This window comes from Drosophila ficusphila, unplaced genomic scaffold, assembly GCF_018152265.1.
Source record: "Drosophila ficusphila isolate 14025-0441.05 unplaced genomic scaffold, ASM1815226v1 contig_414, whole genome shotgun sequence".
Classification (NCBI taxonomy): Eukaryota; Metazoa; Arthropoda; class Insecta; order Diptera; family Drosophilidae; genus Drosophila; species Drosophila ficusphila.
In genome coordinates this window covers 16,352,607-17,175,576 of record NW_025064328.1, presented here as the reverse complement: position 1 = coordinate 17,175,576, position 822,970 = coordinate 16,352,607, and the positions used below count along the sequence as shown (strand labels likewise).

General features: G+C 43.6%; 133 protein-coding genes, 1 long non-coding RNA gene and 12 other non-coding genes across 179 annotated transcripts; 67 read left to right on the top strand and 79 right to left on the bottom strand.

Moving 5' to 3' along the window:
* Positions 1-19,808: 19,808 nt before the first annotated feature.
* Positions 19,809-77,223, bottom strand: LOC108093907 (potassium voltage-gated channel subfamily H member 8). Its single transcript, XM_017194272.2, is given in 19 exon segments — positions 19,809-21,153; positions 21,155-22,527; positions 22,530-22,812; positions 24,704-24,828; positions 25,377-25,530; positions 27,827-27,922; positions 31,252-31,332; positions 31,844-31,962; positions 32,468-32,647; positions 33,696-33,897; positions 37,514-37,677; positions 38,268-38,496; positions 38,983-39,242; positions 43,973-44,110; positions 46,425-46,544; positions 46,725-46,835; positions 50,098-50,226; positions 76,140-76,268; positions 77,184-77,223. Coding segments are annotated over 17 exon segments (3,843 nt in total). The 5' UTR covers positions 50,174-50,226; positions 76,140-76,268; positions 77,184-77,223; the 3' UTR covers positions 19,809-21,021.
* On the bottom strand, positions 53,311-53,829 carry LOC108093608. Its single transcript, XM_017193735.2, has one exon. The coding sequence runs from the start codon at positions 53,827-53,829 to the stop codon at positions 53,311-53,313; it is 519 nt and encodes a 172-aa protein (XP_017049224.2).
* LOC108093609 lies at positions 54,571-55,232 on the top strand. Its single transcript, XM_017193736.1, has 2 exons — positions 54,571-54,660; positions 54,720-55,232. Exons 1-2 carry the CDS (start codon positions 54,571-54,573, stop codon positions 55,230-55,232), a joined length of 603 nt encoding a protein of 200 aa, XP_017049225.1.
* Positions 59,507-62,501, top strand: LOC108093909 (phenoloxidase 2). Its single transcript, XM_017194275.1, has 6 exons — positions 59,507-59,912; positions 59,974-60,109; positions 60,190-60,684; positions 60,814-61,447; positions 61,786-62,038; positions 62,116-62,501. The coding sequence occupies exons 1-6, from the start codon at positions 59,557-59,559 to the stop codon at positions 62,312-62,314; spliced, it is 2,073 nt and encodes a 690-aa protein (XP_017049764.1). The 5' UTR covers positions 59,507-59,556; the 3' UTR covers positions 62,315-62,501.
* On the top strand, positions 68,558-70,421 carry LOC108093910. Its single transcript, XM_017194276.2, has 2 exons — positions 68,558-69,319; positions 69,384-70,421. The coding sequence occupies exons 1-2, from the start codon at positions 68,603-68,605 to the stop codon at positions 70,305-70,307; spliced, it is 1,641 nt and encodes a 546-aa protein (XP_017049765.1). The 5' UTR covers positions 68,558-68,602; the 3' UTR covers positions 70,308-70,421.
* LOC108093610 lies at positions 70,541-73,067 on the top strand. Its single transcript, XM_043208004.1, has 2 exons — positions 70,541-70,546; positions 70,719-73,067. Exons 1-2 carry the CDS (start codon positions 70,541-70,543, stop codon positions 72,420-72,422), a joined length of 1,710 nt encoding a protein of 569 aa, XP_043063939.1. The 3' UTR covers positions 72,423-73,067.
* On the top strand, positions 72,485-73,786 carry LOC122320047. Its single transcript, XM_043208003.1, has 3 exons — positions 72,485-72,549; positions 72,771-72,823; positions 72,905-73,786. Exons 1-3 carry the CDS (start codon positions 72,485-72,487, stop codon positions 73,678-73,680), a joined length of 894 nt encoding a protein of 297 aa, XP_043063938.1. The 3' UTR covers positions 73,681-73,786.
* A 2,126-nt stretch (positions 77,224-79,349) lies between the features above and the next one.
* On the top strand, positions 79,350-85,128 carry LOC108094002 (acidic leucine-rich nuclear phosphoprotein 32 family member A). 2 transcript variants are annotated; one of them, XM_017194427.2, is made up of 7 exons: positions 79,350-79,478; positions 79,704-80,042; positions 82,449-82,825; positions 82,886-82,965; positions 83,150-83,455; positions 83,744-83,992; positions 84,060-85,128. In XM_017194427.2, exons 2-7 carry the CDS (start codon positions 79,995-79,997, stop codon positions 84,101-84,103), a joined length of 1,104 nt encoding a protein of 367 aa, XP_017049916.1. In that variant the 5' UTR covers positions 79,350-79,478; positions 79,704-79,994; the 3' UTR covers positions 84,104-85,128. The 2 variants fall into 2 exon arrangements, with proteins under 2 accessions (XP_017049916.1, XP_017049915.1); XM_017194426.2 differs by lacking the exon at positions 83,150-83,455 and having other exon boundaries at positions 79,355-79,478.
* A 195-nt stretch (positions 85,129-85,323) lies between these two features.
* Positions 85,324-89,730, top strand: LOC108094003 (protein three rows). Its single transcript, XM_017194428.2, is given in 4 exon segments — positions 85,324-85,733; positions 85,789-86,778; positions 86,842-89,410; positions 89,413-89,730. Coding segments are annotated over 4 exon segments (4,134 nt in total). The 5' UTR covers positions 85,324-85,412; the 3' UTR covers positions 89,667-89,730.
* Positions 89,721-90,438, bottom strand: LOC108094004 (MORN repeat-containing protein 3). The gene is made up of 2 exons (XM_017194430.2): positions 90,030-90,438; positions 89,721-89,908 (listed from the first exon to the last, which is right to left on the bottom strand). The coding sequence occupies exons 1-2, from the start codon at positions 90,436-90,438 to the stop codon at positions 89,721-89,723; spliced, it is 597 nt and encodes a 198-aa protein (XP_017049919.1).
* A 222-nt stretch (positions 90,439-90,660) lies between these two features.
* Positions 90,661-108,069, bottom strand: LOC108093847 (calcium release-activated calcium channel protein 1). Of its 3 annotated transcripts, XM_017194182.2 has the most exons (5): positions 107,652-108,069; positions 107,109-107,334; positions 100,104-100,503; positions 93,725-93,880; positions 90,661-92,027 (listed from the first exon to the last, which is right to left on the bottom strand). In XM_017194182.2, the coding sequence occupies exons 3-5, from the start codon at positions 100,458-100,460 to the stop codon at positions 91,491-91,493; spliced, it is 1,050 nt and encodes a 349-aa protein (XP_017049671.1). In that variant the 5' UTR covers positions 100,461-100,503; positions 107,109-107,334; positions 107,652-108,069; the 3' UTR covers positions 90,661-91,490. The 3 variants fall into 3 exon arrangements, with proteins under 3 accessions (XP_017049671.1, XP_017049672.1, XP_017049670.1); XM_017194183.2 differs by lacking the exon at positions 107,109-107,334; XM_017194181.2 differs by lacking the exons at positions 100,104-100,503; positions 107,109-107,334; positions 107,652-108,069 and having other exon boundaries at positions 93,725-96,406.
* LOC108093849 (putative trypsin-6) lies at positions 97,248-99,877 on the bottom strand. The gene is made up of 2 exons (XM_017194184.2): positions 97,815-99,877; positions 97,248-97,745 (listed from the first exon to the last, which is right to left on the bottom strand). The coding sequence occupies exons 1-2, from the start codon at positions 98,301-98,303 to the stop codon at positions 97,374-97,376; spliced, it is 861 nt and encodes a 286-aa protein (XP_017049673.1). The 5' UTR covers positions 98,304-99,877; the 3' UTR covers positions 97,248-97,373.
* Positions 102,837-104,593, bottom strand: LOC108093850. Its single transcript, XM_017194185.2, has one exon. The coding sequence runs from the start codon at positions 103,809-103,811 to the stop codon at positions 103,053-103,055; it is 759 nt and encodes a 252-aa protein (XP_017049674.1). The 5' UTR covers positions 103,812-104,593; the 3' UTR covers positions 102,837-103,052.
* A 787-nt stretch (positions 108,070-108,856) lies between the features above and the next one.
* LOC108093825 (protein grainyhead) lies at positions 108,857-151,429 on the bottom strand. The gene is given in 17 exon segments (XM_017194145.2): positions 108,857-110,698; positions 110,946-111,010; positions 111,691-111,886; positions 112,094-112,218; positions 112,312-112,491; positions 116,035-116,133; positions 117,408-117,464; positions 120,190-120,284; positions 120,869-120,980; positions 123,119-123,281; positions 123,777-124,000; positions 124,429-124,866; positions 124,868-125,029; positions 125,111-125,293; positions 130,998-131,406; positions 143,401-145,097; positions 150,152-151,429. Coding segments are annotated over 16 exon segments (3,930 nt in total). The 5' UTR covers positions 144,696-145,097; positions 150,152-151,429; the 3' UTR covers positions 108,857-110,571.
* A 2,686-nt stretch (positions 151,430-154,115) lies between these two features.
* LOC108093943 (regulator of G-protein signaling 17) lies at positions 154,116-160,227 on the bottom strand. The gene is made up of 7 exons (XM_017194329.2): positions 158,553-160,227; positions 157,759-158,059; positions 157,566-157,574; positions 156,010-156,087; positions 155,885-155,946; positions 155,535-155,823; positions 154,116-155,475 (listed from the first exon to the last, which is right to left on the bottom strand). Exons 2-7 carry the CDS (start codon positions 158,049-158,051, stop codon positions 155,391-155,393), a joined length of 816 nt encoding a protein of 271 aa, XP_017049818.1. The 5' UTR covers positions 158,052-158,059; positions 158,553-160,227; the 3' UTR covers positions 154,116-155,390.
* A 423-nt stretch (positions 160,228-160,650) lies between these two features.
* On the bottom strand, positions 160,651-163,405 carry LOC108093942 (ribosome biogenesis protein BOP1 homolog). Its single transcript, XM_017194327.2, is given in 6 exon segments — positions 160,651-160,890; positions 160,951-161,246; positions 161,316-161,803; positions 161,865-162,948; positions 162,951-163,190; positions 163,258-163,405. Coding segments are annotated over 6 exon segments (2,361 nt in total). The 5' UTR covers positions 163,357-163,405; the 3' UTR covers positions 160,651-160,736.
* Positions 163,406-163,711: 306 nt separating this feature from the next.
* On the top strand, positions 163,712-164,715 carry LOC108094025 (ubiquitin-conjugating enzyme E2-18 kDa). Its single transcript, XM_017194455.2, has one exon. It carries the CDS (start codon positions 164,012-164,014, stop codon positions 164,474-164,476), a length of 465 nt encoding a protein of 154 aa, XP_017049944.1. The 5' UTR covers positions 163,712-164,011; the 3' UTR covers positions 164,477-164,715.
* Positions 164,658-166,973, bottom strand: LOC108094024 (cap-specific mRNA (nucleoside-2'-O-)-methyltransferase 2). The gene is made up of 3 exons (XM_017194454.2): positions 166,870-166,973; positions 166,379-166,813; positions 164,658-166,325 (listed from the first exon to the last, which is right to left on the bottom strand). Exons 1-3 carry the CDS (start codon positions 166,894-166,896, stop codon positions 164,706-164,708), a joined length of 2,082 nt encoding a protein of 693 aa, XP_017049943.1. The 5' UTR covers positions 166,897-166,973; the 3' UTR covers positions 164,658-164,705.
* Positions 166,974-169,704: 2,731 nt separating this feature from the next.
* LOC108093894 (anaphase-promoting complex subunit 13) lies at positions 169,705-170,454 on the top strand. The gene is made up of 3 exons (XM_017194250.2): positions 169,705-169,850; positions 170,133-170,279; positions 170,341-170,454. The coding sequence occupies exons 1-3, from the start codon at positions 169,839-169,841 to the stop codon at positions 170,422-170,424; spliced, it is 243 nt and encodes an 80-aa protein (XP_017049739.1). The 5' UTR covers positions 169,705-169,838; the 3' UTR covers positions 170,425-170,454.
* A 58-nt stretch (positions 170,455-170,512) lies between these two features.
* Positions 170,513-176,913, top strand: LOC108093891 (putative 1-phosphatidylinositol 3-phosphate 5-kinase). Its single transcript, XM_017194248.1, has 7 exons — positions 170,513-171,019; positions 171,580-173,839; positions 173,900-175,906; positions 175,968-176,130; positions 176,196-176,353; positions 176,414-176,575; positions 176,635-176,913. The coding sequence occupies exons 1-7, from the start codon at positions 170,513-170,515 to the stop codon at positions 176,820-176,822; spliced, it is 5,445 nt and encodes a 1,814-aa protein (XP_017049737.1). The 3' UTR covers positions 176,823-176,913.
* A 99-nt stretch (positions 176,914-177,012) lies between these two features.
* Positions 177,013-181,911, top strand: LOC108093893. Its single transcript, XM_017194249.2, has 3 exons — positions 177,013-177,822; positions 179,714-180,094; positions 180,474-181,911. Exons 1-3 carry the CDS (start codon positions 177,788-177,790, stop codon positions 181,849-181,851), a joined length of 1,794 nt encoding a protein of 597 aa, XP_017049738.1. The 5' UTR covers positions 177,013-177,787; the 3' UTR covers positions 181,852-181,911.
* A 293-nt stretch (positions 181,912-182,204) lies between these two features.
* LOC108093899 lies at positions 182,205-184,359 on the top strand. Its single transcript, XM_017194259.2, has 3 exons — positions 182,205-182,627; positions 182,686-182,891; positions 182,951-184,359. Exons 1-3 carry the CDS (start codon positions 182,281-182,283, stop codon positions 184,333-184,335), a joined length of 1,938 nt encoding a protein of 645 aa, XP_017049748.1. The 5' UTR covers positions 182,205-182,280; the 3' UTR covers positions 184,336-184,359.
* A 9-nt stretch (positions 184,360-184,368) lies between these two features.
* Positions 184,369-185,025, top strand: LOC108093903. Its single transcript, XM_017194262.2, has 2 exons — positions 184,369-184,556; positions 184,615-185,025. Exons 1-2 carry the CDS (start codon positions 184,451-184,453, stop codon positions 184,911-184,913), a joined length of 405 nt encoding a protein of 134 aa, XP_017049751.1. The 5' UTR covers positions 184,369-184,450; the 3' UTR covers positions 184,914-185,025.
* A 196-nt stretch (positions 185,026-185,221) lies between these two features.
* Positions 185,222-187,640, top strand: LOC108093900 (dolichyl-diphosphooligosaccharide--protein glycosyltransferase subunit 2). The gene is made up of 4 exons (XM_017194260.1): positions 185,222-185,366; positions 185,531-185,769; positions 185,832-187,113; positions 187,171-187,640. Exons 1-4 carry the CDS (start codon positions 185,354-185,356, stop codon positions 187,539-187,541), a joined length of 1,905 nt encoding a protein of 634 aa, XP_017049749.1. The 5' UTR covers positions 185,222-185,353; the 3' UTR covers positions 187,542-187,640.
* Positions 187,641-187,768: 128 nt separating this feature from the next.
* Positions 187,769-191,634, bottom strand: LOC108093898 (probable peroxisomal acyl-coenzyme A oxidase 1). Its single transcript, XM_017194258.2, has 8 exons — positions 190,874-191,634; positions 189,924-190,083; positions 189,571-189,863; positions 189,214-189,509; positions 188,537-189,153; positions 188,371-188,476; positions 188,159-188,311; positions 187,769-188,103 (listed from the first exon to the last, which is right to left on the bottom strand). The coding sequence occupies exons 1-8, from the start codon at positions 190,995-190,997 to the stop codon at positions 187,843-187,845; spliced, it is 2,010 nt and encodes a 669-aa protein (XP_017049747.1). The 5' UTR covers positions 190,998-191,634; the 3' UTR covers positions 187,769-187,842.
* A 119-nt stretch (positions 191,635-191,753) lies between these two features.
* LOC108093902 (neurogenic differentiation factor 1) lies at positions 191,754-194,531 on the bottom strand. The gene is made up of 3 exons (XM_017194261.1): positions 194,283-194,531; positions 193,777-194,135; positions 191,754-192,250 (listed from the first exon to the last, which is right to left on the bottom strand). Exons 1-3 carry the CDS (start codon positions 194,356-194,358, stop codon positions 191,951-191,953), a joined length of 735 nt encoding a protein of 244 aa, XP_017049750.1. The 5' UTR covers positions 194,359-194,531; the 3' UTR covers positions 191,754-191,950.
* Positions 194,532-194,707: 176 nt separating this feature from the next.
* On the top strand, positions 194,708-198,384 carry LOC108094069 (sarcosine dehydrogenase, mitochondrial). The gene is made up of 4 exons (XM_017194510.2): positions 194,708-195,064; positions 195,186-197,015; positions 197,076-197,218; positions 197,323-198,384. The coding sequence occupies exons 2-4, from the start codon at positions 195,447-195,449 to the stop codon at positions 198,284-198,286; spliced, it is 2,676 nt and encodes an 891-aa protein (XP_017049999.1). The 5' UTR covers positions 194,708-195,064; positions 195,186-195,446; the 3' UTR covers positions 198,287-198,384.
* Positions 198,385-198,618: 234 nt separating this feature from the next.
* Positions 198,619-201,442, bottom strand: LOC108094075 (sodium-independent sulfate anion transporter). Its single transcript, XM_017194516.1, has 9 exons — positions 201,311-201,442; positions 200,725-201,024; positions 200,442-200,666; positions 200,262-200,377; positions 199,777-200,080; positions 199,416-199,718; positions 199,208-199,353; positions 198,973-199,143; positions 198,619-198,912 (listed from the first exon to the last, which is right to left on the bottom strand). The coding sequence occupies exons 1-9, from the start codon at positions 201,324-201,326 to the stop codon at positions 198,706-198,708; spliced, it is 1,788 nt and encodes a 595-aa protein (XP_017050005.1). The 5' UTR covers positions 201,327-201,442; the 3' UTR covers positions 198,619-198,705.
* A 179-nt stretch (positions 201,443-201,621) lies between these two features.
* LOC108093648 (WD repeat-containing protein 5) lies at positions 201,622-202,946 on the bottom strand. The gene is made up of 2 exons (XM_017193806.2): positions 202,870-202,946; positions 201,622-202,817 (listed from the first exon to the last, which is right to left on the bottom strand). The coding sequence occupies exon 2, from the start codon at positions 202,806-202,808 to the stop codon at positions 201,711-201,713; it is 1,098 nt and encodes a 365-aa protein (XP_017049295.1). The 5' UTR covers positions 202,809-202,817; positions 202,870-202,946; the 3' UTR covers positions 201,622-201,710.
* Positions 202,947-203,763: 817 nt separating this feature from the next.
* LOC108094048 (kinesin-like protein subito) lies at positions 203,764-206,003 on the top strand. Its single transcript, XM_017194482.2, has 3 exons — positions 203,764-204,410; positions 204,472-205,670; positions 205,738-206,003. Exons 1-3 carry the CDS (start codon positions 203,870-203,872, stop codon positions 205,885-205,887), a joined length of 1,890 nt encoding a protein of 629 aa, XP_017049971.1. The 5' UTR covers positions 203,764-203,869; the 3' UTR covers positions 205,888-206,003.
* LOC108093611 lies at positions 206,004-207,749 on the bottom strand. Its single transcript, XM_017193738.1, has one exon. It carries the CDS (start codon positions 207,747-207,749, stop codon positions 206,004-206,006), a length of 1,746 nt encoding a protein of 581 aa, XP_017049227.1.
* A 126-nt stretch (positions 207,750-207,875) lies between these two features.
* On the bottom strand, positions 207,876-211,968 carry LOC108094015 (syndetin). Its single transcript, XM_017194442.2, has 10 exons — positions 211,839-211,968; positions 211,527-211,745; positions 211,149-211,466; positions 210,233-211,090; positions 209,834-210,165; positions 209,615-209,780; positions 209,447-209,557; positions 209,067-209,390; positions 208,900-209,012; positions 207,876-208,840 (listed from the first exon to the last, which is right to left on the bottom strand). The coding sequence occupies exons 1-10, from the start codon at positions 211,902-211,904 to the stop codon at positions 208,447-208,449; spliced, it is 2,901 nt and encodes a 966-aa protein (XP_017049931.1). The 5' UTR covers positions 211,905-211,968; the 3' UTR covers positions 207,876-208,446.
* Positions 211,969-212,456: 488 nt separating this feature from the next.
* Positions 212,457-214,282, top strand: LOC108094016 (phosphatidylinositol N-acetylglucosaminyltransferase subunit A). The gene is given in 4 exon segments (XM_017194443.2): positions 212,457-212,693; positions 212,761-213,244; positions 213,299-213,382; positions 213,385-214,282. Coding segments are annotated over 4 exon segments (1,437 nt in total). The 5' UTR covers positions 212,457-212,591; the 3' UTR covers positions 214,152-214,282.
* Positions 214,283-214,287: 5 nt separating this feature from the next.
* Positions 214,288-215,583, top strand: LOC108094017 (stomatin). Of its 3 annotated transcripts, XM_017194446.2 has the most exons (4): positions 214,288-214,405; positions 214,474-214,748; positions 214,815-214,990; positions 215,046-215,583. In XM_017194446.2, the coding sequence occupies exons 1-4, from the start codon at positions 214,300-214,302 to the stop codon at positions 215,308-215,310; spliced, it is 822 nt and encodes a 273-aa protein (XP_017049935.1). In that variant the 5' UTR covers positions 214,288-214,299; the 3' UTR covers positions 215,311-215,583. The 3 variants fall into 3 exon arrangements, with proteins under 3 accessions (XP_017049935.1, XP_017049934.1, XP_017049936.1); XM_017194445.2 differs by having other exon boundaries at positions 214,474-214,990; XM_017194447.2 differs by having other exon boundaries at positions 214,291-214,405; positions 214,575-214,990.
* Positions 215,584-216,120: 537 nt separating this feature from the next.
* LOC108093997 (hyccin) lies at positions 216,121-218,979 on the top strand. Its single transcript, XM_017194417.2, has 3 exons — positions 216,121-216,296; positions 216,363-217,065; positions 217,122-218,979. Exons 2-3 carry the CDS (start codon positions 216,392-216,394, stop codon positions 218,080-218,082), a joined length of 1,635 nt encoding a protein of 544 aa, XP_017049906.1. The 5' UTR covers positions 216,121-216,296; positions 216,363-216,391; the 3' UTR covers positions 218,083-218,979.
* LOC108093998 (tRNA N(3)-methylcytidine methyltransferase METTL6) lies at positions 218,868-220,118 on the bottom strand. The gene is made up of 2 exons (XM_017194418.2): positions 219,900-220,118; positions 218,868-219,838 (listed from the first exon to the last, which is right to left on the bottom strand). The coding sequence occupies exons 1-2, from the start codon at positions 219,900-219,902 to the stop codon at positions 218,990-218,992; spliced, it is 852 nt and encodes a 283-aa protein (XP_017049907.1). The 5' UTR covers positions 219,903-220,118; the 3' UTR covers positions 218,868-218,989.
* A 236-nt stretch (positions 220,119-220,354) lies between these two features.
* LOC108093999 lies at positions 220,355-224,598 on the bottom strand. 2 transcript variants are annotated; one of them, XM_017194419.2, is made up of 7 exons: positions 224,438-224,598; positions 224,288-224,385; positions 222,207-222,484; positions 221,200-221,874; positions 221,068-221,145; positions 220,764-221,019; positions 220,355-220,708 (listed from the first exon to the last, which is right to left on the bottom strand). In XM_017194419.2, the coding sequence occupies exons 3-7, from the start codon at positions 222,385-222,387 to the stop codon at positions 220,555-220,557; spliced, it is 1,344 nt and encodes a 447-aa protein (XP_017049908.1). In that variant the 5' UTR covers positions 222,388-222,484; positions 224,288-224,385; positions 224,438-224,598; the 3' UTR covers positions 220,355-220,554. The 2 variants fall into 2 exon arrangements, with proteins under 2 accessions (XP_017049908.1, XP_017049911.1); XM_017194422.2 differs by having other exon boundaries at positions 220,764-220,998; positions 224,288-224,598.
* A 290-nt stretch (positions 224,599-224,888) lies between these two features.
* LOC108094000 (ataxin-10) lies at positions 224,889-226,643 on the bottom strand. Its single transcript, XM_017194423.1, has 3 exons — positions 226,596-226,643; positions 225,461-226,541; positions 224,889-225,368 (listed from the first exon to the last, which is right to left on the bottom strand). Exons 1-3 carry the CDS (start codon positions 226,605-226,607, stop codon positions 225,202-225,204), a joined length of 1,260 nt encoding a protein of 419 aa, XP_017049912.1. The 5' UTR covers positions 226,608-226,643; the 3' UTR covers positions 224,889-225,201.
* Positions 226,644-226,697: 54 nt separating this feature from the next.
* On the top strand, positions 226,698-228,514 carry LOC108094020. The gene is made up of 3 exons (XM_017194450.2): positions 226,698-227,851; positions 227,910-228,046; positions 228,098-228,514. Exons 1-3 carry the CDS (start codon positions 226,829-226,831, stop codon positions 228,156-228,158), a joined length of 1,221 nt encoding a protein of 406 aa, XP_017049939.1. The 5' UTR covers positions 226,698-226,828; the 3' UTR covers positions 228,159-228,514.
* Positions 228,391-230,101, bottom strand: LOC108094021 (SH3 domain-containing protein Dlish). The gene is made up of 3 exons (XM_017194451.1): positions 229,991-230,101; positions 229,632-229,755; positions 228,391-229,573 (listed from the first exon to the last, which is right to left on the bottom strand). Exons 1-3 carry the CDS (start codon positions 230,034-230,036, stop codon positions 228,679-228,681), a joined length of 1,065 nt encoding a protein of 354 aa, XP_017049940.1. The 5' UTR covers positions 230,037-230,101; the 3' UTR covers positions 228,391-228,678.
* A 269-nt stretch (positions 230,102-230,370) lies between these two features.
* LOC108094022 lies at positions 230,371-231,177 on the bottom strand. The gene has a single exon (XM_017194453.2). The coding sequence runs from the start codon at positions 231,064-231,066 to the stop codon at positions 230,473-230,475; it is 594 nt and encodes a 197-aa protein (XP_017049942.1). The 5' UTR covers positions 231,067-231,177; the 3' UTR covers positions 230,371-230,472.
* Positions 231,178-233,712: 2,535 nt separating this feature from the next.
* LOC108093836 (protein FAM13A) lies at positions 233,713-249,225 on the top strand. 2 transcript variants are annotated; one of them, XM_017194168.2, is made up of 4 exons: positions 233,713-233,843; positions 236,044-237,960; positions 245,422-247,122; positions 248,284-249,225. In XM_017194168.2, exons 3-4 carry the CDS (start codon positions 245,428-245,430, stop codon positions 248,992-248,994), a joined length of 2,406 nt encoding a protein of 801 aa, XP_017049657.1. In that variant the 5' UTR covers positions 233,713-233,843; positions 236,044-237,960; positions 245,422-245,427; the 3' UTR covers positions 248,995-249,225. The 2 variants fall into 2 exon arrangements, with proteins under 2 accessions (XP_017049657.1, XP_017049656.1); XM_017194167.2 differs by lacking the exons at positions 233,713-233,843; positions 236,044-237,960 and adding an exon at positions 244,314-244,837.
* Positions 249,226-250,139: 914 nt separating this feature from the next.
* On the bottom strand, positions 250,140-255,959 carry LOC108093837. Of its 7 annotated transcripts, none has more exons than XR_001771519.1 (18): positions 255,864-255,959; positions 255,577-255,675; positions 255,185-255,229; positions 254,938-254,996; positions 254,691-254,743; positions 254,454-254,492; positions 253,528-253,583; positions 253,286-253,339; positions 252,287-252,352; positions 252,069-252,114; positions 251,855-251,903; positions 251,623-251,675; positions 251,375-251,440; positions 251,133-251,200; positions 250,904-250,952; positions 250,667-250,726; positions 250,412-250,472; positions 250,140-250,236 (listed from the first exon to the last, which is right to left on the bottom strand). It is a non-coding gene; the product is annotated as an uncharacterized LOC108093837 (long non-coding RNA). The 7 variants fall into 7 exon arrangements; XR_001771520.1 differs by having other exon boundaries at positions 253,528-253,578; XR_001771518.1 differs by lacking the exon at positions 254,454-254,492.
* On the bottom strand, positions 250,543-250,628 carry LOC122320186. The gene has a single exon (XR_006245533.1). It is a non-coding gene; the product is annotated as a small nucleolar RNA R38 (small nucleolar RNA).
* Positions 251,504-251,587, bottom strand: LOC122320187. The gene has a single exon (XR_006245534.1). It is a non-coding gene; the product is annotated as a small nucleolar RNA R38 (small nucleolar RNA).
* LOC122320188 lies at positions 251,737-251,820 on the bottom strand. Its single transcript, XR_006245535.1, has one exon. It is a non-coding gene; the product is annotated as a small nucleolar RNA R38 (small nucleolar RNA).
* Positions 255,960-256,296: 337 nt separating the features above from the next.
* LOC108093914 (cytoplasmic phosphatidylinositol transfer protein 1) lies at positions 256,297-258,986 on the top strand. Its single transcript, XM_017194282.2, has 7 exons — positions 256,297-256,454; positions 256,524-256,672; positions 256,739-256,827; positions 257,872-257,879; positions 257,936-258,007; positions 258,062-258,191; positions 258,252-258,986. Exons 1-7 carry the CDS (start codon positions 256,404-256,406, stop codon positions 258,584-258,586), a joined length of 834 nt encoding a protein of 277 aa, XP_017049771.1. The 5' UTR covers positions 256,297-256,403; the 3' UTR covers positions 258,587-258,986.
* Positions 258,987-259,085: 99 nt separating this feature from the next.
* Positions 259,086-264,288, top strand: LOC108093913 (protein singed wings 2). 2 transcript variants are annotated; one of them, XM_017194280.2, is made up of 5 exons: positions 259,086-259,735; positions 261,935-262,138; positions 262,298-262,781; positions 262,844-263,023; positions 263,121-264,288. In XM_017194280.2, the coding sequence occupies exons 1-5, from the start codon at positions 259,668-259,670 to the stop codon at positions 263,667-263,669; spliced, it is 1,485 nt and encodes a 494-aa protein (XP_017049769.1). In that variant the 5' UTR covers positions 259,086-259,667; the 3' UTR covers positions 263,670-264,288. The 2 variants fall into 2 exon arrangements, with proteins under 2 accessions (XP_017049769.1, XP_017049770.1); XM_017194281.1 differs by lacking the exon at positions 259,086-259,735 and having other exon boundaries at positions 262,116-262,152.
* LOC108093912 lies at positions 263,711-270,997 on the bottom strand. Of its 2 annotated transcripts, none has more exons than XM_017194279.2 (7): positions 270,852-270,997; positions 267,262-267,496; positions 266,972-267,205; positions 266,822-266,916; positions 265,228-266,758; positions 264,932-265,164; positions 263,711-264,873 (listed from the first exon to the last, which is right to left on the bottom strand). In XM_017194279.2, the coding sequence occupies exons 1-7, from the start codon at positions 270,860-270,862 to the stop codon at positions 264,705-264,707; spliced, it is 2,508 nt and encodes an 835-aa protein (XP_017049768.1). In that variant the 5' UTR covers positions 270,863-270,997; the 3' UTR covers positions 263,711-264,704. The 2 variants fall into 2 exon arrangements, with proteins under 2 accessions (XP_017049768.1, XP_017049767.1); XM_017194278.2 differs by lacking the exon at positions 270,852-270,997 and adding an exon at positions 267,611-267,710.
* Positions 268,292-268,892, bottom strand: LOC108093916. Its single transcript, XM_017194284.1, has 3 exons — positions 268,808-268,892; positions 268,629-268,753; positions 268,292-268,573 (listed from the first exon to the last, which is right to left on the bottom strand). Exons 1-3 carry the CDS (start codon positions 268,829-268,831, stop codon positions 268,351-268,353), a joined length of 372 nt encoding a protein of 123 aa, XP_017049773.1. The 5' UTR covers positions 268,832-268,892; the 3' UTR covers positions 268,292-268,350.
* LOC108093915 lies at positions 269,127-270,139 on the bottom strand. Its single transcript, XM_017194283.2, has 3 exons — positions 269,755-270,139; positions 269,571-269,692; positions 269,127-269,510 (listed from the first exon to the last, which is right to left on the bottom strand). The coding sequence occupies exons 1-3, from the start codon at positions 269,773-269,775 to the stop codon at positions 269,267-269,269; spliced, it is 387 nt and encodes a 128-aa protein (XP_017049772.1). The 5' UTR covers positions 269,776-270,139; the 3' UTR covers positions 269,127-269,266.
* A 102-nt stretch (positions 270,998-271,099) lies between the features above and the next one.
* LOC108093924 (semaphorin-1A) lies at positions 271,100-281,699 on the top strand. The gene is given in 8 exon segments (XM_017194293.2): positions 271,100-271,191; positions 275,646-276,170; positions 276,534-276,627; positions 277,880-278,114; positions 278,116-278,563; positions 278,681-279,691; positions 279,754-279,946; positions 280,008-281,699. Coding segments are annotated over 7 exon segments (2,346 nt in total). The 5' UTR covers positions 271,100-271,191; positions 275,646-276,004; the 3' UTR covers positions 280,207-281,699.
* Positions 281,700-281,934: 235 nt separating this feature from the next.
* Positions 281,935-283,273, top strand: LOC108093886 (complement component 1 Q subcomponent-binding protein, mitochondrial). Its single transcript, XM_017194242.2, has 3 exons — positions 281,935-282,244; positions 282,368-282,712; positions 282,776-283,273. The coding sequence occupies exons 1-3, from the start codon at positions 282,040-282,042 to the stop codon at positions 283,015-283,017; spliced, it is 792 nt and encodes a 263-aa protein (XP_017049731.1). The 5' UTR covers positions 281,935-282,039; the 3' UTR covers positions 283,018-283,273.
* A 77-nt stretch (positions 283,274-283,350) lies between these two features.
* LOC122320054 lies at positions 283,351-283,672 on the bottom strand. Its single transcript, XM_043208042.1, has one exon. It carries the CDS (start codon positions 283,533-283,535, stop codon positions 283,410-283,412), a length of 126 nt encoding a protein of 41 aa, XP_043063977.1. The 5' UTR covers positions 283,536-283,672; the 3' UTR covers positions 283,351-283,409.
* A 110-nt stretch (positions 283,673-283,782) lies between these two features.
* LOC108093887 (TP53-regulated inhibitor of apoptosis 1) lies at positions 283,783-284,565 on the bottom strand. Its single transcript, XM_017194243.2, has 2 exons — positions 284,300-284,565; positions 283,783-284,246 (listed from the first exon to the last, which is right to left on the bottom strand). Exons 1-2 carry the CDS (start codon positions 284,444-284,446, stop codon positions 284,127-284,129), a joined length of 267 nt encoding a protein of 88 aa, XP_017049732.1. The 5' UTR covers positions 284,447-284,565; the 3' UTR covers positions 283,783-284,126.
* A 50-nt stretch (positions 284,566-284,615) lies between these two features.
* Positions 284,616-285,312, bottom strand: LOC108093888 (TP53-regulated inhibitor of apoptosis 1). Its single transcript, XM_017194244.2, has 2 exons — positions 285,054-285,312; positions 284,616-285,001 (listed from the first exon to the last, which is right to left on the bottom strand). The coding sequence occupies exons 1-2, from the start codon at positions 285,198-285,200 to the stop codon at positions 284,882-284,884; spliced, it is 267 nt and encodes an 88-aa protein (XP_017049733.1). The 5' UTR covers positions 285,201-285,312; the 3' UTR covers positions 284,616-284,881.
* Positions 285,313-285,488: 176 nt separating this feature from the next.
* On the bottom strand, positions 285,489-289,014 carry LOC108093885 (eukaryotic translation initiation factor 3 subunit C). Its single transcript, XM_017194241.1, has 3 exons — positions 288,880-289,014; positions 288,531-288,658; positions 285,489-288,455 (listed from the first exon to the last, which is right to left on the bottom strand). Exons 2-3 carry the CDS (start codon positions 288,621-288,623, stop codon positions 285,816-285,818), a joined length of 2,733 nt encoding a protein of 910 aa, XP_017049730.1. The 5' UTR covers positions 288,624-288,658; positions 288,880-289,014; the 3' UTR covers positions 285,489-285,815.
* A 555-nt stretch (positions 289,015-289,569) lies between these two features.
* On the top strand, positions 289,570-307,306 carry LOC108094076 (neuropeptide CCHamide-1 receptor). Its single transcript, XM_017194517.1, is given in 10 exon segments — positions 289,570-289,903; positions 299,915-300,410; positions 302,749-302,975; positions 303,067-303,170; positions 303,226-303,435; positions 304,271-304,374; positions 304,995-305,132; positions 306,225-306,371; positions 306,451-306,511; positions 306,513-307,306. Coding segments are annotated over 9 exon segments (1,506 nt in total). The 5' UTR covers positions 289,570-289,903; positions 299,915-300,045; the 3' UTR covers positions 306,663-307,306.
* An 8,410-nt stretch (positions 307,307-315,716) lies between these two features.
* LOC108093807 (flocculation protein FLO11) lies at positions 315,717-352,800 on the top strand. 3 transcript variants are annotated; one of them, XM_017194120.1, is made up of 9 exons: positions 315,717-315,788; positions 317,273-317,612; positions 341,072-341,307; positions 345,842-346,126; positions 347,915-351,022; positions 351,124-351,439; positions 351,498-351,628; positions 351,693-351,860; positions 351,934-352,800. In XM_017194120.1, exons 2-9 carry the CDS (start codon positions 317,522-317,524, stop codon positions 352,282-352,284), a joined length of 4,686 nt encoding a protein of 1,561 aa, XP_017049609.1. In that variant the 5' UTR covers positions 315,717-315,788; positions 317,273-317,521; the 3' UTR covers positions 352,285-352,800. The 3 variants fall into 3 exon arrangements, with proteins under 3 accessions (XP_017049609.1, XP_017049607.1, XP_017049608.1); XM_017194118.1 differs by having other exon boundaries at positions 315,731-315,844; XM_017194119.1 differs by lacking the exon at positions 315,717-315,788 and adding an exon at positions 315,882-316,609.
* LOC108093808 (uncharacterized protein DDB_G0271670) lies at positions 320,429-325,758 on the top strand. Of its 2 annotated transcripts, none has more exons than XM_017194122.2 (3): positions 320,429-321,581; positions 321,808-322,315; positions 325,482-325,758. In XM_017194122.2, the coding sequence occupies exons 1-2, from the start codon at positions 320,529-320,531 to the stop codon at positions 322,300-322,302; spliced, it is 1,548 nt and encodes a 515-aa protein (XP_017049611.2). In that variant the 5' UTR covers positions 320,429-320,528; the 3' UTR covers positions 322,303-322,315; positions 325,482-325,758. The 2 variants fall into 2 exon arrangements, with proteins under 2 accessions (XP_017049611.2, XP_017049610.2); XM_017194121.2 differs by having other exon boundaries at positions 320,431-321,581; positions 321,805-322,315.
* LOC108093810 lies at positions 337,969-338,681 on the top strand. Its single transcript, XM_017194123.2, has one exon. The coding sequence runs from the start codon at positions 338,084-338,086 to the stop codon at positions 338,597-338,599; it is 516 nt and encodes a 171-aa protein (XP_017049612.2). The 5' UTR covers positions 337,969-338,083; the 3' UTR covers positions 338,600-338,681.
* A 48-nt stretch (positions 352,801-352,848) lies between the features above and the next one.
* Trnaf-gaa lies at positions 352,849-352,921 on the bottom strand. The gene has a single exon. It is a non-coding gene; the product is annotated as a tRNA-Phe (tRNA).
* A 330-nt stretch (positions 352,922-353,251) lies between these two features.
* On the top strand, positions 353,252-353,324 carry Trnaf-gaa. Its single transcript has one exon. It is a non-coding gene; the product is annotated as a tRNA-Phe (tRNA).
* Positions 353,325-353,579: 255 nt separating this feature from the next.
* Positions 353,580-365,378, bottom strand: LOC108093858 (E3 ubiquitin-protein ligase Smurf1). Its single transcript, XM_017194198.1, has 8 exons — positions 364,845-365,378; positions 364,306-364,682; positions 364,201-364,239; positions 357,878-358,114; positions 355,601-357,815; positions 355,341-355,540; positions 355,117-355,280; positions 353,580-355,031 (listed from the first exon to the last, which is right to left on the bottom strand). The coding sequence occupies exons 2-8, from the start codon at positions 364,358-364,360 to the stop codon at positions 354,747-354,749; spliced, it is 3,195 nt and encodes a 1,064-aa protein (XP_017049687.1). The 5' UTR covers positions 364,361-364,682; positions 364,845-365,378; the 3' UTR covers positions 353,580-354,746.
* On the top strand, positions 358,133-358,661 carry LOC108093860. Its single transcript, XM_017194200.2, has one exon. The coding sequence runs from the start codon at positions 358,440-358,442 to the stop codon at positions 358,659-358,661; it is 222 nt and encodes a 73-aa protein (XP_017049689.1). The 5' UTR covers positions 358,133-358,439.
* On the top strand, positions 358,782-359,018 carry LOC108093861. The gene has a single exon (XM_017194201.1). It carries the CDS (start codon positions 358,803-358,805, stop codon positions 358,968-358,970), a length of 168 nt encoding a protein of 55 aa, XP_017049690.1. The 5' UTR covers positions 358,782-358,802; the 3' UTR covers positions 358,971-359,018.
* On the bottom strand, positions 360,752-363,103 carry LOC108093859 (NADH dehydrogenase [ubiquinone] flavoprotein 1, mitochondrial). Its single transcript, XM_017194199.2, has one exon. The coding sequence runs from the start codon at positions 362,918-362,920 to the stop codon at positions 360,782-360,784; it is 2,139 nt and encodes a 712-aa protein (XP_017049688.1). The 5' UTR covers positions 362,921-363,103; the 3' UTR covers positions 360,752-360,781.
* Positions 365,379-365,508: 130 nt separating the features above from the next.
* On the top strand, positions 365,509-366,266 carry LOC108094073. The gene is made up of 2 exons (XM_017194514.2): positions 365,509-366,060; positions 366,116-366,266. Exons 1-2 carry the CDS (start codon positions 365,671-365,673, stop codon positions 366,191-366,193), a joined length of 468 nt encoding a protein of 155 aa, XP_017050003.1. The 5' UTR covers positions 365,509-365,670; the 3' UTR covers positions 366,194-366,266.
* On the bottom strand, positions 366,191-367,126 carry LOC108094072 (methylosome subunit pICln). Its single transcript, XM_017194513.2, has 2 exons — positions 366,934-367,126; positions 366,191-366,845 (listed from the first exon to the last, which is right to left on the bottom strand). The coding sequence occupies exons 1-2, from the start codon at positions 367,050-367,052 to the stop codon at positions 366,317-366,319; spliced, it is 648 nt and encodes a 215-aa protein (XP_017050002.1). The 5' UTR covers positions 367,053-367,126; the 3' UTR covers positions 366,191-366,316.
* A 362-nt stretch (positions 367,127-367,488) lies between these two features.
* LOC108094037 (rho GTPase-activating protein 21) lies at positions 367,489-371,742 on the top strand. Its single transcript, XM_017194470.1, has 7 exons — positions 367,489-367,966; positions 368,020-368,252; positions 368,308-369,108; positions 369,352-369,518; positions 369,603-370,595; positions 370,757-371,064; positions 371,128-371,742. Exons 1-7 carry the CDS (start codon positions 367,830-367,832, stop codon positions 371,483-371,485), a joined length of 2,997 nt encoding a protein of 998 aa, XP_017049959.1. The 5' UTR covers positions 367,489-367,829; the 3' UTR covers positions 371,486-371,742.
* Positions 371,743-371,998: 256 nt separating this feature from the next.
* LOC108093642 (protein PET100 homolog, mitochondrial) lies at positions 371,999-372,498 on the top strand. The gene has a single exon (XM_017193801.2). The coding sequence runs from the start codon at positions 372,111-372,113 to the stop codon at positions 372,354-372,356; it is 246 nt and encodes an 81-aa protein (XP_017049290.1). The 5' UTR covers positions 371,999-372,110; the 3' UTR covers positions 372,357-372,498.
* A 1,673-nt stretch (positions 372,499-374,171) lies between these two features.
* On the top strand, positions 374,172-376,096 carry LOC108094064 (facilitated trehalose transporter Tret1-2 homolog). The gene is made up of 2 exons (XM_017194505.2): positions 374,172-374,944; positions 375,295-376,096. The coding sequence occupies exons 1-2, from the start codon at positions 374,243-374,245 to the stop codon at positions 375,988-375,990; spliced, it is 1,398 nt and encodes a 465-aa protein (XP_017049994.1). The 5' UTR covers positions 374,172-374,242; the 3' UTR covers positions 375,991-376,096.
* Positions 376,097-376,680: 584 nt separating this feature from the next.
* On the top strand, positions 376,681-383,550 carry LOC108093946 (endoribonuclease Dicer). Its single transcript, XM_017194342.2, has 8 exons — positions 376,681-377,078; positions 377,141-377,271; positions 377,349-377,526; positions 378,004-378,314; positions 378,370-379,072; positions 379,173-379,730; positions 379,787-379,961; positions 380,023-383,550. Exons 1-8 carry the CDS (start codon positions 377,046-377,048, stop codon positions 383,121-383,123), a joined length of 5,190 nt encoding a protein of 1,729 aa, XP_017049831.1. The 5' UTR covers positions 376,681-377,045; the 3' UTR covers positions 383,124-383,550.
* Positions 383,551-383,853: 303 nt separating this feature from the next.
* On the bottom strand, positions 383,854-385,079 carry LOC108093947 (ras-related protein Rab-4B). Its single transcript, XM_017194343.2, has 4 exons — positions 384,814-385,079; positions 384,664-384,744; positions 384,264-384,596; positions 383,854-384,200 (listed from the first exon to the last, which is right to left on the bottom strand). The coding sequence occupies exons 1-4, from the start codon at positions 384,827-384,829 to the stop codon at positions 383,989-383,991; spliced, it is 642 nt and encodes a 213-aa protein (XP_017049832.1). The 5' UTR covers positions 384,830-385,079; the 3' UTR covers positions 383,854-383,988.
* A 240-nt stretch (positions 385,080-385,319) lies between these two features.
* On the bottom strand, positions 385,320-385,769 carry LOC108094013. Its single transcript, XM_017194440.2, has 2 exons — positions 385,556-385,769; positions 385,320-385,491 (listed from the first exon to the last, which is right to left on the bottom strand). The coding sequence occupies exons 1-2, from the start codon at positions 385,664-385,666 to the stop codon at positions 385,393-385,395; spliced, it is 210 nt and encodes a 69-aa protein (XP_017049929.1). The 5' UTR covers positions 385,667-385,769; the 3' UTR covers positions 385,320-385,392.
* Positions 385,770-385,789: 20 nt separating this feature from the next.
* Positions 385,790-386,263, top strand: LOC108094014 (cytochrome b-c1 complex subunit 10). The gene is made up of 2 exons (XM_017194441.2): positions 385,790-385,925; positions 386,044-386,263. The coding sequence occupies exons 1-2, from the start codon at positions 385,873-385,875 to the stop codon at positions 386,162-386,164; spliced, it is 174 nt and encodes a 57-aa protein (XP_017049930.1). The 5' UTR covers positions 385,790-385,872; the 3' UTR covers positions 386,165-386,263.
* Positions 386,248-389,934, bottom strand: LOC108094012 (E3 ubiquitin-protein ligase SH3RF1). The gene is given in 8 exon segments (XM_017194439.2): positions 386,248-386,733; positions 386,794-387,087; positions 387,150-387,329; positions 387,393-389,022; positions 389,172-389,204; positions 389,207-389,279; positions 389,342-389,575; positions 389,917-389,934. Coding segments are annotated over 7 exon segments (2,499 nt in total). The 5' UTR covers positions 389,456-389,575; positions 389,917-389,934; the 3' UTR covers positions 386,248-386,558.
* A 137-nt stretch (positions 389,935-390,071) lies between these two features.
* Positions 390,072-392,657, top strand: LOC108093968 (nucleolar GTP-binding protein 2). Its single transcript, XM_017194374.2, is given in 4 exon segments — positions 390,072-390,212; positions 390,214-390,399; positions 390,700-391,378; positions 391,439-392,657. Coding segments are annotated over 4 exon segments (2,025 nt in total). The 5' UTR covers positions 390,072-390,188; the 3' UTR covers positions 392,575-392,657.
* On the bottom strand, positions 392,579-393,540 carry LOC108093969 (PSME3-interacting protein). Its single transcript, XM_017194375.2, has 3 exons — positions 393,331-393,540; positions 393,110-393,270; positions 392,579-393,047 (listed from the first exon to the last, which is right to left on the bottom strand). The coding sequence occupies exons 1-3, from the start codon at positions 393,524-393,526 to the stop codon at positions 392,655-392,657; spliced, it is 750 nt and encodes a 249-aa protein (XP_017049864.1). The 5' UTR covers positions 393,527-393,540; the 3' UTR covers positions 392,579-392,654.
* An 80-nt stretch (positions 393,541-393,620) lies between these two features.
* On the bottom strand, positions 393,621-394,007 carry LOC122320109. Its single transcript, XM_043208227.1, has one exon. It carries the CDS (start codon positions 394,005-394,007, stop codon positions 393,714-393,716), a length of 294 nt encoding a protein of 97 aa, XP_043064162.1. The 3' UTR covers positions 393,621-393,713.
* A 56-nt stretch (positions 394,008-394,063) lies between these two features.
* Positions 394,064-394,824, bottom strand: LOC108093970 (guanine nucleotide-binding protein subunit gamma-1). The gene has a single exon (XM_017194376.1). The coding sequence runs from the start codon at positions 394,628-394,630 to the stop codon at positions 394,430-394,432; it is 201 nt and encodes a 66-aa protein (XP_017049865.1). The 5' UTR covers positions 394,631-394,824; the 3' UTR covers positions 394,064-394,429.
* Positions 394,825-395,111: 287 nt separating this feature from the next.
* On the bottom strand, positions 395,112-401,887 carry LOC108093650 (kinesin-like protein KIF12). Of its 4 annotated transcripts, XM_017193808.1 has the most exons (8): positions 401,415-401,887; positions 398,313-398,487; positions 398,032-398,259; positions 397,833-397,973; positions 397,351-397,492; positions 396,287-397,127; positions 395,195-395,512; positions 395,112-395,139 (listed from the first exon to the last, which is right to left on the bottom strand). In XM_017193808.1, exons 1-8 carry the CDS (start codon positions 401,723-401,725, stop codon positions 395,127-395,129), a joined length of 2,169 nt encoding a protein of 722 aa, XP_017049297.1. In that variant the 5' UTR covers positions 401,726-401,887; the 3' UTR covers positions 395,112-395,126. The 4 variants fall into 4 exon arrangements, with proteins under 4 accessions (XP_017049297.1, XP_017049301.1, XP_017049300.1 ...); XM_017193811.1 differs by lacking the exon at positions 395,112-395,139 and having other exon boundaries at positions 395,333-395,456; XM_017193810.1 differs by lacking the exons at positions 395,112-395,139; positions 395,195-395,512 and adding an exon at positions 396,063-396,163.
* Positions 401,888-402,716: 829 nt separating this feature from the next.
* Positions 402,717-411,094, bottom strand: LOC108093863. The gene is given in 5 exon segments (XM_017194203.2): positions 402,717-404,386; positions 404,388-407,529; positions 407,586-409,890; positions 409,979-410,046; positions 410,387-411,094. Coding segments are annotated over 3 exon segments (6,498 nt in total). The 5' UTR covers positions 409,873-409,890; positions 409,979-410,046; positions 410,387-411,094; the 3' UTR covers positions 402,717-403,317.
* A 213-nt stretch (positions 411,095-411,307) lies between these two features.
* Positions 411,308-412,447, top strand: LOC108093865 (60S ribosomal protein L18a). The gene is made up of 2 exons (XM_017194205.1): positions 411,308-411,438; positions 411,866-412,447. The coding sequence occupies exons 1-2, from the start codon at positions 411,421-411,423 to the stop codon at positions 412,379-412,381; spliced, it is 534 nt and encodes a 177-aa protein (XP_017049694.1). The 5' UTR covers positions 411,308-411,420; the 3' UTR covers positions 412,382-412,447.
* LOC108093864 (peptidyl-prolyl cis-trans isomerase E) lies at positions 412,444-413,610 on the bottom strand. The gene is made up of 4 exons (XM_017194204.2): positions 413,338-413,610; positions 412,895-413,278; positions 412,667-412,839; positions 412,444-412,607 (listed from the first exon to the last, which is right to left on the bottom strand). The coding sequence occupies exons 1-4, from the start codon at positions 413,536-413,538 to the stop codon at positions 412,463-412,465; spliced, it is 903 nt and encodes a 300-aa protein (XP_017049693.1). The 5' UTR covers positions 413,539-413,610; the 3' UTR covers positions 412,444-412,462.
* Positions 413,611-413,883: 273 nt separating this feature from the next.
* On the bottom strand, positions 413,884-414,569 carry LOC108093731 (serine palmitoyltransferase small subunit B). The gene is made up of 2 exons (XM_017193986.2): positions 414,326-414,569; positions 413,884-414,109 (listed from the first exon to the last, which is right to left on the bottom strand). The coding sequence occupies exons 1-2, from the start codon at positions 414,456-414,458 to the stop codon at positions 413,928-413,930; spliced, it is 315 nt and encodes a 104-aa protein (XP_017049475.1). The 5' UTR covers positions 414,459-414,569; the 3' UTR covers positions 413,884-413,927.
* A 128-nt stretch (positions 414,570-414,697) lies between these two features.
* On the bottom strand, positions 414,698-419,554 carry LOC108093729 (coiled-coil and C2 domain-containing protein 2A). The gene is made up of 7 exons (XM_017193983.2): positions 417,978-419,554; positions 416,981-417,926; positions 416,450-416,733; positions 415,676-416,398; positions 415,378-415,616; positions 415,193-415,316; positions 414,698-414,976 (listed from the first exon to the last, which is right to left on the bottom strand). The coding sequence occupies exons 1-7, from the start codon at positions 419,478-419,480 to the stop codon at positions 414,785-414,787; spliced, it is 4,011 nt and encodes a 1,336-aa protein (XP_017049472.1). The 5' UTR covers positions 419,481-419,554; the 3' UTR covers positions 414,698-414,784.
* Positions 419,555-419,629: 75 nt separating this feature from the next.
* LOC108093730 (eukaryotic translation initiation factor 3 subunit B) lies at positions 419,630-422,505 on the bottom strand. The gene is made up of 4 exons (XM_017193985.2): positions 422,303-422,505; positions 421,872-422,187; positions 420,261-421,813; positions 419,630-420,073 (listed from the first exon to the last, which is right to left on the bottom strand). The coding sequence occupies exons 1-4, from the start codon at positions 422,415-422,417 to the stop codon at positions 419,985-419,987; spliced, it is 2,073 nt and encodes a 690-aa protein (XP_017049474.2). The 5' UTR covers positions 422,418-422,505; the 3' UTR covers positions 419,630-419,984.
* A 188-nt stretch (positions 422,506-422,693) lies between these two features.
* Positions 422,694-438,538, top strand: LOC108093727 (patronin). The gene is given in 24 exon segments (XM_017193950.2): positions 422,694-422,884; positions 423,502-423,729; positions 426,385-426,696; positions 426,766-426,854; positions 426,914-427,049; positions 427,107-427,357; positions 427,417-427,517; positions 428,462-428,614; positions 429,444-429,551; positions 429,783-430,013; positions 430,276-430,338; positions 430,538-430,820; positions 430,915-431,287; positions 431,355-431,456; positions 431,711-431,857; positions 432,351-433,079; positions 433,081-434,313; positions 434,377-434,575; positions 434,807-434,881; positions 435,119-435,190; positions 435,708-435,815; positions 436,808-436,882; positions 437,887-438,169; positions 438,234-438,538. Coding segments are annotated over 23 exon segments (5,298 nt in total). The 5' UTR covers positions 422,694-422,884; positions 423,502-423,699; the 3' UTR covers positions 438,379-438,538.
* A 2,891-nt stretch (positions 438,539-441,429) lies between these two features.
* On the bottom strand, positions 441,430-442,256 carry LOC108093992 (U3 small nucleolar ribonucleoprotein protein IMP3). The gene is made up of 3 exons (XM_017194403.2): positions 442,044-442,256; positions 441,771-441,982; positions 441,430-441,712 (listed from the first exon to the last, which is right to left on the bottom strand). Exons 1-3 carry the CDS (start codon positions 442,178-442,180, stop codon positions 441,516-441,518), a joined length of 546 nt encoding a protein of 181 aa, XP_017049892.1. The 5' UTR covers positions 442,181-442,256; the 3' UTR covers positions 441,430-441,515.
* Positions 442,257-442,278: 22 nt separating this feature from the next.
* LOC108093990 (anaphase-promoting complex subunit 10) lies at positions 442,279-443,182 on the top strand. Its single transcript, XM_017194402.2, has 2 exons — positions 442,279-442,495; positions 442,552-443,182. The coding sequence occupies exons 1-2, from the start codon at positions 442,357-442,359 to the stop codon at positions 442,998-443,000; spliced, it is 588 nt and encodes a 195-aa protein (XP_017049891.1). The 5' UTR covers positions 442,279-442,356; the 3' UTR covers positions 443,001-443,182.
* LOC108093989 (ras-GEF domain-containing family member 1B) lies at positions 443,014-446,223 on the bottom strand. Its single transcript, XM_017194401.2, has 6 exons — positions 446,040-446,223; positions 444,934-445,867; positions 444,142-444,879; positions 443,941-444,084; positions 443,681-443,886; positions 443,014-443,621 (listed from the first exon to the last, which is right to left on the bottom strand). Exons 2-6 carry the CDS (start codon positions 445,723-445,725, stop codon positions 443,372-443,374), a joined length of 2,130 nt encoding a protein of 709 aa, XP_017049890.1. The 5' UTR covers positions 445,726-445,867; positions 446,040-446,223; the 3' UTR covers positions 443,014-443,371.
* Positions 446,224-446,538: 315 nt separating this feature from the next.
* LOC108094060 (procathepsin L) lies at positions 446,539-448,306 on the bottom strand. Its single transcript, XM_017194500.2, has 4 exons — positions 448,249-448,306; positions 447,805-448,053; positions 447,537-447,745; positions 446,539-447,383 (listed from the first exon to the last, which is right to left on the bottom strand). Exons 2-4 carry the CDS (start codon positions 448,045-448,047, stop codon positions 446,678-446,680), a joined length of 1,158 nt encoding a protein of 385 aa, XP_017049989.1. The 5' UTR covers positions 448,048-448,053; positions 448,249-448,306; the 3' UTR covers positions 446,539-446,677.
* Positions 448,307-449,705: 1,399 nt separating this feature from the next.
* LOC108093693 lies at positions 449,706-450,003 on the bottom strand. Its single transcript, XM_017193872.1, has 2 exons — positions 449,908-450,003; positions 449,706-449,843 (listed from the first exon to the last, which is right to left on the bottom strand). Exons 1-2 carry the CDS (start codon positions 450,001-450,003, stop codon positions 449,706-449,708), a joined length of 234 nt encoding a protein of 77 aa, XP_017049361.1.
* A 1,481-nt stretch (positions 450,004-451,484) lies between these two features.
* Positions 451,485-457,747, bottom strand: LOC108094051. Of its 3 annotated transcripts, none has more exons than XM_017194487.2 (4): positions 457,152-457,747; positions 454,080-454,455; positions 453,812-453,961; positions 451,485-452,740 (listed from the first exon to the last, which is right to left on the bottom strand). In XM_017194487.2, the coding sequence occupies exons 1-4, from the start codon at positions 457,201-457,203 to the stop codon at positions 451,834-451,836; spliced, it is 1,485 nt and encodes a 494-aa protein (XP_017049976.1). In that variant the 5' UTR covers positions 457,204-457,747; the 3' UTR covers positions 451,485-451,833. The 3 variants fall into 3 exon arrangements, with proteins under 3 accessions (XP_017049976.1, XP_017049975.1, XP_017049977.1); XM_017194486.2 differs by having other exon boundaries at positions 453,812-453,964; positions 457,152-457,745; XM_017194488.1 differs by lacking the exons at positions 453,812-453,961; positions 454,080-454,455; positions 457,152-457,747 and adding an exon at positions 453,360-453,805.
* A 7,043-nt stretch (positions 457,748-464,790) lies between these two features.
* LOC108093651 (protein 5NUC) lies at positions 464,791-466,885 on the bottom strand. Its single transcript, XM_043208202.1, has 6 exons — positions 466,643-466,885; positions 466,440-466,581; positions 466,130-466,386; positions 465,793-466,069; positions 465,432-465,734; positions 464,791-465,380 (listed from the first exon to the last, which is right to left on the bottom strand). The coding sequence occupies exons 1-6, from the start codon at positions 466,846-466,848 to the stop codon at positions 464,811-464,813; spliced, it is 1,755 nt and encodes a 584-aa protein (XP_043064137.1). The 5' UTR covers positions 466,849-466,885; the 3' UTR covers positions 464,791-464,810.
* Positions 466,886-467,373: 488 nt separating this feature from the next.
* LOC108094059 (protein 5NUC) lies at positions 467,374-471,870 on the bottom strand. 2 transcript variants are annotated; one of them, XM_017194498.2, is made up of 7 exons: positions 471,688-471,870; positions 469,430-469,653; positions 469,222-469,372; positions 468,904-469,160; positions 468,560-468,836; positions 468,122-468,422; positions 467,374-468,063 (listed from the first exon to the last, which is right to left on the bottom strand). In XM_017194498.2, the coding sequence occupies exons 1-7, from the start codon at positions 471,694-471,696 to the stop codon at positions 467,516-467,518; spliced, it is 1,767 nt and encodes a 588-aa protein (XP_017049987.1). In that variant the 5' UTR covers positions 471,697-471,870; the 3' UTR covers positions 467,374-467,515. The 2 variants fall into 2 exon arrangements, with proteins under 2 accessions (XP_017049987.1, XP_017049988.1); XM_017194499.1 differs by lacking the exon at positions 471,688-471,870 and adding an exon at positions 471,198-471,242.
* A 724-nt stretch (positions 471,871-472,594) lies between these two features.
* LOC108093612 (prostasin) lies at positions 472,595-474,503 on the top strand. The gene is made up of 7 exons (XM_017193739.1): positions 472,595-472,799; positions 472,849-472,894; positions 472,990-473,135; positions 473,195-473,713; positions 473,776-473,824; positions 473,884-473,996; positions 474,055-474,503. Exons 1-7 carry the CDS (start codon positions 472,595-472,597, stop codon positions 474,450-474,452), a joined length of 1,476 nt encoding a protein of 491 aa, XP_017049228.1. The 3' UTR covers positions 474,453-474,503.
* On the bottom strand, positions 474,488-477,807 carry LOC108094049 (protein 5NUC). Of its 2 annotated transcripts, none has more exons than XM_017194484.1 (7): positions 477,739-477,807; positions 476,641-476,883; positions 476,433-476,583; positions 476,111-476,367; positions 475,755-476,049; positions 475,270-475,567; positions 474,488-475,204 (listed from the first exon to the last, which is right to left on the bottom strand). In XM_017194484.1, exons 2-7 carry the CDS (start codon positions 476,874-476,876, stop codon positions 474,642-474,644), a joined length of 1,800 nt encoding a protein of 599 aa, XP_017049973.1. In that variant the 5' UTR covers positions 476,877-476,883; positions 477,739-477,807; the 3' UTR covers positions 474,488-474,641. The 2 variants fall into 2 exon arrangements, with proteins under 2 accessions (XP_017049973.1, XP_017049972.1); XM_017194483.2 differs by lacking the exon at positions 477,739-477,807 and adding an exon at positions 477,284-477,307.
* Positions 477,808-480,495: 2,688 nt separating this feature from the next.
* LOC108093673 lies at positions 480,496-481,414 on the top strand. The gene has a single exon (XM_017193852.1). The coding sequence runs from the start codon at positions 480,636-480,638 to the stop codon at positions 481,179-481,181; it is 546 nt and encodes a 181-aa protein (XP_017049341.1). The 5' UTR covers positions 480,496-480,635; the 3' UTR covers positions 481,182-481,414.
* A 1,795-nt stretch (positions 481,415-483,209) lies between these two features.
* Positions 483,210-487,034, bottom strand: LOC108094026 (branchpoint-bridging protein). Its single transcript, XM_017194456.1, is given in 9 exon segments — positions 483,210-483,522; positions 483,799-484,112; positions 484,170-484,468; positions 484,529-484,740; positions 484,796-484,897; positions 484,967-485,418; positions 485,482-485,606; positions 485,677-485,985; positions 486,946-487,034. Coding segments are annotated over 8 exon segments (1,842 nt in total). The 5' UTR covers positions 485,954-485,985; positions 486,946-487,034; the 3' UTR covers positions 483,210-483,461.
* Positions 487,035-487,372: 338 nt separating this feature from the next.
* LOC108093842 lies at positions 487,373-491,148 on the top strand. The gene is made up of 4 exons (XM_017194172.2): positions 487,373-487,760; positions 487,825-488,471; positions 488,529-489,447; positions 489,512-491,148. The coding sequence occupies exons 1-4, from the start codon at positions 487,475-487,477 to the stop codon at positions 490,102-490,104; spliced, it is 2,445 nt and encodes an 814-aa protein (XP_017049661.1). The 5' UTR covers positions 487,373-487,474; the 3' UTR covers positions 490,105-491,148.
* Positions 490,706-498,411, bottom strand: LOC108093843 (ecdysone-induced protein 74EF). 3 transcript variants are annotated; one of them, XM_017194174.2, is made up of 2 exons: positions 498,183-498,411; positions 490,706-494,443 (listed from the first exon to the last, which is right to left on the bottom strand). In XM_017194174.2, exon 2 carries the CDS (start codon positions 493,788-493,790, stop codon positions 492,234-492,236), a length of 1,557 nt encoding a protein of 518 aa, XP_017049663.1. In that variant the 5' UTR covers positions 493,791-494,443; positions 498,183-498,411; the 3' UTR covers positions 490,706-492,233. The 3 variants fall into 3 exon arrangements, with proteins under 3 accessions (XP_017049663.1, XP_017049665.1, XP_017049664.1); XM_017194176.2 differs by lacking the exon at positions 498,183-498,411 and adding an exon at positions 497,892-497,911; XM_017194175.2 differs by lacking the exon at positions 498,183-498,411 and adding an exon at positions 497,435-497,856.
* A 312-nt stretch (positions 498,412-498,723) lies between these two features.
* LOC108093875 (dynein light chain roadblock-type 2) lies at positions 498,724-499,425 on the bottom strand. The gene is made up of 3 exons (XM_017194217.2): positions 499,303-499,425; positions 499,159-499,237; positions 498,724-499,071 (listed from the first exon to the last, which is right to left on the bottom strand). Exons 1-3 carry the CDS (start codon positions 499,303-499,305, stop codon positions 498,860-498,862), a joined length of 294 nt encoding a protein of 97 aa, XP_017049706.1. The 5' UTR covers positions 499,306-499,425; the 3' UTR covers positions 498,724-498,859.
* Positions 499,426-499,543: 118 nt separating this feature from the next.
* Positions 499,544-500,680, top strand: LOC108093874 (dynein light chain roadblock-type 1). The gene is made up of 2 exons (XM_017194216.2): positions 499,544-499,906; positions 499,966-500,680. The coding sequence occupies exons 1-2, from the start codon at positions 499,883-499,885 to the stop codon at positions 500,278-500,280; spliced, it is 339 nt and encodes a 112-aa protein (XP_017049705.1). The 5' UTR covers positions 499,544-499,882; the 3' UTR covers positions 500,281-500,680.
* On the bottom strand, positions 500,372-501,201 carry LOC108093873. The gene is made up of 4 exons (XM_017194215.2): positions 501,084-501,201; positions 500,954-500,999; positions 500,769-500,902; positions 500,372-500,712 (listed from the first exon to the last, which is right to left on the bottom strand). The coding sequence occupies exons 1-4, from the start codon at positions 501,151-501,153 to the stop codon at positions 500,372-500,374; spliced, it is 591 nt and encodes a 196-aa protein (XP_017049704.1). The 5' UTR covers positions 501,154-501,201.
* A 1,754-nt stretch (positions 501,202-502,955) lies between these two features.
* LOC108093869 (myotubularin-related protein 14) lies at positions 502,956-516,578 on the top strand. The gene is given in 7 exon segments (XM_017194211.2): positions 502,956-503,514; positions 513,735-514,585; positions 514,653-515,125; positions 515,128-515,290; positions 515,350-515,493; positions 515,553-515,915; positions 516,029-516,578. Coding segments are annotated over 7 exon segments (2,247 nt in total). The 5' UTR covers positions 502,956-503,397; the 3' UTR covers positions 516,165-516,578.
* Positions 504,780-507,258, bottom strand: LOC108093871 (glucose-induced degradation protein 8 homolog). Of its 2 annotated transcripts, XM_017194213.2 has the most exons (4): positions 506,980-507,258; positions 506,832-506,908; positions 506,004-506,134; positions 504,781-505,951 (listed from the first exon to the last, which is right to left on the bottom strand). In XM_017194213.2, exons 3-4 carry the CDS (start codon positions 506,104-506,106, stop codon positions 505,341-505,343), a joined length of 714 nt encoding a protein of 237 aa, XP_017049702.1. In that variant the 5' UTR covers positions 506,107-506,134; positions 506,832-506,908; positions 506,980-507,258; the 3' UTR covers positions 504,781-505,340. The 2 variants fall into 2 exon arrangements, with proteins under 2 accessions (XP_017049703.1, XP_017049702.1); XM_017194214.2 differs by lacking the exons at positions 506,832-506,908; positions 506,980-507,258 and adding an exon at positions 506,417-506,437 and having other exon boundaries at positions 504,780-505,951.
* LOC108093870 lies at positions 516,501-517,700 on the bottom strand. Its single transcript, XM_017194212.1, has one exon. The coding sequence runs from the start codon at positions 517,546-517,548 to the stop codon at positions 516,592-516,594; it is 957 nt and encodes a 318-aa protein (XP_017049701.1). The 5' UTR covers positions 517,549-517,700; the 3' UTR covers positions 516,501-516,591.
* Positions 517,701-517,787: 87 nt separating this feature from the next.
* Positions 517,788-519,393, top strand: LOC108094028 (actin-like protein 6B). Its single transcript, XM_017194459.2, has 3 exons — positions 517,788-518,087; positions 518,150-518,992; positions 519,051-519,393. The coding sequence occupies exons 1-3, from the start codon at positions 517,889-517,891 to the stop codon at positions 519,284-519,286; spliced, it is 1,278 nt and encodes a 425-aa protein (XP_017049948.1). The 5' UTR covers positions 517,788-517,888; the 3' UTR covers positions 519,287-519,393.
* LOC108094029 (S-methyl-5'-thioadenosine phosphorylase) lies at positions 519,394-520,756 on the bottom strand. The gene is made up of 3 exons (XM_017194460.2): positions 520,609-520,756; positions 519,762-520,541; positions 519,394-519,704 (listed from the first exon to the last, which is right to left on the bottom strand). The coding sequence occupies exons 1-3, from the start codon at positions 520,657-520,659 to the stop codon at positions 519,642-519,644; spliced, it is 894 nt and encodes a 297-aa protein (XP_017049949.2). The 5' UTR covers positions 520,660-520,756; the 3' UTR covers positions 519,394-519,641.
* A 404-nt stretch (positions 520,757-521,160) lies between these two features.
* LOC108093781 (threonylcarbamoyladenosine tRNA methylthiotransferase) lies at positions 521,161-522,992 on the top strand. Its single transcript, XM_017194060.2, is given in 3 exon segments — positions 521,161-522,242; positions 522,297-522,741; positions 522,744-522,992. Coding segments are annotated over 3 exon segments (1,656 nt in total). The 5' UTR covers positions 521,161-521,252; the 3' UTR covers positions 522,965-522,992.
* Positions 522,986-528,439, bottom strand: LOC108093780 (uridine-cytidine kinase-like 1). Of its 4 annotated transcripts, XM_017194056.2 has the most exons (8): positions 528,252-528,439; positions 526,955-527,406; positions 524,696-524,997; positions 524,532-524,638; positions 524,162-524,469; positions 523,919-524,105; positions 523,266-523,859; positions 522,986-523,203 (listed from the first exon to the last, which is right to left on the bottom strand). In XM_017194056.2, the coding sequence occupies exons 2-8, from the start codon at positions 527,182-527,184 to the stop codon at positions 523,087-523,089; spliced, it is 1,845 nt and encodes a 614-aa protein (XP_017049545.1). In that variant the 5' UTR covers positions 527,185-527,406; positions 528,252-528,439; the 3' UTR covers positions 522,986-523,086. The 4 variants fall into 4 exon arrangements, with proteins under 4 accessions (XP_017049545.1, XP_017049546.1, XP_017049544.1 ...); XM_017194057.2 differs by lacking the exon at positions 526,955-527,406 and having other exon boundaries at positions 528,252-528,437; XM_017194055.2 differs by lacking the exon at positions 528,252-528,439 and having other exon boundaries at positions 526,955-527,499.
* A 367-nt stretch (positions 528,440-528,806) lies between these two features.
* LOC108093779 lies at positions 528,807-534,476 on the top strand. The gene is made up of 3 exons (XM_017194054.2): positions 528,807-529,010; positions 529,206-529,369; positions 529,428-534,476. Exons 1-3 carry the CDS (start codon positions 528,953-528,955, stop codon positions 533,871-533,873), a joined length of 4,668 nt encoding a protein of 1,555 aa, XP_017049543.1. The 5' UTR covers positions 528,807-528,952; the 3' UTR covers positions 533,874-534,476.
* A 125-nt stretch (positions 534,477-534,601) lies between these two features.
* LOC108093782 (proteasome subunit alpha type-5) lies at positions 534,602-535,647 on the bottom strand. The gene is made up of 3 exons (XM_017194061.1): positions 535,529-535,647; positions 535,329-535,467; positions 534,602-535,269 (listed from the first exon to the last, which is right to left on the bottom strand). Exons 2-3 carry the CDS (start codon positions 535,459-535,461, stop codon positions 534,665-534,667), a joined length of 738 nt encoding a protein of 245 aa, XP_017049550.1. The 5' UTR covers positions 535,462-535,467; positions 535,529-535,647; the 3' UTR covers positions 534,602-534,664.
* A 2,786-nt stretch (positions 535,648-538,433) lies between these two features.
* LOC108093641 (zinc finger protein 512B) lies at positions 538,434-541,332 on the top strand. Of its 2 annotated transcripts, none has more exons than XM_017193800.1 (4): positions 538,434-538,537; positions 538,638-538,880; positions 540,035-540,322; positions 540,591-541,332. In XM_017193800.1, exons 1-4 carry the CDS (start codon positions 538,529-538,531, stop codon positions 540,861-540,863), a joined length of 813 nt encoding a protein of 270 aa, XP_017049289.1. In that variant the 5' UTR covers positions 538,434-538,528; the 3' UTR covers positions 540,864-541,332. The 2 variants fall into 2 exon arrangements, with proteins under 2 accessions (XP_017049289.1, XP_017049288.1); XM_017193799.1 differs by having other exon boundaries at positions 540,035-540,514.
* An 871-nt stretch (positions 541,333-542,203) lies between these two features.
* Positions 542,204-544,373, top strand: LOC108093616. The gene is made up of 4 exons (XM_017193752.2): positions 542,204-542,359; positions 542,532-542,679; positions 542,846-543,616; positions 543,669-544,373. Exons 1-4 carry the CDS (start codon positions 542,261-542,263, stop codon positions 544,175-544,177), a joined length of 1,527 nt encoding a protein of 508 aa, XP_017049241.1. The 5' UTR covers positions 542,204-542,260; the 3' UTR covers positions 544,178-544,373.
* Positions 544,374-544,495: 122 nt separating this feature from the next.
* LOC108093617 (Na(+)/H(+) exchange regulatory cofactor NHE-RF1) lies at positions 544,496-556,221 on the bottom strand. The gene is made up of 2 exons (XM_017193753.2): positions 555,800-556,221; positions 544,496-545,787 (listed from the first exon to the last, which is right to left on the bottom strand). Exon 2 carries the CDS (start codon positions 545,777-545,779, stop codon positions 544,886-544,888), a length of 894 nt encoding a protein of 297 aa, XP_017049242.1. The 5' UTR covers positions 545,780-545,787; positions 555,800-556,221; the 3' UTR covers positions 544,496-544,885.
* Positions 556,222-558,807: 2,586 nt separating this feature from the next.
* Positions 558,808-558,879, bottom strand: Trnaa-ugc. The gene has a single exon. It is a non-coding gene; the product is annotated as a tRNA-Ala (tRNA).
* A 266-nt stretch (positions 558,880-559,145) lies between these two features.
* On the top strand, positions 559,146-559,217 carry Trnaa-ugc. The gene has a single exon. It is a non-coding gene; the product is annotated as a tRNA-Ala (tRNA).
* Positions 559,218-560,049: 832 nt separating this feature from the next.
* Positions 560,050-560,121, top strand: Trnaa-ugc. The gene has a single exon. It is a non-coding gene; the product is annotated as a tRNA-Ala (tRNA).
* Positions 560,122-579,421: 19,300 nt separating this feature from the next.
* LOC122320098 (myb-like protein AA) lies at positions 579,422-588,568 on the bottom strand. The gene is given in 4 exon segments (XM_043208174.1): positions 579,422-580,664; positions 580,666-581,189; positions 581,833-581,917; positions 583,925-588,568. Coding segments are annotated over 4 exon segments (1,158 nt in total). The 5' UTR covers positions 584,027-588,568; the 3' UTR covers positions 579,422-580,217.
* Positions 588,569-589,041: 473 nt separating this feature from the next.
* Positions 589,042-733,832, bottom strand: LOC108093614 (AF4/FMR2 family member lilli). The gene is given in 9 exon segments (XM_017193743.2): positions 589,042-591,932; positions 591,935-593,021; positions 595,398-595,646; positions 600,455-600,519; positions 600,522-600,687; positions 602,552-602,734; positions 603,735-603,905; positions 682,869-683,520; positions 733,811-733,832. Coding segments are annotated over 8 exon segments (3,030 nt in total). The 5' UTR covers positions 683,058-683,520; positions 733,811-733,832; the 3' UTR covers positions 589,042-591,012.
* On the top strand, positions 700,238-700,982 carry LOC108093619. Of its 2 annotated transcripts, none has more exons than XM_043208175.1 (2): positions 700,238-700,417; positions 700,493-700,982. In XM_043208175.1, the coding sequence occupies exons 1-2, from the start codon at positions 700,367-700,369 to the stop codon at positions 700,802-700,804; spliced, it is 363 nt and encodes a 120-aa protein (XP_043064110.1). In that variant the 5' UTR covers positions 700,238-700,366; the 3' UTR covers positions 700,805-700,982. The 2 variants fall into 2 exon arrangements, with proteins under 2 accessions (XP_043064110.1, XP_017049245.1); XM_017193756.2 differs by having other exon boundaries at positions 700,246-700,417; positions 700,472-700,982.
* LOC108093621 lies at positions 702,321-702,806 on the bottom strand. The gene is made up of 2 exons (XM_017193758.2): positions 702,662-702,806; positions 702,321-702,606 (listed from the first exon to the last, which is right to left on the bottom strand). The coding sequence occupies exons 1-2, from the start codon at positions 702,776-702,778 to the stop codon at positions 702,370-702,372; spliced, it is 354 nt and encodes a 117-aa protein (XP_017049247.1). The 5' UTR covers positions 702,779-702,806; the 3' UTR covers positions 702,321-702,369.
* LOC108093618 lies at positions 711,031-711,913 on the top strand. Its single transcript, XM_017193754.1, has 2 exons — positions 711,031-711,152; positions 711,218-711,913. The coding sequence occupies exon 2, from the start codon at positions 711,224-711,226 to the stop codon at positions 711,653-711,655; it is 432 nt and encodes a 143-aa protein (XP_017049243.1). The 5' UTR covers positions 711,031-711,152; positions 711,218-711,223; the 3' UTR covers positions 711,656-711,913.
* On the top strand, positions 712,108-712,743 carry LOC108093620. Its single transcript, XM_017193757.2, has 2 exons — positions 712,108-712,171; positions 712,227-712,743. Exon 2 carries the CDS (start codon positions 712,231-712,233, stop codon positions 712,594-712,596), a length of 366 nt encoding a protein of 121 aa, XP_017049246.1. The 5' UTR covers positions 712,108-712,171; positions 712,227-712,230; the 3' UTR covers positions 712,597-712,743.
* Positions 733,833-756,119: 22,287 nt separating the features above from the next.
* On the bottom strand, positions 756,120-757,791 carry LOC108093640 (importin-13). Its single transcript, XM_017193797.2, has one exon. It carries the CDS (start codon positions 757,648-757,650, stop codon positions 756,331-756,333), a length of 1,320 nt encoding a protein of 439 aa, XP_017049286.1. The 5' UTR covers positions 757,651-757,791; the 3' UTR covers positions 756,120-756,330.
* A 20,866-nt stretch (positions 757,792-778,657) lies between these two features.
* LOC108093669 (skin secretory protein xP2) lies at positions 778,658-779,790 on the top strand. The gene is made up of 2 exons (XM_017193847.1): positions 778,658-778,723; positions 778,793-779,790. The coding sequence occupies exons 1-2, from the start codon at positions 778,721-778,723 to the stop codon at positions 779,696-779,698; spliced, it is 909 nt and encodes a 302-aa protein (XP_017049336.1). The 5' UTR covers positions 778,658-778,720; the 3' UTR covers positions 779,699-779,790.
* Positions 779,791-784,462: 4,672 nt separating this feature from the next.
* Positions 784,463-785,227, top strand: LOC108093670 (skin secretory protein xP2). Its single transcript, XM_017193848.1, has 2 exons — positions 784,463-784,521; positions 784,583-785,227. Exons 1-2 carry the CDS (start codon positions 784,519-784,521, stop codon positions 785,153-785,155), a joined length of 576 nt encoding a protein of 191 aa, XP_017049337.1. The 5' UTR covers positions 784,463-784,518; the 3' UTR covers positions 785,156-785,227.
* A 1,149-nt stretch (positions 785,228-786,376) lies between these two features.
* LOC108093671 (extensin) lies at positions 786,377-787,013 on the top strand. Its single transcript, XM_017193850.2, is given in 4 exon segments — positions 786,377-786,411; positions 786,498-786,668; positions 786,670-786,807; positions 786,809-787,013. Coding segments are annotated over 4 exon segments (444 nt in total). The 5' UTR covers positions 786,377-786,408; the 3' UTR covers positions 786,941-787,013.
* Positions 787,014-787,166: 153 nt separating this feature from the next.
* On the top strand, positions 787,167-788,338 carry LOC108093646 (palmitoyltransferase ZDHHC15B). The gene has a single exon (XM_017193805.1). It carries the CDS (start codon positions 787,245-787,247, stop codon positions 788,265-788,267), a length of 1,023 nt encoding a protein of 340 aa, XP_017049294.1. The 5' UTR covers positions 787,167-787,244; the 3' UTR covers positions 788,268-788,338.
* Positions 788,339-790,270: 1,932 nt separating this feature from the next.
* LOC108093689 (CASP-like protein 4A1) lies at positions 790,271-790,943 on the bottom strand. The gene is made up of 2 exons (XM_017193868.2): positions 790,870-790,943; positions 790,271-790,786 (listed from the first exon to the last, which is right to left on the bottom strand). The coding sequence occupies exons 1-2, from the start codon at positions 790,870-790,872 to the stop codon at positions 790,484-790,486; spliced, it is 306 nt and encodes a 101-aa protein (XP_017049357.1). The 5' UTR covers positions 790,873-790,943; the 3' UTR covers positions 790,271-790,483.
* A 3,405-nt stretch (positions 790,944-794,348) lies between these two features.
* Positions 794,349-794,557, bottom strand: LOC122320185. Its single transcript, XR_006245532.1, has one exon. It is a non-coding gene; the product is annotated as a small nucleolar RNA U3 (small nucleolar RNA).
* A 196-nt stretch (positions 794,558-794,753) lies between these two features.
* Positions 794,754-794,835, bottom strand: Trnal-aag. Its single transcript has one exon. It is a non-coding gene; the product is annotated as a tRNA-Leu (tRNA).
* Positions 794,836-796,082: 1,247 nt separating this feature from the next.
* On the top strand, positions 796,083-796,164 carry Trnal-aag. The gene has a single exon. It is a non-coding gene; the product is annotated as a tRNA-Leu (tRNA).
* Positions 796,165-796,394: 230 nt separating this feature from the next.
* Positions 796,395-796,603, top strand: LOC122320184. The gene has a single exon (XR_006245531.1). It is a non-coding gene; the product is annotated as a small nucleolar RNA U3 (small nucleolar RNA).
* Positions 796,604-799,265: 2,662 nt separating this feature from the next.
* On the top strand, positions 799,266-799,713 carry LOC108094068. Its single transcript, XM_017194509.2, has one exon. The coding sequence runs from the start codon at positions 799,319-799,321 to the stop codon at positions 799,511-799,513; it is 195 nt and encodes a 64-aa protein (XP_017049998.1). The 5' UTR covers positions 799,266-799,318; the 3' UTR covers positions 799,514-799,713.
* Positions 799,714-799,840: 127 nt separating this feature from the next.
* LOC108094067 lies at positions 799,841-800,447 on the top strand. Its single transcript, XM_017194508.2, has one exon. It carries the CDS (start codon positions 800,023-800,025, stop codon positions 800,278-800,280), a length of 258 nt encoding a protein of 85 aa, XP_017049997.1. The 5' UTR covers positions 799,841-800,022; the 3' UTR covers positions 800,281-800,447.
* Positions 800,448-803,080: 2,633 nt separating this feature from the next.
* Positions 803,081-804,828, bottom strand: LOC108094044 (glutenin, high molecular weight subunit PW212). The gene is made up of 2 exons (XM_017194477.2): positions 804,655-804,828; positions 803,081-804,393 (listed from the first exon to the last, which is right to left on the bottom strand). Exons 1-2 carry the CDS (start codon positions 804,768-804,770, stop codon positions 803,187-803,189), a joined length of 1,323 nt encoding a protein of 440 aa, XP_017049966.1. The 5' UTR covers positions 804,771-804,828; the 3' UTR covers positions 803,081-803,186.
* A 313-nt stretch (positions 804,829-805,141) lies between these two features.
* Positions 805,142-805,601, bottom strand: LOC108094045. Its single transcript, XM_017194478.2, has one exon. The coding sequence runs from the start codon at positions 805,563-805,565 to the stop codon at positions 805,191-805,193; it is 375 nt and encodes a 124-aa protein (XP_017049967.1). The 5' UTR covers positions 805,566-805,601; the 3' UTR covers positions 805,142-805,190.
* Positions 805,602-805,917: 316 nt separating this feature from the next.
* On the bottom strand, positions 805,918-806,688 carry LOC108093649. The gene has a single exon (XM_017193807.2). It carries the CDS (start codon positions 806,602-806,604, stop codon positions 806,008-806,010), a length of 597 nt encoding a protein of 198 aa, XP_017049296.1. The 5' UTR covers positions 806,605-806,688; the 3' UTR covers positions 805,918-806,007.
* A 1,345-nt stretch (positions 806,689-808,033) lies between these two features.
* On the top strand, positions 808,034-808,300 carry LOC122320046. The gene has a single exon (XM_043208002.1). The coding sequence runs from the start codon at positions 808,034-808,036 to the stop codon at positions 808,298-808,300; it is 267 nt and encodes an 88-aa protein (XP_043063937.1).
* A 1,013-nt stretch (positions 808,301-809,313) lies between these two features.
* Positions 809,314-810,811, bottom strand: LOC108093676 (chitin deacetylase 8). The gene is made up of 3 exons (XM_017193855.1): positions 810,590-810,811; positions 809,740-810,464; positions 809,314-809,563 (listed from the first exon to the last, which is right to left on the bottom strand). Exons 1-3 carry the CDS (start codon positions 810,809-810,811, stop codon positions 809,314-809,316), a joined length of 1,197 nt encoding a protein of 398 aa, XP_017049344.1.
* Positions 810,812-812,620: 1,809 nt separating this feature from the next.
* LOC108093666 lies at positions 812,621-813,296 on the top strand. Its single transcript, XM_017193845.2, has one exon. The coding sequence runs from the start codon at positions 812,711-812,713 to the stop codon at positions 813,182-813,184; it is 474 nt and encodes a 157-aa protein (XP_017049334.1). The 5' UTR covers positions 812,621-812,710; the 3' UTR covers positions 813,185-813,296.
* A 4,207-nt stretch (positions 813,297-817,503) lies between these two features.
* On the bottom strand, positions 817,504-819,160 carry LOC108094031 (alpha-amylase B-like). Its single transcript, XM_017194462.1, has 2 exons — positions 818,961-819,160; positions 817,504-818,900 (listed from the first exon to the last, which is right to left on the bottom strand). The coding sequence occupies exons 1-2, from the start codon at positions 819,135-819,137 to the stop codon at positions 817,593-817,595; spliced, it is 1,485 nt and encodes a 494-aa protein (XP_017049951.1). The 5' UTR covers positions 819,138-819,160; the 3' UTR covers positions 817,504-817,592.
* Between the last annotated feature and the right edge of the window lie 3,810 nt (positions 819,161-822,970).

The window sequence follows — 822,970 nt, the reverse complement described above, 5'->3', positions numbered from 1 at the left end:
TTTCATTTTCCGATGGTCGAAATTTTTACCCCTGATCATGTCAGATGTTTCCAAGTTTTGGCAAAACAATCCCTAATTTTAAAGGCCCACAGCCTATAACTTTTCCAATTTTAGTCCGATTCCAAAGTGGCACACCTTTAAATGATTGCAATCGCATCCTGAAAGAAAATGAATTCAAATTTTTCCATTTTGCGATGGTCGATATTTTGACCCCCTTGCATGTCCGATTTTTCTATGTTTTTAATGTTTTGCGCAATAGTTACTCTTTGTCATCAAAATCTGATCCTTGCACAGACGTATGCAAACAAAAACTAATTAAACCGAATGTCAAAATTCATATGATTCGAAACCACAGAAACAAAGCTTTTTAAATATAATTCTATTTAATGGTTTGTTTACTTTCAATTTCGGATATTTTATTTGATCAAGCTAATGAAAAATGGTTATTTAAAATTAAGGTTTAAAAATTATTTCTAGCTTTGTTACAGTGCACCGACTCACACTCACGTCGCAGCTTCCTTTTTCATTATTGCTTTTGTTGGAGTTAGTGTTGTTCTCCCATTTGCTGTTGTTGCCGCTGTCGGCGATGTTGTCGCTGTCGCTGCTGTAGCTCTCATTGCTTTTGTTGTTGTTGTTGCTGCTTCTGTTGTTGCTGTTGTTGTTGTTGCTGTCGTCGTCATCATAGTCGTCGTCCATGTTGCCGTGTTTGTTACTTATAGTATAGACTCCCTCTTCTTTGTTGCTGCAGTTTGTTTAGTTTTGTGCAAAAGTTTTCAGCTGCGCTTGGTTGGCTTCATAAATTTTTAAATAATCAGCAAACGGATGCCACGTACGCTGCGCGGAGTGGTAGAAAAATCAAAGGGGCTTGCTGAACCTGGGGGATGCCAAAGTTGGTTAGTTGTGAATCGGGCTTTAAGGGGCCGCTTTAAAAGTCAACAAGACGGTCAACAAGTCTGCTGCTAAAGAATTCAATATGGCCTTTGATTTGCTTGTCGACAACAACAATGATTGCTGTTTGTGTTAGTCGACGTAATTTAACGAAACAACGTTGTTTGTTGTCAAAGGTATTTGCCTGCGACTCTGGCTCTCCCAATAAACAAACGTGGGGCGAACGCTTGACGCCAAGATAATCACATATCACGTATACGCATCGTACGCCACAAACACTCGCACACAGAGAAGAGCATCCGGCGCTTGTTTGCCAGCAGGCAATAAAAGCACACGTAACAAAATGATAATAAAAACCAACGAATGTGAGTATCTGCGTGACATAAGACAAAACCCGAATCCGAATTCTAATTTTCCAGCAACTGGGGCATTTTGTTGTCGCAGAACCAGATCCAGATCCAGAATCCCGAAGCTACATATTTATACACAGTGCCATATGTTGTTTGTCTGCCGGCTAGGTGACGCATCGTTGGGCAAATACCGCCCAAGCTCACGGGGAAATCTCATCCGCCGTGTGTGCCCGCCTGTCTGGCTATAAATTTGTTTTTGGTCGCGTCTGCTGCAAATGAGAATCGAACGCTAATTGATATTTCCATGCTACAGAAAGTCAACAGGTCAAAGGTTGAATCGATGTGTTCAGAAATAAGAAAATCAAAGCTCTAAGATAGACATTTCATAACAGTAATATCTTGCAAAAAAAAGAAATGCGGGTTAAAGTACTGGTTCCTTAAAATGATTATTACTTAACAAAAATTGTTTTTATTAATTGCTCCATAAAAATTAAATTGTATATAAATTAAAAGATACAATAATATTGTATATCGAAAAGATATAAATTCATTTCCCGTTTAAACACTAAATTAACTTTTGCAGTTCGACCCCAAAACCAATTTACACTAAAAATGTGCAACAAAAAGTGATTTAATCTGCATGCGACCAATTGTCCACATAAATAAAACGCTTAAATGCAACGCTGACAATGCATAAAGCATTGTTTAAATAAATGTGACAAACACTTTTTGCATATACGGATTTTGAAATCTTTTTTCAGTAGAGCTTAACTCGCACGAGTGTCAACATAAGTCAAACAAAAAGGCAGCGACAGTCGGAAAAAACAGGGCAAACAATTGTCAGCGCATTAACCCATGGCCAGGAGTCAGGAAGCTGTTCAGGAGTACTTTTAAGCCATTCCTTAATTAAAGTGCAATGACCGAGTTGCAAATAAACATGGGGCGTAGGTGGTAAAAGAAGGAGCAGAACTTTCCCCAAAGCAAGTTGGCTCAAAGGGTTCTTCATACTTTGCTCATTAGTGTCACATTCAGAGACAAGGAAGCATTTGCAGCGCACTCGAATGAATTACAGAGACGAGGGAGTCACCTAGAAGACCGAAAAATGACTTTAAGAAGCTCCAAGAATGATTCATTACCGTTTTAAATCTTTTCAATCCTGGTTTATTGTCTTGTTGTATTTTGCTGAGCCACCTAATGTTTCCATTATGCTGAGTACTTGATGAACACATTTCCCAATTAGCACAATTACCAGCTGTGGTCGAGCTCCGAGTCGAACGGCGGGTCAATTGGATTGACCATGAACCCAGATGCTTTTGGCTGGGGTCGCCGCCTCCTTGGTGTTGATATGCGTTGAAATCACAATTAAGCAATTTCTCACCTGTTTGGCACAGACACCGCAGGCTTTCGCAGCTCGAGAGCCGGAACAATGCCTAATGACTTAATGAACGTCAGACAAGGATAGCACCCTCTCCTCCCCCTGTTTCTACCCTCTCCACCACAGTGGGCAGACCCGGATCCGAGTCCAAATGTAAAGACAAGTCTGGTTTGCGGCCGGAGTGGAAATGTCAGGGTTGTCAAGGATGTCTGTGTGCCTTTCCAGGCCGCAGCATTAACTTAATGCCCGGCCAAAGACATGACATCCCAAGCTCCGGTTCAGCTCTCTCTTCTTCTGCTGGCGATCTTGCGGTGGACAAGGCCGAACTACTAAAAGCACTTTGTCCCAGTCACCGGGCCACCCACTCCAGACCACCCACTCCGACCCACCAGCCAAACCCACCCGCCGCTAAACAAAGCAAACAGCAGCCACAACTACGGCAAACTACGGCAGCTAAAACAATGGAACAATGGGCTTTTAGAGGCAGCCACAGGACATAAAGGTGAGACATAAAGCAAAAGACGCGGGAACAATAAGGGAAATTAACCGAATCTCGGAACTCTCTTCTGTGCCAATTGCTCTACCTTTTGATAGCAGTTTCTAAGATTAAAATGTAGTGCCTAATGTTAAAATGTTGCAATTAAGAATGGTATCTAACAATTTAAGCAAACTCATTCAGAATTTAATAAAGTTAAATACTATTTCTTTGGAAATTCCTTTTAATGTAAAATATTTATTTATTTATTAACATTTGCATTTTTTTATGTGCTCCTATAACTTCTTTAGACTAAACGACCCCTTGCAATACCATGAAAATCAGTAACAACAACAGGTGTGAGAGAGGACCTAGAAATGCTAATGCCGCGCCGCTCCTCCTTGGCCAACTCCAGTTTCCCTGGTCAGCAACAACAATAACAACAAAGGAGGCTGCGTGGCGTGTAATGAGCATGTCCTTGAAATACAATATGTCTGCATAAATTACCGTTATGCGGCCACGCATTATTGTTGGCGAGCTGAAACTGTCACCTGCCCGCAGGTGAAAGGAACAGGATTTTCCGCCTCTCAGGTGTCATGGTGTTGAACGGAGTGAGGCCGTTTGAGCCGGGTTTAAATTAAGAAAAGTCTTTAATGAGAACTAATACCAGTAATTACTTTGACCAAAACAAAGGAAACTTCTTTTACTTGAGAAAAACTTCTACCAGTTAAAGTTAGTACCCCGAGAGACCTGGCCAAAGGAATTTATCGCGGGGTTTAAAGAGCCAAGTTCAGAAGGCCAGAAAAAACGAAATCGTAAATCATTCAGAAGGAAAACTTTTGCTGTGTGTCTCTCCAGACAAACTGGGAATTCCCTGTCTGACTGAAAAAGATTTAAGGCCTTATTCCAGTAAAAGGTCACGAGCGCGTAGGGGAGGGTGGTCCCATACCGACCCCCTAAAAGGCAAAGGCGATAAAGGTGAGAAAAATCAATTTTTCAGTTCAGTTCAAAAATTTACTATGTAGAGGGATCAGTTTACTATACATCTAAATGATTAGTAAGTGCGTAGGTGCTTTGAAGCGTTAGATATTCAGGCAAATATAAAACTCTACTTTTTGGTCGTACTCAAAAGTAGTGGTCCGAAACCGACCCCCTATTTCTTAACAGAAAAATTTAATAACATAAAATAGAATTTAATGATTTTGGCGTTTATAAAGAAATATATTGAAGGTTCTTTCCAGAAAATAAAAATTAATGTATGAAATAAAGGGCACTGTAGTCAATTGATGAAGTCTGAGTTGTCCTCTTTCTCATAGTAAGTTTTCGCGTTGTTTTCGCGTTGTTTTTCGAGAGCCGCTCGTTGATGACTGTCTCTTCGCTTTCTTCTGATCTTTTTGCTGTTTCTGTTACTTTTCTTTACTGAATCTTGTTTACTTTTTCATATTTTCCCTCAAAAATACTCTATGACATATTAAGCTGCCAATAAATGGGGGTCGGTTTCGGACCATCACCTAGCGGTCGGTTTCGGACCACCACGACCTTTTCTGATTAACTGCTCGGCATTAACTAAAGACGCAAAGAGCGATGTAATTCTAATTATGTGAGTGAAAGCTAGGACTATCAACGATCAGAAAAATTTACTCTCCGATTTTTATGCAGAGAAAAAAAATTTAAGCTCAAGTTCAGTAAAGCTCAAAAATAAATGTCACAGGCGTTGAAACAAAACAAACGGAAAAATTGCAGTGAAACAAAATAAGTCAAAGTGGCTATCTATCTCCAAAATGTCTGTGTTATAACAGCTTTTCACTGAAGTTACCGACAATTCGGCTAGCATCGCCATCTCTGAGAAACATGGGGGGGTCGGTATGGTACGACCGGTCGGTATGGGACCACCCTCCCCTAAGTCAAATATGAAGACTCCCCTTTGTGGCCATAAAAAAGTTTACCTAATAGGTAAACTTGCAAAGAAATCTAGCAAAAGAATTTGTTCAATCTCTAAAATATTACATTTTATGTGAAAAATCTTTAAAATTTGTATATATATCAATATTTAGCTATCGCATTAGCCCTATTAATGTCAGTTGGCCAAAAGTGGACCTTCATCAATTATCGACGCAATCACTCAACAATCAATTGATATTGCCAATATAGTAAATGGAAATGAAAAATCTTTTTCAGCGATTCTTTATGCCATTGACAAGGCGCTGAGAAGCCTTAAAAATTGATTCGTTTTCCCTTACGAGTTTCTCCGTTATTTTTTCGCTTTTACAACTTATTTTTTCTTGGCACTACTTCAAGTTTTTCCCTTGGGGCCCCTTTTTTCCAAGGGGCAAGCGCGGCTCATTGAAATGGGTGATAATTCACCATTGATTGCACTTTGTCGCCAAAGTTTTGTGTGCCGTTGACAACTTTGGCCAACTGCAGTTTGGCCTCTGGTTCACCTCGCTTTCGCCTATTTTCATATTGTGATGTTTTCTGCCCTCCGGTTTGACCCCTTCATGTTTTCTTTCTGGGGCTCTTGGCCGCTGGCTAGAAAAGCAATTAGTTGAGATTTTGCCACTTTCCTTCGGCTTAGACGACTGGACATCAGATTGCAGGAATGATCTAGAAGGAGCCGGACGAGGAGTTACTCGTTGTCACTTGCAGTTGCCAACTTCATCAATTTCCCTTAAGCCCTGCCAAACTTAACGATGGCGGCAAGTCCTTCCGATTGGCAGCAGCGCGAGTGGCGGAGGCAACGTTGCGTATACGTAACTTCTGCTCGGCTGCGCAAAGTTCGGCGTATGAGAAATGCTCGTTTGTTGCCATTATTTGACCCGCTTGCATACAATTTGAGACGCACACACACACTTGGCCTCAAGACAGGCAGCCGTGCATGGCGGCCACTTGAATTGCAATGCACCAATTACGAGGGCCCAAACCGGCTTGCAGCTTGCAGCATGCAGCATGCAGCTTGCCGCTCCTCGGCACCGAAGCATAACTAATCTTTTGAGATTTCCAATTAAAAGTAAAACAAGCAGCGACCTCAGCAGCAGCAGCAGCAGCAGCAGCAGAAGCAGCCGCCACAGCACTGGGAAATGGAAATCGCAGGACGACCTGCTAAGAAGGCTAAAACGGAGCCGGGGAGACGATGCCTTGCGGGCGGGGCAAAGTGTTTCATACATTTTACGTGCAAAGTGTCTGAATTAACAAGGACGACAAAGTCGTGGGGGCGGGCTGTGCAGGCAACTTTATAATTATGTTAAGCATGTTGCAGCAATCTTACAATGTTGCAGCTTATTTCCAGAGCCCTGCCAGGAGGCCATAAGGCCATGAGGCACGTCAAAGACGCGGCGCAGTCCATTTAATAGGCAGCCGGCAGATGTCTTGGGAATGCAGCCCACCAAATGGATGTACAGTGAAGCTCAGAGGCTAATAGTAGCCCAAGACAATTAAAGAATAAATATTTTTTAAGTTTAATTTTTATTTCTTACTGAATAAATAAATTCAAAACATAAAATCTAAATTGTGTGTCGCCTTGCAGTACTACCTATTAAATAATTAAATATATTATATGTGAATATTTAAAATTAATTTTTTTTAAATGCTTTTTATTAAAACTTAAATTCGGTGAAAAAAATACTCGCTTGGGAAGCTCTACTGTACTCGTACTTACCTGGCGATGAAACTTAAGCCGAGTTTGCAATTCGACTTTGGCGCTTTAAGTTTTTAGGGGTTTACGCTTTCACAGCCAGCATGAAAACAGCTCGGGCTACCCACTTTCCTTTTATGAAAATTACTTTCACGTCAGTCATATGCACTCGGGCACCCGGTGCGTATGAGTAACTTAATTAGAAAACTTTCGCCCAACCGATAGGCGCACACACAAAACGAACGGGATCCTGGAAGTAGGGCTCCAAGTTTATGACCGCTCGTGTGCAAGGCTGCAAAAGGATGTTCAACGGGAGCTGAAAATATGAGGATGTCGGCAAGTGCATCGGCAGCTATTTATGCTCCGGAATCAGGATTCTGGTCGGGCCTAAAGGGCCGTTCTTTGTCCAGTCCTGGATGCCAAAGTCTCTTTGAGGATAAATTACTTCTGAACTCTTGCTGTGATGGCCATCGCCATGCACTCGTTCAGCTTCTCACTTTTGGCGACATACGATGGCAATCACTGGATCGATTGCAGCAGACTTAAGTGGGCTATAATGTTGCTGGGGGATTTAATGCAGCAGCAACTTTAAAACTGAGGAGGGAAATATCATCTATAAATATTCAGGAACCGGTGTATGAAAACGTTATCATACAAAAGCATATATTTTACAAACACATCGAACATAAAAAAGCACCTTCCTCTGAATCGTATAATTTACCGACCCACCCATCGCATACCTGAAATGAATCGCCAATCGTATTCAACCCATTTGTTAATTTGGCATCGACCAAATGCTTAATAGCCCGCCTGGTGAAAAGTGACTCGAATTTGTAAGCTCTTCCCATTTCCGAGGCCCCAGCAAATCCCCAGCAATCACTCAGAACTCGGACACACACGAGGACCCATTTGGGTATGGGTGTATGGCTATATATACTTCTGGTATCGTACGTTATAGTACAAAATCAGTCATGCCAAAAGGGCGAGCGTTTTGCGCTATGCTCCGTGAAATGCCAAAACAAATAAATAAACAAACGCCAGAAACAATAACAAATGGCAACAACAAAAACAGCGGGGAAGCTAGTGCTTGAAGAACGTTTAACTCAAATCGATTTCAGAGCTTTAAAAAAAAATTGAGGGATGGAAAGTGGAAAGTGGAGAGCGGAGAAAGGAGAGAGAAAAGAGGAAAGGTCCCCGAAAACTAGAAATCAAAAAAGAGCGAAAAATAAAACAACACAAATCCAATGAACAAACAAATGTGGAATCAAGCAAAACATTGGCGTTGGTCACACCCACCCACACAAGCACCCCGCCCACACACACATATGCACAGGCACAGGGGCACACACAAACACCAACAAACACAGACATACACATGGACATATGTGGCCGAGCTGGACAGTTGAAAAGCTTTTACAGTTACAGCTGTGCGCACGCTGCGTTCATTTTTTATTAGAAACAAACATCGGTTGACGCTATTGGAAAATGGTGAACATATTTGTCCCTGGACGGCAATTATTGTTATCGTTATTGGCATCGCTCCGAAAAGGTCCGGGGAACCGGGGGGGATAACGGGGAAATGGGTGGAGGGGCAGTCGGAATTTATTTGGGATCCGAGTGCAGCATGCGAAAAGGGAAAAGCCAAACTGGCAGGCGATGCTTGGTCAGCTACCTAAACTCATTTGCCAGCTGTCCAAAAAGAGGGCCAAAAGCTGCAATTTAAAATGGCCAAGCGGCGGTGCAAAGGGAGATAGCAAAGTCTACGGGGCCAGCTACATCTTCATAGGCCCAAAAAGAAAAGCAAACGAGATCTGGTTTTACACTTTGAGAACAAAAACTCAACGTCAAAAGGATTTTTGTCCTTTTCCAAAAACAGATTTCTAATAATTATTTATTAATCCAATTAATAAACTCACCCCTTTTATAATATTTTGAAATATTTTTTAATAGGTCAATGCTTTCCAATATTTTTCCCAGTGTAGATATAACCGCATATGGTTCCGCAGTTTCCCTTTGCGGGTTTTTGGCCTTTGTTTCACCTTTTTTCGGTCAGGGACTCGTAGAATATTTAAGGTGTCGCCGACTTACTCGATTAGAGTTAACCGTAAGGACTTTTTGTCTGGACGAACCCCTCGCATTAGAGAGAGCGATCCCGGGATTCGATTTTCAATACCAAGGTTGCGGTTGCCACGCCCCCCTAACTACCACCTCCCCGATTCGCCCCCTTGTTTCGCATAGTTTTTCCTTGTCTTTTTCGACTTTTGTTGTTGGTCTTGCGTTGTCCCATTGTTGTTTCTGCAAATTGTGCGGTCTGTTGTCTCTGTTGGCCCACGCCAAGATATCAGAAGCCAGCCAGACGAACCAGGAGATGGCAGGAGATAGCAGTCGGAGCTCCAGATGAGGGCAAAGGGAAAACAGCGGTGCGTGTGTTTGCCTCCGGCCGCCCAGATTTTCTAATCAGTTTTGTAATTGTTTCGGCCTGGTTCTTGCAATGTTATAACCAAAGTTCTAGGGTCAACTGGGGGCTCGCCTGCTTAACCCCTGGCTGCCAGACGCACTCCCAAGTTTCCCATTGTCCAGGCCCGTTTATTTATTATTCCTGTTTGTGCCTCTAATTTGCCTTCGCTTTGTGGCGGCGAGCTTTCATTTCCATCGAGTAAAAGTATTTTCCCACCACAACAGTGTTTTCACTGATGAATTTTTGAATATGCCCTGGGAAACTCGGAATTACCATTGAATTGTTAAAGAGTTGCGTTTCGGTTGTTAGAAAACAAATAATTTATACATAGCCATGATGGGTAAAAAGCCACTTTTAAAAGGCAATAGCTTTGTTGCACTTGACCCCATTGGATGCAAGTGACACTTTTAAAAATTAATAGAAGAGTACACTTAAATAAATGCTGAAAGCAGTAAATTAAAAATCTAATCCTAGTTTTGCTGTTTGAATTTCTTTTATAGCTAAGCAAAATTCTGTTGTACAACAGTTTTAGCTTTTATGAATAAAGCCGTATTTTTATTGAACTAATACAATAAAGAATTTATTTTGGCATTATAAGTCACACCTTTCTAAACGCTATTGAATTTCAATATTGCTGAGAGTGGCATTAAATGCTTTTATGTATTTAATAACTATTTATTATGAAAATGTTCATCATTTTAAACACTTTTAAACAGCAATGCGTGTTATTAAAGGTTTAAAGTTGTACGGGAAAATAATTCAATTAAAGAAATAATATTACATTTTGTTTACCCTTCTCTATCCTTGTTGCCAGTACTTTTTTTGAAAAACCATCGAGCTCCTCAAAGCGCGAACAAAAACAGAATTCATTACTTAGCAATTAGACTGTTCGCAGTGCAGACGGCTTTAATGAGGCCGCCTCCTCGAATGTTTATTTATGTTTTATTTTCGGCACCGAACTTGAAAAAGAAAACAAACTGCAGCAAAGGGCGAAAGAGCTGAAAAATAAAAAATGATGCGGGCAATATGCGTCTTTAATTAAGGTCGAAGCGGCACCGCTTTTATGTCTGTCTTTGAGATTAATGGCCAAGGGCTGTGGGGGAAACCAGGACGATTTGATAAATAAGTGGGCCCTGCTGCAGCGCTCCGCTTTTTTGCATATTGGCATTCCCTTTTGGCCGCCTGCCTTTTTGCCGGCATTCGTTAATTGCCGAAGGACGAGCGTGTAATTGCGCCAATCCTGACACAGCCGCCGAACGGGAAAACACAAACGGAAAATAAATAAATTTAATTTTGTATGCAACCAAAGGGCGCGCAGCGCACTGCCTTTCAATTCCGAAGGTCGATCTCATTTTTATTTCAAGGGATATGCAAAGGATCCCCCAGATCCTGAGCCCGAACAGGATTTAAAATGTTTGTACATTTTGTACATTGTACATTTTCATGGCAATGAATTTTTACGCCTTTTGCGTGCCTCCTCCGCTCCATTGGAAGACCCCTTTGGCTGGTGGCACATTAAAAATTACATCGCATTACGAAAATTAACCTCAGACTTAGCAACGCCTTTTATTACCGAACAACATGTAAACGTTGCTCGGGGATTTTTAATTCCTTGCCGCCCTCCATAACCTTTGATGTGGCCCAGAGCCCTGAATGTTAATGCGACAACAGCCGCGATTTTTAATTCCTGCAGCTTCGCCCTTCCGCCCGACATCCTTCATAATTTATGCCGTCCCGAACTCGGTTTAAAAACTGTTTACTTTCCGGACACTTACAGCCACAATTGCCACCGCTGACGGCCAATGGCTGAAATGTTGACTTTCGCCGGCGTATTTGTTTAATTTGAACTTGGCGCTTAATCACATTAGTGTCTCCCAGCACCGGGCATCGATTTATTTAAGCTGCTGAAATTTATTTTAATTGACACGTGGCCAGAGCAATCATCGCACAAATCCGCTGCACGGGTGGCCTCCGAGTGTGGGCGGAAAAAGGTCGCTTCTCTGGGCCAAAGAGCGTGAAAAGTGATTTCGGTGGGGCAGTAATTGAATGAATCGGTTAGGATTCTATTATGGAACGGTTTGTCAACCGGGAAAGTGTGGACACATCGAAAATGGGTGAGAACCGAATATGCCATGCGTAAAAGACGGTTATGAAAAGGTTCAAAAAGAAAAGTGAGATTACCCAAAGCTTAACTGTTAAACAAATTTGAATGAAAACTAACTTTACAACTTATAAAAAAATATTAAAGAGTAAGTACTTAAGAAATTTTTTAAATTATAAATTAAATCCAATATTTAGCATTTAATTAGCTTTCGTTGAAAGTTTCTATGAAAACATTGATCGAATTCAATTGTAAGTTATTACTTTTGAAGCCCTAAAAGCTCGCCTTGAAATGCATGGCTAATTATGCAGGCAGTCCACCACATTGAGTGGAATGTTCCGGCCAATAAATTATTCCCTTAACCGCGCTAGAATAATTGCAAATGGATGGCAATGAAATGGTTTCGATAGCTCCCTGGCCTTCTGATCCCGGAGGGCCCACGTCATTAAATCGCATTCAGTGGCCACCGCAGTAAGTCGCCCGCACCGCACCACCCCCACTCCCTCCTACTTTTCCGCCCCTCCGATGCCGCAGCACAGTTTGTCACTTTAGCTAAAATGCCTCAGGGCTTTCCATTCGAACGGAGCAAAGCGGAGCCAGCAGAAAGGGCACAGGGCAGAGCCAACCTAAGCTGCCAAAGAGTTATGCTATTACATTTCTCAACGTGTTTTTCCAGAGCTCCTTTTTTCGCTGTGTTTTCCCCAACAGCTGCCACTTCAATTACATAAAATTCACATTATTGGGCGGCAGCGCATTCGAGGCGAGACGGCGCAAAAGAGTTTTTAAATTAGAGGCCAGCGGCGGCTAGTGGTGTTACCGTATCTGTAGCTCTGTATCTGTGTATCTGCGTATCTGTGTATCTGGATCTTCCTCCATTGCGGGACATTGCGGTGCCGGAGGTCAGATTGATGGCCTGACACCAGCCGGAAACATTTCGGGACAGCGGTGCTCCCCCAGTGAGCGGCGCAGATACGGGGATGGATCCACCTCATCCCGGAGATTCCGGGCCAGATTCATCAGCCAAGCGTTGCCAAATGAATGCCAGAGGCCAAAGCAATCGACAACGAAGCAAACAACAGAAACAACCAGCGAAGTAAAGAGTAAAAAAGAAAGAAAACAATTCTAATTCTGATTTTAATTCTAAGTCTGAATACTCTATCATCCATCAAATAAAATTGGTACAGAAATGATAGGTGTATTTGATTGGGTCAAGTAAAAAGTAAATTTAGAAAACAATAGAGTATTTAAACAGAAAACTCAATTGTAGGATTTTTTACTTGAATCCAAATTATAATAACAATACATATTATCAAAATAATCAACTTAAGCAATTTAATATTTTATAGTTTAATATTTACCTTTTTAGTAACCTTTTTTCACTAAAAGCCTGTTGAAATGCTGTTACCTTCAGGAAGGGCATGCTAACAGAATAAAAACAAAGCCAAACAAACAAAAATTGAGCAGAAACAAAAAGCTGGGCGAAAACAAAGCCGCTTCTAATTTACATGGACCCGCGGACCTGGACCAGGACTTAGGTCCTAACCGGACTCGAACTCAAATGCGAGCCCAAACTCAGACCCGGATCTAAAGGACCTGGACCCGCACCCAAACAATTCATTTAAAGTTGCGACGCTTTTCGCGCATTTAACGTTAAAATTTAATGCCCGCCACTCGGGCGGCAGTTAGAATGGGAAAGAGGGAGCTCAATTCGGTAAATAAAGCAGACACGAAAAGAATAAAAAAGTCGCTTAGTGGGTGGGGAAGGTCCAAAAAAAAGGGTACATTATTTTTTTGTTTGGGGGACGGAGCACACAAAAACAATTAAATCAGAATGTCTGCTAAGCTGCGTTGAAAATTGTTTGCCAGAAATTGGGAATATTTTGGTTTGCCGTCGGCCGTTTTTATTGCTTTCGGGCACAAAGCAAGTTCGAAACGGGAAAGTATGTTTAAGTTTAAGGAAAACCCATTCCGGACAATTAGGCGCAATTTGCATGATAAACGTGCCATCAAGTCAAGCCACAAAGAGCATGTTTAAGTGCCGCATATGCGAGTGTGTGTGCAGTCAAAGAAAATTTCTCAAACACTTTGAAAAAGAAGGCTCTTTGAAGAAAAACAAAAATGTAGCAACAATAATATAATACAATAACATCAGATCTGAGAAATTCGTTTCTTTGAACCATTTTGTTTAGTTTAAAAACTGTTTTCCAAGCTGTACAAAATATAGAATAATGTATTTATCATTCACTTACTTGTTTTTGAAAAGCTTAGTTGCTGCTGTATATTTTAAAAAGCGTAACTTAATTAAAGCAGTTCAATAACTTTTTGAACAATCTTTTTTTATTCAAGTTCCCGTATGGAAATTAATTCAAACACTTTTCATGATTTTTTCTCTGTACCAGTGTGAATTGGTGTGTGTGTGTGTGGAGCAACAAAAGTTCGCCAAGTCCTGGCTGAGGAAATCTTTTTGTGTGTGCTTCCACTTAAACGCTTTCGAATGAAGTTTCACGCGTAAAAGTCATAAATAAAAAGACAGCCAACATGCACGACACTCACTCTTTGGATGTGGGTGGAAAAGGGGGAGGGGAACAGAAAGGAGTAGGGGGTTCCCCGCAGAGGCAGTATTTGTGTGCGTCTAACAAATCTGTAGAACAACGCCCAAAGCCATAACGAATACTGTCAGCCACGCGTTGGCATATGAAAAACTCATTTAACTCATAAATTATGCACTAAACAAGAAAGGAAGCTAGCTTCGGCAAGCCGAAGCTTATATACCCTTGCAGTTACTAAATATGCCGAACAAAATACATAAAAGCTAAAGAGCATCGAAGCTATGAGGATTTTTCTATTAATTTTCCATATTGTTCATATGACAGCTATATAATATAGTCGTCCGATTTTAATGAAATTTAATTTGTAACTCAAGACTCATTAGAAAACTCTATATTCCAAAAATCATTATTGTCTTCGGCTTGCCGAAGCTTATATACCCTTGCAGTTACTAAATATGCCGAACAAAATACATAAAAGCTAAAGAGCATCGAAGCTATGAGGATTTTTCTATTAATTTTCCATATTGTTCATATGACAGCTATATGATATAGTCGTCCGATTTTAATGAAATTTGCTTTGTAACTCAAGACTCATTAGAAAACTCTATATTCCAAAAATCATTATTGTCTGATGAAAAACAACGAGGTTATAATTATATTTCCGTTATTTCTATATAGATTTTTCGATCTTTCCTATGGCAGCTCTATGATATAGTACTCCGATTTTTATGAAATTTTTTTCTCAACTTAAGAGTATTTAAAAAACTTTATGTTCCAAAAATCATGCTCGTGGCATTAAAAACAACGACATTATAATTTTTTTTCCATTATTTATATATATATTTTTTGATCTCTCCTATGGCAGCTATATGATAGAGTTATCCGATTTTGATAAAATTTAATCCGAAATTCAATAGCAGTTAGAAAACGCCATCTGGAAGGAGTCAAGTCGATCTGATCAAAAACAACGGTGTAAACATTTTTTATTTCATTCTCTTGTATGGGAGCTATCCGATATAGTCGCCCGATCCGGCTCGTTCCGACATATATACTGCGTGCAACAACTACACAACTTTTGGGAAAGTTTCAGCGAGATAGCTTTAAAACTGAGAGACTAGTTTACATAGAAACCGACAGGAGGACAGGCAGACAGACGGACAGACGGACAGACGGACAGACGGACAGACGGACAGACGGACAGACGTACATACATATTTCGATTCAGATGGTGATGCTGATCAAGAATATATATACTTTATGGGGTCTGAGGTGTCTCCTTCACTGCGTTGCAAACTTCTGACTGAAATTATAATACCCTTTGCTCTGCAAGGGTATAAAAACAAATAACTCATCATTTTTATGCGCTCGTCGAAGTTGGCGAACTCCGAGGAATGTGTGTGCGGGTGTGTGAATGGTTGTGGGAATGGGTGTGGCTTGCATTGCGGGTGACACTTGCCCCATAAATACACTCGTGCAAAAATGTTGCTCGACAAAGTCGTAAAACAGGGCGAGCGAAAACTTTGAGACAAGCAATAAAATCCTTGCCCCAAGGATAGCGAACTTTAAGTGCCGGCAACTCCTCCTCACAAGGTCGCAGCGACAACTAAACGTTTCGTAATTGAAAACTGTAATTTCGAGTACTTACAGTTGGCAGACAAGCCCAAGCAGCCCCAAAAAAGTGGGTGTCTGTCCTCCAAGAACATCTCTCCAATTTCCCTGTAACCTGTTAAACATATGGCTGAAGCAGAACTGGAGAATCTTTCAACTTTTTATTACTACAGCCGGAAACTTGATACGTCGCTAGTTCGCAAACTTTGACATTTACAGATTTCGTACTTACAATTTTCTTGCTGAATTTTCATTTGGCTATCAAGTGCCACAAAAGCTTTTGTAAGGTGTAAATTACAGGTTGAAAGTGCAGGATTTATAAGTTTATTTTTTAAAATTCAAAGTTGAAGTACGAAAATTCTTACAATATACATAGATATTTTATGAAATAATATTAAATGCAATTTGTACATAATAATAAATCTTTGATAAATCTATGTTAATACCACCGTACGTATGCGAGGCAGCATTTTTGTAAATAAAAGATGAGAGTCTTTCTGCGAGTAATTTTAATTTATTACCCATTCTGGCAAACGAATATTTTGTCTTGGATGTAAGAGGCGATAATCGGGCTGCGAATAATAAATGTATGTGTTCGCATGTAGATCTTGGCCGCTTTGCTTTACATATCTGGGCATTAATATAAGCACACTCGAACACATATCTTGGGGCGGCCATTTAGCAGTATTTAAAATTTATGACTTGACTATTAAGTGCGTATTAACTGAATGCTTTGTGCATGCCATAAACTTCGGCCCCCGCCGAATAATGCCGACGGGGGAGTGGCATTTTCCACATGACAAAGAGCTTAAAGGGCAACTTTTTTCGCTTTTATAAAAATTGTTACCACTCTCGTACAGTCACTCATTTCCTTCCCGCCTCTCTCCCTCGGATTTCATCGTGTATGTGGCAAAAAGTTTCCGTAAAGTTTCACAAAAGTTGGTTGGTCGAAAAAAAGTGGAGTTGAGTGGAACTTGCTTTCTTTGTTACCTGTATGGCAATTGAGGAGATTTTTTCGCAATGAATGAGTGTCGGGGTTGCGAAGGATGCAACTGGAGCGGAATTGCATTAGCTAATCAAACGCTGTCCACTTGTCAACGTGGCCAGGACGCTCGAATGAGCCGGGTGTCGCTTTGCTGCCTTGCTAATTACTCCCCTGAATCCTTTTAATACGATTACGGCCCTGCTTTCCCCCGCTTTTCCTCCGCTTTTTCCCGGGAGTGCGGTCAGCTCTGTGTAATGAACCGCACATTAGGGCCATTGCCTCTCGGCCATCGGGAAACGGGCAACGGGAATCGGGAATCGGGATCTGGGATCCGGGCATCGGCAATCGACAGTCGACTGTCGACAGTCGCCGTCCGATAGACGACGGCTATCGGAAGTCTCGGCTGACTTACTGACCTTTCCTTCCAACGCGCTTAAAGTGCACCGCAGGCTCCTTTACACTGCAGAGAAAACAATTTGTGTCGATTGAAAAGTTACTTATTCAATTTTAAATCAACAGAAGTGCTACTTTTTAAAATCTTCTTAGAAATTACAAACATTACATTAGAAATTACAACATGAAACACAACTTACTTTTTAATTTAAATATTTCTAAATTATATGTTTAATCAGATGTTTATGTTATGAAGACAATATACGACAAATATTTATACACAAGGGGGTTTTTTTTGAGTGTTGCCATTGAACAAGGAGTTGCATGATGACTGCAGCTCTGTCGGCGTGCAGTTCAATTGAATTTCAGTACGAAACTTGCAGCCTCCTTCCGCCCACCTTGCACCCACCCACCCACACACACACACATACACACACCCACTTACTTGCCGCACACCGACGGATATTCATTTCTTTTATTTGGTGCAAAACTTTTCACCCAGCCCCCTTTTTGCCGTGGCCCGTGGCTTGTTGTGCCGCTCCATCGATTGCGTTTGGTAATTTGCTTTATGTTCGTTTGCTTTGGCCCTTTTACTTAAAATAAATTAGAAATTATTGGAGCATTTGGATGCTCTGGCTTCGGCTTCGGCCTCGGGCTGCAAGGAGTTTTCGATTGATTTCGAATTTCGGTCATAAATATATAATCGGCTTGCGAGCGATTGGTTGGCGAGTGAAACTTGCCTCGTAAATAAACTTAGAACAGTTGGGAGTGGTGAAAGTCTCTTATGTCGTTTAGTTTACTTCGTTTTTCGAATAAATATTTAATACTTAAATACTTATAAATTTCATCATTTTAATTGTCCGTATCAGTAAACGATTGCAGAAATTCTCGAAAAATGTGGTAACAATTGGTTCAAGCAAGGATGTGTTAAAGTATATGAAAACTCAAGGATCTTAAAGTAAAGCGCTGCAGGGAAGGAATTCTGTGAACTTACCAAGTAAAGTATCTTTGTGGCAATCCCATGGTTTTGTTCCTATTTTCCCTTGTCCATTTGAAGTTTTCATTCAAGCTGGTGGATTCAGATATATTCAAGGAAAACCAAGGGAGGTTCAATTAAATTTGGGAGATGCTGCACAACTTTTTGCAGCACAATTAAGCAGGAGGAGGAACATCCACAAGTGCAAGCTCGTATTGTTTTTAGCAGAACTGGAGCAGAAATTACTACACGCTTATGACTGGTCCTCCTCAGTCTGCAGATGTGTGGAGTATCTGTATCTGTGCGCAATCAATAGCCATTGTTGGGCTTGTGTTGCTAACTGGCATCATGAATGTCGTCAGTTTCTGGACCAAAGTAGCGCACGACCGTTCGAATGGCCGAAAATTTGCGAATTCAAAATCAGGGTGCATGCATGGGGCCATTTGTATTTGCGTAATTAAGAGGATGGCCACGCCCCCTAACCCTTTCTCCCTCCCTCCCCGCTGTTCATCTAATTGCCCCCGCTGCCTGCGATCCTAATTAAAACAATATACACTCGGTGCACGTTGGGAATTTCAGGCAGTGCCAATGATTCCAATCGGGCAATTTAAGCGCATCTTATTAAGCGACAACTCCTAAGCCAAAGACCTCTCCCCTCCCAGAACCCTTGTAAAGTTTCGGGGAAAACTTTTCCCTACTTTTATGCTCTTTTATGGATGCCCACTGAAGCATTTGTGCCATTGCGACCGCAATAACAGTGAAAAAATAGGAGTAGTTAGCTTAATTTCTTTGCTCGAGTAGTTTTTCTTGTCGGTCAACGCAAAAAAAAAAAACCAAAACTAAAACTAAAACAGAAAATGAGACTGTGAAAACACACCGCAATGAGTTTGATAATAGTTTCAAGTTATTAACATTCATTTTTTCCTCTTTTATTCTTCGGCTTCCCAACTTTCCCGATGCGCAAAACCGTTTCTATCAGCGAAAATGTTTGCTAAAGTTCTGAAATAAATTATTTTTGTGATAATGGCTGCATTAATGAGGCTCTGAGCTAATTAGAACCCCTCCGCCAATGCTAAAAATAATTTCTTCTGTGCACTTTTGGCATATGATAATTATATTTCAAAGCTAATCAACCTGATTTTGGGGTTTTAAGTATGTTTTTAAAAGCTTCTTTTTAAATGGATTTTAGTGAAAGGAAAAACCGAAATTTCGGTTGCAAAATGGGGGTTGGATCCTAAGCTTTCGAATGGATTCTAAAAGGATATGAAAGCTTTGGGGCGGTTCTCCAAAAGTTTTGAAGCTTTAGGAAAAAGACTATTATGGCAAAAATAGGGAAACATAGACTGTGAAAGTTCCAATAGCTTTATGGGAGGATGTGATAGGAAAAAGCTTGAACAAACATATTTACTCATAAAACCATTTTATAAATGGCCCTAAACAGAGTTTTGTGATAAATGTATACATCTTACCAAGCTTTTACCTACAGATGTAAAACTTTATTTTACACTGCTTGTAAAATAGACTTTCTACAACGGCTATAGATTTGCACTTAAAAAAAAAGAAAGTAAGTTATGAAAAAACAAGTCCTTTATAAATATTTCCTTAAATGGATATTATATTGCTCGGCACTCGGCAACTGATTTTCACCCTCTTCTTACAGATATTAACCCATACAACCAATAATCCGAAATAAAGGTATGAACCCAATTGAAGGCTAAATATGTGCCCAATTTAATGCGCTTATCTCAGCCGGAAGCAGCTGGAGGAGTTATGCATAGAGAAGCCAAAACGAGGGCTTTAATACCCCGATTGACATACGAACTTGGCACACAATAAACTTGGCAATCAGGTTACCGGATTACGGTAGAGAACCGATACCAAACGACCAATTGAATTAAGCGCATTAAGGCTGTGCCAGTCATGTCAGAGGAAAAACCACGCAGTCATCGGGCGGAGTTGGAAAATCAAAGATGGCAAGTGAGGGAAAACGCAAATCCACCAGAAAGAGACCACCTTCGGTTAATTTGTCACATCAAGTTTATTGTTTATTGAAATATCGGATATCCTTTTATGCTTAAGATGTATAACTACACATATAATACATACAGGTATATATAGTCTCGGTAACATTAAGTTAAAACATTTAAAAACGTTTATTAGGTTCCCAATTGGATAATTCCGCTTACGTTATGGCTAAAACATGTATCCGTCTAAACACATATAAAACCTATGCACTTATTTCATAGGATGCTTACATCAAAGATAGAATGAAGCTCAAGTCTTTATAGTTTTTGGGGAGCAAATATACACATACCACATATTCTATATACACTCAGGATATATGGGGATGTCGGAAATTTACACAGCTTACAGTTGATTATTTTTTAGACAACTAACCAACACGGAATCAAGACAGAGAACTGAGAAGGCAACTGCCTCTTTTCCCTCGCTTGGAATCACAAATTACTTTATCCAAATGCTCGAGGGCTCACTTTTGAAGTGGAACCCCGTCCATTCGATATATGTAGCACACGATTGTCGATTATCTTAGGTAATAATCTAGGATACCTCACATCCCAGTGACTAGAGTGAATGTACAGCTTAAATGTCTACAAATCTGTTGAATCCCCGATCCTGTCATTGAGCTTGCCTAACTATGCTTAAAATCCAGATCTTAACTAACTCTCTGTTCCTTCCTGCTTTTAAATCTCGATAAAGGCTTCTGACTACCCAGAACTGAAGACCTTGCCCCATTCCGCACTATTATCCCACAGAACCTCAGGCTGATTCAACTTAATTAACGTTTCACCAATTTGTTAAGTGTCAATGATATTTTGTTACTCCGTTGCCAGGCAAGATACTCTTCTGTATCTTTTATCGGAGGCATCCGAGCTTTGTACTTCCGCTGACATATGTTTTGTGTATTCTGAGTGGGTACATCCTTGCTGATTTGTTAGGAAAATATACATTTATCTCACTACAGCAGCTGAGCCGTACAGAAATACTCCTCGGCTCGTTTGATTTCTGCGACTGCTCTGATATGCTCTTCAATATGTGTGGGTGTCTTCGATTAATCTACGGGGCAACAGATGAACAACCAAACTCACGTGTGCGTGTGTGTGTGTGTGTGTGTATCTTAGAGATATTAAATGTACAAGCGTCTTTGTGTTTCAGTATTAATTAGGACATAAATCACGCACGGCGGTTAGCATGTAAGCGACTCCCGGGCTCCCTACTTGCCACTCGGATCGCGGAGGGAGCGGGTGGAGGGCAGTCCGCGCATCCCCTTCTCCAGCTTGTCGGCGTCCCCGGCCGAGAAGCGGAAATTCATGGCCTGTCCCTGACCCTGGATCGGGTTCACCCCCCAGCAGGACGGGCCTCGAGTTCCTCCGCGGTCCCAGCAGCTCCACGCTCTCCTCCTCGTCGCCGCCGTAGGTGACTCCTGCCACAGGGAGCGGCGTCTTCGCCGGGGGCGAGTACTCGGCGGTGGCCTCGGAGAGCCTGCGGTACTCGCCGCTCCGCGAGTGCTGCAGCTTCCAGGAGGCCCGCCGCGTCGTGGCCACACTGGCCACGCTCTGGCTGCTGCTGCTGCAGTGCACCGAGGCGTTGGTGGTGGTCAGGTTCCCGGTGCTCTGCGACACCAAGCAGTTGTTCGAGCTGGAGCTGCTGCTCGACAGGCTGGAGTTGCTGCCACTCGTGCTCTTGCGGATGCTCCGCTTCGAGGATCTCGCTTCCTGAGCAGCAGGTGCCACCTCCGCCGGGAGCATGGATGCCTGTGGATGCTCCTCGGGACTCAACAGGGCATCCGTACTCTTGCAGCAGCTGTGGTGACTGGCGGAGTGCTTCATCGTCCAGCGGAAGTCGTTGGAGTTCTCGTCGTCGAGCGGCGGGTAAATGCGACCAGGAGTTTGGGCCGCCGAGGAGGTGATCAGGCGCTCCTTGGAGCTGGCCAGGTTGGGATCCGCCGGGGAGACGCACTCGTCTATCGTGTTCAAGGGGGAGATCTGCAGGGTCTGCTTCTGCTGCAGTAGATCCATTTCGTTCTTGATGGCCGGCTCGATGCCCAGGAGTCCCAGAACCAGGCGGGGATTGGCCAGGACGAAGCGTTCAAAGGTGGGGAAGTCGATGCGGTAGAAGTCCGTCTGACAGCTCCTGCTGGTCGTGCTCTTCTTGGGCTCCACGGGGGAAGCCGCCTTCGAGCTGGCCGCATTGCTCGTGGGCAGCTGGACATCCCTGCCCCAAACCTCCGGAGGATGCGAGGAGCAGCGTTGAATGGCCGCCATCTCGGCTGCCCCCAGAACTCCGCCCATGATCCCGTGATCCACTGAATCCCCCGCCCTCGTGGCTGCCACTCCACTGATGTTGGGAATGGATCTCGCCGGGGGAAACTTCAGGGAAGTGTGGGAAGCCATCGCATTCGAGGTGAAGGTCATCTCCTGGAGAGCGCTGATGGCGTTGCGCACCTCGGCGCTCAGCTGGGCCACATCCTGGTGCAGAGTGGAGACCTGGGAGTCTAGTCGCTCCAGCGAGGGCCTCTTGCCCGCCGACTGCTGCTCCTCCTCCAGGGGCTCCGGTTCCTCGAAGGATCCGCGATCCAGGCTGCAGGCAGCATTCAGAGGAGTCCTGTGCCGCTTGTTGGTTTCCCTCAGGGTGATCAGGGATCTTCCTCGCTGGTGCAACCGCTGGTTCCTCGGACTTCCCATCCCCAAGAGCGGAGAACGTGCCGCGTGCAGGGGGAGTTACTCAGGTTGTGCAGTGGGGAGGCGCCACTCGGTGGTCCTCCGCCGTTTTCCTTCTCCGCCTTTTCCTCGGCCTCCTCGCGGTTTTCATCGTCCTCGCTGATGCTGGGCAGGGGGAAGGAGGGTCCGATGTCCGAGTCCTGGTTCTCGTAGCCCTCCCTCAGGTTGCAGGTGAGATCGTGCTGGATGTCGTTGGCAAACTGCTGCTGGTACTCCGGATAGAGACGCAGCACCTCCACCAGGCCGCCCATGTGGATGCACTTGAGATCGCAGTAGGTGAGCGCCTGGAAAGAGGGGGAGTCGAGTGGAAGAAAAGGAAAGCACATATGAGAAATCAAAAGACGTGGCAAGTGAGTCAGAGGTCGTTTTGGCGCTAAGCGATTATGCACTTTAGGCGGGGGCGTGGCAGCAGGCGTTTGCGCCCCATAAACAACATGGAAAAGCTTAAACATCCTGTAAGCGGAGCCACGGTAGCTTAGGATAGACTAGAGTTGTGTAAACCCTTCTTGGTAAAATAATAGCTTCATTTCCTTTTCAGACATGGATTTATTCGTAACCCAACTCAACCAATTCACAGGATTATTCCAAAAAAAAAATAAAAAACTTAAGTGGGAAAAAATACCTCGAATAAACGAATTAAACTTTAATATTTGAAATTTTCTAACTTATCCCCTTAAATACAGGATAGCCCTTCGTCGATTTCTGGACCTTTGGACTGGCACTCCTGGCAATGTTGACGCCTTGGCGTCTTCCTTACATACTCGAGTGCGCCATCTTGGCGTTTACACACTCCGCACACCCACGACGGCAAACACAAACACACACACGCACACACACACACCGACAAACAGCGGAGGGGCAACGCCTTAAGTATCACTCATACGACCCGTTTGCCGCGTTGTTTACCGAAGTGGCGCTGCAAGGAGGCAGCGCGCGAGGCGGCAGCTGCTCGCAATGTCTGCACTTTATTCCGCCACGGCAGACATGCAAATAAACACGAGATAAAAGCAAAAGCAAAAGGTAAAGGCAAACACAGGCCCTAAAACACCAACAACACCAACGAAGGCGCCTGACAAAGGAGGACCTTAAACAAGATTTTCGCAGGGAAAAACTATGCATAAATTAAGCGCATTCCTCAACTAATTAAGCGACAATAAAATTGGAAATTCCCAGCTTAATTATTGCCACCCGCAGGCGCGCAGGGGGAGTGGCCTCCAATTGCCAGACAAGAGTTTATGGCAATTAATTAGGCGTGAAGCTTTTGAAACCTGAACCGCCCCGAGATTATTGCCATAATTAGTAAGAGTAAACGAGTAATCGCAGACTCCGAGTGTACGAAAACCCTTAGACACTCAAGCCCCATTGACTTTCTGCTAAAAGAAAAACAAAAAAGAACGCCCCGCATTTCGGGGGAAATTCAAACTGCTGTGCACTCATCTTGAAAACCTTGGGTCCTTCCCCTCGAAACCACTGGCCCTGCGAGGAATGAGATAAAGTTTACGACAAACCGCCTGAAATTGCAACCTGCTTAATCCTTAAAGAGCCCCAGACTATGATAAAAATACAATTAAAGCGGCGGAAGGAGGAAGAGAGTGGGTCCCCACATGTCCTTGGCTCAAGCGGCAATTAAGCTGTTTTATTTGAGCATTTACCCCGAGTTGGGGAGAATCAAATGCAACACAGCCACAGGTTTCCTTGAAATGGATGGTATTTAAAAGTGGAAAATCTGTTCTGCTCTAGGTGTATTTTCCGTACAAAATAATACTCAGGAAATGAGGAGGCAAAAAAATAATTATTTTTAAAATTTTTCCCAATTAAATTAAATCCCATTTCATCACCATTTCACTGTTTAAGGCATAAATCTACATTTAACAACCAAAAATCAAATTAAGCCTTTGAGAGGAGCTCGCATTCACTACTCAAAGGTGGTATTTATCTGCATCTCATTGAAAATTGGAATCCTCTTGGCCAGAGTCCACTCAGAGCTCCCCCCCGCTGACTGCCCAACAGCCTCTGAATGCATTCCATTCACGTTCACCCTCGAGCACCGGAGACCAGAGGCTGGTGTAAAAATAAATTCTATTTAATTACTGCACACCCCACTCTATGAGCTCGATGGGGAAGTGGATTTAAATGGGCGGAGGGGAGAGGAGGAAGGGGGGGCGTGGGCCTTACCTTAATGTCGCTGCTGCTGCGGACGACAACATCCTGGCCAGCACTGTTGGTGGTGGCGGTCATCTGGCCGTTGCTGGTGGCCACCAGGTGCACGTTGATGTCGGAGCCCACGAGGTCGCCCTTACCTGTTGAGAACACCAGAGTCGAGAATGAGAATGAGGCACGAGATGCGAGTGGAAAGTGGAAAGTGGCAAGTGGTAAGCGAAAAGTAGCAATTGGCGGGAAAAGGTCAGCACTACACAGAATCAATGAGCATAAAAATAGAGCCTGGCATTTGTCTGGGCCAAGTAGTAGACTTGATGGCCCTGCTCAAGTTGATGACACTGCCTGCCATGAATGAATAAACAAGCAGCGGACTCACTGCCTTACTGTCTTGGCCAGAGTGTAAATGGAATCCAGGAGCGAATGAACTGAGTTCGGCGGGTTCAATACTCGCTACAAGTCGGAACATAAACAAAATGAAAATTTGACAGTCGATAAATGAAAATCAACAGCAATTCACAATACAAGCACGCGCACAAAAATGTATTTATAATTTGCAAAAAACTCTACACAGAAACAAGAAAATATTGATACAATTTGACAGTCAAAACAAAGAGACAATAAAAATTTATTGAGTTTGATTAAAACGTTTTTAATAACGACGTATAGTAAATCTCCCGATTTGACTCACCCAAAATGGCGACCACCATGTCGTCCTTGATCACCTCCATGGATCCGTTGCACAGATAGTAAATGTAGTTGAGGGCGTCGCCTTTGTGGATCAGATACTCCCCGGGTGCACAGAAGTTGGTCTTTATGTGCAGGGACAAAAGTTTCAGGCAGCCCTGCAACAGAAAAACAGAAAAACGTGTAACAAATCGAGGTTCAAGCAAATGCGATTCTGGTTTAGTCAGGAATTGTTCTTCTCGGTCAGAGGCATTTAGCATTTAGCTCGGTCGCGTTTTATTTGCGCAATGAAACAAAACGGCAACAGCTGGAGCTGCGTGTCCTTGCCCCGGAATGTGTCCTGCGGTTCAGGACCCCCCCACCCCCCTGCCACCCCATTTGCACCCCCTTTGGGACTGAACACCCACGCCATCGGCCACGAAAAGTGGCTTAAAGCGCGCTTATAACTGTTGAGTGGTTTTTGTTTGCGTTACTTTGCCTTTCTGAATAAGCTTTATTAATGTTTGCAGTCCGCCTTTGTCATTCAGCCTCAGTATTTCTCTTTTTTTCGAGTTCTGCCCGGTCATTCGGTCGTTCAATTCGTTTTGTTTGTTTGCCAACTTAGCTCGAGTTGCATTTTATTAGGTGGGATCTCCTCGAGGTCCTTTCGCCAAATTCGACCGCAATCGCATTACCACATTGTGTGCCCATCATTGAAATATGGGTTCGTAAAAATCAGCAAAACGATATTTATTGGTTGATTTACATGCAGTAATTTGCTCATTCTTTTGCTAATAATGGAATGAAGTATAACCTTTGTTTTCTTTTGTTTAGGAGAGTTACAATCCTATTATTTTTCTTGTGTTTCTTTGTTTCGATAATAAAGTACAATAATTCCTGCATCGGCAGAATAATAACAGTGTTTAACAAACATTGTTTGTTTTTTCCATTGTGTGTAATAAAAACAGGGATTGTTATGTTTGCGTTGCTAAGTTTTTATTTAAATTCCTTTTTCTATTTTCAGTTGAAGCGGTTTCCATATAAACGTTTGGAATTTTCAGCTTTGATCTGAAGGGGTAACATTCCTTCTTTTCGTGTATGCTAACAGTTTGATTGAAAATATCTCCGTTCAGACAATTTTCGTTTTTCCACCAATACCGCAAAAAAAAATCCAAACATCTTTATCAGCTGTTGTATCAATTGTTTTCATTTATTTTGATGCACTGGGTCATGGAACTTTGGAGCCCAAAAGCAGTTGAACCGTAGATGAGAAATCAATTACTGCACAATCTCTAGTTTAAGCCAGGCGGCTTTTACCCAAATGATTTCCATCGGAGACCCGCACAAGTACAGTGGGCCCCCATTAAAGCTCTTGGCGGCTGACAAGGGTATTGACATTGGGCATCGAAAACTACTCGACCACACACACACTTTGCCACTGCATTCGGGGGGATCTTTGCGTACAACTTTGCTGTTGGCCAAAAACCTTTTTCATGCTCCACTTCAGTCGAACGAATGGAACTTGGCCCACAGCGCAGAGTCAAAGAACCTGCCACAGTTAGATGGCTCGGAAACTTTACCTGTGGAAATGGTTTTATTCAGGGGGAAAAAACTAGTGTATCTGCATATCTTACAGATAAAAGTTTGGTCAAAGGCATGTTAAAATGTAAAAATTATACTAAATGTACATTTTCTAGATCAGCGTTGTCATCTCAAGCTGCATCTTTATATAAATATATTCAAAATATTTAGAAAATTCCACAAAAATAAGACTTAAACAATACTTGTGATTGGATGATTAAAACTCCAAAAATCTTTGGTATTTAGTTAAAGTATTTGAATGGAATAAATTTAAATTAATGCGAAAACTTTTCACAATTTCTTTCAGTTCACCCCTCCTAAGAATCCTAGGCTAAGCCCTCGTCTGTACAACAAAGCTCTCCTAAACATCGTGTGTGTGCTTCTGTGTGTTCGTATGCGGTTGTTTGGTTGTGTTTGGGCTTCTGTGCGACAAAGGACAAACCGAACGAAGCCCAAAAAACGTTTCAGTTAAGCCCGCAGTTAACTTTTGACTGCTCGCCTGGCCTTCATCTTCTCTTTTTACCTGACCCCCACCTGTTGACCCACCTTTTACCCCACCTCAAAGGATTCCCTGTCGCATTGCTGCTGATTATTTTGCCATCGCAGCCATTTCGTTCCATTTGTCTGAAGCTGAATCGCTTTCAAAGCGACATACACTTCGACCCCTGAAAAAGACCATTCAAAGGGGTACACTTGGAAAAATTTAGCAAAGTAAAACTTTAGGTACAACTAAGGGGATATTAAATAACCATAAAAATGTATCCCCATTTTACTAAATACCTCTGTCTTAGAACCAATCAAATTACATATAATTATAAATAAAAGGATCCGTGAAGGCTAGTAGTTATTGCACTTTTAAGGTAAACTTTTGGCTGAGTGTAGGATCAAACTCACCTGGGAGGCCGCTTCAAATATCGGCAGCTGTAATATTTCACGATGTAGATGCATGGAAACGTCGCCACGCAGCTCCTCGGGAAATTCGCGTAGCGTCTGAAAGTAGAAGGAAAGCCGGGAAAAAGGTAAGTCAAAGATGAGTGGAGCGACAAGCATAAGCACCCACACACACGCACACGCACACGCACACGCATCCACGCATACACGCGTAAGTGAGAAGAGAAAGTGGAATATACACGTGGAAATTGAATCGCCTGAAAATTGTGAGGCATTATTTTACTCGAGCACAGGAAAAATGTTTCAGCTTATCTGGTCTTGCTTGTTTTCCAACAGCAATGTAAAATACAAAGTGGAAAAGGGGCAGCAGGTGGGAAACAAACAGGAGATATCCTGTAAATATGGGACCATTACTATTTTATTTTTTTCATTTTAAAGCAGGGAGTAACTCTTCCTCTTCGACTTATCATATATTAACCAGACAATAAAAATCGATGAGATATGCGAATCCTTTAATGTAAATGCCTGCTGAGAGGATCTTTCTTGACGTCCTCTTACCTCCTGCCAGGGTATAATTATATTTTTGTTTTACCCCCCGCATTTTCAATTCTATTTGCTTTTTTCTTGGGCTCGTTTCAAGTGTATTGGATGGGAATTGTCGGTGTTTCGGGATTAACATGGAAATTGAGGGGGAATTTGCATGTAGCTTGTTTACATCCCCGCCCACTCATTGTTCAGACGTTCGCCTCTATAGTTATCCACGTGTATATATTTTCCAGGGGTTTCGAGGGCTGATTACACTCGAGTGCTGTTCATATGCTCGAAAAACGCGGAAATTCATTTGCCAACTGGACCGCAAGTGATACTGCGAAATCTGAATTCGTGGTTGTAGGTAAATATTTCGTGAATCTGCTTATAGTGAAATCAACTTAATTGCTTAAATAGTTGGTCAACTTTGTTTGAATGTTTGTGTATGCACATTAATGAAGGCCAACAGCAACTAAATCAAATTCAGGCCGGCCAGGGCTTAATTAAAAATTCACAACAAATGCCAGCGCAAAGTTCAAATATTTTTGGCCAAAAGAGATGTCAGCCAAACCCAATTCCATTTCAGCACTATTCGTGTGGTCGGAAAACAAACAACTGTGTTCATAACAATAGTTTCTGAAACTATGAAAAAATAGTTCCAATTATTTACGTTTTTTTTTTTGAAGAAGTATTTTTTTTGCTAAAATAAATGCTTATAACTCAATTTATACTTCTAGTTTGGAAAGTATCAACTACTACTAATATACTTTACTATGCTGTAAACATTTATTATTGGATAACAAAGGGTGCTTTGCTAACCAAGCGGAACTAAACATGGAAATATGTTGAAAGTTTTCCTGGGTTTTGTATGACTCTTGTTGCTCTTTTTGTATTCCTTTTTTCATGCTTCCCAAAGGGCAATTCCCAAAGAATTGTTATTTATTTCCATTCTGTCTCTGCTTTCCGTTCGCTGTGCACTGAAGTGTAAAATATTTTACATTAATTGCGCACACACTGGCCAGAAGTCCAAGTTAAAGTGGGTGGTGTTTTTTTTTTTTTGTCGGTCCGGACTGAACTTGAAATTTTCTCTGGCGAGGCCAACATCGTTTGGCTTTTAGAGGGAAACTTCGACATTTTGCCAGTTAATTTTCATGCGCAATAAATTAACAATTTAATTTAGTGCCAGCACGTCAGTGCCCCGTTATTCCACCCAATTTCGGTGCTATAATTTGTGTGGCATCGACAGGTTGTGTGCGTATGGGTGTGTATGTGCCTGTCTATACTTCATGTTCGGTCTGTAATTTAATTAAATTCCATTAAAGTGTTGTCGAAATTCCCGAGCACCGTCACTCGAAATTTAAGGAGAGACAACAGGTTTGCGATTGCAATTTAAATTCTACAACCATTTGCTTGGTTTTCATAGAACTGAAGCGAAACTGGGCTTCCATCTTTGAAACGATTCCAAGATGGCAAACCCTTTAAACTTTGTAATTGCATCTTTGCTATAACTGCATTTAAAATTTTAAATTTCCCGATGGTCGAATGCCCATATATTTGTCATTTAATTCTAGAGGCTTCTTTGAGCTGTGTAGAATTCCAGTGGGCCGACTAGACCTAAAGGCCATTTAATTAAAGTCCACAACGCGAAAGCCATTTAACAACATCCTGCTCGCGGAGATAAAAGTTGCTTTTTATTTGAAGAGGTTTTAATTAACACTATTAAAGGAGAGCGCGGGGCGGAAAGTTGTTTGCCTGGCTTTTTGCTAATAGCAATTAGCGGGTGGAATCGCTGCTCTTTCGACTGGCCTGCACTTCCATGCATTTTATTGTGCTGCAAGTTGGGAAAACAAAGTGTACCTCGCCCACCTGACCGGCAGGGAAAAGTTTGAACGAGTTAAAGTTCAAGCTGCAGAGTATCCCCAATGATTGATTTCCCTGTACCAACAATCGGCTATTTCCATGCAGTTGCAGAAAAGTTTCCCCATCAAGTTCGGAATTATAGTGCTACACTTTCAAAGCCGATAAAAATAAACAAGAAACAAAGGCTCCGGTGTGCGATGAAACCCGCAAAAGACAACTCACAGCAAAATTAGCAACAGAGCCAACCAGGAAAAGCTGGGAAACTTAATGCAGTTGACAGCTCCGACCCAGAAGAAGAAAAGGTACACAACTGGCATGTCTTGCTCTCTGCTCGACTTAATATAATTGTGAAAAATTTTAATTAAAATTTAGATTCCGCCCGGGGCCACACACAGAAGGAAAAACAATGAAAGGCAAGAGGAAAATTCAGTCATCCAGCCACCCGCTCTCACATATAATTTCGATATTTAATTTTAACTTTTGTACGAGTGGCAGTGCGGTTGAAATACCAGAACACGGATGACCAATCAAAGGTGGGCCACACATTTGGCATTTGACCCGCAGCAAATCAATAAGTCACCTGTCCATGTAAAGTGCAGCATGTCAACCCCACGGACATTTGCTTAATTAAGGGCTCAGACGTTTATCGGAGAGGAAAAGCCGCAGGCACTAACGATTTCGATTCTGATTTTGATTCGTAAGTGAAGTTTGACTGTTTGACTGAAGTCAGTCAAGTCGAATCCAGCGATAGACTGCTGCGTCGACAACTTTTCCAATCACTTTTGTGGGAGAGATGGCCAAAAATGTACAGAGAAATGAATAGTTTCACAAAAAAAAATAATTAGTTTGCTCGACACTAAGAATATTACCAAAAAGTTATTTTTCTGTTTGATACTTACAAAGTTTCACTCAGAGTAAAGTTAAGTTATAAACTACAGACTGATAGATTTTCCCCAGTGTATTACACCCTAAATGATTTATGACACACACTCAATCAAAAAGTGATGCCCCAAGGGGCACAGCTCCCACTCGATGCTCACCTCGTATATGTCGATGCCATGGCTGAGTGACCAGGACGTCTGGAAGTAGTCCTCGATGCGCTGCTTCAGCTCCTTGGGCATCTGTAATGAGGAGATCATAAATTATAATTGCATTCGCTCTGGCCCAGCTTGTTCGCTTTTCCCTTTTGCCATCTTAGCGTTTAATGAGCTGCGATGTGCGCCGCTTTCGCTTCGTTTGCATGCATTTCGCGGTTGAGAGCCGCACAAATGCGCTTAATTGTGCAGTGCATTGCGCATTGCGTATGCGACGTGGGTGCAGCTCATTGCGTATACGCCGCGTGCCCTGCCTAATGGAGCGACCCTAAGGTTTGCCCCATCAACAGGTTGCCAACTGCCAACAGGGCGACCGGGATGCTTCGGACTTTGCTGGAATCAGCATTCCACAACCTTGGGCCACCGCTTCCGTTCCATTTTCCATTTTCCATTTCCTGCCCAGCGTGGCGTGGCATATGGAAAGTGTGCGCTGCATTCTAATAAAAACCATCGAGTGGCACTTCTCGGGGTCCCTTTTGCAAGGGGTTCATTTATTTCCCGCAAATCTCAATCGCATCCCCCATCGAACCATACTCACATTGTGCAGGGCCACGAAGTCCTTTAGATCGCGCCATTTGCTCTCGTAAAGCGAGCGACGCGAATACATCCTCTGGATGATGGCAGTCACGTTACCGAAGACCACGGCGTGCATAAGAGCTGGGTAATGAAATGGATACGATATATCATTAAGCCTCGAATGGGTTGCCCAAAAACGTAATAACAGTTATGAAGGCAGTTCGTGCGGTTATTGCCTAGGCAGAAGTTTTTCCGCTGCTGAGTAAGCCCATAATTCAAAGCTCATTTCCTGCTTTTGATGTCGTAATTTTATAAGAAACGGGGGGGTTTTCAATGGTTAATTGAATTGAAAACATAATGGATAGATTTTTCTATTAGGCATTCTTATGGTTTTAAATCAACTTCTTGAATTGTAGCATTGAAAACTTTCCATTAAAATCTCTACAACTTATGCACATATTTTAAAGATTAAATTATGATTTAGCGTAAATCCCTATCTACTTAGGAAAAATCTTGATTAAACTTTTTTCTTTGTGTTATAGGAATGCCTTCCCCGAATACTTAGCAGTTTTGGCATTGAACTTGTTTAAGTATACTTGCCCTATTTTGTAACGTTATTTAGGACTTAAAACACTTGGGTACCCACCGCCAATGAGCATCATGATGATGGTGAAGACCTTTTCGGCCGTGGTATTCGCCGAAACGTTGCCAAATCCCACGGAAGTGAGACTGGTGAAGGTGAAGTAGAGGGCCGTGGAATACGTTTCCGCCGTGGTCAAAATGGCCACCGAAGCGTTTTTCCTCTCCGCCAGAAGCTGCAACCAACCTGTGAAGAATACTTGAGGCATTTAATACGACGGGAAGACAGAGAGAGCAGAGAGCAGAGAACAGAGAACAGAGAAGAAAACTTGTTTAGTACGGCGTTTAATTACAATTTGCGGGCCAAACAAATTGGGCTTATCAAATTGACAATGACTGGGCCTAACTTTCTCGTTTGTTAAATTCCAGTTTGTCAGTCTGTCAGTTGGCAGCTCGTACCAAAATCCGGCAAAAACAGTTTTCCCCGGACCGGAAACGTCAGGCGAAACTTTTCGTGTCAGTCAAGCTTGGAAGATTTTCCCAGCCCTTGATTAAGTGCCAGAAAATATCATAACTGGCGAAACTTTTTCGCCACGGAAATATACTGTATATATGTATTTATTTTCCACTGATGATTTGATTCGATTTGATGCAATGTGCGCTAATCCGTAACCAAACTTTAAACCTTGGTTAACACAATATTCATTAACCACACGTGTATTGGGTGGTTGAGGTGGTTTGGGTGGTTTTGGGTAGCTTGGTTTGTTCGGGTGCCTGATTTCGGTGGTCCAAGTGGTGTAGATTCGCAGGACTGCGGCCCAAGGGAGGCGAAATATTCTGTTAGCATTCGACGATGGCCTGCCCTTCACTGTTGACTAACCAACTAACCAAATTACCTTTGGCACACACCCTCGAAACTCAGTCAGATGCACACAGTTGTGGTCGAAATAATAGCGGTAAACGTCATAAATTTACGGTCGACTAATTGAGTGTCCGTATAAAATTTATTAGTTCTCGAATATAATTAAGCACTGTTTTTGAAGCTTTGTTGAAAGGGTAGCTCTTTGCAACAATTAAAACCATTTGTTGTTCCATTTAAGAAACAAGTAAATAAAAAAAATATATGAATTTATTTATTAAAAGTATAGTATATAATTTAAACGGGTTTTATTGAACTATATATGTAGATATAACTATACCCCATTTAGCAGATTTGATTGACCTATTGTTTTGACTCCATTTGTGGCTGTAACTGTAGCCATGCAGGAGTTGCGGCAGAGGGGACACATACTCACCGATGTTGCTCTCGGGGAACCACTCGTACTCCTTGACCGCTATCACATACCAGATGCAGGCCAGCCAATGGGCGGCCAGCGTGAAGGAGAACATCAGGAGCGTCAGAATCATGGCCGTGTGCTGCGAGTATCGATCAATTTTTTGCAACAGGCGAGCGAGCCGCAGCAGACGCGTCAATTTCACAAGATGGATGTGTGATTCCTGGGCGGGAATAAATGATAAAAAAATATACATATTGCCAAACGACCCACTCAAGGTTGTTAAAATTCGAGCGAAAAGTGGCGAGGTGCCACGCCCATTTCGCGTTTCGCACTGCCCATTAGTTTGCTTTCTGTTTCCGTATCCGCTTTTCCCTCGGTTCGCCATTTTGAATTTTTTCCCCACCCAGTTTTCAGGGCATTCAAAAGTACGATTTTGTTGCCTACTTTCCAGGGCATCTCAATTTTTGTTATGTGCATTGTTCCCGGCCAAGGAAACACACTAAAAAATCACAAAATTGACAACTTCCCAGAGCCCGCATGGTCGCGTTAAAAAAAAGGGACGAAATCAGGAGAAAGGATGTCATCAAAAAATAAAAAGATGAAGTGGAGGATAAACAGGAGGTGGGTAAAAAGTCTAATGCAAACATAAACAAGCTTATCGAAGAGCCTGACCCCTGACCCCTGGCCCGGGTGAGGAGCTTAAGTAAATTGAAGGCTAATGCCGTCGTTTAACCTCAGATGAACATTTTTTTTAGATGAACATTTTTGTTTCCCTTTTGTGATTGCCGCTGACGAAGCGTCGTCTTAAAAACGGCCTCAAGGTGCACAGAAAAATAAGAATGAGCGGAAATTACAGTTGTGGTTGGCTAGATGGGATAAAAATAAAATATTAAAACAGATTTAAGACCGAAAATAAGTATTTCAAATCTGATTAGAATATCTATACAATTGTATAAGCCAACAAACAAAAAGATCTTTCATATGGTTACAGTTTTTGGGAATTCTGGAAAACTCAATAGGAGCTGCATCGGAAAAAAAATCTTGATGAAAAGACAACAGAGTATTGAAAAAAGAGGTGAGCAGGATTCGCAAACAGTTTAGCTTAGGCATTTACGCAGCGCTTCAATAGACAGACAGCAACGGCCTCGCTTTTTCTCTTTCATTTGCAGTCTATACGCAACAACAGCGCGCCTACAGTGCGTTTCGAAATTGTAAGTAAACCAAACCATAGTAAATTGAAAAAAATATATATAGAAAATAATATACAGAATTAAAAGCATATTAATTCTGTGGTGTTTTATTTTCCAGTGCAACGCTTCAGCAACAATTTGTTCAACACGAAAACCATTTCAAACTTAATTAATTTTTAATTACACCGAACTACTGTTAAGGAACGCACTGTGTAAATGCGTGGGTTTTATGTCTGCGTGGGAGACAAAGGCTGAATGAAACAACATCAAGGCGAATTGTAATTCACGTTGCAATTTGTGCTGCGCTTTCACTTTCATACTCGGCTTTCCACTTCCATGCTCTCCCAGCCACGCCCCCACTTCCGCCGCCTAAACACCGCCCCTTCCTTTGCTAAAGTTTCGCGCTGCCTCACGCTCCCATTGTTTACTTTTCACTTTGTGTGAGCAGCAACAGCGGCATCATCATCGAGGCAGCAACAACATCCTTGCAACAGCTTGGCGCCAAGGAGGCAACTTCCTCAGCCAACTCCCCTGGATTTTTTTCCAGTGACTAACTGCCTTTTTGGGGTCTCAAAGATAATTAAAACTTTGAAATAAACTAAATACGCAAAAGTTTCAAGTGCATTAGCACAAATTGTATGCAAAGCAAGCGAGCGAGCACAAAACAAATATCAAAGTGTATAAAAATGTAAAAGTTTAAGCCCCAAATACATTCATAAATGACTTCTGGCCAACTTTGCGTTGCTCTGGTGAGTGTCACAAATTTTTACAATTAGAGAACATTAAAGTTTTATCGAAACTTTTTGTGTCAGCAGCTTAGCACACGCCTCTGATTTGGCAAAAAAAAAAAGAAACTTTTTATGCCTGCCCGTGAACGTGGCTATATTTCCTGGAGCGGAAGTCACGGAAAGTGGGGGTGAAAAGGCGCTTTTATTTGATCAGTGTATCCAGCGGAAGTTGGCCAAGAAACAGCAAAGAATAAGCCGCAGTATGATGACGGAGCGCTAAAAGAAAATCAATGAAACATGCGTTCGAGCGAAATTCAGCTCAAATGATAATCCCACAGGGGAATGTCGGTAAATTATATCACCAGTAGCTATGAAAAATGTTGCTCATGCAAACATCAAGAAACCAATAAAATATCGGTTATTGTTTGTCAGGTAATTCCACAATAAATAAGACATTAAATTTATGCTTGTTTAACAAATGTTGAAAATGTATGTGAAGGAGTAAGAATTACTAATACAAGAAGCATAACAAGAAGCTTGAATATTATTGTGAAGTAAAATTAAAGTGATACATGGAAGAGTTTCCATAAATATATTTAATAATTGACAACATTGAGCTGCTTCATTTTCACACAGCCAACCTTGAGTTTAGTGAGCGGCAATCAAGAAAATGTTATTGCAAAATGCTTTTATGAATCTCGCTTAGTAAAGCCCTACTGTAATGGCATTTGATAGTGCGCCCAGGAGGAAATCCTTGGACTGTCAATAAAGGCGGCGACAGCGTTCTCCACTTGGCGCAATCAGTGCGCTGACCACTTTACAGGAGGAGGAAGTTGGCCGGAGGGAGAGCCCGGCGAGCCGAGTGAAAGCTGAATGCTGGAGAGCCGCTCGAAAGCAGCGTCTTTGTCCTGCGAAGACCGCTCGAGGGTCCTCTTGGCTCAGAACCACCGGACGGTGGCCAATGTCATCATAACTGCACTTGAGGCTTTAAGCTCCAGTCTCCGGACACACTTTTTGGGCTTTAAAAATGCTGCTGAATGCCGCTCTAGCTGCACATTTGGGTCACAGCCTTGCTGACGGACGCCTGCTTAGCTCATAATTAAAACGCGGACCAGCCGGAACACTCTGCCGGGTGTTCTTTGGCCAATGTAATCGGCTTAATGAGCGTCAACTGCTCTCCAAAGGGGTCAAGTGCTGGGCGGCTTCTTTGTGCCAAAGCTGTCTGAAACTGCCAGCTTAAAGGGAATTCACATGAAATTTCGGCTTGCAGACTGACAGATTTACTAAGCAAAGTACTACTTATTCGAAATAATTTGTTTGCGCAAACAAGATACAGAAGTGGCCTCACTAAAAAAAAAATTATCTCAAGTAAACAATTTTAATGATGCTTTTCTCCTAATGGTTATAAAAACAATATATATTTTTCCCTTCCAAAAGCAATCTTCTTTCAAAGCGCAGCTTAAAATTTCGCACATTACAAACCTTAAAACCCAACCAAAGTAAATTTAATTGTGAATTTTCAGCCCCAACAGCACATTTATATATATAATCCGATTAAGTGGCCCGACGCAAAACTGTGAACTTTGAATATGCATTATGCATGCGGCCAAAATAGTTTTATGCAAATCTCTTAAGGCCATTTACCACTTGAAATTCTGGTCCATGAATGATTAATGCCAAGCCCCAGAGAATAAGCGTATGGGGACTTAACAAATTGGACCGGCAATTTGCTGGAAATTTTACACAAATCAGTTTGGACTAATGGTAATGTAGCTATTCACGGGGCAAAGGTAATACATCATTCCTTCTTTTCCGCAAATGAAGACGAACCGAGGGCGGAATGCAAATCTGGGCTTAATAATTCAGGGCTTGTTGGGTAAATTTATGCAATCGTCGGCTGCGGATAACGATTACTCACCTCGCCGTCGTACAAGTCGGAGGCGTACAGGTGATCAAAGGGCAGGGCGGCCAGAAGGTCCAGGGCGAACCATCCTCGGAAGTAATTGATGGCAATCTGCTTCGAATTGGAGACGACCTCGCCCTTCCGCGACACAAAGGTGGTGCGGAAGTTGAGCAGAATATCTGCAATAAAACGGCAATAAAGGCAAGCGGTGAAACAATGTTTACAATGCCCGCAACGAGACAAATTCAATTCCCATCCTCCATCTTCATGACCCATCCCCAATCCCCTATCCCCAACCCCCTATCCCCATCCCTTCCAACCGAAGACAATGATGATGATTGTGGCAACGACTCCCACAGGTGGCCCATAAAGGGGACGCCAATTGATGACCTTCTTGCGGAGGGATGGGGTTTCAGCTCGTGCTGTGGTCAAGTTATTATAAATAACTTTGGTTTTAAAGAGGGTATATATCATATTTTAAAACGGTACGTTCGATACATAGAACTCTATTGAAAGTATTAAATTATTTTATAAATAATTATTTTTAGCTTTTTTAATAGTTACAAAATGGAATTTTATTATTTATTAGGTGTTTTTTGAAACCGAGGTATTACTTTTGTTCGAACCCAAAATAATTTATTCATTTCAGCAAACCCATTTTATTAATGGCTTTGTAACGGTCTCTGCTATTAGTTTTTATATTGAATGAATGTAACTTTTAGCCTAGAAAAAAACGATTGCTTTTTCATTGCTGGAGCAACCCACTCACCCACAATGAAGAGCGCCTCCACAATCACATCCGACACCATTGTCTGGCGATCCGCCTTGGCGAACGCGGCGTTGTAGGGCACCATTAGGGCCACGTAGAAGGTGGCCACCAGAATCACCCAGTCCCAGATGCCCTTGAACACCCCGTAATGGGGCAGAATCAAGCGTGACTTTTTTATCGACTGTGTTTTGTACTCCGGAAACGGCGCCTCCGTTGAATGCATAAAATTCTACAAAAAGAGATTAAGGGGAAATAGCGTTAAATGAAATCCTGCGCAAACATGAAAAGTGAATTAAATGAATTGAACCTTTTCAGCGATTAGTTGCCACCCGTTTTTAATCACATTAGTTTTTGTTTTGGAAATTCACCTGAAGTTTCAGGAATAGGCACGACATTTACACAGACTAATTGATTTCTGCTGTTTCGAAACTATTTTACTGTCAAGAATAATTAAAATACTGTATAAAATAAAAAAATTGCACAATATTTTGAATTAAAATTTGTGTTCTATTTTTACTGCTATGCATTTACTCTGCGAGGGTAAACGCAGAGCACTTTAAAATCTCGGGTAAAATTTTTAATTCAACTTGACGTGGGGCAACGTGTTTGTAACCTGCGTTGGTGGAGCGGCTGATGGACGTTGGCGGCTTCTCCCACTCAAATTGTGGCCAGCAGCGCCCACTCGCATTTCGGGACCTCCGGCTGTCATACTCACATTTCCCAGCTTCAACTTGGTTTTGACGCCACCCTTTTCCGGCTTGTAGTGGCCGGAGAGCTGGTAGAGGACCGCTCGACTGCGCCGGCGGCCCATGTTGCAGCCGGCGGGGACGTCCAGGTTGTTGCCCTCCCCCGCTTCCGCGTCGCCCTCGCTGGCCGCCGGTCCGCCCAGGCCTGGCAGTCCGCCCAGGCCCAGCATTCCGGCATTCGAGCCAGCCCGGAACCGCGCCCCCAGAAGGGCAGCTGTAAGGGCAAAAACTTACAGAGTCGCAACAAAAAAAGCGCAAACAAAATCAGGCATTTTGGGCGGGAAATTACGGAATGGGTGGGGTTTTTTCGTTTTTTTTTTCGGTTCGTAATTACAATGATTTACCGGAACGGTGGTTTTTTTTTTTGAGTAGAAAGAGCACAAAGAGAAAGAACACATAGAATTTTACACATAAGACATTGTGAATTAATTGGCATGGTTATTTTATACGAATTGGTTTTTTAGTTCAAGCTTTTCTTATTTAAAACGAGTTCATTTTGCTTTTAAATTTGTTTTTTAAAGCGTCACTAAATTGTGGGGTGCGTGTGTATGTGTGTGCACTCCCTCAGTGGCCACCTCTCCTCGGTAAAATTGTTCCTGAAATTTTGTCGACTTTCCGACAAGTTAAATAAAGCTTTCCCTCTTAAACGCTTGGCTCCATGTATTATTTTTGCTGAGTTTTGTACGAGCAGCTTAGTTTGGGGAAAGATGAAAACTCAACTTGTACAGATGGTGTTGGCTTTCGTGTATTAGTAAGACAAAGTTTCCTTTTTAAACGCTTGCTTTTCTTTATTATTTGAGATGAGATTTGAGAAAGTTTTAAATGGCAATGACACATTTTCAGTGACTAAATTTTCTTGTGTCTGAATTTATTTTATTACTGCTCATAAAAAATTTAAACCAATCAGGAAAACTATGAAATCTTACAGAAAAAGGACTTTTGCTTCCCACCAGAATTTATTTATAACTCACCGATATTAAAACCTGACTCCCGCAAACAATTAATAATCCCCCTCGATGACTGACAAATATTGGCCAAGCCTAGGCCAAGCCAACAAATCAGGGGAATAAACATCATATTTCACAGGCGCACAAACAGAACTCGATAAGATTTCCCACCCACGAAATTCACCGAATTTGGCACCGAAAAAAGCCTATTAAATCGAGCTTAATTCTATTTGTGTGTGGTGTCTCAAAAGGACGAGCATGCTATAAATAACAATTAGCTGGATGGTGAAAAATGGACCCAAAATGAATCTGATACGTTTCCCAACCCAGCGTGTACTAATTATGAGGAAAAAAGGAACGCAAAATTATGCAAATAGCCGCCAAGAAAGTGAAAGAGGGGAAGTCCCCACTCTAATTTGTCTGTTTTTCCTGTTTTCATTTCATTTAATTTCTTTTATGCGGCACAACCAATTTTTTGACCGAAATATGATTTCAATTTTAAGACCCGCCACAACCCACGTTAAGTCCGGTCTGACTTCGGTGCTGTCATACCAAAATGCCAATTAAGCCGGGCCGTCACCTCACTATATATACGATACGTATATATCCGTAACCGAGCAACAGCCGTCGAATCGAAAAAAAGGTCTGTGGAAAAAATTAAAGATAAAAAAGCGTCTCAGTTTACGCTCCATGCATACACAAATGTTTTTTATGCGAGAGTTTGGAGCTCGAGTCAAAAAAAGGTGGAATTCTTTAACAAAATATGCACAACTCTCTCGGATCCGAAGGGAAAACTCACCGACGGCAGGGAAATCTCACTGACAGGCCTAATGATGTGTGAAACGATGGTCATCATCGCATAACTGTCACAATGCGATAACGATAACGATTATGAGCAGATGATGGCGAGGATAATTTCGTTTCGAGTCCGCCTCATCAAAATGCGCTCTATCACAAATTTTGAACAGCGCTCGCCTAATTACCTTGCCCCCCACACAACTTTCCCCCTCCCTCCCCCTCCGCATTTTCCTTGCGGCCTTTGTCACGGCATTAATTTCCCATTGACGTGGATCGGCACTCGAATTTTCCAGCCAGCTTGATTCGAGCTGGAAATTGGGTTAGCCAAGGTTGGTTGGCTCCAACTCGAACTTAATTTCATTTGCATAAATTAACAAAAATTGAATCAGGCCGGGCTACTGCTTTGGTTTTAGTGTGGATTAATTCGATATAAGCTGCATTTCATCCGCCTGGTTTCTGGCATCGTTTCCTTGTCTCGCACTCAATGGCCAAGTTAATGAAATTCATTACCGAATGTCGCCCGTCACGCAAATGTGGGTCTATCTAACACAATTACTTCATGTAAGCCCTCAGCAGCAGCAGGCGAGAAGCACTTGTTGCAAGTACAATCGGTATTTGTTGCACTTGCAATCTCAGCATGTAACGTGCAACATCTGTCGACAGTTGGTGTGAATTTCAATTCCCTGTCAAGGGTTTCTGTTTTGGGTATGCTGAGTGGAAGCTACTTTTCTAAAATATATTTAAGTCATTTATAAACATTTATTACTTATTTTAAATCCCGAAATATTAATTTAAAAATGTTGTAGTGTTTAAAACAATATTTTTATCCTGGCACATAGTTTTGCAATTTCTGTAACATTTTAATAACTTTAAAAAATGCAAAATAACTTTTTCAAATACCAAATACCGTTTAAAGCTCGTAACATTCGATCACCTAATTCTCAAGTGAGTCATGATTTAAGGTCCCATCAATACCATCAGCACTAAATAATTTACAGCTTCACCGCCAGGTTGTCCTAAGGGCAGCAGGACCTTGGCATCCTGACACTCGAAGAGCAGACAGTGCAGCAAATCCTCTTAGGATTCTGCTGGTCGAACTTCAAGTGGCTTCTGCCTGGTTTGCATGGCTCGTAAATCTGCAGGCCAACATACGGCGAACATACTAGTAGAGACAGACGGCAACAACAGATGAATAACGATGGTAATAAAGCTGCAAATGAAAAGGTCAGGGGGCGGGGCTGCTGTTTTTTATCCCTGCATTAGCAGAATTCCTCGGCGACACATGCGATGCGATCCGAGTGAAAGCAGGCAGAGTGAAAGTGCCTGGATAAGTTGTGCTGCTGTCAGAACTCTTTGAGTGGTGCATCAATATTTCAGCATCCTTTGGGATTGCGGAGAGCACACGTGTGCCGGTGTGTCCAACTTTTTGTCTGATTAATCCGGTGAATTAGACAGAGAGCATACTTGATGCGGCTCAACTGGAAAAGAACTCCAAACAACTGCCAACGAGGACAATAAGGCCATTTGCCACGGGTTAATTAAGGTAAATGCGTTGAATGAACTCCGGTGAACACTCGAGGCCAATAGAAAAGTTTAACTCATCCCAACGAAAATACAAATATAGTAATAATTATCCTTACGACTTCACTCGCTCTTTTAAGTACGATTTCAGCCGCTCATCGACCAGATTATCGCCACAAATCAGCGCTGCCGTGGCGAAAACTGCGCTTGAAAGACGAGATTTAAATTAACGTTGAAATATGGTACGCATACATCCAGTTGTCAGGGACACACAACCCCCTCCCCCGGCAGAAAAGGGGGTAACGGGTGGGGAGTCGACAAAGGACTCAAAGGAGCGACCGCAGCCAGCCGGAGAACCTTCCTTCCTTCCCGGGAACTTAACCCAAAACTCTCTTGCTGCCAGGGACAAGCAAAACCAAAAGTTCCACAGAACTTTATAGGAATATTTCTGGGCCAGAGTTGAGGTGACATGCTGACGCAGCTCGAAAAAAAGGTAGCCGTAACTTTTTAACGGCTGCTGGCTGCAGAATACTCTGCCCTACGATTTATCGCCTTAAACAAAGATCTTAAGCCGCTAAAAAGCTGAATAGCAAAGACTTGGAAGATATAAAAACATCTTAGTTGGCAAAAGGGAATGAAGGAGGTCTCTTTAAAAATAGTTTTACAAAAATATTATCCTTTAAGTTCATAGGCTTTAACAGCCATAAATAATTAAGTTGCTTTTTTAATTATAGAAAAATTTTCTTGGGTGGTAATTATTATATTATTATTCTTCAGTTAATATTAGCAAAAATTAAACTAAATAATTCTTAGCTGTTGTTTACCAAATATCAATCTTTGTTTTTGCACAAACCAACAAATACCCTGAATATATTCCGCATATCCTATCCCTAGTTTTTCTTGACCCTCTCATTTTCACAGGGTATATTAGGGAATGTTTACCCAAGGATCTGCCGCCAGTGGCGGATACAGGGGGGGGGCGATAGGGGCGATCGCCCCCCCTCAGCTTCTGAAAAAAGGTGCTTCACTGGCGTGAACTTCGGAAACCTGCGTGTTACAGCGTGTCGCCAGTCCTTCCTTGCCCTACTTCTTCCCTTGTCTATCGCTCCTCCTAAGACTAACTAGCCTAGCATTGCTACATACGCATTCCGAAATCAGTATTCACATCGAGAGAGTTATAGAAAAGTTTTTAAAAAGAGGGAAAAGAATAATGGAATTCGCCATTTACATTAAAATTAATTAATTTATTTGTACAGAGTGTTTTGAATAAAACTGCGTATAATTTTTGATTATTTGCCACCTGCTACTTGCATTGTTTAAAAAAAAATTTTGATCGCCCCCCCCCAGGCAGATACCTGTATCCGCCCCTGTCTGCCGCAGACACATTTGGGTTATGTCACAATATTTCAGCAGTTTTTAGGGTGCGGTGGCTAGCCAATTCCCAATATTTGGCAATCTCACCTGATCTGAGGGAATGCATCAGTGTGTGTGTGTGTGTGGGCGTGCTTGTGTGTAAGTGCTTATTAATTCATTATTTAGGGGACTCAGCGGTTTTTGAGTGAGTGTGTATATCAGTGGGCGATTGTGGTTATTTTGTGCACGCTTGGATTTTGGCGGTCGGTTGTTAGCTAGTGCATTATTTATGCCAGTTGCTTATTTATGGCGGGCACTGTGGGAGCGGGTGTATACTTACCGCTATCACATTCCTCGTTCACATTCATCTCCAGCATTTTGGTGTGCGTGATGTCCTTGTGGGAGGCCAAAAAGAGCACCACATCCCGCTTCTCGTTCTTGATGGGCACGATGTCGAACAAGCACCAAAACGGGGCACCTGCAACGAGATTTCTCTTTAAGGGGTTATATACCTTTTTTATTTTCAAAAAATCGAAAATTTTTTTATTGTTTTATCTTAAAGAACAACTCTTTGAGAATATTTTCCCAAATTTTCATAGAGATTCGAGCAGTAGAAAAAAAGTTACAGCGCTCCTAACCGCGCGCCTCGTAGCGGCTAGAACCGGAACTTGAAACTTTAAACGCGAATATCTCGAAATGGTGTTTCTTGAAAAATGACTTTGCGGTGATAACGATTGCCGGAAAACTACTAAGCCGATTTACTTCAAATTTTTTTTTAAATGTTCGTAATGAAATTGTCTTGTGCTTGAACGATCGACTTTTCACGCAAAAATTTTTTTTTCGCCGAAATTAATTTTTTAGTGAAATTTCTAGAGACCAAAAAGCTCATTTTTAGCATAAAACGTTCCCGTATGCATAAAAAAATAAAAAAATTTTAAATCGTTCGTTCAAGCACAAGATATTACTCTAAACTAATGAAATTTTTTTACTTTTATGGTTTCAATTGACCGGTTCGACCAGGAGCGTTATCACCGCAAGGCTCTAAAAAAAAAAAAGCCTCTAAGGGAAACAGCCACCCCTTAAAAACTATTTGATATTTTTCCTCGAAATTTTGCACAAACATAGTTAATAAAGGGTACTATCAAAAAATTAAAACACCCGTGTAATTAAATAATTGCTACATACCTAAAAAAAAATCCGAACTTTCCTCTTTTTTTCGACAAAGAAGGTATATAACCCCTTAATCAGCGGCATCGACAACGACTTTCCACGACATCGCGCATACGCCATGTGGATCGCGGTCGCTTGGCTCAATATTCGGCATGGCACAAATTTTAATTTGCGGCTGCATAATTGAAACCTCATCAAAGAAACCTCGAGCATCGATAGCAGCGGGAAAATAGAGTCTAGCTGAGCTGCGACTCAGTATTTAATAGCTTGTTAAACGCTCAAAAAACGCGGCAATTTATATGGCTAGAAATTGATAAATAAATTGCATGGCAATTCAATTAGACCGCAATTATTGTCCTGGCCTGCATTTTAATTATCTCCCGCTAATTACAAAGCCTGCCCGAGGTCAACCGGATCCAGTTCACCCCAAGTATGCCGCAGCCAGTGCATAATTAATAAAACATAGACCGGCACACACGAGAACAGAAGGCCTAAAGGCAGGAAAACGGGTGGCATACACTCGGAAAAAGTAAACTATCATCAAACTCAAATTACCCCCATATTAAACAATTTAATATAATGTGAATTTAAGAGCTCCTTATTAAATGTAACCACAAATCAGATCTCCTTTTTGTTCTTTCCAGTCTAACAGATGTATTTTCCCCAGTGTACGCACATTATCTTCGGCGTGTCTGCCAGTGGGTTAAAACTTTTAAACGCTTCGCTAATTAGAAAACTTGCACTCACAGCTGATGGATCTATCCATCTTGGCCTTATCTCTGCGCCGGCTTTGTCTTGATTAATCGTGACCTCATTAGGGCTACAAAATACCGCGGCCTGGACGTGCGAAAATGTTAAGAGCACAATTTATTGTACGCCCAGCATGTCAACGAGCCGTGGCAAAATGTGGGTGTATCGATGGGTGGGGATGTGGGGGATGTCCTTGCGGGACTCGAACATGAACATGAACCCCCCGAGGACCTCAGGAAACTAGTTCAAGTCTGTCGCGTTTAACTCAATCAAGAGAGTGCCCCACCACCACGAAAACAAGGCGACAGCCACTGACTTCAATTATAAGTCAATGGTGGTTACTCTCGGTTTCTGTGGCTCTCGGCTCTCGGAAAACTCTGCAGGTGCGACCGCAATTGATTGGCAACTTTTCACTCTTGTTATGGTAGTTTTCACGACTTTTGTCATCCGACGAGCAGCCGTAGAAAAGCAATAATACACCCGCATGTGAACAAGGGAAGCTCAACTTGGAATTGAATGACAATAGAGAAGTTATGCTGAGTAAATCATTGTGTGATAGGGGCTTTGGGAAAATTTTCCAATATTGTTGTTCTTGGGCTCAGAAGCAAGGATTACCAGGCAACAGCGAGGAGTTAATGGAAACTACCAAAGTTGTGAGTTGTATTCAAACCATATTTCCTAGACCCTTTGCCCTTTTCAGCCACTTCAACTAAGTTTTATCATGTGACCATCGGCGCAACCACAAGCCCAGGGTTAATTTCCTTTTGGCACCTCGCACCCCATTTTCGTGAAAATTTTTAATTAAAAAGGAGGCAGAAACAAAACAATTTTCACAGCATTCCCGCACATCGTAATTTGGACAGAGGACCTACCTTCCTTCTTGTAGAAAATAACCTCCAGCTTCAGTTCCATCTTATTGGAGAGGCTTTTCTCGATTTGCTGCTTGTGCTCCTCCTTCGTATCCGGTCCGTAAAGGAAATGACATGAGCAGCCTGTTTCGTGTTGGTGTTCGTGTTCGCCGGAATTCGCGTTTCCCCGGAGTTTGCGTTTGCCAGAGTTTACCAGAATTTGCGTTTGCAAGTTGGCAATTGAATAAAACGACAGAGTACAATACATTCAAATGAGTATTCGAGTGTTAAATAAGTTGAGTCCGTCGGACGGTTCGTCCTTACCCTTTTGCATAATTTGCGCGCGTGAATATCCTGTCAAATCCACGAACCCATCCGAGCAATAAACAATTGGATTGCCATTTGCCTGCGCATTGCCGAGCACAAAGTTCGAGTCTGAAAGTGGAGGAGAAAAGTTGGATGAGCTGGGGAAAACCGGAGCAACAATGGGAAAATGTAGTTGGGCTGGAGGGAAATGGAAATGCGGATGGGTGATGCTGAAGGATGATGTTCAGCTGCTTTTCATTTGCCATGAAATATTGTCCGGGCAAACAACGGTAATAAGACACAAGTCCTGCTGTGTGTCCTTTTCTCGACAAAACAAGAGAGATGGGCTGTCGCCTTAAAATTCACATTTTTCTATATTGCCAGAAATATGTAAATTCGCTTGAACATCAACCAAATCAACTTTAAATTTATTTGTATTTGTACACGTTGCTTAGAGTCAGTATGTTGCCATAACCATTTTGTCCTCACATTATTTTCCCAACAATGAATTCTTTTTCAATGAACTATAAAATGAAAACCTATCCAAAGTGCCCTTCAAAAACAAATTCGCCCTATGACAATAGATTTTATTTTATTGCAATCCCTCTCGCATTTATCATTTTTGGTATTAACAAAGCTATATTGTCATGAATTTAACCTTTCCTTTTTTTATGGCTTTGCCACTCGCACTTGACCTTCATGTCTGGGACATGCTGGGAATAATTTTTATTATTTGTGCAAGCGTAGAAGTAAACAAAAATCTCAGCAGCGCTTAATTAAATTTTCCGGCGAGCTCACTGCAGGAAATGAAATTTTTCGTGCCCTTTGGGTGGCTCCGAATACGATTTTTTGGCTTTGCTCCTGGGAAAATCCTGGGAAATCCAGCCAAGGAATAGTTCCCTGGATTTGCGCTGAGTGCGTTTATTAATAGAATTTCCAAAGAACACAATTCAATAAGAGCCAGCTTCACTTCGCTTTATTTACCTTTTCAATGCAATTTCATAAATAGAAATCCTACCCACTCCCGCATCCTTGCAAACACATCCCTTCCTGTATGTAAGGCCCTGTGAAAAGGACGAAGAGAGCGTAATTGCCGACACAATGGACAGATTACATGCAAGGATACATACACATGTGGAGAAGGATATGTCGATGTGGATGCGGATGTAGATGTGGATGTAGATGGAACAAATTGAATTGAAAGACAAGCTCAGAATGAAAACTCATACGATACACAATAAAGTTAATCTGCATGTGCCTTTTGTACAACAATAACAGCAAGTCAGAAATGTTCTAGAGATGAAAAGTAACTGCAATAATGCCATTTATTAGCAATCAAGGCCATTTTGTCGCTGGAAGCTCCGGGAAGGTGCCATTCAATTGTTTGCATTCGCTCTCCATTACTAATTGTTGTTTCCTCTTAACGAGGAAACCGTAAACTGGTTGTTAAATAATGCATTTTGCAGCCACCGCAATAACCAACAAATTAAAAGCAAATTTACTTAATGTGTGGCATCATCAATAAAAACTTCGGGAAAGTGCTGTGGTCGCATTAAGAATTAAGTGCACGTGGGGGAAAATCGAATTTAATTGTTTGCACTTCAATTAGTTGCCTTCATAAAACACAAATGAAGCATCAGTAGTTGGTTTTCTTTATTATTAGTGTTCAATTAAAAGTCAACAAGTACAAATAATGTAAATGAAAAAGTAAACCGTTTTTAGTAATTAATTGGCTGCAAACAACAACTCCATCAAGTTGAAGTTGGTCATGTCAACTGAACAAAGAGAATACAGAATATAGGATATCCAGTTTTAAATGCACATTTCTTGTAAGCCTGAGGGGCATGTTTTCATACTCGATTAACTATAAAACTAACAATTAGTGAATATAAATAGTTGGTACACATTTCCCACATCCCGGCTTGTAATAAATACGTAACACAGTTTTGGCAGCCGGAAGGAAAATCTCTTGCAGGATACTTTTGTTTGAGTTATTTGGTTGCTGCCGGCGACAGCGACATCCACACGCCCAACTGACTGACTCCGGCTCATTTAATATGCTTATTTTATTATTTATGCCTCGTAAAACCTTTTTAATCCCCCTGCCGGCTGAGCATTTCGCTTCGTGTTCAGAGTTTGTGACAACTCGTAAAGACAATTATCGCTCCCTATGTCTTTCTGTGTGCGAAATGAAACAATTAATTTATATGATGGGGGACTGACATGTTTTCTCGGGGAAGGAGCCTAGCAATGTCGGCACATGTGGGTCCTGTCAACAATTGCCAGTGGCGAAAGGAAACATCTAGTTGAGCCGGATTTCCCTGGACTTAAAACAAAATAGGACTCTGATTAAGGACAAACCAATCGATTGGAAAAAGTCAACAAGCCAGGGAAATAAACCTCTTAAAAAATAACAAAAAGAAGGAGAAAGAGAATGAAGAAATAAGATGTCATCACAGACAGTTAATAAAATACATGCATACTATTTGAGTAATTTTTAATATTTTTGAAACCTTTAAAGACATCTCAGGGCTCTCACTCTTGGATTAATGAAGAAATAAAATGTGTTTTTCCGTCACGGATTATTACATTTGAGTACGAAAAAAACTCAAAGAAATCTCCTTGGTAACCCAACAAGGCGCAGTTTAATTTACTGTAAAACATTTTCTCCCAAAGGAAAATATTTTTAAGGTTTCCAAAGGTCTTTTGTGTACTGCTTTTCGCGTAAAAGTAAAGAGAAAGTGGGCTGGTACACACAGCAGCACATAGTTTTAATTTCCCAGCACACGGTCCGCATTTTGCATGTTGGATGGGCTGATTTTCAATATGGACAAGGCTTCCCCACTCGCACACCTAAGTATATATAATATGTACATATAGAACAGCGATTCGTGACCGGTCGGCAGTTGTCCCTACGCACCAGCACTTAACTGACGTCTCCCTCTGAGTCCCTGATGTTTCGAATTTGGAAAAATTCACAAACAAAAGAAAATAAACTTTACACATTGCAATAAAAAATAGAAAAAAGACTTGAAAAATATTTTAAAGTTATAAAATTATAAATGTTATACATTTTTTGTATTATTTTAATACTACTTTCATTATTCCCTATTTTTTACGTACTTATGTTTTTAATTTATTTCTAGCAGTAAAATATTTTTTGCAGTGCTCAAATGAAATCTCTTATGCGTACTTTTTTATGAGTTGGCCAAAACGATGCCGGCATTTGGCTTATGCTTTTGCAAGCCCCAGTCAAGACTCTCAATAAAAAGTGTCATAAATATTACATTAAAAAATCATATGGAGCCCGGACTCGGACTGCTGGGGAATCGCTTGGCATTAGATTCGGCATTAGCATGAGCTTCAGCTGGAGCTCGGGCATTTCACTTACGGGTGCCATCGAACCGAGTGGCGATTGTGTCCAGGAATGTGTTCTGGGGCGCTAGCAGCCCCTTGCGGGCTGGCATGGGAATGGTGGGGCCGGTGCGCCTCTTGAAGCGCTCCTTGGGGCGTGGCAATGCTGCAAGTAGAAGGAGGAGAGCGACTTTATTTTTACTGCCGTTTTTCATGATTTTCGGTTTTTCGGTAATTCTAATAATGGGGATTTCAAACGCTCCATTCATTTTATTTTATTTCTGCATATGAACAAAGCAATCAAAATTAGGCGATTTAATTTCAATTACTTCCATTTTATTTTCGCATAGCAATCAAATTAGATTTAACAATAGGAATCCCCAAAAACCTAATTAAATATAAACTGTTTTTGTTACCAATAACTATGAATAAAAGCGCTTGAATTTATGATTGCATTTCATGGGAATAATATTATAATTAAACACATTTTATTCAAAATGAATTGAAATGTATTTTGTTACTAGCAGGAAGAAATTACAAATTTGTTTAAATTAGATATTAATTTTTTAACCGTGTTATATTTTTTTCACTATAAGTTCACATTTAACAACTTCCACTGTTTTTATTTTAATTGGCTTTTTTCGATTTATACCCATTGCATTGTGTGCTCTTCGACGGGCTTCCATTTGTTTTTATTTTTCAGCCAGCAGAGCGTTGATATGAAAATATTTGTATGCCAATACTTTTTCATTCAGCTCGTCGAACAATGGAAATCGAACTTAAATGGAAAACATTGCGAATCCATTTAACACACTCGCGTTTCCCGCTCAACAGCTCGAGTGCGTCGAGGTGTGTACATCAAAATCGACTGTTTTTTGCCGTTGATAGGCGTAATTTGTTTTTGCCCGCAGGTGCTGGCAGCGTTAATTTTCAGCAAAAAGACGAGCGGTCAAACGCCACCAACAAATAACCGCAGCAGCGACAGCTGTTGGGGCTTTCCACCAGGGAAAGCTGGCAAAAAGCCGAATTCTGATAAGAGTTCGACGTCACAAGCGAAATGTTGATATCGCAAATGCTAAAGGTCGAAGAACATACGCTTGCCCAGCGTTATTCTCCAGTTAGAAAAATGTTAAAGAATTTATTTTTAGCAAATCCTCTTTAGATTGTAAATTTAAAATTTAAATTATTATTACACATAGGTTCGAATTTAATTGATTTCCAAAATCCCCCATTAAAATACACACAAGCCAAGACCAAAGCCCTGAATTCCTGAAAATTACCAATCCACCGAAATTAATTAAACAACATAGTTCAGTGAGCAGCAAAAGATAAATTTCGAAACACCCTAACAACACGGTTTATTATCCGCTTTTGATAGCAAGTCCGACACAGAGATAAGGTTTAAACCTCATTGCAACCAGAAATCCCTTCAGCGCTCCGAACAGTTCGCTTAGATATCGAATGCAATTCTGATTAATATGCCATTACAAGAGGGCCTGTGACTGATGCAAAACCACTCACCACCCACTGGAAAGGCGGAAAATGCACACAGAACACACGCACACACACACACACACAGACACACTCGGGTTGCTCGATGGATTGTACCGCAAAATTTTCATTTCCAACATTTCCGGCAACCAGCAGGTGGCAGGCTGCATATGATTTCTCCGATCTGGTAAACCCCAACATATGTATATACATACATATACACACGCACGCAAACATGCGGCGGCATCTGCAATTGTTTGTATGTGTGCGTGTGAGTGCAATTTCCGTTTCCGCCTTATTCCACATGATTAGGCTGATGATACTTGGGCTTTTCCTTCTCCATGCCTCTCAACATGAGTTTTTCCTCTGGCGAAAAAAGGGACTTATTTCTTTCAGAGACGCTACGTGGTGCTTAAAGTTATTTTTGCATGAAATAATCAATGAAAGTATTGGTTGTGGGGGCAAAATCAAAGCTCAAAGTGAATTTTCAATTTCATAAATGTGCATAGCGCGCATCCATTCAGCCAACAACTATTCAAAACGAAAATAACCTTGTATGTGTGGTATTTCAATCCAACGAAAACGTGTAAACAAAGTTGAAAGCTCGCTGAGAGGAAAAACTGGTCATTGTTATAATATTTTTTATAACATTGTAAAGCAGATAGCAATTATAAATGGTTCTTTAATTTTTTGCCTTGTTCATTTCGGTTTTTGCTGGAAAGTTATCTTTGAAATGCAGATAAACACACAAAGTTGAAATAACAAAGGCTTAACAAATTACATAAATACAAACAACATAAGCAAACTGCATAAGCTTTTTGCAGATATTTAAATTGCAGATGATAAATATGAGTTTTAGTTTAGATAAAACTTTTATCTAATTTCACCACAAATGTATGAAAATTAAATGAAAAGCCTTCCAAGAAACACTTATAACCTTTCAATGGAAAATCTTGTTATCGTAGACATCCATTTCTGTTTGAAAATTCCATGAAAAAGGTATAAATAAATAGACTACTTCCTGGCCACCTTGCAGATATGTGAAAGGACCTTCCTGGCAGAAAGGAAATTATCTTTAAAGGAGATTAACAACGAGGAACGAAGGCAAACACCCCCGGGACTAAATCCTTGGCCAACATCTGGGAATTCCCTCACGCCGAAAGTCCGGCGTTCATTTAAGCAAATTTGGCTCATTCAGAAGCACAGCTAGCTAATAACCACGTTAAGGCGAAATCGCCTTGTAAGAGAGCGAAACGAGTTCGGAATTTTTAATTCCGCCTGCCGCATGTGGCGTTCCTGTTTTTTTTCGCAGAACAGAACTGCAGACTCCCGGAAAAGCGGCACGTGCTCCATAAAAAACTGCGTGGAAATCCGGCTTTCGGGGCAGCAGGAAGGCACGAAAAGCGAAAATATGCTTTTCTGGCCAGCCCACACACACACTTGGCTGACCAATAAAGGAAGAGGCAGTGGAACTCAGGAGGAAACTCAATTGCCCCAATTTTATTCATCCCATTTGCCACCTGCCCACATGGTTTACATGAAGAAACAATTTCGGGAAAAAAAACTTTAAGAATCAGTTCAAAAATGTTCAACAATAAAATTGAAAAAGGAATTTAGGCTGCACTTATTTGAAAGCTGCTTTATTTAAGAAATATTTACATATAACAAACACTATATTTTTTGGAGATAACAGATTTTAATAACAAATATTCTGGTAGTGCACTTTGAAAGGCAAAAAGTAAAATGAAACCACTCTTTTTTAAAGGGTAAGCCACCTATTAATCTTCGCCAGCACCTTTTTTATGGCTTTTTTGCGCTGCACCCTGCTCTGGATAATTCCGCGGATCACCTTCTGGTGATTCACCACGAGGTCGAACCACAGGTTCATGTCCGTCTCAAAGCTAAAGGCCGGCATGGCAGCCATATCCGAACGGAATCCCCGGATATAGTAGTTCACATCCTTGGGCCAGGGACATCGCTTGGGAATATTGCTGAACCGATCCATGTGCATGCGGCCCAGTTGGATGAAGGCGATCTGGTTCTTATTGGACAGCAAGCTGCATCCATCGATTCCCGAGAGATTGAACAGGGTGAAATCGTCGCCCATACGTCGCGGCAAAACAATCCTCATGTTCACAAAGAACTTGACCACGGGTCTTTGGAATTGCAACTCGATGTTGAAGGTTGGCCTCTTGACACTCTTACTCAAACCACATTTGAGGTGCGACAGCATCTTCTCCGGATCCTCACTGAAGCAGGTGCAATTTGTAAACACCATGTCAAAGTTGGACTGAAAGCACATAATTTTAAAACGCACTTTCCGTATTTTATAGCATAAAAATCACCTTTGCCTTCGTGTAATAAACGCTGGCAAAAACAAACAGCGTTAACAAAGTGAGCTTGGTGTACATAATGTTACAAGCGACTCGTAAATTCTGAATAAAAATATTATTATTTGCCCTGCTTAATTACGAGCGGCTCATTTGTACAGGTTGTAATCCATTTGACTAATTACTCTTATTTATAATCTCTCTATCTTTATAATAAGCTCGTTTTTTTTTTTTTGACTGAAGCGTTAATTGACTAAGGGATTACTGGTGATTATAGCGCAACGACGTTAATGATCTGATTACAAAACTAAATTACATATTAGTTTTGTTTAAACTGGTGACGCCGGAATTAAATTACAAATGCAGCTTGAATGCTGGATTTGGCTTCTCCTACATAATTTAGACGTAAAGACTTTGTCCTTTGCAGGCGTACATTTTCGGTTAATTATCGGGTAGATTTTCTAATTGTTGTTATAACAAAACAAGCAAATGAGCTTATACAGCTCAATAAACGCATCCAGTCGACTGTGTTTAAGTCTAGATTTGCCGCACTATTATAGTCTGATTGTTATTCCGGCATTAGTCACGCATCAGGAATTAATGGTCTCGAATTTTCCATTTAGACAATGCATTTGTAGCCAGACTCCAGTAGGATTGCATAATTTGTGGGGCTTTGTTCGAGTCTGCAAATGAAGGAGATGAAACCGAAGACATTGGGCGTGTTGATTATCATTTTCCTCTGCCTGCTTCTTAATTGGAAATCGGAGGCCGAGGCAAAGGTGCGTATGAGTGATGCACTGTTTGAAAATTGCCTCCACAGCATGTTTCGATTTCCCAGAACAATTTCGAGCTGCAGACAGACAATTTTACATGCAGTAGCGAGGATGTGGGCTCCAGGATACTCAATGAGTACAATTGTGGCATAAGCAAGGGTTCCAAGCGGCGCACGTGGCACATGGAGTTCACGCTGAAGCAACCGATTGCCGAGCACGAGTTCTTCATGAAAATCATCCTGCCGCGAAGGAGACCTTTGACGGACTTCGTCCTGTTGAATGTGACCACCGATGGCTGCCAGTTGCTGGCCAACCGCAATCAAGTGCCCCTCATGCGTTTGGGCCGCAACCTGATGGAGCGCTTCAGCAACTTTCCCAAGCAGTGTCCTTTCAAAGCCAACTTCTCCTACTACATCAGGGGATTCCGCCTGGACCTGAACGCCATCCCCGCCGTGGACATGGAGACCCCTGTCAACATCGAGCTGAGCTATCGGAACAAGCAGCAGGGACTCCGCTGGATCTCCGGCTATTTGGTGGCTCGGGTTCAGCGAATCGGGGAGAAGAAGCGCCCCAAGTAGAAATTCTGATTAATATCGATTTATAATCCAGAAAGGGAAACACAATATTATATAACTTCCTAAATCAAATCAATTAACAATCCTTAGGTAGTTTTATTCAAGGAATTGCAACCCTTTTTAATATAAGGGAGTTCTTAGCTTTAAAAGCACTCTAATATTTTTCCTAGTCTGTTTAAATTTCCAAATTGAGATTGACAACTTTTGGCCTAAACAAAAGTACCTTCCTCAAGCTCACATTAAATAAATGTGCGAATGACAAATTTGCAGAGGTGAGCATATGGCTGCGGAGTTAATATTGCAGAAAATCATCTGCCACCCGTCCAAAAGTCTGTCTCTTTCCCGCCGCCTGTCTCCGTCTCTTTCTCAGTCCATTTTTCCATGACAGTTCAACCAGATGATGTTGCTCCCGTTGTTACAGTTGTTGCTGCTGTTGGTGTTGCTGTTGCTACCTTTCCATTCACGGCAATTCTTTCCATGTCATTCCACAAATGTTGTTCAATTACCTGCGCTCAGACAGCGGCAGACCATTTATACACTGAGAATAATAAGCCTGAGTAAAAGCTTAAGTCCCCATACTATGAACTACAAAAAGTGCAACTTCTTTTTAGTAGATTTTTTCAATTTAAATATTTTACAATGATTGTTGTATAAATTATTATATTTGCACAATAATTCTATAAAGGAATAAAATACATTTTTCTATAAACTATTTTCTCTTTAGTTATTTCCAGTTTGGATAGCGAATCATTGTGGCGGCAACTGGTTGGGTTTGTTTGTATTCGAGTCTGTTCGACTGGCATTTGGCGAGACACGAGCCCAACCAGCTGCCACAATTTGGCATTTGACAGATGACGAGGCGGTGGGAAACTAATAACCCACTTCTCCCGCCCTCACCTGTCTGGGAAAAAGGCGAAATGAAGTGGGAAATGCGACATTGTCGTCAGTTGATGATTTGTTACAGTTGCCTAGTGGAACAGTTGCCTAGTGGAACAGTTGCCGGTAAATGTAACTGAATGGACTTCCGACGGCCATGTGTTGCATTTGCCACAGGGAAAGGACCACAAAAAGTGTCAACAGCAAAAAGACGGGTAATGGACAAAGTGCCAAGAGAAGTTACTATAACAAATCAACATACGAACACCCTTTAAATCAGCTTTAAAGCATTCAAGATTTAAGTAGCCTTCACATATTTTAAATTGAAGAACACTTTTCAGTTTAAACAACGATTTATTTTAATTAAAACGACCGTTATTCAAGCAATTATTAACTCTACCTTTTATCTTTAAATGGATAGCCTTCAACTTCAAAACCAGACTACATAAAAACAATTTTTCATCTAGCTTCCTTCACTAAATTTCCTTTAATATTGATTATTTTTCTTCCTTTTCTTTATTGTCCTGCGGACATAATTCATTCGCACCCTTCTCTATTCTCTGCTGCTCCTTCGCGTTCCTTTATTTTCCCCACAATCCTCCATTTTCCCGATCAGCTGGACTGCCTTTCAGGACTGAATTTTAATTAGATGTCAGGGATTTGCATGCATGTGTGTCTCATTACATTGGAGTTAAGCAAAGTCGCCTGTCACTTGATTTGATGGCCAAGGGAAAGCTGCTGCCAACATTGATTTTGGCCAGAACCCTTCTCTGATGCGGTCCCAAACCAATTAAGGCCAACTGTTAATTGGCCAAGTTGCAGCTGCCATTTGTCTTTGGAATGGCCTCTGGTTAGTTTGCGAAACTTTATCGTCACTTTCTCAAAACGTCCTCAAATGTCAAACTTGATTGGGAACATTTAAATGATTAAATAATAAATAACATGGAATGCACACTTTAAAGTTGAAAACAGTATTTTAAGCTCTAAAAAGAAAATGTATTCATGGAATACTAAAGGAATAAGTTATGTACCATAAACTGCAAGATACATTTGCCAAGAATTTTCAAAAAAATATTATCAACTACGTTCTTAGAAAGAATTGATTTTGGAAACATAAAAGTAAAGCTTATATCTACAAAATTCCGAGAATAAAAAGCAATAAAAACTCGCTACTTTATTTCCGATAAAGGAAACAAAGGCGACTTAATTTCAACACCCTTTTCGACCCGCTTCACTGTCTATAATATAAACACCCGCCCACATTAACAGAGCTGATAAGTTGCAAACAGATTAGGGCCATGAAATTTTAATCAGTTTCATGCCCAAGTGGGCAAACAATTGAAAGCGAAGCCACCTCGAAGTTTTGATAAAACTCTGCCACAAATTCCTGTGGCTGCCCCACAACTAATGAATAGTTTAGCAAGCTTTTGGGGAAGCGTGTGTTCTTGAAGCTCGCCGCAGAGTGCTTAAGCTGAAATCTAAAATGAAAACCAACGGATAATTAACGCAGCCCCACAATCCTTTTTATGGCCCAGACTTTCGGCCGTAATGGCACACAGGGAAAGTGCTTTGCACCTTTTACAAAGTTGCGTGGTTTTTAAGACTTGTTGGCAAAAGTTTTTGGGATTTTTTCGCCGGTGAGTGCAAACTTTTCACGTGTCCTGGCGAAGTGCCTTTGCTTGCGCCTTTCTTGGCTTAAATTCAATTCGCACTGCCAAGTTCAACAAATTAAATCTGGAGACTCCCTAAGACTCGCACACACACGCCGACACTTTATAATTAATTAAAGCAAGTTTGTCTTTCGGCCAGGAATCTGGAGCACATTTGCCATGGCTGTCGTTGAATATTCAATGAAAAATGACAGGGATAAATATTTGCGTGGAGCAAGCGGAAAAGTCAAGTGTTTTCCTGGGAAGAGTCGACTTGGATCTACTCTGGAAACGAAATTTGTTTACTCATATTTAGAAATATAATACTTAGTTAACAAAACATTTTACAAAACAATTTCCAAAAAACAAAGTCATAAGTTTTATAAATATTTAAAATGAATACGAGAGGAATTAACATTTTAATAAAAGGTTTATTCTTTTATTGTTTTATGGAACTCAAAATTCTTGTTATTTGTAATTTGAATTCTGGGAATTCTTCTCTTCCTAAATGTAATCCCATAAAATTGGATAAATGTAAAACTGTGTAGCATGCCCCGCATAAATGAGGGTGTCTTGCAAGCAAGTCGAGCTGGGCAAACAAACCCGGGCATAAAAAGTCATTTTCATGTTGTAATGGCCAAAGTGCAGAAATTGTGAAAATTCATCTTTTCAATTTCACCCCGCCCGTCCGCACTTTTATGCAAACTTGCTCTGTCGTTTTTGTTGCTGTCAATTTCACAGATTAATGCGCACACATTTCGACGCCAAAGTCGGCAGCAACATTTATTATTGACAATGGCCAAAAGTTCTGCCATTCGCTTTGCGTTTCGGCCAACATCCTTCTTCTGGCCAGACGGCGAAGCGACAAAAATTGATTTACAGTATAGATATTTTAATCATCAAAGCTCTTGGCTGTTAGTTCTTAGTTACAGCCTCTATCCGCCCCGAAATCAAATTTATGGGCCACGTCGAAGGAAGAGAAGTCTGCTCCAAACACAATTTATGGCCACCCATCGGGGGGCGGTGGGTGCTAAAAGGAGGCGTGGTCGCCTGTTGAGTGAGTTTTCGGTGTTATTTCTATGCGAATAAGAAGCTTTTCCGGTGCCCTTGGGGCTGTTTACTTTTGAGGAGTTGTATTCCGCATGGTCGCAAAAAGGCTTTCCTGGTACTTTCTAACAAAGACTTCGAAACTCAACTTGAGGGCTCTTCCCGGAATTAATAACTTGGCAAAACCATAAAACAATTGATTGGAAATGGCTCTTTGAACAAAAACAAAAAGCAGTTCAACCTATGAAACATTTTGGTCTTATTTAAAACCTATTCAAACTGTAGAAACATTGAAAATAATCATTCTTTTTTCTCAATTATAGAAAGCAATTTCAATTGAATTTCATAAAAAACTGAAATGTTTTTATCTGCAGAAAAAGTACTCGACGCCTGAAGGTATATTTATCTACAAAAATGAGTTTTTGTTGAAAAAATATTTGTCTTGCTTTTTCAGAAACTGCGGTTTACTTATCAAACTGCGGCTTTATAAATCTTGTGGCATTGCAATTTTCCAAAACGGAACCAAGCGAGTCAAAGGTTTTTTTAAGCCTTATCAGTAAAACCACTTTCTTTGCTTCTGTGAGAAAAAAAGGCTCGTCCGATGCAGTTTGTGGTTAGAACTTGTATATTATATTTTGCATAGTATTTCGCAGATAGTGCGGCCTATAAAATGCTTTCGTTTCGCTGGCAAAACTACAGTTCTCCAACAGGCGTTGTTCAGTGAAGTGAGAAGTTGAATTCCATAGAAAGAAGCCATGACCAACACGGACCTGAAAGCCTTGGAGCTCCTGTTCCAGCGTCCTCTGGAACCGGCCTTCACCACCAGGGACGCGGGCAAAACCGTGCTGGAACTGCCCGACAGCTTCTACACGGATCGCTATCGCAATGAAACCGAGGAGGTGGGCAACCGATTCTCCAAGGACGTGGATTTAAAGATCCCTGTCCAGGAACTGGCCAGCGTTCCCAATCTGGACTTCACCAAGAAGCTGGGTCCCAAGGCGCAGTTCTCCCTGTTCAACAATCGCCATCAGGAGATCGCCAGCCAGCTGATCTCCCTGTTTTTGGGTGCTCCCAATCTCAGGCAGTTTGTTTCGCTCTCCGTTTACACCAAGTGGGTATTGAGTTATTTAAATTGGCTTTTAGTTCGCAATTGGGTAAATGATTTCTCTTAGGGATCGCGTGAATCCCGTGCTGTTCCAGTACGCCTACGCCGTGGCCGTTGCCCATCGTCCAGATACGCGACAGGTGCCCATCACCAACATTTCCCAGGTCTTTCCAGGCAACTTTGTGGAGCCCTCCGTCTTTCGCGTAAGTCTTTATCATTTTTATATTTTTATTACAAATTTAGCTACTCAGTAACCACCTTCTTAACTTTATCCCAATCACAGGATGCCCGCCAGGAGGCCTCTGTTATTGGAGAGAGCGGCGCTCGTGTGAACTTGGAGGTTCCACGGAACTACACCGCTTCGGACCGCGAGGACGAACAGCGGTTGGCTTACTTCCGGGAGGACATCGGCGTGAACAGCCACCACTGGCACTGGCATCTGGTGTACCCCACCCAAGGACCCGCGGAGGTGGTCAACAAGGATCGCCGCGGAGAGCTCTTCTACTACATGCACCACCAGATCCTGGCCCGCTACAATGTGGAGCGGTTCTGCAACAACCTGAAGAAGGTGCAGCCGCTGAACAACCTCCGTGTTGGAATCCCCGAGGGCTACTTCCCCAAGATCCTCTCCAGCACGAACAACCGCACCTATCCTGGCCGGGTTACCAATCAGATGCTGAGGGACGTGGAGCGCGACACCGGAAATATCGAAATCGCCGAGGTGGAGAGATGGCGCGATCGCGTCCTGGCTGCCATCGATCAAGGATACGTCGAGGATGTGAGTTTACAAGGCTTTAGAAAAGAATTCTTACTAGAAAAGTGTTTACTTTAAATTTCCCTGAATTCGCTAAACTACTTAAGATAGATAATTACTAACTCCTCTATTTAAAATCTCTTCGATCCCCAGCCTTCTGGCAACCGCACGCAATTGGACGATGTCCGCGGCATCGATATTCTGGGCAACATGATTGAGGCATCCCCATCGCTCTCCATCAACCGGAACTTCTACGGCAACCTGCACAACGAGGGGCACAACATCATCTCGTACGCCCACGATCCCGATTACCGCCACTTGGAGGAGTTCGGCGTGATGGGCGATGTGACCACGGCGATGAGGGATCCCGTCTTCTACAGGTGGCACGGATTCATCGACTCGATTTTCAACAAGTTCAAGACCCTCTTGCCGCCCTACAACTCCGAGCAGCTGAACTTCGATGGCGTGCAAGTGGATTACATCGAGGCCAAGATTGGCAAGTCCAGCACCAAGCCCAACACTCTGCTGACCTACTGGCAGAAGTCCTCTGCCGATTTGGCAGCTGGCCTGGACTTCGGACCCGCCGCCGACGGCAACATCTATGCCTCGTTCACCCATCTGCAGAACGCCCCCTTCACCTACACCTTCAACGTGACGAACAACGGAGCCAAGCGCTCGGGAACCTGCCGCATCTTCATCTGCCCCAAAACCGATGAGCGCAACCAGCCACTTCGTCTCGAGGATCAGCGACTCATGGCCATCGAAATGGACAAGTTCACAGTGGATTGTGAGTACAAGTTACCTATTTAAATAACTTTAGCTAAGCTATACCTGTGTAGTTTTCCTCTTCTCAAAAAAAGAGTAGGTAAATTATCCAACAAACCTTTGAACTCATTTAATTTCACTATACTATCTTTGCTCCAAAAACAAACTAACCCTTTTAACCAATCCCAACTTATTTATGAAACCTAGACATCCTACAGAATTTCTGAGTTTTCCTTTGGGCAATTTTCTACTGTGCAAGAACCTTTCGTTCGCACAGTCAATTATAATTAACTGGAGATTTGGGCACCCCACCCCGGAAGTTCCTATATTACTTATTAGCATTATTTAATTAATCCCCAGTGGTGCCCGGCGTGAACACGATTCGCAGGCAGTCGACGGAGTCCTCGGTGGCCATTCCGTTCGAGCGCTCGTTCCGGGCAGTTGGAGCGGACTACCAGCCGAAGGCCGCCGACGAGCTGGCCCGCTTCCAGTTCTGCGGCTGCGGATGGCCGCAGCATCTGCTGCTTCCAAAGGGAAAGCCGGAGGGCATGGTCTTCGACCTGTTCGTCATGATTTCCGACTACTCGCAGGACTCCGTTCAGCAGCCCAACACGTGAGTGGTATTAACTCGGTTTCCCATCATTTCCGCCTGACCTTCCTTCCCTCCTTCCCTTGGCCATCGCCCATTAGACCCAATGACGCCTGCAGCACGGCTTACTCGTTCTGCGGCCTGAAGGACAAACTGTATCCCGACCGACGCACCATGGGATTCCCCTTCGACAGGCAGCTGCCCAATGCCAATCTCACCGAGCTGGTCGGCGCCTTCGGCAACATGGCCAAAACCGATTTGAGGATTGTCTTCAACGATCGAGTGGTTGACAAGTCCTAGGTGAAGGATGAAATCATTTGGGCCGAATTTAAGGATCAAACCGAACGCACTTGAAACGGACTAACTCTTGGAACTTCGAACTCTGCACCTCTATATATATCTACATACATTTCGGCCTCTCAATTTGGTGTTTCATCGGGTTAAATTAAAATTACTAGAAATAAATACGTTATTAGCCAGCATAAAACTTTGTAAGACATACTTTATATTTTGTAGTAAGGGAAAAAAAGTATTCCATTTTCAATTTCCTGCACAAAACCTTTCGGGAAGATCAAGACAGAAAATTTACTAGATTTTTATTTATTACTTTTTCCAAGGCAGCTTTATATAGCGAACGCAGCAAAAACAGATACGATAAATATTTACTGATATAAGAAATCCCGGTCTGGAAATATTTGCTTTCCAAATATTTGCTCTACCTTATTGAATATTATTTATGCCAAAGATATACAGACATCCACGGCCGCAGATGGGCGTTTATTTGTCGTAGACAGCCACGCCCCCCGAATGGGCGAGCTAATCCTATTAGACTTCAAAGCGGTTTGCTCGACAAACTTGGCGACTGCCCATGTCCAAAAGGCCTTGACTTTCCGCCCACCGCCAGTATCGGGTAAAACGGGGGAAAATAGGAAAAGATCCTGGCAACAGCCAGCGAAAACGCTGCACGTGTTGCGCTTATTAATTTTCGGCATTTACCGGCTCGAGCACTTTAATTAGACCGCCACTGGATGCGGATGAAGTTCTGGAGTTCGGATTAGGAAAGACAACAGCTGCAGCTAACAAATTGATTTTTAATAGATTTTTATGACTCCTTCGCAGGGCGCTTAATGATGGCCTCATATCGCGCCACATGGCGTATACGTGATGAAATTGAGTTTCCCACTGCAATCAGCAAAGACATTTGCAATCGCTAATTGGGTTGATTTGCGAAAAAGAATAGGAGCCTCAAGTCTATGACTCATTAAAAGAAAGCATCAAGAGACACATGTGTGACTAAAATCCAACGCACTTATTAAAATCAAAATTTAAATGAGAACAAGCTGACGCTTAAAGCGCAAACTTTTCCCATGGCGAAAGATAAATAAAACGGCAACATTTTACATTATCTCTGGCTTTAAACCGAGTTCAATGCGCCCGTACAAAGCCCATTCAGAAAGTTGGGGCTAATGTTGACAAGCTACGGCTAAGCAATTTAATCTCTTTTGTTGCCTCGAACCGGGCTTTTTATTTCTTTTCAGAGTTGCATATTTTATGACCGTATTTTTGTGTCTACTGCAACTGGTGTAAACTTTCGCCGAGGATTCAAATTAAATTACACCAGAACGGTCAATTTGTGTGCTACCCTAACGAAAAGCGAAGGCGTTTCGGCTCTGAGAGGATTTAAGTAAATATCCCCGAGGAAGGCTAAAACACGTTTGAGGTAATAATAGTTGAAAGGAAGCAAAAGCGACCGAACGAGAGTATTTCTTGGCTGTTGGCTGCCCCACAGCTTTTTTATCACTTCTTCCTTTTTCAATCATTAGACCTGGCCACAGGACATTTCCACTCACTTCCTTCGCATTTATTTATGTGGGTAAATTGTAGAAAATTAAAAAATAGACAAAAATACGGAGCAAGGCAAAAAGTTGCCAAGTCCCTTTAATTTATTTTGGTAGCTGCGGGGCAAAAATTGTGGTTTTTTCTGGGGGAGGCGAAAAGCTGCCACTTTGGCATAACTTTGGCCTTAGCTCTGGGTCCTTTTCCCTATATGCTGCTCAAGGGACTTCGCCTGTTTGCCGTTCTCTGTTTGTTGTTATTGTTGCCATTAATGTAGCTGACTTTTCCCCGTTCTGGCTTTGCACTGTGGTCCGGCTTGTATGGGGAGAGCGGCCAAAAATACTTCTAGTTGAGGTAGGGACTTGAAACTTTGCAGAAAATTTTTGTATATTTATCCTAAAATAATATGTAAAAATCAGCCAGATCGGGCAACTATATCATATAGCTGCCATATGAACAATCGGTCTGATATTCAGTTTTTATATGCAAAATTGAGACAAAACAATTTTTAATTATGGCAGAACCATGTAATAATACTTTATGAACCGATGCAGGAAGGTAGTACCACGGATATTTAATGATAAGTAGTTTTGCTGTTTCTAATGCACACTCTCCGAATTTTGCAGAATTTATATTGTAGCCTGATGAAATCGCTTGCAAAATTGTTGAGCATCTTATTATTAAGTTCTCTTCAACACCTGTTATAATAGCAGACATATCAGGATTATTAAAAAATGCCCTGGCAGTATTGCCATCGTTAGAATTTCCGCTTCCGCCTGCTTTAGGCTAGGTTACCTTTTTGTATTTTGCAAGCCGCACGGCACCTTACGGCACTTGAACTAAACTTTCTTATATTCTTAAAATGCTTAAGAATATTATACAAAAAAGATTTGTGAATGCCAAAGAGTGCCATCACAACTAAAACTCTAACCAAACACAGAAAAGACAAACTAAGAACGTTCACAATTATGTACTAAATACAACAATGATTTACACAACACACAACAAATACTACATATACTTTTTATTGTAAAAAGAAAGTTAATACCTTTCTTTAAAATATTAATCACTTCCATGGCACAAACGCTTGTTTTAAAAATGTTTAACAAGTTTTTTGCGGAGAGCTTCACTTGCACGTTGCTTACGCTGCAGTACATAATGAATATCATGCTATCTCTTTCGATGCTATTCTTGAAGCGGACAGACGGTGCAAAACAAAAAGATGAATTAATTCAAATAGCTAGACCAATTATAAATAAGAATTGGTAAATTTAAAGTTAAAATTTGGACTTTGGTTTTTTTATTTTGGGCCTACGGGCTGGACCACTGTGCTTTGGGGTTTTGAAAAAATATTTGCTTGGGTACTTGGCATATTAGCATACTTTTCTACACCCGCACGTATGCAATAATTGTAAATCATGGGTTTTCAAAAAGTTTGCCGCTTATTAGGTAGGGAAATCCCTCAGAAAGCGTATGAAATTAGCCGACGGACAAATGCATAATCTCCCAAGTCAACAATATTTGTTTACTGCATTCGATCTGCGCAATTGATTGCTTAATTTCTGTAAAATTTCCATTCAATCAAATGTGAAGCCCATTAAAAATTCAATCAGACGTGAATGAAAAGCAGCCAGTCAAATTCACGCACATGCCACATTCAATTCTGTTTACTGACCTTGCCCCAATGCACTTTCTATTACATTGTGCATATGTGTCTGATCTTTGGGGCGAAGAAGAGATCTGCATCGCATAAACTTCAAACAGCCCGAGTAAAAATAGATCAACTTCAACGCATTCTCACACGTTTCTATCCAAATTTGGACTTAAAAAATATTTCTATACATCTTAAACCTTTTCTTTCGATATCAAAAGCTGATGGTTGATATGTTCCTTTCATTGTAATCATTTTATTTGATTTTTTTGTCGACTGTACAAATAAATGTTGTAAAGGGAACCAAGCCTAATAATGCTTGCCTTGTGCCAACGAAATAATAAATGAAATAATCCAGCTGCTCTGCACAAAACCAAGACCAGTGACTGGATAAATATTATTCAGTGAAGGAGCTTGAACTTTTCATGTGTGTACTTACAACAATGGCCAAGTTAATAGCTTCAAAAACATAGAACAATGGCAGTTTTTGTTTATTATGTTAATTGTGCTTTGCTATATTTTAGCTTAATTAAATATGCAGAAAGGTAAACATTTCGCCTAATTAGCTTACGTTTTGCATATGTCGTAACCTAATATCGTGATCTCTGCTGTGTGCCAAACAAACATATGGATGTGTTTGCCTTGGCTGACGTGCATGAAATCCGATATTGATTTGGACCTGGGGTTCCTTTCCGCGAATATCGCAACCCCACCACAATGCGAGTGACAGAGCACTGGGAAGTGAGTGCTCCTATTATAATAGAAAATCATCATTACTGCCGCATTGCCCATCGAATCCGATTGCGATTCTGATTCCGATTCGCATGCGGATTGCGATGGGAAAGGTCCCGAGTCCTGAAGCATGCTAATTGTTTGCAATTATGCTTTGAGCCGACTTCTCTTTGAAATGGAAACGAAATTGGCAGCGGGAAATCAGGAGCGGCAGCACTTGAGTGCATTAAAATGCTGGAATATTTCCCAGCGATTGCCCGCCGTTTTCAAGGGGAATTAGGTTAACCGCAGGAAATTCATGTTTAATTGAAATGCCATAAGATTTTCCACCATATCTGGATAATTGGAAAGCCGCAGAGTGGAGAGTTATTTAACAATTAATTATCAGACACTCATCGCTTGCTAATAGAGTTTTAAGTGCTTAATTAATATTTTTAAAACATTTATTTTAATGCTATGATATGCCCAAATTGTTGTAAATTTTCATCACGAATAAAATGGGTCACCTTTTCTCCCATGAATTTCCGAAATTACATTTAAATGTAGGATCCTGCTCCCTATTGCCTACTAAAAACAATTCAATTGAATTTAATGCCTGATTATAGGATTATTTGAAGCCTTTGAAATAATAATGGTGGGTCTCGCTGTTAATTTGCTATATATTTTTGGAATGTTTATCTGCCACGCGCTGGCTGGCCAGTATTTACCTTTCTCCCGGCAAGGTAATATTTAAATTAATTGCCAATAAACCGTCACTCAACATCTCAACTTGCGCCAGCGACTTTGACAGTCCGTCGGGGCAAAAACTGTGTTAATTTTCTAACTTCTGCCGCTTTGTTTATGGACCCATTGCCATTGGCTTCAACAAATCACTTTTATCTGCCCCCTTGCCGCCGTCAAATTCAGGTGGTAGTACAACAACCGACAGCTGTGTTATTTTAGCGTTCAATGCGATCGATCCCCTGGAAATTTATGTTTTATGCACAAACACACACCGTGCAGGCAAGTAAATAAACAGGCGGCTGCAACGCTGTTTGTTTTGCCAAAAAATTAACACAAATAACAGCTTAAACGATAAGGCGCTGCTAAAAGCTATTAACTGTGATGTCAGAGAGCCACATGTGCAGCCAATCGCATTTGAAGAACACTTAGAGAAAAGGCGATTGGATTCGATCACCTACCTATAGAAAATATATATATTTAAGTTTTAATGGATTAAGTGCAAAACATTTTTTTTTTAGTGTCAGCTATCCAGAAAGTGCTTCTTTTAAGATCCCATATGATCACAACCATAACTGTGTCGAAACTTGAACTTGGCAAGGGTTCTCGGATCTTTTATATTCAGTCATAAAGTAATTATTAACACGTGTGTTGCTGTAAGTTTATTGCCTTTTTCTTTAAACAAGATGATAATTACGAGATGAGAGGTGCTAAGTATAGAAAATGGGGCAATAACCTCTGGAATTTTCAATTATTTATTTACTAATCCTTAAAGTGTGTATAGCTAAAATAAATACAAGTAGGGGAAGTTAAAATTGTACTACTTTGTACCGCTTCGAGGAATTTACAAACCATTTGTCTTGAGACCCGGGAGCCAAATGAATATTTACAGCAAATTAAGTTTGTCGCCTCCAATTTGTTAAGTACGAAAATATTCATTTCCTCGCACCTTGATACTTGCCCCAGTTGGCCAAAGGAACGCGGTTGGAATTGCGGCTTCCCTGAGGCATTTTAAGGCTTTGTAGCCGGCACAATGTGCATAGAATTGCGATTCAAGGCAGGGACAGACAACAATTATTCTTATTCTCATTGCGAATGTGGGCGGCGCACATGGGAAGCGCTCTTGGGAAATGGGAAATGGGAAAACAAAACGGAAGGCTGCGTCGCCAGCATCTGCATTATAAAGTTTTAGCGGAACAAAAAGGAGGAAAGTGAATATTTTAATTTGGCTAGAGTGCAGTCCATATGTAGAAACGAAATACAATATAATAAGCTTTGACATTGTCTCCTCAACTGAATTACCTTGTTCCTAGATTAAAGTTTCTATGGGTTCTCTAGTTTCTTTGTGGTAGTCTGTGAGATTTCCCATTGTTTTCTTTTAACAGAATAAGGCACTCGTCCCTTAGCAAAGTTACTATTTGTTCTCTCATATATTTTTTTTTAATTTTATAATCTTATGAAGATTTAATCACCCAATAAATGTTAAGCTAACTTCTGAGTCACCGATGAATTCATCAAGGTCTTAATCGTCAAATGATTTTTAGGATTCAAATGCTTAGAGTCATAAATCAAAACGTATAAAATTAGTACTTGAAATTCGACGTTATAACAAATTATTATCGTACTAAAGTCTTAAGTCTAAAGTCATAATGAGTCTTAGGCGAAGTGTTGCCAAATTGGCAAGTGAAGGTTTATGGAAATTTTCACCCAACTTAGGTCCATACTTCAACGCTCATCTCCCATGGCATCCACTTCTTCATAACTCAACCAATTTTTGTAAGAACTTGGGATCAAGCAATCAGAGCAAGAACTACCGGAAATTTTTAGAAGACCCCGAGCTGCCGAAATTGATAAAGCTTTACCAGCAAGTGTGTCGGGGCTGTCATAAGAAACCTACCGATTATACCAAGCTTAAAAAAACTGAGTTAGATAACCCACCAAAGTCATTCTGGAAAACAAACATAGAATTGAGCCGTAGTTCCAGTCATCATAGAAAACATTCAAGATTGGATTTGAACAATCCAGCCGAGAAAACCCGCCAAAAAGCCCATTCTCCAGAAACTACCACAAAAACGAAAAAAACAGACATGAGTCGTAGTTCCAGTCATCATAGAAAACATTCAAGATTGGATTTGAACAATCCAGCCGAGAAAATCCGTCAAAAAGCCCATACTCCAGAAACTACCACAAAAACGAAGAAACGCGTAAAACACCAACCCAAAAATAAGAAAAATAATAGCAGCAAACAGAAATCCTTAAAAATATCAAGGCCCAGAATCACGAAACATAAGCTCCCAAAATCATTCTTATACAAACAAAAATCGGACTCAGAGGATCGTGTTTCACAAGAGCTAAAACTTGGGAAGGTGAGAATGTCACATCCTTTACAGCTAAAATTAGACCCAATCACCTTTTTTACATAAAACTCAGAAGTATCAAATCGGATTACGTTTTTTTGGATCGGATTTCAGTTTTAAATTTATCCGGAGACCTCGAGAGAAATCTTTGCCTGATCACGACACTGCGAATGAAGATGATAACCAAAAAGGCATTCCAGATACACATAAGCAGCTCATTGAAAAACAAAGTTCAATTTTTCGGTCTTTCAGCGGTGTACCAATTGGCTTTCCAATTACGGAGAGCGAATACACACTATCTTGGCTCCCAAGGGCGAATCTAGTTAATGTGAATTCACATATCGTTGACAGTTACCACTTCGCTCCTATCGACATTAATGAGTACAAAGATGATTTTCTTTCCCAGCATTCCTTGGAACCTGAGGCTTTTGAAAGGCGCTGGCCCAAAGTTCCTTGGCCAACACCTCTTAAGCCCAAGCCAAGGAAAGCTGAGAAAGATAATCTCCAACGTGCAACAAAAAAGATAGCCAAGAAAGTGTTTAATGATAAGAATTTCAAAGCTGCAAAGCCATATAAATACCATTTGTTAAGGTTCCAAATCTACAAGAGGATTTGCAGGAAATCAAGAAGATCGAAGACCTCTCAAACTAACGAAAAACATAATGGTTGTGAGCTGTGTAATTTTTGTCGACCGATCAGACAGCCCGACGAACCATTTATAATTGAAATGAAAAAACGGGAGGAACGCGAAGAACTGAAGCGTTATTACCTAAGGATGCACAGAAAGAGCCAGGAATCCTGCACCTCCAGGATTTCCGTCCCTGAACAGTGCATTCAGTCTTCGGAAAACAGGAAAAGTTGCAGTTCCACACTTGAGAGGATGCGCCACCAATTGGAGCAGTGCCAAACTCTGCTGAACCTTTGTGACCGTCTTGTGGAGGCTCGGTTGCTTTATTCTAGGACATTCCAGGACGCACAAAACACCTCGAAAACATAACAATTAATTCATATGTGTACACACATCTCAAGTTTTTTACCATTTGACCAAGATATTTCTTTAAGTGACATATTTGTTGTCTAAAATATAAGAAATAAATACATTTAAAAAACATTATTTTCTTTCTTTCGGGTGCATTGGTGTTTCATAAGGGAAATTATTTAAATATACTTATAAACCCTGCTATTTCATGGCAAATTCCACAAAGATACTGAAATCGAAGTTACCTTTGCATGAATGTAATTCTTATTAAATAATCTTAAAACCTAGCTTGTGCCTTCAGCAGAATTAAAGAGATCGCCGCCCCCTTAATCCAAACAAAGTGTCAAGCAAGTAAGCCAAATCAACACGTTAGTTGTTTAAAAACCTTACAGATCAAACATAAAAATTGCAAGTAGTAAAATTTTATAGATCGGCCTAACGATGAACATTTTGAAGAAGAGCCGTGTGCTGAATCAAAATTGTTTGCGGGACAAGGTGAAGGAGCTGTCGCCACTTCTGCGCAACTTGGACTGGCCTCTCAGCAGGGACTCGGTTTTCCGGGCCTCCTGGAACTATTATGCCAGCGGCTGTCAGGAGCGCCTCTCGAACACTCGCAGGCGCATCGAACAGAACGCTAGAATAATGGCTTCGGATAGAAGGCCCAAAGGTCCACTTCCTGCTGACCTGAAGCTGCCTTTCGACGAGAGCCAATTGCCGCCTGGAGCAGATTTGGATGAGCAAATCTACCGGGAATTGGTTTCCTGTTTTCAGAATGCAGAAGGCCCTCGATCCGTAAAAAGAACTCCCTTAAAGCGACCCAAAGTCTACAAATCTTGCGATATGGGAAAGTTTTCCACTCCGGAACAGTGGTTTTCCTGGAAACGTGAGGAGCGGGAAGTGGACGAGGTATTGCAAAAATCGAAGGATCCCTATGTAAAAGAGGAATTGTCCAAAAAGCTACAACATCTACAACAAAAGCTAACCCAACGACGTCCTTTGGTTGTACTGCCAAAACCAAAAGAAGATAAGTTACCAGAAAATGATAAGGTGTCCAAAAAAGTTAAGTCACGAAAAAAGTTCAAAGTTGAACCCAAGGCTTCTAGGCAGCTTTCCAAGGAAGCAGTGTTCCAGGGGAAAACATCAGATAAATTAGGATCCACTTATTCAAAATCTAAGACAAACGTTTCAAAACTACAACCTACGAAATTAGCAAAGAAGTATAAGGTCCCTTCAGATTTAAGGAAAACTTCCAAAAAGATAGGGGAAAAAATAAGTAAAACCTACACTAATGCTCCATTAAGGCATCAGAAATCTTCAAGCTTCTCATTGAAAGGGAAAAGTTCTTTACTTTCGAACAGATCGAGTAACTTTTCAGAATTACGTAGGGTTTCTCACATTAGTGAGACTTTAAATAGACTGATAGCCAAACATCCAAGTCTGGAAAGTGTCATGAGCTCTAAACCGATGAAGTTAAGTTCCAAGTCAAAACATATAGAAAAAACAGATGAAAGTACCTTACGAAAAGAAAAATTAAATATTAATAGAGATAAATACAAGAGAAATCCAAACCAAAAGAAAACCAAATATTCGACAGAAAACCACAAAAGAAATTCCTTATCACTATCACAATTTTCCCAAAATTCTGACATTAAAATGTGGAACGAAAATAAAAAAAATAAAAAGATCGGAAGAAAAGAAAAATTATCCGAAATGCCGTTAAGTGAAAACAATTTAACTTTGCCCAAGACTTCGGATGGCGATCGAATATCAAAGGAGCCGATAATGAAATTTGTTTCCACACCAAAGTCTTCCCTTATTTATCCGCCCAAATTAGAACCATATATTCACGAAATTTTAAAGGCAACAAATCCATACGACGGCTCTCATTTGCAATTTAAAGAGGATCAAATCGCAAACTCTGATAACGAAAAGGATAAAGGACAGGAACAAATAAACCCCAATGTTCAAGAAACTTTGGAAGAAACCTCTGTTTTTGGTAGTGTAGGGAGAAAATCAGACAAATTTGGCTGGCAATTCAAAAGGCATAAAATCGCTAGCTCGGATAATGCCAAGGAGAAAGGCCGGAAAAAAAAACTCATATATTCGAAAAATTTCGGAAGCAAAATCTGTTAGCGAGCCCCTAATTTTTGGATTTCACAGGCAATTGGAAAAGGATCAAATCGCAAGCTCGGATAATGCTAAGGATGAAGGTCGGAAAGAGGAAATCCCACATATTCAAGAAACTTTGGAAAGAACATCTGTAAGAACACCCTCATTCTTGGACAGTATAATGAGTAAACAAGACGAACTTCACTGGCAATTGAGAAGGGATCAAAACGCAAAATTGTACAATGACAACAAAAAAAGCCAGGAAAGCATAAACCAATTTATTCAACAAATTTTGAAAGGAAAATTTTTAAGCGATCCTTCACTTTCGGATAAACTTAGAAGTAATTACGACTTCTTTAGCTGGCCATTCAGAAAAGATCAAAACGCAAAAACGGACGATGATAAGGATAAAAACCAGAAAGTCCGTAAGAGCGATGTCTCTAGGGACACTCATCGTGGAAGGCCAAATACAAATTTAAAAAATACTGTTTTCGTGAGACCAACAGGCAAGAACAAGATTACATTTTTGAAAAAGCCGCTTTATGAAAAAGTCAATAAGTCAAATGATATCGATTCGGTTGTAATTAATACAAATGATTACCGCCGGGACTCGGAACCTAATGTTCTCAAGCAGCAAGAGCCGGATCTTACTGACTCTGAACCGCGAACACCTCTTGAACAAATTAATAGAAATGATTACCGCTGGGAATCGGAATTTAATTTTCACAAGAAGCTAGATCCGCAATTTTCTGACTATGATCTGCGCACATCTCTTGAAGTGAAACCTCTCGTCATTTCTCAGCACATATCCAACTTTATGAAGGAATACGGCTCGGTATTAAGTTTCTACCAATTATATCCAGAGTTATTCAAGAGCAATGAGCTGGAGAGGTCATTTATCGAGGCTGCCACCGAAAAGGAAAAGCCGAAGGCAACCAGGAAATCAAGGAAACCCAAGGCTAAGAAAGCCAAGAAAGTGGATGGCTTGCCATCCAAGAGCTGCAAGAACGCCTGCTCCCTGTGCAACTGCCTCAAAAAGAAGCAATCCGAAATGCCGGCTTACATGCAACGGATGCAGCAGCAGCGCCAGCGACTGGAACTGAAGACCTACTACACCCAGAAGTTCCTGAAGTTGCAGCGGGAGCAAAACCCGGATCCCCAGGAAAGGAAGAGAGTCTGCACCCGCGAGGTCCTCGTCAGATGCTACGAAACCCTGCATCTTTGCCAGGAGATTCTGGAACACAGGAGGGAAAACCCATGCGAAGGATGTAAACATGAATAGCTAGCGAAAAGAATCACACGAATACCATTTTCAGGACCTTAAAAACCTAATTCTAAAACAACGAATTCTCAGATGGATGAAAAATAAAAAGACAAACATTTTAAAATTCTGTTTTAATACACCTTGCCTCTTGTACATTTCATTGTATTCCTGTTTTTCGGAATCTTCATACATTTTCACACTTTATTAATCGTATTTTAAACAAATTTTATTGACGCCTTGCCACATTTTCACAAAATCAAAAATATTGCCTAGTAAAAACAAGAAACAGCAAATCGAAAGAAAAATAACCATTTCAAAAAGCAGTTCATTCGGCTGACTTTTACGCGGCCCTTAAAGATCGCCACTCATGAGGCATAAACTTTATTAGAATTAACAATTCCGGCTAAAACTGTTTCGCATGCATCCTTTTCCGCAAAATTTATTCCGATGCGAACAACAGCTGAGTGAAAATAATAATGTGCCATAAAATTCCAGTTTTTTACACCCGACCCAATTCCCATTCCGAGCGCATAAATGTCAATGCCAACGCAACTAAAATCTGCCCCCCATCCTTCGTCCTCTGAATTGTGCAGCCCACGTGGGCTCATCTCCCCCGTTCGCGAACTCTTCAGAACAAGTGCAGCTACGAAACCCGGGGGAAAATAAAAACAACAAAAAACTAGGGAAAAATCAAAGTGAAAAAGCAACAAAACTCGGTCGAGGGCTTTAGATAGTAAAAAACTTTTATATGGGATTTTTGGCCGGAACGCGGGGCGTTTCAAGTTGTTTTTTCTAGTTTATTAATTTTTATGCTAATTTACTACGCTACACTAAAATCACTGAAATTTTTCTTTTATACTGAAGCCTGAGGGGAAGCTCTTTAAATTAGTTGTACAATGTACATGTTTTGGTGATAAAGATTTGAATGGATAAAGGCATTTTAAACACAATGTTAAGACTTGGAATTGAAATGATTTGATTTGAATAAAATGGATAGCAGAACTTTTATTTTTGGCAAATTTTTGGAAAAAATTATGTTGTTACCCTTTATAAAAAATTCAGTTTTTGCTCATCTTGAAAAAAAGAATGAACATTTTAAGTATATAAATAAGTAAGTTTTTTAAAGTATTATTTCAATAAAAGGTGTTAAGCTTACAGCTTTAACAAATTACTGACGCAAAAACTGCACTGCAGACAAGGTAATCTGCACGCTTTACTGTAGCGCTTTACATGAATTAAGGACGGTCAACCGCTTTTAAATTATTTTATTTGCATTAATTGCGGAGCGTGAGGAAGTGCTGAATCACCCGAACCAAGCACCGCGAAGTATGCAGCGCTGGAATGCAAACACGTCCAGGTGAGGCCAGGTGTCAAGGTGCTAAAATGCGTTGGAGCAGCTGCGGCTGATGCCCGGGGCATTGAGCGCCGTACAATCCGGACGGAGGATGTGGCGGAAGTCCAAATGAAAAAGGAAAAAACGTTAAAGGAAAATGTGCGCTGGTTTATGTTTGCTGCTCGTCGTTGGTGGCCTCATAATTGCCCCTAAGTGGCTTAAGTTATTAAAACCAATTAAGCAAGTCCTCAGCCGAAGGAGGAATTTCTGTGTAATTGCAACCGAAATGTGATTAAAAAACGAAATGCATACAAATGTAATTGGAAAATTGTCTAATTAGCTCGGCATGGCAAGTTAACAAGTTGATCCATCAGCTAATTAAACTTTTTAGATTAAAAGCCAACCTTCTACTCAATCTTGGCGGAAGTTGTAGTTCCTTTAGTTTGAAAGTTCAGAGATTTACACAAAGACTAAAACGCTTCCAACTTTAGGGCGAAATCTCCTTAAGACGGATGGTAATTCACGCTTGGCCGAGTGCACTGAATAAGTTTTGAAGTTTCTGGTAAAAAGGATAACACGAAATTTAAGTTTGTAAGTGTAAACAGAATAACGGTCGGAATTAGTTTCAATGTTTGCCAAGTCCTTTTCCCCCGTTAATTTTATAATAATGAATGAATCGAAAATAATTGCATAGCTTGTGCTTTTGCTTTTAGGTAATTTTCATGATTTCATAATTTAAGTTTAACTCAGTTCACGTTTGGCAAAAAAACACTGAAGAGCCCCAATTTAACTCTATTCCGAGAAGCATTCAACCGAAATGCTTTTTGTTGTTAAGAATATGCTTGATAAATTTCTATATTTACCCATAAATACCTTTATATTTCGGTACACCACATTCAGTCCATATTCATTTTCGTTCTACCAGAAATTCTACGAAAAAACCGCTTTAATAGGAAAAATCAAACGAAAATCCGTTCACCACACACGTTAACATAATTATGGAACACGCTCACAGAGGCCCAATCAATCATACGCAGCGTGAGCCGCTCGACATTTTCGGGGGGCCAGACACGATAATCACACACAAAAACCTTTGAAATGCAAATCAGGGGAATCATCCGAAAAATCATACATATGTACCCACCTTTTTTTTGGAGGAGCGGGTAATTTTTTGTCTGCCCGGCCGTCGATTGCCGATGTTTGTTGCTGGTTGTTGGTTGCCAGTTGCCTGTTGCTGGTTGTTCTATGCTGTTATCAAATCAATTCAGCAGAACTTTATTTGCAGGAAAGCCCGAAAAAATAAAGGAAGGAAAACATCAGGCAGGGAGTGAGAAAAACCAAAGAGAAATGCGTGAACGTAACGAAATTCCTTTTTGGGCGCGTGTCAAAATTGATGTCGAATTGCGAATATGTTCTCCACGGAGAGCAACAGTTTGGAAACTTCTCGAGTTTAATTTCACATAATATGAAACAAGCTTGTCTTCTTAACTACAAACAACAAAAATTAATGCAAGGAACGTGTTAAAAAACCAAAAAAAAAAAGTTTGCTTTCCGAGCAAATTTAATTCGGAGTCAAGCCTCTTCAATTAATGTTAAAAAACACAACATCTTTAAACTGTTTTTTTTTTCAGTGTTACGGTTACATTTACACAGATACACAGTCTACGATTGTGTGTGGATTACATATGGTAATTTCCTTGGGATTCGCACGGTTTTTTATTTGTGTTTGGGCGTGCGGGTCAGATTATAATCGTATTTTTCAATTTGAATAAAATTAGCGAAGATTTTTCATTTCTCCTCTGTTGTATTTGGCTTAGAATTTATGGTAGTCGCTTAAACACTTTTCTTTGAGGGAACACATGTGTTGAATAGCCGAATTTTCGCTTTAATAAACATGTGCCAAATATTAAATCAACTATATGTACGCCAGTTTATAATTTGATTACTTTTATAATTTATGTCCTCATATTTCACTGTTTGAAATTTGAATTTGCACTTTTCACTTGCAACATTGTTGCTGGCAACTTTCGCGCGTCTGCACTTGAACTAGTTTCCCGTTACAAGCGTATTCAATTTTCCTCCATTTTCCCCAAACACACAGACGCACACAAACGGAGAGCAGGGGATATAAATCCACTGATAAGAGTTTCGCCTGGATTGAATAGAATTCCGGATCCATCCGCTATACCTTTCGCCACGTCCGACTTTCGAAGCCACTCAACAGCAACTGTTGCAAACATCGAAAAGGCAACTTGTGGCTGCTGCTTTCCGCCTCTGCCGACGTCGCAGCATCTCATTTTCCCGAGCTTTCCCGAGAGCTTTTCCTCGCACCACGGCAAACTGTTGATTGGTCTTCTGGATGTGCAAATGTGTGTGAGTGTTTCGGCCAGGAAGAGAGCACAAAGAGAGTCTATCTCGGTTGGCATCTCAGCGCTTTACTTAGTTAATTAGTACCCATTCAGACGGCAGTAAACAGTAGTTAGACTCTGTTTATGGGCCTTAAAATAAGTCATTAAGACTGGAATTAATAAATGCACAGGAATAGAAGAGGTAAATACGGCAGTGGTTATTAATTTGAAGTGGAACTACTAATGGGACTACGGAAATCAAATATTTATTAATTTAAATTAATTATTAGCAGATAGTGCAGTTATCGAAAGTATAGGAATTGAAATGAGGAATTCTTTAGGAGAAACTCCAATTATTCAATGACAAGAACTTTCCTAAAAAATAAATACTTTATATAGTTTTTCCCAATTAATATAAGTGCATTTATTTAAATGACCTTGCAGAAGATTGAGTACAATATTTTATTAATAGATACACACCCACATACTCACGACAAATTTGTTTTCAGTTCTGTTTATTCGTTTCTACCACAAAGCCATTAAAGCCGATGTTTACCAAAGCAACAGTTACCAATGTTAACGGCACACAAATACACACTTTTTGCGGCAAATGGGAAAGCTCCCTGCGGCACTTCCTCCTATTTGGGGACCGCAAATAGATGGCACACTCGCAGAATTAACGCTCTTTTAATAGATTAGACCCCCCAGGCAGCTGTTCAGGGGCACTTCGATGGTGCAACCGATGATGCCGCTCAAGGACCTCTGCACCCGATCCGCAGATAATGGCACCCGGGGGTCCTGACCGCCACCCACTGCTGGTTCCCACCTTTTTATTACTATCCCCAAGTGGAGCGAGGACACACGTTTGGCAAATTTGCGCAGGCGGAAGGACGAACACCTGACTAATTGATACGCTAGAGAAGGCACGAAGAAAAATTATAGTTAAGTAAGAATTTATGTGAATATATAATACACATATTTATTTAAATATAACACATTTACTATTTATTTAAGTATAAACTTATATAATTTTACACAAATATGGGCACATCTCATATAAAATGGATATATGTATGTAGGTACTTGAGATGTTCGCTAACTTCTTGTGAAAACCCCGGAAATAATGAATTTTCTTATATTTTCTTTTTGTGTAAGATTGACTTCAGTAATTTTCCTCCTTTGATACAGTAAAAACAATTACCAGGATACCTGTGTGTGTTTTTTGTGGGTGGGCATTAAGCTCACATTAAAATTATCAGGATTGAAGAGCGCTGAAATAAACGAGCCGTGGAAATCAAATTGAGTCGCTTACTTCATTTGAGGCTGTGCCAAGTTCAGGGACACGAAGGGAAGTTCGCGTCCTTGCGGCCATCTTGCAAAGTCCTGTGTGTAAGTATGTGTATATATGTTTGTGTTGGGAAAAGCTAACTTTGCCATGTCAACGCGAGGTTAACTTTTAACTTCCTTCAGTGGCGTTCGTTGACTCCGAGGAATATAATAGCCAACCTAAAGCTGTTTAGTGCTGTTTTGCCGCACATTTTGCAGGGCTAATTAAGGCGACCGTCCTTCGCAACGGTAATCCTATATATTCTCGATCCGGCGACCCCGCTCGGCAGCTTCGCATTTCCCCTGCTTGCACGCGCCTCTGATTATGCCGCATTATTGCGAGCAGCGTCATTTTGCGCGCTAATAATTAAGGGGATTCTGGGTGGGCTTCGCTCGTGTCCTTTGCCGTCTGCTAATAAAATAACACTAAAAGCAGCTAGAATGCAATTCTTAAATTTAAGCAAATATTGAAGTACCCAAGGTTATAGACTGTTGGGCAAGTAAACTGTGTGTATTAATACCTAAATTAACTTATAATATAAAATATAAAAATATGATCCTAGAATTTGAATTTGGCGGCTAAATACCGAAGAGTGTGTATTTACTAAAGGTGAGCTGTGTTCACGCCGGGTTTGGTTGGTATCTTTGCTAGTTAAAAAGGGTGTTCTGAATAGGTCAGGTGGGTGCACACGCTAACATGAGATAGTTATCGATAGTTCCCATGCCATTTTGCCAGCTCTAGCGTTTGCTTTGGTTGAAAATACAATTAAAAATTGATTTCGAAGTATTTAAATATTCAGCATCGCCAGGTGAGTGCGTGTGAGCCAAATTAACCTCCCTTTCTGCCGGAAAAAGTGATAAACCTAGAGTTTACCGCCGAATTGAAGGCTTAAAGTCGTTTTGAAAAGGCGCGTCATGTGCTGGAATCGAGGGAAATGCGTTACAATGCAGTCGCAGTTGGCGGATGCAGTTGTGATTTCAAATACCTATCAGTAACTAACAGCATTTTCATTACCCTCCGTTTTTCATTTTAGCCATAAAAATCTGCAAAAAACGAGCGGTGGCGGCATCGAAAATACCGAAAGAAGCAGAAAAAGAAAAATTTGCAAGGCTGCGTCTGTGTGAGTGAGCGTGTGCGAGCGCGCCCGTGTGTGTTTGTGTGTACGAGTCTTTTTTTTGCCTTTGGTGCGTGCGCTGTTATTCGTAGGGAGCCCGAGCCCACCAACAAATAAGTAGAAGGAAAACACACAAAAACAAGAAAACTGCAAGGAATAATAACCCAAGAGCGACCACCCAAAAATACACAACAAACAAGTGCCGTTGCAATGGAGAAGAGAATAGAGCTGGAGCGTCGCGCACGCAAAGTAAATCAGGTAAGAAAAACGCGCCATAAAACTTAAATTAAAACCTAAATTAAACGCAGTGTTTGTGTGCGAGTGCATCATGTAAATCTAGTTTATGTGTTGACGCCATATAAAAGAGAGCAATGGAAGAAGAAGCAGCCGAGCGGCATCAACAAGAAAAGAACAAAAAAAAAATTGATCGCCATAAGCAAATTCTACACATGCCTTTGTATGCGTGTGTGTATGTATGTGACGCCAGTGTTGCCATGTGCGCGCATTTTGCGCCTTGCCCGCTGTTCAGTGCTATAAGATTCAGATTTACCAGTCATTCAACCAGCATTGCATATTATCATTCAAAGGGGATTGATTTTACATCACTCCCTGCCAAATTGTAAAGATCATATTTGTCAAAAGAGCGTTAGCACCTGAAATTCAATAATCTCTACAGCTGGCAATGCTGCCTGACTTCTTGTTCTCGCCTTTTTCCTGCGTTGTTGTTGTTTCTGCCGGCCTTCAATTGTGACAAACACGGCAACATGTGTTTGTGTGTGCGCGTGTGTTTGCTGCATGTTGTAATTTCAGGTTATTTGATACCAAAATGTATCTATAACAACATTATAGCGCGCGCATCATCCGCACAAACACACGCGTATCACGCACAAAAGATACACATGCATGCCGTAAGAAAACTTATGCACAAAATAATCGACACATAGCATACATATATTGACTGCGCAGTCATAATACTTTTATGCTCCCCCACCCACTGTCTATCCGGCAATCCCGCTATACCCCCTCTCCCTCTCGCCAATGTGTTTACCTGCACGCTCTCTCCATAGCTAACTCTTGCCATCTCGCTTCAGCCCAGTGGGGGCTGCAGCGCGAAAGAAATGCAAGTGAAAAGACAAAGCCGCTGATTAATAAACATGCGCTCTGAATGGCCAGCCTACTCAATCTCAATCAGCGGTCACCCAGCCGCCCAACGAAGCACCCACCCATCGCCACCCACCACATACAATGCACCGCACAACGCCAACAAAAAAAACATTAACGCATACACACTCATTTGCGACTAAGTCAAAACCAAAAGCAGTGTGCATTCATTCTCGCTCATTTGTTCAGATACAGTAGCCTTTCTCTAACACAAGCTGATTTGATATTACTTTAGCACACCATTTTGTATCTCGGCCTGGCCATTCCTCTAGTCTTGTTTGTATATTTTTTTACTTCGTTGTCAATTTTATCGAAATGCCCTTAAAAACCACACTATACAATTTGACCACATAGCAGAACACAAAACCACAACTTTAGACGGCTTCAATTTTAAATCCCCCTCAAAAAATAGCTTCGAAAAAAATATAAGAAACAAAATTATAATATGAAGCTTTGTTTTTCCATAGATTTTTTTTATAACTTTATACAAATTTTTTTAATTAAGTCAAGTTCCCTTTTAAAGTAGAAAACTTTTTAAAGTTAAACTACGTTCATGAATAAATTTAGGTTTGCTTAGTTCCGTAAAATGTTTTTGCTGTTAACGTTTTCTTCTAATTTCTTTAAATCCTAGACTCTTGTTTACATTTTAAGTTCGAGAATATCCCCTGTAGCCACATAACTGTTCTTCGGCTAGACAGGGACAGACGGACTCTGAAGGCACCCATCTTGTTTCTTTGTTGTTGGGTCGACGCGACATATTGATAATTGGGTAATCTGAATTGAACTTGCACAGCCTCAAATAAGGCAAATGTGTACATTTGTTCATTTTGTAGCTTATCATGCTACTCTATAACCCCCATCCCCCACCCACTTTTCGCAGACAGGCGCAACAACTAACTACGTCACGGTCAAACATGCTGTTGTTGTGGCTGCCGGCTTGTTTTCTATCTGCCTCCCACCCCCATCAATTCCTTTTTGCCCGTCATTCTTCTCTTTGCGCATTCTGCTTTGTGCCGAGGCACACGCACACATACACGCTCTGGCACACACAGTCACATTTTGGGGTTACATAAACGCGCGTTGGCACTTTTTTCCTCGGCCTGCATTAAAAAAATGCGCAATTCGGCTATTGGACAGCAGCATTAATAGTTTACCAAGACGTTTGTCGTTGCGCCAAATTCGTTATTTTGCATGCAATGTCGATTTTCCATTTCAACAAAAAAATTCTCAGCGTTTGATCGATTTTTGCGTATGTATTGTTCTCCATTTTTTTTCTGCTCGCTTTGCGTCAATTTCTTACACCAGTGTGACCAAATCATAGCCTACAAATTTTCCATTGGTCTTTGGCACAATATACCTAAAAACACCACTTGATCGAACTCCGTCGATATGGCCTATCGATAACTTTATTAAATTCAAAAAAAATTAAATACTAGTTGATTTTTAAAAATAAATTAAATGATTTTAAGTCTTTATTCTTATTATGTCACTTTTTTATCCCAGATCACAGAACTGAATCTGGACAATTGCCGAAGTACAAGCATTGTTGGCCTTACAGACGAATACACCGCCCTGGAATCGCTTAGCTTGATTAATGTGGGCCTCACCACACTCAAAGGTTTCCCCAAGCTTCCCAATTTGAAGAAGTTGGAGCTGTCCGACAACCGCATTTCGAGCGGCCTAAACTATCTGACCACCAGCCCCAAACTGCAATATTTGAACTTGTCCGGTAACAAGATCAAAGACCTGGAGACTCTAAAGCCCCTGGAGGAGTTTAAGAATCTGGATGTGCTTGACCTGTTTAATAACGATGCCACTCAGGTGGATAATTATCGCGAGAAGATCTTTAAGATGCTTCCGTCGTTAAGCTTCCTTGATGGGTGAGTTTTCTTTTCTTATTAAAAAAAAGTAGAAAGATTAAATATCTTCTTTTGTTTCAGTTTTGACTGTAACGACGAGGAAGCGCAATCTGATGGCGATGATGATGATGAGGTCAACGGCAACGACTCCGAGGAGGAAGGTGTGTATTTCAATGGGTATCATCGCTTACACAATCTGCAGAATCGAATGATCTTATATTGGTTGTACCACCATTTAAAGCTCACTGTCCGTCTGCTTAAACACTTAAGTCGTTTTCCGTGGCTCACGCTTACTAAATATCACAAAAAAGGAACTTTTCAACCCAAGCTTCTGTCGCCTTTCAGATAAGCGCAGTGCCTTCTGTTTGAATGGGTTAGAAATCGATTTAGACGAGCTCGAGGCATTGGAGCAGCGGGTCAAGGCGAAAAAGATTTTGCAGGACAAACCGCCTCCAAAGTCGGATGACAATGAAGTAGACGAATTAGATGAGTATCTAAAAGAGTTGCAGTTGAGGGAATCCACATCTGCCGCCACCGCTGAGCAATCTGTGATAACGGCGACCCAACAGTCTCCTAACAATTCCAGCATAAATTTTGCTATCCTGCTTTACTGGTTCCTTGCCATTTTAAATCTGGCCAATGCCACATATTGTAAGCATGGCGTTTCTGAACAGGTTTTCAGTCAACGTCGAACTTCTCTAACTCGAAACAGCACAACTATTTGTTACTCTGTATGACCCGCCCTTAAATTTCTTTAGATATAAAAAAAAATTCGAGTTAAGGAAGTTTGAAATGTAGGCCAAGTTGTAGAATCGCTTAAAAACAAATTACTACAGTCTTGGCATTTTAAAATACCGATACTTAAAACTTTTTAAAGTCGATTTAGGGAAGTTCGAGTTATAGACTTGAGATAAAACCTTTTTTCAATTTCTTTTTCAGTTTCCGGTGATGATGACGACGAAGAGGGTGACAGCGATGATAGTGACGAGGAGGACAATGGCGAGGTGTCCCTATCGGAGGTGTACAACGACGATTTGGAGGAGGACAACTCCGATTGGGAAGGCGAGGGCGAAGGCGGCGAGGACGACGAGGATGAGGATTCCGATATTGATGATGCCGATGGTGATGCAAACGAATCGGCTGCATCGGTAAATGCCAAGAACGATAAGGATGTCGAGAAGGCAGGAGGTGGGTTACGCTTTACTACTGTAGTTGATCAGAATTCCCTAACTGAAGTTTCGTGTTCCATTTTCAGATGAATCGCATGCCCGGGGCAAGAAGAGAAAGCATGATGGTTAAACCTTTGATCTGTCGCTGTATCGTCTTTGTACGTTATAAATTTAAATATACACCCACACACACACACACAAAACCAACACAGCCACACACATCATATTTTGATAGAAAAAAGATTAACCCTTTAGGAAGCCCACAATTTGTTTCTCTATAATGTAAGCTAAAGAAAATGAAAAAAAAAAAACTATTAAGAACCCAAAACAACAAACACAGCAGAAAAAGGCGGAGTAAAATGAACGTAATAATCAAACAAAGCAAAGCAAAAGAAAAGAAAAGAAATGATATGTTTAAGCGAAAAACACGAAGAGGAATACAAGAGAAACCAAGCAAGCAACCAAGAAAACGAAACCGCATTACTATAGCCTCATCCGAACCCAAGTTCCAGTTTTAACACCTTCGTCCGCCGGATTTGCAATATGAAATCCGCTTTACATTGTAAAATTCATTAACCCTGTACGATTTTATAGCCATCTGATGATAAATTTCAACATAGAAATGCTTTCGGACATTGTTCAACTTTTTATTTGTACAACTGCGGCTTTGTCAAAGTTTCACGTGAAAACGATCACACAATTACTGCTAAGAACTTTTAACTAACTCTTAAGTCATTCCTTCTTTAAATACGCATAAGTTAAGCGAAATCCAACTTCATTCACTTTCTGCGCAAGGTGATTGATCTACCCACATTTTCATTGTTACCCACCTCCCCGACATATAAACTTTATCCGCGTCTCTCTTTAAGCGTAATGCCTCCATCACTGAGCATCCCAAATTGTTTTCCTTTATGTACTTTTAAGCAAGACTTTTTACCACATACCGAATGTTTCCACTTATTCAACGGCAGTAGAATTGTTTCATTGAAAGTGGCGAGTAAATCTTATCCACAAACAGTTTTAGACAAGATTTTTCGTTTAATAAACAAGTAAGCAACCATTATGATTAATGAAGGACCCGCGTTTATTTAACGAGATGAGATGTGTCAGTACCAGCCCATTGAAACTGAAATACATAAACTAAATCATTTTAAATCTGATTGTTTTTGGGAGGAAATAAATTTTGTTGGTTGTTCTACAAATAAATACTTATTTTAGCCTTCTTTTTGAATCTCGATTAATTTGCGCAATATCGATTGAAATAATGTATATTTTATGGGGATAGTGATAAGTAAAATACCAGATACCGATACTATCGGAACCCCTTTACCCACCTCTAGCATACACAGTCACACTGGATCTCAAAATCTGGCGCTAAGCAACTTAAAAAGGAAGCGTCATAGTTAAATTAGTCAAATGTCTTATTTCCATCTGACAAAATGTCTAACGATATAGCTACTCTTTTAAAAGGCAACCGATTGGATGTGGAAACAGCCTGCAAAACTGTGGAGTCTAAATTTCAGGATATTGCAAGAGGATCTTGTCGAGGTGACGATGCATCCTATGCATTGAGATTCGATCTGAGTGTGCTGCGTCATATTTGCTTGGCTTTAAAAGATAATCTATACCAGAATGCCGATCTATACTGCGATATAGTGGCTGTTATGCTGCCACATGCAACACCCTACGAAGAGAAGCCCAGTTTATGGGAGTCCCACTTAGTCAGTTTGCGTTACATTCATCATGGCTTGTGGCAGCAGGTTTGTGTGCTCACAAATTCAAATTGGCACCTTTTAAGCATTATTTTGTTTTTAGCGATCCCTGAAAGCCTGCCAGAAGCTGTACAACCTCATTCGATCGCAACCCTGCCGCCTGCAAGCGGACACGGACCATAAAATATACTTGGACATACACTTGACCCACTTCAATGGCTTGCATTTGGAACTGCAGAAGCAAAACCTTCCCTTGGAGGCCACAAACCAACTGTGCCATTCTCTAGAGGCCCTGGGTGAACTCTTTGAGGCCATGAGGCAAAGAAAAATTACCGAAAATGGAAAACTTTTGGTGAAACTTAACGAGAACTTGTTTGGCAAAAGAGGCAGAACTTTCTTAAAAACCCTTAGCTTTCTGCCCTTGGAAAGTTTGTCTAAGATGTTTAACTCGCTGCTTAAGCTCCTGGCCAGCAGTTCTACTTCGGACTTGGCCGATCTATATCCTGAGTACCTGAGTTTTACCTTGGCCCTCGTGCAAATCGATACACTGGGCCCTCACGCAAACCAGCAACTATCACTGCAGCTGTTACGCATGTGCAAGGAGTTATATCGCCAGGAAACCAACCTAAGCTACGCACTGCAGCTGATCTACTACTATATCAAGTTAATCTACGTACGGGAGCCCACAGCCGACTTCAAACGCACCTATACAGATTTGTCGCGGAAGTTTCAGAGCTTTTTCGAGCACAAAGGAGCAGCTCATGCCAAGGAGCAATGGCTAACAGACCTTCTAGTGGCAAGTCAACGGCTGCAGGTTCTTATACATCAAAGTGGCAGTAAATCCCAGTCGCCTTTCCAGTTCTTCTGGCAGCAAATGGAGGGTGAGGGCAGTCCAGAGGCATATACAGCGCATTTTCAGCTGCTGCATAGCTGCGGTATTTTGTCGGCGAATGTGACAAGGAGTCCCCTGGGCGTCAGTTGCTCAAATGAGGCCTGCAAGAGCTTAAGAAGGCATTGCATTCTGGCATTTGGCTTGTGCGCACTGGATGCCTACATAAACTGGGAACCGTTGCAGGAGCAAAAGAGAGACAGGGTACGTTCTTAAACTGATTTAAATGTTAAGAAAGAACTAATTTATTTCCTCTTCCTGATTCAGAGCCCGCACAAACCACTGATTGCAATAGTCAGCTACTCAATGGACGTGGTTAAGACGATGAAGTGTCTGGGTCCCACAAGCGTGGAGGTCATCAAGCTCGTTCGCCAGCTGGTACATGTAGCAGATAAGGTGTCCTGTCCGGAGCAAATGTCCCTGCTATTGCCTCTATTGGAACCACTGCAGAAGTTGCGGGCTCTGATTGATGGAAAGGAAATGAATAGCCTTCTGCGTCGTCTTTTTAAGGCCAGCTTCCACTGCAAAGATCCCAACATGGCCGGCCAGCTGCAAGCCAGTTATTTGGCCTCGCTCACGAACCCCGCCCGACTACGTTCGCAGATCTGTTTGCATTACCACAATCAGGAAAAGGAAGGCAAGGAGATCAGCAAGTGCGTCTACGAGTGGCACGAGTCCTGTCCACTGCCCAACCCTCTAACTCCTGCCCAGAAGAAACAGCTCTACGACACGGATTTCTTTGCTGTGCTCCACTACTTGAGGGGCTCATCTTCTACGCATAAGCAGTCGCTTATCCGTTGCCGATTAAGTAATTACCACCTGGTTCTCTTGGCCAGGCAAATGCGCAACGATGCCTGCATTCTAAAGGAGTGTCAGAAGATTCGCTCGGAGTTAAAGAAACAGAGTTCGCTCAGCCGAATGGATTACTTGTTCTTGGGCCATGCAAGTGTAGGATTAATGTTGGACGCACTGGAGGCTCAAAAAACAAAGTTTTCCTCGAAAGAGATGACTGAAACATTTCTTGAAGAGTTGCTCCTCAGGCAGAATTTAACACAGATTAACGTCCAGCGGGAGCAGCGCTTAGTTAATTTAGCCAGTGAAGCTATTTGCGCTTTTAGTTACTTCTTTCACCAGGCAGATCAAGAGCCTCTAAGCATTGAGGAAACTCCCATTGATTGGGAGGCTTTGATTGACGACGGTGTTGCCGCTGCCATGGCTCTTTCCAGCATGGGCTATCGATCCGAAGAGGACGACGCCTGGCTGCTGCTCCTTAGGATAGGACGTCTGCTGGAAGATAGGTTTACCTACCTTCGGGCTCTAAACCATTTCCTGTCGCAGAATGAGGTTCACGCTAGATTGCAACTTAATCTCTCGGAGGAAGTGGAGTGGGCGGAGGAAATGCTGGATGATTTGTGGCCACAGCTGCAGGCAGGGAGATTTTTCAAGCGTCAGCAAACAACGGTGATGCTCTGCTTTTGTCACCTGGCCAGTTATTATGCCAGAATGGGTTGCATGAGCCACGCCCAGTTGCTTTTGCTGCAAGTGGAGCAGCTTCGCGGAGAGTTTCCCGAGCGAGTGGGAAAGAGTGATATCGTTTTGATCACCCTGCAAACAGTGCGTTTCAGACTGGACTACCAGCAAAAGAAGCCAAAGAGTCGCCGGATGCTGACGCCTCTGCGACAGCTGGACACTCTTCTGGACAACGTTCGGAATTTCTGCAACCTTTCTAGCTTGGACGGTGGCTCACTGCAACTGCTGCTCTCCACTCTCGTCAGAGAAAGCACAGAGTGTTCAGCAAATAGATTGAGCGAACGCCTGGCCTTCTCCAACATCGTGCTCCATTTGGTCCTCCAATCTGGCTTGGCCTTAAGGGCCATCGAGATATTTCTTGCCTGGCTGTGGACCAATCTGCAGATGGAAAACTTCGACAAGGCACAGTCGAAGCTGCGACTCATCGAACACTGCTTGAACATCACACCTTTGACACCCAAGGAAGTTTCCCTGGAAAAGGAAGTGGTTAAGGATCCTGCCGTTATCGACCTAACCAGCAACATGCATCTCCTTCAGCTGGTGGAGCCTATCAGAAAGCAGCAGCAACTAAATGTGAACTCTCCGAAGCTGCTCGTCGCGCGTCCGAATAGTCCCAGCTCCCAAGTTACATTGGATCGTTACTTGAGCCTAGATGATGCGCCTCCTACTCTTCGCGAGAGCTCGCAGCTTCAGTGCCTCTATTTTATTATGGGCTGTCTCCATGCGCGTCTTCGTTTCCTTCAGAGGAATAGCGAACAGCTAGACGAGTTCTATGAAAGGTCAGAGAATTGGCTGCAGAAAACACCAGAGATGAGTGCCTCAATGGGCTCCATGTGGCAGATGCAGCAGCTCTATCACCTCAATTATCTTCGCTTTAGGCGAAAGCATTCAGAGGCTATATCAACGGCTCAACTGGGTCTTAAAGTGCAGCTGCAAGCGGTGGACATTAATTACTCCTACAATTTTATGGCCCAGCTAAAGACGGCACAACTAGAGCTAAATCCCGCGGGCAAGGAGAAACCGGTGCCGAAAACTCTTCGTCGGGCACTGGTTTTTAATCAATCTCCAGAAAACAAGAGCCGCGCAGCAGCAGGATCCGCATCTGCAGTCAAGGAAAGGGTTGCCAAAGTGAAACAGTCCGCCAAAAAGGCACCAAGGTTCAGAATTTACGAGGAGCTCGAGCTTCGACCGCCGAGTGCTGCTAGCAACAGTAGCGGAGGAAGCGGTACTGAGAACACTCCACCCTCGGATCACGTGGACTTCAATACCTGCCAGCCCATCGAGATAAGCGACGATGACGATTCACCCCCGAGCCCCTTAAACCTTCCAAATCAAAGCCCAGGGAGAAACCAAAGGCCAAAGCGACGACGAAAGTCAAAGATTTGGACACCAGTTTGGAAGCAGTGGCCGTAAGTGCGAGGAGCACCAGAGCAAGGATACGCCAGCCGGAGGAAACACCAAAGACAGCGCCGCTTTCATCCAGAAGACCCAGGCGACAGCTGTCGGAACAGCAGGCGTCGGAAACGAAAACCATCAACACACGCAGACGAAACCGGGAATGATTAGCATAAGTAAAAAGTTATTTTCTATTCAAATAAATAAATATAAACTATTTGTTACAAGATAGCTGCTGCGGTAGAATACTTGTGTTCATATCCTTTTAGCAGGGGCATTAACGATGTCTTGCAGACGCCCTGGCTCCAGAAGCCTCGCTGAATTCGTTGACCGTCGTTGCCGTGGTGGAAAACACCCGTTCCTGACTTGCAGCCACCTTCAAATTGGCCTACATACCGATTTCCATTCGCTGTCCATTCAAAGTTCGGTTTGAATTAGAGATTAAGTATAAAGAAGTTTATAGAAATTAAATATTCAATTATATGAAATCAAAAAGTTAAAGAAAGGTATGTAGTTACTTCACCGCCTACCTGTAAAGAGGACACCTCTGCCGTGCATCCGGTCGAGCAGCCACTCCCCCACATAGATTCCTCCATCAGCCTGCCACAGGATACCCTGACCACTGCGCTGGTCGGCTAGCCACTGGCCAAAGTAAACGGAACCGTCGGGATAGAACTGCTTCCCCTCGCCCTTCCGCTTGTCCTGCTGCCACTCGCCCACGTAGATGCGTTGTATCCGGCCACCGGGCTCCTTCCTTCGCAGAGTTCCGTGGCCATGCCGCTGCCCCATCTCCCAGTGACCCTCGTAGACCAAACCGCTCCCAGAGCGCTTCACCCCGTACCCATGGGGCTGCATGCCCCACCACTTGCCCTGGTACCTGCCACCGGGATACCTTTGGCAGCGCACTCCGGAACCGTATCCGTTCGACGGGCACGACATGTCTCCTCCGGTGACTGAAACACTTCTGAGCGGGTCTGTCACATGCGGCGGTGCCATGTGGTGTCTTGGGTGGACGAAGCCAAGTCTTTGTGGGCGGCGTGCGTGCGGTGTCGCTTTTCTAATCAACCCCGAACAGCATGTCTTGCCACCATTTGACTTCCTCCAGCGACGGCACGCAAACTTAAGGAGGCCAAAGACATCGCCGTAATAGAAAATCGTTTGTTCCGGTTAAGTATATGTGGAAGAATCGTTTAATCAGTCGTATAAATTACAGCGCTACTTAGCTTACATTCAATAAGATCGAAAATAGACCGGCCAAAATAAACTAGTATATATATCTCTTCTGATTAAAAATGATCTATATCAAAACTTTTGACCGTAATACAGTTAAGTTGTTTCCTAATACTTGTTTATTAGATATGAATTGGCTTGTATTTAAAGCACTACAGTACGAATATTTTATATACCTCTGAATTATATGTATTATTAGTCCAGTATCATTTGTGAAATTAAACTCCGACACCATTTATAGAAAAGTCATTTAATCGTAAATTATATAGTATAAATTACAGCGCGTTCTCGCTTACATAATTGGCCTAACATTAAATTAGGGGCTAAGACAATTGAGGTGTGTCCAAAGAATTCCTAAACGATAAACGGGAAGACTGCCAAAGAATTTTCCAAAAAAATACGGCATACAGTTTAAAATACACGCAATAAATATATATAACAAATATAAGCTAATTTTTGAGGAATATTCGTCGAACGTGATCGTCCGAGTTATTGCTTTAATTAGGGTCTTTCATCACTGTCTATATCCATGCCTAGTAATTGCCGTACAAAATAATGAACTACAGCACTCCGTCCACACGCAATACAGAATACAGTTCGCGTATATACTCGTACTCGTATAGTAAAAATCTACTGCCTCCGCTTATCACAATTTGCATCCACTACAAATTTAAAATATGTGTTTCACTTAAATAGTCTGAGGCTTGCCCTGAGCCGCAATGTCTTTTTCGTTTGATCCACGCGTGGATCGCCAAAAAGCGCTACACAATATCCCCGGAGGCGCCGTAGTTCATGCCGTTGTTCCGGATGTTGTTGTGGTGCTCCAGGTGGTCCTGCTCCATCTGCTCCTTGAGCATCTCCAGCTCCCGGATGCCCGACACGGTCACCTCGTACTTGTGCGACACGAGGGAGCGGTAGAAGTGGATGGCGAAGGCCATGAAGATGATCATCACCGGGATGAGGACCACGCAGGCTGACCACGCCGCCGGCGGACTGATGTCGTAGAACTTCACCCAGCAGAGTATGGCTATCTCCAGCAGGAACAGGATCAGACCCAGCAGCGTGGAGAAGGCCCACGCCGTCTCGATGTACCAGTGGAGGCGCTCGTGCGGCGACTCGTGGACCAGGGAAATACTGTGCAGATTACACACCGTCTCGATGTTCGGCAGGATGCAGGTGCTGATCATCAGGGCCAGCATGTGCACCGCCACCAGCATCGTGGTGCAGATGGCGAAGGCGATCAGCATGCCCGGCGGCACCTTTGTGTCGCTGTCCAATTGCACCTCCACCATCGCCACCTATAAAGGGATCGGAAAAGAAGGGAAGGGAAATCAATCATTAATGATATTCTATTCACTTAGGGAAGTATCGAAACGATGCCCCGGCATTTCCTCCATTATTATTAGCCGTTTCTCGCGAGAAAATTTGGCAGCTAAGCAAAAGTGCTCTTATATTATATGGGCTGAATGGACTAAATTATCTGATCCGCCTCTAATCCCCTGGCTCCCCTGCTGCTACATTTTATGTGTACATGTGGAATGCATAACAAGCAGACTGTCCGAATAATAGACCTGTAAATACCTCTTCACTTAATTAACTGCGAGCATAAATCAAATAGTGCATACGAAATCTGCAATACTCAATTCGTGAATACTCAACTGTAGAAAGACAAGCCCATTAAGTTTGTTGAAATAATTGTTTATACTTCACATACAAATTAAAATGGATATTTGCCAACCATATATTGTAGTTGGGAAATTTCTAATATGACGAACTGAAACAATTGTGGGATTCTGGCATTAAATACTTTAATAGAGCTGGGAACAGTCATGATCTTTCTGCATGCATGTTTTCCCTTTATTTATTTCCCTATTCAGTTAATTTCATTCTCTAATTGATAAATGATTATTATTTAATTGTTTAAAGAGCCTAATATACCCCTTATTAATGGGCACCGAACACATGTGAAGAGCAAACAGCTAACAGACTTGTTTGGCCAACACAAAGGTAGTGGGAATAAAATCAAAACTATTTTGTTGGCCCTCAATTTGTCGCTGCCGGCATCGAAAATAATTATGTTGGTAAGGCATAGATGAAAGTGCAGGCTAATTAGTAATATATGCATTTGAACATGTGTGGTTATCCCTGTCGTGATTTAAATTACTTGAATGGGACACCGCGAGATGGGAAATCATTCGAACGGAACAAACAACATATTGCATTTCGATGCCAGATTTGTCAAGTGGAACATTTTATTGATACTATAAAAATACTTTATAAAGGTAGTGTATGCACTCTTCGTGGTGGCAAATTCATGTCTATGCTGATCAACACATACGCTATAGCCAAATAAAAAGATTTTGGCTTGTGGCAGAACTTTTGACCCTGTACATTAAGTTGGGTTAATGTTTGTATGCACTCCGACGGGTTTAGATATTGTACCAAAATCTAAGGCCAGAAATAAATGAAATTTTAAGCTGGGAAACGGTAATGCTCAATAAACGTCTAATACTCAGAATTCTTTATAGGTTCATTATACAATGCATTTTAAGTGCCTTTAAAAAGCTGTTGAGTCAAATCACTATTTTGGGCAAATGGAATTCCAAATACCGTTGTATTCATTTTTATATTCCAAAGATTTAGAGTACATATTGCCGTATAGACAAAGCTGATTTAAATGATTACATTTTTTTTATTTAAACAGACGCTATCAGTAAACAATGCTATTGAGATGTTATATGGGGATAGCTTTATATTGCTTCAGATAGAAAAGTTCTATAAAAACAAAGGATTTTTAAAGCGTTGTAGACAACTGATCATAAATACTAGTTCTTCAGTTTCTAAGAATTTAATAATCAATTTCAATGTAATTCTCTCAACTCTAATTTCTATATTAATATGATTTTATGATTTAGTTATTCCCCGGAGTATCTACGAGTATACATCTCTTCATCGCTATGACTTATCCTTAATTGTACAGTGATCAAACACTCACCATGGCGAATCCGGAGAGCAGGGCGGACGTCTTGCTGGAGGCCTTTAGCTTGGCCCGACTCAGCTGCAGCTTCCGCCAGGAGAGGTAGGTGGGCGAGTGGAGGTCCTCGCCGGACTGCGACATGCTGCTGCTGCCGGTGCGGTGGTGTCCTCGCGGCTGAAAGCGGTAGGATTGGTTCTGTTGGTACGTGCGCAACTGAAAGGGCGGCGGCTGGGCCGCGAATGGGGACGATGCTATGGAGGCGAAGGGTGCGAGTGGTGCTAGTGGTGCTAGTGGCGCTAGTGGGGCTACTGCCGAAGCTGCCGCCGCCGAAGCTGCTGCCGCTGAAGCCGCGAATGCTGGCGAGCCGTCTCGCTGCTGCGCAGTGAAGCGTCTCGCTTGCGGCGAATTCGAATTGAACTGGCTGTGATAGAGGTACCGCGACGAGCCGACGAAATTGCTCGCTCTCAGATTGCCCAGATTGTGAGCGGCGGGCACCTGGTGCAGCTGCTGCAGGTGGAGGGGCTGGCCGGAGGCGGGGTGGGCGTGTCCGAGGTTCCCTATATGCGGCCGCATATAGTCGCCGCCGTAGTCGCCGGTTGCCGCTGTGGCTGTGGCTGTAGCCGCCGCCGTGTAGGCATCCACACTGGCCGCCAATCTGGCAGTGGCATGCAGAGCGCTCGCCAAGGCCGAAGGTGGCTGCCGAGTCCCCAAGCGGCTGTTCGGCAGCTGATGTTGCTGTTGCTGTTGCTGCTGCTGCTGCAGGTGATGGTGCATCGCCGCCTGGCTGCGCCTCGAGCTGGGGAGAACGTCGAGGGTCTCACTGCTCGCCGTCCGCTCGGTGGACGTCTCGAAGGAGCCCTGCCGGTGGCTCAGCATCAGGCTGCTCTGACTTAAGTTGGCCCGGGCGAAGCGCAGGTTGCTCAGCCCCGCGGCCGGCAGCAGGTGCTCCTCCTCGTGCTCCTCCGCCGGTGATTGGGACTTTTCCTGCTCCTCGGCCTTCATTGTCTTCTGTCTGCGTGGCGGCCTTAGAGGTATCTGCTCCTCCGACTTGATCTCGCCCTCTTCAAAAGGTGGCATCGGCTACTGGCCAAGCTCTAAACTCTGTTTTCTGATCTGTCCGATCAGTTGGTATCAGTCTGTTAACTTTTTTTGGCTTTATAGCTTATTCTCTGCAGTTAGTGCTTAAAACTTGTCCAAGAATCCTGATCTATAAAGTTTCAGCTTGTCGTTAGCTATACAAGATCATAGAATTTCAATAGTAGTTGGCGAGGACAATCAAAGCAGCTCTAACCGCTTTCAATTTTGAATTTTGCCACACAAGATCTACAAAATATTCCTTTAACAGTCTGATCGGTTTCCTTATGTGGGTTTAAATATACAGCTTACTTTAATGTCAGTTCTTAAGCTGTTCCAAAAGGTCAAAAGTGAGACCAACAATTTAAGGGGCTCTCGGAATACCGTTCAACTTTATGTGCTCCGCAAGTTGACCGAACCGATCGGCTGATTTCCAATGTCTGGCGTATATTAATAAATAAAAATATTCCATCGGGTCATAAAGGTCTCATGTTGGTTATCGACAACGCCCTGCCTCAATTATGTGGCACTTAGAACAATTCAATTTGATGTTCGCTGCACTGGATTCGCAGTAGCTATTATTATTATTCACTTCTCAACTGTTTGGACCTAGGGTTAAGGATTTTATTGCTTTTCTCTCTGGGCTCTTGGGAATATTAAATTTATTGGCACCTTTTACAGTTTTTGGATCTTTAGAATATGAATTGTTATTACTTTCGATTGGCGACTGTTCATCGTTCTTAAATTCTCCGAAGTCGGAATATAACTTATCAACTCGTCACTGAACTCAGGGTTTAGTGCTATCGTTGGTTTTACTTAGTTTTAAACATATGTTTTATTAGCCTTCACACTTCAGAGCATGACTCAACTATGGAGCTGAATTCTTTAGCTTTCTGCAGCACCAAGTGTATCTCAATTCGCAGAACGTGGAACCAATGTACTTGGACTCCGAGTAATCTCAGTTCTAGAGTTCGTTCGCCACTTGTCACTGTAATCTCGTTGATTTTCCGCTGTTTTTCGAGGGGCTTATTTCATTAGGTTCCGTTTCACTTGGATGATTTTGCAATGCTTCCCATTGATGATGCTGAATGATTTCGCTGGCTGTTATTGTTTTTATTTTTTGCACATGACAATTGATCAACAATTACCCACATAGGCACACACACGCACGGTGAAAATTTCTCGCCTCTCTCTTCGCCGCACTCTCTTTTTTCATTCTTTTGTGTGCGTTATAATATTTACTTTTTATTTATAAACACATTTTATGGGTATGGGACTTATAAAATGTAAAATACATGTGTCAATAAAACGGTTTCAGCAGACACTTGTTGCCGACTTAAGTTCTTTTGTATTTTTTTTCGATGTGGCCAAGGCCAAGAGTCGTACTCTAAAGAGTGCTGCACCCAAAAAAAAGGTGGAAAACCAAAGCGGAAAGCAGCAAAAAATCACGGATGCTGGCGACGACACTTCCGCAAAAAAGCCACGCAAGAAATTGAATCGAAAAGTAATTCTTGCCTTCTCGCCACGAGTTTGATTCAGGTGCGCGGTGCACATTTATTTCGATTTCATTTCTGCGTCCGCGTTTCGCTTTTCGCGCTTCTTGTTCCTTCGGCGATGGCAAGTTAACAACTAACTGACTGATACGGCTCTGCCAGCAGAGCGGCCAAGCTGAGCGGTAAGCACCGGCGGTGCGGCGGCGGCACAGCGGTAGCTGAGCGGCAGCGACGACGAATATTTAAATTCGACAATCAATTCGAGCGGTGCGGCCTGCGATGACACAAAAAACAACAACAGCTACTATAATGGCAATCGAACTATTACAGTACAACTTCTACAAAACGAACTACGGATTGAAGAGAACAAATTAGAAATATATCAAGGGTTAGCTCTTCTTGTCAGAAACATGAACTTCAAATTGGTTAGCTAAGAAATAATATTTACAAGTGAATGTTGAACAAATCCTGCGTCGAATTCAAACATGCCAACAGAATATACATTTTAGTTTTTAAATTCATTCAACTAATGTTTTGGTTAGCTAAGTCGCACCGTACAGAAAAGCCATTTGAATGAAAGCGTTTAAAGAGAGAGTGAGCGAGAAATAGAAACGGAAAGAGAACTATCTACCAGACAGGTGAAGAACCAGAAGAGGCGAAATCGAAACTACAGGAAAACAAACAGTAACAGGGGAAAAGGGGGTGAAGAGAGAGTTGCGAGGACAAAGGGGGAGGAAGAGGGGGTGGCGTCTGGCGCTGCTTTTGGCAATCGATCAGTGATCATAGACCGATGAATGGGGAAGACAGTCGGGTGATTAAACACACGCACATACGACACACAGTGGCACAGCGAAGACCCTGAACTTAAACTAGTGATTCAAGATCCGATCAACAGATAGACAACCACTTAAACCACCAGGGACACAATCCTCCGCGCGTTTAAGAAAACCACATCATAGATCAATACTCTCTGGTTTAAAGATGTGTAGGAGGATTCTTTTTTTATTTCGATCATAATTGGAGTTTTCAAGCTTTTTTATATAGAGTGACTCACATTCAAAATGTGATATTTTTCAAGGAAATTGTGTCATGAAATCTTGTTACTTCAACTGCTCTAATAGCCAACCAAAACAAGCTGTCCAAAACCAGTTTAGCATAAGGGCTAAAACGATTAAATCTCGTTTTGACTTTCTTTGCGAGTGTGCCGCACTCAAAGTGCTCTCAATGAAGTCTCGGTGATGGTAAATGCTGGAGTATACCAATATGTTCTGATCTTCGCAATGGTGGGACTTGCCCGCCACACCGTAAATATAGTGACCACAATAAAGCGGGCTTCCCATGTCCATCTGGCACATGTTGCCCCTGCCTGAATAACTTCCCATGCAGATGCATTTACTGCAGTACTCCTTGCAAGCAGTCGTCGAGGACCTCTGCGATTTCAGCTGGAGAAGCTCGTTAACATAGGGTCCGTTCTGGAGGCAAGATACGAGATTATCTTGTTCGAAAAGTACTTAATCAGAACATCATTGAACATCACTCACATAATATATTCTGCCCCATCCGACAGTTTGGCAAAGCCACGTGGAGTTCATCTCGTTATGCGGCAAGTGCACGGCGAACCTGTCACCGGTAACGGCCCGATTCAGCTTCAACATGGCCAAGTTGGAGCACCCTACATCGGATTCCGTGTCCAGCACCACCTCATCCACCTTAAAGATGTTGCGAGGCGGCGGCTTCATTAATCGCCTTTGTGCAAAGACTACAACCCTCAAGTTCCTTCGGCTGGTGGCCTGATTTGGTGTGCTCTTCGGCAAGGTGCTCACACAGCAGCCGGTGGTCAGGACCCACCGGGTGGCCACGATGGAGCCGACGCAAAAGTGATTGTCGCCCCAGCTGCGGATGTGCCTGGTCGTCCTGATCGACACCACATTCTGGTGGTATCTTCTTCCTACCGTAATGGCCGTTTCATGACCCTTGACACTTGAATGAGCAACATAAGAGAGGAGCCACAGGAAGAGGAGGCACTGCATCCCCAGTGAGATGTAGCACTGTGTCTCGATGTTTTTCGATCATTAAAGTGGGCAAATTAATCAACTTAATTTCCAAAGTATACTCGATACGAAAGTAATGAGATTCAATTCATATTTGTATAGCAAATCAGGTTTTAAAAATTCTTACTAACCAAAATCGAGCAATGTATTAATGAATCAACTTTCTAATGTGGGTTACCTAAAATTGAATATATGTACTCAAATATTTGCAAAAGACAAGTTAATAAATAAGCTTGCAACAACTTCAGCAAACAGAAACAGTTCAATAAAATCAATTTCGTTCTCCTTTAAATTCAATTGTTCCACTAAAAACCACAATTTTTGAGATATGACGATATTTTCGAGAACGAAAGTGCCTCGTTTTTCTGGCTTACACAAATACAAATCTGGTTAATGTTAATATTAACTTGAGCTGTCAAATGCAACGAGTTTTCTTGGGCTCTCCAGCCGCCTGACTTCCTTCAGAATAAATACAAAGTGTAACCACTTCAAAAATGTGAATATAAATAAGCCCAGCAGATAAAGCAGAACAAAAATCGGAAGGTGTCAGCTGGCGGTTGGTGTTTAATTTCCCCTCCGAACCGAGGCGAAATACGTATGCAAACACACACCTGGATTTCAGAGGCGCCGACCAAGGAGCACCTCATTTCTTGAGTGCTCGTGGGTGGGTGCGTGTTTTTATTATCACCGGCGAAAAGAAAAGCAAATAAGGCAGACCCGATAAGCAAAGCGAACGACTCTTGGAGCCAATTAGACGCCGGTTCTACGATATTTCCATGACCATTTACAATTTCATTGTCAGTGCTGTTCGCCAAAAACACTGTTCAATAATTCAGCAGGTTCCACAGGTAACTCCGTCATACCTGGGGTGTGTATGTGTGTGCGTTGTGTGTATTTTCGAATGTCGGTGCGATCTTGTTCGACTTGAAACTTAGGCCTTGTTTGTTTGTCAGATTTAGTGGCTCGATTGAGCGGGCGCATTCAGCAGGGAATAGCGAAATTTAGATATGAAATACGTTATTTACGATGGGACTACAATGACAAGAAATGAGATTTATTTATTGGCACTTTCGGTACAAATAGTATTCGCTTTAAAATACTTTTTTATGAACACTTTTCTTTATCAGTTTTTTTCCGACAGAAAAGTTTTTATCTTTGAAAACAATTTCTTTGAATTTTAGCAATTTGCTAATTGCCAAACCATCCAGAAAATAACATTTGCTACTGGGACAGAAAATGTCACTAGAGTTGTACAACAAATTCGTTGATGTTTGCAGGTTATATCGTTTTTAGACACCTAAATATAGCTGCAGCTAAATTATGTAGAATGTACAAATTGAATTTGGCAGCCCACTCAACAAATGTCATTGTTCTTTCCTCGCTTTATTTTGATTGGGAAACTTACTAATTGTAATCACATCAAAAAAAAAAATAACAACATATACAATTTTGTAGAATTAATATATACGCCTAATGCTTTTGACTATAAGAAATCTGTAGTACCCCTAAAAACTTTTATGCCACACTATTATTTTACCTATCATAAGTTCCCTTGATAAATGGAACTTAAAAACTAAATCACGACTTGAATAGACCAAAACTGTGATTTATCTGCTGAATGCGCCCACTGCCAACGCGTAAGAGAGAGTGGGGATGAGAGAGAGGTTACGAGAGAGTGGCTTCCATAGCATCGCTTTTTAAGTGCGGGTGGGAAAGAGACGGGACGAGAGGGAAGATCGAAGAGACAGAGATCGGGAATTGATTTGTTATTGGACTTACCTTAGCCTGGTTTTGAGATGGAGGAGGCGGTGGTGGGAACTGCAGCAGCGAGTTGCTGATGCTGGAACGTTGGAATCCGGCGCTGTTGTTGCTATTGCTGCCGCTTCCAGTGGGACTGTTGCTGTGATGCGGATGGGGGTGGGGGTGCAGCGGGAATTGCTGCTGGAACTGGTGTCCGGTGGCCACGGAGGTGGCTGCTGCAACGGCGGCGGCCACAACGTGCTGGAAGTGATGCTGCTGCTGGTTTCCAGTGACGGTCACTGCTGAACTCCTTGCCAACCTCTGAACAGAGGAGGTAAGCGGCGATTTCGATGGCGTCTCTAGGCCTCCAGTGTTAGCCGTGGTCCACACAGACATTTTGGCCCAGAATGTGCGAATTCTTCTGCGTTTTTAAGTACTTCTGCCATGGTGCACGGAAATATACAAGCAAATAAAAAGAGAGCAACGGTTGAGTTAGCAACGACACAACGAAAGCAGTGAGGTGCAAATTAAGTACGATCGGCGAGGTTTGAAAGTAAACTAAACAAAAAACAAATTAATTCAACAGCATTTCGTTGCTTTACTTCTGCCCAGCGATAAAAAATTGCCTAACGCCTGACGCTAACTTATCGATCTATCGATTTCCTCAGTGGTGGGACGCCAGCCGTCAGCTGTTACGTTTATGTTTTTACGCAAAAGGCGCCAAATATGAAGATGTTTTTAACCGGGAGGGCTTTAGTCAGAAACTTTGAATTGGTTCTCTCCCAGGTCAGTAGATTTCTATTTACTATTTGCCAAAGTGCCAAGACGCCAACGTAGGCCAATTAATCAAACGCCCACCCACAGTCATTTGAATTAATCAAATTGTTTGCAGTGCTTTACGCCCTGACACACATTTTAATTTGCCAATGGCTGCCTTTTGGTCTTTTTCGAATTCATTCTGATTCAGAGAGCCCTCTTTTTGATTTGGTTTGCTAATTTTCTTTCACATTCTTCCGGCGTGGGCACAAATATTTTATTCTTGGTCAGCGTATGTAAATATATACATACAAACATACATATGGACATTGCATCTGTCGCTCTTTTGTTGTCTGCCTTGAACTTGCAAATTTCCAATGGGTGTGAGGAGTGCAGCGATTGTTTCTAGCATAACTGTGCTATTCGCCCTCCCTTTCAGTTGTCTAATATTCACACCCACACTTTCGCAAGTGTTTGGCAATGGCTTTCTTCGCTTTTCTTTCGCTGTTTTCCTTTGTCTGTGCTATTGCTTTGCTTTGTTTGGGAATTAATTTACATCCCATCGATAGATAAAGCGAGTCATGTGCCGATGAACAGACCTAGAACCGTTATCTATTGGATATGCCCAAACCCCGCGAGCACTCACGTATTTGCATAGCAACAGTCGTGATCAAAGTAATAAGTTCTTTAAGATATAACATGTAGTAAGCTCTTGCCAAAATACTTTCATAATTCAAGAATCACGACGACTCAAAAGTTAACTCGATCAATCCACAGCATACCTTTTAAACGCTCATAATATCATTATTTGATTAAAACAATCAATGACAGAAAGTATTTTTAGCTGTAAGTAAAGAGGCTACTAAATTTGTTTATAGTTGAAGATATCTATGGTCTACGATCTAATGTTCTACCCGCTGCTGTTAGTGGACGTATTAGAATTTCCTTGTGGGCCGTGCGTCGCCTTCAAGGTGTTACAAATGTGCGCAAATGCCATTATCGGTTATCAGGCGGCTATACAATATTTGTTTGGCAACCAAACAAACGGGTCGGGGGGTTAGGGCCCAATAACTATAATATTTTTGCATGCCCTGCTTCCGTGGCGAGCACGACTTGGACTTGGGTCGTGAATGTAAACAATTGCGGGCAATTGAAATCAATAAGCGATCCGAGTGCCGCAGACGTTGTAATCCCTTCTGGGTCTCTCAATTCCAAGCTCTACTCGATATGTGTTTTTTATTATTATTTTCTTTGCTTGGGGCATGCGACAAAGATGCCAAGTCACTGGCTATTAATAAAACTTCGCTCAGAAATCAACATTCGATAAGAAGAAAAAAACAAACAATGCAAACACCATGAATGTGTGTCTGTGGGCTTCGGGGAGTACATATGTACATATATGTAAATATGTACTTATATCGCAAATGAATTTGTTCAACTACAACATATGTACATAAACAATCAGCCCATTTGACAGTGACGCAGATTTCTAAAATCGGATTCAAACTGGAGAAACAGCGAATTCTTGGAAGCGACTTCAAACACTCAAAACTCTTAAATTCTTATCGAGCATTTTCTTTATCTGAAAAGTAACTCGTTTTATACACAATGCTTGAAACGCTTAAAGGTTTTAATGATTGCTAATTATATAACTCTTAAAAGCTCTTTTCGAACAAAACACTTTATAACTTTTGACCTGCTACAAAGTCCCTTTTAATTAAACTTCAGCTATTGCGTTTTACAGTTGAGATGGAAACTTCTGGTTTCTCCTAAAGATCTTAAATAAATAATTCCCGAATTTTAAGCAACTGCTTATAATTAATATAAGAAAATATATACATTTTCAGCAGAGTCACATCTTGTAAAATCGGTAAGCTAAAAATGTTGTTTTGTTTTGTAAACATCTGTTGAACCATAATATCTGCATTTTTATGCAAATTTGGGCTTTTAAACCTGCTTCTTTAGAATAAAAGCACCTCATTAGTCACCCATAAATAGCCCAAAAAAGTCAGCCAATTAACATAAAATATCATATTTAATTCATACTTAAAAAGAGTTGACAATAGTTGGCGAAAACAATATAGTAAGTAATACAGATGCACAGCTAGGAGCTAAGTACGCGGCACTTTTAAGGACTAATGGACAAGACAAGACGATCGATCACAAGGATCACAAGGCAACAACTGGCGCTACAGTGTGTCCTCTATTTGGCTGACTAACTTCAGTTCGACCCTATTGGATGGTGGGCTTGATGGAGCCCATGGAGTTCTTGCGATGATGGTTGACCTCGAACCGCTTCATGATGCTGGCCACAATGGACGAGGGCGGCATGTCCGGATTTCCGGTCAGCCCTCTGTAGCCCAGAACACTCGAGTCGGCCAGGGATCGGGCCAAAGTCAGTCTTTGCACGAAGGCATCGGTATCGATGCCGGGTACCTGGGAGGGTTTGAGGAACCGCCGCGGAATGCGGGACAGCATGTCCTCGGAGCTCAGGGGTCCGAAGCCCAGGTTGATGAGTATGGCCTCGGGATCGGGTTTCCGCGCCTCCAGCAGACTGTCCACACTGGAGTACCGACTCGAGTCGGACTGCACGGACACGGAGCTGTCTCTGAGGAGCAGGCTGCTGAACCTCTGCTGCCTCTGCGCCTGGGGACTCAATTCGGGCGCTGTGCTGCAGGACTCGAAGGACTCCTCGTGGCGCAGGCAGCGGGAACTCGTGGCGGAAATGTGACGCAGGGGCATGGCGACGACGGGCGATAACTGCTCCACATCCGGGTCGGCGTTCTCCTCCAGATCGGCGGCGTACTCCATGTCGTCGGCGTCCACGGCGGACGACTGCCGCTGGAGCTTTCTGCGCCTGCGCAGCGGCTTGCTGGGCGGAAAGTGGGCGCTGGGCAGGTGGTCGCTGCTGCCCGCCAGCTGCTCGGCGGTACAATCGACCTTGGCCCCCGTCCGGCCCTCGAAATTGCTGCAGCTGTGCGAACGCTCCATGGCGTTTTGTGTAATAGATGTTGCACAGATACTCAGATACTCAGATACTCGGATCTGTATCTAGTGTTTAGTATCTTGAATGACTTTTCTGTGGTCACGGCTGCTCGGGTTACAAGCAAACGTCGCCTCGCGATCTCGATTCAAGCTCAGCTTTTGGACATATTTGGTAATGGCCAGAATCAGGGCCTTTAAATTTCAATTTCAATTTCAAATGCGCGTGCGTGTGTGCGTGTGTGCGCGTGTGTGTTCAATAACAAAAGCGACAACAATTTGTGTTATTTGTTATTTGGTTAATTTGTTGTTGTTTTTCGCAAGCGCCTTTTCGGTGGAAACGTGTTTTTCTATATTCCGCGCGTTTCTGTTAATTTGTTGTTCGCATTTGCCGTATTTGTGTGTTTGTCTGTTTTTGTTTATTTTTTCGCTCGGTGTGGTGTGCTGGAGATGCGGAGTGTTAATCAGCCGGAGAGCTTCTGACCCCGGATTTGGATTTGGAACGATCGAGTGCGAGTGCGAGTGCGAGTGTTTTCACGATCGCTTGACATTGATATTGGTAATGGGAAGTGTAACGAACGGCTTTCTGGACCAGCTTTGTTTGCCCAATATTGTTGGTATTTATTCGCGTCTTAAGTACACAAGTGTGGTCATTCACAGAGTTCGACTCGAAGTTCAGTTCGAGTTTGGAATATATAATTGTCGTATTATTATTTATATTTTTGCCCGTGGCTTTCTCTTTGCGCTTCGCTGGGCGTCCGCTTCGCAACGAGTGATCTTCAAAACTGAAACTGAAATCACAAGCCCCAAACGAAACGCCCCAAGCACGATCGGAGCTTTTACGCCGGAGAAAAAGAGTAAAAAAAAAGAGAGAGAGAGAGAGGGAGAGGTAAAGTGAAATCAGAGCCGAGGAAATTGGGGAGCGAAAGAGTAGTATCGCGATCGGACTGAGCTGGAATTACTTTGCGACCCCACGACAATTTCCTCGGGCGCAACGCCAATCTATTAAGAAGTTGTGATTCTCCACTCCCCAGAATTCCCACATCTCCCCACGCAACACCGTCGGGGAAAAACCTTCGCTCGCCTTCGTATCTCCTCGATAAAAAGCAACACTTTAATATTATTGACACGTTCCGGGGCTCTGGGACCGATTTCATTCCGTTTATTGGGCCTTTCGCATTGCCCTTATTTGCTTAATGAAATGTGTACTTTTTACGGCTTAAACGGTCCATTGTTAAACAATTTGGGCATCATAAAGATCTATCTAACTGCAGCAGGAAGATTTCGGGCTAATTGTAAATGGGGATCAGGCTTTACGATCGCGTAAGCAATGGGAACTTTTGATCTTAGCCCTGTTTGTTTAACTTAAGGCCACTCTCGCCCAGATTCGCATGCAGATGCGGAAGAGTCACGCAGATGGAAAACACAAACAGGGGAAATTGTTTAAACCAGTTAATAAGTGGCGCGGGAAAAGCTCTCAGGTAAAAGCTTTCGGCTCAAACAGCTGTGACTGCCGGTTGCCCTAACCAATTCAGAGCGATTCGATCTCCGCCTGGAGGCGAGCATTTCTTTCAGCACTGCGAGAATCTAAAATAAGATCGGAGCTTCAAATGTCAATCTTTAAAAAGATTGCTCTGAATTTCAATAGGGTAAATAAGGGAAAGATAGAGATATTAATGTTACCTTAATCTGATTTTGACCTGATCATTTGCTTAGTTTTTAATGATTTAATAACACAAGTTGTTAGCTGTGAACGAAACGACTTTATCTTGCCTAATAAACATTTCAATCTGTGATGACTTTCTTGATTAAAATTTAATTGTTTAAGGTGCTTTAGCTTCAACCTCAGTTTCTCCCTTTGTATTCATACTTGACACGCTTAGGAGCCTATCTTATTTAAATTCATAATTACGCCTTTAAATTAAGGCATAACTTGTTTAACACAAATAAAAGGATTACTTAGTGTCTTTAAGTAGATTTTCTCCCGGTGCACCCGCCGCCTTTCCCAACCTCAACTTCAGACGCTTGTAATTCATACTTGACACGTTCTGGCCACTGACTTGCTGAGCTGCGTAATTGTATCTCGGAATCTCTGGATCACGAGAACAGTGGCAGCAACCTCAAGCCCCTCAAGCCAAAGGTTCTGTCAACAGATCTTCCCCCGACTGACAAAGGTCCAAGTGTATCGGCTGGCAAATGTACTCAGACTCATACTCATACTCATTCCATACTCGGAGCATGCAAGCACTGTATAACCAGCGCAAATTTACACAATTCTTCAAAAATTGACTCGGGCTATCAAGGCCAGACGGAATGGAGCAGCCATAAATCTGCGTTCCGCGATCGTACAACGAATATTCTAATGAAGCCAAGTAAATTTGATAAATTCAATTAAAGGTGAGCAGGGGGATGTCATAATCACGCCGAGCAATTAACTCTCGACCGACGTCGATGATGCTATAAGCAGTCATCAATTGAGCAACTGGGATCTAATGAAGGTTCCAATGCGATCGGGCGATTGGAGTGGGAGGTTTCGGACTGAAGTTCGCATCTGACTAGGAAACGGGGAAATACCAATGCCGTCTTTGTTCTTGGCTAACACGATCAGCATGATATGGCGGTTAATTCAGATAAGAGAAAGGGCAGATTTCTCGACCCTGATCCTGGGCGCTGACAATTATTTCTGGCTAAATAATGAGGCACAATAAATTACTTAATTTTCCCAGAACATCTAGATTTGTGAGTTATGCAAGCGATATTAAACACGAAAGTTAAGCGAACCCAATACGAATAACAGTAATTATAGTGACACAATGATGGCGTGTCTAGGGTTAACCTGTGACTCAACAGGGCGTACACTGAGAGAAGAATTTATGTTGGTTTATTTGCAACAAAAGAACCATTTATATTCCATTTATTCTTATTTATTATTATTATTATTATTTCAATTGACACTGAAGATAGCATGTTATTTATATACGTTTACTACTTTTTTCTGGGTTTAGAAGACTAGTTTCGTGCAGTGTAGAGGCCCTGATCCAGAATCACCCAAAACCGTTAGGTTCGATTCAATCAATGGCTCACGCGCCCTTTTCAATTGATAGTAATTGGCAGTTATTCTACGGTTGTAATGTATACAAGCGAAAGTGTAAATTGCAATTGAAATTTCAGCATTGTCAAGTAGTTTGAGTGCAACTTGGAATTGCAAATGACCGACCGACAGGAGAAGGGAAGTTCCAGTTGGAAATGGATATTGGATATGGGAATGCGAATGGGAATGGGAATCCAGAATTGGGAGCTGCTCACCTGTATTTCTTCCCGTTGAGCGCACTATCTTACTTTTTATCCGTTTTTAAAGGCGCAACGAAACAAGTTGCCGTTTTTTGCTCGTTGCCGCTTCTAGGTTTTATAAGCACGTGTTTGGGTTGGCGACTTTTCCGGCTTCCAGCTAATGCACTTTCTATGCCATCACATCATAACATTCACAGTCGAACTTCCATAAAAGGCACAAGCATTTGTCACAGCCAAACAACTTAATTTCAAGAATCAAGAATTTATGTTTTTATACATTGACAAATAAAATAAACATCATTATAAACTAATATATAAAGATTACGTTTTTTTATTTACTTTAGTCAAAAGATTGTTTGGCGCTTAGAAGACCACAACAAAAACATTTCATTTTAGAGATACAATATCTGAACATTTAAGATAAGATTATCTTTGACGTAAGATCTATGTTTTGTAGGTGGTATGGAAACAATTTATAATAAAAATTGAATTTTCATTTGTAGTAAGATTTTATATTTGACTTATATAAGCTCTTCTGTACTTTCTAAAAGGGCTTACATTCTGCAGCAGCCACCCACAACCGGAGCGAATCGTTTTGAATTTTGAACTGAGGAAGGTGAATGGTTTTCCATCCGACGAATGGTTGTCACTCTCTGGGAGCTCTTCATGCGGTTTTTCTTCGCCGCAGGCCACGTTATCTGCGGATCATCCGCGAGCTCCTTTTTTATCTTGTCACTGATTATAATTATTTTAGTGTAGTCAACTGTCGGCCAAATATTTGCACATTGTTTGTTGTGCAAATGAAATGCTTCAGACCCACGAACAAACAGTTACGATGCTTAGAAATATGCACAGAAAAAGGAACACAAAAGTCGAAACGGGGGAAAAAAGGAAAATAAAAAATGCAAGAAGCCCGCGAAGCACAACAGAAAATAAAAATACAAGATAAATACGGCGGCAGCGAGCACACACGTTCGCTTTTCTGCGAGCTCCGAATGAATGAAAAGTTTGCTGCCAACGCAAAGATAAATAAATACCGATGCCTCTGCCGGAAAGCGCAGCAGCAGCGACGTCGACGCCGGCAGCGGCGGCATTGCACATTTTGTTGCTGGCCCAGGTATTTTGCCGTTAGATTCTTGGTGTTTTCGAAAAGCTAACCAGCCGGTTTTTCAGATAGTTTTGTAAAATGTCAAATGTGTATGAATATTGTAAAGATATTTTTACACGCGCAGGTATGCTACACGCTTCTGCATGTGTATCTACATGTACATGTAGAATATAAGTAAATTGTTGGATTTTATACCCTTGCAGGGCACTTGAAAGCCTATAACTTATCTTTATAATGTCCGATTTTGGATTGGTATACCTCAAAATGCTTGTGACAAAGTCACCTAAGAAACTGCATCATTAGTTTGGTTCCGATGTTCCGATGATGTTACCCCTTGTCAAAAATCCGAAAAGTGGATTTTTCGGCAAATTTGTCCTTTCTTGTTAAAGCTGTATTTTTCATCAAGTCCCTTTGGCAAAAACAGCTTATTTACTTTTTGTTCTTTATTTAAATGTTGTGTATTCATTATAATTATATTGTACAATTTGTTTTATTTGCTTGTTTGTCTCTTTTTATAATTTCTCAAGTTGGACATGCACTTCTCACACGATGGAGTGTCACTTTTTCTCAGTTGCATTTTCACGTTTTTTTTGTGGTTTTTTCGCTTTTCTATTTTTCGCGGAATTGTTTTCCAACAGTAACAAAAAATAAATTATTGGCTTTTAAAATATATGTGTATGTTTTGTGTATACAATATATAGAAAGAGCGTAGAACTTAAGGGTTACGATAACTAAACGTAAAGAATTATAACATGCCGGCAAGATTTTCGATTCATCATCATCATTCCATATCCTCTGATATCTTATCTCTTCTCAATTCATATCATAATATTGTGTAATCTGAATAGTACATTTAGAACTAGGGCTAAAATTAAAAACAAATTGTGATGTACAACACCGGAAATGTCAAATGGAAAATGGTTTTCCCCCTCGCAAAAGCGTTAAGGGACAAAAGGCGAAGGACAAGAAGAGCATTATTAAGGGGCGAGGGGGTAGAAGTTAAGGGGGATTACAATTAATAAACAATTAATAATAATATTGAGCATTGAACTCGTACTGTTCAAAATTGTAGCAATCGATGCGGAGTATTCGTAGTTTCAAGCAAAACTCGCGGAGAAGCTTCTGCTTGAATTCAAATAACATTGTACACAAAACATTTCGTTAATTAAATTAAACTGTTAATTATGGCAAACAAAGATTGTAAACGCATTCGAGCTATGCGATGGTTATCCCTATATCATATATATCTGTGTCTATATTCATACGAATGTTGCGATCTTTTCTGGTGCTACAGTTGATTATCGATTCTTGATTTAATAATTGTTTAGTTTTGAATCAACTTTCTCGGCTGATTATTGTTCTTTAGATATTTTTTTGTTTTTCAACAAATGCACACAAATGTTTTTAAAGTTGTCTTTTTTTTTCGATTTTGTTTTTGCCTTAGCTTGGACTTAATTAAGATTTTTATCAACATGTTTTATTGCAGAGTGTTCTTATCTCTAGGTGTATATCTAGATGTAAGGATTAATTACTTCGAGAGGGTTTCTACCAATTTTCTCGTTCGTCAAGGTTTTCCTTTCATTTTTTTGTGTACAGAGATCCTAATTATACATAACAGATAGGGTTGTGTGGGTGTGTGTGTGTGTGTGTTTGGGGAAGGGTAACGAGTTAGTTTTGAAACAGAAATATAGAACAAACGATTTGTGTTTTGTGTGGGTTTTTCAAAAATAATTTTAGAATTTATATTCAACAAGTAAAACGCTTAAGCCGAACATACAAAATGATTACAATAGATAGGCTACGTCTAGATGTCGTGTAGAGCTAATGCTTCCGTTAGATACACCTAAAAGATAGATTCTGTAACTCTTACTAGCCCTGGACCTAAGGTCTTAGCATTAGCAGGGGAGCGGAGACGAGACTTATTCCTACTGGACAGACACTGTTGCACTCCGCACATATATACTCGTTCACGAAGCGATATATGGGCATAAATACACGGTACGATTACGGTTACGATTACGATTACGTTAAGGATTAGGATTAGGGCTTACGATTAGGGCCTATAGACATAGCGAGAATGTAAAATTTGATCAAGCAATTTTCGATAATCTCATTGTTGCTAAGTAACTAATCCGAATTTAAAGTACATATCATTTTACATAAGTATTGTGGTTAGCATTTACTTCCGCAGCAACTCAACTCGGGTTTGTGTGTGTTCGAATCGCCCGACTTGATTTTGGGGTCCCATTACAATTACAACTACGATATTAGACTTAGGCTCTATTGAAAATGGCTTATTGAAACAACTTGTTGTGTCCGTGTTTTGTGTATTTTGAGTGTGGGAATGGGGAGCTACCCGTGTTGCCAGTGCTACTGGTTCGGCAGCTCCGTTAGCGTCACATCGTACAGGTCGTCCTCGATCTGTTGCACCTCCAGCAGGAAGATGTCCTCGTTGCAGTAGAACGATATCATGTCATCGTCAATTTTCGCAGTAATCCTGCAATGAGAATGCGGGTAATTATCGTTAGTTTTCCGATTGTTATTTACTATCGATAAATCAGTAGTACACCCATGCAAAAAGTTAGCACACGAAGTGAGTTAAAGTTTCTATTTTAGTCTATGCCATAATGATGTGAGGGGAAGGATGCATCCTGGTGGTGTATATCTTTCTGTGTGGGTGTATCTGTGTTTCTCTAGCTCACGAATCACGAATCTGTTAAACTTGCTTAGCTCTGCTTACTTACCCCTTCTTGTTTGTGCGATAAATGTTATTTATGCTCGTTGTTGAGATTTTGTATTTGTTTTCAATCTGCAATTGAGAAACGAGAGAAATATGATGTTTTGTCTGTTTTGTTGTTTCTGTTGCGGCTAAAATATTTCTCTTATAACTCGCTGGTTTTTCTTTGTGTAATTTTGTTCATTTCTGTGGTCAGCCAATCTATATACTATATATTTTTTTTTAGATTTTTGGGTTTTTCAATGTGTTCGCTGCCTCTACTCGTATCGTAAATTTTTTTGTGCTTTTGTGTGTGCGGAGTGTGTACGGAGAACAGATTTTTAGCAGGTGGTTCAGTGTATATACACGTGTACGAGCATATATACCTTGGATGAGATTTGATTATGAAATGGTTCGTAATTAGTTCCAACTACAGGTTACAAATTATCGAATTGCTTCGGGTGAGTAACGATTTATATTTAGCGTTTGAGATGTGGCTGATTTTTTAGTTGAGTTCACTTATGCTTTAGTCTTAGTCGATTAACGAATTGATTTTAGAGATTTTAGACATTTTGGCGCTTCGATTGTTTGATTTCTTTTCAGCGGATCCAATTAGACCAAAATGAACAAAATTACAGAAAAGGTGGTTAACCATTAGAACGAGTTTGGTTTGAATTGTTTTAGATTTTGGGACTGGGATTGGGTTTTTCTCATTTGGGGTTGCCTTTTGGCTTTTGAGTTTTAAGTGGGAGTTGGGGTTGGCGTGTGCTTACCGCATTCAGCAGGCCGATCGTGGTGGGCGGCACTACGTGAAGGGGCGTGTAGACCTCCTCGTTCTCCTGCCGCACGTACAACATCACGCGCTCCGAAGTGGGCGGGGTCATCCTGCCGCGCTTCATCGGCGGACCAAAGTCGGTCAGGGGTGTGCTGCTCAGCATGTTCTGGTCCAGTATGTGGTCCTTCTTATCGCTATATAAGATAATATAGAGTTAGGGAAAAAAGGGAACAAAATAGAAAGAAAATTATAGTTAGTTTGAATGTCGTTCTGGGGTTCCTGCACTCAGAAAATGAACTATGAATTCGGATTGGAAAGGATTTCTTATTCATATTATTTCTTGTGCCATTTATCCGAGTGCAGGCTATATCTTCTTGAATGGATGGACGATTTTTACTCACGTCTGCATGTCGGGCGGAAAGTGGTTGTGGAACTTGAGCGTCGGCGTGGCCACCTTCTGGCCGTGGAGCAGGAACGGGGAGGCTCCCTTCAGGTCCGGCGAGTCAGTCTCGTGGCCGTAGAAGCTCTGCAAGGACGAGTGCGAGTTGGAGTTGGAGTTGCCGTTGCTCAGGGGGTTGAATGTCAATCCGGAGCCAGCGCCAATGCCCGGCTGACCTACCTTCTCCATGTCCTCGGCGGGCGAGAACAGCACCGGCGGCTTGGCGAAGTCCTGCATGCCGTAGAACTCGGACCGATCCGTCACCGGATGGTACAGCTCGTCCAGCTTCTTTCTGCCCGTGGCGGTCATCTTTCGCTTGGCTGCCCGCCGCTCCTCGTCGCGCGTCTTTCGCTCCGCTCCCTAAAAAAACAGTTGGGAATTATAAGGATTTCAAAAAATACAATAAGAGTGCTGTAAAATAAAAAAGGTAAGCAATGTTTTCTAAGAAACTCTTTTAGGAGTATCCAAGTTTTAAGTAAATTTTATTATAAGGAAATAAAAATGCACTTTGGTACTTTAAAAACCACTAAATAAAGGAATGTTTTTGTATGAATCTTAATGGCATTCAATTTCAAATTAAAGAAAATTGAAATGCAGCTTAAGATCATTAAAGACACTAACTAATAGTGCGGACCATTAAACCCCATCGTTTTGGGACATTTTCAGATACCGCTTTTTTCGAGGCAGAAGCTTTGGAATTTCGAGTGCGTTGAAGACGCTTCCAGGTGGATTGCGAAAGTCCCACTCCCCCTTCTTTCCCCTCCCCCTTCCCGCCACTGCCACAATTCCCACTGCGCAGGCGCACAGGTGCAGCGGGGCCAGCGTGTAATTAGCAATCAATCAAATGCACGGATGCCACCTTTTTTGATATTTCTTTACTTATTAATTAAATTCATGTATGGCTGGCAGTGCCATAAGCTGCCTCGCCGCCGCTCGTTGCAGTTGCAAAAATCGCAGCCAGAAACGAGGAAAAAACTAAAAAAAAAAAAACAACAAAATACAGAGAAGTGAAGGAAAAATCAAAATAGCGAAAGAGAGAAACGAGTTTCTCGCCTGGGGAGCTGCGATGTCGCGCAGAGACAAAGCCGCCACCGCAGTGGATTTCTCAGCTGGAGTCTGCTGCGACTGCCACTTTTGGCAAAATGGTCTACACCGTTAGGGTCAGAGCCAAAAACGAAAAAAAAAATAGACAACGGAAAAAAATTACACAAAAAAAATGGGGAAAAATTATTATAAAATACTTAGAGATGCAGCATAAATATGCATACATAATAAATAATCTGGCGGCGCCTCGAACCATGCAAGAAAAGACTTTGTCTGGGCCAGCTGCCCACCTGCTTGTTGCCTGATTGCACACACACACACACACAGGCGCACGAGGCGCAGATCACACGGATGGCCATATAATATATAGTCTGTTGGCTACTTTGTCCGCCGGTGATTGCTAGTTTGCGTGTGCAGGCAGATGCAGCATGCAGCACTGCTGTTGTTGCTGTTGTTGCTGCTGCTGTTGCACTTTGCATTTGTAATTAAAAATCAGCAATTGAGCGATGGAAGGCAGGTGACTAAAGGGGTTTTACCAGGGGAGGGGCAAGTTGAAGGGGAAGGGGATGGGAGATACAACAGCAGCAGCACAGGAAGTGATATGTTGCAGCAATCTTCTGTTGCTGCTGCTGTTGCTGCCGCTTCTTGTGGCTCCATATTATGCAAGGATATCTGCGGGAACTACCTGCTCCTTAACCCACTACTGCCCCAACCCCTTGCCTCCTTGCCACCGCCCATTAACCCGAGTTCTTGTGCTTATCACAAGCATTTTAGCCTAGAGCCATGCATTCGATGTACATCAGGCATCCCAGCAAATGCGTGTGTCTGTACCTGTATGTATGTGTGTGTGTGTGTGTGTGTGTGGCATGTAAATAACTGTATTTTATTACTTTTATTTTATCTCGGCAGAAATATCGCCAAACTGGCAACTTGCAACCAGCTAAGGCGACGGCGTCTCGAATCGCCCAATGCGGTCAATGCTCGCCGCAGTCCAATACCTCTTTTATTTTCCCCTCCCCTCCCCTCCCCTCAGCTTCTTGCCCCACCGGAGCCTTCTCCTCGCCTCGCTTCTTCTTCTTTTCTCTTTTGGGAGTCTGTTAATCGACTTCAAAGTATGACGGAGATGGAGACGGAGGACACCCGACGACCAAGTGGGCAGCCACTTTTCGAGGAGGCGGGAGCCACATTACCATTAGCATTAACGTTAGCTAAATTCTATAATGATTCTGTGCTGATGGCGCAGAGAATTTCTCAAAGACTTAATCAGGAGGAAAAGCGGAAAATTCAGTTACAGAAACATGTGCTATAAAGTTAACTCCTGATCCTGATAAAAAGTTATGGATAAGCGGTTTCACCACTTGTAAATTGTTCTGGGGAAAGAGAAGACAATTAAATTGTGAAAACTTGTAAGCATTGATTTCCATTCAACTTGCTGTACAAGATGAGAACTTTAGTAATTACGGAACAACCCATAAAAATACCAGAGTTACTTAAGTTATTTAGCCCACTAATTTTCTTCGTTTTGGGGGAAAGTACCGCTCTGCACAACTCCAAAGATCCGAAAGGAGAGAAGAAACCAAAATGACAGTTATCCCGCAAGACAAAGCCTCCCAAAAGGTTTCCTTCCTTCAACATTGTGAGCATGCGGCAGAATTTCTCGTAATTTTGTATCTTTTTGGCCCTGCCCCCGGGGCGAACTTAAAGATTCATAATTGGCGACTGTGGCCCAGAGGTGCCAAACGACGCAACTGCAACTGAAACTGCAATTGCAGTGAAATCAAAATTTCTGAAATCCCAAAACATACAGAGAAAATAAAAGGGAGACCGGGGCGAAACCAAAATAACGTGGTACGCGAAATTTAATTGATACATTTACCGATAAACACACGCTGGCCAGCAAAAAGGGCCGGCCCCAAAATGTGAAATATAAGCCCGGCGCGATAGCGATATGGCCATGGTTACAGATCGCTGGATCGCTGGATCGGTGGTTTGGTGGTTCGGTGGATCGGTGGCTTGTAAAGGGTACAGGGCCTCCGTACAATAAAAGCCATGTCCAAACGGAGGCCCAGGGACGAGGATGTGTGTAATGATATGAGAAAATTAAATTGGAAATCCACGAAATGATTTATTAATAAACCCCATCAAGCGAAAAAGTGAAGGGTTCGCATAAAGGCGAACCCACAGATACGAAAACAAGGGCATCGAAAGGATGTGCGGTGTGTGCAAGTATGTGTGTGTGTGTTTGTGTATTTGTATGTTTGTATATGCTTGTTGGCCATTTACTTTTGGACGCGTTACGCTTTCCACTAAAGGCCAAGCTGCCTGACTGACGGACAGGCACTGCCGGTGCCCCCAATTCGATAAAAGCTGCAGCCACATCCGAAGGAGAAGCGGCAGCAACAAGTGGCAGATACACAGTGCACTGGGAAACTAAGTTTTAATTTGCTATAAAATATTTTATAATAATCTTTTCATAGTTCCAATTTATATAGCATACATTTTGACAGCTTTCGAAGTGATTTTAGAATAAGAAATAAATTAATAAAAAAACCTTTTGTTGAAATAAACTATTTCAATTTCAATTTCCTAACTTGTTCATTATTGTGCTAAAGTAGTTTTGAATTTCGTTATGATTTTTATTGAAAAACCTAGTGATTATTTTGATCACGTTGTTGATCTTTTTCTGACCGTGTAATGCAAACGAAGCTGCACGTAGCCGCTTTTAGTTAGCTCATCAACCTGTTGCACGTGGCAGAGGGAGCCCCGTTTGCTCCTGTGTGCGTAATTGCCGGCATAGGGGAGCCTCTTGGGCAGCGAGAACTTGCGACTTGCAACAGTGGGGAGAACGAAATCACTTACCTTATCGCAGAAGACCTTTATCTGACAGTAGCCGCGGTGGAAGACCGCCGCATCTCTGGGGTCCTCGAATGTGTCGATTTGTACGTGCAGCGGCAGGCCCTGCAATATGGAATAAACAGAATCCGTATTAATATCACAATGCCCGTATCATTCAAATTGCCCGGAGGGGGCAGTTAAGAGTTGCTGCTGCCGCCGGACACCAATCGCAGTTGCAACAACAACAGCAACATCAACAACAACAACAGGAGAAGCTAAAGCAAAGCAAAAGCAACTTGCAACAGCTGCAATTAGCCGTTGTCATTTGGGCTGGGGGGCGTGGCCGGAGCCTGAGGGGCGTGGCTGGGGTGATGTTAAACTGCCAACATCCGTTGGGCGAGTGTGTGTGCAACATGTCGTGGCAAGTGCATAATTTGATTTGCCTATTGCCCACACTCGCTGCCACACGGGGAAAAAAAATGATTTAAAATAAGTATTAGTTAGTCCCTTTTCTGATTCTGAATCTTTAAAAAGGTTGGGGTATTCAAAAGAAAGTTAAAAAGTTTATATATTTTGTTGTATCTTCTGTTTTAATTCACAAATTAAGAGGAAGATAATATATGAACTTAATTTCTGTGGTTTAGCAGTAAATGATTAACTTGGTTTAAATTAGATTAGGAATTAGTACAATTTTAAATTGAAGTCTAAGTTCTAGTGAGATTTTTTTACTGTGCAAGCTCCACTGTACCTGCCAGAGCGCTCTTTTAATGAAAAGCAACGAGTTCTGCCTGTGTTTCTGTCAATGAAATATCAGACTTAATGTACGCATTACAACTGCGGCCAGGAGGATGTGCAATCCGCTTTGGCTTTATGGGGAAAAGGGAGGAGAAGGGGAGGGAGGGAGGGAGGGAGGGGATGAAGTGGGCGGGGGCAGGTGGAGAGGTGAGGCAGGTGGCAGAAGAAATCCCCTGCCTACGTAGCATCAGTCTGACCGTTGTCAAGACGACTGCTCTGCTCTGAATGCTGATCACATGAAAACGAGGGGCAAGGAGCTCTTCCCGCTTCGATCTGGATCGCTGGATCGCTGGATCGGTGGATCGCTTCTCTGGCCGCATTGATTCGCCATTAACAAGTTGGCATTAAATTGGTTATTACTTAACCCATCAAAGGCGATGTGGCTGACTTGAATTTCATTTATAGGAAAGTGGTCACAATTATTTTTCTCCGAGAAACTTATTTGGGTTACTTGTACACAAAGGAACGTGCTAAAACTTAATTAAATAAACTCCAAGGAGAAATAAAGAAAAAGTAGATCGATTTTAAAGAGATGTTATTTAAATAAATTTAATTTAAACTTAAATTAATAATAATAAATCAATAAGAAATAGTAAACTCACCTTGACTCCCTTTTGACTGCTGAAATCCGTGCTCAAACACTGAACCGCAATGTTGATCTGTTTCGAAATGAAAAAAAAACATACATGAGAAAAGAAAAGAGAAACAGAGCGATGTGAGAAATGCCATAAAATATACAAATGTAAACAATTATGAACATAAAAAGAAATTATATCGGATGACAAAAACTGAAATGCGTCTGCTATTAGAAGGCAATTGTTTTCTCTCTATTAAGTCGATGTCCTCTTTATGCCCACGACAGTTTAAAACATTCCAACGCACTCGGAAAGAGGAAAATAAAGACAAAAAACAGAAAAAAACAGAAAAAAAAGCAGAAAAAATAAAATCGCCGAAGGAGAGACAATAACAAGGCAATACACAGAGGACCATGGACCATGGACCGGGCCAATAAGATGGCCTGGAATTGAGGAATTGAGGAATCGCGGAGGGGCCTTTAAGCCAAGTAACGAGCCAAGTCGAGCCGCGACTTTGTATCGCATCCAATTCATTTTTAGTTCGACTTCAATTCAGTGCAAGGTGTGTGCATTCGTATGTATCTCGCTGCGTATGTATCTGTATCTCGTATGTGTGTGCTGCGGCATTTTAAGCATGCCAAGTCCGAGTTTGAGTCGAAGTCGAAGTCGAAGTCGGAGTTTGAGTTCAGTTTGCCAGACGGACGACGGACAGCAAAAAAATAAAAAGAAAATCCATCAACGCAAAAATACCAAAGGAAACAATCTTAATGGTAAAAGTGCAGCAGTCACAGTCGCAATATCCACATCCACCATCCATGCACCATCCACCGTGCACCGTGCACCGTGCAACGTGCAACATCCAGAGACCGAGATGTGGACGAGCAGTATTTAATGTGAATAATTAGCGGGCGCGTACCATATAAGCGAAAAGCGAGGGGCGAAGCACCTGCGTGTCGGTGCGTACGAAAGTTTTGCCGCTGGGAAAGGCAGTATCTCACAGATACACAAGCACACACACATACAAAAATGGAGATACAGATGCAGCTAACGGCACAAAACGAAATCGACATTATGCGAAGTCTCGAGCCAAGTCGATCCAAAAGGCGACTCTCTCTCCGCGAAGACGATGATGTCGCCGGGATTAACATCTCAGCGCGTAAACAATTTGTAAATAAAAAGCTCTATCAAATGCGAGTGGGCGGGGTGGGGGTTTTTTTTAGAGGGGGAAATGCACTTATGGTCAGCCAGTTAATAACTGCTGACCAATTTGGCAGCCTGCACACACAGAAGTCACTGAACTTGAATGAAAATCAATTCGGTTTTGGCATTTGTTTTTCACAATTTTTCCAACATTTTTCCTGCGGCATTTGAGCCGGGTTAAATGAACACTTGGCAAAACAGAGGCCACCATTTGATGGTATTTATGTTAATTATAAACGTTCAATAAAAATGTGAGAGAATGACGCAATAAGCATGGGTGTGTGGGAAAATAGGAAGTGAAATAAATTAAAATCAATATTTTAGTGTATATATTATAGATAACATTCTATTATCATTCCAAAATTAATTAGCAAAGAGTAATAGCTAATATTGATCTCAAATTATTTCAGAAATATTATTGAGAAAAGGAATTTAAATAGAAGACATGCTTTTCTCTCTCTGCAAGTGGGCGGCGCTTGGCAAAAGGATAAGGCGACAGCTGTAACCACGGCGTATACGTAATTCGAGGGCTGTCTCGCGCACTGGTCGAACTGCTGGCGCTTGTTGCAATAGAATTGCAAATATTTTCCAGCGATTAAAATGCTTGATAATTGCTAAATTAAAACGCGGTGGGAGCCCGCTCGATCTGCGGTTAGCAGCCGAAGCAAAAGGCTAAAAAGCCAGCCAGTTAACTCGACTCAGTCGCAGTCGCAGTCCGAGTCGCAGCTTTAGTTCCAAGCATTTGCGAGTAAGTGATTAAAACTAAGTGTCATAAATAAATAAATGCATAAATTATTCTTTTGAAAAAAAAATCAAACACACACACTCGCACACATCCGCTGTGAGGGGGAAAGAGAGGGGGAGAATGCCGGACGGCGGGCGACAGAAAGGGATGGCCGCAATCGACTCAATCTGAAGCTGAAGCTAAAGCTAAAGCTGAGGCAATGGCGACGCTGGCTGAATAATTTGCGTTTTACTCGCAATTGAAAATAAATCAGAAATTAATTCTTTGCTCACACACAGGCACACACACACACACACACAAAGGCTGGCGGAGATATAGAGAGGATATCTGCTATCTCCGTCTGCTTCATAAAAGTGTCGCGCTTAATTTTTGCGATTTTTTTTTTCATTTTTAATTGAGGCGGCGCTCGAAGCAAACAAAATGGTTGAGAGGGAAAAACACATAAAAGCACACAGAAGTTTTAAAGAGATAATGACTTGGAGATACCCTGTAATTGTTTAATAGTTCTAAATGAGTAGAGAATTGTCTGCATTGTATGCTTGATAATGAGGAAAGGTTTTGAAACTGATCAAATAACTTAGAGCATCGATTTCTCAAGAAATCATAACTCTCCTTTTAATTATGTTAGTACTGATTTTAGATAGGATTTGTGATTCCTTATTATTTATATTTTTATTATACAGTTTCTTTAATTTAAAGCTGTTAGATCCAATAGAAGTACAGTTTTGTTATTGTGAAAGAGAACACATTCAGTTAGGAACCCCATCTTTCTTTATAAGCAGAATGTTTCTAAATTAAAGGGTATCCGAAAATTCCATAACTGCAATGGTTCTAGAAATGAGATCTAGAATGGGCAGAACTTACCTTGGCGGAGCTCTCCAGCGGATTCCAGTAGACGGCGATGGCATTGTGCGACACTTCCTCGATGCAGCCAACGAGGCCAACCGAGTTCTTTGTATCTGGAGAAGAAGAGCAGTCGGAGCGGATAATCAGCGGGGGTTGGGGGGTTCGAGGGGGGGAAATCGGGGAGGTAGAAATGCGAAGGGGGAAGGAGAATGGGAAAGGAGGTAAACAGAGGCGAGAGCTCGGACATTGGAAAATATGTTTGTATTAACAATTAAGGAAATTTCTGCGTTGCCATCCAGTGACAAGTGCCTAATGAGTTATGTTTGATGGGCCAGGCAGCAGCAGCAGCAGCAGGAGCAGCAGGAGAAGCAGAAGCAGCCGGAGTTGCTGCTGTTGCAGTTGCCCCATGTTGCAGCCGCCACCGAGATTATCTGCAATCAAACAAACGGAGCGCAGTTGCTGCCGCCGCGCGATGCGCGTTTATCAATGTCATAACTCTCCTGGAACGTTGCGGGCCTTTCAATAAAAAGCAACAATTTACTGCTAGAAATACTAGACAATACAAATGGACAGTCCGGCATTCGACGCTGCTGGACTTCTCCTTCGATTTGGTTGGGGGGAAAGCAGGGATTGGGGGTTGGGGATTGGGGATTGTGGATTGGAAATTCGGAATGGGGAGGGGATGGGGTTTACGCACCTGCGTCCAAGATCCTCTGCTTCACGGAATGCTGACGACTGTGCCAGAATTGCCAGGCCTTGATCTCGTCTTCGGGACTCTTCTCCTCGCGGAACATTAGCATGATCACACTCTGTGTCGGCCAAATAAAACAGAACGGAACAGAGAAGAAAGCAAATATGGTTATTAAACTAAGTGCGGGCTAAGTTAAGATGCTACTAAAAATTAACTCATTTCAATTATGGTCTTCCCAAAGAGGAAGCACTAAAAGTAAAGCCTTGCAAATGGTTTTTTTGAGAACGGAAATTCTTAAAATAATATTGACTTTTAAATATTTCACTTTGAGTAAAAAACTTTCTTTCCCAATCCTATTTTTATATTGAAATTTAAATCCAAACCGGTTTATGGTAATTCTAGAATTAAATTCACTAATGAAATGTGGGTTTCGTGTAGATTTGATTTTATCTCTGTAATTGAAAAAGTAAATCTTAAAAATAAACAGCCGTAGTAAAAATCTCATTCCCAGTTTCGTTCATTATCCTTGATCGGGAAAGCGATCCGTTAGAAAATTGATCTTTATCTCCGGGGAAATGGCATGTCCTTCGCTGATATTTTCCAGACATCATCGTAATCCGTTTATACTATCCCGAGAATGGGTTCCCTAGACCTGGGTTCATTGCTCTGACATATATGCGTTGTGACACTCGACTCACAACTCGGCGGATCGCACCCTACGCCCTAAAAGTCAAAAGGATTAGGCCCTGCGAGGACAAAAGGACGAATTCGATTTAGCAGAAAAACGTCCAACACACTCAGTGTCTTCTGCTCATCGCGGTCCCATTGTTTTCCCAGCATTTGCATTTTTTCTCTATCATTTATGTGTCTATTTTTTACATTTTGAATAATTAAGGAAGCGCACAGATAGCGAAAGAGTTCCCAAAAAAAAAAAAAGGAAACTAAAAAGGAAACTGTTTCGAAATTGCAAGCAACCCCTGCGAAGATCTTCGATTTTCTTGAGGAGTCGGGGTTTAACTGATTACAGCGTAAATATTTTTGTGTGTTTTCTTCGGGTCTGTGGAGGTCTTTACATATTCATGGGCTAATCAGCTCGTAAATTATACTCTGTTTTTTCCCCCGATTCGGGTCGCATTTTCTTGGCTCCGATTTTCCCCGTTAGAGAAAATGGACACTGCTCGCGATTGGGTTATGCAAATGTTGGGAAGTTGGTGAGTCTCTCTGCTTTTTGTCGGGAAAGGAAAAGGGCGCGCAGCGCTAAACAAATAAACTCGTAAATTAATTTTGACACTTTTTTGTCGAGCCTTGCAAAATATGGCACTTTTATGGTAATCTGAGAGCCGATCGACCCAGTCGAGAACTTGAGAAGCGGAGGGAAGCCTAAGCTCGTATCTGAAGATCTACGCGTTTCATTTGGCTTCGTTTCTTCAAGTTTTTGTTGCAAGTTTCGTTCGTTATTCATGTTCTTCATTCTTTTTTTTTTTTATCGCACTCTTTGCGTATGCAAATGACAGGGAGAAGGACTCAGACTCGGATTTGGATTCGGATTTCTTCAATTTCAATTGTGTTTACTTAGCCTCCAGTTCCGCTTCCCGTTTCCTCCTCCGGCGGAATAGATTTCCTCAACCCATTTACCACTTTCAACTGTAACTTTGATGTCATTCTTGGGCTCTCAACGGTTCGGTTTTCAATTTGCATTTGCATCTCGAGACGCTCACTCATTTAAGCTTATCTGATTGATGATGTTGACGGGTCCTGCTCCTACTCCTTGAGCGATCGTCCTGAACAAACATTCGTCGTGAAAGAGCGCTGCTGCCGGCAGCAATTTGCATTGAGCGGAATATTCAAATTCCCGATCGCCCCGGGGGAAATCGCTTTCGCTTTCTCAGTATCATTTATCATTGCGCCGTGCCCTTAAGCAGGATATGGGATGGGTGTAATTGAGCAAAGGGTTGGCGATCGCCGATCGCACCTCGGGGTGGCTGCCTTCAACAGGACCAAGGATCTCAAGACAAGCCGACACAGATTCCCTGACAAATCGCCCTGGCGACGAAGGAAAGGGGTTGCCCCCGGGCTGATTTTCCCATTTTCTGTTCATCAGTTGGTGTGTTGTTCATCAGTTCGTGTGGTGTTGATGGCATAAACAAAACACACCGAAGAATGGAAAACAAGCAGCACGAACTTGATTGACAAGGGGAGCTTTCCATAACCCTATGACTATACTATATAGGTAGAGTATATAGGATTGGATCCTACCTTGACGGTGGTGTTCTTGATGGGCTTTTCCGCATCGTGCACGTACTCCAGCGTGATTCCGTAGAACTGACCCTTGTTGATGTAGGTGATGCGGTCGTCCTCCCGCCTCTGCGACGAGCTAATGGGGCTCTCCAGGTGATAGCGGAAGCCCACGTTTGTGAAGCTGTTTTTGGGATAGAATAGTTGGTAAACAGATTATAATTGCATTATTTATTAGGTAGGTATTGGTATTTATTGGGACTTAATGGTAGAGTTAGGTAATGGTTAAGATTGTTTTTATTGAATGATAATGTGTGTGATATCATAATACCTACTCTTTTTGTAGTCCAAACTCTTAAGCTTAAACTTCAAAAAGAAATCACAAACAAATAAACTGAAAAATATTCATAAGCATTCGGAATAAATTTGCTATTGAGTGGTAAAACATATTCATAATCTTCTTAAGTCTTTTCTTTAGAGTGAAATAGGATAGTAATGTTTGCAACAAGGTATAGTTAATTTGGTAAAATTAATTTGCAACCCAACCATTTTATAAAAGTATATAAAATATTTATATATTATTATATATTATTATATATTATTATATATTATTATATATTATTATATATTATTATATATTATTATATATTATATTATATATTATTGTTGTAATACTTACATTTTTGGTATTTGGATTTTGTCGGCATCGTTCTGGCGACCAAAGTCGTGCCAGGGCCGCGATCGCGTGGATCCGTTGGTGCTCGTGTCCACCAGCGAGGTGGTTGGACTGTTCTGGCTGCCATGAACCACTGTCCGCTGCTGGATGCTGTTCACACTCACCGGAATGGTGCCATTGGCATCGATCAGCGTGCCCGGCTGACACAACTCCGTGTAGTCGAAGGACTGTTGGGGATTGGAATTAAGTAAATAATAGTTAAGAAAATGTAAAATAAAATGTGAAAACATGTATGTTAATGTACGTAAATGTGCAATATACAATAAAAAGTAATAAAATATTTTTATAAATTTAAATACTAATTACTACCTTTATGTTATAGTTTTCTATTTATCAAGTTTTAATGGACACGACACGCTTCAGGCAAACACTCTACTATCTGAACTACTTGAACTCTCCTTTGTGGTTTCTGATTTGTAATTGGGAGTTCATAAGGTTAAAATAGACTACCTCTAAGTTATGGTTATATATTATATATTCTACCAAACATTAGGTTTAATGGACACGCAACGCATTACATTTTAGCTACAATTAACTTAAATTCAGGATTAATTGATAGATTGATCAGTTTTTTGGGGTTTATCTGGGGCTCTACCTGTTGTATATTGTTCTGATCCCGCGGCGTGATGGCATCTGTTCCGATGCCCGAGTCCGGACTGGGCAGATCCACCGTAAGACCCGCCGCTGTGATGGCCTTGGCGTAGAGGGGCGTGGCGCCTCCGTTGCTCTTCCCGTCCTGCGAGTGGTGCTGTTGCTGCTGCTGCTGGTGATGTTGCTGCTGCTGTTGCTGCTGCTGTTGCTGGTGGTGGTGCACGCTGGTCAGCACGGTGGTGGTGGCGGGCGGGGGAACGCTGCCGGCGAAGCGGCCCTCGTAGGTGACCACTCCGCCGGGCTGCGACACGGACACGTCCACATCGCCATATAAAGATCGAGCGGTGCTGGCCGGGACGTAGCCACCTTGGCCGTCCGGCGCAAAGTACTCGCGGTAGTAGGAGGGCTCCGCGATGAAGGTGGTGGTGCTGGTGGGCGGGGGGGCCGGGGGGCAGGCGGCTGGCCGTGTACATCCCATAGTCGTTGGCCGAGATATAGGGACCCGGACTGGGGCTCTGCGCCTGCATGGCCACGCCCCCGCCTCCGGCGGCTCCGGCGGGACCCGCACCGCCGCCCGCTCCGCTCGCCGTGCTGGGATGTGAGGTCTGCAGGTGGTTGTGGGTGGGTTCAAGGTCACACGTGGCTCTAAATCGCTCTAAATCGCCGCCCTCGCCGCCGTTTCTCACCTGTAGATAGATCTGTGTGCCGCCCGTGGTTGCATACATCTCGAGTCTGGGCGATCCTAATCCTCTCTCTGGTTCTGATACCTCTTCCTCTTCCTCCGATCCTGATCCCGATCGCAGTGGTGATCCTGATCCAGATTCTGGCTCCGATTGAGTGCGGCTGCTGGGCCTTTCAGCTTCACTTGCCTGCAGGAAACATTTGGGGTTTCGTTTGTCTTATTTTCTTGGATCACTTGAAAACCTAAGATTGTTTGGAACAGAAATCCAATGGCTGGGCAACTGATCGATTGGTCAGGAACCCAGCGAGCCACCAAAGACATTCTGTCATTGTGGCTAATAACCGAATAGTGATTGATGAATGCTTTTGGCCAGCGCAGAAGGTCGCCGAAGAAACCCCAGAAACGAGGTGACAAAATAGTGCGTACGTTCTTTGGGCCATGATTGTGTGGATTTTTCTTTCAGCCATGATTCATACAACAACAGCGATCAGCAGCCAGCAGCTTATTGAATATAACGTCAACAAGTACAGTTTATAATAAAAGGCTATAAAAAATGGTGTATACGAAGTCGAAATGAAACAGTCTCAGTCAGCAATCTCCGTTGTTGTCGTCGAGTGGAAAGAAACCAATTAAAAAATATACAGAAAAAAAGCGCGAAAAAAAATCAACATTTATATACGGCTCGTATATATGCGGACTGAAATATATATACATTTGGATATATGCATATGTTAATTATTATTGTTTTTTTTTTTTTGTTTTTTTATTGGCCGCCCGAAAATGTCAAACGTTTTTGGAGACAAACGCACGAAGCCAAATGAGGTAATACAGAGCAAAGTGTGGTCAAGTCATGTCTTTGGCTATATGTCCAGAGGTATATATAGACATCGGGCGACTGAGATCGGAATTAGCAGCGAGCTGCTGATTGCCTTTGGTCTAAAGAAAGTGAAACCCCAAAGAGTCGCAGGTCCAGCCGAAAGACGTCACTATTTGGCTGGCCTTTGATCGAAACCGGTTGCTGGCATTTGGGCCTTAACTTTTGGGGGTAATTTTTGTTACACTTTTGGCCAGAGTCTCACACACACACACACACACACACACTAAAGAACCCTTGTAATAATTTATGGTCTTTACTTTGATTATTTCGACTAAGTTTTCTTGTGAGCGCCGACCAACTGATTTAAATTTATACAGACGACAGTGGCTTGGATTTTTTTGGATTCCATTTTTTCTTTGTGGTCGGAGAGTCTTGTATATTTTAGCATCAGTAAAAGATTCTAGCTGCGAGCTAATTAAATTTGTTCATCGAAATCAATTTGCATTTTAAACTTTTAACGTGCAACGTCAGAAAAGGCCTTGACGAATCCGATCGACGATCGACGATCGATCCACCGGAGCAGAGACAAAGATACTTTGTTGCTGTTGGAATTCGATTTTCGGTGTTTCGGTCTTTCGGCTTTAACTTTTGGCTTTTGTGGTGCGTGTGTCTCTGACTCTCGGCTCAATCGCATCCGAATCTTTGGGCTTTGTTGTTGGCAGCGTATTTAGCCATATGCTATAACTGAGCTATCGGTTATGAGCCGTGCGGAGCTGGGCTTTTAGAATTATGCTAAACAGCGACCAGCGTCAAACGATTCTGGCACATATTTATGTATGAGGAAGGAATAAAAAACACACCAAAATCACCAAAAAAAACTAGCAACAATAAGTAGCGAGACAAAGGAAAAAATCACAAAATATTTAAATAAAGCCAATTAACTATTTTAATGCCTTTTGGAATGATAAAAAGTGAAACTTTTTTCTTCTTCGGCCAGCGTTTTATGAATATCGTTAATTCTCGGAAATAAAGTGAACGAAAAGCCGAGAAAAACAAAAAACATCTTCGTATATGGATGCGAATGAACAAAAAGACAAAAAAAAAAAAAAATTGTTTTGCATTCATAAAATATTTTTTAATGGTTCCTTGATGTTGTAATTGTGGTTCTCGGTAAGGAAAACCCATGACTAACAGCCCTCTAAAAGTACTCAGTTTTGTTGGAAATTTACTAGATGTCGGCGCTTAATTTCAGTTAAACTTTTAGCAAGAGCAACAAACCTTCAAGGTTGTTTTCCATTTGTTTGAGATAGCGCTTCAACATCTTCCTTATTGCTTATCAATACTGAAGAATTATGGTTGGAAAAATCTCTGTTGTTGTTTTGAAAAGCGCATTTGTTTATTCAATTAATCAATCTGCTCGTTGGATCATTGTCTTTGCAATTATCTTGTTAGATCATTTAGGCTTTCCATTAGTAATTGACTTATTATTAATAATGCTTTCCGGTTTTGAACGCTCTTCTTACGACTCGAGTTCTTGGAAGCTTATTAATATTTTGATTTTATTTATTTTCAAACAAGAAATGTTAAGCCCCTACATATTCATTGAAAAATCTCCAAAATCTTTTAATGTCTTTCACATGTTCAGTAATTGAGTAAACAAATAAATAAAATTCAGTTTATAGAAATTCTCAGATGTTGACTCACTGAAGTATCACATGATTCACTTTAGGAAACGAAAGAAATCCTCTTATCGATTTGAGAAATGGCCCATCATCACGATAGATTCCATACATTGTTTGGCGAATCAATTTAAAGTGGGAAATCCGCCGATCGGAGCGAACAACTGATAAGCCAAACGGAGATTTGGAGCAATTAGAAAGGCAGCCGATGAGGCAATTGGATGTGGCGATATATCTGCACCTCTTTATATAGAGCAGCGAGAGAGAGTTGTTTGGCTAATCCGAGATCTAAATGCCAGTGTCTAATGATTACACTTTCCGGTGCCCGGAGAGCAATAAATAAATTGCCAAGAGTACTAAATTGATATGTTTTCCGATTCTCGGCTATAAATTAAGTTGGCGAAACCTTAGACTTTAAACTATGGTGATTGCGATTGCGCGAGTGCGAGTGCGACTGTGTGTATGTAAATTAATAAGACAAATATTAAGAATAATTAACTGTCAATGCAACAAATGCACAATAAATTAGAGTGCATGCAAATTGTGCACCGACTGTGGCAATTTAATGTTTATTTGCAATATTTTTTATTTTTGTTTTTCGCTGGTAAGCAAATTAATGCCCAATAAAAACGGAGACGGCAATTAAGCCGCGCCGGATTCTGCTCAATGAATTTTATAAGCCGCACTCTCCGGCAGCCACAACAGCCACCCACTCCCCTCCTCCGATCTTCGATTCTTGGCCTTAGCAAATGCGCGCCAAACAAAAGACTTAGGCAGCGAACTTGTTCGCCGCGTGGGCGTTGAAAGGCAACGCGTTGCGCCCACACAATGTTGTTGTTGCTGCAACTGCTGTGTTGTTCTGCTGTTGTTGATGTTGCTGTTGTTGCTGTTATTGCTGTTGTTGCTGTGCTGCTGCGCGTGCGCTGTTGTTGTTTGATTCATGGTTTTGATTTGGCTCGCAGGTGGATTGGCGATATTGATATGCCACAGAATATTGCACTACTTCTGCCCACATTCCAAGCAAAAGGTATTCTGTACTCGGTATTCAGTACTCGGTATTTGGTATCGGTATCACTCACACTCACTGTCTATATAATTTGTTTGAGATCCCCTCCGGTCGATCGGTTTTCGGTTACAATAAATATGATGTTACGGATCGCGGCGATTCAAATAGCGGCGATTCGAGGCGGCTATTACGGAATCGGATTCGAAAGCGATACGATCCTACTCCGACAGCGTGATACGACTGACTAAAGGCCGCCGATCGCTGCCAGGTATGACAGCCGCTGCGCAGTCGCCAGTCGCCAGTCGGCAGACGGCAGTCCGCAGTTGCGTCGGCCAGTTGGAACACAGATACACACGCACACACGCGCACACAGCGTCAGCCGTCTCTCATATCAGTTCAAAATGGTTGGAATCCGCGCCTGTCGCAATATTCTGAGCGGCCACGAAAGAAGGGATGAGGGGAGGGGAGGGGCGGGGCGGGGAGAGAGGAGCAGGAGGGGAGGGGAGGGGCCGGACAGGGCGTTGCAGCTGCTGCAGCAGCAATATTAAAAAATAGCTGCACTTGCTGCATAAAGTCTCACTTCCCTAAGCTGAATCCAAAGCTTAAAGAAGATTTAAGTGGCAGAAGCAGTATGAGAAGAATTCATTCATAAGTTCGAATCTGAAGTTCATGAAGAGTAACATACTTTAAGTTTTTCGGCTTACTTTTAAAGATTGTAAACAAAAGGATCCAAAATACATGCAATTATAACTATCCTCGTTATGTAATTTTGGATTTATTTAAGATTTTAAATACTGGTTATTTGAAACCCAACTATTATTCATAAAATGTATTATCATTTGCATAGGATTTCAAGAGTGAATTTCAAAATTCCTGTCCTTTACTTATTTTTATTCATCATTTTGCCTCTTTTTTGGGCAGTAGCTGATTCGCTTTATGCAAGTTCGACTGTAGCTGCACTTGCTGCAGTTATTGCTGCCAAATCGAAGCCAGGTCGAAGGAAAAGGAAGGCGATCGGCCGGAAGTTCGCACTTATCGCTGGCGATTGTCGCCCAGAGTTTGCCACTGCAATTTCCCATTTAATTATGGTCGTTCCTTTTTTCTTTGCGTGTGTGTTCGACGGGAGTGTGATAAAGCGTAGAGCGCCTTTCGAACATTCCGCTTGCAACACGCAACTCGAACCTGCGAAAAGGAAGCGAGGTTCGAAGCGAGAGCGGAATGGAGCTATGGCAGAACGCCTGTGTGAGAGCGAGAGCACCATACAAATCACGTACGCACACACACGATCGTATAACAGCTTATGGGTGTATAACAGTTGGCCGTGCAGCCCAAAGCCCCGTTGTTGTTGCTGTTGCTGGAATTGCTGATGTAGCTGTTGCTGCTACTGTTGTTGTTGCTGCTGCTGTTGTTGCTGTTGTTGTTGCTGTTGTTGCTGTTTCAATAGAACCGAATGAACGACGACGACACGACAACAAAAACGACGCTGATTCGTATTGGCTGCAGCCACTAATACTCATTGCTCACTCACACCAGCAATTGACAGACCAATTGCAGGTCTGTTAGACAGCAGCAACAACTATGTACATCGGCAACAAAAACAACCCGAACGGCAGCAACATCAGCTAGCTGCAAAAGCAACAACAGCAACAACCAAAGATCGTTAATTGATGTAGCACACAGGATGCGCCGCTGATTGGGGTTGTCCACTCCGCTGATGATGATTGTGAATGGGCAGTTGGGATACGGAATATGGCAATGGGTTTGGGAATGGGTGTGGGAATGGGAGTGGGAATGGGAGTATGCGACGCGGAATGGGTTCGCATGGGCTGCCGATCTAAGCCAAAGCTTATCCGCAAGCACAAATTAATATTGCATATTGCATGCAATATACACGGAGAGAAATACAAGAGTCGCTATACGAAAAAGGTTGAAAAAAAAAGGTTTTCTGATGGCTATCATTTGAAGATTGTTATATAATATTGTTGCTTATCTTGAAATAATTGTTAAAGTCCTTTAAAGGAGGAAATATCATACTTATATCTAATATTTTAAACTCCCTAACCTTTTTGTTTGTGATATCGTATAACATTCCTAGATTGAATAAACAAATATTAATTAAATGACTGAAAATATACGGTTATCTTTTCTTTTAAAATCTAAAAAGGGGAGTAATCATTGTTATTGTATTGTATTGTATTGTAGGTTTTCCCTGTGTAGAAGTGTTTGCTGCTAAATTGAAATTTGCGTGCGTGTCCATTAATTTGTACCCTAAAAGAGCTTCCAGCTGGGAGCACTCAGCGTTTCTAAAGCTGCCTTTCCTTACACATTTAATTTTTGATTTTTTTTTTGCGATTGTTAAGAGTGTTTTGCATTGTTTTTTTGGGCCTACCTTCTGCGTTATGACCGAGCCCGGTCCGTTGGCCGTTGTTGCACCGGCGATGTTGCCATTCTTGGGATCCTTGCGCAGGTCTTCGGGCTCTCGTTTGATGCTAATTAGCTGCTGCTGCTGCTGCTGCTGTTGTTGCACCGCCGAGGAGACAATCGATCCCGCGCTCCCCACGCCAGCGGCACTAACGATATCGCCGGGATGTTGCTGCTGGTGTTGCTGCTGCTGCTGCTGTTGCTGCTGCTGCTGTTGCTGCTGCTGGTGATGCGAGATCGTTGTCGTGGAGACAACGCCGGTTGTGCTGACCGTCGCCGACGACGAGGGGTGTGATCCGAGCAGAAAGCCTTGAATCTCATTTTGCGATAGGCCGGAGACGTCGATAGGTGTGGTCTGGCCATTGAGCTTTCCACTGCTGTTCGAAAATCCATGGAAGCAGACGGGGGAGGGGGGAAAACGAGAGCAACATTAGTCGGTGTTCAATGGGTGCAATTACTACTCTAATCAGGGTATGCAAACAAGAATGCGGCTTAAAATACTAGCGAACAATTTCCACATATTGAATAAATTCAGGTTCTAACTTTATATAATAGAATTTATATTTAAACTAAAATTTTTTGCTAAAATATTATAAGTTTTATTAAACATGTATGAATACATACTTTATTAGCGATATTTAAATTATGGCTTTTGAATATCCCCGATTAATCAATGGATTAGCAAGACCATCAATTAATTTTGTTATTAAACTTAGCTAGAACATTAAAATAGTAAAAATAAAAGTACGTATAACTATTTTAAGTAGCCCCACATGACCACATCTAACCTCTAGTGTAAGCGGAATTTTTCCCAATAATAACACCCAATTGCTCAGCCAACCCGAACACCCCCACAAATGGAATAACTCCATTAGGCCGCTTATCAATCAAACCCGCGCTCGCCAATCACCTGGGCAATCAGGCAATCAAGCCGCAACTGCGGCAAGGCTAATTTCATTCACGAGAGACGAAGTCGGAGTCGGAGACACCTGTGCACAAGTCGCGAAACCTGGACGCCCGCCCAAATGGGAGCAATCGGGGCAACAACCAGCCGCCATAAACCAGAATCCAGCCTGCAGCAAGTGCAAAAATCCACAACAGAAAATAAAGAAAAAAACCAGACAGAAAAACCTGGCACAACGACAACAGCAAGAGCAACAGCAACACAACCACCAGCAACCAGCAACATCAACAGCAAGAGCAACATCAACATCAACAACAACTGCTTTTGGCCAGCATCCAACAACTCGAGTTGGCAACAAATAAAAACAAACCGGGCCGAAAGGAAAGAGACGGAGAGCTAGCGGCATCCCCCAAGACTTGCCCCTTCGATCTCTTATCGCTTTATCGCCGACAACTCTAGGAAGAGTCGTAAATTAGCCGCGATGATGCCTGTCGCCCGTCCGTGATAATCGAATATGGATAACTCTCGGAATTTTCCAGGCGGGGCAGGAGACACGGAGAGGGAGAGGGAAGACGGCTTAGAGCGAGACAGACAGACAGACAGACGGGCGGAGGGAGCCGTCCTCCAGGCACCCAAGGTCAAACAAACAAAACAAACCGAAAAGTCCTGGCAGCTGGAGAACCGGATTCGATTGTCGAATCGCTGCCACCAAGTTTCCATACACAATTAAAGCTCTTTGAGGGAAACCCCGCCCTTTGACCAAAAAAAGGGCAACCAGCGTTTTGGGTAAATTGTGCAGTAAACTGAGGAGATATTTCATAGATTTTGGGTAAACAATATTGAATGGCATATTCGCAAGGAGTATTTGAAAATGGTGGTTTAACAGTTCTCTAAGAAAGGATTCTTAAACTACTTATCCATTCCTAATCAGTATTAAAATTGGCGCAAATTTATCAGAAGATAAAGGAATCAGAACTAATCTCATTTATCCGGCTACTTTCTTATGCAAATCTTGATTCTGGTTTTGGGACTGGTTCTTAGCTGATTGATTATTCGGCTTTGTTTTGATTATTCCGTTCTCGACTCCTGATCTTGCTTTAATTTCGCTCTTTTATAGTTCTGTTTTCTAGTCCACGAATGCTATTTTGTTTTTATTTCCCTAAATTGGTATCTATTAATTGTAGGATCCGGAATCCGTGTACCTATAAAAAATAACCTATATTTCCGCAATAGAAACATCTCAGCCGAATAGATATGTCAAACTGGGAAATCTTGGTAATGCAGTTTATACGATTCCATCAGATATAACCAATTTCCAGCGAGCTTTTCGACAATTTGTCTTAATTTGTGCATAGATATTGATTGCATATATGCAAATTCCAAGCGTTGCAGAAATTGCGCCACACCTTGGCTCACACAGACACGAATTCTGCTTGAGTGTGCGTGTGTGTGTGTGTGACAGTTCTTCCGTTAGCAGCTGTTGCAAGCGTTTTCAACGCTGTCTGCTTATTTCCATTCGGTTCTTTTGCTCTTTTTTTTAGCTCAGTATCTTTTGGAGGTTTTATTTCGTTGTTTTTTTTTTTGGCATTGCTCAAGTTGACAACGCTGCGATTGTGATTGCGATCGCTTGCCCCATTTTGTGGCACTTGTCTCCCTCGTGCCCGGTGTCCCGGTTTCACCCGAAGTTGTTTTCTGGCTTCTCGGACTTTTCGGTCCGCTGTTCCCCACGAAAGAAAATAAATAAAAAAAACAACAAGCCCGAGAAACAACAAAACGGACATCGACATGGGTACAAGAAATGTTTTTGTTTTTATGTTCTGCAGAACATTTTCGCTATTAAAAATGACACTCGGATTGCCCGCGTTATAACATTTTTCGTAATGCGATATGTGACCGATGTGCCCACAGTCCGCTGTCCGCCGTTTATTCCGCTTTATATTTTTTGTTTTTAGGGTCAGGCCGTGTAAATCACGTAGCGGATATGGGGAAGCGAGAATAGCGCGGCAACACACATTTATTAGATAGCCAACTACCAACTGCCATACAGCTGCCCATATCGCCGTCTCTCGGCCTTTAATTGTGTTTCTAAGCCAAGTGCCGCGACGCGCGACCTTTTCCAGGCCCCCAAAACGAAAATGAACGAACCGGCGAGCGGACCACGGTTACGGTTTTGGTTTCATCACGGCTCCATAAAACGGAGCCGCAGCCAAGAACCCGCCTGCGATCCATCTGGCTTTCCAGTTGCCTCTCTTGGCTCGGACCTGGGTTTGGTTTTGGGCTTGGGTTTGGGTTTCATAACCTTAGGCAAGGCAACGTGCCGCGCTTTTTGCGCATTTCCACGAAGCGGATAAACGCTGCACTTAAGATACCAGCACTTTCGGAAGAACATTTGTAATTTTATAAATATTTAAAACTTAGAAAAACAAATGAATTTAAAAATATACTTATCTATCTACAAAACCCATCCAAAAGTGATCCCCCAAATTAACGGATTTTAATTCAGCAGATCTGTTTTTGTTTTACAAAACCTGTTCCAATTTTAATAAACAACAATTACTTGTACTATATTTTAAATATGGTCTTTTTTTTTTGAAGCAATTAAATGTAAAGAAATAAAATCTTTAAGCTTTTAAAATCCATTTGAAAGTGATACCCTTATTTTAATGATTATTTTAAATTAGTGTATTTGTTTCTGTCAAAACCTGAACCACTTTTAATTAACAATAATTTAATTATGAATTAACAACTTTCATATTTCTTTGGTGAACCACTTAGCTTTATAGATATTTTTGTAAATTTGATTTCTATTTTAATTTTCGATTGGGATGTTATTTTCTTTGACTTTCTCTTAGTTATAGTATAAATTTTTTCTGCAGAACATTTTGGAATTGACACTCCCAGTTTAGGTTGGAGACTTACCTCCAGGACAACTCAGCTGCAGCTGAACTGTGGTTCTCCTTCTCGCCCTCGCTGCGATAGTAGCTATAGATGGGATAGGGACTATTCTGGGAGGGATTGGGGTGCGGGGGAGCCAGTGGCTGATCCTGATCCTGACTCAGTTGGATCTCGGCGGCCACTGCCTGCATCAAGCCGGCAGCAGTGAGGTGGTGATTGTGGTGCGGCTGCTGGTGGTCCTGGTGGTGGCCCAAGGGCAGTCCCAGTCCATTATCCTTCACCAGATCACCACTCTGATGGTAGTAGTGGTGCAGCAGCTGGTGCTCCTGCTGCTGGGGATCGCTCTCCACATGCCCCGAGTGCAGCGACTCCAGGCTGAAGCCTCGCCTATTTCCATTCGGTTTCGAGGGGTTTTCAAAAATTTTAGCTGGGCGTGTCAGTAAAAAGAGACAGTCGAAGACAACGCCCATGTGCGTGCATATGGTTTTTGGCAATCCAGCATCATTAGCATTTTCATTTATATTTATTTACTATTTACATAATCAATTTCGGGCCAGGTGCGTCCGATGATATCCGAGTGTGTGTGCGTGTGTGTGTGTATTTTAATTTTTGGTTTCAGTTACGGATTTGTAAGTTTTGCGGCAACTTTTTACTGCTTTCGGCTTTGGAATTGATTCGTTTAGCGCTATTAGCGCCATCAAATGAAAACACAAAAAACAAAAAGAAACAAAGAGTATGGCCCGAAAAAAGCGTCAACTTTTTGTTAACACTTTGCCCCGCCCCTGGACGCCGGTGCCCCCCCCATCCCCCTCCCATCCCCCTCTAAGCAGCCGCCCCTGGACTCCGCAAGTGGTCCGCAGCAGTCATTCACTAATTATTTATTTCCCATGAAGCTTTTTCTCACACCCGGCACTCGCAGAATGCACGGGGTATGCTGGCTTTTTGCTTTTCGCTTTTTGCGGATTTGTGCAACAGGAAAAAGGAAGTGGTTCCGACTTTATTGGGCTGATAAATGCCACTGAGCTGAAGTCTTACGCAAATTTATGGCTCAGATTAGACACTATGTTCGGTTTTCAACCAAAAAAATATGTTGCTTTTGAAACATTTGGAGGATAAATAAGGTTACCCCCTATCCACTGAATATTTGAATGATACTATATTAAAAATGCATTCGAGGCATCACCACCCCACTAAGTATGCAATTAAACTAAATAACACTTCTTCTTTCTCCAGGGTACCTCCCATTCGAACCTCCTATCTTCCCAACTTTTTCTACATTTTTTTGGGCTAAGTGCTCGGATTGCGAACCCGTGATTAGGCCAACACCTCGGCCACTCGTCCGCCTCCTGGGCGAATCCCGGCGAGCGGTCCAATTGTGCAACAAGTAGCGAGCAGTTTGGCGAAAACAAAAACACAACAAACGGCGAGCGCAACCCTAAATGGCAACCCTGCTGGGCAATCGCCGCCACCTGAAGGCGAGATCGCAAATTGCGAAAAAATCGCAGGGAATCTAAGAGAAGTAGGACGAGAAAAAGGAGGCAGGACCGCTGTGGTCTCGCTGGCAATCGCGGGGCTTCCACAAAACATCCAATTCCATTTCAATTTCCATTTCAGCCTGGGAAGTTCTGGCCCAAGGCAAGGTGATCCCGAGCTGTTCGGGAAGCAAGCAACCGGTTCGCAGGATCCACGGCAGCTGCCCTACGTATATCCCTAATCCCGAGTCCGTAACGGCGAAGGAAATCATTATTGATATTAGCAGAGGCCGCGAAAGCGAGAGCAGAAGACAACGCAGCTTGCTCGGACACCGTCCGAGGAAGATAAAGGACCTCCCGAGGGGAACAAAGCCGCTGATTTGCATAATGCTTTCAGCCAGCCGACGCTGAAAAGGATTCGTTCGGGATTCACATGCAAGTCCTTTTCAGAAAAGTTCCTTCGACTTTCCTTCGCTGCACATTTGTCACGGCCGAGTGGCTGCGCAGCGCCTTTTTGTCATTGTTTTTCCCATTCTCAACGTTGGACATCGCACCTCCGGCCCATTCAGACATTCAGACCGCTGTCCGTGTCCGGCGGAGATCTATCAACCAACCACCAACCACCCCTTTTGCTCGACGGGCGTATCTATGGGTACGTCCGAGGGTCCTGCGATGTAATTTGCATAAAAGCGGACACGGGTAAGTCGGTCAGGTAAGTCGGATGGCCCCGGATGGGCCTAAAGTTTTCAACCCCTTCGGCGGAATGGGTTCGTGGAAGCTGCAGATTGATCGGAGATTGTCTGGCGCAAACAATAACATATATATAGTATGCGCGAGGTCCATTAATTTTTGTCCCTTCGGCGCATCCTTGTGCCATCTGTTCGCTTTCGATGCGAACGGTCATCGAGTGTGGGAAACCTCTCGGAAGATTCTGATTGGGAAATGGAAACCGCTGGAAAAGTTAACCACTCTTTAGGCTTTTGGTTCGCTGTTGTCCGTTCGTTTGTTTCTTTCTTTTATTTCCACCCATTTTACTTCTTGCTTTTTGTTGGTCTGTGTCATTTACATGATCATATTTTATGCAAATGGCCCCGGGATCGGCGGGGTATATGCGAGTATGTCCGTGTATATCGTATATACGAACGATGGCCAGCAGCGCTGTTCGGGCGTGGGCAATAAATTTCTCATTCGTATCGCATTAATTACTACAATATTATCAGCAGATACGGCCGAAAGCCCGAGCTGCAAACTCACAGATACACAGATACGGCTCGCTGCCATATTGGAAATGCTGGGGATCCGAGAGATACTCTCCGCTAATGGGAGATACACTCGGTTTGCCTAGAGCGAAAGCTTCGCGGCAAGCTTATAAAGTTACACAATCCGCGCCAGCAACACACACTCTTCAGATCCTTCGGAGCAGAAGCACACAACATATAAGATATATCTTTATAATGCCAGCACAGGAACGTTGTCTAGGATCGGGAATCCTTATTCTCGTTGATTTACCGCGGCTCGGACATCCAATCCGTGTATGATAGGGCATAATTCGTGGTGCTCGTCGCCTCCTGCATGGTGGACTTCGATAAAAGCCGAGCTTTACGATCCCAGGGATCTCATTCACTGATCAAGCTTTCGGCCAGCTGATAACACTTCACCATCTTTTCATGCACTTTGCGCGGCAACCGAACCGAAAGATACGCAAAAACTTCAACTTTAAGCGGATTACGCGCGTTCTTTTACTGATTTCCAAAGAACAACAACATTAAGTACATATAAACAAATAATGGCATATGTAAGTATGCTTAGGTACACCACACATGTGCATATATGTACACAAATATATATAAACTTGATGCTGTTGTCGACCTTGTGGCTTTTCGATATCAACTGAAAACCACTTTGAGCGTTCGATAAACTTGTAGCGCCAATTCAGAGTTTTGGAGTGGAGCGAGAGACTAAAATAACAACAAATATCACAACAGCAACAACAGCTAAATGACAACAAATACAACAGCAACAACAGCAACAACAACAACATACAAAATACAAGAACAACAGGCGACAGTCGAAAGCGTATGAGACGCTGAATTGTGTTAACATGTTTCTTTCTTGTCTCCTCAACGTCGTCTCCATCTCCTTGTCTCTCTCCCTCTCTCACTCCCCAATATACCCCTCTCTCTTTCCTCGGCCGCCGTCTCCCTCCTTGAGGTGCTGTTGTTGTTGCTGCTGCCGCTGCAGGTAGACTGCGCAGGTGAACAGGTTTGTTTTTGTATCAAAATGTCCAAACGCTGTTGCACCTTTTAATATTAATAATAATAAAATGAGAAGCAAGAAACAAAAAGGCAATAACAAAAACGATGGAAATTGACTTGATTACCTAGTAGACTTGGGGATACTCTTAAATGGATTTAAGATAAGTTTTCTAGGGTTATAAAATCAGGAAGTATGTATTCTTAAGATACTTCTCCATAGAAAATGTTCTTCAAATAAACCTAAACCAAATGAAATATTTATATTAATCAAGGAAAAGAATATTTTCTAGGTTTTTATAGTTCTGAAAATTAAAATTATATCTTTTTTTTTCGTTTCCGACAAAGCTCTTAGGTAAACTGATATACCAAGTGTGTAAGTTAGGGTATGGAAGTGCTCCATTTGCAAGCGCATGCGTGACAGTGACTTGGGGTCTGTGTCGCTGCCCCTCCCCTTCTTGTATCCCCCCTCTCCCTCTTCCCCTCCTGCGCCCCTCCTCTCTAGATGCTGTAAAACGGCGACAACAGTAAAAATATTGAAATATTGTCAATCAAGGGGATAACACGGCGAGGAGGGGGTCCGATCGAGGGGGGAATCGTGAGTTGAGCGACAGAGACAGTCGCGTTCTATCTCCACGATAAGAGACACTAAAAGTGTCGCTATGCCGCCGAAACGCACTGTATAGCAAATAAAGTGGAAAATTAAAATAAACCAAAGGAGTACCGTAAAACCAAAAGGGGAAAAAACCAACCGAAAAAAAAAACGAGATAAAATATGTTTTACAGCTCAGAAACTTAATATGATCGGGTAAAGTGAAAGTAAGCAGAGCTATATAAGATATGTATATGCGAGGTGTGGGTATACATATATCTCGAACTGGGAGCGTGTGAGTGCGTGTGACATGCGCATTGACCGCGAACACTCCGATCAGAAGGCTAAAACCCGAAGGTTATCCTTGTGTATGGAAATTTCACAAGCTGCATTCGATTCGCACAATTTGTGGGGTTTCCGCATCGTAATAAGGAAAAAGTCCCTGCACTGAGCTACAAAACTGGGGATTAAAGACAGAGTGGAAAAACCACAATAAGCCACTTCCATTCACATGAGATCTACATAAATAGGTTGGGGGAACTTTTCAGCTATGCAAATGTCAAAGTTGAAGCTCGAAAAGAAACGATTTCGTCATTAATTATTATTAATTTATTTCACGGCCATCAAATATTATTGCACTTTAAGCTTCGCTTGAATTCAAATTTGGTTATAATTTACGTAGGAGATTCTATTTTTATAACTTTATAACATTATCAAATGTCAAAGGGTAAATTGCGAAAGGAAATGCAAATGACGCCTTATCAATTAAAATACATTTTATGGTCTGAACATGTGCCGCTGATCAACAAATTAATAATAAAAAGTAGCAACAATGAAATATGGTAATTTTTCTTCCAGTGAGTATAAAAAGAATTGCTAATTTTTAGCTGCCTATAAATTAAATCACACTGTACTTAAATTTTGAAGACAATTTAAGTACTAAAACTCGTGTCGCCCATTAATATTTTCTGGATTTAAGTCCATATCTAAGATACCCCTAAAGATTTCTATCAACGTATTTAACGAGCACTTTAATCCCGGGAATCGCCTTCGTTTTTTCTTCATTTTTGAATCGAATAAAACATTTGAATTGGCAATTAAAGAAATTATACGGATTTATGACGCTTTGGGGGGCGGTTGCATAAGTCTTCGTGCTTTTAAATAATGGAAAATGCATAAACAATAAAACAATTTTATTGCCAAATGGCTAGAATAATAAAATCGTACATCGTACATTGCTTTGCACTCAACTCAACCGAATAATCTGGCCAATTCAGGGGATCGTAAAACTTTATAATCCACTCTGCCGGAGGCTGCAATTTGCGAAATGCAATTGATGGAGCTTTTGCCTTGGCATTTGTTAAACGGAGCTTTAAGCTTGGGTTTTTGAGATCCCTGTTGATCAGTGTAATTTTGAGAATCGTTTTTTAGACTCATAGATATTTTCAAGAATTTTTAAGAATATTTTATGATAAGAATTGCTTATTAGGAATGCTCTATTAAGGATCTGTATTGTATTTTTAAATCTATTCAACCATTTCTGCAAAGCTTTCTTTAAATCAAATATATGAAAGATATAAGAGGAGTTTAAAGTATATAAATCATTTTCAAAGTTTCCTGTTGCTCAGTGTAAATTAAGACGCTGCAAGGGATATGTTATGCGGTGACAGACAGACACAATGGAAAGGATGGCTCGAAACAAAGGTCAACTGGCCTTATACGTGTATATACGGACTGCCATCCCCAATCCGATCTGTCTCTGTCGCCGCTTTAATTTGACTTTAATGAAAACGTGGCAAGGCGAACACTTTTGGGACGCAGACATTTTACTTGGACGTGGATATGGACGTGAATGTGGATGGGGATGTGGATGTGGATGTGGACATGTCCTCGGCCGCTTATCATGGGGGCCAGCAAACAAAACAAACTGTACATCAACCGAGGCCGAGAGACCAAAAGACCGAAAGACCGAGAGTGCGAGGCCACAGCCAAGAGCAACACGCAAGGTCCAGCACAGCAGCGTCTTCAGCGGCATGCCACAGTCTGAGTCTCAGTCTCCGGCGAAGTCGAAGTAGAAGTCTGCGTCTCAGTCTTTGTAAAAAGCCAGGCCAAAAGCAACCAAAGTCCGAATCGAAGTCGACGTTTGCTCGGTCCATATGCGGAAACGCAATTTTGTCGTTATTTATGGACCTTGCCGCGCATGCAACATGCACGCCGGCCAAACGAACCAGCGATGTTGCTGCTGTGTCCGTTGATGCTGATGTTGCTGTTGCAGATGCTGCTGCTGCAGTTGCTGCTGCTACAGCCTCCGCTATAACAGGATGGGACATTGCCATTAGAAGGATGCACTGAGAAAGAACTACTCAAGAGAAAAGTTCTAAAATAAAACTAAACAATGTTTCAGCTTGACCTCTTAAAAATAATCTCATACTGATATATCCATATTAATCAATTTTTTTTCCATTACTTTAAATACAATAAATGATATATTTCCTTTATCATCTGTATTCAATCTGTATTCTGTAAAGTGATATCTTTTCCCTCTAACTTCGATCTATTACCACTTTCCTGAGCTTAGAACTCTCGTTCCAAAACGGTTTTGTTCAGTGTAAGAATTATAGGAGGAGGCCGAGGAGGAGTCTGCAGATGCAGATGCGATGGCCATGGCCAAAGCGATGGCGTTGCAGATGTCCGAGTGGCCAACGATCCGGCGATCCATGCAGATGACGATGACTTAGTTGCGAGCCTCCGCAGCTCCGAGGCGGCACCTTGCTCAAGGAGGCTGCGCTTGCATCTCACCTCGCTAACGGTTCTCTATTAGATTAATTTATATTCAAATTTTTATTGCCCGCGCATACCACCGCTCGACGTCGACTGCTCTGAAATGAATTGCCAAGCGGATCGGAGGATCGTTCGAGGAGTAGGAGCAGAAGCAGAACGAGGAGAAGGAGGAGGTTGGGGCAGAAGGATGGGGTTTCCGTGGTGGATCTGGGTGTTATTAGCTCGCCTACTTGCACATTCGATGCACGCCAGAATGCCAAAGTTGTTGTTGCTGTTTGGTTGCTGTTGCTGTTGCAGGGGCAGCAATAACGTATAGGAGAAACAGTTACAACGGAAGCTGTCATTCCACTGGGGGAATGGAGGATGGAGGATGGAGCATGCAGCATGGAGCATACGAAGCTTGGGAGCTTGGGGATTGGGGTATGGAGTGGAATGGGCTTGGATGAGGACTCCGGCATGAACTCAATGTTTGGGCAGTGGAAGGGGAAGAGCCAGAATGCGCTGGCGTTGCCGTTGCAGTTGCTGTTGCTGTTGCAGCAGCAATGTTGCTGCCGTTGCCGCTTGGCCTATCGCAATAATTAACAGTAAAATGCGCGCGGCAAGAGCGGCTAATTCAAATGCATGAGAAATGCAAATGACAAACATTGATTTGAAAGGACCACGACGACTCAAGGGGGAACACCGAATCGAAACTAAAACTCCGCTGTCCCCAATTAAGATGTTGATGTGGCAAGCAACCGCTGCAGCAGCAACAGCAACAGCAACAGCAGCAACAGCAACAGCAGCAACAGCAACAGCAGCGGCAGTAACTCATACCAAAAGTCCAGCTGCAACTGGCCGCCATGACGAAGGCAATTAGTCGAGATTTATGTTGCCGATAGAACGGCGCTCAATGAATAGCTGAGTGGGCTGCACTGGGTTAAGGATATTAGCCGGAACATATTCTCCACGCTATCATATCATATCTTAGGGGGCATTTGGGAGACACTCTAACTAATTCGTAAAGTGTACATTTCATCTTATTCCCAATATTAGCAAAGGTTAACCGCCTACTTGTTAATAACCATTTGGAAAATCTAATGTTAAGTTGTTTAAAAGGTAAAGTATTCAGAGAAGTTCTTAAGATAAAGAGAAGACTTCAATTTTACTAGGGAAAGGATTTGCCTTATTCTATACTTAGAAATATATATACCAGAGAGCACTTTATATTAACTATGATACATTAACCTGAAGATGTATTGGAATTGTGGAGTTGTATAACCTATACAAAGTTTCCAAATAAACCCTTTTGCAACTTGAACTTTGAACCCTTTTCATTTCCAATTCAGCCACTAATTAAGGAGCACAGCTCTGCCGAACCACTTGGCAGTGGACCAACCCCTCCCGGCAGCAACCCCTTCGTTAGGTCAAAACGCCCTTGTGGACCACTAATCGCTAGGAAATCAGTAGGAAGGAAACCAGTGGGAAGCACTCACCTCTGCAGATGCTCCTCGACTCCCGCTGGCAGGGCTCCGTCGGCCACGATGTAGACGGGCTGTCCGCCGGCGCCGGTGGTGGTGGCATAGGGGAGTCCCGCCTGGACGACCACTTGGCCGTCGGAGACGAGGCTGCCGATGTCGCTGCCGGAGTAGATCTCGAGGCCCTTCTGGTCGGTGGTGGAGTAGATGACCGTCTTGCTGCCGTCGTTGTAGATCAGGTCGATGTGCTTGTCCGCCTGGTAGAGATCCGGATCCAGCTTCTGGGGCACCGTCAGGTGGGGCAGCTGCTTGACGTTCACGTTCACGCCGTTCGGATCGGAGGTGGTGTAGATGATGGAGCCACCGCCCGCGGCGGCTGCTGCTGCGGCAGCGGCGTGCTTCTTGTGGTCCTCGTAGATGTCCGCCTCCGTCTTGATCACGTTCCCGTCGTTGGCGCCGCTGTAGTGCAGCACGGAGGCGTCCAGGGGGAGGGGGGAGGTCTGGTAGACGGCCTGCCCGTGGTCGTTGTTCATCTTCTGGGCCTGGTTGTACATGGCCGTGGCCACCGCATTGTCGTTGGGCATCAGCTTGGAGGGATCGCTGACGATCCGCGTGAGGATGTGCTCGCCGGCCTCGTTCCTCGAGAGGATGTGGTGCTCCCCGTTGATGATCTCCCGCGAGATGATTTGCTGCTGCTCCCCATTGGGGCCCACCACCCGGATGATCTGGTTCTCGTCGAACTCGATCTTCGCCAGCGGCTGGTGCTCCGTCTGCTGCTGCTGCTGCTGCTGCTGTTGGCCCGCTTGGTTGCCCATTTGGGCCGCGATCCGCGCATCGATGGCATGGCCTTCGTCCGAGTTGCTGCCCCCGTCCGGTGGCATCACCACCTTGGGCGTCTCGTAGATGAACACCGCCTCCTTGTCGTACAGCTTGGAGTTGTCCGTGTGCAGGTCCAGCACGTTCACGTTCGTCATGGTGGCCAGCTCCGGCTGCGGTGAGTCCGGCGAGCGGTGCATGGTGGTCAGGAGGGGCACTCCGTTGGGCGCCAGTGGCGAGGTGTTGTTGTTGCCTCCTCCGTTTCCGTTTCCCCCTGCTCCTCCTCCTCCTCCGCCGCCGCCGCTTCCCTGCTGAATGGGTGAGAGGGAGGCGTCACTTAGGATCCCCACTCCGACTCCTACTCCGCCGAGGCGACTGTGGGCGTGCTGGTGGGCGTGGAGCTGGTGGGCGTGGGTGTGACCGTGGCCGTGGGCGTGGCCGGACAGCGAGAGCTCGTTGGACGTGATCACGCTCGTCGTGGCGGTGGATGTGGACATTATACGCTGTGGCTTCCGCTTACTGAACTAATTTGAACTGGATTCCGGATTGCACTAGGACCTGGTCGTCGTGGTCTGATCATCGGTGCCGCGATCCCCTCGAGAGTTGGCTATCACTGCTGGCAAGTATAAACATAATAAATATCACGTATCATCAACGGATTGATGGAAGGCACTTGGTGGTGGTGGTTCTAATTCTCTTCTCTTCGAGTTCCGGCAGCTCGTTCTTTCTTCTTTGTTCTTTCTTCTTTGTTCTCCGTTCTTCGTTCTTCGTTCTCCGCCGTAGTTTCGGTTTCGTTGGTGTTGGTTTTAATGTTGTTGTTGGTGTTGTTGGTTTTGTCGTTGCTTCAATTACTGCATTCTATGGCACTAAGGAACTTCCTCGATTCGTTCTCAGCTCAGCTGCAATTAGACAAGACAATGGTCTTAGTTAGTACCGCATAAATACTTAGGTGAGAAAGTGAGATAAAGACTTAGTCTAGTTTGTTTGGTTGCAGAACCTTTTTTGAACAACAATGGAAAAGTGTAAATAATGCCTTTAATTATCGATTTTAATTTTTACTTAAAATAATATAACTTTCAAAATAATTAATTTACATGAGTTTTTATGAATGTCAGGAAAGTCAGACCCTTTATGAAAGTTTCCTCAGATGTGATAAAAAAATGTTTAGTGTGTGGTCCTCCCACCCATCCCTACTTACTACTACTTATGCCCGCTAAACACCGGTTGAATCATGGCCTATGCTCCAAGGTGTTTCCCACTTACCAATCACGGCCCTACCACTCCGCCCCCTTCTCCCTTCGCCCTGCCAATTACCGATGGGGCCGTAAAAGGCCACAAAGCAACAATAAAAGTGGCAGTGTCTGGCGGCAGTCTGCTTGGCGCCCCGTGCCCCTGCCCCCCAGCCCCCTTGCCACCCTGCCCAACCCCCTCCACCTGCCAACTGCGATGCAGTCACACACCCCCGACGATCAACAAAAACAACAACAAAAAGAAAAACAAAAAGGCAAACATAAACGGAGGAGCCAGCGGAACGGGTTCAAACGACGAGCGATTTGCAAGCACACAACAAACAAACAAACAAACAAAAAGAGGGGCAAACACAAAACAAAAAACGAGAAACAAAAATCGGAAAACGGAAAATCACAAAACACGAAACACAAAAATAAATAAGCCGACTTGGCCTGCACACACGTGCCCGTCGAACTAGTTTGACTCCTTCGCAAATGTCAAACGTGTAACTGCATAACTCAGCGCGGTTCATCACATCAGCGGAACAGCAAACCAACAACAACAACAGCGAAACAACAACAATACAACAGAACAACAAAAACGGCCAAACAGGTGGAAGAAGCGTCGCTGCCGGCGTCGCTGCCAGCGTCAACTGCGACGCCAACTGCTCAGCCATATTTGTGTTTTGTTTACAACGGGGCTTTGTGTGAAATTAAACACAGAGTACTACCGCTGCACAGCTAAAAAAAAACCCAACAAGAACAACAACAACAACAAACCAAACAAAATACAGGAAAAAAGAAATGAAATGAAATGAGGAAAAAAAAACCAGTCAGTCCATCAGCTGTTAATAGTCCAGAATCTGCGAGTTAGCAAAACATGTTTATGAGGGATTTTGAAACCGAAACCGAAACTGAAACTGAACTGAACCGAAACCGAACAAAACAACATCGCGCCATCGACAACAAGTTGAGAACAGGTACTACTCTCCACACACAACAGCAGCAACAGGAACAACAACAACAATCCAAAACACACCGGTAGCAGCAACAGGCATATCGTCTCAATCCTTGACCTAATCCAGAAGGCTGACTTTCTGGTTCCACCACGCCTCTGCCACAAAACGTGGCCAGGTTCAGATTCAGGTTCAGTTTGAGTTCGAGTTCGAGTTTGGGTTTGGGTTTGCGTTTGAGTGTCAGTTCCAGGTGCCGATTCAGGTCCAGGTCCAGGTTCAGGTCCAGGTGCAGGTCCCAGGTTCCAGTATCCAGGTTCCGAGGTCCAGTTCCCCGCACATACTCGCACTCATATTGTTGTTTGATGATAAAGCCAAAAATGAGTGCTGCTGCTGCTGCGGCGCAGAGTTCACTGCTGAACTGCTGTTCGCCTGCCCGCTTCTGCTGGGATGTGGATGTGGATGTGGATGTGGACGTCGATGCCGATGTCGATGTGGATAAACCCGTTTTGTCAGCCCAAGCCGGCGAGTTCACGACGATCTCGGGGGCTCCTCGGGCCCGGTCTGCGGGTTCCGTTAGTAGGTGAGGTCAGTGTCATGCTTATAGACTAGTTTTTGGCAAACACAAACAAACAAACAAAAAAAACAACAACAGGAAAATAAATACCAGCCAAAAACGATTACCCGATGAAAGTCGAAAGGCAATTAGGAAACAATTAAACCAACATCAACACCCCGGATCGCAAGTGATCCCATCGCATCGCACAGCATCCATCGAACTGGGTCAGATATATGAGCATCCATCGGACCCTCGGGGCAACGGAGCCCGGACGAAAACTTTCCAACTTGCCGCTTGAATGGCGGTGAGCGGAGAATGGCCACGGAGCCGGCAGATAGATGGATTCTGGCCAAGACCCATCACTCATACGGTGGGTGCAAAAGAAATCGGCAACATGAACATGAAGAGTAGCTGCTGGTATGGTTTATGCCCACAAAAGGGAAGCGATGGGGAGAAGATAATCCAAATTAATCTTGAGGAAACTTTCTTAAATTTATAAAGTCCACCCGGGGGCGCCATGAGATATCTTTCAATTTATAAAAATTACCGGAAGACCTAACTAACCCACCTCATAAATATAAGTGAATGACATAAACACTTGCTTTAAGGTGTTAATAACAATATATATAGTTAATGTTATGCAATCATGCGTAAGTTTTGCACATATTCGATCATCAAAACAAGTCTTTAAGCGCAAGCGTAGCGCATGGCAGGAAATTAATGGGCAATTACAGTACTGATTGGGTGAACAATAAATCGTAAATCAAGTTCAGCCAAAGCGAAAAGTTATTTGAGCTCAGCACTGACAGATTTACGGTTATACTGGATCAGCATAAGGAAATCTTTCGCGGCGAAAGCGATTTGAATATTCATAACTATTGCACCTCGATAAATTTTAATTTTCTGTTTTCCTTGAAGGCGGATTAGATAGCAATATATAATTATTGGGACTATAAATAGTATTGCTGATACGAAAAGGCCAAGTACAACGAACCTCTGATCGATTTTGTTCGACAGTAAGAAAGGCAGCTTATGTCTGCTATGTGCAGTAAGTCAACCCTTTCCCAAAACAATCATTACTAATTTTCTATGATGCTATCGTCTGGAATCACCACATGTGAACATAAACCCCAGATCTAACCTCTGCATGCGGACAACGCCTACAACGAGATCTATGGCTATGTGTTCTTTATTATCCCCCCTTCCACCGATCACCTTTCCCCTCGAATAACACCGACTTTAGATACATGGTGAATACGAAAAGCAATTCCATTTCAAATCCCATTAAGATTTGACATAATTTGAAATTTGGATTTTACGTCTCTCTACCTCACTTAGGGAGAATGGTGGGGAGAGAAGGGGAGAGGAGGGGAGGGGGAGAGGAGGAGTGGAGAAAAGACAAGAGAAGAAATGCGCGGCGTAACCCTAAGACGTCAACGGTCAGAGTTGTTGGGCATCAATAACCAAAGCCAAAGACTGAGACTGCGAGTTGGTATATGGTACACGGAAAAAAATACTCTATGTAAAAGAATGGATTTAGCAATAAATTCTAAAGGAATTACCTTTATAACCTAGAGAGGTTTTAAGCATTTTTAATTGTTATTGGGAGAAATGAAAATAAATAATCATTAGCTTATCTAATAAGCAATCTAAGGTTTAAGCGCTGTTTACTACTAAAACAATGGAAACTTATTAAACACAGTCATCGCTCTGACCATCAAATTTCGAATAGCAATAGCAAATGTTTTTCGTATTGCATTTCTCTGTGTGTAGATGGGAATGGGAATGTTAGGGGAATAAAGGTGTGCAGGGAGTGGGAGGAAGGGGGATGGGGGAGAGGAGGGGTGGGGAGGGTTTGAGGTACGGCTGCAAGACGGAGTCAAGAAGGCCCGAAGAAACGAAGAAAGGCAAAAGAAAAGAAAAACAATAAACGTTAACACGAACACGAAAATAAAATAACTCTCTCACGAAGTTCCCCTTTTTTTGTGTGTGGGTTACATGTGCCGCTGTGTTCGTGTGTATCTCACGGCTGAATCGGAATCTGTATCTGTGTCCGTGTCCGTGTGCCGCCGTCGGTGTGAGTGCTGCGTAGATGTTCGTTTTACTGTACCATAATCGCAGCCCCAAATTGATCACCATCATCAAGAAGGGAAAAAAATAAAAATCATAATAAAAAGAAGCCGAGAACACAAGAGCAAAAGGCAGCACAAAAGTCCAGGGGAAAACGTAATCACAAAACACTGGGCAACATCATCGATTTTCGAACAAGAAGGCGGCGCAGTAGCGGCCGCAGTCGGCGTCGGCAGAGGCAGCGACAGCGGCGTCTTGATCCCTTCTCGCTCCCGCTCTTTATGGCCAACTCTCCCGCTCTAGCACGGCATTGTTGGCAACACCACGGCAACACCAATACCTGTGCGCCTTACCTGCCGCTGCTGCTGCGCAGCGTCGACTTCGAAATACGGAATACAAAATAAAACCAAACAAAGAGGAATGTGTGCGCGAAAGACACCACCAACAACACCGCCAACAAGAACAACAACACCAACACCAACAACATTAGCGGCCGTAGCAACAAAAACAACAACACGAACTGAGGCTGGGACCGAAAGACTTAGGCTACGTCTGCACAACATACAGGGTGTCCACTGTATACGAAGGCTTTCAAACGAACACTTCACAACAAGGTAATAAAAAAGTTTCAACTTCAATTAATACTATACTATTAAAAGTTATTCAATAACAGCGAACTCCAATCACAGTAAAGTGAGCTCAAATATTAAACAGTTTGTCTTTAAAAATACCAAGTACTATGATTAATTAACCAACTGGATTTTAGATGTCCCCTATTAAACGTTTTTTATGTATGTAACTACAGTATCAAGATTTTTTGGTTATATACAGTACCACAAAATATAGAATCGATTTAATATTTTATTAAGAATTGGTAAAATAAAGGTGTTTAAAGCAATATTATAGTAAGAATTGAAAACTAGACTGAGCAATAAAGTACTTTGTTCGAAGTGAACCCGCTATTTTATTGCCCTCTTGAATTTCAGCCACTGTTTTGGAATTTCCCGAAATCCGCTCAATAAGCCGAAATGCTAATGGAGCGAGAGGTGCTGTTTCTGTCAGTGTAATCCCTCCGTGAACCGACCAGGGCTGCAGAGCCTGATGCGTTTATAATTACTTCTCGGTAGGCTAATACTACTCACTTTTCGGGCCGCTGTCCTTTTCGGTGGCGATCGGCGGGTGCCTTGAGCTCTCGGGATCAGGATGCGGATTTTGGCACTTGGTGAGGATCTATGGCACTCGAGCACGCTGCAATGGTGAATCGCTGGAACTGGAGCTGGATCTTGACTCTGGGGAGTCTGTAACCTGGGAGTCTGGAGCTGGAACTGAATTGTTGCTGGCTGCCTGCTGCTGCTGCTGCTGTTGTTGTTGTTGTTGTTGCTGCTTGTGTTGCTGTTTTGCTGTTGTGCTGTTTTGCTGTTGTGCTGTTTTGCTGGTGGGTGCACCACCTTTCGCCACTCTTTGCGTCTGGGGGCTTTTGGCCTGGCTCTCTGGGCCTTTGGCTTACACAATGCTCTTGGCTGGCTGCTTTCGGCCGCTTCTAATGTGCCACTCTTTGTGGTATGTGGAGCTGTTGTTGTTGTTTTTGTTCCGTTCGATTGTTTTTGTTGCTGCTGTCTTTGTTGCTGGCGGATTGTGCATTTTGGCCTAACATTTGTCAGGCATTGGCCTAAACATATTGCTCTGGCTGCTGATCATTTCGCTGCTGTTCAGGCTGATGTTGATTTTGTTATAGTTGCTAATGTTGCTGTTGCTGCTGAACACTGAGAGGCGCAAAGTTGGGGGACAGAGGGCGGGTCGTTTCGGGGGCGTTTCGTCTGGCATTTGCGTTTTCGAGCCACGCTTGTACTTTGTTTTTATCTCTTTGAGTATTTTCACTATTTTTTCACGCGCTTTTCCGCACTGCCATTTGTTGTTGCTGCTGGTTCTGGCTGCTGTTATTAATCACTATTTTTATTTTGCATTTTATTATTCGCTGCTCAGCTTTGATGGCGTCTCATTCCAGCTCGCACACACACATACACACGATCACGCAAAGCACACGCTCTCCGAGAGCCACTCACACACAGGCACAGATACTCACTCACACACACGAGGTTTTTTCGCTTTCTTAGCCTTCTCTTCCTCTTCGTGGCTGAAATTCGTGTGTGTGTTTTATTTAATTTCGAAAAAGTTTAAGCGCGACTTTTTGCTGTTTGTTTGGTGTATAATTTTTTTGGTTTTTCGCTACGATCGACACACACGCACTTATTCACAGGGAGAAATTGGCTAAAACCGATAAGTCAGATTTGTACATATATTTATTCGATATCGATATCGGTATTAACTTGCTGACTTTCCGTGTGCGCGGAAAACTTGTCGTCGCTGTCGCTGGATCTCGGCTCTCGGCTATAATGCCCAAAGAGTCAATTGGAGATTGTTCAACTGTTGAATGTGCTGCTGCCGCCGCTGCTGCCACCTCTGTCGACGTCGCTGGCTTGCGTGTATTGGTGGCAAGGTGCTGTCCGTGAGCGCTGCGCAGGTGAGAGAGCGCTCGATTATTATTGCTTTTTATGGTTTCATCTCTTTCGTAACTGATATTGAGCAGACGCGGCAGCGACGCCGGCAGCGCAGCGCCACTCAAATTCATTCGAATCGATGATGTTGTCTCTACACTCCCGAACACCAACACCAATGCGTTGCCAGGAAAAAACACAGGTAGCACCGTGTCTGTGTGTGTGTGTGGGTGCACCTGCAGAGGCCAAAACGCAGGCAGGTACAAAAGACTTAGGCAACGAACCTTCCACTCAGTATGCACTTGCGACCAAGAAAGAGACAGCCGAAGAATGGTTAAGAGAGAGGGAGAGAGAGCGCTTGTGAGGGGGGGCGAGAGCGACCCTCGTCTCGGGTAAACCGCTCCTGCTTTTTGTATCTCTCCGATTTTACGTTCATTTCTGGTGGCATTGCATTCATCACCGAAAATTCGAATTCGCTGCTCGATGTTGTTCGCTTTCGAACTCGCCGCCTTGTTGTTCTGTTTTTGTTGTTGTCATTCGGCTTGTAAGCCGCGTGAAAGTGGTAGTGCAATCGGGCATCAGGTAGAGAAACAGACACACACAATGGTAAGAAAGGTGGAGAGACATAGAGAGAGCGCCGCATGCCGAGAGAATGCACTGCCAAAAAAGCGGGACTTTCTAAAGAATTTTCCAGAATACATGAAATGTAAATATTTACAAACAATCAATTTCTTTCATTAAAATATTATATATTAATATGGAATATTTCAAATATATTTAAAATACAATATAAGCTAATATAAACATGTTATATTTATTTTGTAAACATTTAGAAAGCCAATTGATTTCTCTCCGTGTGGAATACGTAAAATAGTTGTGCATGTACCACAATCGAATACGCCAAGTAGCAGCAAAGCCGCGCAGCCTCCGCCGTTCACCGTCCCGCTCCCCCACTCTCCCCTCTCCCTCTTTCCTTGGGTCTGGCTTTCGGTTAACCTCAGTTCAGCTCCTACAACCTCACCTCGACAGGCGGCGGCAATCAGCGCTGTGTCGTGTGGATCGACGGACGGTCGGACGGACGGACGGAGCTTGTGTGCTTTCCGCCACGGTAAAGGGTGCCCCCCATTCTCCCCTCTCCCCCGACTTCCCCCACATTGCTTCCCCACTCTCTCGCTCGATCCGTCCGCCTCTGTTTGTCTTCTGGCGCTGCGCACGCGTGGAACTGCGGTTTAGAACGGCTTAAAGCAGCGCACACACCTGGTTTACATCAGACGTCTACATAGCGTAAAATGCATTTGTAAACAATGCAGCACTTTACAGTAAATTATACATGGGTATTTACACACCTTAGAATTAATGGAACAAAAAAATTCAGAGTTCAAGTTTGAATTTGAGTTTTATTTTCATTTCGGTTTATTGTTGCAATATATTAAATGTTTAAAACTAAATTTAGGCTTAGTTTAATCCATTTTGTATTTATTGATTTTGCCGTTTTTGCGTTTACACATTAGTTAATTTTTTGTTTTGTAATAAATTTAATTTATGGTTTTTAACTGGTCGAAACTTTTCACTAATGCTTGATTACGTTTTTGTACATATACCGCTAAGTAGTATATATATGCATGTATCGGTGTGTGTGTGTGTGCGTGTGTTTTGTGTGTGCGAGTGTGGCGGTGTATAAAACTAAACAAACAACAATCGTATTAAATGTACTTATATATTTGGTTTTTGTTTTTGTTCAAAAAGTCTTATATCTGTCCGTTCTGCAAAGTAAGAAACCGAAGAGAAACATTCACAATCAAACATTCCTTCCCTCCGCGCGTCCCGTTTAGCCAGGACATTGTGTCTAACCTGATTGCCTAAAATTAATTTAACAAACCGTGGAAACTGACGTTGGTTTTCGGGGCCCGATCTTTCCGATTCCGGCGATTCCGGCGATCCCGAACTCTATATTGCGAAAGCGGTTGTCGAATGATCAATTCCAAGTAGCAGCCTGAGTGACGCGTAAAGTCAAGTTTTTGAGGACTAGAGCGGAAGCTTGAGGTGGAAAGTGCTTATCTGAATTATTGGGTTTGGAAGTCGGATCTTGAACGGGTCAGAACTGTTATAAAAAATATAGGAACTTATGTGGGGCTTTCCAATAGTCTCAGATATTTTAGGGTTATACTCTTTGGTTTCTAAGAGTGGACAAAGCAAGCCAGTAGTTTACGCTTTTCAGCACCTTAATTTTTGGTTTTAAAAGTGCTCCGATTTCTTGGTCAACCTTGTTAAACTGAGTTTTAAGCTAAAAATAAATAGTGGTTTCTCGAGGGGAACTGGAAGATGCTTAAACGCTATTAAAGTTACTGTTTGTGTTTCTGTTCTTGTTCATGTTGGGGTGTTGTGGGTGGTGGCATGGTATCGATAGATGCATTAAAACTAGGCACACCAACTAGCTACGAAAATACACTCCCTGCTCCCCGCAACAAAGGTACACACATGAATATTGTACTTTAAAATATTGTGCCTCGAACACAGACAACCTAAGGTTAAAGGAAACCAACTTAAGATCGAAATACAATGTTAACTTTTAGCCAGGGCTCGAACCGAAATTCTTCCTGCATGTTCTGTGTTTCACTTATAAACTCTTGTTTTTTTTATTTTTATGTTTTTAGTTTTCAATTCGACAACTTTTTGCTAAAATTTAAATGTAACCATACTTTTGTGTTTCGCGTTTTTGTTATTTATAATACTGTTTTTCCATATATATTTTGTAATGCAGAAATGGGATAATGTGGGGGAAACTCTTGGAACTTCCGCTTCTCTAGAAAAACAATTGCATAATACATTATAAGAGGATATTTCTCTTGCGAACTTCTGATTTTTGTTTTTGCTGGCAGTGATATTGCGAAACGTTCTTCTTTCGACTTGGAAATCAGCTCGACATCGAAATAATATAGTACACGTTATTTATGCATTTGCTTTGGATTCGGGTCTCTGTTTCGGTTTCGGTTTCGGTTTCGGTTACGGGTTAGACTTTATAGGGCATATGGTCTGTTCTGGTCTGGCTCGAAGTACAGCTCAAGATGGGGCTTTGTGAGATTTGCTTAAGAAAGGACTCGATCCTCAATGGGTTTTCATAAGAAAGTAGAAAGTGTTGCCGTCTGCTGTGGTATTTACAAAATGCTTCGATGTCATTACTCGTATGACCTAAAACGATTTCAAAACTAGTCAAGTTAAATGTCTCTATATATCCGTATATATATGCTGGTGTGTATATATAATTTTATAAATTTATGTAATACGTTTAAAAAGATTTTTTTGTTTTCTTGCTTGTTTTTTTTTTGGTATTTTTTTGGAAAAAGTATTTCTGTTACGTTGCGGTTTATGATTACGTTTAAATTTACTTATCGGTTAGCGGGTTCCGTAATCTTTGTTGCAATTTGATTAATACGTCTCTTAGATCACTAGTATTACAATAGATGCTATTTGTGTCGCTCGTTTCGAATTAGCTTTCTGGCTGTTTGTTTATGGAAAATGCTTGCTGTGGTCGAACCAGCTCCTCGGTGTAAACAAATTGTGTGGCGTGGTGCTTAACTCTTTGGTTTGTTTAACGACTAGAACGTGGGTAGAGAGAAGGAATCCGTTGCACGTACAATGCAATGCATATCATCTGGCCGACGTCCGCCCCTCCGAGGATCCGGGAATTCGGGGATTCGGGGCTGCGCGCAAAACGCTTAAAGGGTTCTACTAATGGGTACATATTGCTTAGTCGATTGCAGCAGCGGCGGGGGCGGAGAGCCAGACGGGATGCCCTTAGGGAGAGCAGCAACGGAAGGCGACACAGCGCAACTGAATACGATCCACATCCGGTCCGGGATACCCAGTGCATCAGTGATCCTCCTCTCTAAGTGGGACTGTCCGCCTTGGAGCCGGCATTCGAGTTGTCTTGCAGTTGAGCGAGTGTCTTGAACTTTTGCGAGTTTAGGAATCTATTTAAGGGTAACAATTAATTTAAGAACAACCTTAAAGAAAATCAGGAGTAACTCACCTCGGATATGAGTCTCTGTGCATCAGTGTGTAGATCTGGATTTGAGCTTCGTCGAAGGTGTGCGTCGTCGGCTCGATCATGTTCCGGTTGACGATCTCGCGTACCCTGGAGTCCAGCGACACCTCCCTGGGCGACAGGATCGAGATGTAGTCCTCGTAGATGAGGCGCGCCTTCTCCTCCACGAGCTCCGCACTGTTCTCCTTTTTGAGGTCCTCGCAGGCCAGCCAAAACAGGATGTTCTCCTCGCTGAATTCGCTGCGCAGGAAGTTCTGGAACACCTTTCGACCAGCTGGAAACGATTTGTTAGGCCAGATTAGTGGGGATCAGAATGTCATTTTTTAATGGCTCACCTGAGCTCTTCATCAGCTTGTCGAAGCTCTTTCCCCAGCTACGGATTTCCTCCAGTGTGGGTCTGTAATGTACAATTAATGTAAGTTTTTTCGGGCTTTTCTCGTTTTCATTTGCATGAACTCACTGCTCGCCATCTAGGAATTCGGCATTTACGAGATCTCGCTTCGTGGGGGCATTTTCATCCGCATTCTTGATGGCCAGACTGCAAAGATAGGAAGGAAAACAGAGGAACGCTTGTTAAATGTCGATTATTTTGATTTTACAACTCATCAATCACCCTTTAAAGTAGACTACGATTTTATCCATTGCTGAATTGCCGCCCAGCCTGACTCATTTTTAACTGGCGCAAAATAGCATAAATGTGTAAATACAGTAGGCGCTCGATAGATAAAACTCCTGATAGCGAAAGCTACTGAATAGCAACTGATGTGGCCTATGTACAAAACTATACCTTTAATAAATAGCATGAACAGTAACTTTTGAAAGTACACATACACACATACGCATACATAATAGTGAAAAATCAATGCTAAACAGTAACAATTACTTAGTTACAGTAAAAATTCAATAGTAACCCTCAGGAAAAGTACAAGAATAGTTCGTTAAGACATACAAGAATATGTATAACAAATGTAACCTTTATTTTGTAAAATATTAGAATATTTCATTCCAGGGTGACCACTGTAGATGGGCCAATGTCATATCGGTTTTGGGTTTCGAAGCCCGGAGACAGAGCACCGGAGTACTCGAACTTGACAAAGCTCCCTTATCTGTTCGTCAGTTATCAGAGCGACTCGCTGGCCCAATACCTAATCAAAGTCACACAACCGTACATATTGCGCTCTATATGAATCGAATTAAATGTGGCCAGGGGGTTCGGGGACATTGGGGTGCCGAGTGCTGGGTTTTTTGGGCTCTGGTAACCCCCCAGTTGGGCACACAAAGGTGCGGAGGGGGTGGCCGAAAAGACTTTCGATTTCATTCACGAAAACATGCAACACTTGGAGGAGCCGCGGAGGAGCCGCCACATACTTATTTATATTTGATTTGAAAAGTGCCCTCCAGAGAGCTTTTCGCTGCCCGACCACTTGCTCCCGGAATTGTGAATGAACGCGGGAGAAATTGAGAGCAAGTGACTCTGATTTGAAGAGTGTTTCGAAAGAGCGAAAGCGGAGAAAGGGAGAAAGTTCGAAATCCACCGAGGGAGAGAGAGCGAGAGAGAGCTTTCGAAAGCGGCGGCGTTGCCAGCTGCCAGGAGAAAGGCCACCGTGTCCGTGTCCACTTTCATTTGGACCTCCCTATCCCCATCCGTGTCCAAGTCCATGTCAGTGGCCATAGCCATAGCCACAGCCACAGCCACAGCCAGAGCAATAGTTAAAGCCAAAGCAATAACCAAACCATAGCCGTAACCGTGGCCATATCCATGACTGCACTGCGAAAAACTAAGGAAATTGTAAACTACAAGTTGATTCTAAACCAAACTTGGTAATTGAATGGCTACACTAATGAAATAATATTTAATGAAATTAAGAATTTAATCGTTAAAGCGTAAAAAGAAAATAAAGGAATTCACAATACTGGTTTTTATAGAATTTGTAACCCTCTTCACAGACCCAAGTTCAAGTACTTGACTATTTCTCCCGGTGTAAAAGAGTATGAGTGCTCGAGGAGTCTACTTACCATTTGGCCCTGTTGTTACGGTTGCGGTTGGTATTGGTTGTTGGGCATCGGTGTTGGTAGTTGTTGTGGCCAACGTCGAGTCAAGGCAGCGCGGTAACGAGAAAGAAATTGATTTCGTGTCAGAGGATTGGAGCGGTGTGAACAAGTAGGCCAGCGAATCCACTCGGACCCGGACTCGGCGGGACGTACTCACCAGGAGCAGGAGCAGCAGCAGCACCAGCAGAAGCAGCACGGCTTCTGCGACTGCGGCCGTTGCAACGTGGCCGCGTTGGACTCCTGCAGCACGTTGGCCGTAGAGCCTACTCCCACGCTGCCGCCCACAGTGGGCGAGATGCCGCCTCCTCCGCCGACGCCCCCCACTCCGCCGCCGCCTCCCCCGTTGCCGTTCCCATTGTTGCCACTGTTGTTGGCGGCGCTTTGCTGTGAGGATGCAGTCATGCCGCGCAGTCGACAGCCACTGGGCAGCTCCGAAACGGTGCAGGACATGCCGCTACCTGCAATGAAGGTACAAATTGAATCGTTAATAAACCGACAGTTGAGCTGGGGGTTGAGGAGTGTGGAGGAACCCCTCGTTCACTGAGAAAAATATCGATTCAATTAGTCATCAATTGGCAGTTGAGTATGCCTCTTATCTATCACTAACAACTTAATTGATAATTGTTTAATAACTGTTTGGATAATCAGATTACAATTTGTTAAACACACTTATAAGTGATTTTATTGAATCAGATTCTTATAAAAAGTTTCTTGATGATTATGATGATTTTTAAGCTCTTCTGAAATTAATATGCAAACATACAGCACAAGAAAAATGGAGTGATATTTAACAAGAATTTTATTTTAAACTATTTTTAACACATTTGACAGTAGTAATCCTTGGACAAGACGTTTCGTAAATGCAAATAGAATTCAACAGAGTTCCTTGAAAGTAAAACCTGAAGGAGTTCGCCCAAATGTCAATCTGCTTCTTTTCCCGTGTGCACTTACCTGCCCTTTGAAAGTTGAGGTTGACGCTGGCGGTGCCGATGCCGATGGACGTAGAAGAGGTGGAAGGAGGTGCAGATGGAGATGGGTGGTGATGGTGGTGCTGCCCCAGCTGGCGGACCGCCCACTGCCACTGACCTACCCACTCACCCGCTCGCTCGCGTGCTCTTTTCCTCGATTCGGCTTCTCTTTCCCGATTTCCTTGGGGGAAGGCGACGAAAGGGAGGACGAGGAGGCCGTTACGTATTTATGTTTTTGCTAATAATTTTTTATCGAAAGTTCCCACTCTCTGGCGCTCTTTCTTCTCCTCTCACTCGCACTCTCCCTCTCGCTCTGCTGCTCTTGATTTTAGTTTTCGTTTTGGTTTATTTTTTCTTAGCTTTTCTTTGGGCGATTTTACATGACCAAAAATTCCAGAAATTCTTGTCGACTTTTCGGATAACCTTTTGGAGTAGTAGTTTTCCGTATCCTGGATCCTGATTTTGAACTTCGCGTGGGCTTGTTTTTTTGGGGGTTGGTGGTGCGAGCGTTTTTAGCGAGTTGATGGTGCGCGGGTGGTGGCGCCTACGGCATTTACATATTCCGCTCTGGATTTACTGGCGAAAATCTAGCGATTCAATGGCCCCGTGCACCAAGGGGCACATTTCACAAGCGTTACGAAATTTATGAGCAGCTGGAGCTGCCCCCGTAGTTGTTGTTCTGGCCTTTATTTATTTCTTGGGCTAGTCATTACACTGATATATATGTACAAATGTGCCTCTGCCTCTGCCTGTGCCTGTGAGTGTGCGTGTGTGTGTGAGTGTGTGTGGTTGCGGGGGGGAGTCCACCACATTGACACGCAACTTGGCTAAGTGGAGCGCATTGTTTGGCCCGATGGGCGGATGGGGCGTATGCGTGATTTTCTCCACTTGGGCTGATGTTGCTGCAACAGCTGCAACATGTAGGCAACCCAGCAATTGCACTTGTAACTCGAGGCGACTGCGATTTTTGGTCGTTGCACTTATCACAAATCAGCTGGTTTTGTTCCTTTGTTGTTTTTGACCATTGCCTTAATCTAGCTATCTATATGAATACTTTTTTTTATTGTTTCACCAACGCTTCCGTTCATATTTTCACTGAGAAGCACACACGTATTTTCTTTGAGGATTTTTGGGCGATTGGGTGGGCGGGAAAAGGGGGACGCGTTTGTATGTATGTATGTTTTTGAGGAGCAACGACGAGTACATACGAATTTTTGCCACTAGAATTGGAATCGAAATGTGTGTATTTGTGTGTATATTTTTTTCATTCGCCCCGAAATTGTTTTGCTTGTGCTTTGATTTTTTCTTTCTTGTGTGGAAACGAATCGGGAAAAACTGCAATTTTCGTGGTCACTCAAATGGCCTGGACTGGCATTTTCACATTTTCACATCTCGCCCTCGGCCATATTTTATTATATTCCTTCGTTCTCGGGGCCCCCGCAACGGCAGCGCTTTTTCCCATTCGATTTCTGCGCTCTGCGATTTTGGCTGCTCAGCACCCAGAAGCCAAAATCCTCGACAGGTCGATTCGAGCGATTCGAGATTCTCTCCGGTCGGGCAAAGGCAGGCGACTGATTTCCAAGCAGTGCCGTTTCGCCAGCTCTTGATTTTCCAATGCGCGCGCTCCTCCCGAGAATCCAAGATAATGTCCACTGGGGGGTGGATGGCGAGTGGGGAGCGGGGGCTCCAAAGGTGGACTGAGCGAAAAGCTCGCTGGCATAGCTATACAGTTAGAATTCCTGGTACACACAGGAGAGAGGGTCAGCGGTTGAGAGAGATACCAGGAACACATGTGCGCGAGTCGCCCGAAGAGAACAAGCACGGGACTCTTCGCTCCGCTGGAATTCCTCGCAAAGCTTTGGGGCTAGAACTTCAAAACTTTCGACAGGGTTGCATTTACACTTTGGTCTTGGGATCCCATTCATTTCGGAACCCGGGACGTAAACAAAATGATCATTAAGTTTTTAAAAATGTAGTAGTCTGCAAATTGAAATCCACTTTAACATTTCTTGTGTAAAATAATTATATTTTTTTTTAACACTACTACGCTTCGAAAGCGAAGAAATTTAAAACCATTTCCATTTTTAATTAAAAATTATTAAATGTATTTATTCACTATAGAAATTTCACAAAACTGTATGGAACGAACGCAACTTTCATACACAGTTTACGTGTATAGTCGAATCGTACAGTCAGCGCCAGTGGAGAAGACCCAAGGCTGCACAGGATGCCAGTTGACATCCAGCACGCCAAACTCATCTCGTTTCTCGTGGGTCTGCAGCTTTTTGAGGGGAACAATCAAAGGATTTTGCAGCAGGTCACTAGAAAAAAAAAAAAAAACATTAGAGGGATTTCGGCATAAGCAATAAAGAGGCTCTTACTTGTAGACCATGCCGTGGGAGACGATCACAGCTTGGTCATCGCTGCCTGAAGCAAAGAGCGGATAGCGGAGATGGAAGGCCACACTGCGGACAGCATTGCGATGGAGTCTCATGGTTTGGTAAGGCTTAGTCGACAGATCCAAATCAAACCAGAGCATCTTCTTGTCGTAGGTGGAAACCAGGAGATTGTCTCCCTTGGGGTGGATAGACATGCCCGAAATCCACTTGGAGTTCGTCAGCAGCTTCTTGACCAGTTCCTGTTTGACCAAATCATAGATGCGAATATTGTGCTGCGTCTGTGGAGCGAATTTGATTAAATTTGATTATTAAGTAAACTTATATTTGCAACAATCTATTCCACTTACCGCCACAAAGAAGCACGGCTTTACAGGATGGAAAAGTACGAACTGAATGAGACCCTTGCTCTTGGAGAATGGAATCTGTGAGCGCCGCTTGGACAACTGGTGGATCAAAGCCGATCGATTGGCACCCTCGGGCATCACAGTGGCGAGGTAATCACCACGTCCGTGCCAAGTCACCTGGCGAATGGGTTTGAAGTGAGTGATCACTACCCGGACGCCCTTCTCTTGCTCGTCAGCCTCTGCGTTGGACCACTGCACCGCCGTCTTGATGCGCTCACTTTCCTGAACATCCTGACTGGGCGCCTCGGCGAGCAGATCGTCGGTCTTCTTCACCAGCACCTTGTCGCCCACCTTAGGGTTGACGAGCAGCAGTCTATTGCCAGTGGCCACCGCAATGATGGAGAGCTTGGGATTAGGACACCAAGCCACGCAGCGCACCACTTCGTCGGTTTCAATTGTACGGATGCAACGGCCAGTGGCAATCTCCCAAACTGTATCGAATAATTATTATTAGGGTGTATAATAAAATTGGTAAGTAGAAATCGGACTCACTCTTGACTGTTTTGTCATCAGAACCGGAGACAAGGTATTCTCCTTTGGGCTCCACGCTAACGGATCGCACCAGATCGGTGTGGCCGCGGTAAACCATGCTCTCCACCGTGGGGAAGGGCTGCAAATCACGCGGCGAAGGCAACTTGGGGATCAGGTACTCGGCGTCGATGTTTAGCTTAACGCGCTTGGCACGCGGACACAAATAAAGGTCCAGGCACCGCAGGAAACGCTCGCGAAGGTATCTCGAGTAGGCGGGAACCTCACGCAGCGACTTGAACTTCTGGGGCATAAAATGCAGCTTGCGCTTGTGTGGCTCATCTTTGAGCTTAAGCCACTCCTTGGTTTCCTTTGCATCGAAGAGGTACTCTGGCGGTGGATTGTAGGACTCTGCGTGACCAGGTAGATCACGTTTGGGCGCCGAGACAGGGTCGTGGATACGACGCATCTGCTCTCTGCTGGTGTCCGTCTCCCACAGCATGTAGAACTTGGGACCGCGCTTGGCCTGCTTCTCGCGTTCCACCTCCTCGGTTGTCTTCATCCAACCCATCTTGAGGGCGTGAACCATGCGAGAGACCCGCTTCTTTTCGGAAACGGAGGGTAGGAAAGATCGCTTGTGGTCGGGCACATTCTTGATGGGCATTTTCTCCACCTCCGAGGTGAACCATTCGATCCAGGGCTCGTACTCCTCGTGATCCTTGTTAGGAATGCGACCCGAAACGATGCGTTTGATCAATGCAATGTCCTCGTCCGTTAGGCGTACTTCCTGGCCTGTCAGCGGATCCTTGACCGTCCGCCAGAAATCGGGGTCCTCGATTTTGCGCAGGAACTCGTCGATCTGATCCCCTTGTGGTGGCTTCACAATCTTCTTGGCATCCCAGTCGTAGCCGATGTGCTTGTACTCGTCGTACCAGTGCATAGGTATGTTGCCCACTGTGTTGCGTATGTCCTCCTCGTCTGAGGTGTCTGATTCCGCGTATTCTGTCTTGGAGGGATCTCTTTTGGTCAGCTCCTTTGTGGGGACATTCCTGGTGGCGGCACTGCTGCTGCCGGGTTTCTCATCGCCTTTTTTTGCTTAGATGTGCCAGGGGATTCTTCCTTCTCCTGGTCCTCGTCTTCGGAGTCGTCCTCTTCCTCATCTTCATCTTCCTCTTCTTCACTGCTCTCTTCTTCATCTTCAGCTGATGAGGATTGCTTTCTGCCCAAGTAGTTGCCCTCCTCATCGCTCTCAAATTCCAATTCATCGCTGGAGTCGGTGTGGTATTCCTGGTCTATGCCCTCATCGTCTGTGGAGTCTTCACCGGGGTCTTTTACGGCTTGCAGCAGGTCCTTAAAAACCAAAAACACACACAGGTGATTTTGACTACATTTTTAATTGCTTGCCAATCGATCTTACCTCTTCCTCCTCGTTCTCTGAGGCCTCGGAACTGGCGGCCACTTCATTTGTGGGCTCTGATTCCTTTCCCTTGCGCTTCAGTGCTAGTTTTTTGGTCATTTTGAGGAGAAAACAAATCTAACGCGGCGCACGTGTTGCAGTTAGCGATAGAGATGGAAGTTAAATAAAGTGGTCGGCTATCGATTTACTTGCCGCCAATGCTTATTGTTATCGGATTTACAAATAGCTAAAAATAGTTTCAAATTTCTAAAACTACTAGCATTACGAGTTTAGTTTATTATTTTTTAAAGATAATATGTAGAAAACATCTTGGATTATTTTTGTGTCAGATATTTGAAATACATGAAAATAAAAAGTTCTGATACAGATATAAACTAGTTTAAAAGCGTTGAAAAAAGCTATGTTGGCTAGTGCAATCTCACCATAACGCCATCGTGAGCAAATCCCCTAAAATACCCTAACGCAAGTTGGGGATTCTTGGTCGAACCATTTTCAGTGGAATTTGCAGACTTACGTGCGGATATTTTGGGGCCAGTGCGGAAATAAAAGGTGACAGAGGGCAATTGGAGCACTGGGGACATAGCAACAACAAAATACCGGCGCCCCATCGATCGTATTACTCATCCGAAAGGCGAAAACCATCGATTTCCAGCTCACACAAGGGCAAACAAAAGTGCAAAAGCAGCCCCTCTCACCCCCCACGCACACACACACTCGTTCACACGTAGTTGCGCCCACACACACAGACATCACGATGACTGCGCCGCGACGCCTGCGAAAAGAATTGAGCGATTTGCAGGAGAACACACTAAAGGCCTTCCGGGACATCAAGGCGGATGACGACAACCTGCTACGCTGGACGGGATTGATTGTGCCGGACAATCCTCCCTACAACAAGGGCGCTTTCCGCATCGAGATCAACTTCCCGGCGGAGTACCCTTTCAAGCCGCCGAAGATCAACTTCAAGACGCGGATCTACCATCCGAACATCGATGAGAAGGGTCAGGTATGCCTGCCCATCATCAGCACGGAGAACTGGAAGCCGGCCACACGCACCGACCAGGTGGTCCAGGCCCTGGTGGACCTAATCAACGACCCTGAGCCGGAGCATCCGCTGCGGGCGGAACTGGCCGAGGAGTTCCTCAAGGATCGCAAGAAGTTCGTAAAGAATGCCGAGGATTACACCAAGAAGCACAGCGAAAAGCGTCCGGCGGACTAGCGGATTGGCGGAGAGGAAGGAGGAGCAGGTGGCCCCAACCACGACCCATGTACACCCGCGCCCCCTTAGTCTTGTGATTTTCAGTTAGTTATTTAATTTCAATTTTCGATCCCCAACAACAAAAAAACTACCCTCAGAAAACATGTAAGCTGATTCCCCCGGCAGAGTACCTAGTTTTGTAAAAGTAGCACTGTAATTTTATGCAAGTGAGAAATACATGTTCGTTATGTTAAAAGACAGCAGCTGGCTCTTGCATTGCGGAGGCCTCCGAGTTCGGTGCTAAAGCCAGCGGCATGGGGAAGGACTCCTCGCCCAACATGCCGCGGAAACAGGTCAATAGCACGTTGTTGTTGTGCTGAATGAGAGCGTTGCTAAACTGATTCTTCTGCAGCTCCTTGATGTCTAGCAGGCTGTGAATGGCACCCGCCTGCTCATCTTTTAGTTGTTGCAGGACCTGCTTTAACTCCTTGTTGTCAGTTTCTTTGAGTTTGCTCAAAGTGAGGGTCTGCTGTTGATTGTTCTCGAAACTGCATTCTTCATAAATGGTTTCCATAAGAAACAGGAGCAAGGAGGCGGCGTAGTGGGTAAGGAACAGGAACTTGTGGAAGGCAATACTTTGGGGCTGCTCTTTTAGAATTGTTTCCAGTAGATCCACAAAGAAGCGCTCCTGAGCTGAGTGAAAGCTTTCGTTCTCCTTTGGCGGCAAGTAGTTGATTGTCTTCTTTTCCACCTGACACTTGGGCGCAGACTGCCAAACAGGATCGAGATCAAAGGTGTCCAGAATGCGTAGGCGCAGAAGGAGAATAGGTTCTGCAGCAAACATGCTGCTCTGCAGACTCTGGACAGGGGCTCCTCTGGAAACGTTCAGCTTCAGCGGATTCACCCTATTTTTAACATATGAATATGTTGCTTTTGCGCTGGCACACTTTTCTAGTTGGTTAAATTCTCGCCTTAGGCAGTAAATTTGCTTCAGAAGATCACCGTGTTTCAAGTTTTCCCTTTCTGTATAGGATCCTCCATATACGGGAACTGAAAATCCTAGAGCCTTGCTAGTCGCCTCCTTGTCCACAATGCAGAGACTATCCTCTAGAGGTTTCACCTTGTATCGACTGTAGAAGGTATTGGAGACTAGCACGCGCAAGTGGTGAAGATGTCTTAGATAAAGTCGATTATTGGTCTCGTATGCAAAGATGGATCCCTCGATGGCATCTATCTGGAGGTTCATGTACAGTCGGCAGGCGATCTCGTGTTGCATTAGGAAGTCCTGGGGTATCTGAGATCTGGCAAACAATGGCATCACCATGGTGTCGTTTGGCTGAGCAAGCTTGGCTTGAATCTCCATCAGCAAATGAGGCAAGCCAGGAGTGTTCTTTTGGTAATTTAGGCAGATGATATACACTTCAGAATTTCCTCGCTTGGAAGTTGCAGGTTTAAAAATGTGCACCTTCTCAAAGATGCAGTTCAGCATGTACAAAAGTGACACACTGCAGGCCTCGAAGAGCGTAAACATTTTCACCAGAAAGTTGCCTCCATTGGAGAGAACTTTTAAAGCACTTAACACTTCAGCGAAAAACAGGCGAACCACAATCTCTTCTTGGCAATCTGGCTGTGCCGCGCAATCGATGGAGCCATCGGCAGTGACCAAATCCACTTGTCCCTGAAAGTCTTTTGCACATCGTTCTGCCAGGTTTTCTATATTGCCCACATCTAATATATTGCCAGTGAGATCCTTGTGAAATAGCCAATTGTCCAGGGTGTGAAAAATAAACCTGTCATCGCTTATCATCTGGTTTAGAGCGTTGCCCTCGAAATAGGGGTTCAAGGTAGTCGATCTCCAGTGCCATTTAATCTGCAAATAAAGTTTAGTTATTGATTCTTCAAAAAGCTTATTTTTAAACTTGCCTCATCTTTAGTGTATTTACTGTGTAAGTAGTGATTTAGAGAAGCAATAAATGCTCCAGGAGCCTCGCAGAGGTGCAGGGTGTTGACCACTGGAGTCTTAACCAAAGGATAGCGATGTAAGCACTCAAAGAACTTGCACCAGGCGACAGTTACAAACTCCGCTTTGGTCTCATTTTTGAGTCGCCAGGATACCTCGCCAGACGGATCCCTTTTGTTGGTATGAGCACTCCAATCCTGAACTCCATAATCATTAAGTTTGCTTTTAACTGCATTTAGCTGCTCCCTGAGTCCTTGAAGCGCCTCGTACTGGTAAAACTCACTGCAAAGAGCCTGTTCCTGCGCAGGCAACTGCCATGATTCTTTTCCCCGTGGCTTCTGGTAGAAGAACTTCTTCTCGAAGAGCTGTTCCAGTTCAGAGGTTGACTGATAGTCCGCCTGTAGAGGAAAAAGAATAAGATAAATCAGGATTTGACGTACAATTCTGCACTTACTCTTGGGTATTTAAACTGTAAACTCATTCCGGTGATGTTTAAATCAGAATTCGCAAAAACAACGCCGATCCCTTTTGAGATTCGCACATTAGAGATGGTTGAAGCTAAACGCGATCCATCGCTTAAGTTCTATCGATGGTAACTTAAACCCGGTAAGCTTATCGATTATGATATCAAACTTGAATTGATTTGGCACACTAAGTACTCAATTAACTGATGTTAATTATTTTAAACATATACAAACATTGATATTGTAAAAAATAACAAAATAAATTTTAATAAAATGTGTACATTAAACTTGTAACTACCTAATGTATTCGTTGGCAATTGATTTTTTTTTGTTTTGAAGATTATTATTGTTTATAAGAATTTATGTAAGAAATATTTTATTTCAATATAAAAAAAAATTTGAAAAAAGGTAATTTTTGAATAAAGGAACACTGCTGATATTACTTTTCGAAATGCAAACCTTTTGAATAAAAGACACCTAACTCAATTTAAAAAACTAAATCTTTGTAAAAATGTTAGGCCATAAGTCATAACTAAAACGTCGTCATGTCTCTTTGAAGTTCCTTAGTGTATCTTCTAGTAAAAGAACTTCCTTTGCACCCTCAAAGCCGATCATCGTCAAGGCATTTCCCGTAGAAATTGGTAGTTGGGAATGTGTGTCTGAAATACCAAATGGCTTATTAAAATTAATTTCTTCAGTTCTATGGATAGTGTTTTAGAAAGCGCAAGCCAGTCGACAGATAAGGGGTCTCCAAACTACCTGGTTACAAAACGATTGGTCATAAGCCGTTAGTGCTTCGATTGCGCATACTAATATTAAATTAAAATTAATTTTATTGATGCGGATAGGCCAAAAACGGAAGTCGGAGAAATTGTAGAAAAGTTATGAGTAAGCCCTAAAATCGTATATACAACATTTGTAATTTCTGATGGAATGTGGTTATGTCTTGGGGGTTTCGGAATTTCAGCCTCAATCATCGTGGTCAACGGGTTTACTTGATACGTGCATGCTTTGCCGGCTTTATAGCCATTTGAAACGTGAGTCGTGTTCATATGAATAATAATAACGATATTCAAATTATGAGTTTCCAAAGCCGTCGAAAGCAAAGGATCGGAAAGCGATCCCGGGTGAGAGAAGGGGCTTCGCTGCTGCCTGTGGCTCGACATCGGCCGTGAGTAACGTTCCCTGCCTTTCTATATCCATATATCCCACATATAAATAGCAGGTCGGAGCACATACATATAGGTGTAAGTCCGCGGACCAGTGTTTGTGCCGATATGTATATAGAAGAGACCGGCACGTGACTGTTTTGTATAATCGCGCATAAATATCTGTAATGTAATGCCTATAGACGGTTCACAGAAGCCCCGGCAGCGAACCAACGTTCTATAGTCGCTTCGGGGTAATCGTCCCGCCAAGATCTATGCCTCTTGCTTGCTCCTGCCATGGCTTCTATATCTTCGGGCGGAAGTAGCAATCGGTGCGCATGCGCCGTGTTTGGCGCTGAATATGGTGGCCGTGGCCAATGCATTTTTGGGGCTCGCTGCGGGCCGACAAATTCCGATTCCGAAACGACAACGACTCGGACGTGGACACGGCTATTGTTGGCAACAAAATTTTATTTCATTTCATATTTTTCTCAAAAGGGAGTTCATTAATATTCCGGGCAGACGGCATTGCGCTAAAAAGCGGCTTAAGCGGTCTTGCTCCGTCTCACCCCGCCCCTCGTCCGACTACCTGTCGCCGTGTACAGGTAAGCCTGTACAGGTATCACCCCCACTCTGCGATGGTGTGCGTGCGCTGGCAACGGGCCGCAATCCCCGCTTTTTCTCCATGTGTGAGTGTCAAATGCCAACTAATTGAAACTTCTTCAATTGCCGAGGTGTGGTGCTGAGCTCGCCGCTCGGCTTCGGAATCAGTTGCCAATTAGTCTCCACCGCTGACGGATTACGCTTGCCTTCCTCCAATCCAGCAGGCCAGAAAACCAGCAGTTCTCCAGTCCAACAGCCCAGCAAACCAAAAAGCACAGCAAACTTGTTAAGTGCTTTTCAAAACAACAAGCGTTTCATTGATAAAAGCCATTGACAACAAGCGGGTAATAGAAGACCACTTTGTGCCCAGTGAGAGTATTTTTGTGAATCGTGTGCGAACTCGGTTTTTGGAGCTATTCTGAAGCGATCGTATCGAATCTGTTGGTAAATTGGCAAGATGTCGGCATAGCTGACGTTGAAAAGCGATTTTAAAGAGCGCTATGCTGCATCTAGTCAGTTGTTCAATGGAACAGTCAACATGATCAAGAAACCAGCAGCTTTAAAAATACTTTGGAATACATAAAACTGGAATATAAATCTCTATTGCTTATTAGTTTCTCAGTTTATTGCAGATACCTATTAAAGATGCGTAGAGCTGATCTAAAGGATATTATGAGAAAAAATGTATACATTTTATAGTATTGCCAAAACAGCGAGGGAAACCAATGGTTTACAACAAATACCATAAAAAATCTTTAAGTTGCTGAAATAAAAATGTAGTTACTTGTAAGAAACTCAGTTGTCAAGGAACTTTTTTTTGGATACCGGACTTGTTCAAAATATTATATCTGGTAAACAAGCATGTCATATGTTCGCCTCCAATAAGCTAATTGCCAATAAATACATTATTTGTTAATATAAATTGGTTGTTTGGATCTTCTGTTGACTTTTCAGCTTTTATTTGCCCAAGAAAACAAACAAAATTCAAAAAGCGCTAAAATCGATTGCAGATCGATAGGCAGTGCCGTAAATCAACGGAAACCAACCGATATTATTAATCAACGAAAGCCCATCTCTAAACAGCTGTTTTGGTTAACAAAACACAATTCTATGCCAATTGTTTACAAAAACACTCTAAAAGAGGCTAAGCAAACAATTGGCAGGCAGTTGAAGGCTGGCCAATCTCTGATTAAACTATTCCATAAGTGATGGACAGCCAGGTAAGAGAGCAGCTCTTTAAGCACGAGTGCTTACAACTTGCTGCGTTCCTAACCGAAAGATAGTAGCTACAACTACGTCCCCTGTGACTGTGGTAAAATTATCGCTTCACAGCAATTAGTCGTAGTTATCAAGGCGCCCATTGTGATAAATCTAAATACGCGAGCAATAGCGTGTCTCCAGTATTCGGGTATTGGCGCAGAATGACGTAATTTCGCTGCGGGGGCGTTGTCTTGTTTTTCCTTACGGCGAGATAATACCAGGTGTTATCCCCTTTACCACAGGCACCGATCGATGATCTGCTGCTGGACATTGTAGACAATGCTTGGCGCATGGAAGTTCTGCCGTTCGACCAGATTCTAGTGCCACGCGAAAAGCTACCCGATCCGGAGGCAGACGGCGGTGATTCACACCTAACGGTCAGCGAACAGGTAAGCATTATTGCTCGAATTTAATCAGCAGATCTCCTATGCTGTGCTTACCTTTTAACAGGAGCAAAAGTGGACTGATCTTGCGTTGGGCTCGCTGGCACCGGACGCAGCCCTCATCGACCAGCTCAACATCACCTCTATCTAACCAAGGACCTCGAGTCCACGGGCGAGCGCCACCGCCTCGCCCACCAGCCTGTTGGCGCCACAAGCCCAACTCCTAACACCCCGGCAACATGACTAGCAACAATCAAAGCAATAGCTTGAATCACCAGCACCTGCACTCGCCTTCTAAACTAACCGAATTCGCACGCAACTTCGAGGACAAGCCGGAATCGCTCTTCGGCCGTGTGGTGAACAAAATCCAGAATGTCTATAACCAGAGCTACAACACCGTCAACGACATTTCCAGCGGGAGCAGCAGCAGTGCCTCCTCGCAGACCGTGCAAGTGGTGGGAAAATCTCAGTTTTTCAGCGAAACTCAACCCTCCACCCCTGAAGCCGCCAATGTGGAAAGCTCCAGCGTGGGATCGGGGCGCCCACAGCCGCCTACCACGCTCAACATAAGGGCAAATAGCGAATCCCGCAGCATAGGCACCTCCAGTAACACCGCAACCGAGGATTCCGAGCCCACCGAGCGCGTCGAGGCGCTGCCTCTGCCAACCAACGAAGCGAATCAGGGGCGGACCGTTTCCAATGTGCTCAAGCACATCAGCAATATTGTGGCCACAAAAAACAATAACGTGAGTGAAAGTTGTTTACTCGCTAACGGTTTAAAGCCAAAGTATTAACGAAAAAACATGAGGGAGGAAATGATTCACAGGAATTTGTTCACAGGGTTTTTATCAAACATTTGAGTTGACTAATTTGTGGTTCAGCACAAATATATTTTTTTTATACCCTTGCAGAGGGTTTTATAATTTTAGTCAGAAGCTGACAACGCACTTAAGGAGATACCTCATCCCAATAAAGTATATACTCGTATATTCTTGATCAGCTCGTCTGTCTGTTTATATGTAAATTAGTCATTTAGTTTTAAAGCTATCTTGCTTAAACTTTGCCAAAAGTTGTGTGGTTATTGCACGCAGCATATAAGTCGGAACGGATCGGGCGATGAATCGGACTAATTATTGACTTAAAAATAGTTTTGCTAAAAAGCGACCGAAATTCACAACTTCTGAGGGCATAACTTTTCATATTTTCATCCGATTTTAAAATGGCATACCTCTAAATGATTGTGTTTCAATTCTGTAATTAATTGTATCATTAGTTAATTAGACATCAATTGAAATACATCTTCCAGGATCTACGCAACTACAAGGACACGGAACTGCAGCGCTTCTGGATGCCCGACTCAAAGGCCAAGGAGTGCTACGACTGTAGCCAGAAGTTCTCCACCTTCCGCCGAAAGCACCACTGCCGGCTGTGCGGTCAGATCTTTTGCTCGAAGTGCTGCAACCAAGTGGTGCCTGGCATGATCATCCGCTGCGACGGCGATCTCAAGGTGTGCAACTACTGCTCCAAGATAGTGCTGACCTTCCTGAAGTCATCTAGCTCGGAGATGGGCCAGGATCTGCAGGCACTGCAACAGCACTTGAGCAACAAACTGGAGGTCCAGGATAGTGGCACTCCGCACGCGAAGCATCCGCAGCAGCAGAGGGCACCACTGTCTCGCAAAATGTCCGTGGGCTACCAGGAGGAGCGCTTCAGTTCGCATCCCACGCACACCACTCTTTCCATTGATGATCGAAAGAACATTCTGCAGCAGTCGAACTCTTTGATTACTCTGCACGAGGAGATGCAGCGCGATCTGCCCGCCCAGAATTGTGGCCAGCGTCTGATTGAGTTCCTCAACAGCAACAATAAGTCAGCTAACGAAGTGCAGGCGGTGGCAATTCTAAATGCCATGCTGGCCGCTGGATTTCTCGAGCCCATTGTCCCGGATCCTGAGCAGATGGAGTTCGACCCCACGCTGCACTATAAGTTCGCCAAGAGCAGCAGCTCGGACACATCGCGTACGATGAGTCCCCAGTTTGAGGCGGCACCCCATGCGGAGCCTCAGCCTCCGAAGTCGATGGACCTGTCGGCCGAAGAAAAGGAAAAGGAGCTGGAGAACGAACTCGAGAACGATCGCTGCTTCACCACAGCCACTTCGAATCTCCTTGCATCCTACTGCGAGCACGAAGAGCAGCTGCTGGCGCAAATGTTGCGCGCCCACAACTTGGACCAGGAGTGGGACAAGGTGCTCCAGATGCTCTGCTCGACGGCCGCCAATCACTTCAAGCCGGAGCACTGCAGCAACGATCTGATGGACATCCGCAACTATGTGAACTTTAAGAAGGTGCCGGGTGGCAGGCGCAAGGACTCCAAGATTGTGCATGGCGTGGCCTTCTCCAAGAACGTTGCGCACAAGGACATGGCCACGCGGGTGCCCTTTCCCCGCATTCTGCTGCTGCAATGCCCCATTGGATACGAGCGTATTGAAGGCAAATTCGTGACCATTGAGACCGTGCTGCTGCAGGAGAAGGAGTACTTGCGCAATGTCTGTGCCCGCATCATGAGCTTCACCCCCAATGTTGTGCTGGTCCACAAAAATGTGGCGGGAATCGCCCAGGATCTACTCAGATCCTATGGAGTAACGCTCGTATTGGATGTGAAGCTATCGGTAATGGAGCGTCTGTCTCGCACTTTGCAGTGCGACATTGTCAGTTCCATCGAGTCGAATATCACCATGCCCAAGCTGGGCTACTGCAATGATTTCTACATAAAAAGCTACAACGGCAAGACGCTGATGTTCTTTGAGAAGCTAACCAATCCACGGGGATACACTTGTCTCCTGAGAGGCGGAAGCAATGCGGAACTCGCCAGGGTCAAGCGGGTGGCCTCGGCGTTGCTCTTTGCCCGTTACAACTGGCGCTTGGAGATGTCTTTCCTGCTGAACGAATTCGCCCAGCCACTGAGTCCGAAACCCTCGATTTTCGACTCCAAGGAAACGAGTCCGAAAACGGAGACGGAGGCGGAGCTGCGTGCTAAACGACCTGCTATTGTGGAGCGCAAGTCGGAGGACAAGATCACCACCATTGTCAGCGAGAATGTCTCCGATTTTACGGACCCACTGCGGGCAACCCAAACCGAGGCGCTGTCCACCTCGCCGTGTGCACCTCCTGTGGTGGAGGCTCTGGCAGTGGAGCCGCGATACGATAATAGATTCCGCACGGCACTCAGTTCCACGCTGCTCTCTGTCAGTCCCTTCCTGACTTTCCCGCTTCCGTATTTGGAAACGGAGCAGGGTCGGAAGTGCAAGCTGCGGAAGCTCTTTCCCGCCGAACTGTACTTCTCCAAGCAATGGTCGCGATCTGGATTGGAGAGGCCAGAAAGCACGGGCGACAGCGAGGCCTCCAAATCGGAGCCGGGCAACAAGGAGAACCAGCAAATGCAGCTGCTTCCGCCGCATGACTTTGTGCAGATGAAGATGACGGCACCTGCGAGCAGTCGGGATATACAAACGAAACTGGCCGAGTTCCGCTCCTTTGGCGGTCGCTTACCCAAGGGCACGGCTCCCAGTAAGCGCAAAATGCCCTCCCTCTATAAATACGTATCCTTATCCCTCGTTTATCCCACAGTGCTCCGGCCGAAGAAGAAGAACGCGGAGGTGATTCAGCGGCCGCAGAAGGTCAGCGAGGAGCAGCTGTACAAGGATGCGCTGGATCCGCAGAACCACCAGCGTCTGCCGGTGCTCTTCTGCAGCTTCCACTACAATCCCAAGGGCGTCTCGTCCTTCTGCAAGCTGCCCATGCTGCTGGACATGAAGTTCTACGGGCAGTACGACATCATGTTGGAACAGTTTCTCCAGCGCTACTGCTGTCTCTTCAACTCGATGTGCCCGTCCTGCAACCTGCCGATGCTGGGCCACGTGCGTCGCTATGTCCACTCGCTGGGATGCGTGCATGTCTACCTCACCGAGGACCTAACCCGTTCCGACCCTAAGCGCATTTACTTCACCTCCTGGTGCAGCATTTGCAATGCTACAACCCCCACAATTCCACTCGCCGACTCAGCCAAGTGCCTTTCGCTGGCCAAGTACCTAGAGATGCGGTTCCACGGCCACGCCTACAAGCGACGGCCCTCTCCGGTGGACGCAGAGCAGGGCGGCAGTCCGTGCGAGCACTCCCTGCATCGCGACTATGTTCACCACTTCAGCTTCCGCGGAGTGGGCGCCAAGTTCCAGTACACGCCCGTTGAGGTTTGGGAAACGGATCTGCCCTCGCTGGTCCTGCAGCTGGATATTCCGAAGCCCTTTCCCAGCGCCCAGGCCCAGGAGGAGATCAAGAACTTCTCGGTGCGGGGCCACGAGGTGTACAACAGGATTCACGAGCGCATTGCCGATCTCGCCACCGAGGAGGAGAACTCCCCGCTGGTGCAGCAGCTGAAGACCATGCTCACCCACGACCAGTTCATCTTCAAGCAGAAGATCGAAATCGTGCACACGCTGCTCACGGACAGCAGGGCCACCGCCTTCGACACCAGCGATGCCCTGGCCATGGCGAGGAGAGCTCTGGCCGAGAGCATCGAGCTGTGGGGCCCGCGGCTGCAGGAGATCGAGAAGCTGACCGCCAAGCAGGCGCACCATATCGACTCGGGAACCATCTGCACGGAGGAACTAAGGCCAGAGCTTGCTGTGGACTCGTCTAAGGCCAACAGCTCCAATTCTCAAAAGGAGAACGAAGCCTTGGAGTGTCCAAGCGAGGATACCGAAACCAGTGCATCCAACAGCCAGTCGGTTTCGGAGAAGAAGTTCTCCATCGACCAGCTGCTGGCATCCACCGTCAACGTCTACTCGGATAAGAAATCCATCAAAAAGATTCTCACCCAGCTGCTGCCCTCGGGGAATCAGGTGAACCCGCTGCAGTCGCCTTTTCCCGCACAGGATCATCTGACGCTTCCCTTGGGCGGTATTCCCATCCACGTCCGGGAAAACGATCTGAGCTCGGTGATTGCCTACAGCTTGACCTCGGCGGAGTATCAGAAGGCAATCGAGGAGGCGGAGGCCAACACCAATGGGGCTTATTGCAGCACTGCTGCTCACTCAAGTCCGCAGCTGAAGCGGAAGATCCCGCTGGCGGAGAACATGAGCGATGCCGAAGACAGTCCCAGCCTATCGCGAACCTCGAGTAACACAAGCGCTGCTCCAAGTGCTTCGATTCCTCCTTCAGCTGCCGCGACTTCCGAAACGGAGGAGAAGAGCAAGGAACGCACCAAGCAGGCACCGAGTCCACACATCACTCTGGCTTTCCAGGACAGCAGCTGCCAGTTTCAGTGCAAGATCTTCTTTGCCCGAGAGTTCGATGCAATGAGAGCGAAGAGCCTGAAGCCTCCCAAGCTGGACAAATCCCTGTACCGCCGGCTGGAGAAGAGCAAGATGCGCGAGGAGTTGAGAATCTCACAGAGTCGCACCGGTTCCGAAATGGAGCTGGTGCGCAAGCCCAGCGACGTTGGAGGCCCACGGAACACGGAGGAAGCAACTGATCTGGAAGAAGACGCAAGGATTGCCCTGGCCAGAAGCCTCTGCAAAAGTGTCCAGTGGGAGGCGAGGGGCGGTAAATCAGGATCTCGCTTTTGCAAAACGTTGGGTAGGCTTATCTATATATTAAATTCAAGTCACCAGTACTCAACTGATTTTATCACCAACAGATGATCGCTTTGTGCTCAAGGAAATGAACTCCAAGGAAATGAACATCTTCGAGCCATTTGCTCCGAAGTATTTCGAGTACATCGACAGGTGCCAGCAGCAGCAACTGCCCACACTGCTGGCCAAGATCTTTGGGGTCTTCAAAGTGACCGTTAAGAAAAAGGAGTATGTTCATTCTAATATATTTTCTTTTTACTTTTATTAAGTACAAAAATATTCCTAATCTTCAGCTCCTGCGTGGAACGTTCGGTGATGGTCATGGAGAATTTGTTTTACGGTTGCGAAATCGATAATAAATTTGACTTGAAGGGCTCGGAGAGAAACCGTTTGGTGGATCCCAGTAACCAACAGGGCGAGATCGTACTGCTGGATGAGAATCTGGTGCAGAGTAAGTATTTATTAGAAACCAACATTAGAGTTTTAAACTTAATCTTAATGTTGTTTACAGTGTCCTGGTCGAAGCCTTTGTATGTGCTGTCGCACAGCAAAACAGTGCTGAGGGATGCCATCCAGCGGGACTCTTCTTTCCTGGAGAGAAACCTCGTCATGGACTACTCACTTTTAGTGGGTTTGGACACGAAAAACAGCGTTCTGGTTTTGGGTATTATAGGTGAGTCTTGAACTAAATTAATCGATTTAATTGTACTATCAAATCGATTTGACTTACAGATTACATACGCACCTTCACCCTGGACAAGAAAGTGGAGTCCATCATCAAGGGATCGGGCATTCTGGGCGGCAAGGGCAAGGATCCCACGGTGGTCAACCCGGAGCGCTACAAGCAGCGCTTCATCGACGCCATGGATCGCTATTTCCTCACAGTTCCGGATCGTTGGGAGGGCCTGTCCAAGGTCTAATCCCAGCGACACCCATCCACACAAAGTGCACACAAACTAGTTTACACAACATAGCTATAGACGCAATAAAGCAGACGCCAATCCCACTCAATCCGATTCCAGCAACACTCTGTCAGCCAGCATTTCCGACGCCGCAGGCGAATTGATTTGCCCTTGACCCGCATCCGCACCCCGGAAGCCACCGCTGCTCATGACAATTGAAAGCCATGTACGCCGGAGTTGCGTGCCAGGCGAAAAGGAAATTATTATCATGATGGAGACCGCGTCGCGAAATGAAATCGTTAAGAGGCGAGTAAATCAGGCAAATGTGCTCGTTGGAGCCTCATAAGCATGGTTTCATTAGCGAGGCGTCAAAACGCCGCGAACTGGGTTAAAGAACTCAATTCTGACAGCTGCAGCGGGTGGCCAAAATGGGAATCAAAACACCATTTCATATTCAAATCAACTGCAGCTGAGAACTTTTGATTTCAACGGAGCCGGAGGAGGATGGGGATGGGGAGGGGCAGGCCATAAACTACGCGATTGCATGTGGCAGCACTTCTCTAAGTGCTGAGCCAAAAAAACGGAATGCCCACATTTAGCCCGCTTTTGTTGCTATTCCCCCAGTGACACCTCAAGTCAGTCGCCGTGGGAAAATGTTGGAAAGGCAGAAGCGCAGTGGAGTTGCGACGGAGGGCGGTGACGGAAAGGTGGAAAAGTCGGAAAGTTGGCGTGCGAAAAGTGGCTAACTTCTTGGTGGCGCACCGTTCAGTTGGGATTTACGATTTGAGCGGTCAAGTTGTGGAGCGGCGAGCTGCGCTTGAATGGCGCCATTTGCGGTTCGCTGGGTTCGGAGGGACTGCTGGCTTAGTGGACGGCCACTGGCCAAGGGTGTGTGCCCGACATGAGTGCCTCAAGTTCTACCCGCAAAGTGCAGACTCATTTAATGTTTAATTAAAGTGCAGCCCCAGAAAAGCAAACCAACAATGGCGATTGCCTACGACTGGAAAAGCAACGATGTGTAAGGAGGGATTCTAGTTCCCAACTTTCCTAGTTTCGCCTTTAAGCAATTCATATTTAATGACCTCTCCAGCAAGTGGTTAAAGGTCTAAAGAAAGTTAAATAAAACTTATGTTCCTTGAAGGTTTTAACGTATTTCTGACCCAATTTACTTGTCGCAGAAAAGGTTTTATGTATCTCCTTAGTGAGTGCCAAGTTTTTAATCCATATTTAATCAGGAAGTATCCTAAAGAGTATAATGAAAAAGGATTTAAAGGCTCCCACCTTTAGCCTTTTCCCTATACAGTAACCAGTTTCAGCTTTCAACTGATTTAAAGTGATTGATGTTAGACCTAATCGAAATCCCGGTTGCGGCTGACCTTGTCTTGTTTTTATGCCTGTTAACATAATGGTGCATTCTTGTTTATTGCATTACGTATACGCCCCGTGGCGTGACTAGGCTGTGTAACAGCAATTAAATCGTCATAAATCTGCAACTGTAATTATGTGTGTCCAGGTATCGCAATGGCCGGCCAACGGCTGATTAGCATATTTAAATGGGTTGCGTTACGCTGGCCCGGTTTAAAAATAGCCAAAGGTCATTTGGCATTGTCAAGATTAGCCGTTCGCCAGCTGGACTTTTTATTGCGAAGTCCTAGGGCGACTTCTCTTTCTGTGGGGCGAAAGTTGGCCAGAAATTGGGTCAGACTTCGTCGGGGGCCTAGTTACGTGCAGCCCTTTAATGTTTCTGTCTGTTTCCGTTTCTGATTCAACCAGCACCAATCACGCACACTCCCCCCGCATCACGAAAAAGAAATTACAGATTTCGGATAATTCAACATTTTGGCAGCCATCAATTATAGCCATTCAACTGGCACATTTCCCCGCACGCACGAAAACTTTCAGCCATGGCGAGAAGTTTAAATTCCGATGGCAGCGCAACAGGTGTTTGTGGTCACATTTAGCCAGGTACCGGCCGTAAAAACCGAATGCAATTTGCATGCGCGCTGGCTCACCTTTGACTGGCAATCCTTGTGCATTTTAAATGGACTCCGCGCTGGGGCGACGAGTCCTTGGCAATGCCTCAACAAAAAACTCATTTCCGGATATGGATAACCAAGGACCTCCTTCAGTGGGGCGCCAGCCGTTGCCAGGACTAACAAAAGTCGCCGATTTCGTGAGCTATTGATTGGCATCGATTGGAATGGGGAAATTCCATTTTTGAGATTTCCAGGGACAGATCTGCCAAGAAAGGGGGAATTTAATTCCAATTTTTTTGCACAAAATTCTCCCTTTAAATTTAAATTATATTTCATTTTTTTGAGCTCATTAAAAAAAAAAAGGAATTTAATTCCGATTTTTTGTACAAAATTCTCCCTTTAAATTTAAATTATAATTCATTTATTTGAGCTCACAAAAAAGGTTTTTTTTCCGGACACCTTAGCCCTTGGATCGACCCTGTCTTCGGCCACCGGCTGCTCCCGTCGAATCCAATAGACAATTTTCTAATTTGCAGCAATTTCATCCGCTTCCCCATTCATTAGTTTGTTTACAAAGGCTTGTGAGTGTGCCTAGCAACTTGGTAACCGTGGCACGCCATTTGTCTGGAAATGGAAACGGAGGTGGATGTGGATGTGGATATGGAGGAATGCCTTTGCTGTCTGAAGTCACCTCCACCTCCCACTATTTATCCCGCCGATCCGAGACTTTTGCGTGGCAATGGCAAGCGGTTGGCGGGAGTTGGATGAATTTGTGCCCCCGTTATTAGGGGACCTACCTGTTATTTGGTTGTGGTGGCGACCACCGGCGGTGCCCGCAACTTTTTCGCTCAGTTGGCAGCCAAAGACAAGACGAGTCGGATGTTTCGAGAACTCACATCGGGAATCCTAACCAGACTTTGTGCTATCCCACAGCTTTGATGCCGACTTTGGCTGGAATCGGTCCTTCTCCGAGCCCGATCTCACAGCCAACCAGAAGCAGGGCGAGCTCAGCCGGTTCGCCATCAAGCATCCGCACGAGTACATAGCCGTCGATGACCTCAAGTACTTCCGCCGCCGCCAGCCCGTCCACCTGCACACCAGGAGCAACGTGTGCCTCTATAGCGGCGATGAGCCAGTGCCCAGCTTCGGCTCCCTGAAGTCCGAGTACCGCAAGCACTTCCGGGGCCACGGCACCCAATCCCGACCCAGATCCTTGCTGCGACGCGCCACCTCGCTGCGCTTGGAGGGATTCATGCAGCTGCTGTCGGAGCACCAGGAGAAATACCACTGGTACACGCCCGAGGACCTGCGATTGTGAGTTTCTTTCCCTAATTACCTAATTGTAGCCCATAGTTAAAGACAAGAATCGATTATCAATTATTCATATTGGGTGGTCCTAAGCACTAGACAAACCTCTTGATAAGCCAAGTACGTTACTAAAGAAATAAGTTCTGCACAACATTAGTTAATGATTTATTCTGGAGTGGTTTAGGAATATTTTCTTCCTTGAGAAGGCATCAGAAAAGTTAAAAGTTCATAGTAGTTTTCCATTAGGAATCCGAAAAAAGAAATCAATTTCCCTGTCTGTGGATATAAATTGGACAAGTATTAAATACATGGCAAAATACCCTCAATCAATGACTTGGTAATTGAATAAAAACCAATCAAAATCAATTTACTTTCCCCACCACAGCTCCCGCACCTTTCCGGTCCGCAATCCGGAGAACCTGCAGCTGGGAGAGGGAGGCGGCGGCGGCGCCACCGATGGCATGAAGAACTCCTCGTACCTCATGCTGGACCCCAGCACCAAGATACTGCCACGGGAGGTGTTCCTCGACGAGGCCGAGTTGGCGGCCAGGAATCAGCATCAGCCCGGCAGCAAGCTGGCCACGGACAAGTTCCGGCGGGATGTGGCCGCCCAGGAGCAGCAGCGGTGCCACCTGCAGATGCGGGCCCAGGCGGTGGACAGGGAGCAGCAGGGCCAGGTACCGGAGCCCTCCGAGTACCGGCGCCAGTTCGTCCAGCAGTTCCCCGAGAAGGCGCACTCCATTCCGCAGATGAGCAGCATCAAGATCCAGGGCGAGTTCGTGGCCGTGCCAGAGTACCGGGACAGCTTCCGGATGTACGCCAACTACTCGAAGAGTGCGCCCATCAAGAAGGACGACAACCTGCGCGTCTCCGGCTCCGAGGCAGCCGGGGCACCCGGATCCGAGGTGCCGGAGTACCGCGACAAATTCATCGACCCACCCAAGCACGTGGTCAAAGAGAAGTCCCTCAAGACGGACGACCACCTGCGTCCGCGCGGGGAGTTCACCAAAGAGATTCCCGAATACCACGAGAGCTTCCGAGATCCCCACATCACCGAGATGCCCGAGCGGGGCAAGCCCAGGGAGCCCTTCCTCCGCCTGCGCGGCAAGATCGAGTTCAACCCGGAGTACAGGAACAACTACCAGGACTTCCCGCGCTCCCGTCCCGTCGTCCAGAAGCCCACCTCCTGCTTCCGGCTGCCCACCTCGGGCGTCGGCCACGCCCCCTCCGTCCACCACCAGCCGGAGCGGGATGAGGATCTGGAGACGCCCGTCCTGGTGACAGTTCCTCCATCGGAGGTCACGGCCACGCCGGAGTACCGAAGGGCCCAGTACAACTACCAGTTGCGGGAGCGTCCCAGGGACTCGGAGGGAGCCCCACCCGGTGCACCTGCCAATCTCCGCAAGAGTTCCGATTCCTCCTTGGAGGCGAGGCAGCCGCCAGTGCAGGCTCCCCACAAGCGGAGGACCTCCAGGCAACGGCAAGCCAAGGAGCCGGAGCAGCCGGTGGCCACCAGGTTCGAGGAGGTGGGCGGCAACGCGGCCAAGAAGCCGGCCAGATACGGAAGGAGAGCCTCTGTGCTCCAGAACGCAGCCAGCTGCCGGGAGAACTCGTCGATCATCGAGGGGAATCCCAAGTACGCTGTGGGATGTCGACGGGCCAAGCAGCCGGCAGGAGGTCAGGCGCAACCCGGATCCTTCGTGGTGCTCGACGAGCCCTGCAAGCCTTCCAACTGGATGAAGAAGACCTGGTACGACTCCTAGGTCGGCGCATCTACACCTAATCACTAGTATTCTGTTTTAAATCTGTCTATTGTAAAAGAATTAAAAACAAGCAACGATATAAGAGATTTTCAATGCAACAAAAGTCTATTTATTTCAATTAAACTACTTGATTATTAATCTATTTACTTTAAACTATATAAGAGTTAACATTTTCGCATACCTTGGGGTCTACAGTCTTCTTTTTTAATGGCGCAAAAACGTAAACAAACCACTGACTCTCTCACCTCAAAAATGTTTGGCTCACTTTAATCTTATCTCGCCATTAAAGATAGTGATTCAAAGAGAGAATCTCATTACTCATAGTGGTTCAGTATCACCGCGCATTTCGCAAGCTACAGATGTAAAGAAGGAGCTTTTTTATCCAGAATTATAAGGGAAACTCCCACAGGAAGTGGAGTCACGGCAGAGATGGAGGTCCATGCCGCCAATCCTCCACCGCATATACTGGGTTATACGATCCGGAGTCGAACGCGCATCTGGGTTTCCTATATAGTGCCCACTTGTCTGGGCCTCCTAGTTTACATCGTCCAAACTGCCTCGGATTTAGCTTTGAGCTACCAGCATTTCAGCCAGAAGGAACCAGGATTCGGAGCGGGCACCCTGGTCCTGGTGATCCTTCCTCCCTTGATCACCTTCCTCCTGGTTTTGGCCTCCAAGGAGCAGAGGGATTGCGCCTGTTCGCAGCGGAACAAGTGCATTGCCCTTGGCATTGGACTGCTGAAGCTATTGCTGTTCCCCTTTTTCGTGATTTACAGGTGAGTCGATGGGTAAAAATGTGGGTCACTGCCGTGTTTATTAACTTTTACCGATAAGGTTTTGTACGCGCTTATTTTGGGCCATCGAGGGTCTCTTCCACGACGAAGACGATGTGGAGCGCATGAAGTGCTTGGCCAAGGCCACAGAAACATCCAATATCGAATTGTATCTCCTGATACAAGCCTACGCTCAGGCAGCTCCACAGATTATTCTGCAGTTGTACTACATGCTGGCACAGGATATATTTCGGAACTATGAAACCAGTAAGTGAATTCCCGCATCTATGATAAGTTTTGTTGTAAATTTATTTCCCATTTTATAGCTGCTGTTCAGGCCATGTCCCTAGTTTTTTCCGCGATTGATCTGGCCGCCATAACCACCAGTTACCACAGGATCGAGAGCCAGAGGAGGGTGGGTCGCCACTATCCTTGGGCCACGCCCCAACAGGTGGACACCCATCGCTGCCAGTTGGAGCAGAATGAGCGCCTCTGCTGCGAAGCGGAGCAAAAGAAAAGGGAGTCCGAGCGCACCATAGCCAGCTTCCCGGAGTCGGACAAAATCATGGAGAACTTCCGGGCACGCAGGTCACTTCCCAATTCAGGTGAAGCCACCCACGAGTTGCACATTCGGGGAGAGGACGAGGTGGACAACGATGGCTTGGAGCATCTGGAGACGAGGGCATTGCTGCACTCTGGACCCAAAGACAATGCCACGGATGAGGAGAAGATGCAAGGTACTCGGCCTAAATTGAAAGTGAGATATGAAGACCTGGGTGATGTGAACACCATTGAGGTTTTGGACAGCATACCGGAAACTCCGGCGCCACCACCTCCTCCAAAAACAGCGCCACCGGAATTGCCTGTTTTGAAAACCACCGAAGATGACCCACCAACTCCTGATTTACGAAGAACCATGTCGGACAATGATCACCGCAGGAGTCGTCGGGTCACCAGACCTCTTTCACAGTTGGAAACCTTTAAGGACATGCTGCTGGTTAACGCTCAGCTTTACATCAAGGAGAATGTCCCGCATCCTCCAAAGTTGCTGATGGGCCGGGTCAAGGAAGAGGATCCTGAGGAGCGAACTATTCTGATTCCACAATCCCCCAAAGCATCTCCGCTGACTCCGAAGGATGTGGTTGATTTTTACTTCCCAAGACCCACAAAAATAGTGAATGGCATTCAGCAGGATGACTTTGCCGGTAGAACAGTGTCCTTCTTCGGATGGATTGCCTTTATCACCATGAGGATGCTGTCTTTGTCCACGTTCTGTGTTTTCTACCCAAAGGCTTTCTTCATCCTAGTTGGAGTTCATTATGCCCTGATGTTGGCTTGTCTGGCCTTGGAAACCCGTTGTCGAGGGAGCTGGAGTCGCAATCTATTCCTTCTACTACTCGCCTACATCTACATCTTTGTTCTAATGGAGTTTCGAGTGTGTTTTAAGAGCATTCGATGGTGGTACGGTGGTTATCTGGTGCTCACTCTGGCGGAGAACATCACCATATCATCCATTTGGTATGCAAACGAGGAGTTTGAGTCCTGGTGGTTTGGGTTCATTTGGGAGTGGATCGTTTACAGTGGAGTCCTATTTTTGGCCACCTTAATTGTTTACTATTGGATACTCCGGCCCAAGGAAGTGTCACTCATAGTGGAGGACGATTCTCCAGCTGATCAAGAGAACAGTCCAGAACAACAGGACGTTGCTTAGCAATAACCCGGTAGTTTGTTATATCGAAGTAGCCGTCAGTCTCTTACTGACAAACGAATAAATTATTTACCCTAGTATTAACACTAAAAATTAAGAATAAATAACTAATTCTAAAATGGTTGATCGTGGCAATAATTTAGTTCTTCCGGTGGGTCCCTGTTCTACGGAACTTACGGAATCGCAAGTCAGTTTTGCTCCACCCAAAATAAAGAAAGTTCTTCGTAAGTTTTGGATGATGAGATTTGAGTACCTTTTTAAAAAATTCTTTTGTTACTCCAGCAACTCGAGAGAATCGAATGGAGCAGTTCCTATGGCAGGAGCTTTTCGCCGAATACAACCGACAGGCTTCAGCTAAGGTGGACTTGGGTGAGGACCGCACGGAGTATTACGACCAATTCTGCAAGGATGTGCCGCCAAAGAACGAGGAAACCGAGGAAGTTCTAGCCAACAAGTATCCATTGTACTGCACCACTGCCGTAACCCTTTGGAATCACGAAGGAGATGTAACCAAGACCTTCAAGAGGAAATATTCCATAACCAGACCTATAAATGAGTGCACCGAAAAGTTTGCTCCCTAGGGGTTTCGGAATTGAAGTCTTTAATTCATATTATGCTGTGTAAAAACGTTTTCTTAAAATTAAGACCCAAATTTCGAAACTCATTGTTTGAAAATATAACATAAAAAGCAAATTTTCTAAGTTTGAAATCAATTTTTCCGAATCTCACAGACAACAGACACAGCCAATTGCTTTTAATTTCGGTTTGTTTTTTGAAAATTTGAACTGCTAGATTAACAGTTCACAGTATCCAGTACTAAGCATACGGTTACACTAGAATAACGCATCGATAACTTTTCATAAGAACCTCCGATGTTTGCTTAGAGAAGAAAAATATCGATAGCCTTCTCGGCCGCTGACGTGTATAAAATATCGAGGCACAGGCGGTGCTTTTGAGCAATTTTCTTTTATTTTCCTATAGAATATAAGCGGCGTGTGAAAGCGCAACAACAAATAGGAAAATGTTAAAGTTAGGTGCGTAAGTTACTTGGTGTTCAACCCAAAAACCTGGCGGCTTAAGCAACCTGCAGGGGAAACGCCGGCTGCAAAGACGTAGCTCTCTCGCTGTCTCTGTCTGATTTTCGTGGTTAAACGATTGCCGGCGACTTGGAACTAAATGGTGTTTTCTATCCACGCAGGTCTGATTCTTCTCTGCGTAATGGTCGCTTGTGGGCCAACGTGGAGTGCTCTCACCGTGGACAGCCATTTGGGCCCCAAAGATCTCAGCCGCCTGCAAAAGGTCTTCGTGGACGGATTCGGCTCCAGCGACCTGCAGTCCATCTTTTTCTCCAGCCTTAACATTCAACTGACCGACGCCACCCAAAAGGAGCCAATCTGCAAAAAGATTGCCACGCTACATGCAGAATCCAAGCTGAACGTATGTTTTTTCTCACACGCCCATTTGTGTATCCCTATTTATGCTTCATTATCTCCTTGCAGAGCTTCGAAAAGGACTACTACTATATTGGTGCTAGCAGAAACCTGGGCTGCTCTGCGAAGATCGACGAGAGTCTGCTCTCCAAGGTTTACGGTTCTCTGAACTCGGAACTGGGCAGCACCCAAGAGATCTTCTACCGCGTGGTTACCCACAAAGTGCTCGGCGTTGAGGTCAATGAGGCCGCACAAGGAAAACTAGTGAAGCGCCTGCAGGAACTGCTCAAGAAGGACGACACGCTCAGCGGTCTGGGCTACGCCTTCAATGTTGCCCCATTCCTGGGCGACAGTGCCTCCTTCATCGCAAACCGCGTAGAGGATGCCATTGTACAGGCTGATGAAGTGGACGGCAAGCTTCTGCAATTCGAAGGCGGTCTCAGCATCACTTCCTTGATCATCAACGGTGCCTTTGGCGTGAGCAAGACCTTTAAGAAGCCATTGCCAGTTACTGCCGATCAGGCTGTCAAGTTTGCCAACTACTTCCTCAGCCGGCGATCCGTCCAAACCGCCAAGGGAGCTCATGTGCTGATCGAGGCACTGAAGACCATCAGTGGTGCCGATAAAATAGCCCCCATTTGCGTGCAACTCATTGGCAATGGACAGCTGGAGGCCCAGTCGCCCACGCTGAACGTGGCTATTGTCGATCTGCTCGGCAAGCCCCTATCGCCTGCCCCCAAAACTATTAATGCCAAGGTTATCCGCAAGAAGGACAGCTCTGTGCTGGCTGAGAAGATCGCTGTAGCCTCGAAGTCCTCCGACAAAACCACCTATGTGGCTGATCTTACCAGCTTGAAGCCAGCCCGCGGAATCTACCAGGCGGAGTTGAATGCCGATGGTGTCTACACTCAAACCCTGCAGTTCAAGGTTCTTGGACGCGTGAAGGTTCAATCTCTGGAGGTGGGCATTGCCGAATCTGATGCAAGTGCTGCGACTCGCAAGCAGAGCGTGACCTATCCCGGCAAACTGCAGGAGGTTCTATCCGCGGACAGCACACAGAAGCTGCTGCTGAAGGCCGTTTTGGTTGAGGAGTCAAATAACAAGCCTCTGGCCGTCCATCAGGCCTTCGTGCGTCTGTTCAACAAGAAAACTGACAAGGAGATAATCTTTGTGGCCGAGCAGGATAGCAGCAAGGCCTACAAGTTTGACATGGATGTGGGCAACAATGGCAAGAACTTCAACTACCAGAGCGGCACCTACAGCATTTACCTGACCGTGGGCGATGCCTCCTTGTCCAATTCATTCGAGTGGTTGGTGGCTGAAGTCCAACTGAAATTCAACGAGGACAAGGGTAAGATTAGCAACTATTAATCTTAAAAGATACTGAGTTACCATAATCTACTTACAGAAGTCAAACCCAAGACCACTTCGGGACCTCTGCCTGAAATCATTCATCAGTTCCGTGTGCCTGACAAGCGCCCGCCTCGCATTGTTTCCGACATTTTCACCGGACTTTGCATCACCCCGCTGGTGTTACTTTTCGTGTTCTGGGGCAAGCTGGGCATCAATGTGTCCAACCTGACGCTGGCCCCCAGCACGATCGGCTTCCACCTGGGCTTCGGTGGCATCCTGGTGCTGTTCTTCGTCTTTTGGCTGCAGCTCAACATGTTCCAGACGCTGCGTCTGCTGATCCCCATCGCAGTATTCACATTCCTGGCTGGCAACCGATTGCTGAGGCGTCTTTACGCACAACGTAACTCGAAGGCAAGTGCGTCGTAAATCCCTTCATTTTACGAGGTCAATAAGTGAGCTACTCTCTATCTTGCAACTCCATCAGAAAACAAACTTTAATAAAGCGATTTAGTTAAGCCCAATGAATTTTTTTGTGAGTAGTATTTTATTTGTGTATAATTTTAAAGCCTAGTTTTTACTGCGCAAGCCATTACTTCATCAGTAGTACAATAATATTGTCTTTCAGATCAATTGCTAATCAAATAGTTGTAAAATACGAAAACAATACAAAAAGGTATATTTACAATAGTAACAATGAGGAGAGACTTCAAGAGTAACAAGTTGTAATCTAAAGATGAGCCTTCATGAATGGCTTCAAGTACTTGTGGAATGCTCCGTTCACGGGCTCTTTGTTCAGCGGATTTTTCTTTGTGGACTCAAAGATGTGCTCGTAAACATTACCATCATAGGCACCCAGGGCGGAATCGAGTACGCGATCGTGCAGATCGAAACTATCAACCAGGGTGACGGCATTCGGACGCAGACGCTTTAGGCAGTTCTCCAGACGAATCTCTAATTGCGTGACATCTCGGTCGGTCAGATCAATGAACTGTTAGGGGAAGGATAAATAATACGTTCGCTATTTACATTTTTCTGGAACCCACCCGTAAGAAATCGCCAATTCGGTTGAGGCAGGCATCTACTAGATAAAGCTCGAGTACAACCTTCAGGACATCAGCTAAAGCTTGAGATACATTTCGAGACAAGGCCAAGAGTTCCGTGTAGGCAGTCTGAGCCAGGAAGGCACGTCCATGGAGCTATAAGTATTTACGGCATTTGTAGATATTGTAGTCTGCAATAAATTATGTTGACTTACATCCGCCGCAGTTGTCAAGAAAGTGCCGCACAAGTTGGCTGCCACCTCAGTACCATGACCTTGCTTGCGTCGCAATTCAAGCTGCTCATAGGCAACTCGGGTTTTGCTAAAATTAACCGAGGAATGAATTTCTATATATGGTTTTAGTTATCTAGTCTTTACTTACTTGGCGGCCACAAACTGGAAGGCCTTGACAATGGACTCCAAAGACCCATCAAAGTTATTGAACTTCTTTTGGTTGAGTGCATCATTAATGTAGGAAACCGTAGGCACCAGCTTCTCTCCGTTCAAAGCCTGACCGTAAACCTTCACCAAGTAACGAGCAGTTTGCAACAGCATCACTGTGTTCTCGCCCTCATAAGTGCAAACAGCCGTGGTCATGCCGTAAATTGTGGGGAAGTTGGAGCAGTCCATGTAGCCATGTCCTCCGCAGGAGAGACGGCACGTTTCCACTCCGGCGGCGGCATCAGCGCTGCAGATGGCCTTCAGGCAGCAGGAGAGGGCGTGCATCTCGGGCAGCCGATCCAAATTGCCCTGCTCGATTTCGCCAGAAATCACATTATACATGTTCCAGATGCCATCACCAGTAGTTTTGAAGACAATGGCCTTAGCTATTTGGGGGAACACCTTAAGCTGCTGCGTGGTGTGATCCATAATTTGAGGCTCCGGTTGGTTGGGATCAATGGGACTTTGCCGGCGGACTGCGGAGTAGCGGGTGGCAATGGTGGATGCCTTTGCCAGGCTCTGGGCGGTATCACGAATCAAGGCACAGCGAACAAACATCTACAACAGAATAAACAAAATTAATTTTTGCTTAGGAATAGTAAGGGTTCTTGACTTTACCATGGTTCCGTAGGTAAGCACGCTGTTCTTGGGCGCCACATAGGTACCATCAGGCAGAACCTGCTGGTTCTTCATGAGCATATTGTTCAAAGGCACTCGAACGTTTTTCAGTCCCAGATAACCATTGTTAACGCCCTTCATGCCCAATTTGGTGCCAATATCTCCAATGTCGATGCCGGGCATGGGTCGGTGCGTATCGGAATCTCTCAGCTGCACGATAAATGGAGCCAGGCCACGGAACTCGCCCTTGGTGTAGAGCTGGGCCACCACGACCGCATGGTTGGCAGTGTGTCCCACTGCAAATCATAAAAATAGTTACAATTTATGACCATAAATTGGTACAGAAAAAAAACTCACATCCTCCTGGCCACCATTTGTAGGCACTGAGTGATGGTGTGTTAATCACAAACTCCTGGGTGCTGGCGTCGTAGTCAGCACGGGTCTCCAAACCTCGCAGGAAAGTTCCGTGTCCCAGCTCTGTCTGGGCATAGGTGCCGATGATCTCACAGTCCCAGGCCTTGCTGAGCCATTCAACCTGCTGGTCCATTGTACCTTGACCCATGATAGTGGGCACAAACATGACGTAATGCAGGGTCAGGGGATTGCCCTCTTTTAAAATAGCAGCTCCTAGAGATCCACCAAGCAGAGCACTAAAAAATTTATAGTCTTTAATGAAATATTCATAGAGGTTTACTTTAAGGTTCGCTTACTTGTAGGTATCCACTCCATCTTCGCCATCAGCACGTAGCTTGCGGATCTTCTCCCCAATGATGCAAGCTTTGCGCAGACTGTGCTCATAAAGCTCCTTGTGAGATAAGTAGGAAATTGGCAAGTCATCCTGGAGAGCAGGATCCTCCAAAAACATTTTCTCTATATAAATTATGAATAGAAGGTTTCGGTTTAAAAAACTCGTCAATTAATTATGTAAAAGTTAAGAAGGGGATTTAGCATGTTAGGATAGGCTATAAAGATAACGGTTTTCAATTCCGCTGTGTAATCATGAGTGGTCATTATTCTTCGTTAATTCGCGGGTGTTACCGAGTATTGTCCATTTATGATGCCTTGTACGACCGCACAAATCTGTCAGATAAACCAATCAGCTAAACCAATTTCAAGTGGGTCTAGAAATAGATGGCGTGGACTAGCTGCAAACATTCAAAGTACACGGCAACTCGGATTGATCGAGATTCGTTCGAAGTTCAAAGATTAATAACTTATGAGGTGGCTAATAGCTGCCGATTAACTTGTAGCGATTTGTTTATGCGGAATACATAATTAATGACCCTTGCGACTGTGCCTACATCAAAACTTATGAATGAACGGGCAAAGAACAAGCGGATCAAAACAAAGGGGTTGATAGGGTGGCGATTTATCGGAGCTATACGTATGTATAAAGAAAATATTGTGTGATTATAAGCTTCGAAATGGGCAATCAAAAAGAGATAACCCATGTCTTAAAAACAATCGTTGGGCTTAAGTCTAGCTTGAGGCCTGTTTAATTGTTAAGTCATGCTTCTGGCACAATTTCTTGGATTGAGAAACGCTATTGCGCCAAGCTCAGATAAAGCTTTAAGCCACCGGTTAAAGTGAATAGTTAGTTGTTCGGGGTCACCAAAGAAGAGCTTGCAGTCCGAGCTCTTTCGTACTTGTTTAAGCTTACCCAGTGCCTTTTTCTCCTTGAACAGTTCCTCGCCACCAGCCCATAGGACGGAAAACTCCCGGGGATCGAAGGTGGCGGTGTTGCGCTCCTTCTGCAGATCGGGATTCACTTGTTTAGCTGGCATTTTGCAGTGCTGTGGTATTCAAGTCACGTAAACAGGTTCTCTGGGTATTGCACGGATTAACGTTCCACCGCGAGGCGTCCGTCTTTGTTGAGTATCGCGCACTGAATGATTGCTGCTCAAAATGCGAATTGCGCTCAGTGGGCAGTCAAGTGCTGCGCTAGTGAACAAAACCCAAGAGGGAATGTGTATGTGCTACTGATCTGATCCGCCTAAATCGAATCTAATCGCGGATTTCACAGCGTGAACTTTAACCGCGAAAATACATATGTAATAAGTTGCTTTAGTGTTAAAATAATCGCTAGTACAATTATTATTCTACTGCGATTGTTGTTGGACTACATTCAATGTTAAATACACAAAATAAACACACTACAAGAGTAGAGTACTTTAGCTTTTGTGTACGGTTTCCACAAAAACTAATTTAAACATTTTGTAACTAAAGTTTCTAAAGTTTTTTCAGTTTATATACTTCCTGTATAACATCATTCGAAATTGGCTATAAGGAGTGCATTTATTTTGCTTTAATATTTTATGTTTAAAACTGCAATTTAACACTGTTGTTTTTAAGTAGGGAGTTCAAATCTCGCTTCAAGAAAGTCATTTGTTTTTGTTATTAGCAGCTCTTTGTTTGTATTGTGACGGAAACAGCTGTTTATTAGGGCTGCCAAACTACCAGTGCTACAGCAAAAGAAAATACCAGGGCTGCATTTTGCTTGACATATAAAGCGCCAATTCAAATAAAGTTCAAAAGTCATATTCGTTAAACAACAAAGATATATTTTCTACACACAAAATCATGAGGTATCTCCAATCTTTGGCATAATAGTATAAGTTTAGGATTGACATAGGAATACATGTACAAATAAATCACGTTTTAATACACTTACTAGGTGGTAAATTACATTTCGCTTGAGAGAGAACAACATTTAAGATAAGTTTAGATTAGTTATCATTTAAATGCCATGGGCGTGGCTGGTGGCTATGGCCATACCGCGCTGATGCTGCCCCATTCCAGTTTCGTAGGAACAGCTGGACGCTGGCTCCATTTGATGCAATTCCGCCGGGTACCAGTGACTATGGGATTCCGGCGACTGGTGGTAGCTGAGATCCGCCGAAACATGGACTTCGTTTCGCGTGGACTTCGGATAAGATTGCGCATGCAGCGTTTGCCAATCCATGCGAGAGGAGGTGGTCGAAGATGACGGCGCAAAAGCCAAACTGCGACTGCTCTGGTGGAACTCGAAAGGCCAGCTCTGCAAGATTAAAAATGCATTGGTGGATATAACATAAGACATAAATCATAAGAGCTGTGGAAACCACAGGGGCTATATTTGGAACAATATGACGACAACCCATCCCAGACAGCGCCATTGTTTGTTTACGCAACTTTGATTGTTTTTAGTGCCCCCGCCTCATCTACAATAGATCTACAATAACAGCCTCATTAACGGATCTATAAAAACATAAACAGCCGAACACTTGCGGACAAGAGACACTCATTTGTTTGCCATCTACAGGGAGTGGGAATGGGATATAGGGATGCTATCCCAGCAATAGCGAGCAAATACCGAGCCAATGGGTTGTTCCCAACAGATCATCTCGGGCGCGTGCGAGAGTTTCGGGTGGGATGGGATAAATTCGGATAGGGTCGGGACTCCCCGATCCGATTCGATTTGCCGCCATATGGGCACAAGACGGAACCGTATTTGCTGAATTTTTCACGCATTCGGCGGGTAAACAATTGCTCCTATTTAGATAAGTTGTGCGCCATGAATCTTGAGTGATAGATTGTGTAAACTCCGCTCGAGAATGGATAAACACGGTTAGACAAATTTTAATTACAATTATCAGAGTGGGAAAACTACTGAGGGCGACACTTTCCCTTGGATGTCATTCACTTTGTCGCATCAAAGTCGAGCATCTTTAAAAATAAAGCCAAAAGACTAACTAGTGCCCCCCATCCCGATCCTCAGGTCTGCGGTAGCGTCACTATTCCGTCCCGCTCCACGGACCTGTCACTCATATTTAATATTTTCGAAATTCACAAAAGTATCCGATTACAGGAAAGCGAGGCAGTCTGAAATCACAAAATGTGATTTCATGGTTCTAGTGGGGGGCCCGACTGAATAGCTGACTTCGGTCTTGGGATGGAGTGGGGATATACCTCCACCTTGGAAAGGTGGAATTACTTGTCGCCGCATTGCGATCTCCAAGCAGATGTTGCAACCTAAGTACGTGCATATTCGCTTTCAGTTTTGAATCTAAAATTTGGTCATTTGGACTGGATTTCTCTGTATTAGGGAATCTCCCTAAATGGATTTAATACAATATTAATTGTCGTCGGCTCCATATTCATATACTTTGGAAAATGCGAGTATGAGATAGATTAGCTGACATGAGTTGATATTTTTGCGTATTTTTATACCTATATATTATCTTCACTTTTAAAATTTTTAATAAAACCTGAATTTCTAATTGTAATTACTAATATTGTTTAACATTGTTTTCACTTCAAAATATTTCCTGAGAAATCAAGAGTTTTCGACCTATTAAGTATCCCCATTTAATTAGACTGAGGGCCCCAATGATTACGATGAAATGTGGCCTATCACTGTGGGTTCCCCCACAGAACCTGTCATTAGCTGACGCAACCCACCTGATGCCGCCGGCTCATTAAGGCGGTTCCATTCATTCATAACCCGCGGATGCAATGCATCGTTAAGTGGTGCCAGTGACATCACTTACTGGGGGACAGGGATCGCGATTGCATGACACTTACCATGCCGTGTCCGTTGCTGTGGAAATGGTAATTGCCTCCTCCGGACGCCTCTGCCATGTGACTCGTGTCCAGGCCTTCGGAGCTGGTGGTGCTCGAGTGGCTGTGGTTGAGGTGCTGGCCCTGGCTGTGGTTGTGCTGGTGGTGCTGGGAGTGGCCGCCATTGCTGCCCGTTTCCACGGCCGTAATTAGCTGCTTGATGTACAGCGTGGCCAAACGCAACGTGTCCAACTTGGAGAGCTTCGTGTCCGGCGGAATGTTTGGCAGCTTGGTCTTCAGACGTCCGTAGGCGCTGGAAAGCACCCGCATCCGCATTCGCTCCCGGGCGTTGGCCGCATTCCGCTGCACCGGCGGCTGGGAGCCTGGAAGTTCAGTAAGGTAAATGTCAGATATTAAAATTATTAAGAAACATTATTATCAAACTAATATTATTATTAACAGAAACATGTTGAAGTAGTCAGCTTTTTATGAAAGTTAAAATAAAGTTAGGAAAGAGAATTTAAACCCACTTTGAGAACTGGCATCCTCATCGAAATCGTCGTCAAAAAGATCCATGGGGCTGGAAGCGCGCTTCTTTCGTGGCATTATTACACAAAATATATTATCACAAATATCACTTCAGAAATTTTCGTATTGGATATTCAATTCGAATAACTCAGTCTTCTCACTAAAATCGAACCAAAGCGAACCGAAATCTATCTGCGAGTCAAATACGTCCGATCGGCGTGGCACATAAAGCACTTCTGTCAAGGGTTACGGGGAGAGGCCTCCTTTTTGAGCACTCTGCTCCTCGGCTCTCGGCTCTCCAGAATCCGGCTATTTCTGGCACCTCCGGTGGGCGTGCCCGCTCCGCAAACAGTCGCAATTGGCGGAGGACCACCGACACATGGTGCGATCGGCGGTCTCTTTCTAGGATGCTTGGCTTCTGGCTGCCACCACATTGGCCCAGTCTTCTTCCGTCCGCCTGCGGGAGAATTCAAAATGAATCGCTCTGTTTATCGGTCTATTTCGGAGCTGTGTCCCAAGGATGTGCGACAAGCGAGTGCGAAGCGTGCCAAGCCTCCGGTTCCATATGGCACCACCTGGTTTCGCAGTGCCTCGAAGTGCATTTAGGGATAAACATTAATGGCAGACCGGAGTGATCATAATCCCGGGGTTCAAGCGCGTATCCTGTTTGGGGAACACAGTGGAAGTCGTTTGGGTTGGATCCTTAAGTTTAAATCCCTAATAGGGAATTAATATCTTCTCATGAATCTTAATGAATACCCTGATGTGAATTCTATTAAAAGGAGTATGTATCATCAGAGTTTTTATATATTTATTGTATTTGAACAAGTTTTCAATTAATAATCTGGAACAATCATCTATATTTAAACTAAAATTGACCAGATTAAATTGTTTTTCTGACCTAGGAAGCTCCAAACTAATTTTACTACTTGGCACACCTCCCATTCGAGATAAGGAATGGCCTATAAGGAGCACCTTGACCCTCGAGACTTAGCCTTGATTAGGGCCTCATTTCATGGATAGGACGTCACATGCGCAGGTTTATCAGGATGCTGACCCGCGGGTCATTAGACCCATTCAGCAGCAGATTAGCGAAGCAAAACCGTGTTTTTATATTCTATATTCAGTTGAGATTCTAAATTAGTCGCGCGCGGCAGCATCTCGAAATGTGGCGCCATCGCATCCTGCAGCAGGCATCCCGTCGCGGGATCAGCAAGCAAGTGAAAGGAGCCAAACAGGAGCCAAGTGGATCCCTTCCAGCCTCGGCGGATGTGGTGGTGATTGGCGGCGGTTCGGCGGGCTGTCACACCCTCTATCACCTGGCACGACGTGGGGTGAAGGCCGTGCTCCTGGAACGTGCCCAACTCACGGCCGGAACCACCTGGCACACCGCCGGATTGTTGTGGCGCCTGCGTCCCAACGATGTGGATATCCAGCTGCTGGCTAATTCGCGTCGGATGCTCCAGCAATTGGAAAAGGAAACCGAACTAGATCCGGGTTGGATTCAAAATGGTGGCATCTTCATTGCCCACAATGAAACGAGATTGGATGAGTATCGCAGACTGGCAACGGTGGGTTCAGCTCTGGGTATTGAAAACCAGATTCTGAGTCCCGAAGAAACCCAGAAACTGTTTCCCCTGCTGGATCCCTCGGCTTTTGTGGGAGCCCTTTACTCGCCGGGAGATGGTGTCATGGATCCAGCGATGCTGTGCGCCGCTCTCAAGAAGGCAGCCACAAATCTGGGAGCTCAGGTGATCGAGAACTGTGGAGTGGATGATCTGCTGCTGGAACACACTTCCAGGGGTAAGAAGGTGGTGGGTGTGACCACTCCCTTTGGAGACATTAAATCAGAGAAGGTTGTGAATGCCACTGGAGTCTGGGGTCGAGATCTGGTGGCCAAGCACGGTTCCCATCTTCCCCTTGTGCCTATGAAACATGCCTACATCGTTTCGGAATCGATTCCGGGGGTGAGGGGCTTGCCGAATATCAGGGACCACGATTACTCCACCTACTTCCGCATCCAAGGAGATGCCATTTGCATGGGTGGCTACGAACCGAATCCCATTCTACTGGAACCCGTGCCCAAGGACTTCCATTTCGGACTCTACGAGCTGGATTGGTCTGTATTCGAAGCCCATGTCGAGGGAGCCCAGAAACTGTGTCCCAGCTACGCGAAATACGGAGTGAAGAGCACGGTTTGCGGCCCCGAGTCCTTTACACCCGATCATAAGCCCTTGATGGGTCCGGATCCAATTCTGGATGGATTGTACCACAATTGTGGCTTCAACTCAGCGGGCATGATGTTCGGCGGTGGTTGCGGGGAGCAGACAGCCCTGTGGGTCATCCAAGGGCAACCGGAGCTGCCGATGTTCGGTTTCGATCTGCGGAGATTCACCCAGGAGCAGGGTAAGGCCACCCAGTGGATCAGGGAAAAGTCGCACGAGAGCTATGTGAAAAACTACAGCATGGTCTTCAAGTATGATCAACCTTTGGCTGGGCGGGACTTCCAAAAGGATCCGCTCCACGAGGAGATGATGAAGGCGGGAGCTGTGATGGAGGAGAAACAGGGTTGGGAGCGACCTGGCATCTTCCTTCCCTCCGGTTCCAAGAAGGCAGTGGTGCAACCCTACGACTGGTACGGAAGCTATGGCCACCAGAAGAACCAAGACAGCGAATACGAAAGGGTGCTGGAGGGCGATCTTCATTACAGCAGGTTCTCGGAGCACCATGATCTAGTAAGAGAAGGAGGCGTACTCATCTAATAAAAAATGTTATTATTTTTTTCCACTTTTTAGATAGGTTCAGAGGCATTGGCCTGTCGCAATAACGCTGTGGTTTTCAATATGAGCTATTTCGCCAAGCTGCTCCTGGAAGGTCCTCAGGCACAGGAGGCCGCCGACTGGCTCTTTTCAGCCAACACTAACAGGGATCCCAGCAAGTAAGTCCCTAATTTTGTTTTATTGATATTATTAGGATCTTTCTGGAAGCTGAAAAAGTCAAGAAAAATAACTAAGAGGACACCCAACAATATTTCACCTTCAGAACTGTGTACACCTGTGCCCTGAACGATGCCGGTGGGGTGGAGGCTGATGTGACCATCTCCCGCTTGGCACCTGGTTCTGGAAAAATCCACGATCCGAAATTCGATGGTCAGGGCTTCTATATCGTGGCTGGCGGTGCCTCTGCCTTCTACACCTATAGCTCTCTGCTGGCAGAGATCCGTAGGAAGGGATTCAACGCTTCCCTCAAGGACCTGACCGCCGAGCTGGGAGTAATTTCCATACAAGGACCGAACAGCCGAAAGATCCTGCAGCCCCTCATCGATTGCGATCTGGCCGATGAGCAAGTGCCTCCGAATAGCACCAAATTGGCTAAGTTTGGGGATATGGGTCTCCGACTGCTGCGCGTGAGCTTCGTTGGAGAACTGGGCTACGAGCTCCATGTGCCCAAAAAGGATTGTGTGGCTGTCTACCGGAACCTGATGAAAGCGGGGGCTGGCCAGGATTTGCGCAACGCTGGCTACCGATCGCTGTACTCCCTTAGCAGTGAAAAGGGCTACCACTTGTGGAGCTTCGACCTGCGACCAGACGACACTCCCTTGGAAGCTGGCTTGGCGTTCACTTGTCGCAAAACCGGAGCTGATTACCGTGGCAAGGCGGCGATTGAGAAACAGCGAGCCGAGGGCTTGAAGAAGCGCCTGGTGTACCTAACACTTGAGGATCAGGTGCCCATCTGGGGCTTGGAGGGAGTCTACCGCAATGGCGAACCCGTGGGCATTCTGCGGCGAGCGGAATACGCTTACACGCTGGGAAAATCCCTCGGACAGGCCTACGTTTCCAGGCCAGATGGACAGATCATCGATGCTGATTACATCAGGAATGGGGAGTACGAGGTGGACATCTTGGGTAAGAAATACCGCGCCGACTGCCACTTGCGCAGCCCATTCGATCCCACCGGCCAACGGGTTCTCGGTAACTATGCACCCGAGTCGAAGCCCAATAAATAAAGAAGAGCCTTTCGCTTCCAAGAACTCGTTTTCCTCTCGAGGGGAATTTCTCTCAATCTCCCTCTCCCTCTTTCTCTCAATGTGAAGTGCCTGGCATTAAGGGCCATAAATTACTTTCCCCGTGAACGGAGGTTCGAAGAAAGGTCGAGGAGAAGGCAGACAGGCAGTCTGCAAGTTGGTCACCCGAAATGGTTGCGGTTAACGGCTCAATTAATTTCAGTGTCCAACTATTATGACATCACTTTCGGTTTCTTCGAAGGATACGGGTTTCCAGACGTAATTCTAGAGCTCTCCGTCTTCCCAACCAGACAAACTGTCGCCTCTCAAGTGGCTTCGCTTTTCTTAAATGCAACTTCATTAATTTGTGATCTTGAGGTAATACTTTCAGCTTAATCGTTAGTGAAAATAAACTAGTTTTCCTAGGCCTCGATGGTCACCGTGGAGGCTGTGTTCGACGGACTGTCAAAGTGGTATGCCACCAGCTCCTCTAGCGTCAGATCGAACTTGAAGATGGGACGCAGGTCGCTGTTCAGTCGGCAAACGACTCCGGCAGAGGCGATGTTCCAGTTCCAGCAGATCATGGCGCAGTTGAGAGCCTCCAAATCGCCCTTCATAGAGACAATGTTCTGTGAAGAAAGGCAAATATTATTGTCTGCCAAATTGTTTGCTTTTAAAAGGTTTATTACCATAGCCACTGTGTAGTCAATGGAGTTAATCTCCTCGCCTTTTATGACCACCAGTTGGGTCTCTCCGTTTTGATTGTTGAGGAAACGCACCACCTTCTCCTTGAGATATTCAGCGGACGCGTAGTCCAGTTTCTGTTTTACATCCACCACACTGACTTCGTGGCCGTTAATCTAGGGGATAATTGCTTTTTAACTAATATACAGGTAAAATATGACATGAGTAGTGTTATTTTACCTTCTCCACTGTGATGTCCACATGGGGACGTGCACTGCTATACAGAATATAAACCATGTTAGCCGCAATGCCACAGAGTATTCCGTACTCCAAACTCCAGAACATGCAGGTAAGCACGGTCACCAAGAACGGAAATAGATCCTTCTCTAAAAAAATAGTAGGTGTTTAAAAAGCTATCGTAATCAATTTAAAGCTCTCCACCACTCACTTTTAGACTTCCACATGTCCTTAATCTTGTGCAGCTCCACCAGCGATATCATGGCTGCTATAATGATGGCAGCCAAGGTACATTTTGGTATAAAGTAGAACGTCTGGGTGAGAAAGGCCAGGGCCATAAGCACCAGGGCACCGGTGACAGCTCCACCCAGAGGAGTTTTTACCCCACTGGCATTATTCACAGCCGTGCGGGTAAAGGATCCGGTTACGGGCATCGATAGCACAAAGCTGCCCATTATGTTGCACATGCCCAGGGCCACCATTTCCTGCGAGGCATCTACAATTTTTCCCTTAGCTGTAGGTCAGAAATCAATTTAGAGTATTGCCTTAGGCTTAATGAAAAGTATACCCACAAAAAGCCTTCGATATGGCCACTATTTCCAGGATTGAGATCAGCGGAATGGAACCCAAGGAGGCGCCCACAGTGCTGATCATCTCGCCAAAGGACACGTACTCGCCATCCACAGTGGTGCTAAATGGTGGCAAGCGGAAGGGAGGTACTCCGGCCGTGATATTGCCGGTGACCCGGAAGGGCTGGTTGCCATCGCGACTCAGGATGTAGGCCAAGAAGGTGCCAAAAATCACAACCAACGCGTTTCGGGAGAGGCCGAGGTACTTCCAGAATATTCGGTTGCCCCACTTGATGTCCTTGACACGCTGTAGCAAAAAAAGAATCATTTATATTAATATAGATTAAATATTAAAGATTAATTCAATGTACACATGTACTTTTTTAAAAAGAAATTCCGCGAAAAACCTTGATTGATGTTTTCTGAATTGTCATGTTATTAAGCACAAATTAATTGTCAATTGATATCTGTATATATAGCTTTCTTACCGTCATGAGTAGAAGGAATACAAGAGATGAAACTCCCAGCAGGGCGTCCCACACCCTAATTGTCGTCAAGTGGGTGAAGAAATTCTTCCAGGCGGGCAGCAAGTCATTTGAAGGACCTGTTGACAAAACGTTTGCATTTCAGGTAGATTTATTTTTATTATTTAAGACATAGTAACTTACTGGCGAGACCCACGATGTTGTTGATCTGAGCACTGCCAATTGTGACGGCCGCCGCCATGGTGAAGCCCGTGATCACGGGAATGGAAATAAACCTCACAAGAACCCCCATGTTGAGCAACCCAAGGATAAGTACGATGCAGCCAGCCAGGAAGCACACTAGCACAGCATAATCTGGACTAATGGTGGCGTACTGGTTGACCATCAAAGCCATAATAGCAGTCGTGGCTGGGGAAGATTATAGAATTAGCAGTCACTTCAAAGCCTAGCAAAGGTCATAGCCTACCAATTGTGACATCCTTGCAGGAACCAAAAACGATGTATGTGAAGCAGCCCATGAAGGCCGAGTACAATCCGTACTGCGGCTCCAGCCCAGCCACCACACCATAGGCAATCGCCTGCGGAATGGTCGTTAGCCCCACCGTGAATCCGGCGATAAAGTCCTGCATAATGTACTCCAAACGGTAGCGTGGCAGCCACTTTAGGATCGGGAACTTGTTGGTCACGGTCGCCGGACGACACAGCTTTCGGCCGCCATCCCTGATAAGCGAGCCCAAGTTTGGCAGTTGCTCCCGGTACAGATTATCTGATGATCAAAAAAACATTTAGTTTTCGGACGCAACCGATAACCCGCCATGTCCGGCTAATCTTCCCTGGCAGCAGAATGTTAGGACATCTGTCGATCTGCCGTTTTTATTGACATTGGCTGGTCAGCTTATCGGTGGAGAGTCCGGTCTACCCCACGCAGATAAGCCCGACTCAGATACTCTTTTATGAATTGGCACGTATATTATACGACCAATCAATTGATGCGATACATTACCACTGCATCGCCTTGTGCCTTCCGGAAAAACCCCGGCACACTTACTCACCCTCGTCGGCTCGCATTGCGAATGCTTCTCCAGCTCTAAACTGGGTTTTCGTCTCCGAGAACGATTGGGAGATCGGCAATTAGCTGGAGCGTAAACAAATAACGTGGAGCTGATGTGTCCGCTCACTGTGCCGTTCCAGACGCGACTGCCGCTCCGATCTCAGTCGACCAACGGCAATAGCGAGTGCAAGCGATCGTGCTTTACGTTCGTGCACACTTTCTGGCCATATAAGATTTACAAGAGCAGGTATCGGTACCGCCTTATCTTGTTAGCCCTGTTAGTCCGTCGATCAACAATTACAAAGACGTACGTTTGCTTAATGGCCAGGCCGGCGTTTTTATAAACAAAAAAATGAATAAATTTACAGTTTGATCGGAGGAATTCAGTTTATTGTTTTGGGCTACTGTCCACTGCTCTGCCAGATTTTGATGGTGTATGTGTTCTGGAGGGCACCGGTGGCGATTATGTTCGCTGTGGGATGGCAATCGGTGCAGAGTACCTGATCGCCCTGTGCATCCGCCTTCTGGACCAGCTCTTTGGTCTGCAGATTCCAGATGCACAGAGTCTCGTCTTCGCTCCCGGAGACAATCCAAATGCCCGAGGTGATGGAGAAGTTTGAGGATACGCAGTAAGACTCGTTCAAATGGCCGCGATAGACTTTTAGGCACTTGGGCCTCTCGATGTTCCACAACTTGAGAGTGCTGTCGAGCGTGGAGGACAGGACGTAAAGACCGTTGGGCGAAAACTTAACATGACCCACCGGCGAGTTGTCGTCGTCGATTAGCGTCTTCAACACATGGCAGGTACTTGTGTCCCACAGACGCACCAACCCATCGAAACTGCTGGTTACAAAGAGGCTTCCGTCCCGGTTGAAGTCCACCGAACTTATGGGATCCTGGTGGGCGGGCACCGAATTGAGGGTCCTTCCGCTGCGCATATCCCACAGACGAACCGTATTATCGAAACTGGTGGAGGCCAGCAGGGAGGACTGCGGATTGAAGCAACAGGCGAAGACAAAGCTTTCGTGCCCCTCCAGAGTTTTGGTGCAGAGCCCGCTGCGGGGATCCCAGAGACGGACGGTCTTGTCGTCGCTGCAACTGGCCAATAATCCAGTCAAGGACCAGGCCACATCGTTAACGCCCTTCTCGTGCCCGCCTAGAGTTTTAATACAGCTGGCAGAGTTTACGTCCCAAAGCTTGAGCAAAGTATCGGCTGAGCCGCTAACCAAGTGCTCGCCGTCCGATCTGAACTTCACCGCCGAAATACTGGCAATATGACCGAGGAGCGAGTTCTTGATGGCGTAGCCCGGAGATGGAGCCTTATTCTTGGCTAAATTGCTGCCTGCCAACGGAAGCTGGCTGAGACTGGCCGGTAGCATGGGCACTTTGAATTCACCGCCGGTGGTATTCGAGATGGTGGTTTCGTTTTCGGAAACTGCAACGTCATCTATTTTTGTCAAGTCAATCACTGAGGATTCTGATTCTTTCGGCTCTATCATTGTCAAAAGCTAAAAAACAGTGATGCAAAATAGCTGTTCGTTTTTAAAAATTGAGTATTACCTTTCTTACAAATCCTTTTTAGGTTATATTTTCCCCGGTTACAAAAAGGCTTCCGCTTGGTAAAATGGCGCTGACATTTTGTAAAACAGTTTTTTTCAGCTTTTAGAGTTGCCATTTCTGATATTAATGTCAATCGATTATTTATGTTTAATTTAAGTTTATTGCAAATTAATCGAGAACTGATTACTTTTTGATGCATAAAATAGCTTTAAAGATCGTTCAAAGATAGGTTTCAAACTAGTATCTCATTCATATTTTTTTTTTTTTGAAAACATTTGCTAAAACCGAAGAGCGCAATTGCAATTCATTAAGTACTTTTATTACAACAATATTTGCCAACTGGAATCAAATGTTAATTGTTTCGCAAACTATAACTCTCTCCTCTAGTAAATATTGGTTTTATTTCCCAGATAGGGGGGCGTTAAAGATCAGACTGAGAAAAGAATGTAAACAAAAGCAATTAATTGGCGTTGTGAGTACATATTTGGTGACAGGGCGCTCCATTTGCACAGCCTGTTATGCTGCCCAGACTTGTTAATCAAACAATAAACAAATGGCCGGTGGCGTGCCGGTAATTTGTCACTTAATTATTTGCTGACTTGCCGATCTGGACAACTTATATATAAAAAAATTGAAGAATGCGCGATAATCAAGTCAATGAACTGTTTATTTGCATTATTATTTGCCACCTGTTTCTAGCAAAACTTATTATTAAAAACATCTACATATTTTGTGGATAAACTTTATCTTTTCTTTAAAATTTATTTTTTTAATTTTAATTTTTATTTTTAAATTAAATTTAACAAAAATTAAAAATAAATTTGTATATACTTTTTTACGATTATTTTGAGTGTTTTCACGGTCACACTATAAAGGGTAGCCCTGGAAACAGTCGTCATTCAAAATTAAAATCGAGTTGGCCTCCCCGCGGCGTCTAAAAAAATAGCGCGAAACGAGATAAATTAAAAAATATCCTGCAAACCCACATAATCGGCACAACATGGAAAACAAGGAGAATACGCAGGTGCCGAGGCGGGAAGTGCGCTCCTTTCTGATGGCCCGCGATCCCTCCATTGACCGACGCTTCCGGCCGAGACCAAACAAAAAGATGCGTCTGTTTGACAACATTCAGGAATCGGAGGAGGAAAGCTTTTCCGAATACTCGGACACGGAATCGGAGTACAAGTATCAAACAAGCGAGACGACAGAAGGCGCCTCCTGCGCCACCAGCGCAGCAGACAGCAGCAGCGTGGAGACGGGCCCTCAGGTGTTTCTGCGCCTGCGACCGGTGAAGGATGCATCCAAGGCGTACATTGTCTCAGAGGATAATAATGTGCTCATTACCAGCTGCAAGGCAGAATCAACGAGCAACAATATGAACCGCATGGAAAAGCATTTTGGCTTCAGCTCCATTTTCGACAGCACTGTCGGGCAGCGTGATATATACGACATTTGCGTGGGACCCAGGATCATGGAGGAGGAGTGCGTAACCATCATGACATACGGCACATCTGGCTCGGGAAAAACGTACACCTTGTTGGGTTAGCTGAATTTATTTGGCTATATCTTTCTTAACTATAACCAATTTATATCCTTCCCTAGGAGATGATGTGCGTGCTGGCATCATTCCACGTGCCCTGGAGAACATATTCACCATTTACAAGGACACCATATTCCACTCACCCAAGCTCAAGCTGATCAACGGCTGTATAGTCTTTCTGCAGGATGACGCCTCTCTTAAGGAGCTGCAGATTCGAAAAAAACTTTTAAACTTGTGCCCCGACATCAGTGCCCACCACCAGCGCTTGAAACAGGTCATCGATGGGGATCACACGTTCGAAACGATGTCCTCAAACGACGTTTCCGTTTTGGTTTGGGTCTCCTTCGTAGAGATCTACAACGAACTGGTTTACGATCTACTGGCCATTCCACCTAAACAGGATAAACAAGGCGAGATTCCGCGAAAGAACTTGAAGATCGTAGGCAACAAGGGCCAGGTGTTCATTAAAGGGCTGACCAGTGTTTTCGTGACAAGCAGCGAGGAAGCACTGCGGCTGCTTCGGCTAGGTCAACAGCGCTCCACATATGCCTCAACTTCAGTGAACGCCAACTCCAGTCGGTCCCACTGCGTCTTCACTGTGGACATTCTCAAGTACAACCGCTCGGGCATCACCACCCAGAGTTCGTATAAATTCTGTGACCTGGCTGGTTCGGAGCGCGTAAACAACACTGGGACCACCGGCCTGCGTTTGAAGGAGGCCAAGAACATCAACACCTCACTAATGGTGCTAGGCCGTTGCCTGGATGCGGCCAGTACGGTGCAAAAGAAGAAAAGTGGCGACATCATTCCTTACCGTGACTCCAAGCTTACGATGCTGCTGCAGGCGGCATTGCTGGGCAAGGAGAAGTTAGCGATGATAGTGACTGTTACCCCACTAGACAAATATTACGAGGAGAACCTGAACGTTTTGAATTTCGCTTCTATTGCAAAGAATATTATCTTTAAGGAGCCAGTGATTAAGCAGCATCGCGTCAGCTACTGCGGATTTATGGAATTTTCCAAAATGTCTACGTACGAGGGCGGCGACTACGCCAAGGAACTCGAGGAGGAGAACGTCCGCCTGCAATTGGAAATTGAACAGCTGAAATACGATCATGTATTGCAGATGCAACTGCTGGAGGAGAAACTGCGCAGGGAACTCACCGCCACGTATCAGGAGATCATTCAGAACAACAAAAAACAGTACGAAGACGAATGCGAAAAGAAGCTGCTAATTGCTCAAAGGGAATCGGATTTTATGGTTGGTAGATAGCTATTTATAATATTAGAATAAGTCAATACTAACCTTATCTCACAACTATTTACAGCTCTCCTCTCAGAAGAGGCGATACGAAGAACAAATAGAAGACTTAAAAGATGAAATAGATGAGCTTAAGAATCCCCGAAGTGACAATGACAGTTCCGATGATGCGGATGAATCTAAGTCACCCATTGAAATCATCGATGATGATGAATAGTTTCTTTAATTCACAATTTTGTAAAGTTTAAGTGTTTAAATTTCTGTTTCTTAATTAATGTGTTTTGGAGATTGCTTAGTTGTCCAATAAATGTGTAAATGAACAAAGACAAAAAACTAGGAAGAAAAGTATGGTGAAATGTTGGCCCAGAATACCTCTAGTAAGAAAAGCAGCAGTGAAATCGTTAGAAGGGTTCCGTAGGCGAGCCAAACCCATTGTAGATCTGCAAGCTTCAGATCATGTTTCTCCACACCCAACAGACCTGGATTCTCCATACTTGCCAAGCCAGCCTGTGTCATGTCGTATTGATGCATTCCGACCCAGAACTGATACAGACCATTGGCCCTCACCTCCAGGATTAGTTTGCTGACGGGCTCTGCGAACGGAGAACTCTTCGGCCACTGGAACGAAAACAGAGCCAGGGACCACAAGCAGGCATCTGTAGAGTATATAAAGAGCTCACGACTGAAGCGCTTTTGCTGCTCACTGAACAGTGTCCAATGCAATCGAGAGGCTAAATAGGCATTGCTGAAGTTCCTCCCATTTCTTAAGTGGTGGTACTCACTCCCATTGACCACCAATAAGTTCAGATGCAGATCAACCAATGTGTGCAAGTCTTCCTTGGTGGTAACCAATGGGATTCTTGTGCGCCGGACATCAGCAAAACTTCGTGCCTGAAATTCCCGCGGCGGATGTGCCATCATGGTCTCCAGAGCTGACTCAAAAATGCTGCTTATAAAAAGGCCCATGATTCCCAATACTAGATATAGCAACCTACTGGAGCAGCCGCTTTCTGACAAAGGAAACCTAAACGACTGACCCAGAATTCCACGTAAGGCTCTATCGTTCAGCAGGAAGTCCACCAAATGGACATTGCCAATGGTTAGTTGTCTTAAAAGGGTCAAAACCAGCCCATATGCAAATACGATCCCCACAGCAATAAGCATATTGGAAATGCTGCTCAGTAGAAAGTAGATGTCCCTCATGGAAATCTCTTGGGCCTTCGGGATCATTAAGCAGATGTGTGTCAGTTCCAATGGGTAACTGGTGCGGGACAACTGCTCTTCTCGCTCCACCATCGATATACTGGCTGGCACGTCTATGGACAAGCTTTTGCCCAGCTCCTTTAGGACAGACGCCCTGAGAAAGCGTCCTGGGGTTACCGTTGGGGCAAGCTGCAGAGTGGCATTCAGCTTCCAGGCCAGGACATGCATAAAACGGCCCACGGATCCTGCAAGGACTTGCTTACCCGTTCGTCTGTCCAAGTACAGAATTGAACGCGGAAGCCACAGGTCGGGCATCACAATCAGTGGATGACCTTGCATATTGGGAAAATTCTTCTCGAAGACAGGAGAAAATAGAAGAGTTCGATTTTCCGTCCAGAAGCTAGGATATGAGTGATATCTGTAGTAGTAAGGGCCATCATCTGCTGCTGTGAGTCCAACTACGTTTGGGATTCCAAGATGGTAACAGGTTTTGAGAAGATCGTTCATTCTGCTTCGGTTAGCATAAATATTTGCAATAAAAAATAGTTTTTTTTGATTAGAAAAGTTTTCCAAAGATATAGCTAGTTCTCGAAGTAGCTCCTGGTCTTTTTGAACATCTTGTCCAGGTAGACAAATAACGTGAAGCGGTCGAGAAATCTGCTTGCTTGTTGTAATTACATTATCTGTAGAGCGGACTACTACTGCAATTCGTAGGGACTGGAAGATTTCCTTCAGCCAGGTTTCCGGACAATATTCATTTTGGATTGATATCACAGAAAGCATAGATTTCTCTGCTGCCGTTAGGATGAAATCCACAGTTGATCCCTTAATAAGGACAGGAGTCCAAAATATAACAAACTTCAGAGTTGTCCACATGCTTTAACTTTACGTTGTTTATCACCCAATTGCTTATATTGTACTCCAAGTTAATCATGTAACACGCAATCGAAAGGAAAAGGCTCTTTATGGCCGTTCACGCCCCCAATGATAAGTCGAATTTCCCACTTTTTGTAATATGCATATCTCAAAATATGTAATCTTTGTTAGTTTGATACAGTTACTAAATAGTTAATGGTGTGTATTCGTGGGTGGAGTGCAAATCAAATTGATGTGACGCCCATTACATTTGAGTTGTTTTACAATTATTTGTCCGTTTCCTGCTGCAAATAAATATTACAAATAGGTAGTAAAATAAATAGGTATTTATGCATCTTAACTATACGTGTTTTGTGTGTATATATGTCTGCTTTCTCTAGGTACTTAAGTCACGGTGAAAGATTAACCAATTGTTAATTTTTAATTACTAAGGTTGCCAATTGCGTTGCATCTGAGAGAGCGAAAAAGAGAGGAGATTGCACTTAAGAGGAGGTTTGGGAGATTCGAAATTTGAAACGAAGTACTTCACGGAGATCGCCTGTATAACTTAGGTATAATCTTTAGCCTAAACACAATGTTAATTTGCACTAAACGGAATGTTAAATACACTTAGAGAATGTCACGAGATTGATCTACTAACAAGGTTAGCCCGGGGTTATAACAAAATAAATATAAAAAAATAATAATTTGAGGGAACTCAGATAACGCTGCTAAGATTTGAGCCAGTTACGGATCCATGGTTGTTCTTCTGCGGCGTGGTTACCGGCGTCGTCGATGTGGCTATCCCATTAGGTAATCCCGTATCGAGCAATTGCAGCAACCTTTGCCTTGTGCGTTTGTCGCTTACGCAAATGCACTGAATAAGGCTGGTCAGCTGCTTAACGGAGTACTCGTCGCCAAGGCGCTGCTGTTCAATCCACTGTTCGAACTGCTCTGGCGCAAAGTAGTACGTCTTGATGAACACATCCACGTAAGAGCGATGCTGGGGGTACTTTTGATTCGAGATGAGCTCGAGGAACGACATGGAGTTTGCAAAGTCCAGCTGCATCAGAGCACGTCCTCCAGCTGAGCATTTCTTTACATTCGAAAAGCTAAAAAATAGTGTTAAAGCCAATATAAAATAAGTTCCTTCAGGCAATTTTCAACTCACCCTTCCACCAGCAGATGCGTCGCTACATGGGCCATGGAATTCCACACGTGTTTGCTGGGCACCGGTACATCCTTTGCGATCTCCTCCAGACACATGGCAAAGCTTTGTATGTTCTGGGCAAAAAAGTAGTTTAGGTAACGCAACGTTTTTAATTACTTTGCCCTTACCCTATTTAGTACGTCGCTGTAGCTGCTGTGCTGGTGTATCACATGATTCACATCCCACTTGACCTTGGCCATCTGAGCCAGAATGGCTGACAAATCGATGACGCGGGATGTGACGCACGTATAAACAGGTTTGGCCAGATCCAGCATATAATCGCTGTACTCCAGGTAGTTGGAGAGCAATGGACGCTCTGCATGGGGAAGCAGGTGGTTGAGATAGTGCTGTAGGATATGGAACTGTTGGAGCATGCTGCGTCCCGCCTCCACGGCCACGATGCGCTGCGACAGGCCGTAAAGTGTGTCCGGATTAGCCAGTTCGTTGTTGGCCTGCAATATAATGTTTTGAGAAACTAGAGGCAACGAACCACAATAAATCGAGTTACCAGTGAGGAAAAATTCAGTGGCCATAACTTAATTTGAGATAGGATGTTCGTTTCCACCGAGCGCAACCGTTGCTCCAAACGAGGAGTATACATATTATCTGTTGCTACCGGCTGAAATGCAATCTTGGTAATGCGTTTTAGAATGTTTATGTCAGTACAAGTATTTACCGCATCCTTTCCAAAAATTTCGTGCACAGCATATGCATAAAAGTCGATCAACTCCAGCATACAGGAAACAATCTTGGGGGAGATGCAGTGCAAGAGCTTGCACATTTGGAGATAACGACCAATACAGCGCAGTACATTGAGAGCGGTGTTGTTAACCAGCAGTTGACTTTAAAGAATATTATTTAAACCCAACTCATGGTAACTAGGTCAATTTCTTACTTGGTGGTGTCGTCAAACTCCTTGCTTTGCAAACTCTTCTGCTCGTCATCACTCTCTTCGCTGAAATAACAGGAGGCTTCGTCCACTATACCGGACAGGATGTCCTCCTCCAGCATGGCCGCATCCAGTCCTCCGTCAAAGGGTGAACTCTTTTCAGAGAATCGAAGAAAATATCCATAGGAACCATAAATGGAGCTGCCACCATCTTGGGAGTGCACGGAAACCAGCTCGTCGCAGTTATTATTGCTTATTGGGGAGTTGTTTGATGAGGTTAACAAAGCTGTAGTCGGGGATTTGTGCCGTCTAAGAGTGTGCCGCACCGATCGGAATTCCTGAAAAGATTAGGGGTACACGGTTAATCTATCTAAGCATATATATGATGCTTGCAAAGTTACTTACAGGCAATTGAAGAATGTGCGCAAACGAGTCTACCTGCGTCCAACTCTCGTTATCCAGAAACAAACAAATTTCCTCCACGCAGCAGATGTGGTAGCGCCGGAAGAACTCCTCGCTCTGCTGCTGCATTGTCTCGATTAGTTTCTCCGACTGCTCGCCGCAGAACTCTTGACCAACTTTTTTCAATCGCTGCACCACGGACAGTACTTGAATGAACTGGTCGTATTTAAGCGTCGTCAATTTAGCTGCCTGTAGAAACAGGCAAACCTTGGTCAGGATGTCGTTCCACACCCGGGACTGTCCCTTCTTCAGCTTCTGCTGGATATAAACGTCCGGGGAATCCTCCTCTTCCTGGCCGTATAACTTGTAGTTGTTGTGCCACATAACAACCTGGTAGTAGGAGGCCAGGATGGTCCAGAAGGTCTTGCACAGACTGATCAGGCACGGAAGCAGCTTGTCGACGCTTAGCTGTTCGCAGAGCTGCTCGTAAAGCGGCTTGGCCTGATCATCCTGGCCGGGATCGCTGTAGCCACGCAGCACGGCGTTCACGGACGAGTGAATGGCCGATATGTAGTTGATGTGCAACTGATCCATAGCCATTAAAGACTTGTTGGCCAGCTTGTAAGCTTCCTGCAGCTTGGCGTATTTGCGCGCATCAAAACCAAGTACCATCTCATTAAGCACTGTGTCCAGCTGAAATTCCATGAGAAGCATGGTCTCCTGCAGCTTTTTAGAGAGCGATTGCACGCAGTTAAACTGCATATAGGCCTCAGCGGAGCTCTTGCATTGGAGCAGCAGGGCGATGGCAGCGCTGTAGTTGTGATCCGCCAGCAGTTTCTGTACCTCCACGTCTGTGGTTCTCTGTAACAGATTGAGTGTTAGTTTAATTCATAACACAGTCGAGTTATTATTTTCCAACCAGTTTTTTGATTGCCACCAGTGTGTCCAACACCTCCTTAAGCACCTCCCGCTTGCGATAGCTTGCCAGGATCTCTAGACTGGTGGTTGTCAGGTTCGTGCGGGCAAAATTCAAGTAGGATCTCGCCTTCTGACACGTCCACAGCGACTCCTCAAGCTTTTTTTGGGTGTCGTTGATAGCCGCGAACTCGCTGCTGCAGGCATTTCGCTGCTCCAGGATGTTTTGCAGCACTTGCTTGGTGAGAACTTTCTGCTGTGTGCGCAGTTGTGCAATTGTGACCTCGATAAGCTCGTTGTCTATGCCATAATTGAGAACTTTCTACGGGAGATAATGGGGTGTGATTAATACAAAAGGTATCTGGTTTTTCATCTGGTTTACCTTGAGCTCGTACAGCTGTGGATTGCTGTCGGGGCTGTAGTAGCACTGCTCGATACCTTCTAGGATCTCCTGGTCGGACTTTTGTGCGTTCGACTCTCCGGCAGAGTTAGACGCCGCGTCTGTGGCGTCCGCTTCGTGCCTGGGCGAGGTATCTGTTGTCACCGTTTGAATGAAATAATCCGAAAAGCCCATGGCAGGAATTTTCATTTGACGGTTCGTCTGTGTGTGCGTGGGTGTTTTTTGTTTGGTGGTCATAGAGCATAGAAACGGGGTTAGTTTTGGTTGTTACTTAACCGTTCGGTGACCTGCTACCTGTTTGTGCAATATGTCCAAGAATTTGCTCTTGAATTCGTCCATTTTGGCCTTGGAATTCTGCATGTTTTAGCCATGAAGAAAACGCACAAAAAACAAAAACGTCTCTCTTACTCCCGTTTAAGCCAAGTGTGACTGCATGCCATAAAAATACCAAATAAATGGGGAAGGCTTTGGTACCTTAGTAGAATAGGAGAAAGTTGCACGAAAATGTACCTGAGTAAGAGAACTCAGAGTATGCAATTTTGAATTTGTATGTTTCTAAACCATTGCAAGAGAGTAGTTAGAAGTTGCAATGCAGTGAGGACCCATAAAGTATATTTATCTATATATTTTTAATAAGCATTACTATCCAGTCCCATCTGGACATATACGTCTGTTGTTTCTATGAAAACTAGTCATTTACTTTTACGGTTAGTTAGTTATATAAAAAAAAAACCGCGAAAAAAATTATAACGACGTCGTATAATTTAGACATTGACTCCATACCAGGTTTTGACCGAATGAGTAGGAACATTAAAACTCAATATTCTTTTTATTTATATTTATTGTAGAGGAAACAAACGTATGGTGCAATAGGGACTTATTTACCAACCCCGTTTTTACCGACCTGAAACACTAAACCATCGACCGCTGTTTGGCATTGTATCACACTAAAGTTTTTTGTGTGCCGAATTTGTTTAAGTTTTTGCATTTGTTTGTTTTATGTGGAATGTCAACTTACTGTAAGCCTAAAAAGCTGGAGAGTGAAAGATGCGTATCTGCATGGTGTCAGACTTCTTTTACCCAAGCATCGGCGGGGTGGAGGAGCACGTCTACAACCTTTCGCAAATGCTGCTTAGTCTGGGTCACAAGGTGACTATTGCCGATTTAGGATTCCGCGAACATAACGAATTTTTAAATTTTCTCGTTTCGTCTTAAGATCGTTGTGCTGACCCACGCCTACGGCGACTGCAGTGGTATTCGATATGTGACCCGTGGCCTGAAAGTCTATTATCTGCCCATCAAGGTTTGCTACAACCAGTGCATCCTGCCCACGGCCGTCTGCAATTTGCCCATGTTGCGGGCGGTGCTTCTTCGGGAGCGTGTAGATGTGGTTCATGGCCACTCGGCCTTCAGTGCACTGGCTCACGAGGCGCTGATGGTGGGCTCCTTGCTGGGCTTAAAGACTGTCTTCACCGACCACAGCCTCTTTGGCTTCGCCGATCTTTCGGCCGCTCTGACCAATAATTTACTTGAAGTAAACTTAAGCATGGTGAATCATGCTATCTGTGTGTCCCACATAGGCAAGGAGAACACTGTTCTACGCGCTCGAGTGGCCAAACATCGTGTTTCCGTCATCCCAAACGCTGTGGACACCGCCTTGTTTACGCCTGATCCCGGTCAGCGTCCCAAAGATGACACAAGTAAAGTTACGACTTTTTAACTTTTTTTGCAAATGGCTAAATATTATTTTTCAGTTAACATCGTAGTGGCTTCGCGTCTTGTCTACCGTAAAGGAATAGATCTTCTAGCTGGCATCATTCCGCGTTTCAAAAAAATTCCAATGTAAACTTTATCATTGTGGGCGATGGACCAAAGCGGGATCTTCTGGAGGAGATTCGTGAAAAAACCAACATGCAGGACAGAGTGGAAATGGTGGGTGCGGTGGACCATGCCAAAGTTCGCGATGTATTGGTGCGTGGTCACATATTCGTTAATACCTCACTGACTGAGGCCTACTGCATGGCCATTGTTGAGGCGGCTTCCTGTGGCCTCCAGGTGGTGTCCACCAGCGTGGGAGGAATACCAGAAGTGCTGCCCAAGAGCCTTATACTGCTGGCGGAACCAGACATAGATGCTATTTATGCTGCAATTTTAGTGGCCATCGAAAGGCATCAAAAGAGTTGCTTTAAAATTAATCCCCCAGCTGCCAATGGTCATTTGCCATTGGAGCCTAATGGAAAGGGTAAAAGGCGACGTCGCAAGAAAATTGAAGTTAATACGTCTCCTCCGCAACTGCCAATTCCTGCTAACTCTCCTGCAGATGAAAGTAGCCACACTGAGCCGATAATGTGTCCCTACAAATGCAATGAGTTGGTGGAAACGCTCTACAACTGGGAGGACGTGGCCCTTCGCACAGTCAAAGTTTACGATCGCGTCCTACAGGAACGCTCCTTCACAACCAGCGAGCTGGTGTTTGCCGTTTGGCAGCACGGCTCCTGGTTCCTTGCCTTTTTCGTTGTGGCCCACTTCATAATGCGCCTGCTAGAGTTTTGGCGACCTCGTCGGCGCGTTGAGCTTGCGCAGGATATTCAACGCCCGCCCAGCTAGCGAATACCAAACGGATTTCATTCTTCCATCAACTAGCCATTTTTATATGTAATCGTTAGATGTCAGACCTCTAGTTGACAGTTTATTTAATGTCCATATTCGTAGCCGAATATATTATCACCTTAAACAACCGGCTAAATCTATTGTAATGAGCAATAATCCGTCGGCAACTGACCCCGCGTTATTGGCGCAAAGTTCATCGCTTAATATTTTCATCGATGAATCGATCTTGCCGCAGCGCAACGTAAAAACAAGTGAGCTTTCTTCTATACCAACTACATTATTTTAAAATGACTAAAGGGCCTAATTTGTTTGTAACCAGGTGAAAATGTACCTCCGTCGCTTGCGGAAAAAACATTGTTTGTGCTTTCGGTTATTCTTATAGTCCTTACGTTGCCTTTCTCCCTTATCTGCTGCCTTAAGGTCTTGTCGGAATATGAACGAGCAGTCATCCTGCGCCTAGGAAGGAGGCGCCCTAAACCTCCAGGTGGACCCGGCGTTATTTTTATCGTACCCTGCATAGACGAAGTAAAAGTTGTGGATCTGCGCACAACGTCATTCGACCTCGATCGACAGGAAATCCTTACCAAGGACATGGTAACAATTAGCATTGACGGTGTGGTTTACTTCAGTATCAAAAGCCCGTACGATGCTATGCTGCAGGTGTACAATCCGCAGGAGGCTATCGAGAAACTGGCCATGACCACGTTGCGGAACGTTGCCGGCACTCAAAAGTTAATGGACCTACTCTCATCTAAGGAATATCTTTCCAATCACATCGAAGGCATTTTATATAACTCTACAGAGCCTTGGGGAGTTCGCGTGGAACGGGTTGAGATGTAAAAATGTATTTGCTTTCCTAAAAACATCCCTCATCATACAACTTTTCGCCAGCAAAGAGATCTTCATGCCAGACCAACTAAAGCGCGCCTTAGCAGTGGAGCAGGAGGCGATGCGGGAGGCCAAGGCCAAGGTGGCCGCCGCCCAGGGAGAGCGGGACGCGGTAACGACTCTGAAGGAGGCTGCCGACATTATGGAGACTAATCCGATTGCCCTACAACTTCGCTATCTGCAAACACTGAACTCCATCTGCAACGATATGACCAGATCCTATGTCTTTCCATTCCCTGTAGATATTGTAAAGAAAATGATGAAGTGAATGGCTGTGGTTGTTCATTCCTTAATGTAAAAGTACACTGTGCGATGTTTACTTAGAATATGCATTTAAATGTATTAGTGCTCAATTTTTTAGTTATGCTCAAACAAGTTTGTAATCGATACAAAAATTTTAAGAGTCCATTCCACAATATGTGATCGAATTTTATAAAATGCACCTAATAATTATGACTACATACTTTTATTTTAATTCTTCAAATTATCGTACTATGAGAAAAAGGCTATAAAGATAAAATAAAAAAAATTACTTTTTGTATTCTTGGTTTTGTTAAATTTTTGCCTTATACGGATTACCAAAAAGTGGAAAATGGCCAAAGTTTGAGTTTTTCGAATTCATCAAAAAAATGATGTGGATAGTTAGCTGAGGTTGTAAGATGAAAATATCTGTTAGCCTCTTAGTTGAAGGACAATTTTTGGCCGAATTATGACAGAAAAACGCTTGGAATGGATTAAAGGCAAGATCCTTATTTTTCGTTCTTAAAAATAATTACTTTTGTCATAAAAGGCACAAAATGGTCAGAAACAAGAACGTCATACCTTGTTGAGCTCGTAATAACATTTCCAATCGATTGCCGATCCAAACTGGAAATTTTTATTTTTGTCCAATTTTCGCAAAATTTAACTATGTTACTCCTAGTCAAAAATGTGGAAAGTGGCCCACATACAATTCATCCATACTTTACTCTTAAATTTTAAAAAATGGCAGTTAATGATGAGATTCAAAAACATACTTATACTATTTTAATACTAGACAGAGGTTATACGGTCCTTTAAAAGTCGCATGTCTGGCCATACTGCGATGCAGCCCTGGCTTATTTGGGGAAAAAAAATTAAGAGGGAGCAGCAGTGAAGACGGGTGATAAATTAATTAGCCACTGCTTACACATAACCCAGGGTGCGGAAACCTGAAGCTAGCTCTCAAGAACACCCTCCACCACTGCTAGACTCCCGGTTGCCACTTAGATCAAGGTGAGCCAGCGACGACGGCCACCTGAAGGTTTGTCATTGACAATGGATTTCCTATCACAATTTCAGATTCTGCTGCTACCTTTAAGGCAACGACGATGGCGGAACTGGTAAGGGACTGGCTGGCGGACTATCAGCGGACGCGAACTCAACCAGCCGAAGCGGAGGCGTTTGTTGTGGAGCACGAAACGGACCCAGAGATCGCAGAGGCCATCTTTACCATCTTCAATGAGCGGCAACGCAACGAGTCTCTTGTCCACGACATTTGCCAGCAGCTCCTGGCCTTCTACCGCTCGCCTGAACTGACACTGCACAAGTTCCCACTGCAGTTCATCCCCGTGCTCGTCTACACGTACATGCATTCGGTGGCCGCCGGCGATAAGAAAGCCGCGCGTGGCGTGGAGACTCTACTCATCTGCATTTACAATGGCGAAGTGTCCACCGACGACGGCGGCCAACGGATAGTGGCTTTCCGCATGCCCATCCTGGCCCAGACGTCTGTCTATCACGAGGTAAAAAATCTTCCCATGACGGATTTGCGCCGCTGGGAAGAGAACTGCAACCGGGAAGTTAAATGGGGGCCGCATCAGCGAATTGAGTCGATCCATGCACAGAACCGTATGCGCATCCTTACGGCCCTGCTGTTTTGCTACAACCAACAGGTTAGCCAGACGCAAAAATCGTCGCTGCTCCACTTGTGCCGGGCAACGTCTCAGCTGGTGAATCAGGGATTTACCACGAAGTCGGGGCACGGTCATCGCATGAGCTATGGGTAAACGTTGTTTGTATCACCAGATAACTCCCCAATATAATGCATATTCTTTACAGCTCGGATCCCGCGACAGGAACGAACTTTCCCAAGCCCTCCTCACCACGCATTCCACTTTCCGCATCCTTCCTGATTGAATTGGTGCATGCAATTTATTTCGCCATGTTCAATGGTTATGGCACGATAGCCATTCAGACGCTGGACGACATCCACAACCGGGCCATCTACGAAATGTACTCGGAGCTGATCCTGGTGACCAGCGCAGTGCGCAACTCGCTGCACGCCAATCCATCTGGGCAACCCAACGACGGACCCATGGGACTGAGTGTGGCCCTAACACCGTCCACAAATACGGTGACCACGTCGGTGTCTAAGTCCATGATCACTAACGCCTCCTTCCGCACGAAAAAATTGCCGGATGACATACCTATTCAGGTGCAGGATCTAACCATGCAGCAGGCGCCGCAGCAGCTGGCCAGCGTGACTGAGGAGGCGGAACCAGGCTCGAAGGAGTCGCCTTCAACGAAGGAGAGCTCCGGCACTCGCACCTCGATAATGCGTCCCAGCATGGAAGGCATCAAGGCGCAGGCACACAAGGCACTAATTGCGGGCTTTAAGAAGTCCAAGGACAAGGAGAAAGAGAAGGATAAGGAGCCGCCAAAGCCACCGCAACGTAAGTTTGACAAGCACACGCAACGCAACTCGCTGCTTCAGCTGCAGGCGGATCCCATCTCGAATCCGAGTGCAGACCAGCCACCCACCGGCGAAGTTCTGCCGCTGCAGACGCTCTCGCTGATCAACGAAAATGGCAGCAACAGCTTCAGCGTGGACAGCGACCTGAACGATGGCGTGCTGGGCGCGAACGCCAACACATCCCTGCCTCCGCTGAGCAGCACCACCAACTCGGTGACCAGCAGCGACCTGCTCACCAAGAGCTTCGACTCCAGCATCGAACTGGCGCCGATGGGACACAGCAGCAGCAACGGCGGCAAGCTGGCCGAGCACGGCTTGGCGGAGTAGTGCAATTGATCGTCTCGTTCCAAAGGCGATTAGCCAAATCCAAGTATCAAGTATATATATTTACAACCATAGCTGGGGTGAGTGGGTTTCGATTGAAAAAAAATATGAAAATGATAAATTGTGATTGGCATTTTGTAATCCGTGGATAATTTCATTAGTAATTTTGAAGAGTCATAACAATGTTTAACATTAAAAATAATTCGTTTTTTTTTCTTCCCTAATATTAAAGACAAAAGCAAATTTTCTGATCAGCTGCAACTATAACCCTTGCATTCTGATCAGATCTTAAACGTCGGAATTATCCAAAGATTAACTGCCGTCACAATAATGTCTTCATATACTAAAAATCCACCTGCCCTCCTATATATATTCGCCACCTACCGCTGTGTATTAGCCGAAGAACCCGTGGCGCGAGGAGACATTTGAATTTATGGATTAAGGATCGTTTGAATTTGTTGAATTTGATGGGTTTTCTTAGTTGTTCGTATTTTTCATCGTATTCCAAAGCCAATTGTTGGTTAGAATAAGTGTTGCTAGGACGTCACAAGAGTTTATATACATAATGTATACACACGGAGCCCTCGGTAGACATCGTTTGCAAATGCCTCAATCAGGGGGAGATTATGTTCCGATTTCGGGGAACAGAACGTACACATTTCGGCGCATTTCACTTGTTTTAGGTAAGCAGCATGACGCTGACATATTCGATACCTACTAATCGCTCAGCCAGAGTTGGGTCCAGGCAATTTCAATTGAATTCTACAGGAAACCTTTTAGTTCTGTCACTTATTAGCATATACATGTGTAAACTAATATATACATACAAATATTTATTGAACGTTGACTTGAACCATGTTATTGATTTAAAATAAATACAACAACTAAATACGTAACCAACTCTTTTGGGTCAATCGCTCTTTTTTCTGAACTTTCCCTGCAGGAAAATTCGCGGCACATCAACGCCTTCCTTGAGATTGAGAGTTCTCCGGTGGACATAGGCGTTGGTGATTATCTCGAAGCCATTCTCCTTAAAAAGTTTGGATACTTCTTCTTCAGAGAAGAAGTAGCTGCGGGTGCCATCCTGGCGCACATAAAGCTTTTCGGCAATCTTGTTGCCCGGCTTAAAACGCAACTGTGCCATATCGTAGAGTCCATAATCCCTAAAGAGAACCAATCCTCCTGGTTTCAGTAGCTTCCACAGGTTCTGAACTACATCCTTGAACTTTTGTGGATGTATAGCGGAAAGCACAAAGACCAGGGTACAGACATCAAGACTGCCAGATGAGATGTGCTCATGCACCTGTTGCGTGGTGATATCGCATTGAAAAGCTGTTATCTGGTTGGAGTCGTACAGAGGATTGGATCGCACGAAGTCTACAGCACGGGGTGAGAAGTCGCAGGCGTAGAAGTAGAATCTTTTGTTTGTAAAGCATCCTTCCTCGCTGGTTTGCTCCTCTAGGAGCGGGAACACTAGGTTGCCCACGCCGCAGCCGACTTCAAATAGGGTGCGTTTCTCCTCTGATGCCTCCTGGTCCAATAACTCCTGGAACTCCCTCGTAGTCCAGTGGCGATCCTTGAAAAAACGAGTCTCATTCCGCTTGTAGAATATATCCCAGTTCCGCTGGGCGTCTGTTTCCAGCTTGTTGGCTTTAAATTCGGGCACGAAACCACGTTTGTTTTGCTCTTCTAACTTTTGCTTCTCAGCTTCTGAGAGCTCTTTGGCTTGTGTGGTAAATACATCCGGCGCTAGCGGTTCCTTAAGTATTTTAATATTAATAAGTAGTTTGAAGGACTTTAATAATAGATTTTTAATTTACCATGTTTCCTAATGTTATGGGACAATTTTAGCATGCGCCTAATTAGAAGATTGAAGTTTGTTAAAAGCGCGCCTGTTAATGGCTTTGCGTTCCTTAGACCTGATAGTATTCTTAATCACAGGCGTATAACTTTATACGAAAATGTTGTTAAAGAAATCTATTTAATAATTTAAAATAAACATGTTTTGATTTCCAATTGGGTTTCAGGTAAACATTTGTATTTTTAACACGGTCACACTGCCAACCATGGTCGTATCACAACCAATCTCAGTGGGGTAACAAATTATTAATAAAATACTATTTTTTTAAGTTTATTTTAAAAGTTTATATTTGCTAAAAGACTTTTATTTTTTGTTACAGCAACAGCAAATAAAATTACCATCAATAACTGCTATCGAATTTTCGATAACAGCGAAAATTGTGTTATCTAAATTTGAAATAAAATAGTCTTCTACTGACTGAAAACAATTCCTTTATTGCCTTGAGATTCTTATAGTATAAAGCGAACATTTTAAATACAGCCATTATGAAAACAACAAATAACAAAAGTGAAATAAAAAGCAAAGGCGGCAATGTTGCCAATTGCTTTGGTCTTTGGTTGCAGAAGGGCTTTCCATTCGGTTGAAAGGAGTCCCGGCGTGATGGCCCTCAGGAGCTATCTGCCCATGATGGTGGGTTCATCAGCCATTGCCAGCTCGTCACTGGCCGCTTTGGCGCCCTTCTTTTTGCCAGAGTACCACAGGAACATAACACCGCAGAGGATATTAACCGCGAAAGTGAACCAGGCCAAATATACGCCATAACCAAAGCTAAAACAGATCAAAAACTTAGAAAAATTCGATGTATTCGGTTGGCTTAACTTACGTTTGCTCAGCCCCATCGGGGTAAGCGTAAAACAGATGGTCTCTGGTGTATTCATTCGAGGCGAAGAGTACCTGTAAAACCACCAGCGCCGTGGAGGCGGCTACCAGGTGAATGCCACCCGCTAGCCGCTTGAACATGTAGCGCGGATTCATGAACGTGTAGAAGGAGAACACGGCACCCAGGCACATCACGAACAGAGTTATGCAGGCAAAGGATGCCTGCGTCCGGATGTAATCTGAAAGGTAGTACCAGGCGACTGCCAATTAGGAGCCGTCGCCTCCAAGCCGAAAGTGTGAGTACCTACCCAATAGTTCGTCATCGAAGCCGGGCTCGCTTCGCATTGTATTTGAGTTAGGAAACATGTCGATGTATTTGCAGCGCTCTAAGGGAAAAATTACGAATTACCCACGGAATAAAATCTAGAGTCCCTACTCACGATTCGGGATATAGGTGTAGGAGGCCGGCTGACCCCTCTTTGGTGGAAGTGGTGGCACCAGGATCAGGATGACCCGCTCATCGTTCAGTACATACGCAGGTATGTTTATATCCCGGATGTAGGTGCCCAGCAGACGAACCACCAGTGGATAATCCGTCCAGTTACTGAAGATGGCTAGCTGTGCCACCTCGGGGATCACGTAGTACGACCAGGTGTTGTTGTACTTAACCCGCTGCAGCGCCGAACCGAAAGTATTCCTAGCAATAATACCCTTCACATCCAGCGGGTCAATGGGTATGGGCTTGATGGTCGTGGCATTTATCTGCCGTTGGTTCTCCTCCGTGCTCATCACCAAAGTGCGGAAGGCATTCCGCAGCGCCTGAAACTCCTCATCCTCGCCTCGCGCCCAATGGGCAAACATGTGACGTCGCGCCGCTTCCGTAAAGTTTTCTGAAGTATCCAGTTTCTCCTGGGCGAACTCCTTGATGAAGTCCATGTGGGAGAGATTCCGCTTCGCCTCGTTGATGTTCGACTGCGAGGTGTACGACATGGAGCTAAAGTTGCGCACCACCTGGGCGTTGCTCATAGCATTCGGCACAATGGTGTTCCGGCAGTGACGCCACAGTCCCGAGTGCGAGGACATAAAAAAGCGACGCGACTCAGGGATAAAAATGCCTTAAAAAAATAAAAGAATTTTTTAATTAATCACAAACAAATCTTGAATGCATTTTATCGAAATTAAACTCTGACTTTGATATTGCTTTGATCCTAAGGAACTATTTCCTGAATAATAAAATGTTGTGTTAATATTCCATTTATATACAAATCACTACACATCATCCGTTGATATTATTAGATTAAAGAAAGATGCAAAAGAAAGCAAACACTAAAAGATTTATTGGCCTTTTTGGCAAGTTTTTGAAATATTACTTATGACATCGTGAGAATTTTTATATAAAAGTTTACTATAAACAAGAACATTAAGCAAATTTCCAAAAATGGCATACCTTTTCCGCCAGATATGATAATCCAGTGATCGGTAGAGATGGCCACTATCCATATCAGCAGGGACACCACCATGAGCATGCTACATCCGAGCAGAACCCTCCGCTGGAACATGTAGGCTTCCATCAGCGGCCGACGGGCCTCATCCCGACCGATGGTCGAAGTGGACACCTCGCGCTTCATTTTGTCGCCGGATCCGGGTCCGGATCTCGCTCCCCTCCTAGGGCTCTCTGGACGATGTCAAGGGGCAATCCACACGCACATGGAACAACGCACGTTCCTGGGAAAGGAAGTCGCCCCACTTATTAATTACAATCTCTCACCGGGCCAATGAAGTCATGCGGACACATCGCACACATGTGGGACATTGTCGGGCGCCGTTTTCATTATTCGGCAGGTGTTTCGCTGGGCCTACAATCCGTCCCACCCCATCCCAGAGCTCTCTAATTTAAACAATATTTTATTTTTATACTAGGCAAACAGCGGCAGGCAGAACAACAGTGGTAGTGTTTCAAAATTTGACGATAGAAGATTTTTAGGGAAAAGAATATGAAGAAGAAAAGCAGAAAAACCAAGAAAGAATGCAATGATAATATAACAAAACATCATGTTAAATTTATACTTTTTTGAACAGAAACTAGACACTTTTAATGACTTAAATGACCCTTTATATTTAATGACTAAAGATTTAAATGAATTTCACAGTATAATTGATCTTTATGTAAATCAAAATAATAATTTTAATATTTTTAGTTAAAGATTGTTTTATTACAAGTCCGATACTATTATTCTGACCAAAACTGTTAGTTTGCCTCACGCAAATCCGCGAAAACGTGCCCATTAATTATGTTGTTTTGGAGAATCCGTTTATTTTATTTATGTATTTACATACATGTTGCCACGGCGACCAGAAATTCCCGTTCGAAAACGGTTTTTCGTCTTTTGCCACTGACAGAAATTAAGCAAATTAGTGGACACATTCAGGCGAGAAAAATAAATGACAAAAATGCGAATTCCTTTTGAAAATTATTTCGGCTCTTCGCGGAATATTTTTGCAAGAATTAGGTGTGCCTCTTCCGAGTGGGTGCTTGGATGGACCGGTGGGTGGTTCAGTGGCAGGTGGGGATTGAGGATGGGGCACTGGGGGTTTCGGCGGAGGAGGGGTGTGCGTGCACAAGAGCCGTATACATAGTTAGTACCGCCTAACGTATGGATGCCATCCAAAGCTACGTTATTTTCGTTATATAGTATTCCCCCTTTGTTGCGAGACAATAATTGGGCTACCGAAACTGTCAACTTAAATCTGTTTTTGGGGAAAACCCAAGGAAAGCAAGGAAGATTTTCCTATACGGCGCCAGATTTCTACTCTCCACTTCCGCGATCTATTCTGGGAATAGATCTTTGAGTTGCAGCTGCATTTGCATCACCGGGAGTTGGGGGAGTTGCTGCACTTGCGTCATGAAGTGCGTCATTAAGCGGGAAGAACAAGTTCTATTGCATGTGCCACTTTCTGCTTTGCAGAGTTCTTTTTTCGAATTTTCGTCTTTTTTTAGTTGCTTCTTAGCCACACACAAATTACAGCAAACAATTCGAATTATTTTTAGACCAACCGCACACGTTTCAAAGATTCCTGACTGACAAAACGGTTGGAAACATCATTAATTCACAGCTCATTGTCGCTATTTGGGCGCAAATATATTGACACTTTTGACAGGCTAAAATTTTATATTTTTCGACAAAAAAAACCGCACACCAGTATAAATCGCGAAACGTTCGCCTGCCTATTTATTTATTTGTTTTATGTTTCAGCCTTTGTTTTACTTTCTGTCGGCCATTGTATTTTTGGTATGTGCCGTATTATTCAGCCGTCGCAACACGTAGAATTTCGCCCCCCGGCGTAAAAGAAGCGAATTTTGAGAAATGTGTATTTAATTAATGCCCCGCATAAATAATGCCAATGCCAGCGGATTTGGATCAGCACCGCCTTCTCGACAGCCCACCTCATAAACTGTCAGCCAGTGTTAACGTCTGTTAGGTATCCTGATTTATCGTTATATAAGAGCGATCCGCTCTCGGCGTTTACCATTAAAGCTGCAGCAGCGATGCAACGGAGATCTATAGCTGGCCTGAGCTATTTGTTTATGGACGCTGTGTTTGGATTTTATGAGCTACCCGGCCCGTCTAAAATAAAATTTCGTTAATCAACCAAACTAAACACCGATGCGAAACGGACCAGCGATAACAACCGAAATAAACAGCTTAATGCCCGCGGAATAAAAGAGCGCGATCTTGTGGTTTTTTCTGTTCCTGGCGATCGAATCGGATCGGATCGCGGCGGCACGGTTCCGTCTGCCGCTGGCCAAGGCAGAGCACAGACTGACTGGCTACTAGCGACCAGTGGTTGTCGCTCGCCTGACTTTTCCTCAGCTTTTCTTTTTGGGGAGCGCGGCGAACAATGGCTGCCTTTGTTTTAGCCAGCATAAACATAAAATCGTTCTACATATGCCGCTGGGAGCAGGGTAGGATGGGGGTTTGGGCAGGGCGGAGCTGCCACCTGCAGCAAGTCGCCGAAGGAATTGCTCGGGCAGACGTCATCGTTGCTTAATTGCGCCATAAACATGAACTCTCTACTCCGCCGATGCTTCTGCTGCTGCGGCAGTGTGCGCACAAAATTAGAATTTCGATGGATTTAGACATCTCTTTTTTAATGGTACACAGAGCATGGTACATGGGCAGCTATTTTTATATCTTCGCTAGCCACGCTAGCCGTCCGACGTGTTCCCCCGCTCGGCCATTAAACGTTGACATCGCGTTTATGAATGCCGTTGGCTATCTGTTGGCATACCATTAGCGCATCGTAAAGCCCGAAAAGGGGCAACGGTTGGACAGAGGATGACGTGGTGCGAACATCATCTAACCACTTGTTGGCCAGCCAGTGGTCGTGCCTCGTTTGCCAAATTCATATGGGTCGATGATTCTTTATTCTGGCTTCGTGAGTTATTCTTGTTTGTCCGAGATGCGGAGTGCTCCCATTTCCAGGTTGAGTTCGGTTAGGATGTCATTGGGCGCCGAGCCCTGCATGGTAAGGCCAGCAATCACCTGCTGAGCCTCCGGACAGTTGACGCAGGCGTTGCGGATGGCCAGGATACTCCACTCTCGCATCACTAAGGGAAAACATAAAACGGAAATTAGCGATGCATTAAAAATTTGTATTGATAGTAATTGGGTTTATAAAAAAAGCCCAGACATATCTTACAGGGATTCCGAGCATCCATGGTGGTACACTCGAGTAAAGAGGGCAGTAGTTGTGTGTCCAGGCAATAACCCTTGTTTGCTTTGTTGTTACACAAAAGATTGGCCGTACAGCGCACAAGAAGCGTCTTTAGTTCATAAGAAACTTTCTTTTCGTATCCCGCATCAATGCCTGAAGTGAGAGCTACCTCTTCAAGCTTGGTCATAGGTTTATCCAGACCCCCACCATCCGGTTCCTTGCCGGCGGACACCACGCATCTCAGCAGGCTACTAACGTTGATAAACAGCGACTGGTCCGAGGAGTAAACTTTGTCGTACTTTTCAGAGCCACTGGCGCTGGCAATGATGCGTAGCAGTGTGTGAACCTCTCTAGGATGAAGCTCATGTTTCAACTTGACGGTTTCGCGCAGAAGGCAATCAGATTTAAGGCGGAATTCCTTGGCAAAGTGCTGTAAGAGGAACAGGGCCACATCGCCGTTCGGACTATTTTCTTGTAGGTAGTGAGCCACATAGTCAAGGAAAGCGACACGATCTTCAGTCTCTAGTTTCTGGTAAGAAGCCACGCAGGAACGACCATTTTGTACGATGAAGTGTTCGAGGAGGAAGTGCAGATACTCAAAGTTGTAGGTGCTTTGTTCTTTGATAATAGCCCGCCATAGGCGTAGGCAGACCTGGAGCGCCACCTGATCGCTGATAATACCCTGACCACTGACAAATATGCTGTATATGATCATCAGGAACACATTGTTCGAACTGCCCAGAGGAGAGGCAAAAGCTTGTTCATAAATCTTGGAGCCATGCTGATTCCAAGTGAGGGATTGGCTGGTCTCATTATCTACGACGCTATTTGCCAGCACCTGGAGTGAAAGAGTGTGTATGATCCGATGCTTAGTTCGCATCAGTGGATTAAAAGCCACTATATCTAAAAAATTTGCAAACTCCGTCATTTTGGCCAAAGTCTCCTGGTTTTCTCTTCCTTTTGTAAGCAAAGCCCTAAGGTTTCTCAGTAAACCTGCAATTTCCTCTTCATTTTCATCCACATTTAGGCTTACAATCTTTTTTACAAGCTTGCTGACTTCGTTGTTCTAAAATATCATAATCATTTTAATAAAATTAAAATTTATAACAATAATATTTACCTCATGCTCCATACTCGATAAGTTGCCAGCTGACTGCTGCGATGGATTCTCGATTGACCATTGCAGCGTGTACCAACACTGCTCCATTTAGGTCTACACGCGGATGCGGTCACACTGCGGGGCCACAAAAGAAAAACAACAAAAGAAAAGGGAGAAAAGCCATTTCTTTTTGGCAATTCAAAGAGTCATGTAGCAAACAAAAAGCTGCAACGAAAACAAAACCAAACCAAGCAATGTCACTTCGAGCGCTTCGAAAAAGAGACACTGGCAGTAGCTACGGCAATAGTAACAACCATTTAGCACCTGTAAGAACTTCACAAGCAACGCTCTTCAAGAAGGCCAGCACAGCAACGACGTCACCGAAGAAGACGTTACTAAAAACTGTGAGCTCCAACCACGGATTAAGCAAACAGAAGCTGTTCCAGAACAGAAAACTACTTGGTCGCAAGTGGAATTCTAATCCTGACCTGCGACAAGGGTCAAAGTATCAAAACAACAGCCTGTTGCGCAGCAAATCGGAAGGGGATGTTAGTGAAGTCCTTGCCAGCAACTCTGGTGCTCCATTGACAGTAGCCAACGCCAAATCGGAAGTGTGTTTGCAGAGGATCAGCTCGCACAATTACGAACATCCTTTAGGGACCCCAGGAGGGAGAATCGAAATGCTTGGCGGTGCCAGTTCCCATCGGGACCTTACACAGTCCTCCTATGGCCACCAGGCAGGTGGACATACAGTGGAATTGGAATCCAGCACCAGGGCTCCCCGTCGCATGAGCGAATGCAGCCTAGGCTACAGCCAAACGAGTTCTCGCCACACGGGATCAAATTCTATGTTCGCCAGCCAGATGACACTCTCCTCGGGATCGGTGGTTCCCCCAGTGGATCCTAATGCGGTGCTGCGGGTGCCCATCATTGGCTACGAGGTTATGGAAGAGCGGGCGCGCTTTACAGTCTACAAACTGCGCGTTGAGAATCCGGAGACCAATGACTGCTGGCTGGTAATGCGCCGCTACACCGATTTTGTACGGCTGAATGGAAAGCTGAAGCAGGCTTTTCCTAACCTCAATCTCATGCTGCCGCGCAAGAAACTCTTCGGGGACAACTTTAACGCTGTCTTCCTGGATAATCGTGTGCAGGGACTGCAGATCTTCGTTAACTCAGTGATGGCCAAAGAGGAACTGCGGAAGTGCAAGCTGGTGCGGGAATTCTTCTGCCTGGACGAGCCACCCTCTTACTCGGAATCTATGGAGGAGTGTCGGGTAAGATTGGTTTATCTCTTTATTTGTTTGATTTACTCAAGGTTTAACTTAATCATAGGCTATTTTCGAGGCCCAGGAAGAGACTATCGTCCATCTGAAGCTGCAGATACAAAACAAGAACGATCTCATACTCAGCTTGCAGCAGAAGCTTCGCGAGGAGATGTCCGAAAAGGAGCAGCTCAGGGAGGCTATGAAGTGAGTTTTAAAATAGATTTTAGTTTTTTCTTAACCTCATCTTGTATTCAGAAACGTGGACCTCAATTGCTCCCACTGCTCTTCGGCCAACGACAGCTTGGGCCTAAAGTAAACCGATCCCAGGAGGAAATAGAAATCCAGTTTAATGTGCGAGTGCGTACAACATTATGCTGAGCATAACTCTACGCACTTGCACCACTCATGGAACACATCCATATCCAATTTAATAATCCAAACCAAGTGCATATCGAGGGGCTCGCCCCGTCAGTGCTTTAGTATTCATATCTAGACCTAGATGCTAGCAAGTGCTGCCCAAGTTGGTACTAAAAGAATTACAATAGTAGTTATTTTTGATAATCGTTTATGGGCAATTTACAGTTAAGAATGAGTTAATTAATTTAAGTGTATACGATGTTATGCAAGCTCACATACAAATAAATGTAAGGCACAATTTATTACTCAATGAAAGGTTGAATGAAATATTAATTTCAAAATGCAATTATACATTTAGGGTTACTTCATTTAAGGCACAAGGTGTCGTTCGGTGGATCAAAATCTAACAGATGCTGGGTGGTCTATAAATAATATGCTTATCCGTTAAAGTAGTAATTATATTTAAAACGAAAGAACTCTCAGAGACTTGTCATGGCAGGCGGCCTGGCATAGGCTTTAGGAATGAATCCATATTTTCTGGTTTTAGGAGCGTAAGCCCAAAGCCAGCCATCAACGGTCTGATTGTTCAGATCGGCGTAAATCCAATCTCCTCGCCGGACGGAAAGATATAAATCGTCAGGAGCCTGCGCCTTGTAATCATACAGCATCACCAGCTCTGTGCCATGGTATCGCAGATCATCCGTTCCCAATCCCAGTTGTGGCTGCTGTTGTTGCGTTTGCTGACCTTGTTGACCCTGCTGCAGGATGGTTTCCATGGCATTAAGTGTGGCTTTCTGCTGCTGTAAAACTCGCACACTGTCTGCTGGATAGATAAAGCTGGCCGGCACGAATCCTTCCTGTCCATCGCTTCGCATGATCCAAAACCAGTCAGGATCCTCACGGTTCAGCACGGTCACAAATTCGCCTCGTTCCACGGACAAATCATTTTCATCTCGGGCTATGAAAGTGTACAATACGATGCAGCGTCCGGAGGGTTCCTTAACGAAAGGAGTGCACTCTGGTTCCACAAGCAATATATTTTCCATGCTGTTTGCAGACCCTGGATTCAATGTCTCATCGCAGAGCACATCCAATTTGTTGTCCGTACCCAGGAGTGGAAGATTCTCTTCTAACGGTTGTTCGGGGCACTGTTCTCTTGGCAGTTTCTTTTTGATAGCGAGGTCCGCCAACTGTGTGTTGCAAGGAGCACAATAGGAGAAGGGTATAAAGCCCTCCTGTCGAGAGTCCTGACCAATTACGTAGACCCAGTCGTTTTCCCTGTATAGAATGTTAACCAGCTGGCCACGTTTTACCTCTAGTTCATCATCTACGCAAGGCGTGAAGTCGTGTAGCACTATCATTTTGGAATCAGGACTGAAACAAAGTGGGTTTTTAAAAAAATAGTTAAGGTAAATTATAAATAAAGACATACCTTAGACCGTGTTCTTTTTCGATGCCCACTCTCACCAACGTTTCAATGCTGGAGGAGCCAGTTATACGACCCATTCCTAATCCACCCACAGCTGGCAAATCCCTCTCTATGCTGGCACTTGTGGCTAAAAAAGCGTATCCAATAAAATTATGTTTTTTAAAATAAGTTTGTTAAAATATTTGATCAACTGTATATACTCCAAATATTCTGAGTCGTTTATTGTTACTGTCATATTAAAATAAAATAGTTTAGTTTTTACCGATAAACACATGCAATTTTCTTTTAGTGCACCAAGCAACAAGTTCGTGATTGAAGTCTTTCGTTTTAAGTACTGCTTCTTCCGCCTTTCTTTAACTTACCTTTCTTTTTATCGCGCCGCATGCGCACGGGACAAAGAAAAGCCATCTCCCCTCCCGCTCTTCACCTAATTCACCTTAAGCAAACAAACACAGCTAAATTTTAGCTAATTTTATAACTTATTTATTGTTTGTTTAATCTCAATGTGCTTCTTCTTCTCGGTCTTATTTTCTAGCGATGATACACTAGCGATTTTTCGATCCCGATTTTCGGGCAAGGTAGTCCGGTAATCGATTTACAAACAGCGCGCCTAAATTGAAAAGTTTTCGTGTATAATGTGTGTACGTGTCGGCTCTGTTTCTTCAAGCATGTAAATGTTATGGAAATTGCGAACTGTTCTTGAATCCGGCCTTAGATTCCGGTGCACTGCACCCGGCCGCCGTTCACCTTGGTCATTAGGTTGTATTTATTTTTTGGCTCATAAATCATAAAAATTGGTAATCAAAGTGGATGAATAAAAAGTATAAGCTTCTTCCGCTTGCTTTTAAGTTTTGGTTCGCCGGGTGGGACGCTTGGAAGCTGATGGTTTTCGTTTACTTTTGGTGGAGCGATTTCGTTCGTTGGCGAAGTTCTCATTCGTGGTTAGATCCTCGTAATACCGATAACTGCGACGTTGTGGAATAGCATAATCCAAGGCGCTAGCAAACGTTAATGCGTGGTAGGCGCACAGCAAGGATACGAGAAGCTTCCCAAAATAGCAGAGGTCCTGACGCAAGAACATGAAGACCTTAGGATGGCTACCCAGAAGATCCATGGCCATCCGAGTGCTGAGTGCCGCATCCCGCAGCGTGTCAATCAGGGAGTGGAACTGCTGCCACACAATCAGCACAAGGCCCTGGGTGCACAAGTAGAGGACCACAAGCTCCAGCAGTAGACGCCACAGCTCCTTTAATGGAGGCAAGCTCACCACCCGCAGATGATGCAATATGACCACAACTGACAAGACGAACAAAGCCGCTGGAAGATCGGGCACATGTTGCATGGGCAGCAAATTGCATCCAGCCATGTAGAGACCACCACATCCGATGCAGCCCGCCGCCAGCTCCGAGGTCTCGTACATTCCCCGCACAAGCACCATTGTGATAAATTTATGTTTGTTATCAGTATCCTGGTCTCTTTAAGTAACAATGAATTTAAAGTTGGAGCAGTTGTTATTCGAACGGGCTTACTTTTAACAAAGTGGGTGTAAAATGTTTCTTAAGCAGGCGTGTCAGAATGCAGATTCAAAGTCTACTCAGCAATTTAAAATATTTATTTTTTATAATTATTATAATTCTATGTTTCAATCAAAGACCTTTTCATCTCCCTGCTGCAACACAGGCTAACCTTTTGTGACTCGCGTCATTTGCTTCATCCGACAACTTTGGAAAAAGTGGGAGCAATGCACTATTTTGGTGCCAAGGATAAAACTTTCGCATGCAATTTTCGATTATAATTCAGCGAGAGGAAAACTGGCGAAAAGGGTGGAAAAGAGATGCAGTCAGAGAGGTAGGGTGCTAAGAGAGAAAGTGTGCAAACTGACCTACACTTCGGCATATCCCACGAACCCCTAACAAAATTGCGCATTTAGCATCTCGAACGGTATCCCTCTAACAAAAGCAGCAGGTGCCACACCCCCGAAACGCCCCCTTCAACTTGACTTTTGACTACTACGCAGTTGATTTCACATCCGCATCACATCCCCATCCAAAAAACCCCATCAAAAAACCCATCCCCATGCCCTATCCCAAGTTTTACCGGAGAGAGCTGTCTGCCTTATGAGTTAATCGATAGAGAGGATTCTGCGCAGTCCTCCAATCCTCGGATGCCATTCACAAAAAGGGGCGGCCAGTGGGCGGGGCAGGAGGTGGGTGGATGAGTGGATGAGTGGGCGAACCAATTTGGGTGGATGGTTGGCCCACTCATCACGGCTGTTGTGTCTGCGGGTAATTGTTGCTCGGACCTCTGATGGCCAAAAAATGAGACTAGACAGCGGACCAAATTAAGGGGAATGAGGTGGAAAATGGGCTAGGGTGGCAGATCGAGCCGGAAAAAGTAGCTCACTGGTTTTGTAGGTCAGCTATTTTGGGTTGTCACGCATATTTTAATAAGATATATGCCCCGTAGCCCATATAAATTCATCTGCAACAGTCGCCCTTGCATAAATTAAAGCGAAATATGACCTTGGAAAAAAGCACCCCTAAAGATTGCAACGAAAGTGGTGAAATACAATCAACATGACCTTGTCGATGATTTATTTCATGAATATATGCAAATAATAACTGGAAATTTCTAACTGGAGACACTTGGTCCTTGGAATGTTTTAAAATGTGTTTATTTTTATAAACTGTTTACTACATTATATACAAAAAAAAACAGGTACTCCTTAGAAAAACCTCGGAGCTGTAGCATTTCCCCTAAGAGTTCACTTTCAATCGATCAAAAAATTTTCAATTTCATCACATAATTTCCATTTTAAACATTGTGCAATACATTTGGCGATTTGAAAATATTTTGGCGAATAGCAAAACAATGGACGGGGGAAATGCTGGCAGGAAAAACTGCAACGGCGGTGGATGATAGAAAAATAAACAATATTTTGGCAATAAAGTACGCTATGCACGTATTTCGATTCGGCTAAAAATGTTCGGCCATTGGCAAATATCCAAAATGTATACAGATTTAAAAGAGGGATTATTATGAGCATATACGTTTGAAATGTAGCTCAAGCTCTTGGCCTGGTCAAATAACGAATAAGTGAAAGTTTCTAGAAGACAAACGCATCCCTATCACCTACTTTGACTTGGGAACCGCAAAATGCGCAATAAGAGCTGCCCTACAAGTCCATAAAAGTCCCAAATCCCTTTTCCGTTCGTGACCAAGCATCAATTGCGGATTTCATTATCCGCCGCCCGCCTGCAACTTTGTCAAATAGCACGTATACGTATGTAGTTAACACATACCTACACGAAAAAAATTATCCTCTCTATTATGAAATGTTCATAAAAATATATATATATTTTATATTATATATTATATATATATTATATATATATTTTTAATGAATTATATATACAAAAAAATCTAAAAATGTAGTTTTCAAATGTTGTTTTTGAAACTTTACAAAGTAAATATACAAATATACAGCAAATTTCTTGACGTTCTTCTATATCATTGCATGATGCAATAAAAGAGCAGCTCAGAAGGATGTTGGCGTGTGGGCACCAGAGGCGGTGCTCTAAGTGAGCGTTCAAGGACGTGCATACATTACATTACGACGAGCATTCCGTTGCGAATCGAGGCATTAAACCATGAAATGCGACCGAAGCTAAAGGCAAAGCCAAAGCCAAAAGCCCTGCTAAATGAAAATCCAATGGAGGTGTTAACACTGCGTATGTGCGATATTTAATTAAAGCGCGGGGGCGTGACCATAGGGGCGTAGGTGTGCCGTTGTTTTCCTCGAAATGCAGCCACGTCCTTGCCTACTTTTCAGAGAGGTGTGAGAGAACGAGAGAGAACGCAGGAGAGAGTAGTTTCCCAACGAAGGGAGACGAACGCATCCAATGTTACCGAAGCCTGTCGCTTTCATTCAGTAGAAAACGCACTCTCCCACGTCTCATACTCTCCTTTCACCCACCCCCCGTTTCTCTCGGGAGATTCGTCTCTCTCTCCCCTTTTTTTGGCTACGCTGTTTTCAGCACGTGCGCCCGTTATTTTTCCGCTCATTCGATGTTGGTTCCTCGTCCGGTGTGGTTCACAGTTTTCATTCTATCGCAGTGCTCATAGTTATCTATCCGTGTTTGGGTGTGAGTGAGTGTGGAAAAGGCCGCAACAACAACAACCACAAAGAGAGCAGAAAAATCCGCCGAAAATTAGGTAAATGGCGAGCACAAGTGTTGCAACTGGTTAAAGGGGTAATACGCTTTAAAGTTCCACTGCAAGTAATTTTTTTATACCCAAAGAAAATATCTTAAGATTAGAACAATTTATCACACAATGATTGTGTCGACAGAAAAATATTTATGCACATAGATAAGTACGTACTCCTAATGCAAGATAAGTGTGGCAAAGGTTACATATTTTTATATTGACTAAGCTAAGGCTAAGGTGGTAACTTAGTACTAATCTTATGTGTAATTTTTTTCAAAAAATTTGTTTAAAACTTTAATTTGTCTCGGACTATCCAACATAAGAGTAAAAATTAATGCACCTGAGTCATTTGCATCAAGGACTTGTGGCAAAAAAAAACATCTATTTCCTGTGCTTTCTTTATTTTTCGATGTTTCCTTTTTCTTTTTATTTCACATACAAGCAAAGTGTGTTTTCATTTCAATGTTTACAATTTTTTTCTGCTTGGTTTTATTTATTTTGTTCAAAATAAAGCAGAACATTAAAAACGGTTTTTGTGTTGCCGAATTTCGTCTGCGACGTCAAAGATATTTTAATGTGGTCATATATGTGTATGTAGGTGTATATATGCACAAATCGGTTTTTAAAGAAAATTTCGCATGTTTACTTTGTTATATTTTTATAAAGCGGCACGCAAAATATCCATTTGGGGTTAAGCGCCAGACATCATCCATCAATTAGTCACTTAATTGTGGTATTAACGAGATTGCCAAAATAAAGATGATGACATCTACTTAACATATATAAGATAATCTAGGTCTTAGGGATAGTTTATTTATGGCCCCAAAAAATAATATATTTTCGTTTATTCACCTGTGCTTGGTTTTATTAAAGTTTATTACTTTTTAATGGGTCCAAGTTTCTTACTTTGTTAAAATATGTTTATCGCCTTCCTTTGCTTTTTTCGATATACAATTTGTCACAAAAGTGTTTTCGCGTGAAGATTTTTTTAGAAATTTCCCATTCTTATTGAAAAAAAAGCACTTTGCATTAAGTTTTGAGAAAGATTTTTTTATTTTATATTTTTTATGTATTTCTTAAGAATACACAAAAAACAAAACATTAATTTTCCATCTAACAAAAAGATATAACAAAAACAAAAAAAGTCAACATATTTTCCACTGTCAAATAAGTGTTTTCGTTTTAAGGAACTGGGTGATTACTTAACGGCCGACCATTTACTGGCTTATTTTCGAGCCTATTCTCATTTTTTGCCCAACTTATTATAATTTGGACAGTTCTTATATTCAATTTAAACAAATTTGCAATGTCTGCAGTACTATTCCCAATGGTATGGTTGTAATATACCAATTGGATCACATCAAAAGAAACTCTTTTGCCCGGCATTGTAAAACACTTATTTATACGACTATTAACGTCTGTAAGTACGGAGAACTGACATTGAACAGCTCAAAATGCATATTTATATCATCTAGTCGACCCTAAAAGCATATTCTAGAAAAAAAATTCGAGAAAACAACAGAAATGTAAAAACGAAAACACTTATTTGACAGTGGAGATTATGTAGACTTTTTTTGTTTTTGTTATATCTTTTTTGTTAGTTGAAAAATTTATGTTTTGTTTTTTGTGTATTCTTAAGAAATACATGAATAATATAAAATAAAAAAATCTATCTCAAAACTTATTGCATAGTGGTTTTTTCTTAATAAGAATGGGAAATTTCTAAAAAAATCTTCACGCGAAAACACTTTTGTGACAAATTGTATGTACATATTTACTGAATGGTAATTTGGATTTTTAGTAAACAGACTGTGGTTGCTTTTGACTGTTTGCCTTCCATTTGCATAATCAAATTTAGTTTATTACTCGCAGCTACATCAATTTAAATGCGAGTCTGAGAACTGGCCAATTGCAGAAACTATTTTATTTCGCCCAACCACCCTCCATCCCCCAGCTTTTTGTTCTTCTTTTGTTTGGAAAGTTCTCGAACGCTCTCAGGGGTTAATTACGGGAATAAGAACTTGGCACCCGTAAATTATTCAGCACTTCCCCTTTTCTTGCCAACTGTAAATTGCATCCAATTGGGTTTAATTGCTCAATCTGGAACCGCACTTGTGTGGCTATTTTTGCACTTCTAGATTGCACAATCGGGATTGGAAAAATCAAACATTTTACCCCGAATCCTAATTGACTTTTCTCTTTTCAGCTATGGATAAACAGAATGCAAAAATGTATGCAATTGCCGTCATAAGTTCGCTCATTGAAATTCGTAATAATTGAGCCTCCGAAAATGAACCAAAAGAGCATTTAGCCAAGAGAGAGAGAGAGAGTGAGATGCGCCCCCACTTTAACCGTTTCATTTGCAACGTCATCGTCATCTGAAGAGTACCTTCGAAGAAAAGAGAGCGCGCGAGCGCATTACGCCTTTGTTTACACGCCCATTTCACAACTCCCCCAAACGGATACATCATCTTAGGACTTGCTAAATGTGCACATCAAACCACTATTTGGATAATTAATGCAAAGGAATCCGCGATAAAAACGCAAGCGATAAAAGAGTCTGCGCAAAGAGAGTGCAGATAAAGAGAGGGAGGAAAGATAAAGAGAGCGAGCTGCGTTGGGCTCCAAAAGTCGCGTTCATTGTGTGTGGCTCCCATTTGGAAAAATTGCGTCTCGCGACACAACGTGCGTCCAAAGCAGCGGAAAGTTTTTCGATTCGCGGCCCGGTTATTGTAATTGTATATGCAATTGTGCTTCAAAAACTCCAGAGTCTTTGAAAATTTGTCATTGGGCAAACCAATAACACAAGCTAACCCATAAACCCATATCATCTAGTGTGACGAGTTTTAAATATCGATTTTTTTGGCTAACGCGCGTCGATGACCTCGCACACACCAATAACAACAACTATAAATACCACTACAATTGTGAGCTAAAAGCTGCAAGTACACGCAGAAAAAAAGCGCTCCAAAGCTGTGTCTAAGTTTTTAAGTAAGCCAAACGCTTTACATAATTGCCCCAGTGCCAAAAGAGGCAGCCACAACAAAAACAACGAAGAAAACAACGGCGTTGCAAGGGGGAAAACTCTCGATTGGAAGAAGGGGAAGAACAAGAAGGCGCAGAAGAGCCCCCGAAAAGAGCGGCACCCAAAAACCGCAGAGACACAGACACATGCTCAGATACCGTCTCGTGTCGACTCACTTCCTCAAGCAGCCGTAGTGTGCAAGCGAGCGAAACAGCGATACCCAAAGAGGGGGAGCGTGATTAAGTGAGCGAGTGCGAGAGCGTGGGTGTAACTGCAAGTGCAACAAGAGAGAGCGAGAGCGATCGCAGGACATAACTGGGCTATAAAAGCGCGACAGGTGCACTCTGCCTGCTCATTCACCGTTAGGCGGGCACTTCAATTGTTGCTAAGAGTCCTCTGGTCTCCCAGAAAGAGGCAGGAATCAGGATTCTAGCGCGTGGTTCTCAGATATACAGAGAGTGAGAGAGAGAGGAAGGAAATTCGCATCCGATCCGGCACTAAAATCCATTCACAACGTATTCGCTAGGAGTGTTACGCCTTTTGGGTCTGAGCTACAGCCTTGATAGCGAAAATGTGCAGAGATCGCGATATGAGTTTGTCGTAGATCAGCGCAACCGTCGTTACAAGGTCAAGAAAAAATCAAGCTCAAGAGCGAGTAGGAAGGTGAAGGGGGCAAGAGCCCAAGGGCCCCAACGAGAGAGATTGCGTGAGATTGCGAAATCCTGGACCACTAGCAACCACAATAACCAGATCTAGCTACCATACCAAAGTTAACAATATTAGCAAAAGGCCACAAAAAAAAAAAAAATAATTAAATATAAGTAAGGTTCCGTCATACCTTCCATTTCGGGTGCGCGTGTGAATCAACGGCAATGTGACTATCCTACGCAGCCGGGCTCTATCCAACGGTTTAAGCCGGTTCCAAAAAATTAATCCAGATTCGGGCCAAGTGATTTCGATCTTCAATTCGGTACGTTTCAATTTTTACAACCATCAAGTCCAGCGGAAAACGTCGTGCAACTGGCGAACGTACGGGGAAAAACCAGCAAGATTGAAGACTTTGGGAGAAATCTTTGGAAGTCCGTTAAGGCTTGCATTGTAAGTATTAGCCAAAGTTATCTTAAAAATAATAAATAATTTTGCAAATGAATTGAGGTTTGAATTTTGTATCAATACAAACTAATCTGACCAAGTGAATCAAACCAGGCGGACTCATCTTATTTACTAATTGAGACACTAAGAAAAAAATGGAAATTATTATTAACAGAAAGAATTAGTACGCTTCCAGATATTACTTAACTAAATTTTTTTGTACGTGCCCTTACAAATCGCAAAATGTTTTTCTACCGGTTATTTTGAGGTCATACGATATTGGTAAACACATTTCCAGTAACAAATATTGTAAATAATCCAATTCTATTTATCGGTGGGACGTCTAAATTTTACTCTGTTTTCACACCTGTCCTCCACAATTGCCTTTAATTGCTGTATTTGTATTTACATAAACAATTGCCAACTAATTGCGATGCGCACCATATAGGTATATAATATTTTGTTTATTTTTGCCACCACTGCGGCTTATAAAGAAATTAACACATTTGGCCAGGGATATAAAAAAGTTTGCAAAGGTAATCGGATCCATTGCATATTTTCAGACGCCTGTCACAAAAAATAACGAACGCTAAAATTTCCAGGAAAATCCCCCCTTATAAACATATTGATATCCATTTTAGCGCTCCCCAGTCGCTCATATTGAAGTCTATATAGTTATAGGGTTTTTTTATGCCCATGACAAACGAAAACCTTATCTTTTTAGGCTGGCTACTGATTTTTCCATTACATGCCCATTCAATCGATAAATTTTGTGCTCTGTTTTCTGTCTCTGTGTTGTTTGTTTATTGTTTCTCACTTACAGATATTGAGTTTGAGTCATGGCAAAACAGTAAGGCCTCTCTAACAACAACTCAACGGAAAGTTTTCCGAAAAAATTCCACTTGCCCATTTGCTTTATTTATTATCAAGGGGTTTTGCCATTTTGTAAATATAATGTAGCCTGTTTTGCGGAGCAGCTTTTCCTTCTGGCCCCTCGATTTCCCTGCCTTGTATGATTTCCATTGTCATGTCAGTTTTGTCGTGACGTGCAACGAAAATTGGTTTGTCGAGTGTGTTGACCCAAAAATTACCAACTTTATTGACAGTCTACGTTCGAATTTATTTGTATACCTACCTATCCCCAGAATATAACTGAAGGCAAACTAATTAAGTTGTAGTCTAGCCTCTAGAGGTTTGAACAATATTTTAAGAGTATTTTTACCCAGACGCCAAAAATCAATTAACGCTTAAACTAAAAAGATTAGCAAACAGAATTTTGCCAAATTGCGCGGTTTTATCTATTTTTAGTCTGCGTCCGATAAGTTCAATGTGTAAGCGATCAGTCGTGAGGTTTATTTTTGGCATTGTTTAAATTTCTATTTGGCATTCGGCCTGGTCCACTGAACAGCATCTATTATCATCTGGGATTACTGTTTGCCGAGACAGAAATCCACCTTCAGCATGGAAGTGGAATCGGGGGTATACTGTTCATATATACGCAAAAAATACTTTTATAAAGATGAATTGATAATAACTTAAATAATAAATCAAAGCTAAACAAAAGTTTTGAAATAGTTATTTACATTTTTTATTATTGTCTCCAAATATAATATAACTTTTGAGTTAAACAAGCAAAATCTGGAACAGGTTAATTAGCTCTCGGAACATTACTGTTGCACTTTCCTGAAAACGTGTTGTTTTGTCATTAAATTTTCTTTTGAATGCTGTGTAGCCACATGATCTCGCCGATCTCCATTCTTGAGATCATTCATTAAAAACCGCGAGTCATTGAAGAGCGATTGTATAAGAGACTTCGCATCCATTAGATGCATCCGCCAGGGTCTCGTTTGCGTGTCTCGTGACCAACTTTGACTGGTGGTCATGTGGCCTGAGTGTCTGGATCTAGTCGGCGATTGACACCAGGCAGCACACAAAAAGAGCGAACTATAATTCATGGCAATTCAAACACTTTTGGCTAAGAATACGAGACGCCGTCGTATTGTCCCGTCGAAAATTAAATGTTTTAATTTAAAATGAAGCCAGAGGGAATAAATTAAATAACAAAACCTGTTCATGTTTTACGTAGCTCGTAAATTATGGCAACGAGCATCCCCCTTTCTTCAGTCGCGGGCTTATTTTATTTATATACGAGTTGGCAAAGTTCACAAAACTGGAAAAAGAAATTTCTGATTGCTGTCGATTTTTTTATGAACTGGAGATGCCTTCATCAATTGAAATTGATTGATTCTAACGAAAGCGGGCAAAAATAAAGACACAAATAAAGAGAGCATAAAGCGGAATTTGTAAATTAATTGATGGATTCAAACGAGCGAAAAACAACAACAGAAAATGATCAAGTGACCAGCAATAAAGTGCTTACGTCACGAGCGGAAAATAGAGGATATGTACTTTGATCCTAAGAACCAGCGCTCATTTCCTGGCATTTGAAATGCACCTTTGCTTTTAGCCAGGCTTGTTTTTGCACTTGCTTTATTTTCCATATTTTCTTGACTCATTTGTCAAATTTTCTTAACTTCTATTTTATTTTTCTGTCCACATTTTTGCCGCTCTGCTTTGCTTGTTGTTTCAGCCACGCTTCATTAGAATTTTGTGTGCTTCGCATTTGCATTTCGGCTTTGGGCTTGGTAATATTCCATTGGCATTTCCCCATAACTTGTTGGGTAGTTTGATACTTCCCCCTTCCTCACTAATTTTGTATTCACTCTTAACTTCTGCGGAAAGTTGCGCAATCTTAGAAATTGCAGCCGAAAAGCACGTGACTGACATTAACCGATTTGAAGGGTATTTTTTGGGGGTGAGATAGACACTTGTTTAGTCGATACAATACAGCACTGATTGATGCCAACTGTAGTGGAAAGTTACGATTGTACGAGCTCCAAAAATAGAGCTGGCAAAAATAGAAGCAAGTTCCTTAGTTTCGGTTTTATAAACCACATATCAAGATCATGCCTGGACACTTGAGATGGCTGCTTGAAATTCCAGTGGCAGTACATAAATTTTGTTCGCTATCAGTTTCTGTGAATCGCTCTTCCCTTATCTAATCGGTGTGATTAATTGTCGTTCAATTATATGGCCACATATGTATCCATTAAAGGCAAATACGTGCCGTCAACTGAGTGCAACCAATATCTATTTGAAGACCCGCCAATTTGGAATTTCATTCTTTACTTTAAATGGGACTTTTCCGGCCTTGATTTCAATTGGTCTTTAAGGAAAGTGATTGAAGTAGGCAAACACGAAAACAGCCACGATAATTTCATTTGAATGGCTTTAAAAAGCAGCACGTAACAGATGTGAATCAATAAACATCTATTAACAGCTGTGTAGTCAAATATAACAAACATTTTATAAAATAAATCCAAGCAGATATCAACATAATTTCTAGACCAGATAATCATCAAAAATATTCCCTGCATTATGAAGTAATCTAATTATTCTATTAAATAATTAAATACCCCTTAAAAAAGCGAAACCTAGTAAACAATTGCAAGCGGGTTGTTTACGATTCGGTCGCCGAATTCCCTCGCCACTCGAATGGATGAAATGTCAACATCGCCGGCCGCTTTTATCGTGAGAGACTCTTCCCATATCAAAAATACAATTGCGCTAACACTGTTTACCCACTCGATTCCAAAGCGGAGACCTAAAACCTCTCAATGGGCGAATAGGAGAGCATTATCTTCTGGCCGACCTGCAATCGCCGGTTTACTACCGGTTTTAGCCGGCGCTAGGCAGTCTGAGGCTGTTGATTTTTCGATTATATTAGCCCGGTTACCAGGTAAATCCGATTTATCGGCCGGTGAAAATGTGTTTTCAATATTTGCCCCCCGTTGAAATTACTCGAGCAATTGGCTACTCTCGTCAGCAAGAAATATTCGCACGGGCTTGTTAAAATGCCCGAAATCTAACGTCTCACGGTTCGCATCACCTCAAATCGCGCATACGCCGCGTGGGCCAATTTTAGCATCACGGTGCGAGGCGACTCTGACGTTTCGCCGCTGGAGCTGCGAGGCTGCCTGTGGTTGTTGCTGTTGTTGTTGCTGTCACTGCAGAGCAACAAAGCCCCATAAAATCCCCATGCCATTGTACCCATGACTTTGTTTTCAAGCCGTTTTCGGCGGTAAACATATTGATTCCAGCGCGTGTCTCTTCAAAAAGTGTGCTACACGACCTTCTGTTCATTGGCCTAGGCCGAAGGATTATGGAATTTACGAGTTACCTGGCTTAATTTTTAAACCCCTTTTAAAATACTTTGCTTGGAAAATGGAAAGGCAATTGATTAAGCTGAATTTAATTAAAGTACATTATAATTTAATAGGCCTTTGATGGAGTATTAGAAAGTTAGAAAGAGTTTTCAAGGCAAATTAAAATCAACTTAAAAGCTTAGTTCATATTTTAATAAATAAATAATTTAGGAATGCTCTTTATTAAATCAACGACAAGATTTTCTAATTTGTTATCATTCCCAGCGCCCTTTTCAATTTATTGTTTTGCTTGATTGGTTCCGAAACTACTTAGTCTCCAATCGTCTGCAGTCCATAAATAGTCCATGACGAAAAAATCTTATCGAGAATGTCTGATCTTTATCTGCAAACCACAAACTGAAAGCGAAATTCGAATAAATGCCAATTCATTTGTGGGCTCGTGTCAGCTGCCATTTGGCGAGTGGGTATGTGGTTCGGTGGTTCAGTGGTTCAGTGCGGATTGTTATCCACATCGACCTTTTGCGGGAGCTTTTTGAGTCATGCACTTGTGTGGTTGCCTCTGTGTAAACAATTACTGAACCATTTTATTGCGTAAACAGTTCTGGAGAAGAAAACTCGCAATGACAGAGATAATATTTCCAGCTCTGATGAGTAAATCGTAGAACAAGTGAAATTACTTCCATTATACAATCAATACATTCGATTGTGTTGTTAATTAATGTGGTTCGATTTTCTAGCAATGTGTACATCAATTCCTAAATCAACAAACTCGACACGAGCTCATTTGAAGTCCACTTCATTATCCATTATAGGGTGTCTGACGACAGGCTTTCACTTTGCCCTATCTGTATTTCTTTAAATGTCTCCAGAACTAATTCCTCCTTCCGTTGCAGGGTTTAAGGCAGTCTAATTAATTTGATAAAAGCTAAGACCCTTCTTTAATAGTCTTTTCAACTGAAAATGCTTTGCACGCGCCTATCGTGTATTTTGGCAGTTTCGGTATTTTGATGGAAATTAAGTGTAATCATAAATATGTAATGCTTAAAATAGTATTTTATAAATACTCGTTCGCTTTTTAAGAGGTAGAACCAAAAATAAGGGCACACAAATGTTTGGGACAACTGCCAAGTGATGGTTGTAATATTTATCACTCATACGCCGTGTTGACTTTGGTATATAATAAAGAACCTTTTAAATTATTTAATAATATTCTTATAGCACTCGTAAACTTAATTTGTAAAAAAAACGGCTGTCCAATAATAGATATTGAGATAATGAAACACCATATGTCATATATTGCCTTTATACATATGTATATAGTACCCCTTCATCTCAATGTAAATGTGTGATTTTCGAAATGTTCTTGTTTCATTTTTGTTGCTGTTCTCGATCACGTTCGCCATTGACGTCACTTTAGGGCGCGTGGGTCTTAATTAGTTCGACTCGTTTGCGACCGGGCAGTTGACCGAAGATGCTCCGATGTTTGGTTAACCTAGAGGATTGTGACTCAGAGAATTCCAGCTCCCCCTCAACGTCGTCGCTGCCTCAATTTGTATTTTCACACACGTCGTGACATTGCACTTGAAATTCGTTTTTCAACGGCTGTGCTGCTTCGGATTTTCGCATTTGTGCCCGTGCATATTTCTGTGTTTATTTCCCGTCAACGGGAAGTGCAATTAACCGTTAGCCGCTAGCCGCTGGCCCTGTTTACCTGTGTTACCTGTCTTTCGGCCTCGGATCCCCCGAAATTCACTTCGATTAATCGATCGATTTGGACTGCGAACTCTAAATTCGATTGGAGTGCGAAACGCGTGTTGCAGGGGGCGTAAACAAGTGCATAAATTAATTCACCTCATTAATGTGGCCATAAAGTCTAGAGCTGCTGCTAATTTGCGGGCCAGATTTATTTTTAACCCTCTCGGCAACATTCAAGACCCAGCCTGATTATTCCCCCTCCGATAAGAAAATTAAAGGTTTACCCAAGACCGATCTCCTTTTAGACTTGTTAGCATTCCCGAGTCTTGTTTACCGAAGCTTTCGCACCTTTTGGCCGCCCTCTCTTTTGATTTCCCGATCGATCGGGAACTACTATATCCCACCGCGCAGGCGCGCTCTCTCGCCATAGCTCCACCGCTCTCGCGCGATTTTCGCATATAATTCGCGAGGTCGGAGCGGAATGGGTTTAATAGTGATTCGGTGCGCCCAAAGAAAGCAACGCCAGCGTTCTCCTCAAACTTTTTTGCTCGGCTGCGTCCGAGCCAAAAGCAAAGTAATCCAAAAGAAAACTCTCGGTAGCTGGAAAACACAAACGGAATCCGTTATTGCAAAAAACTAAGCAACCTCCACAACATGTGAAGTGATTTAAAACTTCTGACCTTTGAAACGGTTAAACGCTTAAGAAAACGGCAGACAAAAAAAAAAAAAACGTGAAAAGAAATTTCAATTAGTGTTTATTGAAATTTATTAACAGAGATTTAAGGCGTTGACATTTTTATTATAACTTTTATTGCCCAAAGGAAGTCTATTCAAATCAAACACTTGTGATCAGAACCCAAAGTGAACTGAATTAAATTCATTGTGATAATAAATCCAGTTAGACTGATTAAATTAGAGATTAGCAGACCAAAATGACGCCCAGGATTATCACATACATTTTGGTAAATATCTAGTGGTATTGGAAAATTATTTTTAACGACTAAGAATTTGAAGCCGATAATTTTGGATAATTTCACCATGTTTTTAAATTTCATAATTTTTTTCTTATATAACATTTCAACAATTTTATAAATCAAATTTTTATAAGACAAATTATTTCAATAAAAAGCTATTTTGCTTGATCCTTGTTCATTTGGTAGAATAATTTAAATTTTTCAAGTCAAAAGTTTATATAACAGAGAAGACAATCTTAAAGATTTTAACGTAAAACCTGCCTAGCAGTTGCCATAAATTATTTATCAGATCGTGTGCCGCTTATATAAGCTGGACATTTCGCTGAACTATTCGCGACTGCTGACTTTGATGATGGTTCATGACTGGGCACAAATAAGTGTATTTAGCAGAACATTACTCATACGACACGTTGTGCCGGGCACTTATTAACCCGGTTAATTGTGCCGGGGAAACGACATTTCTCTGGCTGCTTAATTATTTACAATTAACCGTTAAGTTTTGTCACGGCACTCAAATGGATTTTTCGCATTGTCTCACCGAGTTTCTCCTTTTCTCTCGATCTCTTTCTCAGTGCGGCATGCGCCATCCCACAACTGGGCTGAACGAAGACGACCTGAGTCGTCTCACTGGTTCATCATCGTCGACGGCCTCCTGCGGCAGCGCAGCCTCCTCGTCATCGTCCTCATCCTCGTCGTCGTCTTCCTCGAATCCCGCTGCCCGTCATGAGGTGGTCCGCAGTCCGGAGAAGCCGACGCCAGCGGCGGGCGGTGTGGATAAGAGCCACCAGAGCCACCTGAACAGTGGCTTCAGCTCCACCTACCTGCCGGAGATCATCCACCCGGCGCTGGAATGGCAGAAGTCGTCGCGCAAGCGCAAGGAGCGCCTGGACAGCAGCTCGGCCTTTGGCCAAGATCGCAAGCTGCAGCGCAGCAACAGCGAGGAGCTGCTCACGGAACTACCGGCCGCCCTGGTATCGCCCACCGCCCAGGTGGCCGCCAATCTGCTGGAGGCCCAGTGCGAGGTCATCCGACGGGTGTCCTCGGAGGACTTCAAGCGCACCGCCAGCTACGCCAACTATCGCCAGGAGTTCGAGCGCGGCGAGCAGGAGGAGGCCTCGGAGCTGGGCGAGAACAACGCCGCGCTGGCCAACCTGCCGGCCCAGGAGGCGGCCAAGGAGCGCGCCCGCCCGGAGACCAGTCCCGCCCGCCAGCCGCCGGCCAAGGAGGCCAGCGATGACTCCGAGTGCGAGCACGAGCGGCGCCGCAGCAGCGAGCGCTTCTGCAAGTCCCGCCAGCCGCCGGTCCGCAAGTCGGGCGTGGCCAAGAAGGGCGGTGGCGGTGGCTCCAAGTACCTGCCCTCCCGCCGGGACGAGCAGAGCGCCTACAAGTACGATCTGTCGGCCTTGAAGTACGAACGGAGGGGTTTCATCAGCAGCCGCAAGCAGCAGGGCATCCAGTCGGCCGCCGACCACAACGACAACAACCTGATCGACTTCCACCAGCAGCAGAAGGAGCTGCAGACGAAGAGGAGCGCCAGCATTTCGCCCACGCCGACCACCAGTTCCTCGGCGGGCAGCGACGACAGCACGCCCACTTCCAACGCCCCGGCGCCCATCAAGGCCAAGCCGCAGCGGCAGCAGCAGAGCCTGGACCTGACCTCCGCCCAGGAGTCGCTGCCCTGGGAGCGCGGCGATGAGCCGGCTCCGATTTTGAGCCGGCGGTACGCCCACTCGCGGCCGCACATCGGCGGCAACCTGGATGCGGCCGCCCAGCTGGCCAAGGCCATGCCGTATCCGCAGCAGCTGCCCAAGCAGGCGGCCACCGTGCAGCTGCACGCGGACATCGCCGACATGGACTGCTGCCTGGAGCCGATGGACGCGGTGCGGGCCTTCAGCTCGCTGGAGAACATGCGCACTCGCGACGTGATGCAACAGGTGCTGCCCGCCATGATGGTGGCCTTCCAGTCGCCCGAGGAGCGTCTCAAGGCCATCAATCGGCGCGTCACCGTGCTGAAGAAGAAGCTGGTCCAGCTGGAGGAGTCGCTGGAGCAGCGGCTGGGCTACCGGCCGTCCCAAGCGGAGCGACTGAACGACAAGTACATGAAGAACGCCCTCGCGGAGTTGAGCAAGCTGCGCAAGGAGCGGCACGAGCTGAAGACTGATCCCATCGCAGCCCTCGGCCTGAAGGTGGGCAGCGGCGGCGGAGGCGTCGGTGGCCAGGAGGTGGCCAAGAAGCTGGAGCGCATGAAGGCCACCCTCGCTGAAATCGAGCAGGTAATAGAAATCCCCCAAAGTTTATTTTTTTCCTCGCCCGCTGGCAAAATCACGAGACACGAAGACGCAGTTTTATGACAATTAGCAAGTGGGGCAGACGTCACAGCCGAAACCAGATACATATATACAATGGTGTGGGGGTAGGGGTGGTGGTATATAGTATAGGTGACAAGCCCAGCAATTTGGCAATAACTTTGATCTTGCCACATTGTCAAACGGCACTTGGTAAACATATTTTAAGAACAGAATTTTGTTTTGGTTAGAAAATGAAAACAAATTTCGCGGTTGAGAGATGTTTTAATGCCCCGTCAGAAGGCTTTTAGGAGATATAGGATATATGTAGGAATTATATGCCTATGTTATAAATATATCCCTTTAAAGGGTTTGGTAGAATATACAGCACTACATTTCTTTCAATGTTATTACAAATGAGGAATTGGCTTACGTAATTTGCTCAAAAACGAATGAATCCTGATTATGTCATTGTTTTCTAGACATTTCTATGGATTCTGTACAGACAGACCGAATGAAAACAATTTCCACATTCCAAATTAGGAGGTTTCTGCCGCATTATAATGGCTATCTATTTATATGCATATACCATAGGTATTTATGACATCCAGACAAGCCTCCACATTCTAAATATTGACAAATTAACGATACATTTGTCATAGAGCGGCGCAGACAAACACTTGGCCCATCGGAATCCGCTCGAAATTGAATTTCTGCCAAGAAAACAAAGTGTGCGCGAAATGATTTCCCTCGTTGGGCTGTGGGAAATTGGAAAAAGACCAGAGAGGCAGCCATCCAAGTGCGAATATATTATTGCTATAATGCAATGTCTGTATTGCAGGGGCATTATTTGTTTACAATACGGGTATATTCCGCATTTGTTTCTATTTCTGTTTTGGCGCTCTGGCATCTTCTTTTCGAATGTCTGCTGTTGTCGCCTAGTCATTGTCATAAACAAATCACAGGCGAGCCATACCTAATGCCACTGAATTATTGTCTTGTTTACCGGGCTGGGTGGTCTTTATCAGTTCACATTGTTGGCTACCGCCGCACTGATTACTTGCAATTTATCATTGGGTATCGAATTATACAACGCTACACAAGTAAAAGTTGACTTCAAGGTTGTAATGGCTGTTCCTCCTTTTACAGAATCTCAACGAGAAGCGCGTGAATGGAAACCGCTCCGAGCAGCTGGAGGATCTGAGCGCCGACCAACTGGTGCAGGAGAAGAGTGCCGTGCAGCATGGACTGCTGTACTTCGAGAGCCTCTATGGACACCCCATCACCAAGGAGGAGCGCGATGCCGCTCGACCGCTCTACGATCGCTATCGGCAACTGAAGCGTCTGGTCTCGCGCACCGTGATGTTCGGAGCGGGCACAGGCGTTCCCGAGCTGCCCACCATCCTGGAGCACGAGGCCATGGTGTTCGAGGCCACCTCCACACCGCAGCAGTATTCATCGAACAACAGCACCGAGACCACCAACTCGCCGAGCGACTCGAATGCCCCGAATACTCTCAACCAGAACGTTTCCTCCGACGAGTCGACGACCACCACCACCCTGACGGGTCCGGCGGCCGGAGGAACTGCCGCCAACCAGGAGCACCAGGCGGCCAGCGAGAACATCTCCGCGCTCAGTCTGGACCAGCTTTGGGAGCAGCTAGACCGAGCGCGCGACGAGAAATCCCTGCTTAAGTCCACCATCCGGGAGTACGAGTCCCTGTTCGAGGAGCAGAACGGACGCAAGATGCTGAAGCAGGACCGGCGGTCACTCGAGACGGAGACCTATGCCCAGTACAAGGAGAAGAAGGCCAAGGTCCGATTGCTCCAGGCGCTGATTAAGAAGCACATCGGCCACTAAGCTATGAATATCCTACTTCCATTCGACTTCTTTTCACCCACGCATGCGATACTTATTTATTTCATCATACCAACCAAACAAATACAAACCTAGATCTATACAAATTATATGTAGTTTTTAGACTTACATTTACCATATATTCTATAATGATACATTTTATGAATATTGTTGATTCCTTATTGTTTTTTGAAAACATCTATTGAGTAATTGTAATAAAAAAATTGAACATTATGAGACAAAGAGGAGTGATTGAGAAAGCAACCGCTAGGCATTTGATTCGGCCTCATCCCCTTCTTATTTAGACTCCCGCACGGAATTGATATCGAAATGAAACCCAAAAATCTGCAATATATTTTCACACTCTGCTTTTGAGTTATGTAAATCGTCATTGATGTTAAAAAATGACTTTGGCCTGATTTGTCCCACTTCGAAAACGGGGAGCACAGATTTTTCGATTATCTATAGTTTAAAACGATCCAAGAAAGGAGCAGGTCGAGACCCCAAATCAAATCATTACAAACTTTATAAATGTTGTCTAGTAGAAATGAACATTTTATATCGATATCTGAACTAGACTCTAGCGATCTATAAACAATATTACCGTCATTCTAGTTGTGCTTTTCATTAAATGTTTCAGTGTGCAAATGGCACGCACCCACACTCGAAAAAACAAAACTTCTAAAGCATTTGAGAGCGTTGGAAACGAAAGTCGAGTTGAGACGATCATAAGTTAGTATCGACTGCAGGCCAGGCGGCTGGAAGATGATTTGATTTCGTTGTGCAACAAGCAATTGGGTTTTTTGAAAGTGTATGCCCCCGCCCCCTAATCCATGCATGCGATATATGAATATACATATAAATATATATATATTTACAATGATAAAGAGTGTAAGGCCCAAGCCAAGCAAATACATATGTAACGTGTATTTAAACAACGTACACTTATATTTACATGTTTACATATACGAACATCCAAAACAAAATATATATACATATAGGACTCAACATTTACAAATTGAATATTCTTATATGCAGGCCACTTAATTGGGTCGATGTGGAAAGCAGAGCATTACAAGTATCTCCCAGCTCACTGAAGCGAATGAATGTCTATGCATAATTTGAAATGCAAAATAAAATATATCACGTTATATTAAATAAAATCTTTCGTATTTTTATTCATCGATAAGACTACATCAGATTTATTTATAGCATCGAGTGGGGGCTTCACAATCCGTCGGGTATCTGCAGAAGATAAGATAAAAATTAGTTTCGGTGTGGGAAGGTAAATCATACGGATGGAAATGAATATGACGGATCAGTCACGTGAATTATCGACATAGAAGTTCAGCTATATGCTTGTCTAGGTCTTCATCATGGTACGAAATGATAAGTTTGCGGGAAGTTAAGGAATACATACCACTAATCTCATGTGAATCCCAAAGCCGAATAAAGACAAGCAGTTTTTGAGGTTTTGCAATCTGAAAAAAACATACACAAACTAAAATTATTACAAAAGCCAAGTTTATTCGCAAGCCTCAGATAAAAGATTTATTTTTCAGCTTAGTATATCATCAATTATTCTTATGACAGGGATAACTGTTTGGCTTAAATAAGGTGTTCATCACAGAAAATGTTGTATCAATTTGTTTATGGCTTTATACCACCTACTCACCATTTTTAGGCAGGAAAGTTCTACGGGTAAGCCATCAGTTGAAATCATTTCCGTTTAAGCCTGAAATTTGAAAAAGAAGTGCTGATTAGCATAAATTGTATATTGCTCTACACAGTTAGCATATTTTTTCGGTTCAGTCGAAAAAAGTAGCAACACGCGTGAATTCAGGTATATGCTTGTCTATTGGTTTGTCATCAAAAAAAATAATTAAAATTCATAAGATTGTTGTATACACACCTTTTCGAGGCTGACTGAAGAACTTCATTCCACACTTAACGCCTTATATCTGAAATATAAAGTGGAATAGTTTTATTATAGGTTCTTACGTAAAAGGGGCAACATATTTTGAAAAATGAGTTTATCAGTACGTTAACCAATCGACATAATTTCTCCGACTGGGGCGGTATCTACAATCATCATAAAAATAAACCTAATTTGATAGTAGTGTAATTTAAAATGGGCGTACCTTCATTGCATTGTGGTCCATTTTAATTTCAACTAGGAATCCAAATATTCCAAAAATAAGATAGATATCTGAAAGATATACAAAAAAAAATTTGAATATAAGATCTTAGAAGTCACAAAATAAGTTTTCAAGTATGAATTTATCAGTACGTTTAACCAATCGACATAATTTCTCCGACTGGGGCGGTATCCGAAATCATCATTAAGTTTTATGTTTCAAGTATAAATAAAAAGTGAGCTTACCTTCAATTTTGCCAGTCATTTCCAAATTGTGATTATCATTCGATGTAATTCAAACCATTTACATAACTGAAAACATAAACATTTTAAAATTAGTTTCCAATTATGATAATATTCGGTTGCTTATAAAAGTTAATGTCAGCATATTTTATCATCAATTATTCTTATGACAGGGATAACTGTTTGGCTTAAATAAGGTGTTCATCATAAAAATGAAAATTAATTGGCTAGCAAAATGATGTTAAGCCTACCTTTTTTAATAAGTGACATTCCTTTCTTGCTTCATACTTTTGGATCCACATACCTATAAATAAAATAAGTGGATTAAAACACGTGGAATAAATATTTCTACAAGAAGAAAGAAAATATATATCAGCTTATTTTATCATCAATTATTCTTATGACAGGGATAACTGTTTGGCTTAAATAAGGTGTTCATCACTGCAATTAAATAAACATTTTTAATATTTTTTTTTTGCTTACCATTTTGGTTTTAAAATTTGACGATATTTTGAATGCATTTCAACCCGGTCTGAAAAATTTCAAAAGTTAAAATGTGTTTTCCATAATTTCAAGAAAGTTGTGAATTTTCAAGTCTCAGTCGGTTGAATATCAACATGATTGTTCGGTTATATGCTTGTCTATTGGTTTGACATCATAGAAAATTCATAAACAACTATTTTGAAACGATACTCACCGTTTTGAACCAAAATGCAGCAAAGTTGGAAACCATTTATTCAGTCCTGGAATGTTAACAGAGACTTTAATACGACTTTACTTAAGATTTTACATATAAAGAGTTAATGTATTAATCAGTATATTTAACCGTATCGTCATTATTCTTCCGACTGGGGCGGTATCGCTTACATCATAAAACTATTTGTTAGATTATAGATATTTAAAGATGCTACGCACCATGTTCAAAATCTATATTGCAAGTTCTGTAGCACTTCGCCAGTTTGAAAGTCACAAGAACATCTTCTGCAAATAAAAAAAATGTCTTTTAAAGAAAATATTTAGAAGAAGCACACTCGCTTATATATATAAAAAAAAAAAGTCAGCAGTAAATTTTTGCGTTGGATATAGAACAGTTTTCTTCATAGAATATCAAAGCGAGCCTCGTAAATGTTTCATCATACTTTTATAGAAGTTTTTTCAATGAAGGCAGGTTCTCACCTTGTAAGGCCGAAAAATTGACATTTATTAAAAAAATTGTGTTGAGAAAACGGTTAAAGATAAAAATCTGAAATTTGTAACTTTATTTGAAAACATATTTGTTTTGCGAAAAAAAATTTCAAAATTGAAAAATCAAAAAAGGGGCTGGAGGGGGCGTTCCTCAGTTGCAAAATTTCGGCAAAAAGGTGTCCCGCTTACGGAAGTGATTCAGCCAAAACGGGTAATCGGAAACACAAAAACCAAAAAGATTCTTAAAGTGTACAGTATTGTGCATAAAATGAACTAGGATCAGAAAAAAAAAAATGAAAATTGCAAAAGTTATTAGCTTTTGAAAAAAATTTCGATTTTCGCGCTTTTTTTCTCACTAATTATTTTCTCAATTAAACAGTTTTCAATATTTTTGGATAATCCTAGTTCATTTGCTAAAGGAAACAATTAGCAACATTTAAAAAAAAAATTGATGGCGATTGGTTAACCCCAACGCCTTCAATTACTTCCGTAAGGTCCGAAAACGTGGTTCCGAGATAAACGCGTTTAAAGTTTTGGCTTCCAATGGCCGGCGCTCGACATGTGCTCCATGTAAGGGCCTGTAATTTTTTTAATATTTCAAATTTGGATCTGAAATTTTTTGAGAACATTTTCGGAACATATATCTATACGATAAGCCAAAAAAAAAAAAAAAAATGAATTTTTTTTTTGCCACAAGGGGAGAACCTGCCTTAAGGCATATTTATTTACCTGTTGTTTTTGACTTTCTCAGCAATTCACACCGGGTTTATTTTAGCCATCAATCTAAACGAATTAGAGCAAATAAAATTTGAAAATTAGTTAATGGGAAATTGGAGCTGCAACGTTTATATTATTATTTGGACTCAGTTTCTAAGGTGTAAGTATTCATCAAAAACTTTCAAGAGTAGCAAATAATAATAAATCATCATATTCAGGATAGGCTTTTTATTTTGTTAGCTTTAAATATTCACCTTGGACGTGATTCATGTGGTGTCACATATTTCAGGGTTGGTTGCACCGAACTACTCTGCAAAAAGAAAGAAACCGAAAATGATTAAAATTTGTAAAAATCAAAATCCAATTTTTTTTTGCATGTTAAAGTCAGCAAGTTAAGTTTGCGTTGGATATGGAACAGTTTTCTTCATAAAATATCAAAGCGAGCTGGGTAAATGTTTCATCATACGTTTATAAATGTAACTTATTGTTATCTAATGTATATACAGTCGACTCTCGTTAATTCAAACCTGCGATAATTCGAACCTCTCTATAAATCAAAGTTATCACGAGGTCCCTACAAAATCTCTTTATATTTCGAACTAAATCAATACATTTTCATACACTTGGTAATTCGAACGAAAAAATCATTGATATTTAACAAAACCACGCGTTAATTCGAACTCATCAGCGTCTAACACTCGACAATTCAAAGTTGCAGAGAAAAAATTTTGCGACAAGTTCAAACTTGCCTTTGTTTTTGTTTTGATTATGTAGTTTTTGACGCACACACTTCTTACGAATTGGTTTGTGTAGTTATTCAGTTACTGTTACTCTTTCGTTGGTATGCATATTAAAAGTTAATGTTAGCTATGAGCCCTAGAAAGTATAAAGAACCTTTGGCAGAGGTGTCAGTTAAGGAAGCAAGATCCTCATTTGATACCTACAAAGCTTACATATGTCTACAAAACGAAAGTGATGAAAAAGTATTTCAGGCACTTTTTCTCTTAAAAAAAGTTATTGAGCAGTGTGAGCAGCAGAATTGTGCTTTAAAGCAAGCCAGTATAACAAAGTTCTTTCGAAAATTTCGAAATTTCGAACCATTTGATATTTCAAACACTCGATAATTCGAAATATTTCAAGAGTCCCTCGAGTTTCGAATTAACGAGAGTCGACTGTATACCTTTTTAGTCGCTTCAATTGAACTTCATTTGGATTATACCTGCAAATATAGAGCAGATATTCAGAACGTTAATATTTTGGGAAAATTGGTAGAAATAAATATTGTGGATTAAAAGTCAGCAAGTTAATTTTGCGTTGGATATGGAACAGTTTTCTTCATAAAATATCAAAGCGAGCTGGGTAAATGTTTCATCATACGTTTATAAGTGTAACTTATCGTAATCTAATGCATATATACCTTTCTAGCTAGAAATATATATTCGCTTCAATTGCATTTCATCTGGATTATACCTGCAATTATAGAGCAGATGTTCAGATCGTTAATATTTTGGGAAAATCAGTAGAAATTAATATTGTGGATTAAAAGTCAGCAAGTTATTTTTGCGTTGGATAGGAACAGTTCTCTTCATAGAAATCAAAGCGAGCTGGGTAAGTGTTTCATCATTCGTTTACTGAATCTATTAATTAAAATATAAAATAATTACCTCAACTGTCTCAGAAGTTTTAAATACAACTCCATTCATGTCCAGTCCGGTCCACCAACCTGCAAGATAGAAAACCGCAAGTTTAAAATAATTTATTCTAAATATGACTTAACAATTTATTTTTTTATAAATCAGTTTTTAAGGTGAAAGTATTCATCATCGACTTTCAAGAGTAGCAAATAATAATAAATCATCATTTACATGGTTTTTTTTAATATTAAATTGAATGTAAAGTTAAAGTACGTACCCTTTGGAGATTGACATCCACCATTTCGACGGTTTACTTTTATTTCTGAAAGAAATATACTACATTTTAATACACATATTAAGAAGGGAAGCTCTTATTTTGTATCAATCAAGTAAGTCAGCAGATTATTTTTGCGTTGGATATGGAACAGTTCTCTTCATTGATTATCAAAGCGAGCTGGGTAAATGTTTCATCATACAGATTTTTGCTAGATATATTATAACAATAGTTTAAAACAGTTCAGTACAAACTATAGCTCAAAAAATGCCGGTATAGTTACAAGTCGGAAAACAGCGTGGACCACTGTGACAGAAGCAGATTCTTTTTTTCAGATAATAGCATTGTAAACTATTGTTATAAGAGATCTGTATATATTTTATATCGAAACTAACCTTACTTTTCGACACATGTAAGATTTGTGGTAAAAACCAGTGAAACATATATTTCCCATTTCATTATAGTGCAGATGGTTGCTGCTACCGCGTGGCATTCTGTAAATGAAGAGAGCAACATAATTTATAATGCAATTCTATCACATAATGCGCTCAGCAACATGTGGATTTTTGGCCATCAGAATAGGAAACCAATCAACACGTCTTTTCAGACTGGGGCGGTACGATTTTATCAGCATTTTAACCAAGCCACATAGTTTCTATAGTTAATTTAAATATTAACTTACCCTTTTGAGAAATTTTAGTTGGGAATCAAGAGAGAAAACTCGACTAGCCATTTCCAAAGAAAAATTAAAATGGAAGAGTGCACGTGGTAATGTGACCGTAGCTGCATTTCTGAAAAATGTCTGTAGTATCGATAGGACAATCGATATTTCAGAGGGTAGTTCCAAAAGTGTAACCTCATTCAATAAGTAAAATTTATTTGAAATGTACATTTCTTACGCCTGTGTTCAAAATTAAAATATATAATAGCAAAATGTAAAAGCCGTTAAGCCAAATACAGTTATTAAAAGTAGATATAAATAAATTCTTTTTAGATCTAATATCTAAAATCATTTCTATAAAATAGTTAATGAGACAGTGTGAACATTTTATTTTTTCATGTTTACTTTGCAACTTGTCTGTCAAAAGCTATAAATAAAATCTTACTCCCCTGCTTTGGTCACACTTCATATTTGTTGTTGCTTGTCGTTGCGTCCCGTGTGTGTCGCTTTGCGTAACGTTAAAAGTTTTGATTTTCTCCGGCAGACGCATCCGCCAAAGAAATGGTGCTGACTAAGGAATACCGAGTGTGCATGCCACTCACCGTGGAGGAGGTGGGAGACCGACCTTATACTCCTTCAAATAGTAGCTACAATTAAAGCTTTTCTCTCATCATTTTGCAGTACAAGATCGGACAGCTTTATATGATAGCGCGCCATAGTCTGGAACAATCGGAGGAGGGCGAGGGCGTCGAGGTGGTGGAGAACAAACCATGCGAGGATCCGGTCCACGGCAAGGGTCAATACACGGAAAAGCACATCCATTTGTCCAGGTGAGATTAACCCAAAGAGCTATTTAATTGTTATGAATCGGTTTTTAATTATATCGCCTTTTTCAGCCGACTGCCATACTGGATTCAGGCAATCTGCCCGCGCGTCTTCTATGTGATAGAGAAATCATGGAACTACTATCCCTACACGCTAACAGGTGAGCAGTAACCCACCACCACTTACTGCGCATCCCATTCTATTTTTACTTCGACTGTGTATTCCGGAGGCAATCTCCTTCTTGCCTTATTGCGACAGCCATATGGCAGCATTCTTCGAACATCATGTGTTTTTGGGGGGCAGCGAGAATTCCGCGTTATCATCCGACCATCATGTCTCGATACGCCGACATGGTGGAGGTACGTCTGCCGATAAAGGCCCCATATAACGCACACCTGCCGAACTCTGACAGTACGTCATCGATTCGGCTTTCACGGGGATCGAAAACAGAGCTCTATGCCGCTTGTTCCTCCAATCTGCGTTGGGCAATTGCTTAACAACTGTCGTTATTCACATCACAATGTCTGATAAAATCTGATTACACGGTGCCTAATGCATCGATGAAGCGCTGTGCACTCGATAGGGATTTCTGTTTGTGTGTTCTGGCTTTGGGTCGTTGACTTTGAAGAGTGTTTTCCGTTAAAAGCTGCTTCATTTGCAAACGGATTTACTATTCCATTATCTCAATAGGGTTATTTTATTTAATTAATATGATTTACTATGACGTACAACCAGTACGTAAAGCTACAACAACCTGGTTTCGGCTTTAATTCAATTATCGTTATTAATGCTCATATTTTAGTTCGTTGCCGATGGCGGCGGATTGTTTACTTAAGTATTTAGATATCATCGAAAAATTGCCTTCAACTAAAATATGAACTTTTCCATGAAATGCTAATACTTATTTCGAAGTTTATTTTAGATTTGATATCATAATCTCACTAGTATGTGGACAAATCTAAACAAACTATTTAATGCATACGTTAACCCCTAGGGTTCGGTATTCTTAAGCGCTTTATACACCAAATGGGCGTTTTGTTTATAAGACTCATGGGTACTGTAATTTTGAGCACACCTAGCTCAAAATAGTACATTAAGCACGCTAGATTTATATTTGATGAGCTGGCTTATTGATTTATTTTTGATGCCTCGTTATAATTTCATGTGCTGTAATCGGATCGTAATTGGCTGGAACTTTTAATAGAATACACGGTAATTGTATGGCTTCCACTTTGGTTGTCCTTCGCTAACCTATTATTTCTTTCTAGTGTTCCTTCATACCCAAGTTAAATGTGCTCATCAAAACTAAGTACGAGGACAACAATGGCAGCACAGAAAATGTAATTTCCGAAGGCCAAAACTTGACATTTAATAATAATGTTTATGATTGACAGTGCTTGGATCTCAGTGAGGAAGAGCTGAAAGCTCGAACTGTGGATCATCTGGATATAGCTTTTGATGAAGTCAGTGCAAAGCATTATAAGAAGGAGGAAGACCCCAAATTCTACAAGTCTGCGAAGACAAGTAATGTTGCATAAGTTTATAAATAGTATTATTACAAAATCATTAATAACTTATATGCAGACCGCGGTCCACTGATTGAGGGCTGGCGAGAGACGGATAAACCTATCATGTGCTCCTACAAGGTGGTCCATGCCAGCTTCGAAGTTTGGGGCCTGCAGACCAAAGTGGAGGACTTCATCCAGCGTGGGATTCGGGAGATTCTCCTGCTGGGCCATCGACAGGCCTTTGCATGGGTCGATGAATGGCACGGCATGACCCTCGAGGATGTTCGCGCCTACGAACGCCAAAAGCAGGCCGAGACAAATGAGAAAATCCACAACACCAGTGGTGGTAGTGCAAGTGAGGCGGCGGGAGATTCTGCCGGCGAAGCCAGTGCAGGTGGAGACATTGATTGAGGCTTGAACTAGATCGTAGAGTAGTTAAAGTGACGGAATGCAGGCAAATTGTACCTTCTATGCCTTGCGGCAAGCTTACAAAGTTTCATAGGAAATATCTTATTAACATACGCATATTTGTGTATATAGTATATCAATGTCGATGCATTTCACCGGTCCAAAGAAGCTCAGAGCTCTAGTAACTGCCTGCAGCGTTTAAAAGTACAATGCACAAGCACCTAGCTGGAAACTCGAAACCAAATAATTGTTAAAAACTAGACCACACAATTTTTAGTCAAACTTATATATGCACACACATTCTAGTGAACGGTTTGTGTTAACTATATACCCTAGATTAGCCCCATCCTAAGTGTATATTTTGGTGTACAAATACAGAACGATTAAACGTATCAAAAACTTAGCGGCATCATATGATTGTTAATTGCTTTTATTTTTGGCTAAGGCCATTAAAGCGTTTAAATTGCTCACTGAACGATCAAATTATTAGTAATTTGTATGCCAATGAACCAGGTAGTAGATGAAAATGATTCACCCGGCGCTCAATAGAGTGGATTCTAAAAGTATATATCAATATAAAACCGCGCAAGTCGACCCTGACACTGATCGTAAATCACCCCCACACCCTTTCTCCCATTGCCAGGGGAACCCAACAGCTGCTTTTACCGAAACGAGCCCCCAAATAAATTTGAGAGAGCTATTGATAAGTCTATATCGCTCTCGCTGTCAGCTGATTCGTCGCTGGAGATCTCGGGCGCCAAAAAACAACACCAGCGTAGCGTCAGGAGAAGAATAAGCAAAAGCCCCAGCGATTCGCGTTCGCGCCGCATTTGAACTTCAAACGCGAGAAAAGTAGCACAGTGCGGAAAGATACGCGGATGCGTGGCGATTAAACGGCGTGGTGCGGAAAAATAACAAGTTCTGATTATGCTACTCGCATAAAATAAATGGAACAGTCAAAACAATTCGGTCCGAATAGCCCTACCTGGTAACGCCGATCGTGACAATGGAATATTCTGAATGAAAGCATCGAAACTCGGATAAACATCTTAAAATAAATATTTAAAAATATCAGAAAATTGCGATGGCGGGCAGTGTGCTTCAAAAGGGGGCGGTGGAAAGTATTTCGCTGTTCTTCATCATTATAATAAGGTAAAAACCCAAGTGGACCACGCGGCGTATGCGTAATTTAATGTAATATATGCAATGTGTGTTTGTTATCAGATGTTTACAGCTCTAGTTGATTTATTAATAAACATACTAAATCCTATTCTGGGCCAGGCCATATGTGGGTTATAGTCCACAGTAAACCTTTTATAAGGCTAAAGTTACTTATCACCAGACCAAATCAAACCTAACTGATTGGGTTTTATGGTTAATATAAAGACTAGACAACGCAAAGTTAAGTGGAACATACTATTCGCTGGAACGTACAAATCTTTGTTTAGATATAAGATATGACAGTTTTATTCACCATTTCTGAGTTTTATATTTTACAAGCAAATAAGGTTATTAGGACAATAAAGTTCTAAGGTAGCAACTTCCTCAACATTCAGAAAAGTGGCATAAAAACCCAACACTTCATTCCACCTTTATCGCACCCCAAGCAGGGGACTATTCAAAACGTATCATAATAATGAGTTCCGTAAGAGACTCAGGTATTGCCCCTAATTTAAAAATTCTTATCACACCACCAGCTATTAAAAGTTTGGCTTATCAAAATAATATATAACACCGAATTGCGCCTAGATCTGGTCTATATATTCTCATTTTAAAGCCTGCATGTCGCCTTGTCATCTTTTAGATCTCATTTATTTTTTGCCACTTATCGTTTTATCTCAATGGGAATCAAAAATCAATTGACTGCCGCCGTTGTGTCGTTTCATTTGTGTCATTTATTTCGAACTTTTGTCGTTGGGGAATTGATAATCTTGTTTTTAAAATAATCCTTTCGAAATGGAATTTTCAAGCGCATATCGAGTTTCGTAATTAGCGAGTTAAAGCTGGCAAATAAATCGTTTAAGCTCCAACAACCTAATAAAAATGAACATCTTGCACAACCGAATTGATTGTCTAAACGAAATAGCATGCCAATTGCTTCTATGATAAAAAGTCAAGTGAAGAATGCTTTGCAGCTAACTTTTCAATTAAAATTTGACATTTCTTGTCACGCATACGCCATGTAGTACTTTTGGAAAGCATTTTAGCTCAATAAGAGAAACTTCAGAGAAAAATAAAATCAAAATTGGTTTTCAGAAAATAATGGAATACCGGTCTTTGTGTACCTTAAAAATTCGCCAATGTTAATTAACGATAATTGACAGCCCAAGTCACTAGGAGAAAGAGTGTCGATTCTGTCAGTTAGGATCGTGGCTTTATAAAGCACATAAACTGAATACCAACCGAATTTTAATATTTGTCGTTCGCCAATTTTTACCACTTCAAGCCAAACAAAGCTGCTACCGAACTGTTTTACCCGTGGATTTAAAGTAAATATTTTCGGTGTTATAATATTTCACTTTGTGTATTGTCGAACCTAACGCCTTGAACGCAAGTTGTTAATTGTCAGTTAGACCCACTTAGTACCCTTAGAAAAACGCGCCGGGATATATAAAAAGATGATGTATGTATTTTCCGTGCGTATTTGCGTCGTGTTTACTTGGAAATAAACTAAAAGATATATAGCCGTACGTAAAGTTTGGAAATAAACCTATAGATATATTGCCCAAAGTTTCCACTGACCTACCTCTACCTTAAGTAATTCAGTAGAGAAGGAATACGGGCTGGGAGAATGCGTCTTTAATTTATTCCGGACTCTGTCACCCTGAGAGATTGCACCTCGAGATGTGCTAACTGGGCATCATGTGATATACTTCTGGCCGCTAATAGAACCGCCATATAGACGGAGCAAACAAGATCTCCCTACTGCGCAGGTATTCCACATGGAGTTGAGCTACCGTTCAGATTAGGTGTACATGTTTGCCCAAGTCGGTTGGCTATAAGCAGTTTGCAGTGCCAAGAACCGATTCATTAAATCTGTCTTGCTATTTTTAAAAACGAGTGGAAAAAATAAAACGTACATTTTCAACCCGCGCTATGAGTGATATGAAAAGTAATCTGGGACAACTAAATTTCCTGAATCTGTGGGGTAAATGAAAAAGCCAGTATCAGTTTCTGTATCTCTATTTGTGTTTTCCCCAAGCAATTAAGACTTACCTGGCGTCTGCTTATCAAGTTGGCCCTAAACGAGAGTCGCACTGCGGCCGAATTATCACCAATTTGAGGGCTGTCTGGCCCAAAATAGCATCATGAGATAGACATTTATTTACTTACCAATTATCTGTTACCCAGACTGAGCCATGCCTCGGACGAAAGCCACGAATCAACCACTTCGCTGGCCACCACTACCACCAAAATCGTTCCGATACCCGATGTTGGCAGAAGCTGCTTCAACTGGTCATCTGCGCCGGAGGCAGCGGGCGGAAATTGTGCGAGATTAATCCGGAATGGCACTCTAAAGTGCTACGGAGGAATGAATAACCTGCCGGCTCTGAAGTGAGTATTTTTAGGTCTGTGTTTACAAATTTGTTTTAGTCTAAAAAGATAATAAGGTCTTTTGAATTTCTTTGGAATACAAAGGAGGTCGTCTCTCCCACTCCTCATATTTATTTGTTAATATTAACTTTGGATTTATTTATATTTCTTTTTTTGCAGCTACTCAGGAAAGTTGATCCGAGCTCAACCCGCTTTGGAAATGATCCTTTGCGGCTGGCCAAAGGATGGATTCAATCACATGAAGGACCTCCAAAAGTTGCCCCGCCTTCGATCCCTGACCATCGAGTACAGTGGCTTCACCGAGTTCAAATTCGACTTTCCTGAAATGTCGGAGCTCCAGACGATCAACATTTCGTGGACGAATCTCTCGTACATCTCGTCCAGGACCTTCAAGCGGGTGCATCCCCTCAAGGTTCTGGATCTGCGATGGAACCAACTCATCCAGCTGGACGGACCTTTGCTGCTGCCCCGCAACTTCGAGCAACTCTATCTGGCGGGGAATCCTTGGAACTGCACACGCAACTTCAAATGGATGCTGTTGCAGCCGGAAAAAGGTCGACTGGTGGTCGATCGGGATGAGCTAATCTGCACGGATCGAAAGTATAAGGAGCGCCAGATGCTAATAGTTATGCATTACAAATTGGTGGGTTTAATATTGGTTTCTATGACTAAATTATAATAACTAACTAGTTAAATGAATTGCAGGAGCTGCGGAAGCAGTGCCAATCCCACGAGGATCTGAGGAACTGCACTTGCCTGATGCATCATATCTTGCCCAAGACACACATTCCCCTCTATACGGTCAACTGTTCCCATTTGCAGTTCCACCGCCTGCCTGCCTTTTTGCCAGAAAACACCACCACCCTAGTCATCAACGATAATATGGTAATTTTTGCTTTTATGAATTACTTAATAACGAAACTGATCCTATTTGGAAGCAATATAGATTTAAGTTATTGAATCAAAAATGCATTCTTTTCAGATCAGTGACATTAATCCGCTGCGGGACAATCCCCACTACCAGCACGTAGTGGACATGCAGCTGGAGAACAACCAAGTGTCGAACGTGGACAACCTGGAGGACACCTACTGGCTGCAGAACTTCCGCCTGCTCAATTTGCGGGGCAACAATCTCCGGAAGCTGCATGTCTACGCCTTGGACAATGCCCTCGATGACAACGAGAACGCCAATCTCCTGCTGCTCAGCCGGAATCCCTGGCACTGCACCTGCAAGTTCGGCAGCCGGCTGCGAGAGTTGCTGACCAAGTACAAGGACATCGTGCGGGATGCTTGGAACGTGGAGTGCACCTACATGCAGGAGGATGAGCAGCGGCTGGCCAAGGTGCTGACCCTCAGCCGGCAGGAGATGTGCAATGTCAGTCCGGAGAGCGGCACCCAGATCCATCCCATCGATTGGCTGAACGGAGTCCTGGCGAGCCTCATCCTTCTCATCCTGGGCAAGCTTGCCTACGATTACTACCATTACAAGTATTACGGCCGAGTTCCTTGGATTGTGATGAAGATGCCATAGTCCCAATCCTAATCCTAAGCAAGGAGAGTTCACCTCGAAAGTATTTCTCAAACACAGACAACGGTTTGCTGGTTTATTTTTGAAAATCTACAAAAACAATACCGGTCTTTGTATCATATATGAATATTTATATATAAATAATATTATTTAGGTATTTATGTATGCATGTATATTTAAGCTAAGTCAACGCAAAACTCTCAAAATAGTTGTTGGTTTTCCCACCATTGCACTGCTTAGACTGTTTTATTCGGTTATAAACTTGCGTTCCCACGTTCCTTCACATTCGACGGTTATTAGCATTCGACCTGCATTTAACTTGGCACAAAGCGCTTAATATTTTATAATGGGAATCAGCTAGGATAAGTAAATGTTTGCATTGGAACAGAACGGTATCTGTGTGAAGTTTAAGTTAAGTTACAAGTAATTCCATCTAAATGAATCTAATTTTGTTTTATATTTACAATTAAAATCCGTCGATTTCATTTCTTTGGCCTTCGAAATCAGTGCAAAACTTAGCATCTCTTCTGTCAAAGCAAATGCAAATGAATTAAAATAAGTGTATAGGTTACAAGCTTATAAATTAAACAACAGTGCTGGACATTGTAAACAAAGCTTAAAACATTTTTGTACTTTACATCAATCAAGTGAATGATAAAACAAGGCAAAATAATTCGCTGGCTGAGAGCGGTACGTCTAAAGTTCTTTTTGTTTCCTACGCGAGCCCATGGAAATGTGGTTAGGACGATCAGCTAATGCTTCTTGTAAATTTTTGTATAAAAAGTCAAAGTAAAATTTAGATAGTTTAAAATTGAGTTCCCTTGTTTCTGTTGTATATGATATGGAAACATTATCCTAACCACTACTGAGGACTCGTGTAGAAACCAGCCAGAGATCGCAAAGTAAACAACAGCGGATGGCATAAAGTTGGCTATTTCCCGGGGACCCAGACTATCTGGTCCCCCGTTAACATTTTCCGTTTTTGGCTAAGCATGCGAGTATTCAATATGTCTATAAATATACGATCCACTTTACAGCCTAGAACAGCATGTAGGAATGATCACGTTCCAGTCGCGACTTGGCGCGCATCTGTATATTGCCAATGGGATCCGAGGGCGGTGGAATGCCAGTAATTTGGTGGGTGGGCTCCTTGTAGAAGAACTCGGTCCTACCGTTCTTGTGGCCATAATACACCGAGTCGTGAGATCTTGAAATATTTCGGAATTGTTAAACCAACTAAAGAATGATGAGCTTGAATCGTATACCTCAAAAACAAATCGGTAAGATGATGACCACTGGAATGTATCGAGTGCATGCTTTCAAGGATGTTCAGCTCTAAGGGATTCCATGGTCCGTTTCGCTGCAAGACATCCCACTTGGAGTCGACGCACATGAAGCTATAATTGCTGCCATCGCGGTTATCGCCATCCACATTTACATTGAGTGTCTGATTCAGTTGAGATTCCATGTGCGGAAACTTGGCCACACATATGTCAAACTAAAATCAAAGAACATTTTATATTAGCTAAATTCAAGCTTTTAACTTCAACATACTACTCACCATCTTCTGCACCACCTGTTGCTGTTGGCAAGTTCCTACCTCCATGAGCAGCAACAATGTCATATTCTGCTGTCCACAAATGTAGAGCTCCGTTCGCTGCAAGCCATCCGGTTGAATGGGACCTGGAGGCTGAACAGGAGCAGAGGACAAAACGGACAAGGCATCCACTGCATCCTCGCACTTCAGGGAACTGCGGCGTGGGAAAACCTTACTGCTGGTCAGCGGAGTTTGTATCTCGATGGGGGTAGCTTCGCTCAAGGCCAGCACCGATAGTTTGGCCATCAGCGGTGTAAGTGGCACTCCTCCTGCTCCACTGCGTCCGGATGCTCGCTCCCCGAAAGTAGATTCCCCTGCAGATTTCAGGGGAAGCGTCATCGATCGTTTATCCAGCGGCGTTTTGGCAGCAGAAATGTTGAGATTCCGGTCGGCCGAGGATGCCTCCGCAGCCTGCTGCCGCATGTGCTCGTCCAGCTTCTGGATCTCGGCGTTGAACTCCTGAAACTCGGCTACCAGAGCGGCGAGCTCCGCATCCTCGTGAGCCTGCTCGCTGGCCACGCCCCACAGCTTGCGGTACTGATCGAGGAACTGCTGGAACAGGCTGCGCGAGATCTGCTGACCATTTGTATTAAACACCGGATAGGTGGGATCGCTGATGGTGCGGGACGTGATCTTCTCGTCGTTCTCGATAAAATCAGGAGAGCCGGAGGAGGCATCTCCATCACCGCTTCCATTCCTGTTGACATCGGTCTTAAAGTTGTGTGTGAAGTTGTTGAGCTTTTTGGAAATGGCTCGCAGAGCATCCTGCAGATCCGCCGATGACTTGCGCCGCGTGAGCTGCTTGTTCGGATTGCTGATGAAGTTTTGGAAGAATTTCTCAACATCCATTTTCAGGGAATTTCGTCGCGACTGCGCCTTGCCATTGGAATTGTGGACATCCTCCTCTTTGCCCTCGTCTTCGGGGTTGGCGCAAATGGACATAACATTGGCCACCGGCAGAACCTTGTTCTCGGTCATGGGGGTGTTGCAAACGCTGGTGCGTCCAATGAACTGGGGATAGGAATCCGTTTCGTCGAAGTTAATGGATGCAATGCCAGACTCCGGGAGCTCCTTGCTCTGCAAGTTCTTTATACGCAGCGGCAGATGAGTGGGTCGCATGGACTTGGGTCTGGCTGGTGGCAATTCCGCCGCTCCAGTCTGCTTCTGCTGCTGCTCCTCCGACGCATGCTCCTCCTCGGGAATGTGGGTGAAGATTAGCGACTTGTCCCGCTTCATCTTGCGCTTGGCATACTGAAAGGGCATTCCGTTCTGGGAAAGCGGTGCCGTGCCCATTTGCAGGTTCTGGGCACGCTGTGCCTCGCCCACCAACTGGCGGTACTGCATGTGCTCCAGGTAGACCACGAGCATCTGGACGCCGTTGGGAATGTGGAACTCATAGTTGGTTGACACTTGCTCGGCGGCTGTGCGAATGTGGAGAGGATCGGTGAGCACCAAGTGCTTGGTCACCATATCGCTCAGTTGAGAGGCCACCACCCTTTGAGGGAAAGTAATCATTAAGTAAGAAAGTGTTCAATATTATTAGTTTTTATTCACTCACTTGTTGTGATAGAGAATTGCTCCGCCGAGGATCCCCTTAGTTTGCTGACAGCTCTGCAACGTCTGTATGGCCTCCAGGAAAATATGGCTAGCAGTCTGAAAATCAAAACGAGTTCAGTCAGTTCTCTCGATGATAACAACCACCACTCACCTTCGGCATGCGCAATCTGGGCACGTTATGGAAAGTACTTCCATTTCGCTGCAGCAACGGCAGATATGTCTCGAAAATGTGGTAGAGCTTCTCGCTGAGATTCCGGCGGTTCTGGACAGCATACTGAGCATACAGAGTCTGCATATCACGGTGGAAAAACTTGAGCAGGGCACTAAGCATATCAGCACGATGCTCCAACAGTTGATCTCCAATATTTCGATCAGTGCCAATTGCCTGAAAACCAGAATGTATATTAATGTCATGATGTGGGATTTTGTACTCCTTATTACCAAAATAAAACGTCCGAACTCCTTGAGCACAAACTTGCCATTCTGCAGGGAAAGGATGCGCGGATTAAAGAAACAATCCTTGAGAAAGTACGATGTGCCCATAAGTTGGCCGCACAGAGCCACTTTTTGGGAGTCGGAAACCCAACTGGGGTGGAAGTATAGAACCGCCGATATGGGATCATCCGCCTCGTCCATCAAACACTCTGTGTCGTAGACAAACACTATCATCGTCTCCCTGTAAAGTTAAGAAAGTGATAAATCAGTCAAATGGGATTAGTAATAAGTCCAAAAATATCCTTTGTGATTAAGAAGTTTGAAGTAAAACCAAGTTTTATATCAATTTTGACACCTTTCGGTCAGGATCGCTGGCCGTTGGCTTTGCTGTAGCTTTTTCCATCGCTTGTGGCTGTTTTTACGCCAATCCCGAAACATTGCAATGTAAAGAATCTCAAATCTGCGGGATTTCGGAGCTTCCAAGTCTAACGCTGCATCGTGGCCGCTTATCGCGTTTGACGACCGCCAATTCTGATAAGTCAACAAGCCAATACCGCCGCACAATGCCAACTGTCTGACATGGTGATTCTGATGTGGCCCAGCTGCCTGATACAACCAACTGTGATACGAGAGCGCGATCAGAATTCCGCTCACGCCAAAGTTGGGGCAACAGGTGAGCAGTGAGGTGAAAGCTTTTGCTTCTAGTTTTCTAGCGCTGCGGTTGAGCGGGTGTACGAGTGCCGCGCTCTTCAATAACATATCTATTTGTTCAATGCCAAAGGTATCGATTCCAGTTTTAGAGGGTTCCGAAGCCCCAGAGAATCGCTGATTTTACAGTTTTAAAGGCGTTGTGAAGCGAGAAAAAATGGTTTTGCTAATATTTTTGCTTTGCAATTAGCAAATGTTTATGCAAGTGATAAAGCTTTTAGGCTTTAAAGGTGTTTTCGAGGTGAAACCAAGATCCAAACATAAATTAAAAATAACACCCCCAAACCAGTCTTAAACTGGACTATGTGATTAATTAAAAACAACCATGTGCTGCTCAACTATATTTATTATTTAATAACATATCGGATTCTATAACTTCTTAGTATGCTAGCCGGCGGCAGATTTTAGAGCCATCGCTGGTAGCTGTTGAACCGTGTTCTGCAGTTCAGACAGATTATACTTGGCCACATAACCATTGGGTCCTGCCTCATAGGTTACCAGAAGGTACCTAGATCTCGGGAACGGCTGTCCAAACGAACCCTTCACTTGAAGGAGCCCCGAGGGAAGCACTTCAACGTTCTCCTCCCGTCCCGTTCCTTCTATATCGATTCTAGGGGATAAAAGTCGGTTTAGGCACTCACTGAATAACGTGCACAATCATTTACCTCAAATAATAACCATGGTCGGATGGCATTAATATGACACCGTTGTCATTAATAGATGGCACAAGGTAAGTTGCAGAAGATGTGGGTGCAGAATTTACCAGATTCAGAAGCAGAATGGAAAGCACCTACGGTTGACAATATAAACCATTTCCAGGTACAATATTTCGGAAAAAACTCACCGCGCTAAATAACTTCGCCATCATTTAAATAAAATAAAGTGGACTACCTGAGGAAGTACTCCTGATGAAGACCTTTTGGTGGTTCGCTAGCAACTGACATTTTTAAAAAACATGCATCGAGAAGCAAACAAATTTCCTAATACAGGTCTAAAACTGGATTTATGAATTAACACCGAAAGCTGTGTTTCTGTGTATTGTGGGTTGATTTTTTAATTGCTCTTCAAGCTGTGACCAAGACAAGGTGACAACAAAATCAACCAGTCCCTCGGAGTAGAATTCTTTATGGTTTTGTTCTTAGCAAAAAATAACTAACTATGTATTTCGTTAAAAAACATTTTTTAATACAAATTTTTTATTTTTTTTGACATCTTAAAAAATTTCACTTTTGTTTTGCAATTCAAAGTGTTAATCTCGTTTGTAAATTTCTTATTTTATTTAAGGCACACTTAACAAAAAAACCTATCCAGCTGCGGATTTTAGGGCACCGGGACTGAGAAATAATGGAGTCTGTGGCGGGGGCGTTGGGGGACCTTTGCCAAAACTGTATTTGGCAACGTATCCGTTCGGACCTGCCTCATAGGTCAGAACAAGATTAGCTCCCTGATCCTCGAAGGGTTGATTAATCACTCCATTGACTTGTAGGTGACCGGCTTCATTCTGTTTTACAGTTTCCTGCCGAATAGTGCCACCCGGATGTTCAATTCTGCAGGAACAAATTAAACTTCATATAGGGCCATCATTTGAATAAACTAAAATTGACTACCTGAGGAAGTACTCCTGGTTAAGAGGCTCCAGTTGAAAGCCATTAGTGCGGATTTGTGGAACGATAGTTGGAGAACTTTGAGGTGCCGCGTTGGCTAAATGAACGATTAGAACCGAGAATATCTAAATTTTGCCATTAGCTACTTTTTTTTGCCCAATTTAATTTTGAAGTCTCCGTTACTCACCGCGCACAAACGGTACGACATGATGACCTGCCTGTGGTTGAATGAATACTACCTGAACTTCGGTTGGGATGGTCACGCTCGAGCCCAAACCGAAGGCTGGCTTTATTAAGTAGCAAACAAGTTTGATTTTTGCGATGAAGATATGAAAAAATCACACTTGCGCTTCACGCGCAACACTTAAATCCACCTACTAATTGGACATGTATTTCACAAATGATGGCAAAGTTCCCATCCTATAAGGGTATTGAGTGGGAGATAGACAAATCCATCTAAAACCAGTTGCTAGCCTTCGAAGTGACAATTAACTTGGTTCAAATTAATTTACATGATGACCATTGCATTCCCGTCGAAAAATTGCTTGTCACTATGGATTCGCGATTAAATTGAACACCTGGCGAAACAAATTTCTACAGGGAGTTCCCAAGTCATTTTTAACGGTTGCTACGAGAGATTCTTACGTTTTACAGGTATTTAGAAAAAAGAATGATTAATAGGTTCCTTTAAAGGTCAATAACTTATTAATCATTCTTCACATTTAAAATTTGTTAAAGTTAAATGTTGTACCACAAAGCTAAGTTAATTCATTTTCGTAAGGTTTAAATTTAAATATACAATTGCTTTAAGAAATATATAAGTTAATTTCAAATCAAATTTGTAAAGGCTTATCAAATTAAATAAAGTATGAAATGAAGATGCTTCAGAGTTGCACGTTGTGTGAGTGAATGGGGGATTCCCCAGGCATGGTTAACAAATTTATACAAACGTTAGATAAGAACACTTAAGAAATCTTAATATAAGATTGAACTCGTTTTGAAAGAAACTCCAGTTTTCATTTTACCGGTTTTCAACCGTTTGAACTTGGACGTTTTATCAATTTCACCGCTTGAAATCAATACTTGTCTTTTCACTTTGTGTATGTGAATGAAAACATCGTGGGCGGGGGGTGGTGGATTGCGCGCGGGGGCGGAGGCTGCAGCTCAAAACAAACACAAAAATACCCCCACATACACATACCGCCGCCCACACAAACACTTATACACCCATATAAACTATTTGAAGTTTTTGCACTGGCTCTAAGCGTTATCAATTGTACTTACTTTGAACCCATGGTGTATTGCAGTGTTAAGCTCCCTTTGTCTGGTGATTATTGCACTTATTCCTGCCTTATTTTATTCATTTTAGTTTTTATTTTGTATTTTTCTTCGCAGATAAACGAATGGAGCTGCCATACTTAGTGGCACTGAGAAACACCACAGTCTGTTGGTGTGGTCTTACTAAACTAAGCTGTCAGTTGGTATATTTTTCTGGTATATTTCGAAAGGCTGGTGATGGTCACTTTAAAAATGGCCGTCGATCAGTGAAGTTGTATACACTTTTTTCGTGTTCCGTGTTTTTCGCTTAATTTAATCGTTTATTTAAATGTTTTTATGAATTTTGGTGAGTCAAGAAGTTGGTCGAAAGATTGATGTGAGCGTATACCGTATTTTAAAAGGACTTGTGTAAAGTTTAAAAGCCTTAAACAAAGTTTTACAAAGGCAACCCCCGCATAGCGTCTCTCGCCTCCATGCAACAACAACACACCCAAAGAGACGCACTGGAAGCATAAAAAGCAACAAACAGGTTTTCATTGTGTACAGACGTGTGTTACTTCCCTCTCGCTCTCGCGCTCTTTAATTTATGCGCATGCAGCACCATCAACAAAAGCAACAACAACAGCATCATTTATATATATGTGTAGTATACAAACCAACATAAGAAACAAGAAATACAAGAAAATAAATCATCGTGAGTGTGTGTGTGTTTGTGGAGTGCTGTAAACAGCAGCCAAAGTGGTAAAGTAAACGAGTCGAAAAAAGAAGCGGATAATAAGTGGAAAAGAAGCTGAAAGCAAAGAGTTAGCCAGCTTAGAAGTGACGCGTAGCTACAGGTGAATATATCGGACTTGTTTTTCAAGCGCGAGGCGGTGGTCAACAGTAAAACGGGTTTGATGCCCAAAAGAAAAAGAATCCAATCGATTAGCAGACTAATCAATTTACCACCAAGTTTTAACGGTAAAGCCAAATGGAAGTTGCATTTACATACGAACATTTTCCAGCGCGTGTTCCCAATTTCCTAAAGTGCGTATTCCAATTCAAGTGCCCAAACTGGAACGCGTCCCACTTAACCCCACTGCGGTGCAAGCTGTTTAAATTAACCCTAGTAAACAACTCCCACATTTGTGTGGCTCTGTGTTTTGTGAATGAAAAAAAATGTAAAACTTGTCGTGCCATAATAACGCCTCTCCAAAAGATTCAGCTGAATCATCTAAATATAGTAAACTGGTTCATCTACATGATTCACCAAACATCGGAAGTCCGGTGATAATTCCATCCTACAGACCATGTCTGTTCTGCTTTTTTCGTTTGATAAGTGGAAAATAAGAAAAACAGAACAGAGCATTGAACCTCTGCCGATAAGCGTTTAAACAAAAGAAAACCGCAGCCCAGAAATTATTGTTATTCATAAAAAATATACATATTGTCGTTACATCAGAGCGGAGTCCAAGCTCCATTAAAATCTGGCAGCCAGTCAGTCTCCAAATGGCAAAATCCACTACAAGACACTCAAATCCACCTGTTGCCACTTGGTTCGACTTAATGAAAACGCCTACGGACACAAACGGGTATTACAGTGGGGCTTCTTATAGGGTAACCTAAATATAAAACAAATCCTTTTTCATTACCTTATATTATGATTAAAAATAACGTCGTACATCATTTTGAGCACCAGAAAGTAAAATTATACTAAATGGATCATTAATGTTTTATTTCCAATTCAATACTGTTTTTATCGTCAAGGACCAGTTTAAATTTAATGAGATCTCCTTAACGTACTTATTGCCCAATATATAGGAAAGTGTTAAGAAATTGGTTTTCCACGCGGGGATAAAAAGGCTTTAAATAAGACACTCTGTCCCGTTTGTAAACTAAGAGTAAAAACCACCATTATATTAAGTGCAGGAAATTATTTAACAAAATGAACAAAATACATCGTTAAAAGCCCAATTTACGGTAAAGTTCGTCGTTCTTTCCACCTGGTTCCACTGTTCATCGTAGGTTTTCTGCTGTGGGCGGCTGATTGCAAGTGGTGTATATCTAATAACTACACGCTAAAATCAATTTTGTATTGAACACGTCCGTTGTAAGAAACACTGCCAGTTTTCAGTTGTTTATTCTTTCACTCTAAAAAAAACGTATCTCGATTTAACACGTTTTTTCGGGCTTCCCACACGCAGGTCTAAAAAGATGAGGTAGAAAGGGAACGGCAACAAGTGTCAAACGTGACATACTTTTCACCCTTATCTTGATGAGGCTGTTATCTGGGAACTCTTCAAACCCATTCTTATCAGCCGGGAGGTGGTCGAGTGAACCTCCCAACTATCCCAAAAATAGTGGCACACATTCGAAACTTGATCTTTAATTTCAGCTCGTTAATTTAACGCCAGACGGTCAGTTTTTTGGGCTGGCATAATTGTATCTGTATTTTTATGGGCTGCCAGAAGCGGAACGGACTTCCTGGCATTGAACCCGAGTGTGTGGCTTGTGAAATATGAGAACGCCACTAAAAAAATGAAAACTTACGAAAACGCCGGTTTTATTATTGCAACCTCGAATCGAAAACACCCTTGAAAAGCTCTCATATGTTAAGATATTAAAACATTTCATATAAAACAGATTATATTTCTTAAGATTAATGTCATTATGGGTTTCTTAAATTGTAATTGCTAACGCTTATTTTTACCTAATAGTTTACTTCTTCACCTTTCAGACCTTTCTAAAAGAACCAATGAGAACCGAGTTGGTTAGATTTAGGGCGCCTAAAAAAGGTGTTAATTACCTGTCTTTCTACCTTGATGACTGATTATTTCTGTAAGAGGTTTCACTAGCTCCAACTAAAAGTAGTATCCAATTTAGCGGTCAGTACCATTCGCTGTTTTCCCTGCCAAGTAAGCCGTAATCAGAGTGATAAATTGTGCCGTTCAAGAGGGTATTCAAATGTAATTTATAATATTTATTATGCACTTTTATGGCATTTCTCATACGTGTTCTTGAGGGCCAACCCCCATAATTTGAGGGCATTAAAGCGGCCAAGAGATGGGCCACAGGTCACTTGACCTGTGACTTAAAACTCTGGCGGCTGAGCCGTGAAAAAACCTTCGCTTAGGAAAACGAAAGACGAAAAGCGATGCCATACTATATACTATATGATACCCACCACCACGAATCATCCGAATTCATTGAGCGAAACACAACAAGTTGTTGCCACCGACCTTCAATTGGCCAATAAAGCAATTTATCGGAGATCCCAGCCGAACCGATCCGTCAGTAGGTAAAAGTTGTCCATGTGTAACCCACCGACTTTTTGGGTGCGTGAGAAACTATAACACTCGAGTGTTCGTCTTGAGAAAAAAAAACCAAGTGAAAACCTGAAAACCCGCATGGAAATTACGTGTGTGTGTGAATGAGGAAAACACACCTATGTATGCTCGAATGTCCGGTGTTCGCCGCGGGGAAAAAAGTCACTTACAGACCGTCAACGGCACGTCCTGAAAATCGTAGTTCAACGCTGATTAGGAGGAAAATTGGCGGAAAATACCGCACGTGATTCCCAACAAAAGCAGGAAAACCAGGCTGTCATGAGCTATGAGTCATGCTCGAAAAACATGACATGTCCGCCAGGACGCGGAATATTGGATTGGATACAGTCATTCCCAAATTATCATATACTCCGCCACATTTTAATTTTGAAATTCTCTCTATTTATATACATATATAAAAATAATACCTTTTTTTTTACCTTTTAACTTATTTGGTAACCTAATATTTTTATCACCATTTAAAAACGACTGTTGTTTGTATTACGGAACAAATATCTGATTTAATATATAAGAATCTTTGATAGGTCAGCAGTATAGATACCGGTTTTTTCCTCAACATTTGTGTATCTCACCTAACAATAGTTTGTTTACCATACGATAAATGTTTGCATTAAAGCAAAAAGCTTTTGATCAAGTTTTACTGCTTGACGTCTTTCCTTAAAATCATCATTTTCATTATTTTATTGTATAATTTTAAACACATTATTTAGAATTACCCAACGCGTAATAATTTAAAACTCTGAGTTAGGGGGTAAAAACTAAAGGGAGTTCAGTGCTCGAAATGCAGAAGTTAAGTGTCCATAAAGATTGGCCGATAAACATTGTTCCCCTCAGTTTTCGGCGAGTTACACAGGGTTCTACCTAGGGAGGTTCTGCTGTAACGAAAAGAGCCCGACAGAGAGAGGAAAAATCGAATAAGGGAGAGGCAGGGCAGTAGTAAGTGCTGCTCAAACCGCTCGGCAGTTGCTCTCAAAGCGTGGGCGGTTGATTTACGTTGTTTGCTTTTCGCATTTCATGCCGATTTCGGCGTTCAGTGCTCATTCAGTCTAGCCCACGTTCGGTTCGCGGTCCGCTGCTCAAACTCAAACGAAATTCAAAACAATAAACACCCGAAAACACAACCAAGCCGGAAAGAAACTGGCGAAAAGAAAGTGTGCAGAATTCACAAGTAGCCGTTATATAAGTGGGATTTAATTATCTGATTCGGTAATAAAAGCAGATGCGAGACAAAGGGGAAACCCAATGATAAACAAACAAATTTATGGCGGTCATAAACAAATTTTTGTGCGTTTCAAATAAAACATGATTGCTCTCTACGTGCTTTTCTGCAGACTTACATATTGCGGAGTTTGTTAGGCCAAAAGTTTGCTGATTATGCGCTTTGCAAGAAAAAAGATCTTCCACCAATCACCGCGGTTCACTGAAAGATTCTAATAATTTCTAAACCCACTTTTCCAACCGTCTTCAATTGCAGGTTTCGCGTTTTCCTTTTTTGCCGACAGCTAATTGCATTAAAATAAAACCAACAAGTTGTTGAGCTGGGTGTAAATTATTGTGTAGTTGTCGCTGACACTCGAATACTTATAGCCAGATGCTGAAGCAGCAGCAGTGACAATAACACCAGTAATCAGCACAACTATCGGCGACAATGGCAGACATCGGACATCAGAATGCGAGGCGTCAGTGATTAAAACCAGTCGGAGAGGCCAGCCAGCCAACCAGCCAGCCCCACTGGCACCACCAGCAAAAAGCAGCCCAAGTTCCGAGCCCCACACGCTGCTGAATCATCAGAACTCGGAGGAGTACTAGTTTTCCAGCTACTGCGAGGCAGCAATGAGCAAAATGTGCTCCAAGAGCAGACCTTCGCCGGCGGTTTCGCCAACTTGGGGGTCTTACAAAAGCAGCTTGAGTGCGATATCTATTAGCCTGCTGATCACCTGTGCCGGACTGACGGCCGTGGCAGGTTGGATGCCCGACGTGCGACCCGATTTGCAAACAAGTATGTACCACCAAGCCCCGATCAAAAGCCCCTCCCTCTCCTATCAAACGATTTGTTTATTTGTGTCATTCGTTTGGTTTGGTCGCCTCTGTTTTCGCTGCCTTCTGCTCTTGGTGTTGCTGGTTTATCAATGACGAGCTAAGCTGTGGAAGCTCTGATTTTCCAAGCTGCTTATCAGGCGGAATTTTCGCAACGCCAGCAGCAAATTAGCATTTCCTCAAAAGCAAGTTAAACAGAAGTCATGCTAGCGACTAAATTTAAATTTCGAGAAAACACGAGTTGTTGTACAAGTTATATAACCAACCAACAGTTCGAGAACCTTTTTTCAACCGGTAACCTTTAATGTTGTTTCTTTCTTTGCAGCACAAGATAAGGTCTTGGCCCATTTTATTGGCAACTCGACGGACTATTTCAAGATTTTGGACCACCACGATGAATATGTTCTAGTTGGTGCCAAGTGAGTGAATTTCTTTTATTTTAACGATCCATTCGATACCTTTGATTTCGGGCAAACAATGAAAAGTTCCCGCTACTGTTGCCTGTGCGCAGAGAAACTTGGCACGAACACGTTTAAATATTTATAAAAACACAATAAACCAAAGTTCGATTCGCGGAATAATTAACGCGCCATTGGCATTACTCCCCTGCTTTATTGGCTGTTTGTCTCGATATTCGTTTTCATTAGAGGCAAGTGCAAATCTAGCATTTCTCATTCCCTTTCCGGGAATTAGGAGTGATTTGGCATTGACCAGATCCAGAAGTCTGGAATCGGTATATTCCACTTGTTTAGCTTTACCCATTTAATTATATATCCCATGAGTAAGGCGTTCGAGGCACATTTTATCACGTTGCTCTATAGTGTCCGGTCAATATTTATGAACAGCAACTTATTATTATGAATAAAATGCATCATTGGATCGATAAGGAGCTATGAATAAATATTCATTCATTTTTATAATTACTCAACGATTTTACTCGCGATGGGCGAACTCGGCAAACGCCCATTCGACTGACTAATGGTCAGTTATCGGGGATCTCAAATGGACCGACAAATGCAAACCAGCTTTCGATCTATCATATTTTCCTGCGCCCCAGACTTGATGGTGCCATAAACAACATAGCAACAAATTAGCAGTCAGAATAATTAGCCACTTAAAACACAGAATTATACAATTGTATACAAGTTCTAATTATTTGCACAAAGGCAACCTTGGGATATGATTGTCGGTGGGGCCTACAAACAGCTGCGGTCAAATTAATAGCAATGTGGTCTTGAATCTCCTCTAATGGATAACAAAGAAATAATAAAACGCAGGGTTTGCAAATTTTGTTTATTGTAAAAGTTGTTTATAAGTCGTAATGTTTACCTTTAGCGTTGCTCGCCAGTTTGTATCCTATTATACGTTTGCCTTTATTCAAGGCGGTTATAAGAAATATTAATTATTTTAAAATGGTTTATAACAGCTAAAGGTGCAAGGTAAAAAGACTAAAAGAAACGTTTAATTAATGAAAAACAACTATAATTTTGACCAGCATTGTTTAGCCAAACATTTTGTGTGTTCCTGGCACGAAGCGGCAAACGTTTTTCGTCGTTTATTTTCGGTCGCCGTACTTGGCGGGCTTCCATTCGACATTCTGGGCAGGCACACGCCATCGGCAAATTAATTCCCGCATTTGCTAATTCAATTGTTCTCCGTCTCGATTCGCAGGGACGTCATCTACAATGTGAGCCTAAATGGCCTGAGGGAGATTGCGCGTCTGGAGTGGCACAGCACGGATGCGGATCGGGAGCTGTGCGCGCTGAAGGGGAAGCACGAGTGGGACTGCCACAACTACCTGCGCGTCTTCGCCCTGCGCCCGAACGGCGAGGTGTTGCTCTGCGGCACCAACTCGTACAAGCCGCGCTGTCGTCACTACTCGCCAGTGGAAGTGTCATCGGAGGAGGGCTCCCCCCGCTGGCCACGCCCACGCCATGCGCTACGAAGTCAGCCGGGACGTGGAGGCCCAGGGCCTGTGCCCCTACAGCCCCGCCCACAACAGCACGTACGCCTTCGCCGACGGTCAGTTGTACAGCGCCACCGTGGCGGACTTTTCGGGCGGAGATCCCCTCATCTATCGCGAGAACCTGCGCACCGAACAGTATGATCTCAAGCAACTCAACCAGCCGGACTTTGTCGGCGCCATCGAGAGGAACGGCTACGTGCTCTTCTTCTTCCGCGAGCTGTCCATGGAGTTCATGAACTTCGGCAAGGCGGTCTACTCGCGAGTGGCGAGGGTGTGCAAGAACGACAGGGGCGGACCCTACAACCACGGCAAGAGCTGGACCTCCTTCCTGAAGGCCCGGCTCAACTGCTCGGTTCCCGGGGAGTTTCCCTTCTATTTTGATGAAATCCGTAAGTTGACAAAGAAAAGAAACATTTATTGTAAAAGTAGCTAATAGAAATATTTTGTGTATTAATTGTTTCTTTTGTAATGAAACTAAATCATATTTCGATCTTTTTCCCTTTCAGAGGCTATAAGTCCGATTGTAGAGAGCGGCTCCAAGTCGCTAGTTTATGCAGTCTTCACCACATCAGTAAATGCCATTTCCGGTTCGGCAGTTTGTGCCTTCAACGTGGACGACATTCTAGCCGCTTTTGACGGAGAGTTCAAATCGCAGAAGGACTCGCAGTCCCACTGGCTGCCAGTGGACCGGGAACAAGTGCCGAAACCACGACCAGGACAGTGTGTGGAGGACTCTAGAACGCTGACCAGCATTGCGGTCAATTTCATTAAGAACCATCCGCTGATGGAGGACGCTGTGCCGGCAGTGCATGGACGTCCCTTGCTGACCAAGGTGAACCTTCTCCACCGCCTCACTGCGATTGCAGTCCATCCGCGGGTCAAGTCGCTTAGCGGTGAATACTACGATGTGATCTACAGTGGCACAGACGACGGCAAAGTTACCAAGTTCATCAACATACTAAACACGCATCCAAACTCGACTGTGGATCGCCTAAGGACGGTGGTTATATCGGAAATGCAGGTGCTGCCACTGGGAACGCCAGTGAGGGAGTTGGTGATCTCAACTTCAAAGAACACGCTGGTGGTGGTCAGTGATGGCAGCCTGGTCAGTGTGCCCCTGCACCACTGCACCCACATTGTGGACTGCTTGGGCTGCCTGAGTCTGCAGGACCCCATCTGCGCCTGGGACTTGCAGACACACGAGTGCAAGAACCTGGCCACCAGTCAGCACAAGTTCGGAACCAAGACCTATCTGCAGAGCTTGAACAGCACCAAGAAAGCGGCAGCCTTGCTGTGTCCCCACATTCCTCGCGATGGACCAGGAGCAGAGACTGTGAGCTTTGTAACCATGGCTCCGCCGCCAACGGGCGAGCAGAAGCTTCTGTACTCCAATGTGGGTGTTCCGCAGGGAAGCCAGCCAAGTTTGGAACAGCAGCCAACAGGCGGCGATGACTTTGGCCTAAATAAGATCACGCTCACGTCCATGGATCCCGATGATATTATGCCAAACTTAAATGGTGAGAAAACTATTAGTACTTTAATATATTCTGCGATTCTAAAGTGTTTTTTTCTCCACCAGATCCCCAGAAGTCTACAGCAACTGTGGATGAAATCAAACATGCTTCAACTCCAAGCTTTATGTTTCTCACAATCGTCGTTTTCTTTACCTTCATAGTGGGTGGCACTGCGGGAGTATTCTGCGTTAAGGCCAAAAATCGCCTTATGGAGGCCCAAATGGATGATAGCCATCGCAATCATTTCGGCAAACCAATGTAAGTAGATCTTGTAAAAAGGGTCTAATGACTTTGATAATAATTAAATGTTTCCCCTCAGACAATTTAAACATCAAAACACTGGCAAGGATATTAATTTATTGATGGGCTCAAACGCCTACACCACCACACAGAAAACTCCTAATCTGGATCTTGAAAAGGATCGCAGTCACGAGTGCAAAAACTCCACGGAACATTTGGAAAAGGAGCTGCCCTGCAAGACGTCGACGCTGACGAAAGTAAAACGCACTTACATCTAGTGGGCTTGCACGGCAGCCAAGTGCAAAATTAGTCGAATTTCTATACTCTAAAACATATTTTCGTTGTTTATGTTGCTGTTAGTTATAGTAACCCCCCACCCATCCCGCGAATGAAGTAGACGACAGAATCGGATGCGTTTGAAACGCGTCTGAAGAGTAGGGCGCAGAAGTCGTGGCGTCTTTTTTTACTTAGCATGTATTGTAATTTAGTTTGATGTAAAATTTCAATAAGTTTAGTTTGTTTGGCAAAATTTAGTTAAATTTATTGAAAACAAAGTGCACGGGCTGCCTTAGCCCAGGCCATTTAAAGCATTCCGCATTCCCCTGACGTCGACCTTACTGTTCGAAATTGGAGTGCCTGCTCTTGGCTGGGCAGCCCGCATGGTGTTTTTCCTTATGTGTACTCTAAATGTATATTCTTTAAGTGCAAATATTAGAGCTGTACAAATTTACACACACATATCAAACCTACCGAAATCGAACCCGGTCAGTAAGCGATCAGCTCGTGGTTAAATATCCCCAAGCCCACAGCCCCATTTATTTCTCGAAATTCAATCGAATATTCTACAAGTATTTTGTTAGACTGAATGATTTATTTTTTCTATATGAGTTTGTTTGTGGATAACTAACAGAATGCGACATGGACTTAAAAGCTCTATGCTTTGTGGCTAACAAAAGCGTAAATTCTATCTAACATAAGCTCAATAAGGAATTGAACATAGCATGTAATTAAAAGTATGAACTAGGCTAAGAAACGAACAAAACTTCTATGAGGCTGTTTCATATGAACTGACACCGCAGCCCCACATCATTATGATGAGAATACGCACAACAAAACGGAAATAAATAGAATTCTGCAACAACAGCAAGCCTTATAAAAAGTATAAAATCGTGTCGAATCTAGGCCTTAACTCTAAACTTGTATGCTTTGCATGAAAAACATTGAGCTTGGCAATGAAAGTAAATCAGCATTTTAATATTTTTATGTTTACTTTTAAGCTGTTGTCCGTCCCACTGAAGAAGTTGCATAATACAATGTACAATGGCAATTTTAAATTATAACGTGTAAAATGCAATTTTCATCGTAATTAATATATTTTTATACGCATGTCTACGCCTAATGTCTAAAAATAAGTGTAAGAAGGGGTAAAACCAAGCATCCCTGAAAAAAGCTACACATAAAATATTTTTAAACCATTAAAAAAAAATTAATATAAAGATAAAATTCTCATATTGTGATAGATTTTTATTGAAATTTAAAAAAAAAATGTAATGATATGCCTTTAGGTTGAAAAACAATGATATATGACGAGAGTCTGATTGCATGCATAATAATAATGTGAAGAAAAAGGGTCTTCCGTTTGGAGGATTAGAAACCAGAGAACCCAACGTGGTGATTACTTTTTATTACTGTGTATGTCTTGTACTGTATATTGTTGTATACATCCGATAAGCAATTCGAAAATCTAATAAAGTCGTCATTTTTTCATATAGATTATTTTTTTAATTAAATTTTTGGAATGGGGAAATAAAGTAAATTAAAACTTAATATTTATTTAGGTTTAAATTTGTTATTTTATTTATTTTTTAATTTAATTGTGGGTTGTTCTATATGACAAAAAAACCCACAGGCACAGGATGGTTTCGTGGTAATTTAAAAGCGATTATTGGCGCTCAAAAAAAATCGGTAATTTCAACACTGTTTCCAGACTTTTTAGTTGTGGCCGCTTTTTAGTTACACTCAACGGTCACATTGGACATTACACATTCGGCGTGTTGCACATTTTCTCTGTTTAATTAAAGTTAAAGACCAAATCACGGTTATATAACAAGATGAACAGCCTGAGAACTGCCACCATGAGATTCGCCAGCCTGGCCAGCTCCAGTGCGGGTTCCTTAGGCAAGCGCGACTTCACCCGCAGCTTGTGGCACATGACCAAAAAGCCGGTGGCCGCCGGAGGATCCGATCATGTAACCGTTCTGAACCTCCACAAGCCCAGCATAAATTGCACGTGCGGCTGCAATGTGCACACCAAATGTAAGTAGTTATCTCAAAAAACTCGTACATGGGTGGTCCATAGAGCTAGTTACATAACCTCAAACGTGGAGTGACGAAATGTCGACTAAAACTCTCAAAATATATTCTCTTGTTCTACCCCAGGCGAGCGAGAGCTGGTGGAGTTCCTTACCGAGGAGATTGTGGCCGAGCGCAAGGTACAGAAGGGCAAGTCGGTTCCCAGCACACTTGATGGGTTTAGCGTGAAGCTGACCGGCGCCGATGTGGAGCTTACCAAGCAGACAGACAAGGAGAAGGTTGTGGTCAGCTTTAATGTAAACCACTCCGTGGACAGCGAGGAGGAGCCCGAAATCAATCCGAATGCCGACAAGCCGGAACTGGGCGAGATGAGGAGCAAGCCCCAGTTCGAAGTCGACATCATCAAGGGAAACTCGACGCTTTCTTTCACCTGCTCCTTCCTGCAAGGCGAAGCTCAAGAGGGCGAGTATAGTGAGTTCCTGGAATGAAGACTTAATTTACCCATTATTAACACCTGCTTTTCCTTTCTTTAAGATGACGTGTTTTCTATTGATGAGATGGCCATCTTTGAGGGCGAATGGAACGACAAAGTCTATGCCGTCGCCGGCGACGTGCTCGATGGCTACTTGTACGACTTGCTAATCAATCTACTGGAGGAGAAGGGCATAAGCCAGGAGTTTGCCGAAAAACTGTCGGACCTAGCCACTGCCCACGAGCACACCTCTTACATTGGTCTGCTGGAAAAACTTTCAAAGTTCACCGCCGGTGGCAAGTGAACATTTATCCACCATAATCTTAAAGCATAAAGTTGTGTAGATTTTTAAGTTTCTACTGTCGGCTGCCGCAGTTTCACCACTTAAAAACGGTTTTGATCAGTTGTGTTTTTGGTTAGCCTGCGGCCGTTAGTTTAGTTTTTAGGCCAGCGAACAATCTACATGTTTCTGGAAAAACGGGAACGGGTGCCAACAATTTGACCTATTTCGGCACTTGCTTCAGGTTTGATTTCATCAAATACAGCGTTAATTACTAAGACTTTGTTCTGTTGTTATTTAAATGGAGTACTGTAAACCACCGTATTTCAAAGCTCTTAAGAATTATCAGTAAGTGGGTAGATTTTTCGTAGATTTTGTTTAATAATATAGACAATTAGCTACAGCTTTCAGTTGCTTCAGAACTGCCTTGAATAAGGCCTGGGATCGTAATCACTTGGTCGATGTCCTCCCCAATCCTCGTGGTTCTTGCAGGCGGCACAGATGACTAGCGCAAGGAGCACAAGAATTGGCAGCAGTTGCATCTTGATTGTTGGAATCTTAACTTTAGACTGGACTGTTGAAGCTAAGGATGCTCCTTTTTATACCGCAGATTTGCCCTGATTATCTCTGCTAAGAGTGATTTCCCTTTTGGGAAGTACGCTTATCTGTTTGTTCTCCGTTGGGATCCACATTTTACTAATACATCTATGTACAACTGAAATATTTACAACAATAAATAATAGTATATAATTAAATCTTTCTGAATTAATTTCAAAAGACTTTTAAATATTACGATATAATAACACTTTATTACATTAATGCATAATAACGACTTTGGTCTTCATTGAAATCCGAAGTCTTCCTGAATATAACATTTTGTAAGCTGGCTATTTAAACTTAATTGTAAAACATTCACTACACAATTTATATACGGATTTAGTGTTCTGGATAAAAGCCATGAAGCTTGACCAAAGCAGATCCTGGTACATGGAAATCAAGGTATATTCAGCCAACTCCTAAGCCGTTCCCCCTCGCAGGTGCCGGCGTTGATGACCGGTAAGACTGCTGGGGACCTGTTCCTGGCCAATTGAGAAATCAAGGCCGTAGCCAGAATACAGAAGTGGAGTTACGGGTCAACTTTTGCTCTTCGGCTGTGATTTTCCGCCGGCACTGTTTGCGTTGTCGTACTCGGAACCCGTGGAATACTCCGATCCGACCTCCCGCAACTCGATCTTCTGTTCCCGCATGGCTCGCTAAAGGTCAAAGGTTGGGTTATCAATTCGGATGATGAAACGCACCGGCTTACCTTGACGCACTCCTGGTAAACTCGGAATATTGGCGCACATCCCGAGTCATCCGTCTGACCCTTTAGGAATCCCTCCGAGAACCAACTGTTGAAACAGGCATCGTATTGCTTCTTCAGCTCATTGCAGTCCTCGCCAATGCTGTTCATTTGTAGGCCAGTTTTTTGTGTTTTATGTTATAATTTGTCTATTGAATAATAAGCCGAAAAAATGTGCAGATGGTTGTTGTGCAAAGGTCATACTAAAGATAAGGCTTATAGCGATGAGGGCAATATAATATCGATAAAGGTTCCGTTGAAATAAAAATCGCAATCGAAATTTGAAAGTTACTTTTTAAGAAGGAATTGATTTATTTAAATAAAATATATTCTGGCAGTTTGGTTATTGGATAATCAGTTGCACATGGTCCCTACGATATCAACAAACGAACTTGTTTACTTAACCTGGTGTTTGATTAACTTTAAGCTGATGCATGCTGGCGAGGATTAGGATTTGCACGCGTTGGGCTTTACTCCTCGTAGATACTTTGTACCGGGGGCTTTTAAAGTTTATCTTGGTTGGTTCTTGTGGAGCAGCAAGTGGGGTCAACTCCTGCCCTTGGTTTGCTGATTTTCGCTGGAACTGCTGGGGTTGTCGCACTCGGAACCCGTCTCAAATATTGGGTCAATCTCCCGCAAATCGATCTTCTTCTCCCGGATGGCTCGCTATAAATCCAAAGTTAGGCCAAGCGTTTTTAAAGTTTAATTATAGTCTTACTTTAACGCAATCCTGATAAACTCGGAAAATGGGCGCGCACGCTGAGTCATCCGTTTGACCTTTTAAGAACCGTTCCGAGAACCAGCTGTTGAAACAAGCATCGTACTGCTTCTTGAGCTCATTGCAATCCTCGCCAACGCTACTCATTTGTATCTTACGTTTAATTGTTCGTTGTAAATATAAAATTTATCTATTAAATAAGAGATCCGAAAAAATGTGACAAAGGTCCGTGGAATGGTAACACTATAGAAAAGGTTTTTAGAGGTGTGAGCAGGTAGGCATATCGATATCAAAAGTTCGTTACAACTTAAATTTTGTTATCGCAATTCAAATCTTACGGTTCACCGAATTTAAATCCGTCGGATACCTTAAAATCTTATTTATGAGCAGATATATTTAAAAAAATTTGAGCGCTCCCCCGATAAAAGCATATGGTTTTCTTTTTCTTGTTTTATGGGGTTTTTTGAGTTTTGGGTTTATACAAAATGTAGTTATCAATATTATCATTTAACGTAATGAGCGCTAAAACAAATTCATGTGGGACTTGGCTACAGCAACATGCAATGTCGACGGATGATGGAACCAGACCTCCGATCCAGTCGGAAACCGAACCGGAGGCCTGACTGCACTTAACCCCACGAGTTTTCCATGGCCATTCCATCTTTAATAGTCGAAGTGTGCTACAAATTTGTTCTGATTAAGTTTTGCTGGTGTTTAAGCTAACGCTCGCTGGAGAGGATTGGGTAGCGGGTGCGCTGGCGTCTACTCCTCGTCGATGGTCTGGACTTGTTGCTGTTGCTGCTGCTGCCTATCTTGCTGGTTCTTGTGGTGTCCGCGCTGTTGATTGCGGTTACGGTTGCGCTCCCGCCGCTGGCCAGGCCAGTTGCCGCCCTGGTTGTTTTGGTTGCGGTTGTAGCCACGATCTCCGCGGTTGCCCATGTTGCCGCGCTGGAAGAAGTTGCCCTGCTTCATATCGAACACCTTCTCGTTGACGTCGACCAAATTGGTCACCTTGTCCACGAACTGCATGGCCAGGGCCTGCAGGCGCGATGGCTCCGAACGGTGCATGACCACGGTCTCTGAAGGATCGTCCAGGCTGGCCATCAGCTCCTCGTTGATAATCATCTTGCTGATGATCGAGTGCACCTTCGGCACGGGAAGCTCGTACATCTGCGCCAGCGAGGGAATGCTGATCGAGGTGTAGACGTTCGAGTAGGTGAACAGGTAGGTGCGCAGCGACTCCTCCTTGATAAACTTGGTCAACATCTCGCGGACGCGATCCGATTCGTAGAACAGGTCCCACACCTTCGTGTTCATTTTCTTGTTGACTATAAAATTGGCGCACGCCTGCCAGTTGCCGCAACGCATTGCCTTGGCGGCGGCCACGACGTGTTCTCGCATCGATTCTGGCGGACCGACCAGGGATTGACGCTCAGACGAACGCAGTTGCTGGTAAAACGTTTTGCTGATCATGCGGCGGCGAGCGTCGAACTCATGGGCTGCGATGTAGGGAATCTCCAGCAGCATGGCGGACACTAGGTAGACGCACTCAAGCAGCTCCAGGTTGATGTGCATGTGGAATGGCATCTGGCGTTGCTTTTCAATCTTCTCCTGCTCTGCGGAACGTTCGTGCTGGCGCTGGGGCAGCAGACCTTGAGCGAGCAACTCCTTGGGCTTTCCGGTAACCATTAAATCCACAAGACAGTGATGGGCATCCTTCACGTTCTCCTGACGGAAGGCGCACAGACCCAGGTTGGCCATCATGCGGTTGTACAGGATGCGGGTGGCCGGATCGGCGGCATCGATGTTGTCCTGCAGGTGAGACATCAGCACCAGATCACGGGCCTGGAACCAGTTGTCGTGCATGGCATGATGGTAGATGTGAGCCAGGATGGCCCGCGTCCTGATACGATCCGTGTCGTCCTTGGCGTAGATGAACTTGCACAGTTTGTCCATTACGTCCACAGAGGTGGTGGTCGTGGCTGGCACCTCGCCGCGTTTCTTTTTCAGCACCTCCGGATCAAACTTGTAGTACAGATGCTCGATCTTGCGCAGATAAATGCGGCAGCGCTCGTTGTTTGTGCCGGCGCGCTCGAAGTACTGCAGTACCAGTTCGATGGTCTTCACCACGTTCACCTCGTCCTTTAGCCGTGATACGTAGTCGTTGGAGTGAGGATCGCATTCCTTCAACAGCTTGACGAACTCATCATCCAAACGCTCAACGGCGGCCAGAGGGCATCCACGAACGTAGAACGGTGAGGTAGTGTACTCCTCATTCTCCTCAGCGACACTCTCGCTCATAACGATGTCCGGATTGGCCAGCAGCAACTTTAACATGCTCTGCATCACCTCCAGCAGGAGGGCCCAGTGCTCCAGCTTCATGGGCTCGGAGATCTTCTGGTTGTAATCGTAGATAGCCGAAATGATGTTAAAGTGGATCTTCACGGAGACAGCGGTTCCAAGGTTGTGCTGGTCTGAGATGTCTCTCAGCTCAAACAGAAGATCGATCTGAAGGCGGCGATCGGTGCGCTTCTTACCACGAGCCGACATGATCTCCAAAAGCTTGGCAAGCACCAGAGGAACGTCAATTTCGGCATCCTTCTCAAACATCTTGGGCTTCTCCACAACATGACCCTTAACAACGGTCTCCCACTCGCCATCCTCATCGTCTTCGGCACGCTTGCGAATCTTGATCTTCTGCTCCTTGCGCTTGTCCTTCCGCTTGTCGTCGTCCTTGTCCTCCTTTTCGGTGGTGCGCTTCAAGAAACGCTCACGCATGTTCTGGTACTGATTCTCGTCATCGGAGGATTCGGTCTCCGACTCGGAATCCGAGTCCCAGTCAATGGAGTCATCGGAATCGTCGTCCTCGGCGGGAGCAGCCTTGGTTGGTGCTAGCTTCGCCGCTTTGGGAGCGGCTTCCGTTGGCTTGGCTTCGACATCGCTATCGTCACCAGCATCTCCACCATCGCTGTCCAACGGCACTACCTCGTCCTCGGCTTCGCTCTCCTGGTCGGGTGCCTCACGGAATCGCGACAAATCGTCCTCGAAGTCTTTGATGTACTTGCGGACTTTCTGGCGCAGCGTGCCTAACGACTTGGAGTTGTTCTTAGACAGGTTTTTCCTGCCCTCGCGATCCTCCCACACCTCGTTGATGAAGTCCTCCAGTTCGGCCAGACAGCGAATGTAAAAGCGCGGAGTGATGCCATTCTCCTCCTTCGAGATGACCGGCAGCGCCTTCTGATACGCGCGCGTTAGCTCCTCGAAGGCAGTCAGAGTATTGGGGATGTCCTTAATTTTCTTGTGGTTGCGGATGGTCTTGATAATGCTTGTGAGGTTCTCGTAGCGTTTCTCCTTCGTGGAGCGTACCACACGCTTGACCTCCTCCTCATCATCGCTGAATTGCTATGCATCCCAAAGAAATAAACCGGAATAAGTAAAATGTAATCGAGGGATGCCTCACATTTGGGCGGTACTCACGAAGGCACTAGCTTTGTTGAAGTTGGTCGCTTGGATCTCCTCCTCGCTGGACTCGGATTCCGAGTCGGACCCATTGGCAAAGAAACGCGACATCTTCGTTAACTTTCTACGAGGGCGTTTGTCTGCGCCTGGAATCACAATTTAGTTTATTAGTTTGGGGCCACATAAGTTTTTGCTTCGGTTGAGGTTATGTTTGAGCGGCCAACATGGCGTTTTGCAAAAAAATTCTGCCAAAGGTTTCTGCATGATTGCAGATTGTTTAATGGAAGGCCTTTAGGAAAATCGGTTTTCCGCCTTGTCATTTTAGTGCTTCTACCACTCGGCTCTCAGTATTTCACAATAAACTTACTATTTTTACAGCAAAACTAAACGATGTCGAATGCACAAGACATCAAAAAGAGAGTTAGAGATGTGCGATGTCTGCATGTGTACTTGTTGGCGATGAATTCGGTGAGATCACGGGATGGAGAACTTAATTTTTTTAATGTGTATAACACTGACAGTAAATTCTTTTTTTGTGATTGGTTAAACAGAATTTATTTAAGATATATTATTTAGTTGTTAAGTGAAAAGATTATTTGGGTTGTAAAAAGTCACTGTCATCCCTAAAAGAGAGAGTGTCAGTATATCGATTACTGGAAGCCGGCATGCCTAGCGAGTTATCGATTGAGCGCAAATAGTTAGGCGGTTTTTTTTTTATATTTTTCTGAAAATAGACAACAAATTAAGTAGTAAATTTATTTTAAAAAGCTGTTATAAAAATAAAGGCGAAAAAAATTGCCCTAGACCGATCAATCCAAGTTCAAGAATAGTTGTTTATCTTTTGCAACATTTCCGCTAGCAACATGTTGCTGCGCCTGCGCGCTAATCAGCCGGCATTTCAGAACCAAACAGAGCGGGGTTTCCCTTGCCAGCCTCTGCCTTTTGGCGCCCCAACCAATCTTCGGATCAATTGTGTGCGTGTGAGTGCTTTTGGCCCGGCCAACATGCAGTCAGGCGGCCAGGAAAAAGCAAATTCAATCCAAACGTTTTCGCGCGCGCCAACAAGTCGCATGCGTTCTCTCCTTCGCTCCGACGGACAGTTCAAGTTCAAAAACAGATTTTTCGGATGTGCTCTGCGATTGGGTAGCGTTGACGCCAATATCCGGCTACAGTGTTTCAAGTGCTTTTGCAGTGCTAAAAAGAATTCAATAAATTTATTTAAATTCTTCCCGTGTGTGCTGTGTGCCCCTTTGCTGTGTAAACAAAATTTGGATTAAGTGTGTTGTGTTTGTGTGTGGCATGTGCTCCTCGTATCCATATCCTGTTTAAGTAGATTCTCAAATGCGGTGGCTTTAATCGCTTGAAAACACGGAAAACACTTTAACGCAAATGTAAGCATAATAAATAATAATTGCAGATTGATGTAAATGTGTTTATCGGCGGTGTCGGAAATGGCAAATTAAAAATTGATCAGTTAATCTCACGAAATCGCTTTTTGCTGGCTTTCTGACAGCTGACATTCGAGTCTGCATATGGTCGATTTATTTTCCAAAAATATTGATGAGGCTTCCATAAATTCCGTGCCCGCGTATCGACATTGAATCTGTAAAAAGTTCGTGAAAAATGCGGGTTTCCGGTCCTTGACTGCTCCTAAACTGCAGTTTAACTCGTAAATCGTGAGTGGGTGGTGGGCTTCATGCGTTTACATTTAAATCGACAAAAACAGGCTAGTTTTTCTGGGGTTTCCTGTCCTGTTTCCTTTTCGTTTAGGTGCTGTTTATTTTGCTTCCGCCTTCCGTTTGCATACGGCTTGTGTTGCTCCATAAATCCTGAATATGGGTTGCAATTTTCTAAACCAGCCCCCTGGAACTGGGCATTGAAATTTCCATTTTAATGCAATTTTTGCATGTTGATGGATTTCCTGTTGATTGTGTATTGAATTCCCATGTTGGGTTACGTAATTTCAATAAATAATTTCGGATAACTGTTCTATCATTCGAAAGGAAACATTTGCTAACATTTCAATTTATTTTGTGTTTACCAAAAGTGTTGCATACGTATTCGCTTAATTTTACAGAAACGTAAAAATTAAGTTCAAATACTTTGGCTGTGTTAACTGAATAGTTACACACTTATCTTTTTTTATATAGCTATATAATAATACCTATTTAACAAAAAATCATCTTGAAATTGTTCGATATCCTTTTTTTCTGTGCACAGTAAACGCTGGATATATCTCATTTCACTTTAGTGTATGCAGCCGTAAAGATTCAGTCACCACCAGAATCTTGGCTCATGTTTTATTCGAGGATTTTGGTAACACCCTTTTCATGCTGTGCACACTTGGCCGCAAGACAGAAACTACCAAGTTAATGAAAACCAGAAAAAACAGAACAAACCGAAACAACACAACCCGAAGGAAAATGCAAAGAACTGAAAATTGGCGGGGAGCAAATGGAAACCCCAAAAATGCATCGGAGCCGCGTGCCATTTATTAGCTTTGGCAGCTGGAGGAGCTAACTGCCTGGCTTAAATGGGCCATTAACAAAACCTACATGACAGGGAATACTTCTGGGGGAAAATATACTGCAGGCTTATGGAAAATTTACGTTGCCTCTTGACCTAATCGCTCAAGTTGTCTATATCGCTCGCTATCTAAATATATCAACGAGGCGTGCTTCTGGACACGATCCGTTAATCCATCGAGTTCATTGAGTAAGTTTGTTTACAATTAGCCGACGCGACAGCATTAAACAAAAACGATGTCGACGAGCGCCTGTAAACAAAATACCTGAATATTGTACGGAAACATATGTGAAAAGTTTCGTGAATGTTATTTTATTGGATGGATTGATTTAAGGTGTCTACAAAATTTAACAATACCTGCACCTTGCCAAATTTTCGTTGGCAAAACTTACAAAAACAGAAACAAATGGCGAGAAGCCGCGCGGAGCAAATACATTTTACTTTCTCGATTTATCGACTGCTTATCTGCGAAAAGGCCAAGTTTACACATTATTTAGCGGGGCCGGAAAACGACTTTAAGGGATAAATATACAAATGAACAAATGAAATCGCTTAGATAAGGCTTTTTGCCCCCCAGAAGTCCACCTCATAAACATGTTTATTACACCGAATTTATGTATTTGGGTTACCTTTGATTTATGCTAGCAACGAATTGATATGCATCTTCCGCGTTTATTCCTCGCTTTGTTTCTAGCCGGGAACTCAGAAACCGCACCCACGTCGATATCCCGCCCGTTTTTACCCCACAACCTCGAGGTCACCGCGGATCTGCCAAGAAAAACTAATTTCGCCCTGCTAATACATACGAATGACAGTCATTTAATTTCTATGAGTCATAAATTTTTATAATGCGCATACGCCGGGTGTGCGCGTCACAGTCGGAGCTGAAAGTAAAGCGGCGAACAATTGCACCTAATTAGCTGGAAACGGAGCTGGATTCACGGCACACACTGTTTGCAGTTAATCAAGGTGGAGAACGGCGAAGGAAAGTCTGGGCAAACTTTAATTGAAATGTAAGATAGTTCGGTGCTTTCTTTTGTTTTACTTGGAAGGCAAAGTTGGCTTGGCCAAACACAACACGTCGGCCAATGATTTTGTTTGCCCGACACTTCAAGTGCTGGATCCGAGCGGTCGAAACTGTCATTTCTGCCTGGATTCTCGAGTCCCGGTCAAGTTGTTGTTTGTTTTTTCGGGGAGCGGGACAGAGATGATCCCAAAACCAATGCCAATCACCACAAAACACCCGAGTAATGATGCGGAACTTTTCAAGTGCCTTTGTCTCTCACTTCTGGCTTTTCCTTTCACTTTTCCCCGCCTTTTGTTCGAAGGACTCTGGACATTGACAGCAAAGTTGTCAGCCTGATTCAAATCTTTTCCTGGAAAGTTATTAGCAAAGGACAAAGGCAAAGATGTCCGATGTGTCTGCAAATGGCAATTATTTAATTGTTTCCGTTCGTTCGGGTAAAGAAAAGACATCTTTTCAAAGATAAAGTAATTTCTAAAAATAAATAAAGTAAGTCAACCAAATATTATTAAGGAAAAGGTTTTCTTTTTCGTTTCCTCAAAGTACTCCTTTCGCTTAACTTTGCTTCCGCGAATTGTTATAATTCTTTTAAGGATTCCATGCTCTTTGGTAATAAAGCTGTTGCAAGAGCTGAAGGCAAACTGCAGTTCAGCCCCTCTGCCAATCCGAGGAGTGCATCACCATTTAGCCAAGTCGAAAGCGAGTCCGATGTGCAATTAGCATTATTAGGTTGTGCGTAACACGAAACCGCAATTCCCGCGTTGCACAAAGGTTGAATTTTAAATGGTTTATTCCCATTTCCGAGTTTTTCCTCTCCGACTTGCGAAATGCTAAAAGTTATGCATATTTGTACTTGTGTGCCATCTCATTAATTAAGTAACTGGAAGGGAAACAGACGTTTTTAGCACTATTGCCCCAAGCTGCTCTTGGGAGGAGCGTTTCTGATAGCGCTCACGCTTCGAATTAATTAATGCTGAGCGTTTTCCGCTTCTAATATGAAAAGTGTGCGATGTCTCAGTTCTTGGCAGAAAATTAATTTATTGCTTCGAAGTCTTAGGAAATTTAATTTCGGTATTCCATTAAAGCGTGGAAATCTGGAGATTATTGTTTGCCACAACTTTGATTACTTTTGAGGCAGAGCTAAGCTTTTAAAGCCGAGTTAAGATTTCAGAGGTAGAATACTTTATATTACCTAATCTCTTTTGGTTTAATTTATTTAAATCGCTTGAACAAGCACTTATAGAACGCAATGTTTATTTTCAACGAGTTAGGAAACAAAAGAAGTTAGATTAGTTCTAAAATAAATACAATTATAGAAATCAGTCACGTGCGATGCGCCTATTGTTTTGCCAAAATCACTTCGCTGGAAACCAACAAGCGGAATCCGAATCACTGGGAAATGATTAAAATTGCATAGGCGAAACTGAAACAGAATTTTCCGCATTTTTCACGAGTGAAAACACGCCCCCATCTGCCATTTGTTTTCCACATTTAATGAGCTCGCCGAGGGGAAGTTAGCACCTCATGTAAGCTGTCATGTAATTTAATATAAGGCGCCTTCTCTTGACACCAGCACACCAGTGCCACACCAACCAGATCCCGGCTGCAGGACCCAGGAACGGGCAACACCCAACCAATTAACTGTGGGCCATTGTGCACAAAATGGCCCGTGACGGGGCGAAATGCCGAAAGCCGAAAGCCGGGCCAAAACCCCGGGCCGAAAGCAAGAAGTCGGGGGCGGGAGACAAATTACAAAATGAAAATGATATATGTGCTGATGTCGGGGGCAGGATGGATTGGGGCATAAGTGCGGCGTGTCCGTCAGTCAGTCAAATTTATGTGTCGAGGAGTTGACGTCCCCGCCCCCGCCCCCCTCAATTGCCCCTTCCCCCCGTCAATAGCCACTCCCCCAAGATCCCTTCGGTCCACCAGCTGTTGCTGAATAATGAAGCCGCTCTACGCTCTACACCCATCAAAGAAATGTCAACAAACTACGAAAAGACCAGAAAAAAACAAGCGAAAATTAAGAGCTTTGGGGGAATGCTGAATTATGCAAAGTGGTTGGCATTGGGGCAAAAAATAAAATGTAAATTAATGAGTAGCAGGGATGTAGGAGGAAACAATTTGTCAGCATTTGAGAAATTGAACGCAAATCATTTATAGGCGTCTTGATGTTGGCAGGAAAGACAGAGTATATTACCTTTTACTGGGGATTAGTAAGTTCTTAAACGAACTGCGAGTTTTCCAAATATTCAATGCTTTTCAGCATAGTGACCCAAAACTGGACTTCCAGTACCCATAACTTTGTCAATTTTGATCCGATTCCAAAGTAGCACACCTCTAAACGTTTTTAATCGCATCCCTGATAAAACTACATTCAAAGGTTTTCATTTTGGGATGGTTAAAATTTTTACCTCTGTTCATGTCAGATTTGTTCAAGTTTTGCCAATAGGAGAAATAAAAAAAATAACTCTTACATTTTCAGGAAAACAAACACAGAGTATCTCACATTCTTCTAGGACAAACCATTCGAAAATTACTTTGTTTATTTTAAATTGTCATTTACAGCTACCAAAGCTCTTGTCCAGCGGACTTTATGTGCGACATCCATTACTCAAGTGTATAAATCAAGTGTCGGACATTCCATTTGTACGTGCGAAGGACTCTTCCGCCCTCCGAAAAATTCAACTATAGGAAAAAGCGAAACGAGACGAAAAATTGGCACTTTTTATCGGGCAATTAGTCCTCGTAAAGGGCAGAAACAGAAAGTAACCTCGAGAACCCAGTAGAAAGTGATTAAGCCAAATGGGTAAACCGAGTAAAGTGAAATGCAATAAAAGAGTCTGACTTGCAAAATCATTTAATTTAAAGGTCTGAAGAGCAACGAAAAGCAATTTTCATTTGACTCTATAAAAAGTTTTATTCTTCACACTCTCAGGGACTATTGAAAATTCCGGATCTCACAAATTAACAAAGCAAATTTAGCTAAGTCAAGGGTTTGGCCAAGAGTAGAAGTCAGACAATTTCTTTATTTGCTTTTCAGTTTTGCATAGTTTCCATGCTAATGCTACATGGGAAATAAATTAGTTTAGAAGGGCAGGTGCACTTACAAAAAACAGAATGGAAACTTAGTGTAATGCAAAGTAAAGGAACAAATTTTAATTTTCAGTTGGAAAATCCAAAATAAATTATAAGAGCGGGAGATAAATTATATTAAAATTCAATACCAAATTATTTTAATATTTTCAATTTGTGCTCAGTGCTCCCCTCACAAAAAATAGTTGTCAGAGAATCGAACTGGCTGTGCTGCCGGCAAAGTTTTATTCCGACATAGTAATGCACTCTAATTGCGGCCGACGAAGCGAATGGAGCCGGCTGAAAATCTAATTGCGACGAGGGGGATCCAACTGCTTATTAGGGATATGATATAGGGGTATGCTATGCTTTTAGTTGGAAGCTTTTGCCGCATTGATTGGCCGGACCGCTCCCTCTTCTCCCGTGACACGGCGCACTTTGCGGGGTCCGTTTTATTAAATTTTTCAGCAAAAATGTTGGCACTGTCGTCCTGGTTTCCTATCGCCAATTTGCCTTGACAATCGATTTTCATTGAGGGTGGGAAAATTGTTTTCGGCCAGACCTCAGGCAAAAGAAATTTCATAAAAATAATGGTTACGCGCGATTATGAAAATAATTTATCTAGATAATGACAATCGAAATTGTTCCGCATCTCGCGTACAATTTTGAGTTGATCCCCACCGTTTATGGCTTTATTTAAACCCACTTCCTTCCCCCGGGCCATTATGTGCGAATTGGTAGAACGATTTCCATGAAAATGAGAGAAATAATATACGCGAATCACAGATGTGGTAGAGAGCAGCGAGAAGCGAGCTGAAAAACTGAAATAAAACTATGGAAATGTATATTAATGGCTTACGAGATGCTTAAATTTGATTTTTTACTGCCGCTTATGGTTTCTTTATGTTCGAACATGGAAGTATTTCGGGACACTTTTAAACCCATAATCCTGTGTGGCATTTTTAAACGAACGAAGCCATTAATTCCACTTGGAATTAAAGGCCAGGCATTTAATAATACAAATTTGCAAACGCTTTAAATGAAGCCACGAAAGAGTGGGTATCAAAATTCAAGAAATTGCTAGGCTACTCATAATCTCTTTCCCCGGGATGAACGATTGAAAATCATGTTTTCCTTTCATTATATTTGCATAAATAAATAAAAAGCAGTGAGGCTGGTATTCAATTACATGCGGCAAAACAAATGGCCAATCGCAAATCTCTTGGTAAAGCCAGTCTCCCATTTTTTAGGCATAATTCATGAGCAAAAAATTCCCTCGCAACGACTGAAAAATGGAAAAGGATTTTCTTTCTTTATTTTTTCGGAGAGAATTACGAGTGTGGAAAACACCCGTGTTATTTATTCACAACATTCGTGCGTGGCTGCGAATTCCTGCGTGCCCTTTGTCCCCAAAACAATCCCGACTTAACTGCATTTATTATGAGACGCACTAAGTCCCAAACGGCTGACAGATAAGAATACCACCCACCTCCTCCCCCTGTTTTTAGGTTCGATTCCCGCTCCATTGGCAACGTGGCCCGAATGTTTGCACTGCGATAAAAACTTTGCCAGTGGGTTAGGCCACCACCTACGGGATCCATTTCCCCGATTTTCCAAAACAGAGTGCGACGCATTTTAAGTGGCGTTCTGTCCGCAGCTGAACTGCTGATAAATTGCACTGATTTATCAAACGCACTCACGAGAATGTATGTACTGACAAATATAACAACTAACTATTCTGGATGGGATAAGTGCAAACTGATGGGTAACCTGGAAAGTATGTTCACATATTCAAAGATACTTAATATTATAAAAAGAAGATTGAAGTTTTTTTTAAAAATATATGTGATAAAGATGAACTATATATAAAAATATATTATACACAAATATTACATTCTTTTAATCACATTAACTGGCATTAAAAACTGTACATTACTTGACCCCCTCAATTTGTCATACTTCATTGGGTTTTTTTCCCATTTCCTTGTTAAGTGATGTCAGGATATCTCTCCTTTATCAAATCACATTTAAAGGGTAAAAAAATAGAGGGGAACCCACTCGTTGGGAGCCCATAAGCAGTTGGCATCCAGATGGTCGCCAGATAAGCGGACCTCTGCCGGCCACTCGCTTTCATAAATCACGACACTTCTCAGTGAAGTTGTTTTTTTTTGCGGGAGGAGCGATGTAAGCCAGTTATTGATATAGGCTAACAGGTTTATTAGCCGCTCTAATGGCAGCAAAAGAAATAGATCAGTTTTCGTTGGGGCCATGCATATTTATGGCGTCGAATTATATGTTGTGCGTTGTTCTTTAAAGGGAATAATTTATCACTTGGCCTAGTCAGTGTCAAAATTCAATTAGCTAAGTGTTGCACAAATAAACCTGACCGCATCCCAGTCCCTCCGCCCACTTGTGTTAACATTCAGTTAACAAATTAATTACGTCCAGCAGCAAACAATGCGGACAATGTTGACATTTCAACGGGCTCATCAGCAGCCACTTTCAGTTGAAAATATTCAACGATTTTCAACTTTCGCTCTAAATTTCTTAATTAGCACGCCTTTGTTCCCGACCTTCATTTACATTTCGGCTGTTTGCAAGTTTCACAGTGGCCATTTCTTGGGATATTAGGGAAGCCATTCAAGATGGTCACGGCAACAGGAAATTTAATTCTATTCGAGTTACTCGAAGTGCAAGAAGTTCTGTGAAGTTCTGCGAAACAACGAACTGGAATGGAATAGCCATTGAGTTCTCGAAAATCAAAGCAGCACAGCAAGGCTTTCATTTAAAAGTAATAAGCTTCCTCGAATGGATGAAAAATCAGTGAACCACTAAAGCTAATTAAAAGCCCAATAAATTTTCCATTGAGCAATAGTACTCTTGTGAAAAATAATAACACCAATTATTGCTTTCAAATATAGTTCAAGTGATTTAATGAATATTAAAGTACACCATTTGTAACATCACTCATACGCCACCAACCTCCGCCATTTATTGTTTTATTGTTTGGCTAGTTTTAATTTGCCCTCGTATCAATATGTTTTTTATGTTCTGCACTGAATTGGCTAGCAGCCAATGGAGGTCATAAATTCATTAAAAATCGATTTGTGTTATTAACTAGCAAGAACAACAGCAGGCGATGAGATATTAATTTCCACAAGCTGTAAAAGAAAATGTAACAAAATCAAACTATTTGCTGGCAAATTGAAAACTTGGTCTTCTTGTTCACCTGAGTTGGCTAGGACAATGTATAGGGTTCGAGCAGATTGCTTGCTGAAAGTTTTTCAATTGATTGTGCCACAAGTTTGCCTAATTAGGCTTTCCATTAAATCAAACTTAATTAATAGCGAATTGAGTTACTGAGTGGCGGAGCTATTAAATTGAGTTAAGGCAACTTCAACCAATTAAATTACAGGTTTGCATCCGTTTGGAAAATGTAAGAAGTAATCCTTTTACGAAAAGTGCAAAATTTTAAGAATTTTTTTTACCTTTTGGTTTATGCAAATTGTGTTTATGCATTCATACGGATTTGATTTTTAAGGCATCTGTTTTTACGCTTTCTCCGTCGTATTTTCAATGGCATCCGGGCTTTATGCATCGGAAAGGAAAGTGGTGAAAAGCCCGCGGGCTGGGGATTTCCGGATGCTTACATTCACCTGGCGAGAAAACGCTGCTAGATGGCAGACCATTCATATTTTTATTACAAAGAAATGACAGTCGGGCGAAAAAGGAAGAGCCGAACGCACTGATTTCAATTACGCAGAGTTTTCCCACTCTCAAAATCCTGTTTTTGTTTTTGTCTTTCTTGCCGCTGTCCAAGTCATTGAAGTTTCCTCGGGCGTCGGTTACATTTTATGAGTCACTGTGCCTGGGTGGGTGGGCGAGTGTGTGCGGTTAATGGCTGGAAATGTAATGACAGGATATGCATTCCTCGAAGTGTCGGCGGAGGCAGGACGAAGGAGCCAAGGAGCGAAGCCACACCATCAAGTTGATAAGAAATTCCACGCTAATGTCATAAATCTGAAACATAAAGCCCTTTTGTGGCCTGATTTTCCTGCTTCATCTCCTTTCACTTCAAGACTTTAATGTAAAGTTGGCACGTGTTTTCCAAAATGCTGTGAAAGGGAATGCCGAATTAGCAAGCTGGAGGATAAGGTTGCATTACGAGAATAGTGAAGAAGGATCTGCCAGAATGCATTCTGGTGAAATTGTGCATCTGTGATGCAATTACCCAGTTAACAGAGCAAGTGCTTTTCAATTCCAAATGCAATAAATCAAAGGAGAAAGTCTGCCAGAAATGTTAGGTCCTTCAATGTTAAAGGTTTGTTTGTAGCTTGGGAATTTGTGCAATGGAAACAATCAAAACACTAGAACATCCATCTTCAAGTTGTGAACTTTAGTAAGAATAATATTTTTCCCAATTTTCTGCTTCGGATAGCAACAATACTCCAATTAAAGTTCAGTTTACCGCTTCAATTTTCCCCATTCACCAGCCAAGTTTGCCTCAGAATAATAGAAGCTTGTTTTGGCGTAAAAACCGAAATCAATAAACAGATCCCATTGTAAATATATGCATTTTCCCAACCAGAAAGAAAACAATTACAGTCTGAATACTCCGTTTAATAGCGTTAAAAATATGCACACAATATTTTGGCTTTTGAGCTGCTCTGGTATTTTATACAAAATAATTAAATTTCGCACAAATCGAAGAGCAAGTCCAATAGCAAATTGAATCAATGCCATGCTACAAATTGGATTGTTTTTCCCCTATTTGCAGCTGTCCAGATTTGGATGCAAAATGCAGCGGGCAACGAGCCGTGAAGGAATCGAATTAATCATGTTGGCTTAAACAATTTCCGTTTGGCCGGGAAAGAAATAACACTGAACGAAGGAAGGACGATTCCCCCGATGACAGCCAACTTGGTGAGCATGGAAACGGACTTGGGCTTGGAAATGGACGTGGATCTGGATCTGGACATGTCGGGCGTTTCCCCACTCCTGCCCGCTCCGCTCAACGTGACGCAGGCTCTCTGGGATCTGGCCACGTCCACCCAGTGGTCCCTCCTGGACTCCATGACCGATTCCATGACCGAGAACTTCAGCACTGCCGACCTGGCGGCCACCGAGACGCCCTACGTGCCCTACGGCCGGCGACCAGAGACCTACATCGTGCCCATCCTCTTTGCCCTGATCTTCGTGGTCGGCGTCCTGGGCAACGGCACCCTGATTGTGGTCTTCCTCAGTGTGCGCCAGATGCGGAATGTCCCGAACACGTGAGTATCCCAGGGAAAAGTTTGCAGCACCCCGGAAAATGGGAACTCAAGGCGGGTTGGCAAAAAATATTCTGTAGAAGTAGTTTTGGTAATAAATTAAAAGAAAATGTCAAAACATAATATACAGTCGAGTCCCGATAATTCGAAATGGCAAGGGGATCACTTTTTTTACGAATTAGACGGGAATTCGATTTATCGAGATTTTTTTCAAAGGGAACAGAATTTTTTACGAATTATCGCGATTTTCGATTTAGCGGGGTACGAATTATCGGGATTCGACTGTATTACAAACGGAGTATTAAAACATATGAGGAATATAAAAAGATATTCAATTCTATTTTATTACTCTACCTATTCTTCCTAGTTAGATAGGATACATCATTTTTGGAACCTGGTAAAATTACAGGTGTTCATCTTGTCGCAACACCTGTCGCCTCAGATACTTTGAGAGTGCCTCTTTGATTTACGGCAAACTTAAATTGAATTTAATTGTATGCCACACGCCTGGCTGCCAAATGCCTGCGCCAAATTATGCATGCAAAGGGCAAATGTCACGAGTTGGCCAAGACCCTCCGATCCATCGCTTAATTAAGTGGCTTGCCAGGCAGGAAAGGGATTCAGGCGGCGATGATAATGGTAATGTTGTTACCGCCTCAGCCTGGAAATTGCTTAAAATTTCCCCTTCCCATGCGGAAAAGCGTGTGCTCCTTCGTTCGATTGGCAGCTGTTGATGTTTTCGCAGCGGAGCTCAAAACGGCATAACTAATTAGTCGTGTTGGGGGGATTTTTGTTCAGTGCATACATTGTGTGCCATAAATCAAGTTATTGCGCCAGGCTTTCTTTCGGTCGAGATAAATATGATTTTGAGGCAGACAATAACCTTATGCGACTTACACGAGCGGCATGTTGCCTACAAATTGGGAAGCCAAAGTAATTTGTTAAAGGCGACGGAATTGTGTGGCAGAACTCTTGGGATCCAGGAAGCCTTTTAGTGAAATTGAAGCATTTAATGTGTGAGATGCTCTGACTGGAGATATTCTATCCCACTTTAAGCTTTATTAAAGCGTGATTATGGGGAGAGAAGTAATACAAGTTTTTGTTTATAAAATTATAAAATCCCAATGCCAAGTTATCTGGATGTTTGCTTAATAAAAAGAAGTAGGTCCACGTGATTAGCTATTTTAGGGATATCGAATTCCTTCTGCTCAAAGTGGACTGATAATTTCTCCAATAATTTCCCCCGCACATAGTAAACAAAATAACTTAAACAGCTCGGTTTCTAGTGGCAACTTGACTAAGTAAGAAGTTTATTAGCGACACGAGTTCATCATTAAACCGACGACCTTGGAGAGGAGGCAACTGGGGGGGCCTTGCCGCTTGTGGCCAATTAAAACATTCCACTTTGTTGGCGGTAGTGGTCAGCTCGGCTTGAAGGGCTTCCCCACTTAAAGCCGGATTGTTGTGCCACATGGATACGGCCACTTAAACCGGCCAACGGATGCACTAACTGCGAACTGTGAATTTACTAGCAACAATTTTGCATTAAGCTTAACGCACATAAAACTCGCAGGCGAAAGGAAATGTCAACTGATCAAATTACGCTGAAATTGCATTTCGTTGCCTGGATAAAAGCCAAGTTGTCGGTCGCTTTAAAAGCCAAGTGCCGGACCAGCAGGCCAGGAGGATACCAGGATTCCAGGAGACCAACAGACCACCAGACCAGCTAACCAAAAGACCCTTATCGTATTTGCCGGGGGCTTCTGCCACAAAAGCGTAATTTGGTGTTGCACTTCCGGCGGCCAGAACGTGGCAAACAAAGTGCCACATGCAGCTTATTTATGGAAAGCGGAGAGGTTGGCCAAGAGCGGAATAACTGCAAGAGATCACGGACCAAATTGCCTTTTATTCGCTGGATTCCGCGGAATTGTGGCCCAAAGTGTGTGGCGGCAGCAGGCGAAACGGAAACCCTTGAAAACACGTAGTGAAGTTCGCCTTCTTTTCGCTTTCCGGCGAAGGATAATTTACATTCTATTTAATAAGGCACTCGCGAGATAAATCAATCCTAATGGACATTGTATAACCCCTAAGTCAGCAGCAAAATACAATATACAATTTCCTTAAAAGTTAGCTAAACATAAATCAACTCGGTGCCACATTTTTATCACACTTCAAGGACACGTGCTGGCCAAAAAAAAAAAAAAGATGAGTTTACCCCGCTGCAAAGTCAGCCTGCTTATCTCAAAAATTGGGCATAAATCCATGGGGCTTCCCTCTCCTATTTTCCTGAGTAACATTTCTAAGCTGAGTTTACAATTCACACGAAAATGTCTTCTTTCAGCTATATATTATCCCTGGCGCTGGCGGATCTGCTGGTTATTGTGACCACGGTGCCTTTGGCCTCCACCGTCTACACTGTGGAGTATTGGCCCTACGGCAGCTTCCTCTGCAGCCTCTCCGAGTTCATGAAGGACGTGTCCATCGGAGTGTCGGTGTTCACACTCACCGCACTATCCGGCGATCGGTACTTTGCCATCGTGGATCCCTTGAGGAAGTTCCACGCCCATGGTGAGTTCAAGTATGAAGTAGAACATCCCTTAAAGGTGGTAAATAAATCTAATAAATAACTAGTTGTATCTAAATGAATCTATCTTTTTAGGGGGAGGTCGTCGTGCCACCAGAATGACCTTGGCCACAGCGGTGTCCATTTGGCTGCTGGCCATCCTCTGCGGATTACCAGCTCTCATTGGCAGCAATCTCAAGGCAAGTTGGCCTCTAGAACCGCCAATTCCCCATATTTATTTATGATTTCCTGCAGCACCTCGGCATCAACGAGAAGTCGATTGTGATCTGCTATCCGTATCCGGAGGAGTGGGGCATCAACTACGCCAAGGCGATGGTCCTGCTGCACTTCCTGGTCTACTACGCCATTCCCCTCGTGATCATCGCCGTGTTCTACGTGCTCATCGCCCTCCACCTGATGTACTCGGCCAGTGTCCCCGGCGAAATTCAGGGAGCCGTCCGCCAGGTCAGCCAAAACCCAATTTATGTCCCCAAAAGTAGTCACAAGCAGCTCCAATTGGAATCAATCATCCAGTTCTTGCGCAGCGAAAGCCAAAAAGGGAACTCCACAAAAGTGAATTATAAAGTTTTCCACAACTATTTTCGCAAGCGGAAACTTTTTCCATTCAGTTGGGTGTCATAAAATATTCATATTAACTGACCACCGCTTTGAAATTGTAAGGAATAAATTGAGGAACTTTCGAGTGGTTTAAAAAGCATGTGTTCTTCTCATCAATCAGTGTTTTTCATGCGAACCACATAATGGTATTCATTTCAAGTCTAAATTGTTTCGTATTTTATTTCCACTTCGTTAGAACTTTTTCCCATTTCTTTGTTTGTGAAGATACTCTGCGCGTGCTTCATACTCACAATTGTCTACGGCACGTGTTATTTATTTTGAAAGCTTAAAGAATTTAATAAAACATAAACAAAACAATTTGGTTAACTTCGGTTTTTTTGATAACTTATTTTAAAAAGTTTCATTTATGTTTTCTATTAAATTGTCCCTTCGAAGTATAAATTGTTTTCAATTTCACTTACAGGTGTTAGAGCTTTTCCTTATTCTTTTGTTGGCAGAAAAAAACTTTGTTTAGGCTTCATGTGTTCTATTGTCTTTGAATTTTGCGTTGTTTTATATTCAAAGCTGTAGGGCTTTATTAGGAAGAAAAAAGTCTTGCCTTTAAATTTTTAAACAATAACAATTTAATTAAACTTTTGATATTCATTTTTAAAGAGATACCTAATATATTTTCTTTGTTCAAATCCAGTTACTATACTTGTTTTTTCATCTATTTTTTCAGGTTCGGGCCCGTCGCAAGGTGGCTGTAACTGTGCTGGCCTTCGTTGTCATATTTGGCATTTGCTTCCTGCCCTATCACGTCTTCTTCCTCTGGTTTTACTTCTGGTGAGTGCTCCGAGCTTTCCCCGATTTGGTCCACCTCCCCTGGGAAATGGGGGTTGAGCTGCGTATCTGCTCATGAATGAATGGATGGAAAGTCAATTTGTCAAGCGGATAAAAGCGAACCTGCCAGCAGCAAAGGATAACGTGGCACACACGTTCGTGTCGCCTCCTCACAAAGGCGTCCTGCGTATGAGTAATGCTGTTGCCATTTGTCCGACACTTGTTCGTTGTCCTGGGAAGCCGGACAATCAATTTACTCGCTGATATCTCCATTATGGGTGCTTTGCAGACGCTGACCCCGTGTTTGTTTGCTGTGCTTCAGCAAGGGGTATTTGGGTGAAAGTAGGGTATATTGATTGCTCAGAAGAAAAGGAAAGAATAGGAATGCCTATATGGTTTGTTGTATCTCAATTACTTTAAATCACTCAGCTTATTCAAATGTTTAGAATCCTGTAAAGAAGTATTGATAAAGTATTTGAATAGGTAAGCCTCAGAGTGCAGTTTTAAAAGTCCTTTTATCTTCCAAGATCTTCTGTATTATTCACTAATAATTATATTTAAAGAACCTTTTTATAAATACATATTCCATTGCTTTATTTTGTAACTCTTTTCTATACTTGCAGGCCCACCGCCCAGGAGGACTACAATGCCTTCTGGCATGTCCTGCGCATCGTCGCCTACTGCATGTCCTTCGCCAACAGCTGCGCCAATCCCGTGGCCCTGTACTTCGTGAGCGGCGCGTTCCGCAAGCATTTCAATAGGTATTTGTTCGTTTACATCAATCCACCAGCCGCATAACAGCGCCACAGCATGATTAATCGGTATCAGCTAGTCGGCAGTTGGCAGTCGGCTGTCGCTAGCAGGTCAATAAACAAACTGTAGCCCCGTAACTGTAAGCGTAAGCCAACTGCAATTTGTATCTCTCTTTCAAAACAAGTCCCATAACTTTCGAATAACAGCAAAAACTACAACATTTTAGCAAACATGCGTGACTCAAAGTTCACTTTGATTTTACCCGAAAGTTAACACAAAACATTCAGTAGTTTGTTAAATGTCATTCTTTGTTAGTTGGCATGGTTTTGAATACCTTTTTTTTTTCATTTTCATAGTTGTTGTTCAGCTCACAAATTGAATTCTTTCTGTGTGGCTCACTAAATTAAATGGTTTTATTTTAACCTTTACCAGTTTCCCGGAAATTAATTTGTTTCATTTAATTAAAAAATGCACGATTGTCAATTCGAGAGTTCCCTTGGTGCAAGGATAATCAATATGAAATAGTAAACTGATGAAACTCTTTCAAAGAGTGCTTCGTTCAATTTGTAAACGCATTTTTGGAATGCCATGAACTATTGGCAACCATATGGTGCCTCTATTTATGTCCTTTTGCTGGCTCTTTCTAATATCCTTCTCGGCTTGCATTGAACCGCACACAAAGACCAAGTGCAGAACTTCCCATTGAAAATGAGTATCTGCTCTCGAATTGCAAACTGCAATTGTTGGTTGCTCCTGTATCAGTCACAAAGTGCCTGCTCTTTATGCATGCACAGGGAGAAATGTTTTTCGTTATAAGAAATTTAATTTGTCTGATTATGAGCTCAACACATTTTTATTTGTTTAAAAATTATTTGCTCAAATGAGCTCCCAATAAATACTCTATTCGATTCTCCTTTATAAAATCGATCAATTTTTTTGAATCAGACTCCTGATGTTTTTGCTCTGTGTAAACACATACTATATAGTAAACCCCACTCCGCCCACACACCATCACATGTGCGCGAGTTCTGTGAAATATTTTTGTTTGACTCGCGTATTTGGCCTGCTTTTCCGGCCATTCCATCCATTCTATTCGCCAGATATCTGTTCTGCCGCGGAGCGAGTGGCAGGCGCAAGAAACGCGGCCAGCAGGACACCTTCTGCATGCACCGGGACACCTCGCTGACCAGCACCGCCTCGAAGCGCTACCAGTCGCGCCACTCCTGCTACCAGAGCACCATCCGCAGGTAAACTAACTCCCTTTCCCCTTCCCCATTTGCTGCCTGTTTGCGAAATGTCCGTCATTCGAAACGTCCAAACGGACAGCTGTCGTTTGCAGGAGACGACGATTACCACGCTGCCGAATGGCGGCAATCAGAACGGAGCCCCCCATTCCCGCCGTGGACTTGGCCGTGCCCCTTGGCCAGACAACCGGACACCACGAGGCACCACCGGGCTACGGATTTCTGCCGCTTAACGAACTCGGCCAGCAGTCGCGTTCGCACCCACCAAAGTTCCAGGAGTCGCTATTAAACTGAAGTCGCAGCAGCAGGAATTAGTGGTCCAAACTGGACTCAAACGGAGTTTACAGGAAGTCGGTCAGCCGACTGCCCCATTATCCTCAGCACTCTAGCGAAATCAAAACTACCTTCAAGCCAAGGTTTTCCTTTTCACAACTAACTATGATTTACATTACCTAACTTTTTATGGCTTTAATTAATTTAGTTTCTAAACGAAATTTAATAGTTATAAGCTGAAACTTGCCTTGAGTTTTTAATAGCATACTTATGAGGGTTATTTTACCTTTTCCAGTTAGCTTTAGTTTTTAAGAAACATTTATCCTAGTTTTTGAAGCCCAAAGGTTGACTAACTGAAACCTCTCCATTAATCGGCAGTTAGAAATGTCTACGATAAAACTTTGGCCTCCCGACAAAGTAACCCACTTTTGTGTAATGTAAATATAAATGTTTACCAAAGAATTTCGATGTTATTCATCCGTGTCAAAGTCATAGGGGTAAGCCTTTAAACTAAAGTATTGCAGCCGTGGCACGGCTTTAAGCTAAAACAATTTAAAGAATAACTTACACTATACAGATAAGAATGCTAAAACAATTTGTGTGCTCTAAAATAGACTCCTCCGTTTACTAGCTAATCACAGAAACTTTGTAAATACATTTTTATGTGCCGGCATACTATACCATATAAAATAGTTGAAAATAAATGTAAATTGTGCGTTTAGAACTTTGTTTCCATCTGTCGTCGGTCGGAAAGTCAACGAGAAACCAGGGAGAGCTGCGAACACGCCATGGAAATTTATGGGGAATTAAATAACTGAGACTATCCAGCTGTGGCGAAAACAAAGAGACAACTTTAAGGAGCACTGAGGAAAACTTTGCGCACCCAGAAGAAAAACAAGGCAGGCCGGTCGTGACCTGAGAAAAGGGAAAGCGGATTGAACTGGGAAACTCCCTGCGGTTCTGGGACTCTGCGTGGGACACTTTTCGGGGAGATTAATTGGTTTGGCCCCCGGCACAAAAGGTGAAACCGGAGGAGTCACAGCATAATCTTGTTCACTTCAAACAAATCGCAGGTCCATTTTCGGAGCTTTGCGCTTTTCCCCGGGAAAACCATGGAACAGTCGCTCGATTTGCCTGCAGTATTAAAAAGCCATTGGTCTTTGAGTGCGGAAGCCTTTTGAAATATTTTGGGGTCCCAGATTGATCTGGAATCGAGATATGCATCGGCTTTTTGTTTGGGTTCCGACTTAACTCTTTCCCCCTTTGGGTAAGCCTTTCCTTAGAAGGGCTAAAAATACATTTATTTGCTTTATTTAACTTATGGGGGATAATAAATAAACAACGTTGTTTGCCTTTGTAATTGTTTACTTATCTAAGCGGCAACTTATGGATGGCAGGCCATCCTTCAAATTGTAAAGCCATTTAAACGGCTAGACATAAACCCGTTGATGGCTCATTAGACTGGCTTTCAAACTCATAAACCTATTATAGAAACTCGAGTCTGTGGATGATGACTTCTGTCTGAGATCACAGGACACTTATCCCTGTCCATAAAGCCACAGTGGCCTTTCATCCAATTCCCAGAATCAATTTCCGGCCATTTCGAAGATGATTCCGTGGGCGAAAGTGGCAATGAAATGTGCCATCACGTCAATCAGCTTAAATCGGTCGCACACTTGCCCCATTATTTACTGGAGCCGAGGATTCGACAGATACAGAAATTAAATTAACTCATGAAAATGTCGAGCGCGTCGGCCGTGCGTTGATCTCGCTGGCAGCTACGTGCCAAGGATTTCGGCCCGAATCCTTCGGCTCTGTTTGCATGTCCTGGCGACAGGCGCTATCTCGGCCTGGCAACCAAGATACGCATCCAGACATCGCAGCCACTTCTCCACTTTTGCACTCTTCTATTTATTTTTCCATCTCCTCGCTGCTCATTTTTAATAAACCAGCTTCGGGTGCTCATTGCGCATTTCAGCGACCACGTCAAGTTGTCATCAAGCCAAGTCGAGTGCTTATCCCGGCTTTATTAACTGTCCAAAGTGTTTGTCGCTCCTCCTGCGGTTGGTATTTCTCCAGCTATCTTGAATTTGTTCTTTGTACTGCTGTCCTTCTTCGGGTTTCGGATTTCCAGCTATTTTTGCCCATTTCGCGATGGTTACTTTGGTTTTTATACCCTTGCAGAGGGTATTATAATTTCAGTCAGAAGTTTGCAATTGTTGGTTTTCTTTTTCCGTTTTTTTTCAATTTTTATGATACAACCCCTTTAAAAATTTCTTCAAAATGGGTTTGCGGAAAATTCACCATAATTCACTAGTTCTAAGTCCTGAACTTTTCTAATTTAAATCAGATTTTGATGTGGCACACCAAACCAACTGCATGACAAGTTAATTTTTTAAATTTTTGATGACTACAAGGGTATATAAGCTGCGAATCGCCGAAGCTAGCTTCTTTTCCTGTTTTTAAATTTGGTCTAATGGAAACTTAATTTTGGTTACGTTTTACTGGGTTTGCTCGTGGCATTGGAATGTGGTCTAATTAGCGGAGTCGGATTCAAGTAACGGATCAGCAGCCAATGGGAAACCAATAATTTTTCAATTCCATCTAGACTGAGTACACCAAATACCCATTAAACTGAACTAAATGACATTTTTACAAAAACAATTGACCAGACGAATTTAAAATCGGGTTGCCAAATTGATTTATGGCTGATATCAATTCCATTTAAATCAAGAGTTTCCTCCCGTCATTTTCGGTTTCTAAAAATGCAAATGCGGTAGAAATATCTGAATTGCAGTGAAAACTGCAGTAATTGAATTTTCACTTAATGATTTTTTGGGAATTCGATAAAATTGTTTCGGGCACTAGACAAATTCAATCTACGAATTCCCTTCAACATTAATTTTCGGTTTAAAGCAATTTTCTCACTTTATAAGTTTAATTTAATTGGCGCATTAATTAGGCTTTCAAGGCATTGTTTATTAATGATCTGTTGTCAGCGTTTAAGCCACTTATTGTTCGATTTGTATCCTTGAAAGCTCTTAGGCATCTGACTATTCAAAGTTATTTATTAGGTTTAGGTACCTTTAAAGTCCATTGAATGTTTACTGGGTAGTTATTCTAATTCAATGATTGCTTTTGGGCAGACTTTGCTTAGCCAATTAAATTGGCTATCAAAGTGTGTTTAATTCAACAGTTCCTGGCTAAACGTAAACGGTCATTAATATTAATTAAAGTGGGACAAGCGCCAAGTGCCTTGACACTTCAAAGCCACAAAAACAAAAGCCGAGTCGTAATGAGGAGCACAATAACACCGCTAAACGCAAATAAAAACAAACAAAAAGACAAACATGGCAACAGCAACGGCAGTAACAATAATAATGGCAGGATCCTCTAAGACATATGGTTTGGATTCGGATGGAGGAGGGGAGGGGAAATGGAGAAACATTGCCGTGGTAAATAAATAAAACGATTTCGGGCGCTCAGAGACGCATATGTAAACACAGAGTCCTCAAGGTGGAAAGCACGACAGCTTAACGGCATTCCATGTGTGAAAAGCGGGGTTTTTCAGGGGGAATGGGAAATGGGAGGAGGAGAGGCGGAGAAAGCGGCTTGAGGAAGAGTCCTTGCTAATCGTAAATTGCCTGGCATAGAACTAATCTACACATGCACACTCGTACGTACGAGTGTGTATAAATATTAGGGGCATAAAAATTGGCACTCAATAAGCATGAGGGCACTTTGGGGCCACTCACACGATTTCCCCCCGAATTTTCCACCTCCCTGCACGCACATATGTTTATGCGTGGGCGTTTTGTCGCCAAGAGGCTCCAATTTTCCTCGACGACGCTGACGGCATAGTCTATGGTCTATGGGTTCGCAGCCTCCAGGTTCTCCGGGGTTCACAGACCCACGCATCTGGCCTTGCATTTTAAATGCCTAAATGGGATACAAATAATAATCATAAAAGGTTCATCGAATGGGTAAATACGTTAATGACAATGCCTCTGATGTTGTCGGTGGCTGAATAAAAATAAATTATAGGACACACACAGCTTTATCCACTTTACGACCAGCTTAAGGATTTAATACGGAGATAAATAACTTACTAACTAAAATTAACATAAGTTAAGCGAGCTCTGCAGATTATTTAACAAAATGTATTTGTTCATCAGCTTGAGTTACTTAACAAACTATTTATTAATAACTATAAAGTATACAGACTATGAAAAATACTGAACATTCAAGTCAAAAGATTTTGTCGAGGAGCTATCATCAATAACGAGTCAAAAAGCAATAATTTATAATGTAAATTCCCTGCTAAATGTGTTCAATGATTTATGTTGATGGACAAGGTGAAAGTTGTAGACCTTTCTAAATAATACATTTACTTCGTTATACAAAGTGGATGCCTAAGTGTTGGGGAAAATATTTTACTATGCCCAGTTTATGACCCAGTCATCCAAAGGCCAAGCCAAATGGCAGACCGAAAATCACCACCCGCTGATTTATATTAACTAGGAATTATACAAGCGTGCCAGGACCTTCCAAGTCCTCCTCCCCTCCCCCCGCTTCCAATGAGGAGTCCCTCCGATGTGGAGTGTATTTTAAGCATTTATGGCCAGCGGTCAAGGGGGGGAGACAACCGCCATCTCCTGAGAGACCGACTTTAAGCTCCTTTCGGGAGCCATCACAGTTGGCGGTTGGCCAAATGCCACAGGAGCCACCCTCAGTGGCGAGTGTAATCCTAGAGCCCGCCCACTCCTTCCGGACTCCAGATTCCAGATTCCGAGGCAGTGATTTCTGCCAGCTAATTGCCGAGAAAACAGGACAAACTTCAAAAATCCGACACCCTGCTCGCTGGGACGTCATTATTAGCCGAGGAAAGGAACGGAGAGGCGAGGAAAGGATGGAGGAGGCGGAGCACCTGACATTCGGGTGACATCAAGCATACGCCTCGTGTGGCAGAGCAGGAATTTAATTAACTTGCCAGATAAGTTGGCTGGCAACTCCGCCATCCGAGAGCTCGACAATTAGTGAGGTATTGAGTTGGGTTTTCCTGCCAGCCGAGAATTTAAATGAAGTGGAGTCCCGAGTCCCAGTCGAATATATTTCTCTGCCCAATTGAAGGAACGCCATTATCCGCACTTGAGAATTGACACCCGATTCGATTCGATTGGCGGAGGAATAAAGCAAGTTTAGAGTGGCAGCAATAAACCAAACAGCCCACGCGGACTTAAATTTATCCGAAGGCGAGACCCGCATCACAAAAAGTGGCATGTGGTGGGCCGAAAATCACGAGTCCTTTCGCCGGCTGAGCAAACAGTAAAAAGGACATTCGCCCGAATTGTCACATTCGTGCGCCTAACTGAATGGGACAGCCGCAAAGATTAAACTGCCTCCGATTTATGCTTTTGTCAACAGACAACAAAGATGAGGCCAGGAATTTCTATAAAGTCGCCGAGAGCCATCGAGAATCCTTTCTTGGCCTCCTTTGTTTCGACAACCCGAAATGCGTCAAAGGTCAAAAGGTTTCGAGCAACACTGCAGATGTGTTTGGAATATGTTAATGCGTATGCATAGTTATTATTCGCTGAAGCTTTCAAAAACACATTATATAGTCAGAGTTTTCCTATCTAGACTTCCCTTCTTAGTCTCCATTGTTTTAAGTAAACTGAAGGCGTGAAGCTAGAAGCTTTTAAATATGTTTTTTAAACTTTCATCTTTGGCTAGCACTTTAAATTTGGTCTGCTCTCCAAGTGCCAGACATTGAAAATTCACTTTAATCTTTTCCATAAATCCCTTGGCTTAAGTAAAGGTCAAAATTCGATTTATTTCATTTATAATTCACAAAGTCGTTGAACCATTTTTGTTCCTTATTCAAAATTCTTGTTATTCCAACTGAAAACCTCGCAAATCTGGCACTTGTCTAATTAATTTCCATTTCAATTTTAGTTCTTGTATCGGGCAATCGCTGGTCAGATGCTGGCAAACTTTTTTTGGCCCAAAATGCGAGTGGCGTCCAAATGGCGAACTTTGAGTCCCGAGAAAATAAATCTCCTTTTTCGTTTCGTTGATTTTATTTGTTTGTTGTAATGGCGTTTGGGGGATTGAGGGAAATGTGAGGATGAACCCTTTTCAATCAAATTAGCCGTAGTCAGTGGAGCAATTCCATCATAGCGGACAGATGATGAAAACTCTCGATAGGATTAGAAAACGACTGACGATGAACGAACAACAGCTGAACTGAAACAATTCCCTTGAGATGGAATCATTTTGCTTTCTATTTCCATAATTAATTCAACTACTCATAACATATTTTAATTTTAAGACAATTTATCAAAATTTCACATGTATGAAAGATGTTTGATAAAGTTGCTTAAAGCTTTCCACACTTTATTTAATTTACCATGGAGTTTAGGGCTTTAAGGAACCAGTCTTGAATTTCCTAATTTTTTCAGTTAACCATGAAAAAGACTTCTCACTGCGAACTAATAGCCGAAAGGCAAATACAGGACATATGACTGACCAAGTGCTCTTTAACCTCCTTTTTTTTGCAAGGAATTTGAATGGCAAAGTCACAGCGGAGAGGAAGAGGACCAATTGCCCTCGTCTCCTTTCTTTACTTTGGAATTGACAGCTGTCCCGACATTGTTGTCAAAATGTAAAAGACAAACAGCAAAAATTTCGCCGGGAACTTTGGCAAAATCATGAGTTCCTCATTTATCAGCGGGCAACAGTGGGTTAACGAGGATGGGGGCCTGTCTTTATGGTTTTCCTTCCTTAAGCTGCACTGCTGAGAACTCTAAAATGGCGGTGGACCCCGGCGAAACTTCGCAGAAACTCAGGAAAACTTATAAACCAACATCCAATTGAACAAAGTTGAGCGCAAGAGCTTTTGTTTTCGCTTCCGTTTCCGGTCGGTTGCATGCAAAGTAATGACAAATCGCTGACTGAATTGTGTCTAAAGTACGTGTCTGTGGATTGCCTTAAGAAATCTCTCCATTCTTTCGAGCCGGCAAACATTTTCCAGGCTCTCGAGTTATGACATTTGAAGGGGTCACATGTGTTCCGGGCGCATCACGTATTATCGACATGTTAACGAGGCATTGTAATATGCATAACCCGTTTACAATGGATTCATAGTTTGTGGTTTGCGCTCTTGAATGTTAAAGAGGAATCAAAAAATATGATAGGTTGCTTAGGTACTCTGATTTAAAAGAAGATAACCTGGAGAAGACTCTACTCTGGTTCTCTACTACAAATAATATGTTCAGTAATAAATACTTAGTTGCAACTAAACATTGCTTACAGATTTTCTGGCGTTTTACAAACAATAAAGAGAAAGAAGTAAAAAAGCTCCGGAAACTGAACTGCCAAAATATACAACTCGTGTGGCTCCAGCACTAAAATACCATTTTTCCACTCGACTTCACAACTGTGGTTTTCCCAAAGTTCAAGCTGGCTCCAAATGCAGTAAATAAAACTAGAAGGGGTAGTAAAGAGTTGCCAAAAACTGCGAGGGCTTACCAGCAGAACAAGGTCAAATGCTTACATTAATAATTCCGTCGAATTGTAAAAAAAGAAATATCTGCGGCAGTCACGAACAAAAGAAGATTTGATTGGCGCAGCGGATAACTGACATAATAATGCCAGAAAAAAGTACTCCCCTACATTCATCGCAATGGAGAGTTGGAAATTGCGTGAAAATTGTCTTGTCAGTGGCAGCTGCCGGCATCTGCGAGTAGATTAAAAAATATCAAAAGCAGCCGACATGGCGAACAGAAGGCACTTGGCACATTGCTTACTTTTCGGGTTACAGGTGGACAGCAGCAGCCGGAAGATGCCATTCCTTAGTCTGCAGGAATCCCGGCTCCGGGCGATTACATACTCGATACCTGAACAGTTGTCTGCTGTCTTCTGTCACTCCGCATCGCATCACATCATTTGCATATTTTTGCAGCCGGCTTGTTGCGCTTATATCACGCATCCGCAGCGTTGGCCCATGCAATCGATGCCCTGCAGGCGCTTTTGTCCCTGCTCCACCACTTCCCCACTCGACGGCATCCCAAGCCTTGGTGGGTCGGAAAAGCTTTGTGCGGAGCGGGGGCATCATCTATCGTCAATCAAAGGATTCTGCCCTCTCCCTTCGACGGGCTGCTTGGCTTTGTAATTTATTTGCCTTGCTCGAGATTTGACTTAAAGTGGGTTATACCGCACGATTTGGGCCATGACATATGATAAGGGAAATCGACCTAATTTGCTCGTCCCCACTTGACCCACATAGGGCTTGAGGCCTTCCTGAGATTGCCTCAGAATATTTAAATCGATATAAGAAAATTTTAATTTGTTTGAAATGTTTATGTAATTGGATATTGGGCCCAGCACTATAGCACTTTTTAATTTAGCACATTTTTATATAAATAAACTGGTGAAAAAGAGGTTGACAGCATATCTTGAGTATTTAATTTGGCGGCAATTTTCCCCGGCTCGTTTAAATATTGTTTGATTGTGAAATTGTGTTTAGAAAAAAAGCATGCAGGTCAAAGCTTTTACTTGGCTGGAAGTTCAAGTCTTGACTATGTATTCAGATCTTTCAAGCTTTTATTTAGTTGTGTAAACCAGCAGTAGATGCCGCTTGCAGTCATTTTATACGTAGAATGTATTAACGTTTTAACTTCTTGTAAAATAACTTACTAATTCTTCAATATTAACTTTAGTTTGAATACACCAATTCAATTTTCATTAAAATCAACATAAATAGATGGGAAAGGTGTTGTTTACTGAAGTTGGTATTCTTAAACATCGGTTATAAGCTATCAGCTATCTATAATTCCACTAAGTGAATTTTGAAAGATTTAAAATATAACTTGTCTTGGTTTAGGCGAATACGAACCACTGATTCCACAGCTGGCTCGCAACTCTATTGCTCGTTTCTTGGCCAAATGTAGACGACAACAGCTGCCACGCGCTCGCAAACTCTCTTCCGGAGCGGCTCTCCGCACTTGTCTTGGCCAAAACGTGTTTTAGCCACTTCGCTAGCTCGACTCTTGGCCGCCCGACAGCCAGTCTTCAGTTCGATTCGAAGCGCGTCTTAGTTCGGTTGTTGCCGCCGGTCTGCCGATCCACCGATCTTCATTTGGCCAAGTGAATGTCTTTCAATTGTAACCAAAACCAAAACAATATCGTCCAGTGGGTGATATGTAAGTGAGCCGTGCGACTGTCCCTCTCTTTCTCGCCGGGTATCCCCGTCTCTTTCGCCGCGGAGCAAGTGCGTCCGGAGATTTGCTGACAAGCGGGTTTCGATTTGAATTTCGGTCTTCGGCTATCGCTTTTCGGGATATTCGTGGGTTTTTACGTATGCAAGCCGCGTAGTTTGACATTACCGTTGTCTCGACGCGTCATAAAACGTGACCACGCCCCCTCCTAAAACCTAGACCTCCCAAAAGCCATCGTCGGATTACCCGCGGAAAATTTCACTTTGCATCGAAAGCTGGTTTCTGCATACAGACAGCAATTAGCGGAGGTCCCACTGTGCCCACCGGACTTGGACTCGATTTCCTAAGCCGACATTAAATGGACTTCCATTTCGCATTAGATTTGTGTAGCATTGAGGTTCTCGAGCGTGTAATTAACATAAAGTTTTACCCCCGGCTGGCCTTCCATTAGAAACTGCCATAAATGCATAAGAATTGTGCAGTGAAGTCCATTCAAAGACTTAATTAAGAATTATTAATTATTTAATTACCCCTTGCTCAAGCCAAGGTCGTTGGCCGTTGGCTGATAAAATGCGATATTTTTCAGAAGTTTTACCTCTCACCGGCCACAGACAACTGGAAAACAAACTAATCAAAGAAAAAATCGCATAAATAATTGCAAGAAAAAACCGAATGCAAACAAAAAAGCAAACCTCCAGCCAAGATATATTATGTGCTTTCGTGTTTATATAGCAAAGACAGAGATTCAAGGTGAATGTTGCCATTATTTTTTGACAGAGTGCTCGAGCAACAAGTGAAAATTTATTGGGAGTTTTTTTGCTCGCGTGCTGAACGAATAAAAAAAAAGAAACGTTGCCAAAATTCAACCTGAAATAAATACCATTAAAAGAGTGCATAAATCTAAAAACCACTTAAAGGTGTTCAAAATAAATAATCAGTGACTAATTTGGAAAGGATCAAATAAATAACGATCTTTATTCCTTTCTTCGACTGGGAATCCCCAATGGATGCGTTGTATATTTATTTTAAGAATATTCGCTTTGATTAGCAATTTAAATCAGTTTCTTTGGAATTAGAAGCTTAATGATTCTGAAAAGTTATGTTATTAAATTGAACAATAAACAATTTCGGGGTTTGCTTTTTTTTATTAAGATTATCTACTATACTTCAGAAGACCATAGTTCAAGCTTTTCTTAAGCCTCAGATCCAATGTCATTAACCATTTCGAGAACTTAGCCTACTCACACACAATTCTAGTTATCCATCATACACAGCGTTGGCGTTTCAGCCTTGAACTTTTTCGTTAGGTAGAACCCGGTGCAAAAGGCAACAAAGAGAAAGAAATCACATTATTATTAATTACATTTTAACGGTAACTCCAAAACAACGCAAAATGCTTTGAATACATTCCAGAAGAAACCCGTCTGACCCGTCTACCCAAAAAACAATTTCTCGCTCTTGACTAAATTCGCCAGCAAAGCCATCAATAAAGCGTATACGCAACAACAAAATGCAAATACTGGACAACAAATAATTTAACGATAATTTACAAAACGCCCGTGGCAAAAACAAAAGAAGCAACAAGTTTAATAAGAAACCAGTCAAATTGCGAATTACAAATCCAACAACACTTCGGATAAGGTTTTTTGAGGAGTAACGAAAATGTCTCGGTCGGCGTCGACGTCGACGTCGCTGCTTCTCGGCCGCAGCATCTTTTTCTTCGTCACCATCTGCGGCTGCTGCTTTGCACAAGGTGAGTGAGTTTTACATATGATTTTTATTTTATGATGTCTTATGCGCGCCACAAGACAAAAACTTAATTTAAGTCATATTCTCCGGTGTTTGTTTGGGGCACAACATTTCGGTATCTCATCAAGAAAACCCCAAAAAGTCTGTCTGATTCACTCCATGCTAATTTATCTCGATGGCAGCGGCGTCTTTAAGCCGTGAGATCGGTGTCTTTTACAAGCCGGAACTCTCTGAAGGTTGGAATCAAAAGAACGACAACGCTAAATGCGTGTTCAAAATTAAAATCTCGAAATTAAAGTCAACTGCGAGTGAATTGTCACGAAAAGAAACGGATGCTTGGTGTTAAAGCTCGAATACAAACAAAAACACGTCTAAAACTTCCGGAGAGTAGGCAGATGGCCAAGATGATTAAACAACCAAATTTCAGCTCGAAAAGTCTAACAAATAAGTACTCGATCAACTGGCAGCCACAAATTTGGTTGCACCTGCAGTTGATTTTTATACCCTCGGGGGCATTCAGTATTTGACTGGCAAATGTCGACAGTTTTGGCCTTTTTCGGCCACCTTTTTATGGCTGCACAGAAAGAAAAGATTAAAGATATGACAATAACATAAAAACGTATTTAAACAAAAATCCCGAACTAGTTTGTATTGTATTAAAACACAAAATGATTAAGATATCAACAAAGTCAAACAACAATTTTACCATTCAACAAACAGTGGGAAGGAATATGAGTTTTTTGTTTGCGTTTCTGCATTGGCATGGCATTAATTCGCCCCTCAAGTGTGTTAAAATGTCAGTAAATGTCAATAAAACTTTTGTCGCCTCAAAGGCCTCTTTAAATATGGGGTTAAGTGTTCGAAAGTGGAAGAAAACCGATGTTTTAAGAGTTCTTGGCACAGTTAAGCGATTTGCTTAAGTGACTTTAAGGTAACAACAGTGTCATTGAACTTGTAGCCGTGTCACGTATACTTGGCATAATATTTTTAAACTTACCACAAATCTCCAACTCTGAATTAATCAGCAACAAAGCCGAACAAAAAATTAACAAAAGGCTGAAAAAAAGAAAAAAAAACAAACAAATTAAAACTAAATCTGTTGCATAAGACATCAATAGACAACCTTTCTTTCTACTGGCCAATGGATGCGCAACCCGAGACGGAATCTTTTGGGCCTTATAAAAATAAGCAAAAACCGAGAGACAAAAGCAACGTTAATAAAATTAACTTGCTAATGAAGCGATGATCACACCGCATCATTTCTATGAGCCACAAGCACACCTATACATATATTGACTTAAATCATTTCAAAGCAGAAATCAAGAAATACAACTTATGGAAATCGACTAGCAGCATTTTTGTATGCAGAAACATTTTTGTCGCGCGTGATTCGGCCAAAAACAACCAGCAGCAGCAGAATGGGAAAACAAGTTTCGGGTTTCTTAACGTTCCACTATGCAAATTAAACACTAAATACTGAAGATATACACATGTCTGCATGTCGTTTGGATATTTTGTAATATCACGATGAAAACGAAAGTGAAGTCGCCGCTTGACTTTGAAAAGCGCTCGAACGAAAGCCCCAGAAAGAGCCTTCCAGCTGCCCTTGTTGTCGCCGGTTTCACTTTTATTCCGCCATGTACCGAGTTGTTAACTCTATCGAATTAAAATAAATTCGCCGCCGCTGCCGTTGTGCCGAAAGAAAGTGAAAGAAATGTACGAGCTTGTGCATGTGCACATGGCAAAGTTGCGGCACAAGTTTGCGCTCGAAATCATAACAGTAATGGCAACAGGTTGGCTGACTTTTACAGTCCCACTTCTACAACTCGAACGCGGCAAGTCGAATTTTTGGGTAAATGCAACGAACTTTAACGGAAATAGATTTTATATATTAACACATTCAATTTCTATAACAATTATTTTCCTCTATAACTTGGTTGATAAAAATGTTACAAAATTACTTTCAATAATAACTTTTAGACTTTTTAAATAATTAATAATTAATCAGTGATAAAAGTTCTGTAACTTAATATAACACTGATTTTTATTACTTTAATTAACACACCAAATTTGGGACAAATAAGTTTACCGAAGCGAGTCTGTATTTGAAATCTGATTTTGAGTCTGGTTCGCGGCTGCGCACTTTTTCGAATTGTCACACAGCCGTTACTTTTTCCAACTGGCCGAACGTGACGCATTTCTTTGGCTTTATTTCAATGAATAAATCTCTTAGCCAGATGCAGACTCTGTGGAAATAATTGCTAGCTTACATACTCATGTAAATTGGCATTTTCTGTGCGCCGTAATGATGGGAAACATGCCAATGACATTGTTGTCCGATTCGACTCGAGCATTATGGCAGTGGAAAGCAAATTTACATAGACAATGTGCGATTTTTGTGGACCGAAAAGAAAAGCGCAGATTTTGCCAATGGCCAATTAAAATACATTCGCATTTCCACAGTGCTCAGCATTATTTCCGCTCAGGTTAACTGCACTACACTTCAAAACAAGTTTTTTTGGCGTCTGGTAAACAAAAGCAAAAAACAGGTGCAACAGCCCCCTGGTCAGCTGCTTTTTATATAACGGTCAGTTTAAAGGAGCAATTTTCCGAATGGTTTTTAGACATTGCTAACATACTTTAGCCAGTTCACTTTATTTGCTCTTACGACGATTTGGTTGAGATCAAGTTCCGAAAAACACGAGCACTGTCTACGGTTTACACTTAAAATATGAGATAAGATTTAAATGCATATGATTGCATTTGGCTCATGAAATAAAATCAGGGCTGCAATATATAAAACAAAAATACCACAGGGCTTTCATCTCTAAATTTATTTGAGTTGGCAGCTCTACTAAAGTTGTTTTGTTTGTGGCATCAAGTTGTTCGCTCTTTTTTAGGCGTCTTTTTAGCGTGCAACATGCCCAGTAAAAAAGGTAAACAATCCATGTGTACCGACGAGCAAGAATACGTGGTTGAGAAAGTTATAGGGAAGAAATTTGATAGTGAGGGGTATCCCTACTATTTGGTAAGATGGGTGGGCTTTCCGGAAGAGGCAAACTCCTGGGAGCCGATGACAAACGTTGGCAACGCCATTGCCCTGGTGGCCGAATGCGAAAGGAGTCTCTATTTAAGGAATGTGGCAGGGCACAAACAGAACGCATTGGCCGAAAACGAGAAAGAAGTCTTTACCAGACTTCCCACTCCCAAGACACCAATAAATGACAAGAAAGGGAAAGAAAGGGATTTCAAATCGAAGCAGGATAAAGGGAAGCTGGCTAGTCCAAAGGAATGTACAAAAAGTCTTTCCAAGTCATTGGAAGAGAAGCCCAGCACTAGCTGTACACCTGAGAAGAACGGGAACCTTAAACCACAAAACTTTCCGGATTGTTTGCTCAAGAGTACCAATGTTAAGCGTCACTCGAAAGTTCTGGATCTAAGCGAATCCAGTGACGACGGTACACCATTAGCAAAATATTTGTCCTACATACAGACACCTGGCGCTTCCCAACCATCGGCTCTGCGGCTCCTTAAAGAGGCCGCATTGTACCAAAGTGAGAGGAAAAGTTCCATATCGAACGAGTCCTCGTCCAGCTCGTCATCATCGTCCTCTATGTCATTGAGTACTGCACCTAAGACACCACTCAAAGAACTCGCACTGTACCGTGATGCAAAAAAAAGTCCCGACTCGGACGAGTCCTCCTCCAGCTCGTCGTCCTTCTCGTGCTCTTCGTGCTCCTCCTCGGAGTCAACCTCGCCTAAACCCATCGCAAAGGTACCTTTATCACTTAGCACGCTTAAGGAAGAGGCTCGGCAGTGGGAGACTAGAAAGCGGATGAACAAATTTGGTGGTCTAATAGATACCAAAAATACACCCTCTGCGATTAGCGAAAGATCCGTTGCGGAATTAAATATTCCGCTCAGCCAAAAAAGCCGAAAACAGAAAACTAGGAAATCCAAGAAATTACAGCACGTAAGAAATTTGATTTATTCTTTTCTAAGGAAATCAAACCAGGACTACCAAAATATTTCTAAGGGATATAAAATAAATTAGTTTAATAGTTGAAGTGTGTAACACCAAATTTAAAGTTTTTATACATGATTAAAAAATCAAGAAATCTGTGAGTAATGGTTTGATTTCCTTGTCCAAGAAATAATCCCTCAAAAAATAGATACATGGTGATCTTTCTCAACAGCAGACCAAATATAATTTTCCGACTCCGCCAACCAAGCCGCCAAAAAAACTTCTGGCAACTAAAAAGGCACGCACCAACAATGTGGTTTTGCTGAGCTCAGACGAGGAGGAGAATGCGGAGATCCAGCAACCCCATTGCTCAAATTCCAACATTAAGAAGGACCTGGTGAGCTCCGTGGACATGCAGCTGGCATCAAGCGGAGCCATCAGCAAGAAAAAGAAAAAGAAGGGGCGCCGGCGCTCGAAGTCAGTGAAGGGGAGCCAGGATTGGAAAATGCCGGAGTGCAAGGAACCTTTCGGACTGGATCGCGGTCTGATACTGGACAAGGTGCACCACAGCTTTATGGTGCGCGATCACCTCTTCCTGTTCGTCACCTGGAAGGGCTGCCCATACCTGGATGCGGTTCTTTTGGAAGAACTAAAGAATGTCTACCCAATGAAGGTTATCGAGTACTTCGAGAGTTTGGATATCGTCAACGACGATAAAGCTGAAAACTAAACTTTTCTAACCGGTGAGTTGCTGCCGCAGTTGATGCTGGCCCTGTGCCCGTAACCTTAAACACAAGCTTCCGCTCCCGACCAGCTTCTGTTTCTTCTTCATAACTTTACAGTTCGACGCTCGCAATATTCGAGCCATGAGCCATGAAAACTTCACGTTGCCTTCGGGTCAAGATAAATGCCATCGAAAAACAAAACAGAAACGAAAACGAAGCATCATCCGGTCGGCGAATCACTTGTTGGATTTCCCTGTACATGCACCTGTATCTGCATTTTTCTCTTCTCTTCTTGGTAAACCATTGATAATACCAATGTTAGCCATATGACAAATTGCTTGCCTGAATCTCCGTTGCACTAAGACCAAGCTTGGTCGTTGATTTATGACTGTACCTTCGTAGATTTATGGATAGTTCTTAGGGGAATGTAAGGAGAAGTCTTTATCGCGTTAACAAGAGGGTATTATTGGCACATGTGTATCCCGGGCTCAATTATTGCCCTCTTCTCTTTCAGCAATTGTAGATTTCATGCCCGAGATCAGTGAGCGAAAATTATGAGGCTCCAGACTCTGGGTTTTCGGTTTCCATTTGGCTTATCTGTCGCATCTGTTGACAGCTGCTCCGCTTTGAACTCGGCGGCTTGGCAACATGTTCATTCGTTTGGCTAGAAAAGGCCAACTCCCTCGCGAAAGTTGTGGGCGTTTAAGAGGCTCCATGGTTCATTCAACCCGAGCCGAGTCGCGAAATGAAGTCAGCAACCCAAATTGTGATTCTGTACGGATGCAGTCCGCTGCCTTAATGGCGTATCTCATAGCTTTAACCTTCAATCAGACGTAAGTACTTACTTGCTTGTACTGTAATGTGCCCAACCCGAAGCCACTAAGGTGACACGCACGCCTGGAGTGGCGGACACACCTTTGCGGCGCACACGCTAACGCCACCAACTGGACTCGCCGGCAAATGGACTAATGTGTCCATTTAGTGCTGTCTTGCGAAACTTCAATGTCGTTTGTTAGCTGGCTGATTGCACTTTTTAGACATTTTCACAGTTGGATCTTGTAGCAGATCATTTAATTTCATAGCACCGAATATAAAAATCTGGTTTTATAACTAGTTAAATTAATTTTGAGGTGCCTGTAATGCGCTTTATGGCGTTTCAAATGGCTTACAGGCAATTAAATTTTAAATTTAATTAATTTAAACCATTCACGGGTTAAGGTCAACAGTTTGTGGCAGTAGATATTAAAGTGAATCCTTTGAATCGCTGTATAAATTAACTCTTAAAAACCACTTATTCTCCCAATTTTCACTCTACTTTGATTTTAATGCCTTCACCTAATTAAATGTATCTCTACCGCCAAGGCGTGTTTGCACTCTGCTGTTTGATCCATCGCTCTATTATTATTTTCCATTATTGCTGTGCAATTTACTCAGTTTTACCTTCCTGATTTCTGGGTTGCCTTCGACTTCGGCGTGCATTGATTTATGTGTGTTTGAATTAGCTGTCCATGGCATTTGCTATAATTTCTGTAGCTGGAACATGTTTTTCCACCCATTGTGGTCGTGCATATGTGATGGATTTCGGGGAGTGGTTGATCTGAGCCAAAATGGAAAAAGGGAAATTCATGCCGCATAAACTTAATAATGGTTCAAAAAAATTTCCATTCATTAATTGGCCGACCAAAAATATTCAAATTGCCTATCAAATGTCAAATCAACGAAAGCAATTTTAATTTCCATCGCCGAGACAGCCGAAAAATTGTAAATTTCCTGATTGTGTAATGTTTGTTGTAACCAACCATATTTCTTTATCAGACAAAATTTGCATTTAATTTCTGCCGCCACAGCAACAACAATGCTGGCCAGCTTCATATGTGATAATTTTCTCGCTCGTTTGACCATTTTTGGCTTGAGATGTAATTACGCCCAAGGCAGCAACGAGTTGCCAGTAAATACAGCAACAGGCAACCTCATTTATGACGCTTTGCATATGGTAAACAACAAATCAGAAAGAAGCAAATGGTGTTTTCTATGTTGGTGGTGGTCGGTTGTTGTAATGCAATTTGTTTAACGCTTCGTTTATTACCAAAAACAGCAACGAACGCATTTCTTGGCTTGGTGTTGCCTGTCTCGAAGTTGTTTTGTGGTTGACTGGGGCCAGCAGCAACATTTTGGGTCGCGTAGGTTGAGGGGCAGCCAGCAGATACAATATTTAATATGCAGCCATATGCAGAGTTTCTTCTCCATTCCCCTGAACCTCCTATTTTCTCCGCTGCATTTTCCCTGCAATTTTCCTCGCCGCATCCCATGTCCACGTTTGTTCATTTATATTTTCTGCAAGAGAGTGGGTGTGTTTTCCACTATTTGGGTTTTCTGTTTGTGAATTTGTTTGACAGTTTAATATAGCTGGTTGTGTGTTGGCACGAGTCACAATTTGCTGCCGCCGTTTGGCATCTCTTGTGTGTGCTGGGTGCCTCTGGGTTAGGGGTTATTGGAACAGCAATTATATGTAGTTAAGGTGGCCCCTTGCGGCTGCCATTGCCGTGCATTTGTTACAGCAACAACAGCTGCCGGAGATGCGGTTTGATTGCCCAACCATGGTTAGCCCAATATGGTGCCATATCGGCTTACAAATGGGTTGGCTCCATTACAAGGCCTGATTGATTGTTGATGGATATTTATTATGTGGTTCATATACCCACTGATGGAATGGTGCAAAAGTTATTATGGGTTATAAGTGGTTAGCTTATAAACAAGGAAATTCTTTGTTACTTACTGCATTCTTAGAAGCCTGTAACTTATTTTGGTTGATTAGTCTCAACTGATTATAAAGGTTTCCCCTTTCAACTTGTTACTTTCTACTTCTTTGTCTTAAACCCAATGACCTGCAAAACTAGTTCAGTTTCACGTAGTTTATACCCAAGTGCATCCCAGTTTCAGCGACCTTGCTTTGTTTCTTTGGGGCTTTTATCCGTTTCGCTTTTATGTTGACTACGCCCCAAGAACCTGAGCCAGCGGGCTATCTCCTCTTGATGTTAATTTCACGCCCGTTAAAGTGATTAAATTTGGCTTTGTTTGCTTTTTATGATTGCTCTTGTTTTCGTCTGTAGTGCAACATTCAAATTAGTTTATGTAGCAAAATAAAACTGTGTTTTTCATTTCGTTTTCCTTTGTTTCTTTTCAGGTACGAACCACATTTTGGCCAGAAGCAAACCTTCGCATCGTAAACATAATCAACTTCAAGTTCACGGTCAACGAATATCTGATGAACTTCAACGGATACATACAATTTTTTCTTGTTCTTTTATTATAACTTCATTATTATTTTGTAGCACAGAAACTAGAATGAGGGGATAAGATTTATGTTTTTTGTTTTCTGTACATGTAGCAACTTGTACTCTATTTCTATGTGAAAGAAACCCGATACTCGAAATGTCTAATAAACTTTATTTTTCGCGTGACATATGATACTTTCATATGGCTTGCATGTGACAAAGGAATTTCAACCCGAAGGTCGAAACGTTTTAGTCAGCGATCCACAAAGACAGATTCAATTAATAACAAGTCTCTGGTTCTAGCCACTTCGAAGAAAACTTCCACTGAATTGGCTGAGCCACTTGGCTTAAATGTCATTGGGTGGTAAACCAAAACCAAAACCAAAATCGAAATCGAACTTTAGCCAACCCGCTCGAAGTTGTTGACATTTTTGCCTGACTTTTTGAATTATTTTCAGCATCGCCCCACAAACTGCTGCAATTACCTTGCATTGGTATTTCTTTTGTTGCTCTTTCTGGGTGTGTTCTGAACGAAGGAGAAACTCCATTGATGAAATGAGTTTTGTATGTTAATTCGGCAAGATACACTGCATTCTTCGGATTGAGGTGGACTGGAGGTTGGATTTCGATTGGCAAGTGGGCGCTTACTATATACGTATGTAGGTGGAATTTCGGGTATTCCAAAGTTTTGAGTCACTTATCTGAGAGTTTTAAAGGTGATTACACACCAGAAGTACAGAAGTGCTTATAACATATACAATGGTATGTTTATACTCATATTTTTATATTTTCTATACTTTTAATGCTAGTTTCCTCATATCTTTTTTAGCCTATTTTGATTACTCGTCTGCTCTTTCTCCTCGATTTCCCATTAATCACCGACTTCCAGAGCTCCGCTTTAGTTTAGCTTTGTTTTGTTGATTGCTTTTGGCATTTTCGTATGGCTAAGCTACACCTACGATTTCCGCACTTGTTCAGAAATGCGTCTACCCTTTTATTCGAGTTGCTTTGCGCCAAATGTTTGGACCGTGAGTCAGAGACAAAAGCAAACTCAGGCAAGTCTTCGAGCGCCTGTCGATGTGCCACGCCCCTTCGAGGTGCATTGAACGCATTTACTTCTCGCTTCGCACTCCATTTTCCATGCACATTTTCGCTTTTCTTTTTAATTGGGATTTCTGGCTACGGCTTTTCCGCGGCTTCGTTTTCCCCGCCTTTGCATTCGCTTCGTTTCGTTTCACTTTCGCGCCACCAACTTGTTGCAACTGTGCCACTCGACTCGGACTCGGGGCGGTGGTTGTGCTTCAGCTTTATGGCTTCCCAGCCGGCCAAGTCGGTTCGAGTTGGTGGTCACTTTGCCAGCCACTTTGGTAGTCACTTTGGCAGTCGGCTTGGTGGCGGCGGAGAGCCACTCGAGCAGAACTCGCCGCGAAATTTGACAATTCGGCAGCCGGTCGCTCGAGTCGCAAACAAAAGCTGAAATTTATGAATTTAATTTGGACTTTGGTGAAAAGAAAGCGTTGACACTAAACGGAAGTGTTCGCCAAAGGGGCGAAAGTCGCGTCAAATTGAGCGATTAGCACAAAAGGCAAAGTGGGAAAAAGAGTTCGAGCTGTGTTGTATGAGTGTGTTATGCAATCCAAAGGGGATCGAACCGAGCGAACAATGCGATCAATAACCCAATAGCCAGCTGGCATTTGTAGGCCGATCTCGGGTTTCCCACCGCTGCATAACTGCACTGCAGACTGCAGCGAACGTATCACTCAATTAAGCCAGACTAATATCCAATCAAATGCCACTCTGACCCCGCATAATGGCCCAGTGATTCATGCCGCCCAGTGACCCAAAAGTTGACTCAGACACCCGCGTACAAGATATAGTATAACCGATATCGCACAGCCACAGCCACAGCCATGGCCACTTGAATGGGACACCCCGCTGGGCTGCTGGTTTTGCTTGCTAGCCGGGCTTTGCTTTATATGTGGCACATGTTTGGCTAATGATTTCTGGCCCAGTGACACAACAAGCGGCAATATTGTGAGCCAGCGGAACGACTGCAGAGGTGGAGTCGAGTTGCAGACACCACCAGGTGTGTGTGTCCATTCTGAAGAGAAGTGAACTTTGCGCCCTGCCCCGAAAAATGCGAAGCCAATGGAGTGTGGCTAAATGGGCCTAAATCCTTGACCCATTTGTTCGTTCTCTTAGCCGTCTGGCATTTCCGTTTTGTGTTGCAAAGTGCAAACTTAAGCTCCGCTCGCAGTTCGCTTCGATTTGCAGTCATTAAACCTTTTTGGCTCGATATTACGAGCATATTGTGTACCCCGAATTGGCAAGAGAAAGAGAAACAATATTTGGTAGGCGATTTTCAAGGTATTGCTTTTTTTTGCGGTTTGCCATTACGTTGGTTGCGATTTTTGTCATTTTTCTTCGGTTAAATTAGCGTTCGGGGAAGTCAATGGGGTTAAGCTGCCCATTAACCCACTTTGGTTAGGGAAATATTCGTATTTGTTGAGGGCAGGAAATTCGAAATGTTATAGACGATTACCTTTTGTTTACCTGCAAGTTATTAATTTTCAGGCTGTTTTTGTCAATTTGTTGCTTATAAATGACCCCCTTTAGTTATTGGCTGAAATTAGAGGCCTTTTATAGCTGCTCAATTTAAAAATATAGTATACACTACCCTCGCATAGAGATTTAAGTTTATGTGCCATTCACGGATGTTCGGCAAGGAAAACAAGTTTGTGTCTTAAGTCATTCGTTTCCTTTGTGGCCTTTTGTAACTGGAAATTATGGGCCAGCTACCGCGGCAACAACAACAACTGATGAGCGGGGGAAACCTGTAATAAAAATATGCAGTTATCCTTGGGATTACGGTTCATCAGGCAGCCCTATAAATATATATGTTTCTCCAGGGAGCGAAGAGGAGTCTCCTCTTCTTGGCCGCGACTCCGGCTAAATGCTCAGTGGCAGCGGCCTCTTAAACAGGAAATGATGCCCAAAAGCGGTACGAACAACAAAGCTGCCAATTTGGCTGCAACAACAAACAAACCGAACACTTCGAGAAATACTTTTCAGAGTCTTAAGATTACAACCGTGGATATGTGGCAGCTTGTGCACTGAGAAATACTCTTTTTTTTTTTTTTATACCCTTGCAGAGCAAAAGGGTATTATAATTTCAGTCAGAAGTTTGCAACGCAGTGAAGGAGACACCTCAGACCCCATAAAGTATATATATTCTTGATCAGCATCACGAGCAGAATCGAAATCCGTCTGTACGTCTGTCCGTCTGTCCGTCTGTCCGTCTGTCCGTTTCCGCGCAAACTAGTCTCTCAGTTTTAAAGCTATCGTGCTGAAACTTTCCCAAAAGTTGTGTAGTTGTTGCACGCAGTATATAAGTCGGAACGGGCCGGATCGGCCGACTATATCGGATAGCTCCAATACAAGAGAATGAAATAAAAAATTCTCACTCTGTTGTTTTTGATCAGATCGACTTGAATTCTTCAAGATGGCGTTTTCTAACTGTTATTGAATTTTGGATTAAATTTGAACAAAATCGGATAACTCTATCGTATAGCTGCCATAGGAGAGATCGAAAAATATATATAGAATTAATGGAAATAAATTGATAGCATCGTTGTTTTCTATCCCACGAGCTTGATTTTTTGAACATCAAGTTTTTTAACAACCCTTATATTGAAAAAAAGTTTCATAAAAATCGGACAACTATATCTTATAGCTGCCATAGGAAAGATCGAAAAAAACTATATAGATTTGTTTATAAATAAAATGATAACATCGTTGTTTTTCATCAGACAAGTATGATTTTTGGAATATAGAGTTTTTTTACGACTCTTGAATTACGAATTAAATTTGATAAAAATCGGACAACTATATCATATAGCTACCATATGATCTATAGTCGAAAATATGGAAAATGAATAGAAAAATCGTCTTAGCTTCGATGTTGTTAAACCTTTATGCATTTTGTTCGACATATTTGATGACTGCAAGGGTATATAAGCTTCGGCTTGCCGAAGCTAGCTTCCTTTCTTGTTTCTTAATTACATAACATTTTTAGAATAATTTAATTAACATTATCTTGCTCTCTTAGTCCAAGGAAATTCCCTACACGTGTTCTTGTTCAACTAGTTTTATATATATTCTCAATAGTCTGTGGTTTTTCCAAGTGCCTTGGCTTCGGCAAAAGAAGAGGTCTCTTAACGAGCGGCATGCATAAAATATGCCCTTTGTGCCGAAGACATTGCTGATCGCCTGATTGCAGGCCGTTCGTGGATTCTGCGTTTTTAATAAAAATGTCAAGCGCCGAGTGGAAGAAGAAGGTGGCGGCGGCGGCGGCGGCGGCGGGTAACAATGAATTGGCAATTTGCAAAGCTGCTCCTTCGCTAAGTAATCCCCACATTGAGGCATCGGTTATTGGAAGGCATTTGGGACTCAGATTCGGACTCGGATTTCTGCGTTGGCGTCTGTGGAAAAGACTCTCGAAAAGCCATTCAACCCGTGATAACTCTTGATTGACGGTGGCTGGCAACCTGACGGTTGGCTTTATCCCAAGTGATATTTGCTTTAATAACACTCGAGAACTGCAGGGCTTTTGTGGTTCGTTGAACTTCTGGGCTTCGATGGAAGCCAATTCGTAGCCACTCATTGAGCTCCAACCACTTGGGCACCCACTGAGCTTCGAGGGTGTATATAACGTATGGCTTCTATGATATCTGGACACGCCCAATTTCAAGTGGCACCCGGGATGCCAAATGAAGCCTAAAATCCGCACAAAAAGAATATGCAAATGCGGAGGCAGAACAAAAGCGAAGCTCAGGAGAAGAAACCTTGTGGTTCACACAATAAATCACGACAACCAGAACAGCTATAGCTTCGGCTATACTGTATGGCCATTGTAATTACAGCAACAATAGACAGCTGGCCGACAAAACTAAGCCAAGATTGTTGACCATTTTGTCGTTGAAGCGTGCGGCAAACTGTTGTGTTTTCATGTCTGGCTTTTGTTTGTCCATTCTTTACATTCGCCAAAGCAAAATGGTAAAAAGACAAACAGCCAAGAGCCGGGCAAAATTATGCGGAAAATTACAATGCATAGAAATTTGTGCCGTTTGAGAGACAGATCTAATCGTGAATTATGTATTTCTGGGTGTAGGCTAAGGTTACACAATCATTTTGATAATATTTATTTAAGGGAGAGTTTATGGGTGGCGTTCGTTATGTCAGAGAAGGGAAGTTACCTCAAATAGATTTGATATTGGTTTAAGCTGAGGATTTACTGATTAATAATTTAAAGTTCACTTTATTCTGGTAATAAATCATGGTTTTAAGTACCCCGCTCTAGTAGTCCGGAATGTGTGAAATTAAAATGCAACCAGTCCCTTCTGCTACAACCGAATTCTATGTGCCACTTGCATTTTAATGGCCACAACTCACTCGGCACTTCGATTGCGGGACATTGCGCCACTTTTGAGCACCGCAAGTTGGAAGGCGGCGCACAAACCCAGATGGAGCAGTCTCGAGATTCAGATAGGGAGCGAGGAAAAACAGTTCTATTACTTAATATGCAACGCTAATGCGAACAATGGCAGCACGACATCGTGGCGAAGGAAAAACCAAGACCCCAAAACCAGAAAGCCACAAAAACCGAAGGCCCAGACACACGATCCTCTGGTTGCTGCGATTCAGTCTCTCGGTCTCCAGACATTCAATCAACACCACGGCGACTTGGAAACCTTTGGAAAAAACAAAGTAACCGAAACACAGCCGAGTTAGAAAGGCAGCTGATCTGTTTAACAAAAAACCGAGGGAAAATGTAAGAGGTGGAGAAGGCGAACCAAGGCGGTCAACAGTTTTTCACACCTCGATTTTTGGTTCAACTTCGAACGTGCCACAGTTTCTCAGAGCTCCATTGATACAGAACCACTAAGCACAGCAATGTTTTTTTTTTTTTTTTTTTTTGGCGGCATTCTATTTGGAGATTTTGCTACGTGCCAGGGTTTCGGTATTTGGGATCTGTTCTCGAGTGGTTTGTTTGTCTGCTCGGAATCTACGGGAGTTTGGAGATCGAGATTGAGTGCTGACAATGGCAAGGAATTCGGCTTCGTCGCCGGAATTATAATCGAGTGGCTTAATTTGTTCACCATTCTGGAAGTGGGACAGAGCTCAGAACTCAAACTAATGTCGAGTCGGTCAGGTCTTTGTAGAATTCCTTAAACCCAAGCCGAGATACGAGAAAGATTAAAGGCTTCTGAACTTAAGTGGTTTAAGGAGTGATTTGTGGCTCAAAGTTAAACAAATTCAACATATTTTGGACATATTTTATGCTTTTAAGATAAGGGGATGCAGACGAAATTCCCAGGGAAAATGTTCAACATAGCAGACAGGAAGAATGTTATTTATCTGATGAGGTAATAAAGTAATATATAGTATTAGATAGTCTTAGCTCAACTTTCTCTTCCTTAGAATTTCGCAATCCGCTCAGCTTGTTCTCAACCTATCAGTTTCATAAGGTCTCAGTTACCACTCCAGTTTCTATTCGAATTTCCGTTTGATTTGTTGATCTTATTAAATGTGATTTATGCTTGAAACAGCCAGCCAAGTCAGTTGAACTCGAAGCCAAGCCCAGATCAAAATTCAGCCGAGGAAGTCGACCACTTTGTTGGCACCCAGCACAATCCATTTTTTTTCCCCCGATTCCACAGCGGGTATTTGCAATCGCAAAAAACTCGTTTGCATTTGCGCTCGTAATTTAGTTTTAATATTTGCAATATAATTTTTTTCGCTGTTGGAGCGGCTATCTGGTGCTTTTATTAGAGCACGCTTCGCAAATTACATAAAGCCCAAAGAGCAGCTCGAAAGAGAGGCACAAAAATAAATGTTAACTACAGAAACAACATGGAAAAAATGAACGTAAACAAAGTGCAGTCGCACCTCTCAAAAAAAAAGGAGAAAAAAACTAAAAACCTGGCACGAGCAGAGCTGACGAAGCCAAAATTCAAAAATCAGTGGGAAAACAGAGGAGCAGCAGCAAGAGAAAAATCAACATTCAACATTCGAGTGTGAAGCACAAATCAAACATCAAATAATTGATAGAATATCGACGACGGGCCAAGACAGCCAGCCAAATGCAAAATGCAAAGCAGCTGCGGCCTTTCACCCAGAAATTTGGACTCCACACTCCAACTTTGAACCCAGCACGAGCTCCCCAAATAAAGCCGAGATCCAAAACAGAAACAAACAACTCAAACGAAGGGCCCAGTCTGGATTGAAGCTGGATTCGGAGTCTTTGCCTTTTGGCCAAGTCGTGTTTCTGCGAGTGGGCTTAAAGGGGGCGGACGGAGGAGGAGGTGGGTGGTGGGGGTGCCACCCGCACAGGCTTTTGGCCGGGCTTAGAGCTGGAATTGAACCAGTTTTCTGTCTCTGTTTTCGGCCACCTCGCCAATTCGGGAGTGGTAAGGCAACACGAAAACCGGCTAAAGAATTTTCCAGTTAAGAAGTTTTTCATGTTCGTTTGCCATTTGCATTGGGCCACGAACTCGGCCATTTATTGCCACTGTCCTTTTATGCGAAAGCCATGGAAGCCGAGCTGGGAATCAAGTTACTATTGCCTAAGTGAAAATGGGGTTCGAATAGCCTTTGCTGGCGGCGCAAATAAAAATAGTTGGCTGGACATTCCAAAAATTTGAATAACCTAAAATGATAGTCGCTAAAACGTGAGATCATAATCACGTGATGCCTTAAATAAATATTTGCTATCTACAAAAGATAATGAGTGCTTGATTTTCAAAAAGTACCCCATATTTTGTTTGGTTTATAAATAAGTAAACAGATTTTATGACTGTGTGAAAAAGTAAACAGTGTTTCACTTTACTGAAATTGCTTGACGCTTTCCTCTAATCAAAGGTTCCGCATTGGTTTCCACTTTCCCGAATTCAATAACTTTCGTTGTCCCCGCAGATGTTCATGAAATCAATTTGGTAAAACTGCGACCTTCCCTTCGGCTGCACAAGAGATAAAATGTAAATTGACGATGATTATTTAATTTAAAAAATCATGAGCCCAAAATCATGCGGAGCCAATGAAAAATTGACTCGATCGATGGGCGATGGAAATTTCACTTTCGTTTTGGGGCTCGGCCTGTGGGCCTTTCGCTCACCAAATTCATTCATTTCACCGCCCAAAACTGACCTCAGCGAGCATTACGTAAGGCTTGTTTTGTTGTTTTGCTGTTTTGTTTTTGGTTTTGGCCAGCCACGCCCAGTAGTTGCTGCCGTGTTTCTTGTCTGCCGGCGCATCGGAGGTCTTAGCCTAAATGGTTTACAAATTTATGCGGTTTCCTCCGAAAAATGCTTTCGATTTCGGGTATTTTGATGACGCGCTCTTCGTGCATCTCGGAGCCCACGATTCCCAGGGGGCAGGGGTGGGAAAGTGACACCGGCTGGGAATGGGCTTTTAATTTATATAACCCGAATATGATCAGAGATGCAGACAAGATAGCCACGGACACCTGCTAACGTTTTTTGGGGAGCTCTGAGCGCCAGAGTCTGCGATACATTTACCCGGTTTAGTGGCTCAGTTTCTAGCAGCCTTCACCAGAAGGCAACCTGTTCGCCCATTGACCAAAATTTGCGTATAATTGCTCTACAAGTTGCACTGTTTATGCAAATAGCCAACAAGCAGGCAGGCAGAGAAAAAATAAAGCGACTGTGAAATGTTTTCGAACCAGTTTAAACGGCCTGTTGGTTCGTTTTCTGGTTTTCATAATTGATTTATGTATGTTTTGTGAGAGCCCAATTTCCGACTGCGCATAATAAACAATATCCGCCTGCTGTTGGCCAACGAAAAGCGAAAATTCCAATCAATCACTCGAGCCACAACCCCCGGCCAAGGACAATGCCATTAGAATGCGCCTGTCCCTCGACTGGCAGCGAAACTTGGCCAACACCCGCACAAGAACACTAAGGTAGAACCCAAGCTCAAGCCACATTCTAATCCCGGCCAGAACCAGTTTGTGGCTCGGCAATTATTTCTGCCTTAATTGTACTTCATTTGCTGCCACTTCGCCAGGCGGGGGTGTGTGGAACTGAGTGGAATGGAATGGGTTGTATGGGTTGTATTGGTTGTTCCCCCGCCAATTACAATCCGACACTTGACTTCGCCTCGACTGCGAGGGTGTGGAGCTGTTCCCCGACTCCGTTCCCGTTCCCGGTGTCCACTGGTCGTGGAGCCGCATTCCCCGGTGACATTTCTTCGACTCACTTCCTCCTCGCTCGGCTGCATTAGAAGGTGTTCAATTAAAGGGTTCTGTCATGTTAGTCGCAGTGATTAACGATCTGTGTTGGCGAAGAATGTGGTTCTGGTGGTCATACTTTGTAATTGCAAACCAAACGATTTCTTTCTTATGATAACCTGTAACCTTAATAAAACAACATATATAGTATTTCCCATTATCTCCTGTTATGTCAACGATACAGATCACTTTGACTTCTTTTGAAATTGTTAACAGTTTTTATTTACCTCCACACTCGGTTTTGTTTGTCAGCCACTTATCGAACCACAAACATCGGGGCTACCTGAGCAAATATTTTCCTATTTCCCCACAATGAGTAGATGTGAATTTGCCTATTTGCTGACAAACTATTTGGGGTTTTGCATTCTGCCATTTGCTACTTGCCGCTGCTGCTGCTGCTTTTGGTGGCTTGCTACACATTTTGGCCAGCCCAGTGGGTGCCCCCCGCCCAGTGCTCCAGTCTCGAATGTTTGGCCAACAATAAAAGCCAGCCAGCCAGCCAGTCAGCCAGCTGGAGAGCTGTTGGCCGAGTCGCCTTGCAACAGTTTTCTTTGTTTTGGTTTTCGCAGTTGGTTTTAGCTGCCTTCGCAGCGCAACTGCTCACTGCTCGCGTTCGACTTACTTTACTTTGTGTAACAAGTTTGCATATGTAATTAACCGACTGCCAGCGGAGTATTAGTAAATATAATTAAAAACTAAATCGGAATGTGCGCGAGTTGGGCAAACGCCTCGCGTGATGCAAGCCAAGACGAAAGAGCCCAAGACTTTTGCCAGTTCTATGATCTCAGGAAAGCAAACGAAAGCCTTAGGCAACGAACCTGCATTCTATGATCTCAGGAAGGTAAACAAAAGACTCAGGCGACAAACTTGACGGCTCGAGTGGGTGAAGCTGCAAAGAAGTTAAGCCATTAGTGTTAATAATCTCCCGGCTGAATCACTTTCATCTCGCAATCTCGTGACCTTGGATTGCTGGACATTATTTTCTAATTAGCGAATGGCGGCAGCAAGAACACTGTCCACTTCTTGAAAGACTTCCCAAGTTTATTTGTCTTTGATATTATCGCCATCGCCATCGGAGTCGGAAGCTTATTGTTCTCGTTTCCAGTCTCCATTTTCAATTCTGTTGGTTCTCTGTGATTATTTTGTTGTTATCTTTTGCGTTTGTTCTGATCAGTTCGCTGGAGTCCATTAAAAGTGAGTAAATTAAATGAAATTTTGTCAAACAAAAAGAAGCATAATGGAAGTAATAATATCGGGTTTACTGAACTGGGCGCGGGTATAGATCGTATGATGTCAGATCTAGGAAATGGGTTCTGCTCGGCCGAACAACAGTGGGGATTTATGGGGTCATTTGGGCCTAGGCAAATAAAGTTTTAACTATCTGGCAAATGGGTGTGGGAGTGTCTTTATTTGTGGCTCTGATTACCTCAGATGTGGGCCTGATAAAATGTGGGACTTTATTGAGTAATTTTAAGAACCATTTCAACAGTGCCTCTAAAACTATGTTTTTAGGCAGTGAAACTTTCAAAATGCTGGGGCTTCATTCAAAACTTCAGGCAAAGGCGACGACCTTCAATAAATGAAAAACGAAGAAGCCGCTTCAACAATAAAAACAACAATAGCGAATGCATCGCAGCGAGCGGCCAGCCAAGAAACTTGATTAAAGTTAAGAAAAACGTAAAGTTCAACTTGTTTCTGCTGTCATTTGTTGCCTGTGTTTTGCTTGTGTTTGCCTCGCTTTTGTTGCACTTCTGGTGAAGTATTTGCGCCACGGCTTGACATTTCGCACAAACAAAAAGCGGGGCGAACAGAAAAAAAAAAAAAAAAAAAAAAAAACAGAAACCCAAAAAGAAATACAAATGAAGAAGACGCTGCAAGATTTCATGCTTTTATTTTCGCAATTTGTTGCACCAGCCCAGCCCAGTGCGATATAATGAATCTGAAAATGGCCGGGCTATTGTCACTCGCGTAATTAGCCGGCTGATCTCAGGCCCCAATAGCTCCGACTATATGGCGAGTCAGCCCACTATATGGATAGCGAGCGATGTGCGGGCTGAGATCGGCGAGACCAGCAGCTATAATGCCGTGCAAGTTTCGAATTCTTGGCTGCAAAACCGCAAATGTCAAGCAGAGGAGTTCAGTCGGCCACAGTGGTCGTGGGATAAAACAATAATTTGATTGAATGATTAGTCCACTCAAATCTTAGTACGTCTTGTATTTCAATTAAATATTTGCTTTTTTTTTTAATAAAGTAAAGAATGTAAGCTAATAGCTTGGAAGTTGAACAGCATTTTATAGAGGAATTTATGGGCAAGGATTAAGAGGATAAAAAGTTAAACTACATATAGAGCAATTTTGTAAGTAAGTAAGTAAGTAAGTATTGGATGTAATGAACGTCATAAATCTTTGTGGGATAAAACAATAATTTGATTGAATGATTAGTCCACTCAAATCTTAGTACGTCTTGTATTTCAATTAAATATTGGCTTATTTATAAAGCAAAGTAAAGAATGAATGCTTATACCTAGCTTGATGGATTTGTGGATAAGGATAAAGAGCATAAAAAGTTTAAATACATATATGGAGCAATTTTGTAAGCATCTTATTTAATGGATGTAATGAACGTCATAAATCTTTATGGATGTAGTGCATTAAAGGCCGAAATACATTGCCTGAACTGAACAGCACATAAAACTTTTACAACTTGTTTCATAATCCAACCGTTAATGCTAAAAAGTGAACATTTTTACTGCGATCTCGGGCAGAACAGAGCCACAATGCACTGTGCCGGTGGAATAGCACTTGACGTGACCACTCTGGGTAGCGATTGCCAATTGCCAATTGCCGATCAGCGATCGCCGGCTCAAAATGGTATTGCAGTGAACCGCTTGGCCCACACAACGCCCCTCGATCGCTTGCGACCCCATTGTTTCGGCCATTTTCCCGTGGTTTTTTTTTGTTGTTTAGCTCCGCCAAATGCCAAATGCAGAGGACAGTTTGGGAGCCACCTTTCCTGAGTTAGAACCACTGGACAGGGCGGCCGAGTTGAAAGGGATTTGAAAGCCATTGTAGCAGCTGTCTGTGCCCCAGCTTTCAATGGAATTGTCACATCGAGACCTTTGAACAAAGGCCAGTGGAGGGAAAACCCTGTTCGAATTATTGTTGAAAAATTTCCAGTGAGCCACATTGGCAAGTAGGAGCAAAATGGACTGGGATGGCAAGTCGGACGGCTCGACAAGCAGCCAAATTAGCGATTCCGAAGATGCAAAGTCGAAGGTTAAGGGGAAAGTATCCCCGTTTGTTAGGAAGCGAAGGGGATACGATGCCTTCGAGTTTTTCCTCAATGACTACCGCAGGTATCGAGGTGGTAAGCCCGGAGACTCCGCAGTGGATCTCCGAAGGAAGGCTTTTCGGGCTTGGCACCGATTGGCTCCCGAACTGAAGCTCCAGTATCTGATAAATACGAGAATTCAGATAAGTCGGGAGCGAAAACTCAGGGCACTAGCACTGAAAAACAAGTCCAAGCTAAATGCAATGGATAGAACAACGAGGTGCAGCGATACCAAGACCAAGTGCAAAGTCAAAGTGGTGGACACTTCTCCGAGAAGCACGCGTCACAAGATGGTGGCTCGACGACCCACTCCGTGGCCATTCCTCCAGAAAAAAATACCCATTCAAAGGCGAACTCCTTGTTGCAGAGGAAAAAGCAATCCAACTTGAAGTGATAAGTGATCATTTTTTGTAGTGAATCTATATTGTTTTTTTTTTATATATCAAAATATATCTGCATATGCTCTGCTAACCCCGCTGAGGCGTAGTCATCTGACTATCATAAATTCTGCTCACATACGAGTATTGGATCCTCCGAGCTCAATTACAATAAATTCCAATTGCGATCGATAGGCTTATTTATGCGACAAGAGCCCGAAGGTTGCCGGCGTCTCGTAAAATTCTGTCCAGAAATAGGCAAATGTGTCACGACGTCGACTTCGAATCGGCGCATTTGAATTTATTTCGATGGTTTTTTGATTTTGGGTCAAGTGCACACGGAATGCTAATGAGGCGTTCGTTCCTTCAAGAAAAGCTGGTGAAGATGTAAGAAAAACGAAGTGTATTCACCCACGTGCGAACTGCAATGCCCACTTAGATATATGGAGCAATAGTGCAGTGTCAACGGCAATGGAGAGTGAACGATTTGATCTACCTTATGCGGATTAGAGTGGGCTACGCTGGAAATGGTAGCCCCTCTTGCCCAAGCGCAGAAGGAAAAATGTAATTGATAGATAAAGATCAGAGAGGTAGACTCGAACCCGCGACCCAAAATTCTAGCAAGAACAGCAGGGGAACTTAGACGGCAGCACCATCGATCGATTCCACACGTTATGAACTAATTTTCAGCCCAGTTGCCGAGGCAAGCAGTGTTCAAAAGAATAGCAAGCAGTATTTTAGGAAGCAAATGTAAAGTGAATGTAGAATACGTTTTATTCTAATCTCATTTTCTTAAAAAGTTGTTTAAACCATTTATTTAGAGAATTAACTAGGATTAAAAATAGGTATGAACTTAATATTATAAGCTCTAAAATTTGGTTGATGAAAAATGTAATAAAACTTCCTTCGCAATTAGTTTCTGATGTATTATAGAAGTATCTCAAAAACATAGCTTCATTTAGCCTGTGTTAACAACGGAAGTGGGCGTGTTTCAACAGCTCTAAGCAAACAATGAATAGCGGCTGCTGCAACTGCCTTGGCATACAATTTTCGGGTATATTTCTTCTGACAGATCCCTGGGCCATTAATCAAACCCTAAACTAATCTCCAGTCCGCAGTCAGTCTTTTCGACGACTCACGCCAAATGTGCGAGACATGCGACGCCTCGTCGCGTTCTTAGATGCGATAATAAACGGCAATTACTTGCAGTTAAAAGCGATTCAGGTAAAAACAAGGTGTGAAGCCCAAGAGTGCCAGATAAATTCGACTCGAATCAATGTAGGCGTTGTCCCCACTCCAAAGTCCCCGGCTCGAGGCTCTTGCATAAATTCGCCCGATAAACTTTTCATTGAATCGCTGCTGCGGCGCTGCAATTTCGTTTGAAATACTGCGGCCATATGATATTTCAATTTTCAATTAGCGACTCGAAAATCTGTCGACACACGAAACGAAAAAAAGTTAAGTTTGCGTGGCTCAACTGCATTTTCTTGTTTGCTATTTTAAGGCAAGACATTGTGGGTCAAAGAGTCAGGATTGTGACGCATGCAACAAAAGCTTCGCTTTGGGTGACTTTGCCCCCTTTCCCCACTTTACTTGCCTCATTCCACACGGGGTATTTCGCCAAAATCAGCTTGCAGTTTTGCTACACTTTCGTTTTTCAATCACTCGTAATCTCTGGTAAAAAACAGAATTGAGCAAAATTATGCCGCCAAAGATGTTGCAAAGTAAACAGAAGAAAAATGGCACAAACAAGTCTTAAAATTTAACAATTTAATGGGGTATTATTAGCTTAACAACTCGCAGATCTTCAAAATACAATAAGCTATTATTATGGGATATTTATGGGGAAATCGAACTCTGTTTAAGGTTCCCTGATTGATTTTTGTGATTTTTTTAGTGAAATCCCCCACCTTCTGATAATTACCTGAGGGAATTTTCAACCAAACATGCCATTCGTCGTCATTCACTTGCTTCACATTCACTTTTGTTTGACAAATGCGTGGCACACAAAAAATGAGAAGAAATATGTTGACGCGCACAGTGGGCTAAATAAAACTTTTATAACTTAAAACCAAAAAAAAAAAATAATTTAAATCAAAATTCCTCTCTTATAAAATTTTCTTTAGCTAGTCAGTAGTTTATGTGACTTTGAAGATACATATTTGTAAAATACATTACAAATACTTTACATTTGCAATGTAAAATAATAACATAATTTTGCCATTAAATAACTTTTTGTCCCACTGACAAACGTTGACAAATTTGTGACCCAAAAAATAAAATAATTTATTTGCCGCCGGGGGTCTTATTTATTTATTTATTACACTTTTCGCGCAATTAAGAGCAGTGATTGTTTGCTTTTGGGGCTTTTTTAAAGGCTGGTTGTGCGTTTCATGGCTAATAGTCGCCGGAGGCGCTGAGGCGAACAAATTAATTGATTGTTGACACATTTACGCTCTTTTTTAACCACCCGTCGACCTTCAGACTCTTCCAGCTACTACTTCCCGTCGCAAAACCGATTCGTGCCATCGTCCGGATCCTTTCCGCGCCAGCAGCCGCAGTCGCTGAGTGGATTCCGAGCCAGTTCCGGCGGATTCTCCCCCTCCCCGGGTTCCTACCAGGAGCAGCTCCTCTTCATCGCCAACGAGAACGCCAAGCAGTCCCCTCCAGCGTCCAGTTCCCAGTTTGGGTCTCCATTCGGTGGTAGCTCCCAGTTTGCGGTAAGTCTTTGCTCTGCCTCCACCAAATCCGCATTCGCATTCGCATTCGCATTCAAATGCGATTCGATTCGATTCGATTCGATTATTTCCCCATTACGTTTCCTTGTTCGGCGAGGGGGCGTTCGAGCAGCTCCGCTCTGGGCAATTAGCTGGCTTTTCCGACTTTTGTGGGCTCCAGGCATGCCAGTCAATCAAAGCCACAAACGAAAACGAAATCAAATCGAATGCAAAACGCAAAGGATTTCCACATGCCTCACATGAAATTTGATTTAGTTGGCTGGCCAAAACTGCAGGCAGGAATTTAAATTGCTGATGGATGTCGAAATGGTGGCGAGTCACGAAAGGCAGGATATGGATACATTGTCAGGGGATCGTTATGGATCACGGAGCTTTATTAGCTGTGTAAAAGAAAAATTTTAAATATTAAAAGCAGGTGTTAGTTAGTTTGTGAACCAGAGATATACCTTATCTTATTAAAACTGTAAACGTCGATAATAAAGAATTAATATAGACAGGTTCCTTTTTCCTTAATTTCCACCTGATCAATTGAAAGACCTTTAGTCAAGTTATTTTAACACCAGGATATAATATGCAGTGTATCTCCTGATCTTTAGAGACTCAACCTTTCTCTTTGATATCTCATTTCTAAAAATTTCATTTATGTTCATATTATTTGCCGGCACGCGACTGTCAAAAACTGTTGGATTGCTTTAAAAAATCCGTAGGCTGCACGCTATCCAATCAGAAATAAACATGAAACTACAATCGAATTATAGATATAAAATATATGCGTGAATCGAGATGGCAAGCTGGCCATTTGGATGGCCCAAGCCCGTACTTTCTCTCGACCAAAGTCAAACAAAGCGAATCGGCTTCTGCATATCAACGAATCCGAATATAACTACAATATGCGTGAGCCATTGTGGAAGTTGGCTATTCAAAGCCATTCGAGGAAAGGAGGAGGAGGGTGGCGATGGCCAGGTTGTTTCTTAATTGAAAAAAGTGTAAATTCATATTGTTTACGACCAGTCTGAAATGCGATGAGCACGCACTTTGTCTGCAGCCTGCAACTTGCAGCTTGCAGCTTTGGCCCTAATTGAAAGGCCTTTGGTGCCCAAAAGGGGCAGGAGGTGGTGCCCCTCAGCAGGGGGCTTTGGCTTTGGCTTGGGACTGCTGCACCACCGATCCCAAGATGCGATCCTCCAACTGGAGCTGCAACGCTCGTTTTGTGCTGCTGATTTCATAATTCCCTTCCCAAGAGTTTTTATGATTCCACAGAGTATTAAGCAATATTTTCTACAGATCATTTGGGAATGTATCTTCAAAATATGCAAGGTATATGATGTTAATTGATGTTAATTAACTGACAATATTTAAGAACCCCTCAAGGAGTATGGAACAAATAAGGCTTATAAACAGATTTAGTAAAACCTAACTTGTACTTTAATTTTTCATGGGTTAGGGTGCTTCATCTTTCGGTGTCCAGTTATTCGCTTTATATCCAACTGCATCTAATGGAAATGACTTCTTTATGAGCCAGAGAAAAACTCAATTAACCCGGCTCAAGTCCAGATGCAGTAGCATCAAAGAACCCAAGGGCAGCTCTCCAGATGATGAATGAAGACGTCTTCATGCAGATAAAGGAACAGGGATTGAAAAGCAGATCCTTCCTGCGAACTCCACTCCGCCTTTGGGCTTATCACAAACATAATGGAAAATTATGATTTATTTGAGTGACTGATTGGCTGACTGGCCAAGTCGAGTGTCTAAGTGTGTTGGTCTAGGGGGAAAGTGCGTCGTAATGCCGACTGGCGGTGCAATAACCCTCTTCCTCTGCTCAACAGCAACAGCTTTCCACGGACGTGAGCGAGGCTTTCATAGCTTCATAGCTTCATTACGCTATCCATATTGACAAATGTCTTAGAAACGTTTGTTTTTAAGGGGTTATATACCTTTTTGAGCGAAAAAAATGAGGGAACTTTGGATTTTTTTTCAGGTGTGTAGCAATTATTTTATGATACTGAGGTTATTATTTATTGATAGTACATGTTTTTATAGACACAACAAACGTTTGTTCTTAAAAAAATATAAATAACTTTCGAAGTTATGGCAATTCTCTCATAACCCTTTTTTTGTTATAGCGGCTTGCGGTGACCACGATGGAAGTCCAGCGGGTCAACTAAAATCAATAAACCAAAAAATTTTTATTAGTTTAGTATTATTTCTAGTTCGTCATTGAATTACTTCAAGAATATTTGGTTTTTTCTGCATACAGTAACAATTTTTTCAAAAAATTGATTTTTCGAGCTCTAAAAATTTTATTAAAAATTTCTTATCTGCAAAATCGAAATTGCCGCATAAAAACTGATTCAATGACGAACTCGGCACAATCATTACGAATATTTAAAAACAAAATTGAAGAAGATCGATCAAATAGTTCTTGTGCAATCGCGGTCACAGCAAAGGCACTTTTGGAAAAAAACGACTTTGAGATAATCGCATTCAAAGTTTTACGTTGCGGTACAAAGAATGACGTACCGCGCCTCAAAACGCTGTTTTCCTATCGAACTATTATTCGGATCTCTTCAAAAATTTGGGAAAATGTTCTCTAGGGGATATACTTTAGGATTCAGCTTAAAAAAATTTTTCGTTTTTTAAAAAAAAAAAAGGTATATAACCCCTTAATTTCCCCGTCGACTGGCGATCGCTTTCTTCGTGAGTGGCCTCACTCACCAACTAACACACAAAGCTCGGTCCAACCGTTTGACAATGGGAGTGAAATTTAGATCTGAAAGCATATCAGAGCATACAAACCTACACTAGAAAAAATAATAGTTACTCTCTGTTTGAAATTCAATAAAAATAGATAGAGGAAAACCTCACTACTCATATCAAATTAGAAGTTCTTGATAACTTGAGAAACATATAATAAAGCATTTCAAGTTTGAATAGATAGATAATTTATCTATTACCTGTTAAAGCTATTATATAGTACAAGTTACATTTTTCCAGTGCTTTCTGTACAAAAAAGATTGCCTTACAATAAAAGCTAATATAACAACTAGTATTTCTCTGCACAAATGAGAAGGTGTTGCCATTAGTGGAGCCGCCCCTCAAATGACTGTTAATCAGAGTAAGTCCGATGGCCAAAAGCCGCATTTCTCTCGGGAGGTAAGATCTGGAACTCCCAATCTGGGACTTTGAAGAGTTCGGTGGCAGAGGGAGCCGCGGGTTTTCTGATGCGTGGAGTGGCTTACTATACGCCGAGAAGCGGAAAAATAAATGCATTGAAATGCACCTTTTAGCAACAAAACTCGCGTTTTGTATGCAATTTGCTTAACAGAGCAAATCTTTTGGAGCCAATGCAGTCGAAAAGCCCGGGCGGCTGCACTTTCAAAAAGCCAGCGAACGGCGTTAAGTAAAATCCAGTCCAAACAATACCAATAAGAGTGGCATAACAACAAGTACTTAGATCGGAGGCGAAACTGCGACTGGATAATTAGTGAGTCGCTGGATATCGCTTCGCACGGCCTTGATACACTTCAATCAAATGCTTTCAATCGATTTCCATTGTTTGCGCCGGCTTTCGATGTGGATTTCTTTAATAATCTGAGTAGAGCTCCGTGGCATTGTTCGCCACACGTTGGAGTCGCTTGAGAAGGGCCTGTCCGATCTTTTCCGAGCACCAAGTGCCCCTGCCCACCTGATTTTGACCTAGATTACCGACTTTGTCATCTTAAGAGCCTGCTTACCATAGTTCTGCCACTTGAACGCATTTCGGGGTATCAATTTAGAGCTCAAAGTCACATTTTGTCGGCTTAAGAAACTCTAATGTGAGCAAGGATAAGACTTGTCAATTTAATTGGAAACGTACTTTTCTTCTTGGTTTCCCACTTGGGAAATACTTTATTGGGTCACCACTGGGTTTCGTCAAAAAGAACCCTCAAAGATGATTTGCATGTAGCGGTGACTAAACAAGTTGGTAAATACGTTTAAATGCTTCTGATTCACAATGATTCATTAGGTTATTCAGAGGATGATTCAATTTCGGGAATTGTAAATCAGTACACCACCTGTTAAATTTTTAATCCTATTCTCAAGATAACCCAAGAATACCTGTTATTTCTCAGCTTCCAAAATCATTAAGGCTTCTGGTTTTAGGATATTAATATTTACCTTTCTCAGTCTTAAAAAAATATTTATTTATCTTTCTTCTTTTCTCCTTAATGATCCAAAAATGAAGATTATTTAAATGTAGTTCATGACCTTAAGAAGCTGCGGTTCTTCAAGATAAGATTAATGAGGTGCGCAGAAAGTTCAAAAACCCAAGGTGGAATCCTCAAACGAAGAACTATAATATTAATTCCCACATAGTTTTAATTATAGAGCCATTCTGCTGGAAGCCCCAATCCATTATTTATCATACCGTTTATATCGCTTGACAAAAGCCCCCAAAACAAAAAGTAAAACTAATTAACCTGCCGCGCCGTAACACCATTAAAAGCCTATCACGATGCTTATTTCTCCACCGCAGAAACCGAATCGCCAGACGGACTATTACGATATCTCGCCACGCCCCTTTGGGGTGCCGGCGGCAGCGGGAGGGGCGGGGGGAGTGGCAGCGGGATCTGGTGCAACGTCCGCATCGCTGACCAACGGCTTCACACGCGCCAAGGCGATACGGAGTGGATCGGCATCTGGATCTGGATCGGGATCGGGATCGGGAAACAGCTTGAGCGGTGGCTTCCAGCCGCAGACGCAGCGCATCAATGTGCCCCACCAGCAGACGCAGTTTCTGGCCCACTTCAGCGAAAATGGGGTAAGCAAATCGAGGTCTAAATACACTGGTAACAAAGTGTAGCAAAAGATTTTTATAGATTTAATTTACATATAATACAGAACCTCTACAAACCTTTAACCCAATTGTAGTACAATTGATCTCAACAGAATGTAATTAATTTATCAATAATCTGAATAACTTTTTAATCAATATCCAGTTAATTGCTTATCTGCTATTTTGTTTTCTGTGTAAATCCAGATGGAGAGTGCAGATCGCGGAAAGTAAAAGCGACAGAAAAGCAATCTCAATTGGCATAACAAGAAGCACTCGAAATCGAGCTCAGGCAAAACAATTTCGCTTTGGCATTGCATAACGAGTTAACAAAACAAAACAATTGGCTCTGCTCTGATTTTGGCCAATATCAGTTTTTTCGGTGTTGGCCAGACGGGAGTCTTACGTGACTTCCAAGCGGTAAATGCTTCGCGGCGTTTCTTTTTCTTTTTTTTTATTCATTACTACCACTTCAAGTAGCCAAACTTCAGAACCAGTTGCGAGCCACGCGAACTTAGTTTTTGTTCACTACTCAAACATAAAAAAAAAACATTTGCCTCACAAAACCGCAGAAAAAGGCCAAATCGAATTGCCGCAAAAATATTTTACCTTTCACCGATTGCATTTCATGCTCCACATTTTGATTGTTATTTGCTTAAAGTTTTGGCAAACCAGCGAACTCCGTTCATAAATCATGTTCCCTTTGCCAGCCTTTTTTTCGGCAATTTCTGTTTATTTTGAAAACAGTTCGAGGAGCAAGTGTTTGCATTCAGCTTGTGCGACTTCAAGTTGCTAATATTTGCCTTAACTTATTTTGTTTCGAACTCATAATTGACATGTCAGAGCGGAAGAGTTTCGCGCTCTATTTGTCTTTTCCGATTGCTCGGTTTGCCCACACAAATTTCTCAGTTAATTGCAGCAATTTGTTGGCCCATTCGAGCGAAAGTGTTGCCTTGATTGATGCCGGCTTAAATATCAAATCAGCTCACGATTAATCGGCAATAATAACGATTGCTGGTGGGCGCTCGGAGCTCATTAGTTGGCATTACTATTGAGATCAGGCGGGTGGTTAACAGATTCCACTTCTCTGGCCATTCTCCACCTGCCATCCACAGCCAATCTCCAATCATTTTCACGTAGAGAAAACATCAATAATCTATGAATCAATCAAAGTAACTATATACAAAGTTTCATATTTAAATCAATTGGACCAGGCACTTATTTAAAAACACCCTTGTTTAGTAATAATAAATAATATTCCTTAAATTATACAAAGTCAAAACTGAGAAAGAAGATCAAGTCGGGCTCAAAACGATCTTATTTTTCGCCGTGCAACGGATTTGGTAACCTGCTGGGGGGAATCTGCTAACTTTGACAGTTGCGAGGTTGCCTTCACATAAAAACTAAATAAATTCGAGCGCATAAATTATGGATGAACGGATGAAGGGAGTTGGAAGTGGAGGTGGAGGTGTAGATGGTGGTGGTGGGGAGTCTGGAAATTTGCACAAAACGCTTTAGACAAATTTGAGAATCACTTGAATGGCACGGCGGTTGAGAAGAGTTCGCACGCAAGACAATCGACAGCAGACGAACCACAGAGATTGCGGTCTCCACTCCATGTCGAAACTGTAACAGTTTCCCATGACGACAGTCGAGGCTGTGAACGAGCGGTTTCTTCTTGGCCAAAGTACTCCATATGCACCGAAATCCGAACCCATTATCATAACAATACTTTTGGTAATCCTCCCATTAAACCTTTGAATTTTTTATTTGCAGAACGAAAAGCGTCCGTCGAGCAGCAGTCGGCCATTTGGCAACGGGGGCTTCTCGCCCTCCAGGACACGGACTCAGGCTCCGGTCTCGGCCCTCCCGGAGAATCCAGCCACTCCGGCGGTCACTCCTTTTAGACCTCGGAATCGCTACCAACCCGGCAGCTCCACTGCATCCACCACGACCACAACCACTGGGAGTGCGGAGGTGAGCAGCAAGCGGTTCAACCGCTATGGCAGCAACCGCGCCAAGTCCACCAGCACCAGCACCACCTCGACCACCCAGAATACTCCGGCGGATCGTCCCAGTTTCGGTCGGAAGTCGCCGAATCCCAGGCGACCCGTCTTCATCAGCCGCGAGGTGAACGAACCAGTGAGCGTGGTCAGCAAGCGACCCTTCAACTACAGTGCGGCCCGGCTAAAGCTGCCGGCCAGACCCACGGCGCGAACCACCAGCACCACCGAGAGCGCCGAGGAGGAGGAGGAGGAGCAGGAGGACGAGGAGCAGGACGAGCAGTACGAGGAGGAGTCCGACGAGGGAACCGAGGAGTCCTCCAGCCTGGAGAAGCTGCCGCTCCAGGAGGAGAGTGTGACCCCAGTGACCGTGGAGAAGGACGAGGCATCCTCGCCGGTGGAACCCTCCGAACTGACCACCGTTTCCGAGGTGGATCACGAGAGCAGCACCAGCAGCACCGAGGAGAGCCAAACGGATGTTTCCGAGGTCACCAACGAAGAGGTTGAGGTCACCACTTTGGAGCCGGCTCATGAGGAGGAGCTGCTGGAAGAAGCCACCACTGTTGTTCCCCTGGAGAACCAGTCCACCGAGGAGCTCCACGTGGAGGAGCAGATCGTGACCACTGAAGAGCCAGTGGAGAGCACCTCCAAACAGGCAGAGATCGAGAAGGAAAGGGAAGAGGAGGTCCCACCGAAACCGGAGGAGAATGCATCCCAGCAGGAGGAGCCCAAGTCCTCCAAGCAGGAGGAGCACAGCACGTCCAAGTCGGAGGACCACAGCGAGAAGAAGCCGGAGGATCACTCCGAATCCCAGTACGATGACGAAGGCGAGGGCGAGGACTACGAATACGACGACGAGGAGGGAGGCGAGGACTCGACCAGCGAAGTGGAGAGCCAGGACTCGAAGCCATCCACGCCCAGTGGCGAACACGAGGAGGATCGCGAGATCATCTCGGTGGTAACCACCAAGAGCGTGGTCAACGGATCCACTGTTCTCCCAGCGCCAGTTACCCCCAGCTCCAACTTGATAACCGAGGAGGAGGAGAACGACGAGGAGGATATCGCCTCGCATGCTGATCTGAAGTTGGAAACCACAACTGCCATCAACGCGGAGGAGGAGAAGGGCGGCAACGCCACCGAGAACTACGTGGTGGTGGCCTCCATCCAACCCAGTCGCAGCATCAACGGAGCCCGGTTCCTGCCCTTCCCGGCCATCGAGCAGGAGGAGACCAAGCAGACGCTCTCCGAGCTGGAGCGCAAGGTGCACTCCAAGCAGCAGCAGACTCCGCCGCAGAAGCAGCCGGAGGGCAGTGAGGAGGTGTCCGCTCCCAGCAGCTCCTCCTCATCCTCCTCCGTTCAGCCTCCGGTGGCCGCCTCCACGGAGAGCATCATCGACAAGCTGGACCGCGTGCAGTCGGAGCTCTCGAGCGGCCTGCTGTCCGGCAAGTACCCCATCATTAGCCAGATGGACTCCTCCACGCCGGCGACCAGCACCACGGTGGGCACGGGACCAGGAAAGTTCGTACCGCACATCAGGAAGTACCAGCCGAGGACCACCTCCGCCCCGAGAACCACCAGCAGTGGCACTAGCAGCAAGCTGAAGGTACAGCACTTCGACGAGACGGAGATGGACGAGCTGGCCACCCTGCTCCCGGTGGGATTCAAGCCCAGGCCGAGCTACAAGAACCGCAAGATCACCACCACCACCTCGACCACGGAGGCTCCTCCCGCCGCTGAGGTGGCGAAGGCCAAGCCAGGACGCAACTCCACCATCAGCCGGTCGTTCAAGAGCGGCCAGGTGACCGTGCAGGACGTGGCCCTGGCGGGACTCCTGCCCAAGGGCTACAAGCCACCGAAGACGACCACCACGACGAGCACCACCACGTCGAAGCCGGAGGAGAGCAGTCCGAATCCCTCTGCGGGTCTGGAGAGCCTCTTCAGCCAGATCCAGTTCGACGATAAGTTGGCCTCCCTGCTGCCCAAGGACTACAAGCTGAGCAGCACTCCCAGGCCGGAGAACACCACCACCACCGCTAATCCCTCGACCACGCAGAGGAACCTGCCAGTCGCCGTGCCCTTCGACGACCTGAGCACCTTCCAGCTTCCCCCCGGCTACAAGGCTCCCAAGGAGGAGAAGCAGCAGAAGGAGGAGGCAAAGGAGGAGCCCAAGCTGCCACCAGGAGTGACCGCCATCAAGCTGGACGAGCTGAAGAACCTGCTGCCGCCCGGATTCAAGCTGAACGAAACGGAGAGCGAGGGCAGCGACGAGATCCCGGCCTCCCTGCTGCCGCCGGGCTACAAGGCCAAGAAGGTGCATCCGGCCTCGACCACCAGCACCACCACCACGACCGCCAAGCCCAAGGTGGCTTCACCACCCAGCACCACCGAAGCAGCCGTCACGGAGAGTTCCGGGGGAAGTGGCCTGAAGGTTGTCTTCCCGAAGGGCTTCCACAAGCGGGTGGGCTCCCACCGCCTGACCACCCCGCATCCCTCCGCCGACGGGGGAGGAGCCACCGAGTCCGGCAACTCGCCGCTGCAGGTGATGATCAAGAAGGGTCCGCCCACCCGGGCCACCACCGAGTTCACCGGCTGGCCCACTCCGCCCACCACGCCCCTCTCCATCGACAAGCTGAGCGCGCAGACCATCAACTTCGAGGACCTGCTCACCGCCAGCGGCACCAGCAGCACCACGAGCACCACCACCAGCACGACGAGCACCACCACGACGACCACTCCGCGACCCACCAAGCCGGGCCACTGCACCGCCGACTGCGACCTGGCCGCCACCATCAAGATCATCGATGGCGTGGCCTGGAAGCCGGAGCTCCTCGACCACAACACCCTCGAGTGGAAGAACCTCGCCCACGAGCTGGAGGCCCAGGTAAGTGGTGGTTATACTCTTGCATTCGAATTTAGGGATTCCACTTCTCTTAAAATAGGAAAAATTCCACTATATATTGTACTTATTATTTGATTCCACAGCTTAATGAAGTCTATTCCGGAGCTCCCCAGCTGAACAAGTGGTACAAGAAGGTGCGCATCGACAGCTTCAGCAAGGGCAGCGTCCTGGTCGACTACTACGTGGAGCTGGCCAACATCACCGAGGACGTGGACACCCTGGAGATCAAGCAGCTCTTCCACGACGCCCTCACCAAGCCGGCGACTCTGGTGCTGCCCGACAAGGATGCCCAGGAGAACGAGACGGACAGTGTCTCGGGTCCCCAGGAGGAGCAGCTGGTCACGGCCAGCTACCAGATGGGCAAATACATCATCGACCCCGTGGCCACGGATTTCAGTGGTGAGTGAAGGCATTATCTGTTTGAGGAATATGTTGTTCAAGTTTATATCCCCTGCAGTCATTGCCAAGAATGTTCACACCAACGTGGAGTTTGCCGAGGAGGATCTGCTCATTCCGCAGTGGGCCATCGTGGTGATTGTGATCGGAGTGGGTTCCCTGGTTTTCGTCGTCATCTTTGGAGTCACAGTGGTGAGTTCATCTTTTAACTTTTCAGCTTTCAAGGGTTTGCCTAACCACTCTCCTCTGATTACAGCTACTGAATCGCCAGAAGAGGGCCAAGAAGACGCCCATTCCCCTGACCAACGACATGCTGAACGAGCTGAAGGTCAACCACATGGGTCGTGCGGACAACTACGGCGTGGACGACTTTTACAACATCGACGATCCCTGGAACGACACCAAGCAACCCATTAAGCCGAAGGTAGGGAGAGATTTCCAATTAATTAGAGAGCTTCTAATCCTTCTAACCGTTCTGTAATACTCCTTCCTTCCAGCGCTTCACCAACTCGATGCACGGCAGCAACAGCTCCAACATCTACGACAGCTGGCGGTCCACCCGCCACCCGCACTCCAGCGGGGACTACTTCTACGACCAGCAGCCGACCTACTCGCAGAAGGGCGACTCGTTGAAGAGGCCGCAGCTCCACCACGGCAGCCACGGAGGAGGAGGCCACAGCCAGTATCCCTCGCACCACCACCAGGGATCGCAGCAGCAGCAGCAGCACAGCCAGCAGGGGTACGGCCACCAGTATCCGGACGCCTTCGCCGACGCCCACCAGATGTACAGCTACAACAACCACGCGAGTCGGACGCGCTACTCCCGCGACTACGATCCCGACTTCTGAGCGGGCTCTCGTCGCTCCCTCCTGACTTAACTGGACTGGACTGGCCTGGACTGGACCAGCCGGATCCAGCCGTGCACTAGCTTTAGTAACCCGCGAACGATTTTGAGTTGTAACTTAATAGCGTAAAGAATCGTAGTTGTAATGCTGCTATAATTTATCGTATGAACTGCCCGCTGGCTTGGCTCCAAAGTCGACCGCTTTTCACCAAGACCACAGCCAGCCGTAGCTAAACTAGGCTAAGCCTTCTACTTTCGTATACCTTATGGAGCTGCTATATATAATATCTACACTTCCACTCGACGACGGAAATGTTTCTTACTAGAAGTTTGGGCTCGAATGCCCCGGAAAATAAATAGTCATGCACTCTTAGTTAATCCTAGGTCGTATGTAAAACTAGATTCACTACATTGTAAACTTTGTATTATTTAAAGTACTGGCGGCTTGCTATAATACTAATAATGTCTCAGACTGAGACTATCAGTATAGACAAATAAATTCAAAAATATATATACGTAATCTTTCTGTTATTTTATTTTATCATGTGAGGAACAAAAAAGATATAATTGCCGAAACCCGGGATTGAACCGGGGACCTTTAGATCTTCAGTCTAACGCTCTCCCAACTGAGCTATTTCGGCAGATGGAAAATATACAAAATTGAGGTAGTTTTTCAAGTTTACATGGGGTAGGAAGGCAATTCTTGTGACAAGAAAAAGTTTTTCGACTAAAAAAGAAGTTTGGTTTACGTATAAAGCATAAGCGTTTGAATAAATCCTAATAATTTTCAATTGTAGAAAATAAACAAAATCAAAACGAATAAGTAAACAAATTGATGGGCACATTTGACATGTAGAATATCAGAAAATTAATTCTGTAAATTGTTTGTTTTAAGCGAAGACACTCACCTAAAGTTTACACAAGCAGTGATACTATCCACTAGTATTATTTTTGGCACATCCTCGACATCTGCCGAAATAGCTCAGTTGGGAGAGCGTTAGACTGAAGATCTAAAGGTCCCCGGTTCAATCCCGGGTTTCGGCAATCAATTTTTTGTTTTTATAATAATCTTTTTTAAAAGACTAACACACTCAAAAACCTTTTAATCGAAACAAACTTATATCGCCATAAAAATAAAACAACTCTTTTAAGGCTCATTAATTTATTAATCCCTTTCGGTTAATGGAGCAGAGTCCTTATCAATGTGCGCAGGATTGCTGCCTTAAGTCCTTAGTCATTCGCTTCCTAGATCTCACACTAAAGCTAAAAAGTTAACGATCGATTTGTGTTGTATTTTGGGGGGTAACTTCTATCTGCTTAAATCCAAGGGTTGAATCCTCGTTCTTAATAAAAAATCAATAGATCTCACATATGCACTACATTTTGGGGCTTTGGGTGGTTTTGGAAACGGGTACAGGGTGGGGTTCTTAAATATCTACCAAATGGTAAGTTTTAATTAAAGTCAGATAAAATTTTCACTAATATCACTTTCTAGAAATTTGTCCAATTCGTTTTCATTAAAAACTTATGTAAATATGTTGTATTAAAGATGTAGGTGTATATGAAGTTTGATCCTTTAGAGTTTTGATTTTGGCGATGCGGCAGGGAATAAAATTAAAATCAACAAAAGGGTAATTTAAATAATTGCATTTATTTAAAAATTTAAAAAATAACTAATTTAATAATTGAGTAATTTTTCAAGTGTTTTGTTTTGCTCTCATATTTTTTCGTTTCATTTTTGGGGTAGGCAATCGTTTTGCTCACATACTACTTATAAAATATGCAAGCTAGGTGTGTCGATGAGTGTGTGTTGATGCAGATGTGCGGTGTGTTTAAGGACGATTTAAACAATAATTAAAAACTTAGCAGTGAGTTCGATTTGTGTTTTATAAAAATGTACAAAATGTAATTAATAAACATCAAAAATGTACTAAAGTAAACAAAAGCACGAAAGAATTGCCGGTCCAATGCCTACAATTAAAAATTTTGTTATGCCTAATTATCAACTATGATATATGTATAATCTTGTATAATTGTATGTATAATTGGTTTCGTAATATTTTAAACTACAATTTATAACACGCGCCACGACGTAAACGAACAAAGGCCAGGGTAGATATATATATAAATATGTATATGTCGGTTTCGGGGGTGTGAAAGTGTATATACTCATGTTATATATGCACTTGGTAACTATGTATACGATGAGTCAGTACATACTCGCTAAATAATTAAATTTTTAACTGCAAAATGCGCAGCACACAAGATTAAACAGCGCTGCGGAAGCAGTTCATCAACAAACAAATAAAAATAAAAACTTATCATCTTGACCAGGGTCAGTACAATTTTGATTTCAAATCGCCTTGATATATGTTGCTTTATAATGTTGTGTATTATATATATTGAAAGGTGTCTATGTATATGCATATGCGTGGATCGGGAGTTGGTAACTTCATTTGCTGCTCTTCACTCCACGGCGAAGCCACAGGTCTCCTCAACGGCCTGCGTCAGCTTGTCGCAGAGCAGCTGGTACGTCTCGTAGGGTGGCAAATCGATCCGGTTAAAGCAGGTGTGCGCCTTGGGCAGGTTTTGTGTGGGCACGTCGGCAGTTAGGTGAATAGTGAACAGTCGTGGGCCCACCGCTCCCGTGGAGCCTTGCAACGCCCGGAATCCCTGAAGCGGCACTCGCGACGATCCAGTCACAAACTGCAGCAGGCGGGCTCGCATCTCGGAGCTATAAGACTCGACCACCTAAAGACGAGTGAGAATTGAACGAATAAGTATTGGAATATATAAGAATGGTTCCAAATTGGGGATAAGCAGTGGTAAAACGTACCTGCCAGAACCACAACACCTGCGTCGTTTCGTTCGTACAGTGCTTCAGTCTCGTATTGTTCCGCCAGTCGTTGACATCGATGCTGGAGATGCCGCCGATGACCAATTCCAGTTCGCGCTCATCAAACGGTCGCAAGAGATGGCTGGGTATCAGCTCACAGAACCCTAGAGAATAATACCAAATTAATTAATTTTCTCAAAACACAACCACTTCCAACTACAAACCTTTCTGCAAGGCCAAAAACTGCTGCTCGATGCCGCGCATGAAACGATAGTTCACATAGAGCTTCACGTACTCCCGCTTGTTCTCCTCCGTCACGGGAATGGAGGCACCACCAGGCTTCAGTTCGTGTACCACCAGAGCGCCAAAGCTATTGTTCTCCACACTGAAAGTCGACTCGATGATGCCGCTGATGTTACTCTCCCTAAGACAAACCGATCGTAAAGGAACAATTTTAAACAACAAATGTGATAAATCGACTTACAGCATCCAGGTGAGGCTGCGATGCAGCTCAGGATCCACGCCCTCAATATCACCAAGCGTGATTGGCTTGTTCAGCAGCTGCTTGTAGAAGGGTGTAGTGAATCCACCATCCAGGCAGTGACCGTGAAACACGGCAATGCCCAGGGTGCGTCCCACGAAGTGAAAGTAGGACAGGTGATCGGGATTCACTCCAGAGTCTGGGTTGATCTGCAGCGTGTAGTGGTCATCCCGGCTGTACTGGAAGAGGCCGTACTGCGGGTTCAGCATCTCGCGCGAGAGCAGGTGCAGCCACTCGCGCGCCACTCCGCCGTAGTCCAGACCCTCCTCGCCCTTGAACTTCACCATCAGACGCTTGCGCATGTCCTTGGCCCGCATTTTCATAATCAGTCTATAGCTCTCCTCGAAAATCTCGTTGCGCGACACCTCCAGACGGCAGTGGCCGGATTGCGGTTGCATCGTCTGCAGCTCGGTGCGCAGAGCTCGCAGCTTGCCCACCAGATCGCGGCGGTACTTGGGCAGGAGGTCGGCGCCCTCGAGCAATCCCTGCGGCAGGTCCGGAACGATGCGATGGGGCGGGTTTGCTGTGGTCGTCGTTGTTGTGGCGTTGCTCGCAACCGTTGTCTGGGCCGGAACGGCTGCCGTGGCTGAGGGCGTGGCCGGTGCAGGATTGGCAGCCGGTGGAGCAGGTGCCCCGGAATTCGCCGCCGCCGGTGGCACTGCTCCCCGTCGAATCATCTGCAGGATGCTGCCGCTCAGCCGGGGATCCGTGAACTGCGTGGTCCGATTGTTGTGGTCCACAAAGTACACCCTTCCCGAGGCCGTCTTCCGCTGCTCCCAGCCACTCGGCAGCGGTCCGATCGCATCCAGGGTAAGGTGCTGGGTGTCGAAGTCACGGGGAATCCGTGGATCGTGCCACGTGGAGACGCCCGTGGGTATGTGAAAGAAGTACACCTGGCCCTGCTGCGTAGTGCGCATTTCATAGCCCGGTGGCAGATCCAGGAAGGGACGAGCTGCCTGGTTGGCAGCGGCAATGGCCGCCGAAGCGTATCGCTGCCCAGATCCTCCACCGCCGCCGCCACCAGAGGTGCCTCCGTTTCGAGTTCCTCGCGACGAGCGTCGCCTTGTGGAGGACTCCTCGCCCTGCTGTCGCGAACTGCGGCGCTGCGAACGCTGGCCGGGAGTGGCTGCTGTGTAGGATCTGCTTCCACCTCCCTCGCTCCCGCCTCGTCCCGGTGTGCTGTTTGCATTCGGACTGTGCACATTCCCGTTGGCAGAGGGCGTCACCGAGGCAGGTGGCGATGTGTTCGGGGTCGGCGGACTCTGGCTGTGCCTGGGAGGAGTTGTCGTCGACGCGGGCGATGTCGTCGTTGTGGCATCCTCCTGCGCCCAGCCGTTGCTTGCACTTTGGGGCTGCGCCGCCTGGCCACTTCCGGTTCCAGCGCCACTCCCGTTCTGGGCATTCCCGTTCACATAGTTCTGCTGGCCCGTGGGCGAGGTGGGCGTAGCCTCTGGCGGAGCATGGCCGTTCGTTTGGTGCTTTGGCGTTTTCACATGATTGTCGTTGTTGCTGTGCAGGCGAACCGACGCCGCCGTAGTGCTGCTAGTGGGCGTTGCCGGTTCGTTTGTGGGGCGCTGCTCCAGAGTGCGACCACTCGAAGAGGATGAGTTCGATGAGGTGGTCTTCTTGCCGGGCGTGGCCGTGGCCGAAACAGGGGTTGTGGGGCTGGTGTTCTCCTTGCCGGCACTGGACAGGATTTCCGTGGAGTGCCGTCGCTCGTCCAAGGCCGTGACCGCCGACTCTCTGCTGCGGTGGCCGCCGTTCATCAGATTCGTGCAGGTCGTGGAGCGCGTTGGTCCAGCCGGCGCCTGTCGATCACCGCCTGAATTGCCGTTGTGCGCATTGTGGCGCTGATGCGGCGAGGTGGTCTGGCCACCCACTCCGCTAGCGTGCCTGGGCCGGTCCCACTGCGTGGTCTTGGTGGCATGGTTCACATAGTAGATGCGTCCATTGTCCGTGCGACGTTCCTCCCAGCCCTCGGGCAAACTGTCCTCCGAAGAGTCGTCCTCCGACGGCCCGCGAACATCGCCACTGGGTCCCACGATCGCCAAGGGATTGCCACTACTGGGGCCGTCCTTGGAAAGCAGCGAAATGATGATCTGACCGCGCACCAGCTCGTCGTCATCCGGCGACAGTTTTCCCAGGTCCAAGCGCTGAACTGTGGTTCAACGAGATTATAAGTAAGTAATTGCATGACTCTTGAAAATAAGTTCAACTTACATCCGGCTCCTTTGAGGCTCTGTATGTTGAACGCGGGTATCCTCACACAGCCCAGGAATCCACTCCCCTTGTGTATCTTGCGCTGGTTCCACACGGTTATCGTGATGGCATCGCCAATGCCCAGAAACAAATCGTAGTGTGCATTCCATTTGGGATCCAGGGAGGACTTGCTTATCTCCGTCGAATAAACCTGGGCGGTTCCATCCACCTGAACCTTGGCAAAGGGATCGGGCAGACCTGCAAAACGAGGTAAATACAAAACTCAGTTAACTTGAATAAATATAAAGAGGCTTTTGAATAAACAAATCACAGCAAGCTATTTTTCTGCATTACAAATGATTTGTTCTCCATCAGCATGCAACCTTTTTCAACGATTATTACGAATTATTACTTTTAGTGCACAATATATAAGCCTAATTTACATTAGATTGGAAAAATGGGTACATTTAACACTGTAAATTACAGATAGTGTGAATTTTGATCTATCAAACAATAGTAGACACGAAAATTACCCTATTTAAGTGCACCTTAGTTCGGTGTTTTCGTTTAGTTTGTACCCAACATGGAACTCTTCAAGTCTCTTGTGCTTTTGCTACTGCTAGTCCTGCCCCAATGTTACTTCGAGGCAGTCGGATATACCCACCAGCATGCTGGCTTCGCTCAACGACTGCAGATAAAGCCAGCCTGCTTGCAGGTGCCCCAGAAATACACCGAAGCTCCAACTCCAACACCATCCATAATCTTTTCTTCGCTGGAGGAGGTCAGCAGAGCAAAGACAGATTAAAAATCACAGAACAAGTGCCGCCCCGAGCGTGTGGTTCCCATTCGAGTTAGGCTTATCGCTTCGGTTCTGAAAACCCCCTCCGCTAAAGAGATCTATAAAAGCACAGCCACTTCATTGCAGATCATCACAAGCAAAATAGCAATGCCTACCTCGTGGATTCACCTGCTGGGACTGCTGGCCCTGCTCCTTGTAACCCTGGCTACCGGAAATCCATCCCCATTTGACGAGAGACGCCACAGAGGCTGGAATCCGCGTCCAGGCACAATGCCACAGATTCCCACAACACCTCCTTTTAATCCGCACGGATAAGATGTATAAGTGAAAACATAAAACCTCGAATAAATATAACAGCCTGCATTCCTCGCCTGAATTCTTCAAATGCATAAACATGCCCTTCAAGAGACTGATTTCAATATTTCTGAACCACTCTGTAAATGTCACATATTCCGTGGAAATAGGTTGTTCTATATTAAGAACTCGACTGGCAACCGAAGGGGGACCACTCATTTGAAAGTCCACTCCGCTATTTCGGTTTCCACTGCAGGGGCAAGAAATGTCAATTAAATCTGAACAACGCTTCAATAAAGATGTTTACATCCCGGCCAGCAGCAAACGTGAATGCGGTCAAGTGTCATTAGTCAGCGATAGAGATATGGAAACACATATAGGCAGTGGCGGAGTGAAATCTATCTCCGCTATCGGAACCAAAATAGGAACCCCCGCTGGCGAATCGCTTACTTCTGCTTATCGTTTCAGGCGGCCACCGATAATGCCTGAAATCTTGACAAATTAAGCGCACGGAATTCCGGCTGAATTAAACAATTAGGAACTATGTATATCGAGCCGCGGCCAGTGATTTATGCGACCAGATCCGACTAGACCCAGCCAGTCCCTCCCAGTCTGACAGCCTCTGACTCACAACTAGGTTTTTTCGCACTCCCATATTAGTGTATCTATATCCACTCGCGAATCGTTATCTCAAGGCTGTCGCTGTTGTCATGGCTAGGGCCACAAATCGAGCCAGAGCAGCGCTTCCATCAGCTGATGAGGATACCACCAAGCAACCAACCAACCAACCGACCGACCAACCAAGCGGCCAACCAACCAACCAACCCGTTTGACTTGGCCAGGTAATTCGAGTAGGCCACATTGCATCGTCTTCGCTGTCGTCGCCAGGCAGCTGTTGATTGATTTTATGCAAGAGGGAACATACTCGTACAAGAAGCAGCGGGGAAAGACTGAAGGTAGAAGGTAGGTAGACAGCGAAACAACCAAAGAACACTCTATATGGAAGTAAGAGGTGTGTTTAGGTTGAATGAAAGAAAGGAGAGTACTTCCTCTGCAATGCAGTACATCAATTACATACCTAAACAACCGACGAATGACAATATCTTTAACTGCATCTGATTTTAGAAAACATACATTAAATTGGATTTTGAGAGAACGCACCATAGATAAATAGTATCTACATTTTCTAACTAGTTTCACAGCATTCATAGTTTTTCGCATTAGAGCCCAACCATATGTGTGACAAATTTTGTTGATTCGTGTTGGGTCGGGTATAAAAATAAATATCTACAATCTAAATCCAAAAATGTTTTTGAATGCTTCGCAAGAGGTAGTATAGTGGGGAATACAAATGTGTCAGGGGAATCGGGTTCTTAATGTAACTTTACGATTAGACTGCGAGAACATTACGACCAGAAACGAACATGTGAACCACGACGCTGCCCTCGAAGATGAACAAAAGTTTCCAAATATGTTAGAATAAGCTTGGCAAGCTGCATTGCATAACCCAACTTCCGAGTCCACAAGCCACATTTCGCCACTTGCTTCACGGCTGAGCTGCCTGAAAAGCGAGAAAGAAGAGCAATGAAAGCCCTCGCCGGCTTTTTCGACAGCAACAAGACTACATTTTCAACCCTCGCTGGCTTAACGCTGCGTGGCACAATTCCGTGGCCCAGTCGACCAGGCGGGGAAGTTAACGACTGGCTGCACTTTCACTCGAACGGAAGCCGCCAGTCAGCGGAGCTTGAAGTCAGCAGCGTGCCACCGCCCCAGGAATTGGAAAATAAATAATCTTATCGAGATAGTGGAGCAGTCGCTGCAATTGGCACGCTTTATTCTGGGCAAGGAGCCACCGTCTGGCAAGGGAACCGCTCGGCGGCGGCGGCCTCGGCAATGGCCTGTTCGTCGGCCTCCCGCTTCCTGATCCGCTCCTCGATCAGCGGCCGGAAGTGCCGGATGAGTCCTTGGGGCGGCCAGGCGGCGCCATCGCCCAGGGCGCAAATGGTATGGCCCTCGATCTGCTTGGTGAGCTCCCACAGCATGTCAATCTCGCCGATCTGCGCCTGTCCCTTTACGAATCTCTGCATGATCATGTTCACCCAGTGCAGTCCTTCACGGCACGGAGTACACTGACCGCAGCTCTCGTGCTTGTAGAAGGACGACAGACGGGCAATGGCCTTGATGATATCCGTGTCCTTGTTCATCACAATCAGGGCGCCGGTGCCCAGGGACGAACGCACCTCCATTAGTCCATCAAAGTCGTGGATGGAGCACTCGGCATCCTTCTTTGTAATACACGGCGTTGAGGAGCCACCGGGAATGACGGCCAGCAGATTGTCCCACCCGCCGATCACTCCGCCGGCATGGCGTTCTATGAGCTCCCTGGTGGGAATGGACATCTCCTCCTCGACGGTGCAGGGATTGCAAACGTGTCCCGAGATGTTGAACAGCTTGGTGCCCGAGTTGCGAGTGCGTCCGAAGCTGGCAAACCAATTGCCGCCCCTCCGGCAGATCGTTGGAGAAACGGCCACCGTCTCCACATTGGTCACCGTCGAGGGGCAGCCAAAGACTCCGATGTCCGCCGGGAAAGGAGGCTTGTTCCTCGGCTTGCCCGCCTTGCCCTCCAGGGACTCAATCAGGGAGGTCTCCTCGCCACAAACATAGGCTCCTGCTCCGCGCTGCACATAGAGATCGAAGTCGAAGCCCGAGCCACAGGCATTCTTTCCCAGGTAACCAGCTTTGTAGGCTTCTAATATGGCGTACTGAAGGTTGCACGCCTCGTTGTAGAACTCTCCGCGAATGTAAATGAACCCGGTGTTGGCACCCATTGCCCGTCCAGCAATGAGACACCCCTCGACCAGCTTGTGCGGATCGTGGCGCATTATCTCACGATCCTTGCACGTGCCCGGTTCGCCCTCATCCGCGTTGACCAGCAGAAACTTGGGCCTTCCATCGGGCGGCTTGTGCATGAACGACCACTTGAGTCCACTGGGGAAACCGGCGCCACCGCGTCCCCGCAATCCGGACGTCTTAATCTCGTTCACTATCCACTTGTCACCCTTGTCCAAAATCTCCTTGGTCTTGTACCAATCCCCTCGCTTCATGGCTGCCTTTAAACGCCAGTCGTGGCGGCCGTACAAGTTGGTGAAGATACGATCTGCATCGGCTAGAGGTCCAAAAGTGGTTTTTGTTTGCGGAGGTGGAGTTCCAGGCGGTGGACCTTTTGGAGGAGCCGTGGGTGGAGAGCCTCCTTTCGGTGGTGGAGCCCCTCCTTTCGGTGGTGGAGCACCTCCTTTCGGCGGAGCTGAATCACTTTTGGGTGGTGGAGTAGAAGGTGGCTCCTTGGCCTGCAGACTCATTGGTGGTTTGTCGTCTTTTGGAGCGTCTGCTTCTTCCTCAGGTGTGTTTTCCACACATTTTTCGGATTCCTCTTCGACCGCTTCACCCCTTAACGCCTCAACTTTTTCCTCGAGCTTTGATTTCTTTCCTGATGCAATATCTCTTAGCCTTTTTAATAACTTGGCTTCTAGTTTTTCTCTTTCAGCTGGTTCTAGTTCTTTTTCGGCATTTTCATTGATGGGAAACTTCGTTGTTGGCTTAGGTTTCTTGCTGGGAAACTTTGAGCCCTCTCCCTTAATAGATTTGTTAAGATCCCTGTTAATGCTTCGCTGTTCGCTAGACAGTAAATCATCATCAATTAAATTGGATTCTTGGTCCATAACATGGAAGATTTTATTTGGCCACTTTTTGAGCGGGATTGCGCTCTTAGTATAATAAGGTATTTGGATCTTTCCATCTATTACGATAGAGGTCCCGGAAATGCTTGACAAGTTTCTATTTTCAATTTTATCAGACGAATGTACAGCATGTTGAAACTTCTTAGATTCCGATAACCCCCTTTGGGATCCAATTATTCCCGAAGAAATCTTGTAAGAATAGAAAACTCGGCGATGCAATGGAAAAGATATCATTTTCTCGTCTATATCCGGTAGCTCTGAATACTTCACTGACTGTGTGTTATGTTGTAAATTATGAAGGAAAAGTCCTAAGCTTACTGTGTTAGGGATTTTTTGACTCTGACTCACGATTATGAACAATAAAGACCTAGCCGGTCTAATTATGACATGATAAAAAACAAACCAAGCTTGGATTTTCCCACTAATGACTGTTCGCCGCGAAGGGTATAACTGAAATCTAATCAAAACAAATCGATAAAATGTGAAGTACAGTGTATTCGACCCTGCCACTTTCTATACGGAGCTATGGAATTCAGGCATTAGCATTAATAATCGATAGGAAATGGAAGTGACACCAGGAGACACGGATCCATTTTTGGGAGCCCAGAGATCCCCTAATGGAATCTCGCGGATACAGCATATCACAGATCGTATAGCAAACATTTTTTTTTAGGGCAGCACATTGGGTATTGCGTGGCGCGTGATTTAAGTGCAGCCAAGTGTAAAAAATGGACAAGAAGTGGAAAAAAGCAAATAATAAATAACGAATACAGGGAAAGAAAAATTATGCCATGTGCGATTGTATATGTGGGCGAGCGAGTGAGCCGCAATGAAAGCAAATTAGTAATAATCACTTTTGTTATATCTAAACAAAATATGGAAAAAGAGCTCAGATATGGCACCACTCACACTCACCCACTTGTCTTGATGGGTTCGGAATGGGGAGGGGATGGACGGGGGCCCGCCCCTTTCCGCAATTTGTATAAAAATGAAAGTAGACAAAAGGAAGTGCTAAATTTAGCGATACCTCATATGCATAGATAAACGCGAAGAAGGGGAAGACGAAGAGGCGCAATAAGCGCGGCAAATAAAACAAAACTTTAATTTACCGCAAACTGTGTGTTTTGATTGGACGGCTGAACAGGTGCGTAATTGATGGTTAAAAGAAAAACAAACATAACTAAACTTTCGTGGTTTTGGAGCAGGCGAACTACCTGAAATTCCCCGTAACAAACCAAAGGTGAGTCAAGTAATTAGCCCCAATCAGTTGAACGAATTCCCAAAATATCAAACTTAATCAGGGAAATTAAGTGCTTAAACGAACCAGGCCGGGAAATATATTTTCATTGACACAAATACTATCAAGTTTTCTTATAATATAGATATATTAAAGGAAAAAAACCAGCTGTGCAAAAAAATATATAGCTGAAGTTTAATGTTGAAAATATATTTTCAAGCCCTTTTTGTAGACTCGAAAAAAAGGTATTCTTAATCTGTGTTTTATAAATACTCACGAAACAAATCCTTGCGGGCCAAGTTTCTAGCACACAATACTGCAAAAAACAACGCAAAATATTAGACGGGTTTACCTAGGCGCGTATTTATTTCAGTAGACTTACTCGTTATTCGAACTTTGTGTGTACCATTGCGACGTGGGTAATCCAATTTATTCATAATTTCCGACTTTTAATTGATATTGTTTGGTTTGTATAAAAATAAATGGATTTATTTTGTATATTGATTATTTATACGTCGCGGGCATGTTTGTTGTTGAAGGCGATGGAGGAAGGGTGAAGGAAACAGAGGATAAAAAGGAGCAGGTGAGGGCGGTGAGAGGAAATTTCATTGCCGAAGGTAACTGCAGTTGTTTTTGTTGTTATCGCTATTGCGGTAGCCTTGAAGGTTGAAATCGTAGTGGCTGTGTGTCATGGCACACGCACATAGATATTCATGTATATAAATAATAACACCGATTTGCTGTTTTACTTTTTACAAGCTGCAATTGAAGATAACAAATAAATATGGGTATTATTAGTAAGTTCGGTAACGATATGTATGTATTTTATTTTACCTATGTGCAAGAACCCAGCCCAAAAAGGTAAAGGTAAAGGTAGGAAAACTTGCAGGTAGGCAGGCAAAATATTCACGAAAAACTTACCCAAAATTGTTTTGCCTTTGTTGTTGGTTGCTGCTGCTGCACCTCACACGCACATGTCTCACTCACTCTCTCACGCACCTTCACACAGAATCAGCTCACGCATGCTGCAGGGGTGAGTGGGAGCGGGGGAGTAGCAATTCGCTTCGATCTGCCTCCCTCCCTCTCTTTCCGTCTATTATTTCACAAATTGCATTAAATGAAATACCACTAGGCGTTTAATTAACTTTAATTTAGTCGCTGCTCCAGTATGGGTGCCTCACTATTTACTCGCACTCGTATTTCTGTCGCTATCGTTGAGCGAGTATGTGTGGTACTAAAATTTGCAATAATAACCAACGGAGCCACAACTCTTTGGCTCTCGTTCACTCGAATCGGCTAACAAATTCTGTGAGCTACGCACGCCCACACGCCTGCACGTCCACGGAACGGTAGATAATGCGCGAAATATGCTGTCGCGGCCACACGCGTTATTGTTTTTTGGATTCTCTTAAAAATTTAACTACAACCTCGAACGCCATTTTAATTAGTGGTGGCAATCGTCTAGAGATGAAAGCCAGTCGATGACTTTCCGATAATATGATTGCCTATATCGATAGTTATTGAAATAATATTAGAACCTCTTCGTTTTTTTTTTACAGTTTCTTTTTGTTTTAATTTAATTTTATAATAAACATTTTAGCGGAAAAAATAGGTCTATAATTTCAACATTTTTAAATAAAATTTGAGAACTATCGTTGCTTTGCTGAAGCCACTAGAGCGCTACACAGCACTACACATTTGGCGGCGTTTCTGTTTACCTTTTGTTGTACCGATATAAACATAAATAATGTCAATCACTCTGGATTTTAATGGCAAAAACCTGGCTAAGAGCAAATCCGTCGAGCTGCACTATTTGCCTGCCAAAATAGACGGGGATGGCGAGGCCAACGTGGAGCAATACTTTAACAACTACACAAGGGAAGCAACAGAATTCGGAAGTGGAGTCGTGACTAACGCTTTGCGCGGTTACCCTTTAGTGGGGGAACAGCTGAAAGTGCCCGAAGGATACCGTGGCTTAGTCCTCCAGGAAACAGAAAAGCCTATTAGCGAATCCTACGACCGGCAGCTTCGACTTACAGGAGTTTTTGATGAGTTTACCTACTGGAACTACGACAAAGTGCCCTCAAACAGCGATGCCTATCGGCAGGCGCTCCTTCTGGTGGATGTAACAAAGGCTGTAGGTTAATTCTACTCTTTAATAAATCAATTTTTTACAAAAATCTTTCTCGCAGCTCTCAAAGCCCATTAGCGAGCAGGATTTGGAGGTGGAAATAGCTCGAAACAAGGAGAACGCCAAGGAGAGCCCATAGTTCTTAGACGCGCTTGCAGCGTATTTTTATTCAGTACTCCAAAATCTAATCAAATACAAATATGTCTTTACAATTCATACACTTATTCTGGTAAAAAAGGGATATAGTTATATAGGTGATGCTTTACTCGTCGGCGTCTTCAAATCGCTCGTCATCGTCGTCCAGGCTGAGATTTTGAACGCCATTGCGTCCCAGCGTCAAAGCGTCCTCCTCCTCCATGGCGTCGTCGTCTAGGCCGCCTGCATCCTGCATGGGATCGCTGTCGTCCGAGTCGCTGTCTGCCGAGTCCGGATGCAATGCCTGACAAGTGGTCATGGCACTGTACATGGTGTCTACGGTGTGAATGTCGTCTGGCAGCAGCCAGCACTCTGTGACCTCCTCGAACTGCTCGTCGACGGCATCCTCAAAGTTGTCGTCCTCCTCGTGCTCATCGCTTCCGTTGCCCTCATCCACCTCCGCATCTGGACCACCTCTGTTCTGCCCGTTGACCGCCGGCTGAGGAGGATCTCCATAAACCCCGCTCCACTCCACCTTGTGGTCCAACATAAAGTAGATGCACTTTCTCGGGTTCGAGGAGATCCCGTGCAGGCTCACCTGCTTCCACTCAATGGAAATACCCTCTGCCAGGTCGCTCGGCTGCCAGGAAAGCGTACTAAAAGCATGAAACGACAGTTATTTTTGGAAACTGTTGTGCGACAACAAAACTAATTGTAGACGCCGGCTAAGCTTTGTGCACTCACTTTTGGGCGATATAAATTGTGCCTTCCCCCACTACTTTGTCGCCCAGTTTAAGCTTTATATTGTTGGCTGTGTACAACAGACCATTTTCTGGCGGGGAAACGGGCATAATAAGCACCATTTTTATACACTAACTGATAAAAGCGCGATCAAACAATAGGTTTTGCCAAAAAGTATGTAGATAGTGTTGAAAAAGGTTTTTGTTTGCCCCCAAAACTCTGGCAGCGTTGGGAAGTAAAATTGTAAGCTTTCATAAACTTTTAAAATAAATTGTTTTAATTAAAAAAAAATTATATCTCTGGATTTATTTTAAACAAGAAATTACAAGATATTTTTGGGTAACTGTTGAGGAGTTCAAAACTCAGTACGTCGGCAACGCTCTAGATTCTTTTTAAATCATTCTCACAGATGAAGGATTCCTACTCAAAAACAGTAGGGATCCATTATATCTAAAGGTTACAAAACTTCTAAATATTACACGAAAACCTGATAAGGTTTAAATTATTTAAACTAGCGTGCTACCGGATCAGCGCTCAAAAAGAAGTTCATAATTTGGCTCTTTAGCCGCGGTCACACTGGTTCGGTAGCGTCTCGTTTAATTTTCAATTTTAGCAGTTAAAAATTAGTGTGATATGTGACAAATGCAGACATTTCTGTTCAAGCAACAAACCTTTATCAAAAATACACTTCTTAATACAAAATCAATAGAAGTAGCAAAGAAAGAAGTAGCCTCTGGTTTTACTGAACGAAATTGTCATTGTCCTTACCGACGTTGTTGTTGTTTTTACTGTATCCGCTTACAGTTGTTCTTGTTGTTGTGGTTGCTCGTAGATACATATACACAGTGTTTACTCGATAGTCTCAACAGACTCACATCTGGAAAAATAAGGAAACCACAATGGACACGGACAATGTAAATTTAAATGATTTCAGAGATCGCGATTTAGCCTCGCGCATGCGTCGATGCAATTATGAAAAGTACAAATCCCTGGTGCGCATGCACTTGTCCTTTGAATTGGAGCTGAACACGGATGAGTATGTAGAATGATGTCGCTATATTGCTCTATGTTAAAGTATATCTTGTTCAGGTTCGACCTTCCCTGCCATGAAATTATTTACGAGGAGAAGGGCAAGATGAAGAAGTGGAATCGGCTGTCCAAGAAACATCGGTTGGGTCATGGAGGAGCTGCCACATCATGTGCAGCCGGCTCAGGCAGCAAATCCGTGGGAAATAGTCCCACAGAGACACTGCAACAGCAAATTGATCCAGGATTTCTGATGCATCTGCAAGAGCTCAAGGAGTTTCTCATGCTAGAGAAAAGTAAGAAATCCAGGGGGATTTAAAAAAAGCTGTATTAATTCGTATATCCTTGCAGACCTTACCCAGGAGGGGCTCTTCCGGAAAGCTGGCGCTGTATCCCGACAAAACGAGCTTAGGATGCACATACAGCACGACAAACCACTTAATTTAGAACTGGCTGGTTTCTCAGCCCATGATTGCGCCACCGTTTTCAAAGGGTTTCTCTCTGAGCTCCCAGAACCTTTGCTTACGGATGCCCACTATCCGGCTCATCTTCAAATAGCCCCGCTTTGCCAGGCGCTCAATGGGCAGGTGATGGCCGCCGCCGAACGTCAACAGCACCTGCTCAACTCTGTGCAGCTGCTGCTCCTTCTCCTGCCCGAAGAACACCGCGAACTCCTGCAACACATCATCGAAATGTTGCATGCCGTGGCCCAGCACGAGAAAAGTAACAAGATGAGCGCCGAGAACTTGGCCACTTTGTTCACACCGCATTTAATATGCCCCAGACAACTGCCACCCGAGGTGCTACACTACCAGGCGAAGAAGATGTCTAGCATAGTCACGTACATGATCGTGCGCGGTCTGGACATTTTTGAGGTGCCTGGCAAGCTGTCCACGGACATCCGGGCGTACTTTCTCGAGCGCAAACGAAAGAAAACAATGTCGCCGGAACAAACGCTCGACGAGTCCATCTCGGACATCTCGACGGTCAACACGGTGTACACTTTCGTAGATCGAGCCGCTACTGCTGCGGCCACCAATACGAACAACACCGACACGGAGCTGGCTCAGCTTTATGCCCATATACAGAGCATGCCGGAATCCTCTAAGAAGCGGCGACTGATTAAGCAGTTTAACAAGCAAAACGGGCAGGGTAATTTATTGTATAGTTGTTAAAGAGCTTTTAAACCCACAAAATCTGGGTTGTATGACTTAAACTGCTAGTTATAACCAAATTGACTGGTTATAGCTGGCATGAGTACTTCAGTTCAGTTACATAATTTAAGCTACGTAAACCACTAAATCTACATTCACTTTTCTTTTCGAAAAGGTCCAAGTTTTAAATGCCATATTCCTAATTGCATTTTATTTCTTACTTATTTTTATTTTTGATCAGGCACCCCGTTGCAGTTGGTGGTTATGAATCGGCTTAAAAACAATGAGGCCACTCGAAGTGCAAAGTCCTTGGGCGATTCTATTAAGAAGCACATTTTTCACAAGAGTCTCATGTCACGCACACCGAAGAGAGTGCCGCCCAGCTTCCATTTAGCTGGAGGATCCGAGGTAAGTTGTGGTTTGTGGTTGTATATGCTTCTTTGTTTGTTGACTAACCGCATGCCTTCTCATCCATCGCATGACCTTCGCCAGACGCCCAACATGTCGCATGTGAAGCCCCCGAAAATGCGGGTGCTTTTCCAGAGTCCCACGCCACCAACACCCACCTCATCGACCATAACCAGCGTCACACTGGCACCTAACCCTCGGCATCAGCTTAAAAAATCCATCTCATCCGCCTCCCTTAAGATCGAGACCTCGTCATCGGACAGCAGCTCCAGCGCGGCAAGCGGTAGTATCTCTGCTCCAGTGAGTCGCCAGCAGTCAAAGGAATCGCCTTCCAGCAATGGAGCTGCTGTTCCCGACCAGGATCTGGACGAGATTGATGCCGATTGCTGCGTGACACCTTTAAAGATCATGTCAGCAGTTGCCAAACAGCTCATCGACAAGAAAAGCGTTGCTTGGGACGAGCACCGCCTGCTGGAGATCGAGGAGTACTCGAATCCCTCCACGCCAGTCCAACAATCGTCGCGCTACAAGTCGGAACCTAATCTCTCGAGTATCCTGCCGCAGGTGGACGCGGAGGAAGAGAACGACGGGGCACTCACGCCCATCGTGGAGGGCCGCACCACGATGGCAGCAAGTGGCAGCCACATGGGCAGATCGATAACACGCAAGTTAATGAAAGGCGTCAGCATGGGCAACCTCAAATTTCCGTTTAGCACACCTGAGACGACCAAGAGACTAGTGCGGAGTGTTTCGGCTACGCTGAGAAGGCGGCCCAGTGGTGAAGAGGTCAAAAACTGTCTCTTGGCTGCGGATGCCCCGCTGCTGGAGAATGTGGATGACAGCGATGAAGAGGTGGAACATAACGATGATGTGGACGAGGAGGACGATGATACGTTGTCGGAGAACAATGGCAGCTCTAATGAACTCCCCGCTATGAGCCTCGGCTATCAGCAGATTCTGCAGAGCAGCGTGTACCGCAACATGGATCTCATCACAAGTACTCCCGCTCTACACATGGGCCGGCGTTCAATGTCGCCCATAACGAAATCCACTCAACGCATGCCCAAAGCAATGCAGGTGAGAAAATTACATTGTTTGCACGATAACACCGTAAATAATCAACCAGCAATTTTGCCCTAGAAAGTGTAGTTCTAATGTCAAGTTGGTGCTATCTCCCTTTTCAACTTAAGTATACCTTCTTTCTTTAATAATCACACAATTATTGTTTACCCTTCTAGGAATCTATTATGACTCCCCGCTCTCGAAAACCCGTAATGCTCCTGACCGCCTTGGCTGGCAATGGAGACAAGCAGCTGAATCTCAGCTTCGCCGAGCAGGAGGAACAGGATTCCATTGGTGGCACACCCATCAAGCAACGGGACCCGCCATCGCTGCATAGCGAGGATGCTACTTCACTGGGCGGATATGCGGATATCCTGGGGCAGCAGCAGAGCTTTGCTTTCTTTAACTCCAGACAGCGAACGACCAGCAGCAGCACCAGCAACGAGGACACTAAAACCTCAAATGCCCTATCCAGCGATTTTAAGTGAGCATCGAAGAGTAGATTTTCTTGGCATTGATTTTTACATTCCGTTTGGTTAATTTCCAGGGAATATTTGCTTACCCGCAGCGTGCTTACAGCCAGTCCGGCGGACTTGTCATTTGCCAGTCGCTCAGATGATTTTGGTGGAGCTAGCACCACGCAGGATATTGACGACCTGGACGAGTCAGATTTAAGTCCCAGCCTACTTTATTGCCTAGATGGAAATGAGCCGACCTTGGCCTCACCATTTGGTAACAGCAATGGGCGGAAAAGATCTGCAGGTACGCCATTGAAGTCTGGCCTTATTCCTAACGACGATGCGGATAATAAGGAGAACATCGAGAATCTGCAGGAGGAGCACTCGCGCACTAAAAAACTGTTAATTACTTCTTCCGAGGAGTATCCGGGCGAAACGGCTCTATAGCTTTAAATTGAACTAATGCACAAATATGTAGTGTTTTCATAATCTAACGTTAAAACCGTTGTACGGTTTTAAAAATTATATTTCATCAAAATGTTTAAGAAAAAGATAGCTTCCGTGAGAAAATGTTTTCGCTATGACACGTTCTTTTGTTTTAACTTGGCCGCGTTCAACAATTTTAGTTTAAGATCTTTCATTTTAAATGCATGTCTCAAAAATCTCTATAAATAGATATATAATTATATATAATCGGAAAGTAAGCGCGGTGTTTGATTGCATGGATTATTTGTGTAATAAAGTTGGTGGGGGGTTACTGATAAAGTAGTAGAACAACATTTCAAGTGTGCGATAGTGTACATGTAAATACATATGTATATGTAATATACTTATATTACTGCGCATTTTCAATGTGAAAGGGAAGGATTTTCATCAGGTAGTATTTATATTTAAAAAGTTGTTTCGAAATAATTGGGAAATTATACAACACAGGTTTTGTTTCCCTTAAAACACTAGGCAACTCTAGCAACAGCTGATTTTTGTTGATAGTTTTAAGGAAAACAAAAAGTATTTCTCAAGAAATTCAGCTTTTTCATATTTTAAAGCGCAAACAGTGACCAAAAGCAACAAAATGGGTACCTGGGTGCTGGAGGTGGCCAAAATGGGCATGTACATGGCCTTCCCGGTGACGCTTTTCCACCTGTTCAACCAGCCAGAATATTTCGAAGAGTGGGTAACCAAGAAGAAGCGGGAACTTTATCCGCCGGAGAGCAAGAGCCACCACGAGGAACTGCAGCGGGCGATAAGAGAGCATCACGCCCAACACGACGCCAAATTGATGCGCGCCATGGAGGAAGCGGAGGCCAGGAAGAAGTAGAGGATTTGCAATCAGCCTTCCGGATAATCCCTCGTTATATAACCGAGGGCATGCAAACAACAACCTATGCTCCGGATAGGGGATGACTAACTGCTCTGTAACCACGTAATAAAGACTTTTATTTCATCGAATAACAAGAGGATTCGATAAGTGTTTACGACTGTAAATCATCAGGAAATAACGATGATGTCGCTCCAGGGGATACTTGAAATGCATTCGGAGTCCATGGCCACTGGCGAAAACAAGTCGATAGCAAGCCAAGAGCACTTGGTGTGGGGATAGGCCGATAAGACCCATTACATCAATATATACATGTACATGGTTGCAGCTCTAAACAACACGCAGGCAGGGCTACTTGAAAATGGGTTATTTTACCGAATCCTATCACCCGGTAATCGCTTATCTACAGCCGAGCCCGCTCTTCACTCCCACTCCCCCATCCGCATATCAGAGGAGTCCTCGACTCCGTGAGCCATCAATGAGAATTCAGCTGATAGCGATAGCGCCGCTTGACCGCCAGGTGACCGCCGTCACAGGTATTTTGGCCATTTGTCACGGTTTGGGGTCCAATCTGGATCAACGCAATGGAGGATTGCTCTACATGTGTTTTCGGCGTGATGGGATGCGATGTCGGTTTGCGGCAGAGATTAGATCAACCCCGGGCGATTTACGCTTATTCAATTATTTCGTAGGTTCTGTCTCCGTCATTATCTACTTTTCACACGGCAGCTTCGAACCAATTGTGCAGTAAATAACAAAATACCGGAAATGTATGACTTAATCAAGCCGAACATTTCGTACTCTCTGTGGGTGGGATTTATTCATGAGTTCAAGTTTTATATTGCTTCTGGGCAATGTAGATTAAATCAATATCGATAATAACTTTTCAATAAATTATTAGAAAAATCGCTGATTGAAGATTGAAGAATTTTTGCAATCAGATTTTTGAACACTATTTTGTTTAATTGTTTTTTTAAGATTACAATTAAGCTAACGATCAATTTGTCATCATAAATAAACATTTTTGTATCAATGACTTCAAAGATTTTTGTTTACATCGTTTCTAATCTTATTGCTGAAAGTTTCTTATGTGTAGTAATCGAACCTAGGTATTCAGAGCAATTTAAATAGTTGAATAAACCCAGTGTTAACTCTGTATTTGACACGCAATAGAAAATTAATATAGAATGCTTAGACAAACAATTGCTAATACATTATGTTAACATGACTAGTTTTTACATAACTATGTCATACTCTTGACTCCTTCATATTATAATTAGATGTTATTTCAATACTCATTAATAAATTTTAGTTGATCTAATAAATATAGAAGCCGAGTGACCAATAAACTTGAAATGTAACTTAGATTTCAAAAGCAATTCACAATCTCACAAATAAAAGAAAAAACCTTTTACTGAAGAATTGCGTGAGGGGACTCCCAAGACCACTTTGATTCTCAAAAAACCAAACTTCAAGTTCAAGCCGAAGGGCTAGTGGACATACCCCGCAGGGCAAAATCGGGGAATTGTTATAGAAGCACTTGATTACTCTTATAACGACGTGTGTTGTCAGCGAAGGCGGGCGTTTAATTAGCTGCTTTGGCTTTTAACTGATTTTGGGCGATTTCTATGACGCTGTGCCTCTACCCCCACTTCCTTCTCCACCTTAACCACCTATCACCTGGCGTTGAGGAACTATAGGGAACTGATTTACGACTACAACTTGCGGTGCTTGACTTCTCGGTCGACGGCGCTGCTTTGGTTATCGCATGAAAAGCGATTTTTCCAGCGAAATAACGGTCGCGTGTCGAATTCAGTTTATTCCTAGCGATCGAGAAGAGAGCACCTAAAGTAGAAGTAGTTCCATCGCAACATAGAGCATCAATCATGTCCAAGGGATCGGTATTGCCGCAGTATATTGCCGGCTTGTCGGCCAGCTTCGGTGCCCTCTGCATGGGCGCCTCCATCGGATGGTCCTCGCCCGTCGAGAACATGATCACGGTGAACGAGGACTATGGGTTCCCCATAACTTCCAGTCAATTCGGATGGGTGTCCTCGCTTCTGACCCTTGGCGCCACGGTGGTCTGCATTCCCATCGGTTTCGCTATCGATTGGATTGGCAGGCGACCCACAATGTTGGCCCTGATCCCGCCCTATATGGTCGGCTGGGTGCTCATGCTGTTCGCCAACAATGTAACCATGCTATACTTCGGCCGCTTCATCCTGGGCATGTGCGGAGGAGCCTTTTGCGTCACTGCTCCCATGTACTGCACCGAGATCTGCACGACGGCCTTAAGAGGCACGATCGGCGCCTTCTTCCAGCTACTGATTGTGTCGGGTGTGTTCTACGGCTATTTGGTGGGCGCCTTCCTGCCGCTGCTGACCATCAACATCCTGTGCGCCATCCTCCCCCTGATCTTCGCCACAGTGCACTTCTTCATGCCGGAGTCCCCCGTTTACTTGGCCATGAAGGGTCGCAACGAGGATACCGCCAAGGCATTGCGCTGGCTGCGTGGCAAGAACGCCGACATCGATGACGAGCTAAAGGAAATCTTTGAGGAGTCCCAGAGGCAGAGTGATTTGCCGAAGGTTTGTAGATTCCTAAACCACAAATTATATTATATATGTATATTCTTGATGAGTATCACCATATAGTTGATTTAGTTTTAGTTTTAAGCAAAGAAATCTTTTAGTTGAAACAAAACGTTTAATATAGAATGGGCTTGGATCACCTAGCTTTAGATATCGTCGTGGATTTTAGCTTACAAGCAGCATATTTGAGACATGTTTTGAAAATTAAATGGAAACCATCGGAAAAATGAATGATAGATTGAGATAGACATTTTAACAATTAGAGATATGCAATGTCAAATTTATTACCAACGGTCGACCAAATCATATATTTAGCTTGCATAAGTTTAAAGGTTTTTTAATTTCAGGTTAACATTTTGGCTGCTCTTCGCCGTCCCATCGTTTTGAAAGGACTGGGTATAGCTGTGCTGCTTCAGGTGTTCCAACAGTGGACGGGTATCAACGCTATTCTATTTTACTCTACCTCCATATTCGAGGATACCGGCTCTGGTCTAAGTGGCACCGACGCAACTCTAATCATCGGATTCGCCCAAGTCAGTAGCACACTAGTGGGCGTGGCCATTGTCGATAAGGCCGGTCGGCGGATCCTGCTTATAATCTCCGGCTTCTTGATGGCCATAACCACCGCCTTGATGGGAGTCTACTTCCAACTGAGCGAGAGTAACCCCGGCTCGATGGACAACTACGGCTGGCTGCCCATCAGCAGCATCTGCATCTTCATCGTCTTCTTCTCGATCGGATTCGGCCCAGTTCCGTGGCTGATGAATGCAGAACTCTTCTCGGAAGACGTGAAGAGTGTGGCGGGTTCGATTGCCGGTACCAGCAACTGGTTGTCGGCCTTCATGGTCACGTTGCTCTTCCCGATCCTCAAGGAAGCGATCGGTCCAGGACCCACCTTCTGGATTTTCACCGCGATCGCCGTAATCGCCTTCCTTTACTCGCTGTTCTTCGTGCCGGAGACCAAAGGCAAGTCGATAATCGAAGTCCAGCACATGTTGTCCGGAGGAAAGGTCGACAAGAGCGCTGAAAAGAACGAAACGTGAATTTACGTTAGTTAGTCTTAGGTAAGCCAATAAGAAAATTGTGTAATAATTATTTGTGTAAGAACTGAGTATCATTATCAATAAAGTCAAACACTTCCAAATTAAAGGCATTGGTTTTTTTGGGAAAACGATCTGATAACATTATTAATACATATATTTTCAATAAATTGTATTTCTTCATAAAAACAATGATCAATATTGAGACCAAGGACAAGACTTTTATCGAAATCCAGCACTTGTTGTCCGGCGGAGGAGATCGCAAACGTATATTTGCGTTAATTTGTCTTATTAAAGATACCTTTGTTCCTGTTCTGTTAAGGCCACCACTTACATCTTAACTGCAGAAGCATTATATTTATTAATATTGTAAAATATTTTCAATTAGATAAAAATGTATTCGAATTAAAAAATATTTGGGTTAGAGTCCAAAAGTACGCAAGTAAACAAATTATATATAAATTCATAACCAACTCCAAGCTAATTTACTTTTGCACTTGTTTTATAATTTTCTTTTCTGTAACTATTTATATTTGTGGTTTAGCTGATAAAAGTTTAAAACCGTTAAAGTATTTCGCGTTGAACAGTGTGACCAGTTCGATACATAACAGAAGTTATTGAAAATAAAACTTAAGCGACACAGTTTGTTATAACTGGCCACTCTGCCGCCGGCAGTTCTTTGTGTTTTTTTGACATATCACATTAGCTATCATCTTAATTTTGTAGTTCTTATTTTCAAGAAGTGATACTTTAAATAAAAATTACGATCGCGCAAGGTTTATTGTCAAGTGAAAAGCAGGGAAAGGCAGTGCAAAACATTTTCTTATGTTAGTTCAGGGTGCTGCCACTTTACTGCAAAGCTTTAACATTAAAATCGCATAAACAAAACCGGTGAATCCCAAGATATCAAACTGGCATAATCGTCTTTATTGCATTGTCGATTTCACCACGTCAGCATAATCTGTCCAGGCGTCAGACTAAGAAAAGGCTTTTAGAGCGCATTTATTAAACAATTTTTTTTTTTTTTTTTTGTACGGCTAAAACGAATTTTTTTAACCATGAATCAAAACATTGATGATCCGGAAATAAAGGTGAGATTCTTTACACCAGAACAGAGTTTTAATCCCCAAATAAACGGAAAACTACCGGACAGGCTCGAGATTATCAACTGCGACTCGTAGATTGCATTACCAAGCACAATGGCATCATTTACTTGCCCACGGGATCCGGGAAAACCTTCGTGGCCATTCTGGCACTTAAGCGATTCTCGCAGGACTTGGACAAGTGAGTTGCCCAGTTAGATTCATTCATAGACATTCATATATAAATAAAGCTGCATGCGCTTTGTGAACAATTCCCAGAACGATCGAAAATGGTGGAAAGCGTGCGCTGTTTATGTGCAACACCGTGGAATTGGCTCGTCAACAGGCTGTGTTCGCCAAGCGGTATACGAATTTAAAAGTCGGATTCTATGTAGGCGAACAGGGCGTAGACGAGTGGACACGCGGCCAGTGGTCCGATGAGATTCAAAACAATCAAGTGAGTATCTTGTACTTAAGGAGTCTGCCTTTTCCTATGGGACGTATGACGTGTCCCTAAGAATTGATTTCTTCTTATAGTCACGTACGGAATTTGTACATACACATATATACACATACATACATAAGGGATCGCCACTGGACCCTGATTCACCACTTCAAGTGGTCTAGCTTACAAAGCGTTGCCGGTCCTAATGCCCTCAGCAGTTTAATGTTACAGAGTCAGCGTTTTCATATCCACAGGGAATCGGGTTTCGCTAAGTATTGGAATACATTTTACTGCTGATAATAAGGTATCATTTTTGGCACCTACTTTCAAATAATTTTTTTTTATAGAAAAGGGATTCTAAAAATTTTATAAACAAATTATTGAAAGTTTCCTCAAATCTTTGGTTTTGTTTATATTAAAAAATATAGATATTTAAGTAAAGACATAGCTTAAACACTCGACTTATCTTAAACAATTCAATTTACATAGGTTCTGGTGGGCACGGCCCAGGTAATCTTGGATCTTTTCACCCAGCGACACCTGGAGTTGAGCTGCGTAAGCATCGTGATCATTGACGAGTGTCATCATGGAACTGGAAATCATCCGTATCGTGAGTTCATGCGTCTCTTTCTTTGCGTGGGCCAGAATATGCGCTTGCCGCGAGTGGTGGGGCTCACCGGAGTTTTGATCAAAGGAAATGAGATAAAGAATGTTGCGAAAAAACTAAAGGAACTGGAGACCACGTTTAGAGGGAACATCATTACCGTATCAGACACCAAGGAGATGGAAAACATAATGCTGTATGCAATGCAGGACTTTTCTGTGAAAACCCCTTTAATGAGCTATTGCTTTCAGATACTCGACAAAGCCCAAGGAGTTTCTGCTTCCGTACCCTAGTCAGACCCAGGCCTTTTCGATCACTGAGTCTATACGGTCGCAGATTGCCAAGTTCTTTGCGACCTTGGACCTAATGGACATTGGCGTTCAGCCTGTGCGGAGGTCGAAGTCCTTGCAAAACCAACGAGACCCACAAAAGAAAAGTTTCGTTAAGCAGCTTTTCAACGATTTTGTGTTCCAGCTGCAGGATTACGGCATCTACGCGGCCTCCATAGCCATCGTATCGCTGATTGTCGAGTTTGAGATAAAGAAGCGCCAGGCAGAGACGCTTAGCCTAAAGCTAATGCACAGAACGGCTCTCACGCTGTGCGAAAGCATTCGGCACTTGCTGGTGCAGAAGCTGCGGGACATGGTAGACGATGACGCAGATCCCGATGAAAAGGCGAACACGGAGGAGACCATCTTAAACTTCTCAACGCCGAAGGTGCAGCAATTTTTGCATTACCTTAAGAAAACCTTTGCCCACAAGGATCCGAAGGATATCTGTTGTCTGGTTTTTGTCGAACGCCGTTACACATGCAAGTGCATCTATGGCCTGCTGCTGAACTTTATTGAGGCCACTCCCGAGCTGCGGAATGTTCTTACTCCGCAGTTTATGGTGGGCCGCAACTCAATATCCCCGGACTTCGAGAGCGTCCTGGATCGGAACAGGACAAAATCGGTATGTGTGTCAGAAGACAGCTAGGGAAGAGAACGGCCGTTCTTCCAACCTTTTAATATGAATAATAATTGAACCAAAAACAAATCTCTCTTTTCTAAAGGCCATTCAGCAATTCCGAGACGGCAACGCCAATCTAATGGTTTGTTCAAGCGTTCTGGAGGAGGGCATCGATGTGCAGGCCTGCAACTATGTACTGATCCTTGATCCGCTCAAAACATTCAACATGTACGTGCAAACGAAGGGCCGGGCTCGTTCAAAGGAAGCCAGCTTCGTGATGTTTGTCTCCGAGCTGGACAAAATTAAGGTGTCAAAGCAAATCCTTGAGTATCGCGAAGCCCACGCCGAGATTGCCGCGTATCTAAACACTCGCGTTCTAGAGCGATCTGAGCCGGAATTATTCGAAATCAAAGAACACTTCCAGGACCTTATTCCGCCTTTCGTCAACGAACACGGTGCCGTTTTGATGGCTAGCAATGCTTTAATTCTGCTCCATCGGTACTGCCAATCCATGCCCACAGATGCCTTCGGCTTTGTGATTCCCTGGATTAATTTGTTGGACGAAGACGCCACTAAGGCACTGTTTGGTTACTCTGCAAGAGAAAAGAAAGTGATTTCCATCAGACTGCCACTGAATTCCAGGCTAAAAGAAACGATTTACGTAAGAAAAGATTGACGATGTTGACAGCCTAAGACTAATTGTTTTTATTATTACAGAGTGATCCTATGGGTTGTGTTAAGTCCGCCAAACTATCGGCCGCCTTCAAGGCAGTTAAGCAACTCTACTACTTGCGTGAGCTCAACGAGAGATTCCTGCCCATAACGCTTAAAGAGCGGGTGGCGGAAATTGCTAATGTCCACTTTGAGCACTGGAAGAAATACGGCGACGATGGTGGGTCCCCATGAAAAGCACATATTCAATTCAATAACCAACACAAATTTTATATCTCTAGTGACTGGGAAAGAGAGGGACGATGTGGTCAAGGATCGCACCTACAAGACCGACTGTCCTGCGGAGTTCTTTGACGCACGTCCCCGAGTGGGCGAAGTTTGCTACGCCTATGAGATCTTCTTGGAGCCGCAGTTCGAGCGGAATGACTATACAGAGCACATGTTTACTAACCTTCAGACGACCAGAAACTGCGCTCTGCTGCTGCGAAACAAGCTTCCCCTCCTAGCGGAGATGCCGCTGTTCACCCATCAAGGTAAACTCCATGTCCGTGTAGCTGAGGAACCGCTGGAAGTGGTTATCCAGAATGCTGACCAGTTGGAACTGCTCCATCACTTTCACGGTACAGTGTTCCGCGATCTTTTAAAGGTGTGGCATCCGTTTTTCGTACTGGATCGTCGCAGCAAGGAGAACTCTTACTTGGTTGTCCCTCTCATTGCTGCTGAGAATCAGCGGAAGGGCATCGACTGGCCGCTGGTAAGCAAGTTCCAGAGATTGCCCCAAGTCCAAAGGTCAAGTGTGGCACAGCGGAAACTGCAACCAGCTCCTCGGCCCGAGGACTTTGAGGGCAAGATCGTGACCCAGTGGTATGCCAACTACGAGTCCAAGCGCATGCTGGTTACTAAGGTGCACCGGGACCTCACTCCGTTCAGCTTGATGGAGAAGAGCCAACAGGACAAGACTTACTACGAATTTACGATGTCCAAGTACAGCAACCATATCGTCGACGTCGTGCATAAAGATCAATTTCTGATAGAGGTCAGGGAGCTGACAGAGCAGCTCAACTTCTACGTCCAGCAGCGAACTAAAACTTCCGTGCAGAGCAAGGCCAGAGCCAAAGTGGTCCTAATTCCGGAGCTGTGCTTCAACTTCGAGTTCCCTGGCGACCTCTGGTTGAAGCTGATCTTCCTGCCTAGCATTCTGCGCCGAATGCACTTCCTTCTCCACGCAGAGAGCCTGCGAAAGCGGTTTAATGCCTATTTGGGACTGCAGCAGCTTGCCTTGAATGGAGCAGACTACAGGCCCAAACCTTTGGAAATCGATTGGTCGTTGAAAAGGAATGTCGACCCTTTGGGAAATGCCATAGGCACTGAGGAGCTTGAAGAGCCGCGTTCCCTTTTGGAACCGCTGCCGACAAAGTCCGTGGAGACGGCCATGGCCAACCTCCACATTGCTGATTTCGAGAATCCGTGGCAGCAGTACATGGAGCCGGTGGATATATCGCGCAAAATCATGGGCGCATATCAAGTAGAGGTTGACTACTACTACAAGTTCATAGCCGGGCAAGTGTCTCGCCTGGACAAGATGGAGATCGAGGATAAGGAGTACTGGGCAGAGACTCAGTTTAAAATGCCCAAAGGAAATATCTATGGGAGTAGAAGTCCAGCCAAGTCGAAAATAGACCTACCAGCGCTGATGCCAGCGAGTCCGACTTCTTCTGGAAAGGCGAACCGCCTGTCTATCCTGCAGAAAAGCGTTTCGAATCAGTACATATCGGCCGCGGAGCAGGGTGAACTTCTGGCTGCCATCACTTCGTCGGGCAGCGCTGATGTGTACGACATGGAGCGCCTGGAGATGCTGGGCGACTCTTTTCTCAAACTGAGTGCCACACTTTACTTGGCAAACAAGTATCCCGACTGGAACGAGGGCACCCTCACGCAGGTCAAGTCCAAGCTTGTCTCAAACCGGAATCTGCTGTACTGCCTCAGTGATACGGACATACCCAGGAAGATTAGCACCACGCTTTTTACACCGAGATACACATGGATACCACCCAGCATTAGTTTACCCCACAATGTACTGGCCTTGTGGCACGAAAAGCCGGGCTTGGCCCAGCTGGTTGGTCCGCATAATCTGCGTGATCTGGCGCTTAGCGACGAGGAATCGTTGGTCGAGAGTAACTGCAGCACTCCTAACTTTCAGCACTTCGTAGAGGGCTGCCAATTGAATTCACATACCCATCATGCCGCCTCCGACTTTTCCGCCGAGGTCAATTTCTGCGTGGGTCGGGTAAAGATTGCCGACAAGGTTGTTGCTGATACTTTGGAGGCGCTTCTTGGCGTGATCGTGAAGAACTACGGACTTCAGCACGGTTTTCGGATGCTGGAATACTTTAACATTTGCAGGCCAGACGTTGACAAGCCGCTCACCCAGTTGCTGGACCTCAGTTTGGGCGGCGCCAAGATGCGGGCGAACGTGAGCACAACGGAAATCGATGGCTTTCTCATAAATCACAGTCACCTGGAGGAGAATCTGGGCTACACGTTCAGGGATCGGGGATACCTGCTGCAGGCGCTCACTCATCCGTCATACCCCACAAATCGGATCACTGGCTGCTACCAGGAACTGGAGTTCATAGGCGACGCCATACTAGACTTTCTAATCTCCGCTTATATTTTCGAGAACAACACTAAAATGAATCCCGGAGCCCTTACTGATCTGCGATCCGCTTTGGTCAATAATACGACTCTGGCCTGTATTTGCGTGCGGCATAGACTGCACTTCTTTATTCTGGCGGAGAACGCGATGCTCTCCGAATCGATTTCTAAGTTTGTGCAGTTCCAGGAGAGCCAGGGACACAGGGTCACCAATCATGTGCGCATTCTGCTTGAAGAAGCCGACGTGCACCTCACTCAGCTGGACTTGGATGACGAGCTAGAGATGTTGGAACTGAAGGAGAAACTGAGTGCCATTCCCAACGGCAAAAAGCCAGACGCCCCGCCCAAGGGTGATTTCAACATGTCGACAAACGTGGATGTTCCAAAGGCCCTGGGCGATGTTTTAGAGGCTTTGATTGCCGCTGTTTACCTGGATTGCAGGGATCTGGAGCGAACCTGGGAAGTAATCTTCAACCTTTTCGAGCCGGAGCTGCAAGAGTTTACGCGTAACGTGCCCATCAATCCCATCCGCCAGCTTACAGAGCATAAGCTCGCCAACCCAGTTTTTAGTACGCCCATCGTCGACCAGGATAAAGTGATGATCAGTTGTGAGTTCACTTGCATGGAGAAGTCGATCAAAGTTTACGGATTCGGCAGCAATAAGAATCAGGCCAAGTTGGCTGCTGCCAAGCACGCGCTTCAGAAGTTAAGTAAATGCGATGCCTAGGCTGATCTTCCCACACGGCTGTCTTTTTCCTTTAACCTCGAAAGAATTTATTCGTAACTGCATGCCTTTTGTTGTCCAGCTTCGAAAAAAATTCTCTCGATGTTAAAAGGAAAGGCGGCTTAAAGTAATAATTATATGCCTAGTCGCAGAAATCATTTTAATAACAAAATAATTATGCGAGAACAAAGAGCTGTGTATCCGACCCTATAACGGATCAAAATTTTATTGGTTGCTATTGCTCAGACTGTTCAAGAAGGCTCTCTAAAAAAACAAATTTTAATTTGCTAAGAGCAAAAAAAAAATTTAAAAATACCAATAACTCAAAGTTCTTAATGCATGCACTTTTGTACTGTTACTAGAAATTAAATATTTTTGTATACCCCCAAGCCTTAAAAATATTATAAATAAATTTGGAATTAAAATCGTTTTTTTAGTTTTTGCGTTTTTATTTATCGCGTGCATGCTTGAGTTAGATTTACAATCGACGTCGTCAACGACGGAACGCCACTTATTTACAATAAAAATGCAGAGTGCATTCTCCTCACCTCTCGATCCGACTCATGTGCCATACATATTTCGTTGTTCGAGGGCTTCTCGTGCTTTACGAATTACAAATTATAGTAAGTAACATTTTGGGAATAAATCCGAAATCATAGGCAATTAAAAAGGTTAAGTTATTTTAAAACGAACCGTAGCGCATTAGGCTTTCATTTGGAATGATTAATCTATCAAGACAAAATACAAACTAAAACAAAGGGGACACACACAAGTAAAACTAAGGGGAATACGAGTGCGCATTCCGGTTTGAGATAAAATAGAGATAAATTTGCTCTCCTAACCGTACGTAGTACACGGTACAAGAGGATTAAACGCGGCATGTGCAATCCGGTTTGTTAATGCTACGCTGTCGCGTCTGTAAGTTGCGCAGAGCTGCCCCGCCGTACTGAATGCCGCTGCCAATGCGCTCGGGATCCAGCTCCCCGGTCTCAATCTTTGCCAGGATGGTCTTAGAGCACTTAAGAAAAGCCTCTTCCACGTTTTCGCCCGTCTTGGCACTCGTCTCCAGGAAGATTAGCTCTACGAATTGGTAAAACGGGATTGAAGAAAAAGATTTTGAAGTAATGAACAGTGTAAACAGACCGTTCTCCTGAGCAAATGTGCTGGCCTCCAGAAAGGTCACATCCCGCGCCTCCTCCAAGTCCTTTTTGTTGCCCACTAAGAGGATCACAATGTTTGGACTGGCGAGGGTGCGCGCATCATTCAGCCAGTTTGTCAAGGCATTAAACGAGTCCCGCGAAGTGGCATCGTACACCAGGAGAGCTCCGGCAGCTCCTCGGTAGTACGATCGCGTCACCGAGCGAAATCTCTCCTGTCCAGCCGTATCCCATATTTGCAGCTTGACCGATTTTCCGCCGACATTCACAATTCGTGAGCCAAACTCTACGCCAATCGTGTGCGAACTGTCGTCTTTGACTAATAGGTAAATATTGCATTAAAACCTTTAAGGATTGGCTTTCACCAGTTTTGACTACCGACTTACACTTGCTCTCGATGAAGTGATGCAACAGACAACTTTTGCCACTGCCAGCACTGCCAATTATCAGGAACTTGAATAGGTAATCTGGGTAAGTACCCAGCACCGGAATTAATTAGTAACAGTCATTAATTAGTAAGTTGTGTGATGACAAACCGTATGTTTCCGACATTGTTTTTGTTTCTCTTCTGCGTAGTTGTCTCCTTTGGTTGCTCTAGTTTCTGGTCTATTTTCGGGACTGTCAAATTGCTGGTGCAGATTGGCACGAGGGTGTGCGCCGGACTCGATGGAAAGAGCTCAAACCCGACGTTAAATACGTTATTTTAACCAATTATCAAACAAAAATTGTATTAAATTCTTTAACTTGCTGTTTAGTGAGAGAGTAAGAGGCAACGCTTAAAATACCACGAACACGTGGGTGTGACCAGCTTGGGATAAAATAAATTTTACTGCAATTTTCCATTTGATTACTTTTAAATCATCCCAATAACTAAAAATTTATATCAGTTCAGAATATTAAAAAGCGTAATTTATTATTTATGATCCTTGCGAGATATTTAATAAATGGAGGATTTAGAAAACATAATATGGTTAATAAAAAATATAATACAAAGTTAAATAATACAATTTAGTTGCTTTAAATCATAGTGACTATAAATAAATCCTCCTATTATTTGCTTTTATTTCGTATATGTACATATGTACAATTTGAATACATGATAAGGCTTTGATATTCTAAGAATCCTTTTGTTTTTCCGGCATGTATTCCTGATAGCAATTAATCGGGTCCTTGGCCGTATAGACTGAGTAGGCCAGTTTACTGCCCTTGAAGTTCTATCAAATTGAAAGTAAAAAATTACTTTAAATTGGTTGTTCTGATAAGAACCAAATGCCCTACCTTCATATCGCCAGATATTAGGGTCCACAAGAAAACGAAAACAGCCGGTATTACTGTACACAGGATAAACAGCTCGAATGTGTTAAGTTCGCCAAAAACGGAAACTTTCATATTGATTTTTGTAATTTTAAGTAGTTTTTAGCCAAATGTTTTTATGACAAATTGTTGCTCTCACGTAGGCAATACAGAGTTGTCACCTTTCTATCTAAAGTTTGTCTTAATTTAGCGTCATACTGCTGTGGTAATATTTAGGGCATTCGAATAGTTTCAACCCGTTGCGAATCTTTTGCTGCGAGAAAAGTAATAATCGACAAAAAATGGCTTTTCGCATACCTTTTGGCAAGAAGCACGCTGAGATCGCGAGTTCCTTGTAAGTATTGTATATTGTGCCCTTTCCTCCAAAAATGATTTACGGGGTTTCCGGTTTCCTAGCATACAAAACACATTGCATAACCAACAAGAACTTAACCAGTCTATTTCATTTCTAGCATCCGATCTGGAGCTGGATTTGGTGGAGCTGCTGGCCTGGCGGTGCTTTACTACACCGACTGGAAGCTTGTGCTGCAGTACGTCCCCATCTACGGATCCAAGTTCGACAAGAGCGAGTAATTCCTCCGACTGCCGTAGTCCAAACCACTGTTAGCCTCGATGTTTTGCTTGGTGAATAAAATAAGTTAAAAAAAACTCCAGGCTTATTACTCAAAATCCTATATTACAAATAACTTCGTAGCGGGCACAGGAATCGGTTAGATGGTTTATCTAGCTAACTAATTGCTAGAACTTAAGTAACTTTTTCTTAAGACTTGTTTAGCCTATTTTGATTAGGGATCGTATAAAAGTACGAAGAGCGGACTGCCTAATCGAATGCAAGAGTACAATTTCTTTTTTTTTTTAAGTAGGAGATGGCGAAATGGAAGCCCGTATCGACCGGCGATTGAATCAATTTTGACAAATATGTTATTTTAAATTTCGTAAAATAAATTCCATTTTGTCTGAAGGCCACCTAGGAATCGGGTTCAACGAAGGAGGCGGGAAACAGTCCGGTTTTGTGAGTGCGGGCATGCGTGCCCTTGTACCAGCCATTCTTCTGCTTGCGTTGCACATATATGATGTCGCCCAAATGCAGCTCCAGTTCGATGTCGCTGTTCGGTGGATAGGGCACGATGCAACGGAAGCGACTGCAATAACAGAACATATAAACTAAAACCTTAAAACCACATGTAGGTCTAAAAACCTACCTTTCCCTGGTGCAGTAAGCCGACTTAGTTGTGGCACTGGCCTTAATGGCTGCCTCGGTGATCACATTGCTACTGGGACTCAACACATGGCCAGCGTCCAGACTGTGCGACTTTCGATGGCTTGGTGCAATGATCATGTTAGCATGCAACTGGGACTGAGGTCCTCCTCCAGGGAGCGCTAGCTGCTGTCCACCTGTATAGATAACTGGGGCCACCGAAGAGGCAGGTGGCGGAGGTGACGCGGTGTTGCTGTACATGCTCCGAAATGTGGCTGCATCCAAAGATTGCCTTGCGCTGCGTTTAAACACCAAAGGTAAGTCAAGATTGTCTGTTGCGTAAAACAAGGGTTAACTAACCAAATTAATTGAGGCCGATCTTTATTGCCTTTGACACGTTGCGATCCGTACGAAACACTGCTATTTGTGGGGCCAGGCATTTGTTTGAACAAAAACTGCTGCTGTTGGGGCGCTGCCTTCGTTGTTGGAGTTTCATTAGTTAATTGGCTGTGCTGCAGTTGACTGGGGCACGAACCGGATCTACAGATAAAATAAACCAATTTGAAAGCTTTTCTTAAAGTTTATAAACTACATTCACCTCACCTCACATGCACTGGGTGTAATTTAGCTGCTGGTTCAGTAGTGGTTTCCACACTAATTTCCTTGCAACCTTGCTGAAGCGGTGCCCCCGGGGATTTGGAGCGGGTTTTCATATGGGTTAAGCGCCGCATAAGACCCACTGCTCCCGAAGAACTGCTGCTTGTGGCATTGCCACTTTCTGGTTTCGGTTCCGACTTTCTGCTAAAAAGCGTCTCCACTGGCTTAGTCCAGACGGAACAACTGGTGGTTATGGCGGTGGTCTGCTGTTGGCGGGGCGGCAAATCAGGTGGCTGCATGGGTAGCATGTTGGTGAGCCGGACATCTGAGGCAACTTGCTGCTGATGTGGGTTCGTCTGCTGGGCATCTGAGCTTTGGGGAACATATTTCCACTGGTGCATCAACTGCTGCTGGTCGCGGGTGCGCAATGGCGTTAAATAGTTGCCCGGAAACACTCCGGCAATATCCAACCAGTTCTTGCCTTTGAACCAACCGTCTACACATCGTTCGGTCACTATGTAAACGCATCCCTTCTTCAACTCTAGCTCATCTGTTTGGCGTGGTTTATACGGGAACAGAGCCAAGTACCCCCAGGGCAGATTCGGTGGCATCTGCTGCTGAACATTTGTTTTGAGAACCCGGGAAGTTTGCATGACTGACGCCGGCTTGGGAGCCGCCGTATTGGTCATCTCCAAGCGGCTCAATTCGTTCGGCAAACTTAAAATCTCGGCCGAATGACGATTGGTCTGCAGCAAACTTAAAGGAGCGCCTCCTCCCAGCAAAGCATTCAGTGAGTGCCGTTTTTCCTTGGCTCCTTTGTCCCGAAAACGAACAGACGCCGATCCAGACGCTACCACATGCTGAGGAGTGTTTGGCAGCGACGACTGGTGATTTGGACTGCAATTGTTGGAGCTGGACGTGGAGCTGGAGTTACTGCTCGCCGGCGTGGTGCTCGAGGATCCCGAACTGGACTCCGTGACTACGGTGGGATCAATAACAGGAACCGGTGGAAGAGCCCGCTGCCCCTGTTGCTGCGGCAGATGGCACTGTGAAAGGTTAATGACCCCGCTATCCAGCAACTTCTTCGCCGCTGCATTCAGCTCTACAAAAGCTATAGGAAAGATTCCAATGGTTTGGCCTATGCGACCTTCTGCCCAATTGTGATCCACGCGGCGCATGACATGGATTACGGTGCTCTTTTTGAACTCCAAACAGCCCTCTTCGTCGTTGGGCCCCATCTTAAAGTCGTACATGGCGATGCACTGTGGCATGGGCAGCGGTACCGACACCTTAACGTAGTTGATAGGGAAGGTGCCCTCTTGGCCATTCGCCTGGCCCAAAAACCAGTTGTTGTCAATGCGATGCTTAAGCAATATGAGATCTCCCTTCTTGAACTTCAGATCACTGGCTTCGCTGGAGGCGAAGTCGAAGAGAGCATAGGCGTGGGGAAGTAGAAAACGGCGCTGTCTGTGCCGGGCTGGCTGCTGGGAATTCTGAAGTGGTTGCTGCTGAAGGATTTGGTTGGCAGACGAGGCCGTGGACTCCACTGAAGACTTAGCTTGTGGCTTCTCCGGCTGCGATTCGACCTCCTCGCCCTTTCCGTCAACTTTTCCAGCTGCTGCCGTTTGTTTCATGCCTTTGAAAATAAGTGAGAAGGGAATTGAAGTTCTATATCTAATGCATTCCATTGCTAACAGCACTCAGCCCCACTCATAAGCTGAGCATTTCAGCTTTTGGAGCGTAGGCTGCTGTGCCAGTTAAAACTTGCGTGGGCGGTGTCGTTACCTTCCAAGATTCGCATTAGCAAGACGTTCGGGGAAGCTCATCGATTTTGCAAGAAACCAAGATGCGACATTCTGGACAGCGTAGCTTATGCTGGCTGGCCACAATGTCCTAAGACAAACAAAACATTATTAACATCAGTATGAAGGGAATAAACTACTGGTATTACACACCTGCAAGCACTTGCGGCAGAAGGTGTGCTGGCATGGAAGCACTTTCGAAGTGGTGTCCAATCGCTCTAGGCACACAGAGCACTCCAACAGGTCGTTCAGTGTATGCTCGTCCATCTCGCAAGCGCAAAAGTGCAACTTTCAAGGATGGTCACTATTTGAATTTCGTGCAGGGCCACATTCCAAAACACACACACATGCAGGCGCTGGCACACGCATACGCAATTTCAAGTCAGGCTTGGGAAATATATATTACTTTAACAGTAATCACTACGTAACTAAACACTACGGGTCGTTTTAAATGACCTGATTCACATTATTAGTTTGTGGAGACAAGCAGATCCTAATTCGTTAACTATTAAGGCTTATTAAGTGCAGCCGAAGCTCGTGGCTAAGCGGATATGTATGCACACGGATATAAACCAGCTTGCTTCTTGAACACAGTTCGGGTCACACGAATACACCCATCTAAGACAGGCTTACTGCTTGATATTGCTAAGCACTTTGAAAAAACACGTGATATTCCTTATAATTTAATACTAGTATTATCTTTTTTAAGAGCAATTCGTTTTTACAACCTTTTAGTCAGTATTAATATTAACAATCCAAATTTTAAAGCTGTAGTTAAACTTATTTTATATGGTGTTGTGATTTAAGTGTGCCCAGTCCTGGTAGTAGAGATTTTTTGCGACCGCATTTTCAATCAGTGTTGCAAAGTAAAGCCAAACAGTGCTGTGCAACGGTCGATCCCTTTGTTTTTCTTGTTTAAACCAAACACGTGTGTTTTGGTTTGAACGTTTCGAAAAAAATTTTTATTGTTATTCGTAGACCACGGCATATTTGAAACACCATGCCAAAGGTACGCAGCACCCCGGGGGAAGCCCCGGACGCAGGGATTTAACCACTCCAACCACTCGATGAATCCGGAGCGCCCAAAAAGTGGCCTCAAGGGAGTCGCACACCCCCGCACCAAGGGGACAATAAAGCGGCTGCAGATGTACCGCAACTTCAAGGCTAAGCGCGACCGCACTGGAAAGATCCTTACTCCTGCCCCTTTCCAGGTGAGTTCTGGTGTCAGACATCTTAACAATAGCTTAGAGTGAGATATTCATACCTTATTTTTGGTGTCAACCAAATGGGTTGTTGATAACAGAAGGATTATGTATTTGAACATTTATTTAAAATCTGAACCAAAAATATTAATATAAATAAATACACCTCCTAAAATACCAAGATATCAAAATTCCAGAAGTGAGTTTAAAATGTTAGTAAGAGATTGTGTTTAAAAAATTAAAGGTTTGCTCAAGAGGGTAAAATAGGAGTTGATAATTAAAACTAATCTTAATTGTATGTTATTTCAGGGGCGCCTGCCGGCTGGAACGATGGCCCGAGTAGAGCCCACGCCCAAGTGGTTCAGCAATTCCCGAGTCATCTCGCAAACGGCACTGCAGAAGTTTCAGGACGAGATTGGCAAAGCTGTTAAGGATCCCTATCAAGTGATCATGAAGCCTTCCCAGCTACCAGTTACGCTGCTTAATGAAGCGGCCAAGTACAAAAGGGTGCACCTTCTGGACACCGAAAGCTTTGACAGCACCTTTGGGCCAAAAAAGCAGCGCAAGCGGGTCAGCCTGAAAGTGCGAGACCTAGAGGATCTGAGCAAGGCGGCGGATGATCAGGCCGATAAGTACGATTCGGCCAAAGATTTGGATCTGATCCGGGAGGACACGGGCGAGAAGAAGGCCGTACGGGATTGGGTCTTTGGTGCTGGCCAGAGCAAGCGAATCTGGAACGAGTTGCACAAGGTTGTGGATGCGTCCGATGTACTGCTCCAGGTCCTGGATGCCCGTGATCCAATGGGTACCCGTTCAAAGTACATTGAAGAGTTCCTGCGCAAAGAAAAGCCACACAAGCATCTGTTCTTTATCCTGAACAAGGTGGATTTGGTGCCGGTGTGGGTCACCCAGCGTTGGGTGGCCATCCTGAGTGCCGAGTATCCCACCATAGCGTTCCATGCATCCCTGCAACATCCCTTTGGAAAGGGTAAGTTTGTGAGAATATTAATTTTGAATGCAATTGATAACAGTCCCTCTTTACTCTTAGGTGCTCTAATCAACCTGTTCCGTCAGTTGGGCAAACTTCATTTGGATAAGAAGCAGATCAGCGTGGGTTTCATTGGGTATCCCAATGTCGGTAAATCATCGGTCATTAATGCCCTACGCTCTAAGAAGGTATGTAAAGTAGCTCCCATTGCGGGAGAGACAAAGGTGTGGCAGTATATTACCCTGATGAAGCGCATCTTCCTGATCGATTGTCCCGGCGTGGTGTACCCCACCGCGGAAACGGACACCGAAAAGGTGCTGAAGGGCGTTGTTCGCGTGGAACTGGTCACCAATCCCGAGGACTATGTCGATTCCTTGCTAAAGCGCGTGCGTCACGAATATATCGCGAAAAACTACAAAATAGATAATTGGAACACATCCACACACTTCCTGGAGCAGCTTGCCCAGAAGACCGGCAAGTTGTTAAAGGGTGGCGAGCCAGATGTAACGGTCACAGCCCGTATGGTGCTTAACGATTGGCAGCGTGGCAAGCTGCCCTTCTATGTTCCTCCTGAAGGTTTTGCCACTCCCAAGTCACAGGAGGGTAAACAAGAGGAAGAAGTGGCCGCGGATCCCAACGAAGATGCCAAATCTGAGGCACCCACCTTTGTAAGCGAATCCGTGAAAAAGGCACGCGAGTTTAAGCAAATTCAGGACTTCCGAAAGATTCGCGTTGGTCTCGAGTACGAGCAGCAGGATGTAAGGGAGCTAGACCACATAGACCTTGAGTTGCTAGAACAGCAGAAGGCTGAGCGCGCGGCCAAGAAGAAGGCCCGTCTCCACAAACTCGGCGAAGAAGAGGAGGACTCGAGCGATGGGGCGGATGAGTTTTACTCTGAGGACGAGTACGACGAGGACTTGCAGCGTGTTGTGCATAAGAAGGCGAAGGCGAAGAAGACGCAGCAACTGGCCATTACATCGTCTGGTAAATTCCGAGTAGCCAAAACTCAACCGGGAGATTCGGACGTTGCCGGCAGCTCCGATGACGATGGACCCAGCACCTCAAAGGCTCCTCGATTGACGGCCAAGCAGAAACGCTCACTGGAGCGCAGCCAAAAACGCAAAAAGATCGGTAGCAACTTCTACGAGACAACGAACGTGAAAAACCGCAATCGGAACAAGAAGAAGGATGCGTAAGACGTTTCGTTTACACTCTAGGCTATATTCTCTTGCAAGGAAAGAAACTACATATTAAGAATCCAAATAAAAAGCTGACCCTACTCGGTGCATTGCTTCTTCTTGGGTATTTTCCGGCCACACAGATCGGTCTTGCTGCATAGGTCTGGTTCTTCCTCGTCCGTGCTGGCCTCTGAGTCACTGGACTCTGTGTAGGAACCGATGCCTGGCAGTACAGCAATGCATTTTAAGGCTCCCTGGTCGTACTTGTTTGTGGTTAGCGTAGTGTTCGTTGTCTTGACCGGCGACTCCTTGACAGCCTCCTCCGCGGTTGTTTGGGGCACCTCACCCTCCGCATTCTTGGCTACTTTGCTGGTGGTAGGCTGTTCTCCATTCTTTCGCTTGATGCCCTGGCCAAGTAACGACTTTTGGGTGCTGCGCCCGGCAGACGCTCCACCGGACTTTGCTGTGGTCTTCAGCTCCGCTTGCAGCTTCTGGGGGTTTCCGAATTTTCGCTTTGTATTGAATTTTAAACCTAATAGTTTGTCATCCTTACCTTGTCTACACTCTCCTCCTGCAACTTCTCCACGCGATTCCGAAAGTCCTCGAGCTCAAGCTCCTCATCGCGCATTTGTTGGCGCTCCGCGTTCATTTTGTGGGCATCTACAAGCTCCAAGAAATGGACCTCATCGTCGTCCAGACCGCGAATGAGGTTTTCTGTATATGCAATGCGTATATTAGATCAGGGCTTTGGTAATGGTACATTTTAGGACATACTAAGCTTGTGAGCCTCTTCGTACTCCATGTCTTTTTTGTCCTTATTTTGTTTAAGGCGTTCGTACAAGGACCGTCCGTCGTAGGGTTCCTCGGGTCGTTCCAGTGGATCTTCAGGTTGACGTACACGCTCCCATTCCTCCTGACGTCTCTGCCGCTGCTCAGCGGCCTCAGCTTCAGTCACAAACCCCGAACTCATGGTTTATTTCTCGTAAAATTGCTCTATTGTACACTTCACAAATCTGTCAGTGCTGGCAAACGATGATAAACAGCTGTACTGCGTTGTAGGAGTGTTGCAAACTGTTCTTGGAAATTTCAAGCGAAAGCGGGTTAATACGTTAAAAAACGTTGATGGACTTTCAAAAATGTATGTGTTCAAACAGAAACTATCTTCTTGCCCCCGCAACTAGAACCGTAGGGCGTTTTCGAGTCCCAACTCTGGCGCGATTTATTTTGGCAATTTCAATAAAAACAGACTTCTGGGCCGGCGACATTTCTCTCCACTTTCTGCCCGCTATTTTGGCCACGGCAACCGGGTTCAATTGGTGGATTCCACGCTTCTTAAGATTTCTCCGGAATTGATGAAGAAAAACAAAGTAGGGATTTACAGCGAGGGACTTGTTTTCTCGCATCGCCCATCCAAAAGTGAAACAGCTTACCCGAAAGTTTGCAGACGACATTTGATCTACTCTGAAATTTTGAATGTAATACCTAAACTAAATCGAAAACAATATTATTCACATGAAAATCTTTGGCTACATGGCTTTATTTCAGGATTATTTCATTAGAAAACATTTACTATGAGAAGGTGTTTGCTAAGTTCTCCAATAAAGAGCTACAGGATTAGCAAAATACACGATATTTATACACACATATGCAGGCGTTTAAGTTCAAGACGGTTCCCTTTTTTTGTTTACACATTCATAAATTCTCGAATCGCCCGATTCTATTGTATATACTCAGTTTATAGACGTAATTGAGGTCAGCACACTTACAACGAACAGCAAATAGGTTACATGACATGCACGGTAGAGATATCTGCCGTAATTGAGTATAAGTTATAGGATAATACTGTTAGGAACGAGTCCGTTTTTTTCCGGACCTACAGAATGCTGCAGGAGTTCTTTTCACGGAACGGATTAACCTTCTGGGTGAATCCGTTGAGCAGGCAGTCCTCCTCCTCGTGATCCAGCATGTACTTCATCATCAGGGAGCATGCCTCTGAGACGGGCATCCGCTCCATCTCCACCTCCCGGCGCAGCTGCAGGTTGATGGAGCGCTGCTGTTGCAGACTCGCAGCCATTATGTCCAGGACGGCTGTCTCCGCGAGACCTATGGTGGAAGCTATGCTAATACTGCTGCCGGATACCGGATACAATATCCTTGATTTGATTTTTCTTCGGTGTTCTGTCTTTTAGTCTTTTTATTTAAGAAATAAGCTGTTCACCTTTAGCAGTAATTTTTGGTGGGGTATGATGAAAAATCAATATTTGGTACAGTGTGACCGCTTTGATTTTCCAGCCGTTTTCAAAAGCTTTAAAACTTTGAGGATGTGGGGAGTTCAAACGCTATACGGATCATAAAAGCTCGGTTTATTACTAGAATAAAATATTTTTTAATAAGGTTTCGTTATATAAAATTAACCAAAAAATTCCCAATAAAAATTTTACATTGTGCGTTTTTAAACAATACAAATTGAATTTGTATTATATTTTTGTCTTTTTGACATCTTTTACTTTATTTATTGCAAAAATATAATAATTTACTGAGCTTAGAACTAGTTTTTTTTTTTAATTTGATTATGTAAGCATGCTGAAAATAAAAGAGTTAAGAGCAGCGTATAATTGTCAATACTTTTGGAACTTACTCAGGCATAAAACCGGTTGACTGCTTTGCCTTTTCTGAATTAATGCTCAACTCCTTTGCCAAATCGGAATCCGGTTTCCGGAATGCGTTGGCCATAATCAAAATATTTTTAGCAATGCGATGCTGATCGATTCGTTTTTGAGCCGTATCCGTCCTTCTATCAGCGTTTTCCGATATTCGCTGCTCAATGGGCAAATCCGATCCTGGTGGAGATTGAAGAGGCTCGGGATTGGTCCATATCTCAGTGCCAGGAGTTTCCATTCCTGAGGTTGGAGATATTGCCGGACGTGCCGGTATTAAAGGTGAACGGACACAGACTCTGAAATACAGTTATAGTATTAAATTAAACAAAATAGCTTCGGGGAGCCAAAGTTTAGATACATACATATGTACCCTTGCAGTCATCAATTCTGTCGAACCAAAATTTACAAGGCTACAAACAACATCGAAGCTATGACTTTACATCATAAAAATGTGATAAAAATCGATCTAAAAATCGAATCCAAAGTAATAATGCAGTTCCTTAAAGGACTAAGTCACAATATCAATCAAAATCGGACATCATTAGGAAAAGTTATAGACTTTCAAGTGCTGGTGATGCTAATCAAGAATATAAATACTTTTTGGGGTCCTTTATGTGTCCTGATGTGTCCTTTACTGCGTTGGAAACTTATTACTTAAATTCTAATACCTTTGCAGAGGTATACAAATTTTCAAATCAATTTCTCCAAAAATTTTTATAAATTTTTCTAGAAGCCCTTTTCCAATTCATAGGAACAAAAACAAACTTTTATTACAAATTCTTATAAGACTAGTCACACTCAAGGCTTGTTTTTAAAAAACATTTCCAAATACATATTCCACAATAATATGTAAAAAGTAAAAAACGACTGATATATTATTGGTTTACTCCTTTTTCATCTGGGCTTCCTTGCTTGGCTCATTGTCCTCGTCCCCTTTCGTTTTCGACCTAGAACGAGTCAGAAATGGGAGAGAACAATGAGCCAGGCCTGAAGGAAAAACTAACACCCATCCGGAAAATGTGTTATAAAGCCCAAGGCAAGGTTTACTACTACTGCTTACTACTACTTACTTGTTAACATCCTCCAGTTTTTTGAGTAGGCGCTCATTCTCGCGGCAGACAATCTCCTGATCCCTCAGGATGGTCTCCCGCACGGTGAACAAGTGATTGTTCTCTTGACGCAGGGACTCGTTCTCCACCATGTAGAGTTTCACAAGCTCGGCCAGTTCGGAGCCATCCAGCTCTGGTAGTCGCTGCAGATCCACTTTGGGCACCGGCACTCCTCCACCGCTGCTCACGCGATCCAGTTGAAGCTCGAGGAGGTTTTCGGCAGCCCCTCCGTTCGGTGCCGTTTGATGGTGAAGATTCAGAGCCGCCTTAAGGTGGTCGTTCTCCATCTGGAGCGCATGGATATCCCTCTTCAGACTAAGGATCAGTGCCTCCCTGGGATCCATTTTGATCACTGGCTTGGTGCGTATCCTCTTTGCCCGCGAGGCATAACGCAGGGTATTCAGCGTTTCAGCATGATTGTAGTGAGCTGGAGACACGCAGGCGATCATCAAGGTAACGCCGTTCCCCGCCAGGCTGTCCGCTAAAAGCTTGGTCAGCTGGCTGTCTCGGTATGGAATGTGTCCAGTTCTCTTCTTGGAATCGCTCAGTGAGGAGATACAATAACCCAGTACCATGAGACTCTTGTTGATGTTGTTCGCCTCCTCCAGGGTTTTTCCCTCGCTCATGGTCTTCTTGGTCAGCTCACTGCCAGCCAGGTCCACGAAGTTGATCTTTCCGTGTTTGGAAAGGAACACCCCACCATCCGTCTGCTGATCGGACAGGATGTGGACCGTCAGGATTGTGTGGGACCTCGAGGAGTGATCGTTCATGGCATGAGAGCCAACGGCTCGATTTCTCATACCTAAAAAGGAAGGCAACATCCACAAAGTTAGTAAATTTCCTCATTTTTTCAACTCCACGTCACTTGGCGCAGACGTGTCAAAATTTGCCCTGAAGACGGTTGCCGAGGAGCAACCGAAATATATTGGTTTTTAAAAAAAAATAAATTGTGTTTTTTGATGTCCCCCAGACCTTGAGCCGGCAAAACACCAAGTACTCATTTTGTAATGTGTGAAATCCTCTACCTTCTTCCAGAACAGCCAGCAGGTCATCCAATTCCTCGCAGTCCACCGTAAAAAGGTTCTCCACAAAGAAGCCACCCGATTTCTTGGACCATCGCACTGCCAGCGGTTTCCGCGCACTTCCAGGATTGAGCAAATCGATTACCTAGCGAAAGATAAAAAATTAAATTCAATTTGCGAATCGAATAAGGAAATGGCAGGTGGGCTAAGAAAACAAATCATTGAAAATTCCACGCAAAATGCAGAAAACATTTTACGCATTGTGACAACCCAAGAAAGGTGGGTGGACTTTCTGTCCATTTCGTTTTCGGTAGGTGAAGCGTGCTGACATCCATTAAATAGAGGTCAATGCAATACATACTCGCGGCTGAAGCAATCAGTATTATGGCAAAGCAATTTGAATTTAAATTGAATGTACTGAGGTCAAGCCATTGACATTAAAGTCGTTGAAGTAAATGGAAAGTTCTGCGTTGGGCTTTGCTTACCCGCTCATTGTAGATTTCCATGAAGGAGGCTTTCAGCACGTAGTTGACGTCCTTGCGATTCTTAATCAATTGGAAGAGATACAAAAACGAGCGGAAGATGAGGCCATGTCGCGGGTCCTTAGGGTTCGGTTTTCCAACGAACTGAAAAAGCCATGGCTTTAAAACCGTTCTCTTAAATATTGTTTGTTTTCCTACTAACCAAATCCGGGGGTCCGGTGAGCGTGTGCGTTTTGCCGGATCCCGTTTGTCCGTAGCAAAACGCGGTGCAACTGAATCCTTCAATGCCCATTTCGATGATGCGTTTGATGCCCGAGTAGTCAAGGATGTCCTCCTGCGTGGCTCCTGGCTCGAATACCACGTTGTAGGTAAACACGCGAACGCTGTCACGATTATGGGACCTCTTCTGACCCACATCATTGCCCTCCAGCTGGAGCGGATTTGTTTTAGCATAAAAATAGGATAATGGAGGACCATACTTACTATAACCTGTCCGTTTCCGGGAAACTGAAGCGTGGATCCATGACGATCCCGTTTCTCTTTTTCATTTAACGGACGCACTCGAACCACCACATTGATATTATCCTCGGGCGTAGAGCACTCCTCGCTGCCCGTTGATTTGGACGCCACGATTTCCAGGGTGTCAGCACTACCAATTCTTCATGGATAAAAGATTAAGTAAAATAAAAACACACTTTCAACTTTTAGCTTAGAACCCAAATGACGCTCACAATTCCTAGAATCGCAATTAATCAATCAAAGTGAAGTAAAGCGACCACTGTTTTATGAACTAGGATTGTTGTGGCCTCTGCGAATTTCCGTGATTTTAGTGGATTTGCCTTGAACTTGATGGAGTTCTGACGTTGGGCGGCCTATAAATAGCCAAGGTTAAGGGTGGATGGCATGGCTCATTGCTCATGGGGCTTATATCGAATCATTCGACCACGTTTTTCACACTAATTCATTATTAGTTTACTTGAGGGGGGTCAGAGGTTACATTTCAATTGGATTAACAAATTCGTTTCAAAGAAATACCGTTCTAGCGCATTATGGAAATGTGTAAATACATAGCAGTTAATTATTGATTAAGATTTTCCATAGTTTTTGTTTTGATCGTACGCCATACCAGCAATTATTCCTCTAATTTTATGGTATCCCACACAAACCGAACAAAGTTCCCAATACAAACAGTTTATTGAACCGCAAATAGGCCGGGCAACGCGGCGTATGTGCAATGTGCCATCCTGGCGTGATTGTGTGTGGCCCATAGCTGACATTTAACATTTTCACGTAAATGACTTGTTAAACATTTATGCCCTAATGGCCATACTTCACTCTACCTTTATTAATCAGACATGAGTAGGGCCGGCTGTGTGCTCTTGGTAAATATTTCAGAGGGCGCCAATAGAAGAAAATTAACACGAAACCTCAGGTGCGGCAACTTAAGAAGCCAACGCTGAGGAAAGTTCAATCAACTTTTAGTCTACCCCATTCATTTTTAATATTTAATCGGCCAATAAAATCCCTGTGACGTGCTAGCTAAAAGCGAAAGTTTTGATTCGTTTCAAAATAATCCTCCAATACTGTTATAGGTTGAACCAAAGACTATAGAATATAGATATTCTATAGTCTTTGGTTGAACATAATAATCAAAACGATGAGATCTAGATATTTACAATTTGTTATACTTTTTAAGTGGGGTCTGCTCTAAAATGCAATTGGTAAATGAAAGCCTACTTGTAAATATGTATTGTTGATATTTGCTCGGAGCTAATATCAATAATTACCCAGGCCTGATTTAAAAGCAACGAGAAACCTCAGGCTAAGCCCAAAGAGAAGTCACAATGTGGGTTTTTCTGGCCATTTGTTTGCCATTCAAATAAAGAGTGTGGCGAGTGAGAACTCTCACTTTTATTTCCCAACCATGGAATCCGAGGCAACCGAAGTCGTCCGCGGGATACATTTATTAGCCATGCAAAGTTTAGGCAACGAAATGCAAGGCTTGATTATCTGCGGGGGCGTAATTATGACCTAACCCGTGCATGCCAGAAAATCTATATGGATATAAACATTATAGTATATGAGGATTTTTAACTGCAAAACCTAGAGCTACGCACGCGAAGTCACTTTTTGAGTGTTGACCTGAAAACGGATTGGACACTGCCGGGTATTGAGCTAATATATAAAAGTTTTTGACTATATCAAATGGATATATATTATCCCACTTCCAATTCAAAGTGTGTCGTCAATCATATAGCTATCATCGCGTTAATTAATCAAAAGGCTAAAACACATGCGTGCTCCAAAATAATTATAACGCCCATAATGCGGTTAGCCTGGTGGGATTAATCACGTCGTATCTATAAAATAAACTCGGTTTCTGTATATCCAGACAATTCAATAAATTACCAAGTGACATAGGTGTCAATTGTGGCCTTGTTCATTAGCCTGAGTATCTTTTAGAGAACATTAGCCTGAATAATGGCACTTGACGAACAATTAAATTACACGTTAAAAGGCAGCTAATGGGTGAACTCCGCTTTGGTTTGAAACTTGAACATCCTTTATAATTACCATCAAGAGTGGGAAATACAAAAAAGTCAAAATAAGTCAAAGAAAGTTAGTGGAACTTCAAAAAGACTTTCTTCTTACTAAGCTACTTTTCTTCCCTAAATTATTAATGATCCCTTCCAAATGGAGGCAAACCACAAACTGGCACTTAACCCACTTGCCAGCGAGCTAAGGAGCCAGGGTCCTTAACCTTAACTCCGTTGTGTCTGCCACACCTGAACCCACATAGAATATAAAAACTAACATACAAATGTCACTTTCGCTCTCTACTCCGGTCATACACAGACAGACTTCAATATGCTTTAATTGCAAAATCGATTTGTGTCGGACTCGTTCGGAACTCAACCCTCAGATCTGTCGTTGCTTTCCTCCATTTCCGAGCTAGAAACTGCTTAAATGGAGGCCGGTCAGTCCACCTCACAGTTCGTCCGTTTGTCTGTCCGCTTGATGGCCTGTCCGTCCGTCAGTCGTCGTGTCTGCCTCCTGGCTTATTGTGCGTGGTCATTATGGTTTGGCTTGTGGCGTTGCTTCCTTACCTTCGCCCATAGGGTTTATAATGGATCGCCTATTAGGGGTGGGCAGCTCCTGGCCTGTCGTGTTATCATTAGCCTCTCCCCTCATCTTTTCCCTTCCCGCCCTGCCACACGTTCTGATGCAAATTAATACATTTTCCCCCTATAGGCACTTTCAATAAATAATGGCCTATATTACGACTTTGCCAAGGTTTTTGAAAGAACGCATTTTTAATATTCCTGTAGCTATTAAAATTCCAAAAATAAAGGTACAGTGGAGACTGACTAACTTATTAAGCCGAACCAAAGCTTTACTTAGCCTGTACCTTACATTCAAATTTCTTTATCTTTCAAAGTGAGGCAGAATAAGATAGAACAATCGATCTAAGTTTGGATTCAAAGACTTCTAGTGCGTGAGGCTACTGTTAGTAGTTCGGCAGACTTCACAACTTATCGCCCATTGATTACGGTGGGAAGCATCGCAATCCATTCCCGCACTTACTCATTCTCGCGTGAACGCAGGAAGTACGGCGTATTCCGGGAGCTACCTCCTCCCCCGCCGCTGCTCCCGGTTCCCTTCTGCGGACTCAGGCGCCGCATGCCGTTGGTCAGACTGCGGGATCGCGGCACACTGCTGCTGCTCCCGGAGCTCTGCCGCTGATTCTGGCCGGTGGAGGTGGAAGAGGGCGCCTTCCGACCGCGCGAACCGGCCACAGGCGCCCGACCCCGGCGGCTTCCCGACGTGCCGGCGCTATCCGCACTGCTGCCGCCACTACTGTTTAGATGCGGAACACTCGAGGCCCGGCGCACCATGGTCACCTATGTGGATGCCACCAGCTAGGCGGCGGCGGGATAAGGGGGTGTTTCTGTTTGCTCAGCACTGGGATGTCCCGTGGACATGGCAATACGGACACGCAGGTCAGCCGATAATCAAAAGTCCGCTTCGTTCTCCGGCTGTCCGCGTTTCCGGTTAACCGCTCGCCGCGAAAACTCAACACGAACTAACTGGCCAAGTTCACCAGAGCAGCCTTTTTTATTCGAGCCATCAGATTTATGGTAATTTCAGTGCACGCACACCACTGGACAACCACCCGCCCGACCGAGCAGTCGTCCGCCCGTCCAGTCGGGGGTAACACCCTCGGCACCACCTGTAATTGAACTCTGATGTGGTTGTTGCTTCCACTCGCCGAGGGAACTCGCTACTGCGACTCCTTTCCATAATAGCAATTAAATCAACGTGCTGTTTGGTAAACAAACCGAGACTCCCTCATAAATCCGCGTGGGTGAGTGGACGGGGGGTGACCCCACCGCTGACCCTGGCGCCTTTCGTGCCCATTCATCGTGCGCAACTACAACAACATTGTCCGGCAGTCGTGGCTTATTTGCATTTACTTTGGCATAATCAGAGCCGGGAGCAAGGAATTCTTTTCTAGGATATTAAACCCGCAACGCAGTCGGTTGGTTAAACAACAACTATTTGGGGATTGTAATAGGAATTCCCAGAACTCACAAATCTTACGGAAGAGTTATGGGTACCATAAAAACTCCTAAGATTAATATTGAACAATAAATTGCACGCGTTGTTAGAAAAGAAAATTACAAAAAAAAAAATATAGTAACATATATAGTAAAAATTTACATTATATTACCTGCACACGTAAACCCTCTATCCACTTTTTCCTTTCCTTCTCTCAATGCAACCAATTATATATCCTAATGCCCCATTGATTACCATATAAATTGATGAACCAATATTAGTCCCGTCGACGATTGGCCAAACAAATTAGGACAATTAGTTTTGATATTTTTGTTGTATACGTCTCACAATGTTGCAAGTTTATTTCTCCCATAATCCATTGCATTCCGTTTTGCAGCTGGCTTTCGATTTGTTTGTGTTCTAATCATAGTCATTATAAGTATATGTGTAGACTTAGTTATGTACTATACTTGGGGACTGCTATTTATAAATGTAAACCCTATAGTCTAAGTGTTAATGGGATCTCTTGAGTAATCTAGCTATTTTACAAAGTGCATACGAAATATGCAGCCATCGATATTTACATACAATTTAAGTGAATATAGAAATATATATAATTTGATAAGCTAGTTGCAGATATTTAAATTAGCATTAGCTTAGCTTAGGCTCTCCTCGGAGAGCTTTTTTGAGCCTGGGGTTTCATTCTGCCCTCGATCTTTAAAAATACGTTACTTTATTACTCTAGGTATCTTTTTTTTTTTTAGTAGTTTGGATAAGATATAGATATCTTCTTCTCGGCCGATCGTCGAGAGAAAGCGACTACATATTTTTATCATTAATAAGCGTAATCCATTCTGTAGTGGGGTTTGTAGTTATAGTTGATTTCTTGTGGTAGGAGGAACCAATAATGCAGATAATCCGCGTCCGTTTATTGGGCACTGGCGCCCTGATAGATACCCTCCGAGTACTTCGGCCTGCACTCGGCGCAGAACCACTTGCCCTGCGGCGCCACCATGATGCCCACGCACTCAAAGTGGAACCACTCGATAAGGCAGTTGTCCCCGTCACAAGCGATCATTTCGGACACCTCGTCGTACGGACAGCGACAGTAGCAGTACACGGACTCTCCCTCGCGAGCAAGACGCGCTCCCGCAGGCGGTCGTATGGGGTACCGGATGTTGTTGGCCTTGAAGTACTGCAGAGTGGCGAAGCCGGGATTGGGCAGCAAAGCAGGCGGTATGGGTTGGTTGAAAGCCGTGGCCGCCGGCGGCGGCGGTGGAGGTGGCTGCACTGGCAAGACCGCCGGCAGAGGAGTGCTCAGAACTGGGGGTGCCGCTGGTTGCGGGGTCGCCACCAAACTTGTCACATTAATCTCTGCATCTTCGTCGTCCGAGCTGCTGTCACTGCTGTCTGTCGGCGGAGCCGTGCTGGGCAGCAGGCTGGGCCGAATCTTGAGGGTCGGAATGGGTGGCAAGTGATCCTCTCGATCCGGCTTGTGGCGCTTGGCGGAACGCGATCCTCCTGCGCTGAGCAGCGATCGTTGCTTACTTCTCTTCCGCGACGATCCGGCCGATGAAATTCCTCCATTGCTGTGCGAGTGATGGTGGTGGCTGTTGTTATTTCTATTCCGCTGTTTGGGCGGTGTTGGCAGATCCTCCTTGGCCCAGGTCAACTGTGGCGGCGGCTGGGGTTTAATCAGCTGCATTCCCACCTGAAGCGGTGGCGCCAGGACGGCGCTCATGTTCTCATCGTCGCTCGTATACCCGTAGAACTTATTCGGTCTTCGCTGGCGTTTCGAACGCTTCAGTTGGCCGTCGGCATCGGAGCAACTACTTCCCTCACTCATTCTGGTCATCGAAGACTGCAGGTGACGATGGGTTAGTGGAGTGACAGAAAAAAGAGACGATTCTGGGTGAGCCTGAATGGGAGTGGGTGGCTCTAAAGGCGCCACCATTCCAGGCATTGCTGATATTTCGGGCACCATTCCGTCCATGGGCAGGGGGAGTACTAGCTACCGGAGGCAGCTTTCCGGACTTACAAGTAGACTTTCGTTCCCGCTTCTTCTTCTTGTTTCTTACCCTTTCCCGCTTCTCCGCAAAAGCGGACGCCTCCTCGGGAAGTGAGGGAGTCGAGGGTCGACTGTTCTCCACAATATCGTAGTTGTTGCTCGGTCGCAAAGGAGCATGCTCTGCCATGAGAGCCTCGCGCTTCTGGGCCAGCAGCTCGTTGGCCAGTTTCTGGGGATGCGAGTCGTAGAACTCCTCATCAGTCTCCGAGAAAGCAGTATCGAAATCAGACTCATTGTACATGGGCGAAGGCGGAGCAGCAGGAATGTTGTTCTCATTGGGGGCAGAGACATTAACATCCTCATCCTGTTCCTGCTCATTTTGGGGTACTTTTTTGAGGGACTCTGAGCTCTTCTTCATCCTCACAGATTTCTTGCGCGACCGCTTTTGAGGCGATCCTCGAGCATTGGAGCTATCCGAGTCGTCGGAATCATCGCTGGAACTACTGCTGTTGCTAGAACTACAGCTGCAGTTCGAACCGCAGGAGCAACTCGACGAATCCGAGTCTGAGGAGCTGGAGCTACTGGAGCTATCGCTGTCACTGGAGACATTCTGCCCAGGCGCTTTAGTGGAGGCATTGGTAGCAGGCTTTTGTTTAACGGGCGAAGGGGGAGGAGTGCGGTGCAGCTTGCAGTAATCGTGATCAGACCAAGCCACATGGAGCTTGGCAGGTGGCTGATTTACCACCACTGACTCCCCATCCTCCTCCTTAACGGCTTGATCTTCCGGATTGTGTGGCTGGTTTTGTAGGAGGTTTTTCCAAATCGACACATCCACTTGCTCTTCCTCCTTCTTGGGCTCCGAGTCTTGATCGGCTTTCTCTATCTCTTTATCTTCATTGGAGGCATCAGAAGGTTCTTCTTTCTGCTTCAGTTTGGGCTTGCCATCCGCTTCGTCGGCATCGCTTTCCGAGGATGGGGACAGCATTACCTTGGGCATTCCCAAATCGTCTACAGAAGATCGCATTGGCAGTACTGCCTGCTCCTGGTGGCTACTTCTCGGCGCATCGGAATCACTGTCATCACTGCTGTCCGACTCCGACAGATTGGGGGCTATGAGGTTGAGGTCCTCAAGGGATTCCTTGTTGCGCTTAGACTTTTTGCGCCGCTTGCGACTCTCAGATTTACTCGCTGTCGGTTCTTTTGCCGCCTCCTTGTCGACTGACTCCTCTTTCTTGGTGGAATCCTTACTGGGTTCTGCTTTAGGCGAAAGATTCTTCTCGTTAATATTTCCGTCCACCGTTTCGTCGCCCTCCTTCGCTTCCTGCTTGACCTCATCCAGCTTTTCGGTCACTTTCTCGTCATTCGTCGGCACTTCGGAAGATGGTGGGGGCAGTTCTTTCGCCACATGACTATTGGCGTGCTTAAGCAGCAGCTTGCGCGACACAAATTTTTCTTCACAGCCAACCTCTGTGCACGCATAACGGAAATCCCCTGTGTGCATCCTTTGGTGCACCTCCAAATAGATGGCCTTGCTGAAGATGAAGCCGCACTGCTCGCATGGAAACTGCGCGGGCGGCACACAAAAGTGGTAGACATGACGCCAGCGCTTCTGGAGACATTGCTTGCAGCTTGCGCTCTCCGTTCCGTGCTTCCAAAACAGATGCTTTGAGATGTCCTGCTTGTTTCTGTAGGCAATACCACAGCGATAGCACAAATGCAGCAACTTGTGCTTCCACACGTGCGCCGAGAGCTTCGCTTGGCTTTGGCAATCCTCCAGGCAGATGTCGCAGGCCTGGTGCTGTTTCCTCAAATGCACCATTAGCCTAAAGGCCGAGGGCAAGGGAGCCATCTCGCACAGGCAGCACCGGAATTGGAGGTCATAGATGCTCCCGGCCACTTCGCCTGGGCAAATGTGACACAGAATCTCGCTGTAGCTGTAGAAATTCGTCTGGCACATGACACACATTATGTTCGACTTGATGTGCATCCTCCTGTTGTGGGTGTACAGCTCCTTATGCGTGGAGGTTACATAGCGGCAGGTGAAGCACTCGTAGATTCGCTCGTTGAATGGCTCCACATACTTCCCATTTTCCAGACTGCAACAACTGGCCGAGTTCATATACTCGTTTTCTAGGTGCGGAAGGAAGCTCTTTAGCCTTGCCACGATCGTCTCCGCATGTAGCTCCTCCGCCGTAATGCTATCCACCGTAGCTGTGAACCTGTGCTGGCTGATTATGTGGAGCACTAACTGCTTTCCGTTCACCGCGATTCTTCGTGCGTGATTGCAATACAGGCAGGTGGAGTACACTGATTTTAAACACAAACGAACGAAATCCACCATCGAAAATCGATCCAGGGGACGATCTAATTGCAGATCCACTGTGTGCGTGTCCTCCCCAGCCACCATAATTCCGTCGGCGGGTAGAAGCGGTTGTACGGGTATCGGTTCAACATCATGATCATTTTCCTGTACAGGCTGTGCCACCTCCTGTGATTCGTCCTGCTCCTCGGGTTGTTCCCTACTATCCTCCATCTCCGGAGCATTCAAGCTGTCATCTATGTCCATGCAATCACTGCCTAGGCTGTTGCGACGCACTGCATCGGGCCGATCTTGGAATTCAGTGATCACCGCTGGCTGAGGTTCGGGAAGATTGACATGATTATTGTGTGGCGATGCTGGCGGCGTAAGGGACCAACGACGCTGCTCCTCTTGCTGCGGCTGTAACTGCTGCGGAGGATCCATCACTTGCGGCACATTCTCCACCTCTGCATGTGCCATGATAACTTTGGCCTGCTTTTTGGTAATTATATCCGCCTTGGTTCGTTCAATGTCCAGCTTGGTGCGCTCCAATTCTGCCAAAACTCGATTTAACTTGGCCGATGTTGAGTCATCAAAACATAGCACTGGATTTGGAGGAGGTAGTGCCTCAACGGATAAGTCCTCGGTTGGTGCTGGCGGAGCTTCTTCCAATGGCTGCGTCGTGTCTATTTCTTCGTCCTCCGTATCCGTACTGCTTAGAGCAGCGTCCACCGACTTCTGAAATTCTTTTGGCACCCGCAGCATAATCTTCGGCACCACCAATTTGGGTATGGGAGGCGCTGGAGGATCGTCGACGGGCTCGGGTGCTGGAACTGTAAAGTATGTATTTAGAAATTTGAATAAAAAACTCCAAATTATTGCAACTTACTGTTTTCTGCTGGGAAAATGTTTTGGACATCCGGTTGCAGATGCAACTGCGGTGGTTCCGGTTCCTGTATTAACTCAATTGGCGCGGGTTGTTCAACTGCCTCATGCGACGGCGCCAGAGGTGGTTCCGGCGGCTTCCGCGCCTTTCTCCGTCTTCTCAACGGTTTTCGTTTGTTATTCTTACAGCCCAAGGCATGGCAGCCCTTTTGGCCGCACAAAGTACAGGGTTGCATTAGCTGGGAGCAATCGTGACCCTCAAAGTCGGAGCCTTGCACAAAGGTGGCCTGACATGTGCAACAGATGAGATGCCTCGCCCTGTCCTCCGACCTTTGTTGCTCTGCCCACGCATCCTTGGCGAAGTGGCTCTGGTCGATATCGTGCTTGTTCTCCAGATGCAGCGACAGCTTCTCCACACTTGGATAGACGTGGTTACAGTACAAGCAGATGTAGCGCTGATGAACTTCCCTTATGTGCAGGAAGAAGTGCCAGCACTGGTGCACGCTGCTACACTGGGCGCAGCGAAAGAAGCGTTCTTTCTTTACTGTCGGCTGAGAGCTGGTATTTTCTTCGCCCCTGATCCCGCTGCACTGAGCCTGATGCTCATTTAGCTGTTGAAAACTTTCGAACTCGAACTGCAGGCTGCACTTTGGACAACTTAGGACTTGGCTCTCCGCAGGGGCAACCGGTGGACCCACATTGGGATTCCCCTGAAGGCGTTGTAGCAACAGTGAGGAGACGGATCCGCCTTTATCGACCTTTGGCTGTTTGTCGGGTTGACTGACGGAGGAACTTTTGCTGCGCCTGCGCTTCAGGGAAAGCTTCAGCGTCTGCACCCTGGAATTGTGCTCGCTCTCCGGATGATCGATAACCAGCTGGGGCTGGGAGGCGGAACTTACGGTGCTGCACCTACTACTTGTGCTCCTACTGCGGCTCGTACGAACGGGAAGGATAAAAGAGAGCGGCGGCTCCTGGGAAACAGGTGTGTCCTCCACCTTACTGTTGTTGCCAGAGTGGTTTGTTATCACAGACAGTTGCTTGGGTTCTTCTGGCTCTTGGCCGGGGGACTCCACATGCTCCTGCTCATTTTCTTCCAACTTCTCCTCTTTTAAAGCTTGATGCGCCCCATTAAGTTTGATTAGAGGAACGACCTCTACAGGGTGTTTCTTTGAATTAATGTTACCCTTGAGAGCTTCGTCTTCCGAATCCGACTCAATTTTAATAGGTCCAGAGGGCGCATGATCGTCTTCGCTGCTTGGAAGATCCACATCCATGGTCAACGAAGGAGAGTCCGCTGTATCGGATCCCCCTAATAGAGATTCGCCGGTAGGTTGCGATTGCGCTTCATCTACTTCTGGCTCTGCAGGGGACAGATCCTCACCAACTGCGTCTTCATATAGATCTTTTGAGCACTGTGACTGTGTCTTCTCTTCCTCACTCTCTAAAACGGGACTTTTGGGATCTTTAATGGATAAGAACTCCCTTTCCTCACATTCAGAGTCGGTTTCAAGATCTATAACTGCCGGGGTGTACGCCTTTCTCTCATCATCGCTTTCAAAATCGTTATTTGCAGACGGAGAGTATTTTGCTTCCACGTCATCGTGCTCTGGTTGCCCCGTAAGGAAATTGTCTTCCGTCTTGATGACTGCTGCTTCTTGTTTTGCCTCAGGAGACTTTATCGGCTGGTCTTCGGCATCTGATAAGAACTCCATTTGGTTATCACTAACGGAATCGACTTTATCATCCATTTCGGTCTTTAATTTAACGTCATTTAAAAACTCATCTTGCAGTGAGATTTTAGCGGATTCTTGAAGTTCTTCTGGGAAACCGTCCACCCGCTCCTGCTTTATAAGATCTGTGGATGGAGAGAAAACTGTCGAATCCAAGGGAGATGTGTCCTTCTCGGGCATTTCTCTGTCTTCTATCACATGCACGGAAGATTTCTTTGCAGATTCGTGTACCATATCTGCCTTCTCTGTTTCGGATGCCCCTTTCTCTGGCGTATCTTTACAATCCTGGCCATTTGCCAGGGTTAAGTCTATCACGTCACCAGCACTCTTTTTCCGCTTTTCCCCGAAATTTTCCTGTGCGTTGTTGTTCTCTCCCTGCTGCAAATGGGCCTCGCTTTCCTCTTTCGCCATGCCCAGCGCATCATGAGGGTCCTCGAAATCGTCTTCCTCGCCGGCAGCTCCTGTACCCGATCCTGATCCCGTTCCCGCTCCTGTTCCTGCTTCTCCATCATCTCTTTTAGACGTTAGCTTGGCTTGTTGCTGATCCAATGCTTCCATCATATTTTCTGCATTCACACGCTATCAGCCAAAATAAAGGGAAACAAACAAACAATCAGAGCGATGATCGATTAAACGCACTTTGGGCAGAAATGATTAGTTTTATTACCTTTGCATGCCGTTGGCGTTGGATCCGTTCCGGTTCTCGCTCTCTATTTTTCGTTGTTCTCTACGCAGCTGAAAGCGAAATGAAAAAAAAATATTATTACCTGAGATATGAGGGTTTGGCATTTCGTCAAGAAAGTGACAATATTTTCAATAGTTTATGTGGGAGAAATACGCGATTTTGTATACGAATATTGGTTCTCTATCAATATTTATTGCACAAACATTAAAAATTACCGGTCATCGGGTGTTTGCAGCCCTGGCACAAAAAGTAAAGCCAAAAATTGAAAATAAATGGTAGCAAAAAGCCGCCGAGAGCGCAACTTTCTGCTAAAAATAAACGAATTTACTTGAAATATTCTTGGAATGGACACTACAATCACATATACAGCAATTATGCACGTTTATTTACCTGCTCTTCTCCTGTGTGTTGTTGTTGTTGCTGTTTTTGCTCAACGTATTATTGTTGTTGTTGCTGTACCCCTGCTTAGGTAGAATTTTCCCACAAATTGTGGGCGGCAGAGAGAGGGACAAGAGAGAGAACGACGAATTTACGCGCGCAAACCGCAAAGAGAGGACGTAGACAAAACAAGAACCGATTTCACGGAAGTTCGCTGCTCAACTGAACCAAAAGAGACCGACACCGAGAGATTTGCCCAGCGGATTGGTCGAGACGAGACAGAACGAGAATAGGGCGCCCCCACCTCTTGGCGTACTTATACAATTTACGCCTGGTATTAGATTCAATTGTTTATAAACGCAAAGGACTCCTTTGCTAGTTATGCAAGCGGATTTCACAATTGCACGCAATTCCTTTTTAGATTAATCCCAATGAAGTCGCCTGCTTGCCTTTTTGCGCGTCTCTGTGCGGGGTAAAAAATTTTCTTCTTTTTGCACGTCGCCGTCCACGCTTTGCATTTTATCTTCTGCTCACTTTGGTTGCGCACTTTACCACTCTGTTGCAATTGCAGCACATTAAGTAGCGATGGTGGCCTGTATATTTCACATGTATACTGCGGAAAGCGCTCGAATTATGCATGAAAAACAAGATTTTTAGCAATATTTTTCGCCTTTTTTACATCGAAACACGCGCAGAAGCTAGAGATGGAATATTTTTCGATTGTTTGCGCAGCGTGTTGGTGTGACTGCCAAAAACGCAACCCTGTGGCAAGCATCACTGCGTGGCTCATTTACTGTTCAGTGGTAGCCTACCGATAGCTGGCTAGTGCCAATCATAAAAACAATAAACTGAAATCCAAAAAAAAAAACTTTCTGATATTTAATATAAAAAGCTCAAATTACCTATTTTAGATTATAATAAATACATTTCATTGGTCTCTATTCAGCGATTTTCTATCGATAGTTTTTTACCAGCCCTGAATCCAAATTCAGTGTCATCCCTATCTGACAAGCTCTTTCCGTTTCCTTTTCGCGTGAACGTCCAACATGAGAGCCAAGGGATTGGTTAGTATTTAATAAAAAAAATGGTTTAAAAGATCGTTATTTGAGTCAAAAGTGTGTGCTACAGCTAGGCAAATCCTTACAGCATGCAATGGGATCGTTGAAAGGAATAAAAATGCACAGCTTTTGTGTGAAACACCTACTTATAAAAACAAATTGTTAGAAGTGGTTTGGCAAGGCAAATCGTTTAAACAAATACACTTAAGTGCTTACCGAATGTAATTTAAAGATATTTGTAGTATCTTTGAATGTTTTAAAGTTTTTTAAAACATTTTTAAAGCCTTATAAAAATTAATTTATAACTACGCTGCGCCGCCGACAACATAACCTAAAAAACCAACAGCCATGCGTGTGTTTGTTTGCCTGATATTGGACACATTTGTTTACAAAGTTTATAAACCTTCTTTCTAAACCAAACTCCTTTTTGCAGTTGAAGGAGTATGAGGTCGTGGGCCGCAAGCTGCCCAGCGAGAAGGAGCCCCAGACGCCGCTCTACAAGATGCGCATCTTTGCTCCTGACAACATCGTTGCCAAATCCCGCTTCTGGTACTTCTTGCGCCAGTTGAAAAAGTTCAAGAAGACCACCGGCGAGATCGTGTCTATCAAGCAGGTGTACGAGACGTCGCCCGTGAAGATCAAGAACTTCGGCATCTGGCTGCGATACGATTCCCGTTCGGGCACCCACAACATGTACCGCGAGTACCGTGACCTGACCGTTGGCGGTGCCGTCACTCAGTGCTACCGCGACATGGGCGCCCGCCACCGTGCTCGTGCCCACTCCATCCAGATCATTAAGGTGGAGTCGATCCCCGCTGCCAAGACCCGCCGAGTGCATGTCAAGCAGTTCCACGACTCCAAGATCAAGTTCCCGCTGGTCCAACGTGTCCACCACAAGGGCAACAGGAAGCTGTTCTCGTTCAGGAAGCCCAGGACCTACTTCCAGTAGGATTTGCCTGCCGCCTTTACTATGACTTAGTGGATTTTTCAATAAATGAGACCGTTGAAGAGTAAACTAGCTCGAGCATCTTTATTTCAGTTCTCCACAGGCATATATGACTATCTTCTGATTGGGAGTGCCCGTCTTGGAGCCGCAACGCTCCATCTTGCGCACCACCTCGGCACCACTGATAACATGACCAAATACCACATGTTTGTTGTCCAGCCAATCGGTTCTGTTGGATAGAATAAGGTATTCATAAGAAATTGCTAGAGCACAGATTGTAAGACTTACTTTGTGGTGCATATAAAGAACTGTGAGCCATTTGTGTTGGCGCCTGAGTTCGCCATGGACAGAGTGCCAAAACTATTGTGTTTCAAGTTGAAATTCTCGTCGTTGAACTTCTTGCCATAGATGGACTTGCCGCCAGTGCCATTGTTATTTGTAAAGTCGCCTCCTTGACACATCTGTTGGATAAACGGTCTATAGGAAAGAAGGCAGGATGTTTACTTTGCAACTTACAAACTCTGGAATCACCCGGTGAAATGAGCAGCCCTTGTAGCCGTAGCCCTGCTCATGGGTGCACAACTGTCGAAAGTTTTCCGCCGTTTTGGGCACAACATCCGCCCGGAGGAGCATAACAATCCGACCGGCATCGTTTCCGCCGATTCGTATGTCAAAGAACACTTGAGGGTTACGTTTTTCTGATTTTTCGATGACTGCCGGCCCCGTGGAGGGAGTTTCCACCTTTTCCGCTTCTGAGTCACCTTCAGGCTGCAATGTGGCACCCGCGTGCTTCTGTAACCAATCGTCATCTGCCCAAACGGGCTTGAAACTGTCCTCTTTTACGCGCACCGGCTTGGCCAAGTTCACGCGAATTGTGCGTCCACAAAGCTCAGAGTCGTTCTGGAAATAGTAGGATAGGTTGTATTATCTTTTTATATTTTTCCTGGATTCCTGCTCACCATATTATCTATTGCAGAAGCGGCATCCTCGCCCTGTTCGTATTCTATAAACGCGAATCCCCGGTGACGTTGCGATTCGTAGTCCGCAGGCATTTGGATATCAGCAATGTCGCCAAACGGTATAAAGGCATTGTTAAGCAACCTCTCTGTAACTTCGTCGGCCAGTCCGCCCACATAAACGGTGCGTTTATCGTTGGACATTGTAAAATTAATTCATTAAATTAAAAAACCACGAAAACCAAAACCCAAACAAACAATCAGTGTGACTGTTGACTCCGATTATGAAAATACCAACGTATTATTGCCACCCCTTTCAAATAATAAGCAAAATGTTGGTTTTTTTAATCTGATGTATTTTTTGCACCTGGCAGTGCCGTAAACATTCAAAAATGTAAAAGCAGTTATATTTAAAACATTTATAAATATTAAAACCTGGAATTCTCCCTTAAAAGCCAGTTGGGTTGAAATAAAGACTTTTCAGACCTGTTATTTGGCCTCGATGTCTCCAGATAACGTGCTGTTTGCGCGGATTAAAGGTCATGATCGTTATGTTTAAAATTATTTATTGATTATGATAAGCTAAACTAAGATTATGTTATTACTGATCCACTTTCGTTGCCACAAAACCCCTCGATATTCGCATTGCAGGTGCTGGTGAGATTTGGCATGTTTGTTTGGGGCCACAAGAGGTGAAAAACCGTCACACAATATCCTGGTACAAAGGCAAATGAAGCGTAGAGGATCAAGGAGACAAAGCTGCCCAGAAGGACATCTGAAAGAGAGACCGGAGACACACATTACTCGATGAGACATGGCCATCCATTAGCACGTCGGGTGTTCGCCGCTCCATGACTAAGACCGACTGACCGGCACAGATAAGATATCGATGAGCAAAGACAATAATACCGCGCCAAAGTTGTTACTTTGTAGATACGTATAGTGGCGCGACCTAATCTTGGCGAGGACACGGGCCCTGCTGAACACTTACTGAGGAACACCTTTTCCCAGGGCTCACAGATGGCGATCTGTGTGTTGAGCTCGTAGAGCAGGTAGAGCCATTTCACGTTGCGCTTCAATTTCGCATAATCCTCGGCCAGCTTTTGGTACATTCTTTTCGACATGGGCTTGTGAAATCGATGTCAGGCGATGCGGTGTCGACGGTCTGAGAGTGCGCGGCGAACTAACCCCGACCAGGTGCGCCACCTGGTACCTGTGCCCCCGTCACCGCCTTATCACTCCGAACTACTACACACTTTTTCTATAAATACATATATATACGTTTTTCAGGCTGTAAACCGAATTAAATGGATTTCTTTCCCTCGACAGTTTGGTGTTGCGATAAAAATCAGTCCATTCGGCTACGCTTGCACTTGTAAACAGAACTGATAGCGAGTCTCGCGTGGCTGGGGACGGCCTCTGGCATTTCGACTGCCTTCTGGGATGTGAATCACACCACCAGCGGCACCATGGAGAGCAGGAACAGCCAGACGGACAGCACGTCATTGGCGTGGGCGTGCAGGTGCACCGCCACGCAGAACTCCACCGAGGCGTCGTGGTTGTAGTGGATGCAGGTGGTCCGGATGCGCTCCGATATCGCCGCCAGATTCGTGTACGCAAAGTTGAGGGTGAAGCCGTAGAGCTGGAAACCAAAAGGGTTAGTGATCGATCGAGATAGTGATTGATGAGTGGGGCGGGGTAGGACAGGGGTCGGCTTGTGACGAGCAACTGATAAGTCAATGGGCGAATCGCACTCAATAAAAACCTCTACGCAATGGTTCCCCAAAGTTTGGCCTTTCATTTTTCCACATAAAAGGAAGGTTTTTCGCTTGCAAAAAGGGTGAGTATGTGAGCTTACCCTGTAGTTGGGATATTCCTGTTCCAGTTGCTCGCTGAAAACAGGCTCATCATATCGGCCCCTTGAAAAAGTGGATAAGTTTTCCATGTCGCTGAGAATCCTCTGGAGTCGCGGTTGGAAGGCTCTGTCAATAACATCATTCTCTATGGTTAAGTTCAGGTGTTAAAAGTAAAAGTAACACAAACCGATTCCAGATGGTTTTCCTAGTGGTTCGCCAGGCACTGATCTTCTTCATGATTTTGCGCTCAATGTGCTTCTGCAACTGACTCAGTTCGTGGCTCCTCTTGTACATGTAGTCCAATTTCTGTACGCCACCTTGGGGGGCAGGAACGCGACGGTTGAAGAGTGGAAACCAGCAGGCGCCATCCTGAAGGTTTAAGTTCGTCATGCTGACGCGCGTTTCCGTTTGAATGTTGAAATAAATCTAACAAAATTATGAGAATTGATAAGGGAATGAGGAAGGTTGCATGTTGACTGACTTACATTCGTCTTTCCCACCACACAAAATATCCTTCTCAAAGGACAATGGACATCCTGCAATTGGTATCTTTTGCCAGTGGCGGGGGCCACCAGAAAAAGTTCAGCGGTCTCTGGATGGCGAAAAAGCACGAAGGAGCACTCGCCGTGAGGGCAGGCGACTCCCAGAATCAGCCAGCACTCCAGCCCTAAGGAAAGCAAGTAGTTGCACAGAAGGACACCCAAATCCTTGACCGAGCACCAGGTGCTGTCCAGCAGAGACTGGTTGTCCAGCCACACCCCCCGGAAACCCTGACAAGGATCGTAGCTGCGGAACTGGCTGAGCAGCGAAACAAAGCGACAGGCGCTCTCCAAAGGACTCTCTCCAGTGGCCGCCGCTGGTGGAAGGGGAATCGCATCCAAGAGTCTGGTGATGCACACCCTCTTTCCTTGCGCCGTGCACACCAGGGGTTCCACAAACCGCTGCGGTTGGGGAAGAAGTTGCATCAGTTCCAACCGCCTTTCGCTGAGATGTTGCTGCGTCTCCGGCATTTCGGCACAGGCCAAGGCACTCGAGTGCAGGGCCAACAGTTCTCCGCCACCGGGCTCGATGCTCAGGTAGAACCACAGGTGCACTGCCTCCTTGAACTCGGGGTACTGATCCGCGGACATGTTAGTCACTGAGTCGATCAAAGGCCGCTTGTAGCCCACCAACACTTTGGGCATGGCCAACTCTATGCAGCCCTCAAACTGAGGATATTGAATAGTAAATAAAAGTTAATGATGGAAGAAAGAACCGACCTTCCGATGGGCCAGAAGACTGTTGATGGGCACCCGGAACTCCCCCAGCCAGTTGCACTGGACCCTCTGATACAAATCCGAGGCCTCTTCGCTGTACTGCTGCTCTATTAGTTCATCGAACAGACTGATCTTGAGATCCTCGCGGAGATCACCGAACTGGCTGCTGATCTGCAGCTGCAGTTGCTCATTCCAGGTGGGATTACTGCCCTCGGCAGTGCGACTCCGGCACAGTCGTTGTCCATAGCTCAGGGTCACGAAGGGTCGCACATTCGAGTACATGAGAGCTGTGAGAAAAAGTCGGAAAAATATATTGTCTCCTCTATAAAAATCGATCTTAAAGTTCAGATGATGTAATATGGGTTTAGTAAAAGGAGGCAGTCCAAAAACTCATTTCTTTAGCACCTAATCTTCACATCTGTTTAGATTGCAGCTTAGCAATTAAGAATAAGTGGCATTCTTGATCAGCAAGATTCCACTTCACTGATAAGGATTGCCGTTTATGACTCATTTCTATCATTGAAGATTACTCACTCTGTGTGACGAACAAACTGGTGCCCATATCGCCTCCGGCGCTGGTGCGTCGCTCGTTGAGGTTCAGGATGTGGCGACTCCTCACTGGCACCCCAGTGGCCCTCACCACATGGAGGGAAACGCTGAAGTGCTTGAAGAGATCGAGGCCCGACTGCTGGCCAGACCAAACTGAAGGTTCCCGGGGCAGGGAAATCGGTTGTCTCTGGAAAACGGAGCAGATGGCTCGCCAAAGGGCTGTCCAACCGGTGGCCGACGAGTGATCCGAGTGATCGGCCAGCAGGAGCAGCGGCAAAGGCGTTTCCAAGGCCTTGGCCCTCCTGGCACTCTGACTGGTGATCACCTCGTAGAGCAACTGGAGGAACTTCCGCCCGCGATGCTTGTGCAGATCGATGGGATTCCAATAGGTTCCCGGTTCCAAGAGCTGAACGGTGCCCCTACCATCCGGTATCGGCTCATCCTCAGTGATTTCCTGCTCCAGGGCGGGCACAAACCGGAGCTGTTTGGTGTGGAGATTCTTTTGCTGATGACGGGAGTGGAGCAACTGGAACCGTCTGTTCTCCAGCAGCACCTCAATGGCACAGAATTGTAGCCGATGCTCAGCCAAGATCAGCGGCGGCAGGATGCTCCTCTTAGTCCTGCCACTTGGCGGTCTGGGAGTCACTAGTTCTTTGGAGGCTTCAGGGGAAGCGAGTAGTTTCGGTGGTATCAAAGTCTGTCTCAGAGAATCCGGAAGCCTCTGCACATCGTCCAGATTGTGGGCACCTCCCCAACCCTCCGTGGATCGGTATTCATAGTACAGATAAACGTCGCCTGCCAACTGAGTGGAGGATGAGGTCCTAAAGCTGATCTTCTCCTGCAGAGCATCATCCTTGGAACTCAACAAAAGAGGAGTGCTCATCTGCGCCAGGCGACGGCTCTTTGGGGTCAACGTGGACTTCTCATACAGCTAGAGGAAAATGGTTTAAATCCCTCCCTAATCCGAAAGGTAGGTACGTACCCAGATGTTAAGGTTCTCCGGCATCGACCTTTCTAACAGCACCCCAATGCACTCGTTGATGGATATTTGCAGATCCGGCTCCAGGCGATAGCTCCTGCTCTGACCCACAAACTGGCCGTCCAGAAAGATCTTCAGGAAGTAGTTCCGCGCCTTGGGCAGCTGCTCTCCACCGGGATTGGACAGCCTGGCAGTTGACTCGTCTGCGTGCAGGCGAATGACCTCCACAATCGGCTCTTCCGGATCCCTGAAGGCCTTGTCGTAATCCTTTCTCAGACTGGCCATCACCTTGTCGAACTGCGGTTTCCTTGGAGGCTTCGATTGGCCTGCCGACTTCCGGCCCTTGGACTTTCGCTCGCTCCACAGACGGAGGCGGGTGTAGAAGACCTCCAAGTGATCCCGATAAACCTCGGCTAAATCCTTCTCGAAGTTCTCCTTCCAGGCGGAATAGGAGGCCTCTAAATCGGGAGGGTGCACCACTCTCAAGCCCAATTGGAAACGAGTGCACTGGAAGCGCTGCTGACGACGCAGCTCCTTCAGCTTGGCCCACTCCCTCAGCAAGCGCTGCAGAAGATTGCGCTGTGCAGCCGACTCCGAGTAGTAGCGTTGCCTCAGCTGGCGGGTGAGTTTCAGCTGTCGCTTCACCTCCCCGGCTTGATCCTGGCCAGCCGAGGCGAGCAGCTTAACAGCCACCTGGCGAGCAATCTCCAGCTCCTCCCTCAGTTTTCTGCAGATCCTCTGCCTCTTCTGCTGAGTGTACACATCGAAGAGATCCTCCAGTTGCTGAGCAAGTCGGTGCTCCTCCAAGAGCTGGGGATGCGTGCTGAAGCGGAGCTGCTTTATGCTCAACTTCAGGCAACGTCTGCTGGGCAAGCCCTGCACTTCGTCCGGTAACATGGGATCGAAGAACACACTCTGGAACTTCTTGTGGCAAACACTGCGATACAGTTTGTCATCAAAGAGGAACTTGGGGTCGTTCTCCTGGCTGAGCTGGGCTATCAAATCTGCGCTCAGTTTGCTGGACTGGCTTTTGGCCTGCTCTTGGTAGCGATTCAACAGGCGGATTTGGGAGTCCTTTAGGTGGGCGTCACCCACTTGCAACTGGAAGTGCAGGGTGTTGTTCGGTCGGTACAGCAAACTCTCATCATAGTAGTGGCGTTGCTTGGAGAGCTGATTCCAGACCAGTGGTGGATCCTGTAGATCGATTTGGATGAATGTTTGAGAGGGTGAATCCGACGGCTCCACAGCCAACTCCCCGCCGGAATCTTCGTCGCTCTCCTTGTCAGCTCCTTCTTTCACTGGGGAGTCCTTCTCGCGAAGCACCTCATTATCGTTTCCATGGAAAAACTGCAGGCTAAGGGCCTCGAAGTCCAGTTCCTGACCATATATGCTGCTCTCGTTATCCTTTAGCAAGCCTTGCACCTCCCGCTCCCTCCTCCGATAGCCTCTCGAAGTGTGGGTCTTGCGTTTCTTCTTCAGATTCGTCTTGGGAGAAGTGGCGTCCATAATTGTATTTTTTAAATGAGAAAGACAAGCAAAAACAGAAAATGTTCCGCCTGCTTTGACTACCTTCCGTGTTGCCAATGGCAACCAACCTGTCTAGTGTTTCACCTATCGTTAATCGCCCTTTGAATAATAAAAACACACCCCAAACATATTTTGTTTTCGTCTTCTTTTTGCTGTTTACATACAAATACATCGCAAATCTACTTTTAGGCATACTGGTTGGAGGGGTGTGCTCAATAAAGGTAATTTAATTAGATAATATGTTCGCAAGTGCTGATTTTGTTGGAGTTTACTTTAGGGCTTATAATTCGTATGTTGTATGTATCGGCAAAGGTTCCGCTTAGAGTTGGTTGCAAGCAGAGGCGCGCTACTGGATTGGATAATATGTTGGGGCCCTGGCATCAACCAGGGCGTAGACGCGTCCCGGACACGAAGTGTGAGGCGACAGGATCGCTTCGGAGTAGGCAGGGAACGACAGCAGGTGATTGACGTCGAGGGGGTCGTCTACTCCAGCAGGGTGACTTCTTCCTTGACTAAAAATTCAACAATCTCTTCATCCACTTCATCAGTTTCCAAGTTGTCGGTGTCCACATCTGTTAAAAAGAAAAGGTTTAATTAGGAAAATAAATTGATAAGCATTGTTCTTTATCCTTGCTTACTGATAATGGGAGTACTTATATGTTTTAATTTGACATTAAAGCCATTGATACAACATTCTGTGTAAGCTCACACTTAAAAGCGTCTCCCAGTAAACAGTAAAAAGTTTCAGGTAATACTTACGTCCTCGTAGCATAATGCGACGACTCTTTTGATCCACCCACTCGGCGATGCGCTTGTTGCGGTACTCCATGAAGGTCTCGCGCAGCTGGGAGCGCTTCTCAAGCAGCTCCTTGGACGCACGGGTAAGGCGCAGGCGATCCTTCTGCTCGAAGGCAGCGTAGTACTTCTTCAGGTTCTTCTTGATCTCCTTCTGCTTCTCCTCGCTGAGCAGGGTTGGTGGGCGTGGGCGCCACAAGAACTGCACAAAGTTCTTGAGAATGGTACGCTTGATAATGCGGCCCTGGAACGTGTACATGTTGAAGCCAGTGTCCTCCTTCACCTTCCACGAGGAGACTCCAGTCACAACGTAGCGCCCAGTGGGGTCCCACTCGACCTCGGAGGCACGGAAGTGATCCGGCGACGCGGTGATGATGTAGTCATTGGTGGAGTCCACAAACTCAAAGGTGCCCATTATGAGGTTGGCCATCACGATGAACTGGCCACGGGGAGACCAGAACAGATGCGTGCAGGACTTCTTCTCCAGACGCTTCACCAAAGTGGGTTTCACGCCCTTGTTCACCTCGTAGAAGCTCACGTTAGAGGAGTTCTGCTCGCCGTGGATGATCGAGAACTTATTGCCGATGGGCTCCCAGGCGAACGCCAAAATTAGCTCGCGAATCTCCACGGAGTCCACGGGAATCTCCTTCTCGCGCATGTGAAAGATCTCGAAGTTGTAGAACATGCCCAGGAATTTGACGTCCAAATCCTTCTTGTCCTTCTTCAACTTGGAGTAGCGATCCACCTTGACACACAAGTAGTCGCCGGACTTCTGCCAGTGCAACTTGCAGTCGGCGACATGGAAAAGGTTCTTGTTGCGAATCTCCCGCTTCTTGGGGATCTCCATTAGCGTGACGCGGGCGGGTATCTGGTTCTGCTCCTCCACCCAGTAGGCGATCACATTGTCCGTGGGCGACCACGAGAAGCCTCGGATGCCTGGAATCTTGATCGACTTCAGGTCCAGCAGATAGAAAGATGGCGTCTCGTAGATGTGGATAGAGTTTTCCCCCATGCGGGCCACAAACTTGTCGTCGTGCGACCAACGGAACATGGACAGCACCGACATGCCATCGGCAACAAACGAACGTTTCTCGGCTCCGGTGCGGATGTCCCAGATGATGATCTTCTGGCCAGTGTTCGTTGGGCCGTAAGTCACGAGGTAATTCTCACATGGCGAAAATTCCACGAACTGGGTGCCTGGATGGGGGAACTTCTGGATCTTTTGGAAGCTGCTGCCACCCCAGATGGCCACGCCGGGCTTGTGGAAAGTGACCACATATGTTCCGAGAGGGGACCACTTGACAAAAGTGTCGGTGAAGCGTTCGCGGGTCTCCAGTTCAAAGGGTTCGGGCAGGACGTTCTGCCAGAAGCCCACCTGCACGCAGTTGGGAGCGGTCTCGGCAGCCACGCAGTACTGGTCATAAGTGTCCGGGTCATTAATAAAATTGTAAAGGTCGCTCTGCACCTTGAAAGTCTGCACAGTTGGTGGCTCCCACTTTTCCGGGATGTTCTCGTACCTAAGGATAGTAAATAATAATAAATGACTAGGATTTTGTGTCATAATTAAGGACTTACTTCTGGAAGTCGGTGAAGAGATTGACGGCAAAGGTGTGGTTCTTGTCCAGGCGATGGTTGTTTAGTTTTTTGACTGCCTCCTCCGCCTGACTGGCCTGCTTGTACTCCATGAAGGCGTAGCCCTTGGTCTTACCCTCCTCGTCGACGGGGTAGACAACATTGACGATGTCGCCGCAGTGCGAAAAGAGCTTGTTGATCACCGACTTGAGCTTCTCCAGACGCACTGGTTCCACCTTGGGTATGTTGTCCACTACCACCACGCTCTCGACGCCGTCCGCCTCCGAAGGGCGCTGGGCCAGCATGTCGCCGAGCAGATCTGTAAATGCATCGCGGATACAGGTTTAATTAAATATGTATGATTACTTTCGCACATCGCCGGATATTGAGGTTAGATTGCCGCGTGTGCTGCGCTGGCAGTCGCCGAGTTTCACCTTCATCGCTGATGTTGTCCACAAAATTGGGCGGATCGTCGAAGTTCGGCTCCTCGTTGTAGTCGCTGTCGTTCGCATCCGCACCGGAGTGCTCCTCGCTTTTCTTTTTGGCCATATTCAGCGAACTATTCGCAATTTTCCGTCATCAAACACACACGCAAAAAGTGAAAAAGGAAGAGCGAGATGCCGCATTTGCCAGTCACGACGAGACGAACACCTATGTGACTGCAGCCAACTTTGTTTCTTGATTGGTTGATGTATTAGCTAAATGTTGAGTTTTTCATTGTCCGAGATTACAACCAATGTTTACTAGGTGGAAGAATTCTGTTTTAAGGGAAGATTTAGGTTCACTTTATTTAAAGATTCTGGGGAAAACTACAGTTGGTCGACATCACTCCGCCATCTGGCAACACTGAAAATTTGTAAGATTTTAGAGCAGATCGGTGTCCGTGATTTCCCCAATTTAAGGCCAATTTGTAGTATTAAAGCTGTTGGAAAATGCAGCGGGGACGGGCGCGAGCCGTGTGAAATGCATGCGAAATTCGTCGTTGCGACAAATCAGTGCGAAAATCCATCTCAAATGTGCGTAGGCCCCAACACACACACCCGCGCGCACACACATACACAGCTTTTTCGGTCACCACTCATTCGCCGTGAGAGCGAAGAGCATAACACTAACAGTGTCGCGCAGCAGCATTGGTCGCGTAGCGGGAGCGAAAGAGAAGCAAACAGCGGGCGGCGGACAACAACAGTGCGAGGCGAAGGAAAATGTTTTCATTTACTCAAGTCGGCGGCGCTTCCCCAAAGAAAATCGCCAACTTGCTGTTTGAATAAAAGCAAGAAAAACATTAATTATGCTATGGATGGGCGGTTGGTGGGGTTTACGAGGTGATAAGTGCGTAGGTGCGTCGGGGAGGCGATTAAATCGCAACAGCTGATGCAGCAGCATCTCGAGAAAAGCGAACAGACAACTGTAAAGTGTTCTCTGTTATTGTCGCACTGCAGCCCCACCCCCCGCCCACCGCCCTCTGTGAATGATTCACATTTTCTTTCGGCCAGCCTGCTTTCCCCTCCCTCGCTTCGCGACCCCCCGAAAAAATTGCTGCCAATGCGTGTGCGCAATTAGTTGTTCTGTTTTCGATTTCCAAGTTGTTTGCCAAAGTGCCAATCGTGTTTTTTTTCCCTCTGTGTTCATTCAGGCTCCAAGTGAAAATCCCCTAAGCTGAGGAAAACTGCACAAGCACACACACACGCACTCGGTAGAGACACACGTTAAAAGGAAAAGCGGTGTGTTGTGGCAAACAGCAAACAAAGAGTGCGAAAAGTGCAAAAAGTGCGGAAAGTGAAGTGGCGGGCGTCGGAGGGCCGGAGAGTCCGTCGCAGGAAAATCCGTCAGCATGGATGTCGAAACACAGGAAATACGACAGGTAAGATGACTCGAGAAGCCAAGTCCAAATGTTGCTCACAGAATAGGCTCATACCCGAGTTAAAAGCACTCATTAACATTCCAACAGAGGCGAAGCGGGCTAACACCTACTCTCTTGGCCAAAATGGTGCGCTGAGGTAATGCCGCTCGACAACTTAACGCTTAGTATGCGACCGACACCTACTTACCATTCGACTGGTTTCGATGGCCAATGCAAACAACTATATCCAACCGGTAGTTTGTGTGTGGGGTGTGTGCTGCTCGGAAAATAATACTCTGAAACTTCCATTCATAAAACTGCAGTGCGAGAAACAAAGCCGGAAAATGAGCTCTGCGCCCCTTCGATTAGGCATTTGTTATCGTTTTCCTCGCTTTGAAAATAGCTGCTCTTGCATGACCTAATCGCTAAATATGAAAAAATAACAGAAAAAACGGCTTACGCATGCGAAAGTCAGGCGAAAAGGGAGGAGCGCTAACACTCTGCTCCGCGGTTTGGAGTCTTGCGTGTACAGCGACTTTTCCTCTAGACAACTCCCTAGAAAGTTAAGTCCAATGTGTGTGCCAGAGTCGTTCTATGACAGCAAAAACAAACTGCTACAGACAATAACTCAAAGCTAAACCCATTCAAACATCCAAGTTGCTTACTGCTGACTGCCGACTGCTGACTCAAGCGGTACGCTCTCTTCTCTCGGCCGCTTTCCTTCGTCGGCACTCTCTGTTATATTTAGCTATCGTTGTCCCTTCTCTGGAATGCCAAAAACAAACTACAGTCGGCTAGATAATGAAATCATAAAGCCGCGCCAATTTCAATTTGTGACATTTGAAAACCACCAGCAACTGAAATTTTATTACAAACATGTGCAGGCGATGTGTGTGCACAAAGCAAAAAGAGTTATTAGTTCGATAAGATCATCTGAAATCATAAGTTAAATAGTATTACTTTATCCATTACCCTCCCATTTCATATACTTTAGAACATAATTGAATAGATTTTACTAATTAATCTTTAGTTAATTCTTTGAATTAGGTCAGTTTTTTTTACTCTGCATATGTTTGCTGGATTAAAAATATATTCCATCCATCCATCCATCCATCCGTCGTTCTTTCATTCATTGTGGGCGTCTCAGCTAGCGCTCATTTATTGTTTTTCTTCGAATTGTTTACACGGTCTTTTGAAATTTGAGTTTCAGACATTTTCCCCGCCATTCGATGCAAAGTGCAGCCAGAGTTTTTCCGTTTCGCTGGCCATTCAAATTATGTTGCGGACAGTTTCTTGCTTTTGGTGAAAAGCGCTTGGCTGGGCAAACAGGTTTTCCCTCCACCTGTTGACCAATTCGCATAGTTGGTCGGTCTACGACCTACGCCAATATTGTTTCCCCTGAAATGCAGTTTTCCTCTCCTCCTCCACCTGCCCGAATTATTTCTGGCATTTTGTAATAAGCTTTTAATCCAAACAACGCCCGAGATCGTCCATTTGTCGACCTGCTGCGCGATATACAAAAGAATTGAACTACTTCGATTGGGTTCTCTGACACAGTTATTGATGACTTCATGCAACGATTTTTGAAAGAAACCCGTTTGAGATTTATGGAATGAAAGCAAATAATAAAGACAGCACAGAAGTCTTGCAGCAAATACGGCAAGCATGCCGAAAGCAAAAAAGAATTAATGGGTTTTTCATGTTGCTCGAACTTCAGCTCCACTCTCTCAGTTTTCTACCTTATCTTTACCAAAAATAATCCTCAACTGTTGACCGGCGTCGGCTGTTTTATGTTTACTTTCAGGGTTTTTATTAAAAGAGGGTTCTAAGATAGCAAATAGAGTTGTTCTTATCAAAAAATCAGAGTTATGTATATCTATTTACACGTTTCTTATCAGACTCGAATACATGTCTTAGTAGTCTCCACGATGGGATACCAAGACTTAAAACATATTTCATATTGGATTTGTCCGATCAACCCAATTTCCGCGTCTGAACAGCGACAGTTTCCCTCTTGAGAATTCATTTTGATTGCTTTTCCCCCCAGTTTCAATTAGACCAAGAAGAGGCCATTCGGAATAGAGCAGAATTGTGATTATGAGTGCAACAAGAAATGGGTTGGCTGGCGAAACATGGAGGCACTCGAGATGATTCTAAAAACGGAGCAGGAAAAAAGCGACTGCCCCGCGAGCGGAGTCTTTCATGCTGAGTGACCATCGTCCATCCAAGCAGCAACCCCTTCACTTCCCAGCCGCTCCCTTTGTTGGCCCAAAAACCAAATCGGTTTGGGGAGAGCACAATGGAAGGCGGCTGGTGGCTGGTGGCTGGCGGCGCACGCCAAGCCAAACACGAGCGAGTTTATCGAACTCATATTGAAGATTGTACGCATGGCTTCACTCGCGCACAGCTACAAATACAAGTACTAGCAGATGCAGCAACAGGCCGGGGTACAGATACAAAAGCACTTAAGACTGCGCTAGTTAATTGCCACGAAAGAGCCCGTCATTTAATCCGCAGAAATCGCAGTTATAGAGCGTTGATTACGCAGGCTCAACTTGGCCTTGGGATTGAAATGGGTCCGGGCAGTGGGTGCCACCTGCTGTACAGAATGTTCTCACATTATCGCAATCCCTTCTGATGCCAACTCGTTTCTTTTTTCCCACTGATCCATTGCAGGCTCGTCAACGTGCTTCCGTCAAGTGGCTGCTCTCGAAGGCCTTCAACAATCGCGTGCCGGACAACCTGAAGGAGCCCTTCTACCGCGACCATGAGAACCAGGAGCGCCTCAAGCCGCAGATCATCGTGGAGCTCGGCAACGCCACGCTCTACTGCCAGACGCTGGCCAATCTGTACTCAGATCCCAACTACCAAAGCATGAACCACTGGTCAATAATACAGACGCTAGCGCGCAAGGGAGTTCCCGTGGCCGAATCCTCGGACATGCCCATTACCGAAACGGTATTAATTCAAACGAACCCGCTGCGAATTGTGAGTAGATCTAGATTTCGATCTTTATGGCTCTCCCTAATTCACTTGGTTTGGTTTTACCGCTTTCAGAACGCCCACATGTCTGTGATAGAATCGCTGATGGTTTTGTATGCGAAGGAAATATCATCGGGTGACCGCATCATGGCGGCCATTCGAAGGTGAGATTATTGATTCACATTAATAAACGTATGGTAATGATGGCTTTTCCTCTGCACAGAATATCTGGCAACAACTACCAGGCGCCTCCTGGCCAGTCCTACGAGCAAGCTCTGCTGGGCTGGATTTCACATGCTTGCGCCGCTCTTAAAAAGCGCATTATCAAGGAGGTGGACGCAGGCCTGCCCGATGATAATGTGAGTTTCTGCCTCCTAATTACCGTTCCCCCTAACTTACATATTTATTAACCACAGGGCTCTCGTCTGCAGACGCCGGACATACCACCCGTCAGGGACTTCCAGGATCTGTGCGATGGCATATGCTTGGCGCTGCTCATCTCGTACTATTGCCCCAAGGTGGTGCCGTGGACGAGTGTGCGGATCAACTATCTGCCCGCCGTCGAGGACTCGATTCACAACATCCTGCTGGTGTGCAACTTCTCCCAGAAGCATCTGCCATACAGCGTGTTTCACATGACTCCCGAGGATGTGACCTACATGCGCGGGTAGCTACCGAGTTGTTTCTATCCAAAGGTTTGCTGGATTCAATTTCGTTTTGTTTTAGATCCATGAAACTGAATCTGGTGGTTTTGCTCACGGATCTGTTCAATCTGTTCGAGATTCACCCGGCGAAGTGTGTCTGCTACCCCGGCATGGATGGTCAGGGTAAGTGGAGCACTTCTTTACTGAGTATCCATTCCCAAAACGCTGCACCGCATCGCATCTATCCCCCAACCCCCTGATCTCAACCCCCCAAAACGATTGGCCTGCCTGTGTTTGAATATCAGTCCGGGGCATGCATTGTTGTCCAAGTGTATCAGCAGTATCCTTGTTTGCATTTCGTTTTGTCTTCGTTTCTCCTATGATTTGCTTTAGTTCTTACTCTTGGTTTTTCAAAGAATTGGTCATCCGAAGAGAGAAATGAGTCAGCGTACTTGTAAATGTATAAATGCCTTTTAAGAATTCCATTCAGCTGGAATTGTGAGTGACTCAATTTGTAGCAAATTCAACAGAAGGTAAAAGCATCCACCAATTAGTCACAGAGAACTAAGTACTTAGGAATTTAGAGCGCTTCACAGCTCGTAGATTGCGCTGATAATGCCGCAAATAAGTCTCAGTTTAAGATCAACCGCAAAGCACCTCTTAGGTAAAGATCTGTCAGAGAAACCACAGAAATCTAGCAAAATCTTATTTATGTTTGTGTATATAGTTCCTGCGGTTAATTTTCGTTTGTAAGCCAACCAACCACCGAGTCCACCAAGAAATTGACATGGAATCATATGTAATTTTCATCATCTTAGCATTCACCTGATCCCACGAAAAGTAGTGAAATCTCCACACTTAAAATCCAACCCAAATCGAATAAATCAATTCTGTACTTGATTCTCTTTCTTTGTTTATGTGCAAAACGCTTCCTCTTGCCACTCGTAACCGCAAACAATCCACCAATAATTTGGGTCCTAACCACACACACACACACACACACACACCCACCAAACATATCTTCACACTTACCAAATAAAAAAAAAAAAACACACTCAACGTACAACGTGCCATGTACTTCTCGATTGATCCGCTCTTCAATCCCGACTCGATTCGACGATATCCAGATGTCATCGCCCGGCGAACTTTGGGCGCCAATGAGCACGGAATCTGCCATCGACGAGGCCTCACTGTACAGCCCGTCACCCCCATTCCCGATCTGCGCAGCGATCTCGACCAGCCGCCCGTTGGCTCGCCCCAGAATCGGCCGCCGTTCCAAGGTTTACTTCAATTTTCTATCCGAGCATTTTCTGTGTACCCCCGATTTCCCGAATCTCGATTTATCCTCCTTCGTTTGTTCATGAATGTGTTTTCCATTTCCATTTGTTTGATGTTTCTTTGCTTGTTCTGCTCACATTTAGTTTGTTTGATTGTTTGTTCGTTCGTTCGTTTGCTTCATTGATTGTTTCTTGGTGCCTAGCCAAAGGAATCGATTGATAACTACATGATATGCAGCTGTATGATAATTACCATTTTAATATAGCATAAGTAATGTCTCACACGATGCACAGAAACCGATGCTTTGTTATGTCTGTAATAAGTGCACCTCACATCTGACCAATCAGTAGAAATCGTTGTATCTAGAGACTGCATTTTGTCATTTTAACTCTCTAAGCACCATGACCGAAGCGACTTGACCTATTTAACAGAGAAATCGGGTAACGAAATCATAGGTGAACATCCAGATCGGAATCACAAGTGTTTGTTAGTAACGATTATTAATCACAGAAATTTGGGTGGTTTGTGGGAATTTCATCTTGATAAAAGTGAAAGCATTATGCGTGAGTCACATGATAGACAGACTTCCCCTGGGGATAATTACAGAGTTCACGGGGCACTTCTCAGCTTACTTGGCACCCATCCACGGACTGCGATTCACCTTGTTTCTGCTTTCGAACTGTGTTGTTTGCTTTTGCCCGCTTCCGATGCAACGAGTCAATGAATAACCAACTGAAATATTCAAGTTCATTTACCTCGCAAGCTGAACAAATTGATTTTACTCATTTACGTTTTCTTTTTTCTGTGTTTTTTGAATTTTCATTTATTTAGTTCCGCACTCGAATTCATTTGGCGGCGGCTTAAATCGCAGATCATCCCCGCCCAACGAATACCAGACGGTTCAGTCAAATAATTTTGACGGCGGCAATCATGCCGAAGGTAATTTTATTTTTCAATTATTTTATTTAACTAATTATACGTTGTTACCTGTTTACTTGTGTTTATTTTGAGTACGTTTCGATTTGCTTTCGACTTGCACACGGACACAAAAACTCCAAACTTTTATTGGTTTTTATTAAATTTACATTTTGAATATTTTCTTTTCGCCACCCACCGACCCACACACGCTTAACCACCAACCATCGCAACCGCCACCCCGCCGATCCGCAGCCTTCGTGGTGCACAAGTCGCGTGGCATCACCACACTCGCCTCCATGCACTCGCAGCAGCAGCAGCAGCTCCACCAGCAACAGCAGCAGCAGCAGCAGCAATACCACCAGCAGGCACACCAGCAACACCCATCCCAGTCGCAGCTCCAGCTCCAGCAGGAGCCCTTGGTTCCGGCCCGCTTGCGCCAGGCCAAAGAAAAGACCAATGTCGAGTCGAAGGCGGACGAGAGAGGTTTGCCCAGCTTGCTAGCAGTTCATTTCTTATTTCCTAGTCGACTTGTATGTGGCGGCCAAACGTGTTATTAACCCTGTCGTGTGGGAACTCGTTAATTGCCCGAACACAGATCCCCACTTGATTTCGAATTTGAAATGATTTTCGTTTGTGCTACATACAAGTCCGTACTTTAGTTTTGTTTATTATTTATTTAATTCGTTTCGTTCATCTTCTTTTTCGTTGACTTCTTTTCTGTTTGCTCTCGAATCGAAACGAACAGGCGATTTTGTCGCTGCGGGTCGACCAAGTAACTGGGAACAGAGCCGTCGGCCAAGCTTTGCAGGTATGAGCCAAATCAGCCACTGTTGAACCAGAATCGTTGTAGCCAACGTAGTTTTCCATTTGTGCGTTGAGTTGAATGCAATTTTGTTTATGTTATGGCTATTTAGCTTTGTTACATATCCTACAAACGTTTCCCGAACCAATTGGTGTTGTTAGGTTTCCCAAAGATTCCATTTAATGTCGCTGTTGTGCAATTTCAGGACGCCGTTCGCGCAGGAATTCCTCCAGCGAGGACTCCCAGCTGACCATCGAGAACTTCGGCGGTTCCCAGGATCAGCTGAACACTCTGGGCAGGTACGAACGCGACAGGGAGCGCAAGTTGTCCAACACCAGCGTGACTGGATTTCCTATTGAACCCGCCGTGGCCGTTCGCTCTTCGATCGCCGATGCGCGGGGCACCTTGCAGCTGGGCTACGACACGGATTCGGGCTCTGAGAAGCAGGATCGCGAAACGGAAAAGTATTCGATGCGCCGGCAAGTCAGGTCAGTCATTAAATTGAGCAGGGTTCAACCATAACTTGGCTTAAACTATATATAACACGGTTCATAAAATACTTCCTTTGGTTTTAATCCACAGTGTCGACAATGTGCCCACGGTTTCGTCGCACAATCTTTCGAATGCGGGCAGCCCGTTGCCGATGGCGCGGCACAAGCAACATTCCAGCGACAAAGACTACAGCAGCAACAGCGGCATGGCGCCGGATGCGTACAACGACACGCGTTCCACCAGCGGCTACGATCCGGAGAGCACGCCGGTGCGCAAATCCTCAACGAGCAGTATGCCGGCGAGTCCGGCTGCCTGGCAGCTGGACGTCGGAGACGACGACATGCGATCGCTGGAGAACGCCAGCAAGCTGTCCACCATCCGGATGAAGCTGGAGGAGAAGCGGCGACGCATCGAGCAGGACAAGCGCAAGATCGAGATGGCGTTGCTGCGGCATCAGGAGAAGGTAGGCGTTGGCTTTTTAGTTTTGGGCCTGATAGCTCATCTCGAAGCTGTTCTCGTTCTGCTTCCAGGAGGATTTGGAGTCGTGTCCGGACGTGATGAAGTGGGAGACCATGAGCAACGAATCAAAGCGCACGCCCGACATGGACCCCGTTGACTTGGACAAATACCAGGTGCGTTTGCGTAGTTTCTAGCCACCTTCTATGTTTTCCCGTCTAACCGATAACCATCCTCCGCCGAGTGCCAAAGAATTTATGTCTAACGCCTGTGTCTCTCTTTTACCCCCATTTTGTGTTTGTGCCTGCTTCAACATTCACACATACTCACACGCAACAACTACACAACACAAAACACGCCCATTAACCCAACCAAAATGTCCACCGAACAACTAACCGACCACCCAATCGCCTGGACGTGGATCGAGCAGCAAAGCATCGCCATCATGAACATGAACCTGCAGGATATCCAGCAGGATATCCACCGCCTGGCCACCCAGCAGAGCCAAATGCAGGCGCAGCACCTGCAGGCCCAGCAGCTGATGCAGGCTCAGCAGATAGCCAACATGCTGAACCAGGTAACCATCCGACACCGCATCCCCCGACCAACTGCCTCGAACTCATTGCAGCAGCCGCGCAAATTAACGCAGGATATGGAACGCTTATTGTTTTGTTTTGTCCTTCGGTTGGCGCTTTAAGTACTGATTAGTGATGGCTGCTTAATCTGCTTCTAATTTTGATTGGCGATTATGCCTCATTACTGATAAATGATTTACACTTAATCTGCCTAGCTTTTGATAGGAGAATGTGGTACTTAGTTAAAATTAAATTACTATTCGGTTCACTCCCTCGAAATACAGTGTTCACATTTCAGATACTTGAAAAATGTAGCCCAACCACTACTGAGTTTAAGTTTTGTATTACTGATTGCCACCTAGGGAACTCCAAAAATCGAATGCCCGTTTGTCAACTAACAAATTGTTCTCTGATCTCGTTTACCCTGCCACACGCAACACTCGAAACTGCAACCGCCACCCGCCCACCTGCAATCCGCACTAACCGCATCCCCAGCAGCAGACCTACGGGTCGCAGCAGCACCTGGCCGACCACCACTACCAGCAGCCGAGACCCATGCAGCAAAGCTTTGGCTCATCGCCGCATCTTCCGCAGGCCTACAACGCCCCCGTCAGCGCCTACAGCTCCCGTCCGCCCAGCCGCGATCCCTACCAGCAGCAGCAGCAGCAGCTCCAGCACCAGCAGCCGATGGCCATGCCCCAGCCGATGCAGTACGTCAACGAGCACGGCCAGTACATGTCGCCGCCGCAGCCCGCCCACTACATGCAGCAGCAACCGCAGCAGCAGCAGCAGCAGCCGCAGAGCATCTACAGCGACAACGGGGCGGCGTACAACCACAGCAACCACTCGCCGTACGGCGGAGCTCCGCCGCCTCAGTACCGCAGCAGCGTGGTGTACGACGACTACGGGCAGCCCACCAACCACTTCTACCTGCACGAGTCGTCGCCCCAGCCGCAGGTGCATCCGCATCCGCAGCGCCGGACCTGGGCGCACTCCGCAGCAGCGGCCGCCTTCGAGCAGCAGCAGCAGATCCAGCAGCCGCTGGTGGACGTGAACGCCTGGCAGACGCAGCAGCACCAGAAGCAGAAGCAGCCCTGGATGAACCGGCCGCCCTCGAGTGTGGGAGCCCCCAGTCCCGGCAGCTTTGTGCTGCACCAGAACGGCGGAGGTGGCGGCAGCGGCGGCGGCGGCGAGCTCCAGCACCTGTTCCAGGTGCAGGCCTCCCCCTCAGCACGCGCAGCGCCAAGGAGGCGGATCCAACGGGGTGCAGCGCCAGCAATCGTTGACCAATCTGCGCGACAATCGCTCTCCCAAGGCGCCGCAAACCATGGGCATGCCGATGGGGATGCCGATGCAGCACGAGGACATGATGGCGCCGCAGAGCATTTGCTTCATCGGCGACGAGGAGGATGTGGATGAGCTGGAGCGCAACATCATCGAGTCCATGCAGTCGACGCGGATCTCCGACTTTGTGCACCAGCAGCAGCAGCAACACCAACAGCAACTGCAGCAGCAGCAGCGGTTGCAGGGGCACAGCGGCCGGGGCAGCAGCTCGGAGGACTACGATAGCGGGGAGATGATCTCCAACAAGCTGAACATCACCAGCGGCAACCTCACCTACCGCATACCCTCGCCCTCCCGTCCCTCCATCCAGGCCAACAGCTTCCAGGATCCGCGAGCCATGGCAGCGGCATCCGGCGGCGAGGACCAGCCGCCCGAGAAGGGCTTCTACATCTCCTTCGACGACGAGCAGCCCAAGCGACCCAAGCCGCCGCTGCGGGCCAAGCGATCGCCCAAGAAGGAGGCTCCTCCGGGCAGCAGGGACAGCGTCGACAACATGGCGACGCTTAAACGTGAATCGCTAAGTCAGCTGCACAACAACAATAACATAGGGTTCGGCGGAGAGGAGGACAACAGCAAGCCGGTGACCAGGCACAGCATACACGGGCTGAACAACTCCAACAGTGTCAAATCCCCCGGGAATGCCACGTACAACAAGTACACCGACGAGCCTCCCATCCAACTGCGGCAACTGGCCGTTTCGGGAGCAGTGTCACCGACTGGTCACGAACGCCGCCACTTGGAGGATGTGACCAACCAGTCGCCGCAGCAGCTGCAGCAGCCGATGTCGCCTACCCGGCTCCAGCAGAGCAGCAACAACGCGGAGGCGGCCAAGAACAAGGCGCTGGTCATTGGTGCAGACTCGACCAACTTGGATCAGGAGTCTGTGGACGAGATGGAGCGGCGCAAGGAGAAGATCATGCTGCTGTCCCTGCAACGCCGCCAGCAGCAGGAGGAGGCCAAGGCCCGCAAGGAAATCGAGTCTTCCCAGAAGCGGGAGAAGGAGCGCGAGAAGGAGGAGGAGCGTTCTCGCAAGAAGGAGGAGCAGATGGCGCGGAGAGCGGCCATCTTGGAGCAGCACAGACTCAAGAAAGCCATCGAAGAGGCCGAGCGAGAGGTGGGTTTCCACTTAAATTACCCACAGTGACTTATTCTCATATTATTATATCATGTATTATAGGGTAAAACCCTGGATCGGCCCGATCTGCATGTGAAACTGCAGCCCCATTCATCCACCTCGACGACTCCGCGACTGAGGCAGCAGCGCAACACGCGTCCCAGGCCGAAGACGATCCACGTGGACGATGCCAGCGTGGACATCAGCGAGGCTTCGAGCATCTCTAGTCGGGGCAAGAAAGGCTCAAGCTCGAATCTAACCGGTGAGCAGTGGACCGGGGTTAAACAGCCGAACATGCAACTCGGAATAATTGATTCAAAGTTCAAAGTTCATGGTTCTTTCGGCATGCCGAAATCGTTTCAGAAACTGCGCTTTCGTTGTTTTTTAATTTGATTCACGTGCCTTACCCACATTGATTTATTGATTTTGTTTATCCCCCTACCCACTGCTAATTTGTTGACTTTTTGTTTCGTTTTGAATTTGAACTGAACAGGCTACGGTCAACTAAGCTCAAATTCAATGAAAAGAGATTACTACAGGGGCTCGCAAGACTCCCTCACTGTAAAAGGTAATTTATGTTTTTGTTATTTTAACCCCTTTGCATTGTCCTATATTTCATCCTTTTAGTTTTACCTAAGCTAAGCATGTTTAGTTGTACGTTAATTTGATTTATTTTACGGTAGATGGGACTTATAGTCTAACAATTTTAATTGCACTTTATTGTAGCTCTAAGTTTTCCTTAAAATAACTTTGGAATCTGGACAACCTATTTGATAAGCTTTAACCACTAATCTCGTTCAAACAGAGTCACCCGATGATTATCCCAGTACAAGTTCAACTCCGATTGGACGACGGGGATCGTACAAAACTTCCAGAGGTTGGTGATGGATAACTCGCCCACTTAGTTCTCGATTTTGATTTCCCTTGGTTTTATTTTCACAAAATTCGCATTCGAACACGCTAAAAACGAAAGTTAACGCTCGACCGCTTCCACTTTTTATGGTTTTTGTGTTAAACTAACAAGATTTTAATTTCGGCCCAACCACTAATTTATGGCTAATAGCTAACTGCATAGAACCTCAACTAATCCAAAGCACTGCCAAAAGGAATGCACCAGAGCTCAAAAAAGTGAACCTGAGAGGTGGTTGAGGATTTCTTATACACATTTTTTTTTGTAATTTTATTATCTGGTTTTTGGGGCTGTTGTTACATTGACGATGATTTTTGGTTTTGGGGGACCCGGGCGATAAGTTTGATTTACGACTTTTGTACCTCATTTTGTGCCACCCATTCATTTGTGTTAACGATTGCGAATGCATATGAATCAAGTGTTCCACCTGTATACTGATGCACTCGGCTCGCGTCTTTCGTGACCTGACTTGACCTGATTTCAGAGCCAGCCGGCGTAGAAAGGGGCCGCACTCTGTCGCGTATCTCCGTCGCAAAGGGCAGCACGCTTAATTTCCGGGGCCGAAAGTCCAATTCGCTAATGAATCTGTGCGGTAAGAAGCGTTCCACGGCGGCAAAAAGCAAGCTGCCTGCCTGTTACCACCTTTCTTTGTTACCTACCCATACTCTACTCTCTATCCAACTAAGTATTTATCTGTCTGCTACTTTCTGTTGATTTCTAGTGGTCTCCTTTTCGGTTTAACTTGTAATTGTACTTTGGTTCTGGTATCTTTGGTGGTGATAAGTAATTTACGTACCTTTCCTTTACGTACTCTTGTCTTTTTGTTTTTATGTACATATTTGAATATCTTATACTTTGCTGTTTTGCGATTTTAGTTTGTAACCTTTCACTGCGATGATTCGGCTTTCCAAGCTCCTAACGATGACGCGGTGGTGGTGGTGTTGGTCTGGTCCCTTCTCAAGCTTTCTTGTGTTCGTCAGCTGATTTGCGGGGACTGGGATTGGTCTCCTCGGCTTTAAATCCGCAACTGGTTCCGGCACACTTTCAATCCAATCATTCGATCGAGTTTGCTCAATCCACTTGTGAGATATTCGGGATGATACACTAGCACAATCACACTCACTCAAACATCTGCACCGCAAACACTAATCAGTACATTTGTTCGATTTTAGTCCAGATCATGATCAACTAGCTATTAAGAGATCTACGAAATTGCTTAACTAAATTTTGTGCACACATTCTCTTCTTTTATTTCTCTTTCTTTCAACTCAATCCTGTCTAAAAACGATTCTTGAAATTAACCAACCAAACCAAAAAAAAAAATACAATCGAATATTAACCGAAAAAAAAACAAACGAACTCATCGCTCGCCATCCATCCTCGTGACTGGTGACTAACACAACTGCATCGTAACGCATCCATCGACTGGTTCCACCTGCATGGACTTGGGTGATCCCGTTGTTCCGGTCGGATCCGATCCGATCTGACCTGATCTGATCTGATTTGTCTTGTTAACGCATGTGACCGCCCGCTGAATGCCTCGACTGACACGGATTCCACCCTGATCTCTTGCTTGCCGGTTAGACACAGATTCGGGACTGGGACGCGCCACTCCGCCGAGGCGTGCTCCGTCGCCTGGAATGGGAATGGGCGCTTCAGGTAGGCATTTGCCATCTCCCTCCGGACCGGGCTCTTTGCCGCCAGGTTTGATATCGAAACGTCGCGGATTTGATGATGGATCCAGCGATTTCTCATTAACTCCGAATTTGAACATGGAATATTCGGGTTTGTATCTCTCTTTCTCTCTCGTCTTCAAAAAAAAAAAAAAACCAACAAACAAAAACCAAACCATACATGCCATATCAAATACTTCAAAATCGACCCTCAGTTATATATTCACCTTCCACCAATCCATACTCCATTGGTCATCCACCTGCATCTGTACTACTTAAGTTGGAACGCCTCATTATGATTTGAAAGTTTTCATTCTGATTTTGTTCTGTTCGTTCATTCATTACGAATTGGCATCTTTTGTGCAGACTGCATACTATATTATTTATTCGACATACATATGAGTTCTACATAGATAAACAAGTTCTAGAGGGCTGCGACAGTCTGTAGAATCCGATTCTTCGTTCTTCCACTTGTTACGTTCCCTAGCGTCGTCAAATCCACGACTTTCGATGGTCAAATGAAACCCCAAAATGTGTTCTAGTGATTTAAAAACACCACAAGAGCTTTCTAATCCCAATTAACCAACCGCATCAATTTGAGAAACAAACGCCAAATTGCAAGCACTAGTTAAGTTTTTATTTGTTTTTTAAATGTTTTGCTTATGAACTAAAAACTAAGTAATGCGTACAAGGAAGTTAAGCCAGGCTGAATTAAAATTTCACATTACAATTACAAATTATTATTTTCAGGAACTTTAAAAATATTAACTTGTATATTTTTACTTTTTGTTCCCAAGTATTTAATCAGTGAATCCCGTAGATTCACCCATAGTTAAGCATTTAATAGTGCACGTAGCCTGCATATTGATAAAAATAATAGCAGAGTTTGTGATCTAGAAGCTTGCCATTGCCACCAGAATGTAGAAAATATCCACAAAATCCCAAACATCCCTTCCGCGTTTGCTAACTCTAACCGACTTGCGTTCACAGGTCCCAAACTCTATAAACAACCAGCGGCCAAATCGAATCGTGGGATCATCCTGAACGCCGTCGAGTACTGTGTTTTCCCCGGCGTTGTCAACCGCGAGGCCAAACAGAAAGTACTGGAGAAGATCGCGCGATCAGAGGCGAAGCACTTCCTGGTACTCTTCCGCGATGCGGGCTGCCAGTTCCGCGCCCTCTACAGCTACCAGCCCGAAACGGACCAGGTGACCAAGCTGTACGGCACAGGGCCTAGTCAAGTCGACGAAGTCATGTTCGACAAGTTCTTCAAGTGAGCGGCTAATGGACACTTCCTCCTCTGATCTAGTTAACTAAATTCCGTTCAATCCTTGCAGATACAACTCAGGAGGCAAGTGCTTCTCGCAAGTGCACACAAAACATCTGACGGTGACCATTGACGCCTTCACAATACACAACTCATTGTGGCAGGGCAAACGCGTGCAGTTGCCAAGCAAAAAGGACATGGCGCTCGTAATCTAAGCGGCAGTCAGGGTATTTCGAAAGGCATCGAAAGGATGCGAGGAGTAGAAGGCAGCAGTGGAGCAGTTGGGCCAACGGGCGCTTGGCGCGGTTCTGGTCGAAACAACACTATTCTACACGTTTGCGCATTAAGACATCTATGGAAACATAACAAAACATATACCGAACGTTTTTCTGTAGGTCGCGGGGTTTTGGTGTTCATCGGGGCATATACGGCTAATTACTATTTGCACATGTTTGAAGAACAAGAAATCGGAATTTACGAAAAATATTGTAGTGATTAATACAATGCGATTGAATATTTATTTTGAATATAAATGCATATATCCAGCCTAAGAATTTATTGTTCACGCAAGCCTGAAACAGTAGGAGAACCATCTAAATGTAAACGAAAAACAGATAACAAATAGAAACAAAACCACTGAGCAGAGCACACTCGAAAGCCAAATGAATGGAATGGAATTTTGAATGATTGTATTTTGTTTGCAAATTGTGAGCTCCGCTAATCAAGAATGAGGAACAAATGTAGAAAATCCCTTTTATTAATTTGTTTTATATTGTTATGAAGTTATTCATGTGAAATTTTTCATGGCCTTGGGCAGGCGGAAATGAAATCGTGTATGGGCCGCAGCCAAAGTCGACACTAATTTTAATGCCACTAGCTATTTATTTTAACACTAATTAATATTTACTTTTTATGCGTATTTAAAAAGGAATAATACAACTAATATTTAAAGATAACTATATCTATACAACAAGAAAAAGACTTTTGACTGCTGAAACGGAAATCCATTGCTCTTTTAGATTCCTTTTTGCAAAGTCAGATGCACGACGAGCAGTCAGACTCTAAAAACTTCACAAATTGTATTGCACTTCTAACGATTAGAACCATTTCGAATGCATTTGCTTCTTAAGTTGAGGCTGGCTGGAATTGACTTGTGTAACTGCCATCACTTACTTTTAGCTCTGTTGAAAAACACTTTTTAGACCGCTCAACCGTTTGATGCACCTGCCTGCACCTTAAACCCTAACCGCACTCATCCTGTTTTATAAATAAAGCGATCGATCAATCCACGCTGGTATTCTATAATTTATTGTGTACATCCGCTGGCTCTCTTGTTTCCAAAAAATGATATTACTTTAACACGCCGCATTGTATTTTAACGATTGACGTTAGCTAGCGAAGTGAGGGTAAAAACTAATAGATCATAATCCAACTATGAACCGCCATTACAATAGATTCCGAGCAGATCTGTAATTCGGGGGATCAGGTTAAAATAATTACAGTGGCTCGCAGCTTATTTCGTGCAGTTACCTAAAAAAAGTTCAAATCGTTATTCCTGCTAAACTAAAAAAGATAACTGAAAAATTTAAACGCAGTATTTTAATATGGAATATTAACTTATTTATTGAACGAAAGCGATTTTCTTAATCATAAAAACAAAAAAATTATTTAATAAAAACAAAATGTACAGGGTTTTTCGATGCCGCAGCTTATTTCGTGCAGCAGATTCTACTTAACTTATTATTAGTAATTTAACAGATACGGTTTTGTATGTCCATTTTTCTGGTTCAGGACATCTTTGAGATGATTTCCCATGGAGCAAAATAACTTTTTAGTGGTTTCCAGTGGAATTTTTGCCATTCTTCCATAAGAACAGTTTTCAGGTCGTTTTTGTTCGAAATCTTCCTCTTCCTTATAGCGATGTCCAATATTTCCCAAAAATTTTCGATCTCATTTAAATCTGGAGACTGTGCTGGCGTTATAACGACATGTGGGCAGTTCCAGGTAACCCAAGACTTCACAATTCCTGCTGAATGCTTCGGATCGTTGTCCTGGTAAAATCGAAAACGATCGCGTTTGCCCAGTTTTTTAGCAGTTTGCAGTAGGTTATCCTCTAAAATGTTGAGGTACATTGTGGCGTCCTTGATGCCATCCATGAAAATGACTTTGCCCATGCCAGAGGCTGCCTTACAGGCCCAAACCATGGCCTGACCAGCGCCATGTTTGACCGTAGATTTCAGGTGCTTATTTTCAAACTCTGTATTTGGTCACAGGAGCACATACTTTCACTAATTTTGATCTGGGATGACTTCATTTTTGCTGACGAGTCAAAATGTAACATTTTTGGTTCAGATGGACGACAATTTGTGTGGCGGCGACCAAATACAGAGTTTGAAAATAAGCACCTGAAATCTACGGTCAAACATGGCGCTGGTCAGGCCATGGTTTGGGCCTGTAAGGCAGCCTCTGGCATGGGCAAAGTCATTTTCATGGATGGCATCAAGGACGCCACAATGTACCTCAACATTTTAGAGGATAACCTACTGCAAACTGCTAAAAAACTGGGCAAACGCGATCGTTTTCGATTTTACCAGGACAACGATCCGAAGCATTCAGCAGGAATTGTGAAGTCTTGGGTTACCTGGAACTGCCCACATGTCGTTATAACGCCAGCACAGTCTCCAGATTTAAATGAGATCGAAAATTTTTGGGAAATATTGGACATCGCTATAAGGAAGAGGAAGATTTCGAACAAAAACGACCTGAAAACTGTTCTTATGGAAGAATGGCAAAAAATTCCACTGGAAACCACTAAAAAGTTATTTTGCTCCATGGGAAATCATCTCAAAGATGTCCTGAACCAGAAAAATGGACATACAAAACCGTATCTGTTAAATTACTAATAATAAGTTAAGTAGAATCTGCTGCACGAAATAAGCTGCGGCATCGAAAACCCTGTACATTTTGTTTTTATTAAATAATTTTTTTGTTTTTATGATTAAGAAAATCGCTTTCGTTCAATAAATAAGTTAATATTCCATATTAAAATACTGCGTTTAAATTTTTCAGTTATCTTTTTTAGTTTAGCAGGAATAACGATTTGAACTTTTTTTAGGTAACTGCACGAAATAAGCTGCGAGCCACTGTATGTATATGTTCGTGCAAGTCGACGCAGTTGTGCCCTTGGCGCAATTTGGTCCGTAATAATGAATATTAATGAGATCTAAACATTATTATATAAAATGTAATAAAGTTATTGAACATGATTATTTAACAAATTTGCTGTTGGTTTTATTGAATTAAAGTTAAAGTAGTGTTCTTATTCTACAAAAGGAGGTAATGAAAATATAATCTACATCTGGAAATCATCGCGAAGATCATTGTAGCGGAGAACATGCTCTTTGATCTTGGAGCCATCCACCCAAGTGACGAAGTCTTCGAGGTTTCTGGATACTAAGAAGGCGGGATCCTTGATCATTTCTGGACCCACACGGACGTGCCCGTGTTCAATGAGGTCTGTGGCGGCTTTCAGGTGCTCTGACATACGCACTACAACGGGAGAATTTAGGTAAAAGAACACCTTAATACTTCATAAAATAACACCTACGTTTAACCATGATTACTGGCAGGCGGCGCCGGCAGAAGTGACTGGCAGATATTTTGGCCGCCGTTTGCAAAGTTAGCTGATCGTTGGAAACTCCCATGGCGTGCAACTTATTTAGCAGCATGGTAGTGGCCTCCGCCTTGAAGGGCTCTGAGGGTTCCAACTTCGCAATCTTTTCGGCAAGTTCCCGTATCTCCCTGGACAACTTGTTGTACCTAAAAATTGTTTTAAATGTTTTATTTTTGTTGAATTTTTTAGTTCATGATGTTCACTCACTTGGTGTAGTCCTCTCTTTTTTGTATGTGAAAACGTCTAAGAATCTTGTTCTCCTTAGCGCTGTTGTCTACCTTCCAGGTGATAAAGTCTACCTTTTTAAGCAGCTTCTGCTCGTGAAATTTAAGTTTCCGAACCATTTTTGTTTATTTTAAAAAATCTGTTGACTATATCGCACATGGGCCGAGCAGTGTGACCAAAGCATAAAATAGTGGTGAACCGACTAAGCTGACAGCTGATTTGTGCGTCTTTAAGCAGTGCAGCAAGCAGTTTTTATTATTATTAATTTTAGGAAGAGGCTTTATTTTATTTACCAATGGCGGCATCAATGGACTTGGATATCACTGCCAATCCGCTTCCCAGCAATGAAGAAGATCCTTTGGCTGAGGAGCGCCTTGGGTTTGTGCGGGAAGTGGGCGCTCAGGCTGTTTGGAGCCTGTCCTCCTGCAAGCCGGGTAATTTTTGCTGTCCTAATCCTCCACAAAACTTAATGTTAGTCCCTGGTTTGCAGGTTTCGGCGTGGAACGTCTGCGAGATAACATTATGGACACCTACTGGCAGTCAGATGGACAGCTGCCCCACTTGGTCAACATTCAGTTTCATAAGCGCACCAACATAAGCCAAATTTACATATACACGGACTACAAACTGGACGAAAGTTACACTCCATCCAGGATCTCCATCCGTTCCGGTACCAACTTTAACGATTTGCAGGAGCTGCAGGTAATGGACCTCACCGAGCCCACCGGCTGGGTGCAGATACCCATTAAGGATGGGAACGTCAAGTCCATTCGCACCTTCATGCTGCAGATCGCTGTGATCTCTAACCATCAGAACGGGCGGGACACCCACATGCGTCAAATCCGCATCCATGCGCCCGTCGAGGGTAAGCATTATCCTCTGGAGCTGTTCGGGAAGTTTGGAACCGTTGATTTTCAGAAGTTCGCCACAATTCGATAGAAAATACACGGGCTTATTCGAAGTCTTTTATTTTTGTGTATTTTCGGGGGGTATTTAACTGCTAAAATACAACATTTAAAACATTACTTTAGTAATTGTATGCATATTTTTGGTGTTTCTAATTAAATGCCCGTCACTTGTATATATAAATCGGTTGCAAATAAATATATATCGTCGTCTAAGCTTAAGTACAAATTAACAAACACAATGGAAGTGTAAGAATTATTATTGTTACTGTTTTAACGCGATACAAATGCAAAATGTGATTATGGAACGCCAACGAAAGTGTGCGAGGCTTATTGCATTGTTTTTTTATATGCTTTTGTATGTTATGTTGCACTATCCCGAGGATTGTCGTTAATGATTGGTGATTATGTGTTCGGTTTCTTCCCCGCCTTCAAAGTTTTGTAGTGATCCTTTTCCTCGCCGTTTTCAGGCGGTTCGCACTCGTAAGAGGCCTTCATGAGAAGATCCTCCGTTAGCACCTCCGCCTTAAGAAGATAAGATACCACATTCGCCAGCTGCTCATAGGGACACTCCAGTCGTTGCCACTTGCTGAAGTTTCTCAGTTGGGTGCCCAAAAGTAGGCACTTCTCAAAGTTAAGGTTGCCGTTGGCCAATCTGCAAGGGGTTTTGGTAATTTTCTAGTCTTAGTTAACCATTAACAAAATCAAACTCACTTTGTTTGGTGGCTCTCGTTGATGGCATGCAAATCCTTGAGAAACAGCGAAAAGAAGGGAATTATGGCGCGCTCTATTTTGTTCGCCATTTCCCTTTCCGAACGCCAAACAGCTGCCTTCATGGTGGATCGGTAGTTAAGAAAGTTTGAACTGGGGTCCATTTGATGCTCCAAGCCCTCGAACTTAGTCGTCTGCACTTTTGACCACTACAAATATTTGTTGAAAAAATGTTTTCACGTCAAAGTAAAAAAAAAACCCACCGTTTTCTTTAGGCGTGCTATGGCAGTTATGTTTAATGCAGTAAGAATGGCCATCAAGCTGTTAAAGTTGCCTGTGTTGAAACATTCCAGAGCTGTTTCTACCCAGAAGTCAATCATTTGTGCTCTCTGAGACTTTTTGCCCAGCTGGAGGGAAAAATTATTAGTTCATTAGTAAATACATTTTATATCACAATCTCTTACCTTAAGAATTTCCGTGGCAGTGAAGAAGCTCAGGTGGTTAAACCATTGCACATAGCTGTCAATTGTCACCTGGATAGAGCGATTTGAACCCAAGGTGCCAGCCTTGGTTTGAGTCATGCAGGACTTTAGCTCATCCTTTTCTAGCATTTCCACAAACTCTTCAAGGCGTATTTGTGACAGATATGCGTACTCAATGGCATACAGTTGGTGTGCCAACTCAAAGGCACTGCTGCAATTGTTTAGCACATTGTCCGTTTTGTACACATTGGCTGCAAACCGTTTAAGAGACTTAATACTGCTCTGACGTCCCAAGGAGCTGGCAGAAGATTGCTTGATCACCAAATACTGTAATTGACTTCTTCCCTTTTCGGCCCTTAGAGCCAGGGATTGCGGAACGCCTTCCAAAAAAGCAGCCATTCCCTTGACTTCCCGCTTCTTTTCCAGCTTTTGGAGCACTATTTCAAGGCAAAAGTCGCCTGGACAGACTTTGAGCCAGTGGTTAAGCAGACGGAGTAGAATTTCCTCCTTGCCCTGGCACTTGGCAATGATTTTGGAAAGCAGCTCATGAGGTGGAGAAAACAAACGGGCCGATGTGAAAAAGGCAAACTCCACATCCTCCTCATTTCCACTGATTAGCAGGCTGACTAGCGAGTCCAGGCTGCCCTCCTTGGGCATGTCTTTGGCGTAAACTGGCGGTGTTTGGCAATCGGATGGCTCTGTGATCTGCAATTGGGTGTTCTAAAGCAGGAAGGAATTTGTTAATCAGGTATATGGTACAACTTTAGGACCTACCAGGATAGACACCGCATCTGCCTCGTCTGCGGAGCTGGGAATGTCGCAGTACATGGAGTCTGTCAGAGTATCGCGAGGATGCGACCAGGGCGCACTCATGGACACGCTGTGGAAAAGGCCATCATGTCCGGAGTCGCAACTGCTTATATTCGAGCTCTTGTCCCCAATTGTTGTGGATGAAACGGATCCGATGACCTGGTCGGATCCAGTGATGGCCGAGCTGCTGGACATAAGAGATGCATTCGAGAAGGTTTGGTTCAGCTGGCGGCCCAAGGGATCAGCCGGGCGACCGTCCGAGTCCGAGGCCTGCGAGGCGAATGTGGAATTCGAAGTGGTTCGGTATTTGAGGGCATTTTCTGGAGTGGCACGTGCCAGTGCCGTATGTTGTTTGACAGGGTGCCATATTTCCTTCTGGTGAGACTGATGATTAAAGTTCTCCTTTGTCTCCACGGTGCGCTCGTCCAGAATCTGCCCGTTGCGGGAAACCAGCACCTCCTCCGTAGTGGTGAGTGACGATTTAACGGTCAACGAAGTCTCCACCTCGATGGGCTGTTGTGCTAATCCGGCGCGGAACAGCAGCTGGTTAAGGTGCTCCACTGAGGGCATTTGACCGTCCAGCAAAGCAGCCTTGATGGCACTCGCATCGTCCGCCGGCAGGCCATCCAACTTGACGGGCACTCCGTTGACCAGCAGGACCTCCTCCTGCTGCAGCGACGAGGATGTTTCGCAGTCAACAATCTTTACATCCTTGCCGAAAAGGGACTCCACAGCGTTCAGGATGTCTTCGTCCATGGTTAAGGGTGGGTGGTGGGATTCGGAATCTCTGGTGAGTAGGACCTTTCCTGGGATTGCTCTGGGTTGGTTATTGTTGCGTTATGACCACAGGGGGACTCTTTGGATTAGTCGCAATGCACATGCTCTATCGCGTACATTTCTGGAATGGAAGGGTCAAGGGGAAACCTCGATTAGCACACACATTGGGGCACACAGGGGAAAGGTGATGTGATCCGGCGCTTTGGATTCGCGGTTCGCTGGTGTCAACGCCCACTTTCCCAAAAGTGGGCTGGTCTCTTCTGATCAGAACGTCGCGGCCGAAGCGGACACACCTGCAGGAACACGTTTGCGCGTTGGCCTTCCATGGGACGCACTGCCGCCATTCGTCACGGCAATCCCCTCCTGCTTCTCATCAAGTTCCCTCCAGTCACGCAGCGACTAAAATAGTTTAATTCGCCCAATTGATTTAATTTATTTCTATTATTGTTGTTGGAGCTGATGCCGTGTGACCATAGAAATTCCCATTTAAGTGTGACCCTTAAATCCCTTGTTTAGTGTAACCATATAGCAGGAGTCCGATTTTTACCGCGAGGATTCTTATTTGAAATTATTTCCGTTAAATTAAAAATATTCAAAAAAAGTTTAATAATACATATACCCAAGCTTAAATTTAGAGCAGGTAAGGCTGTTCTGGGTTTATATGTAGAAATTAGCAACGGCTTGATACTAGTTTCGATTTGTACCATAAAAAAATACCTGTATTTTAATTATCACTGAAATTAGCACAATGTCAAGCTAAAAATTAATTAAAACATCGTTAATCATGATAACTTGTTTGTTTTTTGCTGCTCGAGTCCGTGAACCGCTTAATTTATTAACAGAAAAGATTTTATTAAATTTTACTTAATAACATTAGCAACATCTCCACGAAAGTTGCTGTCATATTAGTAACATTTCTCTGACATTAATCTTAAACCACAGGATAGGAGCACTCGTCGGCGATGAAACAGTAGTTCTTTCCGCGCGGCAGGCGGAAATATCCCTTCTCGCCCCAGGTGTCGTCCCACGAATTCTTGATGATCCAGTAATCCTGTCCGTTCTCCGATCCGTAACCCACGACCAGAACAGAGTGGTTCGGCTCGTCCTTGTTGCACTCATCGTCGTTGTAGATGCCGCCGGCGTAGTTCTTCAACGTCTCCAGGCCATTCAGAGAGCAGGCCAAAGGGCCCAAGGTGGCCACCACCTTCTTCATTTGCTCCTCATCCTTGGGCGGAATGGCGGCGAATCCCTTAAGGACGGCTCCCGACTGGCTGCCATCGTAGCTGCACGTGCCCTTGTTGTCGATGTAGGGATAGCCTCCAGCCTGGGAGACGCCCTTCTGCACTTCATCGATGAAGCAGAAGGCGGCCTCCTGGAAACCACCGTCGCAGCCATTCAGGCCAAAGTCCTCAACTGGGCCACAATCGACCAGATTCTGCTCGGAGAGAACTGGCAAGCTGCCTGTCTTGCGGAAGGTGTGACCTTCGATGGCTCCCGTGGTGGCGAAGGCCCAGCAGGATCCACAAGTGCCCTGGAACTTAACAGGAGTGACACCTCCGTGCTCGCGCCAGTCAAAGGAATCCGGAACGGGCTGATCGGGCAGGCTGACCTCCTTCAAACTGGCGGCAGCACGGGCTCTGGAACGAAAAAAAAGTAAGTTGCATAACAATTAAAAATGGCAACTTTACAACCCTTTAATCTTATTTATAAAATTTGAAATCAAGTACCATTATCGATTTCCTCTATCGAGTAAATCTAATAAAGAAAGGATTCAAAAAGAAGGAACTTACTTAGCAGCGGGGTCCCTCTTCAGACCGGTCAACTGCTTCAGGAACTCGGCGTGGGTCAAGTCGGCGAAGGCATTCACGGCCTGCTTGAAGGTGGCGACTCCTTGGGCGAAGGCGGCGTTTCCAGCCTCCACCAAGTTCTTGGTGGATGCGAAGGCACCCTCGTGCAGAGCCTGATCGGCGGCGTTGAGGTAGGTCTTTCCGGATTGCGCCTGTAAACGGGTTGTTATTGTAATCCGAAACCTGCGGTAACCAATCCTTCAAAGCTCACCAGGAAGTCACCAAAGTTCTGGACGTTCGACAGAAGTGGCACCTTGGGCACACTACTGGCAAAGTTGCTGGCAGCATTCTGAAGAGTGCCTGCTGCGTTTTGAATAGCTCCAGCGAAGCGATTGTTGCCAAGCCCGCCTCCGAGTCCTCCTCCGAATGCTCCTCCGAATCCACCTCCTCCGCCGAACAATCCCTGGCCAGAAACGGCAGCCACCAGAAGCGGAAGAACAAACAGAAGCTTCATTCTGATCTGGGAAAGAATCGATTGCTTAATGGCTTAGACAAAGCGGTTGCAACTGGTTTCCCGGGATTAACGTAGGCAATCAAATAATTATTCTTGATTGCCGCTGATGCTTATCAACCGATGCACTTGAGTACTATATATATCTACGTGCCGGTTTTCGATCGGATCATCGCTAGTTTTTACTTCCCAATAGACACTAACCTTACGCGCTCGGACAGTCCACACAAATGTTTTTGGCTCGATCGGCGGACGGAGCTTATATAGCTATTAGAGTAGTGGCTTTCGGGCTACAAACTGGCCAACCTCGCCCCCACCCGATCCAATCAGATCCATAAATCCCAAGTCCAGTGGCTCGGAATTATACGGAGATCGAAACGAAACGCGTTGATTATATGTGCCATAACTGTTTTGTTGTGTGCGAACTGCTAATATTCACCGGAGTGGTTTGGGAACTCGTCTTGCTTCATTAGCGCTCTGTAAGAAGGCACTGAATATGGGAATATAGCAGAATACTGAAACCGATTTTAAGTAAATCTAGTTTGGGGCAGATGAGCCAATAATAACACGATCATAAATCCTGATTATTTGGATCTTTGTCAGCAGTGATTACGCATTTCGGCGTTTCTATCTCGGTGCACTGCAATGTTGTCGCGTGGATTCTCGTTTTCAATTAGCACTTTTAATCCCTTTTCGAGTCACTCAGTGATAACGTATCATTTTGTTCAGGAAAAACCGGAACCCACTCGAAACCCGTTCATAACGTTCATAAATTCGAGTAAGTTAAGTAACACGGCAGGGGCAAAATTAAACTTAAAGGCAAACACGCTTAAGTTCCGTTTCCACTTAATCAAAGCGACGTTAAAACAGGATCTTTATCAATCAGATCGGATCGATCATGAATCAAGAACTCGACCAACCTTTCATTTGTGATGGACTTAGGCCAATTTGTTTCGAGGCTGCCCTTTAGAGCCCACTAATTTGCATCTGCGTCGTGACTAATCAAATGTGGCGTAATGCCTACCCCATTAATTGATTAGAACCCCAACAAACTATTCTTTGCATGCATATTAATATTAATTTACATACTAACATTTTAATCGCACCCAATCAACACTTTTTGTGGCCAAATTAGGAATATATAATCAAAAAACAGTAGCTGTCTTCTATTAAGAAACCTCTCCGATCCGAAGAAGAGTTTAAAATGTAAATACATCTAATATATTCTGGTTTGGATTCCCTTAGGGAATCCCCACATCAGTCTGGGAAAACAAGTTTGTTATCTAAATTAGGTAAATGTGACTTAATTATGTCAAAACAAGTTATGAATATTTACAGGGACACATCATATTTATGGTTGACAGAGGCCCAAGCGCAACATATGGTTAAAATACTGAGTTGTTAAATAATTAAAATCGAATGAATTTACTTTTTTAGCCATTAAAACAAACTAAAGAATGTAACTTAATGTACATTAGATACTTAGAGTGAATAATGTTTAGCCCTTTCTAAGGATAAATCCCAACATGCCTTTAGAAAATATGTTATCTGAATTTCTGAACATAATATATTTCAACAACAATATAACTTTATAAAATTAGCATAAAGAGTAAACTATTTTAAAGGTTTATAATAAATTATATCTTTATATTCCCCAAAATCTATCCACTCTTGCGATGTCTGCTTTGTCTGGGTCGTGATTCCTGGGCTTCATGAATGGGCGTGGCTTCTGGCAGGAAAATAATAGGTTTTCTCAGATCCACCGGAGGAGATGCCCAATTCTTGGTCATAGGAAAACGCTGAAAATTTTAGAGTTTATGCTTATTACAATTTATTTAATAACTCGTTTAATTTGGTACTTACCCCGCTGGGTCCGTTAGGAGAACCATGTCCCACCTGGGGAAAAGCTAGGGAAAGAGCCAGAGTGGCCAGGAAAGTCAGGAGCAGGATTACTTTCATTGTGTGCTTGGTGGGGATTTGGTTCTCAAGGCGACTGTTTGGCTTGCACTGATGTTGGTACTCCATCCAGATTCCCTTATATATTCCCTCCAAGTGGGTACTTTCTCCAGCAAACACTTCCTGCACTTCCGGTTAAGTCATTTGTGCACTCGAAAGTCTGGCTGTTTAAAAATAAAACCCTCGCATCGGGCACTTTTGCTTTCTGGAGCTGTCGATTCCCCCAGAGATTCATACGAATCGGGGCATTCCCAGTTAGCAGTTACTTACTGTTCTCGGGTATTCTTGGTGTCTTGGAGAGCGGAGGCTAAAAAAAGTCAAGAATCCAAGAACCGAAGAACCAAAGAACCCAAGAACCTTTTTTATATTCGTTCGTTGGACCCTGCTATACATTTCAAGGTTGTCTTGGCATCTGCTGCTGCCACATACCATATATGTACGTACGTCTATATATGTTTTTGGTTCTGTGTGCTTCTTTCATTAACCACTTTGAGCAGCAGCAGCAGCAGCAGCAAGAGCAACAGCAACAGCAACAGAAACAACAACCAAACGGAGAACAGCAACAACATCAGTCAACAGAACTTCAAACGAAGTCAGTCGTCTGCGCATGCGCGAAGGTGGAGCTCAAGATGAAGATGAAGATGAAGACCACGATGGAGCGGCAGGTGGGCAGTGGGGGGCGGGTTCCTTTTTTCTCTTCAGGGGTCCCTTTTCGGATCTTCTGGTTAATGCGAGCTGTGGCCAAAGCCAAAGCCAAAGCCACCGCTGAAGTCGCAACTCCATCTTCATCTTCATCCAATTGTTGAACGACACCGACACACATAAAACTTGATGTGATGCGTCTGCGTCTTCGTCTTCGTCTCGGAATCCTCTTTAAATTAAGAAAGATGATTTGCAGATTTGAATGCAGACACGGACATGGACACGGGCAGCGTGATGTAAGCCCACCGAGGAATTTATATTTATTCTTCGGCCCCTGGCTTTTGGAGAGCGAATGCAATAAAATTCCACACGGCACACACACTTCAGCTTTTTTTTAGAGCCTTAGCAGTTAATTTACGATTATTGGCTTTCATCTTCGTTTCGACTAAGCCAAATAAATCCCCCAGACTGGTTTATGATTTGCGTTTTGGCCATGGTCAAGGCGAGCCGTTATGAGATACATCTTCGAGATGCTATTGGTTATTAGGATTATATTCTATTATTGAAGAGTTTACGGCTCAACGAATGAAATCTAATGATGGCGGTTTATGGAGCATCGCTTTTGGGAATCTTAAGTGCCCCGGGATCTTTCATTAATGCCTAATCTTTGGCTTTATAGTGCATTAAACTTTGCCAGCAAGATTGTCATCTCGCAGTTCTCTGAATCTAGTTTATCCACAGGAACACAAGCATTTCAGTGGTTTATCTAAACATAGAAAACCATAAAATAACAACTAGTTTGTCTTGATTCTCCCAGAGTTCCGCCATCAAAACCAACGAGCTTTTTACTTAATACGTTTATTAATCAAGAGTTTCCTTTTCTTGTGGTGTTTGTCATACAATTAAAGCATACAATACATATATATTAATATATAGATTAATGTCTTAGCTCCTGTAATCTCTTGCTGGATCGTTAGTTTCAGCGGGGTCATCCGGTGTCATCTGGCATCGAGGTCCTCAGAGAGAAGCGTCATTTTCGGACATGTCCGGCCGGCCCTCGAAAATGTCCATTCCTCAGTGGAACGCGGGATGCCCGGTGGGATGAGCCCCCGACCCAAAAACACAGACACAGACACGGACACGGACACACACACACACGTCTTAGGCTAGAGGCGTCCGGCAGGGACACGCCTAGTTGCTGGCCACCAGCGGCTTGCCCAGGACACGCATGGCGTTCGAGTAGTCGGAGTCGATCTGCGGGATGATCTGCTGCTCGTTGGGTCGCAGGGTGCGTATCAGGTCGTTCAGGGACAGCGAGGACTGCGGGGTCAGCTCCTCCTTGGGCTGCAGCTCCTGGGAGCTGGTCATCTTCTGGAAGTCCTGGGCGATCTGCTTGATGCGCTCTTCGATGGCGGCAGCCGGCGACTCCGTCGAGCTGGGCAGGATCACTGGTTCGTTGGCCTGAACGGGAGCCGCCTGGGACTCGTTCTCCGACTCGGTCTCGCCCTCGGCCTCCAGTTCGTGCTCGCCATCCGCCTCCGAATCGTGCTGGGAACCCTCGTTCTCCTCCGCCGCCGGAACGGCTGGTGCCGCCTCCGCATCCGCGTCCGCGTCCTGATCCTGGTGCTGCAACTGCTGCTGCACCTCCTCAATCGAGTGCATCTCGGGGTGGAGCTCGTTGTCGCTCAGGGGGAACACGTGCTCCTTGATGTCGCCGTCGGTGCTGTCGTTGCCCAGTTCGCGGGCATGCTCTCCGAAGTTGTCGCCGTCGTGCTCCTCGTAGCCCTCGCCCTCCGCCTCGTGGTCATCGTGCTCCTCGGTCTCCACGTCCGTCTCCTGGTCGTCCACATCCACGTCGGTGGAGTCCGTGTCGGGCAGCGAGCGGTCGTGGTTGAGCTTGAAGGACATGAAGGACGGCTGCTGTGAGCTGGAATCGTCGATCAACCTTTGACCCCCAGCTGGCGAGGACTTGGCCTTGGCGGCGGTGTACATGGCTCCACTGGTGGACATCAGCAGGGGCAGCGGAGTGGTGGTGGCGGCCACGTGCAGGTCCATCAGCGAGGCAGGAGTCCGTGGAGTCGTGGAGGTGATGGGACGTCTGTTCGGCAGGAGATTAACAGAGAAAATAACAAAATTGTTGAGTTCAAGGCGTTCTGATCTCTGGGCGGTTCGGGGGCGAGGTTAGTGCGAAAGTTGCTTATGCTAAAGTTAGTTAGTTGAGCACAATTCATCATGACAACATCATTCATCAACGACAACGACAGCAACAACGAGAGCGATACAACATCTAAGGAAGCTAAGCCCCAAACCACCAAACAAAATACATTTTTGGCGCTCATTTGGGATGGATCATAGAAGTCAATGCAATCGAAATCCTACTATAAAAGCGATTAGAACAGATACGGATACCTTATATAGGCTCTTGGAAAAATGTTTTTAAAAAACATAATATATATTTTGGTTTTATGTAATCATCAAGGATTGCATTAACTTTCTCAGCTTGAGTCATCCCATTGGCGTCTACAAAATAGTGTTCTTTTTGTTGATTTTCGTAGATCTTAGAGAAAATGGGCAAACCAATTGTTTTCTTTCGAAACTTGGCTTTTGAAACTTGGAGTGGCGTTAGTAAGAAGTCGCATTAGTCTTTAGATTTACGTATGCATATAGATTGTGTGTGTAGTTATGGTAGATTGGTTACGATTTGGGGTTTAGCTCACCTATTTGTTCATTCTTTTTGCAAATTCTGTTTTGAGAATCGAAAGCGGATTCGCACTCTGTCAATGTGTGTGTGCGTGTATTTGCTTGAGATTGTGTGTGTGTGTGTGTCTGTGTTTTTGTGGTCAACTAAAGTAACTTGTGTTTAATTACGATATCCTCGCGTAATCTCTTGATCTGGATTGGGTTTTTTTAGTTTAGCTTTTTATCTGGTATAAATATGTGGTTTTGTTTTCGTTTACTTAATTAGGGACATTTGTTTAATTGCCACTGGCGGGCGGCTCGTATAGCGAATTAATTAACGTAATTATATCATAATTTGTTTATTGCATTATCAATATTCTTAGCTCCTCCTCCAATCAGTGCCCTTAATATCTGTTCGATTTTGCGTGTGGTAGTGGTAGTGTGGAGTTTTGGACTTGTGTGGAGTGGCTCCGCGGTCAAGTGTCCTTACCCCTGCGCCGACGAGACGGGGATGCTGCCGTAGTTGTAGTAGTAGCAGCGGGTCTGCTCGCAGATGAAGTCCTTCACGGCCGAGCAGTCCTCGGGCATCCACTTCAGAGTGGGCTGCTTCAGGATCACGCATCCCTTCTCGGCGCCACTGCTGCTGTAGATTGGAGCAAGCAAACGGAAAGGATATCGATGTAGTATGTAGCATGGTATTTGATGAGGTAGCACAGAGCAAGAGTTCTACCAATTGATATTGTTTTGGGACTACTTACCTGTCGCGAGCGGTGCGCTGGGGAGAGGTGTTGCTATTATGGTCGACGGGATCGAGCAGACCGGCCTGGATGGCGTCCGCCGAGTTCTCGAAGAAGTCGAAGGTGGCGTTGAACGGCAGACCAGTGCTCATCCATAGGAACATGCCCGTGCCCAGGCGATTGCCGGAGGTCCAGAAATCGTAGTTGCCGTAACCGGCGTTCTTCAGATACGTGGTCATCGACTCGGCCTTCTCCTTCGTCTCAAAGGAGGCCAGCTGCAGGCCCAGGGAGCGGCAGTACTGGTAGGCCAGGAAGTAGTTCAGTTCCGGGGAGTAGGGGTTCATCCGGCTGATGAAGTACTGCACTCCATCCAGGTGGATCGTCGTGATGCGTTGGCCTGTAAGGGTAACCAAGGATGTCGTTCATATTCCATGATAGTGTCTTTCAAAAGGTTATATAAATAAATTCAGTGATATCTTTAGACTTTTGATAAGTACTTTTGGGTCTTCAATCCAAGTTCACAGCAGGTGAATGAACCCACATACTATAACATATATCTGTGAATTCCGAACGCAATTGGAATCGCAATGCGTAACCGAAAGAGCGAAAACGGTAACGGTTTCAACTGCGGACATCGCATGCGTAATCGCAGAAACATCATTAAATAGGATTACCAAAAAAGTGGCTAGCCATCGTCGTTGGGCCCCACTCCATAAAGTAAAGCAAAGAAGAACCAAACTTTGGACCCCCAAATTGGACGCGTGATTCATCATGATGATGGCAATAATGATGATGACCAGGAGCGTTTATGCGGTCCCTGACCTCCGGCTAATTACACGAAATCCGAAATGGGGAACCAAGGTGCTGATGACATTAATTAGCCCGCTGGTCAGCCCGAAATGGAGACGAAGAGCCAGAAGAAGACCCGGCCGAATCTTATGTAACCGCTGACCCGAGAAGTGAAGTAAAGTGGAGGGAAGTCTGCGAGGCTGGGAACAATGCAAGATGACAGTGACTTTGGGCCTGGATTTCGGGTTTCGGGTTCGGGGCAACAGGTAGATGAGGGACAAAGATCTTGGCCCTCTCCGAAGGTGTATATATATGTGCTCATCTGTGTGTCTTGGCCCTTACAAAGCGGCTCAAAAGATAAACACAAACACCAGTGCGAGTACTTTGTTCTCCAACTCAACTCAACGAACCCTCGACACTTGGCCATTTATGGCACTTGTCGTGGATGGATATTGGATATGGGCTATGGCAAGGTATAGGAAAGGGCCTAGACGTCCACAGAGTTCCAGTGTTTGATCACACACACGCACACACTCTCGGATCACCAAGTGTGTACTCTGCTCGTATATGAAATTATTTCCGGCGATTTAAATGCAAGACACACACGAAGCAAAGTCAAAGTCTTCGACCGATCCGTCTGATGATAGACAACAGGCAAGTCTCAGCAAAGATTTATGAATGAAAAGACTTTTTGGGGGAATTATTCATTATGCGTCCGAGGAGTCGAGATTTTCATCTGACTAATAAGAATAATGACCACGCGATGAAATCAGAAGCTAAGCTAAGCGGGCAGAAGAAATTCTTAAATTTCATTTTAATGGGGCAATTTGAGCTTGTGCGCTCGGGAGATCAGATTGAATTCAGGCATTAATTTTCCCAAATGAATCCCCCGGCTCAGCTCTGATGGCGAAACTAAATCGGATTCGAAGACAAAGTAGATGGTTCTTGGCACTTAGCCACAAGATAACGAGCAGTTAATTTGACACTGACTCTGGACGTGAATTCAACTGGGGGACGAGATCGGAATCGGGATGGGATTGGGATCGAGATCGGGATCGGGATCGGGATCGGGATAGGCAACCCCATAATTGGGCAGTGTAGAGCCAAACCGGGCCGAACCGAAACGAACCGAAGCGAACCCAAGTTCCCTCCAGCTTTCGAGCACCATAATTTCCGAAGGTAATTACGCCTGGCCAGCGATAGATCGCGAATCTAGCACGTCTCTAATGATGCAGTCAAAGTCAATGCTAGTGTTTGCTGCGACTCTGATGTGCCTGATGCTGATGCGATTGCCGGAGGATGTGGCTAACTCTAGTTATTTGTTAGCACCTAGCATCCCTCCGGCCAGTTAGCAGGCAAATCATTATAATGGAGATGGCGACTGGGATAAACAGAGGGAAATTGATAAAAAGAAAAGCCTGTTTGCCTGTTTTCCTGCGATTGGGAACGGGAACGGGAATGGGATTGGGAACAACCCCGGTGGGTAATCGATGAGAAGAGAGCTCTCAGCATTTACTGAAGACTGAAGACTGAAGGCTGGAGACTCAAGACTGAAGAATCGATGCAAAAACACCGAACAGACTTAATGACTGCGACTCTGATTCGGATTTAATGATGGGAATGCATCATTCGTTTCGCCAGCATCTTTTTCTTTCCCGTTTTTCAGGCTTGGCTGGATAAGTCTTTTTTTCAGTTCCTTGGAACTTCTTTTGTTTACTTGTTAAATGGGAGAAGGTAGGAATAATTGCAGGGGTTTCTCGGAGATTGAATTATCATGAACGGACAGAGGTAAGCCGGCAATTAGCAAGGCATTTACAGATGCTGAGGATAAAAGCTTAATTATTCATATCGTTCAAGTTCCGAGAAGAAGTTTAATTTGCTTGGCAGGTAGTTACGTTTTAAGCACATTCAGCACTTTAAAAAAAGGAAATGTTTTTTAATGTCTAAGTTTGTTTTGAAGTCTAACCATAATAAAAATGTATTATAAATATATTAAACATTTACAAGAATTTAATGTTAATATATTCACAACAATTTTAAAGAACTACACAAACCCAATCTCAAATTAAGTATGTACACATTAAAAATTGAAAACTTCACAAATATTTTGGAGGTCCTTTAAAAAAATTGTTTTGAGCTAAAGTCGTAGAAAACCCTTAAAAATCACATTAAATCATAGATAGGATAATTATCTATCACTCTTACTGCACGAATTGAGTTCTATATTAAAAGTTTAAGTTGTTTGTTTTAAGTAAATAAAAACAGAAGAAAGAAAATCAATCAAAATTCTGTGACTTTACTAACCTGCAGCGCATGCCAAGAGGCTCAGCAGGCAGAAGAGAACGATTTTGGCCATCTTTTCTTCGGTTTGCTAGATTGTTTGGAAGCGCGGAGCACTATCTGATTGCCACTGGCGACGATCGGAGAATACGAATCGGGTTCTTAGCGTTTTTGGGGACGCGCGTTCGAATCGGCTCTAAAAAAGAGTGGTAGTTGGAGTTGGAGTTTCAGCACTTCACGTCGCGTTCACTGCAAGCCTTCGTCGTCGACTGATCGCTCAACTGATCCGGCCAATATCACGCAGCCGCGATTGTCCGCCAAGAAGTCGGGAATGGAAGTGGGAATTGGGAAGCCAAGAAGCCGAAGAACCCGAAGAGGCCAAGAACAACGATCAGACTCGCTGCTTCCAGAACGCCAGCGATTCCAGTTTCCTCTTCCAGACACAAACACACACACACACTCGACCACAGATGCAGATACTGATGCAGATACAGAGTTAGAGGCAGCGACTTGTGTGTTAATCCTTGGATCCCGGAGTTGGAATTGGTAATTGGAAATGCTTTAGATCCGCTGAGCTTCTGTTCTGGCCAAGTTAGCGCTGGTAAATGTCGGTTGGTGCCGAAAGCAGTTAGCTTAAGAAGGAAATTGCTGGCTCAAAACGGGAAAAGGCCGTGAAAAAGAAAGAAGAAATAGGCGAATAGGACAGAACCAACTATTTGCTTATTTCATGGATGTGATTGGAAATTGGCCTCGCTCTGAGTGTGTGTGTGCGACTTCTTCCTGTTGTTCGTGGTGTGTGTGAGCCGATGTCAGTGCTTGACAAAGAGCGCAATAAACCAAAGGCACACAAAAGCGGGCTCAAACCGAAATATCAGTACACAGAAAGAAAAGGTTGCTTCTGTGTTCAAAAAAGTTTGAGCTACTGAAAAAAGTTATAAAAAATATATACAAAAATTTAAGCATTCTTATGGCTGGTAATATTTCTCCATTTTTATCTTCCAGAAACAATGAGTCGCTTGATATTCAAGATACAAAAGTATTTGTGTACCTTTGTTTTTTCCAGTGTCCACTCACACCTTTAAGCCCGACTGCACGTTGCCGTCATCATTCCAATGGGAGTCGGAGCCGCGGTCGACTGCTCTGCCAACGCCGACTTCGACGTCGACGTCGACGTCGAGTCATCGCAGTCCATTGTTAGTTTTATTCTTTCTCCCACAACGACGCTTTGGTTTTAGGTTCTTTCTGCTGGTCTTTCTTCGTCTTCGCTACAGTCTTACCTGTAGGGCTCGCTGCACGTTCGTCCCCCGCCCATCCCCCCTGAGCGGACCCCTTCCCCAAACCACCCCCCTCCCCTCCCCTTCCATGAACCTCGACGCAATGTGGTTCCATTTCCATTAATTTGGTACGCTATCGCGACGTTGAGTCGCCCGTGGAACTCGCCGCTTTCTGCGGTTTCAGTTGGCTCTTTTACTTATTTTTGCTGGAAGCGTGAAATGTAATAATGATCTTCTGCTTTGCATTTTGACAATATTTCTTTTCTGCGGGTGCCCGCCGCAAAACACGAGCTTACACTCCTTCTCCTTTTTCCACCTCCGTCCCCCAAAAATTATGATAAATGTGTGCATATGTAATTAAAGGCATCTTCTCGGTTTTTCTTCCTCTGTCTTTGGCTTCTGGCTTCTGGAGCTTTCTAATCGACCTCAGAACTTGGAGAAGGATAAATATTGGTATAATGATTATTAATAACCGAAAGTTATAAGTGGCTCAGGGGAAATTAACCCCCAATTAGAAACGTTGGAATGGGATAGAGGACTTTACAAGGGAAAGATCAGCAAACAAGTTTCTTAGAAGCTGCTTTGGTTTACCTTTTATAATGACTTAAATTATGTTAGGAAGCCCTTAAAGTTAAGTTTACTTCAAATATTATTTGTGATTTCGCACATTTAGATTCCACACCCTATATTAGCTCTAGATCGCCAGACTGTGAAGCAGGATGTTGACCAGAAATGTGTGTCAGTGAAAACTGGTAAGAAAATCTGTAAGCACGTCAGGTATCAGCAGCCTGATTGAAGATATTTTTCTTCTGTGTATAAATTCCAGCCAGGTACATATATATGTATAATTTATCCCCCTTCAACGGCTTGTAGAGCACTCCCATGTGGCCTTTATCACTCTTATTTAATTCTGGCTTAATGCTAGCTTAACCAATAGTTATCCCCATTGGACACATCGACCGATCGACGGTTGTGGGCTATAATTATGTACGCGTTCGGCTAAATATAATAATGGCCAAGTGATTAACAGTCATGGGAAATGAATTGCCCGCAATTTCCCAGTTGAACGGCGGAGGATGTGGAGGTTTGCTTGGATGGTGGTTCGGTGGGTCCAGTGGGTCCGGTGGCTGGATGCCTCGGTGGACTGGGTGGTGCAGCTAAAAACCTGTGCGTGCCCATTGCAATCGAAAATTCTATCGCAAGTACAACGCACCGAGATTTTGGCCCTTCGCTTGGGTTCTTATTTTTATTTTTTTTTTGGTTTTGATGGTAAAACTGCCGCCGGCTGGACGCTGACGTCGACTGCGACTGCGACGGCGACGCACATTGGAGCTTAATGTGACCGACGCGACTTCTAGTTGGACTCCTTACAATCTGGATTTTCCACACGGAAGGGGCGGGGGAGGCGGCTATTGGATGGCCTTCGCCTTTAACAGCATTCATCCATCTATACTCGCGGCTGCTGCTGCTTCTTCTTAGCTTGATCTTCTGATCCTCACCATTTGTATTTGTGTATCGGCTTGCACTGGGGAAAATACTATGTGTGTTCCTAAATTGTTTTGAAACTAAAATCAGCTTTATCAAGAAAAGATACAATTTTGTTCAAAATGTACACATGACAAATATTTAGTAATCTAAATGTTGGAAACATTTTCATTTGAATTGTTGATTTATCATAGAGCTATAAATTGTATTAACTGGTTCTTGAGACACATATTTAAGCCAATATCGTTAGAGAATAGCGATAGAGAATAATCTGTGTGTATGTGTCTTCCTGGCGTCGTCGCCGTTGTCTTCTTCTTCTCCTGGCCACCCCCCTTCCTCTTCCTCTTCCTGCTCCACCTCCTGTTCCCATTTCATTGCTAGTTGCTGTTCTTGTTCCTGTTGCTTGTTGTTTTTGGTCTAAAAATAAACTCGGCACCAGATTGAGGAATTTAATTCGCCTTTTGGTAGAAATCCTCGACTTTGGCTTTTTGCCAACGGACTTTGGTTGCCTCTTTGGCTTTTCACTGCTCCTCCTTAGGTTCCTCGTCTTCTCCCCTTCCTCTCCTTTCGTCCGCTTTGCTCTGCTTCGCCTCTAAGTGCGTGAGTGTGTGTGTGTGTGTGTACCGCTCCTGTGTATCCACATCCATTTTAGCGTCAAGTTTAGCGATGATGCTGATGATGACGACATGAACATGGCATCTAGCTTTAACTATACCGAAAGAAAAATGTACGAAAGGATCTAAATTGGTGAAAAGAAAACTGAAAATACAAAAAAGAATCAAAGAAATATCAAATTATCGCGATTTTTGAGCTTAGGAGTTCAAAACTTTTTTTACACCATGTATCTAGGGTTTTGTAAATTAAACTAAATTAATTACTTTTAGAAATACCAAAAGTTATATGTTTTTCCCTGTGTAAAAAATAAAAACAAATCGTAGAGCAGCACTAATACACACTTTTTCTGCTTGGGATCAAAGGATTAATGTGAATCGGTTTTTGCGGCTTGAGAAATGACACCGAGATATTCTTTTGAGGCGGACATCGCGCATTTCCACTTGCCTGCGTTCTAATTAGAATATCTCGCTGATCGGATAGCCGAGTGGCCATGTGTGTGTGTCCTTGGCGGTACGAAGGTCATCAGCATTTGCATCGGAGGTCACACCACACACACACACTCACAACCATGGTAACTGGCAACTGTCGTGAGGGCCCAGCCCACAAAATGGCAGGAACATGACCAGCAAACCGATCAGGACACATCCCTTGCCATCCAATTCAACCCGATCCAATCCGATCCGATCCTAGACCATCCCATCCTGTCCGATCCGTTCCGTTCATGCATAAATTCATGTCCGCTTCCCCCTCCCCCTTCGAGTGCCATGAGTCATGTGCATTTATAATAAACTTATTAAAATATGCACAAATGAATGCCAGGTTTTCAGTAAATGTTTTCCAGGCCATTCGTTTGCAAAGTTATAGAGAAGAAGGAGCGTATAAGACTCGCTTGGTAAAATATTGTTAAAGATATGGTTTTGAAATAAAATAAACCCCTGTATTGAAATAATAATAATAGTTACGATAAGAACATCGACTGATTTATCATACACTGATTTATAATATAATATGTAATATAGTAATTCATTAAACAGCCATAATGCTTTTAAAGGTTTCTAGCGAAATGTTACCTCCGGTTCACATGATTTTCTAATTTGCCCCAACTAGACTGATCTCCCTCGTTTTCCTCCTCATTATTTGGACCAATGGAGAAAAACAAGGTAACCCAATGATCCTCCCACCTCCTAAGAATTGGCCTTCTTCCTCTGATTTTTGCCCGTTCGCCTTGACCATAACCATATCAACGGTAAATAATTTCGATCACAGAGCAATGGAGCTGAAACGAAACGAGAAACGAAACCAAATGAGCATTTGCCGGAGGATGGGGACTCGGATGGGGATTTGGATGGGGATTGGGATGGGGATTCGGATGGAATGGGGCTGCGATGGCTAACTGGCAATCAAAGTGGAGGAGGGAGAATCGGGGACACCGAAGCTGAAATCCATTGGAGGGGGAGGAGCGCGAGCTCCTCTTCCTTCGGCCGTTGCTTCACGTCATTTCAGATTCCATGTCAAAAGGTGAAGCCAATTCAACGTTTCTGGCGAACTGGGCAACAAAATCACGACCGGCACAACAACAGGAATAACTGGCAATGGCAATAGCAATGGCAAATCCAATGGCAATGGCAATGGCAACAATGCCAACTAACCGCATCAACACGAAAATCACATCTCTTTTTGGGGGACTTCGGTTCGGGCTGGGATGATTTCCACTAATTTGTGAATCGCGCAACTCATTGACCCGTGCATGATCTGCTTCCACTTCCCATGTCTCAATTCGATATAGACCAGATGCCTGATACCCGGATTGCCCGGATCGGTAATGCTCGGCGAACAAATGGCGCGCGATCTTCTCATGTCGCTAATACGGCCATTAGACCTAAACGGTTGGGACTTTGGGACTTAAAAAAAAAAAAAAAAACAGAAAAACAAAATCAGAAAATAGTGAGGAGAGAGACAACTGAGCAGGAAACCAAGAAGCATTCTTAATGAAGGGAATCAAATAGAAATGAAAGAAAGACGGAAGTAGACTTTTATGTGCAGACACACCGCCCCGGCCAAGATTATGGCCAAGTTAGAACGGGGCAGTGGGGTTCATTTGCAAAATTGAAATGCCACTGCCAACCACCATGCGGGTGTGGATGTGGATGTGGCTCTGGTAGTGGCAGTGGCAGTGGATACGGATGGTGTGGGAGTGGACTTACACCCAGAGGCATGGGCGGGTTCAAGAACCTCTCTGAGCCATGACTAACCGAATGACTGATAGCCGAGTACCAGGTGCCGACTGTAGCGTGGTGCCGGCCAAAAGTGCCCGATTCTGCACTTGACCGATGTCCGAGTCCGAGTCCGAGACGCGGTATACGGGGCCACATAATTACATGCCAGCTCCCGCTGACCCGCCCCCTTTCAGCCACCCTTCTCCCTTTTCCACCCACTGAGAGAAAAAGCTGGGGAATACTTTCCTATTACTTAAAAGACACCTCTAATCAATCCACTTTATATAAGACTAGTATTTCAAATTTATATCGATCAACCTATAAAACTTATAATGTATTACAGTAGGTACACTTTATAAGATTAGAAATCGAAACCAGTCTGGTGTAAAATAAAAGTGGAGGCTATTAACATGCCACTGTTTTTACGACCATCATAAAATAAGTAACGAAGTATTGTGAATCTAAGCTGTACAACTGATTACGCTCAAATCACAGATTAAGTTCAAAAGTAAGCGATAGCTTATAATCCGTTTATATCAACAACTATCAGTAGTTAAACATGAACACACAAACAAAAGGTATATACACATGTGCAATAGAGTAAATTATATAAAAATCAGTTTTTGATCAGTTACCCCATATGGTAAGGTTAGTATTTTCTCCCAGTGCACGCAATTCCCTGGCCAAATGCCGACAGTAGATTGTGTTTGTGTCGCCTACGATCGAGTTGGGCATGGATGTGGATGTGGATGCGGATGTGGATGCAATGTGTGTGCATATCCATTCCGTGATGTGTATGTGCTTCTCACGACAGCAGAGCCCTGGAGCTGGAGCCTGAAGCTGAAGCTGAAGTTGAATCTGAATCTGAAGCCCAAGGCGAAGCTGGAACACGCCGCCAGTAGCAGTCATTGGGGCCAGAAGCAGAGCCGAAAGCTGCAGCCCGATGGCCAATGGCTTCAAGTGGAGGGGAGGAAATGGCGCTGCAGGGGCGGCAAACACGAGCTTGATGACTATTATGTGGGCAGAGGTCGGCGGGGTCGGTGCGCCGTGAACTTCTCATGAAAAGCCTAACCATGGGGAATTTAATAGTGCTTAGCACCAGCAGAAGACACCCGAGAACGAGACCAGAACCGCGGGCGATAAACCGAGAGACAGAAGCCCGGAGGCCGTAGACCAAAGCCCAAGTCCCCAGACCCAAGTCCCCAGACCCGAGACCCAGCCGCAGATACAGATACAGATACAAATGCCGATTGGAGGCCTTCATTTGGCAGTCAATTACGGCCAGCCACAAAAGTGGAGTCATGCTGGTAGCACCTGGCATTATGAATATGGCCGAGACACTCGCTGATCAGTCAAAGTCAGCAGAAGTGCTGTTTGCGGGATGGCACGAAATGTCTTTGGAAACCCTACCGCATGCATTTGTCCAGCATTTACTTGGTAGAACTGTTTCTCTTGAGCCAGTTCTTCTAAATGTTTATACCCTAAGTTAAACTCTAAAGATCAATTGCCTTTGTTGAATAAAGCGTTTGATTTTTAAAATATTTCTAAGGTGTCCTTGAACCTGATATGGTTATTCGGAAGCGTGAACTTAAAAATTTTCTGGGAAACTCAAAAAATAAATCAGATTAATAAAATTCCCCAAACAAAATATTAAAAATGTTTCGATGGGAAGACCCAGCTCTGAAATCTCTAATATAGAACAAAACGTATATGTACAGTAGAATCCCGATTATCCGAACATCGATTTTTAAATTACATAAGTATTATGTAATTCATTATCCATCGTTATAGCTTGTTTTTTATATATCGTATTATCTAATTAAAACCCATTCCATAATTAATAATTATTAAAAATCTTAAATATTATTTGATTTGCTTTGAAATCGGTTATCCGGATTTTCGATTATACGGAATACCCCTGGTTTTAATTGATCCGGATAATCGGGATTCTACTGTATATAGAAGGTCACTGCCTTATCGCTCTCTAAGCAATAGCACAATCTGAAAAGCAGACAGCGAAACCTAATGATAATGATAGCTCATGAAGAAAGACCAGCTTCTTTTTTTGCTTCGCATTTACTCGGACTTCGCATTTACTCGAGAACACAGTGACTAAATACCAAACAAATTATTAGTAAGAACGGCGGGAAAGCCCTTTTACAACCGGTGTTGAAGAGTGATCTCTCCTGAGGAGTTTGGCGTTCCTCCCGTTCCGGATAGATGACCTTGTGCTCCTGCAGATACCGGATCACCGCATCGCGATCGAGAATTGTCAGGTTTTGGACCTCCGGCCGCTTTGGATCGATGAAGCTATAGCCTTCGCCGCCGTTCAACAGGAAAGAGGTGAGCACCACCCCGTAGTATCTGTCAGTTTCGACGGCCTCGTAGTGGGGAATTTGGCAATCGGAGCACAGAGCCTTGATCTCGGTGATCCTCTCCCCTCTCGATCGACTGTGATTGAACTTCATACGGATTCCGGACACCTGTAGAAAGGCACTGTCCATGCGCTTGCTTCGCATTTGGGCAGAGTGCTCCAGAGCCTTCATCAGGTGGCTGCCACTTATCCTGGTGTAGAACATGTCGTGGCTGAAGGGGAGCACAGTCACCACATCGGCCTCTGTGATGGCGCCCGTTTCGCCGGGATCGACGGAGGCTCTGATGGCTAGTCCACACAAGTTAAGAGTACCCCATTGTGGTCAGTCCGAAGCACTTACCCCCGCATTGATGATCCCGATGGAGGCATCTGTCCAGGAACTCCTGTCCGACATGGTCTCCAGAACACGCGCATAAACAAAGCTGTCGGCTATGAAGTTGCCGAAGTTACACTCCCCGTAACCGCAGCTCTTTCGATCGCCGTTCAGGTAGACCGAGGTTGTCCCCACCACATGGCGCTCCATGTCGTCGATCACCCCGCGATACCGCTCCAGGAAATCCAGGACATCTTTTCGCTGCTCGAAGCGGCTATCCAACAAAGTAGGTTTTCCCTTAAAACTTATCAAATTTCCACCTTTGTCGAACTGAAAAATAGGTAGAGCTTGGCAAATAGTTACTCCACTTTAGATATGCATTACGCACTTCCACAGAAAGGTTTCCCAGGTACTTGGTGTAGGCATAGGCCTGGACAACCGGGACCTTTCGGCCATCCGGCTTGACCTCTATTGTGGGGTAGGGACCCTCCGGGATTTCCTTGCTGGGAGCTTTTCCGGAGTACAGGAACGTGTGGGATTGGCCACCCACTACGATATCCACATCCGGGCACCGCTTGGCTATCTCCTTATCTATGTCGTAGCCCGAGTGACCCAGTGCAATTATGATATTGACTCCTTGGTTCACCAGCTTCTTGGTTTCCTTGCTAAAAGTGAGAGGAGTTGGAAACTGTAGGGTTTACAAGATGAAGTGTTTGGTAGACTACTTAATGGCGGGCACCTCCGGTTTGTATACTATGTCATTGGGCTGAGTGCGCTCCTTAGTATCCGGTCTGATATAGCCCACAATCCCTATCCTGTGTTTACCCCTCCTGATAACCGTGGATTTCACTAACTTATCGCTCTCCGCAAGTTTGGGTTCCCTTTTCAAATTTATGTTGCTGCTAACCACTGGAAAGTTGACAATGCTTAGAAACTCGGCAAATGCATCGGCTCCATCGTCCAGTTCATGAACTCCCATGGCCTGTTGAAGAGTTTCAAACCTTTTTAACTAATAGTTAATTAAATCACATTTACCATGGCGTCGGGTGCCAGCATATTTAGCATTTGGGCCACCATTTTCCCACGGTAAACGGAAAACCAGGGAGTTCCCTGAAAAGAATCGCCACCGTTTAAGTAGAGAACGGAATCACTTCTATCTTTTCTGGCAGCTTCAACCCTGAGAAGGGGAGCAGAAATAATCATTATAGGGCATTCTTTATCCATCCAAAGTAACTTACACGGCAGCCACCCGAGCAAAGCCCCCGAAACAAAGTCCCTTCTTATCGTCGCCAGACTTGCACTTCCCACCTTTCGAGGATATGGGATCGTACCAAGAGTGCATATCATTGGTGTGCAGTAGAGTGAACTTAAAGCCACCAGTCCAACCCTGAAAAATAAGTACCAGCAGAAGGACAACGGTCCCTTGCAGACCAAGTTTTAACATTTCAACTGAGAATTCAAAATGAAAATTAAGAGTGAGAGAAAACCCACTGAAAACTTTGATCTTGGGATCCACAAGTGCCTACTTTTAGGATTGTTGGAAAATCAGTTTTAGCAAGCCCCAAAAGTACGTTGCATTCCCAATAGCATACAATTTCATTCGAAGAAAAGTTTAAAAGTGTGCCACTTTAAAATCGGATAAAAATTAGAAGAGTTATGGACCTACAATTGGTGAAACTCGGTAAAATTTTAAACAAACCCATTTCATTAAAATTGTAAAAAATCGGTAAAAAAAAAAAAAATTGACTAATGATGCAGTTCGTTAGAGAATTGAAATACAAACATTTAGAGGTATGCCACTTCGAAATCGGATTGAAATTAGAAAAGTTATATACTTAAATGTAGTGCATTTTGGTACATTTTCAGCAAACCCATTTTTTCTGAATTTCAAAAGGAGTTGTATAATAAAAATTTTAATAAAAATTGTCCACTGCAATTATAGTAGCGTCTGCAAGGGTATAACACCTGATTTTGTTAATTTAAGTTTTGTGGCACTTTAACCTCCTTTATTCCAACATAATTGTTAAAAATTAGTAATAAGTAAGCGGTATATCAGCACATGAACTGGACGATGTATTGGGGCTCTGAAATGGCAAATCTATGGTTTAAGTCTAGCTCAGCAATTGCATCGAAACAGAAGAGATAAGGATCAGGACCATCGAGCTTATTAGTGCTCCTGCTGAGTTGATGAAGATGATCCGACCCTCGATCTCGGGGTAAACGAAGTCCCGATGCTTCAGGTACTGGGCCACCGCCTCCTTGTCGTTGTTCTGCAGTCGCTGTGGCTTGTGAGCCGAATCCCTGATCAGGTGGCCATCGCCGCCGTCCAGCAGGAACTCTCCCAGAACGACATTGTAGACGGCCGTGTCGTTCAGATCGCTGTAGGTGGGCACTCGGCAGGCGGCACATCGAACCTGGACGGAGACCACGCGACTGCCCTCTGGTTTGCCGGGGTTCAACACCACGCGGATGCCGGAGACCTGGAGGAAACCACCGTCCGAGTCCTTGCCCCGCAAGGCGGCTCCGTGCTCCAGAGCTCGTCGAACCGATTTCCCCGTCATCGGCACCATGAAGAGGTCATTGCCCCAGGGCAGAACGGACAGGAGGTCGTTGTCGGTGATGGAGCCATCGGATCTCCTTTCGATCGAGCTGCGAATGCCTGCAGGAAACCAGGGAAATATATCGATTGCCTTAAAACCCCTTCACTCGGAAGTTACCGCCTCCCTGCATGAGGGAAAGAGCTGCATCTGTCCAGTAATCGCCGCCCTGCTCCTCCATGACCCGACTGAACACCATGGCATCCGCGACCAGATTCCCGAGGTTGCACTCCTGCGCCCGGCAAATCGCCTTGCCTCCCTCCAGATGAACCTTCGTGTGTCCGACGACCGACTTCTCCAGGCTGGTGACGTTCGGGCGATAGACCTCCAGCAGATCCAGAAGATCCTGCTCCTGAGCCACTGAAGCATTCAGCAGGATGGGAGCCCCGTCAAATTCGATGAGGTTACCGTCGGCATCGAACTGGAATGGAGATTGATGAGAATTATTCCATTCCACATAAAAACTTTGGCACTTTAGAAGCTCTATTCTAGATGATAGTATTATTATCCGACTCATAGTGGTATTATAAGATTTATTTAATTCAACATAGAGCTTACCTGCACATGCAGCTTCCCCAGATATTTGGTGTAGGCATAGGCCTGCACCACCGGCACCTCCTTGCCGCCCTTCTGCTTGACCATCGTCGGATAGGGCCCATCTATGTGCTCCGCATCCGGCTGGGCACCGGAGTAGAGGAAGGTGTTCGTATGGCCACCGATCACGATGTCCACCTCCGGGCAGTTCCTGGCTATTTCCTGGTCCTTTTGGTAGCCAGAATGACCCAAGGCGATGATGATCTTGATACCCTGGGCCTTTAACTGCTTGGCCTCAGCACTGAGTGATTCAATTTGATAATCAAATGAAGGTAACTTAGGTGATTTATGGGGTTGACAACACTCACTTAATGGACTCCACCTCCTCGTTGAACTCTACGTCCATGTTGAGGGTAAGTTTTTTGGTGTCTGGGGTCAAGTAACCGATGACTCCGATCCTCGTGCCGTTGGCCTCCAGAATGGCAGAGTGGGCCAAGTGCTTGGTGGCCTTCAGTTGGGGCACCTTGCTCAGGTCCAGATTGCAGGCCAAAACAGGGAAGTTGACCTCGTTTAGGAAGGGTATCAGGCCCTCGACCCTCTCATCGAATTCGTGGTTGCCCAGGGACTGTGGATTGGGCAAAAGGGTTCCTATATTTCTCCACTCTTTGTAAAGGAAACGGACTTACAATGGCATCGGGTTGCAGTTTGTTGAGGAAGGCACTGGCGATCTTGTCCTTGAAGATGGTAAACCAAGCGGTTCCAGTGTAAGTGTCACCAGCATTCAAGTACAGCACTGCAGTTCCCCCCTCGTTGGCCTCCTTGCGATACTTCCGAACCCTGAAAAGAGGATAATGGTTTGATCACTGGTGCCATTAGCTGGTTTTTCCCACTCACTCATAGGCCACCCGGGCGAATCCTCCATAGCACTTGTTCGTATGTGCGTCCTCCGGGGAACAGATTCCACTATTCACACTCGTCTGCTCGAACCGGGCGTGCATGTCATTGTTATGGAGGATGATGAACTCGGTGGCCGCCTTGGGATTTCTCGAAATGGGATTCGCTTGAGTCCATCCAACCAGAAGGATCAGTAAGACCCCGGCGATCCAGCACGACTGCATCTTGAATCCGATTTAGAAAAACAATTGAATAGACAGCTCACAACCCATCATCACTTCACAGTAAAGTTACTATCTTTATGCCTCCCTAATAAAAATATAGCTTCATGGCACAAATTACAAACTATTCCAGACAACAAACACATTATCTTAGTTAAGTTCAGCAATGTTATTTTCCATAGATGAATTTACACTTTTTAGCAAGTGTAGTATTCACTCCACCGTCCAAACAAACACTACCTCAAGATATAACAATTATTTAAGTGACAAACTAAACTTCTATTTTAGATTTCCCCAACAGCAGACTTTTTGCAAATGAGTTTCTATAGAAACACTCCTAACGCTCCCGCAAATGATAAACATATCTTGTTTACTCTTCGCTGCTCTAGAATAAATAATGATTTACCAAAAGCGTCTGAACAGAACTCAAACCAGAAACAAGTGCGAAAATAACAATACAATTAACTCGAGCGGTGTCGCCCTACAAAGCCATGTATTTAAATTAATTAACTTGCTTATAAAGCAAAAATATCATTGAAATCGTGAGCATTCAGTCATAAAAAAACCCGCTACAGTGAGCGACAGAAAATATGGCGCACCCCATTAAATATTCATTTGAGAAAGAAAATAAATGAATTGTGGGATGCTTGTCGATGCAGCCATGGAAAAAAACGTGTGTGCAAAATTCCAGAAGAGCAAACAATTGATTGAAAGGAAAACAAACAAAACGGAACACATAATTCATGGTCTTATCTTGAAAACACTTTCTCACCCGAATGTATTTCGCAATTATTTGCCGACATGCTGCTGACCCATGCTTAAATATATAGGGGAGACCGGGGGGTTTTGAGACGGGTTTTGTTTTTTGACAAAAAATATAATAGAAAAGCCATTTTTCTGCCCGTACAAATTTTTTAATCATAGTTCAGTGTAATTTCACTCAGACAAGAGTATAATTAGTTGAAATTTTAGTTCGACCTTCAAGTTTTGCCTGCCTGCTCAAAAGTTGTTTTTTATGGATTTTCGCAATGTTCGGGGGTTGTGAGACACAAATTTATAAGAATGAAAATGGCTTAATTTTATCAAAATTTTTTATTTTAATCTTTAATAATTATATATATACATATATATACATATATATTATATATATTATATGATCTACCAACGGACCGTAGCGGCTTTTTCTCGATAGCAACCTCTTTTATAGCAGCCACAAAAACATTGTCATCAATCGCAGATTTGGCAGTCTGACTATACTTATGACGCACCATGATGACTAAAGAAAGAAAAAACGATCATCAAAAACACTGAATCCATCAAAAATATCAAAATTATCATTAAACGTTTTGGTTGTGTACAGAAACACTATATCAGGCTATAAAATACAATTTTATGTTCCTAGATGACGCGGTAATAGAATGTCTCATAACCCCCCGAGAACGTTGTCTCACGACCCCCCAATAGCTATATTTTAAATATGGCTTCTGCTTAACGGACGCATTAAATGTTTATGCAAAATTTGTTCCGGGTGTCAAAAGGCTACTCACCAAGGAATGTTTCGGATGTATGCACTCTCGCAAATAGCTTGTAAAACAAAGCGAAAAGACAGCAAACACGAACGGTCTACAAAACTTTCGATCACAAAATTGGAGTTGCCATTTGGGAAGACATAAAGAATCGGCATGAGCGGAATATTTGTGATGTGGAAATGAAGATTGGAAACAAGCAAGAAGTTTCACAGTCAGCTGGTAGATGTCGCGCTTTTTAGTTCAGGGCTGTAAGCGCGTCTCACGACCCCCCGTGTCTCACGACCCCCCGGTCTCCCCTAAATAATCAAAACTTTCCGTTAAATATTAATGACCTCTTATTTATTGTGTTTCTGATTATTACTGTATGTAGTGGGAAATTCCGATGTCCAGTTTAATAACTGATGCATTTCCATAAAACAAAAAATAATAGTATCGAGTTTCACTCCAATGCGCTGCAGTTGGGGGAATCACACATATAACCAATTTCCGAGGCTGTTAATTTACTTACAGTTCGCATTCGCCCCGATTATCTCGCAACCGCAATTGCAACAAAATAACTTCTGACACGTTTAACTTCGAACTATTTTAACCGAATGGACTCGAATCACGATCAGCAGCCAAGCCTCACTACTGCTTTTCCGCTAAAAACTTGTCCAACCTTTGCCACCGACGGTTTCAATCGCACTGAGGGCTCCCCACTGCATAAGTTCGCACTGGAAGTCGCCGTTCCTGTTTTCTGCTGCAGCACTGCTCCCAATATTATTATAAATTATTTTTATATCGAATTTATTCGCCGGCACATGGGAGACTGAGTGCTGCTGTGTGTATCACTTTGAGTTAGCCGGCAAAACAGCACCTCAATTGCAGGTGAGATGCTCTCCGGAAGTTCTGCTCTCTCACAGTTGTTACGTTATACGTAATACGCTGCGTATACGTAACGGTGGTCTGGAAGCTGTCGTTGCTGTGTTATCAAGGGAGTCTATAAATCATGTGCAAAAATAGTAATGCTGAAAGCTAGATAGGAAAGCCAAAGCCATGTCAAAGAAAGGTATAAATTGTTTTTCTTCGTGTAGGGACAGATCACTCTTCTATCTGCAAACGCATGCCAAGAAATTAAAAAGTTAAGTATCTGTGGAAAAGGGCTAATTATAGATGCACCCTTGCACTGGATAAGTGAGATTTGCGTTCCAAATTTAGTTGCAAAATATTTGCAGTAAAACTCGCTTTAAATATTATTCCATGTATAACTGATAATGATTTTGAGTTCAAATACATAAAGATTAAATTGAAAGCATGAGTGATTTTTAATGATACATAAAATATAAAATACGTACATTATAAGTATGCATATATACAAGAAATTAAATCTGAAGCGTATAGTCACTTTTTAGTCAGTAGTCACAGATAATCCAGCCATGAGGTTTGGTCTCGCGTGGTTCTCCTTGGGCTTCTGTCTTTTGAGCCACCTGGCGGCTTCCCAATTCCTGGAGCAACCCTGTGGAGCTTCGGTGGAGGGCAAAATATTTCGTGGCAACGACGCAAATCCAAGGTCTGCTGTCTGGATGGCAGCGATATATAATGGTTCCGGTTTCCTTTGCGGGGGCTCCTTAATCACGAAGAGTAAGTCCTATGCGAAAGGATAATAGTTATTTCGTTGAAATATTCCCAGATTTCGTCCTGACTGCCGCTCATTGTGTGAGAGATATGGGAGCTATGTAAGTGGATTCTAAATTAAAAATTTAAAGTGAAATTTTCACCCAAGTGTCGGCGTGGCACTTTGAGTTGCAGTACAATTTTTTGCTTATTATAGGTACGTGTACCTCGGAGCGTACGACCAAAGGAATCCGACGTCTCAAATTCCAGTGAGCAAAGTGACAGAACACCCTGAATTCAACCCACGCGATTACAATAATGACATAGCGCTGCTTCAGCTGTCGATCAGTGTGGACTACAGTGGTTGGTACAGAAGTGAACCGCTCCATTCAGACTTTCCATTCAAATGCTCTTTTCCGCAGTCAGCATACAACCAGTCTGCATTAGTGTGGATAAAGACTTGGAAAGCGCACTGGAAAACGCTCAGAGGTTCGATGTCTACGGTTGGGGAAGAACCCAGTGGCAAAAGAGGAGCAACATCCTCCAGACCGTTGGCATCAACCGAAAAGATCCCGGTGAGTGCTACTCTTTGTACGGGTTTTCCATCAATCCGAATCAGATCTGTGCCGGCGGAGAGTTCGCAGACGCCTGCGACGGCGACTCCGGCGGTCCTCTGATCGTCAATGTGTCCCGGGAGGGCCAACATGAGCGACAGTTCGCCACTCAGGTCGGAATCGTGAGCTTTGGGTTGGCGCAGTGCACCGTTTCGGGAGTGTACACCAATGTAAATCGCTATGTCGACTGGATTAAGGCGACAGTAAGGAGCGCGGATCCAAACGTATGGTTGTACGAGAATTGCAGCGATGGCTCCACGGAAACAAACATGAAGGCAGTCATACATTACCCTAACTTCAGAGTTGAAGGCGTATTGGTCACAGACAGTAAGAACACATTTGAACTTGCTTTTATCATCATAAGATCACGAATGTACTTCTCACTTCAGAGGTTGTGCTCACACTTTCTGGTTTCCTGCCTAGGGACTTAACCCCTTTGTGAGTTGTTCCCTTGTAATACTCAAAGGCACTGTGTTCATCATCTACTCTTATTCTAGATATGTTGAGGTGATGGGATCCCCCGAAACCTATTCAGTAGAGTCCATATTTGGGGGACAGGACGGAAGCAGCATAACACTATTCAATCTAAGGCCACCGGTGAGACTCACAGGTAAACCGATTTTGTTAGAAGTTTTCGTCGTGAATACCAATATTTCCTTTTTTCGCAGATGCCTTGAAACCTATCTGCGTCCCCTCAAATGGCATTCCAGAGAATGCTGTACCTGATCCGAATCTATCTATTATTGGCAGTACTCCAAATCTCGGTCTAAATTACAAACTGAATGTTCAATATATTCAGCCCTACGAATGTGCACACCGCCTAGATGTTCAACTCGAAGAAAATATGTTTTGTGTGGAAGATATTTCTGCTTCCAAACGGTTCGGAAGAGCTGGCGACATATTGGTAGGGCAGATGCGTCTCAGGGACAGGGAGCACGTCGCTTTGCTTGGTTTGGTCACAAATGTGATTAATAGAGTGCACATCGTTTTCAATCTATTCGATAAAACGGATGCAATAGTCAATGGAGTTAAGCCACAAACTATTCTTAAAGTAATTAGGTTTTAATGGCCTTTGATTTATGTTAATACGAACGAATTAAATTGATTTTTCACAACATTTATTATCTATTTACTTGAAGTTTGTGGGCCGAAAGTGCTTGCTAAAGAACTAAAGGAAATTATAGACTTTAAACTAGTTGCATAGGAGGATAACGGCTTGGATGCGAAAAGGAAAATCTTTTGTTCCCATCTCCCACTAGAAGAATCTGGTTAGCAGGGAAGAGAGCAGCAGCAGCGCTACGGAAGCCGCAATTCCGGATGCCGACCCGGTGTCCACTCTCTCGTGGATCACGATCCGCTCCTCGAGCTCGGGGTACACGAAGTGGCGCTGCTTCAGGTACTCCATGGTGGCGTTGAGGTCGTTGCGCTCCAGCCGCTCGCTGAAGGGGTCCGACTCCTCGGTCAGGTCGTAGCCATCGCCGCCCTCCAGCAGGAACTGCGGCACTATCACCTGGTAGAGGGCCGTCTCGTTGATGCTCTGGTACCTCGGAACGGAGCAGCCGGAGCAGAGGGCCTGGGCGGAGGCCACCCTTTTGCCCACGTCGTTGTTGTAGTTGTACTCGACCCTCAGCCCGGACATCTGCAGGAAGCCGCCGTTCGAGTCCTGCAGCCTCACCGCGGCCGAGTGCTCCAGGGCGGCCAGAAGGGTCTTCCCGGAGATCCGGGTTATGTACAGATTGTTCTCGAAGGGCAGAACAGTCAGGAGGGTGGCCCCATTGATGGCTCCATCGTCCTGCTTATCAACAGAGGCGCGGATTCCTGGGGGAGTTCAAGGTCATTACTCTCAGTTGATCTCTAATAGAAAGGTCTGCTCGAGTACCCACCTCCTCCCTGCATTAGGGCGATCGGGGTGTCCGTCCAGAACTCGCCACCCTTGTTCTCCACGACGCGGGAGTAGATCATGGCGTCGGTCACCAGGTTGCCCAGATTGCACTCCCTTATCCGGCAGATGTTGCCGCCCTCGAGGAACACCTTCGTGTAGCCCAGGATCGTGCTCTCCAGCTCCTCGAGCCTCGGTCGGTATTCGTCCAGCAAGTCCAGCAGGTCCTGCTCCTGAGCCACTGAGGCATTCAGCAGAATGGGAGCTCCGTCAAACTCAATCAGGTTGCCCTCTGCATCGAACTGGGAGAATAGAAATCATGGCCACATGTCGGGTATTCTACATAACGATAATATGTTCTAAAAATGTCCTGATAGGTGTTGCATTTTCTATAATCGGTATTGGTTTCGGGATGCTTCAGAAATCTCGCACAGCTTACTTTTAATAGAGTTCCTATGAACCCTTCTATATGCAATAATGGTTACATACCTGTACGTGGATCTTTCCGAGGTACTTGGTGTACGCATATGCCTGGACCACCGGCACCTTCTTGCCACTCGCCTGCACCACCGTGGTGGGATAGGGACCTCGCACAGCCTCGGGATCGGAGTCGGTGAGATCGGCCACCGGTTGACTGGCATCCAGGAAGGTGTGCGAGTGGCCGCCGATGACGATGTCCACCTCGGGACAGTTCTTCGCTATCTCCTGATCCTTTTGGTACCCAGAGTGTCCCAAGGCTATGATGATGTTGACGCCCTGGGCCTTCAGCTTCTCGGCTTCCGCACTGAGGGAATGGTAATAAATATAGTGTCGGATCCTTCAAATTGCAAAGGGAGTTCACCCACTTGATGGAGACAATTTCCTCCTCGTATTCGACCTTGTTCCGGAAGGCAAGTACCTTGGTGTCGGGAGTCAGGTAACCGATAACGCCGATCTTCACCCCGTTCGTTTCCAAGACCGTGGAATTGGCTAGCTGTTTGGCAGCCGCCATTTCGGGCACTTCGGTGAGGTTAAGATTACAGGCCAGAACGGGGAACTCCACGGCATTCAGGAAGGGCACCAGACCCTCCACATTCTGGTCGAACTCGTGGTTTCCAAGGGACTGTGAAGTGGTTACTCGGATTACTATAGTTCTCTTATCTGTCGTGAGACGAACTCTGTCCTTACAATTGCGTCGGGCGACAACTTGTTGAGGAAGGCACTGGCGATCTTGTCCTTGTAGACGGTGAACCAAGCGGTTCCGGTGTAGGTGTCACCTGCGTTGAGGTAAAACACAGGGGTTCCGCCCTCCTGGGCCTCCTTGCGATACTTGCGAACCCTGGTTTTAATCGAAAGGTCAGATTTAGAGGTCAGACAGAGGATGGAACCAACTCACTCATAGGCCACCCTGGCGAACCCTCCGTAGCACTTGTTCGTATTGGCGTCCTCCTTGGAGCAAGTGCCACTGCTCACACTCGTCTGCTCGAACCGGGCGTGCATGTCGTTGTTGTGGAGGATGATGAACTCGGTGGCCACTTCCGCCCGCGGTGCAATGGGATTCGGCTGCACCGGGTGGATCAGGAGCGCAAGAAGGCAGCAGGATCCGATAAAGATACTCCGCGCAGACATCATTTTGGGTCTGCAATAATAAAATTCACCAGTGATAACTTATCGCAATCATAAATGTGGCTGTTGTAGGTGGCAGTTTATTATTATATTTATTTAATATATTTAACATAGCCAATTATGGGGATTATTCTATTGTCTTGATTGGAATTGGCCTCGGATAGTATTTGTTTAAAGCAGAGACAGTAATCTTTAAACTTTACATTATCAAAATAGATAGATAGAAATCTGAATACTTTTTTGTTGAGGTTGCAATGGTAAAGCTTATTCTCACAAAAAAAAGAGCAAATAAGTAATGAGTTAACCATACACTATATGTAAAAAAACTCCAGTTGAAATAAAACAATAAAGAGATAATCGATATCGCGTCTTTTGTATTTGAAGAAATAAAAATCACTGGCTAAGAACAAAACCTGATTTTTTGGTGTAGCCTTTGAAGGTCCTTTTCGATCGTTATCATGCACTGTCGAGAGTCAAATATTTATCAATCACGAGCGAACAGAAATCGCAATTTCAGTCATTTGTTAGTTTTATTGGGTTCTTAAAATCTAATCGCCGCTTATCACTTTATCACTCTGCGTGTGCGAAAACACACAAATCCCCAGCCCATTCAACCCGTCTATAATTTTTTCTCCGTCTTCAGCCATAGCCGACCACTCCACTCAGTTAACTGGTTTTCAATTGAACTCGGAAACGAGCTCGCAGATCGAGTTGCTCATGGACTCATGGCATTGGCCCGAAAGCTTTCTTGTCTCGAAAGCCCTGAATTAAATAAAAAAAAACTCTGCTACTTTCGGATCGATGAACACCAAGCGTCGAACTTTGGCAGACCAAATAACGAATTACCGAGCCACCGATCGCTACTTACATGCACTCGTCGCACGGTCCGCGGGCCAACTGACCCACCGATTTGGCTGAGAGTCCGAGAACCGTTATAGCCGAAAACATAAAGCCGAATACCAAAAACAGTAAACCGAATTTACTGGCTGGCTGGCGGAGCGGACTGATTACGATAAGGCCTCGTATTTGCGGCCCAGAGCGGGTTAATTAACGCGGCTGCTGATGCTCTTTTTGCATTTCGCATTGTATACATTCTCCCCCTTTTTTTTGGGAGCCATCAGAAGCGGGCTTATCGCCCCATAATCGGCTGTTATAGATCAGATCGGCTATATTGGTGAATTGGCAGTATCTACCTGACTCATCGACACCCAGACAGAGGCAGGTACTTAGCGAAACAGTTGCCCAAACATATCGCGACATTCCCACGCCAAAACATGAAATGTACTCCGAATTGTATACAGTGCACTCACGATAAAAAAACACATCTCAATGTTTTTTACCACTTAAATAAAGTTTGAGCACTCTCATCAAGTTCATACCTAATTTGTATCTTTTCTTCTACACAACTCTTTGCCACACAGCTGCAATGCGGAGCCCCTTAAAAAATGCACTTCCACGAAATTCCGTTCACTAATTAGAGGGTATACCGTATAGGTTTATTGCCGCAGCTAGAACTGCTGCCTGAGCCGGGTAACCCGATCTTTGTCATTAATTTCTCGAAAATTCCGAACAAGTGAATTCTGCAAACTAAAGGCGAATTCCATTGATAACAAAGAGGACCGCTTGTTCCGCTGATTTACGATCCCCAAAATGGGAGGCATACCCGTAGATAGTAGATAGTATTCGTAAGATTTATTTCGCCGGCTTTGTGTATATTACTTTTCCAGTTGCATGCGAATTTCGAGGAGAATAAAGAGAGCCCAATTGTTGTGGGGATCGGAAGTACTGCCACCGCACACACCAATTATCCGCTGCCACTTGTCGCGTGCTTTTCGAACTGTTCAATCATATATAATAGCACTATATACACACAACAGCTGCGGCTGCGGATGATGTATTTACAAATACTTCAGACGAAAGGTACAACTCTCCCGCTCGCATTGTCGCCTAAAAATATATCCCATGGATACAAGATACAAAAGCAATTGAGTAGGTTCGAAAATAAATCGTGGATGCTTCGCTTAAGTTGAGCTGAAACGAGAGGCAGACAACACGCAATATTACACAATGTCAAGTGTGCGATAATAGCCAGATAAAAATAATATATGCTCCAATTATGATATGCCCTTTGCTATCAGGAAAATATTGTACCCACTATTTGTATATTGCGTTGTCGAGAGACACAATGCAAGTCTTCAATCAGATATATATCAAAAGTTCGCAGGCACCGGAGGCGTGATTACTTAAATGCCTACCAAAATTCATTAACAGCAATACGCTAAGATAGTGTCAAATTTGGAGCCCCAAATCAATCCAATAATGCTTAATTTCCTTGACCATAAATAAAAATTGATTGCCATCAATAAGTCAGTCAGTTGGCACGAGAGACTTTTGTTTATTATGTTATCATTTTTGAATAAAAAACATATGGTCCACAAGATCATCAACTATTTATGGCCGAGCCACCGCCTTGAAACGAGTTGTTTTGTCAAATTTTTGGCAGCTATTAAACCCACTTTATGTATTATCGATTGACATTTATTTCACTTTCGTTTCCTTGGTTTATGACCTGTAGTAACGCCGATAAGCTTCGGTTCTCCATGCCAACAGACCCAAACTTGATTTCTTACAAACCAATATCAAATAAAAAATTTTAATCGCCATGACAACACCTAGTTGTAGGGAAAATTCCTCGAAATTTCTCTCAGTGTCTATAGGTGTGCACTTATCATTGCAATGGCAGGTCAAACTAACTCACAGGGGAAGCGCCGATCGAAGGATGAATGTGAAGCGTGCCAGCTGCAAATGTTTATCGTGGTTGGTCGTCTCAGGCACAAAAATCCCCTGCACTTCATTTAAAAAAAATCGTTAAATTCTTAACAAATGGTTGAATGGTATTTGCTTTAAAAGTATGTCAAAGTGTTCACTAATTAAATAGAAAACAATCACTCGACTATAAACCAGATTTTTTAAAACAATTTGTAAATGCGTCAGCAGCGCAGTCTTTCCAAGAAAGCAATTTTATAAATTATATCGCTTAACAGATTAAAATTATTAGCACATTATAAGCCAACTTGTTTTAGAATCCAGTTTTCTTTATATAATTAACAAGTACCTAATTAACAAAAACTAATTAATAAAAAAATGTATTACTGTATGTAAAAATTAGTAATATGCCAATAGGTAGAGGGTACATCCTGTTGAAATTTTTTTGAAACCATGTTACCAAAGCGCTGAAAAGGACACTAGGCTGTCGACTTTGCCGCACCAAGGGGAATCAGCCACGGGACAACAACAACTGCAAGGGCGGAAAGGACGAGCAGGGGCGCGGCTGAGATCCCGGGGGATGGGGTGCGGGACGCAGGACGCAGGAAGGGAGGATATTCGGAGCGCGGCTGCTGCAGCCGGAGAGCGAGCCAGCTGAGGGTTGCAATATCCTGCTGCTGCCTTTTGGCCTGTAGCCTGTAGCCAGTATCCTGTTGCCCTCCCGCTTCAGCTGCCTCGAACTCAAACAGCTGCAACAATTTTTTCCTCGCCGCTGGATTGTTGTTTTTAATTTCCTTGGCGCGGCGGCACATCCCCTAATGCCACTATCTCTGGTTCCTGCCGCACTTTGGGGTTGGAGTTGCCAGTTGGTCGCCGGGGTGCAGTTGGTCGCAGTTCAGTCGTGGCGATCGCCAGGTGAACGAAGGTTGTGTCGCGCAGACTGGATTTCTGAGACCGGAAGACTGCAGTTGGAGTACACAGAATCACTACGAAGCAAAAATGTCGGGCAAACTGATCATGAAGCGCAAGCGAGCCAGCCAGGAGGAGCAGCAACATCCGCAGGCGCAGGAGCAACATTTGCAGGCACAGGAGCAGCCGCATCTGCATCTGCAGCAACAGCCGGATGAGGCTGCTCCGGAGAAGCGCCATCGCCCTCTCACGCCACCCGCTGAAGAGCCCGGACAGGATTACCCCTCCCCGCCAGAGGCACCGAACAGAATACTCCTGGAAGCCCTGCAGAAAATCATGGAGCTGCAGGCCGAACTGGATGCCTTCGAGCAGGATCTAGACGATCGGGATGGCTTTGCGGACAGAGCAGCTCACGAGGAGGAGGCCGAGGAGAGTGCGGAGGACGCTGAGGTGGCTGCACAGTTCGCACCACCCACTCCGGGCCAAAGGAGCCAGGCGGAGGCCTTGGGCTTCGCCATGTGCGCCAGGGAAACGCTGCTCTTCCTGCAGAGCGAGGGCGTGCCCACGGAGTCGCCACTCTACCAAACGCTCCTGGGCAAGTTGGTCGGACAAAGCGATGGACTGCTGCACGCCTAACTGCCGGCTGGAGGGCAGGGGCTCCTCCGCATTCTAGTCACTTTGCCGCGATCTCATTGCAAGTAAAACGAGAGAGAGAAATGGATTCTAAGGGTTGAGCACTTATCGGGGGGTGGAATCTGTGCAAACCCGGAATCTCCGTAATCCTAAGCTGTTTACTCTAGTCAATTATTGTGAAGCAATATAAAAATCATAAGCAACGAAAGAAATAAAATTACAAAGCAAAAAATAAAGAGGAAACGATTTTTGATTCATGGTTGGTCTCCCGAAATTTCCAATTCCAATTCTTATTTCCAGATCGCAATAAAAAACAGCATGTTCCTTTTCGATTTTCGATACATTTTAAATATATTTATTTATTCATTTATTTATTACTTGTGTTATTTGATTTTACATATAATAATTAATGAGAATAACTCAATCGCAATATATTATTTCATTTAATTCTTTGTTTGTAGGTATATAATATATGTGTATATATTCTTATTGTTGTTAGGGCGGGGGCTTTTGTTGTTCGGTTATTTCATTAACTTGTTATCGTAAATTATCTGGGGCTTGGAACCGCCCTAAAGTAGCTTTTGTTATAATTTCATATTAGTTATCTGTATAATTTGTAACAACAATAATTATTTGTAATAATGGTTGTAATTCCTTTGTATTTTCTGTATTACTGATATTCCTTTATATCTAGATTTTAATTGTTTTCAACAATTTAACGTTTCACATGGTTGTAAGTAAATGTTCCTTAATGTTTTTGGACAAGATATCATTTATGCTTATTCGACTAAATGGTTATTTCTTTGTGTTAGTAAAGTCAAATTGATTTGTTCAAAATAGTAAATAAGGTTACGTATAAAAAACGATAAATCTATAACTTGGCATTTCAATTGGTAATTTCAGACCTTGGAAGGTTTTCGATCTCTAGGATCGCCTTCCTCATACATTTGGCACACTTTCTTGTTTCTACTTAAGCTCTACAAAAAATTCTTTTTAGTTCAGAAACTAATAAGGGAAAAGAAACAGAAAATAAAACTTGAGCTTGGCAATTTATCCAATTTTCGTTTACAGAGCTTCACATTAGATATACTTTTATTAGTTTAGTTTATAATTAGTTCTGATACCTGGACAAAGCAACCAACTCATTGTTGAACAACTGGGAAAACTGAGTGGAGTGAGTTAATAAAAAGATTTCCTCGTTGAGTGCTTTGTCCGGCCTCTTGGGTGAAAATGAGTTTTAAGTACGATGAATTACATTGTTAGTTCATTAAATTTACTCTGACTTACTTTGTCGGTTTAGTTATATCTTTGTATTTGTGTATAAGTAAATCGAGTATTTGTTATTTATGTTTGCAGTTAAGTATTCTCTTTAATCTGTTATTGTTGTCGTATCTGGTGTTTTAATAAAGTAATCATTTGCAGCACTATCCACTTGCGGATATTGATTCACAATAAACTTGTATATATTTGTATTTTGTTAATTATTTGTAGATCTTTAGTATTCGATATATTTATTCTGAATGATCGAGTATTAGATAAATTTTGTTAAAGTACTTTAAAGTTTATCCGTTACTTTTCGTGTCAACATGCGGTTAGTCGATCTCTGTTAATTATGTAAATATTAGATTTTGTAAGTGTATATATATATTCTTTATCTGTATCATTAGTTTCGTTAAATATATGCATATATAAATAAAATTATGGTTTAAATGTGCCCTCTGTATTAATTATTATATTCTATTAAGTTAATTAATCTCATAGATTTTGTCTCAACCGATCCAGGTCGGTTCATTCTGTCTCTATACATAGCTTTGTCTTGCTGCATCGGTTGGATTCGCTCTTTAACTATTTGCCAGACTATCCCAGCTCAACTTTGAGCTGAGCCGTTTGCTTAACTACTGATTCCTCTCGACCGATTACAGCTCCCACTAATCGTTCAGGCTCTTCGAATATCTTAAAGATTGTTTGTAAATAGAGATAAAAAACCGGACACAGTTTCGTCTGTGTTTAATAGCCAACGCGAAAGTAAGGTTTCGTTTTGTTGATCCAGCCTCGACTTCATTAAACGTCAATCCTTGCACGCAAAAATATATGTATAAATATATTTGTTATGTATATGTTTTGTATGTGGTATATATAGTAAAGTTCATTTTGTCCTTCTTGTAAATACTCCTCCTACTCCTTCCTCTAATCTTATGAACTCGAGTGTACAAAGTTTCTGTGATGTTGATGTGGTTGTTTTCGATTAGCTTGTTCTGGTTGAAGTTGTTATATCTGTTGGATTCAGAAAAACTGCACAGGCAAAAACGGAAATGTGCCAATATGTAGCGAAGGATTAGCAGGTCTGTAAGAGAATGTTAATTTGGATTTAGAGAGATGTTCTTGTCTTCGGTTTGCGGTTTGATGTATGATCGATAGGGTTTGGGGTATCTGGATCAATGCAAACTAATACGGGAGTTTTTGGTTGATAAGCGGAGAGGTAAAGTTAAAAAGCAAGCAAGCGGCATCACCATAAACCCGATAATTCATTTGCATTGTCCAAAGACTTCGATTTGGTGTGGGGTGTGTGCAAGGACGAAGGAGTTCTCTTTTCACTTTCGTTAATATCGCATTTCAATACCTTACTAATAGCATATTGGGCACTGAAGCGGTTGTTGTGGTGGTGGTGGTGTTGTTGTGGTTTTTACTGCCTAATGTGTGATTGTTGATATTGTTGCTGTTGGCACTCTTTTGACCATCCATTGGGCCATGTCGATAGGAGGATAAAAATGAAACGTCGTTGGAGTTTTTGTCACCGATTGGGTGAAAGTTGCTATTGCAATTATTGTTCATACTGGTGTTATTGGTACTGCTGTTGCGGTTGTTATTGCTGTTGTGGGCTGATATCTGCGGTGGGAGATTTGGTTGCGACTGCTGAAGTTGTTGCTGATTTAGCTGAAAGGCAGTTGTCATGTTTATGGATCAGCCTGTTTATCAGTCATTTACACTCACCTTGGAACTGCCGTTGGAATTGTAGTAGTAGTTGGTGTTTATGTTCTTGCCGTTGTGGCACTCACTTGCTCCGTGATTGGGCAAAAAACTGTTGCTGCTATTGGGTTGGGATTTCATGGTCAGATTTTGTGTGGTTGCCGCTGGGTTGGTGGCTCGACCTCCGCTGGCACTGCTGGGATCCAGCAAATTTCACCTGTTAACATGGCTGCGATTGTGATTTGAACTGAGCCCAGAGCCGCCGATAGCATTCGACTGCGATCCGCTGCCGGTGCCCAGGCCTCCGCCTCCGCCGCCTCCAGCTTTAAAAAGATTTAAAACTGTTTACACTTTATGCAACCATTAAGATTTTCCTAAATCACCTGAGTATCCAGGTGAATGCTGGTAGTACTCCCGTCTTCCATAATCCGGCTCGTAGTCCGAGCTTTCGTAATGTCCGCTACGCCCTCCGCCACCGCTAATACCGCCCACTCCGCCCAGGATGTTAGCCGGAGGTCCATGGCCATGATTGCCGTAGGAGTAGCTATCATACGGCTGGTGAGGATCATATCCAATGCCGTCGTCATACCCGCGACTAAAAAATATAGTGGTTTACATGAAAGGATATTAAATCTTTTGAGACTACCTACCCGTACGTTTCATCCATGGCAGTCCTGGCCTTTTCCAAAATGGACATCACTTTTTGCTTAGGGGCAAGAACATTTTTGCTGAACGAGGACTGCTGCGATCCCCTGGAAAAAGTATAGAAAATGAATTATTATAAGTGCTAACAAACAAAAAAAGTTATTTCGGTCATTTACCTATAACTGTGATGAGGAGTGTTCTTGACCCCTCCGATCGGATTAATAGAGCCGCCACCCATGACATTGTTAGCGCCCTGCATATGGGACGCCTTCTTATAGCCACTCTTGGCATTGTCGTTGTCATTCAAGCTAGTGCTGTCCATCAACTCGCGCAGCTGCTCCTGCCGGATGATGTCGTTGCTGTCTGGAATGAGGTACTTTCTCAGCTCGGCCATGGCATAAGCAATCCTGGCATAGGCTTCGGCGGGCGGCGCTATGGTGGATATTTCCACGTGCAGGTCGCTGTTAAGGTGAGCATATTTGGGATCCTTCGAGCTGCGCAGTTCCTCCTCTTTGACGCGATCGCGCATCGAGTTGCGCCCGAGGACGGTCATCTTGCAGAGCGTCTCCTCCTGCAGACGGCGAAGGGAGTTTCCCTTGGGTCCCAGCAGTTTGCCGACGAAGTTGAACTGGAAAAAAAGACGGTAGAATTGAACACCTATATGCTTTGTCATGGGGAATCGCATACTCACCTTAGGATGTTCTCTTATTGGAACTAGAACGCGTTGTGAGATTCGCAGTGGTTTTTCTCGGTAGATATCTGCATATTTTTGCTCTCGGGAAGGGATTCGTCCTGTGGTCTGAACTTTTTCTATTTCTAAAATGAAAAAGAATATAAAAATGATGAAGTTGTAGGACAATGTAAAAATGTAGTATATTTCATTTACCGCCCTCCAAAAGTTTTTCGGCAATGGGAAACTTCCTGTCCATGCGATTCCGTTCGGCCATGCAATCGCGTATGTACTCATTGGCTTTTTCGTTTATCTGAACACTGCCACCGGGATCTCCTCCATGATGACCGTGATCGTGGGCGGAACTTTCGCCATTGTGGGTGCCACCGGGGCCTCCAATAGAACCACCAGACTTCCGAGGCTTACCACCAAACTCATTGTCATCGTCGTTGAAGGCGGAAAAATCACCATTGCCGTCGTACTTTTCGGTCATGATTTTGTTGCCCGTTTTCCCGGAGCTGCGGTCTGAAAACAAGGTATCGTTAAGTCAACTGAAAATCTGAGCAAAAACTCTAATAGTTCGCCTTAACTCTTAAAGTTATTTCAGATTACTAAATTAAATTAAATAAGATTTAACAAATAGCTTTGAATAGAAAATAATAGAAAAGAGGACTAACATTGCTGGGTTTTGAAGTAATAGCATAGGATTTAACATATGGACGATTATCATTGTTATTATTTAAATCATGGTACAATCTTAAAAAAAGTTAAGTTTGGTTTGAAATATTTAGCTAAAGATATCTTTTAAAAAACCAATCAGTTTTGTTAGACAAATTTTAATAAAATTATCCTTAGGACACTCAAACTTTAATTGTATGTATATATATTGTATATTGTATAGTATATACAGTTCAAGGGAATTGTAATGTCAGTAAAATAATGTTGATCCTTTTTGCACCATAAATCCTTTTTAATGTTGTAAACTTGTATCACTTTAATGAATTTTTTTAATATTTAAATCAATTAGACGGCTGCTAGCAATAATGCTTTCACCTACACACACTCGCGCTACAAGCACGCACACACACACAGGCGCAATCAAAGGGCAAAAACAACCACCGTGCAAAATTGAGCGAAAATCAAATTGTTGCCGTAGCTCACACACAAAAGCTTCGGATAAACATAACCGGTAAAAACTATGTTTTCCTTCTAGATTCTGAAATAACAAAAGTAACGCTTCACTTTGAAAATTTTCCACTGTGCCTTCTGGTAGTCAAACTAGTGTCCCCCGCACGTGTCCCTCGGCTCATACTGCACTTTCACTTTTCAGTGGGACGCAGTTTTTCACCTATTTTTTTTCTGTATTTGCAAATTGCATCGAGCGTTTTCTGTTGCTTCTATTGTTTTGTTTCAAGAGTATTTTGCCTAGATTAATCACCACACATTTTCTATTAGAGTGTACACTAAGTAGGCCCCGTCAATTACCACTATTAATTGGCCCTTTCGATTATTGCTTTTAATTTAAAAGGTTGCGAAAAAAACTGCAATTGAATTCGCGAAAAAAACAATACTATGAGTGTGACCGTGCCACAAAAGCTTAGAAAAGCGAAAATACCAATCAGCTTGGCGGCTTATACAGTGAGCTATGGATAATGAAAACAAACACTTAAAAATGTGTACATTTTAGGCAAATTTAAGATCTATAACTTATACATAAAAATAAACAACACTTCCTGTAAATTAATTACTTAACATAACAAAATGATACATTTCTAAAATTCAAATTGAGAATCTTTTTGAACTAGATAGTACTTGTGAACTAAATCATTACCGTGAACCTGTTTGTAAATTAAACCAATCGATATATGTTGCACTCGATATTATTTTAATCGAGCACAGTTCATTTTCAGTATTATTTTACACGTTTAGTATATTGCCAAAATCACCGCTTGTTGGGGAAAACAAAGGATTTTTTAAAGTACAATATTTGTATAAATGCTTTAAAACCTGAAACATGTCCGCCGACTCCTGCGTGGAGACGCCCAAGGCGCCGGAATGGCTGTCGAAACTGGAGAGCCGACGTGAGCAGCTGAAACGCTCAAAATTGGGACACGAAGTCGGAGCCGGGGCTCCCTGCGCCGAGTGCAAGGACAAGTGTCCTGGCTTAGATCTTCACTTTTGGCGCAAGGTATGCCGCAACTGCAAGTGTCCCAAGAATCAGCATGTGTGCCCGGACGACGATGGTGCCACCGGGTGGGCGCAGTTCGAAATTCTGGGCCAGATCAGGGCCAAGCCAGCATGTAAGTCTACCAAAATCATAATATCAAAAAAATAAATTACAAAAAGCTCATTCGCTTTCGGCAGATATTAAAATCAAAGCTCTGGCCAGTCAACCGATACAGCTGGAGTGGGTGCCACCAAATGCCGCTCCCGATGTGGTCACCGATTACATGGAGAAACTGGGCACCGCCCAAATCCCAGTGGCCGGAAGTGATGCCGCCCTAAAGCGCAAAAGGCAGCTTGAACTTCAAGTACCGCCTCACGATCTTGATGCTGCGCTGTGCGACGGTTTAACGGAAACAGAGACCCTCCAACTGCAGCAGTATGTGCAGAAGTTAAGAGATCAATGCGTTGGACAGGGAGTGGTGGTGCGTTTGGGCGATCGCCTTAATCACGCCCAAGTGGAGCACATTGTTCCAGCTCCGTTGGCAACTACCCAGGAGGCATTTAAAACCTGGCAATCTCTGGGGCTTACACCAGTGGCCGATGACACCCTTAACGAACTTCTTGCCAACCCCAAGTTAGCGCAAGCTCTGGTGAGTCCAGCCAATGCACAGCCCAAACTCCTTGTGGCCTTTTCGGAGCCTTTGTCCGACTCAACAGCTCAATTCGAGGAGAATGGAGCATTGCGGGCTCAGACCAGGGAAAAGCTGCTGGGGATCAGCAAGCCAGCTTTGCAAAGCCTTGTTAGTCTTGGCGTTGTTTACGACAAGATACTGGGAACATTACAGGTAAGCTTTATCGTCTCCCCAAAAATATAGTTAACCATTATTTCTATTACTTTTCAGGAAAAGAAACTTAACATCTCGAGGGATCCAAAACTTGGTCCTATTGCCGAGTTTCGTAGGGAGTATGTTAACAATCCGCAGTTTAGGAACGAGATCAACTCTATTTGCCCGCAACAGCCCATGACGCCTTTGAAATCTTCTCCAGGCACACCCTTCAACTCCCCCTTACCGTTAAAGAACCCGGTGCAGATAAGATTTGGAGCTCAGGTGCGCCAGGACACTCCGATGCGACGGGTCAAGTTCGGCGGGGTCTCCACCATAGTATATGATTGCGGACTTCCGTCCAACACAGACTACGATCGTGATCCGGTCTTTGCGCAGATCCTCCAGGCGGAGCCACTGAAATGTGCACTGCAGGAGGCGCGTGCTGGACGGGCGCCCTCCTCGGTGGTTATTTCCGATATACCAGCTCCTGTAGCCACTCTTGCGGAGCTCAAAGGTATCGCTCCGTCAACAAGGGCAAGGCTTCAATCCGTGGGTCTGGACAAGAGTATGCTTCAATCCGCTGTGTCAAACGCACCTTACTACGATCGGCTGTTCCGATCTCTCCAGGACAAGGGCATCTCGCATGACCAATGTCAGCTGCTGCAGCCACTGAAACAAGTGCACGACTGGCTGTTAGACGATGATCAGTTACTGGGTGAGATCGACAAGATCTTTGCGGACATGGCCAATGGCAGCAAGGATATTTCTTATCCGAAACCCAGTTTGGGCGAATTGCCCACTTCGCAGAGTAGCGATTCGGGCTTCCACTCGAAACCCTCGACTCCATGCTACGGTAGCGAGGATCTTACTGCTGGCCAGGGCAGATTCACCAGCATTCCGGGTATTGAGGACATGAACATGTATCCAAGTTGCGTCGGCATGCCCGAGCAGTTCAAGCAGCTGCGTCTTAACGATGAGGAATCTTCTATCAAAAGTGAGTTAACCTTTTTTAGCAACTCTTGAAAATGACTTAAATGCAATTGATTCTATCCCTGTAGATTCCCAGCGCACCATATTGTGCGGAGACTGCTGCAAGCCCATCGCCTACGGAGAAGTGGCTGTCAAGGCGGATCGTGCTGGAAAGGAGATTGCCTGGCATCCTGGCTGTTTTAAGTGCGTTACATGTCGAGAACTTTTGGCCGACCTGGTCTACTTCTTCCACCAGGGGCAAGTCTTCTGCGGTCGCGACTTGGCCATCAAACTGAAGATCCCGCGATGCCGTGCCTGCGATGAGCTAATCTTCACCAAGGAGTACACGGCAGCGGAGGAGGAAACGTTCCACATCAAGCACTTTTGCTGCTATCAGTGTGATGAGCCGCTGGCCGGTCAGCAGTACGTAGCGGATGAAAAGTCCAACATGCCCCTGTGTCTGGTGTGCTATGACCGCTTGTTTGCTGTTTGCTGTCAACGCTGCCAGATAGCAATTGGACCAGCAGATCAGGGTGTGGCTTGGGGTGATGTCCACTGGCATGCCAACTGCTTTGTCTGCGCTGGAGCACAGTGCTCAAAGCCGCTGATAGGAGGTCGCTTTTGCGTCAAGGAAAACATGCCCTTTTGCAGCCCCGCCTGCGTGCGCAGCGTAATTAACTAAGACGGCTTGGGAACCATGCAGTATTTTCACTTATGTATACGTTTATATGCACAAAGGATCAAAGACACAATCATCGGATATTTGATGAAAAACACAATATTTTAAACACAACTAGTGATCAATAGATGCCAGAGACTCAAAGTGCCTAGAATAGATTTGCATTTAAAAAGAGACCTGGTTGCAATATACGAGTCCAATCAAATTAATGTCGCCAGTAAACAATATCTCTTTTCGCATGACACTTTTATAAATTTTATAAACTCCAATTCTTTTAACCCCTCAAAAATGTAGGATTTAAAAAAAGGAATATTTCTCCTTTAATTATTTGGCGAATAATTTAATTGGTATCGTTATTGCAAGCGAGGCTACGAAATAAAAAAATTCCAACCGTTTTTACAGTTCCAATAGATGAAGTATATATATATTTTATATATTATATAGAAACATATATTTACACATTTAATAGTATTATATATACAGACACGCACAGTTTTTAAATAAAGATTTTACTCGAACGAAAATTTGTAGGTATTTTAAGTCCAGTAAAATAGTTTTGAAAAGAGGTTGAACGACCCTACCCCATAAATAACACAAATATTGATTTTCAATTTTTTACGTATCTGCTGGTAGTTTTTATTGGTAATTGCATTTCTCGATTTATTAATTAATCATAATTCAATTTTTGTTGATTTTGCTTGTTCTTGCTTGTATATGTATATGCATGTATAAAGTTGCCGATTTCTCCGGGCGAGCCAATATGCAGAAGCGAAAACAGGGGGGAAATCACATTCACATAACTGCCAAATTACACTTGAGAGAGGGTGTTTTCGCATATGAATATAAGTTGCATTTATTTCAAGGATACTTTCATAGTGGCTCAAGTATTCTACAGATTAGTTGCCTGCACTTGCCAAGTGACATGCAGTTTGTTCAGTTCAATTGTATTGCTAAGTATTGGGTGCGTACGTATAAACCATAATATGGCGTACAAAGAGTTTGTCGGTTTAGTGTCGCAATCCCCAAAAGAAGCTCCCCGGTTAGCTGCCATCGTTATTACAAAAAGTCGCTAGGAAACTAGTTTGCTGGCTCTGGCCGATCCTTTGGGGATTGGGGAGTAAGGGATTTAAGGAGTGTTTCAGTGAGTTTCAGCATGATTTAATCCATCTCTAGTTCACTATGCTCTGGTTAGTTGTTCTGATCTTACATTAACTCTAGGTTGCCTTTGCTCTTCAAATTGTTGTTAGTTTTCCTCTCTTTAATATGCATTAATTACATTGATAATTATATTTTAATCATTATTTCTGCTCTTTGTAAACAACTTTACATGATAGGATTCTTCTTTTGAGTGTTCATGCGTGTGTGTATGTGTGTCTGTTAAGATTTACGTGTGTGTGAGTTCTCCGTAATTTGCTACAACAAAAACTATCCCTTAAAATAATACTTTAGTTACAATTTATTTGTTTGCTTCCTCTACTCGCTTGGCATTTCAATTTTGTTCTTCTACTGCTGGCACAACTAAAAACAATCAACAAAAGGGGAGTTGTTCAGTTCAAATAAACTTGTTTGTAACTAATATATTTTTTATATTCTTAAAAGAGTGGGATGAGGGGTAAAAGGAAAACGACAACTTAAATTACGTCTTACAAATAACGATGGTTTTTCGGGCCAAAGGATTTTGAAAGGGCAAAGGAAATATGTATTTGGGGGGCGGGATAAACACTAATTACAAAGCGATATGGCAACACTCATCGTGTGTTCTGCCCACAATCTGCTGTTTTCGGTTTTTCATAATTTTTTAAATAACTAAAAAACTTGATAACTTATAACCCAAGTCTGCCCGTCCGTGCGTCAGTTCTGTCGTCTGTCTTTCTTGCTTTAAGTCCGTCGGTCCCCAAAACAGTCGCGTCCGCTCCGTTGCACACGTCTTAAAGCTATACACAAAAAGTTAAGTTAAATTGTATATAAAGATTTGCTTCATTCGCTCTCCGGTCTCTGGCGGACTTGGAGGAGTTCGAACTCCTCGAACTCGAATCAGGTTCTTGAACACGATCACCGTCCGCCTGCGCGACCGCCGAGGCGGTCAAGTGCCCTGATCCTTTTCCGCATCCCGGTTGCTCTGTACGCCGCTGTCAACAATTCGTGTAGACGCCCTGTGTGTAGTAGAGCTCCGTGATCCGTTCCGGCAGCGTGCTATACAGGTTGGTGATCAGGTCGAGCGGCAGGCGGGACCACGCCTCCTTGATGCGGAATATCAAGTCGTCCTTGCGCGAGAACTTCCGCCCGCCGTCAAACACCTCGCGGATAAGCCAGCCCCATACGTTCTCCATAATGTTTAGATCGTGGGCGATAGTTGGCCACTTCTGGGTCTTGAGGCCCTCGGCGTTTAGCAGATCCTGGGCGGTGGGCAGGGCGTGCGACATCCAGTTGTGATCTTGCAGCACGAACTCGGAGTTTCCGCCCAGCTTGGTTACAATATTCGGCCGTTCCCTCATGATGGCCTCGATACAGGACTCGGGTCGCTGTTTGGCGGATGACACCTCAAGATGAACGGCTCCTCCTACGCAGACCATTAGGTAGATGTACACGGAGTTGCCGCGCGGCCGCTGCGACAGCGTACGCTCGTAGTTGCGCAAGTCGTGGAAATAGTACGAGAACCCATCTGGTCCGTCCAGGTTAAACCTACGCTCGTCGTGGAATATCACCCGTCGCCAATGCTCCTCGCTCCACAGAATGTACGTGTTGGCAAAGTTGAGGCGCTCCGTTTGATTGTATTGCGACAGCACGGGCTCAGTCTTCAGCTTTTTGGCGCAATTCGCCGAGTTGCTAGCGCTCGAGGAGGAGCTGCTAGACGAGGAGCTCGATGACGCGGAAGAAGACGAAGAGGACGATGAGGCGGAGGAGCTTGGAGCGGTGGAAGCGGCCGATGCCCGTAGCAGCGCATTGGCCGCTGCAGCAATGTTGCTGCTGCTGGGTGCGCCGACGGCCGCCACCCGCGACACGATGGTGGGTGAAACGCTGGATCCATTCGATTGCTGGGTGGGCGCGTGGCTGGAGGCAGTGCCTCCCGTACTCGAGCTGGCCGCCGAGAAGTTGGAGTTCTGGTTGAGGGCGTGCACGGGCAGGTGGGACTGCGGCTGGCTCTTCAGTGGCTGTGGTTGCGGCGGCGGCGCCTGCTGCGGTTGCTGCTGGTAGTATGGGTGGTGGTGGTGGTAGCTGATGTGCTGCTGGTGCTGGTGGATCGTCGGCTGCTTGAGCTGCAGCTGTTTCAGCTGCGTCTGCGACTGGGCCAGTAACTGTTGCTGATGTTGCTGGTGGTGTTGCTGCTGGTGCTGATGCTGTTGTTGATGCTGCTGTTGCTGCTGATGCTGCTGCTGTGGGATGGGCATCTGCTGAATGCTCGGATGTTTCAGGTAGTAGTGCAGCGCCATCAGATTGTTGGCACTGCTGGCTGTGCTGGTGGGTACGGGCACGGAAACAGGCACAACGCCGGGATTGACCGCCCCGCCAACTCCGCTCTGGAGCAGCTGAACTGTGGTGCCGGCTGGAGGACCGTGGACCGCAGCTGCCGCCGCCGCCGCTGCTCCAATCGCACCTGCACTGGCGGCCAACTGAGCGGCCGACTTGGGGTCGTAGATGAACTTGTTAAAGTTCTGCAGGTCATCCTGGCTGAGCACTAACGTTTTCATTTGGATCTGGGTTGGGTCGGGTGTGCAAGTTTAAGTGTGGCTTCCGTTTCAGCTGCGGCCGCTGGCTCAGCTGCTCATGGGCCTGGGGAAGAAACCCTTCAAGCCGAGCTGGGTTAAATGCAAGTCCGGGTCTGCGATTCGGGTCTCTGTGTGCTGCTTATTTCGGGGAGCTACGTTCCAACGATCACGATCACGCACTTTCGGCTGGCTTGATTTCCAAATTCGTTGCGCGTTAGCTCGTCGCTTGGCAACCTGTTCCTCTCTTATTCTGCGTTTCTCTGAGCCGAACTGTTCCCTTCTCTCTGGCTTATCAAAGGGCTGGCCGATCGACTCGGTTCGGCTCTCCGACTTCTTCTGATTGCAAAACTCTCGACGGTCGTAAAAAGATGTCGGTTTACTTTCCCACCGTCGGGCACGTACAGTGTATAGTGTGTGTAGTTTGTGTATATGTTGCTCGTGTGGCCGTGTGTGTGCGAGTGGAGCACTTCCAGTATGTTATCCTCTTTTGTTGAAGTGGTTTTTCTTGTCGCTGGCGTGCTGGTGGTGCTGTGCTGTGCTGCAGTTGCTCCGCTGGCGTGCAAATGTTTCCTTGTTTCTTTATTCTGTCGCTGCTTTGGCTCTTAGGTATTCCGCTGTCGTCGACGTCGATTTACCTGGAATAAAATAAAAAGCAGGTATGTGAAAAAGAGTCTTGTTTCACACTTTGCATTGTGTATGCGCCTGTGTCTGTGTCAGGCGTATATATCTTTTCAAGCGATATGTACTTTGCAGCCATGTATTCAATAATTTTTTGGCTGGTGAAATCAACACACAACACACAACATTTCGGAACAGATGTTTGTCGAGCTCGGATTTCAGGTCCCTTTTTCTTTTGCACAGGCCTGCCTTTCAAGTCTTTTCTTACAAAAAAACAAAAAGAAAAAAAAAACCGAAATGGGAGCACACACACACATACGCAGGCATACATGTGCAGTTTTTGGCATTTTGGAAATCTTCAGCATTTGCAATTTTCGATTTTTGCCAGCAGGTCTTTATCGTTACCTCTTCCCTTTGTCTTCTGTTCTCCTCTTTAAACGAAAACACAAACGAAACAAGTGGTTGAAGGGTCAAAAGTGCAGCAGCAGAAAAGGAGAAACAAGACAAAGATGCGAGAAATCGAGGACAGGTGTTGCAAATCCTGCCGAGTTATTTGCGATTCGCAAGCCCAAAATAGGAACCTACGTCATTTGTGTTTGTTTTTGTGTACTCTAGTTTATTTAACGCTGCGATTAAGAAATTGGACGGACGAAAAAGTTAATAGTTCTTCTAGACGAAATGATTTTAGAAAGCAAATTAGGAAAATTCAGAAATCTCTATGAACTATATAGGTGACCAAATAAATGTTTAAAACCAGTCTTTCATGTGAACGAGTTCACTTTCATAGGACATTCAAACTTCGTTTCGAAGCTGTTTCTATTTTTGTTTTTCAAACCAGCGAGGCGATAAGGCTGCGGCCCATCCCATATTATTAGCTATATGGTTCGGGTACGGGTACGTGTATATATTTGCCCTGTTATCATCTGACTCTAGCTATGACGATTCCGATGGCGACACGCGCACGCAGCACATGCCCCATTCATAATCCCCGCTCTCCCTTCCGGTCCAAAAAGCCCACCATGTAATACACCTATACCTATCTAATCGCGCATATAAATTTAATTCCCAGCGAATAGCTTTTCCTAACTCCGAAACGGACGACTGCGACTTTAATACGCATGTTTCCCGCAGTGTTTTCCCTTCGCCTGGACCGTAATGAAATTAAAACTAAATTCTGCTCGCCACGGGGATGAAAATCGAGTTTTCGATTCGTCGTCTAAGGGAAGAAAGCTGCTGCCTGCATACGTATGTATCCGTAGTATCTGTGTGTGCGGGGTGGCTGCGGATAAGGACGCGTGTATAGATGTGGTTGTGTCAACCGAAGGACTACTGTGTGTATTTTTGTGGGGCTGCTGCAGCAGCAAACTCGGTCGCTCTCCGATCGAAATTACTGCAGCTGTATGGATGTGTAGCTGTGTGTGCCTGGAAACTGCTGACTGCCGACTAGCTGGGGCAAAAGTTTCTCCGGGGCCTGGTCAGCGGGTCGAAAGTTCAACGGGGAAAGACCTTCGACGCGCTGCTGCCGGGCCGAACAGCTTTTGCCAAGATGCAAGGGGTTTGAGAACCGATAAGGAGCCAATATGGCGTGAATCAGCTAGGAAAAAGTTGGACAATACTGAAGAACCGATCTTATGTTGATTACGTGTTTTTTTCCGAACAATAAATCCATATTTGTATGTAAATGTAATCTTTGCAAAAATGTATTAATCTGATAGTCATCGCATAAACAAACTTGATTACACGGATCGCCAAAATCAAAGAACATTTAAGTTTATTTTATTATGGTAAGAAGCAAACTCAAATAATCGCACTAGCTGTAACATATTTTTTATCAGTAAGGAATATTTAGGACATGATTGCTGCAAGGATATCAGACAATTGTAACTTAAAGCCGAAGATTTGTTCAACTGTTTTGATCATTTTTCTAATTGTTATTGTGACGACGACTGCTTTCTACGATTTGCGTAGAACAGCTGGCAACTTTAATCGATGGCTCAGCATTTTCCACTCATTTTCCAAGCTGATTGCGCACTCGGCATTCTTGTGCGCAATTTGAGGTAAATTGTGAGTTTAAATTGGAGAGATAATGAGCGCCGGGCACCTATTGATAGTTTTGTGCTGCCGCTCTGCGAATTCTGCTCTCACATGATAAGATATGGCACATTATGTACACACGAGTACGAGAACCTTTGTTTAGTTTTGTGTGAACTTTGGCCTTGCGTTCGACCAAAAAAAAAAAAGCAAAACAAAAAAAAAACTGGTTGTGCTTAGAGGGGAAACTACAGATACAAGCATAAAACGATGCTGGTTGCCAGCGTTTCAAAGCCCTTGGAATGTTGGCAGGCCTGAAAGTTTCTGTTATTTCTTTTTTGGTACAATCTAATCAAACGCCCTTGATAAGTCTCTGAACTCGGTCCGGGATCTTTTAAGTCTGCTGACTAATCAATTTTAAGCAATTGAGTCATGTTCAGGGAACTGATGATATATACACAGAAAAAAGTAGCTCTTTTCATATACATATTTATGATAGGTAAACATGATAAATCTTCTTCCCACATGTAACAAAACTTGAAAATTTCTTTCAATTTGAAATACTGGTTTAAATTGATAATATCAACAAGATTTTCTTTCTGTGCACAGGTTTGGGTTTGTAACGATGAAAAATTGTTGTTAAGGTGATTCACACGGGTTATTTTCCGCGATTTTTAACGATTTTCACTTGTTTTCATTGGCACTTCGAAGGGGAAGCATTGTTATGGCCGCGAGTGTGGGGGTCCTGCATTGCGGGGAGCTATATCCATCCCCCTCCCACCCGTACAGATGTTATGGGCTTTAACGTTGCAGTCACCAGTTTCCCGTTACGTTGCATTCAAGGAGCCACACACATACATGCACGCGGAAAGAGAGCCAGCAAGAGATGCATGTGGGGAGAGCAGGAGATGCAGGAGACGCAAGGGAAGAGACGGGCATATGGACATGTGTAAAATATCCAAAAATATAAAAAGTACCCAGCGACCGACGACCGAAACGTCCGACGTAATAAAATCCCTTACGCGCTGCAGGCAGCGACGACGGCAGCGCAGCCACATGCTTCTATATTGAGCCAGCCAGCCCTTATGTGTTCAACTCTCCGTTATGTACAACAACAAGCAGTCAGTCCCGCATACATTCAGACCCTGTTTTTATGTCCGCATGTATGTTCCGTACGTGCGTGCGTGTCTGTGTGCGCGTCGTGTTTTTGTGATGCCATCGTCGATATTGAAAGTACATGTGTACATACATAAGTAAGTATGTACGTGTATGTACGGACGGGCTATGTACCAACGTACATTGAACGAGAATCGCGTTGGAAATGAAATTGCGAACAACGGGACGGTACGATGGCGATCCGATACGAAGTTCTTTTTATTCAGTTAATTCTTAGCACATATGTATAAATTTGTATAGGTATATATATGCACTGACGACTATATAAACTCAAGTTTGCCCGTGTGTGTGTGTATCGTTTTCATTTTCACGGAACAAATATGGCTGCAGCACACTCAGTATTTTTGTTAGTTTTTTTTTCACTTTTTTCACTACGTTGTAGCTCGTTTTATTCGCTTTTAAAGTATTGCTGACTGGCCGATTGGGGTTTCGTGGATTTGGATTGCGTTTGCGTTGCGTTTGTTCGCTGGCTTTGGGGCTTCGTAGTGCGTGATTACGCCATTTTCTTTACTCGTTCGCTTTTCGCTGCACGCCCATCTTTCGAATTACCTTTTTTCCGAATCGATCGATTGATAGATCGCTTAACTCGATGCACACGCGTACACTGGGTCGAAACGGTGGCTTATTGGGCTAGCCCGATCAATTTATTGACTATTCCACGGCCGCTCAGGATTTTCTTTAAATGCAAGTACGCAAAACTCACGGGTTTTCACACGATTAGCAGCAGTGTGACCAAGGCGCGTGACGAAATTCGCCCTCGGGCGTGTCAGTGTGGCCGTGGCGCGTTGTGACTGAAATAACGACACAGAGGATTCTAACCTGTTATTACAGCTGAGCTGTATGCAAAAAAACATATTAATATATCGTACTTCTTAAATGGAGAAAATGATTTGAAATTGTTCCGATTAAAGTCGACTTTTGAAAATTTCAATTAAGTCTTACCATTTCACAAAATGTGTGTAGTAAGGCTTATAAGACTGTTGGGCGATGGGTTAAAGTTGTTTTACACAAAAGGAATACCCCTGACAAAAGCCTTGTATGGCTAACAGATAACTTAACAGAGCTCCCAGAAACTTTTTCTGTGATGTCATATTTTGCATAAATAATTTTATTTCAAATACAATTTCGTTATAGTTTAACTCTCTTTCGCTTGCGGACAATTTTAACACATATGTATAAAAGTGCAGTAGATAATTTTCAGCAAAGGGTGACAAGCTCCAGGCCTTTTAATCGGTTGGGTTCTGGATGACGATCAGAATGAAGTCCTTGTCAGGCGCCACCATGATCTCGTGCTTCTTGGATCGCACCCGCAGGAATGTCATGTCGTTCGAAGGGTCCAGGTCTCTTACCACACTTCTGGCTTTGTCCGCCAGCTGACTCATTAAACCCGCGTACTGAACGGTCGTCGTATTGTCCAGCGTGGATTTTACCGGAATGCCTAATTAGGATGCAACAAGAGGGCTTAGACTAAGATACAGGAAAAGGACGTCACAACCCTTATTGCTATTCAATCACCCAGACCCACCTTCATTGTTGACCACAATTGTACCAACAACACCTTTGTGGCTCTGAATTCTTTTAAGCGTTTCCTCAACCTCCTGCGACTGCAAGTAAGTAAGAAATTTATTGTAAATCTTGAAGTTTTTGTGTTAATAAAATGTCTGCTTACCATTTCTTCCTATAATTTAGTTTAACGTTTAGCTAAAGTCCACCGTCGTGGTTGTTAAATAAAAATGTAAACTGTTTGTTCGATATTAGAGACAGTGTTACCAAATAGTGAAACCATCTTTTTCCCAAATGCTTTTTAATTCCTTAAACTCCCTCTAAAAAAGTTGGCATCACTGGTAAAAAGTTTTATTTCGTTGATAACGAAACTATTGGGAATGTAGATTTGGCCAGATGTGTTAAAAGAAAGTAATAAAATAACAAAAAAACCCAAACATTTTTTATTTCTAATTTTATGACAAAAAAAACCCACATCTATATAAATATATGTGGATTGAACTTAACAGGAAGTATTGATAAGGCATATTGAAAACTTTATCTGGGTGACCCTGACTCTTATTTAAATAATCTTTAATGAAATGTTTAACAACTTTATGCACTGGCAAACATTGGGACCATTTTTAACGGAAACTATTCTGTAATACTAACCCAATAACCACAATTTCTGTGGAAACGCACCTTGGAAACGAAGAAAACAAAAAAATTGGGTCAAGAAGTGGAAAGTTTTTTTTATTTAGACAGACATGTTTTTAGACCCTCCAAAAAAGGTAAAACGCTTAAATCTTATAATTTGAATTATTTATTAATGAAAAAATTCTTAAAATAGCCACCTCGAACTCTGCGCTACGTGGAAAAAGCATTCAACTTGGTCAAATCAAAAAAAAATGTTCGAGACGTAGTAATTTTAAACGAATCAGGGCATCCGGTTAAGAGCACAATGGATCTAGAAGAAGCTGTTAAATTTTCTGGACGTTTCCAAGAAATTCGAGGAAAATTTGAACGTGCGATGGATAAAATTGACCCATCGGACGAATTGATGATGCTGAGAGTGCGCACAAGAACAAATGAAGTTCTTCTGGTGCCCGACTCCAAAATAACAGTACTAACTGTGCAAAATGCTCATGATAATTTTGAAAAATAAAAAGAAAATTAATAAAAAATTGGAAAATTTAAAAGAAAATGTAATTGAACGAACTGGCAGTTACCGTATTATATTTTACTAAAATGACTGGTTACTTTAACTGTTCTCCTATCCACTGGGTGTATCTCATAATATTGGTCACAACGGGTTTGCCATTCGACAAATGACTAACAATGCCAAACAGTACCACATATTGTCTATCATTAATAGATACCTTGACTGCCAATACATCGCCAGGTTTGTCAAGGGGCTTACTAATTTCGTCGCGATCTTCTACACAAATCTGATTTTCTTTTAGTAAACATACGTCTTGGGACACCTTTTGAACCCTAAATTCATTTCCCAAATTATCAACCACTAGAAAGAAGGACGATGATGCGACCGTTTGCTGATGTGAAAAAAATTTTGGTATGCAGACCGGTTTCATAAAGCCTGGAAAAAAGCGCTCAAATGTGATGAATGGACACTTTAGAAATTTATAAAGTTACCTTCGCGGATCACGGGGTGCATCAGTTTAAGTACAGCAATATTATTCTGGTAATCATCTGAATAATTTGGGTGCTTAACAACCGATTTAACTTTGTATTCTCCATAAGTTGATATCCCCCTCACATTCACATCTCTGGAAAAAAGTAATTGTTATCTTATCCTTGTTTATCCTGTTGTAACTTACAAAAACTGGGCACTCGGCAATCCACTGGCAACTGTGATGACGAAGACTGAAAATCAAGAGTTAATTTTTTTAAATAGAAGAAAGTGAGATTGCTTCATGTCCCCGAAACTATTAAGTAATTGATACTCACGGTCTGTGATCAACACTCCCTGTGCCATAAATCCTGGTCCATAAATGGTGGGTCGTATAATCGATGCCATGCTACCTTCCGTGCAGTTGTCATCCCAAAAATAGTTTAAAACTACCGGGGGAACGTACACGGGAGCGGCTGGCGGATCTCTCTGCCTTATCGTTTGCTCAATCCAACTGATATAGTTTGAAACTCTGGTATACACTCCCACATCGTTGCAATCTACTGTTCCATAGCTTACGATTCCTATCTGCACTACGCGGTTGCCAAGTTCTGGGATCTTAGTGGACAGCGGTCCTCCGGAATCGCCAACGCAAGTATCTGAGACCGGTGCTGCAGCACAGATCTGTGTTTCATCTAGGGTTTCCCAGCTCAGTCTGTAATCGCATTGCTGTCGAGGAATGTTATAGAGGACGGTTGTTTGCAGAATATCGCTTTCCGTTTTGTCACGTGTCTTGCCCCAGCCAAAGGCATCAAAACTACGCGTGTTGTCGAGATAGCTCCTTAAATATGAATCAGTCGCAATGCAAATTGGATGGATGTTAGCTATGGTAAATGGAAAATATGAATATTCGTTTTTTCACTCAAAACTAAGTAGGTAACCTACGTTTGTAGACGACATTCCTAGACAGTTTGATCAGACCAATATCTTTTTTTTTGTTGATTCGCTGCGGGTGGGGTATAGCTTCCAGGACTTCGTACACATCACTCGGGTTGCTCTTGTTGTATGCCCCCAACCACACGAATCTGCAATAAACAAAAAAAAAAAGGTTTAATCGGATATTAATTAAACTGATTCAAGAACAAAATTAATAAGAAAATCAAGTTTTCATTAAAGTTATTTTTAGAGTTTATTTTTTAGATGTTGTCATGGTATGTTTTGATAACACTTTCCGCTGATTAAGACATTTTAATTGGTTTTTACATATGTATTTTGGAAGGGAAAGTAATGACCGATTGATCATCAATATCAATACATATATCACTTTATTAAGGGGAGTTTGTTAGATTTCAATGATATAAGATCTTTTGATGGTACTTACCTCGGGTCAGTATTTTCGAGGCAATGAGCAGCAGTTAACACATATCCTAAAAATATAATTGATTTTATTTTCAAATCTATTTTGTTATTTGTTTTTAAGAAACTACAAACTTGATGTAATTAAGGTGCCACCACACATAAATGAAGTAATATTTCTTATGGCTGCCATCCAAGCAGCATTTTCTTGTCCAGCATTCCATCCATAAGTAATTTTAGGAATAACTTTGACTCCACATGGCTCCTCCAGAAACCGAGAGGTACCTTGGTCACAAAGAACCAAAGTTAGCAACAGAATCCAAGAAATCGACTTCATCATTCGGACAGCACAATATAACTAATAATATATAATATATATATATATATATATATATATATATATATATATATATATATATATATATATATATATATATATAATAATAATTGATCTCGTCTCAGAATTTTGTCTCTGTTTTTATATGTTTTCTTATCTCGTTCGGGGTTGACTCATTTCCGAGAATTTGCGAATTATGTTATTGTATGTATGTATAATACAAGACATAAATATGTATTAAAATAACTCAACATTATTCGAATATGAAGAATATTAAATTATTAAGAATATATTTCTTAATTGGTGGAATTTTGGCTTTCAGTAAAAAAAAAAATATTAAAAACTCCGAGTGGCGGGAATAATGATCTCTAGGTTAGCTTTTTTTATTTAAATTCAACTAAAACGGAAACTCCATATTAAGTGCCCTTGCTAATGTGTACTTGCTAAACTGGCTTTAGGGAATTTAACAATCGATATACAAAGCAATCGATATTAACCCCGCTGAATCCATAATGTGCCATCGGTGTTTTGCCAGCTCTATGTTGTTTTTTTGGTCGCGGCTGTTTGACGTTTCTTCTGTGCGTTTTGTTTATAATATATAAAATCCGACATTATAGCTAACGAGACTTCGTGCGCAACAACCACTACGGTAAATACAAAAACCGTGAACGCACGACCAAATAGAATTCGATTGCCTTTGCGGCCGCGAAATTCTGATGACGTCGCCGTCTTATAGGGCGTAAAAGCAAAAGCAAACAAACGAGAAAAAGCGAAACGTGTAAACGGCGTAGAAGCGATAAACGCGAATCAAATACGCAGCAGATGAAATACAACAAAAAAGGTCACGAGAATAATTGTTCATATTTTGGCATATTTTTGCAAGTGTTAACGCCAGTGCTAGTGCTTGTGTGTGTTTGAAAGAAATAAACCAATCGAACAGTAAATGCAGCGCCGCAAAAATGAGCAACCTGACGCTAAACAACATGGTCAACGTAACGCAGCAGGACCTACACGATCTATTGGAAACTTTCGAAAAAAAGTCCTTCGAGGCGGTGGCCTTTGAGGAAGGAACGGCGGTAAGTGCCCAAATCTCATTGTGTGGGTATTTGACATACATTCAGGCGCACGTGCACGTGCTGTCGCCGCAAGAACACCGAAACAAACATACACACTGTCGCAAAAAGCTGAGCTTGCTAGTGTGCGTGGCGCCTACGTCGAGGACACGTCATATGTCCTGTCCTTTTCTTCCTCTTGGCTCTCTTACTTCCTTTCGTCTTCTTCTTGTTATCATCGTCTTAAGTTCGCCGCGCCCCGAAAATCGTCAGCCACCCAAAATGGCCGCCATTAAGCTTTCTACAAGGAAAATTGCATTTTCATGAATATCAATATGCGCTAATACCAGTCTGGTAGAAAACACTAATCTGTATGTTGTATTTTCTTATTAGATTCATGTTAACGTACATTGTAACATTAATTGCAAAATTACTTCATCGTCCATAATAAAATAACCGTTAAAGTATAAATTTTCGTTTCCCTCTTTTTGGTACAGCAATAAAGTTTTAGTTTAGTCGCAAAATTGATGGTTATTAAAACAAGCTTTAATTGAATTAGTACGTTAGAGGCAGCTAACTGTCTTGTTAAGGTATGCTCCCGACTCACGCATTATTGGGACTTATTTTACCGACACGCACTCGAGCTCGGTCTTTCGTATCCCGCTTTTACCCCCTGAAAGTTTAGCACGTCTTTTAATAGTTTAACTAGGTAATTCCATGTTATCACCTACTTAACCGGCAATAACACAGAAAAAGAATTGCAATGGCAACAGTGGAAGCCCGCTGTTCAGCTGCTCATTTGCATGCCGCTGCGCCTGTGAATATTAAAGTAAAGAGGCGGGCACCTGGAAACAGAGCGAAAGTAGCCAAGTTAAAACTTGGCACGTAACTCACGTTTCCGCGGTGATCTTTCGTGTGTTTATTCAGCTGTTATTGGGGCACAACCGATAATCTGCCTTCGCAAGGGGATAATACATTGTTGCACTGTTCACTATTAAAAAAGTGTTTTTCTTTTATCAAACAACGGCTGACTCTTATCACTTGGCTTGGGCCAAACAACGGGCGCCAGCCTTCGATTTGGTTTTCCTCAAGTATTTGCCTTATCTGCCTGCGATTTAAAAACACACTCAAATCGCTACTTCCCCTTGATTCAAAGCATTGCATTTTTGATCGGGTGCAAAGGGTGAATTATGTGACCGATTCTCGCTCATTATTTTCCCGTCTCCCCGAGGTTCAAGGTTAGGTTTAGCCACACTGATTAGATAGGCGGCCAGCCAATGGCACAGAATTTAAAGCCATGACGTAGACTGGCGATAACTTTTAAAGCTCTCAGGAGAATAGAGAGTTCGTCTACCGAACGAGTAAAAAACAGGGAAGCTTTTAGTAATACAAAATCAGTAAGGCTTAAAAAAGATCACATTTTTGTTCATTAACCTATAAATTATATAACTTGTATAATCATTATTATGATATTACATATATAATATTATTATGTTTTCAAAACTTTTAGGTTAAATCCTTGTAAAATGTACATTTAAATATTTATTTTTCTTATTTTTTTGTCAGGGCAAAAAGTTTTTTGATAACTAAGGGAGTTTTGTCTGCAGCTTTTACAAAAAATGTTCAACCAAATCCCCAAAGAAAGCCAACCGCAATTTTGGTCAAAAATTACATCAAGATATGGAAATATTTATTATTCAACATCCATTAAAAAAAATTACATTCATATTTGTATGTTGGCACAAAAAAAATACAATTATATCTGTAGATTTGCTAAAAAAAAAATTTATCTGTATAGTTTCGCAGTAGACACCGACCGATCGTTGGACAATTATTTTGGGCTCATCGCCTTAGAAACCCTGGAAGCTCTGGCGGAACTCCTCTTCAAAGTCGCCATGGCCGAAATCGAGCTTTTGGAAGTCGGTACATCCTTCGCGCTCCAGTTTGGCCTGAGCCCAAAGAATCAGTTTAATGAGAAAGATCATCCGCGGCTCCATGGACTCTTCCTGACTTTTACTCTCCGACTCCTGGCAACGCAACATGGCCGCATTTACTTCACCGGCCACCTTCTTGCGATAGGAGTAGCACATCAACTCCCCGTAGGGGCTAAATTCCGGCCGCTCGAAGGCCAACAGACCCATGGTGCGCTCCACCTCATGAAAGTGCCTTGGGTCGACTTTTGAAAATCCCGCGGTCTTGCTCTGGGCGAATTTCAAAGCCTTTTCCATCTTTTGATCTCTTATCATCTCAATCAGTCGCAATTGTTGCATGTGGAAAAACACATAGTTGTCGGTCTCGAAGAGGCGCGGATAAATCCGTGTGGCCAGATCCATGGCGTACCTGACCTGGCCCACTCTTATGGCATCCTGGATCCTCATTCGATCGCCAATGGTGTCCATGTTGGGGCTCGGCTTTATAGCCGCCTCGGTCATGAACCGCTTAGCGGCCTCTTGATAACCCTCTGAACGGAAACTATATGTTAAAAAGAAATGAATATGTTTTTGGGGACCAACCTGTGACCAAATAGTTCATCACGAGTCGGTTGAGATCGGCCTGTCGGCACTGGAAGCTCATCATCCGGTGGGGCCACGAAGTGGATGGCTTGTTCCCAGCCATTGTAAATTGATCTAGTTTGGTTTAGGTACTGCGAGAGGATTTAAGGAGTTATGGATCACAACTTCAGAAGGCTTCTAGTTCAGTCGGGTAGAGTATTTAACTCGAAAAATAGGGTTAGAATGTAGTTATTTGTTTAAAAAAATATTTTAATTATATTCGTCGGGTCCTTTCTCGGGAAATATTTCAAAATTTGGAAGAAAGAGTCTAAGAAGTCTTCAATATTCATTTCAATCGTTAAAAACCATTTGATATTTTTGATTTAGCTGTTTGTTTTGGTTCCCTCACTTGTACCACAAAAAGGAAAGCTTACTCTCCGCATACGATTCTTACGATCCATCCATCTATTAACAATGTGCTGACCATTATATCACTTTTGTTTTCAGCCAGGTATATATAATTTTTAGTATTCTGCCGTGTTTGTTGCAGACTTATTTGATTTATTTTCATGACATGGCCGAAACGGCATTGAAAACTGTTGCAGATGCAAATGCAAGTGTGTATTGGCATTTGCGTTTGTATTCAGTATCTATGTGGGTTGGTGGGCCATCTGTCTGCTCGTGTGGGCGCCAAAAAGTGAATCCCAGCCAAGCAAAAATGCCAAAAATAGCAGGAAGGCTCTTTCTTTATAAATATCTTACTTTCGTACACCATTTATCCGAAAATTTTGTGTTCTTTGCTTTTCGTTCTTTTTATTTTGTTTTTATTTTCAAATTGTGCAAACCCACCTGTTGTTGTTTTTGTTGTTGCTGCTGCTACTGCTACTGTCGTTGTCAATTAAGTATTTTTACAAAAATTTCACCCTCTAAAATAAAAAAGAAACGAAAGAGCTTTAAAACTTTGCAGAACTGTAAGAACGGGTTTTGAAAAACTTACTGTTTTTTGTATGATTTGAATGGTCTTGCTAGCTAGTTTCTGGTACTTTTGGAAATTGGAGAAAATCCAACCAATTGAACCAGAAAACAGCCGCGAAGCGAGCGCAGCCTTTGGCGCCTGCTGGAACACTATTCTAGGCCCAGGACCTGCAGGACCTGGACAGCAGCTACTCCTCCGCATTAATGTGTATCCCGACTGGTCCTTTCCAGTCTGCAGCTGGCTTCCAGCCGGGAGATTGCACTCGCTTTTTGGGGGTTGCAACCGCTTCCAGGGACAGTGGAGCCCAGCTAGATGGCACCCCTTAGTTTCGAAGTAAATAGTACGCATGACCTTCTGGCAGCTCCTGGTCGCCTGCTTGTGTTGGCAGCAGTCTGTGCCGTGGCCACGCCCCCGCTAACGCGCGCTTTCCACCACCGCCCCCGGAAGCGGATGCAGCTGGTGCTGCAAGCCGTGCGGCGTCATTTGTGTGGGCGCTTTGGAAAACGCGACATAGGCGCGCAGGAATCCCTGGAAGAGCGGAAGTTCGACGCCTTCCAGCGCAACAATTGCAACGAAAATACGCTACAGTGGGACTAATTCATATTATTTAGAAGACATGATTGATAACTTTATTTTCAGCTTTTTCTTCTATTATAAATATACTTGAATATAATTTCTAAATGTTTTATGACTATATTAAAATTGGCAAGGCTAGAGCGCTTGTACTGATTGATTTTTAATGGTCATATTAAGGCATCACGTCAAGCATGCCGAAAATGTTTACCATGTGATCTCAGCCAGAAAAGCTGTGAAAATAGAATGGCGCTCAATGTTATTTGTATATAAAGCTAATAATTATATAAAAATTAGATATTTATTGAAAGGCAGTATTTAGCTTGTTAAAACAGGCATTAAAAATTGTATATTTCATTCATTTCATGAGTTATTATTTATTTAATTAAAACGGTCTTTAATGACAACCTTCATTAACCAATCTTATTAAGCAAAACAAAAAAAATAGTTTTTTGCCTCTGGGAGTTAAAATAAACTGCAAGTGTTCCACAGTGCACAGCTGGTTCAAGGGAGCCCTGCTCCATTTTATGCTGGCCTGTTGCACGTTGAACTTTGCGCCCACGCGTTTGCATAAGTCACCCCGCGCCGCCCCCAAATTCGTCGTGCTGGTGTGCAAATGTATCCAATGACCAGCTGTTGCTGCAAGGTGCGTGGGTCGCACCACAAACACTTGTGCCAGGAACGCAGGAGTAAAAGAAAAGGGCTTGTCACATGAATAACCCTTTAAAGGGGGAGGATGCGGGGGGCAGAGGGAGTGCATCTGGGGCCGAAGTAACATGAGCAACTGCGCTTCCAGCTCTTGTCGGGGATGCAGCAGCTTTTCCGGGCGCATGTCCGCAATGGAGAGAGCCGGCGAGTTCGATTTGATTAAGGGCCACTCCGATATGAGGGTTCCAACGCTTCCAGATATACATATGTGTATAGTTGTTGCAATATTTCCCATTCGAATTGCAGTAATGTGAAGCACCCTGCTGCGGAACTTCTTGCGCATTCCGGACTAACTGCCTAGCATCCGGGACGACCATGTAAGCATGATTAGAAGAAGGGCGCAACTCTCTATATTCGTTACTCCTCCTATTTTCCTACAATATGTGGTTTTGGAACGGATGCTGCGGATTTTAGGCCACCAACTTGCAACTCATGAGCGCCTGCTCGCTGACAGATAAAATCGATAATGTGCGAAATGGCAATGCCGCTTCAGTCAACTATTTCCAAAGAGTTCGCATTGGGATGGGGATCGGAATTCGTTGGGTTGTGCCCAGCTTAAAACAGAGTACAGGGGATGTTGCGGAAAGCGAGGTAAATATTAAGTTGTGTGTTTGAAAACGAATAGCCAACAGGAGCGCAGAACATTTGCTCTACCCGAAAATAAAAGTATACACTTTGTATTTATTCATTTTAATTGCTTCACTTCTATTAATAAAGCACTTGGAGAAATATGGTGAAAATAATTTTATAAATCAGCTTGGGTTTATAAAACATATTAAATTCCCTTTCTGACTAGAATGATGTGTAATCATGAAGAGCTTTAAGGGGTTATATACCTTTTTTTTTTCAAAAAAACGAAAAATTTTTTTTAGCTGAATCCTAAAGTATATCCCCTAGAGAACATTTTCCCAAATTTTTGAAGAGATCCGAATAATAGTTCGATAGGAAAACAGCGTTTTGAGGCGCGGTTCGTCACTCTTTGTAACGCAACGTAAAACTTTGAATGCGATTATCTCAAAGTCGTTTTTTTCCAAAAGTGCCTTTGCTGTGACCGCGATTGCACAAGAACTATTTGATCGATCTTCTTCAATTTTTTTTTAAAACATTCGTAATGATTGTGCCGAGTTCGCCATTGAATCAGTTTTTCTGCGGCAATTTCGATTTTGCAGATAAGAAATTTTTAATAAAATTTTTAGAGCTCGAAAAATCAATTTTTTGAAAAAATTGTTACTGTATGCAGAAAAAACCAAATATTCTTGAAGTAATTCAATGACGAACTAGAAATAATACTAAACTAATAAAAATTTTTTGGTTTATTGATTTTAGTTGACCCGCTGGACTTCCATCGTGGTCACCGCAAGCCGCTACAACAAAAAAAGGGTTATGAGAGAATTGCCATAACTTCGAAAGTTATTTATATTTTTTTAAGAACAAACGTTTGTTGTGTCTATAAAAACATGTACTATCAATAAATAATAACCTCAGTATCATAAAAAAATTGCTACACACCTGAAAAAAAATCCAAAGTTCCCTCATTTTTTTCGCTCAAAAAGGTATATAACCCCTTAATATAATTTGAATATAAAAGTTTTAATATTTTTCCAGTTTAATAAGGAAGCATGGATTTCAAAACTTAATATTTACCAAAACATTTAAATCAGTTAATTTTTCTAATTTTTAACAATTTGAATCGATTACTCCGATGACCTTCTATTCACATTACACTGAACTGTCTGATGGGAAATCAGAAATCAAGGAAAGCGATCGGTGCCCTGAGGAAATCCGTTCTGGATGGGAAAACGACTGTGCGTGTGTGGGCGAGGAAAAATCTCTTCCTGACTGGCTGGTGAATAAATTAAGCAAATGATGAATATATTTCAGAAATACCCCTTTCTTTCTACCAACGCTCGTTGTCCGCAACGCCCACTTGGCTGGATGTCACTTATTGCGCTCAATAACTGCGTTGCGAAGTTTTTGATGTGCTTTTTTTGTGGGGGCAGCAAGCAAATACCATTTGGCTCTTTGATGCGGTGAAAAAACTTCCGGTTTAAACGTGTTTTGAGACCTCTTGGCTACATCTCCACGGCAAATCACCCACCAAAGCGGTTTCAATGTCTTTCGAAAGTTGTAGACTGTTTTTCACCCATGTGATTTCTATGCACTCACAACAAATAAATGCAAATCAACGGCAAAAGCAATTTGCATGTTAAAAGATCATTAATATCTTATTGATGTAGATGATTTTGCATAAATTTAGAGAAATGTTTATGCTCATCAACTGCAGGCTTATCTGTAATAATTGTAAAGAAAAAATAGATAATGTGATACAGAAGAAGAGAGAAAACTTAAGTTCAATTGCTTTTTTTTAAGTTAGCTTAATTATTTAAATTTTTAATTCTCTTTACAAAAGCTTCAATTAGTTACTTTTTGACACCGAATTATTTAAAACTGTCCAAACAAGACTTTTCTAGGTAGTGTTTAATACTCCCTAAAAGAAAGCATTAAACGGAACTCCCCAAAGTTGTAAACTCTGCAGAACTGTACTGCCTTCGTATGCAGTACCTTGAATTTGGAACCTGATCCAAATCCCGATTCTGAGTTCGAAACGTGGGCGCAACTTGTTCTTATATCTGGGGGTCTTTGAACGACGATAAAAACAGCAACAAAAATTCCGTTGGAACAACACGCTGCACATTTTGAAGCGCAAGCATAAATCATGTAAGGCAGAACGAGAATAAAGAGGGGAGCACTCAGTGACTTGGGTGTGGTCAGTGGCCCCAGATTCCAAGCCTTTCTTCGATCACTGAATAATTCATTCAAGAAAATCCATTTCCCTGTCGCCGGCGGATTGATGAATATGCAACGTGTGGGTTGCACTGAGGCCTCCTTTAGCTCTTCAACTTTTGCTACTTGCCAAAATAAGCCAAGCAGTACAGTCAAATTGAAGCAGCACTTCCTCAATATTTATTTTACGTAACTCAACTGAAATGTTAATGAATTTATTATAATTTAATACTGCAAACAAATTAACTAGAATGTCTTAAAGTAAATATGCAAACAAATCTTTGAGGTAGTAATAGTAACAAGCAGAAGGTGGTCCGAAGTTCAACATTATACACCTAGCTCCGCCACATTATGTTCCCTTGAAGTAAGCTCCACTCTCTGCAAGTCGGAGTTATAGAAGCCGCACTGTACTTAATCGCCGACCTCTCCACTCTTTTCTTTTGCTGTTTCCCTGTGCTTGGTCGAGTTGGTTCGGTTCGGTTGGTGGTTTTCTCTGTTCGATTGCACGACTACACAAGACTACGATTATTTTCAGTGCGGTTGTTTCTTGTCGCTGTCGCCGTTGTGTTGTGTGTTTTTTGTTCAGTTTTATTTTCAGCTTTTCTGCTTTATTTTCCGTTTATTTCTTCTTTTTTTGTGAGAGGAGAAAAGTGTGTCGCACTTTGCAGCTTCTGCTGAATTTCTGGTGGCCCAGCATCGACAGAGTCTTTAAAATCCGGGTTTGTGAGGCAAGCTTGGGTTTTGAGCCAGCCTTCGGTTTAAATTTCATTATTTGGGTCAACGATGATGAAAACGATAATGATAATGATGATGACGTTTAATGATCAGCAGTAACGCTCGCCAACTATTTTTCACGCTGTAACTATTTGAGCGCGCGTCTGTTTGTTGTTTTTAAGTTTTACAGCGCCTTTGGAACAGGCGCTCAGTTTTTCAAGCAACGCTGCAGCGGTTACAGTTGCATTTACTTTTCTCGCTTACAAGGAAAAAACGGCAGCAACAACGAAACAACGGCAACAGAAGCAGTGAGCAACAACAACAAATATAACCGCTTTGTACTCTTTGTGCCTGTGCATGTGTGACTGCTTTGTAACGGCAACGTCTCCAACTTGGAGCACACTCACACAGCAGCAGTCATCGATGAGTTATTTTTTATTTTCTTTTTTGGCATCCCCATCTTTCTCACACGCTCCCACTCTCATCTGGCGGGCAGTGTTGCCAAAAGTAGTTTGAATAGCTAGTAGTTGAGCAAAACTAGCTTTAAAAATATTATTTGTTTTAGTATTGGGCATTCACGAGTTTATAAGATTCGCAAAGGCTTTTTTGCACTTTATTTTAAAATCGATTCACCTTTTTATAAATTTCAATAGTGTATTTTGTTCCAAATGCATATAAAACTTACTAACTTAATAATATTCCAAAAGCCTAAATCAAAGAAAGCAACAGTCAAATAAACAGTTAATAAAAAGAGAGGGCAGCTTTGTTTCCACTATTGTGACTTTAGTTTGTTTCTATATTAAGAGGAGTAGACTTAACCATATTTTGTTTAGTTTTGGATACTTTGCTTATGCAATTTAAAGTGGCAAAAAAAAAACAAAAACAAATACCATTACCAGTCGATTGTTTTTGCGTGCTCCCGTCAGCTTTTTGTTCGTAATTGTAATTGCGTTTTAGTTGTTTTGCTCGTTTGCTTCGCACTGCGCATATGTACATATAAACATTCATAATAGTTGTTCACATACACACACATAGGCTCCACTTGGTTTTCTTTGGTTTGTTTTGCTCGTTGTTTCGCTTTTGTTGTTGCTAATTTTTGCGCAGCCTTTGTCTTTTTTTTTGCACATTTCTCTTTTTGAGCTAAAAACCTGTTTCCTCAAGGTGTTTGTGTTTGTACGAGTAGATGGATGTGGTTGTATTTCGTAGTTGTTATTATCATTGTGCCTTTATCTAGTTGTACTTGTTTGTCCCGGACAGCTGGGTAGGGGCCACGCCCACCCGTCGCCACCGCCCCTGTGGTAGCTTTTTTTCTATTTTTAGCCAGCCGCCAAAACAACCTTTAGAATTTTCGCTGATTGTAATACAGAAAGAAATCATATTTTCAATGAAATAAGTATTTGTCATTAAAACTAGTTCAGCAAGTCGGAACGTTGAGAAATTGATTTTTGAAACGTTTCTGATTAACGAAATTGTCAAATAAAATATTAATGATATGTAGTTGTTCTCTTATTTTCCTATATTCAAAAGTTTAATGAGCAAAAGTTATTCGTAAGATTTTAAAATTAATATATTGGGAACCATACAATTATCTCGATGGCTAATTGGTGTTGCAAGTTAGCCATTTGTCCGACTTGCTTATCTCGTTTTACCCTTCAGAAAAGATAGTGAGTCGGAGTCGACTGATTCCAGATTCCAGTTCTCCCTCCCAGAATGTCTAAGTTCCATTGAACTCGGGCTAGGAATGTTTATATAGTATATACACTCATCGAGAACCAGTTGCACTCCGCGTTCTAATCTCGCCGCCCATTAAAAAGCGACGCCGGCAACGCTGATTTATGCAAGCAATTGACTTTGCACGACGCACTCCTCTAAATACTTTATGGATACCCGCACGGGTACTCAATATTTGGAAGAGAATTATTTCAGTGTTTTAGAAAACAAACTAGTAGTTATGCCTTGATAAATTAATTATGAATTATGCTTTACCCATCTTTCAGGAGTACGACATCTCCAAGAAATGCGAATACCTGTTTAAACTCGACTACAGCCTCATCGAGTTGGACAACACGAATGGTCTGCTCAGTCCCCGCTATCCTGGCCGAATACTCATCCCAGAATGTGAGCACGGGCACATGGCCAAGACGCTGGTACCGGGAAACGGACTGTTTGGGCCAGCAGGCGGGGGATTGGGAGGAGGCTCCTCTGGAACAACGGCTTCGGCCACACCGCTCAACAGCAGTGCAGGAAGCACCGGTAGCGAGGGTGTGGGCATCCAGGCCTTCGTCACCTTTGCCAATCCTGTCCAGACCCAACAGCAACAGCAACCTCTCCAGCAGCAATACCCCATGCAGCAGTCGCATCCCCTCCATCAGCAATATCCCTCCCAGCAGTCGCATCCCCTCCAGCAGCAGCAACAGCAGTCATCGCAACAGCCACCCCAGAACACAATATATGAGGACCAGTACGATATCCAAAGGATGCGGGAGTTGGTCACGATGGCCAAGTACGCGAGATGTCGGCAAAGATTCGCCGTGCCCGTGATCATGTACCGCGGAAAGTACATCTGCCGGTCGGCCACGTTATCTGTAATGCCGGAAACGTACGGCCGGAAGGTGGTGGACTACGCGTACGACTGTCTTAGTGGCGGCAATTATACGGCGCCAAACGGCGAGGAGAACGATGCGGACTCCACGGATGAGTCGCTCATCACCCACATGCACGACCAGGCGCAGTCGCAATTCAGCTACGACGAGGTCATCAAAAGCGACATCCAACTACTCCACACACTCAACGTCTCCACCATTGTGGACCTCATGGTGGAGAACCGCAAGATCAAATACTTCATGGCGTGAGTATATATTATATGTAAATACATAGTGTAGCCCTAAACTAATGGTTGCCCTGTTCGCTTTCAGCGTTTCCTCATCGGAGAAGGCGGATCCGAACAAGCATTACAAAAGCTTTAACCTGCTATCCCTGCCGTATCCGGGCTGTGAGTTCTTCAAAAAGTTCCGGGACAACAACTACATGGCGCGCAACCTGCACTACAACTGGAAGCAGTCGTTCAACGATGCGAATATCAACATTCCCAATATGGGACCCGCAGCGGACATCGATGTGGTGTGGCCGGAGTACCGAGATTGGGATCTGGTGGCCATAACCCAAAACTACTTGAGGGCCACGCTGAAGTACGTGCAGGAGGAGAGCTCTGGAATTCTGATTCACTGCATTAGCGGCTGGGATCGTACTCCGTTGTTTGTGTCCCTGGTTAGGTTGTCACTGTGGGCCGATGGGCTCATCCACCAGTCGCTGAACGCCATGCAGATGGCGTACTTTACACTGGCGTACGATTGGTATTTGTTCGGCCACCAACTACCGGATCGCCTTAAACGGGGGAGGACATCATGTTCTTTTGCTTCCATGTGCTCAAGTTTATCACGGACGAGGAGTACAGCATCGTGGAGCATCGGAAACGCACCAAGACATCAAGCAGCAGCGGCAGTAGTGTCATTGTAATCAAATCCGACTGCTGCGACGATGAACCGCTCAAGGAGTGAGTATGTTTGGGATTCAAAATTGAACTTGAGGCTTAAAGATTGGTTTTAATTGCAGAGACTACATCCTGGCCTTCGATCAAGATAGCAACGACAGCTACTCAAACTGTTCCAACTGTGATATGTCTATAACAGATAACTTCTATGCCACCACGCCAGCGCAAGTCAATCCGCTGACCAGCAGGTCGCCCAATCCAAAGCGGTGAGAACGCGTTGCTCTAAAATAAGCCCTCCGTGATTCCAATTCAATCCCTTTTTCAGATCAAGAACTAGCCCAATTTCAGTGCCCGGTTCGAATGCCCGGCAAAGACAGGAGTCCACGTCCTCGAATGGCAGCTGGCAGGTGGTCACCGATACGGGCTCCATTGACTCCATGATGAACGGGAGCTACATGATGCGGTTCGTGGCCCAACAGGCGGCAGACGGTGGCGGCTCCTCGAACATTCCTCTATACAATGGCGGCAACGGCTACCACTGCAGCACTAACACAGCATCCAGCGGCAGTGGAAGCGGAAGTGGAAGTGGAAGCAGCATCAGCAATGGCAGCTCAACGCACGGTTTCGCAAATGGTTCCTCCAAAGACGTGGGCGGCAGCACTATGGCCACTAAGCAATGCATTAACTTGTGAGTTGAAAGTCCATATTGAATCAAGAATAATTGAATTCAAATTCTGGTTCTTGAGCATAAGCTACCCTTTTAGTGATTTACTAACTCGCAACTAAATTTAATCTTTCCAGACGAAAGCAACGCTTAAATGCAGTGCGCGCCATCTTCATACAAGCCTACGGCAAAACGATTGGACTGAAATTCAAGGAAGGATCTTCCATGAACCTGGCCACGTTCATTGGCAACTTGGCGGACCAATTGTTTTGAGAAAGCCACAGCAACAATGAACGATTGTTAGTTTTTTACCCACATTGTTTGTTCTTTGTTAAGTGCTGCGCTTTCCACCAACGACTGTATTTCATATAGACCTGTTGAATTGCGTTCTTTAGTGACTGTTGACGATTGTGTAATGTAAAGGCTAGCTGATTCTAATTAAGCATCGAACGAAGCCGGCGGCTCCTAGACAACGTGCATGGTACAACGTCTGTCGTCCTCTTGTCCTGGTTAATTCGCTCTCCAGTTATAAAGATTCTCCCGATCCCCGCGCCTTTGTTTAGTTGTTAGTTCTTCGAGAATGCAAAGCAAGCGAATTACAAAATGCGATTTGGATTATACAATAGCCTTAAGTTGTAATTTATAGTAATGTATTTTTTAATAAACTTATGTGCATTTGATACGAAACCAAGTGAGATTTTTATCGCGCCCTGTTTGATCTTCGTATTCTGGCCAGTGGCAGGTGGTCATCAAGATCCATCTTCTTCATGCGTACGCGAAAATTTTGAACATAATACTTCGCGCTTTTTAATGGCACAAAGCGCGGTTTTCCGTATAGTTTCTCGTCAGCTTTTATGCCATCTGAATTTGTAGATTCATTTGTCGGCTCTGTTTTAATTTCGTCGTCTTTTGATCCGTTGATGACATTCTGGGTGGTGCAGACGTCGCTAATCACCCGATCCTTTTGATGGCCGTTCGCAATCTCGGATTTTGTCTGCCGTCCAATGCAGAATCCGTCCGCCGCCAGGCGCTCCAGTGTGTCCGCTGGGAGCTCTTTAACACGTATTGCCTTGAGGAACTCATCGTATTCGCTTTGAGCTGCCTTTTGCTCCTTAGGGCCTAGCTTATGTGTGGCTTTCTCTAGGCGCTCCTGGTCCAAAATTAGGTCCAAGACCTCTACCTCCAAGCGTTTGCGTTGCACCTCGGACAAAGACTGCAGGTAAGGCAACTGGCTGAGCAGGAAGTCTTGGCACTTGGTCTTCGGTCCATCCGGTATTTTTCTTAACTGCATAGCTATGTGGACGTTAACCACCACCCGCCACAAAGGATCGGGAATTTGGCCTTTAGCCTTGGCTAGGCCACCGATCAAAGGACGCAAAATGTCCCACCGGCTCTGAAGGTCAGTCACGGAAAACGGAGCTACCAGCTCAACGGCCTCGTAGCTCTGATTAAAGGTCTTGGTCAACTGTTCCCAGCCCCATGAGACGTAATCCTTGTCATAATTCCGGTTAAAGAGGAATGGGTGCCTGCAAAGCAGCTCCATAAGCAGCAGATCGTTGAGAACGATCTGGGAATTGGTGCTTGTATTGGATATGTTAATCTCCGTTTGTGGAATGGTGACAGGACTATCCGATTCCTCAGTGCTGTCGGTGCTCATTTTTAAACTGGTTGGTTGTTTGAATGAGCTTACCGCAATTGTGTTTTTCGTTACAGCGTTGCTCGCAATTAAATTGATTATAATTTTCTTCTTAAATTAAATAAACTTAAATTGTTGAGATTGATTGAGATTCTAGCAGACAAGCAATCTGAGATAGCATTTGTTTAAAAGTAACTATCGATAGTCGTAGCAGATATCGCAATATTCTCTGGAAATAATCGATAGCACATTATCCCATCACTACCGAGGAAGAAGCGTCGTGAAAAAAGCCGCAAAATACACAGACTATTTCAAGGATACCTTGAACAAATAAAGTTTTAAAGAAAGTAAGCGCCCCAAGATGAGTGGCGGGACCATGTTATATGGTGGTGACGAGATCGGCGCCCTGGTCTTTGATCCCGGACACCACTCCCTAAGAGTGGGCTACGCGCAGGAGGATTCGCCCAAAGCGGAGATTCCCTCGGTTGTGGGCATCGGAGCTGCCCCGGAGACAAATCTCGACCCGGAAACCAAGACGGACAACAATGCTACTCCAAATAGTGAGTTTACACAAAGTTCTTACTAGTCCAGACCTACTAACCTTCCCCGTAATCCACGCCAGATGCCGACCAGCGCAAATTCTATGTAGACACCAACTATGTGAATGTACCCCGTTCCCAGATGGAGGTGCAGACCTACATGAAGGACGGCATGATCGATAATTGGGACCTATTCGAGAAGGTGATCGACTATGCCTATGCCAATGTCATCCAGTCGGAGCCGGAATACCATCCGGTGCTCTTCTCCGAGGCCTCGTGGAATGTGCGCAACAACCGCGAGAAACTGACCGAACTTATGTTTGAGAAGTACAATGTTCCGGCCTTCTTCTTGGTTAAAAACGCTGTTTTGGCCGCCTTCTCTAGCGGAAGGGCAACCGCTTTAGTCGTGGACAGTGGAGCCACACACACTTCGGCCGTTCCTGTACACGAGGGCTATGTGCTGTCGCAGGCGGTAGTCAAATCACCACTGGGTGGTGACTTTCTTTCTCGGCAATGTCGCCAACATCTAGAGAAGCAAGGCATCGATCTGTCGCCGGTGTATAAGATCGCCTCCAAGGATGTAGTCAAAGAGCGTGACAACGGGCGCTTTACACTGCGCAAACTACCCGAAAACCTCACACAGTCATGGCAAAACTATATGCTGCAATTGATGATGCAGGACTTTCAAATGAACGTATTACAGGTTTTGGAGAATCCTTTTGACGAACGGGTGGCTGCTCAGATTCCGACGGTGCACTATGAGTTTCCCAATGGTTATCACCAGGACTTTGGATCTGAGCGGTTTAAGATAGCTGAGAGCCTATTCGACAATGCCATGCTGGGAGCTGGTCAACTGGCATCCACCAGCGTGGGCATGTGCGATGCCGATGTGCGTCTGTCGCTCTTCGGTTCAGTTGTGGTGACTGGTAGGAATTTTTTTAAGTTATAAAGTTTGCAACTTAAGAACAAAATTTTTGTTTTCAGGTGGCAATACGCTTCTTCAAGGCTTCCCAGAGCGTCTAAATCGCGATCTACAGCTTCGTGCTCCATCCAACACGCGACTAAAAATGATTTCTGCCAACGGCAGTGTAGAGCGAAGATTCGGTGCCTGGATTGGTGGCTCCATCCTGGCCAGCATAGGCACTTTCCAGCAGATGTGGATATCGTCGCAGGAGTACGAGGAGGCCGGCAAGAGCCAAGTCGAGCGCAAGTGCCCGTAGGGGCAGCGCTATCGAATTCCAATTTTAATTTTAAAGACGAAACTCTATGTAATTATATAAGTGTGAACTTCTAAATGTCCCAATTTTCACAATGGCGTTCGAACAGATGTTTTACAAATAGTTTGCATTTGGTTAAGGTAATTTTTTTAGTTACAATATGTATATTTTTTACTGCGACGCTGAGGCAGACGTAACAGTTTCACATTTAAATGGTGTTTTGACCGGCCGCTTGTCCTCTGGATCCAATTCATATGTAATGGATATGGAGTGGACTTTGGGTCCTCGTTTTTTGTGAATCTGTTGGTAGAGCGGTGGTACATATATCTTGCGGCGAATTAACGTCTCTTCGGTTATTTCATGACAAAGTTTTATAAAACGTCACATGGCCCCCCGACATTGTGTTATTGCAAACACATTGCTGTAAAAAAGGAATAAACTTTGTGCTTGGATTCGGAATGCTACAAATTCCACCCACCTTGGCTGTTAGTATGTCCTCCGACCAGTCCTCCTTGGCAATTCTTCCCACAGCGTTGACCAGGATCTTCTTCACCTTGATAACGTTCTCGGCAAAAGTTCGCAGGACATCTTGCACGTTGACACCCTCGCACCCCATGCGCCAACAATCGTAGTCCGTAGCAATGGCTACCGATCCGTAGAGCAGGCCTGCCTCTTTAGCCAGCACCACCTCTGGGCAGGTTGTCATATTTATAAGATCCCCTCCCCACTGACGGAACATTTGGCTCTCGGAGCGGGAAGAGAAGCGTGGTCCCTCGATTGTCACAATTGTGGCTTTTTGATGGGTGGGAATTTCCAGCTCTTTGGCCGCTTCGATAAGAATGTTGCGAGTGCGTTCGCTAAATGCCGGAAACATGGGCAAGTGACAAACACCACGTGGACTTTTTTCCTTTCCATCGTAAAAGGTCTGCAGGCGTTTGGTGGTCCTGTCAATAAAGTCGTGCGGCACGACCAAGTTGCCCGGTTTGATTTCTTCACGCAGGGAACCGCAGGCTGTGGACACAATCAAATGGGTGCAGCCCACATCACGGAGAGCCCAAATGTTGGCCCGGTAGTTGACGTTAGATGGCATGATGTCGTGCTTGCGTCCGTGTCGCGCGAGGAGCACGCACTGGACTCCATTGATCTCGCCCTCGATCAAGGCATCAGAAGGTTCTCCGTACGGAGTCTCCACCACTCTTTCCTTTCGTTGCTCCAGGATATCCGGGTCATCAAGTCCCGAACCGCCAATTATCCCAATCTGTGGGGTTAATTTTAGTTCGGCATTGAAAAGCAGTGGCTCATTTTCGGAAAGGCCATGAACTCACCTTGATCGGAAGAGGATCCAGATTAGTGTCTTTACATTTAATCGTAATCATGGCTAGCGGAGGGTTGTGTTTTTACGGGCTGCTGTGGCGGCGGTTTGTAACAGAGTAGAACATTCGCGCTGATAGCGTACTGATAACTGTGTGTCTACACGGTAGGGTGCACAGACCACAAAAAGCTCGGCCATGTTCGAAACAGCACTTCGTTCGCTGTAGCGAGTGGGATATTCAAATTGCTTAATAAGTACTAAAGGTTTGGGTCAAAATTTAAAACCTTTTAAATTAACTGCTGAAATTAATAGCCCTTCAAACTACATATTGTAACTTAAGCCATCAACATAACATTAACATTAAAGCAAATTAACATATTTAATATGTTATATTTTTAGGGTAACATACGCATAAAAATGTAACAAATGAGGTGATAATTTTAGACGTTAATTTTTTCCCTATATTAGATTTGCGGGTATAGGGTGATACAGACCGTTACAGCCGAACAAGTTATCGATTTCATCAATCGATTACTTCTTTCACGCGCACTTCACAGCACTGTAGAAGTAAAGAAGAAGCACAACAGGAATGTAAACAGCTGGAGGTGTTGCACATGTGCCTTGGACTTGACTCCGAAACTAGGAGACTCAGGAAGAATGTACCATCTTGGACAGGATCTGCCAGGCGTCGATGTGGACGACATCGAGGATTTGATATCTGCTGATGATGTGAAGCCGAGGGAGCGCTACGAAAACAAGAAAAACGTTACGGTGCGCGCCAAGAAACGCACGCAAATCAGACTAGAAAGCGAGGAGGAGGATGAGAAGCCAAAGCCCACGATTCATGAGAGCGTGATACCCGGCACCCAAAAGGTATTTGTGAAAACATGGGGCTGTGCCCACAACAACTCGGACTCGGAGTACATGGCCGGGCAACTGGCGGCCTACGGCTACAGATTAAGCGGCAAAGAGGAGGCGGACTTGTGGCTACTGAATAGCTGCACGGTGAAGAATCCCTCGGAGGACACGTTCCGCAACGAGATCGAATCCGGCATGCGAAATGGAAAGCATGTTGTGGTCGCTGGGTGCGTTCCCCAAGGAGCTCCGAAATCAGACTACCTAAATGGGCTTTCCGTAATCGGTGTACAGCAGATCGATCGTGTGGTGGAGGTCGTTGAGGAGACCCTAAAGGGTCACAGCGTTCAACTGCTGCAGAACAAGAAGAAGGTCCATGGCCGGCGAGTAGCAGGGGCTCCTCTCTCGTTGCCGAAAGTGCGTAAGAACCCGTTGATCGAGATCATTTCTATCAACTCGGGCTGTCTGAATCAGTGCACCTACTGCAAGACCAAGCATGCTCGCGGTGATCTGGCTAGTTATCCTCCTGAAGAGGTGGTGGAACGTGCTCGCCAGTCCTTCGCCGAAGGCTGCTGCGAGATCTGGCTTACGTCCGAAGACACTGGAGCTTATGGTCGGGACATAGGCAGCTCGCTGCCGGAACTGCTTTGGCAGCTGGTTGAAGTGATTCCCGAGCATTGTATGCTGCGTGTGGGTATGACAAATCCGCCCTACATACTGGAACACCTTGAAGAAGTGGCCAAGGTGCTGCAGCACCCGAGAGTTTACGCCTTTTTGCATGTTCCTGTGCAGGTGAGGATCTATTTCAAGAAACATACTCTAGGCTTACCTCTTAAATATTTACAGAGCGGCAGTGACTCAGTGTTGGGCGAAATGAAGCGGGAGTACTGCCGCCAGGACTTCGAGCACGTAGTGGACTTTTTAAGAGAGCGTGTGCCGGGCCTGACGATTGCCACCGATATAATTTGTGGATTCCCAACAGAGACCGAGGCGGATTTCGAAGAGACGATGACGCTATGCGCCAAATATCGCTTCCCTAGCTTGTTCATCAATCAATTTTTTCCTCGACCGGGCACACCAGCTGCCAAAATGGAGCGAATACCCGCAAACCTGGTGAAAAAGCGAACTAAACGGCTCACAGATCTCTTCTACAGCTATGAACCATATGCGGAAAGAGTGGGTGAAATATACACTGTTCTGGTCACAGAAGTTTCCCACGACAAACTGCACTACGTCGGTCACAACAAGAGCTATGAACAGGTACTGCTGCCCATGCGGGAGAATCTCCTGGGTACCGTGTCCATGTTCGAATAACCAGTGTCAGCAAGTTCAGCATGGTAGGCGAAATTTTGGATGACGAGCGGGATTGGACGAGATGTGCAAACAAACAGGAGGTGCAGGAGGTACAGATCCAAACCAGAAATCGGGAGAAGCTAATCCAACGATATGTGGGCATTGCCCTGGTGGTGGGCAGTCTTGCTTTTCTGATTCAACTGCTCATACGGTTCCTTTAATTGCAATAAAACAGCTTCTCGTTCCGAATTCATAATTTAAGTAACGATTTGAACTTAACCTAGGATACATTAGAAACTTGATGGTTTCAAAGTTGTGTGGATGTAAAATGGTCCGGATCGCCTTAGTACTCATCGGAGGGCTCCGTGCCAAAGTAGCGATCGCCGAAGTTACCAATGCCGGGTATAACATAAAACTTACTATTAATCTCCGGATCCAGAGCGGAAGTAACAATTTTAACCTGGAAAGAAAAATATAAATAAGTTCGAAATTTTCCCTTTTGGGTCAGCCGTGTCAACTCACCTTAGGAAAGGCATAGGCAATAGAGTGCACACCGATCTCTGCCATCAGCAGCGAGGCCAGGATGATGTTGTCCTCGGGCACATCGTGATCTAGCAGCACCCGGATTGCCATCATGGCCGCCGCACCAGTGGCCACGGTAGCGTCCATTAGTATCACCTTGTAGTCTTTTATGTCTTTGGGCAGCCTCAGGTAGTAAAGCTCCGGCTCGCCGGTCTTCAGATTGGTCTGAATGAGGATCTTTCCGATGCGTATATCCTTGCACACATCGCAGACGGCTTGCTCCATGGTTTCACCAGCCCGAAGAATGGAAACACCGCAGATTTTACGTGATTCCATGCGCTTGCCCTCGTAATGAACTCCTTGTGGTGTCTCCACAGTGGTTTTCTTAAAAGGGAACAGACTGAGCGCAAACTCGATGACCAGCCGGATGAGGCGCTTTGAGTAGAAAATGAACTCATCGCGGGACGTATTTCGGCAGCGGATAAATGTGTGCAGGCCCTTGATCTGGGGCGTGGGATGCAGCAGGTGCAGAGAATGTGGCATTGGCTGGTCCTTGTAGGAGTTGGCCAGAGTTTCACGCAGCTTAAATCCGCGCTAAAATATAAAAAGGGGCTAGTTATGGGCTTCAACTAACTTGTAGTTGTTATACTCACCAGCTGGAGTTGTGTGTGCACGTGCTGCACGATGAGATGAATGGCCACCTTGTTTTCGCCCCCGCGAGGAACAATGATATCCGCATGGGCCATGGTTGGAGCTATATAATTGCAATAGGAGGGCTTTACCATATTTAGGTATTGCTTAAGTACTCCTTTCAGGTCGCGGCCGCGTTGTGAGATGTCCCTGCAACCAAACTTTTATGCAATTATCCAGCCAGATGGTCTTTATCCATCCTTTACCTTTTTAACCTTCTGGCCAGGCGAATATCCGGATCGGTGTCCACAAAGATCTTCATATCCAGCAATTTTAGAACCTCGGGACTGTGGAAGGTGAGAATGCCCTCGAAGATAATCACGTTGGCTCCGTACATGGTCTTCGTTTGGCTCTCACGGCCATGGGTCACAAAGTTGTAGACGGGAACCTCCACCTTGCGTCCCTCTTTAAGTTTGGTGAGCACATCCAGCAGCAGCTCGATGTCAAAGGCATCCGGGTGATCGAAATTGTATTCATTGAGAAGGGCTTGCTCGTGCTGTTTCTCATTTAGGATCTGAAGGTTGGATATTAAAACTATGAGTTCTGGTATGCTGTTAAATTTGAATCCCATCGGACCTTGTAGAAGCAGTCCATGGATAACAGGGTTACCCACGGTACGTCCAAGCTCTCGATAATTTTCTCGGCCACTGTGGTCTTGCCAGAGGCACTTCCTCCGCAGATACCTGAAATTCATTTGAAATGTTAGAGACTTGATAGATATTTATATTTAAAACTCGAACCTATCACAAAGGGCTCGACCTGCTGGCCAGCACAATTGTACCACGGCGGACGTCCTGCTGTGTAAATCGTGCGATTGTTTGCACGTATGATGCATTCGGACGGATTCGCGGTGGTGGTCTGGTTTCCAATTGATGTGGTTCGCTGTCTCCTTCCCGAACGCTTCATGGGCGATTCAAGGGAAGCTTTTGCAGGCACTGTGGTTGGTGAGGCCGGGCAGCAATTGAGATCCCCGGCAAGGCCGCTGCCAAGGTCGGCATACGGATCCACGTACAGCTGCTCAGTGACATCAGAACGTTCATCGCTGCAAATAGTACATATATACAGATTAGTTGGCGATTACCAAATTCCACATTCCAACAATATAACGATGACGTTAAGTACGACTAAAATAGGCGGAACTCAGCGATTAGCCACGATAACGTTTTTATCACCGAGCACTGATTAATTTCACAATAATTTCAACTATTTTTTTAGGTAAAAAAATAGGTTAAGATTACCTTCGTATATGTTAGTGAAATGGCTACAGAGAAGGAGGTATTGCAATGGAAGCTTAAAGCTGTGAGGTCAAGGATGCAGTATACTCACTGACCTACTCTACTTTAAAAACCCTATCCTTGTTCCCACACAAGCGCATTTAACTAGACATTTCGCCTACGCAGAATTAATCAACTGATCAATATGTTCTATAAATAGCCTTCTACTTAAAGCCTTAATTAAGTGCAATAGAAGATAACATTGCAAACATTAAAAGGTTAATTGTGGCTTCCGATGAAGATAGATAACGGACGCTCTAAATTTATTGTTTTTTAATTTGGAGAGTGTGCGGTAGAATTAATTGATTCGAAATGATTTTTTTCGGATTTGTTATGAAACTTGAAATCAGCAATAAATGAATTCGCGAAAAAGTAAGTTTAATAAGAACATTAAATGGTTTTGTTATATATGAACCTTGAGTAGGTCAACAAAAATGTTAAACAATGTTATTATTATTGGTAAAAACCCACAAAAATATTTTTATTTTTTTATACAGCATTGACGCAAACTAATTTCATTTATACCCCATATCATTAATATTTGTACATACATATATGCTAAAACGATATTACGATTGGGTTTTTCCGCCATGTGCTCTGCAGACCTACAGACGTGACCTCACAAATGCTTCCAAAACAATGTCTTTTTGGTTTTATTTTGGCATTAAAGTAATTCAGGCAAAAACTTGTGCCAAGTACAAGAAAAATAAACAAACAACCAATTTCTGGGAAGCGGTACAAAATGAGTGCACCGGTCAGGCAGACAAAGCAACACCAGACGGTCCATCTTTTGGATGCTGCGTAGGCGCGTTCGTTGCACCCTCTCTTTCTGAATTTATCTGTATCTTTTGGGTTTTGTTCTTGTCGAAAAAGATAGAGCACAGAGAAAGAAAAATACAAGGCAAAAAGGTTATTTTAAATAATCTTTCTATATTGTTTTGGTCAAAGTAATATCGAACACGATATAAAAACCAATGTCCCAGGTTAAATAAACAAATAACGTAGATTACACACTTTAATTTCCGTATTGGGATTTTTCTTCTATAGTCAAAATTGACGCATTTAAACAGATTTGCCGGTATTGATTCAGTTTTTTTTTTTTTTTGGTGCAGAGGCCAATAATCTGGTGACGCCAGAGACCGAGATTCCTCAGCGTATTTATAGTTTTCGCTAACTTGAGAGAGAAACTGGACTGAGGAGAGCAGCATTTGCCACGTGTGCAGCGCTCTTCCCGAAAAAAGGAACAACAGGTTATGGCCTATCAGGCAGGTGGGACAAGGACAGCAGGCATTCCAGGGGATCCAGGATGAAAGCTGGGAATAGAGGAGCTCGGAGTTGGCAAAAACCGATAGACGTGGCTCTTTGTGATCGCTGCCATGTTGGAGAATCGAGAGCACACTTGCTGACGCTATCGTCTTTTCAACATTTGTTGTTATTTGCCGCACCGCAGACTCGATAAACAAAATGTTAACACAAAACGCGAGCGTTAATTAAACACTGGAAAACAGACAGAAACGGGGCGAAACGAGAGTACTGGACAAACAAGCGCAGCACCAAAACAATTAGAATGGCGGTAAATGACACAACAAAACAATCACTCAAACACACACACCACACAGACGGAAAGTCATGCACAAATTTACATACATACAAACACATAAAATGGGATTTCGATTTCAATTCGATTTTTTTACGTTAAAAATGAGGGAAAATGCAGTGAATTACATGTGACCATTGGTTTTGGCTGCTATAGCCTTAACCTTTGACTGCTGATGTTGTTGTAGCTGATGCTGTTGTTGTTGTTGTTGTTGCTGATGGGTGGCGATTGTTAGTAAGCCGGCGGATGCCGCTGCAAATGCTTTTGCTCCTTTTGGCATATCATTGCTGCTATGGTTGCTATTGTTGTTGTTGTTGTGGGACGACGACTTGCTGCACAAAAACGTGATGCTGCTCATTTTTAGCCTGGTCTGCCAGCGATTCTTGAATTTCTCTGCCGTCCGCGTGGGCGTGAGAAACAGCGAATGCGGCAAGAACGCAACCGGCGATGCCAAAAATGGGTCACTCACTCACAGAACACTCACGCGAATCGCCGCCGGCGTGGATCACATGTGATTTAGAGCTTTTATTTCCTCCACAGCGGTACACCTTTTGCGTTTCGGCCAATATTTATTCGATAACTAATAAAAATAAAATAAGACAAGCACCGATGGTCGGCAGAGGTATGAGGTGAGCGACGATTGGGGATTGAATGGCAAAAAAAAGTGTTAAGGCAGCTAAGGTTAAAAAGCTGCGCTGCCGTCGCCGCTGTCGGCGTCGTCTCCCCTTTGTTGTTGTCGCCTGCGTTTGCATAATGGTGAGCGCGTGAGGTGATTGTTGGCGTGACACCAAATTGGATAAATGTGAAAAACGGACAGTATCCAACCTTCCGTTGTATGAAATCTGATAGGTAGAACTAAACTGAACTGAATATCCACTTTTGAAACTTTTTACATGTATTTTATCTGCGGACGAACTACAAATTTTTCTGACTTCATAACATAAAATATTTTTAGTTTAATATTATTTTCTTTTAACATAATTTATAATCCACAAAAAAATAAAAAAAATCTTTGAAAATATAAAACATGTTAACTCGTGCGTGAAGTTGCACTGCGCTGCAGACAACGCACTCACGCGCGCATATCTAGCCTGTAACTGTCTCGCAGGGGTTCGCCTTACTATCTCGCTCTTTTTTCGTAATTCCCTCTCGCTTCCTCCGCCGATCCGATGCAACCGGCAACTATATTGAAATTGAATTTATCACATGGTATGTGTAGTGGTATCTGCGAGCTGAGGCCCTAATGCCATTTTCCTAGCATTTATTTTTATTGCGTGTTTAGGCCTTACGATGTTGAGTTGATGAATGGCTTGGAGCACATGCCTTTGTATGTGTGTATGTGTATCACATTCTAATGGCTTTTTTTTCACACTTTACTTTTTGACCGTGCGTGAATTAACGCGGCATTAAAAAGTCGTTCGTTACCTGTCGGAGCTGGCGGAACTCGATGGATTGTAGAACTTGATTTGTTTCGTCTGGGTCACAGACATTTCGGCCAGCGAATTTTGATTGCAGCAGCCAAGTTGCAGCGATTAGAAAAAACACGCGGTGATTTACTTCGTCGTGCCTCTCCCTCTCGCAAGTGACTGATTCGATTCTAAAAACGTTGCGTTGAAGAAACGTGCGCGTTCCCATCACTCGTATACATATACATTTCCTCGAGTGTACATGGCGAGTGGGTGGGGGTAGTTGTAGGCTGGGAAGAGGCATTGGGGCAGTGGATAGAATATTCGCCTATTTATCTCCATTTGATGCTGTCATTGAAGCATTTATTGGAATGTTTTGGGGGCAAATCAATTCGATTCGCAAGGCGCTCAGCTGTTTAATTGGTGCTGTGGTTGTAGTGTTGCAAAACAGTATGGGCTATCATTTATCGTATGGCAAATGTGTTATCGTTAGCCGATTTTTCCATCGGGTGGGTGAACAATTTCAAACAGTGCTGCGAATTCAGCGTGAAAACAGGATTTTTTAGCTTGTCCGTAGCCGTTCACCATCTGGCAACACCGATTCATGGGACGCATTGCGTCCGACGCAACAATTCCGAACTTCGTCCGATTGTTTTTCCGCAAAGATAAGGAATATGCCGTAGGCGAGGCCCAGTCGGGATCATCAGCAGCAACAGCGAGATGGCTTACATCAATGTCGCCGAGTGGACGCCCGACCAGGTCACCGACTGGATCAGAGGTAATGTTCGAGGTCAAGGAAAACGCAGCAGCTGAGAAAGAAAAAGTGCATCTCGCAGCCACTGCCCCAAAAAGCAGCAGCAACAACAACAACAACTGATACTGCAACTACGGTGCAGCAAGAGTTTGTGTTTTGTTCAGTATTAATTGTTCAGCACATACTTAACGATTTTTTTTTTTTTTTTTTTTTTTGCAGGTCTGGATGAGTCCATGAAGGGATACTTGTATGAGTTCTCCAGGCAGGAGATCGGCGGTCGGGCTTTGCTCAATATACGTCCATATGAGCTTGAGAATCTGGGCATGCTGCGCATCGGCCATCAGGAGATCTTGCTGGAGGCTGTGGAGAACCTGAGGAACTTAGTGAGTTCGCTGGTATTATAAATTTCTCACCTAAATTAGAATGACCTTAAAATTCCAGCATTATCACTTGAAAAACGACAATCTGCAGTTCATGGCCCTACATGTGGCCACGGCCGCGAGGAATCTGCATCGCGAGCTGGCCAAAAATCATGCCGAGAGCACCAAGATCGATACGCGGATACTGCACGATATCACCCGGACAATCGCCACTCTGAAACCATTGGTGGGCAGCCTGGAGAGAACACCGTTCCGCCGGCAGGAGATGTACCGCGAGTACTGCGGCAATGTGCTAAAGAGCGGCCTCGAGTTGGCCACAATTGCTCACCGGGATCGCTTCTCGCTGCAGCCGGTGCCAGCGATTCGACAGTCAGCGGAGAGGTTGGAAAACCTGGCCAACTTCGTCATCCAGGACATATCCGATCCAATGGTGCTGCAGCCTGCATCCCTCGACGTTGTGGACCTGAAAAGACGCGAGTCCGAGCTGGGCTTCAACATTGAGTCCAGCTACAATGGCATCCACCGTGTCACAGACATCAAGTACAACTCGCCGGCCCACAACTGCGGAAAGATAGAGGATGGGGACGAGATTGTGCAGATCAACTACCAGACCGTCGTGGGCTGGCAGCATCGCACGGTGCTGGAGCATCTGAGGGAGGCGCTGCCCGACCAGGTGCGGCTCACGGTGAAGAAGCGGCCGAAGCACACCAAGATGTTCGGCCAGATCTACATGCAGCCTTACCGGTTGCCCAGCAAGAAGCGCAACTTGGCCGGACGCTGGGCGCAGATGCCGAGTCCAACGCCAAGGGCTGCCTTTTTGACCCTGGACCCGGAGCCAAAGGCCGCGGGAGGAATCGGAGGTACAGTGCCTGATCCCAGCAAAACCCTAGGCATCGAGCCGAGAGAGGTGCTAGCCAAGGTCAATCCAGTGTCCTCCGCCTCCGACTCCGACTCGAGCTGCAGTGATATACCCACGCCCACGGATCCCAAGTCGGCAGCCCGCGAGATCCGTTTGTATTACCCCAAGCCCAGGGCACTGCTCCAGCGCAGGAACACCATATGCGGCGACGAGTTCCTGAGCCTCAAGCACTCAGATCTGGTGGTGCCGTCGTGGCACGAGAGAAAGCCGGGAGTTGGTTCCTCCGCCGTCTGTGATCCCGGTTCGCCCAGCATCCGCGACAAGTCGATATCCTTCGGTTACGGCCTGGAGATTGCACCCAGGCCCACGACCTGCATCGGAATCGCGGGCGACAGCTCCACGGACAAGGCCAAGCGGATGTTCCACGAGGTGCGCAAGCTGAAGCAGCTGACGGAGGACTCGCAGCGCGAATTCCTCGGGGATCGCTACAAGCCGGGAGTAAGCAAGGTGGTCCGATTCAACGCCAAGGAGGACTACGTAGTGAAGGACGAAATGTTCACCTGCAATGTGGAGAACACAATACTGGAGACCTTCGAGCCGATTCCGTTTGCGGACGAGGGCGACGAGGATGCCCTGGAAACGCTGCGCAACTGCAAGACGGAGAACGCCGAGGACTTGCTGGAGGCGATAAACCAGGCCACAAGGGGTCAGGATCTGCCCCTCGCCGAGGCCGTCAATCTGCCGCTGGTGCAACAGGGACGTCGCGGTCGGCTGGACAAGAGTCACAGTACGCCGGCATACGACAATTCGGGCGAGGAATCGGACACGCCGCCGGCGATCGAGCCGCGGAAGGAGTTCCTGCTGGTCACACCGCCGGCTCCTCCGCCGCGTCCCCTCAAGAACAGGGACATGACACCGTCGGCGGTGCCGCCACCTCCGCCAAAACCCGCCAGCATGCAGCCAGCCAGCAGTGTTACCTGCATTTCGATTCCTGTGCCAGTGCCTCAGCCCGCAGCGGTGGATCCATCGGAGATCAGCGAGCTGCACACGCCGAGCAAGTCGCGCACGCTGACCCTGAAAAAGAAGCACAGCCTGATGGCCAAGCGGCGGAACACGAACCTCAAGCTACTGGGCACCGGCGACATCCAGGGCCACCTGTACAGGCGCAAGAAGAACCATCGCGGCGTGACCTACTGGGCCAGGATCTACTTCGTGATGCTGGACACGATTCTGTACGGGTTTCGCAGCAAGCAGAGCACCAGCGCCAGCTTGGTGATCTTCCTGCCCGGCTTCACGGTCTCGCTGGCCAAGGAGGTGCACTCGAAGCCGCACGCCTTCAAGGTCTACCACACGGCCAAGAGCTTCTACTTTGCGGCCGAGTCGCTGGACGCACTCAACCAGTGGGTGGACTTCCTGCGCCAGGCCTCGCTCAAGGTGCCGCCCAGCCTGGGATCGGGCGGCGGTGTCAGTGCCAAGGATCTGTACTCGGAGAACGACAGCTCGGGCGAGGAGTGCGAAGCCCTGGTGGCCAAGAACCTGAGCACACCATCGCCGCAGGGCAACAAGGAGCAAATGTCCATGTCGATGGCGCTGCCCGGTGGAACACCGCCCTCGTCTGGACCCGCCAAGCAGCCGGCATCTGGCTACTTGGTCTCGATTCGCAAGTTCACGATGTTCAAGAACAGTGCGGCGAAGCCATCGAGCGACATCCCCGTGCCCACGGAGCAGTACCGCAGCTACCGGAAGGTGCCCGGCGGCAGCTTTGGCATCCAGATCGGGGCCAACACACCGGGCTACCACGATCCGGCCATGCCGCCCACCCAGATTCCGCCCTTGGTGGCGCCCAAGCTTTCGCGCAGCTCCAGCAGAAGTTCGGTGGTCAGTGTGGTGAGTGGAACCGAGTCGGCGGTATCCTTTTCAGCCTCGATTCTCGGGCCACCCGCATCGCCGGCGCCCACGCCCACGGCCACGCCCACATCGCTACAGCACCAGAGCTCCGAGGAGAGTCCGAGCCAAAGCCAGAGCCAGAGTCCCAGCAGCAAGTCGAGTTTGAAGAAGGTGCCATTCAACTACCTGCACGCCTCCAATCCGAATTTGGTGGAATTTGATTTCCACACCTCGAAAACGCTGCTGCCCAAGATGAGTGTGGGCCACACCCTGGACCACGGGCACAATATCCAAGGCTTCGTGACGCTCAAGGACCTGATGCTGCTCAAGCAGGAGGAGGAGGCCCAGGAGATGTACAACAACCGGGTGCACTTGGGCGTGGAGAAGCACAAGCATGCGCGCACCGAATCGACGGCCAGCCAGCAGAGCGCCACGAGCAGCAGCGTGACCAAGCCGCTGGAGAAGCTGCCCAAGATCCAGAGCGTGAGTCTGCCCAAGACGCCCGACTACGAGATCAGCTTCAAGCCGGACGACGAGAGCATCAAGCGGGCCCGCACCAAGGAGGGTCAGAAGCTGCGCGACTTTGGCTACGAACTGATTTGTGGGGATGAGCCGAGCACCAGTTCCAGCAGCCGGCATGAGCACCACCATGCCCACCACCAGCAGCAGGTGCAGCAGCAGCAGCACCAACAGCAGACGCAGCCGCAGCACAGCAGCAAGACGAAGCACTTCCTGCGCTCCCAGCAGCTGCAACTCTCCAGCTTCCTGCACAAGACCAGCAGCGTCAACAGTGGCAAGAGCTCCGGATCCGGGGCGGAGCAGAAGAAATCCAAGGGCAAGTCGAGCAGCGACCGACGGTTCCCCTTCTCGAAGCACTCCGCCGGATCCTCGGGCAGTGGCCCGGGTCATGCGATGACCATGACGCTGCCGCTGAACAAGAAGTCCAAATCGAACCACGCCTTGGATGGCGCCGGCGGCAATGGACTGGCCATCGTAGGCGGAGGCAGCAGCATCAAGAAGAGCCAGACGTACAATCAGGACTTGCGCGACAAGATCGTGGGCACCAAGTACGACGCGCATCGCAAGAACTCGGCGCCGATCTTCTCGAAGCTCTCCATTTCGGGTGGCACGCCGGCGAAACACTCCAAGGAGAACCACTTCCTGGGCTCGCCGCTGCTGCATCGGGCGCTCTTCGGCCACCACAGTCACCATCAGCAGCTGCAGCAGCAGCAGGCAATTACGCCGCCGAGCAGTGCGGACCCGGACTGCGACCAGGAGATCTTCAGCCAGATCACCCTGCCGACGCACAATCAGGCGGGCTACCGGAGCTACAGGGGCCCCGGGATCATGACCACCTCCACCACGAACCTGTGCTCATCGGAGGGTCTGCAGCCGCCGCTGCCACCGGCCCCTCCGCCACCGATCATGGCCAGCAGGCAGCGGGAGGAGGAGCCGGCGGAGGCGACGATATCGGAGAGTGCAGCTACCCCAAAGGTTTCCAGCTCGGGATCCGTGGACTCGAAAGCTGCCACGCCGGATTACCCGAACATGGAGTGTCCTCCGGTCTTCGAACCGGAGATCTATTCGCTCAGCGACACCAGCTTGTCCCGCCTAATGATGCGGACACCCAGCAGCAGTGGCGGCACCGCCACCACCGGCGGCAGCAGCAACCACAACAATAACAGCAGCAACACCAACAACACCAATACCAACACAAACACCAACAGCAGTCCCAGTGGCGGCGAACACCATCAGACGTAGGATGTGTGATGAAAACTATTGTGAATGCTCGCGGGGATTAGCCCCGATTACTTATGTATTTATACACACACATGTAGAGATATATATATTAGTATATATAGCGATATTCTCGTACGATATAGGTATACAACTTGTTCATTTTGATTGTCTTCCCTGTCTGTCCACAAGCAACAAAAACCCACACGCATACCTGCAATTCCTTCGATTCGAAAAGCCCTAATTAGATGTAAATGTTTAATGATCTGCCTTATTTGTTTGTATTTCGGTTCTAGGCAAAATGTTTTACACATGCACTCACGCAAACGACACAATGAATTATAGCGAAAATCAGGAAAACTTTAGGAGTTCGTTCATCGAACAAAGTGAGTTCTTTATGATTTGCCTTTGTACGCGATTAACCAAGTTAATCCGAGCTGTTTGAATTGCTCAACAGTTTGTGTCTAGATTGCATGTATTATAAATTATTATGCGAAACGAGATATTATTGTAGCGGTTTCCAGCGACGCCAATGGAGCCACAAATGTTGTAGCGAATAAAAATTATATATATACACTTACACGAATTATACATGCATACCAATAAAGTCAACTGTATATAAAGAAAATTGGCTCTTTATTTGAAGAAGGGCTATGCAGGAAATTGTTTATAAAACTATTCCAAATGGGGTTTCAACTAAAGTTTCAAGTTCCACTTTAAAGAAGCCATCCAAAGACTTTAATTTCCCTCAGTTCGATTTAGAATCCATTTATTCACATTACATTTGAAGTTAACCAATTAAAAGTCCCTTGTGCTTACGCGTTGAGCTTGGCAATGTGCTGCTCCACCTCCTGCTTGGTAAACATGTAGAACTCCTTCTCCTTGGTCATGGTCATGACCTCCACGTTGGTGGAGTTCAGCTTCTCCTCCATGACCTGCTTCAAGGTATTCAGCGACAGTTCGATGGCGTCGTCGAGTTTCATTGTGGTGGTAAAGTTGTCCTGCAGATTCTGTTGTGCACCTTCGCTGCCCGAACCGATGGCCTTTGCTCCGTGGCGCACAAAAGTGCCGGACGGATCCATGTGCCAGAGCTGCGGTTGGCCAGCCTCGATGCCGGCAAAAAGGATGGCCACGCCGAAGGGGCGACTCATGGCGGCGGCGCCATCGCTATCGCCACTATCCCCAAACTGAATGGCCAAGGTGGAAACGGCCTGGGCGCAGGACTCGATGGACATGCGCTCGTTGTAGACGAACCAGTGGTTCTGGCACTCCACGCGGGCTCTTTCGATCAGGGTCCTGGCATCGGCCATCAAGCCGGAGGTGGCGCATCCTATATGCTTGTCCACCTCAACGATCTTCTCTACCGTACTGGAGACCATCAGCGGCGATGTGATACGCTTCTCCACGGCCAAAACGACACCTAAAATAGGACTTTTCCGTGAAGAAACTGCTTTGCTTGTTAAAAATTGCCTAATTTACCTTCTGGAGTGCAAATTCCAATCGCTGTGGAGCCCAATTTGATGGCCTCAATGGCATATTCCACCTGGAAGAGGCGGCCTTCCGGCGAGAAGGTGTTCACACCTCTGTCGTACTCGGAGCGGGTCAAAAACATGGTGGTCTGGAATTTCGGATGTTAACACATACGTTCGTTTTAAAATAATACTCGAATCAGTGCTTACTTTTCCTTAATTTCCTTTAAAAAATTGCAAACAAATGCCGGATGACTTGACGCTGAAATGACTTGCGGATAAAGTGTCACCTCTAGGTATATCGATATAAAGCGGTGGCAGATATAGAAAGTCAGAAGCTATCAACAATCATGTTGTTTTAAAGGTCCCAAGTTGGCAGCGCTTTCTGTTTGGGGTGGCAGCACTGCACTGTTAACTTTTAGAATGTTTAAATTTAAAATTAAAAAATTAACTACGGAATTATGTGACGTATCTTACAGGCTAACTTAAAACCTATTTTTAATAAAAAAAACTTTTCAAATTGATCTTAAATTAAGAAAAAGAATCCTACTAAATATTTAATTGAAAATGAGTTACTGCTTTTATGGTTGTATTCGGGGATTCGCATCAACCTCAATCAAGTTTCTTGCATTTCCCGCTTTAGAGTCCATATTGACATGATTGCCATTAAGCCTTAAAATGGTTATATAAGTCAAACAACCAGTTAAATGGTGGACTACTTCAAGGACCCGGTTTAATTACAGATTTTCGAGCAATTGGTATTTTCATTTGTTACTTGTTTAACGGCACTAAAATTAAACCAATTATTTTTCACTATTATAATTATAATGTATATATTTTACTACTGGAATAAGTAAAACGATTAATATCAAAAATAGTTAAACACTACATTTATCGCTAGTGTAAAATGGGTTAAAGGAAGCCGTTACATAACAATCGAATTGAGATATTTACTTTCACATTGGCCGCTTGCAAGACTGTCCAATTATGGCCATTTTAAAATCTAATCACACTCCACACGCTCAGTCTCTTCGTCGGACAGTAAATCCCCGAGTTACAAGCCGGATAACAAGATACACAATGATTGAATGGAAATGGAATAATGATTAGGTCAAGGTTGCCATTACATTTTACCCTTCTTTTGAAGATAAAGCGAACGCACGCTGCAAGATGCGAACTCTGAAGATTTGGGAGTGGCGAGCAGAGAAGACAAGAGGCAAAGTAAAGACCCCACTTTAAAAACAAGTGAAGGTCGTTGACCAAATGCAGTGCTCGGGAAAGAGAGAGGTGGCTTGAGCGAACGAGAGGGAAACTGCGATCCCGTTAATCAGACAGAAAGAGCCGCTAATCGTTTTGGGGAATTGCAATGGCCTAAATGGTGCAAAAGCTGCGGGGAGGATAATGGGTGAAAAACTGGACAATGGGCAATTAGCGGACAAAAAAAAAACCGGAGCCTAAATTTGATTATGAAATAGAATGAGCATGTAAATGCTATGGCCTGCCTTCCGCGTCTGTCGCTTTTTTCCTTTATTATTTTTTTTTAGTTTAAGCCGCTTTTTTCCCCACCATGGATTTGCGAAAAAATAAAAGAAAATGGTACCTGGCTTTTGTTTTAGTCAGTGTGTTTACTCGAATTGTTGGTATTGCCACACGATGGATTTTAAAATAGCCAACTCGAAGCTAAGTATGTTTTCAATTTAATGACTGCGAGTGATTGCACAAAATTCCAGGCAACCAGGCAGTCAGTCATACATCACATAATGCGCACTCGCGAATACGGCTCTCATGGATCCGCGAGGTACTATGGTGGTTGGATATAGCCACTCGTACGTACATCCAGTCACGCCGTGGACTCCCACAGGCGGCACTTGCGGGTAGCAATCACGATCGGCCGGGGAGCCACCAAATTGCCAGTTGTGGCAGCCGTGTGTCAGGGGTTTCATTCGGATTCGGATTCGGACAACCAACGTATTTGCAGCCCCCTCGCCCATAATATCCAAAAACAGATTGACCCAATGCGCCAATGATGCCAAAAGTAAACCACACGTTGCACTGGCAGAAAAAATGAAAAATTACAAGCCTCTAAATTCATAAATTCATGTTGAACATTAATTATATGTTTTAAATAAAATAAATTAATTACCTTGTTACTTTTCATTCCCCAAATGAAAAACAGATCACTTATTTTGGCACTCTGGTGAATGTATCTTTTGTGGATAAGAACGTTGTTATAATATTGACCTTTCGCGAAAAGTACGCGCATCAAACACTAACCGTTGATTGTTATTGGTACTTCTTAAGATTTATTTACCATTTTCAACTTCACATAATTTTAAGATAATTAGCTACGGTCGCAGACCCGAGGATGAACTCAGCTAGAAGAATGGAAGGCAGCAATCTTTTTCGGTGTAAATCTTTTGTGGTGCCACTCACCAATCCGAGATGCTGTGGATGTGGATGACCCCATAAAGCTCTATAAGCCGATATGAAATACGCATATGTAAAATATATCGAATATCCAAACGCATTGTGCTTAGTTAACCTTCTTATTGTCTCTGCCACTTACCACACTGCGTTTCTATTTTGGCTATTGGGTTTCGGCTTGTGGAGTTTGCAACGAGCCGAAGTCAATAGCCGCGGGCATTTGCATAATCCCAGCCTCTCGAAAATCTTATGTATCATATGTCCAGGTGGGGGCCCGAAAAATAAAACGGAAGCCTCGGCCTGCGATCCGACATAGTTTTTGGCCAATATACCGATACATAAATCAAAGACGCCGCCGGTTCGTTGGTGAGGTTTGTGGGTCTGTGTAACAAAGATTTCCACTTCCTAGCTATTGTCTGTAGGATAACGACCCGGTTACCTTGTTGGAGTATATCGAGTGCAGGAGTCGTGCCATCCAACCCCCCTTCCCGTTCGTGGAAACCGAAAACGAAACAAGTTTTCATATAACACCGTTCCCCCGACTGACTTTTCATTACTAAGCCAAAATCCACAACAACAATTCGACGGCAAAAGAGTTGCGAATGCGCCGCGCCGTCGACTTGCGTTGCGAGATATAGAAAGACAAGACAGTCCAATTTTTCGGTGTATATAAGCTGAGTGCAGCGGCTCAGCGATTCAGTCCCAGCTTGGATCTCGATACCCGTGCAGCACAGCGAATTGTGGAGTAATTGTTCCCCCGTGAGACGTCGAATCAGCAGCTCAACAATGCGAATGGTAAAGCCACCGACCGATCGAAAGGATCTAGCCCCAGTGGCCGAGTGTTCAAAGTGATCAGAGTGTGAACCGTGTCCGTATCCCCTCCCCTCCATTCCAGTTCGTACTTCCTTGTCTCGCCGTGTGCGTGGCATTGGCCCATTGTGGCGGAGCCGTCGAGGATAAGAAGGCCGAGGGCGACGGCAAGACCGTGGAGAAGAGGGGCCTCCACCTGGGCGACTACCACCACTACCAGCCCCACCACGAGCACCATCACGAGCACATCAAGACGGTGACCATCGAGAAGAAGGTTCCGGTGCCCTACACGGTCACCAAGCACGTGCCCTACACCGTCGAGAAGAAGGTGAGTCCTTATTCTTTTCACAAAATCTGTAACTCGAAAGTTACTTACATAAAAAACAAGAAAGGAAGCTAGCTTCGGCAAGCCGAAGCTTATATACCCTTGCAGTCATCAAATATTTCGAACAGAATACACAAAGGCTAAAGAACATCAAAGCTACGACGACTTTTCTATTAGTTTTCCATATTTTTGACTATTGTTCATATGGCCGCTATATGATATAGTTGTCCGATTTTAATGAAATTTTATTTGCTATTCAAGAGTCGTTAGAAAACTCTATATTCCAAAAATCATGATTTTCTGATGAGAAATAACGATGTTATCATTTTATTTCCGTTAATTCTATATAGATTTTTCGATCTTTCCTATGGCAGCTATATGATATAGTTGTCCGATTTTTATGAAATTTTTTTTTAAAAACCAAGGCTAGTTAAAAAACTTGATACTCAAAAAATCATGCTCGTGGGATAAAAAACAACGATGCTATCAATTTATTTCAATTAATTCTATATATATTTTTTGATCTCTCCTATGGCAGCTATATGATAGAGTTATCCGATTTTGTTTAAATTTAATCCGAAATTCAAAAACAGTTAGAAAACGCCATCTTGAAGAATTCAAGTCGATCTGATCAAAAACAACGGAGTAAGAATTTTTAATTTCATTCTCTCGTATAGGAGCTATCCGATATAGTCGGCCGATCCGGCCCGTTCCGACTTATATACTGCGTGCAATAACTACACACCTTTTGGGAAAGTTTCAGCAAGATAGCTTTAAAACTGAGAGACTAGTTTGCGCGGAAACGGACAGACGGACAGACGGACAGACGGACAGACGTACATACATATTTCGATTCAGATGGTGATGCTGATCAAGAATATATATACTTTATGGGGTCTGAGGTGTCTCCTTCACTGCGTTGCAAACTTCTGACTGAAATTATAATACCCTTTTGCTCTGCAAGGGTATAAAAAGTTCCCAAGAAAAGCTTTCAATAATATTAAAAGATTTGTATATCCTTATTAATCGAGTATAGATTAACTCATTAACTCATCTACTAAAATAAAAAAATTTATAACAATTCATTTACATGAAGCTATATATCCTATCCTCTCCTTTATAACCATTAACCCACAAATCTTCGTTTTCCAAACCAGATTCCCTACGAGGTGAAAGTGGATGTGCCCCAACCTTACATCGTGGAGAAGAAGGTGCCTGTCCATGTCAAGGAGTACGTGAAAGTGCCCGTTCATGTCCCCAAGCCCTACGAAGTGATCAAGAAGATCCCCTACGAGGTCAAGATTCCTGTGGACAAGCCCTACGAAGTTAAGGTCCCAGTGCCCCAGCCCTACGAAGTGATCAAGAAGATCCCGTATGAGGTCAAGGTGCCAGTGCCTCAGCCCTACGAAGTGATCAAGAAGGTTCCCCACGAGGTCAAGGTTGAGGTGCCCGTTCCCAAGCCCTATGAGGTGATCAAGAAGGTGCCTTACGAGGTGAAGTACGAGGTGGAGAAGCCATACGACGTGGAAGTGCCCAAACCCTACGATGTTGAGGTCGAGAAGCCATACACCGTTGTCGTGGAGAAGAAGGTTCCCTACGAGGTCAAGGTGCCCGTCGACAAGCCGTACAAGGTTGAGGTGAGTTAAGATCAATCAGCTAGAAAGGACTTCTAAAAAGTTCAACGATCACTATATATCATTTCTTTCATCCCAGGTGGAGAAACCCTACCCAGTCCATGTGAAGGTGCCCGTTCCTCAGCCTTACACCGTGGAGAAGAAGGTCCCTTACACCGTCGAGAAGCCCGTGCCCTACGAGGTTAAGGTGCCCATTGAGAAGCCCATTCCCGTCTACTCGGAGGTGAAGGTGCCCATCCACAAGGAGATCCCCGTGCCGGAGAAGTACCACGTCGAGGTGCCGATCTTCAAGCACCACGAGCACCACGACGATCACCACGACTACCACAGTCACGGCCATGGACACTACTAGGGACCGATCCCCGGGCATTTCCAGAGCCAGAAGCACAGAAAGCGAGCACAAGACGACGGAGGACGAACAGGAAGGAGTACGAGGAGCAGCAGGCGAGACACTGACAGCGAGTCCATCTGTAACTCTCAGATGCATCCGCGCAGCAACGTTGAGCTGGACGTTGAACGGGTGACACGAGCGGGAGGAAGTGTAGCAGAGAAAGGGGTTGAAGAATTCCCGGAATTCTTCGGCCGGAAGAAAGGAGAAGAAGACGATGAAGATGAAGATGAAGAGGAGCCAGAGCAGAAGAGGGAGAGCCAGCGGGGAGTAGCAGTCAGAGGACAAACTAACTTGCTACTCCCATCGAGATCTGGCGGAGACCCACGAAAACGGTTTCCGCATCAGTTTTAAGCCAAATGTGTTAGTACTTTTATCATTGTGTTAGACTCTACGATTTCTATTTAAATTATAAGCTAAAGAAACACCGAAAGGCAGGCGTAAATTAATGGGTTTCTGGTGCAACAACGGGGGAAGTGAAAGTGAAAATTGACCAGCGAGCCATGGCCAAAACCCCCTGCGAAAGACACGTAACGCAGGCGGCGGAAAACAGAAATGAAAATGAAAATGAAAGAAAACCAGTTACCACTTGCTGTCCATGCGGAGTGTGTATTCTTGCGGCCAGTTCATTATGCAAGGAGCGATCCGTTGCGTCATCGGGCTGCCAAATTAATTGCAGGAAGCACTCGCCAGCACTCGTTAAAACTTGGCAACATTTTCGCAATTATGGCGGCTGTCATAACGGCAGAAAAGATTATGAGGGGAAAACACATTCATAGATTGCCAACAATTGATAGGTACACCAGGAGCAAATAAAGTAAACTTCAAAAATATATTGTTTATAAATTTATCTTGTTTTTGCTTAGAAAATTATATATCTTCTGTGAGTTCTTCGAAAGTGATTTTGAAGAAATCTTATTAAGCTTGGAAATAATTAAGCTTTTAGTCACTAGTTTTTTCTAGACTACGCCGTAAAGATTTTTTCCTGTGTTTATTTATCGGCTCGATTTAAATCACAATTGTTATGTCCACGAAAGACAGTCGAAAACATACGAAACACGGCACTTCAAGTGCGCAATGGCCTCATTTTCGGGGGCAGTAAACGTAGCGCGTAGCCAAATTGCTCTGCATTTCGAAATATCAGTCACTGCAATTACCCATCAAGTATCCACTAATTGCAGTTTGATGGTGTAAGCTTTGGCGCTTTCAGATTTAAAATTGGCGCGCACCTTAACAGCCACAGTTTGCAGAGCTCTCTTAACTTTGCCGATGATATGGCAGCTCAATCTCAGAATTTCTTTTGGCAACGTTAAAGTGGCTTCTTTGCTCTCGGTGAAAAAAAAAACATTTTAGCCGTTTAAATGGCTCTGACAATTACAAAGTTTCGAAATTCGAGTGGCGTAGCAGCACCGAACGTGGTATTCCGCCCAAAAACAGCGGATCCGCAGCCAGTAACTAAGGTGAATAGCTGTCAGTAAAACATATAAACAACTCCCCTTATTATTGTTTTCACCTGGTGTTGCCGGATCGTTCAAAATCCCATGAACAGCTGTTAAGTAACATGTGTGAAGTGGCGATCACAACAGAGAAATGTACAACAAATACTTTTATTAAATTAATTAATCTGCGCAGAAACCCTTCGCGAAACTCGAGGCGGGAAATGCCACAGTGAAGATCACTTCTGGAGGTATCGTGGTCAATAAAATACCAGCTCTCATAAGACCAAGTATGAAGAGAGCAACAACATCAACAACAACATCTCCAGCTGGCACAGTGGGATGTAAGTAGCAAAACGTTGATAAAAAAAAATAATTTTTTCAAGGTTTGGCAATGCATTTTTACAATATCTTGGTACAATGCTTTTATACAGTTACAATTTTAAGTTTCAATATTTATAATTTAAACAAAATACATTGAATTATGTTATTGAATTATCCTTTTTTCAGTTCCAAGCCTCAAGACGCCAAAGTATGTAATTCAGGCAGGTCCAAGCGGATCCTCCGGCAACCAACTGCAGGTGATATCGAGGAAAGATTCTCAAAGCCTGGGAGTGGCCATCAGTTCACTGCCGCCGAACACAATCATCAAGGCCACAACGAGACCAGTCCAAGCTCCTTCCGTAACACCAGCTTCATCTACAGTTACTTCGGCATCGTCAACACCGAGGAGTTCCCGGAGTGCTGTCCACTCCACGCCAACTGTGGCGGCTGATTCCAGAGTTTCCTCCGCCGTGCGACAAGCTGTTTTCATAAAGCGAGAACTTCCCCAGCCGCAGAGGAGCATGAGGAGTTTGACTTTGGCTTCGGTGGAACAAGCACCTCTCCTTCATTTGGGTGTGGCTCCAGAGCACATGTCACTGCTGAAGCGGCTCATCTGTAGAAGTGCCAATATCACACACCTGGACTGTTGTATTACCTTAAGGAAACTCCGTCAGAATGAACCTTTCGCTTTGCTAGCCGAGCACTTTGAGCTAAGCGAATCGGATCTCGAGGACTCTTTCAAACGAACGCTTATAAAACTGGCTCGCTATTTGCGACCCCTGATCCGCTGGCCGGATGTACGGCAATATAACGTACGGTTTAAGCACACGCCATTGGACTACCGGGCCAATCTGCTGCATGTCCGCTCTCTAATCGAGTGTGTGGAAACGGATGTGGCACTGAATTTAGGATTGGGCAGCGACAGCTACAAGTTCATATTGTGCATCAATACAAATGGTAAGCTTCAGTTTATATATCGTCCCAAAATTAAGTTTTGACTTCTTTCCAGGTATTATCAGTTACGTGTCTAGTGCCTTTCCCGGCAATTGCGACGATCTCCAGTTGTTTGAGGCCAGCAGATTTCGAGACGTCATCCCCAAGTACCTAACCTTGTGCGCCGAGCCCGGCAAAGCAGTGCCTCGTGCTCGACGAACGGGTATGGAGGAGCCCCACGACTCGGCGGATGAGGATGACTACCAGCCGGCGGAGGAACCAAAGCGATCCCTTAGCAAATTCGAGGCCCAACGTTTAGGCGGGCAGCTAGCAAACCAGCAGTCTCTTACCGTTGTAGATGGTACGCTCACCTCGAAGCGAGCTTCGTCTGTCCAGCTGCCCACCCTGAAGGCCCAAGAACCTGCCTGCAGAGCCCAAATGCGCGACATGATCGATTGCTTGAGGGAATTCAGGGTGCTCGGTCACTCTGCTATTCAGCAAAAATCGTTGCTGGGATATATTGATGAAATGATTGTAGTGGCTGCAGCCCTTTGTAACCTTAGACGACAGGAGTTGCACTTTTAATTTAAAATATTTCGTGGACAGTATAATGGCCTGTTTTAAGGCCAGTAAGCTGTGTTTCTCTGTTAATAAAAATGTAACTTTAATAATGTAGACGCAAGCAAAACTTTTCAATTATAATCTTAAGTTATAAAACAATGTTCGATTTCTAAAGGCAATAAATCCGTTAAATACTTTTTATACAAATAATTTGAACATATCCGAAACCTTGTATCTTTCTCAAATTTAACTAAACAGAGCACATTAGTTTCGCCACTTTCAAAGTCCGATTCCCCTGGTTTGTTTGATCAGCTGCTCCATTTAAAAACACTTGCAGTCGTATTTCTTTTATCATTTTGCTTTATTTACTTTACAAAAATACAAGCAAAACTAAGTACATATTCAACGAAAGTTTTTCAATGAACCGGGGCAACATTGCCAATTGGAGTTTGCAATATTTAAGTTAGAAGAATACAGGTCTGTCGTTTGTATAGATATTCCAAGGGTAGGTGCTCCATCCTCTCCGCTTTCACTACCATTGTCGGTCGCTTTTTCTCTCTTAGGGTCTAATAATTAAAAACTTGCTTAGTTAATAAGTGACTCTGCGTACTAATAGCTAAACATATTGTATATTGTGTGGTGTATGCCTGACAAAACCATCTTTAGCTCCTCATCCTGACATTATAACAAGTATGGTGTTGGGGTTTCCTCTTCTCAATCGTTGTGTTCGTCTCAGAGCTTCTGGATGATGTCGAACTTCTTCTTCAGGTCCACGCTCTCGTTCTTGGGATCGTACTTCTTCTTGGAGGCCAATTTGGCTCGCATTTCGGCGACTGTCAGTGGCAGGTTCAAGCTGCCCGCCCGATTGCCACCAGTCGCTGGGGGCGGCGTGATGGGCGTGGTCAAGCTATTTGTGCCGTTGCCGTTGGTGTTGTAAACACTGCCGTTATTATTGATGCCGGCCTTGGTGGCCGAGGGCGGTGGGGGTGTGCTCATCAGAGTGTTGTTGTTAATCGGCGACGAGGGTTTACCTGTTCCATTCTGGATGGGCGGAGGCGTTACGACAACTGGGGCTGCCGGGACTCCCCTGTCGACCACATCCAACTCGGAGGCATTCACGGTGCTGCCGCTCTGAATGCTGCTGGCATTTGAGGATCGCTTGGTGCTCACCATGCTAATGCTGCTGATATTGGCACTGGCTCCGGGCATCTCCTGCTTGGTGCCCTCGTAGCCATTCTGGCTGGCACTGCTGCCGTTCCCATTGCAGGCAGCAGACGCTGGAGGAGGTGGGCTCTTCACCTCGATGGCCTTGCCGTCCACATCGATGAGCAGCAGCCGGACTTCGTTGGCAATGGCCTTGATCCTGGCCACCACTTGCTTGTGCGTCTCGCTGCCAATGGACACACCGTTGACCTCCAGGATGCGATCGCCCTCCTTCAAGCCAGCCGCTTCTGCCGGGGAGTCGGCATCCACCTTGCCGATGAATTGCCCCGGCTTCACCTTCTCCGAGTGCAAATTGAAGCCGTACCCGTCAAAGTCGGGTCTTTTTACTATATGACACGTTTTGGTCACGCCCGGTGGCAAAGTGGGCGGTGTGGGCGTTTTTGGGGACGTGGGTGTGGACATCTTGGCTTCTAGAAAGACATTTACAAAAATTAATGAGCAATTACTCATTTTAAGGCCATTATTCGTATTAATTGTAGCTTAGGGAGGCGCTTTTTCGAGAGCTGTGTTGACTTGGCGATAACGAAATAAAAATCTTTAGCGTTGGAATTTTGACATGTTCCCTGTTTCCCTGGTGGAAAGCGAATAAAAAGCTTCGTTAAATATACAAATAAGAAATAAAAACAATTATTTTTTAGGAAAAAACCAAGCTTTAAATATGAAATATATTAAAGATTTTGTTCTTCATCTCTCTGGGTGTTTTTTAATTTACCAGGGCAACAGAATAATTGGAGGCTACAATCTGCCAATAAGAACCTATTTGCCGCTGAACCATTCACTGATAAAACTCAAGATTTCATAATGAGGTTTTTTTCTTGAACAATCGGGACACGAGTCTGAAATGGAAATGTCGCAACATAGTGCTTGGTTCGTTATTACAGTTTTTTTATATAGGCAATCAGCAGAGTCCAGTAGATACTCATATACGAGTATGTATATACATTTATGGCAACCAGCGACTACCGAAAGATAACGAAACTTCTCGTTCATTCAGCTTTTTGGCCACCTTATCGCGTATTCCCTTTATGACCGACATTGACAATATGCTGACCCACATTGAATGACCCTACAATTTGACCACGGCCAAAAGGGTCCAGCCCGGCGATCAGTGGTACGTGTTTCTTCGACTGTATTTTCGGTTTTCGGTCCAACTGGCCTGGCATAGTTTCGATGGGCATATCTAACAAGTACTTGCCATAATTGTAATTGCTGGCAAAATATCTTTTATGGTCGTGCTTAAGTTTGGGTTTTGTTTTGTTTTCGTCGCTGTTCTACATTGGCTTTGGAAACGGGCAAACAGGCAAATCGAAATTCCACATGCATGTGTTCATGGGTTAAAATTGATTTTGTACGCCCCGCTTATCTCACCTACTCACTCGTAGGAAAAGAACGTGATTTTCCTCAAAACTTGGCAACGGGACATAAATATTAGCAAAACAATTTTGTTAAATATAAGCCATGAAATGTTAACAACAAACGTGAATATCTTGAGTTCGGAAATGCTAATCACTTTTTCTATTATATAAAATAACAAACATTAATTTATATTATTCGAAAAGATATATGTTAGTGTTTTTTTCTTGGTCCTTCTAATGCAATAAGGCCTTGTCCAAACAATAAAATATATCTCATTGATGATCCATCAAGATTTCATGCTTAGAGCAATCAAAAATTCCCTGACGACCTTGAGGTCTTGAACTTAGTTTTGGCAGCGTTGCACTCGATTTGCTAACTTGCTAATTATTGATGGGACACACGTCGTTTATCGTCATCACACACAATTGTAATCGCCGCTCCGGTATTAATTGCCCGCAATTTCAGGCAACGAATGCAGCAGCCCACTTCAAAGCCCTGAACTTTGAATAATTAAATAAAATAAAACTCCAGTCAGTCTCAGGCATTGCAAATTACAAAGGCATTTGTGTTCCGCCTCAGCTTAAATTTCGCTCGGGTCTTATTTATATACTTATTTATGTTTTTGTTTTTTTACGACTTGTTTTGCATTTTTTGTTTGTCGAATGTTGAATCATCCGTCGACTGTAAGATTTATGAGTTAGCATTAGCTTTAGACGATCAACCCCACTTTGCCCCTTGGAGCCTTATTTGTTTTTAGCAAGATGAGCTCGTGTTTTTGGGCTGAGTGGGCGGGAAGGGGTACGACCTTGACTTTCCCACCGCCGATTGTTACCAGCTTCCATTGTAAGCGATTTTTAATTCAGTACAAAGGTAAACAATGAGGCGCAAAAAAATTCAATTCAGAACCAACAATAAGACAATTTGTGGGTGGGGGAGGGGTAGGGGGATGGGGCTTGGGATGTTTGCACGGGATGAGATCGAAATAATAATAAAAATAATAATAATTGTCTATACCCGCATGAATGTGGGTTTGCGGCACTCAACCAGTCGATTTATATTTGTATTAGGAAGCGGAACTGACAGTTGAAAAAACGTCACACAACATGATAGGCAACAAAACAAAGAAATCGTTAAATTGATTGACGGAAATTAAACGAAACATATAATGTTGTGTCTGTGGTTAATAAGGTACACAATTATACAAAAATTGCTATTAAATATAATTGAAGATGGTGCTACAACATAATGGAAACTAATCAAGGGGTTTTCGAACAGGTTGCTCCCTTGGTAATTGCGATACTTTCGTTTTGGATAAAGACTATGTATTTATGGAAATTATTAAGCTTTATCATATTGTAGTAGCATACTTTGAGTAGAAATTGGAGTAATTAATGCTTTAAAAAAAGTAAACTATATAACTTTGCAACTATTGTTTGATAGTATTTTAATGGAGAACCTTGAGTGCCATTGTAATTGTAATATTTGCTAAGTTCATAAATCGTTTTTTTGCTCTGTTAAGCGATTTCCCGTTGTCAGTTTGCTCCACTCTCCAGTTTCTCTCTCGATTCTCCGCTTCTAGAGCTTCGAGAACTGCGCAAACTTTAATTGAATTTGCAATCAAGCATGAAGTACACACACATATACTCGCAGGTTTTATCATTCACAATGCTTGGGGAATCGCCCGCTGGCCAAAACCCCCGACCGCCCACAGCCCCGCCCCCTCGGACAGCCCGCATGGGGACAACAACAGACAGCCTCCATTGTTGTTGGCTGTTTGTTTGCTTAAGCGGTTTCTCATCATTAAAGCAAATTAGCCGTTAGGCACTTACAGGTAGTTGATTTCGATTCGGTTAGGGATTCTCCAGCCCCATTTCTCCCCCTCCCCCTGCCCCTCCCCCTCCCCATATCCGTTATACGAAAGTATGTACCCTAATCCCTAAAACTATAGAACCTTGCGGAATTTTCTCTATGTGAACTTTTGGTACGGGCGGCATTCTTTCAAGTGAACTCTAATTAAATCCACTGTATTGTTAAACTTTCGCACATTTGAATGGAATTTAATTGTGTCTTCTGTAAATATGCAATCTCAGGATCCGATAAGCTAGGAAATAGAAGGGAAACAACCGAATATCTGAGATAAAATAAATTTACCAAGTGTCTCATTCTAGGAGTTTATTTTGGGTTTATCGCAGCAAAAATTAAATGCAAATTCATCTTCGCTCAGGTGGGGAATTTGTGAAGCGAGTGCTAAACAAGTGAGTCATACGAGATGGTTGGAATCGTGGGGAGTGGGCAATTTAAGATATCAATTCATGGGAACGGATTTGTAATCAGATATCAAAGGGTTGGCCAAGTCACCCGGCAACTATTTCATTTCGATGGGCTTTCAGATAGTTCAAAAGTAAGGAAAACGAAAGCGATAGCGTTATCTCACTTATAATATTATTATAAAATATAGGAAATATTTGCTAGGTATTTATAAAGTAACCACCTTCTTGTGCCTTTAAGCAATAAGAATAAATCCCTAAAATATGAATTAGTCAAGTCGTAAATTTCAAGACAGGTGAAAAAGTGTGCGGGTAATTTATACGTATTATATAAGCCATCACATTGCTTAAACGATGCATCACAGGCCATTTAAAGCAACCTTAAATAATAAAAATATCAACTTATAGCAATAACAATTCACTGCCGGACAACTAACACAGCCGTAATAATAATATCTTTGGTTGTTATAAAAGTGACATTAAGTTAAAGGCAACGTAATAAATTAAACAAAGGCTGACGACATTCGCGAGTTCACTTGGAGTGATTAAACGGAGATTTTTATGCAAGTTATAAGTTATAAAGTTATAAACATATGGAAAACTGAAACCCAAGAGCAGGAAGAACTTTCACTATCTGCGAATCGTGATCGTCGATTTATGAAAAACACCGAATCCATTTCAATGTTGAGCCATTTAGACTTCAAGGAGGGAAACCTATAATTGATTTGGGTTCGCTTCGTACTGCATTGCCATTATCTTAACAACTTAAGACACATTTTAATTTCCATGTTTGACTTTATCAAATATTGTTTTTATTCCAGGCCTTCGAGACGGTTATCTTATCGCGACTTGATTTTAATTAAAGAATTCCAAACCCATTGCCCTTGTCCACTGCTGCTGATATAAGTGGGTAATTATGTGAGGCCTTTTTCGGAAGATGACGACAAAGTGATTAGATGCTAAAACGCTTTAGGTCTTTTTAACACCTAACAGTTGGTTGTGGTGACAGTTTCACTGCCACCCATGAATCACTTGCACAGATCTCCATAAAAATTCATTAGCAGCCTCTCACAAAACATTCGAGATTTCAGTTTCCAGATGAGAGAAGACGCATCTTCTGAGTGACTGTCGGTTGTTGTCGCCGCGGGCGGCTGAGAATGGTTAGCAAATACCTTGAGTACAGCTGGGAAACTCTGCAAAACTGGTTATGATTATTTATTCCTAGCATACCCCGGCTTATGGTTAAAGTACAGAAGAAGTATTAGACGAATTCGGAGGGTTAGTTTAACTGGTTAGGAAAATACCCGTAAAATCTTCTTGTGTTTGTTTCAAGAACTTTTAGTTTTTTTTTTCCGAACGTAAGTATTTCAACCGAATAAAATCATTAAATACTTAAAAGTTCTTTCTTACAGAACTATTACAAGGTACTCTAGGTTCGATTTATCCTAACCTCGACTGTTTTTTTTTTATTATTCAATGACAATGGAAAATGCTGTAATGTGAATGTAAATCTGGCTCTGACTCTGAATGTGACCTGCCTGGCCCCTGGCTTAGGAACCCAGGCTCGAGCTGAGATTCAGTCCCCAACTCTGAGATTGAGACACCTGCACATACATATGAGCGGTAGGTGGCAAAAGAAGACACTTGGCGGTAAACACTTGTCTTGCTAATCAATCCGCGCCCATAACAAAGTCCATTAAAATATTCCTTTGTGGTTGGGAATTATTTGCACAATATTTTTATGAGCTATTTACCTTGGTCACATGGGAATAGGGTCGAAGAGGAACAAGTTTATTTCCTTCTTATTAATGAAAACAGTTTGAATGTTAGTTGCTACCAAAGAATGCAATAAAAAAGTAGCCTTACGGCAAACCTTAATTGTCTTTCGATCCCCCGTGCTCTTTTCCAACATAACAACCCTACTCCATAATAAATTACAACTTTTGGCATAAAAGTGAATCTTGCAATTACACTTCGCACATTTCATTAGCGAGAAACAGGGACGAGAAAAGAGAAACCCCAAGAGGAGGCCAACCCGGGGCGTAGGGTAAGATGGGGTAAAACCGCCAAAAATGTATATTTGACGATGTCAAGCTTTCATTTATAAAATGATCAATGAACCAAACTATATTTCTGAAAGTTTAATCCCTTGGCTACATAATTCATTTAGAAAGTTTTTATGTAGCTTTTATTTTAAAAGAATTGTGATCTTTCAGAAGAAATGTTTAAAACGGCGGTTTTACCCCACCTAGTGGGGTAAAAACGCCATTCTGGTTTCAGTGTAGTTAAGTACCCAAATAATGTCAATAACTTCATAGAAAATTTTTTATTCAATTCAAATGGATATGTAACAACGAATATATAAAAAAAATAAAATAAAAAATAAGAAATTCAAATTAAAATAAATATAATCCTCTGTGTCATCGCTGTCTTCTACGTAGTCCATTTTTTTGGTCGACCATGCTTGAGAATTTTCTGTCATTTTGTTCTCGTCTGCCTCCCGTTTTAAAATTTTCGTTGAAATATATTTTCATCAATTTTTGCTTTTTTTCTTTGCGTAATTGTGAGGCATAATGCTGAAAGACATTCATTCTCGATTAAAACGAGTTTTTCCCTTATCAAATTGTGTGGCGTTTTTACCCCACCTTTTCGCGGCGTTTTTACCCCACGCGCCAATTTTTTTTCGAGGTCACTTAGTTTGTACAATTTTGGAAATATTGGCTAACTTGATACATGTACATCAGTATCAAGGTTCGTACTATAAGCAGACACTTACCTCTTTTTTTTAAGCCGTTAACTTACACTTGATTGAGCAATCTTTATAACAAAAATTTTTTGGCGCCAAGAAGTGAAACAAAAATGGCGCAATAGAAATTGTCACAACAAAGCTGCAGTATTCCGACCGACTGCAAAAACTGCGCATTATCGATCAGAATCGACATTATCAACGGTTACTAGTTTCGGCGGTTCATTTGAATTTAAAATCCAAATGGCGGTTTTACCCACCGGCGGTTTTACCCCATCTTACCCTACATATATCATTTCTTAGCGTTTCAGGTTTTCGTACAACGGATCTCAGGGCGTACTCAGCAATCAATCAAAACTTTAATAAGCAATTTGCAGAGTCGCCAAAAACTAAAAAAAAAAAAAGCAACACGAAAAAAGCCAGCTGGGGAAATTACGTGTAAAATTATAGAACTCGCCACGACAAGAGGAAATGTCAATAAAAAAGGAATTAAAGCGCTGGCCAAGCAGTCTTGCAGATGCAACAGCAGCAAGTACACAAATTGTTTTTGGATGTAAGCCGTGTAACTGGCTTGTTTCTGCCGGCTCTGCCGCCTGACGAAAAAAGCTCATAAAACTTGGCTGAAAAATTCTAGGCGCAATGTATCTGACGGAACGTGTGCATGTGGCAGCGCACACCAGAGAGCTCACAAGATACCCGCACACGGCTACAGATACAATCGCTGACGACACTGCGGGCCGAGTACAGAAACTTTTTAGCAACCAGCAAAATAATAACAAAAAAAAAAAAAAAAGTATAAAGATCGCCCTAAGTGGAGGGACCAAGGGTAGGAAGTGGGGGAATCAAGGGGCACCACAGGGAGAGCCACTTAGAAGCTGTATCTCTGTATCTGTAGAAACCCGGTCCTAACCAAATTCATTTTGATGCTGCGGCTGCCTCAAATATTTTTCGTGCGTTCATCCAGCGAATATTTTCGAAATACCCTAACTAAAGAGTACCTTCCAATGCTATTCAAGTATAAATATGGTTTGGTTAAAACTTAAGCTCTTTGTTATATTAAACCGTAGGCTGTCTCATACAGCTGTATTAAAATCTTTTTAAATAATATTTTTACTAAGAAGGTCCTTTAATATCTGCATCTTATACCATTCCTTTCAGGGCATCGATACTTCGATCTAACCGAATTTCAACTTCCTTTCCTGTTGCGTCTTGGATTTCGTTTTATTCCGTTTCTGTAGTTATTTTTTGGTTGAGCTTGAGAAAATAAAAATTGATTCTAGAACCTGTTTTTTGGCTTTGCCTGGTCTGGTCTTCACTCTGGTGGCTGCTTTGTGCTGGCCTTTTGAAATATCTTTGGCTTTGTACTTGTTTCGTTGCTGCTGTTTTTAGGCGTTTCTTCGGCTGTTGAATCTTGTTTGGGTCTCTTTTGTCCGAGCAGACAAACAAAAATAGGGAGTAGGAAAGTAAAACATTTCTGTGAGAGATCCCAGACTCAGGCCTGAACTGTGAACCGGGAATGGGGCTTTCGTTTTCGTTCGTTTGCCCCATCCACCTAATAAGGCACATATTTTGTATAATTTAAACCATCTTCCCTGGTCTTTCTTTTTCGAAAGTTTATCAAAAGCAAAAAGTAAAATTTCTAAGCTTTGGCTTGATTTATTAACTTGTAGCTTTCGGGAGAGTTCAGCTTTGCATTTTTATATAATAATGGTGAATTGACTGCGTCAAATTTTTTTTCAGTCGAGTGGAGACCTTGAGAATATTATAAATTAACGTTTAGAAAAAAATGATGAACGCCAGCTTAAGTAGAAATAATAATATTGCACAAACAATACACGGGCTAGTGTGCAAATTGTTGTTTTGCTTGCACACTCACATTAAAGTCGTAAGAAACTTTTGAAAAGCTGAAAAATATAATGTATATTCAGGTAGCATCCATTGTGCATAGACAAGTGCAATTGTGAAGATTTTCGCATGCCATTCAAAATGCAAATGAATGGATGTGGGAACCTTATGAGTCACGACTGGATTTTCGCCCAAATATGATAAATAGATTTAAGGCTTGCGAATTCTGTAGAAGCTCGACGGTTATCATTGTTTACTTTGTTCAAAATTTCATTCCGAATTCAAGGCTACGAAATCGAAAAGGCGATCAAAGCAATCACGATCACTTTTGGCCTTCACGATCAGCTGTTAGCTGGGGATAAAAATAAACAGTGTATTGAAATAGAGCTCCGCCATTTGTCTAATCACCTAATTAATCAAAATGTCATGAGCGGAGAAGTCTGGATAAAAATTCGGTTTTAGGATTCTATCTTCATGTCATGATTAGACTATTTCGCAACAAATAAGCGATTGAATGAATTCTAGGAACAGCTTAGAAAAAGGTGCACAATGAACCAACATTTTCATGGGAATTTTTTATAAATCTGAAGATTAACATTTTTTTTAGTTTATTTACCAGTGGTTTGGTCTTGAAGAATTCCCATTATCCATTAATAGATTCCACGTTTCCTAAGTCGATCCCCCTTACAGAACTGGTTGTGGCCTAGACTGTGTTTTTCAATGTTTTACTCAGATCTCTCAATCCTCAAAATGTGTCAAAAATCGTCGATCTGTGGCCGCGGTAAATGCAAAAACCCGATCGCTAAATACCGAAGCCGCAGACATTAATCGAATTAGCATAGCTAGTGACAAGCGCAGAAGGCACAAGATTGGATCTTAATCGTGGCAAGTGCCACAGAAAAAGCTACAAAAACAGTCTGAAGAAACCAGAAATACACGCGACAAAAATGCATAACCAGCAAATCAGGTGAAGTAAACCGGTGAATTAATAGCAACAACAACTAGCGACTTGAAACAAAAATAAAAGCAAAGTCCAAACAAAAACAGAGAAAAAAAACGATCAAAGAAACCTGCTTTGAAACATAGCTGGAATACCAGAGTTGTCACTTGGCCGAAACCCCAAGGGGATCGTGGTTTTTGGAAGGGGGTTTTAGGGGGTGTTACTGGGGAGTGCCTAACCGACAAGAAGAAGAAGTAGTCGTTGAAAAACCCGCCGAACTGAAAGCGATTTATGAATAGCGCTGAAACGAGAGGCCAGGCGATAAGCAAAAGAAAAGAGACAAAATCGCATGCATGTCGCATTTGAAAACGGCCTTATGCAATGCGATGGAAAGAGAAGGGGCGAGAGGGAGCGAGCGAGAGGGGGCAATAAATCAAAACAATTATTATGTAAGACGGTGTGGCTCTTAATGCAGTTAAAACAGTTAGCAAGGCAATACATTTAGCGGTACGCAATAAAAACATACTTTATTTTGGGTTATTTAGTCTATTTATTCAGCTTGGGTGCAGACAAAAAAAAATGTGCAAAATTTGGTGGTAACTCTTTCTATGCAAAGACTTCTTATCAGTTTCAATTATTTTTGATATCTTGAACTTATCAAAAGTAAATTTCCATAACGTTGTGCAAATTGCTATAAATTGATAATATTTGAATAATGTTGCCCTAAAATTATATTGTGGATCAATTTTTAAGGGAGAGAACTCTAAGACTAAAACAGAATGTTGGAATAAACAAAAAAGTTCTGATGTTGAATAATCGTTTTGTAGTCGTTCTCTGGTCATCATGTTTACTATAATTGTATTAGCCATAATTACTAGTAAATAATGAGATTAACTTTGATTTTTCAGTGTATATCGGTAATGCTGATTGCAGCCTCTTATCCATCTCGCTCCCACCACCTTATCTCCTTCTCTTTCCAACCCCAAACCGCTTTGCGTGTGTAAATTGTTTATTTAATTTCAGTTATTGAAAATGTTGTTTTTATGGCTTTCAAGTGGGATGGCTAACAAATGAATTGGACTTTTATTAACATTGTTAAATCATGGCAAATGATTCAATGCCTTTCGTACATATATTTTTTTGCACATTTATGTTTAGCACGTTGTTTTGGAATTCCAACGGAGTCAATTGATATTCTGGTCGCGTTTCGCTCAAGTTCAGTGGCTCTACAACTGTCTCAAGGCTGTTAAATTAATTTCTCGACTTACCGCTTTAAAAACAAATAGAAACAAGTCCCTTTCAAATGTTGTTGATTTTGGTTTTTAAATTGTTGTTAGTTGGATAATGTTGCTAAAATTGTTGCTGCTGTTGTTGTTGCACACTATTGTCACACACACACGCGTTGTTGTTGTTTTTGTTTAAGCCTTACAATTTTGTTTTTAATGAAGGAGCTGCAACAACAACGAACGACGAAACGAAAGCGAGCGCACACGAAAAAGTCGCACAAAAATCTGTCGGTTAAAATAACTGTTGACAGGCGAAAGAGGGAGAGCGGGCTATATACGCGACGGTTTTGTTGTTGTTATTCCTGGCGTTTAAAAGCGAGATCCGTTGGCACGATGTTAACGCTTTCCCGGGCAAATCGTAACTTGATTTCGGCCGCTGAAGCATGGTAGAATAAGTATAAGGTAGTCTCGACGGATCCGTCAGTCCATTATTGCCCACTGCAATGAGTGTGAGTGAAAAGGTGTTTTCTCGTAAGTGCGAAAGAAACCGGAATAGTGTGTGGGCTTAGTCGATCACCCCACCATCGGTTGTAATCTTTGTTTTGAGTTTGAGTTTGAGTAGTCAAACTCTCCCGCTAGAGGCCCTTTTTTAACATTGTTAACAGAAACTCCCAAACAGGCCAATTTCGATCGTTAAGGGATCCGAACGATTCTGAACCTGAGTTCGTTAGTCCGTTTACAGTACGAGTGCGAATAAAACGAAAGAAACTGAAATATAGTGTGTTGAGTAACCTTATGGTCAAAATGGTTGTTAACATAAAATATTAGTTAAACTCGTGCAGGTAAGCCCGATCTTTAACTTTACCAATTGCATACTTTTGGGGTGGTGTTGTATAAAAAACCCTAGAGTGGTGAGTTTCATAACAAATATTACGAAATTATAATGGTGTCGATTTAAATCATTTCTTTCCGAAGAGCCCTCCATTTCATTGTCTTTACTTTTGAACCGATTTAATGCGCATTGTCTGGTTTCTTATCAGAAAAGTCCAACAACGTTTCCAACCCAATGCCTCTCCTTTATGGAAATCAATCAAAAGGATGAGAAGGGATTCATGGGTACTGAATTTTGTTTTTTTCTCAGACGGGACCAGTCAAATCCGTTGGCAGTTCTTAAACAGTTTCTAAAAATTAAGTGACACTCTGTTTAATACCAGTCCTAGTGAATCTCAGCTTTTGGTTTCTTTGCTATGGACATGTGATCAACTGTACTTTTGTGCCTGTCAACTGACAACTGTCATTTTGGCCTGGCTTACCTGACGTGTGCTCATGGAATTTATTTAATTTCCGTCTGGCCATTCAAGTAAATTGGCTTTCACCGTCCTTTGGCCAACTCCTTCCACTTCATGTGTGAAAGACAAACAAAAGCCGTGTGCTAATGCAAATTTGGCCAGATCTTTGGATAAACATCGAAATAGTCAAAGTTCCACCGCCAACTTCTACACATAGCGAAAGTGATAAACATTGCAAAGCAGTTAGATATAGTAAAATCCTACAAAAAAGTAAACAATTCTAAAGTTACATTGTAACAAAGGAAAAACTAATACTTAAAGGATTCTAAAAAAAAAATAAAATTATTTTTAAATGTTATGTACATCGATGTTGGTATGATTTCTCCGACTGTTATGCTCCCGCTTTTTATTGACTCCAAGGCGACATTTCGCTGCGCTGCTGGGTGGCCCTTATCGTTTTAATTAGTTTTTGAAAAAGTTGGACCCACAAAACTGAATGAAAGGCGAACAGTCAGGCAAACTGAACAACTATGCTATACTAGTATACCAGCAATTATGAAATTGCTAATAAGTTGCCACTTAGAGCAGGGCAATCGCATTTAAAGCACAAACGCCTTTACATTTAATTAAGGCCACGCGAAGGGCGACACCTGGTCTGTTTTCCGATTTCCTGTTTCCTGTTTATCTCTTGAGGGAGGCTGTGCTTTCTTAGCCCTCTGCCGATTTGCATGAATATTTATAGCAAATGGTGCGGCATTAAATGCAACTCCCGAGAAAACGTCGCCGGATTAGGCAACAAATTTATATGCACAAAAAGCGAAATCAACAAAAACGAAGAAAAGAAGGTGCAATTGCAGCTCCAAAGGCTGAGCTGTCGAGAGATTTTGCCAAAAGTTTCCGTGCACCTGCAATAAAAAAGTTTTCTTTAATCCTACAGGGGGTTTTCGTAATAAAAGATTTAAAATACATTGGCAATGAGTGGGATATGAAGCAGTGGGCTGCTTGGAAATTGGAAATCTGCGAGATGTATAAGCGTTTTTAAACTCTTATTGGGAGAAATTTTCCCCACATAACTTTTGTCCAATTCAACCAGAAAGCGACAAACTCAAGCGAACCCAAACCGTGCCAAAATCGTTCAATCTTCTTAACCAACAGGCCAGGCTCACAGAATAACTCAGCAGGCCAACGGAACCGATTCAATTCAACTCGCAAACAAACACACACAGCTATTTCAATAAAAAAAAATTAAAGTACACACATAGGGGCGCTCGTAACAATTCGTAATTAGTATGTATATAAGTTTGCATATATGTTTTCGTTTGCCTCGTCACGGTTCTTTGCATACTGCCATCTCGCTTTCACTTCACCCTCGAAAGGCCGGCATCTCCCTCGCACTTATACAACCAGTATGTTTTATAGTTTCGAAATGATCGTGCGGGCGTATAGAAAATGTGCGAGCGGTATTTAGCTTGCTGTTGGTTTCTGCTCTCCTGGTAGGCACATGGATCACTTTATCGATTTTACGAAGAAGCGAATCGATTTTTTTTTTTGGTTTTGTGATCTCGTGTCGTCGAATCGGAATCATTTTCAGTCGCTGCCAGATGATCGTGTGGCTTTTTTCTGTGCGAAAATTGGGCGGGCTATGAGGCAAAGTACTGCAAAAGAGCATCACCACAGCGATCGGTGCTCCCAAGTATGTGATGAAAAAAACACTAATGCCGCCAAATGAGTGTTGTGAAAAAAGGAAACAAAAAATGTACTTGGAGATGCCGGGGATTGAACCCGGGGCCTCTCACATGCAAAGCGAGCGCTCTACCACTGAGCTACATCCCCCACAAAAGTTAAAGTGTCGATGTTTCTTTTCAACGATGAGATGGTGGCGAACAAATGGTCGTTGGGAAACAGCGACGTTTGGTATGAAAGCGAGCTTAAATTATATTGCGCAAGTAAAGGTTCTGTTTTATATTTACTATACTTGTTGAACCAACATTTAACTGTTCCCTTCACATTCCTGAAACAACCCTTATCCTTGAAATTAGTTTTCCTGTTGTATCTTTCGTTCCTGAAACGAAAATGTGTTTGGTTGGCCAAATGGAGAGGGGGATGTAGCTCAGTGGTAGAGCGCTCGCTTTGCATGTGAGAGGCCCCGGGTTCAATCCCCGGCATCTCCAAGTAAATTTTTTGTTGTCTTGTTTCCATTATTTTTTATCTTCTTAAAAAAAATAAATAAACTTCCTTAGGAAAATTTTATATTTAAGAAAGAAGAAGAACAGTATAAATATACATTTAAAATTTATTCCTCAAAACAGAACGTTTCAGGCTTAGGACTAGTTAATCAAAATCCTTGAGAAGTGTTTTCATGGCCAGATACGTAATTAGCGCATCAAAAGCAATATAAGAAGTAAACAATATAGGAATTAGAGTAGCTTCCAATTTGCGACAATGCAGTTTTTCTTGTGCTCATTCTTTTAATTATTCGATTGGAACTTGGGCATGTGTCACGCTAACCAAAAGCGCTTAGAAAACTTTAGAACAATCTGTATTTAGTATTGAAAAGAAACAGTTTGCATAATTACCAGTAGTTCAATGAATTAGCAAACAATCGGTAATTGGATTCGCGACAACATTCGCTGGGCTCGGCGTTTGACCTGCTTTTTTGTAAAAAGTTCGGGCTTACCAACAATTTCCAAGCCCAACATAACAGTCACCTTCTAGTATTGAATCTCTTTAAGATCTTAAAGGCTGTTGCTTTAATTTCCCAAAAGGGGTATTGATATTTAAGTAACGCCTAGAATATCGGTTAATGAAATAATAATGAAATACATATTTAGAAGCGGGATTTTGTGCTTAAACATTTAAACGTGAAAAAACATAAAATACGAGTTTAGTTTTCTGTTCTGAAACGAATCCTTTTCACTGCAAGATCATGTTGGCACTGTTGACTCATATGCACCGCACGCAGGATCATTTTTGACACTGCAGATGAAACGGGAGACTTTCATCGGGGATGTAGCTCAGTGGTAGAGCGCTCGCTTTGCATGTGAGAGGCCCCGGGTTCAATCCCCGGCATCTCCAGTACATTTTTTGCTCTTTTCCGATGTTATTTCAATTTTTTGGCTCTTTAAACGCGTTTAGAGCTGGTAATACAAAGCTGCTGCTGTGTGTGAGCCTTGGCCAGAGACTTGATTTATGCGCAACGAGGCGGCAATAATGAATTATTTATGCCGATTTACGGCTGCCAGGCAGGTCTGCATGTCAATTGGCAGAACCACACTAGTGTTTTGGTAGACTAGTGGAAGGAAACCGAGGTGGAGGCCAAAAACTTAGCCAGTGTTTGACTTCTGGCAGCATTGAGGCCCGAGTCGTAGCCGCAGTGCAGTCAAGTGGTTAAAATGTGTATACCCAGAATGCTTTGAAAGGAAATTGGCTTGTTCTCACTTTTGCAACATTTGCTCACTGGAAATTAAAATTAAATTTTGCATGAGCTCGAAACCAGCTCAAATATTGGCCAGGCGCCCTGGCCAGCCAATTGATTTTGTTGCGGTCGAGCAAGGGAAAATATTGCGAAGAATTTGACATGCTTCTTCGAGTCAAGCAACCCATTTATTGACCAATCAATTAGCAGAAGGCGTAGGGGAAAAATGAAAAGTACGAAATCCGAACTGCTAAATGCTAAATCAGAAATGCCAAATCCCACAGCCCAGACACAAGTCGCATAAATAAGATTATGCCAGGTTTCGTGTTGGATTGAAATTAATTACCATAACGACGTCTGCTAGTGTCAGTGTGTGGGATTTATTTGCCGGCAATAAATATTTTATAACAGAGCTCAAGTGTGTTGGGCCCTGATGGACTTGAAGGCATAATTTAAATAAAAGAATATCCAAATCGAAATTGTCACACAAAATTTATGTAATTGCATAAGCACCGCAAGGACACCCGCACACACGTGTTTACGGCTAGAGTGTCCTGTCTCGAAAGGCTCGCCTTGGTTGCCGACTGCTAAATAATTGCAGCAACAATCTAAACAAACGACATAACCTCGATTTCATGACAGGCTAATCGGGCAGAAAAGGGGTCTTCTTTATACTTGGGTTTTTGTCCGGAAAAGCTAGGAATTGTTCAAGTTATTGATTTTGAGGTATTGGGATAGCTCTTCTAACACTCTTCCTTAAAAAATGTGGCATACATCTTATAAAAATTATATACTAAAAATGATTGCATGAAAGTTGTTTAAAAAGGGTTATAATATTACCTTTAAGAAACATCTTCGAATCTATGCCGATACTATTTGCTACATTTAAGCCCAATCACACTTTCCGGTTAATACGATAATGCGCACAATACTATTATGGTTTATTCCTGAACTTCTGTGCGAATTACGGTATTCGCATGACCCCAACCCTTTCCCCAGAAAAGCCCTAATTAGGAAACCACAAGTGCAGGGCGTCGATAAGAAGCTCGAAATGCAGGAGCAAAGCTTGGAAGGCCGAGACCTGAGGACCTAAGACCCCGGCTTAATCACATTAAATGGACATTTAAAATTCTCTTTCTCGCATATATCGCCTCATACCCCCACCTGCATCCCAGTCTGCAAAATCGGGTGTTCGGTATCGTCATCATCAACAGGACGAGTATCAATGTCGGGTGTTTTTGCGAAAGTGAAAAACCAATACATATTTCCGCTTCCAGGCAGAGTGTGTGTGTGTGTTTGGGGGGAGAGCGGGCCATAAGGAGGCTGAACGAAAGGGGGATTTGGCCAAGGATGGCGACCAAAGGACATCTGAATGTGCGTGTGTCCCAGCTTCTGTCGCCTACTCTCTGTGTGTGTGTGTGTGTGCGTATGTGGTAAATTAATAATGCATTCGATATCGAAGCCACTTTGCATTCAAATTCAATTGTGCATGCGTGCAAATTCAATTCCCCAAAGCCCAAAAGCATAAACTAAATTATATTGCTGCAAATTTAAATGCGAAACTATTTTCGGTGGCCCAGTGTGCGTGTACGTTGGTCTGGGGCACATGACAATTGCAATTGCAAGTGTCAAAAAAGGAAGCGGCATCGCCTAAGCCAACCAGCTATCCAGCCAGCCAGCCAGTCAGCCTGGTCCAAAAAAGCCATCCCCCTAACTAAATACAAGCTGGCCAACACAAACCTACGACACAATCACGTTTCAATTAACAGCCATGGCCCGCACTGTACTGCCCTGGCCATTCGGTGCTGGCCATATTCGTATGTAAAACACGCACGCAACGACTGCTCATCGGGCAGGGCTTAATGGCCAGAGTCCTGGACATCATAATTCCGGCCACAATTCCCAAACACCGCAAACACATGAGGGGCCAAGGGGGCGGATGCTGGGTGGTTAAGGGACGCAAAGGGGGCGGGGCAGGCAGGCAGGGTCAGCAGTTGCAGTCGACCGGGCCAAAGTTCTATGGGGCGCATGAACTAATTACGTTAATATGCGACAACGTTTTCATAGCCGAAAAATGTTTGCTGCACTGCAGGCGCTGTACACTCGACGAATTAAAATATCCATTACGAAATGTAAGCTGGGAGTTTAATGAGTAAGCATAAACAATAAATATTTTACCACTACGTTCTATATTTAATAAATGATTTTTAGGGATATAGGAATTTCTTATACGATTTGGGAGTACCTGATTTTGTTCAACCTTAAGGTTCGCAGTTCCAACTTAATTTACTGCTTGCATCACGTTTGCATTCAGTGTGCAGTGCCACAAATATTTAAGTGTACCGTTATGGGGCGGAGGTCAGGTGGCCGCCCGTGTGCAATTGGATAACCAAGGGCAGTGTAAATGATTGGGCCACAACAGGAGGCACTCGAGGTATGCTCGATTGGTTTTTCGGAGCCAGCGTTTCCCGAACTTGCCGATTTACCCAAGGCGGAGTCCGGAGTCTAGGAGCGGTTCACCCCGCAAAACAGGGCCATTACGACGCTAACAAGTGACTGCTGTGCATCAACTGTCAGTGGGGAGAACGGGCCGCCACAAGGAGAAGCCCCGTCCGCTGGAGAAGCTGCAACTGTTTGGATGCCGGGCTATTAAGAATGCCAACACAACGGACCCGGATGAGCGGACGTGGACCAGTTGCGTACGTGTTGAACGTCGGTTATCATACCTGCTGTAGAACACACTAAGCCCGGCAGCATTACCGAGCTCCGATCCCAGCCCCCCCCGGCTATATAGCCATATAGCCATGTAGCCATCCAGCCAGCCCATAGTCACCACCCCCCGCGTGTGTGCATTCATAAATAAGACATCCAACGAGGCGGCCTCAGCAGGGAGCACAACTCCAGCCGACCTGTCCATCCGTTTTAACAGGGGGAGGCACATAGCTTCACCCAGAAACACTGCGAGAAATAAAGCTGAAGTTACAATGTGCAATAAAATTATCTCTTCAGAGTAAATTTCTGGATAAAGTAGTTTGTTTTTCATTGTTAGTTTTTGTACACCAACTTTACGTATTTTAAACTAACTAATAACCATATCTTTTCTATCTATCCATTTCCCAACCTAATTATCCAAATTTTTCACTGTGAAACTCCTCCCTGGCCGCACACACATTCGATCACTCGCTCACGTACGCTCTCAAAGTCCTGCGGCCCTTCTCGTGTGGAAAAAGGACGACTGGCAGGAGGAGTGGCAGGACGGGAAGTGGACAGATGGATGCTGCTGCTGCTGTTGACAGTGCCTGCTGTCATTCATTCATTAATGCATTTTCCTGATTTTCACTCATTTAACTCTATAGATTTTTCATTTTGCCTATTACGAGCGAGGACATCAGGACGCCAGGACACCAGGACGAAGGGGTCAGCTTCTGGACGGGAAATAGAAACGGGGAGTGGGGATGACAGGGGGAGGGGAGAGGGGGGAGGAGGGGATTCCTGGCTGCCGGCTCTCGCATGTCCTGGCCTCTTTGGCCTGCCCTGTTGGTTTTGTCCTGGCCCCGGGAGCCATGCTTCATTTACTTTGTTGTCGGTGCCCATTAGTTTTGACGCACTTTGGACCAGGTCCCCACCTGATCCTGCTGCGATGGCCACTGCCGACTGGGACGGTGGAATGTTTCCCTGCCCGAAGGGCACAATCCCGGTCGGCATTGTGGGGTTAAGTGGGTTTCTTGTGTGTGTGTGCGTGTGCGTGTGTGGAGGATGGTGGGCATAATGGATTGACAGGCTTCGTTAGCAGGAACCGAGCTAAGGTCAATCAAATCGCAGGCAAACTTTCGAATATATCAATGTAAATCAGCAATCGATTGCGGATGCAAACCGTAATCGATAGAAAGTAAACACATTCCCTGGAGAAAGTTTGCATAACTTTTTCAAAGCGGAAAATGGGCAGAAAAATTTGATAGAGGCCTGGATTTTCTACCTCGCAATTGGATTAATTTAATACCCTTTTAAGTGTGTTGCTATCTTTGTGTAATATTTACTTGTTCACCTAATCTGTTATTTGTAACGTTCCAAACAATTGTAATACATATTTAAGAGGGGTGTTTCTTATTAAATATTTTTTATTGTACTGCTCTATAATTGTTATATGATTTATACTTGTGCTTATTGATTAAGTTCCTGTAATAAATCGTAAGCAAATTCAAAGTTAAGTTCCCTCACCACAAGGTCCTTGCTCTCTGTTTTTTGACACCCTATTTTATTCCTGGCTCACTCCTTGATGTCCTTCGGCTATCTCACCTGGCTCAAGTGTCGCTTTTTTTGTAGCTTTCCTATGGCAAACACAGACGACACTTCTTCAGCTTCAGCTGCGTTCTATCTGCTTCCCGATTTTCCGAGCGTTTAGGCAACAATAACAGCAACAAAAGCAAGCTGAGTAAACAAAAGTCGGACTTGGAGTCCAGACATTCAGGGAGATGACAGTAAATGATAAAAATCATGCGAACCTACCACTAAAGTGTTAAGAAAAAGCTAAGATTATTTGAACCCTTCAGCAATATGAAATATTTTATTTTGAGATAATTTACTTAGTTGTAAATAAAACTGATAAGAGACATAAAATCTGGACAAATTCTTATTTATTAAATTATTTTTTAGCGCATTAGATCGGTATGGAATATTTTCCTTCGAGTATTTTTCCCTTTTCTTTGAAAAAACATTCAATCTGTATAGTTTCGCTACGCTAAATATTCCGTAAATTATCCAGATTTGTCTAGAAAATAGCTTAGCTGTCCGGCTCTGGCTGCCGAATGCCACCGCCCACCTCCCACCGCCCACTTTCACCTTTTTCCTTTCGCTGTCCACACTAAATGACGCTCGAGGGCAACGACAAGGACTCGACGTCGGCGCCGCTGCCAGCGTCGAAAAGTCAAAAGGCCACGACTTGGTCTAAACTGACTTTGGCTTTTCAGGTATAATTAATCTTGTTTAGCTCTTGTTGTTGCCCGACTGCTCGACTGTCTGTCTGTCCGTCTGTCTCTCAGTCTGTCACCCCGGGCTCCTGTTTGTTTGTCTTTTCATTCGGCCAGCTCCTTGAACAGGACATCCCCCGACCCACCCAAAAAGCAGCCCGGCCTTAACCCTCGTAATGTATTTAGAACGAGTTTAATTTGCTCGCCAGCACATTTTTCTGCTTTCAGAGGAGCGGGGGAGAGTCCTGGGCCAGGTTAACTATTAATTTTCGGCCCCTGAGCAAGATTAACGAGTGCATGATTGCCTCAAATTGTCTACGAAAATAGGGGGACTAGATGTGGATGAGGATGTGGATGGGTGGTGGCTGGTGGGTGGTGCCAGTGGGCGGTGGCTTAATGCCCAAATTCATGGCATACTTCAAGGCGCTGCCGGCGACCCTACAACGAAATTTATTTTCGTCCATTGCAATTTTGTCGCCATTTTCAAGTTGGTTTTTATTTTGTTTTTCGCCCTGCTTTTGTTGGGTTAAGGGCGTGGGTTAAAGGTCCTTTCTTCTCCTTATTTTGCCACTGCAACTTCTTGAGCTGCTTCTTCCCTTTCGACCCGCTGGGCGGTGGTAATTAATTTTGTTGCATGTCACAGCTGCTCGGTGAATTTATTTTGTTTACAGTTTAGCCAGATAATTGCAGTTCAGTTTGCCTTGCACAGTTTGGAAATCGTTTTATCAAATAATTATAATAGCTTTAATTCTGTCCGGATACATTTGAATTTTTATAGCAACCAAATCAATTAGATTTTATAAATAAATTCGAAATCACTTCAATAAAGTTATTAAGCTTATTTTTACCATTATGCTAATGCCATAACTCATTACGGCTCATTAAATTTTGACTGCATTTCCATACAATATTTGTTTGAAAATTATTTAATAAAAATGTTTAGTCTTTCAATTTAAGCTCTACACAAAATCAGAGAAAATTCTTATTTACCAAAAATTTCGACTACTTACACAGTTGAATTCATTTTGTTAGATCTTTCAGAAAAAGTTCATCTGTTTCTGGTAAAAATTTGTATCTAGGCCTACCTTCAAAGGAGATATTTTCAGTAAAATTTCAAATCAAAATGGGAAATTGTAAAATGTGGAAACATTTCGCATTGATTTTGCAAATCCGTAAACCCAAACAGAAGACCTCTCAACCTCTCGAAGCGAAACTCCGGCAAAAATTGCTTTCCTCTCGATGGCTTTGTTTTGTGTCCAGAAATTTTGTTCGTTTTCGCATTTCTTGTTGGCTGTTAAGTAAAATGTTTTCATTGTATTTGAAATGCTGCCAGGAACAGGAGCAGGAGCAGGAGCAGAATCAGAAACGAGAGAAGTTGGGCCCGGATTGGCTACACTATGTTGTTTGTTATTGCAACAAAGCTGGATGTGTTTTTGCAGTTGACACCTGAAATGCAAACACATTTGGCACAGCCGCTGAACAGGATCAGCAACGGAATCAGGCTGAGGACGCAGGATGTGACGGGATGGGACGGGATGGGACGAGGTATGCAGATTACACAAATGCAGATGCACCAGCTGCTGCTTATGGATGCCACTCTACGGGCGAAGTGTGCGTGAGTATCTGTATCTGTATCCCTGTCCGTTTCTGTTTGTGTGTCTGTGTGCGTGCGGCTGACAAGCTGCAGTTGTTGCACATGAAAGAGTTCGAAAGGCAAAAGTCTTGTTTTCATTTTCCAGCTACACGAGAAAGTCCAGCCAGCGCTTGACTCTCGAACTTCCCGCCGGAGGTCACTGCCAGTTGACCCAGTCTGGCATCGAAATTATATCCAATATTTGGCACGAAACTCCGCCCTTTTCGGGGAAATTCCTCTGCTGAATTAAAAGATTTAAATTTTAAGTCTTTCATATGAATGTTGTTATCCTCATACTTCAATCATTTTCTTTGCTAAAGCTCGCTTATTAAATACTTTGTTGTATTGTTTGACAGTGTTTAAATATACCCATGCGCTTCGGCTGGACATCAGTAAACCAGGCACTTTATTCCCGATTCCGTGTTGCCATTATTGACCTCTGCTCCCGCTGACAACCCTCGACCGCATTTGCATTAAGTGCCGCTTAACACGGAATCTCAATATTTTATGCAAAGTACTGTCCTCCGCCTCCGACTTCGGCTCCTTTGGCTCTGCCGAAATGTTGTTGTTCGCCGAGTCCTGCAGCGATTGCAGGGTTTCAATAACTCCGGGCGAAGTCGTCTGCGCGAAGCCCATGAATCACTTTGAGTCCTTCTGCGGCTCCGATTGACTGTCAACGGGATTTGGTTGCATTCCATCTGCTTGGCTGTGGGCTTATGTAACCTGCCCCTTTGGAACTTCGCCTTTATGCAAAACACCATGTGATGTCCTTGTGCACCTTTGGCACTTTTGTCTGACTCCTTTTCTTTCTGTCAGTAAATATGAAATGGTGAAGATACAAGTTTTTGTACAATACATGTTATTTTTGCTGTCAAGAGGTTAAAAAATGTAATACGAGAATTAAAATAACAATGTTTTCTTTTATTATTTGGCTTCTGCAGAGAAGCTATTTTAAAACTATAGTTTTATTTCTGAATGACCTTCCAACTCCTCGCTATTGTGGCTGAAAGCGCATTTGTGCATTTCAGCGATTGCCTAATGCAGCGTTGCATAATTTCAGCAAAAATCAAATATTTGAGCGCGAATCTTTTGTGCGCCATCTAACCTTTGGAGGAATCCCATCCAAGCTTCCAAGCTACCAAGCTCCCCGTCTCGCTTTCCATTCCTGGCCGAAACCAAAGCAGTGAAGCAAACGTCTGAAGGGCAAACAAACTTTTTGCCCGCGCCAGTTAATTTAGTCAATTCAGAGCGCAGACTGGCAAAAAATGAGGAAAGCGCATACCCCGGCTGCATTACGTTTCATTTGATTCAGCTGCTGAAATTTTTAAGCGGCTCTCTGCCAGTGCGAAAAATGCACAAAATCAACAGAAAATTTCGCAACCTTCAGGGTTCCCCAGTTCCAGTTCTTTGATTAAAATTTAAGTTGGGCAAAATTTGCATGGTTGCAGTGCACACACTCGCACATTATGCACATAATCGGGGCTGAATGGCGGTTTGGTCTCGCAATTAGTTGAGTTTTATGTGCAGCTCACTTTCGGAGCGGTTCGGTTCGGTTTGGGTTTCGGCAATTAGGCGGATATCCCGATGTCTGGCACGGTATCTTCAAGTCCGCCGGGACAGTTGGCTTAAACAAATGGCCCGGCAAATTTCGGGCACTAAATCAGTGCAATTTTCGTATCACACCACATTACTCACAGGCGCTTGTTTATTCGCAATGCATTTTTGTTATATATATCGGTGCCTGCACCTTTATACATGTATGTGCACTTTTATGTACGTCCGGCCTCTGCAATTTTGCTAAGCAAACTTTATGTCCACCTCGGCCGCCCTCAAGCCCTTGGTGTCCCAAACCAACTGGCCATATTTCTAGTTCCCCTGGCAAAAAGCTAAAGGTAAGGAGCGAGAAAAAGGGAACCAAGGAGCAGGAATGCAAATTTATGGTCAGACAAAGTTGTGTAGACGTTGCAAGCGGTGGCAGCAATTATATATTGCAGAGGGGGGCTCTTAAAGGGGGCCAAAGGTTAGGGGCCGTGGCAAAAGTAAAAGTGCCCCGAGGTGCAGTATAAAAATGATTAAATTTCCCCAGTGGAAAAATGTTTTCCCGCCCTCGAATGCTAACAATATTTATAGTATTCTCTTAATTTATTATCCATTAGATAAATACCACAAATTAGGAATGGTCTGCAAAATTATTCTTATTAAAAAAGGTTTAAAATAGAATAGGGGAACTTTTAAAAATATCGTAATTTCTACCTTATTATTTCAATTACTTACTCTTTCTATGTACTTATGCACCCATTGGTTAACTTTTTCCTAAATGAGCCCTGTAATAAACCCTTTGCTAAGCCCTGCTGCCCAGCCATTCACTTATTTATGTCTGCAACTTTAGTGCAACTTATTAGGTAAAGTGGTTTGGCCCAATCCAAACTGTAAGCTGTATCAAAAAGTTGTAAAAGCCGCTATAATATAAGGCACCTTGAGGGATTTTCGGAGAGGAGCAAAGATTTACTTTGGCAACATTTCAATTAGGAGCACATTTTTGTGCTGATCAATAGGGAAAAGTTTTCTCGGCCGCAAAACAATGGAGCGCCAGAGCCACAAAAACTGCAGGCGTTGGCTAAAAAACGGAGCTTCCATTTATGCCATCGCCCACAACCACCTTGGAATTTGTCGTTGTTATGTAAGAGTTGGGATACCCGGGAGTTTGGATATCCTCCTCCTGCACCTTGCGAATAAATTAAGCACGCACATTTGTCGCTCGCCATCCTCGCTCTCTTTTCCGCCACCTCACCGCATTCCCCACTTCCGTTTCCGCTCGAGACCAGATCCACTTCCGCCGCACTCTGGCATAAGTTAATGCGCCCTTATAGGCAATAAAATTTAAGTTTCCCGACTCCCCGCGCTGCCTGGTTAAATTTTTCATGAGCAATACCTTCGACTCGCTTCTCTCCTTTCCCCGCTCGCAATAAGTTTTGTGCTACCAAAAAGTTTCCCTAAAACTTAACGAGATTTAGTGGTGCATGGGAGTCGGCGGACCTGGTGGTGGAAAGTGGAAAGTGGAGACCGTGGAAGTGGTCCTGGCCATTGCCCCGGCCTTGTTGTTCTTGTTAATTGAAGCGTTTGGTTAGTGCCGAAATTAAGTTTGCGGTGGTCCCGGCCACTTGGGCACTTTTACTTCCCATTTTGCTTGGGTGTTGTGCCAGTTGAAACATAATTACCAGTTAATTTTTATTAAGCAGCGATGAAAAGCGTCTGCAGTGGCAGATAGGGATGGATTTTCCGATGCAAGTTTGGCGTTTTAACTCAAGATGGCTGGGAAGCTGCAAAGTCTTTGAACTTTGATGGTTACCTGTTTTATTTGTTTGTTTTTTTTCCTTCACCTTCGACTTAAGTCATACAATCTTACATACAGCGTAACCGTTGTAAGTAAAATGCTAATAAATAATTATATTTGATTTATTTCAGTGCATAACCCCCCACAATCTGTAAACCCAACATATGTTGCTCCCCATAATCCATAGCTTTAATATTCCTAACCTTTGGGGAATGGACCCTTTAAATTAGTGCTAATCCCCCCAAGGACGTTTATTGACACGTAAATTGTTGAACAACAAGTGTGGATGCCACGGGATATCCCGAATATAGTAGGCTGGCAGAAAATGCCGGTGGAGTGGGCCGCTTGTTGTTCTTTATCCATTGGCCTGCAGGTGTACGAGGTGTACGTGCTGTGTAAATATTTTGCTTGACACTATTACATTTTACTAAAAACAAACGAATCCCGCCCACCGATTCGCTGGCTGGAGCAGTTTTTAATTAACGTGATTAAATTAATTTAATTTTTCTTTATTTATTTATTTAGTGCAGAATCTGTACAGCAAATTAAAGTACTTAACAACACAGGTGTCACCAATGAGAAAAGTAAACCAAACCTCAGCATTAAGAAGAGGATTATATATAGTATTTTCTTATTGATTCCTTATCGTCTTGGCAAAGCCTTGCCTTTTGAGACGCCTCAAAGGTCTCGCTGGGAGTAGATTCCTAGCCAGTAAGCTGCGGTGTCTTTCTAATCTATCTCGGTATCGGCTTGTGTGTCTCCCAATCTGTTCTTCCACAGTGTGTAGATTTAGGTCTCTGTGAAGTGTCGTGCCACGCACATACCAGGGACAGTCAGTAATGGTACGTAGAAACCGATTCTGCAACACTTGTAACCTTTTGTAGTTCGATTTGGCTGCGATCCCCCAAATTTGAATACCATAAAGCCAGATTGGCAGGATACAGAATGCATATACTGCCCTCTTGCATCTCAGCGGCAAAGTGCTCCTTCTGTGTGTAAGCCAACGCAGTTGCTGAATCCTTTGGTTACATTTTTTGACTGTTGCTTTCAGATGTGGTCCGAACGTAAGGCGCTTATCCAGTGTGATACCAAGATATTTTGCTTGCGACGGCTGTTCCAAACTGACTCCCTCTAGCTGGATTTCAGGGGTGTTAGATACAAGTCTCTTCAGTGTAAAGCAGGGGTTCGTAGTTTTTTGCGGATTGATTCTCATATTCCAACGTTTACACCAAGCAGAAAGATCCTTAAGGTATTCTTGTATTCCATTTGCTGCTTCCCTCCGACATCTGGAATTGTAGATGACTGCAATGTCATCTGCATATGTAGCAATCAAAGCTTTGGAAGGATCTATCATGTGATGTCTGTTTGGGCTTGGTATATCCACTGTATATAAAGAGTAAAGCAGCGGCCCAAGCACACTGCCCTGAGGTACTCCTGCTCTCATTCTATAGTTATCAGAGTATCTGTCCCTAACTCTGACCTTGAACTCCCGTTCTTCTAGGTAGGATCTCAGAAGACCATAGTAGGGGGCAGGTAGGAGGTTTTTGATTTTAAGCAAAAGTCCAACATGCCACACCTTATCGAAGGCTTGCTGCATATCAATGAAAACTGCGTTGGAATACTCTTTGTCATCAAAGGCCTGCAAAATATGTTTCACCAATCTATGCAATTATATATTGCAGAGGGGGGCTCTTAAAGGGGGCCAAAGGTTAGGGGCCGTGGCAAAAGTAAAAGTGCCCCGAGGTGCAGTATAAAAATGATTAAATTTCCCCAGTGGAAAAATGTTTTCCCGCCCTCGAATGCTAACAATATTTATAGTATTCTCTTAATTTATTATCCATTAGATAAATACCACAAATTAGGAATGGTCTGCAAAATTATTCTTATTAAAAAAGGTTTAAAATAGAATAGGGGAACTTTTAAAAATATCGTAATTTCTACCTTATTATTTCAATTACTTACTCTTTCTATGTACTTATGCACCCATTGGTTAACTTTTTCCTAAATGAGCCCTGTAATAAACCCTTTGCTAAGCCCTGCTGCCCAGCCATTCACTTATTTATGTCTGCAACTTTAGTGCAACTTATTAGGTAAAGTGGTTTGGCCCAATCCAAACTGTAAGCTGTATCAAAAAGTTGTAAAAGCCGCTATAATATAAGGCACCTTGAGGGATTTTCGGAGAGGAGCAAAGATTTACTTTGGCAACATTTCAATTAGGAGCACATTTTTGTGCTGATCAATAGGGAAAAGTTTTCTCGGCCGCAAAACAATGGAGCGCCAGAGCCACAAAAACTGCAGGCGTTGGCTAAAAAACGGAGCTTCCATTTATGCCATCGCCCACAACCACCTTGGAATTTGTCGTTGTTATGTAAGAGTTGGGATACCCGGGAGTTTGGATATCCTCCTCCTGCACCTTGCGAATAAATTAAGCACGCACATTTGTCGCTCGCCATCCTCGCTCTCTTTTCCGCCACCTCACCGCATTCCCCACTTCCGTTTCCGCTCGAGACCAGATCCACTTCCGCCGCACTCTGGCATAAGTTAATGCGCCCTTATAGGCAATAAAATTTAAGTTTCCCGACTCCCCGCGCTGCCTGGTTAAATTTTTCATGAGCAATACCTTCGACTCGCTTCTCTCCTTTCCCCGCTCGCAATAAGTTTTGTGCTACCAAAAAGTTTCCCTAAAACTTAACGAGATTTAGTGGTGCATGGGAGTCGGCGGACCTGGTGGTGGAAAGTGGAAAGTGGAGACCGTGGAAGTGGTCCTGGCCATTGCCCCGGCCTTGTTGTTCTTGTTAATTGAAGCGTTTGGTTAGTGCCGAAATTAAGTTTGCGGTGGTCCCGGCCACTTGGGCACTTTTACTTCCCATTTTGCTTGGGTGTTGTGCCAGTTGAAACATAATTACCAGTTAATTTTTATTAAGCAGCGATGAAAAGCGTCTGCAGTGGCAGATAGGGATGGATTTTCCGATGCAAGTTTGGCGTTTTAACTCAAGATGGCTGGGAAGCTGCAAAGTCTTTGAACTTTGATGGTTACCTGTTTTATTTGTTTGTTTTTTTTCCTTCACCTTCGACTTAAGTCATACAATCTTACATACAGCGTAACCGTTGTAAGTAAAATGCTAATAAATAATTATATTTGATTTATTTCAGTGCATAACCCCCCACAATCTGTAAACCCAACATATGTTGCTCCCCATAATCCATAGCTTTAATATTCCTAACCTTTGGGGAATGGACCCTTTAAATTAGTGCTAATCCCCCCAAGGACGTTTATTGACACGTAAATTGTTGAACAACAAGTGTGGATGCCACGGGATATCCCGAATATAGTAGGCTGGCAGAAAATGCCGGTGGAGTGGGCCGCTTGTTGTTCTTTATCCATTGGCCTGCAGGTGTACGAGGTGTACGTGCTGTGTAAATATTTTGCTTGACACTATTACATTTTACTAAAAACAAACGAATCCCGCCCACCGATTCGCTGGCTGGAGCAGTTTTTAATTAACGTGATTAAATTAATTTAATGAGCTCTCTCTCCCGCTCCCTTTAAACTCACTTTAAGCGACAATTAAATTTTCATGTCCTGGGCGAACTGGCTTGAGTGTGAGTGTGTGTGTGAGTGTGAGTGCGTGTGTGTGTGTGTGGCAAGGACAACGTCAGCGACAACGAGACGTAAACATAAACGCCACGTTACGTGTTATGTACGACGGGAAATGATTTTTACGATGCCCGGCAGCAACAACAACCGCACCACATGTCTCATCAACGTCAGCTAGCCAACATGGCGAGGTTTGGGGAAAAGGAAAACCCCCGCTTTCCACCGGGCAGAAGGGTTTTTGGGGTGGCCAACTCAACGACAGGCAGGACACTTCGGAGCGGCATTATCATTAACAACATCATGCGAAGAGCCCGCCTCCATTTCCCTTCCTTCGAACATCCAAGTACTCTCCCCCCAAATGCTCCCCATATCGCACACACACACACTGTCAATGACACTCTGATAAGGGGCGGGGGGCGTGGCAGTACGGGAGTGCGGGGCTCGCCTGATAATAAAGCAATTTCTGTGTTAATTTGTATGCCACGACCGTGTAACCCCACTTGCCCTAATGGATGTCCTCCGGTCTGATAGTGCAGCCAATTGAAGCCAGCGATATGAGGGATAATCCCCGGAGAATGGCAGATAGCAGCCGGCAAAGGAGTTTGCCAGGTGTGTTAGTCAGTCTTTGAGGTTGGAAAAGAGGATCCTGCCGGAATTTAAATAATTGGGTACTTCTAGGGGACCAACACTGGCGGGTATAAAGATTGGCATGTGGGTATTACAACACTGATTATCATTGACTACTAAATTTGCTATGAGAGGGTTTTAAAATTAAAGTCCTTTAAATACTTTCACCCACACCCCAACCAAATTACTTGTAATAACTTAACTTGCCTTTACCGCCAAGAGAAATTTCCATTTCAGCACCTTAGCCCTTTAGTTGAGTAATAGTCTCTGGCCATTTTTCAACATTGCGGCCACTATCAACTCGACCATTTTCACCTTTTTCGATATCAATAATCCGCAGCCATTAATTACACTTTGGCGATGTTGGGAGCAAAGGGATGTTTGGGGGGATGGGGAGTTGGCCAAGTGAGTGGCTGGGGGCCAATATTTTGTGTCCGCTGGCAACTAATTGCAACAGTTACGACGCCATATGGCCACCAAGTCATCGAAAGGGGGAGCCCCTAAAGGACCCTCGCAGATGCCATTTTCTCCGTTTTTCTCCTTGCGATGCGATGCGATGCGATGCGCGTTGGTGTGTGAAATAGACAACTTACGTGCCATTCCATACGCACATGTGTGTGTGTGAGTGGGAGGATGCCAACTTGCAAGGAAAAATGCAGAGGAAAATTGCTGGCGGTGGCAAAGTTTCTGTGCCCCTCCGCCCCCGCACTCTTTTCACTCTTTTTTGCACATTTTTCACTGCCATGTGCCAGGTTCATGTCGTTTGCTGGCACCCCTTAGTTTCCCCCCTTTTCCTAGTTTTTCCTCTATTTTCCTACTCTCCTTTTTTTGCAGTTTTCCTGCACTGGCACTTGGGGAATTTACGTGTGCATGCATACGCTTAGTTCGCCCCTCCCCTCGCAAAAGGGAAAGCAAATTTGAGCCAAGTTCCCTTTGTCGACTTGGCCTCCTTTTGTTTTCTGGCTCTGCGGTTAAGCAGAAATAATGCATCTGGGATGTGTGCATTTTTATGCGAGGATATCTGCATTCCTCTCCATTTCCATGGCCTCTAATGAGAGAAACTCCGAACTTTCGTGGCCGAAAGTTCCCCAAAGAACAAGGACAATTGTATTTTTTTTTTGTAATTTATTTCTTGTGTTTTATTGTATTTCATTGTTTTGTTTGTTGTTCATTGATGTTTGTTGTTTTCATGTTTTGTTTTTAATTTTTTCCCATTTACTGCTAAATAACTTTAAATGTTGTATTCTCATTATCAATATAATTTCATTCATCATCTTTCTCACTTGCCAGCTTCTTATTCATTTTCTTTTCACTTTCTTCTGCTCGTTGTTGTTGTTGCATTTCGCAAGATTTGTTTTCGCTTTGCTTTGCCTTCCTGGTTCGTTCTTTACATGAATAATAACTAAATTTGTTTCATTACAATAATAAATATAATAATAATAATAGGTAATAATGATTTGTTTATTAAATATTTTTAAAAAATTTTCATTTTTTTGTGTTTTGTTTTATTTTAGGAGTATATGTATCATCGCTATCAATTATCATTCGTCAGAGACTTCGCCCAAAACGTGATCTCTTTCGTTCAGTTTTACTTTTGTGGATCTCTTCCTGCCAAAAACTCCATATCTTACGATCTATTATTCCAATTCATCTTTATTTGTATATGTGTATAGTTAAGTTGTATATACTAGTTCATTAATGTATATTTAATATATGTTTAATACAATGTATATTTATAAAAAATAAAACAAACTACAAAAATATATATGAACACAAAAATAAACAACGAACAACAATTATTCCGTCAACTTCTTCTCTTTCCGCGAATATCACAAAACAAAAACGACAAAAGACGAAGAAATAATATCGGGAACTTAACTCAATTAGAAACGATATAGATATAGAGATAGGGACATTAGGGGTAGGGTTCTGCAGAGAGTGCACTCCGCTTGAAGAACATATTGAAAAATTCGTTGATATCACCTGACAAAAATGAATAACTACTTACAGTACATACAAACATATGCCATGTATCATAGTGTAATTTAACATTACGCTTACTTTACCATCTGAATTAGAGTAAAATTGATTTTGCCTCACATTCTCGATAAGGTTCCTCGTAATATCCCTTCTTCACTCTGCTCTCAGGGGTCAATACATTTAGTTTTCTTTACGTTGCAACATTCAGTAATTGTATTTTGTTTTAGTTTCGGTTTTTGTTTTTTCTTTCAATAAACACATCACATCATATTCACAATTAATAATCATAATGATCTAATATATATGTGTAAATATAAATTAAAATTAACAATAATAACTATGACTTACAATGAAGGAGACTCTACACATTACTATTTTAATCCACTTTCCTTTCCATTCAGAAATATTTTCTGGTAAGTTTTAGTTTCTGTTTGTTTTTGGAGCGCCATGTACAAGCGTCAAGGGAAATTTGTTTTCGAAACAATTCGAAACTATTCAAAGGGTTGAAAGGATCGCATCGAAATCAATGTATATTGGTGTATATATTGGTTTGATGTTAAGGCAAATAAAAGTTTCGTTTCTAGTTTACAAACTCGTGCTATTCTACATGCGCGGCCATGTCAAGTTACATGCCAGTCTACACATACTAGAGGAGATGTCAAGTCGAACAAAATTCCGCTGAAATCTCTTATGGTACAATGATTCTATAGTGTCTATACGTTTGTAGTTAGTTTGCTTAGTAACTAGGACTTCTCATTCCCACTTATTGGTTTTTGTATTTTTTTTTCGTTTTTTCGTTTTTTCCTTTTTCACTTTTCTTTTAAGAACATTTATTTTTACACAAAACTTCCTTGGTTTTTTGTTTGCCATTTTGCAGCTTATTGTATTACTCATTTGTCGTTATTATAATAAATGTTAGTAACTGTTAAAATGTCGACGAGTTTTAGTTTGAGAATCTACGCGTATGTGTGTTTATATTTATCATTACGTTACTTGTTTACTTTAGTTAAGTTTAGTTTAGTTTATTCGTTTACAACTGTTCCGCTTTCTCTTGCTGTCGTTGCACATAGATTTAAGGTCTGATTATAATGGACGGAAACTTATTAGGCATTCTTATTTGGAGTTCGGGGAGATACGACTTCCGTGCGATCGAGTAAGTTGCGGAGGCTTCGAAGAGAGCGAGCTGAGTTGAGTACTACGAGTGGTAAGGTTAAAGTGCTGGACTCGGACACCTAGTTACTGGGCATCCGAGTGTTAGATAGAAAGAGGAACTCAGGTGTATGGGTAGAAGGTGAGATAGTGAGAGTGATAGTGAGAAAACAAATTTCCGTATATTATAGCCAGCCCTTAAATGTATATGTAGATAAATCTGTTATTGTTGAACAATTATTAGCTAGATGTCGAGTATTATTGGTGTTATCTTTATTGAATGGAGATATTCGTACGCTTGCCTCGAGATGGAACCAATTTAAAATTACGTTTAACTATCCTGCTTGCAATGGCTCTAGTAATCGATTGCAACTATATAGTTCGCTTTACTTTAATTCCATTTTACCTTTATCCAATTCTGCCTGCTCTCGTTAAATTATTATTTCTCTTCTTCCGTTTACTTTTTGTTTCTTTAAAAGATCACATTTCATGTTTAGTTGCCATTAGTAAATATATATATATATATAATCAATATATTTTTGTTAATGTATATATTTATACGTGTACAGACATAAATATATGTAGTATATATACATATAGTGTATATACGTATGCTTTTGTATATAATAAGTAGTTTCCATTCTGCAATTTATTGTAATTCTTGTTATTCTGTGTGTCGAAATACGCTCTTGAGTGTATAAAAAAACCAAGTCACAAATATTTATTACAACAGCGCCAAACTGTAAACGAACAGTGAATCGGAAATAAGTTTGGATTCGCAAATGTCGCATATAGTGGTTATGTCTCTATATACATATATAGTGCTTACAAATCGTTTGCATAGGAAGATATAGTACGGTACGATTTCGATTTCGATTTCAGTGTGAACTGTGTGTTACTGCTCAATAAATGTTGCTTAGAGTTCTTTTGGATTCATTTACTAGACAATTCAGCTAAACGAGTGGTTAATTATACACTTTAAAAAAGTCTCCGTCTTTGTTTGTTGTTGCAAAAAATGCTTATTCCTTTAGATTTGATTAAATTTCTTGTTGTTGTTTACCTCATCTCGATTTTGTTTATCAGTGTTGTTTTTGATGCTTCCTTTGTATATAAAAAATATGATTTCTCTTGCTGTAGTTTTGCTGATTTATCTTGATCATTATTATAAAATGTAAAAAAAGATTATGGTTTCTGTACTCTGTATTCTGTATCTGATCTTTGCTTTCTGCTTAATAAAATCCCCATATCGTTTGCCTCTCGCTTGTAGTAAATCGTTGTTGCAAAAATAGGACGTGACTGTACTTTTTTTCATCTTCATCCTGATCCTCATCGTTATCGTTATCGTTATCGTTATTATTATTGTTATTGTTATGTGTTTATTATTAGTTGTTCTTGCTGCTTATCTATGGCCTATGTAGATTCTGTTTTTGATTAATTTTGACTATTTGCCATGGAGAACGGTTTGTCAGGCTTAACTTTACCTAATATTAACACTCCTCACTAAATTGTTATCCACTTTTATGAACCTTTTTCTTGTATTTTTATTTGCATTGAAATATGGAACACTAGAGTTTAAAATAGTTTGTAACTAATTTTAATGCAACTCCTCTCATCTTTCCTTTGTAATATTAAGTTCAATTTTTAATTGCTAATTTTCTTTTCTTACTTTTGCATGTAACAACACTCTTTTTTTTTTTTTTTTTTTTTTTTCTCCTTTTGTTTTGGTTTTGTAATATTGTAGAGTCGTCACTCAATATTTTCCCTCTAATGCATTTCACTTGATGTGTAAGTCGAGTGCTTACACCTTTAAGTCTTGCTATACGTACGAAAAAGTTCTGTAGAGTTTTAATTTCTCTTCCCCCAATAGTACTTTCGGTTCTTAATTTTGTAAATAGTTCGTATCAACCTTTAATTTTCATCAAAAACTGTCATTACTGCCTTGTGTTCTAGTGTTTGTGTTTCGTAGAATGTGATTGTTTGAAGTTTTCCTTACTAGCTTCGACCTTTCAGACAGGTTCTGCTGTTGCTTTTTGATTTCATCCAATTTAGCTTGGAGTTTGTGTAGAGCGTAGCTTTGGGAGTATCATTGATTGGTATACGTATTGAGTTGCTTAGGTTGTGAGGAGTATGCAATATAAGTATCTAGGTGAAGTGGAGTTGACGAAAACGAGTATTCCAATGGATAAGGTAGGTGAGAAACTTTTAATAAAAACCCTATACGGTGAAATCTCTGGAGATTGAAAAACTCTAGTTGCGGCCCCATAAAGTAGGCCATGAAATATTTTAAAACGTTAAAATGGTTTAATTTTAATTTCAGCTCTTAAGTTTCATTGCCTACTTTTGGGTGCCTTAACTATTGTTTTCGAATCTCCGGTGATCCCAGACACAGCTCACCCCCACGACTTAATATACGTTTCTGGGAAAATGAACAGAGCTGCCCCCTCAGGCAGGTGGTGGAACCCCTTCTCCTAGATGCAGGCCGATGGAGACGCCACTGTGGCCGGCGCCACCGTGATGGTGGTGGCGGGCAGGGCGGCCACTGTGGTGGCCACCACCTGGCCCATTTGCGTCTGGTAGTGGTGGTGCCCCACGAAGGCGTGCTGCTGCTGCTGCGGCGGCGCCGCCTGCGCGGTGTACTTCAGCAGATGCTGCTGCGGCGCGGCCTGCAGCGAGATGAACGGCGCCGCCTGGATGGGGATGCAGTTGGAGTTGTAGTCGCTGCTCAGCACCAAAGTGGGCGTGGCATCGGTGTAGTAGGCCGGCGCCTTCAGGAAGGTCGCCGTGGCCGCCGGGCCCGCGTACTGCTGCTGCGGCGTGGGCATCGTGGCCGTCGAGGTGGTGGACAGCGTGGTGGCCGACGAGAGGGTGGGCGAGGTGGCTATCGAGCAGGAGGAGGACGAGGAGGCCGACGAGGGGGGAGTAGGGCGAGCTGCAGTGGTACGTGATGTGTGGTTGCTGCTGCGCATGTTGCTGCTGCAGGTGTTGCTGCTGCTGCTGATGCTGTTGCTGTTGCTGTTGCTGCTGTTGGTAGATGTTGCTGGCGGCGTGTGCTGCCTGCTTGCTGGCGTTGCTGTGGTAGTAGTTGTTATTGCTGTTGGTGCTGTGATAGCTGAACTGTTGCTGCTGCTGCTGCTGCGGCGGCTGCTGCTGCTGTTGCTGTTGTTGCTGTTGCTGCTGCTGCGGCTCGATGATGATCAAGTTGCTGGCGCCGTTGAAGCCGGCGGCTGCTGCTGCCGCTGCCGCTGCCGGAGAGGCTGTTGTTGTGGCCACCGGCACGGCGGGCTGCTGCTCACTGGGACTGGTGATCATGGCCGCCATGATGTTGGCCGGCGGCAGGACAATCGGTATGTGGTAGTATTTACACTGCTTGCGGCGGCACTGGCTGTTGGCGTGGTCGCGGCAGACAGCAACACGTTGATCAATCACCTCGACCTTGTCATCTGATCGGGATCAGGAAGCGGGGATAGACACAAAAAGAGAGAGCGGGAAGTTAGTAAGTCGGATGAAGGCGGCGGTTCGTACGTTAAGTTGGTTGGCATTAGAAAACAGTGAAAGCTTTTCCAAACAATTTGTTCAAGTTTATCGGTAATAAAAAAGTGATCTTTACTGCAGCTGACTTTCACACAATTACATGAGTTCTTATGAAAGTGAGGGTGAAGACTTTGCTTCAGATTTAGCTGCCAGCTGCCAGCTGCTGTGAACAAAACCTCTCGCATTTGGCTCGAAAGAGTTCTTTACAATACTCCATACTTTTGTGTATTTTTGTGTGTGTAATTATCTTGACGGAAAGCCAACTTAAAATCGAACAAAAAATAATCACGGAAATGGTCAAACATTTTTATTAAATCAAGTCTGCAGCCAATTCAGCTAAACTAAGATAAATTAATTGTGGTGTTCTCCTAACTACAACTTAGGATTAAACGGAAATCATCTCAACAATTTCTAGGAGAAGGTAGCACTAAAAGCGTTCAGATATAGATTTAGAACTAAACCCAAGAGTGGGGAACGTAAGGAAAGAAGGGAAACATATAGAAGGATAAAGTGAACTTAGGAAAAGGAAGAAACTTAGGCACATGCACTTACCTTCAGTTAAATGAACGAATCTACAATTTAACCGACTGCACATAGATCTATTAAAATCTTGGCACACCGGGAGGGTGTCCAGTAACTATATTGGGCATGAGAGTTTGTTGTGTTTCAGACATAGTTTTTGTTTTTGATTTTGTTTTTGTTTTTGTATTTTTTTGGGTATGGCAGGATGCAAACGGAAACCAATTCAGGAAATCATAAAGAGTTTGTGGGGGTTTTGTGTGATTCGGGGTTTTGGTTTGGGGGATTTTTTTATATTTATCATCGGTTTTCAGTTTCGAAAAAAAGAGAAGAGCAGAAAAAAGAAAAGAAAAAGAGCACAAATTAGTTATATCTTATAATATTGAAATGGTTCACTAGAATGGTTAATGGTTGGTTAGAATAAATACGGTTTCGGTTTTACAATTGCTTGATGTTGGTGGAGTTCCAGATGTTAGTCGTTGTTAATAGAGCTAACTAGATATGTAGGTATAGGTATGTCTCGAACCTATTGGTTCTTATCGGTTTCACATGATACATTTAATATAGATACTCGTATGTTAAGCTAGTTTTCTCTCCGACTTAAATAATCTAAAAAGGCGAAGAGTCAAATCATAAAATGGCATTGCAAATGAACAAAAAGGGCTTCTGAATTTCTGAATTTCATAGTGTGTTCCTCGCAATTGGTTTTTTGTTTTTTTTCTGTGGGTTCGTTTTCGTCTTTCGATGGGATAAACTGCGGGTCGTATTGTGTGTGTGTGTTGGGAACTTAAGTGCATAGCTGAGAAATAAAGTTTGCCACGAAATAAAACACTCTGTGGAAGCAGCAAGTATTCGATCAACAGAAACTGGGCCAAGAAAAGCTAAAAAAGCTTCGAAAGCGAAGCGCCTCGTCAAGGAGCTATCTATGGATGGACTCACTCGTAACTCGTAATTGGTATCTCATTTAGGGAACTCAAAAATGCTCTGATCTCTGATCTGATCAATCAGACTGATTGACTGATTGCTTTTGCTTAGGTTCTATTGGGGCTGTACTAGGCGGTAACAATTACATATCCTAATAGGCGGCACTAGAAATATAAGAAAAGAGAAGAGAGAGAAGAGAGAGAAAGAGAGATCGTAAAGGTGGGGTTAATTCTTTTTGTACCATCGTGTGGAGGCCTCTTCTTCTTCTCGTACGAGTGCGACACAGAAACCAAAGAGGGGTGGAAATCAAAAGCTGCCAAGCTGAACTCAAAGTTAAGGCTCAAGCTCCTTCGATCCTCGCACACGAAGCACACGGAAAGCGGAAGCCAAGGCAAAAGCTAAGCTCACAGAACAGAACCCAAATGGCCAAGAAGCTCTCCAAGGAGTTAACCGGGCTAAAAAAGGGAAGGGGGAAGGGGTGGAGGGTGGGGATCGACCTCTGCATACCTAATCACGTAAAAGGTGCCGTTCACTAGCATCGGACACTGAGTGTACAAGAGGCCCCTCTCCGGTTGGGCTACGATATCGAAATATATATAGAGAGAATACACAGTTTATATATAGTATTTATCTCGGGCGAATGGGTGGGTGGTTGGGTGGTTGGTTGGTTGGTTTGTTGTGTGATATGAGTGTGGGTGGGTGTGTGTCTGTTTTGGGTGGGTGTATGTTCGGGTGTTTGAAAAACAAACAACTGCTAACAGCTATGACACCCCGAGGTGTGTCCATGTCTCACGGCTCACCGCTCACGGTATTTGGCATTTGGCATATGGCATATGGCTTATATACCAAACGGCTCCTGACATCACCAAGTCAACGTCATCGTCTCGGAGCCGCGCCTTTTGGCCCGGCTTTCTTGTTTGTTTGTTCGTTTGATTGTTGACTCTTGTCTGAGGAGCGGCAGCGCATTTAATTTGATTAACTCAACGACCCCCCTCAACTGCCCCTCCGAAAGTCAGGGTGTAAAATTTAAGTCGGGCAAAAGTTAGCCCAGCTAATACTTGCTGCTCTAGTTGTGTTTTATTTCCTTTCGCGGCTGGTTAAACGGGTCAAAAGAACACATAAACTTAGCATGGGGGAATGGGGGCAAGCGGTCTCATGCAGGAAGCCAACGGATGGCGGCGATAGTCGGGGCAGACTGTACCTGGCCACTGGCATCCGTGTAGATGACGCAGGAAGCGTTCAGGGGTATTTTCGGGTTCGCTATGGGGCCAAATTGGTTTGGCCATAAAGCCGAGAAAAACATGCCTCAAATCAAGTATGCGTTATGAGACAAATATTTATATAGAAAAATGTGTGGTTTGGTGAAAGTGGTTTGGTGATAACAAAAAAAATGACAATTTTGTGAACACAAAATATATAGTATAAAATTGTTTTAATTTCGGTATTTGTTGGTTTTCCATGCAGCGTTTGTTTTTCGATCCAAATCCGTGCGTGATTGTTGTTATTCATAAATTAAATAGATATAAACATTTGGTTTCGGTTTGTTTGAGTTGCATGCAAATGGTGAGAACATTGTTTCATGGTTTAAATATATCATTGTTGATTTATTGCGCATGTGTGTTAGCATGTAAAAAGGTAGAAAAATTAGAGGAAATAATTAGATTGTTCGTAACTCCATCAGAGAAATCAAAACAAATTAGTTTGCATAAAAGTCTTAAAATTAAGCTTAAGCTGCATATGCGAAAAACAAGATTCTCACTAGTCTAGTCTAGTTCCCAAATTGTAGAGTACGTTGGTCGGATTTCGCCCTATCTTCCTTTCTCTTTAACAGTCCTTGATTTCGAATTATGCAAATAAAGGGGAGGCCTCGAAAAAACGAAAACTTTTGGGGAAGAGGTGGAAATAAAGTTTGCGGGCCACACGGGACACGAGTTAATAAATGTAAATGTGTGACACCACGCCCTCCGCCGTCGCCCCCATTAAAATAACAATGTTTTCGTGTTGTAATTACGGCTTTCGCCCAGCAGACCGCACCCTCCCACCCGTGTAATTAACTTGTTGCTGGCGGAAAAGTTTTTTCGGATCTCCGGCTTTGTTGTTCGCATATGCAAAAAGGCGAAACGCACTTAAACCTATCGTAGATTAGTTCGGGTTCGGTTCAGTTTGGTTTGGTTTTTAAGCTAGATGGCAGCAGCAGCCGGCAAATTAGCAAATTATAAAAGAGTAGCATACTTTTTGGGGCTTGGGCGGTTAGTTGACGCTGCAAATAAAGGGGATTAAACTAAAATAAAAAACGGCATGAAGCGCAGGCTAAGCGGCAACTGAAAAAAGCAGAAAAAAACGATGAGTAATAAAAAAAGGCGTATTAAGTAGTTAACAAATAAAAACTCATTCGCCAGCAGCTATTCGCAATCGCATTTTTGAAGCGCATTTCAAACTTGTTACTGCGTCAGCCGTAAATGCTGTAAACGAGAAAAAAAAGAGGGTAAGCTCGGTTCGGTTATCAAGCAGGGTTCAGTTAACAATCGCTCCTCACAGGACATCACACAGAAACAAGGCAAATACTTACTACATACATACAAACAAGCCTGCAAAAGTCAATCAAATATGGTAGATACAAGTACGGATAAATAGGGGTATGCATAGGGTTGGTATCGAATTTCAAAGGGAAACGCAAGAAAACTTTCACTAAATTCTTTCGGTTTACCAGTTTGCCTTGTAGTTGTGGTGTTTGTTTTATTTTTTGGCTGTGTGTGTGGGTGTTTTGGGTGTGTGTGACTGGGCTATAGACTCTGGTTGTTCCAGCGCAGGAAAAGTTGAAGCAGTATTCTATTTGGTTTTAGATGTTCTCGTTCTCAAGCGCTTCGCGGTGCCTTTAAAGCAACTTCACCTAGAAAGCATCTCGCACTACAAACTTGCTAACTAAGTGTAAGTGTATGTAAAGTGGTGTGTATGTGTGTTTTTGGGTGTGATTGTGTAGGTGTGTGTGCGTGTTGGTTAAGTATCATATGGAGTATAGTCTCCTCTATGTTCAGCAAACAGTCAAACATTTTACATTGCGGATCTTTTTGCATATCCTGCTGTTACGAAAAAGAAAGAAAAAATTCGTTTGAAAAGAAACAAAAAAAGAAGTCATGTTAATAACATATTCTGGCCACAAGTGTATTGTATATGTGTATGGACGACTCGGCGGGCTAAGGAGATCCGATGTCCGATCGAACAGGAACCAATAACCCCGATCCTCGATCTCCGATCTTCCTTAGCTCCGCCGATCGAAGCGGTTAAACGACAAAAACGAGTCTACGAAAACATAAAATGGTGAACATTAGACATACTTAGCATCTATATAGCAGGTATCAGTCTTCAGATATAATCGTAGGTATACCGTTATGGGAGTAAACAAAAGCTCGGATATTTGGGGCGGTGCACCAGCTTACCTTAGAAGTGCTTTCATATAGCTTTACCATCATACCACATGCCTCAGAAGCCATACACGAGTTATACGAGTATATGTATGTGAACAAACGCAATGTACGAGTAGTAATATCGGTCTCGAGAGCGAGCGAGAGAGATACGTATATAGAGGGTAGAAAGAGACAGCCACTTGCAACGTCACTGCGTGATATTCATACTCATAGTCATATCGGAATACTTGCTACAAAAAAGTTCTGTTTCATTGAGCACATGCTGAAAAATTACAAATTACGCTCCAATCGAAAAGTTTCGAAAATAATGTAGAGCGACATTAAATCAAAGTAAACACAAGAAAGGCCAACTAAACGAAGTTAACTCAAAATTAATTACATGATCAGGTCGCAGTTTAGCGTACTTTCCCCCGATAATTTCTCCGAGAAAGAGAAAGACGAGCGCTTTCGACGGGCGAAAGAAAGGGTTAGATATAGTGTGTGTTGGAAGGAGACGACATTACTGTTTCTTTGGCGACGCTCAAACTTTTTGTAATGAACTCAAAGAAAAGCTTCAAGTTGAGTGGGATAGTTGTTATATCGGAGGACTGACTGATTTTAAGGATCATGCTAGTGAAAGAGTTGTAGTAAGACTGAGAATCTTAAGGTTGTGAGAGATACATCTAGAAGTAAGAGATAAAAGTTGCTGCTTGAAGGAGAGAGTCGTAGATTAAAATAGAGCAAAATGTTGGCAAGAACTTAAAATGATTCGAAGCATTTTCTTTGATAACATTACAAAAAGCACTTAACTCTAGTGGGTATATATTTGATATTGACATATGTATATATATTATATATTATTTATTCCATACACAAGAACAGCTTTAGCCAAACAATACAGTAATATTTCTCTGGGTAATCCAGCAAGCCAAGTGTATTGAGAGTTCTACCAAAGGAAATCGGGTGTGTCTGTGTGAAGTGTTTGTGAGGAAATCAAAGGAAGTTTAGTCGAGCAGAGAGCACATTGATTTACGTACGCCTAAACAGTTACCACCGAGTTTATTAATAAATAAAAGAAGCTTTTTCGAAAAATATATAGAGGAAGCTTGATTCAACTTAGGTATTCAGCAAAATGAGTAGACCAACTTAGGTGTAAAATCATAAATATACCAACAGAAATGAATCAAAATTATTAATTAATGGAAACAGCCAACAAATAGAGAGAGAGAGAAAGAGAGACAACGCACAGCAAACTGTTGTTTATGGATTAGTAGTGGGTGAGAAAGAGAGAATGTTAGTTTTGGTTTGATCACTTTCCAAGGTTCGAGTAAAAGAAGCCAACAAGTTGTTTTACGGTTTTTACAATAAAACGTATATAATATAATTTCAATATAATTTGTTGTCTTTATAATAATACGACTAATGTTAGCACAGATATAACATATTCATTAGTGTCTTTGCTTGTGTATAGATGTGTGTTTAGATATATATATATATATATTTCGACATATATCTTTAAATGTTATGAATAATTTCAACTTCGACATTCTTGCTCTGTTATCAACTCTCTTATTTGACATGCAATCGATTTGCCACACTTTTCGCTCACTTATCGTCGATGGTAGTGAAGCGATATGAGAACCTGCTTTAACTTAAATTGATTTCTCTCAGTGTATAATGTGTGAGACATCGGGTTCGGCTACAAATAAAAAAGAGGCAACTAGGTGGATTCCACTAAACTATATTTTCTATTGGACGGTACTGTACTTCTATCTATTGAAGAAGGCTTAAAAGCCCACTTTGCTATATTGAAATGGACTGTTTTCTAAGTGGTTATTATCTTTTATTTCTCTTGTATATTGAAAATCAGCCTAACTCATTGTTATCCTAGTGTCAACTGACAATTCATTGCTATATTATTGCATGGTAATGTTAACATACTGTTTTGTTGTCTGTCTGTTTGTTTGCTGTGTTCTTGGTGCATTGCAAAGTTTGAAAAAAGCGGAATAAAATATGAGCTCTTAGGTCTGAAATGCAAGTTAGTTATATCTTGGCGCCATGCAGTGGTGAGTGGTGTTTTTTGGTTAGGTTTCAGTTTTTGCTTTAGTTCTTAGTTAGCTCCAGAGCGATCTCTATATATTTTCGCGTATTTGTTCTTTTGCTGAAATTATGGGCCAACGGCAACACTTCTACATTGTTAACGAAAAAATTAACCATACGACACATATAGATAATGTTATCATACTTTAGGCAAGACATTCAGATATATGATGAATATAGGTATAATTTAGTCTGGTTTAGCTTGCTAGACGTTTATATATATGTTGGTTCAATATGGTTTTCGGCTGCCATGTTTAGTAAGCATCTTTCTTATCGAGTATATAGAGTAAGCCAAGCATTAGCTGGCCGTAGGCATATAGGATTGTTTAGATAAATGGTATATTCAGATTTTACAACTAATTCTCTACCATTAGCGTACTCATTTTGCTTGCCATTATTCTAAGAGCTAAAACGTATATAGTATGAGATGGATTTACGGAGGAAAAGATCAGTTTCCTCCTTGGGAAGAAGCAATTGTGGGGGAAGCAGGTCAAAGGAATAAAGTCAGGCAGTCCTAAGATTATGTGGGTGTTTCTGTGTGGTTGTGACAAAGGTAGCGAGGAATGCGCGAATGGGTGAAGTAATATTAAACTATAATATTAAATCAGGATTCGAAAGCTCTGGGGAAAGGGAAAGATTATTAGATTGAGAAGTACTCTGCCCAAAAGCGCTCGGCAAAGCTTGTATTTGTGAGGATCGGGATTTGATATGTCTATATATCAAAGGAGTACGTATAAATCAGTGGTGAGATGTAAAAGCGGCACAACAGAAAACGAATATCAAGTGAATACCGAAATAAGTAAGTCAAATAAAGTAAAATACCAACACACAATAAGATATATATATTTGTTTTTTCGTAAACTATATATTTAGATAAACACACTGTATTTTTCAAATAAAACATTAATAAAAACTATCGAAACTAAACTAGAATTAGGATTAGAATTAGGATAAGAATTAGTGGCAAACATCAAATCGTTTTAAGACATTAGAAGTACTTTAATTAAAAACAATTTTACAGAGATTATCATATATATCGAATAGTAATGTGTGTAGGATGTTTTGGATGTGGAGTTTTTGCGGGTGCGGGGTGTTGTAGGCGGGGAGTCTAAAACTTAAGGTGCGCAAGTCAGTGGCAAATTTATCTCGTTGCTTTTGTAGGTTCTTCTCAAGAATTTCTCAATCGGGAACACACTTCAAAAATTATATAATAACTACACTAAAAACTGGTTTATAAGTACATAAAATACATAAATATCAACGTAAACATTACATAGAAAAGAACGTAAAGAAAAACTGATAATCACACGAGATCTAACATTAAAAACTTAGTTCTGTTTGTCAATGATTTTATTCTTTGCTTAACATTTCGTTTACAGAAAAGAAAACATTTATAATACATCGAAAGAGTGGGCGATAGTTGTTAAAAGACAGATGAAGAGTGGGATTTCGTTTAATATAAAGATAGTCGTTAAAAATCAAAAGGATTTACATAGTTCAGGTGGTCAACACATCAAATTTAAATCTCGATAACATAACATTAACATAAATTAATTTTGCTGGCTTTACAGTCTGAAAGGTGTACGGGTGTTTGGTGTGTTAGAGTGAAACGGATAGAGAGACGTGTTCGTGACTGTACTGTAATATCTGATTAGTAAGCTAGACATACGATTTACAGATCGATCTTGGTCATGTTTATGCCTTTTCTGGGGTATTGGTGTATTGGTGAGGGATGAGCGTGTGTTAGAGTACATAGTGTGGGTGTATATATCGTATCGTATATGGGTAGCAGCATACAGCACGTACAGCTAGGTTTATATGTATATGTATATCGTATAAGTATTCTATATAAACTAGACAATATTCGTTACGCATTTATCGTTGCTCAACAATTTTAAACAATTACAACAGCATTCACGCTAGCTAGCTAGCTAGTTAGGAAACATTCAGAGACAGCGATAGGGTGTTAAAGAGAGAGAGCGCGCGGAAAATGGATGATGAGCGGGGGCGAGAGAGAGAGACAGCTATACGAACTACCGCATGTGGGAGGCAGGGACGGCGATATGGCATTAAGCACCCGCAACTAGCAACAAGCATACACAACTGTACCCAGCATCGGCAGCAGCATTAGAGGTTTGAATTCTCCCCATGGCATTATCTTTTTGATCCCGCAAAGCTTTTTCGCTATCACAGTTCTTCGTTGTGTTTATTCTCCCGTACTACTGTCTCTTTTCCCGCCCTCCATTTGTGTTTTATTGATCCTTTTGTGTAATCGCTTTCTATAAACTAGAGTTGACTAAGTGCTATCCGAAAAAAGGAACTTAAGTATTACTATCAGCTAACATCTGTTTCTCTTCCGTTCGCTTGTGCTTTGTAAGCATGCTTTTGCGATCCTTGTGCGAAAATGGCAACACTTTTGAGTCACAGTGAGGTTATGTTTCGTTTGTCAAATAACTTAATGGCAAATTATCGATTCTTCATTTCTCAGCAAGTTTTGGGCATTCGTGTTAGTAGGTCTTGATCTTCGATCTGTCTCGCTGTCGGTCTGATTTTTGCTATCGGCTATCGTGTCATGGTTCGTGTTTCTAACGCTATGAGGCCTATGGTACAACTAAGGTCTAAACGCTTCTCTCTACTTGTCCTTTTCCAAGAAAACTGAGGCACATAATCTTACGTCTTCGATGTGTCTAAACCTAAGTATCTAATTAAGTGTGACTCTTCCATCGGCTCGATGGCTCGGTGTCTTAAGTACAGTTGTGTTTGGGTAGGTTAGTTATCGAACTTCCTAGGAGGTCTTCATCTTCTTGTAGGGGTTCAGTACCATGGCACTGCCAGGAGTTGCTCCCTGGGCGGCTGCTGCGGCCGCTGCAGCGGCTGCTGCGTACTGTTGCGCCGCAGCAGCCTGTGTTTGTGGCATGGCATAGGCCGCCGTAGGCATCATTCCGGGATAGAAGTATCCCTGGGCCTGGGCATATGGCATGGGTGAGGGGGCTCTTAGTAGAGCAGCGGACTGGTACTGAGTGGCACCGACCGATCCGGCAGGGGCAGCCCTGACTGGAGTGCCGGGCACTGGGGTGGCAAGTCCGGAGCTGGGCAGAGAGCTCAGCTGGCGCATCTGGGCCTGGGCTTGAGCCTGGGCTTGGGCCTGGGCCTGCATCTGGAGCAGAGTGGCCATGGAAACGGCTTGGGGCTGGGCTGCCTGAATGGTCTGGGGTGCAGGTGCCGCTGCCACGTAGCTCTTGTTTAAGGTCAAGCCAGTGTAGGCAGCTGCCGCGGAGGAAGCTCCTGGCTTCCCAGCCGCACTGGCCACCTTCAGGGCGTAGTTCTTCTGGGCCACCTCCTTGGCCAGGGCAGCAGGATCGGTGTAGTAGCCACCGGCAGTGGCCGCCTGGGGGGCGAGACCAGCTGCTGCAGCATAGGCCGCGTAGGCCTGCTGGGCGTAGGCCGCCTGGGCTTGGGCCTGGGCCTGAACTTGGGCCTGGACCTGAGCCTGCTGCTGCTGCTGTTGCTGCTGCTGCTGCATCTGCGCCTGCGCATAGGAGGGCGTGCTGCTGGGCAGACTGACCATGGTGGAGGTGGCGCCGCCGTAGGGGGAGTACAGGTTGCCATAGCTGTAGGATGGAATGGCGTAGTTGATGCGCTGCAATCCCTGAGCTTGGGCTTGTGCCTGTGCCTGTGCCTGATTGATCGACTGGTAGGAAACCGGGGGGCAGAGGTGGTGGGTGTGGGCAGGATGCCGGTGCTGTGGCCATTGACCGAGTACCGCGAGTAGCCCTCGCCGTTCTGCTTGGCAAAGCTGCGCGATGCCGATGCCGATGCTGCTGCGGCGCTAATGCCCTCTAAATCGCCATTCAGCTCCTCGGGATTAGCCGACTTGAGCTGCCCGTTGTTCAGATTGTTGTTGATGTACGACAAGTAGTTGTTGTTGTCGCCCAGGCCGTTCGGCAAAGGCAGGAGACTCTCCCCCTGCGGGGAACTGGGGCAAGGGGGTGGTGGCGAGGCACCATTGGGGGGCGTGGCTGCTGCGTTAGCTGTATCTAAAGTATCTGCTGCTGCTGCTGCTGCTACTGTTACTGCTGCTGTTTCTGTTGCTACTGTGTCTGGATTGGGTGAGATTGTTCGTGTTGTATTACAATCGTTAGTGGGACTGGGGTTCTGGTTCTGGTTCGAATTCGGATTGTGGTTCAGATTCAGATTCAGATTGAGTTTCGTTTGGTCACTATTGTCTTGATTGCTAGCTTGATCAGCGGCATCGCTGCGATCCGCATTATCAGTTTCACCATCAGCAGCGCTCTCGCGATCTTTGTCATTATCTGGATTGCGATCGGAATCGGGATCACTATCGTTCGGATTAGTAATGGCTTTTGCTGTGGCTGCTATTGTTGCTGATACTGAGGCTGATGATGTTGATGATGATGTTGCTGTTGTTGTTTCTACTGCTGATGATGGTATATTGGTAGTAGTAGCAATTACAGCGTTCATGATACTTTGTTTGTTGTTATTTATATTATTAATCATATTATTACTGGCTGTTGCTGTTGTAGTTGTTGTTGTTATGGCGCTACTTAATTGTAGTTGTTGTAGTAGTACATTTTGTTGTTGTTGTTGTTGTTGATGTAGTTGTTGTTGTTGTTGTGGTGGTGGTTGTTGTTGTTGTTGTTGTTGGGGATACTCACATGAGACTGGCACATAGGGCTGCATTAGCTGCTGATAGGCGGTCGCACCGGGCTGATAAACTGGAATGCCAGACTTTTCGGCAGCTGGACGTTTGAACGGAACCATGCCAGAGAATTGCTAACGTTGCGAGAAAGAGATGGGTAGAGGGAAAGAGAAAGAGATAAGAGATATTCATTAGTATTATAGATTTACTTCCCGTTTGTACAACTTAGTCTACTGGTAACCGTATTACACTATAACAATTGCTTACAAACGAGCTTGCTTTTGGTTAATTTTGAGTTTCTTATTTTATTTTTTGCGCTTTGCTTGCTTTTTTTCGCCAATTTCTATTCGTTTCGGGTGAGAGTTACCAAAAAATTATAGGAAATATGAAACGGAATATATATTTCAACTGAATGAAATCAGAAATCAAAATGGAAAATCTAAGCATAGGCTGAATATAGTTTGCAACTCAATGAATCGAAAGTGCGTGCAGTTCAGTGAAAAGTACTGGGAAAAGCGTTCTTAGTTTACATTTGAGTGAGAAGAATAAGCTTTCTGTGTTATGGATTTATTGAATTTTCTGTTGTGATATTATCCGATCTTTTTATTTTGATATTTTGTGTGTGCGTATAAGCTTGATATTATTGTAAAGTTGGTCATTGCGATCAACCTGAAATTGGTTTATAATTAATATATATTTATTGATATAGATTTTTAAGAAGCAGACCAATGTCCATGATTTATCGATTTAATATAAAATTTGTTTGATTTTGAATGCATGCGGCGTTCGTCGAAAGTTCGGCTGGTTATTAGCATGTCTGTATATATTTATCGCTGTTATGGCTATTCAGGCAGTAGTCTTTATAGTGTACGAGTATATATGCCGATCGGGTTCTAGGCTGACTACAGAACGTGGCGATTGTCATTCAGTTTGGAGTACTTACGAAGTTTTCATAGTAAAATGAACCAACCGTTTTAACATCCATCTTTTTTGGCAGTTATCGATTGTTGTTGATTATGCGGTTAGTGTATGATTTGTAGTTGATTGTTGGGTTATCATTGTTTGATTGATGATCAGATCGGATCGGATCGAATCGAATCGAATCGGATCGGGTTAGCACACACATTTCGCAATTATTATTTTCGATTTCGCGGGACAGTGAGAGAGGTGGAGTTTTGAAACGAACGCAAGAGATATGGAATCGAAGAAGAGCAAATGAAGAGGAGAGAAGAACACAAACGAAATTAGTGGATATATCCTGGGCACAGTACGGTGGCAATATGGCAATAATCAGATACATATATACATAAACGGGTACACAGATACTTAGTCCTAATAGGTGGCAATGTGATGTGATGTGTGGGCGGGCGTGAGATGGGCGGGTGGGCGTGACGTAAACGGAAAAGGGGGCGGGATAAACAAAGTCTGCAGGCTGCAGGTGGTGCATGTTCAGCTAATTAACCAGGAAAAGCACTTAAACAATTAAGCCCGCGAATGCAATCAGCGGCAGAGGCAGTGGCAGAGGCAGAAGCAAAAGAAAGAAACTTACAGTTACCGCCAAAGGTAATGCTACAGCTACGGAATACAGCTACAGCCTTCGCAATTATCGGTTAAATCATTTTAATTAACACTTGGCAGGGCGAGTGTGCTAGTGTTGTGATTGTGATTTATCATATGCCACGTGTAATTGGTTGAATTCGCTCTTGCCATTGCAAAAAGTGTGTCTGCGTCTGTGTGTAGGTGTGTGAGTGTGTAAGTGTGTGGGGGGGTCGGTATTGATTAGTGTGCCAGTGCGCGAGTGTGTGTTTGTGTTCCTTGGTGAGTGTTTGCGCTTTTGATATATCGGATAATGACTTCATTTTGTAAATTAAATGCCGGGGGGTTGCACATCCCCAGCCGACCTGGCCATGCTGATAATAAACGTTAATTGATGGCACTTTGATGTGCATGTGACTGACTAACTGAGTGGGTGATTGAGTGATTGAGTGAATGAGCCGCTGAACAACTAAGGTGAGGCTGCTGGTTAGGTGAAAGTTGAAAGCATTTCCTTTCGACGACCAAAAAGGACGGGGATGGTTTACGGAGGTCTCACAGTCTAAGTGGTTATACCAAATTAAGTTTGGCCTTAGCTTTGCTGTTAATAAAAGTAACCAATCGAACTTCTAATTGATTTGACTGTAGGAGTTTTATGTTTTAATTAGTTTTTTGAATTTATACTTCACATATCACCAAAGCGCAGCAAATTTTTCAAACTGTTTATACATCCTTTACTTAAAACTAATCCTTATAGCGAAGACCCTTCGCAGGATCTCTTCACCCGCCTAAAAGCATGCAACGAAAAAGGCGAAACTAAGTTCAACAACCAACAGAAGCACTAACAACTGTCGAAACCAAGGTTAGTCAACTAAAGGTATAACGAGTTAGGAAATAAAAAGGGAAATTTTCGAAAAAACAAAATATATGGAAAATCGAATAACGCATAAACACAAGGTGAAGGAAAAGAAAAATACCAGTGGAAACATATCGGTTGTGTCCGCCGCCCGCTTCTTGCCCACTTCCAGTGTATGATGGCCCATTACAGCGGCGGCAGCGGCGGCGGCAGCAGCGGCGGCGGCGGCAGCGGCGTTGTTTGTGGTTGTTGTTGCTGTTGTCGAGGTGGCTGCTGCTGCGCCAGCGGTGCTGTGGTTGTTGTTGTTGTTGATGTTGTTCAGCTGGTGTTGCAATTGTTGCTGGTGATGGTGTGCCGTAAGAGGTGAGGTCTGTGTGTGTGTTCGTGTGTGTGTGTGCGTACGTGTCCAAACATTTTCGAAACATTTTTCGGGAAAATTGAAGTCAAACGAAAATTCACGGGGACACACAAAGAGAGGCAGGCAAATATATGCAAAATTATTAAAATATACAAGCATTTAAATGTGTCCATTAAATAGTTGACGGGTTCCAATTTTAATTATTCAAGCGGCATTGGTGTTGGCATATTTTTCATAATTTTTTGTTTCGATTTCATGAATTATTAATTAGTGCGTTCAATTTTCGTATTTTTTTCGCATTTTTTATAAATATATACGTTTCAGTTCATTTGAAATTTTTTTTGTTTTTTTTTTTGTTTTGCATTTGTGTTTTGTGCATATGTGTGTGTGTGTTTTTTTCAATAGTGTTCGTACCATCCATCGTAGAAGCAGTTACAGTGTGTGTGGGTGTGTGTGTGTGTGTTGGCACAGGCGAACAGATGAAAAATACATAATAGTAGAAGAGTACGGAAGTGTTTTGATATCGATAAGTAAATAAATAGAAAAAATCAAATTTTACGTATATAGATTATATTCGTATAGAGAGTAAATATGAATAAATCAAGTAGAAATCAACAGTAATCCAAATAAACACGATTTCCATTTGATATTGAAAGAGCTTTAAAAAAACGTTACACATACCAACTAAACGTTAATATTTTCGATTAATATTCATTGGTTTATTCGGAAAGAAGCGAAAAACAAGTTAGTTTCGTGTGAGTGGAAGCCTGGTTTGGTTAGAGAATCGTTTCAAAAAAAGCTTGCGAAAGCCAGCAAAGTGTAAAAGCCTTGTTTTCTTACATTCTAAAGAGTTTTCCTTTGGTCTTATGATCTAACTTAGGGGGTATCAAATTGATCGTCTTGACAACAAAATCACTGGGTTCGCCAATTGATACGCCAACTTTGACTAGACACATTCGCATTTGTGTTTTTTTTTGGGGGGAGAATATATCTTATACCTACCGATGCATCGTTGCTGATTTTCATTCACAAAAAGGAGATCAACTCAGGCAATTAAAGGGCAATTTAAATGTTACAGCTCCGATTTGGATTAAGGGTTTTGAAATTTGATTTCAGGAACACTTAATTTACTTTTTGTTTTGTTTTCGTGACCCAGTTTTTAATAGTATACACCCCTAGTGTATAGTTTTAAGTCCCCGGCAAAGTTGCGACCCCAATTTCCGTACCCATAAATTTTCTTGCAGAGCTCAATGCTAATGCGTTTAACACCGCAATTGGGTGCCCCTTGCCACGAAAGTGGACCCATGTGTGCCTAATAACCAAGAACCACAGGGTAAAAATAAACCGAACATAACACAGGCACACTGGCAAAAAACTTAGCATACATTTTGGGGCAGAGGTCGCATGAAAGAGTGCAAAATTTGCATTTAAATGGAGGCAGCGAAAGAGACAGCCAGTCCGAGGTGCAAAAGAGATGGCCAGTTGAATTGAGACTTCGTTCCTTCGCTTTTTTTTTTTTTACACCCGGCGTTTTTCTGGGCTAGTGTCACTGGCAATGAATGCTACAAATGGATTAATTCGCTTGGGCGCGACAACATCGTGGGGTGTTGCTGGCCATATGAACACGGCCATGGCTGGATGTGTGTATCGGGGTCGAGTCCATAAAAAACCGGCAGGCTGGACCGCCAGACTCCGCAGGACAATTCATTGGCATGGAAATCTCTGCTTTTAGTTAATTTTCCGGTTCAAACGTTATCCGGCCCGGACTAATCCTTGTCGTCCGTGTCCACGTTCGTTTACGTATCCGTGTCCTGTACAGGTTGACATTTACATTTTGGTCAGTGCGGCGGGCAAAAAGAAGGAGCGAAGAGCGCACTCCGGTCGTCCTTCCATTCCGGCTGCCCATTTCCATTCCCAGCAGTTTCACTTTTCCTCCGGCCTTTTTTCTTGGCCGAGATGCTCTTGTCACGCTTACATGCCGGGATTATAGTTCTGTGTGGTCGTTCGTTGCGGCAGGTGGCATATTTGCCATCGACGCCGAGGGGAGATCCCCCATCGATATGGGGCTTTTTCTCCCCTTCGCTTGCTGACATATGGGGACGTTTCGGTGACCCAAAATGCCAAACGGCAATCATAATAAACAAAACTTAAACGCTTATCAACGACAGCAACAATAACACAGGGAAATTATAGGGGGAAATCAAATATGCAAAGGCAAAGTTTGTGTTTGGTCTGTTTTTGTGGTGTAGAGTCGATTGGTTCTGGATATATATATATAGAGATAAATACGGTTGTAACTCGATAAGAGGCTGGGTTAATCAGCTAACGGTAAGTGGGCTTTTGGGGGTACATTTAAGGATATCCTTTAGATGGGACTACAGCCAAAGAAAAAAGATTTTGGTAGTTTCGTTTACCAAATTTTTTTTACTTTGCATGCAGGACAAGGTGAAAGTTATATACAGGGGATGTTGATATGGTTATATAGAGCTAATGGATATATTAACTTTAAACAAGACTACATAGGGTATTCAACAGTAAGATGTATAACAGGAATAGGAGATTATTATGGAATGGAACAGCAACGCTGCATCGGTTGTTTATATATAACAATATTTCTAACGATTGCTAGCTGTAAAGAATTTATTCCTCAACTTTTATGGAAAACACACCTTTTAAATTTCGATAGTAATCAAGCATTAACCTCTGCGGGATATCAGTTTAATGCGTGATGGAAAAAAAAACATGGTAGACAGGTGCAATAAGGTAAGCGTTTAATTCCCATTTTTACCCGGGCTGTAATCACATTAAACGAGCACCCATAAATACAATTATCGGCTCAGAGCGGGGGAAAGTCAACATATGTGCCAGTGTGTGTGTGCTTTCGGGACGTATCAAAGGACATTTTCATACAATAATCACGTTTGTCCTGCCCTTCCGCTCCACGAGGAGAGCCTCGATTGAATTACGCCTAAAATGCTGCAACAATTTTTCACTTTATGCGATATTATGCTGCAATTATGTGTGTCATTTTCACCCCCCTAGCCGCCAATGCGCCTTTCGGTCGGGCCAACAAGGACAGCGCTGTTGTTTGTTGCGTCAAATAAATTTCCAGCAGAAAGCAATTAAGTCGCGAATTAAGTACGGCGCATAGGACACGCAGCCGGGAAACAGGGATACGACCACGTACGTGCCCATGTGTGTGAGTGCCGTGTCGGCCCGGCTGCCTCTCTTTTCCGCTTTTCCGCTTTTCCGCTCTCCCGCTTTTCCTCCGCATTTTCCCGACTCGACCTGCTGCGTGCTCAAAGTTTTAACGCGTTGTAATAAATGTTAATTTTGGCCCAACGAAAATCAACATTTATGGCGTGTTTTATGTGAGCTTCAACATATTTTCCGTGTTGCCGGATATTTTGGCCCCAACTCTCTCATCGTCCTCCATCTGGCAGGATTATGTTCTTTCCCCCCACTCACATTGTTTGTTTGTTTCTGTCTGGGCGGCGTACTTAAAAAATATAATTATTTATTGATCTACAAACAAAATTAACATCTAAATGACGCCGGAACACCCTGTTTGAATGGTGTCCCACCAAATGATTGTTGAACATTTCATTTGCCTTGGACAAACATAATTAAGTTCAGCCAAATGAATTTTCAATTAGCCATAAAATTTTATTTGATGCCTCTCCACTGACTTGATTTCAATTGAACCCGCAGAATAATATTTTATACCGAACAGTTCATATTTTAACTCGACTGTAAAATATGCTGTGCAGTGAGTTAAAACTTTTCCGAATCAATTTCTTGTCAAATCTAGTTACATTTAGATTACTATAAATTATTGATAAATTTTGTCAATTCTAAATGTTTGCTATATGACAAATTTTCTTTTGATATGACCGCTAATGAGTATCAAAAGTACTACGGAAGTATTAAAAAATAGTCGAGTGCATAATCCAAATGTGTCACGTTTATCAGGCTGAATTATTCGGTTCATTGATTTGAAATTTTCTATATTTTCGGGGAGCGAGCGAAAGTCGCTTAAGCGTTTATTGCATAGCCACTGGCATAGCCATTGAATATGCAGCATAAATAAATAGCATAATTTGTGTTTTACAAATTTGTACGATTACACACATTTTTTTTTTTTTTTGCAGCTCTTACAGGGAATAACAGTTATTTGTAAAGAGATTTTATGTGTGAGGGCGTTTGTGTTTGCATAAAGTTAATTAAATTGTTTGCATGCGGCATTAACTTCTAATTAAATTTGCTTTAAATCCATATATCTATGGGAGGAGATTTACCAATAAAATCGAACTGTGAATTTGTCATGAATTTAAAGCAAATTCAATCAACTATTTCGAACTAAGCAGGATGGCCTAAGGCCATCTTTGGCTAGATATATACAGAGATATATATATATATGTATATATATTGATATATTTGTGTGGCGTGTTAGTGCAGGAGTAAAATTCTGTGTTGTATTTCTCTGTTGAGGTTATTTGGAGAACATAAACGAAAAATGCTAGTGGGGCGATCTTTTCACGATCCGATTGTCAGGCGTCTTGAAATTCGAAAGAATTTATTTTAACTAGTTAACATCAGCTGTTCAGTTCGTGAAAAGGTCGCTTTAGGCAAACATGTAGAACAGAAAAATCACTTCGCAGGAAATAAAAATAAATGAAACCATAAGTATTTAGGCAGCACAAAGGAACAAGTCAACGGAAAATAATAAAAACGAAAGGTACAGGGCATAACTTGATCGAACGCAAACGCAAAGAGAAGGTTTCGAAAAGTATAGAAAAATATATAGTATATAGCCATACCGCAGCTGCAGCAGCGACAGCGGTGGCGCGTGTTTGGGCCGCTTTTAATTGTGCCTGTAGGTGCAGGGGGGATGGAAGTAGCGGCAGGGGTCGCGTGCGCACCTGCCCTTCACGGCGTCCATGCAAACCGTTATCGAGCCGTCGTCGTGCCTGGCGACGCTCTCCTGCGGATGCGCAAACCGGCACTCGGATTCCGCCCGCTTGCAGGCGCCGCGCAGGAATTCGCGGCACACCTGTATATCGGTTTTGGATATCGTTTATCGGTTATCGGATATTGGTTATCGGATATACCGCATTCGCATTCGCAATCGCAATCGTCGCCATCGATCGCAAAAACACACACACAACACGACGCCCGCATTTCGACGATCATCGGTGGGTTTCGGTTTCGGTTTTTATTTTTCGGGGTTGGGCAATATCAGTTATCAGGTGGTTTGCACATTTATCGATCCATTGATCGATTTCGCAGTTCGCAGATCGCACATCGGTTTCGGTATCGGTATCAGTCGATTGGTTGGTTGGTTGGTTGATTGGTTGGCGGGCGTTGGCAGCGGATAGCAAAAGTGGCAGCAGTTGTGGTTCAAAGTGGTTCAGAGTGGTGTTTTCGGTTTGGTGTGTGTGTGTTTTATAGGCGGAGAGGTGTATGTGTGTGTGTGGAGTGTGTTTTTTGGAAATAATGGAAGGATATTCAGTAACAAGTTCATTTCTTTTGTTTCGTTTTTTTACTTTAGTTATTATTTTGGTTTACGTTTTAGTTTTCATCAAAAGAAAAGTTAAGTATTTGCGCAAAAATATACATATATATTTTCGATTCGTTCCAAGTCAAATGGTAGGCAAGTTCTGTTTAGTGATTAGAGCCGATCTGGATGCATTTCAAATTGGTTTTATTTGTGTTAGGTTTTTGCTTGATTATTTTTTCTTTTGCTGTTGCACTTGCCTCTTGGAATGGGTTTGCTTTGTTTTATTTTTGGGTGTTGTTTTTATTTTTGCTTCATGCCGATTAGTTTTCAAATTGCATTTTTCTGGGTTGGTGCACTTTTGAGTACGAGAAACACAAGAGTAACACGTAGCACAAACATAACAAAAAGGAACAACGAGAATGCAAGGATTATTCGAAATCAGGAGTAAACAATAACTCAAAGACGTTACGGGGAGCTCGGGTTGGACTGTTTGTAGAGAGTATTTCGGTGTCTGCTGATTCAAAGTAAACAAGAGCTAGGATATTAAAGGAAAAAACTCGAAATCAATGGCTGAACAACTACCACTCTATGGTCCCTCGAGGGAATACGAAAAATTCTTCTACTCCTTTACACCATATCTACAATGATTTAATTTTGAGGGCTAAAGGAACTCTAAAACTTTGTAAGAGGTCTGGAGAATGGGGTGAAAAACGGAGCTTCCTTCCGGTAATCGGAAAATCAAAATAACTTTACGGAAACGGGAAAATCAAAACGAAATCAGAAATATTTGTGCAAAGAATTCTGAAATTTAATATAGATTTCTTGGGCTATTTACAGGGCTCGTAAGCTTCCTAAAAAAGCTTCTGAAAAGCAGCTGCTAGGCCAAGCTGCAATATTGTGCGATCGACTCTTCCATCGATCCTTTCTAATTCGTTTACACTAGATAGATAAATAAGATCTTAAGAAATGAAAGTAAGAGTACATCGAGATTGGGTGTCTTTATATTTGGTTTCAATTTGGCGGTGTTAGACAAATACGAATGTGTGTCAAAACGTCGAATCAATTCTGGTTATTGGCGAATTATACAGTTGATTTTGGTCGCAATTTCAGCTTGATCTTTTGGCAAACTTAAGAGAACTCAAAACTCTGTACAATGTCTTCGTTTTTAGTTCGCAATACTTGTATACGTAGTTAAGATTAATTCTAATTAGAAATATAAATACATAAACACATGCCACGAAAAGGAACACAAGAAACGGAAACAATTTTCGTTGCGTGTAAGTCTCGCCGACGGCGAACAAACAAATAATGTTAATAAACACAACGTAAGCGTAAATTAAATCGCAGAAAATTGACTTCCATGGATACATAAACGTATATCGAAACGTATTTTGTGCGGCATCGGGCCGAAACTCACCTCTAATCTGTCGGAACGTGGTATTTTCTGCTGGGCCACCTGCACTGTTTGGGGCACCACGGGTCCCAACTGGGAGGCCACGGCCGTGGGATCCGGACCCAGCAAGGTGGGCACCAGGTGTCCCGTTGTGTAGTACGGACTGTACGAGTTGGCCGGAATGCCAGTCAGATAGGGACTTGTGGCCTGCAAGAGAACGGAGAGGGAAATGGGGGGAGGCTGGTCAGTCGTTTGGCCATTTATCAAAATAACTCATCAAACAGTTGTCCATCAGGACGTAATTATAGTGGCAGCTTTGTGGATTACCTTGAAATGTTTACGAATAATGGATTGTGTTGTCTAATTTCCTCGAGCGCATTACGGTAAATATCTAAACTGTCTAGATTTGCCTTATACTATATTTATTAAGAACATATTTTGTTCGTTTCCTAATGGTTTGTTTTATAAACTCAACAGAGTAATGCGATTTTATAGCGAGCTTAGTGTTCTGCTTTTATTTGGTTTTAGGTGGATTAAATTATTCTAATATAATAAACGAAAACTTAATAACATTTACAAGATTTTTTCGTACTTTTCAAACTAGCTGCAAATTATATTTTTTTAATATGGAATACTTCTATATCATCGACCACCAAGGGCTGCTCAATTTAAATTCCGTTTTAAATCTGTTTTATTTATGGCCTATCCCCATAACAATCTAATGGCTCGACACCCCATTGAAGGCTTCACACTGCCCATTAACTGACCCTTTCGCTGGGCTCAAATTATGCTTGGCACGCACTCGGAAACCTTTTTGGCCCCGACACCGGCTCTAATGAAAATTCATGCATTTTTCAACAATCGACATGGGTGCTCCTTCCTTTTGCCCACTGGCAAAAAAGCCCCTTCCTAATGACGGCTGTCGTTTAGCTGCAAATCCACAAAAACCATGTCGCAAATTATTTGGGAATTAATTTCCGATTTGTTATAAAGCGGAGAGCTCTCCCCCGCATGAATAAAACATTCCTCTGGCTCACTCTTCGACTCATTTTCGCGCACTTTGAATTCCCCATTTTTTTTCTGGCCGGCATTTCGGATATTCATGGTCGTGGCAGAGGAGAAGTCCGCTTATAAATATTCATATTTTCGAGCGGGAAGTCGAAACGAAGTGGGGGGAATTCAATTAAAGTATTAGAGCGGCACTTACCACGGTTGGCACTTGGCCCGATATGACCGGCTGGCCGGGCGCCATGCCCATCTGTTGCATCAGTGCATTCTTGAGGGCCAAATGATTGCGTCCATTTATCAATAACTGATCCTTCAGATGCTGTGGTGGATGAAAATATTTGCACGGCGGTTTATCACGATTACAGCGGCCCTGCAATAGAAAATGCGAAGAAAATGTTTAGCAAATTTTTCTGGTCTAGAGGAAAAAAAAGAGAAAGCTTCATAAATTGCCTCGACTGACAGCCAGCAGGGGTTAAATCTTTGTTCCCTGGCCATCGGCAGCTGGCCATAATTCAGATTCGATTCCTGGCTGTGGCAATTTAGTGAGCGTGTTGGCCAGGAAGTGCCTTTGTCGCACTAAATAAATTACTCGAAACGAATTTATGTTAATGGTTTCTATTCCTGGCTGCGGGAGCTGTGTTGATTAACACAAATTGTTGTGCTTAACCTTAATGCCCGGGTTGATTCTGGTTCGCTTTGCAGGAGTAAATATATTTTCATTTCACATTTATTGAATAAACAAAGTTCTTTCTCTTGCAAATTAATTGATGTGATTTTTATGTACATGAAATCGCGAGTATTAAATCTTAAAACGACTGACGTAATGTGTAATAAAACATATCGTGAATTCGGGTAGTATAATCTTTTCCCATTGAAGTTGTTATAATTGGGCGCCATTTGAAGCAAATTACTCTGCCTGCAATGGAGTACCTTCTGTGTAATTTCTGTTATCCTTGGCATGACTGGGAGCTCTGAATAGCTCTATGTTCGTGCTGTCAACACATTTTACCCGGCCCGAAAAAGCCAAACCAATTAACTGCATGCAAAAGCGCTGCAATTTCGCCTCAGGGCAAATCTGGATTCCGGAACGCTCGCGAGACATGAGACCGCATTTTTCCAAACATATTTTCGGGCTATAGCGATATCGAAACGAGATTTTAATTGCGAAAAAGTAAAAATTTCACTTCATTAGCACGTGTAATTGTGGCGGCGGATTAACGCGGCTCACCCCCACTTTTCCGCGGCCAAATGTCAACAATAATTTTAATGACCGGAGGATCGAACGACGGGAGAGTGGGCTAATGCGCCCTGATGCATGCAACATGGCATGTGGAACAGGGCTTTCCAGGAGAATCGAGGAGAATCGAGGGCAGGCCAACTGGCAAACAAATATGCATGTAAATTATATTTAATTCAGAGCAAATGAAGTTAACAAATATTTGCATACAGCAAGGCGGGCGACTCAACGTTCACAGAAAATGAGTGAAAAAAACCCATTGAAAAAGTACGAATTTATATGTAAAAGGGGAAAATTGTGTGTGCATAAATTGATTGTTTGCTCTGGCCAGAAGAGGACAGCAAATAGCAGGAGACAGGGACGGCAAACTGTAGCGGAGGAGACATGCCAACTCGTTTCGGTGCCCCCCCCTGTGTTTTTTCCCTTTTCTCCTGCTGCCGCTGCTGATGGCATTTACAATTTATGACGCCCTGAAAGCTGTACAAGATTTATGGCGCCCAACAACTGGCGCTAACTCACAAATAATTGTTGCCGAACAACAGTTCTGTTTATTTTTATTTGCTCTGTTATGATTCTCGCAAATATTTGCCAGCATATTGACAAATGTGGGGCAAACTAGGAGGAGCAACTTTTTAATAAACTACCAACTATCGGTTGAAGCCACTCGATACAAAGCCATAAATTAGGCTAATTAATTGTCAAATGCTTCGGATTCTCCATCGCCGGTGGATAAATATTTGGCGAGCCAACAAAATACTTTGCATTGTTGGCTCGCAATTTTGATCAATAAACACAGCACAAAATATTTATTGACGACAAGCAAATATTTTTCTCCATCCTTCTGCGCAAAACTTTCAATCAGCAACTGCCAGGACTTTCGGGACACACAGAAGGACAAACAGGCACTCGAACAGGAGCCACTTTGGCATGTTTGTTTGTGCTTATTGGCGCCATTGGCAGTACTTTAATGCTTCGATTGAGTTTACTCAACAACAGCCACCGATTTGAATAGCTGCATTTGAATCTCTCCCTGTATCTGACTCTTCCCATTCGATAAAATGGAAAAAATGTAAAAAACCAATACTTCTAAAACCGAAACATATCACTCCGATTCTGAAGAGAAGTTTGTAGTTTAATTCCCAATTTTGAAGCTATATTTCGCTTTAATGAAAGGCTAATGCAATTTTTTACGGCAATCACTCGTTGCCCTTGCAACTGGGTTAATTGCCTGCTGATGGCCATTGAATCATGTTGGGCACTTGGCTAACTGAATTAGCAGTGTGCATAAGCGGAGTGCTACGTTATTGATGAATCTATAAATCGATTTGGCATTCGTTTCGCCCATTCAGCGCCGCCATTCAGCGACTTTCAAGGGCTTTGGCAACAAATTTAAATTGCATTTGCCGGCCACAATCAAATAAGACATTATTCTTACAGGCCAGGAGAGATCCTCGGCTGCGGGAGCGACATTATCTTCGAGTGCCAAGCGTTCGCTTGCCACTTGCCACTTTCCACCTCCCGATTTCCCGTTTTCCCGGGGCAATTTCTTTCTTGTGGCTGGCGCCCGTAGATATGCAACACTTTCTTGCTCCTGCCGCTTGACATTGCCACCGCGACTTTCTTCCTTTTTCCCCCATTTTTTTTTCTTTTGCCACACGCCACACTAAACATTTTCATGTCATTTCGATTGTAATCTGCATGACTGCCTCGCTCCTTGGGCGTGCGAAAAAAAACCACGAGAGAGAGTGGAAAAGCGAGTGCTAAAATTGCAAATGGTGTCCACTCACGCACGCAGGGGGAAAGTGGCAGAAAGTGGGGAAAAATGGGGGGAGGGTGGTGGCGCCGCAGCATATTTGCATTGCCAGTGTTCGCGTTGTGCAACTGAAACTGGAACTGGAACCCTTTTTAGAGCTCTCGCCTTTTTTCGCAACGCTTCTTGTTTCACAGCTTCGGTCTGATGCAGATTATCCGCTTTAAATTGCAATGATTACTTTTTCGCTTTCCTCTTCCAGTTTTTTGTTTTTCCTTTTCTTTTTTTCATCCTTTTTCGGGCGGGATGATGGCAGTGATGGCATTTCAGAGCCATTTTTCTTCTTTTGCCAGGCCATTCGAAACAATGTCGCTGTCGTCTAGCGTTCTGGCATGCCATTGTGGAAAGCGGGGGAGGGAAAGTGGGCGGGGGTAGGTGGCCATTGGCTAAGGAATTTCTCATGTTTTCATGCCAAGTGCAAGTCAGGTCCAGTCATGTATATCGTCGCGTATCGCATTGCCATTTGGTCGACATGCGTCTTGGGATGTAGCCCCCTTCCTTATAATCCCCCCTCTCCCCCTCCAAGTTAAGTCCCCCCTTTGGAACGCAGCTGCTGCCCATCAACTTGGAGCTGGAAGCTAGGAGCTGGGAAATGGGAGCTGGGAGCTGGGAGCACTCAAGTCCATGTCCTCGTCGTCGTCCTCGTCCAAGTCGTTGGGTATTAAATGTCATTTTGCATTTCGTGACAAGTTGGCTAATCTGACTCGAAAGTTATTTATTTCTTCTTTGTTGAGTGCAAAGGAATTTTTCTTACACTTTTTTTTTTTTTTTTTTTGCCTCTGCCCCGAGAGCATTTACATGGCATTTTCCTTCGGGGTCTCTGTTTGTTCGGAACTAAACTCCTCTGCCCCGCCGACCAACTCCAGCTACTTTTCTTCAATTTAGCGGCGATAGGAATCGCCTTTGAATGTTAATAAAACGGATTTTTATGCAAATTTAAAACTGTTTAGTGGTTCGACTTTGCTATGCATTAAAAGAGGAAAAAATGCTATCCGCGTCTGGAGGTCCTTGCGAAAATAGACAAAGAGTTGGAATAATGCGAATGAAATATGTTCGCCTGGCTTTGCTTGAAATGCGGGGGAAACGAATGGCTGTGGCTTTAAAGTTTAAATTTGGTTAAACATTCAAGGGTAATATTTACTGCTGAAGGTTAATATTAATATTATAAGTGGTTGATATACACTTGGTGCCCCTAAAAATCTTCTTATGCCCCAAGCAGTTTGCACAAAACTATGTTATATTCACGAAAATTGGTTTTCCTCCATTGTTATAAATTCTAGAGGGCATTTCTGGCTGTAACTTCTCGGAGCGTGAGTGGAACTTATGATAAGCCACTTTGGAACACACAAATTGCATGTCCCCCGAACTTTTCAGCCCCATTCTCGCCCGACATCGTGCAGTGCAAACTCCATTTAAGGCTTTACATAAAACATAAGCAGAAAATGTTGCCGAAATTTTATTTTTTGCCAGCAGAGAAAGGGAAAACAACAACGTTGCCAGGCATAATTCCTGACACTCTCCGCTTTTTGGCCGTTCTTAAGCGAGTGAGAGAGCCAGTTGCCGAAAAATTTAATGCAAACTAACGGCACTACAAGCTTTAGCACTTTGGATTCGAACCATGCTCACACACACACACACACGTAAAAGCAAACACACACATGAGCAAGAGAAAGAAATGGCCAGAAACGAGTAGCAGGAGATAGTTGAAAACTATTTTCGACGCTTAACGGAGAACTCAATTTGTTTTCACTTGGCCATGCCCACACACACACCCACACACACACACATACAAATGGTAACGGAACGTAGCTCAATAACACAAACAGCAAATAGAGATAATCAAAAAGCAATTGCAAACAACAAGCAAGCCTCAAAATGGCCAAGAGGAAGAGCGAATTGGTAAGAGAGAGAGCGAGTGCCGTGTGGACACAGTGAGATATTTATTGTATAAATGCCGGCAACAAAATAAATTAAAAATGACAATTCACCGTAGGCATGGCCAGGGAAATAAAGGCAATTTTCCATGTGCCACATTCACACACACACACTCTTACAAACATACACTGACAAAGATATACACATACACAGCTAGAGGACTGCAACTAGTTTGCAGTTTAATTTTCAATATGGCTAACCGGCAGAGTCGAGCGAGCATTGAAAATGAAAATATTTTCCTGAAATGCAAACAAATTGGCAAAAGGCAAATGGTCAATATTTGCCGGCCATAGGAGAAGAGCCACGGCCGGGCAAAAGTGTTTGCAGGACCGGGACAAAACAATGGCCGAAAGCCGAGGTGGCTACGTGGCTGGGTGGCTAAGTGGGTGGTGAGTGGGTGGTGGGTGGCCTTCGGGTTGCAAGGTGGACGGCTGGCGACGGCCAGCGGTGCATGTTAAGCGATTCGCCTCAGACAAAAGGCAACACAGCACGGCACAGCCGGCTGTATCTGCAGTCACTGAACTCCTCCTAAAAGTATGCAGCGCCAAATAGCCATGCGAATGTGAGTGCTTCCCTCTTTTTTTCCTCTATCTCTTTCACTAGGGCTTCATCATAGCACATTAACTAGCGAAATTGTTGCCAATTTTAAAACCTTAGGTTTTGAAGCTCTTCAGGTGCATAACCCAAGATCTAGGTCTGACCCAGATGAGAAACTCAACATATTTTTTATCAATATTAAGCCATGTGCTAAAATTAATGCCATATATGATATAGTAACTCTTTGCCGCCAACGAGTGCGAATAGAAAGGATGCGTAAAAGATCTGAAATAGCTCAATGTATTCGTTGCCAAGAATTTGGACATACAGCGAAGTACTGCCGCCGGCATCCTAATTGTGCTCGCTGTGGAGAAGATCACCATACAAAGCAATGTGTTCGTCCCCAAGATCAACCGCCTACATGTATGCACTGTAGAGGGAATCATACAGCAAGCTACAAGGGTTGCCAATCTTATCAAGAATACCTTAGGCGATCGATGAGTTCAAAAAAACAATCAACGCGACAACATCCACAACAAAAACGTCAGCAACAACAGCCAATCCGAGAGCAGCAATCTCAGCAAATGCCTAACTCTTCTGCCAGCAATAATATAGGCTTATCTTATGCCTCTATTGTAAGAAATGGAATTGGTCATGCCCAGCGCCGTCTACATGATCTCCAAGCGCAGCCGCAAGTACAAAATTCGAAGAATACTCAACAACAACAATATGTGCTTGACGTTCAGTCTATATTGGAGCAACAGCAACAGCAATTTATGAAATGGCAACAACAACTTCAGCAACAGCAGCAGCAGCAATTCTTTTTGTGGTTACAACAACAGCAGCAGGAACAACAAAAGCAAAACAAACAGAACAGCCTTCGACTTGAAAGACTTGAAAATATGGTTTTCGAAATGGCCAATTCTATTAAGCAGTGGACTGGGGGCAAATCAGTGCTTCACAACAACGTTTCAGCCTCAAAATGAATACACTCAAAATCCTTATCTGGAATGTCAATGGCATTTCAGGTAAAGCCAGAGAAGTGGAATTCTTTGCGCACAACAACAACATTGATATTATACTTTTAAGTGAAATTAGGCTCAATCGAGGTGAAGTTGTCAAAATTTTCGGATATTCCTTCTATCCAGCATATAAACCTTCACGACATAATCAAGGAATGGGTGGGGCGGCGGTATTGGTAAGAAGCTCTCTCAGTCATTTCCCACAACGTATTATAGAAACGAAAAGCATTCAATTGTCTTCCATTAAAGTTGCGACCGGCTTAGGACTCGTGGATGTAAGCGCAATATACTGTCCTCCAGGCCAAAGAATTGTAGAAAGACATTTCACTGATATACTCTCTTCTTGTGGTCAGAGGTACATAGTTGGTGGTGACTGGAATGCTAGACATTGGATGTGGGGTGACACCTACAATTCACCCAGAGGCCGTGAGCTGGTTGAATCGATTTCAGCCAGAGGGTCCAAAATACTTGCCACTGGTTCACCAACGAGATACCCATATGTTCCTAGCCACACTGCTACTTGCATCGATTTTGCTTTATACCACGGAATTATGGATTCTCAAATCAATATCTGCCAAAACTGGGACTTGGAGTCTGATCACATTGCCCTTATTGTTAATCTACTAACAAATGGTTCCAATATCACCCGAAGCCCTCGGTTAATAACAAGTCGGACTGATCTCACTTCTTTCAAACAAATTCTTGATAACTCCTTTCAACTAAATTCTGCTCTGGACTCACGACAAGACATTGAGAATGCAGTTGACACTCTAACTAATAATATTTATATGGCTGCTTCTGCTTCGACGCCTTTGGAACCGGATTATCGTCCTATCAATTATGGTGTTGTTCTCACAAGGGAAGCCAAGGCGCTAATTGTAACAAAAAGGCGCCTTCGAAGAAGAGCAATTCGTTCTCAAGATCCTGAAGACCGTATTTTGTGGTACAGAGCTGCAATGCAACTTCGAACCCTTTTAAGGAGACTTCGAAGCGATTTTTTTGAGCATAAATTGTCTTCCATGGACTACACGGTGGATGCAAATTATTCACTGTGGAAATGTACAAAATCGCTTAAGCGCCAGCCCCTTAGACAGGTTCCTGTTCGGTGTCCCAGTGGTGAGCTCGCAAAAAATGAAGTGGAGCAGGCCAATGCTTTCGGTCTACATCTAGAAGAACGCTTCACTCCGTATAGCTTTGCATCGACAGTTCAGGTTAGCGAGACCCATCAAACTCTGGAGACGCCTCTGCAGATGTCGTTGCCAATAAAGCCTATAAGGATTGAAGAAATATCTGAAGTTATCCAGTCCTTACCGAAAAATAAGGCTCCAGGAATTGATAGAATTTGCAACGTAACGTTGAAGGCCTTGCCCATAAAAGCGATTCTATTTATAGCTTTAATATTTAATGCTATTATTAGGACTCAAGTGTTCCCAAAGCAATGGAAATTAGCAGCAATTCAGATGATCCACAAGCCAGGTAAGCCAGAGGCTGATCCTGAGTCTTACCGTCCGATAAGCCTCTTATCGTCCCTGTCCAAGTTGTGGGAGAGACTCATTGCCAATCGAATAGCAGTTATCATGAATCGAGACAATATCTTGCCAGACCACCAATTTGGTTTTCGAAGAGGACACGGCACTGTGGAACAAGTGCATAGATTGGTGAAACATATTTTGCAGGCCTTTGATGACAAAGAGTATTCCAACGCAGTTTTCATTGATATGCAGCAAGCCTTCGATAAGGTGTGGCATGTTGGACTTTTGCTTAAAATCAAAAACCTCCTACCTGCCCCCTACTATGGTCTTCTGAGATCCTACCTAGAAGAACGGGAGTTCAAGGTCAGAGTTAGGGACAGATACTCTGATAACTATAGAATGAGAGCAGGAGTACCTCAGGGCAGTGTGCTTGGGCCGCTGCTTTACTCTTTATATACAGTGGATATACCAAGCCCAAACAGACATCACATGATAGATCCTTCCAAAGCTTTGATTGCTACATATGCAGATGACATTGCAGTCATCTACAATTCCAGATGTCGGAGGGAAGCAGCAAATGGAATACAAGAATACCTTAAGGATCTTTCTGCTTGGTGTAAACGTTGGAATATGAGAATCAATCCGCAAAAAACTACGAACCCCTGCTTTACACTGAAGAGACTTGTATCTAACACCCCTGAAATCCAGCTAGAGGGAGTCAGTTTGGAACAGCCGTCGCAAGCAAAATATCTTGGTATCACACTGGATAAGCGCCTTACGTTCGGACCACATCTGAAAGCAACAGTCAAAAAATGTAACCAAAGGATTCAGCAACTGCGTTGGCTTACACACAGAAGGAGCACTTTGCCGCTGAGATGCAAGAGGGCAGTATATGCATTCTGTATCCTGCCAATCTGGCTTTATGGTATTCAAATTTGGGGGATCGCAGCCAAATCGAACTACAAAAGGTTACAAGTGTTGCAGAATCGGTTTCTACGTACCATTACTGACTGTCCCTGGTATGTGCGTGGCACGACACTTCACAGAGACCTAAATCTACACACTGTGGAAGAACAGATTGGGAGACACACAAGCCGATACCGAGATAGATTAGAAAGACACCGCAGCTTACTGGCTAGGAATCTACTCCCAGCGAGACCTTTGAGGCGTCTCAAAAGGCAAGGCTTTGCCAAGACGATAAGGAATCAATAAGAAAATACTATATATAATCCTCTTCTTAATGCTGAGGTTTGGTTTACTTTTCTCATTGGTGACACCTGTGTTGTTAAGTACTTTAATTTGCTGTACAGATTCTGCACTAAATAAATAAATAAAGAAAAAAAAAAAAAAAAAAAAAAAAAAAAAAAATCTCTTTCACTGTGTGTGTGCTATAGTGTGTAAATGTGTGTGTGTGAGTGGGGGAAAACAATGAACGACTTTCTGTGGCCATGTTTTTTTTCAATCATGCGTTCGTTTTCTCACTCATTCATTCGCTCAATGGGGGCACACGCCGCCACTGCAGTTGCATACTTTTGGGATTTGCAACAGATTCCCCACACGATCCTCGCTTACATTCTCCTTCTTCCCCTTCACCGTGAACGACCCCCTCCAAAAATCCCCCCTTCAAAACTGGCCCAGTGCGACAATCTGGCTCGGCTGCTTTAATTTTAAAACCAGCAACTTAGGGGCCGGCGAACCATTATCCTGGGAATAACTGCATTCGGGGGATTTGTGTTAATTGAAAAATGTGGCCCAGAATATATGGCCAGCACAACTGTACTTGGGCCAAAGTGGATTACCTTGCGGACAAAAGTGCACTCAGTTAATGGAATTCAACTAAACGCTGCTGTAACTGTCGTGTTTTGCCTTTTGCCGAATTCTAAACTATACTTGAGCTGCCCAAATGGCCAAATGGCCATTTCTGATTTCACTAGTGGCTCTATCTCAGTGCCGTGTTTTCGTTTCATTTGCTCATTTAACCTGCTCTCCAGTTGGATGGCTCCCCTCCCCCTTTCCCCTTTTGCTCATTTCATTTGCCGCTCGCGCTTATCAGCCTCGAAATTCACTTAATTTAATTAAAGTGCAGAACGGAGTGAGTGCAGAGCGCTGAAAAAAAGTAATAATAAAACGGAGAGAGCGCCACTCGCGGAGCGAAATGGTCAGAAAAAGGCAAGGGACTTTCACATTATTTTTGCACACAAACACCGGCGCACACAGTACTGCCAGTGGTCATTCCGCTCCCATCATCATCATCATTGCCATCCTCATCATCATCATCGTCATCATCCTCATCATCGGCCGCCATCATCGGTGTGGACGTCATTGCTTCATTTTCGCCTGCCGGTTACGGGCATTCGGCTCCGTTGCGCCCCCGAATTAATTTCCGTTTTGCAAACCAATTGAAAATCCAATTTTCAATACACAAACCATATAACGCCACGCTCCTCCTTCATTTCCCCTTACCCCCTATCCCCATATTCCCTTTCTCCATCCAGTTTCTCGCCAGCTCTTCCTGGCATACGTTTAACTAACGTCCTGGACACGTGAAAAAGTTTGCTCACATTTAAAGGGCTTTAAAAAAGTGGCCAGCGAACGTGGAACGTCGAGCTGAACTGGGGGGCAAAACTGGAGGCCATTGGCCACTGCGCCCGAAAGTAGGCAACAATATATATGGGCATTAAACGTAAACCGACTGCAGCCTGCAGGGCAACGAACAGGCTGCCAGGACCTGGCCCCCTGGCCCCTCTTGCCCCCCTTTCGCCTGGCATTGCCGTGTTTATTTGTACACAGGCCAACACACACACACACAACCGTGCATTCTACACACCCATATGGCCACATAATGCACGCCATGGCTCCTGCGACAGGCTGCGGTGCGTGCCAGTGAGTGTGTGTAAATGTATGAGTGAGTGTGAGTGTGTGGCACATTGATTTTTTTTCCCCAGGCCAGCCGAAGGCTTTGCTCCCCATGATTTGACCACATGGCCAGGACGCTTTACAAATTGCAGGGGATACGAGGGCACCGTTAGTGGGATTTCCTATAGCGATTCGATTAATCTGGCCAAAGCAGACCTGATCGGCAGCAGTATCTAAGCGAAGGATTTCGCTGAAGCCCTGGGGAATGCAAGCGAACATTCTTATTGTGCGGATGGGAAGCCATTTTCAAGTGGCACAACATTTGCATTTGCATTTGAATCGAATTTATTCATTTTCCTTTGTTATTGTTTGTTTATTTGAGTGACTATCAATGGAAAGGTTTCACTGCGTTTTTTTTCATTTGTTTCGGCTTTTGGGAAAGTCCTCTTAAAAAGCATTTTTAAGCCTAAAAGCATGCTGCGGTATTTCTGGCTTTGTTCGCTTTTCAACCCCATTCGCGCTTTTCTACTTTTTACGATAGAAATAAATTTTCAACATTCGCATTTTTCAACTTTTCAACACACACACACACACTCCCAAGGCAAAGGCCATATAATTGGAGGAGGGGTCCTGCCCTGACTTGACTTGGGTTTTATCCTTGCTCTGAAATCGACACTCACATAGATACCCGCACTCACACACAGACAAACACACACGCACTGGCGGAGATTGGCATAAACTGCGGCAACATTTAATGGCGAGCTTCGTTTTTGGCAGACATTGATGACTTTTTAACTGCAGTCATTTGCAGGGCGGCGTCGTTTACACAGCTCACACACACATAGATACGGCAAATGTTTGCCTAGGCACCACACTCACACTCACACCCATGCCCCCACTCCAAAAACACACGCACACACTCGCGGTGGCGTTTCCGTTTCCTTCGCTGCGCATTGTAAGCCATTTGAGCAGAAGGCGGCGACATCAGGAAAATATCGCGTGACGCGGCGATAAAAATAATCATCATAATGTAATGTGAAAGGAGGCCAACGAACGGAAGGGGAAGGGGAAAGCGAAAGGGGAGCGGTGAGGGGCGTGGCCGACTGCTTAATCGATTTTCCCTTTTGGCCGCGACAGGCGTGGCCCCATTTAATGCGATTATTTGCGATTTCTTTTATGTGGACGTCCGCAGTGTCCGCAAATTAACGAGCCCCCATAATAATTTAGTCGCATGCCGTAATAACAAGCCACAGAAGTGTGTGCGCCCCTTCCCCGCCCCCTTCTCTGCCCTCGAAAATGCTTCGCCCCAAGGGGGCGGTGGACTTTGGCCCCAAGGTCGTGGCACAGCCAAATTGATTTCGTTTCATGTTGTCCGACATATGTTGCCGACTTTTTGGCGCCAAACCCGCCGACGCCGCTCGAAGACATTTGCATGGTCGTAAAATGAGAAATAAAAACGGGTTGTCGGCCCACAGGCTTGCGGTCAAAATTTGCCTGTTGTTGGGGAATAAAAAGTTTTATTGCCCATGTGTGTGTTTTGTGTATGCGTGTGCGTGTGCTTCGGGGCATCGTTTGCAATTATTATGGCATACTTATGAAGGCGCATTTTGTGGACTCCTGCTCCCTAAACCGCCTAACAATGAATCACTTGACATTCAATACCGGCATACTAAAGCGTTTCAATGCGACAAACTAATTGAAAGGGGAAGCTTCCAGCAAGCAGACAAGGAGAAAGTTTATTGCAAACAGGAGGACACGAGGACACGAGGACACGCTTTTAATAAATCCATCACATAACCCGCATTATTAAAAAGATCCAAGTCCTGACACGAACAAGCAAAGTTTCGCTGGCAAACAAACACACACGGACACACACACATACACAAACATAGAGAGACAGAAGCGCAGGACAAACATGTCTAGGAGACACAGAGATGAAAAGGAAGGGCGAAAGTACACACACGAGCAGAAAAAGCGCTTATCAAATTTCCACAAACGATGACAATCAAACCGAAGGCGGCAGGACGAAGGACGAGGGACGACGGCCAGGACGAAATGATTGGACGTTGTGATGCTCTTGAGTGAATGTAATCGCCAATAAACTGCATAAAGCGCATATGAGATGGACTGGCTGACAATGGGCGAGCGTCCAGGACATCGAAAGGATTCAATCAGTGCGCAAACAAAAGGCCAACCGACTGGAGCGGGACTCCCTTCCACATAGATCCTGCAGACCCAACCCAAAGGCACATAAATAATTCAATTGTCAACACGCTCGGCAGTGCAACATGCGATAATATTACCCCACCGAACAGAGCGGAATGGAACGGACGGAAAACTTTTCTGCTAACAAAAATAAACTTTTTTGCCGCTGATGTTGCCATGTAACAACTTTATCGATTTACACAAAATGAGGCTCGTTATTAGTTGAAGGGGACATGTGCGACGAGTGCGGAGAAAGTGAGGAGAAAGGGTGCACAGAATAAACCAATAATTGTATTTTAGGTTTCACAAATATTTCTGTAAGCTACATATCATACAAGTTTAATGTCAAGGATCTTGGGTATTTAAAGGGCAGAAGGTTTAGCCAATTAGCATTCGATGGTTCAATCCCCCATGGATTTATTCTCAGAAAAAGATAAGAAAAAGTAAAGATGGTTTTCCTCTGCATGTACGATAACAGTTGACAGGGACATTCGAAAGGGAAAAGCTGAGGCATTTCCCGAGACTTTTCACCTCAATTAGAGTCTTCACTTTTGGCCAGCTGACTAATCCCGAGTCCTTGCAGCAGGACATCTATCTATGGCCCGCCCTCGTCCTTCATTTTTTACTCCCCATTTTTTATTGCCTCTTCCCGCTTTTATGACTTGCCACAGCCCCTTCATCATGCCGTCCCCCCTTCGATTTTATGATTTGCCACACACCCGGCAGTGTTTCCTCGGCTTTTGATTTTAAAGGACCCCCAGCACATAAGTGAGTGTGTGAGAGTCCTTCGATCGCATGGGCAATTTTTTATTGTTAGAAAATTGTTTTCTCTGCAGAGCGTTACGCAAGAAAAAATTGATTTCTTGTCTTTATGGCATTGTCCCTTTGCCAGTCTGCTGCTGTTGGCAAATTTAATATGTTATCCTTCGATGTGCGTCCCCCGGCTTCTGGGTGGTGTTGTTGTTTGTTTGAAAAATATTGAATTTTTCGCAAAATAAAAAGGATAAAGGATAACATCTTTTGCCGTGTTTGCGGAAACCGAAGCAAACCCAGCAAGGAGCCCAGCAAGTGGAAAATTGTCCCTTTTCTCGAATACACCCTCCCCCAAAAGTCCTTGCTTGTCCGTTTTGTGGTTAACTTGTTTCGGTTTCCTTTCTTTTCGATTGTCTAACATGTGTTTTTTGCCCACTATATATACATTCCGATATACATATATAGTATGCAGCCCTATATACACACGTGTTACTATATCTCCGAGATATTTGATTTAAGAAATTGAATTGCATTTAATTTGCTTTTGCTGCTTTGAGAAAATTGTTGCACTCCGACAGCTTATTGGCTTGCCATATTTTTTGTATTTCTTTCAGGTGTCGAATAAATTATGGAATGACTTTCAGCTCGAATGAATTGTTCAGCAATTGGGTTTTGGCCACATTTATTAACTTGACAGTTTTGTTTACGTGCCTTGCTATAAACTTATATGTGTGAAATGTGATTTTTAGCCAAATAATATCGTTTGGATTTCATTTATTGTGTGGCAGAAGTCTATAATTGACATTTAATTGAAGACAGGAATTACTGTATCCTTGGTTTCAAACTAAAGAGTCATTTAGGAAATTTGGTTTAGTTATTTAAAGGGAAATATCCTTTAAAATATTGTCAGGGGACTTAAAGTGATTTTCTGTGTGCAGTTTAGGCCGAATGATTTTTTCAGTTTAAACTGGCTTCTTGGCTGACTGTTCTCTGCGGGGCAAACAAATCCAACTGTTGAGTCTAACTGAAAAATATTATGAATATTTCCAGCTTACTCTCTCTGCGGGACTTTATTTTATTCTTTTTTGAAGAGTTTTTTGTTCATCAACAAAGCATTAGCGCTTGCCCGCTTAGGGACTTTCACAATGCACTTTTTATTTGGTTTTGTCTGTTTTTGCCGTTTTTGTGAGTGTTCGTAGGCGTGTCGGGCGCCCAGAGGCCTGCAAACAAACAAACAAACAAACGGGGCAAATGATGAGCAGCGGTGGCAAGGCAAACAAATGAGAAAAAATTTCAATTCTAACGGAGGGAAAAAATCGTTAAAAAATTCGTATATAAAAAATAAAACAGAGGTGAATGTTGGGCGAGGGGTGAAAATACATAAAAAATAATATCATGAATGCAATGACTTTTAATGTACAGTTATTGCGCAGCTGTCTGATGTCCCAGGCCCCGCAAATATATGTATATATATATATTTTAATATTGCATACTTTCTGGCGTTGCTTACATGACGCTGCAAGGATCGTGTGAGCCAGTATGAGCTGGTGTGTCTGTGTGCAGCATGTGCAGTGCACCGTGTATCCTTTTTGGCAAGCTTCATTGCCACTTTGGCCAAAAAGGGTAGACCGACTGCCAGCCATGCAGACGCCGTTGCCCGCTGCACATCCTAATAAGGCTAAGTGGCAATGACAAACACAAATGCACAGCAACACACGCACACACACAAACACAGTCACACACAGAGGGGTTGGAAAAGTGAGAGGGGAAGCTGGGCGACAAATGTCTGTTTGGGACTCGGCGGAACCACAAAGCGAACATTTTACGACTGTTGAATGACCTCATAAGCATGCGTGTTTATTCTTTCGCCCCGACTTCACTTGCTTTTGCGAGTGGAACCCGCTTTAAATGCCAAACAAATTTTAATTACCAGCGTGGTGTGCTCTCGAAAATACGGAGAAACAATTAGCATTAAATTCGTTTATGTATTGCTTTTAGCTTCAATCCTTTTAACAGAAAGTCAATTTCTTTTTCTATGTTGGTGTCCTGCTTTATACGAAGATTGCTTTTAAATGCCTTATAGATAGTTAGTGAAAATGTATGGATATTTAACTCAACTATTTCTTGTTATTAAGCTCTTGTGACAACGAACGAATACTTTGCTTTTGGTAAGCAAACTTCCATCAATGTCGAATGGGAAATGCAAAAGTTGGCATTGTCAATTTGGCTATTTATAGGCAGCTGTCATATTGCAAATTGATGCCCTGCACTGAAGCCATTAGCCTCGTACTTCCCCCCGTTTTCGTCCTGCCCTGCAGCCATTTCTTTTATAATTCTTTCGTTAAGGAAAAATTGCAAGAAACTTAGAGTTTCCCCCGGCCCAACGACCCGTTTTTTCGAGATGCTTCTGCCTTGTCAAGCCATAAAATGTTATCACAAAAAGTATTTTCCGAGTCAGCGCACACACAAAAAGTGGGTGGTGGGCGGAAGCTCCTGGCTCGGCTGCCAAATGCGTGAGCGAGACAGACAAACTTCAAAGCAAAAGTTGTTGGCAGCACACACACACATGTGCAGCCAGTGAAAGTTACAAATAGAGTTGCCATAAAATTTCATATGCTTATCACGTGCGTTGCCCTTGTAACCCCCTCCCCCAAAAAAACCACCCACCGCCCACTTCAGTGTTCACCATTCCCACCGACAGATGGCGCCAAATTGCGCTTGCATCGCTGTCAGCCCTTTCACACGTCACATGTAGCATATAGAACATATAGCATACAGCGTATAGCGTATATGGGATTTTTTGGAGGCAACTGTACCGCAATATTTTCGCTATTTTAAGCTGACAACGTTGCGATGCAGCGGCCCTTGCTCTATGACTATTTTATTGTCATATTTATCTACAATCAAGCCGCACACACCCGTTCACTCCAATGCACTCCGTTCTGTGGACGAAAACAAAGCATTGCGTTTCCCGGCCTTCTCATCCTGCTCCTCGTTCTCCTCCTGCTGCTTCTTTTTGTGCTATTTTGTTTTTGTGGAGCGCGGGCTAAGAATGCGTTTTCCAACAGCCCGGGCGATATGTCAGGAAATTGGCTTTTCTTTTTTCAGCTCTCCCGTTCTGGCCCCTTTGACAATTCACGCTTCGAGTGGAGACCCATTGTTTAGAGCTGACATATTGAAGAGAGATAGAGAGCCGTTGCGATAAGAGTGGCATGTTCGGTTTTCTATGCCAACCTCCGCCGATTCCCCGCTGTTGCCAAAAACTATAAAAACTCAGTCAGAACTCAATTAAAATTACGGTCCAGCGATAAGGCTGCAAAACTAAAGCAAATTAATGCCGAAACGAAATTTGCTGGCAATGAAAGTGAACCGAAAAGAGTCCAAAACACCCACGGCTGCCAATTTTTTTTCGCTGTTTTGTGGCGGCCCACTTGTGGGCGCCAAATAAAAAAGTTAACCAGTCGTGCCCGACACATGTGACCCAGATAATCTTATTATGAACTCATTTCGGGCGCCTTTTTGGCACAGAAAACACCATCAAATTAGATTCAATGAGGGCGCCCCGTTTCCCAATAAATTGTGGCAAATTATGCGGCCAAAGATTAAATTCGATTCTTATGTAAATCCGGGGCAACAGGAGGCTGCCGTTTAAGGCGGCTACCTTCACTTTTATCCATCCAATCCAGGTGCCAGACCAGCCCGAACCGACAGCTGTGAACTGACCCTCTAATCTGCATAATTTGCACAGGAGTTCCCTGGACTGGGAATCCGAGACGAAGGTGAGGTCCCTGCGGCATTATAAATAGTCAAAGATATTTATTTGTAATGAGGACCAGGGGTTGCCGAGACTTTCGGCCAAGCCAAGTCTCCATGGGGTAGTTTGTTCAACTTGGACCTCGAACTCGTATCCTTATATCCGTACTCGTACTCGGACTTTTTGTTCGATTAGAGAGCCCAACATCTGCTCTATGGGCAAAGTTCCTGCTCTAACGATGACCGAGGACCGACCACTGAGTTATGCCAACGATGGGCCCTTTGCCTCGCAAAAGTTGATTAAAAACTGCAGGCGGTGGGCAGTTGATTGCTCGGATTGCTCGACGGACGGTTTATGGTTTATGGTCAATTATGCCAAGTTTTGAGCCTTGTTTTGCGGCTAAAACATCCAGCCGCAAATGATAGTTCAATCAATATCGAGGCCAGAGGACCTCATTTACCACATCCAACCAATTGAATTTATTACGAAGGGCAAGACAATTTATTATTTAATAAGTATGACAAATGAATGAAGGCTTGCCTACGAACAGTGGGCACAATCGAGTGATTTAGTAGCAAAAACCTAAGTTACCAATAATAATATACTACGTTCTTTTACTTGAAAGGGTATTAACCCTTTCATGCCCAAATTAATCTGGGGACACATAGAAAATATTTAACGCCATAAATGATTAATAGGAACCTCAAGTAACGTTCGTATCGATTTTCGATACTCTAAGTCCTTTGGTATGTCCTTACTGCAATGTTGCCTTTAGGCCTTTGAAAAAATCCACACTCTTTATAAAACAATTTTCAAGCCCAACTTTATACTTTTATCATAGTCTTACCTGTTTTAAAGATATGTACGTACTTATTTTATTAGTATTTGTCACTAGTTTTAGTTAATCGCACTATTTGCACGGACACTTTTTGGTAAAATTTTTCGGCAGCTGAGGTCGCTTCGAATCATAAGTGATAACTCAGCACACGCTGCAGCTGCATTCGCCAAAATTACCAAAAATTAAACAACATAAATAAGGGAAATCGCCTATAAAAAAAAATCCACAAAAATTTTGAATCTTAACCGATTTAAACTTCAAAAAGTCAATGTTGCCTGTAGGCAACAGTGGGCATGAAAGGGTTAAATCCCAAAGGGGTTTATTAAGTCCTGAACAATACAAAATTCAAGTAAAAAGCCCAACATTTTCTGTGCCTTCCACTTGTATTTTTCGGGTAATCGATCCATTAATCGTTGAAGCCTCAAATGTTTATCGATTCTGAAGAAAAACACATCATAAGTTTACCCAAATCCTCTTATCCAGCCTGTTTATCCCGGCTCAGCATATATCACAGTATTTTCGGCAATTTTCCCCCCCGTTGGGTCACCTACCCCAATCCAAGGTCAAACTTTCCAGCCTTCCCTCCGGCTGCCCCCTGCCACCCCCTCGCCTGTTTTCCAGCTCCCGTCACAGCCTTTTGTTGTTGGCTAGCCACAGGAGCTCAGTCATGTGTAAGTCAAATGAATTTGTCATGAGGTTTTCCCCACTGCTGTTATTGCTGGTGCTGCTTAGGAAACCGAAAAAGTGACAGCCCATCTGGGCGCACACACAAACAAGTACACAGGGGGAAAATCCGGGAAAAGGATATTAAAGATGGAGTATAAAATTAGTTTCGTATCTTGAAAATCATTGAATACATCTAACATCTTATATCTTGAAAGGAAATACTATTGTGTAACGTTCTGATAAAGAGATGTCAGCATACAAAGATACTTTTCAATGAATGGTTATATTTTCTCGGAAACATTTCCCTCTGTGTACATATCTATGGGTTATACAGAAAGCCACTTGGCAGTTGGGCTTGGCATTGCGGCATTTATAAATATAATGCCAATAAATACAGAGGGAACGGTGAAAACCTATCGATTGCCCACCTTGTCGATTGAAAAGAGTTTTCAAGCTTGTGTCACCCGCAGACCGCCCAAAGTTTGATTGGCAAAAGCCACAGCGGGGGTCTTCTGTACCCCGTGTCCCCCCCGCCCAACACACCCACCGTCCCCAGTGAGTCAGTCGACCTCCGCCAGAGGGCGCTGCAGCGAAAGAGAGGGCTAACAAAAAACCTGACAGGTGTTTGCCTCGGGCTTCGCCTTCGGCCGACTTCCGTCTGGCATTTTTAAGTGCCCTAAAACACAATCCAAAGGCACTTAATTATGCACGCTCCGATGTCCGAAAATCTGCAGGAAGCAATTACGTGGGCGGTCTGAAATCGGATAGTGACCGACTGGACTGCGAGGGGGTGGGATGACTCATTCGCCGCCCCACAAGTCCGCCGATGGTGTTGATGACGTCAGTTTAGCACAACCCCGGGGGAAAATGAGTCGGGCGGGAAAATGTGTGTGGGGGGGAGGGGAAAAACGGAAACCGAATCCGATTCCGAGTCCGAGTCCAAAGTCAAGCGCACAAATCAAAGCCAAGAATTTTTGCATTGCAGAAGGCTTCCTGGTAACTGCAAACAGGAAGTGCTTTCTTATAAGCCTCTGCGGAAAGAGAGAAGCCAAGGGAAGCGAAGGGTTGAGGCTTCTCTTTGAGTGATGGCTGTGAGTCGGAGAGCTCTTGAGTGGGAATTAAAAGAGCAACGGGGGTTGAAAGAGTGATGAGGTGCCGGGACTTTGTTGATTTGATCCAATTAGCAAATGAAATGAAAGAGAGAAAACACCCATTGAAGCAGGAAGCAATTAGGGGATAAGCAATAATTATTTACTTTACATTTCCAGCTCTCCTTACAAAGGAATGCAGTTTACTCTTGAAGTTCCACAAAAATGAAACGGAAAACTCATTTAACTCCTTTCAGAACTTGTTTTCGCTTTCCCCGCTACCAATTTCCCATTGTTAAGAGTTTAAAGTTGAATTGCAAACTGCTCCCTATTAAAGAACTCAAATGACACCAGACGATTGTGTGCGGCTAAAACTCCATTAGATCTAGCCCGCAATCTCATTAGAAGTCGCTACTTTTGGCGCTTTTTCCGGTTCTATTACCCGTGGAAACCGCCGACACACGCACACATTCAAGTTTAATTAACAAGAACGAAAAAGTTTTGTGCAACAAATCCCAAGTTTATCTGCCTCACGATTGACAACATTTTCGGGAATAAAGCCCAAGTGGGTGAGAAGGTGAAGGAGAAACTTTTACATTATTAAACTGGAGCTGGCTGGAAATGTTGACAGCAATTTGACAGGGCCAAAAGCCTGGCCCATCGACAACAGAAACATTTAAACGGCCTCCCCCCCGAAATGAAACAATAATAACAATAATAGTAAAAAAGACACAAGCAGTAAGGAAGGGAAGGGGGAGGGGAAGGGAAATGATTGCCAGGACGACGAGGACTCCTCGAGGGTTGTGTGTCCTGCAGCTAAATAAATAAATAAAATAAAAAGGGTTGCGGGACGGAGAACCTGGGGAATGTAAAACAAATTTGTTTATTGTTGACACTCGAATCGGGAAACGGGATAAGGATAAAGGACGATGACACCTCAACCTTTCACCGCCACGAGCCAAGTCCGCAAGTCCTTCGCAGTTCGCCATTGTTCGTGGCAAGAAAAGGGTTTAGAGACTTTAGAGCGATCCGGTTATGGGACACCTTCTAACGGTGTCCGCTTCTCGTGATTTATGGGCGTGAGCCGCTCGCTTCTTTTGTACCTCATCATATCCTCTTAGCATGCTAATTGCGGGGCATTCTTCACTTACGGGACATGTCTTCATATACCAGCAATGAGGAATACCAAAAAAAACCTCTGAAAACCCGAACCTGAAGCCGGTCGGTCGGTTACGTGTGGAACGTGCCGCATAATTCAGGTTTGCCTTTCACTCCGCCTTATTGAATTGCCGCTTCCCATTCGGGACACTTTTGTCGAGTGCCACCCAGTCTCCTTTGGCATTCATGCGGGTAATTTATGTAAATTTATTGTTCCTTTATCTGTTCTTTTTCAGGCATTTCTTTTTGCGAGTATTCTGGCGCGTGTTTGCTGTCAAAATATCGCTCGGGCTCGGGCGGCGGGGAAAGCGACGGAGAAAGCGAGCTTAATCAATTAATAATGGGAATGCAGATGTTTGGTTCTGCTCCCTCTGCTGACACTTTTTCGTGGCCAATGGAACGCAATGAATAAGAAATCGTTTTAACGCTCTTGAATACTCCAGAGTTTACACAAAGATGTGAGTTGATTGTTGAGGTTTCAATAAGATATTGACGAAAATTATAAAATGAAAAGCTTGTTATACTTCAGTGGCTAAAAAACACTTTACACTTTAATGTCTTGATCTGAGGAAACCTCTTATTTTTATGCTCACACCTCGAACACTCTTTCATATTTTATTTGGACGGCTCCCCCGACACACTTAACCCTCTGCAAATGCAATTCCCTCAGCATTTATTGATCCCCTTCAAACTTAACCCTCTAACGTCTGCTTACCCCAAAACGAATTTGTATTTATTAATAATGCTCTGGGTGGGAAGGTGGCCCCACGGTCCCGGCGATTTCGACATTTGGTTTTATTGTTTCATGCAAAGACATTTGCAGGCAGCAACAACCCTCGCAGAACTAACCGAACAAACTCAATTACGTAATAAAAATTTATGAACGCCCCCGACCGAAGGACATTAAAATTGTTGTTTGCTCTTCTTTCCACGCTTGCGAATGCTATTGATTTTCCTATGCTGTCCCGGGTTAAGCCCGAGTATTGATGGACGGGAATCGGGAGTAGATCAGGCCAAATCCCATATCATTAATACTTGTAAGGGAGGACCGGCATTGACCCTCATTTGGGGCGAGTGTGTTTGCGTAATTCATCTCAATAAAATGCGAGAAATCCACATGGCAAAAAAGAAACTATAAAATGTCTCCAGGAAGTGCATAAACAACTTGGCCAAGTGGAAGGAGAATCTGGGTTCGTGGCGAACGCGTGTCCCATTTCGGAATTTATTAAGGACTCATCCCGGGGTGGATTCGAAATCGCAGATTCCTTGGACTCTCGGACTCTGGGAGCAAATGGTCACTCAACGCCAGCTGCTAATTGTGATCTGTGTGAGTGTGTGTGTGCGAGTGTTTGCCGAACGTGTGAACGACTTTCGTTTGACCTTCGTGCGCTGAACTTGTTATCAACGCCAAAAATCAAACAAGCCCACTATGAAAATTCCCGAAAAATCCAAACAAGTTCCTGGGCCTGGGAAAATAATAGAAAAAGCCCCAGCCGAGATGGACAACCCTTGAGATGCGTCGAATCCGAGCTGGACAATATATTTATAAGCACATTATAATGCATTGTTGTCGGCTCTGGAGAGCGAGTGTCCTTTGTCACATGCACAGCTCAGCATATTAATGACTTCTAGTCCTGCCCAGCAGCATCCCTCTCTCAAGGAGTTTAGTTTTCCCTCAAACGAAAGGAAAGGCTGGACTGGGAAAGCAAACGGGAAGGAGTTCTCGGCTGGCAACCCTTTCGGCACATAAATTAATTTTCTTGTTCGTTGAATCTCGGCTTTTCTTGCGGAAAGGTCCGTTAATGATGATCAGCATAAATAGTTGGTCAGAGGTTCCTTCCCCAGCCACTGCTCATGATTTGGGGAATTTTTATTATGTATGCAAATGATTATGCGAAATTCCGGTTAACCGACAAACAAAACATTTTACGACCATGTGTGCTGCTGACACAAATGCCCCTGAAATGTTTTCTCCATAATTGAAAATTACAAACTGTTTACTCGACTTGGCCCCACACTTCTCGGCTTCCGAGTGTCTCAAATAAATTTATTAAATTACTCACAGAGGCCGGAATTTGCGACAGAAATTAAGGGATACAGTAGGGAGTTGGCTGCAAAGTGTTATTTACCTGGAAATAGAAGAGGGGATAAATAGTTGGGGTTAGCTCGGGGTTTCTCGCAAAATATCAATTAATATATGCTGTTTAATATTCAAATTTTAATTGGATTCCAATTATTTAAATATCTATGGAAGTTGGCTTCAGACTTCCTTTTTGACCATGGATTCTACTTAGATTCCAAGTTTGCTTAGCCCAGCACTTCCGCCCCAACACGTTTCCCTGTCACTTGCCATCTTACAGCCAATTGCACTTAGTCGCTACCACTTTAAATTAAGTCAAATGCCAAACAATGACGAGCGCCTAAAAGTCTGCAAACAATGAGTGAATACGCACACACACTCGACGGTTCACGGTCCATTAAATTTAGCTGGCCACTAGAAGCGAATAGAATGGAACTCGAACTCGGGATGGGCAAACGACATCCGCCAGATACAAGATACATTTCGACTCACGCTTCTGCTTCAAGGTCATTAAACAAAATGCTGGCCCAACGGGGGCGATGCGGCGGATTGGGCAATTTTTAGCACTTTTCGCTGGCTAAATCCAAGCAAACCGCAAAAAGTCACGTAGCCCGAGATTCTTTCTGGGGTTCGAGGATGCGACGAGGATGCCTAACAAGTCAACACAGAAACGCTCAAGTGCGAAAAAATGAAAATGAAGCGATGTAGTCCGGTGTAGGGGAAAAGCATTAAGGGACGGGGAAACAAGGCTCAGAAAAGAGAGTGCACAGGGGGAAAATAACAACATTGAAGGGATATCTGCCGTCATTTCATCGCTGAAATTGGCAAAATAAATCGTATCTTATACAACGACGTGAGATAAGATTAATATGCATTTCTATTAATATAAATATAGAATCCAAAAGTCATCAGTAAAAGTATTTGGAACATTTTCTTATAAACTGGTATAAAATATGGAAAAGAGGACATTTTAGACGTTTCTTTCTGTGTGGCAAAGCGACTTAAGTGAAACCCTTAAAGTGCGACGGCTACGCTTTAAGTGCCGTACATGTATGCCACATTCGGGGAGGGGATGTAGGGTTCTCTGTTTCTCAGTTTCTCTGTCACGAGGGTAACTAACGGTGCCCCATATGGTAGGGGTACCTCAACCTACAAAGTGCCCCAGACTGAGCAGTGCGAAAGAGAGGGTGAGAGCAATGAAATCTTAATGCCTTAATGGGCCACACAATCTAATTTACTTTTGTTTGCTCTCTCGCTCTATCAGGATAGCCCCCTCTCGTACTGCGTATCGCCATCCCGTTCTGTTGCTTGTGCTTTGGCTTCTCTTTTTTCGTATTGTACTATAAATGATTTTTTTCGCTTTTGGGGTTTTCTGCCATTGCTAATGCCGTTAGCTTTGCTTTACTTCTGTTGTTCTTCCACCTCTCCTTCCTCCTATTCTCCTCCTTCCACCTATTGTTGTTGTCCTAGTTGTGCTTCGTAATCCTATTAACAATGGCGATGTTGTCGTCATCGCTGCGTAAATACATATGTACGTATGTATCGAAAAACATACGGAGACAACACATAGGTTCACCTCTATATATCATAATGCGCCGCCATTTTTCATATGCTTCCTGTTACGCCACTTTTTTTTTATTGTTTTTGTATTTCAATATTGATTTTTGTGCGGGTCTTAGGTTCACAATTGGCTAATTAGATTTAGAGTCCATTGAACTAGTAAGAAAATGGCTTCGGCTTAAAGAACTCTCGAAATGGTTTCAAATCGATGATAGCATTATAGGGATTTCTGGTGAGGGACTAGCAACCCAACCTTAAAGATTAAGTTATAAAGTGTTACTGGTTTGAACATGAGATTTATGAAGTGGTATTAATATGTTGACTGTTTATTGAAAAGTTATTTGAAGAGTATCTTGTTTTTATTATTATTTGCAGAATCATGTTCACAATACGTATTAATCTGAAAAACTCTAAGCCACTCTTGCAGCACTTAACAATACATTTTTGTTTCGAGAGCTATCGAGCAATTTAAGGCACTTGCTTTAAATTGTTTTAACAATCCCACTGGAAATTCTTTTTTCTTATCAAATTTATCCGGCGTAGGTAAGTCCCCCTATATCCCATGTCCGATATCTCTCAGCCGAGCAGAGCAGAGTTCTCTTAGGCCAAATGCGACGCCGTCTGCTCCTGAGCATTATACTAAAATTTCCTACAACATTCTTGTAGAGCACAAAGACGGCTTAATCCCAGCTCACTATAAATCAAACGCACACACTCGCAGGAAGACGCAGTAAGCTCCCAGGCGCATATCAAGTTGAGTTTTAAATATTGTAACATTTTTTTCTCGAATTTTTTGTGGCTCCTCGGACTGCTGGCTGCTGGCTGCTGCTGTGCGAAGCTAAAAATTCCCTGAAGCTTAACAAGTTTAAGTTGGTTGCACAGCACAGCACTGGTCCTGAAAAAGAGCAAGGGAAACCGAGCCAGAAAGCGAGGGAAAGCAGAGGGTTAGACGCACTTTAGTTTCTATGCAAAATAGTTTTAAATTACACACCAAGAGAAATTCTAATTTAATTTAAATTCTCGCTAGACGCCATATCAAATGGCAGCAGATGGAGAGGAATGCCGTTAGACGGCATCCTGTTTATAGAGCCCAAGGAGGTGTCTCAAGTTGTTTTGGCATTTATTTATATTTCATGCAAATTAACTGCAGCAATAAATTGACAGTGCACACTTTTAGCCAAGTCTGACAGATGCAATACAGGTGTGGAGCGGCGGGGAAACCCTTTTTCCGTAGAGTTTTGACAGGCGCGCGACATTTTCTGCTTGCTTACCGCTTCAACTTTTGCCCGAATAACCAGTCAGCAGGCAGCAGAGCTCGGCTATAACTTTCCACCTGCAGCCTTGAGTTCCATCCGCCCACCGACCTCCCAGATTTTCTCCAGTGCTGCAACATGTCAAAATCTGCGACAGCCGCGAGTTAGCCGAAAACCGAGACACAGAGTTTTCCCCATTTTTCGCATCACTTTATTTTTGGCCATGATATGTGTACTGGAATTTGGGGAAAACTTTCTTTGATGCGAAGGGGTTTGAAATTAAATTAAAACTGCTAGGATATCTTGAGAAGGTTAGGAAGGGGGGGCTAGGCAAAAGTTTAATGAAATTAGATAGGAAAGATTGATGATGTTAGTTTTCGAGCAGGCGTATAGTTGCAAAAATTAATTATATTTTAGCCAAGTGGTTTGAATTGCGGATACTCTTACTTCAACAAGTAATTTAGGCATTTGTGTATTTTGAACATACTTGAGTAAAGGAATTATCTATACTGATTCTAAGAATTGAATGTGAAATAAGTGTAACAAGTCAAAGAAATATACCTCGTCAAAGGGAATCAGTTTTTTTATTACTTCTCAGCATTTCTGCATTATTGCTAAATTGACTTTCCCACCGAGAAGACTCATTTAATTGGCCGCTGGTGTGCACTTTTTATTTCCCCACATCATTCAGATGTATTCCGTCTATATAGCGCACATGTGTAAGCTGCTTGCGGATACTTGCCGTGCAGCATAATGATGCGACTTTTGCACTCAAGTTGCCGCACTTTGCATGCCGAAGACATCGCAAATTTGTCGCGACTGTGAATCGCATCCTCGAGATACTTTCGCCCCGTCCCTTTCCCCCCGCCATAGCGCCGTCTCTTTCGGCGGTGATGCTGCTGCATTCCTTCTGCCTTGACACGCTTGACAAATTCGCATGCAATTATTTATAGAGAAGTGCCAGCCAGCGGAGATGGATGCGGTACGTTTTCGGATTCAGATTCGGGTTGGGATCCGCATTCGCATTCGTATTCGCACTCGGATTCGGACTGGGATCCGGAGACGATGACGAAGACAACTTGAGTTGACTCGACTTGACTCGCCTGTCCCCATGAATGAATGAATGAGTGCGAACGAGTGTGAATGAGAGGGCCAGATGGTGGGGGAGGTGACGTCAGTCGCTCCACTTTTTGGGCAATTTAATTATGCAATTTCGAGAAAAATGCGGCGAACGGTGGTGCTGGTGGTGCGGCTGCTACTAATGGTGGTGGTGCACTGCTCATAATTTCTGTTTCGATTTATGTGCCAAGTGTCAGGCCGTCGGCGTGAATAGCAAAAATGCCAAAATTGCAGGGCTATCGCCGTCTCGCTCGCTTTCTTGCCATTGCCCTCTCTTTTTGCTTTGGCCATAATAAATATTTATGCTAAATTTATTTGCGTTTGCTTTTAGCTTTTGACATTTTGGCAAACATTTCTGGCGCTTGTTCGCAATTAGTGTCAGGCGAGGAAAAGGGACAGCGACAGATGAGCGAGCGAGATGGCTGGACGCACTAACCGCCGGTTAATTAAAAAACTTTCAGGCATTTGTTTAATTTTCATAATTTACAATGCGGCTACTGCGAAAAAGGGACAAGGAGGAGAGATTAAAAAAAACGCTGTATCCAGTTGAGCGAAAAGTTCCCTGTTTTATCTCTCTATCTGCCTGGCTCTTGGCTAATTAAACGACGCAACAAGTTAATTAGCAGGGACAAAGGCACTACTTTGGTCAGTGCATAAAGAGCGAGTCAAAGCTCCTCCACGCCCAGAGCTCATCATTTCAATAATACAACTTTTTTTAATAATACTCCAGTAGACCGAGTTATAAAAGTTATTAAAACGGCTTTTGTGCGGCCGAAAGGGGAGTCGAGTGAAGTTCCACACTGGCTAAAAGGAAATTGAAGCAGTAGCTGCAGTTTAGCAATGATTAGTTGGCAGGCGCAAAAAAGGGCTAAAGCCTCGTGCATTGGCCTAAATTGGTTCCCTATGGATCGACTCCCCCAGCTTCCAGTTCTCTACCACTTTTGCGCTGTTTAGTTTCCTTTGTCCGTACGCTTTTTCGAGGAGATTTTATTTTAATTTAATTTCGCCTATAACGAATTCAAGTGCTGCAAGTGGGATGGAGTGGACTCGCCCCGAAACCTGCTGGTCAGTGTAATGCATTCACTTGCACTCCACTACATCGCATTGCACTAAACGTGAGTGCGGGGAAAAAACAAAAAAAACGGAGAGAAACTTTCGACGTGTGTCCACCATCGCTTAACCCCCGGGCTTATTACGTTTTTCAATTAGCAAAATTAAACTCGAAGGGAGTCCGCCACTCACAGTCGCTTTTGGCCAAAAGCCCTCGCAGAGATAGCGCTGCCGAATTGTGGGCGGCAGTGGGCCATAAAAAAGAATCTATATGTGCTTGTTTGTGAATGTGGCGGCAAGACTGGAGCAAATCAACAGCAGAATCAACAAAACAAATTGCGAAGAGGGCAGTACGTGCAAGTGGTCTGCGATGGGGCAACATATGTTGTGGAGGGGCCTACATTCGTCGGAATTCCCAATCAATATCGGTATTTGTCGTCCAACCAGTGGAATTCAATACAGAAATGTCCAAGCTATATATTGAAAAAAACTATACCCACTACGTAAACTTTAGTTCCAACAGATTTCTTTAAATCTTTAAGGTTTATCATACAACAACTTTAACACTTTAAGATTTCTTTACTGAAGTTAGCCACTAACTTCTAACCCCTCTTCTTTATCCAAACAACCCTTTTGCCATTCATGATTTCACGTTACGTTACCCCTTTGATTTTTTGCAGCCACCATTTGCCAAATGAAATTCATCCAACTACTCCAAACCCCACAAATTTGATCTAGAATTATGCGAATACCCCGAAGGCAGTGACTGCGATGTTTGCACTTGCTTTTTTATTAATTTCCTCAACACGGCCAGAGGAGTTATCCAGCAATTTTGGCCAAAACGCCCAGGAGCAGCGACAAATGCTTTTTCTGTCTGGAGCCCTAGACAAGGACCCAAACAAAACGTGGAGAAACCAAAGGGAAACCACCAAAACCTCAACGAAACCGAAACCCAAACTCGGCTTTCGTATCCCAACTCTACTCAAATCCTAAACGACTGCAAAATATAATTTTTTCGGGGTTTTTTTCCACACTTTTTCGAGTTCTTTTTTTTTTTTCTGTTTTTGTATACATTTTTACCCTTTTTTTTGTGTGGAGTACTAGTGGGTGGGCAAACTCTCAGTTTTCAAGTTTTGTGGCAGTTTTGCGTGTTTGCTTATAATTTTGTTTGAGTTGCAGTGCCACGCCTCCGCCCCTTTGGTGTTCGAAAAAAAAAGGGAAAGACCAAAATAAGTTGGAGGGCACAAAGCAAATTTGTAATTACTTTTTCATGCTGCAATTAAAAATGGCGTAAATAGCTCGAAGCGCCAAATAGTGCGAGAATGGGACAGAACGATTGTGTGGGAGCGACAGAGATAAACCTTTTAGTGGCATTTGATTTTTATTTTAGTTTCTGTTGGGGCCAAAAGCTTAAATTAGTGGGGGAGGACTTTTCGTTCTGATTTATAATTGAATAATGCGACTCCTTCGCAACCGAAACTATCGATTTTTATATTAATCTATGGCAACCACAAGCCATAAAATTCACTTTTAATGACGGTCGAGCGCGAAAAACGAACTTGTTGTTGCCGTCGTCATTAGTGCAAATTACAAGCAATTAAACATGGCCAACACAAGCGCTATCACATGCCAAATGGGGGTAAATCCGAAGGAAAAAGAGAAAGAACTCTGCGAATAGGACGAGATGGGTGGAGGATGCATTAAATTAATTGAAAGCATTACACGTAAACAATTTATAAAGCGCGTAATTTGCCATTCACATTCCGAGTTTCCCTTTTTCAATCAATTTGCAATTACTTAAAGTTGAACGCAAACGCTCTAAACACGAAATTCTCATAAAAATTTACAAGAAGTGGGAGTGGAGCAGCAGAAACGTGCATGTTGCAATAAATAATTTAGCAGTGGGAGGGGAGGGGGTATACGAGGATACGAGGGAGGATATGAGGGAGGTCAGTGGCCATGTTCTCCATGCTCCATGCACATGTCTTCGATTCCCCGAGGAAATCAGCATAATACGAAATAGAGCGAACGAAAAGAGCCAACGAAGATAAAAGCCAAATCACTCTGATAGTTCGAGGTTGTCAGGACCTGGTCATAATTCCAATTTCGGCTTTTCATTTTCTATCATTCTATCAATGAAAGAACGATTTATACTCAAAAGCTGTGAGAACCATTAAGGCATACATTTTATAAATCCTATTCCACAACTGATGCAATTATTCTTTAATTTTTTTATCTAATAAGAATCAATCTTAAGCTTTAAATTGCTCAACACTTTAGCATACTTTGAAGCGTTAATTGAGGCTTGAATTGAAGGGATATCTCTGGGCATTCTTTTCCGACGCCTGACCAAACTTTCGGTTAATTCTGCTAGCACTAATTCCACGAGAAACAAAGAACGAATTAACCGAGGGGGAGAATACAAGAATTTTACTTTGTTGCGGCGCCTTTTGAGTTTCGGTGCGGCCTACAACAAGGATAAACATCTGGAAAGGCGCTTTTGCCAGCATGTAAATGGCAAATAAGGCCCAATCCCCGCCCACCCCGAAAGCCAGCCGCCCATCCTTTCATGTCTGTGTATCCGTGTATCTGTGTTCTTTGCCTTTTACCTTTTTGCGCATTTTAGTTGGTTGCCTTTGTTTTGCTCGGCTTTCAGCTCGTGCTTTTTGTTTTGGCCACTCTTTGCCATGGCAACACGCGTTAAGTAACACACACAAAACCGTTAAGTGGATTTGTGTGTGTGTGTGTGTGTGCGACGGGGGGAGTATCTAAGCCACCAGCAACCCCCCTTCGAGTCCTCGAAGAATGCATGGTAATTATATAATTTTATTTATAGCAGATAAGTGTGGTGAAAATGCAATTAACGGGAGCGACGTAAATAAATCAAGAACAGGGGAGGAAAAGCTTGAAATCTGCAAAGGGTGGAAAATTTTGGTTAAAGAAATAAATAAGGTCGGTGTGGAGTTTTGAAATATTATTAAGGCGTCACCAAAAAAACTCAAAAACGTAATTAGCTATCTAAGCTATTTAATATAGCGTTTAAAATGGATCAACAATATGTTTGTGGTGAGTATAAAAATAAAGTAATTCCTTGATTCCGGGCTTTAAGATTTGGCCATATTTAAAGGTCTCTTTACTGCTTTTTCGGTTGCATTCTTCGCAGAAATAAATGTATAAATTTATTAAACTATAATTCAGTTTGGTGGAGCGGACGGAGAGCACTTTGACTCACACCTCGTCCGCTCACTCGTGAAAGGCAACAAAGAAATGGCCAAGGGAACCACAACAAAAGCAAGGAGGAAAAACAAAAAGAAATACAGTACCAACAAACAAATGGGGGCGAACAAAAAAAAGGACAATGCAGACATTGGGCGACAGAAGGACAACGACGCCACACGTATATAAACAAGTTTGCATTACGCCGTGGCGAAGTACGAGTAATAATAAAAACAGAGCAAACAGAGTGCAGTGGTTGGTGGGTTCGGGGGGATAGGAATGGGGAGGGGGAGGGGGCGTTCCTCAGGGGGGAGTGGCAGGCAAATACTCCGTTAGTTCGCGTGCCAGGCGAAGCAGCTACAACTACACTGGGTAAAAAGTTTTGTTTGCATGTCTGCGGTACATTTCCGCGACAGGCACCGGCAGGTTACCCCCTTCCCCTCCCCCTCTCGTCCCCTCTCCAGCACAAAAGGCCCCTCGCATAGCATATAACCCCCGATTATATAGTGTGGCATGTGCCCTGTCAGCCGACCAACTACGGCAAGAGAGCCATAAACAAAAGAAACATAGAAAACGCTGAAACACGGCGCTAAAAATGCACCAAATTATAGGTTAGCTTGCCAAAACGAAATTGTGTAAATGGATACATTTCACATAAATAAGTCCGTGGGTGACGAACAGCTGATGTGCTCCAAAAGGAAATCAAAGGGGTTATAAAAAGCTCTTCTATTTCACCAGAAATGCATACTAATTTATGAAGAGTGCGAATTGAAATTCTATTGAGAGTATATCAAATAAAATCTTTAGTGCGGGCACTAATAAAAAACAAACCAGTTCAATCATCTTGATAAATACAAACAGGTTTGTTTAATTAAAATGAAAGTTGTGTTATAAATACAAATGCATTTAAATATTCAAAGATCAATAATCCCAAAAAAGAAGGGAATGAGCTTAAAAGGCTAGGACTTTGGATTAGTTTGCATTATTAATTCGCCACAATAAAATAGGCTTAAGTGAAGAACAACCCTAAAGCGCTTTGTTCCGAATCAAAATCGAAAGAGCCCTCTCACCTATCGATTACTAGTAATCGTTAAGCCAATCAATGTGCCCGTTGAGAATCGTTCACTAATCTAATCAAGCAGCAGACCCCAAAACAGCAACAAAAGGCAACTTTGTTTGCGTCGACTTCAACACTTTTGACCCGGCCCCTTTCACCCCACTTTCACCATTTCACCCATTCTGGCGTACTTTCACCCGATTCTAGGAAACATTTGACCCGAGAGCAAGGACCACAGCAGAACAAAGCGAAAAATTTCGTATGCGAACGACTTTGGCCAGGACTCTCGAGGGGGTGGACCGCCCACTTCGCCCACTCCACCCCTTCAATTCCACCCCAGAGAAAAAAAACAGCGACAACGACAAAGTGACTGACTGGCGCCATAATGTCGCCGCCTGTTTTTTTCTCGCTGTGTATGTGTGTGCCGGCGAGAGTATCCTTTTTCTGCTCCTGGCACCCACACATGCAGGCCGCATTTGTATACCTAAGCCAACGCGCTTTTTATTGTGTTCCCCAGCTAGTTGTATATGGTAAAGCAATTGTATCTTGTGGATGTGCATATATTTGTATCCAAATGTGCGCACTCACAGCCTTTCCCTTTGTAAATAATAGTGTTGAGTGTTGTTTTTGCCTAAGTTTACGAGCTGTTAATGGCGAAAGTGGGAAAGTTAAATTGTATTTTGCCTCTCTGAATTCTGTTATACTTTTCTAGCTCTTTCAAGGCATAATTTCCAGCATAAAACAAAATACATATATTCTTTGTTTTCGACAAGATTTACAGCCTATATCTCAAGGCGAAATCAAAGGCTTTCACTTGCCAAAATAATCAGAGAGGAAAACATTTGAGATTTCAATGAGGGCGACCCAGGAAAAAAAGGAAAATGATTTATTTGGCATATCGATAAGCGGCCAAAAAGAAACTTGAAACGCACATTCTCCAGCCACACTTTCCCTGCTCACTTTTTGGGGCGAACGGCGTATAAAATTGTGTACAATAGATTGAACATATCCGGGCCCCGAAAAACATGTGTAGAAGTTTAATTTAATAAGTTTCCAGGACATGGGGGTTGTATGTTAAACACGAAGGGATACTCGGCCCAAACAAAAAACTGAAAAAATAACACAAGGAACGGCAAAAGAAAAAATCCACAAGTTTTTCGGCATGGCTTTTACTCAAGCTGATGGTTTCACATGTTTTGCTAATTTTGTTTGTTGTAAAGTTGTTTTGGATTGAGGGTTTTTGGGCTTCCGGGGAGGTAAGGTCACATAAATCATGCGTAAAGTTAACATAAACTTTGCCTCGACTTCGCATATGTTGCATAATTCCCGAGGCAAAGAAAACACACATTTTCCTTCGGCACAAAAGAAATTTAAAACCTTCTTCCAGGCAGTGAAATTTTAGTCCAATTTAAATGGGTTCACTACCCAAAAGCGCGACCACATCATTAATAAACCTGCTTTACAGAAAATATGGTGTTTCCTGTCCAGAGCTTCCTGTAATTTCTTGGGTTTCGATTTATCCGCCCGCTAATTGCCAGGACCTTCTATTGTCTGCGCTCGAATAAAAGGACTCGCGAGCAATTTATTTCTATGAAAGTTGCTTTGTTATCCTTTTTATCCTTTTCTGATGTCTCGAAAAAAGCGAAAGTGTTGATTTGTGCGTAACTTGAGGCGAAGCGAAGCAGGTGCATCCTGTCAGCAGAGAAATCCCTAGAAAGGACCTTGAGAGCATTGCGTGAGCGAGGCAAAATCAAAGCTATGCAAAGAAGTTCCGCGAAGGATTCGTCCTTGGTTCGAGGCTTTTGTTGGCAAAGACATTATTGCGTGGGAAAAGTTTTGCTGATCCCTTCAAGTTGCGCAGGTAGAAAAGGTATAAATAGAAGACAATTCATAATGGAATTGAACTTGGGGTGGAAACAAAGGGGATTTATCATTTCAAACAGTATTTCCTGTCGAGAGAAGGGAATGTGTATATTGAGACTTTCTTTGTTAAAATGTAACTAGAATGAAAGTAAAATAAAAAGACTGGTAAATATCGGAAAGTCCAGTAAAAAAGGTGGTGCTTTAATGTAAAAAAGTATAAAAATTGCCAATGAATTATTAATAATAGATTCCAAATCATTTCTTAATGAAGCGAACTGTATGTGCGATTTACCGATTTTCGCCTATCCCCCAGCCACAGTTCCTATATTTGCTATGGCTTTTACCCACACTCTGTCTACGGTGTATATATTTAACCATATATATATGTGCGATATCCATTCCTAACCCAATCATCCAGCTCCATATTGAAACCAACGCTCGATGTTCGAGTAGAGCCGCACGAAAAGCACTTGTGCCCGCAGGCGGCGCAGATGTTGCGTCAATTTCATGGCGTTTCACCTCCTGTTCCCCCCGCAGCCTCCCCCGTAGGCCATTTTCCATACCGCCCAGCCAGCCAACCATCCAACCACCCAGATTGCCACCCATTTTGCCAACCAAAGGCTCATGAAGTGAGCGCGCGGATCCGGCAATGAAATTACAACTTGTCAACTCAATCAAGCGCGCTTTATGCAGCAATTTCCGTCACTTGTGTGAGTTCCCACACATACAGACCCCAAAAGGCTCCCGACCGCCCACCTCACAGTCCCGCCCTCCCCTCCGCCACCCACTGCCTGCCACATCAGACGCACATAATCAGCCAATATTAAATCCGCCAAGCCCGACAAAGCTTTGAGCTAATAATCCTTTTTTGATTTCCAACCGAAAAGAATTAACAAAGAATTTTCAGCCTCTTACTTATGATGTAAGCCGTAAGATTACCTCAGCGCCTGGAAATGCTATGCAGCTGAATATCCTTATTTCTTGCTTCCCTGTTTTTTTTCGCCTCCTCCGAGGGATTTTAATTTCGTGCTGCGGCATATTTCCTGGTTGGCAGCGGCGGCGAAGCCATTCGGTTTAGCAAGGACATCCGCCGGCGCTTCCGGCAACAGTTGCCACCAGCTGCCGATGTCCTGGCCAAGGACTCGCCCCGGGCTTCAACTCTTAAGACGCCGCAGAATTTGTGTGAGATTTTAGGGAAGACTTTTGGGGCAAGCGTTTTGGGGATTCCGGTAGCAGAAAATTGAGTTAAAATTTAAATTTTGATTGCTGAATTTGGTGTTAAGTAAGGAATGTAAATTGAGAAGGTCAAAGCCTTTAACATTTCAACATCAGTAAATTGTACTTGCAAAAAATGAAGGCGAGATTCAATTTTTCGAGTTTAAAAAAGGAATTGGGGTTTTTTTATCCAGTTTCTGTTAAAGCCTTACTCTCTTTTTTTTAGTTTAAGTGCTGGATTCCTGGCTCAGCTTGTTTTCCGCATGATAGCTCCCCTAATTGGAACTGTTATCAATTAGCAATTAGCCGGCGAATCTTCGGCACTGGCATTGCAGGATGTTTGCTTTGGCCAGCATTTAATTGCACGCATCGATTGCAACTCAGTGGCAACTCTCGGCCCCTTTTTTCCACTTTTCCGCCCGTTTGCCGCAAGCCCGGCTAAGCCATCTAATGAACTCTCCATTCCCCCGCCCGATTTGATCTTTCTCTAATTGCAAAAATCAACGGGGAAAGCGAACCCACTCCCGCTTTTGTTGGGAGTCAAACGCTTTGATTTATTCCGCACATGTGCGTGCCTCAGCCACCCAAACCTTCCCCCTGACCACCATCCACCCACCACCCAACACCACCCACTATTCCCCACGGATGGCATTACAAAGCTGTATTTAGTTAATTACTCCAGAAGAACAACAAAACGAAGGGAGAATTGAAAGGCGATTGAGATGCGGGCGACTTTTGAAATTTTATGTCTCCAACCCTAAAAGAAGACCAACAACTCCCCGGCGTAACATTTGCCGAAGGAGTGGAGACTGACGATTGGAGGGTGGCCAGCACTATCTGTCTCTGTCACGCGCTCTCTCTTTATCTCCCGCTCTATTTACGACTAAATTAAATGTGCATTAAACAACTGACAAAGCGCAAGCAAAGCCAAAAGCAAAAATAATGGCGAATGGCAAAAGTTGCTACAAAGAGCTAGAAAACGTGGAAGAAAAGGGAGAAAAGGACAAAGATTGGGGGTGGGGGAATTGGTCAAACACTGTAATTTGCGATTTTATGTGACACTTTTCGGGGAGGGGAAACGGAAATGGAAATGCCAAAAAGGGGGAAGAAACAGGGCAATAGACAATGGAACTAGTAAGTTTACAAAAAAAACTTAGTGCAAGCGAAAAAGATATAAGAAATTATTTACCTTTAAACATTTAAAACAATTTTATATTTCTTTAAAGGGAAACACTCTAGAATACAAGAATATCATTTTCTCTTCACAATCCCACAATTCACCAAGGAAAAATCGCATTGCCAAATCCCATTTCCTGTCCCACTGTTCCAATTGATTTTTAATTTAAATTTGGTGCGTTTTATTATCCACCCCAGCACTTCCCCACTGAGATGTAAACTGAAATGTCGTCACGTTGATTTGATTTTATTGCGCCCTGTTGGGCAGAACTTAATAGAACTGGACTTTTTGGCGGCGAGTGGGGCGCCCACTTTTACGACCCCCAGAATCAGGGACTTGTGCATAATTTATGCGCCTTCTCACTGCGAAGCGGAATAAAAAAGGAAGCGGCGCATAAGTCAAATTTAGAGCCCACTTAGTAGACCAATAAATACCTGAAATACCTAGCGAGGAGCTAACCTTAGACCTCAAACTCAGGACCTGGCCTGTAATTTTATGACCTGGCCGCAAATTCCCGTTCTCCATCTCGCTCTTATTAAATTTCCAGCAACGAGCTCGGGGATAACGGGGAGAAAAAGAAAGAAAAAAATAAGGAAGGAATTTCTGAATATGTTGCAGCTTTCTCTGACTCTTCATAAAAATTTGCTTTATATGCTACACATACAAGAGGTGAAGGGGCGGGCGGGCGGTTTCGGGTGGTGCAGTTAGTCTAAGGGCGTGGACAAGCCGCAACAAGAGCAGCAGAAACAACAATAACCCAAAATGCCAACAAGTATGATAACCGCAACAACAACAACAACAACACCGACAACGACAACGAAACTTGAGCGGGTGGTGCAGATACAAGACACAATCTGCAGACAAGAGTCCAGGCGACAACAAAAGCAAGGAGAGGAAGAAAAAAAATATATAAAACGGAAGACAGGAAGATGTTGTGGCACATTTTTCCACTAAGAGTATTATGAAATTTTTATATATTTTACAACTTGTCTGTCTCCCAACGTTTACGGGCCAAAAAGGGGGCTGCAAAAGCAGACTGGCTCTGACAGTTTTCAGCTCGGAATGCAGCGTTGTTAGTTTCCCACAGCCAGTGAGTTATTTTTAAAGCTACCATATCAAGTGGCAAATAATAAAAATAGAGGTAGCATTCGAAGTGAAAACAACTGGAGAGAAAAATAAATCGAAAAGCAAGCAATCAGATGAATCAAAAAATATTTAAGATGTTTTCAAGTTTTCATTTTATTTATTTTGTTTGAATAACTTTTTATTTACGCGTATGACTACTTTGAAAAGCCCTCCTTAAAAGTATGCTATAAAAACAATACTTTGATTAAGTGCGCAAGGCAATTAATTAACTTGCCCAACGCCCCGTTCAGATTAAAGTTGTAATTTGCTTGAATGTTATCCAAGTTCAAGTGCCATTACACTTCCATTTAAGCCGAGTTTCTCGCATTTCCTTGTGGGCCAAGTAACAAAAACAAACACTTCATATGTTAATTTTGCAATTAGACTGCGAGAAATGGCACTAATTACATGCGCACGTAACACACAACACAGAAACAGAAACAACAACAGCAGCCAGGATAAAAGCCAAGGAAAAATAAACGAGAGTAGCCACTTGAAGGTCGAGACTGGGCAACCCAAAAGTGGCTCCAGGCTAAAAACAAGCACCACCAACCCAGTGGTTCAGAATGAAAAAAACATAGCCCCGCAAAAAAAGGAAAGAAAAAAGTAAATAAAATTAATTTTATACCCCAACAGGGGCGGCGGCCTCGTCTTGATTATTGTAAAACAAGCCCAAAGAAATGCTGCAAATGTCTGGCCTCAAGTGGGGTGTGTTGGTGGTGGGGCATAGCAGATGGGGGGATGGGAGGTGGGTGGTGGCAGGTGGCGGTGGTTGGGCTGGCATTAAAACGAGCGTTTGACACGCGACGCGTTTGCATTTTACACGCAGCAGGCGAGAGGGAAAATGGTTGGGGGAAATTAAGGATCCAGGAGCCAGGAGTCGCATTGTGGGCATTGTTTTATGTTCCCCACACACTCGCACTCAAGTGGGCGGAAATATTAACCGCACTGTACAATTCTAATTACATTTTGCCAGTCGCTCACCTCAGCAGAAAATCTACTCATACACACACATACACACACACACGTTCAGCCTTTAATTTTATTTATTGCGCAAAATTTCAGGCTTCAGGTGGCAGTGTGTTGGTGTTGCCGCAGCATCGCGTGTCGCATTGCCATAAACTGCAGCGGAAAAAAGGAGGAAAACCTCAACCGACCGCCTTGACTTCCCTGATTGTTCGCCCTCTTTTGTCAGAGAAAGGCTTATACATTCATGTGTGTGCTGGCTGATTTTGCTCGGGGCTAAGCTTTGTTCCTGGGAACTTACAACGTATTCTCGTAACTTACTCTCGACTGGTTTTAAGGTAAAAATGGCAGAAATCGGGAGACTTGCTGAAGAAAACTCACCTGCAAAAAAAGAGAAAAAAAATGATTGTTAGAGTGGCTTACAAATTGTTACAACTTTAACAGAAGTATAGAAAAACGTATATTTCTATTAATAAATTTAAGAAACCTTTTTCTATTAAGTACCACATCGATTTAATTCTGTCAAAAAATCTGACACTTTATTGACAATCTTTCGGATGATTGGATACCCAGTCATGTTTTGGTCAGATTTCAGTTCCGTCTGTCGCTAATTATGCAACAAGAAAAGAACATCAAAAATTAAAAAAAATAGCCAAAAAGAAATATTAAACGTTGAGAGCGAGATGACAAATAGGGGGAAATTTTACGCTTAATTAAACAAGTTCAATAAACCGAAAGCAACTTGGGACCAGAATTCCGGCCCCAAAAAGGAAGTGGCTCAACCCTTTTTGCCTTCTCCTCTTCTTTCCTTTGTCTCGCCCTTCCTGTGTGTGTATGTGTGTGTGTTAGTTATTGTTGCCTTTGCCTGCATAATTGCCAGCATAATTCATAAAAAAATTCTAAAAGAAAGTGAGCATGAGAGATGAAGGGGAAATCATTGACTTTATTTTGAAAGCATTTTAGGCCCGTCCGCAAAAAATACAAAGGCAGCAGTGTCCTTCTTTTCTGTCTGCCACTCACTCAGCGAAAAATGGGTAATGTATCAGATAGAATTTTTTATAAATCAAGTTTTTGTAACTCAAAGTCATTAGAAAGTGTGTAAGTGAAGAATGCTTTTAGTGCTTTAAGGTAATCTCAAATCTAGAGAGACTTTCTCAACACCCTTCATAGAAAATGCATTATAATCTTTTGACTTTTTTGCTGTGCACTTCGGAAAGGAAGAGATACCGAGAAAACAGGGAAACAGGACACCCAGCCGAGAACCCATCATCATCGTCTTCGCCCAACATCAAGCTCATCAAATGCACTGCACAGGCCACTTGCTTTTTAATTAAAATCCAAAGTCATTTGCATGCGCTTTGAAAGAAATTGCCATCTATTCATTGAATGGGTGAATGGCGGGGGCGCGGGCGGGTGGATTCGGGTGGATGCATTGTAATGTAAGTAGTTGCGGGCGGGAGGGGGAATCGGGAGCAGTGGCAGCGACCATTATAATCATTATCAATTGCCGAGCGCTGACAACGAGCTTAACAATGGAGCAGATAAATGGAGGCGACCAAAGAGACGGCCACAAAACCGCCTGCGATGCATACAAAGTAGGCAAGTCCGTGGAGGATCTGGGAGGGGCGGTGGTGAGGGGAAGTTGGGGCGGCCAACTTCAAGTGTATAAGTGTATAAGTGTGTGTGGGCGGAAGGAAGGAAGCGGCGGCCAGAAACGGAAACGGAAAGCCTTATTAAGCGGAAACATTTCGCCTTTTGGCTTCGTGCGTCGAGAGCCAAGGCAGCTTCATAATTTATGCCAATATTTTTACAAGTGGCATTCCGCAAATACAGAGGGAAAAACTATATCGTATAGATTTAAAAAAATATAACATTTATAGAGATTAAATTGAGTTCCTAGGAGTATTATACCTGTTGTTAAACAATTTAAACTGGACTTTCTAATGCTTCAACTAAAAATTTCTAAGGTTATTTACCTAAAGACAATTCCAAAATATCTTCAGTGTAATCTTTTTCCCCCAAGTTGCCAAATCAAGTGCGGCGCTGCTGATTTTATTGCTGGAGCAGAAAGCTGAAAAAAACCGAGAAGACAACGGGGACCCGAGAATTTTCTCGGGCTATCAGCTTGGTCCCCTGGCATATAAATTGAAAAATTGCAATTGACGAACGGAGAAGAGGACCCCGAAGAAAGCGAAATCGAAGCGGGGCGAAAGCGCGAGAGTGTAAGAAATGCTCTCAAAGGATTCGTGGCGGCTTTTGAAGTGTAAATCACGGTGCCAAAGTAATGACAATTCCCCGGCAGTTGCATTCGACTCGACCGTAATTGGAGGATCCAGCTGCCAAATGGAGGGAAAGGATTTCGAACCGAAGGACCGCGTTAATGTGAAAACTGATATTTACCGTGGGGGCGGTAAGCCAAGAGCTGTATTTAAATGCATGCCCCACGAAATTAAGTAGTCTTTTGACAAGAAAAAGGATCAAGAAAGTGGCACCCAAATTAGACTTTCAAGTGAGTAAGCTAACTTTGGTTTTTAATGGGCCACATAAAAGGACTTTGTTTTGCTTTTTTACTGAATATTTGGTAATGAAGTAATCTTTAATACAAATGAACATTTCATTCTGTTCTACAAACCTTTAATCGTTTTTTGAATAGAGGCTGGGTTCATTTAATTTCCTAATTTGGTTTTCGAGCAAACAAATTGGAAAGATTTTGGGATTTATGTGAGGTAGTTTATTTACCGCCTCCATTACCAAGAGATACCACTTTTCAACCTGGCAGAACTAATAGACTCACATAAATCAGAGGGGCCAGCCTAGCATACATATTCCACAAAACATTAAAGTCGGAAATTTTGGCTGGTTCGGCAGAAAACTGCAAACCGAAATGCGGCAAACTTTGCTCATCATTAACAAACAAAATATTGAACAGGACCCTCGCAGAGGAGGAGGACCAAGCGAACCACCCACCGACCAACCATCCAGGCAGACAGTCAAGTTTTTCCAGCAGAAGTTGCACTCAAGTGCCTATTTATCTTATTAAGACGAGGCCGAACAGCTTGTTTTGGACCCCGAATGTTGGCCATTGTTGGCCCAACTCGGCAAGGACACGCAGGCATCAGCTCTATTCCCTCTTTTCTGCCATGGCATTCAGTTTGCTTATTAGTTTATTTTGCTGCTTCAAGTAGTTTCTAAGTTTCTGCCGGGGATCTTCTGCTGCTGCTGGTTCGTTTGTTTTGTTAATTTGATATAGGAACCCAGGGCCAGAATCGTTGCGAATGAGAATGAGAAGTGGAGTGGTGGTGGTGCTGCTGTTGGATGCGATGGTGGTGGTGGTGGTGGAGTAGTGGAGCAAATAGTTCCGTTGACTTGTCCACTCGCACACACACGCAGGATGCGAAGGATGCGCCAAGGATGCTGTGTGGATGTGGATGTGAGTGGGCAAACAAAATGGAATTTCTCTTGTTGACATGCCATCATCATCATGGATGTTGAATGCTCCTTGGGCTTGTGGATGCCATGAATACGCTTAAAGTGCTGTGAAAATTTTTCGGTTGCTTGTTTGATTTTGTGAACTGCCATTCCACCTTTCATCCCGCCCCCCAATTTTTGGCCAGTTTTCTCTGTGCGTGAATGTGCACGTTCATGGAAATGTATGCTAATTGGCTTTTGATATTGTCCTCTGTGGGCGGGGGGCGTAATTTGCTGCAAAACGGTGAGAGAACCGAAAGGGGGCGTGGCTCAACATCATTCTGTGGTCGTCATATCGAATGGGTCCTCAGTTTCCGTAAGAGGATTGCCAACGCAAAAAACAGTTCAAAATTCCAAATTTTTGAAGAGATAGGTCGAAACGATGATTCATCTTTGTAAAGTCACAAAGTGAAAAACAATATTTTTTGAATTTAATCAACAAATTGGTTTTCAATTTATTATCCGAGGTGCAAATCGCTAATTGACTTTGTGAGGCTCCCCAAAGCCATTCATATATTGATGTGGTGCGCCAAAAGTTATACTTTATTGCCTGCCAAATTTATAGTTATTTGTTCCGCTTTGACACTTTGTTGATTTGTAGGTTTTATTCGCAATACATCCTGCCTTATTCACCCCAGAAAATTGGCAAAAACAAATGCGAGCTCAGCACACGCGAGAAGGCGAGCTAAACTTTTTAATAAAACCAAAACAAGTTCTCGCTCCTTAATTTATTAAGCTCCAGAGATTCCGAGATTCCGGGATGCCGATTCCCCCGATCCATCCATTTCGAGGCTCTCACGCACTGACAAAGGCTCATAAATATCGATTTCATTGGGTGGCGCATACATTTCACGGCTTATCCGGCTGATGAGCAGTGCGAAGCACTGCCAACGTATCGCCACCGAATCATCCACACGCCACGACTAAAAGTTACTAAATTTTCCGGCCGTTTGCGTCATTAATTTCCAAAAAAAAAAAAAAAAAAAGCGCAGAGATGGGAACTGTGGGAGCCAAAGCCAAAGTGGAAATGGCAAAAGGAAAAAAGCCAAGTCGGATACACGCAGCTGAATGGAGTGGGAAATGAAAACGAAACGAAACGAAACGCAAGTAGAAATAATGGGACAGCAAAAGTTTCGCGACCGAACGCCGATGGCCGTGCTCCGATAAGGATAATGGATTTGGACTACCGACCAAACCAAGCCGAGCCAAAACCAAACCAAACCAGAACTGAACTGAACTGCGAACCGAATCGAAAGCGCTGTTGCCTCGGTGAAAGAAATTTATTCATTGACAATTGAGTTGCGGGCTGCTGAAAATTGAGTTCGGGTCATCAGCATCCCCGTTATTTAGATGTCCTGTTTCAGGACCTCCTCATCAGAACCGCCTCAAACGGCAGCCATCGTCATCGTCAGTTCATCGCAAGTAATTTCGAGTGCTGCATATTTATTTGCACAAACGCTTTGCTTTATTATTATGTATTTCTCTATTCCTGTTATTAGAGAGCGCTGCCCAAGTTCGCCGAGAAGTTCTTCAAAAGTTCACCCGCTGAAGTACTTTCTGCGGTCAGGCTTCGTTTTTGAAATATTTTCTCGCTTTGAGGGGCGGCAGGAATAAAAAATGTCAAGTGTACTTTTTGGCTTACGAAAGTATGCAGTAGAGATGGTTGATGTTGATGGTGGGTTCCCACTGAAGGGAGCCCTTTTCATTTCAATGGTTTTCAGCGGAAAGAAGTGAAGCAACAAGCCAGCTAGTGATTCGGAAAAAGGATGCAACCAGAGGGGAAGCAACTAAGGCTTTAAAGATATAACTTGGTAAATTAAATACTTCTACGATTTCTATTGGCATTGCTCACAGCAGTAGTTTGCTAAAAATGTTTATTATTTTGTTGGGAACTTTAAAAATGTACTTTATCACATCTTAGCCACAGTTTAAGTTCCTTATCCGACCGCAATAAATTTTCTGGTTGGCTGAATGTAGCCCAACTTTAACAGTAACAGCACTGATTTGCATAAACTCGACTAAACTGCAAATACATCCCACTCAATTTACATGACTCCATTCTCCCCCCAGTTGTTTTTTTCTTCGTTTTTCCCCATGCCGCAATACTTCACATGGCCTGTTTTATTTGGCTAAGGCCTCATTTTATTCCGTAATTTTTTTGCCTGCAACGTTCGAGTCCAAATTTGTTCGTCTTGCCGCATGAAATGCTTCTTTTTGCTCGATGTGTTTTTGTTGTCGAGTAAATCTAGTTCCTGGCAAATGCCACAAAAGATTGATTTTTTTCCCCGTACTTTATTTGTTGTTATTGCAGCTGTTGTGTCTCGTTTTTGGCTGGCAGCCAGGAAAGAATTTTGTTTTGAGTGCTGCGGCGACGACAAGTCCAGCAAGTCCAAAAATATCTCTTTAAGAGCGCTTTTTGTTTAATAAACAAAATAAAGCTGCCATGCTCGATTTATAAACACGACAGCGAGGAGAGGTTCTCTCGCCGAGAGTTATTTATTTTGTGCGGCGCCTGAAACGTTTTCGCATTTATTCTTAATTATCAACAGAAAGTTGTCTGCGCGTTTTTTCGCAACCTCGTCTGTCCGTCCGTTCGTCCCTCTGTCCGTCCGTCCATCCTCGTCCCTATAAATCTAGTTGGCCACACTGTAGCTGTTGCAGCTTTCATTACCACTGCCACACTCCACCCACGCGGAGCCAGGCGCTCTTCCTCTTGCTTCCGCTTCCACACTCGACATACTTTATCATGACACGCGGCGTATTTCAACATATCTTCGCACACTGACAGATGAGCCAACAGTCAGTGGAAGGCAGACAGGAGCAGTGGACACAGGACCACAGACACTCGTCCTGCTCCTGTTTTTGTTGTCCTCATTGTTATTGTTGTTGTTGTTGTTGTTGTCTGTTTCTGAACATATGACAGTTTAATTTACTTTTATTTTGCTGTGTGTGGATTGCATTCCGCACACAGCCAACTGTTTGGTTTTTGCGGCTTCTTCTCGTCTCCGTTTAAAGTTTATGTTTATGTCATTTAATTTCAATTATTTGCACTGCTCAGTTGTCGGTGGGCCAAGAGAGTTCCCACTTTTGGCCATTTTAATTATGCGCTCTGGTAATTTATGTTAAACTCTGAGTTATTAGAATTTATAGCAAGCTGCTGGCAAAAACTGTCGGCAAACGGCGCGTGAAATGCTAATGGTCGAAATAAATACGTATATACGTTCTTATATACGTTCTGCAGCCACAAATGACCGGCTTTAAGCCCAACTTCCACCCCCACCTCCCCTCCTCACCATTCAGCACTTGAAAAGCCCTGTGGAAGTACGATATTGTATATGCCAAATAAATACACGAAAAAGCAATCAACTCACAGTTTGGCCAGGTTTTTTTCGGCGTAATAGAAACTTCCGAGCGTTTTACAAATATTGAAAGCCGAACAAGACAAATGAATTGTAGAATTACTCAAACAGAGATGCTCAACGTAAAAATAAAAGAATTTTAAAGCAATACTTCCTTTTCAGTGATAGGCCTTTGGTCTTAAAGAGATAAAAGGTTAATATTTTGGTAAAAGTAATTTCAACTGTTGCCTATATACATGAATCTAAGTATATAGTGAGCAACACTGGCGTGCCGAACAATGACAGCGAGAAATCAACGCGCCAAAAACTGACAGACGACAAATGAGTAGAAAAAATCAGTCGAGCAAAGGGGACATCCACATCCTCAACCACGGAGTCCAGACAATGACAGCGAACGACTGACTGTCTGACAGACAGACAGTCAGACATTCCGGAAAAACAAACCCGATGGTTGAATTGCTATTTTGGCTGCTCCTGCTTTTCGATATTTTCCGATAAGCAGCAACAACAGGAACCGAACTGAACCGAACTGAACCAAACCGCACCGCAAATTCAGCCAGAGTTTTTAGCCAGCTCCTGTGGAAAATCCCATCCACTTGCACATAAATTCCTTGCTCAGCTCGCCTTTCGCTTCGTTTCCTTTCTTTTTTTTTTGCTGCCTGGGCTCTCAAGAGATTTGTTTTGTTTTCGTGCACTTGTTTACTGCGTCTTTGCTGCGAGAATAGAAAAAAGGCGAGCAAAGTGGCAGCAACAATGCACGAATCCCGCCTGCGGCTCCCACTTTTGGAAGCGAGCACCATGCCCCATGCCCCGTACCCCATGCCACACCATCACACATGGAGCTTACTTACTTTGCAGCTCTGGGGGATTTCCTTCTTTCCTTTGCCGGGCAAAGAGAAAATGTAAATTTACATTAGACGCAAGTAAATTTAAATAATGCGCGTAAAATTTACTACTTTTCTGCGCATTTCTTCTGCTTTCTCTCGAGCTGCTGTCCCCAGTTGTCTTTCGAAAGCAAAAAGCTTTAGATAACAGTTATGGTATCGTCCTTTTGTTACTTTCCTGCTCGGCGCCATTTTGTTGGCGCAGCTTAGAAAATATGTTGACAAGCATAAAGCTGCTGCGAGGGTCTGGGTTTCCGATTTCCCCGAGAAAAGCGGAGAATGTGACAAGTTATGCGAGTGGGTCGGGGGTCGACAGCCAAAAAAAAAAAAACCCAAGTGGGATAAGCGAAATTTAACAATTTGTTGAAAGATATGCTAAGGTGCCACAGAAATCTCTGCCAGATAAATTCACGAGAAATATCCAATTTCGCATCCCACAAATCTTCAAAACACAAGAGCATTTTTGGGAAAGAACTCAGTTTAATTTACCTTTCACAAGCATTTAGTACATTTCCCACAAAATATTTTAGAAATATGATTTCCTGCTAAAATTTGGACTATAAATAACCTATGAGAAACAACGGATTTGAATGCTACCCAGCTGAAACCTGTGGCCCCACTCGGATGGTATTGTCACATCCCATCCCAAAAAGTGAGGCGACGGGAAAAGCCAGCGAGTAAGCCACATCCCCTATTGAGCCTCAGCCGCTGATCACAAAATCCACATGCATTTTTCATGCTTTGTCAAATAAACAGCATCTACATATAGAGCACATGGCATCCCCGCTCACCCGGAGACATTTTTTCAACGGCTAGACGACGGAAATTCGTGCCTGGGTTACAATTTTTCCCCAGGACAAAGTTTCGCCCAAACGCTTCGCTCTGCTTTTTCTTGCCAATTTCGGCAAAGACACTGGGCAAAAAGAATCAACAAGAGATGCTGCTGCTGCAGCCTGTGTCTAATAAAAGTCTAGTCGACATTATTTTCAACCCTCTGCGAATTATACACAAGTTTGATCCATTCCGTTCCGTTCGGCGAGGCGACAACCCCGGAATAAGGACGCGAGTCCTTTGGCCTGGCCAATGCAATTTTCGTGCATGGGGCAAAAACGTGGCTTGAATAGCCAAGTGAGTCCCACATTATAAATAAATAAGCAGCCAAAGCACCCAAAACCAAGGACGACAAAAAAAACGAAAAAACGAGAAAGAAGGAAGCGATGGAAAAATACCGGGGAAAACTGGCGAGGAAACTACCCTCTCGATTGGGAACATGAACATGGGGAAAATAGAAATGATATTAAGGCGAGAGCGAGGCAAACATTTTAACAAGTCAATAACATGTCAAGTGAAAACTTTTTTAATATTTTCAAATTGTTGTCTCCCTCCAATGCCTTTGCCCCCCACGAATGTCAACTCGCTTGGCTCTCTTTAAGCTGGAAAATCGGGGGGCGGGGACTTATACCCACAGACGCGTGTCTGACAGAGCAATTAATCAAAAATTTACCATAATATTTCACGCTCCTCAAAGAATGAATCTGTTGTGCGACAGTTTTTGTTTGTCATGCATTTCAGATTCTTGTGCTGGGGGAAGTAGCTGCGTGTAAAGCTTTATTGGCTTACAAGTTGGTCTTCAAAGTGACAACTTTACAAGGGCCAAAAAAGTGTGGATTTACTTTTGAGTCAAGTTATTCCACCCACTGGAAATGCCAGAAATGAATTGGGCCTTAACTGCACTTAGGCCCAAAACTCGTCTGTGGAACCTAAGTGGATTAACTTCGATAGCCTGGTCGGCTTTCAGCTAACCCTTACTGTCTTGCTGTTTTTAACTTCCAATTACATTTGGCCTGATATACGACTTTTAGGCCGACATCTTCTGCTCGTTGGCTCTCCCTTAACACTTAACTTGATTAGTTTTCGGAGTTCCGTTGCCCACCTGCAGTCGCCGTATGGCACACAGTCGGGCAGTATTAATTTCAATAAATCAACAAGTGCATTTTTAAAATGAAGAAAGTTTTGCACACTTTTCGGAGGAAGAAACTTCCTTTTCGGCTGCATACGAAATGGCTGTGGAGCAGGGAAAATCAAGCAGAAAATATTTGCCAAACTTTTCGCATTGAGCTGTGTTTACCTAATGTATTAAAATGTTCCTCCATTGATGAGTTATATGGCTGCTGTAAGCCATTATACAAATGTGGCCGGGCTTTGATTTCATTAAAAAAAAGGGCCAAAGAGCAAAAAACGGGGAGCAAAATGTGCAGTTAGTCGAGGAAAAGTTCAACTGTCATTTTTTTTTTTTCGGAAAAGCGCTGCGGAACTTTTTGCTTATGAACTTTTTCACAACGGCTGTGTGTGTAACTCCCCATCTTCATCATCATCATCATCGCCGACTTGAGGCGCCGTTTAAAGTTTTTCCCATTTTTCTACTTCATTTTTTTGGGGAGGGTTCGCCGGCGGAAAAATTTATACTTATATAAGTTATACCCGTGCTGCTCGAAAAATCAGAGCAAAGTTTCAGCTGCAAGTAGTACATAAACGAAACCAATATGCGTGCGTCCCTGTCTCTGTCTGCAGTCAAAGTTTTCCCCGGGGTGCAAGTCCTTCTATTTTTTGCCTTAACCCTCGCTCTGTGGTCTCCAATTCCTGGCAAATATCATTACTCTTGTCGTTTTGCTGCTTTAAGCGATTTTCGTGAAGTCGTTTAAACTTGACGTCTATGAAAAATGCTGGCAGCCCCTCGCTCGAGAACGGAAAAAACTTCTGGGCGGAGTTGGCAAGGAAAATGCATTAAATAGTTTTTGACAATATTAAAAAGGGCAAAGATCTTGTCGCCACTTACGTAGGGTCAAGGAAAACTGCCTGAGTTCTGGAGTTGTTATTGAAACTTACCTGAAAATAAAAGAAAAAAATTTGTAAGTGTCAAGTTAGTGCTTTAAATACAATGGGAGGAATATGAATCAAACACTTTGGTAAACAATTTTATTTTAAGTTTAAACACGTTTCCTTTATTTTCTCGCCCTGTAGTGGTCATGTTTATTAACCGGTTTATTAAAGGTCAACCAGCAAAGCTAGTTCATGGCACCCAAGCCTCCCCACAGAACTGTGTCGCACTAAATAATTGCCAATTTACGTGCATTTTGCGGATGCGGATTATGGAGCTGAGGTTATGGCCAAGCCGTCGTCCTGCTGCCTCCACAAAAGTTTGCTGTGCAACTTATTGACCTTCTGGTCATTTGGCCACACACATACACACCCACACACGCACACACACACAGCTTCTCCGCTCCTTGGGTAAACATTTGCCGAGCGAAATCAAGTCGGAGCACCTGGTCGTGCTGGTCCGTTGCCTAATTAGTTGGTTTTTGAGGTAGCCGGGAAGTGTTTGCCCGTTGAAGGTGTGCGATTTTGGCCAGGGCTGCTGCCCCAAGTGGATCGCATTTAACCCTAATCAACTGGCAGAACTTCTGTGTCCCGGCGCAGCTTTCACTTAAATTGCATAACTCAACTGGAATCGAAACGTGGCTCCCCAGCCAACTGAACAATGTGTGTGTGGTATTTGTTTAGCTAACAAACCTACTCCTTTTTCCAGCCCAAACATATGCGTATGTGTGTGTGCTCGTGTGTTTTTACTGGCCGTCTGGCTGGATGGCTGGATGGCGTTTGCCAAAAATCAAATGCAATCAGCGAAAACAAATAATGGCATAACGTGCCGTATTCCCGTGCGGCAATGAGTGTAGAACGTGTTCGGGCCTGCTGGAAAGCAAATACAATGCAGTCGAGCTAATAAATATTGAAAGTGGTTTAAAACAAATCGGCAAATAACGTGCCATATGCTTTTTTATGTTTACAAATAAAGGGAAAAACGATCTGAAAAACTGCAACAACGGTCGGTCGTAAAGGAGAGCAAAAAATAAACTCCATGGCTGTATTAAAAATGCATTGAAGTAAAAATAATAAAATCGATATGGTGTATCGAAATAATGCCGCCTGAACCGGCATGAAAATTAAATTGCAGCATGCCAATGAAATCCACATGATTTCCACATGAGGGAACGCAAATACAAATTTAAAGACGGCTTGCATATACATTTTTTCTTCTGGTGGAATTTAATGGGAACATATCGCCGCTTAAAATCAATGCAAGAGCAAACAAAATCGTCTTTTTCAGCGGGATATAAAGGAATCTTTATTTAAATATAATCGTTTTATAATGATTTTATTAGTTTTATGAATATCCTGATTTTGTAAAGTAAATATTGATGGAAAAACACACGGAATTCGGAATGTGTGGAACTGCAGGACGGCCAAATCTCTTACCAAAAAGATAAGAGTATGTTGGTGAATCCTTGCGGCTTTCTGCATTTTACCCACATGTCAGGGGATATATGAAAGTGCCGGACAAGAGCTGTGTGCATGTGTGTGTGCCACTCAGGCTGGTTGTGTGTGTGTGTGTTTGTTGTTTTCATTCGGCTGCTGCAACTGGGATTTACTTTTTGTGCCCCAGGCACACTGGACTCACGGACTCGTGGACTCGTGGAGCCGTGGAATCATGGAGATGGAGCGATGCGCGTAAATTTAAATTAGCAGCCACACCACACATGGCTTCTCTGCGCCAGTGTGCGTGCATATATGAAATTACGCATACGCCACGTTGCACCACATTTTGACTACTTCATTACCATGTTTAATCAGATCATTGCGTGTCTGCCACAGCAGCCATCTCTTTCGCCCTCTGCTGCAGCTATCTCTTTCTCTGCTGCAGAGGCCAGTTCATCAGTCAACCGCACTTTGCCCCCTCTAAACCTCCTCCCATTCCCTCTCCCACTCAAACACATACACTGACACACTCACACATGCTATGCCACTGCAATCATTTAAATGCTGTGCATTAATATTTCACACACACGCACGAATGCCATTTCGCCTCGCCTGAAAACTACTATCGTTGTTTTAGTGTTTTAAATAACAATTTGGTTTAGCATAAATTTACGCATGTTTTTGCATCGCTTCGGGCCAAATTGGAACTGCGGGGAGCTGAAAGTTAGTTTCCACATAATTTTTGGTAGCTTTTGCTGTTGTTGTGTTTGTTGTCGGTGCCATTATTCTAATTGTTATAGTTGCTCGCCGTGGGGAGTGGAGGATAGTGCGGATATTGCGCGGGTAATGGCAACTGTTTGGCTTTGACTTGGAAATGTAAATGTGGAAATTGCTGACAGACAGTTTGGAGTTGGGAACAGCGAGTCAAACCGGAATTTTCGAAAGCGGTTTTGAATGGAATATCTCTTTCCTTTCTATTAGAACCTCTAAAATATTTTACAAAACTAAAATATCATAGTGAAGCACCAGAAAAGGGAAGCATAAATGCTTTAACTTCAAATAGTTTACTGCTGTTAAAAGGGATACCAATACTCGCCAGTTGTTCTCGATTAGTGGTCCGGACTCCTGGCCATTGTCATTATTGACTTCGGCTCATTTCATCTGAATGACATTCTGACATATGCCAAGTGTCCTGCTCTTTTCATACCCCCGCAATCCGGATTGTGTGGCGCTTTGCTCTCGCCTAATTTATGCACATCAATAACACGAAGCGAAACAACAGGCATAAATCAGTTCTCAGGCGAGACACGCACAGAACAATGGCCAAAACAAATATTTGACTAATTTCGAAGATAGCAACTACAAAGCGGCTGACAAAAGGAGACAATGGAGGGCCGGAAAGGCCAGCAACAACCTTAAAACAAACTCGGCCAAAAACAAAGTTACGGCCTCTGCGGCTGACACATCACAGATGTGGAGAGCGGAGAGGGGAAAGGGAAAGGGGGGGGAGTATTTTATAGATAGACGAACATAATTAGGAACGAGTCGTTTTAATTGATGGTTTAAACAAGCTCACAAGCGAAAACTTTGCACTTGGCTTGTTTATTAATGCCTCCTTGTGAGTTGCAGCCATGTCAGGCTGCTTATTTAGCTCATTTATTTTGAATGGCAGCTTTGGCTAGCTGATGCACTTGTGGTCAAGAGCAGAAAGGCGAGAGAGCTAGATGCCTGGCTGTTTGGCTATACGGCTGTTTGGCTGTCTGGCAGTCTATCTGTCTGCCAGTCTGCATTAATTTCCAGCTTAAATTGCGCTTCAAACGCACACACACACACATTTGCATACTTTCGGGCGTCTCTCTCGCACTCTCTTTGCGGTTGCTGGAAAATTTATTAGCTGCAGTTGGCCCGGAAAACTCAACAGCCTCTTCACCCCCCGCCCCCCCATAAGCCACCGCCCCCTTTTCACCTTCGCCTGCGGTTGCACCTGCATCTAAGCTGATTGCCAGTTATCTGTGCATCTTTGTAGCTGTGCGGATTAATTATAGCCTTGTTTAGTTTATAGAGTTGTCTAACGGCGTTTGCATTTCTATTTGATGACACCCCCCACCCGAAAAAGTGGCCAAATAAATTCGGAGCTTAACAACAACGACTGGCAGTGGCACACAAACGCACACATATTTGCACGCAACTAATTAGCTGTCAAAATAGCATAAAATCAACTGCCACGGATTGTGGGAAAACGGAAAAACGGGGGAAAATTCAGGAATTGTGCAGACAGTGAGAGAAATATTGCATAGGCAAAATATACCCTCTGAAGAGCCTAATCAAAAAATAAGAGAAACTCATGTTTAAGATTTAAAAACTTGCTTATGTCGAATTTCATTAGAAATGAAACATAACAGATTTATAAATTCAGCAAAAGGGATTTCGATGAATAACATAGAACCATCATTAGTTTTACATCTGTCTTCAGCCAAAGTTTCGTGTGGAATTCAAGCTGGAAAGTCAACAGAGCACACTCGTTAGAACCTATAGATACAAATGTATCTCCGCACTAATAACCATTTGTTGCCGTGTGTTTGTGTTGAAGTCGAAAAGTTTGTCCAGCTGTTGAGAACGGGAAAGAAGCGGTCTTTTTCCGACTCGGTGTCTGTGTGCATAATCGAGCGGATACAATCATTTTAATAGACACGCCGGTGTTATAATTTATATGCAAGCATATCCGCTTGCAGCTCGTCCCTGTGGCCGCCCGAAAAATGTGGCAGATACTGGATGCTAGGCTGGATGTGGATATCTCCGGACCAGGTCCTCGACCAGAGCTCGACCACATTTCTATGCCATTTGCATATCTCCGCACCGTCGCCCCTTCCCTTCCCTTCCCCTCTCTTCGCTTTCCCTGCTGCCCTTTGTCTTCCGTATGACTTTGTCTGGCCATTATTGTGTTAATTTTCAGTTTGATATGCAGGGGGAGGGGCGGCGGGAGCATAAGGATGTGTGCGAGCAGGGACAATATGGTGAATGGCAAAAAAGTTTCCACTGTGGCGAAAAACAATGTGAAATATTTGTCGCTTGTTGGTTGCTCTTTGCGATGATTGCGCATGATAATAGCAATGATGATGGGGAAATGCAGGGGGGAAATGTTTGCAAAAGTGGGCATAAAATGAAATAGAAAGGCAAGGTATTTCGGTAGGTTTAAATATCTGCAGTTTTCACCTCAGTGGAATCGAGCATATGTTGTATTTTAATTAGCTTAATGAAGCTATTTTGCAGAGTGGTTTCGAAAAATGCAGAACTTGATTCATTTAAATAATTACCAATACATGCCATCCTTGCTTAAATTACGTCCATAAATATTTTAGGGACTTAAAAAATTTGAGGAGACAAACACAATTATCAGTAAATAAGTACTAAAAGCTCAGCACATATTCATAAAGCTGCACTATAATTTAATTAACAATATACAGAAGCAATCGGGGAGAACAATGAAAAATGTAAAAAAATATATGCGAAATGAACTGCCAACAATAAAAGCGAAATGAAGTCATAACACAACAGCAGCGGCAATTAAAGAGAGCCAAATATTAAATTATACAACAAAAAATTAAAGGGGGAGAAGGAGGTTAATTTTGAGGCCAGCATAATTATGGTGCGCTCTCGCTCACTCACTGCTGCCATCTCGCTCCCGCCAGGACAATGGCCGGGCAATGAGAGATAAATATCAGCGATTAATTTGAAATTTATTGCATGCATTTAATAATTTATTAGTGCGTGAGCGCGAGTCGGGCTTTGTTCCTTGTTGCTATTGCAATTTATGTGCGGTGCAGCGGCAGCAACACCATAAACAACAAGAACAGCAAGAACAACAACACCTTCGAGCCACATTGCGCATACGCCGCATTGTTCGCAGCAGCGCAGCAAACGTTAATCGTGCCCATCCCTCGGAAAATGGGAAATTGGGGGGGTGGGTTAAACAATTGCATTTAAATTGCATGCCTCGCTGTTTGACTCTTGGCACTATACTACATGCATATATGCCTCGTGGTCGGGGCCCATAAATAAAAGGCAAACAACTCAATTTGCATTGCGGGTGGGGCTTAATTTGACCAGGAAGTGTTCAAAGGACACACCGGAATTTTTCGGAAAAGCTTCCCCGACCAGCTTTAACCTGTTTCCCCCTAATTATCGCCCCCAAATCCCCTACAATTTACCGCAATCTTTCGCCCATCAATTCCTAATCTTGGCTAATTATTCGAAGCCAGCTGTAAGAATTCATTGCTTATCCCGAGCCAAAACAAAAAGAGCACAGCTTCAGCCTTCCCCGCATCAACTCAACTCGGTTCGGACGTTTTCCATAGATTTAAACAAAAACTTTTTAATTAAAAACTTTTTTTGTGCCCCGCCTTTTTCTCCGCTCTTCTGCGTTGCGTTTTCCAGATCTCCACTTTTTTTGCTCTGCAGTTTTATTTTATTTATTTTTTTATGCGTCTTTTGGCTGGCATTTGTCTGAAAGCCTTTGGGGCTTCAACCGCAACGAAAAAAAGAATAATCAGAGAAACAAACTCGATTTGTTGTTGCCACTGTGGCGGTGGCAACAATTAAAATTGCGCCACTGAGCGCCACTTTCGGCCATTGGCAAGGGGGGCGGGTGCGAAATGGGCGTGGCAGCTACAGCATCACCACTTAATGTCACATTTCATTAGGCAGCTGGCAAAAAAAAAGCAGAAACACAAAAATTGCGGGGGAAAACCAGAGTTTTACCACCGGGAATTCTGAGGAAATCTCCGATTCGGTGTGGGTGATTTTCAGCCATGAAAGCTAGCAAGTGTTTGTGGCTAATAAAGAAAATGTGCTGCATACCTCTTTAGTAATGGGATCTTTAAAAACGTGCGTTTAAATGTATCAATTTGGCGGAGGTCTCCCAGGCATGTCAGGTTTTTCAATGGTTTGCGCAAAAGTGACCCTAATCAGGACTTCCAAAACCCATAACTTTGTCAATTGAAATCGTATTACAAAGTAGCGTACCTCTAAACATTTGTTATTGCATCCTTGATACTGCATTCAAAGTTGTCCATTTGCCGATGGTTGAAATTTTGACCCCTGTTTATGTCAGATTTTTCCAAGCTTACAATGGTTTTTAGCATAGTGACCCATTGGACTTCCAGAACGCTTAACTTTGTCAATTTCCCATTCCACAAAACTTGATTGATAACAAAGCAGTTCTCCTTCCGCCACATAATAATCCCCCTCTTGTTGTTGGCTAATTCGGAAAATTTAATTACTCACCAATTATGCACAAATCCATCAGAATTAACCACAATTAAGTAAAAACTTTGTTGCTTACTTTATCGCGTTTCTTTCGGGGCTTTCCTTGAGCCTTGTCCTCGCTCTCTCGCTTCATTTCAATTATTCAATTTTACACCTTGTGGCATTTCTCGGAACAAGACAAAAAACCGGGACGCAGGGACGGAGGGGATGGCGAGAATTCTAGAGAATTTGGCAGCAGAAGACTTTCATTCTGCTGCGCATTAATCGCCGTCGAAAAGGACCAACTTTTGTTGAGGCTTCTTCTCCACTTTGGAATTCTGCTGCGAGGAGACGCGCAGTGCCAAAGGCGAAAAGGGGGTGTGCGACAGTTGGAATTTACAAGAAAGCTCTAAATGAAAAATCGCAAAATTCTTTAAGAAATACCCCACAAACAAAATGGCAGCAGAGTGGCAAGAAAATGAAGGAGGAGTTTAAAAGAAAGACAGGACAACTATGTGCCGGGTATTTTTGTGGGATAGTAATGATAATTGGAATTCGACTAAGCGGGTATTTTAACAATATTTTTGCAGAGGTTTTTGTGCTTCAATAATTTTCCACTTCCACAACTAATAGGAAAATATACAGAAGATACAGAGGTACACAGATTCCTGATTTAGAAATTGTTGTATCATATCTTAAATTGACCAAGAAGTTCATAAAAAGAACGGCACACAAATTGCATTTAGTTATAGCATGATTACAGTCTTAATTCCGTTTGTCACACAATGAATTTTATTTTTAAATACATCTCTGTCTTTACCTCTCTCTCACCTGGCTGCTGGCCAAAAGAATTTGACTCGAAATAACACTGCCGAGAACTATAATTTGACACGAATTTATTTTTGAGTGGTTTGTGTGCTTGTGTTCTTCCCTAGCCCATTTGCAACACAACATTTGCAACTAAATTGACAGATGCAAATGTAAGCAAATTTATAATTGAATTCGCATTCGACTTTAATTTCAAATGAAATGCAAAAATGTTGACCGAAAGCCGAATGGAAAATGTTAAATTCCCGTTTGGCCAGCGTAAAATTAACTCATTATAAAATTAATTAAACAATCGCAGGGTGGCTTTGTGCACTCAAACGGATAAAAGTTGGGCTTGGGTGGCCGGGGAGTCAGATAATCATGTGTTTGCAATCAGTTTTCAAATCGCCAGCAGCCGGAAAAACCAGCAGCAAACAAAGCACGGCCTACAGGTCGAAAAGGGGCGAGGATCCGCTGGAGGAGTGAAAACAATAATAAAATCAATTTGTAATAAACCACATGGGACGCATGAAAAACGCAATAAAAACGCACAGTAGTCGAAAAATGTTGTTGCTGCTGTGGTTGTTGTTGCTGCTGTTGCGGCCAAAGCAGCAACCGCAAAAGAGCTTTAAAGTGTTGCATACTTTCCGGGAATAAACATGCGGGTGTTGCAGCACCACCCCCCAGGGGCGGAGGAGCGTGGGAGGGGGCGTGGCAGGAAGTGAGGGGAAATGCGGGAGGCAACTAAAGGATATTGCCTACGCTTTAAACATTGACAGCACGCCGGCAAAGCGGAGATTGTATTTAAATAATTTAAATATTCATACGTACAGCTCGCAATTTAATTGAGAGCAGACATCAACTGTTGGTTAAGCGTGTTATACTTTATGCAATCCATCAATAAAGGTTTCATGGATTTAAAAAAACATGTCGTTTAATGGACGGCGGAAAATAGGAGCGTGTATTAAGCGATGAAGAGTAATAAAAACCGTGTACAAATATTAAATATGTAATGAAGGATTTGTAGCTATACAGATCAAGATGACAAAAATGAAAACATAACAAGTTAAAAAACAATAATCTTTTATTTATTTGCTAGGGCTTAAAATGCATATACTCAATCTATTTAAATTCATATCAATATTATGAATAACATTTTAACAAATTATTACATTTTTTAGATAGTATCAAAAAAATGGTTTTTAATCGTTGTAAATTTTGTTTATACCCCAAGCAAAAAACTTTCTATTAAATACTGAACTCCCCTCCCCATTTTTCCCCTATATTTCGTATCCATATCATACCTAAAGAACCTTCAACACGCGACATGCAAGCTACAAAAACATGCAACAGCAAATGTCGCTCAATTGTTGCAACTTTATGTCATGGAATGGAAAAACATTTACTTGGTGTCCACAAAGGGTAAAACATCCACTCTGCCACCCGCGACATTATTTTCCGCTGCCTTGTCATTATTATATTTAAAACTCCATAAAAAAGGAAAATGGCGGGCACAAAGTCGTTGGCATAGACACGCACACACACTTACAGAATATGCAGGTGTGTGAGGGGTTCTGTGTGACACTTAACCACACACTCACACACTCACACACCCACACTTTGTACACAAACGTGACAGTAAAAAAAACTTTATACATACGAGATACAGGCATATAAAAATTGCTTCAAGGCTGAGTGGGCGGGGTGGGGGGTTTTGTCTTGGCACCTGCCACACACGTGTGCAAAAAAAAAAAGAGGCTGTGGAAATTGCCGGGAAAAGAGTTCTTGTTTTTTCTGCTGTCGTTTCAAGCCCACTTAAGTCGCACACTTACGCGTGTACCTGAAATTCACACACACGCTTCCACATTTTTGTCTATAATTTTCATTTTGACAGAGCATTTTGTAACTTAATTAGCATTTTCATATACATAAATAACTTTTTTTTGCCTGTTCCTGTGCTCTGTGTTGAAAAAGAAGAACGAAAAAGAAGTGTCAACTTTTCAGATGTTGCTGCGGCGTTTGTTGTGCTCGCTTTTAATTAAGTGCAAATTAATATGAATATAGCAGCAACGCAGAATAGATTTAATTAAAGAGATGTTTTCAACAGAAGATCGTTGAATAAAAAATTCAGTAAAGAAATGAATTTTTGTATATTTTATATGATTTGAAAGATATCTTTCCAAAGATTTATTTATTTACTTTTATTTACTTCCCAATTTTCTAGTTTTAATTGAGTCAAGTGAATTATTTCGATTATATTTTCTTATTCTTTGACAGCTGGCTTTTAACACACCACCTCATCCCCACTGCCATCGTCCTTCGCCCGATTTGAGTCCTGTAAACTTGACTTAACAAGACACATACATGTGCAAGCTCGCATGCATTGGCATTCCTGCAACTTGTCATGCAATTCTGCTGCTGGAGACTGACACTTGTCAGTCCCTCCTTGATGTCCTGCTCTTTTCCCAACTTGTTTGCTCCCGCCTGCCTGGCAGTGCATAAATGCCTTTTAAGTCGCTTTAATCTCCTTACATTTCAAGTTGTTTGCTGTTACTGCATAATTAATTAGTGAAAAATAGCAGACAACACGGAGAATAAAAGTGAAAGACGACGGCAAAGTTGGAGAAGCCGACAGAAGCATTTGATGAGTGTCAGGATGGGAAGACGGGGAAAATGGTGAAAATGGGGAAAGTGTTGAAAGCCTTGCAGTGGCAGTCTGTTTACACTCGAGGCAAAGGCATAAAAAGGACTCACACCCAAGCACACACTCGCACTCACTCTCCCTCTCGACGCCTTTCTTCGCTTTCCCTCATTGCTTTCTCCCGCATATTTTGCCGCCTATTTTGCGTCACTTTTTCTGTGCTTTGTAGCTGATTATTTTAATGAAGCATCCTTGCAAGTGTTTGACACGTCTGCCTCTTCGTTTGCATCACTTTTTCCCCTCTTCCTTCGCACTGTCAAGGTGCAAAGCCTTGCGGTCACTGCGGCGTATGCGTGATACAACGCTTTACTTACGAAATACATATTGGGGGTAAAATCTATCTCTCATCTGAACTTTACGTACCTGCAAATAGAAGAAAAAGTTGGGATTTAGTATGGTTGTCAATCGAGTTACATTTGGGGTTTTTAATGGGATATAAGGGGAATTACGTTGATCATAAAAGTAAAAATCCATTCGATAGAACACCGCAAGTAAGCAAAATTAATCAAGACTTTGCTATGCAGTATTAAATTATAGTTGGCAGAGCTTTTCCCTTTCTACAGAAAGCTAAGCTCCAACGTCTAATGGCCAACCGCGATGTCCTCAAACGACAACAAAGATTATGCACTTCATTGTCATCTGCTCCCTGGGCCACTTTACCCCTTTGCTCCCCAGCTCCCCAGCTCTCCAGCTCCGCCTGCCTTCCCTGCTGTCATCAGCTTAAGCTGCATGCCTCAAGTGCACTTAATGTGCAACACACACAGCGGCGCACAAGCTAGCTCGCAACTGGGACATCAGCCCGCAGCCTCAGTCGCGTACTTTAAAGTGAAACAAGAAAATTGGTAATTGCTGCAGGTCACCCCAGGACCTGTCATCCTAGCTCCGCCCATTGTGCCACTGCCACCCCCCCCAAAAACACCTTCAAAAGCACCGCAGCAGCCGCAAGAACTCCGCCTTGGAGCAGCGATTACAAGCAGAAGGAGCCAAAGGCGGTGGCAATTACAACAAGAAGGTGGCCAGAAGCTGACTCGGCAGCTGTCCTCTAACCTCCCAGCTTCACCACTCATTAATGCCACTGCAGGTCAGATCCGCTGCCGGAATAACGCTCAATCTGGCTTCAATCGAGGCGTTTTCTTGCCCTTTTGGCAGATTGATTTCAGATTTGCGAAGCTTGATTTTTCCTGTCCCCCTTTTATCGGGCATCATAAAAGGAAATGTCCGACAGTTGCCGGCAAGAAAAAACTTTGGCACACACTTTAAAAAGCCACAAAATTGCCATGCCCCCCCTCCTGCCGAGTATTGTTTTAATGTTGCCGAGCAAAAAGCGAAGGAGATGCTGCAGATGCCGAGAAACTTGAAATTCATGCGAAACTTTCAACTTGGGACTCACTTAGAAGGGGAAAACGAGGAGATTTTCCTGGGTGGAAAAGTCCATCGACATTTATCTGTACGTCTGACCTTTTTTTGTGTGCTTTCTACGAGTGTTTTGCCCAAATGTAATTTAGTTTGATGGGCGTGCCACAGACTAGGACAATTCTGTTTTACATCCCCATCCGCGCTTGTCACATGTTGCATCATCATGCCACCCACACCACCACCCCCACCACCAGCACCACACCACCCCGAAGCACCACAAACCCCACGGATTGTCGGATTGTTCTATCTCCACAGCATCCTTGGCCACCCATTGGGTTTTATGTGTTTGTAATTAGTTTTTGCAACGGGTAAACTCGAAGGGCGGTTGGCTAATGCGGGGGCGTAACTGTCGTACCGGAAGCGGAAATGAAATTGCTTGCAATCATTTTTCAAAAATAGTAAATGGAATATTTCGTAATTTGAAATTAGCGCGAAGCGGAAAAAGCGCTCGCGACGGGGGAGAGATAATAATAAACAACAGCAGGCGAAGTTTCGGGGCGGTTTGGATATTTGGCCATTTACAAAATGTGCGTTAAGCACTTCTCGGGCCACCGGACTTTTAATGAATTTGCGTCTTAAAGCTGCAAGTAATGGCCAAAAAGTGTTGCCTACTTATCGCTGGACGGGCGAGGTTTTCCCGCCCCCAAAAGGGAAATTGAGTGCTGGCTAATGCCGCAAAAAGCGGCCAGAAGTGCGGCTAAGTCGGCAAGATGGAGATTTCAAAAGCGGCAGCATCATAAATTTTGGATATTTTCTGCCTGGAAGTGGAGGTTAGGGGGAATTACCCAAGAAATATATTTTAAATGAAATAAGGTAGATTAAAACTGAAACTTATAAGACGGGATAAAAGCATGTTCATTTTGTGAATGCAATACCTTGGTAATTGCGGCATATTAAACGAAAGGTTTCATTTGCACAAAAGTAATCCCCCTTGAATCGAATTCCACACAAACGGCAAACCATCAATGCCAAACTTTCCAGGAATCTCTAACATAACATTCCCTTCACGGCCCTGCAGACCCCCCAAGTCATGCTCCAGACATTATCATCATCATTAAATGTCATTATGTAAATAAAACCAAATAATGGGAAAACGGCTTCAGCCGCTTTCGATTTGGGCAACTTTTCAATAGCGGTGGCTGGCAGCAAAGTTGTCCGGGCACGTGAAGAGCCTAATAAAGTTTGGGCCAGGACCCATAAATATGCGTCGACAATTCCCGCAAGGCAAGCCGAAATCGAAAGGAAGATTGTGGGGATAAGGCGTGTGAGCCGCTTGCGTGAAGTTGGCATCGCGCAAACAAGAAAGCGGAGTCGACAAAGGCGATGCGGCAAGATTACGCATACGCCGTGTGTGCCGTGCAAATACGAAATTAGACGCACACGCCGGCATCGGTGACACTCGCCTCGCTCCGCCCCGCCCCGTCCCGCCTCTTCATTCCTTTATTTACCTTTTTTCCCGGGCCTCTTAAATGCCTCGCTGCGCGCAATGAATTTGTTATGAATTTATATTCTCAGCCGGCTGCTGGCTGAGGCCCAAATGAAAGTAATAAGTTCCATGTGGATGCATCTTTCGCCCCCTTCCCTGCAAAGGCAGCAGAAACGTGCGACAAACGACCATGATTACGCTTTGAGTAAGACAACAGGGCGGGTTTGTCTGGTGTCACCCAGTTGCCCCAGCCTCCTCTTCCTGCCCAGGTTAACTCCAATTTGAAGGCACATAATGCCGACAATGCTGACAATGTCGTTTCCCCACCCGTCCACCCGCGGGCGCCAGAAACATTTCTATTTGGCATTGCTTTCGTTTTCAATTTGCCTGCTGCCGTCGTCATCTTCAGCGGGCGGATTGCCTCCAGCAGCTGTCCAAAATAAAACCGGGAAAGGACGACGGCGTGGCTGTGCTTTTGTCGGCCTTTGCCGTGAAAAACAATAAATATTAAAATAAAATTCGTTAGGTCGGAGGAAGCCAGGGAGATCCGTTTTGTAAATGCTTAAAGCACCCTGACAGTAATTTGAACATGTAATTTGAATGTTTCCAGCGACATTTCGCAGGGAATTGGTGGGCAAACTAAGCGATTGATTCTGTCTGCTCGGCAAGGGAAAATATTCGTTTTGCAGCTCGTTCATTAGTATTCGTAACGTTTGCCAAGAGCCATTAATTACTGTGTTTATACGAAGCCGAGAGCGTTGCACGAAATGCTGTCAGAAATTGTTTCACAAACACCATTTTATTTGTTTTATTTGCAGAGAATGTTGAGAGCGTTTTTAGGGCAAATTACATTGAGTGCCCAGAAGAAAAACACAAAACAGCCCACTTTAAATTCTCATAAATAAAGGATGAACCAGAGCTAACCTATTAAATGCGATATTTACTTCCGGAGTTTCTATACCTGAGTAATCTAAGTCTTATAGTTATTATTGGCCTCTCTCAATGGCTTCCAGTCACTGAAATTTAAGGCTCAATTTCACGGCGTAGGTTTACAAATTGCATAAACCAAATACCGTCTATTCAATTCTGAAGGCAAGGACACCACACAGCCAGACTCACGGGCAAAAACACCCAGCTTGTCCTTGCAACGGCGAACGGCGAACGGCGAACGGCGAACGGAGACGAGAGATGCTGTTTATAATTTTATCAACTTGTATAAATATGACAAATCGCTTTATGACTTCTCACGCAGCAGGAGCGCCAAGCCAGAAGGAAAGCGAAGGGATGCGGCCAAGGAAAAGGGAGTTTTCGGTGGAAGGAATGCCATCCGACTGGCGCCTTGCAGATACCAAAGAGGGAAAAACACCAACTCAGCAGCTCCAGGCATTCGAGGCAGACAGCTCCCAAAACAAGAAAATAAAAAGGACGACGGAAAATTCTATACGTATGCTTATACTGAAATAATCAAGAAAAATGCTTTGCACTAAATCAGCAAAAGGCGAGCTGGGAAAGCAGCCAAAGGTTGCCAGGAAATGAAACCACAGGCAGCTGGCTGTTGACGGCGACAGTGTCCTTCCCCTGATTTCCCCCAGTGTATCTGTGTGCGTTTGTGTGTGAGTGTTTGTGCAAAGTTATGTTCTGCGGTCGGACACGGGGCGTATGCGCAATCTTCAGCGTGCAGCTTATGCGCTTTTCCGCCTCACGCGCCTTTTCCGACATCTGCACTCCCGATGCTATCGAAGTGCCAGTGTTTTCCTTTTCGCAGCTTTCCTTTTCGGCGGCTCTGGTCCTGTCTTTGTTTCCCCGCTTTTCTCATTTGCATAATTATGTTTCTTTTTCGGTTTCCGCGCGAGTGTGGGTGGCTTTTTTTCATCGCGCCTCGTTAAATTGAGCGTTAAATTCGCTGCCTCAATATATGAGCGAAACTTAATTAGTGTGGCCAGGGAACAATGACTGTGGAATTGTTTGCAGAGTTGAATACCGGTACAGAAATCGGTTTCTTCTTCTTAATACCAAAAAATATTTCAGAAGAGATTTAGTGGTTTTTTATGGAACATATCTTCATGGTAATTGTTCTTAAATTTTACAATATCGTATAATAGTAAACTTAAATCTTAATAGCATGCCTTATCTTCTTAATCCACCCCTCCAACTTCAATTATCTATTGCATCCCCAGGCAATCCCCAATTTCCATAGCTCCCCGCCTCGCTCACTCAATTATCGGCGAACATAATGCGGACATCCCCACCGTGACATCTTACCTGCTGCTTTCCTTGCCAAATGGCATCGCCTTAGCCCCCAACTTTTGAGTCTAAAACTCCAGTCGGGGACCCGGTCGTATGCTACATAATTTTGTCACTAATCCGGGCAATAAGATTGTTTAATTTTGCGCTAAACTTAACGCTTTCTTTGCCTTTCTTTCCCTCCTTGTCTGGCTGCTGGCAGCTTTTCCTGCTTTTCCTGCTTTCCCTGCCTGCGCTGGCGTGGTTTGTTTTTGTTTGGCATTCCCCAGGACGGAAAGACCCAAAACCCCCATTCCACGCCCACCTCCGATCCACAAAGCTATGCAAATTGAGGCACGGCACACCTGCGGAGGCGACCGGCGGCTGCCGGAGAAATGAAACGTAACGAAATGGAGTCGAGGTCTCGGTCTCATGTGCATTGGCATACATTACCTCTAGTAAATGTTACAATCTAGCGCCACTCCCCCTATTCCTCCTCTCCCCCTTCCCACCCTCCTCTTTCCACCACCTATTCAGAATGCTTTATTCACGCGTCAGGATCCATGTCCTCCCAGTGTGTGTGTGTGTGTGTGTGTGTGAGCCTCATTTCGTTTGATTTCGTGCCTGTCCTGAGCTTTGCAGCATTTCCCTCTTTTTTCTCGGTTTTTATATAGATTGTATTCTGCTTCCTCCTCGCTTTGTGTGTGTGATAATAAATTTGCCCTGGTCTAAGGCTCAAAGGGGCGAAAGGCTGGGAATCTGGGGGATTGCATGCTGGGGCTCCTTTTCTCCGTTTCTCGGTTTGCCTTTTCGCTGCTGCTGCTGCTGCTGCTCCTTCGTCCTTCCGCTTTTTAAGGTATTTTTATGCAAACAAAACTCGAGTGTATGCAAATATTTGAGTTTAAGTGTGTTTGCCATCCCCCACACACACGCACACACACATGGGAATGAAGTGAGGGCAGCAAAATTAAAAACCGACTCAAATGAACCATGAAACAGTGGGGAAAGAAAAGTTCTAGATACCCTTTAAAATGTAATCAATCTGGTACGGATTATAAAATGATATAACAAATTCTCAAAATATTGAAGCTTTATGTTATAATGAAAAGTAATATCCTTTAAAAAACTACATCTTTAAGGTACAGCAAAAACCATATGTATAATTCCCCGAAATGAAAGCCACAATCCACTAGCTACTCTCGAGTTCTCCATCTTCCTCGCACATTCCCAAAGTCGCCCATTCGCATTTGTTCATTTTGCTTCAATAAATGTGAAAATTATTAAATTAAGTGAGTGCCTTTCTCCAGGCTGGCTTTCGCCATATGCCATGCCCATTGTTTAACCCCCCCTCACCCTCCCCCTGCTCCTCCTCCTTGTGCTCCTTCGCCTTCTGGGAAACGAAAGTGGTTTTATGTTTATAAGCAAATAAATTACTGTGTAAATAGGTTAAGTTCCCACTCCTCGCTCCTTGGAAAATGCCTGCCCGGGGCCCACGGAACAACAATTTCCTCCCAGTTGGGACTATTCCACTCGCATATGTGTGTGCTCGCATCCTTGTGTCCTTGGGGATTTGTTTTGTGCCCTGCTCCATCTAATTCCTTTTTGTCGGGCCCCAAACGTCGTGGCATTTAATGTGACAATTAAATTTCATTTTAAATAAAATATCTGGATATTATTTAGGTTTGTGCACATTCTTAAGGACCTTCGGGCAAATGTAAATTGCTCCGACTGTGTGTGTTAATAGGGGAAATCTCGGTTCCAAGATCAAAATTATTTCATTGGGTGAGGAAGGTTGAGGGTTTTTATATTTCAATAAGAGGGTCGAGTATATAAATGTTTGAAGTGGCTACGAACCAAACATATAAATTCAACCTACAATTTGAAACCTCTGCCGCACTTTAATTAATGTTGTATCAACATTAATCTTCGATTCAGCAACGCCATTTCTTTGAACCTCAACCACAGCCCTGAAGTTCATGACTCTCGACAGAAGTTCCCTTTAGTTTTCCCCTTCAATAAACACATTTCTAATCATTTCCCATCGAGTCACATAAATTGTCGCCATATCTCCTTGCCAGCAGATCTCCTGACACTTTCGGTGGCAGTGGCAAATGATAAATTCGCATCGCGTGTGTGAACGCGCAACGAGAAATTATCAAATAAAACTGCTGAAATAATTACGGAGGGCGAAGTGAGCGGGGGGAGCGAAAGAGAAATTGTGGCCAGAGTTGTCCGAAATGAAAGAAAAGTAATTAAAAAGTGCGAATGAACGAAATAAAAACCGAAAACGATGGAGAAGTGAAAATTAAAACGAAACGAGACGAGGCAGCAGCTGAAATTCGTTGACGCTTCCCATTAAGCTCAAGGGAAGAAGCGGGCTGCTCACTGTCAGCGAAAGGATTAAAGCCGAAAATAATGATAATAATAATAATAATTATGAGTGAGAGACAGATTGTCACGAGTTGTCAGGCGAGAAAGGGGCGTCGGCCTTGAGCAGGTTGAGTGGAATTCATCAGGCACTTGGAGACACTTTAAGTTCCTCGCCGGCGCAGCTTAATAAACATAACTCATACGCAGGGTAGGCCACAAACGCTTTCATCGTCCTGGCCCCAAACACTTGAGGCTGTCTGAGGATGTGAGAGTGTTTGTGTACCTTTGTGTATGTGCGTCTGTGTGTGTGTGCTTCTCGAGTGCCAGGTAAACACACACAAGACGGAGATAGGCAAACCTAATGCGAGCGAAAAGGAAATGGGCGTGGAAAGGGAAAAGAGACTGAGGCCGAGGTAAGGACACATTTCCCTGCGAGAGCCTCTTGAAACTATTATAAATGTTGACAATAATGGCTTTTTAAGCCTATTTTCCAGCACTCCGGAAGTCTGCCGCTCACCCATTCCCCACACCTGTGACAATAAATGTCATTTAAATGAATTCATTATAATAAGTCAAGTTGATAGATGGCGAGGGCGCCGCATTCGAGCCAGTTACCCAACTCGAAAGCAGGAAAGCAGGAAACCGTTTTGTTAGCACACCCGAGACGTATATAAACCGTAATCAAACATTATGATTAGTCGAAAATAGGGGAAAAATGAAATGGAAAACTCACACTCGCCGGCAGCCTGTTTTTAATTGGGCGCACAAAGCTTACAAGCGAATTAACATGGACAGTCGCAAATCGCAAATAGCAAATCGCCAAACGCCAATCGATTCGCCAGGCGATTGAGGAAGAGGAATCAGCAAGAGTTAATCCGCCAGCCAGAAACCCCAAGCATATGCAAATCATGTTTGACAGCATCAAATGGCACACACACACACCCGTCGTCCTCGGAAAAAATCCAATGAAAATGCCAAGCAAAAGGAAAACACACAAAGAAGCAGAGATGAAAACCCGAGTGAGGCAATCTATGATACATGACTTTGTGCAGAGATTATAATGCCCGCTGATTGTTTAATCGCTTGGAAAGTGATGGAAAAGTTGGCCATAAGTCCCCAGCCCAGGCGAAAAGGGAAATTCAAAGGGGGGAGTCGCAGGAAGGGGAGGGAGTCTCGGGAAAGGCATTCGAGTGTGCCGATGATGGCAGCAAGTTAATATTTCCATATGCTACGGGGCGATAATGTGATTAAGGTTGCCTGCATGGCGCTCCGAGGCAAAACGATAACCATAACCTAGTGGGTGCGAGTTATCGGCAGAGAGGCAACAAAGTTGGCTGAAGGACTCTATTGATACGTTAGGGTAATAGAAAAGCCAGCTGGGGATTACCAGCGAGAAGCCGAGTAATAAACTCAAATGAATAAGCTTCTCCACAAGTAGTTTTCCTTCTTCATTTGCTTTGATCGGATGCAAACTGATGATCAATGAAATGGTTTTTATTTGGAAAACAAGTGCCTCCTTTAGCTTGATTTCAGTTACCCCAACACGGTGTAAGAGCATTCCCTGCGCACTTTGGCCAGCTAATCCGACCGAATCCAATAACGTTTATCTAGTCCCGTGGCAGCCAGCTAATAGCAGGGCCCTCAAAAGGCAGCCGCCATGAATGGCTTGTTGATGCAACACTCGAGCAATCAATAAGCCAGCTCTTCGAGCAGAGCAGCTCCTCTCGACGAGGACAACAATGGAACGGCTAATGCCTTTTCACCCAACCGGGCCGAAACCAAAACCAGAGCATTGAGTGATATAAATATGCGACCATTTCCAAGCGGAGGACAACGCGGCGCCAGATAGATGGGAAATGTCTGGGGGGCGGATAGTTATAAACAGTAAAAATGTCTAAAACGTTTGCCAATCCAAGGGATAAAAATCTCTCTGGCCCAGCGTATTTCTTTCAGAGACAACAAACAAACGACAGTAAATCATTCTCAGCTGCGAATGGCGAATGTTGAATGTGGAATCAGGAATGGGGAATGGGGAATGGGATTGTACGGGAATCGTGGGTGGGTGACTAGTTCCATTTAGATTTTTATTGTTGTCGCCATTTTTCTGCCGTGGGTGGGTGGAGCTCTTCGCCTACTTTGCGCTGCGGCAGTAAACATACCGAAATGCTTTTTGAATTGTAATTTTTTCTCCAATCCTCGGGGCTCTCGGACTTCGCTTCTGATTCTGCTGCCACTGGATTCTGGATTCTGATTCCGATTCTGCCGATGACGTTTCTCGATGAGAAGAGCTCTCGCTCTTCTCCAGTTTCTGATAAGCGTGATTGAATTGATTTTCTATTTTTCCCTCTCAGAGGACCGCCTTTGTTGTTGCTGCTGTTGCGCCACTTTGCTGATGGATATCAATTGAAATGCTTAAACAGGCGCTTTGCGCATTTTCAATTTCTATTCGCACAACCGACAAAAAATGGGAGTTCGTATATATATGTATATACGTGGCCGGAGAAAGATATTTGTTGATTTTGGCCGGCAACTTAAATTGTGCTGTCACTTTGCGAGGGGTCAGAAGAGGGGGAGTTGCCAAGCTTCGGCTTTCGATATTGATTTCGCGTGCGAACGCATGTGCTCAAAGCCCGGCCAAAATGACGGAAGTAATCCATTGATTGCTCGACTATTTTCGGTTGAAAATAAGGAAATTTGCTTCCGGCGTTTCGGGATTTGTTTTTAATATCTATTCCGCTCGATAGATCAAAAACAAATATACTGAGACTTAATTTCAAGAGCTTATGAACGGTGTTGTGCGAACAGTTTTTACTCGTTAGTGAGCGGAAAATCCGAAAACCAGGCAAAAAGCGTGGACTGATACGCAGAATTTTAATGGTAAAAATGTGATATGAAGAGCAAAATACCAAGCCGTTGCTTAATTAAATAAGCAAATAAATAATATTGATATTTAAAACACATTAATTAAAATCCTGGTTACGCCTCGAAATGCTGTAAAATAATCATGAACTCAAATTAAGTGAAACTCAAACTAGTAATGTATGGAATATGTAAGGTGCTGGTTGAAGCTTAAAGTAATTTAATTTTATCTCTCAATCCAATTTCGCATCAACTCCCCTGGCAACCTTTAGTTTTATTCATTGAAAATATTTCATTTCCTTTGCCAAACACAAATTCCAATGAACTCCCGGCTCCACCTCCATTCTTTATCTATCTCATAATATGCAAATTCGATGTGTAAGCGACAGTACGAGAATTCCTGGCCGTCATTGTTCAGTTTTTGCAGTAGATAAGGGAGTGGATACAAAAGAGGAGGTGGGGGAGCGGGGGGCGGGGGGCAGAGGCCGAACACAATTCAAACATTTATCGATTCCATTGTTGATTAGCATTTTCCACTCCACTCCGAAGGCGCTCGCCCGCTCGCTCGCTTCATTTGATTTTCATCGGGAGCGAGAGACGAGCAAACAAAGCAAGAAATGCCAAGGGCATTTGGCTCCCCGAATCGTTTGTCAACCCCTGGAACTGGAATATGATAAGCACCTGCCCTCCGCCAATCCCACTTGGGTTGGCCTGGCACCTCTGTAATTTGATGACCCTGTGCGCCATCCCAAAACTATTAAGTAAATTGAATATCTTTCTATTTTTGGTTTTCCTTTCCTCTGTTTTTTCCCCTCTGCCCTCGGCCATCCTAAAATAGAGAGCAAGACTTGAGTTCTAAATTACACTAATGGACACCGAAATGTAACCGAGCAAACTTTTCAGATGAACTGCAAAATCTGCACTGGGAGCGAGCCGAAATGCAGATGGAAAGCGGAGATGGATCCCATGTAGTCATCATCATCATCAAGTGACCAGGGAACCGGAGCGGGAACGGGTTTTCGGGGGTTTTCTAAATAGCTGCGCTCCAAGTGTTTGCCACAAAATGTGTGCACAGGCAAACTTTTGACCATAAATTATGGCATTTATTCAAAAGGCAAACGCTCCGGAAGTCCAAGGGGAGTATTATCCTTTCTCCGGCCCGCCCAGAGAAGCTCTGTGGATTTTCATTTATTAGCCCCTCGTCCAGTCCACAGAACTCGCAGTCCCAATTGACAGACAGTCCAGAAATTTGACCAGCCGTAGAGAGGAATTGAATTTCTCGTTAGGAACTCACCCTACACTGCGAAGAAAAGTTGTAATCTTCAAAATTAATATTTAATATATTTTTTGTATTTATACTTTTACAAAGTATGTAAACTCTTTAGTAATGAATGACATCATTTTTGAAGGACCGATTTCCTTGATTTTCTTTCGATGTAGGATGTGGACTTGCAGTTTTCTACCCAAAGCGGCAGCTGTCATGTAAAGCTCATTTAACAATGGCAACCGAGGCGGCCCACCATCATCCTTTTTCTGCCCCCGCCCCCACCCCCACCTTCAGTTCGTCCTGGAGCATAAAAAGCGCAAGTTTCTCCATGGCGCGTGCAACTCGAAGGCGCTGCTTGCCGCATGCCGCAGCTTCATTAAAATTGCAGCAGCCACCAGTCAGTGAAGGAAGTAGAAAGGAGAGGGCGGCGGCAAAAGGGGGCGGTTGGGGGGTCGGAAAAGGGGGAGTGGCAGGGGCGAAGTGCCAGCAAGATGGCCTAACGACGTCAGCACACAATGGAGCGTACAATGCGGATGTGTGCGACAAAAACATCGGCAACAACAACAGCAGCAGCAGCAGAAAAACCGAAACGGCAATAGAACATTCCACAATACACCCAAACGCCAGGAGGCCCAAGGATTGGGGGCGTGGCAGGCGGGGCAGGCTGCACGAGTTTAAAGGCGGCAAATGATGGCGGGTCTAAGTCGAAGGCGATGCACAGTGGGTGGAAAAAGTATATAACTAAATTTAAAAAGTAAAGAGAAATGTATACCAAATATGCACTCTAACTTTCATAGTTCCCGTTTTCTATTTTTAATGAGAAGTTAACTTTATTAAGAAATTAGGCTTTAATATATGCAATGTAGTTCCCAAAATAGTGACAATGGTTTAGCTGGTAACGTAATAAGCACACATTTTTCTTTTACCTATACATTTCTTTTCACCTTAAAATAAAACCACAAGTTTTTATAGCTTTCTTTAGAACCACTCCCACTGTTTGGAGCTCGCCCAAGACGTCGAGGACCAAGCGGCAAGGACAGCGACGACATCTCGCGTGACCTGAATTATTGGTGGCATATTGCCACTCATTGACTTTGCCGCAACGCCCGAGGCAAAGAAAATGCGCCACTCGCCTGAAAGGAGCGGCAAAAGAGGAAGAAAAAGAAAGGAATTGAAGGGAATGGAAAGGAAAGGTTACGAAAGGGATCCGGAATGCAAGGAGTAGGTCCATTGAAGCAACTTAAAGTTTACTGGGCAAACAACTTGCAGCGACCGGCTTTAATCAATTTCTCTTCAAAAATGCAACAGCCAACAGCCAAGACAAAGGACGAGGCTGGCAACCAGGGATCCTGGCGCTCTCGCATCCTGGCATTCAGGCGTCCTGGCAAGCCCGGCGACAAGGCTGACAATTGTTTGTCGAGTTTGTCAAGCGTGGGACGCGAATGCAACAGGAGCAGCTCGTTCTGCAGCTGCATTGTGGCGGCTCCTTCTCGTCCTTCGCAATCCTTACAAATGTGACGCTGCTTTGTTTGTTTGTCTCGCTTTATTTCACCACTCGTCGACGACATTGCGGTTTAATAATGTGTAAAGTCAAAGTTATTTGATATCCCCAAACAGACGCACACACTCCCAAGGATCCAACCGCATACACACATGGAGTCGGCCCGCAGCCTTCGTCCTTCGTACTTTTCCTCAGTTCAGTTAGTCAGTGCTCGAGTCCCAGGCGATGGCTTTTCTTCTTTAAATTTATTGGGTTTTCTGTCTGCCATTATTTGTTAGGCACTCCCTGCCACGCCCCCCATCCCCCATCCTTTGCCACCAGCCCCTTTTCCCACACACACACGTCTCATTTCGCTCGCGAGTTCCGCAAAAATTGAAAATAAATTGAACGACGTTTTTATTGATCTCGCTTTTCGTTGGAAGTGGTCCGTGTTTCTCCTTTTTCAGTGCTTAGTTTGACGCTTAGCTGTCGTTCGGGAAAAACAGGGAAAAGAAAGCGGAAAATGGGAGGCGGAGGCTGAGGAGTCGGAGTTGCGGCTTTAAGCGGCAAAATCTGAAATGTCAAGCTGGAATTTATTTACCAACTGAAGAGCAATTATTTACGGTTCAGTTTAATTGATTTTTTCGGAACAAATAGGCGAGAATGGGGCCTAAGGTTGTCCTTTAAAAATTAATACACATCAATTGAATATACATTTTTTGCCTCAATAAGGAAATTATTTTTGCCCTGCAAGAGTGACACGTATTTTCCCATTCCCTTTGGCAGCGCGTTTGCTGTTAATCCAATTCCAATCAATATCCTGCCTGCCTCACAGCTTTTCTACTTCTTCGGGTTAGTCAATAATCCAAGGCAGTCACTCAAGGTGAGTGATCAAGAGTTGTCGTCAGTTGTCTCCGGACCTCGTCCGCCTGATTGACACTCGTATGAATATGTAATCCCTCAATCTGTCAGCGAAATGAAATTGCAAGTCCAAAGCGAAAAATATTTATTTGCAGAAGGCACTATTTCCATATGCGCTTTTCCCACTCTCCCATCGCTGACTGCATTAACGCGACTTTCCCCCACTTTTCCGGGGGCGAAAAACTTGCGACATTTCTCACCCGATGGATGAAACGGAGTGGTGGATTCCCACTCGCATTTATATTCATCCCGGCCGGGCATTAGTTTTTGTTTGCCTCTCCGCCTTTGTCTTAGCTGTATGAAAAGAAATTGGCGCCCGAGCGGGGACTTGTTTGTTGGTCAGAACGGGAAAGTGTCCCGGGTTTGGGAAACTGTGGAGCGAGTCTGGCGCCCAAGTGCAATTTGTCAGGCTCGTGACTGGCTCATGGAAAGTGTGCAGGGGAGTGGGAAAGCGGGGCTGGAATTGGGAATCCGGCAGTGGGAAAAGCACCTCGCTCCATCTTGGCTCGCTTCATTTGTTGGCTTAAGTAACTTAACAACTTTACGCTTGCAACTCGCGTACGCGACTCCTTCGGCGACGTCCTCTTGTTTATATTGATAATGTGCCATTTATTTTATTTAAGGCATGCGCTCGCCTTGGCTCTCCCGCTCGATTTGCAGTCACGTTCCGGCAAAAGGAGCAAAAGGAGCTGGGAGAAGGCGACTGCGACAGGACGAATGAATTGTGTAGGTTTCAGCAACTGCGAAATGGCACCGCCGAACACACACATGTGCAAGTATGTGTGTGTGGCTATGTGCAAGGACATGCCACAACTTGCTGTTGCATAATGCATTAAGTGCTGGTGGGCGAAGTGTCCTGGGCGGCGGCGGAATGGCAAGTTGCTCTGCTGAGTTATTGACTTGAAGTTTGTTGCGGAATTTCCAAGTGCAACGTGTGTAAGGCATAACAAATTAGGCGCGCCCGGCACCAGAATGTTGCAGCATTCCGACTGTGGCAGGGGTAATGCGAGATGTGGGGCCATAATGGCAGGTGTACTCCACTCGCAACAGATTTCGGTGATGCCTTAAGGCAACGAGGGATTTACGCATCTTAAGTCATTTAATGGGGTTCAAGACACTGGCAAAGATGTCATCAAACGGATTTAAATCAGCGTTAGTAAGTTGGTCTTAATCCATCATACGGGGGTCGCTTGAAAAGGCTTTTATCTGAGAACTGTTTAAAGAAATAAAAGTATAGTTGCTTTGCCAGCTAACACAGCTTCATCTCACCAATTACCGAAAAATACACGTTTTTTGTGAGCCATTTGCAATTTCAATTGATTCAATGACAACCGCAAAGTTTTCGCTCTTTTCCCTACATTTCCATTCTTTTCTTTCCATTCGTTCACCATTTATTTTGAGCAACTATTGATGATTCTCCTTTTCTTTCGCTTCCTCCCATTGCTGTGCGCTCTATTTCCCATTTTCTGGGAAGTTTTATTCAAATTGGATTTAGTTTTTTTGGTTTATTTGTACATTAAGTTGCCCTCGCCATTCATTTCTTCTGCACGGCTGCTTATTATTATTATCGATTTCAGTGCTTTCAGTGTCCAGCAATTCTTCGTGCCAAATTGGAGAGGCGAGGGCAGTGGCAGTGGCGAAAAAATAGATAGATAATGGAATTAAAAATAATTGGATGACATTGAATATGTGGCTGAGCGAGCAGAATCAGAGCGGCGGGCAAAGTTTAATTTTTTTCGTTTGTGTCAGCCAGTTCTTCCTGTTGTCTTTAAAATTTAATTACCAAAGTGTTGGCGAGGCGGCTCGAGGCGGACCGGAAATTCGAGCGTCAACTACAAAATTGGTATGAACAACAGAGAAGCCCGCAGGAGGAACAAGGAGCGAAGATGTCAAAGTGGCCGGCTTTGTTCTCCGACCATCTGTCTCCCTCCCTTTTTCGAGCGGAAGAGTTGCCGTTTTCCTTTTTCTTTTGCGGGGCGCCATTTTCTTTCTTTCACTCCTTTCGACCATAATTTGCATGGCACGGGAACTTGACTTTTGTCGGCCCGCCCGAAAAGGGAACGCGGAAAATATGTTGCAGCGGCAGTGTCGGGAATATAATAGAAAAATAAGGTGCCACACAATATGGCCGAGAGCTTTACAGTTGGTTAAGTAGCAAAAGCGCGCGAAGCGGCGAAAGGACGCCGTGGCAAAAGGCGGCAACGGCGGATAAAGTGCCACCAGGCCACCAGCCACCAGTTACCAGTAAACCAGCCAGCCAGCCAACCAGCCGAGCATCCAAGCGGCAGCCCAGAAAAACGCTCGGCGAGCAGAAGGAGGAGTTTTTCCAGCGAGGCCATCGCCATCGCCATCGCACAGCGCCAGAGCATGGCGTGAAAATTGTGTTGACAAGAAAATTATAAACCGGAAAATGTTTTATGTTGTGGCTATGCGATTTTTCCCATTCTTGTGCCCTCTCACTTTCACACTGCCATCCCCCCTCGTATTCTTCTGCTCCGGGTCGCTTCCCGAGTGGCTTTTAAAGTTTCAGCTGGCTCATTGTGGTCAAATTAAATTGAGGGGAAATTACCAATGAAATGATGCCAATTTGCTAAAAGGGTCAGAGGTCACTAAGCGAAAAAGAAACGCTTGGCTGAGCTAAAAGGCATTCAAGTGGCGGAGGGAAATTTGTAAATACTACATAGATAGTGAGTTGCATGCTAACGATTCTAAATATCTTTAGAACCCAGTTCGGTTGAGTAAAATCATTTTATGTCGAATTAGAACGTAACGTTTTATTGCACCATAAAGTTTTGAAATGTTTTCAAGACTAAGCACACCGCCTTGCTTGACATTGACCCAATTCCGCGTTATTATTCTGCTTTAACTATTTCTTTGTGCGGAAAATGGCATTTAAAAGTCTGAAGCGCGGCAAGCTGGCTATAAATTAGTGTCGCGGCCACCGAGAAAAAGTTTAAACACAGCAACACAGGTACACGTGTATGCAGAGGCACACAATCAGAGGAGTGGCACATAGGCCTTTCGTCCTCGAACCGACGGCCATTACACACACACAAACACACACACACACCGTACACTCGTATATTATGTGCTGGTTACTTGCCACGTTTAAGTTCGTTAAACATTTAAGCCCAGGCTCGTTTTGTGTGTCAAGCACACACACGTATACTCGTGCACACGGAAAACTCGTCGTCGGGGACAAAAAGAGGTGAAAATGAGTGCAAACACACTCGCCTACAATTACAGCACTCGAAAGGGGCGAAGAACAGAACAACTGGCGAGCAAAATGGAAAAATGCGGAGGAGGCTGTGGGAAAACGCTCGGCGAACGAAATTGCCGGGCAACTTTACTGCATAGTTAATTAATAGGATAACACAATTAATTTGTGGGCAATGAATGTCTGAGCTTTATTTGCCCGCCCGCTCGGGCAAAAACTACAAGTGCCCAAGGGTCACTGGGTGTGTGTGTGTCCCTTCCCTTTCCCCATCCACATCCACATCCGCTTCCACATCTTTTTCCACTTCGAACTTGCAGCTGCCGCCGCTTTCCCGCAGATGATGTGGATCCTGCAGTCAGAACTCGCTTATCACGCAGCTGTGGCTTCGGATAATTGCCAAAAGGCTTATGAGATTTCCCCGGCCTGCCCAGAAACTAACCAAGTCACAAGGCTGACCCGCTCCTAATGATCCATCACAGATAATTGGAATCGTTGGGGGTTGGGCTAGATTAATGACGGAACTCGGACATCGCTGCAGAAGTGGCCGAAATTTTGAATATTTAATATACTTTCAAGTTCGACACGGCGGAGATTAAATCATAAATGGATTTTAATCGTCGTTGCGGTCACGTGTGTGGCAAGCCACAAACCCAAAGGTTAAAGGTTAGTCTACTGCTCTAAAGGGGTTTGCTATAATTTAATAAACTGTGCTTGGGTTGAACATTTTCTTTAATTCCAACAGAGTATGTTATATTTGCTTGTATCGTTAATAGGATGGTTATAACTACCAAGATATATAGATTGAGTTGGTTCAGTTTCTTTCTAAAACAAAGATTTTCTTTCTGGATTCCTAATACATTCATGGAAGACCAGTCCCAAAAGGCAAACAAGGAAAAATAGGAGCACCATCCAGTGGCTCAATTAACAACGCCTCCTCACCTCCCAGGCTACGAAAAAAAAAGAAATGAAAGCGTGGACTCTGCGAGCCAAGGAGCTACTTACAAACATCAGTTTTAACTATTGTTTGCACACTCGACTCAAGAGCGACAGGACGAAGTAGAGGAGGGGGCCGGGCAAAAAGGACGAACTATGCCCAACTTTAAGGACTGAGCCGCCGCTTCGGGTTTTGTTGGGATAACAAAAGGCCGTTGGCCAAACAAGCTGCCAGCGACGCCTAAAAGCGGCAGCGAAAATTTCAAAACGTAATTTTTTATGCTGTCACAAATTTGATGGTGATGCTATGCCGCCGCTCCTGCTGATGATGATGGCATTTTGTCAGCATTATATACTATACATAAAATACTCCACTTTATGTTGCCATTCTTCGGCAGTTGTTTGTTTGTTGCGGGTAAAACAAAAAGCTTAATAAAGAAGAGCACACCAAACAGGCAACTTAATTTTTTCCCGGCTCCTGTTCGCCATTGTCCTGTGGAAAAAAAAAACGCTGCTTTCACCCTTTTGTTCGCCCCTGCTAATTTGCCGCGTTGCTTTTTTCGGGCAGTGAAAAATTCAGGGTTTCAGGGAAAATGGAAACCTTTTTGCCTTTGATTTTGCCTGCCCTTCGGCAGGTTGTTTGTGTCGGGTTACAAAGTGCCAGATATTAACGAAGTGATCAATAGAATCGATTCTACGGGGGAGGGGTCTCTTAAAGCTAAAATCTTAAATTATAATTGAATTATTTGAGCTTTACCTTGAAGTTGTCCATGTCTAAGAGTGTCGTGGCCTAAAATCACTCGAGTGGTGATAAACGATTTGAGTTAATCAGCTGGTTCTTAGAAAACATTTTATTTGGTTTACACACAGAGAAAAGCCCTACAATTTCCTTCATATTTTCATTAGTTAATTACCGATTTGGTGGGGTTTTTCTCTATGTTCTTAGCTTTGATAGGGTTTCGGTGGGTGGTGGAACTCTCTTATTTGTAAGTCAAAGCCAAAGCCTTCTACGCAGGACCCAAGACTCAAGCCTCAAGCACACTCACGCACACAATTCTCAAGCTCAGCTCGGCGCTTCAGCTGCGTTTATCTTATGGTTTATTTTAGGCACTTAGAGAGACAGCCACTAAGTATAGTGTGTATATAGGATACTATATATATATAGAAGCACAGAGATACCAAAACGAAAATGGAGTTTATAAAGCACATAAGCACAAACAACAAAAGCGAGACAAGATCAGTTTTCGTCGAGGCCCTGGATCGGGAATCGGTATTGGATTATCATATATATATATTTTTTTCTTGTTTTTGTGGGATGAGAAATCATAAGTCGTAAGCTTACGGTCTACGAGTCACACGAAGCGATAGAGATTGGGGGGAGGGGTTTTTGGGGGATTCGAGGGAGTCTAGTTCGTTATCGGGGGATACTGACCTTGATGCTGTCGTAACAGGCGGTGACCTTGCCGTTCTGGACCTCCACGTTGGCCGGGGGATGGGCGAACTTGCACTCAGTGTCCTGGCGCGAACATTTGTTGCGCTGGAACTCGCGGCAGACCTCCAGTTGCAGCCAGCGCGAGTCCTTGCCGTTGAGCAGGCTGTTCATATTGACAACGTTTGCCATCGTGTATCGGGGTATAGATATATAGCTATTTGCTGTTTACGGATCTGGGTTAGCTGGAGTTTATATAGTTTAGCCTAGCGACTAGAGAAAGTTTTTCTGTTTTTCTTTTTTGGATTCTTTTTTTTTTTTGTAATGCTCCTCTCGCGACACGCACACACAAAAACACTAAGTTCAACAGCACAGATCAGCACCTATATATGTATATAGCATAGATCTATGGCAGATGGTATGATTCAGTTGGTTGGTTTCTGGTTCCTATCGATTTGTTCGTTAGCGTTTTTGTGGAGTACAAAGCTTGTGGGGGTAGCTGATAGCTTGGGGCTATAATTTTGATTCAAATCGAACGCTTATTCAAATATATATAGATGTGTGTGTGTGTTTTTATATCTATAGATAGACGCAGCTGTTAATTTTTGGATTTTATATTTTACTGCTTTTTGTGTGTAAGCTGATTTTACATTATCTGAAATGAGAGTAAAAGAGAGAAACAGAACTTTAGGATCATACCGACTTGGTTTACATTCCAAGGAGAAAAAATAGAAATGGCGACAGACAGAGACAGATAGTCGTAGAGAGAGATAGAGAGAGAGAGAGAGAGACAGAGCGATTCTAAATATAAATGTGTGATGTGGAAACTGATCATGTTTATATTTTTTAGAGTTTGGGGTTAGTAATGCGCAAATCGGTTGTGTTATGGTTTTATGCAGAATGCAATGCTTAAATGATAAGACAAACAAAAGACAATCGACAGACATAACCATATCACTATGGAGTATTTAATATATATATATTGCGATAGATTCCTAGGCTAAATGAGCGAATGGTGTGCAAAATAAAAGTTCTCGTTTCATACAACTTATGATATAGTCACTAAAAATAGTTCACCAGACACACACTAGTAGGTATCTGCTGGTATATATAGTTTATATAGAGCGTGAGCAGCGGTTGGCGTCCAGTTTGCAGCTTTCTGGAGGGGCGCGGGGTTCCAACAGCCAAAACAGCCAACAGCCAAGGGCCACAGCCAAGTAGCCACAGCCAAATAGCCAAATTAAGCCTAGCCCCTAAGGCAACTCAGCGCAATGCACAAAGACCAAATAAAAATTAACACTACGAATAAATATTATCAACTAAGGTGCACTAATGGTCGCAGAGATATATATATTCATGTGTCTCCAGGTCCGGACCAGCGGTGTTTAGCAGTTCAACGTATATATTTTCGATCGTTTAGCTAAGCAACATTTAAGAGAGAGACACCGCCTGAGAGACTTGTATTTCAAACTCGTGTGTACGAGTATTCACTTTAGCCAATTTCTTTTTATAGCAATGAAATAAATTGTTAAACGCACTTACCGCACCAGAGAAATATTTTAATGTATTTTCAATTAACAAAATACTGCAAAGAACTGTGTTAAATTAATATTGAATGGAAATGCATTGGGAAACTGGTACTTAAGATAGAGGAGCAAAAATACATGAGTTTCGTAAATCTGTTAGTGATTCAATCATCGATGACGGCACACAATTTGATATTTATATTTCGTTGTTATTAGCATTTGAGTTGTGTTTGTTTGCTTTCCCCCTTGCACTGTATTTTGTTTGGTTTGTTTTTATCTCTATCTTTGCTTGCCTGCCTGTTGCAATTTTTGTTGTAATCGTGTTTGCCTGGGTGTGTGTGTTTGTGTCTTTAATCTTATCTAATCGAAGGCAGCGGAATATGAATCAAAGTTTTTCGAAAAGGAAATCTACTAAAGCTTTTTGCTTTCCTGCCTTTGTTTATTTTTGGTGGGGTTGGTCTTAAGAAAAGTTCATCGGGAGTGTCGAACTAATTTGGCAATTGAAATTCAAATAAACGAGCAACAGTTTACACATTTCCTAATGCGATCTTATTTGTACAAGTGCAAGAAATACTATCTCTATTTCACATAAAATCCCCCATTATTTCCCAATAATAGCACACCTTTTTTGTTATTTCAATTATCGTTCTTTTAGGAGCCAAAAAGTTCCTATCTTTTGGCATTTCGAAAGATATCGCAGCGCCGCAGCAACATTAAGTTTCCCCAGGCAAGTCAATTTGAAAAGATACCAGCGAAGACAATTAATAAACTTTATAGAGAACACACACTCGCACACCGTATCTAATTTTGTTAGTATATGGATTTGTGGAGAAGTCCGCATGATGTCAGCTGCAAATTGCTTTTCCGTATTTCAACTTGATTTCCAAAGATATAAATTGTGACTTAATTTATGAGCTGAGAAATTGAAGACCCCTCGTCTACGTGCGTGTGTGTGGGCTAATGTTTATGGCATGTATTAAAATAATTCTTGAAAACTTTTTCGGCCAAAACAAAAATCTCTACACCACCAAAAAAAAAAAAAAAAGAGGAAAAAAAGAACACGCAAGAGCAACTGACGGGACGCCTACACAGCGGACGTGGCTGGGCATCAGGCTATGTGGAATATATAGAAAACAGTATAGCCAACAGATACAGATTGAGATAGAGATATAGATACAAATACAGAAATCGAAGCAGCGCCAGAAATTAGCAGCCGTGTCATTGACGCAGTACGAAAATTTATTGCCAGAAGCGGGTGTGGAAAATGCTGCACGAAAATAAACTTCCCAATAGTGTTTAGATGTGAAATTGGGCCAAGAATAATCGAAGGTTCTCCCGCCTGTGCGGATATACATATGAGTACGTGTATAAGACGCAGATCGGTGCATCCGCCGACCTACAAACAACCTTCAGACTCTGCTCTCAGATCTAAGGACACTCGCAGCTCGCCGGATTTCGGTTATTAAAAAATCATTAAGAGAAAAAAGTATAAAACTGGCGGACAAAAAACGATGCAAATTGATGTAGACCCAGACCCCAAAGACAAACGAGTTCAACAAGTTTTGTCCGTAGGTTTTGTTTTCTTTTTTTCTGGTTTTTCGGACTCGTATCAAAAAGTGTTTTGAAGGTTAAACTTGCCGAAAAAAAAAAAAACAAAAAGAAGACACACTCTGAGAATCGGAGAAACCAGCAGCCTGGGAGAGAGTGATGATTGAAAAACTGTTAATTTCCAAAGCGTTTAACGCAAGTCCACTAAATATTTGTTCACATTCGCATTCGACTTTATGTTTATGTAAGCTGAGTCAACACAAAGGCAGCTGTTCTGCCGGCACAATTTTTGGGGCAATCCTAATTGCATCTGCTCGAGTATTTTATGTTTGGGGAATTATAACTCCCTGAGTAGGTTGTAAATGGAAAAAAAATTTAACTAGAATTTATGGAATTTTAATTCATGAGAAAAGTGCTTTTATTTCGTGTTGATAAGGGAAAGCAAATTATTTCATATAATATACTAATAAGTGGTTTTACTTGAATTTATTACCCACTATAGGAAATCCAGATAAGAACTAGTGATTTCGTTCCGATTATCAAGCCAAAATCTGGCCATTAAAAATACTTTAAACACAAAATCAGCTGTTAACTTGACCGAAATTTATGAGTGGTTTCGGTGGTTTATTTTGCATAAAACGCTGTTCGTTCGCCGCCGTTCAATTGTTCCTTTTATCGCCGCCAGCGGCCCCAATCAATTATCCGTTCCTAATAACTTATCCAGCCATCCGTATTCCAACACACATGCCCCATATATTACGTGGACCCATACTATATACACAGACCAAATCGAGAGCGTTCTGCTGATAAGGCGGCACAACACAACAAATAGAACGCTGCAGCTCACAGTTGGCTGTGAAAGCACATTGTATATTTTGTTTTTGCAGTATACTTTTTATACTTTTTTTTTAGATATGCGACTCATACCGAACTGTATACAAATATAACAACTCGAGCGCCCGCCGTCGACTTACAAAGTGATCCCGTGCGGGCCGAAGTTATGACTAAAGCCATACACAAGTCGCTGCAAATGCCTGGGAGGGCCAAAAACACGGCAAAAAGCAGGCATTTGGCTCTCAGCCCGGGGGCGACAAGTTAATGCATTTAAAGAAACATTTACGCAAGCGAAGCCGTAGCAAAACATCGGTCAGTAACCGCTGTGCAACATTATACAACGCAACGCTCCTCCAGCGCCGCAGAAAAGCGAGGGCCCACCCCAAAGGTATGACACATATATTTAACGATGCGCTCATAAAAAAAGTGAAAGAAATGGAAAAAACGAGGGGAGTTTGTGGGGAACCTGGTTCGACGGCTGCTATCAATAAACGAGATTAGATAAAAGAGGGTGAACCCTATGCACTCACACGAAATACACACACACGCCTCAGTTGCAAAAAAAGAAAGGTGGAAAATGATAGTACTAGCAAAGCCCTCTTTATATTCGGCAAACAGCGCAGTCACAAAGACAACAACTGATTAGAATAATTGTTTCAAAAATTCTGCATTTTATGTGTATGTGTCAAACAGAGTTATTCCACAAATTGCACTGGCGGTTGGCACCAGGAAACTTCGGCGTCTACAAAACGATCCGTGGCAAAAACTCATCAAAAGATGGTCGGCTTAAATGTCAGCCATAAATGGCAAGCGGTTAAACGATCGGCTTATGGCTTATGTCATTCAGGTGGGTCGAAAAGAGTCACTACGACTCTATTTTATTCTTCCAGCCAAAACTGCTCCATAAATGGAGTTTTGACTTGCCTAATTAATTCCCATTGTCATCCGTCAGACTTGGCTAATTAATTTGGCAGTACACGATGCGTGGGCCGCAAATCTTTATTATTTCTTTGCTCTTATAAGTTTCTAAGACTTTTGCCTGACTGCCTTCATTGACAGCTATTAGCGTTTTTAGTGAAATCTCTTTCGAAAGTTGGTGTTCATATAAAAGAAATACATTCATACACTCGTCAGATTGCATTTCTTTGGGTCCCTTATTTGGTGGGGTAGATAATTTGGCAGAGCTTTCGAATAGGTGCTGAAAAGATCTGCGGATAGATCTATATATGGTCTTATGGATATGACTAAGGGGAAGAAAACAAAGCGTGCCGAAAGAGTAAATAATAAATAAATTGATTCGATAGGGAAGAGCTATCAGATTTCGCAGGGAAATTATGGTGTTATTTAAGTAGTAAACTTACACATTTCCGCTTTATGCTTGATATGTGAAGTATATTGTACGATACCAGCTTGGAGCAACAAATAATATCTGATTGATTTTACCATCAACACAAAGTATTTTATTATAAACCTCTACTGAATGAAACTTTCGTTTTCTTTGAAAAACCTTGTCCTAGTCCAGAGATCTTTCAGCATCCATATAATTCCACCTGATCTCGCCGTCGTATTCAAATCAAATTCGAAGCTCATTGTCACGTTTCTCTATCTACCGAATTCATATTTAAATTTTGGTTCGTTCACACAAGCAAATCAATTTCTTAGGCGTAAAACGCGATCATCAGTAATTACGTCAGAGGTCGGAAAGCTATAACATATATTGCTTTATACACACGAAACCGAGGCGAACGAAGAGGCCAAAATATAAAAGCGAATGGGGGAAATCAAAAACAAATTTCATAAATGAGAGCGACGGAATCGCGGCGCTCAATCGTGCTCATATACTATTTTTTTTGGCATATTCATAACATTTGGCTTATCTTAAATATACGAGAGCGCCTCACAAATACCAATGCCATGAGTAAGAGGAAGAAAAGTCCGAGCACAACTTAGTGCTCAACAAATTTTATAGATTTCTGTGGCTAATTAATTCCGCTGGCAATCTTATTTATGTTTATATTTTCTCTTCGTGTTGATGAAAAGCCCCAAAATAGCCGCCCAATGCGAGAGAGCAATATTTATAAATTCAAAATTCCTCAAATATTCAGAAATGAGAAGCGAGTTAATCTTTGAACTAATTTGTGTACTCATAATCACATTGCAGACACGCCTCGAAAGTCGCACACTCGCTCTCCCATGCGAAAGGTTAAACAATCAATTCTGCCTCCAATTGATCTCAATTGTGCGTTGCCCCAAGGGCCAGTCAAGGGTTAAAGATGCCGCCGTTTTCTTCGAGCCTTATGCAAAAGCGTAGAAACCTTGCTATTCTCGCTCTCACTCTTTTTTGGCCACTGAAGAAAAAGGAACCTATTTTTGGACTGCAGCAGCGCCGCTCCAAAAACGCTGCCAAAAAGGGGGGAGCAGATTTTTCGGGAGCCTGTGGATGCACAGCTGCAGATACATCCGTAAGATACATCCAAAATGTGCGGCAGCTGTCGCTTGTTATGGGAGATGCGTCAGATACTCGGAGGTACAACACCAACAACCGACGAAACACGTTCAAAATTTCTTTTCGACTTTCGTGTGTTTTGGCATGTGCTAAGAGAATTATGATAGGGTGGGCCAACTGTATAATTGGGGAGGCTGCGTGAAGCGGCCAATTGGGTGTGAAAAAAGTGTTATAATTTTTTTCGATATTGCAATTGTCAGAGAAGGCTTATTACCAGGAAGCTAGAATGTGATAAAAGACAAATTACTAATTAAGCTAAAGTACTTGTAGAAAGATATCTTTAGTATCGATAAGTAGTTTTTATTGTTTGCTAAAATTTTGAGCACTTTTCAACTCTCAATATTACATTATCTATTTAGGGTCACGACCATTTCTGTAAAGGTTAACCAAACTTCGCGTCTAAAGCTGCAGACTCGGAATATTTAGCTCCAGGTAGACTGAGTCACCCTATTCAAACAATTCTCCCAACCAGATACAACAACCACATATAGATATTTGTTTGTGTTTTCTTCTTTCTTTCGACTTGTTTGCTGCCTCGGCTGACGTCGACGTCGCAGCTGCTCTGCGCTTATTGAAAAAGCCAAAAACAAAACTCAGGCGAAGAAAAGTTTTTGATATTTTTAGAATAAGAAAAAAACATGAGCACATGTTTCAAAATATCAGGAAGGAAAACGGCCAAACAAAACTAAGATCTAAAAATCTCTGAAAAGGAAACGGAATGTTTATCTAAATGCAAAAAACATGGATAGATATAAAACAGAATACCACAGAAAATTATATTTGGGATATGGAAAATTCAACAGATTTTCCCGCACTAATGGAAAAGTTTTCGTGCATTAATAGTTGACTTTGTTGCCATTTTTGCTTACATGGTGCGGTTTGTATTAATGTGCAATATTTTAGGTAAATATAATGCTGGCTTCCTTGTATTGATTCGCAAAAACAACTATCATTGTTTCAGGTTCTCCAGCTTGGATCAAAGGTTATGCCGTTAATACCTTTTGTCTGAACTCTAACACCTTTTTGAGTGCTGTCATCTGGCATCAAAACTCAAATCGCGAGACGAACAAACAAACAACTACAGCGTTTTTCCACACTTTCGACAACCAAAAGGGGGTGTTCCTATCGATATTTACGACCTATTGAGAAGAGCTTAAAGCACAAAACACTCGTACTACAAGCCAAACATATATTTCTCCCAGCGACGTTATTTTTTGCCTTTTCTTACTGCGGCATGACTTTTGGCGAAAAATCGAATCGATTAGTCATGCCAAAAGTCCTCAAGTTTTCATCCCAATCCCCTTCACCAACGAAACAAACCGTCTTCTGCCTTTCGTGGCGTTTTAGTTTTGGTTCGAGTTTGATTTTTTGAGTGGAGTAGAAAAAGTGAATGACTTGTCAGAGTGTATTGAACAAATGGACAGAAATAACAATTCATTTTGGCATTTTCCAAACGATTTCTTTGACTCATATTTTTGCAGCAACACATTTTTGACACTTTTGTCGATGATGATGGCCAAAAAAAAAAAAAGCGAAGTGTGTCAAACTTTTGCTTTTGTTTTGTAGTTGCCAGCGGGCAGAGCTAATTCAATTTGCATATCTCAACCGGAGGAAAACGAAACAAATCGGAAAAATTATAATAACAATCTTTTTGCAACTGAAACCGAAGCCCGGACTGAAATAAACATAAATTTAATGGTTACGACTTGGCAAGAGGCCGGGGTGTGCGATTTGGGTGGAGAACCACATAAAAAACGTGACTTTTTGTAAAATAAAATCTATGTATTTGCTTGTGCGAATACAGTGCGTTTCAAGGCTCGTATTTCATTTTTTCATTTTGCCTACACCTTCAAATGAAATCGATTTCGTACAATTTCAGCAAAGTCGGAATAAGTCCGGTAATTGAATCAGTTACGTTTAGCAAAATAATCACATTAAATTTAAGAATCGTGTCTGTTTTCTGTTCGGGTGTCTTAAAGCCATTAAATAACCTAAGCTTTCAAAACAATTTTATTAAGCCATTAATTCTGTTGCTTCGCTTATTATCACGTGTGTTTTTTACAACTGTCTTAAAGTTCTGAAACGCACTGTTAAAAATCGGTCGGCTAAGATCTATTTGTTTTTAATGGCCTAGGCCTTGCCGGCATAAGAATAAAAACGACTGAATTTGCATTGCATTTCAACACGATTTGAAATAGTGTTTACTGTTTTTAAAGTTGATTAACTCCTAAAAAAAGTACATGTTAGGTTTTAAAGGTTGTTGCACAAACAGTGTGGAAATATCCTACTTTATGGCCTATAATATGGTATAGCCTTTACCGTTTTCACTCTTACAAATTTGGTTTGCTATTTGTTGAATTTTAATTATTATTTCACAGTTCATTAGCCTCAATTTCAATTTGATTTTCGGTCATTAAGCCTTTCAGCGAGCCAAATGAACGAGAAGCATTTTATTTATACGGATTAAGTAATTTTTTAATTGAAGCTTGTGAAAAGGATGCTTTTTGATGGGTTTTGCAAATTTATAAAAATGGATTTTTATTAATTTATGAAGGTGTTAAAAAAATAATTGCATAAATTGCATTATGGTTTCGGAAAAATATATATTTTGAACAATAAATGTGTGTATGAATGTGTTACCGTATATTTAAATTAAAAAAAGAAAATTTAATTTATCTGAACTTTTTTGGGTACGATGATTTTCAGTTAACCATCTCTATAATGTCAAACTTATATCGATGTTTGTGGGTTTCTATATCAAATAAAAAATACCCATTTAAAGTGTTGCAGTATCACTAATGATTTTCTATATTTATATGGGGCTTCTAAACAATTTTAATTTTAATTATTATTAGATTTCGATAAGATTTTTGACTTTTCAACGAAAAATTTTCTATTGGCCTTTTTCCCACACGTTCTTGTGAATAACTTTCCCTATAAAAGTTGCAATTCCCTGGCATTAAACAGAATTTCCGACTTTTCACTTAACACCACCAAAAATTCGAAAAAAAAAACAAACAAGACCACAAAATGTGGCAGAAGAAGAAGAGGAAACCCGAGAAGAAATAAAAAAAAATTAACTGAAGACGAGGCGAAAAAGAGAGAAAACAAAATAACCAAAACAGAGGAGAGAAGTAACAAAAAAAAAAAAAAATAACAACGATCTTTTTGTTTTTTAAGTATAAACACCTTCGGTAGTCCAGCTGACTTGTAGATGTAGTTGTTGCTGGCAAAGTTGAAGTTGTTGAAATTGTTGTTGGAAAAAAGCGGCTGCTGTTTTTCTTGTATTTGTTTATCGTTTTACTTGTACGCCGATGGTGAATTGAAAATGTATTTTTAACCTTTTTTTATGGTGTGTGAGTAACTAAACACGCGCGTTGTTGCAGGAGTTGTTGGTGCTGTTGTTTGCGGCACGACGTGACGTCATTAAGACGCCGGCAAAAAACAATGGATTTGCGATTTTTCCGGACAATTTCCCTGCGGCGCTTGCACTATTTTTCTCGATTTTCTTGCACGACTTTCGAAAACTTCTTTTTTCTCCTTTTTTATCTGTCACACACAGAAAGACACACTCACATACGGACACTTTGCAACACACACTTTTGCACTCGCGTTGTTGTTTTTTCTTATTTTTTGACAATTTGCCGCGTTTCTAGAGTTGCCAAAAATTTTTCTTGACGGCGTTCGCAGAAAAATTATTATTTGCGGTGACTGGGCAGAAATCGGTGAGTTTTTAGCTGAGAGCTGCTATTTGTTACGGGGCTTTTCTTCAGTTTTCAGGCAGGCTCTGCAACTCTGTTTTCACTTTTCCGCTAACGAACCGCTTCCGTCGAAAAATTTTGTTAAATGAAAACAAAAATATCTTGCCATTCCAATTTGACTTGGGGATTGAAAGAGAGACCGGTTTTGTCTCTCTAGCCCTCTCTTTGCGCTCTCTTCACTCATTCACCCGACTTCTGTCTCGCTCACTCGAACGGCGGAAACTGACTCACGTGCTCTTTCTCACTCTACTGGCTCTCTGTTGGCTTATTGGATTTTTTCAGCTGGAGTTTCGTACTAAGAGAGCGTGCTTTAAGAGCGTTTATCCTAAGAGTGTTAAGAGCAATATGAGTGATTTTGTTGGGGTTTTCTTCCGATAGAGCAGGGGAGTTTTGGGTGGCGGGGGGCTTTGAGTTCAAGAAAGGCGAGTTGACAATCAACTAAAAGGTTAACTGGCCTAAAGTAGACAGACTTAAGCTTTTTGGCGTAGGTTGCGGTTGCTATTTAACAGCCTGGCAACTAAACTCTATTTCACTTTCGGTGACTAAACTTAAAATAAGAAACCAGATAATAAAGTATTTGCTTGTCAAGAAGTTAAACAAGAATATATATACATACATATGTATGTATTTTGTATTATTTTAATTTTTTTTTTTTCGTTCAGTAAATAAAACAATCATTTTATAAAGGGTTATTTATATAAAAGGAATTTAATTTATGCCAGTGCTTCTATATTAATTGCATCCATTTGCCTTTCCTAATTATCTACATACATGCCTGTTTAAAATTTGGTTGTTAACTTTTTGCAAGTGCTGGTTCTTAATTATCATAAAACAAATTAACATGTGCTTACCAAATTTGTTTGTAACTTATGGTTTAAATTTATTTATTTATTTAATTTATTTATTTAAATTACTACGGTTTCGTAAGTTAGTTATACTTAAAAAAAATGTAATTTGTATCTTACACACCCTAGAATTTTGTACGATCTGCTGACTAATCAAACTTTTTTCCATACTTGAAGGAGATTTTTGTTTTCCACAATCCATTTGATTTGATTAATAATTTTTCTTATTACCTGTAAGCCAAATCTTCTGTTGGCAGCTTCCATTTGGGCCTGGGGACAGAAATAGGTGAACTTAGTGAATTAGAACTTTGCTCGCTCTGTCAAAGTCACCTTCAAGTGTGTTCGATATGTTCTAAATCATTTACGTAAATGCATCCCATCCATAACGGTTCAGCTATATAGCCGAGTGCAGCCCATCGGCCAGAAATAGAAATATGTAACGCACACACACACAAGCAGAACTCTTGACATTTCTATGTCATAAATTTGTTTCGTTCTTTGGATTTTTGGCAGCGGGCGCAGACCGAGCGATATGATCTTAACACCCCCCACATGGCAATTAAGGCATGGGGAAGGCCAGGGAAAGGCGAGGAAAAGCGAGGAAAACCTCTCGCAGACTTTGTAGTACTGTGTAGGTTAGTTGTGATAAAAAGTGAATGTGAGCGGTGGCCAGAACGAGAAACGAACTCGAAGGAGAACCGGCATGTGAAAGCCGCATAAAAGGGGAAAGAGAGAGCGACCCGACCAGATCGAGAAACGCCCCCGCAATCTTTTTGGCTCCACTATACTCCTATACTGGAATACTTGGATAGTGGATGCCATGCCCCTACCCTTCCAGCTGGCTTATTATTAGAAGTCCCTCGGTGTTTGTGTGAGCTCACTATTTTTAAACGATTTCAAATTGGAGTTTTTGTTAGTGACCCCAAAGTGAAGCAACGAGCGGTAATGGAGCTCCGGGGCAAGTGAAAGGCTTTTCGCCTGCAATTATTCAAACCGAATACAATGTAACAAAGTCGATTTAAGGAGTGGTGAACACAGATAAAACAAATAATGAGTTATGTTTACTAATAATAGAGATCAACATGATTGAAATTTGCGAATTGTGTAATTTAATGTTATCTGATCGGCAGTGATTAGGATATTACCCATGAAAACGTACAGTACATACATATAATATCTATCCAGATAAAACAAACGACTCTTTAAGATTATCTCAATTGATTCCCCTTAACACGAAATCAATTTCATAAATCTAAGCATCCTATAGTTGCTTTTCCAGCACTTTTGTAATTACTCTGGTGCTGCGTTAATGCTCAGCAAAATGGCAATCATAAAAAATAGTATTTACGGTTCCATCGTCGTAGATCTTCTTATTTATAGAAGATGTTATCGGCAAATGACATCTCTTTCTCGGTACCCAAAACGCCCACCGCAGCATCTTGAAAACATCATTAACAACACATTTATCGGCACACACAGATGCTCTCCCCGCTGCAGCGCCTCTGAAATGTGGGCAGCTTGCGTCTGCTACGGATTCAGATACAAATATATTCGAACACAAGCGCTGGCCGAAAGATACTCGTACTCGTAGTCGTACTGGTGGAGCGAAACCGGTTCCGGGCAAAATCAAAAGTTGCGCAGACGTCGCCGACTCAGCTGCTCTGCTGACCAAGCTGAAGTTTCGGGAATCGGGGATTGGAAGCTGTGCGCGGGCAGGGCGGTCCTCGAGTGCCAAAGTACACAAAAGCGAAGTCTTCGAGATCGATGCAGAGAGAGAAAAGATACAGGGTTTAGGGCTTATTAAATAACAGTTCTAAAGTAAACGAAAAGGGGCTTAAAAAAATGAAAGACATATATCATTATATTTATTAGGCTAGGCCCTTTTTTTTTGCAGTGTGGATGCTGGGAGCAAGGGAGCTGGGCTCCCGGTTTCTCCGAGTGCTCCGCTCAGTGCGTGAAGTAGTGTGGGTAAATTAGTTTGGGGAGCCGGCGTCGAAACGGGTTTGCCTCTCGTTTGTGCTACACCTTTTGCGCCTGTTCCTTGTTCCGATCCCCATTCGCTTCCATTCGAGAACGTGTTTCAAGGCTTTTCCAGCCGGGGTGTGGAACCAGTAGCAAGAAACCGAAAAAAGGAGCGGGAAAAGGAGGTCGCCAAGCGGAGTGAACGCGACGGAACCAGAGACGCTGCCCGAGAAATCGGGCACAAGGGATTGGCCGGATATCGGGGCTGAAGAAAGAGACGGGCGACCGCCTTCAGAAAGAGTGCGAGCGTGTGCAATAAGTCCCACCCTAATCTAATTTGAAATAACGGTAAGAACAAGACGATTATTTCTGCGCACGCGATCGCAAGAGACCGGCTAATGCATATAAATTGGCATAAATAAAGCAAAAGTCACGTCGATCCGTGTCCGAAAACCAAAAGCCAAACCAGTTTCTGAATTCCAGATCAGATCATCGCAATGACGTAGTCCCCGACTTCTTGCTTCTCCCATTATTGCAGCCAGTCAGCTTCTCACTTCGCCACAAGTCTCTTCAGAAACTCCCGAAGAGCGGGATCGAGGAAATATATCTGCGTGGGCGCCACGCCAGTGTTGACTCACTCGGAATTCCCCTTTCGCAAAGTTCCCCATAGATCGCTAACCACTCAATAGAACCGAGTTTTCTCGCTGTCTCTCCCAACATTACTCTTGAGTGACAACGGATGTTGAGTTTGAGTGGGCTTATCTAGAGATATTTCCTTGCGATTGAGCGCCAGATTGTCTCGAGCAAAGTGTTCCCACTTTTATCGGGGGTTGCACAGAAAATTTGAATACGTAAGAACAAGATTCTCGATAAACAATATGGTTTTTAATTTCAGTATTTTTCGTTTCTTATCAAATTCTATTACACAAATGTATTGCATTATATTATTAAAAGATATACATATTTATATTATATATTCATTAATAAATGATTATTAAACAACATATATTTTCAATATATTTAATATTATGTCATATAGGGGAATGAAAACATATAAAGTATACTCTTTATCACTTTTACTAAGTTAGCTTGCACCTTGACTGCTTCACCTTTTCTTTTCCACTCCCTTTCTGTCGTTCATTCAATTTCGTTCCTATCGCTGGCTTGCATTCGAATTCAAATTAAGCAAATTACCGAAAATTTCGTTTGTTTGCACCCCCCCTCGGTTTCCCTCTGCTCCCCTGCCACGCCTCCTGCCCCCACCTTGTTCTTCTTCTTCGCTTAATTACTTACAACTAACTGCTGGGTGAAAAGTTTGCACAGCCCTCCCCCTTTTCGCCCCTTTCACCCTCTTCGTTCGACCCTGCTACTTGCATTGCAATTGAAACCAAAGTTACAATCGCATATCAAGCCCTAAGACAAAAGGCAAACATGCTTGGCTGGATTTCCCGAAAAGGGGGCGGCGCGAGGTTCTGGGGGGAGGGGGAGGCGTGGCAGCCAGACTGCATAGTCGAAGAAATTACGCTGATTGAACACTAATTTATTTGTTTGTTTGTTTTAACATTTTCGCCGCATTAAAACGGGGATGGAGAAATGGGGCCGAAAGACGCGAGTGGAAAAGTGGATAAAAAGTTTTCCCTTAGCAAGGTGCAAAACGCCTGCATGTGTGAGTGTGGGGTGTGCGGGGTGTTCGGGGTGGGAAAACGGGCAGCGGTGGGCGGACTTTTCGGGGGTGTCCTTAGCTTCGTGTGTCTGCCGCTGTTAGCATCTTTTGGCTTTTTGTTGCAATTTGTAAGTGAGGTTCTTTGTCTGCCACTGCCGCTTTTTCGCTTAATTGGCTGTAATTGAAATCGGTCGAGGGGAAGGCCACCCAAGGGTTAAAGGGGGAGGACAAGACAGCTACGTGCATCACTAGGTTTAACAGGGAAAATCGATTTTCAATCTATAAGGAACAGCAATAAGAGCTACATATTTTGAAACAAAAGCTATTTTAAAGAGGAGTTCGGAAAATTCCTTCTTAATCAACATAAGGTCACAAACTATTTTCCGAGTCAAGTGTGCTTTTCCGACTCGCACACACTGTCATGTTTAGAGGCATTTTTTGTCTGCGGTCGAGCCTTGTTTGCCCCGAAAATTCTGATATATTCACGTTTTGGCTTTTCGGCCACAGTTTTGGCCGTGTGCGCTGGCTCTTTGTTTTCCTTGCAGTCTCCTTTTTCGTTTTTCCCCGTTGCCCGTCTGATGTGGCGACCTTTTAGTGAACGTTTTCGCCATTTGCAGTTTTTCGCCTCTGGCAGCGTGAATGTCGCTTTCCCCTCTGCCACCGGTTTTTTCCCAATTTTTTTTGAGTGTGGAAAGTGCATGTGTGTGTGTGTGTTGCTCCCTGCGATCTCTGTTTGTGTTTTCCGAGTACTTGGTTATGGTAATCGAATTTCAAATTATTGCCATGAGCTATATCCAACGGGGGAAACCCCGGAATATGTCGCTTTTTTTTTTTGGTTCCTTCCTTTTCGATTTTCCTATGCCAAGTTTTTTTCGCCAACTTTGTTGTTCTTGTTGCGGAAGATGAATCTGGTTTTTTTTTCCATTTTCCTCGAATGCTTCTTTTTTTTGTGTTTATGTTTTGGCTAGTTGCTGTTGATGTTTTCGCCCCGTCTGCCTGCCCGTGTGGGTGGGTGTGTATTTTTGGGGTTTTCCTGTTTTTCCATCCTTGCTTTGCTGTTATTGTTGTTTACATCCTGTTTTTGGCGCGCTTTGAATATTTTGCGGTGCATGTTTTGTCATGCAATAATTTAATTGTCGGATTTGGCAGCTTAAAAGCATCCAGCCGCCCCCGATATTTGCCGCCCGCAAATGTGGGGGCGTGGCAGGTGTGGGACGACTGTTTGTTTGTTTGTTTGCTCGTCCGTCCGTCTGTCCGTCCGCCTGACACTTTGTGCTTTATTTATGTTTGGATTTGGCTTGCTGATGTTGTTTGGGCTTTTGTGTTTTGTTTTCTTTTGACAAATTGCTTAAATTTGTTTGCTCAAGAGTGTTTTTTGTGTTGCGTTGAATTTACATAAATCATTTTAGTAACTTTAACGGCCAGGTGAGTGCACTTTAATTTGGCGAAGTATTTATGGTCGTAGCAAGGTGGAAAAAAAGCTTAAGATTATTTACTGTGTTACTAAGAAGTATTTAAAAAGGATTACACTTAAATTGTTCTATATACCTTAATTTTAGCAGAGTATCCTATCTAAATACTAAAGCTTAAAGCATTCCTTTTGTTCCTTTTCCAATCTTATCATTATTCGAGTCAGTTAGCAGTGGTCCAGTGGCATTATAATTAATAATCAACAGCAGCTTAAAGATTTTAATTAAAACCGGCGACAGACTGCAGCAGTTCGAGTTGCAGCTTCCCATTTGCTGCTCTATTCTCAATTCTCTGTTCTTTATCTTTGCTTATACTGTCAACAGTACCCTCCCCGGTAAGCCACCCCGTAACCACTTCGGGAAGGACCTCCCTGGGTAAGTACCCCTCGGCCCGATCGACTTGCGTTGATTTCTTTTAATTTAGCCGCAATGACCTGCATCGAAATGCTTCGGTGTGCGTGTGTTGGCCGAATGTCCTGCATCTTGCATCCTCTGCACAGGATGTACAGGATGTTCCCGCTCCTTCGCGTTCAGTTCCAATTTCAGCTGCAATTCGTTTCCTTGGCAACTTAGCCAAGTTTCAGTTTCAGTTGCAATTACTTGGCGCACCTGAAGTGGACAACAACAACAGCAACAACAACAACGAAGGCAACAACTAAAGCGACAGAATGGGGGGTCAAAGGTTAGTTTGTTTGTTTGTACTTGCTGTTGTTGTTGCGGTGACGTTGCTGATTCTATCCCTCGCCGAGTGTTTTTTTCTTGCCAGGATTCACCTTCCTGCAGTATTTTTTGCTATCGCTTTTCTGTTGACTTTGCGCTTTCTATTTACGCTCCGCTGTTGTTTGTTGAATTCCAACTGCAATTATGTGAATTTTCACCGTGCACAGCATAAAACATTTTCCCCAGAACTCCGGTTCAAGCAGTTGGCCTGCAGCCTTCTGTTTGGCAGCTCCGGGGGCAGCAGGTTCTGGCCAAGCTCAAAGTCAAACAGCGCCGGGAAAGTAAACTGAGCTTGAAAGTCAATACGCGGGGAGCGGAGTGCAAGGATTGCCTCCACCTTAGTTTCTAAGGAGCCCCGCCGAAAAGTGTTGAAAAGCGTTTAAAGCGCAGGACTTTCTTTTCAATTTCCCCCCTCCTTGATTTGGTCAACTGGTTTCAAAAGCTCGGAAAAGATTTGAATATTCAGTGTCTAAAAATCAGCCACTCAGAGGTCATAACTTCGAAAAATAAGTTGGCTCTGATATTTAAGTGCACTTTCTTAACAACTATCAAATGTCATAACACACCTTATTTTTAATACAACCGTTCGGAAAGCAAATACAAATTTTCAGATATTTTTACTAACAGAAAATTCTCAGCTCAGTAAGAAGTAACCATAACATCAAAAATGAAAAATGCAAACCCAGTGCGCAAAACAGTGCACAGGAATAGAAGAAAGGTAATCGAATGCATTTGCAATTCATAATTTGGATTATCTTGAGGGTTTTCTTAGGTATTGCTGGACAATTTGAAGGGATCGCGAAACCAAAAAATAGTAGTGGTGAAACGGAAAACAACGAAAGCAGCTACTCGTCTTAAAGAAAACAATCTTCCTTGCCCATTGAAGCCAAGTGTTATCCGCAGGATTTGCCGCTTGCCCCCTGAAAAATGTAGGGTTAACACTAAAGCTCGAATTATGTACATCAATTCGAAGTTTCGAGCTTTAAAAAGCCGCATTTTCAACCACAAGGCATCGTGTCGAAAGATTCGCAGTTCCTGCGAGGCACCAAAAATGGGAAAGACTCCCGCAGTTCAGCAGAAAACGCGAAGGACCAAAGGAGCTTAGTTATTTGGCATTTTTTCACTTATCAGCTATTCTAATCTAATCTAATCTAATAAGCTAAGGAGTACTTGATTCCATGTAACAGGATTAACCAACGATCTTTAGTTGGGTTAAAGACCTGTGATCGTTTTGTATGTATTTGTAAGCTGCTCTAAAATATAGTTTGGTGATAAAACTAAAAGATTTTCATTCTGTGCGCTTTAAAATGTTGTGAAATAGCTTGCTACATTTTCGCTTGTGGATGGTTTTGGACCGTACTTGTGCATCAAAGATGTCGTAAAAGATGCTGTCGCAGAGCCTTGAGAAAGCCCATCGAAGCAGAAACCTTCACTAGTTATTTGTCCTGCATGTGTTGTCCTTTCCCCGCTTTCTTGCCCCTGCCCCTTCCCCAGCAATCCTTTGGCTGGCATTCCGTTGGTGTCACGTAGATTTTTCGTTTGCTTTGAGTTTTCAGTTACACGGTTTTCGTAAGGGACGAGGAGCAGCGTCACCGGCTAAGCAATCACCAAATAAAAAGCCATCGGACAGTTGCTGAGCTCAGTTTCAATTTTCACTTAAAACAAAGTTGGCAAACGAAGGGAAAGCAGAGATGCAGGACGACAAAAACTGGCTGAGCTGCATCTCACATCCACATCCTGATCCACATCCACATCCACATCCACATCCAAAGGATTCGAGGGTCGCTCGGGCGTTAACAAAGCGCGCGAGCCCGGCTGCCAAATTGTTTTTGCTATAGCACTGCTAAAAATTCCTCCTAATTTGAGATTCAGTGAGTAGAACTATTAAATGTATTATAAAAGATCCCATTTTGAATTTAAAAAGAAAAAGTGTGTATAATTGAAATCAAAGCTAGTGAAAATATTCCAACAAACGTATTCTTCCCTAAGTGTTCTCCCACATTTAAAACCCTTTTCATTCTTTCAGTGAATCTGTTGTTGGGTTTTGTAATCAGAGCAAAGTAGACGCAGACACATGACGGAACTGCCTGCCCCTTTCCCCGTTGGTTTACGTGATTTCAGGCTGCCAAATCACGGATCGGGTTGAGAGAAAATCGTAGAGCGGCGAAAAAAAAGTCACGAGGAAATAAGGAAAAGCGAACAAAAAAATTATGCTGTCGGGTAGCCAAATATTTCTATGTGCTGCCATGATGAACCAGAAGCGGCAAAGGAAAAACAAAACTATGGACAGATTTGCAGTGCGAGGGGACCAAAGAAAGTTTGTGTGGCTCACGTGACATTTGTTTTGGCAAGTGTCCTTTCCCCTCATTGTCGTCAAATCAGCGAACGTACCTGCAATGGAAAATTAAAGAAAATGCCTTTCAGTTGCCTGGTTTTTAGTTTCGCCAGATTAAAGAGTGGTCTCAAGTTTTGTGATATGTACCTATATGTTTTTAATAAAAATAATTTACGAATGCTTCCCCCTTTAAAGAAAGAACTGCTAAAGCTCTCTTATTGCAAAATCTTATATATAAGATTTACCATAATGTGAAACAAAAGCGTTGCCAATCAATTGCCAACACTTATTTTTTACTAACTGCGTTTCTTTTATTTGACAACTTATACATTGCTTTATGGAGGCACAGGCCTAGGTTCTTCTGAATTAAAAGGCTCTTCCTTTCCGTATCCGGAATTATAGCCCCACCAAGCACCTTCGTAGGGAGTCGTCTGCCTGATCCGTTGAAACCTTGGAGCTCTTGTGGCGTTCGACGGGAGACCCACCCATTTCCTTATGTACCCAGGCTCCTGTTTATTGTCATATCTCCGACGCATGCATTTTTGGAATTTCCTGTGTAGATAGTACCCATGCTGAAAGATATAGTTCTTAGAATATCGTCTTACTGAATTTGAAAACCGTTTTTACCTTACACGGCTGTGAGCGTGCTAAGTTGGGCATCATCATCATCAGAATCACCCAGGTGAATCCTGCGGCACAGGGAGTCACCTGCGCCGAAAGAGAAGCTACCTCAATAGACGACATTCCTTTAAAGCCTTTGCTATCCGACTAATAGCGGTGGGTCTCATTTGCAAGCGCTAAATCAATTTCGACACACTTAAATATGGATAAACCACGATAACAAACAGTGGTATAAGCTTAAAAATATATTTTTAAAGCCGGACACAAATGATGAAACACATTAATAAAATCTTTTTATAAGGTGTTATTAGTAAACATTTAAATCTTTTCAGCTTAATAGACATATATAGTGGAAGATTCTTCTACAGTTGCCGATATAAATAGACATTCTCTCGCAACTGCGTTTAAATGTCCGCACTTTTGCCATTCGTTCTCTCGGGAACACACGTTAATGGATCTGGGCCAGGATGTGTGTGTGGGTGTGTGTGTGAGTGTGGGTGTGTGTGTTTGTGAAGAGGTGACAGGCAGGGTGGATTTACCCAGTTAAGTTTGGTTAGCTGATTGTGCTGCCATTTCATCATTGCGTTTGCCGCTTCCCGGGTGCCGCTCTTAATGAGTGAAATGAAGTAGGATACTTGAATGAGTCAGTTGACTGCACGGCGAGGGGTGCCGCAATAGTTGTGTAACGAGAAGTGCAGGAATATGGTTTGCATTAAAATATAACATTTTCAATACTTCGATAACACGGATGTCGTACCGAGCAGACCACGTGGCGTATGAGCAATTTCCGTCTGAAGGGAAAACCGTTGAACTGGATTCGATGAGCCTTAGTTTGATGATTAAACATTAATAAACATATATAGCAAAGCAATTATCATCATCAAATTGGTTGAAAGTATATTGAGAACTGACTTAATCATGACAATAGCAAAAGCCGAAGTGGGCGGTAAGTTGGAATAACTTTTTAACTTAACAAAAAAGAGCGAAAAGAAAGCGTTGCAGGTGGCAAATGTCAAAGCAGTGGAGCCTGGCAGATGAAGGCCACCAGACCCAGCCCATTCCCTTCGTTTGTTTGTTTGTTTGTTTGCTTGCTCCTTTGTTTGTTTGTGCCATTGTCGTTTGTGAGCTGTCACACGGAGCAGAGTGCACTAAAAGTGTCGCCTTACGGCAACTGACTTGGAAAGATAATCGCGGGGGAAGAGGGAGGGGGAGGGGGCGGTGCAACTTTTGATAAAGGTTTATCTGGGCTGCCGTTGCAGCTTACCTTTTGGCCGGGCAACGGCAACAGTTTCAGCTGACTGGCTAAGTTGGCTTCAAGTTGCCACCGACTTGACTGACTTGACTTTCATCATCATCGTCATCTGCTTCCCAACTTGTGCTTCCAAAAGGGAGGCGAAAAAGTATCTCCGCATCTTCGTATCTTGATGTCGCGACAACTTTCCTTTATACGCCCCCCACCCCACCCCTTTTCCACCCTCCGGCTGCTCTTCGTGTTTAGCATTTAATTATTTGAAAAATGCGCAATGGCGTTTCGCATTACCGAGGAAGAGGAGCAGGAAGGAAATTGGATTGGATCGGATGTGGCCAGTGGAGAAAGCCAGCCAGCGAAAATCGCGATGAGGGAAAGTGAATGGCTGTTGATTGGAATAATTAAAAATTAAATTACTGAAAACTGGGTCAAGCTAATACCAAGAAAAGTGTACTTTATTATCCTTCAAAATGTATTATCCTTTAAAAATACATCGATGCATCATCGATTGGTTTTAAGTCTTTTTAAGAGCCGAGCTGAGCTTTTCAAGAGCCCCCAAGCTGAAAGATGTTGCAACATGTTGCAACTCCAGTCACATTGTTTGGCGTTTAAGTGAAAGAGTGGGAAATATATATTGAAACACAGTCTGGCCAAAGGAGACGGACGGACGGACGGACGGACAGACAACATCATCTGACAGTTTGGCTAACATTAAAAGCGGCAAAATGTTGCGGCGCTGCCTGCCAAATGACATGATTTCTCAGTTCTGATTCGGTTGCCACTCTGCACTCTCTTCAGTCCGCATTTCCACATTTCCACATCTCCGCATTTCCACAATTCCACATCCCCACATCAACTTCAACTCAAGAACTGAGCGAAACTTTTGCTTATCTGCGTCTCAGCCACAAAACCGAATCCCAACTCCAGCCGACCACGTCGCCACCCATTTGCCACCTCGCTGCACTGTAAGAAAATGCCAAGAACCATTAATATCTCATGGAATTGCATGGTAAAATAAATTCGAGGATGCAGTGGTAGTTTTTTACAGTGCATTTACAGCACTCCCTTCGCCAACTCTTGCAACGTCTTGAGGCAGATTTCTGCTTTTGTGCTGCTGCTGTGTTTTTTGCTCCGCTTCCTTGGGTGCATCAGTTTGTCTGGTCCTTGGATGGCTGGTTCGCCTCCTTGGTCCTGTTATTTCTACACATGCTCGCCCAGGACTCTTTCCAGGCTCTTTGTTGCTGTTCCGCTGCTGCCGCTGTTGCTGCTGCTGCTGCTGTTTGTGCGTGTTTCGTTTTATTTGTTGGCACAAAATTGGGTTTTAGTGGATTTTGTGGCAAATGATTTTTGCTGGCTGCCGTTACGCTTGCATAAACTTTAATTTAATTTTTGCCCAACACAGAGAGCAAGAAGTTCCCTGAGCAGATCAAAAAAAGCAGAACAAAAATCAAGTAAAAACTGGGGAAAACGTGTATTTAATAGGCAAACCATATAAGGCAGTGGCTTGGGTCTTAAAGATTTCATTAAAAGTTTATAAGTTTAACACTTATATTAAAGTTAAGAATATGGCACAGATAAATAATTAGCCATTCGATACTCACAGCGATTAAACTCCCGAAGAGATTAATCCGAAGCAGTGCAAATAAAAACTTTCAGATATCTTAACACTTGACTTTATCCGCAAAGTTCGTCTGCATGTTCGAACACTTCTGTGTTGATTTCGTTTGGCAATCGCTTTCAATCAACGTGCGTATATTGAATTGAGTATTTTGCGAAAAAGCCACAGGACACACTTCCATCAATTCAAATGTGTCTGCCAGCATCTGTCTATACTCGTATATACGATTTCCCCAGTATTGCCACAGAAAGTGGAAGACACCTACATACATGGCTGGAAGTTTTTTCGAAGAAATGCACAAAAGTGCAATTGAGTTGAAAGACGTGCCAAAGGGCGTGCACAAGCTAGAAAAGCCATAAAAATGGCAGCTAAACGTCGGCGGATGGAGCGGGATTCCCCTTCTGCTCAGGTGAAAAATTATAGCGTAAAATTCATATTTGATGACTTTTTGATTGCCAAACCGAAAACTGCTGCCCCGCCCCCACCCCCAGCAGAAGGCGGACCGCAATCGCAACCTCAGATTCTGCCTTCAGCTCCGGATTCGCACAGCCACATAATGCTGGCAAAAGTGCTTTCAATGGCGTCATTGTCAAGCGTTCCTGCCGCCATTGCAATCATCATCATCATCGTCGTCGTCATCGCAATCGTTATCATCGCATAGGAGTATATCCACCTGCACCTGAACTGCACTCTGCGAATGTAGTCTGTGTAGTGGCTGATCCGGAGCAATGCCAAAGCTTTGGGATTAAGCTGCAGCGGCTTTGAACTGGATGGATGGTTAGATGGATGGATGGATGGCTGGTTGGTTGGTTGGTTGGTTGGATGGTTGGATGGCTGGATGGCTAGCAGCTGGGTGCTCTGGATTTTCCTTTTCATTTTTCCATATTTCGAGTCGTTTGTCGTCCTCGTCGAGCCCTGATGCTGATGATGATGATGACGATGTGCTCGAGTTTCGATTGTAGGCTGGGGAGCATCTTTCAATGGTAACAGGACTGCGGTTCCGACTCTCAAGTTGAATTTCGGTGGTGCAAGGACTCGATTAATGAACCCCAGCTTGATGGTCATTTAAAATGCATTTCCGCCCGAAGTGTCTCCTGGGACAATTTTGACTTCAGCTTAGCTGGGATAATTCAAAGGCAAAATATGTGTCAAGGGTTTTCTGTATTTAAATTTGTATTCTGGCTTTAAGTTGAGGAATTCCATTCCATTTGCTGATCTAGTAAGAGTATTCATTAAAATCGCACCCTTGATTTTTCTAATTCTCGCTTCAAATGAAATCCCGCGGATCAGAGTAATCAATTTTAATTAAGCCACCTCGTGCATGGCGGAACCGAATTGAGATTGAAAGTACTATACTCCCGGCTCTTTAAATCCCCAAAACCCATTAATCGCTCGACTTTTTCCGTGTCAGCCAGCTAATTTCAATTAATGTAAAGGCACGAGGACGAGCCCGAATCGAGGTCCTTCCACCACCGCCCCCTCGTCCTCGGAGATTGGTGTTGATGTGACGGGCCACGAATGCTGATGACACTAATGCTCGTCCACACGCACACTCGAACTCTGACCCATGCACAGGATTCAGGATGAGGATTCAGTGCCGAGGATCCAGGATGCGGGGCAAGGGACGCAGGACGAGGGACGTCAATGTGTTAATGACTCGATGGCATTGCATAAAACGGCTACGCTAATTTCCATTGTTGTGCGGGTGTGGGAGTGTGTGGTGGTGTGTGTGAATTGGCCGCTGTCAACGTTGTCCTGGCTCTCGTGTATAATGATTTGTGCCAGTTTTTCCAGCTTTTCACGCTTTTCCCCGACCCCGGTCACCAACAACCTCGGCAGCCCATCGGGCTTATGTCATACAATTAATAAAACTTTTTACGCCCGCCAAAAAAAAAAAAAGGAAAAGTAAAATAATGAGCACGGCTACAAGCGTTTTGTCATACGTTGACCTTAATTACTCGCTGCCTTTTTACAGGGCCATTAGGTTGCCAGATTAGAGAGTTTTAATGAGGAACATTAAAGCCAAGTAAAAGTTTCTTGTTTGCCTAATAAAGATTGATGGGTCTTTTTTTGAAGCAAATCACAGCTCATAATACAAATAAATTATTTGGTGTCAGCAATATATCGATTTTCAAATATGGAAATTAATTAGTAAATTGTAAAAAGCACATACAAAATCTTTTAAGTCGAAGGGTAATTTATAAATGTAAGGATACAAACTCTTTACAGCCAATAAAAGTTTTATGTTATAAAAACAATTTCAGAATAAACTTATTTCTGTGGCACTTAAATGTTTGATTTTATAATCCTCTCAATAACGCATCGTTGACCTAGAATCGATTTGTTAATCAAGCGAATTTGTTGGCCTCGCCATAACCTTTCACCTCGCCCAACTCCTGTGCATTTTGCATTTCGAGGAAGTGGAACTAGCCTGGCTGGCGCTAACCGTCCAAAGCCAGATCCCAATCCCAATCCCAATCCAAATCCAAGTCCCAATCCCTATCGCAATCCGAATCCGACTCTGACTGTGAACTGTGACGACAACAATTCCAGCGATTTTTATATGCCATTTGCCGATTTTACAACTTTGCTGGCGCCTGGCTTATGCCGAACTCAAACCAACTGTGGCGCTCTTCTTATGGCCACGTTTGTAGCCGGTTGTTGCTGTTGTTTTCGCCACTGGCGCCATGGTGGGCTGGCCAGAAGCGGATTCCCAGCCCTTCCCAGGCTCTCGTCCTAGAGCCATTTTTTTTCCGTCAGTCGGGGACGTCGCGTGTTTGGGCCATTTTCCGTTTTCATGGCGTTCGTCGCCAAAATGGCGTTGCGTGCTGCCGCGAAATGTTTGTTGAAACTGGCTCAAATGGGGCCTGATACAAAGGATCGAAGAGGAGGTTACCCTATGGCAAAATCTGCAGGTTCAAACGTGGTCTAAAATGTTAAGAACTATGATTTCTAATTCTAACAAATTGAATCAATGGTTGAGCAGGAATATCTTTCTCTTAAAGTGAGATAATTTCCTGTATATAATGTTTATTATAGCGTAATTAATAAATACGATTAACAGCTGGAATCAATAATGCACAATTCAGAGTGTAAGTAATATACACTTGGCACAAGATGCATTGGAATTTAATGTTTCCCAAATAGGTGTGTTATTTCAGTGCATACAGGCAAGAGTACTATTGGTATTTTAACTAATTATATTTCATGATAATTTTCTTTACATCTCTGTAACCTTTAGATCAACCTTTCATGATTTATCTGAAGAGGGTACCTATCCTAGGAAAATTGCATGGTGGTTGGAGTCACCGGATCTGCGAGTATTAGTGACAAACACATCGAAATTTGTATGCGTCACAATCGCCGGAGTCGCAGTCGCAATAACAATCACTGCGAAAAAGGCGAATCAAGTCATTGCTGAAGGAGGAGCTAAAATCATAAAAAGATTTATGGCGCTTTCAAGGCGAAATACCCAAAGTATTCACAATGACAAAGGGAAATGGGAGTGCGAGTGGGAGTGGGTATGGTAACATCTAGCCGGAAAACTGCGTGCGAAAAGTGCTGTCTGTTCGGGAGGAAATACGAGCCATCGAGGCCAATAAAATATATGAACAAACTCACATTAAGGAGGTAAAGTTCATAGAGAAAATCACCGAAAAGTTGTCTATGCGGAATGTCGACATGATGATGCATAAATCTAGATGTCAATGTTACTTTATGGACTTGGCAAAGGTACCAGATGACAGAAGTTAACATTTGCCTGCCACTCTCCCCCTGTCTAATACCTCTATATCAATTTTAGCTATATACTTTCTCCCGTTTTTGGGCCTCGAAATGTTGGCATTGTTTTAATGCATTTGCAAGCCCAGAAAACTTTGGGGGCGTGGGTGGAAAGTTTTCAGGACGGTTCCTCCCCTTTTCATTGTGCAATTGGAAACTTTGTGCAACAATAAAACTGCTGCCAAAAAATAGCAAAAATAAGGAGAGCACAGCAAAGGCAGCGGGCTAACAATGCAGGCAGTACGAAAAGAGGAAAAATAAAACACAGTGCCAGTCGGCTGGGGTAGCCTACTTATGGGTAGGAAAACTGTGCGGGGTGGCAAAACAGACGCCGCATTTAAACTCTCGACTTCCGCGGTGACTTCCGGAGCGGTAAATTATGCAGACCTCGTGGAATATCAGTCATTGTTCTCGCCGCATGATTTTATCGCCAAGTGGCACAAAAAGAAAATAATCTGCCACTATGTGCGATAAATATTTTAATCGGCATGTGATTAAATATATGTCAACGGTGAAATTTAAAGGAGAAAACACTGTACTGTTTTAAATCTAGAACTGAAAATATCTGATAAATTTAAAGCTTAGTCAGCGAAAGGCCATGCATGAAATGCTTTCCCAAGTGTCTTCTCAATTTCATTTAGGCAATGGACATCGATCAAAGTTTACATCTGTGGCAGGTTGAGATGGATTCCGTGTGTTGCTCATACGCCACGTTGCACATTGGATGTTTGTGACTTCTCCGCACATATCAATCCGAATCCAATCGAAAACGCAATATAGCCGAAATTGATACTCGTGACGTTCTGAAGTCTGAAGAAGAGTTATATGGCAAGGATCGAGGATGTATGACAGATTGGATGGCTTCTGAAGTGGAAACCAGCAACCATTTTCAGGTGTTCATGAGTCAAAAAAGGCTTTGAATCATTAATGAATAAACTAATTCGAAAAAATGCAGTCCACAAAAAACAAATACCTAATGAAGCATAAAAAGTCAATAAATAATTAAAAATAAACACATTTTATGCAAGGAAATTTGAATAAAAGTCGTTGTGTGGTTGAAGTAAAAACTGGCAACGAAACTGAAATGTTTGCCTACGAAATTAACACCACCCGGTACGTACACACACACACACATACAAGCCAACTCACACAAGCAAGCCCATTCGTACATATACGCTGGAATGCAAATGCAAATTGCATTTGTTTGCGTAGTGTCATTTGTCGCTTGGCTGAGACCAAAATGATATCGTGAGGGGGAAAGGGGTTGGCTGAGGGGCTGACGACAACTCTCAGCTGGCAAATGTGACAACTTGTTACAAAATTCATCAACTTATGAAATATAAATCACACACCAGAGGAACAAACAGAGTCAGCTGAAGGGAGATAGTGCCAGCACACTTGGACACTCTGAAGATATCATTATTTTAAGGGCTCAAAACAATATGAAAACGATTTTTAGTTTTATCCTAGTAGGCCATCTGATAGTACTGTGGGGTAATTTGGTTACCTATTGCAATGTATAGCATTGTATTATTGATATCAGCGATGTTTTGTTATGCATAATGTCCAGAAAATGAAGCAGATTGCTGGCTATAAAAATTAACAATTTGTAAGTTTTAATTGACATGTTAAAATAATATTAAATTTGTACCTTAAATAAACCCAACTAATCCCATCGTACTTATTGCTTCGCCAACTTTTTTTCGACCCCAGCAGGCCGATCTTTCGAACTGCCAAGGCCTAAAACATCTGGTCGGCAGTACACTTCATTCCAACGCCATCACCCCAACCGTTAACAACTACTAAAAATAAAGATTTGTTTAAACTTAGCCGCTTTTTAGCCTTATCAGGCGAGTAGAAAAAACTTAACTCTCGGAAACATTGAAAATAAAGTAGTGTCTTCTGTGTATTCTAGTGCAACATGAGTGAAGAAGAGGCACCCGCTGGAGGTGAGGAGTCTCCTGGAGGTGAGGCGGCAGCCCCCCCACCAGAAGCAACCACTCCTGAGCCCGTTGACACCACCACCGCTGGGGCCCGGATGTTGATGCACCACCCGTGGATGACCGCTGCCGCAGTGGCCCTTTATGCCACCAGGGTCATGTGGGTCAAGTTCCGGGAACTCGGTCTGGCGAAACAGAAAAAGCGGCTCAAGGACCAGCAGGCCAAGTCGAAGTCTCTGAAGGACGACGTAGAAGACGTCTCCGACACTGATGAAGACGACGAGGAGGACGACGATGAGCCCGCTGGTCAAAGCATTGAAGAAGTCAATGTTGGAATGCTGCCCAATCCGGCGTTAATTGACGATCTGGACATGAGCCACCGGCGCATAGAAGTACCGATCGCTAACATTTGATGCTCGAACCGGGGATGAAGGACCTAGTACACTACACAATCACAAACACACAGAACAAGGACACATTCTTGTTGTAATGCTTGCGATTAAGGGGAGGATTCTTAAGCAACGTTGGAATTCAAACACCATTTAGGGGGCCACAAATTGTTCGTTTTAATGCATTTTTCAAAATTCTTGTAAATCATTTCGGTACTTTAATCAAGTTTTATATTTTGCATTTCAATTCTACGGTGTATAATAAAGCTAAATTATATGGAATGACTATCCTTTATCAGCAATGGGGGAGAATGGGAACTTAGTTGAATTTAAATTGGTCGTGATCTACCTTCAAAATTTTTTCAGTTTGACACAAGACCTGAGATTTGTCTTTAGTGGTTGTTGAATCTAGTATTCTTTGCCGCTTCTGTCTGAGGGGACCGATCAACATATTTAGAAAAGCACATCATTCCTTTGCCGATAACTCAATCGCCTACAAGTCCTATAACAAAATATTTTTTAAAATCTCTGCTACATCTGGTAAGTGGGAAACTTTTTTTGTAAAGTGTAATGGTGGTAATTCTGCTCTCCAAAGGATCATGAGTGATGAGGAAGCACCATCCGGAGGAGAGGATTCTTCCGGGGAGGTGGCAGCCCCTGTGCCCGACACCACCACCGGTGCCTCCGTTGACACCACCACCTCGGGTGTCCAAATCATGGTGCACCACCCGTGGTTGGCTGCTGCCGCAGTCGCCGTTTATGCCACTAAGGTCATGTGGGTCATGTTCCGGGAACTCGGTTTGGCCAAACAGGAAAAGCTGCTTCCGAATAAGCAGGACATTACCGCAAATCGCATAGAGGACATTGAAAAAAGTGTTTTGGAATCCGAATCGAAGTTTGAAACTGATACAGAGAGTAAGGATTTGTCACCAAGCATTCAGGCCAACGCAGTGGATAATATTTAAAGGAAGCTAAGGAAATCAAAGTAGTTTGGGGACTTGCCTCACGGGAAAAAAATGGAAATATTAATTTGTAAAGAAGCTGAATGTAATTTATTGGTTAACACATCGAAAGTCGCTTTCAAATGAAGCTGGGTAGCCAGGTTAAACCTGTTGGCTGAGTGTCACTTTAAGAGATTAAGTTGAAAATTGCTACTAAATCGCCGAGAGGCCTTCAATGTAAGCAAAGCCTGTGAGTTATATTTATACTTTGTATTTTTATTGATTTGTAACAAATTTGACACCTTGCTGCTGGTCTCCCGGTTCCAGTTTCTCATCCAGTTGCTGTTCCCGTTTCCCTCTCGATCGATCAATCAAAAACCGAGCGGCGCGTCATTATGTCATAGTGGCGAAAAAGCGAAAAAACAGAAAATCGGCAGCGGCAAACGGGAAATTCATGGCAGGCAGCAGCGGTCACGGAAACTGGGGCACATGCAACCGAGCGGTGTCTGTGTGCGCGGCATGTTTGCACCCGCCATCATCATCCTGTCGCCAAAGTCCCCGCCCCAAACAACCCCCTCCGCCCCTTGTCAATTGTCGATCTGGGGGCTTGGGGACAGGAAGAGGCTAATGAATGCCGCTGTCAATTAGCAATGGGTGTTGGTAAATCAATCCGCTGACACTGCGGCTCTGCTAAAGCGACATTCCGCAGTTCAATATGTGCAAATGTCTGAATTCCTGAGCAGTGTTTAATTTTGTTCAGTTAGTTCTATTCTTAAAATAACAAACGGTAAGCAATCCTAACTCTTAAAAAACCATAGGGATTTCGTACACTTCTTTAATTTTATGCAAAAAGTTAATTTTATGTCCCATCTTAAAGTTTCATTTTTGGATGCGAGTAAATTGAAGTAATTATCAACTTTTAATAGGGTTTTCAATACATTAAAGATTACACTCGAATAACTATTCCGGTAGAGCTTATGTTCATTTCACGCTCGTTTAACACATAACCCTAACACTAAATTAATTTTTACTATCCCATATATGTACATATATAACACTCTGCACGATCGACAGCAACTAAATAAATGCCACAGAGGCAACGGAAGAAATTACTTCTCTTACTCCAAATTTGATTGCATGATGCATTTCTTCGACTAATTTCGCATTATTTAATTATCAATAAAATGTGCCAACGGTGCTGGCTCTGTGAGTCTCTTAATTGTTGCCGCTGTTGCCGTCGAAGTTGATGGGGTTTGAATGCAACTGCAGATTGATTTCGTAACATGCCGCAGAAACGCGCTCTAAATAAAGTAAAATGCACCGCCGACAAGCAACTCAAAACACCAACAGCCATCGTTACATATTACATTTTTGTTCAGCTTCTCTTCGCCGCTTTTTGTTTTGGTTTTTACTCGAGCAAACACACTTTTTTTTTTATTTGCCAGTCGATTTCCTTGACGGCTTTTCCTCAAATGATTTAAGCCCGGCTTAGTTTTTGAGTTGAATTCAATATTTTATCTTTGGTTTCATTTCACATAATAAACGCGCTTTTGGCATAATTGCCAAAGCGGTTCGGGGGAGGGAAAATGGAGTGGAGGGGGTCGATAATTATGATGTTGCATTGTTGTTGCGGTTATCGTCATCGCCTGCCACGATAATACGCCGTTTGCCCCGCCAATCGCCAGCCCCCCACTGACTTTTCCACCGCCCCCCTTCTTCTGCTTTTGTGGGGTCCGCGCTTTCGTGTAATATTTGCTCACAATTATTGCGAGACGACGCAGCCACATAGTGGTTAATGTTGCCATTGCTGTTGTTGCTTGGCAGTTGCGGTTGCATGTTGCAATAACAATTTCGCTTTCGCTTTCCAGCAAGGCAAGACTTTCGATACCCCTTGGCCACTGCGAACAAGGGGGATTTTGGTTGGGGAATGCACCGACTTAGAATTTTCATTTTTATAAAATCCAAAAATAATTAATCTTCAATTATAGTAAATTACATAAATAGACTTAGTATTTCTTTATGTAAATAAAACTACAAAATATTTTGAAGGGTATATCCCACTTCAAATACCCCCGCGTTGGTTCTGCCACGGATCGGTTTTAATTGTGACTCATTTGGCGAAGGGGCGCGACACGAAAGTCAATGCGCCAGCGGATGCAACATGCGAGTGGGCTGGAAAACAGCGGAATACAGTTGCGGCGGGACGCGGGGCCATCGCTGAACTGGGAGCGATTAGAGCTGGATCTGGTTGGACGTGGAAAGAGTTGTGTGCGACACTCGTGGAGCCCATTGCCGTATTCCGCAAGTGCCACACCGCCATTCTATGGCTTCATTTCGGAGCTCTTGCATTTTACGACCATCGATAACGGAGTTCGGGAGAATTTCACAAAGTGTTCAAATGATTTGGCTGGGTGTGTATGAAACAAGCTGAGTAAATTGGCCAAGAAGCGCGGTTTTGAAAAACAAAATACATCTCTCTTAAATTATTTCCTCATTAACTATATAAAAACAAGCCATTTTCTTTGTGTTCTGTTGAAAAGTCTTTACTATACCTTTACTGCACGCTCTTATCACTTGTTTTTCCCCATTTTATTAATTAAATACAACAGTTTTATTGAAGTGCAGTCGCTGCAGCATATTTCGTTTTATTCAAATCCATTACGCAGTAAAGTTTTTCATTCAAAGTTTTAATAACACGGAAATGCAGGGAGACCCCAACCCCATCTCCAAAACTCAATCCCCAAAACCCACTTCACGCACCCCAAAAAGAAAAAAACGAAAGACCCAAAGAAAAACAAATGAGCAAAGGATTAAAAAAGTTTGCTGCCTTCTGCTTTTCCCGCTTTTATTAATTTTTTTCCCGACTTGCTGGGTGAATTCAATTTAAATTTAATTACTTCAAATGCAAACTTTTGACACATACTCGGGGTGGCGAAGGAGGCGGGGGGCTAATGAGGAGAGGGGGGTGCAAAGTCAAGTAAGTCGACTTATTTGTCTGGCAGTCATTTAGCCGTTTCCCTGATTTAATTGTAAAGTCTACTCAGCAATTGCCCCGCGGTCCTTGGCTAATCAGATCAACATTATTAGCTGGGCCAACAAAGCAATTGCAATCCTTTTTCCCATCTTCCCCTTTCCGCTTTCCCCCCTAGAAATAGTCCCACTCGGTATCCGCTTCCATTAGAATTTGTCATCTCATTGATGTTTGTCCTGCTCAGAGCTGTTCATGTCTGATATTAATCCGATTGTCTCCGACATAATCTTCCCAGCTGTCTGTAGTTGTGGGTGTTTGCGTACGAGTAAGAGTATGTTTATGAATTGTTTATAATGCCATCGGAGCAAAATGTCTGAGCACATTGAAAACTTTTGTTATGTTGACTTTGACAAGTCGGTTGCCTATAGTTCGGCCTTGTTAATTTAAAAGCGGATTAGCTGCAAGTGTCTCTTGTTTCGCTATTATCGTTATCAGGAGTCAAGGCTTATAGCCATCTTGTTTTCAATTACAAGGTACTTAGTTTTTAAACTGAGAGTAATTTATATGTTTAAAGAAATCCTTAAATAAATATATCAATTAAAATTGGTAAATGTTGAAAATAGTTTTCCTATAGATTTTTGTATTCAGCCTTTACTTAATGTCTCTTGATTAATTCAGTTTAAAGAAAATTAAAGGTCGCGAATTGGGTAGCTGAACCCGAGATCTCCAGACATTTTCGGTGTGTGTGAAAATGCCAGAAAGTGACTTTCTGCCGCCGCCAGGAAACGCAGAAGCGGAAGAAGCGGGATCAGGAGAAGGGGGGAGGGGAAGGACGAAGGAATCGAAGGGGCGGGCCAGAAGTAACATGTTGGCATCGTCTAGAAACTTACAAACATGACATTAAATGTTGCCCGCTCGCAGACTGAGAAGCAGGTGAAAGGAGCAGCGACGCGAAGGATGCAGGCTGCAAAAGTTTTCGGCGGCGCAGCTGAGGAGATTCCTCGGCGTTGCGTATACGCCACCGTTGCCATTTAAATGCCTGCAGACGTGGCAAACTTCTGCCACCTATGGGAATTTCATTTGTTGTTCATTTTTAAGCAGTTCGCGATTTGAATTTGGCGTCGTTCTGCTTTATTTTTTCCCCCTGGCCACCTCTTTGTTTTATGTGCTGGCAGAAAGGACAAAGAATGCCGCAGTAAATTTACACAATGAAATCTTAAGAGGTCCCCGGGGAAAAGGGCGGGAGCAGGAAAGTTTTGGGGAAAACTTTCACGTAGAAAGGGCACGAAGAAGGTTAGGTAAGCCCGACAAGCACACCTGAAATACACAAGAACTACTTGGATCTGGGGCTGAACAATACCTGGCATATGTTATGAGGCAGAAGCTTTCGCCATTTGACCGGAAGTTCGACAAAGTTCAAATTACACACGAAAGTTGGGTTGGGGGTGGAAGTGGAAGTGGGAAATCCAATGCATGGACGCCGCTCTTATTCATTCGTTTTTGCAAATAAATGAACCATATACTAAAACAAACAAATTCAATTGAATCGCTCTCCTGGGCATTACAATTGAATGTGCCAGGGCTTTTCTTCACCACCCTCCACCCCCCGTAACGAAAAGGAAAATCTAATGAAAATGTTCAATTTGCTGCAAACAAACAATGCCACGCAGGAAAATCCAGACAACTACAGACAACAAGAAAACATGGAAGGCTGAAAATCTTTTCCACAGAACAACACTGGTTGTTATTTGTTGCACTTGGCTGATTGAAAATACATAGTCTTTTATTTTCCCCATTTTCTAGTTAGACGGTTCAAGGACAAACAGCAGGAAACAGTTGTGCATCAAACACAATTTTCCAGTTAGATTAGAGCTCACCCTAATCCGAGGATTAAATACTCGAATTTAAGTGGCACACTTTTCCTTTCAATGGGTTTCAATTGACTATAACCCGCTTGATTGCTAATATAAATAGAAAGCATTTTATAATTGTTATTTAATTATTTGTAATTAAAAGTATATTAACAATTTCAGAGATTTCCTTATTACAAAAATGATGAATTTACTGCAATTAAAGCCTTTGGTTTATAGTGAATTCAAAAATGAATTCCAGACCTGTTTTTCAATTAGCCGCAACAACTATCCACTCATCTTTCACTTTTCTTCTGTATCGAGCTATATACAAACTTATTCGACATTTGTCGTTTGATGGGCGTAACCTCTGACCCCAAGACCACCGCTCACCTTTCAACTGCCCTGAGATTTCGATGCACATTGTTTACGCGTTTCTTGGCACTTTGCTCTTTGGCTTTTCGACTGGGTCGTTAAAGTTTTACGTCTCCGGTCATTTCGGCTATTAGGTGCGCCTGCATTTTTACCTCGTGGGGCAGGAGTGAATTAATATTAAAACGTGGCAAGTGGTATGCGAAACTCCGAGGCGTTCATTCGAGCCACTTAATTGATGGGCGCCATAAAAAATGCACAACAGACGACCGGCGAAAAACTCACTCACAGTTTTGGCCATATATCAACCGACCCACGACTGCAAATGAACTGCAATTATCAAGGAGCAGACACACAAGCCACCACCACACAGACAAAAAAAAAAAAACACACAGATGCAAACAAGTGAAAAACTGTTTTCCAGCTTTTCTGTTTCGCTGTTTACGTTTTGTCCGCAATGCAAATCATCATTAAATAAATTACTCATAATTATCGCCAGAGAGCGCCGCTGACTTGTCTTTCTTTTCCTCCATTTTTTGGCGGAATTTCACGCTGGCCATTTGTCTAACCCGAGTCAAATTTTGACTAATTTCGATTGGGGCCTAGAGCCACACAGCAAATCGCTTTTCCTTCTGTGGGTTTTCCTCGCGGGTCCCCCGTTTTCGTCGAGCCAAGTGGGCGGCATTAAGTCGTGTAATTTTCTGTCAAATTTCTTATGATTTTGGCTTGATAAAACGACGAAGCTGGCCCCGTCTGGTCTTTCTTTGGCTTTGGCTTTGGCTGTGGCATTTGCTTCCTGGTCCTGGCCACTCAACTCAACTCAAACTGGACAGCTGTCCATCGTTGCGTTTTCTGGCACTGCGCAGTGAATAAAAATGGGAAAGAAATTGCCTTCGAAATTGGCAGGCACTCATTGAAATTTCATTGTTTCGCGGACTCCGGCCATAAATATTTGTGGGCGTGCTTCTAGTCAAGGCGATGAATAAAGAAAGATTTTCACAATACCCAGGAAAATGCTATTTATTTTCCAATAAAGCCCAGCGAACCTAATGCTTTTATGCCGCGATTCGAGATGAAGCTGCAGGTGCATTAAAAATAAGTTAGGTAATGGTTGATGTGGATGTTCATTTAATGTTTCTAGTGACTGCTAGGTCTAAGATTTCGAAGCTGAATTGCATATTTGTATAAGAATGCATTAAGCAATCCTAAAACAATCACAACTCTTCTCCAGCGATGATTGATGTGCTCTCATTAGCATTCAATTAGCACTGCAGTCCGCCGACATCAGATCAAAGTGCAGAAACTAGCAACCTACTTTTTTCACTCCACTGCGTTTTCTGGAGCCCCCTTCCCCCCCTCAAAATTCTCCCATTTCCCCTCGTTTCCACTGCAATTTTCGCACTCAAGTGGAGAGTAATTTGCGGTCGACTTTGGTAACAGGGATTGGCTTCGCTTTCGCATTTCGTTTTCGCTTTTGCCGGCCAATCGGATAGTTGAACAAGTCCATTTCAGAGACCAAAACTGAATGATGGTGAGTCTGAGTGATAGTTCATCGGTGGTCTGTGGCGGTGGGGGGATTATACGAGCATGGGGGGATAAAGCGATAGCCGCAGCGCACACAAGTGTGATATAATGATTGTCGAACATGCGGCGAACATTTGTTATAAAATCTGCAAGTTGCAACATCTTGTTTACACTGAGCAGCGGTTATTTGAGAGCAAAACACTTTTCAATATAATATATATGCGGCTCAGCAATAAATATATATTTAACAAGCCATATTGGTTTTTGATATTAAAAGCTATTTATTGTAAACAAGCTGTCAATTCAGTTAAGATTGTTTAATTAAGTATTTATTCGTCATTTACTTTTCACTTAACTTTTCTGGCCACAAACTTGGCCGCCAAGTGCTGCTCAGCTCTCAACGCTTGTGGCAACTCGGAAAACCTTTCATTAACAAGACCCAAATTATGAGAGTCGCGCTGTGGCACTGCGATGGCGACAACTGTCAAAACAGGCTGAGTGTTGATGGCCGGCTTCGCTGGGGGATTTGCCTTATATAATGCACTGGCGGGGAGCGCGAATGATTTACACAAATTATTTTGCAATGTGCGTTGGCAAGTCGCTGCTTAAAGCCGTGGCTGTCTCGGCCATCAGCCATCAGATCCCCCCGAACGAGCCCCCCTTCTCCAGGAGACCCTTCCCCTTATCGCCCCCCTTTTCCCCTTCTGCCTGATGCCGCCTGTCGCCGTGAGCCGTAAGTCAAACAAATCAGTCGTGCCAGAAGATTAATGGCGGCATTATTGTGTCGCCTGCACAGTCATCCTCATCGGCATTCGCATTCGCACGGGCTTCGGCCTTCGGTCTCCGCTTTTCCGCTCCCTGATCCCGGATCCCAGAAGCCACCTACCATCCAGCATCCAGCATTCACCATTCACCACTCACCATCCACCAGCTACCATCATCATTGGCAACTTCATCATGCGGCTGGTCATCGGGCTTTCCGGGTGGTGCGGTGGCTCCCGTCGGTGGGTGGTGGTGCACACAACCCGCTCTCGATGCGTCGTCACTCACGTTATGCCCTCAGGGTCCTGGCACCCATAGAGATCGCAGCGTGACACGGAACAGGGCTTTTATCTTCCAAATATATATATAGGAAACGAAATTACTTATCTTAAATCGTAAACAACATGCTCCCATTCAATGCATGTAATTTATTGTTATGTGGAAATCAGAATCCATTTCTGATTTAAAAGATGTAACAGTTTTCTAAAACAATCACGCGAAATTCTCTACTCCGGTAAAAGCCCATTCCTGTTCACTTTTCCTCTTTCTGGTCGGGTGCAAAAATGTTGCATGCGATTTTTCTTGCAGTAAATAATTTTTCATGCCAGCTGTCCATGTTATGTCTGTCTGGCTTTTTCTGCCGGCCAGGCTCTCGCCCTTTCTCCTGCTCAAAAGGGCTGTCCTTGTCCGCCTGTCCGTCGTATTATAGCCCATTGATCAGTTTGTTTTACTAGCTCCTGGCTGCTGGGCTTCGGCTCCGTCGTCTGGTCTTGTGTACACTTTGGATTATGAACTCTTTAAACTCCATTGAATGGCATGCAGATGCAGATGTCGATGTCTGTTGGCTGGCCAGCTGAAGGCGGAACAATCGAGGGGGGCAGCGACGAGGAGGTGGCAGGCTTTGTGGTCAGAACCGGACTGTTACTCGGTTGATTATGACGGATGCGGTACGGCAGCCATCCATTTCGAAGTTCTGCCCAAAACGAGTTCAAATCGATAGTCAAAGGGTGTGCTAAAGCCTTCAAGAGCGGTATATGAATGGGTTGCTTAACGGGATAATAAACTTTAAAAAGGTGTCTTAAATGCTTATTAAATTTGGTCTGTATAACCGCGTTATATCAAAGGGATAACCAAAAATATATAGTTCATCCCACATATTCCTCTCAGTATCTTAGTTAATTAACAATAGCGATGTGTATTGTTTATGTATATTTTATGTATTTATTCATTTGAACACCATAAATTCCTTCAAGAAGCGAAGCTAGAGTATAAAGCCCTAAAATCAAAATATTCCCCAACTATTCCTGCCTGTCCTGCAATTTTAATTCAACAAGAACAAGTGACTTTTGTTTGCACTCCGCACTGGCTTTGTCCCCATTCTGTTGTTCTTTATGGGAGAGTCGGGGCCCTAGGCTCCTGCAAATTTGTTTAGTTTATTGAGCTGGTTTCGTGGCGGGAAAGGGAAAAGGGAGAGGGTAAAGGATTGAGGCGACCACCGAAATGGCTGCCTGACAACTGGATGGCATTGTCCTGGGAATCCAGGAGCTCCGGCTGCAGTGCTGCAAAAGTTTCCGCAACGGGAAGAACATTTAATTAAATTCCTTTGCACCTTTAGTGCTGCGCTAAAAATTCCACAGCTCCGTCCTCCAGGACGGCAATAACAAATTAATCTTTGCGGGTTCTCCGGCTGTTTTGCGACTCCGTCGTAAGCCCTACAAATGAGGCATTTGATTTTAAAACTAGCCAAAGTTTCCGCGACAAAACGGTGCCTCGTTTTATGTCGTCTACTGTCGCTTTTATGGCCTGCAGCTCGTTCAATCAGGGGCTGAATTATGTTGACATGGCACGCACAGCCGGCTCTGTATATACATATACACGTCCGTATATATATAGCACACTTTCGGGCCAACCAACGAACCGACCGAAGCGACCGACAAAGTTTTCAATTTACGTTTTTAAGGCTTGCCCGCAATTCTGCTGGCGCTGGCACTTCGTCTTCAATTTCGCAAATGCGCCTCAACGTCTGGCCACGTAACCGGAAGGAAATGCACAACAAAGCTTTTCTTATTAGCATGTGTGGGCGGGGAAAGAGAATATTAAAGGTTTCCAGGAAGAGCCTTTCGCTGGTGCGGCTGTTTAATCGATAACCTCTGCCTTCTGGCGCTCCTGCAGCAAAATCGGTTGGCATTTTATGGCCCAGCTGAGAAGCGATTTCTGTCACGACTTTTTACTTCATAATTGCGATGGTGAGTAAAGAAAAGTAATCTATAAGTATCTATAATCTATAATCGTAGAAAGTGGTATTAATGCATTTTATTAACCAATTTATTTAACTTAATTCAGATACAGAAGTTTTCAAAATTATATTAAAATCTTATAAACTTATTATTTAAAATATTAGTTGTAAATGTGAGTTAGGTTTGTGATTTCGGGAGAAGCTGTTTACAAAGCTACAATACGACTGTACGACCCTTTATAGTAATAACTCCGAGTTTCCTCACATTTTGCTCAGAATGTTTTCGCTTCCCGCCTTAATGGGATTACGGGGATTAATCTCTATAGACGCCAGACTGGTAAACCGTAAACCGATCTGCTGCGACGGCCAAGAGCCAGTGGAAAAAACGTGGAGGAATCAAACTCGAATCAATTGCCGAAAGCCAAAGGGCAAAAAATGGGGAGCAAGTGCGTGAGAGAGACGTCGACAGGCAGCCACTTTTCAATTTCTCTGCACGCACACCATCCATCTAGCCCAGTCCAATTTTCCGCCCCCCCATCTGCGGAATTGCCACCCACGAGCGATGTCCTTGCCCTGGGAAACGGGAAAACGCTTGACGCTTGTCCTTTAAGCCACTTGCCGTCTTTTGTCCTTTGGGGCAATCAATCCGTGTTAATGGCTCCGCAGCTAAATCAAAAAGATTGCCACAGCATGAAAACCCGAAAGAAAAGGCAGAATAAGCCCCCAAGACAAGAGCAAAAAAAAAAAAAAAACGGAAAAACGAACTGAAAACTTTGCACAAATATTTTCCCACTTGAGTTTGGCCAAATCTTTGCCAAAGATGGCGCAACTTAAATTGTTGTAATCCCATTTGTTGTTGCGCTGCATGTGGCCTGCTTCAGCTATTTAATTATGTAGTATCCTTCGAGCCAAACTTTGCGCAATCGAAGGAACAAGTTAACACACACTCACGCACAAGCAAAGTTTACAAAGCCGAGGCCCAGATGATGCTGGGCGCCACCAAAGGAGTGAAGGAAGGAAGGGGGAGTGTGGGCCACCGGGGGCAATTGCAATTTGTATGCCCGTCAAATGCGGCTCGTTATTGCGAAATTTAGAACTGCTCGAAATAATTCCAGCAAATTTTCGTGCAAACGAGCCAGACGCAGTTGCTCCACGGAAGGCAAGACACAAACTGCAGGCTAAGTGTGCACCCCACGAATGTGTCTAATTGGGGTTTGACTGCCAAGTAAATTGAGTCTTTAGCATAATTATGGAGTTATCTGCTATCCCTTAGATAAAGTAAAATTTTGTATTGTTAAGTTAGTTTTTAAATATGTATAAATATACATGAACTAAATATTTCATTAAGCTTGCAATATATTATTACACTACATACATTTTGAAATACTTTCATGTGTTCTAAAGTTAATTTACCATTCCCTAAATTTTTCTTTAAATAATCTGTAGGAACTGTAATTATTTAGCAAACAGAACGCTCATTTTCCTCAGACACATTGGTCGCCTGATCGACTCCAAAGTCAACCGGTCTGCTCCTGGACCGGCCCACCTGTCCTTCCTGTGCCCACCCATTAACACCCCGCTCGTCCTTCGTTGGGGCACGTGCATTAAAAAGTTTTAGCGCCAAAGTTGTCCGGCAGAATCCGGAGTTTGGGGCACGAAGGCGAACCTATACGATCCGAGGCGAGTTAACTGAACTGAAGCGAACCGACGGCCAACTAAACCAAGCCAAACAGTGTTTTTGAACCGGTGCAAGCCGGAAGTGGTAATAAGGGGATGGGGGAGGGAGAGGGGAGGGGGGGGAGAGAGGGAGAAAGTGATGGGGGAAAGGGAGGGAGCGGGGACACAGGCAGCCGCTTGCAACGGACAAGCTGACGTAGTTTAATTATGTAGAAATCGAGACACGCACTTTTGCAGCCAACGCTTGGTCCTGGAATATTCCCCTCTCTTTCACCTTTCCCTTCTCCGTCTCTTTCACTCTGTTTGCCTGTGCGGCGTGATGCAATCGACACGCCCACTTTGTGACACCCGCGCTCATAACCAGCGTACGCAAAATTCGTATCGTGAGCTCTATACCCTTACTAGGGGTTTTCCGAAATTTATCGAAGAACTTAAAATAATTTTAGAATTATATCTAACCAACAAGTATAAGTATAAATATAAATATAGTATTAACAAGTATGCATTCAATTTAATATGATAATTTATTGCTTAGAAGTTTATCGAAAAAACCTTCTGTGTTTTAATTAATCGCAGGGTATCTTCAAATTTCCTATCCGATTCCCTATTGATATAAGGTGTAAAGGAGTCCGTTGCAGGAGCAACCGGGATAGTGTTGCCTCGTATACGATTATAAATTCTGTTGCATGTCAGTGGTTTTCAAAGTTGGAGCGATTCATGGCTCCGGTTCGCATCGAGACTGGCTCGGTGTGTTCGGCTGAAACCTGGCAGGTGAAAATAATGGTGTGGAATTGCATTAGGCGGCTCCTGTAGACGCTGCTGCCCTCGCATTTGCAGGATGGATGTGCGAAATTTCCCTAGACCAAACACTTAAAGGCTGAAGGTCTAGAAAAAGTGCAACTTTCATCCGGGGCCCAAGCATAAATTTTAATAAAAAGAACAGCAGCCAAGTCAGTGAAAGCTGTGCCAGGTCCTTTCCGCTACCTTTCTCCGTAAGCGTTTCCATTATTTCTTTTTTCGTTTGTACTTTGTATTACGAACCGTAGGAGACAGTCGTTTATATCAATTAGCCCAGGCGTCTGGCATTTCTGCAGGACAACACTTGGTTCGGGTCGAGTTTAAATGGAATTGGGAGCGGGACTCCAGGGTTTTTAAATGGGTGCAAGCGGGCCTAATTGATTTATTTGTGGATTTACTTGCGTTAAAGCTGGAAAATGTTTTAAGCAATTAGATGGATTTGCCTTTATTGTGCTAACTTCTTGAGAAACCGTCAAAGAAATATCCATTGAATTGGCACAAAAGAAAAACAATCCGCGTTGCAAACGCAATTTCACACTTTGCCAGCTACAAATTGCTGCATCATAGCCGGGAAAATACCTTTCAGTAGCCACGAGCCTTGGCCAAGATTATATAGATGACTACGACGGGCTTGGAATTTTATGATTTATGAGTGCGTCCCCATCCCCCCTCCCCCCCTGCCACCCTCCCTTGGTCATCAGTTTCTCCTTGGCTTTCTTCGCCTTCAACCGAAATTGTTGCAGTTTTCAGCTTTTCTTTTTGCTGCAGGTCCCAGTCTCTGGGCAAGCCTTTGGGTCAGAAAGGCTCTGGCCATATGATTAATGGGCTTTTCACTTTTCCAACTCGAAATTATGAGCATTGCCATTGTTCCCAGCCAAGCCCATCTCACGCACACTTTGTCCCTCAATCCGTCAGGTTTAAAGCAAATTGATCTGACATTGGAAAAATGGGATTACTTTAAAGTTTAATGGAACACCTTTCAACATGTCTGAACCAAATAATAAAATATAAGAAACATTTAAATAGTTTATAGTTTTTATACTAAGAGATGTTATTTTAACGACGAGATCTTAGCCTAAAAGGCTTGTGGAATGATTAACTTTGGTTATCAGCTTAAAAAATTGGGAGTTAATTTAGTTGTGGTAAACTGTTTGTCCAACTTATCATCAAAAAACTGCCAATAAAGTATCGATTTTTTGGCCAGAAGGCCGAATCCAGATTTTCGGTGGAAAAATCAGTAATTTGACCGAAAAAGCTCAAAAAACGTTCTAAATATGGAAAGTAATACCTTGTTAAACTCGTAACGACATTGCCAATCGATTTGCGTTTAAATCCCAAAATTATTATTTTTGGCCATTACCCCTTACCAAAATCGCGAAAATTGGATAAAATTTGATTTTTTTTAGTTTGCCAAATAATGATTGGGATCAGTCTAGGTGGTCAGCTGTAAAAAACAATCATCCTTTTTGTTTTAGGACCATTTTTAGTCGAGATACGAGACGATTTCCCAATGAAAATCTGTTATTTCATAGCCAAATGTTTTGTCTTTGAGTTTGCGACTAAAATAATGCAATTCCCACATGGTTTTCAATTAAAAAGTGATTTGGGTTGTTAGGTTTGGCTGTTAACTTTAAAAATCAGTAAAGCTCCTGGTTTTCGGATCCTTCTTACCGATATACTGCAAAAAAAAAGATCGAAAATAATGTTGTTTGTGAAAAATGAGAACCAGTTGTTGAAATTATTTCGCAAAATATCACAAAATTTATTTACGACCCAGACATGGTGCAATCCTCTTTCCAAAGCTCATGGGAGTTTGAGTTTAGAACATTTTCAACTGTTGCGCGAGACTTTTTTTCAGATTGGTTATAAAGTGTGGGGAAAACGCATAAATTTTATGACTGAATGGGCGGAAGTTTGGGGTGGACCTCTTGGGGTGGCTGGAGAGTTTGCTGCACTCTGTTTCACACACAGACACACAGATCATGACAAAAAGTGCGCTGAAAATTCCAACTAAATTATTCATTGAGCGCGCAATTGAGCTGGAAATGTGCACAGTGAGCCCCCCGTATGTGCGAATGTGGGCCAGCACACGAGTGTGAGCATGCGGTTTGAATGTCTGGCACGTAGAAATGTCGGCTGTTTGGCTTCCTGGCACTTTTTTCCAGGCTCCATTTTTGTTAGCAGGAGGCAAGCGAATATGCCACTCAACCACTTGACACTTTGTGTGAGGCATGAAAAAAGGATATAGAGTTAGGGAGGGAGATCGGTCATAAACGGAAGTGTTTGGCTGATGCTGCTGCCAGGGAATCCAAAATGCCAGAGAAGCCGGAGTTTATTGCCTTTTAATGGTGCAAGCTATTAAAAAATCAACTTCATGATGTTATGGAGCTGAATTATTTTCCTTATTGTCGTTAAATCAAGATAGAACTTCACTAAGATACTTCTACTTAATAATTGTTAAAGCACACTTTCTTAGAACTAAATAAAACACATTATTGCCACTGTTTCGGTTTGCTTTAATTAAATACTTAGCATCGCATATCAGATCCAATCCCTTCTCATATTCAGTTAACTAATCATTCGCAAACAGAGCCGAGAGCCCAGTTTATAACCGGGTATCTATCGAAGCCAACTGAGTCATTTGAATACCAAATGAAGTGCTTCTCAGTCGGCTGCGGAGACACAAGGAGCCAAGGAGACGGGAGGACTTGCATTATTAAGAACACAGCCGAAACTAAGTTACGTATATTGGCACAAGTCCTGCCCAAATAGTTCACTTCAAAAATCCACACAGTGGCCGGAGTTTGTCTTCTTAATTAGTGGACAAGTTGGCAGACTTTGAGTGTGTTTGCTTTGTGCGGATTATGATTATTATACGGCAATTATGCGTCTGTGTCTTTTGTCAATTGTGTAATAAGTGAGATGGCCTTAAGTAAATTCCGGCGACGGCAAATTTGTCTCAATTTGAAAATGACGCCAGGGTAAGTTTAACGTTTGCCCCCGAAACCCGAGCAGTTTAGCCGTCTGAGTTATGCGATCTTGGGGCTGGCTTTGAATCGATAATTATCCGAGATGCAGCAGTCAACGGCAGGCTTTGTTTTCCCCCTTGGCCACAAACAATATGCCACAATTTGGAGGCGGTCGGAAGAGCCGGAGCGGCTTGATAAATGTGCCTGCCACCCAGCGACCGGCAACCAGCAACCAGCATCCAACAGCCAGGGCTCACCTTCAATGGACAAATTAACATTTCGACAAAGGCAACCTAATCAAACGTCACAATCACGCATGCGGCTGTCCCTGGCAGCCAAAAACGAACCGAACTGGAGCCACTGCAGGTCCTCCCCCGAATTGCCACCACATCCCACCCAATCCGCCCAGTCCGCCCAATCCAGCCAATCCTCCCGGATCCTGACACTTTTTGTGCTGCCCTTCGCATAACTTTCACTCTTGTCAGTTGCAAATTACATCGCACGTCTGCAGCAGCAGGATCAGCAGCTCAAGGGTGGGAGAAGCCCAGTCCAGGACTCCCGGCTGAAGGGTGTCGTAATTTAAAGCTTATTTTGACACTTCACCCCCTCCACTCCACTCCACTCCCCCTACACTGTACCCTCTACACTCTACTCAGCTCTCCGCAACGCACCGCACCGCTCCGGCGGCAGCAACAACAACACCCAATTTGCATCTTTCAAAATCGTGTTTTGTTACATTTTGTGCATGCGCAAAAATTTGCATACGACAATTAACACTCCAAAAGGAGACTCACATGTGTCCTGGCTGCTCTGTGTGTGTGTGTGTGTGTGAGTGTGCTCGGCTTATCCTCTGCACTTTGCCGAATGCAACAGTCCTGCTGCCACCAATCCCCACACCACATGGCGTATGCGTAATTTCGTGTCTTCTGTTCGCAGCCAAGGAACAGTGGAGAAATTGCACGGGAGGAGGGAAGGAAAGGGAAGGGAAGACAAGGGGAGCGGCTTCCCTGCCAGTGGGATATGTTAATGGAGTTGCTGTTTGAAAAGCAAACCAACCTAATGAGAATTTGTAAATATTTGCTCAACACAACAATCTTTTGGTGTTCGGTGTACGAGGAGCCAAGGATCAACGAAAGGTTTAACAGGAATCTTAAAAGCGAAATCAGAAGAGTAACATTATTACCTCAAAGTATTCTGTTAAAAAAGAGTGTTAAGACCAAGAAATGCTTTTTTTCAGAAGACTTCTTTGCTTGTTGATTTACTCATGGCTCTGAAAAGTCCCACTACCAAAGATCAAATAAACTTAGAAATTCCCGCAGGAAACCACCGAAACGAGATTGCATTACTCTGTGACCCTTCTACCCTTCAGCATTCCTTCCCCTCTGTGTTCTGGTATATCTTTAAGCAAATTAAGAACCGCAATCAGCCGCAAACAATTCACACAGAAATCGAAACGACAGAAATCAAGGCAAATCCGCTGCAAAAAGGGTTGCAAGTCGGAATGCACGGAAGGGTTGGGAAATCGGGAAATCAGGAAATCGAGGGGGGCGACAACGTTTGTTGTTTGATGGCGATGCCAAGAAATGTCATGATAAGCGCGATACAGGGAGATGGGGAGAGGGGAAAGGGGGGAGGGGAGCGTGGAGCGGAGAAAGGATATTGGGGACAGGACGGGGAGGGCGTCGCACTCACACATGGCCATGTACATGCACACATACACACTTAATACGCTTAATTGACTTTCATGTATGCACGAGTGAATGCAGCGACATGACAGCCGCCACACGAGGACAAGGGGCGTTGGGGGGATAAAGGGATTGAGGGGGACTGGGTGGGATTGAGGGGACCCTGTCCAGGGGCGGCACCAGATTGGGAGGCGTGGCAGCGGTCTGGCATGTTGGCCAGGCTGCCACGACCACCGAGCTGCTGTTGCCAACTGACGCGAACTCACGCCACCGGCGGCAGCATTAGCGATGCGAAATGGTCTCCAAATTAGGCACAGCCGACACCAAAAAAGAGCGTAATCCCAATCCCCAACCCAAACACCAAGCACCAAAATAAGACAAAAGATTCGACAATCGATTCCGGGGAGAGTAATCGAACATGAGGTTCCCAAAGGAATGGATTAATGTTTGTTAAACTTACAAAAATGTAATCCCTACTTTGCTTTATCTTACCTCTAACTTTACCTCTACAAAAATTAAATTAAAATCTTTAAGAACCAAGAACCACTGACTGTTGCAAAAGGTCATATTTGTTGTTTAACCATTACCCGATGAATTCTCAAGATAGACCCTAAAAGTGTACTGAAATTGCAGAGAGAAACTCGAAACTCGAACCCACCTGGCATACCCGGTTTATCCCTTGAGTATTTCCTGGCAAGAGGAAAGCCCAAAAGAGTGCTAAATACAAGCTCTGCAGAGAAGGCACGAGAGCCCCATAATCGCAGGCAAATCGGTTACAAAAGGTTTCGGAAAGTCCCCAATCTGCAACCCGTTTTGCCCCACATCCCCAACGCTGGCATTCAATCACCGATTCACTTCATTGAATCACTTATTCAGTATTTTGCCGTTGCAAATGCCGATGTTTTATCATTTCACCTTCCCCTTGCCCCAGACTTTCACCCCGCAACATCAGTCGCAGTGGTGTTTGGCATTGTGTGGATTTTGTGGCTCTTTTCTAGCACCTCTCCCCGATTTCGATATGTGTGTACTGTGGGTTTGTCAATCGCATTTGACTGCTGTTGGCTGCACACAACTCGACAATTATGCTGGCGTTTCTTTTTACGGTTTTAATCCCGTCATATTTGCGGCCGATACTAAATATTCATGTCGATTTCGGTGAGGAATTATGTCAATGATGGTCGGGATTTCGGAATCTGCATAGAGAATATACGCCGCAGAAATTGGTGCTTAATGTTCTGGTATTTAAAACCAAAAACGCTTTTAGTCAGGCACACAAGAAATGTGTTTTAGTTCTCAAATAGATTAATTATCCTAAATGTGAGTAAATTTAAATACAATTTTGTTTACCAAGGAGTTATATGTTCTCTGGAAAGAAGGCATTGTTTGACAGTCGCCACATAAAATGAACTTTGAGGCTTATAAATGGCAAAACTGCGAGCTCAATTTACCAACTCATCTTGCAAAAACAATTTTCCTAATCTGAGTGCAAGTTTGGGCGACAAAACAAGTTGCGAACAACAATCCGCATAATTCTTTGGCCTTTCCCTGTCATGGCTCACATAATTCTTAAGTGCATTAAGCCCCTCTGACTTCTGCTTGCACTCCAGAAAATAAGATCTGAATCGGGCAGCTCTCCTTTCTCCTGTCTCCGCATTTCCTCGAATCCCTTTCTCCGAATCCCGGAGTCGTTGTGTCTCAGTTGTTTGTCTTGCCAACAGGCGTTGCTCTGAATAAAGTCAATGTCAGACGGTCGTCTGTTCGCCAAGTGAAACTCAATTACACACATAGACCCACTCGTACTCCCACTTCCCACTGCCACCCAGACTCATATTCAAGCCCGCACTCACACCCGCACCTGTGAATAAAGCACACTCAAAGAATGCAGCGAGCGGGGACACACATAGTACATCACTTTTATTTATTTACATACTCGTACACACACAAAGCACAAAATAGACATTTTTATCTGAATGTGGTTCCGAATTGCATACCCTTTTCAAATGTGAGGTCTTGTTGAGATGCCACAATAAAATACTTTTTACTGCCATATAAAAGCCTAAAAAGCAGTTTTTAAATAAATTGTTTTCATAGCGTTAGTAATTAAAAGGAAATAAATTTAACTTTTATCTAAAATTGTATCTTATCCTCAGGCCAGCTAGTAAAGTTTAGATATGCCAAATCGAACCGAATTGGCACCGATTAAAAAATTCCCCGTTTTCAAACTTTTTTATTAGCGCGCCCCAATCAACTAGTAGCCAGTTTTATTGCCATTTCATAACCGATACAAGACTAGTTCAGACTAGATAATTAACCGATTTGACCACATTGTAAGTCAGTAACACTTACAGGCTTTACGTTAAACGCCTCTTTCACTGATTATGTTGTTTATAGGATTCAGTCTATTTTGATCAAAACTAGTTCAAATGTGAGTGCATATTTAAATAAGGAAGTGACTTTTGGATTTTTACTTAAAAAATGTTATATGAATCATTATACATTTTAAAGAACTCAGAAAAAATGTATTTTAGTTACTCCTTAAAAGAGTATGATTTTTCGTACATTTAAAAGAGTATCAAAATTTGCCTCCTTCGTTTGACTTCTTTGGCTCAATGTTTATGTGAGGGATCAACAAAAGGATACAGGGACACACACAAGCTGGCGTAAAAATTTTCTGCAGCTGCAGCTGGCGCATAATGAGCGCAAAAACATCCTGTGCTGATTGTCTGATGCTGCGACTCTGTCGTCCTTGCGCACAGCAAGAAATTACAATATTCTCCCCTTTATATTAAAAAAAATGTCATTATAAAATATAAATTAGCTGCTTAGCTAGTTCGCCCGAAGAATAGTTTGGGTTCCAACTAAAAATATATTTTTACCATTTTAAATTCTCCATGTTAATTAGCAAAAAATATAAAATCTTCTCTGTGCATTGCTTTGGTTCATATTCTGAAAAGCTTGGCAAGGAAAGATTTGTGCGCTTTTAGCGACGCAGCAAAGTTTCCTTGCCCGCTTCATATGATTTTATTTTATTTTATCCTGTGTTTGCTGACTTTTGAACGCGGCCAGGACATGAATGCGGATGCGAGTGTGTCCTCTCGTGAGTTCAGTCGGCGTGTCGCCAGTTTTGTTGGCTCCCCGTCGAGTTTTAGCGACATGTGTCGCATTCTTCGCATCCTGCCAAAGTTAAATGGATCTCGTAATTGTTGTCCCGCTCCTTCCACTTCCACTTCCACTTGGCCCCCACCCGGATTGTATTCTTTCGCATTTTATAGAAATTGCGGTTTAATTGCTGCATTTTAAAGCCATTGAAAGGACAGAGTCGTGTCCTTTTGCAAAGAGGATAACACGATACTTGCTGTGACGGCTTTGTCACCCGCTTTCTCCCAAGGGTGGGTGCTGCCACCTTTTGAACCCCTTTTGTGCGTCCTGCTCAATCCGAAGGAAGCGAAGGGGTGAAAAGCACTTGCCACGACCCCGGCAAACTTTTGATTCCTTGGCTCTCGTTTCGAGTGGAAGCTGCCTGGAATTTGATGGCAGTCAGCAGTCAGCACTCAGCAGTCAACACCTCTCAGGTGGTCAACAAGTCAATCGGTTCCACGAGCGACGCTTGATGGATTGATTCGTGACTGCAACTTTCGTGGCCATCGCTCGAACTTGTTTGATTGCTTGTTTTGAACTGAAAGTGGCTATATTTTAAATTGCTTTTAATCTATAAAAAAAATATCTTCAATCAAAATATTTAATTAGTTTGTGTGTTTGCCGCAGCTCACTATATCTAATGTTAATAAATTATAATTTCAAAATCTTTACTTTTACCTTTATAAGCTTCATAGCTTTTTTACCAGTCCAACTTTTATTTATGCTAAACAGGTAGCTAACTTTATTGAGTTTTCTAAAAGCGTTAACTCTTTTCTCAGTTTAATTTAAGTGCTTTTAATCCAATTTGAAAGCCGTTTTCCCGCTTTGCATGCTGCAAAGTTGCAAGATCAATCCCATCAATGACTATTAAATGGCAACTTTGTGCACGGGGCCTCCGGGATGCATTAAAAGCCAAATCACTGGCTCCTAAAAATCCATGCAAATACTCGCCGCCCTTCATCCGGAAAATCCGCCCCCGTTCGTGGCAATTTTCCATGCAGTTTGATTTGATTCTGCGTTGCAGGCGGAATCATTTTTTACGATGCGCCAACGAGAATTGTTGGTGGGGAACTGGTAATGAAACGTCTATAAAACTCAAACGAATGCACACAAATCGCAAATCATTTATCATAAAAGCACATAGTGCACTGCAATTCCCCCAGCATTCCCGTTTCCCCACTCAAATTTCCTCTTTTCGCTTTTCTTTGGACTTCCCGCTGAACGCTCCACTAATCAGAGACTTTTGTTCAACTTACCTGGGCAATTGAAGGCAGAGACGGAGAGTCGGCGGAACGCAAAAGAAGCTGCAAGTAAGAAGTAGAAATGCACCAGATGAGACACAAATCGGAAAGTAGGCCAGCCGAGAAAGCCGAAAAGAATACGGAAATGGGGCAGCGATGCCGGCTTCAGAAAACCCGCTCGTTTTTCAGAAAAGCCGTCAAGCGACTGCCGAATAAATTACCAGTTCGGCTCAAAATGCATAACACACATCAAAGTGGAAATTAATTATTTCCCTATTAGCTGCTACACCGCGGCAGCTTCGGTTGCAGTTTCGGTCGCGGGCTGTCGGTAAACACGTTGACAGATTGGCAGTTATACATTCGGCCTAAATGCTTCGGTTACCACCCGTCGAGAGTCTAGAGTCGAAAGTCGCGGTGGCAAGCAGGCAGGAACTACTGAAAGCCACTCCGTGACGAGGCTGAAATGCCGAAATAATCCTTCAATATCGTGGGTATCATAATCATTTTGATAATTTCAGTTTTGCCAAAAGGAAACGTATGCAAATGGGCGGCATTTATCGATTCGCTAACATTTATTTAAGCCTTGCAAATCTCTAATAGAAAAATGTCATTTACACTACACACTCGTAATTCGTTTTTTGATATATATGCACGGTGTGATCAAAGGTGTAATCAATTTTCATTGGTTGTTTCGTTTAAAAATTTGATTTTAGTGTAAAATCAATTAATTTCTCTTCAAACTTTTTACAGTGATAATAAATTGAATAGGCGGTATCGTAACTTGTTGAAAACATTGAGAAACAATTTACTATCCAGCAATAAATTTCAATGAAAAATTGTAATGATCTTTTTAATTATAAGGTATAAACTAATTTTCCGGTCTCGTGTTTTCTTTGCTCGTAAAAACAAATCAATTTATAAGAAACTTAAATTTAATTTTCTGTTAATGCACTTTAACTTGAGAGACCATAACTTTAACTTTAGAAAGTAATTTTTTAAGAGTTTTTTGAGTTCGTAATTATCCGACTTTTTAATGATTATGATCCATTTTTGGAACTCGTAAATAGGTGATAAGTGGCTATCAGGGATTCGCTAACAAATGATTAACCACTTTCTAGTCATCAGTTGGTCTGGCCATGTGAGGGAATCATGTTTCACCTTTCGCTAAGGAAACCACTCGGCGGGGATCCAGTTGCACTTCCTCCCATTTGAACTGCCGCCTTTTACTTAAAAGAGGGCGTTGTTCGCTATGTGTGTAAAAACGAGTCGCGTGATAAACTTTAAAATCACTTGATATTCGACACTAAAAGTTTGCCAAAGGCCAAACACAAAATTTGCGAGCAACCAGCCGCACATGTGAGGCAGTTGCCGTAAACATTTTAGTGTCCGCAATTAATGAATAGCCGCCGTCTCCTATCAACTCGGCGTTGTCCATCTGTCAGATTGTCAGCTGGCCTAATTTACGACTTAATGCCCACGACTTAAGGCCATAAAAAAACTAATGGTTTTACAAGGATAGATTTATATAAGATAAGCTATTGAACAAAAAAGTATCAGCCGCGAACCCGAGAAGCCTGAAGACAGTTTAATACGCAAAGTGCCGCCGAGGTGTGGAGTTGTAGTTAATGTGAGCAGATTTATGGATGGATTGGGCCAATAAAACTAACTATTTGAAAGGCGATAGAAAGGGAAATTATAGTCGAACTAGATTTGGTTTGTAGGTAGAGTAAATAACTTAATCATCTGCAGATGGGGGAACTCAATCAATTGTTGGATGCAATAGCAAACACCAGAAAATAGGAAGATTAAGAAAATAAACTGATCACGACCGAAAAGTAGTTTAAGTGTTAACTTAAAGGGTCGTGTAAATTTGTTTTTAAAATTGGAAAGCGGTCACTTTAATTTTCATAGTTCCGATTAAAAGTGAGAGCTTTAATAATTTAAAACTATCTACGAAATTGAAAATAAAAACTACCTAATTCGGTCAGAATGGGAGAAAGACCGTAGCAGCAGGGGAAGCCCAATTTGGACCGTGTTGATTGTTTAAGCTAAATCTTCTGCACGACGTCCAGCACTTGCCATTGCCTCGGCTTCAATTTTGTCAGGGGAAAAAAGCCAGGCAAATCGAAACTGGAACTGGCAACTAACAACTCGCAACTTTATGGGCCAATCTACTCTTGCCAATGAACGGAAACAGCTCGGCACAGCTGGAAGCAGCCGAGATGAGAACTAGAGAGCTGGGAAAGCCGGGGGGGAATGTTTGAGGAGGGCGGTACGGAAAATTGTGGGGTGCTCCAGCAGCTGGCCGAAGGCATTGCGAATGCTGTTCGACAACAACTGCAGCGCCAGAACAGCAACTTCGGCAGCAACTTGGAGGCTCTGGGACAGCTATTGAAATCTGCTTTGCTGATTGACGTCGAATGTTGTGGTTTCGGTTACGATATTTGGTACCAAAATACAACCAACAATCCCTCGCCACGACGTCGATGATGATGATGATGATGGTGATGGTGATGATGGAGTTGCGGGTGGGAGCGGTGTCCTGCAACTTAGTTTGGAATTTGTTTTGAGAGGGCAACGAAACGGCAACAACTTCCTTTGTTCCCGAGTTTCCAATAAATTAAAGGCAACCCAATGCAAATTTAGCTGCCTCAAAGCAACTCTACTAATCAGCTCAACTTTCGAGATAGTTCAAAGAAACAATTCCAATGCTTTAAAATTAAACAAAATAATAGTTTTAGTTTCTGGACTCTTTATTAATTCGCTGACTGAAATAAAAGTATAATCAAATTTGAACAAAATATACTGGGCTTATAAACAACCTTTATTTATTAAAAACATTGCTTATCATAAACTTTATAAAACACAATAGTTACATTAACGGAAAGTTAAAGATTTCTACCTGCAAAAAAAAAAAAACAAATTACTTTAATAGAAATTAAATAGAATAGAAAATAAATAAAAAAATAAAAATAAACTTAAAGTTTATGTAAACACATATCTTATAATGGAGTATTTTGCTTTATATAACTGCTACTTGTTAAAAGGCAAGAGCGACTGTTTTTTTTATTTAAAATGTGCAGTTTATTGTATTGTAGAAAACGTTCGGTATTTATTTATTTGTAACCAATAACTTAATATTTCTATACCTTTTTCTGAGTCTTATAGTAAAACTGTTGATTAACTGCTATAAGCTTTAACTTGTTAGGTTTGTCTCACAATCTTTTTGGGTTCTTTTTAAGTCACTTAAAGTCCACCAAACTGAAAGGGGCTTCCCTTTCAAACAGTTTTTCCACACAGTTTCGGTTGGGCAAAAGATCACGAGCTGGAGAAACGCGCGCGCAACTGAAGGGCGAAAGGATCTGCTCTATTAGAAAGTGACGAAAGGATAACTCCCGGCTGAGAGAAGCTGAGCGGAGCTGCAAACTGCGGATTGCGGATTGCGGATTGCGGACTGCGAATTGCGAATTGCGAACTGCGAACTGCAAGCGCGTCAACGAGCAACTCTAGCGACGAATTCTAATTCTACGAGTTCTGGCGACTGGCAACTGGCGACTGACGAGTGAGAACCGCACGTAGAGGAAGTCGGCTGGAGACTGAAGGCTAAATCGGAATCTATATCGCAGAAGCGGCGGCACAAGCGGGCGGCACTTGCAACCAAAGTGCGCTTCTTGGGCGGATTGCGAGTTGCAGGCGCCTGGTTCCGAGTTGCGAGCTGCGAGCTGCGAGCTACGCTTTTCGAGTTGCCAAGAATCGCGGATACGAAGACACGAACCTAAACGGTCAAAGCCAATAGTTGCACTCGACGCCGGCGTCGCAGCCGCTGCGAACTGCAGTTTGCACTCAACGAACTTGGCCACGAACGGCGCCTTTGGTTCTAGCTCAACGACCCGAAGCTCGGCTTTCAGTAATGAGCCGAAAAGCAGGCCGGCCAGCTAACATTTGAGAAAATGTTGCCAACAGCTGTTGTTAAGCAGGAAACAAAAGCAGGGAAATGAAAACCGAGTCGGCCCACTCGGAGTGAGAAAAGCGCTAAGAGAGGAAAATGCCCAAGTGAAAGTGAAAGAGCACTCGTTTCTGCTTTGTTTATGCCAGCCATATTTATGCAATAACTGCTCGAGTATTTTCTCAAAAATGTTGTAAATTATATGCTCTGCCTGGGTTTGCTCACACCAAACATACTAAACACACTCGCAGTTTCCTTTCGTTGCGGCCATGCAAATATCAATATTTGAGCAATTTAGTTTCGGCCGCCTGTTTCCATATTTTGCCATATGTTGTTTACCTCAAAGACTCAGCGACAACAAACACTCGATTTGTTGTTATGACGCTCTCCGAAGGTAAAGCTTTGGGAAATCTCTTTTCCGCCATTGCCTCCCAACAGAAAGCTCTTAAGAGACAGAGCTTGCTGAGAACGTTGAGTGAAAATCAACTGAGTGGTTTTCCGAACGGCTCTTCCCAGTATTTCGATGATTTTCAGTGAGTCAGTGAGGGGAACTTTCAGACTAGCAGAATTCCAAATACAATTATATTTAACAGATCTGCTTTAAACAGCTCCAAGCATTTTAAATATTTAGAAATACTTCTTATTTCTTGCATAATTGCAACATTGAAATTTCCAATATAAAACCCTTTCAGCATTTTCTTTTTCATTTTGTTTTTCCAGAATTTATTAAAGTCCCGACTGGAACGCTTATCAAAAACAAACAAAAAATTAATAAATTGCGGGGAAAAGAAAGCGAAAAAGACGCGAAAGCACTGCTGCTAAGTGAAGTTGAAAATAGTTTCCTTCCTTGGCGACCGCAGCAATTTCCACAGGCACTTGCTCATTTTCAGCTGACAGTGAATTTGCATAGCCATTTAAATATTAATTTCAAATTGTCTAAGGATACCAGCCAGTGCCTTCCCATTCGGAAACCTGTGCGGGGTTAAAACAGGCAACAAACAAATTAATGGTTCTGCAGCTCAACCGCATTTTGCGGTCTTCTCTCTTTCTCAGTTCTGATTTCCTTCTGGCTTTCCATTTTCCCCATTGCTGCTACTTTGTCTACCGATAAGCCAAGTTGTGCTTGTGTGTGTTTGAGTAGCGGCTAACTAAAACAACACTGTGTGTTATAATGCAGAAAAGTTACTAATTAAAACCAAGGTGCTTTTTAGACCTTTAACTTTAATTAAATAACGACACATACTTGTAATTTAATAAAATTAAATATTGATTTCTGTCTTAAAAGCAACCAAAAATCTAAGAACCCGATTTGAGTTAAGAGCCTTTTGCTCTCTTTCAGTCTCGTCGCATTCAATATCTATTCGTTTTTCCCGAGTTGCATGCCACTCTCATCTCCTTGATCTTTGGACATTATAAATTTCAGTCATGTTTCTAATAACTTTGAATTAATCATCTTTTCCGGTTTTGCTTTGGCCGGAGTTTGTGAGCGTCAGAGGGGCAGAGGGGCGGTGGAAACGGGGAAATGGGGAAACCGGAGGAAACTCTCACACGTCTGTGGAAACTTCTTGGCATTCTAATGCGCTTGCTGGCCGGGCGCTAGGTGGCGCCTTTGTCGCACTTTAAAGTTGGCCTTTAGCCACAAGGAATGAATTGTAATCCAGATGGAAATTGGCCGGGCTTATGCAAAAACCTGCAAAAATGTGACAAAAGCTGGGCCAAAGTATTTTGAGCTGCCTTCCGGTTGTCTAGTCCCTGTTCCCCCTCTCCGCCATCGAGTTTCTTTCTATCTTCATGCCGTACATCCGGTGGCCATTTGATCAACTTGTCGTAACGCAACCCACACACATACACACACACACAAACATAGACACAGTGACATTGGGCGACAGTGTTGGTGTGTTTGTATATTTTTAAATGCAAGACATGCTTCCTTTTAGCCATGTGCCTTCTCAGCCAGTTGGCCTCTTCGCCTTCTATTTCAGCTGGTGTAAATTACAGCAAATATTGCGTATACGCCACGTTTGCTTTTCTTGATCTTACAGAAAGAAATTGTCCTTAAATTATGTAAAATAATTTATTTTGTAGCGATACACTTGCAAAGTTCAATAACAAATTATGTCACAAATTTGTATTTATTTGAATTGTTATTTTTCTTAAATTACAATTAGAACAACTTTAATTATAAAGACTAACTCCTGGTTAAGTGCGCTATTTTCGCTCAGTGCATTCGCTTACTAGTAACGCTCAAATGAGATGCCTTTGCTGCTGGCTTGTTTGTTCGTTTGCAGTTGTTGCTGTTTGGCAAATTATTATTAAGTAAGCAGTCTAGACACAGCTCTTTGCCACCCAACCCCTCCAGCTTAATAAATTTTTGCGGGTTTCGTATTTTGATAACTTGAAACTTTGTCTCGTTCGGACAGGTGAGGGTGGAAAGAAAGGTTGGCGGGGGAGGAAAAGTCCGGGTTCTGGCACACTTTATCATCATTAGCGCAGCGCTAACTTAGTCAGCTGGCTAGGAACTTTGGCGGGAAATAAATAATTTTCCCCTCCATATTGCGCGTTGTTTTAATAACATTTAATTACCAAATTTGTCAAATATTTTCAGTTTTTTATTTAGCTGAAACTGATTATATATTATAATTCGTAAATTATGAGTTGTTGAAAGCTTTATTGGCTGCCGAAATTGTGTGGATTAGTACCTAATTTCAGCAAGATATTGAAAATGAAAACTTTTCGAGCATCTTCCCTCGAATTTTCCCACCCCACTCAACTACGTGCTTTGACAGTTGTAACCAAAGGCCATTAACAAGTTTTTTAGCTATTACCTCTTGTTGTTTCTGCGTTGGAAAAATACGCCGCAGGAATTTTCAAGACGAGCGGGTGACTTTCACTTTAAAGCAATTGGTTATGCCAGGCACAAATGCTATTTTTGGCCATTCGGGTTAAATAAGTTATGAGAAGGGACACGAGCGAGAGGACAAGGTGTCTGGGGTGAAAATTAAACACGCGCCTATCAAATAAACTTTACTTACCCTCAACCCCATTAAAAATTTCCTCAGAGGTTTTCCCCAAGGAGAAAGAATGAAGGTCTTGCTGCTTTTATTGTTGCTTTCATTTGTCACTTATTTGTTTGAGTTTAAAGAGTGTGTATTGCATTACGTAGCTCGGCAAACGAAAACAAAGAGCATTTATCAGCGGGTAATCTATGAATAATAGAACCCGATTCTGCCAAATCAGCAGAAACATTTAATGGTATTAAATTCAAGGGAAAAATGTCAAACCGAATTCCACGATGTGAAGCCAATCGAACGAAGTGAAGCGAGCAACTGGAAAATTGCATTGCGGATTTTCAGTTTGTCAGGATGAGCAAACCCCAAACCTTAAAACAAACAAATCTCAAATAACTGACTGACTGGGGATACTTTATCTCCAATTACTTAGATCATCCGAGAAGATTTCACTAATTGAGAGCTGAGCCTTCTATTTTGGACAACATATGACAAAACTTACAACCTTCACCTTTAACCTTTTATATGCCGCGGTAATTGTGTTCTTTTTATTACTTTTAAATTTACTGAGCTTAATAATCTTTTGACAGTTTTTTAACGTGTCCGGAGTAATAAACGTAGCCCAATGGGTAGTCGCTTAAAAATGCTTTTAATTGACTGCTGGCAGCAGCAGGAAGGGAACTATTTATGGAGTGGAGAAGTCCTGGGAACGGAACCCAAAGGACTTCCCCTGGCGAGCAAATATGGAATGTTCTATGACCGCAATGGAGCGTCAGCCTGCGGCATTCTAATGTCGTCTCTGTCCCACACAGCTCTGCAGAGCTGTTTTCCGTCTCTTTCGGTGCCTGCTGGTCGACTAATATGCAAATTACACATGCAGAACGCGTATAATTTCTAATTAATTATGCCATAAATGCGCCTTGCGTGTCTGTATGTTTGTGAACGGTCATTTCCACAGGCAAACATTTCATTCACATCAGCGTGCACACATATTTGTGTGTTTTTCCGCCGACCACGCCCCCTGCGGCCACCTTAAAGTCCTTTTCCCTGCGAACGGCGCCAGGTGTATTTTATTTTTATGGCAACTTTCGGCACAACTCTTTGCCGCTCGTCCTGCTGAAATTTAGCAAGAAATTCGCATCAGTTGCAGCTGCCTGTACAGTGGAACATCATTGAATTTAAGGGAATGGCAGCAAACGTCAATATTTCATGAGTTCTTCATTGTTTTCTTTTTTTAACAAAATTTTTTGAAAGTAAATAATATTTTACAGATTTTAATAAGGAGTTTTTTTTAACCGATTCCACTGTTTTTGCTGCAAGATATTTGCAATGTAAAGAGAAAAATTTCCTTGCGCTTTCAATTCCTGTTTTATGCTCTTGTCTCGGCGTTTATTCTTTTTTCAGCAATATTTCCGACTAATGAGCTGCAATTTGTTGCAAATGGCAGCTAAACTAAAAAGTATGGCATGTGTCGCCATCCTTGCTGACTAAGGGATTCTTTAATATATCTATTTCATTTTGTATTTTTTTCACAGTTTTTCCAAGATATAAGTTTTCTTTTTACTAGTTCAAGAATAATAGTTTTCATTTATGAAAAATCCTTAGCTCCATAAAGCTTAAAACTTGATTGCAGCCTTAATTTCATTTCGAAGCCTTCTGAAAAATACAAAATAAAACAAAGCCTGAGGGCTGTGACTCACGAGGCAATCGGGTGAATGAAAGTCGTCGAAACGGTGGCTGCAATTTCTCCTGCGACTCATGGCAAGGACTCGCACCAGATGCACCGGCAACGGCACCGCCAAAGTTGAAGGACATGCGGCGGCAGTGACTAACGCTGATTGAAGTATGATGCGAAAAGTTCAGCGGAAAAACCCCAGAAAGGGGAGAGGGGACAAAGTTTGCCTGCCAAATGAAGCGGTCGAGTCAGAGTCCGAGTTTTTCGCCTGATCGATGCGAGTGTCGTTTTTTGGGCCGTCGCCATTATTAGCCAACGGTTTTTACATCTACCATGTTTTTTGAGCTTTTTCTGGCAACGAAACTTGGTCCTGGCCGGAGAGAACCCGTTAACAGTTAAGTGGATAAGCCAATTTATGAGTTTCGAATTTAACTTTGTCACTTTGGCCGGTGCCCCAGCTCTTAGCCTTTTTTCGCTGTGGCCGTCGTCACTTGGCACATTTAAGTGGATTTGTTTTGCTTTATTGGTTTCGTTCTCGTTCCCATTCCCATTCCCAATCCATTCGGTTTGTTCAGAGTTTTGCCCTGGCCTCTGGTTCCGTTGTCTGGCAGTGGTGCTGACGTTTTTGGGCTACAACTTTTTAATTTTTATATATTTTTACAACTTTTACAGCGGCCAGAAACGCGGCTGGGCATTTTCCTTGGCAGCGGATTTGGCTTCCTTCTATTCCCCTAAACTGCTGAGCTTGTATTTGGGCATTGCTACACTGGGTAAAAGGGATATAATTTCTTCAATGCGTTTTATAGTATTTATATATTGGTGTAGATTACATTTTTGTACTGGGATTTTAAGAAAGAAGTTTTAAATCAATGTTGCTGCGTAGCTTACTAAAAAATTATTACCGTTTCATAATGATAAAATATAAATTATTTTAAGTGTTTGGTCCGCAAGCTCAACCCCATATTTATTGCATCTTCAGGGGCGAATTTGCAAATCATTGAAAAAACTGCCAACTGCTAACTTTTAGCACTCTCAGCCTTTCGGCTGCGACTTTGGGCAATTAGGATTACGGCGAGCGTTTGAAATGCCAGCGATTAGCGAGGGTCTTCTGCGAAAGAGAGCGAAAAAGCTTTTGGCCAACTTTTAACCTTCAAGTGGCTGTCGGTTTTTAAAATTTTATTGCCCTGAGCGGGCTAAGAACTTCGGTTCCAGGTCACGCACACCACACCACAATTGGCCACAAATCTAAGCCGAAACAGGGAGAACGGGAACTGGGAGATGGGAGCTGGGAACTGAGAAGTCCTGCAGCCAGATGATGATGATGAGCCTGTGCCGAGGGTCCTGTCTCCTGTTGATCGTCTGGGTCTGATTTGCATATTTGCCAATTTACAACAAAGAACTGCAACGTGGGCTGCTTACATATGCGACACGGGATCCCAGGGCCATCGACCTCCGGATTTTAACAGACTGCAGCCTGCGGTCAGCTCCCCGTATTCATAATCAGCGGATAGTTGGAGGTTCGAGGTTGAAGCTTGGAGGGGAATGTCACTCCGGATAGACGGGCAGCCATTTTTGTCTTTGCCCGCTTGCGGTTTCCGTTTCCGTTTCGCTTCGTTTTTTGTGCGGCTGCAGACCCCCTTTTTGGGGCATGCCTTCAATTTCTATTACTTTTGCTGACGAATTTCGCTTTGAGTCCGCTTTGTTGGCCACGCTTTATTACTTTTCCGACAGCAGCACAGAGATGGCGAGGATTCGGTCATTAGCTATGCATGTCGCGTCTCAATGCGAAATTTACCCTAACCGAAAGTGGCAACCTCGAATTCTAAAGGGCTTCAAGATCAACCAGCAAACTTAAAAGCATCAAAAGGAAAACAATCCTGACAAACTTTTGAATCAATAAATATTAGCATATATCCAACGCATTTACCTTTTGTTAGATTATTCCTATATCATCGAAAAAGTCGGCGAGCTAAGAGTTTCGTAATACCCGATTCCCTCCTCACCCAATTTCCATTGCATTTACCAACCATTGCGGCAGCCAGAGTTTCCTTTGCTGTCCTTTTGGGTCCTGCGCTTAGCTTTAATAAGAAATGCCTTCTCAAGGAAATGGGCAGACACCTGCCCCCGGTGCCCAATGCACTTTTGGAGTCGAATGCAGTCGGAAAGGGGGAAGGACGAGCCAGGATCAAGGAGATGTGATAAAAATTAACGACTCCCCAAGGTGGTGGCAAGGTGAGAAGTGAGATGATGGCTGGCAAGAGGGTGCCAGTCAGCGAAAGTCGCTTTTTAAATTTTTAAACATTTAATTCCGAGCTGAGGAATTTTATTTGATTTAAATATGCATTTTCCTCCCAAGAAGAGCAACCCACCACCTTTGGCCCCGGCAAATTGAATCCGCATTCGAGAAACTATTTGTGGAAAGAACTCGGCGAAGGGCAAAAGACAAAAATAACTACATAAATTATTTATGCAATATCTGAGAATGTGAGCCCTGTGAGGAAGAAAGGCGGAACGAAAAGGAGAACTTGTTTTCCTCGTTGCCATTTTTATTTGCGCTCTAAATGCTGCAACATTTTGTTTACGGGCACCAAGGAGCAGAGTCCTCGTTGTTGGCTGAACAAATGCTAATTTGCTGCAGATACGAGTGTGGCAACAACAGCATTGGGGGCAAGGAGGTCATCAAATAATCATATTTGATTTATTTGTACTCCTGCAGGTTCAATAGGTGTGTCTCAAAGTAGATTGGCACATATTTCAGAGCGTCGCCAATTATTATTCAATAGAAAAGCACATCGATAACAAACTTAAGTTTCCAATTCACAATAAAAACGAAATTCGCTGGATCGAATCTTGTGTACAAATCCCCGCCAAACAGAGTTTAAGCACGTTTCGGCTTAAAGTCTTTTTTATAAACTCATTCTCGTTTAAGCCAATCGATTAAAAGAAAAGTACTATTATACTTAGAGACTTTCTCTGACTTTAAAAACAACTTAAGATTATTGCAATTCATACACATAATTGTCCCAATTATAGAATTCAAATAGTTTATAGTTTGCGCTTTAAAAGTGCATCACAAAAGCTTCATAAGCGGAGCTTTACAATGTGAGGCAGAAGCTTTCGTCAGCTGCCTCTCTTGTTTATCCAGCTGCAGCTTTGCGCCTTTTTTGTTTTTAATTCGTAAAAAATTATATTAGGTAAATTATTCTTAAATTAAAATTGTCGCTTAAGTAACAAAAACTAAAGATTTTTAAAACTTACAGAATATTATTTTTGAGCACTTTTCGTCACTGCACCCTGCACAACCCACAAAAGTAGGCAACACATTTGTGCACTTTCGTGTCAAACAGATTACAACTCGCAAAGGCTACTCCTGTGGTTAAAAAAACGTCGGGGTAAAAACAAAATTTAGCAGCTGCCACAACAATAACAGAGGACAAAAAAACCGGAATCATGCCACAGGACAAGCAGCTGTTTTGCAACTGAGAGCAGGACCGCAGAAGAGAATGCAAGTCCTGTGAAAGGAGAGAGAAACGAGCGAGCTTTTCGGAAACTTCGGTTCACGATGCAGTTTATAGAAATTCAAGGGTATAACTGGCTATTGAATATATGTAGGAAATTTAGAACTAATTAAAAATATATCATTAGTATTAGATTATTCAAATGCGCAAAAATAAGTATTTCATTTCATTTTCTACTTGCAGTCGAATTGTAAATGTCCCTGTTTATTTTGTTTTTTTACAGGGTATTTGCAAGTCACATTGCTTTGTTTTCGCACTCTGTTTGTTTGGTTTGGCACTTTGCGGCCTTTGCTTTTTTAATTTAAATGTTAATCCGCTTGCATGTGCATGCAATGGCCCTCACCCTTTGATCTCCTTTTTGGCCTGTGCACTGGCATATTTTTCATAATTCCTGTGGCTCGAATTCGCTTCTCTTAACCACATTTGCATTTGCATATGAGGCAGCAGACTGACGCCAAACTTAAATGGCTGAAATTGTTAAAGTGACCCGCCGACACCCGCCCCACTTTCCTCGGAAATCCCCCACCCACTCCACTCGATCTCACTTAAGTTTTTATATCCTGGCTCACACACACGTCGCTTTATTGTGTATTTGTCTTGGCTGCCGCAAATAAAGACGGTCTAAATGCAAGACGTCGCAGCAACGGAATCGGAATGGGAATGGGGATGGGAATGAGACGGGCTAAAGGAGAGAATTCATTAAAAATTAATCCAACGAGTGCGAGGTATATTTGGACCCATTTCCCTTTCCCCCGCTCGGCGCTTCCTTGTTCCTGCTGTCTGCTATTCAATTACGTATGCCACGGCAGCCATGAAAATGACCTGCAGCGCCGTCGTTGCCCCTTCCGCCCCCTCTGCCTCTTTTGCCCCGACCCTCGAGCGTAGTAAATTCTAACAGCACTTGGGGCTCACCTTTGGCCACCCCTCTCACCTGGGCGAAGCCGAACCACCCACCACCACCGAACCACCGAACCACCCACAACCCAACCACCCGACAGCTCGTTGGCTGCCTGGCTGCTCGGTTGGTTGGCAGTTTTATGTGTTTTGTCTTCGCATGCCGCATAAACGGAATTATTTACAATTTATTTTTACCTGAGCTAAGACCCTGCCTACACAAAGAAAAAATACTAACCACTCCTTGAGCTTATACCGAAGTATAATTGCAAGAAAAATTGTTGTTAAGATCTTCTGTTTGAAACTGTTCCCATTTAAAATTTCATTGAAAGCAGAGAATGTAACGTTAATTAAATAAACATTTTTTCGAGTGCAGGAAAACCCAAGACGAAGATGAAGCAGGAACGAAGAAAGCCAAAGGAAGAGGAAAATAGTAAACGGGACAGTGGCGGCGGCAAGTGCTGGCATTTGGTTGCCGCTTGTTTGTTTTTGTGCTATTCAAAATGTCTTCATTGCCGGACAGAAGAGGCCAAAGGAGCTGACCAAGGAAGGACCAAAAGGACGAAGAGCCACGGCATCGGGACTCCGCTTGATTGCCTTTAATTTGAAGTTGGAAAGTCTGACACTGGAAGAAGGCAACTTTAGTTCAAAGGGAAAACAATTTAAGTTAAAAGCCATAATTAATTGTTTTCCAAAGATCTTTAATAAGGAATTTGCTTCAGGAGTAGCAAGCACGCCTAAGAATCAGTAGTTGCATTCGCAGCTTCTGCCGCGAGTTGCCTTGGTTTGCAGATCTTTCCCGAATTCGTTCTCCAGATCTTCCTCGTTCACAGAAACCCACTTCGATATCAATTTATTCCACATTATCTGAGCAAGAAGCAAACAAACAGGTAGCAAATAGCTTGGAACCGTGTTTTCCGAAGAGTGACTGAAATAAGTGGTTGTATTCGGGTATTCTACAGCGTCCAATGGGAATGGAGGCATTGAAAAAGTAACTTCATCGGCCATGGCTAATGTTTATAACTGCAAGAAAAATGCAGAAATTGGTTAATTATTTATCTATTTGCAAAACTAACTTACATTTGTGCGATCCAATTGTTTCAAAACTTGTTTCGGTTTTTACAAATTCATTGTATATATTTCGAAGGTTGCTGAGCGAAACATCAATACATCTAATTTAACCATAATTTTAATCAGTGATAGAATCCAGCAGCTAATAATAAATAATAGGCATATCAACTCAACTAGTCAATAGTTTAGAACTTCCCTTCAAACGCCGCTCCTCAAGTGTTGCGTGTTTAATCGAATGGCGTCTAGTTCAATGCAAATCGAATCGCAATCTAGAGATCCGCACCACGCTCTCACTGGCACTTTAAGCCAAAAGACGAGAAGTCACTCTGCATAAATTAGTGGTGGCTTAAACGCAGAAAGCCAGAGTGCAGCTAAACAGATATTAACGCCAAGGATGGCAAGGATGCACCACTCGAGCTCTCAGTGCCGTTCTCGTTCTCATCGTCCTCGTCATCGTCCTTTTCGTCCTTCTCCTCCTCGTCATTATCATCATCAACGTAGTGCGGCACTCATAAGCATAAGTATAAGCAGGAGCGATGATAAATCATTAGGGGCAACGTGTTGCGGCCAACTTGACTTGACAGTCACTGCAGCATTTTCACCAGTGGAATGAGCTGTGGGTGGAAATGAGTGGGTTGTTGGTGATGCGACTGGTGATGCTGATAATGAAAGTCACCGTTCTTCATTCAGCCACCAGCAATTTGACTTATTTCTTAATGGAACCACATTTACAGACTTACCAAGGACAGACAATTAAAAAAATTAAATGATCAAAGACAGTTATGTAAATGATAAATGAAATTGATTTGTTTATTCATTACATTTGATGAGTATTTCAGTTTCTCGTGTTATAACACTTCACTATTTACCATCACTAGTTTCCTAGCTAGCAACCAAAAACTTCATAATTATGCACTTGAGCTACATTCAGCCGTAAGAAGTCCCCTTCCAACGACTTGGCTCTCATCGCCGGCGATAATTATTAATGCGCACCTCAAGTTGGCAAATAATGATATAGTGCTCGATAGATACTCAACGCATTTGTGTGTGGCAAATTTATGGGCTGTACGTGTGGTATAAACAATTGGGCAGTGCTCCCCCCTCCTGCCCCTCCCCTTGCCCCTGCCACGCCCACTGGGAAACCCACGGGGAAACCCAACCCTTTTCCAAACACAACGCCATCTGATGTTGATGGAACTACGATATGGTTGAGGGCCCAAATGCATTTTAAGCGGCCCTTTTTCCGCTCGACTTTTCCGACCGCAATGCGACGCTCGTTGCAGAAATGCAAATAAGCTGCAAATACTTTTCGCTTTCGAAACATTTGCATATATTGTACTTATCACACAAATGCAGAAGATAACGTTACGTATACGCAAGGTTGAATATTAAAGATTGTAGTTCCTATATCCTCAAGTTTCTGTCCGTTAATATTGCTTTCAGAGCTATACCCAAAAAACGTTTTTGAAAAATCAATCAACTTCTGGGTTGTAAACGAATAAAGCCTCGAAATGTTTTTCCATCATTAAGCGCTGCTGTAATTAATCAGCGAGCAAATGCAAATTACTTTTCCGACTTGACGTTGCAGTATTTGTTCCTGTTCTTGTTACGGCCCTCGTCGTTCCTGGCGCATTCAATTGGTCTTGAGTCGTGCTGCTAACTGTGTTAACCGGAAACGGAAATGTAGCTTGCATAACAAATGAATTTCGCGAGGGGAGGCCGCTCCGCTCCGCTTTTGACAAGTCACCAAGGCCTCGTGCCATTGTTCTGGCAACCCCAGTTGTTCCCATTCTGCGAGTTTCTTTGGCATAAATTGCTTTTCCACATATTGCTTTGTGTTGGGTGGGCGTGGAGCCATTTTATCGAAAGACAACTGCCGCTGACAGGCCTCATTTCAGCTCTAGACTCAAGACACAGCTAGAGATTCCCTGCGGAAATAAAAGGAAATCGAGGGTAAGCCATCCCAAGTGCCGCTGCAGCGAGAATTGCATTTCGTCCGGGGAAAAATTTATGAACATCATTGCCATGCGTCAAATAAATGTCAAAAAGTACGCCAAAGTGCGGCCATTAATGCAAGAGATCCGTGAGGCCAACACGAAATTCCTCTGGCTCCTCTGGACCGCAATAAAAAATTTCGCAAAAATTTTCGCCTCGTTTTTTTTATTTTTCATTTTTTGTTTTTGGGTGGCTGATGCTACTGCTGTTTTTGTTTGGCATGTTAAACACAATTTTTTAATGAATTTTCACGCCACTCGAGTGTAAAATGCCAGAGCGCTGGCGGTGGGGCTCTGACTACTTTTAAAATGCCATAAAACTAAAAAAAAAATGCAAAAATATATATTCCCTCGGCGGCAGACAAAGTGAAAAAATTGTTTTTCGAAAGTTTGCTGCTGATATTTCCCGATTGTTGTTGTTGATGTTGCTGCTGACCATCATTTTTCTGAATGCCTGCGCCTGTCTGCCCGAATGTCTCCCTGTTCCCCTCTATTTCCTCTTCCTGTCTCTTTCTGCGGGTTTCCCTGATGTTTTGTGTGAACTCACCAAGACAAGGAATTGGTGGTCTGAATGTCCTCACAGGATAAGTGGTTTTGGAAGCCAACGATGAGATATCAATTATTTCCCAATTAAACAACTTACCCCTAGAATATTTTGAGTCAACTGTTAAACATCTGAATTAGAATATTTATTTTCAGAATATTTAATTTTCAATATACTTTCGGGAACAGCAATAAATTTACGTGTTTTGAAGCCAAATGTTTGCAATATTTTATTTTTCCGAAGAGCATTTACCATTTCCCACAGATATATCCCAGATATCCGTCTTCCGCTCACTTCTTGTTTTTATACTTTTTTTTGGTTTTCATTTCGATGCTTCAGCGCAAGCGACAGATGATAATAAAAAATTTTATTACACACAAGCTCATCCATTTGACTTAATGGCGGTCGAAATGTTGCAGGCTTTTAATGTGCGTCATCATGAGGGGAAATCCGGAAAGCGGAAGGGGGGCGGGGTTTTCCCGTCTAGGTATTCCGCAGCTTCTGTTTGAGCTGTTGATTGTTTAATAATTTTTATTTCAGCTTTTGCGTTTTTGGGGCTGCGCTCTTCTCAAGTGGAAGTGCATGTAATTTCATTTGCAATTTGCATTTAATTTTTTCGCCGGAGAGATTTGTAGGCCGCAGTGATTGCAGCTGTTGGGGCACCGAATAAAATAATTTGCCTGCGTTCACATCCTGCATTCCGCGCCACGCCTCCCGCCCAGCTGACACTCAATAAATCAGCGAAATGTGCGAGCAAAATAATAATTAATGGGCCAAAGGGGCAACTGGGGAAATGGGGAAATGGGAAAAGGGGGTGTGAGCGGAATGATGCATGAAAATTTGTGAAAAATTACACAATTTCCGCACACCCAATTATAATTGCCAGCGAACCGAAATGAGCATTGCACTCTTAGTATGCAGCACATGTAGAAAATGAGTTAAGTGTTAGCCATCCCACCAGCGGAAGCAGACAACACTTGGCTTAATTCCTATGCTCCACCGTCAGTCCGTCAGTTAGTCAGTCCGTTTGTCTGACTGTCGGTTTTTCCGCTTTTCCCCGCTCCTTCGACTTCCCGCCTTCATTGGCCGACGCTCATCATCATTTGGCACAGCCGCATGTTCAATATGATTCGTGACATGTTAGGGAATTAGTACTGGAACCACCCACCACCACCCACTACCACCCACCGGTCCGCCCACCCATCCACCCACCCAAACACCCGGGAGCAGTCCAAGTTCGGGTTGCTGGCCACGTGCGCCACATGTTTGTCATGCCAAGTGGCGCCAAGCGGCCTCATTAATGTGAGTTGCTTTAAGTTTTATTTATTTATTATTGGACTTTTTCCGGGTCGCTCTGTTTTTCTTTTTCCCCGCTCGCTGGCTTGATTCCCTGCTGTTTTTCCACGGATTTGTGCTGGCTAATTGCTTTTTGTTTGGCCCCAGAATCGAAACTAGCTCGAGTAAACTGATTGAAGCTCCCCAAAAATGTCGGTGGGTGGATAAAGTGGGTAAGCAATTACCAGTTCGGATATTTTTGGGCTACCAAGACAATTTAGGACATCGGATTGTCTGTAATAAAGATAACTAAAATGCTCAACAATTATGTTAACATATTTCATAAAAAATCAATTTTAAACTTCAAAGAAAACGCTTTAGTTGCATAAAACTCTCACCTTTTGCCATACTCAACGGATTCACGATATCGAGTATACGACGTGTGGACGCCACGAGTTTGCCAAGTGAAATAGCGATAGCCAGCGATGGGGCACGCAGAATAGTTGTTGCAAGCTCTTCTTGTTTACAGTTTGCATCTCACAGTGTTGCGGGCCGAAGTTTGAGGCGTGTCTGGTTTCTACACGAGTCCCTGGTCTCTTATCATGTTAGTTGGGGCTTTATTGCCCCGAAATAGTGGCTCAAGAAGTATTTGGTTACATGCCCCGGCATGCGGGTGTCACCTCTCCTCAGCTCCCCGCCCTCTTCCCCAGTCTCTTCGACTAATTTGTAAAATTATTCGCACGTACTTTCTTATTAGTTTGTTTTGCCTTGTAAATTTGTGGCCCGAAAACCGAAACTTTGGCGGAATCGCAACAAGAATTCATCGTTCCGGTTTCAGGGATTCCTACATATCTCTAGAAACATTGTGAAGTTTAAAAGGTTAAAGTTAAATTTATATTAAATGAAGTAACCAGAAGCTTTGAAAACTTTGCTAAAATTAAAGCCTACATCAAATAGATAATTCCGAATTTTATACGAAAATTAAATGCAAAAAACCTTAGCCCGCAGCAATTTTCAAGTTTATTTATTTGTCAAGGACCAGCGGCCGACCCACTCAATCAAGCGAACCGTTAAAAAACTCTCGGCGAAAAAACGAGAGAGTTGGAAAACCTTCAGACAACAGAAATTTCCATTTATCAAGCGGTATAACAGCGACATTTGATCAAGATATTAGCAAATGTTCAATTTATTTAGAAAAACCGCCGCAGCACATGGCCGAAAAAGCACACACAAAGGGAAAAACAAGCGCTGTGTGCAACACGGTAAAGGAAAAACCAAACCCAAACCCAAGCCCAAGCCGAAACCGAAAAATGCAAATCGAGCTGGGGGAATTAGTGACAGCCGAGCGGAAAGACCGACTCCACTTTCAGTTCCAGCTCTGCCCTCAGAGCTTTCCCAGTGTGACATTTGCAATTGACAGTCGCATCGAGTTGAGTTCTCAGTTGAGGTTTTCCGAGGACCCTGGCATTTTTTTTTTTCGGTGGGAGGGGGCAAAAGAAAGTCAACTGCAGCCTTTACGACCGTTCCTTCTGCTCTGCGACAATTTAAAACTGCGAAAGTTTTAAATGTTCGCCTAGCTTCTTTTTATTTTCAAGTTTTCCTTTCGTGGGGCTTTTTCCTTGCGGCAAAATGTCAAACTGCGGCCAAAGTTCGCGTGCAAAATGGCGTCCCAAGTGGGCGTGGCAGGGGCAGAGGGCGCAGGATGGCAGGCGGCTAACACGTGTGCAGTTTTCCAAAATACTTCTTTAAATTCGCCCCTTTTCTGCGATTAATTTGGCCGAGGAGGTAGTTTAAGCTGGTTAAGATAGCTTCACTGCACAGTGGTAGTGGGATATTTGCTGAATTTGAAAAGTAACAAATACTGTTCGATCTCCTCAAGTTAAGTTGATAACAAGAGCATTATTATAAAGGTAAACTAATGATATCTCAATGACCTTACAATTCTTGTTGCTTAAAATACTCTTGTTGGCAACTTTAATTTTCATTAGATTTTCAGGCACTTTACAGATATTACTATTAATTTATTAACAAACAAACCACAGTGCCTTTTTTCAGGTGAGAAGGGGACTGCAGCACTTACTTTTAATTAGCAAACAAAACGAAAACGAAATCGTAAATGAAATGCCGCCGAAACCACCCAGAAGTATGCAAAACTTTTGTTATTGTCGCCAAATAAATTTCACCAATGCGCCGGGCGTGGGCGTAGGGCGGAGTGGGCGTGGCTGGTCCTACAAATACGCAAAAATTGAGGGAACGAGGGGGAAAACAACAAGCGGCTAACAAAAAGTTCCACCGACAGCAAAATTATGTGGCGTCAAATGCGGCGCGTCGCCTGAGGGAAAACCGCCTGCAACCGGAGCCGTGGGGGAGTTGTAGGAGTGGGCGTGGCCAGGTGGTTTTCCCACCTCCTTTTCCCTTCCCCCACCTCCGGTGCGGTTGCCGTCGGGCTGAAATTTATGCTGCTGTGTGAAATTTTACGCGACAGGTGGAAAAATAAAAGCAACAGCAAAAACTGCAGCAAAAAGTTGCATGCAAATTTCTAAATGGAGAAGGAAGTGCTCCAAGTCTGTCTGAATATCCCTTCTTCTCGGCCCTCCTCCGCCAGGATAAATCCACTTAAATATTTAAAAGGACGGGGAAAAGTCCTCGCGGACGAGGGCAATACGGCAAAGTTCCTTCAGCTGTCCGGGTTTCCTTCGTTAACACTTGATTAGCGGCGTTTCTTGACTTCAAGAGGGTGGTTGGGTGGCTGAGCGGTGGGTGGGGTTTCCATGTTAACACTTGCCCACAACAACTGTCCTCATTAGGGAGAAGGGTTCCAGCTCGTGAATGGCAACGTAAATCATCAATTAAAACAAATTTTCCATTTGGGGGCAATGTCTGAAATTAATTTTTAAAATGAAATGTTTTTGTAAATTATGAGGGTCACTTGAAGTGGGTCCAAGTGAGATGAAATAGGTGGGGAAAATGGCAAAAGGGGTTGTTGAAGGGAAGGAGGAACTTTTAAATTGAGCATAAAATAAAAAAAAATAATCAACAGGAGTAATGGTTAAGTTCATTTTAATGCATTCTCAAGAAATTTATTTTCTTCCGCTTCACAATAATCTGCCTGTAATGGTTACGAAGATCGAAATAATAACTCGAATTCCTCTGTAATTCGTCACTCAAAAATCTTAATAAGGCCACGATAATTGTCAGTTAATGCAAGCTCTATTTCTAAGTTGGCCACTTGCACTGCAAGTGGTAATTGCAACTCAGTGCCAACCTCCGATAACCTTAGACCTGCTGCCTGATTTTCGTTGGCTTCCAGGAAAACGTTTACCCAAACCTACCCCAATAATTGGGGGGCATATAAATTACGGGAATAAAAACTGAAATTGCTGCAAAAACAGAAACACACTTAAAACACACACACATACACACACACACACATTCCCCTACAAACAAAACCAAAGCAAAACCGGAATATTTATGAACGCACCACGCGACGAGGGAAAGCGAAAATGCGCCAAACTGAGTTACGGACGAATTTCGAAGAGAGGGAAAAGGGGAAGTGGAAAAGGGGAAGGGAAATGGAAATGGAAAAGAAACCAGGACCAACGAACCAAGTCCGAGCTCCTGTCTACCCTCTCCTGCACACACATATAATTTTCCTTCTGCCCGGCAATGTTTGCTGGCAGATAAAGCAAATGGCAAAAGTGTTTTCCATGCGCGATCGATAAACACGGCGCCAGCAAGGCGGGACAAATTTTCATAGTTCAAGTGGCGCCTAGGAAAACCCGGCGAACCCACCAGCCAACTGAAATGTGGCCAAAGGCAGGCGGCAGTAAAAATTCAGCTCCGAGGCAAATAAATGCGATAAAAATTATTGCGGAAGTGCGCAGGCGAAAAAAAGGAGCAACAGGAACGGGAACGGGACTGACGCATTTTCCTGCCCTGTTTCGGGCCGCTCTTTTGCACCTCATCATCAGCTGGGTCCTTTGTGATTCGGTTGAATCATCGCCAAGGACGAGGACCGAGAATTGATATCACGTGTCAGTCCGCCGTCAATGTCACTCAGTCACTTCCTCGCAAGCCAAAGCCGAAGGACTCCGCCGGCAAAGGACTCCTACTCGGAGTCGAATAAGCCGCGGATCTGATTTTATTTTACGATTTAGGCGTGTGCTGGCTTTTAACTGCTCCCAAATTAGTTACCAAAATTAACTTGTCTATTCGCGTGGATTGCTGTTTTATGGTTTTCGCTAAGAAAGGCGATTTGGACTCTTTTTGATGTTGTCATAAGACGATTGTGAGTGCTAAGGGTTCGGGCATAAAGATGAGTCATGGGAAAACTGTCAACACCGATTTATTATCAACGGTCTCGGATTATTAAATAACTTATCGTCACCGAATAAAAATATAGCCTCAAACTCGTTCTTTTCTTTAATAGGGAATAAATTTTTAAATCTTCACTAAAATCCCTATATTAAAATGTATATACAACTTTAATGCTGGATGCCGAAATTGGTATATAGACCACTTTTTCCGTTTTCATATAGAGTATTTGGAAATTTTACTCTGATGATGGTGATTTTGTGAAGTAGATTTATTGACTCTTTCAAGTCGAAATTTTACAAGTTTTCAAGATTCTTTAGATGCTTCAAGAAGAAAATGGCCATTTCCACATCTGACCAGTGGCTCTGCTCATTTGTGGCAATAGCGTTCAACTCCCGAATGGTTTCGTGCTCAATTAAGTGGGCCACATCAGCCAGAAGTTCGGCCAAGAGACTTCGGAAACGATTCATTGGACTTGGTAGTATTTTGCCTTCATTATTTGCTTGTATTCTAGCTCGGGAGAAGAGAATCTTTATGAGTTGCACGAAGTAGGGTCGGTATAAAGTATTCAATTCCGAATTGGACTGGTCGAACAAATCGGCTGAGAATAGACACCAAGTGCGCATTGAGGTTTCGATTACCAGAATCGGGCAATGTGTTGCTATGAGCAACAATAACTCGATAATTTCCAATCGCTCCTGGATCTTTAAGGCATCCCTTTTTGTTAGCAAATAATGCGTTTCGAACAGATTCACAAAGATGTGGCAATAGTTTTGCAACTTCTCGCTATCGCCCATGGATCTTTCGAATGCCGGTTTCAGGGAGATGAGCATCGTAAACAATAATTTGTCCGGGTTTTTGTGGACCAGGCATTGCTCCAGCAGGGCGACCATCAACTCCGCCGACTCAAAGTGTCCTTCAGCTATCGGGGTACTTAGTACAGCGAATGACCAAGGGAAAAGGAAAGAGTCCAGCACTCGGTCGGGTGATAAGAACCCATTACTTGTCCAGGATCCGCAGACAGCTAAGCATTTGTTCGCGAAGCCTTTTGAGCGCTCCATCCGCTCGTGAATCTCTTCCACCACTTTTAAAATGTAGGATGAAGTACGACGGAGATGCTCCAAAACCACTTCTGCTGGGCGAAAATTGGGTGCGTTGGCTTCTTCTGGCAGGACCCTCAGGACCTCTAAGAGAGCCATTATGTAATCGGGTTCCCCAGACATTAGCTGCACAAAGGCGCCCAGTTCTTCCAACCAGTGTGGATTCATCAGGACCAAAATTGAAAGGCACTTGGCCAACTGCACAATCAGAGTATTGGATCCCGGAATCTTGGCGGCATTTAGAAGGTGATTGACCAGTCTTCCTCTTAAAACATCTGAATCGTACATTGTCAGCAAACAAATATCATATTGTATCTTCTTGGACAAACTGATGGCAGCAAAGGTTTGGATGTGCATGGGCTGATGAGAGAAGTCGGACAGAATTTCCTCGGCAACATCCCAAGCTGTCACTGAATTCTGAAAGGAACGCAAGAATCTGTCGGCTGAACGGTCGCTACCCTTGCTCAATTTATCAAGTGCATCGATGACATTTTCCTTAGTGAACTGGCTTTCCATTCCAAATATTCGATTATATTTCTTCGGTCCGAAAGCGATATCTTGGTGTGGTCAGAAATATCGCAGTTCTCGGAAGTCTGCAGGTGTAAAATTCAGAAAATAAAAAGATGGCACGTGTAAAGTGTATATAAATAAGTTCAAAGTGTATAATCTCAGGTTACTGACAGTTTGTTTTGAAAGAAAATCAAACCCGCTTGCTGAAGAAAACGAAATCTAAAATATTTGAGATGAAAAACCATTTAGCAATTGTTTTGAAGTACTTCAATAAAACATGTACATTAAAAGTTTCAGTAGACATGAGCTCCGGAACCCCAACCTTCATTCAGCAGGGCAATCAATTTCCCCGTCGTTTTTCCAATAAATGCATTGCGTTGAGACAATAAAACTCTATGAAAACTAAACAAACAAGGGACTTGAACCCATCGAACACACAGATATGTGTCCAGATTGCCGCAACTAACGTTTGCCCAGTGCAAATATTTACCCTGTCGTCTCGATTCGCAGTTCGGAACGCCTCTCATCACGCACAAACGCACAAATTACGGGGGGATGGCACAAATCGGGGGCGGGGAGGTGGAAAATGCCTTGACCAGCGCGAACAATAAGCAATAAAATTATATGCCATATTATACACATACACTCGCCCAGCAATCCACTCACACTCGCGGCAATATAATTTTGAAATCAGTTAAGTGTTGGCCAGGCAGGACTGCACACAAAGAAAAAGAGTGGGCTTTCGAATGGGGAAAGGATATTTTTATTTATGCTTACCATAAACAGAAATATTATTATTTAACCATCTTATACAATTTAAAAATAAAATAAGTAAATGATTCTCATTCAATCTTTACTCATTCAAGTAAATCCTTTTCATTTGCATGTTTTTTGGGTAGCAAAGTTTTAGGCTTCTGGAAAATTCTACAAAATATTTTGAGGATTCTGCGTTATTTTTCCAAGTACATAGTACAATCCCCAGTCCAGACCATCGAAGTCTAAGTTCTCGTCCTTCCCTCGGTCGGCGGGTCTGTCCTTTATTGTCGCGCCGTGTTGGGCGAGGAGTACATTAAATGCGCATCATAAATTTCATTACATTATTATGGCGTTGTTTGCGACAACAGCGAGCGCCGTTAGCCGGATTCGACTACTTTATTGGATCGCCTCCTCTGCAGCGCCGTCAAATCGCATAAATAAAACTATCCGATTCTATTGTCTATCCATCTGCCAACAGTCCCCGTCTTTATTAATGCACTAATTATGGGGCGTGGGGGCACGCCCACTGCAATGCATTTTGTCAACATAATTTATTGGGCCGGTTCGGGTTTTTTCCCAAAACTTCTCCAAGGACCCGGGCACACGCCTTTATTTTGGCAGGCCAAACAGTATTGGGAGGGTCAAATAACCGAATTGCGTAGGAAAATTATTGTGCCTTGCCAAAATTTAAACAAAGGCGCGGCTGTCCTCGTTGTCCGGGAAATTGATTGCTTGGCACTCGCCGGCGACAAATGGCAGTGAACTTATGTCGATAGAGCTGTATTATGCTATCTGGGTTTCTGGGGGAACAAATACATATAAAATTCTTGGGTAATATGTACTTCGAGTTGGAGTTCCCGCCGTAGCTTCAACAGGCATCTTAGTATTATTAGAAAATAGATTATTATATAAAGCGAAAAGGAATGTGGCAAAATGTACACCTTAGTTGTAGACAAAACTGAAAAGAAAACGTGAATAACGTGTCCTTTAAACAAGTTTTTACACACATGAAAACACTTTCACTACAACCCGCCACTGCAGCAGGAAAAAATGGATATATGTTCGGCGAACTAGAGCACAAAACTTAATTTCCAGCCAAACATTGTTACGCTGCAGTGCCGTCGAGAGCGTCAGACAACCGCAAGAAAAGCCAATCAAGCTTACAAGCTGACCGCTTACATGACAGGACCCATAACAGGACCAGCATGCATCCCCTCCATCGCGCCGAGAAAGTAAGGGCGAAAGTAATTTGCAAGCCACTTTGCAGGGCCACAAAACGGGGACACTGACAAGAGCTGTAGGAATAATTGAAAAATTTGCACTACATAGAAAATCGAATTATGTAGAAAGTGACGATGGCGCAGGAAATATCAATTAACAGAAAACAAGAGCAGAACCCTATTAAAACCTTATTTATCCTGGCCCAAAAAAAGCGGATAAAAAGGAAGCCAGCTGTAGGCAAATAATGTGGAAGAAGTTTGCACAAACAACCCTCGCTCGAACTGGGAAACAAGTGGAGTGCAGTAGCTGCAGAATTAATTGCTTTATATGGCGTGATAATTTATTGAAGCCCACGATGACCAACATGGGAGCGAAGGCAAGGTCCTGGCCGAAGTCCTGGCCGGCATCCCTCTCGTCCTGCCAGGGATAACACAAGTATTATGCCGGCAACGAGGCGTAAGGGTCAATCACATTAGAGACATGCGATTCGAGGGTGGTTCGTCCTGGCCCTCGTCCTTTTCCCAACTCCTTGGTCAAGGGTTGCCCTCTGCACTCTGCAATCTGATTATGTGTGCGGAGGAGGGGCGGGTAATAAGTTTTTCCCTGCATAATAAACATGCCAAGGTACTCTGTGTTTGCCATGATGTTTGTGCCACTCTGGAAATACATGGTTTTTGCGTCTGGTTAACTGCGTGAGCGAAGTTAGTTAGCCGCTTTCGATTTTATGTGACGATAACGTTAAGTGATCTTCAACAAGAGTTTTTCTATTTGACTATTTTATGACTCATGTCAGCAGCTAACCTATATGTGTTTAAAATAGTTAAATAATTTTACAGATTTTATAGCGCATCCGCACTTCTCCAACATTTTACTGCGATACATATTTTGTTGTGGAAATATTTTGCTTTGCCCCAACGGATTTACGCACTTTACTCAACCGAGGGTCCTTTGTCCTGCTCGAAGGTATGGTATGAATATAATCAGCGCATTCAATCGACTTAATTTCATTATGAATACGGAGGCAGCTAAACGCTGCCCTCTCACTCTTTGTGCCACGAATTTCTTTCGCCGCTTGGCCCTGGCTGAGCTCATAAATAATCTTGCCAACTTGTCGGACAGGACACTCGCCGGTAGCTCCGGTTTCCCCGCTCCAGTTTCCCCGCTCCGGTTTTAGCCACCAACAGCTGCTGGCTGCTCGAGTTGCAGCGACCCCGCTCCTGCCCCTCGGCCGCTTTGGCCGCTGTTGACAAACAAATATGAAACTAATCCCTGGTAATTAGTGCGCCAACTTTTGCTGCATTTTGAGCCAGGAAAGGACACAAGGACTCATGGACAGGGACTTGTAGTCGCTGCTGTCGCCGCTGGAGAGGGACTAGTTCGCTGGTTGCTCTTTCGGCATCTCGGTGCCAGATACACTGGGCAAATTTTACATTCATTTAGTTTACATTATATTTTTTAAGCAACCAGAATATATTTTTACTATACAAATTTTTAAAATTAAAGCATGCAAGATCTGTTGACTTCATTTGGTACTTATACATTAAGATAGCTTTACACAATTTCCCACAGTGTATGCCTAGCTCCTGGTCATAGGAAGTTAGTAGATTCCTTATGCTTTCTGCTTTTTGCGGTTTTCCCGGTCGCATCTCGTTGTTTTTTTTTTTTGTGCTTTCGTTTTTGTGGCGGTGTCGTCGTTATTTTTATTGGAAAAGTTAAGCTTGTGTTTTGATAGGTTTCAGTCGTAAAGGGATTAATTAGTGCGGACTTCGCACCAGCGGCTCCGCCAACAGGATAAAGCCGGGCCAATGTCTGGGGTACAAGCTCAACATGCCGCCTCATGTCGCAATGCATAATAAAAGTTAAGCTGACTTGCATTGAGTTTCGGCGGAGAATGGGGTATGGAGTTGAATTTGGATACGTAAACGAGTCAAGTATTATTAAAACAAGTATTATTAATATCTTGTGCTTTTTCTGTTTTTAATATGGAAATTATACATGTTAGTAGTATATATTTGTTTTAAAACGTGTAGTTGCAATCGTTAGTTTAAACCAGTAGATGATATCTAAGAAGTCCATATTTTAACGCCAAATTGAATGTGGCTTAAAAATCTCTCACTCGCAGCTTGTTGAGTAGGTAAAGCTAATACTTTTTCAGGCGATCTCTAACTTGTCACGTTGAGCACTGTTACCACTTTTTATTTCACATTCGTTTCCAATTCAAAACTCAATTACTTTCGAAATTCCCCACATAATTCTTCATCTGGCCACTTGTCTTCAATGGAGTTTATTAATTTTATTTACCCCTTTACCGTCGACATTTCTGCGCTGAAATTCCAATGCTGCAGAATTTGCCGCTGTTTTTGCCGGCCGCTCGCCCCTTTCTTATCTTTTTATTATGAACTGCAGCGACAATTTTGCTAGCCATGTCAGCGCATGATTTACGAGGCCGTGGCGTACAAATGAAAATTGTACCAAAACGGGGGGACGGGCTCTGCCCGGACAGACAAACCTTTTTTGTGGCTCCGAAGTTTTGGCCACAAAACAGGAAGCGGAAATGAGTGCGCAGAACGACGATGGCGACATGTGAAATGTGCTTGCCACCAAGGAAGCGCACAAAAAACAAAAAGAGCAAAACGAGCAAAAAGCGGCACCAGCAAACACATGCAAAATAAACGGGTTCAAGTGCCGCTCGTAAAAACGGGAACGGGAAGTGCGGGCAGGGGGGAGCGGGGAGGGGGGTTTAAAAGCCAAAGGATAACTGTTGAATTGTTGGCCATAATAACAAGGCAGGATACTCCCATGTGTGTCTGTGTCCGCCTGCTCGTGGGTGTGTTTGTGTTCGCCTGTCGCGTAGCAACTTGTGGCTAGCTTAATAGCAGTTAACAGCAAACGAGAAGTGGGGCTTGCAGATGGGGTCAAAGGGCAGCACTGCGGGTCGCTTCCACATTTTTCCAGAGTTTGAAGGAGAACTTGTGTTGTGTAAGAATGCTTAATAAAGTGAATTTGCTTATTAAGCTGAGTAATTTCCATTCAATAAATTAATACAACAGCTTATTTATTAGATGATGATATTAAATGATTTGAATATTAAAACCCATACTTCACTTCTTGAAAAAAAGAAAGTACATTGATTAAAAGCTACCTAAATGCATAAAAATGGAACAGGAAACTGCGATTAAATCGAGCACAGCATACTCTCACCACAGGAATGCAGAATAATAAAACGCATTACAACAGCAACGGATCCGCGTGCTGTGAAAACAATCCAATCAATTTATTAATTAAGCAAGCCACTCCGACCAGAGGAGCGCCTGATGCACGGCTATATGTATATATACCCGTATAGCCACCGATTGTCTGTCTGGGGGAATCGGAATCAGCAAACCCTTCGCCCACCGATTGCGCGCGTCTATTTGTCTAGCTTTGTGCAATGGATTTTTAATGTTTTCCTCGGACTCGCCGAGTGGGAGGACAATAATGTAACGCATTGTTAAGTCCGCTTGGCACTTTTCGCACGCCAGCTGTGTCCGGCCGGGAAAGCGAAGGACACCCTGGGAAGGAAACACCCCAAGGAAAGCCAAGGAAAGCTTAGCTGCAAGGAGCCGGCGGGAAACTAGCCGGTCTTTAATGAGCCCCAAACTGCAATTACGCAAAACATTTGCCGCACTGCATGTGCCTCGAATGCGACGGCGTCGTCTGAAATAATTTTAATTGCGTTTTGCTTTTTATTTTATTGCATGTGGCGCCGTAACGATTTCGTTATGCTAGAGGGAATTAAACAAAAACAGGAGGTAAGAAGATGCCATAAAGAGCTTCAATTTAGCTTCCTTAGTAATTAGGGTATCCCATTTACAATGAAAAATAAAGAAAACCAATTGAAACACAAGAAAAAGTTTTCAGTTTCAAGTTGCTTTACCTATTTTTGAGAATGCCACAGCTATTTACCAATAATTTCATAATAATCAGAAAATAACAAACAAAAAACAATGAATCACAACACTATAAAAACAACCCTAATAAAATATTATAATGCTAAAAAGTTGCATTCGTGTTCAACAAATTTGACTCACACTTGAGTACAAACTCTTGAGTATATTTCATCAGTAAGGAACTCGGGAAATTTTTTGTTCATTTTTGAGATAGTTTTCCACAGCGCAGGCGCTTTGAACGCAAGTTTTTTGGGCAGTAACTCACTCAAAATTTAGTTGGCTTTTTGAGGCCTGCAGCTTGTAACCCTCCGATTGGGGATGAATGCAACTGCTGAGAGGGGAGTGGCGGGTGGGCTAGACGGCATGGATAGGTGGACAATTGCAGCTAATTGGCAATAATCAGGCATCGACCATAAATTGGCGTTAACAAGGCCAACAAATCAGCGGAACGCTGCCCGCTTGGCAGCGGCGATTGCGGCATAAATCAGCCAAATTGAATTACAAAAAAACACTGGAGCAATAAAATCTAGCAATTATATTTATGCACACTCCTGTGCCTGTGTGCGTTTCTCTGGCCTCGCGACAATTTAATTACAATTGGCCGAGAGAAATTGCAGTTGCCGCCGCACTGGCGCCGCAAAATATGCTAATTTATATTTATATGGATATGGAGTTATTCCCTCGCCGACTTTCCCGCTCTCCCCGCCCCTTTCCACGCCGCCACGCCCCCTAAATTTCGATCCAACTCCAGACTCCGAGGCTGTGTGAAATATTTTCGGCGGCGACTGCGGTCGTAAAATTTATTGTTGCCAAATGCATATTTGTCACATTTCGCAATGTGTTTGGCGGCCATAGAACAATTTACAAGCAACTGGGGACTTTGGCTAAAAGCCTTTCCCCGCTCGTCCATCTTCTCTCAGACGCAAAAATAAACTAAACTCAACGGAAAGTGCCGCGCTAAAAGCGCCTTCGGCTCAGCTGAAATACAAATATTTTATACATTTAATTGTTGCCTTTCGAGCCAAGCACTTGGGAAACCTACACTGTACAAGAGCTCTTCACTTGATATTCTTCTAAGTGAAGATATTTCTTATTTAAGAATGAATTACTTAATGGGCACTTACGAATTAAATAAAAAAAATATACTAGCTATGAGAAAAGTTTTAAAGCCACTGAATGGTTCAACCTTTGGGCGGTCTCATATCTGCTTCCTTTATTTCAGGGATATCCCCAGGGTCCGGGAATTTCCATTGCCCACTCCAGAGGCTCGCTGGCTAAACTTGCCATCAGCATGATAATTGCCTGGCACTTCCGAGGAAAATATCCATTGCCTTTTGCCCTTCAGCTGTCACAACACTCGCACACAACACACTCACCCACAAAACGAAACACACACACTTCACACCTCAGAGACTCGCTGAATGGGAATCCCCTTAATGCTCGCTAAACAAAAGAAATGAAGTCATTTGTAATTAATGAGGTTTGTCACCCCAATTTTCCGCAACTTCCACCGACACGAAAAAAAAGGAAGGAAACATCAGACTGCGAAAGTGGGTGGTCGAACGAAATTCACCTGCCCGGCTGGCATATTGAAAATCACAGTCGGTGAGCAGCAAAAAAAGCAGCGCCATCCACAAAACAATCTAATTATATCGTTAAGCACACCAAAATTGGCGGTGGAAAGTCACCCCTGAAAAGGAGACCTCATCTTCACCCCTCAGGTGATTGGGGGAGGGGTGTGTGGCCGGGGGGAGGTCACCCCACCGCCGTCGCCTTGACAGACACTCAGATAGACGGACAGACAGAAAGGCGGAAAGACAGACGAAAAGACGCATGCTTGACCCTGACAGACAGGCTGACTTTCGGGGTGACAGTTTCCGTTCGCTTGTTTAATTAAAATTATGTAAATAAATTTATTTAGCTGACACTGCGCTGTAATTAAGTGCAAGGGGCAGGGTGGCTCTGCATCTGTTGCCTGACAAATTTGGTCCACCTTGGCAGGCGAGTAATGCGCTGTCTTCAGCTATTTACACAAAACGAAATTAAACCACATCCCTATGAGGCTGAAAAAACTGGTTGAAAACCTCCAAAAAAGATACTTTTCTCCAATCAAATAAATTTTTTAAATTTTCTAGCAAGGCAAAAATAATCTTTTTAAATTAGTAGTCCAAATATATACGTTTCAAATCATTTTTTTAGGTGGTCAAATATCTGTAGCGTATAATATAAACCTCCATGAAAACCACCAATTTGCTGTTCATCTATGGAAAGCATTTCCCCTGTGTACTGGCTTTTGTCTTGTCCCGTGTCTATATAGTATATGCTAACAAATTAGCCTTGAAATGAGCAATTTGCAGGCCATGGTCGTAACGGAGGGGGGATGTTGAGTGGGTGGTTGGGAGGTGGGCGGTTGGGTAATGGGTGGTGCTGTCTTCGCCGTGAATACAAACTGAGCTGACAGCTGCTGTCAGTGGCCTCCCGTCAATGCTGGAACGTCAAGGAGTATTAAATATTCCTTCCGGGTGGCGAGAGGCGTGAAAAAGCAATTAAGTGTGAAGTCCTTAAGGTTCCACAACAACAACAACAGCAACAGCATAGGGAAAAACAAAAAAATAGTTTTTCTTTGTCTTGAGCATGTACGCAAATGAAAAATGATCAGAGGCATGCTAATGGAACTTCCCTACAACACGTACTCTTCCCGACTTTAAGTTTCAATAAATTCCAATGAAACCCTTCCGAAAGACCTCTCAATCACCCTTTGCAGTGAAAATCAAATAAATTCCATTTCGACAAGTCGCACAGTTGACCTCGGCAATTCGACATTCATGGGCCTTCATAATCCGCATGCAGACTAATGAAATGCCAAAAGTCAGAGGCCCATTTCACATATGTCATCCCCCCTCCCCCTTCCACGTCACTCCTCCCACAAATATACACCCAACTCCACTCGGGCTCCATTGACGTCACCACAGTGAAGCCATGTTGACATCGGCGTGGGGAAATTGTTTTGATGAATGTGTCGATTTAATTGATGAATGAGTTTTTAAGCTGGCAAAAAATCGAATGGCATCACGTTTTTCCTGGCATGGAAAATGGTGTTCGTACACTACTAAAAACCTGCATATCAAAGTAAAACCTAGATAATTATCAGAGGAATTCAAAATATGTGCATGCTATTATAAAAAGAGTGGTCTTCAAAGTATAATAACGTTTTTAAAATATTTATTACATTACAAGCAGCATGTGCTTGTTTTTGAAAACTCTTTTTTAAGCCATTTAAAAATAAACATGCATTTGTTAAATTTACTAAATTTAATCGAACTTTTATAACTAAAAGTTATGGTTTTTTTCAGATGTATAACATTGGATTTATTTCTACCTGCGGGGTTCTTTGAAGGATGATCGCCTGACAGGTGAGCGGACCTTAATTGAGTACTCGCACTGATTCCATAAATAAGCTGGAAGGCCACCGGATGGCCAGAAGTCAAAGTGCCGGGCTAACAAGGCCAAAAAGTGTGCACACAAATTCGAGAGCGAAGCGCAACAATTGCAAGCCGCAAATATCAATAAAAAAAACGAATACAACACGGAGCTGTAATGTTGCGATTTGTTCGCTCCCCGAAACACAAAAGCCCTCAAAAAAGGGAGGGAAATTGGAGCCGGGTTAGCGTCAGTCTCTGGCATGCAATAATATAAATTCGGGGCAACACACACAGCCCTTTAATCGAGCCACGGCGACCGGCTGGAAAAAGAACCCGAGCTCTGCTGAATGCAGAATGCTGAACACCGAACACCCAACACCGAACACTGAACACTGAAAATAAAATCCAACATCAAACTATAAATAGAGTCGGGCATATCCGCTCCTTCTGGCCGGGCGTGTACCGTTATTGGAGTGAATTTCTGGGAAAGTCTTGTGGCTTAATCTACAACAGCGTGCGGTTTGCTGGCAGCCAGGAACGCCGGCAATAAAAGCCTGCAAACTGGAGCTGAAATGGGAGCCGCATGCAGCAGCGGTTGAATATTTAAAGCCCTCGCCTTGCGAAAGCCAACCGATTGGAGCGGAAGTTAGACAATCAGACAGGGCCGAAAACATATGAAATGTTTCATATTCGGCCAGGTGAAAAAGTAATGAAAGAGGGCCATAAATTATTTACATAAATATTTAAGCCTATGTACACGAATAAAAGAAACTGAGACAAAGGTACAAGGATTAGATTGGCAATAAAACTATAAGTTTATTTTACTAGCTCTTAAATGCAATTTTCAACACTTTAGATTCCAATCACTCCGCTTAAATGCTCATGGAAAAGTTATCTCCCCAGAAATTCATTTAAAGGCATCGTAAAAACTGCTGTGATAAGATTTCGCCCACTTAGCGAGCACTTTCCGAATGTCATATTTCCCGGAACTCTAACTAGGCTCAAGTTAATTATCGGGCTTAACAGTTTGCTAGTTAAATTCTGGCCGAGCTCCCCTGCAAATGCGACACAACGTATAAAACTTAATGTGCCGCGTGCGCATAAAACAAAATTTCAACTGCAATTAGTCGTGCAAGGCTCTGAAATGCCCCCACTGAACCACCACCCACGACTCTCATCCTCCTCCTCCTCCGCCTCCTGATAAAACCATAAAAATTTTTCCGCCAACATGGCAAATAATTTGGCTAACGACATTTTGTAACTAATGCTGGCCAACCGCAACAACAACAGCGATAACCATTAACACGCCCCCTTTTCCGAACGCCTGCCAGCGGAAAATGCAGCAGCGGAGCAGCCGGCCGGTCATTAAAAGTCCACCCATAACAGTTTATTGTAATGCGACCGCTCGTAGGCCAACTGGACAAGTGGCCGGCCCCGCCCCTCCGCCCGCCGCCCACTTACCAACCCCATCTTTGGGCTAGAACGTATTCCTGCTCCCCGGCGTTGCCACTTAATTAGAAAAGTTTTAGCGCGCCACGAGACAAAAGCCATTGACAGCGACGAAAGTTCGGGGAACGCCCTCGGTCCCGCTTATTTCCCCATTTCCACACCTCCACGCCCCCAAACCATCGACAAACTGCATTCCCCTGGCCAAAGGAGTTAAATGGAGCTCTGGACACCGAATGGTGCTGTAATACCCTCTGCCAGCTGACTAAAATATTCAAAATAATTTAAACATTCATAGCTACCAAAGCACCAGATGTATAAACTAAGAACAACTTGTTTCTGGATAAGCAAAATAATAAAGATACCCTTACATTAAATTGGTATTTTAAATATCCAAGTTCTTCCGGCAAAAATAACCTGAAAGATTATAACATTTTATACACCCTATGATTGTAACTCATCCAACAATGAGCTATACCCTCAAACAGGGAAGAACATGCTAAATGTTCGGCTATTAGCAGCAACAAATGACATTCGAGAAAGACAGGACTTTATTTTTTTCGGGAGACAGCAGCTCAAAGACCGTGAGCTATGAAAATGGCAATGACGATGAACGCGGTCGAGGAAATGGGTGCGGGAATGGAGGTTAAGTCAACTGAAGCCACCTGGTACCGCGAACTGGATCCTGTCCCCCATTCAACGCCACTCTATTTGCGCATTTTTTCCAATTAATTGCTTCTACGTGGGCGGCCGCTCCGCGAATGTCAACAAAAGCCGCGGCCTTGTACTCACCCCCCAAAAAACGAGGTCCCACCTCTTTTTTTCAGCGGGGATTCGGTGGAGCCACCCGCTGGCAGTGCTGACACAAACATATGCGGAATAAAAAAGAGAAAAGAGGGCAGCCCGGCAGAAGATATAGACTCATCAATGGGTTTCAATTGAAAATTTTTGCACGGCACGGCTTTTCCCTTGCCTTTCATTTGTTTGGAAATGGGAATTGGAAATGCGAGTGCAGCAAACAATAAGCAGTTACATTCGGTTCGAATATCGGTTGTAGGCCTTCATGGTGCCTCGTTTTTGGTGAGCAGATGTTTGCCACAAGTTTGCACAGCTGCCGGAGGAATATCTATGCAAAATTTAGCCAATATCCCCTGAATTGGGGTAAGTAAATGCGATTGGCGGCACTAAAGGATGTTCAATAATATTTGCATGTTCTATTATTAAGCTGATTGATTTTCTAGTGCCGGAATAAAATTACATTTCCATTGTATTATAAACTCAGTAAGACTAAAGGGAATATTCATTTGAATATTTCCCTTACAATGATCGAAATTACAAATAAAATTCCAGAATTGTGAAAGTGTTCGTTAGGAAATTGTATAACAATCCGCAAACATTTGATAGTTTCCGTTCCCATTTCTTGTATTCCATCGAATGAGTTTGCATTTCATATTAATATTGAAATGGGCGTGCCGCCGCCCCCTTTTCAACACCTACTTTGAAATGATGAGCAAGCGTTGCAGGCACGCGATATTCCAACAAATTCGCGACCATTTATCATTCGATGACACTTGCGGATAGGAAAGCGATATCGGTATCTGACTGAAGGTGGGTCGTGTGTCCCTCCCCCAGCTGCCACTCCCCCACTGCTCCGCCTTCTTTTTGCGCTGTCAAAACAAAGACTTCTTTCCTCTGTTCTTTTTGCCATCGCAACCACAAACAAGCGAATTAGCCGCCCTGCCACTGACAGGGTCTAAAGGGAATGGAGAGGGGCTACCAAGACTGTCAAAAGCAAGGACCAAACCCAATCGGCGGCTCAGGACCAGTGGATGCAGTGGAGGGACATCTTCAAACATGCAAGTTGGCGGCAATTGAAAACTCATTGACAGTTGACAATGGAAAAAATAATAGAAAAGCAAAACGACAGCAACTGGTTGTGTTAGTGGGGAGCCAAAACTCAATTGCAGTAACTTTTCGATGTGGCTACCCAGGGTTAAGCAGAAGAATATGAGCACTAAATGGGTTAAAGTAACGCGAAAGTTACTGTTTATTAATAAATAGTTCATTTTGAAGTGATTGCAGTTAAAATATACCCATAGCTTCAAAATATAAACAAAGAAGAATCTGTTTCTGAATGAAAACTATACATTTAGCATTTGATAATTAGTTATAATCATAATTACTTATTGTAATTAAAAATCTAGAACAACAGGGTATGGAATATCTCTCTACTCTCTCATGCAAATACACCCAATTTTTTCCCGCAGAACTTTGTTTTGCAGTTTGCTGTTGACAGGCAGCGTTTTGTGTCCTTGCTGTTTTCAGCTCTCCCACTCCCTTAGCGTTTTCTTGTTGTTATTCATTCATTTGTATTGGCATGCTGAGACGTTTTCTATTTGAAATTGTCAGCGGCAATTGATATGCATTGCTGTAGTTGAATGTCTCTTTGTTTTGTCTACCAATTGCGGTTGGCTCTGCTTCAGGAAATTGATTTTCGCAATCATACGCCACACGAGCGTACATCTATTTCCCTTACAAATGAAGCCGGCAATTAAAACAAGAAAAAGCGAGAGCAAACTGCGAGCAGAAGTAAATTGGTGCGCAGTCAACGGGCGCCTGCAAGTATGCAACTCCAGAAATGCATTTAATTTTCGGCCAGCAGGGAGCTGGAGCTGGAATTTTTCTTTGTGATTTGATATTTAATGCACGTACTCAATGAAGAAATTCCAACAGCAGCGCATTAGTAGACAGGGGCGTTCGGAACCAACGCCTGCCAATTGCTTTTCAACATATTTGATGCGACGACGACTTTCGACATTTTGCAACTTGGCCACGTACTGGAAAGCGGAGGGCGAGGAAAATCAAGGAGCTGGGAAAAATCGTTGCCAGCTAAGTGCAAAACCAACAACTGCAGCTGAAAAAGCTGGAAAACAACTGCGACTTCGGTTAAGCATACAAACTGTATATAACGCACACAGACCCCCGGCAGCCAAGTGAAGTGAAGTATACGCCATGTTGACCCAACAACAAACATAAAATGTAATCGCAGCTAATAAGAAAACTAAGCAGATCCTTGCTGGTCACGATTTACGCTCGTTTCGCATTCGATTTGCGATGCGCCACCGCTGCACCACTGCACCACTGTCCACACGGCGGTCACAGTGGGGCAAAAAGAGTAACTGACTGCTACGAAAGAAAACGAAGCAAACTTATTTACCTAATTTTGTATTTCCAAGAACAACTTAACATTTGTAATTGTTGCCCAATGTTTTTACAAATTTTATAACTTTTAAGAATCTGTAAGTTTTAGCACTTTTTGCCCCACTGTGCTGGCCAGCAGACCTGGGCTGCCATGTCAATGGACATTTAATGGCGTTCCCCATTATGCGCCGCATCAAATGTGCCAAATACGCTTCGCTGGCAATAAATGCTGCATGGCGAGGCTTCCCTTTCGAAGGAAGCCTTTCTTCTGGCCAGGACTCGTCCTCAAGACTTGGCCTCAGCTGGCCGTGGTCTCCGGCTCCGTTCCGGCCACGATTTGCAATTTTGTGTGCAGCAGCCTCGCCCGGCGCTTCTCGTAATTTTTCGTGAATTTCTTCACGTACTTGCATTCCATCTTCATCGTTCCTCGTCCTGCGAATCCCATATCTTCTGCTCCTGTCGCTCCTATATCTCTCCGACTCGTCTGCCGGCCAGCTTTTGGCCCCGGCTGCAGCACTGGATTGTAATGGCATAACCTTTGAATAAAATTAGCATTATCGGAGCTCACTTTGGCGGCCATTCCGCTTCGCCTGTCGTCAGGTGTCTGTGTTTGTGTGAGTGTTGACTGTGTGTGTGTGTGTGTTAGTGTGATTGTTCGGTTGGGGATCAATAAAAAACCTCAATGACTTTTTGAGCGCCATATGATGCCTGAAAAGGCCATTAACACAAACGCTAAAACGGGCAATGCAGAGGTCATTTATAATGTGTTGTTCTTAAACCTAGAACTTAGAAATTAAATTATACTTCATTCAAAAAGTTATGTTTAATTTAAGAAAATACGTACATTTTTAAGTACCTGCTCATTTTCTTTTTTTAAAGTTTGAAAGTTGTATGCCTTTCACACTTTTTTAGCGACAAACTTTTTAATTTATTCTTCTTAATCCAAGTACCCAAATCAAAACATCAGCAGCCATATCAAAAACCAATAACTGAATCCAAAAAGTTTCATGTTTGCATTAAAAACTATTGCCAGTTTTATGGAACTCTCTCCCCACCAGCTCAACCCACTCAGAGTGTAAATGTTTTTTGTGGGACACACACATCAATTACGGGCTTCTCCCAACTCCTGCCCGTAAAACTAATTGGTGGAAAATTAAGTTTTTGCGCCAAAATGATGGTAAATTGAAATGCAATCGGGGCAAAGCGGATTATTGAAAAACTTTCATGATTGAATTCTGCTGGTTGGGCCAACATCGCTCGTCCCGTCCGCCATTATACTCCCCGGATTCAGTAGCTCCGGCAAAAAGCGCAACGAGGACTTAATTCCGAGCTGGATGCTCTGCATGTGTACGGTTGGTTGAGGCCCATATGCGATTGGCAGAGCTTATGGCTGTTGTGTGCTTGCCAAAAAATCGAAAACGAAAAGGAGCAGAAAAAGAAAAAGGAGCACGCCAAACAGGGCCAAAAACTGTGGCCCACACCGTGTTACAACGATTTATATTTTGCTACTTTCGCTATAAAAAATAAATATGCAATAAAACAAAACGACAACGGGCCCCGACATATGCATTATTGTCCCGCTCGCTGGCTCTATGGAAATATTTGCTGGGAAACGAAGACATAAACCTAAAAAATATATGGCGCATTTGGCAGCAGCGAAGGCAGGCGCAAGAATGAAACCAAGACAAAGGCGTTTCTAAATGCCAGTAGCAGTTACACGGAAAAACAAAAAGGTTTTCTATTTCCCAACTAATATAATGGGTATTTGAATTCGTAATTATAGGTATACCCTGCAATAAAGAAAGTATTTAAAGAATTGGTATTAAGCTTGCTACATCATAATTAACATATTTAAAACTGATTCGAATTATCTCCCAGTGCATTGGGAAAAGAAAGAGAACACCAGGGCGTATACGTATCGTATTGTTCTACCAAATTGCGCTCTCAGCTGGCGCACGACTTGACTGCATCTACTTTGGCATTTGGCATGCACCAGAGGAGCAGAAAAGAAGAAAAGGGGGCACTTTATGAAGCGCGCATATGTTGCACCCCTTTCTGCAAGGGATGTTTGGGCTGGGATAATAAAAATGAAGGACTCCTTGCTATATTCCCCAGGCAAATCACTGCAGTCTCGGTCTCAGGCGGAGGCTATAAAGCAAATCGTTTGACATTTGTTTTGATTTGCCATGATTGCTAAAAATATCTGTGAGACAGAAATGACATTGGGCAATTGGGATGCAGAAGTAATAAGGAAGCCTAAACGGTATGAGATTATTCCGACAAAAAGTTGGCAGAGAACAAGAAACAAGATTTTATTTATTAAAAGTAATAATACTTTCTTAGGGTAATTGTTTTAAATTTGCATCATTCACTGAGTCTTGCATAATTCAATAAGGACCTTATGACCCTTACTTTCCCATTCCATTTGCGGCTTCATTATCATCATCATATGCCAGCAAACTGACCCAACTGACCTTTTTAAGTGACTCAACTTTCCTGTTCATAGTGGCGCCGAACGAAACTTTATTCTTATCATAATTTCGAAGACAATTAGTCCGCAATGTGTGCGCTTCTTCGATATGGAAACCCACTCCGAAAAATCGTATCGATGGCAGGGAAACTTGGTCCGTGTCTTCGGGAGCTACTTAAAGTTTACAGCCGCCGGGGCCAAAACAATGCCAGACAATAATTGGCCAAATTTATTGTAATTAGCCGCACACGCAAGCACCGGGCACTCCACGCTATCCGGCAACCCGCCACATGTGCCCGGACACCGAGCTCCGGCGTAATTATTAACATTAGGGAGGGATGCTCGTCCGGACTTGAGAGCACTTGTCACATGTGTGCGTGGCGCTTTGAGAACGCATTTAATTGCACAAAGCCTCTTTGCTCTTAGAGAGTTTTTAAATAATTTAGTTGTGTCGTTAGGCCGGGCCTGGCCACGCCCCTTGTCAAAGGCATCTGGCAGGACAAGTCGGGCAGTCGGGCGGTCGGGCAGGCGGGGCGGATACGTAATGCAGTCGAGTCACGTCACACAGCATGTCGCTAATTTTTCTACCTTTTTTTGTTGCCACTCGGGCACAAAGTTTCCTTCTCCGCAATGCGCTGGCTAAAATTTTCCCTTTCTTTGGGCAGGGGTCTAAAAAGAGGTGGTATTCTCGGAGGATGATAAATTGTGGGGCGGGATTAACTTGAGGTGGCCTCGGCCTAAGCTGTCTATGTCTTTTAAATTCTACAGAACTCTTGTTTTAAAAATTTTGTTGCAAAACAGCCTTAATAAGAGCTAAGAATACCGGGAAAAAATCACTTTTACCACTTACAATTACTAGACTTTGACTTATGTTGGAAAATGGATACATCGTTTTCGAATATCTACTCTTATTTTCACTTTCCCGCATTCTTCTTAGTTAAAACTTCGCTTTGTGCGTTTAAAAATCCCGAAAATGGCTTTTTGTCAAAGGCGAGGTACAGTCACCACCTCGCGCGGTGAGCACGAGCATAACGGTAAAACGCTAAGAAGTGCAGCATAGCGCACGGCGCACGTTTCCTTTTTGTAAACTTTATTATTTCGTGTTAAAAGTAAATAAACTTAGCTGCCAACGCCACCCCACTGTCCTCCTTTGTGACACCCTCATCTTCTGGATCCCTCCGTTTTCCGTTTTCCCCGGAGATGTGTAAAAAGGGGAGTTCTGGGTGGTGGGCGCCTTCTACACATTGTTTGCCATTTGCGGTGGACGGCGACATCCTCTGTCAGCCAGCCAGTCCAAATTGAAATTGGACATTAGACGTTCACATACACAAACAAGCCTTCGTACTGAGAAAAAATATGTTACACTTTGGAAAATAGGTTTGTATTTGAGGCACTCGATAACACATACATTTGTTTTCATTCTTATTGGGAATGAAAAGCCATTTAATTGACCAGTTTTGGATGATTATTTACAAACTGAATATTGTATTAGATATTTATCAACTGCATATGTACATGTACTAGCAATCGAGAATGTCCGCGTTGTCTTTCACCGGGATCAACATAACAATACAGTTATATTACTATGCTAATCCTGGAAAAATTCAAGGCGGACATTCTCGATTGCGACTACATTATTGCAAGACTAGTACGATAGTAATGAAACCTTCTTCACGGAGACCAAATCACGACTGAGATTCGGCTTAAGTAGTCTTTAAATTAAAAAGTAGATGATTAAACCAAATTATTTGCTTCCATGACGAAAAGCCGGTTCAAATGACTCATAAAAAGAATTTAAAGCGTAAGCCAACGATCATCAAATATGACTCCCGACATTTATTGATATGTTAATTTTACATGACTCAATATTTGGGTTTTGCCCAAATGCACTGAACTTATTGATGCACAAGGGTTATCTATTTTTAAGTAGAGTATACTTTTAGACTGCCAAAATCACCTGATATCAAAACTTAAACAACGAGCAGATCCGGTTATGATTTTTTCAGTGGACGCATATACATATATTGAGATGGCAACTTCTGTCGGCAAGTTCAACAACAACCACAACTAGCACAACAACGCGCACAACAACCGAACACTAAGGCACACACTCATTGTGAATGACAACGCCCCTGGTACGTGATTTCATTTCCGTTGCTGTCTTTTGTGCATTGACTCCTCCTTCCTTTTCCACCCCCCACTGGGTCCTCTTTTCCTCAGCCCCTCCTGTTTTATTTGTTTTCTTTGCAGCGTGTTTATTTGTTTTTTTGCGGTTTGTTAAGGCAGCCAGTCAATGGCCAAAAATTAATATGCTGGTTTAAAAAATAAAATGCGACTAGCTGTTTATGTGATTTATCCTCTGTGTCGTGTTTTTTTATTTAATAAGAATGAATGAATGAGTAGCACAACTAGTTTGTTGACGCTGTCAGATAAATCCAATAACGCGGGATGAATTGAAAATTCAACGAAACATTTATCAAAAAACTGTGAAGCAAATAACGAAGTAAGCAGCAATCTTAAGGAGAATGTTTATTGCAAAAAATAAAATGATTTCGAATAATTTTTTTTTTTTCATATTATATATTTCATGCATAAATACACAACTGTAAAAACTGTTAATAGTATCAAATCATGTGTAGTCCAAACATTGAGGCTTGAAAATTTTTCCCAAAAACTAGCTCATAACCGGTTGTTAATTTGAATATTGAATTGTGGGAGCATATTGGCCTAATATCATTCAAATTTATTTCAACTCCAACGTTATCTTTGCCGTAAGCAAATCATGCTCCCCTATAATTTTTCATAATACCTAACCATAAAAGATCACCCATTATTTAAGGAGATTTTCTCTTCCGACAACCAAAGGTTATTTGTGGGCAGAACTCGGTAAATCTTATTAACACAAAGACTGCCACTGGCGCTTCGAAAACCGGCTACTATTCAGATATGTAAATTGAATTAATAATAAATCTGATCGACCTTTACATGGCTGTTTAACAAGTCCATCTTAATGACGGGAAGCGAAACTGAGAAATCCCCGAAAATATAGTTTACATAGGCCGGAAAAAAATCTACCCGAAGCCAAGGGGACATATTGTCACCACGAGATTTTTTCGTAGATACCGAAACGATGGCTTTGGACGGCTATCAAAAGTGTGGATGAGCAGTTGAGTGAATAAACAATGGTTTAATTGGGATTCGCCTATAGCAACATCTGCTGAATAGCTGGCCATTAAACCGGGCCAAGTAAAAACAATATCGGAAGCCATTTGCCATGCAAATGCTAGGCAAACATCAAGTTGGCTATCTTAGCATGTCTAATACGATCGGCATTTACATACATGAAATATCAACAAATGCAGAAGATATTTAGCTGCCTGGTAGTCCAAACTAAACTCCGAAATTTAACAACAAGTTTTTAAATGTTTAACTTCACGCGGGCCATGAATAATGTGATTAACGAGTTTGCACTTGAAGTCCAAACAACACCCCAAGTCATAAAGCAAACAGAATATGACAATATATGGATTTCTTGACCTGTAGGTAAATCAAACCATTACTTATTTGCAATTTGGACAATTTAATATGATCCATGTTGAGGGGAGAAGAATAATGGCAGCACGAATTAAGTTGAAGAGGAAATAATTTAAGGCGCAGCGATGAAGCGTTCATAATTAAAGCCGGCGTTTTATGCGCTAAGGTCCAAACAATTATCCGAGGTGTGGATCATATAATTAAAAACTCTTTAAATCTTCTTCTGAGAAGCATTCGTTGAAACGTTATGCCATAAATAGAGGGAAATTGAAATCAGCTAGTCAAATCTATAATTTTAGGCCGCGACGTCAGCTAGACCCATTTTACGACCATATTCGTGGGCAACTGGTTTGGGGAAATTAATTGGCCATCAAGGGTTCGTTAGATAACAAAATTATGGGCCTAAAAAATTCTGTTTGTTTTTGACAACATATAGCTGGCATTAGCATAAAGTCTACCAAATCCGTTTGTATTGGGGGCGCTTCGTCGTAGACAAAAGATTCCATTAAGACCTCTGCAAGAACGTTGGCAAAACTGATGAATATTTTCGATTCTCTTGGTCCAGAACAATGGCTTCTAACCTTTGTGAAACTAGTCGTAAAAGCCAACCAGTTTCTGCGTCTGCATTCGCTTCGAGCGATCATTGCAAATTTCCGGCTACACCTGACGCATGTGCCAAAAACTCCGATACTCCGATACTCAATAAATCCATCTGGCCAATAAAACCCCTGTGGATCCCATAAAACATGCCGTTAGCAGTCTGCACCACATTAATGTCATCTAAAAGTCACTTGGGGTGTTGCCCACCAAATCGGCTTATCAATCTATCGGCGGCTAATCTTCATTCCTTAAATCCAATACACACCAACTGAGCGCTACTTCATTCTGACGACCCCCAAAAACAAAACCAGTAAGAAACCTCCACTGCGCTGAATATTCAGATGAGCCGTTAACGATGATCTTCGCTTGGCCTGGGGCTCAGTTCGAGCTTGGCTTGCAGAATTTTGGGCTCGGTCTCGTATAAATAGTTTGCCGATGGGCCTCGTCAGACAGAAGCTACTCAATCGCTCTTGGAGTAACAGATCGCAGCTGTCATCATGGTGAGCCCACCCGCCTACCCAAGGATCAAGGATTACAGTTCTTAACTTTCCACTCTGTTTGACTTGCAGAAATTCCTGGTTATTGCCTTTGCCGTCCTGGCCTGCGCCTATGGCGACGTCTCCCACCTGGGTTACGACTACTCTCCTCCGGCCCCGGCTCCGGTTTACCAACCCGCCCCGGCTCCGGTCTACCAGCCTGCTCCTGCTCCGGTTGTGATCCCCGCTCCTGCCCCCGCTCCCGTGGTGATCCCCGCCCCCGCTCCCGCTCCGATTTCGATCCCTGCTCCGGCTCCGATCTCGATCCCAGCTCCCGAGCCCGTGAGGACCTACGTGCCCCCTGCACCCATCAGCATCCCAGCTCCAGCTCCAGTCTACCACCCAGCTCCCGCTCCCATCAGCATCCCGGCTCCTGCTCCCATCAGCATCCCGGCTCCTGCTCCCATCAGCATCCCGGCTCCGATTGAGATCCCTGCCCCTGCTCCAGTGAACACCTACATTCCCCCCGCACCTGCACCAGCTCCGGTCTACCAGCCAGCCCCTGCTCCCATCCCCGTGAGCATCCCGGCTCCCGCTCCCGTTTACCACCCTGCTCCCGCTCCCGCTCCCGTGGTGATCCCTGCTCCTGCCCCAGCTCCGATCTCGATCCCTGCTCCCGCTCCGATCTCGATCCCAGCTCCCGCTCCCGTGAGGACCTACGTGCCCCCTGCACCCATCAGCATCCCTGCCCCGGCTCCTGCTCCAATCAGCATCCCAGCACCGGCTCCAGTCTACCACCCAGCTCCCGCTCCCATCAGCATCCCGGCTCCTGCTCCCATCAGCATCCCTGCCCCGGCTCCGGTCTACCACCCAGCTCCCGCTCCCGCTCCCGTCTACCAGCCCACCAACACCCAGGTTCTGGAGGAGATCGAGCCCGTCTCCAACGACGGATACCGCTACAAGACCGTGCGTCGTCGCGTCTACCGTCACCGCTTCTAAGCTTCTAACCAAAGCCCAACGAGAAACTGTTTCCTAACGAATCCCCACGGGGACTCGTAATAAAAATTCCGCCTTCAATTTGTTAAACAAAAAGAAAAGTCTTCAAATTGTTTTCCAATCATAGCAAATCACACGGGAAACGGGGGGAGGGGGCTCTTAAGTTTGCTCTGGCCATTTGAGTGGGAAATTTATGAAACCCGAAGAGATGGCGAGACGGGTGGAATCGCCTTTCCATCGGACAGATAGTGCGGTAAGGAGGAGGAAGAGTGGGAGGAGGGGGAGGAAGGATAATAAGGAGTTTCAAGCAAGTTGCGGAACACTCCCAAAGGACTCGATTCGACGGCGGACTCCATGCAGGTCCTCGGTCCTCGCCACTCCACATTTATCACGAAATTTATGGCCTGGAATGAGCTTTGATGATGTGGAAATTTTTTCTCGTTAGATTCAAAAGTTTTCAGATGCACTCAGAAACTGAAGAATTTATTGAAGACAACTGAAAGAATTAAATAAACTAGGCTAGCAAATTAAATAAATTGAAATAATCATGATATTTTAAAAAACGTTTTATAATTTGTTTTTGTGATTCACTGACTTTCTAAGAGGTAAGATTTGGTAAAACATTACGTAGAATTAGTTCATTTACTCAATAACTTTTTAAAGATTTATTTTGCGTTTAGAAATAATGATTACAAAGCGTTTAAATAAGTTGAATGTTCGAAATTCTTACAAAGGGAACGATACTCATTAGAAAAATGTAACAACTTTATTGCGATTTGTGATTTTTGTCTGTGCACCCACACGAAATCGATGATTCTGGAGCTGCGACTTAAAACGAAGACGGAACCGAGTGGATTGGCCTCATCAGACGACCACTGACCACTTGTGGCTGCTAACAAGTGGCAGGATGGAATCCAAGGCGGAGTTGGAACAAGGACATCGACAGACGATAGACGCTGCGCAAAATTAACAAGAAAATGCAGCGACAAATGTCTACGGAGCTCCCTCCCTCGCCAATTTGATTAGGGAAATGTCTGGCTGTGGCAGAGACTTCGGGGAGCCGGAGCACCGATTTTCTAGTCTGAATTCCGGGACAACCACGGAGCCACATATTACACTTGCCACTGCGCATACTAATTAAAAGCGCAAAAACAAACGGCGGAGCTACTAAAATTAATTGCGTAATTAAAACAAAATCATTTTTTTCCGCCGCCCTCCCTTTTGGCCCAACCACAACGGATTGATTGTCCTGGCTTATTTCGTTAATTGCATTCTGGTCAAATATTGGCAGCTCAATTAAATGAATTAAAACGCATTTTTGCTTTGTGCGGACCTGCACACGAGCATAGAGGATCTCTTATGGGAGCAAGGATGGGAAATACTAAAATCATTTGACAGGCAATTACAATTTAGAGACGATTGGGGCAGACCGCACACCAATCGGCGGTGATTAGTTTGTGTGGTGTGCAAATTAAATATTTAAACTATTCCGGTGGTAGCAAGTTATTTTTAACTATTTCTCTTAAATAAAATATCAACAGTCCAGCACGTAGACAAGCTTTAATCTCTTAAGTATACCTACAACAGAATGATATCACTACAAACAGCAGACTTTCTTCATCCAGATGTTTTCCCATTTCACAAATCCCCGCCAGTGATTAGTTGAATTCAAATAGTAACTACAATATGGCATGGATTGGGTGATTTTCAGCCTCATTGCACTCCACTTTACCGAGCAGAAGGGCTGGCGATTAAATAAAATCAAGCCAGGTATGGCGGACACCCAACAATTGACAGTTGGTTGCACTTCCAACCGCACTTAATTAGCAGTTAATGATGCCTGATTAACACGCATTATGGCTGCGACCCATCGGCATCTCCGCCAGCCAGTTTCAGCCCATTGCCACCCAGAATAACCCCATCCGTGGCCCTTTGTCAACCAACCTGTCCGACAGATGGTCGGAAAATGTGTAGTCAATGCTTTAGGCGCCGTGGATTACAAAATAATCACGAATCAGTGGGCCTAAAAGTATGCAGAAGAAAATGCTCCAACGGAAAAAGTGAAAATGCTGCGGCAAAAAACGAAAATGTCATCATCAAACGCTTAAAAGAAGGACTGGTATTCGAATGGTATATTACCTTTATTACAAAAATAAGTTGGTTCAATTCCACTACCACCATTTTATATAACCTAGGAAAATCTCCCTTCTTTGTATTAATTGTAATTATCTTTTAATGATATTTAATTTATGCATACCCTAACGAACTGTTGGGATAACTTTGAGTACGAAATATACCCTCTATTCCCGGCTCACTCAATAAATCGGGCGTAAAAACTGATGGGCCCCTCGAACCGCCCGGAATCGCAGTCGTTGGCCGGCCGGCTTTCAGGTTTAAAGCGACAGTGCGAAATCGAACGTGCGGAGTGCACATGGATATGGGACATGGATCGTTGGGAAATTGACAGTATCAACGTAATTATATCAGCAGTTGGGGGGCCCGAAACGAAAAACAAAACGGAAAAACGAGGAAATCCAGGAGGGCTGAAAATTCGTGGAGGGGCGACGGCAGCCACTGAAATATGCAAACGTTGACTGCCTTCATTTATTTTTACTGTTACTGCATATTGGGGCGACAACGGAGGAGGGGGGCGGGGTATGGGGATGCGGACGGGGATGGGGAAAGTCCAGGCAGGAGGCGCGAAAATAATCGTTATCCTGGACAGGTGGGTCCTCGATTTCCAGCGCGTTCGCTGCCAGCAGTTGCACTTCATTTGCAGCATTAATTTGTCGCCCGTTGATTTATCTGGCCGAGGTACATATAGCCGAGCACACATTTGTAAAGATATATACCGACGTGGCGAATGAATTTATGAGCTGGGCCCATCGAACGTCGAAAAATGTTGAAAATCGATTGGTAAGAGTTCGACACTCCCTCTTGAAGTCCGGCAAGTCAACGGCTGATGTAGTTGCATTTTGAATATTTATGAATTCAGTGTTTGCACCAGCAATGCAAAGTAGTTATGCAAATATTTTAAACGACTTAAACCGATATGGAGTTAGCAGCTATCTTCGTTTAAATCGAAGCGGGTGTTTCCATAATCGTATTAATTTTTAAAATGTATACACCTCATTTGACTGGACGCAGACTGAAGGTTCAGTGAACCTATAATTCAAATGGGCTAGTAAATTACGGGCCAGACTGAGTGAAAGGTATCTAAATTGCTAATCCTTGAATGTCCAAGCTATTTTTAGAACCCAAAAAACTTTTAGTTAAACATTTAAAGCTTTTCTGTGGCAAAACAGTTCAAATGCCAATGAAGAAAACATTTTCCCGATGCCAACTTTGTCCGCTTTTTTTGTGCACTTCAAGGGGAACGAACTATATATTTCGCTCGTGCCCTCCGATGACGCCACCATGCAGGGCATGTCAACTATTAACGGGCAAACAACTAAATTACGTATACGCAGCGTTGCATGACCAGCATGCCATTGCGGCTATGTGCGATGCTCCGTTAGAGAGTGTTTGTGTATTTGCTCGAAATACATTTGCAGTTTCGCTTTATTGGCGCTGCGAAAATAATGGAATTGTCAAAATAAAAGGGGTTAAGTGCTTGTTTGCATAGCTTTTTGACAAAACCAACAGCAAAAATGCGCTCCCTTCGCCTCATGTGCATGTTATTGGGGTTTTATTTTCACGCTCTGAGGAAAACAAATTCATCGGAAATTAAATCACTCCGGCGTCGGGTAGTCTCCGCGGATTTTTGGCACCAACCGGAAAATGGAAAATTGTTCATTAGCAATTTGTGTAATTAAAGGGAGCGAGTGCACGGGCACAACAGTTGTCCTTCACCGTTTCGCCGGGAAGGAACTCGCCCTTTCTCCCACTTAAAGTGGCCCAGAACTTCCTGCCCGTCTGGCTAATTTGTTTTCCGCTTGGCAGTGACACATGGCGACAGTCTAGATGGCGTCATGTTCAACTTTGACCCGATCGAAGCCACCATCGCCGGCTAATTTTGGCGCCCCCGGCCCATCTGCTCGGGTTCCCATACATAATTAAGCAATAGGCTCTTGTTTTTGGCCACCTTATCATAGCCAATCAGACAGATTAATGGCTGGCGGCTGTAGACCAAAAGTCTGTGGGCCGTAGGCCTCTGTTGCCAAAAGTCCGAGAGCGGGTTTCCAGTTTTGGAGCGGCTTTAGTTTTGGTAGTTCAATTCGATACACTAAAGCTCAAATGTTTTATGCAAATGATATTTAAATGAAGACAATGGCAAAAACAAGCAAGTACGAATGGAGAGGAGCATGTTGGACTTCGGACACTTCTGTTTGCTCCAGTATACTAGAATTGGTTAAAATGATGGTGAAAAAATAAAGTATTGTGCTTGCCAATTCTTTAATTTAGTATCCCAATTTATTAAACTAGAGAAGTAAACAAAAACAAAAAAGGAAACACAAGTTAAGATAATTTAAAATGCTACATGAAGCATTTAAGATTTAGTCCATCTGTGCAAATTCCTCGAGATTCACATTAAATCAATTAAAAGTGTATGTATAATTATATCAAAATGATGTGTGATAAACGACAGTAGTTGCCGAAACAACTCTTCCTGGTCGGCGTAGGGTATCTCAGTTGACCATTGGTGTGGCTCGTTAAATTCTGGTTTCTGGCATATTAAGAGACCCTGATATCCGCACTTCTTCACTCGAGTTAATGTTTATATTTGACTTCTGCACCGCGCCCCGGTTTGGTATAAATACGAACCCTCGGATTCGTCCAAGACATACTAGAAACGCCAACGTTCCAAGTAACACATATCAAAAATGGTTAGTAGAGATTGGAGGATGAATAGTTCTGGGATCCTAACTGACTTTACCTAATTTGCAGAAATTCCTGGTTGTCGCCGTTGCCCTTTTGGCCGTTGCCCACGCCGATGTGTCCCACCTGTCGGGCTACAACTACGCTCCCGTGAGCATCCCCGCTCCGGCTCCCCTTCCCGTGAAGGTGGCTCCTGCTCCTGTCCCAGTGAACACCTACATTCCCCCCGCACCGGCGCCAGCCCCCGTCCAGGTCGAGATCCCCGCCCCGGCTCCCGCACCCGTGGTCATCCCCGCCCCCGTGAAGGTTGCCCCCGCTCCCGCTCCCGTTGCCATTCCCGCTCCCGCTCCAGTCAACACCTACATCCCCCCCGCACCCGTGCACGTTGAGATCCCCGCTCCGGCTCCCGCTCCAGTGGCCATCCCCGCCCCCGTGAAGGTTGCCCCAGCTCCCGTGCCAGTCGCCGCCCCCGTGAACACCTACATTCCCCCCGCACCCGTGAGCATCCCCGCCCCCGCCCCCGTGAAGGTCGCCCCCGCTCCCGTCCTGGCCCCCCAGCCCGTTCTGGAGGAGATCGAGCCCGTGTCCGCCGATGGCTACCGTTACAAGACCGTCCGCCGTGTGGTGCGTCGCCGTTACTAGGGAGTTACTCCGTCGCTTCTCCAACGGAGAAGTTCACTGAATAAACGAAAAATATAGAATTTACTACATAAACAATGTGCATATTGTCCGGGAAAGTCATAAAGGGGAGATATTAGTCTTATAATACCAAAAGTGGTATAAAAGAAACATTAACACTTTAAATTCTAAAAAAAACATAAGTTGTTATGCGGGGTTCTCTTAAACCTTTTTAATTACCTTCAGAAATTCTTAATGGAATTTATAGTTCTTTAAGCAATTTATAATTAATTTTCCAGTAGCAAACATTTTAAAAGAAATGTTAGATATATATAATATATACATACAAGAAACAAAAATACTTGGTGGGAAAACTATTATTTACCCTGTGACCTTTATGGCCAACAAGGATTTATTGGCCATTTATCTACTCCCAACATCAACTTCTTCGTTCCCCAAACATGTTAATTGTCCAACAGCCAGATGAAGCGTCGCTTAAATAAACTGTTTTATAAGCCAGGTGTTCGAAAAAGACAAGCCCAGTCCGGACTTGAGTAATTAATTAAGCTCCGTCCGACAAAAGACACCACCGCCAGACTTTGTCAAGATCAGCATAATCTAAGCAAATTGAAATTAATTTTGGCATAAACTTGAAACGACGCCATAGGCCCGGCCAACTGCTAATAATTCGCCCAGCTCAAAACAGAAACGAGAAAACTAAAAATAAAAATAAAACCATAAGCACGCGGAGCCCAATAAAATAATTATAAAAACATAAGAGCTAAGCCAATCTGGCGTGTGACCCACGAGCATTCATCAAGAGAGCCAAATAAAAACAAAACGATTTTCGAAAATGAAACCATTTTTCAACATGCAACAAAAGGTTTGTTTGATCTAATTAAAGAAGCTTTGGCAGTTTCTGAAGACTGAAACAAAAAGTGGGCCCAAGTCAAAGCAGAGATAATGCGATTTTCGAAAAAGAAACTGAAAACTGAAGCTAAAGCCAAAGTCAGAAACAAAAACGAAACCAGAAAACCCGTCAAACTGCCTTGGCATTGGAGGCTCGTTGTCGTGTCGTGTGTTCGGTTTCGCTTGTCTTCCGACTTCTTCGAGTGAGGCTAAGACCCCCATGTATCATGGGGGCATCATGCAATTAATTTTGCTGCGGTTGACCCGCAGCCCCAAACAAACAATGAGCTATAAAACCGAAGGCACACTTCGAGTTCAGCAGCACAAATCAACTTGTGATCCAAGCAGCAACAGCCAATCTTCGAAAGATGGTGGGTGCCAGGATCACAACTCAAGGATTCTGAAAATAGCTTACACAAACTGTGGAATATTATAAAATATCTTCTTTCCCTCCTAGAAATTCCTTATCCTCGCCGTCGCCTTCTTGGCCTGCGCCTACGCCGATGTCTCTGAACTGGCCGCCAGTGGCTACGACTATCCCCAGCCTGCCCCACCGGCGCCCGTGAAGAGCTACATTCCCCCACCGCCACCACCACCACCACCGGCACCCAAGAACACCTACATCCCTCCCCCCGGCGGCTCCTGCCAAGGCCTACATCCCTCCCCCACCACCACCACCACCACCGGCGCCCAAGAACACCTACATCCCGCCTGCACCACCAGCTCCTGCGCCCGCTCCCGTTGAGACCTACATTCCCCCCGCAGCCCCCCGCCCCCGCCTACATCCCCCCCGCCCCCGTCCAGGCGGAGGAGCCCATCATCGAGGAGATCGAGCAGCCCGCCCAGGACGGATACCGCTACAAGACCGTCCGCCGTCGCGTCTTCCGCCACCGCAACTAGAAATCGGAAACGCATTTGTTGACTAATGTGATAATGTTATCTGGAATCTGTTAATGCTTTGTTACAAGATCGATGTTTTGAGGAGAAAATAAATGATGAAAAACAAATAGTTACTTGTTCATAATGGGAAGGAATAGAAAAAGGAAATATAAAAAATGATTAGTAAACTAGTTCATTAAATTAATAATTACCTATACCTAACATATTGAAGTAGGCCTTGGAAATGCTCCACAAAAAATACAAGTACAAAACATGACGTTCCAATAGATAAAACCATTCTGCCCATCAAGGGAGTCTTCCCAGAATGTGTCTAATCAGAGAGGACTCAGCAAGAAGAAGAGGTTCCTGTCGCGTGGTCAAATGGATCCCCTTCATCGTGATCCTGGCCATGGTGGTGTGGTCCTACTACGTGTTGGTCTACCAAATTTGCATACAGAAAGTGAAGGACTGGTGGATAATGGGGTTCCTGCTGTTCATCTACCACCTCCTGCTGGTCATGTTTCTGTGGACGTGGATCCAGTGCATCCGCGTGCCTCCCGCCAGAATTCCCGATCAGTGGAAAATACCTGCCGAGGATGTGGACAGGCTGAAAAGGAGCGAAGGCATGGAGGGAGCAGCGCGTCTCCTTGGCAACGTCGCACGGAACTTGCCAATCGCAACTTGTACACCCGACGGACTGGTTCGATATTGTAAGACCTGCTGGATCATAAAACCCGACAGGACCCATCACTGTCGAACGTGCCACACCTGTGTGCTCAAGATGGACCACCACTGCCCCTGGATAGTGAACTGCGTCCACTTCCACAACTTCAAGTACTTCATACTCTTCCTGTTCTACGCCGAGGTCTATTGCTTCTTTATTCTCTGCGTGATGGTCTACGAGTTTTACTTGATCTGCGGGTTCAATCTTGCCTACATTAAACAGGAGCAAACCTGGAGCTTCGTTTCCCACGTGGCATGCATCATATTCAACGCCTTTACCCTGATTATGTGCTTGGTTAGTGTATTTCACGTATCCCGAAATCGCACCTCCATGGAATCCGAATACTCTCCTCACTTTTTCGAGGGCGGAAAGAACAGACGTGGATTCGATTTGGGCTGCTGCACCAATTTTCGAGAGCTCCTTGGCGATAAATGGTACCTGTGGCCCATTCCTGTATTTTCAAGTCGCGGCGATGGATTATCATTTCCGGTGGCAGTTGAGCGACTGAAGGCAGTCCGAACCGACAACCAGAGAAAGGATAATGGGCCAACCAGAGCTCAGATTGTCAAAGGAAACATGACCAGGATTCTGGGAATTCGGCAACCAAGTTTCGAATATGAATAACTCCTTGTGAAATCATTCCACAGTAAAATTATCTTCCTTTGCTCAGGTACATTAAAAGAAATACAAACAAATCACATGCTCTTCGAATTCCAATCTACAACGACGACAGAGAATCGTAGACAGTTCGAGGAGGAGAAACCCCATCAACGTCTTAATTTAAGAGTCATTGGCAAGTGCATCAGCAATTGGAAACTCCGTCCCGCTGAGTGGCCAACATCGATAAATCCTCGGCATTCCGGTTGCTACTCCGCTTTTCCCACACTCGCTGCGGAGTCGTTTATAAAACGCTTAACATTCGTGACATATTTCGCATTTGGCCGCGCGTCGGGCGCAGAAATTTATAGACTTTATCCATTAGGAAAACAATTACGAGTGCAAACAATGGCCACTGTGCGATGTCCGATGGAATGGACTCCCCGGCCAGAGGCGATTCCTCGGGCACCGAGCATATGTTGGGATTGTCGCGCCCCAAGTTCATTGTCCCCGTCTATATTTTCTTATTATGCTGTGGCGACTTCTTGACTGCTGCAACACAAATCCAATTACCTTCAAAATAATAAACTTATGTACATACCAAAAAGGAAAAGAATGCCATCCAGCGCCCCCTCTTTCCTCCGCCCGCCGCACGCACATTCTGCTTTATCAACTGTTGATAGACTCCGTGGGGAATTTTCCGTATGTCACGACAAAGAAGATGCTGGAACTGGAAATGGAAATGGAAGCTGTCTGCCGTCGGGCGGCATTTTTCCTGCTCCTGTGCGCTGTGTCCTGAGTCTGAGTCCTGTACCCACTTTTTCACATGCACTAAGGGAAATCAAAAACCTAGAGAAACCTTAAAGGTGCTCAAAATGCAGCATTAATAATTCAAAGGGTTTTAAAATTTGAATCAACAAGTTATAAAGACATCACTATATAAATATTATTAAAAACAAATTTCAAAATAATTATATTCTTTACAGATTGTATAGTTATATTTCCTGTTCTCATAAAATGCTGTTAATTTTGGAGTAACCTGGTCCGATCTGATCAGAATTTTTTGCCAGTGTTTAGACCATGGCTTGCTGATTTCCACAGCTTGTTTGCTGCTCATTATTCGCCTTTGGCTGGTCCGGAGACGTGGTCGTTGCTGGTCGCCAAATGCACGAGCGCAAATAATTTTTGCCACTTGCATGTCATCAGCATAAAGTGAGTGCAAAATATGTGAACTCGACTTGGCAGCGGAAATTCGCCTTAGAGCGCAGAGTCAACAGCAATTGGCCAAATGACTTGTAAGGGTCTACTGAAGGAGCAGAAGAATAAGGAGGAGCAGAAGGAGAAGGAGGAGAAGGAGATGTCCTGCCCAGCCAACATGTCCATGTCGCAATCCCCCACATTCGGAAAGCTCGCAGCTTATTGAATTCGCATATTTTCCCATTTTGCATTATGGGCAAACATTTTTTCCATTTCGCCATCCTTTGTTTTTGTGCTCTGTTTGATTTTGTAATCGAGGATTTGTTTGCTTTGGCTGGAGCCAATCGATTCCCGGGAAGGGCGGCCACTTTTTGTCCCTGCTCATTGAATGTTTCAGCAATTTTTGGTTAAGTCAAATTGGTCTAGTCGTCGATTTGACCTTTTCACTGCCAGACTTTCAAAGGGGGGAAATCTATTGGAATGCCAGAGTTGGCCAGAACATGTGTTTGGCCTTGAGCGGTTTGTTTAGGCTTTCGTGGGGGGTTTGAGTTGAAGAGGGTTGGCTGACTGAAAAACGAGGGGAATGGTTATCGGCCAGTAAAAACCATTTAAATGGCGACTTCGGCATTGAGAATCGAACTTGGCGGTGATGGGAACCTGTTGATAAGAAAGATTGAATTTAAAAATTCCAGGATCTATTTTATGCATAAGCTTACTCGATGATAAGCATGTAAAATTATCAGAAGTATTCTGATTAAAACATATTTAATTCTGGATGCGAAACCAAACTTACCTCTTTCTAAAACGAAACAACAAATAAGTGAAACATTTTGTATGTTTTAAATACGAATATCAACTGATACTTATATTTTTCTGAAATTCTCCTGTTTACTAAACTTTGGTTTTCACCAAAGTAAATACAAGACAACAATTACGGGTTCAGTTACAATTTCTCTTCATTTTTTACTCTCCAAGTGAATTCATGATGATGGTTTTCAGCAATTACACTGGAGTCAACAAGTTAACAATAACAATTAGCTTTTCGCTTAGTTGCGGTGACGGAAGACGCGACGGCGGACGGTCTTGTAGCGGTATCCGTCCTGAGCGGGCTGCTCGATCTCCTCGAGGATGGGCTCCTCGGCCTGGATGGGGGCGGGGGGGATGTACTCGGGTGCAGGGGGTGCGGGGGGCACGTAGGTCTCAATGGGAGCGGGCGCAGGTGCTGGTGGTGCGGGGGGGATGTAGGTTTCCACGGGAGCAGGAGCGGGCTGCTGGTAGTCGTAGCCTCCGAGCTCCGAGACATCAGCGAAGGCGCAGGCCAAGAAGGCAACGGCAATGATAAGGAATTTCTGAAGGGTTCAAAATATATAGAACATTAATCAGGTCACTGGGTACTAAAGATTATCACATTATTGAACGGTTTCCAACTCACCATGGTTTCAAGTGTTTAGACTGCGCTCAACGATTGATGTGTGCTGTGAATGCGAAGATCACCTACGGCTTTTATACGGCCAAAACTATTTGGCCAACTCTAGCCGACGGCAACGGAAGCAGCAAGAGACCCAAATGACTTTGAACTTGATCTGCGGCTGATCTTCAACCGCTCACTCAGACTTGATCGATGAATCCGGCCAAATCGAACCGGTTGGCCAGCACTTTTGGATGCACAAGCCATAAATTGATGGAAAATTTGATCACGTTTCGTGTTCGCTTTTGTGAGCCTAATGCATCGCCCGTCCCATTGTTTTAAAGAGGCCGAGAGATGAGTTCGTTAGAGGTCGCACTCGAATTGAAGCTCTTGACTTTTGGCTTTTTGGTTGGCGCTCGAGGGGCAGAGCCCTTTAATTGATTTGCTTGTTGAACTCGGCCTTGGGCTTCGTCCCCCGCACGGAAAACACATTGGTCGCCGGCTCTGCTTGATTAAAACCAAATTTAATTTGCATCTCACTTTTGCTGGCTTACTTGGCTTTGTTGTTATTACTCGGTCGGGGTTTATTGCTGGACCTAACCCCAATTACAAAACTCGAAAGTGAACTGCAGTTGCGAAGTTTAAGTAGAGACAAATGTTCTGTGAGAAATAACAAGATTGCACAGTGGAAGATTCCGGGTTGAAAAGTGAAATTAATATTTTAGAAATAAATTTATCTTAACCAGATATGAAATTTTTTGCCAATTACCCTTCGTAATATGTTTTACTTTTGGCTAAGAATAGGAGTGTGCCTTAACTATCAACGAAACTTTTCATAAGTTCACTGTCCATTGTTCTCAGTTTTTTCATTTCCCTAACCAATTTCACCTTGATTTTTCCGCATCTCCTGGCATATTTTCATTCCAGTTTTTATTCTCAATCCGAACATTTTCATTCCTTCGTTTCGCTTTCCACTGTTGGCCGCCTTGTAACTTTTGTAGCTCTTGATAATATTGCAAATAATTTTCTTTTTTATGTTGATTATTTTTTGGACACCCTCCGCAGACACCTGAGATCCACCTGGCCGGGCCCTCCTCCCTTTACAACCTTTTTTATTAACTTCGTTTTCATTTGTGCCGTTGCCTTCACGAGCTCATCATATTTTAATGAGGAAGGGATTCGGCGGTATCGTCTTTTGGCTTTCCTTCCAGCTCCTCGGGTTGTTCTATGTTTCAAATTATTCTCGAGAGATTTGCAGTTCGTGATTTTACGGCAGCCAAAAAAGGGAAGAGAAAGGGAGTGTGGAAAGCCACCCCAGAACTCAAAAGGGGATGGTAGCCGCTGTGAGTTAAGACATTTCCCGAATGCAATTGCAGCTTTGGCTTTTAATTACCCCGCTTAAGTCCGTATTAACTCTGGCCTAAGCCTTTTTTAATTTGCCCCCACCTCGCCGCCAGCTGTCGTAATTGAATTAGGAGCCGGGAGACAATGCAGCGTCGCTGAACCTTTCACGCTGTTATCCTTGATAATTAATTTAGACGCCATTGTCCAGTGCACTCCCCTCCTTGCGGACCGGCTCCCCCTCAAAATCCTTTGCCATTTCACATCACGTGCGACGCTCTACTCGTCCTGCTGCTGTTTCTTTTTTCATAAATCGCCAGGACACACACAAAGTTGTCCAGCTGCAAATCAGAAAAAAAAAACACGGGGCTGGGGACCCCCGAAAAAATAGAGGAAGAAAATTCCCAGTTTTATGGGGAAAAAATGAAGCGGCAGTTTTGACAACGCACGTCCATCCTAGAAGAAAGAGCGCATGCACTGCAAGAAATTGGAACCAAAAGAAAAAAACAACTACATATCCATATCGACTTTTTAATTGGTTACAGAATTAATAAAGATGTACTATAATACCTAAATTGATTATTAATTTGCAAATAATAATTCTTCTATACTTCTTATAGAATATAAAGGACATTAAATTCTAAGTGCCTACACCATAAGAAATCCAGGTTATGTCAAGTATCCGATTGTTAGTAGTGGCTTAATTTTCGCTCAGTGTAGGGGGCTTGGCCGGGTCATGTGGCTTGCATATGGAACTACAATAGACAGGTACAAGATGCACACGTAGCACGCATCGCCAGAGCCCCAAGAAAGGAAATATGGAATCACCTTTTGTAAGTTCGGGGCCATGAAATCGAGTTTACATCTTACTCCTCTGTTGGCAACGGCCATAATTAAATGTCAAAAATGACGCTACGTGCGGAGCAAGCAAATCGGCTGACGAGTGCCGGAGCAAAGTTCACAAAAAACGGTACTTGCCATGTTCAATCGCATTAGGGTTTATGCAACTTTACCCAAAATAAACTTATTTTAAGCAATAGAATCGTAAAGTTCTCAACGCAGAAATTGTTGCATACTTTTGCTGTCACTTCTAATTGCTACGACGAACGGCCTGCAAATCGTGAGGTCCCGAGTTCGATTCTCAGTTGGGTAAACGAAATTTTTTTTTCGTATTTTTTCTTTTTTTTTTTGCATTGGCCCTTTACTTACCAAGACTTTCCACTTAGCCAACTTTTCTTGATATCAATTTATAATTTCTAGTACCAAGAATAGCCATTTGTAATCGCTTAATTTAGTGCCCCGAACTTTTACACAAAACGGAATAAAAAATAACCAAAGCCCTGCAACAAAAATTTGCCCAAAAGTAATTTAGCATTTTCGCAGATTCCCCTTCGCATCCGCCACATTTGCGAAACTCTCGAAAAGTAGCTGGAACTATTTAAAGTTTCCTTTTGCTGCTTTTCCCTCAATGTGTATCGTACTTTTTATTGCCATTCGCTATTATTTGTTGCCCCTCTGTTGCTGCATATGCATATTATGCCCCCGAGGCATAGGAAAACACTTCCCCCGCCATCTCTGCCCCGCCGAAAGCCAGACAACAGCAACGACTGCGATGGTTATGAAAAAGTACTTAACGTGCACAAAACTTATGTGCCAGGAGATTTTATTTTTTCCTCATAGTCGGGTAAAAGTTACAACGACATGCCAATTTTTCAAAGGACCAGGGGGGCTATAGGTACTTCAAGGGAATCGCAGGGTGGTCTTGGCAAGCTTATAAAATATTGCCAATAATACGTTGTTAGCGGAGAGATGCCTCCCCGAACGCAGAACGCATTTCTCCTGGTGGCCAAACTTTTTAATGCACTACCCAAAGTGCACAAACAGCATAACAGAGCTCGCAAAATCTATTCAAAGAAGCACTAAGCGTCCTCTGCTCCTACTCTAGCTTAATTTGCAAATTACTCGGTTACATCTCATATACATAAATATGACCCCCCACAAAACCCTAAAAAAACAAAGCGGAATGACATAAATTTTTTAGAGCACAACAAATCACTCAAAAAATAATGAATAGACAAGTTTTGTCGCATACCATGCTGAGTTTCACACGCTACGCAGTTTAACTCAATTTTGGATTTCAGATCTATTTGTAAAAAAGGAGCACCACTCAGAATTCGCTCTATCCGTTCTACCGAGCGATCATCGAAGCCCTGCGTCCCGAACGATGCGGAGCACCACAAAGAACACGGGGCAAATCCTCACGCTGCCGAATAGCACGATTCAACTCATCAACGCGGGTGCACTTGGCTTTCAGCTAGTGTGAAAGTATGTGAAGACTGACTACAGAAATGATCCTGTGAAGTATAGTCTTAACTTTTCACTGCCCGGCCTGTGGATCTAGATGCGATACCCGCCAGAACCAATTCGGAATTCTAACGAATTCAAAAGCAGAAAAAATGAACACGCGCTGTGAGTTTAGATAAGTATTTTAGGGTAGAAATACTCGTTTGTTGTTGCTCGAGTGATCGAAAAACAAAGCCAGCACAATTCGAAATCGAAAAAAAACTTGGCAGCGGTGGGATTCGAACCCACGCCTCCGAGGAGACTGGTGCCTTAAACCAGCGCCTTAGACCGCTCGGCCACGCTACCTACGATTTGCGCATGACAAATGCGCATGAACCACCAGAGCGAGAGACGCCAGTGACGTTTTAGCAATACTGACACATGAGTATCTGCGTGTTCGACTATTTTTATGGGCGCAACACCTTGCCTTTATTTTTCCACCCACACTGCAGCGCATATAAATGCTCTCATTTGGGAAAAGGGAAAATGTCAATCAAACGAAATCAATTTCTGGCACAAGCCTTCTGCTTCCGCTGCTCCTCTGCATTAAAATGTTTATTATATGTATTCTGCAAAACTGTCAGCGTTTTTGCCTGGCAGCGTAAGCTTAGAAATGCGTTTAAAATTCAAATGAAAATGCGAATTTATGCGTGACAGGCGGTGGTCGAGGTCCTCTTTGCTCACACATGCAACCGCAGCAACAATTTCTGGGCTGCCTGGCGTCCCGTGCTGCAAGCCATAAACTGAAGCCGGCGGAGTTGGGCAGAAGACTCCGCAATGAAATTAGAAAATTGCAATAAAAATCTTTGCACGGGACGACTGGCAAAACAAAACAAAGTCTGCGGTTGCCATAAGGGTGTTGTACGAGGCTAAAACGTAAGGGAAGCAGAGCAGCATTTGCGGTTTCATTAAAATGCCACCGAAAAAGGGAGCAAAAAGTCAGATGCCGTGTCAGCAGAGGAAATATTATGCCACACTCACGTGGATTTATTCAAATTTAAAGGCGAGCGGCATGGAAATAATTATAGAATTGTTCAATTTCCACGCCAGACAGCTGCTGGGAAAACACAAAAAATCACGTACAAAAAGAGCAGACACAGGCGAGTCACCTGAAACCGGCTAGGTAAAAACGCTAATGGAGTTAATTGTGGGCATTATCAGGAATGTTGGGCAGCAAGCTGCTATGCGGAATCAAATTAAATTTCAAACAATTGACAAATTGAAATGCTAGCGCCGGAAAGTGAACAATAGCCGCATTCCGAGAGCCGAGCGGTTTAGAAGAGGATAGTCGGATGTCCACTTAACATGCCCAGCAGCAAGAAGCCTTATATTAAATGAATGACTCGACGAAATAGTTTTGTCAAGACCGCAAAGTTGTGAAACTACTCGGAACAACAAGGAGCTGTGGAAAGAAAATATCTGCAAGCGGGAAAATGCTTAAATACCAGAACAACATTTTAAATCCAACTTAAAATTTTAATAACAAGTCCCAGAAGTAACAGCGACCGTCACTGCCCGAGCATAAATTAGCTATTTGACAAACGAAAAATGTAGGTAGCGTGGCCGAGCGGTCTAAGGCGCTGGTTTAAGGCACCAGTCTCCTCGGAGGCGTGGGTTCGAATCCCACCGCTGCCAAGTTTTTTTTCCATTTCGTTTTCGAATTGTGTTGGCTTTGTTTTTCGATCATTCGGAACAGTTGTCAGGCAAGATATTCAAGCAACAACAAATGCGAACCTATTTCTACCCCCAAATACTTATTTAAACTCACAGCGCGTGTTCATTTTTCTGCTCTTGAATTCATTAGAATTCCGAATTGGTTCTGACGGGTATCGCATCTAGATCCACAGGCCGGGCAGTGAAAAGTTAAGACTATACTTCACAGGATCATTTCTGTAGTCAGTCTTCACATACTTTCACACTAGCTGAAAGCCAAGTGCACCCGCGTTGATGAGTTGAATCGTGCTATTCGGCAGCGTGAGGATTTGCCCCGTGTTCTTTGTGGTGCTCCGCATCGTTCGGGACGCAGGGCTTCGATGATCGCTCGGTAGAACGGATAGAGCGAATTCTGAGTGGTGCTCCTTTTTTACAAATAAATTTAAAAATACTGCATGAGTTTAGATAACTGTTTCAGGCGTGTTGGGATTACTCTTGTCTCGCAGCGAAACTCTCGCTTCGCCACAAAAAATGTTTAATATTTTGAATATATATTACCTTCTGGCAATTATCCTATTATTTCTACAATAAATAGAACCATTTTAACAGCGCTTTAATTGAATATGCAGAACCGTTTACCTTTCCGTTCCCTAGGCAGTAATATTGTTGTTTCCGCCAGCTCTAAACACTGTTGCTGCTGTTGTTTTGCGAAGCAATTAAAACAGCACTTGAGGGGCGACCCTTTTGCCGCTCCGCTTGTTGCCAGTTTCAAGTGTTTTTGTTGCACGTTGACAGTCCGTTAAAGGTGACACAGGCTGGCGGATGGGGCACCACCCCCTGAGAATTATAAAACATTTTAGTGGGGAGCAGATTTCCGCTTTTTTGTTGCTTCAAGTGCGCTTCGTGCTCAAGACTTGGCTGTGAGTGGTCGAAAAAACTGCAAAATTTGTAATAAAATTTTCGCTAATGGGCGTGGGGCGGTGGAGCCTCTAATTACTTAGCGTTGCATATGAATGGCCCTCGAGCGAGGGCGTGATTTTTGGCTAAATTCAGAGTTGCAACGATCTCAATTAGTGGATGATGACTACTTGGAAGAGCCTTCAAGTGCCTTGTCCTCAGGGAACTTTTCAATGTTCGTGTTTTGACTGGTGAACTCCTCCGAAACCTCGAGATGGTCACATATAGTCCGTAAACGTAAAGCTGTAGTGCATAAATATTTGAGGAGCTTGTCTGCTGCACGCAACTACAATTAAGTGTTGCCTAGTTTTTGTCAACTGTCCCATTTGGTTCTGCTCTGGGGCCTCGTTTTTTGCCATTTGTGTTGCCAAACACGACACAACACGTAGTGAAAATTTATTTAAGCAATGCAAAGCAAATACGAGTGCCAGTTTCGGGACAGTGCGTGTCATGATAAGTAGTTCGGATCAAATGAATTAACTCATATTATTTTGCTCTCAGGATAAGTGATACTAGTATAGAAAGTTCCGAATTCTGAGGACATTGCTATAAAATTCTAGACAATAAGCATTCTTTTTACACTATTTGATTTCCTAAACATCACCTACAATTGTGATCCGCACTGTAACCCCTTCCGGTTTACTTACAATTGCCGTATTTTTTGAGTGCTAGCATAAAAACACATTTGAAATGCGGTCGGAAGGGAAATGGAAAATGGAGCCGAGGGAAAAAGAAAGGCAAGCACAGCACTCGGAGCAGCGCCACCTAGGAGCCCGAATTGACATCATCATCATCTCTGGGCCAATCGATGATGATGATGATGACGACGACGATGCTGATGGCAATGCGGCTGATGCCGTAATTGATGTCTTTGCGACATGCTTTCCCAAAGTGTTTACGTTGGGAATTACCCATGTGTGTCACTCGGTGTGAGTGTGTGTGTGTGAGTGTGAGTGAGGAGGGGTTGGGGGCGGTGGACCACGCCCCCAGCTAGTTGACAGCCTGCCGTTTACGTGCACTTAATGAAATGTGCCCCAAAATGGAAGCACGTACCGGGCATCTATTTAATGAGCCCGGCAAGAGGTTCTCTCGCAGAAACTTCGAGAGGGGTTACAAATGGGTGGGCGGAATATCTACTATTTGAGCACGGGTATTGCTCATGAAATTTTTAAATGTCGCAGCTTAAATTCAATTTAATTTGGCTGCAGAGGAGGCTGCATTATTCAATGGCACTCACACGTAAGCGGCTCAGAGTCCGCCCGCAAGTCCTCTAACGCCCGCCAAAGCCTCAGACCGAAAACCCCAACTCCAACCGCAGTTTAAAATTCATGTGAGCTTTTCAACAATTTCCCCAAACAAATGCGATTAAATGTGCGGAAAATGCTGAGCTCTTGTTCTCGCTTTCTCGCTTTTCTGTTGTTGCCGGATAAGCCACAATGGGTTAAGGCATCGTCTTGTTTGCACATGTGTCGCTAGGGGGCGCCACCCCTTAACCCCCCGCTCCCCAGTCGCCGGTTCGCCGTTCGCCGGTACAAAAGTCGGAAAAGTCGGGAAAGGAGTTGGGGCACACACATGCCGAAGGTGCAAAAATGCGTTAAACATAACATGCTAATTCCTGGCGCCTGCAGCTTCAATCTTTCACCTGGCCAGGGGGAATTCCCACACCCAACCAGCCACCAGAAGCCAGCCACCCCTCTAGTTCTCCCACCCCCTTCGGTTCAAGGAGATCGTCCTGCGGCAGGACTCGTTGGCTATGTAATACGAGCGTTTTGTGTGCCATTTGATGCCGAAGTTTTCCTCTATTTTCTGCCATTTGCCTTTCTGCTATGTGTGGGTTTGTTTTCCCTGCCAGAAGGTATTTTAATTTGGCTTATAAGTTAAGGTGGTACAAGGAGAACTTTGAAAACGGTTTAATGTCTGCATTTGCGAAACAGCAATGAACTACGTTAATAATAATAATAACATTAAATCCATCTTTTACTCCAAGTGGAAGAGTATACCATTTTCCCATCAAAGAAATTGCAGAATTCACTATATAATCGGAACTGATTCCATAGATCGTATATTCCGCAGCCCTGGAAATATATGCAGGAGCTTTCCAGAGCTTTTTCGCTCTCTCATTTATTCACGTGCTATCAGTTGATTTTCTGCACGCCGCCAGTCCAACTAAGTTTTTGTTATGGATGGTCCCAAAAACAGGGCCCGGGGATCTGCCTTCAAGTACGGACCGGCTGTTCGGATCGGAATCGCTGTCCTGGTCCTTCACACCGTCGGCTGGTTGGGTTGGAAGGCGGTGAATCAGGGGGCGGAGTCCAAGGAGGCGGCAGCGAATGCCAAACATGAGCAACTTAAAGCGGCCCTCGCCGAAAAGTGACGTAACGAGTGGTGATAAATCAATAGTTAATAGCAAACCGCCAAAGGCTGTGAATACGAAGTAAACAATGAAAACACTTAACGAGAATGTAAACACAAAACCATTTGTTTAGAAGTCTCTCGCAGAGAGCTGGTTTACTTAAAGCTTTTACCTGATTTTAATCGTTATTAATAAAATAAATACGTATAAAAAGGAAAAAACAAAAACAATACTTTCATTATAAATACTCGGACATTAATGGATAACTATCAAAGAGAACTTACTCCGTGTACATTGAGCTGCTGATTAGCAAATATTTACTGGGCAAGTTTATTAACTTGGTCAATATGCACATATCTTAAAAACGATCAGCTAAAGAGCAGCTTTGGCTCTCTCAATCTAAACAAAAGCCCTCCAGCTGAAAGCTTCGCTTGCTTTGGCAGAAGAAATCGAAAAAATATATTTCAAGCTCGAGTCAGTAGCGCAGTTCCCAAGCCCGAGGTTAGTGCTCGAGAAATCCGAAAAACACCATGGATATCTTATCGAAACTTCTCCTGGTCGCCGGCCTGCTCATGCTTAATTGGCAGTGGGTGGCAGCCACGCCACAGCGTCCTACTCCGCCCACCACCCCGAGAAGCCAAGCCGGCGGGGTATCCATCTCCCCACCGTTGATACCGAGTGTCAACCCCACGGATATTTTGGTCCAGAGTATCTTCAACATCTCCCCAAGTTGTCGGGAAGGAGAGATTCGGGCGGGTCCACGCGGCATGTGTCATCGCATCGCCTAGGAGATAACCTCTGCCTGGGAATTTAAAGAGGTTAAGCTATTTTGGAGTCACCTCGTTAGTTGACCAGTAATTGCCAGATGAAAACGTGCCACAAGCTGCGTTTTTATTGATACTAAAATGTATTAAACATACGAACAAATAAACTAATCAAAAATCATTTAAGTGCATTTCAGTACTTCTATTTATTTAAATTACTTATTAACAAAGGTTTGATATGACTAAGAACTCTTTGACAAAAGTTTGCTTAAGTGTATAATACATTGGGTTTGATTTCTTCTAAACTTAGCTAAGAAACATAAGTATCCGACAGGAGAATAAATCACTTTTCAGACTGGCCTCCGGCATTGTTCAAAAAACAATTTAAATCCTGGCCTGCATTTCTTGATGTCTTCCAGCAAAATTAGCATCGTCACCAAGGTGAGCAGATATAAAAAGTCTCTCATGCTGAGCCCCATTTGCTTGCGAAGCACTTTCTTCAAATTTCGATCAGAAACTGATTTTCCGTGAGACCTAGCCTACTAGAAAACTTCTTGTTATCTGCGTGCATCTCAAGAGCGTTTATTGATTGATAGCCGTTGATTGATTTTATTAGACAATGTTTATAGTAAGGGCCTCATAAGTTGAGGGTTGGTGCTTGTAAGTTACACAAGTTACTACGAGCAAAGTCCTTTTAGAAATGAGTTTGGTACGTCCATTATTTTGATAAAAATTTTTATTTAAACTCATTTAAATTTTAAGAATTACGCAATTACACAACCACTTCGAAATTTGGCTTCTTGACTTCTGGACATTCTTCTGTTATCCGGGTCTTTGGCATCAGGTTGAGATAATACCATGATTATTGCCACTATTATAAGCAGAGGATTTATGTTTTTTTTTATGTACTCCATGATTAACGTCCGCCTTCCTCAAATCTTGAACGTATATTAATGTAATGAATGTATTTCCATTTTCGAATTGATTTGCCGCGTGTTGAATCACATTATAAGCGAGTAAGGAAAGTGATGACACGTTGAAAAACCAACAAGAGTCTTAAACTCGTGGCATTGATAGTACTGTAGTTTGTCATGAATTAAAGACATTTTTACTAATTAATGATTAATGAGTATTGCGTATTAAAATGTATTTTGATAAAAATCTTTATTTTAACTCATTTAAATTTTAAGAATTACAGCCACTTTGAAATTTGGCTTCTTGACTTCTGGACACTCTGCTGTTATCCGGGCCTTTGGCATCGCTCAGGTGGACATAATGCCATGATTATAGCCACTTTTATAAGCAGAGGAATTATGTTTTTCGTTATGTACTCCATGATTAACGTCCGCTTCCCTCAAAACTTGAACGAATATTAACGAAATAAATGTATTTCCATTTTCGAATTGATTTTCTGCGTGTTAAATCACATTATAAGCGAGTAAGGAAAGTAATGACACGTTGAAAAACCAACAAAGTCTTAAACTCGTGGCATTAATTGTACTGTAGTTTGTCATGAGTTAAAGACATTTGTACTAATTAATGATTAATGAATATTGCGTGTTAATATGTATTTTGATAAAAATCTTTATTTATCATTTAAATTGGAAGAATTACAACCAGTTAAAGTTTAACAGTCATTTGGCTTCTTGACTTCTGGACACTCTGCTGTTATCCGGGCATTCGGCCAGGGCATCGCTCAGGTGGACATAATACCATGATTATAGCCACTATTATAAGCACAGGAATTACGTTTTTCTTTATGTACTCCATGATTAACGACCGCCTTCCTCAAATCTTGAACGTATATTAATGTAATGAATGTATTTCCATTTTCGAATTGATTTGCCGCGTGTTAAATCACATTATTAGCGGCAGGGGCGGACGCAGGGGGTGTTTGGGGGGTCCGGACCCCCCCAAAATCGCAGACTTTTTCAAATTCCCTTACAGCACACGGCCTTTCAACCATATAAACTAAAAATTTTTTTGACCGGACCCCCCCCAAACGAAAAATTTTTTTCGACCGGACCCCCCAAAATTTTTTTCTGCGTCCGCCCCTGATTAGCGGTTAAAGAAAGTGATGACACGTTATAAAAACCAACAAAGTCTTAAACTGATGGCATTGATAGTACTGAAGTTTGTCATGAATTAAAGACATTTATACTAATTAATGATTAATGAGTATTGCGTACTAATATGTAGTTTGATAAAAATCTTTATTTATCATTTAAAATTTAAGAATTACAACCAGTCAAAGTTTAACAGGCATTTGGCTTGTTGACTTTTGGACATTCTGCTGCTATGCGGGCCTTCGACATCGCCCGACATGCATTTGAAAACCAGGTGGACATGATGCCATGATTGTAGCCACTATTATAAGCAGAGGAATTATGTTTTTCTTTATGTACTCCATGATTAACGTCCGCTTCCCTCAAATCTTGAACATATATTAATGTAATGAATGCAATTCCAGTCTCAAACTGATTGGCTGCGTGTCAAATGACATTATAAGCGAGTAAGGAAAGTGATGACACGTTGCAAAAACCAACAAAGTCTTAAACTCGTGCCATTGATAGTACCGTAGTTTGTCATGAATTAATTACATTTGTACTAATTAATGATTAATGAGTATTGCGATGTTGAGAATCGCTTATACTGTAATGCGTGATTTCGCAACAGAAAACTGTGGCGCACTCACTTTTAATAAGTCACTTTTTTCTCAAGAGCGTTCTTAGGTAATCTCTGGGAAACTTGTACTTCCCGACTTTCATAAACAACCTTATCAGTGAAATAAAGATCACGACGCTGGCCCCGAAAATCCCTGTTGTTTTGATTACTCAGAATGGCACGTCAGATTTATTGGCATAATTAAGTTTGGGGTGAACAAAGAGATAAAAATATGTTTCTGATTGGAAGGTTTTCCCGGGCTTTTTCTAGGCTTCCTTTCGGCAACGTCCTGCCATGAGTTTGGTGCCCTCCGCGCACTTGGGATCTGTGACAAACAGGCTGCGCTGGTCCAGGGAATCCGGCTCCACTGACTCAGCATCCTGCTTGGGATTCCTGTATGATCCTGCCGCCTCGTTCAATTCGGGCGACAGAAAGTCTTGGGTTTTGAACAGTTCGTTGATATTGCTTCCCACATTTCCGGGGGACGAGCTTTGGCCAGGAACAGAATGTGGCTGCTGTCCAGGAAGTGCTTGGATGGTCCTTCCACCGTCAGTGCCTCCGGCCTCTTGGTCCTGACCAGGTCTGGGCTGCAAAGTGTTCGGTCCCTGGAAGTTGAACTGCGAGAAGTCATCTTCGCTGCCGGGACGAGGTTGGAGGGCATTATTGAAGCTCCCCGGGTTTCCTCCTTGGTTCCCTCCTGGCTGTTGGAATCCACCTGAGTTTTGGCCAGGCTGTTGGAATCCACCTGAACTTTGGCCAGGCTGCTGGAACCCACCTGCATTTCGGCCAGGCTGTTGGAATCCCCCTGAGTTTTGGCCAGGCTGTTGAATTCCTCCTGAACTTTGGCCAGGCTGCTGGAACCCTCCAGAATTTCGGCCAGGCTGTTGGAATCCACCTGAGTTTTGGCCAGGCTGTTGGAATCCACCTACGTTTTGTCCAGGCTGTTGGAATCCACCTACGTTTTGTTCAGGCTGCTGAAATCCACCTACGTTTTGACCAGGTTGCTGGAATCCACCTACGTTTTGACCAGGTTGCTGGAATCCACCTGAGTTTTGTCCAGGCTGTTGGAAACCTCCTGAATTTTGGCCAGGTCGTGGCTGAAAGGTGTTTCCACCGCCACCAGGTTGCTGGAAGCCACCGGGAAAGGATGGTGACTGCTCATTGCTGCCTGACTCCTCAGAGCCTGGCTGCCTCCTGTTGAAATTGCCCCCTGGTTGCTGATCTCTGTTGAAACCTCTTTCAGGTTGGTGGATGTGGGGTTGTGGCTGAGCTGGCTGAGTCTCTCCGAAATGATTACCGGGTCTTAATCCAAAACGACCACCAGGATGATGTCCTCGAAATGGCCCACCGGTAGGAGGAGGTTGAAACTGGGAGAAAGAGGGAGGTGCTCCACCGAATCCTGGACCGAACCCTGGACCGTGTTCTAATCTGTGCCTGTGTTGATGATCATGACCATGATGTCGATGATGAACCCTTTGAAAAAAAGAAAAATTAATAAAATGCAATAAAATTCATCTTAATAAGGAATTGCTGTACGATTACATTCCACAGATCTCACAAGACTGAATCGTGAAAGAGAGAGCTTGGGGTATTAAGAGAAAATGAAATGCACTCAATAATAGATTATATATTTCTGATTAATGAGGCACTCAGCTCACTCAACTTATTCAAAGTGAACATTTTAGTGTCTTCATTTTTTCCGGTTCTTGAACTTAAATAAATTGTAATACTCACTCGTGGCCGCCGCCTGTTGCATAAGAAGGATATTGGGGACGAGCTTCAGTCCATTGTCCACTGATTAAAAACACAAGAGCCAAAGTCAACCCCAGAGATAAGAGTTGGAAAGACATTTTTGAATCGGAGTCGCAGTACCAGCAGCGTCGAATATTCAAATGAGACTGATCAGTTCCTTCGTCTCAATAGAAATCTTGCTGGCTTGAGCCGCTGATAATCTGGGTTCACGACAACAGATAAGGCATCTTCAACTTTCAGAAGGGAACAAACTCACAGCCGTATGCACCGGGAAATTGTATGTGCTACTTACTGACTCAGAGTCTGGGACTCCAAACTACAATTGCATTGTTTCACAAGGCGGAACGTTTCACCGGAGGTTTCTCCAGCCAATTTGAAATTAGTTTTCTGAGGGGATTTTTCTGAGCGTCACCAAATGTTCTTGAGTAATCACCGAAAACTTTGCGACCATTAATCAGCATTAGTTGTATTCAAATATCACTTTATTGACTAACATCGATCTTAGAAGCTATGGAAGATTAGGCCGGCCTACGACAGCGGTTTGCACGAAGCTCGAAGCCCTCTTTGCATTTCGGGGAGGTCTCAAACAAAATCCGATTGTCGATGGTGGGGATCACGGTGGTGGTGCCGTTGGCCAGCTCCTCCGATCCACTGGAGATCGGTTCTGTGGCGTTTAAGACTTCCAAGGAGGTGGCTACTGTGGTCGAGGGTTCCTTTGTCGAAGTCGTCGTCGAGTTGATCGCAGGCAATGCGAATTTCGCCGGGTGGGTGTCCTCATCGCTGTCCTTGGGAAACACTATGCGATCGTCGAGACAAGGACGAGTTCTAGCCTCGATGAGGAGGAAAACCAGCGGCAGGCAGCAGAGCACCAAAGGGTTAATACGACTCGACATTTTGGGGGAGATGCGCACTTGTTTGCTTTGAAGAAGCTCCGAAGACTGAGCGTGGATACGTTTCACTGGCGATCATCTTTCCATTCGCGTTCGCATTCACCTTCCCATTCCCACAAAAACCAGATAAAAATCGGAGAGAATCGTTGGGAAAAAGCCAGTGGGAGAGACCCGCTACAGCTCTCCCACAAAAGCAAAACGTAAACAAAGCAGAAGAGCAGCTACAAGCTTTTCAGATATATCTCTGCTAGTCTACACTGGCAGAAATTTGCCCAACCAAGCAAGAAAACAATAACAACAGCAAGTTACCCAAACAGAAATGTTATGGCTTTTAGTAAGTAGTTCCACCACTAAATAGTTATTTACACTTGTTGAATTTTATTAGATAAATAAGATTTGCTTTGTGTTTCTACATTTAAGATCTTCATTGAAGGTTTTCACAAGGTTAGGCAATCTTGCGGCAATGATCATTGACGGTCAGGGTCATACCTTCCGGACATTTTGGAGAGGTTTCCAGGATGATTCTGGGTCCAATTATCACACCGCCGGGCTTGGAAACAATGGTGGTTCCGCTTTGTTCCCAAGGAGCTGGTTTGTCCGGTTCCGATTCTCTAGCGAAGGTTATCATCTTGGCTTCACTGGAGGATTGGGTTCGATTTTTCGTACTGTTTGGTGTATCTTCAACTCCGATCTCCTGCGTAGGTGAACTACTTGGGGTTTTGGTCACGTTCTTGGCCTCACTAGACGTACTTCCTGGTTTTTCTGACTCGATCTCACCACCCGAGGTTCTGGGCGTGCCCTTCTTGGCTTCTTTGGGTGCCAAGAGGGTGACATTCGTCATTCTGGTCACGGCCTCCAGTTCTCGATCGATTTCTTTGAGCCGGGACTCCAGTCGGATGGCCGTTGCATTTGGGTTGGGTTCCGAGGGAAACACAAACTGATCGCTGGGCACTCGAGCTGCCTGGCTTAAATTCAATGCCAGACACAGGCAGACAAACAAAAACAGCGGTTTTGGCCCGGAAAGCCGCCGCGTAATTGCCATTGTAAAGTGGGTTTTGTTTGTTGGCTTGCAATCGAAGCCCGGGTAAACACGTTCACACTCGCCAATAACGCACTCAAGACTGAGTCTCTAGTGTCTCAGTTTCCGGCTCAGTCTCAGTTTCAGTTTCAGTCTCAGTCTCAGTTTCAGTTTACGTTTCAGTTAGTGATTCAGTTTTGGATCCACTTCGAGAGACAGAAGTCGGGGTCCGAGAGGCATTAGCTTGTTAGTTCCACAATCTGCTGGCAAGTGTGCGAATTTGTTTGCACACTGATAAGGCGGACATGGCGGCCAGATTGAAACATCTTACACAATTACTGAATAGTCAGCGAATCGGTCGGGTAACCGAGCGTAATTATTTTCAAGAGCATACTCGTAATATGCATTTATTAACTGGAAACCGACTGCTATCAGTCTTTTATTTTATTACATATAGTACCCACCAGTTGTGATTAGATGTTGCCATTACGAAAAGTTCCCCAGTCAGATGCGCTTTTTAAAGATCGATATACGGCCCATATCTCATCCTGTAAGCGACTTTTTTCGAAGTAACCTGAGCCCCAGTCGTAACCTGCCTAATAAATGTCAGCAATTTGGGCAAATAATTTTGACAATTCTATTGTCAGCCACCACAAGCCACATAAAGCCCTCGATACACGCCCCTTTTCCACCCGGCGACCCACATCATCATCATCATCATCGTCAAAGTGCTCGGGTGGTTGGCATAATTTTCGCGAAGTAAAAAGAAGAGCAAACAGAAATTGAAACATAAAAATGTCATTTGGCGCGGGGAGTGTGGGGCGGGGCACCCAGGGTTAAATACTGGAACCTTTTTTTCGCTGTGTACTACATAAAAGTACATTAAAATAATGCCTGTTTAGGTCGCAGACAGCTGAGGCAGGCCCAAGGGCTCGTAGAGTCATTTATTTATGACAGCCGCCGTCTCATTCATGCGAATTTTATGCTAAACAGGAAGGAAGCCTCTAATTGCAGGGGTGGCTCACTTCTTTCCGTGGGGCGGTGGGGTGTCCTGGCAAAAGGACAATGGTCCTGCGCTGGCTGTTAATCAGTGCAAGTTTCGGAAAGTAATCAGCAAATATTTGCGCACTTTTTGTTGCGATTTTCTCAAGCATTTTCTTCATTTTCATAAAAGCGGAGTTTCTCTTCCGCCGCTTTGTTTGCCTGCTATTTATTTATTCCCCTCAGAAATGCAAACGGAAATCTATCAAGGCAGATCTGATTTACTGGCAACCTTCGAACGAAGCTATTTCATCATCATCATCATCGCAGTTTGGGATTCAACTTGCCTTATAAGCCACTAACTACTTTCACAATTGTCGGTGGTCAACGAGTCGTAATGGTCAACTGAAATCAGTGATTTTGATTTAGTTCAATTTAACTGCTCATCTGCATCGCATCATTGGAATTTATTATGGCATCTTGGCTTGGTTTCCTCCTCCTTTTCGGCATCCTGATAATCAACAATCTGCTCCTGGGAACCTTTGGCATGGACAGCGAAATTGTGGAGGCCCAAACCGGAGGAATCGTTGCAACTGACCTTAATGAAACCGGGAAAATAAGTTTGGAGAAAATGAGGAGCTCTAATGGAACGTTGCAAGTGCAACCGTACAACATTCTGGAAGCCAGCTGCCCACATGGATACGTCCTGACCAACAAACATTGTCATAAGAGTGTCTAGTGAAACATCCGAAATAAATAACACTTGAATTTCAATAAAAGAAATCGCATATTAAGTCAGTGGAAAAATTAAATGCAAACACTTTAAGGCAACTTTGCTGTACAAAATTCCACTTAACTAAACCACAAATAAATATGGTAGCTGGGGGTTCTTTTAAGTGCCTCCTAAGTCATCCAAACCCCTTTTTAGAGGAGTCTTCCACAAGGAGGATAACCGCCCCCAATCGTTTTAACACATTTGACTGGAGGTAAGGGGGAAGACCCTCGATTGCCTCCCCTTCCTTGGTGCCTCCTTCCACGCCTTGGTCAACTATCAACCAATATGTTGTGGTCGGCTCCGTGTACATCCTGGCCAGAGGCCCCTCCTCCGGTTCGGCCAGACTTTCCCCCGGGGACGAGGTGGCTGGGCTAACCGCATACATAATTTGCGACAGCAACCGCAAAATGCGGCTCCTGCCGGACAGGAGGGCCACATCCTCGGACTCTGACTGATATGCAACCCGGGGCTGTCATTAGTTAGAGGTCCATTAACAAAAATGCAACCGAAGGCTGCCCAGACGGTCGGACGTCGTTTACAGGTAGCAGCTGCATTGACAGGACCCCAAAAACGGCGAGATGCCGCATTAATTCATGGGGCGGCCATGAAATATGACTCCACTTGGGGGCTCTGCTCCGCTGAATGAGTTAATTAAGCGTCTCACGGCCAGAAACATAATTTGGGCTCATTTATCAGCGATGTTGGTGGTGCGCCGCATGTAAATTTGGCTTAGAGATGGGAGATGTCGACTGCTCCCCTCCGAAGAACATGACAGCTTCATTAAAGCGCACACAACAAAAAATTCAAATCAAGATGATCAGATTAAAGTTGCATATCAAATTTAGAAATCTTCTTCGCATGAATGCAAACTAACCTCATAGCATGTTAATCATTTCTAAAAACCAAAGCTTTGTATAGTAAAAACTCTCCTAAATTGTTTTCTGTGTACACTCTTTATTGGCGGAAGGATGGCGGGCCTACAGCTGCTCTCCGAGAGGATTGTCCAGCCAGGGATAGACGGCCGGGCACTTGTCGCACACGTTCATGTAGCGCTCCTCGCCGGTGGACATCTTTTGGACATGACACTGGACCGCGCGGCACTCCGCCTCCGGCAATTCGGGGCAGTCCTTGAAGGGAGCCCCCAGCACGGGCTTCCTCACGTACTCCAACATCCGCGAAATGCCCGTGAAGTACACGTCCGTATAGGTGTTCAGGTGGTTGATGAATCTGCGAGAATTTAATGCGAAATTTTGCTAAAAGGCTTAGCTATGACAATTAAATAAATAATTAAATCGGAACATTAAACCTTCAGAGGTTTGAAATTCTTTCCTCATTCAAGGTATTCCATTTCGTTTTTTATTTAATATGAATTAAGAAATGTTTAGATAACAAACCTTACTCACTTTTTAAAGGCTCCGAAGTAGTTGCGTCCCCGGGAAAACCAAGCAGCATGCAGATACATTCCAAAGGGAGCCCGGCTGCCCTCGTAGTGCCTGTTGAAGTTCTCCAGCATCCAGTCGAAGAGCTCGTCCAAGTCGTCCTCCGGCGGATACACACAGGCATCGATCATGGAGCAGCTGTAGCCCTCCGTGTCGGTCCACGTGACCATCGGGTTGATCCAGAATCCGGGGATGGAGGCCTCCGGACAAGGACCTATCTGGCAGTCCTGCTTCGACTTGAAGTCCAGGGTGTAGGGCCACATGGCGGGATCCTTGAACTGCTGTGTTGGCCAGGAACTGTCGTAACTCAATCCCAATCGCCGGGCAGCCTCGAAGGTGTTGTTGCCGGAAATTTGCAGGAAAGGCAGTCGCATTCCCTGGATCTTCTTGGGATCCACCTTGGCGAAGGCCTCCAGCATTTTCAGCTGGGCCCCGAACTCCTGCTCCACGGTGGCCACGTCCGCCGATCGCCAGTAGTCGGTGCCAGATCCGTGGGTCACCGAGTGCAGGGCGATCTCGTGACCCGCTCTGTAGAGGGCATTCACCCGCACGTAATCCGTGTATTCGTGCGACAGGAAGAAGGTTCCGGCAGCCGCGCAGCCATCCGGATTGGTCAGTCCCTCGAAGAGCAGCTCGTACTGGGCGTAGTTTACTGCATTCACTGCGTCATCAAAAGTTATGGTCACAAACTGGAATCCACAATATTTTTAAGGTTTAAGAAAGGTGTAGTAAAAATTAATTTGACAATTATCATATATCGAACAAAATCCTCAGATGTTCTTAGTTGCTCTTTGGGTATTAAATAGATTCTCACCTGGGGAATCTCGTTCTCCTTTCCCTGGAACTTGGACCTGGGCAGAACGGCATCGGAGCATCTACAGTCGGGAAGCTTGCAGTTGGCTGCTTTGCAGGGCTCCGCGAGGGGCAGGACCCCATCCTTCTGCTTATTTTTTTGCTTCTTGGACTTCGATTTGGCCTCTGCGCCGAGGGCCAGGGTCAAAATGAGACCCAGAACTAGCAAGGTCGAGTACTTCATGCCGGGCTAAGAAGTTCTATAATCAGCCAGCGATGCTCCGTGGGCCTCTTATAACCTTCGTTGGGAGGTGATATCTTATCGGTCGACTGGGGTCCCAAATATGATTTGCTTGTTCGACATAAGGTGTGTCTTGGATGGGTGGGGTTCCCTCGAGTGACCTTGTACAATAAGCAGAGTACCAAAAACTCCGGCCAACCGAAAAGAGTCAGAACTTTCAATTATAGACAGGCCAAACGATCGGAGTGGCCAAAGTTTGCCTCATTAGCATAACCATAGAACTTAGCAGCTGAGATTTGCCGAGTTGAAGTGGAAAACTTTTCACACTTGCCGGTGAGATCGCAACCGATGGGAGCAGACAGCAGCCCAAATTATGACGGACCCTCCCCCGTTTTCAAGTTTCCCCCTCTGTTCCTGCAGAAATGCACTTCAAATCGTAAACAAGTGCTTCAGAAAGTTTCCACAACAGCGACAGGAAGCTCTCAAAAACAAAGAACAAGCAACTCTCGGGCCATCACAGCCAATCACAGTGGGTGGAGGTCGGGAAATCCCAGCAGGCAGTGGCGAAAAGTCAATACAAGATTGAGGAAAAATCTGCAAGTCCTTCGGGGAAAGGAGTGGAAAGCAAGGAAGTACCAGAAGAGGAGTCGAAGGAGTGCGACTTCCTCCGCCTGATTATTCGGGGTGCACGCCCCGAATGCGATTTGGTCACGTTCCGGGGCGTTGCCAGCCCGGCTAGGAGCCGCAAACGTGGCCTAAACGAGCAGCCAACCAACCGCCAGGCAGCCGAAAGGACTCTCGGAAAAGCGGGCGGAAAACTGGGTGGTGGAAGGCCTCGTCACTCGGCTCCGTTGTAGGGGCAATGCAACATGTTTGAGTGAGTTCGAACTGCCAGGATTCCACTTTCGTCCTCTGCAAGGGTTCTGAGGAAGATTGAAGCTGCCGGCCGCTTTATTGAAAGCCCATTGACAGCGAGGTGAACAGGACTCGTTCATCATCTCTCATTAGCAACGGAGCACTATGGAAAGGCGCTGGGGCGTGAAATCAAAGGAAAATCCGGCCAACCCCTTGTCAAGGGCATGTGTGGCCTAATCAGACCGCCTCACGTGACTGGAACTGCTCTAAAATGCAAATTTCTCAGGGCTAATAAAAATTTTACTCATATGCGTGGAAGATTTCCCAAGTGCCACCGGCGACCAAAGAGAAAATTCTCACGCACGTCTGCAGCTGAAAACTATTGAGGGGTGGCGCTTTTCCTTCGCAGGGAGATGCCGAGGTGGTGCGCCGCCTCCTGTTTGCCAATTTTCGCGATAATCACACAACTAATTTGCATAGCACTGAGACCAGCAAATCTGGGCTAATCAAATCAGCCAAACGCACAAACCCAATTTGCGGCGAGGGTATTAATGCGTGCATACTTTGTATACAATTACTTCACTTTGAATTTTTTAAAAACGAGCACGAAGAAGGAAATTAACATAAGTACTTTTATATGAAGTATGCAAAATATACATTTATATAAAAATATATATTTATACATATAGCTACTTTATATGTATAAAAACATTTACTAGCATAAACTTATGGTATTTTACTTTATATTTTATTTAATTCTTAATAAATTCCCCTTAAATCCAACTTTGTGGCAGAGTATTCAAACATCACCAGAGATAATTTGGTTTCATTCCCACTCCCTGCAGATCTCAAACCTTATGATAGCCCTCAGTTCCTTCGCATCCATCTGTTATTGCTTTGATGGGACTATGCAAATCTCGGCTTACCAAATTTTCTCCGCTGACATGGCCTGGCATTACATTTCAAATAATTTTGGTTGAGCAACTAGGAATCGAGGCGAGCAGGAAATTCCAAAGGGGGATAGGCAAAATTCAAAATTACCGAGGGATGACGCACAGGGAGCGAGGAGGCGGAGGAGGAGGAGTTGTGAGGCTCAGTCCACCGAATGACTGGGACGCTGCGAGGACCGCTCGTTTCTTCGGGGATTTGCAGGAAAATGAGGTGCGAACGATGCACTACTTGGGCCTGGCTTACTTGGTTCTGTCGCGTCGCCCAAAGCTACAGCTAAAGGTTCCGCTGGCCACCCAGAACTACGAGGACGGAGCGAATGTGGGAGCGGGGGAGCGAGGAGGCTTTGCCCTCCAGCTGGTCTTCACCTGCCCCTCGAAGTATCCGCTTCAGGTGCCGCAGGTGGACATCGTCGAGAAGCGCAACATCAGCGAGTCCTTGGAGCAGGCTCTTCGCGATGAGATTGCCCAGACCTTGGAGCAGCACTTGGGCCTCCAGATGATTGTGCCCGTGGTCACCAGGCTGCAGATGTTGATGAACACCGAGGTGAGGAGGCAGCCATCGAGGGAATAAGTCGACGTGCCACTCAAGTGTCTTACTAATTTATGTCTGGTCTGGAAATACCTCTTTGATTTTGTTTCTAATTTATTATGGCAAATAAATGGTATCCCTTGTTATTATCTGATATGTATTTATTTTTCAGCTTTTTTACCTAGGATAATTAGTCTACCTTTTAAAATATTCTGATCCACTTATGCAAAATTATGTATTTTCTTATTTCAATAAGTAATGTTTACTACCTCCCCTAACTCCAAAATAACTCCTAACCAAAAACATATTGGTTCTAGAAGGAGTTTTTGGTTTACTTTTATGAAAAACAAGTGGCCACAGGTTCTTATACTTTGGACCCCCTGCTGTATCTTAGATCGTCGTCATAATGATTTGCGACTCCAGGGGGTCTTATCGCCCCAGGGGAATTTTTCACTTATTATTCCTGATTAAAGATAAGTAATCAAAATTTCGAGCAGACGTATTGGCTGGCATTTTTCCATAGATGATTAATAAGCCGGCTTATTATTGTTATTTGCGTCAAAAGTATTCATTAGGTGAATGCATTCCTTTGCAATCAGCTGATGTTTTGGATTTATTGGCCACTTGATTTACACGCTGCTTAAAGCGTGATCAATGAAAACTTATGATGTATTTATAACAATTATATAATTGAAAATCTCCCCAGTTGTTTGTTCTTTTATGTCCGGAATGTGCATATGAAGTTGATTAAAGTTGAAATTTAAATTTGAAGTCGTTACCTTTTGCGTATTTTACCTTTTGGGTGCCAAAATTCCGAGACCATTCACAACTCACGCAGGAATACGTGACTCCTGGCCTTGACTGGCGGCCACTTGATCCTCGGGACTCTGGAGTGGCGGGATGTTAACACGTGCAGGAGGACGCATTAATTGGGGACTGCTGCTCGACTTATCTCCGTCTATCCAGGACCTTTTTGGCTGTGCATGCTCACATTTCCTTCCTGTCGCAGTGCCAAATGAAATTTACAGCGCAGCGGAAAATAAAAGAAAAGTGCCCGAGCGAAAGGCAAAGGCAAAGTGCAACACATGAAGCTAGTCAGACTCCTTGGGGCGCTTCCTGTTGATCCTTGAGCGAATAAGAGCGTCCTGCCAAGCCGGATGTCTCTGGGTAATTTAGATAGCTGCAGTTCTTGTTGCTGCCGCTCAAAAGTTGCATAATGTCACTTTGCAAGTGTCGCAGGGGGAAGGACATGCGAGCACCCACAGGACATGCAGACATCTTAAAGCTGCGATAAGCCGGCAACGATTTTTATGAAATTCCTAAGACTGTCCTCCCCTTTCGCCTTTCGCTGTTTGCTTACATCGCTCTCCTGCTTTTTTTGGCCTTAGTCAACATCCTTTTTTAATGGGACTGTGTATGCCCGAAGGATTTGTGCGTAATGAAAAACTGTCACGAAGGGCGAAGGATGAGCCTAAGCCATTCCGCATTCCGCAGGTATGTGTGGGGAAATTGAAAAGCGCTAGCCGCGCTCCGGAGGAGCATTAAAATGGCAAATTTGTGAGCAGGACTCGGGCCAGGACATTTATGGCCGACAGACGGCGACGACAGGGACATAAAAACAGCGACGCCTGCGTGATAAGCGCATAAATCAGCCAAAGGACGAAGGTATCCCTTTCCCAAAGCCGATGGCTTAACCCCAAGCAACTCCCCTCGCAGACACTTTTTAATATTGCCTTATACCTTGACTGCGGTTGGCGTTTCTCGAGCAATTCATTCCCCAGTTAATTGTGGCTTCATTTGGCTTAAAGCTGCACAAAGGTTGGGGAACAGAAAAGCGAGTTAACTACTGGATTGTTTTGGGATACAAGAAGCTTGTCTAAAAACAGCTTAAAGAAGAAAATACTAAATGGATTATTATTTTATTTAAGCCAGCATGTTTATGCTACTTAAATATTAGACAGAAATCCAATTGTCCTGTTCTGAAGATTCGATTTAAGAGCTTTCGCCGTAGCAGCAATCACAAACCTCGAAGAATTATTTGCGCCATAACCAAACGCGGGCGGAATCAGTGATGTCCTACAGAACAACTTCGAAGGACATCCTCTGGTGGCTCATTGCTTATGCTCCAACACGAAGCAAATTCAAATTACAAATTATGTTTTCGTCATTGCCCCGAGCTTTACGAGACTTCCCGCCCTTTTGCAAGTCCCATCTCATCCCGCAACCGATGGTCAATGTCCGCGCGGTGTCAACTATTTAGTTTCCGGTTTTAACTTGCGCCGTAAAGCGGGCGTTATGTGTCCGCTTTTATGGCTTCTAGCGACGACCCGGCTTCATTGTTTCTTAATAATCCGACGAGCGTCTTCGGAGTGCACACGTTCTCGCATTAAGGATGTTTATGGGCCAGACTCTGTTTCCACAGGGAGGCAGTGGGCGTAGTGCCACCGGGGGTGGTGACCCCGACTCGTCTCCCCCGCCGCCTAGTTGCATGCCACACATACTTCCGCTGCGTTGCAGTCATAAATGCGCTTAATTGGCAATTTTTGTGTAAGCGTGTTGAAATTTTTACACCCCGCCCGGACTCGACCGAAAGTTGCAGTCATAAATAGGAAATATGTTCCTGGAGTGCCGGCTCCATTGGCGGAGTGGGGTCTCCGCTTTTATGGGTCATGCATGAATTTGCCGGGATTTATATGCGGGCTACATGACCTGGATTCTTATGGCCCACAACCATTGCCTTTCCTTGGGCTAATCAAAAGATATTTCGGCAGCCGCAATAAACGAATTCGCCTCAACCACAAATGGACATTATCATTTTAATACTTCGGACAATTTATTTTATTATTCACAAAATCTTAGCTCTGCTTTGAGGTTACCAAAGCACAATGTGCGAAAAGGTGAACAGAATATTTAACTTGACACAACCAAACGATTTCACAATATTCGAATTTTGGGATCGAATTTTAGAATAAATACAACAGTTCTTCAACGAGTAAATCTTAGAAGGCTATAAAGTCGTACAAAACTCCTCGTCTTCCCGGAAGTCCTGCAGCTCCTTCTTCAGCCGCCTGGCCATCTGCTCCACCAATGCTCTGGCCTTCACAACCATCAGCAGGATGTGCAGGCTGCCACGCCCCGAATTCCTCAGTTGTCTGAACTCCGTCATCATGAAGCCCTCCAAGAAGTCGGGAATGTTGCACTTTCCTCCGAACCGCACCTTGGGTGCCCTCAGGGGGTTCCTCCTCGGGCAGATGAACACCAGGGAGCACCCAGCACGCGGATCCGACGATGTCACCCGATCGTAGTTGGAGGACTTCACGAAGACCACCACCTTGAGGCAGGGCTCGAGCTGCAGGATTTCCAGGCGGTAGCCCAGAATAGCCAGGGTTCGCAGCTCAGAGCTGCGGAAGCTCGCGTCAATCTTCTGATCAGTATTCTTATTCATGATTCGTGGAAAACTAATATCAATTTTACTTATAAACACTACTAAACGTATGAGTGTTTTGTGCTGTTATATCGAAAACTTTGACGGGTATGGAAATGGTATAAAATAGAGAAAGTGAAGTTTTAAATTCTATATTTTATTTCTCAAATGTTATCACGTGGCCAGCAAAGAATATCGATGAATTGTCTATAATATAAAATGCAAATGGATGAGTGGCCAAAAAGTATTTCTCCTCGTTAAACGTGTGAGTCAAACTACCATTGCCTAAAAATTGATTAAAAAAAAATAAAATATCTTAGCTATTTTAAAGTATAATCCATATTACCAACTGCGGTTCTTGAAGGACCGATTCCTTGCTCCTGAAACTCGAAGGCAACCACATGGTGAATTCCATTGATGCGGAAATTTGTATTCCTTTGCAGCAGCGTTGAAAACGACTGGCTGTGGTTAAACAAAGAAGCGGGTTACGCTCTTGGCTACTGGGGCATCCTGCCAGCTCATGAGAAAGATCTTCTCGGAATCCGTCTTGTAGTCGGAGAGATGGGTTCCTTGGTAGTGAAGGGCCTTTTGCATTTGCTCGGACTCATCTTCCTCCACCCCCACGTAGATGAACAGCATGCTGGACCGAATCATCTCCGTGGAAAAGATTATGTTCTTATCCGGAAAGCTGCTCACTATGGCCGCGTAGAATTCATCTCCCTTGAGGAGGCTTTTCAGAGCTGCAGTTCGTGAGATTCCGATGAGCAGAGGAACGAGCAACACCACTTGCATTGTAAGTGTTTCTGTTTGGAACTGGTTTGTTTGTACGACTTACCCACTGGGAACCATGTAATTGTACCTATAAGCGGAAAATTGCGTTTTATAGAGAAGGTACGAAAGCGTCACTCTAATCTTCCCCAGAGTAAAACAATCTGTGTTAATAATCTCATCAAGTATATTATTTAAGAAAGTAATCTCAATTGATTGGGCTTGAAGTGCCGTAGCCTTTGTCCCTGTCCCAGTTGCTTACAACTTGGCGTTGACGTGGATGGCCAGCACTCCATCGTCCTCGGAGTTTCCGAGGTAGATACTGGCGCGTCCGTCGGATCCGACGGTCACGGTCTTGCCGGTGCAGGAGGATCCGCTCTTGTCTCCGGAGATCACGTCGCAGTAGGTTCCGGCGGGCAGGCCGGTCTGCAGGGAGCTATTCAAATCGTAGTTGTCGTTGTTGAAGGCCACGAATCCCCGGCTGCCGCGGCTGAAGGCGATCTGGTTGCTGCCGTTGTCCCACCAGTTCTGGATGGCGTCCGAGCCGACGGCGTTCCGGAAGGCCACCATGTTGTAGATCTGGCGCCAGCGGTGCTCGCACACCCATCCGCCGCCGCAGGACATGTCGCTGTTGAAGGTGGGCGAGGCGATGTTGTGGCCGTCGGTGGTGGGCGGTCCCTGGTCGGTGTCCGTGAACGAGAACGAGGACATCACGCGCGGTGTGCCGAAGGGATGGGCCAGCATGAAGGCCGAGGCCATCTTGTACTGCTTGGGCACCTTGTAGGTGAGCACGTCGGCGCCGCCGGCTCCATGGCCACGCTGGTTGTCGTGGTTATCCACAAACACCAGGGAACGATCGGAGGCGGCGAAGCCCCAGCCGGTGCCCCAGTTGGTCATGTACTGCAGCTGGTCCTTGCCGCGGAACAGCTTGCCGATGGAGTCCGAGTGGCGGAACTCGGTGATGGCGCCCAGTCCGGTGTACTCCGACTTGCTGATGGCCTCGCCGCCCATGTCGATCACCTCCTGGGCGATGTAGGCCCTCGATCCCGAGGCGAATCCGTGGTCGGTGTTCAGGTTCTTCAGGCTGCCGTAGATGGTGCCCAGGTCGGCGGGCCACATGTGCTTGGCGGCGTCCACGCGGAACCCGGCCACTCCGAGGTCGATCAGGTGGTTGAGGAACTCGACGATCTTCTCCTGAACGTACGAGTTGCCCTGGTTGAGATCGCGCAGACCCACCAGCTCGCAGTTGCGCACCTGGTTGGCGTCGTTGTAGTTGCTGATGGCGCACGTGGGGTTGAAGTCCAGCGAGGAGTAGGGCACTCCCGGGTAGCTCTTGCTGCTCGGACTGGCGGTGCTGCCCGCTGTGCCGTAGGTGCCTCCGTCGGCGGCCATGTGGTTGAAGACCACGTCCACGTAGATGCGCACGCCGACGGCGTTGCAGCGCTTCACCATGCTGGCGAACTGCTCCTCGTTGCCGGATCGGGTGGTCAGCTTGTAGGAGATGGGCTGGTAGCGCTCCCACCAGGGGCGGCTGTCCTTCACGGCGTTCTCGTTGACGGGCGAAACCTGAGAGCAAATCAGATCAGGGGGGTGTTCCTCAAGTATGAGGAGGGTATATAATGTTACCTGAACTCCGGCGTAGCCATAGGGTCCCAGGAAGTTCTCGCACTCGGCGGCAATGTCGTCCCACTTCCACTCGAAGAGGTGGACCATGCCACTCCTCCCGGAAGCGTAGTTGGTATCGAACTGGGCACTGGCCAAGGCCACGAGTGCCAGGCAGACAATACTCCTTGTCAAATACATGATGATGCTCGGTGGAAACTAAGTTTCGCTCTGATTGAATTCGATCCACCCGGCTCTTTATATACGGCGTCTCCGCTGACATGCCTCATCGATTTTTAGAGAGTGATTTGTGGCTCGATGGCATCTTATCGCCCCCATAGGCGCGATTAAGTCGCGATTAAGAGCTCCTATCGAAATTCGGAGCAGACGCACTGACTGGTGGCTAATTATAATTACTTCGCATTGAGTAAACAGCGGGACAATGCATTCCACTGATATCGGCCGCCGTTGGGGATTTATTGGCCACTTGACTTGCACGCCGTCAAACGCGTGACCACTTTGAACTATGGCCCTTTTGGCAAATCTTTTTCGTTTCAGGGAACAAATATATCGAATGGGGTGATTTTAAGATTAGTTAATATATTTCTGGTATGTTCCTCATTCAGTTCGAAGTCGTATTTAATAACCCTTCTTATAAATACTTCTGAACACAAGTCTTTTAAAAATGTTTGGCGGATTTAAGGAGCACACAGCTTTCAACAGGTTCAATGCGAATTTGAATATTGATTGTTGACTTTGGCTGTACATAAATCACACTGCCCTTCCCCTTTCCACATCCCTTCAAGGACCTGCGACTTGCTCGTAGGCTGGTGGTGCAAATTGAAGCTGTCCTGGATGTTCATGTCCTCGCAGAGGAGGCCAGGACACGCACCAAGTTAAGTCCGCAGCCCCACTCCCGCCGGCAGATTCTATTAAAATTGCCTGTCATTGCCGTTGCCGGCATCGTTATTGTCCGCATCTTTGGATCCTGGATGGGATGGGATGGGATGCCCCTCCCCTCTCCTCCTTTTTCGGAATGGCAGACATGCTTAGTCCCTTGGACGACGATGGCGACGTTGTCTTCTGGCAGGACCATTATTCTTCAACAACGTGCATTATATTATCCTTTGGCTGAAGGCATTTGTATGCTGGTCCCGGGCGCGAATTGCATTTGGGATCGGGTGGTTCCGGTGGCTCCCAGTTCCCCCGTTCCCCGGCTTCCCAGCTTCCCGGCTTCCTGGTCGATTTCTGGGAGGACTTCGGGTGGCCCGGCGCAGTGGCCTTTCAGCTGTCGTCGGTGCAATTTGTATTGCCGCCCGTCTGTGGCGTCTGTAACTTGTTTTTTATTGGTTTTCCCGTTTTAAATTTCAATTTGGCGCCCTGTAAGCAAGATGTATGTACAAGGCCTCGTCGGCCATCCCCCGTAATCCCCGCCAGAAACGTTCTGCATTGCATATGTCGACGGCGTCAGGTGCGCCAACGATGGGCGATTTATTTGCGTCACCGTGCCAGGTTGACAGTCTCAAGGTGCTGCGACTTGTTGTCCCAACTGCTAACTGAACTGTCATTCAGTGGAAGCTGGCATTTCCCCTTTCAATTACACCCGGAGAAACAGAAACCCCTTTTCAGCCCGAGCTATCTTATTTCAACTTTAAAAGTAATACATTACTAATGGAAATGTTTATATTGCTGACAATCGAATGCTTTTTTATTTCCCATACTTATTCAAACCCCGTATTGCTGTTGTTTTTCCCAGTGCCTGGTTATTATGCCATTTGGGGTTAGGGGTTTAGCACATTTTACACCGCATTTAACCCAAAACATGCCACTTAACGGCGGGCATTTATCAATGGGAGAGGGAGATTGGCAGAGTGGGTATTTCCCTAACTCTACGTGATTCGCCGCCCGCATTATCAGCCATCAGGAAGCAACCTCATCCTTGAACGTGCTAACCTCCAACCCCACCAGCCCCCTCCTCCCACCTTGTTTTACCACCCACCCACACATGACGATGCACTCTGTGCGATTATCGAGCGTTTCCGTTTCCGCTGCTCCACTCGTCCTGTGGCTTTGGGCCATGCCCCGAAAATTACATGCCTTTGTTTTTTATCTAATGCCAGGCGGTGGCATTATGCCTAACCCGGGGTCTTAAGGGTACTCTTCCTTCCCCTGCCCCTGCCCCATCTCCTTGGCCATTTTGCGGAACGTGTCCTGGAACTCTCCTCGGGATTCAGATGCGCAATTCGATCTTTTATCAGTTGTCATCGTCGGCAAATTCACACATTCGCATGGGCATTTGTCGCTCTGCTTGATTTGTGCCACCGTAACTGGAACAGTGGGGCTAAACAGGCTTTTCACTGATAAAATAAATCTTACATAGTTGTAAGGAACTAGAAAGCTGAATACGAAATTCAGTAAAATTACTATTTTGAGAGAATTCGAACAAAATGTTCCATCCAGAATTTTATTTGTTTTCCTAAAACAATTTATATTTTCTTGTTAGTTCAACTCTCATTCTTCCAACTTTCTACCCCACTGTGCCACTTACTCCAACTCCGAAAGCGAGTGGCACATTGTTTCACGTGCCATTTCGCAGCTGAAATTTGAACTTTTTCAAGCACCCGGAGCGAAGGAACTAAACGAATCCACAAATCCGGAGACGAGGCGGCAAATGTCGGACGGATGGATGAAGATGTGGCTGGATGCGTGCCTAAGTGTTGTGTTGCATTTACATGGGACGGCCGTACAATTGTGGGGCAGATGGGGCAGGGATATCGTGGGATATACGAGTATAGTCGATCGATTGGGAGACAACAACTGAACAACTGGCGCCGAGGCGAGAATTGGATACGCACAAATCCCAAGGAGCAGCGGATGGAGGATGGGGGCATATTAAGCAAAAATTAGCAACAGTTGTGGCCCGGAGCAGAGTCTGTTCTATATGCTGCGAATATGTCAAGTTAATTTAATGTGGCATGAAAAGAGGGAGTGGGGCGGAAAGGGGGCGGTGTCCTATCTGCACAGTGCCATCTGTGGCGCCCAGCCATCATGTGTTGCCCGCCTACGTGCAATAATTCGTGCAATTACTTGGCAAATTCGCTCGACATCCTCCCACCGAGGGGACGTGCCCCGAAAAAAATGCAAATAAATTATGCCCCTGGCATTCTACAATTCTATTGCCAAATTCCTCTTTTTCCACACTTTTTTGCGTTCGAAATTATGCATTTAGTTTAAAAAAACATGTGGAGCGTGTAGGACAGACTACGTGAGGGGCATAGACAAAAATTAGGAGCACTTCGAAGCTCCAAAGCACCAAAGCCCCAAAAGCCGATGGCCCAGAAATATTGAAAGCGAGTAGATCCTTCGCCGTCTCGGGGAATTTTGTAATTTTTCAGCTCTTGCGACTTTTTGGCTCATAAAAACGTCAAATCGTTTACATACACGTCACTTTTGTGACAACTACTTGACAGACATTAATACACTTAAGCTGCCTGGCAAGAACACGGGCATTATCCTTCGGCCCGCTCCTCTTGCATGGTACATCCTTTATCCCTTGAGCAAACGACGAGCGGATGCGATGGCGGCATGCCAACATAAATGACATAATATAATAAACCAACGGAGAGCGACCAACAAAATGAGCACATATACTGCGCAGATAGGAAAATAGCGACCAAAATTTGCTTAGACAGCAGCTCGCATGAAGGGAAATTCCTCCTCCGCAGCCAGATGTCAAGGGAGTCGCGTTTTATTTTTTGCGCCCTTTTAACAAATTGCTTTTGTGCAAATTTTGTCACATCCCCGGCACAAACACCAATACACCCCCGCCCTCACCACACACCCGGGGACATGCAGATAGAGCCAGATGGGGCACCCAACCCCCGTTTCCTGTTCGACTTCATTAGTGCACTCTTGGTCCTTTCGATTTACTTTGGCCTGCCCTTTGAAGCTGCAACGAAGTCGCAAGGCGAATTACGCTTCAAGTATATGATTTTTTGGCCATCGGTTGACCGGATAATCAGGGCGTGTAATGT

What these genes read in the sequence shown, in the direction of transcription:
- LOC108093608 (XM_017193735.2), bottom strand. Translation starts at nt 53,829, where the DNA reads ATGGTGTTTACAAATTGCACCTGCTTCAGTGAGGATCCGGAGAAGATG.
- LOC108093609 (XM_017193736.1), top strand. Translation starts at nt 54,571, where the DNA reads ATGAAGGAGATGAAACCGAAGACATTGGGCGTGTTGATTATCATTTTC. An exon ending in AATCGGAGGCCGAGGCAAAG is followed by an intron (nt 54,661 to 54,719) that starts GTGCGTATGAGT and finishes TCGATTTCCCAG; the next exon opens with AACAATTTCGAGCTGCAGAC.
- LOC108093909 (XM_017194275.1), top strand. Translation starts at nt 59,557, where the DNA reads ATGACCAACACGGACCTGAAAGCCTTGGAGCTCCTGTTCCAGCGTCCT. An exon ending in TGGAGCCCTCCGTCTTTCGC is followed by an intron (nt 60,110 to 60,189) that starts GTAAGTCTTTAT and finishes TCCCAATCACAG; the next exon opens with GATGCCCGCCAGGAGGCCTC. An exon ending in TCCGTTCAGCAGCCCAACAC is followed by an intron (nt 62,039 to 62,115) that starts GTGAGTGGTATT and finishes ATCGCCCATTAG; the next exon opens with ACCCAATGACGCCTGCAGCA.
- LOC108093910 (XM_017194276.2), top strand. Translation starts at nt 68,603, where the DNA reads ATGAGTCTTAGGCGAAGTGTTGCCAAATTGGCAAGTGAAGGTTTATGG. An exon ending in AAGAGCTAAAACTTGGGAAG is followed by an intron (nt 69,320 to 69,383) that starts GTGAGAATGTCA and finishes CATAAAACTCAG; the next exon opens with AAGTATCAAATCGGATTACG.
- LOC122320047 (XM_043208003.1), top strand. Translation starts at nt 72,485, where the DNA reads ATGCTAAGGATGAAGGTCGGAAAGAGGAAATCCCACATATTCAAGAAA. An exon ending in AAACTTTGGAAAGAACATCT is followed by an intron (nt 72,550 to 72,770) that starts GTAAGAACACCC and finishes CTGGCCATTCAG; the next exon opens with AAAAGATCAAAACGCAAAAA. An exon ending in GGATAAAAACCAGAAAGTCC is followed by an intron (nt 72,824 to 72,904) that starts GTAAGAGCGATG and finishes TGAGACCAACAG; the next exon opens with GCAAGAACAAGATTACATTT.
- LOC108094002 (XM_017194427.2), top strand. Translation starts at nt 79,995, where the DNA reads ATGGAGAAGAGAATAGAGCTGGAGCGTCGCGCACGCAAAGTAAATCAG. An exon ending in TCGTTAAGCTTCCTTGATGG is followed by an intron (nt 82,826 to 82,885) that starts GTGAGTTTTCTT and finishes CTTTTGTTTCAG; the next exon opens with TTTTGACTGTAACGACGAGG. An exon ending in TCTGGCCAATGCCACATATT is followed by an intron (nt 83,456 to 83,743) that starts GTAAGCATGGCG and finishes TTTCTTTTTCAG; the next exon opens with TTTCCGGTGATGATGACGAC.
- LOC108094004 (XM_017194430.2), bottom strand. Translation starts at nt 90,438, where the DNA reads ATGTCGTGCCCGTCGAACGGATACGGTTCCGGAGTGCGCTGCCAAAGG. An exon ending in CAGAGGTGTCCTCTTTACAG is followed by an intron (nt 89,909 to 90,029) that starts GTAGGCGGTGAA and finishes TTGAATGGACAG; the next exon opens with CGAATGGAAATCGGTATGTA.
- LOC108093847 (XM_017194181.2), bottom strand. Translation starts at nt 94,783, where the DNA reads ATGCCACCTTTTGAAGAGGGCGAGATCAAGTCGGAGGAGCAGATACCT. An exon ending in TGCTCTCCGGATTCGCCATG is followed by an intron (nt 92,028 to 93,724) that starts GTGAGTGTTTGA and finishes ATCCCTTTATAG; the next exon opens with GTGGCGATGGTGGAGGTGCA.
- LOC108093849 (XM_017194184.2), bottom strand. Translation starts at nt 98,303, where the DNA reads ATGCAGTGCCTCCTCTTCCTGTGGCTCCTCTCTTATGTTGCTCATTCA. An exon ending in GATGGGGCAGAATATATTAT is followed by an intron (nt 97,746 to 97,814) that starts GTGAGTGATGTT and finishes TCTTGCCTCCAG; the next exon opens with AACGGACCCTATGTTAACGA.
- LOC108093850 (XM_017194185.2), bottom strand. Translation starts at nt 103,811, where the DNA reads ATGGAGCGTTCGCACAGCTGCAGCAATTTCGAGGGCCGGACGGGGGCC.
- LOC108093943 (XM_017194329.2), bottom strand. Translation starts at nt 158,051, where the DNA reads ATGTCCTGCACCGTTTCGGAGCTGCCCAGTGGCTGTCGACTGCGCGGC. An exon ending in GAATTCCTAGATGGCGAGCA is followed by an intron (nt 155,947 to 156,009) that starts GTGAGTTCATGC and finishes TGTACATTACAG; the next exon opens with ACCCACACTGGAGGAAATCC. An exon ending in CACAGAGACTCATATCCGAG is followed by an intron (nt 155,476 to 155,534) that starts GTGAGTTACTCC and finishes ACCCTTAAATAG; the next exon opens with ATTCCTAAACTCGCAAAAGT.
- LOC108094025 (XM_017194455.2), top strand. Translation starts at nt 164,012, where the DNA reads ATGACTGCGCCGCGACGCCTGCGAAAAGAATTGAGCGATTTGCAGGAG.
- LOC108094024 (XM_017194454.2), bottom strand. Translation starts at nt 166,896, where the DNA reads ATGAGTTTACAGTTTAAATACCCAAGA. An exon ending in TACAGTTTAAATACCCAAGA is followed by an intron (nt 166,814 to 166,869) that starts GTAAGTGCAGAA and finishes TTTCCTCTACAG; the next exon opens with GCGGACTATCAGTCAACCTC. An exon ending in GTAAATACACTAAAGATGAG is followed by an intron (nt 166,326 to 166,378) that starts GCAAGTTTAAAA and finishes CTTTATTTGCAG; the next exon opens with ATTAAATGGCACTGGAGATC.
- LOC108093894 (XM_017194250.2), top strand. An exon ending in ACCTAACGGTCAGCGAACAG is followed by an intron (nt 170,280 to 170,340) that starts GTAAGCATTATT and finishes ACCTTTTAACAG; the next exon opens with GAGCAAAAGTGGACTGATCT.
- LOC108093891 (XM_017194248.1), top strand. Translation starts at nt 170,513, where the DNA reads ATGACTAGCAACAATCAAAGCAATAGCTTGAATCACCAGCACCTGCAC. An exon ending in TGGCCACAAAAAACAATAAC is followed by an intron (nt 171,020 to 171,579) that starts GTGAGTGAAAGT and finishes TACATCTTCCAG; the next exon opens with GATCTACGCAACTACAAGGA. An exon ending in TCGCTTTTGCAAAACGTTGG is followed by an intron (nt 175,907 to 175,967) that starts GTAGGCTTATCT and finishes TATCACCAACAG; the next exon opens with ATGATCGCTTTGTGCTCAAG.
- LOC108093893 (XM_017194249.2), top strand. Translation starts at nt 177,788, where the DNA reads ATGGCGATTGCCTACGACTGGAAAAGCAACGATGT. An exon ending in GACTGGAAAAGCAACGATGT is followed by an intron (nt 177,823 to 179,713) that starts GTAAGGAGGGAT and finishes GCTATCCCACAG; the next exon opens with CTTTGATGCCGACTTTGGCT. An exon ending in ACGCCCGAGGACCTGCGATT is followed by an intron (nt 180,095 to 180,473) that starts GTGAGTTTCTTT and finishes TCCCCACCACAG; the next exon opens with CTCCCGCACCTTTCCGGTCC.
- LOC108093899 (XM_017194259.2), top strand. Translation starts at nt 182,281, where the DNA reads ATGGAGGTCCATGCCGCCAATCCTCCACCGCATATACTGGGTTATACG. An exon ending in CCCTTTTTCGTGATTTACAG is followed by an intron (nt 182,628 to 182,685) that starts GTGAGTCGATGG and finishes TTTACCGATAAG; the next exon opens with GTTTTGTACGCGCTTATTTT. An exon ending in ATTTCGGAACTATGAAACCA is followed by an intron (nt 182,892 to 182,950) that starts GTAAGTGAATTC and finishes CCCATTTTATAG; the next exon opens with CTGCTGTTCAGGCCATGTCC.
- LOC108093903 (XM_017194262.2), top strand. Translation starts at nt 184,451, where the DNA reads ATGGTTGATCGTGGCAATAATTTAGTTCTTCCGGTGGGTCCCTGTTCT. An exon ending in CAAAATAAAGAAAGTTCTTC is followed by an intron (nt 184,557 to 184,614) that starts GTAAGTTTTGGA and finishes TTGTTACTCCAG; the next exon opens with CAACTCGAGAGAATCGAATG.
- LOC108093900 (XM_017194260.1), top strand. An exon ending in ATGCAGAATCCAAGCTGAAC is followed by an intron (nt 185,770 to 185,831) that starts GTATGTTTTTTC and finishes ATCTCCTTGCAG; the next exon opens with AGCTTCGAAAAGGACTACTA. An exon ending in GAAATTCAACGAGGACAAGG is followed by an intron (nt 187,114 to 187,170) that starts GTAAGATTAGCA and finishes ATCTACTTACAG; the next exon opens with AAGTCAAACCCAAGACCACT.
- LOC108093898 (XM_017194258.2), bottom strand. Translation starts at nt 190,997, where the DNA reads ATGCCAGCTAAACAAGTGAATCCCGATCTGCAGAAGGAGCGCAACACC. An exon ending in GATGGAGTGGATACCTACAA is followed by an intron (nt 189,864 to 189,923) that starts GTAAGCGAACCT and finishes TAAATTTTTTAG; the next exon opens with TGCTCTGCTTGGTGGATCTC. An exon ending in TGCTTACCTACGGAACCATG is followed by an intron (nt 189,154 to 189,213) that starts GTAAAGTCAAGA and finishes ATTCTGTTGTAG; the next exon opens with ATGTTTGTTCGCTGTGCCTT.
- LOC108093902 (XM_017194261.1), bottom strand. Translation starts at nt 194,358, where the DNA reads ATGCCACGAAAGAAGCGCGCTTCCAGCCCCATGGATCTTTTTGACGAC. An exon ending in TGAGGATGCCAGTTCTCAAA is followed by an intron (nt 194,136 to 194,282) that starts GTGGGTTTAAAT and finishes CTGAACTTCCAG; the next exon opens with GCTCCCAGCCGCCGGTGCAG. An exon ending in ACAGCAACGGACACGGCATG is followed by an intron (nt 192,251 to 193,776) that starts GTAAGTGTCATG and finishes TTAATCTTGCAG; the next exon opens with AGCTGGCCTTTCGAGTTCCA.
- LOC108094069 (XM_017194510.2), top strand. Translation starts at nt 195,447, where the DNA reads ATGTGGCGCCATCGCATCCTGCAGCAGGCATCCCGTCGCGGGATCAGC. An exon ending in TCTCGGAGCACCATGATCTA is followed by an intron (nt 197,016 to 197,075) that starts GTAAGAGAAGGA and finishes TCCACTTTTTAG; the next exon opens with ATAGGTTCAGAGGCATTGGC. An exon ending in ACTAACAGGGATCCCAGCAA is followed by an intron (nt 197,219 to 197,322) that starts GTAAGTCCCTAA and finishes TTTCACCTTCAG; the next exon opens with AACTGTGTACACCTGTGCCC.
- LOC108094075 (XM_017194516.1), bottom strand. An exon ending in GGACATGTGGAAGTCTAAAA is followed by an intron (nt 199,354 to 199,415) that starts GTGAGTGGTGGA and finishes CTATTTTTTTAG; the next exon opens with AGAAGGATCTATTTCCGTTC. An exon ending in TGGACATCACAGTGGAGAAG is followed by an intron (nt 199,144 to 199,207) that starts GTAAAATAACAC and finishes ATTATCCCCTAG; the next exon opens with ATTAACGGCCACGAAGTCAG.
- LOC108093648 (XM_017193806.2), bottom strand. Translation starts at nt 202,808, where the DNA reads ATGATAGAGCCGAAAGAATCAGAATCCTCAGTGATTGACTTGACAAAA.
- LOC108094048 (XM_017194482.2), top strand. Translation starts at nt 203,870, where the DNA reads ATGGAAAACAAGGAGAATACGCAGGTGCCGAGGCGGGAAGTGCGCTCC. An exon ending in AAAAACGTACACCTTGTTGG is followed by an intron (nt 204,411 to 204,471) that starts GTTAGCTGAATT and finishes ATCCTTCCCTAG; the next exon opens with GAGATGATGTGCGTGCTGGC. An exon ending in AAAGGGAATCGGATTTTATG is followed by an intron (nt 205,671 to 205,737) that starts GTTGGTAGATAG and finishes AACTATTTACAG; the next exon opens with CTCTCCTCTCAGAAGAGGCG.
- LOC108093611 (XM_017193738.1), bottom strand. Translation starts at nt 207,749, where the DNA reads ATGTGGACAACTCTGAAGTTTGTTATATTTTGGACTCCTGTCCTTATT.
- LOC108094015 (XM_017194442.2), bottom strand. Translation starts at nt 211,904, where the DNA reads ATGCAGAATTCCAAGGCCAAAATGGACGAATTCAAGAGCAAATTCTTG. An exon ending in CGCACATTCTTCAATTGCCT is followed by an intron (nt 210,166 to 210,232) that starts GTAAGTAACTTT and finishes TAATCTTTTCAG; the next exon opens with GAATTCCGATCGGTGCGGCA. An exon ending in AAATTTTTGGAAAGGATGCG is followed by an intron (nt 209,558 to 209,614) that starts GTAAATACTTGT and finishes ATTGCATTTCAG; the next exon opens with CCGGTAGCAACAGATAATAT.
- LOC108094017 (XM_017194445.2), top strand. Translation starts at nt 214,300, where the DNA reads ATGAGCAATAATCCGTCGGCAACTGACCCCGCGTTATTGGCGCAAAGT. An exon ending in GCAGCGCAACGTAAAAACAA is followed by an intron (nt 214,406 to 214,473) that starts GTGAGCTTTCTT and finishes GTTTGTAACCAG; the next exon opens with GTGAAAATGTACCTCCGTCG. An exon ending in CGCGTGGAACGGGTTGAGAT is followed by an intron (nt 214,991 to 215,045) that starts GTAAAAATGTAT and finishes ACTTTTCGCCAG; the next exon opens with CAAAGAGATCTTCATGCCAG.
- LOC108093997 (XM_017194417.2), top strand. Translation starts at nt 216,392, where the DNA reads ATGGCGGAACTGGTAAGGGACTGGCTGGCGGACTATCAGCGGACGCGA. An exon ending in GGTCATCGCATGAGCTATGG is followed by an intron (nt 217,066 to 217,121) that starts GTAAACGTTGTT and finishes TATTCTTTACAG; the next exon opens with CTCGGATCCCGCGACAGGAA.
- LOC108093999 (XM_017194419.2), bottom strand. Translation starts at nt 222,387, where the DNA reads ATGAAGCGCGAGGTGTCCACTTCGACCATCGGTCGGGATGAGGCCCGT. An exon ending in TATCATATCTGGCGGAAAAG is followed by an intron (nt 221,875 to 222,206) that starts GTATGCCATTTT and finishes TATTTTTTTAAG; the next exon opens with GCATTTTTATCCCTGAGTCG. An exon ending in CCCGATGGGGCTGAGCAAAC is followed by an intron (nt 220,709 to 220,763) that starts GTAAGTTAAGCC and finishes GATCTGTTTTAG; the next exon opens with CTTTGGTTATGGCGTATATT.
- LOC108094000 (XM_017194423.1), bottom strand. An exon ending in CATGGATGCTCGGAATCCCT is followed by an intron (nt 225,369 to 225,460) that starts GTAAGATATGTC and finishes GTTTTCCCTTAG; the next exon opens with TGATGCGAGAGTGGAGTATC.
- LOC108094020 (XM_017194450.2), top strand. Translation starts at nt 226,829, where the DNA reads ATGTCACTTCGAGCGCTTCGAAAAAGAGACACTGGCAGTAGCTACGGC. An exon ending in AATCTATGGAGGAGTGTCGG is followed by an intron (nt 227,852 to 227,909) that starts GTAAGATTGGTT and finishes ACTTAATCATAG; the next exon opens with GCTATTTTCGAGGCCCAGGA. An exon ending in CAGCTCAGGGAGGCTATGAA is followed by an intron (nt 228,047 to 228,097) that starts GTGAGTTTTAAA and finishes TCTTGTATTCAG; the next exon opens with AAACGTGGACCTCAATTGCT.
- LOC108094021 (XM_017194451.1), bottom strand. Translation starts at nt 230,036, where the DNA reads ATGGCTTTTCTTTGTCCCGTGCGCATGCGGCGCGATAAAAAGAAAG. An exon ending in GCGGCGCGATAAAAAGAAAG is followed by an intron (nt 229,756 to 229,990) that starts GTAAGTTAAAGA and finishes ACGCTTTTTTAG; the next exon opens with CCACAAGTGCCAGCATAGAG. An exon ending in GAAAAAGAACACGGTCTAAG is followed by an intron (nt 229,574 to 229,631) that starts GTATGTCTTTAT and finishes ACTTTGTTTCAG; the next exon opens with TCCTGATTCCAAAATGATAG.
- LOC108094022 (XM_017194453.2), bottom strand. Translation starts at nt 231,066, where the DNA reads ATGGTGCTTGTGCGGGGAATGTACGAGACCTCGGAGCTGGCGGCGGGC.
- LOC108093836 (XM_017194167.2), top strand. Translation starts at nt 244,808, where the DNA reads ATGACGCCCAGGATTATCACATACATTTTG. An exon ending in GGATTATCACATACATTTTG is followed by an intron (nt 244,838 to 245,421) that starts GTAAATATCTAG and finishes TCTCTTTCTCAG; the next exon opens with TGCGGCATGCGCCATCCCAC. An exon ending in CCCTCGCTGAAATCGAGCAG is followed by an intron (nt 247,123 to 248,283) that starts GTAATAGAAATC and finishes CTCCTTTTACAG; the next exon opens with AATCTCAACGAGAAGCGCGT.
- LOC108093914 (XM_017194282.2), top strand. Translation starts at nt 256,404, where the DNA reads ATGGTGCTGACTAAGGAATACCGAGTGTGCATGCCACTCACCGTGGAG. An exon ending in TGCCACTCACCGTGGAGGAG is followed by an intron (nt 256,455 to 256,523) that starts GTGGGAGACCGA and finishes ATCATTTTGCAG; the next exon opens with TACAAGATCGGACAGCTTTA. An exon ending in AAGCACATCCATTTGTCCAG is followed by an intron (nt 256,673 to 256,738) that starts GTGAGATTAACC and finishes CGCCTTTTTCAG; the next exon opens with CCGACTGCCATACTGGATTC.
- LOC108093913 (XM_017194280.2), top strand. Translation starts at nt 259,668, where the DNA reads ATGGCGGGCAGTGTGCTTCAAAAGGGGGCGGTGGAAAGTATTTCGCTG. An exon ending in TTCTTCATCATTATAATAAG is followed by an intron (nt 259,736 to 261,934) that starts GTAAAAACCCAA and finishes TCTGTTACCCAG; the next exon opens with ACTGAGCCATGCCTCGGACG. An exon ending in TAGTTATGCATTACAAATTG is followed by an intron (nt 262,782 to 262,843) that starts GTGGGTTTAATA and finishes AATGAATTGCAG; the next exon opens with GAGCTGCGGAAGCAGTGCCA.
- LOC108093912 (XM_017194278.2), bottom strand. Translation starts at nt 267,693, where the DNA reads ATGTTTCGGGATTGGCGTAAAAACAGCCACAAGCGATGGAAAAAGCTA. An exon ending in CCAGCGATCCTGACCGAAAG is followed by an intron (nt 267,497 to 267,610) that starts GTGTCAAAATTG and finishes TTAACTTTACAG; the next exon opens with GGAGACGATGATAGTGTTTG. An exon ending in CTTACCGATTTGTTTTTGAG is followed by an intron (nt 264,874 to 264,931) that starts GTATACGATTCA and finishes AAATATTTCAAG; the next exon opens with ATCTCACGACTCGGTGTATT.
- LOC108093916 (XM_017194284.1), bottom strand. Translation starts at nt 268,831, where the DNA reads ATGATGGCGAAGTTATTTAGCGCG. An exon ending in TGGCGAAGTTATTTAGCGCG is followed by an intron (nt 268,754 to 268,807) that starts GTGAGTTTTTTC and finishes TGTCAACCGTAG; the next exon opens with GTGCTTTCCATTCTGCTTCT. An exon ending in GACCATGGTTATTATTTGAG is followed by an intron (nt 268,574 to 268,628) that starts GTAAATGATTGT and finishes TTTATCCCCTAG; the next exon opens with AATCGATATAGAAGGAACGG.
- LOC108093915 (XM_017194283.2), bottom strand. Translation starts at nt 269,775, where the DNA reads ATGTCGTACCGTTTGTGCGCG. An exon ending in TGTCGTACCGTTTGTGCGCG is followed by an intron (nt 269,693 to 269,754) that starts GTGAGTAACGGA and finishes GGCAAAATTTAG; the next exon opens with ATATTCTCGGTTCTAATCGT. An exon ending in AACCAGGAGTACTTCCTCAG is followed by an intron (nt 269,511 to 269,570) that starts GTAGTCAATTTT and finishes TTGTTCCTGCAG; the next exon opens with AATTGAACATCCGGGTGGCA.
- LOC108093886 (XM_017194242.2), top strand. Translation starts at nt 282,040, where the DNA reads ATGAACAGCCTGAGAACTGCCACCATGAGATTCGCCAGCCTGGCCAGC. An exon ending in CTGCAATGTGCACACCAAAT is followed by an intron (nt 282,245 to 282,367) that starts GTAAGTAGTTAT and finishes GTTCTACCCCAG; the next exon opens with GCGAGCGAGAGCTGGTGGAG. An exon ending in AGCTCAAGAGGGCGAGTATA is followed by an intron (nt 282,713 to 282,775) that starts GTGAGTTCCTGG and finishes CCTTTCTTTAAG; the next exon opens with ATGACGTGTTTTCTATTGAT.
- LOC122320054 (XM_043208042.1), bottom strand. Translation starts at nt 283,535, where the DNA reads ATGCAACTGCTGCCAATTCTTGTGCTCCTTGCGCTAGTCATCTGTGCC.
- LOC108093887 (XM_017194243.2), bottom strand. Translation starts at nt 284,446, where the DNA reads ATGAACAGCATTGGCGAGGACTGCAATGAGCTGAAGAAGCAATACGAT. An exon ending in TTTACCAGGAGTGCGTCAAG is followed by an intron (nt 284,247 to 284,299) that starts GTAAGCCGGTGC and finishes TTTGACCTTTAG; the next exon opens with CGAGCCATGCGGGAACAGAA.
- LOC108093888 (XM_017194244.2), bottom strand. Translation starts at nt 285,200, where the DNA reads ATGAGTAGCGTTGGCGAGGATTGCAATGAGCTCAAGAAGCAGTACGAT. An exon ending in TTTATCAGGATTGCGTTAAA is followed by an intron (nt 285,002 to 285,053) that starts GTAAGACTATAA and finishes TTGGATTTATAG; the next exon opens with CGAGCCATCCGGGAGAAGAA.
- LOC108093885 (XM_017194241.1), bottom strand. Translation starts at nt 288,623, where the DNA reads ATGTCGCGTTTCTTTGCCAATGGGTCCGACTCGGAATCCGAGTCCAGC. An exon ending in TCAACAAAGCTAGTGCCTTC is followed by an intron (nt 288,456 to 288,530) that starts GTGAGTACCGCC and finishes TGGGATGCATAG; the next exon opens with CAATTCAGCGATGATGAGGA.
- LOC108093807 (XM_017194120.1), top strand. Translation starts at nt 317,522, where the DNA reads ATGTCTCGGTCGGCGTCGACGTCGACGTCGCTGCTTCTCGGCCGCAGC. An exon ending in CGTGGCCACGGATTTCAGTG is followed by an intron (nt 351,440 to 351,497) that starts GTGAGTGAAGGC and finishes TATCCCCTGCAG; the next exon opens with TCATTGCCAAGAATGTTCAC. An exon ending in AGCAACCCATTAAGCCGAAG is followed by an intron (nt 351,861 to 351,933) that starts GTAGGGAGAGAT and finishes CCTTCCTTCCAG; the next exon opens with CGCTTCACCAACTCGATGCA.
- LOC108093808 (XM_017194121.2), top strand. Translation starts at nt 320,529, where the DNA reads ATGCCCAGTAAAAAAGGTAAACAATCCATGTGTACCGACGAGCAAGAA. An exon ending in AATCCAAGAAATTACAGCAC is followed by an intron (nt 321,582 to 321,804) that starts GTAAGAAATTTG and finishes CTTTCTCAACAG; the next exon opens with CAGACCAAATATAATTTTCC.
- LOC108093810 (XM_017194123.2), top strand. Translation starts at nt 338,084, where the DNA reads ATGGACTGGGATGGCAAGTCGGACGGCTCGACAAGCAGCCAAATTAGC.
- LOC108093860 (XM_017194200.2), top strand. Translation starts at nt 358,440, where the DNA reads ATGGAACTCTTCAAGTCTCTTGTGCTTTTGCTACTGCTAGTCCTGCCC.
- LOC108093861 (XM_017194201.1), top strand. Translation starts at nt 358,803, where the DNA reads ATGCCTACCTCGTGGATTCACCTGCTGGGACTGCTGGCCCTGCTCCTT.
- LOC108093859 (XM_017194199.2), bottom strand. Translation starts at nt 362,920, where the DNA reads ATGATATCTTTTCCATTGCATCGCCGAGTTTTCTATTCTTACAAGATT.
- LOC108093858 (XM_017194198.1), bottom strand. Translation starts at nt 364,360, where the DNA reads ATGAATAAATTGGATTACCCACGTCGCAATGGTACACACAAAGTTCGA. An exon ending in GGCCCGCAAGGATTTGTTTC is followed by an intron (nt 358,115 to 364,200) that starts GTGAGTATTTAT and finishes CTCGTTTTGCAG; the next exon opens with GTCTGCCCGATCCCTTTGCC. An exon ending in CGCAGCCTCACCTGGATGCT is followed by an intron (nt 355,541 to 355,600) that starts GTAAGTCGATTT and finishes GGTTTGTCTTAG; the next exon opens with GGAGAGTAACATCAGCGGCA.
- LOC108094073 (XM_017194514.2), top strand. Translation starts at nt 365,671, where the DNA reads ATGTCAATCACTCTGGATTTTAATGGCAAAAACCTGGCTAAGAGCAAA. An exon ending in TGGTGGATGTAACAAAGGCT is followed by an intron (nt 366,061 to 366,115) that starts GTAGGTTAATTC and finishes TCTTTCTCGCAG; the next exon opens with CTCTCAAAGCCCATTAGCGA.
- LOC108094072 (XM_017194513.2), bottom strand. Translation starts at nt 367,052, where the DNA reads ATGGTGCTTATTATGCCCGTTTCCCCGCCAGAAAATGGTCTGTTGTAC. An exon ending in ACAATTTATATCGCCCAAAA is followed by an intron (nt 366,846 to 366,933) that starts GTGAGTGCACAA and finishes TCATGCTTTTAG; the next exon opens with TACGCTTTCCTGGCAGCCGA.
- LOC108094037 (XM_017194470.1), top strand. Translation starts at nt 367,830, where the DNA reads ATGGACACGGACAATGTAAATTTAAATGATTTCAGAGATCGCGATTTA. An exon ending in TTGGAGCTGAACACGGATGA is followed by an intron (nt 367,967 to 368,019) that starts GTATGTAGAATG and finishes TATCTTGTTCAG; the next exon opens with GTTCGACCTTCCCTGCCATG. An exon ending in TAACAAGCAAAACGGGCAGG is followed by an intron (nt 369,109 to 369,351) that starts GTAATTTATTGT and finishes ATTTTTGATCAG; the next exon opens with GCACCCCGTTGCAGTTGGTG.
- LOC108093642 (XM_017193801.2), top strand. Translation starts at nt 372,111, where the DNA reads ATGGGTACCTGGGTGCTGGAGGTGGCCAAAATGGGCATGTACATGGCC.
- LOC108094064 (XM_017194505.2), top strand. Translation starts at nt 374,243, where the DNA reads ATGTCCAAGGGATCGGTATTGCCGCAGTATATTGCCGGCTTGTCGGCC. An exon ending in GGCAGAGTGATTTGCCGAAG is followed by an intron (nt 374,945 to 375,294) that starts GTTTGTAGATTC and finishes TTTTAATTTCAG; the next exon opens with GTTAACATTTTGGCTGCTCT.
- LOC108093946 (XM_017194342.2), top strand. Translation starts at nt 377,046, where the DNA reads ATGAATCAAAACATTGATGATCCGGAAATAAAG. An exon ending in TTCTCGCAGGACTTGGACAA is followed by an intron (nt 377,272 to 377,348) that starts GTGAGTTGCCCA and finishes AACAATTCCCAG; the next exon opens with AACGATCGAAAATGGTGGAA. An exon ending in GAGATGGAAAACATAATGCT is followed by an intron (nt 378,315 to 378,369) that starts GTATGCAATGCA and finishes TATTGCTTTCAG; the next exon opens with ATACTCGACAAAGCCCAAGG.
- LOC108093947 (XM_017194343.2), bottom strand. An exon ending in TCACTTCATCGAGAGCAAGT is followed by an intron (nt 384,597 to 384,663) that starts GTAAGTCGGTAG and finishes TTTACCTATTAG; the next exon opens with TCAAAGACGACAGTTCGCAC. An exon ending in CACATTTGCTCAGGAGAACG is followed by an intron (nt 384,201 to 384,263) that starts GTCTGTTTACAC and finishes ACCAATTCGTAG; the next exon opens with AGCTAATCTTCCTGGAGACG.
- LOC108094013 (XM_017194440.2), bottom strand. Translation starts at nt 385,666, where the DNA reads ATGAAAGTTTCCGTTTTTGGCGAACTTAACACATTCGAGCTGTTTATC. An exon ending in TAATATCTGGCGATATGAAG is followed by an intron (nt 385,492 to 385,555) that starts GTAGGGCATTTG and finishes TCAATTTGATAG; the next exon opens with AACTTCAAGGGCAGTAAACT.
- LOC108094014 (XM_017194441.2), top strand. Translation starts at nt 385,873, where the DNA reads ATGGCTTTTCGCATACCTTTTGGCAAGAAGCACGCTGAGATCGCGAGT. An exon ending in GCTGAGATCGCGAGTTCCTT is followed by an intron (nt 385,926 to 386,043) that starts GTAAGTATTGTA and finishes TTTCATTTCTAG; the next exon opens with CATCCGATCTGGAGCTGGAT.
- LOC108093969 (XM_017194375.2), bottom strand. Translation starts at nt 393,526, where the DNA reads ATGAGTTCGGGGTTTGTGACTGAAGCTGAGGCCGCTGAGCAGCGGCAG. An exon ending in CGAAGAGGCTCACAAGCTTA is followed by an intron (nt 393,271 to 393,330) that starts GTATGTCCTAAA and finishes TTGCATATACAG; the next exon opens with AAAACCTCATTCGCGGTCTG. An exon ending in AGGAGGAGAGTGTAGACAAG is followed by an intron (nt 393,048 to 393,109) that starts GTAAGGATGACA and finishes GGAAACCCCCAG; the next exon opens with AAGCTGCAAGCGGAGCTGAA.
- LOC122320109 (XM_043208227.1), bottom strand. Translation starts at nt 394,007, where the DNA reads ATGTCGTCTGCAAACTTTCGGGTAAGCTGTTTCACTTTTGGATGGGCG.
- LOC108093970 (XM_017194376.1), bottom strand. Translation starts at nt 394,630, where the DNA reads ATGGCTGCGAGTCTGCAACAGCAGCGCTCCATCAACCTGCAGCTGCGC.
- LOC108093650 (XM_017193808.1), bottom strand. Translation starts at nt 401,725, where the DNA reads ATGGTGCGCCGGGCCTCGAGTGTTCCGCATCTAAACAGTAGTGGCGGC. An exon ending in GCTGGCTGTTCTGGAAGAAG is followed by an intron (nt 397,128 to 397,350) that starts GTAGAGGATTTC and finishes CTTCCTTTTTAG; the next exon opens with GTATGAGAAATCGAGCCGTT. An exon ending in AAACTGGAGGATGTTAACAA is followed by an intron (nt 395,513 to 396,286) that starts GTAAGTAGTAGT and finishes ACTGTATTTCAG; the next exon opens with AGTCTGTGTCCGTTCACCTT.
- LOC108093864 (XM_017194204.2), bottom strand. Translation starts at nt 413,538, where the DNA reads ATGTCCAACGATAAACGCACCGTTTATGTGGGCGGACTGGCCGACGAA. An exon ending in CTTCTGCAATAGATAATATG is followed by an intron (nt 413,279 to 413,337) that starts GTGAGCAGGAAT and finishes TACTATTTCCAG; the next exon opens with AACGACTCTGAGCTTTGTGG. An exon ending in ACCGGGTGATTCCAGAGTTT is followed by an intron (nt 412,840 to 412,894) that starts GTAAGTTGCAAA and finishes TTTATCCAACAG; the next exon opens with ATGTGTCAAGGAGGCGACTT.
- LOC108093731 (XM_017193986.2), bottom strand. Translation starts at nt 414,458, where the DNA reads ATGTCGAAAAGAATGTACCAAAAGCTGGCCGAGGATTATGCGAAATTG. An exon ending in CTGGGAAAAGGTGTTCCTCA is followed by an intron (nt 414,110 to 414,325) that starts GTAAGTGTTCAG and finishes TCTCTCTTTCAG; the next exon opens with ATGTCCTTCTGGGCAGCTTT.
- LOC108093729 (XM_017193983.2), bottom strand. Translation starts at nt 419,480, where the DNA reads ATGGACGCCACTTCTCCCAAGACGAATCTGAAGAAGAAACGCAAGACC. An exon ending in AGGAAAACCATCTGGAATCG is followed by an intron (nt 415,317 to 415,377) that starts GTTTGTGTTACT and finishes TGTTATTGACAG; the next exon opens with AGCCTTCCAACCGCGACTCC. An exon ending in AGGAATATCCCAACTACAGG is followed by an intron (nt 414,977 to 415,192) that starts GTAAGCTCACAT and finishes TTTGGTTTCCAG; the next exon opens with CTCTACGGCTTCACCCTCAA.
- LOC108093730 (XM_017193985.2), bottom strand. Translation starts at nt 422,417, where the DNA reads ATGGCCAAAAAGAAAAGCGAGGAGCACTCCGGTGCGGATGCGAACGAC. An exon ending in GGACAACATCAGCGATGAAG is followed by an intron (nt 422,188 to 422,302) that starts GTGAAACTCGGC and finishes ATGCATTTACAG; the next exon opens with ATCTGCTCGGCGACATGCTG. An exon ending in TCGCATTATGCTACGAGGAC is followed by an intron (nt 420,074 to 420,260) that starts GTAAGTATTACC and finishes TCTTTTTAACAG; the next exon opens with ATGTGGACACCGACAACTTG.
- LOC108093992 (XM_017194403.2), bottom strand. Translation starts at nt 442,180, where the DNA reads ATGGTTCGGAAACTTAAATTTCACGAGCAGAAGCTGCTTAAAAAGGTA. An exon ending in AAAAGAGAGGACTACACCAA is followed by an intron (nt 441,983 to 442,043) that starts GTGAGTGAACAT and finishes AACAATTTTTAG; the next exon opens with GTACAACAAGTTGTCCAGGG. An exon ending in GCCAGTAATCATGGTTAAAC is followed by an intron (nt 441,713 to 441,770) that starts GTAGGTGTTATT and finishes CTCCCGTTGTAG; the next exon opens with TGCGTATGTCAGAGCACCTG.
- LOC108093990 (XM_017194402.2), top strand. Translation starts at nt 442,357, where the DNA reads ATGGCGGCATCAATGGACTTGGATATCACTGCCAATCCGCTTCCCAGC. An exon ending in CCTGTCCTCCTGCAAGCCGG is followed by an intron (nt 442,496 to 442,551) that starts GTAATTTTTGCT and finishes CCTGGTTTGCAG; the next exon opens with GTTTCGGCGTGGAACGTCTG.
- LOC108093989 (XM_017194401.2), bottom strand. Translation starts at nt 445,725, where the DNA reads ATGGACGAAGACATCCTGAACGCTGTGGAGTCCCTTTTCGGCAAGGAT. An exon ending in CTGCCACGGAAATTCTTAAG is followed by an intron (nt 444,085 to 444,141) that starts GTAAGAGATTGT and finishes TTTTCCCTCCAG; the next exon opens with CTGGGCAAAAAGTCTCAGAG. An exon ending in AACGAGAGCCACCAAACAAA is followed by an intron (nt 443,622 to 443,680) that starts GTGAGTTTGATT and finishes AACCCCTTGCAG; the next exon opens with ATTGGCCAACGGCAACCTTA.
- LOC108094060 (XM_017194500.2), bottom strand. Translation starts at nt 448,047, where the DNA reads ATGAAGCTTCTGTTTGTTCTTCCGCTTCTGGTGGCTGCCGTTTCTGGC. An exon ending in AGAACTTTGGTGACTTCCTG is followed by an intron (nt 447,746 to 447,804) that starts GTGAGCTTTGAA and finishes ACCCGTTTACAG; the next exon opens with GCGCAATCCGGAAAGACCTA. An exon ending in AAGAGGGACCCCGCTGCTAA is followed by an intron (nt 447,384 to 447,536) that starts GTAAGTTCCTTC and finishes TTTTCGTTCCAG; the next exon opens with AGCCCGTGCTGCCGCCAGTT.
- LOC108093693 (XM_017193872.1), bottom strand. Translation starts at nt 450,003, where the DNA reads ATGAAAGTAATCCTGCTCCTGACTTTCCTGGCCACTCTGGCTCTTTCC. An exon ending in CTCCTAACGGACCCAGCGGG is followed by an intron (nt 449,844 to 449,907) that starts GTAAGTACCAAA and finishes TAAAATTTTCAG; the next exon opens with CGTTTTCCTATGACCAAGAA.
- LOC108094051 (XM_017194486.2), bottom strand. Translation starts at nt 457,203, where the DNA reads ATGGCCAAAATCGTTCTCTTCTGCCTGCTGAGCCTCTTGGCATGCGCT. An exon ending in CCTCTTGGCATGCGCTGCAG is followed by an intron (nt 454,456 to 457,151) that starts GTTAGTAAAGTC and finishes TTACCCTTACAG; the next exon opens with GCCAACGCATCACGACGATC. An exon ending in CAGCGCACCGCTCGCGACAG is followed by an intron (nt 453,965 to 454,079) that starts GTAAGTAGTCCC and finishes TCCAATCTACAG; the next exon opens with CAGCAGTGGCGCCGAGAAGG.
- LOC108093651 (XM_043208202.1), bottom strand. Translation starts at nt 466,848, where the DNA reads ATGTTAAAACTTGGTCTGCAAGGGACCGTTGTCCTTCTGCTGGTACTT. An exon ending in TTTGCTCGGGTGGCTGCCGT is followed by an intron (nt 466,582 to 466,642) that starts GTAAGTTACTTT and finishes TCCCCTTCTCAG; the next exon opens with GGTTGAAGCTGCCAGAAAAG. An exon ending in TGGGAAACCTTTCTGTGGAA is followed by an intron (nt 465,735 to 465,792) that starts GTGCGTAATGCA and finishes CCTATTTTTCAG; the next exon opens with TTCGACAAAGGTGGAAATTT.
- LOC108094059 (XM_017194498.2), bottom strand. An exon ending in GAGGAGGTGGAGTCCATTAA is followed by an intron (nt 468,837 to 468,903) that starts GTGAGTGTTGTC and finishes TGAATCACTCAG; the next exon opens with TGCTGAGGCCAAGCAGTTAA. An exon ending in TGGGGAAGCTGCATGTGCAG is followed by an intron (nt 468,423 to 468,559) that starts GTAAGCTCTATG and finishes TCTCCATTCCAG; the next exon opens with TTCGATGCCGACGGTAACCT.
- LOC108093612 (XM_017193739.1), top strand. Translation starts at nt 472,595, where the DNA reads ATGAGGTTTGGTCTCGCGTGGTTCTCCTTGGGCTTCTGTCTTTTGAGC. An exon ending in GATCAGTGTGGACTACAGTG is followed by an intron (nt 473,136 to 473,194) that starts GTTGGTACAGAA and finishes TCTTTTCCGCAG; the next exon opens with TCAGCATACAACCAGTCTGC. An exon ending in CCTAGGGACTTAACCCCTTT is followed by an intron (nt 473,825 to 473,883) that starts GTGAGTTGTTCC and finishes CTCTTATTCTAG; the next exon opens with ATATGTTGAGGTGATGGGAT.
- LOC108094049 (XM_017194484.1), bottom strand. Translation starts at nt 476,876, where the DNA reads ATGATGTCTGCGCGGAGTATCTTTATCGGATCCTGCTGCCTTCTTGCG. An exon ending in GAGGAAATTGTCTCCATCAA is followed by an intron (nt 476,050 to 476,110) that starts GTGGGTGAACTC and finishes CCATTCCCTCAG; the next exon opens with TGCGGAAGCCGAGAAGCTGA. An exon ending in CGCCCTAATGCAGGGAGGAG is followed by an intron (nt 475,205 to 475,269) that starts GTGGGTACTCGA and finishes GAACTCCCCCAG; the next exon opens with GAATCCGCGCCTCTGTTGAT.
- LOC108093673 (XM_017193852.1), top strand. Translation starts at nt 480,636, where the DNA reads ATGTCGGGCAAACTGATCATGAAGCGCAAGCGAGCCAGCCAGGAGGAG.
- LOC108093842 (XM_017194172.2), top strand. Translation starts at nt 487,475, where the DNA reads ATGTCCGCCGACTCCTGCGTGGAGACGCCCAAGGCGCCGGAATGGCTG. An exon ending in AGATACTGGGAACATTACAG is followed by an intron (nt 488,472 to 488,528) that starts GTAAGCTTTATC and finishes ATTACTTTTCAG; the next exon opens with GAAAAGAAACTTAACATCTC. An exon ending in TGAGGAATCTTCTATCAAAA is followed by an intron (nt 489,448 to 489,511) that starts GTGAGTTAACCT and finishes CTATCCCTGTAG; the next exon opens with ATTCCCAGCGCACCATATTG.
- LOC108093843 (XM_017194174.2), bottom strand. Translation starts at nt 493,790, where the DNA reads ATGAAAACGTTAGTGCTCAGCCAGGATGACCTGCAGAACTTTAACAAG.
- LOC108093875 (XM_017194217.2), bottom strand. An exon ending in AATTGTGGTCAACAATGAAG is followed by an intron (nt 499,072 to 499,158) that starts GTGGGTCTGGGT and finishes CATCCTAATTAG; the next exon opens with GCATTCCGGTAAAATCCACG.
- LOC108093874 (XM_017194216.2), top strand. Translation starts at nt 499,883, where the DNA reads ATGTTTTTAGACCCTCCAAAAAAG. An exon ending in TTTTAGACCCTCCAAAAAAG is followed by an intron (nt 499,907 to 499,965) that starts GTAAAACGCTTA and finishes TTCTTAAAATAG; the next exon opens with CCACCTCGAACTCTGCGCTA.
- LOC108093873 (XM_017194215.2), bottom strand. Translation starts at nt 501,153, where the DNA reads ATGGCATCGATTATACGACCCACCATTTATGGACCAGGATTTATGGCA. An exon ending in GGGAGTGTTGATCACAGACC is followed by an intron (nt 501,000 to 501,083) that starts GTGAGTATCAAT and finishes CTTGATTTTCAG; the next exon opens with TCTTCGTCATCACAGTTGCC. An exon ending in GCACCCCGTGATCCGCGAAG is followed by an intron (nt 500,713 to 500,768) that starts GTAACTTTATAA and finishes GCTTTTTTCCAG; the next exon opens with GCTTTATGAAACCGGTCTGC.
- LOC108093871 (XM_017194213.2), bottom strand. Translation starts at nt 506,106, where the DNA reads ATGGCTGGGAACAAGCCATCCACTTCGTGGCCCCACCGGATGATGAGC. An exon ending in GATGAACTATTTGGTCACAG is followed by an intron (nt 505,952 to 506,003) that starts GTTGGTCCCCAA and finishes GTTTCCGTTCAG; the next exon opens with AGGGTTATCAAGAGGCCGCT.
- LOC108093870 (XM_017194212.1), bottom strand. Translation starts at nt 517,548, where the DNA reads ATGAGCACCGACAGCACTGAGGAATCGGATAGTCCTGTCACCATTCCA.
- LOC108094028 (XM_017194459.2), top strand. Translation starts at nt 517,889, where the DNA reads ATGAGTGGCGGGACCATGTTATATGGTGGTGACGAGATCGGCGCCCTG. An exon ending in CAACAATGCTACTCCAAATA is followed by an intron (nt 518,088 to 518,149) that starts GTGAGTTTACAC and finishes AATCCACGCCAG; the next exon opens with ATGCCGACCAGCGCAAATTC. An exon ending in CGGTTCAGTTGTGGTGACTG is followed by an intron (nt 518,993 to 519,050) that starts GTAGGAATTTTT and finishes TTTTGTTTTCAG; the next exon opens with GTGGCAATACGCTTCTTCAA.
- LOC108094029 (XM_017194460.2), bottom strand. Translation starts at nt 520,659, where the DNA reads ATGATTACGATTAAATGTAAAGACACTAATCTGGATCCTCTTCCGATC. An exon ending in TGGATCCTCTTCCGATCAAG is followed by an intron (nt 520,542 to 520,608) that starts GTGAGTTCATGG and finishes TTAACCCCACAG; the next exon opens with ATTGGGATAATTGGCGGTTC. An exon ending in AGGACATACTAACAGCCAAG is followed by an intron (nt 519,705 to 519,761) that starts GTGGGTGGAATT and finishes CCTTTTTTACAG; the next exon opens with CAATGTGTTTGCAATAACAC.
- LOC108093780 (XM_017194056.2), bottom strand. Translation starts at nt 527,184, where the DNA reads ATGAGCAGCATCACGTTTTTGTGCAGCAAGTCGTCGTCCCACAACAAC. An exon ending in GCCAAAACCAATGGTCACAT is followed by an intron (nt 524,998 to 526,954) that starts GTAATTCACTGC and finishes TACTATTTGCAG; the next exon opens with CGATGAACGTTCTGATGTCA. An exon ending in CTGGCCAGAAGGTTAAAAAG is followed by an intron (nt 524,106 to 524,161) that starts GTAAAGGATGGA and finishes GTTTGGTTGCAG; the next exon opens with GGACATCTCACAACGCGGCC.
- LOC108093779 (XM_017194054.2), top strand. Translation starts at nt 528,953, where the DNA reads ATGGCTTACATCAATGTCGCCGAGTGGACGCCCGACCAGGTCACCGAC. An exon ending in GGTCACCGACTGGATCAGAG is followed by an intron (nt 529,011 to 529,205) that starts GTAATGTTCGAG and finishes TTTTTTTTGCAG; the next exon opens with GTCTGGATGAGTCCATGAAG. An exon ending in TGGAGAACCTGAGGAACTTA is followed by an intron (nt 529,370 to 529,427) that starts GTGAGTTCGCTG and finishes TTAAAATTCCAG; the next exon opens with CATTATCACTTGAAAAACGA.
- LOC108093782 (XM_017194061.1), bottom strand. Translation starts at nt 535,461, where the DNA reads ATGTTTTTGACCCGCTCCGAGTACGACAGAGGTGTGAACACCTTCTCG. An exon ending in TGGAATTTGCACTCCAGAAG is followed by an intron (nt 535,270 to 535,328) that starts GTAAATTAGGCA and finishes GTCCTATTTTAG; the next exon opens with GTGTCGTTTTGGCCGTGGAG.
- LOC108093641 (XM_017193799.1), top strand. An exon ending in CCTACACCGTCGAGAAGAAG is followed by an intron (nt 538,881 to 540,034) that starts GTGAGTCCTTAT and finishes TTTCCAAACCAG; the next exon opens with ATTCCCTACGAGGTGAAAGT. An exon ending in ACAAGCCGTACAAGGTTGAG is followed by an intron (nt 540,515 to 540,590) that starts GTGAGTTAAGAT and finishes CTTTCATCCCAG; the next exon opens with GTGGAGAAACCCTACCCAGT.
- LOC108093616 (XM_017193752.2), top strand. Translation starts at nt 542,261, where the DNA reads ATGGCTCTGACAATTACAAAGTTTCGAAATTCGAGTGGCGTAGCAGCA. An exon ending in ATCCGCAGCCAGTAACTAAG is followed by an intron (nt 542,360 to 542,531) that starts GTGAATAGCTGT and finishes TAATCTGCGCAG; the next exon opens with AAACCCTTCGCGAAACTCGA. An exon ending in TCCAGCTGGCACAGTGGGAT is followed by an intron (nt 542,680 to 542,845) that starts GTAAGTAGCAAA and finishes TCCTTTTTTCAG; the next exon opens with TTCCAAGCCTCAAGACGCCA.
- LOC108093617 (XM_017193753.2), bottom strand. Translation starts at nt 545,779, where the DNA reads ATGTCCACACCCACGTCCCCAAAAACGCCCACACCGCCCACTTTGCCA.
- LOC108093619 (XM_017193756.2), top strand. Translation starts at nt 700,367, where the DNA reads ATGAAAAATGCAAACCCAGTGCGCAAAACAGTGCACAGGAATAGAAGA. An exon ending in TGCACAGGAATAGAAGAAAG is followed by an intron (nt 700,418 to 700,471) that starts GTAATCGAATGC and finishes GGGTTTTCTTAG; the next exon opens with GTATTGCTGGACAATTTGAA.
- LOC108093621 (XM_017193758.2), bottom strand. Translation starts at nt 702,778, where the DNA reads ATGTCGTCTATTGAGGTAGCTTCTCTTTCGGCGCAGGTGACTCCCTGT. An exon ending in CACGCTCACAGCCGTGTAAG is followed by an intron (nt 702,607 to 702,661) that starts GTAAAAACGGTT and finishes TATATCTTTCAG; the next exon opens with CATGGGTACTATCTACACAG.
- LOC108093618 (XM_017193754.1), top strand. Translation starts at nt 711,224, where the DNA reads ATGAGTGAAGAAGAGGCACCCGCTGGAGGTGAGGAGTCTCCTGGAGGT.
- LOC108093620 (XM_017193757.2), top strand. Translation starts at nt 712,231, where the DNA reads ATGAGTGATGAGGAAGCACCATCCGGAGGAGAGGATTCTTCCGGGGAG.
- LOC108093640 (XM_017193797.2), bottom strand. Translation starts at nt 757,650, where the DNA reads ATGGAAAGCCAGTTCACTAAGGAAAATGTCATCGATGCACTTGATAAA.
- LOC108093646 (XM_017193805.1), top strand. Translation starts at nt 787,245, where the DNA reads ATGTGTCTAATCAGAGAGGACTCAGCAAGAAGAAGAGGTTCCTGTCGC.
- LOC108094068 (XM_017194509.2), top strand. Translation starts at nt 799,319, where the DNA reads ATGGATGGTCCCAAAAACAGGGCCCGGGGATCTGCCTTCAAGTACGGA.
- LOC108094067 (XM_017194508.2), top strand. Translation starts at nt 800,023, where the DNA reads ATGGATATCTTATCGAAACTTCTCCTGGTCGCCGGCCTGCTCATGCTT.
- LOC108094044 (XM_017194477.2), bottom strand. Translation starts at nt 804,770, where the DNA reads ATGTCTTTCCAACTCTTATCTCTGGGGTTGACTTTGGCTCTTGTGTTT. An exon ending in GCAACAGGCGGCGGCCACGA is followed by an intron (nt 804,394 to 804,654) that starts GTGAGTATTACA and finishes TTTTTTTCAAAG; the next exon opens with GGTTCATCATCGACATCATG.
- LOC108094045 (XM_017194478.2), bottom strand. Translation starts at nt 805,565, where the DNA reads ATGTCGAGTCGTATTAACCCTTTGGTGCTCTGCTGCCTGCCGCTGGTT.
- LOC108093649 (XM_017193807.2), bottom strand. Translation starts at nt 806,604, where the DNA reads ATGGCAATTACGCGGCGGCTTTCCGGGCCAAAACCGCTGTTTTTGTTT.
- LOC122320046 (XM_043208002.1), top strand. Translation starts at nt 808,034, where the DNA reads ATGGCATCTTGGCTTGGTTTCCTCCTCCTTTTCGGCATCCTGATAATC.
- LOC108093676 (XM_017193855.1), bottom strand. Translation starts at nt 810,811, where the DNA reads ATGAAGTACTCGACCTTGCTAGTTCTGGGTCTCATTTTGACCCTGGCC. An exon ending in AGGAGAACGAGATTCCCCAG is followed by an intron (nt 810,465 to 810,589) that starts GTGAGAATCTAT and finishes TGTGGATTCCAG; the next exon opens with TTTGTGACCATAACTTTTGA. An exon ending in TACTTCGGAGCCTTTAAAAA is followed by an intron (nt 809,564 to 809,739) that starts GTGAGTAAGGTT and finishes AAATTCTCGCAG; the next exon opens with ATTCATCAACCACCTGAACA.
- LOC108093666 (XM_017193845.2), top strand. Translation starts at nt 812,711, where the DNA reads ATGACGCACAGGGAGCGAGGAGGCGGAGGAGGAGGAGTTGTGAGGCTC.
- LOC108094031 (XM_017194462.1), bottom strand. Translation starts at nt 819,137, where the DNA reads ATGTATTTGACAAGGAGTATTGTCTGCCTGGCACTCGTGGCCTTGGCC. An exon ending in ATGGCTACGCCGGAGTTCAG is followed by an intron (nt 818,901 to 818,960) that starts GTAACATTATAT and finishes ATTTGCTCTCAG; the next exon opens with GTTTCGCCCGTCAACGAGAA.